This window comes from Peromyscus leucopus, chromosome X (assembly GCF_004664715.2).
Source record: "Peromyscus leucopus breed LL Stock chromosome X, UCI_PerLeu_2.1, whole genome shotgun sequence".
Lineage (NCBI taxonomy): Eukaryota > Metazoa > Chordata > Mammalia > Rodentia > Cricetidae > Peromyscus > Peromyscus leucopus.
This window is the reverse complement of record NC_051083.1, coordinates 130,827,267-131,980,699: the sequence shown is the minus strand read 5'-3', so window position 1 is coordinate 131,980,699 and position 1,153,433 is coordinate 130,827,267. Positions and strand designations below refer to the sequence as shown.

General features: G+C 37.6%; 2 protein-coding genes and 1 pseudogene across 5 annotated transcripts; 1 reads left to right on the top strand and 2 right to left on the bottom strand.

Annotated features, from left to right (window-relative positions):
• The first annotated feature begins 327,989 nt into the window (after positions 1-327,989).
• On the top strand, positions 327,990-329,477 carry LOC114682010 (annotated as a pseudogene).
• A 17,644-nt stretch (positions 329,478-347,121) lies between these two features.
• Aff2 (AF4/FMR2 family member 2) lies at positions 347,122-985,397 on the bottom strand. 4 transcript variants are annotated; one of them, XM_028855771.1, is made up of 20 exons: positions 984,865-985,397; positions 807,520-807,652; positions 789,565-790,422; positions 603,534-603,578; positions 557,595-557,631; positions 557,252-557,303; positions 492,745-492,841; positions 477,245-477,282; positions 404,249-404,408; positions 400,746-401,783; positions 397,869-397,990; positions 392,981-393,200; positions 389,407-389,672; positions 388,081-388,144; positions 374,447-374,583; positions 369,359-369,430; positions 368,385-368,478; positions 366,281-366,333; positions 355,319-355,509; positions 347,122-351,467 (listed from the first exon to the last, which is right to left on the bottom strand). In XM_028855771.1, exons 1-20 carry the CDS (start codon positions 984,909-984,911, stop codon positions 351,346-351,348), a joined length of 3,846 nt encoding a protein of 1,281 aa, XP_028711604.1. In that variant the 5' UTR covers positions 984,912-985,397; the 3' UTR covers positions 347,122-351,345. The 4 variants fall into 4 exon arrangements, with proteins under 4 accessions (XP_028711604.1, XP_028711606.1, XP_028711605.1 ...); XM_028855773.1 differs by having other exon boundaries at positions 557,270-557,303; XM_028855772.1 differs by having other exon boundaries at positions 807,532-807,652.
• On the bottom strand, positions 554,839-557,224 carry LOC114682013 (cyclin-C-like). The gene is given in 2 exon segments (XM_037199251.1): positions 554,839-555,534; positions 555,536-557,224. Coding segments are annotated over 2 exon segments (852 nt in total). The 5' UTR covers positions 556,151-557,224; the 3' UTR covers positions 554,839-555,297.
• Positions 985,398-1,153,433: the final 168,036 nt, after the last annotated feature.

Here is a 1,153,433-nt window from a genome sequence, read left to right as displayed (position 1 = left end):
GATGGGCATTGCCATGGAAAGCTCTCTGTGGAACTGGGTATGTTCATTTCTATCAGGCTTGGTAAACAGTTGTCTTTCTTGATCTTTTCAATATAATGACTAATGTCAGATACATACTCACTGAATGTCAAGTGAGAGGAAGGAGACGCATAGTAGCAGCCAGTATAGGACATGAACCCACCTTGTATAGAAGGTGATGCCTCTGCCTGATTCTTCTTAGGCCTCCTGCCATCTGGGTGGCAATTACCCTAAGCAATATACTATGTACTTTAAATCCCTAAGCTGCCTGGTTTAATTAATGTCTGGCTCCCAGAAGTTCTGGATTGTGGAGTTTTATTTCTACAAAGACTTGTACATCTGTGCCTCCCCATGAAAGACCTTACCTTCTTGTAGATGGGAGTGTGGGTGGGTTGGAAGGGGGAGGCTGGGGAGTCAGGAGGAGGGAAGAGGGGGATATTTTATTGGTGTGTAAAATGAATAAAAAATTTCTTAATAAAAATTATTTTAAAAAGAGTTGTATATCTTAAAAGACGCATAAAGCAGAGACTATTTAGGACAGGATTTCTTTCAAATTCAGTTTAAATTTAAATTAATGCAGGCAAGTAGTCATATGTTTAATTCATCTAAATTGTCCTGTTTTATTTCATTTCTGTGTTTTAGTCACAGGTATGTTCCAGTATCCCATAATGCTGAACAACTCTATAGCTTAGTTATTTAATTCTTAACTTTTTCTCCATAGCAATACTCTGTACCCCTCTTGCAGCCATAGCTCCTCCATTTACCACTGTGCCACATGTTTGTTCTACTCTGTGTTGGCCAACCAATGGATATTTGTCCTTTTATAAGTTATTTCTAATAATAACAATCCATACTTAGTAAATTCTCCATTGTTCTGATTTCTTTCGTTGTATCTAATGCTTAAACACACACAGGCATAGACACACAGACAAAGACACAGATACAGACACACAGACACACAAGAGAGAGAGAGAGAGAGAGAGAGAGAGAGAGAGAGAGAGAGAGAGAGAGAAAGGCAGGCACACAATATAATTTTAAATATTGCTCATACAACTATCCAGACTAGTTCTACAGGGGCAGGGAAAATTTCTCATGAGTCATTCAGAGGTCCAGACTAAACAATGCTCTGGCTAACACTTTATTTTAGCATGTCTATCTCCAACATGTAAAGCAGAGGGAAGAAAATAAGAAGAATGAATACTTTTGTTTTCTAGTAGACTGGGTATCAAACTTGCATACTTTGTTTTTGCTTAATTATTTTTTGGAGAGAGAATCTCATGTATCCTAGGTTAGCCTCCAACTCACTATGCAGTTCAAATATGGCCTTGAAGTCCTGATCCTCTTGCCTCTATTTCCTAGTGTTGGAATTTCAGGTATGTGCCATCACACCTATTTTATATGGTACATGGATTAAATCCAATGTCTTGTACATGCTGGGCAAATATTCTACCAGATGAGCTACACCCCAAGCCCTGCTTCTCCTCAGATTCCATCAACTCAAATCTCAATTATATGGCCACATAAAATCAGAAGGTGCATGGGTAATGTAGTCTTAGTGGTTGTCCAAGAAGAGTAAACAGAATGGTTAGTGGGTAGTATAATCTTTGTCACATCACATACAGTGTGGTAGGCATTGGGGATTGGTCAAAGTCCCATCAGATATTAATTTTTAATATTTTAGAGTAAGTCTGTCTTAATTTCTTCTCTGTGAAACCAACCTTAGAAAAAATAAATGACAAAAACATCATCCTTATTTATGATAAAATGAGAAAATAATGAATCATGAATAATAAGGTTAAGAATGGATGATATGTACATTGAACAATGGAATGAAGGTATAGGGATCCTATTTGGGAACAACTATCTTTCCAGATCTCAGAGACAGCTAACATGGCACAAAATTCTCTGAAGTAGATGATGTACTATGAGGGGAAATTGGCAAACATTTGTTGGAACTATAACATCTGGAATCATGTTTGGCTGTAGGAATCCCCCCAAATCTTCCTGGATATAATAAATTGGCAACTGGGATGGAGATGATATGTGAGAAAACACTCATAGATACTTTATCTTTGTAAACTTGAAGGACATGGGAGAAAAAGTATAGGTATTAAACAGGTCTGCAGCAGCCATTCTTTGTGAGCTAAAAAGAAATGTTAAGCCACCCTCAGTCATTTTCTCTATCACACACAAAGCACATTCACAAAACATACCTTACCATCTTCTCCCACAAAACTTTGAATTATAAAGGATTTTTACTAAGAATCAAGGATTTCCTGCTATCCCAGAAAATTATCTTGGCTCTTCTTTTGCATTATACTGTTTAAATATCTGGACTAGAAAGGTTTTTGTTCACTCAAAGATGACTATTAATGAATAATAGGGCAAAGATATTGATATAAAAGCAACACAAAATGGTAAAGAAATGACAGGATAAAAAAGATAAACTGAGCTTACCTAATAACATTTTAATGTTACATTTATGAAAATTATGATCCAATATTGATTGAACAACTCAAAGAAGTTAACAGAAATTGTCTTTTGTGAATTATGATCCTAATAAAGAAAGCATCAGAAAAAGATAAATTTGAGTTCTCTGTTTTATACACAAAGTGGATAACAAATTGAAATTATCAGAGATTGTCACTGAGTTATAAATAATAGTTTCTAACAAAGTACCATCATATTAACTGAAGTACCAGCAAATATTGATAATTGAGGGAAATGAAACAGAAATTTTAAAAATGATTAGAGAAAAATTATAGAAGGCAGGAAAAGTAGGGATAATATAAGCACATGTGTATTTCCCTTTAGAAAAACTTTAAATTAGAAAATATTAGAAAATGTATGTAGCTAGAGTTTTCCTGCCTTGCCCACAGTCAGGACAAATCTGTAATCTGCCAGTCCCACAGCTGCTCAGACCCAACCAAGTAAACACAGAGACTTATATTGCTTACAAACTGTATGGCCATGGCAGGCTTCTTGCTAACTGTTCTTATAGCTTAAATTAATCAATTTCCATAAATCTATACCTTGCCACGTGGATCGTGGCTTACCTGTATCTTCACATGCTGCTTGTCATGGTGGCAGCCTCCCCTGCCTTCCTGTTCCAATTCTCCTCTTTGTTAGTCCCTCCTATACTTCCTGCCTGGCCACTGGCCAATCAGTGTTTTATTTATTGACCAATCAGAGCAATTTAACATACAGACCATCCCGCAGCAGATGTAAGTTAAAAATTTAATATTCAGGAAGAGTTGAATATGAATATTAAAAGTATATAATACATTCTATGAAAGGAAGATTAAATACATTATATAAAATTTTTACAAAGGTTAAAAATTAGAAATAAAATGAGTCTACACATTTTTTGAGACAGGGTTTCTCTGTGCAGTTCTAGCTGTCCTGGAACTTACTTTGTAGATATGCCTGCTTCTGACTCCCAGTGATAGAACTAAAGGCATGTGCCACCATGCCTGGCTCCATCTTTCAAAATAATAGAAGTAAGCCTAATACAAACAAACCAGACCAAAACATGCTTAAAAACATGAAATGCTTGTACAAAATGCATCTTACATATCAATTACAAAAGGAGACACCCACATTCAATAACAAAATCCCATGTAATGCCAACTAAGAAATACTCATCTAAAATTAAATGATTAAAAGCAACTGAAAGATGGTTTGGAGCCATGGCTCATGGGATTCAAGTGCTTGATGCACAAGCATGAGTACTGTGTGTGAATATCCATAATCCAAGTAAAAAATGCCAGATGCACTATCTATCAATTGTCTCTAATTATAACACTTCTGTTGTAAGATGGAAAAGTCTGTACTCACCTTTACACACATACCTATATATGTGTACACACACACACGCCCATGCACAAACAATTGAAAGATAAAGATAAAGCACACATCTGACAATTACTATCAAGCAGGTTGACTTCAAGTAAAAAATGGACACACAATGACAAGATATACTGTGCAATTTGAATCAAAATTTCTAATTCATATCACAGAGGAATATAAAGTAAATACAGATTAATTGTTAATTTAGCTCTCAAATTCCATAACAGTAAAGAAAAATTAATTGTTCAGGACTTACCAAAATAGCATGGTATATATTAACCTTAAAGTTTAAATCTACTTAATTTATACCTAATCAATAAAGTGTATATTTCAAAGAGTCATGGAACAAAAACAGTATAGATTATACAATTAGAGAGCAAAGCACTATTGAAAGCAAAATTTAGTGTCACTCTTACACTTTGCAGAAACCAGAGAGTACATTTCCTAGAATCACCAAAGATTTTGGTTCATTTATCCATGAACCAAATCTAATGATATTGGGGAGACAGAAGAGGGAAGGGGCCATTTGTCTATGGAAGTAGTATGAATAATCATGGGAAAATGAGAGCCAGCTTCTTAGTGATGTCTTAGGAACTATCACTTCTTCATAGCAGAGTGAAGCATTTCTTAGAGGTTCTTGAGAATTTCTAGTCTTCCACTAGGAATTTGAAGATGACTTCCTTCTGTACTTAAACTTGAGTATTCAATGTCTGTTTTTCTGACTTCCATGCTGCTGGTTGTTGACTCATTGCATAAAATATCCTCAAACTTATTTAATATTTAAGCTCCTTGTTACATTTTATAGAGTGAATATAGATTGATAAATTCAAAAGAAAATAAAATGCAACTTCTAACAGTCAAAATTTAATTAAACTATTAGCAAGAACAAGACAAAGATACCTACTTTTTATCACTTTCATTCAATGTAGAAGAGGAAGTCCTTATCAGAGAAAAAGATATCCAAACTGGAAAGGAGAAAGCCAACTTGTCATCATGTCAAGACATGAATCTGTATATATAAATATATATTAAAATTAATAATTATTAACAACACAAAAGGTAATAAGGAATGATAAGAATTGAGATAATTCCTGGTATTGGAGGGATCTAAATTACCATGGCCATTGTGATGAACAGTATTAAGGTTTTCAAAAATAAAAAAAACAAACAGACTGCCATGGGATCTGTGAACTCTACTACTAGATCCAAAGAGCAACGTGTTGATGAGGCTTTCATGTTTCCATGTTTATTTTAAAACCTTTCATTGTTGCCAAGAAATGTAAGCAGTGTGTCTGTCAAATGATGAATGAATATAGCAACACTTGTGCACATGTATACACACACACACACACACACACACACACACACACACACACACACACACTAGAATACTATTTGGCCATAAAAAGATGAAGTTCTGTCATTTCTGGTAAGATGGATGAAACTAGAGAACATTATATCAGATAATACAAGTCAACCATAGAAAAAATATACTACAGAATTACTTGCACATGTGGAATCTAAAAAGTTGATCTTCCAAAATTTAAGAGTAGAACAATTGTTAAACCAGAGAGTAACAGAGAAACAGAGATTGGGAAAAGTTGAGTAACAGAAACTAAATTCTAGTGAGGAGAAAGAAAGACTGGGTTCTATTGCTCAATAAGATAACTGATGATCGTGTATATTATATTTCAAAAATGCAAGATATTTTAAATGTTTTTATCATAAAGAAATGATAAATATCTGAGGAGGCTAGTATGCTTAATATGATGTAAATATTTATATAATATATTATCCACCACTCCCTTAATAATATTGTAAAACATAGTGTGCTACTCTTTCTCAATTTTTTTTAAGTTGGGTTATGAGACAGTAGGCTTCTGTATGTCTTTTCATGGCCCATTTTTGTAGCTAGCACTCTTCCTCACTCCTTGTCTTTTCCTGTACTCCCATAACCCTTCCTGCTTATGCTTTTCTGCCTCTAGGGTTTCACTTCTAGGATTCTGGCTTTCTGCCTTTGTTTGCTTATAGTCTCCCATGCCCCCTCCGTTAACACATCCTGAAGACACCTTTCTACATTCCTGGCTTCCATTTATGCTTCAAATTAAGTACACAAAATAAAAGATTTGAAGCTAGGATCCACATATGAGAGAGAACATACAGCATTTGTCTTTCTGGGCCTGAGTTAAAATATTCAGCTATACTTGAAATACTTAAGAATGATAGTAAAAGGCAATTAAATAAAAAAAAAACACCTAGAAAAGTACTAGGATATAAAATTAATATATGGATAGCAATAACTTTTCTTTCAAACAACAGCTAGTTCAAAGGCAAGAAGCAGAGAATGACAACTTTTTTCCCTATAAATACAGTTATAATATGTTTTGGCTTCATGAACCATAATAGCCTCTTTCATGATTGCTTCATTTTTCTATTGCAAACAAAAAGCAGCCAGAAATAATATTTACATATCAGGTATGGTAATTTAAAATTTATTATAATTTTTTTGAAAACAGTTAGTGTGATGGGTTTATACCTTAGACCATAGTTTAGTGGTTCCTGTTGAAGAACAGAGTGAGAAAAGGCCATATTCAAAGTATTTACAAGAAGGAAATTTAAAAAAAAAGACTGAACCTAATGAGAACTGTACAAACTTCTATGTGGAAAACTATTGAGGGACATGAAACTTTGAATACATGAAAAACATATTGGATAGGCTGGATGAACATGGAAATGTCAAAGCATCTTACATTAATGTACAGTTTCAAAGGAACAATGGCTATACAATTTGATAGCATTTCAGCAAAAAAGTCGATACAAGCAAAAAGTGACCTGTAAAACACAGTTTTCTGCCAAGAACAACAATAAAAAAGCAAACAAAATGAAAGACAATTCAGCCAAACACCATTTGATATCAACGAGATAAAATAGAAAGGCACCATCCAGCTCCTCTTAAGATCATAGAAATATTATCATCAAAGAGAGGCTCTTCAAGCACTCACAAAATCATCAAAGACACTCAAATACTCCTCAAATTGAAATGACCTAACAGAAGAATTGGAAACATTGCCCTCATATGTGCTGGTGAGACTTCTCTCTGTATGGTAAGCTCAAGCCTACAGGAGGTAATAATGCTAATAGCACAATAGTGCTTATAGAGTGTGTTTGGAATGCTCCCAGTGCTTTGCATATATTAACTTAACCTCTCATGGAAACTCTATACAGAAGCAAAGAGTAAGAAAATGATGAGAGAAAGAACATGGAGTACAGGAAGGGAAGATATATTGACAAAAAATCAGATTTAGAGGTGGAGGACTTCTTGAGTATTATGAAATATGGTTTTTAGGCAATGTTGATAAAAAATTGTGAAGCTGCCCATCCTGTGTTTTGTAGTCCATATATGAAGAAATACATACAGTTCATACAGAGTGAAGAAAGGCAGATGTTAATTTTTCTAAACCTCCCTGCAAAGTGAACTGGGCAGCCTGCAATGGTGCTTGATCGATCCATAAGAGGAAATGGAACTAGAAGCAAAATCTGGGCTTGGAGAGCAGCTGAGGTTTCATATGTGCCCACAAACTAGTCATTGTCATGGCCAGGGATCAGATGCTCTTGTATCAGGGCATTACTGTCCCTCAACCTGTAATAATGTTCTGTCAGATGTCTGTATGACTCATTCCTTTACTTTTTTATGTCTTCAGTTAACTGTTACCTTATTGGCAAAACCATCCGTCATCCCCCATTTAAAATCAGAGCACTCCAGTTTTGCACACTCTTCCTTTCCTGCTTTATTGTTCTGCATGGCACTTACCAAAATCATATTGTGTGCAGCAAAATTTATTCATAGGTGTTTTTTAGGGTGAAAGAGGTAATAAGTGGTATATGGTTGTGTTATAACCTAAGAACAGTTAAAAAATTACAGTAAAGTAAAAGTTCATCTGCAGACCTCTAATAAACCCATCACAAAGAAAAAAAATGACAAGTCAACCATTGCAAGTCAGATTTTTCTTAAGTTATAATGAGGTTCCACTTCAATACACATAATAAATAAAATGTGAAAATCCACGTCCCAGACCAGTTATATAACTATAACCCATGAGTTGCCATTGTCTGTCATTAGCACATTGGTAGCCCAGGAAAGCTGGTGCTGAATTCCAGTCAAAGCTTGAAGCTCAGAGAACCAGAGGAGTAAAAGATTTAAATCTTGGTGTAGTCTGAAGACCTGAAAGTCAATATTGGCAGTGTCTCATGGTAGGAATTTATTCTTCTGCCTTTTTGTTTTATCTTAATCTTCAACAGATTGATGATGCCTACTCCAAGCAGGGGAGGAAAACAACTTATTTAACCAGTCTACTGGTTTAAATTGTTGAATTTTCCCAAAAACATCTTCATAGACATTGAAATAATGTTGAACCAACCACCTTAGCCCTCAGTCTAGTCAAATTGAAGCGTAGAATTCACCACTACACTAGTGATTTGTATATTGTATGTTTTGTTCTACTAGATGTCACAGCTGTAACATTAGTGCCTAGAACAGTGCCTGACCCACAAGAGGAACTCATTAAGAAACACTGGGAACAGGGAATTCATAAAAAAGAAAATGCAAATGAATATTCTTTTAACGAGATTATGTAATTACTTAATAGGGTATAGAATATATTCAATATCTGTGTGGCAGAGTTTTTATATTGTTTTTTATGGTGCCATGAATTTACACTGGATAGAGGTACTGCAGTTTATTTAACTGGTCTTCTATTGATGGCTATTTACATTATTTACCATAGTATGCTATTACAAACACTAATGTACCAATGGAGAAATGTTGATGGTTTCAATACATTAAGCTGAAACAACTTTTTCCAATGTGAAAAAGATGAATAGTTACTATTACCTCACTGTAACCAGAAATTAACTGAAAATGGATCATTGCCATAAATGTAAATTATTTTACAAACCCCAAAAATATCCAGAAGAAAACTTAAGAGAAAGTTTTGACTTTGAGCTACTCAGATTTCTTAGGCATGACTCTAAAATCACAAGCAAAAAAAGAGTGTAAAGAGAAACGAGATTTCATTAATATTAAAAACTTAGAGCTCTTTCAAAGCATTTTTTAAAGAATGTAAAGGCAAAGGGATTATTTGCAAAAAATATACCTAATAAATCTCATAACTAGAATATATATAGAACGTCCAAAGGTGTATAATAAGGAAAATTGAGTTGTCTCTGGGTAGCCTAGTTTCTTATTTTTTTGCCTTTTTGATATTTTTATTTTATAATTAATTTAATTTTACATATCAGCCACAGAATCACCTGTCCTCTCTCCTCCCACCCCCCAGCCTTCCTCCCAATCCACCCCCCATTACCACCTCCTTCAAGGCAAGGTCTTCTCTGGGGATTCAACTAAGCCTGGTAGATTCAGTTAAGGCAGGTCCAGTCCCCTCCTCCTTGGTGTCATCAGAGACCTTTCAGGTGGTCTTGGCTGGTCAAACCTGATGTATCTTAATCTGGAACAAATCCATAGGCTCTGGCTTTCTGTAGAAACAAGAGCATAGCCTCTTTTCCAAAGCAACATATCCTTATATCCAAATTTTGAAGTCAAGGTACCTTCAAAATATACATTTTGGCATAACTCAACAGCTTTTGCAATCAAATGTTTTTCTTCAGTTACGAATATCAAAGAGAACATAATCCAGATTCTCTGTGTGGTAGCCATCCTTATGTGGCTTATTTTTTATATTACCTTAAGCCTATTGCTTTAAACTGCAGCCTTTTAAGCCTGAAATGGTGCTGTGGCTGCTGGCTCCACCCACTTCAGCTTCCCAAAATGGTGGTGGTATGTTTTCTACCAGCTCTGGGAGCCATTGTGGGTCTATGCTTTTATCTAAGCAGTGTGTAGCCCAGAAACCTCTTTTTTTTTGTTTTGTACTAGTAAAGGCTAAATCCACCACACAGCTTAATGTACCACTTGCAGAGGCCTCATTCCCACCATACTGCAGATTGAGCACACACACCAGGAACCCGCCATAGTAGCTCAAACAGGCAGGCTGCTGCTAACATGAGAGAAACAAATAGGAAGTGTTTTAAGCTCCATTTTAGAATCTTTTTACTCAGGTTTTAGGTGGAAACTCTTGCCAATACGTTGGGTGTAGATGTAACCAACCGTCTTATTAAATAAGAAACACAGAAACAATGTAAAAGAGAAAGCTGAGAGGTCAGAGCTCAGAGCTAAAATCTCACCCTTCCTCCTGCTGTCCCAGCTTCGCGAAAGAGACCTACTTCCTGTCTGTTCGTTTTTTTTATAGTATGTTGTTCTGCCTTCTCATTGGTTGTAAACCCAAACACATGACTGCCTCGTCACTGTCTGAATGTACAGCCCCCTAGGTCTTAAAGGCATATGTCTCCAATGCTGGCTATATCCCTGAACACACAGAGATCTATGGGATTAAAGGCGTGTGCCACCACCGCCACACTCTTGCTATGGCTCTAATAGCTCTCACCCCGGAAAACTTTATTTATTAACATACAATCAAAATCACATTTCAGTACAATTAGATTACCACCACAGTTGGGTGCCATTTGTAGCTAGAGTTTTCCTGCCTTGCCCACAGTCAGGACAAATCTTTGTCACCCGCCAGTCCCACAGCTGCTCAGACCCAACCAAGTATACACAGAGACTTATATCGCTTACAAACTGTATGGCCATGGCAGGCTTCTTGCTAACTGTTCTTATAGCTTAAATCAATCCATTTCTATATATCTATACCTTGCCACATGACTTGTGGCTTACCTGTATCTTCACATGCTGCTTGCCATGGCGGCGGCTGGCAGTGTCTCTCTGCCTCAGCCTTCTGCTTCCGAGAATTTTCTTCTCTCCTTGTCCCACCTACTTCCTGCCTGGCCACTGGCCAATCAGTGTTTTATTTATTGACCAATCAGAGTAATTTGACATACAGATCATCTTACAGCACCCTCCAGGGCTGAACTGTCTCCTTTCAGTTTCAGCCATCAATTTACTAGCATTTTGGTGCTGAATCCTGGGACACCAAACCCACAGAGTTGCAAAACGTTCAATTTACTAACATTTTGGTGCTGAACTTGGGACACCAAACTCAGAGTTTTTGCAATTTACTAACAGAATACACAGCAATTAGATGAGAAAGCTCCTCACTTCAGTGAAACCAGAGGGGCCCAATCCATTTGATCCCTGAAATGGGAATTCTTGCAGTGCTGAGAATCATACTCAGAGCCTCATACATGCTATGCACATGCTTGCCAGTGAACCAGATGCTCCTCATTGTTTGTCGACAAGGTATATGTGGGACATGAAAGAAGTGCAGGCTGGCCTTGAACTCATGATCCTCCTGCCCAACCTTTCTGGCTCCTGTGATTGCAAGGGTGAGCCATCACATCGGACAGCTTTGATTATCCTAGAGAACATCAAGAATAATATTGAATAGATAAAACTTTTATGGTATGCAGAATCTCTTCATTGGACTTGCACATCTGTCCATGTAGGGAACCATCTCACTAGACTAGTATATCTCTATGTTGTGGATATTGTTCTGTATAAATAAAACACTGACTGTCCAGTGACCAGGCAGGAAGTAGGCAGGACAAGGAGAGTAGAATTCTGGGAAGTGGAAGGCTGAGTGGGGGAGACACTGCCAGCCACCACCATGACAAGCAGCATGTGAAGACGCTGGTAAGCCACAAGCCACGTGGCAAGGCATAGATTTATAGAAATGGATTAATTTAAGCTATAAGAACAGTTAGCAAGAAGCCTGCCATGGCCATACAGTTGGTAAGCAATATGTCTCTGTTTACTTGGTTGGGTCTGAGCAGCTGTGGGACTGGCAGGTAACAGAGATTTGTCCTGACTGTGGGCAAGGCAGGAAAACTCTAGCTACACTATGTTACAAAAATAAACAATTATTGTTAAAATAGTGTTCCTTCTCATCACATCTGGCCATTGCCCTTCATTTTTCCCCACATATTTACAAAAGTCTTTGGTACATAGTAAAGGATACATAAATATTCAAAATAAATATGTTAAGGAAGAAGAGGGAGGGGGAAACTGATGGAGTGGAGGGAGTGAGAGGCAGGAAAGAGTGGAGAGATAGTTAAAGAAAGGGAGGAAGGGAGGGAGAATCTTGTTAATGGCTAGGGTTCATTTACCTTTATCACTTCTGATTACTAGACTTGATCAAAGGTCAGAATTTGGACCACAGAGTTGTCAAATGCCTACTATAACCAAAAACTTTCCATTTGTTTCTCCCCAGTGGGTAGTGAAGACAACTTTCCATGAAGCTCCTCTTCTTTGATGTCAGACAGCTGCACAGTAGAACTGCTCCATTGTGCAGATGAGTCATACTGTAAGACTTCACTGTTTGAGCTTTCTGCAGATGACCCCCTAAGTATGGGTGATGTGATGGCAAGCATGTGCCATCTTTCTGAATAACCTCTTTTCCTTGTCTCATTCTTTCTTTCTTTCCCAACTTTCCAATGTACTTAGTTGGGGATACCCCATCTATGAGCTCTCGAAGATATTGACTGACTAGCTAAATTATGCTATTAATTTTGACTTAATTAATACTAATGACTTATCATGAGAATTGCATATGTTATATGCACATATATATATATATATATATATATATATATATATATATATATTGATATTTTATTTGTACTGAAATGTATTTTATTTGCATGTTAATCAATAAAGTTGCCTGGGGTCAGAGCTAATAGTAAGCCATAGCAAGAGCTGGGTGGTGGTGGTGCACGCCTTTAATCCCAGCTCTTGGGAGGCAGAGCTAGGTGGATCTATGTGTTGAAGGATACAGCCAGCATGGAAACACACACCTTTAATCTCAATACCAACCATAGAAGATCTGGAGGTCTGGATAGATGAGCAGTGACGGGTAGGTCATGTGGTTGGGTTTACAACCAATGAAAAGGCAGAATGGAAAGTGTATAAAAAAGACAAACAGACAAAGTAACTATCTTGCTGAGGTCAGCAGGGGCAGTGAAGGGTAAGGTTTTTTAGCTCTTAACTTTTGCTCTGACTTCTTGGGCTTTTTAAGTTTGCAATTGGTTCTGTGTTTCTTATTTAACAAGACAGATACATCTACATCTGGCACCCAACATTCGTGGTACATATAGCCCCCACTCAGACCTGAGCCCCCCACTCAGACCTGGGCTACACATAGCTGGTGGCAGCTTGGTGGCCTGGCAGCTTGACAGTTCGCTGGCTCCCTGACTCCCCAGCTCTGGCCTAGCTCCAGCCTACCATAGCTACATGCTGGTGCTACTCGCTTAAAGCCAGTGCTACAAACAAATCAGGCCTGCCCTGCTTGAGCTACCACTAATTGCAGTAGCTACACACAACTGTGAATAGAGCTGCCTTTGGTGGAAATGCCAACACATGTGGTCAGAGCTTAAGGAAGTCGAAGCCCAGGCTCAACTTGGCTCAAGTAGGAACATGTGGCTGGATTTAATCTTTTAGCTAGAACTTGTAGTAACGCTTTCTTGCTTCTCTCTCTCTCTCTCTCTCTCTCTCTCTCTCTCTCTCTCTCTCTCTCTCTCTCTGGATTCACACCTCAGACACTACTTAGCTGTTTTGAAATTCCCTCAGATTTCTACTGTTCTACACAGACTTGGAAAGTCAATTAAGATATCAGATATTTTAAAGGAAACTATTTAAAAGTGAATTTTTTCCACATAAAAAAATGGGTTTTATGTGTACATTGGAAGAAAATTGGGCTTTGTTTGAAATTTTACGCAGTCTGACAATGGAACAACTATATGAGAAGATTAATATTGATCAAATTATGTACTATATTACTTTTCTTATTCTTATTTTTCTATTAAAAAAGATAGTCAATTTGAGTGCCGGGATAAAAGTTTTAGAAAAACCTGTTAAACCTGTTAAAGTGAATTATAGAGAAATTCAGATTCAGATAGAAGAAATTAACAGTGAAGTTGTTTCAGGATTGAATAATAAGATTACAGAAAGAAAGCCTGTTTTCACACAATCACCCCTAATTTATCTGGTAACTACAGCAACTACCTGATCAAGTGAATACACAAAATATTTGGACTCCAACTGAAATGTTAGATTTACAAAGGTTTAAGGAGGCAATAGTATCTTATGGCATGCATTCCCCATATGTAAAGCAAATGTTAAACTCTTGGTCAACATATAATAGAATTATACCACAGGACTGGCAGGAGTTGGCACATGCTGTTCTGGAACCTGGACAACAGCTCCAGTGGCAAAGGTGGTTTAAAGAGGTGGCTAAAAACAGAAAAACAATGGAGGGATAAAGGTATACAAGTCTTCCAGCATTAGCTTGTTGGAGAAGGCCAATATGTTGCAATACAAACACAATGATTATATGATATGCAAATCCTATTTCTATGTCAAATGGCATAATCCTACAGGTCAAGCAGTTATAGAAATATCAAACAGAACTCTAAAGGATATGCTAAATGAACAGAAAGGGGTAACATAACCCCCCAGAAATAGACTGCATAATGCTCTATTAACTTTGAATTTTCTCAATGCCAATGAGAAAGGAACAATAGCTGCAGAGAGACATTGGATGATAGAAAAAACTGCAGAATTAAATCAGCCTATATACTTTAAGGATGTGCTGACCTCAGAATGGAAACCAGGGTATGTGTTACTTTGGGGGTGAGGTTTTGCTTTTGTTTCTACAGGAGAAGATAAGCTGCAGGTACCATCAAAATTAATAAAGGTTCGATTTGAACAAGAGACACCTCTTAATTAGAGTAGGTGATAGTTCATCAACCAGCATGAACATCCAATTTAAACTAACTTATGCCAGTAACACATGCCTTTTCATTTAATCAGATAATAACTTGCCAAAAAGGAACATCCCCAAAATTAGTCTTGGGGAAAGGTTTTTGTTTTTGTCTTTTAGGAGAATGAAGGTTAAGGAACCTGAAGAACACAGGACAAATCAGACAAATGAAGAAAAGGCACAAATCATCTATGCCAGGAAACAGAGTAAAATAGCCTATGGGTATATCATCTATAAAATTTTATAAGTCTTCCTAAATGTTTGTTTCTGCTCTTCTCTAATGAAATTTAACACTATTGGTCTTCTAATAGTCCCAGTTCAATTAAAATTTAAAACTGACTTTGGAGTTGGAGAATGGCTCTCTCCTTCTTTAAACTCAAGCATGTTGTTAAAAGGAAAATGCAAACTCCCTGTATCATGCCAGAAGAAAGAGCCATCTTCTGCTATGGGACAGGAGAAAAACCAAATTAATTAAGGGACTATTCTATTATTAATCTACACTGTTTGATTCTATTCTGATTCTTTAAACTTTTATTAAACTATGAATTTTATATCAAAATTTACAAGATTAATCTATATATATATATATATATATACATTTTAACCTTTGTTAAGATATGAATGATCATATAGAGTACTAACTAATTCTAGAAAAATGTCTTCAATTAGCCGCTTATATATGTCTTTGTGTTCGAGTCTCTTATGAGTTTTCTGCAGGACATCACGGCCAGGCCTAACATCAACTGAAGTCTCCAGGAAGAAGATGGGCCCCACAACAACAACAATTCCATGTGGACAATAATAATATCACTAAGCTGAAAAACATCATCTAGAGATCAGCTTTGGACTACAAAGTGCTAAGAGCAATTTTGAGAGGGCTAGCTGAGATGTTCCAGTTTCAAGGACTACTTGAATAAGGACTTGAGATAAACTCTGAACTTATGCTCAAACTAGATAATAAAAGATATATTTACCTTTCCTAGAATTTAACAATTAAGCCAAAATTTGTCTTTTCAGAATAAAGATACCTTTGCCCATACCCAGCAGGAAGCAATATTAAGAAAACGACGCCAAAATTCCCAAAGAGGTGGTGTGGAGAGTATGTTTTTTTGGTCTTTTAATGGGTTTGGGGTCTGGGATAATTTTCATTGTTTAGGAGCGTTGGTTACAAGTTGTTGTTAAGTGTTAGGAAAAAGGCTAAGCAAAGGAGGTTGAATTTAAGGTTCTTGTTTTTTTTTTTAAAGAAATAAAAGTAGAAAAAAAGACAATTACTTGTTTTAAATACTTTACATTGGATTGGATTGTTTTACCTTGTATACAATATATATATATATTGATATTTTTAGATAATGCTATATGTACATTTATAATCTTGTTCAAGATACTGTACTTATTTCGTTCATTTAACAATGTAATACAATTTGCTGATTCTACCAACTATTATGATATAAAGAATGAAAGTTAGTAGTTAGACATTACAAAAGAACATGTGGTCATATTAGGTATGTTTTCAAGATTGAGCAGATATATTTTAGATAGCCAGGTTATATTCAAACCCTTCAGAGATCTACATAATATGGCATTTACAATGTTTTAATAACTCATAAAATTTTTCTTTTTTGTTATGACTATGAGACATGTCATCTGGCAGTACCAATCTACCTCAGAGAAAATATGGCCATTGAAGAAACTGCATATGGAGTTAACTTTCATTGTGGCAAAAGTTAGCCATTGGACAACAAAGTATCCTCGAATCGACTATTGACAAACAGGACAGACAGGACACGAAACAAAGGACTACCGATTCTTGCCAAAACAAGTGTGGCTATGGCTTTATCAAAAGGCATCTGAGGCCAGGACAATATGACCCCATCCCTGAAGTGGCCTTTGCAAGCATGAAAAGGTACTGTGCCCTTTTCTTCAAAGGCAGCTGAACAGGCAGTAGGCTGATGACTTTTGATGTGCAGTGAAACAGTTATTCTTGAAGCTCAACTAAACTCACACCTCTCAATAGTAGACTGACATTTAATAGAGGGATGAGGAGAAGAATGGGATGCCAAAATAAAGCCACATACACACACACAGCCAAGAAAAATAGATAGCTGAATTAAAAAAAAAAAACAATTTCCAGAATTTGAAAACCTTAATCATGGCATGACATTAGTGAAATTTAGGTGTTTCTGGTACATGGACTGCTCACGCAATGTGAAGTCGCACTGTTGACCTTGTGTACATCCTAGTTCACAAATGAATTTGTCAGATACGCTAAGCCTATAGGCTGAAGATGATGCCCCAACACTGTGGAGAAACCTTAGGTGATTGTCCAGGTAGCTGGCTGTTTCTGTCAACTCACATATTTTTTGGAAGTTGCTTGCATGTACTTCCTGTTTTTATTTTCATTAGGTAATACTATTTCCTTCTTGGGTCTCTGAGGGAGTTGAAGTTTAGTTAGTTATAGTTAAAGATTAGTTGGTTATAGTTGAAGATTATTTAGGATAGAAAATGAATTAGTTACATTTTGGACTTACCAAAATAGGATAGATAATGGAATTATTTTCTCTGAATTTGTCAAAAAGATATGGATTAGACATTGTTTAGGTATTTATTGCTTGTATATATGGTATATAGTCATTGTATTTTTGTATATAGTTTTTCTTATATTATTTACAACTTTCCTTTTTTCTTTTATTAAAATAGAAAAGGGGAAATATAGTGATATTTTATTTGTACTGAAATGTGATTTTATTTGTATGTTAATAAGTAAAGCTGCCTGGGGCCAGAGCTATTAGCAAGCCATAGCAGAAGCTGGGCAGTGGTGGTGCACGCCTTTAATCCAGCTCTTGGGAGGCAGAGCTAGGCAGATCTCTGTGTGTTCAAGGATACAGACTACATGGAGACACACGCCTTTAATCCCAATACCAACCATAGAACACCTGGAAGTCTGTATAGATGGGCAGTGACGAGGAGGTCATGTGTTTGGGTTTACAACCAATGAGAAGGCAGAGTAGAAAGTGTATAAAAATGACAAACAGACAGGAAGTAGCTCTCTTGCTTAGGACAGCAGCGGCAGTGAAGAGTAAGGGTTTTTAGTTCTTAACTTTTGCTCTGACATCTTGGGCTTTTTAACTTTGCAATTGGCTGTGTGTTTCTTATTTAACAAGATGAATATATATATATATATATATATATATATATATATATAGAGAGAGAGAGAGAGAGAGAAAGTGTCAGTGACAAGAGAATTGATGTGTCAATTCTCATAGAACAGGAGCAAAATTCCTCAGGGTAATTGTAGACATTTACTTCCTCAGTCAGAAAAAAATGTCCTTGAATTATATTGGTGCATGTTAGTGAATTGTGGATCTCTATTCTTCTTAGTTTGAGATGAGTCTGATGATAGTTAAATTCCACTTTCCACATCAGCCACATGGTTTATGTAAGATAATAACAAGAAGGATGTAGATCTAGGTGTCAAGAGTGCATTGTGCAGTGTTTTATAATGGTTGGTAGCACAACCAGGCTTTCTTAGGTAATATATATTGAGGCAGATAAATGTATAGATTAGCATTCTGGGGTTAATTTCACTCTGAAGATAATTAACATGTCCTTATTTATGAAAATAAATGCTTCTGTAGTTAAAATAAATGTATTTAATTAGTAGAGACAGTTAGTTCTGAAGTGGGAACTGGAATGTACTAATGAAAGAAATGGTTGTATAAACATATTATATTCCTAACAGCTAAATAAACTGCATTTAAGTCATTTGTAGGTGAGTTAGATTGAGTTTGTGAGAATTTATTGACAGGAGGCTGCAGAGCATGAAGCAAGTTGCAGACCAGGATTACCCCTTTGTCTCATCTTCTGTGCTCTTGATCACTCAGAGTTCTGGACTAGCTCAAGAGTTGGCTTTTGTCATGTCACTGTCACCATTATTGACCTCTCTTCCCAGCTATCTGTTAGGTATTTCCACTAGGCTGGTTGCAGAGACCTACAGTTTATCTGGTCAAGTTAGGACTCTAATTCTCTGTCTTGCCAATCTCCTGGAGTCACTTAAACACTATTCTATGGATCTTCTGTTCATTGTTCTGCAATGCCTGAGTCACCTTTTGATTTTGACTTTCCTTCCATTTCTATACATATTCTCCATCTCTCCATCTTCTCCTTGACACCTAGGTCTGTTCTACATCCCACAATTCTGTTCTACTTCTGCTAACTCTGTCCTTTAATTTTGGTCTGAATTACCTACTTTCCCCCATGTCAATTGCCATATATTCTAAATCTCTTGTCACCTTGCCCTTGAATCTTTTGTCCATTTAGTCTGTTACACACACGAAACAGTGATTGCAGATTGAGAGCTGATCACATCACCTCTTACTAACATTTCAGGAACTAAAGATGTAGTTCAAATTGACATTAGGATATAACCCAAGAATTTAAAGGTTTCATTCAAAGAATTCCCCAGTCTGGTTCCCATGTTCTCATTCATGTGTTCCTGATTCTTGGCTTTCATGTACCTCCATATACATAGACAAGGTCTCAGTGTAGTCTGGGGAAATCTCTAAGCATTTTAGTTTTAGTGCCTTTGTTCAGGCTATTGCCCTCTCCAGAGGTGATGTGTCCCTTGTGTCTATAACTTTGCCTTACAGCAGAGGCTGTGGGTGTATACGGCCATGGAACTTGATGAGGAATTACTCTTACCTACCCTTTGTCCCAGTCAATCAGTATTTGCCTTCTGGGACCTCATCAGTAGATGAGGCTAGGAGTGAGGATGGGTAGGATTAGGGAAGATATCTTCTCCTGGTGAAGCCCTGCTAGGAGCTTGTATTGAAGACTGAAATTCTCTTCTTTTCTACATCATCCCAAATGCCAGTGTTCCTAAAGATAACCCAGAGGAAATATTTTACAGTTGTGTCTACCTGCTGAGTTTCTTTGGAGTTTAAGATTTTTCTGCAAAGCCCATATTTTTGACTGGTACTTAAAAGAAAGTCAGGTAGATCTGCCTGTTCACATTCTCAGCAGAGGAATAGCAAGTTCTTTGGTTATTCCAAGGATTAACCCTTCTGCTATATTCCCTCTTTCTCTGAGAGATAGTACTCCGAGCTTCCTGCTGCAGACTCATCTGTGTCATTTGCACCCAAAGCAGCTGCACATGTGAAAGCGAGTTATAACCCCCACCCCCACACAGATTATTCCCAACTTAGGTGTATACTACAGAAAAATTCCAAGAGAGATTATCTAACACCTAGATTTCAATAGTGTAGCTAAACAAGAAGATGACAAAAGTCATTGAGAACTATCATGGTTAGAGGCTTAGCTTCTGGAAGAGTATATTCAGAGACAAATCCAAGTCAGAAGTTCCTGGATCAGTGTAATTAGTATATCATATAAATATTTATTAAGCACCAATTAAATACCAGTTAGCAATATAATAAGACAGGGTAAAACTATGAATAAGAGAAATATGACTTTCCATGATACTTATATTCTTATATAAATAAGTCAGTTGCCAAGTCCTCACAGCTTCACTTCATGAATAACTCTGAAGTCCACAGCACCGATTATCCCCATGGACATACCTTTTGGTTCATGCTCTCTCTATCTTTATTCACTCATTCATTCATCGTGTCAACAAATATTTATTGTGTAGTTTGTTTTTTTTTGGAACTTAGAATCTACTTAGGAAGATGTCAACCCCATAGAACATTTTAGACTTACACCCCTCCCAATTCTGTTCAGGATATACCCTGAGGACTCAAAAGAGGAAAATGTCAGGGTTCTCTCTCCTCTCAGGGTCAGTGCTAGCCAACAAAGGCTCAGAGTCAGCTGAGTTGAAAGATGAGAAGGTACCCTTCAAGTGCTCATGAAGCAGGAAAGGCAATGTGGTACTTGGGCTGGGCATATACTGGGATAATTCAGAGAACAGCGAGTGTTTCCAAGTATTGAAAGAGAAAGCATATTATAGATGAATTTCTAAATGTTCTTATTAAATAAGAAACACAGGGCCAAATACAGGGGTGCAAGCCATAGAGATCAGAGCAATAGCTGCCAACTACCTTAGCTCACCATGTTGTCGTAGCTTCCCAAGAGAACTTCTTCCTGTCTAACCTGCACCTTTATTGCCTTCCTGTTCTGCCTTCTCATTGGCTCTAAGCCCAGCCACATAACTTCTTCATCACTGCCTGTCTATACAGACCTCCGGGTCTCTATGGTTGGTACTGGGATTAAAGGCATGTGTCAATTGGAGATAGGGATAAGTTTGGGGTCATTCCTCTAAGAAGATTAGGGGAAACTGAGGTTTATAAATACTTAATGCTAACCAACATGAGCTTATAATTATTTGTTTTGGGCCCAGTTGAGTTTAGTATCCTAGCTTACTCCTGATTAGCTGGGTAGTTTTCCAGTGCCTGCCTTTCTTTTGTTACTTGGAAAATGGAGATAATAATCTCCTTTATGAGTCATTGTGTCCTAATTCTGTGCTTTCCCCCTTCCTGCTCCTTAGGCCTGAAAAAAAATCACTCCTCTCATCATTGTGGTGAGTAAATGAATTAATACATGTACATTTCTTAGGACAGTGCTTGGCATGTATTAAGCACTCCATAAATTTTGGCTAAAAATATAGGAACAATAAATAATTCAGAGTTGAGGTTCTAAGGTTGCTTTGTAATTAGAAAAAAGGAAAGGAAAATAGCATTTACCTAATTCTTGCCATGTAGCAGTTCACTGTAGTACTGTTTGTTACAGCCTTTAATGACAACTGTATTGGTATTATGTCTATTGTACTGGCATATGCAGTGAGGCTTAGTGAGGGGGAAGAAACTGACCAAGGTCAGACAGCTAGCAAGAGGCAAAAATAAGATTGAATTCTGGCTTCATACTAATGCTTCTTTTGATTTACTTACTTCACAATGAAATTATACCTCAAATTCTTTCCTTCATTTATTCTCTTCAGTCAAATTTCATATTCACAATGATAAAGAAATGAACACTAAATTCCTAGTGGATGTTGGAGAGAAACTCTTGAAGGATTTCCTGTCTTCTCTAATTTCTTTTGGGTCTTGGACCTGAAATGAAGCTCCTTATGCAGAAAAATAGACCTCCTTCTGCAGAAAAATTCTTCACAGAGCCTGTATACATAAAGTTTGATGGAGTGTTTCTCAGCATCTGCTGAGGTCTTGAAGCCTCTTCTTGTATCCTGTCTTAGATAATGTCACTTGATGTGGAAATGAGTACAAACTCTATTCATGTTCTTATTATTGGGGGAGGGCATATGGAAGGGGGTGTTTACCTAACTAATGTTTTGTTGGCTGAAGCTCTCCTGTTTAACTGCCTTGGGAAACTCATCCAGGAGTGGAAGAGGGATTTGACACACTGGAAATAATTGTCATCCCACTATATCTGTAACACTGGAAAAAGCAAAGCATTCATAATTTAACTATAATCATTTCATACAGGGAGAAAAAAATTAAAAAGGAGCATAGTGTTTTGCAGGTAGTCCCTGCCTTGCTCTTTCCTCCTTAGAAAGCACAGGTGATATTTTTTTCATACAGCCTGCTATTGGAGATGGAACCATATGACATATCATTGAAAATTCAGGGTAGATCTTGAAGACTGTCCTCTCTCCTTCTCAACCTTCCACTTCACTTAGAAGTTGCTTCTTCTTTGCTTCCAAGTTTCCCTTCTTCTTTGCTTTAGGATCCTAGAAGAGAAAGAGTAACTTACCATGTTCTTACATTTCTATTTTTAATTTCAGCTAACTGGGGACCAGAGTGAAATATTTTAGCAATTTAATTTTAGTGTAAAATGGTGAATTTTCATTTCATTAACTAAAACTGAAATCTAGTGGTTTATTAAAGGTTCACTTTCACATTTGCATATGGCTCTGGGATTCATGAAAGAGGATTTGTAAAAGCTATAAAGCCTCATAACTGTCTCTGGTGATGAATGGCTCTGTCATTTTGACTGCAGCATTAGAAAATGACATTTGGATATTGAGTATGATGAGTGTGCTTCCTGCATTCATCTTTGATAAAGACTACCTGGATCCCAAAGCTAGCTGAATCATATGTCTCTTGAGTTAAAAAGAAACATATAGAAGCTTCAGGTGTTATCTACTACTGCATAACAAACTCACCTCCAAACTCAGTGTCTTATCTCAGTTTGTATGTATGGGTCAGGGATATGGATATCTTGGGGCTTCTAGTTCAATGTTTTCAAAAAGTTGTAATCATGACATCAGCTGGAGTTGTAGCTATCTCAAGACCTAACTGGCAAGGATCATGGGAAATGGGTGTTAGAAAGTTTCCTGAGTCTATGAGGGTGGAACTATAAAAGGGCATTGCTATTAAGAGATCTTATTGGGAGCCATTTTGGAGGTCAATTTGTATATTCTTTGTTATAATCTGCAAGAAGGCCTGGGAAGGAAAAGTACTTTCAAAGGTAGAGGAGAAATAGTTTCCTAGTGCCCTCTTCTGAATTTTCTTCCTTTTCTCATTTCTTCTCTTCAGAACTTCTCTTCATTCCCCAAAAGGCCATTGATTTATTTATGAGAACACAAAAAAAATTATTTTAATCTCTTCAGAAAGCTCCTTCAGTTCAGAGTGCTTATCTTAGTTACTTTTCTATTGCTCTGAAGAGACACTACGACCAAGGTAACTTATAGAAGAAAGACTTTAATGGTGGTTTTCAGTTTCAGAGGTTGAATTTGTGATTATTATAGCAGGGTGTATAGCAACAGGTAAGTAAGTAAGCATGGAGCTAGAGCAGTAGCTGAGATATTAAATCCTTATCTACAAGTACAAGGCAGAGGCAGGGGGAGCACACCCAGTGATGCACCTCTTCCTGCAAGGTCACATCTCCTAATCCTTCCTAAACAGTTCCAACAACTGGGGACAAAGTATTCAATTACACGAGCCTATGGGAACAATTCTCATTCAACCAACACACACATAGCTATAGAAAACAAGAGAACAGGTTATTTTTTATTTTTTACTCTTTTTAGGGGGCCTGCTACCCAGGTCCCAAGTAAGTCACTCACAGAGGCTTATTCTTAGAATGTCTGGCCTTACCTTGGCTTAGTTTTTAGTCAACTTCTCTTAACTTAAATTATCCCATCTACCTTTTGTCTATGGGCTTTTTCCTTTTCTTCAATAAATCTTACTCTTTGTGGTTTGCTGTGTAGTTGGGTGGCTGGCCCCTGTAGTCCTCCTTCCCCAGCTCCTAGATTTCTCCTCATAATTTTCTCCTCCTATATACTCTCTACCTGCCAGGCCTGCCTATCCATTCTCTTGTCTTTCTATTGGCCATTCAGTTCTTTGTTAGACCATCAGGTGTTTTACACAGGATAGTAAAACAGCTTCACAGAGTTCAACAAATGCAACATAAACAAAAATAACACACCTTAAAATAATATTCTACTATAAGAACATATTGGCTTATTATGAGAAAAATGAGTAGTAGTCTTCAAAAATTAAATTGACATTTCAAGAGAGGACAGGAATGAAGATGGAGCCCTTTCAAAGATTACTGGGAGATTCTTTCTGTTTTAGAAGGAATATATTGGAGAACTCTTTACCTGAAAGAGTTAGTTTAGGATGGGGATGTAAAATTATGTTCTTGAAGGTAGTTTACTGAATGTGATAGGATACATTTTCCTCCTTCTGAATTTGGACCCTATTCGAAATTCTTAAATCTTCCTTGACTCTTTAAAACATTCTAGACTAGGTAGGATGTGTCCTCCTTTCATAGAAACACCAAAGACTGATATAGGCTTCAGTGTGGTCTGACTTTTTTCTACTTGTACATTATTTAGTGTTCACAGTTTGTTTTGAGAATCAGAAGTTAGCTGCTGATCCATTCCCATGGTTTAACCTAGTACGTCATAGATTAGACATTATTGAGAATGTTTCACTATTCATTTATATCCAAACATTACCATGGAACACCTACCATGTGCCAGAAGTTGAGCAAAGCATTTACAGGGGAAACAAAGGTTACAGAAACACCTCTTGTCCCCTAGGAATCTAAGACAATGGAAAAAGAAGCCAAGACATGAGCCCAAATAGCAAGAACATAACCATTCTGTGACATGTACCTAAAGGGTTAGATAATGCAGTGGAGTTTCTAGCAAAGGAAAAATGATTACATGGCTGTGAGCAAGGAGAGCATACAAATATTTTTTGGAGGCAGTTTGACTTAGGGATAGTTAGGGTCATGAGATTCAAAGTCAATAAAGTCATATAAACAGGTAAGAGTGTGTCTAGGAATCTGGATCCCTAGCATGGTTAAGGCCTAGAGTCAATACTCACCTGTGTTAATGTATATTGGTTGTAGAAGTAGGTAGTATTGTCATCCTGAAGCTGAGAAGGAATTGGCTCTAGTAGAAAAGACAATTCGAGAAGCACATGTGGATCGTGTAAAAAACTTAAATGTATTCTTGTCATACTTCCCTCTACACATTCCCCCACAAGTATTTTGATGCAGAGGGGAGATATTATATTGTAATGGATATTTCTACCATGTAAACCAAATAAGAAGTTAAAGACATATAGAAAAGATCTCTGATTTGATTCAAAAAGGTAAATTAAGACTTTGCCAGTCTACAGGAATGGACCCAACAGAAACTGTAGAACCTTTAACTAATGAGGGAATTTCATCACTATCGAAAGATAATGAATACTGACAGAGAGCCTGCAGTAACTTTTTGGGAGAGATTAATAACCATTATTCCAAAAGCAAGAGAATAGTATTCATAAAGAAGACTGAATGGGTCTTTCCTCACATTGTAAGACAAAAGCCAAATTCTGGAGTCCTCACATTTTATACTGATGCAAATAAATCAGCAAAAGCAGGATACAAATCAGGAGACTTAAGTAAAGTGGTTCAAATCCATACTGCTCTGTACAAAAGGCAGAACTATATGCCATTCTTATGGTACAGATGGACTTCACAGGACCCCTCAATATAGTCACTGACTCTCAATATGCAGAGATAGTTGTTTTACATATTGAAACTGCTGAATTTATTCCTGATAATACAGAATTAACTTCATTATTCATACAATTGCAGGAAATCATCAGAAATAGGGAATATCCTATATATATAACACATATCAGATCCCATACATGTCTGCCAGCATCTCTAGCACAAGGTAATGATGAGATTGATCAGTTACTAATAAGTAATGGGTAATGTGATAGAAGCCTCAGAATTTCATAAGAAACACCATGCAAATAGTCAAGGTTTGAAGAAGGATTTCTCCATCACTTGGCAAAAAGCTAAGGATATTGCAAAAAATGTCCTACTTGTTCCTTCTATAACCAAACTCCATTACCTGCAGGGAGCATCCAAAAGGTGTACAAAGAAATGAAATTTGACAGATGGATGTGTTTTATTTTGCAGAATTTGGAAGATTAAAGTATGTACATCATACCATTGACACCTATTCAGGATTTCAGTGGGCAACTCCTATGAGTTCTGAAAAGGCTGATTCTGTGACTACACACCTACTAGAAGTTATAGCCATCATGGAATACCTGTACGAATTAAGACAGACAATGCCCCAGCATATGTCCCCAATAAAATGGGATAGTTTTTTGCTTATTACAATATAAAGCATGTCACAAATATACCACACAATTCCACTGGCAAAGCAGCCATAGAAACATCCAATCAAACTTTAAAGGATATGCTAAATAAACAGCAAAAGTAAAAATGACTCCTAGAAATAGGTTGCATAGTGCTTTATTAACCTTGAATTTTCTCAATGCTGATGAGAAAAGAACAACAGCTGTGGAGAGACATCAGATGACAGACAAAACTCCTGATCTAAACAGAATTTATTTCAAAGTTCTGCTGACCTCAGAATGGAAACCTGGATATGTCTTACGTTGGGGAAGGGGTTTTGCTTTTGTTTCTGCAGGAAAAGAAAAGCTATGGATACCAACAAAATTAATAAAAATTCGATTTGAATAGGAGAAACCCCTTGATGAGAAGTAAAAGCTCATCCACCAATGTGACATCTTTACAGGTTGTAAGAAAAATTTAACCATCAAGTGTTGGGGTAGGGTTCTGTTTTTGTCTTTCCATGATAATGGAAATACCCATCTTCCAGAAATCATAAGACCTTGGATATCCAGATGTCTATAGCAGAAAGAAAGAATCTATCGGTACCAATCTACACAGGGTTAAATCTCACTGCCTAACATCTATATCCCTTTCAATCTAGAAAAGTTGTGGTTCTAATTCAGTTATAAACCAAGCTGGCTTTGGAGATGGAATTGGCTCACTCCTTCTCTAAACCCAAGCATATTGCTAAAAGAAAAGTTTGAGAGATTTTTCAGTCCCATATCTGAAAAGCCCTCTGGTGTGAGACAGAAGGAAACCAAGAAAAAGGGACCATTGTCTTCAAGATTCTAATTCTCTCCATGCTTACTCTTGATTTCTTGGAATCCTTTCTTAAATGCCACATCATCTTAAATCCAAATTTTCCATTTTGATATATTAATAGTGTTCAAGTTTTTCATGGTAAAAATTAAGTTTTTCCAATGGCAATGTCTGAAATCTCCAGAAGAAAGATGGGGCCCCCAAAACAACAACTCTGCCCAGTCCAGAATGATGCCATGGTACTCATCATCACACTACACATCTAGCCAGAATTTCACACAATTTTACCCATTACTCTGAGATTTGCTGCAGAATCTACAGTTAGTATAACTGAGACTTAACTATCTGAGCTTTCTTACAGAACCCAACAAAGATACCATCACCACCTAAACAGCAGGAAACAATTTTAAAAAATGATGCCCTTTCTCCCAAAAGTTTCATGTTTGTCAGTATTATGGATAAGGGTTATAGGGTTGGGGGTGGAAGAAAAAATTAGACTCAGTAGTCTCCTTAAGAAAAGAAAAAGTGTCTCAAAAAAAGAAAAGAAAAGGTGGAATGGATAGGTATAAGATATTATGGTAGACTATTGTATATATTAGTAAACAAATTTAGTAAAATAGCAGCCTTAGATAATTTGCACTGTTATGGATTCTTGTAGATTGATACAAATGTAAACTATTTTTATTTTCCTGTTTAAGATAATTTGTATATTGATAGAAATACAGAACTATATTTGTTGTAATGTATATATATTTCTACTCTTATTTGAAATATTTTGTATATTGATACAAATGTAAATTTGTATCTGTCATACTGTATGTATGTTCTAACTCCATTTAGGATATTTTGTATATGATATATATTTAGGATTATTGTCATATTGTATATTGCACTATACATTCCTACCTCTGTTATAAATATCTTGTGTATACATTTGTTCCCCAGGGATCACAAAGACCTTCTCTTCAAACCTCCCTTCCCCCAAGTCACCCCAGTATTCCCAGCTTCCAACACCACCAGGCATTCCCTGTGAACACACCAGATGGGCAGGCCAGGAAAACAGGCAATACAGCCATCACACTCTCTGAAAATCCAGAGTGGAAACAAAAACAAAGGGAAAAAACACTAAACAAAGACAAATCCAGAAATCAATTCCTAGACTTATAATCATCCCAATCCCAGCTACCTAGATGATAGTATAAGAACATAGTCAATAACAGCCAGGGCAATATGTCTCCACTAGAGCCCAACAACTGTACCACAGCAAGCTGTGAATATTCCAACATTAATGAAGTACAGAAAAAGACCCTAAAACCAACAATATGAAGATGGTAGAGTTCCTAAAAGAAGAAAAGTATAAATCCCTTATAGAAATCTGGGAAATCACAAACAAAAATTTGGAGGAAATGAATAGAGCACTTAAAGAAAAAAAACATAAACTGTTGAAGGTAAAGAATAAAACTGCTCAAAACCTGAAAATGGAAATAGAATCAAGAAAGAATCTGGAAATGAAAAATTAGGAATTTGAATAAGAACTACCTACACAAATTTCACCAATAGAATACAAGAGATGAAAGAGAGTATCTCAGCCATTGAAGATACAATAGAAAAAAATGGATGTATCAGTTAAAGAAAATGTTAAATCCCCCAAACTCCTGACATAAAACATCCATAAAATCTGGGATACTATGAAAAAATCAAAACCTAAGAATAATAAGTATAGAGGAAAGAGAAGAAACCCAGCTCAAACGCCCAGAAAATGTCACCAAAATCATAGAAGAAAATTTTCCTAACCTTAAAAAGGAGATGCTTATAAAGGTACCAGAAGCACACAGAACACTTAATAGAATGGACCAGAAAATAAAGTCCCCTAGTCATGTAATAATCAAAATACTAAACATACAGAAAAAGAAAGAATATTAAAAGCTGCAAGAGGAATAGACCAAGTAACATATAAAGGAAGACCTATTAGAATAACACCTGACTTCTCAATGGAGATTCTAGAAGCCAGAAGGGCTTGGACAGATGTGCTGCAGACTCTAAGAAACCATAGATGCCAGCCTGCTATACCCAGCAAAACTTTCAGTCACCATAGATGGAGAAAATAAGATAGTCAAAGATAGAGTCAAATTTAAACAATATATATCTGTAAATCCAGCACTACAGGAGATCCTAGGAGGAAAACTCCAACCTAAGGTCAACTACTCTCATGAAAACACAGGAAATAAATAATCTTACACAAGTGAAATCAAAAGAAAGGAAACATGCACACATTACCGCCGCCACCACCACCACCACCAACATCAACAACAAAATAACAAGAACCAACAATCATTGGTCATTAATATCTCTTAATATAAATGTTCTCAATTCCCCAATAAAAATAAACTGGCTAACAGAACAGATGAGAAAACAGTATCCATCCTTCTGCTGCATACAAGAAACACACCTCCACATCAAGAATAAAACATTACCTCAGGGTAAAGGGTTGAAAAAGGTATTCTAAGCATGTGGACCTAAGAAGCAGGTTGGTGTATTCATTTTATGATCAAACAAAAATAATTTCAAACCAAAACTAGTCAAAAGAGATAGGGAAGTACACTACATATTCATAAAAGGAAAAATCTACTAAGATGACTTTGGGTTCTTAACATTTATGACCAAAACACAAGGCCACACATGTTTGTAAAAGAAACACTACTATGACTTAAATTACATATTGGCCCTCACACACTGATAGTGAGAGACTTCAATATCCCACTCTCACCAATGGACAAGTCATCCAGATAAAAATTAAATAGAGAAATACTGGAGCTAACGTGTTATAAAACAGGTCAACCAAACAGATAATTACAGAACATTTTACCCAAACACAAAAGAATACATGTATTTCTCTGTACCTCATGGAACTTTCTCCATAATTGACCACATGCTCAGACACGAAGCAAGTCTCAACAGATACAAGAACATTGAAACAACTCTCTGAATCCTGGATGTCAACAACAGAAACAACAGAAAGCTTGCAAACTCATGGAACCTGAACAATTCTCTACTGAATGAAAGGTTAGTCAAGACAGAAATAAAGAAACAAAAGGCTTTCTAGTATTCAATGGAAATTAATACACAGCATACCCAAACTTATGTGACACAATGAAAGTGGTGCTAAGAGGAACATTCATAGCAATAAGTGCCTACATAAAAAACAAACAAATGAAAGACTGGAGAGATCTCATACTAGCAATTTAACAGCACAAATTAAAAGTTCTAGAACAAAAATAAGTAAGCAACCCAAGAGGAGTAGATGGAAATAAATAATCAAACTGAGGGCTGAAATCAATAAAATAGAAACAAAGAGAACAATGCAAAGAATCAATGAAACAAAGAGTTGGTTATTTGAGAAAATCAATAAGGTAGAAAAACCCTTATTAAAAACTAACTAAAAGACAGAGAGAGCCTATCCAGATTAACAAAATCAGAAACAAAAGGGGGGACATAACAACAGACACAGAAAATCCAGAGAATCATAAGGACATACTTTGAAAACCTGTACTCTACCAAATTGGAAAACCTTAAAGAAATGGATAATTTTCTCAATATGTACCACTTACCAAAGTTAAATTAAAAAAAATCCAAGGGCCAGATGGTTTTAACACAAGATTCTACCATATTTTCAAAGAAGAATTAATGACAATATTTCTCAATGTATTCCACAAAATAAAAACAAAAGGTACATTGGACACTTCATTATATGAGGCCAAATTTACCCTGATTTGAAACCAAAAAGAAAAAGAATTACAGACCAATTTCCTTTATTACCATTGATGGAAATATACTCAATAAAACACTTTCAAACCAAATCCAAGAACACATCAATAAGTACATGATGATCACATCAGGATTCATCCCAGGGATTCAAGGATGGTTCAGTATATGAAAACCAGTAAATGTAATCCATTTAGTAACGAACCTAAAAAAAAAAAAAAAAAAAAACATGATCATAACTGACCCTAAAACTTTCAGTAGGGAACTTGGACAGCTGATAAACACTTTCAGAAAAATGGCTGGATACAAGATTAACTAAAAAAAAAGTATCTTTCCTATATATAAATGATAAATGGACTGAGAAAGAAATCAGGGGAATAAAACCCTTCACAACAACCTCAAATAATATAAATTACCTTGGGGTAACTCTAACCAAACAAGTGAAATACTTGTATGATAAAAATTTCAAGTCTTTGAAAAATATTGAAGATGATATCAGAATATGGAAAGATCTCCAATATGAATCAGTAGCTTATCAGGAATCTTAACAGTTCTTATTAAAAAAAAATCAAACCTGAGGCAGGTATTGGGGTGAGCACTGGAAGATCAAAGAAGTAGAACAATCCACAGCTACCTCACCTGGCCAACTTCTCAGCTGGTCTTGTTTCCTCAGACTGGAAGCTTCTGTATCCTCATCCCAATGGCTCTCAGCTGAACTGCTGCTCGAAAGCCTGAAGCCTAACCAGCCAAATGCTTAACCAGACCAAATGCTTAACCAGACCAAATGCTTCTAGTTTCTGGTCCTCATACCTTATATACCTTTCTGCTTTCTACCACCACTCCCTGGGATTAAAGGTGTGAGTCACCATGCTTTGCTGTATCCAATGTGGCCTTGAACTCACGGAGATCTAGAGGGATTTCTACATCTGGAATGCTAGGATTAAAGTTGTGAGTGCCACCATTTTCTAGCCTTTGTATCTAGTGGCTATTCTGTCTCTGACCCCAGATAAGTTTATTAGGGTGCACAATATTTTTGGGAATACAATACCACCACACAGTAGGATTAAGATAGTAAAAATGGCCATCCTACCAAAAATAATCTCCAGATTCAATAGAATCCCCATAAAAATCCCAACATAATTCTCACATACGTTGAAAGGACAATTCTCAAATACATATGAAAAAGCAAAAAAATCCATGATAGTGAATAATATCCCAAATAATGAAGGAACTGCTAGAGGTATTACCATTCCTGATTTCAAGTTGTATTACAGAGGTATAGTAATGAAAACAGCATTATATTAGCATAAAAACAAACATCTTAATCAATGAAATTGAATTTAAGATCCAAGCATAAATCCAATATAGATACTTTATATTTGATAAAGAAGCCAATAAGACATACTAGAAAAAATAAAGCATCTTCAACAAATAATAGGTGTCTGCATGTATAAGAATGCAAATAGATCCATATTTATCATGCTGCACAAAATTAAAGTACAAATGTGTCAAAGACCTCAACATAAAACCAGACACACTGAACCTGATAGAAGAGAAAGTAGGGAATAACTTCAAACACATTCTCACAGAAGAAAACTTCCTGAACAGAACACCAATGGTGCAGGCACTAAGATCAATACTTAATAAATGGACCTCATGAAACTGAAAAGCTTCCATAAAGCAAAGGACACTGTCAATTGGACAAACCAGCAACCTGCAGATTGGGAAAATATTCTTAACAACTCCATATCAAACAGAGGACTAATATCCAAAATGTGTAACAAACTCAAGAAACTAAACATCAGGCTGGGCATTGGTGGTGCACGCCTTTAATCCCAGCACTCAGGAGGCAGAGGCAGGTGGATCTCTGTGAGTTCGAGGCCAGCCTAGTCTCCAAAGTGAGTTCCAGGAAAGGTGCAAAGCTACACAAAGAAACCCTGTCTCAAAAAACAAAAAAAGAAACTAAACATCAAACCCCCCTAATAATCCAATTTTAAAAATGGGGTACAGACCTAAACACAGTTCTCAACAGTCAATTCTGAAAGGGAAATGCACATAAAAACTACTTTGAGATTCCATCTTACACCTGTCACAATGGCTAAGTTCAATGACACAAGTGACAGCTCAGGCTGGCAAAGATGTGGAACAAGAGGAACATTCCTCCATTGCTGATGGGAGTCAAAACTTGTACAACCACTATGGAAATCAAGATCATGGTTCCTTCAGAAATTTAGTAGTGGATCTACCTGAAGATCCAGCTATAACACTCTTGAGCACATACACAAAGGACACTCCATCCTACTACAAGGACACTTGCTCAATCTTGTTAACTGTAACTTTATTCATAATAAACAAAAACAGGAAACAATCTAGATATCCCTCAACTGAAGAATGGGTAAGAATTATGGTACATTTACATAATGGAATATTACTCAGCTATTAAAAAGGGCATCATGAAATTTTCAGGCAAATGGACAGAACTAGAAAGTAAGCATCCTGAGTGAAGTAGCCCAGACCCAGAAAGACAAATACAGTATATATTCACTTGTAAGTGGATGTTAGACATTAATGTAAATGCTATCCAATCTATAATCTGTAGACCCAGAGAGTTTAGATAAAAAAGAGGGGCCTGGGGGGAATACATAGATCTCTTGAGGAAGAGGAAATAGAATAGATTTTATGGTTAGACTGAGAGCAGGTGGGGATAGGAGCAGAAGGGATAGGGTGGGTTAGGAGATAGGATAGGTAGAGAGTATGTGGAAAGAAATGGCTGGAATTGGGTAGCATTTGGGGTATGGTGTGGAAACCTAGTGCAGTGTAAAGAGGGATTAGGAGTCTCAACTGGCCATCTCTTGTAGCCAGGCAAGGCTTCCAGTGGTGGGACTGAGTTGTTGGCCAAGGGGGTCCCATGGACATTTCTAAACAAATAAGGCTGATACTAAGACAAAGGATTGTTCTCTGAAAACAGGACAGTGGTCTCCATTGTCAAGTCTCCATCCACACTACTCATTGAACTTAGAGAATTTGAGCTGGTGCCTACATGGAGCCTTCACCCCTATGCTGTAGTGTCTTTGGTGCAGGAAGGTACCCTGAAGGCTTATGAAAGAGAAATGAAGACACCAACTCAGCCACAAAACCTTTGTCTTAAATTCTGTCCTGCATGCAAAATATGCCAAGGCAATGGTGGCACATAACTTGTGGGATTAGCCAGCCAATGTCTGATTTGACTTAAGGCCCACTCCATGAGAAAGGACCCATACCCAACACTGCTTGGGTAACCAAGAGCCAGAGACCAAGGGTAAAACTAAATATGGCAGGTCAAAATAATCAATAAAATGATTCTGCTGTACTCATAGATTAATACCTTATTGAGTCATCATTGGAGAGGCTTCCTCTGGCACCACATACAAACAGATATAGGGAACCACAGCCAAACAACATTATACATAGAGTTTAAATTGGAGGTTTCCATCAAATCCCTCCAGTCAGAGCTCAAGGAACCCTGTTTGAAGATGGGTAAATGGTACAACTTGATAGTTCTATAGTTTTTCAAAAAGTTAAATAAACATTGCCAGATTTAGTGGCATGCATCCATAATCCCAGAACTCAAGGAAGAAAGCAGGAAGGGTAACAAAAGTTCAAAGGCAACTTTGACTATATTGCAAGTTTTAGTTTTAGATTCACAGGACACATATGCTGCCCTTCTCACTATCAACATTGTACATCAGAGTGTGCATTCGCACAACTTATCATTTACCAAAATGATATACCACTGTTATTATTTATATTAGGGTTAATGTAGTGGGAATCTTAACAGGTCTCACCAGTACCTCAGCTGGTCTTGTTTCCTCAGACTGGAAGCTTCTGTGTCCTCATATCCGAATGGCTCTCAACTGAACTGTGCTGCTCAAAACCTAGAAGCTTAATCAGCCAAATGCTTAACCAGCCAAATGCTTCTAGTTTCTGGCCTTCACCCCTTATATATCTTTCTGCTTTCAACCATCACTCCCTGGGATTAAAGGCATGTGTTACCATGCCTGGCTGTTTCCAATGTGGCCTTGAACTCACAGAGATCCCAGATGGATTTCTGCCTCTGGAATGCTAGGATTAAAGGCATGAGTGCCACCATTTTCTAGTCTAAGTATCTAGTGGCTTTTCTGTTCTCTGACCCCAGATAAGTTTATTAGGGTACACACTATTTTGGGCGAACACAATACCACCACAGGTTAATTCTTGTTACTATTTATTCTGTGTGTTTGGACAAAATATGAATGTATCCAAAATATAGTAAAAACAGTAGTGTCAATGTCTTGTACATATTCATTCCTTTGAAGAAATCACATTTGATGATTTTAAAGTATATTATGAACCAATAGTAACAGAAATCATGTTTTTTGCACAAAACAGACATACTATGATTACCTTAAAAGTATTTTAATTCAAATACCTTAATACTAAAAGGATATATGATTTTAAAATGTGCTAATGATCTGAGTAGAAATTTCTTAAAATAAGATATGCAAATGGCCAACACATATGTGGACAATGCTCAGTTTTATTAATCATTAAAGATGTGTAAATAAAAGACAATGAGTTTCCACAATTAGAAGGGCTAAGACAATATAACCAGAAGTGATACTGATGTAGACAAAGAGGATCTTTGTGTACTGCTGGTGCAAATGTTAATTAATACATATAGCCATTGTAAGAGAGTATGACAGTTTATCAAAAAGTGAAAAAATGAAGCTCCCTGCTGCATATGCACTCAAAGAACACAAAATCAACACACTGAAAAAACACTTGCACTTTTGGATTATTCTCCGTGCTATTTATAATAACCAGAATATTAGATCAGCCTAAATGTCCTCCAACAGATTATTGGATGAAAAAACATGGCATATGCATACATAGTGAATGGAGCTGAACATAAGCAAGCCAGCAGCTAAGCATGAATGTATTCTTTTCTCTTCACTATGCATGTGACTAGATGCTTCAAGCTCTTGCACTGTGATTTCCCCCATAATGATGGACTGCATCCTGAAACTGTAAACTAAAACAAATCATGTCTTCCTCCAGTTACTTTAAATTATTATATTACATCTATCTACCTATCTATCATCTATCTATCTATCATCTATCTATCTATCTATCTATCTATCTATCTATCTATCTATCATCTATCTATCTGTGTGTGTGTGTGTGTGTGTGTGTGTGTGTGTGTGTGTGTGTAAGTACATGTCAAGGTCCAAGCACAATTTGTGGAAGTAAGTTTTCTCCTACCATGTGGATCCTGGTGATCAAAGTATGGTCATTAGGCTTGGCAGCAAAAGCCTTTATCCCCTGAAACATGTCATGATCCTGCAGCTGCTTTGTCAGAATATTTTTATAATAGAACATAAAGGATGTTGGGACAGATGTCAAAGAGTAGCATTGGTGGTAGGTACCATGTGTTCTTGTAGGGGTAAGGAATTAAAGGGCATTTCTGAAAGCAAAGGTTCAACGTCAAGGCAGAAAACAAGTCTCATACATGGCAACATGTTTAAGGGCAAAGGCAGGGAACAGGAACCAAAGCTAGAGATCAAAGTCAGTGGAAACAAGAAAAGAAGGTATGTGATTAGGAGAAGGAAGTGATTCTGTGTGATCTGGAGATAGGCTGCTTGAATTTTGGTTTTTAATCTATTGCTTACCAGTTTAATGACCTTGAGAAAATTATTTAATGTTCCCAAGCCTCAGTTTCCCCAATTGTAGAATGGGATTACTAACAAAACCTATTTAAAGATTAAATAAATCAATATATATATATATATATATATATATAATGCTTGTTACTTAGCAGTATATTCTAGCTAACAATATAGCTATATTTTAGATACTAGTTTTTGTAGACTAAAAGTTATAGTATTTAAAAATACCTTGATCTATAGAAATACTGTAAAATGGTTAAACTGAGCTAATTAGTATATGCACCACTTCATATACTTTAATTTTTGTGGTGAGAACATTTAAAATGTATCCTCTTATCAATTTTAAAATATGCAATATATTGCTTTTAACCATAGTCATCTCAATGTTTAAGTTCTCTTTTATGCCTTCCTTTTAGCCAAAATTATTTGTTCTTTGACCAACATTTCCCAAATTCCTAGCCATGTTCCTCTAAGAATGTAAGTCAATATTCATCAAATTCTTATAGAATATGACAGTATCAAATAAATGAGTTTCAATGAGTATAAATGTATATTACTGTGATTGTAAATTTTGGATTAATTGTTCTCCCATGAATGCTGATCAGAAGTTGTCATGTGTGGTCATGTGTAGTTTCAGTAGACTAAAATTGATGACATTTAAAAATACCTTGATCTGTAAACAAGATTGATAACTGCTAAGTTAAAGTCACTAGTAAAGCAAAAGCAGATGACCTATACTAATATAAGTAGCATATATTCTCCATTTTTCTCACTTTCATTATTCTTATTGAAATGTAGGACAGTGTCCTAGAGGAGTGATAAAACCATCTTAGATACTTAGATAGACAGAAATCCCCACACATGAGCCTCTGATTTTTTATGGAATATGAAAGTATGGGAATTTGAAGGGTAGTACTACCAGCAGAGAGCATGTGCCTGGTAGCTGCTTTTATGGAAACAATAGTTCACAGGATTAATCATCTGTAAGAGTAAATAAAGGATTCTCTGAGGTAGATCATTGAGTCTACTCTGAGAAAAAAGATAAAGAAACAATAAGATAAATGGGTAGATAACTGAATCTACACTAAAAAGAAAAAGGGGAAGATATAAAAATGACAAAAGGTAGATTATTGAAACTTTTATGAAAAGAAAAAAGAGAGAATAAGAATATGATAAGATAAAAAGGTCATTTATTTCTCAGCTTCAGGTGATAATTCCCTTGGACTATTTAAATCCTTGTCACCTTCTAAGATTTTGAACAAATTATTCAGTTCATCATTTTTTACCCCAACAATAGTTCATAGATGAGAAATGTCTCCAAATAATCTTTGAAAGTCATTAAGTATCTGTAGTCGATCTCTCTTGATTTACACCTTTTGGGGTCTATTTTTTTATAGTTCTATTTTATATCCTAAATAATTAATAGAATCTCCTCTTTGTATCTTTTCAGGAGCAATTTGTATTCCCCACCAAGGCAAAATGTTCTTTACTTCTTCAAACATTCTTTCTAAAGTATCTGCATTTGAGTCAGCTGGTAAAATATCATCTATATTGTGATAAATTATAGATTTAGGATTTTTTTTACATACTACTTCCAATGGCTGTTGTATAAAATATTGGCACAGAGTTGGGCTATTCAACATTCACTGTGGGAGGCCCCTTCATTGAAAACTTTCAACCAGCCGAGAATTATTGTAAGTAGGCACGGTGAAGGCAAATCTTTCTCTGTCTTTTTCATGTAAAGGTATTGAAAAGAAGCAGTCTTTTAAATCAATAACTATGAGAAGCCATCACTTTGGTAATAAAGTAGGCCAAGGAATTCCAGATTGTAGAGAGCTCATTGGCTGAATTACTTTGTTAATTGCTCTAAGGTCTGCTACCATTCTCTGTAAATGTAACCAATTGTCTTGTTTAATAATAAACAAAGAACCAATGCAAAGAAGAAAGCCAAGAGATCAGAGCCTTACCTTTCCTGTTGCAGCTAGCTCTTCTGCCAAGAGACCTCTTTGAAAGAGAGCTACTTCCTGTCTGTTTGACTTTATATAGACTTTCTGTTCTGCCTTCTCATTGATTGTAAACTCAGACATATGACTGCCTCGTCACTGCCTGTCTGTAGAGACTCCCAGGTCTTCTATGGTATTGAGATTAAAGGCATGCATCACCACCGCCATGCTCTTGCTATGGCTCTAATAGCTCTGACCTCTGGGCAACTTTATTTATTAACATACAATCAACATTTTAGTACAAAATAAAATATCACCATATTTCCCCTTTTCTATTTTAAAGAAAAGAAAAAAAGCAAAAGGTTATAACTAACAAAAGAAAAAACTATATTCAGAAATACAATAACTATATACAATATATACAAGTAATAAATACCTAAACAATGTCTAGTCCATTTGTATTTGACAAATTCAGAGAAAATAATTCCATTATCTATCCTATTTTGGCAAGTCCAGTATGTATCTAATTCACTTTCTATCTTAATTAATCTTCAACTATAACTAACTAACCTTCAACTATAACTTACTTGTCTTCAACTCCCTTAGAGACCCAAGAAGGAAATAATATTAGCTAACAAAAATAAAAACAGGAAGTCCATGCAAGTAACTTCCAAAAAATTTGTGAGTTGACAGAAACAGCCAGCTGCCTGGACAGTCACCTGAGGTTCCTCCGCAGTGCTGGGTCATCATCTTCAGCCTATAGGCTTAGCATATCTGACAGACTCATTTGAAAAGTAGGATGTACACAAAGTCAACAGTTCGACCTCACATTGGGTGAGAGCAGTCCATGTACCAGAAACACCTGAATTCCACTAGTGTCATGTCATGAATCAGGATTTTAAATTCTGGAAATTGTTGACGGTTTTTGAATTCAGCTGTCCATTCTTCTTGGCTGTGTATATATGGCTTCATCTCAGCATCCCATTCTTCCCCACATCCCTCTGTTAAATGCCAGTCTACTATTGAGAGGTATGAGCTTAGTTACTCTTCAAGAATAACTGTTTCAGCTGCTGTTCCATTGCACATCAGAAGCCATCAGCACACTTCCTGTTCTGCTGCCTTTGAAGAAAAGGGCACTGTACCTTTTCCGGATTATGAAGGCCACTTTGGGGATGGTTCCATATTGTCCTGGCCTCAGAAGATGCCTTTTGATAAAGCCATAACCACACTTGCTTTGGCAAAAATCAGTAGTCCTTCGTTTTGTGTTCTGTCTGTCCTGTTTGTCAATAGTTGATTTGAGGATACTTTCTTGTCCAGTGGCTAACTTTTGCCACAATGAAAATTAACTCCATTTGTAGATTCTTCAATGCTCATTTTGTCTCTGAAGTAGATTGGTACTGCTAGGAGCCGACATGTCTCAAAAATTTATTTCTAAGTTATTAAAACATTTTAAGTGCAATATTCTGTAGATCTCTGAAGGGTTTGAAGATGACCTGTCTATCTAAAATATATCTGCTCAATTTTTAAAACCTATCTAATATGACTACAAGTTCTATTGTAATGTCTAACTACTAACTTTCCTTTCTTTATATCCTAATAGTTGGTAATAGTAACATTCAATGATCAGAAAATCGCATTACATTGTTAAATGAACGGTATGAGTACAATTAGAAATACACATATAGCATTTTCTAACAATATCAATTTTAATATATATAATTTGTATACAATATAAAACAATCCAATCCAATTTAAAGTATTTAAAACTAGTAATTGTCTTTTTCTTTTCTTTCCTTTTTTTTTTTAAAAAAAACAAGAACCTTAAATCTAATTGACTTTGTTTAGCCTTTTTGGTAATGCTTGACAACAACTTGTAACCAACCCCCATAAATAATGAAAATTATCCCAAACCCAAAACCCATTAAAAAGATCAAAAAACTACCCACCCCACACCACGTCTTTGGGAATGTGGGTGTCGTATTCTTAAAATTGCTTCCTGCTGGGTATGGGTGAAGATATCTTTATCTTGAAAGAAAAATTTTAGGTTAGTTGTCAAATTCTAGGAAAGGTAACTATATCCTTCATTATCCAGTCTGTGTATAATGCCAAAGTTCAGGGTTTATCTCAAGTCCTTATTCAAGTAGTCTTTGAGACTGGATCATCTGAGCTAGTCATCTCAAAATTTTTCAGAGCAACTTGTAGTTCAAACTTGATCTGTAGATGATGTTTGTCAGCTTACTGATATTATTATTGTCCATGTGGAATTGCTGTTGTTGTTGTGGGGTTCCATCTTCTTCCTGGAGACTTCAGTTGATGTTAGGCCTGACCGAGATTTCCTGAAGAAAACTGAAAAGAGAATCGAACACAAAGACATATATATGCAGCTAATTGAAGCCTTTTTTTCCTAGAATTAGTTAGTACTCTATATGGCCATTCATATCTTAACAAGTTTAAAATGTATATATATATATATTAATCTTGTAAATTTTGATATAAAATTTATGATTTAAGAAAAGTTTAAAGAATCAGAATAGAATCAAAGTGTTGAGATTAGTAATAGAATAGTCTCTTAATTAAATTTTAATTGAACTGGGACTATTAGAATACAAATAGTGTTAAATTTCTTTAGAGAAGAGCAGAAACAAACATTTAGGAAGACTTATAAAAAAATTTTAGATGATATACCCATACGCCATTTCATTGGTTACTGGGATAGATGATTTGTCCTTTTTTTTTCCAGTTGTCTCATTTGTGTTCTTCAGATTCTTTAACCTTCATTCTCCTAAAAGACAAAAACAAAAACCTTTCCCCAAGACTAATTTTGGGGATGTTCCTTTTTGGTAAGTTATTATCTGATTAAATGAAAAGGCATGTGTTACTGGTATAAGTTAGTTTAAATTGGATGTTCATGCCAGTTGATGAACTATCACCTCCTCTAATTAAGAGGTGTCTCTTGTTCAAACCGAACCTTTATCAATTCTGATGGTACCCACAGCTTATCGTCTCCTGTAGAAACAAAAGCAAAACCTCGTCCCCAACGTAATACATATCCTGGTTTCCATTCTGAGGTCAGCACATCCTTAAAGTATATAGGCTGATTTAATTCTGTAGTTTTTTCTATTATCCAATTTCTCTCTGCAGCTATTGTTCCTTTCTAATTGGCATTAAGAAAATTCAAAGTTAATAGAGTATTATGCAGTCTATTTCTGGGGGGTTTTGTTACCCCTTTCTGTTTATTTAGCATATCCTTTAGAGTTCTGTTTGGTCTTTCTATAACTGCTTGACCTGTAGGATTATGTGTTATACCTGTAGTATGTTTTATATTGTAATAAGCAAAAAACTGTTTCATTTTAACAGAGACATATGATGGAGCATTGCCAGCTTTGATTTGTGCAGGTATACCCATGATGGCCATAACTTCTAGCAAATGAATGATTACAGAATTAGCTTTTTCAGAACTCAAAGCAGTTGCCCACTGAAATACTGAATAAATATTGATGGTGTGATGTACATGTTTCAACTTTCCAAATTCTGCAAAGTGAAACACAACCATCTGCAAGATTTCATTCCTCTGAGTACCCTCTGGGTTACATCCTGCTGGTAATGGTGTTTAATTGTAGAAGAAACAAGTAGGACATTTCTTTACTATTTCCTTGGCTTGTTGCCAGGTTATGGAAAAATCCTTTTTTAAACCTTTACTATTGACATATTTTTATGAAATTCCGAGGCCTCCAGCACATTTCCTATCAATAATGTATCAATCTCATCATTGCCTTGTGCTAGAGGGCCTGGCAAACCAGTATGGGATCGAATGTGAGTTATATATAAAGGATGATTCCTTTTCCTGATTGTATCTTGTAATTGATTAAATAGTGAAGTCAATTCTGAAGCATCAGGGATAAATTCTGCAGTCTCAATATGTAATATCACTCTTTCAGCATACTGAGAGTCAGTTACTATGTTGAGAGGTTCTGAAAAATCCATTAATACCAATAGAATAGCATACAATTCTGAATTTTGAACTGAATTATAAGGACTTTGAACCACTTTACTTAAATTTTCTGATTTGTAACCTGCCTTTCCTTCTTTGTTGGCATCTGTATAACATGTATGAACTCCAGATATGGGTTTTTCCCATACAATTCGAGGCAAGATCCAATCAACTCTCTTTATAAGATCAATTCTATCGCTTTTGGGATATTTGCTGTTAATTTCTCCCAAAAAAATTTCTGCAAGCTCTTTGCCAATGTTCACTTTCTGTCCATAATTTTTCAATGTCCTCTTTCGTTAAAGGTATGACAATTTCTGCTGGGTCTATTCCTGCTAATTGACAAAGTCTCAATTTTTTTTCCAAATTAAGTCAGAGATTTTTTTCCCCACAAGTTTTTAATTTTTTATTTGGTTTATTAGGTAAAAATATGCATTCTAATATAATATATTCCCTCTGCCTTAATATTCCTGTAGGAGAATGCCTAGAAGGTAAATTAATCAAAATGCAATCCAGCTTTGGATTGATATGATGGATGTATCCTTCATGTACTTTCTTTTCTACCAAGGGCAATTCTTTCTAAGTTTCAGGTGATAATTCTCTTTCAATGTTTAAGTCCTTCTCACCTTCTAAGGTTTTGAACAAATTATTCAGTTCATCATTTTTTAACCCTAACAATAGTTCATAGATGAGAAAGTTCTCCAAATAATCTTTGAAAGTCATTAAGAGTCTTTAGTCAATCTCTCCTAATTTGCACCTTTTGGGGTCTAATTTTTTGTAGCTTTATTTTATATCCTAGATAATTTATAGAATCTCCTCTTTGTATCTTTTCAGGAGCAATTTGTAATCCCCAGCAAGGCAAAATGTTCTTTACTTCTTCAAACATTCTTTCTAAAGTATCTGCATTTGAGTCAGCTAGTAAAATATCATCCATATAATGATAAATTATAGATTTAGGAAATTTTTTACGTATCACTTCCAATGGCTGTTGTACAAAATATTGGCACAGATTTGCGCTATTCAACATTCCCTGTGGGAGGGCCCTCCATTGAAATCTTTTAACTGGTTGAGAAAATATGCACCGTGAAAGCAAATCTTTCTCTGTCTTTTTCTTGTAAGGGTATTGAAAAGAAACAGTTTTTTACATCAATAACTATGAGAGGCCATTTCTTTGGACTGTAGCATATTGGCCTTCTCCAACTACCTGATCCTGGAAGACTTGTATTCCTTTATCCCTCCATTGTTTTTCTATGTTTTTAGCTCCTCTTTGAACCATATTTGCCACTGGTGCTGTTGTCATGGTTCTAGAACAGCATGTGCCAGCTCCCGCCATTTCTGTGGTATAATCCTATTATGAGTTGACCAGGATTTCAACATTTTCTTTACATATGGAGAATGCATGCCATAAGATGCTATTGCCCCTTAAACCTTTGTAAATCTAACATTTCAATTGGAGTCCAAATATTTTGTGTATTCACATTATCAGGTAGTTGCTGTACAGTTACTGGATAAGTTAAGTGTGATTGTGTGCAAACAGGCTTTCTTTCTTTAACCTTTTGATCCAATTTTGAAACAACTTCACTGTTAATTTCTTCTGTCTGTATCTGAATTCCTCTATAATTCATTTTAACAGGTTTTTCTAAAACTTTTATCCTGGCATGTAAATTGACTATCTTTTTAAATAGTAATATAAGGATAAGAAAAGTAATAAAGGGCATAATTCAAACAACATTAATCTTCTCAGATAGTTGTTCCATTATCAGACTGCCTAAAGTTTAAAACAAAGCCCAATTTTCTTCCAATGTACATATAAAACCTATTTTTTTAATGTGGGAAAAAAATCTCTCTTTTAAATATTTTCCTTTAAAATATCTGATATCTTAATTGACTTACCAAGTTTGCATAGAACAGTAGAAATCTGAGGGAATTTCAAAACAGCTACGTAGTGTCTGAGGTGTGAATCCAGAGAGAGAGAGAGAGAGAGAGAGAGAGAGAGAAGAGAGAGAGAGAGAAAGCAAGCAAGAAATTGTAGCCACAAGTTCTGGCTAAAAGCTTAAATCCATCCACGTGTTTCCACCTGAGCTGAGTTGATCCTGAGCTCTAGCTTCCTTAAGCTTTGACAACTGTAATTAGTGGTAGCTCCAGCCAGGCAGGCCTGAGTTGTTTGTAGCATTGGCTTTAAGCAAGTGGCTCTACCTGTGGTAATGGCTTGTAGCTACTGTCAGTTGGACCTGAGCCCTAAGGCAGGCTGGGCCCGAGCTAGGGAGCCAGGCCCAAGCTAGGGAGCCAGGCCACCTAGGTGGGAAACTGGACCGCTGCCAATCCAATCCAAGTGGTTTTTAATGAATTCTGGTCATGTGGGCACCAAATGTAGATGAATGGTCTTGTTAAATAAGAAACACAGAGCCAATGCAGAGATGAAAGCCCAAGAGCTGAGATCTAAAATGCTTACCCTTCACTGCTGCTATTGTCCTCTTCATCAAGAAAGCTACTTCCTGTCTGTTTGTCCCTTTTATTTACTTTGTCTTCTATCCTCTCATTGGCTGTAAACCCAACCACGTGACCTCCTCATTACTGCCCATCTGTATAGACCTCCAGGTCCTCTATTGTTGGTATTGAGATTAAAGGCATGTGTCTCCATGCTGACTGTATCCTTGAACACACAGAGACCCGAGTTACCCTCAGCCAGTTTTGGTGAAGCACACTGGTTGTATTTACTGAGGTATGCAGAGGCAGGAGGATCCCTAGTTTGAGGCTGGCTTAGGAGGCTTGGGAGAAGCTTCAGCCATGGGTGGAACCATAAATTGTGGTGGGACCATGGAGGCAGTGGCTGCTGTTCCGAATTGCTGGCTTCTTCTCATCATGTTGGTGACTACAGTGATGCTGCCACCTGGGAAGAAGAGTTTACTGCTGCTGGTTCAGAGAAGAATTGCCAGGACCATCATGTTACAAGAAAGCATTGGCAAAGGTCAGTTTGGAAAAGTTTGGCAAGACAAAAAGTGGGGAGAAATTGCTGTGAAGATATTCTCTTCTAGGGAAGAATGTTCATGGTTCTGAGAGACAAACATTCATCAGACTGTGATTGCTCCAAACCACAGAGGAGAAAAAAAAAGTCTGCAGGGAATCATGACCATGCCTAACAGCTACTTTGAAATCTTCAAAAGGAATTCAGGACTCTACAATGATGATTCCACATGGACTTTGGTAAAGCCATTAAGCTGATTAACACCATGGGAAGATCTTCTTTGTACTACAAACTGCTCAGGACAATGTTGAAACAGCTAGCTAAGATGATCCAGCCTGACAGACTACTTGAACAAGAACTTGAAACAAGCCCTGCATTTTTTCATTATGCAGCAACTGGACAAATGATACAGGACTAGACAATTAACCCCAAAATTTTCTTTTCAGGATTCCCTAAAGATGTCTTTGCCCCCAGAAAGCAGGAAGTAATTTTAATAAAACTCCATCCACATTCCCAATTGGTGGGATGGGAGGTTTTTGGTTGTTTAATAAGTTATGGATATTGTCATTGTTTATGATGGTTGTTTACAAGTTGTTAATTATTAATGGTCAGGAAAAATGCTGAAAAAGGAAATTATATCAAAGTTTGTTAAAAAAAAGAAAAAGGAAAAAGAGAATATACATATGAGGTAGATCATTGAGTCTACTCTGAGAAAAAAGATAAAGAAATAATAAGATAAATGGGTAGATAACTGAATCTACACTGAAAAGAAAAGAGGGAAGATATAAAATGAAAAAAGATTATTGAAACTTTTATGAAAAGAAAAAAGAGAGAATAGGGATATATAAGATAAAAAGGCCAATTTTTGAAAACTTTTAAAAATGAACTACTTGTTTTAAGTAGGATAAGTAATGAAATTTTTTGTCTGAGTTTATCAAATGTTACTGGACTGGACATTGTTAATATATTAATGGAGTTTTTTGTCTGAATACATCAAATGTTAATGGACTAGACATTGTTAATGTAATCTTGACTGTGTATATTGTACATATTTTTGGATATAATTATTCTTGTATAGTTATAAGCTTTTTTTAATATTAGACAAAATAAGGGGAAATGTGGTGGTATTGTGTTCCCCAAAATATTGTGCACCTTAATAAACTTATGGGGGGGTGAGAGACAGAACAGCCACTAGATACAAAGGCTAGAAAATGGTGGCACTCACACCTTTAATCCTAGCATTCCAGAGACAGAAATCCCTCTGGATCTCTGTGAGTTCAAGGCTACATTAGAAACAGCCAGGCATGGTGACACAAGCCTTTAATCCCAGAAAGTGAGCCTTTAATCCCAGGGAGTGATGGCAAAAGCAGAAAGATATATAAGGCATGAAGACCAGAAACTAGAAGCTTTTAGCTGGTTGAGGTTTCAGGCTTTGGAGCAGTGGTTCAGCTGAGATTCATTCTGGATGAGGACTCAGAAACTTCCAGTCTGAGAAAACAGGATCAGCTGAGGAACTGGTGAGGGGAGGTAGCTGTGGTATGCTATGATTCTCTGATCTTCCAGCATTCACCCCAATAACTGGCCTCAGGTTTTTTTTTTTATTAATAAGACTCTTCTGGACCAGAGAGAGCTCCCATCCTGCCGCAGTCTTCCCTTTTAGACAAGAGCTCCCATCATGACCCAGACTTCCCTTCTGGACAAGAGCGCCATCCTGCCCCGGACTTCCTGTCTGGACAAAAGCTCCCATCCTGCCCTGAACTTCCAGTCTAGATAAGAGTTTTCATCCTGCCCCAGAATTCCCATTTGGACAAGAGAGCTCCCATCTGGACGACTAAGTGCGCTGATAAGACCAAGAACAAACCACAAGGAGATGGGCAGATGTCAATGTAGAAGTACATACAACAAAATGAAGAGCAATACAGCATCACCAGAACCAAGCCTGCCTCCAACATCTAGACCTGAACATCAAAACTTGGTAGAAGCAGAAGAAAACAGCCTTATGAATAACATCGTGAAGAAGGTAGAGGCTTGTGTAGAGGAAAAGACAAAAAAAATGGGAAGAACGCTATAAAAAACTAGAGGAAAGGGCAAGCAAATTAGAAGAAAACAATAAAGTCCTGCAAGAAAACAATAAAGTCCTGCAAGAAAACAATAAAGTACTGAAAGAAAATCATGAAAAATCAATGAAACAAATAAAGAAACAGTCCAAGACCTGAAAAAGGAAATTGAAAAAATGAAGAAGACATAAACAGAGGGAATGTTGGAAATAGAAAATCTGAGTAAATGATCAGGAAATTCAGATGCAAGTATAACCAACATAATGCAAGAGATGGAAGAGAGAATCTCTGGCATTGAAGATACAGTAGAAGAAATAGATTCATCAGTCAAAGAAAACACAAAAGCCAACAAAGCCATGAACCAAAATGTCCAAGAAATTTGGGACACCATGAAAAGACCAAACCTATGAATAATAGGGATAGAAGAAGGAGAAAAATACCAACTCAAAGGCACAGAAAATATATTCAACAAAATCATAGAAGAAAACTTTCCCAACTTAAAGAAGGAAATGCCTATGAAGATAAAAGAAGCCTATACAACATCAAACAGACTAGACCTCCCAAAAAGTCCCCTCCCCACATAATAATTAAACAAATATACGTACAGAATAAAGAAAGAATATTAAGAGCAGCAAAGGAAAAAGGCCAAGTGATCTATAATGGCAAACCCATCAGAATAAAACCTGATTTCTCAATGGAGACTCTGAAATCCAGAGGGTCCTGGACAGATGTAATGTAGATTTAAACAATACATATCCACAAACCCAGCCCTACAGAAAGCACTATAAGGAAATTTCCAACTGAAGGAAGTCAGATACACCCTTGAAAACACAGGTAATAGATAAAGCCAAAGCAGTAAACCCCAAAGAAGAGAAGTACACACACTACCACCAATAATAACAGGGATGAACAATCACTGGTCATTAACATCCCTTAATATCAATGGACTTAATTCACCTATGAAAAGACATAGGCTTACAGAATGGATATGAAAGCAGGACCCATCTTTCTGCTGCATACAAGAAACACATCTCAAATTCAAAGACAGACACTACCTAAGAATAAAAGGCTGGGAAAAGACTTTCCAATCAAATGGTCTTAAGAAACAAGCAGGTATAGCCATCCTGATATCCAACAAAATAGACTTCAAACTAAAATCAATCAAAAGAGATCAAGAAGGACATTACATACTCATCACAGGAAAGATCCACCAAGATGAAGTTTCAATTCTGAACATTTATGCACCGAACACAAGGGCACCTACATATGTAAAAGAAACATTACTAAAGCTTAAACCACATATAAAACCCCACACATTATAATGGTTGATCTCAACACTCCAATTTCACCACTGGACAGATCTGCCAAATTGAAACTTAACAGAGAAATAAAGGACTTAACTGATGTTATGACTCAAATGGACTTAATCGATATCTACAGAACATTCCACCCTAACAAAAAAGAATATACCTTCTCAGCACTCCATGGAACTTTCTCTAAAATCGCCACATACTTGGCCACAAAGCAAATCTCACCAGATACAGAACAATTGGAATAACCTCCTGCATTCTATCAGACCACCATGGTTTAAAGTTAGATTTCAACAACAACAAAAACTACAGAAAACCTACAATCTCATTGAAACTGAATAATGCTCAACTGAATCACCAATGGGTTAAGGAAGAAATAAAGAAAGAAATTAAAGACTTCCTGGAGATCAACGAAAATGAAGACACCACATACCCAACTTATGGGACACTATGAAAGCAGTGCTAAGAGGGAAATTCATAGCACTAAATGCCCACATAAAGAAGTTAGAGAAATCTCACACTAGTGACTTAATAGCACACCTGAAAGCCCTAGAACAAGAAGAAGCAGTCTCCCTGGAAGAATAGACGCCAGGAAATTATCAAAGTCAGAGGTGAAATCAATAAAATAGAAACTAAGAGAAAAATACAAAAAATTAAGGAAACAAAGAGTTGGTTCTTTGAAAAAATCAAATAGATAGACAAGCCCTTATCCAAACTAACCAAAAGACACAGAGAGAGAATCCAAATCAACAAAATCAGAAATGAAAAGGGGGACATAACAACAGACATTGAGGAAATCCAGAGAATTATCAGGTCATATTTCAAAAATCTCTACTCCACAAAACTGGAAAACCCAAAAGAAATGGATAATTTTCTGGATAGGCACCACATACCTAAGTTAATAGTCCAATAACCCATAAGGAAATAGAAATAGTCATTAAAAGTCTCCCAACCAAAAAAAGCCCAGGACCAGATGGTTTCAGTGAAGAATTCTACCAGATCTTCAAAGAAGAGTTAATACCAATACTCTCTAAATTGTTCCACATAACAGAAACAGAAGGAACATTACCAAACTCCTTCTATGAGGCTACAATTACCCTGATTGGTAAACCAAACAAGGATACAACAAAGAAAGAGAACTACAGACTGATCTCCCTCATGAACATTGATGCAAAAATACTCAATAAAATACTGGCAAACAGACTCCAAGGACACATCAAAACAATTATCCTCGATGATCAAATAGGCTTCAACCCAGGGATGCAAGGGTTGTTCAACATACGAAAGTCCTTCAGTGTAATACACCATATAAACAAATTCAAAGAAAAGACCACATGATCATCTCACTAGATTCAGAAAAGGCATTTGACAAAATCCAACACCCCTTCATGATAAAAGTCTTGGAGCAATCAGGAATACAAGGAATATACCTAAACACAATAAAGGCAATTTACAGCAAGCCAACAGCCAGCATCAAATTAAATGGAGAGAAACTCAAAGAGATTACACTAAAATCAGGAACAAGTCAAGGCTGTCCACTCTCTTCATACTTATTCAATATAGTACTTGAAGTTCTAGCCAGAGCAATAAGACAACATAAGGAGATTAAGGGAATACAAATTGGAAAGGAAGAAGTCAAGTTTTCGCTATTTGCAGATGACATGATAGTATACTTGAGTGACCCCAAAGATTCCACCCAGGAACGGATAAAGCTTATAAACACCTTCAGCAACATAGCAGGATACAAGATCAACTCAAAAAAAATTCATTAGCCCTCCTATATACAATGGACAAAGAAGCTGAGAAGGAAATCAGAGATACATCACTGTTTACAATAGCCACAGATGACATAAAATACCTTGGGGTAACACTAACCAAGCAAGTGAAGGACCTATATGACAAGAACTTTAAGTCCCTGAAAAAAGAAATTGAAGAAGATGTCAGAAAATGGAAAGATCTCCCATGCTCATGGATAGGCAGGATCAACATAGTAAAAATGGCAAATTTACCAAAAGCAATCTACAGATTCAATGCAATCCCCATCAAAACACCAACACAATTCTTCACAGATCTGGAAAGAATAATACTCAACTTCATATGGAAAAACAAAAAACCCAGGATAGCCAAAAGAATCCTGTACAATAAAACAACCTCTGGAGGCATCACGATCCCTGACTTCAAGATCTACTATAGAGTAACAGTAATAAAAACAGTTTGGTGTTGGCATAAAAACTGACATGTGGACCAATGGAATCGTATTGAAGACCCTGACATTAAGCCACATACCTATGAACATAAAATTTTTGACAAAGAAGCCAAAAGTGTACAATGGAAAAAAAGAAAGCATCTTCAACAAATGGTGCTGGCATAACTGGATATCAACATGTAGAAGGCTGCAAATAGATCCATATCTGTCACCGTGCACAAAACTTAAGTCCAAGTGGATCAAGGACCTCAACATAAATTCAGCTACTCTGAAACTGCTAGAAGAGAAAGTAGGAAGTAGTCTTGAATGGATTGACATAGGAGATCACTTCCTAAATATAACACCAGTAGCACCGACACTGAGAGAAACAATCAATCAATGGGACCTCTTGAAACTGAGAAGCTTTTGTAGAGCAAAGGATACGGTCAACAAGGCAACTCGACAGCCTACAGAATGGGAAAAGTTCTTCACCAACCCGACATCTGACAGAGGACTGATATCCAGAATATATAAGGAACTCAAGAATTACACATCAAAATGACCTGCAGTCCAATTAAGAAATGGGCTATAGAACTAAACAGAGAATTCTCAACAGAGGAAACTCAAATGGCTGAAAGACATTTAAGGAATTGCTTAACATCCCTAATCATCAGGGAAATGCAAATCCAAACAACTCTGAGATACCACCTTATGCGGTCAGAATGGCTAAGATCAAAAACACTGAAGACACTTTACGCTGGAGAGGATGTGGAACTAGGGTAACTCTTCTCCACTGCTGGTGCGAATGCAAGCTTGTACAACCACTTTAGAAATCAATATGGTGCTTTTTTAGAAAATTGGGAATCAATCTCCCCCAAGTTCCAGCTATACCACTCTTGGACATATACCCAAGTAATGCTCATTCATACCAGAAGAGCATTTGCTCAGCTATGTTCATATCAGCATAGTTTGTAATAGCCAAAACCTGGAAACAACCTAGATGCCCTTCAACTAAAGAATGGATAAATAAATTGTGGCACATATACACAATGGAATACTACTCAGCAGAGAAAAACAATGACATCATGAGGTTTGCAGACAACTGGATGGATCTAGAAAAAATCATCCTGAGTGAGGTAACTCAGACTCAGAAAGACAAATATGGTATGTACTCACTCATAGGAGGATACTAGAGGTGGAACAAGGATTACTAGACTGCTACTCTCATCACCAAGGAGGCTACCTGGAAAACAGTACCCCAAGAAAGACATGAGGATTGCCCAATGATGGAGAAATGCCTGATTATCTACATGAACAACCTGGACATGAGTGGGAGTAATGAAGGGCAAGGGTCGAGGGAAATAGAACCTGTGGGAGTGGGAGATCCCAGCTGGATCAAGAACAGAGAGGGGGAACAAGGAATAGGAGACCATGGTAAATGAAGACCACATGAGAAAAGGAAGAACCAAAGTGCTGAAGAGTCCCAGAGAAATCCACAAAGATACCCCCAAAATAGGCTGCTAGCACTGGTCAAGAGACAGTCAGAACTGACCTACTATTGTGATGGGATGGCAAAACACCCTAATAGTTGTGCCAGAAACCCCATCCAAGGAGTGAGGAATCTGGATGCAAAGATCCATGGCTAGGCCCCGAGTGGAGCACCAGGAGTCTAATTAGTGAGAAAGAGGAGGGTTTATATGAGCAAGAATTGTTGAAACCAAGGTTGGATTAAACACAGGGACAAATAGCTAAATGAATGGAAACACATGTACTATGAACCTAAGGCTGAGGGCCCCCCAACTGGATCAGGCCCTCTGAATAGGTGAGACAGTTGATTGGCTTGATCTGTTTGGGAGGCATCTTGGCAGTAGTACCAGGTCCTGTGCTCATTGCATGAGTTGGCTGTTTGAAACCTGGGACTTATGCAGGGACGCTTGGCTCAATCTGGGAGGAGGGGACTGGACCTGCCTGGACTGAGTCTACCAGGTTTATCTGAGTGCTCAGGGGAGGCTTTGCCCTGGAGGAGGTGGGAATGGGGGGTTGGCTGGGGAGAAGGGGAGGGGGCAGGAGGGGGGAACAAGGGAATCCATGGCTAATATGTAGAACTGAATGGTATTGTAAAATAAAATAAAAGGATAAAAAAGGCTCTCTAAGATTCCTGCTATATCGCTCAATGCTAATTTGCAAAAGGATTTGTTTGGCTGAATTCATTTATTTTATATTGTTTGCCTTCACAATATTTGAATGTGCTTGTGACAGATAAGCCTAGAATCAAGACCTGCTTTAATTTATGAGATGTATAATTGATTTGGAGGGTCAAGTGAGTTTGGTTGGTTGAAATGGGATAACCTGGTTCCATCTGAATGCTTCAGTCTTCACAAATGTAGAAAAAAATATATGTTTCCAGCAATCAGCTTCCAGTTTCATGAAGATTAGCAAATGGACAAGGGCTGCATTCTGGCCTCAAAGCTTTGAAACATAAAGCATAGCAACTTGCTCAGCTGAAAGAAAAACAATGCATGACTTGCCAAGTTTCACAGAATGACACCATGGCTTCTTAAAAATTATTCTCAGGATTTGGCCTGAAAACATCAGAATCTGAAATAATAGGAGTCCCATCTAAAAACTGCTACTGGCAGCTCTTTTACAGGTCTATAATCTGGTTTAGAGCACCTTGCCAATTTACCAGAAATTTTTCCAGTCAAAAGCCTGATGAACCAATGAAAACCCCCTTGACCATTTCAGCAAGATTTAGAATTTTGTGGAGCCAGGCTACTTCTCAGATGGCATTGTCCTTTAGTTTGGCTGATGTATACAGCAATTAGAATGTGCGCCCTGAAAGAAAATTTAATCTTCTCAGAGAAGAAGTGCTGGGAAAATTGCTATTTTTGGGAACTGAAGAAATACACAAATGTGAAAGGACATGACCTTCTGCTTCTGCTTCTGTTCATAAATATCTCTATACATGAATTTAGCAGACTATGGTAAGTTCTTTTGTGCTTTGCCTCCTGTGAACAATAGATAAGAAAGTTCAAAGACAAATTGATTTGTTTCAGAAGTACATAATTCAACATTAGGTGTAAACAAATTATATATATGGAATATACATGTGCACTTATGATCTACATGTGGTAATAGAACTGGAGTCTAGATTCTGATGCAATCCTGTATTATTTTTTACCATTAAGTTGTCCATTTGCTAATTAAGGCATATTAATGGAGGATATGTAACTTGAGACTAGATCCTTTGATTTAGCATAATCTTTTTAAGATTCAGGCAAAGTGATTCTATAACAGGAGTTCATTTATTTTTATTGCTGAATATTATTATGCTGAATGGTAGTATCCTAATTCATTTATTCACTTTTCCTGTTAGTGTCAACTGTCGATTTGAAATAACTAGAATCATATGAGATGAAAGCCTCAGTTGGAGGATTTTCTAGATCAGATGGGCTAGTGGGCATGTCTGTGAAGATTGACTTATTAATTGATCCAGGAGGGCCCAGCCCACCATGGGCATTACCATCCCTAAGCATGTGATACTGGGCTATCAAAGAAAGCTAGCTAATCATGAGCCTATGATCAAGCTAAAAAACAGCATCTGCCATTGTTCCTGTTGTATGAAATAACTTACTTGGTCACAGTTAATGCTTTGTTGGATAACATACCTACCTTCAAGTTTCTTCATTGAGTCTCTGCCTTGACTACTCTAAGTGATCTGAAATTATAAGCAGAATAAACCCTTTCCTCCCCCAAGTTGCTTTTGGCAGGAATATTTCATCACAGAAAAAAGAAAAGAAAAGAAACTAGAGACTCTTCTCCTACCCAGAGAGTCCTGATTCTAGGACCTAAGTCCTGAGGCACAGCCTGTGTACCTCCCACCCCCATTCATTGCTTGCTGCCCCAATTTCAGGCCAGCATGAAAGAGTCTTGTAGGCAGGCTTCCCCACTAACATCCCCCATCTGATGCTGCAATCTACAAGACCCACTCCCTACCCCAAACCTACTCAACCACCTGCAACCTCAGCAGCTTCCTGAGACACACCATTTGCCAACTCTGATGGGAACAAGAAGTGAGTGAATCTTCTCTCACCCAGAGAGTCCTGCTTCTAGGACCTAGGTCCTGAGGGCACAACCCAAGCCCCAGAACCCCCACCAATCACTGCCCCAGTTGCTGGTCAGCAGGGAAGATTCCTGCTGATAGGCTTCCCCACCAACATCCCCCATCAGACCCTGCAATATACAAGACTCACTCCCTATCCCAAAGCAACCCATCTCTTTGCAACATCAGTGGCTCCCTGAGACACAGAATACACCAGCTTTTATTGGAGCAAGAGACAGATTCTGCCAACTCCAATTACACCAAGAGCTACAACTGGACAAAGAGTAGCCCCCTAAGACACAGACACAACAAGCACAGATTGGACCAAGAGCAGCTCCTTCAGACACAGACACACACCTCTTGCACCTATCAGAGGAAGAGATGGGTAGATGCCAGTGCAAAAGTACATACAACAACAAAAAGAGCAATATGGGACCATTAGAATCTAGTGGATCTGAATATTACAACATAGAAGCAGAATAAAGAGACCTTAAAAATAATTTTATGAAGATGATAGAGGCCTTTAAAGAAGAAATGAAAAGTTTCAATAAAAATCTGAGGAAAAAACAAAAAAAATTCAAAGAAATCAATAAATCCCTTAAAAGAAGCCAAGAAAACAAAAACAAGCAATTAAACGGGTGAAGGAAACAGTTCAAGACCTGAAAACTGAAAAAAAAAAAAAAAGAAGAAGACACAAACCTAGGGAATGCTGGAAATAAAAAATCTGAGTAAATGAACAGGAATTACAGATGCAAGCATAACCAATAGAATATGAGAGATGGAAGATAAAATCTCTGGCATGGAGAATACAATAGAGGAAATAGATTCATCAGTCAAAGAAAACACTAAATCCAAAAAGGTCATAACACAAAATGTGCAGGAAATCTGGGACGCCATGAAAAGGTCAAAACTAGGAATAATAGAGACAGAAGAAGGAGAAGACTACCAACTCAAATGCAGAGAAAATATATTCAACAAGATCATGGGCTCCAAGACTGCAACCATTCCCTGAGACTGAGCCTGCCAGAACCTAACTGGATTAAGAGATGAGTCTTTACCCTTATACCCGAACACCACAGGCCCTAGGCTTTGGGCCCAGTGGCACAACCCTGTGCCCCTACACCCCCACCCATTGCAGTTCCAGTATCAGGCCAGTTGGCAGGCAGACCTCTTGCACACAGGTCAGACTACACCCATCCCCCATCAGACCCTGTAACCCAAGCCCCACCTCCCCCAAATCACAACCACTCTCAGAGACTGCAATTGTTCCCTGAGATAGAGCCTGTCAGCACCCAACTGGAATAAGAGACCAATTGACAGGCAGACATCTTGCAGACAGGTCAGACTACCACCATCTACCACATGGTAAGACTGCAGCTACTTCCTGAGACAGAGATCACTAGTACCAGTTGGACTAAGAGCTGATCCCTGAGACAAAAAGTCCATCAGCATCGACTAGATCAAGAACTTCCACTGGATCAAGAGAATCAATCAGAACAAGAGAGGCTCCCTCAGAAACAGATACCACTTGCAACAAGTGGAGAAAGAGATGGGTAGACACCAGTGCATAAATACAGTCAAGAACATAAAAACCAATATGGCTCCATCAGAACCTACATCAGCAAGACCTGAACATCCCAACACAGAAGAAATGGAAAGTATCTACCATAAAAATGACTTTAAGAAGATATTAGAGATCTTAAAAGAGAAAATGAAAAATTCCCTTAAAGAAATCGAGGAAAAGTCAAACAAAAAAATGGGAAAAAATCAGTAAATCCCTTGAAAGCCAAGAGAAAGCAATTAAACAAATGAGGGAAACAGTTCAAGATTTCAAAACTGGAATGGAGTCAATAAAGAAGACATAAACTGAGGTAATGCTCAAAGTGGAAAATCTGAGTAAATAAACAGGAACTACAGATGCAAGTATAACCAACAGAATGTAAGAGAGCGAATCTCTAGCGTTGAAGATTAAGTAGAAGAAATAGATTCATCAGTCAAAGAAAATACTAAAACCAACAGTCATGACCGAAAATGTCCAGGATATTTGGGGCACCATGAAAAGACAAAACCTAAAAATAATAGGGATAGAAGAAGGAGAAGAATACAAACTCAAAGGCACAGAAAATTTATTCAACAAAATCATAGAAGAAAATTTTCCCAACCTAAAGAAGGAAATGCCTATAAAAATACAAGAAGGATGCCGGGTGGTGGTGGCACACGCCTTTAATCCCAGTACTTGGGAGGCAGAGCCAGGTGGATCTCTGTGAGTTAGAGGCCAGCCTGGGCTACCAAGTGAGCTCCAGGAAAGGTGCAAAGCTATGCAGAGAAACCCTGTCTCGAAAAACCAAAAAAAAAAAAAAATACAAGAAAGTTACAGAACACCAAATAGAATGGATCCAAAAAAAAGTTCCCTCGCCACATAATAATCAAACCACTAAACATACAGAATAAAGAAAAAATATTAAGAGCTGCAAAGGAAAAAGACCAAGTAACATATAAAGGTAGACCCATAAGAATAACACCTGACTTCTCAATGGATACTCTAAAAGACAGAAGGTCCTGGACAGATGTTATGCAGCTACTAAGAGACCATGGATGCAAACCCAGACTATTATACCCAGCAAAACTCTCAATCAACATAGACAAAGTAAAGAAAATATTCCATGATAAAACCAGATTTAAACAATATCTCTCCACAAATTTAGCCCTAGAGAAAGCACTTGATGGAAAAATACAACCTAAGGAAGTTAGGTACACCCATGAAAACACAGGTAATACATAGTCCCATACCAACAAATACCAAAGAAGGGAAACATACAATACTACCACCAAAAATAACAGGAATTAAGAATAACTGGTCATTAATATCTATCAATATCAATGGTCTCAACTCACCTATAAAAAGACACAGGCTAACAGAATGGATATGAAAACAAGATCCATCCATTTGCTGCATACAAGAAACATACCTCAACTTCAAGACGGACACCACCTCAGAATAAAAGGCTGGGAAAAGACATTCTAATCAAATGGATTAAAGAAGCAACTTGGTGTAGCTATCCTAATATTTAATAAAATAGACTTCAAACTAAAATCAATTAAAAGAGATCAGGAAGAATATTACACATTTATCACAGGGAAAATCTGACAAGATGAAGTCTCAATTCTGAATACTTATGCCCCAAATACAAGGGCACCTACATTCGTAAAAGAAGCATTACTAAAGCTTAAATCGCACATCAAACCCCATACACTAGTAGTGGGAGACTTCATCACCCCACTTTCACCAATGGACAGGTCTGCCAGACAGAAACTTAACAGAGAAATAAGGGAACTAACAGACATTATGACTCAAATAGACTTAATAGATATCTACAGAATATTCCACCCTAACACAAAAGAATATAACTTCATCTCAGCACCCCATGGAACCTTCTCCAAAATTGACCACATGCTTGGTCACAAAGCAAATATCAACAGATACAAAAAAAAATGAAATAACCTCTTGTGTTTTATCACACCACCATGGCTTAAAGTTAGACTTCAATAACAACAAAAATTACAGAAAGCATGCAATCTCATGGAAACTGAATAACACTCAATTGAATCACCAATGGGTCAAGGAAGAAATAAAGAAATTAAAGATTTCCTAGAATTCAAAGAACCTGAATGTGCAACATTCCCAAACTTATGGGACACCATGAAAGCAATGCTAAGAGGAAAATTCATAGCACTAAATGCCCACATAAAGTAGTTGAAGAAATCTCACATTAGTGACTTAACAGCACACCTGAAAGCTCTAGAACAAGAAGAAACAAACTCACCCAGAAGAAACAGATGCCAGGAAATAATCAAATTGAGGGCTGAAATCAATAAAATAGAAACAAAGAGAACAGTATAAAGAATCAATGAAACAGAGTTGGTTATTTGAGAAAATCAACAAGATAGGCAAGCCCTTATCCAAATTAACCAAAAAGCAGAGAGAGAGAGAGAGAGAGAGAGAGAGAGAGAGAGAGAGAGAGAGAGAGAGAGAGAGAGAGCATCCAAATTAACAAAATCAGAAATGAAAAGGCAGACATAGCAACAGACAATGAGAAAATCCAGAGAATCATCAGGTCATACTTCAAAAATCTGTACTCCACAAAATTGGAAAATCTGAAAGAAATGGATGATTTTCTGGATAGGTACCCCATACCAAAGTTAAATTAAGACCAGATAAACTATTTAAATAGACCAATAACCACTAAGGAAATAGAAATGGCCATTAAAAGTCTCCCAACCAAAACAAGTCCAGGACCAGATGGTTTCAGTGCAGAATTCTACCAGATTTTCAAAGAAGGGCTAATACCAATACTCTTCAAATTTTTCCATACCATAGAAACAGAAGGAACATTACCAAATTATTTTTATGAGGCTACAGTTACCCTGACACCCAAACCACACAAAGATGCAACAAAGAAAGAGAACTACAGACCAATCACCCTCATGAACAGTGATACAAAAATACTCAATAAAACACTGGCAAACAGACTCCAAAAATACATCAAAACAATTATCCACCTTGACCAAGTAGGCTTTATCCCAAGGATGCAAGGATGGTTCTCAAATGAAAATCTGTCAATGTAATACACCATATAAACAAACTGAAAGAAAAAAACACATGATCATCTCATTTGATGCTGAAAAAGCCTTTGACAAATCTAACACCCCTTCATGATAAAGGTCTTGGAGAGATCAAGAATACAAGGAACATTTCTAAACATAATAAAGGCAATTTACAGCAAGCCGACAGCCAACATCAAATTAAATGGAGAGAAACTCAAAGCAATTCCACTAAAATCAGGAACAAGACAAGGATGTTCTCCATACTTATTCAATATAGTACTTGAAATTCTGGCTAGAGCAATAAGACAACAAAAGGAGAGCAAGGGGATACAAACTGGAAAGGAAGAAGTCAAACTTTCATTATTTGCAGACAATATGATAGTATACATAAGTGACCCCAAAAATTCTACCAGGGAATTCCTATAGCTGATAAACTCCTTCAGTAAAGTGGCAGGATATAAGGTTAACTTAAAAGAAAAAACAGTAGCACTCCTACATACAAATGAAAAAGGGGCTGAGAAAGAATTCAGAGAAACATCACCCTTTTCAATAGCCACAAATAATATAAAATACCTTGGGTAACTCTAACTAAGCAAGTTAAAGACCTGTATGATAAGAACTTTAAATCACTGAAGAAAGACATTGAAGAAGATATGAGAAAGTGGAAAGATGTCCCATGCTCATGGATAGGTAGAATCAACATAGTAAAAATGGCAATCTTACCAAAAGCAATATACAGATTCAATGCAATCCCCATAAAAATCCCAACACAATTCTTCACAGACTTGGAAAGAGCAACACTTAACTTCATATGGAAAAACAAAACACCTAGGATAGTTAAAGCATCCTGTAGAATAAAGCAACCTCTGGAGGCATCATAATCCCCGACCTCAAGCTCTACTATAGAGGTATAGAAATAAAAAACAGCTTGGTACTGGCATAAAAACTGACATGTGGACCAATGGAATCAAATTGAAGACCCTGACATTAATCCACACTCCTATGAACATATGATTTTTGACAAAGAAGCCAAAACTGTACCATGGAAAAAAGAAAGCATCTTCAACATTGGTGCTGGCATAACTGGATATCAACATGCAGAAGATTGCAAGTAGATCCATATCTGTCACCATGCACAAAACTCAAGTTCAAGTGGATCAAAGACCTCAACATTAGTCCAGTTACACCAAACTTGAGAAAAGAAAATAGGATGTAGTCTGGAACGAATTGGCACAGGTGACCACTTCCTAAATATAACACGAGTAGCACAGACACTGAGAGTGACAATAAGTGGGACCTCCTGAAATTGAGAAGCTTTTGTAGTGCAAAGGACATGATCAATAAGACCAAATAACAGCATACAGAGTGGGAAAAGATCTTCACCAACCCCACATCTGACAGAGGGCTGATCTCCAAAATGTATAAAGAACTCAAAAAGCTAGATATCAAAATACTGAACTATCCAATTAAAAAATAGGATACAGAGCTTAACAGAGAATTCTCAACAGAAGAATCTCAAATGGCTGAAAGACATTTAAGGAATTGCTCAACATCCTTAGTCATCAGGGAAATGTAAATCAAAACAACTCTGAGATACCATCTTTCACCTGTTAGAATGGCTAAGATCAAAAGCAATGAAGACACCTTATGTTGGAGATTATGTGGAGCAAGGGGAACACACCTCCACTGTTTGTGGGAATGCAAACTTGTACAGCCACTCTGGAAATCAGTATGGCAGTTTCTCAGAAAGTTGGGAATAATTCTTCCTCAAGACCTAGGTATACAACTCTTGGGCATATACCCAAGGAATGCTCAATCTTACCACAAGGACACATGCTCAACTATGTTCATATCAGCATTATTCATAATAACAAGAACCTGGAAACAACTTAGATGCCCTTCTACTGAAGAATGGATAAAGAAAATGTGGAACATATATACAATGGATTACTGCTCAGTGATTAAAAAAAAACAATGATATCATGAAATTTTCAGGCAAATGGATGGATCTAGAAAATGTCATCTTGAGTGAGGTAACCCAGAATCAGAAGGACAAACATAGCATGTACTCACTCATAAGTGGATACTAAATGGGAGGGAAGGGATGGCTAGCTAACACGAATGACCCTAGGAGGGACACATGGATGACCCTGTGAAGGAGAAGTGAATGATATCTACATGAGTGGACTGGGTGTGGGGGGTGGCAGAGGGCGAGGAGTGGGGGATGAGAACATAGGGAAATGGGAGGTTCAAGCTGGAACAGGGAGAGAGTGGGAGGGCCGGGAGGAAGATACCATGATAGATGAAGACATCATGGGAATAGGAAGAGGCAGAGTTCTGGGGAGGCTCTCAGGAATCCACAAGGTTGACTCTACCTCAGTCTGTTGGCAGTGGCCAGAGGGTGCCTGGACTGGTCTACTCTGGTGACCTGCCTAGCAAATAACCTACCTGTCATCGTAGAGCCTTTGTCCAGTGACAGATGGAGGCAGATAGAGAGATCCAGGAATGCAATTGATGAGAGAGAGGAGAGATACTGCAGGCAAGGGATGTCGAGATCATGATGGGAGGATGTGCAGAGATGATGGACCACACTAGTGGAAACTCATAAACTGTGGACTGGTGACTGGGGAGCTCCCATGCGATTGGACTAGGCCCTCTAGACATGGAAGAGGGTTGTCTGGTTCGAACTGTTTGAAGGCATGGGGATCAGGATCTGTCCCTGGTGCATGGGCAGGCTTCTGGGAATCTGGTGCCTGTGGTGTGACATCTTGCACAGCCTTGGTGCAATGAGAAGGAGCTTGGACCTGCCTAGGCTCAGTGAGCTGGGCTCTGCTGTCTCCCCATGGGAGACCTTGACTTGGATGTGGAGATGCGGGGTGGTTTGGGAAAGAGGGCTGAGGGGTTGGAGGAGAGAGGAGGGGGGTCTGTGGATAGCATGAGGAGTGAATAGAAAATTTCTTCATAAAGAAAAATAAAAGAAAATTAAATAAAATTAAAAAAACTGGCAATGTCTTCTAAAAAAAAAAAAAAAGATGTATTTCTCTCCCCTCCCCCCAAAAAAGATCATGGAAGAAAACTTTCCCAACTTAAAAAAGAAAATACCTATGAATGTACAAGAAGCTTTTAGAACACCAAATAGACTAAACAGCCAAAAATAGTCCCTTCAACATATAGTAAGCAAACCACTAAATATACAGAATAAAGAAAGAGTATTAAGAGCAGCAAAGGAAAAAGGACAAGAGACTTATAGAGGCAGACCCATCACAATAACACCTGAATTCTCAATGGAGATTCTGAAAGCCAGAGGGTTCTGGACAGATGTAATTCAGACACCAAGAGACCATGGATGCCAGCCCAGACTACTATACCCAGCAAAACTTTCAATCACCATAGACATAGTGCAAAAGACATTCCAAAACAAAACCAGATTTAAACAATACCTATCCATAAATCCAGCCCTATGGAAAGCACTAGAAGGAAAACTTGAACCTAAAAATGTTAGATGCACCCACTAAAACATAGGCAATAGATAATCCCACAGCAGCAATTCCCAAAAAAGGGAAATATACACACATACTATCACCAAATGATAACAGAAATTAACAATCACTGTCATTAATATCCCTTAATATCAATGGACTCAATGTGCCTATAAAAAGACACAGGATAGCAAAATGGATACAAAAACAGAATTCATCCTTCTGCTGCATACATGAAACACACCTCAACTTCAAAGACAGACACTGCCTCAGAGTAAAAGGCTGGGAAAAGTCTTTCCAATCAAATGGACTTAACAAGCAAGCTGGTGTAGCTATCCTAATATCTAATAAAATGGACTTCAAACTAAAATCAATTGAAAGAGATCAGGAAGGACATTACATATTCATAACAGGAAAAAATCACCTAGATAAAGTCTCAGTTCTGAACATTTATGCTCCAAATACCAGGGAACCCACATATGTAAGAGAAACATTACTAAAGCTTAAATCACACATCAAACCCCACACACTAATACTGGGAGACTTCAGCACCCCACTCTCAATGGACAGGTCTGTCAGACAGAAACTTAACAGAGAAATAAGGGACCTAACAGATGTTACCATTCAAATGGACTTAATAGATATTTACAGAACATTCTGCCCTAACACAAAAGAATATACATTCTTCTCAGACCCCCATGGAAATTTCTCTGAAATCGACCACTTACTTGGGTTACAAAGTAAATCTTATCAGATAAAAAAATATTGGAATAACATCCTGTATTTTATCAGACCACCATGGCTTAAAGTTAGAATTTAAAAACAACAAAAATTACAGAAAGCCTACAACCATATAGAAACTGAATAATGCTCATCATAATCACCAATGCGTCAAGGAAGAAATAAAGAAAGAAATTAAAGACTTCCTAGAATTCAATGAAAATGAATGAATGTACAACATACCCAAACTCATGGCACATTATGAAAACAGTGCTAAGAGGAAAATTCATAGCACTAAATACCCACATAAAGAAGTTGGAAAAATCTCACATTAGTGATTTAATAGCCCACCTTAAAGCTCTAGAACAAAAAGAAGCAAACTAAGCTAGGAGGAATAGATGTCAGGAAATAATTAAATTTGGGGCTCAAATGAATAAAATGCAAGCAAAGAGAAAAATACAAAGAATCAATGAAACAAAGAGTTGCTTCTTTAAGAAACTCAATAAGATAGACAAGCCCTTATCCAAACTAACCAAAAAGGAAAAAGAGACTGTAACATGAATCTAAAGAGTCTTATTAATAAAAACAAACCTGGAGCCAAGTATTGAGTTGAACTGGAAAATCAGAGAGACAAAACAAGCCACAGCTAACCTCACCTGGCCAACTTCTCAGCTGATCTTGTTACCTCAGAATGGAAGCTCCTGAGTCCTCATCTCAATGGCTATCAGCTAAACTGCTGCCCGAAAGCCTGAATGCTAAACCAGCCAAATGTTTCTAGTTTCTTGTCTTCATTCCTTATATACCTTTCTGTTTTTGCCTCCACTCCCTGGGATTAAAGGCTTGCTTTCTGGGATTAAAGGTGTGTGTCACCATGAGTGCCACCATTTTCAAGCCTTTGTATTTAGTGGCTGTTCTGTCTCTGACCCCAGATAAGTTTATTAGGGTGCACAATATTTTGGGGAACACAATACCACCACAAGAGAACATCCAAATTAACAAAATCTGAAATGAAAAGGGATATATAACAATCAACAAAGAGGAAAATACAGAGGATCATCAAGTCATACTTCAAAAACTTGTACTCAACAAAAGTGGAAAATCTAAAGGAAATGGACAAATTTTTGGATAGGTACAATATGCCAAAATTAAATCAAGACCAGATAAACAATTTAAATAGATCTATACTTCCAAAGGAAATAGAAGCAGTCATTAAAAGCCTCACAACCAAAAGTAGTCCAGGACTAGATGGTTTCAGTGAAGATTTTGACCTGAATTTCAAAGAAGTGCTAATTCAAATACTCTTCAAATTGTTCCACACAATAGAACCAAAAGGAATATTGCCAAACTCTTTTTATGAGGCTACAGTTACCCTGATATACAGATCACACAAAGATGTAACAAAGAATAAGAATTATAGACAGATCTTCCTCATGAACATTGATGCAAAAATATTTAATAAAATACTGGCAAGCCAAATAAAAAACACATCAAAAAATTATCCACCATGATCAAGTAGGCCTCATCCCATAGGTGCAATGATGTTTCAACATATAAAAATCTGTCTATGTAACAAATTATATAAACAAACTGAAAGAAAAAAGTCCCACATGATCATCTCATTAGATGTTACAAAAGTCTTTGACAAAATCCAACACCCCTTCATGATAAAGGTCTTGGAGAGATCAGGAATACAAGGAACATACATAAACATAATAAAGGCAATTTAAAGCATGCCAACAGCCAACATCAAATTAAATGGAGAGAACTCAAAGAGATTCTACTAAAATCAGGAACAAGACAAGGCTGTCCACTCTCGCCATATCTATTCAATATAGTACTCAAAGTTTTAGCTAGAGCATAAGACAACAAAAGGAGATCAAGGGGGATACAAACTGGAAAAGAATAAGTCAAACTTTCACTATTTGTAGACAATATGATAGTATACAGAAGTGACCCCAAAATTTCTACTGGGGAACTCCTACAGCTGATAACACCTTCAGTAATGTGGTAGGATGCAAGGTTAACTCAAGAAAAATAGTATCTCTCCAATATACAAATGATAAATGGGCTGAGAAAGAAATCATAGAAACACCACACTTTACAATAGCCACAAATAATACAAAATACCTTGGGGTAACTCCAAGCGAGTGAAAGACCTGTATGGTAAGAACTTTAAGTCTCTGAAGAAGAAAATGAAGAATATATCAGAAAATGGAAAGATCTTAGGCTCATAGATAAGTAGGATTAATCTAGTAAAAATGACAATCTTACTAAAAGCTGTAGATGTAACCAACTGTCTTATTAAATAATAAACACAGAACCAATGCAAAGAAGAAAGCCAAGAGATCATAGCTAAGAGCCTTACCCGCCTGCTGCAGCTTGCCTCTTAAGCCAAGAGACGTCTCTGAAAGAGAGCTACTTCCTGTCTGTTTGTCTTTATATAGACTTTCTGTTCTGCCTTCTCATTGGTTGTAAAACCAACTACATGACTGCCTCATCACTGTCTGTTGTACAGCCCTCCAGGTCTTCTATGGTATTGAGATTAAAGGCGTGTGTCTCCAATGCTGGCTGTATCCTTGAACACACAGAGATCTACCTAGCTCTTCCTACCAAGTGCTGGGATTAAAGGCATGCACCACCAAAGCCCAGCTTTTGCTGTGGCTCTAATAGCTCTGACCCCCGGGCAACTTTATTTATTAACATACAATTAAAATCACATTTCAGTACAAATAAAATACCACCATAAAAAACAATCTACAGATTCAGTGAAATCACCATCAAAATCCCAACACAATTCTTCACAGACCTGGAAAGAACAATACTTGACTTCATATGGAAAAACAAAAAATCCAGGATAACTAAAACATTCCTGTAGTATAAATCCACCTCTGGAGGCATCACCATCCCAGACCTCAAGCTTTAGTATAGAACTATAGTAATAAAAGAAGCTTGATATTGGCATTATAACCAACATTTGCACCAATGTAATCAAATTGTAGACCCTGATATTAACCTACACACCTATGAACACCTGATTTTTGATTTAAAAAAAGCCAAAAGTGTACAACAATAAAAGAAAGCATCTTCAACAAATGGTGCCGGCATAACTGGATGTCAACATGCAGAAGATTGCAAATAGATCCATATCTGAAACCATGCACAAAACTCAAGTTCAAGAGGATCAAAGAACTCAATATAAAACCAGTTACACTGAACTTGATAGAAGAGAATGGAGGAAGTATTCTTGAATACATTGGCACAGGAGACTGCTTTCTTGTTTTTTTTTTTTTTTTTTTTTTTTTTTTTTTTTTTTTTTTTTGGTTTTTCGAGACAGGGTTTCTCTGTGTAGCTTTGTGCCTTTCCTGGAACTCACTTGGTAGCCCAGGCTGGCCTCAAACTCACAGAGATCCACCTGCCTCTGCCTCCCAAGTGCTGGGATTAAAGGTATGCGCCACCACCACCTGGGAGACTGCTTTCTTAATATAACACAGACACTGAGAGCAACAATTAATAAATGGGTCCTCCTGAAATTGAGAAGCTTCTGTAAGGCAAACGACATGGTAAATAAAACAAAATGACATCCTACATCCTATAGATGGGAAAAGATCTTCACAACCCCACATCTGACAGAGGGCTGATCTCCAAAATATATAAAGAATTCAAGAAATTAGACATCAAAATGCTGAACAATCCAATTAGAAAATTGGCTACAGAGATAAACAGAGAATTCTCTACAGAAAAATCTCAAATGGCCGGAAGACATTTATGGATTTGCTCAACATCCTTTGTCAACAAGGAAATGCAAATCAAAACAACTCTGAGATACCAACTTACACTTGTCAGAATGGCTAATATCACAAACACTGATAACAGCTTATGTTGGAGTTTATGTGGAGCAAGGCGAACACTCCTCCACTGTTGTTGAGAGTGCAAACTTGTACAGCCACTTTGGAAATCAGTATGGCGGCTTCTCAGAAATTTGGGAATCAATCTTTCCTAAGACCCAGCTATACCACTCTTGAGCATATACCCTAGGAATGTTCAATCATACTACAAGGACACATGCTCAGCTATGTTCATAGCAGCATTATTGGTAGTAGCCAAATAGAATAGAAACAACCTAGATGCCCCTCAACTGAAGAATGGATTAAGAAAATGTGGTACACATACACAGTGGAGTACTACTAAGCAGTTAAAAAAAAAACAATGATATAATAAAATTTTCAAGCAAATGGATGGAACTAGAAAATATCATCCTGAGTGAGGTTACCCAGACTCAGAAGGAAAAACATGGTGTATACTCACTCATAAGTGAATAACAGAAGTAAAGCAAAGGATAACCAGACTACAACCCACAGCTCCAGAGAAGATAGCTAACAAAGAGGAACCTAAGAGAGATGAATGGATCACCCTGGGGGGTGGAAATAGATGAGATCTTCAAAACTAAACTCTGGATGAGGGGGGCAATGGAGCTTTGGGGATGGAGGATGAACACATAAAGGAACAGGTTGGGTGATCTGGAACAGTGATAGAGTGGGAGAGCAATGAAAGTGATACCATGATAGAGGGAGACATGGTGGGGATAGGGAGAAACTGGGTGCTAGGGAAGTTCCCAGGAATCCACAAGGATGACCCCAGTTTATAATGCTAGCAATAGCAGAGAGGGTGCCTGAACCAGCTTACCCCAGTAATCAGATTGGCGAATACCCTAACTGTCATCATAGAGCCTTTCTCCAGTAACTAATGGAAGCAGATGCAGAGATCCACAGCCAAACACCAGGCCAAGCTCTAGGATTCTAGTTGAAAAGAGAGAGAAGAGGGATTCTATGAACAAGGCGCTTCAAGAACATGATGGAGAAACCTACAGAGAAAACCAAACCAAACTAGTGGGAACTCATGAAATTTAGACCAACACCTTTGGAGCCTCCACAGGACTGGCCTAGATCCCCTGCATAGGCAAGGCACTTGTGTAGCTTTGTCTGCTTAAAGGGTACCCTGGCAGTAGGATCAGGATCTATCCCCAGTGCACAACCTGGCTTTTTAGAGGCCACTACCTATGGTGGGACTCCTCGAACAGCCTTGAGGCAGGGGGAGGGGCCTGGATCTGCCTCTACTGAATGTAGCAGGCTCGGCTGACACCCCATGGGAGGTCTTACCATCTTTTAGGAAAGAATAGAGAGTGGGTCACAGGGAGGCTGGTGGAGGGGCAGGAGGAGAGGATAGGGGGATCTGTGATTAGTATGTAAAATGAATAAAAAAATTTTAATAAAAAAATTCTTGCTGGGCAGTGGTAGTGTAATCTTTTAATCCCAACAATTATGAGGCAGGGATAGGTGCATCTCTGATTTTGAGGCCAGGCTGTTCTATATAGAGTGAGTTCCAGAACAGCCAGGGCTACACAGAGAAATCCTGTCTCAAAAAACCAAAAACAACAAAAAAAATTATCTTTTCTATTTCACTAATATTTCATTCATGCTTTATTATTACAATTTTTCTTCTTGATTTCAGTTTTTTAGCTTCTCTTAGTCCATTTTTCTAAGATTTATACTAATTTAATTGAAAATGGCTTTATTCCCTTCTAATACAGATTTTTTTGGTTTTTTGAGACAGGGTTTCTCTGTGTAGCTTTGCTCCTTTCCTGGAACTCACCCAGGCTGGCCTTGACTCACAAAGATCTACTTGCCTCTGCCACCTGAGTGCTGGGATTAAAGGCATGCATCACCACTACGCAGTTAAAGATGTATTTATCTATTTTTATTTATTATATACAGTTTTCTGCCTGCCTATATGCTTGCATATCAGAAGAGGACACTGGATCTCATTACAGATGGTTTGTGAGCTCCATGTGGTTACTGGGAGTTGAACTCAGGACCTCTGGAAGAGCAGCCAGTGCTCTTAACCTCTGAGCCATCTCTCTGCCTCTCTAATACAGATCTTTTAATGCTTATAAATTTATCTGTAGGTTCTACTTGAACTGTATCTCCAAAATGTTGATATTGTGTTCTTATTGAACTTTATATGCCTCCTTTGATTGATCTTTAACCCATGGTATTTACTTGAAAATTGATTAAGATTTTTTTCCAGTTCTACTTCCACCACAAACTTCTAATTTAGTCCTGTTCTTGTCAGACAACATAATTTATATGGTTGAAATCCATGACCTAATATATGATTTACCTTGGTAAGCATAATGTGTACACTGAAAAAGAATCTGTATTTTGCTATCATGGAGTGGAGTGTTTTATAAATGTCAATTAGATTAGATGAGAGTGCTATTCAAACCCTCAATAATTGAATCAATTTTCTGTCTAGTGGCTCTGTCAATTACTGAAAGAGGAATGTTGAAAAATATAACAATGAATAGTTGATTTTCTCTTTAAAATAATCTATTTTTCTTGTTTGAGTTTTGAAGCTGTTACTAAGACTCATGACATTCTTATGTCCTTTTAATTAATTTACCTCTTTTTAACATCATGAAATTATATTCTGTGTCTGATATAATATCATTTGTTCTGAAATCTACTTTGACAAATATTAACAAGCCTCTCTAGCTAACACTTAACTTAGTTATTACTATGACTGTGCTTAAATTTAGCTTTGAATAGTATTTGTGCTATATTTTCCCACCAGTTCTTAGTGCTGTTTTCCTAACATCTTATGAAATAATTGAGTATTTTTATTACTTTTATGACTTTGGTTTGCTTATTATAACATATGCTGTAGTTCTTGCTTGGGTATAGATTTATGGCATATACCTTTAATTTTTCAGCATATTTCATACAGATATCACTAATTTGAGTATAGCTTGAGAACTTGTTCTAATTATATTCATAGTTCTAGAGTATACTTCTAATTATCTCTTCCATTTTTATTTTGTTATCATACCTCCTATTTTTACATATGTAATGTGCCTCACAAATATATTGACATTCTTTTTTTCCTTAAATAGTCAATTATATTTTAATCAGGTTATAAAAAGAGAACATTAATCAAATTTAAGCATGCTCTTAAATTTTTCCTGTGTTGGTCATCTGTCTGTAGATCTAGCTTTACATCTGGTATAATTTTTTGCTGTGGAATGTCATTCTGTATGCTGTGAATATGTGTTGCTCTGATTGGTTGCTAAGTAAAATGCTGATTAGGAAGTAGCCAGGCAGGAAGTATAGGCAGGCAAGCAGAGGTGGAGACTTCTGGGAAGAGAAAGAGCTGAGTCAGGAGTCGCCAGCCAGACACAGGAATCAAGATGACAAGGCAGAACTGAGAAAAAGTACCAAGCCACGTGGCTAAACATAGATAAGAATTATGGGTTAAATTAAGCATAAAGAGCTAGTCAGTAATAAGCCTGAGCTAATGGCCAAGCCATTATAATTAATATGAGCTTCTGTGTGCTTACTTGGGGGATGTGAGTGGGAGAGATTTATTCTGATCACTGGTCAGCTAGGATACAGGAAAACTTCCAGCTAAAAATTTTCCTTTTGTTAGAAGAAATCCTTAGGGTTGAGAATTTAGCTCAGTACTTGCCTAGCAAGCACAAGGTCCTAGACTCAGTCCTCAGCTCCCAAAGAACAGAGGGGAGAAGAAATTATTTTAAAACATATTCTAGTGAAATTCTGTTGGTGATAAATTCTTTCAGCTTTTGCATATCAAAAAAATGTTGCTGGAGAATTTCTCTCCAGCTCCTGCCACCAAGTCCCACCAGTCCTGGAGCCCACTTATAAAATAAACACACAGACGCTTACATTATTTAAACTGCTTGGCCATTAGCTCAGGCCTATCATTGTCTAGCTCTTATTCTTATATTTTGCCCATTTCTATTAATCTTTACTTTGCCTCGTGGCTTGTGGCTTACCAGTACTTTAAATCTTCCTTGTCCTGGTGGCGGCTCCAGGTGGTCTCTCCTTCCTTCCTCCTTCTTCAATTCTCCTCTCTCTTTGCCCCACCTATACTTCCTGCCTGGTCACTGGCCAATCAGTGCTTTATTCATATAGAGTGATATCCACAGAAAAAAAAAAAGGTTTTGTTTTGCATTTACACATTCAGGAATATAGCTTAACACAGATACATGCATGTATGTAATACTATTTAATGAAAAACAGGGATCATGAATTTTAAAGTTAGCAAGGAGGGATACATGGGAGGGCTTGGAAGGAGGAAAGGGAAGAAGAAAATGGTGTGATTACATTATAATCTCAAATTATAAAAGAAATATTTTTAAAATTTTTGTTTTGCCATTATTAGAAAACATTTTAGCATTTTTGATCATCAGTGTTTTTGATCACCTTACCATCTTGCAGGAGGGAGTGGGGTGTGGGTTGGGAGGGGGAGGCTGGAGGGACAGGAGGAGGTAAGAGGGGAATCTTTGATTGGTATGTAAAAATAAATAAAAAATCTTAATAAAAAAAGATAAAAGAGCCAGGTGGCGGTGGTGCACGCCTTTAATTCCAGCACTCGGAAGGCAGAGCCAGGTGGATCTCTGTGAGTTCGAGGCCAGCCTGGGCTACCAAGTGAGTTCCAGGAAAGGTGCAAAGCTACACAGAGAAACCCTGTCTCGAAAAAAATCCCCCCCCCAAAAAAACATTTTAATTAAGGTGTAGCAGGTAGTTTTATATGTTATCTTGTATATGTCATAGCCTAGCTATTCAATTTTACACAATTCTAATGTTGCTGAAGAGATAGTTTAGATGGTGGTATCATCTATACTCAGTTATCAGTGAAAAACACTATCTTTAATCATTGGACACCTTTCTGGTATCAACGTCCTTCATTTCCTAATGGCCAATCTTGGAGAGCACTGTTATAAATCCTATCCTTTTTATATTATTTTTGGTATCTGGATCAAATCAGTCTCTGTAATTTAATATTATACTTTAATCGGAAGTCTTCAACAGTTTATTGGCTGAATTTTGAGTATATATGACAAAAGGGAAAGTTATCATTGAGAAGATACACTTTAATATTATAAAACTACACAATCAATAGTGCTGAAATTTTAAGAAAGTATATTGGGATGGGATCAAGAAAACAGTAAGAACAATCCTCTCCTATGATGGGGAAAGCTGGAGATGAGATTGGGTGTAAATGTAGCAAGAGTTCCCATTTTAAAGACATATTGTGACAATTTTAGCTTAGCATCTCCTCTTTCCTGTCTGTACTTTTTCTTTTGAAAAGTGTCTAATAATAGCATTCACCCATTTTTATTGGGTTGCTTTTTTTGTGTGTTGTTAGAGTTTGTTAATCCTTAGTATATTCTGGATATTAGCCCTTCATCACATGCATACCTGGCAAATATTTCTTCCCATTCTGAAGGCTGACTCTTCACCCTGTTGATTGTCTTCTGTGTGTAGCAGGTTTTTAATTTCACACATTTTTTCAATATTTGATTTTGATCCTGAGCTATGGGAGTCTTAGTCTGGAAATCATTTCTTGTGTCACTCTCTTACAGCATTTTCAGACTTATATGTACATACACGTATATCATACACACACACACACACACACACACACACACACACACACATATAACCCTTTGAGTCTAGTTTGCGTGTTTGCGTGTTGCCTGTATGCATATGCATATAGTACTGAACACTGGGGCATAGCCAACATATCATGAGGCTTGTCCCTAAAGAGGAATGAGTTCTCTGTCCCATAATGGCTAGCAACTTCCTATAGCTCTAGAACTAGAGGTGGGGCTCTGTGAACTCTTCTCATCCATCCATGGTAATATTTTGGCTGATATCATCTCAACCATGATATATTTGGTCTTGTGAGGGTTATATAAGCAACCATAGTTGTTGAGAGCTCACTGGTGCACCAGCCCTGTCATATGCAGAAGACAGTATTTTGCAGTAGCCCCCCAAGTCTGCTGACTGTTACAATTTTCTATCCCTTCGTAAATTGTTTGTTGTAAATGAGTAAATGCTGGATGTTTGATTTATTTGTAAGATCTCTTATGTTCCATTGGTCTGTGTTGTTTTGGTTACTATGGTTATTCCTTCATGTTGCGAAATCAGCAATAACTATGTCTTTAGCACTGTTCTTTTTAGGTAGGACTGCTTTGACTATTTGGAGTCTTTTGTATGTCTATGTGAATTTTAGGATTATTTTTTAGTTCTGTGAAAAATGCCACCACTATTTTTAATTACTTCTATTTATTTGTATGTGTGTGCACATACATATACACTGTGTGTTACAGTAGGTATGTGTCACAGTATACGTGTGAAAGTAGGAAGAAAACTTGCAGGAGCTGTTTTTTGTTTCCCACTCTGTGTGTGTTCCAGGTATTGAATTCAGATCATCAGGTTTAGAAGCAATTGTCTTTATTAAGCAATCTTACTGGCTCACCATTGGTACTTTGATGCACTGCACATTGCACTGTATAGGTCATTTAACATAATGTGACTAGAAATGGAATGTGTTATAGGAAAAACCTGTAATCCCAGAACTTGGGATGAAGCAGGGAGACTGTTAGCTGAAGGCAAGCCTAAGCTACATGTAGATCTCCAGTCATGCTTGTGCTACAAAGTAAAGAGCCTTAAGCTTAAAAAAAATAGAATACATTCTAATTAAATATCTATAGTTATCAGTTATATAAATGAAAACTACTCTGGTTTTCTAAATAGTCTTAACAGTGTAATTAGTTTTTAAAACTATAAACTGAAAACACTAAGGAAAATATACAAGAAAAAATGTTTAAACACTTTATGGAGAGACAATTTACAAAAGATACAAGCAATCTGAAAATGATTAGGAAATTCAAATACATGGAAATCCATATTTAATTTATAAGAAAATGTGAAACCAGAGTAGAAAATGGTGGTAAAATTATAGTAAAGATATTCATAACATATATCACCTATGCATCACCAGTATACAAAAGACATGGTAGGCTCTTACAAATCTTACAAATCTTACTTGTAGTGTAAGAGAAGAAAACTACACAAAATAACTCAATAAGCATATGTATGTGCAAATGTGTATATTAGGATAAATGTGTGTATGTGTGTGTGAAGGTCATGACACTAGAAATAGATTATAAGATGTGAGGAAGAGCTCTTAAGAGAAAGTAAAGAAAGAATAATGAAGACAAAAGGAGGTGCTATTTGGAAGAAGGAAGAAACCACCAGAGGTGGACAAGATGCACAGGGAAGGGCAGCAGAAAAGCGGAACAAATTATGACTAAGTGTGACACATACACATGAAAATAATGTGGTGATATTGTGTTCGTCAAAATATTGTGCACCATAATAAACTTATCGGGGGTGAGAGACAGAACAGCCACTAGATACAAAGGCTAGAAAATGGTGGCACTCACACATTTAATCCTAGCATTCCAGAGACAGAAATCCCTCTGGATTTCTGTGAGTTCAAGGCCACATTGGAAACAGCCAGGCATGGTAACAAGAGCCTTTATCCAGAAACTGAGCCTTTAATCCCAGGAAGTGATGGCAGAAAGCAGAAAGGTATATAAGACATGAAAACCAGGAACTAGACTGATTAAGCTTTTAGGCTTTTGAGCAGCAGTTCAGCTGAGATCTGTTTGGATGAGGACTGAGAGGCTTCCAGTCTGAGGAAACAGGATCAGCTGAGGAATTGGCAAGGTGAGGTAGCTGTGGCTTGTTCTGCTTCTCTGATCTTCCATCATTCACAAAAATACCTGGCTCTGGGTTTGTTTTTATTAATAAGACCTGTTAAGATTCCTGCTACAAAAATTCCTTAATTAAACTGATTATAATGAAGCTAATTTAAATAATTCATAAAAAATAAAACATATCATAACCACAATGACATATCACTTCACATTCAAAACATTAGCAAATATTAAAAATATCTGACAATATTGTCAGGAGGATGTAGAAAACAGCAACACCAATATGTTGTTGGTGGAAGTGTAAACCTAAGCTACTCCACTGTCAGGCATAAAAATGTGCTATTCACCTCCTCTATTTTCACAGGGACAGACCCACACTAAGGCCCAAAAGGCTTCTACTTTTATAAATCCCCCTCACTTTTAGCTCTCAAAGAAATTTTTCCTAATAAATCCTTTGTATATTCAAACATCTTGTTCCTTGAAGGCCTGAGAAGAACAACCATTTTAGAAAATATCTTGACATGACTTGCTGTATTAGTTACTTTTCTGTTGCTATAATAGGGCACCATGGCCAAAGGCAATTTCATTAGAAGGCAGCATCTATTTGGATTAATGTTTGCAAGAAAGTGAGAGTCCATCATGGTGGAAAGGCATGGCAGCAAGCAGCAGGCAAGGTAGCTGGAGCAAAAAGCTGAGATTTCACAACCTTAAACTGTAAGCAGGAGGCAGAAAAAGTAAACTGCAAACAGGGTGAGGTGTTAAGTTCTCCAAACCTGACCCTAACGGTATACTTATTGTAGCAATGCTGCACCTCTTAAACCTCTCCAAGCATCACCACTAACTAGGGACCATATAATCAAATATCATAGCCTATGAAGAACATTTCTAATTTGACCCACAATACTCAAAACACCTGAACACAGTGCACTTTATGATCCAGCAACTACACTTTAAGTATTTACCCTACAAACACTTATATTATAAAACCTATCCAAAAGTATTCACAAGTGCACAACACCAAATAGGCCCAAACTGGAAATAACCAAATGATTTATCACTAGTAGAATAAGCAGATGAATTGTAGTTTATTTATATGTTACTTGCCCGCATCACGGTTTGCTTTGTGCTGACTCAGGCATCACATGAGGAAAAACTCTTGGGGAGGATACTGTCACATAGATGAAGAATTAAGTAGAGAAGTAAACATCAGCATAGGAAATCTCAAAAAAGACAAGGTAAATAAAAGAAATATATAATAGAAATTCCAGGATAAATAATTCATTTACAGTTCAAAAGGGAAAAACTAGAAATTTAGTGTTCATGGATGTATGGACTAGTAGAAAAGCCGAACAGAAGAACAAAGGAATGTTCAATACAAATTCATGAGACAGGTTAGTACCAAAGCTAGGAAGGAAGCACAGAACAGAGTTTTTTTTTTTCTTTCTTGGTGCATTCCACCTCAGGAACTATATGGGTATAGCACGAATTGTTAGAAGGTCTTATTAATTAAAACAAACCCGGAGCCAGGTATTGGCATGAACACTGGAAGATCAGAGAAACAGAACCAACCACAGCTAACCTCACCTCACCAACTCCTCAGCAGATCCTGTTTCCTCAGACTGGAAGCCTCTGAGGCTTCATCCAAATGGATCTCAGCTGAACTGCTGCTAAAAGCCTAAAAGCTTAACCAGACTCTTGTTCCTGGTTTTCATGCCTTACATACCGTTCTGCTTCCTGTCATCACTTCCTGGAATTAAAGGCTCTTGTTACCATGCCTGGTTGCTTCCAGTGTGGTTTTGAACTCAGAGATCTGGATGGATATCTGCCTCCAGAATGTTAGGGTTAAAGGTGTGTGTGCCATCATTTACTGGCCTCTATTTCTATCTAGTGGCTGTTCTGTTCTCTGACCCCAGATAAGTTTATTAGGATGCACAATATATTGGGGGGCACAGTAAATCACCACATGTGGAGGGTTATTTGTAGTAACTGCTCTAGTATTATTTGCACAATGTTTTGAAGGAGTTGGAATTCACAGTTCATAACAATTGAAAACAACATTTGCCATTCCCATCTAAAAACTAACACCAGGGACTTTCAACACATGCTTTACCAGTTGATGTCATAAATCTTACTTGAGAAAAAGATAAATAATTGCTAAAGACTGTTTTCATATATCTCCTATTCACACACATATACACACAAAAAATGTTTTCTAGAGAGCAAAATTCCCTAGAGATCACCACAACAGATGAACCATGTGTGCTGCCCAATTCTTTACTCCAGTCCTAGTTAGTCATGCAGTAAAAAAAGCAAGAAATGCTTTGCCATGATGAAATGGCTACAAACATATTTTAAAATGTTATTTGTGAGTGTTTTCATTTCAATGCTATAGAAATTAAGAACTTGGATTTTTTTTCAGACAGGGTAACATGTAGTCCAGACTTTACTGTATAGCCGAGAATAACCTTGAATTTCTGATCCTCCTATCTCCATCTCTATATTGTTTGGAATACAGTCATGCACCATCACTGCTGGTTTATATGTGGTGCTGAGAATCAAACCTAGGATTTCATGCATGCGAGGCAAGCAGTCTAGGAACTGAATCAAATAACTTTCCCACATCATTATCACCAACATAGGTGTGGGCAGGTTAAAGTCTTTAACCAACTACCAGCCCTCCCTTTGGATGTTGATTAAAAACAAGGATTTCCATGTCAGCTGTTTTGGCACCCCAATGCTCCTAGATGAGAATGTCTAGTGGGAAAATATGTCTTTGTTAAGATAAAAAAAATGCCCCAACTATGGGCAAAAAATGAAGAAATGGAAAACACACTTTAAAATAGTAAGACTACTTGTCTGCTGCAGTTACTAACTCTAACACTAATTAAGTTTTCCTGCTAATAATACCAAGATATTTACAGAACTGCTGTATCAAAAATAGAAAGTGGACAAATATAATCTCTCCAAGAATCTTACAAAGCAGGTATGTGTTGTTTCTACCTTCCTGATGAGAAACACCAGGGCTGTTCAGTACTGGAGAACCTGAATTCTGGAATAAAAACCACAATAGAATAGAATAGTGATACATTTTGAGAAGCAGAAGAAATAATAGCAAGCATGTCAGACAATATTAAGGAAATACAATTATAAATTCAAACATTGTTAAAAAAATCACAAATGAACATAAACATGATATCCAAAAATGCTGAGATACAGTCAAGAGACAGAACGTAAGAGTCCATGGGACAGAAAAAGCAGCTGAGAGAAACCCTAAAGGCATATGGAAGGTATTCAGTAAAATGTCAGCAGAATATTTCCCAGAAATATTTTGGAAAAAGAATCTAAAGAAACAGCCACACATAAGGTATTTCAGACTCCATATACATGACTAGAGAATAAACTCTCCATAGTATATTATAAACTCATGTCAAAATATAAAGAAAATAAAAAAATGATAAAACTATTAGGGAAAATGCAAACTTACTGTGATGGTTAGTCTTATCAACTTAACAGAATCCAGAATCACCTGGGAGATGGACCTCTGGGCATGCCTTTGGGGACTACCTTGATTGCATTAATTGAGGTGAGAAGAATTGTACACTGCGGGTAGCAATATTCCATGGATGGGATACTGGACTATATAAAAGGAGAAGGAGAACTGAGTACCAGGAGGCATATATTGTCCTCTGCTTCTTGCCTGTGGATTCAGTGTGACAAACTCCTGTTGCTATGACCTCTCAATCATTATGGACTTTGGCCTTGAACTGTCAGCAAATAAACTATTTGTTCCTTAAGTTGTTTCTTTATAAGGGTATTGTATAACAACAACAGAAGAGAAATTAAGACACTTCTCCACAAAGGAAAAATTATAGAAATAACATGAGATCTCTCATCAGCAATCCTATAAACAATGAAAGCATGGAATGATATATTTAATGTGCCAAAAGTAACTCCCAACCAAAAATTGCTTTATACAGTAAAGCTATCATTTAATTTTGATGAAAAATTAAAAACAGCCAGACAAGCACAAACTAAGGCAGTTAATGACTATAATGCCAACAGTACAGAAGATATACAAAGGAATACCATATATGGAGAAAGAAAGTCTCAATCATTAGAATATACTTCATGAGAACACATGAACAAAGAACATCTAGGAATGAACCCATCATGTCTCATATAGTAATCCAGTAAATCCTAGATGGCATAAAACCTGTGAAAGGTACAGCTACAATAGAGATGGGTGACTTCACATGTAGATGGGTTATCCAAATTCAAAATCAGTAAACTTCAGGATTAAACCATATTAAAGATCAAATGGTCTTAACAAATATCTACAGACTATGCCATTCAGCAGACACAGAACACAAATTCTCAGAAGACTATGAAACTTCTCTAAAATAGACCACATTCTATCTAAGCTACAAAGCAAGTCTTAACAAATGCAAGTTATCAAAATAACTTCATGTGTATTATTAGTCTAATGAAATAAAACTAGAAACTTATAGGAAGAGAAACCACAAATACATGGACAATAAAGAACATACTTGTGAATAATGACTAAGTCATTGAAGAAATCATAGAGGGTATAAAATTCCTAGAATAAACTGAAAATGAGAGCAGAAACTTTGGGATACAGCTGAAGCAGTTCTGTCAGGTAAGCTTGTATGTATGAAAGCATGTAAGTATAACATTCAAAGGAAAACAGGGTGATCTCAAATGAGCAAATGATCAACTCTAATAATTTAGGAAACCAAGAACAATCCAAATCCAAAAGCTGTAGGCGGCAAAACATAATTATCAAGGCACAAACTATTATAAGTTCAATACACAGAATCAGTATCTCTCATCCTATAAAAATATAAAATGTATAAAAGACATTAATAAAAGACCTAAAACTTAGAAATCAGTAAAGGTAAACAGGTGAAAAATACCTTCAATACACAGATATAAGCAAGAAGTCTCTGAAAAGGACCCCATAGCAAGAAGAAATAATACAAAGAATTGATTAAAAGGCTCAATATAAAAATTTAAAAGGAAGAGTCACCAGAGTGAAGAGATAGTCTAGAGAATGCGGAAAAACTTTGCCAACAACACATTAGACACAGTATCAAAAGCTATATAAAGAAAGACAAAATTTAAACATGAATAAAACAAATCATCCAATCAATAAATGGGCTAACAAACTCAATGAAAAGTTTCAAATTGAAGGTCTTTGAAAGTCCCTCATATTAAAGAACAATAGCTGAGGAGGATGTGAGGAAAGAGGAAAATTTATATACCACTGGATGAACTATATAATCAAGCTATACTAGCTCTGGTTCTGTCCTCAAAGGACTGTGAGGCAAAGTATTAGACATACTTGCACATTTATGCTTTTATTAGTCATAATAGGTAAGAAGTGGAATTGGTCTTATTTCCATGAAAGATAAATAGATAAAGATGTGGAATGCACACACTAAAATTTCTTTAATCATAAATTTAAGCAAAATCATGACATTTTCTTGAAAATGAATTGAACAAGAAGTAAATAAATGAAATAAACCAGACTCAGAAAGACAAATACAGTATGATTTCCCACACATGTGGTGTGTGTGTGTGTGTGTGTGTGTGTGTGTGTGTGTGTGTGTATGTGTGTGTGTGTGTGTGTGTGTGTGTGTGTGTGTGTGTGAAAGTTTTGAAAGAAGAAAAAGGACACTGAGAAAAAGATTTTAAGAAAGGAAGTAGACAGACTATAATGAAACATGAAAACAAAAGGAGAGCTATTTGAAGTGTGAAAGGGGACCAGGAAGAGGAAGCAAGAAGGATGAGTAAGAACGAAGATAAATGGTGTACATGATTAAAAAGGTCATAATTAAACCTGACCTAACATTCTATATGCTGACTTAAAAGATAAACAAGAAAAGAAAAAAAAATGAAGTTAAGTAAAGATAGTTGCTACAACAGAAGCTGCATGGAGTTGGGTGAAACATTCTGGCAACCAAACCCAGAGCAATGACTGCAACACTGATGCTTTTCCCTGCTAACCTCTGCTATCAGTTATGGTGGTATTTTATTTGTACTGAAATGTGATTTTCATTGTATGTTAATAAAAAAAAGTTGCCTGGGGGTCAGAGCTATTAGAGCCATAGCAAGAGCATGGTGGTGGTGGCACACGCCTTTAATCCAAGCACTTGGTAGAAGATCTAGGTAGATCTCTGTGTGTTCAGGGATACAGCCAGCATTGGAGACACACGCCTTTAAGACCTGGAGGGCGGTACTTACAGGCAGTGACGAGGCAGTCATGTGTTTGAGTTTACAACCAATGAGAAGGCAGAACAGAAAGACTATTTAAAGACAGACACACAGGAAGTAAGTCTCGGGGAAGCTCGGAGCACTGCAGGAGGTAAGATTTTAGCTCTGAGCTCTAATCTCTTGGTTTCTCTTTTACATTGGTTCTTTGTTTCTTATTTTAATAAGATGGTTGGGTACATCTACATCTGGTGCCCAACATGACAAGAATCCATTAAAAACCGCTTGGAGGCAAGCCCAGTTTCCCACAAGGGTAGTTGGCTCCATAGCCTAGGAACAAGTCTGCTTGGCCTCATGCTGGACTAACCGTGAGCTACTTGCCTTGAATTGTATGGCAAACACCCATATCTGGAGTTTATACATTTTATACAGATGCCATCAAACAAGGAAAGTCAGGTTACAAATCAGAAAATTTAAGTAAAGTGGTTCAAAGTCCTTATACTTCAGTTCAAAAACCAGAATTGTATGCTATTCTGTTGGTATTAATGGATTTTTCAGAAACTCTCAACATAGTAACTGACTGTCAGTATGCTGAAAGAGTGGTATTACATATTGAGACTGCAGAATTTATCCCTGATGCTTCAGAATTAACTTCACTATTTATTCTGTAATCACTCATTTGCTAGAAGTTATGGCCATCATGGGTATACCTGCACAAATCAAAACTGACAATGCTCCATCATATGTCTCTGTTAAAATGAAACAGTTTTTTGCTTATTACAATATAAAGCATACTACAGGTATACCACATAATCCTACAGGTCAAGCAGTTATAGAAAGATCAAACAGTACTCTAAAGGATATGCTAAATAAACAGAAAGGGTTAACAAAACCCCCCAGAAATAGACTGCATAATGCCCTATTAATTTTGAATTCTCTCAATGCCAATGAGAAAAGAACAACACCTGCAGAGAGACATTGGATAATAGAAAAAACTACAGAATTAAATCAGCCTATATATTTAAGGTTGTGCTGACCTCAGAATGGAAACCAGGATATGTGTTACGTTGGGGACGAGGTTTTGCTTTTGTTTCTACAGGAGAAGATAAGCTGTGGGTACCATCCAAATTGATAAAGGTTCGATTTGAACAAGAGACATCTCTTAATTAAAGGACGTGATAGTTCATCAACCAGCATGAACATCCAATTTAAACTAACTTGTACCAGTAACACATGCCTTTTCATTTAATCAGATAATAACTTGCCAAAAAGAAACATCTGCAAAATTAGTCTTGGGGAAAGGTTTTTTGTTTTTGTCTTTTAGGAGAATGAAGGTTAAGGAATCTGAAGAACACAGGACAAATGAGACAACTGAAGAAAAGTGACAAATCATCTATCCCAGGAAACAGAGTGAAATGGCGTATGGGTATACATTATCTAAAAAATTTTATGTCTTCCTAAATATTTGTTTCTGCTTTTCTCTAAAGATTTAACACTATTGGTCTTCTAATAGTCCCAGTTCAATTAAAATTTAAAGCTGATTTTGGAGTTGGAGAATAGCTCTCTCCTTCTTTAAACTCAAGCATGTTGTTAAAAGGAAAATGCAAAAACTCCCTGTATCATGCCAGAATAAAAGAGCCATCTTCTGCTATGGGACAGGACAAAAGCCAAATTAATTAAGGGACTATTCTATTACTAATCTCAACTCTTTGATTCTATTCTGATTCTTTAAACTTTTCTTAAAGTATAAATTTTATATCAAAATTTACAAGATTAATATATATATATATATGTATATATACATTTTAAAATTTGTTATGATATGAAAGGTCATATAGAGTACTAATTCTAGAAAAAAGCTTCAATTAGCTGCATATATATGTCTTTGTGTTTGAGTTTCTAATCAGTTTTCTGCAGGAAATCACGGCCAGGCCTAACATCAACTGAAGTCTCCAAGAAGAAGATGGGGCCCCACATCAACAACAATTCCATGTGGACAAAAATAATATCACTAAGCTGACAAACATCATCCACAGATCTGCTTTGAACTACAAGGTGCTCAGCAATTTTGAGATGACTAGCTGTGATGATCCAGTCTCAAAGACTACTTGAATAAGGACTTGAGATAAACCCTGAACTTTGGCGTTATACACAGACTGGATAATGAAGGATATAGTTACCTTTCCTAGAATTTGACAATTAACCTAAAATTTTTCTTTCAGGATAAAGATAACTTCGCCCATACACAGCAGGAAGCAATTTTAAGAAAGAACGCCCACATTCCCAAAGAGGTGGTGTGGGGCGGGTAGTTTTTTGATCTTTTTAATGGGTTTTGGTCTGTGATAATTTTCATTGTTTATGGGGGTTGGTTACAAGTTGTTGTCAAGGGTTAGGAAAAAGGCTAAGCAAAGGAGATTAGATTTAAGGTTCTTGTTTAAAAAAAGAAAGAAAAGAAAAGAAAAAGACAATTACTAGTTTTAAATACTTTGCATTGAATTGGATTGTTTTATATTGTATACAAATTTGAAATTAATATTGTTAGAAAATGCTGTATGTATATTTCTAATTGTATTTATACCATTCATTTAACAATGCAATTCAATTTTCTGATCCTTGAACGTTATTATTAACAACTATTAGGATATAAAGAAAGTTAGTAGTTAGACATTACAATAGAAATTGTAGTCATATTAGATATGTTTTAAAAATTGAGCAGAAAAAATTTAGATAGACAGGTCATCTTCAAACCCTTCAGAGATCTATAGAATATGGCATTTAAAATGTTTTAATAACTTACAATTTTTTCTTTTTTGAGACATGTCGGCTCCTGGCAGTACCAATCTACTTCAGAGAAAATATGGGCATTGAAGAAATTGCATATGGAGTTAACTTTCATTGTGGCAAAAGTTAGGCACTGGACAACAAAGTATCCTTGAATCATCAGGACAAAATTGACAGACAGGACACGAAAAAAGGACTACTGATTCTTGCCAAAACAAGTGTGGTTATGTCTTTATCAAAAGGCATCTTCTGAGGCCAGGACAATATGGCACCATCCCTGAAGTAGCCTTCACAATCCAGAAAAAGTACAGTGCCCTTTTCTTCAAAGGCAGCTGAACAGGCAGTGGGCCAATGGCTTCTGTTGTGCAATGGAACAGCAGCTGAAAGCTCCAGCCTCTCAATAGTAGACTGGCATTTAATAGAGGGATGTGGAGAAGAAGGGGATGCTGAGATGAAGCCATATATACACAGCCAAGAAGAATGGACAGCTGAATTCAAAAACTGTCAACAATTTCCAGAATTTAAAATCCTGAATCATGATATGACACTAGTGGAATTCAGGTGTTTCTGGTACATGGACTGCTCTCACCCAATGTGAGGTCGAACTGTTGACTTTGTGTACATCCTACTTTTCAAATGAGTCTGTCAGATATGCTAAGCCTATAGGCTGAAGATGATGACCCAGCACTGCAGAGGAACCTCAGGTGACTGTCCAGGCAGCTGGCTGTTTCTGTCAACTCACAAATTTTTTGGAAGTTACTTGCATGGACTTCCTGTTTTTATTTTTGTTAGCTAATATTATTTCCTTCTTGGGTCTCTGAGGGAGTTGAAGACAAGTAAGTTATAGTTGAAGGTTAGTTAGTTATAGTTGAAGATTAATTAAGATAGAAAGTGAATTAGATACATACTGGACTTGCCAAAATAGAATAGATAAGGGAATTATTTTCTCTGAATTTGTCAAATACAAATGGACTAGACATTGTTTAGGTATTTGTTACTTGTACATATTGTATATAGTTATTGTACTTTTGTATATGGTTTTTCTTGTTAGTTATAACATTTTGCCATTTTTCTTTTTATTAAAATAGAAAAGGAGAAATATGGTGGGCTTTTTTTTGTACTGAAATGTGATTTTCATTGTATGTTAATAAATAAAGTTGCCCAGGTGTCAGAGCTTTTAGAGCCATAGTAATAGCATGGTGGTCATGGCGTCACATGTCTTTAATCCCAGCACTTGGTAGAATTGCTAGGTAGATCTCTGTGTGTTCAGGGATACAGCCAGCATTGGAGACATACACCTTTAAGACCTGGAGGGCGGTACTTACAGGCAGTGATGAGGCAGTTATGTGTTTGTGTTTACAACCAATGAGAAGGCAGAACAAAAAGACTATTTAAAGACAGACACACAGGAAGTAGCTCTCTTTTGGGGAAGCTAGGAGCACTGCAGAAGGTAAGATTTTAGCTCTGAGCTCTAACCTCTTTGCTTTCTCTTTTACATTGGTTCCATGTTTCTTATTTTAATAAGACATTTGGTTACATCTACAATCAGTCACAACAATGTGTTCTAGGGAGATACTTGGCTGAAAACAGAATAAATGCAATGGGAAAGCAAGTTAGAGAAGGTCTGCTTCCAATTCTTCCAGGTTCCTCAGTGAATACCATAGAGCATTTGAAAAGGCTCATACTGCCAGTTTTCTCAGAGCCGAGGATGGTGGCACATGCCTTTAATGCCAGCAAATGGAAGGCAGAGGCAGGTAGAGCTCTGAGTTCAAGGCTAGCCTGATCTATAGAAGTTGTTCCAGGACAGCCAGGGCTACATATAGAAACCCTGTCTTGAAAAACTATAACAAAAAAGTTAAATAAGTAAATACATAAATAAACAATAGTAAACCACCACAGTTATTCATATTAGCAGAATAATGAGATATTTGATTCAGTGTGTGGTTTGGAAGACAATGTTCTTGTATTTTATTGTGCACAGATTTGATTATGGGTATTGTCATCTTGACCCTATCTTGATTTACTGGAGCTACAGAATGGCCTTGTCTTATGTTGGTGCTATTTGAAATTTTTATGTTCAACAAAACAGCAAGACCTAGGTACTAGTAAATGAAAAGTCAGCTTCCCAATGCCAGTTAATGTTTTTCTTCTTTCAACACTTAACTTCTGCTCATACAACTTGAATTTGTGGACTTTTGCTAGTTAAAGACAAACACATTTTCTAGGATCTCTTTTGATTCCCTGTCAAGAGTATTGTTTATTAGTTCCCTCAAATGCTCTGGGATTAGTAGGATTAATATTGTGAAAATGGTCATCCTACCAAAACCAAGCTAGAGATTCAATGCAATTCTTTCAAAATTCCAATGTAATTCTTCACAGAAATTGAAAAAATAATCTTAAATTACATGGGGAAATACTAAAGATCCAGAATAGCCTAAAAAATACTGAAAAACAACAACAAAAATGTTGCTGGAAGTATTACCATCTCCAATTCCAAGATATACACAGAGCTATAATAATAACAGCATGATACTGAAATAAAAATGGACTTATTAATGGATCATTATCAAGGACTTAGCTCTAAGGTCACAATATTACTGCCACTTGATTTTTCACAAAGAGGCTAATGATACATGTTAGAGAACAGAAGGCATCTTCAACAAATGGTTCTCATCAAATTGAATAAGTACATGTAGAAGACTACAACTGGATCTTCATCTCTCGCCCTGAATAAAGTTCAAATCCAAATGGATCAAAAACCTCAACCTAAGGTCTGATACTCTGAGTATATTAGAAGAGAAAGACGTGAATAGGCTTGAAGTCATTGGCACAAAAAAGGACTTTCTGAACAGAACTCCGGTAGTGCAAGCGTTAATACCAACTGCCTAAATGTGACATAAAAAAAAAAAATGTCTGTATCAAAAGCCAAATAAACATGGAACAGGGAAATCTCTCAGGGTCCCACTCCTAGACAAAGAACTATAAGCAACTGATGGCTACTGAGAGATGCAGAATTAGCTTCTCCCAGATGAGCATACTGCCTTAGTTAGAGTTACTATTGATGGGATCAAACACCAAAGCAAGTTGGGGAAAAAATGGTTCATTTGGCTTCCACTTCCACATCACTGTTCATCAGTGAAGGAAATCATGACATGAACTCAAACAGGGTATGAACCTGGAGGCAGGAACTGATGCAGATGCCATGGAGGGGTGCTGCTTACTGGCTTGCTCACTCAGCCTCCTTTCTCATAGAACCCAGGATCACCAGCTCAGGAGTAACACCACCCACAATGGTCTGGGCCCTCCACCATCAATCACTATTAAGAAAATGCCTTACAGGCATGCCTACAGCCTGATCTTATGGAGGAATTTTCTCAATTGAGATTCCCTCTTTTCAGATGACTTTAGCTGTGTCAAGTTGCAATAAAACTGTCCAGCACAATTGACCCCTTGTCAACTTGAGACACAAACACATCACTTCTAAGTCATCATCTTTCCCTTTTTGCTCATCCCCAAAGATCACATATTAATATCAACATCAAAATATAAAACATTTTACAAATTTAAAAGTCTCAGTCTTTACAAATTTAAACACTTTAAAACTCAAACTCTAAAAAATCCAGTCTCTTTTAAACCCTAAAATTTCTTTAAAAATTTTGTCTCTCAACTTTGAGATCTGATAAAAATAAATAATAAGTTAAATACTTCCTTACTTCAAGAGGGAAGAACCAGGGCACAGTCACAATCTGAACAAAGCAAAAGCAAACTCCAACTGTATAAATAACTCAATGTTCAATATCTAGGAATTACTCACCAATTTCTGGGTCCCTCCAAATGGCTTGGATCACTTCTCTGGCTCTGCCGTCTGCAGCACACATGGCTTGTATTCTCAGCTCCCACTGGCTTCACTCTACACCTGCTGCTGTTCTTGGTGGTCATCCCATAATACAGGTATCTCCAAAATGTTGGAGGCTCTTTGCCATAGCTGGGCTGCACTTTCACTAATAGCCTCTCCTGGGCTCTTTTCATGATGCGAACCCTTAAATTTTCATGACCCCTTCAGTACAGGGCCTTCAGCTGCTACTGAGGCTGCAACTTCATCAGTGGCCTATCCTAGCCTCTCACAGTGCCAAGCCTCAGATGCTCTCCATGACCCCTTCATGTCTTCTAAACCAGTACCACCTGGGTGACACTTACACTACCAAGTCTGGCTACCAGTGCAGGGTTTAACCTTGGCCACTTTTAGAACACAGCTTCTGTGTGCTGATACTTAGAAAACCACTTCCCAGAAGATTTCACCTCAATGATGCTAGTCTGTTCTTAATCATTGCTACTAGCATCAATTGTCTGAGTAAAGCAAAGGTTTCACCTCAAAGGTGCTGGTCTTTTGTTAATCATAACAGACTCTTCAGCCCCATCTGACCATAACCATAAAACATTAATTCAAAATAGCATATAGGCAATGACCCCAATAGTCTTTAAATAACTCTCAAACTTCCCTCTGGAACTTTATAAACTAGCCTCCATTGCTTGCATTTGTCCATATTGTCAACAGTCTTTTCTTCCAAGCTTTGAATATTTATGGCTTTTCTTACACAAAATTCTGAAGTCCTTCCACAATCCTTTCCAAAACACATAGTCAGGTCTGTCACAGAACTATCCTGCTGTGGATGATTGATTGATAAATAAAACACTGATTGGCCAGTAGCCAAGCCCGAAGTATAGGCAGGACTAGGAGAGAAGAGAATAGAGAAAACAGGAAGCCAGAGAGGAGGAGATGCCATCCTGCCATCCAGGGAGCATCATGTAAAGGCAGCAGGTAAAGCTCGGAACACATGGAGACATATAGATTAACAGAAATGGGCTGAAAATAAGAGTAACAGTTAGACAATGGTAGGCCTGAGCTAATGGCTGAGCAGTTTAAATAATATAAGCGTCTGTATGTTTATTTTATAAATGCGCTATGGGACTGCTGGGGCTTGGCGGAACCTGGAGAGAAAAACTCTAGTTACACTACCCCACTATCCTGGTAACATTTCTGTCTTAGTCAGTGTTACTATTGCTGTGATGAAACACTATGACCAAAGCAACTTGGAGAGGAAAGGGTTTATTTGGCTTACATTCCACACCATAGTTAATCATCAAAGGAAGTGAGGACAGGAACCCAGAGTAAGAATATGGAGGCAGGAGATGATGAAGAAGACTGATGCTTGCTGGCTTGCTCTCCATGGCTTGCTCAGCCTGCTTTATTATAGAACTCAGGAGCACCAGCCAAGGGGTGGCACCACCTACAATGGGCTGGGCCTTCCCATATCAATCACCAGTTTAAAAATGCCCTACAGGCTTGCATACATCTTGATCATACTGAGGTATTTCCTCAATTGAGGTTCCCTCCTCTCAGATGAACTTTAGTTTGTGTCAAGTTGACATAAAACTATCCTTCACACCCCCTAATTGGTTATTATATGCAAAATTGTCAGTCTTGAAATTTTGTATACAAAAACAACAAAAATAGATTCAGCAGGTTATATTTATATATTTGTGTACCTCCCCTCTCTCTTTCTCTCTCTCTCCTCCCTCCTTCCTTCTCTCTTACCTGCTTGTGTGTGTGTATGTGTGTATAACAATAATCAAAGAAAAAAGCAATAAAAGCTATCAATTTAAGAGGAAGTGGAGTGGGAGACATGACAAGGGTTGAGGGAGGGGACATATGAGGGATTATAGGGAAGAAAATAAAAGGGAGAAGTGACATAATTATATTTCAATTTAAAATATATTTTTTTAATTCTCAACCAAAGTCAGTGGAACCTTATGAAATTTAAAAGCTTGTGTACAGAAAAGCACACTATCATTCAAGTGAAGAGGCAGTCTACAGAATAAGAAAAAATATTTACAAGCTTTATTCCAGACAGAGGGTTAGCATCTTAGAATATACAAAGAAATAAAAAAATCTAAAACTCGAGTAAACAAAAAAAAATCAGTTTAAAAATGGTGCATGGAATACAACAGAGAATTCTCGATGGATGTTCAGCATCCTTAGCCATTTGGGAAATACAAATCAAAACTTCCTCTAGGTTTTCTATTACCCAAGTCAGACTGGTTAGGACTTAAAAACAAACAAACAAACAAAAAAAAAACATGATAACAAATGCTGATGTAGATATAGTGAAAGGGGAACACTTATTCTCTGCTAGTGGGAGGCAAACTGGTTAAACAACTATGGAAATAAATGTGTAGATTCTTCAAAAACATAAAAATAGATCTCCCACATGATCCAGCATATACCCAAAGGACTCAATATCCTATTACAGAGATATCTGCTTATGCATGTTTGCTTATTGTTGCTCTATTCAAAATACTCAGGGAATGGAATCAGTTCAGATGTTCATCAAATGATGGACAAACAATGAAAATGTGGTACAGATGCCTAATGGAATATTATTTGTCTATTTAGAAAAACAAAATTATTAAATTAGCAGGAAAATGAAAAGAGAAAATCATCCTGAGTGAGGTAACCCAGAGCAAGAAAGACAAACATTGCATGTTTTCTCTCACTTGCAAATATTAGCTTTGAATCATCAGATGTTGTGTTTCATTTGAAATATCCACAGAAATGAGGAAATTAGTAAGTGTCCAAAATGAGGGGATTTTAAGGGAGAGTAGATAGAACACAGTGGTACAAAGGCTTAAATGGGAATAATGAAAAAGGAAAGTTTAATTAGGGTACTACTGGGAGGAAAGGTTAGAGAAGGGAATACAGGGAGGAATAAATAACAGTAAAGATCCTTCAAAAATTCCTATAAAACCTATTATTATAAAAACATCCATATGTATATACATATACATATATACATTATAGATAGATAATAGATGGTATAGAAATATAGATAGATGATAGATAGATGATAGATAGATAGATAGATAGATAGATAGATAATAGAGTTAAAATGGAGTTGCCCTATGTGATAGTTTAAATAAGAATGGTCCCCATAGCCTCATATATTTGAATACTTAGTCACAAAATATAGTCACTATTTGAAAGAACTAGAAGGATTAGGAAACTTGGCCTTGTTGAAGGAGGTGTGGCCTTGTTGGAATAGGTATGGCTTTATTGGAGGAAGTATGCCATTATGGGTGGCCTTTGCCTCTAGAGCTAAGCATGCCAGGCCTAGACATTCTCTCTCTCTCTCTCTCTCTCTCTCTCTCTCTCTCTCTCTCTCTCTCCCTCTCTCAGAGAGGAAGGTTCCTGGCATGTGCGCTCGGTCTGCAGTTTGGCGGGAATGAAGCCTCTGCAAGTGGCACATTAAGCTGCGTTGTGGATTTAGCCTTTGCTAGTACAAAACAAAAAAAAGAGGTTTCTGGGCTACACACTGCTTTGATAGAGGCATAGACACACTATTTCTGAGAGTTGTTGGTTCCCAGAGCTGGTGGAAAATGTACCACTGCCATGTTGTGAAGCTGAAGTGGGTGGAGCTAGCAGCCACAGCACCAGCACCATTTCAGGCTTAGAAAGCTGCAGTTTAAAGCAATAGGCTCAAGGTAATATAAAAAATAAGCCACATAAAGATGGCTACCACACAGAGAATCTGGATTATGTTCTCTTTGTTATTCGTTACTGAAGAAAAATGTTAGATTGCAAAAGATGTTGAGTTATGCCAAAATGTATATTTTAAAGGTACCTTGACTTCAAAATTTGGATGTAAGGATATGTTGTTATGGAAAGGAGGCTCTGCTTTTGTTTCCACAGAAAGCCAGAGGCTATGGATTTGTTCCAGATTAAGATATATCAGGTTTGACCAGCCAAGACCCCCTGAAAGGTCTCTGATGACACCATGGCCCAGATAATCCAACATCCAGATCAGATTCAAGGCAACTGGCTCAGACGATACACTCTCACGGACTACTCCATAATCTGAAAATTTTCTTTGTGTCCCCATAAGATACAGCGCCCCCCTCCAGCAGGAAGTAGTAAGAGAATCTCTGCCCAAAATTCCCAAATATACTAAGCTGGCTTTGGAGATGTGTAAAAGTGAAAACCTACCTTTAAAAAAAAGAAAAAGAAAAGGGAAAGTGTTGTGGGATGGTCTGTTTGTCAAATGCTCGGATTGGTCAATAAATAAAACACTGATTGTCCAGTGGCCAGGCAGGAAGTATAGGTGGGACTAACAGAGAGGAGAATTGGAAGAACAGAAAGGCGGAAGGAGACACTGCCAGCTGTTGCCATGACAAGTAGCATGTGAAAATGCCAGTAAGCCATGAGCCATGTGGCAAGGTATCGATTTATAGAAATGGATTAATTTAAGATATAAGAACAGTTAGCAAGAAGCCTGACACAGCCATACAGTTTGTAATCAATATGAGTCTCTGTGTTTACTTGGTTGGGTCTGAATGGCTACAGGACTGGTGGGTTAGAGAGATTTTTCCTGACTGTGGGCCAGGCAGGACCAGAAAAACTCTAGCTACACCCTATAATGGGCAACAAATGCCCCTATTAGATACCACAGGCTAACAAATAAAAAGCCCGATATTAGGAATGAATTACCTCTTTTGGAGTTACTGGCCATTGGGGTTACATAGATCCCTAAACATTACAGCTTACTGTCAATGCAATTGGGTATTCTACAAAACTTGATAGTAAGACTCTACTGCTAAGGATATCACATACTTAAGTCAATAAAACATGGAGAAATCAAGGTGATACTGACCTAGAATCTTTATCCTTACTGGATAGCTATCTCAAAGTGCAATAAGGTACTATAAATGCTACTGGAAGAAAAAAGTAATCAACAATCTCATCAAGCTATGGAGCTTGGAACCTCCACTAACAACTGGCATGGAAAGAAGAATCCACTGGTGCTATGGTGGTATGAACATCATCGTAGTAAGGAATCACTTTCTGCTTGGATTTAAGGTTCCTTCCACAAGGTAAAGTCCATACCTGCTGCTAATATTGGTCCAAGAACCTAGGGCTAAACAGGACATAGAGTATAATGAAAAACCTTACACTATTGTTTTGGTAAATGAACATAGCATTAAACAAACAACTAATGATTTGTTATCATACCCACAGATGAATGCATCTCTCAACTCTCATCAGAGAAGTTTGTATTTAAAACAGATAGAAATTAACACAGAGACCCACAACTGGCCAAGGTAAAGAAAATAAGAGACTGTAGAACTCTCATCCCTAAATAGGATATCTATATGACACTCCTCCTCCCAAGGCACAGAGATCATTGTAGAAGGGGGCAGAAAGACTTTAATAGGTGGATGAAAAAAAAAACAGTGTTTTTCAGTGACAGCAGTGCAGTTCACATATGAATCCACAGTGGTTGTGATAGTATGCACAAGAACTGTCCATCTGAAGCCAGACCAACCCCAGCTGTTGCTGGAGGGCTTCTCTCCAGGTTCCACCAAGCCCCACAGTCCCACAATCCACATATAAAATAATCACTCAGATGCTTATATTACTAATAAACTGTATGGCTGTGGCAGGCTTCTTGCTAACTGTTCTCATATCTTAAATTAACCCATTTCTATAAATCTATACCTTGCCATATCGCTTGTGGCTTACCGGTGTCTTTACATGCTGCTTGTCCTGGCCGTGGCTGGCAGTGTCTCCCCCTCCTTCTTCCTGTTCCCTCAATTCTCCTCTCTCCTTGTCCCGCCTATACTTCCTGCCTGGTCACTGGCCAGTATTTTATTTATATAGAGTGATATCCACAGCACCAGCATAGAGTTGGAAGATGGGCACAAAGTTCTACACCAACTGAGGTGTTAATGGCAATTCTTAGCTCTTGGGAAAGAAAGAATCAGATTTCTTTAAGGGTTTATCCCCTGGTAAGTCAACCACACTTCAGTTAACAGCCAGCCACATCCATGAATATTGGGCAGCATAAATTGAACTTGATGGTTTTAATAAAAAAGATACAAAATTATGTGGGTAGAGCACAGGGAATGGATTTGGGAGAAGCTGGGGGAAGGGTTGAATATGATGAAAATATATTTACAAACTTCTCAAGGAATTTAAAATTTTTCAAAACAAAATAACCCAGTGGTTCAGCTATTATAGTATTTTTCATTTATTTTTTTATTTTTTTCTTTTCTTTTTGAGAGTATAATATAATTATATCCTTTTCCCTTTTCCTTTCCCCTCTCCAAATGCTTCCATTGCTCCCTTTCAACATCATGACCTCTCTTTTCATGGTTGTTACCTGCAAGCATATATAATATATTCCTTAATATAATATAATTTATATTTATATTATATTTATTTTATTATATATAAATATAAATAATATATTATACTATAATAAATATAAATTATATTATTTATTATACTATAATAAAATAAATATAACTATAATATAACACACACACATATATATATGTTTTTGTTCAAACCATTTGTAATTGGATAACAAGTTGATGTTTTCTTCCCTGGGGAAGATCATTTCTCCCTCTCTCAGCATTCCTTCACTGCCTCTACTTCTTAGTGTAGAGTTGAGGCCTTGTGGTCTTTATTCTGTAAAAATGCAGAGTCCTGGAGCCCATTCCCAATGAATATATTTATAAAACAACTCCTGCACCCAAGGCTTGAGAACACTGCAGAAGAGGGTGTGGAAAAATTTCAAGATCCGGAGGTTTAGGTAGTTTGCTGTGAAACTGTGCCTCTTAGGCAAGTCAGACACTATAGTCATAAAGTTTCACAAACGACCTCTCAAACATGAGCTAAACAAGGACACAACAATAGACATGTCTTGAAGGATTCTTATGGTTGTAGTAGTATTAAAAGCACAAGGGATGGTATAGCCCTCACAGATATGAGGGTAAAACCAGTCCTAAGAAAATGGAACAAAGAAAAACAGAATGCCTAGGACAAAAGTTATGAGGGACAGTTCATCCCAAATTGCTAAGTATTCTAAAAGAGTACATGTAATAAAGAATGGGTTCTCTATACCTTCCTATACATCTTCCTTCCTTCCTTCCTTCCTTCCTTCCTTCCTTCCTTCCTGTTTCCTTCTTTCTCCTTCCTTCTTTCCCTCCTTCTTTATGTGTCAGTGACCCACCCCCACATTTCCCCCCCAGGTACTCTTGAGTGGGGAGAAGTGAGAAATATTTAGATAGAAATATAGAGGTGGGAGAGACAGATAGAAACACAGGATAGCCTTTGATGGTCCTGGATCAAAACCCACCAGCCCCTTCCGCTCTTCTAAAGGGCTATTTATAGAAATGCCAAGGGGTGGAGCAAAAGACCTCCCCCTAGCACAGTCAAGTGCAAACCCTTTCAAATACCTGGTAACCACACACATGGTCAATCCATACCCTTAGGTAGCCCTGCTGTGTAAAGCAAGCTCAGATCTCACGAGGAAACCTTTGTGGACTCCCACACTTATGAAAGTAAAGGCTGCATATCTATTCACTACATGTATGAAGACTAGAAGAATGTATACAAAAGAAATGAAAAAAAAAGAAGTTCACAAAAGGTTTGCACATGCACAATTGCAGAAGTTTTTTAGTTTTTCAAATCATGTATTGTTTTTAGAATGAGTTGCATTACATTATAATAAAAAGTAAAAGCAAAAAAATACACTAATTCTTGTATTAGCAGAGTGAGTCAAACAAGATATCATAGCTGGGAAACACTCAGTTTTTGACCCTTGATTCTCCCTTTCCCAAGAAATGTGGTCTGTAGCTACTTAGTAGCTTCAGTTGTAGTCATCTACAGAATAAGTGTTACGATAGTCCTGACCTCTCAGCATTGCTGTAAGTAGTAAATGAAATAATATGCATAGAATACCTTATAGATATAATGTAGTGAGTATTTGGCTTATATCTATTTTCATTTTTATATTCTCTTTCTGTTCTATTCCATAAACCCACTGACCTTTCCAAGCTATGATTGTTGTACACGTAAGTTCATAGCTTGCCCCTTGCTCTTGTCATGAACTGACCTGCCTGTTGCTGTTTCATCAATATAATTTTAAATGCTGTGTGGTATCTTAAATTGGTGTGCCAAAATGAATCAAACCATTCTCCCCACTGTTGAGTGGTCTATCTCTTCCTGGAGCTCTTCTATACAGGTAACAACAATGAGTATCTTGTAATGGTTTGTGTTTTTTATATTACCAGGAAACTGTAAACCCAAGGTCTACAAGAGCTTCTCCTGATAGTGTAAATGGCTAAAATCAGGCTTGCTGTCAGTAAGGCTTTCATGAGGTAAAGTATTCCTGCCACAATACAGTGTTTTGGGACCCATAAATTGTGCTTTTTGCCCCCATTAAAACCAAAATATATAAGACAGAGTGAGGTTTGAGCAGTGATTTTTTTTCAGGGTAAGTGTAAGAATTGCTATGAATATTGCCCAGAGCACTTATTCAGAGAATGGAATAAATGGAAACACAATTGCCAAGCATCATAAAGCAAAGTCCTTGCCCAAAAGAGGTTACAAATCAAACTGTCCAGTTGAATATGGGAACAAAGAACAAAGATGTCCAAGCAAACAGTCACAAGTCAGGAAATATAGTCAGTAGATAGAACTGACATCATTAAAGCTCTCACCAAGAGGTAGGTCTGATGCAAATCAGAATAGGAGGCTACAAAAATGCTTAGTGAATCTGGAGAAAGACAGACTGAGAGAGCAGAGGCAGTGACAATACATTAAGAAAATGAATCTCACCAATGCAACCATGAGGAAGCAGCTTCTTCAAATCATTAGAAAAGATCAGGTGAAGTGGAAGTAAATGACTTCTCACCTTAAAAGAAATTATGCCCCCACCCCTACCCAGAGGCTATCTGCAATTGATAACCACTTGTAAATGAAAAATTAGTTTTCTCCAAGTGAATCTCATTGGGGAAACAAACTACTCTTAAGGGTAAACCAGGAGTTTACCAATGACAACAAACTCAGCAGCATCTGTGGAGACTCCTTGTCTCATTTACATTTTATATTTACATTTAAATTTTATGTAGATTTATTTATTTGTTACCCTATAGTTCCATGTATATACAGTGTGGCTTCCAGTTAGTGTTTTTATGGGATTCCTGATTATGTGAATGAGTGGGTCTCTGTGTCTATATCTGCTTCTTGTGCCTTTTTTGGGGGGGGGCTCTTTTCCTTCTGTTCTATTCTAATTTGTTTGTTTTTGTTTTATCTTATTATATTACATTACATTATATTACTATACCTTAGATTTTTGTTTGTTTTCTAATGAAAGACATAAAGAGGGTACATCTGGAGCGAGGGGGCAGGAAGCACTGGGAGAAGTAGAGGGAGGGGAAACAATAATTAGGATATTTTGTATGGGAAAAAAATCTATTTCCAATGAAAGAAGGAAAGAAAAGAAAGAGGAGAGAGAGGGAGAGAGACAGAGAGACAGAGAGATAGGAAGGAAGGAAGAAAGAGAAAGAAAGAAAGAAAGAAAGAAAGAAAGAAAGAAAGAAAGAAAGGAAGGAAGGAAGGAAGGAAGGAAGGAAGGAAGGAAGGAAGGAAGAAAGAAAGAAAGAAAGAAAGAAAGAAAGAAAGAAAGAAAGAAAGAAAGAAAGCCAAATGGTAGCTGGCTTAAGGAACAGGAAGTAGTCCCAGAGAATACAGGTGCTCACCAACATCTAAACCCAAGAAGTACACATAGTCCCTCAACCAGATCATATAAAGGAAGCAATGGGAGTTGACCTGATAATAAATCCATCAATCAGTGTCACATACCTGCTTCTAACCCTCCATATCCCCACCCCCTGCTTGTCTCAGGTCAAATTCTCATTCCATTTTAAGTTTTACAATTATCTGAATGTCCTAACCTCTTGAAATTGCATCAGTTTCTTCTCTTTCTATACCTTGGGTCTCTAAATTGGTGCATCTCATGTCCTTCAATGAATTACACAATCTCTGACATTCAAACTCTCTTATATACACTTTTCCTTCTATTTTCAGCACTTCCTCTTCTACTATGCTAAGTCAGAGTCCAGCTCCAACCTGCCAAAGAGTTCTTGGGGGGAGGAGAGAGGAATGAGGAAGTGTTAGATAGCAAGATATATGGAGATGGAGAGAAAAGACAGAGATACAGGATAGCATTGGCAGGGCCCTGGTCAATACCCAGCCACCCAGACTTTATTCATAATCTGCCTTTTAAATATCAGCAAGGGGAGGGGCAAAAGACCTTCCCATTCCAACATTGAGGTATAAAGAACCAACAATTTTAGATCCTTCAAGACATCTGGTATCCACATCTTTGGCCAAATTATCATACTAGGGAGCCCTACTGGGCAAAGCAAGCTCATTTTCTCTGACTTTGAGTAAGGCTTTACTAGAGGCTCCCACAATGCTCATGCATATCATTCATGTTTCAATTTGAATGCCACTTTGCCACAGAAGTGGCAATAAATCCACTTTTTGGAATCATCTATATGGCCTATAGAGATACTTTCCACATGTTTTGGTTTGTTACACTCCAGTCTCATTCATAATCACCAAGCTTAACTGGGTAAGGTATCTTATCTCTCTTGTTCACTGTTGGTCCCACTAAGTCCAGTGTGGGCATTTATTAGAAAATAAAGAACCCTATAATATATATCTACTGGAGAGATGAAGAGTACACTTGGGAATGGTTGGATGCACTCTACAGATACTGAAGAGGGAAGGCTTGCTGCATGGGAATTGTCAGAGATATCAAATCATGCTATGATGTGAGGATGGTAGAAAGTAGACAGTGCCCATATCACAGAGGTTCATTTCATCCAAATAAAAAATAGACTTCATACCTAGTCAATGATGATACTTGAATATGGAAGACATGTAAGAACAGCTATTTGATGGACCAACTACCATGGAACAAACAGTTGCATGTAATTCTTTAGCCTATAAGCACTATAAAGCTTAGAAAAAGCTATATAAAAAAAAATCTCCATTTCCTGCTCTAAAGTACAAAATTGTACAAATCATTATTGAATTACCAAGGATTACAAAAAGGATGTTAGTTGAATACTGATATACGTGGTTGACAGGGACCAATTTACAGGCAAAGATATGATGGTTATTTACCCTGTGCAGACCATATGTGCAAAATCTCTGTATTCTAGCACAGATGAGGAATAGCCATATGAGTGTGGGTGGAAAAACTAAGGATATGAAGACAGGGTAGAAGTCCAAACCCAGCTCTGCCTCTGATTTGCTGTCAAACTTTGAGCAAGACCTTTCTCTCCTTCAACTCTATTTCTCTGACTAAGTCTTCATCTTAATGTGCTGTAGTTTGCTGGAAATCTTTAAATATACAATTGAAATTGGAGGATGGGCTACCCTAAGGCTTTTAGCTTTAGTGAGAACAAGAAAAGTCATGGCTTTCCTCTAAATACTTCACTTATATTAGTTAGAAAACTACTTTAAGGAATATGCAGATCATTCCTGTATACTAAGTGCAGGGCAGTTCCTAGCAAGTTGTGTTGATTAGTTTTTATCAACTTGACATAAACTAGTCCCTTGGAAAGAAGTAACTACAGTTGAGGAATTGCTTCCATCAGATTGGTCTATGGGCATTTTATTAATGATTGGTATGGGAGGGCACAGCCAACAGTGGATAGTGCTGCACCTGGGTGGGCAGTAGGTTCTAATTGTAAAAGAAGCAAGCCTGTAAGCAATATCCCTCCATGGTCTCTGCTTCAGGTTCCTGCCTGAGTATTTTCCCTAACTTCCCTCACTGATGGATTGTTAGCGGCAGATGCAAGCCAAATAAATCATTTCATCTACAAGTTACTGTTGATCATGGTATTCATCACAGCAATAGAAAGCAAGCTAGAACAACACTATATGATTGACTTAAATTTCTGGCAATCATGGGCTCCCACAATATTCATGTCAAAAAAAAAAAAAAAAAACATGGTTTGTGAAGGGCATCAGTCTTCAAAGTTTGTAATCAGTAAGAATTACAATGATTGCCATACAATATGGTGACCATAGATAGCACTCTTTCAGCCTTCTGTTCTCCATAGGCCAGCCAAAACATTGCAAAGATGGCTCCAACCAGGAACTACAGTTGAATTTGAGATGACAAACATTCAGATTGGTTAATTAGCCCAATTACTAGGCATATTAGAAATAGGAATGTTATTCTGGAATGGTTCCTTGTAGATGATAACTACTTGAGCGTAACTTTCCAAACAATACATTTCCAAAGTCACTTTTCTAAGAGGGTCTGTATTGTGAAAGCTACTTCATATAATTCTGATATCCAGAAACAGACAGCAACAGTAGATTTGTTATGAAATCTATCAAATATTTTAAATGATATTTATTCTTTCACAAATAAAACTTTTATAGAACATGATAAGTACATTTTGTTTGACTTATTTATCAGCAACTAAAACATTAAATTAGCCAGTCCCTAAAGTCAGTTTTGTCCTCTGCCTTGTTCTTTAATAAATCATCTCAATGAAATTCAGCAGGCATTGGGGGAAGGTACCACATTTGCTTTTCATATTCTCACATTCTGCATGAACATTTTTTTTCATTGCAGGCCTGTGATGATCCCCTTGGGACTGTCTGTGAGATCCTGTGATTTCTAGTTTCTAGGGCATGGACCATATGTTTGCCTTGGCAGATTATAACAAAAAACTTTCCTTCCCCCTTTTCCTTGTTTTCAAAATTTAAAGTCTGGGAATGTTTAAGGAAATATACCCCTGAACAAGACAATGTTTCCACCATAACAGAACATAACAAGGATGGTTCTTGTGAACCTAAACTTCTCTTTCCCAGTCATATTTTTTAAGAGAAGCAGATTTGATCTGATTGCCCATATTTCCATCAATCCTCCTGCTGCTGTGAGAAATGAATGAAACATGTTTTTCTGATGCTGACAAGCAAGGGGACACTGAAGATACCACTTTTTTTCTGCAAAGCAATTAACCCACATGTTATGAGAAACAAGGTTTTAAATAGCATGGGGCTGACCCTGTGGTAAGAGAAAGCCATAGCTTAAGGCCTAGAAATGGTTAAAAAACAATGACTTTCATGCTAAGAACAGATCAGTCTTTCTTCTGGGATAAGAAAGAGGATGACCTAGAAAGTATGAGCCTTAGCAATCTATCTGGTATGTCAGACAATGTGTAATCATGTCTGGAGCTCCTAAATTCAGTAATCCAAGACTAGATACATGTGTCATTTGACAAGCCTGCTCTGATACTGATGAGAGCACACCTGAAAATTTTTGTTTTGACATGGAAGTCTTGCTATATCACACAGGTTGACCTTAAACTTGCAATATCCCTCAGTCACCAGCCCAAACTATGAGTATGCACCAACACACACACTCTCCTAAGACTTTTAGAAACAAAAATACATGAAAACAAAAGACTCATCTCCATTAGGTCCATAATTTTCCTTGATTACCATGTGCTAACAAAATCCAAAGTTTCTTGCTAGATATTATATTTCTTATATGCTTTAGAAAAACAAATGAACAAACAAACAAACAAACATGTGTCACTGGCATCCAGATCTGAAAGCAATTATCATGATATTAGAAGACATTCTTTGCTTCAAAAGTAGCACCTTTGTGACATCTATAAAACAATTTCATTAATAATATCACCACTTGCTTCATTTGACATAAATTTCCACTTTTTGTCCAAGAAATGAAGCTGTGAGAAAAATCAAGTTTTATTATTTGTTTCCAGAGTTATGGGAAATAAACATATGAGGTTGTTTTCCTTTGTGTTTTTATCAAAAAACACTAATTTTGTGTGTTGTCACTAATAAAAAAGGATTAAGAGAATAAGATAATTTCTGCAAATTTTATCATGATGGTATGATAGTGAAGGAAAATATCTCAATGTCACTCCTAGGTAAAGCAAGTGAAAGGTTATCTGTCTCAATTGTAAAATAAGAGTTTTACCACAGGTTAGTGATGCTAGACAGTGTCAATGTATTATGTTCTTTCCAGGAAACAACCTAGTACAACACACCTGCACTGAAAGAGCTACTTGAGACAACCAATAGGGCATTATTAACAACCGTTGTGGTGAGTTTCTGAGGGCCTAATTTGGGTCATATGCTGAACTGGGTACATATATCATTTCATCTGTTCTAGAAACAGCAAAGAAATAAAGTAATAAACATTCTCTGGTTGGTGTTTTACATTAACCTCTCATAGTGTGGCATACTAACGAAGTCATGAACACACTGCAACTAAAAAAATTCAAGTTTCTAACCCTAGACTGGAAAATGTCAAATAATTTCATTTTTTCAAGAGTTAGTATGATGAAAAATTTTCGACACTGTCACAGAATCAGATCTATAACAATTGGAAGAAATCTCAAGAGATTATGTTCATAAATGAGAAACCTAAAGTTTAAAATAAGCAAATGATTTGACCCGGGTCATACAGAAAATTAATTACAACAGCAATGAAAATTTACAAGTCCATGAAGGTAAATCCCATAGGGAATTGGTTCTTGTCACCATACTAGTGTGGTGGTATTGTGTTCCCCAAAATATTATGTAGCCTAAGAAACTTATCTGTGGTCAGAGAACAGAACAGCCGCTAGATACAAAGGGTAGAAAATGGTGGCACTCACACATTTAATACTAGCATTCCAGAGACAGAAATCCCTCTGGATCTCTGTGAGTTCAAGGCCACACTGGAAACAGCCAGGCATGGTGACTCACCCTTTTAATCCCAGAAAGCGAGCCTTTAATCCCAGGGAGTGATGGTAGAAGGCAGAAAGATATATAAGGCATGAAGGCCAGGAACTAGAAGCATTTGGCTGGTTAAGCTTTTAGGTTTGGAGCAGCACAGTTCAGCTGAGAGCCATTCAGATATGAGGACACAGAGGCTTCCAGTCTGAGGAAACAAGATCAGCTGAGAAGTTGGCCAGGTGAGGTTAGCTGTGGCTTATTCTGCTTCTCTGATCTTCCAGTGTTCACCCCAATACTTGGCTCAGGTTTGATTTTATTAATAAGAACTTTTAAGATTCATGCTACAATACTAGGCAGAAGAGGAGGACAAGGACAAGGAGGAAGGGAGGAGGGGGGAGAAAATAACTAAGTCTCCTTTACTTCCTATCACCTGACACAGGGCTAATACTCCTCTTATAGGGATAATTCATTTATGAGCTGACAGCTTGAAAAAGAAAAAAGTGATGTTGTTAATATTGCCAATTCTTAGCAGATTTAGGATTACCAATTAATGAGCACAGATAGTAAACCAGAATAGTGTCAATAGTACTTGTAACAGGATATAAAAATTATAAATATTTGTAAGTCACATTAGTGTTGCTCAGCATAGCTCAAAATGTCACAGATGCCAACTACTCTAAAATTAAACTTATTTATACCTTGTTGGTAAAGATATACATGTTAGTATATCATGAGTTTGTAAACCATTGTACAAATATTTTCTAATTATTGATTTATCTTTTTTTTTTTTTTTTTTTTTGGTTTTTTCGAGACAGGGTTTCTCTGTGTAGCTTTGCGCCTTTCCTGGAACTCACTTGGTAGCCCAGACTGGCCTCGAACTCACAGAGATCCGCCTGGCTCTGCCTCCCAAGTGCTGGGATTAAAGGCATGCGCCACCACAGCCCGGCAATTTATCTTTTAATGGTATATATTTTATATCATCCATTTAAAGAATGTTTTCTAACATGGCCTATAGATTTCACCACATCTATCAGATATGGGGCTCAATTCAGAGTAAGATCGCTTGTTCAATAGTAAGCAGTATATTCACTCTATACAAGATTAACTTAACTTCGGCCGAGCGGTGGTGGCGCACACCTTTAATCCCAGCACTCAGGAGGCAGAGGCAGGCAGATTTCTGTGAGTTCAAGGCCAGCCTGGGCTACCAAGTGAGTTCCAGGAAAGGCACAAAGCTACACAGAGAAACCCTGTCTCGAAAAACAAACAAACAAACAAACAAAAATTTAAAAAAACAAAACAACAACAACAAAAGATTAACTTCCAAGAATGAATGGTTTCACAGAAACTCAATACAGCAGTATAATCCCAAGGCTTTCTAAACATTTAATTTGTTTGTTTTATATGCACGTGTGCATATGTATGTGGGCATGTCACAGTATATTCTAGGGGTCAGAGGACAACTATTGAGGGTCCATTCTCTTCTACTGTGTGGGTCCCAAAGATTGAACTCAGGAGATCAGGCTTGATATCAGAAACCTCTACCTGCTGTGCCATCTCTCAGGTCTCATCATTTATCTAAATATGTCAAATATAGGTTTGGCTCAAAGAAATAATAGCAGCCCGTGGTCGACACCAAACCTCTGCAAACAGTCCACCACCCCCACCCCCAAATATGTTCACTGCATGATATCCTTGGTCAGATGTGGTGTCACTGCTGTGTGTAGGCTGAGTTCTGTCCTTCAATGTGCAAGGAAAAGGCAAGGAATTACTAGCCCTGGGTTTGTCCAAAGAACTTGACAACAAAATAACTTGTTTAAAACATATCTACCCATGCCCTATAAAACTTTTCCAGCAGTGTGGCTCATTTGGGGATACATGGGAAAAATGTAATAAACTCTATATCTTCACAGAAATATTCTTACCAATATTATCACCCTGACTCTTACTGCTATTCTCTTCTTTTCTGAGTCTGTGGACATTACAATCAGTCACGCTGAGTGAGAACAGGTACACTGCCCTGAGATTAATTTAAAGCTTTGAAAATTGTTCATCCTGATTGCTAGTCACCTTCAATGATTTTTTAATTTAATAAATAATGTTTTGTTCATACCTTAATTCAACACATGGATTTCTATGTATGTGATCACAGAAGGATCTGCCTTATATGTACTATATTCTCATCCAAACAGAAACCGTATAATTTTCATATGAAAGAGATGATTTATATGATCAATATGAAATAAAAGTCCCTGTAGAAGACAAAGGGATGTGCATATATAAAGAATGGTACAATAGTCCACAGTTTACACAGAACATCACAAAAATTATCTCAATCTCTGCAATTCAGCCTGGAAGACATTTTTATCTCTACTTCTGATGACAAGGGAAGGAAGTCATATGCCTTGTCCAGGGTCACAAGGCAGTCAGAAACAGAGGTAGCATTTAGATTTAGATCTCTCTCCATGGATTTTCACATTGCCCAACAGCTTCTGATAAGCAACATTGTCTCCCAAATCAAATTCCTGATGAGTGACAAAACCAAATATGAACCTCAAAATCAGTACATCTCATAACTGGACTTCAGCTTTATTCCTCTTCCCAACTGAACACAGATTGAGGATCCTCATGAATACAGAAAGGCTGACAGACAAGGGGAGATCTTGTCTCAGCCACTAATCCTTTTGAAAAGCAGTGAACTGAACTGGCTTTTCTTACTTGGATCACTTCTCCATGAACCAGCATCAGAATATATGTTCCCATTCCAGGGCTTCTGGGATATACAATTTCTGGGACCATGGGGTGACAAAATATACTTGTAAAGGATTCATAAGAGTCTCCTATTTGAAAGCACAGAAAATAAGCAACACAGTAACTGAAGAGTATTATATTCAAGCATCCTTGCCAAATTTTTGATCTGGATGTAACTGTGATTGCCAAGGCAGTCCAGCACTGGTGATAGCCAGAATATAGCACTGGTGATAGCCAGAATACACCTGTAAATACTCAGTTGGTGCAATTATAGGACTTAACTGACCATCTGTCATTCCAGGAGAAAACTGCCTAATTATACCCTTAACTGACTAGTTGCAGATGTATTCAGTACATGTAAAAAGGAAAAAGACTAAAAGCCATGACCATGAGCTTCATTGTAACATTGTTGAATCCTTCCACAGCAACTGAAAAGAGCCCTGCAAGTCTGAAGATACACCTCCATATCAGTCATCTTTGTAAGGCTTAGAGGAATGAAATTAGGGGGAAAGTAAGAAAGTCACATTCTTCTCCTCCAAAGGCCTGAAATAGGTTTCTAAGATGTTTATCCTCAATAAGGGCATAACTTACTTCCAGGAAGTAGCCATGCAACAATAGCTAGGGAAAGAGAAGGGGACAGTAGCTGGCAAGGCCACTGGGAAGAAACAGAGAAGGTAGGTGTCTGGCTCCACTTATCTTTAGACTTGTCATGAAACAACAGCGGTCCAGTAAATGTTACATTAGGTAAGACATTCTACAAAATCCCTACTGTAATTAATTATCCTGAATTAAATTGATTGAAATGTGTCCATTGTTTTCAGTTAATATTTCTATCCACAGAGGTGCCTGGCAATCTGTGGTGTTTTTTGTTTGTTTGTTTGTTTGTTTTTCAATGAAAGGAAATACCAAATTTATGCTTCAACAATTTCTTCTCCTCTCTTATGGTCACCAAAGGACTTGGGGAAGGGCTTTATTTACCACTGTCACTCAATACCATGAGAAAACTTTCCTGTTGTCCAGACAGCTGTTACTTGTTTAAAGTGACAAATCAATGAATTAAGAGCAACCAGAACTGGGGTAATAGAGGGAAGGAAAGAAGTGGCTCATCTGAGGTCATACAGAAAGTTTGGGGCAGACAGAAACAAGAATCCAAGATTTTTGGGGCAGTGGCTAGGATACTACCTGCTCACCAATTAGCTGTGTAATATGAAATTCACACATGATCTTTCAAGTACATGGCATGTGTAGTAGTTCCTTGACAAAGTTAGGCCATGTCATTGTCAGCTTCTACTCCTTTCTCAACCTGTCTTGAGGAGGATGAAGGATCAGTTTGACTTTAATTCTGATTAATCCCTGGAAGATGGAACTTTATTATCCTGTTGTCTAAAAAAAGTCTTAATGTTATTAGCACTATAAATATCAATAAGTTTTTGGTGGCTGGAGATGGCAAAAATCTGGCAGACAAAGCAATAATGTCCAAAATAACCTTCCTTGGCTTTAAATACAAAACTCCTTTGGGATTATATCAGAAGGAAGAAAGCTTCTATAACATTATGTTAAAATCTAAATTATATCATTTAGAGCTATATAAGCATGAACTAATGAATAACACATAAAATGAAACAGTACTTTATGAGGAAGACTATATATCTGTCTATATTTTAAACATTTTCCTACTCTGAAGTTCATTACTTAATATGTACACTTTTAGCCACAAAATTTCTAGAGTTTATTCAATATCTTTTCTGTGCTTTACAAGGTCATTAGGGAATTTATTCGCTCTTTCTCTTACAGATTGGAAGGTGGGCAGTGATATATGAGGTTTCACATTTTATTTATTCACCAAACTGTTCCAGATGTGATCCCATCATTTATCCACTGACACATCAAACCTGCTGGGTGTCCTGCACACTGACCTCCTTTCCACATTTGCTTTCATACTCTTAAAGTTATTGCAGGGCTTACTTGGATGGGAAGACAAGAGAATTGCTATTTGGGGAGAGGTGGTGGTAGGAGGGAGATGATCAAGCTTCAGTAATAAAAAAAATAATTACTTGGCTGCAATTTGAAAATGATATCCAGGTGGGAAAATGTCCCAGTACCACTCCCTCCAAACCACTACTTCCCACTTGCCCTCCAAACAGGCCAGCTTGTCTCAGATTTGGAATGTGCAGGATCTGATTAAATGGAATTGAGCAGGTACTAAATCATTTCCCCCCTTTTCTTAGTGATTTGTCACCATAATAAGCATTCTGAGGGTGATAGACCTTTTATTACTACACACTGTTAAGCAGGAAGGAGGCTGCAACGTATTCCTGGCACTCTTTGAGGAAAATAATTACCCCATGCAGACTTTTAAAAAAATATCAATTTAACAGAAAGAATTATATTTAAAACTAAGTGCTTATTTAGTACAAAATATGAAACATTGTTATGTTTGTATTGAAGAGGATAATGCAACTCATTATATGATGCTACAGCACTCAAGATACAATCTACCCATTCCTAAATACCTCCCAAAGAATGGAAAGGGCAAGGAAAAGAGAGGAGCATTCCTCTATGATGCTAGATGTACATGTACTATATTATGCATTCACTTTTACTATAAGTCAACAATGGTACTACACATTTAAAAGTGTTGTTAGTTACCATTTTGATATGCGGTCTCATAAACATTGTCCCATTTCATACCCATAACAGCCTTTTGATATTGTTTGTCCCACTTTCAGTAGTCTGAGTCTCAGAGAAACTAACATGGGGATAAAACTGTATATATAAAATTGGCACTATAGCTACAGTTGTCAAATTTAGCAAAAAAAATTAAGGATAATAGATACATGGAACATAATACACTAAATTATTCATTATACTTTTGAAATTTAAATTTAACTAAGCATCATGTACTTCTTCTGGCTACCCTAAGTATAGCAAGACTTCAAAATGAGAATATTAATTCCCTTCTTTCCATTCTTCCAAATACAGAGTTGATTATGAAAATACAAGTGACTTGCCCATAGTCTCATAGTGAATTTAGGTAACTTCTATGGATTCTTAGTTAAATGGTATTTAATCTATTTCTTATTTACGCCCCCCCCGCCTCATGTGTGGTGCTGTGGAAGAATGGCAGCATGCTCAGGCTGGCTTAATTGGGTAATAACCTTCTTAAGCCTTTGTATCCCCATGTTCAGAAGAATAAAGTGATCCAAAAATCACATTTGCACGATATTTTCCACCTTACTCCTAAAATTTATTATCTGAATCTAGCAACCACAGTACATAAAAATGGCCTTCTTAAAGTGAACATAAAAATATGTTCAATTTCATTTAGATACAGCAAAGCAATATAATATAATTTAGTATTTACCAGATATGCAAAAATGAGGCTATATTATAACTAATGATAGTAAGGGTGATGTCTCTTTTATGTTAGTAATAATATAAACAAACATCCTCTTTCAACAAGTTAATTTGACACTATTGTAACTTAAAATTCACATATTTGACCCATAATATCTTAGATATAATGTTATAAGAACAAGCAACTGTGGAACTTAATTATATGGGTCAAGTTGACTGGGCTAAAGGATACATAAATGGCTATTCCAAAGTTATCTCAAGATCTCTGCTGTGCCTCTGAGGGTATTTTGGAATAGATTTGTATTTAAAGTAATAGACTTAGTAAAGAAGATCACCCATATCAGTGTGGATGGGCATTATTTAATCCTGAAGGGCTGAGATAAAACAAAAAAGGGATTGACTCTCTCTGATTTAGCTATAATATATATCTTCCTCTATTGGAGAAATTATTAAGGCCACTCCATGTAGTTAAAAGGGAGGTTTATTTAGTGGCATAACTTACAAATGAAAGGATAGGTAGGTCGCAGGGTCTGGAAAAGACATAGAGCAGTCCAGCGGTGTTCTCTGGAGAACTCTGCTCAGTTTACCTCCAGCATCCAGGGTCCAGGAACCAAGAGAGATGATCCATCCAGATCTCGGGTCTTCAGGGTCCTCTCTTGGCCCTGCCTTGTAGGCGTGACAGTTACTGAAGCCTCAATGGGGGTTGGAACTTCCAGATCAAGGTTGGAATGGCTACCCACTACATCTCCTCCTTTTGTCTAAATAAGAAGATTCTAACCTAATACAAGAATACATACAAGGAAAGGTTATCAAATATTGTCCAGGGGTAAATAGGGTTAATGACCTAGATAAGATGGAACTACAACCAATGAGAACAATATTAAGGAAGAAACACATACTAAAATCCAGAGAAGTCTAGAGCACAGGTTAATGGCATGTTACAAAGATCATTCCAAAATGTGTCCTATCCTAAAGAACCTGAATTTAATACTTAATATGTTCTATCTAATATATATATATATATATATATATATATATATATATATATATATATTAACGCTAACTGCTAGTCTTCAATCCCTTCAAAGACCTGAGAAGTAATATAATGGTACCTGAGAAATCGAAGATGGATGCAAACAACTTTCAGGAATCTTGCAAGAGTAGACAGAGACAGCTGGCACCCTGGACAGTCACCTAATGTTTCTCAGCATTGTTGGTGCATTCAAATTGGCTACAGGCCTAGAGTATCTGACAGACCATTTTCAGAAGCAGGAATTCTAAAAGACCATCTTACCTTGTCTTGGCAGAGTTAAGTAATTGCTTTTCCTTGTGTCCTGCTTGTCCAGAAGGACAGCAATCGTATTGTCAGCAGTTGAGGCAAGGGCAGTTCTTTGCCCAATAGACCATTTTGTGCCACGAAGACAAAATTCCAACTAGGTATGATAAAAGATAAGCTATATATAAAACCTTAAACTCACAAATATAAGATAGATAGGATATCTTCTTTAATATTTTACCTGTAATTCTTGCTCAATAATTGTTTTATTATATGTAATTTTACTGTGTTCAAGTTAAAACCTTCATTTTTGAAAAAGAAGAAAAGGGGAAGTGCTATGGATATCGCTCTGTATAAATAAAACACTGTTTGGCCAGTAGCCAGACAGACAGTATAGGCGGGACTAACAGAGAGGAGAATTGAGGGAACAGGAAGGCAGAGGGGGAGACTGCCTGGAGCTACCACCAGGACAAGAAAGATGTAAGGTACCAGTAAGCCACAAGCCATGTGACAAAGTATAGATTAATAGAAATGGGCTAAATATAAGAGTAAGAGCTAGACAATGATAGGCCTGAGCTAATGGCCAAGCAGTTTAAATAATATAAGCATCTGTATGTTTATTTTATAAGTGCGCTAAGGGACTGCCGGGGCTTGGCGGGACCTGGAGAGAAAACTCCAGCTACGTTCCTCTGCCATCCACTATCTGTATTCTTGATTTTTTGGCCTTTAAATTGGAGCAGTGTTATAACACAGTCTTTTAATTTTCAATAGTATGTAATGAGTTAGTCATAGTGGTGCATACCTGTAATCTGTCTCAGTCCCCACGAGGTAAGTGCAAAAGAAAAGAGTAAAAACGTAATTTAGAATACACAACTTGAAATTGCCTTTTAAATAATAGGAATTAATAATAATATAAATAATAATAAAACAGGGCTAGACAGATGGGCTGAGCAGGTAAAGCACTTACCACACAAGCATGAGGAATTGAATTTTGAACCCCAGAACCAATGAACAGCAAGGTGCTGATCATGTTTGTAACAGCAATGCTCCTCTGGCAAGAAAGGAGGCAGAAGCTCCAGAATCCTTAGATTGACAGAGAGCAGCTAATTGGGCATCCACAGAAGCTGGCGACAAAGAGATTCTGTTTCAAACAAGGTAGAAGGTGAGGAGCACACCCAATGTTATCCTATGTCCTCCACACAAGGGCCATGGAATGCATATACCTACACTCACACACAGGAACACACACAGACACAGACACACATACACACACACACACACACACACACACACACACACACACACACCAGCATGTATGCAAAGATATTTTTTAAATAGCAGTCTTTTAATTTTTATTTTTTGTAATCACATCATTTCATCAAAAGCAAATGAACAATGAATGATAATAATGGGAAATTTGGATGTATCAACCTGAGAAGACAATGAATAAATTTGAAAAGATGACACAACTTTAAATTGATGAGATAAATTACTTTTTAAATGTTCCAGCCATGTGATGAACACCAGAAACAAGAAAAAATACAGCCTTCTTGAGATAGTTTATCAGTTTATGAAGTAAAGGATAAATGATTTTGACAAGAAAACATTTAAACATTGTACCTCTCTGTAAAGGAACAAAAAAATGGGGAAAAAAGCAAAAGAAAGAAAACCTTAGTTGTTGACCGATTATCGTATATAATGAACGAAGTTTGGAAGCTTGTGGTCCTATGACACTGTGAAATGAAACCATCTATAATATGCATTGACCAAGGCCATACTTCTTCAGCAATTGAGGTTAGAGTCACATGTCCCAAACTGCAAATTATAGCAAAAGTGGACCTTTAGAATCAGACTCATACCGTAGTATAAATTGATCAGTTGAAGTTTGGACAAATACCTTGATTCTTCCAGATCTCAGTTTCTTAATCTGTAGACTGGGAATAATAATGCCTTTCTATACATCACAGAATCATTATTATGTAAAACTATAAATAAAAACCCCATAAAATACATGACAAAAGTAAAAGTACAATATGTGTGCCTGGTGATGTACCTATAAGGCTGGTACTAGAGAGGACATTAAAGTCTTGTTTTGATTTTGCATAGGCTGCACTAATTACCATAGAAAAATTATTTCATTTCATTCCAGACTTCCTGGGTAGAGAGAGAATGGAAATACAGTTCTCATTTTTCTCTTATTTCACTGCAAACTTACACAATATGCAAGGTAAAAAATAGATATTTCAAACACAAACTACTATGCCCTCAGAAAAAAATTTCCAGCTAAAATGCTGTTGGTTGCAAAGTATCTCATTTAAAAGAGTTGATAGTTCAGCATGAGGGGCTCTTGAGATACCTTGAAAGGGGCTTATGTTCACTTTGGGGTTGCAGTGAGAATTATAAGTGACTATGAATGAATGGTTCTGAACACATGTGAACAACCTTTTTTTATCCATACACTTCAATGTATTGTCAAGAAAAATCAGATTTTCTACTTTAGAAGGCCAATGATAGCAGCCTCAAGGGAAAAAAATCGAACACACACACACACACACACACACACACACACACACACACATTTCTCCTTCTTACTCATGTGACGCATACTGGACCTTACAAAGAGCTAGAGGATTCTTGTGTATCTGATGATTCACCAAAACAGATATATCTGCTCTGGTCTCTTTTGGTTTTTAGTCACTTTGGATCTAGAGCCATCTCACTTAAATCAAGTCTGTGGTGACATGATGTTCAAAGAGAAAACTGAATTGGATATTGGCTAAGGAAATAAGCTCTTATAAGAAATGGCAACATAGGTACCGAGCCAACTACCTGTACTGTTAAAATCAACATAGCTCTGAACATGGAGTGTTTCTCTTTAACTCATTTGCAGCAAATTTTAATATGAAGTGCTGAAGGAGTGGCCTAACATTCATTTTTCCTACATGATGTCAATGTTTCTTTTTTAAATTAGGAATGCTGTGTCATACACACACACACACACACACACACACACACACACACACACACACACACTATATTACTTTTTGAAAATTGAAATGTTTAAAATTTTAAACACACCTGACCACAAGGACTTCAGGTAAGGAGTAGTATAATTGTATAGCACAGTGGTTATAAAACATGGACTTGTATGTCAGGCTGACCAGTTATTGCCCCAAGCCTACCATCTAATAGTTTGTCAGGCTCTACTAAGTTACTATACCTCTCTGAGTCTTAATTAAAATAATGTTTCAAACCTCAATGGCTTGTGAAATAATGAATAAATATAATGTGTTTAGAAGGTGTTTGATGTTGTAAATGACCAGGAGACATCTGACATCAACCTGAAACCATCCAGAAATTAGGACCTCTAGTCTAATCACAAACTGAAAATATGGGATCTGATGATCTGGATACTGGAAGACAGTTTACTGAGAAAACAAAACATGCACTACTATCCCTTAGGTTCCAACAGTTCTAACCTGGTAGGCTCTTCAGGATCAAGACTTTACTCAAATCAACTAATACTTTGACCTTGAGTGATCCATTTGTCTTTTCTAAAATATTGGTATATAAAGCAGTAAATTAGATGATTTCCAAAGGCCTCCCTGTTTGAAAACACTGATTTCAAGAGAAACATACTGCAGAAGACCCATGCTAGTTGGAGATTTGAAATTGTCTCACTTGCTATTTCCCTGGAGGGTAGAGGGGCAAGGAAATACAATCCTTGTTTTCATTACCTAGAGCTATGTCTAGGGCCAGGCCAGAGCAGCAGATGGACAGACCCAACTCCTAGATGTTTGTAATTGATCGGGACACACTAAAATGAAGTAATTTTCTTGTCTTTATTTCCCATGTCAACAGGCACCTGTCTGACATGCAGAAAGGGGGACAGGGTAATCTTAGCTGTAGCTGAAAACTTGCTTTTTCTCCACAATTATTTAGCCTGCCATGAACTATGGCAGGAGGCGGGAAAGAGTCCAGACAAGCAGGGGGATTTGACTGCTCTCAAAATATCATATAGGAACTTTAACAATTGAACTGATTTATGCTTTGTAATGTTTTCAATAATGTGTAAACTAAGTTAGAACTTGAGTCTGAGTTTAATGAGAAATTTTATGTTAGCAGCCATGAAAGCATCATGGGAAGGGAGAATTGATTGTATGACAACATTCCCTCTGCTATTCCAAGATCTGCATTTTGCATGAATAATGGATTCTGAAGTGTGATATGTAACATGCACTATTTTTTTTAGCATAAAAGAATTACCTGAAGGTATGAGAATTCCTCTGGGGCTTATGAATCTCAAGTCAGGAGAAAGCTTCCCACTGTACACATGCCCTTGAGAATTACAAACACAAGGCACTGTCATGGGAACCTAGCAGAAAATTCAACCTTCTAATTTGAGGGATGGCCATTATGGACCTATAATCTTCCTCTAAGCAGATTCTGGATTGGGAGGGGGCAATCCAATGGGAAATGATGGGGAAGTTGATGCATCCCCACTCACTGACACTGCTGAAGACCAAGTTGTGTGACTCAAAATAACTGAGGCCATGGAATGTCTTCCACGTGCTCATCCTTTAAGCCAGAAGCTCAATTTTTCCTTAAACTTTTATTGTCTTGCACTGTTTGTAACCCCAGAGAATTTCACACTGGCTAGATTTGCAGTGAACAGAAGAAAACATCACTAAAGAAAAAACAGTTGCAGATGATATTAAAACAAAGTGGAGGGAAATGCAACTTAGATTTTCTTGGTGTGGCCCCTTTGTGACTATCTAGACAAGTATCCTGAAGACAAGAGACTTAATGGGTCAGGAAAATCAACTTATTTTGTGTGAGCCTGATTTGAAGTGAAAATAGCAAACAGCTCTGGGGATATTGTGCTTGTCTTGCAAAATCTTTAGTGTAGCATCTATTGGTCCTCTGAGAACCTTCTAATGTTTTTTGCACAGCTTATCAAGAGGCAAGGGTGATTTCATATTGCATTACTAAAAGCCTTTGCTTTTTCATATAATATTTTATCAATGAATTTCTTTTTGATATCACAGAAAATCTGAGATAATAGAAATGTGTGTTATCTTCACTTTGGTAAAAAAAAGATCCTTCTCCTCTTAGGTATCCCTTACAGTCAAGGACAGAAGAGACTGGCCTGGTCTCTACTCTTCGGTTTTCCCACCAACTTGTGCCTTGTTTGGGACTGAACAGTGTAAAACACCCGAGTTTCCACTGGTGAATAGCATGTCTCTACAAGGCCTCCATCCTGGGCTACTTAGGACAATGGCTGTTCCATTTTCTAGTAAGTCTGCAATTTAAAAACCTGGATTATGGTAAGAAGTATCTGGAGTCTGATAAAAGCTAATTTCAGTTAAAGAATATGAAAATGGGGAGTTCAGGAGAAGACTGGCTTCAACTACTGCCTAAGCAGAACAATCAAGAAATTAGCATTAGTGATGGCAACCATAAAGAGTCACTAGAGGATAATTGAAATATTAAAATTAAAAATATTATGGCAAATGATGTGCCTCAGGAGAATTCAGGACATCATCTTTGCTATCAGGGCATAATACAGCTGAAGAGTTTTTTAACAAAGCAACAAGGGCTCAGTAGAATGGATGTCTCCCAAGTAGGTCTAAATAATCATGGCTGGTGGGTATGCATGGAGTATGGGGATCCCTGACTGGGCACTAAACTTTTAGGATTGCTTTAACAAAATAAAGTAAATACAGAGGAAAGGGTCTCAATTCACAGCATGGATACACCTTAAGTTGGCCAGACTTTCATCTGGAGAAGTAATGGCTTCTGACAGACACAGTTTTTCATTTATTTTATAGAATATCATTAAGAGAAGGAATATAGTCTCTAGATTCCCAAAGGAATAGTAAAATATACATTTAAAACATTTAAACCCAGTGTTGCTGGACTCCTTTTATGTTCTATAAAACAAACTAAAGTGTTCATACATAATCTTGCTTAATCCCCGAAACCATCCATAAAGTAGGATCGGATAGGAAAAAACAAGCTAATCACTTTTCTCTCACAACTGGCAGTCAGGATGGAGGCTCGGAAAGCCAGCATTATTTCCCCAAGATCATGTGAGAAGAAAGTGAATCTTCACTTTAGATCTGCATATGCATAGTGCATACTGCACTATGTCCAATTATCTTTGCACTATACAATGCAGGTCTTAATTGGATAAAGGAAATAATCAATATTTAGAGATGTACAACAATGAAATCATTTCTTCTTGAGGTAGCATCATCTCTATCATTGAAGTCATCCAGCTACAATGTGGGCAGAAATTTCCTGATATTTAGGCCATATGTCATAAAAATTATCAACTGACATTGAGCTGTTTGGACCTGGCCACTTCAAAGGCATGCATGAAGTAGGTGGAGTACATGTTGTAAAGATATGCAGCACTGATCCCTAGTAACTAGAAAGAAAAGAGATCAATGACTCACAAATCAGTCTAAATCCTTCCTGTAACCTCCTAATCCAGAGGCTCTTTATTATCCACTTCAAAACATTCTCTAATTTGACAGCAATCTTCTCTTTTTTTTCTTGCTTTTTTAAGGTGAAATATATATAAAGAAGTAGTGACATACAGATGATTCAACCTGGCCAGAATTGTCTATCATGAAGTGGTGCTTGTTAACATTTTTAAACAACTTAACATGTTAGAAGGCATAGTTTCTTACTCAAGCTATTCAGCAATCCTAGCATCAACCTCCAGCTTTATGATAGGACCCTTAAGAAGAATATTCTTGGTGCTGAACTATTCCCTGTTCACCTATCTGCCACACTCTGAAAGAAATGGGCTCCAGCATCTCATATACTGTCTGGAAAATCATGAACTATAAAGATGATTTCTGGCTGAAGATTAATATGAGTTCCAACACAATTTTACTTGATAATATCAACAGATACTCTACCATAATTAGTCTTACAAAAGTGTGTGGAGAGACTATCAATGTTTTTATGTCATCTCACACCACCTACTTTTCCAGAAGAACTTCATGTAGTTTAAATGTAATATTTTAACACCAATACAAGAAAATAAAAATTGTTTAAACAAATAATGAAATAGAAGGGCCACTATTATTAAGGAGTTAAGGGGAAGGCAAATTGTTCTATGAGAAGACTTGATTCTGATGTTCCAAACTAAGATGCCTACAGAAGTCAAGCCAGTAACACAAATGCATGAAGGCTAGTGGAAGAGGTAAAACTCATGTAACTGAGGAGCATTTATACCCTCCAAAGCCACATGAACATTTTTAAACAAAACAATAGTTGGATACAACTCATCTGTAGGTGATGTTTAAGGTTCAGTTTATGCTGTTGACCAAGATAAAGAGAAACTTAAAATTAAACATGTTTTCACTCTGTAGTTCTTTAAAAACAAGGTAAGAAAAGACAGGAAATGGCCTAGAAGAGGTTAATCATCTTGGAAATGCAAGTAAACTGTAGTATCAAGAGAAATGATCTGTTTCTTATTTCAGAACTCTAACAAAAAATTTACATAGATCTCTGCTTAAGGGAACTCAAAATAATGCATGGTGTACTCAACAAGAATGTTGCTTAAGAAATGTACTGATATCCCACATATGGTGACTATTATGTAGACACTCAGGAAAACCCAAATGTATAATGTTAAATCTATAGTTCTGGGAAAGCAGCTACACTGAGAACAGAATGATAGAGATCAGGTCTGTGGCTCCCTAGTGCTATCGTATGAAATAGAGAAAAAGCTTTGAAAATGTAAAATTCCCTAAAATTGGCACTTTTTATTATCAATGGCTTCCTTTGGGCTTTTAACATGACCTTTAATGAGATAACTCATAGATCACAAGAGTAGACTGGAAATAAAGGAGGGGGGAGTGCTTTTCAATGTTGACAAGGAGGATCTATAAAAAAAGTTAGCATGGAGGCAGCTAGAGTATCACTTGTAGGCTGGCCTATGCTTGTCTCAAGAGGCAACTTCACTCATACATTTGGAGTGTATTCTTTCTTTCTGTAGTCAGACTTTATCTACAACATTTCTGTGCATACCAATGATACACCAGAGGCTATGATAACATTCATCCCCTCTGCTTTAAATACCAACTTTATGTTCATGGCTTCTAAATTGATATTCTTGCCACTAAGCTACAGACTTGCATAATCTGTTCTATTTCCATTTCCTTTCACATGTCTCACAAGTATCTTAAATCTTTCATGAGCAAAAACAGGCTGCAGAGTTTTAAGTACTCCACATTTGTTCCTCTCCCACTCTTATCCACCTCAGAAAGGGGCCAGAAACCTGAGAGTCATTACCACTCTTGTTTCTTCCTTCTTGACATCACACTCAAAACCACAGAGATAAGAGCCTGGACCCTGATGTTTACTGCCCAGACTTAAATCGAACATTCCCTTTTAACTATTTTGTGTAACCTCATTCAAGTCATTCCAAATCTCTAAAACTCCCATTGGGGAAAAGAGGAAGAGTGACAACTATTTTACAGAGAATCCAAAGAATTAAATAAGGTAGAGAGTAATAAACTCTTAGAATAGTGAACTGAAGTATGTATTTAATAACTCTTATGTGTTATTGTCTCTCTTCTCCCCTTATATTATTTCTAATGGTAATTGTATTATTCTGTAAAATATAGGAAATAGATTTTACATTGTAAAATTGTTTGAATGATATAAAATGTATATATAGTGTCAGATATTTGATAAATAGTAGATATTTAGTGATAATTATTAGTTTGCCAAAGCGTCAAAGAGTAGGAAAACTAATTGTTCATTTGTTATTAACCCCATATCCTGGCTCACATGAAGGTTTATTTTCTAGTGCAGACATGAGAAAATAACAAATGTAATAAGGCAATTGAACAGTGTGGTGTGGTGGTATTCTAATTGTACTGAATTGTGATTTTGATTGTATGTTAATAAATAAAGTTGCCCGGGGGTCAGAGCTATTAGAGCCATAGACAGAGTGTGGTGGTGGTGGCACACGCCTTTAATCCCATAGATCTCTGTGTGTTCAGGGATACAGCCAGCATTGGAGACATATGCCTTTAAGACCTAGAGGCCTGTACATTCAGACAGTGACAAGGCAGTCATGTGTTTGGGTTTACAACCAATGAGAAGGCAGAACAAAATACTATAAATAGACGAACAGACAGGAAATAGGGTCTCCTTTTCGGGAAGCTGGGACACTGCAGGCGGAAGGGTGAGATTTTAGCTCTGAGCTCTTACCTCTCAGCTTTCTCTTTTACATTGTTTCTGTGTTTCTTATTTAATAAGACTGTTGATTACATCAACATCTGGCGCCCAACGTGACAAGAATCCATAAAAAAATGCTTGGCTTGGCGGGCAGGTCCACTTTCCTGCAAGGGCAGCAGGCGGCCGGCAGTGGCAGGCGGTGCCAGGTGCCGGTCGGCTTCTTAGTCTGAGCAGCGGCTTCTTAGCCTGGGTCTAGGTCTGCTTGACCTCAGGCTGGACTTAAGCTGCTTTAAGCTGCTTGCTTAAATCCTGCTTGCTTAAAGCCAGTGTTACAGGTGTTACAAACAACTCAGACCTGCCCTGCCAAACAGGTCCCTGCCTGTAAAGCCAACGCACATGGTCGGAAGTTAAGGAAGCCAGACCCAAGCCTTGACTCAGCACAAGAGGGAACACGTGGCTGGATTTAAGCTTTAGCCGGCTACGCTTTCTTGTGTGTTCTCTCTCTCTCTCTCTCTCTCTCTCTCTCTCTCTCTCTTCTCTCTCTCTCTCTTTCTCTCTCTCTGGATTTACACCTGGGACACTAGGTGGCTGTTTTGAAAATCCCCTCGGATTTCTACTGTTCTACACAGATTTGGTAAGTCATAACATATCAGATATTTTAAAGGAAACTATCTAAAAGAGAATTTTTTTCCACATTAAAAAACAAATGGGTTTTATTTGTACATAGGAAGAAAATTGGTTTTTGTTCGAAATTTTAGGCAGTCTGACAATGGAACAACTATATAATATTAGTATTGGTGGAATTATGCACCTTATCACTATAATAATCCACATTTTAATATTTAAAAAGATAGTCAATTTCAGTGCCAGGATAACAGCTTTAGAAGAACTTTTTAAACCTGTAAAAATTCAGACAGAAGAAATTAACAGTGAAGTTGTTTCAAGTCGGGATCATAAGGTTGCAGAAAGAAAGCCTGTTTTCACACAGTCACCCTTAATTTATCCTGTAACCGTACAGCAGATGCCTGATCAAATGGCTACACAAAATACTTGGGCTCCAATTGAAATGTTGGATTTAAAAAGGTTTAAGGAGGCAATAGTATCTTATGGCATGCATTCCCCATATGTAAAGCAAATGTTAAACTCTTGGTCAACATATAATAGGATAGTACCACAGGACTGGCGGGCGGGACCTTGCACAAGGTGTTCTGGAACCCAGCCAGAGACTTCAATTTCTGACCTGGTTTAAGGAGGAGGCTAAAAACATAGAAAAACAATGGAGGGATAAAGGAATACAAGTTTGCCAGGATCAGCTTATTGGAGAAGGCCAATATGCTTCAGTACAAACACAATGTTTATATGATGTCCAAACCCTAATTTTATGTCGAATGGCAGACTTGAATGCATGGGACAGAGTTGAGGAAACAGGAAAAAAATCTGAGTCATTTACAAAGGAGATGCAAGGCCCAAAAGAGTCTTTTACAGATTTTTTACAAAGACTGGCTTCAGCAGTAAAGAGAATGGTCTCGGATTCAGAAGCTGGTAAGGCAATAATTGAATCTTTGGGCTTTGAGAATGCGAATGCAGCATGCAAAAGAATAATCAGGCCATTAAGGGCAAGATCTGCACCTATGGAAGATTGGATTAGAGAAACAATTAATGTTGAGGTTGATGAGCATGATGATACATGGGTAGGAGAAGTAATTTCAAAAGGTTTGAGAAGTATTAGATATTTTGGATGTGGAAAGCAAGGACATTTGAAAAGGGCCTGTAGACAGGTCATTCCCAGAAACAATGTTTCTTCAAGGAACAATGGCAACAGAATGCCCCTTCCTTCTGGAGTATGCAGAAGGTGTGGTAAGGGAAAACACTGGACCAACGAATGTAGATCAACAAAGGACAGACAGGGTAATCCTTTGCCTCAGTCTTCGGGAAACTCCCAGAGGGGCCTCGCGCAGGTTCCCATTGCAAATCCAGTTCAAACCTTTCCTGCAGCCATAGAGGAAATCCCTGCTCTGAGCGATTAAATACCCAAATGCCTATTGGAATAAATCATGCTGGTCAGGATGATGAAACAGAGAGAATAGAAAATTCAGGAGAAAACATAAAGAAATTTTTTTGGCAAACTTCTATTAATGAACAAAGACCAAAATTAACGATAAAAATAAATGGTGTTTTGTTGTCTGGTCTGGTAGACACAGGTGTGGACGTTACTGTAATTGCACCAGAATTTTGGCATCCAACTTGGCCTCTTCAGGAGGTAAACGTACAACTGTTAAGAATTGGGACATTATCTCAGGTGAAACAGAGTGCAAGATGGCTCGAATGTATAGGTCCAGAAGGACAGAGAGGAAAATTAAAACCATATGTGGCTAACATAACTATGAACCTGTGGGGTCGAGACTTGTTGCAACAATGGAATACTCAGATTAACATCCCTCCAATCTCAGAAACAAATCATAAACTAGCACATGTTACTGAGAGAAATATTAGAAGATATTGTTCTAATGAGTGGTCACCAGCCATCCATATTATACAAGAACAGGGCACAATAACTGATGATCTTCCAAAGACACCAACAGCTCTACCTTTAAAATGGCTAACAGACAAGCCTGTATGGGTCCAACAATGGCCTTCAACAACAGAGAAACTCCAGGCTTTAGAAGAGCTGGTAGAAGAACAGTTAAATGCTCAGCATATTGAAGAATCAACCAGCCCTTGGAATTCTCCTGTATTTGTTATTAAAAAGAAATCTGGTAAATGGAGAATGGTAACAGACCTTAGAGCAATTAACAAAGTAATTCAGCCAATGGGCTCTCTACAATCTGGGATACCTTTGCCTACTCTGTTACCAAAAGGATGGCCTCTCATAGTTATTGATTTAAAAGACTGTTTCTTTTCAATACCTTTACAAGAAGAAGACAGAGAAAGATTTGCTTTTACAGTGCCTAATGTAATAATTCTCAACCAGTTAAAATATTTCAATGGAGGATCTTCCCACAGGGAATGTTGAATAGCCCAACTCTTTGCCAATACTTTGTACAACAGCCATTGGAAGTGATACGTAAAAAATTTCCTAAATCTATAATTTATCATTATATGGACGATATTTTACTAGCTGACTCAAATGCAGATACTTTAGAAATAATGTTTGAAGAAGTAAAGAAAATTTTTCCTTGCTGGGGATTACAAATTACTCCTGAAAAGATACAAAGAGGAGATTCTATTAATTATTTAAGATATAAAATAGAGCTACAAAAAATCAGACCCCAAAAGGTGCAAATTCAGAGAGATAGACTACAGACTCTTAATGACTTTCAAAGATTATTTGGAGATATTTCTCATCTACGAACTATTGTTGGGGTAAAAAAATGATGAACTGACTAATTTGTTCAGAACCTTAGAAGGTGACAAGGACTTAAATAGTCCAAGAGAATTATCACCTGAAGCTGAGAATGAATTGGCCTTGGTAGAAAAGAAAGTGCATGAAGGACACGTGGATTGTATTGATCCAAAGCTGGATTGCATTTTGGTTATTTTACCTTCTAGGCATTCTCCTACTGGAATAATAATGCAGAGGGAAGATATTATATTGGAATGGATATTTTTATCAAATAAACCAAATAAAAAATTAAAAACTTATGTGGAAAAAATCTCTGACATGATTTACAAAGGAAAATTGAGACTTCGTCAATTAGCAGGCATAGACCCAGCAGAAATTGTCATACCATTAACTAAGGAGGACATTGAAAAATTATGGACAGAAAGTGAACCTTGGCAAAGAGCTTTCAGTAATTTTTTGGGAGAAATTAACAGCAAATATCCCAAAAGCAATAGAATTGATCTTATAACGAGAGCTGATTGGATCTTGCCTCGAATTGTACGGCAAAAACCCATATCTGGAGTTCGTACATTTTATACAGATGCCAACAAAGAAGGAAAGGCAGGTTACAAATCAGAAAATTTAAGTAAAGTGGTTCAAAGTCCGTATAATTCAGTTCAAAAATCAGAATTGTATGCTATTTTGTGGGTATTAATGGATTTTTCAGAACCTCTCAACATAGTAAGTGACTCTCAGTATGCTGAAAGAGTGGTGTTACATATTGAGACTGCAGAATTTATCCCTGATGCTTCAGAATTAACTTCACTATTTATTCAATTACAAGATACAATCAGGAAAAGGAATCATCCTTTATATATAACTCACATTCGATCCCATACTGGTCTGCCAGGCCCTCTAGCACAAGGCAATGATGAGATTGATAAATTATTGATAGGAAATGTGCTGGAAGCCTCAGAATTTCATAAAAAACATCACGTCAATAGTAAAGGTTTCAAAAAGGATTTTTCCATAACCTGGCAACAAACCAAAGAAATAGTAAAGAAATGTCCTACTTGTTCCTTCTACAATAAAACGCCATTACCAGCAGGATGTAACCCAAAGGGTTCTCAGAAAAATGAAATCTGGCAGATGGACGTGTTTCACTTTGCAGAATTTGAAAAACTGAAATATGTACACCACACTATCGATACTTATTCAGGATTTCAATGGGCAACATAGTTTGCCCATTGAACATAGAACTGCTTTGAGTTCTGAAAAAGCTAATTCTGTAATCAATCATTTGCTAGAAGTTATGGCCATTAGGGTATACCTGCACAAATCAAAACTGACAATGCTCTATCATATGTCTCTGTTAAAATGAAACAGTATTTGCTTATTACAATATAAAGCATAGTACAGGTATACCACGTAATCCTACAGGTCAAGCAGTTATAGAATGATCAAACAGAACTCTAAAGGATATGCTAAATAAACAGAAATGGGTAACAAAAACCCCCAGAAATAGACTGCATAATGCTCTTCAAACTTTGAATTTTCTGAATGCCAATGAGAAAGGAACAACAGCTGCAGAGAGACATTGGATAATAGAAAAAACTACAGAATTAAATCAACCTATATACTTTAAGGATGTGCTGACCTCAGAATGGAAACCATGGTATGTATTAAATTGGGGACGAGATTTTGCTTTTGTTTCTACAGGAGAAGATAAGCTGTGGGTACCATCAAAATTGATAAAGGTTCGATTTGAACAAGAGAGACCTCTTAATTAGAGGAGGTGATAGTTCATCAACCAGCATGAACATCCAAATTAAACTAACTTGTATCAATAACACATGCCTTTTCATTTAATCAGATAATAACTTGTCAAAAGGATACATCCCCAAAATTAGTTTTGGGGAAAGGTTTTTGTTTTTGTCTTTTAGGAGAACGAAGGTTAAGGAATCTGAAGAACACTGGACAAATGAGACAACTGAAGAGAAGGGACAAATAATCTATCCCAAGAAAAAGAATGAAACGATGTATGGGTATATATTATCTAAAAAATTTTATGTCTTCCTAAATGTTTGTTTCTGCTTTTCTCTAAAGATTTAACACTATTAGTCTTCTAATAGTCCCAGTTCAATTAAAATTTAAAGCTGACTTTGGAGTTGGAGAATGGCTCTCTCCTTCTTTATACTCAAGCATATTGTTAAAAGGAAAATGCAAACTCCAAGTATCATGCCAGAATAAAAGAGCCATCTTCTGCTATGGTACAGGACAAAGGCAAAATTAATTAAGGGACTATTCTATTACTAATCTCAACTCTTTGATTCTATTCTGATTCTTTAAACTTTTCTTAAAGTATAAATTTTATATCAAAATTTACAAGATTAATATATATATATATTTTAAACTTTGTTAAGATATGAATGGTCATATAGAGTACTAACTAATTCTTGAAAAAAGGCTAGCTGCATATATATGTTTTTGTGTTCGAGTCTCTTTTCAGTTTTCTGCAGGAAATCACGGCCAGGCCTAACATCAACTGAAGTCTCCAGAAAGAAGATGGGGCCCCACAACAACAACAATTCCACGTGGACAATAATAATACCATTAAGCTGACAAACATCATCCACAGATCAGCTTTGAACTACAAGGTGCTCAGAGCAATTTTGAGATGACTAGCTGAGATGATCCAGTCTCAAAGACAACTTGAATAAGGACTTGAGATAAACGCTGAACTTTGGCATTATACACAAACTGGATAATGAAGGATATAGTTACCTTTCCTAGAATTTGACAATTAACCTAAAATTTTTCTTTAAGGATAAAGAAAACTTCGCCCATACCCAGCAGGAATCAATTTTAAGAATACGACGCCCACATTCCCAAAGAGGTGGTGTGGGGCGAGTGGTTTTTTGGTCTTTTTAATGGGTTTTGGGTCTGGGATAATTTTCAGTATTTAGGGGGGTTGGTTACAAGTTGTTGTCAAGGTTTAGGGAAAAGGCTAAGCAAAGGAGATTAGATTTAAGGTTCCTATTTAAAAAAAAAGGAAGGAAAAGAAAGAAAGAAAAGAAAAAGACAATTACTAATTTTAAATACTTTACATTAGATTGGATTGTTTTATATTGTATACAAATTTGAAACTGATATTGTTAGAAAACGCTATATGTATATTTCTAATTGTATTTTTACCATTCATTTAACAATGTAATGCAAATTTCTGATCCTTGAATGTTATTATTACCAACTATTAGGATATAAAGAAATGAAAGTTAGTAGTTAGACATTACAATAGAACTCGTAGTCATATTATGTAGCAGTAACGCCCACGTTACCGATACCCGTTCACCATGTCCGAGCGAAGGGAGCGAAGGGCTGCGGATTAAAGAATAGAGACAAGAGACAGCGAGTCATTTGCCATAGCTGAATGCCAAATGCCGTTTATTGAAAGGGGGAAGAAACCTTAGATACAGGCTTACAGCACAAATGGAGGATCCCCTGAGGGCAGAAGTTCGCTACCAATGGTCTACAATCTAGACCCAAAGTTCTGCATTCTTGCATCTAAGTTGTTTACACCAAATACAGGATGCACCTAAGTTGTTTACACCACAAGCAGGATGTAGGAACAAAGAACCTCCGGTAAGCTCTCCGATGATCCTAAGCTGAGAAGGATACCGGCAGGGAATCTGAATAGGGAGGACACCTGGTCAGCAAGCGAGGCTGCAGACACTCACAGTCGGGGGGTCAGGGCCCATGGCGCCCACAGGTCCCCCCTTTTTATTAAATGAGCTTCTGACTTAGGTTGCGTGGGACCAGCAGACCACCTTACCCGTCATAGAGACACCTGCCCAGGCCACACAAGTGCTCTGTCTTAGGTTGGTGGCAGCCCCCAAGCATTACCCGTCTCTGAATACTCATTATCATACAGACTCAACCACGTGAGCTGTAGAGTGACTGCTGCCAAAGATCTCAAAGTGGCACTGGGCTTGCAATCTGTGTGACACAGAAAAGACCAACAGAAGTCCTAACCCACCCATAGCCAGAAGGCTACAGGCAATTGAACCATTCCCTATTTAAACGAGCCTTACCGCAAATAGGAGTCCTGTAAGGTGGTATCCCGAGCAAATGGAACTTGAGTTTTAAATAATTTACAACTTACAAAGCCAATTATAACGTATAAAAGTGGAATTAAATTTATCATGCCCAATAAGAAGAAAGATTAACTAACTGTGGTAGCTACTTTTGCTGCCAGGGTCTCCATTGTGCTAGCTGTAGTAACCAATTATGAAATAGCAATCCCAGAAACAATAGCAGCAGTGGCCACCACTGCTATAACAGCAACAACGGCAACAGCGATGTCAGAGTCTCTTCTGGAACGTGTGAGCATCATCTGTGTCTAGCTGCCACGGTCCACTGGCATGGACACAGCTCCAGGAACACGAACCACCAAGGCCCATTTTTCTTGATCCCAGCACTACTTAGGCTGGCAGGTCTGCAAGAGAACAACTGAGAAACATAAAGAAAACAGAAAACAAAAACAGCAAACAAGGAGCAGAACTAATGGCCTCAGTAATGGCTACATTTAGGCTCACAAATTCTGAGGTATCTTCAGAAAGGCTAGATAAATTTCAGGAGGCAAATAAATGTTGCACAGAGCCATTCCTGAAAAGTAGGTACTACACCAGCTTGAGGGGGGTTGCAAAATGCGAAAGGCTTAGCTGGCATGCTACTGTTAGCAAATGAAGTTCATTGACCTTCAGAGTTATCCTTAATCTCCAAGGTGTGATACATTCTCAACATTTTTTGAAAAAAGTTACCATACATTACCTTCTGAAGAATCCAACCACATGGCTACAGTTCCTAGGCTTACAATAATGTTTGCCAAGGCTGGCCGTATTGGGCTCTCAATCCCCATTGGCATCAGAAGGGGAGAGTTTTTTACGAAGGCCCAATAGGTCTCTGCCATGTTGGGATTCAGCAGCAGCCACAGGGCGCACACAGCGTTCAGGAACCCACAGAGGAATTTCATTGTCCTGCGGAAAGACACAAACAGATCCCCGGGCCCACACCAACACCGGATCGGGTCCCTCCAAGTGCCAGTAGAAAGATCTTTCCATCGCACCAGAGGATGCTTTGCAACAGGAGCCCTCCAGTGCTTATCTGCAGCAGATAATCCAGCAGAATCCACCGATAAAAAATTTAAAATATATAAAACAAGGGAAAGAATAGAATGTGGAGAGGAGAGATGAGGCCCTAACTCCCCCCTTTTTACTTTAGCAATATAAGTTTTTAAGGTACGATGGCAGCGTTCTACTATAGCCTGCCCTTGAGGATTATAAGGAATACCAGTCTTATTAACAATAGAAAAATCTTGACAGAATTTTGAAAATCCCATACTACTGTAGGCGGGACCATTATCAGTCTTTATGCATTTTGGCACTCCCATGTAAGCAAAAGCATGAAGACAATGATTCTTTACATCCTTAACCTTTTCCCCTGAATGGACAGAAGCAAAAATTAGAGAAGAATATGTATCAATAGACACATGGACATATTGTAATTTTCCAAAGGAAGGCACGTGCGTGACGTCCATCTGCCACACATGATTAGGTAAAAGTCCTCGAGGATTAACTCCCAAATGAGGAACAGGTAAAAATTCCACACAAATAGGGCATGATTTAACTATCTGGATGGCTTGTTCCCGGGTTATGCCTGTATGATAACGGAGAGATCCAGCATTAAGATGATAATGCTGATGCAACTGAGTAGCCTTATCAAAGGCAGAACAGACTAATGTGACAGCCATACGAGTAATGGCGTCAGCCCTCTGATTACCTTCACTTAGAGGTCCAGGCAATTGAGTATGAGCTCTGATATGGCCCACATAAAGGTTATGTGAGCGAGACCATATAAGTCCTTGCACTTGCAATAAGTATTCATGAATGGAAGAAATGGATGGTATATAGGCTGTTGTTTCCAAAGGCATAATGGCATGTGCCACATATTGACTATCGGTATCAATATTTACACTCTCATCAGAAAACATCTGTAAAGCAAGCAACAGCGCCTGTACCTCTGCCACCTGGGCAGAAGTGCCCTGGACTTTTATTCTCTTTACTATGTTATCAGAAACCACCACAGCAAAACCACGTGAAGTGCCATCAGTAAATACCACCACACGGGCCTGAGGAATAGGAGTCATTTGTACTACTTGGGAAATATAACAGGATGCAATTTAAAAAATTGACACACATCATTGGAGGGGTAGTGAGTATCAAACTGACCCTGCATGGAGCATGTCAATATGGCCCAATCATTGTCATTAGCTTGCAACCATGCTACTTGAGACTGGGTATATGGGGTCACCACAATATCTGGCTCCTTACCAAAAGTTTGAACACTGATCTTGATTCCCTTAAATATAATCTGAGCGACAGCCTGTGGATAAGGAGTGATGATTTTTGCTGGAGAAGCTGGGGAATGTACCCATAAAATAGGACCTGTTTGCCAAAACACTCCAGTAGGTGAATGAGTAAAACAAAATATCAAATACAATAAGGGAGAATTAAGATCTATATACTGCACGTGAGCCTGTTCCAGGGCCTCTTGCACACGTTGTAGGGCTATACGTCCTTCAGCTGTTAATTTAGGGGAGATGAAGGGTCAGGGTCGCCCTTTAAGACATCATACAAGGGGCGAAGCTGACCTGTTGGAATTTTTAAAGTGGGCCGAAGCCATTGAATATCTCCCAGAAAGGTTTGGAAATCATTAAGTGTGCGTAGCTGATCCATACGCAGAGTAATCTTTTGTGGGCGTATGCCCGTGCGTAACAATTCATGACCTAAATAATGATAGGGAAAAGATACCTGTACCTTTTCTGGGGCTATCTGTAAATTAGCCAAGCTAAGAACCTCTTGTAAATAAGAAAAGGCATCAAAAACAAGTTTTTTATCTTTAGCAGCCATTAATATATCATCCATATAGTGAATTATATAAACACCTGGAAAAGCTTTTCGAACTGGAGCTAGGGCCAAAGACACATAAATTTGACATATAGTAGGGCTATTAGCCATTCCTTGAGGCAATACCACCCACTGATATCTCTGATAAGGTTCCTTAAAATTTTCTGAAGGAACACAGAAAGCAAAGCAAGGACTGTCCTCGGGATGCAAAGGAATGGTGAAGAAACAATCCCTCAAGTCAACCACAATTAAGTGCCAATGCTTAGGAATTGCCACAGGGGCAGGCAAGCCAGGCTGTGTTGCTCCCATGAGAAGCATGGTTTTATTTACAGCTCTAAGATCCTGTAACAGCCTCCATTTTCCTGATTTCTTTTTAATAACAAATATAGGTGAGTTCCAAGGTGAAGTGGAAGGAATGATATGTCCAGCATCTAACTGCTCCTTAACCAATGCATACGCAGCCTCCAATTTTTCCTTAGTAAGGGGCCACTGCTCCACCCATACAGGGTCATCACTCTTCCAAGTGATTTTTATCGGTTGTATTATTGAAGGCTGCTGTGCAGTGACCCCTATGGAAAAGATCCTAATCCTCTAGTATCGCCAGGACCCCTAGTGACACAGTTTTTGTCTGCCGCAGGGAGCGGGTCTCCTTGCAACATTTTCCCTAAGCCTTTGCCCGGGCAGTAGCCCTGACTCTTCAGCATCTGTTGTACAGGCTGTGTAGTAAGCACCGCTCCCATGCCATCCAACACATCCCGTCCCCACAAGTTCACTGGAATGTCAGGTAGCACAAAGGGTTGAAAAGTTCCTGCATGACCTTCCTCATCTTCCAATTTAAAAGTAGCTTGCTCTGTAACGGCGTCTGAGCTGTGCCAATACCTTGTAGGTGAGAGGTAGAATCTTTAAGGGGCCAAGCTTCCGGCCAATGTTTTAAAGAAATAACTGAAGTGTCAGCGCCAGTATCTAAAAGACCCCGAAAACTGTGATCATTAACTCTTAAATTTAGCATGGGTCTTTGTTCTAAAGTGGAAACCCAGCATGCTAGAGGGCCCGTAGAGCCAAATCCACCCTCACCTCTGTGTGGTTTAAGAAAAGGATTATTAGTATGAAAGTGGGGCATCAAAAGCAGTTGTGCTATGCGAGCACCCTGGGGAATAATTGTCACCCCTTTACCAGCCTCAACCATAATTCTAATTTCCCCTTCAGAGTCTTCATCTATCACTCCTGGAATTACTCTAATACCTTGCATAAGAGCGCTACTCCTGCCCAGAATCAGTCCTAAAGACCCTGCAGGTAGTGAACCCATAACTCCAGTACCGAGAGCCTGGGGACCCATCTGAGGTGTTAATACTGTTCTGGTGGAGGAGCAGAGGTCCAATCCTGCGCTTCCAGGGGTGCCTCTGATAAGGTCTTGGACAAAAAGGGGTTCCTTCGAGGAACGAACTGGATGGGATGGTGGGAAACTGGGGATGGGACAGGTGTATCCAGGGCTCCGTACACCTGGCTTCGGGGGGTCCGGAGCGGACCCCGCTGCCCGTTTCCCGACGGCGGTAACCTATTTCCCTGAGCATCAGCCTTAGATCGGCACTCATTACTCCAGTGATGCCCCTTTTTACATCGCGGGCAAAGTCCCGGTGTCTTTGCCGTTGCTTGGGCTCCAGGACAATTTTTCTTAACATGACCTTGCTGGCCGCATCCAAAACAGGTTTTTGGGCGGTTTCCTCCAGAATTAATCCCCCTCATGGCTGAGGCCATTACCTGTCCCATGATGTGATGCCCATCTATATCTCTACATAGTTTAAGATAATCATTTAAGCTCTTATTTTTATGAGGTCTAATGGCCTCCTTGCAATATTTATTGGCATTTTCAAAGGCCAGTTGCTTTACTATGGGCATGGCTTGATCAACATCCCCAAACACTCTCCCTGCTAGTTGAAGCAGGCGATCTACAAACTCTGCAAATGGTTCTGACGGCCCTTGAATGACTTTAGATAGTTGTTCACCAGCAGCTTTATTAGGTAGCCCTTTCCACGCTCTGGTAGCGGCCACACTAATCTGTGCATAAACTGCAGGATCATACAAAATCTGTGCTTGTAAAGTGGCATACTGCCCTGCACCCGTGAGCATTTCAAGATTACGAGCCGGGAAGCCTGCAGCAGCATTTCTATTAGCTGTAGCTTGACAATGTTCTTGAAACTCACTCCTCCAAATTAAATAATCCCCCCAGAGAGAGCAGCGCGACACAGCTGCATCCAATCGCTAGGGGTGCAATTTAAGGCAGAAAAAGATTCAAGTATAGCAATGGTAAAAGGAGCATGGGGCCCATATGACATCACAGCTTCCTTGAGCTGTTTGATGCTTTTAAAATCTAGAGGATTGTGCTCCCTTTGTCTCTGCCCTTGAGCATTTTGAGTCTCTATAACCGGGTAAGCAACTCCCCCCGTCAATTCCTCCATGGGTGCGGAAGGAAGGACCTCCGTGTTGCAAAAGTCAGGATTATGGGTTGGAGGTCTATCCTTGCGAGAAATCTGTGATTTCCCTCTTAGGCATCTAGCATCCTTTTCTGATCTGACTTCTACATCATCACCCTCTGAAGATGACTCTGCAGAATCGGAAGACGATTCTGCCGAATCAGAAACATCAGAAGTTTGAAGAGTTCTGAGAGCCTCCTCTACCTGAGACTCCTCCAACACAGCTTTAGCTTCATTTAAGTGTTCTTGGACTTCAATATCATCACTAAGCAATGCATCCTTAACCAAGCACCACAAAGAAAAAGTAGCTAAGGATACGGAATCAGGTCCTTCTTTATGCAAATATTTCTGTAAGTCAACCTTGACCTGTTCCCAATCTGGTATATTAAATCCTCCGGAGACCAGAAACCAAGGACTAGCATTCTGGAGGATTTGAACAAAATCTTTAGCCGTCTTGCTCTTAATAATAGTGCCTTGCCGCCTCAACAGTCCAATTAATTGTTCCTCGAGGAGTGACTGTGAGCTAGCGGCACCCATTCCAATCTACTCTCACCTGTAAAATGCTGGCCGGCCTTCCAAGAGTGTCCATCAGCTTTTCCTTCTTACTCAGACCTCGGTAGGAACCTCCATCTGTAGCAGTAACGCCCGCGTTACCGATACCCGTTCACCATGTCCGAGCGAAGGGCTGCGGATTAAAGAATAGAGACAAGAGACAGCGAGTCATTTGCCATAGCTGAATGCCAAATGCCGTTTATTGAAAGGGGGAAGAAACCTTAAATACAGGCTTACAGCACAAATGGAGGATCCCCTGAGGGCAGAAGTTCGCTACCAATGGTCTACAATCTAGACCCAAAGTTCTGCATTCTTGCATCTAAGTTGTTTACACCAAATACAGGATGCACCTAAGTTGTTTACACCACAAGCAGGATGTAGGAACAAAGAACCTCCGGTAAGCTCTCCGATGATCCTAAGCTGAGAAGGACACCGGCAGGGAATCTGAATAGGGAGGACACCTGGTCAGCAAGCGAGGCTGCAGACACTCACAGTCGGGGGTCAGGGCCCATGGCGCCCACAATATTAGATATATTTTAAAAATTGAGCAGAGATGTTTTAGACAGGTCATCTTCAAACCCTTCAGAGATCTACAGAATATGGCATTTAAAATGTTTTAATAACTTAGAAAATTTTTTCTTTTTTGAGACATGTCGGCTCCTGGCAGTACCAATCTACTTCAGAGAAAATATGGGCATTGAAGAAACTGCATATGGAGTCAACTTTCATTGTGGCAAAAGTTAGCCACTAGACAACAAAGTATCCTCGAATCAACAGGACAAAATGGACAGACAGAACACGAAACAAGGGACTACTGATTCTTGCCAAAACAAGTGTGGTTATGGCTTTATCAAAAGGCATCTTCTGAGGCCAGGACAATATGGCACCATCCCTGAAGTGGCCCTCGCATCCGGAAAAGGTATGGTGCACTTTTCTTCAAAGGCAGCTTAACAGGCAGAGAGCCGATGGCTTCTGTTGTGCAATGGAACAGCAGCTGAAAGTTCATGTCTCTCGAAAGTAGACTGGCATTTAATAGAGGGATGTGGAGAAGAAGGGGATGCTGAGATGAAGCCATATATACACAGCCAAGAAGAATGGACAGCTGAATTAAAAAACTGTCAAAAATTTCCAGAATTTAAAATCCTGAATCATGACAGGACACTAGTGGAATTCAGGTGTTTCTGGTACATGGACTGCTCTCACCCAATGTGAGATTGAACTGTTGACCTTGTGTACATCCTACTTCACAAATGAGTCTGTCAGATACACTAAGCCTATAGGCTGAAGATGATGCCCCAACACTGCGGAGAAACCTCAGGTGACTGCCCAGGCAGCTGGCTGTTTCTGTCAACTCACAAAATATTTTGGAAGTTGCTTGCATGCACTTCCTGTTTTTATTTTTGTTAGCTAATATTATTCCCTTCTTTCGTCTCTGAGGGAGTTGAAGATTAGTTAGTTATGGTTGAAGATTAGTTAGTTATAGTTGAAAATTAATTAGGATAGAAAGTGCATTATATACATCTTGGATTTACCAAAATAGGATAGATATTGGAATTATTTTCTCGGATTTGTCAAATACCTGTTTAGGTATTTATTATTTGTATATATTGTATATAGTTATTGTACTTTTGTATATAGTTTTTCTTTTGTTAGTTATAACCTTTTGCTTTTTTTTCTTTTTATTAATATAGAAAAGTGGAAATGTGGTGGTATTCTAATTGTACTGAAATGTGATTTTGATTGTATGTTAATAAATAAAGTTACCCGGGGGTCAGAGCTATTAGAGCCATAGACAGAGTGTGGCGGTGGTGGCACACGCCTTTAATCCCATAGACCTCTGTGTGTTCAAAGATACAGCCAGCATTGGAGACATATGCCTTTAAGACCTAGGGGCCTGTACATTCAGACAGTGACGAGGCAGTCATGTGTTTGGGTTTACAACCAATGAGAAGGCAGAACAACATACAATAAAAAAACGAACAGACAGGATATAGCTCTCTTTCGGGAAGCTGGGACACTGCAGGCGGAAGGGTGAGATTTTAGCTCTGAGCTCTGACCTCTCGGCTTTCTCTTTTACATTGTTTCTGTGTTTCTTATTTAATAAGACTGTTGATTACATCAACAGTGTGGTAGTTGATGAATACTATATTGGAAAAGAATAATGCTAAAAACTAAAATTAGAACGTAGAAAGGGGAAAGGTTTATAGCTTTAAACAGAATGGCTCAAGACATCTGAGTAAAACCACAATGGTTGGGAAGATTAAATTAAATGTGTATTCCCTGAGATGGGTCTATGAGGAACAGCAGAAGTCAGTGTGATTGAAATAGTAGGAGTGAGGAACACAGTGATACCAAATAAAATCAGATAGGCAATAAAGAACAAGAGCATGGAGTGATTTGTTGGCCCTTATGAAGACTTTGACTTGTATTCTGAGAGGAGAAGTTGGTGGAAAGTTTTGGTGATAGAAAAATAAATGATCTGAGATCAGAGAGCGAAGAGATGAGACAAGAGTATAAGCACAGTCTAATCAAGAGACTCGCAATAAAGTCACAGATGATGCCAGATTAGATAGATCAGCATGGTGTTAACATTGGTTAACTAATGTTTGAATTGTGGATATACTTTAAAGGTAGAGCTCACAGGCTTTGCTGACCAGCAGGAGTTATAAACATGTACGAGTTAAAGATAATTTCAAATATTAGAACCAGAACATTCTGATTCAAGCACTAGTTGGAAAATTTGAATCCAAGTGGAAATTATATTCACAGCAGCAGAGGATGTAGATCACTAAAACTCCCCCCCACACACACCAAAAAGAACTTTGGCCCAGAGAGTTAAGCAAAATTCAATAGTAGAGAGAGATCTAGAAAATGTTTACACTTGTAGAAATATAACAACACAATTTCAAATATTCTATAGTTCAAAGAGATATTTCAGTAAGTTTCATTTGAACTAAATTACAAGCCAAGAAAGAAAAAATATGTCTTTTTCATTTGCATTTTCTTGATGGCTAAGGATGTTGAACACTTTTAAAAATATTTATTGAGTATTTGCATTTCTTTTTGGAGAACTGGACTGTCTTTAATATGGTCTTAAAGTTTTGTATGTATGTATACATGTGTGTGTGCATGTGCTTGTATGGAGTGTGTGGCTATAGGCAATGAAATTAGAAAGGGGACTAAGAAAATAGATTTTAAGAAAGAAGGGATAGGTAATAGAATCCATGTGGCATGAAAACAAAAAAAGAATACTGGGATAGCAGAGTAAGAAGGTAAAGGCAGAATAATGAGAGAAAAAGGTGGCGAATAAGCTGAACTAAAATAAATTATTTTTGACAATGTCATAATGAGGGTTAATACCTTGTATACTAATTAACAATGGTAAAGAAACATTCAAAACAATATTCCTCATAAATTCAAAGATCATCAACAGAATGTTGTTAAATATGCAAAGAATAAATCACAAGCAACTGGAATTTATCTCGAAATTGTAAGGCTCATTCATTATTGAATAATGAATAGATGAAATATATGATACTAACAATATAAAGGAAAACAACTGTGACCCTATAAATGTGAGTAGAAGAAATACACATCCATGATACACAATTCAACTAATAAAGGGCAGTTGTCGGTAGCCATTCCAGTTTGGATCTGGAAGTTTCAACCCCCATCGAGACTCTGACAACTGTCACTCCTACGAGGCGGGGCCAGGGTAGGCATCTGGAGACCCTACACCTGGATGGGCGAGCACTCTCTCTGTTCCTGGACCCTAGACTGTGGAGGATGACTGAGCAGAGCTCCAGAGAACACCGCTGGACTTTGATACACCTTCCCCAGACCCCCACGATCTACTTATCCCTTCATTTGTAAGTCACCCACTAAATAAATCTTCCTTTTAACTATGTGGAGTGGCCTTAATAATTTCACCAATATCTGGTGCCCACATGGGTCAAATTCCAAAGGCCTGGGTGGCTCTTGCCCTCAGCCTCCTTCCCGGCTGGTGGGTACCTAAACCCTCTGAAAGTTCCTTAGAACCAGGGAACGCCTACACAGTTCCATTCCTGAAAAAGGGAGCAGCTTGTCCAGTCTCAGCTCCTTAGCTTAGCCCTGAAACCAGTGAAAAACCGCTGTGAGTGAGGTATCCCCCTCCTCCCTGGGTGCGGGCTCCACTCCTGCCACCCCAGCTCCTTTGGCTCCCAGCCATCCCGCCATCTGCCTCCAGCTGCCGCCAGCCAAGGTCGCCAGCAGGCCCTGCTTTGGAGCTGTACCAGCACTGCCTGCTGCCTGAAAAGTGCTATTACACCCCCCACACCACGGAATGGTAAGATAGGCAAACCAGCGTTTTATTTCAAGTAAAAGTACTTGATAATTTTACATCTTAAAATTGACTAACAAATTTTGAGTATTCTTGTAATATGGCCGACAACATTACCTCACAAGAATTTAAAAACCTTTTTGCCTGGATAATGAATGACATTCTCCTGGAAATATATGACCTTCCTCAGGCATATTTGGCCTGTACCATTTTGGCATTCATTGTAATAATTCACACAGTGTTCAAACACTGGTTTAATAATAAGAACAAAGATAAGTCACTATTGGGACTGATACAGGCTTTGAAAGATAGCAATGAATGCTTACAGAAAAAGATTCTCTTTCTAGAATCTGCCTTCAAAGATAACAATAAGGGCTTACAGAAAAAATTCTCATTCTGGAATCTGCTTTAAAAGATAGCAATGAAGGCTTACAGAAAAAGAATCTCTTTCTGGAATCTGCCTTCAAAGATAGCAATGAAGGCTTACAGGAAATGATTCTTTTTCTAGAATCTGCTAATCAGGATTTACAAAACAGGCTTGTAACCAAAATTGATTTTATTGATAATAAATATAAATATGTAATGGATAGAACACTAACATTCCAGAGTGAAGTTATGGCTACCCAGACACTACATAAGGAAGAAAGATTATCATTAATTGATAAGATAAGGTCCATGGAATGATGTGTTTCTGAGAAAAAAAAAATGTCTATGATTCCATGAGAAATCTGGAGTCCCTTGCAAGAGAGGAGGTTCACTCCCTAGAACAGACCCTAGGTGCTCATTTGCAAGCCCTAGAAAAAACTCTCAGTAAACATGGCAAGGGAACTCAAAAGCAGAAGGTCAAGTCCATAGAGGTTATAACATCTCCAAACTACTCTCATACAATGGCTTATCCTGTTATCATCCATGAGAAGCCAGCAGATGACACACACCCTGATCCATATATGACATATACATTACAACCAATTTCAAGAAGGGACTTTAAAAAATATAAAGAAAGCAGTAGTTACATATGGGATACACTCCACATACGTAAGACAGATGTTAAATTCATGGTCTACCTCACATAGAATCATCCCAGATGCCTGGCATCAGTTAATTTCAGCTGTTCTAGAATATAGCCAGCAGCTACAGTGGAAGAGCTGGTAGAGAGAAGAGGCAAAAAAATTAGAACAACAGGGTAAACTCAGAGGTTTTGTGATCTCCCAAGATCAAATACTTGGTGAGGGATGTTTCGCTGACAGGAATGTACAAGCCACTTACAATGAGCATACAATATCCCTATGCTAACAACAGCTGTAAATGCTTGGGAAAAAATTCCAGAACCTAGAAAAACAATTGGGGTATACACAAAGATATTTCAGGGACCGCATGAACCCTTCACTGATTTTTTTTACAAAGGCTGAACACAGCTATAACAAAAGCTGTATCAGATAAAGAATTAAGAAAATTATTAACTGAGTCCTTGGCATTCGACAATGCTAAAGCAGAATGCAGAAGAATACTTACACCACTAAAGATCAGATCAGGTCCTTTGGAAGAATGGATTCAGTACACTAATGGTGTTGAGTCTCTTAACTACAGTAATGAGGCTTGGATAGGAGAGACAAATCCCAGAGGTGAAAGAAGGCCCCGTGTTACCAAATGTTTCAAATGTGGTACACCAGGTCATATAAGTAAAAACTGTATGTGGGATACTCCTAGAAGTAATACTACTTTTAGGAATAGCCTAAACAGGAGACCCCCAACCACCTCCTGGATTATGTAGAAGGTGTGGCAAAGGACGACATTGGACCAGTGAGTACAGATCAAAAATAGATATACAAGGCAACCCTTTACTGGCGGGAAATGCCTCAGGGGTTCTCTTGCAGGCCCCCAAATCAAATGTAGTTCAAACATTCCCAGCCACTGTGGAAGAAATTCCTCTCCAGGACAACTGAATAAACCAAAGCCTAAGGTAAAAACCGATACTGCAATGGATGATAAAATAGCTCTGATAGATGGATCACAGTTTACAAAGAATACTATAAAACAAATATTTTGGCAGACTTCCATAAATGAACAAAGAGCAAAGCTTAGAATTCGAATTAATGGCCTGGTTCTGGAGGGCCTGGTAGACACAGGTGCAGATGTAACTATAATTACACCAAAATCATGGATCCGAATTGGCCTCTTCAAGAGGTAGATGTCCAACTTTTAGGAATTGGCACCCTATTTCAGATAAAACAGAGTTCGAGATGAGTTGAATGCATAGGGCCAGAAGGACAGAGAGGAAGGCTGAAGCCATATGTAGCAAATGTAGCAGTAAATCTTTGGGGCCAAGATCTGTTACAACAGTGGAATACCCAGATTAAAATTCCTACACTCTCAGAAAAGGAATACAGACCAATGCATGTTCCTAGGAATAATATCATAGCATGCTATAAAAAACAGTCACCAACCATTCAGGCTGTATACAAACAGAGCACAACTGCTGCTGAACTCTCAGAAGTACCAACTGCCTTATCTTTAAAATGGCTAACTAATAAACCTGTCTGGGTTGGACAATGGCCTTTGACAAAAGAGAAGCTACAAGCTTTAGAATAGCTAGTTCAAGAGCAGTTAAATGCTCAACACATTGAAGAATCTACCAGCACTTGGAATTCTCCTGTATTTGCTATTTTAAAAAAATCTGGTAATTGGAAAAGGCTGACAGATCTGAGAAGTATTAATAATGTAATTCAGCCAATGGGCTCTCTACAGACTGGGATGCCCTTGTCCTCTCTGCTACCCAAAGAATGGGCTATAATTGTTATTGACTTAAAAGACAGCTTCTTTACCATACCCTTATAAGAAAATGATAGAGAAAAATTTGCTTCACAGTACCTAATTATAATTTCCAGCCAGTCAAGAGATATCAATGGAAGGTCCTCCCACAGGGAATGTTAAACAGCCCTATTTTGTGCCAATACTTTGTGCAGAAACCATTGGAGATAATCATTATAAAGTTTCCACAATCCATAATTTATCACTATATGGATGATATCCTATTAGCTGATCCAAAGTTAGATACATTAGAAAGCATGTTTGAAGAAGTAAAAACAGTTTTGCCTCGCTGGGGGTTGCAAATTCCTCCTGAAAAAATACAAAGAGAAGATTCTATTAATTACTTAGGATATAAGATAGAGCTACAAAAAATTAGACCCCGAAAGGTACAACTAAGGAGAGATCGATTGAAGACTCTTAATGATTTTCAAAAGTTATTAGGAAGCATTTCCAACTTACTGGGTATCATGGGAATACCAAAAGATGGGCTACAAAATTTGGCTAATACTCTAGAAGGAGACAAAGAATTAAAGAGTCCAAGAGAATTATCAGCCGAAGCTGAGAAGGAATTGGCTCTAGTAGAAAAGACAATTGGAGAAGCACATGTGGATCGTGTGGATCCAGAACTTAAATGCATTCTTGTCATATTCCCCTCCAGACATTCCCCAACAGGTATTTTGATGCAGAGGGAAGATATTATATTGGAATGGATATTCCTACCACGTAAACCAAATAAGAAATTAAAGACTTATATAGAAAAGATCTCTGATTTGATTCAAAAGGGTAAATTAATACTTCGCCAGTTGACAGGAATGGATCTGGCAGAAATTGTAGTACCTTTAACTAATGAGGAAATTTCATCACTATGGAAAGATAATGAATACTGGCAGAGAGCCTGCAGTAACTTTTTGTGAGAGATTAACAACCACTATCCCAAAAGCAAGAGAATAGAATTCATAAAGAAGACTAAATGGGTCCTTCCTCACATTGTACAACAAAAGCCAATTTCTGGTGTCCTCACATTTTATACTGATGCAAATAAATCAGGGAAAGCAGGGTATAAATCAGGAGACTTAAGTAAAGTGGTATAAAATCCAGGCTGTCTCTCGGCCATTGTCAGCCATCCTTTGTGGGGGTATCTTTGTGGATTTCTGTGGGCCTCTTTAGCACTTTGTTTCTTCCTTTTCTCGTGTGGTCTTCATTTACCATGGTCTCCTTTTCCTTGTTCTCCCTCTCTGTTCTTGATCCAGCTGGGATCTCCCGCTCTCTTTCTCTCGACCCTTGCCATTCATTGCTCCCACTCATGTCCTGGCTGTTCATGTAGATCTCATCCATTTCTCCATCATTGGGTGATCCCCGTGTCTTTCTTGGGGTCCTATTTTCCAGGTAACCTCATTGGTGATGTGAGTAGCAGTCCAGTCATCCTGGTTCCACATCTAGTATCCTCCTATGAGTGAGTACCGGGACTGAACTACTCTGGTGATGGGATGGCCAAACAACCTAATAGTTATGCCAGAAACCCCATCCAAGTACTGAGGAATCTGGATACAGACCTCCATTGCTAGGCCCCGGGTGGAGCGCTGGGAGTCTAATTAGCGAGAAAGAGGAGGATTTATATGAGTGAGAATTGTTGAAACCAAGGTTGGATAAAGCACAGGGAGAAATAGCCAAAGGAATGGAAACACATGAACTATGAACCAAAGGCTGAGGGGCCCCCAACTGTATCAGGCCCTCTGAATAGGTGAGACAGTTGATTGGCTTGATCTGTTTGGGAGGCATCTAGGCAGTGGTACCAGGTCCTGGGCTCGCTGCATGAGATAGCTGTTTGGAACCTGGGACTTATCCAGGGATGCTTGGCTCAATCTGGGAGGAGGGGACTGGACCTGCCTGGACTGAGTCTATCAGGTCGATCTCAGTCCTCAGGGGTGGCCTTGATCAGGAGGTGGTGGAAATGGGGGGTGGGCTGGGGGGAAGGGGAGGGGGCAGGAAGGGGGAGAACAAGGGAATCTGTGGCTGTTATGTAGAAGTGAATAGTAATGTAAAAATTAAAAAAATCAATATACAAATTAATAAATCAGTATCTAAAAAAAGTGGTACAAAGTCCATACAACTCTGTACAAAAGGCAGAACTGTATGCCATTCTTAATGTACTGATGGACTTCACAGAACACCTCAATATAGTCACTGACTCTCAATATGTAGAGAGAGTTGTTTTACATATTGAAACTGCTGAATTTATTCCTGATAATACAGAATTAACTTCATTATTCATACAATTGCAGGAAATCACCAGAAAAAGGGAACATCCTATGTACATAACACATATCAGATCCCATACAGGTCTGCCAGGACCTCTAGCACAAGGTAACGTTGAGATTGATCAGTTACTAATAGGCAATGTGCTAGAAGCCTCAGAATTTCATAAGAAATACCATGTAAATAGCAAAAGTTTGAAAAAGGGTTTCTCCATCACTTGGCAACAGGCTAATTATATTGTGAAAAAATGTCCTACTTGTTCCATCTATTACCTGCAGGTAATAGATCCATTACCTGCAGGGAGCAATTCAAAAGGTATACAAAGAAATGAAATTTGGCAGATGGATGTGTTTCATTTTGCAGAATTTGGAAGATTAAAGTATGTACATCATACCATTGACACCTATTTAGGATTTCAGTGGGCAACTCCTATGAGTTCTGAAAAGGCTGATTCTGTGACTACACACCTACTAGAAGTTATGGCCATCATGGGAATACCTGTACGAATTAAGACAGTCAATGCCCCAGCATATGTCCCCAATAAAATGGAATGGTTTTTTGCTTATTACAATATAAAGCACGTTACAGGTATACCACACAATCCCACAGGCCAAGCAGTCATAGAAAGATCCAATCGAACCTTAAAGGATATGCTAAATAAACAGCAACAGGTAACAATGACTCCTAGAAATAGACTGCATAGTGCTTTATTAACCTTGAATTTTCTCAATGCTGATGAGAAAATAACAACAGCTGTGGAGAGACATTGGATGACAGACAAAACTCCTGAGCTAAACCAACCAGTTTATTTCAAGGATGTTCTGACCTCAGAATGGAAACCTGGATATGTTCTACGTTGGGGAAGGGTTTCTGCAGGAGAAGAAAAGCAATGGATACCAACAAAATAATAAAAAATTGATTTGAACAGGAAAAACCCCTTGATGAGGAGAAGTAAAAGATCATCCACCAATGTGACATCTCTACAAGTTGTAAGAAAAATTTAACAATCAAAGGGTGGGGTAGGGTTCTGTTTTTGTCTTTCTAGGATAATGGAAATACCCATCTTCCAAAAATCATAAGGCCTTGGATATCCGGATGTTACAGCAGAAAGAAAGAATCTATTGGTACCAATCTACACGTGGTAAAATCTCACTGTTTAACATCCATCTCTCTATCAAACTAGTAAAGTTGTGGTTCCAATTCAATTATAAGCCAAGCTGGCTTTGGAGATGGAATTGGCTCACTCCTTCTCTAAACCCAGCATATTGCTAAAAGAAAAGTTTGAGAGATTCTTCTTTCCCGTATCAGAAGAGCCCTCTGGTGTGGGACAGAAGGAAACCAATAAAAAGGGACCATTGTCTTCTAAATTCTAATTCTCTCCATGCTTACTCTTGATTTCTCAGAATCCTTTCTTACATGCTATGTCCTCTTTAAATCCAAACCTTTCATTTTTTATAACAAATAAGTTTTTCTAATATCAATCTCGGAAGTCTCCAGGAGGAAGATGGGGCCCCAACAACAACAACTCTACCCAATCCAGAATGATTCCATGGTAATCATCATCATACTACACTTCTTGCCAGAACTTCAGAAAATCTTACCCATTACTCTAAGACTTGCTGCAGAACCTACAGTTAGTCTAACTGAGATTTAACTATCTGAGCTTTCTCACAGTACCCAACAGAGATAACATCACCCTCTAAACAGCAGGAATCAATTCTAAGAAAACGACGCCCCTTCTGCCTTAGGTTTCATATTTCTCAGGGTCATGGATGATGGTTATAGGGTTGGGGGTGGAAGAAAATATTAAACTCAGTATTCTCCTTAAAAAAAGGAAAAAGAAGAAATGGAATGGATAGGTATAACATATTATGGTAGATCATTGTATATACTAGTAAACAAATTTAGTAAAATAGCAACCTTAGATAATTTGCACTGTAACTTGTACTGTTATGGATTCTTATATGTTGATACAATTGTAAACTATTTTTATATTCCTGTTTAAATAATTTGTATATTGATACAAATACAGAACTATATTTGTTATAATGTACATATATTTCTACTCTTATTTGAAATATTTTTATATTTATACAAATGTAAATTTATATCTGTCATACTTTATGTATGTTCTACTTCTGTTTAGGATATTCAGTATATTGATATATATTTGAGATTATTGTCATATTGTATATCACACTATATATTCCTACCCCTGTTATAAATATCTTGTGTATTGTCATAATTTTGAAGTCATCGTTCTTCACCATACATTTGCTTTTAGACTGTTTACCTTGTTTACATGAAGCCTTAGTTCTTAGTTTATTTAGAAAGATAAGGCTTATAGATTTATAGTCACCTATGCCTGTCATCTCTATAGTTACATTAGTTAGGTTATCCAGATTTACAGATACATAGGTAGATGGACAGGTAATCTTCAAACACTTCATAGACCTAGAGAATATGGCATTTAAATAACTTAGAAATCTGTTGACATCTGACACAATTGCTCCTGGCTGCACCAATTTGATCCTGAGAGAATGTTGGGCTTCTAAGACATTTCCATTCGGAAGTTTGTCTTCTTGGCACAAAATGGCCTACTGGGCAAAGAACTGCCCTTGCCTTGACGGCTGACAGTACGAATGCAATGCTGTCCTTACTGGACAAGCGGGACACAAGGAAAGCGACCACTGTACTCTGCCAAGACAGGGTAAGATGGTCTTTTAGAATTCCTGCTTCTGAAAATGGTCTGTCAGATACTCTAGGCCTGTAGCCAATTTGAATGCACTAACAATGCTGAGAAACATTAGGTGACTGTCCAGGCTGCCAGCTGTCTCTGTCTACTCTTTCAAGACTCCTGAAAGTTGCTTGAATCCATCTTCGATGTCTCAGGTACCATTATATTCCTTCTCAGGTCTTTGATGGGATTGAAGACTAGCAGTTATAGTTACAATTTAGTATATATAATACTTTAGATAGAGCATATTAAGTATGAGATTCAGGTTCTTTAGGATAGGACACCTTTTGGAATGATCTTTATAACATGCCATTTACCTATACTCTATACTTCTCTGGATTTTAGTATGTGTTTCTTGCTTGATATTGTTTGCATTGGTTGTAGTTCCATGTTGTCTAGGTCATTATCCCTCATTATTCCTGGACAATATTTGATAACCATTCCTTTGTATATAGTCTTGTACTAGTTTAGAACCTTCTTATTTAGACAAAAAGGGAGAGATGTAGTGGGTAGCCATTCCAGCTTGGATCTGGAAGTTCCAACCCCCATTGAGACTCTGGCAACTGTCACACCTATGAGGCAGGGCCAGGGGAGGTGTCTCGAGACCCAAGACCTGGATGGGCAAGCACTCTCTCTGTTCCTGGACCCTAGACTGTGGAGGTTGACTGTGCACAGCTCCAGAGAACACTGCTGGACTGAGATACACCTTCCCCAGACCCCCACGATCTACCTATCCCTTCATTTGTAAGTCACCCACTAAATAAGTCTTCCTTTTAACTATGTGGAGTGGCCTTAATAATTTCATCTACAAAAACCTGTGGATCTGTGGCAAGGATCGTATTCAATGGAGAGAAACTGAATAATTCCCCCCTTAAGCCTGTGAATCACAAAGCCTGATTTTACTACTACTATTCAACATCATACTGAAAGCTCTAGTTAAGGGCAGAAAGAAGAAAAACTGAGAGCCATGCTGTCTGGAATGAGAAATAAAACCATCATATTTCATTTGCTATGATTATTTACATAAAATTTCCCAAGGAATATCCATTAAATTCTTGGAAATATTAAGGGAGTTCAACAAAGTCACAGGATACATGTCAACATACAGAAGTTCACTATATTTCTTCCTACTGGTAACTGAATATTTGGAAAACAATTACAAAAATAATTATAATAGTTTTTAAATGAAATACTGAGGTATAAATCTAGGAAAATATCCAGGATGTGGATGCTGAAAATCACAAAATGTTTATAAACAAAATGGAATGACAAACTACATTTATAGATTGAGATGCTATATACTAACCATGGCAATTACCCCAAAATTGTTGTACAGATTTCATGAAATACCATTCAAATTCTAGCATAATCTTTTCAAATAAACACAAGGTAATTCTAAATTTACAAGGAAAGAACAATTCTGACATAAAGTTAGAGGACTTAGGCTACCTAATTGCAGAACCTATTATATATACTAATATATAGAATGTAGCTTTCATATAGTGATAAATATATAGATCAATGGCAGGGGATTCAATTTACTCTAAATTTGTAAGGCTGATTCATATTCTAAAACAATTGGATATAACCTACCACATTAACAGTACAAAAAAATCACAATCATATAAATAGAAGTAAAAGAAGTATTTGAGTAAAGTCAGAATGTATTTATGATTACTAATTTATTACTAGTCAATTAAGTTTTGGCAGACAAAAGTGAGTCTTTTTAACAAATGGTGCTGAATTTTTTGGACATGTAATAGCTAAGCAAACAATCCAAAAATATTATAACTTTGTATTTTATTTAAAAATTAAATAGATCATAAGAAAACACTTAGAATATGAGTAAAAGGGCAGGAATGGTAACACACATTTGTAATGTCAGCACTGGGGAAGCTCACATAAGAGGATCTTGGGCTCAGATTCAGCCTGGGCTAAGATAGGGGCTCTCTCTGTCTCTGTCTCTGTCTCTCTCTCATACACACACACAAAAATACCAACAAAAAAGAGGAGGGCTGCGCAGAGAAGGATTTCCCATTGGGTACAAAATTGCTGAAATGCCTTACTTCTATATCCAGAACCATTATCAGTTTTAATAATTTTTGGTATACCCATATATGAAAAACACTTCAAGCAGTGCATAATTACATGTTTTGTAGCTTCCCTGGGTTGTGCACTAGTCATTAAAATCCCGAATAAGTGTCAATGGTCACATGTAGACATTTTAATTTCAATTTGCCAAATTCTGCAATATTGGTAACATCCATTTGCCATAGATGATTAGGAAGAAGACCTCGAGGGTTTACCCCTAAGTGAAGGACAGGAAAATATTTTGGACATATCCCACATCATTTAACTATTTGATTAGCTGTTTCTTTGATAAGACTGAATTTCTTTCTTAAACTTTTGCTATTTTGATGAAGAAGAGCATGTGATTGTTTAGCTATTTCCACTTGGGATAATGCTACTATTTTTGTTTGCTTATCAGCCATTGCATTACCCTCAGCTAAAAGATTAGGAAGATTGGAGTGAGCTCTAATATGGCCCACAGAGCATGGCAGCTTTCTTTTGTGAATAGCATCTTGAATTTGTTGAAACAACATTTTGACTTGATTGTTGTTAGTTCCAATATTTTCACCAAAACTGTTACTATTCAAAGGAGTCAAGAACATAGATGTTCTTTCATGAAACATATCCTTCATTAGCTTACTTTGAGAAAAAACATTTTCAGGATTTAGTATTTTCACTTCATTAGCTTTAACTCCTGATATTATTAGCAGCAGTGATATTTAGCATTGATTTCTTATAAGGAACTTTCAGGTGAAGCAATTCTTTTGTAAGACAGCTAGATTTTCTGAAGTTTGTTTCCCATCTATAAAGCAGTCATTTCTTTTTAAATGCCTGTTTCCTTGTCCCTTTATTAGATTTGCAAAGTAATCATTCATTGCCAGCTGTTTGTTCAAAGAACTTTATTTTCCCATAAGTTTCCTCATATCTAAAACAATGTTCAGTGTATAAACTGCTTTCTCTTGCTTTCTTAAGGATTTTAAAGTAGCTTGTTTGCTCTTATAGGTAGCTTTTTGTCATCCAACTACCATGAAAACTTTGCACAGCTATTAGGGTAAATAAGGCATCTTACCAAAGGAGCCCCAAACCACTAAGCACATAGTTCCATATCCTTTCAATTTTTCATTGGAACTGACACTTAAACTCTCAGACGATTTTCCTTCTTATTCTTTTAAAAGCTGTATTTTAAGTTTACCATGAACGTATTTTCGAGCTGACCAAAGTGTTTCAGGGCAGTGTCGCCATCTTTAGCGAAAAAACTACCTTTCCCAGAATGCATTTCCATTATATTAGTCCCTTATTGCAAGCTAGCTTTTGGACTTCATTTCCCATAGTTCTTTTCAGGTCTGAGAGTCAACTGGTTCTCTTTACCAGACTTGCTTACAAATTCTTGCCCCGGGGGTGTGAACAAAGTTTTTTGCTTTTGTAATGGGAGATTTGAACAAGCATTTTATATTTTCAGCTATGGCACATTGGGAGATTTCTATTCTCTCCTCAGCTGGCTTCAGCAGGTTGTCTCTCCTTCATTTGCCACTGGCCCCCTAATCAGAACTGCACCTGCCTCATTAGCGTGCATTAAGGTGGGCAATTTCTGATAGCAACTTTCCTTGGGGGCTTGTGTTTGCTTTAGCCAGTCAGTGAAAAACAAAAACATTTACAACAGAGCTTTTCAATAACTCCTTCAGAGACATTTTCTCCCACTGATAAATCTTTATCTTATTTTGCTTTTTCCTTCCCCCAAGATGCAGAGCTTTAGGTATCTGTCTGAGGCTCTGTACCTCTGCTAGCTGCCTTTGGAGGTAGTGGCTTTCGTCCCTACAATCTGCCTCAAACTTTTAGCAGCTTTCACAGGTCATGCATTTTCTGGGGAGGAATCTGTCCCTTCTCCGTTTCTTCAGAGTCTTTCTCCCTGACAGTACCCAGTTTGGTCTCAGTTTACTCCCTTTAATCCAGAAACAGTTTCTGACACTACAGTGGCAGCTTCCTCTGTTACTGAAGGTAGGGGCTTTTTGTCCATTTCTGTTTTCAGGGTCTGAGGTTTGTGTTCATAAATGAAGCTTAGCGAGGGAGATTTTTTGTCATATCTAAGCTCACATTAGGACAGGTATTTTGCCTCATCAGGCCTTCACCTGGCCCAGTCCCCCAATGGGTTGTGTTTGTTTGTCTGGGTGCTCAAAGACAGAGTTTATGCCAGAGGCAATCACCCCTCAGGGCTACACTCCCTCATTTCATTGGAGTCAGTTAAAACAAAGCTTTTCTCAAAGAGATACTTTCTCTGACAGAAAAGAAAGCTTTACTCCTGGATAGTTCTGTTCTGCCCTGGCTGGGCTCTTTCCCCAGACAGCATTCTGACTCAGCAGCACAACTGCTTCAGACACAGTTCAGCTTTACTATTTTCCCAGAAAGGTCCTTACTCTGATAGGAAAGCTTTTCTCAGATTTCTTTTTGCAGCTGTGGACCTACCTACCCAGGTCTTATAGGAAAGCAGACAACTGTGTCGTTCCCACTGGCTTTAGCTTTGGTTATTAGCAATATTCCCCTGGGTCCTGCACCTTTCTGCCTCAGCTCTGTGCTCCCAGAAGTTTCCTACTGCAGGAACCCTAGTATCCCCGAAATGCATTCCAACTCAGAGGCTGGCCAGTCACCTCTGGGTTTTTGGTCAGAAGCTAGGATACCATGCTAACAGAGTTTGCATTGCTTCAGGGGATCTTTGCATTAGGACAATTAGGAGCACCTTTTCATTCTGAAATGCTCACTGAGAAACAAAACCCTTGATGCCTCAGCTTGGCTGTAAGTGAAAAGCTTAGCTGTTTTGCTTTTCTCAAATAAAGTTTTGGGCTCTCTGTAGCTCTTTACCCACACTATCCCAAGCGTTTCCCTCAGGGTACTCTGTCTTTTACTAGCTTGAAGAGACAGAGCTTAGAAGAGGTTTTTAGGAACTTGTCCCTGCCTCCTGCATTGCAGGGATGATTTTTAAATCTTGAAAGAACTTAGAGGTTTTGCTGTCTTAAGAGGTTTGTTGTTTTCCCTTAGAGCTAATCACGGGTGGGCCCCATACTAATATCTTCAGGTGATTCTAAGTTGTCCTTCTGAGAGAGAGTTCTGAAAGGCTTTAGTTTTTGAGAGATTTTTGAGAAAGATTAAGGCTTTTTAGACAGATTTTCCCCCAAATTTTCCAAGAAAAGCTTTTAGTTTAAGAGAAAGATTTTTTTACCCAAAAGAGAAAGACCAACTTTTCCCAAAACTTCTGAAGTTTTAAGCTTTTTGGCTTTTTACACCCTCTTTTTTTCCTCGGGGAGAAAACACTTTCTCCTGCTGCTTGGACTTAGCATTTCAGCTGTCCCCAGGTCAAAAGCTTCCATAGAAAATTTTTTCTTCCCCATAAACTCAAAGAGCTTTTTTTTTTTACTAACTACCTGTAAAGCTCAAACAAAGTTTTTTCCCAGTTTGTGTTCATAGCCCCCAAAGTTAGAAAATTGAAGTTTTTTGTTATGCCCAGATCATGTCCCCAAAGAAGCCAACGGAGACCTTAGGTACAGAATGCAAAAGCAAGGTTTATTCAAAAGAAGTTTACATGCCTTGGCAGGGTGCTGGTTCCAAATCTCTCTCGCACAGCAGGGAGGTTGGAAGGAGCGCGCCCCTTTCTTTGTGAGGCTAGTTCTTAAAGGCACAGACCACATAATTCATCTCCCACAGCCTTCCTCCCTCTTTTTTGGTTCATATCAGTAGTCTTTCATGTTTTCTTTATTTCTCCTTTGTTCAGCAACCGTGTTTAGGAGTTTTACGAGCTGTCTCCGGGGTTCAGGAAGTTTGGGATGTTTTATGACCACTTAGCTTCTGCCAGATGGTCGAATATCCTGACTCTGTGTTTTCTTAAGTTTCTGTAGCTGATAAAGCCACCTGGGAAAAAGGGATCTAAATTCTTATTTACACTTAGGAATCTTGGTTTAAGCTACTCTTTGTCTGTAGGGGATGGAGTGTGTGGGGGTTTACTGAGGTTTCACATTTCCCCTTTCTTTGTTCCTAGAGGGGCTCAATCATGGGCCCCTAACTTGCTCTAATTCAAAAGATTCCCATGTTCTCACTTCGGGGTCTGCATATATGACTCATATTCGGTGGTCCTGACTTGTGTATAACTCTGTTGTACCATGTATGGTGCCCCGCCTCTGTTTCATAAATTGTACTAGTCTATTAAGGATACAGGGCCTGAAGATGAGTAAGATAAGAAGAATCATGGCAGGCCCTATTAGACTAGAAATTAAAGTAGTTAACAAGGGGGACAAAATGAATAACCCCTGATACCAGGAACTCTGTTGATCTTTTTGTCTATTCTTTATCCCTTTACGGATCTCATCTAAATTTTTAGTAACTACTCCTGAGTGATCAACATAGAAACAGCATTCTTCTCCTAAGGCCTTGCACAATCCCTCCTGCTGTAAGAATTACAATTCCAGGCCTCTTCGATTCTGCAGAGCAAATTACCAGTGAGTCAAGAGACTTTTGAAGAAACCTAACAGAAGTTTCTAGCTTATCGAGGTTTATGTCTACTAAATGTCTTAATTCTTGAGACTTATTTTGCTGTAAAACCATGAAGGCAGCTCCTAATCCAGCTCCGGTGGCCCCTAAGCCAAGGAGTGTATTCACCACTAGGGTTGTCAGGGGTTCTCTCTTTGATTGTGGGGCTAGTCGGGCCACTACCTCCTCATTACTATGAGGAAGCATCAACACCAGGGCACAAGAATCATTCCATAAAAACAAAAGTTCAGTAGCAACACAAGGAGATAGTCCAGTCTTTCGACAGAGTATGGAGCTAACATACAGGCTTATTTTTACCAAGCATACTTTCAGTATACATGTTTGTTGCTTTAGGCTGCAGCTTGGTTATTCTCATTCTGTAGGACTTAGTTTGTGTGATTATACCATTGTTTAGTTATTTGGTATACTATGATAGCCATTTTGACAATTTTCAATGTGGATCCAAGACAAAGACTTCTACTATGAATGTTGTAATTCTTGTCTAAAAATAATGGACAGTTATACAGGACAAGTAGATTGTAACATTTTATTGCACAGTAAGCATAACTATGACTAGCAGTGACTATTTTCATATACCTAGCAGAGACTTTTCACATTATTTCCAGCAGGAGAGGAGGTAATTGATCAATTACCCTGATCTGATTATTTATATACTGTATACATAAGTATGTACTATTATTATGTCAATTAAAACTATTAAAAAAAAAATCAAATTCCCCATTGAAGATAGCAGTATAATGCAATAGTTAGTTTTACTGAGGAAATATGCACTCAAAATCTACACATTTGTAACACCTGTACAAGAAAAGTGAAAGACTTCAGTGAAAAAATTTATTGTGTTATTTGTTTTTGACACAAGGTCTTACTATGTAGCCCTATGTGGCCCACTATGTGGGCAAGTCTAGCCTTGAAATAAAAATCTTCCTTCCTCTGCTTTTGAGTGCTAAGATTAATGCCAGAGCCAGCACCCCTGACCCATTGAAAATTTTAAAACTAAAACAAATACAGATATGTACCATGTTCACAAATTGTAAGAGCTAATATTATAAAGGTATTGTTTCTCTAAAAATTAGTTATAAATTATAATAGTAGTAATAGGTGCCTTATAGAGTTGCTGTGACACTTGAAAAAGACAAAACTCCCAAAACGAAACTATGTTGAGACTCTATCATTGCTGCAATCCAGCTAATAAGCCACCACCCTTATGGCTCCAAATCCATAAACACAGTTTGTTCCTATAATCTGAAATACATTTATTTCTGAATATAATATTAAAATATTGTAGTGGTTGAAACGTAGTTTAATTTATTTTACTTTATGTGTATGGATGTTTTGCTTCCATGCATGTCTGTGTACCATGTGTGTGCTTGATGTGCAAGGAGGTGAGAAGAGAGAATTGGACAGTTCTACCATGTGGGTACTGGTAATCAAACCTGGGTCCTCTATAAGAGCAATGAGTGCTCTTAACCACTGGGTCATCTTGCCGGGCCCTGGTTTTATATTAATTACTACAGAGATCAGCTCTAAGTAACTGAGTTATCACATATAAAGCATATTTTTTTTTTTGTTGTTGTTTGTTTTTGAGACAGGGTTTCTGCATGTAGTTTTGGTGCCTGTCCTGGATCTCACTCTGTAGACCAGGCTGGCCTTGAACTCACAGAGATCCTCCTGGCTCTGGCTCCTGAGTGCTGAGATTAAAAGCGTTTGCCACTGCCACCTAGCATAAAGCATATTTAACAGGACATAATGATTGTCTTCATGCAGGTTATTAGAATTCTCACATGGCTCCATAAGATTTTTAAAACAGACACTATGATTTCCCAAAGTTTTTAACTGTATCATGTAAAAGGCAAAAATCAGAATGAATTTTATATATGGAAGGGGCCCTTGAGTCTAAGAAAAGAAAAATTAGTGTTGTTTAACTAAAAGTTTCCTATTATTTTTAAATTTAACTAATGCTATGAAGTATTTTCTGTTTTAAAACTTCTGCCTTACCCTGGATGCTGCATGGGGCAATATCAGGGACTAGGCTGAATCCAAGTAGATCTTTGCTTAATTTCAACATTTGAAAATAGTAGCTGTTGCTAAGAGTTGAGAACTTCCTCTGATCCCACCTCCAATAGAGGTCAAGCTCTATGAGGGCAGGGATGATATTTTTATCTCTACATCCCCTCCACATGACAGCTCCATCTCATAACCTAATTCCAAGAGGGCCACCAATATATGTTTGTCACCTACAGAGTTTACAATGTTGGGGAAAGGAGTAGTGCAGTCCACCTGTGTTCTTTGGAGAACTCTGCTTGGTCTACCTTCAGCGTCCATGATCCAGGAACCAAGAGAGCCAGCACATCTGGATTTTAGGTCTTAAGTGCTCCCTCTCAGCCCTGTGTGGTAGGCATGGCAGTTCCCAGAAGCCTCAATGGGAGTAGTACTTCCAGGTCAAAACTTGAAAAGCTACCCACTACATCTCCCCCTTTTGTCTAAATAAGAAAGTTCTAACCTAATACAAAACTATATACAATAGGAATGATTATCAAATATTGTCCAGGAGGAATAAGGGATATTGACCTAGACAAGATGGAACTACAACCAACATGAACAATATCAAACAAGAGACACATACTGAGATCCAGAGAACCTGGAGCATGAGTAGATGGCATGTTACAGAGATTATTCCAAAAGGGCCCCTATCATGAAGAACCTGAATCTAATACTTAATATGTTCTAACTAAGATAGAAGATTGTAACTGTAACTGTTAAGTCTTCAATCCCATCAAAGACCTGAGAAGGAATATAATAATACCAGAGAAACAGGAGAAGGACACAAGCAACTTTTGGGAGTCTTGCAAGAGTAGACAGAGACAAGTGGCAGCCTGGACAGTCACCTCATGTTTCTCAGCATCATTGGTGCATTCAAATTGGCTACAGGCCTAGAGTACATGACAGACCATTTTCAGAAGCAGGAATTCTGAAAGACCATCTTGCCCTGTCTTGACAGAGTTCAGTACTTGCTTTTCCTTGTGTCCCGCTTGTCCAGAAGCACAGCATTCATACTGTCAGCAGCTGAGGCAAGGGCAGTTCTTTGCCAAGTAGGCCATTTTGTGCCAAGAAGAAGACAAACTTCCAAATGGAAATGTCTTAGAAAACCAACTTTCTCTTGGGATCAAATTGGTGCTGCCAGAAGCAATTTTGTCTCATGTCAACAGAATTCTAAGTTATTTAAATGCCATATTATATAGGTCCATGAAGTGTTTGAAGATTACCTGTCCATCTGACTTATGTATCTGTAAATCTGGATAACCTAACTAATGTAACTATAGAGATGACAAGCATAACTGACTATAAATCTATAAGTCTTATCTACCTAAATAAACTAAGGACTAAGGCTTCGTGTAAACAAGGTAAACAGTCTGTAAACAAATGTATGGTAAAAGGACAATGACTTCAAAATTGTGACAACACACAAAATATCTTTAACAGAGGTAGGAATGTATAGTGCAACATGCAATATAACAATAATCCTAAATATATATCAATATACAAAATATCCTAAATAGAGGTAGAACTTACATAGAGTATGACAGATATAAATTTACTTCTGTATCAATACACAAAATATTTCAAATAAAAGTAGAAATATATGTACAGTACAACAAATATAGTCCTGTATTTGTATCAATATACAAATTATCTTAGACAGGAAAATAAGAAAGTTTACATTTGTATCAATATACAAGAATCCATAACAGTACAAATTATGTAAGGATGCTTTTTTTACAAAATTTGTTAACTAGTATATACAATAATCTAACATAATATCTTATACCTATCCATTCCACTTTTTTTACACATTTTTTTTCTTAATGAGAATACTGAGTCTAGTATTTTCTTCTACCCCCAAACCTATAACCATAATCCATAACCCTGAGAAACACAAAATATTTGGGGAAAAGGGCTTTGTTTTCTTAGAACTGCTTCCTGATGATTAGGGTGTTATGGTATCTCTATTGGGTTCTGTAAAAAAGCTCAGAGAGTAAAGTCTCAGTTGGACTAGCTGTAGATTCTGATGTCAATCTCAGAGTAATGGGTAAGATTATCTGAGATTCTGGCTAGAAGTATAGTCTGATGATGAGTATCATGGCTTCACTCTGGACTGGGTAAAGTTGTTGTTGGGGCCTTATTTCCTTCTGGTGACTTCAGAGATTGGTATTGGAAAAACTTATTTTTTACCATGAAAAACTTGAACATAATTAATATCAAAATGCAAAGTTTGAGTTTAAAGATGACATGACATGTAAGAAAGGATACTGAGAAATCAAAATTAAGCATGGAGAGAATTAGAACCTTGAAGACAAGGGTCCTTTTTTATTGGGTTTCTTCTGCCCCACACCAGAGGGCTCTTCTGATATGGGACAAAAGAATCTCTCAAACTTTCCTTTTAGCAATATTCTTGGGTTTAGAGAAGGAGTGAGCTAATTCCAACTCCTAAGCCAGGTTGGTATATAATTGAATTGGAACCACAACTTTTGTAGATTTAAAGACATATAGATGATAGGGAATGAGATTTTACCCTGTGTAGTTTGGTGCCAATAGATTCTTACTTTCTGGTCTAGATATCTGGATATCCAAGGCTTTATGATTTCTGGAAGATGGGTAGATCCATTATTCTGGAAAGAGAAAAACAGAACCCTACCCCAACACTTGAGGGATAAAATTTTCTTACAACTTGTAAAGATGTCACATTGGTGGATGAGCTTTTACTTCTCTTCATCAAAAGGTTTTTCCTGTGCGAATTGAATTTATTTTAATCTTGTTGGTATCCATGCCTTTTCTTCTCCTACAGAAACAAAAGCAAAACCACTTCCCTAACATAACACATATCCAGATTTCCATTCTGAGGTTAACATATTTTTGAAATAAACTGGTTGTTTTAGATCAGGAGTTTTGTCTGTCATCCAGTGTCTCTCTGCAGCTGTTGTTCCTCTCTCATCAGCATTGAGAACGTTCAAGGTTAATAAAGCACTATGCAATCTATTTTTAGGAGTTATTGTTAACTTTTGCTGTTTATTTAGCATATCCTTTAAAGTTCAATTGGACCTTTCTATGACTGCTTGGCCTGTGGGATTGTGTGGTATACCTGTAACATGCTTTATAATGTAATAAGCAAAAAAGTCTTATTTTATTGGAGACATATGCTGGGGCATTGTCTGTCTTAATTTGTACAGGTATTTTCATGATGGCCATAAAACTCATAGGAATTGCCCACTGAAATCCTGAATAGGTATCAATGGTATGGTGTACATACTTTAATCTTGCAAATTCTGCAAAATGAAACACATCCATCTGTCAAATTTCATTTCTTTGTATACCTTTTAGATTGATCCCTGCAGGTAATGGAGTTTGGTTATAGAAGGAACAAGTAGGACATTTTATTACAATATCCTTGGCTTGCTGCCAAGTGATAGAGAAATCGTTCTTCAAAACTTTGCAGTTTATATGGTGTTTCTCATGAAGTTCTGAGGCTTCTAGCATGTTATCTATTAGTAACTGATCAATCTCATCATTACCTTTTGCTAGAGGTCCTAGCAGAATTGTATAGGATCTCTGATGTATATATATATATATATAATCTCCCTATTTCTGATGATTTCCTTTAATTGTATGAAAAATGAAGTTAATTGTATTATTAGGAATAAATTCAGCAGTTTCAATATGTAAAACAACTCTCTATGCATATTGAGTCCATGATTATATTGAGGGGTTCTGTAAAGTTCATCAGTACATTAAGAATGGCATACAGTTCTGCCTTTTGTACAGAGTTGTATGGACTTTGTACCACTTTACTTAATTCTCCTGATTTGTATCCTGCTTTCGCTGATTTATTGGCATCAGTATAAAATGTGAGACCTCCAGAAATTGGCTTTTGTCATACAATGTGAGGAAGGACCCATTCAGTCTTCTTTATGAATTCTATTCTCTTGCTTTTGGGATAACAGTTGTCAATCTCTCCCAAAAAATTACTGCAGGGTTTCTGCCAGAATTCATTATCTTTCCATAGTGATGAAATTTCCTCATTAGTTAAAGGTACTACAATTTCTATTGAGGGTCCATTTCTTTCATTTGGCGAAGTCTTAATTTACATTTTTGAATCAAATAAAAGATCTTTTCTATATAAGTCTTTAACTTCTCATTTGGTTTGCATGGTAGAAATATCCATTCCAACAAAATATCTTTCATTTGCATCAAAATACCTGTTGGGGAATGTCTGGAGGGGAGTATGACAAGAATGCATTTAAGTTCTGGATTCACATGATCACATGTGCTTCTCAAATTGTCTTTTCTACTAGAGCCAATTCCTTCTCAGCTCTGGGTAATAATTTTCTTGGTCTATTTAATTCTTTGTCCCCTTCTAGAGTATTGGCCAAATTTTGTAGTCCATCTTTGGGTATTCACATGATACCCAGTAAGTCGAAATTGCTTCCTAACAACTTTTGAAAATCATTAAGTTTCCAATAGATTGCTCGTTATTTGTACCTTTTGGGGTCTAATTTTTTGTAGCTCTATCTTATATCCTAAGGAATTAATAGAATCTCCTCTTTGTATTTCTTCAGGAGCCATTTGCAGTCCCCAGCGAGGCAAAACTGTTTTTACTTCTTCAAACATGCTTTCTAATGTTTCTAACTTTGGATCAGCTAATAGGCTATCATCCATATAATGATAAATTATATATTGTGGAAACTTCACATGAACTATCTCCAATTGTTTTATGCACAAAGTATTGGCACAAGGTAAGGTTGTTTAACATTCCCTGTGGGGGGACCTTCCATTGACTTCACTTGACTGCCTGGGAATTGTTATAAGTAGGTACTTTGAAGGTAAATTTTTCTCTGTCATTTTCTTGTAAAGGTATGGTTAAAAAAACAGTCTTTTAAGTCAATAACTATTATATGCCATTCTTTGGGTAGCAGAGAGGGCAAAGGCATCACAGTCTATAGGGAGCCCATTGGCTGAATTACTTTACTAATCATTCTCAGATCTATTAGCATTCTCCAATTACCAGACTTTTTTAAAAAAAAAAATGACAAATACAAGAGAATTCCAAGGGCTGGTAGACCCTTCAATATGTTGAGCATTTAACTGCTCTTGAACAAGCTGTTCTAAAGGTTGTAGCTTCTCTTTTGTCAAAGGTCATTGTCTAACCCAGACATGTTTATTAATTAGCCATTTTAAAGGTAAGGAAGTTGGTACTTCTGAGAGTTTAACAGCAGTTGTGCTCTGATTATGTACAGCCCAAATGTTGGTAACTGTTTTTTTATAGCATGTTATATTTTTATGAGAAACATTCATTGGTCTGTATTCCTTTTCTGAGAGTGTAGGAATTTTAATATGGGTATTCCACTGTTGTAACAGAACTCAGCCCCAAAGTTTTAATACTACATTTGCTACATATGGCTCCAGCCTTCCTCTCTGTCCTTCTGGCCCTATGCATTCAACCCATCTCAAACTCTGTTTTATCTAAAGTAGGGTTCCAATCCATAGAAATTGGACATCTACCTCTTGAAAAGACCAGTTCACATGCCATGATTTTGGTGTAATTATAGTCACATGCGCACCTGTGTCTACCAGGCCCTCCAGAACCAGGCCATTAATTCGAATTCTACGCTTTGGTCTTTGTTCATTTATGGAAGTCTGCCAAAATATTCATTTTATTGTGTTCTTTGGAAATTTTGATTCATCTATCAGAGCTGTTTTATCATCCATTGCAGTATTGGTCTTTACATTAGGCATTGGTTTATTCAGTTTTCCTGGAGAGGAATTTCTTCAACAGTGGCTGAAATGTTTGGACCACATTTGATTTGTGGCCCTGTAAGAGGCCCCCTGAGGTGTTTCCTGCCAGGTAAGCATTGCCTCATATATCTGTTATTGATCTGCACTCACTGGTACAATGTTGGCCTTTGCCACATCTTCTATATAATCCAGGAGATTGGGGTCTCCTGTTTGGGTTATTTCTAGAAGGAGTATTATTCCTAGGAGCACCCCATGTACAGTTTTTACTTATGTGAGCTGGTGTACCACATTTAAAACATTTGGTACCACAGGGCCTTCTTTCACCTCTGGGATTTGCCTCTCCTATTCAAGCCTCATTACTGTAATTAATCAACACCATTATTGTAATTAATCAACACCATTAGTATGCTGAATCCATTCTTCCAAAGGAGCTGATCTGACCTTTAATGCTATGAGTATTCTTTTGAATTCTGTATTAGCATTGTCAAATACCAAGAACTCAGTTAATTTTCTTAATTCTTCATCTGACATAGCTTTTGTTATAGCTGTGGTCAGCCTTTGTAAAAAAAAAAAAATCAGTGAAGGGTTCTTGCAGGCCCTGAAATATCTTTGTGTATACCTCAGTTGCTTCTCCTGGTTCTGGAATTTTTCCCCAAGCATTTAGACCTGCTGTTTGGCATAGGGATATTGTATGCTCATCATAAGTGGCTTGTACATTCCTGTTAGTGAAATGTCTCTCACCAAGTATTTGATCTTGGGAGATCTCAAAACCTCTGAGTTAAGCTTGTTACTCTAAATTTCTTGCCTCTTCCTTCAACCAGTGTTTTCACTGTAGCTGCTGGCTATATTCTAGAACAGCTGAAATTAACTGATGCCAGTCATGTGGAATGATTCTATATGAGGTAGACCATGAATTTAACATCTCTCTTACATATGTTGAGTGTATTCCATATGTAACTATCACTTCCTTTATATTTTTAAAGTCCCTCATTGAAATTGGTTGTAATGTATATGTCATATATGGCTCAGGGTGTGTATCATCTACTGGCCTCTCATGGATGATGACAGGTATAGACTTTGTATGAGAGCCATTTGGAGCTTTTACAAGCTGTATGGTCTTGCTGTTCTGCTTATTAGGTCACTTGTCCTGTTTACTGAGAGTTTCTTCCAGGAGTTGCAAACGAGCACCTAGGGTCTGTTCTAGGGAGTGAACCTCCTCTCTTGCAAGGAATTCCAGATTTCTCATGGAATCATGGAACTTTTTATGTTCTTCTATAACACATGATTCCATAGACCTTATCAGTTAATGATAAACTTTTTTTTCCTTATATAGTGTCTGAGTAGCTACAACTTCACTCTGGAGAGTTAATGTTCTATCCATTAAATATTCATATTTATTATCAACAAAATCAATTTTGGCTATACATTTATTATTAATGGACTGAAGTTCTTGTATTAAGTTAGCAGATTCCAAACTAAGAAGCCTGTTTTGTAAATCTTTATTACTAACTTGTAACTCCTAGTTAGCAGATTCCAGAGAAAGTATCTTTTTATGTAAGCCTTCATTGCTATTTTTTTTTTTCTGAGACAGGGTTTCTCTTGTGTAGCTTTGCGCCTTTCCTGGAACTCACTTGTTAGCCCAGGCTGGCCTCGAACTTACAGAGGTCTGCCTGCCTCTGCCTCCCGAGTGCTGGGATTAAAGGCGTGCGCCAACACTGCCCGGCTCATTGCTATCTTTTAAAGCATGTATCAGTCCCAATAATGACTCACTTTTGTTCTTATTATCAAACCAGAATTTGAATACTGTTTGAATTATTATGGTAAATTCCAAAATGATGCAGGCCAGATAAGCCTTAGGAAGTTTATATATTTCCAAAAAAATGTCATTAATCACACAGGCAAAAAAGTTTTTAAATTCTTGTGAGGTAATACTGTCAGGCATATTATAAGAATTACTCAAAAATTGTTAGTCAGTTTTAAGGTGTAAAATTATAAAGTACTCTTACGTGAAATAAAATACAGGATTGCCTGTCTTACCTTCCTTTCAATGTTTTTTGTGTGTTTAGTAGTGCTTTTCAGCCAGCAGGAGTTGCTGGTGTAGCTCTAAAGCAGTCCCTGATCAAGGCCTTGGCTGGCAGCAGCTGCTGGCAGGAGCCAAGTGAGCAAGAAGCAGGATAGACAGTTTTCTTGTGACTCCCTGGAACTTCAGTCACCTCACAGTGCCTCTGCAGACAGGAGATCTGCAGGCAGGTGTGGCTCCAAGCCCCTCTCAGTACCTCTGCAGCCTCAGAAGCAGCATCCTCATGTAGCTGACCAGGAGATGGTGTGGTTAGACTGTGGAAGCATTGGGCTAGGGTGGGGAGCTAGCAATCAATGAGGGAGGGACAAACCTCACAGTGATGGGGCTAAGCTTACACGGGAACTGAGACCAGACTCAGCTGCTCTCTTTCTTTGGGAATGAAACCACGGAGGTGTTCTGGGTTATGTGGAACTCTGCAGGCAGGTTTAGGTGCTCACCAGCCAGGGAGGAGGATGCAAAGAAAGGGAAGAATCAGTACCAGGACGTTAAGGGCTGAATGGGTAAGTGTTTGGTCCACAGGAGGGGAGGCAATTTTAAAAAAGACAGGAAAGAAGAGACAGGGAAGTGTTGTAAGTGTGGAAAGCATGTCACAGCAGCCACAGAGGAGGCTGAGGGTGGAAGCCACCTAGGCCTTTGGAATTTGCCCCATGTTGGGCACCAACTGTTGGTGGAAGTATTCAGGAAACTCTGTAGTCAAATGGGAGGTTTATTTTGTGGGGGGTAACTTACAAATAAAAGGATAGGTTACAGGGTCCTGGAAAGGTATAGTGCAGTCCAACGGTGTTTTCTCAAGAACTCAGCTCAGTCTATCTCCAGCATCCAGGATCCAGGAACCAATAGAGCTTGCACATCCAGATCTCAGGTCTTAAGGGCTCCTGTCTTGGCCCTGTCTCATAGGAGTAACAGTTACCAGAAGCCTCAGTGGTGGTAGTACTTCCAGGTCAGAGCTGGAACAGCTACACACTACATTTTTACAATGGAAGGTAAGTGGTCTTTGTTTGATAACACATTAGGCAGTCTACAAATGGAATTATTAAATGAGAGGATAATTAATGTTGATGTATGTAACTTCAATTATTTATACTATTTGTTTAATTACCCTTATTTTAATATTAAGAAGTTTGGTCAATTTAAGTGCCAAGATAAAAGCTTTAGAAAAACCTGTTTAAATGAATCATATAGAAATTCAGATGCAGACAGAAAAATTCAAAGGTGAAACTAATTCAGAAATGACTTTAGAAAAATCTATTAAAGTGACTTACACAGAAATACAGATCCAGACAGAAGAATTTAAAGATGAAATTATTTAGGATTGAATTATATGGTTATAGAGAGACAGCCTGTTTTCAAATAACCAAACTTAATCTATCAGGTAACTTTATAGGAACTAACTGCTCAAGGGCATGTACAAGTTAATTAGACTCGAGTGGAAATGTTAGATTTAAGGAGATTTATGGAAGCTATAGTGTCATATGGCATGCATTCTCCATTTGTAAAGCAAATGTTAAACTTGTGGTCGACTTGTAATAGTATTGTTCCTCAGGACTGAAAAGAATTGGTAACAGCTCTCCTGGGATCCAACACACAATCACAGTGGTGACCATGGCTTAAGGAGGAGGCTAAAACAATAGAACCCCAATGTACAACTTGGGGTGTAGAAATTTCCCAGGATCAGCTGCTTGGAGAATTTGAATATGCTGATAAAGAAAAGCAATGTTTATATGATAACCATACTTTAATTCTATGCCACATTGCAGCCATGAATGCATGGGACAGAATTGAGGGAGCAGGAAAAAATTGAATCAATCAAAAAAGTTATACAGTGCCTCAGAGACTCTTTCATGGATTTCTTGCAAAGGCTGTCTTCACCAGTAAATAGAATGGTACAAAATTCAGGAGCTAGACATATAATAACTGAGTCTTTGGCTTTTAAGAACATGAATGCAGCATGCAAAAGAATAATCAGGCCATTGAAGGCTAGATCAGCACCCTTGGAAGACTAGATCAGGGACAGAATTAATATTGACTGTCATGTTCAGGATGATATCTGGATAGGAGAGGTTATTTCCAAAGCATTGAGGAAGAATGTCAGGTGTTTTGTTTGTGGTAATCAAAGTCATTGAAGAGGGAGTGTAAACAGGGCATTCCTAGAAAGAATGTTTGTTCAGGGAACACTGGCAACAGAATGCCCCTCCCTTCTGAACTATGCAGAAGGTATGGTGAGGGCAAACATTGGAACAATGTATGTAGATCAAGGGACAGACAAGGTAATCCTTTGCCTCTGTTCTCGGGGAAACTCCCAGAGGGCCTCATGCAGGCCCCCACAAAAAATCAGTCCAGACCTTTCCTGCCATTGTAGAAGAAAGCCCTACACAGAGCAATTAAATAACCAAATGTCTTTTGTAATAAACCAGGCTGCTCAGAGTGATAGAACAGCTGTAGCAGAGAGAACAGAAAAATCAGGAGAAATTATAAAGCGAATTTTTTGGCAAACTTCTATAAATGAACAAAGACCAAAATTAAAAATATGAATAAATGATGTTTTCTTGGAAGGTTTAGTAGACACAGGTGCAGATGTGATAATAACTGCACCAGAATTTTGGCAACTAAATTGACCTCTTCAGGAGGTAAATGTTCAGCTCTTAGGAATTGGAACATTATCTCAAGTGAAACAGGGTGCAAGATGGTTCAAATGTATAGGTCCAGAAGGACAGAGAGGAAAATTAAACCCATATGTGTCTAATATATCTATGAATTTGTGGGGGCATCATCTATTACAATAATGAAATACTCAGGTTAACAATCCTCCAACCTCAGTAACAAATCAAAAACTAATGCACATTTCTGAGAGAAATATTAGGGAGTATTATTATAAAGAGCAGTCACTAGCCATCCAGATTGTAAAAGAAGAGGGCACAACAACTGTTGATCTTTCAAAGACACCAACAGCTCTACCTTTAAAACAGCAGACAAGCCTGGATGGGTTCAGCAATGGCCTTTAACAAGAGAGAAACCCCAAGCTTTAGAAGAGCTGGTACAAGAGCAGTTATATGCTCAGCACATTGAAGAATCAACCAGCCCTTGGAATTCTCCTGTATTTGTTATTAAAAAGAAATCCTGTAAATGGAGAATGGTAACAGACCTAAGGGCAATTAACCAAGTAATTCAGCCAATGGGCTCTCTACAATCTGGGATGCCTTTGCCTACTCTGTTACCTAAAGGATGACCTCTCATAGTTATCAATTTAAATGACTGTTTCTTTTCAATATCCTTACAAGAAAAAGACAGAGAAATATTTGCCTTCACGGTGCCTACTTATAATAATTCTCAGCAGGTTAAATATATCAATGGAGGATTCTTTTGCAAGGAATGTTGAGTAGGCCAACCCTGTACCAAAATTTTGTACAGCAGCCAATGGAAATAATATGAAAATAATTTCCTAAATCAATAATGTATCATCATGTGGATGACATTTTACCAGCTAATTCAAAAGCAGATATTTTAGAAAGAATGTTTGAAGAAGTAAGGAAAATTTTGCCTTGTTGGGGATTACAAATTGCTCCTGAAAAGATACAAATAGGGGATTCTATTAATTATTTAGGATATAAAATAGGTCTACAAAAAAATAGACCTCAAAAGTTACAAATTGGGAGAGATTGATTATGGACTCTTAATGACTTTCAAAGATTATTTGGAAATATTTCCCATTTATGAACTGTTGTTGGAGTACAAAAAATGATGAACTGAGCAATTTGTTCAAAACTTTAAAAGGTGATAAGGACTTAAATTGTCCGAGAGAATTATTAACTGAAGATGAGAAAGAATTGTCCTTGATGGAAAAGAAAGTACAGTAAGGACATGTGGATTGTGTGGATCTAAAAATTGATTGCATTTTGGTTATTTTCCCCTCTAAGCATTCTACAGGAATTTTATTGTAGAGTGAAGATATTATATTTGAATGAATATTTCTAACAAATAAACAGAGTAAAAAAATTAAAATCCTATGTGGAAAAGTTCTCTGACATGATATTAAAAGGAAAATTGAGACTTTGTCAATTAGCAGAAATAAACCCATCAGAAACTGTAGTACCCTTAACTAAGGATGAACTTGACAAATTATGGGCAGAAAATGAACCTTGGCAATGAACTTGCAGTAAATTTTTGAGAGAGATTAATAGCAAATATCCCTAAAGTGATAGATTTGAATGTATAAAGAGAGCTGATTGGATTTTGCCTTGAATTGTGCAGGAACCACCCATATCTGGAGTTCATATATTTTATACAGATGCAATCAAACAAGGAAAGTCAGGTTACAAATCAGGAAATTTAAGCCAATTAGTTCAAAGTCCTTATTATATGGTTCATAAATTAGAATTGCATGGATTAATGGATTTTTCGGAACTTCTCATCATAGTTACTGACTCTCAGTATGCTGAAAGAGTGGAATTACATATTGAGACTGCAGAATTTATCCATGAAGAGTCATAATTAACTTTTTGTTTATTTATTTATTCAGTTACAAGATATAATCAGGAATAAGAAGTATCCCTTATACATAACTCATATCCTATACCATATGGGTCTACCAGTACCTCTAGCACAAGGTAATGATGAGATTGATAAACTACTGATAGGAAATGTGCTGGAGGCTTCAGAATTTTATAAAACTCATCATGTGCACAGTAAAGGTTTTAAAGAGGATTTTCCCATAGCCTGGCAAGAAACCAAGGAAATGTCCTACTTATTCTTTTAATATCTGAATCCACTACCAGCAGGATGTAACCAAAAGGGTACTCAGAAGAAAGAAATCTAGCAAATGGATGTGTTTCCCTTTGCAGAATTTGGAAAACTGCTATATGTATACTTCACTATTGATATTTATTCAGGATTTCAATTTGAAACTGCTTTGGATTCTGAAAAAGCTGATTCTGTAATCATGCATTTGCTAGAAGTTATGGCCATCAAATTAAAACCTGCACAAATTAAAACTGACAATGCTCCAACATTGTCTCTGGTAAAATGAAACAGTTTTCTTTTTCTTATTACAATATAAAGCATATTACAGGCATACCATGTAATTCAAACAGGCATAGCAGTCATAGAAAGATCAAACAGAACTCTAAAGTATATGCTAAATAAACAGAAAGGGGTAACAAAACCCCCAGAAATAGATTTCATAATGCTCTATTAACTTTGAATGTTCTCAATGCTAATGAGAAAGGAACAACAGCTGTGGGCAGACATTGGATAATAGAAAAAAAAAACTACAGAATTAAATCAGCCTATATACTTTAAAGATGTGCTGACCTCAGAATGGAAACCAGGATATGTGTTACATTGGGAATGAGGTTTTGCTCTTGTTTTTGCAGGAGAAGATAAGCTATGGATACCATCAAAATTGATAAATGTTTGATTAGAACAAGAGAGAACTTGATTAGAATAGATGATAATTCATCAGCCAGCATGACTCACCAAATTAAACTAATTTATACCACTAACAAATGCTGTTCATTTAATCAGATATAACTCGCCAAAGGGGAACCTCCTCAAAGTTAGGCTTGGGGAAGGGTTTTTGTTTTTGTCTTTCAGGAGAATGAAGGCTAAAGAATCTGAAGAACACTGGACAAATGAGACATCTGATGAAAAAGTACAAATCATCTCGAAAAAATGTCCAAAGGAAAAGAGTAAATTGACCTATTGGTATATCACGCATAACATTTCATAAGTCTTTCTAAATGTTTGTTTCTGCTCTTCTCTACAGACATGTAGATGTAACCAACCATCTTATTAAATAAGAAACACGGAACCAATGCAAAGAAGAAAGCCAAGAGATCAGAGCTACGAGCCTTACCGCCTGCTTCTAGCTTCTTCAGCCAAGATACATCTCCGAAAGAGACCTACTTCCTGTGTGTTTGTCTTTATACAGTCTTTCTGTTCTTTCTTCTCATTGGTTGTAAACCCAAACACGTGACTGCCTCATCACTGTCTGTAAGTATAGCCCTCTAGGTCTTAAAGGCATGTGCCTCCAACGCTGGTTGTTTCCCTGAACACACAGAGACCTCCCTAGCTCTTCTACCAAGTGCTGGGATTAAAGGCGTGTGCCACGAACGCCCAGCTCTGCTATGGCTTGCTATTAGCTCTGACCCCCAAGCAACTTTATTTATTAACATACAAATAAAATCACATTTCAGTACAAATAAAATACCACCATAAGACACTTAACACAAATGGTATTTATGTAGTCTCAGTTCAATTAAAAATTAAAGCTGGCTTTGGAGCAGGAGAATGGCTTTCTCCTTCTTTAAAGCCAAGCATGTTTTTAAAAGGACAATGCATAATCTCTGTATCATGTCAGAAGAAAGAGCCAACTTCTCACATGGGACAGAAGAAAACAAAAATTTAAGGGACTATTTTATTACCACTAATCTAAATTCTTTGGTTCTATTTTAATTCTTTAAACTTTTCCTAAGATATGAATTTTATATCAAAATTTAGAAGATTTATATATTAATATATAATAAGATATATAATAATATACATTTATATATGTATTAAACTTTTGTTATGATATTTATGGTCATATAGAGTACTTAGTAATTCTCAAAAAAAATACTTCATTTAGCTGCCTATACATGTTTTTTTGTTGTGTTGGAGTCTCTATCAGTTTTTTTGCTGGGAATCATGACCAGGCCTAACAATGAATTAGAAATCTCCAGAAAGATGATCAGGCCCCACAACAATGATTCCATGTGGAAAATAATAATACCACTAAGCTGACAACATCATTGAAAGATCAGCTTTGGACTACAAAACTACTGAGAATAGTTTTGAAATGGCTAGCTGAGATCATCCAGCCTCACAGACTATTCAAGAGAGGACTTGAGATAAGCCCTGCACTTTGACATTATGCAGAGACTGGACAACAAATGATATATCTACCTCTCCAGGAACTGGACAGTTAACTCAAAATTTTTCTTTTCAGGATCCTCTGAAGATGATTTCACTCACAAAGAGCAGGAAGAAATTCTAAGAACAAAAAGTCCACATTCCCAAGAGGTGGGGTGGGGCAGGTAGATTTTGGTTTTTCTATGGGTTTCAGGTTTGGGGTAGTTGTCATTGTTTAGGAGGGTTGGTTACAAGTTATTGTTGTTAATGGTCAGTAAAAGGTATAAACAAAGGATATTAGATTTAAGGTTCTTGTTTGAAAAAAAAGAAAAGAAAAGTGGATGTAGATTAGAGGTAGATTATTGAATCTGCACCAAAAAAGAGATATAGAAATGACAGAATAAAGGGTAGATTATTGTATCTACTCTGAAGAGAAAAGAGAGGATATAGATATGATATAGATAAAAAGGTAGATTATTGAATCTACTTTTAAAAGGCCACTACTAGTTTTAAATACTTTACATTGGATGGGATATTTATATATTGTATACAAATTATATATATATATATAGAGAGAGAGAGAGAGAGATTGATATTGTTAGAAAATGCTGTACATATATTTCTAATCATTTTTCAGGATATTGTACCTATACAGTTCATTTAACAATGTAATGCAATTTGCTATTCCTTGAATGTTATTATTATCAACTATTAGGATATAAAGAAATGAAAGTTAGTTAGTTAGACATTATAATCAAACTTGTAGTCATATTAGGTATGTTTTCAAGGTCAAGCAGTGATATATTTTAAATAGACAGGTCATCTTCAAAACTTTTAGAGATCTACAGACTATGGCATTTAAAATGTATTAGTAACTTAGATTTTTTTTCTTTTTTTTATGACTGTGAGACATGTTGGCTCCTGGCAGTACCAATCTACTTCAGAGAAGATATGGACATTGAAGAAACAGCATATGGAGTTAAGTTTCATTGTGGCAAATGTTAACCACTGGTCAACAAAGTGCCCTCACATCAACTGCTGACAGTATGCTATCCAAAATGTACAAACAGGATGCAAAACAAAGGACTACTGATACTTGCCAAGACAAATGTGGTTGCAGAATTGGCAATAGGTATCCTCTGAGGACAGGACAATATGACACCATTGCTGAAATGTCTTTGCAATCTTAAGAAGTTACAGTACCCCTTTCTTTGAAGGCACCTGGACAGGCAATGAACCAACGGCACCTGGTGTGCAGTGGAACAGTCACTGAAACAGGTATTCTTGAAAGAATAACTAGGCTGACAGAGTCTAACCTCTCAGTGGTAGACTGTTATTTAATAAAGGAGATGAAGCCATCCATAAGATGAGAAGAATGGGATGCCAAGATGAAACGACCCACAAGTCTAGAAGAATGAGATGTGGAAAAGAATGGGATGCTGAGATGAAGCCATCTACAATCTGAGAAAAGGAGCCAAATTCCAAAAACACCATCAATTTCCAGAATTTAAAATCCTGAATCATGAGAGGACACTGGCAGAATTCAATTTTATCTGGTATACAGAATACTCGAACCAAATGTGAGATCGAAATGTAGAACTTGCAAACATCCTGCTTCACAACTGAGTCTGTCAGATACACTAAGCCTATAGGCTGAAGATGATGACTGAACATTGGGGAAAAACCTCCCATATTGTCCAGGCAGCTGGCTGTTTCTGTCAACTCACATTTTTTGGAAGTCACTTTTTTTGCACTTCCTGTTTTACTAAGTCATATTATTTCCTTCTCAGATTTCTGTAGATGTAACCAACCGTCTTATTAAATAAGAAACACAGAAACAATGTAAAAGAGAAAGCGGAGAGGTCAGAGCTCAGAGCTAAAATCTCACCCTTCCGCCTGCAGTGTCCCAGCTTCCCGAAAGAGAGCTATTTCCTTGTGTGTCAGTTGGTTCCATAGTCATTCTGCCTTCTCATTGGTTGTAAACCCAAACACGTGACAGCCTCGTCACTGTCTGAATGTACAGGCCCCTAGGTCTTAAAGGCATATGTCTCCAATGCTGGCTGTATCCCTGAACACACAGAGATCTATGGGATTAAAGGCCTGTGCCAACACCGCCACACTCTGTCTATGGCTCTAATAGCTCTGACCCCTGGGCAACTTTATTTATTAACATACAATCAAAATCACATTTCAGTACAATTAGAATACCACCACATTTCCACTTTTCTATTTTAATAAAAAGAAAAAAAGCAAAAGGTTATAAATAACAAAAGAAAAACTGTATACAAAAGTACAATAACTATATACAATATATACAAGTAATAAATACCTAAACAGGTATTTGACAAATCAGAGAAAATAATTCCATCATTTATCCTATTTTGGTAAATCCAAGATGTATATAATGCACTTTTTATCCTAATTAATTTTCAACTATAACTAACTAATCTTCAACCATAACTAACTAATCTTCAACTCCCTCAGAGACGAAAGAAGGGAATAATATTAGCTAACAAAAATAAAAACAGGAAGTGCATGCAAGCAACTTCCAAAAAATTTGTGAGTTGACAGAAACTGCCAGCTGCCTGGGCAGTCACCTGAGGTTTCTCCGCAGTGTTGGGGCATCATCTTCAGCCTATAGGCTTAGTGTATCTGACAGATTCATTTGTGAAGTAGGATGTACACAAGGTCAACAGTTCAATCTCACATTGGGTGAGAGCAGTCCATGTACCAGAAACACCTGAATTCCACTAGTGTCCTGTCATGATTCAGGATTTTAAATTCTGGAAATTGTTGACAGTTTTTTAATTCAGCTGTTCATTCTTCTTGGCTGTGTATATATGGCTTCATCTCAGCATCCCCTTCTTCTTCACATCCCTCTATTAAATGCCAGTCTACTTTCGAGAGGCATGAGCTTTCAGCTGCTGTTCCATTGTACAACAGAATCCATCGGCCCTCTGCCTGTTAAGCTGCCTTTGAAGAAAAGGGCAGCGTACCTTTTCCGGATGCGAAGGCCACTTCAGGGATGGCGCCATATTGTCCTGGCCTCAGAAGATGCCTTTTGATAAAGCCATAACCACACTTGTTTTGGCAAGAATCAGTAGTCCCTTGTTTCGTGTTCTGTCTGTCCATTTTGTCCTGTTGATTCGAGGATACTTTGTTGTCCAGTGGCTAACTTTTGCCACAATGAAAGTTGACTCCGTATACAGTTTCTTCAATGCCCATATTTTCTCTGAAGTAGATTGGAACTGCCAGGAGCTGACATGTCTCAAAAAAGAAAAATTTTCTAAGTTATTAAAACATTTTAAATGCCATATTCTGTAGATCTCTGAAGGGTTTGAAGATGACCTGTCTAAAACATCTCTGCTCAATTTTTAAAACATATCTAATATGACTACAAGTTCTATTGTAATGTCTAACTACTAACTTTCATTTCTTTATATCCTAATAGTTGGTAATAATAACATTCAAGGATCAGAAATTTGCATTACATTGTTAAATGAATGGCAAAAATACAATTAGAAATATACATATAGAATTTTCTAACAATATCAGTTTCAAATTTGTATACAATATAAAACAATCCAATCAAATGCAATCCAGCTTTAATCAATACAATCCACGTGTCCTTAGTGCACTTTCTTTTCTACCAAGGCCAATTCTTTCTCAGCTTCAGGTGATAATTCTCTTGGACTATTTAAGTCCTTGTCACCTTCTAAGGTTTTGAACAAATTAGTCAGTTCATCATTTTTTACCCCAACAATAGTTCGTAGATGAGAAATATCTCCACATAATTTTTGAAAGTCATTAAGAGTCTGTAGTCTATCTCTCCGAATTTGCACCTTTTGGGGTCTAATTTTTTGTAGCTCTATTTTATATCCTAAATAATTAATAGAATCTCCTCTTTGTATCTTTTCAGGAGCAATTTGTAATCCCCAGCAAGGAAAAATTTTCTTTACTTCTTCAGACATTATTTCTAAAGTATCTGCATTTGAATCAGCTAGTAAAATATCATCCATATAATGATAAATTATGGATTTAGGAAAATTTTTATGTATAACTTCCAATGGCTGTTGTACAAAATATTGGCACAGAGTTGGGCTATTCAACATTCCCTGTGGGAGGACCCTCCATTGAAATATTTTAACTGGTTGAGAATTATTATAAGTAGGCACTGTAAAAGCAAATCTTTCTCTGTCTTCCATTTGTAAGGGTATTGAAAAGAAACAGTCTTTTAAATCAATAACTATGAGAGGCCATCCTTTTGGTAACAGAGTAGGCAAAGGTATCCCAGATTGTAGAGAGCCCATTGGCTGAATTACTTTGTTAATTGCTCTAAGGTCTGTTACCATTCTCCATTTACCAGATTTATTTTTAATAACAAATACAGGAGAATTCCAAGGGCTGGTTGATTCTTCAATATGCTGAGCATTTAACTGTTCTTCTACCAGCTCTTCTAAAGCCTGGAGTTTCTCTGTTGTTAAAGGCCATTGTTGGACCCATACACGCTTGTCTGTTAACCATTTTAAAGGTAGAGCTGTTGGTGTCTTTGGAAGATCATCAGTTATTGTGCCCTGTTCTTGTATAATATGGATGGCTGGTGACCACTCATTAGAACAATATCTTCTAATATTTCTCTCAGTAACATGTGCTAGTTTATGATTTGTTTCTGAGATTGGAGGGATGTAGCAGGAATCTTAAAAGTTCTTATTAATAAAATCAAACCCGAGGCAATTTATTGGGGTCCATGCTGGTAGATCAGAGAGACAGAACAAGCCACAGCTATCTCACCTCGCCTGATCCTCAGCTGGTCTTGTCTCCTCAGACTGGAGGCCTCTGAGTCCTCATCCAGAATGGGTCTCAGCTGAATTACTGCTCAAAAGCCTGAATGCTTAACCAGCCAAAATGCTTAACCAGCCAAATGCTTCTAGTTTCTGGTCCTCACGCCTTATATATCTTTTTGCTTTCTACCACCACTCCCTGGATTAAAGGCTGGCTTTCTGGGATTAAAGGCGTGTCACCATGCTTGGCTATTTCCAATGTGGCCTTGAACTCACAGAGATCCAGAGGGATTTCTATCTCTGGAATGCTAGGATTAAAGGTGTGAGTGCCACCATTTTCTAGCCTTTGTATCTAGTGGCTGTCTGTTCTCTGACCCCTGATAAATTTATTAGAGTACTCAATATTTTGGGGAACCCAATACCACTACAGAGGGATGTTAATCTGAGTATTCCATTGTTGCAACAAGTCTCGACCCCACAGGTTCATAGTTATGTTAGCCACATATGGTTTTAATTTTCCTCTCTGTCCTTCTGGACCTATACATTCGAGCCATCTTGCACTCTGTTTCACCTGAGATAATGTCCCAATTCCTAACAGTTGAACGTTTACCTCCTGAAGAGTCCAAGTTGGATGCCAAAATTCTGGTGCAATTATGGTAACGTCCACACCTGTGTCTACCAGACCAGACAACAAAACAGCATTTATTTTTATCGTTAATTTTGGTCTTTGTTCATTAATAGAAGTTTGCCAAAAATTTTTCTTTATGTTTTCTCCTGAATTTTCTATTCTCTCTGTTTCATCATCCTGACCAGCATGATATATTCCATAGGCATTTGGTTATTTAATCGCTCAGAGCAGGGATTTCCTCTATGGCTGCAGGAAAGGTTTGAACTGGATTTGCAATGGGGGCCTGCATGAGGCCCCTCTGGGAGTTTCCTGAAGACTGAGGCAAAGGATTACCCTGTCTGTCCTTTGTTGATCTACATTCGTTGGTCCAGTGTTTTCCCTTACCACACCTTCTGCATACTCCAGAAGGAAGGGGCATTCTGTTGCCATTGTTCCTTGAAGAAACATTGTTTCTCAGAATGACCTGTCTACAGTCCCTTTTCAAATATCCTTGCTTTCCACATCCAAAACATCTAATACTCCTCAAACCTTTTGAAATTACTTCTCCTACCCACGTATCATCATGCTCATCAACCTCAACATTAATTGTTTCTCTAATCCAATCTTCCATAGGTGCAGATCTTGCCCTTAATGGCCTGATTATTCTTTTGCATGCTGCATTCGCATTCTCAAAGCCCAAAGATTCAATTATTGCCTTACCAGCTTCTGAATCCGAGACCATTCTCTTTACTGCTGAAGCCATTTTGTAAAAAATCTGTAAAAGACTCTTTTAGGCCTTGCATCACCTTTGTAAATGACTAGATTTTTTTCCTGTTTCCTCAACTCGGTCCCATGCATTCAAGGCTGCCTTTCGACATAAAATTAGGGTTTGGACAACATATAAACATTGTGTTTGTACTGAAACATATTGGCCTTCTCCAATAAGCTGATCCTGGCAAACTTGTATTCCTTTATCCCTCCATTGTTTTTCTATGTTTTTAGCCTCCTCCTTAAACCAGGTCAGAAATTGAAGTCTCTGGCTGGGTTCCAGAACACCTTGTGCAAGGTCCAGCCAGTCCTGTGGTAAAATCTTATTATATGTTGACCAAGAGTTTAACATTTGCTTTACATATGGGGAATGCATGCCATAAGATACTATTGCCTCCTTAAACCTTTTTAAATCCAACATTTCAATTGGAGCCCAAATATTTTGTGTAGCCATTTGATCAGGCATCTGTTGTATGGTTACAGGATAAATTAAGGGTGACTGTGTGAAAACAGGCTTTCTTTCTGTAACCTTATGACCCAGACTTGAAACAACTTCACTGTTAATTTCTTCTGTCTGAATTTTTACAGGTTTAACAAGTTCTTCTAAAGCTGTTATCCTGGCACTTAAATTGACTATCTTTTTAAATATTAAAATGAGGATTGGCATAATGAAAAACTGCATAATTCCACCAATACTAATTTCATATAGTTGTTCCATTGTCAAACTGCCTAAAATTTCTAACAAAACCCAATTTTCTTCCAATGTACACATAAAACCCATTTTTTTTTTAATGTGGAAAAAAATTCTCTTTTAGATAGTTTCCTTTAAAATATCTGATATGTTTTGACTTTCCAAATCTGCGTAGAACAGTAGAAATCCGAGGGGATTTTCAAAACAGCCACCTAGTGTCCCAGGTGTAAATCCAGAGAGAGAGAGAGAGAGAGAGAGAGAGAGAGAGAGAGAGAGAGAGAGAGAGAGAAAAGAGAGAGAGAGAACTCACAAGAAAGCATAGATGGCTAAAGCTTAAATCAAGCCACGTGTTCCCTCTTGTGCTGAGTCAAGGCTTCGGTCTGGCTTCCTTAAGCTCTGACCACGTGCATTGGCTTTACAGGCAGGGCCCTGTTCGGCAGGGCAGGTCTGAGTTGTTTGTAGCACCGGCTTTAAGCAAGCTGCTCACAGGCCTAGGCCTGGGCTAAGAAGCCGCCGCTCGGACTAGGAAGCTGACCGCCGACCGCTGCCTGTCGCCGCCTGCCGCCCTTGTGGGAAAGCAGACCTGCCACCAAGCCAAGCGGTTTTTAATGGATTCTTGTCACATTGGGCGCCAGATGTAGATGTAATCAACCATCTTATTAAATAAGAAACACAGAAACAATGTAAAAGAGAAAGCTGAGAGGTCAGAGCTCAGAGCTAAAATCTCACCCTTCCTCCTGCTGTCCCAGCTTCCCGAAAGAGAGCTATTTCCTTGTGTGTCAGTCGGATCCATAGTCATTCTGCCTTCTTATTGGTTGTAAACCCGAACACGTGACTGACTCATCACTGTCTGAATGTACAGCCCCCTAGGTCTTAAAGGCATATGTCTCCAATGCTGGCTGTATCCCTGAACACCCAGAGATCTATGGGATTAAAGGCATGTGCCACCACCACCACCACCACCACCACCACCACCACCACCACCACACTCTGTCTATGGCTCTAGTAGCTCTGACCCCCGGGCAACTTTATTTATTAACATACAATCAAAATCACATTTCAGTACAATTAGAATACCACCACAGATTTCTGAGGAAGTTGAAGATTTGATAGTTATAGTTTTCTTTGTTCAGAAATTCAACAATGAATCTCATTTAGAGGTGTAAAATGTATAATTTGAAAGACATTATAAGATAATTTTCTGTAAGTAATATTAGCTGGGATAGAAAATGAATCACGTAAATTTTGGACTTACCAAAATAGGATAGATAATGGAATTATTTTCTCTGAATTTGTAATATGCAAATGGACTAGACATTGTTGATGTATTTATTGCTTATATATATTGTATATAGTTATTGTACTTATTATATGTGATTTTTCTTAGTTATAACTTTATTTTTTATTTTTATTAGACAAAAAAGGGGAAATGTGGTGATATTTTCACTGAATGTGGTGATATTTTATTTGTATGTTAATAAAGTTTTCCTGGAGATCAGAGAAAATAGCAAGCCATTTTAAGTAAACACAAAAGTCAGTCAGTGGTAGCACACACCCTTAATCCAATCACTTGACAGACAGACTCTCTGTGTGTTCAAAGCCATACTAGGGAACAGAGCCAAGCATGGTGTCACAAGCCTTTAATCCCAGTACCAACCATAGAGACCTGGAAGTCTGTACAGACAGGCAGTGACAAGGAAGCAAGGTAGCTGGGCTGAGATAGCCAATGAGAGGGCAGAAGAGCAAGGCAACAAAAGTCTGTGTAGACAGGAAGTCGTGGCATTTTGGAGTTGCAGAGCTGGTGAGGTAAGGTTGGTTGGTGGCTCTCACTATTTCCCTGAACTCTAAGGCTTTCACCCCTATATTTGGCTCTGTGTTTTTTGTTTAATAAGACCACTTAGAAATTCGACTACAACCATGGTCTTTTATCAGCCTATCCCATGAAGTCAAGATATTAGTCAGATTCAGATCAATGCAGTCTGATCCATCACAGTGTTTACTGCAATAAAGATGTCTTCCATGAAATATTGTATAGATTCAGTTATAAATTTTTCTCATAAAATCTGTAATTGTTAGAAATAATTTCTGAACTTAATATCATTAGTAAGGAAATAGTCATTTAACCAATGCTATACTGTCATTTAGAAAAGGTATGACTACTTTTATCTATTGATCTATGGACGAAACATTCATGCACAAACTACTTTTTAACTGTGTCACACACCTCATAAAGTGAGCAAGGCCAATTTACAAATGATGTAGCAGTTTGTTCCCTCCACAGAAGTATCTTCTCTTTCCTACTTAGCAGATATAGTACATTAAACTTAGCAGCCAATCTCTTATATATTTAGTTTTGGCTATGTTCAGCCATGTTACATTCAAGCTTTTAGTTGCATTTGTAAGAAGTGACATGTTATATTAACCAATGGATTGATGCATTTCTTAGAATAGAAACATGCCCTTTTGTCTATACAGTTAGGACACATATACATGGATCTGTGTGGCAAACTTTGATTTTCCTTTTCCATGTGCTTATTTTTTCACCAATTCATTTCTGTCTATCTTCTGTGTGACTTTGATTTTCTTTCTCTTTTTTTTTGTTTGTTTTTGTTTTGGTTTTTGAGACAGGGTTTCTCTGTGTAGCTTTGTACCTCTTCTGGAACTCACTTGGTAGTCCAGGGTGGCCTCGAACTCAACAGCCCAGTGACTTTGATTTTCATATCTCTCATATTGGAGAATTAAAATATATATCCTGGGAGCAATGAATAATCACACACATAAGTCATCTGGTCTTATTAAGGACAAAATGTATGAGCATGATTGCATGTGTGTTGAAAAAGGATGAATCTCTGTAAATAAAGGCAACATTTCAGTCAATACTGGATGGAAAAACAATAAACTTTATGCTTTAATGATCTGGTAAATGCTGTCACAATGCATCAGTCATATTTATAGATTGGAAACTGGGGAGGTAAGGATCCCTTGCTTGGAAAAGTTTAAAATAAATCGTAACCAAAAGAATATGTCTAAGAGAGATTCTTCCCTTTCAGACTTAAATATACTGAAAAAAAACAAAACAAAACAAAACAAAAAAAACAACAAAAAAATAACCCTGCCCTTCACTTAGATGGATTGAGTCCAGGTTTTACCTTTTAAAAAAGAAATTGAAGACCTTCACCCCAAATAGCAAAGGTCTCTTATATTGAACCTTTTTAAAAGTGGCATCAAGTTTCCCTACTTGCAAACAGTATTGAATTGGAAACCAGCCAGAACTGATCTCCTACCTCATTCCACCTCCCTCCCCCAACCTGGAACTGATTCCAAGCAACAATGACAAAGTTTCAAGTCTTAAGTGCAACTAAACTATTGTAACTTTTCCCCAGCCAGAGAAACCAGAGTGCTCCCAACAATTTTTAAAAATAGAGCAAGTTAAAGCGATCTTGAACTCCAATTTGCAACATTATCAGTAAATAGATTATCCTGTCAGTTTCAACCCAAAATTTTGTGTTTGAGTTCACTGGGTACATGGTTTTTATCTGTATTTATCTGAATAAAAAGAATTCATATTTTGAAACAAGGAGAGAATTTTATTTAACAGGATGGGAGAAAGGCAGATCTACTTTCAATGTAATCTATGCCCGAGTTCGTATGTGCATGTGTGTGTGTGTGTGTGTGTGTGTGTGTGTGATGATGTTAGTATGGACAGTGTGTATAGAAGATGAGCGGTGTATAAATAATCTACAATAGAGTTAAAATTGACAACAAAATAACTCGTTATGTAGCCTTTAATTTCAGCAGAAGCTAATTTTGTAGTGGAGGGCTACTCTCTCTGACATGTTTACTATGGAAATTTTGTATTTTAAAGCCTTCCCAAGCAACTCAAAATGTTTCATTTATTTAGTGCACAACTGCCACAGCACAAACTACTTTGGTAAGAAATTCCCTGAGGGATACTCCCTACTACAGTCATCATGGTGATTGCCTCATGTTTTCAGCACCTGGAAGGCACATGAACATTTTCCAACATGAAACAAGCCTTGGGGTTTTGTTTGTAGTAAGTGAATTGCTAAGTGAGTTTAACTGTTCAATCCAAGTGACTATAATGCTGGTACAATAAATACAATTGTCCACCATGTTAGACTCTTCTCTTTCATATTCACTGGTTTTGGTGAACTTGGGTTCTTGAGAAATTGGTTATTTCTCATTTTTATTAATTTGACTTCAAAAGCTTGAATTACTTTCACTGAGGCTAGAAGTCTTAACAAGAGAAGGAAAAAGGCAATGGAAATAGAAACGCACACTTTTATACAGAACAAAAGGACTCATTGTTAGTTATTTAGCTGTGTTGTATTCTTACCCTGCAAGGAAGTGTCACGAGACATGACAGAATCCACTTATAAGAGTTTATTAGAGATAAAGGTATAGAGAGTGAGTGCACAGGCCTGTGGGAGAGACACGTGTGTGGAGAAGAGAAAGAGAAGAGAGAACCGGGAACATGGCGCTCTGCTTTAAAACCGGCTGGGGGCGTGGCCAGGTCACGTCACTTCTCCACACGTGTGCATAGATCACATGGTCACGTTGCGCGCTTACATGGCCATGAAACATCACGGATCCTGGTTACGTGAGACACCTTGACCCGGAAATGCCTATCCTGACTTGGAATTGGCTAGGCGGAAGTGTCCGCCTGGTATATGCGACTGTGGGGGCGTGTTGTGAACCCTTCATCCCCGACTCTTTCCTTTTTAAAAAAAGAAAAAAATTGTGGTTGACTAGGTATGGGGGCGACGTTTCTCTCAAAGACTGCTTCCAGCTGAATAGTGGGCGTTGGTTGGCTCTTGGGCGGGTGAGAGGTATCTTGTGAAGTCCTGGGATGATGGTGGAGGTCCTGAAATGACGTTCTGCTGTCTCCTCGTTCTGCAGCTGTCCATCTGTGCTGTGGTTGGGGACCTCCCGTGCTGTTGCTGGGGACCTTCTGTTTAACAAGATACTGTTGACATAGAAAGAGCTTAGAGAGAAAGAATCATTATTATTTTATTTTGAAGTTGGCATTTGTCTGAGGTAAATCTGGCCTGCCCAGATAGAGACATGTGACATTTACCTGAGGCAGATCTGGTCTTAGTACTCTGCTTAATTTCTATCTGAGACAAGCCTCATTAGAGGTAGTTTATTTAAGGCACCTGTTTCCCTTATTAGGTTAGCACTTAGGAAGCAAAGGTGATCAGTTGCTGAGTATTGAACAATGATAAATTGTTGTATTACATTATTCCTTACTGCCTGGATATTTTTGATGGTCCTTTTTTGCCTCCAGCTCTGTGTGGCCCTGGTTGGGAAAGGAAGGGGTGATACCTTATTCCTCTGGAATTGGTGACAAGGCAGTGGATCCTGATGTCCTATGGAGCTTGAGAGTGAGAGGCCCTGTTTGTTTCACTGTATATGAAGAGAGATTTTTCTGGGATGGAGGTGAGATAAAAGGTTTTAGGTGAGACAGGTGGACCCAGTGAGGAAAGCCCTCGAGTATAGCAGCTGTGGGGGTTACAAGAATTACTCTGAAGGGTCCCTGCCACTTAGGGGAAAGGGATAAAGGGCACTGGCCTGGAGGAAAGAGATGAACCTGATCCCCAATGTGTATTGGAGATGGGCAAGGATTGTTACACGGCTGAGGCAGGGAACAGTCCGCATAACACCATAGAATAAACCTTAGGTGACATAAAAGAGGAGTTAACAGGCTATCTGGAACAGTTGGAGGCTTGGAAAAAAGACCTGGTGTTAGAACTGGTCTGAGGAGATATTTAACTTTTCCTGATGGTGGGCATATGGGTAAAATCGAGCTGTAGCCCTGAGGAGGTGGGAAGCCTCCAGCATGGCCATTATATGGCCTGAGTTAGACACGGATCCTCCTTTTGCTGTGAGAAGTCCACGCTCCCTCCAAATAGCAGCGTGGGACAGGAGGATATGAAAAGCATATTTGGAGTCTGTAGAGTTAGTGGCTAGGAGGAGAAGTAGGAGAGCTGCTGGCGTGTCTGGGAGGAGGCGAATGTGTGGAGCAAAAGAAATGGACGCTCCTACCTTAGCTAAGAGATCCCTCCCCATTAAAGGTACAGGGCAGCTTGGCACCACTAAGAATGTGTGTGTGAGAGGGATGCCTCTGATAATACAATTGAGTGGTGGTGTCTGATGAGGCAGATAAGGCTGTACCCCAACCCCGACAATAGGGAGACGATCAGGAGAAGTGGGCCCCCAAAACTCTCTCAGGACAGAGTAGGTAGCTCTGGTGTCCAAAAGGAATGAGATGGGGTGCCCATTTACTTTAATTATTACCCTTGGTTCCCTGTGTGAGATGGGAGTGGCCAGGGTGGAAACCGGGCAGCATCAGTTCTCGCTGTAAGCCAAGCCTACAAAGTCAGCCAGAGGGTCGTGGTCGTGGTTGCATTTATCCTCATCTGGCATTCCTGTGTCGCTTGGGACATCAGGACAGTCAGCTGACCAGTGACCCCTTTTGTGGCATTTTGGACAAGGCTTCGCTGTTGCCTTTCGTGTGCCAGTGGTGCACGCCCGTGCCCAGTGGCCTTCTCTCCTGCACTTGAAACAGGGACCAGATGGCTTTCGGGGAGCCGGTCAGACAGTGTTTGCCAGCATCTGGCAGCTCCTTTTATGGGCTTTTTCATCTCTACCATGGTACACCTTAAATGCTATCACCAGCATATCTGCCTGTGGAGTCAGTGGGCCATTCTCCAAACGTTTAAGTTTGTCTCTAATGTCGGGGAAGCTCTGAGAGACAAAGGGGGTCATTAGCAGCTGCCTGCACTCAGGGCTTTCCGGGTCTAAGCTGGTGAACTGAAGTAGAGACTTGGTGAGCCGCTCTAAGAAATGAGACAGATTTTCGTCCTTATCCAGAATTACCATTTTTAGTTTTTCATAGTTTACTGATTTTAGGGCAGCCTTACGGAGGCCTGTCAGGAGACAGGTAATAAACCTATCTCTGGCTAGACAGCCACTCTGGGTGTTGTAGTCCCAGTGTGGCTCCCGGTCAGGAAACGCCTCAGCTCCTGGGGGGTGTGAAAGGTTAGTTTGATGAATTTCGTCTGCATGAGTCCTAGCCTGCTCCCATACCCGCCTGCACTACTCCGGGAGTAAATTATTAGAAAGTATCATGTATATATCATGAAAGGTGAGACTATAAGATTGAGTTATATATTGAAATTGTTTAATAAAGGAAGCAGAATTAGACGTATAAGAACCCAGCTTACTTTCTATCTGAGAGAGTTCTGCTAGAGAGAATGGAACATGAACTTTAACCAGTCCATCCACACCCGCCACCTCGCGCAAAGGGAGAATAGTGGAAGGTTCTGGATGGCTGGAATCAGCCGATTTAGCAGCTTGAGAGTAGGTGGTAGGGGGAGTGAAGTTTGGAGCCAGGGCAGGGCCTTGGGAAGCAGCCGCTGCCGAGGAAGAAACAGCTTTAGAAGAGGAAGAGTCTCGAGGGGGAGCAGAAGGAACAGTTGTTCTAGGAGTTGGAGCCGGAGGTCGGATAGGTGGAGGTTCATTAGCAGGGTCTAAAGTTAGAGATTCTGGAGTCTGAGAATCCTCCAGTTTAGGCATAGCTAACATGATATGAGCAGGAGAAAAAGAATCTAGAAGAGACAGTTTAGCACTGAGAAAGAAAAACGCTATCACATAGGGTAACTCTTTCCATTTGCCTGAACGCTGACAGTAATTGGATAGTGCCTGCAAAATATCAGGATCCAAGGAGCCGCTAGGCGGCCATTTTTTTTTTTTTGTTATTTTCTAAAGCATACTTTGGCCATTTTTTTTTTGAACATAGACGAGTTAGCTTAGAACTCTTTATGTAAGGCATTAAACTGAGAGGTTTTAAAGCTTTAACAAGACAGCCTAACTGAGAGGAAGGACTAACAGGGTTGGAAGCCTTGTTTCCCATGTCTGCAGTGGAGACAGAAAAATAAACGTGATCCGGAGCCAAGGCCTCAGGCATCCCCAAGGTCAAGGGCGGATCCTGGGCGCAGGCTGCTCCTCGACTCGTCAGCCAGAAGCAGTGGCCCCCTCCACGGTGAGGGAAAGGATTCCTGAGAATTTGGATGGCGTTTGCCGCCCCCCCCCCCGTCAGGAAGATGAACCCACCATGACGGTGGCCCCAACGCGAGAAATATCTCAGGCTGCAGACATGGGAGATGGCTAGAAAAGTTAGGCCTGCGATAGGGGCCGACCATAGCCAATGAAGATCGTGGTCGGGGGTTCCCCCAGTCTCAAGAATATGTGTGAGGCGCCGGACGATCAACAGTTGTCCTCACAGATTCAGGAAACCATTTACGCTGGCTGAAAAATGGGGGAACTCACCAAAAGAAGAAAGCAGTGTTGGATGCAATTTGGATGCGGTTCAGGCAAATGGAGAGCAGTCTGTCGCATATGGAGCAGATTCCCCAGTTCGCAGGCTTCCAGGTGCAGGGCGCCCGGAAGCGCCTGCTCGGTTTCAGCACCAAAATGTTAATTATTTAGCTGCGTTGTGTTCTTACCCTGCAAGGGAGTGTCACGAAACACGACAGACAGAATCCGCTTATAAGAGTTTTATTAGAGATAAAGGGATAGAGAGAGCGCAGGCCTATGGGAGAGACACGTGCATGGAGAAGAGGAGAGAAGAGAAGAGAGAACCGGGAATATGGCGCTCCACTTTAAAAACCAGCTGGGGGCATGGCCAGGTCACATCACTACTCCACACGTGTGCATAGATCACATGGTCACGTTGCGTGCTTACGTGGCCATGAAACGTCACGGATCCTGGTTACGTGAGATGCCTTGACCCGGAAATGGCTATCTTGACCGGGAACTGCCTAGGCGGAGGTGTCCAGGTCCGCCGGGTATCCTGGTTACGAGAGATGCCCTGACCCGGAAATGCCTATCCTGACTTGGAATTGGCTAGGCGGAAGTGTCCGCCTGGTATATGTGACCATGGGTGCGTGTTGTGAACCCTTCATTCATGCTAAAAATAAGCAAAAGTTGAATCCCATTTGAAAGTGGAATTTGCAATATGAGGTAGCAGTTGCTTGTGTATATCGGCTGGGGATTAATTTTTTCCAAGTTTCAAATTAAAAGGTCTTCTTGGAGTAAAGAAAGGTTTGAGGAAAACAAACTCAAACTGTCATAAATATGAGGCAAAAATATTCTGAGCAGTAATGAGAGATATTTGGAAGTAATAGCGTCACTCACTTCTTGGGCACTTACTTGATTTTACAAAACCAGCACTTTCTTTTTTCTAAGAGAAAACCTTTTGAACTTTCTGAACTCCACTCATTTGTGTTGATCCAATTTTCCAAGGCCAAAAAGACTGTCTGGGTGGAAATGACACTCATTTATATGGTATAGATTATGTTTCATAACCATGTTATGGTTTTTTTCTGATTCTTCTCCATTATTCTTCCTCACTGATGAGTCATTGCTTTGTTGGTTACCATGTCAGGTCATCGAAAAAAGACTCTAGACATCACCACTAGAATCTGTCAGTTTTGCGTGGCCATTGTTTTGTAGCCTGTGATCTTTTGTTAAGATAATCAGTACCTTTTGGCCTTTTGGGTGTAACTCCTTCTACAGACTACTTGTGTAGCTTTTAGATCCCTTAGGCTGATTAGAAAGGGTAATTAAATCTCCCTGATATGTTCACTTACACTTTATGGTTTTGGACATTAATTTTAATGGTCACTAAATGACTTGACTTGATAGGGTGTTAAGTGACCTAAATGGATAGAAAACAGCTGAGGTTTTCTATCCCTAAGTGTGTGTGTTGGGGGGTGCAGGGATCAATGGTACATTTTCCATATATTTTCACTGTATGAGGCTCCTGACTACTTGGTTTCTAGAAAGGTTGTGAGTAGCAGCATAATGTGAAAGGTCAAAGTGATGAACAAATGTGCGAGTGTCATTCACAGTGCAGTGCTCAGAAGTTATTGCAAGAAGCATTTCACTTCCAAAAAAAATCTAGTTTGCTACTAAAATAACAAAAGCAATTCTCCCAAAGCAAAGCAATTCTATACATGATTATTTCTTTTCATGGCCAACCCCCAAAAAAGCAATAGACCATTTTTAATCTTCAAAATTGGCAAGGTTTCTGTGACTTGCCTTTCAGAGTCCAGAATTTCACATTCAGCTCATGACTGAACCTGTGATACCTGAAAATCACATCTCAAGGTGAAAATGTCAACTGACCCTCAATAATTGGTATTAGAGAAAAAGTATTTTTTAATCTATGATAGCTCTGCTTATCAAAGTCATTACAGTGCCATCAATACATATTAAAATGCATGTTAAAATAAGGATGACCAAGAAAATATTTTAATTCCTATTTAATGAAGGCTGAATGGATCACATATGAGTCAATAATGAGCTTGGTGTGATCTAACTAATGAAATTTTTACTAATTTGACAAACCTAGGAAAGGATTCTCAGGTAATTATTATGAACCTGTTTCACATAAATAAACTTCTTTCAGAGAAAAAAAGTTAATAAGGAAATCCCATTTTCAAGTTATTATCAGTTTCATATTTATCTAAATACATTTTAAGGTTCTTGAAATCTATGATAATAACATTTGGAGGGTAGAACTTGGAACATTTTGACACTCTAGGGCATTCTAGTGATACCAACATTGAAGGAAAAGAGTGGATATTTACTGAGTGTAGTATACAAAACAAGCATATTCACTAAAAATAATATTTAAAGAAAATTTGTGATCAAAGAAGTACATACTAAATATCACACACACTCACTCATGGGGGAACAACTAATTGTATGGAAGTGTTGACATTAGAATTTGGTGTGGATTCAACTGCCAGAAAGCCAAAATGGAGGAAAAGAGTTAACAGAATTACCTACTTTGAGCAAAAGTGTGAAGGCATGAAAGTTGATGGAATATGGAAGAAATGGAGCAGTATAGTGCAGCCTAAACATCAAAAGGATTATGTAATACAATACTGAAAAGGTAATTTAAGTGCTAGTCATAGGACAACTTTGAAGGTCCTAAAGTGAAAGTCATTTGTAATTTTTCCAATCATTCTCCTCCCTCAAATAGAGTCAAATAGAGTCATTTAAAATTAAAGAGTGTGAAGACTGGCAAGACATAAGGTACCCGGATAGAGCAACATGGTTTTCATTTGCTAGTTATTATTAATAGGAATAGATGTACACTAAAACAAGTTTCTACTTCATGCTGCATATTTTTACTTTAGCTAAGATTTAAATTATCAGTTTGTAAGAAAAATGTAGACAAAAAGAATTGCTGATTAAACTTTTTCAGTGTATAGTCAAACAAATATTCACTCACAATGCCCTTATTTCATGTGGTATGCCTTTGTTTGCCAGGTCTTGGGTTAAAAAAGCTGAAGTTGTAGAGAAAAATGATAAAAAAAACCAATGCCATTAGACCTCAAGGAGATCACCTAATATGTGTAATATGTGAGCAGGAAGTGAACCATCTATTCCTACATGGAAGTGAATGGGGGGGGGCAGGTTAATAGAAGTGTAGCAGCCAGGTAGGAAAGAATGGCATATGTTTGAGTGGGATGAAGATTCTCAAAGGGAAGAAAACCTGTTCTGGTTCTTATCCTTTTATGAATAGTCATTATCATGAGTCAAAGCATTTGTAGAGAGAGATCACCAAGATGCCATAGCAAGAAGGCCTAAGTGAGTGTTCATCCCTCCTGAATAAAGACCTGTGTAGTTTAGAGAGATCAAAAATGATACCCAAAGGATCTTTGAGGTTAGATGAGACAAAGGGTAAGATGGAATTGGTTGAGGGTTGTAGATGAATTGCTAAACAGTCTTATTAAATAAAAAAACATGGACCCAGATATAGAGTTGAAAACCTGAGAGATCAGGGAAATAGGAAAAGCCACAAGCTAACTTCATCTCACTGACATCTCAGTCTCCAAAGAGAGCTACTTCCTGTATATCCATGCTTATATGCCTTTTTGTTCTGTTCTCTCATTGACTCTCTCAGCCCAGCTACACCACTTCCTTTTCTTACCCATATCTTTCACTTCCTATCTGTCTGTACAGACCTCCAGACCTCTATGGTGAGTGCTGGGATTAAAGGCATGTGTCACCATGCTTGGCTCTGTTCCCCAGTGTGGCCTTGAACTCATAGAGATCCAGACAGATCCCTGCCTCCCAAGTGATAGAATTAAAGGATTGTGCTACTATTGCCTGACTTCTATGTTTACTTATAGTGGCTGGCTTTTTCCTATGATCCTCAGATAAATTTTATTGGGGGACATAGTATATTGGGAGACACAATACATCACTACAGAGGGTGAAGCTTAGCATTGTAAAAAGCAAAGAACATAATGTTGCGGAATATTTAACTATGTAAAGATGTGTTACACTTGTTTTTTTCTGCATTTGTTGAAATTTGTAAACATCTATTGCATTTGTTTCAACTTGCCTGCCTACGGCACCTGATTGGTCTAAAAATAGAGCTGAACGGCCAATAACTAGGCAGAAGAGGTGTAGGCAGAGCTGGCAGGCATAGATAATAAATAGGAGGAAAAATCTAGGCTCTAGGAGAACAAAAGGAGGGAAGAAGAAAGAAGAGAACAGGCAGAAAGAGAGGGACATGCCTGGGGCCAGAAGCCAGGCAGCTACCAGCCAGACATGGAAACAGCAGAAAAATATGTATACAGAAACAACAAAAGGTAAAGAGCCTGAAGGCAAAACATGGATAAAGAGAAACAGATTAAAGTAAGAGCTAAGCTAAGGCGAAGCATTCAAACTAATAATAAATCTCCATGTAGTGATTTGGGAGCTAGCTGCTGACCCCCCCCCCAAAAGAAAATATGGTACATATACCTTTACTTTTATCTGGAAGCAAGATCCATCCTCCTATGTATTATCAAGTGTTCTTAGGAGGGCTAGGAACAAAGAATTATGGAAGATACAATTACTAATGTCAATTTTATACTAGGTAGAATCAATCACTATCCTGTACTTAGTGCTAAGTATTCTTAGATGGCCAGAAAAGGCAACTCTTTCTCAGCTTCCTAAGATGCATATGGCTTCAGAGAGATGACTATAATGAAACCTGAATAACTCATAAATAAGCTGTGATGAGGGTATTGTGAACTTGGTGCTCTCCTCTTTTTTAGTCTACTCATCCTATACCTCAGACTATGTTTCCCCAACCCTGCTCCATAAGGGGCAATGATGCCTGTCTCTGCTCAGTGTTTGGATGCAGTTCTAATTGTAAGTGGCAGATCTGAGACTGGGCCTCAATTGCTCAGAAATATATCAGTTATTTGATGAAGGAGGAAGAATTAAGTGTTGGATGTCTGTGGCTTGGTCTGCAAGGAAGATTTTAAAAACAGGCCTTGTATCCATTCATGAGAATAGTCATAAAGTTTTCTTTCTTGCTGCAGCTGCTCTTGACCTAGATGAAAGTTTGGGCAGCAATTAAGGCACTTACAGCCCCAGCCAAGTTAATTTTCAGAGTTTGGAACTGAGGCCTGTTGATATAGAGAAGGAATAATATCCAATATTCAAGCAATGTCCATGAGTACAGGAGGGTCCCTGTGGTGTTTTTTCAGGTGTTACCCTGAAATCACACTGCTCCAATAACATTTAGAATTAAAACATTTTCTTACTGATTTAATAAGGATAATTGTCTGCTAAATAATATGTACAAATCAGTTGTCATAGGGTTCTAGTTTAGCATCAGATTCTGAATTGGTATAGGCATTTATTATTACTCATTCAAAACATTTTCATATAATATTAGTAAACAAACAGGTTGCTTACATCACATATTTGTAGTAGATGAGCAATGAACACTCATTGAATTTGCAATGCTTATTCATTGAAAACCTTTGAAGTTTATATAGTTACATGTCCTATTTTATTTAATGATCAAAACAGAATTTTGAGGCAGTTTTACTTTTACAGTGAAGAAATATGAAAATAACTCTGTCAGGCAGTGGTGGCGCACACCTTTAACCCCAGCACTCGGGAGGCAGAGGCAGGTGGATCTCTGTGAGTTCAAGGCCAGCCTGGTCTACTTAGTGAGTTCCAGGAAAGGCGCAAAGCTACACAGGGAAACCCTGTCTTGAAAAACCAAAAAAAAAAAAGAAAGAAAGAAAAAAGCTCCAATAAAGCAACTTTTTGCAATCACCTTCCCATTATATCAAGTTCATATATTGTCACTACTTTTAGTTTAATATTTTAAAAAGTTTTACATATCTGTCTCCTCAAAGCATATTTGTATTCTTACCATGTTATTAGTAGAGAAATAGATAAACCTACCATTTAAAACCACATATTCTCTTCTTACTCATTGTTTTGTTCTTGCCTCCCAAACTTATTGAGTTCTAGAGATTTCTTGTTCTTTAACTGGAGTTTTTGGAAACAATAATACTCCCTTGAGGAGAGAGTAGAGTAGTGGAATATGGCCAGAGGAAGTACATTTGGAACCAGGTAATTTTGCATTTCTTAGTCTAGGTAGAGGGATTTCAAAGTGGGAAGAATGTTTCACTTTGAAAAATTATTGGCCTTTATAGTATCCTGTTTTCTCTGCTTTTTGAAATAGCCTACCTGATCCCCATCTTTATTTTCCATTTCCACCTATAAGCAATAATTCAGTCTCTTAGTAAATATCCAGAAAAAAAAAAGATCTACGACAAATAAGCTGAGTGTGATGGAAAAAAAGGGCCAAAAAGTCCACATAGAGTTTAATTTGGCACACCCTAATAGAGCACTATGCTCTAGCCAATTAAGTTAAATTAGCCTACTCACTACAAATTTACCCTATCACAAACTTGTCTTTTGCATAAAACAAGTGTTATTTTTTACTCCAAATGAATAGATCTGATCCTTGAGTGTGCTCTGGTCAGAGCCATAGACAAAACAGGTTTGGAGGCTAAATGGCTTATCATTTGAAAAAGAAAGTTGTCTCATCAGGTCATCTCTGAGCAATTACTTATTAAACCTTAGAAAATGCACAAAAGCACAAATGAGATATTGGTGTTAGGAGGAGAGGATCAGCAATTAGAAGATGGGTGACTGGGAGGAGAACTAATAATATGAAAGTATTCATATGTGTGTGTGTGTGTGTGTGTGTGTGTGTGTGTGTGTGTATACCATAGCAAAACACATTTCTTTGTACTATAACTTTAAAGGTGAACTTTAAAAGTTTGCTTTAAGAGAGAGGTAAGTCAAAAAGGCAAAAGAATAGAAAAAGGAAAAAGAAATTATTAGAAAATAATCTGCTCATCTGATTTCTCCTAGGACATAGTAAGGGAAACTATGATAATATCCAGACTAAAGGGCATACCCAAAGTGAATAAGGATTCAGGTAGTTGGGATACCTCATTTGTGTTTGGCTAGTGTGTTTTCCTCTTCATGTTGGCAAAATGACCTAAAGTTTATGAGAAGTCATTGTTTTAGATAGCCCATTGCACATAGACCAGAAAAGACCAAACATATTAAAATAGAATCTCTCCTCAGAAACTGAAACCTCTTTGTAACCAGAAGTTTTCCTATGTCCCACAGCTGCACAGTCCCAAGTAAACACACAGAGGCTTATATTAATTACAAACTGTTTGGTCTATGGCTTAGGCTTCTTGCTGAGTAGCTCTTAGAACTTAAATCAACCCATTTCTATTAATCTATGTTTTGCCACGTGGCTTCATGTTGTTACCTGTGTTCCATTACATCTTGCTCCCCTGGCAGGGCTCAGCATCTTCCTCAGACCGGCCTTTCTCCTCCCTGCATCTCTGCTTGGGTTTCCCACCTGACTCTAAGCAGCCTTAACATAGGCCAAAGCAGCTTATTTATTAATCAATGTAGCAACATATATTCACAACATAGAGAAAGACCATCTTACAGCACCTGTTCCCACTTTGAAAAATTCTGTCATGTCCAGAGAAATATTCAATCCAATATATTATTAAATATGAGTTTTTGCCTATTCTAGAATTTCAAATAAAAGACAATTAGATCTATAAAGTAAATATTTATTTATTTTACTATAAGAACAATTATGTCCATTTTATATATCAGGAAACTGAAAAACAAGAAAGATAAATTTACCAAGGAAGCATAAATACAGTGTGGTGAAATATAGATAATATCTATCTTTTCTACTCTCCCATAGTTTCTATGTACCCAAACCTTCTGGATAAAGGGTATAGGAATGTGAACTGAATCAAGAAGCTGTATCCTTCTATCAAAAAGAAATGAACACCACTTTTTTTTTCATATGGGCATTCAGGAGTTATAATCACTCAGAACTGAAGAAGCAAACCTAGATTCAACTCTATCATCTGCAAAATATGTGGCTTATCAGATAACAGACACCATTGCTGTAACCTTCAGTTTCTTCATTTGAAAACCACACCTCTGTAAAAGAGTTGTTAAAAAGAACATATAGACAAGATGTCTTAGTCTGTTCAAGCAGCAATAACAGAACACTATAAACTGGGCAAATTGTAAGGAGAACTTTGTGTCTCTAAGTTCTGGCAGGTTTAGTTTCTGTCGAGGGTCCATTTCCAGCTTTACAGTTGATGCCTTCTCACTATGTCTTCATGAGAAGAGTGGGGTTATTAAGCTCTCTACCCTGATGACCTAATTAGTTTCCACAGCCCCTACCTCTTAATAAATCACATAGGTTAATATTTCAACAGAAATTCTGAGAAACTGTTAACATCAAGCTAATAGCACTTGGGAAATGACAATTTCTGAAAAAAAATCTATTTCATTTTATGTGGAAGAATTATTGCTGTGCAGGATAGGTAATGGCAAACACAAAAGATGCAGACAATAATTAATTTTGGATGATTCAGAAGAAGAAACAGTCACCTCTGACTATGGAAAACATAAAAGACTTCACAGAGGAATTGACATTTGAACTGAGTCTAGAAGGATTAGGTAAGAGTGGGATGCATAAGTATAGGGTAGGAGGACAGTGGAAAAGATGGTGGGGACAGGTGAAACAAACAGCTGTGGCATATACATCTATTGGGTGCATGGGGAACAAGTAGCTAAGCTGGAGGAGAGGGTAAGCAGCAGCAAAATGGTGTGGAACATATATGGTAGAGCTTCTGGACCCTCAGGAGGGGTGGCATCAGGTGCTAGAACAAGACAGTGGGACTCATGGGCAAAAAAAATGTGAATTTATTCACACTTTTGTGATGGAAATGAGTAGACAGGCATATAATCAGATCAGAGTTTCAGGAATGAAGTTTTGCTACAGTGAATTGGGTGGGAGAGCATGGGGAGATCATTATGCTACCCCCCCAAAAGATAATAAGGTGCTAAGTGGGAACAACACAGAGACAAGTGAGCAGAGTAAAAATTATATAAAACAGACACAAGCCAGAAGTGTGGTGGCTCATGCCTATAACTTCAACATTCTGCAAGACTGAGTTGTGGTGTAAGGATCAGTGCATGTTCAAAGCAGTTAGGGTTACATGGTAAGTTCTACAACAGTGTGAAATATATAGCAAGACTCTGTCTCAGTCATTGCTGTCCATCCCAAACAATGACAGACAAGTAATAGGACATAGTGGTGATTGAAGAGAGGCAGAGAACAAAGATGAAGGGAAAAACTAGTTATGGTTCAAGGCCTGGGGTCAGCAGAAAGGATAAGGAGGTGTGAAGGAGGGGAACAAGGCAAAAATATTAATACACAAGAGTCTTGTGCCTGGATAATTCTACTTTCTGGGAACCAAGAGGCAAATGTCCACTGACATTTGGGTTGGATAATGTGGGCTACTTTTCCATGCTGTAAACCCCAGTTGTTCTAGCACTGGTGGTATTCTAAGTAACATTAACATAAGCCCACTGCTCCCCAGGCTTTAATATACTTTGAACATAATTCTTCATCTTTAAATGAACAGAAAGCACTTTCTCAGACCTCTGGCCTTGTCTTGGTTCCATTGTTAATATGATAGGCCCAGAAAAAATGCTTTCAGAGCTGTATAATTTATACATAAAAGATATTGTCAGAAATGGTTGGAAAATGAATGAAAGAAAGAGGCATTTTATTTGTCTTCATGTAACTTTAAAACCTGTGAGAGTAGCACGATGACTGTATTCTTCAATAATCCTTTGATAAAGCATTAGGAAGCTGACATGGTATCTCTTGATGGGCCATTACTAGCTGCTTTGGATGCTGAGGAATTTCATCCACTGCAGAGTATATTAATGAGGCAGGAAAAGCCTATCTGAGAAATGAAACCATCATCTAAGCATGCTTTTTTGCTTTGTTAATCACACCTTGTTTCTTTTTTCTCCTTTACATTTCAAAAGTTGGTCTGTCTGGGTACAGTGGAGCCTGCTGGGGTTTTGGGAATAAGAAACACATGCCATTTGCTCCCACTGAGCTTTACTGATACTGATTTATTTTATTTATTTATTTATTTTAATTAATTAATTAATTAATTTTTTGCTAGCACATGTTGGGTACAGTCATTTTGATGTTTGTTACTGGGATGCTTTTCCAGGTGCTTTTGTCCCTCAAATTTTCCCTTTTTGCTGGGCTTCCATGGGGCAAAGGAGGCGTTAGCAGCCACATATAGCAGTTGAAATAGAAACAATGGCTTCTCAAGGGGGTATCCATAGAACAGAGGTGTGGAAGGTGGTTCTTCTGGCATTCCTGGGAGCAAGGAGAGTTGAGCTGTGCCTAGCAAGTTGCTTTATTCAACAGAGCTTTGCCAGCATTCAGAAGCATTTTAACTGCAAGTTTCTGTATTTATTTTATATGAAAGAGGCAATAAAAGAAATCAGGATCATTCTGCAGATGCAAGTCACTAGGAGGCCCTGCCTGTCTTCTGTACAGTAGTCTGTGTTAATCCATAAAAAATTGATTTATATCATTGCCAGTTATATGCTCATGTGGAGATGAGAGCAGGCCCCGTGGAGATGAAGGGCAGCTCTTCATGCCATATTCCTCTGTGAAGTTAAAACAGAATTGCCCTCATCCCCTCAGCTCCCTTCTGGAAAAGAGAGAGTCTGGATGTGTTCAGGAATAGTGTTTGCTTAATGATGCACCTAATGAAAATCCTTGATCAATGATAATTTGTGGGCTTTGAGTGGAGAATGCCTGAAAAACACAATCATTTAGCCAGTAACTGTTTTCTCAGGCAAAAAAAAGTGTGTGTGTGTGTGTGTGTGTGTGTGTGTGTGTGTGTGTGTGTGTGTATGGGGGGTGCATGTAATTCAATGCTTCAGGTCTAGCAATCTGCAATAATATGACAGAAAGGTATGAATGGGTAAATGCTAGATAGACCAAAGCTGTGGGCAAAGCTGGGAGAGAGTGTGCAAACCAAAGTGATAATCGATGAAGTGGAGATGAAAAGTGGGATGGAGCAGCAGTTTGTAGAGAAATGAAACATGAACTAAAGAGAGAATTGAGCAGCAAGCTCACTCTTACTGGAATCAACAAGTTGGGAAAGAAAAAGTAGAAGGTACAAAATGGAAATTACAACCCAAACTAAGTTGTCTATTGAAAAGACATCAAATAGGGGAAATGGTAAGTAACCATTGGCCATGTAGCAGGTAGTAGTGGGGGAGAAAACTGCTGTATCAAGGAGAAACACTGCAGCTCAAGGTCCTTCCCACAAGTCCCTAAGGAAGGAGCAGAGGAGTGAGCCCTAGATAGTAACCCAGCAGAAGTTCCCCATGGAATGCGTGCAGCTCAAGACCTGTCTGACACTCATGCCAACTAAACAGAGACTCCTCTATTTCTTAAACCCAAAGACCACATGGTAGACAGACAATGCGGCACATTCCAATCAGCTACACAACTGATGATCTGTTCTCTGCTCTCTCTCACCTAGGAGGCTGCCTTCCCTTTGCCTTTTGCAATTTGCATTCTGTAGTTTGCTATACAAGAATAATCACTCTCTCTTTCTTTCCTCCTTTTGAAATCCAGAATCACAGTATGAAAACTGTCTTTTGGAATACCATGCATTGATTCCAATTTAGGAAATATGGCCACTCCCCCATGGGTTGGAAAGAGACAATTATTATGAATATTTATTGTCAAAAGTAAAAACAACAACAACAAGGTAATGGATTCCGTAATGATATTTCATAAGTACACATATACACATGCAGATCACACTTTGTTTTTAGTTATAGGCCTCACTGATTTCTCAATCCCCAGTAAGTCCTTTGACCGGTCCTCTTTGTCTCCAAAACTATCTCTTCCCTCCTTTTCTATTCATGTGACATACTCAACTATCCTCTCTTATTTCCCATTTCTGTCTTTTATTATTCCTCTCCCTCCACTCTCATATAATTTCATATAGTTTACTCTTTATAATTTTAGGTCCTACATAAATGTACAGTATACCTACATCCAGATTCCACATGTGAAATAAAACATGCACAATGAGTTCCAGGCAAGTATGGGCTACATATGCATCTTTAACCAGAAAAATCAATTCAGTTAGCTTTTACCCTTGCAACCTGGCCTAAAACATGTCCTGCCCATCCCAAAGTGCCACTTCTTGCATACTACCTTAAGGTAGGGAACCCCAAGTTGTACTGCTAACCCCACTCACCCCACCAAGAGTCCTTCCTTGCCCCATCTTGAGCCTGGAAGTCTAGACTACTCTCAAATTCTATTCACCTGTCCCAAACAGCTCCATCTAATCTCCCTGAGTGTACTGTATTAGTTGAGGTTCTCTAAAGTAATAGGACTGATAGAATGAATCTATGTGTGTGCTTTTTTCATATATATATATATATCCTGTTCAGTCTGTATATTATTTGTATGTATGTTTTCAGAGTTGATAGTTTGGTATGAGATAACTAATTAGTGTTCTCTTCCCTAGGGATGACTATCCTGCTCTCATCATCTCTTAGTTGGTGAAGTTCTTTGTCTGTGGTTAAGGACTACTGCACCTCCCCTGTATCCACTTTAGGATGTGTATTGCTTTTGTCCTTGTTTAGTTCATGTTTAGACAGTCATGTCAGTGGAAATTTATGGTTATAATTTCTAACATTCCTAGCAGACACAATCACACAGTATATTAGACAGGGTTCTCTAGAGGAACAGAACTTATAGAATGAGTATACAATGGGAAGTCTGAGAACCCAGTACTTGTTCAGTCCATGAGGCTGGCTATCTTAGTTAGTCTTGAGTATAAGCCAGAGTCTAAAAGAAATTGGTGCTAATGCCAGTGAAGCAAGAGCAAGGGCAAAGAGTAAATGCTTCCTTCTTTCATATCATTATACAGGCTGCCAGCAGAAGGCATGGTCTAAATTAAAGGTGGATCTTCCCACCTCAACAGATCCGGATTTAGGGGGTATTTTCCCACTTCAAATTATTCATTAAAAAAATCAGTCACAGATGTGCCCAGCCACTTGGGTTTTAGTTAATTCCAGATGTAGTCAAGTTGACAACCAAGAATAGCCATCACAGCACCTAAAAAAGGGAATATTTTCAAAATATTCTTTTATCTGACATAGAGAAATTGTACCTATCAAGGGGACATGTTAAAACACAATACACATATACAATAAACAACAATAACTCCAGGATAATTGGTATAACCTCCATCTCACACCTATCATTTCTTTGAACTAGGAACTTTCAAAATCTTTTCTATTACTTCCAAAACCTATGTGTTGTTTCTTCTTACTCTTTTTTTGGGGGGCCCTCCACCCAACTCCCAAGTAAATCAAACACAGAGGCTTATTCTTAATTGTGAATACCCGGCCTTAGTTTGGCTTCTTTCTTGCCAGCTTTCCTTCATACATTCCATCTATCTTTTGCCTCTAGGTTTTTCCTGTTTTCTTACTTCTGCAAATATTACTCTTACTCCATGGCTTGCTGTGTAGCTGGGTGGATGAACCCTGGAGTCCTCTTCCTTCTCTGGTTCCTCGCTCTCTTTGCTAGATCTCTCCTTCTTATAGATTTCTCCCTCTATATAATTTCTCTGCCTACTAGTCCCACCTATCCTTTCTCCTGCCTTACTAGTGAACGTTCATCTCTTTATTAGACCATCAGGCATTTTAGACAGGCATAGTAACACTGCTGCACAGAGCTAAACAAATGCAACATAAATAAAAGTAACACACTTTAAAATAATATTCTACAGCACCTATATAATTAATTAGTATTAATCATATGTTCTCTATTGAGCTCTGGGACATTAGAAGATAGTGTGGCTATTAATGTGATTCTTAGGTCTGCCAATATCCCTAGTCAGATGAACTAATTAAAGATGGGGAAACTGTAGAAAGAGAAGAAAGTTGTATATGGCTATAATGTAAAGAATGGGTCATATTCTATAATTAACCATTTTGAACTCTAAGGTAGTAATGTTTGTTATTCATTTCACTCTCTTCCTCCCTCTCTCTTTTTCTGGACAGAGTCTCACATATTTCAAAATGGCCTCATACTCTGGAGCCAAGGATGATCTTGAACTTTGCTCATTCTGCTTCTACCTCTAAAGTGCTGGGATGCTATATATGTGCCACCATGCCTCACTTTCACTTGCTTCAATTAGGACTAGGCTGGCTGAAATATGTGTGGGCTTGGTCTAAAAATTAAAAGTTAATTAACACAAGAATTTTTTACCCAGAAGCAAAAGTGATGCTTCATTTCATGTCTACATTAGGTGTCAAAGAATGACCTAGGAGCTACACTTAGCACCTAGCTAAAAAAAAGTCTACTAATGTAGATGTTATTTGTTGAATAAACAAAAGTATAAATTTAAAAAAAATAACTGGGCATGAATGAGATGGCTCAGCAAGTAAAGATACCTTCTGCAAGCCTGGGTCTGGGTTTGATCCTGGGATTTCACATGGTAGAAGGAGAGAACTCACTTTTCCAAGTTGTTCTCTAACCTCACACATGTACCATGGAGTGCATGTACACACACACACATTCACAAACATGATGAATAAGTAAATAAATGTAATGTAAAAAGAAAAAAAATGAAAAAGCAAAAAAAATTATAAAAGGAACACTGGAAAACTGCCTTGTTTAGTACATGTTGTCTCTTTCATGGATGAACCTCAGTTTCCTAAGCTATACAGGAAGGGTAATGATGATTCTTGTTTTTAGTTCTCATGAGCATCAAATGCATACCAATGTGATTGTAAACAGGAAAATGCAAATATTATACAGAAAAAGCCCTCTAACTTGGTTTGATAAGGAGCCCAAAGAACAGATATAAAATCCCCAAAGAAGAAATGAATTATATAATTCCTTTCCCCACTCTAAGTTTCCTCAAGGAAAATTCTAGTGCACCTAGCTTTATCACTGTATACTTTGCCAGAAACAAATCCCCATGTGAATAAAAGTGAGTTGATCCTGATAGGGATAAATAAGGAAGCAGAGAAAAGGAAGAAGAGTTAATGAGTACTGAAGCAGAAGCAGATTATTGAAAAGGACCTAGGGAATATTTGGGAAAATGGTAACATGGCTGTTAAAATCATAGTAAATAGTTTAAAAAATCACATTGCCTTAACATCTTGTATTGGTGAAAAATTTAAAGCCACTCCACGTAGTTAAAAGGAAGATTTATTTAGTGGGTAACTTACAAATGAAGGGATAGGTAGGTTATGGGTTCTGGGGAAGGTGTATCACAGTCCAGCTGTGTTCTCTGGAGCTCTTCTCAGTCAACCTTCACCGTCCAGGGGTCCAGGAACAGAGAGAGCTGGCCTATCCAGATCTCAGGTCTCCAGGGTCCTCTCTTGGCCCCGCCTTGTAGGCATGACAGTTGCCGAAGCCTCAATGGGGGTTGGGACTTCCAGATCAAAGCTGGAATGGCTACCCACTACAATCTTGTTTATACTGTACCTAATATGACAATTAAAAAAAAAACAATGTCAGTTCTGTTTAAAATAAAAGCAGCAAAGAGGGCAACCCCTTGCAGAACCTGACAAGACAAAAGTAACAGTCCAGTAAGATTGCCTGTGAATAATCTGGAATACAAGTGAATGAGTCATTTCTCTCATTTCATTCAGACACATTTAATTACACACACACACACACACACACACACACACACACACACATACGTGCGCATGCACATATGTCAATACATGTGTCATTTACTTTGCAAGTGACAAATAATTTGATTCTTTTAAAAAATTTTATTTACATTTGTTATTTGTTTTTGTAGGGCAAATGTGCCATAGTACACACATGGAGATCAAAGGACAACTTGTAGAAGTCAACTTTAGAAAGTTGATTTTCTCTTTCCTCCATATGAGTTCCCAGATTTGAACTCAGTTGTCAGGCTTGGCCACGAGTACCATTTTCTACTGAGCTATCCTGCTGGCCCTAGGAAAGTTTCTGAACTTAAAATTTGTGAACACAGGAAAATAAATTTCTCATTCTTTTTTTATATTATGCATATGTAACAAAGCAAATAAAATCAACAAAATATAGAAACCTCTTACTGACCTGGTTGGAAGGTCAGATCCAGGGAACTGCTCTCATTTGTGATATATATTCTTCCTGAGACTTTTAATTAATGATCTGTCTTAACTACTTTACTTTTGTGAAAGTAGAAGGAATTGCTGAACATTTTCAGTATTTACCATTGTCTCATAAGACTATCTTGGAACTAAAGTCTATCATATCATATCAGCTGCTGACTCCAGCATATGCATGGATAATTTTGATGTCTAATTTTATATGTCAGCTTCATTGGATCAGAAGATCCCCAGAGAGCTTGAAAAATACTATTTCTGGTGTGTTTGGAGAATGTTTCTGGAAGAGAGAAACATTTGGATTAGTAATCTGAAAAATGAAAACTGACATTTTTCAGTGTGAGTGAGCACTATTGAATCCATGGAATGCAATGATGGGAGAAGTATACATTTTTTTCTTTGCTTGAGTTGGGACATCCATCATCTCTTATCCTCAGATATTAGAAGCCTAGGAGCTCAAATATTTTAACTCAGACATGGATTTTAACGTTTGGATTATACCTATGTAATGCATTTTCCTAAACCTCTACTTTGATGGCATACTATATCATTTATTGGAAGCAATACCTGATAATAAATTTATTCCTGTATCTTTGCATATCTTGTTTACTTATCTGAGGAACTCTGTCTAATATACATATCATAAAAATCTGTTGTTTGATCAAGTAGTACTCGCTTAGTAAAAGATATCAATATTTGAGTCTTAGAAATGTCTAAAAAAGAATGAATTAAGAGTGAAATATGTCTAAATTTTGAAGACCTGATTTATGGTAGATAATTTAATGCCAGAACATGATTAAGATTAAAATAATATATATTATTAGTTAGAAATTGGTGAAAAATGAGGGATAGATTTTTGAGCTTGACAAGTAACAATCACATGAAAAGCCACTTAGACCCATTTCATGGTTCATTATTCTAATGAGGGTTACTCAAGAGTTCTTTTATTAACATGCATGAATTCATAGGATGTGTCTAGAATGTTTAAAATTATATAAAATTCTATTTCCCTCGATAAGAATTTTCTGTAATAGTAAAATTTGTTCCTAATCCAATTAAGCAATGCTACATGGTTAGCTTTAATTCTGTGGTTGAAAAATTGATGGCAAGGAACTCTAGCATAAAATAAGATGGCATGACCACCTCTACCCTGTCCTTATTACTGAATACAGGCATGGCATTTATAACCTATGTAGAAAATTGAAAAGTAAATAGTAGCAAATTAAAGAGGAAAGCTAGAAATCAAAATGCCATTAAATTGATTGAAAGACTGTTATTTTTTAACCTTGATGTCTCCATCCCTGAATACAATACAGCCCAGATCCCAAGCTGGACTCCAGAAACTTATTTCTTATTCAGAGAGCAAAAAAGAAAAAAAAAGGAAAGTAGAGGAATGCACTATTCTATTTTAGTTGTTCTTATTTTTTCTTTCACTGCTTTGAGAAGATAATTTCATTGTAATGGTGGTGACAATAGTAGTGTTGGTAGCAGAGTCAAAGGTCTCTAAAATTCAGAGAAAGGGACACATCACTTATTCTAAAGGCTCTGTAGAGTCATAGGCATCCAAGAAATTGAGAAAAAATGATATAGGTGAAATTTGAGGCAATAATGGCCCTTTAATGTATGTAAGATTTGAAAGTAAGTTATAGTGCAGTCTTACATGATTTTAAATGGAGTAAGAGAAAGAGACACATAACATAGTACGGTTTCTCTATTTTTCTAAAGTGGAAATCTATTAGATCTCAAGAGATCAGTAAAATATTAAATATGTATGTTAATCACTAGAGAAAAAAAAGTTAATCTAAATTATGTAATCAAAACCATGATAGATAAATTAACATGCATTGTTAATGTTTGACACTAAGGGAGAAAGATGAGTAGAAACAAATGAAAAAGCTATGAAAAAATTAACAAAATTTACCCCAAGATAAAACAAAATAAATGATAGATTAAAAATCAGACATGTCTACAAATAAATTTAATGCAAATAATTTGAACACCAATTACAATGTAAAAATTGTCAGAATAAGCTTAAACATCCATAGGACCCAATTATAGGTTGTACATAACAAACTCACTTTAAAGATAATGACATAACTACATGAAAACAAAAGGCATGTTAAAAAACTATCATTCATCATTAAATAAATGAAAGCTCAAAATGATAAATGAATATCATGCATATTTGAATCTCAAACAAAGATTATTGAAGATAAAGAGGGCTATTACAAAGTGGTAAAAAGGTTAATTCACAAAGAGAAATACAGATAGTGTGTATACATTGACAGTAGAGATTTGAAACACATGAATCAAAACTAGACAGAACTGAAAATTCAAGAAACCTCTATGTGTAAATGGAGGACTTAACACTCTATTCTGTTAGTAACTGATAGAATTAGAGGACAAAAATCATCAAGTAATTGTTTAAGAAAATCAAGGTAGTCAAGAACTGAATAATGTCATCAACCAAAAATATTAACTAACTCTTCAGGCTGAAAGACACAATGGATATTTTTTTTTTATAAGTGCACACAGAATATTGACCAAGACAGGTTAAATTCTGGATTAAAAAAAAACTTAAAAAATTTAAAGGAATGGAATCACACAGAATGTTTTCTAACCACAGTGAAACTGTAATACAAAACAATGAAAGTTACTAAAAAAATCCAGATGTTTGGAAATTGGACAGTATACTACTAAAATATCAATGGATCAAGGATTAATTACTGAAAAATCTAATTTTAACAGAAAGACTATAAGAAAAGACTATAGCTGGATGGTAAACCAATTGCACAAAACCCCAGGTTAGATCTCCAAAACTACAAACAAAAATGAAATCAAACAGTCCCTTCTGAAATCTTGGAAAATGCCAGTGAATGGATTGTAGCTAGAGTTTTCCTGCCTTGCCCACAGTCAGGACAAATCTTTGTCACCTGCCAGTCCCACAGCTGCTCAGACCCAACCAAGTAAACACAGAGACTTCTATTGGTTACAAACTGTATGGCCATGGCAGGCTTCTTGCTAACTGTTTTTATATCTAAAATTAATCCATTTCCATAAATCTATACCATGCCATGTGGCTCGTGGCTTACTGGAATTTTCACATGCTGCTTGTCCTGGCGGGCGGCCTGCAATGACTCCTTCTGCCTTCCTGTTCTTTTATTTCTCCTCTCTGTTAGTCCCGCCTATACTTCCTGCCTAGCAACGGCCAATCAGGTTTTATTTATTGAGCAATCAGAGCAACTTGACATACAGACCATCCCCCAGCACAGCCAAGTGCAGACCATCTCAGACACCTGAACTCAGGCCCGTGGTCCTAATCATTCTCTATGTGGACCTCCTGGGTAAAGTCACGAGGAACCCGAGAACGGGCTCCCACAGGACATACAGAACATCCCAGAGGACATACAGAACATCCCACAGCAATTGATGATTATATGAAAATTTACAGCACTGTATTTTTACAAGAGAAAACAAGAGAGGTCTCACCACAATAATACAATATGTCACCTCATCAAGTTTTGAAACTTAAGGTAACTTACAGAAAGAAATAATTTGCAGAAAGAAATAATGAAGACAAGAAGAGAAATGAATGGCATTGAAGAAAAAAGAGAAAAATCAGTGAAATCAAAAGCTCAAACAAATCCATAAACTTCTCTTAAGACTATTGAATAATAAAAGAAAGATTTTTGGAAAGGAAGATCTAAAATTTCTTTTGCCAAATGGAATGATCATTTTGGAGACAATCGCAAAGCATATAAATAAAGTCTCTAAAAACTAGTAAGTTAACTCAGAAAGACCAACAAACAAAAGTAGTCATCTTAGTTTTAAATAATGGCAATGAATAATTGAAAACTGAATTTTTAAAATTTTATTTGCTTAAGAATGTTTTTTATTCATTTTACATACCAACCACAGATCCTCCTCTCATTCCCTCTGCTGCTCCCCTCTAGCCTTCCCCACCTCCAACCACCCTATGCCCTCCTCCAAACGGGTTTGCTTTCCATGGGGAGTCATTAAAGCCTGGTACATTCAGTTGAGGTAGGACCAAGCCCCTCCCTCCTGCATCAAGAAGATGCATTGCATCTCATCATAGGTAATGGGATTCAAAAGATCAGCTCATGCACCAGGGGTAAATTCTGATCCTACTACCAGGGGCCCCTCAAACAGACCAAGCTACGCAACTGTCTCCCATATGCAAAGGGCCTAGTCCAGTCCCATGTAGGTTTCACAGCCATCAGTCTAAAGTTCGTGAGTTCTTATGAGCTTGGTTTAGTGACTGTAGATGTAACCATCTTATTAAATAAGAAACACAGAGCTAATGCAAAGATGAAAGCCCAAGAGGTCAGAGCGATAGCTAAGAGCTAAAAACCTTACCCTTCATTGCCACTGCTATCTTCCTAAGCAAGAGACCTACTTCCTGTCTATTTGTCATTTTAATAGACTTTCTATTCTGCCTTCTCATTGGTTGTAAACCCAACCACATGACCTCCTTGTCACTGCCTGTCTGTACAGACCTCCAGGTCTTCTATGGTTGGTATTGAGATTAAAGGTGCGTGTCTCCTTGCTGGCTGTATCCTTGAACACACAGAGATCCAACTAGCTCTGCCTCCCAAGAGCTGGGATTAAAGGTGTGCACCACCACCGCCCAGTTTCTGCTATGGCTTGCTATTAGCTCTGATCCCTAGGCAACTTTATTTATTAACATACAAATAAAATCACATTTCAGTACAATTAAAATATCACCATACTTGACTCTGCAGATTTCCCCATTGTAATCTTGAGCCCCCTTGCTCATATAATCCCTCTTCCCTCTCTTAGACTGGACTACCGGAGCTCAGCCTGGTGCTTGGCTGTGGATCTCTGCATCTGCTTCCATTAATTACTGGATAAAGACTCTATGACAACAGTTAAGTTATTCATCAATATGATTACTGGGGTAGGCCAGTTCAGGCACCCTCTCTATTATTGCTAGGAGTCTAAGGTGGGGTCATCTTTGTGGATTCCTGGGAAGTTCCCTAGCACCAGGTTTCTTCCTAACCTAATAATGTCTCCCTCTGTCAAGATATCTCTAAAAACTGAATTTTAAAGGAAAAAACATTGGCTTGGAAGATGGTTCAGCAGGTAAGGCTCTTACTGTGCAAGTATGAGAGCCAGAGTTCAGATCTCTAGTGCCCAAATGTATGACAGTAGGGTGCAGTAGCCTGTATGTAATACCAGTATATACAAGGTAGAGGTAGGAGATAGATTCTGGAGCAAACTGGCTAGTAACATATTTGAAACAGTAAGCTCTGGGTTCAAGTGAGTGATTCTGCCTCAATATATAAGGTGAAGAGAATTCGAGAAGTCACCCAGTGCAACCTCAGGCCTCTACATGCCTAAACACAACTCTGTTGAGTGTAACCACTTAGAGACGATTTATAGCCAACTGAAAGTCTCTATTTCAAGCTGGCTGGGACTACACTCAAGTATTTGGGGACCTAAATGTATCTCCATGTGTCCACAACACAAAGTTTTTGAAGTCAAAAAACCATCCTGGCACATTCAAATCAAGCAAAGGAGTTATAATAGACACTTCTCTTTAAATGTAGTATAATGATAAACCAATGGAAAATGTGCAAAGAGGTAGACATGGTCTCAGCAGGACAGAAAACATGATTAAGAACCAGTTTCATGTATTTACGGCCAATGATTTTTAATGCTTTTATTGAGGTACAATTTATATGCAATGAATATCACCCATCTTGTATAATTTTTTTTAACAAATTTGCTGATTTGTGAACTTCAGAAAAATTTCATTGCCTCAATAAAATATCTCATACCAGTTTACATCTAAATCTCATCAAGATTCCCAACCTTAGGAAACTAATTTATTTTCATTTTGATTTTTCTTTTCTGGTTATTTCATATAAATAGGATAATTGAATAGCTTTTAGGACATATCATTTTTTGATCTTATACTTAAAACAATATGTCTAACTAATTTTATTGAGTACTCACATTATGAAATACATAATAAACTAGATTCCTGGTGACCCAAAAGAGACATGAATATTATCGTTCAGTGGGGGAAAACAAAACTAACCACAGAATCATGAATACATTCATAATTTCAACTCAGAAAGTCACATTTGACTGAGATTGAAAACTATTCAGTAAAGACCAGAGAATTTCAGATAGATGGAGTAAGCTATGCCCACTTAGTCAGAGGGAACATGTTTGTTACAAGTTACTGAGAAAAATGTTCAGAGAAGAAAGAACAATGGTGAGACACAAGGCTAAGACAGAAAATAAGTTTGGGTCATATGGGATCTATTTTAAAACCAATAGAAAAACACCGAAGTATCTTCAACAGGTTATGGAGGAAAGATAAGTGACATCACACATTTAATTATGAACAGTCTTTCTCACTGTTGTGTGAGGAATGGATTGAAAGAACCTCAACATAAATGACACAGCAGTTATGGGAGGTTCTGAACTACATTAGTTTCTTTGGGATTCATAGTGGCATGTAAACTGGGTCTCAGAGAATGGTCAGCTGTCACTAACCTTTAGGGTACATTTTTCAAAGTCCTTTAGCATGCTTTATTGAGGAAAATAATAGGGTATTTACCCAAGATAAGAAAAAATAATCACAAAACCCTTTTACATATTATTGGTGTAAAACCAAAAATGGTACATTAACTCTGGAATATAGTTGTGCAATGTTTTATCAAGTCAAATACTTACTAACACTGATTTTGGGAAACAGATCTCTCCCTTGGTAACTAGGCAAATGTTATGCACTGTTAAACCCTGTTAAATTCACTACTAGTGTTAGAAGTATGTTCTTTATGTTTATATTATAAGCACTATCCATTTTGTGTAAATAAGCAAAAATGTTGGAGATGGGACAGTCAAACTAGTCAGCCACTGTTGAACTTTACATCCCAGCCTCTGATGCCTGGAGCTAAGTGGGCCACCTTTATGCTAACATCAGCATCCCTTAACATTGCAGGAATACACTGAGACAACTGCAGAGCAATTACAGTTGATTGTCCTTGCTCTCTTGAATGCAGAGTTTCATCCAGGGTTGTTTGTAACAGACTTTTGTTATCACAACCCTCAATTAACTGTGTCATAAGGTAGTAATTTCTCCTGAGGGCAGAGAGCAAGAACTTTCCCCCAAGTAGTTTGGCATAAAGACATGCCATGCTGGGTGCTAAGAGGCAAGGCCAATACTGTTCTAAAACTCCAGCTTCAATGATATGATTGTTTCTAGTTGGCAAAGCTGTAATGGCTCAAACAAATCACTCAGTTGTTCCAAAACAATGGCTGTGATGGTCCAAATGAATGGCTGTGATTGGTCAAAACATGTAAGTATAGTTGCTTCAAACAAACAGCTGTTATTGGTCAATGCAAGTGGCATCTTTTATAGAGACAAGTATCTCAGACTCTGTACTGAGAAGTTGTGATGGGTAGTGTTAATTGTCAGTTTTAAAGAACCTGGAATCATTTAGGAGACACAGCACCAAGGGTAACTCTAAGAGGTTATATTGAATAGGTTAACTGAAATGAGAAGAATCACACTGAAAGTAGACAGGCCATTTCCTGGGATTGAGTCCTGGACTGTATAGAAAGGGAATGCTAACTGAGTACGTTGTTTTCATCCTGCCTATAGGTTCAATATTACCAGCTGCTTCAATTTCCTATTACCTTGACCTCCCGGCCATGATAGACCAGACCTTAAAACCATGAGCTGAAATGCATCATTCTTTTTTTAAGTTGCTTTTGTCAGGGCACTCAGCAACAGGAAAGGAGGTGTGAAACAGGGGCTAGGGATCCTGATAACTGCAGCCTATGAAAGGACAGCAATGATAGAGAATACCATTGACTGTCACTTCTGGCTGCCCACTGCTGCCACTTAGTACTACAGAAGTGAAATCTGCCAGAGAAGAGCACTTGGGATTCTTTTTGCCTACCCACAATTTTTATTCAGGTAGATTTAAAGAACCCTCAGTTAACTGATAAGTAACAATACTATGTAGTATTTAGTAACCTGTGATTCTTGGAGAAAGGAAAAGAACATTTTGTACAAAAACCTGCACATGGTATTTGTATGAGTGTGTTTACAATCACTAAAGGCCAGAAACAATCCAAATATCATTTAATGAGCTATTGAATAAGCAAATTATGGTACAATTATACAGTGTAATAGTACACAGTCACAAGAGGGGAGTCTGATTGAGGCATAACAATTTTGGGTGAATTTCAAAGGCATGTTGAATGAAAGAAGCAAATATGAAAATATTCTGTACAGTATGATTTCATTTACGTGGCTTTTTTGAAAAACAACACTGCTGCTGTGATGGTGAATGAACAATGATTATCAGGGACTGGGTAAATTGGGGGAGATGTCATTAAACAGTGATAGGAGGATTTTTTATGAGGTGATATATCTGTCAGTATCCTGATTATTCCAGTAGTTACACAGGTTTCTGTGTTAAATTTCTTCTATTATTTTAAAAACAAGCTAAGACCTCAAGTGTGAAAGTTTGAATACTCTTCTTTTTTTTTTTTTTGGTTTTTCAAGACAGGGTTTCTCTGTGTAGCTTTGCACTTTTCATGGAACTTGCTTTGTAGACCAGGCTGGCTTCAAATTCACAGAGATCTGCCTGCCTCTGCCTCCTGAGATCTTAAAATACAACAACAATAATAATAATAATAATAAATAAAAATAATATTTATATATTAGTTATAACCAGCAGAAGTTATCTTGTTATTGTTTTTATTTTGTTAATGATATCAAAATATAGACATTAAAAATAACAGTCAGCAAGATGTAGATGAATTTCTAAACAGTCTTAATAAATAAAAACATGGAGCCAAATATAGGGGTAAAAGCCTTAGAGAAATATTAGAGGAATAAGACAAACTACAATCTAACCACACCTCACCAACTCCACAGCTTCCAGAATGCTTCTTCCTGTATATTCACATTTATATGCCTTTTCTGTTCTGTTCTCTCATTGTCTCTCTTAGTCCAGCTACATCACTTCCTATTCCTACACTGCTCTGTCACTTTCTGTCTGGCTCTATAGACCTCCAGACCTCTATGGTATGTACTGGGATTAAATGTGTGTGTCACCATGCTTGGTTCTGTTCCCTAGTGTGGCCTTGAACACACAGAGATCCTGTCTGCTAAGTGAAAGGATTAAGTGTGTGTGCTACGGCTGCCTGACTTCTTGTTTATTTACAATGGTTGGGCTTTTTCCTCTGATCTCCAAGCAAGCTTTATTTATTAAAGTACAAATAAAATATCACCACATTTCAGCACAAATAAAATATCACTACATTTCCCCTTTTTGTCTAATAAAATAAAAATAAAAAGTTATAACTAATATAAGAAAAACTATATACAATAAGTAGAATAACTATATATATAAGCAATAAATACATCAACAAAATCTAGTCCATTTGCATTTGACAAATTCAGAGAAAATATTCCATTATCTATCCTGTTTTGGTGAGTCCAAAATGTATGTAACTCACTTTCTGTCCGAACTTACATTACCAACAGAAAACTATCTTATGATGTCTTTCAAACTTATACACTTAACACCTCTTAGTGATTTTCTTTTCTGAATTTCTTAACAGGAAAACTGTAACTATAACTATCTAATCTTCAACTCCCCCAGAGACCTGAGAAGGAAATAATAGTACCTAGTAAAACAAGAAGTGCAAACAAGTGACTTTCAAAAAATGAGTTATGACAGAAACAGCTAGCTTCCTGGACAGTCACCTGAGGTTTCTCTGCATGTTGGGGCATCATCTTCAGCCTACAAGCTTAGCATATCTGACAGACTCATTTGTGAAGTAGAATGTACACAAGGCCTACAGCTCGACCTCACATTTGGTACAAATATTCCATGTACCAGATAAACTGCCAGTGTCCTGTCATGATTCAGGATTTTTTTTTTTTATGATTCAGGATTTTTAATTCTGGAAATTGCTAGTGATTTTGGAATTCAGTTCCATTCTTCTTGGCTTGTGGGTAGCTTCATCTCCTTTATTAAATGCCAGGCTACCATTGAGAGGTTAGACTCTGTCAGCCTCCTTCAAGAATAACTGTTTCAGCTACTGTTCCATTGCACACCAGAAGCCATGGGTCTACTGCCTGTTCAGCTGCCTACAAAGAAAGGGGTACTGTACCTTTTCCAGATTGCAAAGCCACTTCAGTTATGGTGCCATATTGTCCTGACCTCAGAGGTCGCCTGTTGCTAAAACAGCACTTGGCAAGGATTGGTAGTCCTTTGTTTAGTGTCCTGTTTGTCCATTTTGGATAGTAGAGTGTCAGCAGTCAATGTGAGAGCACTTTGTTGACCAGTGGCTAACTTTTGCCACAATGAAAGTTAACTCCATATGCGTTTTGTTCAATGCCCATATCTTCTACGAAGCAGATTGGTGCTGCCAGTAGAAGACATGTCTCATAGCCATAAAAAAAGAAAAAAAAACTATGTTATTAAAACGTCTTAAATGCCATATTCTATAGATTCCTGAAGTGTTTGAAGAAGGCCTGTCTATCTAAAATATATCTCTGCTTGACCTTGAGAACATATCTAGTATGACTACAAGTTTGATTGTAATGTCTAACTACTATCTTTCAGTTCTTTATTTCTAGTAGTTAAGAATGATAACATTCAAGGATTAGCAAATTGCATTACATTGTTAAATGACCTGTATAGGTGCAATATCTTGAATAAGAATAGACATATATGTACAGCATTTTCTAACAGAATCAATCTCAAATTTGTATCCATATATATATAATTAATATACAAAAAATCCAATCCTGTAAAATACTTAAAATTAGTAGTTGCCTTTTAAAAGTAGATTCAATCTTCTACCTACTATGTCTATATCATATCTATATCCTCTTTTTTTTCTTTTCAGAGTAGGTTCAATAATCTATATCTTTATTTTATTTGGAGTAGAATCAACGATCTACCTCTTATCTATATCTTCTTTCCTTCTTTTTCTTTTTTTAAACAAGAATCTTAACTCTAATCTTGTTTGTTTAGTCTTTTTCATGTCCATTAACAATAACAACTTGTAACCAACCATTTTAAACAATGACTATTATCCCAAAGCCAAAACCCATTGAAAGACCATAAACCACTCACCCGACGTGGGCATCATGTTCTTAAAATTGCTTCCTGCGGTTTGTGGGTGAAAGCATCTTTAGGGGATCCTGAAAAGAAAAAAATGGGTTAATTGTCAAGTCCTGAGAAAGGTAGCTGTATCATTTGTTGTCCTGCCTTTGCATAATCTAAAAGTGCAGGGCTTATCTCAAGTCCTCACTCAAATAGTCTGTGAGGCTGGATCATCTCGCTTGCCATCCTGAAATTGTCCAGAGCATTTTGTAGTTCAAAGCTAATCTTTGGGTGATGTTTGTCAGCTTCGTGGTAGTGTTATTGTCCATGTGGAATCATCATTGTGGGGCCCCATCATCTTTCTGGAGACTTCAATTTAACTGTTAGGCCTGGTCATAATTCCCTGAAGAAAAATGATAGAGACCGTAACAGAAAAACATGTACAGGTAGCTAAATGAAGCCTTTTTTCTAGAATTAGTTAGCACTCTAAATGACCATTAATATCCTAAACAAAAGTTGATCTTATAAGTTTTAGTATAAAATTCATACCTTAAGAAAAGTTTAAATAGTCAAATAGAACCAAAGAATTGAGATTAGTGGCAATAGAAAAGTCCCTTAATTTTTTTCGTTTTCTTCTTTCCCATATCAGATGGCTCTTTCTTCTGACATGATACAGATATTTTCCATTTCCTTCCAACAAACATGCTTTGTCTTAGAGAGGGAAAGAGCCATTCTACAACTCCAAAGCCAGCTTAAAGATCATTTGTGTTAAGTGTCTGTAGAGAAGAGCAGAAACAACATTTAGGAAGACTTATGCAACTGTATATGTGATCTGCCGATAGGCCAATTTATTCTTTTTCTTGGAACATTTTTTGTCTGGATGTTTTGTCCTTTTTCTGTATATGTTTCCTTTGTCCAGTGTTATTCAGATTCCTTAGCTTTCATTCTCCTGAAAGACAAAAACCCTTTCCCAGGCCTAACTTTGGGGAGGTTCCCTTTTGGTAAGTTACATATGATTAAATGAACAGCATTTGGTAGTGGCACAAGTTTATTTAAATTGGATGGACATGCTCGTTGATAAACTATCAACTCTTTTAATCAAGAGGTCTCTCTTGTTCAAATCAAACCTTTATCAATTTTGATGGTATCCATAGCTTTTCTTCTCCAGTAGAAACAAAAGCAAAACCTCATCCCAATGGAACACATATCCTGGTTTCAATTCTGAGGTCAGCACATCTTCAAAGTATATAGGCTGATTTAATTCTTTAGTTTTTTCTATTATCCAATGTCTCCCCACATCTGTTGTTCCTTTCTCATTGTCATTGAGAAAATTCAAAGTTAGTAGAGCATTATGCAATCTATTTCTGGGGTTTTTTGTTACCTCTTTCTGTTTATTTTATTATTCTTTTTTAATCTTTTTCTAACACAGTATATTCATGGCAGTGGCCTAATTTTTTACATGTTTTATAAAATGTTCTATGTACACTTGAGAAGAATAAAGCTTCTTCTGTTATTTGATGGGCTGTTTCATTTTTTTTTGTGGTCTGATTGTTCTTTATTTTATATCTAGAATCCACCTATGAGTGAGTACATACCATAACTGTCTTTCTGGGTTTGAGTTACCTCACTCAGGATGATCTTTTCTAGTTCCATCCATTTGCCTGCAAATTTCATGCTTTCATTGTTTTTCTCTGCTGAGTAGTACTCCATTGTGTATATGTACCACATTTTTTTCATCCATTCTTCTGTTGATGGACATCTAGGTTGTTTCCAGGTTCTGGGTATTACAAATAGTGCTGCTATGAACATAGCTGAGCATGTATCTTTATGGTATGAATCAGCATTCCTTGGGTATATGCCCAAGAGTAGGATGGCTGGTTCTTGAGGTAGTTCAATTCCTAATTTTCTGAGAAACCGCCATACTGATTTCCACAGTGGTTGTACAAGTTTACATTCCCACCAACAGTGGAGGAGTGTTCCCTTTGCTCCACATCCTCTCCAACATTGGTTGTCATTGGTGTTTTTGATCATAGCCATTCTAACAGGTGTAAGGTGGTATCTCAGAGTCATTTTGATTTGCATTTCTCTGATGATTAAGGATGTTGAGCATTTCTTTAAATGTCTTTCAGCCATTTGGAGTTCTTGTTTTGTGAATTCTCTGTTTAGCTCTCTAGCCCATTTTTTTTTTTTTTTTTTTTTTTTTTTTTTTTTTGGTTTTTCGAGACAGGGTTTCTCTGTGTAGCTTTGCGCCTCTCCTGGAACTCACTTGGTAGCCCAGGCTGGCCTCGAACTCACAGAGATCCGCCTGGCTCTGCCTCCCAAGTGCTAGGATTAAAGGCGTGCACCACCACCGCCCAGCTTCTAGCCCATTTTTTAATTGGACTGTTCAGTACTTTGATGTCTAGTTTCTTGAGTTCTTTATATATTGTGGAGCTCAATCCTCTGTAAGATGTGGGGTTAGTGAAGATCTTTTCCCAATCTGTTGGCTGTCTTTTTGTCTTATTGACTGTGTCTTTTGCCCTGCAAAAGCTTCTCAGTTTCGAGAGGTCCCATTTATTAATGGTTGTGCTCAGGGTCTGTGCTGTTGGTGTTTTATTTAGGAAATGGTCTCCGGTGCCAATGCATTCAATAGTGCTTCCTATTTTCTTTTCTATTAAGTTTAGTGTAACTGGATTTATGTTTAGGTCTTTGATCCACTTGGACTTGAGTTTTGTGCATGGTGACAGATATGGATCTATTTGTAATCTTTTACATATTGACATCCAGTTATGCCAGCACCATTTGTTGAAGATACTTTCTTTGTTCCATTGTATAGTTTTGGCTCCTTTGTCAAAAACCAGGTATTCATATGTGCATGGATTAATGTCAGGGTCTTCAATTCGATTCCATTGGTCTGTATGTCGGTTTTTATACCAGTACCAAGCTGTTTTTATTATTATAGCTCTATAGTAGAGTTTGAGGTCAGGGATGGTGATGCCTCCAAGGGTTGCTTTATCGTATAGGATTCTTTTAGCTATCCTGGGTCTTTTGTTTTTCCATATAAAGTTGAGTATTTTTCTTTCCAAGTCTGTGAAGAATTGTGTTGGGATTTTGATGGGGATTGCATTGAATCTGTAGATTGCTTTTGGTAAGATTGCCATTTTTACTATGTTAATCCTACCTATCCATGAGCATGGGAGATCCTTCCATTTTCTGATATCTTCTTCAATTTCTTTCTTTAGAGATTTAAAGTTCTTATCAAAAAGGTCTTTCACTTGTTTAGTTAGTGTTATCCCAAGGTATTTTATATTATTTGTGGCTATTGTAAAGGGTGATGTTTCTCTGACTTCTTTCTCAGCCCTTTTATCATTTGTGTATAGGAGGGCTACTGATTTTTTTGAGTTGATCTTGTATCCTGCCACTTTACTGAAGGAGTTTATCAGCTGTAGGAGTTCCCTGGTAGAGTTTTTGGGGTCACTTATGTATACTATCATATCATCTGCAAATAGTGAAAGTTTGACTTCTTCCTTGCCAATTTGTATCCCTTTGAACTCCTTTTGTTGTCTTATTGCTCTAGCTAGAACATCTAGTACTATGTTGAATAAATATGGGGAGAGTGGACAGCCTTGTCTTGTTCCTGAATTTAGTGGTATCGCTTTGAGTTTCTCTCCATTTAATTTGATGTTTGCTGTTGGCTTGCTATAAATTGCTTTTATTATGTTTAGAAATGTTCCTTGTATTCCTGATCTTTCTAAGTCCTTTATCATGAAGGGGTGTTGGATTTTGCCAAAGGCTTTTTCAGCATCTAAGGAGATGATCATGTGTTTTTTTTTTCTTTCAGTTTGTTTATATGGTGTATTACATTGACTGATTTTCATATGTTGAACCATCCTTGCATCCCTGGGATGAATCCTACTTGGTCGTGATGGATGATTGTTTTGATGTATTCTTGGATTCGGTTTGCCAATATTTTGTTGAGTATTTTTGCATCAATGTTCATGAGGGAGATTGGACTGTAGTTCTCTTTCTTTGTTGCATCTTTGTGTGGTTTGGGTATCAGGGTAATTGTAGCCTCATAAAAAGAGTTTGGTAGTGCTCCTTCTGCTTCTATTGTGTGGAACACTTTGAAGAGGATTGGTATTAGTTCTTCTTTTAAATTCTGGTAGAATTCTGCACTGAAACCATCTGGTTCTGGGCTTTTTTTGGTTGGGAGACTTTTGAGGACTGTTTCTATTTCTTTAGGGGTTATTGGTCTATTTAAATGGTTTATCTGGTCTTGATTTAATTTTGGTATGTGGTATTTATCCAGAAAATTGTCCATTTCTTCCTGGTTTTCCATTTTTGTGGAGTACAGTTTTTTGAAGTATGATCTGATGATTCTCTGGATTTCCTCGTTGTCTGTTGTTATGTCTCCCTTCTCATTTCTGATTTTGTGAATTTGGGTGCTCTCTCTTTGCCTTTTGGTTAATTTGGCTAGGGGTTTGTCTATCTTGTTGATTTTTTCAAAGAACCAACTCTTTGTTTCATTGATTTTTTTGTATTGTTCTCTTGTTTTCTATTTCGTTGATTTCAGCCCTCAATTTAATTATTTCCTGGCGTCTATTTCTCCTGGGTGAGTTTGTTTCTTTTTGTTCTAGAGCTTTCAGTTGTGCTGTTAATTCATTTTATGGAATTGCTCCATCTTCTTTATGTGTGCATTTAGAGCTATGAATTTTCCTCTTAGCACTGCTTTCATAGTGTCCCATAAGTTTGGGTATGTTGTACTTTCATTTTCATTGAATTCTAGGAACTCTTTAATTTCTGTCTTTATTTCTTCCTTGACCCATTGATGTTTCAGGTGGGCATTATTCAGTTTCCATGAGTTTGTGGGTTTTCTATAATATTTGTTGTTATTGAGGTCTAACTTTAAGGCATGGTGGTCTGATAAGATACAGGATGTTATTCCAATTTTTTTGTATCTGTTGAGATTTTTTTTTTGTGTCCAAGCTTGTGGTCAATTTTTGAGAAGGTTCCATGGGGTGCTGATAAGAAGGTATATTCTTTTGTGTTAGGATGGAATATTCTGTAGATATCTATTAGGTCCATTTGAGTCATAACATCTGTTAGGTCCTTTATTTCTTTGTTAAGTTTCAGTCTGGTAGATCTATCTTTTGGTGAGAGTGGTGTGTTAAAATCTCCCACTACTAATGTGTGGGGTTTGATGTGCGTTTTAAACTTTAGTAGTGTTTCTTTTATGAATGTGGGTGCTTTTGTATTTGGAGCATAAATGTTTACAATCGAGACTTCATCTTGGTGGATTTTTCCTGTGATGAATATGTAATGTCCATCATGGTCTGTTTTGATTGATTTTAGTTTGAAGTCTATTTTATTAGATATTAGGATAGCTACACCAGCTTGTTTCTCAGGTCCATTTGCTTGGAAAGCCTTTTCCCAGCCCTTTACTCGGAGGTAGTGTCTGTCTTTGGAGTTAAGGTGTGTTTCTTGTATGCAGCAAATGGATGGGTCCTGTTTTCTTATCCATTCTGTTAGCCTGTGTCTTTTTATAGGTGAGTTGAGACCATTGATATTGATGGATATTAATGACCAGTGATTGTTAATTCCTGTTATTTTTTTTGGTTGTGTTGTGTTGTCCTTCTGTGGTGTATGTTGGTGTGGGATTATCTACTGCTTGATTTTTCGTGGATGTGTTTATCTTCTTTGGGTTGAATTTTCCCTTCTAGTGCTTTCTGTAGGGCTGGGTTTGTGGACAGGTATTGATTAAATCTGGTTTTATCCTGAAATATTTTGTTTACTCTGCCTATGGTGATTGAGAGTTTTGCTGGGTATAACAGTCTGGGTTGGCATCCGTGGTCTCTTAGTGTCTGCATGAGGTTTGTCCATGATCTTCTAGCTTTCATAGTCTCTATTGAGTAGTCTGGTGTTATTCTGATGGGTTTGCCTTTATATGTTACTTGGTCTTTTTCCTTTGTAGCTCTTATTATTTTTTCTTTGTTCTGTGTGTTTAGTGTTTTGATTATTATGTGGTGAGGGGACTTTTTTTTTGGATCCAGCCTATTCGGTGTTCTGTAAGCTTCTTGTATCTTCATAGGTATTTCTTTCTTTAGGTTAGGAAAGTTTTCTTCTATGATTTTGTTGAATATATTTTCTGTGCCTTTGAGTTGGTATTCTTCTCCTTCTTCTATCCCTATTATTCTTAGGTTTGGTCTTTTCATGGTGTCCCAAATTTCCTGGACGTTTTGTGTTATGACTTTTTTGTCTTTAGTGTTTTCTTTGACTGACGAATCTATTTTCTCTATAGTGTCTTCAGTGTCAGAGATTCTCTGTTCCATCTCTTGCAATCGGTTGGTTATGCTTGTTTCTGTAGTTCCTGTTCGTTTAGTCAGGATTTCTATTTCCAGCATTCCCTCAGCATGTGTTTTCTTTATTGTCTCAAATTCATTTTTCAGATCTTGGAATGTTTCTTTCATCTGTTTAATTGCTTTTTCTTGGCTTGATTTGATTTCTTCCCATTTTTTGTTCATTTTTTCTTCCATTTCTTTAAGGGAGTTTTTTATTTCCTCTCTAATGGAGTTTTTCATTTCCTCTTTAAGGGAAGTTTTTATTTCCTCTTTAAGGGAGTTTTTTATTTCCTCTTTAAGGAAAGTTTTTATTTCCTCATTGAGGGAATGTTTTATTTCTTCTTTAAGGGCCTCTATCATCTTCTTAAAGTCATTTTTAGGGTTGATTTCTTCTGTTTCTTCTGTCATGGTATATTTAGGTCTTGCAGGTATAGAATCACTAGGTTCTGATGTTGCCATATAGGTCTTTATGTTGTTGCCTGTATTTTTGCACTGGCGTCTACTCATCTCTTCCTCTGTGTGGTGCAGGTGGTGTCTGTGTCTGAGAGTGCCTCTCTTGTTCTAATTTTTAGTCTTGGTTTAGTAGGGGTTCTTGGTTAAATTGGTGCTATTGGGCTATTTCTTCAGGGGCAGCTGATTTCAATCGGTGAAGTATATACTTATGATTCTGGTGATCTGGTTTGGTGTCTGGATAGAGCCTTCTTCTGTGTTCCCAGTTCATGTTTTGTTCATTCGTCAACTCCTCAGCTGATCTTGTTTCTTCAGACTTTAAACTGTAGGCATCTGAATTCTCTCCCAGATGGGTTTCAGCTGAGCAGGGTAGTCTCACCAACACCTCCAAGTTGTTGGGTTTCACAGGATCAGCAGCTGGGCCCTGGGTTGTCCTCAGACGGAGTGTTCAGATTCGTTCTGGTTCCATCCCATGGAGATAGCTTCTTCCCCAGGTGTTGGGGTTAGAAGCGTCCCTGTTCCAAGCTGCGTCTGCTTGTCTCCATCCCTGGGCCTGTCTACCTCTGCGGTCCCCGGGCCTGTATGTCTCTGCCAGCTGCTGCTGGGCCTGCATGTCCCTGTCGGCCACCACTGCCGGGCCTGTCTACCTCCGCGGGCCGCCGCCACAGGACTACCTGTGTCTGCTTATCTCTGCTGCCGGGCCTGTCTACCTCTGTGGGCTGCTGCTGGGCCTGAATGTCTCTGCCGGCTACCGCGGACTGAATGTCCCTGTCAGCTGCCGCCGCCGGGCCCGTCTACCTCAGCGGGTCGCCGCTGGGCCCATCTACCTCTGCAGGCCGCCTCTGCAGGCCTACCTGCGTCTGCTTGTCTCCTCCGCCGGGCCTGTCTACTTCTGTGGGCCGCCGCTGGGCTCGTCTACCTCCATGGGCTGCTGCCGCAGGCCTACCTGCGTCTGCTTCTCCGCCGCTGGGCCTGTCTACCTCTGTGGGCCGCTGCTGGGCCTGAATGTCTCTGCCGGCTGCCTCTGGGATTGAATGTCCCTGTCAGCTGCCGCCGCCGGGCCTGTCTACCTCAGCGGGCCACCGCTGGGCCTGAATGTCTCTGCCGGCTACTGCCGGGACTGAATGTCCCTGTCGGCTGCCGCCACCAGGCCCGTCTACCTCAGTGGGCCACCACTGGGCCCGTCTACCTCTGCAGGTCGCCGCTGCAGGCCTACCTGTGTCTGCTTGTCTCTGCCGCCGGGCCCGTCTACCTCCGTGGGCCGCCGCCGCAGGCCTACCTGTTGTTTACTTTTTTACTTTTACTTTTTTGAAACAAGGTTTCTCTGTGTAGTCCTGGATGTCCTGGAACTCCCTCTGTAGACCAGGCTGGCCTTGAACTCACGGGGGCTGTTTCATTTATAACTGCTCCTTTTTTATTGAGTTTGATGAATGATCTGTAGTGGGTAGCTGTTCCAGCTTTGATCTGGATGGACCACCCCCACTGAGGCTTCTATAACTGTGACGCCTACAAGGCAGAGTCCTCTGTTTATTTATTATATCCTTTAGAGTTTGATTTGGCCTGTAGGTGTTGCTGGAGGGCTTCTCTCCAGGTTCCACCAAACCCCACAGTCCCACAATCCACACATAAAATAATCACTCAGATGCTTATATTACTTACAAACTGTATGGCCATGGCAGGCTTCTTGCTAATTGTTCTTTTATCTTAAATTAACTCATTTTTATAAATCTATACCTTGCCACATGGCTGGTGGCTTATTGATGTCTTTACATATTGCTTGTCCTGGTGGTGGCTGCAATGTCTCTCCCCCCTTCTTCCTGTTTCCCCAATTCTCCTCTTTCCTTGTCCCGCTTATACTTCCTGTCTGGTCACTGGCCATCAGTGTTTTATTTATATAGAGCAATATCCACAGCACTTGTTTTTAAAAAGGAAGGTTTTAACTTTAACATGGTAAAATTACATATAACAAAACAATTATCGAGCATGAATTACAGTTACAATATTAAAGAAGATGTCCTGTCTATCTTGTATTTGTGAGTTTAAGGTTTTATATCTAACTTATCTTTTATCATAACTGAGGAAATTACAACTATCTAGTCTTTAATCACATCAAAGACCTGAGAAGGAACATAATGGTACCTGAGAAACGGTAGATGGATACAAGCAACTTTCGGGAATCTTGCAAGAGTAGACCAAGACAGCTGGCAGCCTGGACAGTCACCTAATGTTTCTCAGCATTGTTGGTGCATTCAAATTGGCTACAGGCCTAGAGTATCTGACAGACCATTTTCAGAAGCAGGAATTCTGAAAGACCATCTTACCCTGTCTTGGCAGAGTACAGTGGTCACTTTCCTTGTGTCCAGCTTATCCAGAAAGGACAGCATTGCATTTGTACTGTCAGCCGTCAAGGCAAGGGCAGTTCTTTGCCCAGTAGGCCATTTTGTGCCAAAAAGACAAACTTCCAAATGGAAATGTTTTAGAACCCCAACATTCTCTCTGGATCAAATTGGTGCAGCCAGGAGCAATTGTGTCTAATGTCAACAGAATTCTAAATTATTTAAATGCCATATTCTCTAGGTCTATGAAGTGTTTGAAGATTACCTATCTATCTGAAATATATCTATGTATACCTAGAAGACTTAACTAACATGGTTACAAATATGATTATCATAGATGACTAATTATTAATCTATTTTTAATTATCCATTACAAATTTTTAAATTGAGTTTACATAAAACATAAACATAATACCTCAAACAAGAATAGAAATATATATATATATATATATATTTTTTTTTTTTTATATATATATATATATACAGTATAACAAAATTAACTTCAAGTTTGTATCAATAAACTAAAATTTATAGCAATGTAAAACATTTTAAACAAGTTGTTCTTTAAAAGTAGGTTCATTAATCTACCCTTTTATCTTATCATCTCTGTATTCTCCTATACATCTATATCATATCCCCTTTTCTTTTTTAGAAAGATCACATTTATAATCAACCTGTTTTAAATAAAAATATTGGTTTTTCTCTGTCCCGCACCAGAGGGCTCTTCTGATTTGTGACACAAGAATCTCTTAACCATTTTTTAAAGCAATATATCTGGGTTTAGAGGGGGAGTGAGCCAATTCCACCTCTAAAGCCAGCTTGGTATATTTGGGAATTTGAGCATAGCATCTCTTACTACTTCCTGCTGGAGGGGGGTGCTGTATCTTATGGGGATGCAAAGGAAATTTTAGGCCTATGGGGTAGTCCATGAGGATGCATTGTGTGAAGCAGTTACCTTGAAACCGCTCCTTATGTTAGATTATCTGGGCCATGGTGTCATCCGAGACCTTTCAGGGGGTCTTGGCTGGTGAAACCTGATGTATCTTAATCTGGAACAAATCCACAGCCTCTGGCTTTCTGTGGAAACAAAAGCAGAACCTCTTTTCCAAAGCAACATATTCTTAAATCCTAATTTTGAAGTCAAGGTACCTTTAAAATATACATATTGGTTTAATTCAACATCTTTTTTAATCAAAATTTTTTTGCAGTTAAAAATCCCAAAGACAACACAATACAGTTTTCTGTGTAATATTCATCTTTACGTGGCTTTTTTATATTAATTTATCTTTTTTTGTCTCCTTGAAGCCTACGTATATTTTACATACATTGTAACTATTTCATCTGAATCAGTCTTTTTTTTTTTTCCAAGACAGGGTTTCTCTGTGTAGCTTTGTACCTTTCCTGGAACTCGCTTTGGAGACCAGGCTGGCCTCGAACTCACAGAGATCTGCCTGCCTCTCGAGTGCTGGGATTAAAGGCGTGTGCCACCACCGCCCAGCTTCATCTGAATCAGTCTTATTGTGAATCTATTGCTTTAAACTGCAATATTCTAAGACTGAAAGGGCACTGTGGCTGCTGGATCCACCCATTTCAGCTTACCAACTTCTGCCAGTTTTGTGAGTTATCAAGTCTCAGAAATACTGGGTCTAAGCTTTTATCAAAGCAGCATGTAGCCAAGAAACCTTTTTTTTTTTTTAATACTGGTAAAGACTAAATCACACAGCATAATGTGCCACTGGCAGACACCTCATTACTGCCATACTGCAGGTCAAATGCACATGCCAGGAACCCGCCAGTAGTTCAAACCTGCATGAAGCAGGAACCTGGTTTTGGCTCTGTTTAGAATTGGTTATTAAATATTCTCAGGTTTAAGGTGGAAACTCGAGCCATTGGGTGCCATTTGTTGCTGGAGGGCTTCTCTCCAGGTTCCACCAAGCCCTGCAGTTCCACAATCCACATATAAAATAATCACTCAGATGCTTATATTACTTATGAACTGTATGGCCATGGCAGACTTCTTGCTAACTGTTCTTTTATCTTAAATTAACTCATTTTTATATATCTATACCTTGCCACGTGGCTGGTGGCTTACTGGCATCTTTACATGTTGCTTGTCCTGGTGGTGGCTGCAATGTCTCTCCCCCCTTCTTCCTGTTTCCCCAAGTCTCCTCTCTGCTTGTCCCGCCTATACTTCTTGTCTGGACACTGGCCATCAGTGTTTTATTTATATAGAGCGATATCCACAGCATGTAGGATTATGTGATATACCTGTAATATGCAAAAAAAAAAAAGTTTCATTTTACCAAAGACATGTAGCATGAATCTTAAAGAGTCTTACTAATAAAACAAAATCAGGGCCTGGTATTGGGGTGAATGCTGGAAGATCAGAGAAGCAGAATAAGCCACAGCTACCTCACCTTGCCAGTTCCTCAGCTGATCCTGTTTCCTCAGACTGGAAGCTTCTGAGTCCTCATCCAAACAGATTTCAGCTGAACTGCTACTCAAAAGCCTAAAAGCTTAACCAGCCTTATATACCTTTCTGCTTTCTGCCATCACTCCCTGGGGTTAAAGGCTAACTTTCTGTCATTAAAGGATTTTGTGTCACCATGCTGTTTCCAATGTGACCTTGAACTCACAGAGATCCAGAGGGATTTCTGCCTCTGGAATGCTAGGATTAAAGGCATGTGCTACCACTGCCTATTCTCTATGTTTAATATTGTGGCTGTTCTCTTCTGTGACCCCAGCTAAGTTTATTAGCATGCACAATATTTTGGGGAACATAATACCACCACATTTCCCACTTTTGTTCTAAAATTAAAAAATCTTATAATACAAGAAAAATTATATCCAATAAGTATATGCAATATACACAGTCAAGATTACATTAACAATGTCTAGTCCATTAACATTAGACAGATTCAGACAAAAAACTCCATTATATGTGTTAAAAACATCCAGTCCAGTAACATTTGATAAACTCAGACAAATTTTCATTACTTATTCTATTTAAAACAAGTAGTTCCTTTTCAAAAGTAGATTTAATAATTGACCTTTTTATTTTATCATATCCATATTCTTTTTTCTTCTCATAATACATTCAATAATCTACCTTTTTATATTTTTTATATCTTCTCCTTTTTATTTTATTTTTTTTTTGGGGGGGAGGAAAGGTTTTATTAGAATCACAGTCCATGATGGGAAACCGAGGCAGAGATCATGAAGCACTGCTTACTGCTTGTTCAGCTGCTTTGTATACAACCAGACCACTGCTGGGTGGCACAGCCCAGAGTGGGTTCTTTTTATTTTTAATGTAGATTCAATTATCTACACATTTATCTTAATTCTTTGTCTTTTTTCTCAGAGTAGAGTCAATGATCTACCTCATATCTATATTCTCTTCTTTCTTTTTCCTTTTTTTTTTTAAACAAAACCTCTGAATCTAATCTCTATGTTCAGCTTTTTTTCTGGACCATTAACAATTAACAACTTGTAACCAACCATTGTAAACAATGACAATATCCAAAACTCATTAAATGAATCTCCCATTCCTCCTCTTGGGAATGTGGGCATCATTTTCTTAAAATTACTTCCTGCTTTCTGGGGGTGAAGACATCTTAAGGGGATCCTGAAAAGAAATTTGTTGGGTTAATTGTCAAGTCCTGTATCATTTGTCCAGTCGCTGCATAATGAGAAATTGCAGGGCTTGTTTCAAGTCCTTGTTCAAGTATTCGTGAATCTGGGTCATCTCAGCTAGCCATCTCGAAACTGTCCTGATCAGTTTGTAGTCCAAAGTCAATCTTTCCATGGTGTTAATCAGCTTAATGGCTTTACCATAGTCCATGTGGAATCATTGTTGTGGGGTCCCTTCATCCTTTTGAAGATTTCAAAGTTGCTGTTAGGCATGGCCATGGTCCCTTGCAGATTTTTTTGTGCCTCCTCTGTTGTTTGGAGCAATCACAGTCTGATGAATATCTGTCTCTTGGAATCATGAATGTTCTTCCCTAGAAAAGAATATCTTCACAGCAATTTCTCCCCACCATTTGTCTTGTGAAACTTTTCCAAACTGACCTTTGCTAATGCTTTCTTGTGATACGATGGTCCAGGCAATTCTTCTCTGAACAAGCAACAGTAAACCCTTTGTCCCAGGTAGCAGCATCACCAACACGAAGAGAAGCAGCCAGCAACTCAGAGAAGCAGTTGCTGCCTCCATGGTTCCACCACCACTCCTTGTGGCTGGGCCAAAACTTCTCCTTAGCAAGCCTCCTAGGCTGGCCTTAAACTTGGGATCCTCCTGCCTCTGCCTCCTTCAGTAAATCCAACCAGGGTGCGCCACTACAACTGGCAACATGTAGCTTGGGTCTGAGCTGGGGCTCACAAGGCCACAGACAAGTAGCTTTTTCACGAATGCGTAACATGAATGTTGGGCACCAGATGTAGCATGAATCTTAACAGGTCTTATTGAGAAAATCAAATGTGGAGCTAGGTATTGGGGTTAAAGCTGGAAGATGAGAGAAACAGAACAAGCCACAGCTTCACAGCTTCCTCACCTCACAATTCATCAGCTGACCCTGTTTCCTCTGACTGGAAGCTTCTGAGTCCTCATCCAAACAGATCTCAGCTGAACTGCTGCTCAAAAGCTTAAAAGCTTAACCAGCCAAAAGCTTCTAGTTTCTGGTCTTCACACCTTACATACCTTTCTGCTTTCTGCCATCACTCCCTGGAATTAAAGGCTCACTTTCTGGAATTAAAGGCATGAGTCAGCATGCTTGGCTGTTTCCAATGTGGCCTTGAACTCACAGACAGAGCCTTTTCTGGCTCTGGAATGCTAGGATTAAAGGTGTAGGCTACCACTGCCTATCCTCTATGTTTAATATTATGGCTGTACTCTTCTCTGACTCCAGATAAGTTTACTAGCATGCACAATATTTTGGGGAACACAATACCATGACAGAGACATATGCTGGAGAATCATCAGTTTTAATTTGTGGAGGTATACCCATGATGGCCATAACTTCTTGCAAATGCATGATTACTGAATCAGCTTTTTCAGAACACAGAGCAGTTGCCCATTGAAATCCTGAATAAATATCAATGGTATGGTGTACATATTTCAGTTTTCCAAATTCTCCAAAGTGAAACACATCCATCTGCCCGATTTCATTCCTCTGAGTACCCTTAGGGTTACATCCTGATGGTAGTGGACTTTGATTGAAAAAAGAACAAGTAGGATATTTCCTTACAGTTTCCTTGGCTTGTTGCCAAGATAAGCAAAAATCCTTTTTTAAACCTTTACTATTGACATGATGTTTTTTTTTTATGAAATTCTGAGGTCTCCAGAACATTTCCTATCAATAGTTTATCAATCTTGTCACTAAAGCACCTTGTGCTAGAGGGCCTGGCAGATCCATAAGGGATAAGATGTGAGTTATGTATAAAGGATGCTTCCAATTCCTGATTATATCTTGTAACTGAATATATAACAAATTTAATTCTGACTTATAAGGGATAAATCCTGCAGTCTCAATTTGGAAAAACACTCTTTCTGCATACTGATTATCAGTAACTATGTTGAGTAGTTCTACAAAATCCATTAATATCAACAGAATACCATACAATCTGCTTTATGAACTGAATTATAAGGACTTTGAAAAACTTTACTTAAATTTTCTGATTTGTAACCTGCCTTTCCTTGTTTGTTGGCATCTGTATAGAATGTACAGTCTCTAGATATGGGTGTTTCCCAAACAATTTGAGGCAGAATCCAATCAGCTTTCATTATAAGATGAATTCTATAACTTTGGGGATATTTGCTGTAATCTCTCCCAAAAATTACTGCAGGCTCTTTGCCAAGGTTCACTTTCTGCCCATAATCTGTCAATTTCTTCCTTAGTTAAAGGTACTACAATTTCTCCTGGGTCTATTTGTGCTAATTGATGAAGTTTCAGTTTTCTTTTTAAAATCAACCCAGAGATATTTTCCATATGAGTTTTTAATTTTTTGTTTTGTTTATTTGGTAGAAATATCCATTCCAATATAATATCTTCCCTCTACATTAAAATTCCTATAGGAGAATGCTTAGAGGGTAAAATAACCAAAATGCAATTGAGCTTTGGATCCACACGATCCATATGATCTTCCTCTACTTTCTTTTCTACCAAGGCCAATTCTTTCTCAGCTTCAGGTGATAATTCTCTTGCACTATTTAGGTTCTTGTCACCTTCTAAGGTTTTGAACAATTTACTCAGTTCATCCTTTTTTACTCCAACAACAGTCCATAGACGGGAAATGTCTCTGAATAATCTTTGAAAGTCATTAAGTGTCTGTAATCAATCTTTCCTAATTTGCACCTTTTGGGGTCTAATTTTCTGTAGACCTATTTTATATCCTAAATAATTCATAGAATCTCCTCTTTGTATCTTTTCAGGAGCCATTTGTAATCCCTGGCAAGGCAAAATTTTCTTTACTTCTTCAAACATTCTTTCTAAAGTATCTGCATTTGAATTAGCTAGTGAAATATTGTCCCTCTAATGATAAATTATAGATTTAGAAAATTGTTTACGTATTACTTCCAATTGCTGCCATACAAAATATTGGCACAAGGTTGGGCTCTTTAACATTCCCTGTGGGAGAATCCTCCATTGATATCTCTTGACTGTCTAGGAATTATTATTAGTATGTAAGAGTAAAGAAAAGAAACAGTCTTTTAAATCTATAATTATAAGAGGCCATCCTTTAGGTAACAGAACAGGCAAAGGAATTCCAGATTGTAGAGAGCCCATTGGCTGAATTACTTTGTTAATTGCTCTAGGGTCTGTTACCATTCTCCATTTACCAGATTTCTTTTTAATAACAAATACAGGAGAATTCCAAGGGCTGGTTGATTCTTCAATATGCTGAGCATATAACTGCTCTTGTACCAGATCTTCTAAAGCCTTCAGTTTCTCTGTTGTTAAAGGCCATTGGTGAACCCATACAGGTTTGTGTGTTAAGCATTTTAAAGATAGAGCTGTTGGTGTCTTTGAAAGATGAGCAGTTATTGGTCCCTGTTCTTATACAATCTGGATGGCTGGTGACTGTTCTTTATACTAATACCTCCTAATATGTCTCTCAGAAACACATGTTAGTTTATGGTTTGTTTTTGAGGTTGGAGAAATATTAATCTGTATATTCCATTGTTGTAATAGATAATGGCCTCATAATTTCATAGCTATATTAGCCACAAATGGTTTTTAACTTTCCTCTCTGTTCTTCTGGACCTACACATCCCAGGCATCTTGCACTGTGTTTTACTTGAGATAATGTTCCAATCCCAAATAGCTGAACATTTACCTCCTGCAGAGGCCAATTTGGATGCCAAAATTTCTGGTGCAATTATTGTAATACCCCCACTGGGATCTGCATTCATTGGTCCTATGTTTACCCTTACCACACCTTCTGCATAATTCAGAAGAGAGGTGCATTCTGTTACCAATGTTCCTTGAATAATCATTGTTTTGAAGAACGCTCTGTTTACAGTCCCTTTTCAAATGACCTTGTTTACCACAACTAAAACATCTGACATTAATTTTCCTGAAAGCTTTTGATATCATCTCTCCTCTCCACATATCATCATAGTCATGAGACTCAATGTTAATTGTGTTTTTGATCCAATCCTCCAAGGGTGCTTATCTGGCCTTTAATTCCCTAATTATTCTTTCTCATGCTGCATTCACATTGTCAAAAGTCAAAGATTCAATTATTATCTGTCTAGCTTCTGAATTTGATATCATTCTATTTATTGCTGAAGACAGCCTTTGTAAGAAATCTGTGAAGGATTCTTTCAGACTTTGTATAACTTTTGAAAATAATTCAATTTTCTTCCCTGCTTCCTCAATTCTGTCCCATTCATTCATGGCTGACATGCAGCATAGAATTAAGGCTTCATTATCATATAAATATTGTCTTTGTATATCAGTATAGTCGCCTTCTCCAAGAAGCTGATCTTAGGAAATTTCTACATCTCTAGTACTGCATTGTTGTTCTATTGTTTTAACTTCCTCTTTAAACCAAGTTCTCATTTGCAATTGTGCTCCAGCCTCAATGATAGCTGTAATTATTTCTAGTCCTGAGGGATAATTATATTACAATTTGAATATGAGTTTAACATCTGCTTTACTAATGGAGAATGCATGCCATATGGTACTATAGCTTCTTTAAATCTCCTTAAAGCTAACATTTTCACTGGAGTTCAATTAGCTTGTACATGCCATTGGGCAGGTCGTTCCTTTAAGTTTACTGGATAGATTAAGTTTTGTTGTTTTAAAACAGGCTGTCTCTCTGTATCTGTATAATTCAATCCTGAAATAATTTCACCTTCAAATTCTTCTGTCTGGGTCTGAATTTCTGTATAATTCATTTTAACAGATTTTTCTAAAGTCAATCCTGAGTTAGGTTCACCTTTAAATTCTCCTGTCTAGGTCTCAGTTTCTCTATGATTCATTGTAACAGGTTTTTCTAAAGCTTTTATGTTGGCACTTAAATTGACCAACCTTTTTAATGCTAAAATAAAAATAGTTAAACAAATAATATTCGTAATTGATGTTATGTACATCCCATTAATCTTAATTATCCTCTCATTTAATTGTCCGATTTTCAGACTACTAATGTGTTCTCAAACAGAGACCAAATTCCTTCCACGGTAAAATGTTTCCCATTTTTTTAATGTGGGAAAAGATTATCTTTTAACTAATTTCACCCTTTAAGATATCTTAATTGACTTACTAAATCTGTTGACTGTGTAGAACAGTAGAAATCCAGGGGAATTTCAAAGCATCCAGCTAGTGTGGTGGCAGTCTGAAATGGGAATGCAGAGAAAGCCCACCAAAGCCAAAAAGCCCAACAAAGCCAAAAAGACTCCAGCCATGTGCAAATCCAGCTGTGTGAAGATCCCACTGAGCTGAGGCCAGCAAAACCACAGGCAAGTGCCTTTTTTGTGAGTTTCTGTCCCGTATTAGGTACCAATTTTAGAAAAATTTCCCAATGGTCTTAATAAACAAAGCATGGAGCCAAATATAGGGGTGAAAGCCTTAGAGAAAGATCAGAGGAATAGTACAAACCACAAGCTAATCTCACCTCACCAACTCCAAAGCTTCCAAAGAGAGCTTTGTCCTGTATACTCACATTTATGTCTTTTCTGTTCTGTTCTCTCATTGGCTCTCTTAACTCAACTACATCACTTCCTCTTTCTACACAGCTCTGTCACTTTCTATCTGTCTGTAAAGACCTCCAGACCTCTATGGTTAGTACTGGGATTAAAGGCGTGTGTCACCACGATTGGTTCTGTTCTCTAGTGTGGCCTTGAACACACAAATATCCTGCCTGCTAAGTCATAGGATTAAGGGCATGTGTTGCCACTGCCTGACTTCCTAGTTTACTTAAAATGGCTTAATATTTCCTCTGATCTCCAGGCAAACTTTATTTATTAAAGCAAAATAAAATATCACCACATTTCAGCACAAATAAAATATTACCACATTTCAGCACAATTAAAATAGCACCACATCAAGACCTTTGAGATATTTTTCAATAAATTCTGAGATTTTTGAAGAAAAACATCAAGAAGAATCCAACTTACAGAGGTTATGTGATACTCAGTGTCACTGAATCTAGATCACGTACCTCTTCAAATTTGAACTGATATGTGACTCAAATTGCCATTTTCCTTCCCAGAATCTTTAAACAGATGTGCATGTCTATTTCTCAGAGTACCAGTACTCCATAGTTGCCCCCTCCTCCAATACAGAATCATACCCTGCTTGCTTGTTCACAGCCCTGACAAAAAGTATCCTGCTTAATAGCAGGTAAACACAGTTGGCTGACTGTGACTGCTTACTCATCAGAGAACCTGATTCCATAGCCAATTAATGATAGCAACAATAATATCGACTAATATGCATTCCTATTCTTTTAAGTCCAATTACATGTTGTTATATAATGGGCCTAAAATATGACTTTCTCTCCTGGTGAAAGTCTTAATTAAAGTGATGCATTTTAATATACTTTTGCTAAATGATATAAATTATTTCTTGGCACCTCAATTTTTGTTTTCTTCCCTTTAATAATCTTTCCTATGTGATGGTAAAGAAAAAAATTGGTGATTAGTAAAGGAGTAAACAGGTGGTTACACTGCTTCTAAAAGATCAGCAGTGTAATAATTTCTTAACTATTATTTAGTCTGTAAGGGATTAAATACACAGTGATACATTTCCTTCTACTTCTGGTGCCCAATAGCTAGTGGCATTCCATTTCAGTCCCAATAGTAATTAATGGGAAATGAGGTATCTCTATATATTTTATTCCTCTTGTTTTAGTCTCTTAAGTAACCACCCTATCACATTTGTTATGCAAGTGCTGGAGCAGTGCATGTAATTTCAGCAATATTGGAGATTGCCTCTCAGAAAGCTTTGAAGAACTTTTGGGGAATTAACATTTTACTCCCAAAAGCAGAATTTTATACATGTTTTTGAAAGAAGCAGATGAAAGCTGCATATTTGCTTAGTTTTCATTAAGGTGAAGGAACCAACGAAACATTGAAAATATCAGACAATGAAGGGGAAAACAAGCTTCCCTTTCTGTTGGTGGCTGCTGTCTCTGAAAGGGTGCTAAATGTACAGTTAGACACTGAGTACCTGCCATCCCCATAATAACCACCCATTTCGTGGGATAAGTGCCCTGCCTGTCCAGCTAAGGCTTATGTTTGATTAAGGGAAATTTTTCAGTTTAAATGCCGGCCTATGTAGCCAATCAAAGCCAGAGTCAGGCTGTCTATTATGGACCTGTCAATCATGTCTGTTTGCTTACTAAAGTTCTTTTATTAAGCCCAGTGGCTTCCCTTTGGTATGCTAAGCAGGCTCAAACCTTGCTAACATTGTAGAGTGAAGTCACCAGCCTTTGAATGACTCTGGAAGAGTCTACAGGCCTTCTCCAATTTACAATTGCATTTTGTTCCAAAAGTTTGGTTGTAAGTCAGTTGTTTGTAAGTTGAGAAGTACTTTTCCCATGGAAACAATAATACAAATGGTGGAAAGTTTCCCAGACCAGTCCATAAAAGCCTATTTAAATGGAGAAGATGGCTGGACTATGAAGCACTGGAGAGCCAGCCACCATTAAGTTTACTGTTTCTATGGGAAAATGTGCACTGAGTCTAATTGTGGATACCAATATCAATTTGCCAGCCCTGTCTAGCCTCTGGCAGCTGGAATCTGGATGCCCTATATCCTTCTTTCCTACAGATGAGAAAATTAAAAATCCTGTGGGAATCAAAGAGCCAGAATATGGGAGATGAGGTGGACAAGAGATTTCTGAGAAGGACAGGGTAGCCAGATTAACAAATAACAGTAGTAGGTGGCTAGTTAAACTGGACTTTCTGAGAAAGAATTGGTGTTTTTAAATATGTTCAATAGAATTTTAGGATCTAACTGCTGTGGGATAATGCTTTTGTACAATGGTTTAATAAAACACTGATTGGCCAGTAGCCAGGAAGGAAGTATAGGTGGGAAAAACAGACAAGGAGAATTCTGGGAAGAGGAAGGCTGAGTCAGGAGATGCCAACCTGCGGTCCAGGGAGCAGCATGTAATGGCACACAGGTAAAATCATATGTGGCAACATATAGATTATCAACATATAGATTAACATGAATGGGCTAAGTTTAAGTGTAAGAGATAGTCAGTACTTAGCCTGAACTAATGGCTGAGCAGTTTTAATAATATAAGCCTATGTGTGTTTACTTGTGTCTGAGTGGCTGCAGACCAGGTGGGACACAGGAAAATTGCAGCTACATCTGACCTTGAAAATACTGAAATTTCACTTGTAGCTGTGTCCTGATGTGATGCCATAATTTGAATATGAAATGTTTTGCTGTGGGACAGTCTATATGTCAAATTGCTCTGATTGGTCAATAAATAAAACACTGGTTGGCCAGTGGCCAGGCAGGAAGTAGGTGGGACAAGGAGAGAGGAGAATTCTGGGAAGCAGAAGGCAGAGGCGGAGAGACACTGCAGCCACCGCCATGACCAGCAGCATGTGAAGATGCCGGTAAGCCACCAGCCACGTGGCAAGGTATAGATTTATGGAAATGGATTAATTTAAGCTGTAAGAACAGTTAGTAAGAAGTCTGCCACGGCCATACAGTTTGTATGCAATATAAGTCTCTGTGTTTACTTGGTTGGGTCTGAGCGGCTGTGGGACTGGCAGGTGACAAAGATTTGTCCTGACTGTGGGAAAGGCAGAAAAACTCAAGCTACAATGTTTCTTTACAGGCTCTTGTGTTTGAACACTTGATCTCCAACTGGTGGAACTGTTTGGGGAGTCTGTGGAAACTTCATAAAGTAGTGCTGGGTTAGAAGTGTGTCACTGAGAATGGAAGTCATAAGTGTTATTATGTACAGGCTTGTCATAGTTTCCTTGTCTGTTGCTGTAATAAAATTCTATGACAAAATCTATTTCAGGCAGAAAGGATTAATTATGACTCATAGTTCAAGGGTATATAGTCTTTCTTGATGGAAAAGTCAATGTAGCAGGAATGTGAAGCAGCTAATGACATTGTGTCTACAATCAGGAAGCAGAAAACAGATGGATGCATGCTGATGCTCAGCTTTTTTTCATTTATAATTAGTAAATAAACTTGACTGATAGATCCAGAGATGAGTATGCCTGTCTTTGATTGTCTACATGGACTACTTATATAGTTCAAGATCCCAGTCAGTGAATGATGCCACTCATAGTCGGCAGGTCTTCCGACCCCAATTAAAACAATCAAGATAATCCCTCTTAAGCATGCCCAGGAGTTTAATGCCCTGTTGATTCTAGATTCCATGATGTTAGTAATTCTACCATAAGACCCTATTTCGAGTCTCATGCAGAAAAGACTATCCACCTTGGGCCTTTGCTTTTGTTTTTGTTTTTGTTTGTTTTTTGAGACTTCTGTGTTTAGTGTTGTCTAGAATCCTAGGATTCTACTTTATTTCTGTCTCTCAGCTAAAGTAAATCTGTGTCATGTACAAAATTTCCTTTCAATGAGATTTACTGATATTTTTTGATTGTCAGAGGCCATCCTTTTGGTAACAGAGTAGGCAAAGGAATTCCAGATTGTAGAGAGCCCATTGGCTGAATTACTTTGTTAATTGCTCTAAGGTCTGTTACCATTCTCCATTTACTAGATTTCTTTTTGATAACAAATACAGAAGAATTCTAAGGGCTGGTTGATTCATCAATATGCTGAGCATTTAACTGCTCTTGTACCAAATCTTCTAAAGCCTGCAGTTTCTCTGTTGTTAAAGGCCATTAGTGAACCCATACAGGTTTGTGTGTTAAGCATTTTAAAGATAGAGCTGTTAGTGTCTTTGAAAGATGAGCAGTTATTGGTCCCTGTTTTTATACAATCTGGGTGGCTGGTGACTGTTCTTTATACTAATACCTCCTAATATTTCTCTCAGAAACGCATGTTAGTTTATGGTCCATTGCCTGAATTACCTTGCAAATTGCTCTTAGGTCTGTTACCATTCTCCATTTACCAGATTTTTTTAATAACAAATATAGGAGAATTTCAAGGCCTGGTTGATTTTTCAATATGCTGAGCATTTAACTGTTCTTGTACCAGCTCTTTGAAGACCTGCAGTTTCTCTGTTGTTAAAGGCCATTGCTGAACCCATACAGGCTTGTCTCTTATCCATTTTAAAGGTAGAGCTGTTGGTGTTTTTGAAAGATCAGCAGCTGTTACCCTGTCCTTGTTCATTGGATGGCCAATGACTATTCTTTATAATATCATCTAATTTTTTTCTCAGAAAGCAGTGGCATGGAAAGCATCCCAAACCTAAAAATATTTGTTTTTACCTTGTTTTTGTTTCTCAAACACAAGGAGGGAAGCTTGTAACTCTTTTATTCAAGGCTGTGAGGCCAGATCATCCTCTACAATCCTGGGTATTTGTGAAGCCTCTCCCACGGTATCTGAGTGTAAAGCTGTTTCTCTCCAGACTTGATCAATTGGATAATTGCTTTTGTTCTGTTATCCTCATAAATTTCAGGACCTAAGCATAAATAGTTAGTTAACTGAGCCTAGAATCTCATACCATAAACTGAAGTTAGAGGTTTGTACAAAGTGTTAATTACTTAAAGATTCAAAGTAGAAAGTTCCACTGGTCCACATTATCAGCTAGATCTGGCAAGAGAAGCTGGCATAGCAATTTAGGTCACTTTTGTGTCTAAAAGATTTTAGTTTTATAGAACAGACACCTGAAAGTCTCTCTTTGTTCATTATCTGTGAAAGTTTAACTTATGATTTATTCACTGAGACATTCAGTCCAGTTTGAATTTGCTCTGAGGCCCAAAATCAGCCAATAGTATGTAGCTTGCCTTGGAACTGAGAAGAAATTTCTGCCTTCTTTATTTAAGTTTGAGCTAATGATAAAAAACAGGGCCTAAGAGTGTCACAATCCTTGTGGAATAATAGATCTAATTATGAAGGATATCCTAGTATATTTTCTATATATCAAAATTATACAGCCAAATGATGAGTCATCTGTAGAGAGTCCACAGATATAAGTGCCCATAAAATTGAGATGTGATCATGAGATCATGTAGATGAATTTCTAAATAAAAAACACAGAGCTGGAAATTTGGTTTAGATCCTGAGAGAAATATCAGAGGAATAGGACAAACCACAAGCTAACCTCTCCTCACCAACTTCATAGCTTCCAAAAAGAGCTTCTTCCTGTATACTCACATTTATATGCCTTTTCTGTTCTGTTATTTCATTGGCTCTCCTAGCCCAGCTATATCACCTCCTCTTTGTACACAGCTCTGTCACTTTATTTCTATCTGTACAAACCTCAAGACCTCTATGGTTAGTACAAGGATTAAAGGCGTGTATCACTATGCTTGTCTCTGTTCCTTAGTGTGGCCTTGAACACACAGAGATTCTGCTTGCTAAGTGATAGTATTAAGGGTGTGTTCTACCACTGCCTGACTTCTTTGTTTAGTTATAATGGCTGGCCTTTATTTCTCTGATCTTCAAGCAAGCTTTATTTATTAAAGCACAAGTAAAACATCACCACATGATTACATGTACAAATTATATGAAAATGCACAGTAATGGGAAGATTGTACAGCTGCTTATGCACATGTGAAATTACAGACAGACACAACCAGTTTTCAGAGACTATCGTCCTGCAAGCCTTGCTTGAATGGGGTTCCTTCACCAGAGAGCATTATTTAATAGGTGTGTTGACATCAGAATTATCAATTGCCTTCTGCTATATTTACATCGTGGACCATGACAGCTTGTGACACATGGTGGATAGCTCAATTCCATATATGGCTTTCTTTCTTTCTTTCTTTCTTTTTTTTTTCTTTCTTTCTTTCTTTCTTTCTTTCTTTCTTTCTTTCTTTCTTTCTTTCTTTCTTTCTTTCTTTCTTCCTACAGTGTCTCTTAATGTAGCACTGGATATCCTGGAACTCCCTATGTAGACTAGACTGGCTGGCCTTGAACTCACAGGTCCTGCCTCTGCCTCCCTCCTGACTGCTGTTATTAAAGGCATGTGCTATCATCTGCAGCTGTTTTATTTATTTTTAAGATATATTTATTATTCATATGTTATATGGGCAAGTATTTTGCTGACATGTTTGTATGTGCTCCACGTGCATGTGTGGTGCCAGGAGAGTCCAGAAAAGGATATTGTAGTCCCTAGAAGTAGAGTTACAGATGTTTGTGAGCAGCCAGCTGGATGTTAGAAATTGAACCAAGGTCCTTGGCAAGAGTAGTTAGTGTTCTTAACCTCTGAGCCATCCTTTAGCAGGTAGATCTGTATTTATTAATGTTGCTATAGCTGTAGTGTTGGGAATAGGCAAGTTATTTCCAAAGTTTTCTGTGCCTTAGGATTATGTAAGGAATCATTAGAATGTATTGATACCTGGTTCCCATTCTTAGGCATTCTTGTTTAGTCTGAAGTTTTAAATAGGAAGTTTTAAAAGCAGCAGTGAAGAGTAAGAAAGGAGGTTTCTGGGTATGATCTCAGGGAAGTTGTGTTAAGGTAGTCCATAAGTCCCAATTCTGCTTGTCTGAGAACCTGTCACACAAAGCCTATCATATAAGCTTTTCAGCCATTTATCAGGGTAGGGTTCCAAATTCTCAAATGAGAGATGCCTAATATCTTATGAAAGAAGACCATACCATAAACTTAGGCTTCTTTGTTTTGAAAGAAGGGGGATCTTAGAAGTTGATGTAGCCACTATCCCTGTGGTGGTGGGGGGCAAGGAAGCTAAAGTAAACTGTTACCCTAACAATGGTTAGTGATAGTCTCTGCTCAGGTATGTGCAAAGCAGTGTGCGAGGTGCTCAAGGGATATCTTAGTTCCTTCTTAAATTGCTGTTGATAAGACAACACGATGAAGACAACTTATAAAGAAGAAATTTATTGGGGGAGTTACTTACAGTTTCAGAGGATTAGAGTCCATGATTAGCATGGCAGGGTATATGGCAGTAGAGAGCATGGCAGCAAGCAGGTAGGCATGTAGCTGACAGCACACATCTTGAGACAACAGCCATTAGACAATGAGAAGAAAGCTAACTGGGAATGGCATGAACATTTGAAATGCCTCCAGTGACACTTCCTCAAACAAGGCCAAACTTCCTAACTGTTCTTAAACAGTTCCAGCAACCAGAGATCAAGCATTCAAGTATATGAGCCCATGGTGGCCATTATCGTTCAACCTACCTTAGTGGATAAAGCTCTTGTTCTGTAAGGAGCCCTCAAAACCCACATAAAAGTGGCCTTAAATCAAGTTTGATGGCTAGGTCTACTTCTTTTAATCTGTGATTTGATAATCATAGGCCAGTAGAACAGTGCTACTCAAACTTATATGTATTATTGCCCTATGACCTTTAACTTATATGATCTTTTCAGATGTATTTTCCTAATTTTATTTACCTTCCCTACAATTTTTTAGTTATATTTATTTTTAACTGATACACAAAAATGTAGAATTGTATGTTTTAAATGAAGTGCCACATAATGCTTCAGATTGTGTGTATTCTTCATTGTGACTAAGATTAAATGTGCCTACCTCCTCAAACTTACATTTATTAATCATAAAGATCTTAAAACCATTTTTGTAACTTTTGAAAGATATAGAGCAACATTGCTATCAAGAGTTACCCTACTGTGCAATAACATATCACAGCTTGTTTATTGCTATCTGTAACTCAGTCCTCACTGATCAACCCAAAACCCTACCTGTTGACCTCACTCTCTTTGAACTCTGATAACTAATAGACTCCCATTAACTACTCAATGTTCCATACTTCTATTTGTAAGAGTTTTTGTGTCAACTTTAAGTGGGCCACAAGTAACCAGGTATTTACTCAAAATTGTTTTGGATTTACCTATAAAGATATGTTTGGTGAGTTTATTGAAACCAAAGGACTTTGAGTAAAATGTCCTCCATAATGTGGATGGAATTTATCTAATCAGCTGAAAGCATGAGTAGAGAACAAAAAGACAGGTCTCCACTAAGAAACAGAAAATTCTCCAAAAAAGCCTTTAATCTTCATCTACCTTACTACCCACTTACAGTTCTGTAGCAGACTACATTCAGATTCAAATATTACCTCTCATGATCTATATGCAGTCTACAAACACAGTAATTTTAATATTCCATTCTGTATAATCATGTGAGCCAGTTTTTTTAAAAAAATAATAAATACATCTGTATAAAAATATGCACATGTTATGGTATATCTATTTCTTTGGAGAATGCTATCGCGCTACTCTTTATTTGCTGTAGGTTGTTTCACCTTATCCAAAGTTAGAATAAGAAAAGATTCCCCTCAGTAAAAACAGGTTATTGTTCCCTTGGGGGCATTGTTGCCTCAATTGAAAATGTTTGCTCTAGATTAGCATTACATGTATTCAAATACCAAACTCACCATCTTTTAGCTGTATGTTCTGAGACTAATTTATTTTGACTATATGCTAAAAGCATAAATGGCCCTATATATGTCTCATGAAGAATGAATGAGTTGAAATCTTTAAGACCATGCATAGCACATAGTAGGCTCTGTGGACTATCTAGAACATTTACAGTTAGGCAGTAAACTATGAAAACTGGGGTACAGGCACTGACATTAACAGAGCCAGTTCATATTCTAAACCAGGCAGTACTAAGACATAAAAACCTTTGCTACTTCTGGACAGAAATTAATTAAATACATAAATTAATAAAAATACTGAACAAAAGCTCCATAGATGATTCTAATGCACAATATAATTTGGGAAACAGTTCAGCAGATCAGTGACACCAAGATCAAAAGCTGAAAGACCAATTAAGGAGGCCATAACAGGACTCTAGGCAAGAGATGGTGGCAGCCACAGACAAGCGGATTGTTACCAATGGTAGTTAGAATCAGTCATTCTTGGCCACATTTCTGACCCCTTCCCTCTCTATTATAACCCACATGCTTCTTTTAGTGCAGCTCCTGAATTTCCCAATTTGTTTATGCTTTAGCATCTTTGCACTTGTTCTGTTGTCTAACTGGAATCCTTGCCCTGCATCTTGTCAGGCTTGCTGGAAAGCCACCTTCCTAACTGCATTTTCTTTCAGAGTGCTTTTACCCCTGGCCTCACTTGTTTGATTCCTAGACCCCTTACCCTGGTATATTTATTTTATAGTCTTATCACTACCTGATATTGCATCTTCTAATGTTTCCTATTACCCTTTAAACTGGAAACTTTTGGGGTGGTGTTTATTTTCCCATCTTCTTCCCTCCTCTCTACTTTGTGTCAGGATTAGATGTGTACCCATTTTCTGGGAAACTTATCACATTCCTGCTCCCTGACATGGTACGATTTATCATCACTGCAGTGCTTTTCATGTATTACTCCAGTGCCATGTAAACCACAGGGATGAGATTACAAATGAGTGTGTCATGCCTGGAGTTAATTTATATTCCTGGTCTGCCTCTATTCATGCTCCCATCTTTCATCACAGCACTTGGAGCCCTGTTTCTCTTCCCTTTAGTTGTAGGGGCCTGCATGTTTTTCTAAAGGATATTGATATAGATTAGAGCCTTTCAGAGCCATATCCTTAACTAAATGTTGACACGCAACTTGATTAAATTGTGAATCACTCAGTAATTTTAGGCTACAAGTTTATCTAACCAGTGTCTATGTACTGGGCTCAAGCTCATAAAAGACAGCAGGAGTCCCTGGCTTAGGTCTACTGTGTGCTATCTAATTTTTATACCCTCTGTTTGTAGAAGACAGTAATACATGTAACTACCATGGAATTATGTGTGATTTTTCATGTTTACAGGCTTAAGACAAGTGATGCAGCCATTTCTCAAATCACTTTATGAGACAGAAAAATAAAGTGGGTATTTCCTGAGCATTTTCTCTGTGTCAGCCACTGTGTTAGGTGATGCTGTATGTGTTATTCGTATAGTTTTCCAAAGAATCTAGGAGTTAGATGCCATTTATAGATGAAGAAAATGAGATTTAGGAACATGAAATAATCTGTTGCAGGTTTCACAGCTAAGAAATAGTAGCATGTTTGGATCTTGTATAATTGCATATTTAATGAATATGTTTAAAATGCTTGATAAATAAGAACAGATAGGATATAAGGCTGGTGAAAGCCAGTATATAATCTTAGACTCTGTTCATGTAAGAAAATGTCTGGAGAAGCACCAAAATCATATAGCAGTTGAATTAAGGAGGCCTTTATTTTCTACATACAGATAAATCACCATGTCTTCACTTTATAGGAGGTATACATTTTGTCAAAAGTTAATTGAGAAAATGGAATGTCTAAAATATAGATTGGACTACATTTTTAAATGTTTTTATTTCAGTATTTATAATAGAAGTAGCATATGGTCATATTTTATTTGTACTGAAATGTGATTTTAATTGTATGTTAATAAATAAAGTTCCCTGGGGGTCAGAGCTAGTAGAGCCATAGCAAGAGCGTGGCGGTGGTGGCACACACCTTTAATCACAGAGCTTAGTAGACAGAGCTAGGTAGATCTCTGTGTGTTCAGGCATACAGCCAGCATTGGAGACATACACCTTTAAGACCTGGAGGGCTGTACTTACAGGCAGTGATGAGGCAGTCATGTTTTTGGGTTTACAACCAATGAGAAGGCAGAACAGAAAGACTATATTAACGACAAAAACACAGGAAGTAGCTCTCTTTTGGAGAGGTAGGAGCACCGCAGGAGGAAGGGAAAGGTTTTAGCTCTGAGCTCTAACCTCTTGGCTTTCTCTTTTATATTGGTTCTGTGTTTCTTATTTAATAAGATGGTTGGTTACATCTACAGTAGCATCTACAAATATTTAAAAAATGTGGCATCTATATGATGATTACCAAATATTTATACTCTGCACAAGTGTTGATTTTTGGATATTATTATTTATCCCAAATACATAGGTAAGGATACAGGGCCACACTATGACAGAGAAGGAAAACTAGTGAGAATTGGAGTTTCAACCTCAGCACACAGTGGGGGCCCTAATCGTGATCACTGTATTTCATTTTTCAGTTCATGTTAAATATTTGGCATAAATTACAAAGATGCACAAATGTTTATAGTTTTGCAGCATGAGAAATATTAGTCTAGAGCTCATGTCAATGGGGTTCCTTTCCTTATGCCTCACTTGCTGCCTTTTTCTGCCACCCTACCTCAATATCAGAAGATGAACAAATGGCATTTTATTATTGAGATCAGTCAAGTATGCTCCTCTCCTGAAATGCTGGGTCTTCATTCAGCAAACATAGTAATTCGACTTTGAAGCCATTGTGAGAATTGTGGGCCCCACACTCTGCTGTGGTTGATTGACTGATAAATAAAACACTTATTTTCCAGTAGCCAGGCAAGAAGTATAGGTGGAACAAAAAGAGAGAGGAGAATTCTGGGAAGTAGAAGGCTGAGGAGAGGAGATGCCAGCCTGCTGTCCAGGGAGCAGCATGAAAACGCAGCAGGTAAAGCCATGGAACATGTGGCAACATATAGATTAACAGAAATGGGCTGAGTTTAAGTGTAAGAGCTAGACAGTGACAGGTCTGAGATAATGGCTGAGCAGTTTAATTAATATGAGCTTCTGAGTGATTATTTTATAAGTGGTTGTGGAGTCTGTGGGGCTGGGCAGGAGTAGAGAAACTCCAGCAGCAACACTTCACAGAACTGATGGCCTAGTCTGTCCAACCATGGAACTCAAGGCCCTGTAGAGTGCACTGAATGTTTACTTTCCTCCAGTTGATATGTAAATATTCTCAGCCTTGGGGTGATAGTTGACAGTTATAGAAGCCATGACCTCTATGGAGTGAGTAGATCAAAGTTGGTTTAATGATTTATAAATGAAGCTTACTCAAGATAAGAAGCTCACTTTTTTGCCAATAGGACACATTATTGAGGGTCTGATATTATGATTTATTTTATCATTTTATTAAAAAATAAAACTTGAGAGTAAATAGTAGGAAATAAATCTTAGAGATCCACAGAGCAATGCAGAGAAGATCACCCTATTCTCTCCACTTCCTGGTTTGAAAGGCTATGCTACCCCTTGGCTCCTCCTCTTCCTCTTCCATGTGCCCTTCTAACTTCCTCTGAATCAACCAGAGAATTCTATGGTCCACTCTGGCCAGCTAAATATGGACTTCACCCTCTGAACTGAGGTCAGATTCTGTTGGTGATTGTGGAGTAATCAATACAACCAGAGCTCCCCCAACAATACTAAAACATTATTCTGTGACACTAAGGAAGCCTAGACAGAACTTTACCATGTTAGCAACCTGATTTTAGCCTGCCAGCCTTCAGAATACTCAGAAGTAATTTATGTTGTTTACAAGCTATCCCATCCAAGGAATTTTGTTATGGGATCTCAAATGGACAAGGACACACTGGCTTCACACTTCATTATTAGTCTCTCTACCTACCTGTGCATCTACTCATGATTTGTCAGGGCCCATACTGTACTTGAGTTGTGTTGGAAGGCACAACAATTCAAGTGGCTTTTCCATAGGTTGCTAGGCAAAGTCTTTATTATCTAATTTAAAAGGGGGAGTTGTATAGTTTACTACATGATGAAAAATGCAAAAATTAGAAAGGTGCTAGGAACTGTGCCAGTACTAGCCTGGGTCCTCTTTTCCTTGACTGTGGAATCCACAAAACCAGTGCAGCAAGATACATCCAACAACTGCTGATATCTCATCAAATATACGGTTAACATTTTGTTATGGTAAAAATACATACTATGAAATTTACCACCTTACAAAATTTTAAGTGTACAGTATAGGATTAGGCAATTATTATTGAGTAACATATTTTTGAAGTACTTCATCACCACAGCCCCTAACATCTACATTTTTTTTGTTTCAATGAGTTTGACTACCGTAGATGTCATATGTGCAGTTTTTCCAATATTTTCACCTTCTGAACTTAACTAATCTCATTTATCATAATTCCCTTTAGGTTCACCTGTGTTATAGCATGACATAGATTGCTTCTTTTAAAGGCTGAATAGTATTCTGTTGTGCATACTGTATTAGTTACATTTTTGTTGTTGTGACTAATATAGTTCACAGAAACAAGTCAAAAGGGGAAAGAGTTATTTTGGATCACAATTCTAGGGGCTTTCAGTCCACCATCATAGGGAAAGTATGGCAGAGTCTTTCTATCTGTGGAAAGGGCATGCAAACTAGACAACAAAGAGAACACACTGGAAATAAGACTGCATAATTCTTAAAGACTTGACCCTGATGTCCTGCATTTGACAGCCTGTCACAACTCCCTAGAGGTTCCATACCTTTTATAATAGTATGAAAAACAGGAAGGCTATTGTTTGGAACAAACCTGTGGGTTGAACTTCAAATTAAAACCATAACATACATACGACAGCTTTTTTTTAAATGCCTCCAGTCATTCATCTGGTGATAAACATTTTGGATTGTGTATACCTTGAATGATGTGACAATGAACACAGGAGTTCAAGCATCTACTCCTTCTCACAATTTTATATTCTATGGTTTAATATACAGAAATGGGAATATAGGATCATTTTATAATTCCTTGTTTAATAGTTCGGAAGAAAACTCATACTATTTTGTGTAATGACTGCACCAATTTACATTATCAACAAAGGGTTATAAAATTACCTTTTAGCCACATACTCATCAATGGTTATCTTCTGTATTATTTTGTGCTTTTTTGTGGTCTGATTGTTCTTTATTTTATATCTAGAATCCACTTATGAGTGAGTACATACCATGACTGTCTTTCTGGGTTTGGGTTACCTCACTCAGGATGATTTTTTCTAGTTCCATCCATTTGCCTGCAAATTTCATGCTTTCATTGTTTTTCTCTGCTGAGTAGTACTCCATTGTGTATATGTACCACATTTTTTTCATCCATCCTTCCATTGACAGGCATCTAGGTTGTTTCCAGGTTCTGGCTATTACAAATAGTGCTGCTATGAACATAGCTGAGCATGTATCTTTATGGTATGAATCACCATTCCTTGGGTATATGCCTAAGAGTGGGATGGCTGAGTTTTGTGGTAGTTTGATTCCTAATTTTCTGAGAAATCGCCATACTGATTTCCATAGTGGTTGTACAAGTTTACATTCCCACCAACAGTGGAGGAGTGTTCCCTTTGCTCCATATCCTGTCCAACATTGACTGTCATTGATGTTTTTGATTGTAGCCATTCTGACAGGTGCAAGGTGGTATCTCAGAGTCGTTTTGATTTGCATTTCTCTGATGATTAAGGATGTTGAGCATTTCTTTAAATGTCTTTCAGCCATTTTTGATTCATGTTTTGTGAATTCTCTGTTTAGCTCTTTAGCCCATTTTTTTAATTGGAATGTTCAGTATTTTGATGCCCAGTTTCTTGAGTTTTTTATGTACTGTAGAGATCAATCCTCTGTCAGATGTGGGGTTGGTGAAGATCTTTTCCCATTCTGTTGGCTGTCTTTTCGTCTTATTGACTGTGTCTTTCGCCCTGCAAAAGCTTCTCAATTTCGAGAGGTCCCATTTATTAAGTGTTGTGCTCAGAGTCTGTGCAGTTGGTGTTATATTGAGGAAATGGTCTCCGGTGCCAATGCGTTCAAGAGTGCTTCCTATTTTCTATTCTATTAAGTTTAGTGTAACTGGATTTATTTTCAGGTCTTTGATCCACTTGGACTTGAGTTTGTGCATGGTGACAGATATGGATCTATTTGTAATTTTTTATATATTGAGATCCAGTTATGCCAGCACCATTTGTTGAAGATAATTTCTTTTTTCCATTGTATACTTTTGGCTCCTTTGTCAAAAACCAGGTGTTCATATGTGCATGGATTAATGTCAGGGTCTTCAATTCCATTCCATTGGTCCCTATGTCAGTTTTTATACCACTACCAAGCTGTTTTTATTACTATAGCTCTATAGTAGAGTTTGAGGTCAGGGATGGTGATGCCTCCAAAGGTTGCTTTATCGTCTAGGATTCTTTTAGCTATCCTGGGTCTTTTGTTTTTCCATATGAAGTTGAGTATTTTTCTTTCCAAGTCTGTGAAGAATTGTGCTGGGATTTTGATAGGGATTGCACTGAATCTGTAGATTGCTTTTGGTAAGATTGCCATTTTTACTATGTTAATCCTACCTATCCATGAGCATGGGAGATCCTTCCATTTTCTGATGTCTTCTTCAATTTCTTTCTTTAAAGATTTAAAGTTCTTATAAAAAAGATCCTTCACTTGTTTAGTTAGTGTTATCCCAAGGTATTTTATATTATTTGTGGCTATTGTAAAGGGTGATGTTTCTCTGACTTCTTTCTCAGCCCTTTTATCATTTGTGTATAGGAGGGCTACTGATTTTTTTGAGTTGATCTTGTATCCTGCCACTTTACTGAAGGAGTTTATCCACTGTAGGAATTCCCTGGTAGAGTTTTTGGGGTCAATTATGTATACTATCGTATCATCTGCAAATAGTGAAAGTTTACTTCTTCCTTTCCAATTTGTATCCTTTTGATCTCCTTTTGTTGTCTTATTGCTCTAGCTAGAACTTCTAGTACTATATTGAATAAATATGGGGAGAGTGGACAGCCTTGTCTTGTTCCTGAATTTAGTGGTATCCTTTGAGTTTCTCTCCATTTAATTTGATGTTTGCTGTTGGCTTGCTATAAATTGCTTTTATTATGTTTAGAAATGTTCCTTGTATTCCTGATCTTTCTAAGTCCTTTATCATGAAGAGGTGTTGGATTTTGTCAAAGGCTTTTTCAGCATCTAAGGAGATGATCATGTGTTTTTTTTTTTTTCTTTCAGTTTGTTTATATGGTGTATACATTGACAGATTTTTGTATGTTGAACCATCCTTGCATCCCTTGATGATCCTATTTGGTCGTGATGGATAATTGTTTTGATGTATTCTTGGATTCGGTTTGCCAATATTTTGTTGAGTATTTTTGCATTAATGTTCATGAGGGAGATTGGTCTGTAGTTCTCTTTCTTTGTTGCATCTTTGTGTGATTTGGGTGTCAGGGTAACTGTAGCCTCATAAAAATTCGTCAACTCCTCAGCTGATCTTGTTTCTTCAGACTTCAAACTGTAGGGATCTGAATCCTCTCCTGGATGGATTTCAGCTGAGCGGGGTCGTCTCACCAACACCTCCAAGTTGTTGGGTTTCACAAGATCAGCAGCTGGGTCCTGGGTTGTCCTCAGACGGAGTGTTCAGATTCATTCTGGTTCCATCCCACAGAGATAGCTTCTTCCCCAGGTGTTGGGGTTAGAGGTGTCCCTGTTCCAAGCTTTTGATTAAGAGTTTGTTTTCATTACCTCTTCAGAGGGTAATAGCTCTGTTTCTGGTCTTTATTGCAACTGTGTTTTGGCCATCACCTCTGGTGGTATTGTGTTCCCCAAAATATTGTGTACTCTAATAAATTTATCTGGGGTCAGAGAACAGACAGCCACTAGATACAAAGGCTAGGAAATGGTGGCACTCACACCTTTAATCCTAGCATTCCAGAGATAGAAATCCCTCTGGATCTCTGTGAGTTCAAGGCCACATTGGAAACAGCCAGGCATGATGACTCACACCTTTAATCCCAGGAAGCAAGGCTTTAATCCTAGGGAATGATGGTAGAAAGCATAAATGTATATAAGGCGTGAGGACCAGAAACTAGAGGCATTTGCCTGGTTAAGCATTTGGCTGGTTAAGCATTTGGCTGGTTAAGCATTCAGGCTTTTGAGCAGTAATTCAGCTGAGACCCATTCCAGATGAGGACTCAGAGGCCTCCAGTCTGAGGAGAAGAGACCAGAGGAGGATCTGGTGAGGTGAGATAGCTGTGGTTTGTTCTGTCTCTCTGATCTACCAGCATGGACCCCAATAACTTGCCTCGGGTTTGATTTTATTAATAAGAACTTTTAAGATTCATGCTACATCTGGCGCCCAACGTTCGTGTTACGAATTCATGAAAAAGCTGTTTGCCTGTGGCCTTGTGAACCCCAGCTCAGGCCCAAGCTACACTCAGGCGGTTGTGGTGGCACACACAGGTAGGATTTGCTGAAGGAGACAGAGGCAGTAGGATCCGGAGTTTGAGGCCAGCCTAGGAGGCTTGGGAGAAGCTTTGGCCTGGACTGAGTCACAAACAGTGGTGGGACCATGGAAGCAGTGGCTACTGCTCCACGTTGCCAGCTCCTTCTCATCGTGTTGGTGACTGCGGTGATGCTGCTACCTGGAACGAAGGGTTTACTGCTGCTGGTTCAGAGAAGAATTGCCAGGACCATCGTGTTACAAGAAAGCATCGGCAAAGGTCAGTTTGGAAAAGTTTGGCAAGACAAGTGGTGGGGAGAAATTGTTGTGAAGATTTTCTGTTCTAGGGAAGAATGTTCATGGTTCCGAGAGAGAGACATTTATCAGTGCTCCAAACCACAGAGGAGGCAAAAAAAAAAAAAAAAAAAAAAAAAAGCCGCAGGAAACCATGACTATGTCTAACAGTGACTTTGAAATCTTCAAAAAGATGACAGGATCCGACAATGATGATTCAACATGGACTATGATAAAGCCATTAAGCCGATTAACACCATGGAAAAATCGACTTTGGACTACAAACTGGTCAGGACAATTTGAGGGGACTAGCTGAGATGATACAGCCTGACAGACTACTCGAACAAGGACTTGAAACAAGCCCTGAACTTTCCTTTTATGCAGAGAATGGACAAATAATACAGGACTTGACGATTAACCCAAAAATTTTCTTTTCAAGATTCCCTAAAGATATCTTCACCCCTAGAAAGCAAAAAGAAAAAGAGAATATAGATATGAGATAGATCATTGAATCTACTCTAAGAAAAAAGATAAAGAAATAATAGGATAAATAGGTAGATCACTGAATCTACACTGAAGAAAAAGGGGAAGATATAAAAATTACAAAAGGTAGACTAATGAATCTATTATGAAAAGAAAAGAGAAAGAATATGGATATGATAAGATAAAAGGGAGATTATGGAATCTACTTTTAAAAGGAACTACTTGTTTTAAATAAGATAAGTAATAAAAATTTTTTGGTCTGAGTTTATCAGATGTTACTGGACTGGACATTGTTAATATATATAATGGAGTTTTAATCTGAATCTGTCAAATGTTAATGGACTAGATATCATTAATGTAATTTTTGGCTGTATATATTGTATATACTTATTGGATAGTTTTTCTTGTATTAGTTATAAGCTTTTTTAATTTTAGACAAAAAGAGAGGAAATGTGGTGGTATTGTGTTCCCCAAAATATTGTGTACTCTAATAAATTTATCTGGGGTCAGAGAACAGACAGCCACTAGATACAAGGCTAGGAAATGGTGGCACTCACACCTTTAATCCTAGCATTCCAGAGATAGAAATCCCTCTGGATCTCTGTGAGTTCAAGGCCACATTGGAAACAGCCAGGCATGATGACTCACACCTTTAATCCCAGGAAGCAAGGCTTTAATCCTAGGGAATGATAGTAGAAAGCATAAATGTATATAAGGCGTGAGGACCAGAAACTAGAGGCATTTGCCTGGTTAAGCATTTGGCTGGTTAAGCATTCAGGCTTTTGAGCAGTAATTCAGCTGAGACCCATTCCAGATGAGGACTCAGGGGCCTCCAGTCTGAGGAGAAGAGACCAGAGGAGGATCTGGTGAGGTGAGATAGCTGTGGTTTGTTCTGTCTCTCTGGACCCCAATAACTTGCCTCGGGTTTGATTTTATTAATAAGAACTTTTAAGATTCATGCTACAATCACCTGCTGTGCCTACCTGCCTCCACTCTGGGACTGCCTGCCTCTGCCAGGTCAATCTACCTCTGCAGGCCACCGTCGGGCCTATATGTCTCTGCCGGCTGCCACCTTGGTCCTACCTGCCTCTGCTTGTCGCCGCTGTGGTGCTTGTCTACCTCTGCAGGCTGCCACTGGGCCTGTATGTCCCTGTCAGCCACTGTCGGGCTTGTATGTCTCTGCCAGCTGCTGCCGCGGGCCTACCTGCCTCTGCTTGTTGCTGCTGCTGGGCCATCTAACTCTGCAGGCTGCCGCCCGGCCTGTATGTATGTCCCTGTCGGTCACCACCGCTGGGCCCGTCTACCTCTGCCTATTTTGTGCTTTTTATGTAGTCATTCTAATGCGTGTCAGATAGATTACCTTTTTAATATAATATAATACATACAACCCATGTTCCCCCTCCTTCCTCTTTTCCCACTCCCCCCTCACTGCCTCCATCCCAACATTATCCCTTTCTCATAGATGGTAAGGCCTCCCTTGGGTAGTCTACACAGGCTGTCACACCATGTTGGGGACAGACCTAGGCCCTCTCTCCCCCTTGCCTCAAGGCTGAGTAAGGCATCATACCATAGGGAATGGGGGGGATCTAAAAAGCCAGTTTGTGTACCTGGGATAGGTCCTGGTCCCATTGCCAGGGGACCCACAAACACATCAAGCCACACAACTTGGACTCATATTCAGAGGGCCTAGTTTGGTCCCATGAAGGCTCCTCAGCTGTCAGTCCAGAGTCCATGAGCTCCCATTAGTTTGGGTAAGCTGTCTCTGTGGTTTTTCCCATCATGATTCTGACCCCCCCCCTTGTTCTTATAAACCTTTCTCCCGCTCTTCAACTGAATTCCAGGATGTTGGCCAAGTACTTGGCTGTGGGTCTCTGCATCTGCTTCCATCAGTTACTAGATATAGGTTCTATGATGACAATTAGGGTAGACACTAATCTGAGTGCAGCAGAAGGCTAGTTCAAGCACCCTCTCCACTATTGCTGTGAGTCTTAGATGGGAACAATCTTGTGAGTTCCTGGGTGTTTCCCTAGCTGCAGTTTTCTCCCCATCCCCTTAATGGTACACTCAGCCAAGATATCTCTTTTGTATCCTTCCCCATTTCTTCCCCATGTTCCCACCTCCCAATCCCTCCCCTCTATTCCCCCTCTCAGTTTACCCAGGAGATCTTAACACTTTCTCCTTCCAAGGGCAATCCATGTGTGTCGCACTTAGTGTCCTTTACTTTACCTAGCTTTTCTGGGGTTGTGGATTGTAGCCTGCTTATCTTTTGCTTGGCTTCTAACATTCACTTACAAGTGAGCAAGTGAGTACATACCATGTTTGTCTTTCTGAGTCTGGGTTACTTTACTCAGATTAATTTTTTTCTAGTTCCATCCATTTGCCTACAAATTTCATGATGACATTGTTTTTTACTGCTGCATAATATTCCATCATGTAAATTACCACAATTTATTTATCCATTCTTATGTCGAAGGGCATCTAAGTTGTTTCCAGGTTCTGGCTATTACAAATAATACTTCTATGATAATGGTTGAGCAAATGTCCTAGTGGTGTGGTTGAGCATCTTTTGGGTATATGCCCAGAGTGGTATTGCTGGGTCTTGAGGTAGGTTGATTTCCAATTTTCTGAGATACTGTCATACTGATTTCCAGAGTGGCTGTACAAGATTGCACTACCACCAGCAGTGGAGGAGTATTCCCCTTTCTCCACATCCTCTCCAATATAAGCTGTCATCTGTGTTTTTTATCTTAGTCGTTCTGGAGGTGTAAGGTGGTATGTCAGAATCAATTTGATTTGCATTTCCCTGATGGCTGAGAATGTTGAACATTTCCTTCATTGTCTTTTGGCCACTTCCCTCTATCAGATGTGGGGTTGTTAAAGATCTTTCCCCATTCTGTAGGCTGTCTTTTTGTCTTATTGACAGTGTCCTTTGCCTTACAGAAGCTTCTCATTTTCCACAGGTACCATTTATTAATTGTTGCTCTCAGTGTCTGTGCTACTGGTGTTATGTTTAGGAAATGGTCTCCGGTGCCAATTCATTCAAAACTGCTTCCTACTTTCTCTTCTATCAAGTTCAGTGTAACTGGACTTACATTGAGGTCTTTGATCCATTTGAACTTGAGTTTTGTGCATGGTGATAGATATGGATCTATTTGCAATCTTTTGCATGTAGATATCCAGTTATTTCAGCACCATTTGTTGAAGATGCTTTATTTTTTCCATTGTACAATTTTGGCTTCTTTGTCAAAAATCAGGTGTTCGTAGGTTTGTGGATTAATATCAGGGTCTTCAATTTGATTCTATTGATCAATGTGTCTGTTTTTATGCCAATTATAGCTCTATATTAGAGCTTGAAGTCAGGGATGATGATGTCTCTGAAAGTTCCTTTATTGTATAGAATAGTTTTGGCTAGCCTGGGTTTTTTGTTTTTCCATATGAAGTTGAGTATTGTTCTTTCAAGGTTTGTGAAGGATTGCATTGGGAATTTTATGGGGATTGCATTGTACCTGTAGATTGCTTTTTGGTAAGATTGCCATTTTTAATATGTTGATCCTACCTATCCAGGAACATGGGAGATCTTACCATTCTCTGATATCTTCTTCAACTTCATTCTTCAAAGATTTAAAGTTCTTGTCATACAGGTCTTTCATTGTTTGGTAAGATTTACCCCAAGATATTTTATATTATTTGTAGCTATTGTAAAGGGTGATGTTTCTCTAATTTTTTCTCAGCCCATTTATCATTTGTATATAGGAGGGCTACTGATTTTTCTAGTTAATCTTGTATTCTGTCACATTACTGAAGGTGTTTAGCAGGTATAGGAGTTCCTTGGTAGAATTTTTGGGGTCACTTATGTATACTATCATATCACATGGAAACTGAATAATTCTCAACTGAGTCACCAATGGGTCAAGGAAGAAATAAAGAAAGAAATTGAAGACTTCCTAGAATTCAATGAAAATGAATGTACTACATACCCAAACTTATGGGACACTATCAAAGCAGTGCTAAGAGTAAATTTCCTAGCACTAAATACCCACATAAAAGAAGTTGGAGAAATCTCACATTAGTGACCTAACAGTATACCTAAAAGCTCTAGAACAGAAAGAAAAAAAAACTCATCAAGGAGGAATAGATGCCAGGAAATAACCAAATTTAGAACTGAAATCAATAAAATAGAAACAAAGAGAATAATGCAAAGAATCAATGAAAAAAAGAGTTGGTTCTTTGAGAAAATCAACAAGATAGACAAACCCTTAACCAAACTAATCAAAAAACAGAGAGACTATCCAAATTAACAAAATCAGAAATGAAAAGGGAGATATAATAATAGACACTGAGGAAATCCAGAGAATCATTAGGTCATACTTTGAAAACCTGTACTCCACAAAATTGGAAAATCTAAAAGAAATGGACAATTTTTTGGATAGGTATCACATACCAAAATTAAATCAAGATCAGATACACAATTTAAATAGACCTATAAATCCTGTGGGATAATGCTTTTGTATACTGGTTTAAAAAAATGCTGATTGGTGAGTAGCCAGGCAGGGAGTATAGTCAGGATAAGCAGACAAGGAGAATTCTGGGAGGAGGAAGGCTGAGTCAGGAGATGCCAACTGCTGTCCTTTGGAACAGCATCTAATGGCACACAGGTAAAGCCATGGAACACATGGCGACATATAGATTAACAGAAATGGGCTGAGTTTAAGTGTAAGAGCTAGTCAGTAGTTAGCCTGAGCTAAGAACAAGCAGTTATAATTAATAAAAGCCTCTGTGTGTTTACTTGGGTCTGAGAGGCTGCAGGCCCTGGTGGGACTGGAGAAAACTCCAGATACATATAACCCCTAAGGAAATAGTAGCAGTCATCAAAATGTCCCAACAAAAAGAACAAAAAACAAAACAAAACAAAAAACAAAAAACCCAGGGTCAAATAGTTTCAGTGCAGAATTCTACCAGAATTTCAAAGAAGAGCTAATATCAATACTCCTGAAATTGTTCTGAATAATAAAAACAGAAGAAACATTACTAAACTCTTTTCATGAGACTACAGTTACCCTGATAGACAAACCACATAAAGTTGCAACTAGGAAAGAGAATTACAGACCCATCTCCCTCATGAACATTGATGCAAACATTCTGAATAAAATACTAGCAAACTGAATCCAAGAACATATCAAAAAAATCACACATCATCATCAAGTAGGCTTCATCCCAGAGATGCAGGGATGGTTCAACATATGAAAATCTGTCAATGTAATCCACCATATAACCAATTTGAAAGAATAAAATCACATGATCATCTCATTAGATACTGAAAAAGCCTTTGACAAAATTCAACACTCCTTCATGAAAAAGATATTGGAGAGATCAGGAATACAGGGAACATTACTAAACATAATAAAGACAATTTACAGCAAGCCAACAGCCAGCATCAAATAAAATGGAGTGGAACTTGAAGCAATTCCACTAAAATCAGGAACAAGACAAGGGTGTCCACTCTCTCCATACCTATTCAATAAAGTACTTGAAGTTCTAGCTAGAGACAACAAAAGGAGATCAAGGGGGTGGACCCTCTTATTTAAAAACATTTTTATTGATTCTGTGGGAATTTTACATCATGTACCCCAATCCCATTCTTTTTCCAGTCCTTCTATATCTACCCCTCAGTCCTGTGTCATCCCCTTCAAAAGAAAATTTAAAAAATATTAATTCAAAACAAAACAAAAATTACTTTGTTTCTCTATCTTTTCCTGCCTCTCCAAAACCTCTTTAATCATCTTAGTGTCCCTGGGAGCTGTGATATGTCAAGCAGTAAAACCTTTTGTCCATTCAGCTTTACATCCAAATGCTCATTACAATGAGTTGTTGGTCTGGTTCAAGGTCTCTTGCTTCTGGTACACCATCAATATTGGACCCTTACCAAAAGTCCTCTCAGATATCCTGCAGTTGCCCCAAGTCATCGAGATCCTGCAGCTATGATTTCACAGTACCAGTTCCTTCACATATTCTGGCAGGACATAGATGGCGTAGATGTTGGGGTGGGCCAACTTAAAGCCCTGAATGTGGGTCTGGGTGGTAGCTGATTTGGTCAGTCTGGACTGTTGGCACCACCCTTACCTCAGCCAAGGGTTGGAACCAGTTTTTCTATGTCTGTGTTGAGGGGTGGAGCCATCTCTACTGTGCCTGGGTCATTAGGGCTAGCTCTCCCGTGAGGGGTAGGGCTAGGTCTTCTGCTGCAGTAGCCAGCAAGGGTTAGAGCCACCTTTTCTAGGGTCAGGAAATCTCCCTGGCTACATCAGGACCATGAACCCAGACATGGCCCTCAATAGCAACTTAGACTCAGAAGTCACCATGGCCCCAGGTGGCAGTGCAGACCCCTTAGATTGGCATGGTCTCAGTGGTAGCATGGCCTTCAGACACCAACATGGCCACAGTTGGTGCCCCAGATCCCACACATCTGCTTTGCCTTTTGTGGCAACACAGAGATCAACAGAGACCCTGGCTGTAGTAGGACCATGAACCCAGGCATGGCCTTTGGCAGTACCTCAGGCCAGATGTCACCATGGACACTGATGGCAGCACTGACCACTCAAATCAGCCTGGCCCTGGTGGCAGCATGGCTCTCAGACATCAACATGGACTCAGGTGGCTGTCTAGCCCTCAGGCATCTGCTTGGCCTTCAGTGGTTACTGAAGCCATGGACATCAACTCAGACCCTAGCTGCTATAGGGCCACAAACCTAGACATAGCAATAGGCAGTAGCTTGGGAATGGATGTTTTCATGGCCCCAGGTGACATCACAGGCTACTCAGCTAGGCATGGCCTGGTGGCAGCATGGTTCTCAAACAGCAACATAGCCACAGGTGGTAGCCCAGACCCTAGGCATTCATGTGGCCTTTGGTGACAACACAGACCATGGACATCAACACAGACCCCTGTTCTGGTAGGACCACAGACATAGCATTTGGCATCCTCCTGGCCTTGGGCATCACCATGTCCCCAGGTGGCAGTACCACACTCAGACCAGTATGCCACAGATGCGGCATGGCTCTCAGACACCAACAGGGCATCAAATAGCAGGCCAGACCCTGAGCATTGGCATGGCCTTCAGTGATAATAGGAGTAATGGACATCAACACAGACCCTAGCTGTAGTAGGGCCACTGACCCAGACATGGCTCTTTGCTGCAGCTTGGGCTTAGATGTCACCTGGCCCTGGGTGGCAAGCAGGCCACCCACATCAGTCTGTTTCTCACTGCCTTTACTTCTTCAGTCCCTCTTCTTTCCATGGTGCATGAACTCATCTGCTTCATTTTCTCTCCCATTTCTCCACCATATATTTGCTCTCTATATTGGTACTTACCCACTAAGTGCCACAAGGTGCCAAGCAGGCCTGTAGGTGTCTTCTGCCAGTCTGGTCCCTAAGGACCTAGGTAGGCATGTAGGTGTCTTCCACCTGCTTGGACTGTGGGGACTATAATGTTTATCTGTTAATAAACATTTTGGATTTTGTATACCTTGAGTGATGCCACAATGAACACATGAGTTCAAGTATCTACTCCATCTACCAATTTATGTTCTATGGATTAATACACAGAAGTAGGAATATAGGATCATATTATACCTTGTTTAATAGTTTGGGGGAAAACTTACACTATTTTGATTAATGATTGCACCAATTTACATTCTCAGCAATACGGTACAAGGATTAGCTTTTATCTACATCTTCATCAATGGTTATCTTCTGTTTTGTTTTGTGCTTTTTATGTAGTCATTTTAACAGGTATGTGATAGATTATCTTTTTAGTCATATTTTTATTGTTGCATTTTTGGTGCAGGAGTGGACCAAGATCTTGCAGACAAGAATGTAAAAAAAAAAAAAAAAAAAAAAAAAAAAAAAAAAAAACCACCAGCATGAGCATCACAAGATTTAGAGGCTTTGTTTTTGAAAGGAACTTGTATTTGCTTTTCTGTGTTCTCATTTTGAAGCATATTTGTTTAACAGGAAGTATGTGTACTTAGTGCTGATTAGAATCTGTTGCACTGCAGAAAATTCTTGGCTTCTGTGAGTTAGTATCTCGGATGAGAAAGAATTTAGATGAAGACTGGGAATAGATACTAATGCAATCTACATCAGAGATCAATGATTATTGAAACTTGTTAGTCTTCTCAATTTAGAAGACTTGCTCTCTTTTTAGTTGTAAATGGTGAAATAAAGGTTTAGAAATTAGCCAGTAGACAAGTTATAGCTCAAGGATTAAAGCACCCCCAAATGTGATCACTTCCATCTTTTCCATGACAGATGGGCTGGCTGGTACAGCATTAGTATAGAGTGTAGCTAGAGTTTTCCTGCCTGGCCCACAGTCAGGACAAATCTCTGTCACCCAGCAGTCCCACAGCTGCTCAGACCCAACCAAGTAAACGCAGAGGCTTATATTGTTTGAACTGTTTGGCCTAATGGCTCAAGCTTCTAACTATCTAGTTCTTACATCTTAAATTAATCCATTTCTATAAATCTGTACCTTGCCACATGGCTCATGGCTTACCGGCATCTTCACATGTTGCTTGTCATGGTGGCTGGCAGTGTCTCCCCCTCCGCCTTCCACTTCCCAGAATTCTCCTCTCTCCTTGTCCCGCCTATACTTCTTGCCTGGCCACTGGCCAATCAGTGTTTTATTTATACAGAACCATATCCACAGCATGCTTTAATCTATGTCCTATGAAAACAAGGCTCTTGCACTATGCACCATCATTAAAGGATCAGAATGTTTTGGCTTCTTTGTCAAAAATTATATGTTCATAGGTGTGTGGATTAATTTCAGGGTCTTCAATTTGATTCCATTGGTCCACATGTTGGTTTTTATGCCAATACCAAGCTGTTTTTATTACTATAGCTCTATAGTAGAGCTTGAGGTCCGGGATCATGATGCCTCCAGAGGTTGCTTTATTATACAGGATTCTTTTAGCTATCCTCAGTTTTTTTGTTTTTCCATATAAAGTTAAGTATTGTTCTTTCCAAGTCTGTGAAGAATTGTGTTGGGATTTTGATATTGCTTTTGGTGAGATTGCCATTTTTACTATGTTGATTCTACCTATCCATGAGCATGATAGATCTTCCAATTTTCTGTTATCTTCTTCAATTTTTTTCTTCAGAGACCATAAAATGGAAAAAAAGAAAGCATCTTCAACAAATGGTGCTGGCATAACTGGATGTCAATGTGTAGAAGGCTGCAAATAGATCCATATCTGTCACCATGCACAAAACTTAAGTCCAAGTGGATCAAAGACCTCAATATCAATCCAGTTACTCTGAACCTGATAGAAGAGAAAGTAGGAAGTAGTCTTGAATGGATTGGCATAGGAGATCACTTCCTAAATATAACACCAGTAGCATAGACACTGAGAGGAACAATCAATCAATGGGACCTCTTGAAACTGAGAAGCTTTTGTAGAGCAAAGGACACAGTCACCAAGACAAAGTGACAGCCTACAGAATGGGAAAAGGTCTTAACCAACCCCACATCTGACAGAGGGCTGATATCCAGAATATATAAAGAACTCAGGAAATTAGACATCAAAATGCCCAACAGTCCAATTAAGAAATGGGATATAGAACTAAACAGAGAATTCTCAACAGAGGAAGCTCAAATGGCTGAAAGACATTTAAAGAATTGCTCAACATCCCTAATCATCGGGGAAATGCAAATCAAAATGACTCTGAGATACCACCTTACACCTGTCAGAATGGCTAAGATCAAATTATTGAAGACAGCTTATGCTGGAGAGGATGTGGAACTAAGGGAACTCTCCTCCACTGCTGGTGGAGTGCAAGCTTGTAAAGCCACTTTGGAAATCAATATGGTGCTTTCTAGAAAATTGGGAATCAATCTCCCCCAAGATCCAGCTATACCACTCTTGGGCATATACCCAAGGAATGCTCAATCATACCAAAGGGCACTTGCTCAACTGCGTTCATATCAGCATTGACTGTAATAGCCAGAACCTGGAAACCACATAGATGCCCTTCAACTGAAGAATGGATAAATAAAATGTAGTAATATACACAATGGGGCGCTACTCAGCAGAAAAAAAAAAAAAAAAAAAAAAAAAAAAACAATGATATCATGAGGTTTGCAGGCAAATGGATGGATCTAGAAAAAATCATCCTGAGTGAGGTAACCCAGACTCAGAAAGACAAACATAGCATATACTCTCTCATAGGAGGATACTAGATGTAAAACAAAGATGACTAGAGTGCTACTCACAACTCCAGGGAGGCTACCTAGAAAACAGCACCCTAAGAACGGCACAGGGATTGCCTAATGACAGAGAAATGAATGAGATCTGCATGAACAACCTGGATGTGAGTGGGGGTAATGAAGGGCAACGCTCGAGGGAAAGAGAGCTTAGGGGAGCAGGAGATCCCAGCTGGATCAAAAACAGAGAGGGAGAACAAGAAATAAGAGACCATGATAATTGAAGACCACATGAGACTAGGAAGAAGCAAAGTGCTAGGCAGGCCCCCAGAAATCCACAATGATACCTCCATAATAGACTACTGGCAATGGTAAAAAGAAAACCTGAACTGACCTACTCTGGTGATAGTATGGCTGGCACCTGAACAGGGACCCTTGGGACAGGTAATTCTTTCCCCCTTTTTTCTTTCTTTCAAGTCTTAGGATCGGCTCTTGCCAGGAAGCTGCAATTCCCCTGATAAAGGATCATCAGTTAAGGGCAAGTAATCTTGAGGTAACATGGGGCAACATAAGTCAAAACACGAAAGGCTGTTTATGTCAGTGTTTAAGCATATGATGGCAAGCAGGGGATTAAAAGTATCAGAACAATCACTGGGAGAGTTCTTTGCCTTTATTAAGAAGGCGAGTCCTTGGTTCCCTGAGCTGGAACCAAGGGAACTTATCTCTCAGGTATAAGGCAATTCAATGAAGAGCTCTATCAAGACTTTGTCTCTAGACTAGAAGAGGCAGTTAATAGAATGATGCTCCCCTCAGAGGGTACTGACTTGCTCCTTAAACAGTTGCCATGGGAAAATGCCACCCCCCTGTTTCAGCATCTTATCAGACCTGTAAAAAAGACAGCCACTCTACATTAAGACTTACATGGATGCCTCACCAACAGTTGTCCAAGGCATGACATATGCTACAGCTATGAAAGGACAGAGATTTAGCACCTATATTAAAAAAAAAAAAAAAAAAAACATATGGGGCCAAACACCCTAACTATCGTACTAGAAATCTCATCCAGTGATTGAGGGAACTGGATGCAAAGATCCATGGCCAGGCCCCAGATGGAGCTACAGGAGTCCAACTGGCGAGGAAGAGGAGGGATTGTATGAGCGAGAATTGTTGAGATCATGATTGGAAAAAGCACAGGGACAAATAGCTAAACAAAGGGAAACACATGAACTATGAACCATTAGCTGAGGAGCCCCCAACTGGATCAGGCCCTCTGGATAAGTGAGACAGCGGATTGCCTTGATCTGTTTGGGAGGCATCCAGGCAATGGGACTGGGTCCTGTACTCAGTGCATGAGTTGGCTATTTGGAACCTGGGGCTTATACAGGGACACTTGGCTCAGCCTGGGAGGAGGGGACTGGACCTACTTGGACTGAATCTACCAGGTTGAACTCAATCCCCAGGGGAGTCTTTGCCCTGGAGGAGATGTGAATGGGGGTGGACTGGGGGGAAGGCAGGCAGGTGGAGTACAGGGGAATCCATGGCTGATATGTAAAATTAAATTAAATTATAAAATAAAAAAAGGATCAGAATGTGATTTAGCCAGTGCTCTTAAGGGCACTGCCACATGTCAGAATTGGAGTGCTTGCCATGGTATTTACTTACATCACTGCTGCAAATCCCATTTGCCACCATGTTCCATTTCTAAACACTAAAAATAGGTAGAATCTATTTCACACCAAATTTATTGAGTTTTTTCAATCCATTCCTAAAACTGCCCAAATGTGAGAGAAGGTGTGGGCATGTTGGTGTGGTTTGGAATGTCTGGGCAGCAAGCCACTTAGAAAGTGGGACTCTCCTGCTCAGCCTCATCTTTGGAAGCTTAGCACAGGAGGTGAAGTAAATGGAACTCCTGTGTAAATTCCTGGCAGGAACAAAATTCCCCTTTTTGTAGTTTAGATCACTTTTAACTCAGAGAATCTATAAAAGGAATAAATGATATGGTTTATATCCTGCTTGGTAGGAAAGAACTCAGATTTTTTTCCCTAGCAAATTATGAAAGGGGGGGGGGATGAAAGAAGGTTTGCGGTGCCCTCTGTGTAGCATCTTCCTGAATATGTGGCCCTCCGTGTTTGATATCAGCTTTATCAGAGCTTCATGTCTGTTGGAGTATATGGAGAAAATCAGTGTTTCCAAAAGAGACAAAGCCTGTTTGTTTCAGTAGGCCTGTATAGGGGTAAGATAAGTGAAGTTTTACTCAGTCCTCCCCATCCTCTGCTGATTTTGGCATTTTACAAGCATATTTTGCTCATCACCTTTTCTTCATGTTAGAATTTGTGAATGCTTGAGGCAAAATCTCATCCAGATGTTGTTGAATTCATTACAATTACAAAAAGGTCAAAAAGATCTTTTGATGTTCTGACAGCCTACAAAGATTTTGCCAACTTATTTCTTTCCACTGAGAGGGAAAGAACAGCACAAAGCTTGGTGGATCATGGCCTTATTTCAGAACTTAGAAGTCAAGAGTATTCAAGGACTTCATCATTAGCAGGCAACTTGTGTTGACTACTAGAGGAATGAATGCCTTGTTTTTAAAAGTATAAGTTTAATTGGCAAGTAAAGAAAGTAGTTCCACATGAGGTTTACATATGCAGGCAAGAGGCTCCAACAGCTAGTGTCTTATTTTGGCATACATTCCAGATTTGGAAACTACAACAATCCTACAAGAAGACCCACTAGAAGTGTCACATATAAGATACATTTGTTTGCTTCTGTGTCTTCATGTGGTTTCCATGTGAAATAAAGTCATACAATTGCTCGCAGCTGGGAAGTTGCAATGCAATGAGTCAAGCCATTTTACAAAGTTCTAACCCTCACTACAGGAATCTTGATTTCAAATACAGGAGAACAGAGACAAAACTGATTACATAATGTGGAGGTTACTTACTGTAAATGAAACCATGACTCTTATTTAAAACATTATTGCAAATGTTAGGATTACAACAGAAAAGTTCTAAAATTAGTTACTAGAGCCACCTAAGGCATAGACCTCTCTGTGATTTGTACAAATTGTATGGAATCAGCTCTGAATACATTAAGTTTCCAGTTGTTACAGGAGATACAGTGTGATAAGGTCTTGTCCATATAACATGGATACATGGACAAGATAGAATAGTTATGGACTTGGAGAAAAGGCGTGGTGGGGTCAGGAAGATTGCTGTCCTCAGCTTCACACACAAGTGTTTGGTTTGATGAGGTTTCCCAGTATGTGCAATGCATCATTCATTTCTTGTTTTCCACTGCTTGTGTACCCTGATGCATTACACTGAAACATTTAGAAGGCAGAGAAAATGGGTTTGGAAATTAAAAAAATGAATACTAGAACACTGGGGAAGAGGTTTGTAGTTCAGAGAATTGTGGAATATTTGCCATTTAGAACGCTATTATTTATGTTTTTAAAGACTGAAGAATTTTTGGACAGAATACCCTAAAATCTTATAGAAAAACATGAAAAAGACCTGAGAATGTAACTCTTAAGAGATACATAAAACTACCTTTTACCCAAGTTAAACATTTATTTATTTATTCATTCATTCATTCATTCATTCATTCATTTTATGTGGGCAAAGTGCCACACTTTGCATGTAGAAGAGGAAACCTTGCAGGGCTTGGATGTCTCCATCCACAATGTGAGTTCTGAGTATCAAACTCAGATTATCAGTCTAGATAGTAAGTTCTTTCACTATTTGGAGCCAGTGATATGGGTTAGTGGATTAAAATGCTTGCCTCCAAGAATGACAACCTGAATCCTTTTCTGGGACCCACATGATAAAGGGAAAGAACTGACTCCTACAAGTTGTTCTCTGATGTCCATTTATGCTGTATGCTGTGTGTGTCCCTATACACAAATTATATGCCACAAAATGAATAAAAATGAAATAAGATTGTTTAATATCACTAAGCTAAGTAAAACAGACTGAATATATGTATTTCCCTAAATTTATAAATTGGAATTCTGAGAGGTAAGTTGGTTATATTAGAAGGTGAAGCTATTGTGAGGAGTTTGGATGGGGATGGTAAATCTCTTATGAGTGGTTTAGTATCTGAGTGCTTTAGTGAATTCACACCTCTATAAAATATGGTACACAGTAATCTCTCTCCCCTTCTAGCATGTGAGAATACTGTGAAAAGTGCTATCTTTAAGCCAGGGGACAACAGATCTGTCAGTGATTTGGTCTCAGATGAGACAGCCTTTCAAACTATGAGAAATAATTTCTGTTGTATACATGCCACCTAGTTTATGATTTTGTTATAGCAGCCCAAGAAGGCTAAAAGAAAATGATTTTTAAAATTAATTTAGAATTAAAATGCAAATTTAAAAACCTGTCTCAAGGAAGAGAAATTGACTTAAAATTTACAGAATTTAGAATTGGGTAAGAACATTAAAATGCTGTAACTGCATTTCACATGTTAGAGTTTAGTAGGATTGTGGAACATAAGAAGTGTACCCAACATGTATTTATGGAAATGAAAGCCTCAGGGTCTATCCATCTATAATTATAAATGAAATATGTGGGATTAATAATAAATTATATAGAACAGGTCTGTACTTGATGCTGTAGCAGAAGAGCCATATACAATGAAACAGAGTATGGTGGTGGCTCACTCTGATGAGGCAGAGGTTTAACACAGGAATTCAGGGTTGGCTTAACATTTGAAAATCAGTCAGTGTGTTTCCATTCATTTGGTTATTTTTCCCTGTGCTTTATCCAACCTTCATTTCAACAATTCTCACTCATATGCACCCTCCTCTTTCTCACTAATTAGACTCCCAGTGCTCCACCAGGGGCCTAGCCGTGGATGTCTGCATCCAGATTCCTCAGTCGTTGGATGGAGTTTATGGCACAATTATTAGGGTGTTTGGCTATACCATCACCAGAGTAGGTCAGTCCTGGTTGTCTCTCGACCATTGCCAGCAGTCTTTTGTGGGGGTATCTTTGTGGATTTCTGTGGGCCTCTTTAGCTCGTTGTTTCTTCCTCTTCTCATGTGGTCTTCATTTACCATGTTCTCCTATTCCTTGTTCTCCCTCTTTTTTCTTGATCCAGCTAGGATCTCCCACTCTTTTTCCCCCGACCCTCGCCCTTCATTGCTCCCACTCATGTCCAGGCTGTTCGTGTAGATCTCATCCATTTCTCTGTGTATTTCTTGGGGTCCCATTTTCCAGGTAGCCTCACTGGTGATGTGAGTAACAGTCCAGTCGTCCTTGTTCCACATCTAGCATCTTCCTATGAGTGAGTCCATACCATATTTGTCTTTCTGAGTCTGGGTTACCTCACTCAGGATGATTTTTTCTAGATCCATCCATTTGTCTGCAAACCTCATGATGTCATTTTTTTCTCTGCTGAGTAGTATTCCATTGTGTATATGTGCAACAATTTATTTATCCATTCTTCAGTTGAAGGAAATCTAGGTTGTGGAAACACATGAACTATGAACCAAAGGCTGAGGAGCCCCCAACTGGATCAGGCCCTCTGAATAGGTGAGACAGTCGATTGGCTTGATCTGTTTGGGAGGCATCTAGGCAGTGGTACCAGGTCCTGGGCTCGTTGCATGAGTTAGCTGTTTGAAACCTGGGACTTATTCAGGGACGCTTGGCTCAATCTGGGAGGAGGGGACTGGACCTGCCTGGACTGAGTCTATCAGGTCGATCCCAGTCCTCGAGGGAGAACTTGATCTGGAGGAGGTGGGAATGGGGGGTGTGCTGGAGGGAAGGGGAGGGGGCAGGAGGGGGGAGAACAAGGGAATCTGTGGCTATTATGTAGAACTGAATAGTATTGTAAAATAAAAAAAGCTAAAAAAAAGAAAATCAGTCAATGTAAACAAACACTCCTTAAAAAGATTTTTATCAAGCTAAGAATACAAAGAGACTTTTTCAGTCATACAAAACAAAAGGAAACATGACAATGGGAAACTAAAGCTTATCCAGAGAATTTAGGCTACATTTTTTCATCAATTGAAAACACAGTGTTCCAAAAAGAAGCAAGTATTTCTTCACATTTACTTCTCAACAGAACACATTTTCTGTAATACTCATAAATTTTATAAATGTTCAGAAAATAAACATACTAAAAAACTCCTTGTATCAATGGTCTTACAAGTGATAACTAATATAAATTATATGACATTTTAAGTAAATGGCAACATATGCCAAAATTACCATTTAAAAACCCACAAGTAATGGAAAGGTTTTTTTCTTATAGTTTTTTGTTCTGTAGTTTTTTTTTTCTTGTTATTGAAAGTAGGTTTTTTTTCACATTGTAGCAGGAATCTTAACAGGTCTTATTAATAAAATCAAACCTGAGGCCAGTTATTGGGGTGAATGCTAAAAGATCAGAGAAGCAGAACAAGCCATAGCTACCTCACCTTGCCAATTCCACAGCTGATCCTGTTTCCTCAGCCTGGATGCCTCTGAGTCCTCATCCAGAATGAATCTCAGCTGAACTGCTGCTCAAAAGCCTGAAAGCTTAACCAGCTAAATGCTTCTAGTTCCTGCTCTTCACACCTTATATATCTTTCTGCTATCTGCCATCACTCCCTGGGATTAAAGGCTCACTTTTTGGGATTAAAGGCGTGTCACCGTGCCTGGCTGTTTCCAATGTGGCCTTGAACTCACAGAGATCCAGAGGGATTTCTGCGCTGGAATGCTAGGATTAAAGGTGTGTGCTACCACTGTCTATCCTCTATGTTTAATATTGTGGCTGTTCTCTTCTCTGACCCCAGATAAGTTTATTAGAATGCACGATATTTTGGGGAACACAATACCACCACATTTCCTCTTTTTTGTGTAAAATTTAAAAAAAGCTTACAAGTAATACAAGAAAAACTATTCAATAAGTATATACAATATATACAGTCAAGAGTTACAGTAACAATGTCTAGTCCACTAACATTTGACAGATTCCAATAAAAACTCCATTATATATATTAACAATGTCTAGTCCAGTAAGATCACATAAATATCCTGACTACTATTTCTCTACCCTCTACTCCTCCCAGTTCCTCCCCACCTCCCTTCCCATCCAGATACATGCCCTTTCTGCCTCTCATTAAAAACAAATACATTTCTAAGGGATAATATAACATAAAATAAAATGTAATATAATGATAAAATATAGTAAAATAAAAAATAACATATTGGAATTGGTAAAACAGAAGGGAAAGAACCCAAGAGAAGAATGTACAATAATCAGAGACCCATTTGATACACTCAAGAATCTCATAAAAACACTAAACTTAAAGCCATAATAGATATGCAGAGGACCTAGTGCAGACCCATATAGGCCTTGTGCATGCTGCTTCAGTCTCTGAGTTTATATGAGCTTGTTCATGCTGATTTAGAGAGCCTTGCTCTTCTGGTGTCCTCCATCCCCTCTGGCTCTTACAGGATTTCTGCCTCCCCTTCCAGAGGGTTCCCTGAGCCCTGAGGAAAGGAATTTTATAGAGAAATTCTATTTAGGCATGACTATTCTAAGGTTTCTTACTCTATGCATAATATCTGTCCTTTGGTATCTGTATTTTTTCCAATCTGCTACAGGAGGAAGCTTCTCTGATGATGACTGAGCAAGGCACTGATCTCTGAGTATATCAAAATGTCATTCAAGGAATCCTTTTATTGCTTTATTTTTTTAAAATAAGAGTAGTACTTGGGTTTACCTTAAGTGCCTGGGCTATCTAGTCTCATGTTCTTGGTCATCCAAGAAGTGTCGATGGGTTCCAAGTCATGGAATGGGCTTAGGTCAAATCAGATATTGGTTGATTACTCCTGGCGCTTTGAAAATCAAAGGCACGCCTGGGTTGGTATTTATATGTGTCTTTTGGTAACATTTAGCATGTCTTCCTGTACCAACAATGCTAGAACATAGTGGTGAAGACACTTATGTAGGCACCAGCTCTACTTCATGTTTACTGAGTTGTGTTGGTGTTATCTTCAGCAATGGGGCCTTACTAAAGGTTTCTTTTTTTTCTGAGACAGGCTGTTTTTGTGTAGCCCTGGCTGTCTTAGAACTCACTCTGGGGACCAGGCTGGCCTCCAACTCAGACATCTGCCTGCCTCTCCTGCCTCTCCTCCTCCTGCCTCTGCTTCCTGAGTGCTGGGATTAAAGCCATGCACCACCACTGCCTGGCAAATTTACTTTTAAAAGTACTGTTGAAGATGTATAAGATTTATTAAAATTCAGTAAAATCTTGGGCTTCTCAAAACTTTTCATGCCAGAAGTCACAGCAGCACAGATTAAGATATTAAGTGTGCATGCAATAGCCATATTGTTGATTTTCAGCAAGAGGAACAATCAGCGAAGTAGACAGTTGGAACTGTCAGCCAGGGCTGGGCTGCTGCACAATGGGACCCTCTGCACATGATCTCCCTCATGAATCCACTCAGTTTTTTTTTTAAAGAAACATCACTAAAAATGTCCTAAAGCAAAATATGCTTACTCATATATGAAACAACACAAATCATAGCAGACATTCAGAATTTAGACCAGGGGAAGACTCAGAGGTGGAAGGAGGCAATGAAGTGTTTAATCACTAACATCCTTTGATATTAGATGTTGTGGAGGACAATAGGCATAATAAAAACAGGACCAGTTTTTTTTTCTGCTCTATTCATATCCTAAAATTTTACAGATAGCATCTGCCAGGTAGAGCCCACTCTACTGTCCTTACCCTCAGTAAGCCAAGCTGCATCCAAAGCTTCTTAATGGCAAGGTGGGCTATGGCCCCACAAAACCCCATCATTTGTGTTTGGGATAGATTTCAGTGGGATGAGGGGGTGCTGATTTTTAGGGAAGTTTTTTTTTCCTTCCTTCACGGGGTGGGCTGGCTGGCATCTGAGGTCACTGTTTACCTTTTGTGCAAGAGTTGTCATTGACATTCTGCATATCACACCTCTCACCATCTGGGATTCTCTATCTTCTGTTGGCCAACATTGTAAAGGGGAGAGGTTGTGTGCACTGCCATCTTGTAATTAAATCCTTACCCACTCCCTACATCTGGTTCACTATAGACCCCCAATCTCAGAGGACTCACCTTCCCTTCCCACACATTTGCCTCCTGCCCTGCCCCTGCAACTACCCCAACCTTCCCAACCACCCAAATCCCCCCCTCCCCAATCCCATATCTTTCCCATCTTCCCTATCCTCCCTCCTCCCCTTCCTTTGGCCCTCCCCTCCCCAGTCTCTCACCCTCCCCAGGTACCCCACCCTCCCCATATTCTCCACTCCCCTGCCTCCCATTAGAGAACACCCAGACACAGGTATTTACTCCTAAGGGTTTGATTTTATTTTCATCATCATTGACCACCAGTAACTACAAGTTTAAGGTTGTAGCAGGTGCCCACTGATCAAAAGTGAGACCTCTGGACACTTGGCAGGTGGTTCTGAGGTCTCTTGCCTCCATCCCGCCTTACTGTCTATCCAGGGCATCACTTGAGGTACTGGTGGTACTGTCGTTGCTTTTTTCATCTTCCTCTTGTACATCTTGGTTAAGTTTCTCGTTCAGCCGATGATAATGGCTGGATCTTAGTGGTTTTCTTCCCTTTTTTACCTTAACCAAGGCAATCTGAGCTTTTGTAGGGGTTGGCTTTTTCACATACCCTTGATAGAATCTTTTCACTGCCACTGCTTTCTTAAGAGAGCATTGGAAGACATTTTTTTGGGGGAAAGAAGGTGGAGATGGGAAGGGAGCAGAGGCTTTTGGGAAGGGGTGAGGTCTGAGTGGGTGTGTGGCTGTGAGAACAGGGAATGGAAACTAGCTCACTTTGAGCCTTATATTTGGATTTCTCTCCCTTCTTCATGCCTTGACTGGTGGTACTTCTTAATGCAGCTGCATTAGATTCCTGTAACTTTGTAGCTACTACCCCCATTTTGGTGATTCCCAGGAATTTAGCCAGGGCCTCCAGACCTCACAATTAATACCCCTCTTGCTGCATTAGGAGTAACCACACCCTTAGATTGTTTGGTCAGGAAAGGGGGGGGGCTTAAAAGGCACAGAGCACCTTCCTTGTGCCCCAGTCAGGGGAGGATCGGCTAGGTGGCCTGGTTGGAAAAAGGGAGGCATTTGTTTAGCATTCTAGGGTCTTCCATAGTGGCATGTCCACTCATCCTCACTTCTGCACATCAGCTTATGAGGGTGACAAGGCAATGGGAGGATGTTCCTGTCTACATTTCCCATACACATGAGTTTCAGTGGTACATTGTTTCTATTTTTTTCTTTCTCCCTCCCTCCTTCCCTCCCCCTCTCTCTCTGTGCGTGCATGGTAAAGTGGCTACATGTAAGTGTTTGTGGGGATATGGTTCCATGCATTCCTTGACATTTTCTCTTGTGCACTTCAATTAATTTATTTCTTGCTTAACAACTGGGAAACATTTGCATCCCACTGCTTTTTCCTAGAGTGCACCAATGTTGCCTTTAGTTCTTGTTTTCCAGTGAGAAATCATCGCCTTTAGTGTGTGTCTTAGTTAGGGTTTCTATTGCTGTGAAGAGACACCATGACCATAGCAGTTGTTATAAAGGAAAACATTTAAATTAGGCTACCTTACAGTTCCAGAGCTTTAGTCCATTATTATCTTGGCATGTGATATATAGGCAGACATTGTGCTAGAGAAGGAGCTGGGAGTTCTATATCTTGATCCACAGGCAACAGGAAGTGAACTGTGACTACAGTGAGTGTAACTTGAACAAAGGAGTCCTCAAAGCCCACTCGCACAGGGACACACTACCTCCAACAAAGCCACACCTCCTAATAGTGCCACTCCCTTTGGAGCCCATTTTCTTCCAAACCACCACAGTGTGTCACTGTGGGTAGATTCTCTGCATTGGAAAGCCTAGTTTTATTTCAAGTCTGTAGGTCATATAAATCTCTGTAAGTGCCTTATTAGATTTGACCTTTATAGTGTGTTTGGGACAGTGGTGATCGTGAACTGAGGCAAATCTTTACATGCCAGAATTTGGCCATGCATGAAATTGTGACCTAAGATTAATGTGTATTCAGGGGCGGGGGAGAAGTTGATTTAACCAGAGGTAAATGAGCCTCAGAGGTTCTCCACATGTTCCAGTAGGAACCAGGTACTTTTCTTGATAAGTTTTATTGCTGTTACTGTTGACATCCTACCTCCCTTGGAGCCTATCTCACATTTGTTACACTATTGGGGTTATTTGTGTGACCCAACAAGATTCATTTTTTCCTTGTGTGGAACAGTGTAATAACATCTGTCATATCTTATCCATGTACCACCTAGCATAAATGGTATCTGATTCACCTTTTTTCCCAGGAAAAAATGGGTTGACTACAGGCATTATATTACCGAATATTTAGCAAGTTTAGACTGCCTTAGTTCTTCACCAAGGTCTACAAAGTTTTACCTTTGGGTCATTGGTTGCTTTCTTACTAAATGCACCATATATAATGCTAAAAAATTTAAAGGCAGGATAAAAGTAACACATTAAATATAACTCAAAACTAAGGAACTGTGGATCATAGACTGTTGAAATCACTAATCTGTGAGATGTTTTGGTTTTTAAATGGAGAACTTGATAGAAAAATTGAGGTGGTATTGTGTTCCCCAAAATACTGTGCACCCTAATAAATTTATCTGGGGTCAGAGACAGAACAGCCACAATATTAAACATAGAGAATAGGCAGTGGAAGTACACGCCTTTAATCCTAGCATTCCAGAGGCAGAAATCCATGTGTTCAAGGATACAGCCAAGCATGGTGACTCACGCCTTTAATGCCAGGAAGCAAGCCTTTAATCCCAGGGAGTAAGGCAGAAAGCAGAAAGATATATAAGGCGTGAGGACCAGAAACGAGAAGCATTTGGCCTGGTTAAGCATTTGGCTGGTTAAGCATTTGTCTGGTTATGCTTTCAGGCTTCTAGCAGCAATTCAGCTGAGACCCATTCTGGATGAGGACTCAGTGGCCTCCAGTCTGAGGAAACAAGACCAGCTGAGGTGAGGTAGCTGTGGCTTGTTCTGGTTCTCTGATCTTCCAGTTCACCCCAATACCTGGCTCAGGTTTGATTTTATTAATAAGAACTTTTAAGATTCATGCTACAAAAAACTGTCAAAAATACATGAAGGTGCAATTGACACTAAATATGTGGAGGTTGCACTTAATTCATCATTGTACTTCTATGTATTAATTCAACTGATTTGAAAACTTATGTCCATTGCAAAAACCTACACCTAAATGTTTATTAAAATTTTAATAGTATTTCTAAATTACCAGAAGATACTACATATCCTTCTCTGAGTGAGTGAATTTAAAATCTATGGTGCATTCATATAATTGGCTAACTTTCAGTGATTAAAAAATGAGTTATCAAGTCACAGAAAAACACATGAATAAATCTTAAATATGTCTTCCTTGGTAAACATAACCAGTTTGGAAAATGTAAGAATTATATGATTCTATTTGTAGAGCATTACACAAAAGACAAATGTCTTAGAGTATGTATTGCTGTGATAAAACACAATGGCCAAAAGAAACTTGGGGAGAAAGGGGGTTTAATTCATCTTACAGCTTGTAGTCCATCCTCCATGGAAGTTGGAGCAGGAACTCAAGACAGAAACCCAGAGGCAGAAACTGAGACCGAGGCCATGGAGTAATGATGCTTACTGGCTTTTCCTTATGACATGCTCAGCCTGCTTTCTTATAGCACTTATAAGCATCAGGATAGGAGTGGTACTGCCCACAGTGAAGTGGTCCCTCCCACATCAATCAGCAATTAAGAAAATGTGCCACAAGGCTTGCCCACAGGCCACTGTGGTGGGAGTGTTTTCTGAATTGAGGTTCCATCTTTCAAAATAACTCTAGCTTTTGTCAAGTTGGCCCCCAAACTAGCCAGCATATGAAACATCCAGAAACCAAACTAGTAGTTGCCATATATATAGAATGGCGTTATAATTTGAGTAATTGAGGCACAAGGAATATCTGAGAGTTGTGTAATTCTTTTATGATACCTCAGCAGTTCATTCATAACATTATATACTTGTCAAAATCCATAAAAATTACAGCATAAGGTATGAATCTTTAATCTAAAAAATCACATGTGGAATTCTGCATTCTGATTAGAAGACCATGATAAAAATTCTTATTGTGTTTACCAATTTTCAATGACTAGTTGGCAAAAGTTGTTGACTTCAGGAATCTTGGAAAAGAGTAGAAACTTTAACCCTAATAACACCATGAACTTTGCATAAGGACTGTGCACTGGGGTCAGAATCTAGAAACCATTATACATATAAGATAGACATTTTAAAAATAAGTTAATAGATGGAGAAAAGAGGAAGTTGCATTTGTCACTGTTGATGTGGAAAGATACAGAATATTGATGACCTCTATGGTGCTATATTTGAAACAGAGACAACATCAAGAACATATGTAGCTTAATGTGTATACACATGCATATGTTATGCCTTATGTCTGGATAGATAGTTCCTGAGCTAAGTATATGCATAAGTTACAAGGCACAGGTATGTGGTGATATTTTATTTGTATGTTAATAAATAAAATTTGCCTGGAGATCAGAGGAAACAGCAAACCATTTTAAGTAAACACAAGAGTCAGGCAGTGGTAGCAAACACTTTTAATCCGATCACTTGGCAGGCAGGGTCTCTGTGTGTTCAAGGTCACACTAGGGAACAGAGCCAAGTATGGTGACATACCCCTTTAATTCCAGTACCAACTATAGAGACCTGGAGGTCTGTACACATAGGCAGTGACAAAGACGTGAGGTAGCTGGGCAAAGATAGCCAATGAGAGGGCAGAACAGCAAGGCAACAAAAGCCTGGGTAGATAGGAAGTTGTGGCATGTTGGAAGCTACAGAGCTGCCAAGGTAAGGTGGCTGGTGGCTATTCCTATTTCCCTGATCTCTAAGGCTTTCACCCCTATATTTGTTTCTGTGTTTTTTATTTACTAAGACTATTTAGAAATTTGTCCACACAGGTACGTTACTTCTCCTTTACTAAGAAGGAATAGAAACAACAACAATTCTATAGAAGTTAGCACAGGTCACCCAGAACTTGATTTCTAATACAGTTTTGCAATGAAAGGAATTTGAGATACTTAGCAAAATAGTGGATTACAGTGTTAGAGAAGAAAATATAGATGATGAGCATTGAGAGTAGCATTTCCTCTAAAGACAGAAAATGAGAAAGTTATCAGAAAGCAAAAGGAAGAAAATATATCAATATAACCTGAACAGTGGCAAGATTGAAACAAATTGAATAACAAAATGTGTAAGATAATATTAGGCTAGAATACAAACCATAAAATAAATCTATGGTGACAGAAATAAACATTTGAATGAGCAAGTGAATGAGAACAAAAAAATATTATATATTAACTTAAAATAATTTATGCAAATATTATCTACTCAGATAAGTAAAACATTGACTCCCCACTCATCTTTTAATGACTTTCTTACAAAGAATATGTATGGTGATGGAGGAATAATGGAAGAGTAACTTACTTTGCATAGAGAAACCTGACAAACACTTTACCTCTGTGATTTTATTTCTCAAATAAATTGTAATTTCAGTTGATCATAAGAATAATATTAGAGCCGGGCGTTGGTGGCGCACGCCTTTAATCCCAGCACTCGGGAGGCAGAGCCAGGCGGATCTCTGAGTTCGAGGCCAGCCTGGGCTACCAAGTGAGCTCCAGGAAAGGCGCAAAGCTACACAGAGAAACCCTGTCTCAAAAAAAAATAAATAAATAAATAAAAAAATAAAAAAAAGAATAATATTAGGCAAATTCCAGTTGAGGGTCATTTGACAAAATACCTGACATTGCTTCTTAAAATTGCCAAGATTGTTACAAGGGAGTTCTCTCAAAGCCCAGGGGAAACTTAGCAGACAGGAGGAATAACTGCAACTCTGCATAAGATCCTGCTAATTAGAAGAAAACTAAGGAAAATGAAAAAAGTTTGCACTTTAGTGATAATAGTTTATTGATATTAACTCATTCATTGTGACAAATGGGTCACATTAATATAGCATATTAGCCATAGGTGACATTTCTGTGGAGACACATGAGTACTGTTTTTACTATTTATGTAACTATTCTAAAAGTCTAAACCACTTCTTAAGTAAAATTTTATTATAAATCCAAAAATAGTTCTTACTCTAAACAGCCTAGGGTGACCTGTAAAATGGCTGTTATTCTTATGATCCATAACATCTCACAAGCTCATGCAAATTGAGTTCAGTTCTTCATATGTACATGAACACCCTGCAACTGTCTAGTCCATTAATGTTATGCTACTCTGAAAACCTGGTATCTAAAAGAAAGAGTGTGAGGTATTCTGGGGACATATTGATAGAGTTGGTAGATGAAACAATGGGATGGATACAAGTCCAATAATGTAAAAAGCAAGTTGAATTTTTGCTGCACTTGCTTAAAAATACAAAGGGTAGTGTTGAACTTTAGAGGTTAGATGTAAATTCTGTGTCATTGGAAATATCCAGGCAAATCAGACACCTGAGATATGCCAACCCATGTACAGAGGTCTGTGGTGGTAATCTAATTGTACTGAAATATTATTTTGATTGTATGTTAATAAATAAAGTTGTCTGGGGGTCAGAGCTATTAGAGCCATAGCAAGAGTGTGGCGGTGGTGGCACACGCCTTTAATCCCATAAGATCTCTGTGTGTTCAGGGATACAGTCAGCATTGGAGACATATGCCTTTAAGACCTAGGGGGCTGTACATTCAGACAGTGACGAGGCAGTCATGTGTTTGGGTTTACAACCAATGAGAAGGCAGAACGACATACTATAAAAAAACGAACCGACAGGAAGTAGGTCTCTTTTCTCGAAGCTGGGACAGCAGGAGGAAGGGTGAGATTTTAGCTCTGAGCTCTGACCTCTCGGCTTTCTCTTTTACATTGTTTCTGTGTTTCTTATTTAATAAGACGGTTGGTTACATCAATATCTGGCGCCCAACGTGAAAAGAATCCATTAAAAACTGCTTGGCTTGGCGGCAGGTCCGCTTTCCCGCAAGGGCGGCAGGCGGCCGGCGGCGGCGGCACACGGCGGCCGGCGGCAATCGGCTTCTTAGTCCGAGCAGCGGCTTCTTAGCCTGGGTCTAGTTCTGCTTGACCTCAGGCTGGACTATCGGTGAGCTGCTTGCTTAAATCCTGCTTGCTTAAAGCCGGTGCTACAAACAACTCAGACCTGCCTTGCCGAACAGGGCCCTGCCTGTAAAGCCAACGCACGTGGTCGGAGCTTAAGGAAGTCAGAACCAAGCCTTGACTCGGCACAAGAGGGAACACGTGGCTGCATTTAAACTTTAGCCAGCTATGCTTTCTTGTTCTCTCTCTCTCTCTCTCTCTCTCTCTCTCTCTCTCTCTCTCTTTCTCTTTGGATTTACACCTGGGACACTAGGTGGCTGCTTTGAAAATCCCTCGGATTTCTACTGTTCTACGCAGATTTGGTAAGTCATAACATATCAGATATTTTAAAGGAAACTATCTAAAAGAGAATTTTTTTCCACATTAAAAAACAAATGGGTTTTATGTGTACATTGGAAGAAAATTGGTTTTTGTTCGAAATTTTAGGCAGTCTGGCAATGGAACAACTATATAATATTAGTATTGGTGGAATTATGCACCTTATCACTATAATAATCCACATTTTAATATTTAAAAAGATAGTCAATTTAAGTGCCAGGATAACAGCTTTAGAAGAACTTGTTAAACCTGTAAAAATTCAGACAGAAGAAATTAACAGTGAAGTTGTTTCAAGTCGGGATCATAAGGTTGCAGAAAGAAAGCCTGTTTTCACACAGTCACCCTTAATTTATCCTGTAACCGTACAGCAGATGCCTGATCAAATGGCTACACAAAATACTTGGGCTCCAATTCAAATGTTGGATTTAAAAACGTTTAAGGAGGCAATAGTATCTTATGGCATGCATTTCCCATATGTAAAGCAAATGTTAAATTCTTGGTCAACATATAATAGGATAGTACCACAGGACTGGCGGGACCTTGCACAAGGTGTTCTGGAACCCAGCCAGAGACTTCAATTTCTGACTTGGTTTAAGGAGGAGGCTAAAAACATAGAAAAACAATGGAGGGATAAAGGAATACAAGTTTGCCAGGATCAGCTTATGGGCGAAGGCCAATATGCTTCAGCACAAACACAATGTTTATTTGATGTCTAAACCCTAATTTTATGTCGAACGGCAGCCTTGAATGCATGGGACAAAGTTGAGGAACCAGGAAAAAAATCTGAGTCATTTACAAAGGTGAAGCAAGGCCCAAAAGAGTCTTTTACAGATTTTTTACAAAGACTGGCTTCAGCAGTAAAGAGAATGGTCTCGGATTCAGAAGCTGGTAAGGCAATAATTGAATCTTTGGCCTTTGAGAATGCGAATGCAGCATGCAAAAGAATAATCAGGCCATTAAGGGCAAGATCTGCACCTATGGAAGATTGGATTAGAGAAACAATTAATGTTGAAGCTGATGAGCATGATGATACATGGGTAGGAGAAGTAATTTCAAAAGGTTTGAGGAGTGTTAGATGTTTTGGATGTGGAAAGCAAGGACATTTGAAAAGGGACTGTAGACAGGTCATTCTGAGAAACAATGTTTCTTCAAGGAACAATGGCAACAGAATGCCCCTTCCTTCTGGAGTATGCAGAAGGTGTGGTAAGGGAAAACACTGGACCAACGAATGTAGATCAACAAAGGACAGACAGGGTAATCCTTTGCCTCAGTCTTCGGGAAACTCCCAGAGGGCCTCAGGCAGGCCCCAGTGCAAATCCAGTTCAAACCTTTCCTGCAGTCATAGAGGAAATGCCTGCTCTGGAGAGCGATTAAATAACCAAATGCCTATTGGAATAAATCATGCTGGTCAGGATGATGAAACAGAGAGAATAGAAAATTCAGGAGAAAACATAAAGAAAATTTTTTGGCAAACTTCTATTAATGAACAAAGACCAAAATTAACAATAAAAATAAATGGTGTTTTGTTGTCTGGTCTGGTAGACACAGGTGTGGACGTTACCATAATTGCACCAGAATTTTGGCATCCAACTTGGCCTCTTCAGGAGGTAAACGTTCAACTGTTAGGAATTGGAACATTATCTCAGGTGAAACAGAGTGCAAGATGGCTCAATGTATAGGTCCAGAAGGACAGAGAGGAAAATTAAAACCATATGTGGCTAACATAACTATGAACCTGTGGGTCGAGACTTGTTGCAACAATGGAATACTCAGATTAACATCCCTCCAATCTCAGAAACAAATCATAAACTAGCACATGTTACTGAGAGAAATATTAGAAGATATTGTTCTAATGAGTGGTCACCAGCCATCCATATTATACAAGAACAGGGCACAATAACTGATGATCTTCCAAAGACACCAACAGCTCTACCTTTAAAATGGTTAACAGACAAGCCTGTATGGGTCCAGCAATGGCCTTTAACAACAGAGAAACTCCAGGCTTTAGAAGAGCTGGTAGAAGAACAGTTAAATGCTCAGCATATTGAAGAATCAACCAGCCCTTGGAATTCTCCTGTATTTGTTATTAAAAAGAAATCTGGTAAATGGAGAATGGTAACAGACCTTAGATCAATTAACAAAGTAATTCAGCCATTGGGCTCTCTACAATCTGGGATGCTTTGCCTACTCTGTTACCAAAAGGATGGCCTCTCATAGTTATTGATTTAAAAGACTGTTTCTTTTCAATACCCTTACAAGAAAAAGACAAAGAAAGATTTGCTTTTACAGTGCCTACTTATAATAATTCTCAACCGGTTAAAAGATTTCAATGGAGGGTCCTCCTCAGGGAATGTTGAATAGCCCAACTCTGTGCCAATATTTTGTACAACAGTCATTGGAAGTGATATGTAAAAAATTCCTAAATCTATAATTTATCATTATATGGACGATATTTTACTAGCTGACTCATATGCAGATACTTTAGAAATAATGTTTGAAGAAGTAAAGAAAATTTTGCCTTGCTGGGGATTACAAATTGCTCCTGAAAAGATACAAAGAGGAGATTCTATTAACTATTTAGGATATAAAATAGAGCTACAAAAAATTAGACCCAAAAGGTGCAAATTCGGAGAGATAGACTACAGACTCTTAATGACTTTCAAAGATTATTTGGAGATATTTCTCATCTACGAACTATTGTTGGGTAAAAAATGATGAACTGACTAATTTGTTCAGAACCTTAGAAGGTGACAAGGACTTAAATAGTCCAAGAGTATTATCACCTGAAGCTGAGAAAGAATTGGCCTTGGTAGAAAAGAAAGTGCATGAAGGACACGTGGATTGTATTGATCCAAAGCTGGATTGCATTTTGGTTATTTTACCTTCTAGGCGTTCTCCTACTGGAATATTAATGCAGAGGGAAGATATTATATTGGAATGGATATTTTTACCAAATAAACCAAATAAAAAATTAAAAACTTATGTGGAAAAAATCTCTGAATTGATTTACAAAGGAAAACTGAGACTTCGTCAATTAGCAGGCATAGACCCAGCAGAAATTGTCGTACCATTAACTAAGGAGGACATTGAAAAATTATGGACAGAAAGTGAACCTTGGCAAAGAGCTTGCAGTAATTTTTTGGGAGAAATTAACAGCAAATATCCCAAAAGTAATAGAATTGATCTTATAAAGAGAGCTGATTGGATCTTGCCTCGAATTGTACGGCAAAAACCCATATCTGGAGTTCATACATTTTATACAGATGCCAACAAAGAAGGAAAGGCAGGTTACAAATCAGAAAATTTAAGTAAAGTGGTTCAAAGTCCATATAATTCAGTTCAAAAATCAGAATTGTATGCTATTCTGCTGGTATTAATGGATTTTTCAGAACCTCTCAAATAGTAACTGACTCTCAGTATGCTGAAAGAGTGGTGTTACATATTGAGACTGCAGAATTTATCCCTGATGCTTCAGAATTAACTTCACTATTTATTCAATTACAAGATACAATCAGGAAAAGGAATCATCCTTTATATATAACTCACATTCGATCCCATACTGGTCTGCCAGGCCCTCTAGCACAAGGCAATGATGAGATTGATAAATTATTGATAGGAAATGTGCTGGAGGCCTCAGAATTTCATAAAAAAATCACGTCAATAGTAAAGGTTTAAAAAAGGATTTTTCCATAACCTGGCAACAAGCCAAAGAAATATTAAAGAAATGTCCTACTTGTTCCTTCTATAATCAAACGACATTACCAGCAGGATGTAACCCAAAGGGTACTCAGAGAAATGAAATCTGGCAGATGGACGTGTTTCACTTTGCAGAATTTGGAAAACTGAAATATGTACACCACACTATCGATACTTATTCAGGATTTCAATGGGCAACTGCTTTGAGTTCTGAAAAAGCTGATTCTGTAATCACTCATTTGCTAGAAGTTATGGCCATCATGGGTATACCTGCACAAATCAAAACTGACAATGCTCCATCATATGTCTCTGTTAAAATGAAACAGTTTTTTGCTTATTACAATATAAAGCATATTACAGGCATACGACATAATCCTACAGGTCAAGCAGTTATAGAAAGATCAAACAGAACTCTAAAGGATATGCTAAATAAACAGAAATGGGTAACAAATACCCCAGAAATAGACTGCATAATGCTCTTCTAACTTTGAATTTTCTGAATGCCAATGAGAAAGGAACAACAGCTGCAGAGAGACATTGGATAATAGAAAAAACTACAGAATTAAATCAGCCTATATACTTAAAGGATGTGCTGACCTCAGAATGGAAACCAGGGTATGTATTACATTGGGGACGAGGTTTTGCTTTTGTTTCTACAGGAGAAGATAAGCTGTGGGTACCATCAAAATTGATAAAGGTTCGATTTGAACAAGAGAGACCTCTTAATTAGAGGAGGTGATAGTTCATCAACCAGTATGAACATCCAATTTAAACTAACTTGTATCAATAACACATGCCTTTTCATTTAATCAGATAATAACTTGTCAAAAGGAAACATCCCAAAATTAGACTTGGGGAAAGGTTTTTGTTTTTGTCTTTTAGGAGAATGAAGGTTAAGGAATCTGAAGAACACTGGACAAATGAGACAACTGAAGAAAAGTGACAAATCATCTATCCAAGAAACAGAGTGAAACGGTGTATGGTTATATATTATCTAAAAAATTTTTATGTCTTCCTAAATGTTTGTTTCTGCTTTTCTCTAAAGATTTAACACTATTGGTTTTCTAATAGTCCCAGTTCAATTAAAATTTAAAGCTGACTTTGGAGTTGGAGAATGGCTCTCTCCTTCTTTAAACTCAAACATGTTGTTAAAAGGAAAATGCAAATTCCCTGTATCATGCCAGAATAAGAGCCATCTTCTGCTATGGTACAGGACAAAAGCAAAATTAATTAAGGGACTATTCTATTACTAATCTCAACTCTTTGATTCTATTCTGATTCTTTAAACTTTTCTCAAAGTATAAATTTTATATCAAAATTTACAAGATTAATACATATATACATTTTAAACTTTGTTAAGATATGAATGGTCACATAGAATACTAACTAATTCTAGAAAAAAAGGCTAGCTGCATATATATGTTTTTGTGTTCGAGTCTCTCTGCAGGAAATCATGGCCAGGCCTAACATCAACTGAAGTCTCCAGAAAGAAGATGGGGCCCCACAACAACAACAATAATTCCACGTGGACAATAATAATATCATTAAGCTGACAAACATAATCCATAGATCAGCTTTGAACTACAAGGTGCTCAGAGCAATTTTGAGATGACTAGCTGAGATGATCCAGTCTCAAAGACTACTTGAATAAGGACTTGAGATAAACCCTGAACCTTGGCATTATACACAGACTGGATAATGAAGGATATAGTTACCTCTCCTAGAATTTGACAATTAACCTAAAATTTTTCTTTCAGGATAAAGAAAACTTCGCCCATACCCAGCAGGAAGCAATTTTAAGAATACAACGCCCACATTCCCAAAGAGGTGGTGTGGGGCGGGTGGTTTTTTGGTCTTTTTAATGGGTTTTGGGTCTGGGATAATTTTGAGTGTTTAGGGGGGTTGGTTACAAGTTATTGTCAAGGGTTAGGAAAAAGGCTAAGCAAAGGAGATTAGATTTAAGGTTCTTGTTTAAAAAAAAAGAAAGAAAAGAAAAAGACAATTACTAATTTTAAATACTTTATATTGGATTGGATTGTTTTATATTGTATACAAATTTGAAATTGATATTGTTAGAAAATGCTAAATGTATATTTCTAATTGTATTTATTCCATCCATTTAACAATGTAATGCAAATTTCTGATCCTTGAATGTTATTATTATCAACTATTAGGATATAAAGAAATGAAAGCTAGTAGTTAGACATTATCATAGAACTTGTAGTCATATTAGATATGTTTTAAAATTGAACAGAGATGTTTTAGACAGGTCATCTTCAAACCCTTCAGAGATCTACAGAATATGGCATTTAAAATGTTTTAATAACTTAGAAAAATTTTCTTTTTTGAGACATGTCGGCTCCTGGCAGTACCAATCTACTTCAGAGAAAATATGGGCATTGAAGAAACTGCATATGGAGTCAACTTTCATTTTGGCAAAAGTTAGCCACTGGACAACATGGTATCCTCGAATCAACAGGACAAAATGGACAGACAGAACACGAAACAAGGGACTACTGATTCTTGCCAAAACAAGTGTGGTTATGGCTTTATCAAAAGGCATCTTCTGAGGCCAGGACAATATGGCGCCATCCCTGAAGTGGCCTTCGCATCCGGAAAAGGTACAGTGCCCTTTTCTTCGAAGGCAGCTTAACAGGCAGAGGGCCGATGGATTCTGTTGTACAATGGAACAGCAGCTGAAAGCTCATGCCTCTCGAAAGTAGACTGGCATTTAATAGAGGGATGTGGAGAAGAAGGGGATGCTGAGATGAAGCCATATATACACAGCCAAGAAGAATGGACAGCTGAATTTAAAAACTGTCAACAATTTCCAGAATTTAAAATCCTGAATCATGATAGGACACTAGTGGAATTCAGGTGTTTCTGGTACATGGACTGCTCTCACCCAATGTGAGATTGAACTGTTGACCTTGTGTACATCCTACTTCACAAATGAGTCTGTCAGATACACTAAGCCTATAGGCTGAAGATGATGCCCCAACACTGCGGAGAAACCTCAGGTGACTGCCCAGGCAGCTGGCAGTTTCTGTCAACTCACAAATTTTTTGGAAGTTGCTTGCATGCACTTCCTGTTTTTATTTTTGTTAGCTAATATTATTCCCTTCTTGGGTCTCTGAGGGAGTTGAAGATTAGTTAGTTATGGTTGAAGATTAGTTAGTTATAGTTGAAAATTAATTAGGATAGAAAGTACATTAGATACATCTTGGAATTACCAAAATAGGATAGATAATGGAATTATTTTCTCTGATTTGTCAAATACCTGTTTAGGTATTTATTACTTGTATATATTGTATGTAGTTATTGTACTTTTGTATATAGTTTTTCTTTTGTTAGTTATAACCTTTTGCTTTTTTTCTTTTTATTAAAATAGAAAAGGGGAAATGTGGTGGTAATCTAATTGTCCTGAAATGTGATTTTGATTGTATGTTAATAAATAAAGTTGTCTGGGGGTCAGAGCTATTAGAGCCATAGAAAGAGTGTGGCGGTGGTGGCACACGCCTTTAATCCCATAAGATCTCTGTGTGTTCAGGGATACAGTCAGCATTGGAGACATATGCCTTTAAGACCTAGGGGGCTGTACATTCAGACAGTGACGAGGCAGTCATGTGTTTGGGTTTACAACCAATGAGAAGGCAGAACGACATACTATAAAAAAACGAACCGACAGGAAGTAGGTCTCTTTTCTCGAAGCTGGGACAGCAGGAGGAAGGGTGGGATTTTAGCTCTGAGCTCTGACCTCTCGGCTTTCTCTTTTACATTGTTTCTGTGTTTCTTATTTAATGAGACGGTTGGTTACATCTATAGAGGTCCTGGTTACATTAACCCATACGTGAGCCTGATACCCTGTCCCATTCAGAGTACTCATGGGAAAGTTTAAAAAAAACTGTTCATATATTTTAATCTAAAAGAGTTTTTACAGAAAAGGAGAGATCCCAGAAGAAAATGAATAAACCAAACGTTAAGAAGCTATACATGGTGGTCCACACATGGAAACTTGTAGCTGAAGTTTTCTGTGATCTTACCCAGCCCCACAGACCCTGCAGATGCTTATAAAATAACCATTCAGAAGCTTCTATTAATTAAAACTACTCAGCCATTAGCTCAGGCCTACCACTGACCAGCTCTTACACTTAAAGTTAGCCCATTTCTGTTAATCTATATGTCACCACCGTGTTCTGTGGTTTTACCTTGTGCCATTACTTGCTGCTCCCTGGACAGCGAGCTGGTATTTCCTCACTCAGCCTTCTTGTTCCCAGAATTCTCCTTTCTGTTTATCCTGCCTATACTTCCTGCCTGGATACTGGCCAATCAGCTTTTTATTTATGAACCAATCAGAACAACAAATTCATACCATACAGAACATCACACAGCAGGGACTAACATTAGAAGAAAGGAGCATCCCCATGAATATCTAGGTCAACCTGGCCTATATAATGTTTGAAGTCAGCATGGCCTACCTATGTGGCAGAATATTGTCTCAAAAAATCCAAAGTAAGCAATCAAACAAAAGACTTATGTTAATAAATTCAGCATAAAATAAATCCAAATTTCAAAAAGCAATCCACAGACATAGCTGTTGCAAACTTGTTTCATACATTTGAAAGTTGCTGAGATGATATGAGACAATCAAGGTTTAGATATGTAAAATGAATACTTTAATACTGTTGAAAATTGTACAGAAGGAACAACGAACTGCAACCATATCTTTCTAAGTCCATAGCCCCTAATTTTCTCATCTCTGAGTTAAAGGAAGCAGAGAAGTACTGTGCTAGCTTAAGTTGTTCTTTGCATATTAAGCTATTGAATGAAGATTCTGTTTGTTTCTTTATGTAGAATCCTTCCTTAGGAAGAAAGGAAGGAAATCACCACTGCTGCCTGTGGCTTCTTCCATTGTGTGAACTATAGAATGATTGATTCTTCACCTCCCCCTTCTAAGCTCTTACCTGGGTTGCTGTAGGATAGAGGGTGGAGAAGGGGGTAAGCCAAACTTTTCTAAGGCAACTGTCTTCTCAATATCACCATTTCTCTTCTATCTTGCCTTAGAAATCTTAGAGTCATCACTTATCATAATCCTATTGTCATTCTTGTTCATGTTTCCTATAGGCTTAGTATAGGCACCTTTTAATTGCCCCCATTTACAGATGAGCAAACTGATATTCAAGAAAAGTGAATGATTAGAATTAAGTATGGGACTACATGACATTCTAGTAGTTGGGAAGAGGAGAGAAAATAAAGTGAACTCACACTATCTGATCTCAAAATTTTTGTGCACTAGGGACCAAGGATATAATATGCATTGTTACCTGGGTTTAAGGCTAGGAGATAACTAGGTGCTTAGGATAACTGCCTAACAGACATTCAAGAGATATCCTGGTCAGAATCTTATGTAGTTCAATATATTAATATTTTCTCCCTAATTCAAAATGGGCAGTAGATGGAGAGCAAATAACTTCAGTAAGTTATTTGAAAAAAGCCAGCAATTGGTTGCCTGATTAGTGTTATGTTTTATTTTTACTTTTCAGGTGTTTTTGTTGGCACTTACTTAGACAGCCTAAGGCTTACAAGCCTGTAATTATCCAGGAAACAACTAAGTCAGTGTTTTCCTTAATTATACAGGAAATGAAAGGGAAAGGGATTGTTTTTTTTTTTTTTTTTTTTTTTTTTTCAGATTGAATTTTATCCAACCCAAACTGCCCAAAATCCAAGCCATTGCCAGGCCTGTGGACTTGGCAGTCTGGGTTTGTCTATGTGATTTGCAACTTCTATATCAACTCCTAAAGCAAATGGAAGTGGGAATTACTGCATCCTACTTCACAAGCCATTTTTGACTGTGAAATATTTGATTACTTAAATACCTTTTTTGTAAAGACATAAATACTTTACCTTTCTATGCTAAGAAATGCAATTGAGCTGCTCAACCTCATCTACATCTGTTTGTGTTTGCTGCTATGAAATCATGATTCATTGAAAAAGCCTAGCAATTTGACTTAAAAGGTGATTATGTATCTCAGCTGAATTTTTCATTGTCTTCATTCAGTACAATTATGCCACTATTTAGTAGGCATTCAAGTGGAAAAGGATATTTATCAAGTGAGGGCAAAATCTTGTTATATGCTAATTTGGCAAAAAGAAAATGTGGCTTTTATGTTAAATGCATACATACTTCATATATCTGGGAACAATATAAATTATAAAAACACATTTTTATGGCAGTTTAAAATATCTACCCTTGTAGAAACAATTTCTAATTTTAGAAAGGAAAAGCTACTGAGCAGTTCAGGTTGTTTCATGGACCCAAACACCAAGAGCCAGAATGAATCAATTGACCTGAAATGACTGGATGGATGTCTCCCTTTGCTGTTAGGCTTTAGATCATGAACATCTCAATGGTTACCATGATGGACACAAGTAGATGTTCTTTATCAAGATTCTTGGGCCAAGTAAACCTTGCTCTTACTCTATCCAATGGGAGCAAGGAAATTCCTATATTTATTACCACCATCACAATAAAGAAAGAAAAAAGAGATCTATGGAAGACAAAATAAGGACATCTTCTCTAGAACTTGTGAATGTTACCTATGAATAACATGACTGTGTATGTGTTGTGCCTTAGCTCAGTGAACCTTGCAAATATGATTATAGTTAAGGACCTTAGTATGGGACAATTTTCCTTGCAAGTAATTGCATGTATTCTAGATTATTTTCAATCACTCTAACAGAAAAGTGCAGACAGAATAAGCCATTGAGAGTGAAGGCCAATTCAATTCATGATTCTGAAGGCTAGAATATCCAAGAACTAGGTACCAGTACATTTTTTGGTGGAGAGATATGTTTCTTGCTGTGTCACAACATGACAGAGGACATCACATGGCAAGACAGAGCAAACATGCCAGGGAAAGCTGAATTTTAAAAACAAAGTTTCTACCAGGATAGACCATTAACCCAGTGATGCACAAATGGCAGAATCCTCAGGACTAAGTCATCTCCCAAAGTCTTCATATTTAAATATAGCAAAAATAAAAGTGTGAGTGTTAAATATTTTAGTGCATGAAATTGTGGAGACACATTCAAACTATTTCAACTTGATTACTTAAAAGCAGAGAAACTTCCTTTACTGTAGGAATAAGAGTCTAAAATCTGATCAATAATGGAACATAAATCTGCCTATAGAAGTACCAAGGCCTCCTCACAGAGGAAACTGCACAAAAGAGCAAGCCTCCAAAGGCAGTTTCAACTTTATACTTATTTTATGATGACTTACTCTATGTGTAATTCTTTGTATTGTCATTTCCAATTATTTATGGAACAAAAATGCCAGGGAAATGAGTTACTCATTTTCAAAAGAGCATTCATATTTGATAAATAGCTTACAGATTAGAGAGATGTTTACTGGAACTAGGGGATTCAAAACGTTTTCCTGGGGATCATATTAAACCACTAGATTAAGGATGGCAAATCTGTATTGCCCAGATAATATGAAGCTAATTGGACAGGGCTAGGCTAAGTTGCCTATGGAGACAAGAGGGTTTTGATGCACTTCTGCTCTGGGCAGGTTGCAGCCATTTCCTAGCTTCATGTTCAATAATAAACCAATAGGAAGAAACAGTGGACATGGGCCTCTTCTGGTTTGATGGACAAGAGTCATCTTCCACTGTCAGCATCCTGTGTGTATACTACCCAATTGCTGCAAACATTGTGTTTCTTTCCCTGAGTTCTTAATTCATTATCTACTTCCATCCCATGGCACTGTGTGAGATGGAAACCCACAGAACATTTTCTTTTTGTTCTATGCTTTGGGTCCTATAAATTAGAAGTGGAAAAAAAATCTCTTCTTCTTTGTGAAATTTTTATTATTAAATGTTCTACAAACTACTATGGGATGTTTTGTATGGTGTGAATATGTGTTGCACTGATTGGTTGATAAATAAAATGCTGATTGGCCAGTAGCCAGGTAGGAAATATAGGTGGGATAAACAGACAAGGAGAATTCTGGGAAGAAGAAGGCTGAGTCAGGAAATGCCAGCCCACCATCCAGGGAGCAACATGTAATGGCACACAGGTAAAGCCATGGAAAATGTGGCAACATGTAGATTAACAGAAATGGGCTAAGTTTAAGTGTAAGAGCTGGTCAGTGGTAGGCCTGAGCTAATGGCCAAGCAGTTTTAATTAATATAAATCTCTGTGTGTTTACTTGGGTCTGAGAAGCTGCAGACCTTGGGGTGTGGGAGCTGGACAGGACCAGGAAACCTTTCAGCTACAACCAACTGACACAAATACTTGTTTAAAAATAACATATTTTGATTATTTATTCTTTATTCACTCACTCCAGACATCCTGACATTAGATTATCTCCATTGTTCTCTTATTTCTTGCCTGGACTTTAACCTTGGCTTCCCTCAGCTCATAGCATATTTAGAGGAGTAGCCTGACTTAACACCATCATCTTTCATATCAGGATTATTCAGGTGTTTGAATGACTGCTGTGATTTGAATGTTTTTCCAAAACTGATCTTGAATTGCCATTGTAACATTAGTAGGTGAGATCTTTAAGAATTGATCAGGCTTTGAGCATTCTCCATATCTGCAGATGAATTAATGATGTTTGTTATTGTGGTAGTTTATTTCCTAAAAGAAGATAAATCCAGTCCTTCTCTCCTCTCTCTCTCTTCCTCTTTACTTTCTTCCTGCCATCAAAACATGATGCAGCAAAATGGCCCTTACAAAATGTTGGTGTCTTAATCTTGGAATTTCCATTTCCAGAACTGTGAGAAAATACATTTCTATTCTTTATAAACTACTCTGTATCAGATAGTATGTTACAGCAGCACAAGACAAGATAAGTCTAAGGATCTATAGGAGCCTCATTTTCATCTGTGGCATACAGAAAATATCCAGACCTCTTTGAATATTAGTTCATTGGATTATTATATTAAATAAATAAAGACATATAAAATATATGCCTGACATAGCTAGGACTGTGTCTTTCATGTGACAAATATTTTAAAAATGAAATGATGGTTTAAATTATTAGACATAAGCCAGGCAGTGGTGGCGCACGCCTTTAATCCCAGCACTCAGGAGGCAGAGGCAGGTGAATCTCTGTGAGTTCAAGGCCAGCCTGGTCTACAAAGAGAGTTCCAGGAAAGGCAAAAAGCTACACAGAGAAATCCTGTCTTGAAAAACCAAAAAAAAATATTAAAAATAATTAAGAAATAGTAAGTAATAAGGTTGAGTCTATTTTAGGCACAATCTGAAACCTACACTAGCTAGTAGGTCTACTGGTTGACCTTTATAGGTTTTTCAATTAATTACCAGACTGGTATGGAAATAGGAATAATTCTGTAAGGAAAGAGTAGTCTCTATTGGGAAGGGATAGTATACACCAAGAAACTAATGCCCAAGTTGTAGGAGGAGGGTGCTGCTTTTTAGGCAGTTCTGTTACTGATTCTAAGACAAATAGCTTTGTGAAAGCATAGAAGTGTAGTAGTTGAGAACTTACTCAGATGATGTAGAAGCAATCTGGGCTATGGAAGTACTCTTTCTAACATATGCTACCACCCACATTTATTGAAGCCTTCTAAGTCACCATCAGGATGGGTAGTGGGGAAACTACAGTGTAGTTTGACCAGTACTCCTGTGCAATACTGTGCTATAGCTTCCCGTGTTCCCAGAAGCTTTTCATTTTGATTGAATTATGTTAAAATATAACAATTACTACAAATATTTACCTTTTGCCAAGAAACCTAAGGTAAATATTTTAGTAAATTATTGGACATATTCTTTAATAAAGAGCATATTTAGATAATAATAGCAATAATACATTATGGACTTAATGAATGTACTGTACTTAGTGTTAAACATACATCATTGCATTATTTCTTCAGAAGAACTGTATGGGCCTGATAGTCCTCTTATTCTGTACATTGAGAAATAGAGAGTGAGAGAAAAGTGAATTTTTTGACATCACATTATCAATAAGTAGAAGACTTTGGACTTGAATCCTGGGTTTCTGGACACCCAGACTACACATATTACTGTCTGTCTCAATGGCACTACATGATTCCTAAGGAAAAGGCTCAGTAAGAGATTTTCTCAGAATCTTGTTCCACTGACAGATGTATTCAGTGGAAGAACTGGATACAATCTAACTTTGTGAGGTGCACAATCTTCATAGAGATCGATTCAGTCGCAAAGAACTTTTAGGTATACCTCCTCCATAAAGAATAAGTCTTGCTGTTAGTAAGCACTGAGGGATTCTAGTTTTACTTAATGAGGTCTTTCTCTGCCTTTCCAGGGGAATTGACCATTTAATATGCATACCATATGTTCTTTTCGACCTAAATGGATCTTTACTGAACTCAATGCTAGAGAAAAATGTGGAATCTTGGGATGGCAAGATAGCTCAGAGGGTTAAGGTATTTGTCACACAAAGCTGGACAACCTAAGTGTTTGATCCCCAGAAGCCACATAAAGGTGGAAGGAGTGCATTCCACAAATTTGTACTTTGACCTCTACATATACTCTGTGGCTTCTCCATTATGCACATACATAATAATAATATTTTTAATTAAAAGGAAACTATAGGCTCTTTGGAAGTGAGGGAGGAAAATGATTTTGAGATCACAGAAATATAACACATTTTTCTTCTGACTAATCCTGGTAAATTTTATGTGCTTTTAACACCTCAATCACAACCTTTCAAAATGTGTATAGACCCTCAAAGATGTCCAGAGGATTCCATGATATCTCTTGGCTGCCAGATTTCTTTTCACAAGCTCCCAGATATATACAGCACATCCTAGCTTATGTCATCTGTTTCCCACCATTCAGCCACTTCCTCTTATGGTATTTGGCAGATCTCTGTGGATGACAACATCCAGCCAAGGACACCCCTAATACATGAATCAGAGTGGATCAGAGACTGATTGCTACACAAATGCTGATGTAAGTAATGCCATGTTTCCTTCCTGATCTTCCACAGTACCTGACTCAGGTGCTTGGGCCCTTACTATGGAGAGAAGACTACTATGGTCATAGAACTGTTATGGAGGAAGAGGCCACATGGTAATTGGAATAATGGTCCAGAGGCACAGGTAGCTAAGAACTTGTTTTAGAGAGCTTCAGGAGTGCTTGGAGTTGGCCTCACCTATTGTCCTACCTGATTTGAAGGAAAGAGGAAGAAGGAAAATGGGGAGAGACAGAGAGAGAGAGACTAAGGTTGATTTGTGTTTCCTGATTGGTGATAGGTCAGACTTTGACTACATGATGTCCTCACCCTTCATAGCTGTTACTTTTCTATGAAATATGTCATATAGATCACTAATAATGACTGGTTTATTGGGAGATTTCCATGAATAACAGATATTTTTGAGATGCAACAGTATTTGTATAAAACACATTGAAATTTTTAGTGGTTGACAGGATACATGCTGAGAAGTTTCCAGAATTCACAAAATGCAGGCTTATAAGAGAAAAGAGACAATGAAGGGCATTAAGAATCCTAAATTGAACTGTAAGCTTCAAGAACTCTGAAGTTTCAATCAGAAAATAGCTATAAAGGTCCCCCAGCTGTTAATGCTGGAATTTCCAATATCAGCTATCACACCTTAGAAAACAATACAAGTAAATTACAGTTTTAGCTGCTTTAATACAGAAACTCATCTCAATAGGAAATACCTTGGCTTGATTCCAACCCTGAGAGTTTTGAGCAAACTATTCTTTTGCAATTACCCAGCTATCAAGGTCCAAGAAACACTGCACAGCTAAATGATGAAGTCATATAAGCTGGACAAACAGAGGCACAATCATCAACTGGATTGTCAGCTTTGAAATTAACCATTAGTACTCTAGAGGACTGAAACATGTACTCATTTTTGTATATCTTTCCACACAGTCACAGAGCCAGTGTAGTTCAATGATAATAACTTATTAATTTATGAACTATTTCCTGAAGCTGACTTTGTGATACCGTGGGGGTAGATAAGAGAAAGTATCTGGTTTTATATTCAATATATGTAGTAGAAAGATTATACATGAAGATAATCATAATCAGGTTTGAAGGGTACAAATAGAAGTGAGCAATTATAGAATAATATTGAGATGGCACGGCAAAAATTGAAAATACTGCAAATTACAGAAACAGATAACACTGCTTCAATGTTAAGCATAATAACACAAGCACCATTTTTCCAAGAAAAAAAATTGAAGATTTCTAGTGAAGAAGGCATTTATAGTCTGATTTGAGTCATAGTCTGCCATATTTCCCTTTCTCCCTCCCTGTCTATTGTGGTTTAGGTATGAAATGATCCCACAAAAGGCATATGTATTCAAGTATTGGTCCACAACTGGTCAACCTATTTTGAAGATGCCGGATCATGAGGGCACTTAATTAATCAATGGACTATTTGCAGATGAGGACTGGTTAGCTGGAGAAAGCCACTAGAAATATATCATTGGAGGATACATCTTGTCCTAGATCCTTTCTGTTTGTTCTTTTCTGCTTGTCTGCCATGAGATTAAAATTTTTTCTTTACCATGATATAGTACCTCCACAGAAGCTCAGAAACATACAACCGAGTGATGATGGGCTGGACTTCCTGAAATAGTGAATCAATATAAATTGTCCCAGGTTGGGGATCTTCCATATGAAAAGGGGGTTGAAACAAACTGCTATTGTCTGCTTCTGGGATACAGTTTATATAAAACACATCTGTGGTGATATTGTGTTCCCCAAAATATTGTGCATGCTATTAAACTTATCTGGGTTCAGAGAAGAGAACAGCCACAATATTAAACACAGAGGTTAGGCAGTGGTAGCACATGCCTTTAATCCCAAGAAGTGAGCCTTTAATCCCAGGGAGTGATGGCAGAAAGCAGAAAGATATATAAGGCGTGAAGATCAGAAACTAGCAGCATTTGGCTGGTTAAACTTTTAGGCTTTTGAGCAACAGTTGAGCTGAGAGCCCTTCAGATGAGGACTCAGAGGCATCCAGTCTGAGGAAACAGGATCAGCTGAGGAATTGGCAAGGTGAGGTAGCTGTGGCTTGTTCTGTTTCTCTGATCTTCCAGCTTCACCCCAATACCTGGCACCAGGTTTGACTTTATTAATAAGAACTTTTAAGATTGCTGCTACATCTGACGCCCAATGTTTGTGGTATGAAAAAGCTGCTTGCCTGTGACTTTTCGGGCCCCAGCTCAGACCTAAGCTACACATTGCTGGTTGTGGTGGCATATGCTGGTAGGATTTATTGAGGGAGGCAGAGGGAGGCAGAGACAGGAGGATCCCAAGTTTGAGGCTAGTCTAGGAGGCTTGGGAGAAGCTTCTGCCCAGACCGAATCACAAACTGTGGTGGGACCATAGAGTCAGAGGCTGCTGCTCCGAGTTGCTGGCTGCTTCTCATCATGTTGGTGACTGCGGTGACGCTGCTACCTGGGACTAAGTGTTTACGAAGACCATCATGTTACAAGAAAGCATCAGCAAAGGTCAATTTGAAAAAGTTTGGCAAGACAAATGGTGAGGAGAAATTGCTGTGAAGATATTCTCTTCTAGGGAAGAACATTTATGGTTCTGAGAGACAGACCTTTATCAGACTGTGTTTGTTCCAAACCACAGAGGAGGCACATACAAAAAAAAATTCTTTAGGGAGCCATGACCACATCTAACAGCAACTTTGAAATCTTAAAAAGAATGACATATCCCACAATGATGATTCCATATGGATTATAATAAAGCCATTAAGTTGATTAACACTACCAAAATATCGACTTTGGACTATAAACCACTCAGGACAATTTTGAGATGGCTAACTGAGATGATCCAGCCTGACAGATTACTTGAACAAGAACTTGAAACAAGCACTGCACTTTCTCATTGTGCAGCAACTAGGCAAATGATACCAGACTTGACAACCCCAACATTTTCTTTTCAGGATTCCCTAAAGATGTCTTCACCCCCAGAATGCCAGAAGTAATTTTAAGAAAATGATGCCCACGTTCCCAAGAGGTGGGATGGGAGGTTTTTAGTCATTTAATGAGTTTTGGATATTGTCATTGTTTATGATGGTTGGTTACAAGTTGTTAATTGTTAATGGTCAGGAAAAAAGCTTAACAAGCAGATTAGATTCAGAGTTTTTGTTTTAATAAAAGAAAAAGGAAAAGGAAAAAGAGAATATAGATATGAGGTAGATCACTGAATCTACTCTGATAAAAAAAGATAAAGAAATAATAGGATAAATGGGTAGATCATTGAATCTACACTAAAAAGAAGGGGAAGATATAAAAATGACAAAAGGTAGATTATTGAAATTTTGTGAAAAGAAAAAAGAGAGAATATGAATATGATAAGATAAAAAGGTCAATTTTTGAATCTACTTTTAAAAAGGAACTACTTCTTTTAAATAGGATAAATAATGAAAATTTTTTGTCTGAGTTTATCAAATGTTACTGGACTGGACATTGTTATATATTAACGGAGTTATTCATCTGAATCTTTCAAATGTTAATGGACTAGACATCGTTAATGTAATTCTTGAATGTATATATTGTATATACTTATTGGATATAGTTTTTCTTGTATTAGTTATAAGATTTTTTTTTAATTTTAGACAAAAAAGGGGAAATGTGGGGGTATTGTGTTCCCCAAAATATTGTACACTCTAATAAACTTATCTGGGGTCAGAGAAGAGAGCAGCCACAATATTAAACATAAAGGTTAGGTAGTGGTAGCACACGCCTTTAATCCTAGCATTCCAGAGGCAGAAATTTGTCTGGATCTCTGTGAGTTCAGGGCCACAAGGATACAGCTAAGCATGGTGACACACGCCTTTAATCCCAGAAAGTGAGCCTTTAATCCCAAGGAGTGATAGCAGAAAGCAGAAAGACATATAAGGCATGAAGACCAGAAACTAGAAGTATTTGGCTGGTTAAGCTTTCAGGCTTTCAAGCAGCAGTTCAGCTGAGATTCATTCTGGATGGGGACTCAGAGGCATCCAGCCTGAGGAAACAGGATCAGCTGAGGAATTGGCAAAGTGAGGCAGCTGTGGCTTGTTCTGCTTCTCTGATCTTCAGCATTCACCCCAATAACTGGCCTCAGGTTTGATTTTATTAATAAGACCTTCTAAGATTCCTACTATACACATCTAGACTCATGGAGGAAGAAACAAATATACTTCCCATATAGCTCTTTGTATAATCTACTAATGCCTATATGCTTGTATTTGTGATGTTTCCAGTATCACAGAGGGGTACTGTGGGATGTTTTCTATGCTGTGAACGTGTTGTTCTGGTTGGTTAATAAATACTGAATGGCCCTTATCCAGGCAGGAAATATAGGTGAGACAGAGAGAGGAGAATTCTGGGAGGATGAAGGCTGAGACAGAGAGATGCTGCCAGCTGCCATGATGAGAAACAGACGTAAAGATACCAGTAAGCCCCAAGCCCTGTGGCAACTTATAGATTAATAGAAATGGGTTAATTTATTATAGAAGAACTAGATAGCAAGAAGCCTGCCATGGTCATACAGTTTGTAAGCAATATAAGTCTCTGTGTGTTTACTCAGTTGGGTCTAAGCAACTGTGGGACTGGTGAGTGAGAGAGATTTGTCCTGACTATGGGCCAGGCAGGACTGGAGAAAACTTCAGCTACAGAGGGGAATGGAAAAGTCTACTAGACTTAGATCCAAGGGCATTGTATAAATGCTAGTGCAAAATCACTAGGCTGAAACTTTCAAATAAATGAGTTCATGATCCTCAAAACTATAAAGGAATGCAAAATTCAGGAAATAAGTAATTATTAAATCAGATGTGGAAAAACAAAAGTTGAAATTAGAAATTATTCAACTATACACATACATACACATATATACATATACGTATACCCATACATATGTATTTATCTATCTGTCTTAGGGTTTTATTGCTGTGAAGAGATATCATGACCACAGAAACTCTTATAAAGGAAAACATTTAATTGGCACTGGTTTACAGCTTCAGAGGTTTAGTCCATTATCATCACAGCAGGAAACATGGTAGCATGCAGGCAAGCATGGTCCTGGAGAAGGAGATGAGAGTTCTACATCTTGATCTGTAGGCAGCAGGAAGTATACTGTCACATTTGGCATGGCTTGAGCATATATGAGACCTTAAAGCCTGCCTACACAGAGACACACTTCTTCCAACAAGGCCATACCTACTCTTACAAGGCCACACCTCCTAATAGTGCCACTCCCTATGGGCCAAGCATTCAAATACATGAGTCTATGGGGGTCATACCTATTCAAATCACCATACCATCTCTCTCTCTCTCTCTCTCTCTCTCTCTCTCTATATATATATATATATATATATATATATGTATATATATTATATATATATATATGTTGTAGTTATATGTGTGTGTGTGTGTGTGTGTGTGTGTGTATGTATATATACATGAAAATAAAACCAAATGTTAAAATATTATAATCTAGAAATGGTCAAAGACAAAATTACTAAACTGGGGAATAATATTGAAGAATTCACCTAAAAATAAGTACATAGAGACAGAGATTAAAGTATACATGAAAATAAAAAGAAAACAGAGCAGCATCAAGACCTAAAGAATTTAGATGCACAAAGGAAATATTTAAAAAACTTATTTGGAGATAATTCCAGAACTAAAATTATAAATGGAATAGATTAAACTAGTTACATGGGTTATAATGTTTAAATTGTTGGGTGAAAAGTAGCAAAACTGGTAGGAAACAGAATAAGAGAAATATCTTCACAACTTTGGGATAGGCAATAGGTCTTAGGGGAAAAAAATCTAAGAAGTACTGTAATCTGGACTACAATAAAATTCCCTTCATTCATAAATAATTAAGAAAATTGTAAAGCAAGAAATAAAACAGCTCATATATTTGCAGCAAATGTAAATCATAAAGAACTTTCATCTAATATGACAATTTAAAATTTTCCTGCCACTCAATAAGAAATAGCCATTTTTACAAGAATAGATAAAGAACTTATGGATTTTAGTACATATGTCAGTTTAATATTTTCATTTTTTGCCACTATGAGGAAAACAAGTAGTGATAGAAGCAGAAAAAAAAACTAGATAATACATTTTTAGATTTAGAAAAATATATGAATATAAAACAAGATAAGATTGTAAGGATATACTTCTGAATGTGTACAATGACCACTTCTGGGAAATGCAATTACTAGTGACTTTTTTTGTCTTCTTTTTAAATAATTTTATATTGTAATCATACATGTTTTTATAGTAACAAAATATATCTTTTCAAAACAGAATGAATATAAATTAAGAAAAGCCCCATTGTCCTTCCTGAATCGTGAAGGTTTGTCAGTGTGCTAGAGGTGTGGGAACTGAACCTTATACAGAGAGATATTGTAGATGGACAGCCCCTCCATCACATCCTTCTTCATCATTAGTTTCTAATTATACCAGATTGGATATTTCTTGCTGTGGCTAACATTATTGCTACTAAAACAATATTTCTTGCTATGTGTTTTCTAGGACCCTGTGTTTTCCAACTCTTTTTCAAAGTCCAATTTGACCCTGTGACTTGATATATCACCATTAATTTTGGTGAAATTTGCTGCATAATCGTCCATTTGGTAAGGTACACAGGAGATCACACACATATTGAGGCTGAAATTCTATCAGCTTTACTCTCTAAACATCTACAATTATCAGAACACCTCTGCTGGCCCATGCTGGAAATGTAGCATGAGTTAAAAATAAACCTTTGATATCTTGCACTGAGATTTAGGAGTTGTTTGTTACTGAAGAACACATTAGCCCACCATCATTGAAATTCTTTCTTTTCTGATTCTTGAAGGAGTCATACCAAATTCTAGCTGTGTTCCTCTCAAAACCGCATGTGCTGGGATTGTGCCACCCAAATTCAGAGCGGGTGTTCCCTTATTTGTTAATTCTTTCTGGAAACAGCTTCACACCCAGATACATGTTTCCATGGTGATTCTAAATCTCATCAATTGACAATGAAGATGATCAAATCAACTGTCTTAGTTTCATTTCTGTTGTTGTGACAAAATATCTAGACAAAAAGCAGCTTGGGGGAGAAGGAGTTCTGCTTCACCTTACAATTCCAGCATTGCAGGGGATTCACAGTGGCAAGAATCTGAAGCAGCTAGTTATAATGTACTACAAAGTTAAGGGCAGAAACAAAAAAAATGTGTGCATGCTCACTTGATTGTTTATGCTCAGCTCAATTTCTCAAATTTTATACAGTTCAGGAACCCCTGCCTGTAGAATGGACTGCCAACAGTGGGCTGGATTTTTCTACCTCAATTAACTTAATAAAACTTTCTCTTCAAGCAGGCCCATAGGCCAACACAATATAGACAATTCTTCACTGAGACTTTATTCCCAGGTTACATCTATTCCTAGGCTGCATCAAGTTGACAATTAAATCTAACCATCGCACCATTGATGTAATCGCTACATGAATAAATGTAGAACATGTTGTATGGCAGTAATAAACTACGTTATTAGGGCATTCAGACACAGAGATGGGGAAATATACATCAAGTGACCATCAAATATACATCAAGTGAACATCTCTTTATGAATGTATAGGGCCAGTGTCAGCAGAATATGACATGAATCTACCTAATACTGATAAGAAATACTTCATAAAATGACAGAAAGCACATTGGCTCAGGGACCAGGACACTCAGTCTATTGTCCCAAGTTGTAGGAAGCACAAATGTTCTTGTGCTCACAGATAAGCACTAGGGAACCTGAAATGAAACACACAGGAAGGTTTATTCCTTCAAAGGAAGGAATGCATAATCTATTATCCACCCAGAAGGCTGGAAGTGGTAGGCATAGTTAATAGACTGGTGACCAGAGACCTCACTGGACCCTCCCCAGACCCTTATTGTAAGCTTGTTTTTCAGTCAATTTATAAAGCCTATCTTTATGGAAGATGTCACATGTACTTTACAAAGAGTTTCATTGTAATCACGACCAATCTTTATTTAGCTTACTTTGTATTTTATTGTGTGCACTGGATTGAGTAAAGTATCACCTGGAAAAAATTTTAAACAAGTTATACTGAGCTTAAATATGCCTAAAATGAACTACTTGAGGTCAGACTCCCAAAATTTGATCCAACCAACACTAGCTACTTAAATCATGTTGAATAGAACTGCCTTCTTGTCTCCCATGAACTGTTACTATGCTGGCCATGGAAGTCACAGAGACCCCTGTACCAAGTATACCACCAATGGTACCTTAGTTAAGTTCATTGGCTTATTTGCTTCCCCATCTCTAAGGTGAGAGGGTGGGCCTCTAGTCAATACCCTTGGGAGGTTATACAAATACATGATGTGCTTCAGCTAAGCTTGTTATAATAGTGAGTAATAGAGAATTAGGTTATGGAAGACAGAATAAAGACATGTGGAAGTTGTATTTGACAAGGACATATCCAATCTTTGACTGACTCTTTGATGACCTGGAAAAGTCTGTCTAGTTAATGAATTATTGTTGCTAGGTTTTGCTTGTTTTTCTCCTGACAAGTTGAGAACTCAATAAACCCAGATTAGATGTTTTTATATCTTCCAAATGGTAGCTTTAAAATAACCCAATGACATCACCCTTAACTTTTTGCACTTTCTAGGAGAATTGATCCAGTATCCAAGGATTCAGAAGCATCTGTTGCTATTATTTAGTCATAAAATGCCTCTGGTACTCACATAAAAAATTCTCTGGATCGTTGCATATTAAGGTCTCCTTTTCCTCCACGCAAATGGCTAATTGCATTGAAATCCCAGAGGCAGTGCAAGGCAGAAGGGAAAGAGATATAAAAGAAAACTGCTTTAAATGAGCTAAATATAGCTATGAAGAAAAAAAAGTAAATTTTTCTACAAGGCAAGTGCATCAATTAATGCTTTCAATTGGGGAGATCTTATACTCTCAGCGTTAATCTGGAATATGTATTACAGAACTCTATTTACTCCTCTAATTAATATAAATGAGTGGTTACCATAGCAATTATTGCATTATATACTTCACATAAAATTCTGGCTATGCTTAGATCCAGGGTCAACATTTTAAATTACTTTTGACTCATAATGAATCAAATGTCCCTTTCTGAATATTCCAATGTGTAAAAGTTTAGCCTTTATTAGCAATAATGGAATGTAGAATTAATGTAGCACATTTTATCTTCCAATTACTTTAACTATATTAACCAGTTAAATTCCACATCATGCCTTTTTAGAGTATCTCTCTCCAGCCTTTTGGATGAGAAGCCAGAATGGAGGATTGCAAAGAATTCCCTGAGAGAAAAGTGTCACTCTTTTCTATGATTTAGAAATCCAGGGTACATACTACATTCGGAAGATAATATGTCTTTGTAATCATCCATTACCATAGACTCTGATAATCTTTCCATCTATTCTCATATACATTCCATCTAGGTAATTATGCTGCAGTCTCTTATTCTCCAAACTTTGGCTTTCTCTAAGTAAAAACATTACAGTCTTTGCATTTATTGACTATTTGAGCACCCAAAGAACTAATAGTTATACTAATGGGAATTGAAAATGAAGGGTTTTATTATTCTTGTTTCAGAGCTTGTAGTAACAACCAGTAAGAATAACATGAGTTGTTGTAAATCATGAAGCAGTCATAGATTCTGCTTTTGGTTTTGTCATTTTTTTGATACAACATTTTGTAAACTTGAAGTTCCTTTTGTCTCTGCCTTATGATCATTGGAATTACAGATATGAGGCACCATTTCAGTCTGCTTGTTCATTTCATTTTTTAATCAAATATAAGCAATGTTTCTAGAAATAAAACATTCATCAGGAAAAAGAAATCCAGAGTACAGAATTTTATTATTCATTATAAATATGACTTAAGAATTATTTTTACACCAAACCAGAACTCACAGATTTCTTCTTAGTATATTCCTCAGGAAAAGTCTGTGGGCATATGAGAAGCTTGGAACATTCAAGTGAAGTGCAACAAGGTAAGGATGGATGCAGTATGGGCCAGCTGATCAGGCACATAGCCTGATGGTCTGGAGCAGGCTAGAGAAGAGCCAGATATACAATTGTTCTCTCTACTGCACTTATCTCTCTAAAGGTTTTTTTGGTTGACCCATTCTTACATAGCTGAAACCACACAGTGCTTCTATAGATAGGAGCTTTACTGTCCTATAGAGCTGGGCTACTGCATCTATGAGACAGAGGCAGATCAGATTCCTATTTGTACTTCCTTCTACAACTATCACCAATATAGTTACAGTGGGTGTGCTCAGTCAGTGCTGGCTTCATGGACATGTGGCCAAGGATCCAAGTTCAGCATTCAGAAAGGGCCTGTGGTTGCCCTAATACTCTGTGGTCACTGTCTTATAATTTTTCTTATCCACAGAGTTAATAACAATAGTCCTAGATCCTCTATTTTTACAATGGCTTCTAGCATTTTGGGGACTTTGTTGAGATGACACACTCAGCTGTCGGGACCGAGAAATGAAGGATTGGCTTTACACAGAATAGATAGAAACATACAGTGTTGCAAATGCAAACCCATTTCTTTGGCTGGTTCTTCTTTTTTAAACCAGGACCTCCAAGTATTTTGATATCTTCACCTGCTAGAGTCCCACTGAATCATAACCTGTTTCAGTTGTAATAAGCATGCTGGCAAACGAAGTGCTAGAAGACACATTTGGAGAACTTGAGCACTTTAAAAGAGTATTGAATTAACTTTTTAAAGTAATTTTTTTGAGATTATGATTGTTCACTTTCCCCTTTTCCCTTCCCTTTCTTTCCTCCAAACAATCCCAAGTGCCCTCCTTAAATTCTTTTTCTTTAATTATTGATGATGAAGGTGCCAGGCAGACTTTCAAAAGAAGGTGACACCCAACAGTCCTACCCAGCTATAATGTCTATAAGCCACCCCAACAACCAGCATTGCAATATAAACCTAAAGGTATAATAGAGACATGCATACCTTGGAATAACCAAGAGCTCTCTAATTGGAAGTTAATGGCACAGAGATGTGCAGAAGCAAGAAGATAAAAATTGTTTTGGTATCAGTTGGTGCTGAAGAGCCTTGGCAGCATGAGTGACAACAGTGACACTTCTTGCCCCATGCTAGTCACTCATAGTGAACAATAATAAATAAACAGATATTCTCTGAGCAGCAAGGTGTGGAGCCCAAACCCTTCATGTATCTGCACGTGTGTTGATGGCACAACAAGCAAGCATTTCAGTGTCCCTTCTTGCCTGTCAGGCTGACTGAGAAATCACTGCATCTCAGGATGGTCTGTGAATTTTGTCATGCATATATATTCTCATCAAACATGTCATTTAAACTGGAGCCAACAAAGTCTTTACTTCAGGCTCTGAATGTCTTAGGAACAGTTTAGCCAGTCTGAACAGCCCCTTCCTAGCCATGTTGTTTTCTTTTTAATAAAACATTTATTTATTCTCTATCTCCTTTCCCTCCCTTTCTATGTGTGTCTGTGTACATGTGCACATGAACATGTGGAGGGCAAAGGACAAGTTTCAGAAACTGACTTTCACTATGAGGGTTCTGGGATCTGAACTCAGGTTTTCAGGCTTGTTGATGAACATATTTACCCACTAAGCCATTTTTGCAGCCTTCATCAATAACCTTTATTTCACACTATAAGATGGAAGGTATGTATTTAAACTCATATCTTCTATAATAAGTAGAGACAGGGCCCAGGCAGGGTAACAATGAATAGTGTGGCCTGGGAGACCACAGTCAGTAGGGTGAGTACAAGGTTACCATAGGATGATAGTGCAGTCTGAAAAACCCAAAACTCAAGGGAGTAAGGAGGATGTACATAAAATGAGAATGGCCTGATACCATAAAATATGTTCTTTGAGTTAGTTACATATATATCTTGGCACTAACTGGTTTATTCATTAATTCATTTATTCAGTTGAACTACTAGCCATGTACTACGCTACACCACAGTGAATGTTATACAACAGTCTTTCTGTGATCACTGCACCTATTCACATGACATGTTCTACTAATAATAAGAGAAAAACTCCCTGTGGGATACTGTCTCTCTTGTACTCAACTCCTATTTCTTCTATGACCTCTATGGCTGCCTTTCAAAGTGGGATTTGTTTTTAGTTCTGTCACTCATGTGCAAGGCTCTCTATAGAGTGCCTCAGAAGAGCTATTTGCTATGCCTCATTCCTGTTCACTACAACCTGCCCTTCAGGAACAGCTTTCTCTCCCTGAGGGGCCTCCTGGTACCATTTCTTCTGTCAATAGACCTCATTAGGCCAGCATAGTAAGTATCCTAAAATGAAAACTGAAATGGCCTTTTCGAGAAAAAGAGTAGGATTTTTCATGTATCCAACTGAGCTCCCATTTAGTAGGCAATTTGAGGACTTCTGCCAATACTCCCTGCAGAGGGGGCTCTGTAAATGCAGCTTTTGCTTATCTCTGAAAGTGCCACTGTTTCAACAGAGATATAACCCATTCCTACACATACAGGAACCAAGACAATGGACAAATGGCCTGCAGAGCTAAGTGGCTACCTTTTAGTGAACCTTGTACAGTACCCCATATTCAGCTTTTTTCTCAAATCTTTCATTTGTTCAGCAATTATTAAATGAAGACCTACCTTATATTAAACAATACCAAGTGACAAGACTGGAGCAATGAACATAATCCCTTCCTACAGTTTTCAGGCTGGAATATTTTCATATTAAAAACAGATGCCATAAGGGTCTAGGGGCAGGCTTTAAAGGCAGTGGGGAAAAATGAAAGTAGAACAGTGACATGAAGGAAGGGTCATCTATAGTCCCATAGCCATTCTAAGAGCTATTAAGGAATCTGTGTGGGGGGAGATCTTTTATATTGGCCCTTTCTGTGAGCTGCCATCTGCATGTACAGTATAATAGCCACAGTAGGTAAAATTGCTGGACCCCAAGTACAGTTCACACAAGTGACACTAAGCTATACTAGATTTTGCCTTTTCACTGAAAAACATGGGCATTTACAACAACAAATTAGTTGCAGTTAAGACTTCTCCTGATAAAGTAGAGAAATAAGTATTAGTTTAACTAACTATCAAACTTTGGGTGCATTGCCTTTCTAAATTTGTGTCATAAAAATGGGAACTGTAGTAAGCACCATTATCCTGCAGTATGGTGGTTGACTGGAAGAACAGCACAAGTGTTGTGAGATGAACTAGCTGCCTGCTTTTTCCAGAAGCCCATTTTTCACTTCAAAGAAAAAGTAAATACTGTGATGGTTTCAACTTGAGTAATTACTTGACAATTCCTTAGAGAAAATGGGCAGAAATTTGTTGTCAATGATAAAAACTGAACTTTTTTAAAAATTGGACCCCCTGCCTCCCTTCCCCACAGTATGCATGACAGTTTACTGATTCTTTAAAAGGCATTCCTTATCAATCTGTCAGATATGTGGTGGTATTTTAAAACTATCTTTACATTATTTTGTAATGAAAAGTACTGTCATTTGAAAGATTAATACAACAGAGGGCACCCATAAGTTCTAAATGCTCAAGTGTACAATGATATAAAATAATGACTATTTCAAAGATCCATTCAAAGAATAAGACAGACAAACTAGTTGTTATATGTCCAACTACACAAATTCCTTTGATATATTTTAATATATTTATCTTTACCACCCATTTAAAACCCTTTTCTTGCTGTGGGATGTCTTTCTGTTTTAACTGCAGAGAGACATTTGATTATAAAGGCTGCTAAGTTAAGCCAATATATGTATTTTAAAGGTGTCTTGACTTCAAAATTTGGATCCAAGGATATGTTGCTTGGGAAAGGAGGCACTGTTTTGTTTCCACAGGAGGAAAGAGGCTGTGGATTTATTCCAGGTTAAGATGGATCATACTTGATGAAACCAGACCTCCTGAACCTTAACAGATTGTACCTATCAACAAAGGTTATAGCCGGTCTTCCGAGGACTTGACCATTATCTCAAATTTTCTCAGGATCCCTATAAGACTATCAGTGCCCACAATAAGCAGGAAGTAGCATAGAAAACTATGCCCACATTCCCAAAAACTGGATTATGGATATTTGTCTTTGTTTAGAGATTGGTTACAAATTGTTATTGGCCATAGTCAATATTTTTTTTAAAGAAAAAAGGGGGATAGGATAGTATAGATAGGATAAAGGGTAGATTATTGAATCTATGTTTAAAGAGGAGCAACTTGTTTAAAATGGTGTACATTGCTATAGATTTTTGCACATTACAAATTTAAAGTTAATTTTGTTTATACATATATATATATAAAATTTCTGGTCTCATTTATGGTATTATGTTTATGTAACTCATTTAAATTGTAATGAATAATTAAGAAATACAGATTATAATTAGTCTTCTATGATAGTCAAACTTATAGTTATGTTAGTTAAGTTTTCTAGGTATATATAGATATAGTTCAATTAGGTAGGTAATCTTCAAACACTTCAAAGACCTACAGAATATGGCATTTAAAATATTTTAAAAACTTAGACTTTTCTGGACAATAAGACATGTCTGCTCCTGGCAGCACCAATTTACTTCAAAGAGAAAGATGGGCATCAGAGACACTCCATATGGAGTTTATATTCTTCTTGACAAAAAATAGCCATTTGGGAAAGAAACTGTTCTTGCCTGGACTGTTGATAGGTTGCACAAACTGGACATACAGGACCCATAGGAAAATGACCACTGAATTTGCCATAACAAGGCGAAATGCTCCTTGAGGTTCTTGTTTCATAGAGGAGACTGTCAGATATTCTACAGGACACAGAGAGAAGCAACTGAGAGACCCTAAGTCTATAGGCTGAAGATGGATGCCCCAACATTACAGAGGAACTTTGGATGACTGTCCAGGCAGACAGCTGTCTCTGTCATTTCCAGAATTTTGGAATTTACTTACAATTCATTTCCTGTTTACTTAGGTAATATTATATCCTTCTGGGGTCTTTGATGTAGTTGAAGACTAGATAGTTATAATTATGATTTTGTTAGTCATGATAAAAGATAAATTAGATATGAAACTTTATACTCACAAATATAGGATCAATGATAGAATATTTAATTTTGCCAAATACATTTAGACTAGATATTGTAACTGTAATTCTTGCTTGATAATTGTTTTGTTATATGTAATTTTACTATGTTAAAGTTAAAACCTTCCTTATTGATTAGACAGAAAGGGGGAAGTACTATGGGATGTTTTTCTGAATGCTCTGAATATATGTTGCTATGATTGGTTAATAAAGAAGCTACTTTGACCTATGGAGAGTCAGGATATAGCCAGGCAAGAAATCCAAGAGAGAGACAGGAAGAAGAAAGGCAGAGGTAGAGGAGATATAGATTAATAGAAATGGGCTGAGTTTAAATGTAAGAGCTAGTCAGTAATAAGCCTGAGGTAATGGCTGAGCAGTTATAATTAATATAAGCCTCTGTATGTTTACTTGAGGGATGCAAGTGGGAGAGATATTTCCTGACCACTGGCAGGGTGGGACACAGGAAAACCTCTGACTACATTTTCTTGTTGAGATTTTTATTCTAATCAAATAAGAATATCTGATACTGTTGGGGAAATATATTTAAATGCATTTTGAATCAATTTGAAATAGTTTGATCTAGCATAAATCTAGATTGGTAGAAATAAATTATGAAATGTGAAGACCAGGTCAAGTTTTTTGACCTATGCAATTTAGATGCTTGGATTAAGTGTAAGGATTTATGCCTCTGCCCCGCTAAGATAATTCAATTGGCCAGGCTGACACATGAGTACTTTGGAGAGGGACTGCTCTAGAAAGTAGAAAACTGAAGTGATGTATTTTCCTTGAGTTGATGGAAATGAACTCATTCTGTAGGAAATGTGCATTACTGAGCTGCCAAAATCTTACTAACCTGGCTCATGAAGGTGACAGCAAACTACTGGAATCTGCACAGACACAGACACACACACACACACACACACACACACACACACACACACACACACATGAGTATGCCCTCCTCACATCACAATAGACTTTATGTTGTACCTAGCAATGCTCATTTAGTACTTTCTGGCTTAAATTTACATGTGCTGTGTTCACTATAGAAGTCACAGAAGTACATACCAGGCAGAGTATTTTGGTAATTCCCACATATTGATAAGTAAGGAAGTTTATAATTCCTTCTGCGCAGGTGCACATAGGTGACTACAGGGGGACTCAGAGGTTCCAGGTTCTGCTGTGTGAAAGCCTGAAACCCTGGCAATGGGAATTTTGTAATTAGAGTCATGAATGTTCCAGTGGACTTTAAAATGTTAATGCAGCACCATAAAGACTTTGGCATACTTGGAATTTGAGTTGCTATTTGATAGGGCAGCAACAGAAGACTGTCTGATGCCCATAGAAATTTGATCAATTGAGAAATATGCCCCCAGCATTCTACACCAGGGAGCATTGCCAGATTAGCCCAATTCCTGCACAATCTTCCAACTGACTGTTTCCAAATTAGCACAAGTGTGTGATTTTTAATATCCACCTCAGCATAAACTTCCTGCTTTATAATCTTAATGTCTTACATATGAGAGAGACCTTGATCTTTCTGTCTTTCACTGTGGACTAACTGGGTCTGAACAAATTTCCAGAAATCTTTATGGGCTATTGCCTTTCTGTCTTGTCGTTCCATTCTGGGAGTCCATAAACTCCTGTTGTGAAGTGAACTACCCTTCCTTGACTATTACTTCATTTGCTTAGGAGCATATTGACTGCTCTTATTTGCCTGTTTATATTGGCCCAGGAATAAGTATAAAGGACTAGAGCTTTTTGTACTGGTGTGACCTGAGTTGTCACTCTCAGAATTTACAAGACAGGAGAGAGCAAAGCAGTCCTGAGATTTACATGCCTACAAAGGAAATTTGGGATGGCACATGGCCAGAGATCTTAAGATAATATTTATCTTAAATGAGAACTAATGACAGGCTATTATGGGAGCCCTTCTGGAGAGGCTTAGTTTAATCATTTGAAAGGTAAGGGCTTCTAGAGAGACTAGCAAAGGGATGGTTTTTTGATGCTACCACACAGGCACGGCACCAGTTGGTGTGTTGGACTCTTTGGGGACCTTGCTATTGGCCAGGGTGCAACCACCCTCTATCTGCCGGCAGCAAATACCTGCCATTTCTGGTGTGGTGGCATGGCTTCCTTGTTGTGAATCTCAGCCTTTTCATTTTCAGTGGAGTCACTCACTGGGCTGGTCCTGGAGGGTGATGGTCTTGCTCTTTAGGACCTTGCCAAAGACCTGTATGTTGGTGTCTGCATGGACACCTATTCAGAGGGCCTGATCCAGTTGGGGGCCCCTCAGCCTTTGTTCATAGTTTATGTGTTTCCATTCATTTGGCTATTTGTCCCTGTGCTTTATCCAACCTTTGTTTCAACAATTCTCGCTCATATAAACCCTCCTCTTTCTCACTAATTAGACTCCCAGCGCTCCACCAGGGGCCTACCCGTGGATGTCTGCATTCAGATTCCTCAGTCCTTGGATGGGGTTTCTGACCCAACTATTAGGGTGTTTGGCCATCCCATCACCAGAGTAGGTCAGTCCCGGCTGTCTCTCGACCATTGCCAGCAGTCTTTTGTTGGGGTATCTTTGTGGATTTCTGTGGGCCTCTTTAGCTCTTTATTTCTTCCTTTTCTCATGTCTTCATTTACCATGTTCTCCTATTCCTTGTTCTCCCTCTCTTTTCTTGATCCAGCTAGGATCTCCCACTCTCTTTCCCTCAATCCTCGCCCTTCATTGCTCCCACTCATGTCCAGGCTGTTTATTTAGATCTCATCCATTTCTCCATGTCTTTCTTGGGGTCCCGTTTTCTATGTAGCCTCACTGGTGATGTGAGTAGCAGTCCAGTTATCCTTGTTCCACATCTAGCATCTTCCTATGAGTGAGTCCATACCATATTTGTCTTTCTGAGTCTGGGTTACCTCACTCAGGATGATTTTTTCTAGATCCATCCATTTGCCTGCAAACCGTACGATGTCATTGTTTTCTCTGCTGAGTAGTATTCCATTGTGTATATGTGCCACAATTTATTTATCCATTCTTCAGCTAAAGGGCATCTAGGTTGTTTCCAGGTTCTGGCTATTACACACAATGCTGATATGAACATAGCTGAGCAAGTGATCTTGTGGTATGATTGAGCATTTCTTGGGTATATGCCCAGGAGTGGTATAGCTGGATCTTGGGGGAGATTGATTCCGAATTTTCTAAGAAAGTGCCATATTGATTTCCAAAGTGGTTGTACAAGCTTGCATTCCCACCAGTAGTGGAGGAGAGTTCCACATCCTCTCCAGCATAAAGTGTCTTCAGTGTTTTTGATCTTAGCCAGTCTGACAGGCGTAAGGTGGTGAAACACAACTGTGACATATCCATGCATTGCTGTCCAGAAGTGCTGCACTCATTGGCACCCCTGTGTGGTCAACTGCCTCAAAAAGAAGTGTGGCCACACCACCAACCTGCCCTCCAAGAAAGTCAAATAATGCTTGAAACCTTGTTTGGCCCAGTACGCCTGAAACAAAAGGACTAAGGAAAGTGATGATGCTAACATTGGGCTAGTGACATATATCAGTGTATGAGTGCTGCTGCCACGCTTCAGCCCTGACTCTGACCCACATCATGCAAGGACAAATCTGCCTTCTGTAGTTGTCCTCTGACCTCTATGAGTGTGCTGTAGCACCTGTGAATGTACACACATAATGAAGAAGAAAACAGGTGTACTTGTTTATTATTAAATAGATGTAATTTAAAGATACAAGTGTAAATAAATAAGTGTAATTTTAAAAAAGAAAGAAAGGTAAGGGCAAAAGAGAAGCTTTGGGACAGAATGGGGGTAATTAAGCAATGAAAAGAGTAGACTGGTCACTTTCAGAGCATCACCTCCAGCAAAGCCTTGTGAAAATTTAAAAGAAGAGATGAGGAACAGCAAAATATCTAATTTAGGGGCAAAGGAGGGGTAAATGAAGCAGTATGGGAAATGCATATTAGATGAAAACAGAAGGCAGTCAGAAGTGGCTAGAGTGGAGAGGTGTATGCCTGCCTGTTAAAAAGGTGAGGGAGACTGACAAAGCTACAATATAGTGAGAGATATAACAGGTGGAGCATGGAGTTTCTTGGGTTAAACAATTTTGTTGGAATTTTGTGAAAAATGTTTCCTGGAACACTGGAACATTTCATTCTAAGATGTGTGTGCCAATGTTCATAGCCTTCTCCTCTATCACAGTGGGTGAACAGTCTGTACTTCTGTGTCGGGCCAACCCTCCATTTCTTTTTCATTTGAGTCTCTCCCCAGTCATCCTCTTGACCTACTTTAGCAGCAGTTACTACCTGATGTTCTAGACATATGAGTTTCTATTGTGATTGCTTATCGTCTTCACTGCTGTGAGCTCTATAAGAGTGAAGACATTTTGGGGTTTTTTTGTTGTTGTTTTTGTTTCAATGATGTACTCTCAACACCTAAACTACTTATAGCATAAAGAGAGCACTCCAAAGTGGTTAATGGATTAATGATATTAATAGTTTTTCAATAACAGTCATGGTCAAATATCTGTGGGAACCTGAGAACTAACAGTAGTTTCATAGCTTTCCTCCAGGGAATGTTTTGGAGGCTTTTTAATGCTAATGTGCTAGTGAGAAAGGCAGGTTGTTTAGTACATGGTGATTATAGAGGCAGTGAAAGGAAGGAAATGGTAAAATTAGCAAGACTTCTAATGGATTGTATATAAATAATTTTGGCCAGAAGAAAAGCAAAGTAAACAGTGTCTGTGTGTGTGTGTGTGTGTGTGTGTGTGTGTGTGTGTGTGTGTGTGTATTTTGAGAAACTATGTTGATTGATTGGTGGCCCATGATTGATTGCTGGCCCATTCACTGAAGCTTTCCAGTGGTTGGCAATTGCATGGAGAAGCAAGAGCTATCTGAAGAACAGGGCAAGAATGGGGTCATGCAGGGCTTGTCAAATCACAGGAAGATTTCTGGAGTGAGAGAAAGCTTTTGAAAGATTTTAAATGGGGAATAGCACAGTAAGATTTACATCTTTAAAAGATAGCTGGTGTGTAGACAGAATGTATTAAATTTGGCAAGAATATGAGTAGAAAAATAGAATATTTTTACAAGTCCAGGACCAAGTGCTCCTGATCTTACAACTTGCCAGTCAAATACCAGTCAGACCATCAAAGCCATGTTTACATCTTACCAACTCAACTGTCATGTAGTCCCTCATTCATTCTTCACATTGTTTCCTACATAAGACCCTGATCATAATAAATTCTTCTTCCTTAAATATTTGTGTGGGATGAGAGAATGTATAAACACAGACATTGTCCCCAGTACCATTCTTGGCATTGATCCTCAGGCACATTGCCATGGATACCTCCTCAGGACAGCAAGTCTGCAGGGTTAGCTGAAGCCACCACTCCATCTTGGTTAATCTCCATTGCAATCACATCAAAGTTTAGTTTCACTTTGCTATAGTTTTGCAAATCAGAGCCTATGAACTATAAAACAAACAAAGGAAAAACCAGCAAGACAAACAAACAAAACCCCTAAAACACTCCAATGGAAGAGACTATGATGTTATGATGTAGCCAGAAAACATTGGACAAGGTATGCCTGGGCCATTGAAGTTTGTGAATATTTAGATTCAGGATGTCTATCAAAAGGTGCAAAAGGAATATGGTTCTGTTGTATTACTGGCTAAAGAGTAGGAATGAGACTGGCTAGCTTCCCAGATATCCTGGAGTTGCATTTTATGAGAGCTGAAGAAGCAGCATTTAAAGAACACCTATCTTTTTTACCTATAAACAAAGAAACTCAAGTACAAAGAGGGACAATAAGGTGCTCAGGCCAATGGACACGTAAGCTCTAAGGCAGCGAATAATGCAAATAGGATAGGACAGGCAGAAATAAAGTTAGAAGATCTACCCTCCACATTTGCATAATAGCTCTGCTCTCAACTCCCTCAAGGCTCAATCGCCTGAAACATGGTATTGAGCTAGTCACTTAGGTTCATCCAAAAAACATAAGGTTCACTCTCATTCCAGACTGACAACCTTCTCCTCTATGGGCATGGATAACATTTCAAGCACAATCATTTCAGACCAGCTCCTCTGTATTCAGTTCCTCAATGCACACACACACACAAAAAAAGACAGTCAGCCTGAGTCCAGCAACTGGAATTCAATAAGGTGGAAAAAAAATCTCTGCTCCAAAAGTTTACACCTGAGCAAAAATAAAATTGTATCCAAACAGCAAACCTGCTAGGCTGCAAGTTTAATAAGCTATTAAACAGCACCATCTGAATGTTGCAATCAAAGCAAAAACACTGTAAAATAAATCAAGAAAGATAAGAAAAGATTTCACATTTTTAAAAGTTTACACTATTTCTGACTTCCCCAAATGTTGCCATTAACCTGGGAGTTAATCAGAGTTTTTCATTTACCTGTTGTCAGAGTCATAATGAGCACTTTAACAGGGTAAATAAAAAGATCTAAAGAAGCAATAAACTCGAATGTCACAAGTGGCAATCATCTACCTTGTGAGGCTCATGCATAACAAAGCACCACACAGCTGGAAACAAATGATTCCACAGAACACTGTAAATAACCTCCAAGCCCACTCCTAATTAAAGTGAAGCCCGATTTTCTCATGGGCATTGAATATATAAACCAATTAAGGAAATATCATTTATTTCCTGAAAGGGCCATGTCTCCTTTCCCTCTTTCTGTCTTTTTCCCTCCCTCTTCCCTCTCTCCTATCTCCACTGTGTCTCTGCTCTGTTCTCTCTCCCTTCTAAAGTAGTTTCCACCAAAGAGCTGGCCCCCAATGCTTCTGAGCTACAATAATGAGACATCCCTGTTTTAAGCAGATTTTGCACCTGTAACCTGCAGAAATATAGCCATAGCATTTGAAAAATTACTTCCACACTGCACAGTGCCATGAAAATTTATCTTTGAGATGATTTTATTGCATGGTTACCCTAGGCAATTAAATCAATAAATCTTAACTGTCAGGAAGGTTGGCCCCATGCCAGAAATAAATGAAATGCACGAAATCAGTAAATAAAAGGTTCCTGACAACTCATTCCAGAAATTATTTAGCAGTTGCAGTTGCGGGGGGGTTTTGTGTTTCACTCCTCAGCCTTTATTGACATTCTCTCTGAGAAATGATTATGCTTACAAACACAATGGCTCCACTGCAAAGAAGTCAGTGTTTGCCAAGCCATAAATTATAGTCCTGGAAAAGCAGGAAGGAAATACAGCCACATGGCCAGAAGTGGTAAGCCTGGAGCAGTTTGGGTTGGGGACAGATTAGGGAATAGCTCCCTGGTGACTTTTAAAAAAAATCATTCATTTGACATACCAACCACAGATTCCCCCTCTCATCCTTCCTCCTGCGCCCCATCCCCAGCCTTCTGCCCCCCTCATCTCCTCCTCCAACAAGGTAAATTCTCCCAAGGGGGGACAGCTAAGCCTGTTACATTCATTTGAGGGAGGACCAAGCCCCAACCTGCTTTATCAGGTGTGAGCAAGGTGTCTGACCATAGGTAATTGGATCCAAAATACCGTTTCATGCACCAGGGAAAGATACTGAACACACTGTCAGGGGCCCCTTTGTCAACTTGTAGAAGATTGCAACTAGATCCATATCTATCATCTAGCACAAAACTCAAATCCAAGTGGATCAAAGACCTCAATATAAATCCAGCTACACTGAACCTGATAAAGGAGAAAGTAGGAAGTAGCCTAGAAAGCATTGGCACAGGAGATCACTTCCTAAATATGACACCAGTAGGGCAGATACTGAGACCAACAATTAATAAATGGGACCTCCTGAAAATGAGAAGTTTCTGTAAGGCAAAGGACACAGGAAATAAGAAAAAAAATGACAACCTACAGAATGGGAAAAGATATTCACCAACCCTACATCTGACAGAGGGCTGATCTCCAAAATAAATAAAGAACTCAGAAAACTATACAGCAAACCAAACAAGCCAATTTTAAAAATTAGCTACAGATCTAAACAGAGAATTCTCAAGAGAAGTATCTCAAATGTCCAAAAGACATTTAAGGAATTGCTCAACATCCTTAGTCATCAGGGAAATGCAAATCAAAATGACACTGTCATTACACCTGTCAGAATGGCTAAGATCAAAAACACTGATGACAGCTTATGTTGGAGAGGATGTGGAAGAAGGGGAATACTCCTCCACTGTTGGTGGGAGTGCAAAATTGTACAGCCACTTTGGGAATCAGTATTCTCAGTTTCTCAGAAAATTGGGAATCAATCTTCCTCAAGACCTAGGTATACCACTCTTGGACAGATACCCAAGGGATGCTCAAACATACCACAAGGACACTCGCTCAACTGTGTTCATAGCATCATTATTCATAGTATCGAGAACCTGGAAGCAACCTAGATGCCCCTCAACTGAAGAATGGATAAAGAAATGTGGTATATATACACAATGGAGTACCACTCAGCAGAGAAAAAAATGACAGCATTAGGTTTGCAGGCAAATGGATGAAACCAGAAAATATCATCCTGAGTGAGGTAACCCAGACTCAGAAAGACAAACATGGTATATACTCACTCATAAGTAGATACTAGGTGTGAAGCAAAGTATAATCAGACTACAACCCACAGCTCCAGAGAAGCTAGGAAACAAGGAGGACCCTAAGAGGGATGTGTGGATCACCTTGGGAAGGGGGAACAGAGGAGATCTCCATGAGTAAATTGAGAATCGGGGGCAATAGAGGGTAGGAGATGGGGGATGAGAACATGAGGGTATGGGATGGTAGAGCTGGGGGAGGGATGGAGTGGGAGAGCAATGAAAGTGATATTTTGATAAAGAGAGATATTATGGGGTAGGGGAGAAACCTGGTGCTAAGAAAATTCTGGGGAATCCTCAAGGATGACTCCAGATTAGACTGCTAGCAATAGTGGTGAGAGTGCCTGAACTGGCCTACCCTGGTAATCAGATTGGGGAATACCATAACTGTCATCATAGTGTCTTTTGCCACTAACTGATGGAAGCAGATGCAGAGATTCACAACCAAGCACCAGGCTGAGCTCAGGGAATTCAGTTAAAGAAAGGGAAGAGGGATTGTATGAACAAGGGGGTCAAGATCATGATGGGGAAATCTATAGAGACAACTGAACCAAGCTCATAGGAACTCATGAACTTTAGACCAAGCTGTGGAACCTGTGTAGGACCAGACTAGACCCTCTGCATATGGGAGACAGTTGTGTAGCTTGGTCTGTTCAAGGGGTCCCTGGCAGTGTGGTCAGAATCTATCCCTGGTGCCTTTGAGAGGGAACCAGTCACTGCTCCTTGGCTTTGCTTCTTCATGATTCCAGCCTTAGCCCTGATAAGAATCATCCTCTGCTCCAGGAGTCCCACTGGCTTTGTCTTGTATTATGTAATTTATAGTACTTCCTGAGCATTTCTTCAGTGCTGTATCCTTCAGATGCATTCAGTCATAGGAAGTTAGTTATTATTCCCATTATGCAAATGAAAAACAAGGAGATGCAGAAGAGTTAAGTGTTAAGATGGCAGGCAAGTAGAGCCAAGGCTGGCCTCATCATGGCCTTGCCTCACAGTGCCTGTACTGCCTTAGTGTGTGTCTCTTAGGCTCAGGCTGTAACAAAGAATTTAATGTAGTGTTTGGACTCATTTATTCTTGCTGTATTCCTCATTGCCTTTGTCTTTTCAGTTCTCCTTCCCCTTCTCAGCTTACTCTCCTTTAGTGAAGGTCCTCTAATAATTTTTTTTCACACCTGACAATGGATAAATGGCACTGACATGTTGCCTGTGAGGGTCATAGGCCCTTTGAGAGCTACCTGAGAGTCTGAGCAGAGACCTTGGCTTTTCTCCAAAAATAGTGCCTTTTTCTTATCTTTTGTGGGCTTCCTAGGTTTCCTAATTTCATCCCAATTATTAGCCCCTCTGTAGAGCCCTCCCCATCTAACCGTACCCTGCTAACACAAAAGCTTATAGGGCAAGACATAGTTTCTTAACAGTTGCCCCCTTATTTGCAGTTTTACCTTGATTGTGTGACTTTTCTGCAGAATGACTTATCCTATTGGATTACAAGCTTAGTGAATGCAGGGACCCTTCATCCTGTATGTGTAATGATGTGAGGTGTTTCTGTGTACTAGAGTTGTCACATGCAAGCATACTAGGTATGTTAAACAAAAGAAATCTTGGGCTACATAGGGTGGAGTCTAGAAGTCTAAGATAAGTGGCAGCAGAGCTCATTCTTTCTGAGGACTATGGGAGAAGATTCTGGTCCTTATTTCCTTCCTTAACCATTTTCATATGCACATGACATTGTCCCTGTATATGAATCTATCTCCAAATGTACCCCTCCATAGTTAAGGATATCAGCCATATTAGTTTAGGAGTCACCTTAATGATTACATTTTGAACTTGATTATATTGATAAAGACACTATTCTGAACACAGTTGGATTATGAGGTATTAGGAGTTAGGACTCCATCGTATGAAGTCCTAGGGGGAAATATCAAGCTATACATAGGAACAATTGACCTTAGAACAGAGGTTCCTCAGACTTTTTTCTGGAAAGCCTTCAGATTTTTTTTTTAGTGCAGAGGTAGAGAGAGCATAGCAGATCCATTTGTAGTTTGCTTCTACAACTCTGCACACTGGAATATAAGCAACCTGCCCTTGAGAGGATCCAGCAGAGCTTGAAGGCTCTATCATCAATGGATACCTGGAGGAGAATGCCTAGAGTAACCCAAAGATCTGGAACAGCTTGGGTCACAGTCCCTTGCTATCAGAGTGAGAGGCTTCACTGCAGGCAGAGCTGAGGCCAGACACAAAACTTCAGATTATGGCATCTCTAGGTCAAGGCTCACTTTCTTTTCCATGTTCACTCACTTAAACATTTCTCCTACTGTTTAAACTATTTTTTAGTATCTCCCTGTATGAATCAGGAGACTTTGATAGGTTTGGAGAGTACTCTCTGGGCAAATGTAATTGGAAAGACTACTATAGGGTGAGGGAGGGGAAAGTCTTCCAGAAGTGTGAAAGACATCTGTGGAACATAGATTCCCCATGATCAAGAGAAGCCTGGTGTTTAAAAAAGCAATTTAGGAGCCTGTCAGTAGCTCAATAGGTGGAATTGGGCAGGAGCTGGAAGTAAAGCCACAAAGGAATGCTGTGTAGCCCCTTAGAGAGTATGGTATTATCTGGGAAGTAGGTCTCGCATCTTCCAGGAGGTCTTAAGAAGCAGCAACTAGGAAAGAAAGTAGCCCTTGGGAAGTCCCTAGGCAGGAAATACTGAATTATATTGGGGGGCAACTATAGCTGTAGCAGTAAGAAAAGAGAAACCATGAAAACACTGGGGCCTTTGGGGGATCCAAGAGATGCTGGAACCCTATCAGTACAACTATTCTGTAATCCCTGGAGGGTAGGAGAGACAAACTGATGAGAAGATGTTCCTCCTGCTTCATCATTAATTCTCTTCAAGATTCAGCTAATGTACATCTTTGCTTGTTTTGTTTTTTTTCTTCATAATTCTTGCTGGCAAGTTTCCAGGGCAAATAATTCCCTATCAGTATATCATAAGCATTAAGATGGTTATGTTCAAATTAATGGTTTGAAGAAAAATACAAGCATTGTTATTTGAAGTAGAGGCTGGTAGATGGCAAAGGTGCAGTATCTAATAACTACGTGCAGACTTTGCAATGACAGCCACAAAATTTCAAAATAATAATAATTTGCATTTCTATAACTGTTTTTGTCTTACTAATGAGCCTAACAAAATTAATTCATTAATTTGCTGTGGTCCCATAGACAGCAAAGAAGTAAAGATTGCTTGATAATTTCATGCCTGTAGAAACTAAGGCAGGGAGAAAAAATATTATGTGGGCAGGTTACTGTACATGAGGCTTTAGGCCACTGCTCCAGTTAGCATGGGCAGAGGGTGAATCTTCTATGTAAGAGTAAAATCTCCTTGAACCCTGCCTATATGGTAAGAGTTAAGCAGAAGTTTGATATGTCCCTCAAAATTCTTGTCCTCCAGTTTATACACCAGGCTAATACCTCTCCAATGTGGCCAGGCCCTGTGATTAGAACAAATTGTGTGTGTGTGTGTGTGTGTGTGTGTGTGTGTGTGTGTGTGTGCGTGTGTGTGTGTGTTGGGGGTAGGGGGTATTAAGTGATATTACATGGCAAAGAGGAAGGGACTTCATAGAAGAAATTAGGGCTGCCAATTAGTTTGATTTGAGTTCACCAAAAATGGAGATTATTCTGGCTGGATGGGTTTGCCATAATTGGGTAAGTTCTTGAAAGGAGTATCTAGAAACCAGATTCCCTTTGTTACTAGCATTGAAGATGCCAGGTGATAGGAGTTCCACAACTGCAAGGAAATGAACTCTTCAATAATCTAAATTATGTTGGAAGCAGAGTCAGAGCTACTCATGAGCTCACAGCTCTGGCCCACACATGACTGTAGCTTTTGAAAGACCCTGAGTTAGTGTGCAGCTAACCAACACTAAGACTCTTGACTCATGAAATCTGTGATGAAATAAATGCATGTAATGCTTTAAGCTGCTGAGTTCATGATACTTCATTACTCAGCAACAGAGAACCAATATGAGGCATTACACACATGCCTCACAGCTTTTATGTTTTGTGCTCTGAGCTGTCCCCAACTAATGGTTATAATCTAAGAAGACACTGACTTATCTTAACTCAAATGGAAGAGCAATTTTACTTGACAGTTGGGCTGTGTAGCTGGAGAGTTTCTCTCCAGTTCCCACCAAGACCTGCTAGTCCCGGAGCCCACTTATAAAATAAACACACAGTTTCTTATATTATTTAAACTGTTTGGCCTAATGGCTCAGGCTTCTTGCTATTTAGTTCTTATATCTTAAATTAACCCATTTCTATTAAGCTATACTTTACCACGTGGCTTGTGAATTACCAGTACCTTACATCTCGCTTGTCATGGCAGTGGCTGGCAGTGGCTCTCTGCCTCAGCCTTCCACTTCCCAGAATTCGCTTCTCTGCTTGTCCCACCTATACTTCTTGCCTGGCTACTGGCCAATCAGTGTTTTATTTATTAACCAATCAGAGCAACACATTTGACATGCAGAACTGCTGTGGGATGGTCTGTATGTCAAATCTGTTGCTCTGATTAGTCAATAAATAAAACACTGATTGGCCAGTGGCCAGGTAGGAAGTAGGTGGGACAAGGAGAGAGGAGAATACTGGGAAGCAGAAGGCTGAGGCAGAGACATAGCCAGCCGCCACCATGACCAGCAGCATGTGAAGATGCCAGTAAGCCACCAGCCATGTGGCAAGGTATAGATTTATGGAAATGGATTAATTTAAGCTATAAGAACAGTTAGCAAGAAGCCTGCCACGGCCATACAGTTTGTAAGCAATATAAGTCTCTGTGTTTACTTGGTTGGGTCTGAGCGGCTGTGGGACTGGCGGGTGACAAAGATTTGTCCTGACTGTGGGCAAGGCAGGAAAACTCTAGCTACAAATGGCGCCCAATGAGAGGGCAAGAGTTTCCACCTAAAACCTGAGAAAAGATTCTAAAACAGAACTAAAAACAGCTTCCTAATTGTCTCTCTCAAATGAGCAGCAGCTGCCCGTTTGAGTTACTGGCGGGTTCCTGGCGTGTGCACTTGACCTGCAGTATGGCGGAAATGAGGCCTCTGCAAGTGGCACATTAAGCTGCGTGGTAGATTTAGCCTTTGCTAGTACAAAACAAAAAGAGGTTTCTGGGCTACACGCTGCTTGGATAAGAAGCATAGACCCACTATTTCTGAGAATTGATGACTCCCAGAGCTGGCGGAAAAAGTACCACCGCCATGTTGGGAAGCTGAAGTTGGCAGAGCCAGCAGCCACAGCACTGTTTCAGGCTTAAAAGGCTGCAGTTTAAAGCAATAGGCTCAAGGTAATATAAAAAACATAAGCCACATAAAGATGGCTATCACACAGAGAATCTGGATTATGTTCTCTTTGATATTCGTAACTGAAGAAAAATATTTGATTACACAAGCTGTTGAGTTATGCCAAAATGTATATTTTAAAGGTACCTTGACTTCAAAATTTGGATGTAAGGATATGTTGCTTTGTAAAGGAGGCTCTGCTTTTGTTTCTACAGAAAGCCAGAAGCTATGGATTTGTTCCAGATTAAGATACATCAGGTTTGACCAGCCAAGACCACCTGAAAGGTCTCCGATGACACCATGGCCCAGATGATCCAACATCCAGAATCGTTTCAAGGCAACTGGCTCAGATGATACAGCCTCATGGACTGTTCCATGATCCTAAAATTTTCTTTGTGTCCCCATAGATACAGCGCCCCCCTCCAGCAGGAAGTAGTAAGAGAAGCTACGCCCAAATTCCCAAATATACCAAGCTGGCTTTGGAGATGTGTAAAAGTTAAAACCTTCCTTTTTAAAAAAAGAAAAGGGGAAGTGCTGTGGGATGGTCTGTATGTCAAATCTGTTGCTCTGATTAGTCAATAAATAAAACACTGATTGGCCAGTGGCCAGGCAGGAAGTAGGTGGGACAAGGAGAGAGGAGAATACTGGGAAGCAGAAGGCTGAGGCAGAGACATAGCCAGCCGCCACCATGACCAGCAGCATGTGAAGATGCCAGTAAGCCACCAGCCATGTGGCAAGGTATAGATTTATGGAAATGGATTAATTTAAGCTATAAGAACAGTTAGCAAGAAGCCTGCCACGGCCATACAGTTTGTAAGCAATATAAGTCTCTGTGTTTACTTGGTTGGGTCTGAGCGGCTGTGGGACTGACGGGTGACAAAGATTTGTCCTGACTGTGGGCAAGGCAGGAAAACTCTAGCTACACAGAACATCCCACAGCAGAGCGGATAAAGATTATCACTATTTAGTGGATGACAATTGCTGTTGATAACAGATTTGACAGGAATTTTAAGTGATGTTCATGGATACATGGTGTAAGTCCCAGCATCTGGACATGACTTTCTAAGAAAAAAAAACTAATGACATTTTGTTTTTATTTATATGTCTCTCTGTGTGTATGTGCACATGCATGTGGATACTCAGAGACCAGAAAATAGAGTCAGATACCTTGAAGCTAGAATTACAGGTAGATGTGAGCTGCCCAATACAGGTAATGGGGACTAAAGTCTAGTCTTCTGAAAGATCAGCAAATGCTCTTACTCACTGAGCCACTTCTTCAATCATATTGACATTAGTAACTTTTAATCACTTGCAAAAAAAGAAGGTGATGGTGCAGAAATTCAGCCATATGCAAGGATTCTGACCATCAAAGAACCCCATACACTGATATGAGTGAGGGTAAGAAGTACAGTCCTAGCTGGAGAAACTTTGATGAGAAAATTGATTCTTAATCTTGATTAGAGATTAGAGCCACATAGAAGGATGTTCATAATGCTTATTAAGTGAGGTTATGTGTATGATGGTAGTCAGACATGGTGGTTTACACCTTTAATTCCAGTATTTAGGAGGTAGAGATTGGTGAATATCTATGAGTTCAAGGACAGCCTCATCAATAGAGCAGTGCCAGTATAGCCATAGCTACACAATAGAGACCATTGCCTCAAAACAGACAAGAGTTTAATGTTAGGTAAATTATATCAAAGTCATCTGTGACTAGCAGATATTGTTTCATAGGCTATCTAAAGCAGGCAGGCTCTAAGTAGCTGAAACTGCTTCTAAGAGTTAAATTTATAACAATTAGCTTCCAGTTTAAGGAAAGTAGGCTTTTAAGTAAAGTTGTGTGTTATAAAGAACAGTGTAAGATCTTATGCATGCTGTCACTAATGTTGTATGTTCATATGTGCATTTGCCCTGTTGTTTCTGGAAAACATTATTTCCTTGTTATCTACATATTCTGGCTCTTACAAATTTTTCCACCTTATCTTCTGCAATGATCACTGAGCCTTGCAAAAGGAGAGATGATATAAATATCCCATTTAGGGCTGAGCATTCTGCAATCCAGACAAAATCCCAGCATGGAGGTGGGAGATGTTCACCAAGTGCCATGAACAGTTAAGGAGATATTGGCAATTGATTACTTCTGGGAGGGAGATTAGTTTGATTAAAGAGTCTGGCTCCTGGTATGTCTGTCAATCACACTCCAGTGGAAGACCATTGCTGTGGATATCACTCTATGTAAATAAAACACTGATGGCCAGTGACCAGGCAGGAAGTATAGGCGGGACAAAGAGAGAGGAGAATTGGGGAAACAGGAAGAAGGAGGAGAGACACTGCAGCCACCGCCAGGAGAAGAGCATGTAGAGATGCCGGTAAGCCACCAGCCACGTGGCAAGCTATAGATTTATAAAAATGGGTTAATTTAAGATAAAAGAACAGTTAGCAAGAAGCCTGCCACGGCCATACAGTTTATAAGTGATATAAGCGTCTGAATGATTATTTTATAAGTGGATTGTGGGACTGCGGGGCTTGGGGAACCTGGAGAGAAGCCCTCCAGCAACAAATGGCGCCCAACAGCTCGAGTTTCCACCTTAAACCTGAGAATATTTAATAACCAATTCTAAACAGAGCCAAAACCAGGTTCCTGCTTCTTGTCTCATACAGGCAGCTAGATGCGGCAAAACGCAAGTTTGGACACTGGCGGGTTCCTGGTGGGTGCGTTTGACCGGCAGTATGGCAGAAATGAGGCATCTGCCAGCGGCAAATTAAGCTGTATGGTAGATTTAGTCTTTACTAGTATTTAAAAAAAAAAAAAAGAGGTTTCTGGGCTACACGCTGCTTTGATAAAAGCTTAGACCCACTATTTCTGAGACTTGATGACTCCCAGAGCTGGCGGAAAACGTACCACTGCCATGTTGGGAAGCTGAAGTGGGCGGAGGCAGCAGCCACAGCGCCGTTTCAGGCTTACAATGGTACAGTTTAAAGCAATAGGCTCAAGGCTCAAGGTAATATAAAACATAAGCCACATAAAGATGGCTACCACACAGAGAATCTGGATTATGTTCTCTTTGATATTCATAACTAAAGAAAAACATTTGATTACAAAACCTGTTGAGTTATGCCAAAATGTATATTTTAAAGGTACCTTGACTTCAAAATTTGGATATAAGGATATGTTACTTTGGAAAAGAGGTTCTGCTTTTGTTTCCACAGAAAGCCAGAGGCTGTGGACTTGTTCCAGATTAAGATACATCAGTATCACCAGCCAAGACCCCCTGAAAGGACTCCAATGATACCATGGCCCAGATGATCCAACATCCAGATCGGTTTCAAGGCAACTGGTTCACACAATACAGCCTCACGGACTACCCCATAGGTCTAAAATTTTCTTTGCATCCCCATAAGATACAGCGCCCCCCTCCAGCAGGAAGTAGTAAGAGATGCTACGCCCAAATTCCCAAATATACCAAGCTGGCTTTAGAGGTGGAATTGGCTCACTCCCCCTCTAAACCCAGACATATTGCTTTTAAAAAAAAAATGGTTAAGTGATTCTTGTGTCCCAAATCAAAAGAGCCCTCTGGTGTGGGACAGAGAAAAACCAATATTTTTATTTAAAACAGGTTGATTATAAATGTGATCTCTTTCTAAAAAAGAAAAGGGGATATGATATGGATATATAGGATATGGAGATGATATGATAAAAGGGTAGATTAATGAACCTACTTTTAAAGAACAACTTGTTTAAAATGTTTTACATTGGTATAGATTTTAGTTTATGTTTAAAATGTTTTACATTGGTATAAATTTTAGTTTATTGATACAAACTTGAAGTTAATTTTGTTATACTGTATATATATATATTTCTATTCTTGTTTGAGATATTATGTTTATGTAACTCATTTAAAATTGTAATGGATAATTAAAAATAGATTAATAATTAGTCATCTATGATAATCATATTTGTAGCCATGTTAGTTAAGTCTTCTAGGTATACATAGATATATTTCAGATAGATAGGTAATCTTCAAACACTTCATAGACCTAGAGAATATGGCATTTAAATAACTTAGAATTCTGTTGACGTGAGACACAATTGCTCCTGGCTGCACCAATTGATCCCGAGAGAATGTTGGGCTTCTAAGACATTTCTATTTGGAAGTTTGTCTTTTGGCACAAAAATGGCCTACTGGGCAAAGAACTGCCCTTGCCTTGATGGCTGACAGTACAAATGCAATGCTGTCCTTTCTGGACAAGTGGGACACAAGGAAAGCGACCACTGTACTCTGCCAAGACAGGGTAAGATGGTCTCTTAAAATTCCTGCTTCTAAAAATGGTCTGTCAGATACTCTAGGCCTGTAGCCAATTTGAATGCACCAACAATGCTGAGAAACATTAGGTGACTGTCCAGGCTGCCAGCTGTCTTGGTCTACTCTTGCAAGATTCCCGAAAGTTGCTTGCATCCATCTACCATTTCTCAGGTACCATTATGTTCCTTCTCAGGTCTTTGATGTGGTTGAAGACTAGATAGTCGTAATTTCCTCAGTTATGATAAAAGATAAGTTAGCTATAAAACCTTAAACTCACAAATATAAGATAGATAGGACATCTTCTTTAATATTGTAACTATAATTCTTGCTTGGTAATTGTTTTGTTATATGTAATTTTACCATGTTAAAGTTAAAACCTTCCTTTTTAAAAAAAAAGAAGAAAGGGGAAGTGCTGTGGATATCACTCTATGTAAATAAAACACTGATGGCCAGTGACCAGGCAGGAAGTATAGGCGGGACAAAGAGAGAGGAGAATTGGGGAAACAGGAAGAAGGAGGAGAGACACTGCAGCCACCGCCAGGAGAAGAGCATGTAGAGATGCCGGTAAGCCACCAGCCACGTGGCAAGCTATAGATTTATAAAAATGGGTTAATTTAAGATAAAAGAACAGTTAGCAAGAAGCCTGCCACGGCCATACAGTTTATAAGTGATATAAGCATCTGAATGCTTATTTTATAAGTGGATTGTGGGACTGCGGGGCTTGGGGAACCTGGAGAGAAGCCCTCCAGCAACAGACCATGAATCCATGAGTATATCAGCAGCAAAAATTGGACATGATGGATTTAAGGAAAAAAAGAGGACACAAAGTTGGGTTAGCTGTAGTGAGGCTATATATATGGTAATAGTTGAGGGTGAGTATATTTAGTAATAGTTGTGGGTGGAGGTGAATATAATAGTTGAGGATGAAGGTGAATATAATCAAAGTACATTGTAGATGAACAGTCTTATTAAATAAGAAACACAGAGCCATATTAAATAAGAAACACAGAGCCAATTGCAGAGTTAAAAGCCCAAGAGGTCAGAGCAGTAGCTGAGAGCTGAGTTTACCTCCAATGCTGGTGCTGTCCTTCCTCTCAGCAAGAGCACTACTTCCTGTGTATCTGTCTTTTTACAGAATTTCTGTTCTGCCTTCTCATTGGTTGTATACCCAACCACATGATCTCCTTGTCACTGCCCATCTATACAGACCTCCAGGACGTCTATGGTTGGCATCGAGATTAAAGGCATGTGTCTCCATGCTGGTGGTATCCTTGAACACACAGAGATCTGCCTATCATGTGATCGGGATTAAGGGCATGTGCTACCACTGCCAGACTTCTGCTATGGCTTGCTATCATCTCTGACCCTCAGGCAACTTATTTATTAACATACAAATAAAATCACATTTCAGTACAAATAAAATATCACCATATTTCCCCTTTTCTATTTTAATAAAAGGAAAAAAAGTTATAACTAACTTAAGAAAAATTATATACAAAAGTACAATAACTATATACCATATATACAAGTAATAAATAACTAAACAATGTCTAGATCATTTGAATTTGACAAATTCAGAGAAAATATTTCCATTATCTATCCTATTTTGGTAAGTCTAAAATGTACCTGATTCACTTTCTATCCTAACTTATATTACTAACTATATAGGACTATCTTATAACATCTTTCAAATTTATACACTTACACCTCTTAAGTGAATATCTTTTCTGAAATTCTTAACAAAGAAAACATTAACTATAATTAACTAATCTTCAACTCCCTCATAGACCCAAGGAAATAATATTACCTAATAAAAAATAAAAACAGGAAGTGCATGCAATCAACTTCCAAAAAAATTGTGAGTTGACAGAAACAGCCAGCTGCCTAGACAGTCATCTGAGGGTTCTCCACAGTGTTTGGGTATCATCTTCAGCCTATAGGCTTAGCATATTGGGCAGACTCATTTGTGAAGTAGGATGTACACAAGGTCAACAGTTCAACCTCACATTTGGTGAGAGCAGTGCATGTACCAGAAACACCTGAATTCTACTAGTGTCCTGTCATGATTCAGGATTTTAAATTCTGGAAATTTTTGATATTTTTTTAAATTCAGCTCTCCATTCTTCTTGGCTGTGTGTATGTGACCTCTTTGGCATCCCGTTCTTCAACACATCCCTCTGTTAAATGCCAGTGTACCATTGAGAGACCTGAGCTTAGTTACTCTTCAAGAATAACTGTTTCAGCTGCTGTTCCATTGCATATCAGAAGCCATCAGCCCACTGCCTGTTCAGTTGCCTTCAAAGAAAAGGGCACTGTACTTTTTCTGAATTGCAAAGGCCAATTCAGGGATGGTGCTATATTGCCCTGGCCTCAGAAGATGCCTTTTGATAAAGCCACAACCACACTTGTTTTGGCAAGAATTGGTAGTCCTTTGTTTCGTGTCCTGTCTGTCCATTTTGTCCTGTTTGTCAGTGGTTGATTGGAGGATACTTTGTTGTCCAGGGGCTAACTTTTGCCACAATGAAAGTTAACACCATATGCAGTTTCTTCAATGCCCATATTTTCTCTGAAGTAAATTGGTACTGCCAGGAGCCAATGTGTCTCACAGTCATTACAAAAAAGAAAATTTTTCTGAGTTATTAAAATATTTTAATGCCATATTCTGTAGATCTCTGAAGAGTTTGATGATGACCTGTCTATCTAAAATATATCTGCTCGATCTTGAAAACACACCTAATATGAGAACAAGTTTGATTGTAATGTCTAACTACTAACTTTCTTTTCTTTACATCCTAATACTTGGTTATAATAACATTGAAGAATCAGCAAATTGTATTACATTGTTAAATGAACAGTATAAGTACAATATCTTGAATAAGATTAGAAATATACATATAGCATTTTCTAACAATATATATATATATATATAATTTGTATGCACTATAAAAAAATCCAATCCAATGTAAAGCATTTAAAACTAGTAATTGTCTTTTTCTTTTTCTTTTTAAACAAGAACCTTAAATCTAATTTCCTTTGCTTAGCCCTTTTCCTAACCCTTAACAACAAGTTGTAACCAGCCCTCCTAAACAATGAAAATTACTGCAGACCCAAAATCAATTAAAAGACAAAAAAAAATAACAACCAACCAAACAAACAAAAAAACCCCGCCCCACACCACCTCTTTGAGAATGTGGGCATCGTTTTCTTAAAATTGCTTCCTGCTGGGTATGGGCAAAGGTATATTTATTCTGAAAAGAAAAATTTTGGGTAAATTGTCAAATTCTAGGAAAGGTAGCTATCCTTTGTTATCCAGTTTGTGAATATTGCCAAAGATCAGGGTTTATCTCAAGTCCTTATTCAAGTAGTCTTTCAAGCTGGATCATCTCAGCTAGCCATCTCAAAATTGCTCTGAGAAGTTTGTAGTCCAAAGCTGATCTGTAGGTGATATTTGTCAGCTTAATGGTGTTATTATTGTCTATGTGGAATTATTCTTGTTGTGGGGCCCCATCTTCTTCCTGGAGACTTCAGTTGATGCTAGACTTGGCCGTGATTTCCTGCAGAAAACTGATAAGAGACTCAAACATAAAGACATGTATAGGCTAATTGAAACCTTTTTTTTAAAGAATTAGTTAGTACTCTATATGACAATTAATATCTTAACAAAGTTTAAAATGTGTGTGTGTGTATATATTAATCTTGTAAATTTGATATAAAATTCATACTTTAAGAAAAGTTTAGAGAATCAGAGTAGGATCAAAAAAATTTAGATTAGTAATAGAATAGTCCCTTAATTAATTTGTTTTTTCTCCTGTCCCATATCAGTAGATGGCTCTTTCTTCTGGCATGATACAGGTAGTTTGCATTTTCTTTTCAACAACATGCTTGAGTTTAAAGAAGGAGAGAGCCATTCTCCAATTACAAAGTCAGCTTTAAATTTTAATTGAACTGGGACTATAAGAAGACCAATAGTGTTAAATTTCTTTAGAGAAGAGCAGAAACAAACATTTAGGAATACATAAAATTTTATAGATGATATACAATAGGCCATTTGACTATGTTTCCTGGAATAGATGATTTGTCTTTTTCTTCATTTGTCTCATTTGTCCAGTATTTTTCAGATTCTTTAGCCTTCATTCTTCTAAAAGACAAAAACAAAAAGCTTTCCCCAAGACTAATTTTGGGGAGGTTCCCTTTTGGCAAGTTATTATCTGATTAAAGGAAAAGGCATGTGTTAAAGGTATAAGTTAGTTTAAATCAGATGTTCATGCTGGTTGATGAACTATCACCTCTTCTAATTAAGAGGTCTCTTGTTCTAATCGAACATTTATCAATTTTGATGGTATCCACAGCTTATCTTCTCCTGTAGAAACAAAAGCAAAACCTCATCCCCAACCTAACACATATCCTGGTTTCCATTCTGAGGTCAACATCTTTAAAGTATATAGGCTGATTTAATTCTGTAGTTTTTTTCTATTATCCAATGTCTCTCTGCAGTTGTTGTTCCTTTCTCATTGGCACTGAGAAAATTCAAAGTTAATAGAGCATTATGCCGTCTATTTCTGGAGGTTTTTGTTACCCCTTTCTGTTTATTTAGCATATCCTTTAGAGTTCTGTTCGATCTTTCTATAACTGCTTGGCATGTAGGATTATGGGGTACACCAGTAATATGCTTTATATTGTAATAAGCAAAAAACTGTTTCATTTTAACAGAGACATATGATGGAGCATTGTCAGTTTTTATTTGTGCAGCTATACCCATGATGTCCATAACTTCTAGCAAATGAGTGATTACAGAATCAGCTTTTTTCAGAACTCAAAGCAGTTGCCCATTGAAATCCTGAATAAGTATCGATAGTATGTTGTACATATTTCAATTTTCCAAATTCTGCAAAGTGAAACACATCCATCTGCTAGATTTCATTCCTCCAAGTACCCTTTAGGATACATCCTGCTGGTAATGGCGTATGATTGTAAAAGGAACAAGTACAACATTTCTTAACTATTTTCTTGGCTTGTTGCCAGGTTATAGAAAAATCCTTTTTTAAAACTTTACTATTGACATGAAGGTTTTTTTTTAATGAAATTGTGAGGCCTCCAGCACATTTTCTATCAATAATTTATCAATCTCATCATTACCTTGTGCTAGAGGGCCTGGCACACAAGTATGGGATCAGATGTGAGTTATATATAAAGGATGACTTCTTTTCCTGATTGTATCTTGTAATCGAATAAACAGTGAAGTTAGTTCTGAATCATCAGTGATAAATTCTGCGGTCTCAATATGTAATAGCACTCTTTCAGCATACTGAGAGTCTGGAACTATGTTGAGAGGTTCTGAAAAATCCATTAATACCAACAGAATAGCATACAATTCTGATTTTTGAATTCAGTTATAAGGACTTTGAACCACTTTACTTGAATTTTCTGATTTATAACCTGCCTTTCCTTGTTTGTTGGCATATGTATAAAATGTACAAACTCCAGATATGGGTTTTTCCTGTACAATTCGAGGCAAAATCCAATCAGGTCTCTTTATAAGATTAATTCTCTTGCTTTGGGATATTTGCTGTTAATTTCTCCCAAAAATTACTGCAAGCTCTTTGCCAAGGTTCACTTTCTGTCCATAATTTTTCAATATCCTACTTAGTTAAAAGTATGACAGTTTCTGCTAGGTCTATTCCTGCTAATTGACAAAGTCTCAATTTTCCTTTCCAAATCAAGTCAGAGATTTTTTCCACATAAGTTTTTAAATTTTTATTCCGTTTCTTTGGTAAAAATATCCATTCCAGGCTCCGGGGCGCGAGGCTGGGTGCCAGGCTGGCCAAACGGGCTGAGGCCGGGCCCGAGCCGAGCAGAGGGGGCCGGGCGGGTCTGGAGGCCGGAGGCCTGGGGCGCAGCCGGGAGGGAGCAAGGATAAGGGCGGCCCGCACAGGACAGGGTCCTGCTGGCAGGAGTCGGGGGTATGGATGGAGCGGGGAACCAGGGGCCCGCGAGGACCGGTGCAGAGTGCTGAATGTGGAGTAAATGCAGATGTGGAGAAACATCTTGAATTGGGAAAGAAGTTACTTGCAGCTGGACAGCTGGCTGATGCTTTATCCCAGTTTCATGCTGCAGTAGATGGTGACCCTCATAACTATATTGCATACTACAGGAGAGCTACTGTCTTCTTAGCAATGGGAAAATCCAAAGCAGCACTGCCTGATTTAACTAAAGTGATTGAATTGAAGATGGATTTCACTGCAGCGAGATTACAGAGAGGCCACTTACTGCTCAAACAAGGAAAACTGGATGAAGCAGAAGATGATTTTAAGAAAGTGCTCAAATCTAATCCAAGTGAAAATGAAGAGAAGGAAGCCCAGTCTCAGCTTGTAAAATCTGATGAGATGCAGCGTTTACTCTCACAAGCGCTTGATGCTTTCCAAAGTGCCCACTATACTGCTGCTATAACCTTCCTTGATAAGATTTTAGAGGTTTGTGTTTGGGATGCAGAATTACGTGAACTTCGAGCTGAGTGTTTTATAAAGGAAGGAGAACCTAGGAAAGCCATCAGTGACTTAAAGGCTGCTTCAAAATTGAGGAATGATAACACGGAGGCATTTTACAAAATCAGCACACTCTACTATCAACTAGGAGACCATGAGTTATCCCTCAGTGAAGTCCGTGAATTTCTGAAGCTTGACCAGGATCACAAAAGATGTTTTGCCCACTATAAAAAAGTGAAGAAGCTTAATAAGCTGATTGAGTCAGCTGAAGAGCTGATCAGAGATGGCAGATACACAGATGCAACCAGCAAATATGAATCTGTCATGAAGACAGAGCCCAGTGTTGCTGAGTACACAATCCGCTCCAAAGAAAGGATCTGTCACTGCTTCTCTAAGGATGAGAAGCCTGTTGAAGCCATTAGAATATGTTCTGAGGTTTTACAGATGGAACCTGACAATGTGAATGCTCTGAAAGATTGAGCAGAGGCCTATTTAATAGAAGAAATGTATGATGAAGCCATTCAGGATTATGAAGCTGCTCAGGAACACAATGAAAATGATGAGTAGAATCAGGAAGGTTTAGAGAAAGCCCAGCGGTTACTGAAACAGTCACAGAAACGAGATTATTATAAAATCTTGGGAGTAAAAAGAAATGCCAAAAAACAAGAAATCATTAAAGCATACTGAAAGTTAGCACTTCAGTGGCATCCAGATAATTTCCAGAATGAAGAAGAAAAGAAAAAAGCAGAGAAAAAGTTTATTGACATAGCAGCTGCGAAAGAAGTCCTCTCCGACCCAGAAATGAGAAAGAAGTTTGATGATGGAGAAGATCCTCTTGATGCAGAGAGTCAGCAAGGAGGTGGTGGCAGCCCCTTCCACAGAAGTTGGAACTCATGGCAAGGGTTCAATCTCTTCAGCTCAGGCGGACCGTTTAGATTTAAATTCCACTTCAATTAAAAAACATATCCATTCCAATATAATATCTTCCTTCTGCATTAATATTCCTGTAGGAGAATGCTTAAAAGGTAAAAGAACCAAAATGCAATCCAGCTTTGGATCAATACGATCCACCTGTCCTTCATGTACTGTCTTTTCTACCAAGGCCAATTCTTTCTCAGCTTCAGGTGATAATTCCCTTGGACTATTTAAGTACTTGTCACCTCCTAAGATTTTGAACAAATTATTCAGTTCATCATTTTTTACTCCAAAAATAGTTTGTAGATGAGAAATGTCTCCAAATAACCTTTGAAAGTTTATTAGGGTGCACAAATATTGGAGAATACAATACCACCACATTTCCCCTTTTGTCTAAAATTTTAAAAAAACTTATAACTAATACAAGAAAAATATATCAATAAGTATATACAATATTATCACTTCCAATAGCTGTTTTACAAAATATTGGCACAGGGTTGGGCTATTCAACATTCCCTGTAGGAGGACCCTCCATTGAATTCTCTTAACTGGTTGAGAATTATTATAAGTAGGCACTGTGAAAGCAAATCTTTCTCTTTTTTCTTGTAAGGGTATTGAAAAGAAACAGTCTTTTAAATCAATAACTATGAGAGGGCAGCCTTTTGGTAACAGAGTAGGCAAAGGAGTTCTTGATTGTAGAGAGCCCATTGGCTGAATTACTTTGTTAATTGCTCTAAGGTCTGTTACCATTCTCCATTTACCAGATTTCTTTTAAATAAAAAATACAGGAGAATTCCAAGGGCTGGTTGATTCTTCAATATGCTGAGCATTTAATTGTTCTTTTACCAGGTCTTCTAAAGCCTGAGGTTTATCTGTTGTTAAAGGCCATTGATGAAGCCATACAGGCTTGTCCATTAACCCTTTTAAAGTTAGAGCTGTTGGTGTCTTTGGAAGATCATCAGATGTTGTGCCCTGTTCTTGTATAATATGGATGGCTGTTGACCACTCATTAGAATAATATATTCTAATATTTTGTCAGAAACATGTGCTAGTTTATGATTTGTTTCTGTGTTTGGAGCGATGTTAATCTGAGTATTCCATTGTTGCAACAAGTCTCAACCCCACAAGTTCGTAGCTCTGTTAGCCATGTATGGTTTTAATTTTCCCCTCTGTCCTTCTGGACCTACAGATTCAATCGATCTTGTACTCTGTTTCACTTGAGATAATGTTCCAATTCCTAACAGCTGAACTTTTACCTGCTGAAGAGACCAAGTTAGATGCCAAAATTCTAGTGCAATTATGGTAACATCCACACCTGTGTCTACCAGACCAGACAACAAAACACCATTAATTTTTGTTGTTAATTTTGGTCTTTGTTCATTTATAGAAGTTTGCCAAAATTTTTTCTTTATGTTTTTTCCTGAATTTTCTGTTCTTTCAGTTTCATCATCCCAAGCAGCCTGGTTTATTCCAATAGGCATTTGGTTATTTAATTGCTGTATGACTGCAGGAAAGGTCTGAACTGGATTCACTGTCAGAGCCTGCCTGAGGCCCCTCTGGGAGTTTCCCAAAAACAAGGCAAAGTCTTACCTTGCCTGTTCCTTGTTGATCTACATTCCTTGGTCCAGTGTTTTCCCTTACCACAACCTCTGTTAAAGGGACATTCTGTTTCCATTGTTCCTTGAAGAAACATTGTTTCTAGGAATGTATGTTTTACAGTCCCTTTTCAAATGTCCTTGCTTTCCACATCCAAACATCTGACATTCCTCAAACCTCTTGAAATTGCTTTTCCTATATACATATCATCATGGTCATGAACCTCAACATTAAATGTGTCTCTAATCCAATCTTCCAAGGGTGCAGATCTTGCCTTTAATGGCCTGATATTTCTCTTGCATGCTGCAATCGTGTTCTCAAAAACCAAAGATTCTATTATTATCTGGCTAGCTTCTTAATTAGGGACCATTCTCTTTACTGCTGAAGTCAGTCTTTGTAAGAAATCTGTGAAAGATCCTTTTGGGCCCTGTATAACCTTTGTAAATGACTCAGTTTTCTTTCCTTGTTCCTGATCTCTGTCCCATGCAGTCAAGGCTGCCATTTGACATAGAATTAGGGTTTGCATATCATACAATCATTGTGTTTGTATTGCAGCATATTGGCCTTCTCCAACAATCTGTTCCTGGGAGATTTTTATACCTTCATCCCTCCATTGTTTTTCTATATTTTTAGCTTCCTCTTTGAACCACATTTGCCTCTTTAGCTGTGATTCGGGTTCCAGAACAGTATGTGCCAGCTCTTGCCAGTCCTGTGGTATACTCCTCTTATAAGTTGACCAGGAGTTTAACATTTGCTTTACATATGTGGAATGCATGCCATAAGATACTATTGCCTCCTTAAACCTCCATAAGTCTAACATTTCAACTGGAGTCCAATATTTTGTGCATTCACTTGACCAGGTAGCTGTTGTATGATTACTAGATAAATTAAGGATGATTGTGTGAAAACAGGCTTTCTTTCTGTAACCTTATAATCCAATCCTGAAATGATTTCACTGTTAATCTCTTCTGTCTGAAACTGAATTTTTCTATCATTCATTTTAACAGGTTTTTCTAAAAATTTTATCCTGGCACTTAAATTGACTATCTTTGTAAACAGTAAAATGAGGATAAGAAAAGTAGTAATGTGCATAATTCCATCAATGTTTATCTTCTCATATAGTTGTTCCATTTTCAGACTGCCTCAAATGTTATCAAACAAAGTCCAATTTTCTTCCAATGTACAAATCAAAGTCATTTTTTTTTAAATGTGGAAAAAAATTTCTCTTTTAAATAGTTTTTTCCTTTAAAATATCTGATATCTTAATTTATTAAGTCTGAGTAGAACAGTAGATATTCGAAGGAATTTCAAAACAACTACTTAGACTCTGAAGTCTGAATCCAGAGAGAGAGAGAGTGCAAGAAAGCATAGACATGTTCTGGCTAAAATCTTAAATCCAGCTACATGTTCCTGCTTGAGTTGAGTCGAGCCTGGGCTCCAGCTTCCTTAAACTCTGACCACGTGCATTTGCCTTTCAGCCAAAACAGCTCTATTCACAGTTTCTTATAGCTATGGCAATTAGTGATACCTCTGGCAGGGCAGGCTAGAGTTGTTCGTAGCACCGCCTTTAAGCAAGTAGCTCCAGCTGTGGGTAACTGCTTGTAGCTGTGGTCAATCAGGCATGGGGCCTAGGATGAGCTAGGCCCCAGCTAGGGAGTCGGGCCCACCTCCACAGGAAACCAGACCTGCCACCAAGCCAAGATGTAGTGGGTAGCCATTCCCACTTTGATCTGGAAGTTCCAACCCCCACTGAGGCTTCGGTAATTGTCACGCCTACAAGGCAGGGCCAAGAGAGGGCCCTGAAGACCTAAGATCCAGATGCACCATCTCACTTGGATCCTGAATTCTGGACGGTGGAGGTAGGCCAAGCAGAGTTCTCCAGAGAACACCACCTGACTGCGACAAGCCTTTCCTAGACCCTGTGACCTACCTATCCCTTCATTTGTAAGTTATGCCACTAAATAACCTCCCTTTTAACTATGTGGAGTGGCCTTAATAATTTCACCAATACCAAGCCAAGTGTTTTTTTTAATGAATTCTTGTCATGTGGGCACTAAATGTAGATGAACCGTTTTATCAAATAAGAAACACAGAGCCAATTGCAGAGTTAAAAGCCCAAGAGGTCAGAGCATCAGCTGTGAGCTGAGCTTACCCTTCACTGCTGCTGCTGTCCTTCCTCTCTGTAAGAGCACTACTTCCTGTGTATCTGTCTTTTTATAGACTTTCTGTTCTGCCTTCTCATTGGTTGCAAACCCAACCACATGACCTTCTTGTCACTGCCCATCTATACAGACCTTCAGGTCTTCTATGGTTGGTATTGAGATTAAAGGTGTATGTCTCCATGCTGGTGCTATCCTTGAACACACAGAGATCTGCCTGTCATGTGATCAGGATTAAGGGCATGTGCTACCACTGCCAGACTTCTGCTTTGGCTTGCTATCAGCTCTGACCCTCAGGCAACTTTATTTATTAACATACAAATAAAATCACATTTCAGTACAAATAAAATATCACCATAGTACATTGTATGAAATTCTGAAAGAACTAGTAGAAATAAGAAAGAAAAGAATAAGAGCCAATAAATATTTAGCCCTATAAAGCTCACTGGAAGCTTTGCCTCCATGCTTAATCTGTAATATTCTTTCCTATGAATGCTTTAGTCCAATGAAAATGAATGGAAGTACTATGTAAATGAATCCATATGGTAGATGTTATTATCCAGCTCCTTGAATCATTGGTGTGTCCTTAGAGTTTGGAAATCTGTGTTTCAGATCACTACCACTATCCCTTACTCAATATCCAGGCATGCTAATTGAGAATGCCTCTAGAGATACACCCTTCCTTGAACATGTATGGCCTTCTGCAAGGACAATCTTATAGATAAAATAAGAATACGATCAGGAGATTGTGACTGAGGTAACTATAAAATTCCTGGGAAGTTATAAAAATGTGAAAGGAAGCTCCTTTCCTGGAGAAGAATACTCTGTGTTGGTGTCCCATGGGATATTTTCTCTAGAGGGCTAGGAGCACAATACGGCCTGTGCCCTGGGAAGGTGTGGGGTACATAAGTAATGGGGCTTTTCTCTAATAAGGTCAGAGGATCACACCTTCATCTTGGTTTCATTTGAATATAAGCAAGAGAATTTTAAAAGTTATTACTGTCAACAAGGCCAAGAAACATGTGACTAGATAGACCATGGACTCTAGGGGAGAACCTACAACTATTCTTCTGCTAAATGGACATATGCTGTGGATATTGTTCTATATAAATAAAACACTGATGGCCAATGACCAGGCAGGAGGTAGGTGGGACAAGGAGAGAGGAGAATTCTGGGAAGCGGAAGGCTGAGGGAGAGACACTGCAGCCACCGCCAGGACAAGCAGCATGTAGAGACTCTGGTAAGCCACCAGCCACGTGGCAAGGTATAGATTTATAGAAATGGGTTAATTTAAGATAAAAGAGCAGTTAGCAAGAAGCCTGCCACGGCCATACAGTTTATAAGTGATATAAGCGTCTGAGTGATTATTTTATATGTGGATTGTGGGACTGCGGGGCTTGGGGAACCTGGAGAGAAGCCCTCCAGCAACAGACATACCATTAAAAATAACCTCAAGAGACTGGACCTGCCTGGCCTGAGTCTACCAGGTTGATTGCAGTGCTCGGGGGAGGACTTGTCCTGGAGGAGGTGGGAATGGGGGGTAGGCTGGGGATAAGGGGAGGGGGTGGGAGGGGGGAGAATAGGGGAACCCATGGCTGATATGTAGAACTGAATGGTATTGTAAAATAAAATATATATTAAAAAATGGTATATCCATAAAATGGAATACTATTCAGCTGAAGAGAAACATGTAATAAAAAATTGCAAGAAAATGAAAAAAAAACCTCTATTGACTTATAGCTAGACCCCTATAGATCAGTGCATCTTTTAACAGGTACCAGAGAAGATTATTCTTGTAATAGATGATAATTAATACAGAGATATACAATTGGTCAACATGAGGAGAATAAGAGTCTTTGAAGTGCTCAGCCTTAAATGGAATTTCTATATCACATCCCTCCACTCAAAGCTCAGGGATCTTTGTGGAAGAGAAGGCAGAATTTTTAAAAGCCAGGAGTGGTAGGTGACTTCAAGAAAACACATCAGAGCAGATACACATAGGAACTCACAACAGTTGTGACAGCATGCATAAGACTTGAATAAGCTCAAACTGGACAAAATCCTAGCATGGAGAAGAGGAGGAAGACATGAAGTTCTGAACCCTAGCTGAGGAGCTATTGACATCTGTAGCACAAAACTCTAATTTATCTTAATAATAAAAAACAAGAGACAGATATCAGAGTAAGTGATGAAAGATCAGAGACAAAGGAAGTGCTGGGATTAAAGGTGTATGCCACCACTGCCTGGCCTCTGTGGTTAACTAGTGGCTAGCTCTGTCCTCTGATATCCAGGCAAGTTTTATTTGTTTGAGCACAAACAAAATATAACCAAATTTCCCTATTTGTCTAAAATAAAAAAAGAAAGTTATAACTAATAGAGAAAAACTATATACAGTAAGTACAATAACTATATACAATATATACAGGCAATAAATATATCAAAAATGTCTAGTCCATTAACAATTGACAAATTCAGAGAAAATACTCGAATATCTGGCCTATCTTGGTGAGTCCAAAAGGTTGTACCTAATTCACTTTCTGTTATAACTTGCATTACCAAAACTATCTTTTAATGTCTCTCAACTTTATACACTTTACATCTCTTGAGTAAATTTCTTTTCTGAATTTGTTAACAAGGAAAACTATAATTATCAATCTTCAACTCCATCAGAGACTCAAGAAGGAAATAATATTAACTGAGTAGCAGAAAGTTCAAACAAGTGACTTCCAAAAAATGTGAGAAATGACAGAAATGGCTGGCTGCCTGGACAGTCACCCAAGGTTCCTATGTAATGTTGGGGCATCCATTATTGATCTATAGACCTAGAATATTTGACAGACTTTTTTGTAAAGCAGGATGTTCTGAAGGGCTGTCCTACCTTTTCTTGGCGAAGTTTGTCAGTTGCTTTCTTCTGTGTCCTGCAGAATGTCTGGCAGTTTCTTCTTTGAAGTAGGTACCTCAAGGACCATCCCATCCATCCTTGTTTGGGCAAAGTTTAATGGTCCTTATTTTGTGGGTCCTGAATGTCCAGTTTATACAGCATACTGTCAAGCAGTCCAGGCAAGAACAGTTTTTTTTTTTCTCAAATGGCTAGCCTTACCACATTGAAAGTAAACTCTACAACAAATGTCTTTGATGCCCATCATCTATGAAGTAAATTGGTACTGCCAGGAGCAGATGTGTCTCATTGTCATGAAAAACCTTAGGTTAACAAAACATTTTAAATGCGATACTCTGTAGGTCTTTGAAGTATTTGAAGACCATCTATCTAAAGTATATATCTATATGATCTTGAAAGCACATCTAACATATCTACAAATTTGATCATCATAAATAACTACTAACCTATGTTTCTTGATTATCCTATATATTTTATAATAATAGCTTTCAAAACAAAAATTGTACCTTATTTTTTAAATGAGCTATATAAACACAATACCTTAAACAAGAGGAGAAATATACATATAGTATAACAAAATTGACTTTAAACTTGTATCAGTAAACCAAAATCTATACCAATGTAAAATATTTGGGTCAGAATAAAAGGTAAACAAAGGAGATTAGATTCAGGGATATTGTTCTAAAAAGAAAAAGGAGGAATATAGAAATGATAGAATAAAAGCACAGATTATTGAGTCGATTTTAATCCAAAAAAACAACTATTAATCTTACATATTTTACAATGGTATGGATTTTAGCTTATTGATACAAATTTAAAGTTAATTTTTTATATGCATATTTCTACTCTTATCTGAGATATTATGTTTATGCAACTCATTTAAAAATTTAATGTATATTGCTTCTCGGCCTTTTGGCTAAGATCAAGTGTAGTAAAAATGTAATGTATAATTAGAAATACAGATTGATAGTCATCTATAATAGTCAAATTTATAGTCATGTTAGGTTTTATAGGTATACAGAGATACATTATCAGTTAGATAGTTAATCTTCAAACACTTCAAAGACCTGCAGAATATGACTTTTTAAATGTTTTAAGAACTTAGACTTGGCAGTGAGATAAGTCTGCTCCTGGCAGCACCAATTACTTCAAATTGGATTGTGGGCATCGAAGAAGCTTTATATGAAGTTTGTTTTCTTTATGGAAAAAGCTAGCCATGTGGGCAAAGAAACTGCCCTTGCATCAATTGTTGACAGTCACTGTCCAAATTGGACAAGCAGGACACAAAACAAAGTGACCGCAGAAATTTGCCAAGACAAGGTGGGACAGTCCTTTAAGAATCATGCTTCTCTGATAAGTCTGTCAGATATTCTAGGCGTATAAGCTGAAGAAGGATGCCCCAACATTGCAAAGGAACCTAGGATGACTGTCCAGGAAGCCTGATATCCCTGTCTTTAAGTAACATTTCATCCTTCTGGGGTGTTTGATGGAGTTGAAGATTAAATAGGTATAGTTACAATTTTCCTTAGTTATGATAAAAGGTAAATTAGGTACAAAACTTTAAAATCATAAAGATAAAATAGGTAATAAATTGCTTTCTCTAATTTTGCCAAATACAAATGGATTGAACATTGTAACTCTAATTCTCAATAACTGTTTTTGTTGTATATAATCTTACTATGTTAAAGTTAAATCCTTCTTTTTTAATTCGACAAAAGGGGAAATGCAGTGGACCAATCTTTTTATAAACTATGAATATGTATTACTCTCATTAGATAGTAAAAAGCTGACAGGCAGGTGGCTGGACAAGAAGTTAGGCAGGAAAGCCAAAGTGAGGATGCTGAGAAGGAGAAGGGTGGAGTCAGGAGTCACCAGCCAGACTCAGAGGAAGCAAGACAAGAATGCTGTACTGAGAAAAGGTACCAAGCCACATGGCTACACACAGATAAGAATTATGGGTTAATTTAAGTGTAAGAGCTAGTTAGTAATAAGCCTGAGCTAATATTAAGCCTCCAATTCAATTATTTGGGAAGCAGCTTCTGGGATTTGTGAGTTGCTCATGCGACAGAAACTTCTATTTACATGAAACCTATACCAGCAACATTATCAGGCTCAGAATCTATGCCTCGACAGGTCATAGGCCCTAGGGGATAACCTAGTCCTATTTGCTGTTAAATGGATTTCGTATTAAAATGACGCTTAAGGATTTAGTGTTATAACCAACATATGTTCAACATGTAGATAAGAGACTATAGAACGTTTTGCCCTATAGAGAAAATATATACCCCCCCAAAGGCTCAAAGATCAATGAAGAAGAGGGAGAAGAACAATCATTAGAGATTGAGGTTGTGGATGGTTACAAAGAAACAATATTTTTTGGATAGAGTAGTTGCATATATGAACTCATAGCTGTTGGGAGAGCATGCTCAAGACCTGTGTGATCTCAAGCCAGACTAAATCCCAGCATGGAGAAGGAAGTTGGGCACACAACCTCATGCTGTTCATAGGGGCTATTGGAAATTGTTAGATATTGAGAGAGGGAAAGACAGTTTTCTCTAAGGGTATAGCCTCCGTCAAATAGAACAACTCTCCAGTAGAAGACTGCATATCCAAAACTATTTGGGCAGAACAAATTAGTCTTGAAGGATTTGTTTTAAAAATAGGACTTAAGTTTGGTGGCTAGGGAAGGGGGTAGATTTGGGAAGAGTTGAGGGAGAAGCATTAATATGAACCAAACATGTTTTATGAAACATTCAAACACCTAATAAAAAATGAGAAAAAAAGAGAATGGGTTACATAGTATTCAGCTCAAGGCCCAAATGTGTTTCCTAGAGAAATTTTGAAAGCTAAATGTTCTTTGCAATGCATGGAGCTTGGTGTACTTTCTGCCTTTTATGTGCTACACTCTGAAACTACCTTCCCAATTGTGTCATATGTGTTTTTGTAGCTTCAGCCTTGAAAATGCCCTTCCTACGCTTATACTAGGAGAGTATAAAGACTGTTGGCCTTGATATAGACAGTGTGTCAAAGCAAAGATTTTGGAAATTAAAATCCTCCAAGCTGTTAAAAGAAATGTAGGATGAGAAATACCAGTCTGAATGTCAGGAAAAAGGCTGATATCAAATCCATTTCATAGAAGAAAGTGGAAGGCAGAGAAGTTAAGTGTCAGGTAGCAAAAACCTGCTCTAAAATCCTGCCCCAAAGCCTCAAATCCTGCAGGAGTTGAGTGGAGTCTGGGTCTGCCTTCAAAGCACACTGATATTAAAGCGCCATAAGTCCATGTCCTGACTATCCCCTCAGAGTGACTGGCCAGGAATCTCAATCTCTCTCTCTCTCTCTCTCTCTCTCTCTCTCTCTCTCTCTCTCTCTTTTTTTTTTCTCTCTCTCTCTCTCTCTCTCTCTCTCTCTCTCTCTCTCTCTCTCTCTCTCTCTATTCCAAGCTAAGGGGGACTCATGACACTTAACCTTACCTGAGTTGCAGGATTCTCTTGTACCTAGGTCTCAATCTTCATCAAAAAATGTATTTTTGAAAGACTGACCTGGTGGCCTTTCCTTTTACCAAAAGGACATCACTTCCTGAGCACTCAGTGATCCTTTTTACTTCTGTTTTTATAATGAAAATGATACATGTTCCAGGATCAAAGATCAAGTCCTTTGGTACCACACAAGGTACAAATTTTGGCTTTGGACCCTTTCACAAACAGCTTAACCATGCTGTGTCTCCATGTAGCCACCTATCCAAGAGATATATAATAATTTTCACTTCATAGGGCCATTATGAGGATTTTTTTGCACAAATGTGTATGAAAGTGCCAGAAGAGTGTCAGACTCCTTGTGTTCTTATTAGTGATAACAATCCCTGTGCAGCAGATCAACCCATAGAATCTCAGCACTTTACTTTTTAAAATGCTATTCTGTATATTTTTTCTAGTTCTCTGCATGCATGCATACTTTTATGCATGCCATAATAATTTATGGCATATATTTTTGAGAGGAGTAAAAAAACAAGGTTGCCTGATTTTATATATATATTCCATTTCGCTTTATTTCTTTGTTTTATCACAACAAAATTTCATATTTGTGGATGTTATAGGGTTCAAATTAGGAAAAACAATTTGAATTCCTAGTGGTAATACTCTTATCAGTTTTAAAAAACATTTAGGCACATGAGTGTTCATACCTAGATTATGATTGTTATTTTGCAATGTCAAAATATCTGGCCAGGCAAATGCAGCTCATATTTTACCCCACAGGAAACTCGGCTATAATAATCAATAATATCATATTTATTGACAGATATTGTGTGATATATGATCTAAATTGTTATTCCTCATTTCACATTGCTAGATACTATATTCCATATGTGTGGAATTTTGTGGTATCTGAAACCTGCTTTTTATCTGTCTGGAGGATGTTGAACCTTTTTGGGGGAAATCATTCTAAATTAAATGGCATGTGCTTCTGACATAATACAAAGCGTATACTTAAAATAACTTAATTTCTTTCTAATGGCTTGAAATTAATAATGTGAGCTAAAATCACTGTCTATGTTGCCTTTCCAGGCTTGTGGCTTCACGCCCCTGAAGTAAACAGCCACAGCCATTTGACCTTTTGAGTTTTTAGACTAGCTTTATCATTTCTGCTGTTTCTTTGCTCTGTGATAATGAGTTATGCTCTTATGCTTTCATAGATTTTTTTTTGCTCTATATAATAAGAATCCATAAAACCAAACATTTAAAATATTTTTTCTTAAATGAAATTTGCATGATTGTCCTAGTTTATCTTGGAAAATGAATTGAATCTGTGTGTGAGAGTTATTTGTTTTTTTGGCCCTTGATTTTACTATTAAGGTAAGTAGGAAAATTGGTTCTGTATTATAATGTGAAACAGGTAGTAATGAGGTACTTACTGTTGAAAAAGTCTGTAAGCAGAGTAAGGCACATGTTAAAAATGAGGTTTACATAAAAATTTATTTTGCATTTTTAAATAATTCAATGCATTATCAATATAAATAGAGCCTTTATGAGAAAGAGCAATGCACTGTTCATTCAGTATCATTTTTACAGAGCCATCTTGTTGGGAGATAATAAATTAAAATGATTGTATATAGAGTTACTGTACGACAAAACAGGAAAACACATGTGTGCCACACATTTGAACTGCAAAGCCATGTATGTATATACAGTTTGCGCATATAAAACATATGAAGCCAGATTTAAAAAAAAAAAATACGACAGACAGTTCGTTAACTTACTGATGTTAAATAATTAGTTGAGCCTATACAGAATATCAGAACTCACTGAAATTCTGATGAGACAAACATGCTTATTAAGAGCAGTGATAGTTGGTAAGCTTAAAATAAATGTGAATATTGGCATTTTGCACCTATGAAGGAGTCGTTCAAAAGGATATTTTCTAAAGTCAAAAGGGCACTTCCTGAATGATTGTGTTTCTTTTTCTTTTTTTTTTTTTTCCCGAGACAGGGTTTCTCTGTGTAGTTTTGGTGCCTGTCCTGAATGTTGCTCTGTAGACCAGGCTGGTCTTGATCATTGCATTTTAATGGCCACCTGGAAGGCCATCAGTATGGAAGAGGCACCTTTTATGGATAGGGCCTCAGGAACTTTTTCTTAGGAGCTAGGCAAAGCTATTCCTAATGGTTAAGTTTCTCTATTCACTTGGAAAGAGACTAGGCTAAACATTAACCCCATGAATCAGAGTAGCAGCTTGACGCAAAATTATTTCTACCATAAATGCTCAACTCCGTTCATGTTGTTGGAGCTGAGATGGCCTGTGTCTTTCATCTCATGCTTTTTGTAAACTACAAGTTTCTCTTGAAAACTGTTATTTTGAAAAAGTTATTTTGAAAACAGTATTTTCCTAACAAAGGCCAATGGAATCCATTTGAATGAGCCATGATATTATGACACAAGCTTCCAAGAAGACAGAGATTTTATTTTAAAATGCTCCCTTCATATAACAGTGCAGCCATGGGCTTCTGTAACAGTGAAATAATGGTTTTCAGGAAGGAGACATTAAAAATCTCATGGATAAAAAAAAATCTCATGGATAGACAGCCAGATACATACATCACACACACACACACACACACACACACACACACACACACACACACACACACAGAGTGATTTGTGTAATTATGGCTTGACAAAGCATTAGTCCAGAGTCATGGTTGTCAGTGCCCCCAACACATAGAAAAAGAATATGCTGACATATTTCCTTATGTGTCTTGTTTAATCAATAAAAATTTTCCATACAATTACATATACAATATTTGTTTTTAAAATCTGCATGAAGATGTTGTTTCTGTCCTCCTTCCAGAAGAATAAGAGAAATGTTACAGAGTCACATTTTCATTTGCAAAATTTTGGAACTATCTTTTTGAAAATAATATGAGATACTGTAAATGGACACACTATATGGGAATGAGCCTCTTAATTATGAACATATGCACTACAAAGCACAAAAAATTTCCTCCCAGCAACTCTCATGGGTATTTGTATGCTTCAAGTAACTTACTGTAAGGTAGGTGAAGTCCTTTATTGAACTACATTAAGTCTCAGGGAATATTATAAAACACCCATTTACAAAACTACCTTTATCGTTCTCACCATTTATTTCTGTATGAGGTAAAAGGACACAACAAAGGGAGATGCCATTTTTTGGCAACCCATCAATATTTGTCAAGACTGCATATCTGGATGATAGGTTTCGTGGCATAATTCAAGTTTACTAATGATTTAACAATGATGTTACATGGACAATATTGCACCATTACTGAAGTGGTTTTGCAATCCAGAAAAAGTACAGTGCCCCTTTCTTCAAAGGTAACTGAACAGACAGTGGACCGATGGCTTCTGGTGTGCAGTGGAACAGTAGTTGAAACAGTTATTCTTGAAGGAGTAACTAGGCTGATGGAGTCTAACCTCTCAATCGTAGACTGGCATTTAATAAAGGAGATGAAGGCACCCATAAGCCGAGAAGAATGGGAAGCTGAATTCCAAAAACACCAGCAATTTTCAGATTTTAAAATCCTGAATCATGAGAGGACACTGGCAGTTTTTCTGGTACATGGAATACTTGCACCGAGTATGAGGTTGAGCTGTATACCATATGAACATCCTACTTCACAAATGAGTCTGTCAGATACGCTAAGCCTGTAGGCTGAAGATGACACCCTAGTGTGCAGAGAAACCTCCGGTGACTGTCCAGAAAGCTGGCTGTTTCTGTCATAACTCATTTTTTGGAAGTCACTTGTTTGTACTTCCTGTTTTACAAGGTAACATTATTTCCTTCTCAGGTCTCCAAGGGAGTTGAAAATTAGATAGTTGTAGTTATAGTTTTCCTTGTTAAGAAATTCAGAAAAGAAACTCACTAAGAGGTGTTAAGTGTATAAGTTTGAAAGACATCATAAGATAGTTTTCTGTTGGTAATATAAGTTAGGATAGAAAGTGAATTAGATACATTTTGAAATCACCAAAATAGGATAGATAATGGAATGTTTTCTCTGAATTTGTCAAATGCAAATGAACTGGACATTGTGATGTATTTATTGTTGTATATATTGTATATAGTTATTATACTTATTGTATACAGTTTTTCTTATATTAGTTATAACTTTTTTAAAAAATATTAGACAAAAAAGGAGAAATGTGGTGATAAATAAAGATTTGATAAATAAAGATTGTCTGGAGAATCAGAGGAAAAAGAAAGCCATTATAAGTAAACAAAGAAGTCAGGCAGTGGTAGCACAGGCCCTTAATCCTATCACTTAGCAGGCAGGATCTCTGTGTTCAAGGCCATACAAGGAAACAGAGCCAAGTGTGGTGACATATACCTTTAATCCCAGTATAAACCAGAGTTCTGGAGGCCTGTACAGATAGGAAGTGACAGAGTTGGCCATGAAGAGAAAGTGTTGTAGCTAGACACAGAGAAATTAACAAAGTAATTCAGCCAATGGACTCTCTACAATCTGGAATTCCTTTGCCTACTTTATTACTCATGTTGGCCATAACTTCTAGCAAATGCCTGATTACAGAATCAGCCTTTTCTGAACTCAAAGCAGTTGCCCACTGAAATCCTGAATAAGTAACAATAGTGTGGTGTACATATTTCACAATTCAATATTTTAAAGGAGAAGAGGGAATTGCAATCAACATAATTCTTTAGTGAGTAAGAACAACCCACCTTCCAAAAATAAAAGGGGGAAAATCCAGATGAACATAAAAATCTCTCAACTAAAGTGTTCTGGGAAATTAATTGAAGAAAGATTTGTTATTGCATTTACAGTGGTTACAAACATCCTTGTTTGCTGCTTCCATATTTCCAATTAAAGTTCATCAAAATGTCCTGATATAAGCAGATTTTCATTTGCCAGCAACCATTCTACTTGTTCCAAAACTGCATAACAAAGGTCCAAATACACGCAAATTAAATCAGCACAGTTAATGTATATACTACTATGTAAAATTACAGTTATTATTCTACTATAGTTTCATAATACAGCATGCCTTTCCAGGCAGCACATCTTAAATCAGGACGTATCTATTTTGACTAATTCATCGTGTCTTAAGAGCATGAACAGGTGCAATTCAGAAATTCACAATTAATTCAACTATTTATTTGTTTGGAGAGAGAAGCAGCATCAGCAGGGACACCATTAGGATGTGCTTGGAGGAAAGGAAGGAAGAAAGGGAGGCAGAGAAGGATGGAGATCAAGGGAGAGAGGGAAGGAAGGAGGGAGAGAGAGTGTGTGTGAGACAGATCGCAATAAGCACAGCCTCAATCACAGACACCACCACAAAAACAGAACAGATACGAGCTAGTCGCTTTCTTGGAGGATCCTAAGTATGTATCACTCATGTAATGAGATGTGCAAAGGATAATTTTAAGTATATTTTGAACCCAGGGTCCACTTCTGAGCATTTTATCTCTATAAGCCTCGCGTTTCACATGTTAATTTTTCAATCAAAATTCTTCAGAAGTACTACTTTGATGAAAATAAGAATAAAAACACTAATTTGTAGCATTAAATAAATACCTAGGGATTTTATCTCAGAGATTTCCCTTTCTAACATATCCAGAGAGATTAGAATTATCCAGGAAGGAAACTATTTGACAAATCATCTTGAGACAGAACTAATCTCATTTTTGATGTTCATGAATGAGCATGATTTTTAGCAAGGATGGATCTACAGCAGTGGATGCACCAATTGATGTTAATCACATTTGTGGTCCCTTATGGCCATGAAAACCAGTTCATTGCCTGTGGCATACAGAGTCCCTGTATAAGTACAATGCCACTTTAACCAGACCCAGATGTTACCATTCTCAGGCAGGAACAAAAGTTGCAAGAATGTCATGAAAGGATACAGCACCTAAACCTTTGCCACAGAAATAATCACAAAGGCAAATAACACAAAGACCAGGAAGTATGAACAAGACATGCATCTCTTACAAGTTTTGCATTGAGTTCAAACAGAACATGGTATTGTTTAAAGAATAGTAAGATACTATGTCAAGTTCTTCCACCTTTCTTTATCCAAAGCTCTTAACTTCATATGTATAGGCCCAGGAAAACTGGTTCTTTGAGCGTTTCTGTTAATTCTCAAGAGGACTTGTGGTAGAGGTTTAATAAAGTCATATGTATACTTAATGGAAACTTTGGTTTCTTAGAAACTGTGGATTATGTCCTTGTGTTAGTAACCTTAATTTTCTTCATAACTGCTGAAACAGAAGTGTCATTTTGTAATCATAGTTATTGCTTCAGGAGATATTCTGGTTTGGATTCAGAGCTAGAACTGTGAGTAGAGACTTTTAACTATGAACAAATGTTAAAGATTTAACTGAAGTAAAAGTCATATGATCAACAATATGCATATGACATAATTTCTGTATTTCTATTTAGCAATAAAAAACACAATTAATTTTGAATTGTGTTTCTCCACAAAGATCCTGTAACTATTTTACCTAAATTACATTTTAAAATCGAAACACTGCTTAGAGTATGAAAACTAGTATTAATACGATAAATTTGTATCCTTTAAATTTAAAAATGAGTTATGGTAGTTTTCTAAATGTTAGTCTCACTTCCATGTTATCTTTGAGATGCAGAAAAAATGCCTCTGCACTAATCTATCTGTGTTGTCAGCTGTTGAGGATTTCATTCTGTCTGGTTAGCTCCAGATTAAAAGTTAGACTTCCAGAATTTCCCATACCACCAGGGCCTCATCATTAATTAACTACATTAGTATATTGGTTTACATTTAGGCTTATATAATGGTTTTAATTACTAAAGTAGGCGTGGGCATGAGTATCCACATAAACAAATGTGTGAAACATGAGCCCTCTTTGGTTGTGTTAAGTAATATTCTGGAGCTGGTTTGGTTCACAGGAAATGATAGTATTTATTCCTCCCAAGTTTGTTTTCACCAAGGTCACAGTTGTTAACTTGTTATCAGCTATGGTGGTATAATTTACAACATGCAAATTGGAAAATGCTAAAAATGAGGTGCTTTGTGTTAACTAGTGGATAAAGGTGGTACACTAAAGGCCCAAGTACCATCCCAGCATCTTGAGGTTTTACCAACTTTGCTTTCTGCAGTGGAAGTTCTGAAAAACTGCAGAGGACCTGAACATCTGGGATGCATTTGGTTATTGTCACCAAGACGCCTGAGACATGTCTATTTTGTAGACACAGAAGTGATACAGGACAGAATCAACTCTGTAAAACATTGGAATCCCTCAGGATATGGCAGCTGACTTCCTGCTGTGGAGATTAACAAACAGTGATTTCTCCATATGAACAAGGTATCCTCAGCTGAAAGCACCCAACAGGCCATTCTTCAGGAGGATCTGCACAGTTCTGCATGCTTCTGTTCACAGGCAACTGCTTGCATGCAAGCAGGCCTGGATTTGTTGCTGCCGCATCCTGCCACCAGCCCATTAGCAGGTTTCTTTTGCTTTCCCCTTCCATCCTCAAAGTCTGATACAATCAAACAGCCAAGAAAATAGGTCACTGGCAAAAGAGTTTGCAATTTTGAATGATTTTTATTAAACACCATTAGTCTACACTGCACAGTTAATGAAACAGCAAAGCTCCAATCTCAGAAGAATGATTGACCATGGATCTGAAAAGCAGTTCAGTGTCCCCTAACCCAGTGTGAGCACTATGAATGATTCTTTAACATTTTATGTCAGAAGCAGGAAGGGGCATGAACTGCTGTCTGGTCTCCAAGGGCTTTCCCACCCGCCACCCCCACCCACACCCCCCTCTGCCCTCCCCACAATGCAATTTTCTTTTTGTTAAAAGATTACAGAGAAAAAAATGTGATGCTTTTGGTACAGAGGGCTTCTAGATTCATGAGGAGGGGAATGGAAAGGGAACTAAAACTTTCTCTTTTGCTGGAAATATCAGATGGTAGGATTAACTTCTGAGACCAGCCTATCAGATTAGTCCCCTGCCAGGGTAAATGCTGATTATCAATACACAGGTGCCATTTCTGTCATTGGAGTTTGCTAACACCAGAGAGAAAATGAATCAGAGTTTAATTATGAGAATAAGGCTGTGTGAGTGGAAATGCGAAACAACAACAGCAACGACAAGAACAACAATGACAAAGAATTGAGTGCCAGTTGTAACATGACACTGACAACTGGCTCAATATTTTTCCCCACAGAGTTGAATTTGGTGGCACTGAATCACCCATTTGTTTGGTATTGTGTAGCTGTTTCAACTTACCACACATTTTTCTCAGTGGGGATAGTGATGCTTCTGTAAGCAAGCAGTTCATTGCTTTACTGAGTAGTCCTACCCAGTGATCCAGTTTAGTTCTCCCACCTGCTAACTCATGCAGGTGAATTTTATTATGTCTGTTGAGAAGAAAGTAAGGGTTTCACCCTCACAACTTAATTGAGTCTGCCTTCAAAAGTGACTTTCAACTTCAAACTCTGTCTTCCACCTCCGGGATCCAACTTTGGATAAAACAAAATCCGATTTAGATAGCTTCAGGTACAGTAAAACTAGCATCTTTCCAATGCAGACCAAATTCAATGCTTTTAACCATCCATCTTCTTGAAAACTGAACAAAACACATTTTAGGTAATGGCACCTAATTTTGCTACTTTTGCCTAAAGATTTGGATCTTTTCATTTCACTATATGAAAGCAAAAAGATATCTCAATCTTAAGTCTTTAAAATGTCGCAGAAGCTAGTCTGCTTTTTTCCAATTATGTCATCTGAATATAAAGCTACTAGTTTTTTCTGATGAGATTATTAAGCAATTGACAGTCTACAGGCTGGCTAACAACATGCTTATAGGTAAATTCTACCCCAAGGATCACACTATCAATCTCTTTTCAAATTAATCCTACCTACAAAACTCAGATAGTAATATGACAAAACCACTAAAAAATCCAAAGCTAATTAAAGATACAAAGCCAAGCCAACATCATAACACAAACTTGTCAGACTCTCTGTGGTTGGAGCTTGTGTGATAAATGAAGGCATAGTGCTGGCCCTCTTGGGTCATGTTGTAGGGCTGTACTTGCTTCTTGTATTTGCTTGGGTGTGGGGACTACTTATTACTCTGCCCATCACCACACCTGCATAGACTTGTTTGGCTGTGGCTCACCAAGCCTCCACCAATATCCAGAGGCACAATCTGTCACTGCCATTCACATTTCTCATATCCCTCCCACTTAACTGATACACTGAAGAGATTCCCTTGACAAAGTCCTCAATCTTTCAATCCTGAAGATAGCGCATACCCATGATGCACATCACCATTTGTAGTGTGATGACCAGAGTGCCTAGAAAACAGTAACAATTCTTAATCAGGAAACCAGAGACACCCCATATCCAGGGATAGGAAGGTAATTCATTCTTCATGTTTAATTGATTTCTAAGCTATGTTACAAGTGGGTCTACTAAATAATCAGGTGGTGATCCAGAGCTTGACTGTCCATTTGAGAATCATCGTGCTGACATGACACTTTATGTTCAGCCACCACAGATGACAGAGCATCCTCTTGCCTCCCTGTTGTATATAAGAAGATAAAATGAATTATGGAAACTAGAGCTACAAGTCTTTCATCTATGTGTCAATATGCTTGTGTCTATAGAAAACTGCCCCTACCACTCTAATTTCTAGTTACTGGAGACTTAATTTCAAAAAGAATCTGTGTGTAAATCTATGATGGTCTAGGATCGTGGACTAGGTTTAATTTACAAGTCAAGCAAGTAGGCATCGTTGTTAAGTAATAGCCAGGAAAGTTTCCTGGTAGGCAAAAAAAAAAAAAAAAAAAAAAAAAAATAGAGAACTTGAGTTACTGCAAAGTCATCGGCTCATTTTTTTTTCAAGTGACACCCATTTGGGGTGTTCTGTCTTTCATGTTTTCATTTTCCTCATTTAAGAGGCACAGAAAAGGTTTAGATTTCATTTGTGTGTGCACATATGTAAGTGTTGTTGCTGAAATGGTAGACTTAAAGCTCAACCACACTGGGAGCATAAGAAGTGCAGGCTTCAGCTGCTGGGGTGCACCCATCACCTGTAGAAACAGATTGGCTTTAGCCATTGCAATGTGACTTCCATAGCTTTATTATACAACAAAGGGCCTTCAACTCAAATATGATCAGAGCAGAACTGGGGAAGTACCTAGCCTTTCCAATGAGTACAGAGTAATTGCCTGCTGTTCTTATCACAGAGCTGCATGACTCACTTTAGAAATCATATAAGTCTGCATCTTTCATGTACATATCTATTGTTTATCTGGTCATAACTTAGTGAGCAGACTTCAATAACTCAGCAGATTAAAGGTTACATGGAAATATATGCCAGCAGGCAATTACAAGTAACTAATGAATGCATAGTGTTTACTATAGCTGAAGAGTTTTTCTGGTGAGCTGGAACAATGAAGATGTTATTTACAGGGTGATGTTTATAGACATAAGATGAATGTAGAGGATCAGAAGGAGAGATAGTCATAACTCATAAGGAAATGCTCCAAATTAGGTAAACTGTTCCAAAACTTCAGGAGTATTTCCAAAGATCCCAGGGTGAAGCACTACCCCAGAATTTTTGTGTTTTTTTTTAAAGTTAGGTCTTACTTACAGAGTTAAGTGTTTTCTTTCAACTTTTCATGTAAATGATTTATACTAATATAAACTTTAATAAAAATCAGTGATTGTATTTTAGCCAAGAGCTCCTGAAAGAAATAATAAAAGAAAGGGGAAAGAAAAAAGAAGTTCTAGAAAATATAAAATATGGATAATATTTGGAAAGTCCAGATAGAGAGGATACTAGGAAATTAATTAATTCTAGGAAGTGGTAACATGACTTTTGATTTCACAGATTTGATATGCAAATCTATCATAATACTTGAAGGTAAGGATTTGCCTACTCGCTGCAAATGAAGCAGAAGCATGGATTTCTTTGAGGGACATCTTTCAGTCCAGTCTGATTCCTCAAGTCTAAGATGAATGTGTTATTTTGATAACTAAGATATGCATCTGCCAAACTGCTCCTTGTAAAGGGAGCTTTGCACAAATAATCCCAGGTGAGGATTATCCAAATAAATATTACTCCTCCTTCTCACCATTAAAATAGTAGAAAAATAGGTAATCAGGAACAGGATGTTAACAAAAGTGTCTTCTCGTTGTGTCACTGCAAGAGTAGAATTCTTATGCTTGTATTTTTCTTGCTACTCTTCACTTTATACTGTAGTTAAAACATCCAATCTATGGGGATTGACAATGGAGATTCTCACCTGAAGATTTAGTCTGTGGGAAGTACAGATATTGTTTAGCCATGGATTCTGAAATACATTCTTTTCTGGACCCAAGAGTATAGTTTGGGGAATGGCTACTGCCAGAATCTCTGCAGGTCCCTTGTTCATGTGTATGTTAGACATCTTGTTTGAGTTCTTAGGATCCTCTCGTCATCACATGTGCTTCTCATTCTTTGTTTTGAATCATGTGGAATTAAATCAATATTATAGGGATTTTCATTCCATAAAGCATAAAAATCGTGAGATATGAGAAATGCATATCAAATATTGAAAAATAAAACATACACTTCTCTCAAGTTGTAGTGTCCACTAACAATGACTTCAGTTTTTCACAGATATCAAAAATGCATTAAAAAAACATAATGAAAGAGAACTTTCCCAAATGAGTGGAGTTCCACCAGTGACTATCAAGGCACTGGTAAAGGTAGGGGAATGGGTGCTGATTCTAGATTTGGGAGAGCACCCACTACAACAAATGGGCATCGATGCGCAGCCAACACAGTCCCTGGCGAACGTAGCGGACAAGATTGGTCATGCTGCTGTGCTGGGTCAGAGGCCCCATCAGTGTATCCAGATCGCCAAAGAATTCTGAAAATCAGAGCAGTACTTGGTCAAGCCTTTATTTAACATCATGGAGCCTATGCACCCGATTAAAATCATGTGGACACTGAAAGATTTATCCATTTGTTCATCAATCTATTCATCTACTCCTTCATTCAACTAAAATTTAAAGGGCTTATTAGGCAACCAAGGTTTCTCTCTCTCTCTCTCTCTCTCTCTCTCTCTCTCTCTCTCTCTCTCTCTCTCTCTCATCTTTGTGAAATTTATATATATATATATATATTGTCTTTATTATGTGTGAATCACACACACACACACACACACACATACACACACACATATATATATATGGTATATGTTTATTGAACTCCAAAAGTTTGACAATATAATGCTAGTGTTAGTGTTTAGTGTAACAAAACTCATTTAAATCTGTTAATTCATAAGTATTTTTTATCACTATATCTTTTCTCAAACAGCATGTTCTAAAAATGCACTACCATTCTACAGAATTTATATATATGGATACATATTTCTGTAAATGTCTGAAAATATTCTATTTATGTAAAATGTATATAAATACATAAATGTAGTTGAATATTGTATAGAATATATTTATATCTTATATATTACAGCTTTATTTTATGAAAACTTTCTTATGCAGTATAGGTCATGATAAACATCATGATTTCTCTAATGCAAGAAGAATTTTATTTATATGCTATTAAATTGAAAATATATTTTCTTTTGATCCAAGTGAACTGTTTTTTTTTTTTCTGACTTTAATTGGCAGAGTATAGAAAATGCCAATGAACCTGAGCATCAATTATGGCCATTGTCATCCAGAGCTAAATAAATGTCTTGGAATAATCTGAGGTAGGAAGTTTTGCTACTGATTTTATAGGGTAGAAAATGACCTGCAAGGATCCAGCACGTGACAACTTGTACCACACTCCTGAGCATGATTACTTGGGAAATGGGATAGCCCTAAGGCTACATTACTAACTACTCACCTGTGTGACAAGAGTATCAGAATGTCTGCCTTGGTGGAGGAGGAGTATATGTGGGAAAGGCTATATGATGTCTGAAAATTCCCTAGGTACGCCTTTGCTCCACTTGACTTGTCTGATACCTTGTCCCCAAAGGGCTCACTGGCATTTGTTCTTGTTAGTTTCCTACAGGGAAGGCAGCCTCAGCCTTATACATGAAATCATACCTGTGCTGGATGAGAATAAGGAATCCAAATCCAGGGCAGGGGTGGGACTAGAGACTATCCTAAAGTGGCTAAGATGCTCTTCTGCCTTCTTGGAAATCAAAATCTATGCATGAATTACATGTACTTGATTGCTAAGCAAATGAAAATTCACTGAGCAAAGCATTTATTCTTTATGTTGTATGTAACATATTCACTGCTTCTCCATGTATCAACTTCATTTGATTATGTGATACTTTTTAACCTGGGCAATGTAATAAAAGGAATTTCTGCCAACAAAGGAGTAAATTACTTCTTGCATCTAAAATATTTTCTTTGGAAATGCTATACTAAGGAAAATATTAAAGAACTAGTCATTGTTGAATGAATGTCAGCTTTATGTGAGGTAAGATATGTTCTGAATATTCTGTGAAGAGCTGTCTTTGGCATTTTAAATTAGACTGCCAGTTCACCATTTTAATGACCACCTCAATGGATAAATATATGTAGCTGGGGCAGTTAGGGAGTAGGGCTCTTGATCAAAGGGCAGAGAATAGCATCAACCATTTGGCATGTTTCAGCACCAGAACCTTCTGTAATAAGCTATCTGAAGCTGCAGGAGTGGGCGAGCAGTGACAGGGATAGAGGCTTTCTACAAAAACAACCAACACTGTCCATATCCATAGCACAACACTCTGTGAGAAGGTCTATGTCCATAGTTGTCTGAGTGGGATGTAGTTTCTATCCAAAGAGAAGCTCCTTAGTTATGTAATTTCTATCTATATGAGGTAGATGTTAGAAGAATCATCAAATCCAAGCAAGTCATAAATGGCATGTGTGCAGAGCTAAAGGCTGTGAGCACAAATTTCCAAATTAGAGTCGCTTCTTAGTCCACTGAAAAGGCCAGTGACAGCATCACCAACATGTATTCTCTCTGTTGGTACAGTGACAGTGTTATTTTGATTCAGTATTAGGCAGAGATTTTAGCAACTCTTTGGCAGGCTGTGTTAATGATAAGATTAGCACTATTTCACCCTAGCATCAGCACAGTTATCACACTGCTCCTGGAAAGTTCTGCAGTTAATTTAGAAGAAATTACTTGAACAGATTTTGAAAGTGAATGCATTTTTAAAAGGAAATTTGTAATTATTGAACCTCCTTCTAATTACCAATACAAAGTAAGACAGTTTAGAACCAGATAAACCAGACAGAACTCAAGATGCCTGTGTGTTTGCTCACAGTTGTAGAGCCTTTGTGGGGGCCTACTTGTTTAGGCAAGTTGTATCTCGTTTTCCAGAAGTCTAGGAAAGGAAAGTCTACATAAGAATTGCCTTTGTTCAGATAAATTAATTCCAGTTTTTTTTTTTTTTTTTTTTTTTTTTTTTTTTTTTTTTTTTTTTTTTTTTTTTTTTTTTTTTTTTTAACCAAAGGTCTCTAAATACCTGCTACTAAATGTACTTTCTAGATAGGTAGAGTAGTTTATTTATTGGTTTGAATTCAGATTCTAGAATCTGATACTTTGACAAAGTATCTGCTGCTTCTAGCAAACTTATAAAGCTCTGATAACAGTGGTGTCACATGCCTTTAACCCCAACACTCTGGAGGCAGAGGCAGGTGGATCTCTGTGAGTTTGAAACCAGCTTGGTCTACAAAGCAAGTTCCAGGACAGCCAAGGCTACACACAGAAACCTTGTCTCAGAGAGGGAGGAAAAGGGAGAGAGAGAGAGAGAGAGAGAGAGAGAGAGAGAGAGAGAGAGCGAGCTCTGATACAATGGGCAAATTTTTTAGCCTGATCTTTGGAAATTCACATAACTGCTCAGGAACTAGCAAAACCCACATCCACCCAAGCAACCTAGATTGTGGAGGAGGCTAATTGCTCCCCATTACTGGCCATATTTCTATTACTATAGTCTGCTTGTTACTCCTTTCTTGGTTGATTCTAATAGATCCCCATAAGTCCCTACCTTGTTTGCAACTGGCCATTCTGTAATTAGTGTGCTAGAAAGAGTCACAGCAAATGAATGGCCAGAGTTTAAGTGTGGTTTTGGATTTACTTCTCAATGATATTAGGTTGGTGAGGCTTTATTTTGAGTGTAAATGATGGCTAAGGTCACAGATGGCAGCACAAGTCATCAATGATTAATTGACCTTTGTGAAGCAGGGTCTACTTTGCATTTGTTCTGTAGCAAATCTCGTGTGTTCCCATAAATAGGATCCTGATCCCTCTGTCAGGATATAAAGAAATCCTAGCTGAGGTTTAGTTCTTAGTTGGAAATGAAAACTGTGTTGTTATATATTCATCTGGAGCTGATAAGTATAATGAAGGTACATGACCTTAGTTCCACCTTATCTCTCAAAAAATAAACAGAAGCCAACAGGATCTTAATTTTTGAATCCCTCTTTTTGCCTTAGTAACTATTTCTCTATATTGATCCTTGTCACTGAGTGTAATTCTGAAAATATCATGTGCTGATAAAAGTCTTAAAGGAGAATAAATATTTAGGTTTGAATCAGTCTAAATGTCAAAATAGGTCACTATGTTAGCCTTAAGCTAATTTGCTCTCACCTAAGACATATAAATCAGAAGAATTAAATAATATAAGGCCATCAGGTACAAGGGACCTAGTCCTTCAAAGCACAAGTGACTGCATTCTCAACCTTAAGCAAAGAATAGAACAGATAATCATACCTTTATTGTCTCTTGTCAGTTTGTCAGCCATATCCCAGTGTTCATAGCCCCGAAGCACATTACTGGTAATATTGACATGGCTAGCAGCCATGTGGTGGATTCTCTGGGGGATGGTGACAGGACCATTGTTACAATTCCCCATTGCATTGATGGGAGAGACATTGTTTAGAGATACTGGGGATGGAGTATTCCTGGAGAACAGAAAGAGACAGGCCAAGTTAAATAGGCAAGGAAGAGAACTAGCAGGATTTTGGAGATACACAACATGGAGTATCTCTTGTCACAGTGGAGTCTCTTCAGAATACCACTAGCCAGAGCAAAGTTTAGTGTGATAAAGATGTACAAATCTTCAATTAATGGGCCACATCTCAGTGGCTCTTCTGAGACAAGATCCTATAGCTCTGATCAACATCATCATAGCTTTATTCTGAGGCTGTAGTATAGGGGGACCATATTGCCACATCAGATCTTATACCATTTGACTAACCCACCCAGGGCTATAGTGCTGGTCCTAGAATAAATCACTTATGTTCATTTTCTAGCCAGAAACACTTAAGGTCACACTGTTTCTAACACCTAGACAGCCCTCTATGTACACTGCTGTTTTTGTTTTAAAATCGAGAGAGGAAGAGGGAAAGGAATACAGAGAAGGGGAGGGAAAGAGAGTTACTGGGGTGAATCTTTCTCTAACATTAATGCTTCTTACAAATGTAGCTCTGACTTTGAATATTTATGACATGTTACAGTCTTTCAGAGAAAGAAACAGCTCAAAGCTGTGATGCTTACTCTACTTCTTCAAAATGACTACTGGCAGTTAGAAAACATGATGTGTAGTATTGGATTTTCTTCAAAGTGTTTTGCAGAAACCACAGTGATAGTTCATCACAAATACAGTTGCCACAATAAGTCAATTGCACATTGTAAAAGCCCCTTAATGTGTAGCATTGGAGAAGTTTGAAAGAAAAGTAAGACTTTGAATATCTGTTTAGGATTTTCTAAGATGTGTAAAGGAGATGGGCTGTTTGTTGGTGATTGTTTACCTTCATGCTGGTTAATAAAGAGGAGTCTTCAAAGTTCTTACTTTTGACAGTTCCAATGTTTGGACACATTTTTGGTGAATTCATTAACATCAGTAACATCGTTACCTGTTGGCTACATGTATCATGGAGGTAATTTTTTTTTCAGGACCTGAGCTTAGGATACTCTTGTAGGCTTGCTTAAAGACAAGCCTGAATGCATGAGCAGTCTCCTATGGATGGCAGCAGGATCTGTGCACCATTCATAGGGAGCCTTTCTTCAGCCAATTTTTGAGCAACTTCCTAAACAGATGTATACACTTGGGCAGGACATTTTGATGGAGTGAAAGAAATAGGCAGCAGTATGTGATAACATATTCCCATAGTTGCAAATACCTGAGAGGCTCAGAAGTGAAGATTGTTGAGGACAGGCATTTGAAACTAACTAACCTAGGCAACAAAGCCAGATCAAGTACAATGGAAAAAAGAAACCATCTTCAATAAATGGTGTGGCATAACTGGATGTAAATATATAGAAGATTGCAAATAGATCCATATCTATCACCATGCACAAAACTCAAGTCCAAATGCTGAGAAGAAGGTATATTATTTTGTGTTAGGGTGCAATGCCCTGTAGATATCTATTAAGTCCATTTGAGTCATAACATCTGTTAGATCCATTATTTCTCTGTTAAGTTTCTGTCTGGCAGATCTGTCCACTGGTGAGAGTGGGGTGGTGAAGTCCCCCACTACTAGGGTCTGTGCTTTGATGTGTGGTTTAAATTTAGAAACGTTTCTTTTACATATGTGGGTGCCCTTGTTTTGGGGGCATAAATGTTCAGAATTGAGACTTCATGTTGGTGGATTTTTCCTGTGATGATTATGTAATGTCCTTCCTGATATCTTTTGATTGATTTTAGTATGAAGTCTACTTTGTTAGATATTAGGATAGCTATACCAGCTTGCTTCTTAAATCCATTTGATTGGAAAGTCTTTTCACAACTTTTTACTCTGAGGTATTATCTGTCTTTGAAGTTGAGGTGTGTTTCTTATATGCAGCAGAAGGATGGATTCTGTTTTTGTATCCATTCTGATAGCCTGTGTCTTTTTATAGACAAATTGAGTCCATTGGTATTAAGGTATATTAATGACCAGTGATTGTTAATTCCTGTTATCTTTTGGTGGTAGTGTGTGTGTATTTCCCATTTTTGGGATTTGCTGCTGTGGGGTTATCTTTTGCCTGTGTTTTTGTGGGTGCATCTAATTTCTTTAGGTTATACTGAACATGATAGAAGAGAAAGTAGAAAGTAGTCTTGAACACATTGGCACAGGAGGCCACTTCCTAAATACAATACCAGTAGCACAGACACTAAAAGCAACAATTAATAATTGGGACCTCCTGAAACTATGAAGCTTCTGTAAGGCAAAGGACACTACATAAGACAAAATGACAGCCTACAGAATGGGAAAAAAATCTTCCCCAACCCCACATCTGACAGAGGGCTGATCTCCAAAATATACAAAGAATTCAAGAAATTAGACATCAAAATATGAAACAATCCAATTAAAAATGGGCTACAGAGATAAACAGAGAATTCTTAACAGAATAATTTCAAGTGGTTGAAAAACATTTAAGGAATTGCTCAACATCCTTAGTCATCAGGGAATTGCAAATCAAAACAATTCTGATATACTGTCTTACACCTGTCAGAAAGGCTAAGATCAAAAACACTGGTAACAACTTATTTTGGAGGATGTGGAGCAAGGGGAACACTTCTCCACTGGTGGTGGGAATACACACACTTTGTAAATCAGTATGGCTGTTTACCAGAAAATTAGGAATCAATCTTCCTCAAGACCCAGCTATACCGCTCTTGGGCATATACCCAAGGAAAGCTCAATCACACCACAAGGGCACATGCCAAACTATGTTCATAGCAGCATTATTCATAAAATCCAGAACCTGGAAACAACCTAGATGCTCCTCAAGTGAATAATGGATAAAGAAAATGTTGTACATATATACAATGGAGTACTACTCAGCATTAAAAAACAATGACATCATGAAATTTGCAGGCAAATGGATGGAACTATTAATTATCACCCTGAGTGAGATAACCCAGACTCAGAAGGACAAAAATGGTATGTACCCACTCATAAGTGGATACTAGAAATAAAGAAAAGGATAATCAGACTACAACCCACAGCACCAGAGAAGCTAGCTAACATGGAAGACCCTAAGATGGTGCATGGATCAACCTGGAAGGGGAAATAGATGGGATCTCCATGTGTAAACTGGGGATAAGGGATAGGCATTGGAGGGTGGGGGGGTGGGGAATGAGAACATGAGGGAACAGGATGGTTTAAGCTGGAGCAGAGACAGTGTGGGAGAGCAGTGAGGGAGACACCCTGATGGGAGGAGACATCATGGGGATAGGGAAAGGCCAGATGCTGGGGAAGTTCCCAGGAATCCACAAGGATGACCTCAGCTTAGACTACCAGCAGTAGTGGAGAAGGTGCCTGAACTGGCTTACCCCAATAATCAGATAAATGAGTACCCTAACTGGCACAGCCATAACGGAATGAAATGGCAGAAGTCATAATGCTAGCACAGCTGTTTGACAAAGATCCAGCAATGCTGAGCCACATGATGGCTGCCATATCACCTTTGGTTTTCATCTCTACCTCTCTACCTGTTGCATACTTGGGGCATTTTTCTTTTTTTGGTTTTTCAAGACAGGGTTTCTTTGTGTAGTTTTGCACCTTTCCTGGAACTCGCTTTGGAGAGTAGGTTGGCCTGAAACTCACAGAGATCCTCCCGAGTGCTGGGATTAAAGGCGTGCACCACCATTGCCTGGCTTGGGCCACTTTTAATATTTGTACAGTTTGGGGATGTTGGATTGATGGAAAATTCCTTATGAATCATTTATGCCTTCTCCCAGGAATGCTGCTTCTAAGCCCACCCAGGAAAGTCCTGAACTATCCCCCAAAACTTTGAGGGAGATATTCTTATCTACTTGAAGGTCTTCCTTATGCCTTGGAGGTTGTAACACATAAAGAAGCCAGAGGTCTCTTTATGAGGCTATGAGACATTCTTGAAACATCTGCCCCTGTACTTACACAGGAACAAGATATTCAAAACAAAGTAAAATAAAAAGATCAACAAGATTCAGTGGGCTATAAGAGTCAGCCACAGTTCAGATTACAAGGCTCTTCCCACTGTACACTCAGATAATTTCGTGGCATACAACTTTGCTCTACATAGAGACATATTGATGAGCAAAGATTGGAGTGGAAAGATGATGAAAGTATGAGATGGTAGGACCTCTCTCTCTTAGAAGTTAGCTCATATAGAGCCACTATAATGTCATATGACCAAGAAACAACAGAATGCCAGGATTATACATATAGACAAATTCTATAAAGATATAAATGTGAACATTAATTGTATTATGCCAGAATTTGAATAATAACTGCAGCACCTTTAGCCTGAAGATTTTTTCTGGGCATTCTGACCACTAAGAGTTAATAATACACTGCTTGAGGCATGGCAAAATGCCCAGGGTGATTGAAGATTTTGTTTTTGTCTAGTGTCCTTGAAGCAACCAAAGTAATCAGCCTGAGCACAGCTGTCATATGCCTTTAGACTCTCAAAAATTGGGTTAAGGGGTTTATGAGTAAGAATGATAACTCTGTTTATTAATGATGTCAAAACTTGAGGCAAAATTATTGGAAATTATAACTCTGTTCTGTCATAGTTTATTAATGATGGCTAAAAGATGAGGAAAAGGAAGGGAAACACATGTCCAAAAACAAAAATGATATGATCTATATTTTGGAACATCATGAATGTATCCATGCTAACTAAATTCTGTATAAATAAAGAAACACTCTGGCTGCTACTCAGTCAGGCTGGAAGATTCTCCCGACCACTATGGCCTGGCTCATTTCCTTCCCACTGACTCCTTACATCCTCAGACCCATCCACCACCAGGGATGGTTCCCAGCACCTAACTGTGATCATAGAGCCTTCATCCCATAACTGATGGAATCAGATACAGAGAGCCACAGGCAAGTATCAGGCAGAGCTCCAGGAGTGCAGTGGAAGAGAGAGAAGAGGGATTCTGTGAGCAAAGGACATCAAGATCATGATGGGGAAACCTACAGAGACAACCAAACCAAACTAGTAGGAACTTATTAACTTTAGACCAATAGCTGTGGAGCCTCCATGGGACTAGACTAGGCCCAATGCATAAGCAAGTCAGTTGTGTAGCTTGATCTGCTTAAGGGGACCCCTGGCAGTAGGATCAGGATCTATCCTTGGTTGCATGAGCTTGCTTTTTTGAGTCCACTACCTATGGGACACCTTGCACAGCCTTGTTGTCGGGGGGGGGGGTGGGTCTTGGATCTGCCTCTACTGAATATACCAGGCTCTGTGGACTACCCATGGGAGGCCTTACCTTTCTGGAGGAGGTAATGGAGTGGGTTGGGGGGAAAGGTGGGAGGGGCAGGAGGATCTGTGATTGGTATGTAAAATGAATAAAAAACTCCTTAATAAAAAAGGGGTAACAAAGAAGAAAGTAAAAACATAAACAACAGAAATGAGGCAGAACTATATTTAAGAGTCTACATGTTTGAAGAAACCTCTTTTCCGCTGTAGAGCATGGTTACAGAGCCCTATATTATGCTCCAATCCCTTACCAACTTCTATTATTAACAACTTTGCATCTCCAAAGTGGTTGTGTTTCTCAGAGTCTATGACTGCTCACAGCATAGAGGCATGTACATTTGTTTGAGAAATAGGTCACATATACCAATATCCTGAAGTGCTATTGACAAATTCTTTGAACAACTGTAGCTGAAATCCTCTTCTTCAGATACATAGAGATTGTGCGCACAGTCATGAGAGTCTGGTGTGTTACCAATGGAGTAGATCTTATGGTGTTTTCTGGTCATGGTAGAAAGGTAGATCTTCAAATTTGCTATGTATTTGTGTGGTCTAAGAACATGGGGTTTCTCTACCATGTTTATGATTTCTGAGATATTTTCCTGCTTTTCTATAGCCTGATTTATTCTCAAAGCAATGATGGGATATGAGTATTCTCACACTAAGGATCATTAGCATGCAGGGCTACTTAGTGATATAAAAATAAAATTCTTTGTCCTCATAGGTCTCACATTCTATTTTATAATCCTTTTCTTTAGTGACAGTCATTAAGTCTTAAATGTTAGTTTATGGCTAGAAATACATACTTTCTCATTTGTAATCTCTAGAGAAAAATGGCAAAGCTTTCAGAAGACACATATTGAAAAAGAAACTAGGTGCTAGAATCCTAAGATGCTAGGATTCTAACCCCATCTTACCACAAAATTGATATGTACCACTAAGCATGTCCATCTCCTTGGTGGGACTTACTTTACTACACTGAAATAACAGATTGGATTCATTGTTTTTTATCATGTCTGTAAGTCATAAGGAAAAAGTAAAACATGTTTCTTAGAAAAGTCTATTTTCCATTCATACATGAAAGCTAAAAAGTCCTATTTCATAGAAACAGCAAATAGAATCATGTTTAGTACAGGCTAAGAAGGAGAATATGGGATAATGTGAAAACTGGTCCAGAATCCAGTTATTTACACAGGAGAAATAAGTTGTAGAATTCTACACACAGTAGGGAAAGTGTAATTTTATAAGAAATTACTATACATTTTCTAAGGAGAAGAATTCTAAGGTTATCAGCAAACAGAAGTAGTGCATATTTAGGAACATGAAATTCTGATTATCCTGATTTGATCATTACATATGAGATATATGCATCAGATCATCACATTGTACCCTTACTCTCTCTTGACCTCATGGGGCACAAGCTTACCTCCCATTTTTTCTTGCTCGGAATTCTCAGTTTCAGATATTTCATGGTATGCTCTACCATCCTTTGCCAAAATTTATTCAAGATTGTGCCACTGCTTCTCCTCTTGCCCCAGTAAATTTTTTGACATCTTTATCTTGTTTCAGTTTCTTACATGCAATTAATCATAATCTAGACTTACATAATAAAAACTTTAAGAAACTGAAGACAGAAAGACCCAATATGCTCATGGATTGGTAAGATTAATATTGTGAAAATGTCCATCTTCCTAGAAGAAACTTACAGAAAAATGTAATCTCCACTGAAATTCCAACTTAATTGTTTATAACAATTGAAAAATATCTTAAATGTCATTTAGAAACACACACACACACACACACACACACACACACACACACACACACACACCAAAACAATCCTCAAAATAAAGGAACTGCTGGAGGTATCACCATTCCTGATTTCAAGTTGTACTACAGAGATATAGCAATAAAAATAGCATGGTACTGGCATAAAAATAGACACATTGATCAATGTCTGAATTAAGGACTCAGATATAAGTTTCCACACCTAGGGCCCCTTGAATTTTGACAAAGAAGTCAAAAATACACACAAGAAAAAAGGCAGCATCTTTAACTAATTGTGCTGGTCAGACTTGATAGCTATATGGAGAAGAATAAAACTGGAATATTGTATTTTTTAATTATGTTTCTTTTGCAACAGAACAGAACACAAATGGGTACTAGGTATTTCATCCTATACTATACCACAGCATTCTAGAACATTGCCTGGAACATAACATGTGTTTAAAGAATACCAGTTGAATTTCCTTTTTAGTATCCATTATAAAATGCTCGGCAAAATACAGAACAATCTACAATACTATAATTGGTATTTGTAAAGACACTGGTAGAGTGCTTGGTATACTATAGGTGCTTAGCAAATGAAACGGTGAATGGCCTCTTATTTAAAAGAAACACTTAAGGGAGCTAGAAAGATGTTCAGTGGGTAAAGTGCTTACTCTGTGAGCATAAGGAGCTGAGTTCAGAACCCAATACTCACTTAAAAAGCTAGACATAATAGTTAGCACCCATAATTTCAGTGCTGGGAAGTGGTGATAAGTAGATTTCAAGGACTCATTAGATAGCCAATTAGTGAGCTCCAGATGCAGTGAATGATTCTGTCTTAAAAAATAAGGTTTCAAGTAATTAGAGGAAGATAACTGAGACTGATCTCAGGTCTCCATACATGTGTGTACATGTATATACATATGTACATACACATACACTACACACAAGAACACACTATTTTAGTAAAGGAGAAAAATCCATCATTCTTTGGCAATCCAGAGCAAGTGAAAAAGGTAAGTCCAGAATAAGAGCTGTAATATTTTTGGGAGCAGAATTGGTTATGCCTTCTAACTTTAAAAGGTAATGATACTAATAACTGTGACAGCCCCAATAGCCACTGTTGTTTGTTGCTGTTTTTGTTTGTTCCTCTGGATCTACAAAGCCCAAAATAGGTATTATCTAGCTCTTCGTAAAAAATATTCTTGCTAGTCTTTCTTTACCCTCTAACAAGTATTTTTTTTTCTCTTTTCTTCAACTACTTTTCTGGACGTTTTTTCAGTCTCAATAGAGGATAGTTCCCACAAATCTATTCTCAACTGTCTATTCTGTGAAGGAAATACAGACCTCATCTTAGGGTAGGGCCACCGTCTTAGACTTCCTGCTGTACTCAGTTCCAGAAAGGACTTCAGGAATGTACCATGACAACTCAAACAGATACAGCGCAGTATCCTCGTGCAGACATTCTGTCTGCTGTTTGTGGCCCTTGAAGATATCCTGATAATCCTCCTGTGCAATCCAGACAATGCTGTTCAGTGGGTTGTGGTTCCCTGCCAAAAGTCTAACCCAATGGTTTCAAATGTGGTTTCGTGCCCAAAGTCTAGACCAATAGTTTCAAAAAAAATTACCTTGCCTCATATCCCTTCTACACAACCCAAGTTGCCAATTCCTGGCTTGTGGTTTTTCCCTACAAAAACTCTCTACACCTGGGCTCATGGCCAACACCACATTTCCTTCCATCTGCCATGTGGTGGCCCAAGTTGAACCTGAATAAAAGGAACCTTATGTGCTTGCATCAGAAACTGGCTCCTTGGTGGTCTCTGAGGGCTTCATGAAATGGGTACAACAATTCATCTCTTCATGTATTTTCCTGTGATAGTCTCATGAAAGAGGAAAGTGGTCAGCAGCACCTTTAAGCAGTTTACTCCCCACTCACTAGCCAGGTATGGGGGCTTTTAAGTCAGGGGTGCTCACACTGGAAGGTGCTATGAGGGTATGTTGAAGGAGCACACTATTTTATTAATTGGGAAGCCAGGCTATCTAGTTTTGGCTTGAGATATGAATCCTTGTCTGGTTAAGCCCAAACACCCAAACTCTTCCTACTGGTTTTGATAGGACTTTTGTTTATACTTGTAGCTTCCCTCCACTGAACTTTGTTTCTCTGTGGTACAGAGATCATGTGGAATTCATTTTGGTGATTCCTTCTGCCATACAGGGCCTGGTGTGGAGCAAATGGATTTGAAATAGTTGCTGAATAAATGTGATGTCATCCCTGTGTGATTACTCAGAATTGCTTTATTTAAAAGCATGACTGTTAATGAAAGGGAGTGCAGAGTAAAGCTGCTTGAGAAGCATTTTGTGAGTCTTTTAATGTGATCTCACAAGCTTAAAATATTTTTCTTCCATTTCAGAAATAAAAGAAAATATTCCAGTGATTCTTTGCTAGCTGCTTACCTGACCTTGTCCTTACTTTATTTTGTTGTCAGAGAAAATAGCTTTCTCTGGGTCTCTCAGTGGTTATTTTTATTTTCTGAACTTCCAGAGAGAGAAACTATCTTTCCTTTTTGTTCATTAAGAGTAAGACCTAATTCAACAATTGGAGTGGTGCTTCCTTTTAGTGTAGTAATTGAGCTAATGTGTAGTTTTTAATCTGTTCCCTCACTTTGCATGATTTTATGATCTCAAAGTAGAGTTCACTGGCCCACTGCTTTTGGAGTATACTTTGTAGATATTTAGAGAGTGACAAGTAGAGGCTATTTTATTCATAAGGAAGGCATTTTCTTCAGAGATGCAAGATTTTTGAGATGATAAAAAACGTCAAAAGCAGTTATAACAGGCTCATTGTGAATGTGTCCACTGACATCTACTTTTTCTTCCAATATTGGTAGGAAATGGGCTTGGAAGGGATGGGACACTTTTCAAACCAGAGGTGACATGGCTAGTCAGGAAAGTTAGAAAAGGCACACATTGGAGATGGAGTGGGATTCATAATTGCCCTCTTTAAGGATAATCTCCTCTGTGACCCCAGTTGGCATAAGACCTTTCATTCAGAGGAAGCAGGGTAAATTGAGAAGAAGAGAGGTCCAGTTAGTTTAATCACTGAGATGTGTGAAGCCTCAGGTCTACAGCAAGAGTCTCCTTTAGACTTTCACTGTAGTGTTGTGAAGTCTGGGGGGTGGCTAAGCATATAGGGTTCTAAATTAGACTATAAGTCTGAGAATGACAATGAGACCTTACATCAGCATCAGAGTACATCCTTTCATATTTAGGTCAAGGTGCTTTACTATTGATATGAAAGTCTTGATGAAGAACCAGATAATCAGCTAAATAACCTTCAAATTTTCAACTCTATTATGCCTTTCATTTTATTAAACATCATTTACCATATATCAATGGACATTTGATTGACTTTTCATTACCAAGTGAATGACTGACAAATCATTGCAGTAGATTTAACTTTATCCCACCTCCCAGAAATGGCATGTGGTTTGCTATCTCATTAGCAGATATTTTATGGCCATAATTTAGCTTACATATCTTTAAGGAACCACGTCATTTGAAACTTTTCTGTCTCTCCATCAGCTAGAGCCTGGCTAGAATTTTGTGTGCAAAAAAAAAAAATGACTGGCATCTTGAAATTGTCCTTTACTCTTGAGCAATCAATGCAAAATATATGGGGTCTATCCAGTCATTTGTTTTCATGAAAAAGCAATTTTTTGGTAGGATACTTACTTTTCATTGCCTACCCAAGGAGATGGTATCTGAGCAACTTTTGAAGCATTTTGCTGAAAGAGAGAGAGAAAGAGGGGAAAATAAGCACATCTATTTTGTGTTTATTAATTCAGAAACAGAAGTAAGTGTGATTTAGAGTACATTAATAATGATTGCAGCATTTTGGAATGCAGAACTTGGATGTATGTGCACATCAGCACACTACGACGCACACTCAATGAAAATAGCTGGTTAGGATAATTAGTGGGCTCCAATCAGGACCATGAAAGTCACTTGATGAAAGATCTTATGTACTAAAAGGCCCAGTGAAATCAGACTCAGTTCTCCAAGAAGTGGTTTAATTATCCTCATCTGAAATTTATTCTGCAAAACAAGCCCTTCAGAGTACAAGTAAGCTTTTCACCTTTAACTTTAGTTGCAAACTTTCCCCATGGGATTCAGGTTTGACTATAATATCTGATATCCAAGGAAGATGTCACAAGCAAGTAAGACATTTTTGTTTGCTTGTTCATTGTCAGGATTCATTGTGATTTGTGGTCTTTACATGCAAATATTCATGGCTAACCATTTTCTGTTTAGTAATGCAACTGGTCCAGGGCTGCATTGCAAAGGAAGTTGTGATTCAAAACCTCCTCTTGTTTCTCTGACAGAATCTAGATGATTTAAAGTGCTGGCTTCCTGGGGTGGGGTGGGGTGTTGTTTTTTTTTCAAAGCTTTTTTTTTTTTTGGTTTTTTGAGACAGGGTTTCTCTGTGTAGCTTTGCGCCTTTCCTGGAACTCACTTGGTAGCCCAGGCTGGCCTCGAACTTACAGAGATCTGTCTGACTCTGCCTCCCGAGTGCTGGGATTAAAGGCGTGTGCCACCAACGCCCGGCCATGTTTTTGTTGTTTTATTTTGTTCTGTTTGTTTGTATCTGACCAAACCCTTGTGGATAAGAGAAAAACTTGATATTCAGCACACCACCACTCTAACAGGGCAAGGATCAAGCTCTTTGTGATAGGAGTCTGAGTCAGGTCTGCTCTTGGCAGTTGTAACCAGGCTGTTGGTCTTCTACTGCCTTCTGGCCTCCAGTCCAGCCTCCTTTGCAAAAGGAGTATTTGAGAGGGAGAGTCAGCATTTTCTGGAGTCCAGTAGGAATTCAGTGTTGCCCTGATGTCACAGAAAGCTGGACATAGTGTGCATTCTGAAGACTTGATTCCATTTTAAGCCAAATGAGCACAACACATTCACTGGCAGATGGATTACTTGTATCTGTTTGATGTTTTCCAATTCCCTGACAGGACACAGAGGACTGATATTAGAACAGTGGCTATCAGTGAGATGACAAAGCCAGCAGCATGAGAATTACTTGGAAACTTTCTAGAAATGTACATTCTCAGACCATAGCCCAGGACACTTGTTTGGGGGATGGGATCCAACACTCTGATTTTATGGATCCTCTAGGGATTTTAGATGTCCAGTGAAATTTACAATCCATCTTTCTACAGTACACTGTGGGAAAGTAGATTTAAGGAAGGACTGGGGAACTATTGTATGTGATCCCTTTTCACCCACATGAGCACTAGCTTTATGGTATTATATCCACACCACATAGTAACTAGGGATCTTGCTCATGTTCCCAGATGAGTCACAGTATTATCATTCAGACATACACTAGTAGTCATAGGATATTTGCTACAATGTCATGATGTGGTTCACTTCAGACAACTCAGACAACAGTTAGGTGCAGTGTGGCCAAGTGGTCTCATGTGCTTGGCAAAAAGCCATTTTCCTCTGAGGACAGGCCAAAGGAAAGGAGCAGTAAACCACCTCAATTCTAAGTTATGGCCAGTGTTATCAGACAAAAGCCATATTGAAGCACAGAGTAGCCAAGCCTAGTACCAGGCTCTTGCTTGGATTTTTATGTGGGTTCATTCCCAAATATTGGCATTGCATTTTGTGGTTACCCCTCTTATTTGTTTGTAAATTAGAACATAAAAACAACCTCAGTTCACTGAAGGATGACTTTGTCCATTTGTTTCCTTTGATAACCAACAAAATCAAATGCCTTAAATGGAAACCACAGCATTCCATGGTTTCCCAAATCATACAAAATAAGGATTACCTTAAAATATTCCATTAGTGATCTGGAGTACTTCATAGCATGATCCTTCTTCAGTTTAAACATCCTCAAATAGAGAAGTGACAAGCATCGGTAGCTGGGTGAGGATAAAAGGATTAAGTTAGCTGTTAAGTTACTGTTAAATATACAGATTCATATTCTGCAGTGACTCATTTAATCTGTTTGAGGAACATGTGTAAATAAAGACACTTTTAACAAATGAAAGTGCAATTATTAAAATCTCATTTTGATAAGGGTATAAATTGAGGGGGAGAGTAGATGTTTTGTCAGTGACTGAAGAAATCCATTAGTTATCCTGTAATGGTTCCCTGGAAAGTCAGAATAATGATCTGAAGTAAGCTGCTTAAATTGATGTGGAGTGTTCATATACCACTGCAGCATTTCACCAGTTTTCTTTTTAAATTTTCTTTTATGTATTTAAATTTTTTTCATTGTACATACCAACCACAGTTCGCCCTCCCATCTCTCCTCCAGCTCCCCCTAACTGCCTCCCCCCCCCACCCCACCCCCATCCCCTGCTCCAAAAGGGTAAGGCCTCCCATGGGGAGTCAGCAGAGCCTGGTACATTCAGTAGAGGCAGGTCCAAGCCCCTCCCCCTGCATCAAGACTATGCAAGGTATCCCATCATAGGTAATGGGCTCCAAAAAGCCAGTTCATGCACCAGGGATGGATCCTGATCCTGCTGCCAGGGAGTCCCTTAAGCAGATCTGGCTATACAACTGTCTCCTTTATGCAGAAGGCCTAGTCTGGTCCCATGCAGGTTCCACAGCTTTCAGTCTAGAGTCCTGGAGTTCCCATGAGCTGTTTAGTTATCTCTGTAGGTTTCCCTATCATGATTTTGACCCTCCTTGCTCATATAAACCCTCTTCCTTCTCTTCGACTGGACCCCTGGAGCTCGGCTTGGTGCCTGGCTGTGGATCTATCAGCAGTTTTCTTGTGGCCTCCTTGGAACTCACCATAATACTGCTAGCTTTTTGTCCCCATCAGAAGCTAAGGGGCTTGCAAAGTTCTTCAGCCTCATTGCATACCTTTGAAGAAAAGAAGAAATACTCAAGTGGGATCTTGGACTTTCAAAATTCTGATTACCTCTCTACTTTTTCATAAAGTAGAGGACAGATTGGTTCTTTCTTAAAACCATATACAATAGAATGATGCACACAGAATAATGGAACCTGACATGACATCAAGAACTGAACTCTATGAAAGCCAGTTTAATCATGGGTTCATGTTCTAGAATAATGCTTCAGAATTTCCATGAATTTCTGATTATGTATAAATGCTGCCTGGCAAAATATTGTTTCTATGAGCTTGCTAGGTAAACAATATTATTGATTTTATATGCAAGATAGGCAAATATGTCAGTTCCCTTTTTGACAGATCAGACAATAATAAAGAACTATGTCTGACATTGGGTAGGGAGACCTCAATCAGGAAAAAAATCCTTTTCTAATGTCTCAAGCTTTGTGTATGTTCTTTTAAAAAAAATGTGTGCATGCATATTTGGTGTGTGTGTGTGTGTGTTAAAGGACTGATTTCACAGCATTTTAAATTCTAATCAACCCTACTTCATGGGGCTTGTATATTTTGCCTTTCCATTTTTGTTGATTGTCGCTGTTCCATGCTACAGTGATAAAAGATAAAGCAGTTCTCTTTTTTTCCTTCTATTTGAGCACATCTCATTCTGAGCATCCAGAGTCTTGAGAAATCAATTCATTGCATAAAAATCATTGTCTGAACTTTAATGCGATTTCACAGGTACTTATAGTAGAATAAGTAATTGAGTTCACTGTGGCAAAAAAAAAAATTGAAGTACATGTGCAGGCTGTCTGGGTTAGCCCTCATTTATGGAAGGTGATAGAGAGTCTATTGTGTCCTCTTACTTGCCACTTACAACAGCCTTTCCAGAGCACAAGGGGCTCTGGCTCATCCCCACTCAAGACTGCATTTCCTCAGCATGCTCTCTGCCCTGCTTTCATGGTAACTTCTCAAAATCTGTTGAGTGAACGTTTTCAGCAATGGGACTTACATACTTGATGCAGGTGCATTTTGTTGTTACAATGGCCAGAAGTGGTATTTTAATAATGTAATATATCTAACTTTCTTTGACAGTTTGGATTACTGAAAAGTCAAGTCATTGTGGTGTATTCTTGTTTTCACAAATAGATTTCCTTTGTAGGTCCCCAGGTCTCAGAACAACTTTAATTATTTGAAAGAAAAAGCAGGAGTCTGTCTCTATAACCAACAGGGAAGAGAGCAATAAAAATCTCTTCCATATAATATTGTACTACTAAACACTATATTCATATTGCAGTCATCACCTAATTGCAACCACATTTGAAAGTGACTCAATAGTGGATTTTCAGCTGCTGAAATGGGCCTGAAGACCTAGTTCATTTCAACTCATTTTATTCCCAATAGAAATTCCTCTCAATAAAAAATATGCACATCACATAAAATATGAAAAATAAAAAAATATAGAGAACACAGAAATGAGTTCACACAAAATTGGGGAAAATCTGAAATGAAAAACATCCTTGGTGAAATCTGATGAAATCCATGTATTATGCCAGTGCTAGTGTCCTGGTTGTGATTCTGAACTTTAGCTACAGAGGTTGTTACCATGGTAGAAAGTTTGGTGAAGGGTACACAAGAATTCTTTTTATAAGCTCCTACAATTGCATACGAATCTTTAATCACCTCAAAATCAAATTTAAAATAGTGACTTTAGAGAAAATGCCAATACATTCTCCATTGACTTTCACCAAGATTCCACCAAAATGTGTATCTGTCAGTGCTAATATATCATGGGAAGAAAAATTAGAGTTATTTTACAATTAAGGAAGAAATATTTTTGGAATATATAAGGAAGACTTTAAGGAAGAATTACTTAATGATTCACTTCATGCTTTTACCACAGAATGAAATTTGGTGTCTAGGTTGTGAATTTTAAGAGTTTTTATTCTTATGAATGAGTATGTCTGTGCAAGTTTATGTGCATCATGTGCTGCATGCAGGGAACCCACAGAGGCCAGAAGAGTGTGTTGAAACCCCTAGAACTGGAGCAATACGCAACTGTGAGCCTCCATGTGTGTACTAGAAACAGAACCTGGTTCTTTGCAAGAGCAGCAAGTGCTCTTAATTGTTGAACCATCTCTACAGCACCTGCTTGTGTACTTTTTGAAGACCATATGTTTTCCTTAGAAAGTAATAAGAAAGAAAAATTTGTAGAGAAGGAAAATACCCCTAATATCACCCTTTCACAATTATAGCTACAACCTTATTTCCTTCCACTTTGATTTAGATGTATCACATTTTTTCATATTGTGAATTGTAGATAATTATGCAGCATATGAAGTGTTTTGAAGGACTGGAGATCAAATCCAGGGCCTCCCACATGATAGGCAAGCATCTACGATTGAGCTCCGGCCTTGATTTTACATTAATATGATTTCACATTTTCACTGTTTAGACTTTATTATTATGTGTCAGTGGCTGCAAAGTATTTTTGAATGTTCTATGATATAATTAATGACTTTTCTATTGCTATTTTTGTTACTTTTAATTGAGTGTTTTTATATACATATATATAAATACATATGTATTTGTATATTCTACTCATATATTATGTTTTTCTTTTTTTCCTTTGTTTTATCATTCTGTCACTCTACTGTTTTATTTAGTAGACTGTAACTTTCAGATCAACATTAAATGAATAGAATCCCAATAGATCTTTTAACTTTCCTGGGGTTGCTGCTCTGTCTTGTTTTGAAGCTATGCAGTATTTTTTTTGGGGGGTGTAGGGGCAGGGGTTGGTTGCTTTGTTCAAAAAAGGAAAAGTATAATAATTCTCCATTGTGAAAATGCCTTTTAAGAAAATTCATATTTTCAGAAGTTGAAATCCTGTGTCCAGAGATATAAATGTTAGCTCATGTGGCTTTTTTTGTATAATGCCAAATTGTTTGCAATTTTCAATGATGAATTTCTACTCTCATCAGCAGTACAAGAGAGTCCTACAATATGATTTTCTTCTATCTCTTTTTAAATGAGAGGTATTAACATTGTAACATTTTCTTGTTAACGTAGCATACATTGTTTGAATTTGCATATTTGAGTGATTCAAGGAACACAAATTGTTCATTGTTCATTAACTTTTGCCATCAATTTTATATTATACTTTTTCCAAAATGCTTATCATATATAACTTCAAAAATTGTAAGTATTCTTGACTGAGAAGTCAATTTCCCCTTAAAAGCTACCAAAAAGTTGTGGCAGTGATAGCTTCCACAGTACATAAAATAAGCTGAAGAGGAATATTTTCCATATTCTTGTGCCTATGTCTTGGAATAGCTCTAAGACAAAGATGGTTGAATGATCCAATGGATAAGGTTGTATCTTTCCTTGAAATCAACCTTTGTTTATTACTCTAACTAAAATTTCTGATAGTAATATATGAAGAGAAAGTTGTATAAAGGTAAAGTAATTGGAACAAGAGAAGGTAGGGAGGAAAAGACAGGATGTACATTTTCTTTCATATACAGAAACTAGATTTAATTACAAACAAATTAATTACAAATATTTGTTTTGTTTTTGTATGTTATATTATATAACATGAAAGGTGAAAGAGCATTTTTTCAGAAGAGGAAAGGAATTAGCTAGAAGGAGAAGGGAAAAGGCAAAAGGGAAGGAGGTAGGGGCAATATGAGCAAAGTACCATGTGATCTGTATGAAAATATAATGAAAGGTCTTATTTTGTACATTTACAAAAATTAATTAAAAAACCTTCAAATCTATGGTTTTTATAATAGTTCTCCACTTTTGCTCTTTGAAATACTTTCTTTGGGAAATTCTCAAGGTAAGTCTGTCCAATGTTTGTTTGAAGGGTTCTGTACAAATATCTGAAGCTATTTAACAGTTGATGTAGAAAAAAGTATGACAGTAAAAAGCAAGCTTTGCCTTGCTAAGAAATGGAACTGGCAGGAACAGAATACAAGAACTTCTCAAATAAAGAACTACTAACTCAGCTGAATTAATTTTGTAATTGGTGGATATTGCTCAGTAGTAGAGTACTTATGTAGCAAGAACAGGGTATAGGTATCATTCATCCTCAATATAAAATATGATTATTTTGTCCATGCAGTGAACTATGGCACATGTCTACTCTTTAGGGAGAGGTTAAATTCCTTTTCTAAGATTTTCAAATCACTGGAAAATAGTAGAGTGAGTATTTCTTCTTCTACTTCCTTTTTCTTTTCTTTTTAATTTCCAGTTAATTTAATTCAACCTAGACATCAGAAATTTTCATTAAATAGATGAATACAATAATATATAGTTAATATGTCTTCCACTATCTTCCTCTTTTCTTGATCTTCAGCCCTGCCAACACTGCATCTGAATTTCTTATTTCAGATGCAAGAAAATTCTTCTATACACTTATGACATTAAATACTGATTTTGAGTTAGAACAGTATCTTGTTCCAATGAAAAATAATGTCTTATTTATTTATTTGTTGTTGTGTATATGCAACAGTCCATGATTGGAGGTCAAAAAACAACTTGCAAGAGTCAATTCTCTCCTTTCTGTATGTGAGCCCTTGTCATCAAACTCAAGTTGTCAGTTTTAGCAGCAGTCACCTTTACCCAACAGAGACATCTTGCCAGTTTCTCCTTCCTTTTATAATAATCCAAACAGAAGGCTTTAGAAAACATGGCTCTTAATAGAAATCTGGAGAGCACTAGTTTGTTTTGAAAAGGCAAGTTAATGCCACATGATAAAATGATTATACTTTACTTTCACCTATGACATCTTAATTTTAATTTAATGAATATTACAAATTATCAGACTCACATTATAACCTTTGAAGGGGATAATTTATAAAACAGTGTCCATCTATTATAAATAATCTATGGCATTAATAAAATGGCAGGAACTAATTAAAGCCTTTGGGCATATTAATTGTAGAAATGATATTTAAGCAAAAATCATTAACAGCTTCTAATGCTATATAAAATTACTTTGGGAATATGACTCTAGGAAAACAATTTACCTGAGGAGCTCCACAGTCTCAGAATACATGGTATATGGCGACTTTGCTTCCAGAGGATCACGTTCCATGGCATTGCCACATTCAGTAAAGGAGAGGGCTGCATCAGCATAATTCACAGCTTTGCCAAATTTCTCAAACTGAAACAGGAAAATGACTGTCAGCATGATAGTCTTTGTTCACCTTAATATAAAGGAATCATTCACAACTGTGAGTACTTTTGTCCCCATTCCCCAGGGAACACTTCTCATTAGACAGAGGTATTTTGGATAGTTACCAATGAGGATAGGAGGCACCTAGTAGACTGAGACTAGAGATGCTTCTGAACATCCTAAAATGCAAGGGACAGCCTTTGCAATGGAGAACTAGATGCTCCAGATATTCAGCTTAGAAGCCCTGACATGGAGAGAGGACAGTGTGTAAATGGATATTAATGATGATGGAACTGGTTTAATGTTCTACTGCCCCGACACTGTGGCTGGCTGAAAAAAAAAAAAAAAAAAAGACAAATGCACCTGAGGCATCAAAATGGATTATAGTATCATTGTTAATGTTCCCATCATATTTGGGCCATCCAGAATCTTAATGAATACCTTGACTAGTTCCTATGGTGACATTTTAATTGAACTGAAATGTGATTTTATTTGTATGTTAATAAATAAAGTTGCCTGGGGATCAGAGCTAATAGCAAGTCATAGCAGAGCTGGCGTTCATGGTGCATGCCTTTAATCCCAGCACTTGGTAGGCAGAGCTAGGTAGATCTCTGTGTGGTCAAAGATACAGCCAGCATTGGAGACACATGCCTTTAATCTCAATATCATAGAAAACCCGGAGGGCTGTACATTCAGGCAGTTATGAGGCAGTCATGTGGTTGGGTTTACAACCAATGAGAAGGCAGAACAGAAAGTCTATATAAAGACAAACAGACAGGAAGTAGTTCTCTTTCGGAGAGGTCTATTGGCTGAAGAGGCTAGCTGTAGCAGGCCGGTAAGGATCTTAACTCTATTCTCTTGGCTTCCTTCTTTGTATTGGTTCTGTGTTTCTTATTTAATAAGTTGGTTGGTTACATCTACATTTGGAGCCCAACGTGACAAGAATTCATTAAAAACCACTTGACTTGGCTTGCTTGCAGGTCCTGTTTCCCTAGCCCAGGCAGCTGGGTCCCTAGCCCAGGCCCAGGTTGGCTTGGCTTCAGGATGGACTGACTGTAGCCCAAAGCAATTAGCTGCAGTTGGAGCTACTTGCTTAAAGCCGGTGCTACAAACAACTCAGGCCTACCCTGCCGAACAGGGCCCCTGCCTGTAAAGACAACACACATGGTCAGAGCTTAAGAAAGCCAGAGCCAAGGCTTGACTCTGCTCAAGAGGGAACACGTGGCTGGATTTAAGCTTTAGCCAGACCTTGTGGCTACGCTTTCTTGCGTGTTCTCTCTGTCTCTCTGTCTCTCTGTCTCTCTGTCTCTCTCTCTCTCTCTCTCTCTCTCTCTCTCTCTCTCTGCATTCATACCTCGGACACTAGGTGACTGTTTTGAAATTCCCTCAGATTTCTACTGTTCTACGCAGACTTGGTAAGTCACTTAACATATCAGATAATTTAAGGGAAACTATTTAAAAGAGAATTTTTTTCCATATTAAAAAAATGGGTTTTATATATACATTGGAAGAAAATTGGGCTTTGTTTGAAATTTTAGGCAGTCTGACAAAGGAAAAACTATATGAGAAGATTGGTGTTTATTGAATTATGCAGTTTATTATTATGCTTATCCTCATTCTATTATTTAAAAAGATAGTCAATTTAAGTGCCAGGATAACACTTTTAGAAAAACTTGTTAAACCTGTAAAAATGAATTATAGAGAAAATCAAATTCAGACTGAAGAAATTAATAGTGAAGTTGTTTCAAGACTGGATCATAAGGTTACAGAAAGAAAGCCTGTTTTCACACAGTCACCCTTAAATTATCCAGTAACAATACAGCAGTTGCCTAAACATATGACTACACAAAATATATGGGCTCCAATTGAAATGTTAAATTTACAAAGGTTTAAGGAGGCAATAGTATCTTATGGCATGCATTCCCCATATATAAAGCAAATGTTAAACTCTTGGTCAACATATAATAGGATTATGCCACAGGACTGGTGGGAGCTGGCATAGGCTGTTCTGGAACCCAGTCAAAGGCTCCAGTTGCAAATATGGTTCAGGAATGAGGATAAAAACATAGAAAAACAATGGATGGATAAAGTAATACAAGTCTCCCAGAATCAGCTTATTGGAGAAGGCCAATATGCTTCAGTACAAACACAATGGTTATATGATATCCAAACCCAAATTCTAGGTCGAACGGCAGCCTTGAATGCATGGGACACAGTTGAGAAACCAGGAAAAAAAAACATGAGACATTTACAAAGGTTATACAAGGCACAAAAGACTCTTTCAAAGATTTTTTTTTTTTTTTTTTTTTTTTTTTTTACAAAGACTGGCTTCAGCAGTAATGAGAATGGTCCCGGATTCAGAAGCTAGTCAGATAATAATTGAATCTTTGGCCTTTAAGAATACGGATGCAGCATGCAAAAGAATAATCAGGCCATTATAGGTAAGATCTGCACCTTTGGAAGATTGGATTAGAGACACAAATAATGTTGAGGCTCATGACCATGATGATATGTGGGTAGGAGAAGCAATTTCAGGTGCCATATGCCTAAGTTAAATCAAAACCAGATAAAATATTTAAATAGTCCAGTAACCCCTAAGGAAATAGAAACAGTCATTAAAAGTCTCCAAACCAAAAAAAGACCAGGACCAGATGGTTTCACCACAGAATTCTACCAGATCTTCAAAGAAGAGTTAATACCAATACTTTCTAAATGGTTCCACACAATAGAAACAAGGAACATTACCAAACTCCTTCTATGAGGCTACAATTACCCTAATTCCTAAACCAAACAAGGATACAACAAAGAAAGAGAACTACAGACCGATCTTCCTCATGAACATTGATGCAAAAATACTCAATAAATTACTGGCAAACAGACTCCAAGAACACATCAAAACAATTATCCACCATGATCAAGTAGGCTTCATCCCAGGGATGCAAGGGTGGTAAACATACGAAAGTCCGTCAATGTAATACACCATGTAAACAAACTCAAAGAAAAAAAACCACATGATCATCTCACTAGATGCAGAAAAGGCATTTGACAAAATCCAACACCCCTTCATGATAAAAGTCTTGGAGCGATCAGGAATACAGGGAACATACCTAAACATAATAAAGGCAATATACAGCAAGCCAACAGCCAACATCAAATTAAATGGAGAGAAACTAAAGAAATTCTGCTAAAATCAGGAACGAGGCAAGGCTGTACACTCTCTCCATACTTATTCAATACAGTACTTGAAGTGCTAGCCAGAGCAATAAGACAACATAAGGAAATGAAAGGGATACAAATTGGAAAGGAAGAAGTCAAGCTTTCCCTATTTCCAGATGACATGATAGTATACTTGAGTGACCCCAAAGATTCCACCAAGGAATTGATAAAGCTTATAAACACCTTCATCAATGTAGAGGATACAAGATCAACTCAAAAAAATCAGTAGCCCTCCTATATACAATGGACAAAGAAGCTGAGAAGGAAATCAGAGATACATCACCCTTTACAATAACCACAAATGACACAAAATACCCTGGGGTAACACGAACCAAGCAAGTGAAGGACCTACATGACAAGAACTTTAAGTCCCTGAAAAAAGAAAGTGAAGAAGATGTCAGAAAATGGAAAGATCTCCCATGCTCATGGATAGGCAGGACCAACATAGTAAAAATAGCAATTTTACCAAAAACAATCTACAGATTCAATGCAATTCCCATCAAAATACCAACACAATTCTTCACAGACCTGGAAAGAATAATACTCAACTTCATATAAAAAAAAAAAACAAAAAACCCAGGATAGCCAAAAGAATCCTGTACAATAAAACAACCTCTGGAGGCATCACGATCCCTGACTTCAAACTCTACTATAGAGCTACAGTAATAAAAACAGCTTGGTATTGGCATAAAAACCGACAGGTGGACCAATGGAATCAAATTGAAGACCCTGACATTAACCTGCACACCTATGAACATAAAATTTTTGACAAAGAAGCCAAAAGTGTACAATGGAAAAAAGGAAGCATCTTCAGCAAATGGTGCTGGCATAACTGGATATCAACGTGTAGAAGACTGCAAATAGATCCATATCTGTCAACATGCACAAAACTTAAGTCCAAGTGGATCAAGGACCTCAACATAAATCCAGCTACTCTGAACCTGCCAGAAGAGAAAATAGGAAGGAGATCACTTCCTAAATATAACACCAATAGCACAGACACTGAGAGAAACAATTAATCAATGGGACCTCTTGAAACTGAGAAGCTTTTGTAGAGCAAAGGATACGGTCAACAAGGCAAAGTGACAGCCTACATAATGGGAAAAGGTCTTCACCAACCCCACATCTGACAGAGGACTTATATCCAGAATATATAAGGAACTCAAGAAATTAGACATCAAAACAACCAACAGTCCAATTAAGAAATGGGCTATAGAAATAAACAGAGAATTCTCAACAGAGGAAACTCAAATGGCTGAAAGACATTTAAGGAATCGCGCAACATGCCTAATCATCAGGGAAATGCAAATCAAAACAACTCTGAGATACCACCTTATGCCTGTCAGAATGCCTATGATCAAAAACACTGAAGACACTTTATGCTGGAGAGGATGTGGAACTAGGGAAACTCTCCTCCACTGCTGGTGGGAATGCAAGCTTGTACAACCACTTTGGAAATCAATATGGTGCTTTCTTAGAAAATTGGGAATCAATCTCCCCCAAGATCCAGCTATACCACGCTTGGGCATATATCCAAGAAATGCTCAATCATACCACAAGAGCACTTGCTCAGCTATGTTCATATCAGCATTGTTTGTAATAGCTAAAACCTGGAAACAGCCTAGATGCCCTTCAACTGAAGAATGGATAAATAAATTGTGGCACATATACACAATGGAATACTACTCAACAGAGAAAAACAATGACATCATGAGGTTTGCAGGCAAATGAATGGATCTAGAAAAAATCATCCTGAGTGAGGTAACCCAGACTCAGAAAGACAAATATGGTATGTACTCACTCATAGGAGGATACTAGATGTGGAACAAGGATGACTGGACTGTTACTCACATCACCAGAGAGGCTAGCTAGAAAATGACCCCAAGAAAGTCACGCAGATCGCCCAGTGACAGACAAATGTCTGAGATCTACATGAACAACCTGGACATGAGTGGTGGTAATGAAGGGCAAGGGTCAAGGGAAAGAGAGCCTGTAGGAGCAGGAGATCCCAGCTGGATCAAGAACAGAGAGGGAGAACTAGGAATAGGAGACCATGGTAAATGAAGACCACATGAGAAAAGGAAGAAACAAAGTGCTGGAGAGGCCCACAGAAATCCACTAAGATACCCCCACAATAGACTGCTGGCAATGGTCGAGAGACAGCCAGAACTGACCTACTCTGGTGATGCGATGGCCAAACACCCTATTAGTTGTGCCAGAAACCCCATCCAAGGACTGAGGAATCTGGATGCAGAGATCCAAGGCTAGGGCCCAGATGGAGCTCTTGGAGTCTAATTATCGAGAAAGAGGAGGGTTTATATGAGCAAGAATTATTGAAACCAAAGTTGGATAAAGTACAGGGACAAATAGCCAAACGAATGGAAACACATGAACTATGAACCAAAGGCTGAGGGGCCCTCAACTGGATTAGACCCTCTGAATAGGTGAGACAGTTTATTGGCTTGATCTGTTTGGGAGGCATCTAGGCAGTGGTACTGGGTCCTGTGCTCATTTCATGAGTTGGCTCTTTGAAACCTAGGGCTTATGCAGGGACACTTTGCTCAGTCTGGGAGGAGGGGACTGGACCTGCCTGGACTGAGTAAACCAGGTTTATCTGAGTGCTCAGGGGAGGCTTTGCCCTGGAGGAGGTGGGAATGGGGGTTTGGATGGGGGAAGGGGAGGGGGCAGGTGGGGGGAGAACAAGGGAATCTGTGGCTGATATGTAGAACTGAATGGTATTGTAAAATAAGAGAAAAGGAAAAAAAGAATTTAAAAAAAAGAAAGAAAAAGAAAAGAAGAAAAAGGCAATTACAAGTTTTAAATACTTTACATTGGATTGGATTGTTTTATATTGTATACAAATTTGAAATTGATATTGTTAGAAAATGCTATATGTATATTTCTAATTGTACTTATACCGTTCATTTAACAATGTAATACAATTTTCTGATCCTTGAATGTTATTATTGCCAACTATTAGGATATAAAGAAATGAATGTTAGTAGTTAGTCATTACAATAGAACTTGCAGTCATGTTAGGTATGTTTTAACAATTGAGCAGATATATTTTAGATAGACAGTTCATCTTCAAACCCTTCAGAGATCTACAGACTATGACATTTAAAATGTTTTAAGAACTTAGAAAATTTTTCTTTTTGTTATAACTATGAGACATGTCAGCTCCTGGCAGTACCAATCTACTTCAGAGAAAATATGGGCAGTGAAGAAACGGCATATGGAGTTAACTTTCATTGGGGCAAAAGTTAGCCACTGGACAACAAAGTATCCTCGAATCTACTATTGACAAACAGGAAAGACAGGACAAGAAACAAAGGACTACTGATTCTTGCCAAAACAAGTGTGGTTCTGGCTTTATCAAAAGGCATCTTCTGAGGCCACGATGATATGGCACCATCCCTGAAGTGGCCTTTGCAATCCAGAAAAGATACAGTGCCCTTTTCTTTGAAGGTAGCTGAACAGGCAGTGGGCCGATGGCTTCTGATGTGCAATGGAACAGCAGCTGAAACAGTTATTCTTGGAGAGTAACTAAGCTCACACCTCTCAATAGTAGACTGGCATTTAATAGAGAGATGTGGAGAAGAATGGGATGCTGAGATGAAGCCATATATACACAGCCAAGAAGAATGGACAGCTGAATTAAAAAACCATCAACAATTTCCAGAATTTAAAATCCTGAATCATGACATGACACTAGTGGAATTCAGGTGTTTCTGGTACATGGACTGCTCTCAATCAATGTGAGGTTGAACTGTTGACCTTGTGTACATCCTACTTCACAAATGAGTCTGTCAGATACCCTAAGCCTATAGGCTGAAGATGATGCCCCAACACTGTGGAGAAACCTCAGGTGACTGTCCAGGCAGCTGGATGTTTCTGTCAACTCGCAAATTTTTGGAAGTTGCTTGCATGCACTTCCTGTTTTTATTTTTGTTAGGTAATATTATTCCCTTCTTGGGTCTCTGAGGGAGTTGAAGATTAGTTAGTTATAGTTGAAGACTAGTAAGGATAGAAATTGAATTAGGTACATTTTGGACATACCAAAATAGGATAGATAATGGAATTATTTTCTCTGAATTTGTCAAATACAAACAGACTAGACCTTTTTTAGGTATCTATTACTTGTATATATTATATATAGTTACTGTACTTTTGTATATAGTTTTTCTTATATTAGTTATAACCTTTTTCCTTTTTATTAAAATAGAAAATAGGAAATATGGTGGTATTTTAATTATACTGAAATGTGATTTTATTTGTATGTTAATAAATAAAGTTGCCTGGGGGTCAGAGCTAATAGTAAGCCATAGCAGAGCTGGCGTTCATGGTGCATGCCTTTAATCCCAGCACTTGGTAGGCAGAGCTAGGTAGATCTCTGTGTGGTCAAGGATACAGCCAGCATTGGAGACACATACCTTTAATCTCAATACCATTGAAGACCTGGAGGGCTGTACATACAAGCAGTGATGAAGCAGTCATGTGGTTGGGTTTACCACCAATAAGAAGGCAGAACAGAAAGTCTATATAAAGACAGACAGGAAGTAGGTCTCTTTCAGAGGTCTATTGGCTGAAGAGGCTGCCTGCAGCAGGCACGCAAGGCTCTTAGCTCTGATCTCTTGGCTTTCTTCTTTGTATTGGCTCTATGTTTCTTATTTAGTAAGAAGGTTGGTTACATCTACAAGTTCCTAATCACTAAGTGTACTGAACTGACTAGAGATTGAAGTGTCATTTAGTCAAATCTCACAACTAAGCTCTGCTTTTGTTATCTTCACAGTCTGCTTCTTGCTTTAGAATGTCATGAGCACATCAACCCAATCCCAAGGTGGAGAGTAACATTGCAAAATGAGATGCTCCAGTATGAGTGTAGACAACAATCACATCATCTTTAATGTAAATGATGGGTTGAAATAGTGTTGAAAAGCCCAAAAATATAGCACTATTAAATATTTTACTTTAGTGAAATTTTATTGCAAAAGATTTTAGCCTTGATGATGGCCATGATTATACTGGTTTAGCCATACTAATTTCTTTTTCATGTATAATGAATATTATATTTGGCACTCTGATAGTGAGCATTTTAACAGGGTTTTACATTTTCAATTTTTGATAGATGGATGTAAGAATTCTACTAATATGGAACTTTATGTAAATGAACCATTATAATGCAAATTTAACTGTTTAAATTTTTGCATACCTTTTATCAAAATATTGCATATGCAATTGTGATGATTTCAACTTTGAAAATGACAGAGTAGCTCTCTCTAGAAAAGCATTAAATATAGCTATACATGTACTAAAGAAATTCTGTGATTTTTTTCTGTAATCCATTGTACAGAAATACTGCTTTTTATTAACTGAACTTCTGTTATAGAAACCGAAGTGTATACATATAAACTAGTTTCTTTTTATTTTGTTTTATTAGATAATCTCCATATATATTCAGACTTCAAGTAGCTTCTCTCTTTGGGAATTGATTTGTATATTTTGGTTTTTGAAGATGAGTTTTCATTTACAACCCATAGCTGGCACAATAATTAAAGCTTATCAAGACTCAATCTATCATTTTCCAAAAGGAGCAAATACTGAAGTCCAGAAGAAAAGTTACATAGCCATAGTGCCAGTTAGTCTGCTCAGTTTCTCCATTCCCAAATTGAAAGATTTGAACTTGAAATATATTTCTAACAGTAAGATAGATAAAAAGCTCAAGAAAAATATTCTGATTATGTTTCAACCTTTTCCCCTGTGATCACACTCCTCCAAAGAATTTCCAAAGACATTTATATACTACCAGTGAAGACTTAATAGCAGAAAGTACTGAGTATCTCTTTATGTGACTGTTTGGAAGGACCCCAGATCTAGGTAGAAGCTAGTATTTTTCCACTTTACTCTAAGAATCAATTTTTACCCCCATGGAAGCAGTATCTCCACAGTTGTCAGTGATATAATTCCTTAATCATATATTTGGGGATCTCTGTAGGTTTGATATTTCTTAGTTCTTGAAATGGTATCACATGTGCATCCTAGTCTTTTTATCATCCCATGTGACACCTTGTCAGAGGGACAATCATATACTACCTCACTCTAGAATTGACAACATTTGGAGAAAACCTTTAATCTTCCAGGCAGCACCATTGTCACCCCATAGTTGTTAAATTGTTGGCCATCATCCAGTGATCATAGGCAAAATCTACACAGGATTCTTGAGTGACATCCTGAAGCCTACCTTATTATTTTTGTCTGCAGTGGTGTGGTAAAATAGTTTCCAGGGGAAAATTCATAGTACATAAAGGGTAGCTTCAAAAAATAACTAGGCAATTTAAACAGTAGTGAGAAATAAAAAAAATAGGGAAATAGCAGATACAATGGGCAAAGGCAGTTGATGTTAGCTACACATTAGTTACAGTGTAGAGCCTGATATGATGTTTCATCACAGTTTTTTGCAGTGTCAACTAAAGCTAAAGGCTGAAAGGGCACAATGCAGTGCTTGAGGATAGTATGTTTTCCTCATTATGCCATTGGACTGACATTGGTACTTGTTCTGAGATATAGTAAGTGATGAGGAGCCTAAACCTAAGACTCTCCCTAGTACCATGGTTATCAAATAGTTACATTGAATGCCAGCTGGGGAGCTTTAGTTACTATGGCAGGGTCTCAGTCCATAAATTCTTATTTCATTGTTTTGGGATGTAGCCTGAGTAACTCAAATGGCTGCAACATGTAGTTGAGACTTCCTGTTAGGAGGATAAATGATTCAACATAGTAAGTTCACCACTAGTTTAGGTCAAATAAGACCCTGAGAGATAGCTAGCACTTATTTCATGAGAAATCAAAGTGATAGTATGGTGGTATTGTACTGAAATGTGATTTTAATTGCATATTAATAAATAAAGTTGCCTGGGGATCAGAGCTATTAGAGCCATAGCAAGAGCATGGCGGTGGTGGCACACATCTTTAATCCCAGTGCTTGGTAGACAGAGCTAGACAGATCTCTGTGTGTTCAGGGATACAGCCAGCATTGGAGACATATGCCTTTAAGACCTAGAGGGCTGTACTTACAGGCAGTGACGAGGCAGCCATGTGTTTGGGTTTACAACCAATGAGAAGGCAGAACAGAAAGACTATATTAAAGACAAACACACAGGAAGTAGCTCTCTTTCAGAGAAGTAGGAGCACCACAGGAAAAAGGGTAAGATTTTAGCTCTGAGGTCTGACCTCTTGGCTTTCTCTTTTACATTGGTTCTGTGTTTCTTATTTAATAAGACAGTTGGTTACATCCACATTTGGCGCCCAATGTGGCAAGAATCCATTAAAAACCGCTTAGCTTGGTGGCAGGTCTGGTTTCCCCGCAAGGGCAGTTGGCTCCCTAGCCCAGGTGGTCAGCTTGCTAGCCTGAGCCCTAGTCAACTTGGCCTCAGACCGGACTATCCGTGAGCTACTTGCTTAAAGCCAGTGCTACAGACAACTCAGGCCTGCCCTGCCGAACAGGGCCCCTGCCTGTAAAGCCAACGCATGTGGTCGGAGCTTAAGGAAGCCAGAGCCAAGCCTTGACTCAGCTCAAGAGGGAACACATGGCTGGATTTAAGCTTTAGCTGGCTATGCTTTCTTGCGTTCTCTCTCTCTCTCTCTCTCTCTCTCTCTCTCTCTCTCTCTCTCTCTCTCTCTTCACACCTTGGACACTAGGTGGCTGTTTTGAAATTCCCTCAGATTTCTACTGTTCTACGCAGATTTGGTAAGTAGTAACATTTCAGATATCTTAAAGGAAACTATTAAAAGAGAAATTTTTTCCACATAAAAAAAATGGGTTTTATGTATACACTGGAAGAAAATTGGGTTTTGTTTGAAATTTTAGGCAGTCAGACAATGGAACAACTATATGATAAGATTAGTATTGTTGGAATTATGCAGTTTATCACTATGCTTATCCTCATTTTACTATTTAAAAAGATAGTCAAGCCGGGATGACAGCTTTAGAAAAACTTGTTAAACCTGTAAAAATTCAGACAGAAGAAATTAACAGTGAAGTTGTTTCAAGTTTGGATCATAAGGTTACAGAAAGAAAGCCTGTTTTCACACAGTCACCCTTAATTTATCCTGTAACCATACAGCAGTTGCCTGATCAAATGACTACACAAAATATTTGGGCTCCAATTGAAATGTTGGATTTACGAAGGTTTAAGGAGGCAATAGTATCTTATGGCATGCATTCCCCATATGTAAAGCAAATGTTAAACTCTTGGTCAACATAAGACGATTGTACCACAGGACTGGCGGGAGCTGGCACAAGCTGTTCTGGAACCCAGCCAGAGGTTACAATGGCTAACTTGGTTCAAGGATGAAGCTAAAAACATATAAAAACAATGGAGGGATAAAGGGATACAAGTTTGCCAGGATCAGCTTATTGGAGAAGGCCAATATGCTTCAGTACAAACACAATGTTTATATGATGTCCAAACCCTAATTTTATGTCGAACAGCAGCCTTGAATGCATGGTGGCCTTCACAATTCGGAAAAGGTACAGTGCCCTTTTCTTGGCCAGTGGCTTCTGATATGTAATGGAACAGCAACTGAAACAGTTATTCTTGGAGAGTAACTAAGTTCACGCCTCTCAATAGTAGACTGGCATTTAATAGAGGGATGTGGAGAAGAAGGGGATGCTGAGATGAAGCCATATATACACAGCCAAGAAGAATGGACAGCTGAATTAAAAAACAATCAACAATTTCTAGAATTTAAAATCCTGAATCATGACATGACACTAGTGGAATTCAGGTGTTTCTGGTACATGGACTGCTCTCACTCAATGTAAGGTTGAACTGTTGACCTTGTGTACATCCTACTTCACAAAAAGTCTGTAAGATACACTAAGCCTATAGGTTGAAGATGATGCCCTAACACTGTGGAGAAACCTCAGGTGACTGTCCAGGCAGCTGGCTGTTTCTGTCAACTCACAAATTTTGGAAGTTGCTTGCATGCACTTCCTGTTTTTATTTTTGTTAGGTAATATTATTTCCTTCTTGGGTCTCTGAGGGAGTTGAAGATTAGTTAGTTGTAGTTGAAGATTAATTAGGATAGAAAGTGAATTAGCTATATTTTGGACATACCAAAATAGGATAGATAATGGAATTATTTTCTCTGATTAGTCAAATACAAATGGACTAGACATTGTTTAGATATTTATTACTTGTATATATTGTATATAGTTATTGTACTTTTGTATATAGTTTTTCTTTTGTTAGTTATAGCCTTTTGCTTTTTTTCTTTTTATTAAAATAGAAAAGGGGAAATATGGTGGTATTTTATTTGTACTGAAATGTGATTTTATTTGTATGTTAATAAATAAAGTTGCCCGGGGTTCAGAGCTATTAGAGCCATAGCAAGAGCATGGTGGTGGTGGTCCACGCCTTTAATCCCATCGCTTGGTAGACAGAGCTAGATAGATCACTGTGTGTTCAGGGATACAGCCAGCATTGGAGACATACACCTTTAATACCTTGAGGGCTGTACTTATAGGCAGTGACGAGGCAGTCATGTGTTTGGGTTTACAACCAATGAGAAGGCAGAACAGAAAGACTATATTAAAGACAAACACACAGGAAGTAGCTCTCTTTCAGAGAAGTAGGAGCACCACAGGAAAAAGGGTAAGATTTTAGCTCTGAGGTCTGACCTCTTGGCTTTCTCTTTTACTTTGGTTCTGTGTTTCTTATTTAATAAGACAGTTGGTTACATCTACATGATAGCATTGCCATTCTCTGATCAGAAAAGCCTGACTAAGAACATGGAACTTAATGCAACAAGAATCTGAGCTTTCCATGTAGCTTATATTTCCCCAAATCAAGGTTTGATACCCATTAATTATGACTTAACACCTTCCACCTTTTCATGCCAGATTTGGTTTATTGGACCCAATAGAAGCTCCCACCATATCCAGAGCATGTCGAAAAGTAATTTTAATTCATATAAAAGACTATAACAATGGTATATAAGAGTGAGCTTCCAAAATTGTTTCCAAAGTTGGTTCAAAGGAAGAAAAAGTGATAAAGAAATAATATGAGAACCCAAGTCAAAGAACTTCGGGAATCATGGTACTACATAATTCACATGCTCTCATATCTGTCTGTAAGAGCAGCAATGCTTTAAAAAGATCTAGGTGGTACTACTTCAAGTTTGCCCCATTTGCAAAATGCATTCCTTGTTTTCATTCAAAACAACATACTTTTAGTAGGGTAAAGCAATGAGAAGAAAGAAACCTACCAGTGCATCAGCTTTGTGTTTCAGCTTCTTAGCCTCTTGCATGTAAAAATCAGCATTGTGAACACTAAACAAACAAAATAAACTCTTTTACAAACCAGTGGTTCATCTTTTCATTTAGAAACTGAATAGTACAAATACTTTTGGCTATTAATTCATTCTTACATGGTGCTTGACAAAGGTATACTAATTTTGTCACTCATATATACTACTGATACTAACCTTGAAATGACACTATAATTGGACTTTGAAGTGCAAGATGGCCTATTAAGACAGAAACCTATGTCATCTAACCCCACTTGTTACAGTTGCCCAAACAGGCCATATAAAACCTAGCTATAAATCGTTCTATATAACTGAAGTCATGAATAAGAATGAATTAAAAATAGCCTAGAGGAAAGAATCCACCTTGGGAAACAGTAACTAAGATCCAGGATTAAAGTGGACTAAATACATTTCTTACTGGTGATGGAAGTATGTGTATGGAAGGGGTTTTCATTTAACATTATAGGAGTTGATATGAACTTCTTATACTGGATGACACATGCATGGCACTAGAAAATTCATACTACCCTCATCCCCAATCACCATTCCCAAACTGGGTCTGCAATAATCTGGAAACAACATTCAAGTGTGGTGGTATTGTATTCCCCAAAATATTGTGTACCCTAATAAACTTATTTGGGGTCAGATAACAGAAAAGCCACTAGATACTTAGGCTAGAAAATGTTGGCACTCACGCCTCTAATCCTAGCTAGCATTCCAGAGGCAGAAATCCATCTGGGATCTCTGTGAGTTCAAGGCCACATTGGAAACAGCCAAGCATGGTGACACAGGCCTTTAATCCCAGGGAGTGAGCCTTTAATCCCAGGGAGTGATGGCAGAAGGCAGAAAGATATATAAGGCGTGAGGACCAGGAACTAGAAGGATTTGGCCTGGATAAGCATTTGGCTGGTGAAGCTTCCAGGCTTCTAGTAGCAGTTCAGCTGAGACCTATTCTGGAAGAGGACTCAGAGGCTTCCAGCCTGAGGAAACAGGATTAGCTGAGGAACTGGCAAGGTGAGGAAGCTGTGGCTTGTTCTGTCTCTCTGATCTTCCAGTGTTCACCCCAATACCTGGCTTCAGGTTTGGTTTTATTAATAAGAACTTTTTTGGTTTTTCGAGACAGGGTTTCTCTGTGGAGCTTTGCGCCTTTCCTGGAACTCACTTGGTAGCCCAGGCTGGCCTCGAACTCACAGAGATCCGCCTGCCTCTGCCTCCTGAGTGCTGGGATTAAAGGCATGCGCCACCACCACCCGGCTAAGAACTTTTAAGATTCATGCTACATACGAGTCATCAAAAGTGAGCTTGGGTCTCCGGACATTGGTACTGCTGCTGGACAGGAGGGGCAGAGCTGCCCAGGAAGTCATCTCCAGGTGACTGCTATCCATGAGGCCAGAAGTAATTGTAGAGGTGATGGTAGAAATAGTAGTAGTGGTGGTTGTGGTGGTGGCCGTGGCAGTGGTGGTGGCAGTAGCTGTGACAGTGGCAGTGACAATAGCTGTATTGGTGACAGTAACGGTAGCAGAGGCAGCCTTTTTTGGAGTATCTCCCTCCTGGAAAAAGGAGAACAAATAGCCTCCATTAGATCTGGATTTCTCAAACCATTTCTTCACAAATGTCAAGTACAGTAGGAAACAGCATGAAAAAAGTAAATATATACATAGTATGAGGATGGACAGGTTATCCTGTTTATTTTATGAATTTTGTGGATCACCAGCTTTTGTTCTTTGATGACACTAAACAGTAAACTCACCAGGTGCTGTGATTACATAGTCCCATAATCATATTAAGATTGGCATGGCAAGGGTTTAAATCAAGAAGAAAATCTGAAAGGGGAGGGGAAGGAATAATATAGAGGCAGAGAAAGAAGTTGGAGAAAGGGGAAGAAGTAAAGGAGGGAGGGAGAGAAAAATATCAGGAGATCTGTCACTGTTCTGCAACTGTGTCCTGGCTGACTGGAAGCTGACACACTTTTTTTTCCTCATGAAGCCCTTGATTGCTATCTGACAAAGTGAATGCCATGATATTTTGAAGCCTTGAGAGAGTAAAACCTCATTTGCATCAGGTCAAATACTAAGTGAATAAGAGACTTTTGAGGGCTTTGCTTTGAACTGGCATTGCTGAAGAAAAGATGGAACACAGCAGAAAGTATGTGTTGAGAAGAGGAACTATGTGCTCACTCTGTGTCACAAGACTGCCTGCTATGTTCACATGGTAGATTGTTTTTCCCCACCTAACAACTGTGGACAATCCTGACTTTTCTATCTCTGCTAATACTTTCCATGATGCCACTTACTCCTTATATCCTTACTAGTTTGTGTCTCCCTAAGATTGCTGTGCCTCAAGGTTTGTCCCTCAGTTAACTTCTTTCTTGATCAGATTTGTCAAACTTGAATGTGTTGACACAGATTCAGCAATGAACAGATGATTCCAAAATGGAAACATCAATCTTACCCTTTGAAGCTCTGAATCTGCAGTGACCACTTCTGAAAAGATCCACCAAGATGGCTCAAATTTCTCTCAGAAAATTGGTAGGAAAACAATGACCTTTATTTGAAGGAAGTATGGTGTTCCGTCTTGTAACTTAGGAGCTTGCAGTTCAGTTTGTAGTTCCTATGGTTGTCTCCATCTTAGGGGTATTGCAACAGTCAGGTAGGGACAAATGCCTCCTCCACTAGCAAAATGGCCTTGTGCCTGTAGTCAGATGTACTTTCATAGGCCTCTTGTACCATTCACAGGCCGGTCTCTCTTCTTTTTAAGATATAAATCACCAGCCATTTTATATTCTACTTTGAGCACAGGTATGTCTCATTGGTTACCTCAGATTAAAAGCCATTTCTGGTATATGACTCTGCCCCTTCACTCAGTGCTCTTAGAATTTGCTGAGTGTGTCCAGGCACATAGGAATGCATGCTTGCCATAATGAAAGAATTCACTTTAAAGATAAAGGCTAAATATGGTAGTTCTTAAATCCATGAAAATTGATCTTTTCCACTTGATCCTTGACCTTCATGGCTATTAGAAAATTCATACTACCTAGGTCACATTTAGATGAATGTACAGAAACAATATATATAATTTGTAAATATATATTTACAAATATATATATTTGTAAATTCTTACGATGTACATAGAAAAATATTTTAAAGATCATCAGAGATTGCATGTAGATTAGACTTGTACTGCTGTAAGAGACTCCTATACCAGCTCAATGTCTACACTGTTAGGGTTAGACTGACCCAGATCAAATAGTAGAGTTAGCTTAGGACAGTGTCAACTGTTTCAATGACCAAGATATGTGGCATGAACCTTGAAACACCACATATATCACACATGGCATTGATGATAGTACTGAAAAATCTAACTGTAAAAGATTACATACAGTCATGATTGTGAAAAGTATAAAAACATGAAATCTGCCTACAAATCCATCCATTTTAAGAACTCAGAGATGTGTCATACAACATGAAATAATGATGCATTTCCAGGAGAAAATATACTAATATTTTTAACATTTCCCCAGTAATTTTTATCTTTTGTATACCTGACTGTAGCTTGTTGAAGCATTATCTTACTCATAATAAATTTTAGAATACTTAGAATAAATACTTTAATTATCAATATTATAGATTATTTTTGGCTGAAGTGATGTGTGATTTGATGATTCTTTAACTTATGTGACTATATGTGTGTGTGTGTGTGTGTGTGTGTGTGTGTGTGTGTTCGCATCTATAGAAAATGTCAACTTCACACTAGTATAAATTTTTATATTTGTAATGATATTTACTTAGATAAGCATGCCATCTAGGCATCTTATTTATCTTAGATAAGGGAGGCTTGTACATTGGAGTCTTCAAAGCTAAGAACCCTCATTGCCTTTTATGAGTTGTTAAATAGACTATAGAGTTCAGGTCTGAAAAAGTTATGCCAGACACCTAAGAAGTTACTCATTTTTTTCATATTTAAAGAAAAATGGACATATATGGGTGATATATATCTTCATTTTTTTTTTCCGAGACAGGGTTTCTCTGTGTAGTTTTGCACCTTTCCTGGAACTCACTTTGTAGACCAGGCTGGCCTTGAACTCACAGAGATCCGCCTGCCTCTGCCTTCTGAGTGCTGGGATTAAAGGCGTGCACCACCACAACCCGGCAATATCTTCATTTATTGATGTGTATATGTATTCATATATCTATATTCAAGAGTAGATATGTATTGGTCATTAACACTCTTTATTCTTTAAAATTAACATTCTTTAATTCTCTCATGGTTTCAATAGTTCATATTCCTATACCTTAAAAATAAAGTAACATTGTGTATGGATATTGAAATGATACCATTCTATAATCTATGCTAATCAAGCTGCAATGCAGAAAACCTGAAGGACTGTAGAGTCATTTAGCTTAGAAATATTATTGAGCGTTTTAGAAATAGATTCACCATTGAAAATTATTCCAGCTTAGCCATTGTTTTTTCAATCACATTGCAAATTTGAATGGTAGAAAGAAGCAACTTGGGATTCCTATTCCTGTTTAGTGACCTTAGTGACCTTGATTCCATCTATTTCTTTCACCTGCTAGAGGATCTGTGCCTTCCACATGGCAGTTTCTGTGTTCAGCATTAAGGCATTGCCTTCCCCACCCTCAGGATACAAAGAGATTGAAACAGAGGACACTATTATTATAATAAAAATAATAATATTAATATTAAAATAATAAAGAGTTTGAGTACCTTTATACAAAGACACACTTGGCTTTTCTGTGCCTATTACATCCTTGTAACATTCCTATGGTAAAGTTATACTGGTTGAGCTGCATTAACTTATTTTTGCTTAACATAGTATTTCCTCTAAGACACTTACATTTATGGTTATCCCTTTGAAAGTAGCACAGAATTTGCCTTCACTTCTCTTAGGTTTGGTAGAGGTAAGTGGTCCAGCCATCGAGATATTTTTTTCTTGACTGAAGAGCCCATTGTTGCCACTGGCATTTCTGCGACGTGGAGGGTCCTCTGACAGTGGGGAAAGCGCAGGAGGAAACAGCTTTTCTTCTTTTTTTCTGTTTGCTCTCCTGGATGAATTGCTATGCAAACAAAAAGTGTAGGGTGTCATAAAGTTGCATCTTGCTTTCTTTGGAAATCTCATCACTATGCTGCTCTTTTCAGCTAAAGTGATGTCTAACTTGATTCTTTACTGTGTGTGAAATATATCTATAAACACAGAAAAATACATAGAGTTAGTACCTCACTACATATATATAAAGATATGTGCACACATACATATACAAGACTCATTATTTCTTAAAAACAGAATCCTATGACCAATATAGATATTTAATGAGTGCTACAGTATGATATCTGAAACAAATCAAGATTATTTTCAATTAGATTTTTTATAGGACATGCAATGTAGACTTTAATCCCTTCATTTTTCTGGGTACTCTGTGCTAAGATTTAACTAAACAATCTGAAATAAATGGCACAATAAACAATACATTTTATATTTTAAAAGATATATTGTACTTATACACTAAGAAATAAATTACACACTAAAGGCTAATGTAAAAAATTGTAAATTTGCTGTAAAAATGCTGTAAGCCAATGCCAAGGAATAAACATCCATTCATCTTAAATTGTTAAATTGAAGTACTGATGTAATACACTTTTAAAAAGTCCACTTAAAATATTCTTTGGTGATATCAGCAAGAGACATCTGCAGTACAAAAACTGCCCCTGTGCTTTTAAGGTGATTTATCTGCCCATTAAATGGGCATCATCAAACAGATTGAGAAGTCAAATAAAACAGAACAACTAAAATCTTATGCTAACTGCTTACAATTAGCAATTGGGTCAAGGATTTTCATTTAAGTTACTTTCTTGGACTAATCAATGATGATTACTTGAATTTTAAACTTTTCTTAGACAACTAATATTGCACTGTGCAGACATTTACTTCTCATGATTATTGACTACAATTTTTAATGGCAAATTAAGTCAAAAAGAATTTGTGTTTTCCTCTTGGTCAATTTCAGTCAGTGTTTAGATATATAGATTTGCTTTATCTCAAGGCAACAAATCAAGGATGAACAAGAATTCAGGTGATATGATTTCCTGAAAGAAAAATAAGTACAACCTGCTTGTTCCCTTTTACTATGTCATATGGATATAGCAATTATAATAATACATGCCCTCTTCCTCATCTTTTGTCTCATAAATGTGGCTCTATTTTATTGCCACATAGTGAACATTTTAAACAGTGAAAATGTTTCTGCCATTATCTTAAATGATTAAAATTAATATAAAATACTTTCTAATTATTTTTAAATTTTCTTTGAAATATCAGCCATTTTAACACAGTTGTGATGCCAGATACAATTATATAGTGAACAAGATTTTTGTTTTAGATTTATTTTATGTGTATCAGTATTTTTCCATTTATTTATACGTGTGCTGGTGCCCAAGGAGGTCAGAAGAGGGTGTTGGAGTACCTGGAACTAGAGTTACAGGAGGTTGTGAGCCACCATGTGGGTTCTGGAAACCAAATCCAGATCTTCCTCAAGAGCAACAACTGCTCTGGACCACTTAGTAACCTCTCTAGCTGAAGATCAGGATTCTTATCCATGAAGAAATCCCGTCAACAATAGAACACATAAAGTATAATAATTACAGTGGTACCTGAACTTTGGAGATACGTGTGTATGTATACACATACAAGTAAACCATTGTTGTGACCTCTACAGGAAGTGATTCATTATTTGTAACCACCCCCCTCCACTTGAGCTGGCTGAGAAGGTAGTAGGGCTTCAAGGTGAAGAGCTGTTTCTGAGAGGTAATTGATCTTAAATTGTATGTCAGCACTTTCCCATCTGCAACTGACCTGGAGAAACAGTCCATTCTGTGCAATAGGGACCAGTGTCTTAGTCCCCTTTTCATCTACCCAATAGAAAACTAGAACTGTTGGATATTTAATAATCTCATTGTCAAAAGACATCCAGGGGACTTTTTCTAAGAAAGCTCACTGTGTTTGTTTTCAAGCACAAAATGATTTCTTTCATATTTTTGTCCTTCTTTAAATAGGATAGGAAAGGACAGGAAGAAAGAACATCACCATGGCTTTGTCAAGTTCTACATGTGGTGAGGTATTCAAAAGAACATTCTTTAGGTTGATGGGGTAACTCCAGTTCTCACAATCAAATATAGCATCTTTTCTATGTGTAGCATGTGTATTTAGAAAAGTGAAAATTTTTCTCTTAGGAGTTTCTAAGGATCCAGAGTGAAGGGTCAAAGAACAAAGGAACAAATAAAGCTTGCAAGAGTGCTGTGGGATGTCATTCTATATGTTGTGAATGTGTGTTGGTCTGGTTGGTTGATAATTAAAACGCTGATTGGCCAGTGGCCAGGCAGGAAGTATAGGAAGGGTGAGTGGATGAGGAGAATTCTGGGAAGAGGAAGGGCTCAGTCAGAAGTCACCAGCCAGATACAGAAGAAGCAAGATGACAAGGCAGAACTGAGAAAACGTACCAAGCATGGCTAAACATAGATAAGAATTATGGGTTAATTTAAGTGTAAGAGCTATTTAGTAAGAAGACTGAGCTAATGGCTAAGCAGTTATAAATAATAATAAGCTTCTGAATGATTATTCTATGAACAGGCCACAGGACTGTGGGGGCTTGGCAGACTGGAGAAACCTGTGGTGATATTTTATTTGTACTTTAATAAATAAAGTTTGCCTGGAGATCAGAGGAAATAGCAAGCCATTTTAAGTAAACAAAGAAGTCAGGCAGTGGTAGCACACACCCTTAATCCTATCATTTAGCAGGCAGGATCTCTGTGTGTTCAGGACTTCACTGGAAACAGAGCCAGGTGTGGTGGCATGTGTCTTAATTCCACACCAAGGTATATAGATGTAGGTAGAGAGGAAGTAACTCACATTTGAAAGCTGCAGAGTTGGTGAGGTAAGGTTGAATGATGGCTTTCCCTATTTCCCTGATCTCTCTAAGGTTCCATTTTTTTTTATTTAATAAGACTGTTTAGAAATTCATCTACATAAACCTTGCCACTACACAAAATGATTTCCAAAAGAATACCCTTAAGACACCTATTTGTCTCATCTTTCCTCAATTCCAAGGACTTGATGCTGTTGACAAACCTAAGACCATGTTGAAGGCCCTATCTGAATGATAAATATTGCTTCCAGGGAAATAGTAATTTCTCATTTACTGGAAAAGCAGAGTGCATACAAAGCCTGTGCTGTAAAAAGACCATTTTTTTTTGTTTTTTTGAGACAGGGTTTCTCTGTGTAGCTTTGTGCCTTTCCTGGAGCTCACTTGGTAGTCCAGGCTGGCCTCGAACTCACAGAGATCCACCTGTGCTGGGATTAAAGGCATGTGCCACCAACACCTGGCAAAAGACCATTTCTTAATTGAGAGTTACTTTACTCTTGATTTTGACTCTTCTATAAAACAGAGCAACAACTCAATAGGTTGCTTAGTAAGGCATTGAAAGTGTGGCTCTTTTCTACTGCCCTGGGCTCTATCTTTTATCTGTAGGTACTCCAAACTTGGCCCAGCCTGGGAACTGAGAAAATATTGTACCACTACTATGCCATTTTATTCTGAAAGAAAGACTAGGAATGATTATATTTGACCATCAAGATCCATGCTTCCTCATATACCTGGTTGATCTGAGCAAAACTGAATCATGTTGCTTCACTGGGTTTCTTTTTCTGAAAACTATGTTAATGGATATTGTAGAGACAAACTCTACCAGAGAGTACATAATATGTCACAAATAATAACTGATTTTCAGAGTGAGGGGTAGGCATCTTAAGGATCAAATGTTATTATGCAGAGCAGGATTAGCAGAAGAGAGTCTGTTTCTACCTTTCATTAAAACAAGACGCCAGACCCATGCAAGCTAATAACTTCTTCCCAACATCTCATCTGTGGCAGATTGATACTGTAACACTGATGTTAAATAGTAATCTGTGAGATCAATTGTTAGCAGCAGTTGTCCAGATTGCCTCTCTGCTTTGGGCTACTAATAGACTCCAAAACTGGGCTTTGATGGGAGTAATCTCGAATGTTGAATGAATTTATTACAATAATTACACAGACAGAATGTCTTGAGTAGCTGACATGATTGTTAGTTAAGTGATATTTATAAAACAGAAGGAACTTGGTCACAATGCTTGCTAGACACAGAGGGTTAGCCTTCTCTGGAGAAGGATGATGTTCTTTGACTGCGAAAAGGACAAGGAAGCCTCCTGCTTGATCTTGGGAACTTGCCAAAGAGAAAAAAGGGGAGGAGGGGCTAGTTGATTAGAATCAACATACCCATCCCTACCAGGCTTTCTTAACACACAACAGCCCTCCATGGGGGCAGAGTAATTTCCCAAGCATGTCATTCTCCTGGTCTTTGTGGAGTCAGGATGCAAGTACTGGTCTTCAAGCTTTGTATTAATATTAGGAAATGGCATTCAAAGTAGCATCCTATTTAGATCAAGGGAAATTGTCTAGTCATCATCAGAAGTGAACCCAGGCCAAAAGCAGATTGAGCTGATTAAGATGATATGTGTTATTCTGATATTTTCTCTTTTTAATTCACTTTTTTATTTTTTGTTTGGTGCAAAATCATTCTTGGTTCTAGTCAAATATTCTAATGGGACAAAAAGCCCCTAATATGTTCAAACATTACTCTTTAAAAAGTGAAAACATTCATAAAAGGGCCAACTTGAAACAGGGAAAACTTACTCTCTAGTGTTGGGAGGCTTATGGGGTGGGGCTGGTGAAATGCAAGGAGGAAGCAAGCAGATAGTAGTGTTGTCCTCCAGGCGTTGCTTCTTCTCAGGGATTTTCTCTGCAGCTTCTGCTGGCTTTTACAGGGGAAAATAATACATAGATCTTGAAATACACCACACATTCAAACGAGCATGTTTCATACATTAAGAAAATGAGAAAGATAGTTTACTTCTATTTTAGCTTCTAGATTAGGTTGGGGAGTTAAATGAGTACTTTTTATCAGACAGAAATGTAATCAACCTTCCCTAGTCTAGTCCTACCAAGAGGTTGGCATATGAGAGGGTTAAACTTCAATGTAAATCTCTGATTAAAGATTGTGTAGCACAGGAACCTCATAATGAAAGTGAAGAGAATTTATAATTTTCATATACTCCTTTCATCCATGGTGCCTTTACAGAGTGATAATTAGGTAATGAACATTGTAATCTCAACCCAGTGCAAATCCTGTTTAAACAGCGTGGGGCTTGTGGGTGACCTATAAAGGCTGTCTATAAAATCAACAATATGCAAGGGAGTGGACCATGTATAAAATGTCTTTCATTCTTAAATGTGTTCATTGCAAAGACACATGTTCACTCTATTGTTTTGTTGCAGCTTGGGGACCCCTATCTCCTAGTTATCCCTAGCCTGCAAACATTGCAAAAAAATGTTAGCACTCTATTTCTTTGCACACCCCACTTTCCAAGTTCTTGTCTCCAACCTATCCCTATATCCCTAGTGTTTCCTTTTTCCCCCAGGATGTATAGTCTCCTAGAGTAACTCTGTATCCTAGCACTCACACATGTTTTGCCTGCCTCCTAGTACTCTCCAGTCTGTCACTGTTCAATAGTATAGTGTATTCCAGTGGAATAGTGTTTCTCACCATGCAAATACCATTTGGTCTACTAGCACTCTAATGTTTTCCCAGTATTTTGTATCTGTCTATCTATCAGTCTTCTAGTAGTCTCCAGTCTCACAGGGCTTACCAATCTCCTAGAGTTCTTTTGACTTACAGACTGTCTAAAACGCCCAGTCTCCAATTATTTTCTTTCATCCAAGCACACTAGCCTTATTGTGCTCCACTCTACAACTGTTTTTCAGTATACTGCTTTCTGGGCTCAAAGTGCTTATACCCTCAAATTTATCTCTAGATGCATGGTGTTCCAAATAACCCAGCCTTCTTGTCTGTGAACTACTTAGTCTCCTGTCACTCCCTGTATCTAAGTACTCCCCTGTTGCCTAACACTCCCTGTCCCTTAGTACTCCCTGTCCTTGAGCACTCTCCTGTCTCCTAGCACTCCCTGTCTCTTCTGACCCCCATATACACTATCACTCCTCAGTCTTCTACAGTTCCTTGGTTTCCTCAATCCCTTTTACATGTACTTATCTATCTGCTAGTGTCTTTAGTTTCCTAGCACTCCTCTATTTTGTAGAGCTTTAGTGTCTTAGGGTTTCCCATTGTTCTGGGACTTGTCAGTATTCTACCCTATCCCAGGGTCGTGCTGCTAATTTCTAGTTCCCCTTAGGTTTCCAGCACTATGTAATGTGCAATTGATCTCTTGTCCCCTAGTGTTTCCCAAATCTAATGTTATCTAAGTCCTAGTGCACTGGGGTCTTCTAATACCCTATTATATTCATGCTCCCCAGAGTCATAAGTGTTCTTTTGTCTTCACTCTATAGTCTCCTACCAGACTTTGACTTCTTAGTACTTTCCTGTCTCCTAGTGTTCCCCAGTGTCCCAAGATTCATTTCCTTCTGTGGTCACACTCAATCTCTTAAAACTCCCTCTTCACCTAGCAGTTTCCTTTCTTCAGCACTTTTCAGTCTACCCATGATTCCAGATGCTTTTCTTCTATCTTTCCCCTGTATCCTAATGCTCCTTGTTCTCACCCCCCTCTCTTCTGATATTTACTTCATTTGAGTCACCTCTAGTCTCTTCTATTTTTTAACCCTTTAACTACAAGGGAATGAAGACTCTAAGAGCACCCCACTTAATAAGTCACTATTGTCTATAGGTAAGGTTTTCTTCACTAAACAACATGAACAATGGCCATACTCAAGATACCCCCTCACAGAAAGAAACAGAGGGAATAGTCAAAGGAATAGGAGTTGCATTTCTACCTACTATGGTGCTTTGAGGAACACTATTAGCAAAACATCACCACAAGAGAACATGATTCTAAAAAATTAACCCAAGATATAGAGGTAAATAAGAAAGAGTTTATTAGCTATAAACTCATATGTCTAGACATATTTTAATTGGTAAAAGTCACTCTGAATTTCCCCCTATGGTGACCCTATGCAAGCCTAGAATTTATACCAAAACATGTTTAGATGAGATTTTCACAGAGTAATCCTTACAAATAAGCCAGTAATCCTAAAAGGCTATCTAAAGGCTATTGTAGATGTCAGGATACCCCAGGATAGCTGACTCATGAGTGCATTAATATGTGTCAAAGACATGAATGAACGTAGAAGATGTACTTGACCATTGTGTGCAGATAGGCACCCTACTGATGCTAGAGTGGGAACTACTTGCATTAGGAGCAATTTAAGGAGCTGACTCCTGGGACTGGCTACCTTGGGAAAGAGGCTTCTTTGTATTCTTATTTCCTATATATCATAATTTCTCATAGTCCTTAACAGCTATCTTTGCCAATGGCTACCATCACAACCTGATCATTCCTAACACTGTTGTCATATGCCAAACATTTCATTCCTCTTAAAAAAAATGTCATTTCCTTTACCAAAGCTTGCGATACCCTGCCATTTCCCCCCACCCAAAAAAAGACTACAGATGAAGTTAGACTCTGCTCACAACCACCTGACAGACTCCACTGGTCAACTCACCTTATGCTTACGCTTGCCCTTAGGGCCTAGTTTTTCCACAGCGGTGGCAGCAGTTTGACGCTTGGGTTTTGAGGCAGTCTCCTTGTGCTCTGTCTTGGCAGGTGTTGCTGGGACTGTGTTTTGGCCAGGTATTCTTGAAAGTAAGTCAAGGTCAATCTTCACCCAGAGGTTTTTTGGATTTTCGTGATCCCTTAGAGGGGACAAAAGCTCAGTTTGCATGGCAAGAGGAGGTGAAAAAACTGTCTGCTCATTGCTGCTGGATAAGTTGCTGCTGCTGCTGCTGCTGCTGCTCCTGCTGCTACTGCTGCTGCTGCTGGTCAAGGTGCTAAGGGTCAGGTTAGCATTAGAAGTATCCTTGGATTTAGAAGTGTTATTTCCAAGAGCAATGCAAGGAGGCAGTACTTTGATCTGCAGGGTCTCTTCTTGGTCTGTGTTGGAGTCAGATGTAGATGAATCTGTTTCAATGAATTCCCGGGACTTTGGCACAATCTTCCCAGGCCCCCTAAACTTCTTCTTCTCGGTGGCCAAAGGGGCATGAGGCCTTGGTTCTTTCCTAGGAACTGGTTTATGGGCAGTGGTTTTGTTACGGCTTCGAGGTGGATCAGGAAACTCTACACTTTCTTTTTCTTTGGGAGTGCTGCTGATAATATTTGGTTTGGGCCAGGTAAACTCCTCAAAGCTGGTGTTTTTCTCAACTTTTTTGAGCTGTTTCTTCCCAATTGTCCTTTGAGAAACTGTATCAACTGATGTTGACAACTTATGCTTCAAAGCCTTTGTTTCTGGGGTTTTTTGATTGGGCCTTGGTCGTGCTTTCTCCCTAATGAGGCTGAGGAGAGGTCTTTCTTTGGGTCCAGCCACAGCCTGGCTGGAGTTTGGTTTCACTTTGACCTGGACTTCCACTGGTTGTATTATTGGAGGAGGCAGAGAAATGGTCTTCATAGGTGCCTCATTTTGGCCACAAATAAATGACTTATTCTGGGATGTGACTTTGTTTAGCCATTTGTCTAGCTGCCATTTGTTTGTGGAGGGTGGCTCAGGCTGCAGATTGAGAAACAGTAATAAGGATGAATTTCACATGTGTAATACTTTAGGGGGACTTTTTGTATAGTGACTATTTGCTAATAAAATGTTGGATGATGTGGGCTGGGAATGTAATTAATAGAATACTTGCCTAGCATGCATGAAGCCCTGGGTTTTGTTCTTAGACCCATATAAACCAGGTGTGGTTGTAGACATAGAAGAGGGTCCAATGTTCAAGGATATTTTTAATTACATATCAAGTTTGAGTTTGAAGCTATTTTGAGCTACCTGAGACCTTGTAAACCTTGGGTGTTAAGTGACAATCAGTGACACACACACACACACACACACACACACACACACACACACACACACACACACGAGGGGGGGAGAGACATTGAGTACATACTTTCAGTGAAAATTAGAGTGATTTGTTTTCCCCTTGTATCTGACTAGATAAAAGCCATCCAGCTACAAATCAACCAATCTGGTTTTTTTAGCACCAGTTTCTATTGTCCCTTTTAAAACCTTCTCTGCTCTAGCTAGGAAGTAAAGGATTCTTCACAAGGGGAAACTTCTGACTGTAGCCCAGGGTTCCTGAGAGAGAACTCTGTTCCTAAAGTCTTTTGCTAAGAATTATCGGTCACCCTGTCACCAAGAGACAGAGGTAATGGTGTCTTATCCTGAAAGGAAATCTAAGTGCATTTGAAGCATGTTCAGAAGGAAAAGCTTTCCATCCTCACAAATACCAGGGTCTACTACACAATGCTGTAATTAATTGAAAACAGTAATGTCTTTGTGTTTTTCCTGAAGGATTAAAAAAATTGACTCCCTCAAGCCACTACACTTTCCTAAATGCATGAGCACATGAGCAATAATCATTTTTTGGGGGATGTATATATAGACTTTAGCATTCACTATTTTAAAAATGATTTATTTATTTATTATGTATTCAGTGTTCTTCCTGCAGTTACCTCTGCAAGCCAGAAGAGGGCACCAGCTCTTATTACAGATGGTTGTGAGCCAGCCTGTGGTTGCTGGGAATTGAACTCAGGACCAGTGGAAGAGCAGTCAGTGCTCTTAACCTCTGAGCCATCTCTCCAGCCCCCTAGCATTCACTATTAAGCAATAGAAATGGTATATTCAATTCAGGCTCTTGATATTCAACTCTGAAGTCTACCAGTTTAAATAAAAAGCCATCATTTTTTAAACATTATTTATTTTTTAAAAAAAGTTTTTTTCATTTTACATACCAATCCCAAGTTTCCCTCCCTCCCCTTCTACTCCCCCATTTCCTCTAATCCCACCACCCCTCCACTCCTCAGAGAGGGTAAGTTCTTGGTGAGTCAACAAAGTCTGAAAAGCCATCATTTTTATTAGAAGACCTCTTCTGAAAGCCACCAAGCATATGGCATCAGTAAACAGAGGATGGCAGAATTAAAAAGAATTAAGTAGCTGTTATCCATGCCTGTAGAAGACAATAGCAGATAAGTAGGAAGGAAACTATATGAGTTGCTGTTCTTAGCAGTGTAGCTCTGGCAGCATACTGAGCTGGGTTGCAGGCCGAGCTTTACTACTGTATAACTCTGAGAGCTTGGGGTAGTTTTGGTTTAACTTCTTATAAACATGCATTGTCACCTATAAAATGGACTATAGTGAGAGAGAGTACAGTATCAGTTTGTTAGGAAGAAGAAATGAGAAAATATAAGTCAAGTGTCCAGCACATAATTTGCTATTTTTAACAGCAAGAAAATGACTACTGCCTTCTATTATTCCTTTGTGGTTATTGAAAAAGAAATGTATAAAGAGCCATGAGATGAATTTAGTTGTTGTACCATATGCAGGCTCAAGGAACCAGAGCACTTATCTTCAACTCATAGAGGATGGAAAGAGAAAAAAAATAATTCTTCCATTTCAAAGTTTTTGTTCTGGTGTTTTGTGGTGCTAGGCTAAACATTTCATGACTTATTATTATCAGACACATGGTGGGAATTGCAATAAGGAGCATGGGACTGCTTGAGTGCTGTTTTACCTTTATGGAAAGGCAATTTCTCAAGTCTTCCTTGTTTAGTATCCATTTATCATTTTAATGACTTTAAAATAGACTTAAGGGTAGGCATTTTCCGATCGAAATGGGTCATGAATGGCTTTGTTGATTCACTTAAAACATTAGTTGTAAGCTTCATCATTAATGTACTAGTTTTTTGTGGGATGAGGCTCGAGGCTAAAACTAGCTAAGTGACTGCCACAGAAAATCAGTCATGCAGTAAGCAATCTGTACAATGCAGACTGAGCCACACAGAAGGAATCTACGTACGTTAGGACATATACAGATATATGTTTTAGAGAAACAATCCTATCAAGTCTCTGGCTAGTTTTCTGAAGTAGTTACTCTACTAAAGGACTTAGACTGGTAATATGTGGCATGCTAACTTATGTATCAGGACATAGATGAATGCTGGGGTCTTGACAACTTCACTTACCTCTGGAGTGGCCACTCGAGGAGCCTCATTAGACTCACTGTCGGTAGTGCTGCTTTCAGTGTCTGAATCCGATTCTGAACTACTCTCTGACTCACTGGAGCTTCCTGACCCCCCATTTGCTTGCACTGCAGGTGGAGGCCGTGGTGTGGCCAAGAGTGGGCTGAAAGAAAAATGACATCATTTATTGCCTCATCTAGACTCAGACTAGAAGGAAACAGCCCCATTCTACACAAAGACTTATTATCTGTGAGCTGCAGGCAGAGTAGAATATAGGATCCCCGTCTGACAGATACAAAATATAGGGCTCCAGGAGACCAGTGATGAGACCAATGTCAAAGGTTTGATTAGAACCAAGCACCTTGGCTCAGCAGTTTCTTTTCTTCCAGGAAAGCCTCCTCACTTTCATATTCCACATGAAAACTTTCAGAAAAGATTTCATACCTTATGGATACAGACTGGAAGCTGAGACTTAGATGTTTAATTGTTCCATTTATTGATTTCAGTTACTTTTTCATTTTTGTTCCTCTCTTCCCTCCACACCTAAGTTCTTGGAGTATAGTCCAGTGTAGTCATATTTCTAATAACTGATAACATCAATTATCCTTTTATTGGAGGAAAATAAGGTCCAGGGTCAAGGAAAGATGTGTATAAACCTCACAGTAGAGGCTAGCACTTGGCATCATACTGCCCTATCTCTGTCAAAGGAGCTGTGCTCAGTCCATGTTATTCCAAGGGTCTCAGGTATGGACCTGAATTTCATCTGTTGAGTTCAGGAGTAGGAAATGAGAAAATGTACTTCCTTGTGTTCTTCACTATCATTTTTGTAAAGAATTTGAAATTTTATGAAGGAGGTAAGATCCTAAGGGAACAACTATTTCCAATGATTGATTTCTAAATTTGTAAAGCTGAACAAATTATTTGAAAAGTTATACCATTTACCACTCTGCCTTTGTTGGGATTCAACTCTTCTTTACCAATCATTTACTCTCTGTGTACTACACCATATGCTACAGTCTTGCAGCATTCTGGAGGACAATATTGTTTTTCTGTCTTTGTCTATTTTTTCTTTGGACTAGTTCTGCTCTTCATTCTATTATGAACTGTACAGGAAAAAAACCATAAAAACAAAAAAAAAAAACAACTGCAAAACAAAAACAAACTTTAGCGAGGGTTTTCATCTCAGTGAATCTTTTCAACTCTGTCTTCCTTTGGAGATCAATTGAACTCAAAGTAAGGGTAGGCTTGGGGCTAGTGAATTTTCCCTGTGATACTAAGTCTCTTCCCTCCTTTTGTTTGCCACACCACCCCCTTGCTTCTCAAGTCAGACACTACTGCAATTTTCTTGGCTTTCTCACTTAACATTCCTCAAATGTGAGGCAAAAAGTTCAAACAAGTGGCCATGCCCTGACCTTGGAGGTGACCTAATTCTCTGGTCTCATCTTCAAACCTAAGATTAAGACATTTCAAGAATTCTCTTGTGCAGGTTGCTAGAAGCATAGACCTTTATTCCTTGCCTGAAACTATAGAAGTTCATGCACCATCCAACACCCTCTGCAGAGCCTCTTCTCCAACAATGTGGCTCTCATCACTGGGATGAAGATTTCCTTCCCTGCTACTAGGGAAGAAATGAGATTCTTTTATGGCAGCATGGGTTCTTCATCAGCCACTATTCAACACAGAGAACCCTTTTCACCACTTAAAACTTCAATCCCTGAAGGCTGGTCCTTTAATCTCCTAGGTAGATATTTTCTTTCATGGAGCAAAGACTCATCTTAAATTGCTAGCTACCAAGTAAATGCTATCCACAAGCACATCTCTGCCAAATACACCAAGACATTAGAGGAAAGCACAAGAAATAGGGGACTAGATCTCTTGCGGAGATGTATGTATATTTCTCTTACAAGGAAAGGGGAGGAAGACTGTATGTTGGTGTTTGTATTTCTCTGCATTTCTTTACAGAACTCCCTTTAGGTGCCAGCAATGACTCCATACTTATATAAAATACCTTTTGAATTGAATCAATTAATTTTTATCTTAAGTTACTAAATAAAGATTAAGAGAGTATATCTAGGAGCTGGAGAGATGGCTCAGCAGTTAAGAGCACTGGCTGTTCTTCCAGAGGTCCTGAGTTCAATTCCCAGCAACCACATGGTGGCTCACAACCATCTGTAATGAGATCTGGTCCCCTCTTCTGGCCTGCAGGCAAACATGCAGCCAGAACACTGTATACATAATAAAATAAATAAATAATTATTAAGAAAAGAGAAAGTATATCTAAGTGAGACTAATCCAGAGATTAAACAAATTTGGTGCTGTGGGATGTTCTGTATGCTGTAAATATGTGTTGCTCTGATTGGTTGATAAATAAAATGCTGATTGGCTAGTAGCCAGGCAGGAAGTATAGGTGGGATAAGCAGACAAGGAGAATTCTGGGAAGAGGAAGGCTGAGTCAGGAGATGCCAACCTGCCATCCAGGGAGCAACATGTAATGGCACATAGGTAAAGCCACAGAACATGGCAACATATAGATTAACAAAAATGAGTTGAGTTTAAGTGTAAGAGCTGGTCAGTAGTTAGCTTGAGCTAATGGCCAAGAAGTTTTAAATTATATAAGCCAATGTGTGTTTACTTGGGGAATGCAAGTATGAGAGATTTGGTGAGTGACAGTCTGGGACACAGGAAATATTCCTAATACAAATGGCATCCAGATGTGGTGGCAACAGTTTCCACCTAAAACTTAAGAAAGCCTAAAGAAAAAGATTCTAAAATGGAGCTAAAAACAGCTTCCTAGTTGTGTCTCTCAGGCCAACTGTAGCCTGCAGGCTTGAGCTACAGTATGGTGGATTTGTAGCATAGAAGCTTGAGTGCAGCATGGCTGATTCCTACTATGGTACACAGAGATTTGTCCAAGGTGCAAAGTATGCTTCATGGTGGATTTAGCCTTTGCTAATACAGACAATTAATTAATTAATTGATTACTTAATTAATTGATTATTGATAAAATAAAGAGGTTTCTGGGCTACACATTGCAGGATGGAAGCATAGACCCACTTCTTCCCAGAGTTGGTGATGAGCATGGTTTATCCAGAACTGGCAGTAAACTTAGTTCGGTCATGTTGGGAATCTTAGGTGGGTGGAGCCAGCAGCCAAAGCTGCCATTTGAGTCCTAGCCACTGCAATTTAAAGTGATAGATTCATAATAAGGCAGATTCAGATGGAATAAGACTTTAAAAGGTTTACAGTGTATGTAAAAATGTATGTAGGCTTAGAAGAGAGAGGAAAATGAATATAGACAATTATATAAAGAGATAGAAAGTTTCAAAAACAAAGTCTTTAAAAAAAAAGTAAAAGTAACATAAAAAAATAAGCCGCATAAAGATGGAAATCATACACAGAGTCTGGATTATATTGTCTTTGGGATTTTTAACTCCTGAGAGACATTTGATTGTAAAAGCTGCTGAGTTAAATTAATATGTGTATTTTAAAGATAATTTGATTTCAAAATTTATGTCTAAGGATATGTTGCTTACAGGCTAATATGATTTGACCAGCCACGACCCCCAGAAAGGTCTCAGTGACACCACGGCCAGATCATCCAACATCCAAAATCAACTTCAAGGTAACAGGCTCAGAGAATACAGCCTCATAGACTACTCCAGTCAGGACTTGACCATAATCCTAAAATTTTCTTTGTGTCCCCATAAGATTACTAGTTCCCGAGCTCCCATCCTGCCCCCGACTTCCCTTCTGGACCAGAGGTGAGTATCCGGGTCCAACCTGGACCCCATCCCTGGGCACCAGCCACTCCGGGAAGACCTGCCCAACTCAGCCCCAGGTTCTGGCCACCGGGTAGGTCCCCTTCTAGCCCCACCGGGAGGGATCCCCTTTTCCAAGCCCCCAGCAGCCCCTGCAATCTCCACGCCCTGCCCCCACGCCCATCTGCCTGAGACCTCAGCCACTTCCTGAGACTTAGAGACTGGCCCCCAGGTCCCATCCTGCCCCCGACTTCCCCTCTGGACCACAGTTGGACAAGAGAACTCCCTTTTGGACAAGAGAGAGAGTCTTCCTGAATCTGTCAGCTCTTTCTGAAACATGTACACTGATAAGACCAAGAAGGAACCACAAGGAGATGGGCAGACATCAAGGCAAAAGTACAAACAACAAAATGAAGAGCAATACAGCATCACCAGAACCTAGCCCACCTCCAACATCTAGACCTGAACAACAAAAATTGGAAGAAGCAGAAGAAAGTAGCCTTATGAGTAAATTCATGAAGAAGGTAGAGGCTTGTGTAGAGGAAAAGACAAGAAAATTGGAAGAACGCTGTAAACAACTAGAGGAAAGGGCAAACAAAATAGAAGAAAACAATAAAGCCCTCCAAGAAAACAATAAAATCCTGGAAGAAAACAATAAAGCATTGAAAGAAAATCATGAAAAAGCAATGAAACAAACACAGGAAACAGTCCAAGAACTGAAAAGGGAAATTGAAAAAATAAAGAAGACACAAACAGAGGGAATGCTGGAAATAGAAAACCTGAGTAAAAGATCGGGAAATTCAGATGCAAGTATAACCAACAGAATGCAAGAGATGGAAGAGAGGATTTCTGGCATTGAAGATACAGTAGAAGAAATAATTTCATCACTCGAAGGAAACACTAAAGCCAACAAAGTCATGAACCAAAATGTCCAAGAAATTTGGGACACCATGAAAAGACCAAACCTACGAATTATAGGGATAGAAGAAGGTGAAGAATACCAACTCAAAGGCACAGAAAATATATTCAACAAAATTATTAGAAGAAAACTTCCCCAACTTAAAGAAGGAAATGCCTATGAAGATACAAAAAGCCTATAGAACACCAAACAGACTAGACCCCCCAAAAAAGTCCCCTCGACACATAATAATTAAACAACTAACTGTACAGAATAAAAAAAGAATATTAAGAGCAGCCAAGGAAAAAGGCCAAGTGACCTATAAAGGTAAACCCATCAGAATAACACCTGATTTCTCAATGGAGACTTTGAAAGCCAGAAGGACCTGGACAGATGTAATGCAGACACTAAGAGACCATGGATGTCAGACCAGACTAATATACCCAGCAAAACTTTCAATCATCATAGCCGGAAGGAACAAGACATTCGAAGACAAAGCCAGATTTAAACAATACCTATGCACAAACCCAGCCCTACAGAAAGCACTAGAAGGAAAATTCCAACCGGAGGAAGTGAGATACACACTCGAAAACACAGGGAATAGATAAAGCCACAACAGTAAACCCCAAAGAAGGGAAATACACACACACTACCACCAAAAATAACAGTGATGAACAATCACTGGTCATTAATATCCCTTAATATCAACGGACTTAATTCACCTATAAAAAGACATAGGCTTACAGAATGGATACGAAAGCAAGACCCATCTTTCTGCTGCATACAAGAAACACATCTCAAATTCAAAGACAGGCACTACCTAAGAATAAAAGGCTGAGAAGAGACTTTCCAATCAAATGGTCTTAAGAAACAAGCAGGGGTAGCCATCCTGATATGCAACAAAATAGACTTCAAACTAAAATCAATCAAAAGAGATCAAGAAGGGGGCATTACATCCTCATCACAGGAATGATCAACCAAGATGAAGTTTCAATTCTGAACATTTATGCCCCAAACACAAGGGCACCCATATATGTAAAAGAAACATTACTAAAGCTTAAACCGCATATAAAACCCCACACATTAATAGTGGGAGATCTCAACACCCCACTTTTACCACTGGACAGATCTCCCAAATCTAAATTTAACAGAGAAATAAAGGACTTAACTGATGTCATGACCCAATTGGACCTAATAGATATCTACAGAACATTCCATCCTAACAAGAAAGAATATTCCTTCTTCTCAGCACCCCATGGAACTTTCTCTAAAATCGACCACATACTTGGCCACAAAGCAAATCTCAACAGTTACAAAACAATTAGAATCCTGTGTTCTATCAGACCACCATGGTATAAAGTTAGATTTCAACAACAACAAAAACTACAGAAAACCTACAATCTCATGGAAACTGAATAATGCTCAACTGAATCACCAATGGGTTAAGGAAGAAATAAAGAAAAAAATTAAAGACTTCCTAGAGATCAATGAAAATGAAGACACCACATACCCAAACTTATGGAACACTATAAAAGCAGTGTTAAGAGGGAAATTCATAGCACTAAATGCCCACATAAAGAACTTGCAGAAATCCCACACTAGTGACTTAACAGCACACCTGAAAGCTCTAGAACAAGAAGAAGCAAAGTCTCCCAGGAAGAATAGATGCCAGGAAATTAACAAAGTGAGAGGTGAAATAAATAAAATAGAAACTAAGAGAATAATACAAAAAAAATTAATGAAACAAAGAGTTGGTTCTTTGAGAAAATCAACAAGATAGACAAGCCCTTATCCAAACTAACCAAAAGACAGAGAGAGAGAATCCAAATCAACAAAATCAGAAATGAAAAGGGGGACATAACAACAGACATTGAGAAAATCCAGAGAATTATCAGGTCATATTTCAAAAACCTCTACTCCACAAAACTGGAAAACCTAAAAGAAATGGACATTTTTCTGGATAGGTACCACATACCTAAGTTAAATCAAGACCAGATAAACTATTTAAATAGTCCAATAACCCCTAAGGAAATAGAAACAGTCATTAAAAGTCTCCCAACCAAAAAAGGTCCAGGACCAGATGGTTTCAGTGCAGAATTCTACCAGATCTTCAAAAAAGAGTTAATACCAATACTCTCTAAATTGTTCCACATAATAGAAACAGGAGGAACATTACCAAACTCCTTCTATGAGGCTACAATTACCCTGATTCCTAAACCAAACAAGGATGCAACAAAGAATGAGAACTACAGACCGATATCCCTCATAAACATTGATGCAAAAATACTCAATAAAATACTGGCAAACAGACTCCAAGAACACATCAGAACAATTATCCACCATGATCAAGTAGGCTTCATCCCAGGGATGCAAGGGTGGTTCAACATACGAAAGTCCATCAATGTAATACACCTTATAAACAAACTCAAAGAAAAAAACCACATGATCATCTCACTAGATGCAGAAAAGGCATTTGACAAAATCCAACACCCCTTCATGATAAAAGTCTTGGAGCGATCAGGAATATAGGGAACATACCTAAACATAATAAAGGCAAATTACAGCAAGCCAACATCAAATTAAATGGAGAGAAACTCAAACAATTCCACTAAAATCAGGAATGAGGCAAGGCTGTCCACTCTCCCCATACTTATTCAATATAGTACTTGAGGTTCTAGCCAGAGCAATAAGACAACATAAGGAGATTAAGGGGATACAAATTGGAAAGGAAGAAGTCAAGCTTTCCCTATTTCCAGATGACATGATCGTATACTTGAGTGACCACAAAGATTCCACCCAGGAATTGATAAAGCTTATAAACAACTTCAGCAACATAGCAGTATAGAAGATCAACTAAAAAAAATCATTAGCCCTCCTATATACAATGGACAAAGAAGCTGAGAAGGCAATTAGAGATACATCACCCTTTACAATAGCCAAAAATGACATAAAATACCTTGGGGTAACACTAACCAAGCAAGTGAAGGACCTATATAACAAGAAGTTTAAGTCCCTGAAAAAAAAGAAATTGAAGAAGATGTCAGAAAATGGACAGATCTCCCATGCTCATGGATAGGCAGGGTTAATATAGTAAAAATGGCAATCTTACCAAAAGCAATTTACAGATTCAATGCAATCCCCATCAAAATACCAACACAATTCTTCACAGACCTGGAAAGAATAATACTCAACTTCATATGGAAAAACAAAAAACCCAGGAAAGCTAAAAGAAACCTGTACAATAAAACAACTTCTGGAGGCATCACAATCCCTGACTTCAAGCTCTACTATAGAGCTACAGTAATAAAAACAGCTTGGTATTGGCATAAAAAAACGACATGTGGACCAATGGAATCGAATTGAAGACCCTGACATTAACCCACACACCTATGGACATATAATTTTTGATAAAGAAGCCAAAAGTGTACAATGGAAAAAAGGAAGCATCTTCAACAAATGGTGCTGGCATAACTGGATATCAACGTGTAGAAGGCTGCAAATAGATCCATATCTGTCACCGTGCACAAAACTTAAGTCCAAGTGGATCAAAGACCTCAACATAAATCCAGCTACTCTGAACCTGCTAGAAGAGAAAGTAGGAAGTAGTCTTGAATGCATTGGCATAGGAGATCACTTCCTAAATATAACACCAGTAACGCAGACACTGAGACAAACAATCAATCAATGGGACCTCTTGAAACTGAGAAGCTTTTGTAGAGCAAAGGATACGGTCAACAAGGCAAAGCGACACCCTACATAATGGGAAAAGGTCTTCACCAACCCCACATGTGACAGAGGACTGATATCCAGAATATATAAGGAACTCAAGAAATTAGACATCAAAACAACCAACAGTCCAATTGAGAAATGGTCTTTAGAACTAAACAGAGAATTCTCAACAGAGGAAACCCAAATGGCCTAAAGACATTTAAGGAATTGCTCAACATCCCTAATCATCAGGGAAATGCAAATCAAAACAACTCTGAGATACCACCTTATGCCTGTCAGAGTGGCTAAGTTCAAAAACACTGAAGACACTTTATGCTGGAGAGGATGTGGAACTAGGGGAACTCTCCTCCACTGCTGGTGGGAATGCAAGCTTGTACAACCACTTTGGAAATCAATATGGCGCTTTCTTGGAAAGTTGGGAATCAATCTCCCCCAAGATCCAGCTATGCCACTCCTGGGCATATACCCAAGAAATGTTCCATCATACCCCAAGAGCACTTGCTCAACTATGTTCATATCAGCATTGTTTGTAATCGCCAAAACCTGGAAACAACCTATATGCCCTTCAACTGAAGAATGGATAAATAAATTGTGGCATATATACACAATGGAATACTACTCAGCAGAGAAAAACAATGACATCAAGAGGTTTGCAGGCAAATGGATGGATCTAGAAAAAAATCATCCTGAGTGAGGTAACCCAGACTCAGAAAGACAAATATGGTATGTACTCACTCATAGGAAGATGCTAGATGTGGAACAACGATGACTGGACTGCTACTCACATCACCAGTGAGGCTACCTGGAAAACGGGACCCCAAAAAATTCACGGAGAAATGGATGAGATCTACATGAATAGCCTGGTCATGAGTGGGAACAATGAAGAGCGACGGTCGAGGGAAAGAGAGTGGGAGATCCTAGCTGGATCAAGAAAAGAGAGGGAGAACAAGGAATAGGAGACCATCGTAAATAAAGACCCCATGAGAAGGGGAGGAAGCAGAGAGCTATGGAGGCCCACGGAGATCCACAAAGATACCCCCACAAAAGACTGCTGGCAATGGTCGAGAGACGCCAGCAACTGACCTACTCTGGTGATGGGATGGCCAGACACCCTCATAGTTGTGCCATAAACCCCATCCAAGGACTGAGGAATCTGGATGCAGACATCCACAGCTGGGCCCCTGGTGGAGCACTAGGAGTCTAATTAGTGAGAAAGAAGAGGGTTTATATGAGCGTGAATTGTTGAAGCCAAGGTTGGATAAAGCACAGGGACAAATACCAAATGAATGGAAGCACAGGATCTATGAACCAAAGGCTGAGGGGCCCCCAACTGGATCAGGCCCCCTGAATGTGTGAGACAGTCATTTGGCTTGATCTGTTTGGGAGGCAGCCGTGCGTTGGTGCCGGGTCCTGGGCTCATTACATGAGTTGGCTGTTTGAATCCTGGGACTTATGCAGGGACGCTTGTCTCGGTTTGGCAGGGGGGGACTGGACCTGCCTGGACTGAGTCTACCAGGTCAACCCCAGTCCTCGGGGGAGACCTTGATCTGGAGGAGGTGGGAATGGGGGGTGGGCTGGGGGGAAGGCAGGGGGTGGGTGTGAGGGGGAGAACAGGAGAATCTGTGGCTATTATGTTGAACTGAATGGTGTTGTAAAATAAATTAAAAAAAAAAAAGATTACTAGTTCCCTCTATCAGCAGGAAGTACCTTAGAAAACTACTCCCACATTCCCAAAAAATGGATTATGGATGTTTGTCTTTGTTTAGGTTGTTGTTTACAAATTGTTATTGGTCATACTCAATATCTTTTTAAAAGAAGAAAGGGGGATATGATATGGAACTATAGGATATAGATATGATAGGATAAAAGGATGGAATGTTGAACCTACTTTTAAAGAGCAACAACTTGTTTAAAATGTTTTATATTACTATGGATTTTAGTTTATTGATACAAATTGAAGGTTAATTTTGTTATACTGTATATTTCTACTCTTGTTTAAGGTATTATGTTTGTGCAGCCCATTTAAATTGTAAGGGATAGTTAAGAAACACAGATTAATAATTTAGTCTTCCATGATAGTCCAACGTTTTATATATATATATATATATATATATATATATATATATATATATATATATATATATATATATATATTTCAGTTAGGTGGATGATCTTCAAACACTCCAAAGACCTACAGAATATAACATTTAAAATGTTTTAAGAACTTTGAATTTCTGGACATTGAGACATGTTTGCTCCTGGCAACACCAATCTACTTCAGAGAAGATAATGGGTGTTCAAGAAACATTATGGAATTTGCTTTCTTTGTGGCAAAAGTTAGCCACTGGGCAAAAAAAGTTCCCTTGCATTGACTGCTTGATAATATGTTGTATAAACTGGACTTGCAGAACCCATAGGAAGGTGAACACTGAACTTTGCAAGGCAAAATGGTCCTTTGGGTTCCTGCTTTGCAGAAGACACTGCCAAACATTCTACAGGACACAGAAAAATGACTGAGAGACTCTAGACCTATGGGCTAAAAATGGATGCCCCAACATTGCAGCAAGACTTTAGGTGAATGTCCAGGCAGCCAGGTGTCTCTGTCATTCTAGATTTTTGGAAGTTGCTTACAATGTACTTCCTGTTTACTTAGGTAATATTATATCCTTCTGAGGTCTTTGATATTGTTGAAGACTAGATAGTTATAATTATGGTTATGATAAGAGATAGGGTAGATATAAAACCTTAGACTCACAAATTTAGGATAGATTGAATATTTTCTTTAATTGTGCCAAATACAAATAGACTCAATAATATTAATACTGCAAATCTTGCTTGATAACTGTTCTACTATATGTAATTTTACTTTGTTAAAGTTAAAAATCTTCCTTTTTGAAAAGACAGAAAAGGGGAGATGTTGTAGGATTTTCTGTATGCTGTGAATATGTGTTGTTCTGATTGGTTGATAAATAAAATGCTGATTGGCCAGTAGCCAGGCAGGAAGTATAGGTGGGATAAGCAGACAAGGAGAATACTGGGAAGAGAAAGGCTGAGTCAGGAGATGCCAGCCTGCCATCCAGGGAGCAGCATGTAATGACACACAGGTAAAGCCATGGAAAATGTGGCAACATGTAGATTAACAGAAATGGGCTGAGTTTAAGTGTAAGAGCTAGTCAGTAGTTAGCCTGAGCTAATGGCCAAGCAGTTTTAATTAATATAAACCTCTGTGTGTTTACTTGAGTCTGAGTCCCTGCAGGTCCAGGTAGGACCAGAGAAAACTCCAGCTACAATTTGGTCTCAATATCCCTCAAACAAAGTTTCAATTATAACTTAACACATTGTAAATGCTGAGAATTTATCCACTGGGTGGTGGATAAAAATACAATTTGGATCCAAGATTATTATTTACCAATGAAAGGCTGTTTCCTAATATTCATTCATACATGCATTCATTTGTGGCTTCTTGTAAGAAGTGGGTCATCCTGATATTATCAACTTAAAATGGGTTGTGGATTTAGTTTGGGATATTTCTGGATAGATTTCCCATTTACTATATTATTTTTGTGAAATTTCTGTAAGAAACAAAGTTACCACTGAGTTTATGCCCTCAAGATAAAAGCACTAACATGATACACACAAGGCATAGATATTTTACTTAGCAGAATCAATTTATTCCAAAACTAACTCAGAATGAAAGCTTCACAGATTTAGTAGAAAAGTATGGGAATGTGTGTGATTGATGTAACTGTTCTTTATCCAAAGCCATTCTGGGGACAAATGCATTGTGGTATGCAGATTTTTAAAACCTCAAAATTAATATATATATATATAATATATTAGATATATTAACATATATATAATATATTAGATATATTAACATATATATATATATATATATATATATATCTCCCATAAAATACCTTAATGAAACAATGTTACTGCAGTAAACTTCAAAGTGTGCTTTACATTAGTTTAGGTCAAGGATGTCATCAAATGAATTTGCCTCAAACTTAAAGAAAGATCTAGAATTTCTTAACTAGTTAGTTTCAGAATCATAATTAAGAGATTATGTACATGGATAGAAACCCCTGCACCCAGTCTGCTAAGTACTGAAACAAATATAACTGAGTCTAGGCTTACTTCCTATGGTGCTGCCTGGGACTGTTCCCAGGAAGAAAAATGAAGCCAAGACTGAAATACTTGTCTTGACATACAAGTCTTCAAGAGTGGAACAAATATCAATATTAGAATAATTGGTTCATGCCCTTATTCTTGTCTAGAATCCACTGTGGAACTTTCAAGTCAGAAAAGCATCACTATATTTCAATTTTAGTTATTTGTCTAAAACTACCATCTGGTTAGCTAAATTCCCACTTCTACTACATTTATTTTCATATGCCATTTATTTTCAAAATGCATATTAAAGTGACTGTGAATAAATCCAACCAATGTAATACTCGATTCTGCATAGGACAGGAAGGATTAATGCATAATATATATCTTCATTCACCAAGGCTACATTAAAATTATTTCCCACACACCATTTACTCTTATATTTAAATAGACTACATTTCTAAGGAATGCTAGTGGTTCCAAAAAGATCACTATCCTTTAGTATATGAAATTAATTACTTCACATTCTGAAGTGACTATGACTTAAACTCTAATGGAATGTAACTTCTCAAAGGACACACATTTGTAACAACTTCAAAGTCAACTGTTCAATCTTTTCATAGATCAGCTTTGCTACTGTATTCATCAGTGAGTCAGCTTTAGTTAATGAAGCAAAGCCTCATTTTAATTCCAAGCTCATTCATTTTGTCTTTACAACTTCAGCTTGACTAGAAGGGAATTCAAGGCACAGGAGAGAAAGATCATAGCAGGTCACTAGGTGTGGAATTGGGAGAGCATTAAAATGACTTCTTTAGAAAGAGTTGTCTCTGGTCTAAATATCTCGAGAGGGCTGGGAAAATTTTTATTCTAGACAAGAATACATTTATGGTTGTATTGACTAAATGTTACCAGAAACAACTGTGATTGAGTTGTGACACCATAATTAATGAGTAGATGCAAGAAAAACAAGAGGCTGGAAACAATATAGAAGAAACTAAGACTATTTGATGGAAAGAGATTTGGGGGAAGAAAGGTGAGTGGATCATAAAATGAATGACAATATTTGAGCAAACTGAAGGTCTATCCTCTGGGAAAGGGGGTGACATGCAGAATACTCTCCAAGATAATATAGGAACAGTAATCTAGACATTTAATTGGGAATATTTCCCTTCAACATTTTTAAGTTTTTTCCCCAAAATGTTGATGTGAAATATTCTCTGCAAGTCAGTGACAAGGCAGCAAAACGGTCATGAAGACTGTGATAGTAAGATTGCAAGTATGAGTATGGAGTAGGGTTGGATGATGTTTAAGATATCTTCTCACTCAAAGGTCCTAATCATTTTACAATTAAAGTGTATAGGAGATTTTAAGGGAGAGTATGTACTAGTTATAGGAGAAAGTATGAGAATGCATTGATTCCATTCAATCTTCTGCTTAAGACAGGTCAAAGATGATCTGCTTTCAACAGCATTTTATCACTCATATAATTCTTATTAAACCCTAGACTACTAAAATATGTATTTTTGAAGGACTGTTTTATGACTTAGGTTTTTCATTGACTCAGATTAATAGCTTTCAGAAAGTCAAACAATTGCATTAGTGCTCTTAGAGTCTGCTCCTAATTTAACTGCAAGTTCCTTTCATAAGAAGTAAAGAATAATTATGGATTGACCAGTTTGCTTAATCAAAGAATGTAGACATCAAAAAGAAAATTCTGGATTCTAGAATAGGTAATATCTTTGTATTGAGAAACATAAATAGAAATTCTTTTAGCATCATATATTTAATGTTGAAGGATTTGAAGTATAAAAATTAAACAATACATGATTTCAACATTTAAAAAAATTAACACTTCTTACCAAAACAATGTAATGAATATCAAAACATAAGTGAAGCATAACTATAAAAACCTTAAATGTATTAACAGCAAAATTATAATTTATTTGTGTAACAATTATTAACTAAAATATTTAGTTACTTTCAAGGACCACAATGGTAGACTGATTTTTCATTACGACTGCCAAAGATTTGCATCTTAATCTCTTTTCTATAACAACTTTGTAAAGCATCATCTCACAAGTATTGAAGTACTTAAAGACAGTGTTTATACTAGACTAGATTACCAAGGATCACTATCTGTAGTGGAGTTTGGAACAGTTATGTAATGAGATAAATGAAAATTTTTGACAAGAAAATCCTTGAGATACTTATATTGGGAATAAATACCAAAAGACCCAGAACTTGACAATGACATGTAGCATCAGATAAGTTTCAGGATAGACTTGCATTAAATTCTTTCTTTTAGTTGAGACTTGCAAATTTTAACATGATCCTTTCCTAATTTTATAAGGGCCACATGTCTGTCAACCAGATAATTTAGAATACTTTTATATTTCTGTTCATAATTAAACTGTGAAGAGATCTCTACCTGATCTTTCCTCTCTTTGCCTCAAATTTTACTTTATAATTTCTTTTTATAAATTTTGGATTATAAAACTGCTGTGGGACGGTCTATATGTCAAATTGCTCTGATTGGTCAATAAATAAAACACTGGTTGGCCAGTGGCCAGGCAGGAAGTAGGTGGGACAAGGAGAGAGGAGAATTCTGGGAAGCGGAAGGCTGAGGAGGAGAGACACTGCAGCCGCCGCCATGACCAGCAGCATGTGAAGACGCCAGTAAGCCACCAGCCACGTGGCAAGGTATAGACTTATGGAAATGTATTAATTTAAGCTATAAGAACAGTTAGCAAGAAGCCTGCCACGGCCATACAGTTTGTATGCAATATAAGTCTCTGTGTTTACTTGGTTGGGTCTGAGCGGCTGTGGGACTGGCGGGTGACAAAGATTTGTCCTGACTGTGGGCAAGGCAGGAAACTCTAGCTACAAATGGCGCCCAACGTGTTGGCAAGAGTTTCCACCCAAAACCTGAGAAAAGATTCTAAAACGGAGCTAAAAACAGCTTCCTAATTGTCTCTCTCAAATGAGCAGCAGCTGCCGGTTTGAGTTACTGGCAGGTTCCTGGCGTGTGCGCTCGATCTGCAGTATGGCGGAATGAGGCCTCTGCAAGTGGCACATTAAGCTGCGTGGTGGATTTAGCCTTTACTAGTACAAAACAAAAAAAGAGGTTTCTGGGCTACACGCTGCTTGGATAAAAGCACGATGGCTCCCAGAGCTGGTGGAAAACGTACCACCGCCATGTTGGGAAGCTGAAGTGGGCAGAGCCAGCAGCCACAGCGCCATTTCAGGCTTAGAAGGCTGCAGTTTAAAGCAATAGGCTCAAGATAATATAAAACATAAGCCACATAAAGATGGCTACCACACAGAGAATCTGGATTATGTTCTCTTTGATATTTGTAACTGAAGAGAAACATTTGATTGCAAAAGCTGTTGAATTATGCCAAAATGTGTATTTTAAAGGTACCTTAACTTCAAAATTTGGATGTAAGGATATGTTGCTTTGGAAAGGAGGCTCTGCTTTTGTTTCTACAGAAAGCCAGAGGCTATGGATTTGTTCCAGATTAAGATACATCAGGTTTGACCAGCCAAGACCCCCTGAAAGTTCTCCGATGACACCATGGCCCAGATGATCCAACATCCAGAATCATTTCAAGGCAACTGGCTCAGACGATACGGTCTCACGGACTACTCCATGATCCTAAAATTTTCTGTGTCCCCATAAGATACAGCGCCCCCCTCCAGCAGGAAGTAGTAAGAAAAGCTACGCCCAAATTCCCAAATATACCAAGCTGACTTTGGAGGTGTGTAAAAGTTAAAACCTTCCTTTTTTAAAAAAAAAAAAAGAAAGGGGAAGTGCTGTGGGACGGTCTATATGTCAAATTGCTCTGATTGGTCAATAAATAAAACACTGGTTGGCCAGTGGCCAGGCAGGAAGTAGGTGGGACAAGGAGAGAGGAGAATTCTGGGAAGCGGAAGGCTGAGGAGGAGAGACACTGCAGCCGCCGCCATGACCAGCAGCATGTGAAGACGCCAGTAAGCCACCAGCCACGTGGCAAGGTATAGACTTATGGAAATGTATTAATTTAAGCTATAAGAACAGTTAGCAAGAAGCCTGCCACGGCCATACAGTTTGTATGCAATATAAGTCTCTGTGTTTACTTGGTTGGGTCTGAGCGGCTGTGGGACTGGCGGGTGACAAAGATTTGTCCTGACTGTGGGCAAGGCAGGAAAACTCTAGCTACAAATCTAGCTACATAAAACTCTGTGTTTGAGAACTATAGGAACACATTTGCTTCACTATTTGCTAATTATGATTTGCTAAATCATTCTGTAACCTGGACCTTTTCCAGCCAGAGGCATGAGAACAAATCACTTTCACTTTCTGTCCATTTCAAGAAGTTTGAATCTTCCTGTGTGTCTTCCAGGCTCCCTATCCTAATCCATTTGTCCAGTGAAAAGACTATCAAGGAAGAGCAAGAGAAAATGGGACAGCCTGTTTTCACCACTAAGAGACAAAATACCTTATCTGCTAATATTATCATGAGCAACAAAATATTGAGTATATTCTTTGAAAATACTCTGATACTATTGATAAGCAGTCAGTTACTGTCCAGTTGTGATCTGTGTCATCTATGATATAGCTTCAATGATACAATATGTATGTACACAATATTTATCTCACTAGCTGGTCCCTGTGTTTGAAATGAAGTGGGATCCACACATATATACTCATTAATTTTCATGAACCACTTATTTTACACTACACTTTTCAAAGCTATGAATGACTGAAGAGGTCTGTGGTTGGCAAAATAACTGACTCCCAATGACATACACATCCTTATCTCTGGAGCCAGTGAATATGTTAACTTAAGTATTCAAAGGGATTTTGCATGTATCAATAAATTAAAGATCTTGAGATAAAGGATTATGCCAGGTCATCCAGATGAGTCAGGTATGATCACAACCATCCTTACAAGGGAAAGAAGACTGCAGAAGAATAGGTGAGGCTGATATAGTGTGAAAAGGATGTGATCTGCTGGCTTTGAAGATGAAGGATGTAGCAGCCTCTAAAATCTTGGAATCACCCTCAGTTTAGAGCCACCAAGAAAACTGTAGATAGTGAATAATGCCAATAATACAAATTAGCAGGAAACTATCTCCCTTGTAGTCTTCAGAAAGGAATGCAACTCATGTCTTCATCTTTGCCTTGTGAGGCTCATGACTGAGTTTTGACCTCCAGAACTGTTAAATAACAAATTTATATTGTTTGAAGTAATTTGCTATGATACAAACTCCTAGTTTGATGTAGGAAAAATTAATGCAAGATCTTAATTGTTGTCAGAAGTTTTTCTGTGTCCCAGCAGGCTGGTGGTCAGGACAAATCTCTCCCACTTGCATCCACCAAGTAAGCACATAGAGGCTTATTTTAATTACAACTGCTTGGTCCTTAGTTCAGGCTTATTACTGAATAGCTCTTATACTTAATTTAACCCATAATTCTTATCTATGTTTAGCCATGTGACTCGGTACCTTTTCTCAGTTTTGCCTTGTCATCTTGCTTCCTCTGTGTCTGGCTGGTGACTCCTAATTCAAATATGGATTTTCCATAAGTATTTTCTCCATCTTCTTTAATAACAAAAAGTTGACTGCTATATGTCATTTTTTACTTCATATGGTAAAACTTAAGCTTTTGAGTTAGGGTCTATGTGTGTGAGTGCATACATGAATGTGGGTGTGTGAAACCCATGTGTGCATATGTGGGGGTGAGAGATTGACACTGGGTGGCCTGCATTGCTCTCTACCTTATTTTTGAAGACAGGGTCTCTCATTAAGCCTGAAGCTCATTTATTTAGCTAGACTGGCTAGCCTGAGCAGGAGGCTCTAGGGAATCTCTCTACCTATCTGTGCCCCAACCCCTGCACAGTTGCCCAAACACTGGGGTTACTGGCACATATTGTGTGCTATAGTCCCCAGCTTTTTATGAAGGTCCTATAGATCCAAACTCATGTTCTTATGCTTGTATATCAAGTACTTTACTTTCCAAGCCATATTTCTAGCCTCTCTTTGTTTTCACCCATTTCCCTTTAAGCTTTCTTTAAGCAATCATTCCTAAAGAGTCCTTGTTAAACACCTGATAAGAAGGGAGTTCAGTGTGAAACATGCTTGATGCCTTTATTTGCACCAATAATTACCAAAATACATGAGTCTTCCATTTGATGTGCCCTAAAGATTACTAATGAGGTTCAGAAACATGATGCTTCTGTCTTAACCAAAAATTTGGGTAATGACAGACTATATTGATGACTTTTTCTAGAAGCCAAGTTTAATCCATAATGGCAGTGCTAGTTATGGGTACAACTTACTGAAAATGTACTCTGTACCAGGAATTGGGTTAGTCAAATTTTCCCTGCATCTCTTCTTTCAATGTGTATGCCAACATTTCGCTACCATACCTCTTCCATTTACATCTATGAATACTGATGCTCAGCACACAGCAATAGCAAGATGAATAACACTTTAAATTCTTTTTTGAGGCTATTTAACAGCTTTAACAATTCAATTTTTAGTTTGCATACAGAACAAGTGTTTTCATTATGACATTTCTGTACACATATATCATTGTACCATCCTCGTATCTGATCCTTACACAACACTCCCAGGTTCCCCAACCCCACTACCATTAGTCCCCTGCATCATTGCCCAAAAGAGTATTCCTGGTTTTATGTCATATTGATAGACAGATAGATACTTAACATTCAGTTTCAAAGAAAAAGAAAATATAAAGACAGTGAATTCTGCCTCACCATGGTACCTAGTGAGATGTCACTGTGAAAGGTGCTGGGGAGGCTAACTAGTATTTGCTAATGGGATATTGCATCTAGAAAACATCAATATTTGTGTGACATTTTAATTTGTTGTGCAGTTTTGAATCCACATTGACTTTTCTGCTATCACACATAGCTGGTCCAATCAGACAACCTAATAGGTGGGGGAAACATGCTTGGATTTTTTTGCCTTTAGAGATCATTTGTTAACAATGGGAACAAGGGAAACAAGTTCAGCATACACTGAACCCTAAGATTCTGGTCTCCACCAAGACAATGAATGACTGGCTGACAGCTACCCATAAGGAACTTAATAAATTGGTCTTTAATAGTCTATATACCAAAGTCAAAGCTTCCCAATAATGAATTATATTCATTACTGATCTTAGGTGGAGTAAGTATTGTGTATTTCCCCTGGGTGATCTTTGTGCAGAAGTCTTGCATTGTGTTTCTAGAACTGGTTTGGAGATGGAGTTCAGCTGATTGTCTCAGGAGAGCCCAAAAGATTCCATGAGAAAACACAAGGCATGGTAAGACACCTCAGCTACTCTGGAGACAGATTCAGGGGTTTCAGCACAGACTTCTTCCTGTTTGGTATCTCTTCTCTTGTTGCCTAGTTGGCTTAAGCTTGCTACTGCCCTGGGAAGTACCAATTCCTCTTCCACTCTCTCTAGACTCTTTTTCTTCTCAGATGTCTCTCAATGTCAATCTCCTTCTCAGTGTTCTTTGTTTCATGCCATGTCTGACCTGTTACCTGATTTATCACAGACACTTGACTTAAAAGGCAAGCTTCTAAGGCAAGAGCTTTTATAAACCACACACTCTCTAAAATGCTTAGTGAGTTTAAGATACCCTAGAGTAAAACAGTAAAGATGTCTTCTTATAGATCTCTGGGAGGACTGTCTCCAGAAAGATCCTCTACCTTGAATAAGGCACTTAACCTCCCTATTGTACTATGCCCCTATGGTCCCAGTAGGATATTGTCATCACCAGATTAATAAGACCAGAATCACTTTTATTAATTATGGAGCACTTGATACTTTTCTCACAATTTTACTCCAATGACTTTGCCATTTATGACATGGGATTTAAATGCCACAAGAACACTTGGAAGTAGAAGGAGCAGATATCCACCAGTTTTATCAATGAAATTCTAGAGCTTCTTAGTTATGTGGCTGGGACCTGAGAGAGGGCAAAGGGGATGCTTCCACTTTGCTACTAGGCCTAAAAATCAATTCTACCTTGAGAAGATGAAAACAGTAAGAAATCTACTATACAATGCATCATTTTAATCATATCAAATGGTAATAGGGCTGAGTGTGGTAGCACAAGCTTTCAATCCCAGCACCAGGGAGGCAGAAGCAGGCAAATCTCTGTGAGTTCAAAGACAACATGTGCTACAAATCAAGTTCCAGGGCAACTAGCCATATAGTGGGACCCTATCTCAGAAAAGCTAATAATAATACTTTAAAAAAAGGTAACAGGGACTTGGAGTTAATCCCAAATGTTTCCTTCAGTAACCCAATGAGATAAGTTGCAAGAAGTTGGTGTTGAAAATACATAATGACTATACTTCCTTTTAATGAGGAATATCTTGCAGTAGTTGTTTCAAAGACAAATACACAATTTCTAAAATAAAAGTCATTCACTGTCTTCACAGAATGTGTCTTCTTAATCATGACTGAAATATATTGTAAAGATTAGTGTTAAAAGTATAAGTCAGTGGCAAAACTGCAACTTGGAAATCACTGTTTCTAGCTCCCACAAAAGAGCCAGTAATACATTATGTTGCTGTGAGAAGTGAATATTTCAGAGCTAACCCTAGTGGCTGAGGGCCTAGATTAGGCCACTAGTTCTCAAGAACAGACTGTTGCTGACTGTCCTCCTCATGATAAAACACATAAAGATTTTGTGAACACTTACCAGTTTGACTCCCTCACTACTAGAGACTTTTTTGGGCTCAGTAACTTGGCTTGGAACAATTTGTAACTATTTGTTCTTCTAAAACTGATTCTTAATGGCACAGAAAATCTCTAAACTTTGTATTCTTCATTTCATATATGATATTCTGTACATATTTTCATTCTATACTTCCTGATAGATTAAAAGCTGTGCTAGTTTTATTCTTTGACACATGACAACATACTTAATCAAGAACTCCTTAGTTTTGGAATTGATGACATCTATGCAGATAGGTACATTGCTGTCCACAGTGTTGTCAGAGGCCTATCACCATCACCTTAATGCCAGGCTAATGTCCTTTTTTTTCCCCAACATACTTCCCAAGTTTGTCTTCTCCTTTCCCTTCTCTTTCTTTTTCTCCTATTGGCCTCTTCTACAGTAACAATTGTTTTTCTCCCTTCTGCTTGACTAAATCCTTCTTATCAAGCTCAAATCAAAATAGGTCTTTGCCAGCAACTGTTGGTGGAGGGCTTCTCTCCAGGTTCCCCAAGCCCCGCAGTCCCACAATCCACTTATAAAATAATCACTCAGACGCTTATATCACTTATAAACTGTATGGCCGTGGCAGGCTTCCTGCTAACTGTTCTTTTATCTTAAATTAACCCATTTTTATAAATCTATAGCTTGCCACGTGGCTGGTGGCTTACCGGCGTCTCTACATGCTCTTCTCCTGCCGGTGGCTGCAGTCTCTCTCCCTCAGCCTTCCGCTTCCCAGAATTCTCCTCTCTCCTTGTCCCACCTACCTCCTGCCTGGTCATTGGCCATCAGTGTTTTATTTACATAGAGTGATATCCACAGCACTTCCCTTTCTTCTTTTTTTTTAAAAAGGAAGGTTTTAACTTTAACATGGTAAAATTACATATAACAAAACAATTACCGAGCAAGAATTATAGTTACAATATTAAAGAAGATGTCCTATCTATCTTATATTTTGAGTTTAAGGTTTTATAGCTAACTTATCTTTTATCATAACTGAGGAAATTACGACTATCTAGTCTTTAACCACATCAAAGACCTGAGAAGGAACATAATGGTACCTGAGAAATGGTAGATGGATGCAAGCAACTTTCGGGAATCTTGCAAGAGTAGACCAAGACAGCTGGCAGCCTGGACAGTCACCTAATGTTTCTCAGCATTGTTGGTGCATTCAAATTGGCTACAGGCCTAGAGTATCTGACAGACCATTTTTAGAAGCAGGAATTTTAAGAGACCATCTTACCCTGTCTTGGCAGAGTACAGTGGTCGCTTTCCTTGTGTCCCGCTTGTCCAGAAAGGACAGCATTGCATTTGTACTGTCAGCCATCAAGGCAAGGGCAGTTCTTTGTCCAGTAGGCCATTTTGTGCCAAAAGACAAACTTCCAAATGGAAATGTCTTAGAAGCCCAACATTCTCTCGGGATCAAATTGGTGCAGCCAGGAGCAATTGTGTCTCACGTCAACAGAATTCTAAGTTATTTAAATGCCATATTCTCCAGGTCTATGAAGTGTTTGAAGATTACCTATCTATCTGAAATATATCTATGTATACCTAGAAGACTTAACTAACATGGCTACAGATATGATTATCATAGATGACTAATTATTAATCTATTTTTTAATTATCCATTACAATTTTAAATGAGTTATATAAACATAATACCTCAAACAAGAATAGAAATATATATATATATATACAGTATAACAAAATTAACTTCAAGTTTGTATCAATGAACTAAAATTTATACCAATGTAAAACATTTTAAACATAAACTAAAATCTATACCAATGTAAAACATTTTAAACAAGTTGTTCTTTAAAAGTAGGTTCATTAATCTACCCTTTTATCTTATCATCTCCATATCCTCCTATATATCATATCCCCTTTTCTTTTTTAGAAAGAGATCACATTTATAATCAACCTGTTTTAAATAAAAATATTGGTTTTTCTCTGTCCACACCAGAGGGCTCTTCTGATTTGGGACACAAGAATCTCTTAACCATTTTTTTTTAAAGCAATATGTCTGGGTTTAGAGGGGAGTGAGCCAATTCCACCTCTAAAGCCAGCTTGGTATATTTGGGAATTTGGGCGTAGCATCTCTTACTGCTTCCTGCTGGAGGGGGCGCTGTATCTTATGGGGACGCAAAGAAAATTTTAGACCTATGGGGTAGTCCGTGAGGCTGTATTGTGTGAACCAGTTGCCTTGAAACCGATCTGGATGTTGGATCATCTGGGCCATGGTGTCATCGGAGTCCTTTCAGGGGTCTTGGCTGGTGAAACCTGATGTATCTTAATCTGGAACAAGTCCACAGCCTCTGGCTTTCTGTGGAAACAAAAGCAGAACCTCTTTTCCAAAGTAACATATCCTTATATCTAAATTTTGAAGTCAAGGTACATTTAAAATATACATTTTGGCATAACTCAACAGCTTTTGTAATCAAATGTTTTTCTTTAGTTATGAATATCAAAGAGAACATAATCCAGATTCTCTGTGTGGTAGCCATCTTTATGTGGCTTATGTTTTATATTACCTTGAGCCTTGAGCCTATTGCTTTAAACTGTACCATTGTAAGCCTGAAACGGCGCTGTGGCTGCTGGCTCCGCCCACTTCAGCTTCCCAACATGGCAGTGGTACGTTTTCCGCCAGCTCTGGGAGTCATCAAGTCTCAGAAATAGTGGGTCTAAGCTTTTATCAAAGCAGCGTGTAGCCCAGAAACCTCTTTTTTTTTTTTTTTTTTTTTTTAAATACTAGTAAAGACTAAATCTACCACACAGCTTAATTTGCCGCTGGCAGATGCCTCATTTCCGCCATACTGCGGTCAAACGCACCCGCCAGGAACCCGCCAGTGTCCAAACTTGCGTTTTGTCACATCTAGCTGTCCGTATGAGACAAGAAGCAGGAGCCTGGTTTTGGCTCTGTTTAGAATTGGTTATTAAATATTCTCAGGTTTAAGGTGGAAACTCGAGCCGTTGGGCGCCATTTGTTGGTGGAGGGCTTCTCTCCAGGTTCCCCAAGCCCCGCAGTCCCACAATCCACTTATAAAATAATCACTCAGACGCTTATATCACTTATAAACTGTATGGCCGTGGCAGGCTTCCTGCTAACTGTTCTTTTATCTTAAATTAACCCATTTTTATAAATCTATAGCTTGCCACATGGCTGGTGGCTTACCGGCGTCTCTACATGCTCTTCTCCTGCCGGTGGCTGCAGTCTCTCTCCCTCAGCCTTCCGCTTCCCAGAATTCTCCTCTCTCCTTGTCCCACCTACCTCCTGCCTGGTCATTGGCCATCATCAGTGTTTTATTTACATAGAGTGATATCCACAGCAAGCAACTTTAATTCTCACAGATATCTCCTTCTTCTGAGATCTTTACACTAACTACATGATAGCTGATTGCTTGGTCTCAATTTATTTTATTTCATTGGCATATTACCAAGTATAAATTACTTGATGACAGGGACTTTGTATATTCTAGGAAGACTTGCATAATGACATGTATATAACTTCATATAATGCCACAAATGGCCTTCTTATGGATGAAAATTCAGAACAAATCTAGTTGCCTGGTAAAGAGCAATATTTAACTATGAAATATATAAGTATTGTTGTGTGAAGGCTGGTCCAACACAGTGCTCAAAATTTTCTGCTTCAGTTTCATCAATAAAATGAAACTTATTTAGAAAGATATTTTATGTAATTGGTATTTATGGTAACAGCTTTCAATAGCTCACAATGTGTACATACAGTTATGAGCATGGAAATAAATGTTATATTCCTTCCTGAAAATGAATATTAAATGCAAACAGACCATTATAATTTTAATTAAAACATAAATTCCATTATTTTACTTTGTGTGAGATGTGGGCTACTCCCACATTTTGTTATGTTAGCCAGTCTAAACTGCTGAGCCTGATATTAACTGGTTTTATAGTTGATGATTTTTCCAGGAGAAAATGGGGCAAAAAATATTTGATCAAGTTTTGATTAAATATGAAGTTGAAGGACTTTCACAAAAGACAGGACTACATCCTTTAGCCCACATGCATTTCTAATTATGACACACTCATGTTAATTAAAAGAAAATGTTCCCTTCCCATAATCAATTGGCTTGAAAATTCTTCCTAGTGTTTAATGTAGTTCACAAAGTATATTACTAAGCAGACAGGGAAAAAACCCAACAGTTTCTGTACGAATTTATTCCTATCTTTTGCCTAAACCTGTCTACATCATTTATAACACTGACATCTTATATCTTTTGCACAAAAGCCCTCTTAGTAAAAAGCCCTGACTATTTTGAAAGAAATTCCCCATACTTGTTATTTTGAGTGACAACAAAAGAAAGAGTGATCCTTAGTCCCCTAATGCAACCTGTCTGAAAAATATACCTTCCAGCTAACACAGTCTCCCTTCTCATCAATGCTAAATTGAAAGAGGTCAGGTGCAAAAGAGAGAAGGGACCATACTTTCCCTGGGCTTGGAGAGCTCATGCAATCATGTACTCAAACCACTTTTGCCATTAAGAAGAAAAGTCTGTTCAAGGCCATAGGGGAAAAGAAAGCTAACTATAAACACCCTTCTTTCTTCCACAAGTGCAATGACTATGCTCACAGGTAAATCTAGATCAGTAACCACAAAAATGGCAAGACTATATCACCAATGAATCCACACAGCCAATTCCAAGCTGACTTGAAAAGAAATGGAAGCAAACAGGCATCTCACCAAGAGCTAGTAGGAGCTTTGATAATGGCAAGGAGGATAGTAGTAATAAGGTTTGGGTGGTTAATTTTATTTTTTTTAAAAATATCTTTATTTTATAATTGACTTAATTTCACATATCAGTCACAGATTCCCTCGTTCTCCCTCCTCCCACCCCCAGTCCTCCCCCCACAATCCACCCTCCATTCCCACCTCCTCCAAGGCAAGGTCTCCCCTGGGGAGTCAGTCCAGCCTGGTAGACTCAGCCTAGGCAGGTCCAGTCTCAATTGTGAGAGAGAGGAGGGATTTTATGAGAGAGAGATATTGAGACCATGATTTGAAAAAGCACAGGGACAAATAGCCAAACTAGTGGAAACACATGAACTATGAACCAATAGCTGAGGAGCCCCCATGGAACTGGACCAGGTCCTCTGGATAAGTGAGATGTTGATTAGCTTGAACTGTTTGGAGGGCCTCCAGGCAGTGGAGCCGGGACCTGTCCTTGGTTAGTTTTGTTGTTAAGAATTTGTCATGCAGAGGAGTTTAAAAACTTAGCAGTTCCAAGGAATGCAGAGATTAGAACAAAAATGGATTTAAATAGGCAATTACAAACATCCTTTGAGATTAAGCAGATTATAATTGTATTTGATCACTTCATCAGAAAAAAATAGGGAATCTACATGTTCTGACTGGAGGGCACATATCCTTTTCATAATGTCAACAGCAAATCAAAATGATTCAGGCTCTGCACTGGCTAAATTCAACAAATGCACATTTTAGGGAAGGTTCAGGTGGATTGCAAATTTCCAAAAGAAGAAAATTATGCTTACTTGCAAACCTTGCAAAATGTACTTTCAGTGTGTTGTGAATGCTTGTAGCACATGATTATCAAAAATCTTAGTAGGCTTTCCATGAGTCTTACTCTGTTTCAGTTTCATAAGAATAAAATTTGTGTGTACTACTCTGCCAGTTGGAAACTTGGGCAACAAAATATGTGGAAAATAAATAAATGTATTCCAGAGCGGTTAAGTGTAAAAACATTCTTTTGTCTATAATTACATTGCAATATGTATTTTAAATCATTCTACATAAATTTGAGGTGTTTAAGTGGAAAAGAATGTACATGTGGGTATGTCTATGTTGATGGATATATATATATATATGCAGGTGTGTGTGTGTGTGTGTGTGTGTGTGTGTGTGTGTATGTGTGTGTGTGTGAATGTTTGTATTTGAGTGAACAATGAGGATATATATAGCTATTTATTGGAACCCAATAGAGCTGATATCAAAGAAGTTAAGTGATTTCCACATTAGTTTTTGCTTGCTTGATTTTTCAGTGCTGGGAACTCAACTATATCCTCAGCCCCTAAGTAAAGTGCTTAATAATATGATTGGTTAAGGTAAATATCTTCAAATGAGGCACATTATATCAATTAAAAATAATAAAAAATTTACTATGATTTGGATAGAGCTGAAGTATTGAGTTCTGTAGCACATACTAGGCAATTAGTGATTTAGTAAAAGGAGGTATTATTATTTTCCAATGTTTATATTGATCCCCATTTGTGTTCTAGCCATGTCTTATTAGCATATGTAGTAATATATATATATTAGTCAAAAATAAATCATATTTTAATCATATAACACAAACTAGCATTAAAATTAGAATACATAAAGACAATGATGAAATTTCAAACATGAATGGTTGGAGAGATGGTTCACTGTTTAAGTGCACTGGCTGCTCTTCCAGAAGAAATGGGTTCAATTCCCAGCACTGGTACGGTAGCTTACATCTACCTGTAACTCCAGGTCCAGGGGATCTGACACCCTTTATTAGCCTACACAGCCACCAGGAGTGCATGTGGTACACTAATATACAGGCAAGTAAAATACCATACACATAAAACAGAAATAAATAAAAATAAATAAATCTATTTTTAAATTCCAGAATGGAGGGGTTAATGAACTCATGAGGTCCCACCCCTAGCTGAAGAGTTATTGCCAGTTGATGATTGCTGGAGGAGGCAGTCACTGTCCTTTTGGGGTTGGCCACTGGTAATTCATCCATACCCAATAGATGATTCCATACCCATGGGTATATGAGCCACTCTGTGGGTAAATAAATAAATAAGAAGGGCATGAAGTTGAAAGAGAAATGTGATGGGGATACTACCGGGAGCTTGATGGGGAGTGAGTAATATATATTATATGTTACATAGATTTTATATGTATATATATATATGTGTGTGTGTATATATATATATAATCAAGATACATTGTATAAATTTATGAAAAATATAAAGAAAAATTTTAAAAGGCAAAATGTCTGAAAGAACTGCCAATGGGATTGTGTTTGATGCTATTGATGATTCACTTCATACCAGTTAGTCACAGAACTAAGGAAAGCTTCTATTTCTTTGGTAGGACTGCAAGAAATATGTTTGTGTGGAACTGACCCCACCCTTGGTTTAGACCATGTCTTTACTCTTTTAGGCAGTTTTTCATCCTTTTCCATCTTCCTCCTGAGTGCACCTTCCCCTTCTTCTTTTCCATTACTTTCTGGTATCTTACTCATAAAAATCTCAACACTCAATAAAACACTATTCATTGTAACAGTCCTTTATTTCTGAATTACATTATAAATTGATTTGGAAAAGTCTATTTGGGGAGTTGTTTCCCTCCATGTGAATTATTGGAATCATCATGAAGGAAGTTTTTTTTTTTCCCTCCAAGTTCCCTTTCTAACTCTCTTGTATACCAGTAACAAGATAGTGGTTTGGGAAATAATTCCAGAAATAAAAGAGTTCAAAGTTTTAATATCTGTATTTCAAATGGTACTTAGTTAACACCTGTTTAGAATGAACAAGCAAAAAGAACCTAACCTCCTATAATTTGCATGTTATTAATGTTGTTGCACAAGGGCAAGAAAGGGCATGACTTCAACATCTCTAACTGAAACACAAGAGATTTTTAACCAATGCTTCGCTGCCTATGCTTTTTCTTTAGAGATTCCATCTTAGAGACCTCATTATGCATTAAATGTGTATCCAAATTGTACATGGATCTGCAGGAGAAAACCAAAGCAGCTTTTGCTCTGTGATATTATTTTCCTTTAATATGATGTTTTATATACTGTGGTTTATTCATTTGTTGGTTGGATGGTTTTTATGAGTTGTGATTCAACATAGATTCTTTTCTAGTATCATGTTTTATAAAGATATTGGGAATGTAATATAAGTCTGAATCAAATATGGTTATGTGACATGCAAGACAATACTGTAAATATGAGAGTCTGAAAAGCTGCTTAACAAAATGATTTTAATATACACACAGCAGTGTGAAAATGTAAGAGGAATCTATAATGACAATGAAGATTAGCCATTTGCTCTCTAACCTTATTTACAGAAGCAATCAGAGATATTCAGGTCAAGTTAATGATCCTGTCTCCAATTAATTCAATTATCTACAAATAAAACGGGTGCAGTGACTGTCTCTAAGTCTGCCTCACAGTCTCAGAGGGAATACATAAGACTCCATTAAAAGTTACAATAATAATGCATTTATTTCTGAAACACTATTGTATTATAAATAAATTCCTCATGTTAAATTATTGCTCCACGATTTAACAGAAATTCAAGTACTGACATAATAAAAAGACGGTGTATTTGCCAAATGCTTGGACTATAATTTGGCTGCTTAGTTACCAATAGTTGGCTGTTTTGCAGTTTTTTCTTCATAGACTATTTCTTTTGAATAAATGACAGACTTTTTCATACAAATTTTATGAACAAGTTGCAAAATGAAATTTTGAGCTCTTGAGTCCAATTATGAAAGACATAACGGAATCTATTATTGAAAAAAAAATTCTAGTAAGCCTTTCTGCCGTTGTTCAGAATGGTCTGGTAATTGAGGTAAGCACAGGTGCTGCTCATTATGGACCATTGTGCACCATCTGAATTCTGGAAACTGTGGAATTCAGATGCTTTAAACTCTGTTTGTGTGAATAACAAACAGGCCTGATTCTGCACTTGTTTGTACAAGCTTGTACACAGCTCATTTGGGACATCGAAGACACCTGCTTACCCCTTTGGTGCCAAAACAGTATCATTTATGTTCTGGCTATCCTTTTTATTTGCAAGAGCAACATATTTTTGTGTTTTCCTCTTCATTCCCACCATCTCTTCCACCACACAATAACTCCAACATACTCTTTTCTTCAGTGATGGGGAAATTAGTTGAAAAAAATCTACCATAATTATCCAATGATGATAGAAGATACAAAGTTGTAAGATATAGCCAGGCAAATAACAAACCAATGCTTCTTGTGGAAGGATGCTTGTGACAGACAAACTGATGTTATATGGTGGGATGAGGATATGTTTGTGTATATGCATGTGCATACATGAATAAGAACTAGAATTTTGGGGCTGGAGATAAGGCTCAGCGGTTAAGAGCACTGGCTGTTCTTCCAAAGGTCCTGAGTTCAATTTCCAACAACCACATTGTGGCTCACAACCATCTATAATGATATCTGAGGCCCTCTTCTAGACAAAACATGCAGGCAGAATACTGTATACATAATAAATCTTAAAAAAAAAAGAACTGGAATTTCTTTCTTCTTCTTCAGGGTTCTCACATTTGCCTTTGCAATGTCTAATATCAGTCTTTAGATGGGTCATTTGAAAACAGAGAACCTCATAATCACAAAGACTTACCTTCTGTTTTCAGAATTCAGAGAAAAAAACTATGCAAACCTGTAGGTTTTTAAGTCCCACTCCCATCCCACAGGGCTAGAACTGGGCCAGCAGCCATCAGTACACAGGCTTGTGAGAGGAAGCTGGGGCTCAGACTGCTGTCCTGAACTTCTGAGTAAAGTCATATTATCCTGGATATGCCAACCCTATAATAGCTTCCCAGTGTCCCTGCTAACTTTAATTATTCAGCAAGCTTGAATTTTCTCTGCTTCTACTAGAGGTTTTGCCTATTGGACAACAAATTCCCTGAAAACATGTGGTGATGTTCTGTTGTAGAGCAAAATTTAGGTTATTCCTGCTGCCAACAGCAATTCTGGGCCTCTTCAACTGCACCTGCCCTTGCCACAGGGACTGACCATAACAAGCCAGACTTTAAAATCCTATAAGTGTAAAGCCTTATGGTTGAAGTGAGATTTCACGTAAAAATAAGGAAGTAAGTTTAAAGGTGGAGGTGTAAGAAGTGTTAAAAGCACTGGTGACAGAACAGACACTTTCTAACACTGGTTGTGGGTTAGAAAGCTCTACCAGGAGACACCATGGTTAATACCAATTCTCCTGATTCAGGTATGCTTGAAATTCAAGGTCTCAGTGACATCTCATACTGAAGAAGAGTGGACATGCCACACCTAGCTCGAAAATATAATGGATTCAGTATACTACTAACTTGACATCTGGTTACACTGCAATTTGTCTTGTCAATCAGATGAAAGTTGTGGTTTTGATAGTCCCTAATGAAGCTGGTAGAAATGGAGATCAGCCAAAGTAAAGTTCCTGAATATCAGAGAGTGAATAGGACTACTGGAGTTTGCCGTTCTACACTATGTGTATTAGAATCTTGTTTTCCCTTTGTGAGACCAAAATGAGCCATCTTAAAAATAAGACCAAAATGCTTTCACCCTAAAACTAAGGCCTAAGATTTCTCCTTTTAGGAATAGGCCATTAGTTACTGAAACCAGTCAGTTCAGATTCCAGAAACAAGGAAGTATAAAAGTACAGAGTCACAAGATAGTCAGGAGGTAATGCCTGCCAGACTATGGAATGTCCTCTCCCTGGTTTCCAGGGTAACTGACCACAGAATTGCCCCCACCTGAGGGCAGCCAATGAGAAATGGTGGCGGGCAACAACTCCCTTAGAAGTAATTTCTAGAAGTCCCTAGAAGCGAGCCAATCGGAATTATATCCATACTAGCACCCCTAAATGATGTAACCTTGTGACTTTTCCCTTTAAAACTGAGCTTGCAGACAGGTGGGCACTTCCTCCAGCCTCCACTGCATTGGATCTGTTGGACAAAGTCCCTGCCTAGGCTTGTATTGCATTTGGATATCCACGATTAAACCTTGCTTTTGCATTCCGGCATGCTCGTCTTTGGTGGTCTCTCTGGGGGTCATGATCTGGGCACAACATTTGGGGGCTCGTCTGGGATCCCCAGAGACCCCCCGCCGGGACCCCTAAGAGCTCCAGAGGTCCATCTGCACCGATCGGTAAGAGCTCTCCATTTTCTTGTCTTTGCTTTCCTTTTACTTTCATTTTCTTATCCAAAGCCGGCAGTTGAATCTGACAGGCTCACCTTGGCAGACGCGCCTGTAAGGTGACCCTGGAGGAGTTGGAAGATGTTCCAACCCCTCATCAGGACTCGGGGGTCCTCACAGGTCCCCCCGTCATAGGATGCCCGAGAGGGGTCCATCTGTTAGGATGCCCGTGAGGGGTCCATCTGTTTGGACACCTGTGAGGGATTCGTCTGGGGATCAGGAGACTCTGTTGAATTTTCCCTGTCCTATCCATAGGTCTTTGGCATTACTGAGGCTCCCTTTCTGGACTCTTGTCTGCCTGGACCATCTGTAGGGCCCTTGTTCTTACTTTTTGTCTGCCTATCTTGTTCGTCAGTGTTATTTGTTATACCTTCATAAATTTACAAATGTGTGAGAACTGTGGCCACATGTGCCAGTGTTTTATGTCTGAGCTTGTGTATGCATTGGGACTTGTGGTCCAGATTGCCAGCCGAAGGGATGGAGATCCCTTCGGTGGTTGAACTGGCACAGACTAACCTAACATTGCTTCCTTGCTCTCTCTAATCAGAGCACAGGCAGCAGGCAGCAGACAGCTTGCAATGAGTCCGGCAGGTAGTGGCTGCACAGCTGCTACTTCGGGGACCCAGGGCGCCGCTGAGAGGGCTAGGCGGCCCATGAGCATCACGGGGCCTAGATGTGAGCATCACGGGGCCTAGATGCAGTGGGTTCGGGGCCCCAGCTCGCTCAAAAAGCTGTGGAGTAGAGGCTTGGCTGCATGGGAACTAGGCATGGCTTTGTGCTAGAGCGGGCTGTGAGCACTGTGGGACCCAGATACGGCCAGCAGGTTCTGGCTGGGCTCCTGTGTGGACATGGGGCAGAGCTGGCAGGAGCCAACAGGAGCCTCAAGGAGCTCAGAGTGGGGGCTGGTGGAGAACTAACTGCCCCTCCAGGGTCACAGCTGAGGAGAGGCCTACAGGTCTGTGGGCCCAGCCAGGGCATGGAGTCATCTTTTGTCTCCATGGTGCATGCCTTCCCCGTTCTCTTCCATGCTGTTGGGTGGGGCTCCCAAGACCTGCCCTGGGGCTAAAACCTAATCAAGGTCTGACTCCAAGAATGGAATATCACCAACAGTTTGTCTGCGGTACAGTGCTGATGCAAATTGAGAGTTATTCTTGTTATGGTATATGCATGTATTTCTGTTCTTGTTTAAAATATTGTAACTTTACAATATATTCTAGAGTACTGGGGGAAATCACAAGAAAGACTTCAGTAAGAGTTTCTGTTTTAAAGGAAAAGAAAAAGCACAATTTGTCTGGAGTAAATGTCTGAGGGATCAAAGGAACGGACTGAGGGTATATGGAAGGTTGTAGAAGGTCAGAGGGGATGTGATGTAAACTGTTTGTTATGGTTTCTTATACCTGCAAATACTGAATTTAAAGTTAATTCTTCTTGGTTTTCATCTTAAAAATGGCTAATGATTCTGCAAACTGCTTATGTGTGTATGTATACAGGTATGTGACTTGAAAATGAAAGCAAGCTTTAACTGTATGTATGTATGTGTGTAACTTGGATCCAACTGTGTGTATGTGTGCAAGTAATTATTGTTTAGAAAAACGAGCTTTAAACAGCAACCACGTGGCTCCCTCCATCTTGGTTGGTGACCTCATGGGCAGCCATGTGGCTGGCAGCCATCTTTTACTAAGGTTATAAAGATCTACTCTGGTTAACACCTAATACTTACGTCTTTACCAAGTGTTCAACAGCAAGTTTCTAGAGAATTTAAATAGATGGCAACATATGTTTAATAAATAAGGTATTTGATCAATATTAAAGCTGCACATCATTGCTTTTATACAGAGGAATATACCTTGCTCTGGCAGCCAAACTTTGCAACATAAAGGAATCATAGGAAACAGCTGAGGTTTGCAAATGTATGGCAGGACTAGAGTTCCAAAAAGAGTCTAGTTGCAGTGGTGGAAGACATTTGAGAGATCTCAGTCTTTTAAGAACAGTTTTTATAGTTAGAAACCAATGGCTTAAAAAATGTTTCTCCTTACCCAAGGTACATTCAGGCTTAAGAATGTTGTCTAGCCTCCTTGTATTTGCTATATTTTCAGGGTTGAGCTTGAAACAAGTAATTAGAAACAAAGTTTGTCTATTCAGATATACCTGGACAGCCCTCATACTTCAGAGATCTGCAGAATATGGCATTTAAATGTTGATCTAAAAGCTTACTATATCAGACAGGCTTCCAGATCCTAGCAGTGACCCAAGGTCTCCAAAGAAGATTACGTATGAGGCACCACAACGTCTCTGCCTGAAATATGACAACACTGACCACAGGGCAAGATGCCCCAGTACAACGCCTGCTGCCAGGCCCCAGCCCAGACTGTGGACAAGCAGTAGGACACTGGAATTGATTGCACCCTTTTGCCTGATCAAGCTCAGTCTTCCATGTCCCTATTCCACAGGAAAAATACTCTGCCTTATGGACCTGATGGCAGAAGAAGATTGATGCTGTTCTGACTGGTGCCTCCAACACTATGGAGACCTGGGTAGGGATTGGTCCCTATAATTTATAGGATTGGAAGCTTCTTGGTCTACACTCAGATATAGTCTATCCTTCTCAGATCTCTGACAGTACTGATGGCCAGGCTAGCTCTAACTTTGTCAGCATGGCAGCATCAACCAGATCCTTCTACAAGGCTATAGCTAGCTTGTTAGCTCACTTTTAAGAAAATGTTCTAAGATATAAAAGTTTAAATAAGTCATAAAGGTTCAGATATGAGTCTAAAATGAGATAAGTTTCAGATTACTCTCCTGTTCTATGGTTCAGAGCTTAACATTTAGGAGTCCTGATGAGCTGGTAGAGCAATGACTACTTACTGTTCAGTCACAAGCTCAATATTTTGGATTTGTTTTAGATGTCATATTTAAATGTAACTTGTTGGGACTCAAAGTTATGAGTCCACTTCTGCTGTTTTACAAGATACCCATTACCTGCTTTGTCTACAATATGGATTTCAGTACAGATTGGTAATACTAATGTATCTAAAACTTTTATGTCATTTTGTAAGTAGGCCTCAAAGTATCAAAAGAGTCCTGAAAACCTAGACCCACTTCACAGAGGTCAAAAGTACCCCAGATAAGTATTCATAAAGATGGTATTTTTCCTCTCTCCTGGTCTTGGGACTACTGCTTTTCCCATTACTAAGGGTATGGACCTAAGGGTTCCAAATAAGTTCATAAATTTTAACTTCTGTTCCTAGTTTAAATTTGTCTCAACAGATTTCCACTTGGCTGGCAGTCACCTCCAAGTTTCAGTTGCTGACTCCACTGCTACAGATGACTGTGCGCTCCGGACTTGCTAAAAGCTGATGTGGACCAGCCCAGCTAACATGGTTCTTCCCTGTCCCTATGGGGTCAGGCAGCTACATGCTTCTGACAAATGCCCCCTTGCCCAGTCTTTGACTAGCTTTTCAGCCTTTTGGGCCCCCTGACATCGGCACCCCAATGCCAGCTCGAAGCAGTTCCAGAAGAGAATACGTCACCCATGTTCCCTGTTCAGAAAAGGCTGAAATGCTGGGTCAAAATGAAACTCCCTGGCAAGAGACGAGATGGCTAACTATACATGGCCATTATTAGAGAGGGATACTTATGAGCTGACTGTCCAAAACCCATGATTGGGTTCCATTAGGCACATGAGAAGGGGGAAATGTGAGACCAAAATGAGCCATCTTAAAAATAAGACCAAAATGCTTTCACCCTAAAACTAAGGTCTAAGATTTCTCCTTTTAGGAATAGGCCATTATTTACTGAAACCAGTCAGTTCAGATTCCAGAAACAAGGAAGTGTAAAAGTACAGAGTCACAAGATAGTCAGGAGGTAATGCCTGCCAGACTATGGAATGTCCTCTCCCTGGTTTCCAGGGTAACTGACCACAGAAATGCCCCCACCTGAGGGCAGCCAATGAGAAATGGTGGCGGGCAACCACTCCCTTAGAAGTAATTTCTAGAAGTCCCTAGAAGCGGGCCAATCGGAATTATATCCATACTAGCACCCCTAAATGATGTAACCTTGTGACTTTTCCCTTTAAAAACTGAGCTTGCAGACAGGTGGGCACTTCCTCCAGCCTCCACTGCATTGGATCTGTTGGACGAAGTCCCTGCCTAGGCTTGGATTGCATTTGGATATCCACAATTAAACCTTGATTTTGCATTCCGGCATGCTCATCTTTGGTGGTCTCTCTGGGGGTCATGATCTAGGCACAACACCTTCTGGTGTTCAGAGACTGTAAGGCAAAGCTCTGCAGGAATATAAATAATTTGGAAACCCTCATGGACAATATTCTACTGTATCTCATTTGCACTTAAATAAAGCTGCCCTACAGACCTTGTGTACTTTTAAGATATATCTGAAAGATACATGAAGAAGACTTCCAGTCAAAATTGTACATATTTAATGGAATTAGATCTCCAGGCAAGAAGATGAGAAAAGAAAAGGCAAAATATAAAAGTGAATACGAATGCTTCTCTCCACAGATGTCCTGCTTTGATAAATGTCTTCTGGGATGTCATTTACTACAAAACCATGATTTTACTGAGTGAAAAAAACAACATGAAGTATAAAATATAAACTCTTTATAATTGTTGTTTTCACATTCCTCTCCAAATTCTGCTTTTGTCATCCAGGAACTTTGATATTTGCCTTTTAAAATTATTCTTCTTGAAAACATGACAATTATTGCAGAATACTCATTTGCACTGAGGGGAAAAGCTGGAGAGCTATGCTTATTGCAAGTCTTTATTTACCTTCTGGCCTTGAGAATGAGTAGTTTCACAAGGAATCAAAGTCTGTGGAGCTGCCTGGCTGCTGAGGGCTGAAGACAGGTCTGCCATGTGGTGGTATGGATTTGGTCATGAGAACACCAAGCACCAATAGCGTTATCTCCAGAAAAATGCTTTAGATGTAGAAAAGAGTGGTAAGAATATGATATTTGGGCTTTTACTTGTCTGAAAGTGTCCAGTGTCCAGATTCATATGTGTGTACACATGTGTGTAGGGAGAGTGTTTCCAAGTAAAAAATTTTTTTATGCTTAGCGTGTCAACAACCTGCAACTTATGAAGAGAAATTTTATATAAATATAATGACAAAATAAATTGCATTTGTGTCCCCTTGCAGTTTGAGGTTCATGTGTTAAGACCCAATATGTCAGTGGGATATTACACATAGAAATCTTTTCCCAAACATGGTTCTTTTCACCACCTCTATCATTTACATTATATCCAATACTAACACTAATAACACTCCATTCCACCCAGTTCATAATATGTACTTTCACTTTGATCAAGGGCTCAGAGCCAGTTAGTGGCTAGGAAGAAAACAAGCCCATGTTTTGGAAGTTTCTGTTTGTTTTGCCTGTCCTGCTACATTTCAACCAGTTTCCCATCCATATGTGTATATTCAGACAGATCTATCAGAAAACAAGTACTAAAGTCTTCAAACATATGTTTTCATAAAATTATCTGCAGACTTTTCAATGCATTACATTGACAATTGAAGATACATGTTTGCTACTTTTTCTTCAGTTAGTAGTGGTGTTAATAATGATGATGATCACGGTAGTAGCTACTGCTTACTAGCCTCATACTCTGTACTATGCACTATAGCCACTTTTTATGATATCTCACATAACTGTCACAATAGGTGCACATACTGTTAATGGTCTTCTTTCACATAAGAGGAAATGGCAGTTTAAAGAGTTTAAGCATCTTGCCTTAAGATGAGAATGACTGTCATTATGATAACAAAGGTCTTGAAAGTTTACTACTGTGTTGGGCTGAATTGCCTCAGGATTCTGATATACAACTTAAAGAAAATATCTATCATTATTATTTAAGTTTCTGATTTTGTAAATGCCCAGTTTTAAGAGACAAATGCTACTCATATAAGGATTTCATAAGAGCATAGCAGAATCATAGAATCATGGCTATGGAGGGCCCTGGAAGTTAGAAATTTATCTCTGTACTGTCAGAAAGGAAACTGAGGCTAATCAGAGTACTCAGAGAACTGAAGGCCATTTAGGAAAATTCATCAATCTCAGAAACTGATCTCAGTAAAATAAGTTGTGACCATTTTGCTTTGTTGGCAGACAGGCAACTTGGCAGGGAAAAATATTTTGTCTAAGATAATCACGTATTTTATTTTGAAACTTGGTTAATGACCACAAGACCGATATTTGGTTGATTAAATAGTTTAAATACATGACATTGGCAACTTGTATATATAGTTACCAAGATATACATAGCTCTGTGGTTATATATGAGTATGTATGCTTGAAGCAAAAGGCCTGATTCCATAGGTTTGCTACAGTGATTTCATGTTTATATTTTTAAGTAACTCCTATATATGATTTTTATGTATGTCCTAGTTTGATAGCCACTGGTTTGGGTCATGATAGTACTTTTTTTTTTTTTTTTGGTTTTTCGAGACAGGGTTTCTCTGTGTAGCTTTGCGCCTTTCCTGGAACTCGCTTTGGAGACCAGGCTGGCCTCGAACTCACAGAGATCCGCCTGCCTCTGCCTCCCGAGTGCTGAGATTAAAGGCGTGCGCCACCACCGCCCGGCGTGATAGTACATTCTTGACTTATGGAATCATATCAAAGAAATGACCAGAAAAGAATGGGGAAGCACTGGTTAGAAAAATACCCTTTTATACTTTAGACATTTTGTCCTCTGTGGTGGTATTGTGTTCCCCGAAATATTGTGCACCCTAATAAGCTTATCTGGAGTCAGAGACAGAACAGCCACAATATTAAACATAGAGGAGAGGCAGTGGTACCACACAACCCTAGCATTCCAGAGGCAGAAATTCATGTATTCAAGGATACAGCCAAGTATGGTGACTCATGCCTTTGATCCCAAGAAGTGAGCCTTTAATCCCAGGGAGTGATGGCAGATAGCAGAAAGATATATAAGGTGTGAAGACCAGGAACTAGAAGCATTTGGCTGGTTAAGCATTTGGGCTTTTGAGCAGCAGTTCAGATGAGATTCATTCTGGATAAGGACTCAGAAGCTTCCAGTCTGAGGAAACAGGATCAGCTGAGGAAATGGTGAGGTGAGGTAGCTGTGGCTTTTTCTGCTTCTCTGATCTTTCAGCATTCACCCCAATAACTGGCCTCAGGTTTGATTTTATTAATAAGAACTTTTAAGATTCATGCTACAGTCCTTAATTGGTAAAATAATATAGCAAGTAGTTAATAGTTCTCTTAATCTATTTATTGTGAAAAACTATTCAAATATTTCCACATGGTCTCATTTTTAATTATGCACTTTATAGCATTTATAATAATATAGCCAACAGTAAATAGCATCTTTAAAGGTTACTGGGCTAATCTTGGACAATACATGACTTCCTGAGTTTATTTACATCCCATTCAATTAGCTCATCAATGAATTTGAACTATTCTTCCTGGGAACACTCCTACTCCAACCACTCTTAACTGTCCTCACTATGTTCCTTCATTGAAGGCTACTACCCATATGCCAAAACTATTGCAATAGCCTGCATGCTGTTTCCTCTATTTTTTTTTAAATCCCAACCTCTTCCCTCAGTCTTTTTGATAGATTTAATATGATCCTATTATGACATAAATTGGATAATATCTTTTTTCTCCTCAAAGTTCTCTAATATCTTCCAACTCATTCAAAGCCAAAATCTTTCCAATGGCTTGGCAGCTTTTCTACAATCTGATTCATAGCAGACTTTCCTATTTCTTCTCCCAGTATTCTTATCCTTGCTGAATCTGCTTCACTACTTTCTTTACTATATCTAGGGCACATCAGGTACTGTTTGGTCTCAGGGTTTTTGCATATGCTGTTTGTCTTGTGGAATGATCTTTTCCCAAATCACTTCAAAGCTTACCTCCTCACTTTCTTTAAGGCTTTGCTCAGTTGTCAATTCCCAGAGATGTTTTCTCTGTCACTCCAGACCTCTCTAGCACTCATCTGTGATTTATTTTCCTCCAACAACATTTATCACATTCCAATATATTTTATTATTACATACCTGTGTTGTTCATCATGTGTTTCCACACAAGGTAATATAAACACGGCTAGGGAAGAGATACAAATGTCTGTATCTCTAACTCCTAAGAAGATACATAGCAGGGATATTTAGTGATATGCAGTGATAAATATTTACTATGCAGTCTTAAATGACAAAGGGAACAGATTCAAAAATGACTGGTAAAGCAAAGCACTAACAACAAATTATAAGAGTGAGAATATATTGAGAAACTACTCTAGGCTAATGGCTAATCACTTGATATAAATTACTCCAGCCTTCAGATTAATTGTCTGGAGAGAGAGAAATTATGTTAGATCCAGTTGAACACAACTAGAGAAAGGATGTGTATGAGTTTAATGTTGTTGATCAGGTAAGAAATAATCCAGTATGTATTTAGATAAAGTTCTCAGACACCAAGGCTCAGGTAGCATAAGAAAGTTTTCCTAAAATCACACAGCTAATTATTTTTTTCCTCAAACCTAGAGAGGAGCAGTAACCTCTGAACAGGACTGTAGTTTATTGTAAAGTCCAAAAAAAAAAAAAAAAAAAAAACAAGGGAAGAGCCTTTTCTGGTAACTAATGTGAAAAATGCTTGGAAGATTATTGTCTCAGGACATGCCCACACTGAAGCTAAATGGTACCTTTTATCTCATATGATAGAACTTTGGAGGCAAATCAAAACATATAACATTCTACATGGAAATTTTTAGTGTTGTGCTTGGAGTATGTGTCACCCATTTATTACCCTACTTTAAAGAAGAATACACTGAGGCCCAAAATTGATAACAATGACACAACAAGGTAGAGAAAGATCTGTCAGCAAAGTATCAGCTTCTTAAATCTCAAACAAGTCTGCCATATACTTGCCAGATTGAGTATGCCATTGTCCTAAAACATGATTCATCATTGTAGCAATAGCATGAACAGAAACAAAGAGCACAGAAATAAAGCACCAAGTAAACTAAAGTATCAAATAAATAGCCCATACATTTGGCTTTCGGGCTGAGCTGACTGTGATTGCCACTCCTTTATTACTGAAGTGGATATTTCCATAATGGCCTTCCCCTCTAGTGCTCAGTCAATTAGAAGAAAGTACTTTCTAATGCACTTTCAGAAAGAGAAACCCATCCACTCCGAGTATGATACAGCACCTAAAGCAGGTACATGTATCTTGGCCATTATTTACCTTGGTAATAGTCACAAGGCAAAACAAGATATTTTCCTTTCTCAGCTCTGAAAATACATTTATTTTGATAATAGAATCATTATAGTTGATAAAAATGGTGCAAGGCATGCAAATTGGAAGATTCTAGTTGGTATGATTTGTGATTATTAAGGATACTGATTGATTGAAGAGATAGTATTTATAACTGTAGTACTCTGATATATGGTTTATAATTATTGTTGTAACTCTTACATTTTTACTCTAAAAGACAAAAATATTACTTTAAATATGAATGTACCACAATGAGTAGATAGTATGTCAAAAATGCACATCACAACCATGTCTTTCATATGAATTTTATATGCCCAACTTCATAAAACCACTAGTAAAATGCTTGTAGTCTTTGATAAAATGAATCACATCTATTACTCAAGATGCATTTGTAGCTTGCAAAAAACAACAACAAAAAAACTATCAATGATCCCTTGACTCCAGTTTTGAAGTCAGGTGTTCAGTAGCTGCTGAAATAATACTGGTTAGTGGCCAAAGAAGCAGAAAAATTCTGTTATCTAAGCCTCCATAAGCTGCAGGTCAGTGATTAGCAAGGTGACACATCAAGTTCAACAGCCAAAAGTCTCAAAGAGCCCCTGCCCTATTTATCATGTATATAGGTGGTTTGGGAGCAATGTAATTGAAATTCAAAGGTCAGGATGCCAGTAGTGAACAGAAATGGGGGATAAAGCACTTGGAAACAGTGGCTTGTGGGCAGGGCACTATTGCAAAAATTCTTCCTGGCTACTTGACATGCACACTGGTTTTCTACATGCAGAGGGAATGCTAGGGCACTGGTTGCCACATAGTTCAAAGTGGTGCTGGCTGATCTAGAGACACAAAGGGCTCCTGTTAGACTCTGAAGAATTCTATTTCAGCATAGAGGTGGTAAGTACTCTGAACCCCAGTGCTTTTACTTTGGAATATGAGGTTTTCCAGATTCACAAGACACTCTCATATGTGTACTCTAGGCCCAGGCATATTGTTACCTGATGTGATCTACCTCTTTGGCTAATGTATAGTGAGCATAGTTTTATACTAACTTATGGCTTTAATCTATACAACATTAGAAAAAAATAGATACTCTTTGCACCTTGACTTTGTGAGTAAACAGAGGAAGAGTATAGCTCTTATTTACCAAGCCCAATTTTCCTTGAAGAAACTGATGGCTCTTAGAAAATTTGACTAGTTCAAGGCCACAGAGTGGTCAGTGTCAGATTTTCAGCAGTGTCAGAATGGGTTAGGTTTGTCTGATAGCTGGTTTTATATACTCCAGCTCTGCTTGAGGTTATGATTCTCCCTGATAAATAAAGGGAATGTTGACCCACTGAAGCAGTTCCTGGCCTCCAAATTCTATATTCTGGGGTTCAACTCACTTTACAGTACCTACTAGAAGTTGGACATATGTCCTAGGGAACATCCCAAAGTATTTTTTTTTTTTTTTTTTTTTTTTTGGTTTTTCGAGACAGGGTTTCTCTGTGTAGCTTTGCGCCTTTTCCTGGAACTCACTTGGTAGTCCAGGCTGGCCTCGAACTCACAGAGATCCGCCTGGCTCTGCCTCCCGAGTGCTGAGATTAAAGGCGTGCGCCACCACCGCCCGGCAATCCCAAAGTCTTTTATACCACTCTTTTTATTATTTTTTTCTCAATTTTTGGTTGTACAGGCCAGGAAAAGATGCAAAATCGACTGGGTGGGCCTACGGATCTGGGCTGGCCTCCAGCTCCACTAACACCAGTGACCCTTCTGGTACCCCTTAGGCATGTATTCATGGGGCATAGAGATTGTGTGAACAGTTCTGTCTGGTCTCAGAGAGGCCACTTAAGCTGAAGACAAAAGGACTGTTGTAATTTGCTTTTCCATTTGTAGAAAGCACTCCAGTGAATCCCAACCACAGCAGAAACACTATGGTTCTTCATCAGCTTCACTACAGCCTGAAGGTACTTAACCGCAAGATTTCTGATCATATTTCAAATGCAGCTTTATTTTTAATTTTTCTGAAGAAATCAGATTGAATACAGGAGTGGTGGAATTTTATTTTAAGCCTTCATTAACAGCAGTTCCTTAAAGAGAAATGCTAACTTAAGGGAAAACAGAAACTATTTTTCTAACTCAGATGGAAACAGAAACCTGTATAGCTTGGTTGTGTACATACTTGTAATCAACAGCAAATCATAAAGATTCCTGCTAAAGGAATTGCAATCTAATTACAGTTCTTAGAGTTTAGTAAGATTAATTTCAAGTTAGAGCAAGAAATGAGCAATCACATAGAATCAGAAGATCCACCAGCTTCAGTCTTCATTCTGGGAGAATGTATAGACTAAATCTCAACTTTGCAATGCCAAGTGTGACCAATGGTTAATATGTGCATTATTTGTGTCTCTGTCACTACCTGACTCAGAAAGTGGAGAAAACACCTGGGAAAATGCTAGATGGAGAACCAAGTTACTGTGAGTTTAATTCTTAACTATAATAATAAGTAGCCTTTCTGAGTTCAGTTTCCTCTTCTGTAAGAAGATAGTGAGGTCTTATAGAGCTCCTAAACCAATTAGTAATGACAGACATGTATTTGTGGTGCCCAAAATATCCTCAATATAGATATAAATTATTACTACTATTTTTCTCCGAAGGCTGCATAGAGCATGAAATAATAGATGCACACCTTGTCTGACAGCATGGGATACCAAGTATGGCCTGCTTCTGCATGCCATTTTGGAGTTTGTATTGGAACCTGAAAGCAGTGTCACTTTTTCATCTACTCGATTTCATAACTATGCATGAGTCATTCACAAAATTATTTTGAAAGGTAGAAATGAAGCATCCTTGGGTGATGGCCAAAATTGTTACTAACAAGTGGTCTTTGGTGGAAGCCTCTCATCATGTGGCTAAATGAACACAAGAAGCTCTAACTGCTTGGAATCAATAAAGAGTTTGTTGACTTCAAATAATTGGTGTTTGTTTGGCTGGTATGATAACAGTTATCACATTCTGGCTACATGATGGTATCTGGCAGAACTTTCTACCTTTTACAAGTTTTAAATACCAATAGAATTGACAGAAAAAGTTATAATCACAAATTGGTTTGCAATTTTCCTCCTTTTTCCCAGCAAGTCATGTATGGTTATATTGTGAACCTTGCTTCATACAAACTGCTTGTGAATTTTATGGCCCTTTTGTGATCTAAATGGCTATCTCATAAGATGTTACATTGCAGCTTCTTTTGCAATTGCTTTTACTGTGAAATGCCCTTGTGGAGAGTTCTGGGGACAATTTCACACTTATGGTATTGATTTGCTAAACCTGATGATAGGTTTATATTTAAGATACAGTATTGAATATGAGCAGAGTGAAAAACTTATGAAAAACAGAACTAAAGCTTCCATGATGATATGTTGGACACCCTTTTTGTATATAAAACTACAATAAGAATTCCTCATCATCTTTACAATTTACAAATTTAAAATTTAAAATTTCAGAAATTCAGCATATTGAAATACTACTGAAAATGCCCCAACATTGTTCTACTCAAGTGAAGTAAAATAGTGAATGTGTAAAGCAATTATAAATATTATACAATGTACTGTTATATAATATTCTATCATTTTATAATATTCTAATGTTGCTTAATATTCCCACTTATTCCACTTCTGAAAGTAGGGATTTAAGTAGTGCTTTTGCTACAAATACTTTTCATGACCTTCTATGAGAGAAGTCAACATGCAGCTGGGATTTGGAATTCTACATACAACTTTTTTTGTGACTAAAGTGCTATTTAGTGCTCAACATGAAAAACAGGTGGAATGTGGGGACCTGCCCCACCGGGAACTTAGGTCACCTGTGAAGAGGTAGCCAGGAACCAAGGAAAGGTCAGTGTGCACCCATTCCGTTCCCCAGCCTCCCTCTTACCCGGAGACAATCAGATACAGCAGGGAGTCAAGTCAAACAAGAAATTGTTTATTGATAGGCAGTAAGCCTCTTTTATACCAGAAAACCTCAGAATCCTAGGAGGGGGTGAAGGAACCAACCAATCATTTTAAAGGGCTCCCTATTTACAAGTTGTTTATGTTTTGACATTATCTTTTGTTTTTAGTATCTTATCTTATAAATAACTTGAGCTAACTTTTTTTTTTCACCATTTGTCCCTAATGTCCATACAAACAACCCAAGCTAACTTTTCCCGTAGCCATTCTTTGTATCTCTTTTCTGTACAAACAGCTTAAACTAACTTTCTCTGGTACCATTTGTATCTATTCTCTGTATAAACAGCTTAAAGCTTAAGTTCTATTTATCTGAATTTCTCTTGGTACCCTCTTTGTTGCCTATGTATGCCTCACAGTGGAACAGCCCCTCAGTCTCTTCAGTTCAGGTTAGTTTTCTGTACTTTTATTCTGCACACTACACAGGAAGAACTGGGCTGTTTGTGCCTTGATCTGTACAGCATGATAATGTAATATCTAAAAAGAAAAGGAAAGAGAAGGGTGAAATAGGAAGTAGAGGGGGTAGGCATATGTAACAGAAAAATTGAGAAGATGAGAGGAATGGACTATTGTAGAAGGCTTATTTGTTTAAGTGGGGAAATTGTAAAGCTATTTTTTTTTTTTGCTGCTGTAAGGTTTGCTGGCCTACCCCAGTGATCAGACTGATGAATGACCTAACTGCTATCATAGAGTCTTCATCTAATAACTGATGGAAGCAGATACAGCAGTCCACAGCCAAGCACCAGGCCGAGCTCTGGAAGTCCAGTCAAAGAGAGAGAAGAAGGATTCAAGGGGCATCAAGACTATGATGGGGAAACTTACAAAGTTAGTGGAAGTCATGAACTTTGGACCGACAGCTGTGGAGCCTGCATGGGACTGGACTTGGTCCTCTGCATGGGTGAGACAGTTGTGTAGTTTGGTCTGTTTGAGGGGTCCCTAGCAGTGGGATCAGGATCCATCCCTGGTGCATGAACTGGCTTTTTGGAGCCCATTGCCAATGGTGGGACACCTTGCATAGCCTTGATGCAGGAGGAGGGGCTTGGATCTGCCTCAGCTGAATGTGCCTGGGTTTGCTGACTCCCCATGGAAGGCCATACCTTTTCAGAGGAGGGGATGGGGGGTGGGCTGGGAAGGAAGGCTTAGGGGGAGGAGCAGAAGGATAGATGAAGGGGGGATCTGTGGTTGGTATGTGGAATGAATAAAAAATTTCTTAATAAAGATTTAAAAAAAGATTTCTACCAAGAAACCTTGCACCTACCACATCCCCTTGTTTTAAAGAATTTATTAAAGAATTTCATATCCTCAGCATTAATAATTATTTTAATGTTCACATTTAAGGTCCAAATTTCTATTTAGAATATGTATTAGTTCTCTGTATATAATGCAAAATTCCCATGCATATATAAGTGCTAACATTATTCAAAAAGTTAAACAAATTATTCAAACTCATAAATACACAGACACAATCACTGGGGAAAATGAGGTTTTAGGGTCTCAGGGTTAGAGAATCTTAAAATACCTGGGAAAGAATGGCTGAGCATAGGATACCAGCTGAATTCTTTGTGTGCTTTTCAATTAGGTTATCAGGGAAGAATTCATAAATTCTGTTTTCCATGTGACACTGACACTTTTATTCTAATAGTTAACCATATTAAATCTACTCATATGCTTCCATTTAAGTAACAAAAATCAATAAATATAGATTGAAGTGGTGTACAAGGGTCAGTCATTAGGAAAATGGAGAGATCACTGCAATTTGGCAGTATTATGACACGGGAGGGACTGGATTACTGTGATCACCAAGCAAGGTGAACGTTAATGAACATCCTTTATAATTATGAATTATAAATTCCACTCTCCATTCCCCATGTGCTCTGTCTTCATTTAGAAATCATAGTTAGCATTGATGGCTGCCTCTGTCCTATCTGAACAGTGAAATTGATTTCCTATGGTTCCTCAATAAGAGTGACAACTTCCTTTTCTGCTTTGAAGGAGGAAACTGACCAGATTCGGGGTAGGAGGGTCTCCCTCATAAAATTGTAACAACAGGTGAATACTGTCATTGATGGGGAGCTCATTGCAACTAGTGTGATGTAGAGTAAGAAACTCTGTTCATCCTTTTTATCTCAGAAGAGAAACATTGCATAGAACTGTGAGGCTTTGATGTGGCATAGTTGTTTTTTGGCAAAGGCACCAACACATACTTTGTTATTTTCTTTTATAATGCAGCAAGCTTAGAACTAAAATGGAGTCTAGTTCAGCCTGATGCCTCTTCCCACCAGACTTATTTTTGATATAATGAGCAATGCATGAGTAGCAGCAGAGCTGCAAGATCAGACAAAAAAATACCAGGACTATCATAGCTATTGAAATACAGCTGAATTTTGTGGCTATTGCTCTGAAGACCTCTGGTAGACTCAATAGATATTTATCCTGAATTTACTACTGCAAGGATGTTTATACACATAAAAAGGTGATTTAATATTCACTGATTAGCCTTACAACAATTGTACAAGCAAACATTATTATCCCCCTTCTTTTTTTTTTTTTTTTTTTTTTTTTTTTTTTTTTTTTTTGGTTTTTTCGAGACAGGGTTTCTCTGTGTAGCTTTGCACCTTTCCTGGAACTCACTTGGTAGCCCAGGCTGGCCTCGAACTCACAGAGATCCACCTGGCTCTGCCTCCCAAGTGCTGGGATTAAAGGCGTGTGCCACCACCGCCCGGCTCATTATCCCCCTTCTTAAATAAGGAAACTAAGGGTGAAAAAGTGGTTGAAGGCTAAAAAACTAACTGGGTATCAAACCCAGATATTCTACCATGTCTGGAGTGCTGGCCATTTAATAAACTATAGAATTTCCACCATGGAAAGCAACATCACAGAAAACACTCATTTAGCTATACTATTTTAAGTGCATTATAAAGATCAACAGATTTAATATCCATCATAATTCTATGAGGTAGGTATGTTGTAGCATAATCCTCATGTCACATTTGAGAAAAGTGAGGGGCAGGGATAGAGGTGAACCAACTTGGTCAAACTGGCACTGTGAAAGTATCAGAGCTGGCAAAATCACACATTGGGGCCTGTACTCCTCAGAACTTCATCCTATGCCTTTTATAATCTGGATTCTTTGAAAGTCTTACCAAGGTCCTTGACTCCTGAGATCAGGACAAGTACAGTATTATGCTATGAAGGTACTGCTTGGGAGATATCATCTGCTGATGTGCATACAATATTATTATGTATTACTGAGGGTTTCTTAAAATATTTCTTAAAGTCATTCATAAAAACAAATATCAATCCCTGTTTGCTAGTGATTGAATCTTGATAAGCTAGTTTAAAAGTTCAAATTAAGTTTTCTGATTTAAATATATTTTCCAAGTACACATTGTTTCTGTAAGATTTGGAATAAAATAATGGAATGTCCTCAAACTTCTCCTTTTGACAGAAGGCCATACATTAAGGAATGATGATTCAAAAATCAGACATAAATAGAAATAAATAAATTCACATGGATCCTGAAAGCTCATGCAAAATCCCCCTCATTCTGATTCAGTAATGCACGGGAGCAAAAGCACAGCAGCTCTTCAAACAAAATCATGAAAATAATTCAGTTTAAAATCATACAGGTCCAGTTTTTATCACTGCCTAATGGGGTGGTTAGATGCATATATGTGGGCAGTTGTCTTTTTATATGCATAGATATATTGAACAGATCTATATATGACATTTAGATATATTCAGACTGCCATGAATCTTCTAGCAAATTTTGAGATAGAAGAACATTGACATTAAAATTTAACTGAAACAGAGAAAGCAGACATGTTACAATACTGCTAGAATACACAGGATTTGTTCATGGTGCTGGCTTGATTTTGACATTTTAAAATGACCATATTTGATTTGGAATGTATCTGAAAATAAAAGCATCTTGTGTATCTGAATAGCTTCCTTTCTACACCACATAAATTCTAATGCCCCTCTAGGTGGATGGTTGGCTTCATTATTTTAGCAACTCTTACAGCATTTAGCAAAATAGAAGCTCCACATATCTCCATTTGTTATACCACCTGTGGTGGTACTAATTGGCAGGATTATCTCTATTCTATAAAATGAAGCATTGTTCATCTAGTGGAGAGATATAAAGGCATGAATCTCCTAAATAAGTAGATTCATATTTAATGTCAGAAAATTGGTGTTTGCTAAATGTGAGGCGGAGGCAGGAAAAGAAGGAAAGGGGATACATTATCTAGAAATTCTATCATAGAACTTTCCTTTTCCTATCTGAAAAATTTAATCATTATGTTTAGCCATTAAGTCCTTGACACATATCATATGTAATGAGAGATTTTCATAGTTTGAGTTCCCATAGCTGTTCTTCCATGGGCAATTCTAAGACGAGTTGAAGGCTATCCAACAGCAATATTGAATTCACTTCCGTTTAAAAAAGTAATTTGATTGTTTCAATTGTTAGTTTTATATAACCATGACTAAAGAGAAGAACAACTTCAGGAGGAAAGATTTATTCAATGCCTAGCCAGCTGCTCCATTGCTGTGGGTCTTTGGCAATGCTGAAGTAGCATGCTAGAAGAGCATGTTTGAAGAAGGCTGCTTTTTCTACAGCAGGCTGCAAGGAGAGAGATGTAGGAACAACATATTCTTCAAAGGTATGCTCCTAATGAGCTTATGAGCTTCTGGTGACCTGCTTTCTCCAACCAATGCCCTACACCCTAGTCCTTTAAATAATACTATCAAGTTGTTAATCCATCAATGGGTTGACCCTGTGATTATGTCAGAGCTCTCATGGTCAAATCACATAATCTAGTTCCACCATCTGGGGATATATGTCTCCAATGTGTTCAGAGAAAATTTCATCTCCTAATCATCCCCAATGTTATTAACAACATCAATATAAGTAAGTCTAAAATATAATTTGTTATTACATATCTGCTATCAATTGCTAGAGTCTATGCTTTAGCTCCATTTTGACAAATTCTTTTTCCAGGAAAGTTATACCTCCCTAGGAAGAGTTCCCCAACTCCCCTTTTTTGTATTAAATATGGTGTGTTCCTTCTATTGGGGTTCAATTACCAACCAGGACAATGAACATATGCAATCAAATAAGGTTTTATTTGTGTTTAGAGTGATTTGAGATTCTGTGGGTAGAAATATTTGGAATACTGTGGATTCCATCACAGGGAACACAATGTTGCAAAAGCAAAGATTGTATCCATACTGCATGGCAAACAGCCATATATTTGCTTAGTACTTGAAGTATGTTTTCAATCCTCTATGCTGTATCTGAGAGACTCCATTTAGCTATGCTAATATACACTGTGATTTTCACACATACTCTTACTTTATCTATGATATGTTTAGATTTTACTTACTAGTAAACTAGGTATCCTTTGCTATGTTTATGGTTTTGAATTTCTGCAAATAGTCCTTGAGTTTAATATTCATCCACTCATGCTTCACATCATAAAGCTGACTCTAGAGGAACACTGTATGATGATTTTATTGGCAGAAACCATCTTTTACTAATTTAAAGAATTAAACTCCTTGTGTCAGGCTTATGAAATATAAAAATAAACCATCCTTAGATCCAAATTTACAAATCTGGTAGAAATAGTCTAATGCTATCAAAATATAAAAATTCAATCTCCGTAATATGGATCATAATAGTATAGATTCAGTTCATGTTAATAAATTTGGATTTGAGGCATAAGTTCCCCCAAAGGTTTTAGTATGTGAATGATTCATGTGCTTTATTATCTTAGAAATGTCTATGTACATTATCTGTGGTACCTGTATAACAATGAATACAGCACTAGCCAAAGGACATTAACACCCGAACAATGCCAGCCAATTGCTTGCTATAGTTTCAAAATCTGTCAGTAACATCTGTACTTCCTCCCATAATAAAGTTGTACATCTGCCCATGGTTATTGAACCCCTGCAAGCCAATGAGCTGCTCTGAGTTGGAAACAAGAGAATATATTTTGGCAAGGAGAAAACATTGAAATGAATAATGAATGTCATCTCTTTGATGGCAGGGTAGGATAGGGATTGGAGGGATTTTTCATTAGTAACAGACTTTGAGTGTCAGGCAGAAGATTGGAGAAAAGGGATGATAGGTGGCAAATCAAATTATATGCCTTGGTTTTACTGATGACATCCTGGTAACTGGGAAGAGAACAGAGATATATGAGTGCCTGTTGATAAACAGCTCTGGGGTGTCTAAAACCTCTTCGCAATAGTATTCAAATGTTTGAAAATGAAAAAGTAGGAAAAAGAAGTTTCTTCCATATGAGATCATTTCCAGGTTTTTCTTTTCTTTAACAGAGAAGATAAGACAGATCAAGATGAAACATATTCATCAAATTTCCAAAAACTAAACCACGCTCCACGAGGACCACATGGTGCTGAATTTGAATAATTTTTTAGCCACAAATTAACACCTCTCGAGAGCTTCATGTTTCTGAGCCACTGATTTTTGATAAATCCTGATTGGCAAATGTGAGAACAGATGTAGGTGTGCCAGATGGTTTTTCCAGACATGTTCAGGTCTAACTGCCAAACTTTGGGCTAAAACTGAGAAAATCAAGCAATACTTTATTCTCTTTCTCATGGCTCTGGGGAATGTGCTAATCTGTGCCCACTAGTTCACATACTGTGTGCAATGCCATCAATTTGAAAAAGAATCACTGATTCATCTTCTGGGCCAAAAGAAATACACCAATGAAAGTAGCTTCCAAAAGTTAAAATATGCTAGAAAACAGGGAAAATATCCATTATCCATTATGCAAGATTTTATGAGAAATTGCCTGAATCATTTGAGCCAACAGTGTTTACAGTTACTGCAATGAAAATTCTAATTTTGTGCTCTAATGAACACAAAGTGATCCATATTTAACCTTGGCAAAACTTATAATGGCTATGTAATGGAAGTGACTTTGCCATATTAAAATATTTTGAAAAATTATAGGAAGATGCCAAGATGTAACAACAAGGAGTTTGAAGCCTTAGATATGTGGTATGATAGCCCCTACCCTTCATATCTTGCCAGTAGGAGGAACAGTCAACAAAATAGAAAACACCATTCACACTTAATACCATCTTACTAAGATGTGATGAAATACATCAGATGCTTTTGACAATGAGCCATATAATTATTTTAAGCATCAAAATATCTCAAGGTACTGTTTACTTTTGTTTCAATATTTTTCAATATACTTAAAATGATATCAAATTCTTCCTACTTATACAGCTGAAACAGTGAAGCAAAGCAAAGACTTTTACTGTCCTGTGATATTACCTTGTTAGAAGTGGCTAGTATTTATCACTCATGCTAAAACATGAAAAATAACTTGCCAAGTGAAAGAAGGCATGCACTATATGTTATATGATTCCAATACTGTCAAATATCCAGAAAAGGCAAGTCCATGTAGATAGCAAGTATATTAGCAGTCAGAGCATACTAGAGAGGAGTGTCTGTTTAAATGGCTAGACCTTTCCCTCTGGGAGTGATGGGTGTTCTAAAACAATTGTGATTATTGTCATAATCTGTGAATATACTATATGCTGTTGAATTGTATATTTCAAATTAGCAAATTGATTGGCATGTGAATTTTATCTGAGTTAAGCTGTTTTAAAACTCTGTGTTTGTATTGAATAAAATTTTGAGATAGAGATAGAAACTACAGGGCATCTACAGGGATAGACATTACAGAATCTCCAATATAATGTATTCACCAACTAAGCCATAATGCTTCACTCTAATAGCCCACTTTACCTTCTTATAATGAGCCTATGTTTTAATCACACACACACACACACACACACACACAAACACACACACACACACATACACACACACACACACACGCACGCGCGCGCGCGCACACACACCACTGGCTCATGTACATGTGAGCACATGCATTTGTTTTATCTTCTGAAAAACATTTATTAACTACTAACATACTTCCAAACATTATTTGTAGACGGTACTGACTAAAAGGCTGAATTAACTAATAAAATTCACTGAATTAAAAGATAGCCATGATTAATATTGTGTGAGTCCTTTAGTCTTTTATCTTCCTTAACAAAATTTTAATCTTAGCCAAATTAACATGTATGCACATTACTCAAACATATAATTCTATTTCCTAACTCTCTACACAAAAGGGAGGACTGGAGTATTATACCAGGATAAGTAAACAATGTGATTTTCAGTCAAGAGGCTTTAGGGTTCCTAGATCACATCATCCCAAGAGGTTTTTTCTTTCATTTTGAAATTTATTTCTTTCTCATATATTATGTCCTAACTATAGTTTCCTTTTCCTCCTCTCCTTCCCGCTCCACATCCCCCAGATCCACTCCTCCTCCATTTCCCTTCAGGAAAGAGAAGGCCTCCCAGGGACATCCACAAAACATGGCATAAGAAGATGAAATAAGACTAGGCACAAACCCTCATATTAAGGATGGACAAGGTAACCAAGTAGGAGGAAATGGATACCAAGAGCAAGAAAAAGAGTCATATGTAGCTAGAGTTTTCCTGCCTTTGTCAGGACAAATCTTTGTCACCCGCCAGTCCCACAGCTGCTCAGACCCAACCAAGTAAACAGACACTTATATTGCTTACAAACTATGTGGCCATGGCAGGCTTCTTGTTAACTGTTCTTATATCTTAAATTAATCCATTTCTATAAATCTATACCTTGCCACTTGGCTCGTGGCTTACTGGTGTCTTCACATGCTTCTTGACATGCTTCTGTCAGTGACTCTTTCTGTCTTCCTGTTATTTCTTTTCTCCTCTCTGTTAGTCCCACCTATACTTCCTGCCTAGCCACTGGCCAATCAGTGTTTTATTTATTGACCAATCAGAATAATTTGACATACAGACCATCCCACAGCACTTCCCCTTTTCTTTTTTAAAAAAGGAAGGTTTTAACTTTTACACATCTCTAAAGCCAGCTTGTTATATTTGGGAATTTGGGCATAGCTTCTCTTACTACTTCCTGCTGGAGGGGGGCGCTGTATCTTATAGGGACACAGAGAAAATTTTAGGATCATGGAGTAGTCTGTGAGGCTGTATCATCTGAGCCAGTTGCCTTGAAACGATTCTGGATGTTGGATCATCTGGGACATGGTGTCATCAGAGACCTTTCAGGTGGTCTTGGCTGGTCAAACCTGATGTATCTTAATCTGGAACAAATCCACAGCCTCTGTCTTTCTGTAGAAACAAAAGCAAAGTCTCCTTTCCAAAGTAACACATGCTTATATCCAAATTTTGAAGTCAAGGGATCTTTAATATATACATATTGGTTTAACTCAACATCTTTTACGATCAAATGTTTTTCTGCAGTTAAAAATCCCAAAGACAATATAATCCAGACTCTCTATGTGATATCCTATGTGATATCTCTATGTGACATGGCTTATTTTTTATATTACTTTTACTTTCTCTTTAAAGACTTTTTTTTAAACTCTCTATTTTTTATATAACTCTCTATGTTCTATTGGAGAAATTATTTTGGCCACTCCACGTAGTTAAAAGGATATTTATTTAATGGCGTAACTCACAAATTAAGTAATGGTAGGTCGCAGGTCTGGGAAGTGTAATGCAGTCCAGCGTGTTCTCAGAGCTCTACACAGTCAATCTGCACTGGTCAGTGTCCCGGCACCGAGAGCGCGCCCCGAGCGAGCGCTGGCCCATCCAGCTCTCGGTCCCCGGCGCCTCCCCTCGCCCGCCTCGTAGCGTGACAGTTGCCAGAGTCTCAATGGGGGTTGGAACTTCCAGATCCAAGCTGGAATGGCTACCCACTACAATGTTCCTTTTCCTCTCTCTTTCAAGCCTATGTACATTTTTACACAAATTGTAAAGCATTTAAAGTCTTGTTCCATCTGAATCTGTCTTATTGTGAATCTATTGCTTTAAATTGCAGCATTTGTAAGCTGAAACAGCGCTATGGCTGCTGGCTCTGCCCACACAGCAGTCAGAGAAACCCCCACTCCCATTGTTAAGAGTTCTACAAGAGGACCAAACCACACAAACATAACATATATGCAGAGGAGCTAGCTCAGACTCATGCAGGCTCCCTGATTATTGCTTCAGTCTCTGTGACTCCTGGTTAGCTGATTCTGTAGGCCATGTTCTTGTGGCATCCTTGATCCCTCTGTCTGGATCCTATAATCCTTCCTCCTATTCTGTGGACGTCTCTAAACTCTACCTACTCTTTGTTTGTGGGTCTCTGCATCTGCTCCCATCAGTTACTGGATGAAGCCTCTCTCTGGTGATGGTTATGATAGACTCCAGTCTACAAGTATAACAGAATCATTTCATTGACTTTTTTCTCTTCTCTTCTCTTCTCTTCTCTTCTCTTCTCTTCTCTTCTCTTCTCTTTTTCTTTTCTTTCCTCTTCTTTCTTTTTTTTTCTTTTTGTCCAGTCATGTCTGGTTCTACCTTGGGTCTCTGGTTTCTGGCCATTCAAACAGTTTCAGGCATGGACTCCCTCTTGTGGTATGGACCTCAAGTTAAATCAGACATTGGCTGGCCACTCCCACAAGTTCTGCACCACCATTACCCCAGCACTTTTGTATAATATTAAAGGTCCAGCCTTAATATTACACTATCCCAGAGGGCCCGAAGGGACACTACCAACTGGTGCTGGAATGAATCTAGATACACTGAGTTCCCTAGTCCATTCACTTTATTCCTCTAAGCCAATTCTTTCTATACAGTTTTACTCACCACTCACTGTTGTGCCCAGATCGTAACCCCCAGAGAGACCACCAAGGACAAGCATACCAGAATGCAAAAGCAAGGTTTACTTCTGCTGCAAGTCATGACAGGGAACTCATCTCAAGCCTTCACTGGCAGTGAGGCAGGGAAGAGTTCTTCTTTCTTGGGGAAGTTAGTTTTTATAGGCAAAACCCATAAAATTTCTTAGAGGGGAGGGGGTTAGTATGGGTCCATCCTTGATTGGTCCAGTTTTCCCAGGCCTGGACTTTATCTTATTCTAGCTTATCTGTTTGCCCTGTCAGGAGTTTTACAACTCATCTCCAGGGTCTGGTCATGTTATCTCTGGAGAGGGGCATCTCGTGGTTAATTGGTTACCATCAGACATTCTGACTCTGTTCTTTTGAGTTCCTGGGGCTGGCTCCTTCATTTCTGGGGACTTGAAACTGGCCTGGGTCTATCTATATTGAGATATCTTTGTCTAAGGCCCCCTTTTTGAGACAATAGAGTGAGGTTCTTGTTGTGCTCAGATCATGTCCCCAAAGTCTCCACTGGAGACTTTAGGTACAGAATGCAAAAGCAAGGTGTATTCTAAGTTTACAAGCCTCCAGGGAGGCTCTTCCAAATCTCTCACTCACAGCAGGGAGGTTGGAAGGAGCACTCCCCTTTCTTTGTGAGGCTAGTTCTTAAAGGCACAGACCCTATAATTTATTTCAACCTGCCTCCCTTTTTTAGTCTTTTGGTCAAATATCCTGACTATGTATTTTCCAAAGTCTCTTTAGCAGATACAGCCACCTGGAAAAAAAGGGGTCTAAGTTCTTATCTACACTTAGGAATCCTGGTTTAAGCTTCTCTTTGTCTGTAGGGGATAGAGTGGGCAGTTTTACTGAGGTATCACATTCACAAGGTATGAAGATACCTGGATCTGTATCACCCTTGGTGAGATCTGCAATGTAGCTGAAACCTTCAGGGATTGCCTCTGTGACATCATGGGAAACTGCCTCTCTCTCTGGACAGCCTCTGCCAAGTGACATCTCTCCCTAGATGTACTTGGTGACCTATTCCCCTGGTCCTATGAATATCCTGTTTAGGTGCCAGATATGGTTTGCCCAGAGTCTGGGGAAGATGCTATGTCCAGTGTGGGCTATCTGAGGAAAAAAAATCTATGGATACTATGCTCTTGTGTCTGTTAACTTTATTCCTCTGAGACAAAATTCTGTCTCTGTCAGGCATTCAGGGCAGGAATAAATCTAGATACACCAAGCTCTTTGTCCATCTACTATATTTCTCTGGCATGAAATCCTGTCTACATAGCTTCAGTTCCATCTTGACACTCAGTTCCTCTTTGTCCCCTCTTTTACTGCCCTCTCATAGTCCTGCTAACAACTAAGCTCTTATGCTTTCAGCCTCATCTTCATCCTCTGTTTCTTGACCCCTCATCTCTACTTGCTGTCTACTCCTGGCTCTGATGAACTCTACAAGAGTTCTGCCTTACTATCTATGAAACCTCTGAGTTCTTCCCTTCTTCCTGGTCATGTCATTCTGTCTGCATCTACAGAAAATGCCTGCCCCTTATTCCCATTGGGGGTTCTCTGTCTCCTCAGGAATGTTGCTCCACTCAACCTTCCACCTTGATATATAAAAACCTCTTTTGCTCTCAGCCAATTGCTTTGGAGAGCCACTAGGCCTCAAGGTAAGGGGATGGTCTGAGCTTCATTTGCACAAGAAACAAAGCTATACATCTATCTCTCTGCCTGCTTGGTTTTACCAGACTTTAGGTCAAAGTTTATATGGCTGGGTTGCTGTCCCAGTCCCTCTACTGGAAGTCTTGTCTGGTTATAGAAAATGGCTGGTTCAGACTCCATATCCTACATTACTAAGAGTCTTTGCTAGGATTACTCTCATAGATTGTAGGACATTTTCATTCCACTAGGTTTCTACCTCACTTCAAAAATGCCCCCCATTCTAGTCATCTCTCCTAGTACTCTCTCCCTCCATCCCACCAATCAAACTCCTCCTGTTCCCATCCTTGCTCCCCACCTGCATGCAGTTCACTCATGATATCTATTCTATTTCTCCTTTCTCAGGGAGCTACATATGTCCCTCATTGAGTCCTCCTTGTTACTTAGCCTCTTAGAGTTGTAAACATCAATAAACCTGCATTTTTGTAATGTATACTAGTAAAGAAGCCTTAGAGAATTTCTGCTCTCAACAGTATGTTGAAAAATTCCCCATGATTCAATTTTTTTCATGAGGGTGAATTACCAAAAGGGTGATTTAATACCTACCTACCAAATCAAGGAACTGGATACTTATAAGAATTAGGCTTAGCATGATTGTGTCTAAGTCCTTAGAACTTTTGAGCACCTAATATTTGTACAAATAGCATAATGAGAATGCTTTATCACATTGATAATTTTGTCTGAGCTACTTGATCATCAAAGGGATTAGAATATGCATCACATTGCTTCATCTTAAGGGTATTTGGCATTTTTTAATTCCTTGGAAAGAATTATCTCTACATGTGGTATCTCCATTAATTAAATTATGTTGATTAACAAGAGAAGTTCTTCCCATAGACCCATCAAACATCAAAGACAAAAACACAAAATTTCAAATATAGCAATTTTGTTTTTATTACTCTTTGGTCATATTTTTCTTATTTGAAAGAACTATATGTATGTATGATTTTTTATAGAAGAAAATATATTTCATGGATCAGATTTCTGAGTGTTTCACATTATGCTTTTACTTGAAAGACAAATTCAGTTTGACATGAAGTTTCATTATGAAGGAACTGTTACATGTAGTGATACTGGTTATTGAAAATTGAAATGAAGTGTAGAGGAAGCTAACACCAATGTGTATTAGAGTTTTCTTTCTTCAAATGATGCAAAGAACTAAATATATCTAATCATCTCTGTTGTATCTGATGGGAACTGAGCTCAATTATTAAGCCATATGCCATTTATATCAGTAGGTAAAAACCTTTGTGTGACTGCTAGATCTTGAGAATTATTTTTTTTATTTCTCTCTTGCTTAAAGTAAATAATATTAGTAATATAGAGGTAGGCATCAGCCACATCATATATGAACATATTTCTTAGGCTCTCAATATCATAAGCAGAGAGGTTTTTAAACAGAAATTCAATAGGGATTTTTTTCCTCTTATTTTAACTTTTGTGTGAGAAGATCAAGGGCTAGATTCAATTTATGTTTCTATGAGTTCTGTAGTGTTTTCCTCTCTTATCCACAGAACTATGCCTTCTGGCTCCCTTGGCAGATGATTGTCCCAAGCCTGTAAAATGAATCATCTTTTGACTACCCATTCTTCAGCTGCTAGAGCTAATGTCACTCAAATATTATCAGAACCCCTACCCCCATGTGAAGCTTCTTTATCGCTTCTTGCCTCCCCTTGAAAGTGCTCAATATACTCTCTTTAGATAGTCTATGTTTATAGCTGGATTTTCAGAGGTAGAGTATGCTTCTTAATTTTGGTCTCTTGATGAGATGTGATACACAATTCCATCATGTTGGCTCTGGGTTCCTTTTATAATAAAAACTCCAATATAAGCTGGGCTTTGTGGCACCAGCATTTAGGCGACTGAGTCTGGAAAAATTACAATTCTTATACAGGCTGGGCCATATAAAAATGCTGGTCTAAAAAACAAAAACAGCATAAAACAAATCCCAGTTGGTAGACAATGACTGATGGGTGAGCCATGCCTACATTAGAGTGAAGGTTTCATCACTACATATGACCATCCATCCTATCCTCTCTTGGACTTTTACCATAATTTCCCCCTGTCATTTGCGATCATTTGGAGTAGTAGGTCATTGTGCAAAAACAATTTTATGGTAAGCATTTGGAGTAAAAGTTACAGTGAGCACTATCATTAAAATAAAATAATGTGTGCTGTGGGATGGTCTGTATGTCAAATTACTCTGATTGGTCAACAAATAAAACACTGATTGGCCAGTGGCTAGGCAGGAAGTATAGGCGGGACTAACAGAGAGGAGAAAAGAAAGAACAGGAAGGCAGAAGGAGTCACTGCCAGCATATGAAGATGCCAGTAAGCCATGATCCATGTGGCAAGATATAGATTTATGGAAATGGATTAATTTAAGATATAAGAACAGTTAGCAAGAAGCCTGCCACGGCCATACAGTTTGTAAGCAATATAAGTCTCTGTGTTTACTTGGTTGGGTCTGAGCAGCTGTGTGACTGGCGGGTGACAAAGATTTGTCCTGACTGTGGACAAGGCAGGAAAACTCTAGCTACAAATGTGCATGATTAGACCTACACTTTGGAGAACTTATTGGTTTTGTAGGTCAACAATCAAAGTAAATTTTCCTGATGTAACTAGTTTTTAACACACCCTGCTTGAAGGAATGCTAATGAATGAGCTGCCTGAATGAAAAGAAAGATTGGGAACCCAAACAGTTCTGGCTTGGATAATATGCTACTGACACCAGAAATGAGTTTACCCCCATACAAAGTTTTCTCTGGCGTTATGTTCCTCACCCAGAGGTAATTTTCCAATAAAATTGACTTTCATTGCAAACATAAGGGCAATCCTTGAGGGAAGAAATCAGGCAATCCAAATCTAAAAATTGCTATATGAAGCAAAATTTACATTGTAGGAAGTTTATTTTCTAAAACATAGTCTTGCTTTTTAGTATCCTTTGTATACATCAGTGTTAAGTGTAAACATTTTACCCCTTCATTGACATATGACCAAAGCTTTGATTTGCTTACATATTCATGAAAGAAATCTTTAGTTGTATAATTCTACAGAGTTATTTCTTAAACTCATGTAACTAGAAACATCTACAACCTGGTGAGTCAAGTCTCAATTAATAGCAACTCCATTTGTACTGGTTACTTTGGAGTTATACAACTTCTGTGACTATCAGCCAAAGAAAAGCATTACCAAATGTCTCTTCACATTGTGATAGTAAACTATGACAGGAAGAAAATAGGAAAGAACAAATATCTCTCATGCTTCTCAACTCCCAGAAAGAAGGCATCAGTGTGCCTGTGTTGGCCTTTGCTATTTTGTGTTGAACCCTGTTCATTTCTGAGCATAAGGATGGCCTTTCAGACACAGGATATATCATGTGTCATCTATATCTTCATGATTTCTCTTTTGTTTCCTTACCGTGTATGATAAAAAATTTGCCTTTGCTTTCTAGGGGATATCAAACAAAACTGAAACTGCCCATGTATAACTTCCATCCTCCAGAATAAGAAAGTGGAGACAGAGCAATGAATCACATAAAAATTGTTATAGACGTAATTAAAAGTACTTGCTTGTATGACACTTGAAGTTTTGTGGAAGGAGAATATAGCAGTATAAATGAAAAATGTCTTCCATAGACACAGATACTTGAACTCTAAGTCCTAGTTGGTGTGGTACTGTTTGGGGAGCTTTTGGAACTTTTAGGACAGGAGCCTTGTTGGAGGAAGTACATCAGTGTTGACAGGCTTTAAGAGTGTATACATTATGGTGATATTTTAATTGTACTGAAATGTGATTTTATTTGTATCTTAATAAATAAGTAAAGTTGCCTGGGGGTCAGATCTAATAGCAAGCCATATCAGAAACTGGGTGATGGTGGTGCACGCATTTAATCCCAGCTCTTGGGAGGCAGAGCCAGGCAGATCTCTGTATGTTCAAGGATACATCCAGCATGGAGACACATGCCTTTAATTTCAATACCAACCATAGGAGATCTGGAGGTCTGTATAGGCAGGAAGTGACGAGGAGGTCATGTGGTTGGGTTTACAACCAATGAGAAGGCAGAATAGAAAGTCTATAAAAAAGACAGATACACAGGATGTAGGTTTCTTGCTGAAGAGGCAGCAGTGAAGGGTAAGGTTTTTAGTTCTGACCTCTTGGGCTTTCATCTCTGCATTGGCGCTGTGTTTCTTATTTAATAAGATGGTTACATCTACAATACCTTGCGCCACTTTCATTGCTTCTCCTATGCAGTTGAGATGTGATCTCTTAGCTTCCTACTCCTGTTGCCATGTCTTTCCTATGGGCATGTCTCCCTCTGGAACCTTAACACAATATATTCTTAAGTTTCTTTAGGCTGTGATATTTTTAGAACAGGTAGTTATTTAGGACCACTTATGTATGTTGAAAGGATTATTTTAACAACGCTGTTGCTCAGAATCAGTGCCCCTATAAAATTCCCTTTTTAGGTAGTCTTTCTTATGACAGGAGAGACTCAATCTTATTTTGAACTAGTAACCACATTACTCACTTTGATCACACATTTCAACATCCATTGTTATGATTCACCATCTTGGGCTAGTTTCAAGATGTTGAAGCCACATTCTAAAATCTACCACCTATCATTAAAGACCAGCAAGAAATTAACAGATGCAGTTTGATTGTACCTTCCATGGGGTTTCCTCAGCAAGATCTGTACCAGAACAACATCACTGTAGGGAGGGCACAGTTACTCTCTGTGCTCTCATTGCAGAACAGCTCTAATTTGGGTGTTAATTGAAAACAGATACCATGCTATGTTTATATCACTATATAAGCAAGTCTTTCTGCAGTGCTTAGGAGTGATAGTTCTTTTATTTTTTAAATGTTCTCCTATACAAACTTGTTCTGGTCACATTAAATCCCTTTTTGAAAACTGGTAGGTTTTAAATGATATATAAGTATATTGTATGTAAAGTACATATCCATATACCTAAAGCAAGTGCATTAACAAGTCTGATTTTCTTATTTACTACCCTTGCATCATTGTTTAAGCACCCCATGCTAATCAACTGCATGACTGGAACTCCAAATCACTGTGTAAGTAAGTTCAATTTTAACCTAATTCATGTTGAAAGTAATACATATCCCAAGGTAATATAGAAGAGATGTATAACACAAGTTTCTACATACAGATGCAGTATTCACAGGTTCCCAGTAACTCATGGTGGAGTGTGTGATAATGCAAAAATGAAAACACTGTGAAACAATTCCATGGTTGCCCTAAGTGTTATAGTACTTTCATGTAGGAGTATTGTCACATACATTATGAACCTGCTCAAAGATAAGCAAAGAAACTCACTTAAACTTTTTGGAATATTCCTCAAAGTATGTTGAATCTACTTCTACAAATATGGTACATAGTAGAAGCAAAAAGTATGTAAGACTTGATAAGGGTGACAACTCAGAACAAGATTTCAGGGGGGCTGGGGAGATGACTTATTTTCTACATAAATGTAAGGACTAGAGTTTGAATCCCCTACATCAGCATGAGAGCCAGGTAGGCATGGCATCTTGCCTATAATTCCAGTACTTGAGAGGTGGGGACAATGTTGCAGGAATCTTAAAGGGGCTTATTAATAAAAACAAACCCAGAGCCAGGTATTGGAGTGAATGCTGGAAGATCAGAGAGGTAGAACAAGCCACAGCCCCCTCACCTTGCCAATTCCTCAGCTGATCCTGTTTTCTCAGACTGGAAGCCTCTGAGTCCTTATCCAGAATGAATCTTTGCTGAACTGCTTCTCGAAAGCCTGAAAGCTTAACCAGCCAAAAGCTTCTAGTTTCTGGTCTTCACGCCTTAAATACCTTTCTGCTTCTTGCCATCAGTTCCTGGGATTAAAGGCTCACTTCTTGGGATTAAAGGTGTGAGTCACCATGTCTGGCTATTTCCAGTGTGGCCTTGAACTCACAAAGATCCATGCCTCCAGAAGGCTAGAATTAAAGGTATGAGTGCCACCATTTTCTAGCCTCTGTATCTAGTGACTGTTCTGTTCTCTGACCCCAGATAAGTTTATTAGGGTGCACAATACTTTGGAGAACACAATACCACCACAGGACAAGAATCCCATGGCAAGCTGGTGAGTTGAAAAGTCAAATCAGCAAGCTTTGAGCTCAAGTGAGAATCGCTGCCTCAAATATAGTGATTGAGGAATATACATAATATCAACTTCTGGCTTCCACATGCCCCTGTACACATTTGCACATACTCTCACTCATACACATGTGAACTTACATACATGTAAGTATGCATAGTACATACACATACAACACACACATACATACACACAAAAATAGCTGAAAATTTATTTTAGTCGCAGGTATCTCTTCCTTCCTCATCCTCAACAAAATTCTCTCAGATTTAAGTCACCATCCATGCAAACATATATGTCAACATTGAATTGTAATGATATGCAGTTTGCCACTGTTGTAAATACTACAAATGAAAATGCTTTCCTGTGAAAGAGGTATTTACTTTTTTTCCCTCCAAATATTGGCTTTATAAATAACTATTAGTTTAGGTCAGAAATTTTTTATATTTATTGAATTTTATTAAAGTATACATAGTGACTTACATTGCTAGAAGCCTTGCTCACATGGCTCCCACCATTACAGAAATTCAAATTTCCATACAAGAGCTTTCATTAGAAATGTACCCAGGCTCAAGTCACCTCCAGTGGAAGTGGAGCAGTTGAGCTGTAGAGCAGTCTTGTTCTTCTACCTGAGCAATGCAGATTGACTCCTGAATACCTGGACCTGCCTGAGGGGGCTAACAACTGTAGGAGGGGCCACCAGAATGCACAGTTCACTCCTCTATCAGCAATGGGTAATAGATAAAGATGTGCTTTACCCATCTCTGCCATCTCAGGAACGTTTTGTGAAGGTTAGGAGAAACTACACCTAAACTGTGTAATAAGATATGTGTGTATACATGCACACTTTTCTGCCTCAAATCTATCCCCAGTTTTCTCTTGTCTCCTGATAATTAGATTTTATGTTCCGACCAGATAATCCAGGAGGATCTTGCTTTGAGATACATAACTCAATCAAATATTCTAATCTACTTTTTCTAAATAGGATCATTGTCACAGGATCTGAGAATGAGAGCACATATTTTGCATTGGGCTTACTATTCAGTCTTCACTCATATATATCCAGATAAATATCTGTGTATATAGTTATAGGTCAGAATTTTAAGAAAGCAAAAACTATTTGTTTTCTATTTTAGTTTCTGGCTAAAATGAACCAGACTATAGTTCTCAGTCCTGCAAAGAGTAGTCAACTACATAAGAAGATATTACTGCAGGCTTTTGACTATGAACATACTTTGTGGTTGTTGTATTACTGATTTACTGTTTGGAGGCTTTTGCATAGCTGTCATAGAGATAGACATCATTTCCATAAGAATAAAATAGCCCTACTATGCTTATGTTTCTTTTCTAAAGAAAATATACTCTGAAGAAAAAAAATATGTCTATGTAAAAATTGTTTTCAAAAGCTAAAATAACAGTGTTATATGTCATGATTAACATCCCACATTTGAGCAATGTGGGATGAAATGTGTGGAAATCAAGAGATTAAATGCTCAAAAAAAATCAAGAATGCATGAAGCTATACAAGATCAGCTGGATGCTTGGAAAAATTCTATATGAGCTGAAATTTACCCAAAAGTCTTCAGAGAAGGATTAGACAGATAAAATCAGAATGGATGTCTATTTCTTTTGAAGCCATTTAAAAGAGTTACCGTATAATACCTCCTTAATTCTAACCTGTAACTTTGTAAAATAAATGAATCATTTCCAAATCTTCTTAGTTTTATCCACATTTCACTATTCTTCAGTTAAACATCCAAAGTGAGGTGAACATTTTTGGGTTCCAGTACCTTGTTACTTGCAACTACTCTTGTTTTCCCTTTCTTCTACCTCACAAATGGTATTTTCTTCCACTGTAAAAAAAAAAATGGACTTTCTCATAAGCAGCCTCTGAATACCAGACATTGCTTACAGCACAGCACCTGCTTGCTTCTTTTAGTACCCTTTGAAAGCGTTATTCTGCTCTCTTGGATGGCTTGTACTCCCACAGTTTATCAGGGGACTCCTGCTATGACACAGAGAGCTGCTTCCAAGCAGTTGGTCAACCCTTCATCTATATGCCCACAGGATGCTGCATGAACTTCAATCATAAATCCAACCTGTTTACATTTCAACGTAATGATTTGTGAATTTTCCTACCAGACTGTGAGGATCGCCTGGGTCGTGATCATGTCTGACTCATCCCTCTAGAAACTGAGTTAGGCATATGATAGATACATAAATAACATTTGTTAGAATAACAAAGATATGCGGCTTGCCTGAGTTTCTAACAGATCAGCTATGTGACTATGGATTTTTGACAGTTTTCTCAAAGATTACTAAATAGGATCTTGAGAGATAGCTTTGTGGTTATGAATATTTGCTTCACAATCATGAGAAGTGGAATTCAGATCCCAGCACGCATGTAACAAGCCAAGCATCCTACATGTGTCTGTAACTAGAGCTCCATGGGAACCAATGTCCTCTTCTGTTGTCTCCTTGCATAGACACACACACATATATGAACATGCAGGTACACACAAATAAATAAAAAAATATTTTAAAAGAAAAGATGCCAGAATGGCAATGTTAAAATATAATTCTTGGTGTAACTGATGCATACCCAAACTGGAACTGATTTATGTGAATAACAGTACACAGAATTATTGATTCCTGTCTGTGAAGAAAACACTAACAAGCATGGCAAGAAACTAGTATATGGATCAGGACCTATTATCACCAAGGAAAACCCTAAATAAACCCTTTAGCTGCACTTGCCTTTTGTTGACTTTAAACATCACTAATTCTGGGTACCATGCTGTTAGTGTCCTACTAGCATTATTGTAGATAACATCTCTACAGTATAGGCTATGGTAATAACAATTGCCCAGGTTACTTTTCAAACACTTGAAGACCACTCTTGCTGAAAGCACTGATTCTTCATTTGGTGCTCCAGATGTTCAATAGTGACTAAAATAGACTGAAAAAACTTAACATCTCAGTCATTACATCATATCTCATTTGCTACCTTAACTTTTTTTTTGGATCAGATGCTGTTTGCCTGACTCTACACATAAGCATATTAATTAAATTTGTTCAAAATTTCCCTAATCTCTTACCTTTCCCTTCAAGGTTAAAGATATCAAAATAATATTAACTAAGATATTTTTAAAATTTCCAAGGGTAAAAATGATAATTAGATTGACAACCATTCTGTATATCTGTATATCTTGCACATGCTTGTATGCAAGAGCATTCAAAATGAATATCTGAAAACTTACATAAAGAATCATTGCAGAGTATCAGCCCAACATACTTAGAGCCACACTTACCTTCAACTGAATAGAGCTCTTTAAACATATAATTATTTGTGTTCTTATTCTCCAATTCTAAAATGTAGAATATAGAAATGATGTATGGGGGATATACTCCTGTGTGTGCACACAAATCAAATGGACCTCTTTAAAACTATAATTTACATGGGTTATTGTTCTCCAATTCTCAAATGTAAAATTTAGAAATGATGGGTGAGGATATGTGTGTGTGTGTGTAAAAACAGTTGATATATATCGGACTATTGGGGTCCAGCCCCTCGATAGCCCTCTCCCAGGGTCTGTGAAATAATCTACAACCAGATGAAAATCTAATGTTAGACAATACCAAATGAATCTATATGCACAATACTCTATAGTCCATTCACTTTATTTTTCTGAGTCAGTTCTCTGTCTATACAGCTTCTGTTTTGCTCTTTTACTTAGCTCTTTTCTTGCCTGATTTCTCTCTACATTTCTATGCTGTTCCCTGTAAGTGCTATCTTAATTCCTTCATCTTAGTTCTGCCCCATCTTGGTCTTTCTCATCTTGTTCTTATCCACCTAGCTCTTCCCCACCTGGCTCTTCCTTATCTTCCATCTCATCCTTCTAGTTCTCTCTTCTAGTCCTCCAATCTAGTTCTCCTCCAATCTAGTTCTCTTCCAATCTAGTTCTCTCAAGTCTCTGAGGTTTACAATTATATACCCATGTAATAGCAATGCTCTGGCTAAGGCAAGGTCACCAGGCTTGAATTCCCTCAAGGTTAAAAGGAGGGGCAATATGATCCACACAAAAGAGCAGTAACTGTCTGCTATCATTTGTAACCCAAAATGGAAGTGACTAATGAGATGAATCGATTGAGGGCAAAATTTGGTTAATATCTAAACAAAGGGGGTTTATGTATTCAAACTATATTCTTAGAAGTGGTTAGTTGAAATGTTAAGAACCTATAGAACCTATAAGTCATGGTTGAAAATAAAGCTGCCTTCTTTTATCCTTTGGCACCCTTATCTGTCCAAGCTATCTCACCTCCTGCCATTTTCTGGTAGGGTGGGGGAGTGCACTTGGTGGCTAGGCAACTTGGCTAGGCAACTTCTGTCATAGCTAGATGCACCTGATAATTGTTAAAGGAGATCTAAAACTAGATTTAAGATTTAGAAAGGGAGAAAGTTAAGCTTAATTAGCACATCTGCTGGGCCTTCTCAAACAGATAGTTTGGATGCTCAAGTCTGTTATAAAGATTCTGTGAGGTATCTCAGATAAGATACTTTCATCCATCCAAAGATGGTCCTGGCCAGATGCTGTTAATGAAGATAATCACAGAAATGCCTGAAATTAGGGATTTTGACTATATTTGTTGTTATCACAATTGGAGAAATTTATATAAATACTTTAATTATATAGGGGAAATTGTGCCCAATGAATGATGGAAAAGCTACAATAACACATGAGAAGTTCATAGCAGGAAATGGCAAATATTAACTAGCTAATATCACCAAGACTCCTTGAGCCTTAGCTTTTATCCTCTGGAAGAGTTCTTAACTCCTCCAAATATAGCTTTGTCATAATCAGCTGAATTCCTACTTCATATATTTTTTGTGGACTGCAGCATATATATAATGGCTGTAGCATATGTGCATGCTAAGCTTCTGTTTTTATTAAGATATTAAGGACCATATAAATAACCTTGCTGAGATTTGGAGCAAGGAAGGACAAGTTCGATTTCATATGTTAAGCTAATGTCAGCCTCAGGACTTGAACCCTGGCATATTAATACTTTGTTAGTGTCTAAATGACTAAAATACTGATTGGTGGTTCATGTTTATCACAAGATAAGAGCTCTTCAGTGTTATTTGACTCTACCAAGCTAATTTCTTTCACTTCAGTTTTCACTGCTTACACACCAACAGGCAGCCAGAACTACTTCTACCCCTGACACACCTCAGGCCAATATCTCAAACCAGTATTATTTAAACTCTTAATGCAAATGTTTCTACTTCTTCCTTTCCACTCCAGACACTAACAGTGCTAGCTCTCCTGAGAACTTCTTCTTTGCTTTATTACTTCCTTATAACAGAGCCATCTATCACTCTCTCTCCTTCTTCTATTTAGTTCTTCCCAAAATGATTTTTATCATTGCTACAGGATGTTCTACTCCTCAAGGGTAGGGGTTATGTCAGATTTACTATTAGATCTCTCAGCATCCACCACACTTCCTGGAACTCTGTAGGACTTAAAGAAATAGCACTATATTGCATAAATTAATGGACAATATGCAAACAATGGTCAGGAAAGTCTTTCTGGCCATTTACCATTTTTCAGTAAGGAAACCACCATATATACAAGATACATCAGTTCTTAAATAAAACTGTAATTTCATCATCCCCATTGATTCTGACTCTGATTTGCGAAAGACAACCACCATATTCTGCAATGTGGTTGAAGTGTAAAAGCAGGAGAGAACTTTATTCTGTCTCTCTCTTTTTCTCTCTCAACAGATGTCAACCTCACTTAGATTCAAGTCAACTTATTAGTGCATGGATCTTAGCCAAAAGCAATTCACATTTTCAGGAGTATACTATCACATATTTCTTAATAACAGAAATGTAGATTTTCCTTTTTTTTTCAAAAATGTATGTGGTTAGTCACATATAGTAGGAGAAATATGTACATCTCCCAGGCCTTGTTATTACAATGACAGTCTTAGGGATGATTGCTACAGCACTGTAATATACAAGTGAAATTCTCTTCCTCTAACACATTAAAGAGCTCTAGTTTTACTATCCATCAAGCTTTGTTGCCACTGTGGTTCCATTATATAGATAAATAAATTAGGCATCTCTTGCCCTGATTGTTGATCTTGGGAACAGTCACTATGAGTCTTACCCTAGAGGTAATATTTAATGGTCAAAATAAGGTCATTGGTATATATGGAGATATTATGTGTTTACATTCCTTAGACATGTATATATTTTTTCCTTTTATATGGAATATCTACTATTATGTACCATAGTGATGAAAGGAGCTTACATCCAGGAAGGTATTGAAAATAAATTGAATAAGTAGCTGAGAAGTGTATAGGAGGTGAGCATTTAAAGAAGAAATTAAACAAAGTTAGTGGACCTAGTAAATAATTTATTAACACCCTAACAATCATTTATGTAGCCTTAGCTAGACATAAAGGTAACATAATTTCATAAAACCCATATGATCTTTAACCTGTAAAATGTAGGTAAATGTTCATTGTTTTTTGAAAGATCATTGCCCTGTCATAGATCATCTACTCATTGGATGCTAAAAGACAGTGAATGAAGAGTGAGTGAATTTGTTTGTAATAAGAACTAGGCGATATATCAGTCACAGGAAATCCTGAGCATCCAGTAATGGCTCAGTAAATGTCTACTCTCTGTTTTAACATCCCCCAAAGTAAAAGGCTTGAGAGTTTAATCTGTAGTGTCATGAAAACTTGTTCTGTCTTTTCCTACCTGGCCAATTAGATAAGGAAATAGTGAACTTTTACTATGTAAAGTTACATGGTATGCATGTGTGGCTCTATGTAGTATGGTCTTTGTTGTAACTATTAAACTCTGCCACTGCATCATAAAAACTACTACAAATTATACACAAAAGTACTATACAAAAATCTCATCAAATGGTCACCTTCACAACTCTGTGTTTATACTTCATTTGTAACTGATGTCAGTAGACCTCAACTTTCCATTAAGCATGCATATAAACTTTCTAATTCCTGTTCCAAAAATGTAACCAAATGTTCATTCTAGCTAGAGACCAAAAGACAAGTATTAAGAGGAAAAGCAGCTGGAAGGAAGGAGAGCAATGTGGGAAAATTTTATACATGCCTTAAATAAGAGTAGATAAGGATAGTTACAGCACACCAGTTCCTATGACCTAATGGTGGCAACCTACCAGACCAGTGCTAACAGGTTTGTTAAGCCTCCAGGTAAGCTTCCCAGAAAGACCATTTTCTTAATTATGTTCAATCTACTCATCCATTCAGAAAATGTAGCTCATTTTGTTTTTACTCTATTCAAGGTTCCAATGCACTGTGTATAACCATAATTCATTGACAGACATCTGCTGTGGAATAATCCTCTTATACACTGTAAAGATTTGTCTCTTGAATTGGTTTAATAAAACACTTATTGGCCAGTATCCAGGCAAGAAATATAGGTGATATAGGTGGGGTGACAAGACTAAGGATGATAGGAAGGAGAAGGGCAGAGTCAGGTCAGGGGTGGCCAGCCAGATGCAGAGGGAGCAGGAGATGAACATGCCATGCTAATAAAGGTACCTCCACATGGTAAAGCATAAATATAAATATGGGTTAACTTAAAATGTAAGAGCTAATTAGCCTGATCTGGGACTGCACTTAGGAAGGTGTCCTTCTTCTTGAAGTGTCCATATAGCTGTAGCTGTTAGCTGTATTTGATATCATGATTCCAAGTACAACAAGTTACCCTTAACTAACACTGAGTTATTTAACTAGAAGACATTTCCAAATACTTAGCACTTTAACTTATCTTTAATACTGAGTATATTTTAATGTAGTTAAAAGTAGGAAGATTCACAAGTTTGACCCTTCCATGTTTTCTATCTTCTTTCAAACACAGTTTAAAGAGCCAAATATTAGATATTTGTGGTGTGAGATATCTGCATTGTGAATTAATAAGAATTCACAAAATGTATAATTACAAGAAGGGCCAAATTGGGCTGGAGCGATGGCTCACAGGTTAAGAGCACTGGCTGTTGTTCCCAAGGATCTGAGTTCAATTCACAGCAACTACATGGTGTCTCACAACCATCTATAATGAGATCTGGTGCTCTCTTCTGTCCTTCAGTGACACATGCAGGCAGGACACTGTATATCTAATAAATAAAATAAATCTTAGGGAAAAAAGGGTGGACCTATAATAAACTAGTAAGTAGAGCAAGTCCTTCTTTGGCCATGCTGCTGATAAAAAAAAAATGGTATGCATCATAACATTGTAACCAGATGTAACAAATCCAAATGACCAGATTGCCATTCCTTTTAATTTAAAAATCTCCCTTCTAGAAAAGACAGGATGCCTATCATGTACTATATTTAAAATAACACTGTGTGGCTTGTTTACAATTTGTGTGTCTTACAAAATGACTTAGTAACTGGTCTTTGTTAGCACCACCTCCCATTCAGTTAAAGGTATTTTTATGAGCTTTTCATTAACAGAATACTGAAGCCTTGGTGCCAAGGTGCAAACCTCCCCATGTGGCAGGAGATCACTTGGCACATGTTCAGGCATTTATGTCTCTGTCATAGGTCCAGGGTTTGCAATTAAAAATGTAATCATTTTAGCATGAGAAAAAACCCAAAGGCTTGAAGTAGTAAGCATTAATATGATAATAATAGTATTTGGCAGCTATTCATGATGGCAAATATTAATTTATGTAAACTGTGTAAACTTGGGGCATTTCCTCATCAGGGACACATGGAAAAAATATAAGCTGATCCTTGTTCATTGGAGGATGTTTTTCTGCTGTTTTTGTTTTTGTCTTTAAACTGTCATGAATAGAGATTAATGCAAAATACACATCTTTTATGACCTTAGTTTCCCCCATGTACAGAGTTCATTAAAATTAACATCTTAAACTAGCAAAAATAACTTACTTCACAGGATTATTCTTAGGTTTTGCCTTTTCAACAGCCTGTAAACAGAGAGAAAATGCAATTAGACCATGTTAACAGGCATAATCTTTGCAACTAGTAATTAAAACACTAAGCAGTAAAAAGTTAGTGAATGCTTTTTAAAAACATTAGGAGTGAACTGAAACAAGCTCCCATGAATAAGCAGTGACATAGAAAACAATCTTCTTCCCCAGAGAATACATTTACTTTTCGAAGTGCTCAAACACCTATAGGCATTGTCAGAGCACCTGGCAAAGTTCAACAGGAGCCGTGGAAGCAGGCTCCTGGGTGCACAAGCAGATCCTCTCTTCCCTACCTTTTACTCCAATTTTACCCAATATAGGCCCGATCAGATTAAAATGACAGCACCGAGAGGGGGCTGCAAAACATGATGGATCTGTGGCAGAGGAGCATTAACCTTAACTTTCTTCCCAGCACCTAACCACACTTGCACCATGAGGGAAAGGACAAAAAAATGCTCATTTCCAAAATTGCTTTTAGTAGCAGACAGTACAAAAGGGCAAGGAATGCCCAAATACTGATAACTATTTCTTCCCTGGAACCTTTACAAAAATACACACCAAATCTCAAAATGAGGAAATTTCTGGGCCTCATGGCCTGAGTAACCTTCGACATGGAGACTGGTTCCAGTTTATTGCTGAACCCATTGATCTGTGTACGGTACATTTATCATTCATGAAAAGAGCTAGTGATGTTCACAGTATATTAGAAGAAACAACTCAGATCATCTGTCAACAGTCCTCTTCTATCTGTTTCTCTCTCCATGGGGATTTCATCTCCTTTGATTGTTCTGGAATTAAAATGTTGCTAAGCAACAGAGCTGGAGGCACTGATGGCAGAATGGCCACAGTCTATCAAACTGTTTAAGTACCTGGAGGGCTTGAATGATAATTTTTTTCCATATATCTGTAGCATAGCTATGTAATGAGAACTTGCACTCTACTAGATTTTCTCAGGTCATCAGAATAACATTTAACATGGAGAGCAATGAAGCAGCAGTTTGGCCACCTACAGACTTCTTCAGACACTTTTAAACAATATCCATTCGGGGACCTTGTTTGTGAATCTTGAAGTGGGTAGAGTCTAAGGGAGAAGAGCAGTGCTGTAAATTAGAATACTGAGGCAATCATTTTCAACAGTGCCACTCTCACACTGTACTTGACATTGTAGCTAATCATCAGTGAGATTCAATATGTTCAACTCTGTTATGCCAAATTCATGCATTTGATAGCCATATATAGTTCCCAACTTTCAAACATTAGTGTTGGAAATCTAAGCTCTTCTTATGTATTAAGTTTCAGGATCTGTCACTAGATAAAGATCTGTTAATATTGAGCACTTACTTTGCCTTGATAGGGAAAATTCATTTTCTCACCACCTGTGCCTTAATTTGAATTTTGACAAGTTCTGGAATAAGAAGACAGTTAGGAAATAGGGCAACAGGTAAAAATGAGAAAACAGCAGGTATGTGCCTGGCTTCTCCAAATTATCTCTTATGTATATCTAGGACATGTGAGACCATTCCTACACAACCCATGTAGATCAAATGTGTTAACACTGTTCACCATCAATTCTTCCAGGTCAAATAGACAAAGGAAGAGAAAGATGCTGGTAAGAAGTACAATGCAGACCTTTAATATTTTCTATGAGTCTAACACTTTGTCTGCATAGGCATGAGCACTCCCCTCTGCCCTGAATTCCCTTCCCTTCCCTCCTCTTCCCTTCCTCCCTTCCTCCCTCCCTTCTTCTCCCCTCCCCTTGCTGTCCCTTTCCTTTATGCCTTCTCTTTCCCTCCCCCTCTCTCTCTTGCCCTTACTTTTTTCCCTTCTTTTTCTCTCACTCTCTGTCATACCTCCCTCCCCCTCCCTCTTCCTGCTGTCTCCAGTTTTCTCCACTCAAGTCTGTCTGCTTGGGAATAAGGTATGTTAGTCAGCTAAAATGCATCATTGTGGAAATCATATTAATTCATTTTTTACAATTAAAATGCAAGCAAGTCTGTTCTAGAAGCTGTAAGTTATCATCATGTAGTAGGCCCTGTTCCAGTAGTTTCTCTTGCTTGATGTGATAAAGTGAGCATGGCACTGGCAGAAGATGTAGAAGGGAGAAATCAAACTGACATTGCTAAACCCAAATTTGATTCAGAGACATAATTATATCCAGTTATTTTTCTCTGATCAGAAGCCTTATCCTGTTACAGGCCAGGTTCTTTGAAACATATGCCATTGTATACAGCTATTATAAGAATATAACTTCATTCAAACTATTTTTCCTAGATTGCTTGGCTATCAGTTGGAAATATCTATGCTTAGAGGTTCTGTTTTCCTTTAGAAATGAACTTACAGTCATTGCAATGTCTCACAGTTATAGCCAAATATACTCATGTCATCCTGTGTGATCATCTTGGGGGGATTTTTAAACTAAATGGTGACAGGGAACCTAAGTCAGATGAGACATGGATTGCAATTTACATTCTCTACATTTGCTGTAATTTGACTTTGTTATAAGCATGCTGTGGGGGATTGTAATACTAAGGAGTTGTGGAAGAAAAATTTAAGAAGATTTTTGGGATGCAAATTATACATGTCTTTAAGGCATAAATGGATTACTCTATAAAATTTACAAGGAGAAAATTTCCTCCTTTGAAATAAGCAAATATAAGAAGACAATCTCACATTCCAGATACATGTGGCAGGATGGGGGACATGATGCAAAATTTAAATTAAAAGGAAATGACACAGTATAAATTCACCAAGCATTAATAAAGTAACAGCTAAATTTAAGTTTAAAAACATGCATTAAGCTAATTTAAATTGATTGGAAAAATGAATAGATAACAGTTAAGAGTTACATTGCTTTAATTTATAAATGTATGCCTTTAAAAACCTATATTCTCCTATTTTGCATCATATTTTTGTAACATGACATATATCTCACTAAGGAGGACATTCTCATGTAAGGAAGAATAATGAAAGAAAATTTTAAGGATTATGTTCTAGTATGACATGATGAGAGTTATTATGCTGTACAAAAGTGCCCCAATCTTTTGACATTGTCATGTACAAACATGTTAGGCTTCTTTCATAGCCACCTTGGAGTACATGCAGCCTGTGGGCCACAGGTTGGCCCTACCTGTTAGTAGAAGAGCAGGGTACTGAAAATGTTAATAAGCTTGATTGTGGTTCTGGTTTTGCTACTTATGGTACTAGCAAGAGAAAAAAAAACAGTATGCCCCAGTTTGCTTATTTTGAAAATGAAGACAATCATTCTTGCCCTTTCTATGTCAGTGGGCATTGTTAACATTCCACATTGATGGCTGTGCTCAGAACTTCAATATCCTAAGCAAATGCCATGCATATTATTTGTGAGTGTTTTATACAAATGTGTTGGTGTATTGAGTTTAGTGGTAAGCAATTGTTTGTGGATTTACCAAGTAGTGGTCAGGTCTCAGTATCAAACATATGCAGTTACTGCAATAATGATAGGAAATACCATTATGCTGCTTTCTCTGTATCAAGAATAGCTCTGAGCTGAAAGTAACACCACTGTCTGGAAAGCAGTATTAACAGAAGACTCTGAGGTACTGAGGAGACATAATGAAACAAGTGAGGGCCTTCTACAATTTCATAGGTATGAATCCTCTATGATTCTTGGAGCTTAATGGTAGAACACTCTGGGAACTGGAGGTAGAAGTATGGGTCACAAGCATGTTACCATTCAAATCTCTCTCTTCTTCCCTTTTCCTTCCTTTCTGAACCTTCTCTCTCTAAGTGAAGTTTAGGATGATTAACAGATCTTTCTTGTTCTTTGAGATATACTTTTGATGTACAGCCCAGTCTAGCATCAGACAAGTGATCTCCCTGCTTCTGCCATTCAAATGCTGCAATTACAGGTGTGTGCTGCCATATCTAGATGGCTGAACCCTCATTTTCAGGTTATCAATCCTTTAGAAACCCCTTCTGCAACTTACACTTTAAGGATGCTCTTCATTTTCTCACTAACATTCTATGACAAGCATATTGAAAAAGAACTATATTCCGGGGGGAGGGCACTTCTCTTATTCTAAGGAGTGTTTATGAGCTGAGTCATATCTCATTATCAATATTTGTACTATCCAAAGTATCCTGTTAAACAACAAATTCATTTCTTCAGGATGGATGATGTGGATAGGCTCATAACTGCTTTTCATTAACTCTTCCTTCTTAAAACTAAGAACTCAGTCTTTGTTTTATATCGAGAATATATGTATTGCACTGAAGCTAAAATGGCTCATGGACAAGCATATGATGTAGAGTTCTCACCACAGAAAGGAAGAAATGAAGGACAGCAAGTGGCTACCTACAGAACTCCATCTACTAGGGCATATATAACATTTTGAGAAGGAAAATGCTACATATAAGCAACTTAGAAAATATATTAGTCATCTTCTCTGTAATGCTTATAACTTTCCCAAAATTCTTTTCGGTAATTTTGACCCTCTGGTTATGATGAATTACTGTCCTTGTCCATTAAACCATAGAAAATTTAGAGAATTGGGGTGGGGGACTTGGTAGAAGGAAATCCTGAATAGTTACATCCAGGCTCACACATTACTCATCTATGATTCATAGAAAACAAATGTAATGCTATATATTTCCTTTATGTTGAGGTTGTCAAAGTTGAGCACTAAGATGGCCTGGAGATATTGTACCAGTCAACTCATTTTGCAAGGATATGTGTTCAGGTACTGCTTGTTTTCTGTAATAAATAACAACACTGTCAGTCAAACCTAAAATATTATTTTATAGTATTTCTGTGAATAACTTTTACTTTCCCAATTATATGCTTTTCTCTGTCATTCTCCAAGCATGTGTGCCTAAGCTGAATCTTTACACTTCTTGGTAAAAAAGAGAAAATTCAATCATTCAGATAATTTTAAATAAGTGCACATTAGACAGTGAAGCACTAAGACAGAGAATCAATTATTATATTGATTTGTATTCTTTATTGCCACACATTTCTCTTTTATATTTAACTATTCACATAGTTGTGCTGCATGGCACAGCTATGGCCCTACCTAGTGACATGCTTTGGTAAATTTCAATGATTACTTTAGTTCAAGAAACAACTTCTCTATTGACAAATGAACTTATCAGCAAGGTCTTCAAGTAGCTTCAAATCAGTACCTACAGAACTAGCTAAATCAACTAAAAAGATATGTACTGAGAGCAGTTATCCAAATATAAAAATGATTTTTCTTCAAAACAGGGTTTCCCTGTGTTGCCTTGTCTATCCTGGAACTCACACTGTAGGCCAGGCTGGCCTAGAGATCATAGAGATCCACTTGCCTCTGCCTACTAAGTGCTGGGATTAAAGGCGTGCGCCCCCAGAGCCTAGTGTAAAAATGAATTTCTTAATTACAGTACTTACATGCATTTCACTTGCTTGAGTAAAATAAAAAGAGACATTTTATCCTGGAGACTGGGGTTTCAACTAGCATAAAGTATATACACAGCCAGGAGGAAAGAGTAAGACAACTGGCACTCAACTTGTATAAAACCTAGATTCCTGGCTATATTTCTGATTTTACATCCAAGGACTAGGAAGATGCCACTTATCATTGTACTTTTAGTGGTACCTGGAACAGTACACAGACGTTGTACTATACATATAAGAGGCAGGGATAGAATTTTGGCAGGAGATATTGGGGTAAATTTGTTTTAGGTTTAAAGAACCATGTCTTACATCCAATAGTCAATAAACATTTACCACAGAAATGAATCAATGAACTTGGCAGTTTGAGAGGCATGACTATTTAATTACAGAGTATCCTGAAGGAATACAGGCTCCATACAGGTGGAAATAGAAGACTCTAGTAGGAGAGATTAGTTCTAGGCTCGTGTACATGTGGGTCCATACTACTATAAAAAAGAAGGCTCTTATTAACATTGCAAAAGAGGAGGAGCGCTCACTAGTACTTCCATCCCACTTGGTGTCAAAAAAAAAATGCTTTCCAGACTCTTCTGGATTTACCTCCAAGCTTGATGCTTATTACCTCTTATTAGCGTGTGGTCCCTGACTTCTTACTGTTCCATTATTTCTTTATTCTTACCCTTCTTTATGCTCTTTTCTAGAGGTATCTTTTGAGATTCCAATTTGATCACATTGCTCTCCTTTTCAGACTCTGGGGTGGGGCTGTAGCTTAGTATTAAGCATAAGCAAATCCATTTCTAGTTGCTGCTGAAGAGTCAGCCAACAAACAGACAAAAATACCATGTTTCTAGATTCCCATTGCTCAGTAAATTACACATCAACCTTATTTACCTTATGCTTACATAGGACTCTACTATGATCACTGCTGATTGAACAGGGGCCATGTGGCAGGTCCCACTTATTTTTTGCATATTTTTATTAATATGACAGTTTTTCTAGTGCCTGTCCAAAGATAATTGACAATAGGATTCAGAAGTATATGCTTTCATAAAGGCTTACTCCCTTATGCTGTCTCTCATGAAAGACAGAAAGTCCTTTCTAACGACTTTGATTTGTCAGCTGATGATTTCTTCCAGAGCTTATGTTTTGGCTTATTGTAACTTAGTGGAAAGTGTACTATTATTGGTAAAGAAATATCTCACACATAAAAGTCACTTTTGACAGTAATTTTCCTCTAAGGAAGCACAGAGACACTAGGAAAGAACATCTCAGTATGGGCTAGACATTTTCATTTTCCCATTAGAGGAGCCAATGAAAGTGGCTCTTGGTCACTATTCTCCTGCTGTTTGTGGATTTAAAAACTCAAGTTTTCTTTCTCCCAACCAATCTGAGCCCTCTTTCCCTTCACATTAAATAATACTCAAATGGTGTTGTGTGGTTTTTGCATAGAAGACAGTCAATACAATAAAAAAACCCTCTCTCTCCCTACCATGTAAGAAGAAAAAAATGGGCAATGTACTTATAGTAGATAGCAGATACTTAGTGCTTCTTATTTTCCAAAACATACATCAGTACACTTGCTGCTGATCAAATAACTTTATCATTAGCACACTAGTGTTATCAGCTTTTCTGTCCCTTCAGATCACATTAAGCTCAGTATGAAGAAGGAACATCAATTTTTAAACTATATGGCAAATATTGAATGAATTATACTCAGTTTCCATATTGGAAAAATGAGGCAACTGAAGTGAAATATTTCTTTGTCATTTTCAGCTCCAGCATCCTATATTTTAATATACATATGTATGACTTGGGGCTAAATATGAAACTTGTCTACCAAAATAATAAGTTTGAGCAAATTTATACATTTTTAGTGAAACAGTCTAAATACTCATTTTAAATATATTTTTGATAAAAGACAGTGTGATTGTATACATTTAGTAAGTTCTGCTTTAAAAAAAATACTAAGCCACTTGTATTCTGAATGGCTAATGTTAGATTTGTAGCTATCTAGAATTTGGACAATTCTTTTGCTCTTTATTCTTGTTATAAATAGAAAAGTAAACATGGAAGCCTAAGAATAAGATAAACTCTGTTCCATTCAGAACATGATCTATAGTGTTTAAATCTTGTCTAGTGGCTTTTCTATCTGAAGGTCAATAATTGGTGAAGGTATAGGGTAAAAGCATGCTTGACACCCAGACCAAAACCTTAGTTACTTTTGTTTCAAAGTCAGCATATCAAATTAAACATCTTACATTTTTAATTTAGAAGTATTTTATTACCAGAATTTATGAGATACATTCATATATCTGTATTTTATTCCAGAATTATGATTAAAATCAAAGCTTGGAAGCTTCCCATAAACTCACGCACACATGATAAATTTCCCTGAGCTTGCTTACTAATGACTCCAAGTCACAACCTCCATGCTTCACCCATGCATTAAGACAGAAGTTAGGGAGATAAAGGGATTTAAAGTAACACAATTGAATAAAACAGGGAGTAGGTTGAGAGCAGAGATAGGGACACTGCTTGTTGGCCACTTCAGCTCAAGGTCAGTGACAAGAGCAATATGGTCATGCCTCTTTCTTCTGACACTTCATTTCAGATGTGCACATAGTGATCTGTAGCTTCTCAGAGGTAGCTGATGCTTCTACTGCCATAATCTTTAAAGAGGCAACATGTGCTATATGCCCTTTGTGGATGGAAAGTCTATGACCATCTTGTCATACATGAGTATTATCTATTCAGACTACTGGCAATGGTCGAGAGACAGCCGGGACTGACCTACTCTGGTGATGGGATGGCCAAACACCCTAATAGTTGTGCCAGAAACCCCATCCAAGGACTGAGGAATCTGGATGCAGACATCCATGGCTCAGCCCCGATTGGAGCGCCAGGAGTCTAATTATCGTGAAAGAGGAGGGTTTATATAAGCAAGAATTGTTGAAACCAAGGTTGGATAAAGCACAGGGACAAATAGTCAAATGAATGGAAACACATGAACTATGAACCAAAGGCTGAGGGGCCTCCAACTGGATCAGGCCCTCTGAATAGGTGAGACATTTGATTGGCTTGATCTGTTTGGGAGGCATCTAGGCAGTGGTACCAGATCCTGGGCTCATTGCATGAGTTAGCTGTTTGAAACCTGGGACTTATGCAGGGATGCTTGGCTCAATCTGGGAGGAGGGGACTGGACCTGCCTGGACTGAGTCTACCAGGTCGATCTCAGTCCTTGCGGGAGGCTTTGCCCTGGAGGAGGTGGGAATGGAGGGTGGGCTGGGGGGAAAGGGAGGGGCAGGAAGGGGGAGAACAAGGGAATCTGTGGCTGTTATGTAGAACTGAATGGTATTTTAAAATAAAATAAAATTAAATAAAAAAATATTAAAAACATAAAAAATTCAGACATTTAAAAAATACTTAATACTTCTGTTTGAATCTATCACAAGCACTTTACCATTACAATTTATTATAGACTATATGATTTTAAAACACTAAAAACCATACAACCCCAAGGTTTAGTTACAATTATTTTGCTGAACCTAGTCATTAACTGAACATTTCCAATCATGTTAAAGTTTTTTGAATTTTAAGTGGTCTAAATGAAGTCTATGTTTTCAGTCTGATTCATATTAATAAAATGATAACATTACTGTTAAAATGTCCTAATGGCAATTTCTAGAAATATGTGTGTATGTGTGTGTGTGTGTGTGTGTGTGTGTGTGTGTGTGTGTCCTTTATATTTCTGAAATATGCTGTATGTCTATACAATCAGTCTGAGGTGAGTTGAGTTATAAGAAAGCCATGTCCTTATCTGAGAAGGTTTCAGATGCATCACAGAGCATCCTGCCTCCAGAAGACAGCACACTACAACTTGGATCTTGGTCAGTCAAATACTGTGCTATCATTTGGTAAAATAACAAGCAAAGGTTTACCTGGTTCTATGCATGTACTGGATGAGTTTTAGAGGCTGGCCACTATACATTTGAAAAGTCTTTGAAATCGACCAAATTCTAGAGTGCTTAAAACTTTAAAGACAGAAATTTTAATAATCCTGTCAATATAATTCTGTTGTTAAAAAAGCATTTGAGACTGATTAGCCTGCTTCTATTGAAAGAGAAGCACAAGGTCTACATCTTTAGATCTTTCATTGAACTGCGAGCACAGCATCAATAACTGCTTTTCAGCTGTAAATGAAAATTGATTCCAGGTTTAAATCTCCATTTTCTGGGGTTTCTTTAATCCTAAGAAACATAAGAAGAAAAATTTGAGAAAAAGGGAAACAGAGGGTTCAGTCAAATGAGGCAGGGCTATGCAGAGAATGGGATATATCCCCACTAAGGAAATCATCATCTTGTATCTAGCTACTGATCCCCAGTGAAATGATCATAGTACTATTGCCTGCTCTGGATGACTGACTTGAAAATGGTAATTCAATAATTTTGCAAGAGGAAGGCTAGAGATGGAAATATATCTGTAATGTCAAAAATCCCAGATGACAAGTCAAAATTCAATCACCTAGTGATAGACATCATGTGACTCCCCAAGTCAAAACCATTCCATTGATATCCACCTGTTTTTTTCTTTCTTTTAAACACAATATTGCAGCAGAAGTGTTCACACAAACACTAAATACAAAGCATTATTTCTTATACCAACACTGTTCTCAAACTTTATAGTACCTACTGTGAACTTAAAGTGGTGTTTCTGTCTTATTTGGGGTTAGCTTCCACAGGGGAAACAAAGGGAATACAGCATTACAGGAGAGCCTTTAATCCTTTTTCTGTACCAGAGCAAGAGCTATCTCAGAAAAAGAAGAGACCAACTGAATTCAAAGTGTATGATTCAATTGTCCATCAATAACAGTCCTTTTAAGAACTTCCAGAGGCATGTAATTTTCTGAGGACTTGATGCAGTGTCATTGGTGACCTGGCTTTTATTCCTGAAGATGCTGGCTTAAAATCGCCAGGTCCCAGAGGAGTTAATCTCATCCATACCTGACTGATACCCTTAAATGACAGTTAAAACACTCAATCTAATTCTTAGTAAATACTATGGACACCTAAGCCAAAATGAAGAATAATGTCTATTCCCTTGTATATCTAAGAGAAAATTTCAGTTAACACTAAATGGGCTACAAGGAAGGATAACCATATATTTATCATGGTTAAAGTTTTCCACATACTTTCTCATAACTAATTTTTCCTTACAACACTCCTATGAATTAGACAAGATTGGTTTATCCTAATTCACTCATGAGAAATTTGAGACATCAGGATGTTTGGCAATTTCTCTAAATGTGATATAATTAGTATGTATGAAGTAGGCCTTATTACCAGGCTTCTCCAGTCCAGAAACTACACTTTTAATGTTATACTTTTAATTTCTGATGGTTAGGAATACATGACTAATAAACATTAAGACAAGACAGATTCTTTTCATTCAAGTTTGCCAATATGCTGGCTCTTTTTCTGTACCTAATTTAGTAGTTCTCTTTAGCTTCCCATTCTTTACAGGAAAAGGGAATGTGGATAGAACTATATTTCAAAGAATACTAGAATTTTTATATCATCAGACATAGCCATAACAATGATGAATATCACATAAAGTGATGAGTAGCTGCTATGCCCTAAGCTTTAGTCTGTCATGTCCTTTGATATGTATTGGTCCACTTCATCATTGAACCTACTATGATTCAATAGGTAGGTGCTACTGTTATCTTTACATTATAAAAACTAGAACTTTTGCTAAAATTCATTCAGTTTGAAAATACTAAGACTAGGATTAAAACTCAGATCTGTTTGACTACATGACTGTTCTCATACTTATTGTTCAATAGTGTCTTAGCATGGGTACACCATCTTAGAGCACAGAAAATCCATGTCATCATCTCTTAAAGTTCTTAATAGGATGCAAACTACACTAGGAATGTGAGAAAACACTTGTGTTTTCATTTTCTTTTTGTATATGTGATGAGTATGTTCTTGATGTTTCTGTAAATAGAATGGTCCCAATAATAAGACAAATTAATAGTGCCATATTATTTACATGGCCCCTTATTACCCAGAAGAAAGCAATGTCAAGTATTAAGTTACTTAATAAGACAAACATAAAAAACTATACAGTGATTATACTTATCTTTCTATGCTAAAAAGTGTCAATACAAATGTCCATGAAAATATTTGCCCTTAAGTACACAAAACAGCACTAAATAGTAGCCAAAAGGCAGAAATGCCTGAAATATCAAGAGATGAACAGATAAACAAAATGAGATTCATCCAAACAATAGAATATCAGTTAACCATAAATCTGAATAAAGTATTAGTATATGGTACAACCTTAAATAACTTAGAAACAAACCATTATGATAAGTGAAGCCAAATATTAAAAGAGTCACACATTGTGCCATCTCATTATAGAAAATAGCCAAATCTATGAGGACAAAAAAAAAATAGATTCCTGAGCTATCAAGACCAGGTAAACTATTTAAATATACCAATAGCCCCCAAGGAAATAGAAACAATCACTTAAAGACTCCCAACCAAAAAAAAAAAAAAAAAGGCCAGGACCAGATGGTTTCAGTGCAGAATTCTATCAGATTTTCAAGGAAGAGGTAACACCAGTACTCTTCAAATTGTTCCACACAATAATAGAAACAGAAGGAATATTACCAAACTCCTTTTATGAGGCTACAGTTACCCTGACACCCAAACCACACAAAGATGCAACAGAGAAGGGGAATTACAGACCAATCTCCCTCATGAACATTGATGCAAAAATACTCAATAAAATACTGGCTAACCGAATCCAAGAACACATCAAAAAAATTATCCACCATAACGAAGTAGGCTTCATCCAAGGGATGCAAAGATGGTTCAACATACAAAAATCTGTCAATGTAATACACCATATTAACAAACTGAAAGAAAAAAAACACGTGATCATCTCATAAGATGCTAAAAAAGCCTTTGACAAAATCCAACACCCCTTCATGATAAAGGTTCTAGAGAGATCAAGAATACAAGGAAAGTAACTAAACATAATAAAGGCAATTCACAGCAAACTGATAGCCAACACCAAATTAAGTGGAGAGAAACTCAAAGAGGTTCCACTAAATTCAGGAACAAGACCAGACTCTGCCCATATTTATTCAGTATAGTATTTAAAGTCCTAGCTAAAGAAATAAGACAACAAAAGGAGATCAAGGGGAATCAAATTGGAAAGGAAGAAGGCAAACTTTCCCTATTTGCAGATGATACGATAGTATATATAAGTGACCCCAAAAATTCTACCCAGGGAACTCCTACAGCTGATAAACTCCTTCAGTAATGTGACAGGATACAAGATTAACTCAAAAAAATCAGTAGCCCTCCTGTATATAAATGATAAATGGGCTGCAAAAGAAATCAGAGAAACATCACCTTTTATAATAGCCACAAATAATATAAAATACCTTGGGGTAACTCTAAGCAAGTGAAAGACCTGTATGATAAGAACTTTAAGTCTCTGAAGAAAGAAATCAAAGAAGATATCAGAAAATGAAAAGATATTCCATGCTCAAGGATAGGTATAATTAACATAGTAAAAATGGCAATCTTACTGAAAACAATCTACAGATTCAATGCAATACCCATCAAAATTCCAACACAACGCTTCACAGACATGGAAAGAACAATACTTAACTTTATATGGAAAAACAAAAATCCCAGGATAGCTAAACAAATCCTGTATAATAAAGCAACCTCTGGAGGCATCACCATCCCTGACCTCAAGCTCTATTATAGAGCTATAGTAATAAAAACAGCTTGGTACTGCCATAAAAACTGACATGTGGACCAATGGAATCAAATTGAAGACCATGACATTAATCCACACACCTATGAACATCTCATTTTTGACAAAGGAACCAAAACTGTACCATGGAAAAAAGAATGCATCTTTAACAAATGGTGCTGGCATAACTGGATCTCAATTTGTAGAAGATTGCAAATAGATCCATATCTGTTGCCATGCACAAAACTCATGTTCAAGTGGATCAAAGATCTCAACATAAATGCAGTTACACTGAACTTGATAGAAGAGAAAGTAGGAAGTAGTCTTGAATGCATTGGCATAGGAGACCACTTCTTAAATATAACACCAGTAGCAAAGACACTGAGAGAAACAATTAATAAATGGGACCTACTGAAACTGAGAAGCTTTTGTAGAGCAAAGGACATGGTCAATAAAACAAAACGACAGCCTGTAGAATGGAAAAAAGATCTCCACCAACCCCACATCTGACAGAGGGCTGATCTCCAAAATATATAAAGAATTCAAAAAGATAGACATCAAAATTCTGAAAAATCCAATTTTAAAAAATGGGCTACAGGGCTTAACAGAGAATTCTCAGTAGAAGAATTTACAGTGAAGGGGAACACTCCTTCACAGTTGGTGGGAATGCAAATTTGTGCAACCAATCTGGAAATCAGTATGGCAGTTTCTCAGAAAATTGGGAATCAATCCACCTCAGGACCCAGCTACACCACTCTTGGGCATATACCCAAGAAATGCTCAATCACACCACAGAGACACATGCTCAACTATATTCATAGCAGCATTATTGATAATAGCCAGAACCTGGAAACAACCTAGATGCCCCTTAACTGAAGAATAGATAAAGAAAATATGGCATGTATACACAATGGAGTACTAATCAGCAGTAAAAAACAATGATATCATGAAATTTGAAGGCAAATGGATGGAACCAGAAAATATCACCCTGAGTGAGGTAACTCAGACTCAGAAGGACAAACATGGTATATACTCACTCATAAGTGGATATTAGATGTAAGGCAAAGGATAACCAGACTACAAACCACAGCTCCAAAGAAGCTAGTTAACAAGGAGGACCCTAAGAGGAACACATAGATAGCCCATGAAAGGAGAAATAGATGAGTTCTACATGAGCAAACTGGGAGTGGGTGGTAATGGAGCACAAATAATGGGGCATGAGAACTTAAGGAAATGGGAGGGTCAAGCTGGAACAGGGACAGAGTGGGAGAGCAAGGAAAGAAATACCATGATAAATGAAGACATCATGGAAATATAGGAAGGGGCAGGGTGCCAGGGAAGTTCTCAGGAATCCACAAGAATGGCCCTACCTTGGACTACTGGCAATGGTCGAGAGGATACCTAGACTGGTCTACTCTGGCGACCAGACTAGTGAATACCCAAACTGTCATCATAGAGCCTTTATCCAGTGAATGATGGAAGCAGATGCACCAGGTGGAGCTCCAGGAATCCAATCGATGAGAGAGAGAGAGAGGGATTCTGTGAGCAGTGGACGTTGAGATCATGATGGGAAAACATGCAGAGATGACCAGCCACAGTAGTGGAAACCCATGAACTATGGACTAATAGCTGTAGAGCCCCCATAGGACTAGACTAGGCTCTCTGGATATGTGAGACAGTTGTTTAGCTTGGACTGTGTGGGGGGTCCCCAGGCAGGGGGATCGGGATCCATCCCTGGTCCATGGGTGGGCTTTTTTGAGCCCAGTGCCTAGGATGACACCTTGCACAGCCTTGGTGCAGGGGGAAGGGGCTTGGACCTGCCTCAGCTGAGTGTGACAGGCTCTGCTGACTCCCCATGGGAGACCTTGACTTGGAAAGTATGGGGATAGGGAGTGGGTTGGGGGGAAGGTTGGGTTGGGAAGAGGGAAGAGGGGGGACCTGTGGTTAGTGTGTAAAGTAAATAGAAAATTTCTTAATAATAAAAAGAATAGATTAATAAGATACCCTCAGGGATTAAGGGAAAGGATGAATGAGTATATTTCATGGGTATAGAGATTCCATTTGGGATAATAAAAATATTTTGGGATTGGTGATGGATGTACAAGTTTGTCAGTATATTGAATGTCACAAAGCTATGAATTTATAAATACTCAATTTTATGTTATATAATATTCTTTCTTTCCCTGAAAAAGGAAGAGGCTGTATTTATGAAAGCCATTGTATTTCTTTGTGTCCACCCACTTCAGGCCCAATGCAAAGATCTAAGATCCTCCTACCTGGTAGAGCTCATTGGCTGTGCATTGAGTTGTCAAGGTCTTCACAGGCTCAAGGTCATCTTCATCACTGCTCAGCTTCAGGTCATCCTCAAGTATCCTGAAAGAAATCAGAGTAGTATTAGTGTTACAAAACATCTTGTCTAATTATTCTCAGATGCATCTTGCAATGAGAATAAAACTATTGTTACTATAATCTGATAGCTGCAATTCTGTCAAAAGTGCAGAGGGAACCAAGATTCTTACAGATAATTATATATTTGAGCTCTTTTAGTTATGTCATACACTGCACACATATCTTCTCCCTCTAACTTACCCTAAATCAAGAGAGCAATAGATGATTTCATCATCTCTAGAGACAGCAGGAATCTATATATTTTGACTATTAAAAGGATAATAAATGTTATGGTCAAGCACTATCAGGTGATGGGGGATTGTATCTCTATAGGAAGTTTCTTTGACTCTTCTAGGCAGGAAGACAGGCATGATAACAGTGCTAGGCTGCTCTGGGGGATATTGGAGTAGACTGCTGAGGTTCTCTGTATGATAGAGGTCAAGGGAACTTTCACTGCCTCTCTGTACTGGGCAGCTCAGTGACCACAGAAGAGTTGAGTGAGAAATGGCTAGGCATTAAATTCTTGATATATGATCCATTTCTTGCAGTAAAATTTGATCCATAAAGGTATCTGAAAAATATGAGAGGTGATGAACTGGCATTTTCAAGACTGTTAGGTGTCCACATAATACCATTAGTTTTGACAAAACTGTTAATTTGAGTGTTATCTATCTCTAGAGTCTAGGTTGGAGTTAGAACAGGAAGACCAGCTTATTACTCTAAAGTTCCAGGTACATAGCCTTCAATGATCAATTTTATTTCACCTTTTAATTGATTCAATATGAATTTAGAGCTCTTTAGGATACAAGTGGAAGGATTCTCAATCATTCTGTACCATTTCCTAACTCCCAGGCATGATGCTCTGCTCTTCTGTTCTTTTTTTTTTTTTCTTCTTCCTGGGTTAACATCAAGCTCAACTCTAAAGCCAATCATATACTGTGCCTTCCCATGTCTCAGTCAAACTTATTTCCTTTACAAAAGTTTTCTAGAAAGAATAATCTCTACAAAGAATCTCTTTCCTATATAAGTTCCCTAAACTGTGGCTGGATCACAGCACAGTTTTCCACAGTGCTTCCCTCATTGCCATATGGGTGACAGGACACATTTGACTCACTTCCATCTTCTTTATAGCATCTTTCCAAAAAGGATAGGGTCTGCCAACTTCATTTTCTATACAAGAAAGGAAAGGTTCAGATAGGTGAACTACTTTACTCAAGGTCATATATCAGTGCTAAAATTCCCATTTCTGGAGTCCCATTTGTATTATGCATCTATAAGAAGGAAGGGAGAAGGGGAAATGAGGCTTCTAATTTGGTTTAACATGGAATTTTATTTTAGAGGTGTTGTTCAATTATTGGAAAGGGCTTCATGTCACAGTGGGTATGCAATAATTCTCCAAAGAAAGCATAGCTCCCCTACTCCCATACTCAGCCATAGAAGTCCAGGATATAGATATTAAGGTCTAAACAACAACAACTGATGCAAAGGGTGATGAGGAGGACACATATTTGAGTTGGTCTTAGATCAACTAATTTGGCAGGATTTATGACTGTCCTGCAAGCAACTAATGGCTGTCTTGGAGATCTTAGTGGAGAAGACTATGTATCTTGACATTTCAAGTTTTGGGTTTGTGGCTCTAAACAAGCAGTTCTTTACAATGCATCCTGGAAAATGAAGACTGTATACTGTATCATTTTTACAAGCTATAGAATCAAATATTTTAAAACTAACTGTGCTTCTCATTGTAAAACTTTTGCTCTGTGTGTGCATTTGTATATGTTAATATGTGTCAATGTGGCCAGCACAATGAATGACACAAGATTCATCCATTTGTAGTGGTTAATTTCCTGAGTCAGGTAAAGTGTTACACATGTGGTAATATATTGTACACCCTAATAAAACTGCCTGAGGATCAGAGGACAGAGCCAGCCACTAGATTAGACATAGAGGTCAGGCAGTGGTGGCACACACTCTTAATCCTATCACTTGGGAAGCAGAGATCTGTCTGGATCTCTGTGAGTTCAAGGTCACACTAGAAACAGAGTCAGGCAGTGGTGGCACACACCTTTAATCCTATTACTGAGAAGCACACATGCCTTTAATCCTAGGAAGTCATGTCTTGGCAGATAAAGGGATATAAGGCATGATGAAACAGGAACTCACTCTCTTTAGACTGAGGATTTCATAGAGGTAAGAACTAGTTGCTGGCTGTTCTGCTTCTCTGATCTTTCAGCTTTCACCCTGATATCTGGCTCTGGGATTTTTATTAAAAGACCCTCTAACATTCAAATGACATCTGGCATCCAACTTGTGGGGTATGAACTCACAAAAATGCTGCTTGCCTGTGGCCTTATAGGCCACATCTCAGACCTGAGCTGCATGTGACCAGAGTCTCCACCCCATGTGGGCTGGAGTCCCTAACCCCTTGGTAAGGTTTTGTTGCAGCCTCTCTGCAGCAAACTCCCCAGGCCCAGGCTCCAAACATGCTAGAATTAGTTGCTTTTTCATGTTCTCTCTGGCTCTTTGGCTTCTCCCCTCTCCCAGTGGGTTGTGGCTTTCTTTGGACCCCTTCCTCAGGCTGCTGCCACACCATCATCTGAATTGTCACTGTCAGCAGACTTGGTGAGTCAATTGGGATTTATTTAAGGTAGGAATTAGTTAAAAGAAAGTTTTTCCCCACATTAAAAAGTGGGAAACATTTTTACAATGGAGGGTGTTTAGTCTCTGTTTGATAACACATTAGGTGGTCTGAAAATGGAACAATTAAATGAGAGGATAATTAATGTAGATGGGATTATGTAATGTCAATTATAAATATTATCTGTTTGATAATTTTTGTTATATCATTAAAAAAGTTGGTTAATATGAGTGCCAAGATAAAAATTTTAGAAAAATTTGTTAAAACAGATCATAGAGAAATTCAGACCCAGACAGAGGAATTTAAAGGTGAACCAATCTCAGCACTGAATTATATGGTTACAGAGAAAAAGCCTAAGGCTTTCAAATAGCCAACCTTAATCTAGCCAGTAACCTCACAGGAACTGCCCACTGCTCAAAACTGTGTAAGAGCTAAATGGACTCCTGTGCAGATGTTATATTTGAGGAGATTCAAAGAAGCTATTGTGTCTTATGTTTTGCATTCCCCATTTGTGAAGCAGATGTTAAACTAATGGTCAACTTGTAATAGAATTATTCCTCAAGACTGGAGAGATTTGGTTACAGCTGTCTTAAAAGCTGGTCCCCAATTACAATGGAGAACCTGGTGGAAGGATGAGGTTAAGACCATTGAGCAATGAAGTAGGGCTAGAGGTATGGAAATCTCCCAAGATCAACTTCTTGGAGAGAGATATTATGCTAATTTATAAAGTCAATCTCTATATGATGACCATACCCTGGCTTTATGCTGAATGGCTGCCTTAAATACTTGGGACAGAATTGAAGAAGTAGGAAAGAAAATTGAGTTATTTACAAAAGTTATACAGGGCCCAAAAGAAACCTTCACTAATTTCCTACAAAGGCTGTCTTCAGCAGTAAATAGAATGATACCAAATTTAGAAGCTAGACAGAAAATAATTGAATCTCTGGCTTTTGAAAATGCTAACACACAATGCAAAAGGATAATTAGGCCATTAAAGGCAAGTTCAGCACCCTTGGAGGTATAGATATGAGATACAAACAAATATTGACTCTCATGACCTTGATGATACTTGGATAGCAGAGGTGATTTCCAGAGGTTTGAAGAAAAATAGTAATGTCAGATGTTTCAATTGTAGTAAACAAGGTCACCTAAAAAGGTATTATAAACAGGGCATTCCTAGAAACAATTTTTTTTCAAGGAACAATGGCAAAAGAATGTCCCTCCCTTCTGGATTATGCAGAAGGTGTGACAAAGACAAATATTGAACTAAGGAATGTAGACCAACAAATGACAGACAAGGTAATCCTTTGTCTTTGCTGTTGGGAAACCCTCTGAGGGGCCTCTCACAGGCCCCCATGACAAATTTAGTTCAGTCCTCTCCTGCCATCGTGGAAGAAACCCCTTCCCAGAGCAATTAAAGAACCTAATAATGCCTATTGTAAAAACTCATACTGCTCTGGGTGATAGAACAGCTTTAGAAAATAAAACAGAAATTTAAGGAGGAATTATAAATCAAAATTGATAAAGATTAGATTTGGGAACTCCCAAAAGTTAGGGTTGTAGAAGGGTTTTGTTTTTGTCTTTCAGGGGAACAAAAGCATCCAGCTAAGGAATCTGAAAAACACTGAACAAATGAGACATCTGAAGACAAAGGACAAATCATCCAGAAAAAAATGTCCCATGAAAAAGATTTTCTGCAGTGAACCATGACCATGCCTAACAGCAACTTTGAAGTCTCCAAAAAGATGATGGAGCCTCACAATGATGATTCCATCAGGACAATGATAATGCCATTAAGCAGACAAATATCACCAAAAGTTTGTCTTTGGACTACAAACTACTCAGGATAATATCAAGATGGCTAGCTGAGATGATACAGCCTCACAGACTACTCCAATTAGGACTTGACCATAATCCTAAAATTTCTTTGTGTTCCCATAAGATAACAAACACCCCCAATAATCAGGAAGTAGCTTAGAAAACTATGCCCACATTCCCCAAAATGTGGATTATGGATGTTGTGTTTGTTTAGAGGTTGGTTAAAAATTGTTATTGGTCATAGTAAATCTCTTTCTAAAAGGAAGGGACATATGATATAGAAATGTATTATATAGAAATGATAGGCTGAAAGGGTAGACTAGTGAATCTACTCTGAAAAAAAAGAGAGATAGACATAATAGGATAAAAGGGTACATTATTGAATCCACTTTTCAAAAACAACTACTAGTTTTAAATATTTTACTTTGGATTAGATTTTTGTATATTGTATACAACATACAAATTTGTATGTTGATACAAATTTGAGATTATATTTGTTAGGTCATACTGTGCATACGTTTCTAATCTAGTTCAAGTTATTGTACCTATACAACTCATTTAACAATGCAATGCAATTTTCTAATTCTTGAGAGTTTTTACCAACTAACTAGGATATAAAGAAATGCAAGTTATTATTTAGTCACCTATTACAATCAAACTTGTAGTCATATTAGGTATGTTTCAAGTTCAAACAGAGATATATTTTAGATAGACAGGTCATCTTTAAACACTAGAGATCTACAGGATGTGGTATTTAAAATGTTTTAATAATATAGATTCTTTTTTATGACTATGAGACATGTCTGCTCTTGACAACACCAATCAACCTCAGAGCAGATGATGGGCATTGAAGAAATTCCTTATGGAACAAAAGCCACTGGTCAAGAAAGTGCCCTTGCCTCAATCGCTGATAGTCCAAATGGACAAGAAGGACACACACAAAAAAGGACTGCTAAGCTTTGCCAAGATGAGGTAGGAAGGTGCTTTAGAAAATTCTGCTTCACAGACAAATCTGTCAGATATACTAGGCCTGTAGGCTGAAGATGGATGCCTCAGTGTTGCAGAGGAACCTTGGGTGAGTGAGTGTCCAGATAGCCAGCTGTTTTTGTCATTTTTCACATTTTTGGGAAGTCACTTGTTTGTACTTCCTGCTTACTTAGGTAATATTGTTTCATACTAAGGTCTCTTAGGGAGTTGAAGATTAGGTAGTTATAGTTTTCCTTGTTAACAAATTCAGAAAAGAAACTCACTGAAGAGGTGTAAAGTGTATAAGTTTGAAAGACATCAAAAGATATTTTTCGATTGGTAATACACATTAGGATAGAAAGTGAATTAGGTACAACATTTTGAACTCACCAAAAAAGAATAAATAATGGAGTATTTTCTCTGAATCTGTCAAATATTAATGGACTAGACACTGTTAATGTAATTTTGACTACATATATTGTATATACTTATTTTACTTATTGTATATAGTTTTTCTTATATTAGTTATAACCTTTTTTATTATTTTAGACAAAAAATGGGAAATTTGGCAATATATTGTTTACCCTAATATACTTGTCTGAGGATCAGAGGACAGAGCCAGCCATGAGATTAGACATAGAGGTCAGGCAGTGGCAGCACACACCCTTAATACTATCACTTGGGAGGCAGATATCTGTTTGGATCTCTGTGAATTCAAGGCCATACTGGAACAAAGCCAGGCAGTGGTGACAAACACCTTTAACCCCATTACTGGGAAGAACACATGTCTTTAATCCCAGGAATGATGTCTGGGCAGAGAAAGGTATATAAGGCATAAACAAAGAGGAACTCACTCTCTTTAGACTGAAGATTTTATAGAGGTAAGAACTTGTAGCTGGCTGTTCTGCTTTTATGATCTTTCAGCTTTCATCTTGGTATCTGGTTCTGGGTTTTTTATTGAAAGACCATCTAAGATTTGAACAACAGGTAAGTATTGGATCTGAGGCACAAAATGTAATACCCACAAGGAGTCTGTGATAGAAATCTGTTGCTAGTGACACTTCCTAAATGAGGTTTAAGGATGTTATAAAATGTTCTTATGACTACACAAGTAGAAGTCATGGAGACAAACTTGGGACCCAAACCATCTGCAGACACAATTTAAGAGTACATGTTCTACTAGAGGACACAAATCATAAAGTATGGTACATGAAATCATATCAGCAACAAGAACAAAATGAACTCACAAATTACATTAACATAAAACAACCACTGGCTCATCGTAGGCTCTGACATCGTCGGAGTCATTATGATCTCTGAGCTATATGTGTATTCCTCACTTTTCAGTGGGCTCAGATTTTGGTTGTGAACAGTGGGAAGCACAACTGGAGCTAATAGTGAAAATATTCAATAAAATCATAAAATAGATCCATGCAATCATTCATTTGGAAAGATGTTATCTTGGTGAGAAAAATAGTAGGGATTATTAACTCACTACAAAGGAAAGTGTCTGTGTTCCTGTGCTTCTACCATTTTAATTTCCTGAGTAATCTGGGGACAAACAATGGTCATTCAGGATATGTCTAATAGTATCTAAAAGTTGGGTCTAGAAATGAGACAATGGTTTTTAGGGTTGCTTTCCTTCATGTAGAATGAACCCCAGGGCAAAGGTCCAAATTTAGCTTTTTTTACCCCCTAGATAACTATCTATGATTTTACCATGGAAATGAAATATTCTCTAATTTACCTTTTGAAAAATGGGCAGCTACTGATATCATTCTGTTCCTTAGGACTTTTTCAGAAAATTCTGCCATCTTAAAATTACCTTATGCATTTCAGGGACTTCTTCTACCTGCTTGTCTTAGGGATGTGAGGCTGTTCACTCAGCACCCCCTCCCCCAAATGGGGCTGTTCCACTCAGGTTTCAGGTTTCAGAAGCCATAGCTTCTGGTCCATCTACTTATTTGGGGGTCTTCTGATTATTTTGATTGTCATTTACATGCTGAGTATTCAGAGTCAATGACAATCAGAGTAAGATCCTGATAGCTTCAGTTGCATTCTACAGCTGGGCTTGGGTATAATTGGATAATTGAAAGAGTTGGGATACTTGAAGATTTATTCCTTCTCATCAGAGTCTTACTGTGTACCATCTTCTAGAACAGTAATTTGGCTCCATATAGCTCTATTTCTTAAAGGAACTTTCTTCTTAATAAGTAAGCTGAAAGGAATGTAATATAAGCAGTTTCATATTATTCATGGAATTACATATTTGTCCTACTTACTGGTCTGTATTCTATGTAGCACTAACTCATTGGTTGGTAGAAAGGTAAGTAACTAATTAAGAAGTGCTGATATTTTTTAGAACATCAAGTTTCAGAGGGTAACGGTTCTAAGCCTTTCCCTCATGTCTTATGAGGAATTTCATCTAATTTTTGAAATTTTAAATTATGCTTGGTGAATCTTAAATTATGCATGGTGAATCTTCATAACAATTGGCCATTGCCTTGAAAAACTTGTATTATATTCTATGGGAATCTCCAAGATCTAACAAGTGAGGTCCTAGGGTCAAGTGCCTCAAACTAAACCCATAGCCTGTGTCTGTCCCAGATCTTGGACCTATTATGTACATGAAGACCCAGGAAAGACTGTATTCAATAGCTGATGGCTTGCTACAAATTGCAGAAAATAAGCATCTTCAATATTTTGGTGGCTTAGCATGAGAACAAAGAGCTTTCTCCTAGGGGCTGTCTAGTCCAGACCTATCAATGTTTCTGCACTGCTCATGAGTCATAAAAAGTTATTAAATGGGTAGGGAAAAAATAGCATTTCTGGCCCCCAGCTCCCATCCTGCCCCGACTTCCCTTCTGGACTAGAGGTGAGCATCCGGGCCCAACCCGGACCCCATCCCTGGGCACCAGCCACTCCGGAAAGACCTGCCCAACTTGGCCCCAGGTTCTAGCCACCGGGCAGGTCCCCTTCTAGCCCCACCGGGAGGGATCCCCTTTTCCAAGCCCCCCGGAAGCCACAGCAAAATCCACACTCTGCCCCCATGCCCATCTGCCCAAGACCCCAGCCACTACCTGAGACTTAGAGACTGGCCCCCAGCTCCCATCCTGCCCCCGACTTCCCTTCTGGACCAGAGAGCTCCAATCCTGCTCCCAAGCTCCCTTCTGGACCAGAGACTTCAGGTGTAGAAAAGAGCTTCCATCCTGCCCCGGAGTTCCCCATTTGGACAAGAGAACTCCCATTTGTACAAGAGAGAGAGACTTCATGAATGTGTCAGCTTTTTCTGAACCAAGTACACTGATAAGACCAAGAAGGAACCACAAGGAGATGGGCAGACATCAAGGCAGAAGTACATACAACAAAATGAAGAGCAATACAGCATCACCAGAAACTAGCCTGCCTCCAACATCTTGACCTGAACAACAAAAAATGGAAGAAGCAGAAGAAAGTAGCTTTATGAGTAAAATCATGAAGAAGTTAGAGGCTTGTGTAGAGGAAAAGACAAGAAAATTGGAAGAACGCTGTAAACAACTAGAGGAAATGGAAAACAAATTAGAAGAAAACAATAAGTCCTGGAAGAAAACAATAAAGTCCTGGAAGAAAACAATAAAGTACTGAAAGAAAATCATGAAAAAGCAATGAAACAAATAAAGGAAACAGTCCAAGACCTGAAATGGGAAATTGAAAAAATAAGACACAAACAGAGGGAATAATAGAACACCTGAGTAAAAGATCGGGAACTTCAGATGCAAGTATAACCAACAGAATGCAAGAGATGGAAGAGAGGATCTCTGGCATTGAAGATACAGTAGAAGAAATAGTTTCATCAGTCGAAGGAAACACTAAAGCCAACAAAGTCATGAACCAAAATGTCCAAGAAATTTGGGACACCATGAAAAGACCAAACCTACGAATTATAGGGATAGAAGAAGGTGAAGAATACCAACACAAAGGCACAGAAAATATATTCAACAAAATTATAGAAGAAAATTTTCCCAACTTAAAGAAGGAAATGCCTATGAAGATACAAGAAGCCTATAGAACACCAAACAGAATAGACCCCCCAAAAAAAGTCCTCTCGACACATAATAATTAAACAACTAAATGTACAGAATAAAGAAAGAATATTAAGAGCAACAAAGGAAAAAGGCCAAGTGACCTATAAAGGTAAACCCATCAGAATAACACCTGATTTCTCAATGGAGACTTTGAAAGCCAGAAGGACCTGGACAGATGTAATACAGACATTAACAGACCATGGATGTCAGCCCAGACTAATATACCCAGCAAAACTTTCAATCATCATAGATGGAAGGAACAAGACATTTGAAGACAAAGCCAGATTTAAACAATACCTATCCACAAACCCAGCCCTACAGAAAGCACTAGAAGGAAAATTCCAACTTAAGGAAGTCAGATACACACTTGAAAACACAGGGAATAGAAAAAGCCACAACAGTAAACCCCAAAGAAGAGAAGTACACACACACTACCACCAAAAATAACAGGGATGAACAATCACTGGTCGTTAATATCCCTTAATATCAATGGAATTAATTCACCTATAAAAAGACATAGGCTTACAGAATGGATACGAAAGCAAGACCCATCTTTCTGCTGCATACAAGAAACACATCTCAAATTCAAAGACAGACACTACCTAAGAATAAAAGGCTGGGAAAAGACTTTCCTATCAAATGGTCTTAGGAAACAAGCGGTTGTAGCCATCCTGATATCCAACAAAATAGACTTCAAACTAAAATCAATCAAAAGAGATCAAGAAGGGCATTACATCCTCATCACAGGAATGATCCACCAAGATGAAGTTTCAATTCTGAACATTTATGCCCCAAACACAAGGGCACTCACATATGTAAAAGAAACATTACTAAAGCTTAAACCGCATATAAAACCCCACACATTAATAGTGGGAGATCTCAACACCCCACTTTCACCACTGGACAGATCTCCCAAATCGAAACTTATCAGAGAAATAAAGGACTTAACTGATGTCATGACACAATTAGACCTAATAGATATCTACAGAACATTCCATCCTAACAAAAAAGAATATACCTTCTTCTCAGCACCCCATGGAACTTTCTCTAAAATTGACCACATACATGGCTACAAAGCAAATCTCAACATATACAAAAGAATTGGAATAACCTCCTGTGTTCTATCAGACCACCATGGTTTAAAGCTAGATTTCAACAACAACAAAAACTACAGAAAACCTACAATCTCAAGGAAACTGAATAATGCTCACCTGAATCACCAATGGTTTAAGGAAGAAATAAAGAAAGAAATTAAAGACTTTCTAGAGATCAATGAAAATGAAGACACCACATACCCAAACTTATGGGACACTATGAAAGCAGTGCTAAAAAGGGAAATTCATAGCACTAAATGCCCACATAAAGAAGTTGGAGAAATCCCACACTAGTGACTTAACAGCACACCTGAAAGCTCTAGAACAAGAAGAAGCAAAGTCTCCCAGGAAGAATAGACGCCAGGAAATTATCAAAGTGAGAGGTGAAATTAATAAATTAGAAACTAAGAGAATAATACAAAAAATTAATGAAACAAAGAGTTGGTTCTTTGAGAAAATCAACAAGATAGACAAGCCCTTATCCAGACTAACCAAAAGACACAGAGAGAGAATCCAAATCAACAAAATCAGAAATTAAAAGGGGGACATAACAATAGATATTGAGGAAAATCATGAGAATCATCAGGTCATACTTCAAAAACCTCTACTCCACAAAACTGGAAAACCTAAAAGAAATGGACATTTTTCTAGATAGGTACCACATACCTAAGTTAAATCAAGTCCAGATAAACTACTTAAATAGTCCAACAACCCCTAAGGAAATAGAAACAGTCATTAAAAGTCTCCCAACCAAAAAAAGCCCAGGACCAGATGGTTTCAGTGCAGAATTCTACCAGATCTTCAAAGAAGAGTTGATACCAATACTCTCTAAATTGTTCCACATAATAGAAACAGAAGGAACATTACCAAACTCCTTCTATGAGGCTACAATTACTCTGATTCCTAAAACAAACAAGGATGCAACAAAGAAAGAGAACGACAGACTGATCTCCCACATGAACATTGATGCAAATATACTCAATAAAATACTGGCAAACAGACTCCAAGATCACATAAGAACAATTATCCACCACGATCAAGTAGGCTTCATCCCAGGGATGCAAGGGTGGTTCAACATACGAAAGTCCATCAATGTAATACACCATATAAACAAACTCAAAGAAAAAAACCACATGATCATCTCACTAGATGCAGAAAAGGCATTTGACAAAATCCAACACCCCTTCATGATAAAAGTCTTGGAGCGATCAGGAATACAAGGAACATACCTAAACATAATAAAGGCAATTTACAGCAAGCCAACAACCAACATCAAATTAAATGGAGAGAAACTCAAAGCAATTCCATTAAAATCAGGAATGAGGCAAGGCTGTCCACTCTCTCCATACTTATTCAACATAGTACTTGAAGTTCTAGCCAGAGCAATAGACAACATAAGGAGATTAAGGGGATACAATTTGGAAACAAAGAAGTCAAGCTTTCCCTATTTGCAGACGACATGATAGTATACTTGAGTGACTCCAAAGATTCCAACCAGGAACTGATAAAGCTTATAAACACCTTCAGCAACATAGCAGGATATAAGATCAACTCAAAAAAATCAGTAGCCCTCCTATATACAATGGACAAAGAAGCTGAGAAGGAATTAGAGATACATCACCCCTTAAAATAGCCACAAATGACACAAAATACTTTGGGGTAACACTAACCAAGCAAGTGAAGGACCTACATGACAAGAACTTTTAGTCCCTGAAGAAAGAAATTGAAGAAGATGTCAGAAAATGGAAAGATCTCCCATGCTCATGGATAGGTAGGGTTAACATAGTAAAAATGGCAATCTTACCAAAAGCAGTCTACAGGTTCAATGCAATCCCCATCAAAATACCAACACAATTCTTCACAGACCTGGAAAGAATAATACTCAACTTCATATGGAAAAACAAAAAACCCAGGATAGCCAAAAGAATCCTGTACAATAAAACAACCTCTGGAGGCATCACAATCCCTGACTTCAAGCTCTACTATAGAGCTACAGTAATAAAAACAGCTTGGTATTGGCATAAAAACTGACATGTGGACCAATGGAATCGAATTGAAGACCCTGACATTAACCCACACACCTACGAACATATAATTTTTGACAAAGAAGCCCAAAGTGTACAATGGAAAAAAGAAAGTATCTTCAACAAATGGTGCTGGCATAACTGGATATCAACATGTAGAAGGCTGCAAATAGATCCATATCTGTCACCGTGAACAAAACTTAAGTCCAAGTGGATCAAGGACCTCAACATAAATCCACCTACTCTGAACCTGCTAGAAGAGAAAATAGGAAGTAGTCTTGAACGCATTGGAATAGGAGATCACTTCCTAAATATAACACCAGTAGCACAGACACTTAGACAAACAATCAATCAATGGGACCTCTTGAAACTGAGAAGCTTTTGTAAAGCAAAGGATACGGTCAACAAGGCAAAGCGACAGCCTACAGAATGGGAAAAGATCTTCACCAACCCCACATGTGACAGAGGACTGATATCCAGAATATATAAGGAACTCAAGAAATTAGTCATCAAAATGACCAACAGCCCAATTGAGAAATGGGCTTTAGAACTAAACAGAGAATTCTCAACAGAGGAAACCCAAATGGCTGAAAGACATTTAAGGAATTGCTCAACATCCCTAATCATCAGGGAAATGCAAATCAAAACAACTCTGAGATACTACCTTACGCCTGTCAGAGTGGCTAAGATCAAAAACACTGAAGACAGTTTAGGCTGGAGAGGATGTGGAACCAGAGAACCTCTCCTCCACTGCTGGTGGGAATGCAAGCTTGTACAACCACTTTGGAAATCAATATGGCGCTTTCTTAGAAAATTGGGAATCAATCTCCCTCAAGATCCAGTTATACCACTCCTGGGCATATACCCAAGAAATGCTCAATCATACCACAAGAGCACTTGCTCAGCTATGTTCATATCAGCATTGTTTGTAATAGCCAAAACCTGGAAACAACCTAGATGCCCTTCAACTGAAGAATGGATAAATAAATTGTGACACATATACACAATGGAATACTACTCAGCAGAGAAAAACAATGGCATCAAGAGGTTTGCAGGCAAATGGATGGATCTAGAAAAAATCATCCTGAGTGAGGTAACCCAGACTCAGAAAGACAAATATGGTATGTACTCACTCATAGGAAGATGCTAGATGTGGAACAAGGATGACTGGACTGCTACTCACATCACCAGTGAGGCTACCTGGAAAACGGGACGCCAATATAGACACAGAGAAATGGATGAGATCTACATGACCAACCTGGTCATGAGTGGGAACAATGAAGGGCGACGGTCGAGGGAAAGAGAGTGGGAGATCCTAGCTGGATCAAGAAAAGAGAGGGAGAACAAGGAATAGGAGACCATGGTAAATGAAGACCACATGAGAAGGGGAGGAAGCAGAGAGCTATGGAGGCCCATGGAGATCCACAAAGATACCCCCACAAAAGACTGCTGGCAATGGTCGAGAGACGGCAGCAACTGACCTACTCTGGTGATGGGATGGCCAGACACCCTGATAGTTGTGCCATAAACCCCATCCAAGGACTGAGGAATCTGGATACAGACATCCACACCTGGGCCCCTGGTGGAGCACTGGGAGTCTAATTAGTGAGAAAGAAGAGGGTTTATATGAGCGAGAATTGTTGAAGCCAAGGTTGGATAAAGCACAGGGACAAATAACCAAATGAATGGAACACAGGATCTATGAATCAAAGGCTGAGGGGCCCCCAACTGGATCAGGCCCTCTGAATGGGTGAGTCAGTCATTTGGCTTGATCTGTTTGGGAGGCAGCTGTGCAGTGGTGCCGGGTCCTGGGCTCGTTGCATGAGTTGGCTGTTTGAATCCTGGGACTTATGCAGGGACGCTTGGCTCAGTCTGGGAGAGGGAGACTGGACCTGCCTGGACTGAGTCTACCAGGTCGATCCCTGATCTGGAGGAGGTGGGAATGGGGGATTGGCTGGGGGGAGGGGGAGGGGGCGAGAGGGGAAGAACAGGCGAATCTGTGGCTATTATGTGGAACTGAATGGTGTTGTAAAATAACAAAAAATAAAAATAAAAAAAAAAGAAATGCTCAATCATACCACAAGATCACTTGCTCAGCTATGTTCATATCAGCATTGTTTGTAATAGCCAAAACCTGGAAACAACCTAGATGCCCTTCAACTGAAGAATGGATAAATAAATTGTGGCACATATACACAATGGAATACTACTCAGCAGAGAAAAACAATGACATCAAGAGGTTTGCAGGCAAATGGATGGATCTAGAAAAAATCATCCTGAGTGAAGTAACCCAGACTCAGAAAGACAAATATGGCATGTACTCACTCATAGGAAGATGCTAGATGTGGAACAAGGATGACTGGACTGCTACTCACATCACCAGTGAGGCTACCTGCAAAAAGGAACCCCAAGAAATACACAGAGAAATGGATGAGATCTACATGACCAGCCTGGTCATGAGTGGGAACAATGAAGGGCGACGGTCGAGGGAAAGAGAGTGGGAGATCCTAGCTGGATCAAGAAAAGAGAGGGAGAACAAGGAATAGGAGACCATGGTAAATGAAGACCACATGAGAAAAGTAAGAAACAAAGAGCTAAAGAGGTCCACAGAAGTCCACAAAGATACCCCCACAAAAGACTGCTGGCAATGGTCAAGAGACAGCCGGGACTGACCTACTCTGGTGATGGGATGGCCAAACACCCTAATAGTTGTGCCAGAAACCCCATCCAAGGACTGAGGAATCTGGATGCAGACATCCATGGCTAGGCCCCTGGTGGAGCGCTGGGAGTCTAATTAGTGAGAAAGAGGAGGGTCTATATGAGTGAGAATTGTTGAAACCAAGGTTGGATAAAGCACAGGGACAAATTACAAAATGAATGGAAACACATGAACTATGAACCAAAGGCTGAGAGGCCCCCAACTTGATCAGGCCCTTTGAATAGGTGAGACAGTCGATTGGCTTGACCTGTTTGGGAGGCATCTAGGCAGTGCTACCAGATCCTGGGCTCGTTGCATGAGTTAGCTGTTTGAAACCTGGGACTTATGCAGGGATTCTTGGCTCAATCTGGGAGGAGGGGACTGGACCTGCCTGGACTGAGTCTATCAGGTCGATTCCAGTCCTCAGTGGAGACCTTGATCTGGAGGCGGTAGGAATGGGGGGTGGGCTGGGGGGAAGGGGGGGCAGCAAGGGAGAGATCAAGGGAATCTGTGGCTATTATGTAGAACTGAATAGTATTGTAAAATAAAAAAAAATAGCATTTCATAGCACAGGAAAATTATATGGAAATCAGAATTCAGTTTTTACATGTCAAGTTTTATTGGCACACAGCCATCCCCATTCATTATGTATTGTCTCTAACTGCTTACATGTCATAATGGTCAGGTTGACTAGTTGCAACAGAGATGAAAGCAAGTAATATTTGCCACTGTTGAAAAAATATTTTCTGATCTTCCATGTTAGGTCAATGTTTATCAAATTTTTAAGGGAAAAAATTCTTCCTATGCCAAATGAATCTCCCAAAGAATCCCAAGTAAAAATAAATAAAACAGGACTTCCTTAGATAGTATCAGAGATAAGTGGAACAGGGTTGAAACAAAGTCATTTAGTAAAGTCTCATTTTATGGAGATAATTATGGCTTCATAGATACTGCATAGGATTATGAAAATACTGAAAAGCAGTAGTGGGGTGTATTCATCCTTTTCTAAGTATAGGTGTGCCACATAGGAACTTTATGTCTATTCTGCTTACATAAGCCAAAGTTAGTAATATGAAATCTCTCTTGTATGACTGCTGATGTGCACCAAAATGCTGTTTCATGAACCTTGAATTTTCTTAAAACTAATTACATAAATTCAGAAAAAGTTCAAAATTTCAGCTCTATGGTCATTATTTAAAATTTGATTTTCATTTCAGTGCTGTTTTCCTTTTGGTTGCATAATTTTCTATCAGTTACTATGCAAATATAAACTGCCTGCAAACCATGCAGATTGCTTTAAGATTTTTCAGGGCTCTTTCTTCTCTTCCCTCTCTCCTCTCCTTTAGTTGTCTTCTTCTTCTTCCCCTTCTCCTTTTTTCCTTCTATTTTTTCTTCTTGCTCCTTCTCCTCATCTTTCTCCCCTTCCTCCTGTCCCCACTCTCTGAGAAAGCATCTAAACTGGGATTTTCTGAGAGAAGGTCTATTAGATCTGTGTAGATCTGAAAAAAAATATTCTGGGATAATTTCTGAATTGAACAAATAATCTCTTTTCTTAATTTTTCTTTGAGAATTTCATATGATTACTGCATTATATCACCTCCCTTTCCAACTCCTTCCATGCTCCCGACTGCCTCTAAAATCTATGACCTCTTTTTCTTTAATTAGCATTGTTTTACACACACACACACACAAAAAAAAAACTTACTGAGTCCTTTTAGTGTTGTTTATATGTATATGTGTTTAGAGCTGACCAGTTGGTATTGGATAAATAGATAGGGAAATTATCCCTGAGGAAGATGAATTTTCCTTCTCTCAGAAGCCATTAATTGTCTGTAGGTCTTCATGTAGGGGTGAGCTTTATGAGATTTCCTCATCCATGTTGGTATGTCAAACATTGGGTTTATACGCATTAATCATCATATTCAACATCACTGCTATTAGTGTCAGATATCTCTTCTAGGAGCTTTGATTCCAAGCACTGTGCTGTTTGTAGTACTCACTTGTCTGTTTGGAAACAGATCTGAGTAGCTTTATTCTCAATTAGAAAGACATATTTCATGCCAAGAATCCATCGCTTTGTGGTTGTCCTTCTCAGCCTTTCTTAAGTTTCCAAGAGCCCCCAAAGCTGATTAGAGAGAAGAAACCTCCAAAGTACCTCATGATCAGAAGGTACTTCATTACTCATCTCTCCAGATCAGCTTCTAATTATTAAAGGATTGATTAAAGAGCTCCTTTATGGAGCTGGTCCATTAATCTCCACCTAACACACCCCTTAAAACAACTGAAGTATTCAGGTGCTGTTAAGGGCACTACAACTCATGTCTGCTGAAAGCCGTGATGCCTCAAATTAAACTCATTGGTAGCTAGGACCAATACTTTAGCTGTATCTGCAAATTCGAAGACACTGATAACTGAGCACTATAACTTGGACTGTTTTTAGAGAAAGGCTACAGATAATAGCTGTTTACCTGCATTGATACAGCAGATAGGATATATTTTATGCTGATGCACAAATAATTTACATTTTATTTCTGATTGTTTAAGCAAAATGCTCAGACTTGACTATGTAGGTCCAACTAAATGTTGATAGCAGTGTTGCTCAGTTGTTTATAAAATTCCCCCTGATTTGTATGCTCAGCTCTTTCTGCTGCCAATGAAAATGACTCTTTACATTTCAAAGTAGAGGGAGGTAAATTGCCTCATAACCCCCATCGACAGTGTTGCAGCTCTACACAATGCTACAGCTGGCATATGTTACCTATGCCCTGTATACATTTCAGCAGTGAATATTTTTTAATGTACATACTATTTTTAATGTGCATGCATACAAGACAGGTTAAGGTCAAGAAAGATAATTTGCTGATCAGCCTGGTAAAGCCCCAAACAATATTTTCACATTTAGACTAGTTACTACTTACATGATGAAAGATAGGAAGAACTGCCAAAATTTCCTGCTCCTTTTGGATTCTTAGTTCTACACACAAAAATGAGTACACCAAAATCCAAGTGGCTGTGAGAAAATTTCAGAGCGAGTAATAGGACAGTCTGTAGCTGGGCTCTTAGGAATATGAGCTCAGCAGACTTTTATGCTACATTTCTTCTATTCTACAAGGACAGAACAGGTTTTGTAACTCCAGAGATCCTGGGAAGCAATAGAAAACTTTCTTATGACAGCCTCCCACAGGAGATAAGAAGGCAAGTGGGAGACAGCCTTGAAGTACATATCATGTTTGTCTCTGCTGTCTGGGAAGGGAGGAATCACTAGGTGTTCCAATGACATTCAGATTAGCTGCTGACTATGTGGCCAGTTCATATACCTGCAGTCTTCATGGTGACATGGTAAACATGTTTCCCACATCACCAAACATCTTCACCAGTTGGTAACTATATCTTATAGGACCTCCCTTGCAGATTCTTTTTGCCATGCTGAACGTATTATTTATAAATTTCTCTCGGCAAATGTAATGACCACATTTAAGTTCTAGCAAAGACCAGTAATGCTGTTACTATAAAGGAAACAAAGACTAATAGATTTATTTCTCAGTTAGGTTTGATATATGTGAGCTAAGATGGTTCACATCTTAGTTTGTCATGCAGCACCCCTTTAAGTCCAAGGATCCACATTGACAAGAACTAGCCAATGTTCTATACCTTTAAAGATTACCTGTAACACTAATCTTAAAAGGTCTTATTAATAAAAAACACTCAGGAGCCAGACATTTGGGTGAATGCTGGAAGATCAGAGAAGCAGAACAAACCACAGCTAGCTTCACCTTGCCAACTTCTCAGTCGATCCTGTTTCCTCAAACTGGAAGCCTCTGAGTCTTCATCCGAACTGATCTCAGCTGAACTGTTACTGAAAAGCCTAAAAATTTAAAAGCCTCTAGTTCCTGGTTTTCATGCCTTTTTATATACCTTTCTGCTTCTTGCCATCACTTCCTGGGATTAAAGGCATGTGTCTTTCCCAAGCAAGACATGAGATTTCAAGTCCTGGGATTTAAGGTGTGTGCCACCATGCCTGGCTCTGTTTACAGTGTGGCCTTGAACTCACAGAGATTCGGATGTATCTCTGCCTCTAGAATTCGAGGACTTAAGGCATATGCTACCATTGCCTAACCTCTATGTTTAATATAGTGGCTGTTCTGTTCTCTGACCCCCAGATAAGTTTATTGGGGTGCACAGTATATCAAGCACAATTACTGACTTCCCTTTCTGCAAAAGTAGTTCACTGTGGCCTCTGAATACAGTGAATCACTGAGCTTATGAAATAAGCCTTTTTTATGTAGTTTGATAAGCCCCAGTTCAAATAATCACTAGTCAATTCACTTTGTTCAAATCCCTTGAACTCTTGAGTGCCTCTGTGAACTGGGAACCATGGGAACCTTATAGGATTGTTGCAAGTAATAAGTGAGATACCCAGTGTCAGATCCTTACCACAAAAGAAACAGCCAATCCTTATCACTTATTGTGATTATTAACTCACAGTTTTTTGCTCTAAATTATAGTGAACACATCAAACACATAGAAAATTAGGAAAATAAGTTTCATGTTAAAATATACCTGAATCGAGAAGAACTGTACCTTTCATACTATTGAATGCCAGAAAACTATGCAAATCATTATTCATACAAAAGGAAACTTTATAATATTATTTTCTTAACTCTTTCAATTTTAAAAAGTTTAAGTGTACCCAAAATGCAGCTGAATTTTATATTATAAAATACTAATCAGATTCCAGAAATACATAGTTTGATAATTTTTTGTTTTGTTTTATTTTTAAAAGGAAAATGTGCATTTAATTAAAATTTTCCCAACATAATATATTATTGAACATTTGGAAATTTCACACCATGCACCCTGATCACACTTACTTCCCAGTCCTTCCAGGTCTGCCACTCCACCCTTATGACCCCCCCCCCAAACAAACAAAAAGTCTAATTTATATTGCCCATATACTCACTGGTGCATGGGCAAACTCCAAGTGGCCATCCCTTTAAAGAAAAAAAGTGAGTCTTTCTGTACCCACACCACAGTCAAAGGCTATCAACTGTGGTCTGTACTGCCACCAGAGATCACGCTGAGGTCCATGGCACATGCTGACAATGGAGACAGTGTGGATGTCATTGATCTGTGCTATTGCCAGAAGCCATGGCTTTATGCCTTTTCTTGTAAATTTTCAATACATACCAACTGCATCTTTCCTTCCCTCTACTCTTCCCAGAAGCCCCTACCTCACCTTTTTCCAATATCCATTCCTCCTCTGTTTCCTTCAGAAAAGCAACGGCCTCCAGAGATATCAACTGAACATGGCATAATAAGATACAATAAGACTAGGCACATACCCTCATATCAAGACTGGACAAGGTAACTGAGTAGGAGGAAAAGGGTTCCAAGAGCACATAAAAAAATAAGAGTCAACCTCATTCCCACTGTTAGGGTTCCCACAAAGCAACAACAACAACATATATGCAGAGGACCTAGCAAAGACCCATGTAGGCTCTTAATGTTTATTTTCATGATACATCATGCCATCAACAAACAAAGTGATTAAAACCATGCAGTCACATCAAGAGATAGTAAACTTACTTAATAACGCCCCAGAATTTTTTCTGATCCCTATTTTCTTAAAAAAATGAGGTCAAAAAGGAAATTTTCATTCAAAGCAAGGAATTCATAACAGTAAAGTATGAATCTAAGCATAGGTTTTCATTAATTATATCCATACTTATGTTAATGCTTGAATGTATATTTTAAAACAGAATTGAAAATCCAAGTGTTTTGAAAAGTATAAATAATACTGATTCATTGGCTAAAAGAGAAGAACACATACTAATATAATCCATTGGTACTATTTTTCTAATAATTACATCAGTTTATATTTTTTATGCTTTGTATAGTCCAGAGAATGGTCTACCACAGCCATGTTTTTTTTTTTTTATTTCAAATGAGTGGAAGCAGCAGACAGTGAAAATAACAACACAAGGTAAAACATCGCCATATTAATGTTTACAACCTCTAGCACAACTCAACTAAGGAAGCTCTATTAAAACTGTTGAGTTACTATTTTGAGACATTTTTGAAGCATAAGGTCCTCTGTATCCTCTCTATAGAGTTACTGTCAATAGTATTTTACTTATTATTATTACTTACTTATTATTATTACTATTAGTATCATCATCATCATCATCATCATTATCATTATTTAGTACCTGTAATCTAGAGAATATGGAACACATAAAATAATAACATATAAAAGGAACAGAAAGGGCGATCATATTAGTTTGTGGTTATTTTTTTCCTTAGCCTCTCTATATCACTGTAACTGGAAAGTAACAACAAAATCAAGTATACCCAGAGCTCAGTAGGGCAGAAATAAATGCAGGCAACAAGAATAGAGCAAAGGAGTCTGAAGAAGAAAAGAAATATTCTATCTTATTAAAGAAAAATGGGCTAGGAGATACTGGGCAGACACAGCAGGCATTAAAATCCAGCATAGCCCACATCTTCTATCTATGGAAAACAAGATCTTCCATCTATAATAACAAATTCAAGAGAGAATAATGAAAATGAAGCAGTTCTTGCTATACACTGAAAGGGACATCAGTGTAGAGAAAAGGCAAAATGCCTCGTTTGTTGATTTGATGCAAGATAGTGGTTTTTTAAATCCCCTGATTATGAGGAATCCCTGACCTCTTTCTGCTGATCCTTGCCCCATTCCAAAATTCTCCATCCTGTTGGTTTAGGATGCAACACTTTTTTAAATGAATAATTTGACCTTGAGACTGCTACTTTTTCTGACCATGGGCTCAGTCACTCAGCATGCTGCCTGGAATTTTCCAACAATTAAAGTTCTGAGACCAGCAGGTGCCAGCTCACAGTTAGGTGAAAGGGAGGGGCCTAGTGCCTCCTGTTCATCTGTAACTCTGAAGAACTCTAAAACTCACCTCATACTGAAAATGGACCACAATAATTATTTTTTTACATGGCCAAGCAAGCTGATACTCTTTGTTTCTAGCTATTGCTTCTTCACACTGCATATTGTCTACCACCATCCTTTGGTTTCAAGATGGGATGTGTGTTTTCACAAGATTTGTCCCTGGGATGCTGCAAATTCAGATGAGACTTAACTTGGGTCAGGTCAACCACTTGGTCAAGAGACACCCCCCCCCCCACCTAGGTAGGCAGCCTCACCTGAATCCATGTTAAAGAGATAATTGAAATAAAAAAATCCTTGAATTAGGGGTCCAGAGGTTTATCGAGACCACCCCTTGGTCACTAATTTTAACAATAATTTACTGCTACTAGAGACTTTAGAAAGTCCACATATGTTGGGTGAGTTTGAAGGGAAAAAATGGGAATGTATAATAAAGAGAAAAGAACTATCAGAATTTTTTTTCCAATCAAAGGTAGCTTGTTCCATAACTCCACCTTTAATTTCCCCATCTTACAAATATTTTTGCAAATATTTTAATCTCCCTGACCTGGTACAAATTTATTTACAAAAAGGACCTGATACTTTCTCCAGCCCTGGGGCATCTGGCACCTTCTGTGCTTCCTTCATTTCCTTTGCACCTATTTTTTTAAAACTCACCAATCATGGAAGACTGTGAAGTTATGCCACAGCCAATGGTGAAAAGACACATTCACCACCATCATTAGAATAAAAGCCAATGGATTTCCCTATCCTAATGTGCTTGCTAAACTAGTTTGAGCCATGGCATACTGTTTTTGCAAAAAGAAAAGTGATGCTAAGCTGAAAATGGCAAACGTGTTTAAACAGTTTTGAATATGAATTCAAAAAATCTTAATGGCATGAGAAGCCATAGTTTCCATTTCCATTTTCAAAAACAAGCAAGTATTAAAACACTCCCCCATTCTATTGACACTCATGATTATCTACAATATTTATAAATACAGAGATGTTGGGTAATGTAATTGAAAATTTGATCACACTGTTTTAACAAAGTAAGAATGATCTTATAAGGGGCTCCACAATGTCTACACATGCATTTCCCTAAGTAACAATCTAAGGCATTTCCCCAAGAGAATTCAACACTTATGTTGAAGCTCTGGGCTGCAAGGCAAGTCTTGCATAGACTGCAATACAGAAGAATTCTCTGAACATTTTGAGTAATGGGACTGAAATAATTTAATGCATCCTTCTGTGCATGGTAAGTGAGTTGCATGATATAGTAAGCTTTTGCAGAAGACTTGTTTACACTCTGAATTGTAGCACATAAGATTATAACCTTATTTATACAAAAAGGGGACATGTGGTATTGGCTCTGCCCAATGACCTTGGGCTATACAGCCAAAAGGAGGTAGTGCTTCCTGATGTTGTAGGTGACAACTGATGAGGAGTTGGAGAAGGGTCACAAGACCCTTATCCTTGTTATTGTCTGCGAGGAGGATTCACTCCTAATCAGATCAGAGGATGACTTCTGCTGTCTACTTCATTCTGTAATCATGAGTGTATCTCCTCAACTTATACCTTAATAAATCCTTTTACCCATTTAATAGACTCACATAGATTGATAGTAATACATGGCACAATCACATTGAAGTAGAAAACAGGCATGTTAAGTCATTCTGGCCATCTCTTTCTAAATTTCACCTCAGTGTACATGAATACTCTGACTCATCAACACAACCTAAGTTTTTCTTAACCAAGTAGATCTACTATGCTGAATGTAAGGCTAACATCTTAGTACTGTCACTAAGCCCTAAAAGGACTGACCAGGTGATCCGAGAGAACATTCTGTCCATCATGTAGGCAATCCAGAATACCCCCTTATCAGGACCCAAGCACATTGGTAACTTAAAAGTTAAACTTGGATGTCCTAACATCCAAAACTGTAAGAAATAAATATTTATTATTTAAACCATCCAGTCTATGGTCATTTTTATTGGCCTGAATTAAGACTGACTGATAAAAACCTAGCATAGCTAAAAGAATCCTGTATAGTAAAGCAACCTCTGGAGGCATCATGATCCCTGACCTGAAGCTCTACTATAGAGCTATAGTAATAAAAACAGCTTGGTATTGGCATAAAAACCAACATGTGAACCAATGGAATCGAATTGAAGACCCTGACATTTATCCACACACCTATGAACATATGATTTTCGCCAAAGAAGCCAAAACTGTACCATATGGAAGAAAGAAAGCATCTTCAACAAATGGTGCTGGCATAACTGGATGTCAACAAGCAAGAGATTGCAAATAGATCCATATCTGTTGCCATGCACAAAACTCAAGTTCAAGTGGATCAAAGTCCTCAACATAAGTCCAGTTACACTGAACTTGATAGAAGAGAAAGTAGGAAGTAGTCTGGAACGAATTGGCACAGGAGACCACATCCTGAATATAACACCAGTAGCAAAGACACTGAGAGAAACAATTAATAAATGGGACCTCCTGAAACTGAGAAGCTTTTGTAGAGCAAAGGACATGGTCAATAAGACCAAACTACAGCCTACAGAATGGGAAAAGATCTTCACCAACCCAATATCTGACAGAGGGCTGATCTCCAAAATATATAAAGAACTCAAAAAGCTAGACATCAAAATACTGAACAATCCAATTAAAAAAATGGGCTACAGAGCTTAACAGAGAATTCTCAACAGAAGAATCTCAAATGGCTGAAAGACATTTAAGGAATTGCTAAACATCCTTAGTCATCATTGAAATGCAAATCAGAACAACTCTGAGATACCATCTTACACCTGTGAGAATGGCTAAGATCAAAAACACTGAAGACAGCTTATGTTGGAGAGGATGCAGAGCAAGGAGAACACTCCTTCACTGTTGGTGGAAATGCAAACTTGTACAGCCACTCTGGAAATCAGTATGGCCGTTTCTCAGAAAGTTGGGAATAATTCTTCCTCAAGACCCAGTTATAACACTCTTGGGTATATACTCAAGGAAACGCTCAATCTTACCACAAGGACACATGCTCAACTATGTTCATATCAGCATTATTCATAATAGCAAGAACCTGTAAACAACCTAGATGCCCCTCAACTGAAGAATGGATAAAGAAAATGTGGCACATATACACAATGGAGTACTACTCAGCGGTAAAAAACAATGATATCATGAAATTTGCAGGCAAATGGATAGATCCAGAAAATGTCATCTTGAATGAGGTAACCCAGACTCAGAAGGACAAACATAGTATGTACTTACTCATAAGTGGATACTAAATCGGAAGGAAGGGATGGCCAGACTGCAACCCACAACTCCAGAGAGGCTTGCTAACAGGAAAAGACCCTAGGAGGGACACATGGATGACCCCATGAATAAGTGGATGAGATCTACATGAGTGGCCTGGGTGTGGGAGGGTGGCAGAGGGCAAGTAGTGGGGGATGAGAACATAGGGAAATGGGAGGGTCAAGCTGGAACAGGGACAGAGTGGGAGGGCAGGGAGGAACATACCATGATAGATGAGGACATCATAGGAACAGGAAGAGGCAGCGTGCTGGGGAGGCTCTCAGGAATCCACAAGGTTGACCCCACCTTGGTCTACTGGCAGTGGTCCAGAGGGTGCCTGGACCAGTCTGCTCTGGTGACCAGCCTAGCAAATAACCTAGCTGTCATCATAAAGCCTTTGTCCAATGACAGATGGAGGCAGATACAGAGATCCACAGCCAGGCACCAGGCTGAGTTCTGGGAATCCAATTTATGAGAGAGAGGCGAGATACTGCAGGTGAGGGACGTCAAGATCATGATGGGAAGATGTACAGACATGACGGACCACATTAGTGGAATCCCATGAACTGTGGACTAGTGGCTGTGGAACCCCTGCCTAGGTCCTCTGGACACGGAAGATGGTTGTTTGGCTCAAACTGTTTGGGGGGCACCCAGGCAGGGGGATCAGGATCTGTCCCGGGTGCATTGACAGGCTTCTGGGAATCCGGTGCCTGTGGTGTGACACCTTGCACAGCCTTGGTGCAGTTTGAAGGGGATTGGACCTGCCTATGCTCAGTGATCTGGGCTCTGCTGACTCCACATAGGAGAACTCGATTTGGGGGATGTGGGGATGCAGGTTGGCTTGGGAAAGAGGACTGGGGGGTGGAAGTAGGGAGGAGGAGGGGGGTCTGTGGATAGCATGAAGAGTGAGTAGAAAATTTCTTAATAAAGAAAAAAAAAAGAACACCAAAGCACACACAATTAAAAATAAAAATTAAAGTTTTGCTAAACTAAAAAAACAAAAACAAGCAAACAAAAAAATTATTGGCACTGAAAAATTCTCTCAGATTTGTACAGTCATCTTGATGAATCAGGTCCTTACTCATGTCATACCTTAAAAGCACATCCCATTAAGGACCACTGTATTATAGGTTACCTATTGTTGAAGTTAATTTATGATCTAAAAGCAGCTTTAACCAGACACAGGTGACATTAACTAACTGGAAAGAATTCTAATAAAGAAGTACTGTGTGTATTTCCCTTCCACTGAATCCGTCTGAGTGGCACCTTATCCAGGTTAGCCTGTGAACAGGAGTCCAGTGTTAGGTTTATCAGCTCAGGACTAAATCCTAGGCAACATCTTATGCTTACTACACTCTAATCCAAAGTAATCGTGTTCTTAAACTACCAAATACCAGGTTAGTAGAATAGTGATAGAGGTAGTCCCTTGGTTGCCAAGGATGGCATTAAGCTGGATTATATCTGAATCTCATAGCTATATGGTCCTATACAGCCAGTCAAATGAATAGGGCTGTTATTCCCTGCATCTTGTCCAAACTTAAACTTGATGTTGACTGAAACTGGAAACTTCCCAAAAGATCTCAGGTTTCATCTTTCAAAGTTGTTCTACAGTCTCTGTCTATAAGCTCTGGTATATGTGCAGAACCTTCAGAATCTAGAGAAATGTTCGGTCACAGTGCATCAATAGAGTCTAGCACTTAGTTTAAAGCCAAAGTTGTGTCTCTTTCTCCCCTACCTCCTCATTCTACTTCCAGTGCTAGAGAAGTAGTTTAAAGACAGCTTAGCACTGTCCTTAGCTATTGACCTGGTTGGGGGAAGGAGGAGTCATTGAGATTTGCCCCACAGTAACAGGTTTTACTGTGGTATGTCTAGACTCAATTTTTCCTCCTTTCCATATTGGGGAAGGCTAATAATACAGGGAAGGCTTTATCCTGTTGACTGAAAGCAAGCCCTGTAACTTCTTACCTTATTTTCTTATCTCTTGAGCTGGTAATTCGGTGCATGTGCTATTGAAGTAGGCATGCCCATGGAGAGAAATGTACAGACTTTTCTTACTCAACTGCCTCCATGATTTGTCCCATACATACATCATATTTGAGGATTATACAATTAAAGTTAAATTTCTCCATCAGAGAACATATGTATCTTTAGACTGACAAGATAATACCAAAAAAGATTTCCAAAAGAGTTATACCAATAAAAACTGTCAATCATAAGAGATGAAGTTTCTCTTTTCTCTATATCTTAAACAGTCCTTGAAACTTATAAGCAGTTAAATTATAAGCATGCTGATATTAAAGTAGTTTGTACAGCCTTTTGTTCTTAAATTCTTATATAAATTAGTCTTTAAATTTAAAAGGATATGTTAAACCTTAGGTAAACTAAGGACAATAAATTTAATCATATGAAGTCAACTATGAACAATCATAGATAATAAATACTTGTTTTCTCACAATACACATTTATTTTAGTTGATGAAATATTTACATATGCAACAATTTATTCTATTTAAAATATATTTTCGCCGGGCGGTGGTGGCGCACGCCTTTAATCCCAGCACTTGGGAGGCAGAGGCAGGCGGATCTCTGTGAGTTCGAGGCCAGCCTGGGCTACCAAGTGAGTGCCAAGAAAGGCGCAAAGCTACACAGAGAAACCCTGTCTCGAAAAACCAAATATATATGTATTTGTATATGTATATATATGTATTTAGGACCTTCATTATCCCTCATTTAGATACCAAATGAAACATTTCTATATTTCCATTCCACTTAATTGGTTATATCATAAAATGTAATCAAATCCTGGAAGAAATATTTTAAATTAATAATGCATGCCTGGTCTCCATGACAAACTTTTGTTGAAGCTTATTGATTTTCCTTTCTGTATAAAGAGCTGGGCTATTATGAAGCAGCTAATAGACTTAAAAGTTTTAAAGTTCTCTCAGCAATGAAGATTTTATACTCCTGCATTATTTTTAATCATAAAATTTTTATTTATTTCCTTCAATGTTGAAACAATGTTATACTCTTAATGATTGTAAGTCTCTCATTAAAACAAATGCAAAATTTAAAAAAAGACTGACTGATAAATAGCTAATAAACAGACAAATAAATTGCCAGCATCATTTGTCTTCCAAAACCAGGGGTAAATTGTAAAACAATACAATAACCAATTAGCCAATGGATGTATAAACATCATACAATGTAATGTGATTCTGTTACAAATGAGAATGCAGTTCTAAAATATGTAACAAGTTAGTTATGCTAAGTAAAAAAAACACATATTGAAAGTGTGTGTGTATCTGTGTATGTGTGTGCAAATATGTGTGCATGTATAAGCGTGTATAAGAAAGACCATATATTAACTGACTATATTTAAAGTAAGGGAACAGAGAGTGACAGAAGGTCAGAAGGGTTCAGAAGATGAGTGCAGAGGAAGTAAGGAGTGGCCACTAATGTTATAGGGATTGTTTGGGCTGGTAAAAAAATGGAGTTGGAAAATGGTGCTGGTTCATACTGTGTGAATAATAAACAGTGCTGAATTATATATACACTTTCAAATGGCGAATTTTATGGTGTTGCATATCAAAAAGGCTGCTTTTAAAATACTGACTCACAGCTGGTCAGGATAAGGAGGAGAGCTGTCAACTCATACCTTCCTGCAGCAATGTCCCTGATCACTCTACTTGCTGCTCTGTATGACAGAGAATGGCAGATAGTCTCAGATGCACTCTGCCATTCATAGAGAAAAGCAGAATAAAAGCTACTTTGCCCACATAATCATTTTCTCTCTCCATTTTTTTTATACATTGAAACTGCGATTGATGAAGTCACTACAATATGGAGGTATTTTATTTGTACTGAAATGTGATTTTAATTGTATGTTAATAAATAAAGTTGCCCCGGGGTCAGAGCTATTAAAGCCATAGCAAGAGCGTGTCAGTAGTGGTGCACACCTTTAATCACAGCACTTGGTAGGCAGAGCTAGGTAGATCTCTGTGTGTTCAAGGATATAGCCAATATTGGAGACACACACCTTTAATCTCAATACCATAGAAGACCTGGAGGGCTGTACATACAGACAGTGATGAGGCAGTCATGTGTTTGGGTTTACAACCAATGAGAAGGCAGAACAGAAAGTCTATATAAAGACAAACAGACAGGAGGTAGGTCTCTTTCAGAGAGGTCTCTTGGCTAAAGAGGTTAGCTGCAGCAGGCGGTAAGGCTCTTAGCTCTGATCTCTTGGCTTTCTTCTTTGCATTGGTTCTGTGTTTCTTATTTAATAAGACGGTTGGTTACATCTATACTACAAGCCTCACTAAGGCTTTGTCCATTTTGAATAAGTCAAAGCATTGCATTAAAGATGCAGCTGTCTGAATGGCATGTGGACCAAGCCAAGATCTCATCCACAGAGACTTCTTTACCCCTCTTGACTTCAGATTTTTGAGACCCAAGACTAATGATGAAAAGAATTTATCTGATCACTAGCCCCTTTTGGGTAGTACAAATTTCCTGTGTGTATGCCAAATAAACCCTACAGGCAGAAATGTGTTTAATATGTGCTGACAATGCAGACGAGCTGCTCTAATTGAACCACATGGCTGAAGAAAAAAAAAAAAAAACTACATTTTCACAGTTCAAAGAAAGATGGGGAGAGGATGTGGATTTGGGGGTTGTACCAAGGGATTTACAGAGCACAAGTGAAACAGGCCTGCTTCTATCTCAGCACAGGAAAAGGTCTGCTTTGGTCTTAGGTGTGGAGCCCACAGGGCACCTAGTATTCTATCAGCAAATCCATTTTCCAGACTGTAACACATGGGGTTAGGTTACAGTCCTGGACTCATATGAGGGCCCAACATGAAGAGTATAGCACCTACACAAATGCAAATGTTAGATTACAAATCCCGTTTAAATTGAGTTCCCTCGAGATGAGAGATCATTTTCCTTCAGTCCTCTCCAAATTGTCTGTTCTCTAACCTTCACAATATTAGATTGAACACTGTAAAAATGTCCATGGTGTTCTTTTCATGCAGAGAGAGTCCCTCCACAAACACACATTTTAATCACCAGCTACTGTCTGCTTCCACCAACTATCAGCATTGTAAACTCTTTGCCTGCCTTGCAACTCTTTCCAGACCTTGCTGCCATCTCCCCCACTGTGACCTTGCAGTCCCCTATCTGGCCAAAGAAAACATCCAGGGAAACTTAGAGAGATGATGTCTTGTCCACAGGCCTTCTCTCTGAGACTATGCAGGTCAGAGTGCCTTCAGTCTAGGACCAAGTAGGAAACATTCAGTTGCCCTCTTGGTTTTCAGTTTACAAAGTAACATGGGTGTTTCCATGTCCTCATTCTTTGATTTTTTTTTTTTTTTGAGTTATAACTTCATTTGTTTTTTATTTTATAAATTTCCAAATTACTAATGGGAATTGGCTCACATTTTGGCTAACCTTGATGTCAAGCATGATAAAGCTAGTTGGTGCATATACTCTATCTAGAATATATAATTACTTTATTTATTTCTCCTCTCACGGATTTCTTTTTTTTTTTTAATTTTACAACACCATTCAGTTCAACATAATAGCCACAGATTCCCCTGTTCTCCCTCTCTCGCCCCCCCTCCCCCCAGCACTACCACTCACTCATCATGGCCAATTTGGCTTATAACTGTCTGCCAGACTTGAGTCTGACAGAAATAACTGCTGTTGTTAAATAGGAGCCTTCATTCTGCCCATTTAGTTTACCTCGGTTTGTCAGCTTCCCAATAACCATCTTCCTTTGAAATAAAACTGATTTAGCAGACAGAAAATGTGGGACAACAGGCCGATGTGTCTCTTAGTCTACAGTGGGTTCTCTTGGCACAGTGTGATACTGTGAAGTCAGGGAATGAATTCCCACAGGAAAAAAAAAGGATGGTTAGAATCCAGGATTAAGTAAGAACACAACAGAAAACAACTGATTACAAACAATGTGAGAGCAACTTTTATAAACATTTTGTCTTTACAGGAAAAAAATAGCGTGTCATCTTCTTAAAAATATTCCATCAACTATTGAAGCAATGCTAGGGAACACTTGTCTTAATTGAGTAACTATAGTAATAGCAAGCAGTAATTAACCAATAACACTATTACTGTAGTTACTCAGTTAAGACAAGTCAGCTCCTCAACTCCTTTTCATTCTGAGAGATTAAGGAAGAAGTAAGTTCCTGGGGGATTTGAAGATGGAAGAGAGGTATATGGTACATAACTAAATACCTGACTACTGCTATAATCTGAGAGCCATTAGAATTTGCAAATTCAGAAAACAGTATTGTCACGGTTTGAACTGTGCTTTCTCTCTTCACATATTAAAGTCCCAACCCTCAGTGCCTTGGATTATGACCCTGTCAGAAGATAAGTTTAAAGGCATTGGGGTAGATTCCAGGACAAAGAAACAGACATGTGTACAAGTAAGATGTGAAGAGACACAGAGAGAAGACGGCCAGGGACAGAAGCCAAGAAGAGAGGTGTGAAACACATTCTTCCCTCACAGCCCTCATAGATAGTACCAATATCCTATATTGGTATATCCTATATTGGTATAGGATCCCTCATATCCTATACTAATGTTTTGTCTTTTAAATTTTCAGCCTGAATAATTGTGAGACAATAAATCACTGTTTTTGAGCCTCCTAACTTATGGTTACTACATGTAGATCCTGGTTCTTATGTGTATTAATTTCTTACTTTCCTATTGCTATGAGAAAACAATATTTGACCAAGGTAACTTATAGAATAAAGGCTTTATTTGGGGTCTACATGATTCATGGGGTTAGAGTCTATTATGGTGGAGCAAAGACATAGAGATAGGAATGAATGACAGAACACATATTCAACAAAAAGCAGGAAGCAGAGAGAGCACACTAGAAGTGGCAAGAGCATTTTGAAACCTCAAAGCCCACTCCCAATGACCTGGCTCCTCCAGCAAGGCCACACCTCCTTATCTTCCCTAAACAGCCAGGATAGGAACTAAATTTAATGAGATGTCCCACATTAGTCTCTAAAACATCAAGTCAAATACATTGTAGAACATGTGGGCAGAGGGGAGGAAAGCAAGGGAAAGAAAGCTCACAAAGAGCAACTGGAGGAGTGGAACTCAGAATAGTCCCTACCTCCCCTTTCTCACTTGCTAGGGAGACAACTAGCCCAATTGTAGTTCATACTTCAGAATGTTCTTATTAGCCTCCCACCTCCATTTATCCACTTGTGTTTAGTGTCTGCTGAGGGCTGTTCTCTGCTCTCAATATGGTACCTTGATTCTGTATTACCCTCTATCAGGGAAAAACACAGAGTTTTCCCTAAGACCAATGCAGCAGTGAGGGGGTGCATCTCATTGAAACCACCATACCAGGTCCTTAAATTACATGGTTGAGACAATATATTTACATCTCAAATAGCTATATTTTTATCTACTTCCTATTCATACAATTACCTAGAAAACAAAACATTTATGGATAGGATATAAATGTTAATACCAAACAGCAACTAAGTTGACACACAGATAGTGGGGATCAATTTACTTAAGTAGAAAATAACTGAAATTTAAATCATCTAAGCCTTTTGAGTTCAAATCTCATCAAAACCAAAACTCAAACCCCATGCTACCCTTCATGCCTTTGAGAGATTATCATAGTTTAGGGATTATTATCATTTGGTTTTTAGAAGCCTTATTTATTTTTTGCTTTCATCTTTGGTAATTATAAAGCTTAATTTTATTTCTAGTTTCTTATACCAATGCCACCTGATTGCAGCTGTTTCAAGTATGTAACATTTTAAAACTTAATAATTCTTGGATCATGTGTTTTGTCCTCTGGAGAAATTAAAGTGTCACCCTTGTAAACATTCTAGGCTGATGATTTCAGAGGTAGTGGTGAGTCACACAGCATGAAAGACCAGAGAAGATGACATAAGGAAACAGTTCAGCATGATGATAATTGTAGATGCAGGAAGCATGGGCTTACAATTAGCTTGTCTCCTCAGTGAATGTGAGAGAGAAAGGGGAGAGACTGTTCTGAGTTCCATTCCTACAATTGCTCTTTGCAATGTTTCACTCTCTCCCCTACTTCCCTCCCCTCTGTCTACATGTTGCACAGTGCTCTTTTACTTGTTGTGCATGCCTTTCTACTCCTAGAGTGCTGTCATCTATTTCCTTACTCTTCCAGCTATATCTTCAGCCTAACATATCTCTATAATTTCATCTTCCAAATCTGTCTGCCACAAATGCCTCAGGTAGTTTGTATAAATGCTGGGGTTGGATATTGTAGTGGATAGCCATTCCAGCTTTGGTCTGGAAGTTCCAACCCCCATTGAGGTTTTGGTAACTATCACGCCCACAAGGCGGGGCCAAGTGAGGGCCTGAAGACCCAAGATGGGGACATGCCATGCTCTGTTGCTGCTGGGATCTTGGACGCTAGAGGTGGGCGGAGGAGCCGGACTACTGTTGCGTCTTTCCCAAAACCCTCAACCTACCTATTCCTTCATTTGTAAGTTACGCCATTAAACAAATCTCCTTTTAACTACGTGGAGTGGCCATAATAATTTAACCAATATCTGTCGCCCAACGTGGGGCAAATTCCGAAGGTCTGGATGGCTCCCACTTTCAGCTTCTTCCCTGGCTGGCGGGTACCTAAACCCGCCTGCAAAGTTCCATATAACCAGGGAATGTCTACAAAGTTCCATTCCCGAAAAAGTGAGCAGCTAGTCTGATCTCAGTTCCCTAGCTTAGCCCGAGACCAGCGAAAAACCACTGTGAGTGAGGCATTCCCCTGTTCCAAGTACCCGCTCCGGCTCCCCGCCATCTGGATTCCTGCTTTCAACAGCGGTTGACCAAGATCGGCCCCACCTTGTGGGCATGATAGTTACCAAAACCTCAATGGGGGTTGGAACTTCCAGACCAAAGCTGGAATGGCTACCCACTACAGGATATCAGAAAAGTACCAATTGCTTGCTAGAAAGGAGTTACAACTTGCTGCCACAACCAAGCATGCTAAGAGAGGTATTAGTACCTGAGGAAAATATCCAAATTCAAAATTGAGTATGTATGTTTTTCACAGCACCATAAAGCTGCAAAAGGTTAACTGGACCCATTGTAATTCCAGTTCCACTGGTAACACTTTACAAAAAGCCAGCTGGAAGTAACTAGGCCCTTACATTTCTTTTGCTGTATGAGAGCACTGTGTTCCTCCCTGATGCAGGATACAGAATCAAGGTGCCAACTTAAAAGCAGAGAACAACTGTTAGCAGACACTAAACATGCTACAGCTTTGATCTTGGACTATCCAGCCTCCAGAACTATGAAAAATACATTTCAACTCATCATAAATTACTCAAGTTTAGGTACTTTGACATAACTCAAACAACCTAAAACATCTATAAAAAGCCACTGTCTCCATACATTACCAAGTCAACTTGAAATCACTCCAATTTTTTACTTCCCTTTTGTTGTCAGTCACCCAATTCCATTGATGGGAAATCAGACATACTAATATCTCCCTTTTCTCAGTTTCTCTTAACTGGGTCAGAGTGTTATTTCTAAAACATGACTCTTGCTTGGTAATTCACTGAGATCCTTTAAGGGCAGCAAAGGCTAAAGCTCCCAAAAATCAGTTGTTGTGGTGGTAGGGTGCAGATTAGTGTGGCCCTGAAGGAAGTAGGTTCTGGATCATCTGTAGGAGGTTGCTAGAAAGTTCAGAAAGAGGGGGGCAGTTGGATGTTAACTGTCATTTTGATATTTTGATGCATCAGAGAAGGGTTTCAAACTTGAATGTGTTGTAGTGTCAGCATCAGCATGTACTGTTGACAAGAGCTCTGTAATGGTTATGGAAATGGGATGAGAGGAAATTCATCAGGCTTATTGGACTCTGACTGCACTTATATTTCCACTTGTGGGATTCATTTGAAGGAAAAAAGATGCTTGGAAAATCAAAGAGTATGAGGGTTGGAAAGAGATTCTTCTAGAATATGGAGTTGGACTCAGAATGGTTAGGAGGTAAGATCTTTGACAAGGTAAGACAATCTAGTGTTTGATACTTGTAATATTTATATGGCATCTGGCTTGACTTCTGCTTGAAGCAGACATGCCAGGTTTTCTTCAACTAGGAATCTTTGTGTTCAGTCCTGAGAGATGTAGAAGACAAGGACTCCAGAATACTATAGAGAGATGGATGGTGCATGACCCATGGGGTCTATAAAACTATAGACAGGTATGAACAAAAAAAATGGATTCAAGAACAAATATTTACCATATTTCTATATTCCTTGAATATATAAGATCCTTAGAATCTGTGTGTCTTTTCACACTTAAAAGGCCACTGTTCGTTTTAAGGAAAATATTGCTCAGCATATCTGTATACATATTGCTGCTAATTATTACAGGGCTAAAAATACCAAATACAGACTTGTGATTTCTCACACCTGTGTGTTTTGATGCGCATTACTTCAGTCTATTTAATTTTATAAGATGTAATCTTTTGGTCTTTTTGAAAGAAAACAATGGTGGTTGAGGTAGGCCAATCTAGGTATAAGACCCTTTTTAGCTCTTCAGAAATGAAAGTCAACATGCTACAGTAGAAGAAAATCTGGCATGTTACTAAAAATGGATGTAACCCATATGAGTTCTTTATTAGTACTAAATTGAATAAATGTAGAATAACCACTTTGGTATAATTCCTAAGCTTACAATTATAGATAAACACGAATTTGCAGAAATTTAAAGCACATTTCATGTAGGCTTGTTATTAGAATGTAGATACAGGCTGCCTCTCAAATACTTATTCTTCAGCATTGATTGCTTACTACTAATTATATATTGTTTTATTAAAAACAACAGCCAATGTATACTCTAGGCAAAGAATCTTACTAAACTGACAGCTTAGACATGTGAAGACTGTTTGGCAGCACAAATAATCCTTGAAGCCTTAAAGAAACAAGTTTACCTACATTGCTTTTCTCTTGTTCTGGAAACAACACTAGGTGTCAGCAGGAGCAGCAGCCATAAAAATAACCTTGACAATCCTTCCCTGCCAACAAGGGCACTAATTAGTGCCAATTAAAGACACCCCCTTCTCCCCTCCCTTCCTCTATCCCGCCTTTCTGCTCCTCTCTCATCTGTCCATACACATTGAACTCAAACTTCCCGCTCATTTTTTTCAAGGGCCTAAATATAAGATAAGAGTACACTTTAGTCTCTGCTATTGGAGTCTTGTAAACTTGTAAGAAATTCTGAATATTTCTCTTCCTAGTCAGCTCCAATATTCCTGTCTACTCTAATCCACATTCATAGTTATCTTATTGTGACAAAGAGGTACTTTCATGAGGTCTGTGGCTAAGAAAAGAGATTACAAAGATAAAAACCACAGAGACACAGGCTTCTTGCTGATCCCATATTCTGCACTATGCCTCATTTTTTCCAAACATAGTGTATTGTTACTCAAATGAATGGTCTTTGCTTTGTTTTGTTTTTAAAATCCTTGAAGGGTAAAGGACAGCATAAATGGCTGTTGTTTAATTGAACCTATTCTGTGTATACAGTGTATCCACAAAGGCATTTGTTGATGCAAATGCAGGTGGCCCTGCTGTTTCTTTCACCCTTTATAATGTGGCCTTTCAATCTTTGTTTGGGACAGGACAAGACCCTGGTGACTTTCAGCTTGTTTTATTCTGTATGGCCCTAAGAGGAATTTCATTCATCCCAGGGCCACATTATAATGACATGTTATGAGACACTACCCACTCTAGTCTGTCTGCTGAGGAGTACTTTGAGAGATTTGCAGAATTCATCACAGACTAGGAAGAACATTTCATCTGGCAAAGTATTCCTTTAATTTGGATGTTTCTCTGGATTCTATTATGAAGCCTTTGTCTTTTCACTTCAAAGTAAACAAATACAAGCATTGATCTTTAGGGACCTATCAAATTTTACTGTAAAACATATTATCGCCTTATATTTTTTTCAGTTCTCTAATAAAGTTATTTCACATTATTTAATTTGTGACCTGCCTTGTGCAGTGAAATGTCATGATTCTTCTCAGAGTGAGTGAAGAGTCTCATAAGAAGTAGAAAAATAAATTTATTTAAAGTATGATGGAGTCCTGGCTGCTAGCAGTTTGTAAATTGTTCTATTTTAAACATCTGAACTGGACACACTTAAAATACAAAGGCCTATTTCATCAGCATTCCTGTAGTTTTTTCCCAGATTTTTTCCCATGCTTCATCTGATGAGAGAGAGCTTGTCAGGAAAAATTACAGTTAATGGTAGCTAATGATGGCTAAATGCAATGGACTTGTTTGTATTTTGTTTTACTTTTGACATGAACAACTGTCATGTTGCTTGCAAAAATGTGTCCAGCCCCAATGGTAGGAAACACAAAGGTATAATCTGATTTATGAAACAATCCTTGTAAACTTATCTTTATATTTTGATTCTTTCCATTAGCCTGATCTAGGAAGTAATTCTAAAATATATCTCACAGCAACAACTTGCCAAACTATGCCAAATTGATTTGCATAAGTCTATATTTATGTTTCTAGGACATTGGGATGAATATTGATGAAAATAAATTTATTTCTTCAGTAGTACTTGTGGAATTTGGAGGATTTAACTTTAAATAAGAACACCCAAGTTCCCAGAGGAAATAATGCTATCTATATGAACTATACCCTCCTAACACTCTTAAGTTTTAAACAGTGAAACAGAAATTGCAGATGCAGAAAAGTCTTTTTGTTAATCTTCAGCAGATCCAAAGTCATTTAGTTGAATCTCCAACAAATTAGCTTTGGGTACTGTTGTAAAAAGACAGATCAGTTGCCCATTTAAAACCAGTCTACTCAACTTTTAAGAAGGCTGCCTAGAAGCATGAAATGCACTGATTCTTCCACTTGAATCTCTTTGAATAAAATATTCTTGTTGACCACAAAAAAAAAAATGCTATCAATTTGTTCCCAGTACACTGGGCCTTCCTTCATAAAGCACTCACACTATAGTGAATATACATTTTCGAGACTTTGCTTGCTAATGAAACTGGTCAATTAATTTTTTTGATCTTGACTTTCATCAAATCCCAGCTATAGTGAAAACAATACAAAATTAAAAACTTCTACCCCAAGGCCATGCCCATGGCAAATCTGGGGCTGATTTGCCAATGGAATCTTATAGCAAACAAGAAGTTCCAACTTCTAAGAATAGATTGATACTTTTCTTGGTGAATGGAAAACTCTTTTTCATATAGCCTTTTACATATCCAGCTTCATTGTTCCCATTCCCTGCTCTTTCCTTGTGAATAAAGAAATATACAACATCAAGAGGAGACTCTGCTCACATTGAGTGGCATTCCTACATTATGATGACCTGAACTATACAAGCTAAGGTCACATCTGTATTTTCTCTTTGATCTGTCCTCAAAGATTGTTCATAAATATATATTTGGAATACACAATGAAACTTTACTGCTGTTGCTTTAAGTGGTTTTAAACATGTAGCTTTTGCTACTGCCTGTATCATACTTCAAATTGAGCTTCCCAAACCTCCATGAATAGGCTGTGTTTTATAATTGAAATACATCTAGGTAGACATTTCTTAACATAACTATCCACAAAAATGTAAAGATGGGTTTCCTATGTGGACAGTGAGTTCAAATAGATTAGGTGTGTGATTGTTGGCTACTTTTGTTCAGCATTTTCTACCCTCAAGATGAAATAATTTATAAGACCTTAAGGTCTTATAAACAATGATTTCATCCCAGCTTTGTAGCATTTTATATTTCTTTGTTATTATACAGATTGTGCTTATACTACTAAGTTTCATAATTAAACATATTAGATTATAGAGGAAAATCATATTTAAAACTGCTCATAAAATGCATAAAGTAGTGATAATTACAAATGAAAAATCCACATAAAATTAAAGTTAATCCAGAACTAAAAAATTTGATATTTGTTTTCTTCTACAATAAGTATTAGTCATTATGGTTACAGTCTAACCATAACCACTAGACAATTTCTCTTTATATATCCCCAAGATACATATTATTATATTGCGTTTATATCAGGAACAAGTATTAAGAAAAATATTTAATTAGCAAAGAATGAAACAGTCAACTAATCAGAACTCACTTCATCTCTTCTATTCCTATTTTAAGTGTTTTCCTATTCGATCAATTAATTATCTGCTATCAAGCTTCAGATATAAATGAGATAAGACAATAAGAATTATGAGTTGCTTACATATTGTATTCATTATTATAAAATTTGTTCAATATTCATGTTTAAGTCAATAAAATAATTAAAATTATAATTAAGTGGAATACTGTGTACATAAAACCATTTCTGCTCTAAATATGTAGATTAAAACATCAGCTATCTCCTATCCTGTCAGATTGGCTGCTGTATAAATGTTCCTCATAATAGGAGATTGTCAAGAAAGTGCTGAGATGAAGAATACATTCTTGGTCTGGTTAAAATTAAGATTTGGGTACATAGAGAGAACTACACCAGCTCTGGATTCCTTTGTACTGATAGAAGCAAGAACACAACGAAAAGCATAGAGAGACAGGATAGATACTGTGCTAGGCTCTGGGTTTTGTGAGATACAGCAGTGCCTCATAATATCTCAAAATTATCTTCTTAGTTGTGTTTTTCCTCTTAGTTTCATGCTATGAAATTATATATTAAAAAAATCCATTCCCACAGAGGGTAGAGAGATGCAATTCTGACCTGGGACGGGTAGCTCCAGCATCCCAAGTGGAGATGTACATCATTTGAAATGGAGGGCCATGCATTAAGATTTGAGAATTAACTTCATTACTACATTTTTAATACTACCAGCACTCAGAATAGTCTTAAAAGTTACCAGAATAATAGTACTATTATCTTTCTCAGCAGTATCTAATATAAAAACCCATAAAATAATATAATATAAAAAAACACATCTAGTTCTAAGCACATCTAGTCCCTGGTTTTAGAAAATATAGCAGCAAAATTATCTCCCAAGATTGTAGAGTGAAAATGATGCATTCTTTTCTATTTGACCTGTTTTTCTCCCTAGTGAGGGAAGATGATCTGGAGCCAACCACCCAAGAGACAACATACAGTTGCAGATGGTGCTTGTGGGGTTAGAAAGAAAGAAAAAGACAAAAGGGTCTTTATGAAAGAAATCTTCTGTGGAAAAGGTGGTGGGATTTCAGAATACCCTCTATATTATCAGTACAAAAATGAAGCTCCTTGAGTTTTGAATGCAAATTATCTGTGATTTCACTAATTTGTTTGAATGAAACATTTGATTCAAAACAGACTTTCTGATCTGTGGGGCAACTAGAGGGAAGGTGCAGTGAAGGTGACTGAAAGACCCCCACCCCAGTTCCCCCTAAGGCCCAGAGAGCTGAAAAAAGGGACATCTTAAAATAGCCAGAACCAAGTCAGTTCCCATTTCCAGACAGGGTGAAGTCAGAAGTTTTAAAAGTACAAAATCAGACTGTCTGGTGGTAGCTAACCACGAGACGCCCCCCTCCCCTGAGATAATATGACCAAATTTTGGAGATGGGCTGTAAAACTCCTGACAGAGCAAAAAATAAGATAAAAGTCCAAACTCAGGAAAACTGGACCAATCAAGGGTGGACCCGTACTAAGCCCCTCCTCTCTGAAGAATTTTGTGGTTTTTGCCTTCAAAAGCTAATCTCCCCAAGAAAGAGGAACTCTCCTCCCTGCCTCACTGCTCCGGGCACTGCAGACGAGGGTTCCTTGCTAGCTCATAGTGCGCCAAGAAGTAAACCTTGCTATTGCATTCTGGATATATCTGGTCTCCTGGTGGTCTCTTTTGGGGTCCTTATCTGGGCATAATAGTGACAAGATAAAAATATAAGAGCAACTACATCTGGGTAGGTACTGAAGCAAGGTCTACACAAGCAGAGAGAACTCTGAAGGATACAGTTATCTACATTGGTGTGGATTCCACATGATTTAGCTAAGTATTCAAAGAATAAAGAATTCTATGGCCAGATCACTTTGGGAAACACTTCATATTCCATACCCATCCCTCTTGCAGAAACACAGTGAACATTAGCATATTAAAGGCTCCAAGAATTCCTACAATGAAAAGACTTGTTAGGTTATGTTTAACCCACTGCTTCCAAAATATATTTTGTACAAAAATTCTTCTTTTGGAGGGAGAGAGAAAAGCAAAAACCAGATAACATTTCAAAGACACCATTTTCTGGCTGAACATTTAGTAAGTATTAAACTAGGTATTTCCATAAATTAATTTGATCTTGAGCATAGATATAATTGACATTGAGATGAGGTTCATTCTTTCCCTCTAATTTTGCTTGTCTCAAATATGAGACCACACATCTAGAGTTTCCAAAGAAAGATATTTGATATTAATAAGGGATGATTCTAAGAGCACAAGAAAAAAACTTCACCATTTATTAAGAGACAAGGGTCAATGTAGTCACCTTTCTAAACAGCACCCAACAACACAAGAATAAAACCTTCGTATTTAATCACAGATAAATTTTAAGAAGATAAATTTATTTTGGGAAATTAGGTGAGACAATTCCATTTATAAAGTCTGAAATTAATTCGTTATAAATAAATCCCCCAGGATAAACCTTTCTGTAACCAATTAAGAATCATTTTTGACAAAATTTTAAATCTGGATTCCATATGGAAATATAAAAATCTGTTAAGCCTAGTTATAGAGGTGAGGGCTTTAAAGGCTTAGATTTATTTTAAGGGCAGCAACATGAGTTTCTACAAGAAATCTTAGAAGAATAGAGAATAAAAGCAATAGATCTCAGCAGTACAAGAGTATTCCTTCCTGATTTTACCCTCTCTCAAAGACTGAACACATTTGTTTTAAAACACAACACTAGACATCACTCAATGTAAATTATTTTTGTGAAAAAACAAGGCATGTCTTCTGTCTTCAAAAAGAACTTATAGTTCCTGGGCAGAGAGACAGCAAGTGATAGCTGCACTACCTAGCCCTGCTGAGCATCCACTGGCAGTTTGCTCAGTTCAAAATGATGATTCCAGGTAACTTTTGTGCCTTGGCTCCAAGGATTCTTCAGAGAGTTTTTGTTTTTGAAAGATGACACACCACCCTACCTGTCACTGATCTATGCATTTTACAGCAGCTGCCATGTTCTGCACATTCAAAATTACACCTCATCTCACATGGTAGTCCTAAAAGCTGTTATAATTTTATCAGTAATTTATTGTTCGATTTTTCAGCTCATATTATGTGTCTGTGAACCAGGCAAACAAGAAGGGACTGAAGGACAAGGTTCCCATGAAAACAAGAACAAGGCCGTTTTTGATTAACTTCAGCTGAAATAGGGCATTTCACTAATTATGAATGAGCATTCTGGAACTACCTCTGAGGCTGCCTGTGGCATCTCCATCTCTACTTGTGCTAACAAAAGCTGGTTGACTATAAATAATTAATATTAATGATAAAAAACTATAAACCATGGACTCTATATTTTCATAAAAATGTGTTTGCTTTTTATCTTATGTAAACAAGCATCAATTTGCACAGTAGATTTGTTTCTGAAAAGTGCATGTAAATTGATGTTTTGAAAATTAAGCCATATTGTAAATGCATGAGATGAGCTTAGAATTTAGAGAAAACTTGTATCAAATCATTTTCAAAGTGAAGAATTCTTTTTAAGAGTGAAAAATTACCTTTTCATATATTTGGAAATATATGCTAGAATCTTTGTGACAGCTTTGTGTCAAGTGGGAAAACATCTATATACAGCTTTTCTTTTTCTCTCCCACATAAAATTATGCATCATAATGATTCAATGATAAACATCATGCAGTTAATATACAATATAATAGCGTGGGCACATGCATGTGTACTTTCTCAATTTTGTTCAAATGGCATTTACTACAATTCAATTACTTTATTGCTTGTTTTTTACTTTAAAAAGAAGCAGTGAAATTCTACTTATAGAAAGCTATGCTTCAAAATCTCTGTGTCTGTGGACCATTGCCTTCTTGGAATTAAACTAAGAGTCTTACGGTGTAGGTAAAATTTGAGAAATTACTTAAGGGCTTTAAAGCAAGTGTTCTTAAATGTTTGCAATGTGTGTAATAAGGCATCTCATCTAGCATCTCTCTCTTATTGAACAGATATCATTTTTTTCTACATTGAATTAAAGGACAATTAATCATAATTTAGATATGATTTGAAAAGCCAATTTCCTTTAGTTCAGACCTATAATTTTTACTCAGAGCAATAAAAGGTAAATGCTTATGAACAGCTTTATTCTATCATATTTTAATGGGGCTTCTAGAACTTTAATAGAAAAGAACATGGAAATTTGTTTATTTACACTAGTATACTCATTCTGCTTATGGCTTTGGTCTTATAATAAAGCTGTCAGTAGTGAATGCACTGGATATGAAATGCCAAGTTATATGGTAGGCTGAAAAGATTTAATTGAAAATCTTTTGATTCTAATTTACAAAGTAAATTTATGTCACATTCAGAATCAATTTCTTTGCTTAAAATCATTACCTTCTAAAACCACTTTTGTGGTGATATTTTAATTTTGCTGAAATGTGATTTTATTGGTATGCTAATAAATAAAGTTTGCCTGGAGATCAGAGGTCATTATCAAGCCAGGAATAGAAGTCAGGTGGTAGTAGCCCACACCCTTAATCTGATTGGATGGCAGGCAGTCTCTGTGTGGTCATGGACACAGCCAAGTGTGGTAACCCTTGAGTCTTTAATCCCAGTACCAACCATAGAAACCAGGAGGTCTGAATAGACAGGCAGTGATAAGAAAGTCATGTGGTTGGGTTCAGAGCCAATGAGAAGGCAGAACAGAAAGGCAATAGAAAGACAAGTCAGACAGGAAGAAACTCTCTCTCAGGGGAAGCGACAGTAGTGACTGGTAAGCTAAAGGTAGTCTTGACTCTTTGCTAGTGCTCTGATCTCTTGGGCTTTTAACTCTGTATTTGGCTCTGTTTCCTAATTAGTAAGACCGTTTAGAATTTTGTCTACAATTTATGCTGATGTTTTATTCGTATTAAAATGTTATTTGTATGTTAATAAATAAAGTTGCCTGGGGGTCAGAGCTATTAGCAAGCCATAGGAAAGCAGGGCAGTGGTGGCTTATGCTTGTAATCCCAGCATTTGGTGGGCAGAGCTAGGTACGTCTCTGTGTGTTCAGGGATACAGCCAGTATTGGATACACATGCCTTTAATCTCAATCCCAATCATAGAAAACCTGGAGGTCTATACAGACAGGCTGTGACGAGGCGGTCATGTGGTTGGGTTTACAACCAATGAGAAGGCAGAACAGAAACACTATAAAAAGACAGACACACAGGAAGTAGCTCTGGTTCAGAGAGGTAGGACCACCACAAAAGGAAGGGTAAGGTTTTAGCTCTTAGCTCTGACCTCTTGGCTTTCTTCTTTGCATTGGTTCTGTGTTTCTTATTTAATAAGACGGTTGGTTGCATCTACATCTGGTGCCCAACGTTAGTGGTACAAATTCATGAAAAAGGTGCTTGCCTGTGGTCTTGTAGGCCCCAGCTCAGGCCCAAGCTACACTCGACCGGTTGTGGTGGTGCAGGCTGGTAGGATTTGCTGAAGGAGAGAGAGGCAGGAGGATCCCAAGTTTGAGGTCAGCCTAGGAGGCTTGGGAGAAGCTTCGTCCCAGACTGAGCCACAAACAGCAGTGGGACCTTGGAGGAAGTGGCTACTGCTCCACGTTGCCAGCTCCTTCTCATTGTGTTGGTGACTGTGGTGATGCTGCTACATGGGACAAAGGGTTTACTGCTGCTGGTTCAGAGAAGAATTGCCAAGACCATCGTTTTACAAGAAAGCATCAGCAAAGGTCAGTTTGGAAAAGTTTGGCAAGACAAATGGTGGGGAGAAATTGCTGTGAAGATTTTCTGTTCTAGGGAAGAATGTTCATGGTTCCAAGAGACAGACATTTATCAGACCGTGATTGCTCCAAACCACAGAGGAAGCAAAAAAAAAAAAAAAAAAAATCTGCAGGGAACCATGATCATGCCTAACAGTGACTTTGAAATCTTCAAAAGATGACAGGACCCCACAAAGATGATTCCACATGGAGTATGGTAAAGCCATTAAACTGATTAACACCACAGAAAGATCTGCTTTGGACTACACACTACTCAGGACAATTTTGAGATAACTAGCTGAGATGATCCAGCCTGACAGACTACTCGAGCAAGGACTTGAAACAAGCCCTGCACTTTCTCATTATGCAGTGACTGGACAAATGATACAGGACTTGACAACCCAAAAATTTTCTTTTCAGGATTCCCCTAAAGATATCTTCACCCCTAGAAAGCAAAAAGAAAAAGAGAAAATAGATATGAGATAGATCATTGAATCTACTCTGAGAAAAAAGCTAAAGAAATAATAGGATACATAGGTAGATCACTGAATCTACACTGAAGAAAAAGGGGAAGATATAAAAATGACAAAAGTTAGACTACTGAATCTATTATGAAAAGAAAAAAGAGAGAATATGGATATGATAAGATAAAAAGTGAGATTATGGAATCTACTTTTGAAAAGGAACTACTTGTTTTAAATAAGTAATAAAAATTTTTTGTCTGAGTTTATCAAATGTTACTTACTGGACTGGACATTATTAATATATATAATGGAGTTTTTTTCCTGAATTTGTCAAATGTTAATGGACTAGACATCGTTAATGTAATCTTGACTGTGTATATTGTATATACTTATTGGATATAATTTTTCTTATATTAGTTATAAGCTTTTTAAAATTTTAAACAAAAAGAGAGGAAATGTGGTGGTATTGTGTTCCCCAAAATATTGTGAACCCTAATAAATTTATCTGGGGTCAGAGACAGAATAACCACAATATTAAACAGAAGTTAGGCAGTGTTAGCACACGCCTTTAATCCTAGCATTCCAGAGGCAGAAATCCATGTGTTCAAGGATACAGCTAAGCATGGGGACACACGCCTTTAATCCCAGGGAGTAGTGGTAGAAAGCAGAAACGTATGTAAGGCATGAGGACCAGAAACTAAAGGCATTTTGGCTGGATACGCATTTGGCTGGTTAAGCTTTCAGGCTTCTAGCAGCACAATTCAGCTGAGAGCCATTCAGATATGAGGACACAGAGGCTTCCAGTCTGAGGAAACAAGATCAGCTGAGAAGTTGGCCAGGTGAAGTTAGCTGTGGCTTGTTCTGTCTCTCTGACTATCAAGCATTTCACCCCAATAACTGGCCCCGGGTTTGATTTTATTAATAAGCACATTTAAGATTCCTGCTACAACAATTGGTTCCCACGTGGCAAGAATTCACTAAAAACCATTGGTGGTTACAGGCCCTAGCTCAGCCAGAGTTTGGGCACCAGTAGCAGCCAGGTTTTTTTTTTTTTTTTTTTTTTTTTTTTTTTTTTTTTGCTTATTACAATATAAAGCATATTACAGGTATACCCATAATCTTACAGGCCAAGCAGTTATAGAAAGATAGGATATGCTAAATAAACAGAAAGAGGTGACAAACCCCCCCAGAAATAGACTGCATAATGCTCTATTAACTTTGAATTTTCTCAATGCTAATGAGAAAGGAATAACAGTTGCAGAGACACATTGGATAATAGAAAAAAAAAACCTACTAAATTAAATCAGCCTATAAACTTTAAGCATGTGCTGACCTCAGAATGGAAGCCAGGATATGTGTTACATTGGGAATGAGGTTTTGCTTTTGTTTCTACAGGAGAAGATATGCTGTAGACACAATCAAAATTGATAAAGGTTTGATCTGAACAAGAGAGACCTCTTAATTAGAAGAGGTGATAGTTCATCAACCAACATGACCATCCAATTTAAACTAATTTATACCATTAACACATGCCTTTTCATTTAATCAGACATAACTTGCCAAAAGGGAACCTCCCCAAAGTTAGTCTTGGGAAAAGGTTTTTGTTTTTGTCTTTTAGGAGAATGAAGGCTAAGGAATCTGAAGAACACTGGACAAATGAAACATCTGAAAAAAGGACAAGTCATATAGAAAAAATGTCCCCCCAAAAAAGAGTCAAGTATCCTATTTGTATATCATCTATACAATTTCATAAGTCTTCCTAGATGTTTGTTTCTGCTCTTCTCTAAAGACATTTAACACAAATGGTCTTCTTGTTGTCCCAGTTTAATTAAAAATTAAAGCTGACTTTGGAGTTGGAGAATGGCTCTCTTCTTCTTTAAACCCAAGCATGTTGTTAAAAGGAAAATGCAGACTCCCTGTATCATTCCAGAAAAAAAGAACCATCTCCTGTTATGGGACAGGAAAAAAATTAAGTGACTGTTCTATTCCTACTATTCTCAATTCTTTGATCCAATTCTGACATTTAAACTTTTCTTAAAGTATGAATTTTATATCAAAATTTGTAAGATATAAGTTATATATATATATATATATATATATATATATATATATTTCTTAAAAGATATTAATGGTCATATAGAGTATTAACTAATTCTAAAAAACAGGCTTCATTTAGCTGCCTATACATGTTTTTGTGTTGGAATCTCTATCAGTATTCTGCAGGAAATCATGACCAGGCCTAACATCAAAATTGAAGTCTCCAGAAAAATGATGGGGCCCCACAACGATTCCATGTGGATAATAATAATATCACTAAGCTGACAAACATAATCTTCAGATCAGCTTTGGACTACAAAGTGCTCAGAGTAATTTTGAGATGGCTAGCTGAGATGATCCAGTGCTGCAATACAAACACAAGGTTTATATGATATCCAAGACCTAATTCTATGTTGAATGTCAGCCTTGAATGCATGGGACAGAGTTGAGGATCCAGGAAAGAAAACTGAGTCATTTACAAAGGTTATACAGGGCCCAAAAGAATCTTTCACAGATTTCTTACAAAAAACTGACTTCAGCAATAAAGAGAATGGTCCTGAATTCAGAAGCTAACCAGATAATAATCGAATCTTTGGCTTTTGAGAACACGAATGCAGCGTGCAAGCGAATAATCAGGTCATTAAAGGCAAGATCTGCACCTCTGGAGGATTGGATTAGAGACACAATTATTGTTGAGGCTCATAACCAAGATGATATGTGGATATGAGAAGCAATTTCAAGAGATTTGAGGAATGTTAGATGATTTGGATGTGGAAAGCAAGGACATTTGAAAAGGGACTGTAAACAGGGCATTCCTAGAAACAATGTTTCTTCAAGGAACAATGGCAACAGAATGGCCCTTTTTTCTGAGTATGCAGAAGGTATGGTAAGGTGTGGTGTTGTGGACCAACAAATGGAGATCAACAAGGGACAGGCAAAGTAATACTTTGACTTGGTCTTCAGGAAACTCCCAGAGGGTCCTCAGGTAGGCCCTCACAGCAAATCCAGTTCAGAACTTTCCTGCAGTCATAGAGGAAACCCCTACTCAGAGCAATTAAATAACCAAATGCATAAGGGAATAAATCAGGCTGATCAGGATGATGAAACAGTTGAGACAGAGAGAACAGAAAATTCAGGAGAAAATATAAAGAAAATTTTTGGCAAACTTCTATAAATGAACAAAGACCAAAATTAACAATAAAAATAAATGGTATTTTGTTGTCTGGTCTGGTATACACAGGTTCAGACGTTACCATAATTGCACCAGAATTTTGGCATTCAATTTGGCCTCTTCAGAAGGTAAATGTTCAGCTGTTAGGAATTGGAACATTATCTCAAGTGAAACAGAGTGCAAGATGGCTCGAATGTATAGATCCAGAAGGACAGAGAGGAAAATTAAAATCATATGTGGCTAACATAGCTATGAACCTGTGGGATTGAGACCTGTTGCAACAATGGAACACTCAGAACATCCCTCCAACCTTAGAAATAAATCATACACTAGCACATGTTTCTGAGAAAAATATTAGTAGGTATTATTCTAGTGAGTGGTCACCAGCAATCCATATTATACAAGAACAGGGCACAACAACTGATGCTCTTCCAAAGACACAAACAGCTCTACCTTTAAAATGGTTAACAGACAAGTCTGTACGGGTTCAGCAATGGCCTTTAACAACAGAAAAACTCCAGGCTTTAGAAGAGCTGGTAAAAGAACAGTTAAATGCTCAGTATATTGAAGAATCAACCAGCCCTTGGAATTCTCCTGTATTTGTTATTTGAAAGAAATCTGGTAAATGGGGAATGGTAACAGACTTTAAAGCAATTAACAAAGTAATTCAGCCAATGGGCTCTCCACAGTCTGGAATTCCCTTTGCCTACTCCGTTACCAAAAGGATGGCCACTCATAGTTACTGATTTAAAAGACTGTTTCTTCTCAATACTCTTACAAGAAAAAGACAGAGAAAAATTTGCCTTCACGGTGCCTACTTACATTCTCCACCAGTTAAGAGATTTCAATGGAGGGTCCTCCCACAGGAATGTTGAATAGCTTGTCATGGTGGCGGCTGGCAGGTTCTCCTCCTGCCTTCCTGTTCTTTCTTTTCTCCTCTCTGTTAGTCCCCCCCTATACTTCCTGCCTAGCCACTGGCCAATCAGTATTTTATTTATAGACCAATCAGAGCAACACATTTGCCATATAGAACATCCCACAGCACCCTCACCCCCCTTTTTTTTCAAAAAGGAAGGTTTTAACCTTAACAAAGTAAAATTACATATAATTTGGGGATTTGGGCGTAGCTTCTCTTACTACTTCCTGCTGGAGGGGGGTACTGTATTTTATGGGAACACAAAGAAAATTTTAGTATTATGGAATAGTCCATGAGGCTGTATTGTCTGAGCCAGTTGCCTTCAAACCATTCTGGATGTTGGATCATCTGGGCCATGGTGTCATCTTTCAGGGGATCTTGGCTGGTCAAACCTGTTGTATCTTAATCTGGAACAAATCCATAGCCTCTGGCTTTCTAGGGGAACAAAATCAGAGTTCCCTTTCCAAAGCAACACATCCTTACATCCAAATTTTGAAGTTAAGGTATATATCTTTAATATATACATATTGGTTTAACTCAACATCTTTTACAATAAAATGTTTTTCTGCAGCTAAAAATCCCAAAGACATCACAATCCAGATTCTCTGTGTAATATTCATCTTTATGTGGCTTATTTTCATATTAATTTTACTGTCTCTTTAAAGACTTTATTTTTTAAAAGTATGTATTTGTTTATATAACTGTATATATCACCTTTTTTGTCTCTTTCAAGCCTACATATATTTTACACACATTGTAAACTATTACATCTGAATCTGCCATATTGTGAATCTATTGCTTTAAACTGCAGCATTTGTAAGACTGAAATGGCAGCTCTATGGCTGCTGGCTCCGCCCACCTCAGCCTCCCAACATGGTGGTGGTACGTTTACCACCAGCTCTGGGAGCTATCGTGGGTCTATGCTTTTATCCAAGCAGTGTGTAGCCCAGAAACTTTTTTTTTTTTTTTTTTTTGCTTTGTACTAGCAAAGGCTAAATCCACCATGCAGCTTAATGTGCCACTTGCACATTCCCGCCATACTGCAGGTCGAGTGTGCATGCTAGGAACCAGCAAGTAGCTCAAACCAGCAGCTGCCGCTCATTTGAGAGAGACAATTAGGAAGCTGTTTTTAGCTCTGTTTTAGAATCTTTTCTCAAGTTTTAGGTGGAAACTTTTGCCAACTCGTTGGATGCCATTTGTAGCTAGAGTTTTCCTGCCTTGCCCACAGTCAGGACAAATCTTTGTCACCCGCCAGTCCCACAGCCACTCAGACCCAACCAAGTAAACACAGAGACTTATATTGCTTACAAACTGTATGACCGTGACTGACTTCTTGCTAACTGTTCTTATATCTTAAATTAATCCATTTCCATAAATCTTTACCTTGCCATGTGGCTCATGGCTTACTGGCATCTTCACATGCAGCTTGTCATGGTGGTGGCTGGCAGTGTCTCCTCCCACCTTCCTGTTCTTTCTTTTCTCCTCTCTGTTAGTCCCCCTATACTTCCTGCCTAGCCACTGGCCAATCAGCATTTTATTTATTGACCAATCAGAACAACACATTTGCCATACAGAACATCCCACAGCAGACCCTGAAAGAATAATACTCTACTTCATATGGAAAAACAAGAAACCCATGATAGCCAAAGCAATTCTATACAATAAAGGAACTTCCAGAGGCATCACCATCCTTGATTTCAAGCTCTATTATAGAGCTATAATAGTAAAAACAGCTCAGTATTGGCATAAAAACATTCACATTGAACAATGTAATCCAATCAAAGACCCTGACATTAACCACACACCTATGAACACCATGTTTTTGACAAAGAAGCCAAAATTGTACAAGGAAAAAAAAAGAAAGCATCTTCAACAAATTGTACTGGCATAACTGAATGTAAAAATGTAGAAGATTGCAAATAGACCCATATCTATTGCCATGCACAAAATTCAAGTCCAAGAAGATCAAAGACCTCAACATAAATCCAGTTACACTGAACCTGATAGAAGAAAAAGTGGGAAGTGGTCTTGAATGTGTTGGCACAGGAGACTACTTCCTAAATATAACACCAGTTGCACAGACACAGATAGCAACAGTTAATAAATGGGATCTCCTGAAACTGAGTAGCTTCTGTAAGGTGAAGGACTCTGTCAATGAGACAAAAAGGCAGCCTACAGAATGGGAAAAGATCTTTACCAACCTCACATCTAATAGAGGGCTGATCTCCAAAATATATAAAGAACTCAAAAAACTAGACAGCAAAAATCAAATAATCCAATTAAAAAATGGGCTACAGAGCTAAACAGAGAATTGTCAACAGAAGAATCTCAAATGGCCAAAAGTCATTTAAGGAAATGTTCAACATCCTTAGCCATCAGGGAAATGTGAATTAAAACAACTCTGAGATACCATCTTATATCTGTCACAATGGTTAAGATAAAAAACATAGATGACAGTTTATGTTTGAGAGGATGTAGAGAAAGGGGAACAGTCCTCCACTGCTGGTGGGAATGCGATCTTGTACAGCCACTCTGGAAATCAATATGGAGGTATATCAGTAAATTGGGAATCAATCTTTCTCAAGACCCAGGAATACCACTCTTGGGCATATACCAAAAAGATGGTCAACCATAACAGAAGGACATTTTCTCAATTATGTTCATATCAGGCATTATTAGTAATAGCCAGAACCTGGAAACAACCTAGATGCCCCTCAACCAAAGAATGAGTAAAGAAAATGTGGTACATTTACATAATGTAGTATTACCCAGTGGTAAAAAAACAAAAAAAACAAAACAAAAACAAAAAAAAAAAAACAAAACAATATCATCATGAAATTTTTAGGCAAATGGATGGAAGTAGAAAAAAATCATCCTGAGTGAGGTAACCCAGACCCAGAAAGACAAAGTATGTACTTAGTTAAAAGTGAATATTAGACGCAAAGCAAAGGATAACCAGGCTACATTCCACAATCCTGGAGAAGCTTGGTAAAGAGGGGGACCCTAGGGGGGACACACATGAATCACTCCAGAAAAGGGAATGGTTTAAGATCTCCTGGGTTAACTGGGAGGGGGAGTAAAGGGGAGAAAAGGGGAGGGGATGGGTGATGAGAACATGAATGTTTGAGATGGCCGACTTGGGGGAGGGGTGGGGAGGGAGAGCAATGAAAGAGATATCTTGACAGAATGAACCACTAAGGGGTTAGGGAGAAATCTGGAGCTAGAGAAATCCACAAGATCCCACAAGGATGTCCCCAGTTAAGATTCCTAGCATGGTGGAGAGGGTACTTAGACTAGCCTTCCCCTCCATTTGGATTGTTGTCTACACCAATTGTCATCATAAAACCTACATCCAGTGACAGATGGAAGCAAAGCACTTGGCCAAGATCCTAGAGTTTAGCCAAAGAGAAGGAGGAAGGATCATAAGAGCAAGGGGGGTCAGAATCATGATAGGAAATACTGCAGAAATAGCTGAACCAAGCTAGTGGGAGCTCATGGACTCTGGACTGACAGCTGGTAGCCTGCATGGGACCAAACTGGGCCCCCTGAAAGTGGGTCAAAGTTGTGTGGCTTGATGTGTTTGTGGGCTCCCTGGCAATGGAACCAGGACTTATCCCAGGTACACAAACTGGCTTTTTAGAGCCCATTCTCTATAGTGTGGTGCCTTACTCAGTCTTGATGCAAGGAGGAGGATGCAGTGGGATAATTCTTTTGTACACTGGTTTAATAAAATGCTAATTGGCCAGGCAGGAAGTATAGGAGGGATACACAGACAAGGAGAATTCTGGGAAGAGGAAGGCTGAGTCAGGAGACACCAGCCTGTTGTCCAGGGAGCAACATGTAATGGCACAGAGGTAAAGCCATGGAAAATGTGACAATTTATAAATGAACAGAAATGGTCTGAGTTTAACTGTAGGAAATAGTCATTGGTAGGCCTGAGCTAATGGCTGAGCAGTTTTAATTAATATAAGCCTCTGTGTGTTTACTTGGGTCTGAGAGGTTACAGGACCAGCAATTTTGTAAGTGGCTGTGGAACTTTGACGCTGGGCGAGCACAGGAAAACTTCAGCTACAAGGTCTGGCTCCAACTTTGTGTGCCAGCCTGTATTGACTACCCAAGGGAAGCCTTGCCCTCTCTGAGGAGGGGATGGGATGGGGGTAGGTGTGGGGGAGTGGGAGAAGGGGAGGGAGGCAGAACAGGAAAGAGTATGTTAAAGGAAAGAAAACTTTTTTTAATTAAAAAAGAAAGAAAAATAAAAGAGTGAATGGGGAGGCCTAGCATGTACTAGATACTCCATAAGTATGAATTAGTTGAGTTAATGCTGTCTAAGTTTACTGAGACTATATGTTCCTTTAGAGAAAGATGGGCAGCATTTACCCTAAGTTAAAGTGCCTGACCCAGAGATTTATACATGGTAGGGACTGAACACATATTTATTGAAAGAAATGAAAGTCTTAATGGGTGGATAGATGAGTGAATGAATGAATTTAGATATGGATGCAAATCAAATAGAAGAGGCACCCAATTCTTCCCAAAGATAGAGAAAAAAACCTTTTTTCTAATTATAAGGGTCCTTCAAAATGCATCTAAAATATTTGAATGCTAAGATAGTGTTGAACTTAATGAACAACACCACAAAAATCAAACATGATCTTTTAACTACATTAGGTGAGTAGATGATGTGTGATGGTGAAAGTAGAAATTTCCAGCTTCTTTTAAATGAGCCTCAGGTCTAAGTCTTGGCACCCATCAAGCCACAACAGCTTCAGCATGTCTTGATGTGAACCTTCCAAATGCCTATATTGTTTGTTAAAACATTAGCCAATAAACAACACTCAGTATAAAAACCTCTTAATGTCTGATTACTCCTCTTAAGGACTTCGTGTTGCTTCATTTCAAACTGTGAATTACCTTTAATTCACAGCTTGAGCAGACGGCCAAATTTTGTTTTCTCTGTTCCCAGGTGGCTGTCCTGATGCAGTGGAGAACTTGCAAAAATATATTAAGTGCTTTGGAAAAGTTGGCATGATGTGAGACATGGGGCATACAAGAGAGGTTAACAGCAAGTATTGGCATGATTCTTTAGCTCAAAAATCAGAATGGCTACAACTCCTGAAAGTCATTGCAACTACCAGCTTTTTCAGAAAATTAAGTTGTTGGGTTAACTCAAAGTGATTATTAGCATTTCTGAATTTTAAGTACCAAATTCTGTATTTTGATTAAGGAATAATCTAAGAAAATAACATTTTCCTGCTATATCACATAGCCAGTTTGCTACCAAAATTACATCCAAGTAGCAGACCAAACATCTACTTAGGAAAGAGTATCTGAAATTGCTAGAGAATGTGGGTTATTGTTGTACAACAAGACAGAGAAGTTCTTAAATGGCAAATAAAATTCTCAAAGGAAACATTTTCAATGATGAAAGTTTTGACAAAAAGATGGCCATGCCTATAATGAATGTGAGGAATATTTTGTTGTTGTTAAATTGGTGAAAATTCATCTACAAAATAATGTTTTCTTTCTATTGGTTATACCATTCTGGAAAACACAGTCTCATAAACTTGCTATTCTCTATGGTAATAAAATCTTTCTAACATTTAGAGGAAGTTTAGAGATGATGATAGTTGAGTTAAATAAAGCAATTTTTTATCCAGTTTTGCATCTTACAAACAGAGAGGTATGATTTCTTTTGGGGCCCAGTCTCTCTCTCTCTCTCTCTCTCTCTCTCTCTCTCTCTCTCTCTCTCTCTCCTCTTCCAACCTCTTCTTTTCCTTTATTTTTTTAAATTTTCTTTTTGACAGAGTCTCATTTGACCCAGGCTGGCCTCAAACCTCAAACACTTGATCCTCTTGTTTTTACACTCCAAGTTCTAGGATTAAAGGCATGTACCAACAAGCCTGGACAAAAGGCCACATTTGCAGTATCTAATTCCTGAAGCCATCAGGAATGTAAAATGGAAGCCTTGTGGGAAGTGAGAAAGATTTAAACACACAAGGTCCTTAGCCTACATTGTAAAAGGGAAGCCTTGTGGAAAGTGAGAAAAATTTAAACACACAAAGCTCTTAGCCTACATTGAAATTATTTTAACTGAAAACAGTATTACTTGAATAGCCCTTTGTAGCTCAAATTTCCCTTTGAGATAAGGATGCATGGTTAATTTATCTTCCAAGTGGACTGCATAAGCTTTAGGGATAGAGATTGTATTATAGCTTCAGGATGACTGATAAGATCATCAGGACAGGTATGTGCAGTGATATTTGCTCCTCCCCTGATCTTGGACTGTATGGCCCAAAGGAGGTGTTTTCCACCATTGCTTGACCTTTATGTCTAAAGTAGTTGCTGGCTTTGTCTCTGATCCTTAAGCAATGAAGATGAGTGTGGTGATATATTGTGTACCCTAATAAACTTGCCTGAGCATCAGAGGACAGAGCCAGCCACTAGATTAGACATAGAAGTCAGGCAATGGTGGGAAGCATTGCCTCCTTTGAGCAGTATAGCCTAAGGTCATAGGTGGAGCATTATTTGAGGTTTCTACCCTTCATGTTGTAGCTTCCTTTCCTACTACTAGAATTCCATGTATGCATTTGTTCATGCAAATAAGCATATTAACTACACATATGGAAACTGTGGCTGGACACAGTAAATCTGACTTCAAATAGCCTGTTATCAATTCTCTGGATTCATGCTTATTGTTTTCAAACACATAATCAATACTTTAAGTAGAGGTACTAGTTTTATGGCAGGGAAAAAAAGCATCATGATTACATCTGACTTTACATTGAAGGTTGTATGGAAACTATTCAGACATTCTCAATAGCATGCCTTAAAACCCAGAGTTGCTTAGATAAGAGGGTTTCTGGTTTCCAACTGGACAGAGTCCAAATGCTAATGACCAAGTTTAAGAAAGGAACTTAACATCTTGCCATCTTCTCAACAGTGCTCATAAAACAACTTAGTTGAAAGGCTAACTGAATGGACACTTATGGGTTCATGGAAGCTATCTAGAATTATTCTCAGGGCAATTGAATACATTTCATTTGTTGTTGTTTTTAAATGCCTCACACAGCTCAAATATAAAAAGGCAAGTAAGAATGTAGTGGCAAGTACTTGATGATTATATTATGATCAATTTATGAGGCCATTCAAAAAATATCCAAATTTTTTTCTATTGGCCCTTAAGGGGTTCTTTAACAATCTACAAAGCAACATGATATCTTGTGTGTCCACTGAGAGCCTGAATCTAGTAAGTGATGTATACAGAATGAATATGATATTTGTATCCAAATATACAGCTGTATATTACTGAAAAAAATAATTTGACCTTTTAACACTAATGCTTTTACCTATTTGAGGAACACAAGCCATTTGTGGAGGAGATTAGAAACAATTATATTTAGGAGATTTGAGTAAGGGCATTTTAAAGATAATAATATAACTCAGACTCACAGAGGCTGAGGACTGGCAGTGGGGGCAGCTGACCGCTGGGATTTCAATCCTCTAGAAAGTATTAAAAATTAAAGTTAAACACACTTTTATTTTTTATGTAGTTTAATTACTAAAGAGTATGCTTACATTTGCAGTCTTAAAAGCTTTTATGGGGTTACTCATATGTATATACACATTTGCTCATTAAGTTGCTGAATTTCCTTTTAGGGACTCTGTGTACTTTAAAACAAAGATAAATTACCATGTGGCTTAAACTTGCATATTTGACTTTTAGTGTTTTTCCCCAAATACCTTGACTGAGGTAGAGTAGAGGCTTCTAAATTCACCCAGTCAAATTTTCATGTCTCAATGGGAGGCAGTAGAAGTACTATATGTCAACAAAGTAGAGCAAAGGAGTAGGAAAATACCCATTTCTCTAGAACACCAGTTAAGTGCTGGGGTTTGCTCATGGAAAGAGCATCAAATGTCAAGAACAAATAGGGAGCCTGGGTAGTTGCTTGGTGCCCAAGCATGCAATTCTTATAAACAATCCACACTTGAATGAAAAATTTGCAATTTGTCAAGTAGAGAAAGCAAACCAAGCTGAGCAAAATGAATAGATGATCTCAGCAATTAAGGGATCCTGTTTTCTAAGGCTCTAATCTCTCTCCACTGTACTAAGCAGTAGGGCACATGCCATAGAAATTTGCTGGCCCTGAGTAGGCATTTCTCATAGCCTTCCTGTTTTGGGAGTTACTTCTTACCATTTCAAATATTGGTAGTTGTTCTACACTCAGAATGTTCTTAATCACCTTCAGGATTACCCTGCGAAATGGAAAATCCTAGAAGTTGGCTTAAAAATATACCACAATAAAGTATGAGAAAATAATAATAATGACTGAGCTAATAAGAATTTAGAGGCTAAAATAAAAATGATTTTATTACAAATGTGACCGTCCTTGTTTTAAACCCATATCTTGCCAAAAGAAGGGAAGTATTGCAATTACAGTCTGATGGACAATACTTGGAAGAGGTTCATTCATAAAACAGACAGTACCCTCAAGTCTTGTTGACTCTTTTTACAGAGAATTCTAGTCTTACCATTTGTACTATACCCTGTGTAGTAAAATGCTATTCTCTCAAATGCAGCCTCCAATTTTAAGTGACCCTTGGTGAGTTTCCTTGTGTTAGGTTTATACTACTAAAATATTTCAATATGTGGCATATTTCACAATGGAATTCTAACACACATACTTTAGGAGTAAGATCATTTTGCCATTAAAATACAATTTTACATTCTTCCTTGTTTGCAAACCTGCACTGTCTTCCCAAATTTGTTCTTATGTATCTTATTATTTTTAGTAGGAAAATGGTAATGTAGGAGTGCCAATTTGGAAATAAGATCTATGATTCATTCAGAACAAAAATAACAGTTCATATAATGAATGTTCAGAGATGATTTTGATTTCTGCATTTCCATTAGTGTGGCCATTACATAAAAAAACAAACAAACAAAAATGATTTTCTTATTCTTCTTCCTTGTTTTGTCTTGTGCTTTAAAGTTGAGGACTCTTGGTTGTTAAAGTTGAGCTTTTCATTACAAGGTACTGGTCAGTTCCCAAAACAAACAAGATGACAACATCAACAGGGATTAGTGATCAGGTCAGGGCTTTGAGATTTAATTACTACACTGAAACAAGAATATGTAATGGAAGCACCATTGACTATATCAGTGTCTCAGTCTATTTGGAGTCATTCCCAGTTGTTTTATGCAGTTATTCATGATCTTCCAAAAGGTGAACAATTCATTTTAAGTGTTTCATTAGGCAACTTGTGTGTCATAAATTACTTCATTTTCAAAAATTTCAAGCACATACTATTATTTCCATTTTCTAATATTATAAAGGAAAGAAGTTATGACAGAAATACTCCATTGATATACTCTTGGATAAATGAATATTTTTTTTAATTTTAATAATGTTTTATTTAATTCTATGTATCCAAAATATTATCATTTAAAACACATAATGGTTATAAACAAATTGAGATTTTTAACATTCTTTTGTTTTGTAATAAGTACCTGAAATCCAACACGTTTGCACATTTACAGCATATCTGCATTCAGACAAGCCACATGGTAACCATTCATCCCTCAGTGGCTGGTGGCTATGATACTGGACAGTGTGCCTAAGACAGTAATTGATTCTGAAAAACAATACTTGTCATGCGGGTGACAATACAGCAGCAGCCACTATGTGCTTACTAACCGAAGAGACTTCCCCCTTATACAGTAGTCTGGCCAAAACAAAAAGAATCTCCACGTGATCGACCTTCATATTCAATTGCCAATGTACAAAAATACAAAGGAGAAAGAAAACACACTAAATGGTCGGGCATTGGTGGCACACGCCTTTAATCCCAGCACTCGGGAGGCAGAGCCAGGCGGATCTCTGTGAGTTCGAGGCCAGCCTGGGCTACCAAGTGAGCTCCAGAGTAGCTCTGCGCAAAGCTACGCAGAGAAATGCTGTCTCGAAAAACCAAAAAAAAAAAAAAAAAAAAAAAAAAAAAAAAACCACACTAAATGGCATGCTAAGAATGCCCACAGCAAAATTTAGGCTATGGGAAACTTCATAGATTAACAAATGAAAACCAGGAATTTTTTTTTTAATAACGTGGAGGAAGAATCCATGAATCTAAAAGTAAATGGATTTATAAATGAATACATAGACTGTTCTGTAACTCCCAGGGAACTAAAAACTTTTTTTTTTTTGAGACAGGGTTTCTCTGTGTAGTTTTGGTGCCTCTCTTGGATCTCGCTCTGTAGACCAGGCTGGCCTCGAACTCACAGAGATCCACCTTGCTTTGCCTCCCAAGTGCTGGGATTAAAGGCGTGCACCTCCACCACTCTGCTAGAAACTGAAATTTTTAATGTAAAATTTGATAATTATTTTCATTACTTTTAAGTAAAGTACAAAAAAGTATAAAAAAAAACCTTTAAAAGTACTTTTATAGTGTTTTAAGGAGCCATTACCTTTCAGGAGCACATACTGAAATATTTACGGATGAAATAATATGTCTGGAATTTTCTTCAAAATAATATGCAAACTGGAGACTGTGGGGGTTGAAAAAAGTTGAAATTGACTATGAATCTGTAACTGCTGAGGCTAGCTCATACACACATGGAGGTTTATTACACTGCTCTGTCTGCTCTTGTAAACTTTTAATTTTCTACAATAAGAGATTGCAAAGAAAACCATGAAGCACAAAGATTAGACTGAAAAAATAAACTGGAAAAAAAAAGCTTGAAGATAGAACTATGGCTAATGACTGTGATGAGCAATCACCAAGCATCCAAGCTAAGCTCAGATTCACTCCATAAGGCCTGCAGAGAGCTTGTTTTCTTTTTCTTATCCTTATACAACCTTAGGAGGTTCCATATCGGTACCAATGTGTCTCCTTTCCAGCTCATCCCATGTTCTCCGTAAGGAATCAAGACTTTCCTTACAATCTATTCATAAACCATATGAAATCACCCCTTTACAAAGTATTAACGGGCGTTAATTTAACATGCAGAAAGATTCTCAGAAAACCTAAGTAAAACTTAACAAGATGAATTCAAGACACTAGTAAATATAGCTGAAGAACTTAACTTTTATTCTTCTAATTTTAACTAGGAAGTTAATGTTTAGTAATTTTTTTCATGATTTATTTTTTAAAAGTGCAAAACTACACATTAATATTCCATTACTCCAAGCTTTATTTGTCATTCTTCCTTCAAGTCTTAAGAAAATGAGTAATTTATGAAGTTCCAGTGATACCAGTCCCATAGATTTAACATTTATTTTGAAGTCTACACTCACAAAATTAAGAATGGCCAGTATCACACTAGCCTGAAACCTGACTAGGTTCTTTTTTGTTTTTGTTTTTTTGGGTCCCCCCCCCAGACAGGTTTTTCTGTGTAGCTTTGGTGCCTGTCCTGGATCTCGCTGGATGTAGCCCAGGCTGGCCTCGAACTCACAGAGATCCGCCTGGCTCTGCCCCCAAGTGCTGGGTTTAAAGGCGTGCACCACCACCGCCCCACTCTGAGTAGGTTCTTGACTTAGAATACTTACTGTACATCTGTCAGCTCACACTAAAACACAAAATTAGACTGGGGTGTATGTATCTCATAAAAATTTCCAGTACAGATTAAAGATGAACATTAAAATTTCACCAAAATTTCAACTTCATTGTTCAACCAAATTGAACTTTTAAAATGCTTATTAACTGTGAATTAAATGCAAATAACTTTTTCTTTCAGGTTTCCCAGCATTTCAAAACAGCTAATAAGTCAATATAAGCTTTAAATTGTCAAAGCACACTATACATATTGCACTTTTCTAACACGTTGGGCTAGTATCTTCTGTGATGATACAAAAAATATTGAATAAAATACATTTAAAAAATCAGTAAGTTCTTGATTCATCTCCCTCAAATTATAAATACCATTCCAAAACATTACAATTTTCCCTAAGATTTAATTTATTTAAGGATAAAAGTTTTAAAATTTAACTGGGGAGGGTGAAGGGCTCTTACTGACTTTTTATGTCCTTTTTTTTTTTTGGTCCCTTAATGTCCAAAGAGAATTTTAAACAAATGACATTTCATGTCTCCTGCCTTAATTAAAAAAGCTATTAATAAAAACGTCAATTATCCTAATCAAAAACCAGTATTATTGTGTGTGCGTACATTTGTGTGGGAGAGAAGTTAACTCTGAAATGTCTGCGTGTGTCTAAAATGTCCCCTTAGAGCTTTACTAATTCTATAATTAAGATCTAATAAATTACACACTAGAATCAAATTAAGTAAGGAAAACTTATTTTGTGAAAATTAAGTCAATTCCCAATAGGCTTGATAGAAACAAGCTATTCGTTTGCATCTGATTTCCAATGAAGACATTACTCAAACTGTCCAATGCTTTACTTCCAAGTGGTCCACTACAGGATTCTTCAGGGTGTTTTAAGATTGGCTGTAGCTAGAGTTCTGACTTCCATTTGGACCCTGCTCTCCTTCACTGTTTGGAGGTGGTTTTGGTTTCGGCATCTTACTAAGAATAGTTGCCATCTCTTTTCTCTTATCAAAATTCTTCCACTGCTCATACAGTTTTAAAATAACCCTGATTATTTCCAAAATCTTCTCCATGTCCACAGAAAGTTCTGCAAACCACTGCCTAGCATCTTTCTGTTGTACAACACAAGGCTACATGTAGGCAAGCCAAAGCTATCATGAAAGGCGGATACAGCAGACAAAGATCTGTGCAGTAGGTATCATTCACTATCCTCCATGCAAGGGGAAGCAACACGTCTTCTTGGCCCATGTCCTGCACATACTGGAGCAAAGGTCTATAAGGATGATACACTATCAAGCAACAATCCATTAATTCTAAGAGGTAAAATTCACATTCTAGTATATGATTCATCCTGTATGGAAATTCCTTTGGAAAAGCATATGAAAATCTAGTTTTTAATACAGAAGTAGTAGCAGCGATCAATCTTGTATTTGAGACTACACCAAATTCCTCTACTTTGGATGCCAGAAACACACATGTAGGAGCCATTAATACAGGATCTATACTTTTCAGAGAATACCTGGCATAGAATCTCTTGAAATAGACTGTAGCAGTAGCAATAACCTGTTGTCTTAATTTAAGGTGTTCACCTAATGCTTGGATAACATTTGTAAAAAATATTTGTAACTTCCAATACTCTTCTTCTGAGAGAAACTTTAAGTCCTTCTGGCGCTCTTTCAACAGATCTTGTTTATCCAAAATCCACTGCAAATAGTGGGAGCTCTGCCAGAAGTTCCCTGCCATGGAATACTGCTTGCCCTGATACAAAAGCACCAGCCAGCAGAGCGGCCCACGGAGCGACCATAGACCCAGTCCAGGCGGCCGCGCTCCTCAACCTGACCGGCTGGGCTGCACCCCGCAGCGGCCCATAAATGAATATTTTAAAAAATCCACAATAGTTAATCTGAGGAAATTGGTTTTCTATAAACCTCTCCTCTGGTTGATATTAATAAAAAATGGAGACAGTACAGAGTGAATTGTGGGGCTCTGACTTTTAAACTTTGATTTGGTACCATGTCATCTTTTTCTCAGTCTTCCTGACTGTTCTTGTTTGGCTGTAACATACAGATGACAGATGATCTACAAACAGTGGGGTTTTGGGCTAACTGGCTATTAAGCCACATTATCTTTCATGTCCATTCTTTGCCCTTCTTAGTAGCTGGAGCTGGCTATTGTTTAGCTACAGACATTGAAGTTACATGAAATTCAATACCTCATCAAAATGTGGAAAACCAATATCTAGACTTTTTCTCACTGAAGTCACAGTTGTTTTCAGGAATTGATCATGACTGTGTCTACATCATTAGAGAGTCAATTACTAATCACATTCATTTTTACTCTTCTTGCTAATCACAGGTACTTTAGTATAAATGATTGTATCTACTCAAAATATATATATTTTTCATCCTTCCTTGGGAAATGACAGCACTAGGAGGTGGGACTTTGGAGAGAGAATTCTGTCATGGTGAGCCTTCATGAATGGAATCTTTGTCTTTACAAGAGCCACTGCAGAAGGAACTCTTGCCACTTCTACCATATAAGCTTAGAGTGAAAATACATCTATCTCAGCAGATACCATTTCTACTGGTCACTTTACCTCTGACTTCCTAGAGTCTAGAACTATTATAAACCCATGTCTCCTATTGATAAACTTCTCAGTTTATGGTATATATGTTACAGCAGCTGAAACATACTAAGGTAATGAGAATTTGATTAATCCCCACTAGTGTGAACCTGGGAGTAAAAGGTTCATAGTCTCAAAGAAGAAACCAACCACAAAAGAGAAGTAGCTCAGCACTGTGGTGCTGACTGTGCCAAAATGTCCAAAAGAGGCCAAATACTCACGATTTCAATGATACTGACTTTGTAGAAGCTCTGCTGGTTGGGTCATTCCACTCTGAATAGAAAGGACACAAACAATTACTTTTCATGCTTCTATTGTAAATGAGTATTCAAAATTAAATTACTTTCAAAACATGCAGCCCTCCTGGATAACTTCACAGCTTTCTGTCATAATGATAGATGAAAAAGAGGAACTAGAAGGGTAAATCACCAAGTAACTCTTTGTTATCATTATTCCTTTATGTTTTAATGATATTGAGTAGAAAAGAGGGAAAAGTAAGGGAAGTGAGAATATGGATGACTGGCATAAGAAGGAATTGAAAAAATAAAAAGAAAAACTCCTTACTTTGTAAGGCAAATCCTGGAGTCAGATGCTGAGATTCCTGTAAGGAAGAACATACAATACAGACATCACTAAAATGGTATGGGGGTGAGGAGAGTTATCTGATATTGCTGAGGATATAATGCTTGTAAATAAGAAATCACTGTTAACAATTATATTAGTTAAACTTCTGTGTGTAACTGTATTTGTACCTACTAACAAAGGCTGCTGCCACAAAATAAAAAAAGTCACCTTATAATTAAAAATAAGGATTGTGTCTATTTGGACCTGTGTCCCACATGACAACAAATGATCCATATGTATAAAATTCAAGGGTATAATTTATCACTTAGCTAGGCAATGATGCCTCTAAGAAAATCAAGAGTACTTGGTTCAACTAAACATATGATCATGGTTTTGGTAAAAGTGTAAACATGATTGTAATTAATAAATATGTTAAGTTTCTCCCTTGGTAAAAAAAAAAAAATTAAATGTGCAAGTTTTAACTTAGTTCAACCAAGGTATTCATAAAACTTTATTACAAGCCTGTTGAGGTATAGGAAGTAATTTGAAATGTTAGTAGACTATATTATTTAAAGGATTTAGATTTTATTTGAAAATCACCCTTCACAAAATTCCTTCACTGTTTTGAGAAACCTAGATTTGCACTTATGAGTCTTGCTGGGAGTGTGGCACACCTGTGCAGATTTTGAAAATTTGTCAGGAAAAAGCATTATAGTAATGCTCAGGAGTGGTTTGAAAGAGAATGTCCCCTATGGTCTCTGACACTGAGTTGGTGGTGTTGCTTAGGGAAGGTTTAGAAGGTCTGTGAACTTGCTGAAGGAAATATGTTACTGGGGGTGGACTTTGAGGTTTCAAGTCCATGTACTATTACCTGTTCACTCTTTAAGGTTGGAGATAAGAGCTCTCTCATCATTCATAACTTCCTGCTGCCACATTTCCTTGCCATAATGGTGATGGATTTTTATTCCTCTGGAACCATAAGCCCAAATTCACCCTTCCTTCTGTAAGTTGCCTTGGTCATGATATGTTATCACAGAAATAGAAAAGTAACAAAAACATAAGGTCATACACAGTAGTGGGGACTCAGTAGAGAACTTTAAGGACTACAGAATTAAATCAGCGGCAGTTAACTCAACCAAAGTCCTGGGTTCCATCACTATCACTACAAAGAAAGTAAATATAAAATTGGCTTTATCAGAGTCATTGTTATTCAATATGGTAAATCTTATATTACAGAGAAGGAAAAAGATCACAGCATAATTTTTATATAAAAAAAAGCAAAGTAACATAGGATTGGGCTGTGCTTTATCTTATCAATCTATTTATTGTACCTGTTTCATAAGAAGTTTGACTTTTGTGATAATCACTACTGAAAACTACAATTAACTAAGCAACTAGTAGGAAATCCCTCTCAGCTAAAGATTATCAGTAGTCCATGCATAAAATTTACTGCTCAAAGGCTTCTAAAACTGATAGAGACCTGCCTTTTAAATATTTTTGTTTGGTGCTGTAAACCTTGACAAAACCCCATGGGTTAGGAAGATTATTGGCCCTAGGAGAGGGCTTACTATTATTTAGTTAAACTGATATAACACCAAATTCGATTCTAAATATTTATGATTATACACACAAACAAATGCCACCCCCACTCATCTTTAATTATTGAAGCTTATATTTGTAATGAATGGAGGTGCATAGTGTCATGGCTGCCCAAGATGTTGAGAATAAGTGACAGTTGCATATTCAGCCTTAAACAAGACATTTATGCCACCCTCTCAAAGGTACATGGAACACTGCAGAAGAGAATGGAATACTGTAAGAGCTAGAAGATAGGGAGAAAGACTGTGAAATGCTATCTTCAAGACACAACACAGTCATTGCAAACACAATCTCACATCAGCTATGGTTGCCAGCACTGGCCTGCACAAGGCAGGTCTTTCAAAAGCCAATTGTGGATTGGGGAAGGTCTCATGGAACCTTACATTCCCTGCTGAAGTATTGGCAACTGATGGATTCTAGGGGAGGAATACTCATTGCCTTCACTTGTGAACCAAACAATGAACCAACAAGGATCCAAGGAATAACTCTTAGACCTGTGACTACACATTGATTTTTGGTTATGATCACTGGGTCACAAACAGAAAAGGCATGAATGTGGAAAAAAAAATCTGTAGGGAGGAGAGTGCATTTAACAGATGTTGAAGGAAGATAAGAAAGTTGAGGGCTGGTGACAGTAAGCACAATGTACTATATACACATACACATGAAATTGTCAAAAGCCGCATCTACCCCCACTAGGAAGGCTCCCCTTCTCCAAGACCCCCAGCAGACCCTGCAATCTCCATGCCCTGCCCCCATGCTCATCTGCCCGAGATCCCAGCCACTTCCTGAGACTTAGAGACTGGCCCCAAGCTCCCATCCTGCCCTGGACTTCCCATCGGGACAAGAGGTGAGTGCCTGGGCTCACCATAGATCCCATCCCTAGGCACCAGCCATTCCAGGGAAGACCTGCCCAACTTGTCCCCAGGTTCTGGCCATCGGGCAGGATCCCTTCCACCCCCACCTGGAAGGCTCCCCTTTCCAAGACCCCCCAGCAGACCCTGCAATCTCCATGCCCTGCCCCCATGCCCATCATCCCCCAGACCCCAGCCACTTCCTGAGACTTAGAGACTGGCCCCCAGCTCCCATCCTGCCCTGAACTTTTCATCTGGACAAGAGCTCCCATCCTGCCCCAGACCTCCCATCTGGACAAAAGCTCCCATCCCACCCTGGAGCTCCCATCTGGACAAGAGAGAGAGACTTCCTGAATCTGTCAGGTCTGTCTAGACCAAGTGCACTGATAAGACCAAGAACAAAAGCACAAGGAGATGGGCAGATGTCAAGGCAGAAGTACATACAACAAAATGAAATGCAATACAGCATCGCTAAAACCTAGCCCTCCTCCAACATCTAGACCTGAACATCAAAAAATGGAAGAAGCAGAATAAACCAGCCTTACGAATAACATCATGAAGAAGGTAGAGGCTTATATAGAAGGAATCACAAATGCAATTGAGGAAAAGACAAACAAAAAATGGGAAGAACGCTATAAAAAAAAACTAGAGGAAAAGACAAATAAAGCAGAAGAAAACAATAAAGCCCTGAAAGAAAATCATGAAAAAGCAATGAAACAGATAAAGGAAACAGTCCAAGACCTAAAAAGGGAAATAGAAAAAATGAAGAAGACAGAAACAGAAGGAATGCTGGAAATAGAAAATCTGAGTAAACAAACGGGAACTTCAGATGCAAGTATAACCAACAGAATGCAAGAGATGGAAGAGAAGATCTCTGGTGTTAAAGATAGGGTAGAAGAAATAGATTCATCAGTCAAAGAAAACACTAAAGCCAACAATGTCATGACCAAAAATATCCAAGAAATTTGGGACACCATGAAAAGACCAAACCTATGAATAATAGGGATAGAGGAAGGAGAAGAATACCAACTCAAAGGCATAGAAAATATATTCAATAAGATCATAGAAGAAAACTTTCCCAACTTAAAGAAGGAAATGCCTATGAAGATACAAGAAGCCTATAGAACAACAAACAGACTAGACCCCCCAAAAAAGTCCCCTTGCACATAATAATTAAACAACTAAACATACAAAATAAATACAGAATATTAAGAGCAGCAAAGGAAAAATGCCAAGGAAAATTCCAACCTAAGGAAGTCAGACACACCCTCATAAACACAGACAATAGGTAAAGCCACAGCAGTAAACCCCAAAGAAGAAAAATATACATATACTACCACCAAAAAACAACAGGAATGAACAATCACTATTTATTAATATCCCTTAATATCAATGGACTTAATTCACCTATAAAAAGACACAGGCTTACAGAATGGATACAAAAGCAGGACCCATCATTCTGCTGCATACAAGAAACACATCTCAAATTCAATGATAGACACTACCTAAGAATAAAAGGCTGGGAAAAGACTTTCCAATCAAACAGTCTTAACAAACAACCGGGTGTAGCCATCCTTATATCCAGCAAAACAGATTTCAAACTAAAATCAATAAAAAGAGATCAAGAAGGGCATTACATCCTCATCACAGGAAAGATCTACCAAGACGAAGTTTCAATTCTGAACATTTATGCCCCAAACACAAGGGCACCTACATATGTAAAAGAAATATTAGTAAACCTTAAACCACAGCTAAAACCCCACACATTAATAGTGGGAGACTTCAAAACCCCACTTTCACCACAGGACAGATCTCCCAAATTGAAACTTAACAAAGAAATAAAGGACTTAACTGATGTTATGACTCAAATGGACTTAATCGATATCTACAGAACATTTCATCCTAACAAAAAAGAAAATACCTTCTTCTCAGCACCCCATGGAACCTTCTCTAAAATCAACCACATACTTGGCAAATCTCAACAGATACAAAACAATTAGAATAACCTCCTGCATTCTATCAGACCACCATGGTTTAAAATTAGATTTCAACAACAAAACTAGAGAAAACCTACAATCTCATGGAAACTGAATAATGCTCAACTGAATCACCAATGGGTAAAGGAAGAAATAAAGAAAGAAATTAAAGACTTCCTAGAGATCAATGAAAATGAAGACACCACATACCCAAACTAATGGGACACTATGAAAGCACTATGAAATTCATAGTACTAAATGTCCACTTAAAGAAGTTGGAGAAATCTCACACTAGTGACTTAACAGCACACCTGAAAGCTCTAAAACAAGAAGAAGCAAAATCTCCCAGGAAGAATAGACACCAGGAAATTATCAAAGTGAGAGCTGGAACTAGGGAACCTCTCCTCCACTGCTGGTGGGAGTGCAAGCTTGTACAGCCACTTTGGAAATCAATATGGTACTTTCTTAGAAAATTGAGAATCAATCTCCCCCAAGATCCAGCTAAACCACTCTTGGGCATATACCCAAGGAATGCTCAATCATACCACAAGAGCACTTGCTCATCTATGTTCATATCAGCATTGTTTGTAATAGCCAGAACCTGGAAACAACCTAGATGCCCTTCAACTGAATAATGGATAAATAAAATGTGGTACATATACACAATGGAATACTACTCAGCAGAGAAAAACAATGACATCATGAGGTTTGCGGGCAAATGGATGCATCTAGAAAAAATCATCCTGAGTGAAGTAACCCAGACTCAGAAAGACAAACATGGTATGTACTCACTCATAGGAGGATACTAGATGTAAAACAAAGATGGCTAGACTGCTACTCACAACTCCAGGGAGGCTACCTAGAAAACAGGAGCCCAAGAAAGACACAAGGATCACCCAATGACAGAGAAATGGATGAGATCTACATGAACAACATGGACATGAATGGGGGTAATGAAGGGCAAGTGTCCAGAGAAAGAGAGCTTAGGGGAGCGGGAGATCCCAGCTGAATCAAGAACAGTGAGGGAGAACAAGAAATAAAAGACCATGATAAATGAAGACCACATGAGACTAGGAAGAAGCTAAGTGCTAGAGAGGCCCACAGAAATCCACAAAGATACCCCCACAATAGACTACTGCCAATGGTCGAGAGATAGCCCAAAATGACCTACTCTGATGATAGGATGGCCAAAGACCCTAATTGTCATTCTAGAAACCCCAACCAATGATTGAGGGAACTGGTTGTAGAGATCCATGGCCAGGCCCGAGATTGAATTACAGGAGTCCAATTGGCAAGAAAAAGGAGGGTTTGTATGAGCGAGAATTGTTGAGACCAAGGTTGGATAAAGCACAGGGACAAATAGCCAAACGAATGGAAACACATGAACTATGAACCAATAGCTGAGGAGCCCCCAACTGGGTCAGGCCATCTGGATAAGTGAGACAGTTGATTAGCTTAATCTGTCTGGGAGGCATCCAGGCAGTGGGACCCGGTCATGTACTCAGTGTATGAGTTGGCTGTTCAAAACCAGGGGCTTATACAGGGACACTTGGCTCAGCCTGGGAGGAAGGGACTGGACCTGACTGGACTGAGTCTACCAGGTTGAACTCAATCCTCAGGAGAGTCTTTGCCCTGGAGGAGATGGGAATGGGGGGTGGGCTGGGGGGAAGGCAGGGGGTGAGTGTGAGGGGGGAGAACAAGGGAATCCATGACTAATATGTAAAATTTATTAAATTATAAAATAAAAAAAGAAATTGTCAAAAGCCAATTTATCCATTAGAAAGGAAAAAATAATAGAACAAAGAGCTAGAATTTGTGTTACTGTGTACTGATCACAGTTTTTTTCATTACATTTTAATACATATATACCATTGTATCTTTCTCATATTTATCTCCTCACCACTGTCTTTTGTCTCTCTGTCACTAGAGCACTAACTGCCTTTTGATGAAAGGTCTCTAAAATGTTGAACAATCAGATCCTATCCCTTAGGAAATTATAGATGGCAAGGAAGGGAATTTGTTTATAGAGGTCATATCACTGGTAAGGATCAATGACATATGAAAATTAACAGGGAAAATGGCATAGCAAAGTCAGAACTTAAAGTAAGCACACAAGTCTATGGCCATTTAATGTGGAGGAAAACATTCTTCTTATCTGTCTTGTTATCCCTTGAGGGCACAGTTATAGCATACTGTACTATTACAGCACAATACAATAATTGATGCTGATAATAGTATCAAATTTATGAAGAAACACTAAAGAATGTTTAATATAACCTTCTAAAGATGGCAGAAAAAAATAATTATACTTCAAAATAATTTCCAACAAGTGGATTCTCTGAAATTATACGAGAATTTCAATTATCAAGAATTGCTTTCTTAGATATACAAGAATGAATTGCTAACAATTTGCATCAGCTTAAGTTTAAACAATTATTTCTATCTATTCTTTCTCTAAAGGTTTTTATTACAAAGAAGCAGGGCAAGTTGTATACATTCAGGAAATTAAACACAGATTCCAAAGTCAATCAAAACAAACATCTGATAGGAGAATAAAACACACAGTCCTTGTATTTGTTGTGTCAACTTGTTTTTAAAATGGTCTTTATACTCAATTATTTGTTTCAGTGCACCAATGTAGTGATTTGTGAATCAAATAGGAGGATGAAGTCATTCTGTAATTTAATATAATTGATGTTACACATATTCTTGACATTGATTTTAATGCTAATCTGGATAAATCATTTTTAGACTAGTTATACAAATAAAATACGTTTATATGCTGCCAAACTCACTGTACATAAATATACAACCATAAATATATATATCATGGTTCAGGAAAAAAATCTATGTTCATGCAATAATTGTTATTTCATGTGGTATTAAAAAATGTCACCAGACATGAAACTCAGTATTTCTTGCATAGAAATATCATGTACACCAGCTCATAATGAGGCCAATCTATATTTGCAAATTCATGTATGGCTCTTTTAAATAAACACCAGAATGACAATCATGTGATCAGATGCACCTAGATTTTAGAGTGTCAGCTAATTTTTCTCTTAAAGGGCTATATAATAAATATTACAGGTTTTTTGAAACATATGGTCTTTGTCATCATCCCTCAGCTCTGCCATTATAGTGTAAATGGCTGTTCTTGTGTTCCAAAAATGATTGATTCATATAAATATTACTAACAATAATGTGTTATTTTTCTTTTGATTTTATTTAGCATTTTAAAATGCAAAGACCCAAGGTATCCAGTGCCATCTCTGTTCTAGAGTCAACTTGCCTGTCCCAAACTACTACCAAGGGTATTGTTGCTCTCTTGGTTCTACTTAGAATAAGTTTATTCCCCTCTTTTTGGGGATTTACATTCCCTATACGAAATGGAGTAGTTTAAGTTTGTGATTGGTAAGCAAACTTAAACTGAGAATTTTTAACTGTTTTTGTCTTTGTTTACAGACACATAAATCACTTGAAAAATTACACACAGGGGGATAGAAAGAGAGAGAGAGGAGAGAGAGAGAAAGAGAGGAGAGAGAGAGAAAGAGAGGAGAGAGAGAGAGAGAGAAAGAAACACCCTGGTACAGATGAAGAAAATGAAGCTTATAGGACGCTAAAAATGATTAAGCAACATCAAATGGAAGAGTTAGATTAAACACATCCAAGATTGTAGTTCTCTTCTCTGGATGAGCTCTGCTATAGCCTTTCTTTTTTGGATAGGTGGTATCACCCAGTTCTGGTACAAGCACAGAAAAAGGGTAATCAGCCATCTCCAGCATATTGACTGGATACAGCCACTGTTCAGAAGATATTCTTTGAAATATGGTATTTATAATGTGAAATAGTTTGATTCCTGGTCCCTGAACATCTAGACCTCTAAACTAGTTTTCTAAGTTTATTAATGGGAGCTCTGAAGCACCTTTCTTAATGACTATTCCCCTCAGTTTTCTTTGTAAATTACACATAATCAAATTATCAGCATCTCTGGGTTGTAGTGAGGGTTGAATTGTTTATTCTATATGAAGTACTTACAATGAGTTGAGACTACAGAAAAGGATGGAAAGCCCAGTATAACCTGTTGGGAATGGGAGCATGGGTGGAAGAAGGAATGTCACATACATAGAGTTTATATTCTTCGTGACAAAAATAGCCATTTGGGCAAGAAACTGAACTGCTCTTGTCTGGACTGCTTGAGAAAATGTATCAACTGGACATGCAGAACCCATGAAAAAGTGATCACTTAACTTTGCAAGGCAAAATGGTGCTTCAGATTCCTGCTTCACTGAAGAAACTGCCAGACATTCTACAGGACACAGAGAAAAGTGACAGAGACTCTAGGCCTATATGGCTGAACTTTGAATGACCGTACAGGCAGCCAGCTGTCATTCTAGATTTTTGGAAGTTGCTTACAATGCACTTCCTGTTTACTTAGGTCTTATTATATCCTTCTGGGGTCTTTGATGTAGTTGAAAACTAGTTAGTTATAATTATGGTTTTCTTGGTTATGATAAGAGATAAGGTAGATATAAAATCTTAGATTCACAAATATACGGCAAATAAAATATTTTCTTTTAATTTGCCAAATATAAATAGACTAGATATTGTAACCATAATTCTTGTTTGTTATATGTAATTTTACTCTGTTAAAGTTAAAACCTTCCTTTTTAATTAAACAGAAAAAGGGAAATGTCCTGGGATAATGCTTTTGTACACTGGTTTAATAAAATGCTGATTGGCCAGTAGCAAGCAGGAAGTATAGGCAGGATAAGCAGACAAGGACAATTCTGGAAGAGAAAGTCTGAGTCAGGAGATGCAAGCCTGACATCCAAGGAGCAACATGTAATGGCACGCAAGTAAATATACAGAACATGTGCTAATGTATAGATTAACAGAAATGGACTGAGTTTAAATATAAGAGCTAGTCAGTGCTACCACGTAGGCCTGAACTAATGGCCAAGCAGTTATAATTGTTATAAGCCTCTGTGTGTTTACTTGGGTCTGAGTGGCTGAAGACTGGGTGGGAGAGGAAAACTTCCAGCTACATTTGTGGTGTCTTTTCACAGCAATAGAAACCCTAAGACAATTCCTAACTTTAAATACACTTTGTGCTTTTAGTAAAACATTTATGAATCAGTAGATCATGATATGATGGAGGAAGGAAGGATAGAAGGAAGAATATTCTTTTAGATAATTTTGTTAGAATAGCCACATCGTTTCTTCTCTTTAATTGAAAATAGGTTCTTTTCTCATTCTATATATCTTGATTATGTATTTTCCTCCCTCTACTCCTCCTAGTTCCTGAACATCTTCCTTCTCATCTGTATCCATTCTCTTTCTGTCTCTCATTAGAAAAAAACAGGATTCTATGAGATAACAAACAACCATTACAAAATAAAACATAATAAGATCAAAACCCAAAACCAAAAACCCCATATCACATTTAAATTGGACAAGGCAAACCAACAAACAGAAGAAAAAGGTCCCAAGAGAAGGCACAATAATTAGAGACCTATTCATTAACACACTCAGAAGTTCCATAAAAACACTAGACTAAAAGCTATAATATATACACAGAGGACCTCGCTTGCTGTTTCAGTCTCTGTGAGTTCATGTGAGCTTTGCTCAGTTGATTTAAATAGCTTTGCTCTTTGGGTGTCCTCCATCCTCTCTGGTTCTTGCACCCTTTCTGCCTCCTCTTCTGTAGGGCTCCATGAGGATAAATATTTGATAGGGACATCCTATTTACAGCTGAGTGCTCCAAGGTCTCTCTCTGCATAATATCTGAGAATAGCAATGTCTTTTATGGCACATTAAAAAAACCTGATGGTGATAAATTGTTACTGGAAGCTGTAAAGAAGCTATACTCAGGGTTTGACAATACAATTGTAGAAAAAAAATTCTGCTTGTGTGGTATCTTGGTTTTTAAGGATCAGTCTACATGTAAGTAAGGATTTGGGAGGTGACATAGAAAAATGAAAACTTAGTTACCAAAATGAAGAATATAGCTTTTCTTAAATTCAAACCTATTGGTCAAGTGGTGGATTATCCAGTCTTCTTTAGGAGATGATTGTATCCTATGATTCCTTAGCTCGGGGCACAATTACCTTGGACAGAGTTGAGGCTCAGGTACTGAGATATGCCTGGTGATATCTGTGCATATGTTGTTTTAAAGACTCTTTTTAAATAAAGTTAAGTTTTGATACCATTATGAAGGCAACAGAAAATTAAGATTTCTTTAAGGCACTAGAAGACTGATGATATTTTACCCATAACAAATCCAAATAGAATATTAGTATAATGAAGGTAAAGGAGAATAAGGGAATAGAACTAACCTGTTCTGAGACGGAAAATGTGTTCTGGTTGGAGATTCCAGGAATGTGTATGTCAATGAGAGAAGCAGGTTCCAAATGGGTCATGCTTTGATGAGGAAAAGGAGACTACTTAGAAAATTAGTTCCCTTCCTGGCACAAAATGTAGAGGATTCATTAAAAAATTACTATGCTTCTTGGCCTTAGTTAAAATCAAGTGTAAAAACTACTTAAGAATATTGACTTAATTGGTCTCTTTTTAGCAGAACTTAGCATCATTTGGTCCAATACTCTTTTTCACTAGTTCTTGAAGCCTATCTAAAATACAAAAGGCCATGCAGCTTCTATCTGTGTATATGTTGCCCATGACAGAGGAGGGGGCAGAGATCATCACTGCTTGAAACAGCACATCTATGTCATGCAGAGAGAGCTGGATCAGAATCTTCCCTCTTGGTTGTGAAGCAACTATCTCACAAAAACTTCTACCTGGAGTACACATGTAGGCACATGTAGCACATATCTCTCTGCTTTAGCTCATTTACTTATTGGAAACTTTCAACTTTTCTTTTGCAGTTCTAGCCTTGAATTCTGTCACTATCTTGGATGCTTCCAAGGCAGGACTCCCGACTGCCCTGGGCTTTTCTATCTCTTAGTATCCTGTTTTAGGTATGATATGATAGCTCCCGGAAGTGTAGCACATCACCAGCTACAATCTGGATGCTCTAATATTCCCCTTCTATTGACGCAGCCTAACAAGTAGTGACAAGATGATGTACATGCTCTTTATTTTTTTTCTTCAGAGATGAGGCACCTTAACAGTATTCCTTCATTCACAGAGAAGGTTACTATGAAATTGCTGCCTTGGTTCTTCCATGCCAATTATACAGTGTATTTGTAAGTTCACAGCTTCAAGCAGAAAAAGCCCAGCAGTCTCCCAACCCTCTGTTATCAGGAAGCACACCTTGTAGGCTCTTTCAAACAGTCTTTGAAAAAGAAGTGCTGTTCAGATCTTGCTCAAGTCTTAGGGCTCATCGCCAACATGCTATACCCTAAGAGGAAGGATAATTAAATCATATGCTCATAATCCTAGCAAGAGAGAGATGACAAATTTTGTAAAGCAGGAGAGAGTCAGCATGTGTAAGGTTTGCCAAACATTTTCATATATAAACACTAAATATAAAAATCAATGTAATGATGGAAATAAAGAATGGTGTTGGAGAGGGGGTACAAGGATCAAAGTTAGTAAATGTCTTTTGTAATGAATATGTTACATAAGTTTTCTTTTCAGTTTTTATAGGTAACATAATTAGTTATTTCAAAGGTAATATTAGTAAGAACTATCAGGTAGCACTAAAACATGTTTTTTTCCTCCCATAATTACCCAGTTCAAAAAGACCCTTTGATGTATGAATAGCTATAATGCAAGGAGATACTTCACAGATTCATTCACAGTAGCTCTGCTGAAGCAGAATTTGTATGTATTATTCTGACAAGTGCTGACACAGATAGAACTTTCCCCAGCACTATTTAAAAAGGGGGCTGTAAGTACATTAAACATGTGCACAAGATTTAGAAGGGATGCTTAACCTATTTAAAAATAAGCTGTTTTCCAAGTGTTTTTGACTTGGGAATTTATACCCAGTTGATAACATTCATGACAAATGCTACTTATGTATTCATCAAAACTTACCCCAAATTAACTCTATGTGATAAGAGTTTAAAGAAGAATTCTAATTACTTGATGCTTCTACAATACTAACTGATCTGTTTAAAATGTATGTGGTTTTCCTGATTAGAGATAGTCTCTAAAATATAATCATTTAAATTATTCAAGAAGATAGCAGAAATGAGGAGGTATTGTCAAAGTGTACAATATTTTTGTTAGGAGAAAGAAGTTGTGAAGTTCATTTTACAGAATAGTAACATGTTATTAACAATATAGAGTAAACCTGAACATTGTTAATATAGTATATGAGATGGTGGCTATTTTGTTAACTTGTTCTAATTATCCCACAATGCGAATGAGTTGCACATCATTGTACTATATCACATACACACACACACACACACACACACACACACACACACACACACACACGCAAGGCTTTATTTGCCAAATGAAAATAAACAAATAAATAGTAGTTCATATTTCCCAAGTTGCACCTAGACATGAGAACCTGCTCAGAAAATGTCATTTTTTTTTTGCAACTGGATCTAATGCTGAGTAGTTGTGCTCAACACCAAGCATCACTTTCTGTTAAAAAAAAAAGTACATGCATGCATTTAAGATTGGCTTGGACCTCACTAAGCTCTTCTTTATCTTTGGATTCCTTTTCTTCTCCTGGAGAGAGAGAGAGAGAGAGAGAGAGAGAGAGAGAGAGAGAGAGAGAGAGAGAGAGAGAGAGAGAGAAAGCATGTAGTCATACATCTATTAGACCCCTAAAGTAATCAATGCTCTGAGAAAAGAGCTTGTTTACTTAACATTTCATGCTTAGTTGGAATTGAATGCTGGTAGCCATTTCCAAAGACACACTAAACTAAGTATGCCTCCCCTTTGTAAAGTAGAGGACATGGTTAATGAAAAAAGAGAGCTAAGTAATGATGTTTTACTTTTTAGTACTTGAAAAAGAATAGATTTCACAAGCGATAGAGCATTCTATGCCATTCTGACAATGTACAGACAAATCATAACGTCATGTCAAGACTTTAAAGTTACGTATAGGGAACATCACAAAACACCCAATTTTCTACTGCACTATACATATCTTATTTCTTTAATGGGACTCCAACAAATCTGGATAATTTGTAGTCACTCTGCTTTGACCAATTTAAGACATGGAAGCTGAGTACCCTGTAGGCAGAATGAGAGATGGTGTTGTCTGCTCTTATAGGTTCTGCAAACCTCAATTGTATTCCATGCTGTCAGAGATGTTTTCCTTTCTAGTAACTAGTCATAAGCCTTGTCTTCTACAGCTGTGGGTATTTAGTTTCTAGTATGTAGATACTAGTTGGTCCCTTTGTACCACAAACTAAAGAAATAACAGGTAGGACCATACCCATTTGACAAGAGGGAAATCACAACTACAAGGATGTAAAATGTCTTGCTCAAGGCCACAGAGAAAATGGTAGTGTCTTTAATGGATTCCTTGCCTTTGCTTTAGTGCCTTTTACTAAGTAGACATTATGTGTTGTTCCCTGAGATACAGATATGGTCGAGTCAAGCTCCTTTCCTAAGAAGCTTATCCTTCTTGACATTCAAGTCTGTTGCAGAAGTGCCAGGAACACAGAGCTGGAGGAAATCATTGTATGAAACACACATAGTGAGGTTGTAAGAAGAAAAATTGTGTGTGTGTGTGTGTGTGTGTGTGTGTGTGTGAGAGAGAGATTTTCAGAAATGCATATTACATTTCACACAGTAAATATATAATGAAATAATGTGTTAATACTACAAGCAAATATTAAAATCTTCACCTTCAAGGAATTCAACCTTGAGTTAGTTACATTTTTTTCAAACGATATTTTACTAAAAGGAGATTATGATGGTATTGACTATATTACATTAATATTTTTGTTACAGACAGGAGCCCAAAAGGTAGCAATAGGATGAAAAGAGCTTAAGTTACATCTGATCCCTGCCAAGAGCTTCCTGAATGATCCTGGTAGAGTCGATTGCCCACTTGCCTACTCCAAGTCTGTTTCCCCACTTGTAACATGCAGGACTTGGTTTGGACAGTCTAGATTTATTTTTTAACTATCAATGTTATTAATCTCTAATTTATCTGCTCTGCTATGTCAGAAGCCTGCCATAGGAGAAACATGTATAAGCGTTCTGGAGAACATATAGTGCTGTATACATTTAAAGCTCCACACTCCTGGCCCCACAATCATGGCTACAATATTGCTAATATGAGCTGTTAGACCTGTGCTTCATAACAAGCCATGTAAGTCCTGCTCAGAGCTGAAGAGATAAAGGGGAACCCACCCCCTTTTTCTTTTTACTGAGATATCAAAAAATATAATCAATGCAATTTTGAAAGTATTTACAAAATTTTGTGATTAAGAGTAGTAAGTTTGAATAACTCAGTATTTTAAGATAGAGGTAGAATAGTTCATGTGTTTCCATTCATTTGGCTATTTGTCCCTGTGCTTTATCCAACCTTGGTTTCAACAATTCTCGCTCATATAAACCCTCCTCTTTCTCGCTAATTAGACTCCAAGCGCTCCACCCGGGGTCTAGCCATGGATGTCTGCATCCAGATTCCTCAGTACTTGGATGGGGTTTCTGGCACAACTATTAGGGTGTTCAGCCATCCCTTCACCAGAGTAGGTCAGTCCCGGCTGTCTCTCGGCCATTGCCATCAGTCTGTGGTACCAGGTCCTGGGCTTGCTGCATGAGATAGCTGTTTGAAACCTGGGACTTATACAGGGACGCTTGGCTCAATCTTGGAGGAGGGGACTGGACCTGCTTGGACTGAGTCTATCAGGTCGATCTCAGTCCTCGGGGGTGGCCTTGATCTGGAGGTGGTGGGAAAGGGGGGTGGGCTGGGGGGAAGGGGGAGAACAAGGAAATCTGTGGCTGTTGTGTTGTCTGGTCTGGTAGACACAGGTACGGACATTACCATAATTGCACCAGAATTTTGGCATCAAACTTGGCCTCTTCAGGAGGTAAACGTTCAACTGTTAGGAATTGGGACATTCATTATCTCAGGTGAAACAGAGTGCAAGATGGCTCGAATGTATAGGTCCAGAAGGACAGAGAGGAAAATTAAAACCATATGTTGCTAACATAACTATGAACCTGTGGGGTTGAGACTTGTTGCAACAATGGAATACTCAGATTAACATCCCTCCAATCTCAGAAACAAATCATAAACTAGCACATGTTACTGAGAGAAATATTAGAAGATACAGTTCTAATGAGTGGTCACCAGCCATCCATATTATAAATGTACAGGGCACAATAACTGATGATCTTGCAAAGACACCAACAGCTCTACCTTTAAAATGGTTAACAGACAAGCCTGTATGGGTCCAGCAATGGCCTTTAACAACAGAGAAACTCCAGGCTTTAGAAGAGCTGGTAGAAGAACAGTTAAATATGCTCAGCATATTGAAGAATCAACCAGCTCTTGGAATTCCCTGTATTTGTTATTAAAAAGAAATCTGGTGAATGGAGAATGGTAACAGACTTTAGAGCAATTAACAAAGTAATTCAGCCAATGGGCTCTCGACAATCTGGAATGCCTTTGCCTACTCTATTACCAAAAGGATGGCCTCTCATAGTTATTGATTTAAAAGACTGTTTCTTTTCAATACCCTTACAAGAAAAAGACAGAGAAAGATTTGCTTTTACAGTACCTACTTATAATAATTCTCAACCGGTTAAAAGATTTCAATGGAGGGTCCTCCCACAGGGAATGCTGAATAGCCCAACTCTGTGCCAATACTTTGTACAACAGCCATTGGAAGTGATAAGTAAAAAATTTCCTAAATCTATAATTTATCATTATAGGGATGATATTTTACTAGGTGACTCAAATGCAGATACTTCAGAAAGAATGTTTGAAGAAGTAAAGAAAGTTTTTGCCTTGCTGGGGATTACAAATTGCTCCTGAAAAAATACAAAGAGGAGATTCTATTAATTATTTAGGATATAAAATAGAGCTACAAAAAATTAGACCCCAAAAGGTGCAAATTAGGAGAGATAGACTACAGACTCTTAATGACTTTAAAAGATTATTTGAAGACATTTCTCATCTACGAACTGTTGTTGGGGTAAAAAATGATGAACTGACTAATTTCTTCAAAACCTTAGAAGGTGACAAGGACTTAAATAGTCCAAGAGAATTATCACCTGAAGCTGAGAAAGAATTGGCCTTGGTAGAAAAGAAAGTGCATGAAAGGACACGTGGATCGTATTGATCCAAAGCTGGATTGCATTTTGGTTATTTTACCTTCTAGGCGTTCTCCTAATGGAATATTAATGCAGAGGGAAGATATTATATTGGAATGGATATTTTTACCAAATAAACCAAATAAAAAATTAAAAACTTATGTGGAAAAAATCTCTGACTTGATTTACAAAGGAAAATTGAGACTTTGTCAATTAGCAGGCATAGACCCAGCAGAAATTGTCGTACCATTAACTAAGGAGGACATTGAAAAATCATGGACAGAAAGTGAACCTTGGCAAAGAGTTTGCAGTAGTTTTTTGGGAGAAATTAACAGCAAATATCCCAAAAGCAATAGAATTGATCTTATAAAGAGAGCTGATTGGATCTTGCCTCGAATTGTATGGCAAAAACCCATATCTGGAGTTCGTACATTTTATACAGATGCCAACAAAGAAGGAAAGGCAGGTTACAAATCAGAAAATTTAAGTAGAGTGGTTCAAAGTCCGTATAATTCAGTTCAAAAATCAGAATTGTATGCTATTCTGTTGGTATTAATGGATTTTTCAGAACCTCTCAACATAGTAACTGACTCTCAGTATGCTGAAACAGTGGTGTTACATATCGAGACTGCAGAATTTATCCATGATGCTTCAGAATTAACTTCACTATTTATTCAATTACAAGATACAATCAGGAAAAGGAATCATCCTTTATATATAACTCACATTCGATCCCATACTGGTCTGCCAGGCCCTCTAGCACAAGGCAATGATGAGATTGATAAATTATTGATAGGAAATGTGCTGGTGGCCTCAGAATTTTATAAAAAACATCATGTCAATAGTAAAGGTTAAAAAAAGGATTTTTCCATAACCTGGCAACAAGCCAAAGAAATAGTAAAGAAACGTCCTACTTGTTACTTCTACAATCAAATGCCATTACCAGCAGGATGTAACCCAAAGGGTACTCAGAGAAATGAAATCTGGCAGATGGACGTGTTTCACTTTGCAGAATTTGGAAAATTGAAATATGTACACCACACCATCGATACTTATTCAGGATTTCAATGGGCAACTGCTTTGAGTTCTGAAAAATCTGATTCTGTAATCATTCATTTGCTAGAAGTTATGGCCATCATGGGTATACCTGCACAAATCAAAACTGACAATGCTCCATCATATGTCTCTTAAAATGAAACAGTTTTTTGCTTATTACAACATAAAGCATATTACAGACATACCACATAATCCTACAGGTCAAGCAGTTATAGAAAGATCAAACAGAACTCTAAAGGATATGCTAAATAAACAGAAAGGGGTAACAAAACCCCCAGAAATAGACTGCATAATGCTCTTCTAACTTTGAATTTTCTGAATGCCAATGAGAAAGGAATAATAGCTGCAGAGAGACACTGGATAATAGAAAAAAACTACAGAATTAAATCAGACTATATACTTTAAGGATGCGCTGACCTCAGAATGGAAACCAGGGTATGTATTACATTGGGGACGAGGTTTTGCTTTTGTTTCTACAGGAGAAGATAAGCTGTGGGTACCATCAAAATTGATAAAGGTTCGATTTGAACAAGAGAGACCTCTTAATTAGAGGAGGTGATAGATAGTTCATCAACCAGCATGAACATACAATTTAAACTAACTTGTTCCAGTAACACATGCCTTTTCATTTAATCAGATAATAACTTGCCAAAAGGAAACATCCCCAAAATTAGTCTTGGGGAAAGGTTTTTGTTTTTGTCTTTGAGGAGAATGAAGGTTAAGGAATATGAAGAACACTGGACAAATGTTACAACTGAAGAAAAGGGACAAATCATCTATCCCAAGAAACAGAGTGAAACGGTGTATGGGTATATATTATCTAAAAAATTTTATGTCTTCTTAAATGTTTGTTTCTGCTTTTCTCTAAAGATTTAACACTATTGGTCTTCTAATAGTCCCAGTTCAATTAAAATTTAAAGCTGACTTTGGAGTTGGAGAATGGCTCTCTCCTTCTTTAAACTCAAGCATGTTGTTAAAAGGAAAATGCAAACTCCCTGTATCATGCCATAATAAAAGAGCCATCTTCTGCTATGGTACAGGACAAAAACAAAATTAATTAAGGGACTATTCTATTACTAATCTCAACTCTTTGATTCTATTCTGATTCTTTAAACTTTTCTTAAAGTATAAATTTTATATCAAAATTTACAAGATTAATATATATATACATTTTAAACTTTGTTAAGATATGAATGGTCACATAGAGTACCAACTAATTCTAGAAAAAAGGCTAGCTGCATATATATGTCTTTGTGATCGAGTCTCTTATCAGTTTCCTGCAGGAAATCACAGCCAGGCCTAACATCAACTGATGTCTCCAGGAAGAAGATGGGGCCCCACAACAACAACAATTCCACGTGGACAATAATAATATCACTGAACTGACAAACATCATCCACAGATCAGCTTTGAACTACAAGGAGCTCAGAGCAATTTTGAGATGACTAGCTGAGATGATCCAGTCTCAAAGACTACTTGAATAAGGACTTGAGATAAACCCTGAACTTTGGCATTATACACAGATTGGATAATGAAGGATATAGTTACCTTTCCTAGAATTTGACAATTAACCTAAAAATTTTCTTTCAGGATAAATAAAACTTCGCCCATACCCAGCAGGAAGCAATTTTAAGAATACGACACCCACATTCCCAAAGAGGTGGTGTGGGGCGGGTGGTTTTTTGGTCTTTTTAATGGGTTTTGGGTCTGGGATAATTTTCAGTGTTTAGGGGGGTTGGTTACAAGTTGTTGTCAATGGTTAGGAAAAAGGCTAAGCAAAAGTGATTAGATTTAAGGTTCTTGTTTAAAAAAAAAGAAAAGAAAAGAAAGAAAGAAATGAAAAAGACAATTACTAGTTTTAAATACTTTACATTGAATTGGATTGTTTTATATTGTATACAAATTTGAAATTGATATTGTTAGAAAATGCTATATGTATATTTCTAATTGTATTCATACCATTCATTTAACAATGTAATGCAAATTTCTGATCCTTGAATGTTATTATTACCAACTATTAGTATATAAAGAAATGAAAGCTAGTAGCTAGACATTACAATAGAACTTGTAGTCATATTAGATGTGTTTTAAAAATTGAGCAGAGATGTTTTAGACAGGTCATCTTCAAACCCTTCAGAGATCTACAGAATATGGCATTTAAAATGTTTTAATAACTTAGAAAATTTTCTTTTTTGAGACATGTCGGCTCCTGGCAGTACCAATCTACTTCAGAGAAAATATGGGCATTGAAGAAACTGTATATGGAGTCAACTTTCATTGTGGAAAAAGTTAGCCACTGGACAACAAAGTATCTTAAATCAACAGGACAAAATGGACAGACAGAACACAAAACATGGGACTACTGATTCTTGCCTAAACAAGTGTGGTTATGGCTTTATCAAAAGGCATCTTCTGAGGCCAAGACAATATGGCACCATCCCTGAAGTGGCCTTCGCAATCCGGAAAAGATAAGGTGCCCTTTTCTTTGAAGGCAGCTTAACAGGCAGAGGGCTGATTGCTTCTGTTGTGCAATGGAACAGCAGCTGAAAGCTCACACCTCTCGATAGTAGACTGGCATTTAATAGAGGGATGTGGAGAAGAAGGGGTTGCTGAGATGAAGCCATATATACAAAGCCAAGAAGAATGGACAGCTGAGTTCAAAAACTGTCAACAATTTCCAGAATTTAAAATCCTGAATCATGACAGGACACTAGTGGAATTCAGGTGTTTCTGGTATGTGGACTGCTCTCACCCAATGTGAGGTTGAATTGTTGACCTTGTGTACATCCTACTTCACAAATGAGTCTGTCAGGTACACTAAGCCTATAGGCTGAAGATGCCCCAACACTGCGGAGAAATCTCAGGTTACTGCCTAGGCAGCTGACTGTTTCTGTCAACTCACAAATTTTTTGGAATTTGCTTGCATGCACTTCCTGTTTTTATTTTTGTTCGCTAATATTATTCCCTTCTTGGGTCTCTGAGGGAGTTGAAGATTAGTTAGTTATGGTTAAAGATTAGTTAGTTATAGTTGAAAATTAATTAGGATAGAAAGTGCATTAGATACCTCTTGGATTTACCAAAATAGGAACGATAATGGAATTATTTTCTCTGATTTGTCAAATACCTGTTTAGGTATTTATTACTTGTATATATTGTATATAGTTATTGTAATTTTTATATAGTTTTTCTTTTATTAGTTATAACCTTTTGCTTTTTTTTCTTTTTATTAAAATAGAAGACGGGAAATGTGGTGGTATTCTAATTGTACTGAAATGTGATTTTGATTGTATGTTAATAAATAAAGTTGCCCGGGGGTCAGAGCTATTAGAGCCATAGCAAGAGTGTGGCGGTGGTGGCACACACCTTTAATCCCATAGATCTCTGTGTGTTCAGGGATACAGCCAGCATTGGAGACATATGCCTTTAAGACCTGTGGGGCTGTACATACAGACAGTGACGAGGCAGTCACGTGTTTGGGTTTACAACCAATGAGAAGGCAGAACAAAATACTTAAAAAGATGAACAGACAGGATATAGCTCTTTTTTGGGAAGCTGAGACATGGCAGGAGGAAGGGTGAGATTTTAGCTCTGAGCTCTGACCTCTCGGCTTTCTCTTTTACATTGTTTCTGTATTTCTTATTTAATAAGATTGTTGGTTACATCTACATAGCAGGAATCTTAAAAGTTCTTATTAATAAAATCAAACCTGAGGCCAGTTATTGGAGTGAATACTGGAAGGTCAGAAAGACAGAACAAGCCACAGCTATCTCACCTCACCAGTTACCCAGCTGGTCCTGTTTCCTCAGACTGGATGCCTCTGAGTCCTCATCCAGAATGAATCCCAGCTGAACTGTGCTGCTTCAAAGCCTGTAAGCTTAACCAGCCGAATGCTTAACCAGCCACATACTTAACCAGCCAAAATGCTTCTAGTTTCTGGTCCTCACGCCTAATATACCTTTCTGCTTTCTACCATCACTCCCTGGGATTAAAGGCTTGCTTCCTGGGATTAAAGGTGTGAGTCACCATGCCTGGCTGTTTCCAATGTGGCCTTGAACTCACCAGAGATCCAGAGGGATTTCTATCTCTGGAATGCTAGGATTAAAGGCGTGTGCTATCACTGCCTAACTAGTGGCTTTTCTGTTCTCTGACCCCAGATAAGTTTATTAAGGTACATAATATTTTGGGGAACACAATACCACCACAAACTGGTTTGTGGGAAGCTACCAGTCCCTGATAGGAGAGAGAGATGCAGAAGCACTAGTATATTATCTATAACCCTCTTAGAGCCATTCACAAGAAATGAATGCAAAGAGCTAGAGCAGCCTTGTGAGGGGTCCACAAAGGGCAAGGGCCAGGGAGTCACTGAGGTGACAATTCATGAGATGGTTGTGGTCTGTCCAGGCATCCATTCCCAATATATACATGAATGCATGTATCCCAATGAATCTTCTTCTAGTAGTCAAGGCTTTGGGAAAATCATGACTATAGGAGGGAACATCTCACTCAGTGTTCATGAATTTAGATGTTCCACATGAGGTTCCTCAGAGAGAGAAACAGGATACATGAGAAGACGTTCTAGCCTCTTTCTTCTCTGGCCATTCTCAGAATAGCCTTTAATCCCAATTAGTGAGCCTTTAATCCCAGGGAGTGATGGCAGATAACAGAAAGGTATATAAGACGTGAAGACCAGCATTTAGCTGGTTAAGCTACTAGGTTTTCAGCAGCACAGTTCAGCTGAGAGCCATTCGGATATGAGGACACAGAGGCTTCCAGTCTGAGGAAACAAGATCAGCTGAGAAGTTGTCCAGGTGAAGTTAGCTGTGGCTTGTTCTGTCTCTCTGACCTTCCAGTATTCACCCCAACACCTGGCTCAGGCTTGATTTTATCAACAAGAACTTTCAAGATTCCTGCTACACTTTTCCTTCTTCTGTCTTTTTCTCCTCAGTCTTCCATATTGAACCCAGGGCTTTGCAGATACTAGACATTGTCCTGGACTTTTAAAGATATGTTTTCCTTCATTTTAAATTACTAATATTGTCAAAAACCTCTAAAATTTCCCCTATGTACTTTTTACCTCTGCTGGTTCATTCTGAGACATGGCTTGTAATTTAAAAGACTCCAGTTCTCTCATGCTTCTAATGTTTTTTTTTTTTTTTTTGGTCAGGGACAAGGACAGAGTCAAAGACAGCCCCTGCTCCAACTGTTAGGAGTTCCACAAGAAGACTAAGCTTCACAACTGTCACATAAGTATAGAAGGCCTAGGTCAGTCCCATGCAGGCTCCCTGGTTGTTGGTGCAGTCTTTTTGAGATCCTATGAGCCCAGGTTAGTTGACTTTGTGGATTTTCTTGCAGTGTCCCTCTGGCTGCTACAATCCTTCCTCCCTCTCTTCATCAGGGTTCCCTGAGCTTGCCAAAATGTTTGGCTGTGGGTCTCTGCATCTGCACTGGATGAAGCCTCTTTAACCAGAATTGGACCAGGTACTAACCTATGAGTATAGCAGCATATTGTTAGACATCATTACATTGACATTGGGAAGGGGAAATAGAAGAGATTTCATGGAACTGGGGGTGGGTAGGAATGGGAATATGAGGGATCAAGTTGGGGAGAGATGGATGAGGAGAGTACTGAAAGAGACAACTAGAAAGGCTGTGTTTCTCAGGGTGAGGTAGAAACTTGGTGAAAGGGAAACTCCAAGGAAACTATAAGAATGACCCTAGCTAAGACTCTAAGCAATAGGGGCTATGTTGCCTGAACTGGCCATTTCTTGTGACTAGACAAGACTTCCAGTGGAGGGATTGGGATACCAAACCAGACACATAACATTCAATCTACAGTCTGTCTTGCCTATTGAATGTGCTGGGATAAGGGTGGTGCAGAGATTGTGGGAGTGACCAACCAATGACTGGTGTAGCTTCAGACCTATACCACAAGAGTGATCCCATCCCTGATGCCTAGAGTGCCAGGACCCAGAGGCTGGATGACCCAGAGACTTGGAATAAGACCAAATACTTGTTTGTTCTATATTTAACATATGTAAATAATTTATAAGTATCTACTCCAGGTATTTATTTTACAAAAAGAAACATTGCCTAATTGTGCTGTTTATAAATGAAATTTTCTCATCTGGGCTGACAATGCTCCCTCCAGGATCCAAAGACCTTGTAATCAAAACCCCAGCAGCAAACATGGAATCACTATTTTGAATTGTTGGTCAGGGCTCTCCAATAGACTTCCCAAATAGTACAGGCTACTGCTGTTGACCTTGGTTGTCAACTGTCCTCCCAAAAGTGAAAGATAAGATTCTACTGCTGAAGATGTCATGAATTTCAGACACAGTATCCAGAGGCCTCTGAACTGGAACTGACCTGATAAGCCTCTTCCCTGAGGACTAGCTTTCATAGTATCAAAAGGAAGGAAGCAATCAACAGTCCTACCCAGCTATTATGACTATGAACCACAAAAATGACCATCATGGCATGATAACCCTATGGGTGTAGCAGTGGTATGCATACATTAGCAATAACCAACAGTTCTTTAATTGGGCTTAAGACACACTAAAGAAGAGAAAAATCATGCTTGGCACTGGAAATCTAGCCAGCTATTCAGGGCTAGTGAAGTAATGAGTCTTGAAGCTACAACTGTCACTTTACTAAACTAGCATAATCATTAGCTACATGCTAAATATTTGTCCTTGTCCACACAGATAAATATAGTTCTCACTCCTCCTCAAGGAGACTTCTCTTTGCAACAGACAGAGACCATTCCAGAAAACCACAACCAATCAATATGCAGAGTTGTGGATCCCAGTTCCAATGGATACATCTACAAAACACTCCCACATCTAAGGCACAGGGATCATTGCAGAAGAGAGGGCAGAAAAACTCTAAGAGCCAGGATTGTGAAGTTTGGTGTGGTATTGTGTCTTCTAGGAATGTCAGAACCTACATACATAAAGTCTCACCAATATGACATCCTAAACAGGAGGTGAACAAGGACAACAAAAGTGGACAGGGGAAAGCTCACAAGGCCTCAACTCTACACAAAGAACTATAGGAAACTAAGAAATGCTGAGAGTGGGAGAAATAGCCTTATTGAGGGCTGAACACACTGATTGGTTACCAAATACCAAATGGTAAGCTCTGAAAACACACATATGTTATATAGACTGCCAAGTTGTATTCATGTATTTAAGAAGACATGTATATATACAAATATCTATGGAACAACAATTGACAAAAAAGAGGCATGGATTTGAAATAGAACAAGTAGGAGTACATGTGAGGACTTCAAGAGGAAGAGAAGAAAATTGTTTAATTATATTACAATCTTAAAAATAAGAAAAAAATTTAAAATTGTGTTATTTATAATAGTATTTGGGATTAATTGTCATGGATTTTCAAAATAACTATATATATATATATATATATATATGTTTACCCAAACATATATATATATATATATTATACATATATACACATAACTACACATACATGTATATGTAGTTTACAAATAACCATTTAACATATCTTCTCCTACTTAAATTTCTTTTTTTTTCCTTTGCTTTATTTGTTTTGGCTAACCCCTAGAACAAAACTAAACAGTAGTGGTGTAAATAACACTTAGTCTCTTATTGACTATAATTGGAAATTTAGTTTCCTAATAAAAATGTGATATTAGTTTTAGGGTTGACATAGGTACTTTGTGCCATTTTAAGGATGTTTCCATTTATTTTATTTTATCAAGAATGTGTATTGAACTTCCTTAAGTACCTTAATTATCCTATGATCATGTATTTTTCTCTTATATTCTATTTATAAAAGACAATATGATACATATTCCTAAATATTAGAGAGACTTTTGAAAATCTAGACTAAAATCCACTTGACATGATCTATGTCCTTTAAAGTGTTGCCTGATTTTCTATGTCAGTATTCCTTTATAAGTCTTTGGATCAATATTCATAAGTGATATTTCATTTTTCAATTTTGCTGTTATATGATATTTTGTCATATTTATGCTTGACTGGCTTTTCTAAAAACATTTTCCAAATAATGTCTCTTGTTTTATGTTTAAAATAGTTAAGTTGCACTATTCTTGTAAATAGTTCGCTTGAATCAGCTCAAGAAATGCCACCTGAGACTCATGCTTTTTAAGAGATAAGGTATCTTCATTTTATAGATAGTGATAAGTCTATTTAAAATCTGTCTTAGGTGTGGTCATTATCACTCAAATATACTTTATTAGAAAAATATTTATTTAGTCTACAGGCTCACTTTTATTTGTACTGTGAGTAAATTGCCACTTATGATACTTACGGTTACAATTGGCACTTTTCTGTCTTATTCCTTGCTTTATGTTTTTGAGATTTCCCTCACTTTTCTTAATTATATTAAGTAATACATAACCTATTTTTATTGTTGATTTGTTTCAGAAAATCAACTTCTTGAATTTTTTTGTGATAATTTTCTGCTCCTAATTCTCTAATTTATATCTCTTGACTTGACCTTATTACTTTTTACATTAAATTTATTAGTCTATCAGTTCATACATATATATAACGCATTATAATCACACTTACCCCTGACATTCTCTTATACACATTCCACCCCTATCAATCTCCTCCCATCCTCACTACAAATCCTTTTCCTACATTTATGGCTTTGTTTTGTGACCCACTGAATTTAATCAGGACCGTTCTTATGAGCATGGATGGGAAAATATCCTTGGGAATATGATGGAGAGAAATCCAGGTCTACAGTTCTATAGTTACTGGTAAGCACACCATCTATTATCTATTAAAACAAAACAAAACAAACAAACACACAAAAACAAAATTTTAAGCTCTGTTGTTGAGACAAAGAATCAAATGCAACTCAGACTGTTTTCAAAGCCAGGGTCATTCTATTGAACTGAGATTATAGAATGTGTCTCCAAGTCTAGATCCTTTAAGTTCTTATATCAGTGATTTGGGTGGATTTCTTTTTGTTTAACATAAAATTTCTTAGTGTTGTTGTTGTTTTAACAAATCCTTGCCATTATATTTGTTTCATGCCATTACTTTTCCTGGTATGTTTTTTTCCCCCATATAAGTGTGGATTTGTACGTAGATCTTATGGTGATTTAATTTTTTTATTCTGGCTAAAATTTCAGTGACAAGAATTCTAGGACCAGTGAGGGATTAGATGAATTCCAAGCAAGGAGGAATACCCATCCAAATACAGGAGTCTGTGAGACTGTGAGAGTGAGTGTCTTTTGTTTTTACTTCTCTTTTATGGACCACTGTTGTACCTGCAACCTATTTCTCAAGTAGCATCTAAATCTTCCACTTACCTTACCGACAGAATGTTTTTCTACAAGCATGTATTATTAATGGAATTTCTCATTCAATTCTGCCTTCCCCAATTTTCAAACTGTGTGTCAAATTTGTCCAATGGGAGTTCCATTCTCTATCCTTTATACTCATTCCCATTACTCTAATATTTCTTTTAGTTTTTTTTTTTTTTTTAACCTTCAATATCAGTGCTGCTGTGGCCCAGACATATAACTAGGAGTCATCTCTTACCTTGCATCCTTTTGGAACTCCAAGAATTAACTGTGGCATAGTCTTGTGAATTTCTTTTGGTAAGATAAATTATGGAGTTTAGGATTATTTTTCAAATATTCTAGAAATTATTTTGTTGAAATTTCATACATGGTTATTGTATTTACATCATTTATATGCCACCTTCTCTCCCTCCTAATTGCTCTATGTCTCTTATACCCTCTCAAATTCATGACCTAGTCTTTAATTATTGTTGTTTAACATACATACATGCACACACACACACACACACACACACACACACACACACACATGCACACACACACACGCACACACACACACACTGCTATGGCTCAGCTTGGTTGTCAGCTTGACTACACCTGGAATTAGCTAAAATCCAAGCAGCTGGGCATGCTTGTGAGGAATTTTCTTAATTGCATCATTGGAGGTGGGGCCACACCTTCTGGTGCAGTCCACATTAAAGGACATGGAAGTAGGAAGCTTTTGTTTGATGCCTGCTTGTGTTCACTTTCACAGGCAAGTTCATTTGTCCTGTTGCTAAAACATTTCTTCACTGGTATTAGAAGATATCTCTTCATGTTTCCAGCATAGACTGAAGACAACCAGCTCTCTAGGAATCCTCCAGGACTCCCCACCAGAATGAGACTGCTAATATATCCAGTTTTGTCAACTGAACAGCTACCATATTCTTGGCCTTTCTGTCAAGAGCCATTGTTGTGCTACTCAGAGCACAGCCTTTAAGCCACTCTAATAAATCCCATGTATTTCACTCTATCAGTTCTGTTCCTTTTGAGAATCCTGACTAACACACACACACACACACACACACACACACACACACACACACACACACATACACACACACACACAAATATACAGATGTGTGTATATATGTATGTACACACACACACACACACACACACACACACACACACACACACACCACATTGAGTCCATTTAGTGTTGCTTATATGTATGAGTGTTTATGGCTGACCCCAGTGCCATGCATGGGAAAACTTTTTTTTTCAAATTTTTATTCAGGGGAAGGGTCCAAAACATTCCCACAATAGTATAGGCTATAGACATCTCCCTTGGCTGCCTTCTAGAACTTAAATGTAAGACCTTATTGCTGAAGCAACCACACATTTCAAGACTCAGGATACGGAGAAATCCAATTGGCACTACCCTGGAAGCCTCCATAATGATATATATATATATATATATATATATATATATATATATATATATATATATATATATGAAAGACTGATCTTTCCTTTATTCTTTCACTTTTCATTTAAAAACTAGAAGATGCCTACCATATTAATTATGAGAAGATTGTCATTTTGGTGCATTTTTCTAGACACTGGTCACATGTTACAAATAGAATGGCAGACTTTATTGTATTACCATTTTCTCTCCTGAAGGATATAGTTACCTCTCCTAGAATTTGACAATTAACCTAAAATTTTTCTTTCAGGATAAAGAAAACTTCGCCCATACCCAGCAGGAAGCAATTTTAAGAATACGACGCCCACATTCCCAAAGAGGTGGTGTGGGGCGGGTGGTTTTTTGGTTTTTTTAATGGGTTTTGGGTCTGGGATAATTTTCAGTATTTAGGGGGGTTGGTTACAAGTTATTGACAAGGGTTAAGCAAAAGGCTAAGCAAAGGAGATTAGATTTAAGGTTCTTGTTTAAAAAAAAAGAAAGAAAGAAAGAAAAGAAAAAGACAATTACTAATTTTAAATACTTTACATTGGATTGAATTGTTTTATATTGTATACAAATTTGAAATTGATATTGTTAGAAAATGCTATATGTATATTTCTAATTGTATTCATACCATTCTGTGGTGGTATTGTGTTCCCCAAAATATTGTGTACCTTAATAAATTTATCTGGGGTCAGAGAACAGACAGCCACTAGATACAAAGGCTAGAAAATGGTGGCACTCACACCTTTAATCCTAACATTCCAGAGATAGAAATCCCTCTGGATCTCTATGAGTTCAAGGCCACATTGGAAATAGCCAAGCATGGTGACACATGCCTTTAATCCCAGAAAGCCAGCCTTTAATCCCAGGGAGTGGTGGTAGCAAAAAGATATATAAGGCGTGAGGACCAGAAACTAGAAGCTTTTGGCTGGTTAGGCATTTGGCTGGTTAGGCATGAGGCTGGTTCAGATTTTGGCTGGTTAAGCATTCAGGCTTTGGAGCAACACAATTCAGCTGAGACCCATTCCGGATGAGGACTCAGAGGCCTCCAGTCTGAGGAGACAAGACCAGCTGAGGATCCGGTGAGGTGAGATAGCTGTGGCTTGGTCTGTCTCTCTGATCTACCAGCATGGACCCCAATAACTCGCCTCGGGTTTGATTTTATTAATAAGAACTTTTAAGATTCATGCTACACCATTCATTTAACAATGTAATGCAAATTTCTGATTCTTGAATGTTATTATTACCAACTACTAGGATATAAAGAAATGAAAGTTAGTAGTTAGACATTACAATAGAACTTGTAGTCATATTAGATATGTTTAAAAAATTGAGCAGAGATGTTTTAGACAGGTCATCTTCAAACCCTTCAGAGATCTACAGAATATGGCATTTAAAATGTTTTAATAACTTAGAAAATTTTCTTTTTTGAGACATGTCAGCTCCTGGCAGTACCAATCTACTTCAGAGAAAATATGGGCATTGAAGAAACTGCATATGGAGTCAACTTTCATTGTGGCAAAAGTTAACCACTGGACAACAAAGTATCCTCGTATCAACAGGACAAAATGGACAGACAGAACACGAAACAAAGGACTACTGATTCTTGCCAAAACAAGTGTGATTATGGCTTTATCAAAAGGCATCTTCTGAGGCCAGGACAATATGGCCCCATCCCTGAAGTGGCCTTCGCAATCCAGAAAAGGTACAGTGCCCTTTTCTTTAAAGGCAGCTTAACAGGCAGAGATGCCGATGGCTTCTGCTGTGCAATGGAACAGCAGCTGAAAGCCATGCCTCTCGAAAGTAGACTGGCATTTAATAGAGGGATGTGGAGAAGAAGGGGATGCTGAGATGAAGCCATATATACACAGCCAAGAAGAATGGACAGCTGAATTAAAAAACTGTCAACAATTTCCAGAATTTAAAATCCTGAATCATGACAAGACACTAGTGGAATTCAGGTGTTTCTGGTACATGGACTGCTCTCACCCAATGTGAGATTGAACTGTTGACCTTGTGTACATCCTACTTCACAAATGAGTCTGTCAGATACACTAAGCCTATAGGCTGAAGATGATGCCCCAACACTGTGGAGAAACCTCAGGTGACTGTCCAGGCAGCTGGCTGTTTCTGTCAACTCACAAAAGTTTTTGGAAGTTGCTTGCATGCACTTCCTGTTTTTATTTTTGTTAGCTAATATTATTCCCTTCTTGGGTCTCTGAGGGAGTTGAAGTTTAGTTAGTTATGGTTGAAGAGTAGTTAGTTATAGTTGAAAATTAATTAGGATAGAAAGTGCATTAGATACATCTTGGATTTACCAAAATAGGATAGATAATGGAATTATTTTCTCTGATTTGTCAAATACCTGTTTAGGTATTTATTACTTGTATATATTGTATATAGTTATTGTACTTTTGTATATAGTTTTTCTTTTGTTAGTTATAACCTTTTGCTTTTTTTTTCTTTTTATTAAAATAGAAGACGGGAAATGTGGTGGTATTCTAATTGTACTGAAATGTGATTTTGATTGTATGTTAATAAATAAAGTTGCCCGGGGGTCAGAGCTATTAGAGCCATAGCAAGAGTGTGGTGGTGGTGGCACACACCTTTAATCCCATAGATCTCTGTGTGTTCAGGGATACAGCCAGTATTGGAGACATATGCCTTTAAGACCTAGGGGGCTGTACATTCAGATAGTGATGAGGCAGTCATGTGTTTGGGTTTACAACCAATGAGAAGGCAGAACAAAATACTATAAATAGACGAACAGACAGGATATAGAGTCTCCTTCGGGAAGCTGGGACACCGCAGGCGGAAGGGTGAGATTTTAGCTCTGAGCTCTGACCTCTCGGCTTTCTCTTTTACATTGTTTCTGTGTTTCTTATTTAATAAGATGGTTGGTTACATCAGTACTCTCCTAACCCAATTCTACTGACAAAGCCTGAACCAAAAGGCTGGTTCTCAAACAAAAGTCAGAAGCTATTTCTTCTTTAAGATAAACCTAGAACTCTCTTTGTGAAATCAATGCATTATTTCATTGCCCTTTTCCGTATAACCAAGATATAGAAAGCAGATGTAAATTTTACACATAGCTTAAATTCACCTGCTTTCATCCAATTCAATGGAAAATAATGAATCACCATATTCACAAATAGAAACAGGTTGACAGAAAACAGACTTATTTTTATAACTCACCTAAAATATATAGGGACTCATGTATCTACTCACCCATTTTTGAGGGACTACTCTGCTCCCTCCCTGGAAAGCTAAATGCTCAGTTGCTAAGTTACCGCTATTTGACATCATTTCTTTCATGGCATCTCCCCATGTGTGACAGGTTCTCATGATTCACTGAGCCAGTAACCTCACTACTCACATTACTCACTTTCCCAATGATGTCTGTAAAATACTTAAAATTCACCTCATATGATAGCTTGCAAGCCCCCAGATTCCACACGAAATATTTAAACTGCTTGACAGGCTCTAAGTGCATTCGGAAGCACATTGGATGGCTTACCTTCATTATTCACATAATAGTTTTTGTAATTAAATTTAGCATCTTTTTTCTAGGTTGGTTTGTGCTTGAGAAAAGAGGAAATGATTACTGGAAGGAGAATAATGGGTAATATTTCTTATAGACTAATTTAGTTCTATGAATAGCTCACCTATCATGTGCATGGTTCTTATTAAGTCCATTAGTGGTTTGAATTAGCTTCAGAAAAGTTAGTACTCCACATAATTTATTCAGTCAAGGGCATTTTCACCTGCTGACAAATTTATACATTTCACAATGTCATTAGGTAAAAGCTAGTCATCAGATTAGGTGAGGGTACAAATACTAGTTCGTTTATTTGATTCTATCAATGTTAACATTAATTATAGTCTAAATTATATTTAGCAATTGTTTTCATTCTTAGATGGACTTTTTTTTTTTTTTTTTTTTTTTTTTGAGACAGGGTTTCTCTGTGTAGCTTTGTGCCTTTCCTGGAACTCACTTGGTAGTCCAGGCTGGCCTCGAACTCACAGAGATCCACCTGGCTCTGCCTCCCGGGTGCTGGGATTAAAGGCGTGTGCCACCACCGCCCGGCTACTTAGATGGACTTTTATATCAGTATTTCAAAGAAACTATAATTTTAAAAGTCCATACCAGAATGGGATTGATGCTTTTAGAAATATTCCAGTAGGATTAACATTTAAGACAGTTATATAGAAAATCTCCTACATGAGTTCCGTCTGAACACTATTTATACATTCATTTGACAGGATATAAAATCAATTGCCTAATTATTGATTAAAGTTAAAAGAAATTTTGCTGAAAGGTGCTTGATTATTCTGTATAATTATGATAATATAATCAAATTTTCTTTCAGGCATAATTGTCTGACCAATTTTGTTCCCTGATCCATTTTATCTGATTCCTCATATGGACTTTTTCATTAACCCTGTTAAAGGTTAAAAGTAACAAGTACTGTATATGGCTGTCCTATAATTATTTGTTAAGTTTGTTGCATGGTAAAACTGTGAACAAAAATATAAAAGTAACGAATAGAATTGCCATAATTTAGTATGCTGTAGAGACACAGATCAGCTGTAATAAAAAAGTGATGCCCATATAGGTGTTTACCAATCCAGTCCATATGGCAGGGGAAATTATAAGAAAGTACAATTTATCAAATACAGTTCCTAAACCCTAGATAGCAAATTCGGCATTTCTCATAAACAGTGAATTACCCTTACAGATGTTTGCCTATAAAATTATCATCTACAGAAGGTACTTTGCTAGAAAACACAATCTGTTCATCATCAAATCTAAGAGACACATTTTATCAGCATTTTTGACTCCAGAAAGGATTTAATTGATAGCTTATTGACATTTTATGTAAATTCTTGCTAGAAACAAATAAATCATATTGTTGAGGAACATATTATCATTGAACATCCATCCTCAGACAGTAGCATTTAAAGCATGCTACTCTCATTGGCTTAATGTTCCCCAAAATGATGACTCTATGATGCATAAAACCCCATAGAGCTCAGAAAAGAAGCTGCTGGTGTTGTCCATATTATTACTTACAAGCTGTCTAGGAATCCCTGTATGATAGGTGAATTTTAACTGCAAAACGCCACCACTGGGGTGGAGCTATTGTTATATTTTATTTCTGTTTGCACTAGAGAGTAGCTTGAATCTAAATAGCAAATGGTACACTGATAGAAGCAAGTACATAGGGTAGGATGCACTACACAAACGGCTGCCTTTATATTTCTGATTTGTAAAATTTATATGAAGTAATGTTATTCTTGTAAAGTACCAAATAGACCTAAGTCTATATAGCTTGCTTTGTGGGATTAAGTCAGTTTTATGAAAATGTTTTGTAGGTGGGAGCATTCTAGTATGTTTGAAAAAAAATATGTTGGCATAATTTAATTTGTACAAATTAAGGAAATAACAGTAGATAAAGTACATAATTCACTGAGGACATTATGCTATTAACCATAAATTTAACGGGAGCCTATTAAATAAAGCTAGATTCAGGTAAGCAAGAGGGTGAGAAGTCAGGATAGTTGTCAAGACCTGGAGAGCTGTGACTTAGGGCAATGGCTTCCCTTCTCAGGGTTTGACTCTTCTCAGTTAGGTGAAATATGATGAACAGTGAAACCTCTGAAGGTTTCCCTGAAAATTCAAAGAAATTCGTGGAAATGATGTCTAAATATCACTATTATTACTTCTTTTATCACTGGTAGTATATTTGCTACTGCTGTCTCTATTATAAACGGGACTTGAAAATATTCAAGTTAAGACTTGCTCAAACTATGTTGAGCTATTAATGCTCTTTTAAAATGCAAGAAATGTCAGTCACTGTCTGAAGCAAACTTTTTGATAATTTTTAAGAGATTCTCAAAGAAGGCTGGTGGAGGGGCACTTGACAGCTAAGTACAGTGCCAAGATCACTATATTTAGACAACAAAAAAGGCTATGCTTTCTTCTACTTCTGCCTCATGCAAGCCCTACCCTTGACTATAGGTCATTTAACCTTGGGGACTTTGATTTACTCAAGTTATAAATGACTATGTGATTTTCTCAATAAACATAATAAAGTCGAAGTGCTTTGAACTGTAGTCACCTGTCACAGGAAAGTAAGATTACCTATAAGGTTTAGCTAGCCTGTTGTAATGTGATTGTTGTAGCTAGAGTTTTCCGGCCTTGCCCACAGTCAGGACAAATCTTTGTCACCCACCAATCCCACAGCCGCTCAGACCCAACCAAGTAAACACAGAGACTTATATTGCATACAAACTGTATGGCCGTGGCAGGCTTCTTGCTAACTGTTCTTATAGCTTAAATTAATCCATTTCCATAAATCTATACCTTGCCACGTGGCTGGTGGCTTACCGGCATCTTCACATGCTGCTGGTCATGGCGGCGGCTGCAGTGTCTCTCTGTGTCAGCCTTCCACTTCCCAGAATTCTCCTCTCTCCTTGTCCCACCTACTTCCTGCCTGGCCACTAGCCAACCAGTGTTTTATTTATTGACCAATCAGAGCAATTTGACATACAGACCGTCCCACAGCACTTCCCCTTTCTTTTTTTTTTAAAGGAAGGTTTTAACTTTTACACATCTCCAAAGTCAGCTTGGTATATTTGGGAATTTGGGCGTAGCTTCTCTTACTACTTCCTGCTGGAGGGGGGCGCTGTATCTTATGGGGACACAAAGAAAATTTTAGGATCATGGAGTAGTCCGTGAGACTGTATCGTCTGAGCCAGTTGCCTTGAAACGATTCTGGATGTTGGATCATCTGGGCCATGGTGTCATCGGAGACCTTTCAGGGGGTCTTGGCTGGTCAAACCTGATGTATCTTAATCTGGAACAAATCCATAGCCTCTGGCTTTGCTTATATTTTATATTACCTTGAGCCTATTGCTTTAAACTGCAGCCTTCTAAGCCTGAAATGGCGCTGTGGCTGCTGGCTCCGCCCACTTCAGCTTTCCAACATGGCGGTGGTACGTTTTCCGCCAGCTCTGGGAGCCCTCCTGGGTCTATGCTTTTATCAAAGCAGCGTGTAGCCCAGAAACCTCTTTTTTTTGTTTTGTACTAGCAAAGGCTAAATCCACCATGCAGCTTAATGTGCCACTTGCAGAGGCCTCAGATTGTGGCTTCAAGGGCATGAGGACAAGAAGGAACGTGCTAGGTAAGACAGCTAGCAGTGCAAAGAAAGAGGAATTGAAATGCTGGTCTGAAGGGAAGCTGAGTCCATTTTCAGAGAAATGGTGAGAGAGGCTTTCAATAAAAATGATTTGGTTTGAACTTAAATAGTATTTTGAGAAATGGGGCCAAAATAAATTGCATGAGGCAAAAGCATTTCTATTGACTGGGAGACCAAAGGGCTGGCCATGAGGTAGACAGATGATATCACACTCGACTAATATTAAAATCTGTCCTGGTGTTTTCATATATGGTGGGAAAAAGAGGATTAGAGAGGAAGAGAAGTTAAGAGAATGAAAAAAAAACCTAAAATATACATATACAAACAAATAGCTTGCTCAGTGACTACTGTCACAAGACAAAACAACATAACGTAAATGTGGAATATGACTTGAAAGAGCCAGTGGTTGACAGGGGTGGGAGTAAGAGATTGTGGGAGATAAGAACAATGTATCAATGTAACAATCAGAATGTATTATATACAATATATATTAAATTGTCAAAGAACAAATTTAATTAATAAAGACTTCCTTCCCTGGGGGCTAGGCAGTGGTGTAGAAAGGGGACAATTGTCCTTTGTGTTTCAGATCAAGACTAAAGGAAAGGAGTGCCAAGAGCAATTGGGAGCCAGTTCTTTCTCCTCAGGGGGCTAGATCCAGATCCTTTGGCTACACAGTCACTTTACCTAGGAGAGATGAGTCTGCTTTTAAATCAATTTAGTTTGAAAAGTACAGAAGGATTCAGGGGAGGAATTGAGAAAAAGAAAAGTATCTCCCCTAAGAAGGAGGCAGATGGGGATGAAAATAGAAAATAGACTTACTGTAGAACAACCTACAGATAACAAAGGTCCTGAGACCAGCAGCATGTATATGTGATCAAAACAAAACAAAATCCCAGAACATGCTCTGTTGTGACACTCTATGCAGTCTATAAAAATTTAAGAATTAGTCATAAAAATTGGGGAATAAACTTTGGAAAGTTAACTTATGTTCCATGTATGGGGAATAAATCATTCTCCTCTTCCATAAGAGAAAGTATTCTTTTTTTTTTTTTTTTTTTTTTTTGTTTTTGTTTTTCGAGACAGGGTTTCTCTGTGTAGCTTTGCGCCTTTCCTGGGACTCACTTGGTAGTCCAGACTGGCCTCAAACTCACAGAGATCCGCCTGGCTCTGCCTCCTGAGTGCTGGGATTAAAGGCGTGCGCCACCACCGCCCAGCGAGAAAGTATTCTTTTTATAACACTGCTGAAGAAAATGAACAAAATGGAGCTATACAATGATTGCTCCTTCCAAAAAAGAAAGCAAATCAAACAACCAAAACAAAAATCAAAACACCAACTTTCCCTAGATTCTCTTCCAAAAACAACAGAAAGACTTTTGTTACTTTTTCAAATGTTTCTATCTTTTATCAGCATATTAAAGCAGCCTGCCTTTCTTTCCATGGCTAAAGTGAAAATCCAGTTTCCCTAACTGGTTGGACTCTGACAGGTGTTCCAGTTAATTTCCCCACTGCCACTGTGTGAAACACTTAAGCAGCAGGCTGCTCTGCCCTGAAGGAGAGAATTCAATTGTGACAAGTTAGGTAGTGACTCTTAGATGAATCTGGAATTCTGGGTATGAAGAAAAACACCTGACTCACAGAATTAATTTATGCTTGCCCTCACCCTCTCAGGGGAGCAAGAGAAGACTGAGGTTAGCATGTCCACTGAGGAAGCCATTTCTTTCACTGTTGTCTTTCTTTAAGGAAGGTGGCTGACAAGAAGGAAGGAGTGAATGCAATTTCTTGTATCTACTCAATGGGACAGAGCAAATAGCCAAGTTCCTAGGGTGTATCATACTTGTAGATTTCACTATGACTGCCATGCCTTCTGTCAATCTCCAGGACCCCAAGGACAAATAACAAACAAATTGCTAGGGTTTTATCTTACAAAAGTGGTTGCCATATCTTCTGTCTATATAGTATCATCTCTAATCAGACAGGTAAGACAAATCTACTTAATGCTCAAAAACATTAAGGTCTTTGGGCTGAAACAGGTTCAGGGAAAGCCATAGGATGGGAACATATTTAGCAGGACAACTTGACTGTAGGGAGCTTAATGTTCTTCACTATTTCTTGACAGCATCTTATCAGGAATGGCTTAAAATGCTAGCAATCTGAGAAATTTCTTACCCAGGAGCTGGTGGTAAGGAGAGTCATCCTGATATTGTTTTTTGTTTGTTTGTTTTCTTTTCTTTTCTTTTTTTTATATTTCTTTTTTTAATTAATATTTTTTTATTCATTTTACTTACCAAATGCAGATCCCCCTCTTCCCTCCTGCTGCCACTCCAGCCTCTCACACAATGCACTTCCCATTCCCTCCTACAAGAAGGTAAGGCCTCCCACAGGAAGTCAGCAGAGCCTGGTACATTCAGTAGAGGCAGGTTCAAGCCCCTCCCCCTGCCTCAAGGCTGTTTGAGGTGTCCCACCATAGGTAGTGGGCTCCAAAAAGCTCCCTCATGCACCAGGGATGGATCCTGATCCTACTGCCAGGAGCCGCTTAAGCAGATCAAGTTAAATACTGTCTCACTTATGCAGAGTCCTAGTCCAGTCCCTTGGAGGCTCCACAGCTATTGGTTTAAATTTCATGAGTTCCTACTAGCTTGGTTTGGTTGTCTCTGTAGGTTTCCCCATCATGATCTTGATGTCTCTTGCTCATAGAATCCCTTGTCTCTCTCTTCAACTGGACTCCTGGAGCTTGGCCTAGTATTTGGCTGTGGCTCTCTGCATCTGCTTCAATCAGTTACTGGAGAAAGGCTCTATGATGACAGTTAGGGTATTCACCAATCTGATTACTGGGGAAAGGCAGTCCAGGCACCCTCTCCACTATTGCTAGTAGTCTAAGCTGGGATCATCCTTATGAATTCTTAGGAACTTCCCTACCACCCTGTTCTCCCTATACCCATGATATCTCCCTTCACCACAGTATCTCTTTCATTGCTCTCCCACTCCATCCATGTTCTAGCTTGACCATCCTGTTCCCTTATGTTCTCATCCCCCATCACCTACCCTCCATTGCCTGCTGCCCCATCCACGGTTTACTCATGGAGATCTCGTCTATTTCCTTTTCCCAGGGCAATCCATTCATCCCTCTTTGGGTCCTCCTTGTCAGCTAGCTTCCCTGGAGCTGTGGGTTTTAGTCTGGTTATACTTTGCTTTACATCATGTATCCACTTATGTACATACCATATTTGTCCTTCTGAGTCTGGATTACCTCACTCAGGGTGATATTTTCTAGTTCCACCCATTTGCCTTCAGATTTCATGATGTCATTGTTTTTTACTGCTGAGTAGTACTCCATTTTGTATATGTACCATATTTTCCAGTTGAGGGGCATCTAGGTTGTTTCCAGGTTTGGGATATTATGAATCATGCTGCTATGAACATAGTTGAGCATGTGTCCTTCTGGTATTATTGAGCATTCCTTGGGTATATGCCCAAGAATAGTATAGCTGGGTCTTAAACAAGATTGATTTCCAATTTTCTGAGAGACCACCATACTGATATCCAAAGTGGCTGTACAAGTTTGCACTCATACCAACAGTGGAGGAGTGTTCCCCTTGTTCCACATCCTCTCCAACATAAGCTTTCATCAGTGTTTTTGATCTTAGCCATTCTGACAGGTGTAAGAAGATATCTCAAAGTCATTTTGATTTGCATTTCCCTGATGACTAAGGATGTTGAGCAATTCCTTATTTTTCGTTTGGCCATTTGAGGTTCTTCTGTTGAGAATTCTCTGTTCATCTCAGTAGCCCATTTTTTTAATTGGATTGTTGGGCATTTTGATGTCTAATTTCTAGAATTCTTTATGTATTTTGGAGATTAGCACTCTGTCAGATGTGAGGTTGTTGAAGATCTTTTCCCATTCTGTAGGCTGTCATTTTGTCTTATTTACGATGTCCCTTGCCTTACAGAAGCTTCTCATAATCAGGAGGTCCCATTTATTAATTGTTGCTCTCAGTGTCTGTGCTACTGGTGTTATAGTTAGGAAGTAGTCTCCTGTGCCAATGCCTTCAAGACTACTTCCTACTTTCTCTTCTATCAGGTTCAGTGTAACTGGTCTTATGTTTCGGTCTTTGATCCACTTGGACTTGAGTTTTGTGCATGGCAATAGATGTGGATCTACTTGCAATCTTCTACATGTTGACATCAGGTTATGCCAGCACCATTTGTTGAAGCTGCTTTCTTTATTCCACTGTACAGTTTTGGTTTCTTTGTCAAAAATCAGGTGTTCATAGGTGTGTGGATTAATGCCAGGGTCTTCAATTCAATTTCATTGGTCCACATGTAGGTTTTTATGCCAATACCAAGCTGTTTTTACTTCTATAGTTCTATAGTAGCACTTGAGGTCAGTGATGGTGATGCCTCCAGAGGTGGCTTTATAATACAGGATTTTTTTTACTTATCTTGGGTTTTTTGTTTTTCCATATAAAGTCTAGTATTGTTCTTACTAGATCTGTGAAGAATTGTGTTGGGATTTTGAAGGAGATTGCATTAAATCTGTAGATTGCTTTTGGTAAGACTGCCTTTTTTTTTATTATGTTGATCCTACCTATCCAACAACATGGGAGATCTTTCCATTTTCTGATATCTTTCTCCAATTTCTTTCTTCAGAGATTTAGTTATTGTCATATAAGTCTTTCACTTGCTTACTTAGAGTTACCCCAAAGTATTTTATATTATTTGTGGCTATTGTAAAGGGTAATGTTTCTCTGATTTCTTTCTCAGCCTGTTTATCATTTGTATATAGGAAAGCTACTGATTTTTTTGAGTTAATCTTGTATCCTGCCACATTACTGAAGTGTTTTTTTAGATGTAGGATTCCCTGGTAGAATTATCTGGCCACTTACGTAGACTATTATATCATCTACAAATAGAAAAAGTTTGACTTCTTCCTTTCCAGTTTTTATCACCTTTATTTCCTTTTGTTGTCTAATTGGTCTAGCTAGGACTTAGAGTACTACATTGAATAAATATGGGGAGAGTGGATATACCTTGACTTGTTCCTGATTTGAGTGGAATCCCTTTGAGTTTCTCTTCATTTAACTTGATGTTGCCTGTCAGCTTGCTATAGATTGTCTTTATTATGTTTAGGTATGTTCCTTGTATTCCTGATCTCCAAGACCTTTATCATGAGTGGGTGTTGGATTTTGTCAAAGGCTTTTTCAGCTTCTAATGAGATGATCACGTGGTTTTTTTCTTTCAGTTTGTTGATATGGTATATTACATTGACAGATTTTCAAATGTTGAACTATCCTTGCATCTCTGAGATGAAGCCTACTTCATTATGGTGGATAATTTCTTTGATGTGTTCTTGGATTTGTTTTGGCATTATTTTATTGAGTAATTTTGCATTAATGTTCATGAGGGAGATTGGTCTGTAATTCTCTTTCTTTACTGCATCTTTGTGTGGTTTGGATATTAGGGTAACTGTAGCTTCATAAAAAGAGTTTGGTAATGTTCCTTCTGTTTCTGTTGTGTGGAACAATTTGAAGAATATTGGTATAACTCTTCTTTAAAATTCTGTGCTGAAACCATCTGTTTTTTTTTTTTTTTTTTTTTTTGGTTGGGAGACTTTTAATGTCTATTTCAATTTCCTTAGGGGTTATAGGTCTATTTAAATTTGTTCATCTGATCTTAATTTAATTTTGTTATGTGGTACCTATCCAGAAAATTGTCCATTTCTTTCAGCTTTTCCAATTTTGTGGAGTGGAGGTTTTTGAAGTATGACCTGATGATTCTCTATATTTTCTCATTGTCTACTGTTATGTCTCCCTTTTCCTTTCTGATTTTGTTAATATGGATGTTCTCTCTCTGCCTTTTGGTTAGTTTGGATAAGAACTTGTCTATCTTGTTGATTTTCTCCAAGAAGCAACCCTTTGTTTCATTGATTCTTTGTATTGTTCTCTTTGTTTCTATTTTATTGATTTCAGCTTTCAATTTGATTATTTCCTGGAATATATTCCTCCTGGGTGAGTTTACTTATTTTTCTTCTAGAGCTTTTAAGTGTGCTGTTAAGTCACTAGTGTGAGATTTCTCCAACTTCTTTATGTGGAAATTTAGTGCTATGAATTTTCCTCTTATCACTGCTTTCATAGTGTTCCATATGTTTGGTTATATAGTACATTCATTTTCATTGAATTCTAGGCATTCTTTAATTTCTCTCTTTATTTCTTTCTTGAGTCATTGGTGATTAAGTTGAGAATTATTTAGTCTCCATGTGATTGTAGATTTTCTGTAATTTTTGTTGTTGGTGAAATTTAACTTTAATCATGGTGGTCTGATAAAATACAGGAGGTTATTCCGTTTAGTTTTGGTGGCTGTCCTGGGTCTCACTCTGTAGACCAGGCTGGCCTTGAACTCACAGAGATCGGCCTGGCTCTGCCTCCCTAGTGCAGGTATTAAAGGTGTGTGCCACCACTGCCTAGTTCCAACCTTTTTGTATCTGTTGATATTTGCTCTGTTACCAAGTATGTAGTTAATTTTAGAGAAGGTTCCATGTGGTGCTGAGAAGAAGGTATATTATTTTGCGTTAGGGTGGAATGTTCTATAAATATCTCCTAATTCCATTTGAGTCATTACATCTGTTAGATCCCTTATTTCTCTGTTAAGTTTCTGTCTGGCAGATCTGTCCACTGGTGAGAGTGGGGTGTTGAAGTCTCGCATTATTAATGTGTAGGGTTTGATATGTTATTTAAGCTTTTATAATGTTCCTTTTACATATGCGGGTGCCCTTGTGTTTGAGGCATAAATGTTCAGAATTGAGACTTCATATTAGTGGATTTTTCCTGTGATAAATATATAATGTCCTTCCCAATCTCTTTTGATTGATTTTAGTTTGAAGTCTATTTTGTCAGATATTAGGATAGCAACACCAGCTTGCTTCTTAATTACATTTGATTTGAAAGTCTTTTCCCAGCCTTTTACTCTGAGATAGTGTGTGTCTTTGAAGTTGAGGTGTGTTTCTTGTATGCAGCAGAAGGAAGGATCCTGATTTTATATCCTTTCTGTTAGCCTCTGTCTTTTTATAGCTGAATTGAATCCAATGATATTAAGTGATGTTAATTCCTGTTATGTTTTGGTGGTAATGTGTGAATATTTTTCCTTTTTGAGATTTGTTGCTGTGGGGTTATCTATTGCCTGTGTTTTAGTGGGTGCATCTAACTTCCTTAGGTTGGGGTTTTCCTTCTAGTGCTTTCTGTAGGGCTGTATTTGTAGCTAGGTATTGTTTAAATGTGGTTTTGGAATATCTTGTTCACTCTGTCTACAGTGATTGAACGTTTTGCTGGGTATTGTAGTCTGGGCTGGCATCTGTGGCCTCTTAATATCTGCATTACATCTGTCCAGGACCTTCTGGCTTTCAGAGTCTCCACTGAGAATTTGCGTGTTATTCTGATGGGTCTGTCTTTATAAGTCACTTTTTCTTTTTCATTTGCTGCTCTTAATAATCTTTCTTTATTCTGTATGTTTAGTGGTATAATTATTATGTGATGACGGGACTTTTTTGGGGGGGTCTAGTCTATTTGGTGTTCTGTAATCTTGTATCTTTGTAGGTATTTTCTTCTTTAAGAATGGAACCAAACCCTGTAGGCATTCCCTGGTTATATGGAACTTTGCAGGCGGGTTTAGGTACCCGCCATGCAGGGAGGAAGCTGAGGATGGGAGCCACCCAGGCCTTTGGAATTTGCCCCACATGAGCACCAGATATTGGTGAAATTATTAAGGCCACTCCACGTAGTTAAAAGGGAGATTTATTTAGTGGCATAACTTACAAATGAAGGGATAGGTAGGTTATGGGTTCTGGGAAAGGCACAGGGTAGTGTTCTCTGGAGAACTCTCCTCAGTCTACCTTTAGGGTCCAGGGTCCAAGAAACAAGAGAGGGTGGTGCATCCATATCTCGGGTCTTCAGGGCCCTCTCTTGGCCCTGCTTTGTAGGCGTGATAGTTACCAAAGCCTCAATAGGGGTTGAAACTTCCAGACCAAAGCTGGAATGGTTACCCACTACAGTTGGGAATGTTTTCTTCCATGATTTTGTTGAAGATATATTTTTTATGATTTTGAGTTGGTATTATTCTCCTTCTTCTATCCCTATTATTCTTAGGTTTGGCCTTTTCATGGTGTCCCAGATTTCCTGGACATTTTGTGTTATGGCTTTGGTGTTTTCTTTAACTGAAGAATCTATTTCCTCTATTGTATGATCTATACCAGAGAGTCTCTCTTCCATCTCTTATATTCTGTTGGTTATGCTGCATCTGTAGTTCCTGTTCATTTACTCAGATTTTTTGTTTCCAGCATTCCCGTGGTTTATGTCTTGTTGATTGTTTTTATTTCAATTATCAGGTCTTGAACTGTTTTCTTCACCTGTTTAATTTTTTTTTTATGGTTTCTTAGCTTCCTTTAATTTATTGGTATCTTCTAATTTTTTTGTTTGTATTTCCCTCAATTTCTTTAAGGGAATTTTTTATTTCCTCTTTAAAGACCTCTATTATCTTCATAAAGTTATTTTTAAGGCCACTCTCTTCTGCTTCTTCTACATTGTGATGTCCAGGTCTGCTGTTGTAGAACTGCTAGGTTCTGGTGATTCCATATTGTTCTTTATGTTGTTGTATGTACTTCTGTACTCATGTCTAACCATCTCTTCCTCCAATAGGTGCAAGAGGTCCCTGTGTCTGAGCGAGCTGCTCTTGGTCCAACTTGTGCTTGCTTTGTCTGTGTCTCAGGGGGCCACTCTGGGTCCAACCTTAGCTCTTGATATAATTGGGGCTGGCAGATTCTGTGTCTCAGGGAGCTGCTCTTGGTCCTATCAGGGATCTTAGTCTATTCAGAGCTGGCAGATTCTCTGTTCAGGAAGCTACTCTTAGTCCAATGATAGCTCTTGGTCCAAAGAGAGCTGGGGGATTCTGTGTCTGAGGAAGCCACTCTTGGTTTAATCAGAGCTGGTGGATTCTGTGTCTCAGGAATACACTGGGGTTGCAAGTGGGCGGGTATGTTTGGGGCAGGGTGTGCATCTTGTAGATAACAGGGTCCAATGTGGGGGGCTAACCAGAGGAGTCTTCCCTGCTGGCCGGTCCATCCTGATGTTGTTAAGTGAGGAAAAGGGGGTTGCTAAGTCTTCAATGACACACACTTTGTCCTTTTTGCCAGGGGAAGACTGCATGGTTTCCACATGCCTATACTGGTCACCATTTATCACAATAATGAGCATTTATATACTACTTGGCAGTTTACAAGAGAATTATGCTATTATAATATTTGACAGACAAGGAATGGAGATTCAGAAAGATGCACTCATCTGTCCAAAGTCCCAATATCACAAAAATGACAAATGGTAAAGCTTCCATTTTTCATCTTCTTGAAGTACTCTATTAGCATATGATGCCAACTGGCAGAGATAATAGGTAGATACATTTTCCTCACTTCCTTTTGTTTTTTTACTGGTATGTTAACTTCCAAAAAAGTTACTACCAACCATTTCAACTTTGATCTTCCCCTAAGCTCTTCCTACTCCTCTAAGCAGGACTGTCCAGACGTGCCATGACTTGTCAGTCTCCCATTCCTCCCTCCCTACCACACCACACACAGTCTCCATAACCACATTGCACTGAGTTTATTCAAGGCTCAGTGAGGTTCCATTGAGAGTCACCAGGTAGAAAGGTGAGGATTGTGGTGTGCTACTTGAATAGGGGGAAATTTCCTAAAGAAGGTGGGAGGCATTTCTAGCCAGGACTCAATATTAATCCCTAGACCAGTGAAGAAATTGCCAAAATTTTAGTGACATTAGAATGCTGAGTGATGAAAGGTATGAAATGAGGTAGGTGATATAGCAGCAGAGCATGGATATTGAATTCAACATTTCCTCATTATCATACTTCTTGAAACAGAAGAGTAGTTTTGCCAATTTAAACAAATAGATTGCTTTGTTACCACCTATGGGATTGGGGCCTGTCTCTGACTCTTTTGCCTGCTCTTGGAACCCTTTTCCTCCTACTGGATTGCCATGTGATATGATGTTTTTTTGCTCAGTCTTATTGTATCTAGTTAGGCCATGTACAATGGATATCAATGGGAGACCTGCTCTTTTCTGAAGGGAAAAGGAGGGAGAAGGAGTGGATATGGGGGAGAGGGGAGGGTGAACTGAGAAGAGACGAGGGAAGGGAAACTACAGTCATGATATAATGTATGAGAGAAGAATAAAAGTTTTTTTAAAAAGGCACAGAAATAAAAGTTCAAACTCACCCGCAGGATTTCCTCAACACAGCTTGCATCATTGGGAAGGCTTGTCTAAAATAAACAAAACACAATAAACATAAGTTCCACTCAGAGAAGCTCACTATATGATAGTGTTCACTGTCAGGTAAGTCATAAAGACAGAAAAAAAAGCTAACAACATTATTTTCCCTATTAAATACAAAGTGGCAAGGTCTGCAAATGGCTAGTTTGGTTTCACTTTAATGAAACAGTGAAATCAAAATGGATGATGTGGAAAGAAAGTGATTCCTTGCTCTTTCACTGATATGCTATAGGACACTGAGCTGTTTTCCTCCCCTTCAGGTTTATACAAAAAGTGAATTTCACCTTGGGATCTTTCAGTTTTTCAACACTTGAACTTGAACATAGTTTAGCATATTATTGCATTTAAAGAAGAATGCTATATGAAAGAATTCTCTGATTACATTGAATTCCCCTTCAACTTGGACAGTCAAATCAGATGCCTACATGTTTTTAATGCAAAAAAATGAACTGAATTCCTGTGAGCATAGCAGGTTTATAGTAAGTGAATACTATCTCCCTCCACTCACCCTGTGACACTTAATCAATCAAAATCCAACCCAAATATAAACATACTGAGGACTTACTGTGTGTCAAGCAAATGACATTTTTCTCCCAGGGTTTGGCAACCAGTAAATGCAATGAGTCAAACATCAAAGTAAAATAGCAGCTCCAATATGGTATATGATGGGGGACTTGAAAGTAGAACTACCACTTGGTGAACTGTCTATCAGTCAGCATGTTACTTGAACAGGCTCTGAGCATCACCTAAACATTACGACCTCTCCCCTTCAAACCTTCAGCTTCTTCAGGATAAAAATCCCATCACTGGTGTTCTGGGAAGGAAAACAGTGATTATGTCCCATTCTCCTATCAACTGCTGCAATAAATTAGCAGGGGTTGGGGTTGGGGGGTAGGTAACCTTGGCAGGTTGGAGCCAAGGGGCACCACAAAGACATGCCATGCAACAGAGCTCAAGTGGGAAGTTTGTTAGGGGGAGGTGCAGAGGTGGCCTCCTAGGGAGAGCAGAGGGAAAGGGAATGGCAAGAAGGGTTTGCCTTTTATAAAGGGATATATCACAGGTGCATAGGGAGAGTGCTCTATGCTCTACTTAGTGGCTGCAGTAGCTACAGTGTCACATCTTGGCTGCTGCTAGGTCCTGGAGAGTAGACCTGTGTAAATGCTTGAATGCTAACAACTGCTTTGAGGGATGACAAGAACATTCTTGCAATGTGAACACTGCCACAGTATCTGTGAACCCCAGACATCTTGCAAGACAGGTTCATCATTAGTCTCAGATTGCAGATGAAGTTAAAGAATATTTGAGGAAATCTAAAGTAGACTGTGACACCAGATTTCCTCAACCTTAAAAAATGTACATGATATCACATGAATATTCAAGTATTATAAAATTCATTATTGAGTTTCCATTGATTTCCACATGAATTTATTGATTTTTTTTCTATATGTAAGGATCCCTGCTCCAGGAAACATAAAATCCCAAGTAAGGGAGGCAGGCCTTGAGATTTTCAATAATGAGGTTAGCTTCCCTGGATTACCACATACATTTCCAGGTTATGCTTGTTATTCTAGTATAATTATTAACTGTACTCCCTTTCATATTAAAAAATGATCCACTTTAGATGATAAATTATATAGCCATACTTCCTAATGCAATAGTATTTGAATATGAGATTTAAGAGACTTTAAAAATAAAGACAAAAATTGGACACATGTTATAAAGAAACTCAAATTACAACTTTCAAATAAGGACAGTTTTGAACCACTATGTGGATACTGAGAATTAAACTCTGGACCTGTGTAAAAGTGACAAGTGCTCTTAACAGCTGAGCCATCTCTCTAGCCATCATGTTAGATTCTGATTTTAAAAATTAACAACTCCTGATAATACACAGAATATGTCTTTTCTGGTCCAACATAATAGTATACAACATAACATAATTTTCTTTACTAGTAATTCTTAGTATCAAACAATGTATCCACTAATTGCTCAGTGATCCAGCAATTGTGTTTTTCAAGAAGATTCTTAAACTTCCAATAAATACTTTCCTAAACACAAATATCCAAAGGGTTTCAATGAAGACTAAAATTGTCATTGTTACACAGTATCAGTGTAGGCTCTGTAGGCTTATATGTATGTGTCAAGCCCCCCACCTCCACAATACCTTTGCTTACCTTTTTTAAAACAAACATATCAATATTAGTTTGAAGCTACAGAGTATGTAAACAACAATATTCACATACAGAAAGAGTATTCTCCTATGAGTCAAAAACTTTGGGTAGAAATCTTGGTCTAGCTCACAGGAGTCAGATTTAGTAACTACCTATCAAAGTTTCAGCATTTATAATCATAAAATATAATTTAATGTAAAGTATAAATAACAGTAACTGATCTTTTCAAATCTTATACGGTCCCTGTACTTATCAAATGAAATAAGTGAAAAAGGGGATTCTGAGTGTGCTTTGTGGCTGCAAAACTACATAGACTTCTATTATTAAAAGTGCAGCTAAGAGCTGCCTTGCATAAACTGCAAATATCATCCATCCACCTGGAATTATAGTTGTTCACTTCTTTAAGAAAGGAAATTCTGTCAAGAAAAAAGATATGTGAACACTGGGGCTTTGCAGCAAATCAAGTAATGACAATCAGAGTCAGAGACAGTATCACTCAGGATAGAGAACTGTACAGACAAATCTATATGTGCCCATGTCCAGTGTTTAGATATATTCCTTCCTTTTTTTCCAAGAAAATACTAGAATCCAGTATTCTTGAGAACTCACTACTTCTGCAAGTTTATCTAGCTCAGCCCCACAGCTGGTTTCTCTCCAGACAGCTCAAATGGACCTGGAAGTGCTTCTTAACTTGTAAACACTTCCTGCATATCTGGAACAGTGTTGGGCATGGAGGCTTGCAAAGACAAATGCAGGGAGACCTGGCCTGTGTCTCAGAGTTAAATGTCTAGACAGGACAGGAAAACAAACAATTAGAGAGTCATTGGGACATACATGGTAAGGTAGTCTTGACAAGGGTAATAGGATTTCATTCATTCATCAGATCTCCCATTTACTTTTTTTAGACAATAAATCCTGATTGAGCTGACACTGTGCTCAGGATAGTGCCAGGGGGTGAGGGGGTGCGGGGGTGGGGGTTGGGGGGAGTAATTTAAAGACAAAAGACAGCATCACTCTTGCCTTTAAGATTCCATGCAAATAAAGGGAAAGGAAAATTGTCTGTTTAAAGGGGAAATAGACAATAAGGAACTGGAAGTCTCATTTAAGTGCCAAGGAAAGAGTACCTACCAGATTCACTGACAGAGCCATCATATCCCACAGAAGCTCTCATCCCTTGATGTCCTTACTGTAGTCTTCATACCATATGGGAGTGAGAGGCTAGAGATTTGACATGGCTGAGAAGTACTGGGGCCACCTGAGGCCACTTTAGTCTCCAAGCCCCCTACAGCCTACAGTGCAGTGACTCACTGGGGTCGCAGTACCACTGGAAGAAGGTTGCACTAAGGCCAAAGCTGGATTTTGTCTTCTTGAACACTGTGTTTCAGGCAAACCACCCACAGCACTCCTAGGGATTCTAGAGGAGTCACTCACATAGGTGTGAAAGAAAGTGACAAAAGAGAAGGAGTGGTGATACTAGGATTAGAACTGCCACACTGTTACTTAGTTGCAGAGCCACCTTTTCCTCTTTTTAAATCCAGTCTTGAGTATTCAGATACACAAATCACAACTTAGCCACTTAGATCTGCAGCATCCTTTCAAATCCCTCTCTCCATGCCCTCCTCCTAGAGCAGAAAGCAAGCTGCACAAAGACAACACACAGGAGAGTCTGTGCTCTCATTCCCAACTCCAGAGGACTGTAACACGAATTGCTAAATGGTCTTATTAATAAAAAAACCTTGAGCCAGATATTGGGGTGAAAGCTGAAAGGTCAAAGAAGCAGAACTAGCCACAGCCAACCTCACCTTGCCAACTCCTCAGCCAATCCTGTTTCCTCAGACTGAAAGCTTCTGAGTCCTCACCTCTGAGGGTCTCAGTTGAACTCCTGCTTAGTTCCTGTCTCCTCACAACTTATAGACCGTTCTCTACCTAGCCACGTCACTTCCTGAGATTAAAGGCATGTATTCTTCCCAAACAATGGCATGAGATCTCAACTGCTGGAATTAAAGGTGTGTCTACCATACCTGGCACTGTTCCCAGTGTGGCCTTGAACTCAGAGATCCAGACAGAACTCTGACTCCTGAGTGTTAGGAGTAAGGGTGTATGCCACCACTGTCTGGCCTCTATGTCTAATCTAGTGCCTGGCTCTGTCCTCTGATCCTCAGATAAGTTTTATTTGTTAGAGCACAAATAAATTATCACCACAGAGGACTCTCTTGTGCTGTGCAGGGATGTTGTTCTCTGAGAGCTAGGGAAGGGAGATATACATTATCAAGCAGGTGGTAAGTAAGTAGAGAATGCTCACAAGAGCCTACCCTCTGTGAATCTAACACTGCAGGCAGCCACACCTGGTAACCACAGAGAGATCACACACAGATCATCTGCCTAGTGATAAATACATATCTTGTGAAATAATCAAGTTACCTTTAAATCATCAAATATTCAATTCACTGAGGCAACAATAAATGAATTGTATAGGATGTTTTAATCATTCTGGAATAAATCAGATTGGAGCATACTGCTTGGTGATTAGGGTAATACAAGCTACCAAAAAACACCTTGATTGTGGTATTGAGAGACATAAGCAGCAACTAGAACTGTTAAAAAAAACATGGAGATTGGTGTAAAACATTAACAGAATAGTGATTATCACATTCTTAATTCATAGGAGTTTAACTTGTGCCTCTAAGTACATTATTGCTAAGAGACTGTGAGGAAAGAAAAGTCATTTTTTTGCCATAAATCATCCCAAGCTTGTAATATAATACATGGCAAGCAAAGCTTACTACTCTGGGAATACTCTACCTTAACAAAGATGTCTCAAAGTATTTAAATTGTAAGTTTTGTTGCAAATTAAATAACTGACTCAATTAAATAATATTCACCATTAACACTGATGGTAGCTTTCAAACTAATTCTATGTGTATTTTCATTAACAGATTATCACATTTATCCTCATGATTGAATTATGGCATACAGAGGTCTATGACATAGTACTACTAATAAAATGGAAACATAGGCTATAATAGTCTAAAAAATGAGCCTTGGTCTTTTTATATTGTTAATCTCCACCATTGCAGCCTCCTGTTTCTTATTTGCATTTTCAGATCCTTTGATTTCCCCATCTAGGGAGTCCCAGTTTTCCAAAATGAATTTGGAAAGCTACAAACCATGTTCACAGTATTGTCTGCCATTGTCTCTTGTTTCTTGCCTCATCTTAACCTGTCCCTGGTCTTGTTTGTATTCATGAGTCTATGATTAAATGAGAGCACTTAATATTGCATAAGCTGTAGACAGAAATGCTCAGGGAATATGACCTTAATCAAAATAAAATAACAACAATGACAAAAAAGATTTCAAAATAGCTACATGACATGGCCAAATCAGCTCATCCTCCAATTTTATTGTAATGCAGAAAAAATACTGTGTATCCAAAGAACTGATGTTTACTTTAAAATATTTCTCTTGGAAAGAGACTATGAATTTGAAAGAGAGCATTGGGAAAGGGAGATACACAGAAAAAATGGTGGGGGGACATGGAAGAAGGGAAATGATATAAATTATACTATAATCTCAAAAATAAGAAATTATGAAAAATGTTGCTCTTGGAAATTCATCAGGAAGCAACATGATCAAAATATCCAATGTAAAACAGGCTAAAAAATACCAACCATTCTAAGAAATGAAAGGATATAGAGCATGAAGTGTAAAGGAATTCAACACACGTCATTTTAAGATAACTACAGAAAATGACTCTGTCTAGAATCATAGAAGAGACTACAACTAAAATGGAATAGGTGGGAATAAGCATTTGCTCATTTAGAAAATAAATGAGATAGATTATTTACTGTATTTTGTGGCATCTCTGACACCTTTGAAGCTCAACAAATTTTGGTTCAAATTCTACCTCTAAAACTTGCTCTATGACCTTGGACAAATCACTTGAAGGTCTCTGACTCTGTTTATGTTTTTACCTAAGAGCAATTTTAAAAATCTACTTTTTCAAATTCTGTGAGGTTGAAATGAAGTGAGGTATATCAGAGTACCTTAGGCCAGTAGTAGGTACGTGCTTGTGTTCATATTCTAAGTCCTGTCAGTGACTTGTAAAAAGGCATCAGCATCTTCAGTCTAGAGAGCATTAAGGAGTTGGGGCTTTAGGCTTGTCACTATAACATCAGAATGTGTCTAATTAATTGTTAGATCCTCTTTAGGGGCCTAGTTCATAAAGAGTTTCAGGTTGTTGCTCCACCTACTGGCTCTCACTGAAGGTGACAAAGGAGACTAGAGATGGAACTTGAAAGAATATGGCAACAGAGAATAAGGGGAGTGAGTGCTAAGTAGAATGGGGGAAGGGTGATCAAAATGCTTCATTATGAGGACATATCTTCACTGATTACAATAGGAATGGGCAACAGAAGAATGCATATGTAGAAAGGCCCATCATCAGCTGAGAGCATCTAATGACAGATGGAATTTAAAGTGTAGAGTACTTAGTTCCATGGGTCCTGAACAGTCATTTGCTCACTATTCATTTATGTGTTGTAATAACTAGTTTCTATAAAAAGAGGGAGCTGTAATCAGGAGGGTGCTTGAGTATGATATGTGTGTGTGTATCTATCTATCTATCTATCTATCTATATATTTGTGTGTGTATGTATGTGTATATGTGTATGTCACAGACTTTCACAAAATAGAATCAACATCTAGGGATATTTCTATAACAAACCAAGAATCATATGGAAATTCCTTGTTGTCTAACCCACATTCTTCCAAAGATGTGCATGGTCTTTTGAGCTGACCTCTGGGATCTGCCAATATTCAAAATGTACTGTCTCTTCCTCTGGCTACATTCCCAAGTCCAGTAACGCTATAACCTTCTCCATGATTTTACTTCCACTCTTTCAATCTAGGCTCAAATACTTGAACCAAATCCCCCTTGTCTGCCAGCTTCCTAGATTCTGCTCCAACTTGTGTGTTCTTCCTTTGCTGTGCTCTTCTCAACCTAGTGTGTACTTTAAGGTTATATTCTACAATGATGTTATATAGGAGGAGTTGGAGGGAGGAAAGGGAAGTGGGGAGTGATGGAATTATATTATAATCTTGAAAATTAATGGAAATAATTTTTATAGGTTCTGCTCTAAAAATCTACAGACATTCTGGCCATGTCCTTTTCCTTTTGAAATTTCTGCATGTGTCTGCAATGCCTCCATTACTGTGAACCATCCACTTCCCATCCTGTAGAAATCTTAGCCATAAAGCAGTGACCATTTTAGGCTTTAAATGGATTCTATTAAACCTCTCCTTATTGTACTTACACTAAATTTAATAGCTGTCTCATGTGGGGACATGTGATTTCTTCTAGCCAGAGAGGAGAATGTAAAAATACAGATGTACAAATTAGAATAAAGTACGGCAATTTCAGAATTACTAATTGGTCCAAACAGATGGTAAATATGTATCAGAAAGAGTATTCATTTCTTAATTCTGTCAATTAAAGAATAAATGTTAACGTGTTTAGGATTTTCATGCATTCCTAAGCTCCCCAGTATATAGCAGCTCCTGACATTGAATAGTTAAACAATTGCAAAGCAGTGCTCTCATTTGCTGGAAAAGTATCCTATAAAAGAGTAAAAAGAAAAATATGTTAACAGTCAAGATATGATAGTTCCATGTCCAATTTCAACCTCTGGTGAACTATGTGATTTGAGACAATTCACTTGCTTACACTTCAGCTTATATCCTAAAGGCAGGAAAATATTTCTCATGTTTTGCATCTCACATAACTATAAAAGGCAATAGGGGAGACATATAAAATAATCAACATTATTTTGTTAACAAATGACATTATAAAATAAAAATATGATTACTCTTATTTTGTAAAAGAAAGAGCATTGTGGCATTCTAAATTTATGAAGCACATACAATGAGAATAAACGACAGTGTCTTCAAACGATAAGCTAGATGTTATGCATGTACTGACATCACACACATATGTACATTCACCTACATCCAAATGTACACTCTTTTTTTCCAAAGAATGATTGTACTTTTGCCTGGGGCTTGTAGCCCATGTGAATCTGATTTATAATCAAGGGAAGGATAGGCATGAGGAGCTTATGACATGATCATTAATTATATAAGGTTGGGAGAAAAGTACAGTGATAGGAATTGGTGATATGGGGCCAATAGTGTTGCTTTGTTTTGCTCAGTGCAGAGGAGAACTAGATGATTGTTAAAACACTCTGAGACTCTGAGAGAAAAAGCAAACAGCTCAGGATCCAATGGGAGAGGGTAGCTGAAAGAGGAGCATGAATGCCTCTTACCTTATGTTAGCAAGAAAGGCAGAGCGCTTAGGTATATAATAAGCAACAGGTTGGAAAAGGAGATATGGTAGGACATGTCTGAATGGATCTGTTTTTCCTTATAAAAATAGTGAACAAGGAAGATCATCAGGTGAGAATATAGTACAGCTTTTTGAAGGAAAAGTAGAAAGGAAGCTGGAAAATATTTGTCTTGTCTTGGATAGCAGGAATATGTAATATGGGTTTGCTATGGGTGGACAATAGAATTATGTGGCAGTGTTGAAAAGAGAAAAAAAAGCAGCAATGTGAAACACAGGAGACACTCCATATGGACCTCATGCTATGTGTAAAGAAAGAAAAGAAGAAAACAATGAGGGACATAAGGAAATCAAAGGCCAAGAATTTCTGACAATTTTGACTGAGGTGGCACTTGGCTTCTCACCACTACCTTCTTTTATTTCTGCCACTTATTTAGTTAATGGCAGTCCACAGATCTCCAACTGTTCTCATCTATAAAATGCTTTATTCTCAATTCATGAGATTAAACAGAGAGCTCAAAAGTGAAATTAATGATTTGGGGAACCCACACTGGTAACTCTGGTAATGTTACACAAGTCCAGAAGAAATGGAATTCAGAGCCAAATATATCCCCAAGGGTTGGGGATCTATGGGCCCAAATAAATTCAACCTTGTATCTAAGGAAGCAAAGGGGACTCCATTTGTCCACATTTTCTTCCTAGAAAGTACACCTATGCATCATCAAGAGGAGGTAATGGATTATTTAAAATGAGCCCTTCACAAGGGACATCAAGATCATGATGGGGAAGCCTACAGAGACAACCGAACCAAGCTAGTGAGAACTCATGAACTTTAGACCAAGAGCTATGGAGCCTCCATGAGACTGGACTAAGCCCTCTGCAAAATTGAAATAGCTGTGTAGCTTGATCTGCTTAAGGGGTCTGCTGTGGGATGTTCTCTATGCTGTGAATGTGTTGCTCTGATTGGTTAATAAATAAAACACTGATTAGCCAGTAGCCAGGCAGGAAGTATAGGCAGAACAAAGAGAGAGGAGAATTCTGGGAAGTGGAAGGCTGAGTCAGAGAGATGCTGCCAGCCGCTGCCTTGAGAAAATGTTAAGATACCAGTAAGACACGAGCCACATGACAATTTATAGATGAATAGAAATGGGTAGATTTAAGATATAAGAACATTTAACAAGAAGCCTGCCATGGTCATACAGTTTATAAGAAATATAAGTGTCTGTGTATTTACTTGATTTGGTCTAAGCGGCTGTGGGATTGGCAGTTGAGAGAGATCTGTCCTGACCATGGGCCAGGCAGGAATGGAGAAAACTTCAGGTACAAATGGCACCCAACAGGTTGGCAAGAGTTTCCACCTAAAACCTGAGAAAAAAGATTCTAAAACAGCTTCCTAGTTGTCTCTCATGTTAGTGGCAACCTGCGGGTTTGAGCTACTATGGCAGGTTCCTGGCGTTTGACCAATAGTATAGTGGGAATGAAGCATCTACAAGCAGCATGTTACTCTGTGTGGTGGATTTAGTCTTTGCTAGTACAAAAACAGACAAACCAAAAAAAAAAAAAGGTTTCTGGGCTACACACTGCTTTGATAGAAGCATAGAACCACTGTTTCTAAGAGTTGATGGCTCCCAGAGCTGGCAGTAAACTTACCACCACCATGTTGGGAAAATGAGTTAGGCAGAGCCACCAGCCACAGGGGCCATTTTGGCCTTACAAATGCTACAGTTTAAACCAATAGATTCACAATAAGACAGATTCAGATGGAACAAAACTTTAAATGCTTTACAATGTGTGTAAAAATGAATGTAGGGTTGGAAGAGAGAGAAAAAGGAATATATGCAGTTATATAAAGAAATAGATAGCTTTTAAAAATAAAGTCTTTAAGGAGATACTAAAGGAATTATAGAAAAATAAGCCACATAAACATGGATATTACACAGAGAATCTGGATTGTGTTGTCTTTGGGATTTTTAACTGCAGAAAAACATTTGATCGTAAAAGCTGTTGAGTTAAGCCAATATGTATATTTTAAAGGTACCGTGACTTCAAAATTTGGATGTAAGGATATCTTGCTTTGGAAAGGAGGCTCTGCTTTTGTTTCCACAGAAAGCCAGAGGCTGTGGATTTTTTTCCAGATTAAGATACATCAGGTTTGACAAGCCAAAACACACCCCCAAAAGGTCTCTGATGACACCATGGTCCAGATGATCCAACATCCAGAATAGTTTCAAGGCAACTGGCTCAGATGATACACCCTCACAGACTACTCCATGATCCTAAAATTTTCTTTGTGTCCCCATAAGATACAGCACCCCCCTCCAGCAGGAAGTAGTAAGAAAAGCTACATCCAAATTTCCAAATATACTAAGTTGGCCTTGGGGATGGAATTGGTTGACTCCTTCTCTAAACCCAAGCATATTCCTAAAAGAAAAGGTTGAAAGATTCTTGTGTCCCATATCAGAAGAGCCCTCTGGTGTGGGACAGAGAAAAACCACTATTTTTTATTTAAATCAGGTTGATTATAAATGTAATCTTTCTAAAGAAGAAAAGGGAATATGATATAGATATGATAGGATGAAAGGGTAGATTATTGAATCTACTTTTAAAGAGCAACTTGTTTAAAAATGTTTGTTGATACAGGACCAGAATAACACTAGTGACAGGTGTCCCCAGGCAGTAGGATCAGGATCCATCCCTGGTGTATGAGCTGGATTTTTACAGCCCACTACCTATGATGGGACACCTTGCACAGCCTTGATGCAGGGGGAGGGGCTTAGACCTGCCTCTACTAAATGTACCAGGATTTGTTGACTCCCCATGGGAGGACTTAGACTTTTGGAGGAGGAAATGGGGGGTGGGTTGGGAGGGAAAGAGAGAGGAGGAAGGAAGAAAGGGGGATCTGTGGTTGTTATGTGAAATGAATAAAAAATGTCTTAATAAAGAAAAAAAATTAAATGAGTTCTTCAATCATTCTGCTATTCTCTATGCCAACAATATTTTATTTTTTATTATTTCTTCTATTTTTTGTGATTATGATATAATTATATTATTTCCCTTCCCCACTCCAAATCCTACTATATACCCCTCTTTGCTCTTTTTAAAATTCATGGCCTCTTTTTTCATTAATTGTTACATATATATATATATATATTACTAAATATAACCTGCTCATTCTGTATAATGTTACTTGTGTGGTTTTAGGGCTGACCACTTAGTATTAATTGGTGTGCTCTTCTCCGGGGAAGATTATTTCAACAATAATTTTATACATTCAATATTTGATAGTCAACATGAAGCATATTATAACATGACTATCCTTTATAATAAGTCTTGGATTGACAAGGTCTTCAAAGCGTTTATGGTTGTAAAGATACTAGGATTTCTGATTTATTTTAAAAAAAAATGTGAAGCCAGCACGAAGATCTTTTGGGAAATTTCTGAAGATACTGCTACAGACACTTGGTGAAATCTTAAATTAACTACTATAATCACAAGTATAAAAGAAATTTAAAAATTTATATCTTTAGCTCCATTCTTTGAAAATCGTTCAGAAAATAAATGTCTTTCCTAGACTCTGATGATCACTCACCCTAAAAAAAATCACTATGTTCTTCTATTAAATACATAATTATTTAAATGCCAATTTTAGAATAAAGGAGACCAATTTTAGTTTGATTTTCTTAGTGTAATTTCCCCAAAAATCATTTAAGTAGAAGTGATTTTAGAAACTGTACTCACATGTTGTGGATATCGTTCTATATAAATAAAACACTGATGGCCAGTGACCAGGCAGGAAGTAGGTGGCCAGGCAGGAAGTAGGTGGGACAAGGAGAGAGGAGAATTCTGGGAAGTGGAAGGCAAGGGGAGAGACACTGCAGCCACCGCCAGGAGAAGCAGCACGTGAAGACGCCGGTAAGCCACCAGCCACGTGGCAAGGTATAGATTTATAGAAATGGGTTAATTTAAGATATAAGAACAGTTAGCAAGAAGCCTGCCACGACCATACAGTTTATAAGTGATATAAGCATCTGAGTGATTATTTTATAAGTGGATTGTGGGACTGTGAGGCTTGGTAGAGCCTGGAGAGAAGCCCTCCAGCGACACTCACACATGCACACAATAAAAATGTGACAACAGAATGCACTTGATAGAAAGTGGCTCCACTTTCAAAGTAACCTCTAACGGACTTGGTGCCTTATTGACTTTCCAAACCGTGCACTTAACGATTGTCTTAATTGCTGATGGATGACATCGCAATTCCACAGAAACAGTTACAATTGCTCCTCTGACAGTGATGATCCTAAAGAACAAGCCATGTGCATAGGAAACTGAAACCTCGCCAGCTTTCCTATTATTTATAACTCTAATTAAAACACTTTTATCTATTAATGCCAAGTGATACTGCTAAATATATTCATGGAAGTTCACATTGTTTTTTCTATGCTTCTGAAATATCTTAGATCTGTGCCTACTTACATGTGCTTTAACTGCTAACTAAAATGAACTGATAGCTAAGAATAACTTACTTCCATTTAGATTTATAAATCTCATTAATTAATTCTACATCTCAAATGGTGTAAAAACTGAGCTCAAATGCAAGATCTAATTAAAGAGAAATAAAAAAAAGTTAAGGAACAACATTGAGATTGAAACACAGAAGTAACTGTTTAGCCTCAAATTAATGAGCTGCTATGCAAAGCAAGCATATCCATTAATCCCTAATGAGGATTTTAAACACATTAAAACTTCCTAATACAAAATGTTTGCTTTCTTTTTATCTAATAACAAATAAGCCAATAATTTTCTGGCTCTAAATGACACTATTAACTGTCATGGCATGTTTTATTTGACAAACCCTATATTCAAATACTGTAAAACCAATTAATTTGCCTCCTGTGAAATGTGTTTCTTGATAGCTTCTATGTGAGTTTTTTTTCAAAGTAATGTAAATAAAAGGTCAATGTAGGTTCCTGATTTTGTTTAAAAAACAATACCACAGTAGCTATAGGTTGTCAAATCTGTTTGCATTTCAAATTAATTGAAAGCCAACCTCCATTTTCAGGTTGTCAATCACAGATTGGTCTCCTGATGAGTTAACTGCCTCAGAGCAATAATTTGATTACCAGAAAATGGTCTCATGTTTGAGAAAGGAGAGTAGGCAAAATTATTATGCTGTTCAATTATATATAATGTTTTACCACACTAGCCCTGACTCTTCTTACTTTGTTAAATTACCTGAAGCTTTGTTGGATGTCTCCTTCTTACATGCAACCTTTCTCTAAACATATTTATCTACATGATGATCCAAGACATCACTTTCTAAATTTGGAGTTCATTCATGATGTTTTAATTTCTTTTGCTAATTATCATTATTACTTTCAGTTACTATACAGAAGAATGGGTTTATTATGATTTTCCAACAAGTATATCATTGTTCTTTGTTCATATTCTCAACATCACCTTTTATCTCCTTCTCTGCATCCACTGGTTCCCTCCTTCCCCACAGATATTCATTCTTCCTTCTGCTTTTATGTCACACACGGGCACACACATGGACACACACACACACACACACACACACACACACACACACACACACATGTTCTGGAAAGGAGAGGAAAATATACATTTGTCTTTCCTCCAATACTAGCCCCCCTCAACCCTTTTCCTTCCAGTCTCTTCCCCTTAGGCCTCTTCCTTCCATCAACATAGGCCCTTTTCTATGATCTAAAATCTAGGAAGCATGTATAAAATAAACAGGAAATAATTATCTTTGTGAGTCTGACTTTTTTCACTTAACATAGTGATCATCCATTTGTTCACCAATTGTTAGGTCTTATAGATACCTAGGAAATGACAAACTGAGGTGTCTATTAACATATCAAAGTGAGGCTTTCTCGGTATCAGCATAGAACATACCTGATACAGAGTCCTGGATCCTCTAAGCACTTTCATCCCCACTCTCTACCCTAAACCTCACCAGCCCTTGAGCTTCATTGCCCTTCCCCCAACTTCTCTTTCCTATATAACCTAGCCCTTTTGTCTGTGAGTTCTCTTGGCCCTTTCTCTTAGTACTCTTGGTCCTGTTCTTTGGCTCTACTCTTGGATGTCTCTTGTCTGCCTACCTTCATTTCTCTTCTCTTGCCTCTCCTCTCCTCTCATGGCCAGGTCTATTCTGGTCACGTTCAGTCTGGACTGTTCTAGATGCCTCTGGCTGTTCTCTCCCTCATATTTACAATAAAAACCTTCTCTATGGATTACCCAGAGTCTGGGGAAGATGCTACATCCAGCGTGGGATATCTGAGGGTAAAATATACGTACATTATGTTCTTATGCCTGTTAACTTTATTCCTCTAAGATAAAATTCTATCTGTATACAGCCACAGCTCCATCAGGCATTCAGGGCAGGGATAAATCTAGATAGACCAAGCTCTTTGTCCATCTACTATATTTCTCTGGCATGAAATCCTGTCTACATAGCTTCAGTTCCGTCTTGACACTCAGTTCCTCTTTGTCTCCTATTTTACTGCCCTCTCATAGTCCTGCTAACAACTAAGCTCTTATGCTTCCAGCTTCATCTTCATCCTCTGTTTCTTTGCCCTCCATCTCTATTTGCTCTCTACTCCTGGCTCTGATGAACTCTACAAGAGTTCTGCCTTTCCATTTACAAAACCTCTGTGTTCTTCCCTTCTTCCTGGTCATGCCATTCTGGCTGCCTCTACAGAAAACACCTGTCTCTTCTCTCCCTGGCCATTGGGTTCTCTGCCTCCTCAGGAATGTTACTTCACCCTACCTTCCACCTTGATATGTAAAAACTTCTTTTGTTCTCAGTCAATTGCTCTGGAGAGCCACTAAGCCTCAAAGTAAGGAGATGGTCTGAGCTTCATTTGTACAAGAAACAAAGCTATGCACCTACCACCTGCTTGGTTCTGCCTACATGATCTTATCTAACTACTGGCCAGAGCAGGAATTTCACACACACACACACACACACACACACACACACACACACACACACATATTCTATGGGAATTGTGAGCACAAGAAATTCATAAAAAGACACAACTGAATATTAAGCTCTGTAACACCAAATAGTCCATGCTAGATGGCTCCCCACTTGATTGACCCCTGGTATGATCAAAGTATAGCTTTAATATACAGCTGGACTCCTTATAACATATTCTTGTGGCTCGCCACACTTCTCCTTAACCATATCTAAGAGCAGTCATGATTTCATCCTTTACAAATGAACTAAACTCCACTGTCCATATATACTTCATTTTCTTTACAGATTTTTTTAAAGTTTTTCAAAACAGGGTTTCTCTTTGTAGTCCTGGTTGTCCTGGAACTAGCTCTGTAGACCAGGCTAGCCTCGAACTCACAAAGTTACACCTACCTCTGCCTCCTGAGTGCAGGTATTAAAGGCATACACCAACACTGCCTGGCCTACTTCATTTTATTTATCTTGTTTGTTGATAGGCACCTAGCTGCATCTATATCCAGGCTGTTGTGAATAGTGCCATAGTAATGAAGGATGTCCAAGTGATTCTGTGATATGGTGACTCAGGGCCCTTTAGGTGTTTACTCAGAAGTTGTGTAACTGGATCATATGATAATTTAATTTTCAGAATAAGAATTTTCATACACATCCATAATGATTTCCACAGAGGCCACAATAGCACACATTTTCATCAGCCCTGTATATGGTTTACTCTTCATGAATCTTCAGCAACTCTTGTGGTTATATTGTGAAACCTCAGTAAACCCCCCCACACACACTCTATCCCCTACAGACAAAGAGAAGTTTAAACCAAGATTCCTAAGTGTAGATAAGAACTTAGACCCCTTTTTCCCAGGTGGCGGTATCAGCTACTGGACTTTAAAAAACACAGAGTCAGGATATTCGACCAAAAGACTAAAAAGGGAGGCGGGTTGTGGAAAATGAATTATATGGTCTGTGCCTTTAAGAACTAGCCTTATAAAGAAAGGAGAGTGCTCCTTCCTCCCTGCTGCATGTGAGAGATTTGGAAGGAGCCTCCCTGCTGAGGCTTGTAAACTTAGAATACACCTTGCTTTTGCATTCTGTACCTAAAGTCTAGGTGACTTCTTTGGGGACCTGAGATCTGTGCATAACACAGGCCAGTTTGGGCTATAGAGATCCTGCCTCAAAACCAAATGGGATGGGAATATGGTGGCACATGCCTTTAATCTCAGCACTGGAGATGAAAGACCCAGACACAGTTTCCCCAGAAACCCAAAAGAGCTGAGGAAAGAGATATCTTAAAAATGAGTCAGTTCCCCCTTCCTGGAGAGGGTAAAGAGAGGTGTTTTCAAAAGGACAAAGTCAGGATGTCTGTTGGTAACTAATTAACCACAGGATGCTTCTCTCCTGTGGTTATGGACTCCTTATAACATATTCTTGTGGCATGTCAGGAGATAACATGACCAGACCCTGCAGATGAGTTGTAAAACTCCTGACAGGGCAAACAGATAAGGTAAAATAAGACAAAGTCCAGGCCTGGGAAATCTGGACCAATCAAGGATGGACCCATACTAACCCCCTCCCCTCTAAGAAATTTTATGGGTTTTGCCTATAAAAACTAACTTCCCCAAGAAAGAGGAACTCCTCCCTGCCTCACTGCGCTGATGCCAGTGAATGCTTGAGATGAGTTCCCTGTCCTGCAAGTGTAACAGATAAACCTTGTTTTTGCATTCTGGTATGCTCATCCTTGGTGGTCTCTCTGGGGGTCACGATCTGGGCACAACAATATGTGCTCTAAATGATAGCCATGCTGAAATGAGAATATGGAATCACTAATCAGTTTTATTTTGTACTTCCCTGAAGGCAAGGTATGTTGAATTTTTTTCATATATTTATGACTACTTGTACTTCTTGAGAACTGTCTATTCAACATGGTTTGACCATTTAGTGGTCGGATGATTATGCATTTGGTGTTTAACCTCTTTTTAGTTTATTGTGGATTCTAGATATCAATCATCTTTTGGATTTATAGTTGGCAAATACATATCACTTGCCAGTTCTTGCATTTATTCCCTGAGCTATTAGAGTCCTCTTTAGAAAGCCTAAAACATCTTAGAAAACCTTAAAACATTTTAATTATGCTTTCTTCTAACAGTTTCAGAGCTAATATCAAGGCTATTAATTTACTTTGATTTGATTTTAATAGTGTGAGAGGAAAAGATAAGTTTCTGCTACCTTCTGTGAATATCCAGCTTTCCCAGGTATTAATTGTTGAAGAGACTGGCTTTTATTGTAATGTGCATTTTTGGAATGTTTGTCAAATATCAGGTTGCTATAGTTGTGTGGACTTATGTTAGGGTCTTTATTCTATTTGTGTGGGTCTATTTGTCTGTATCATGTTGTTTTGTTAGTATGGCTCTGGAACATAAATTGATGCCAGGTATCATGGTATGTGCAGCATTTTCCTGCTAGCTTGTGAATCCACTGCCTACTTGAGAGATTCTCTGCTTCTTTTATTTTCATCAACTGGTATTATTGGAAATCTGATGCAGATTTCTCTGAGTCTGTAGATTTCTTTTGGTAATACATAAATTTTGATATTAATTTGGCCAATTCATGACCATAGGTGGTCTTTCCATCCTCTTGTAACTTTTAAAGTTTCTTCTTTCAGTACACTCTTTCACCCCCTTAGTAAGTTTAGTCTTATCTATTTTGAAGCCGTCATGAACATGGTTATTTTTCTGGATTTCCTTCTTAGCAACTTTGCCACTTTTATATAGAAAAGCTACTGAGACTGATTCTCCCCCCCCCCCATGTTTATGTTGTATTTCTCTGGAGATGCCTGTTTTCTGATGGAATGTTTAAGGTCTTTAAGCATAGGTTTTGCAGTCTGCAAATGTGGTTATTTTGGTTTCTTTCCTTATCTCTTTTGTTTCTTTCCTTATTCTTAGGTAGACCTAAGACTTCCAATACTCTATAGGGTAAAAGAGCGGGAGTGGGTATTTTTGCATCATTCCAGACTGTAGAGAAAATGATTTCTCATGAAAAATCTATAGCCAATTTTTTTTTTTTTTTTTTTTTTTTTTTTTTTTTTTTTTGGTTTTTCGAGACAGGGTTTCTCTGTGTAGCTTTGCGCCTTTCCTGGAACTCACTTGGTAGCCCAGGCTGGCCTCGAACTCACAGAGATCCGCCTGGCTCTGCCTCCCGAGTGCTGGGATTAAAGGCGTGCGCCACCACCGCCCGGCTTATAGCCAATTTTATACTAATTAAGAAAATCTGAAATTTTCTCTATGGAAAAGGCCTGAGACAAAATTTAATATCCATTCAAGATCAAAGTCCTGTAGAAATAAGGACTAGAAGTAAAGTACAATATAATAAATGTCTTTTATGCATGTACTGAGATGACAACATTATTTCTATATCATCTGACTCAATTTATGCACAGTAGTTCTTTTTTTTTACTGATTTGTTTATATGGAAGTATTTATGTGTCTCTTGAATGAAACCAACTTGATCAGAGCATATTATCTATGATCTTTTTATGTCTTGTTGTGTTCAGTTTGCAAGTATATATTATGAATTTTTCCATCTATGTTCATTAGCAAAACTTATTTAATAGTTTGTTGCTATGGTAATCTTACCTAGTTTTAATGTTAAGGTAATATAGTCTTCATAGAATGGATTTGATGTCCTCCTTGTATTTCTATTTTGTAGTATATTTCAAGAAGTATGTGCTTACCTATTTTTAATGTTCTGGTAGAATTTAGTAGTGATTTTATCCATATCTGAACTTTCATTTGTTCAATCCCATTATTTGGATATATTGTTTCACTTCTCTTTGTTTAATTTTGTAGTTCTTATGTGTTCAGGCACTGTGCCTTTCTTCTATATTTTCTTTTTTACTTTATTTAAATAACATTTTTCTCATTTACTTTACATACTGATCACAGTTTCTCCTCCCTCCTCTCCTTCCTTCCCACCCCCAACTTGTACTTCCCATATACCTACCTTAATCGACTCAGGAGCAAACCTTCCATGGGCTTGAACAAAACATAGCACATCAAGTTGAGGCAGGACCAAGCCCCTGCCCCTTGTGTTAAGGCTAAGATAAGCAATTTTCTTTTTGTAATGTAAGGTTTCAAAATATTCCCAAATGATTCTCTGGATTATTGGTATCCATTGTAATGTTCCCTATTTATCCATAATTTCATACATCTGTGTCCCTGCTCTGTTTTGGATACTTTATCTCATGGTTTGTTGATTTTTATTATTTTTATAAGAGCCAATTCTGCTTTGATGACTCTTTGTACTATTCATTTAGTCTTTTTTTTTTCATGATTTTAGAACTGATTTTTAATATTTCTATCCAGTGATTTGAGACTTTGCCTGTTCTTATTTTTCTAAGACTTTGAGGTCCTTTAAGTCATTTATTTGAAGCTTCAACAAATTTTTGAGTAAGTACTTATAGCTATAAACTTTTCTCATATGAAGTTATGTATTTTCTTCTGTTGCCACTGAGTGCCATGAGGATGCCCAGGGTCAGGTCAGCCACCTGTGTCGAGGTTGGTGTCCAAAGGCTGGGATGTCCAGAGCTCAGTGGCCTGCACTGCTAATCAATGTTATGGTGATGTCCAGACCAGAACTGCAGCTGAGGGCCATGTCAGGGTCTGTGGCCCTGCTGCAGCCCAGATCTGTGCTGAAGTCTGATGTACCTGTTAATATCGAAGGATGGGCAGACACCCGAGACTGAGGGCCATGTTGGTATCTCAGGGCCATACTGCTGCAGGGGCGGTGTTGACATCCAGACCCAGCCACTGTTGAGGAACATGTCAGGGTCCATGGTTCTGCCATGGCTGGAGTCTGTGTTGAAGTCTGGGTCTTGCATTTCCACCAAAGGTCACATAGAGGCCCAAGATTAGGGCCTCAACCATTCCTACCTGAGTGGCCAGTTCCTCCACCCACAAACAGAATCTTGACCAGGCCCAAGCTGCTGCTGAGGACCACATCTGGATCCAGGATCCAGCTACAGCTGGGGTCTGTGTGGATGCTTGTGGCCTATGTCATCTCAGGAGGCCTTAGGAGCAATGTGAGATGAGATCAGAGGGCCATGATGACCTGGTCATGTCCTTCACTGGCCCTGGAAAAGCTGGCCTTGCCTCTCGCTGGACACTACAGCAAGAGAGCTGGCCCCTGTATACTGGAGAGATGGCTCCCACCCCTCACCACAGGCCAGGGTGAGCCTACACTAAGGGCATGCAAGTAGGGGAGCTAACTCCACCCTCTTGCCTGAGGTAGGTGGCTCCATGGTCCTGGATTGACTAGCTTGGCTACCATACAGGCCCGCAGCTGGGCCTTGGGTTGAGCCACCCTAGCATCTACCCCACCTAGGACCTGCTGGGGCTGATGAAGAGACTGGTCTTGTGCAATACCCACAAGATCTCCAAGACTCGTGGCAGTCACAGGATATCCCAGAAGAGTTCCAGTGAAGATCCAGTGAGGATGGTGTGCCAGAAACCAGATACCTTGAACCAGACTCATTGCAATGAACACTTGCCAGTGAAACTGATGGGATAAAGATGTATAACTATATGGCAGACTGACGCCTCCATTGCCACCAAGATGAATAAAGAAAGAGGTGTTGGAGATGCAGGAAAGAAGGAGAAACAAAGAGATTTTTTCTGTTGAAGTGATTTTGAATTAGTTTTTTTAAATTTTGTTTTGTTTTCATTCTTGCTTTTGCTTTTGTTTGCTTGCTTGCATACTTTGATTTGTTTCCATATGTGGGAGGTGGCAGAGATGAGGGGGAGAAAATAGGGGAGAAAATGGGGGACCAGGAGGTAAACAGAATTGGAGTGCATTATGTGACACTCCAAAAGAGTCAATAAAAAAAAAGATTTCTTTTCATACAATATATTATCCACCTCTGCTCCCATCCAGATTCACTTTCTTTCTGTCTCTCATTAGAAAACAATCAGGAATCCAAGGGATAATAAAAAATAAAATAAATAAAATATAATAAGATGAACCCCAAACAAGTTGAAATAGGATCAAATAAACAGAAGGTAAATAGACTAAGAAAAAGCACAAGAAACAGATAAAGATGCAGAAACATACTCGTTTAACATTCAGGAATTCCACAAAAACATAAAACCAGAAGCCATAATATATTTGCAAAACTTGTAGGGTTATAAATAAATAATAAAATAAATTAAAATAAAAAGCTCTGACACAATATTACAAGACAAGGAACCTCAAAAAATGCCATTGAGTTCTGTTGGCCATCTACTGATGGGTATGTGGTCTACCCTTTAGTGTAGTTTGTTTCCCAAGTGAGACTCCCTTGGAGAAAACTATTTTTTCATTTGGTTATCACTTGGAGACAGCTTTTCGGTTAGGGTGGGGCCACATTTTCACTTCCCCTTTCAGCTCTAGGACCCCATCTTTTGTAGACCCATGCAGGCATTGTGCTTGCTGCCTAGGTCTCTGTGAATTTATACATGCATTTGTCCTGCTGGGTTTAGAAAGCCTTGTTTTTCCTTAGTGTCCTCTATCATCTCTAGATATTACATTTTTTCAGACTCCTCTTCTGCAGGGTTCCCTGAGACCATAGGGGAAGGATTTGATAGACATTCCATTTAGGGCTGAGTGTTCCCATCTGCTATAGGAGAGAGTTTCCCTGATAATGGCTGAGCAAGGCACTGACTTCTTAGTATAGCAGAATGTCACTAGGAGTCATTTTATTGCTATGTTCCCTTAGTATAATAGTAGTATATCTCAAATGTTTGTAGACTTTCTATAATTTTGAATTGTAGTGATTCCTAGTTTTATTTCAGCATGATTCCATAAGAAACACAAGAAATTATTTAATTTTTATTTGTTACATTGGTCTATCATGTGATCTGTTTTAGAGAAATTCCCATAGACTACTTAGAAATATACATACATACATATATATATATATATATAATAATTGCAAATATATATATTTGCAATTATTTGATGGATTATTGTACAGATACCAGTAAAGTCCATCTTTAATGGTGAATTTTTAAACCTAAAGCTTCTTTATGGTTTTAAAAATCTTCATCTATTTATGAGAGTAGGGTATTAAAGTCACTCACTATTATTTCCAATAATGTTGTTTTTCAACTTGGCACTCCTACTGCTTAGTAAATGAATACATATATATTTATTCTATTTAATGGATGTATTTCTGATTTTTGTAACGTAGATTTTTTTTCTTTTTTTTTATTTTACAACACCATTCAGTTCAACATAATAGCCACAGATTCCCCTGTTCTCCCCCTCTCGCCCCCTCCTCCCCCCAGCCCACCCCCCATTCCCACCTCCTCCAGATCAAGGTTTCCCCCGAGGACCGGGGTCGACCTGGTAGACTCAGTCCAGGCAGGTCCATTCCCCCCCTCCCAGGCCGAGCCTAGTGTACCTGCATAAGTCCCAGGATTCAAACAGCCAACTCATGCAACGAGCCAGGACCCGGCACCAATGCACAGCTGCCTCCCAAACAGATCAAGCCAAATGACTGTCTCACGCATTCAGGGGGCCTGATCCAGTTGGGGGCCCCTCAGCCTTTGGTTCATAGATCCTGTGCTTCCATTCATTTGATTATTTGTCCCGGTGCTTTATCCAACCTTGGCTTCAACAATTCTCGCTCATATAAACCCTCTTCTTTCTCACTAATTAGACTCCCAGTGCTCCACCAGGGGCCCAGCCGTGGATGTCTGCATTCAGATTCCTCAGTCCTTGGATGGGGTTTATGGCACAACTATCAGGGTGTCTGGCCGTCCCATCACCAGAGTAGGTCAGTTCCTGCCATCTCAAGACCATTGCCAGCAGTCTTTGCAGGGGTATCTTTGTGGATCTCCATGGGCCTACCTAGCTCTCTGCTTCCTCTCCTTCTCACCTTCTCATGTGGTCTTCATTTACCATGGTTTCCTATTCCTTGTTCTCCCTCTCTTTTCTTGATCCAGCTAGGATCTCCCACTCTCTTTCCCTCAACCATTGCCCTTCATTGTTCCAACTCATGACCTGGCTGTTCATGTAGATCTCATCCATTTCTCCGTGTCTTTTTTTGGGGTCCCGTTTTCCAGGTAGCCTCACTGGTGATGTGAGTAGCAGTCCAGTCATACTTGTTCCACATCTAGCATCTTCCTATGAGTGAGTACATACCATATTTGTCTTTCTGAGTCTGGGTTACCTCACTCAGGATGATTTTTTCTAGATCCATCCATTTGCCTGCAAACCTCTTGATGTCATTGTTTTTCTCTGCTGAGTAGTATTCCATTGTGTATATGTGCCACAATTTATTTATCCATTCTTCAATTGAAGGGCATCTAGGTTGTTTCCAAGTTTTGGCTATTACAAACAATGCTGATATGAACATAGCTGAGCAAGTGCTCTTGTGGTATGATTGAGCATTTCTTGGGTATATGCCCAGGAGTGGTATAGCTGGATCTTGGGGTAGATTGATTCCCAATTTTCTAAGAAAGCGCCATATTGATTTCCAAAGTGGTTGTACAAGCTAGCACTCCCACCAGCAGTGGAGGAGAGTTCCCCTAGTTCCACATCCTCTCCAGCATAAAGTGTCCTCAGTGTTTTTGATCTTAGCCACTCTGACAGGCGTAAGGTGGTATCTCAGAGTTGTTTTGGTTTGCATTTCTCTGATGATTAGGGATGTTGAGCAATTCCTTAAATGTCTTTCAGCCATTTGGGTTTCCTCTGTTGAGAATTCTCTGTTTAATTCTAAAGCCCATTTCTCAATTGGACTGTTGGTCGTTTTGATGTCTAATTTCTTGAGTTCCTTACATATTCTGGATATCAGTCCTCTGTCATATGTGGGGTTGGTGAAGATCTTTTCCCATTCTGTAGGCTGTTGCTTTGCCTTGTTGACCGTATCCTTTGTTCTACAAAAGCTTCTCAGTTTCAAGAGGTCCCATTGATTGTTTGTCTCAGTGTCTGTGCTACTGGTTTTATATTTAGGAAGTGATCTCCTATGCCAATGCGTTCAAGACTATTACCTACTTTCTCTTCTAGCAGGTTCAGAGTAGCTGGATTTATATTGAGGTCTTTGATCCACTTGGACTTAAGTTTTGTGCACGGTGACAGATATGGATCGATTTGCAGCCTTCTACACGTTGATATCCAGTTATGCCAGCACCATTTGTTGAAGATGCTTTCTTTTTTCCATTGTAAACTTTTGGCTTCTTTGTCAAAAATTATATGTCCATAGGTGTGTGGGTTAATGTCAGGGTCTTCAATTCGATTCCATTGGTCCACATGTCGGTTTTTATCCCAATACCAAGCTGTTTTTATTACTGTAGCTCTATAATAGAGCTTGAAGTCCGGGATTGTGATGCCTCCAGAAGTTGTTTTATTGTACAGGTTTCTTTTAGCTATCCTGGGTTTTTTGTTTTTCCATATGAAGTTGAGTATTATTCTTTCCAGGTCTGTGAAGAATTGTGTTGGTATTTTGATGGGGATTGCATTGAATCTGTAGATTGCTTTTGGTAAGATTGCCATTTTTACTATGTTAACCCTGCCTATCCATGAGCATGGGAGATCTTTCCATTTTCTGACATCTTCTTCAATTTCTTTTTTCAGGGACTTAAAGTTCTTGTCATATAGGTCCTTCACTTGCTTGGTTAGTGTTACCCCAAAGTATTTTATGTCATTTTTGGCTATTGTAAATGGTGATGTATCTCTAATTGCCTTCTCAGCTTCTTTGTCCATTGTATATAGGAGGGCTACTGATTTTTTTGAGTTGATCTTGTATCCTGCTACGTTGATGAAGGTGTTTATAAGCTTTATCAATTCCTGGGTGGAATCTTTGGGGTCACTCAAGTATACTATCATGTCATCTGCAAATAGGGAAAGCTTGACTTCTTCCTTTCCAATTTGAATCCCCTTAATCTCCTTATGTTGTCTTATTGCTCTGGCTAGAACATCAAGTAATATATTGAATAAGTATGGGGAGAGTGGACAGCCTTGTCTCGTTCCTGATTTTAGTGGAATTGCTTTGAGTTTCTCTCCATTTAATTTGATGTTGGCTGTTGGTTTGCTATATATTGCCTTTATTATGTTTAGGTATGTTCCCTGTATTCCTGATCGCTCCAAGACTTTTATCATGAAGGGGTTTTGGATTTTGTCAAATGCCTTTTCTGCATCTAGTGAGATGATCATGTGGTTTTTTTCTTTGAGTTTGTTTATATGGTGTATTACATTGATGGACTTTCGTATGTTGAACCACCCTTGCATCCCTGGGATGAAGCCTACTTGATCGTGTTGGATAATTGTTCTTATGTGATCTTGGAGTCTGTTTGCCAGTATTTTATTGAGTATTTTTGCATCAATGTTCATGAGGGAGATCAGTCTGTAGTTCTCTTTCTTTGTTGCATCCTTGTTTGGTTTAGGAATCAGGGTAATTGTAGCCTCATAGAAGGAGTTTGGTAATGTTCCTTCTGTTTCTATTATGTGGAACAATTTAGAGAGTATTGGTATCAACTCTTCTTTGAAGATCTGGTAGAATTCTGCGCTGAAACCATCTGGTCCTGGGCTTTTTTTGGTTGGGAGACCTTTAATGACTATTTCTATTTCCTTAGGGGTTATTGGACTATTTAAATAGTTTATCTGTCTTGATTTAACTTAGGTATGTGGTATCTATCCAGAAAAATGTCCATTTCTTTTAGGTTTTCCAGTTTTGTGGAGTAGAGTTTTTTGAAATATGATCTTATAATTCTCTGGATTTCCTCAATGTCTGTTGTTATGGTCCCATTTTCATTTCTGATTTTGTTGATTTGGATTCTCTCTGTGTGTCTTTTGGTTAGTTTGGATAAGGGCTTGTCTATCTTGTTGATTTTCTCAAAGAACCAACTCTTTGTTTCATTAATTTTTTTGTATTATTCTCTTAGTTTCTAATTTATTAATTTCACCTCTCACTTTGATAATTTCCTGGCGTCTATTCTTCCTGGGAGACTTTGCTTCTTCTTGTTCTAGAGCTTTCAGGTGTGCTGTTAAGTCACTAGTGTGGGATTTCTCCAACTTCTTTATGTGGTCATTTAGTGCTATGAATTTCCCTTTTTAGCACTGCTTTCATAGTGTCCCATAAGTTTGGGTATGTGGTGTCTTCATTTTCATTGATCTCTAGGAAGTCTTTAATTTCTTTCTTTATTTCTTCCTTAACCCATTGGTGATTCAGTTGAGCATTATTCAATTTCCATGAGCTGGTAGGTTTTCTGTAGTTTTTGTTGTTGTTGAAATCTAGCTTTAAACCATGGTGGTCTGATAGAACACAGGAGGTTATTCTGATTGTTTTGTATCTGTTGAGATTTGCTTTGTGGCCAAGTATGTGGTCGATTTTAGAGAAAGTTCCATGGGGTGCTGAGAAGAAGGTATATTCTTTCTTGTTAGGATGGAATGTTCTGTAGATATCTATTAGGTCCAATTGGGTCATGACATCAGTTAAGTCCTTTTTTTCTCTGTTAAGTTTCGATTTGGGAGATCTGTCCAGTGGTGAAAGTCGGGTGTTGAGATCTCCCACTATTAATGTGTGGGGTTTTATATGTGGTTTAAGCTTTAATAATGTTTCTTTTACATATGTGGGCGCCCTTGTGTTTGGGGCATATATGTTCAGAATTGAAACTTCATCTTGGTCGATCTTTCCTGTGACGAGGATGTAATGTCCTTCTTGATCTCTTTTGATTGATTTTAGTTTGAAGTCTATTTTGTTGGATATCAGGATGGCTACCCCTGCTTGTTTCTTAAGACCATTTGATTGAAAAGTCTTTTCCCAGCCTTTTATTCTTAGATACTGTCTGTCTTTGAATTTGAGATGTGTTTCTTGTATGCAGCAGAAAGATGGGTCTTGCTTTCGTATCCATTCTGTAAGTCTATGTCTTTTTATAGGTGAATTAAGTCCGTTGATATTAAGGGATATTAATGACCCGTGATTCTTCATCCCTGTTATTTTTTGGTAGTGTGTGTGTACTTCTCTTCTTTGGGGTTTACTGTTGTGGCTTTATCTATTGCCTGCGTTTTCGAGTGTGTATCTGACTTCCTTAAGTTGGAATTTTCCTTCTAGTGCTTTCCGTAGGGCTGGGTTTGTGGATAGGTATTGTTTAAATCTGGCTTTGTCTTCGAATGTCTTGTTCCTTCCGTCTATGATGATTGAAAGTTTTGCTGGGTATATTAGTCTGGGCTGACATCCATGGTCTCTTAGTGTCTGCATTACATCTGTCCAGGTCCTTCTGGCTTTCAAAGGCTCCATTGAGAAGTCGGGTGTTATTCTGATGGGTTTACCTTTATAGGTCACTTGGCCTTTTTCCTTGGCTGCTCTTAATATTCTTTCTTTATTCTGTACATTTAGTTGTTTAATTATTATGTGTCAAGGGGACTTTTTTGGGGGGTCTAGTCTGTTTGGTGTTCTATAGGCTTCTTGTATCTTCATAGGCATTTCCTTCTTTAAGTTGGGAAAGTTTTCTTCTATAATTTTTTTGAATATATTTTCTGTGCCTTTGAGTTGGTATTCTTCACCTTCTTCTATCCCTATAATTCTTAGGTTTGGTCTTTTCATGGTGTCCCAAATTTCTTGGACATTTTGGTTCATGACTTTGTTGGCTTTAGTGTTTCCTTCGACTGATGAAACTATTTCTTCTACTGTGTCTTCAATGCCAGAAATCCTCTCTTCCATCTCTTGCATTCTGTTGGTTATACTTGCATCTGAAGTTCCCGATCTTTTACTCAGGTTTTCTATTTCCAGCATTCCCTCTGTTTGTGTCTTCATTATTTTTTCAATTTCCCTTTTCAGTTCTTAGACTGTTTTCTTTGTTTGTTTTGTTACTTTTTCATGATTTTCTTTCAGTGCTTTATTGTTTTCTTGCAGGACTTTATTGTTTTCTTCTAGGAGTTTATTGTTTTCTTGGAGGGCTTTATTGTTTTCTTGGAGGGCTTTATTGTTTTCTTCTAATTTGTTTGCCCTTTCCTCTAGTTGTTTACAGCGTTCTTCCAATTTTCTTGTCTTTTCCTCTACACATGCCTCTACCTTCTTCATGAAGTTACTCATAAGGCTACTTTCTTCTGCTTCTTTCAATTTTTGGTATTCAGGTCTAGATTTTGGAGGGACGGCTAGGTTCTGGTGATGCTGTATTGCTCTTCATTTTGTTGTATGTACTTCTGCCTTGACGTCTGCCCATCTCCTTGTGGTTCCTTCTTGGTCTTATCAGTGTACTTGTTTCAGAAAGAGCTGACAGATTCAGGAAGTCTCTCTTTCTTGTCTAAAAGGGAGTTTTCTTGTCCAACTCTCTCTCTCTGGTCCAGAAGGGAAGTCTGGGGTAGGATGGGAGCTGGGGGCCGGTCTCTAAGTCTCAGGAAGTGGCTGGAGTCTCGGGCAGATGGGCGTGGGGTCAGGGCGCGGAGATTGCAGGGGCTGCCAGCGGGCTTGGAAAGGGGACCCTCCGGTGGGGCTAGAAGGGGACCGCCGGTGGCAGAGCTGTGGCCAAGTAGGGCAGGTCTTCCCGGAGTGGCTGGGAGGGGGGGGGGGGGGATTCTGGGGGGGGGGGGGGGGGAGCTGGGGCAGGTCTCTAAGTCTCAGGAGTGGCTGGGTCGGCAGATCTGGCACGTGAGATTGCAGGGACTCCTGGGGCTTGGAGAAGGGGATCCCTTCCAGTGGGGCTAGAAGGGGACCCGCCCGGTGGCTAGAGCCTGTGGCCAAGTTGGGCAGGTCTTCCCGGAGTGGCTGGTGCCCAGGGATGGGGTCCGGGTTCGTAACGTAGATTTTTATTTATCTTACTTGTTATCTCATTTGAATAATTTGACTTGATGTGTACTTTGTCAGACACAAGTATAAATATTACTGCTTGTTTAGGGCTTCTATTTGCTTATTATATTGATGTCATCCTTTCAATTTCAGTATCTGCATGAATTTTACAGTGAAAGGTGTTTATTATATGTAAGAAATAATTGGATCCTATTTTTGTAATCCAGTAAGTCACTTAGGTCTTTTACTTGAAGAGATACAATTATTTCTATTTAATGCTACTATTGACAAGCATTTACTGATTCTTGTAATGTTGTTGACTTAGTTATCAATTTTCCCCTACCCTCTTTATATTAGGGATTCGATGTTATAATAAATTGGGTAAGATTGAGTTTGTTTTCCCAGGTCTGGTCTTTTTTTGTCATGTATTTTTTTTTTTTTTTTTTTGAAACAGATTCTTCTTTCATACAATACATCCCGGCCACTCCACAGTTTCTCCTCCCTCTACTCCTCTCAGCTCCCCCCACTGCTCCCTCTCCTCCTAATCCACTTCTCTTCCTCCAAGAGACAACAGACAAACAGTACAAAACAAGACTCAATAAGACAACTATTCTTCTCATGAAACTTTTCCTTTCTTATGCTGTCATTAGTAAGACTTTTCTCATTTGTAGAAGTCCATGAAGTATCTTTGGCAATATTTATTTGCTTCTTGTGATTTGCTTTAGCTTTTGCTTTTCTTGAAATATCTTTCCCTATGAGTTTTCAAAGACAATCTTTTTTTTGGCCTCAGAATTATTGGTTAGTAGTAATTTATATTCAGGACTTAAAATATATCATTCCTTGGTTCTTGATTTTTGGAGTTTCTACTGACAATGTTCTCTAAATCAGTGTCTTTATCATCAGGGAAATGAAAATCAAAACAACTCTGAGATACCATCTAATACCAGTCAGAATGGCTAAGATAAAATACACTGAGGACAGCTTATGTTGGAGAGGATGTGGAGTAGGGGGAACATTCCTCCACTACTGGTGGAAGTGCAAACTTGTGCAGCCACTTTGGAAATCAGTATGGCAGTTTCTCAGAAAATTGGGAATCAATCTTCTTCAAGACCCAGCTATATCACACTTGGGCATATACTCAAGGAATGATCAATCATACCACAAGGACACATGCTCAACTATGTTCATATCAACATTATTTGTAATAGCCAGAACCTGGAAACAACCTAGATGCCCCTCAAACCTAGAATGAATATGGAAAATGTGGTACATATACACAAAGGAGTACTACTCAGCAGAGAAAATCAATGACATCATGAAATTTGCAGTCAAATGGATGGAACTAGAAAATATCATCCTGAGTGAGGTAACCCAGACTCAGAAGGACAAACATGGTATGTACTCACTCATAAGTGGATACTAGATATAAAGCAAAGGATAAACAGACTGCAACTCACAGCTCCAGGGAGGCTAGCTAGCAGAGAGGACCCTAGGAAGGATTCATGGATCACCCAGCAAAGGAGAAATAGATGGGATCTACATGAGCAAACTGGGGGTGAGGGGGGTAATGGAGGGCAAGGGATGGGGGATGAGAACTTAGGAGGTTCGAGCTGGAACAGGGACAGAGTGGGAAAACAAAGAAAGATACCATGAAAAATGAAGACATCATGGGACTAGAGAGAAACAGAGTTTAGGGAAGTTCCCAGGAATCCACAAGGATGACCCCACCATAGACTACTGGCAATCGTTAAGAGGGTACCTGAACTGGCCTACTCCAGTGATCAGATGTCTGAATACCCTAACTGTCATCATAGAGCCCTTATCCAGTGACTGATGGAAGCAGATGTGGAAATCCATGGCTGGGCGCCAGGCCAAGTTCCAGAAGTCCAGTCGATGAGACAGAGGAGGGATTTTATGAGCAAGGGACATCAAGATCATGATGGGAAAATGTACAGAGACAGTCAGCCAAACTATTGGAAACTCATGAACTGTGGAGCAATAGCTGAGGAGATCTATGATGCTGGACTAGGCCCTCTGTATAAGTGAGACAGTTGTTTAGCTTCAACTGTTTAGGGGGTCCCCAGGCAGGCAGGGATGGGGACTGGTCCTTGATGCTTGAGCTGGCTTTTTGGAGCTCAGTGCCTATGGTGGGACACTTTGAACTGCCTTGGTGCAGGGAGGAGGGCTTGGACCTGCCTCAACTGAATGTATCAGGCTCTGCTGACTCCCCATGGGAGACCTTGCCTTGGAGAAGGTGGGAAGGAGGGTGGGTTGGGGTTAAGGCTGGGGAGGAGTGGGAGGAGGGAAGAGGGAGGAATCTGTGGTTGGTAAGTAAAATGAATAGAAAATCTCTTTAATAATAATAATAATAATAATAATAATAATAATAATAATAAAAGACTTTGACTAACAAAATTCAGCACCATTCTCTGGGAATTCCAGGGCCAGTGTCTATCTTCCTGACCAGCAAGTCCATTCCTTTGCAGTTATTGGAGCCTATTTCTTTGGGATTCTAGCATATATAGAAGACCAGCTGACACACCCAGCATTCTGAGACTGAGCAACTACTAGATTCTTGGACTTTTTATTAACAGCTATGTTGTAGGTATGATATTTTGTTTGTGTTCTGACAAGTAAAGCTTGCCTGGAGATCAGAGGGCAGAGCTAGTCACTAGTTAACCATAGAGGACAGGCAGTGGTGGCACATACCTTTAATCCCAACACTGGAGAGTAGGAAACAGGAAGATCAGAAGTTCAAGGACACCCTAGGCTAAAAGAGAAACAAAGCTGGGCAGTAGTGGTGCACACCTTTAATTCCAGCACTAGGGAGGTGGAGACAGAAGTAAAAGGTGGTTGAAGACAGGATCTTGGCACCCGTATTCAGTCTGAGGGTTCAGAGAGACAGGATCCCCCTCATTTGGTCTGAGAATTCAGGAGGGCACAAAGTTTCAGGTGTAAGGAGCAGATAAAAGCAGCTAAGCACACAGAGTGCCCTGGGTCATAATATTTATACAAATCTCTGGTTGCTTAGTCTTGGTTCCCTAGCACATTGTGATAGATATGGATTTTGAAGTTAATAGGTTAATCTGTGCTTAAGAAAGGAAGATGACATTCTCCCCAAACCCACACTCATAAGAAGTGTTAATCTGTGGCAAAATGGGCTTATTGGTGGAAAAAAAGGGTCAAAAATGTTCTTACTCACATAATACAGTACACAATATACTTTTCATGGCTTCCCTTAAGAAATGAGAAATAATCAAATGATAAGGGCAAATACTCCTAGCACTCAGACCAGGCAGTTCACAGTCACCTGTAACTCCAGCTCCAGAGAATACAACACTTTCTCCTTGTCTCTATGTGTTCCTACTCTCTAGTACACATACCCAACCCTTAATATTCACATAATTACAACTGAAAGAAAACCTTTAAAATAAGTTATATAAAAGAAAGGGGCCTGTTTTTGGTGCTTGCTCTTATAATACTCAGCAATCCACACCCTACCCTTCTGCAATCATTTTGCAAGTCATTGGACCTCCAGGAAGTTAGAATCTATCTTTGTCAGAACTAGAAGTTAGCTATATAGTCTTTTCCTATATATTACAGTGAGGTAAAGTGGTGAATTAGGAGGTTATAGTCTTTGTGTTGGCCTCCACAGCATTATGTGGAGTCTGCAAATCAAGGCAAACAAAGCAATAAGATGAGGTCATATAATGTTAATGAATTAGATGTATGAAGAAATTAGATGAATGAATCCACTTTGTAACTTGTGAAACAAGTACAACAACAATAGTACTCATTAATTTCTGAGATTTGCATTTGAACAGATGCAAATTTCTCATTTCTACAGAGGACATTTTGGTGTCTATTTTCAAATAAGGTCTAAGTTGAATTTCTTAATGTCTTTCTTTTTCTTGGCTACTCAATTCACAAATGAAGCCTTAGTATCCAGCCTATGAACAAGACAGCTACTGTATTATTTACCAACAAAAAAAAGTAAATACTAACAAGATTCAATTTAAGGAAGGAAGGTTTACTTTAGCTTACAGTTTGAAGGGATACATGTCATCATTCCAGGGAGATAGAGAGGCAGGAGCTAGAGAAGCTGTGGTCATACTGCACCCACAGTCAGGAAGCGGAATAAGAACTGGGGCCTAGCTATAAAACTACAAGGCCTACCTCAGTGTCCTATTTTCTCCTGCAAGGATTAAGTTTCTTAAGGATCCACAACCTTCCAAAGCAGCATTATCATTTGTTGACCAAGTGCTCACATCCACGAGTCTATAGGGGGCATTTCACATTTAAAACACAACATCCACACTAGAACACAATGATCCCTCTCTTTCAACGGGACCACCTACTTAGACAGTGTCATATATTCTGAGAGCCAAATCAGGACCTAATTGTGACCTCTAGATATTGTCCATTTGAGCTTGTGAGTATTTAGCTTGAGTATTGTAGCTTTACTGAAGCTATACATAGTTCTATATGGAAACCTTCCCAATGTTGGAATTCACAACTCAAGAAAATAACCATAGTCTGAGTTTAAGATAAGGAGAAATGAAACATACTTATATATAGAAGACCCATTTCTTTACATATTTTCTATTAAAACACTAATATAAATGTCTATTGTATAGAAATTGTGGTGGATTTGAAGGCTGTGAGGGTCAGAAGACAGCTTGTTGAGTTTATTCTCTACTGTCATATTGAGATTAAACTTGTTGAGTTTCCAGTCTTGGTACTGAGTGTCTTTACCACCTGAGCCATCTTGCTAGCCTGAATGTTTAAAAAATAATTGGCCTGCTGTGTATTTCTATATTTGAAATTGGAGTGTTTATCCAAAGAATAAATACAAATTGACCCATAACTGTCAATCTTGTGGTAAAAGGTGTCATTTTGAAATTTCTCTCATTTATTTTCAAGTTATAAAGTTGATTGAAATTTACTAATGGGGAAACAAACAGGGAGATGATCTCACTAACAAGGTCAACTTTCTGTTGCATCTGGACTAAACAGAGTGGTAGTGTGTAGTAGGAATCTTAGAAGTTCTTATTAATAAAATCAAACCCAAGGCGAGTTATTGGGGTCCATGCTGGTAGATCAGAGAGACAGAACAAGCCACAGCTTTCTCACCTCACCGGATCCTCAGCTGGTCTTGTCTCCTCAGACTGGAGGCTTCTGAGTCCTCATCCGGAATGGGTCTCAGCTGAATTACTGCTCAAAAGCCTGAATGCTTAACCAGCCAAAATATCTTAACCAACCAAAAGCTTAACCAGGCCAAAATGCTTAACCAGCCAAATGCCTAACCAGCCAAATGCTTAACCAGCCAAAATCTCCTAGTTTCTGGTCCTCACACCTTATATATCTTTTTGCTTTCTACCACCACTCCCTGGGATTAAAGGCTGGCTTTCTGGGATTAAAGGCGTGTCACCATGCTTGGCTATTTCCAATGTGGCCTTGAACTCACAGAGATCCAGAGGGATTTCTATCTCTGGAATGCTAGGATTAAAGGTGTGAGTGCCACCATTTTCTAGCCTTTGTATCTAGTGGCTGTCTGTTCTCTGACCCCAGATAAATATATTAGAGTACACAATATTTTGGAGAATACAATACCACCAGAGTAGTGTTCACCAATTCCAAAGGTTGCATTTTTCACAACTTCTATCTGATGGGGTTCATTAATGCATAGTTGGTTCCATTCATTTCAAATGGAAGAAAATTCTGTTCTTCCTGCCATTGGCTTTGAAATATATTTTGTGGTCTAATCTTGTAAAAAGAAAAATGTTCCTTCAATTTTAAGCCAAGGTAAACCCTTTGACAACCAATTCCATTGTTTACAACATTCAACACATCAATAAAATTAGATGTCAGAGACCTAGTTTGAAAAAAATGAATATTTCCCATAATGGGCCTAACTATAAAATCACTCTATATCATACAATGAACCCAGGACCCTAGTAAGCCTTACTCTAGTCTCTTGGGCTCTTCATCTATGAAATGAGGAGGCTGGAAGAGTAAGTATTCTAGATATCAGAAACTCCCCCAAAATGTAAAAGTATAACTGATGGTTTCATGAATTGATTATACTGGTAATGGTGTTTGTGTATGATTTGCTAATATTCTATGAGCAGTGTTTATGGCTGTGAGGATCTGTTACCATTCCATTCAGAATATTCCATAAAGATTTGATTGTCAGATGTTCTTCATTTTATCAAAGCAATTTGTTAGACATATATTTTTCTAAGTAGCTCAATCTGGCCTCAAACTTAACTTCTGCTTGCCTCAATTTCTCATGTGCTGAGATTAACTGGTGTTTCCACTATGACCGGCTTCCAAAGCATCTTTTGATTGTTTAAAAATTCACCATTTGGGTCACTTCTCTATTTTGGGGTCCATATTTCATCAAACTTTATGTTTCTTTCTTTTGCCACTGATTAATCATTGCTCTTCTCTGGGCTATAGGTTTTTTCACCATAAAACAAATGGGCCTGATTCTCTTTACAGTCTATTATGGATTCAATGTTATATTTATGTATAAATATTATTCCTAAGATCCCAAGGAGATTCCTGGTAAAATAATCACCTTTTGTAATAAATGGTATTTCTATTCATTTGGGTATTGCAATTCCCCTGGAATGTGGATATGATCAGATAGGCAGAAAATAAATAGAAAAACTTAGTCTATCTTTTGACTGCATTAAGTTCCCACTAATTTCTTGGGGTCAAGATATGACTGCAAAAGACAGGATTCTTAATTGGCTCTGATAAGACATGAGAACACATTTTTTAAAGTTTACAGACCACATCTCTGTAGCAGTGTGTTCTTAGGATACAATTTAAAGTAATTTAAACCAAATAGCAATCATTTTAAGAGAAGACAGAAAAATCATAATCTTCAGCAATTCTTGTGGGAAATATACCACCACAGCTACTAATTTCATAAGGAAAGTATTGCATTCCAGAAATACCATGCTTCTCTTGAACATATTTATGTGGGTGTCACAAAATTAGTTCAGTTTCTTTTTTTTTTAACTCAGTTTTATAAATGGGCACAATAATATAGGTAAGCATGCCTATACAACAGAAGCAACTAATGTTCTTAAGTTGTTTTTATGCATAAAAAATTAAATCCAGAGTAAATGTAACAGTTTAACATCAGGAACTAAGCTAAATAAGTTTTTTATCTTTGAATGAATCTGGTAATAAGAGTGCTGTTTTCTCTCAGAATCCCTCTACATTCTACTAAAATGGCATTAGCCTGCAGAATGCAGGAACTGATGGGAGTTACTGAGAGCAGTGCAGCAGCTGAAACAAAGAGGGCCTCATTATCATGCAAAGCACAGCATCCTTCAGATGTGATGAGAAATGTGACTGCCTGACAAACTGATCCTGGGGAAATTTCAAAATTTGACCACTCAAGCAGAAAGGAGAACATGGTGAGAACAGGAGGAAGAGAGTGAGAAGGTGGGTCAACTCTACACATAGACCTTCACATGTAAGTGCAATGGTCTGCTGACCTGCAGTCATGTCAGTTTTATATTAACATGGATCTACACAGACATAGTTCTTCATATGTGACTCTGTAGAATTGTGGAAATAGAAACATTAATAAAATAAAATGTTCATGCTTCATTTTTATTGTATTGAGTCAGTATGAATTTTTACTCAATATGTACTGTTTTACAGTATGAAACAAATTGTAGCCTGTGGATAATTGTGAAAAACTAAGTTTCTAAAGTTCACACTTCTTGTAAAGTAATTTGTCCATGAGTTGTGTTGCCAAATGCACTAAAGCTGTGGCTAGTAGGGATATATATATATACATTTATACATACCATGAATGCCAATGCCAATCTAGGCATCCAATGAGAAGGCTCACTTAGGCACCCAAAAATGAACCAAGCCTTAACTGAAATAACAGACCTTCTTCTTCCAGTAAATGTGTTATTATTTCTTTTATAGTACTGGAGGGACAAGATAACTGAGAAAGAGCCTGCACATTTCTAAGCTCAGATCAATATGACTCCCTAACTCCAAAGTCACTTTATTGATGATGATCTCTTTCATCCTAGTGATTAGAGATTCCACATCTTTTAACTATGTTCAACACAATGATTACATGTATCTATATCTCTGTGATTTACAGCAAATGACACAGTACACAAAAAACAGTGATTATCAAGTTGGATTTTCATGTTACTGATTTTCTGATCTATTTCAACCTAATAATAAATGATTCACACTAAGTCATTGTTTTAATGGTGAGACAAACAGCCAAAAGGGACTATGAACTTGGTTGTGAAATTTCTGTACCAATGAATTGAAACTATATTAAAGAACAAAGGCAATGTAAACTTTCAATTTTCTGAGTCTCAGGACAAACACCTATTTTCTGCTTCCTGACTACTGGGTATTACAACCTAGCTACGACCTAATGTCATCATCAGGATATTTTTCACTCTTATAAAATTGCACACATCTTTAAAATTTTAATAGATATCTTTTAGCCTAGAGTGATAAACTAGTTTTGTCTATCCACAAATCAGAATCACACATGTAGATGGTGACTTAGACTATTCATATACACATTTACATGTTCAGAACCACAATACTGATTGTTGTTAAAAAGTAATTCAAAAAGTTGGACAACTTTTTACACCAACACAACCATTACATTTATCTCTTACCACTACACATAACCAAATATAAAGTTATAAAATGAAATTAAAATGGGGCCACCTTATCAAAGGAGATAATTACCATCTGCCTAACATTGATAAGACATTGAGGTTTCAATCATTTCTAAACTCATTTTCATCCATTATTCTGCAAACATTTGATTCATAGCTACCTTTACTTATCATCTGTTATGTGAAATTGCTTTGCATATATATGTATACAGACACACATGTATATTCTAGCACTTATAATGTGCATGATAACAAGGATCAGAAGCTTTACATTTTGGTGTGAAATGGGCTTGGATGGTCTATGGGAAGAGCAATTAGATTAATTTTCAGTCTTTTTGGCCTCTGAATAACGTCTATATATATATATATATATATATATTTGGTTTTTCGAGACAGGGTTTCTCTGTGTAACTTTGCGCCTTTCCTGGAGCTCACTTGGTAGCCCAGGCTGGCCTCAAACTCACAGAGATCCGCCTGGCTCTGCCTCCCAAGTGCTGGGATTAAAGGCGTGCGCCACCAACGCCCGGCAACATCTATATTTTTAAAAACTATAGTCCATGTACTGTTGTAGACAATACTGTAAGGGCTTAAAAGATAAATACAACACAACTACATTGTTAATAACCATTGTTAAGTATTATTTCTCTCTTTCCCAATTTCATATATTGGGGTCCTAGTCCAATCACCTGTATATCAGAATGATCTCATTTGGCAATAGGATCTTTACAAAGGCAACTTTGTTAAAATGAGATAACTAGGCTGAGATAATCCAATATGACTGGAGTCCTTAGAACAGGGTCACTTTGACAAAGACATATGCAGAAGTGAGATGATATGAAGACAGTGCAAGAGTTTAAGATTGTCTCTCTAAACACCAAGCAGCGATCTAGACCAGATCCTTATCTCATAGGATCTAAGATAGAACCAACTCTAATAGCACATTGATACTACAATTCTAGTTACCAGACTGTCTGGGGGGCCACAACATGTTGTTTAAAGTACGCTTTTATTCTCTCTCTCTCTCTCTCTCTCTCTCTCTCTCTCTCTCTCTCTAAGTGTCTATTCATAACTGTTAGTATACTTAGTATACTAACATTATTACTGTAGTCCTAACACACTAACAACAGAATTGTAAAGCCTATTTCACATGCTAAAATAAATGCATGAATGCAGGTGCCACAAAGGCAAACTATAGAAAATGGCACAAGGAAGGTATGAACAATATTCAATGGCAAGGCTCAGAATGAAATACTATAAAGGGATAAGAAGGCAGAAGCACTCTGGTATTTATCTTTAACATTTATAGGAGTGAAGTAAGAGTAATAGAAATAATAACAGCATAACAATACTGTTAACGAAAGTATGGTGGCACATACCCATAATCCCAGCATACAAGAGGTTGAAGTAGGAGGATCACAAGTTTAAAGCCAGTCTAGACTACATAGTGAGACCTTAACTCAGCAAATCAAACCAAGGAAAATAATGATGGTGAAAATTACGGTTACTAAATACTATGAGCAGGAAATTTTGTTAAATGTCCTACAAAGATCACCTCACTGAATCTCCTCAGCAATCTTGTAAGTGAGTTCCAACATTATCCCTGTGTTCCACTAGGCACCTTGCTGGGCTTCAGGCTTGTGTGAAAGTTGGCCAATTCCATTCTCCATACAGCAAAGATGCTGAGCTCATTGCTACTAAGAGACAGCAAATTGGTGGATTCTCTTATATCTGACCTGAGTGCTTTCTCTTCAAAACTTTCCCTGGTATTGTTCACAGACTAATGTGTGTGTGTGTGTGTGTGTGTGTGTGTGTGTGTGTGTGTGTGTGTGTGTGTTCATTCTAATTTGTCATTTGGCTTGCAAGTTAGGCTGCTTGGTTTTTTTATAGCTTATAACAAGGAGGATATATAAATATCTTATAGCAGTGAGGGTACATAAAGTTTCTTATGAGAAAGCTAGTCAGAGTTCCTTAGAGCCAGGTTTAACAAACACAAAAAGTCTGAACAGTAAATACATATTGTTGATGTCAGGGACCTAAGGTATAATGTGCACATGCAATTTGGAAGTCCCATGTTCTATATACAAGAGGGTCTGTGCTTAAAGTTCATAGTTGTATGTCCTCTACTATCCCTAACATTTCTTTTGTTCTTTATTCTTTCCTCCATCAAAATCAGTAAACACCTGCTTGGCTGCAAATACTCATTTTTTTAAATTTCCAACTGCATTATGAGAAAAGGTCATGATAATGATAAAAACTTGTAGTGGTTTGATCAGATCTTTCTAAGCCTAAAAGCAGAATTTATCAGCTCAGAGTTCTTCATATAAATGTGACTTAAATATATTTTCAATATGATTTCTATCAATTTCATTCAGTGATATGCCTTAAATGGGAGTCCCTTCATGTAACAATGTATTGCATATTCAAATCACTTCAGAGAGCTGGCACTTTGAAATACCATCAAAACCAAGCACTTTATCCATAGTGGCAAAACCCTTTAATTCTGTCACTTGGGAGGCAGAGGCAGATGGATCTTCGTGAGTTTAAGGCCAACTTAGTTTACACAGAAAGTTCTAGGCCATCCAGGGATACATAGTGAGATTCTGTTTCAAAACAAGCAAAAGAAACAAATATAAAATCAATATTTTGTTAGGTAGTAACACCTTGGCTGTTTGTGAAAAGGCTTTATGAGATGATCTGGAATATATGAAAGATCTTCAGGGAACCTGTAATCGTATTTGCAATTTTGTATGTACATCTATATGAATTTCTTGGTAAGAGGTTCCATCATTTTGATCAAAATGTCAAACATCTTGGGATACATCAGATCTTAGAAAGTCCTGTTGTATGGGGACAACTAACTGGGCAGGATATTGAGTCACTTGAAATTGAGTCAGTGTTGAAAAACTGAAGGCATATCTATAGTATATCTTTTACCAAATGAGCTATGGAACTGGTTGCTGACCCACAGAAAGAAAGAAGACTTCAACTTTGATCAGACATGTAGCAAGGAATGTTTACCCTGTGCTTTGTTCCTAGCCACAGGCTGATATGCAGCTGAAATGAATGAAGAGATGAGGTAAAAACATGAATGTGGTCCCAGTTCTCTGTTTTGTTCCAGCAACATAAACCATCAAAATGTTATAGAAGGCACTGAATCTGCATCTTGTCATTGAAACAGAATAACTATCATGAACTAAGTGACGTTTCTGAAACCATATAGGTGATAGGAAAAGACAGCATTGAAATTCCTGGCCAAAGCTAATCTCTGTAGGCAAGGGAACCACCAGCAAAAGGATGAATAGAGCCAGCCCCAGAAATAATCTTTGCATGATCCTGTGTGTGACTCTGTGTATGATTGAATGTAAGCACCCAGGAGCTGTACCCAATGCCTTATTCTGTCTGGAAGGGATGAGTGGGCAGAGGATATGCAAAAGGAAAAACAGCCGAATTCATTTAAAAAGACCCGATTGTTCCCCAAATATATGTGTAGCTCCCAAAGGAAAACCTCTGCCTGATGGACCTCCACTAACAGCCTGTGGCTTTGTCTGTATCACCCACATATATCTTTCTCTGAGTGGGGCTGCCCCTGCATGGAGACAGTATGCTGATCTGGAGCTGCTTCTGCATGTGTAATTAGTCACAGTGCACCTGTACCTAACTGCATTAATAATTAACACAATTACAAACACAATTGTGGAATTGCCCCTACTATTTGAATAATTAGTGAGCTAACAACATGATTTGCAGGTGCAATTGAGCAATTATGTACAGTTCGAAAGTGGAATGTGCATATTCAGAGGCTTGGATGAGGCCCATGACTAAATCTTATTCCAAATGGTCAAATTAATTTTATTACTAGAAGGAACAGTACTCAGCAAGAACTGTCTAATCCTGATGCACTGTAGCATTAGATACTAGGAAGTAGTTCATCTTTTCACAGTACTCAGTTCTAGAGTTGCATCAGCACAGGCAGCCCAAACACAAAGCCTCTTGGTCTGTAGACCTGTACCCTCTTCTTTGCCCTTCCGGCATGTATTTGGGATGTCCTTCCTAATCTTTTCTTCCTCATTATTTGTACTCACTCCTTATATTTCTTCCTAACTAAGCCCCTCTTTTACTTTTGGGTTCAGAAACCAAACAGTTCAATGTAAGGAGATGAATACATGCATTAGTTCAGGGACCTGCTAAAAGAAAGGAGGAAACCCAGAAAGGAAATGGCAGTGACTGGGTACCACTCACATCCCCTTCTAAGTGTAGAGGACAAAGTCAGGAATTATACCACTGTTGGCTACTGACAGAAGTGGCTGGCAAATCTCCTTCTGATCTCAGGCCTCTGGAAAAGAAGCATGCAATTGCACACAAGTCTGATTATAGTGCCACAAGTCATTCAAAGTCTACAGCTCTCTGAAAGAAACTTGACGAAAAAGCTACCAATGGCTCTAGCTATCTATAACCATTGGAGATTTTCCCAAAGACCAAGAGAATTATTTATTAAAGAAAAAAACTTTACAAATACTACATATTAGATGGTTGTTACTTTGTGGAATTAACTGCACTCTGGGTAATTACGATATGTATATTGAGTGTGAGAGTTCAGGAAAATGAGAGATGTGATTCTGTAATATGAGCAATAGGGTCTTTGCAGACTGAGCCCATTTTTCAGCCTACCATTCTACTACTAAGGACAGCTGACAGGATTTGAGTAATGTTTCTTTGTTGCTCTTTTTTTTTGTGAATGGCAATTAGTATTACTTTATAGCACAGACAGACAAATGATGACTTCACCCATCACCTAACAAACAAAATCCAAATAGAAAGACATGAAAATCAAAATTAAAAAAAGTTTTTTTTTTCCACAATGGATTTACTCCCTAACATAGAGAACCAGAAACCAGAAATGGAAACTGAACTGGGACTGTTTCTTCAGATTTTAATATGTTTATAAGCATCCACCCTGTTTTCTTATGTTGTCTTTTGGGTAATTTTTACACAACAGGAAAATGAATGATGGTAGAATGTGAACTCTGCCCATCATTCTATCAAGACACCATATAACTGGGATTTTAGAAAAGCACATTTTCAGACACTCCAGTGCCATATTTAGCCGCATGAAAAATTACCTAACTTGTTGAAATAGATTTCTTGACCCATGTACAGCTACATTAAATTGTGTAATTAAATGCAATATAACTACATTAACACCAATTAGATAGACTAAATTAAAGGGCATTTACTAATAAATTTTATGCTAAACATATTACTGATAATAAGACTAAAATATATAATGAAATAAAATATTCTCTTCAACTTAGTTTATTCCAAGCTGTATCTAAAGGCCTTTAACAGGAAATATATAAAGTAAAACATCCATTTTCTTGTAGAGAAATGTGAAAACAATTTTGTTTTATTAACAGTAGGTTCTGATTTGTTTTGCTTAGTGTGATATCTTAGTGGAAATTTCAAAACATCTCCTTTCTAGGGAACCTAGAATCCCAACTTCTAAAAGGCAAAGGGTATGCCCAGTGATTTCCCAATGTATTCCTGATCCAAGATAAGGTACATTAAATACAGCATTAGAAATAGGACAGACTTAGATCGTAGCTATATTCCAGTCATTATCAGTTATTCCATTTATTAGTTGGATAAACCATTATGGAAGAACAAAAATGACCATCAAAGGGTATGATCATGTTATGATTGTTATCTTTGTGTGAAAAAAAATGTGATCCAATTTATGATCTTGAGAAGACTTATTTATGGTATATTTCAGTGGAGCTTAAATAAAATTACTTGGATCCTTGTAGGACAGAGGTAGAGGGAGTCTACACACACACACACACACACACACACACACACACACACACACACACACACACAGAGGAAGAGATGCAGATACCAGCTGTTTCTGTGAAGATGAAGTCAGAGAGTGGAGAGATGAGTCCATAAACAGAGACATGCCAGAAAATGCATACTGAATAGAACTTACAAATACAATTTGCAAGAAATTTTGAACCATGAGAAACTGATTATTTCTCCTAGGTAGTTAGTCATTCTTTCTAAGAAATATTTCCTTTGATATTAAATACATTTGATTCTACAAGGAGGGGTAAATAATGCTGTACAGCATTTCACTAAGGGATATCCATTTGCATGAATAATGATTCAAAATAAAGAATCAAGCAAAAGAAGCTGAACTACACAATCAATAAAAATTTCTCTGCAGGTTTCAGTCCAATAAAGTCCACCTTATTCTTTTTACCACCATAAATGTTCCAAGAGTTCATTCCATGATGAAATTGTCACTGACATTTATTTTCTCTGCTATTTGGCTGAAGAACAAGCAACAGATTTGGGCAATAGAAATATTTTACAGCCAATAGACTGCTAAGTTACTTACGAATTGCAGTCCTTCTATGTCAGTCTAAGCATAGTAGAACACATATTTAATCTCAGCATTCAGGAGGCCAAGGCAGGAGGATTTCTAAGATCAAGGTCAGAATGGTTTATATAGTAAGCTATAGGCCAGCCAGGGCTATATGATGAGACCCTATCTCAAAATTACAAATAATCAAAATATAACAAAACAAACATTAGTATGTTAAAATATAAATAAGATGGAGAAAAAGATTCTGAAATAATTATGCATATTTTTAAAGCATTAACCATCAGTATTGCAACAGCAGTGGCCAAGTTATGCCAGTCTATGCTTATAGAAGGAGTATGTAGTGGATATATCATGTTAAAATATGAGTACCACAGATTAATTTAGTGTTCAGTCATGGATGGTGACTACAGGTGAAGTTTTCGGCAATGTGTATTCTTTATTCTAATTTTGTGAAGTTATTATTATTTTAATTTTCTTTGGCTTATTTGATAGATTTTGAGGAAAAATTGTAAAATAAACTAATAATGTGAAGTAAGTTAAAAATGACAGGATATCAGAACTGGAGAAATGACTCAGTGATTAAGAATGAAGACTGCCCTTGGGAAGGACCTGAGTTTGGTTCTTAGAACCTACATAGGATGGATCAATGTGCACTGCATTCACATGTACATACTCCACAGACACATATAATACAAAATAAACATACAAAACATAAATGGATTTACATGCCATTTCTGCTAGTAGTACTAGCAGATGTCTTTGTAATAACTAGAGATGAATAACTCTTCACACAAAGGAATTAGTCAGAAATGGAATAGTTCTAGCAAAATTCAAGCTGATCTACATGAAATAACTTATTAAAGCTGAGGAGCCAAACAACTCTCACTTTCCAATCTTTCAGGATATGAACAATATCTACCTCCAATTGTTTATGACAATCCCAACTTTCTGTGGAAACAGAGGCTTAATTTCCCAATTTTCTATGCCTTCAGAATGCAGAGCAAACCTACATGGCAAACAACAAGCAGAAAATGGCTAACTATAATCTCTAGTACTGTGAGATCTCATTGCTCTAAGGAATCCTAATATAAGAGCTAATTTTACCGTACCACTGACAATGTTTCTTTCTTTCCTTTTTTTAAAACACCAGCTTTACATTTCTACAGCATACTCATCATTTCCGTTTGTCATTCAGATTAATTCTCTTTCCTATTTTGCATATTTCCAAGATGAACCTCAATTACTACTTAGGAGGCTACCCTCCTCTCAGTGCTTGTAAAGTTGCTCTGGCCCTCCATTTGGTATTCAGAGGCTGTCTAATAAGAGCTGCAAATAGTCTTCTTTGGAGGGTTATTTTATCCTCATGAAAATTTGGGAAAATATAATCAAAATCATTGTATGGTCATAATAACTTCCATAGCTCACGCATTACTACTTTTAAAAAGAAATTTTTTTCTTTCAACTTATAATAAAAAGGGATATTTATTAGATTTAACAACTTGGTGTAAGGTCATCTAGTCACTAGATTCTGGTGGTTTGTTTGTTGGTTTGTTTGTTTGTTTTGAGACAGGGTTTCTCTGTGTATTTTTGGTGCCTGTCCTGAATCTTGCTCTGTAGACCAGGCTGACCTGGAACTCAGAGATCCACCTGGCTCACGTTTTGAGTGCTGGGATTAAAGTCATGTACCAATACCACCCAGCTCGATTCTAGTGGTTTTTACATATGCATACTTTTCACAGTAAAATAATTATGCATATAACCAGTTGTTTCTTAATCAATGGATGCACGTTCAGGTATTATTGTACTCAGTCTGTTGTTAATTTAATTTTCACAGGGTTATAGCTAGCTCTCTGACAGTGTAAAACAAATGAGGTACCCATTTTCTTAAGCCCATTCTAAACTAATTATGTGCAGTTCTTTACTGCCTTCAACTATTTGGAAATTCCTAATAAAGAAATAAATGCACAATTCTCATTCAGGTGGTTAAAGGATTACAAAAGAAGATTTTCAGAATGATTCTTTATTGAAAATTTAAAGAAATCAATTATCACACTCAAGAATTGTGGAGGACTTGGGAAAAATAATTGAAAATACAAGAAGAATATATAATAATCACATGGTGTTCTATAGCACCAGTGTTAAACTCATCAGAAACATCATTCTGCCATTCTTTCTTCTTGGATTCCAAATTTCAAATAAGCAAGCGACTTTCAGATGCTTCTATTATCCTTTATCCATGGCTACACACTGTGATGCATAAAGGATGAGGAATCAAAGTTGTCAGCCATCTGATAATTTTAATGTATCAAACATCATTTCCAAATATATTTCTATCTCATTTCAAAAACAAAACATGAGTGATTTGGTTTAAAGAAATCAGTCTGGTTCATTAACCTGTAACTGTACGAAAGCAAGAGTCAATTACATTGCCACATCAGATGTGTGTTTAGGTAATCACCCAGAAAAGGAGATGTAAGCATACCCATAAAGGCAGTGAAATGCGACCTATTAAATCAGGCTCTAACCTTTTATGGGTCAAAAAACACATTTGTAAGTCCAGCAGTCTCCTGTCTACATTCAGTCTTGCATTAATTCTGCAGGTATCTTTTGCAAGTAAATTTTCAATCTGTCCTTTCATTTCAAATTGGAGTTCTGCCTGTTTACCTTCACTCTTCCTGACTATCTCTGACACAGATACATGCTTCACAGAATTAATTTCCTATTTAAAATTGCATCATTTGAAATGTATTGGCCTAACTGGACATAACATCAAGACAAGATCAGGTCATATTAACTGAGCAGAAACTGATTTTGGTCCCCTTTCCTGAAAGTTCTCCTCTTGTTAATATTTTCTAGCATTGATTTCCATCTATGAAAGTAACACTTGTTATAAGAAAGCAAAGGAAGGTAGAGCTTCAGCAGTCCATTCAAAGAGAGAAAAGAGGGATTCTATGAGCAAGGGGCATCAAGATCATGATGGGGAAACCTACAGAGACAACCAAACCAAACTAGTGGGAACTCATAAAATTTAGACCAACACCTGTGGAGCCTCCATGGGACTGGACTAGGCCTTCTGCATAAGCAAGACAGTTGTGTAGCTTGATCTGTTTAAGGCCCCCCCTGGCAGTAGGATCAGGATCCATTCCTGGTGCATGAGCTGGCTTTTTGGAGCCCATTACCTATGGTGGGACACTTCCAACAGCCTTGAGGCAGGGGGAGGGGCTTGGACCTGCCTCTACTGAATGTACCAGGCTCTGCTGACTTCCCATGGGAGGCTTTACCTTCTTGTAGGAATGAATGGGGCATAGGTTGGGAGGGTAAGGCTGGAGGGGCAGGAGGAGGGAAGAGGGGAATCTGTGATTGGTATGTAAAATGAATAAAAGATTTCTTAATAAAAAAAGCAAGCAAATGAATCAATGATAAAATTGAATGAACATCACATGGTGGGAGCAGAAAACTATTTACTACTGCCTATACTGGGATTACAATGAACTATTTCAAAGACAAGGTAGTGAAGAGGTCTAAAGAAGCCTCTGGTCTGAAATTAGGTGAGGTAGAGGATGCTTATTACCATTTAGCTTAGTATAGAAATAATAGGTTTCTGCCTTGAAGTCAGAGATGGAAAAAAAATGTATGGCTGTAATGAAGGAATATGAGACTTATTCTTGTTCATAGAACCTGAGAAAATCTTCCACAAAATCATAGCTTTCATTCAAAACTACTATTTGGGGCCTGGGGGTGTAGTATAGTGGTAAAGCACTTGCCTGGCACACACAAGGCTTTAGAGTCTATATCTTGTCCTGCAAAAAAAAAAATGATATTTTCTTGATATAGAAGACACAAAGAATATGGTCCTAGGCATACTTTAACTCTATTTGGGAAGGTTAAAAACACCATCCATAAGTTTAGATAATCCTTAGAAATATTTATAAGACAAAATATAATTTACTCATACCCAATGTTTGTTAGAAAACCATTATATCACAGAAACTTAAAGGATAAATATATGTCCCCCTATCATTTGTGTGAACAGTATAGGTCTGATAATATATCTTTTTCTTTAAAGCTTTTATTTCAAAGCCAAGATTCCAGAAGTCAGCTACCAGTGAAACTTGCGAATAGGCTCTTTGCATGTAATTTCAATGTTGCTATGCAAAATCTTCTCTTCACAAATACACCTACAATTTATAAACTACAAATTCATTTTGCAGCAGAGAAGTCTTCATAAATGGGAGACAAGAATTTCTCTGCATCCAAATTTTTTGAATTCCACAAAGAAGACAGAGAAGTTCTCCTTATTCAGGTTCTACACATGTTCCACCCAAGACTGTCCATATTCTCTAAAAGATTTATGAGTGTTGAGGATATTCAATCACACTGTGAACCCTGGGTTTATATTAGCATTAATTAAATAAAATTAACCTTGGGTCAGGAGGCTGTATTAGCAACTAGTTGACCGAAAGTAATCATAGAGCAATGAGGGCATCTGAGAGAGATAGAGAGACACAGGAAGTAGTAGGGTAGGGTTTAGAATGGTGCAGCTTTTTGTGGTTTGGCAAAGGGGAAGCATGGATCTTCTATGGATGCCAGCAAGGAGAGATAATTAGCTAGTTGTTACTCTGTCTCTTCGAGCTCACAGATTTTCACCCTAGCCATTGAATCTCAAGTCTTATTCATAATTAGAATGATAGAGATTTGGATAAAACTACCTTTAGCAGCAGTGACAGGGCCAGTTGTCTATGGGGGCAGAATTCTTGCCAGGCTGTAGCCTGAGTGGCCAGGCCACTGCTACATAAGCAGGCCAATAACTGCGGAGTTGCAGTTGCTGGCTGAGATAAAATAACTAATGTCACCCAACATGAGGCCTGAATTTCCACATAGGGCCTGAGAAAGCTGAAAGAACAACAACAAAACAACAACAACAACAACAAAACTGGATACAGCTCCTTTATAAGTTACTGTTGCACAGCAGAGCACTTGAGCAGCCAGCACACTAAGTTAAGAAAAATTCCTACCACAGTGCAGGCACCAACTTCCTAGAGCTGAGGCAGTTAAATGCACCTCTTTGTTAAGGGCAGCTCCCAGTTACATGCAGCTCTTGTCCAGGCCTGCAGGTTTAAGGCTCAGCTCCCATGGACCAAGGAGGGGCCTGAGCCAACATCCAGAGCCACATGACAGAGGACCTGGGTACAACTTAGCAGTTTAAGGTTTGGCTCACATGGTCAGAGAATGATACAGGTACGCAGTAAAACAGGTACAAACTGAAAAAATCCTTTAAACAGGTTATAGTGTGTATAGGTGCTTAAGATAAAAAAGAAGGAATTGGGGGTTTAGCTCAGTGGTAGAGCACTTGCCTAAGAAGCACAAGGCTCTGGGTTCGATCCTCAGCTCAAAAAACAAACAAACAAACAAACAAACAAAAAGATAAAAGGAAAATGGATATAGACAGACAAAGAAAAAGTAGTTTAAAAATAATTAAGTAAAGTCTTTCAAGAAAGATAAAAAGAATAAGCCACATAAAGATGGGAAATACATTAAGAGTCTGGATTCTGTATGGTGTTTTGTTGACTTTGAATTTTTTGAATGCTGATGAGTGAATGGCAGCTGCTGAGAGACATGGAATTATAAAAATAATTGCTGAAATAAACCAGCCTAGATACTTTAGGCTTGTCTTAACTTTAAAATGGAATTCAGAAAATGCATTTCCTTGGGGGAGAAGTTATGCTTTTGTTTCTACAAGAAATGAAAGGCTATGGATTCCTTCAAAATTAATAGAGACCAGATTTGATTTGGGGAGACTTTCTGAAAACTTGGCTACAGATATAAACAAATAAATTAGAAAAACTGCAAGGCAGGTGATGTATGTGTTGATCCCTTGACATAGGAACAGCTGGGAGAATGGATATGACAAGATGAATCTTGTTGGTAACACAATTCTCTTGACTTATTATTACATGCTATCTTTTCATATGGCATAGATAGAGGTTTGGTTGTACAGTCAAAAGAAACTTGTAAAGTTGACATATGTCTTTTACCTGCTAAAAAATCATCTTTGGCTGACTTGTGTACAACACACAGTCCATCCTTGCATTAATGCATATATATATATATATATATATATGTATGTGTATATATGTGTATGTATATATATGAAATTTTGTGTTTTCAGAGCAAGGAGTCCAGACACCAATGAAAATGGGTGGCCCAGGTGATCTAGCCTTGTAGAGTGCTTCTGTTGCCATTTCCTCAGAGTTTTGCATTCAGAACAATTTCAAGGCTGCTAATCGAAATGGTCTAGACTCACAGACTATTCTAGCCAGGACTTCAGATAAGCCTTGCACATTCTCATTACACAGAGACTGGAAAACAAATGTTATAGCCAGGGTCCACTGGGGATGCCGTTGTCCCCAGACAACAGGAAACAGTCTGGAGGAACACAATGCCCATATTCCCAAGTGATGGGATGGGTGGTTTTAAGTTATTTTGTTGGTTATGGGTGGTTGTAATAATTTAGTAGGGATATAGGTATATAGGATAAAAAGACAACTATCCATTTAAAATATTTTATATTGCTACAAGTTTTTGTATATTGATATAAATTTAAGGTTATTTTTGATATACCCTCTATATGTTTCTACTCTTGTTTAAGGTATTATACCTATGCAGCACATTTAAAAATATAATATAAAGTTCTAATCCTTGAAAGCTATTATTATAAACTGTTCAGGATAATTAAAAAATGCAGGTTAGTAGTTAGTCATCTATAATAATCAAATAATCATATTAGGTATGTCTTCAAGGTTAAACAGATATATTTTATATAGGTAGGTGATCTTCAGAGACCTAAAGAATATAGTACTTAAGGTATTTAATAAACTAAGGCTTTCAGGACAGTGATATACATTTGCTCCTGGCAATGCTAATTTAGTTCACAATAGGATAATGGGCATTAAAGACCTCCATATGGGGTTTGTTTTCACTGTGGTAAAGTTAGCCACTGGGCAAAGAAACTGCCCTCTACTTGACTGCTGACAGTATGATGTCCAAATTGGACAAGCAGGACACACACACACACACACACACACAAAAAAAAAAAAAAAAAAAAAAAAAAAAAAAAAAAAAAAACTGTTGAACTTTGTGAAGACACGGCAGGACAGTCCTTCAAAATTCCTGCTTCACAGAAAAGTCTGTCAGATATTCTAGGCCTATAGGTCTGAAGATAGATGCTCCAAAATTCCAGAGGAACCTTGGGTGACTGTCCAGGCAGCCAGCTGTTCCTATCATTTCTGTAGTTTTGAAAGTTGCTTGTGTGGCACTTCCTGTTTACTCAGGTAATATTTTATCCTTCTTGGTTCTCTGATGGTGTTGAAATCTAGATAGTTATAGTTACAGTTTTAGTTGTTATCAAATTCAGAAAAGAAACTTATACTTACATAAGAGATGTAAAGTTTATAAAGTTGAGAAACATAAAAGCTTAAGTTATTGAAAAATATTTTTTAAAGTCTAAAAGATATTTTTAGGATGGTAATACAAGTTATGATTAAAAAGTGGCTTGTGTATAAAACTTGGTATTCACTAAAATAGGATAGATAATACAGTACTCTTTCCAAATTTGCCAAATACAAATAGACTGAACATTGTGAATGTAATTCTTACTTGATAATTTTTTATTATATATAGTTTTAATGTATTAAAGTTAAAACCTTTCCTTTTTATTTAGACAAAAAGGCAGAAATTTTGGGAGATATTTTGTCACACTGTGAAACCCAAATTTATATTTCTGTTAATTAAATAAAATTAACCTTTGGTCAAGAGGCTAAGTTAACAATTAGTTCACAGAAAGTAATCATAGAGCACCAGAGAGCATCCAGCAGAGATAGAGAGACACAGGAAGTAGTAGTGTAGGGTTTGGAGCTGCATAGCTTTTTATGGTTTGGTGAAGTGGAAGCATGGGTCTTCCATGGATGCCAGCAAGAAGAGACAGTTAGCTAGTTGTGACTCAGCCTCTCTGAGCTTACAGGCTTTCACCCCAGTCTTCGAATCTCTTCATAATTACAATGATGGAGATTTAGCAGCAGCAAAAGGGCTGGTGCACATGGGAGCAGAATTCTTACCAGGATTCAGCCTGAGTGGCCGTGTTGCTGCTAGATAAGCATGCTGGTAACTGTGGAGTCACAAATGCTGGCTGAGCTAGCAGTAGATTAAAGCACAGCCACTGTGCCAAAGTTAAAACAACATCTGAGGCTTTGCTAGACTACAACAGCCATGACAATCTTTTCCAGTAGATTCCCATCAACCTTGCAACATGACTTAATGAACATATTTAAATGTTTATGAGTTTCTACCCATTTATTCATGTTCTACCCATTTGTTTATTATACTGTCTCCATTTGTAGTGCTTCTATCTCTTGAAATCACATCTCCAAATGTTACTATTATAAACTGTAATGACCACTAAAATTTCAGCTTCAACTTCTCTGGCCATTGAAGGCTTTCCTTATAACTCTGGGTGAACTTAATTTGACCTTTAAAGGTCAAAATTAAACTTTCAACTATGGCCATTTTTTGGCAGCTATCATTCTACATGTAGGCTTTCCCTCCTAATGTGCAAGTCATATGAAAGTAAGTCTACTCTCATATCAGTTGGTACTGTCTATGTCTCCTATGTTACCTCCCATTAATGTCTAGCATAATGTATTAGGTCATTTTCTTGCTGTTGTGATAAAATATCTAATAAAAAGTAACTTAAGGAAGGTGCAGTTTAATTTTGATCAAAGTTTAAGAGTTCTGGACTCATTGGGGTTTACAGAGTCTGAATGGGCAACCAGGGAGCCTGCATGTGACTGACCTAGGCCCTCTGCATATATGTAACAGTTTAGTAGCTTGGCCTTCTTGTGGGACTACTAACAATGGGAACAGGGGCTGTCTATAACTATTTTACAGGCTTTTGGAACCCTATTCCTCGTACTGGGTTGCCTTGCCCAGCCTTAATACATGGGGAGGTGCTTTGTCTTACAGCAACTTGATATGGCAAGTTTTCTTGATATCCTTGGGAGGTCTGCCCCTTTCTGAAGAGAAACAAAGGAGCAGCAGCTGTGGGGGCAGTGGGTAGGTGGGGGTGAGGGAATGGGAGGAGAGGAGGGAAGGAAAACTGTGGTGATTATGTAAAATAAATAATAATAATAATAATAACAATAATAATAAAGAGTTCAGTCTGTCATGGCAGGCAAGGCATGGTGGCAGAAGTGTGAGGCAGCTAGTCATATTGCATCTACAGTAAAGTAGCAGAGAGATATGAATATTGGTGTTCAATTCACTTTCTCCTGTTTATTCAGATGGTGCTGTCTGCATTTAGGGTGATTCTTTCCGCATCAACTGACTCAATCTAGAAACTTTCTCATAGGCATATCCACATATTTGTCTTTTTAGATGACCTCAGGTTCTGTCAAGTTGTACACAGTACTTGTATGCAATAGTCACTTGGAAAAATGTCTATTACCATATGGATAGATGACAATGATGGGGCAGTTGGAAATATGGGGCTCTTTCGTGAGTGGTCCACAATTTTGTATCAAGTCAACAAGGTAAGAAGATGTGGATTTTAAAACTGTTCAACTGATTTAAAATGTTATTATGATTATAAAATATCCATCTAATGATCATTATCCAGGGGCTTGGTTGCCAGCAGATGGCTTTTGGGAAGTGATTAGATCATGATAACTCTGCCTTCATGGGTGAATTAATACATAGAAAGATAGATACATGGTATGATGTCATTATTGAGAGGTGGTGGAGATTTCAGAGATGGAGCCTAGTAGGTAGAAGTAGGCTTATGTGGTTATGTTTTTGTTTGAGTGGCAGGATATACTTTGTTCCTTACCACTGTCCTTGTTTTCTTCCTACTTACCAGGAGATAAGCTTCATTTCTTTCCTACATGCCTACTACCATGATGTCAGCCTTATATCAGTTGTAGCTACCCATGGACTAAAACCTTGAAAACTGTGACTCAGGTAACTTTTTTATCCTTTTAAATAATTTCTCTAGGGAATTTGTCACAGAAGCAACAGCAACAACAACAAAAATAATTAACACAAATCCTAAATCCAAAGAGAATAATTTTCTATATTGCTCTAATAATTGTGGCTTTCTCTTAAATGCTTCCAAATATCTACTTGGGACTCCCTATGAAGTTAAGTCAACCAGAGGAAAAAAGAAACGATGTTTGTAGTAGAGGGGTAGGACCAAGCTTCTTTTAAGGCTGAAAAGTGCTTAATATTTCCAACCAAGGTATCCAATGACATGCTCAACGGGAATAAAGAGCTGTGCATTTAAAATTGTCCAACAGTTTATCAGTAGGAAAAAAAGGACATCATTGACAGTTCTGACTATTACCCTGTCACCTTAGTTTCTTCTGTCACAGGCTTGTTTCCTCACTGTTCGTGAAAAGCACTCAACACTTCTTGCTTGTTGGTAGCATTCATGCTGCTATAGCTGCCATTTATCTTATGTATTCAAAATAGCCCCTTCAAAGGAAAGCTGCACCTGGTCTTCCACAAAGCAAGGCCAATCGGAAAGACTTCTCTATCAAGGCTTTTTTTTTAAATAAAAAAACATCAAATTTATCTATTTTGTAATATGATTTTTCATCTATGAATTTCTCCCTAGCAAAGCCTGTCTCCATTAAGTTGAGAGTTGAGAGAGATAAGAAGCCACCCAGACAACCTGGAGTTCATTCCAATAGGTGGACACATACTAGTTGCACAAAAGTTTGGCTCCTTGGCCTCTCAGGATATCAATGTTTTCATCCTTATATGAAATAGAATATCATATACTTCAAAGAACTCTAGAGAAAGGAATTAAAAGAGAAATTTTAGGATAAATAATAAAGAACACAGTGGCAAAATCTGATTCTTGATCTTGATTTTGATCTTCGTCTTGAGCCATCGTGGACTTACTATCCAGGGCGCAGGTGAGATAGATGGCTGGAAGGAATCATGTGCCATTTCATGACAGTTACTATAGCAAAAAGGATATTTCTGTAACTTTTTGCTACAGCAAATTCATTTTGGTCAGTGAACCTAAAAAGATGCTTTATAGTCTTGATTTGATGACTTACAAAAGCTTTTTCTCCACACTAAATTATTATTCCTTTGAAAGTGAATGGTACTATCGACTTACAAATATATGTTTGTTGTGTGGGTACTCATGCACATTTTGGTCCTGTTTGAAAGAGAGGCTCTAAAGACTCTTTGTAAAATGGTCAAACTCAGCAAGAGTGGTAAACTGGAGGCTTGCAACTCTGAAGACCTGGACATGCAGTTAAGGAGCTACAAACTGCATTTTATTAGGTTCTAGTCCAGAGAAAAGGAGGCCTGAGATATAGGGGCTATAGGGGTTCTTCAGCCTAGTCCAAGTGCACAGATCACTGTCTTCAGAGTGATAGATGTTTTAGGGCCATAGGACTGACAGGGAGTCATGATCAACTAACTTCCAGGAGTGAGAATGCGGTTAAGAAGAGGGCTTTGAGGAGATGAGAGAAACCCATAGAGCAGGGTCCAGTTTGTATAGGCTCTTATGGACTGTAAGAAAAGTTCTCTGGGTTGAAAAAGTAAGAATATTGAAATATTTTAAGCAGAAAAGCATATCAGGGAAGAGGCATGTCAACAGAGAAAGATAATAGTGCACTTTTCAAATGCCAAGGCTATTAATTAGAAGTCATATAGAATTCTCAATTCTCATCAAATTGGGGCCACAATTTATAATTCTTTCTACACAATGGCAGTAATTTCATGATTTCCTTTGCAGAAGCTTTAGGATAAAGAAAAGAAATAAAATTGACTTCAATGATATCTGCAAATGTAAAATGCTATATAAGTGTGTAATATTGCTCATTAAAAACATTAAATATCCTTCACCCTCATTACATGCTAAGTTGTAAAAATAAAGCTGTCTCACTTCATTAAGAATAACCAACTGAGTTGACAATATCAATAATCATCCTCTATCAAGATGACAGTAATTTGCTTGTCAGCCCTTTTAAGTTGTTAGCAAATTAGTTTGTTCAGCATGTCATTGCAAGCACATGATGAAATCACAGGTTTTGGGATGCGCTTTGCTTTTAAGACTAGCTTCAGGTTGCTTAGAGCTTCAAGAATGAATACCCTAAGAAATCCTATATTCAGGTAGAAGCAAGAGAGCTTACTGTACTAAATCTCTTTCAATTAAAAGCTCTCTTCTGTGTCCCTTGTTGGAAAGGCCTTGTTTGTATATTAAAAACAAAAAACACCCTTAAATGGCCATATTGATGCCACCTATCATACCACAATCATACTATCTTCCTTGATTAGATTTTTCTTAAAGTATTTTGATTTAAGGGCTGGTAAGCTTTTACAACAATCTTTGAATGCAGTCATTTAAGCTATAGCCACTAACCATATTAGATACAAAAGGGGCTTATGATGAATTATACATCTTATTGTCATTATTTTGGGAGCATAAAACATCCCCTAGCCTTTAAATTGTTCTTTAGTACTATACAGTATGGAAATGTCATTTCTATGATTCATGTTGATACTAGTTATATCACCTATATAATATAGCCATATAAAAGGAGTTAAATTAATATGGCATTTTAAACATCAAGGTCCTTAAAATCTAATGATAGGTTTTGCTTGCCATTGTTTTTTGTCTTTAGACCAAGATAAACCAACTGAACTCATGATGTAAAACAAAATATGAAGGACAAAGGAAGATGCTCTTACACACATTTTAAGGTGAATTTGTACTTCAGATCTACTCTGTAGTGCTAGTTAGAATGCTTTTACCTTACAATACCCTACTTTGGGCATTTGAATTCCGTCAGATCCCAAAGAAATGCTGAAACAAAAGGATAACTGAGATGCCTATTAGCATACCAAAGCACACCCTGGCCACCATGATCACTCAGTACTTGTGGCTCCTCTTTGCTCTTCTCACTGCCCTCTCCTACCCCCTACAGCAAACCTCTCCAGTCAAGGGGATTTGTCTCCCTTCCCCCAGCCTCTCTTTCTTATATAACCCCATCATTTTGGCCACATGATCTCTTGGCTCCACTCTCGGTCCTCCTTAGTTCTCTGGGCTGGCCCTCATTCTTAGTCCACTTGTCCCCCTTTCTCTTCTCTTTCTCTCACACTTCCCTCCCCCTCCTTCCAGATGTCTCTGAGTGAACTCTCCCTGACAGCTACAATAAAATCCTTCCCCAACAGTAATAAAAAAAGTGCTACACTATATGGTGGAATTGAATTATTGGAAATGAAGGAATTTGGCTTATAGAGTCTCTGGAGATTTAGGAAAAGAACTTAACCAATTGCTGATACTGAAGATGTTAGAAGCCCCACCTCTGGAGAAATAAAGGTCAACATGAAACCAAGGAAATGTGTGTGTGTGTGTGTGTGTGTGTGTGTGTGTGTGTGTGTGTGTGTGTGTGTGTGTGAGAGAGAGAGAGAGAGAGAGAGAGAGAGAGAGAGAGAGAGCAAGAAATCAAGAAAAGCAAAGAATAGAGTGATGAAGTATCTATTAACAAAGTAATGACTTCTGAAGCCCTAATAAAATCCCAGATTGCTGATCAACAATGCATGCTGCTTCTCTCAACTGCCAAGATCACTGGAAATGTCAAGCAGTTGAAGTGATTCTAGTGTGGAAGTTAGAAAAAAATATTTCATAAGGATCTGTCAACAGGAAGAAAAATTTCCCTTTGAGTAAAACCACTCAGAAGCAGTGTTTGACTTCCAAGGTAAAACAACAGAGTGTTTCAAAAGCCTTTTGGCATCTGCATGTATGAAATTGTTACCAGGACTCTTTGTGCATGCTGAATGAAAACCTGGATCCTGTGTCTCTCTGTGTGTAACTACACATACAAAAAGAGAATTTTCAGAAAGAAATGAATGGTGCATTTTAAAAGTAATATCAGATTTGGAAATAAAAAATAGACTCAAAAAATAAGCCAACAGGATTACAGTTAGTTACTGACAAAATAAATCAACACTCATTACCCTATTTTAACATGAAACTTTTTTTTGTTTGTTTGTTTGTTTGTTTTTGAAACAGGGTTTCTCTGTGTAGTGTTGGTGCCTGTCCTGGATCTCACTCTGTAGACCAGGCTGGCCTCAAACTCACAGGGTGCTGGGATTAAAGGCATGTGCTACCACTGCCTGGCATAACACAAATTTTAAATGGTCTTATTAATAAAAAAAAAAATCTAGAGCCAGGTATTGGGGTAAATGCTGAAAGATCAGAGAAGCAGAACAACCTCACCTTGCCAACTCCTCAGCAGATCCTGTATCCATGAATCCTCAGCCTGAAAGCCTCTGAGTCCTTACCCTTGATGGTCTCAGTTGAACTGCTTAAAAGCTCTAGTTCCTGGTCCTCATATCTTATATACTTTTCTGCTTCCTGCCATCACTTCCTGGGATTAAAGGTATGTGTCCTTACCAAGCAAGACATGAGATCTCAAGTGCTGGGATTAAAGGTGTGTGTCACCACGCTTGGCTCTGTTCCCAGTGTGACCTTGAACTCACAGAGATCCAGATAGATGTTTGCCTCAGAGTGATAGGATTAAAGGCATGTGTGCCACCACTGTCTGGCCTCTATATCTCATCTAGTGGCTATTCTGTTCTCTGGCCCCCAGATAAGTTTATTAGGATACAGAATATATCAACCACACCATATTAATACTATTTAAGTTGTACTGTATTTCTAAAGCCATTTACTACTAGGACATTTAACAAACAGATAAACAAATTCGCATATCCATAGTTTAATTATTTAAACAACATATTTTATGGCAAAACCCAGAAGTCACATTGTGGTGATATTGTGTTCCCTAAAATATTATGTACCCTAATAAACTTATCTGGAGTCAGAGAACAGAACAGCCACTAGATACAGAAGCCAGAAAATAGTGGCACACATACCTTTTATCCTAGCATTCTGAAGACAGAGATCCATCTGGATCTCTGTGAGTTCAAAGCCACACTGGAAATAGCCAGGCATGGTGACTCATGCCTTTAACTCCAGGAAGTGATGGCAGAAAGCAGAAAGGTATATAGGGCATGAAAACCAGGAAACTAGAGCTGGTTAAGCTTCTAGGCTTTTAGCAGCAATTCAGCTGAGATCCATTCAGATGAGGACACAGAGGTTTCCAGTCTGAGGAAACAGGATCAGCTGAGGAATTGGCAAGATGAGGTAGCTGTGGCTTGTTCTGTCTCTCTGATCTTTCAGTGTTCACCCCATACCTGGCTCTGAGTTTGTTTTTATTAATAAGACCTTTTAAGATTCATGCTACATTGCATGTTTTAATGCTAATTCTAATTAGAACAAGCATTACATTTCTTATGCTTTCCAATTATACATGAGAAGAGTCAGTATAAGTATCCTCTCTTATCATAATTATCTGTTTCTAATTTCAATTTTGGCTATGACTTTACACTCAGTGATGTAAATGTAACTGTTCCTGTCAGATAAAGATTAATTTGATTTACGCTTTCTTTGTTCTAATTATATATTCTATTTCCGCTCACTATGCAAGTTTCTAAGCATATCTGTATTTTATCACAAGAATGGATAGCCGGGCGGTGGTGGCGCATGCCTTTAATCCCAGCACTCGGGAGGCAGAGGCAGGCGGATCTCTGTGAGTTCGAGGCCAGCCTGGACTACCAAGCGAGTTCCAGGAAAGGCGCAAAGCTACACAGAGAAACCCTGTCTCGAAAAACCAAAAAAAAAAAAAAAAAAAAAAAAAAAGAATGGAGAGTTTCTTTGGTACTTAAAAGAACCCCACAAAATTTCTTTTTGGCACCATTATGACAACTTTCATTAAGCCTATGCCAATGGATTTCTCAGCCAACTAGTCTACAAATTAATGTAATTATTGTTTGAATATTTAAGCATAAACTTTTCTCCAATGAAATCTCTATAAGTCATTGCTCTAATTCCTCTGCTCCCAGGCAAACATCAGCATTGTTAGTTTATTCCCTGAGTAAATTCTGTTTTTGGAGGGTAAAACTTTTGATGAAACATTTCAACTAATACAATTTTGCAAGCAGTGTCAAAAATAAAGATATATCTGTTGGGAATTGACTTTCTTTTTCTGCAGGCTGAAAACATGATAATCCTTGATGCCATGCCCCATTTCTCTTCCCAATTTCTGACTTTGTCATTTTGTGAATATGCTCAGGTGAAAACTGGAAAATAGTAAGATAACACAAGTAATTTCAAAGTTGAAAGTGTGTGGAATATGGCATCATAAATAAATATTGGTTCTAGGAAATCATTTTGAAAGCTAAACTGTTAAACCAGGCTTAACAATTGATTAACATGTTCAGCATATATCTCAGAAACTAAGATTTGGCAGTTGTGCGTTTTGCCACAACGGAACATACCAGGCTACAAAGGTGAAATACAATTTGGTTTGACAAATATTTCCTAAGTTTCCAACAGAATGATAATACACCAGTTTCTACTAAAAATTACTGCCAAGTCTACATATCATTTGCCTGTAAGACACATTGACAGTTTCAATACAAAAAATGATTTTAAGTCAAATTTTGTTGTTTTGAGAATGGCCATGGAACATTTACATTTAAATATAAAGCAATTCAGCAAAGGATGCATGGAGTTTGTTATGGTAATAACCTTCATTGGTCTGATCTGTGAGGGTCAGTTATCTTGTACTACACACACTTTTATAGTTTATAGTCTCAATCTTGTTCTGTTAAAGAATAAATATAACAACTAATAACAACATGATGACATTAAATGGAAGAAATGAAGATGGTGGGTTCAAGCCAGGTGCTATTTTATAAAGCCTGCACAGTTCAGGCATGTCACAAAATGGTCACTCAGTTTCCTAACAGTCAGGACAAGGAGAGGCTTCTGAGAGAGACTCCTGAGATTCAGAAAGTATATGAATTCAGCATGATACAAATAGATACCAAGCCCTTTACCTCAGGTAAAAATCTGTGGGAATGTGGTATTCTGGATCTTCATGATAGGATGCTACATGACATGGCAGATTACACATGCTTAAGCAGTAACATGATGGCAGAAGTCTTATAAGGTCCATTATCACCAGAAAGATGAATAGAGCTAATGCTGTCCAAACTTTAAGACAACCGTTATCACTCATTTTCTCGATAATACACTAATAATTCACTCTGACATCCATCATCTATCCCTAAATCTCACAAAGATCTGCCATATGGCACACATGATTCTAGCAACAAGACAACAACAACAGAAGGGGTATGCACTGTGCTTCTATCCCATGAGTGCAGGGAGAGTGTTTGCTCCATACTTCACTCTGTTCCTTGCATCTAGCCTTCTGCCTGGCTCTACCAATGTTTATTGAAAAAACTTAATGAGACTTCAATGTAAAGATTTACTTTCTATAAGTAGCTGATCCTATGTGAGGGCTAAAACAGAAAATAGGTAGACTGGATTGTGAGTGTTTTGAATTGGGCTAAATAATTAAGCAGGGTTTGATTTTGTTTTAATTTTTATGTGTTAGTTTATTTATGTACCATTATATTTACCCACTTAAAATAATTTTGTGTTTTTATATGACTTCTACCACAGGATAAAAGCCATAAATACAAGTACTTTTCAACTAAGTATTATCTATAAAACATCAAACAATAGTTCATAACAGTAAAATTTAGTAATCACTCAAAAATATGGTATATCTAAATATTTAAACTGTTGTCAGAGGTACAACTATGCATAATTTTATCCAGCCAATTGCTCCTAATAGTCACAACAAATTCATGAAGTATTTTGAAGGCATAAAGTTCATTTTACACATAAGGAGAGAGAGACAAAAAGTAATGTTCTTATGTTTAAAACAATGGTTGTTCCACATTTTTCTTCTAAGGCCATAGATAGACAACATAGGAAAAGTTTAATGCAGACAAGTGACACTTAAATCCTCTCTTGGTCATCAAAAGTGTTTCACAGCTGTAGTTCTGATATTCAGTGTCAGGTTGGCTACTAAAGGAATATTATCAATCCAACCAATTTATATGTTCTAACGAAATAGCTTGATATTTTGAGAAAAGCTGCATAAACTATTTATCATGACTAGAGAATATTCAACATAATCTTTTCTTAGGATGTTTTGACACTTCTGCAAAGTGTTTAAGTAAATGGAGAAGCATTTCACCCTTTTACACATAGAACATTTCTAATTTAGTCTTAGTGACTTAGCTTCTTCTTAATAAAGCTTATCCATTTACTGTCTCCTAAACCCTGAGTCAGTCCTGGTTTGAGCATGAAATTGACAGTACAATTTTTTTCAAAGTCCATTTTCCTATAGATATTTGAAAATGTCTGAAGGCCAACATTTTTTTTCCTGAGAAGTCACTGAACTAGATACTGAAGGAAGGTTGAAATTTGGTGAATTGTGTCAGAAGATGATGTCTTCACTTCTTACACTGTTTTATGTAATCAGGTTGTACAGGCAGAAATCATAGTCCTTTGAAAGGAGGCCCATAGAAAGTGCTAGCTTTGTCACAGGCTTCAATGGGTATGCAACTGTTCCCATTAAAATCTAACTCTTGTTTGTTCTGTAGCTTATCTATTAAAACTAGCATTAAAGGTTTTATCTTGGGGGTGAATTCTTCCAACCTGATGAAAATTCTAGCTATGGCAGTGTAGCAGTAATCTTAAAAGTTCTTATTAATAAAATCAAACATTAGTCAGGTATTGGGGTGAACTGGAAGATCAGAGAACCAGAACAAGCCACAGCTACCTCACCTCGCCACATCCTCAGCTGGTCTTGTTTCCTCAGACTGGAGGCCTCTGAGTCCTCATCTAGAATGGGTCTCAGCTGAATTGCTGCTCAAAAGCCTGAATGCTAACCAGGCCAAAAGCTTCTTGTTCCTGGTCCTCATGCCTTATATATCTTTCTGCCTTCTACCATCACTCCCTGGGATTAAAGGCGTGAGTCACCATGCTTGGCTGTATCCTTGAACACATGGATTTCTGCCTAGCTCTGCCTCCCAAGTGCTGGGATTAAAGGCGTGTGCTACCACTGTCCATCCTCTATGTTTAATATCGTGGCTGTTCTGTCTCTGACCCCAGATAAGTTTATTAGGGTGCACAATATTTCGTGGAACACAATACCACCTCATGGCAGGGATATTGGAACAAGGAAATGAACAAAGGACTCTTTTTTGGTCTATTGTTTTTTAACATAAAAGATTGTTATTACAAAAACAGTAAAAATAGCTATGGGGCAGATTTACTTGTTAGAAAAATGAATAAGCTCTTTCAGGTGAATATCCAAATCTCGAACCTGTCTAACTGTGTCTCAAAGCAAAAAGAAAAAAAAAAACATATTCAATAAATATCAGGGACATTTCAATTGCCATTAGTCAATTACTTCAAAGTTTCTTTTCTAGCAAGTCCAAGAAGTTGACAATATTAGTGAATTCATTTGGCCAGGCAATGATTTTTTTTTTTTTTATACCAAGCTGAATGTGGCTGAGGTTTCCCAGATACAGTTCAGGCATTCTCATAATCACAATATGTTGGTGAAGTGAAGTGAGACACACAATTGTTCCTGTCGAAGCTACTTCCATCTACTTATGATGGAGGTAGTGAGATCAGAACCATTTCCATTCACAAGACAATCCCTAGGACAACATAATGATCCTTCCATCTTCAATATAGAATGAAAGGTGTCTTCATCCCACTTCTCTTGCTGCGAGTTGGATCAACACTGTCTTCTTACAGGCATTTTGTGGTTGCAATAGTGTCACTTAAGAGAACTATGTCAGCAAATATTCCATTATGAAATGTTTTACTTCTTTGGAATACTTTGGACACTCATGGCTGTGCTAAATTTCCATAGCTCTGTAAAAATCCTTGAACTTCCTTCACAAATTTCTTGCAAAGCAAAACCCTTGAGTTTTGCTGAGTTGAATTGATTTTTTGTAGTTTGAAAGAATATAAATATTTTTCAGAACTTACAAAATAATATAATTAAGCACAATGCAAGAACTTTCTTAAAACTGAGTAGTTTATGATTTTGTAAACATTTTTCAAGGGCCATTACAAACTAAAGGAATGACTTCTTCATGGTAATGTAGTTTATCATTACCAAGGCCTCTTTCAAATTCCAAACCCAATGCTAGCTAATAGAGAAGGGAAATATTTTGTAGCAAGTATTTCGAAATGACATTTAAACTTACAAAAAAGCAAAGCTTCAAAAGTCATACTCCTCAGTGCTCTCATGTTGTTTGGATGTTCTCTGACATTTCTTAATTCCTACACTGACTAATGATCTGTAGGTTAAACATAATAACAAGGTATTCAAGAGTTATACATTTGTCATTCACTCATTATGTATATGTGTATCTTCTCCAGTTTGGTGACCACCTCAATTATATCTTAACAATCATATTTAAGCCACTATGCCACATAAATACTCTGTGAAATATAAATCTACTCATCTTCAGAGTGAGGAAGGTTTCCCTGGAAAACATGTTTCACTTATTTTACTTTTTAAATCACAAACCATAATTTTGGTTAGCATACTTGGATGGGATCCTATATTATTCAGACATGGTGAATGACGACTCAGACTTATTACCACTGAGGTACCAGAGAAATAAGTCAATTTGCAAACTGTCCCTTTTCTGTTCAAACAAGTTGATTATTTGCTGATTACAGGTGATACCAATAACTATTATTAAATGAAATGTCCTTATCTTGAAAGTATCAAATTCAGAATTTTCACACTTTACCAGTAAAAAAGGACAGGACATTTAGCTGTCCCATATGAAATCATTAACACAGCTCACTGCATCAATTTGCTAACTCTATTTAAAGGTTAGCTCATATACAGTACAGTTAACCTTTTATGATAAGCTCAGAGTTTCATGTGCTCCTAACTAAAAGGTATATTATCACTGTAACGTTATGACCTCATATAAGAGCACCTGGACATATTCAATGACATTTTTAAGGGGTTGGGGTGATTTGGTACATACAGGTGAATATCTGAAAATACATGATTTCAACTTAGTACAGAACCTGTCTCCCCACACCTTCAGTTTGTGATTTAGTGTATCCTGAAAAGGAACCACTCTGCTTTGTTAAGAGGAAAGAACATAACATGATCCATAAATAAGTGGTTAGAGTTAGACTCTGATTAAGAAATATTGGGAATAATGCTTTCCTGTAATTGAATATCTTAATTACACACAAAACAATCAGCTGTATAAATTTCACAAGGATTTGAAAAGAAATCTAATAAAAGTAGTTTTAATCATCATCAAGATAGGGTTGGAGATATAAGATGGAAGGAGCTGATTGGATTTGGTAGTTACTCATCTGAGCGTCGGTAAACCTGATACTAATATGGTAAACAAAATAGAAAGGACGTTCCCAACAATTCATTTCTTTGACTCTGAAACCCACTAAAGCACTAGAAATGCAATCATTTTCGCAACTAATATAAAAAGTGCCCTCTGTGAGAACAAGATTCTAATAGGCATGTCCATGTTTTTATCCAACTTGTCCACAGTCCACATTGGTGTTATGGATAAGAGCCTTCTTATTCATCTCACTGTAAATCTTTGTATATTTAGATTAACTTTCTTAATAGATGTCGGATTTCTGGAGTGCAGGAGTTATTGATAGTATTTATCTTATGGTCTCTAACATTACATTTAAATTGAATAGTCAATCAACAGGAAAGGGAAGGCTGTGAATCATGAGAAGATACATTTTTCAGCACTTTATACAACTCTATTCAACACTGCACATATAATCAGTACCCAAATAGTGAATGGATGCTGTAACAGAGCTATCCTACTGGTATTGGGAGAGACAATAGGCAGCACTACTAGAAGAAAAAACAAATATATAATTCTCAACATTAGCTGTGTTTAAGATCAAATACTTGAGTTAATAAACAATAGCTGGGTCCTTAAATTTTGTAAATAAATCTTTTTTATACCTTCTTCCACTGTCACTATCATTTGCCATTTGGGGATTTCCAGTCTTCTTCAGTGATATTCCAAATTCTGTCTTTTGAAGGATTTATTTTATATTGAGGGATACAAAACTCTTAAAAAAGAACATTGTGTGTCTCTGAACTTCTGGTTCTGAGTAAAGGTATCCAGGTATGTAGATTGTTCGATATATGATTACATATATTTGTGCCTTTCTAAGTCCAAAGGCACAATTGTGATTTTTTTTTATTGAGAAATAACTACAACTTGTGTATCATAGAAAAATACTTCATAGATGTGTGGAAGTATAAATAAATGCCTTAGAATTTCTTAGAATTGTAACAAGTCAGTCCAACTACTGATAAATGTTTAATTGACAGTTATTAAGAAGAGAAAAACTGTTATGTAGCATGGCTACTTTTGTGTATTGCATATTATATATGGCATAATGTGGGGATTTAACAAGGCAACTCCACATGGTTGAAAAGGAGATTTATTTTGGGGTAACTTACAGCCAGTAAAGGGGTTGGTTATAGGACCTTGGAGAGGTGAGGTATAGTGCAGTGGGGATTTGCTGGAGAACTCTGACTCTGTCAGCCATCCAGCATCAAGGATCACGAGGAACCAAGAGGGGGAGCAAGTATGGATCTCAGGTCTTAAGGGCTCCCATCTCAGCCCCACCCCAGGGGCAGGTCATAGGTAGGCGTGGCAGTTACCAGAAGCCTCACTAGGGGTAGTACTTGCCAGTTCCTCTGGCAGGTAGAACCAAAATGGGAGAACCATTTCCCAAGTCTAAAGGATATTATTCTTGGCAATAAAGAATCTTGAAATTAATGAGCTGTCTACTTGAGATCTACCATTAAAAAATGTATATGAGAAAACCATTCTATGCAAACTCCAAACCCTCAACTGGTAAACACTATCCTGGGAATTAACTCAGCATTTAATCAAAGTTCCATTAACTCTTGCAAACCACTCTCATCCCAGTTAGCTGTGAAAGATGAATTCATTCCACCTTCTTCCCACTCTGGCCTGCAAAGAGTAAGCACTTTTCCAGGAATGCACACTTTTTCCCAATGATGTTTTCATTTCCTCACTGGAGTGCTTTCTGTGACCTCCAAAATCAAGATAGGTCCTGCCTGAAGCAAGGGATGTTCCATATGCTCTATGAAGGAGGGATAAGTGGCCATGCTTATTAGTACCATACTCATTGCCTATACTGGAAAATGAGGAAATGCTAATAAAATTGCTTTTATGGACTGACATTCATGGGCGGCAGTAAGGGACATTAGAGAATGACTGCAGTATTGGCTTTTCTGAGTATTTAAGCTTTTAGCCAAGCTCAGTAGCAAAATGTACACGTAGATGACATACCAACACACTCACATCCTCACCCAACTGGTAAAGGTTATTGAGCACTTGTTAACCTTGAAGGGGAAATTTTTAAAAACTTATTATTTTCCCCAGCAACAATCCAAGCTTCTTGTAAATCATATTATATTCATATACTTAAACATTAATTTACATACTTAATTCTGACAGGCTGACAACAAGCCTTTTCCTCTCTTAGTGTAAAGTGAGAAGTCACTTGTTATTCAGTGTATCTGTTACAGTGGTGGTGCCACTAACGATATTTTATATAATGTGCTATCTGCAGAAAGGCAGATAAGAATTTGATTTAACATCCAATTAAAAGCTGTCATTGAAAAATTACTTCAAATAAGCCTTTTATTTTCTTTAATCAGTCTTCAATTCAAGCCTTCCTTGGACCTACTGAACCAAGCATCAAGACTCATGAATTTTGATTAAAAAATTTGAACCCATTTCTAACTTAAGCAGATTTTTTTTGTTGCACTGTTTGATAGAAATTTAATAAATCTATGAATCCTAGGCAGCATCATTTATCATCTTTTTTCCACAAGACTGGCCTATTATACCTAGGCAGTAAATTATTAGAGAACCAGCAAACCAAAACTTTTCAGCCCATTACTGAAGAAGAGATATAATCACTTGCATTGAGCCATATAATTATAGCAGAATATGAAGCTCTGAAACATTACATCCTGTTTTGAATATGTAATGCCCATGCTTTGAGAGCCTGAGATATTCCAGATGATCTAATATAGCTCACTATTATAGTAGCATCATATTAAAGTATGTGTTATCAATGAAAATAACAGAAAGGAAAAAAGTAAAATAAAACAAAATTAAAATGCATGTAAACAAGAAACCTGAAAAATGACCCTGGCTTTCAAAAGATAGATAGAAAGTCAAAAGCTGTCAACATGGTACTTGACAGTTAAATGTATTGTTATAAAAGTTTGGATTGTGTTACTTTCATCCACTCCTCAAACTAAAATAATTCCTTTTTTAAAGTTATATGTTCAAGACTGTAACTATATGCCATATGGCACTTTAGTGTGTGAAATGTAGAGTGTTTTGCTCATTCAAAAATGTTTCTTCAAACTTGTAGGGGACACACAGTGTGTTGTGATTTGAAATAGAGTTGTGAAAAAGGCAGGCAAACATAATTTTTAGTACCTGTTATGTAAAAAGTAATATAAAAAGTATTTATTGTACAGTGCTCTGTGAGGGCACACACAGTAAGAGTTCAAGGAAAGCTTCCTTGCAACACTGTCATGTAAGCTAGGTATTGAAAGAAGAATAAGAGTTTATAAGGAGTAGTGCACATTCTGTTAGGAACAATTTTTAATGATTATTGGTCACTGTGAGAGTGGACCAGGAAAACTTCATTGCCAGTGGCCATGTCAGAGGAGCAGCAGATGACAATTGACTTCAGGGTGTCAGCTCATCAGGCCGTGAATCCCTGATGGGTGAATCTCAGATAGGCAAGGCCCTGAGACCATAGACTCCATTATGTCATTTGCTTCTGTTGTGCCTTCACATATTTGCTGTTGCCTTCTTTCTCTGGTATTTGGCATGGTATGAATGGGTGTGGGGAGATCCCCACTGCCAGTAATGTAGTGTGTTTATCTCACGGAAACATCCCATTCTACTAGGCATTTTTACATGTGAACTATTAAGAAGGTGATTTCCTCCTAAGCTATACTGTCTAATTGATAATAATAATGTTAGTTTAAATAGAGTTTTGATGATAAAAAATAAAACAAGGTAGTGACACACAGCTAGACATGTGAGTGAGTTTCTATTGAGGAGCCACATAGACTGTGGCTTAGGTTAATGATTAAGAAAAACAATTGAGTCCCAGTAGCCCAGCTAGTTTAAATTCTTTTAATCTTAATGTTGATAGATGTGTTTTGGAGTGCAACAACATAGCTGAAACAAAGCTTTGAAAATAATTTCAAGTTAGGTTAAGATGTTTTTGTTAAATAGCTTTGAGGTGAAAACTCAAGAAGATAATCTAAAGTTTTAGAAAGGCACATAGTCCAGTGAGGAACTCTTCAAGGTCAGGGAAAAAGAAAAAAGTAGCCTAATTGTCATTAGCTGATATACCTTTCTTGCTAGGATTGGTTGATGAACAAAGGTGATAATTAATTCCTTATTCCTATTTATGCCCTCAATCTCCTGATATAAAACAGCTATCGATGAGTAGATATGCACCCCAAAGATTTCAAATAGAGCTGACTGATTCATTTTCATATATATAATTTTAGATTTGCGATTCTTTTAAGGTTTCTTATAAGATTACTTTTTGAGATAAGTAATAAAGTGATTGGTCCTTTGTAACTGCAAAATGCAGCCTGCCAGTAAAAGAATACCTTGCTTAGTTACACTCTGTTAATCTATAACAAGTTGCTTGGGTATGAATGTATATGGGTTCTTGGGATAATTTATTTTTCACTTATAATATGTAAAATGTTTAATCATGTTTTTAAGGATATGGAGATTATGCTGTTTTTTCTTGTATTCATTGTAATCATTCCCTTGAAAAACAGAAAGTAACCACATTGCAATTTTTATATTGCCTGAAAGATTTTGCTGGGGTATATAAACTATAAGGGAAAGAGTAAAGATAGAGTTAAAATGAGTTAGAAGGAAAACATCATGAATGAGAACATTAAAAGGAACTAGAAAGGAAACATCAAGAATAAAGATAGAGTTAGAAAGAAAACATCAAAAGTGAGAGAAGGAAATCACTAGGAAAATAGACAATGCAAAAGAAGAATTAAGAAAAGGTCTGAAGGAAACCATCTAGAGAGTATATGAGTGTCTTTCCCCTTACCTCCTCAGATAAAAAAAAAATCATAGTACACACAGATTCTATGGATTCCCTTTCAGCACTTCACTGCTGAAGACTGGTCACCTAGGAAGTGATACTTCATGTAGAATTTACAGGGTCACAGTGAAAGACAGTTGAAAAAGATTGTATTCTGTCTGAGCAAGATTACCTAATGTCTAATGCTTATTTTCAGTCTACAAACCAACTGATTTACTCTTCTACCTCTTGGTCATCATGTAAATGACTTCCTAAATGGGACATCTTTATTTTTAGGCTAGGCCGGTCTTTTGTACATTTCTATGCTATGGTACAGTCAGTCTCCTAGGATGCCTATCCTGATCAGTCTTTAGCAATTAATGGGATTCCAGTATTTAAAGATGAGAAAGAGTCAGAGTAACCTTGCTGCTGTGTCTCTCTTTGGTTGAGTTGTCAAAGAATCCTGGTGATCCTCTATTAGAGTGCATAGCACTGCCACTGATCATATACTTGTCTCTTCCACACAACATAGTAAAGAACAGGTAATGCTGGATGAATGGATGGATGGATGGATAGATGAAATATTTTACTGTAGTAGTCTTAACTTCTTACTATGGTGGTTTGTATGGTTCTGGTAATTCCTTTCCAGAAGACAAAATTTTTGGCTAAACCCTCTAGGCAGAGGTTTAAGATGCTCCAAAAGACAAACAACACTGATCCCTTTAGAAAGTCCAACACTCTGATAATACTATAGAACTAAGAGGAGGGATTATGTTTAGCTTTACAACCTGTTCTTTTTTTTTATTTTACAATACTATTCAGTTCTACATAATAGCCACAGATTCCCTTCTTCTCTCCCTTCCTGCCCTCCTCCCCTTCCCCCCAGCCCACTCCCCATTCCCACCTCCTCCAGGGCCCTCCCCTGAGGACTGAGATCAAACTGGTAGACTCAGTCTAGGCACGTCCAGTGCCCTCCTCCCAAGCTGAGCCAAGCGACTTTGCATAAGTCCCAAGTTTCAAACAGCCAACTCATGCAATGAGCACAGGACCCGGTCCCACTGCCTGGATGCCTCCCAAACAGATGAAGCCAATCAACTGTCTCACCCATTCAGAGGGCCTGATGCAGTTGGGGGCCCCTCAGCCATTGGTTCATAGTTCATGTGTTTCCATTCGTTTGGCTATTTGTCCCTGTGCTTTATCCAACCTTGGTCTCAACAATTCTTCCTCATATAAACCCTCCTCTTTCTTGCTAATTGGACTCCCAGAGCTCCACCTGGGGCTTAGCCATGGATCTCTGCATCCAGATCCCTCAGTCGTTGCATGGCTTTTCTAGCAGGACAATTAGGGTGCTTGGCCATCCCATCACCAGAGTAGGTCAGTTCTGGCTGTCTCTCAACCATTGCCAGCAGTCTATTGTGGGGGTATCTTTGTGGATTTCTGTGGGCCTCTCTAGCACTTTGCTTCTTCCTATTCTCATGTTGTCTTCATTTACCATGGTCTCCTATTCCTTGTTCTCCCTCTCAGTTCTTGATCCAGCTGGGATCTCCTGCTCCTCAAAGCTCTCTTTCCCTCGACCTTCACCCTTCATTACCCCCACTCATGTCCAGGCTGGTCATGTAGATCTCATTCATTTCTCCATCATTGGGACATCTGTACCTCTTGAAACCGAGAAGCTTTTGTAGAGCAAAGGATACAGTCAACAAGGCAAAGTGACAGCCTATAGAATGGGAAAAGGTCTTCACCAGCCCCACATCTGACAGAGGACTGATATCCAGAATATATAAGGAACTCAAGAAATTAGACATCAAAACGACCAATTGAGAAATGGGCTTTAGAACTAAACAGAGAATTCTCAACAAAGGAAACTGAAATGGCTGAAAGACATTTAAGGAATTGCTCAACATCCCTAATCATCAGGGAAATGCAAATCAAAACAACTCTGAGATACCACCTTATGCCTGTCAGAATGGCTAAGATCAAAAACACTGAAGACACCTTATGCTGGAGAGGATGTGGAACTAGGGGAACTCTCCTCCACTGCTGGTGGGAATGTAAGCTTGTACAATCACTTTGGAAATCAATATGGTGCTTTCTTAGAAAATTGGGAATCCATCTCCCCCAGGATCCAGCTATACCACTCTTGGGCATATACCCAAGGAATGCTCAATCATACCACAAGGGCACTTGCTCAGCTATGTTCATATCAGCATTGTTTGTAATAGCCAGAACCTGGAAACAACCTAGATGCCCTTCAACTGAAGAATGGATAAATAAAATGTGGTATATATACACAATGGAATACTACTCAGCAGAGAAAAACAATGACATCATGAGGTTTGTAGGCAAATGTATGGATCTAGAAAAAATCATCCTGAGTGAGGTAACCCAGACTCAGAAAGACAAACATGGTATGTACTCACTCATAGGAGGATACTAGATGTGGAACAAGGATGACTGGACTGCTACTCACATCACCAGGGAGGCTACCTGGAAAACAGAACCTATTCTTTTATATGTAGTCTCCCAAAACACTATGGGCATAAAGGAGGTAATGATGTTATAAAATGGTCATGAAAAAATAAGTAGCATCTCACAAACAAGGGCTAATATACAAAGAAGAAAAGAGAATAGTCAGTGAAAAGCTTGTCATAGGTTCAATATTAATTGAGAACAAACACCCATATAATAGAAGACTACTTCTCAGTGTCTACCTATAGCATTGCCACTACTTATAAAGTAGTAAATTCTACTGATGTTTTTCTTTTAGCCTTTGCTACCTTTTTTTTAATTGACAGGCTACATTGGTTTGCTTATCTTTTACTTTTCCTCTTTCAGTTATGCAATATGATTATCAGTCCTTAGTGCAAATGTACTATTAATACATGCATCAGCCTGCAAATTTTAAAGACATGGGAGCAGTATTCACTGAATTCATGTAAAGGGCACAAGCATAGGAGGTTTAGCTTAAGTTTCAAGACAATTTTTAAAAAAATATGCCAAAATCTTTGCTTCATTTTTAAATCAGTGGACATTTCAAATAATATACAGCCCATATTTTGCTAATCCATTTAAAATTGCCTCATCAAAATAATGTTTGCAAGATGTCAAGAAGCAACTGGCTTCTAAAATAAATCCTGAGTTGGGACAGATTGGGTGTTCTAGTTTGTATGATAAACACTATTACCAAAATCAGCTTTTGGAATAAATAATTTATTTGGCTGATACTTTCATGTCATGTGGTGATTTGAATGAGAATGCCCACACAAAAGAGCAGTGACCTTGTTGGAGTAGGTATGTCCTTGTTGGAGGAGGTATGTCCTTGTTGGAGTAGGTATGTCCTTGTTGGAGGAGGTATATCATTGGGGTGGGCTTTAAGGTTTCAAAACTCCATATCAGGCCCAGTCTGTCTCTCTCACTCTTTCTGCCCCCACTCTACCCCCCACTGCCTCAGCTCCTTCTCTAATACCATGGATCAGGATGTAGCTCTCAGCTATTTCTCCAACACCATTACTTCTTTGGTGCCACCATGCTCCCTGCCATTATGATCATGGAGTAAATTTCTGAAACTGTAAGCAAGCCACAAATTAAAGGATTTATTTTATAAGCATTGCCTTGGTCATGGTATCTCTTCACAGCAATAGAATAGTGATTGAAACAGGCCAGCTAGATCAACCTCTTCATTTTAGAGATGAAGCAAGAGAGGAAATGACTGGCTTGTAGTTACACAACAATTGAACCAAAGCAAGATGGAAACCTTGAGGCACTGAATCAGCCCTTGATTTACCAAAGGATCTATAGAAGAGAATATTTATCAGAGTAGTAAGCCACCAACGGTTCCACATAAGGAAAGCAGACAGCCAGGTACAAAAGTCATCACCCTCTAAACTATTGTAGAAACATCTAGCTTGTCCTGTGCATCTTCAATCAAAGCTCTATGTATTATGTGATTTTGACCCTTCTTTATATCTTTCCTTCTTTAGAGAGTAGCATTTCAACTTTACAGAAATAAATCATACTGTAGGAGAGCTGGAGAGATGGCAAAGTGTTTAAGAGCATTGACTGGTTTTCCAGTGGACTCTGCAATTGATTTCCCAAACTGAGATGGTGACTCACAACTGTCTGTGACTCCAGTCCCAAAAGATCCAATGTCCTCTTCTGGCTTCTTTGGGTACTATGCATTCATGTGGTACAGAGACATATGTGTAGGTAAAACACTCATATATGTAAAAAAGAAAGAAATCATAATGGACAAGATCATGAGAACCTAGAGTTAGAAGCAGAAGCAGGGATAGCTGAAAAACCTAATAAATATAGAAACTTCCTTTTCAATATTTTCCTCCTTGAGATCTAGTACAAAACAATTAAGGGAAACAAAATTTTTTAAAAAAAATTTCTACTTTGGGACTCCCAAAAGGCAATATAATTGCATTATAGAAGGCTCCTAGAGGGTCCACATGTCAAGTTCTTTTTCATTTGGATAATCACCTATGATAGATGGACTCCTTGACAGAGGATGGCATGATATAAAGAAAGGTACTGGGATTTTAAATTTGTTATTCTGAAGACGACCTAATAATATCAGAAAGTGGTTATGTTTTAGGAGGAAAACAAAAGGCAAGGTAGGATTATAAGAATAATCTCATTTTTTATCTTCTTCTTACACATACATACATCTGGAGGTAACCTGAAAGCTAATAGCTATTCTGAATGATGAAATTTTCACTTTACTTTCTTCTCTATGTTTGTTTATACATTTTTTAAAGTAAACTATCATATAAAAATAGAATTGTGTTAACAAAAGTATAAAGGCACTTGGAGTTCTACCTGAGGCTCTGCCCCTCACCTAAGGGGAATAGACCCAGCATCCACAAGCACATCTCCAGGGCTTTGAGTTGGCACTCCCAACACTTACCCTATCTATCACCTGCTAGAGTACATGTGGGGAATGGCTGTACAGAACCATAGCCACAGGATCTCCATGAATCATGGAAACAGCAGGATATCTTAGAGGAGTTTATACAAGGGTCCAGTATTATTAGTGTACCAGAAGCCAGAGGCCTTGAACCTGAACAACAGTATACCACACAATGAACATTTGCAAGTAAAACTGGTCAAAAAAGTATACAACATGATACACCATAGTTTCCAATGCCACTAAGACAAATGAAGAGGCAATGAGGAGGTGGGAAAAAAGGAGGGGCAAAGTGTTTTTTTTTTTTGGGGGGTGCTTTTTGTTTTAATTTATTTTAATTATTTTTATTTTCATTTGTTAATTTTATTTTTTATTATTTCTTTTTTTTCCTTTGGTGAAGGAGAGGTACAAGGAAAAAGGGTAGATACAGAGGAATTAGGAGATGAATGGGATTGGAATGCATGATGTGAAATTCCCAAAGAATCAATAAAAAATTATGTATAAAGGGGGGGGACGTTCTAACCTACTAAACTGTTGTGTGTGTATTGAATGAGACTATGTAGAAAAAAGCAAATGAAAGCAGATGAAGGCAATCTGGGATTCTTGACACCATTATTGATAGATAAAATTTGAGGATATAATTTCTTAGGCTGTTTCTATACAGAAAACTCAGCATCATGAAACTTAAGAACATATGCAATTGTATGTGTCCTATATATTTTGCTTCTGTCCCCTTTTAAAAATGTCTTTCAAATAAATTCAGTCTAAAATAGGCAGTTGTAATTCACTCATTACCAGGTGACTTCAGCCTGTAAGAAGTTGTGAATCTTTTCAAGATGGACAACATTTATGCTTTTAAATATGAAATTAATAGCATACGCTATTCTATTCTTCAAAGAGTACCTTTTAAAGATTTGATTCAAGGTATCACCTTTTCCATATATGTATGTCCACTATTATATTTGTTGACTTGGGAGAAAAAATTCAGAAGCTTCTCATAAAATCCAACAAATGCAAGGAGAAAGAAAACAGGAAATTCATTATATCCATTCAAGTCCAGCATGATACATTCACAAATACAACTTCTTGTTACCTAGTAACTTTCAAAGAGTTATTATAAGTTTTATTTAAATGTTTAACAATATATGGAGAACAAAACTTCTGTACACATTAAGAAAAAGTGGTATGATCCTTATTCAATATAGTACTTGAAGTTCTAGCCAAAGCAATAGGACAACATAAGGAGATTAAGGGGATACAAATTGGAAAGGAAGAACTCAAGCTTTCCCTATTTGCAGACAACATGATAGTATACTTGAGTAACCCCAAAGATTCCACCCAGGAACTGATAAAGCTTATAAACACCTTCAGCAACATAGCAGGATACAAGATCAACTCAAAAAAATCAGTAGCCCTCCTATATACAATGGACAAAGAAGCTGAGAAGGCAATTAGAGATACATAATCCTTTACAATAGCCACAAATGACATAAAATACCTTGGGGTAACACTAACCAAGCAAGTGAAGGACCTACATGACAAGAACATTAAGTCCCTGAAGAAAGAAATTGAAGAAGATGTCAGAAAATGGAAAGATCTCCCATGCTCATGGATAGGCAGGGTTAACATAGTAAAAATGGCAATCTTCCCAAAAGCAATCTACAGATTCAATGCAATCCCCATCAAAATACCAACACAATTCTTCACAGACCTGGAAAGAATAATACTCAACTTCATACGGAAAAACAAAAAACCCAGGATAGCCAAAAGAATCCTGTACAATAAAACAACCTCTGGAGGCATCACAATCCCTGACTTCAAGCTCTACTATAGGTCTACAGTCATAAAAAAAGCTTGGTATTGGCATAAAAACCGACATGTGGACCAATGGAATCGAATTGAAGACCCTGACATTAACCCACACACCTATGAACATATAATTTTTGACAAAGAAGCCAAAAGTGTACAATGAAAAAAAGAAATCATCTTCAACAAATGGTGCTGGCATAACTGGATATTAAAGTGTAGAAGTCTGCAAATAGATCCATATCTGTCACTGTGCACAAAGCTTAAGTCCAAGTGGATCAAGGACCTCAACATAAATCCAGCTACTCTGAACCTGCTGGAAGAGAAAGTGGGAAGTAGTCTTGATTGCATTGGCATAGGATATCACTTCCTAAATATAACACCAGTAGCACAGACACTGAGAAGAACAATCAATCAATGGGACCTCTTGAAACTGAGAAGCTTTTGTAGAGCAAAGGATGCGGTCAACAAGGCAAAGCGACAGCCTACAGAATGGGAAAAGATCTTCACCAACCCCATATGTGACAGGGAACTGATATCCAGAATATATAAGGAACTCAAGAAATTAGACATCAAAACGACCAATTGAGAAATGGGCTTTAGAACTAAACAGAGAATTCTCAACAGAGGAAACTCAAATGGCTGAAAGACATTTAAGGAATTGCTCAACATCCCTAATCATCAGGGAAATGCAAATCAAAACAACTCTGAGATACCACCTTATGCCTGTCAGAGTGGCTAAGATCAAAAACACTGAAGACACCTTATGCTGGAGAGGATGTGGAACTAGGGGAACTCTCCTCCACTGCTGGTGAGAATGCAAGCTTGTACAATCACTTTGGAAATCAATATGGTGCTTTCTTAGAAAATTGGGAATCAATCTCCCCCAGGATCCAGCTATACCACTCCTGGGCATATACTCAAGAAATGCTCAATCATACCACAAGAGCACTTGCTCATCTATGTTCATATCAGCATTGTTTGTAATAGCCAAAACCTAGAAATAACCTAGGTGCCCTTCAACTGAAGAATGGATAAATTAATTGTGGCACATATACACAATGGAATACTACTCAGCAGAGAAAAACAATGACATCATGAGGTTTGCAGGCAAATGGATGGATCTAGAAAAAATCATCCTGAGTTAGGTAACCCAGACTCAGAAAGACAAATATGGTATGTACTCACTCATAGGAGGATGCTAGATGTGGAACAAGGATGACTGGACTGCTACTCACATCACCAGTGAGGCTACCTAGAAAACGGGACCCCAAGAAAGACACGGAGAAATGGATGAGATCTACATGAACAGCCTGGACATGAGTGGGAGCAATGAAGGGCAAGGATTGAGGGAAAGAGAGTGGGAGATCCTAGCTGGATCAAGAAAAGAGAGGGAGAACAAGGAATAGGAGACCATGGTAAATGAAGACCACATGAGAAAAGGAAGAAACAAAGAGCTAAAGAGGCCCACAGAAATCCACAAAGATACCCCCACAAAAGACTGCTGGCAATGGTCGAGAGACAGCAGGGACTGACCTACTCTGGTGATGGGATGGCCAAACACCCTAATAGTTGTGCCAGAAACCCCATCCAAGGACTGAGGAATCTGGATGCAGACATCCACGGCTAGGCCCCTGGTGGAGCGCTGGGAGTCTAATTAGTGAGAAAGAGGAGGGTCTATATGAGTGAGAATTGTTGAAACCAAGGTTGGATAAAGCACAGGGACAAATAACCAAATGAATGGAAACACATGAACTATGAACCAAAGGCTGAGGGGCCCCCAACTGGATCAGGCCCTCTGAATAGGTTAGAGAGTCGATTGGCTTGATCTGTTCGGGATGCATCTAGGCAGTGGTACCAGGTCCTGGGCTCGTTGCATGAGTTAGATGTTTGAAACCTGCGACTTATACAGGGACGCTTGGCTCTGTCTGGGAGGAGGGGACTGGACCTGCCTGAACTGAGTCTATCAGGTCGATTCCAGTCCTCAGTGGAGACCTTGATCTGGAGGAGGTAGGAATGGGCGTTGGGCTGGGGGGAAAGGGAGGAGGGCAGGAAGGGAGAGAACAAGGGAATCTGTGGCTATTATGTAGAACTGAATAGTATTGTAAAATAAAAAAAAAAGAAATGAATTTAAAAAAAAAGAAAAAAGAAAAAGTGGTATGTATTGGGTATTTGTGTATGTCTAGGGCATTTTTCCCAAGAGTTCTTTTACTATATTTAAACACTCGTAACTACTGCTATTCTAAGCGTTTATGTAACAAAACAACAATTGATTGAATTGGAGCATTAAAATGAAATGCTATTACTTTATATCAGGTCCATATGATTACAAAAGATTTATGAGGAAACTCAAGTATGAGCTGAAAAGCAAATATTAGTGGTAACATGAGAGTTAGAGAGAGCAAGTGAATTTAAATTTGGAGGCAAGAATGCCTGACTAAAAAGAGAGATCTAAACAGATGAACAAGACTAATCTCTGCCAAGAAACAACTAAATTGGAGTAATTATAAAAAGAAGTGGAAATCAAGACTAGAAGAAGAACTAAGTTTGGGATAAGTTAATAAAGTACAACCTAGAACAGAATCCAAATAACATATACAAAGCTAAGAGAAATGGTCTGAATAATACACAAGCAAACCTTTTGAGGGATTGAAGAAAAATGAAAAGATGTAAGTTCATGAAGGAAATTAGAATTCTACAAGCAAAGAAAATGACCTACTGGATTTTACTAACCAGTGATCTCATTCATGTGGGAAAATAACCCTCAATTTCTTTATATTTCACAGTAAAAATAGTTCTTGGTCTCCCTACCTGAAAGTCAGATGTATGTTACCTAATGACATATTGTTAGAACTAAAGGTATAGCGTGTAAAGATAATTAGGCTTCATCTTTATTTCAAATGCCAAATGTAGCCCAGTGAATTCTCACCGCAATGTAGTGATTGCTCCACTGTAATATGTCATATCCTCCAACAAACAAACTAAAAACAAAATGCTTGCTTAAATTTTAGAGCTTTCTAATATACTCAAAACATGATTTCCAATACCTCCTACAAACAGATACAAAATAGAATAATTGAACTAAAAAAAGCTTGCTTATTTCTTCCCTTTTCAACAATAAAAGTACAAGAAAATAAAGGACATTGATGACCAAATCTAATTTTCAGCCAGAAAACCAGGAACATTTTTTCTTTTAGAAAATTTTTGAGTAAACGTTGTTAAGTGGTCATTTCTTCTGTAATCTATAAAAGGCTGACAATAGAATTTGTGACTTTAATGCCTTAAAATGTATGGTTAGCATGTTGAATCCATATATACTAGTAGGTACTATTTGCTTGCATTAGTCACTGATTTGTACAATGAAAAGTCTACAATGAATTTAATTGAATTGGTTATATAAGTGGAAAAATGTAGTCACTGAGAAAAAAAACACAATTTTATACTTTCAGGTATTTTAATCCTTTGACCCGTCGAAAAATTACAGATTATATAGTCAAATAACTGTTTGGCCCAAGTTCCTTGTCCTCAGTTATATTCTTAGTGTGCCTTAAAAACACCAAAATTAAGTAAAAATTGTACATGATTTATAAATTCTGAAAAGCTAAATGTTTGACAGATTACATGATTAAAGAAAGGGGCTATGTGCATAAACATATACAGACTTTTAGAAAAAAATGTGTAGAGGAGGCTATGAAAAAATATTTCTATATTCATTCTTGGATAAGAAATCCTTTTCTTAGCCGGGCGGTGGTGGTGCACACCTTTAATCCCAGCACTCGGGAGGCAGAGCCAGGCGGATCTCTGTGAGTTCGAGGCCAGCCTGGGCTACCAAGTGAGTCCCAGGAAAGGCGCAAAGCTACACAGAGAAACACTGTCTTGAAATAAACCAAAAAGAAAAAAAAGAAATCCTTTTCTTAAGTTTTCAGTTTTCCTAACCTCAAATATAGCTTGCTTTAATGTCTGTGATGTATGCAATTCCTATGCAAAACATGTGTACATATCTGTTAAACCTCTGTAAAACTCAAGAGATTATTCATATCTGAACTATTGTCTAATGAGCAGTGCAAAACTTATTTATAGTTGCAGGCACTCAATATTTTCTTTGGAGTCCGGTTCTACCATTTACACTTGCTTGCTACATGACTTTGGAAAGAGTAATCATCTCCTTCATTTACCTAAACTTATTCATCTTTCAAAAATGTTAGATGATATTCCAGAACTTTTCATGACAGAGTTCTCCAATTTCTGTACACATCCAAATGAATTGAACATATACAAAGATAGAAATTCACAAGACCTATGGAAAAACAGGTTTATTGTATGGAACAAACCAAACTGCCCTTATTATTTGATGGTTATGGTGGGGAATTTGATGTTATCACTTGTCAATATTGAGGTAGACATTTGAAAAGTTTATTATTACTATTTATTATTTGTGTGTATGCAGGCACATGCAAGCCACAGCATAGACATGAAGGGCAGAGGACACCTGGGAGTTGGCTCTTTCCACTGTGGATTAAACTCACATCATTAGGTTTGTATGGTAAGTGCTTCTACCCACAGAGACATGTGGTTGACCCCAATCTAGGCTTCTAAAAAAACATATCAAGTCCTAAAATGTTCTTAGTGAACATCTTCAAAATTATAGTACTGATCAGCCTAAGTGGGCCAGGAAAATGACCCATATTCAATCACTGTCATCTGACTCTAAATGGGATGTTGGTATTGTGAGATATTTGTACACTGTGTGAAGATATATTGTGGCTATTGGTATAATCGAAAGCTGAACAGCCAATAGCTAATTTGGTGGGGGGTAGGTTACAAATCATTTAGGGAGGTTGGTTACAGATTTTACTGGTTATGGTAAGGGAAAAATCTAAATAAGGGAAATAAGGCTCAAGAATATTTCTCTGAAAAGAAAAAGGAGGATATAGGAATGATGGGACAAAAGGTAACTTATTGAATCTACTTTAAACTAAAAAAACAACTATTAATCTCAAATATTTTATATTGGTATAGATTTTTGTATATTGATACAAATTTAAGTTTATTTTTATTATACTGTACATATGTATCTTTTCTTTTTTAAGGTATTGTATCTTGCAGTTCATTTAAAAATATAATGTTAAGTTCTAATCCTTAAAGGCTATTATTACAAACTTCTTAAGATAATTATGAAATACAGGTTAGTAGTTAGTCATCTATAACAATCAAATTTGTACTCAGGTATGTTTTCAAGTTTATACAGATATATTTTAGATATTTAGGTGGTCTTCAAACACTTCAGAGACCTACAGAATATGACATTTAAAGTGTTCTAAGAACATAAGGCTTTTCATGACAGTAAGACATATCTGTTCCTGGCTACACCAATTTATTTAAAAAAATGTATTATGAGCATCAAAGAACCTCCATATGGAGTTTGCATTCATTGTAGCAAAGTTAGCCACTGGACAAAGAAACTGCCCTTGCCTCAACTGCTGACAGTATGCTGTCCAAATTGGACAAGCAGTATACAAAAGAAAGTGACTGCTGAATTTTGCCAAAACAAGATAGGAGAGTCTTTCAAAGTTCCTGTTTCATAGAAAAGTCTGTCAGATATTCTAGACCTGAAGGCCAAAGATGGATGTCTGAATGTTGCAGAGGAACCTTGAGTGACTGTCCAGGCAGCCAGCTGCTTCTGTCGTTTCTGTAATTTTGGAAGTTGCTTGCTCTGCACTTTCTGCTTACTCAGGTAATGTTTTATCCTTCTTGGGTCTTTGAGGGGGTGAAGACTAGATAATTATAGTTACAGTTTTCCCTGTTACCAATTCAGAGAAGAAACTTATGTAAGAGATATAAAGTTTATAAGGTTGAGAAACATAAAAGTTTAAGTTATCTAAAAAGATGTTTTAAGGTCTAAAAGATATTTTTAGGATGGCAATACAAGTTATAATAAAAAGTGGTTTAGGTATAAAACTTTGGACTTACTAACATAGCATAGATAATGGAGTATTTTCTCCAAATTAGCCAGATACAAATGAACTGAACACTGTGAATGTAATTCCTACCTGATAATTGTTCTTATTGTTCTTTTTCAATTTTTCTTTATTAAGAAATATTCTACTCACTCTACAAACCACCCACAGATCCCACCTCCTCCCTCCTCCCATCTCCCAGCCCTCCTTCCCAAGCCACCCCACATCCCCACATCAGCCCCCCCATCAAGGTCTCCCATGGGGAGTCAGCAGCGTTTGGCACACTGAGCCTAGAGAGGTCCAAGCCCCTCCCACTGTACCAAGGCTGCACAAGGTGCCACACCACAGATACTGGATTTCCAAAAGCCTGCCCATGCACCAGGGATGGATCCTGATTCCTCTGCCTGGGTGTTCCCCAAGCAGTTTGAGCCAAACAACTGTCTTCCATATCCAGAGGGTCTAGTCCAATCCCTGGGGGCTTTACAGCCACTAGTCTACAGTTCATGGGCCACCAGTGGTGTGGCTGGTCATCTCTGCATTTATTCCCATCATGATTTTGATGTTCCCTGCCTGCAGAATCCCTCCTCTCTTTCATCAGTCACTGGAAAAAGGCTCTATGATGATAGGGTATTTCCTAGACTGGTCACCAGAGTAGACCAGTCCAGGTACCCTGTTCTTATCGTATATGGTTTTATTGTGTTAGAGTTAAAATCTTTTCTTTTCCATTTTGACAAAAAGGTTGAAATTTTGTGGGATATTTTTACACTGTGTAAAAATACATTGCTGTGTTTGGTGTAATAAACAGCTGAACAGCCCATAGTTAGGCAAGAGAGTATAGTCTGGGCTTCTAGGCAGAGAGAGATCTCTGGGAAGAAAAAAGATGGGGTTGCCAGCCAGATGTGGAGGAAGCAGGATGGGCAGTACAGAGATGAGGTAACGAGCCACATGAAAGAACATAGATTAAAAAATAAGGTTTAAGTTATAAGAACTAGTAAGGGGGATGGAGAGATGGCTCAGCAGTTAAGAGCACTGGCTGCTCTTCCAGAGGACCTAGGTTTAATTCTCAGCACCTACATGGCAGCTCACAACTGTCTGTAACTCCAATGTCAGAAAATCTGATACCTTTGTACCAATGCACATAAAATAAATTTAAATGAATTATGTAAAACATAGAGGAGAGAGATGGCTCAGTGTTTAAGAACTAGTTAGGAACAAGCCTAAGCTAAGGTCGAGCTTTCATAATTAATAACAAGTCTTCCTGTCATTATTTGTGGGCTGGTGGTCCTGACAAGAGAGTACTATTACACGTTGGAATAGGTTTTAGTTTGTTAGAATTTTTCAAAGACACCAGGCTGTGGAATTAACATGGATATGACATGGAATCTTGTCTTCATGCTTCACTGCATGGTTTTAGAAACAAGGCTGATTACTGTTTCATTGGGACATGCTGATAGCTCTTATTTCATGGAATTCTTTGGAAGTTCAAGTGAAATGAAGCCTTAAGAAAGCAACAAACACTGTGTATATAAATGCTAACATTCTTCCTTCATTATTCTGTTTTTAACAATTAGTCTCCTACTACTGTCTTTTTGCTTTTAGTCTCTAAAATATGGACAAATTGTTAGGCTTCAATCATATAACAGCTGAAGTGCAAGAGCCAAAGCAGTGTCTGCTGCATGAATAGAATTGGTAGACAATATTGAAAGAAAAGGAAACAGAGAGAAAACACCTTTCCAGGGTATATCTACAGGGTGAGCAGAGGCCATAGTGCATGTTCTGTCCCTAGATTATGGTCCCATAGTATGCCATGCAAAGTCATTCAGAAGTCATGTTGGGAAGAGTTCTTTTGTCAGAATGCAGACCACCAATAAAAATAGGTTGGGTAGATGTTGGTCTCCTCCTGTCACACTATAGGCCATATTACTGTAAAACTGGCTGCTCTAATTGTCATTATAGAACCTTCATCCAGTGTCTGATGGAGGCAGATGCTGATATCCACAGCTAAGCTCTTGGCCAAGCTCCTGGGGTTCAGTTGAAGAGAGGGAGCTATAAGAGCAAGGGAGGACAAGATCATGATGGGAAAATCCACAGAGATAGCTGACCCAAGCTAATGGGAGCCTGTGTTCTTGTCAGTTTCCTAAGCAGAGTTGAACTAGATATGGCCCGTGTGTGTAGGAAGCACAGTTCTTTTGTTCTGAGCAAGATCACTGTAGCTAGAGTTTTCCTGCCTTGCCCACAGTCAGGACAAATCTTTGTCACCCACCAGTCCCACAGCCACTCAGACCCAACCAAGTAAACACAGAGACTTATATTGCTTACAAACTGTATGGCCATGGCAGGCTTCTTGCTAACTGTTCTTATAGCTTAAATTAACCATTTCCATAAATCTATACCTTGCCACATGGCTGGTGGCTTACCGGCATCTTCACATGCTGCTGGTCATGGCGGTGGCTGCAGTGTCTCTCTGCGTCAGCCTTCTACTTCCCAGAATTCTAAGATACAGTGCCCCCATCTCCTTTGGAGATGTGTAAAAGTTAAAAACCTTCCTTTAAAAAAAAAGAAAGGGGAAGTGCTGTGGGATGGTCTGTATGTCAAATTGCTCTGATTGGTCAATAAATAAAACACTGGTTGGCCAGTGGCCAGGCAGGAAGTAGGTAGGAGGAGGAGAGAGGAGAATTCTGGGAAGTGGAAGGCTAACACAGGGAGACACTGCAGCCACTGCCAGGACAAGCAGCATGTAAAGACTCTTGTAAGCCACCAGCCACATGGCAAGGTATAGATTTATAAAAATGGGTTAATTTAAGATAAAAGAACAGTTAGCAAGAAGCCTGCCATGGCCATACAGTTTATAAGTGATATAAGCGTCTGAGTGATTATTTTTATAAGTGGATTGTGGTACTGCGGGGCTTGGAGAACCTGGAGAGAAACCCTCCAGCAACAGCTCACTGTTCTGGCTCTATAGGAAGCACAGTAGAATAGAAGAGTGCTCCTTTCTCAAAAGCAGAGTGTGTTTCTTGTAAGGCAAGCTAGTGTTCAATTCCCCTTCAAATCTAGTGTTTATCAAAAGTGGTTGATGCTTTTGAGAGATAATATAATGCAGACAGGTAATATGCTGCATGAGTAGTCAAAATTAGCTTTATTTTATTAATTTATTTGAGCAGTTCATAAATAAGAAAAAAAACCAATGAACCCTACTTTCAGACAAAACCGCACAGGTAAATTACTAATTATAATTACTTCAGAATGACCACAGTCAGTAATGGGAAACCCATTGCATCTCTAAATCAGAGTCAGTCATAACCTCCTGACCAAATATCAAATTGTTTTTAACCTAGTTCTATTTATATACAAGGAAAGGAAGCCACAAACATGTCACTGAGTATTGCTTAGACAGAATAGTAGGCTGCAGGGTTATAGAATTCTTCCTGCCTCTACTGACAGGTAATTAACCTAAACAACTGTGTATTCTCTGCTTGCAACACCTTCATGTTCCCAAGGAGAAACTTCCAAATAATCACCCCTTTATATTTTTCAAAAAATGGTTACATGCCTATAAAAATTGATCATTCATGTGAAGTCAAGTACTGCTACCTTGGTTTAAGTTTTTATAATGAATTTTTTAACACAGCTAAAAAGTGTATCTACAACTTGGCAAGTACTGATAGGGCCTACCATGTGCACCCTGACAGGAGAGCTATTCTCTGCAGATGATCTATAAGTCATCTGATAAACTACTTTGTGGGTCTCTTGTGGATTGGACAAGAATCAGAAAAAAAATAGAAAAAAAAGGGAACTCAAGGAATCGCTATATCTCTGAGTAGTATTATTGAAATAATCACTAAGAAGCAGTGATCTGAGATAAAAACCTCTGAAACCTAGATGTATGTGTAGACTCTTTCTCCCTATTGCAATACTCCTGCTAGAATAAAGTATTTCAATACTGGTTCTGTTAGTAGCCTAAATGGAGCTCCTTTCTGCTGCCACCTGGCCTCCTGAGGCTACATAACCATCATAAAGTTTTATTTTCTACAATGAGGAATTTCTAAGTAAACTACTGATTTGAAGTCCTAGTTTTACTTATTCACTTGCTGATGGTAGAACTTGCATGCATGCTGGCTTTCGGCAATTTGTTATTCTAAGCACTGCTAATAGTTGCCAACTAGCACCAGATGTTTGGCATGCCTTATTTATGACCATATAACATATCACCATACATGTGAATATTATGAATGTGCCCTTTTGCCTTGTTTGGTGAGGATAAAGGGAAGTGAAGAAGTGTAGACAGGCTTCCTCAAACTGTCATATAAACCACTGTGAATTCAGCTCACCTATTTTGTCCTCTACAAAAACATGAGGTCATTTGCCAAAGACATTTGTTTCTTTAAGATTTTACCAGCACTCTGGAAAACTAAATATCTTTCTGTCATTAAGCCCTTGCGCCATAAGGGAAGGATGCTACTAAATGCACATATTCCTATTCCTTACCTTCAACTGTCAACTAAAGATCAACAGGAAGCCTTTACTTGTGGGGACAAGTTCATGGTTGGTGGAGATATTTCCTTATGCATTATGAAAACTCTAGTAAGTTTCTTAAGACAACTCTGGAGATTGTAGTTGTTTTATAAAGTTACATTTTATGAATAAACTAAAAATGGATCATAAAGGATTTGTAACAAAAGGAAAGTGACTAGCAATTGTTCTTATTTTATTGTTTTCAATTCTATTTGTATTTGAAATATTTAGCATTTTAACATGTTGACTTTCTAGAAGTTCTTGACACACTTTAGGATAAATTATAGATCATGTATTAATGATCATTTCATGCAAAGAATATGCTAGCACTTACACAAATGTATAAAGTATTCCTATAAGGCAATTACCAGTGGTGACAAGAATTATTTCCCTTCTTTTCAGGTGGTTAAAATAAATCCTATAGATATTAAGCAATTTATGCAAACCATACAGTGACTGTGACATAGTCAAAGCAAAGTAGAGAACTGAAACAATTATCTGGTCAGACCAAGCCAATGAAAACAGAGTTAAGTGCCTCCCTCATATAGATGTGCATTAGTAAGATCACTTTCTGCATTGATTAAATTCTCTAGATAATTTTTTAAATGTCCCTTTCAGGCCCAGGTCATCCTTCACCTGAAGTATTACAATAGTTCCTAACCCATCTGTGTTAGTTACTTTTTTAGTGGTTGTGACAAATGTTGAACAAAAAATTTATCAAGGAAAATGAGTTTAACTCAGTTTCAAGGTATGGTGGAGAATGTGCAGCATTGAACGCAGCTTGAATTGTAGTGAAAGGAACATGCAGTTGATCACATTGTGTTCACATACAAGAAGACAGAGGAATGCTGGTGTTTAGATAACTTCCTCCTTTTAATTCAGGCATGGAACCCAACTCTTGGAATGGAACTATGTTCACTCATAGTGAGTCTTACCACTTCAATTAAAAATTTCTGATAATACCATCATAGCCATCCTAAGAGGTATGTGTCCTAGATCACTCTAAATACCATTAAATTTACAATCAGGACTATTACAAGTTTACCTCTTGTCAACTTGACACCCAAATACATCACTTGTAAGTCATAACTCTCCACTCTTGTTTCTCAAAGGGTTGTGGCCATTTCATTATGCAGAATTAATTCAGTTTAATTTTAAAAGTCACCATAGTATTTAACATTTAAAACACCATTTAAAAATTCAGTCTCTTCTGAAACTCAAGGCATTCTAACTGTGAGTCCTTGTAAAATAAATGGGACATATTGCAATGGCAAAGAATATACATTCACATATGAAAATGGAGGAAAGGAAGAATAATAAGGAAATGTTGGGCCAAAGGAAGACTGAAAAACAACAAGACAGACATTTAATCCTAGAGATCTGTGTTCATTATCCAGATCTTTAATAGAATCCAGTGGCTTGAGATACACCTTCCCCTTTAGCTTCACAGTTTACAGCACATAAAGCTCTCTCTTGGCTTTATGCTCTGTGTTTGTAGTTTTCCTTGGGAGTTAGTCCATGATCCTGGCATCATCAACATTCTGATACCCTTACTACAACTAGGCTTTACCTTCACAGCTTTGTATAGCAGCCTCTTGGAACTTCTTCCAGAGAAGGTGACCCTGCCACATATCACCTGACCTGTGAGGCTTTCTGGAACAATTCCCCAGGACCTCCTCACTCCTGCATTTTTCATGCCTGTAAAACCAGCACTATGTGGGTGATGCATTAAAGTTGCATTGACAGATTAAAATGTAGTCTAAACAATTCTTAATGCAGCCACAGTGGCTTCTGTTCACCTTGGCAGCTCAACCTGAGAAAATACTTCCCAAATCAGTTGTTTTGGGCCTAGGGCACAGAGAGACTGAACCCTATAGTGAAGATTTACTTTAGGCTCTCTCCTTTCACACAAACTTATGTTTTCACAAGTTCTACCCTTCAGTGAGTGAGGTCTTGCTCTAAGGCCATCTCTAACAGACAAAGTGGCAAGCACAAGATTTCTCCTTAAGATTATAGTTACTTTCTCTACACATTACCCCTTTGCATCTTTAAACTCAAATATGTTTCTTTCTTCATATCTTACTATTTTCTCTCACTATAGAACTGAAAGCAGTGAGCAATAACTATCCCACAGCCAGGATGTTATGCTGTCTAAAGATCTCCTCTGACAAAAGTTAACTTAATTTCTTTTCAATTCAGCTGTGCTCAACTTTTCAGGATATGGGCACAATGTAGCCAGTTTCTTTTTCCAGGGTATAATGTGAATAATCTTTATTCCAGTTTCTAATAGAATCATCATATCCCTCTGAGGCCTCATGAGCTTTACTGTTTTACTCATCTTGGCATTATAGTCATCTAAAATCCAACCAGAATGGCCCATTAATCTCTGCTTGCAGCATTCTTGGGCTTTTCTTCTCATAGCTATAAACTATTTCATATTCATCCTACAACTAATTTTCAAAAGAATAAGAACCTCATGATCAGACTTATCAGAGTAGAATCCTGGCTCCTGATACCAGTTTTCTATATTAATTTTTTATGTGTTGCTGTGATAAAAATCAATTTATTTGATTAATCCCCATGCATATTCATGCATATCCCACTAACTAGCATGATGCTTAGACAACAGAAAACATGTAATTGCCATGTATATAAACACATAGAGAGGAAGAAACATAAGCAGAATAGTTCAAACCTCTGAAGTCATTACATTTAACCTACTCCTGGAATCTCAACGCTGTTGAGTGAACAAATATGGTCTTTTTTCTGTATTAGTTCTTAACAACCATTCTGAAATTTATATAGTGAATTTTGCAATGTCATCTCATTTCCAAATCAGTATTTATTCACTTAGTGTACATATTTTTCATTTATTACATTTCTAGATCTACATGGAAGGAAGTTTAGAGGCACTGTAGAATATGGTACTTAAAAGCTACTGTCAAAAAGCATTTTACTAGTGGATCTGCATTTGTACACATATTACTAAAATATATTTTAATATGACTAGAGCATTTTCAAACAGTTGGCATATTCATGTGAAAAAATTAGTTTTCAATAAAAGTTGCTTTTTATTACTCAGAAAAGTTCTCTGGTGACTTTTAAGGTTCTGCCAGGTAATTTCAAAATGAAAATAAACTATCCCTGCTGGCTAGTGGCCAAGTGAAGTGAAAGACAAACATGCTAATTTGTGCCAAGTCCTAGACACGCTGTGCAGAAGCAAATAGGGAGGTACCACCTGGTTTTAATGTTAAGGCTCAGTGTCCTCCCCAGCCATACAGAAGACTGTCCACTTGGGGACCATGTTCTATGGATTACATCAATTTTACCCCTCTGGATTTATAGCCAGGAAATGAAAATGGGTTCAGGAGACAATAGAGTATAACACAAATCTTGAAAGGTATATATATATACAAACTCAGCAGCCAGGTATTGGGGTGAATTCTGAAAAGTCAGAGAAGCAGAACAAGACACAGCTAACCTCACTTTAACAACTCCTTACCCGATCCAGTTTCCAGGAATCCTCAGACTGAAAGCTTCTGAGTCCTCACCTGACTAGATCTCAGCTGATCTGCTACCAAAAACCTAAAAGCTTAAAAGGTCTCTAGTTCCTGGTCCTCACACCTTATATACCTTTCTGCTTCCTGTCACCACTTCCTGGGATTAAAGGCATGTGTCACTGCTGTCTAACCTCTATGTTTAATGTAGTGACTATTGTGTTCTCTGACCTCCAGATAAGTTTATTGGGGTGCACAATATTTCAACCAACTTTCCACTTTTTTGTTTAAAATAAAAAGTTATAACCAATAACATGTAAATCAAGAATTACATTTACAATGTCTAGTCCATTAACATTTGACAAATTCAGACAAAAAAGTCTTTATTTATTCTATTTTGGTGAGCCCATTCCAAAATTGTATACAACATACAAACATCCTATCCAATGTAAAAATATTTAAAACAAGTAGTTCTTTTTTAAAGTGGATTCAATAATCTACCTTTTTATCTTATCATATTCATATTCCCTCTTTTCTTTTTTCTGATTAGATTCAAAATATACTTTTTATCTTATTTCTATATCTTCTCTTTTTTTTCTTTTTAGAGCAGATTCAGTAATCTACCCTTTTATCCTATTATTTCTGTATTTTTTTAGAGTGGATTCAATTATCTAGCTCTTATCTATATCCTCTTTTTTCTTTTCTTTTTTTTTAAAAACAAGAACCTTTAATCTAATCTCCTTTGTTTAGCTTTTTATTTTGACCATTAACAATTAACAACTTGTAACCAATCATTGTAAACAATGACAATATCCATAACTCAAAAGACAAAAAACTACCCACCCCACCTCTTGGGAATGTGGGCGTCATTTTCTTAAATTTACTTCTTGCTGTCTGGGGGTGAAGACATCTTTAGGGGATCCTGAAAAGTAAATTTTTGGGTTAATTGTCAAGTCCTGAGAGAGTTATCTATAACATTTGTTGTCCAGTCTCTGCATAATGTAAAAGTGCAGGGCTTATCTCAAGTCCTTGTTCAAGTAGCCTGTGAGGCTGGATCATCTCAGCTACCCATCTCAAATATGTCCTGAACAGTTTGTAGTCCCATGCAGATCTTCTGGTGGTGTTAATCAGCTTAATGGCTTTATCACATTCTATGTGGAATCATACTTGTGGGATTCTGTCATCCTTTTAGGAGATTTCAAAGTTGCTGTTAGGAGTGGTTGTGGTTCCCTGCATATTTTTTTTGTGTGCCTCCTCTGTGGTTTGGAGCAATCTTAATTGTATCTGTGGCAGAATCGTGTCTCAGCCATCCCACATTTGCAATACAACAGGTTCTTTTCTTCTTCATCAAGATATTCTTTGATTTCAAATCTCTGTGAGCAATACCTGTCTTTCCTTGGGTACCAACCATCTCCATGTGAATATGGTATTTTATTTGTGCTGAAATGTGGTGATATTTTATTTATGTGTTAATAAATAAAGATTGTCTGGAGATCGGGGGCAGGGGGGAAAGGCCAGCTATTTTAAGTAAACAAAGAAGTCAGGCAGCACACACCCTTAATACATTAGCAAGCAGGATCTCTGTGTCTTCAAGGCCACACTAGGGAACAGAACAAAGAGTGGTGACACTTGCGTTTAATCCCAGTACCAACCATAGAGAACTGGAGGTCTGTATAGACAGACAAACAGTGACAGAGCTGTGTAGGAAGAGGAAGTGAGGTAGCTGGGATAAGAACCAATGAGAAGGCAGAAAAGCAAGGCATATAAGTCTGGGTAGACAGGAAGTCATGCTCCTTGGAGGCTGCAGAGTTGTTGAAGTGAGGTTAGCTGGTGGCTTTCCGTATTTTCCTGATTTCTCTAAGGCTTTAACTCAAATTTCTAGCTTCATGTTCTTATTTAATAAGACCTTTTAAGAGTCATGTTACAACAGAGAACCCTTTTTATAAGAAGTCAGTCCCTGGGAAGAATAAGACCTACAGAGTTGTTACACAGTTTAGGAGAAGGGCACCCAGGAGAGTAAGTTTGATAAGCCTGGGAGAATAACTGTTTAAAAGGAGACCTGCATGGGACTCCTACCCTTAGCTAGTTCTGTAGAGCCATGTGATTAACTTCTTTAGTTACAAATCATGGTCAGTAAGTCTTTGGCAGTTTATGGCTTGACAATTTCTTTCTTGGCCCAGTGGTCCTCCTAAAGTATCCATCTACACAAAATAGCAATATCATCAATTCCCCCAAAAACATATACACCTCTTGTGACAGACTCTAATGATCTTTGCACCAAATTTGGAGGAATATCTACAATAGAAACATCAGCCTTGAAAACTTGGGTCTGTTTTTAGATGCTAACAAATCATCAGCTAGGTTTTCTCCAATGTTAGGAACCTTTTCTATGCTGAAGCAAAGGATAGGCCAAGCATTCAAAAGTCAGTAATCCAATAAGGAAGAAAAAACAATAGAGTGCAATCCATATCTCCTTTCAATTGGAAATCACACTATAGACTCAACCTGTACTGCTTGAAATGTCCTAACCATTAGAAACTCTAGGCTTTCAAAGAGACTATGGGTGTCTTTAGGAGAGTATGCTTCTTTTGTAAGCTCTCACTATTATGATGACACCTCACTACTGGAAGGATTTCAGGTCATGTGCTAATACATGACCAAATCTGGGCTCTACCTAAATTAATGTACTACATTAACAATTAAACATTCATTCAGAAACTTAAGAAGGAATCCAGCTCCTTTTCTAAGATAAATATTTATCATTTTTACTTGGGTATATGAATTTTAAAGAACAATAGATTTTGATAACATTGATTCTGCCATTACTCTTTCCTCTTCTCTATTTGTCTCCCTTCTATGCATTTGTCTTATATTCCACATATAAGAGAAACACATGACAGAAGACAAATATAAATGTGGAATTACAATAGATGAGTTTTGTCAAGCAAGAAAAACTGTAGGAAGAAAATGGGAAAAAGAATAAATGTACTTAAAATGCATTAAAGAATATTGTGTTAGAAACGTTAAAATGTGCTCATACACCAGCCATTAGTGAGTTAAGTATTTTTAGGGCAAGCTCTCCATTCCTGTATGATCATAAGGTTGGCTTCCAGTAGTCACTTTTCATCCAGGAAAACCATGCTAAATAGAGGCCAACATGTCGGTAAACACAGCAGAGCAATGACTAGGCCATGTGAGTTGACACTGTTCCCAGACTCTTTGGATTGGGGTTTGGATTGGCATCTCCTTTCCTTATCTTGCATCTCAGGGATTTTTCCAGATACTGATGAACTTGTTGGTGGATATGGCTATCTTGACTTCTTTTGAGTCCTTTGGAAGAGACTACTGTCACCCATAGGCTGAATAGTTGTAGAAAAGATGACTTTTCCTGATTCAAGCTTCTGATATATGGCCACCATACTCCATGTGACTTACCATTATCAAGAACCAGAAAGATGATAGTTTACAATGGTTATTACCTATAGGACCCAGCTACCAATAATAATATTAAAATTTAAACATTTCACTGCTGTTGCCTTTCTGCCTCCCATTGTCATTCTATTTACTTTCCATCCCGATGTTGGTAGCTTTCTTATGCTTTCACCATTGGTTGAAGAAGTTTTGTTCTCATATTATATGATAAGGACTGAAAAAAATCTTCTTTTCTATTCTTGGATGCATTCATTCTTAAAATTTGGAAAATGTGTTCAAATCAATTTTGTATACCCTAATAATGCCTGCCATGCTGCTTCATCACTTTTCTTTGATAACATAGGGTGATAACATGTCAATAAGTTTGGTTGTAATATTAGGAACAATAGAGGAAAATCACCTGAGCTAATAGTTTCTCCAAAGCTGTGATCCAGTGGATGAATACATAAAATATCCCATATATACACAACATGGTATCATTTATTCACAAATAATGAGATTCTGTCACTTTTCACAAAATGAGTATAACTGGAGATCATCATGCTAAGTGTAATAAGAAAGACTTTCAAATCACATGTGGACTCTGCATTTTTGAGGAATAAAAGCAGAAGGAGCACTATTAGGAGGCAAGATGGGGAACAGGTGGAGTAAAAAAGGACAAAGAGAAGATGGCAGGAGGGATAAATATGATCAAAGTATAATGAATGTATACCTATATGAAAAGTTATAATATTATTTTGTATTATTAGTAAATAATATTTATAAAACATGAAGAAAGAAGCTATCAAAATATTGTGGCTAAAGTTATTATTGATTGTGATACTATCTTTTAGATTCTGGTCTGAAGAGATGGCTCAGGGTATAAAGTACTTTTTAAGGTTGATGACCTGAATTTGATCCCTAGGCACCACAAAGTAGAAAGAGAGAAACAACTACTGAAAGTTATCCTCTGATCACCACACATTAACTGTGGCATACAAGCCTCCTTTACATATGAATACACACACATAAGTAAGTAAGAATAATAAAATTTAAATTTTACTTTGTTAGTCTTAGAATGAGGATGCAGTTTGTACCCAGGTATTATTGTACCCAGGTAGGATGATGGTTCCAAGTATGAATGCAGCATACACATGCAGAGAAAGAGAAGAATAGAGTACATTTGACTATTAGACTTCAAATATGTGTCCTGGGATTGTCTGCTACTAGAGTATAAACACAGAAGATCCAATATCCAAAATCTTCCACAGAACAGTAGCACAGTGATTATTCTAACAGAAGTAGTTTCTTCAAATGACATACTATATGACGTTTGTATGTACACAGCTCAATGAAAATCACAAGCTTGGGATATTTTCATAATCTTTTATTCACATTCCAGTTTGTCCATTAGAAACAGGGTGAGAAAATAACTGGCTAGTGACCTACTCAAAATTTTCTGGAATATGCTTGGCATTTAATATGACTCTGCAATTAACATGAGCAATATTCCTTCTTTTTCATGTTCTATGTCCCCAGCTACCATCACCAAAAAAGAAAAAAGGTGGGGATATTCACACTTCATTACAATTTTGGTTAAAGAACAATAAAGGACAGGTGACAAGTCCAGCTGGAAGGCCTCTTTTTCATTTTCCTGTAGCCACAAATCAGAAATCTTGGGCTCACAGCAGGACAGGCTCCACTGGCAGTAATTGGTACCATCTGTAGCTGTCAGAGCACTCGTTGGCATTCCAGCATTTCATCTTTTTAGTCAAGGCATTCATCACTAGTCCAAAACTCAGCCAGCTGTCACTGAAAGACGAACTTGCATTGATTTGCTTGGCTAAACTTGCCTGAGCTTCAGTTGTTACTGAGCATGCCTGTTTAACAGCCATTTCCATGCAAGATGTGTACAAGGTGGATTGTGTACTGAATATTATCTCAATTTTACTTAATGTACTCTCACTAATTAGACTTTGGAAAATGGTGAATTAAAACACTCAAAGCAAGTATTCTATATGAACTCTGTAGATCTCTGTCAATACCAACATATGGTTAGTACCACCAAAAACATTCTCATAGTATCTCCAAGTTTCGTTATATGCCTCCCTTACTAAAGGATTTGTAGGAGTAGAGTCAATATTCCCACCTTTATGGTTATCAAAAGATATTATAATGAAATTCTGCCATCTTTAAGAAAATCCTATGATAAGAGGTTGGTACACAAAGACTCTTTCTACTTTTCAACCTAGAACTATTTCATAGTTTCTCATCCTGGACCAGACTCAGCATTTAATAATAGCAGGTACAGAGAGAAACTAACAATAAACCTACTCAAGTGTTCACTCTGTGGTGGAGTGGAAAATTGATTTCATTGGTGATCATGCTGTTCTATGATACACAACAGAGTAAATGATTAACTGATTATTTTTTCTCATGAAGAAATGAAGGATGAGTCCTTGTATCACACCAGAAGGTGCACCAGGAAAGCCTTCCTGGAGGAAGTGAAGATATAAAAGTAGCCAATAAGAAGGTGAAAAGTTGAGAAGAGAAGATGACATCAAGCTGAGAGCCAGGGCATGTGAAAGCACTGAGATATGATACACTACAAAATGGTTGAAGTGTCACAAATGTTAGTTATGCAAGATGGTACAGTGCAAGCTCATAGTGAAAGGTTGTCCAGTAAAGACACTATAGAAAGAGCAAGTATTTTGGCCTCTGCACTAACTCTAAGGATCTTAAATATTATCTGCAGAAAGGAAAAATATTCTTCTAAAGGTTTCAAAGGGACTATAGCTCTTTCATTACACAAATTTTTGAGCTCAAAATTACAAAACTATGACATGATAATTTCCTGGTTTTTAAGGTATTTTGTTTATGGTGATTTTATATTTCAATCCTAAAAAAATCTTATAAATTAAAACCCAAATAAAACCCTGCTATATCCTCTGTGAAGCTTCATTTGTCTCATCAAATCTGAGATTATTAATCTTGACAAGTCAGAAATCAAATAATATCCTGAAATCCTTTGCTGCTCTCAATTGCTGTTATACATGGATGGTGCCATCTTAATGTCAGATTGACAAGATAATATGTCTAATAAGACAATACTCATAACTACTCACAATTATGAAGAGATTTCATATACTAAACACTATGAAGACATTTCACACTCACAAATGATTTTAAATGTATTTATTTTATTTAGTACTCAACAATGACAGTGAATCAGTGCTTAGTATTATCTCTATTATATAGGTGAGGAACCTGAATCCAAGATAAAGGCTTTTCTCAAAAACACATGTAAAATAAGTATTAAAGCCAGTGTTTCCAACTCCAAAGCATATGCTCTTCTTGGCTATGGTCAAGATACTATTTGTTCACACCAATTTTTTTCTTGACAGTTGCCCAATTTTGTTCAGATTTATGTTACTTCTTTTACATAGTTTGGTTCAGAATTTGAAATTCCTTGATCTCATTGAGATATATAGTCCCAGAAGAAAGTTGCCCTGTAAAAGGGTCAGATGAAATTTATATACATATATTTTAAGTTTTAAGTTGCAAAGTTAAGAGGTAGTTGGTCAGACATGTATATATATGCTAATGGGTTGGAATCATTTTAGCTCCTGGAGGCAAGAAAAGAACCTCATAATACAAAGAAAAATGAACAATTTATTGTTAAGTAGATAAGCAATTGCATAAATATATTTTTCTTTGTCAGCATACCTGAAAACAGAAATAAAAATAATGATACTAGATAGTCAAAAAATGAAACTCCTAGGACTTGCCTTGGAAAGCAAAGCAAGTGATAAATGACAAACCTCGCTTAGATTTTCACCCCCTTACTTGACAATGTAAATAAGATGTTCTGTGAATGAAGATGTGGGAGTCACAACAGCATGAAAAATATCTGTTTATATAGTTATTATCAATATATTACTGCCAAATAGTTTCCATAATTTTTTTAGGGAGTGACAACATTAATATTTAATTTTATACATGAGATAAAAAATCATGGGGAAATAATAAATGAACTGCTTTATCTACTACTGTTATCATTGGTATTCACAGAACATTCAGAAAATATTAACCATAAATATGTATAAACCCGAAGGGTAAAAATCAAGAATTATTTGACAAGATTTACAGATAGGAGAGTAAATACATGTATATGGCTATAGATGGATAGATAATTAAGGAACAGATGAAGGGATATAATGGGTAACTGTTCCAGCTTTAACCTTTGAGGTTAAACTTTAACCTTTGAGGCTTTGGTAGCTGTCACACTGTGGTGGTATTCTAATCTCAGCACTTGGGAGGCAGAGCTAGGCGGATCTCTGTGTGTTCAAGGATACAGCCAGCATGGAGACACACACCTTTAATCTCAATACCAACCATAGAGACCTGGAGGTCTGTACAGACAGGCAGTGATGAGGCGGTCATGTGGTTGGGTTTACAGCCAATGAGAAGGCAGAACACAAAGTCAATGAAAGGACAGACACACAGGAAGTAGTTCTCTTTGCTGAGGGGAAGGACAGCAGCAGTAGTGAAGGGTAAGAAAGGGTTTTTAGATCTTCGCTATTGCTCTGATCTCTTAGGCTTTTAAATCTGCAATTGGCTCTGTGTTTCTTATTTAATAAGAGTGTTCATCTATATTTGGTGCCCACATGGCAGGAATTCATTAAAAACTGCTTGGCTTGGCTTGGCTGTGGATCCAGTTTCCTGCGTGGGCAGGCCTGGCTCCCTAGCTCTGGCCTAGCTCAGCCTAGGCCCCAGGATCAACTGACCATAGCTACAAGCAGTTACCCACAGCTGGTGCTATGAACAAGTCAGGCCTGCTGGAGCTACCAGTTGACTACACTCGAATGCAACTGCAGATAGAGCTGATTTTGGCTGAAATGCCAAATCACGTGGTCGGAGCTTAAGGAAGTCGGAGCCCAGGCCCGACTTTGCTTGGAACACAAGGCTGGATTTAAGCTTTTAGCCAGAACTCATGGCTATGCTTTCTCTCTCTCTCTCTCTCTCTCTCTCTCTCTCTCTCTCTCTCTCTCTCTCTCTGGATTCACACCTTGGATGCTAGGTAGATGTTTTGAAATTCCCTTAGAAAAATTTTTCCATACTAAAAAAAATGGTTTTTATGTATACATTGGAAAAAAAATTGGTCTTTGTTTGATAACATTTTAGGCATTCTGAAAATGGAACAACTACTTGAGAAGATTAATGTTGATGGGATTATGCACATTATTACTTTTCTTATCCTTATTTTACTATTTAAAAAGATAGTCAATTGAAGTGCCAGGACAAAAGTTTTAGGAAAACCTGTTAAACCTGTTAAAATGAATTATAGAGAAATTCAGATTAAGACAGAAGAAATTAACAATGAAATTGCTTCAGGATTGGAGTATAAGGTTATAGAAAGAAAGCCTGTTTTCACACAATCGCGCTTAATTTATCCGGTAACCGTACAGCAGCTACCTGGTCAAGTGAATGCATAAAATATTTGGACTCCAGTTGAAATGTTAGATTTATGGAGCTTTAAAAAGTCAATAATATCTTATAGCATGCATTCGACATATGTAAAGCAAATGTTAAATTCCTGGTCAATTTATAATAGGATTATACCACAGGACTGGTGAGAGCTTGTGCATGCTGTTCTAGAACCCAGAGCACAGCTCCAGTGGCAAATGTGGTTCAAAGAGGAGGCTAAAAACAATGGAGGGATAAAGGTATAAAAATCTCCTGGGATCAGCTTCTTGGAGAAGACCAATATGCTGCAATACAAACACAATGTTTATATGATATCCAAACCCTAGTTCTCTGTCGAATGGCAGTCTTGAGTACATGGGGCAGAGTTGAGGAACCAGGAAAGAAAATTGAGTCATTTACATAGGATATACAGGGCCCAAAAGAATCTTTCACAGATTTCCTACAAAGACTGACTTCAGCAGTAAAGAGAATGGTCCCAAATTCAGAAGCTAGCCAGATAATAATCGAATCTTTGGCTTTTGATAATGCGAATGCAACATGCAAGAGAATAATCAGGCCATCAAAGGCAAGATCTGCACCCTTGGAAGATTGGATTAGAGACATGTTTAATATTGAGGCTCATGACCAAGATGATATGTGGATAGGAAAAGCAATTTCAAGAGTTTTAAGGAATGTCAGAGGTTTTGGATGTGGAAAGCAAGGACATTTGAAAAGGGACTGTAAACAGGGCATTCCTAGAAACAATGTTTCTTTAAGGAACAATGGAAACATAATGCCTCTTCCTTCTGGACTATGCAGAAGGTGTGGTAAGGGAAACACTGGACCAATGAATATAGATCAACAAGGGACAGGGAAGGTAATACTTTGCCGAGGTCTTAGCGAAACTCCCAGAGGGGCCTCAGGCAGGCCCCCGCAGCAAAGCCAGTTCAGAACTTTCCTGCAGTCATAGAGGAAACCCCTACTCAGAGCAATTAAATAACCAAATGCCTAATGGAATAAATCAGGCTGCTCAGGATGATGAAACAGCTGAGACATAGAGAACAGAAAATTCAGAAGAAACCATAAGGAAAATTTTTGGCAAAATTCTATAAATGAACAAAGACCAAAATTAACAATAAGAATAAATGGTGTTTTGTTGTCTGGTCTGATAGACACAGGTGCTTATGTAACCATAATTGCACCAGAATTTTGGCATCCAATTTGGCCTCTCCAGGAGGTAAACATTCAACTGTTAGGAATTGAAACATTATCTCAAATGAAACTGAATGCAAGATGGCTCGAATGTATAGGTCCAGAAGGACATAGAGGAAAATTAAAGCTATATGTGGCTAATAGAGCTATGAACTTGTGGGGTTGAGACCTGTTGCGACAATGGAATACTCAGATTAACATCCCTCCAACCTCAGTAACAAATAAACTAGCACATGTTTCTGAGAGAAATATTAGAAGATATTATTCTAATGAGTGGTCACCAGCCATCCATATTATACAAGAACAGGGCACAATAACTGATGATCTTCCAAAGACACAAACAGTTCTACCTTTAAAATGGTTAACAGACAAGCCTGTATGGGTTCAGCAATGGCCTTTAACAACAGAGAAACTCCAGGCTTTAGAAGAGCTGGTAGAAGAACAGTTAAATGCTCAGCATATTGAAGAATCAACCAGGCCTTGGAATTCCCCTGCATTTGTTATTAAAAAGAAATCTGGTAAAAGGAGAATGATAGCAGACCTTAGAGCAATTAACAAAGTAATTCAGCCAATGGGCTCTCTACAATCTGGAATTCCTTTGCCTACTCTGTTACCAAAAGGATGGCCTCTCATAGTTACTGATTTAAAAGACTGTTTCTTTTCAATACCCTTACAAGAAAAAGACAAAGATTTGCTTTCACAGTGCCTACTTATAATAATTATCAACTGGTTAAGAGATTTCAATGAAGGGTATTCCCACAGGGAATGTTGAATCGCCCAACCCTGTGCCAATATTTTTTACAACAGCTAGGAAGTGATATGTAAAAAAGTTTCCTAAATATATAATTTATCATTATATGGATGATATTTTAATAGCTGACTCAAATGCAGATACTTTAGAAAGGATGTTTGAAGAAGTAATGAAAATTTTGCATTGCTAAGGATTACAAATTGCTCCTGAAAAGATACAAAAAGGAGATTCTATTAATTATTTACGATATAAAATAGAGCTACAAAAAATTAGACCCCAAAAGGTGCAAATTAGGAGTCATCGACTACAGACTCTTAATGACTTTCAAAGATTATTTGGAGACATTTCTCATCTACAAACTATTGTTTGAATAAAAAATGATGAACTGAATAATTTGTTCAAAACCTTAGAAGGTGACAAGGACTTAAACATTCCAAGAGAATTATCATCTTAAGCTTAGAAAGAATTGGCCTTGGTAGAAAAGAAAGTACATGAAGGACACATGCATCATATCGATCCAAAGCTGGATTGCATTTTGATTATTTTACCTTCTAGGCATTCTCCTACAGGAATATTAATGAAGAGGGAAGATATTCTATTGGAATGAATATTTTTTTTACTAAATAAACTGAATAAAAAATTTAAAACTTATGTGGAAAAAAATCTCTGATTTAATTTGTAAAGGAAAATTGAGACTTCGTCAATTAGCAGGAATAGACCCAGCAGAAATTGCCATACCTTTAACTAAAGAGGATATTGAAAAATTATGGACAGAAAGTGAACAGCTCAACAGGCAGTGGGCCAATGGCTTCTGATGTACAATGTAACAGCAGCTGAAACAGCTGCTTTTGAAGAGTAACTCAGCTGACAGAGTCTAACCACTCAATGGCAGACTGGCATTTAATAGAGGGATGTGGAGAAGAAGGTGATGCTGAGATGAAGCCACATACACACAGCCAAGAAGAATGGACAGCTGAATTAAAAAAAAAATCAACAATTTCCAGAATTTAAAATCCTTCATCATGATATGGCACAAGTGGAATTCAGGTGTTTCTGGTACATGCACTGCTCTCACCAAATGTGAGGTCAAACTGTTGACCTTGTGTACATCCTAGTTCACAAATGAGTCTGTCAGATATGCTAAGCCTATAGGTTGAAGATGATGCCCCAACACTGTGGATAAACCTCAGGTGACTGTCCAGGCAGCTGGCTGTTTCTGTCAACTCACATTTCTTTTGGAGGCTGCTTGCATGCACTTCCTGTTTTTATTTTTTTATTAGGTAATATTGTTTCCTTTTTGGGTCTTTGAGGTAGTTGAAGATTAGTTAGTTATAGTTATGGTTTTCCTTGTTAAGAATTTCAGAAAACAAACTCACTAAAGTGGTGTAAGTATATAAATTTGAAAGACATTATAAGACAGTTCTGTTGGTAATATAAGTTAGGATAGAAAGTGAATCAGGTACATTTTGGACTTAACAAAATAGGATAGATAATGGAATTATTTTCTCTGAATTTGTCAAATGCAAATGGACTAGATATTGTTTAGGTATTTATTGCTTGTATATATGGTATATAGTTATTGTACTTTTTATATAGTTTTTCTTATATTAGTTATAACTTTTTTCCTTTTTTCTTATTTTTAAAATAGAAAAGGGGAAATATAGTGATATTTTAATTGTACTGAAATGTGATTTTATTTGTATGTTAATAAATAAAGTTGCCTGGGGGTCAGAGATAATAGCAAGCCATAGCAGAAGCTGGGCAGTGGTGGTGCACACCTTTAATCTCAGCACTTGGGAGGCAGAGCTAGGCAGATCTCTGTGTGTTCAAGGATACAGCCAGCATGAAGACACATGCCTTTAATCTCAATACCAACCTTAGAAGACCTGGAGGTCTGTACAGACAGGCAGTGATGAGGCGGTCATGTGGTTGGGTTTACAACCAATGAGAAGGCAGAACACAAAGTCAATGAAAGGACAGACACACAGGAAGTAGTTCTCTTTGCTGAGGGGAAGGACAGCAGCGGTAGTGAAGGGTAAGAAAGGGTTTTTAGCTCTTAGCTATTGCTCTGACCTCTTAGGCTTTTAACTCTGTAATTGGTTCTGTGTTTCTTATTAAATAAGACTATTCATCTACATTGTAAACTATCCCTTTACTTGTAAGTTACCCCACAGAATAAACCTCCTTTTTAACTCCATGGAGTTCCCTTAATACTACAACAAATAAAGAGGGGTGTGGAAAGTAAAAGATAATAAGAAAGGGAGAAAGAAGTGAAGGGAGGAAAGAAAAGCAAAATGGAGAAAGGGAAAGAGAGCAGACAGGCAGAAGGGGAGAAAAGCTTTGTGTGTGTGTGTGTGTGTGTGTGTGTGTGTGTGTGTGTGTGTGTCTTAAACATTCCTTAGAAAGCGGTGCTATATTTTCATAATTTGTCCAGCAACAACCTCCTCCCATCCAAAATTGGAAAATTAAATTCCTTCAGAGGGAATTCAGCAGCCACTTCAGCTAAGAGTGTTTACTGTATTGGAATTGTATTGTGTCCATATTTATAGCCTCCTGAATACTTGTAGGCAAGCATCACTTATTGTGGTTGATCTGTATTTCTCATGTCTCAGTAAGTTAAATATTGATAATAAGCCTTATCTTACTGAGAGGCTTTTAGGATCAAAGCAAATTGAAAAATTCACAAACAAGCAAACAAATAAAAGCACTACTATCAAGATGTGCCCACTTATCTGCTCTTTAACTATTCATGGACTTGTGAGTAGAGTGAGCCAGCAGCATTGGGTTGGGTTTAATGTGATACTTTGCTTCTCTGTTACCACCTTTATTTGCTGCTGTACAAACAGTACTGATGGTAGCAATGAAGCACAGCACATGCAAGAGCTTAGCAGGATTTCTAGAACATAGTAACTGCTCAACAAGAATTACATCACTGGGGGAATGCCCTAGAAAGATACTATGTGTCCCTGGAACCTTCCTATGACCCTCTCTACTTCGAAGATACTACATCATTAAAAAAAAAAATAAAGAAAAATGTTTTCACCATGTCCTTCTGCCATGATGCTCTAATTCCCTTGAGGCCCAGAAGCATCAGAGCCAATGGACCATAGAATAAATCTTCTGAAACAGCAAGCCAAAATAATTCTTTAATTTGAAAGTTTTTAATTTTAAGGTATTTGTCACAGCAGTATAAAGAGATAGCATAGTTAGTATACAAAAGCCTTTTACTATTCTTTCTTTCTTAAAAAATCATGTTCCTTGATTAGAAAAGAAAGAGTTCACAAAATTTTATATATCTGGAACTGAATTTAAATCAACAATTAATATATCTTTAACTAAATAAAAACTAGGATCATCTAGTCATTATTTTAAATGTAAGAAGAGAAATCTGTCTTAGTGCTCTGGCTAATTGATGACCTCCTGTAGCTTGCTTATACTCCCATGAATATGACTAGCATACTTGGAAGAGCATTCAGAACTTCATTTACAAAGATGGTCATGAGGAAAGAGTTCGTCATTAGATTGCTGAAACTTTCTTCTATGTTGCTACAATTAGAGCACACTCTTATGCCTAAGATGCCAATACTTATTGCCTCTGAGATCTGCTATAGTCTTACTGCATGCTTCATTGCAGTGTTTAATAAAGAAGCAAATTATGGTATCACCTTAACTTCAACATGATTTTGTTAGCTTCATCCACGATTTCTAAACACATAAGTATTCAAAGTCTTAATCTTCTACTATCTAACAGCAATCCTAGTGCACTGCAAATGATTAATGGATCAGAGTCCTTGACAATATAGTCAGTACCAGGCATGGTATTATATGCCTATAATCAAATACCCAGCAGGTTAAGGCTGGAAAAACAGTGAGTTCCAGGCCAGCCCAAGGTACATAATGAGACCATATGCCCACCATAGCAATTAAACCCTAAATGGGTTATTTATATATCCATTCTACCAAGTTTGGCCATACTTTTATAGCATGCAGAGTTTCACTCAGTGCCAAAGACTCAATGCCTAAGAAAACAGAGAAATAGTATAAATATAAAAAAAGTACACTGGTTCAATATTGAGAAAGGAGAATGGGTTTTAGGTTTCCTCAACAACAGCTGTTATAGTTGATGAACAATAGTAATACTTATTGTTTATATAAGCAAAATGTACTTTTCAAAGTGTGTTCACCTTGCTTTGCCACATAAATGTGATAGTGGCTTAGTGAAATAGGTGCAGTAATATCAACAACCTGCATCTCTCAGGGGAAGTATCTTGGCCAAGGTTATGCATATGGCAAATATGTCTGTGGTCTCAAATCCATGCTTCTGTTTCTAGCACCACTTTTCTTCACTGTCTACCTACTGCTTCACTTCCTTTTCACTTCTGTGTGAAAAACACTTCTGTGTCTGCTGTGGGATGGTCTGCATGTCAAATTGCTCTGATTGGTCAATAAATAAAACACTGATTGGCCAGTGGCCAGGCAGGAAGTATAGGTGGGACTAACAGAAAGGAGAACTGAGAGAACAGGAAGGCAGAGGGAATCACTGCCAGCTGCCACCATGGCAAGCAGCATGTGAAGATGCCAGTAAGTCATGAGCCACGTGGCAATATATAGATTTATGGAAATGAATTAATTTAAGCTATAAGAATAGTTAGCAAGAAGCCTGCCATGGCCATACAGTTTGTAAACAATATAAGTCTCTGTGTTTACTTGGTTGGGTCTGAGCTGGTGTGAGACTGGCGGGTGACAGAGATTTGTCCTGACTGTGGGCAAGGCAGGAAAACTCTAGCTACATATGTCCATTTCATGGTTAAGAATTAATGTAAGGCCGGGTAGTGGTGGCGCACGCCTTAAATCCCAGCACTTGGGAGCCAGAGCCTGGCAGATCTCTGTGAGTTCGAGGCCAGCCTGGGCTACCAAGTGAGTTCCAGGAAAGGCATAAAGCTAAACAGAGAAACCCTGTCTCGAAAAACCAATAATAATAATAATAAATAATAATAATAATAATAATAATAATAATAATAATAATAAATGTAAGAAGACACCAGTAGATGGCTACTCATAATTATTTAGAGTTATGCTTCTAATATTTATCATTTTTGTCAAATAAATGTATCTTTTAGGAAAAATGAGTAAGAAAGAGTGATACAATCTTTCCCAAAATACACTTTTATTAGTGTACTTGTTCTTAAAATTCATTATAACACAGAAACTTTTATATTTTTCCACTTAAATGGTAGAAAATATACCCCATTTCATTGATGATGCAGAAGAGTGCCTCTGTTTATATACATTCATACACACACACACACACACACACACACACACACACACACAAGTCTTGAAGGGTCACATCATTTAAAGGAATCCTTTAACCACAGAAGAAAAGGATAACCTATGAACTAATTCTTGGCCTTAAGGAATATATGAAACATCCTCTTTCTTGTCCTCACCACTGCCTGTGTCACCACTGTCAATCTTGTCAGGTCAATCATTTGAATCAACTATAGTATTCAATCACCAAAATAACAAATGAGGAAGATAAAGGCTCCTGTATTTTCCCATGGCCCTATCTTCACTCATTTCTAAGCACACTGCCTCCTTCCTTCTTGTCTTTTGACAAACAAATCTCTATTCAAAGGGCATTTTTTTATTTCTTTTTTCCATTTTTAATTTAAATTGTTTTATTCATTTTACATACCAACCACAGACCCCCCTCTAATCCCTCCTCCAGCTCCCCCTCATCCTTCTCCACCTCCTGACCTTCCCTTATCCCCTCCTCCAAAATGGTGAGACCTCCCATGGGGAGTTGGCAAAGCCTGGTACATTCAGTTGAGTCAGGACCAAGCTCTTCTACCATGCATCAAGCCTGAACAAGGCATCCAACCATAGGTAATGGGCTATAAAAAGCCAGTTCATGCACCAGGGATAAATATGGATCCCACTGTCAGGGGCCCCTCAAACGGATCAAGCTACTCAACTGTTTCCCATATGCAGAGGGCCTATTCTGATCCCACGCAGGCTCCACAGCTGTCAGTCTAAAGTTTGTGAGTTCCCATGAGCTGGGCTCAGTTGTCTCTGAAGATTCCTCATCATGATATTGACCCCCACTTGCTCATAGAAGAATCCTTCTTCCCCCTCTTCAACTGGATTCCAGGGGCTCTGCCTGGTGCTTGGCAATGGATCGCTTCATCTCCTTCCATCAGTTACTGGATGAAGGCTCTATGATGATAGGGTATTCACCAATCTGATAACTGGGGTAAGTCAGTTCAGGTACCCTCTTCACTATTGCTAGTAGTTTAAGCTGAGTCATCCTTATGAACTCCTGGGAATCCCTCTAGGACCAGGTTTCTCCCTAACCCTATAATGTCTCCCTCTGTCAAGATATCTCTTTCATTGCTCTCCCACTCTGTCCTTCCCCCAGCTCAATCATCCCATTCCGTCATGTTCTCACTCCCTACCCCCTACTCTCTATTGCTCCCCTCACCCACTGTTTACTCCAGAGATCTCACCTATTTTCCCTTCCCAGGGCAATCCATGCATCCCTCTTAGGGTCCTCCTTGTTAGCTAGCTTCTCTGGAGCTGTGGGTTGTAGTCTGGTTATCCTTTACTTTATATTTAGTATCCACTATGAGTGAGCATGTAACATGTTTGTCTTTCTGAGTCTGGGAAACCTCACTCAGAATGATATTTTCTAGTTCCATCCATTTGCCTGCAAATTTCATGATGTCATTGTTTTTTACAGCTGAGTAATATTCCATTGTATGTGTACCACATTTTGTTTATCCATTCTTCAGTTGAGGGACATCTAGATTGTTTCCAGGTTCTGGCTATCACAAATAATGCTATGAACATACCTGAACAAGTATCCTTATGGTATGATTGAACACGCCTTGGGTATATGCCCAAGAGTGGTATCATTGGGTCTTGACGTAGATTGATTCTCAAAGGGTATTTGAATGGAGACCACATTTACTCAGAAGGGCTATATTTTGCAGTTTCAGCTCAAGTGGCAAATTTCTCAATAACAACCTTCTTCCAACCCTAATCCACTGCATACTTAACATTCCCCTAAGTTTCTCTAGTTTTTCTAATTGAGGTAATATTAAAAAGCATAAATTTAAACATGAATCATTTTAGAGCATATAATTTAGTACTATGAAGCACATTCACAATATTGTGTGACCATCACCACTGTCTAATCTCAGAACTTTCTTCTCATTTCAAAAGGAGACTCTAACCTATTAAAAGGTCAGTTCCTATTTCTCTCCTACTATCCCTTATCCTACTAGTCTCTTCTGATTCTTTGTACATTCCTGGTTTGGATAGACTCATATGATGTGTTTCCTTCCATTCACCTAGTCTCCTACAGGCATGTGAATACATCTTTTAGTATGTATTATTATTTCATTCAGATTTTGTGGCTAAATAACCCACTCTATATATAGGACAAATTTTATTCATCTATTTATCCATTGGTGGATATTAGAGGCATTGTTAGTCACAGTGACTCCTGAGAGGAACTGTCTACAACCCTACATGTAGATAAATGGTGTTAAACAAGAAACACAGAACCAATGCAAAGATGAAAGCCCAAGAGGTCAGAGCTAAAAAACTTACCCTTCATTGCTGCTGTTGTCTTCTTCAGCAAGAGCTACTTCCTGTCTGTTTGTCTTTTTCATAGATGCCTAGCTCTGCATCCAAAGAGCTGGGATTAAAGGTGTGCACCACCACTGCCCAGCTTCTGCTATGGCTTGCTATTAGCTCTGACCCCCAGGCAACTTTATTTATTAACATACAAATAAAATCACATTTCAGTACAATTAAAATATCACTATATTTCCCCTTTTCTATTTTAAAAATAAGAAAAAAGGAAAAAAGTTATAACTAATATAAGAAAAACTATATAAAAAAGTACAATAACTATATACCATATATACAAGCAATAAATACCTAAACAATATCTAGTCCATTTGTATTTGACAAATTCAGAGAAAATAATTCCATTATCTATCCTATTTTGATAGGTCCAAAATGTACCTGATTCACTTTCTATCCTAACTAATCTTCAACTCTAACTAATTAATCTTCAACTCTAACTAATCTTCAACTCTAACTAATTTTCAACTCTAACTAATTGCACATATGGCCCCAAATGGCAAGATTAGAGACACCCTCTCCTTTCAAAGGCCAGCTCTGTAGCCAGGAACAAGAAGATATGGAAACAAAGGAGTTTATCCTACACTGGCTATGGCTTTGAAACAGATGTGTTTCAAATTAGATGTGGAGTGAGAAGTTGCCGTTTTGAAGACTTCTCTGGAGATACTAAGAGTAGTATTGAAATGTATTCATGGCAGCACTGTAACCAAGAACCAAAACCTGAAAGCCAACATTTTTCCCATTAGTGTGGGCATGATTTGGTAATTGGTACATTATAATTGCGAGGGATTGTGTGTTATTGTTCAAAGGACTTACAGCAAGAACACTGCAACATAGAGTAACCTGAAAAGGGTACTTCCAGCAGCCTAATATGGATGTAATACTATTTATGTAAGTAAGTGTGAGCATAAGCAAAACAGTATCACATGGTTTCATTATTAATGTACACACAAATGAAGGGAGATGACAGAGAGAGAGAAAAAGAAGTGTTTATCTGGAATGCATCAAATTCAAAGGAGTTTTTACTTATAAAATCAGAAAGGACAAAAACTTCAGGCAGATATAAAAAAGAAAGGGATCTATGGCTTATCTTAAGAGTTTACGCATAAGAATAGTGTTTTCCTGTGTTTCTTATGTAATCAAACTAGATTAAAGTTTATGAAATAATTTCTTTTGGAGAAATTGGGAAAGATATAATCACAGTCAAATGTTTGGTCTCCTAGACAACCATAGTGCAAAGCAGCTGCTTTTGAGGTCAATACTCTGCTAGAATTTTTCACCATCTCACCCTGGCATTTGATGTTGTTCCTGGGAATTTGGTTTGTAGAAAAGCTTTTTGTGCTAAAGAATCTGTCAGGACATTTTCCTGAATTCTTCTGATAGTAAAGTTATTAAACAAAAATCAAGAAGATAGCATGCAACATGGTAAGGCCATAATTTTCTTATTTCATCTTGTGCTAACCTTTATTTTCCATCTCTATGTTCCATAATTGCCACATTTATAAAACAAGAATAGTGAGCTCTGCTTCATGACTTCTGCTGGCAAGGAGATTAGTGACATTACTGACAGGATGCTTTGAAAAGTAACAATGTGCTTCATCTTAGAATCAAAGGACGCATGCTGCCTAACACTTTCATGTTTCATGCAACAAATTAAAAATATGAAATATCAAAGATGAAATCCACCCATAGTCAACTTCTTTGGTAAAAACATAGATGCTAGGATAGTGGGTTTTCTTATGTGTGTTATGTAAACAATGAACTCCTGAATCAATGATGTAGACACATTTTATCTTTGTTTCTAGGAAGCTGAATAAACAATTTCATGGCTAGGTTATTGACCACTGAATTCATCCATATGGATTCCTGAGGTTATACTGAGGATACCATTGACCACAATTAAGACCTCACTGGTTCTTTGAGGTTTTCCAGTGATCTTATACACAGATTGCTAATTCTTAGTAACATTTTATTGTAGTCATGACATATGTCAGTTCATTTTGAAGATACCAAATGATTTTCACACATATAGCATCCTGTGTAGTAGTCACAGACTATGACACAATAGAAGAGGTATTTTTGAATTAAATTAAATATTCTGAATCAATAAAAATAAACAATCACATCATTGTTTAGCATTGACTTTCAGAGTTTACTTCCTGAAAAATTAGGTTTTATCAAGTAAATTCACAAAGTAAATATGAAATCATTTGTTTGAAGTAGAAGACCAGGTCAAAAGAAGTATATTTTTTTCATAATGAAGGGATAATTAATTAGACATAAAGATGCATGCATATTGGATCTTATTTTTAAGGAGTAGTGCCAGGCTGTGGTGGTGCATGCCTTTAATCCCAGCACTCAGGAGGCAGAGCCAGGTGGATCTCTGTGAGTTTGAGGCAGCCTGGTCTACAGAGCAAGATCCAGGACAGGCACCAAAACTACATAGAGAAACCCTGTCTCAAAAAATCAATAAATAAACAAACAATCAAATAAATAAATAAATAAATAAATAAATAAATAAATAAATGAAATAGTGACAAATATTTTCATTTTCTGAGTAGCACAGCCATTAATCAAAAGTTTACATGTTTCTTCAATACAAATATAATAAACATATCAACAACTACAGTTAAATGCAGCATGGAAATGAAATGTTCTCACAGAACATTTACTAAGAACATCCCCATTTACTAAGTTCAGCATGATTCACAGGACTTAAGATACACAGCTGGGGTATTTTTTTGTGTTTTTTCTTTATTAACAATTTTTTTAGTTAATTTTATATATCAACCAAAGATACCCCTCTCATCCATCTTCCTGCTCCCCTCCCCACACACACACACTACTGGTAATGGGCTCCAAAACGTCAGCTCATGCACCAGGTATAGATCTGGATCCCATTGCCAGTAGCCGCTTAAACAGACCAAGCTATACAACCGTCTTGCTTATGCAGAGGGGTAGTCCAGTCCCATGGAGGCTCCACAAGTGTTGTTCTAAAGTTTGTGAGTTCCCACTAGTTTGGTTTGGTTGCCTCTGTAGGTTTCCCCATCATGATCATGATGCCCCTTGCACATAGAATCCTTTTCTTTCTCTTTGAATGGACTCCTGTAGCTCAGTCTGGTGCTTGGCTGTGGATCTATGCATCTGCTTTCATCAGTTACTGGATGAAGGCTCTATGATGACATGGTACTGATCTGATTACTGGGGTATGCCAGGTCAGGCACCCCCTCCACCACTGCTAGTAGTCTAAGCTGGGGTCATCCTTGACGATTCCTGGGAACTTCTGTGGCACCTCGTTTCTCCCTATCCCCATGATGTCTCTGTCTATCAAGATATCTCTTTCACTGCTCTCCCACTCCATCCCTGTTCCCAGCTGGGGTATTTTTATATCATCGCAGCAAGTAATATAAGGATATTTTGACTTACTTGGAATTGTTTTAGCTGTACTATTACCAGAGTCACAACTGAGTATAACACTGTCAGTTAAAGTTGCACTCATTTAAAACTTGCTTTCTTGTATCTGATCATCACAAGATTCACTTCCTTGCATTTTCATACTATGGAAGGAATCATTATTATAGAAATTCAAGCAGACCAAGATCAACACATTTAAATTTAGTAGGTCCATTCCAAAACATACTACTTGAAAATACGCCCCTTAAGAAAGAAAAACTCCCCTTTCTTACATTTCTGATGAGTTCAATTTGTCAGTCCTCTATCTACATTCTTCTCAATCTTCTCTATTTGTAATGTGACTATCTCAAATTGATTTTTAGACTAAAGTTGGTACCTTGGAAGCTCTTTCAAGTATATACTTGTCAATGGGGAGATGAGATGCCTAAAATGCCTATAACCAGACTGACTGCAAGTAGTTCAGAAATACATTTTTAGAAATTTTGTGTCCTGGGTAAAGTAGGAACCACTGGAAATTCTATAATGGAAACATATTTTATGAAATCTGTTGTTAGTTATGTAAATATTTCAAGGTCAAACTAAGCATTTCCCTACTGAAGATGCTAGTCTCACAACATATAGATTCTATGAAATCCTATGGCTATTTACACTACTATAACTAGGTAAAGGCCTAACTGTGATCCAATTTTGTATGCATTAAATGCCACACAAGAATATCTTGCTTATGTTGTTGAAAACTCCCCAGTTATTTTCCATGTTACTCAGTAATAGTCCATGGAGGGCCCTTGCAAATGGTCTGCAAGATGCTCCTGAACACTAAGTATTCCAAACCAAACCAACATTCATTCTCCTGCATCATCTGCTGTCATTTGCCCTCTTCTTTGTTACAGCCTACCTGGAATATTTGATGTTTCCAAAATTCCTTGTACTTACTACTACTGTCCTTACCTAGAAGGCTGTCTTACCACATGGTTCCTAGATTGCTTCTACACCTTCACAGTTCTGTTTAGAAGCTATTTCTATGTGGCTTCTCTTACAAGAAACTGAGCTCTTGTATTGAATTGTCTCATTGTCAACCCCACAAAAAGAAATAAAATAAACTCTTATGCAATGCCTCAATCACTATATCTCACAGCATTAATCATCACTATACATATTCTACATTTTACACATTTTTGTTACATATCACCACACTATACCAATGGTTATATAAAACAGAGGTTTTATTCAGTAATGCACAGCTAATGCCTACAAAAGAGATTATGGATACTTATTGTGTACAAATATGAAAATATAACTCTTTATGTAGGATAATTCAATAAATACTGAATTTATGATTAGAATCATTTAAAACTATACCTAGTAACTGATATTTCCTTATTTTTAATTGATGAGAGGATTGTCCCTTCCATTCTGACCACTGTTCATCTTTCAGAGAAGGGTTTTAATCCAAAAGGACTGTCTAGATGGATAAATAGGAACAATGTGTCCTTTTAAGATCCTTCCACCTTCCTTGGAAAAATGTGTTCTTTAGTGTCATAAGGATAGTTAATTCTAGATTTTAAAGAAATATAAACAATGTCATGCTTTGAAATCAGAGTTTGGAAAAGAAGCTAATGTTTAAATATAATCACCTGGGTCTGCCATAAAATGGTATCTCTAAATCCTCAGGACTCCTATTGATAAGCATGCATTCTGCATTTCCAGTCATAGTACTGAATCTTAAAGTAAGTTTGACAACTTATTATGATAAAATCCCTGGTAAAATAAGCTAATGTCTCTCTTCTGAGTGAGGATGGAAGCAGATGTGACTGAATTTCTGAGACCATTATTTTTTTCATATCTGGATATTATATTGGAATATCAGTAGGAAGACTGGTGGTTCTTACTAATGACAAGGTAATCTAGCTCAGTATGCAGGTGGATGGATTTACACCACCATGACTACTACTGCAATCCGAAAGTATACATGACATTGAAGGAGGAGGGTGTAAATACAAATATTTGACCAAATAGTGGCAGGCCCATGAACAAATGCTTCAAAAAGTATTCAGAATGTATGGTGATATTTTAATTGTACTGAAATGTGATTTTATTTGTATGTTAATAAATAAAGTTGCCTGGAGGTCAGAGCTAATAGCAAGTCATAGCAGAAACTGGGTGGTGGTGGAGACACACACCTTTAATTTCAATACCAACCATAGAAGACCTGGAGGTCTGTGCAGATAGGCAGTGACAAGGAGGTCATGTGGTTGGGTTTACAACCAATGAGAAGGCAGAATAGAAAGTCTATAAAAAAGACAGACAGGAAGTAGGTCTCTTGCTGACTGTATCCTTGAACACACAGAGATCCGCCTAGCTCTGCCTTCCAAGAGCTGAGATTAAAGGCATGTACCACCACCGCCCAGCTTCTGCTATGGCTTGCTATTATCTCTGACCCCCAGGCAACTTTATTTATTAACATAAAAATAAAATCACATTTCAGTACAATTAAAATATCATCATAAGAATGTGACACAGAACAAATTTCTCTATCAGGAGGCACATGTTAAATAACATAAATGGAGCCTAGTACATGCTACACTTTAAGTAGTAGTAGTACCTCAGCACAATAGAATAGAGTGTTTCCATTTAAAGTTATTAATTGGGATAATAGTTTGAACTCAATAAAAGGGATATGTTGGATAAAAGGGAAAGTGGAAAAATATTGTCTTCATTAACATATAATCTTCTAGGTTTACTAATATAGTTTCCAGAGAATGGGGAAACTTCCTCAATTTCCACCAAATTTTTTATAGTTTTATAGCATCCCTGAATATGCATGAATTTCAGAATACATTTACTTGAAAATTCATTATATGAAACATTTATGCCACAAATAAATTAGAGACTCTGTAATACAGTGCAATAGAACTTTTGCCGCTAGAAGAATTTTTATGGGTGAAATAATGTGAAAATTAGTAACATCAAATATGATTCCACTTACCCAGACTAGTCCTGCACACAATTATTTTGACATGGTCTGTCATACATAATAATGTAGCTTTTCAAATAATGCTACTAACAAGAGTTGTAACAATTCTTATGAATTTCAAAATACATGATGAATCACAAGGTATTGAAAATGATAGTGTATTCATCTATTCTACAAAATGATTTTCCAGGGTTCAATTGGATTGAATAATTTGTTATGTCTTAAAAATTATCTATAATATACTCATGCAAGAAAATAAAACCATTATACTTAGTGAAAACATCTCATCTTTTGTTTACTCAATTACACTTGACTGTGTTGCCTATGCTCAGCAAATGAAGCATTTCAATGATAATATTTGACTATGGTTGACACATTTAAACACATAACAGTGCTGTAATTTCATCAGGTACAATTAATTATAGAAACAAGAGATTTCTAAACAATTAAACAAGATATAAAATGACAGTTGGTATGTGGAGTATTAAAATGAGCATAGTCATTATTTTCAAGACAGATCATTATTATAGGCCATCCAGTCAACTGACCTTCCACTAAGGCCCAATCCTATCATGTAGAACTGTTATGATTTTGCATATGCAAATATGTGAGAATTGCCTCCAAGGGAAATGACATAAACCTAGAACAAATAAAATAGTTGTTTAGTCTTAATTGTGCAGGAAACAATAAATGCACTGTGCAAATGATCTATGAGCAGATAAAATACTACCCCATTACAATTTTCAAAAATATCAAGATGGATTTTATTTCTCAAAATATGGGAATACAGAGTTCTGTTTCAGGTGATAGAAAAGTTTTGGAAATAGATAAAGATGATGGTTTACAATACTGTATATATTTTGTGCCATTGAACTGTTCACTAATCACAAAGTGGTAACTTTGGTGGCAGATTCTTAACCTATGAAAACATTCATGTTATTTATAAAATCCTAAGAATTTAAATATTTCTGTTTGTCTAAGGTGGAAGGTGGACCACAAACCTAAAAGTTATAAATATTGTTCTCAGATCTATATTGCCTATATAATGGATGGTAATTGTTATCAATGGAGACTGAGAGGAAGAGTACAAAGAAAATTTTGAAAGATTCATTTTATTGTTGCACATGTTTTAAAAGTCTTCAGCTCTACTATGCCATCACTTACTACAAGTTAGTTATACAATAAGAAATAACTTGATCAAGTTATCCACTAGTCAAAAGTATAATTTCTAATCAGAATCTTCTTTAACAAATTGTGACTGAGGGATGAATAGATGGCTCAGTGGTTAGTAGCACTGGCTACTCTTCCAGAAGATCCATATTTAATCCCAGCACCTACATGGTGGCTCACAACCACCTGTAACTCTAGTTCCAGGGGATCCAGTGATCTTTTCTGTGCCATACAGGCAAAAGGCATGCATTTGGTACACACATACATGCAGAAAAACACCCATGCACATAAAATAAAATAAATTTAAACTCCTCTGAAGTGCTTTTTAAGGATTCTTAATGAGCTTGAATGAATTATAAGAATATGATAAATTAAGAAAATTTATAAAATTTTAGGTATATGATTTACTGATATATATTTAGATCACCATTTATGGTGATGAACTGTGATCCTAGAATCATTGTCAATGATTAAAATTGAAAGGATCTTTCATTTGGCAGATTTGAAAATGAAAATATAATTAAATAAATTAGTCAGGGTCATTCATTTTTTTAACATGATTGACTTAATTTTATTTTTACATACATGGGTGTTTTGCCTGCGTGTATTTCTGTGTACCATGTGTGTTCCTGGTCTTCACAGGAGTCAGAAGAGGGCACTGCATTCCCTGGGACTGTAGATCATGAGACACAATGTGGTTGCAAGGAATTGAAACTGAGTACCTGAAAAAGCAGCAAGTGCTGTTAACTGCTGATCCATCTCTCCAGCGTTGGGTTTTTTAAATTTTAAACAGCAACAAACCTCAGCCTTTATGAGCTCTAAGTACTATAATTCCTATTCTCTAGCCAAGACAAGTGGAACAAGATAGACCATGACAATTTCTGAAGTCAGAGAATATGCAAAAATGTGTGTGTGTGTGTGTGTGTGTGTGTGTGTGTGTGTGTGTGTGTGACTTCACAGTTTCCCTAACAAAGACACTGTAGAGTGGAATTCCTAAAGTATATACTTGCATTACTGAAAATATGCTAGACAGTATTCAAATGATTTAATAATATTTAATTATATAATTTTATCCTTATATCATGATACCAGGAATCTGACACAATTATTGTACAGGGGTGCTACATAATTATTAAAGGTCTTCTCCTTGGCAATATTCACACTAAAGAATCAAATTCATGATTTCATAAATATGCATTTATTTAGTGCCAAACACCAAGGGCAAATACAAGGAACCTTTTAAAATTAATCATTCTCTTTTATTTTTCTATTCAGGTTCAAATTATTCTGCAAGGAAGTTGTTGCTACTCACCCATTTGGCTAAAATAGTCACTCAAAACAAAAGTTGCTTATTGTAAAAATTAAACAAGTAAGTTGAATCATGAAATCTTGTCTGAAATGGCGCATTTGCACCATATTACCATATGCCTAGTGTTCACCTTTGGACCAAAGTAAATTTAAGATTTTCATTTACGTTGGAAGAAGAAAAGCAAAGAACTAATGTGCTGGAGATTTTTTTCTTGTTGTTGCCTATGAATTTCAACTCAATTTAGTTGATCAAATAATATGAGAAGGTAGCCATTACTTATAAACTTATCTTTCACTTACACTAAAATGTGACTGTCTTTAATAAAAAGATATGATACAATTTTTCAGTTCATTTTTTTTTTTTTTGTTTTCCGAGACAGGGTTTCTCTGTGTAGCTTTGCGCCTTTCCTGGATCTCGCTTTGGAGACCAGGCTGGCCTCGAACTCACAGAGATCCGCCTGGCTCTGCCTCCCGAGTGCTGGGATTAAAGGCGTGTGCCACCGCCGCCCAGCAAGTTCATATTGTTTTATTACAAGAAACAACTTTGTAGGATGGTCCAACTGTCTTTATTCATGTTTGAGTTTAATCTATGTAAATTTACAAATGAGATCACTTTTAATAGCTCAAAGTTTTTTTTTTTTGTTTTGTTTTTGTTTTGTTTTTTTTTTTTAAGATCTAATTAGCAGACTATTTGGTGACAAGAGTTTAGGCCATCATGAGACAGTCAAGCACAAAATCTGAAATACCGAGTGGTAACAATAATAATCTAAGAATCATAGATAAAATTGAAGTGGTTTGAAAAATATTTAGGGCACTGCAGAATATTTCCAAAAGTATGGCTTGCTCTTTTTATTTTATGCTTATACTTATTGTATATTTGAGATAATTTGAAATCCTTCCCCTCTGATGTTACCAACATTAAATTTTAAGGGATCAATTTATATATTGTATTTTTAAAATAAGTAATAAGCATAACACAACTTTAATGTTGACATTAGATCAGGAGTAAAACACCAAAAATAAAGCTAGATGTCACACACAACTGTAACTAGAGTTTTTCTGCCTGGCTCATAGTCAGGACAAATCTTTGTCACCTGCCAGTCCCAAAGCCGCTCAGACTCAACCAAGTAAACACAGAGACTTATATTGCTTACAAACTGTATGGCTGTGGCAGGCTTCTTGCTAACTGTTCTTATATCTTAAATTAACCCATTTCTATAAATATATACCTTGCCACGTAGCTCATGGCTTACCGGCATCTTCACATGTGGCTTGTCATGGTGGTGGCTGGCAGTGTCTCTGACTCAGCCTTCCACTTCCCAGAATTCTTCTCCTCCTTGTCCCACCTATACTTCCTCCTGCCTGACTACTGGCCAATTAGTATTTTATTTATTGACCAATCAGAGCAACACATTTGCCATACAGAACATCCCACATCACACAACAAACGTGATTAAATGGATACTTGTTACCAAAAGGAACAGTGTTTGGAAACAGGGTACATTTGAGATCAAATCTCTCTCTCTCTCTCTCTTTTTTTTTTTTTGGTTTGTTTTGTTTTTTCAAGGTAGGGTTTCTCTGTGTAGTTTTGGTGTCTGTCCTGGATCTCGCTCTGTAAACCAAGCTGGCTTCAAACTCACAGAGATCTGCCTGGCTCTACCTCCCAAGTGCTGGGATTAAAGGCATGCGCCACCACTGACTGGTGAGATCAAACCTCTTATGCTGTGATCTCAGCAAGGTTTCTGTAATCTTCCTCAGATTTGCTTTCAACATTAATAAGATTGGGATGATAACATGTTTCGCAAAGAATCATACACACAAAGCAAAATCAAGTATATAAGACAACATACCACTGTTTGTGGCATAGAAGAGTTATATAATCACTTTCCTCCCACCAAATTAAAACAATGAAGAGAGCCAGAAATCACGGGACAACAGTAGAATGCTTGACTGCAAGGCCCTGAATTCAATACTCAGCACCCTATAAAAGATAAATTTTAAAAAGCCAAATTATTTCCATTCCTGCAATAGTGTATCATTTTCTCAATGAGCAAATAAAATGCCTAATTATAATACATAGGATTTCCAAAAAATGAAAATGAGTATAGGGAACTAATGCAAATTAATATGTTAATAGTTACATTACACAGATTCTAGTCTACAATGAGTAGGTAAAACTTAATAAAAGGTATCTCTAGGGATGAGATATGGTTCAGTAGTAGAATGCTTGTCCTGTGCCTAACATGTGTAAGGCTGATAATGCCCTGAGTTCAATGTCCACCACTATAAAAGAAATAGAGACATAGAGAGACAGAGAGAGAGAGACACATACAGAGAGTTTTACAAATGTAGCAAGCAGAACTATTACTTAACTCCTCCTTCAAGGAACTTTCTAGCCTTTGAATACTATGACTAGAAAGTCTTACTTGCTGGCCTCCAGGTGGGACTTCAAAGTCAGCATCACTGGAGAACTCGTGAATGGACAAGGAATCAATTACCTTAGAGCTGGATAGAACAAGCTTGAGTCTTCCTTTTTCTCCACTCAAAGTATGATGAAAACTAAACTGTTTCCTAAGTTTTTCAATTTAGGTTCACATGGTAATGCCTTGGAGTCCTTGATTCAAATTCCCCCTTAGCCATCTAAATTGTGACCCTTTAAAATGCAGCATGAAGTCCTCAGTGTAATTTCTACAACACAATCTTTAAATTATAGTGTTACCTGCAGGCATCATTGTCTTTACAAGATACAATATTCTAGACATGATAACAAGTCTGTTTGCTGTTTGACTCACCACTGTCCATGAACAGCACCAAAAATGCATATTGTTTCCCTATGAAGTCATGCCTGCTTCATACCAATCTTGTACAATGATTTACAAGAATAGCCTGAATCTAGTCAACTTCACTCACAAGTGCTTATGAAGCAACTACCACATAAACAGTTCCCTCCTTCTCTCAACTCTGCTTCTCTTCCCAAAGTTACATTAGTACTATTTCTTTGCTTGGATTTCTTTGGCCCAGTTAATACTAGGCACCATTCTCAAAGGGACTACATAAAGTTTCCTTTTTCTAAGCCATGTAACTCAACAGTTTTAAATATGAGAAAATTTAGTTAGGAGATTTCTACTATTAAAAAGTGAATTCTAGTTATGAGAAAGTCCATTAACCAATTCTAAATTAAAGTAAGATTGAAATAAAATTATAGTAGAATAGGTATAAAAGAACATGCAATATCTACATGGATAGCAAAATGAATCCATTATCCTAAGAAATCTTCTAGTAGTAGCAAATGAATTCATAATAATAGCATGCTTAAAATCAAATGAAATCTAAAAATATAAAAGTCAAAATTTCTATATATGATTTGCCCTCATGATTTATCTTTCAGTTGCACAGCAAATACAGTGTCAAAATGTATCTATGAAAAGATTTTAAGTCTAATACTTCTGACTTGTGAAATCATGCCTGATTATTATAAATGGAATTTTACATAAATCAGAGAGACAGATGATAAATTTCATGGGTTGGTCATGGCAAAGATGGCTAATTTTACAGTAAATCATAAGCTAATGTACAGATACACAACCACAAATATAATCAATTCAACTGCTAAGTAAATTACACTTCAAGATTGAAAATAAGTGCATGGAGGTACCAGGTGCATTTCCATTAAGAAGCCCTAGAAACTACATCCTAAAGCAATGAGTCTAGGATTTATTTTCTATTGCAGAATAGTGATATTAGATATAGTTCACAAAAAATTTCAAATTTTTTGTTACTTATGAAAAATAAAGACTTAGGGACAATAGTTGAAAATAATGTTTTATATTTTAAGTGTGAGTTTTTGAATTTGATTTGATCAGTGAAACACCACATACATTTCTTTAAACTTTTGCCATTTGTCATTGGTGTAAAATTACCAAATTATTCTGGAAGGATGGGTATTAGATGAGATGAGAGGCCCTAGACGATTTTTTAGTTTTTTGAAGGAAACAGCATGTTACATACTAAAAGTGGCTAGTGTTCAACCTGATATTGAAAGAAGGATTTAACATTTTCCACACATAAGTTCATGCTCATAAAAATGCTCACAGCACATCAGTAAGAAGTAAGTTTTTCAGCCTAATGTCACTTTTTTAAACGTAGGATGCCTATTTCAATATTATGGATACAACATAATTGTTATTGCCAGCATTAGAGGTTTTTGTAGTTTAGTAGAATCTGCCAAGGCAATTTACCATAATGGTATAGGCTCATGTTCACATGGGCACAACACACAGATACAGAGTCAAAGACAGACACACACTACCCATGCATGCATGCATGCAGGCACACACACTCCCTGTCATGTTACCTAAAAAATAAACGTCCTCACAGAATACAACAGACAAGGATCTCAATGACTAATCAAAATTTTATTTAGTGAATTCTAATTAGTTTTGAGCTTTATAATCTCTGAGAGGTAGAAATATTTCCATTCACAGAAAACATTTGATCAGACATTTCCTAATCAATTGATGCTTCAGCAATATAGCAACAGAGTAGAGCTAAGTATAGATAACAATTTTCCCTGTATTTTGCACAGGAGTGAATTAGAATCTTGAAAAAATATTGAATTTTTAGATGTTCTTTCAAAGCAAAAATGTTAATATTTTTCTATAGTTATATTCACAAAGACCCTTTGTTAGCTTCCTTTCTAGGAAGAATCAGCAACAGGGTATGGCCACAATAGGTTTATCAACATGAACAAATAATCAGAGAGCAGTCTATGAAGGTTAGGAGTGCTTGGTTGTCAAGGTCTAAGCTCCTTTAGGAACATTTTGGTAGCCCTAGCAGAATGGCTCTCTCCCTACTTCAGCTGCAGTTTACTGCTTTGGATCAATGTGGGGTTCAAATACCTTCTTGGGTAACTTCACCATATTGGGTGCCTCATACATTTACTTAAGCTAAGTAGAAGGAGAGCCTGCCCTGGGAGACAGCCTGTTCACTGGCTCTGTTGCAAAGAAGGCTTGTTTAATCAGAGCATCAGGAAATAGAGATTTGGCAATTTTTCAGTTCATGTGTTCAGTGAAAGTGGCCAAAGTAGTTTTTTTTTTTTTTTTTTTTTTTTTTTTTTTTTTTTTTTTGCCTGAATCATGAAGTTTGACTGTCTGTGTTGAAGAAATGACCCAGATAATTGCCAACTCTCCATTTCACGCAGCTCCATGACCCAGATATGTCACCAGTCTTTTGAGGATCACATCACTTACCCTGACAGCATTCCCATTTGTTAAATAAGATGAACAGTGCCTGACATCATATCCCATTTAGAAAGCAATGCAGAAATTTCAGGTGAAATACATCAATTACTGTGTATTTAAACTTAAGCAGAAAACACAATGGCAAAACTAAACACAAATAAAGTGTACTATTAAAATCTTGATATTAGATTGGATATAGTTCATACTTATTGTGGCCTTCTCTGTAGTTATTTTCTGAGATTTAAGTACTCTCTGTGTTCTCTTGTTAAAAGGAAACACGGCAAGGGAGATACAAAGGCAGGGCACCACTGGCTTTCAATCTGTACTATCTATTTTGCCAGATCATCTAAGGACAAATTGTGGCTGTTAGTGAGCTAAGTTTCTAGAAGCCAATTCTCCTCTCTGAAGGACCTAAGCAAAAACTAGTGTGAAAGCTCATCATTATCTACCAAGAAGCTTGACTTGCCTTATCATTTCTACCTCATTCTAACTTTGTTATAGTATTTGGCCACCAAAGAAATATATTCCAAGGTCTTCCAAATATCATTATCACACAGCTTGCATTATAGATGCCTTTTTCAAATCCCACCTCTACCTTTTTTTATCTGCTATATACACTATTAGTCATATTGTAGCAGCTTACTCAAATAAATGTGTCTCCAATCTTACTGGCAGTAGTATGATAAAACAGTGAAGATTGTGTGGGTATATACACTTTTACTCTTTTACACATGTACACTTACATAAAGATGTATGCACATACACCAAATATACACAAACATATTCACTTGTGTTGCTGGAGGGCTTCTCTCCAGGTTCTCCAAGCCCCGCAGTCCCACAATCCACTTATAAAATAATCACTCAGACGCTTATATCACTTATAAACTGTATGGCCGTGGCAGGCTTCTTGCTAACTGTTCTTTTATCTTAAATTAACCCATTTTTTTAAATCTATACCTTGCCACATGGCTGGTGGCTTACCAGAGTCTTTACATGCTGCTTGTCCTGGCGGTGGCTGCAGTGTCTTCCTCCTTCTTCCTGTTCCCCCAATTCTCCTCTCTCTTTGTCCCGCCTATACTTCCTGCCTGGGCACTGGACATCAGTGTTTTATTTATATAGAGTGATATCCACAGCATTTCCCCTTCTCTTCTTTTTTTTAAAAAGGAAGGTTTTAAATTTAAATTGTAAAATTACATATAACAAAACAATTATCAAGCAAGAATTACAGTTACAATATTAAAGAAGATGTCCTATCTATCTTATATTTGTGAGTTTAAGGTTTTATATCTAACTTTTCTTTTATCATAACTGAGGAAATTACAACTATCTAGTCTTTAACCACATCAAAGACCTGAGAAGGAACATAATGGTACCGGAGAAATGGTAGACAGATGCAAGCAACTTTCGGGAATCTTGCAAGAGTAGACCAAGACAGCTGGCAGCCTGGACAGTCACCTAATGTTTTTCAGCATTGTTGGTGCATTCAAATTGGCTACAGGCATAGAGTATCTGACAGACCATTTTCAGAAGCAGGAATTCTGAAAGACCATCTTACCCTGTCTTGGCAGAGTACAGTGGTCGTTTTCCTTGTGTCCTGCTTGTCCAGAAAGGACAGCATTGCATTTGTACTGTCAGCCATCAAGGCAAGGGCAGTTCTTTGCCCAGTAGGCCGTTTTGTGCCAAAAAGACAAATTTCCAAATGGAAATGTCTTAGAAGCCCAACATTCTCTCCAGATCAAATTGGTGCAGCCAGGAGCAATTGTGTCTCACGTCAACAGAATTCTAAGTTATTTAAATGCCATATTCTCTAGGTCTATGAAGTGTTTGAAGATTACCTATCTATCTGAAATATATCTATGTATACTTAACTAACTTAACTAAGACTTAACTAACATGGCTACAAATATGATTATCATAGATGACTAATTATTAATCTATTTTTAATTATCCATTACAATTTTAAATGAGTTACAGAAACATAATACCTCAAACAAGAATAGAAATATATATATATATATATATATATATATATATATATATATATATATAAAAAGTATAACAAAATTAACTTCAAGTTTGTATCAATAAACTAAAATTTATACCAATGTAAAACATTTTAAACATAAACTAAAATCTATACCAATGTAAAATATTTTAAACAAGTTGTTCTTTAAAAGTAGGTTGATTAATCTATCCTTTTATCTTATCATCTCTATATCCTCCTATATATCTATATCATATTCCCTTTGCTTTTTTAGAAAGAGATCACATTTATAATCATCCTGTTTTAAATAAAAATATTGGTTTTTCTCTGTCCCACACCAGAGGGCTCTTCTGATTTGGGATATAAGAATCTCTTAACCATTTTTTTAAAAGCAATATGTCTGGGTTTAGAGGGGGATTGAGCCATTCCACCTCTAAAGCCAGCTTGGTATATTTGGGAATTTGGGCGTAGCATCTCTTACTACTTCCTGCTGGAGGGGGGGCGCTGTATCTTATGGGGACACAAAGAAAATTTTAAACCTATGGGATAGTCTGTGAGGCTGTATTGTGTGAACCAGTTGCCTTGAAACCGCTCTGAATGTTGGATCATCTGGGCCATGGTGTCATCAGAGACCTTTCAGGGGGTCTTGGCTGGTCAAACCTGATGTATCTTAATATGGATCAAATCCATAGCCTCTGGCTTTCTGTGAAAACAAAAGCAGAACCTCTTTTCCAAAGTAACATATCCTTATATCCAAATTTTGAAATCAAGGTACCTTTAAAATATACATATTGGTTAAATTCAACATCTTTTTTGATCAAATGTTTTTTTGCAGTTAAAAATCCCAAAGACAACACAATCCAGATTGTCTGTGTAATATTCATCTTTACGTGGCTTTTTTATATTAATTTATCTTCTTTTGTCTCTTTCAAGTCTACGTATTGTGAATCTATTGATTTAAACTGTAGTATTCTAAGATGGAAACAGCGCTGTGGCTGCTGGCTCTGCCCATTTTAGCTTACCCACATGGAGTTTTACATCAGTTCTGTGAGTCATCAAGTCTCAGAAATAGTGGGTCTAAGCTTTTATCAAAGCAGCCTGTAGCCCAGAAACCTTTTTTTTTAAAAAAATACTAGTAAAGACTAAATCTACCACACAGCGTAATGTGCCACAGACAGATGCCTCATTTCCGCCATACTGCCGGTCAAACGCACACACCAGGAACCCGCCAGTGTTCAAACCCGCGTTTTGCGGCATCTAGCTGCCGTATGAGACAAGAAGCAGGAACCTGGTTTTGGCTCTGTTTAGAATTTGTTATTAATATTCTCAGGTTTAAGGTGGAAACTCGAGCCGTTGGGCGCCATTTGTTGCTGGAGGGCTTCTCTCCAGGTTCCCCAAACCCTGCAGTCCCACAATCCACTTACAAAATAATCACTCAGATGCTTATATCACTTATAAACTGTATGGCCATGGCAGGCTTCTTGCTAACTGTTCTTTTATCTTAAATTAACCCATTTTTATAAATCTATTCCTTGCCACGTGGCTAGTGGCTTACTAGAGTCTTTACATGCTGCTTGTCCTGGTGGTGGCTGCAGTGTCTTCCTCCTTCTTCCTGTTCCCCCAATTCTCCTCTCTCTTTGTCCCACCTATACTTCCTGCCTGGGCACTGGTCATCAGTGTTTTATTTATATAGAGTTATATCCACAGCACACTTGTTTTCCAAATGTCTCTGGAGATAAATAAGTGTATATATAGTTTTTCATAATGAAAAACTGGAATTGATTGCTATCAGTCAATATCCCCATCTAATCCATCTCTGCCCTCAGTGAAGCCAGTGCCTACATGAGATCCAGTCCACAAACTCCTGACATGCTTTCTAGAATACTAGTATGACTACTTCAACAGGAACAGTAGTGTTGTGCTCATCAGAATGTAAGGTTACTCAATGTCTTGACCCAAATAACACAACACACTCTAAAATAACCCACAAGATTTTATCACTTCCTTCCATTGCTATCAGTTGATCTCTCTTACTGAAAAATAAACTGCAAGACTTCACAAAGTACATATTTGCTTACATTGGCATTAAAAATTTTCAACTGTATTTTAAACACAGAACCTAAGCTAAGGAAAAATGTACAAGAAATACTGGAACTCAGGAGATCCATAGCTTCAGTTGCACATTTAATTTTATTTATAACTTGAGAAGGAGCCATAAATTTGTAAACACTTTCCAAGCTTCAAGCACAATGCAGAAGGACTGGCTACATTATTAGCTATTCTGTGCACACAGTTTAACATTTGTTTATGCAAACCATATAATTGGAAACTCTGTCTGTTTTCTGCTTGTGCTAAGTGTTCTGTGTATAAATACTTTTTCATAGTAGAAAATGGGGTTTTTATTTAGGTCTTATCAAATTCATATTACATATTCATTGATTTCTAAACTGCTTTAAACAGCTCTGTAGCTGGGAAACATGAATCCAGCTTTGGCATCTTGGTATTAAATTTGCATAGCAGGTCACACATCACTTGACATACATGTAAAATTACACTGTGGCTATTTTATTACAAGCCACAAAAGATATTCAGTAACTGCATACATTTTCAAAAATAAATTAAAATGGATCAAAGACCAATAAGAAGCCACCATTTTAATGTTTTGTGATGCCTAAAGCCATTTAGATGTTCTAGTCAATAAACAAAAGTTAGAATAACAATCCTTAGCTTTCCTGGTTGCATAGTGTAATTACCAAAGGTTAACGAAATTTTTCTTTGTAACATCAGGGCTGACTTTTGTGGTTGTTATAAGTTCAATATTAAATCTACTCTATTATGACACCAACAATGACATGTATACTCTAGACACTCATGTGTATGCTTATCACCATAACAAAAGTATGCTTTGTTGAAAAACATTCAGTATTTGCTCTTCTGAAGTAATCTGGCATTTATTAAAATGCATCAACCCCTCCCATTATAATTTACCTGTCCTAGTATTTTGTGTTTAAATATATCAGCAAAACATTTTGAAGGCTAACTCTGTGACATACAGCTCAAATGAGGTATGCTCACATTATTTCTAGATACACTGAAATTGTTTTAAGTATCCAAAAGATTCGGGACCATGGTGGATTCTGGTACTTTATATACACAACACTTCTTGCAACTCATATGTGAAGATGATTCAAAGGCCAGAATTGTAGAGTTACCTAAATTAGTTTCTTTTGAAAATGGTTACAACAAATAAGACAATTTCCTAACCTGTTGGAGAAGAAATGAAAAGATTTTTGATGTGCAGAGAAGAGAATATGATACATAAGAGAAGGTTATATAAAAAATAATCTAGAAAGAAGTGTGCTTTTGGATCCTGTGCTGTCAATGAATGGCCCAGGGTGTCTGTTGTAGAATATGGAATGGTAGAACACAAAGACAAGATCTGCAGTGTTTAACTTCATCTGTTGTTCTGCAACAGGATAACTCCCAATCTGAAATGATAATACTCTCGACTAAGGAGAAAATTTCTTTCAATTGGATTTCATTTGGCCATTGAATCAAATGATTAATTTAAATGGGCTATCATGTCAGATGGAACAATAAAAAGTAACTTTGCCTATGAAAATGTAGATGTATTCACAAATATTTTAACTCAAGGACTATGCCTTTCAGTAAGATGAACAAGTAGATTTCTAGGATATATTATCTTACAGAAGCCATACCTATATATTCAAGATGGCTCCTTTGGGAATATTTAAAGTAATCTAGGAGCCTACAGACATTTGAGAAGAATCTGAAGTATAGAAAATAAGTTTTTAATAATTTTTCCATAATTTGTAATATTTTCCTTAAAAAGACTGATTGTGGTTGCCTTACTTGATCAACTGAAAATGTAAAATATTAATACATATAGGTATTTTGGAATAAGAGTAAGTTATTTTGCATACAGCATGTATATGACTTTTTAGAGAATAGAAGATAAACTGTGTCAGATAAAATGATGTCTTCCTTAAAGATGTTCTGCTGTGGGATGTTCTGTATGGCAAATGTGTTGCTCTGATTGGTCAATAAATAAAACACTGATTGGCCAGTGGCTAGGCAGGAAGTATAGGCGGGACTAACAGAGAGGAGAAAAAAAAGAACAGGAAGGCAGAAGGAGTCACTGTCAGCCTCTGCCAGGACAAGCAGCATGTGAAGATGCCGGTAAGCCATGAGCCATGTGGCAAGGTATAGATTTATAGAAATGGATTAATTTAAGCTATAAGAACATTTAACAAGAAGCCTGCCACGGCCATAAACTTTGTAAGCAATATAAGTCTCTGTGTTTACGTGGTTGGGTCTGAGCAGCTGTGGGACTGGTGCGTGACAAAGGTTTGTCCTGACTGTGGGCAAGGCAGGAAAACTCTAGCTACAATGTTCACAGCCGAACTTTCTGATCCTCTCAATAGCTTATCATTACATTGAAAAATGGGATCAACGAAAGGCTCTTGATATAAAGGCATTGTCTTGAATCATACCAGCCCCATGTGATGACAAAGGTCCTTCAAAATGGAATACGGAGTAAGGAGAATCAGTGGCAGAAAAGTCAATGCAACAGTAAAAGCAGAAGTATATGTGATAATAGAAGCAAAAGTCAGAGAAAGATTTGAAATACTATGCTGGCTCTAATGATAAGGAAGAAATCACAAACCAAGGAACACAATTGTTCTTTAGAAGCTGGATATGGAAAGAAAATCAATTTTGACCTAGAGCCTGCAGAATAAACACTATTCCCCAGGCCATCTACACTGATAAATACTAGTAGAGATTACAAACCTACATAATGCTGCTGGTTTTTTTTTTTTTTTTTTTTTGTTTGTTTGTTTTTTGGTTTTTGGTTTTTGGTTTTTCAAGACAGGGTTTCTCTGTGTAGCTTTGCGCCTTTCTTGGAACTCACTTGGTAGCCCAGGCTGGCCTCGAACTCACAGAGATCTGCCTGCCTCTGCCTCCTGAGTGCTGGGATTAAAGGCATGCGCCACCACCGCCTGGCTCATAATGCTGTTTTAAGTCAATAAATTTGAGGTGATTTGTTGCAGATACTATAGAAAAATAATACAACTGTTTTTTTCCTAAAACATTCCACTTCATTTTATAGGATAAATAATTTTCTTTTTATAGATCTCATTTTTTTACTTAATACTGAATTATACTAAATGTTTACAGATGTAAATGCAACTGGAATTAATAGAGTTGAGATGAATTACTGCTAATTACTGTTAGCCAAATTCTGTTTTTGACTGAGGGAAGCAGAAGCAGCAAATGTACCTAAAAGTTGTCTCTCACCAACACTGTATATATCATGGGCAACAACCAGTAGATTTCCCAGAGAGTTTACAGTATGTTGGTTTAATTACACAAATTCACAAGTATGTAAGTATAAGAAAGTTCTGGCTCTAAAATTGTTAGAGAAAAGATTATCCATCCTATTTGTTTATTTTATTTATTTATTTATTTATTTATTTATTTATTTATTTATTTATTGGGACAGGGCTTCTCTTTGTAGTCTTGGCTATTCCAGAACTTGCTCTCAAACTCATAGATATAAGACTGCCTCTGTCTCCAGAGTGCTAGGATTAAAGGCATGTACCACTACTGCCTGGCTTATTTGCTTATTCTTAAAATCACAATACTGATACATATCACAAATACACTTTGAATAATAAAGTGTATTTTCAAACTATATTTTAGGTTTTAAGCCTTGTTACAATCAATAGAAAAGACTAGTAATATCACAAAAGGGACTGAAAAGTATTCATGGATTTTCAGAAGGCCCAGTTGCAAAACAATTCTTGAATGAGATACCTTAAGTATGCATATGAAGGTAAAGAGAGAGATACAGGTTAGAATGTCACTAAAAAATACCCCTGAACTTTGTTTTTATGCATTGTGGTTAAAGATTCAGTAACATCAGTAAGTCAAAACTGAGGCAATTGATTAAGAAAGCATTGCTTATTTTTAGAAAGAAGTGAGATTAGTTTTGTGAAATGGGTGTTTATTTTTCATTAATGTTCCTATGTTAGGATCCTTGTAAGTGATCCTACAATGCCACAACATTAGATTTAGTTTAAGTCTTTCATCAAAGTCTCTATTTTGGTGAAAAAAAATCTGCTGGCTGGTGGGGAGGCTCATTTCTGAGTTTTTCTCTGGCTTCTCAGATAGACCACCCCAGGTAATGATTTCTAATCAGAATCACTTACTTTCTCTAGAGCATGCTTTTTAAAAGGAACAGATTCATTCAAAGCATCATTATAGACCATCATGTGAAATTCCCACATTCTTAGCAGTTTGAGGAAAGTTTAATTTATGTTTATGTATTCTGACTCAAAATGTTAGTTAACAGCCTGTAGGGACCCAATAATAAGACCCTTTTTCTTTTTTATGTTTATTAGCTACATTAATGACTGTTTCTGCAATTCCACTGCAAAGAGTTTCGTTAATGAATGTCAATTAATTCTGAAATGATTTTAAACAAAGGGTTATGAGAATAGCCAATCAACCATGACAGTGTAGAGAGCAAGCAAGCTGTTGTGGTCCAAATTTCCTGCGTTGATTATTTGCTGTCAGATGGTATTGTTATTCATCAAGCCTGTCTTCAGATTCAATGTACATGAGTTCTCATGGAGTGCCATTATCTCAGACATACTTGGGGTCCTGTCTCCAGTGGCATGCAGTTTAGTATTTAACAGGCACTGAGTAGATCATGTGCAAAGTTAAAATTAAGGTAGAAGTAAAACAAAGTGTATAGAAAATAAATTGGACATCTTAGATGGCATCTAAATTGTGCTTTATGATGCCTCTATTTCATGGTTCAAAACGGATGTTCTATTTTCAAAATTAAAAAGGAATGCATTCTCAGAACACTGACTATAGCTATAATTTTCCTAGGCAAATTCATTGTAAGTGATAATTGATAATAGTAAAAATACCAAATATGCATTTATCTTTCTAGAGTTAAACCATCAACCATTCAAACAAAATACATATGATTTGGGGTATAGTAACACCAATGTGTTATTTATAGAATGAAAATACTCAAAAGATTTATTCATAGTAGTTACAGAACTTTATACTCTTCACCTCCTCTTCCTATATTTCACACCTGGTAATTTGATGAGCATTTGATTCAAGTTTAAAGACATCAGTGGGCCTGGAGAGATGGCTCAGCCGTTAAAGGCTAGGCTCACAACCAAAAAAAAAAAAATTAAAGACATCAGTGATAGTAATTTCTTTATAAGAGATTATTAGAAGGCCAGTCATAGCCAACTATACAACTTCCCATCCTTGGGCATTTCATTGTTTTAAACAACCATGCTTTTCCTGCTCATTTTCAAGGGATAGAAAGAAGAGAGTGACTTAAATCCAATATGAATTTATTACTAATGAAAAGATGGCCAAATTAATCCAGAAGTATTTATTCCATTGAAGCAATGTATTATTTCTAGGCAACCTGATAACCCCCTTTTCCTTAGCAGGCAAGACCTAATGAACTCTGGGTTTTACATGTGTGAAAGATGTAATGTTATGCCTACATAAAGAAAATGAAATGATGAAGTGTTTCTTCAAGTGGCTTTAACCAGAAGGTCAGAAATGAACATAACATCAGATGAGCTGAAAATGCGTAATGAGCCAACTTATGTGTGCTGCCAATATGGAGGGAAATGGTGGGGGAAAATAGTATGGTAATTCATGAGTTAAACAACTGTTATATGTACCCCCATCAGTACTGCTTCCAGAAGATGCAGAATATGCACACTTGTGTAGATGCATATGCCCATATAGTGTCATAAATGACCCAGATCTTCTCCCACCACATACTTAGAAGGACTCATTCATTTTTTGCTAGAAGTGGTTACTGGCTACACAGAAATGAGCCTCCATTCTTGGAATTATTCTTCTCCATCAATAGCCACTATTACACAGCTGTGAAAACTTTCCAGAGTGCACAATCAATTACTGGTTGATGCAGTAGTCTAAAAGCCTGACACTTGATCTCATCTCAGGGCAACTTGAAAGAGTTGTTCTATTTTCTTCACAAGGGTTTCTTCCCAAATGCACACCTGAAGAAACTTTCCACATCAATAAATCCCCATTTCCTAGTCAGAAGATGAGTGATGGCATCACTGCTACCCTCTTCTGCCTCTGAGATGTATTGAATATAGCCAAAGCAAGCAATATATAATATACAATCATGTGCATGGCATTAACTTAAATGTATAGATTAACAGAAATGGGCTGAGTTTAAGTTTAAGAGCTAGTCAGTCATAAGCCTGAGTTAATAGCTGAGCAGTTTTAATTGATATAGGCCTCTGTGTGTTTACTTGGGTCTAAGCAGCTGCAAGTCAGGTGGGCACAGGAAAACTTTCAGCTACAAGGTACCACGTGCCCTTAATCCCTTAGCAGGCTGAATCTCTGTGTGTTCAAGGCCATACTAGTGAATACAGCCAAGTGTGGTGACACAGGCCTTTAATCCCAGTACCAACCATAGAGACCTGGAGGTCTGTACAGATAGACAGTGACAGAGCTATGTAGAAAGAGGAAATGAGGTAGCTGGGTTAAGAGCCAATGAGAGGGCAGAAAAGTAAGGCATATAAGCCTCGTAGACAGGAAGTCACGCTCTTTTGGAAGCTGCAGAATTGGCGAGGTGAGGTTAGCTGGTGGCTTTCTGTATTTCCCTGATCTCTCTAAGGCTTTAACCCAAATTTCTGGCTTTGTGTCTTCAACTTTCCAGAATTTATCAGTACATGATTCTTAATGCATTTAAAAGTAATTTACCTTCTTAACAAGATCCTATTTCTCGCTGGATAAGAACAGGGATATTAAAACCGCACAAAGAATGGCACGTCAAGTTATCCAGAATACTTGGTACATCATAGGTCTGATGATAAAAATCTTTAGTGTTGATCAATACCATGTACTAATTGCTTACTTTGTATAAGAGAGGATAAGCCCAGGACATTCTCTTTGGGGTTATGAGGAAAATAATGCATTATTACTCAGTAAAATCATGTATTCATTTTGTAAAACTTTCTAGACCAAGATTCTAATATCTATCATATGATATTATAATTTGAACATTTCCCTGAATGTTAAAAAACCAATACAGTCAGACAAACATAAACCAGAGAAGTCTATGATGTACCATGCTTTGTTCAAGCCCATGGGAAGTCTGTCTTTTCTGAATGGAGACAGAGGAGGAATGGATGGGGTAGGGGGTAGATGGGAGGTAGGGGAGAGGAAACAGGAGGAGAGAAGGGAGGGGAAACTGTAGTCTGTATGCAAAATAAGTGAAAAAAATGTTAAACAGTGAGGTCTAATCTGTTACTTTTTCATGTCATTCTTATAAACTCATGTCACTCTATCTGATCCAATCCAGTTCTCCTGAGGAATGTTTCTAACACATCTAGAAATCAGACAACAAAGAATGTTTTGTAGTAATATTCTTATGAATCCCAAGAATAGTTTTTAGGTAAGGTGAAATTTTTCTGCTAATCTTATTCATTAATAATTGGCATTGCCTGCATCTAGGATAGAGGTCAACTTCCATTGACTGGTAACAGTTGTCTGAATGGCTGTGCTGAGGAGGATTTGAAACCCAAATCAGGATCACTGAGAACAAGTACTACAATCAATTACCAATGTTCCCATATTAGCTAATTTACAGAATATAAGTCAAGCCTACCTTGCAAGATACAATGTTCAGCCTCATCACATATAACTATCTGCAATACAGTTGAAGTTTCAGCTGTACCAATATATTGTGGAGGCAATTTCAATCAAGCTCTTTAATAACCCCTACCCTATGCTTGTACTTGGTGTCACAACAAAAGTTTTTCCGATTATTGGCTACTTGGTCAATTCCTTTTCACATACCATGATTCACTTCCTCACTTAAATCCCCTGGGAAGTATTTCTTGTTCTCTTAAATCAAATTAGTTTATTATGGTTCCTTGCTCATATATCTTCCTTTCAATTTATACTGTAATCATATAATTTCACCTCTAAACTATGACTTTCTTGAGACCAGAGGTAGCACCTATTACAATATATAATAAATAGAAAAAAACATTTCTTGAATCAGTGGTCAAATGAAGAAATTACCTTTATATTTTAAAAGCTGACATTTTAGGGGCTGGAGAGATGGGTCAGTGGTTAAGATTATGTACAAATCTTGCAGAGGACCCAAGTTTGTTCCCAGCACCTACATCAGGCTGTTCTCAACTGCCTATAACTCCAATATCCAGAGGAACCCAATGCCTCTGGCCTCCATAGGCATATGCACTCATATGCACATATTCACACATCATCTCACACACATATGAACATAATTAAAACAATAAAAATGAATCTTAAAATCTGGAATTATATATACTTTATTTTATCCATTGTGGTACAAGGCCAGAATGTATTTACAGTGCTAGTCAACTAATCAAGGAAGATGTTTTAAAATTATAATCCATGAGACTACAAGCACTAATAAAACTAGAATGCCAGATTTTGTCACTTATATCTATCAGGGACATTATCCACGACTGAATTTGAGCATATTGTTTCTTGTTTTCAAAGGTCTTTTATTTGTTTCAATGTGTTTTAAATTATATCCATCCATTTGGAATGGCTCAATTTAACAATTTTAAAATAATTGTTTAAATATAAACAAATTTAGTTGACTTAATAATCTAATTTAAATGGCTTTAAGTCCTTTTGTTCTCACACATTGATGCCAATGGAAATGAGAAATATATCATTACTGTGTCTGTATACTCAAAATCAAACAGCTTCAAAACACTCCCATATTACAATTTCCAGAGTATTGGCTAAGGTTTATTATATACAAGGTACAATTCTAATTACTCTGTGTTACACCAATACATTTAATGTTTACACTCCTTTTCGAAAGGATCTTCTATGACCTTCCCTATTTTGTGGATAAGATAAACAAGTCCTAATGAAAAAATTGTGTCCACAATTGTGCCTCCTACCAAACTTCTCTAATTTCTGGAAACTCAAAATGTGACTGTGGTCAAAGACAAGGACTTTAGGAAGGCAATTAGGATCAAATGAAGGCATTGGGGCACTCCCTAATTTAATATGACTGATGTCCTTATTAGAGAAGTCTAAAACAGACACACCACAGGATTAGAGAAATGGTTTAGCAGTTAGAGAACTGGCTGCTCTACCAGAGGACCTAGGTTTGATTCCCTACACCCATCCAACAGCTTACAATAGACTATAACTCCAGTTCTAGAGGATCCAATGTTGTCTTCTGATAGCCACAGTCATATATGCAGGCAACACACTTATACACATTAAATAAAATATTTAAATAAATAGACACCCACAGATGGAAGAACATGAAGAACCAGCGTGCACAATATTTTGGGGAACACAATACCAGCACATTTCTCCTTTTTTTTAATTAAAAAAGCTTATAAGTAATACAAGAAAAACTATCCAATAAGTATATACAATATATACAGTCAAGAATTACATTAATGATATCTAGTCCATTTACATATGACAGATTCAGATAAAAACTCCATTAATATATAACAATGTCCAGTCCAGTAATATTTGACAAATTCAGACAAAAATTTTACATTACTTGTCCTATTTAAAACAAGTAGTCCCTTTTTAAAAGTAGATTCAGTAATTGACATTTTTATCTGATCATATCCATATTCTCTCTTTTTTCTTTTCATAATAGATTAAATAATCTACCTTTTGTCATGTTTATATCTTCCCCATTTTCTTTTTAGAGTAAATTCAATGATCTACCCATTTATCCTATTATTTCTTTAAGTGGTGGTATTCTAATTGTACTGAAATGTGATTTTAATTGTATGTTAATAAATAAAGATGCCCGGGGTCAGAGCTATTAGAATCATAGACAGAGTATGGCGGTGGTGGCACACGCCTTTAATCCCATAGATCTCTGTGTGTTCAGGGATACAGCCAGCATTGGAGACATATGCCTTTAAGACCTAGAGGGCTATACATACAGGCAGTGACGAGGCAGTCACGTGTTTGGGTTTACAACCAATGAGAAGGCAGAACAAAATACTATGAAGAGACAGACACACAGGAAATAGCTATCTTTCAGGAAGCTGGGACCACCGCAGGAGGAAGGGTGAGATTTTAGCTCTGAGCTCTGATCTCTTGGTTTTCTCTTTTACATTGGTTCTGTGTTTCTTATTTAATAAGACAGTTGGTTACATCTACATCTGGTGCCCAACATGACAAGAATCCATTAAAAACCGCTTGACTTGGCGGCATGTCCGTTTTCCCACAAGGGCAGCTGGCCCTTTCCAGCCTGGGTGGCCTGCTAACTAGTCTGAGCAGCCGATCAGCTTCGTAGCTCAGGCGCATGTCTGCTTGGACTCAGGCAGGACTAACCAGTGAGCTGCTTGCTTAAAGCCTGCTTGCTTAAAGCCGGTGCTGCAAACAACTCAGGCCTGCCCTGCCAAACAGGGACCCACCTGTAAAGCCAAAGCACATGATCAGAGCTTAAGGAAGCCAGAGCCAAGCCTTGACTAGGCTCAAGAGGGAACATGTGGCTGGATTTAAGCTTTAACCAGCTACGCTTTCTTGTGCATTCTCTCTCTCTCTCTCTCTCTCTCTCTCTCTCTCTCTCTCTCTCTCTCTGGATTTACACCTCGAACACTAGGTGGCTGTTTTGAAAATCCCCTCAGATTTCTACTGTTCTACGAAGATTTGGTAAGTCACGACATATCAGATATTTTAAAGGAAACTATTTAAAAGAGAAATTTTTTCCACATTAAAAAGAAAATGGGTTTTATGTGTACATTGGAAGAAAATTGGGTTTTGTTTGAAATTTTAGGCAGTCTGACAATGGAACAACTATATGAGAAGATGAGTATTGTTGGAATTATGCAGTTTATCACTATGCTTATCTCCCTTTTACAATTTAGAAACATAGTCAATTTAAGTACCTGGATGACAGCTTTAGAAAAACTTGCTAAACCTGTAAAAATTTAAACAGAAGAAATTAACAGCGAAATTGTTTCAAGTTTGCATCATAAGGTTACAGAAAGAAAGCCTGTTTTCACACAGTCACCCTTAATTTATCCTGTAACCGTACACCAGATGCGTAATCAAATGAATACACAAAATATTTGGGCTCCAATTGAAATGTTGGATTTAAAAAGGTTTAAGGAAGCAATAGTATCTTATGGCATGCATTCCCCATATGTAAAGCAAATGTTAAACTCTTGGTCAACATATAATAGGATTGTACCACAGGACTGGTGGGACCTTGCACAAGCTCTGGAACCCAGCCAGAGACTTCAATTTCTAACATGGTTTAAGGATGAGGCTAAAAACATAGAAAAACAATGGAGTGATAAAGGAATACAAGTTTGCCAGGATCAGCTTATTGGAGAAGGCCAATATGCTTCAGTACAAACACAATGTTTATATGATGTCCAAACCCTAATTTTATATTGAACGGCAGCCTTGGATGCATGGGACAGAGTTGAGGAACCAGGAAAAAAAATCTGAGTCATTTACAAAGGTTATGCAAGGCCCCAAAGAATCTTTTACAGATTTTTTTTACAAAGACTGGCTTCAGCAGTAAAGAGAATGGTCTCGGATTCAGAAGCTAGTAAGGCAATAATTGAATCTTTGGCCTTTGAGAATGCGAATGCACCATGCAAAAGAATAATCAGGCCATTAAAGGCAAGATCTGCACATTTGGAAGATTGGATTAGAGATACAGTTAATGTTGAGGCTGATGAGCATGATGATATGTGGGTAGGAGAAGCAATTTCAAAAGGTTTGAGGAATGTTAGATGTTTTGGATGTGGAAAGCAAGGACATTTGAAAAGGAACTGTAAACAGGTCATTCCTAGAAACAATGTTTCTTCAAGGAACAATGGCAACAGAATGCCCCTTCCTTCTGGAGTATGCAGAAGGTGTGGTAAGGGAAAACACTGGACCAATGAATGTAGATCAACAAAGGACAGACAGGGTAATCCTTTACCTCAGTCTTCAGGAAACTCCCAGGGGGCCTGGCGCAGGCCCCCATAGCAAATCCAGTTCAAACCTTTCCTGCAGCCATAGAGGAAATCCCTGCTCTGATCGATTAAATAACCAAATGTCTATTGGAATAAATCATGCTTGTCAGGATGATGAAACAGAGAGAATAGAAAATTCAGGAGAAAACATAAAGAAAATTTTTTAGCAAACTTCTATTAATGAACAAAGACCAAAATTAACAATAAAAATAAATGGTGTTTTGTTGTCTGGTCTGGTACACACAGGTGCGGACGTTACCATAATTGCCCCAGAATTTTGGCATCCAACTTGGCCTCTTCAGGAGGTAAACGTTCAACTGTTAGGAATTGGGACATTATCCCAGGTGAAACAGAGTGGAAGATGGTGGGAATGTATAGGTACAGAAGGACAGAGAGGAAAATTAAAACCATATGTGGCTAACATAGCTATGAACCTGTGGGGTCGAGACTTGTTGCAACAATGGAATACTCAGATTAACATCCCTCCAATCTCAGAAACAAATCATAAACTAGAACATGCTACTGAGAGAAATATTAGAAGATATTGTTCTAATGAGTGGTCACCAGCCATCAATATTATACAAGAAAAGGGCACAACTGATGATCTTCCAAAGACACTAACAGCTCTACCTTTAAAATGGTTAACAGACAAGCCAGTATGGGTTCAGCAGTGGCCTTTAATAACAGAGAAAATTCCAGGCTTTAGAAGAGCTTGTAGAAGAGGAGTTAAATGCTCAGCATATTGAAGAATCAACCAGTCCTTGGATTTCTCCTGTATTTGTTATTAAAAAGAAATCTGGTAAATGGAGAATGGTAACAGACCTTACAGCAATTAACAAAGTAATTAACCCAATGGGCTCTTTACAATCTTGGATGCCTTTGCCTACTCTGTTACTGAAAGAATGGCCTCTCATAGTTATTGATTTAAAAGACTGTTTCTTTTCAATACCCTTACAAGGAAAAGACAGAGAAAGATTTGCTTTTACAGTGCCTACTTATAAAAATTCTCAACTGGTTAAAAGATTTCAATGGAGGGTCCTCCCACAGGGAATATTGAATAGCCCAACTCTGTGCCAATATTTTGTACAACAGCCATTGGAAGTGATATGTAAAAATTTTCTAAATCTATAATTTATAATTATATGGATGATATTTTACTAGCTGACTCAAATGCAGATACTTTAGAAAGAATGTTTGAAGAAGTAAAAAAAAAATTCCTTGCTGGGCATTACAAATTGCTCCTGAACAGATACAAAGAGGAGATTCTATTAATTATTTGGGATATAAAATAGAGATACAAAAAATTAGACCCCAAAAGGTGCAAATTGGGAGAGATAGACTACAGGCTCTTAATGACTTTCAAAGATTATTTGGAGATATTTCTCATCTACGATCTATTGTTGGGGTAAAAAATGATGAACTGACTAATTTGTTCAAAACCTTAGAAGATGACAAGGACTTAAATAGTCCAAGAGAATTATCACCTGAAGCTGAGAAAGAATTGGCCTTGATAGAAAAGAAAGTGCATGAAGGGCACGTGGATCGTATCGATCCAAAGCTGGATTGCATTTTGGTTATTTTACCTTCTAGGCGTTCTCCTACTGGAATATTAATGTAGAGGGAAGATAATATATTGGAATGGATATTTTTGCCAAATAAACCAAATAAAAAATTAAAAATTTATGTGGAAAAAATCTCTGACTTGATTCGCAAAGAAAAATTGAGACTTCGTCAATTAGCAGGCATAGACCCAGCAGAAATTGTCATACCATTAACTAAGGAGAACATTGAAAAAATATGGACAGAAAGTGAACCTTGGCAAAGAGCTTGCAGTAATTTTTTGGGAGAAATTAACAGCAAATATCCCAAAAGCGATAGAATTGATCTTATAAAGAGAACTGATTGGATCTTAACTCGAATTGTATGGCAAAAACCCATATCTGGAGTTTGTACATTTTATACAGATGCCAACAAAGAAGGAAAGGCAGGTTACAAATCAGAAAATTTAAGTAAAGTTGTTCAAAGTCCATATAATTCATTTCAAAAATCAGAATTGTATGCTATTCTGTTGGTATTAATGGATTTTTGAGAACCTCTCAACATAGTAACTAACTCTCAGTATGCTGAAAGAGTGGTGTTACATATGAGACTGCAGAATTTATCCCTGATGCTTCAGAATTAACATCACTATTTATTCAATTACAAGATACAATCAGGAAAAGGAATATCCTTTATATATAACTCACATTTCATCCCATACAGGTCTGCCAGGCCCTCTAGCACAAGGCAATGATGAGATTGGTAAATTATTAATAGGAAATGTGCTGGAGGCCTCAGAATTTCATAAAAAACATCATGTCAATAGTAAAGGTTTAAAAAAGGATTTTTCCATAACCTGGCAACAAGCCAAAGAAATAGTAAAGAAATGTCCTACTTGTTCCTTCTATAATCAAACACCATTACCACCAGGATGTAACCCAAAGGGTACTCAGAGGAATGAAATTTGGCAGATGGACATGTTTCACTTTGCATAAATTGGAAAATTGATATATGTACACCACACCATTGATACTTATTTAGGATTTCAATGGGCAACTGCTTTGAGTTCTGAAAAAGCTGATTATGTAATCACTCATTTGCTAGAAGTTATGGCCATCATGGGTATACCTGCACAAATCAAAACTGACAATGCTCCATCATATGTCTCTGTTAAAATGAAACAGTTTTTTGCTTATTACAATATAAAGCATATTACAGGCATACCACATAATCCGACAGGTCAAGCAGTTATAGAAAGATCAAACAGAACACTAAAGGATATGCTAAATAAATAGAACGCGGTAACAAAAACCCCCAGAAATAGACTGCATAATGCTCTTCTAACTTTGAATTTTCTCAATGCCAATGAGAAAGGAACAACAGCTGCAGAAAGACATTGGATAATAGAAAAAAACTACAGAATTAAATCAGACTATATACTTTAAGGATGTGCTGACCTCAGAATGGAAACCAGGGTATGCATTACAATGAGGACGAGGTTTTGCTTTTGTTTCTACAGGAGAAGATAAGCTGTGGGTACCATCAAAATTGATAAAGGTCTGATTTGAACAAGAGAAACCTCTTATTTAGAGGAGGTGATAGTTCATCAACCATCATGAACATCCAATTTAAACTAACTTGTATCAATAACACATGCCTTTTCATTTAATCAGATAATTATTTGCCAAAAAGGAACATCCCCAAAATTAGTCTTGGGGAAAGGTTTTTGTTTTTGTCTTTTAGGAGAATGAAGGTTAAGGAATCTGAAGGACACTGGACAAATGAGACAACTGAAGAAAAGGGACAAATCATCTATCCCAAGAAACAGAGTGAAACGGCATATGGGTATATATTATCTAAAAAATTTTATGTCTTCCTAAATGTTTGTTTCTGCTTTTCTCTAAAGATTTAACACTATTGGTCTTCTAATAGTCTCAGTTCAATTAAAATTTAAAGCTGACTTTGAAGTTGGAGAATGGCTCTTTCCTTCTTTAAATTCAAGCATGTTGTTAAAAGGAAAATGCAAACTCCCTGTATCATGCCAGAATAAAAGAGCTATCTTCTGCTATGGGACAGGACAAAAGCCAAACTAATTAAGGGACTATTTTATTACTAATCTCAACTCTTTGATTCTATTCTGATTCTTTAAACTTTTCTAAAAGTATGAATTTTATATTGAAATTTACAAGATTAACATATATAGATATATATACATTTTAACTTTGTTAAGATATGAATGGTCAGATAGAGTACTAACTAATTCTAGAAAAAAAGGCTTCAATTAGCTGCATATACATGTCTTTGTGTTTGAGTCTCTTATCAGTTTTCTGCAGGAAATCTCGGCCAGGCCTAACATCAACTGAAGTCTCCAGAAAGGAGATGGGGTCCCACAACAACAACAATTCCACGTGAACAATAATAATGTCACTAAGCTCACAAACATCATCTACAAATCAACTTTGAACTACAAGGTGCTCAGATAAATTTTGAGATGACTAGCTGAGATGATCCAGTCTCAAAACTACTTTAATCAGGACTTGAGATAAACCCTGAACTTTGGCATTATACACAGGCTGGATAAAGAAGGATATATTTACTTTTCCTAGAATTTGACAACTAACCTAAATTTTTTTTTCAGGATAAAGAAAACTTCGCCCAAACCCAGCAGGAAGCAATTTTAAGAATACGACGCCCACATTCCCAAAGAGGTGGTGTAGGGCAGGTTGTTTTTTGGTCTTTTTAATGGGTTTTGGGTCTGGGATAATTTTCAGTATTCAGGGGGGTTGGTTACAAGTTATTGTCAAGGGTTAAGAAAAAGGCTAAGCAAAGGAGATTAGATTTAAGGTTCTTGTTTAAAAAAAAGAAAGGAAGAAAGAAAGAAAAGTAAAAGACAATTACTAGTTTTAAATACTTTACATTGGATTGGATTGTTTTATATTGTATACAAATTTGAAACTGACATTGTTAAAAATGCTATATGTATATTTCTAATTGTATTTATACCATTCATTTAACAATGTAATGCAATTTTCTGATCCTTGAATGTTATTATTACCAACTATTAGGATATAAAGAAATGAAAGTTAGTAGTTAGACATTACAATAGAACTTGTAGTCATATTAGATATGTTTTAAAAATTGAGCAGAGATGTTTTAGACAGGTCATCTTCAAACCCTTCAGAGATCTACAGAATATGGCATTTAAAATGTTTTAATAACTTAGAAAATTTTTCTTTTTTGAGACATGTCATCTCCTGGCAGTACCAATCTACTTCAGAGAAAATATGGGCATTGAAGAAACTGCATATGGAGTCAACTTTCATTGTTGCAAAAGTTAGCCACTGGACAGTAAAGTATCCTCAAATCAACAGGACAAAATGGACACACAGAACACAAAACAAAGGACTACTGATTCTTGACAAAACAAGTGTGGTTGTGGCTTTATTGAAAGGCATCTTCTGAGGCCAGGACAATATGGCCCCATCCCTGAAGTGGCCTTCACAATCCGGAAATGTTACAGTGCCCTTTTCTTCGAAGGCAGCTTAACAGGCAGAAGGCCGATGGCTTCTGTTGTGCAATGGAACAGTAGTTGAAAGGTCATGCCTCTCGATAGTAGACTGGCATTTAACAGAGGGATGTGGTCAATAAGGGGATGCTGAGATGAAGCCATATATACACAGCCAAGAAGAATGGACAGCTGAATTAAAAAACTGTCAACAATTTTTGGAATTTAAAATCCTGCATCATGACAGGACACTAGTGGAATTCAGGTGTTTCTGGTACATGGACTGCTCTCACTCAATGTGAGGTTGAACTGTTGACCTTGTGTACATCCTACTTCACAAATGAGTCTGTCACATACGCTAAGCCTATATGTTGAAGATGATGCCCCAACACTGCGGAAACTTCAGGTGACTGTCCAGGCAGCTGGCTCTTTCTGTCAACTTACAAATTTTTTGGAAGTAGCTTGCAGGCTCTTCCTGTTTTTATTTTTGTTAGGTAATATTATTTCCTTCTTGGGTCTCTGAGGGAGTTGAAGATTAGTTAGTTATGGTTGAAGATTAGTTAGTTATATTTGAAAATTAATTAGGATAGAAAGTGGATTGGATACATCTTGGATTTATCAAAATAGTATAGATAATTGAATTATTTTCTCTGATTTGTCAAATACCTGTTTAGGTATTTATTACTTGTATATATTGTGTATAGTTATTGTACTTTTGTATATAGTATTCTTATGTTAGTTATAACCTTTTGTTTTTTATTCTTTTTATTAAAATAGAAAAGGGGAAATGTGGTGGTATTCTAATTGTACTGAAATGTGATTTTAATTTTATGTTAATAAATAAACTTGCCCAGGGTCAGAGCTATTAGAACCATAGACAGAGTATTGTGGTGGTGGCACACGCCTTTAATCCCATAGATCTCTGTGTGTTCAGGGATACAGCCAGCATTGGAGACATATGCTTTTAAGACCTAAAGGGCTGTACGTACAGGCAGTGACGAGGCAGTCATGTGTTTGGGTTTACAACCAATGAGAAGGCTGAACAAAATACCATGAAGAGACAGACACACAGGAAATAGCTCTCTTTCGGGAAGCTGGGACCACCGCAGGAGGAAGGGTGAGATTTTAGCTCTGAGCTCTGATCTTTTGGCTTTCTCTTTTACATTGGTTCTGTGTTATTTAATAAGACAGTTGGTTACATCTACATCTTTATCTTTTTTTTCTCAGATTAGAGTCAATGATCTACATCATATCTATATTCTCTTCTTTCTTTTTCTTTTTTTAAACAAAACCTCTTTATCTAATCTCCATATTCAGCCTTTTTCTTGACCATTAACAATTAACAACTTGTCGCTAACCATTGTAAAACATGACAATATCCCAAACTCATTAAATGACCAAAAACCTCCCATTCCACCTCTTGGGAATGTGGGCATCATTTTCTTAAAATTACTTCCTGCTTTCTAGGTGCGAAAACATCTTTAGGGGATTCTGAAAAGAAAAGTTTGGGTGCTGTGGGATGGTCTGCATGTCGAATTTTTCTGATTGGTCAATAAATAAAACACTGATTGGCCAATGGCCAGGCAAGAAGTAGGTGGCCAGGCAGGAAGTAGGTGGGACAAGAAGAGAGGAGAATTCTGGGAAGTGGAATGCTGAGGCGGGGAGACACTCCCAGCCACCACCATGACCAGCAGCATGTGAAGATGCCAGTAAGCCACCAGCCACATGGCAAGGTATAGATTTATGGAAATGGATTAATTTAAGCTATAAGAAGAGTTAGTAAGAAGCCTGCCACAGCCATACAGTTTGTAAGCAATATAAGTCTCTGTGCTTACTTGGTTGGGTCTGAGCGGCTGTGGGACTGGCAGATGACAAAGATTTGTCCTGACTATGGTCCAGGCAGGAAAACTCTAGCTACAAATGGCACCCAATGAGTTGGCAAGAGTTTCCACTTAAAAACTGAGAAAAGATTCTAAAACGGAACTAAAAACAGCTTCCGAATTGTCTCTCTAAAATGAGCAGCAGCTGCCAGTTTGAGTTACTGGTGCGTTCCTGGCATGTGTGCTTGACCTGTAGTATGGCAGGAATGAGGCCTCTGCAAGTGGCACATTAAGCTGCATGGTGGATTTAGCCTTTGCTAGTACAAAACAAAAAGAGGTTTCTGGGCTACACGCTGCTTTGATAAGAAGCATAGACCCACTATTTCTGAGAATTGATGGCTCCCAAAGCTGGCGGAAAAAGTATCACTGCCATGTTGGGAAGCTGAAGTGGGCGGAGCCAGCAGCCACAGTGCCATTTCAGGCTTAAAAGGCTGCAGTTTAAAGCAATAGGCTCAAGGTAATATAAAAAATAAGCCACATAAAGATAGCTCCCACACAGAGAATCTGGATTATGTTCTCTTTGATATTTGTAACTGAAGAAAAACATTTGATTGCAAAAGCTGTTGAGTTATGCCAAAATGTATATTTTAAAGGTACCTTGGCTTCAAAATTTGGCTATAAGGATATGTTGCTTTGGAAAAGAGGCTCTGTTTTTGTTTCTACAGAAAGCCAGAGGCTATGGATTTGTTCCAGATTAAGATACATCAGGTTTGACCAGCCAAGACCACCTTTAAGTTCTCAGATGACACCATGGCCCAGATGATCCAACATCCAGAATCGTTTCAGGGCAACTGGCTGAGACGATCCAGTCTCACGGACTACTCCATGATCCTAAAATTTTCTTTGTGTCCCCATAAGATACAGCACCCCCCTCCAGCAGGAAGTAGTAAGAGAACTATGCCCAAATTCCCAATTATACCAAGCTGGCTTTGGAGATGTGTAAAAGTTAAAACCTTCCTTTAAAAAAAAAAAAGAAAAGCGGAAATGCTGTGGGATGGTCTGTATGTCAAATTGTTCTGATTGGTCAATAAATAAAACACTGATTGGCCAGTTGCCAGGCAGGAAATAGGTGGCCAGGCAGGAATTAGGTGGGACAAGAAGAGAGGAGAATTCTGGGAAGTGGAATGCTGAGGCGGGGAGATACTCCCAGCCGCCGCCATGACTAGCAGCATGTGAAGATGCCAGTAAGCCACCAGCCACGTGGCAAGGTATAGGTTTATGGAAATGGATTAATTTAAGCTATAAGAACAGTTAGTAAGAAGCTTGCCACAGCCCTAGAGTTTGTAAGCAATATAAGTCTCTGTGTTTACTTGGTTGGGTCTGAGCGGCTGTGGGACTGGCAGGTGACAAAGATTTGTCCTGATTGTGGGCAAGGCAGGAAAACTCTAGCTACATTTGGGGTTAATTGCCAAGTCCTGTATCATTTGTCCAGTTGCTGCATAATGAGAAAGTGCAGAGTTTGTTTCAAGTCTGTGTTCAAGTAGTCTGTTGGGCTGGATCATCTCAGCTAGCCATCTCAAAATTGTCCTGAGTAGTATGTAGTCCAAAGTTGATCTTTTGGTGGTTTTAATCAGGTTAATGTTTTTACCATAGTCCATGTGGAATCATCGTTGTGGAGTCCCATCATCATTTTGAAGATTTCAAAGTTGCTCTTAGGCATGGTCATGGTTCCCTGCAGATGATTTGCGTGTGTGTGTGTGTGTGTGTGTGTGTGTGTGTGTGTGTGTGTGTGTGTGCGCGCGTGCGCCTCCTCTGTGGTTGGAGCAATCCCAGTCTGATAAATGTGTGTCTCTCAGAACCATGAACATTCTTCCCTAAAAGAGAAAATCTTCACAGCAATTTCTCCCTACCATTTGTCTTGTCAAACTTTTCCAAACTGGCCTTTGCCGATGCGATGCTTTCTTGTAACATGATGGTCCTGCCATTTTTCTATGAACGAGCAGCAGTAAACCTTTCTTCCCAGGTAGCTGCATCACCACAGTCATCAGTAGGATGAGAAAAAGCCAGCAACTCAGAGCAGCAGCCACTGCCTCCATGGTCCCACCATTGTCTGTGGCTCAGCCCTGGCAGAAGCTTTTCCTAGGTTAGCCTCAAACAGGATCCTCGTGCCTCTGCTTTCTCCCAGTAAATCCAACCAGTGTGCCACTACAACCTGCTGAGTGTAGCTTAGATCTGAGCTGGGGCCCTGCAAGGCCACAGACAAGAGGCTTTTTGTGAATTCGTACCACTAATGTTGGGCACCAGATGTAGCAGGAATCTTAGAGTCTTATTAATAAAATCAAACCTGAGGCCAGTTATTGGAGTGAATGCTGGAAGATCAGAGAAGCAGAACAAGGCACAGCCACCTCACCTTCCCAGTTCCTCAGCTGATCCTGTTTCCTCAGACTAGAAGACTCTGAGTCCTTATCCAAATGAATCTCATCTAAACTGCTGCTAGAAGCCTAAATGCTTAACCAGTCAAATGCTTCTAGTTTCTTGTCTTCACGCCTTATATACTTTTCTGCTTTCTGCCATCACTCCCTGGGATTAAAGGTATGAGTCACTATGCGTGACTGTTTCCAATGTGACCTTGAATTCACAAAGATCCAGAGAGATTTCTGCCTCGGGAATGCTAGGTTTAAAGGCATGTGCTACCACTGCCTATCCTCTATGTTTAATATTGTGGCTATTCTATTCTCTGACCCCACATAAGTTTTTAGCATGCACAATATTTTGGGGTACACAATGCCACCACACCATTGCCTGTCATATGTGATTTACTGCCATAATGTCTTACTATGTTGGAGCTAGCTGATTCCTGTTCATTGTGATGTGATGAAAGAAAATTGAGAGTCAGAGGGACTGCACTGGTCGCAGCAACAGCAATGCTTCTACGTAATAATGCTTCTAAGTAAATCTCTGTCTCTTCTCTTTTCTGGACTTCAGTTTCACTAGAAAAAAGAGGCTTCAGCTAGAATGTATCTGTGATGTCTTATATTCTGCATATGTGGTACTGTGATTCTACAGTCTATACCAAAAGAGAAGAGGTTGTATTAATATTCAGTTGAATGAAAACAGAGGCTTTTTGCTGGATGACTGACTTATTTTCTAATAGACTGAAGTAAACTCTTTCTAATTAATTTTTATCATAACTGGAGAATCTATCAAGTTTTCTCATGGTGACAATCCCTTATTGCAAATTTAATATGGGCAATCAGTATTTATCCTCTGGAAGAGCAATGAGCCTAGGTACTTCATTTTCCTTGACCAAAAAAGCCTAATGAAATCTCAGGTCCATTGATTCAAACGTACCTTCACTCAGGTAAATTGTGATGCTTAGCTGAAAAACAAAGCCCAATTCTTTTGGCAGTATTTTAGTGTGATACTGTATATTAGTATGAGGTTTTGTAGGTTTTTTACACACACACACACACACACACACACACACACACACGCACGCACACGCACACGCACACGCACACGCACACGCACACGCACACGCACATGCACACGCAGAGAGAGAGAGAGGGAGAGAGAGAGACAGAGAGAGAGAGAGAGCTTAAGACTATATTGTGGTGATACACTCTGTCCCCCAATATATTGTGCACCCTAATAAAGCTTATCTGAGGATCAGAGGAAAAGCCAGACACCATACTAAACATAGAAGTCAGGCAATGGTAGCACACATCTTTCATCCTAGCATTTGGGAGGCAGAGCTCCATCCAGATCTCTGTGAGTTCAAGGCCACAATGGGAACAGAGCCAGTCTTGGTGGCACACACCTTTCATTCTAGCACTAACCATAGATGTCTGTAGGTCTGTAAAGACAGACAGCAAGTGATGTAGCTGGGCAGAGAGAGGAAGTGAGATTGAAGAACAGAAAGGCATATAGGTGTGGGTATACAGGAAGGAGGTCTCTTTCTGGAGGCTGAGGGTTGGTAAGGTGAGGTTGACAGTGCTTGTCCTATTCCTCTGATCTCTCAGTTTTAACCCCAATATCTGGCTCTGGGTTTTTTTTTATTAATAAGACCATTTAGCAATTTGTCTTACACTACATGAATCCAACATGCCTAGAAGAGAATTGTCTATTGATAATTTATGTTTCTGAATAAACTGTATCACATAACTATGGTATTCTGGTAATAATAACACTAAATTATTATATAAGTTTTGGTTCTGGGAATAAAGATCATGTCTGAGATTTGATAGAACAACTGACATTAACAAATGATTCACCTCTGGCCCTCAGAATACTCTATTGGCGTTGTTGTTGGACCAAGCAGGCCAGTAGAATCCATGAATTAAAAAGAAGTAGTTCACTTCTCCAAAGTGGTCTTGAGGAACACCCTGTGACTGTCTGCATGGCTATTGTGAAGACCGCACAGCAAATATTTCTATCTGTACATAGAAAGGAAAATCTTAAGCAGGAAGTGGTCTACTAGACTGTAAGCATCTGAAAGGCAAGGCTTGTAGCTGAATTGTATGTTCACAATTTATGTTCAAAACTAAAACCCACTCTTTTAAGAACTATTTTCACTTCTAGACCAGAGAGCACACATCCTGCCTCGGACTTCCCTTCTGGACAAGAGCACCCATCCTACCCCAGACTTCCTGTCTGGACAAGAGCTTCCATACTGTCCTGGAGTTCCCATTTGGACAAGAGAGGTCCCATATGGACAAGAGAGAGAGACTTCCTGAATCTGTCAGCTCTGACTGAACCAAGTGCGCTGATAAGACCAACAACGAACCACAAGGAGATGGGCAGACATCAAGGCAGAAGTACATACAACAAAATGAAGAGCAATACAGCATCACCAGAACCTAGCCCGCCTCCAACATCTAGACCTGAACATCAAAAATTGGAAGAAGCAGAAGAAAGTAGCTTTATGAATAACATCATGAAGAAGGTAGAGGCTTGTGTAGAGGAAAAGACAAAAAAAAAATGGGAAGAATGCTATAAACAACTAGAGGAAAGGGCAAACAAATTAGAAGAAAACAATAAAGTCCTGGAAGAAAACAATAAAGTACTGAAAGAAAATCATGAAAAAGCAATGAAACAAATAAAGGAATCAGTCCAAGACCTGAAAAGGGAAATAGAAAAAATGAAGAAGACACAAACAGAGGTAATGTTGGAAATAGAAAATCTGAGTAAAAGATCGGGAACTTCAGATGCAAGTAAAACCAACAGAATGCAAGAGATGGAAGAGAGGATCTCTTGCATTGTAGATACAGTAGAAGAAATAGTTTCATCAGTCAAAGAAAACACTAAAGCGAACAAAGTCATGAACCAAAATGTCCAAGAAATTTCGGACACCATGAAAAGACCAAACCTAAGAATTATAGGGATAGAAGAAGGTGAAGAATACCAAATTAAAGGCACAGAAAATATATTCAACAAAATCATAGAAGAAAACTTTCCCAACTTAAAGAAGGAAATGCTTTTGAAGATACAAGAAGCCTATAGAACACCAAACAGACTAGACCCCCAAAAAAGTCAACTCACCACAGAGTAATTAAACAACTAAACATACAGAATAAAGAAAGAATATTAAGAGCAGCAAAGTAAAAAGGCCAAGTGACCTATAAAGGCAAACCCATCAGAATAACACCCGATTTCTCAATGGAGACTTTGAAAGCCACAAGGACCTGGACAGATGTAATGCAGACACTAAGATACCATAGATGTCAGCCCAGACTAATATACCCAGCAAAATTTTCAGTCATCATAGACGGAATGAACAAGACATTTCAAGACTAAGCCAGATTTAAACAATACTTATCCACAAACCCATTCCTACAGAAAGCACTAGAAGGAAAATTCCAACTGAAGGAAGTCAGATACACCCTTGAAAACACAGGCAATAGATAAAGACACAGCAGTAAACCCCAAAGAAGAGAAGTACACACACACTACCAACAAAAATAACAGGAAGGAACAATCAGTGGTCATTAATATCCCTTAATATCAATGGACTTAATTCACCTATAAAAAGACATAGGCTGACAGAAAGGATAAGAAAGCAGGACCCAACTTTCTGCTGCATAAAAGAAATACATCTCAAATTCAAAGACAGACACTACCTAAGAATAAAAGGCTGGGAAAAAAACTTTCCTATCAAATGGTCTTAAGAAACAAGCAGGGGTAGCCATCCTGATATCCAACAAAATAGACTTCAAACTAAAGACAATCAAAAGAGATCAAGAAGGGCATTACATACTCATCACAGGAAAGATCCACCAAGACGAAGTTTCAATTCTGAACATTTATGCCCCAAACACGAGGGTGCCCACATATGTAAATGAAATATTAGTAAAGCTTAAACCACATATAAAACCCCACACATTAATAGTGGGAGATCTCAACACCCCACTTTCACCACTGGACAGATCTCCCAAATCGAAACTTAACAGAGAAATAAAGGACTTAACTGATGTCATGACCCAATTAGACCTAATAGATATCTACAAAACATTTCATCCTAACATCTTCTCAGCACCCCATGGAACTTTTCCTAAAATTGCCACATACTTGGCCACAAAGCAAATCTCAACAGATACAAAACAATTGGAATAACCTCCTGTGTTCTATCAGACCACCATGGTTTAAAGTTAAATTTCAACAACAACAAAAACTACAGAAAACCTACAATCTCATGGAAACTGAATAATGCTCAACTGAATCACCAATGGGTTAAGGAAGAAATAAAGAAATAAATAAAGAAAGAAATTAAAGATTTCCTAGAGATCAACAAAAATGAAGACACAACATACCCAATCTTATGGGACACTATGAAAGCAGTGCTAAGAGGGAAACTCATAGCACTAAATGCCCATATAAAGAAGTTGGAGAAATCTCACACTAGTGACTTATCAGCACACCTGAAAGCTCTAGAACAAGAAGAAGCAAAGTCTCCCAGGAAGAATAGATGCCAGGAAATTATCAAAGTGAGAGGTGAAATTAATAAAATAGAAACAAAGAGAACAATACAAAAAATTAAGGAAACAGAGTTGGTTCTTTGAGAAAAATCAACAAGATAGACAAGCCCTTATTCAAACTAACCAAAAGACAGAGAGAATCCAAATCAACAAAATCAGAAATGAAAAGGGGGACATAACAACAGACATTGAGGAAATCCAAAGAATTATCAGGTCATTTTTCAAAAACCTCCACTCCACAAAACTGTTAAACCTAAAAGAAATGGACAATTTTCTGGATAGGTACCACATACCTAAGTTAAATCAAGACCAGATAAATTATTTCAATAGTCCAATAACCCCTAAGGAAATAGAAACAGTCTTTAAAAGTCTCCCAACCAAAAAAAAAAAAGCCCAGGACCAGATGGTTTCAGCACAGAATTCTACCAGATCTTCAAAGAAGAGTTAATACCAATACTCTCTAAAATGTTCCCTATAATAGAAACAGAAGGAACATTAACAAACTCCTTCTATGAGGCTACTATTACCCTGATTCCTAAAACAAACAAGGTTACAAAAAAGAAAGAGAACTACAGACCTATCTCTCTCATGATCATTGATGCAAAAATACTCAATAAAATACTGGCAAACAGACTCCAAGAATATATCAGAACAATTATCCACCATGATCAAGTAGACTTCATCTCAGGGATGCAAAGGTGGTTCAACATACCAAAGTCCGTCAATGTAATACACCATATAAACGAACTCAAAGAAAAAAAAAACCACATGATCATCTCACTAGATGCAGAAAAGGCATTTGACAAAATCCAACACCCCTTCATGATAAAAGTCTTGGAGCGATCAGGAATACAGGGAACATACCTAAACATAATAAAGGCAATTTACAGCAACCCAACAGCCAACATCAAATTAAATGGAGAGAAGCTCAAAGCAATTCCACTCAAATCAGGAATGAGGCAAGGCTGTCCACTCTCCCCATACTTATTCAATATAGTACTTGAAGTTCTAGCCAGAGCAATAAGACAACATAAGGAGATTAAGGGGATACAAATTGGAAAAGGAAGAAGTCAAGCTTTCCCTATTTGCAGATGACATGATAGTATATTGAGTGACCCCAAAGATTCAACCCAGGAAATGATAAAGCTTATAAACACCTTCAGCAACATAGCAGAATACAAAATCAACTCAAAAACATCAGTAGCCCTCCTATATGCAATGGACAAAGAAGCTGAGAAGGAAATCAGAGACACATCACCCTTTACAATAGCCACAAATGACATAAAATACCTTGGGGTAACACTAACCAAGCAAGTGAAGGACCTATATGATAAGAAATTTAAGTCCCTGAAAAAAGGAATTGAAGAAGATGTCAGAAAATGGAAAGATCTCCCATGCTCATGGGTAGGCAGGACCAACATAGTAAAAATGGCAATTTTTACCAAAAGCAATCTACAGATTCAATGCAATCCCTATCAAAATACCAACACGATTCTTCACAGACCTGGAAAGAATATTACTCAACTTCATATGGAAAAACAAAAAACCCAGGATAGCCAAAAGAATCCTGTACAATAAAACAACCTCTGGAGGCATTACAATCCCTGACTTCAAGCTCTACTATAGATCTACAGTAATAAAAACAGCTTGGTATTGGCATAAAAACCGACATGTGGACCAATGGAATCGAATTAAAGACCCTGACATTAACCCACACACCTATGAACATATAATTTTTGACAAAGAAGCCAAAAGTGTACAGTGGAAAAACAAAAGCATCTTCAACAAATGGTGCTGGCATAACTGGATATCAAAGTGTAGAAGTCTGCAAATAGATCCATATCTGTCTCTGTGCACAAAGCTTAAGTCCAAGTGGATCAAGGACCTCAACATAAATCCAGCTACTCTGAACCTGCTGGAAGAGAAAGTGGGAAGTAGTCTTGATTGCATTGGCATAGGAGATCACTTCCTAAATATAACACCAGTAGCACAGACACTGAGAACAACAATCAATCAATGGGACCTCTTGAAACTGAGAAGCTTTTGTAGAGCAAAGGATGCGGTCAACAAGGCAAAGCGACAGCCTACAGAATGGGAAAAGATCTTCACCAACCCCATATGTGACAGGGAACTGATATCCAGAATATATAAGGAACTCAAGAAATTAGACATCAGCCGGGCGGTGGTGGCGCACGCCTTTAATTCCAGCACTCGGGAGGCAGAGCCAGGCGGATCTCTGTGAGTTTGAGGCCAGCCTGGGCTACCAAGTGAGCTCCAGGAAAGGCGCAAAGCTACGCAGAGAAACCCTGTCTCGAAAAACCAAAAAAAAAAAAAAAAAAAAAAAAAGGAATTAGACATCAAAACGACCAAATGTCCAATTAAGAAATGGGCTATAGAACTAAACAGAGAATTCTCAACAGAGGAAACTCAAATGGCTGAAAGACATTTAAGGAATTGCTCAACATCCCTAATTATCAGGGAAATGCAAATCAAAACAACTCTGAGATACCACCTTATGCCTGTCAGAATGGCTAAGATCAAAAACACTGAAGACACCTTATGCTGGAGAGGATGTGGAACTAGGGGAACTCTCCTCCACTGCTAGTGGGAATGCAAGCTTGTACAACCACTTTGGAAATCAATATGGTGCTTTCTTAGAAAATTGGGAATCAATCTCCCCCAAGATCCAGCTATACCACTCTTGGGCATATACCCAAGAAATGCTCAATCATACCACAAGGGCACTTGCTCAGCTATGTTCATATCAGCATTGTTTGTAATAGCCAAAACCTGGAAACAACCTAGATGCCCTTCAATGGAAGAATGGACAAATAAATTGTGGCACATATACACTATGGAATACTACTCAGCAGAAAAAAACAATGACATCATGAGGTTTGCAGGCAAATGGATGGATCTAGAAAAAATTATCCTGAGTGAGGTAACCCAGACTCAGAAAGACAAATATGGTATGTACTCACTCATAGGAAGATGCTAGATGTGGAACAAGGACGACTGGACTGTTACTCACATGACCAGTGAGGCTACCTGGAAAACAGGACCCCAAGAAAGACACGCGGATCGCCCAATGACAGAGAAATGGCTTAAATCTACATGAACAACCTGGATATGTGTGGGAGCAATGAAGGGCGAGAGTCGGGGGAAAGATATCAGGAGATCCCAGCTGAATCTAGAACAGAGAGGGAGAACAAGGAATAGGAGACCATGGTAAATGAAGACCACATGAGAAAAGGAAGAAACAAAGTGCTAAAGAAGCCCACAGAAATCCACAAAGATACCACCACAATAGAGTGCTGGCAATGGTCGAGAGACAGCAGGGACTGACCTACTCTGGTGATGGGATGGCCAAACACCCTAATAGTTGTGCCAGAAACCCCACCCAAGGACTGAGGAATCTGGATGCAGACATCCACAGCTAGACCCTGCGTGGAGCGCCAGGAGTCTAATTAGCGAGAAAGAGGAGGGTTTATATGAGCAAGAATTGTTGAAACCAAGGTTGGATAAAGCACAGGGACAAATAGCCAAACGAATGGAATCACATGAACTATGAACCAAAGGCTGAGGGGCCCCCAACTGATTCATGCCCTCTGAATAGGTGAGACAGTTGATTGGCTTGATCTGTTTGGGAGGCATCTAGGCAGTGGTACCAGGTCCTGGGCTCATTGCATGAGTTAGCTGTTTGAAACCTGGGATTTATGCAGGGATGCTTGTCTCAATCTGGGAGGAGAGGACTGGACCTGCCTAGACTGAGTCTACCAGGTCGATCTCAGTCCTCGGTGGAGGCTTTGCCCTGGACGAGGTGAAAATGGGGAGTGGGCTGGGGGGAAGGGGAGGGGTGCAGGAAGGGGGAGAACAAGGGAATCTGTGGCTGTTATGTATAAGTGAATGGTATTGTAAAATAAAATAAATTAAAAAAAATAAATAAAACCCAGAAATTCCTCAGGATATGTCTGGCTTAGGAAGTAAAAACTTTAAGAGGTAATTCAAGTGAAATTGAGCCTTCAAGGTAGGCTTTAATTTATTGTGAAGCATTGAAAGGTGTGAACTTCTAATAATTTGTTATTACTAGCCTAGGAAACTAATGGAACAAAAAGTTACAGTTACTATGAATTGGGACTTGACATAAATGCTAGACACTATGGTAGGTAGGTATGAGGTATATAACAGGAAATAAACTTATCTATACTTCCTGTCCTCAAAGAGTTCATAGGTCATTGCAGAAAAATCACCAATAAGCAGGTAAAAATCAAATGTAAGGCATGCTTAAATTGAGCACAGATCACAAATGGCAGTAACACAGAACCAGGGTCCTCACTTTATAAGTCTCACTGGAAAACATGAAGCATAAAATGAGACAAGAGATGAGAGAAAATATTAGCTCATTTAATACAGCTGAAAGATACCAAATGAGAGAATGTCGGAAGAAGCTAGGAAGTATAGTAAGGGCCAGGTCAAAAAATATTTCAAGACAATCTATGGGAAGCCATACCTTTTCAGAGGAGGGGATGAGAAGTGGGCTCGTTATGAAGGCTGGGGGGTTGAGAAAGAGGAGGGATAAGGTAGTGATCTGTGATTGGTATGTGGAATGAATAATAAAACTTCTTAAAAATATTTCAAGACATGTGGCTTCTTTCTCTAGAAAATGGTAGGAGTAAAAAACAACATTCCCTGGTTGCTGGTTGCAACACAGAAAATGTAGGACAGGGTGAGGATGGGGTTGGGAGAGACCAGAAGTAAAAAAAAAAAAAAAAAAAAAAAAAATACAGATGCAGAGAGATGGGGAGGAAATAAGGAAAGTGATGCTAGGATAAAGAAAGCAATGAAAAAGAAAAAGAAAAAGGGAATTGAAAGAAAAGGAAAATATCTAGAAAGCAACCTGCTATACATAGACCCAGCACATAGTAGGTACATAATACACTACAAAGAAGAGATAAACAGAGAGCTAGACTGTCTATGAGAGTTACTATTCAGTAGAGATGGGTTGAACTGCTTCCAGCCAACAACAATTTGAAAACAAGATGAGAAAACATAAAAAAAAAAAAATAGGTAAAACATAACATCTGTGTCAAATAGAGAACTGGTAATCTGTGCAATTTAGAGTTCTTTTTGTCTATTTGGTTTATAGAGACACTTGGGACTAATGTTTTACTATGTTTCAATGGGAATGAGCAAGGGAATTTCCTGCCTGTATTTAGATGTGTGAATTGTCTACGTTTTTGTTGTAATGTAATCGGCATTTTTGTAAAAACAGGGGGTAAGTACATATAAGTATCCATTCCCATGTTCTATGATTAGATGTTTAAAAACAGACCAAATCAAATCATATTTCATTGGGACCTATTTAAACATGTGGCTAAGACTCAGTATTAAAACCAGCAACTTGGTCCCCTTTTATATATATTTGAATATTTTAGATATTTCAATAGCAACCTATTTAGGTTACAAAAATCTGAAGTTTTCACATGGAGGTGTCTTTATTTATTTTTTATTTATTTATTTTTTTTTTTGGTTTTTCGAGACAGGGTTTCTCTGTGTAGCTTTGCGCCTTTCCTGGAACTCACTTGGTAGCCCAGGCTGGCCTCGAACTCACAGAGATCCGCCTGCCTCTGCCTCCCGAGTGCTGGGATTAAAGGCGTATTTATTTTTTAATGAGAGTCATTCAGATTCAAATCAAAGTGTTGATTTGGCAGCAGCAGAAAAAAATGCTCGAAGGCATATTTCCAAGTATCATTTAACTGATGATATTTAGTATTTTCTACATATTTACTTTGCTCCTTAAGATGATATTGGTACTTAGATAAGAGCTCATTATCCTTAAGCCTCTCGTTTCCCTTCTGTTTAATTCTTCTTTAAAACCAGCAAACCGTGTCTCTCTTACTTCCTGGTATCATTCTAAACAGTGTTTTCTCTTCATGGCACAACTGAAGATGGTAGGGAGATATATGTCACCTGTTTATTAGGTGCTAGAGTTCAAGCATTTGAAGTAGATAAAAAAAACTCACTATAAATAATTTGGTCTTATTATCTCCCATTCGTCTCTTCTTTTTAGTGTATTATGCACCTATGTGCTGGGTCTATGTATAGCAGGTTGCTTTCTATATATTTTCCTTTTCTTTCAATTCCTTTTTTCTTTTACTTTTTCTTTGCTTTCTTTATCCTAGCATCAATTTCCTTTTTCCTTTCCATCTTTCCACATCTGTTTTTCTTACTTCTGGTCTCTCCCAACCCCATCCTCACACTGTCCTGCATTTTCTATGTTGCAACCGGGGAATGTTGTTTTTTATTCCTATCATTTTCTAGAGAAAGAAGCCACATGTCTTGAAATATTTTTTAAGAGTAAAGGGCAAGGTTACTGCTGCTGTGGACATGGATACAAGAATTAGACTAACTGTAAGCATGAACCATGTCATTGCTTTCTTCTCAAGATATCATTAAGTATATGCAAAATAGGGAGGAGAAACTGTGGTTGGGAATGTATTATATAAAATTAATAATAAAAAAACTAGGCAGTGGTTGTGCACTCCTTAAATCCCAACACTTGGGAGGCAGAGGCAGGCAGATCTCTGTGAGTTAGAGGTCAGCCTGGTCTATAAAGTGAGTACCAGGACAGCCAGAGCTGTTACACAGAGAAACCCTATATCAAACAAAAACAAAAACAAAAACAAAAACAAAAACAAAATAAAAAAAGAATGAAAAATACAGTATGTATGTGGGTGGTAAATGTTGGATATGGAAATAGACAAGTCAAGATTTTTCTAATAAAATGAAAGGGATTTGCAAAAATAAATAAACAACTTTACACCACAAGTTCTGAAATACTCCAGATACATATGAAATTGTCAAGAACTTATCAGAATAGGCATCATTACAGAAGTCCAATAAATTATTATGATTTTTTATTAGTTTCCACACATTCATTTAGATTTTGTTAAAAGTCATAAACTTTATAATCTTCAACACTAATATACTATGAAATTCTATCTCAGCTATTTCAGAAACTGAGCTTTTTACAAGCCTTTTGGCTTCAAATCTCCTAAGGGGGAAACACCCATAGAAATTTAGTTAGGGTTTGTGAGAAAAGGTACACATGCTTGTGCCTACCTGAACATATTTTATATCAAAGTACTGAAAGTTTACAAGAGTTAAATTAATTTGTAACTTTAAAAAGGGAACACGTGATAATAGATGGTTAGGAGGGAGATATTTAACAACCATGAAAATTAGTTTCCAAACCCATAGTGCTCTTTATATAAGGAACTGGTGTTATTTCTCTAATAAGACTTACTTACATATTCTAGAGGTTAGGCATTTTATTTGATATCTATAACATGGAATGCCTTTTCTTATATTCAAAGTGTCAGGTTCATAGTTAACCCAAACCACTATTCATGTTAATTTTTATAATTTGGATATAGGACTTTGAAATCTCTATGCAAATGCCATAGTTGGCTCCATATATTCCTTTAGTCTGGTCCAATTTTTGCCATGCGATGGGTGTAACTATGTTGAAAATATTTCTGGTTTTATTTAAATAATATAGGAATTATACAATTATAAAGTTACATTTGGCCATGGTCACTGTTTCTTTATCCTCTTTTCCTCTCCCCTCCCTAAGGCAGAAATATCAACAGCTGAGCTAGACAAGGAGCCGAACAGAACACTTGTCACTGCCTACGACTGTGATGCAGGGTATATTGGCACAAATTAGTTTTTAACTCTAGTTTGTGTTTTAACATGGTAAATTTTCACTCATGTGCCAACAAAAATGTCAATATTCTGATCTGTCTAGCTTGGTACCTTCTCTCATCTATTTCAATCTTTTTTTATATATAAGAGAAGTTTTTGACAAGTATACAATAATTTCCAACTACCAGTTGGAATTAAGAACTACTTTGTTCTTTTATCATATAATATAAATAATGTCTATGGAAGAATTGATTGTATAGGATCAAGGCTAGAAGATGACAATATTAACCAAAGTGAAGGCATTTCCATTTTGAGCTTATTTTTTTAACAATACAAAAATGTAATAATGATGTGGTAGTCTCCTTCCACCTTGTGGCTTCAGGTGAGAGAACTCAAATTTGCCTACATTGTTAGCCACAGTGACTTCATTTCTATTTCACCAAATAATTGCAAGTGCATTTCCATTTTGCCCATTGATGTTTGCACCCTGAGGCTCACTTTAAAATTTTGGTATTCTGTCCCAACATTTAGAGATGAATGTAGGTATAGAGGTGGCCAGATATATGATTGTTCAAAGTTGACAAGAGCTATTTTTATTATATTTATTTTTTGTGTGTCTCTGTGTGTTTTGTATGTGTATGCATGTACATTTGTGTATCCAAACATGCTGAGGTGTATGAATGGAGGTCACAGGACAACTTGCAGGAGTCAGTTCTCTCCTTTGATTTGACCATGTGAGTTTCAGGGATTAAACTAAGGTCATTAGACTTGGAAGCTAACACCTTTACCCTCTGGTCCCTGTTGCTCACAGCTATTTTGAGTGGTTACAGGAATTTGTGTTTTAAATGAAGGGCCCAGGTTATAAATGTGGTCTCTGGTAATTAATTTATGCATGATTCCTTTATCTGTCAAACTTGCAATATAACTCTTTAAGGCCTTTTAAAGAAATATATATATATTTGTGTATATATATATATATATATATATATATATATATATATGTATATCAGAAAAATTCTTGGGGATCCCACATAATATTATACAAATATGTACAGTTTGAAACTGAAGGCACAAAGTTAAAGATCAACCAAAAGCTTCCTCCAGAATTAAAATTGCTCTAACTTGATAAATACAAAGAAAACAGAATTCAAAAGCCCATTTCTTAAGATCATTCTGATTAGTGAAGGCTGATTATACTCATTAAGTATTTTATAACCATAATGATCAAACTCTTATTAAAAATATCCTCCATAGTTTCCTCTTAAATGATGATGCTCTTAAATACTTTATTGACATATTTAAATTGTTCACACACCTATGTCATTTAACATGTTAGCATAGGCCTTCCTAGAGTAACTTCTAAGGAATTAGGTGTCTAGAATTAATGAAAACCAGAAACAAATTCCTTTGGATTGTGAAAAGTCGAAAAGAAGGCAAGGTTCTACTGGATAATATGTCTGTTCTAAGTAGCTTTCCACATCTCAAAACTCAGTGCTTTGAGAAGAGAGATATATCAACAAAAGTTTCCTAATGCTAAAGGACAATGCAGTCTCCACCTTGACCAAGACTGAGCAAAACATTTTGTTTAGGTTAGGACTTGTAAGGAGAAAGAGTATGTTATATGAAGGACAGCCTATTTGGAGAATCTTACAGTTTAAAATCTGTACTTAATACTTCTTCAACAAGGAGGTGAAAAATAGGTCCTGGACACATACCTTGTCCATAAAAACATGCCTCTCACCTAATACCAATGCTAAATGCACATGGGCAAGATTACCATAACAGCAACCTAGTACCACTCCAAGCTTCCTAGCTCACAAGAACACAAAGAAGCAAAGTTTATATGGGTAACTCTGGAAGTTCAGTAGTATCCAAAGCTAGAGCTCAAAACATGATGGTTTAACTTCATATGTCAACCAATTCAGTAACTGAATACCATGGAAAAATGACTCAATCATGTTCAAAAAACATATATATGCAATTCTGATTGAACAGGTAAAAAGTCTAGAGAACTTTACTAGATATTTGAAATCACCATACACCTACAAGACAATTTACAACTTGCACAGCTTGCACAGCACTTGTGCATCTAGAACCCTAGTAGATTCCCTCAGAACTTTTTAAAAATAAAAGTAAATTATGGATTATTTCTCCCTCTGACATAGCTGAGATGCACTAGGCTTGTAGAGTAGATGTAAGTTACTCAGTACATGAGTAACTAGCACAAGACTCAAGAACTACAACCTAGAATAGTCAGATGGTAATAATTCTCTCTGTTACTCTCGCACACTCCACTAGCTCACCAGGAGTATAGTTTACTAAATCACATAACCTCCCTTATTCTTGAGTCTCTAGATAATTTGTACCTCTAATATAAAAATGGGAATCATACAATTTACCAGTTCTTATGCATCACTCACTGTTTTCTGATATAATCTACAAATACATATGAATGGCTATTTATCAAAATCACCAGCATTTTGGAATTTCTCAAGCAAGACAAACACAGTTCATGTCAATAACGGTTTAAGAAGCTTCTTATAAGTATATGATACAATATAGAATGTTAACTTTTGACACAGCAAATTACATGTATTATGTTCTTTAAACAGAGATTCTTTTCTCATGTAAATAAGCATGTTTTAGTAAAGTAGTATATAGATTCTAATCTTGCTGTACCATTAGGCTTGCTTAATCATCCATCCATGCATTTACCTATCCATCCTTCTTTCTACGAATCAAATACTTGCTGGTTGTCTCATTTCTGACAAGACCTCCTTGCTACTTTCCAGGTCTTGCGTTTTGTCTGTTTCTCAGGAACAGGCTGGTCTGACAATCTTTTATTTGTCTTGAAGCCCAGGAGACTAGGGTTCACATGATACTTGACAGTGGCCCTTGGCAGTAGGGGGCCTTTGGCACTTCCATTCAAAGGACTTTAGATGTCCAGAACAAGCTTAGCCCACATGGTACTTGTGCTAAAAGTATATTCAAATAATTATGCATTTTATTTTGGAGAAAATAACTACAAAGCAATGAAAAGCTCAATGGAAGGCTTTGTGCATATAATGAGCATTAATTCCACCACTTTTCTTAAAATCAGGATTACATATTTTTAAGCTTAGGAATCAACATATTCACAGTATACAAAGCCACTCTGAGTCACCTGTACAATGACCAACTGAATAATTTGATTTTAAATTTAACCACCCACTGTTGCCCTCCTTTAATTTCCCCACCAAATGTCATATTAATATTGCTACCTACATCATCACTTTGCATAACAACTGCAGTATGTGTCATCTGCTACAATCCCGTTGTTTTATATGATTTTGTGCATCTGTATGTGTATGTTTCTGTGCAGATATGCATATTCTTCCAATTAAAAAAATCTTATTGTGCTTCTTTGAGACAGAATTTCATGTTGCTCAGGCTGGCCTTGAACTCCCGATCTTGCTGCATCCACTATCTAAGTGGTAGGACTATCACAAATCTTCAACAGTCCATTAGTAAGTCAACATAAACCATGGAGAAATCCACTAGGATGGTAGCAGTTTGTGCCTGGAGAGTATGAAAAGTACAAAGCTCTCTGATAGGGAGAGTAAATTAAAATAACCACTAATGTGTGGTGGTATTGTGTTTCCCAAAATATTGTGCACCCTAATAAACTTATCTGGGGTCAGAGATAGAACAGCCACTAGATACAAAGGCTAGAAAATGGTGGCACTCACACCTTTAATCCTAGCATTCCAAAGGTAGAAATCCCTCTGGATCTCTGTGAGTTCAAAGCCACATTGGAAACAGCCAGGCATGGTGACACATGCCTTTAATACAAAGAAGTGAGCCTTTAATCCCAGGGAGTAATGGCAAAAACAGAAAGATATATAAGTTGTGAAGACCAGAAACTAGAAGCATTTGGCTGGTTAAGCATTTGGCTGGTTAAGCTTTTAGGCTTTTGAGTTACAGTTCAGCTGAGACCCATTCTGGATGAGGACTCAGGCATCCAGTCTGAGGAAACAGGATCAGTTGAGGAACTGGCAAGGTGAGGTAGCTGTGGCTTGTTCTGCTTCTCTGATCTTCCAGCATTCACCCCAATATCTGGCCAGGTTTGCTCTTATTAACAAGACTCTTTAAGATTCATGCTACATCTGGCGCCCAATGTTCATGGTACGAATTCATAAAAAAGCTGCTTGCCTGTGGCCTTGTGGGCCCCAGCTCAGGCCCGAGCTACACTTAGCCGGTTGTGGTGGTGCACGCTCGTAGGATGTACTGAAGGAGGCAGACGCAGGAGGATCCCGAGTTTGAGGCCAGCCTAGGAGGCTTGCTAAGCAGAAGTTGTGGCCAGGGCCCAGCCAAAAACAGTGGCAGTGGGACCATGGAGGCAGCGGCTGCTGATTTGAGTTACTGGCTTCTTCTCATCATGTTGGTGACTGCGGTGATGCTGCTACCTGGGACAAAGGGTTTACTACTGCTTGTTCAGAGAATTGCCAGGACCATCGTGTTACAAGAAAGCATCAGCAAAGGTCAGTTTGGAAAAGTTTGGCAAGACAAATAGTGGGGATAAATTGTTGTGAAGATATTCTCTTCTAGGGAAGAACATTCATGGTTCTGAGAGACAAACATTTATCAGACTGGGATTGCTCCAAACCACAGAAGAGGCACAAAAAAAAAAATCTGCAACGAACTATGACCACGCCTAACAATGACTTTGAAATCTTCAAAAAGATGACAGGATCCCACAACGATAATTCCACATGGACTATGGTAAAGACATTAAGCTCTTTAACATGACAGAAAGATCGACTTTGGACTACATACTGCTCAGGACAATTTTGAGATGACTAGCTGAGATAATCCAACCTGACAGACTACTTGAACAAGAACTTGAAACAAGCCCTGCACTTTCTCATTATGCAGCAACTGGACAAGTGATACAGGACTTGACAATTAACCCCAAACTTTTCTTTTCAGAATCCCCTAAAGATGTTTTCACCTCCAGAAAGCAGGAAGTAATTTTAAGAAAACAACTCCCACATTCCAAAGAGGTAGGGTAGGAGGTTTTTGGTTGTTTAATGAGTTTTGGATATTGTCATTGTTTAAAATGGTTGGTTAAAAGTTGTTAATTGTTAATGGTCAAGAAAAAAAGCTGAACATGGAGACTAGATTCAGAGGTTTTGTTTTAAAAAAAAAGAAAGAAGACAATATAGATATGAGGTAGATCATTGACTCTACTCTGAAAAAAAGATAAATAATAGGATAAATGGGTAGATCATTGAATCTACACTGAAAAGCAAAAGGGGAAGATATAAAGATGACAAAAGGTAGATTGAAACTTTTATGAAAAGAAAAAAAGAGAGAATATGGATGTGATAAGATAAAAATGGAGATTATGGAATCTACTTTTAAAAAGGAACTACTTGTTTTAAATAGGATAATTAATATTTTTTTTGAGTTTATCAAATGTTACTGGACTGGACATTGTTATATATTAATGGAGCTTTTGTCTGAATCTGTCAAATGTTAATGGACTAGACATTGTTAATGTAATTTTTGACTGTATATATTGTATGTACTTATTGGATAGTTTTTCTTGTATTAGTTATAAGCTTTTTTAAATTTTAGACAAAATAAGGGGAAATATGGTGTTATTGTGTTCCCCACAATATTGTGCACCCTAATAAACTTATCTGGGGTCAGAGACAGAACAGCCACTAGATACAAAGTTTGATCTTATTAACAAGACTCTTTAAGATTCATGATATACTAATGTTCCATCTTATAATATTCTAATGTTCCTATACATGTACACATCCATGCATGTATCCTTAAGCCACTACTATCAAGAACATGGTAACTAAACACTTGGGCTTGTTTTCTGATTCACTTATTTTAGAGTTTAGTTTGGTCTTATATTTCCTCAGTTAATGTTTCTCTGATCATTAAAAATAATTTTAATATTTTCAGGATAATTTTAAGTCTAATCTTATCTGTTGGATAGGACAGCATGGAGAAATGACATCTCTCAATAATAGTCTAGCAACATAGTCAATTCCTTTGTTCTTGCTGAAAATAATTAGTAACATGGTAGGTATTGAAAATAGTAAAATGTGTTTGGTGTTTGACAATGTGGCTACACGATTCCTATTAACACATTCAGTGCCGAACTCTCTGAGAGGTTATTGTTATACACATTTTTCATAGGAGGAAATAGATTGTAAGAACTTGAGAAACTTGACCAAAGCAAGTAACTAAAGTAAGTGAGTTGAGGTATTATGAATATAGCTTTGCCTCTTGCTAAAGCTAGAATTCTTCCTATACATGAATTCCATCAAGTATCAGTGCACACACAGACTGTCTGAAAGAACTACAGACTGGCTGGGCGGTGGTGGTGCACGCCTTTAATCCCAGCACTCGGGTGGCAGAGGCAGGCGGATCTCTGTGAGTTCGAGGCCAGCCTGGTCTCCAAAGCGAGTTCCAGGAAAGACTCAAAGCTACACAGAGAAACCCTGTCTCGAAAAACAAAAAAAAAAAAAAAAAGAAAAGAAAAGAAAAAAGAACTACAGACTGTCTTTAGTAAGTCTAAAACATTGGTTGGATATTCCCAGTTTTTCTAGAGAGAGGATCTAGTTAGTTTATCAGCATTTTAAACAGTTCTAAGACTCTGGAAGTTTATGAAGGACCATTTCTTCTTCTGCCTTTATATGGTTCAATGAGGTGGCTATGTTTTTCTTGGAATATCCTAGATCTATATTCATCCTAGATCTATCATATGGCATGCATGTATCTCTTGCTCATATGGGCTCCATTGGCACTGAAACCCTATTTATTAACCTTGCTTTGGTGTCGTGTGTGTGTGTGTGTGTGTGTGTATGTGTGTGTGTGTGTGTGTGTGTGTGTGTTTCTCCATGCAATACACAAATTTCATAAAGGAAGTACATAACTGTTTTCAATATTGTCTTTTTCAAAGATACTAAAGTATCTTTGCAAATTTTCGCATAGTATAAGCTTGACAAAAGCCTCCTGGTGTTGACTTATTCATTTTTCAAGTTGCTATAATTAATAAAACTGTGCTTCATGATCTCATTGCTCTTCTGAATGTTAAAGGAGTCACTGGACAATCAAAAACTTCAGATTAAAAAGACTTGCACATATAATAGTCTTAATTTTATCTTATTACCACATCTCCTTGCTGTGGATATTGTTCTATATAAATAAAACACTGATGGCCAATGACCAGGCAGGAGGTAGGTGGGACAAGGAGAGAGGAGAATTCTGGGAAGCGGAAGGGGGAGAGAGACGCTGCAGCCACCGCCAGGAGAAGAGCATGTAGAGACGCCGGTAAGCCACCAGCCACGTGGCAAGCTATAGATTTATAAAAATGGGTTAATTTAAGATAAAAGAACAGTTAGCAAGAAGCCTGCCACGGCCATACAGTTTATAAGTGATATAAGCGTCTGAGTGATTATTTTATAAGTGGACTGTGGGACTGCGGGGCTTGGGGAACCTGGAGAGAAGCCCTCCAGCTACAAATGGCGCCCAACGGCTCGAGTTTCCACCTTAAACCTGAGAATATTTAAAAACCAATTCTAAACAGAGCCAAAACTAGGTTCCTGCTTCTTGTCTCATTCGGGCAGTTAGATGCCGCACAACGCGGGTTTGAACACTGGCGGGTTCCTGGCGAGTGCGTTTGACCGACAGTATGGCGGGAATGAGGGGTCTGCCAGAGGCACATTATGCTGTGTAGTAGATTTAGTCTTTACTAGTATTTTTTTAAAAAAAGGTTTCTGGGCTACATGCTGCTTTGATAAAAGCTTAGACCCACTATTTCTGAGACTTGATGACTCCCAGAGCTGGCGGAAAACGTACCACTGCCATGTTGGGAAGCTGAAGTGGGCGGAGCCAGCAGCCACAGCGCTGTTTCAGGCTTAGAAGGATGCAGTTTAAAGCAATAGGCTCACAAAAAGACTGATTCAGATAACATCGTCCAGATTAAGATACATCAGGTTTCACCAGCCAAGACCCCCTAAAAGGTCTCCGATGACACCATGGCCCAGATGATCCAACATCCAGAGCGGTTTCAAGGCAACTGGTTCAAACAATACAGCCTCACGGACTACCCCATAGGTCTAAAATTTTCTTTGCATCCCCATAAGATACAGCGCCCCCCTCCAGCAGGAAGTAGTAAGACATGCTACGCCCAAATTCCCAAATATACCAAGCTGGCTTTAGAGGTGGAATTGGCTCACTCCCCCTCTAAACCCAGACATATTGCTTTAAAAAAAAAATGGTTAAGAGATTCTTGTGTCCCAAATCAGAAGAGCCCTCTGGTGTGGGACAGAGAGAAACCAATATTTTTATTTAAAATAGGTTGATTATAAATGTGATCTCTTTCTAAAAAAGAAAAGGGGATATAATATAGATATATAGGAGGATATGGAGATGATAAGATAAAAGGGTAGATTAATGAACCTACTTTTAAAGAACAACTTGTTTAAAATGTTTTACATTGGTATAGATTTTAGTTTATGTTTAAAATGTTTTACATTGGTAAAAATTTTAGTTTATTAATACAAACTTAAAGTTAATTTTGTTATACTGTATATATATATTTCTATTCTTGTTTGAGGTATTATGTTTAACTCATTTAAAATTGTAATGGATGATTAAAAAATAGATTAATAATTAGTCATCTATGATAATTATATCTGTAGCCATGTTAGTTAAGTCTTCTAGGTATACATAGATATATTTCAGATAGATAGGTAATCTTCAAACACTTCATAGACCTGGAGAATATGGCATTTAAATAACTTAGAATTCTGTTGACGTGAGACACAATTGCTCCTGGCTGCACCAATTGATCCCGAGAGAATGTTGGGCTTCTAAGACATTTCCATTTGGAAGTTTGTCTTTTGGCACAAAATGGCCTACTGGGCAAAGAACTGCCCTTGCCTTGATGGCTGACAGTACAAATGCAATGCTCTCCTTTCTGGACAAGCGGGACACAAGGAAAGCAACCACTGTACTCTGCCAAGACAGGGTAAGATGGTCTCTTAAAATTCCTGCTTCTAAAAATGGTCTGTCAGATACTCTAGGCCTGTAGCCAATTTGAATGCACCAACAATGCTGAGAAACATCAGGTGACTGTCCAGGCTGCCAGCTGTCTTGGTCTACTCTTGCAAGATTCCCGAAGTTGCTTACATCCGTCTACCATTTCTCAGGTACCATTATGTTCCTTCTCAGGTCTTTGATGTGGTTGAAAACTAGATAGTTGTAATTTCCTCAGTTATGATAAAAGATAAGTTAGATATAAAACCTTAAACTCACAAATATAAGATAGATAGGACATCTTCTTTAATATTGTAACTGTAATTCTTGCTCGGTAATTGTTTTGTTATATGTAATTTTACCATGTTAAAGTTAAAACCTTCCTTTTTAAAAAAAAAGAAGAAAGGGGAAGTGCTGTGGATATCACTCTATGTAAATAAAACACTGATGGCCAATGACCAGGCAGGAGGTAGGTGGGACAAGGAGAGAGGAGAATTCTGGGAAGCGGAAGGGGGAGAGAGACGCTGCAGCCACCGCCAGGAGAAGAGCATGTAGAGACGCCGGTAAGCCACCAGCCACGTGGCAAGCTATAGATTTATAAAAATGGGTTAATTTAAGATAAAAGAACAGTTAGCAAGAAGCCTGCCACGGCCATACAGTTTATAAGTGATATAAGTGTCTGAGTGATTATTTTATAAGTGGATTGTGGGACTGCGGGGCTTGGGGAACCTGGAGAGAAGCCCTCCAGCTACATCTCCTCATACCTATTTTCTTATGATTATTGTCATTATAGTACATATATATGATGACCCAGAGATTCATTCAGTTATTCAGCATTTATCTAATGAGCACTTTCTATGTAATGTTCACTGTAACTGAAAGTGAAAAAAAAATCATGTCTTCTAACATTTTTGAGCCCTCATAAAGATTAGAACTATATTATGTATTTTGATGTGCTCAATATTAATAACTGGATGAATAACTATCAACTTTTCCAGGAAATTAGGTTTGTTCATCATAATAGCTGAGAGCAGGCTAGCTGTAATGCTCTAATCTTTGGGGATATTGATTTTCTTGGAGATATGAATGCTTATTCAGAATTATAGTACTTATTATGCTTATAAATTAGTTTCACCTTAATGTATATATGTAAGGAAAAAATCACTTTATGAGGTATAATTGAAATCAGATGTCACAGAAATGATACTCAGAATTTACAGATATGCCTCCTCTAGTGAATGAAAGTGATAAAGCTTGTAGTTGAATAACATACAACTGTGGGTTTTACACACTCAGGAAAAAAATGTGCCAGGGAAAAATGGTGAAATGTTACTTTCATGAGAATTAGACTAAGAGACCATATTCAGGGATATTTTCATGGAAATTTGTATAGATTGGTATACATGGGCTGTAAGCCTTCCATTTGGCATCATGAATGCCTCAGAAATACAGTATGCCATATCCTTAGCTAAGAACACAGTCCATTTATGTGGAACATTATTCTGTCATTGGCTTTCATCCTTCAAGATCTTCTTTCAAATGCTACATAAATAAATAATTAAAGGGACAATTGAAAATAAATATTAATATTCATTTAAAAGCATGTTCTCAAGGCATCTTTTCCTCATTTAAAATTTGAGGGTAATTAAAGACTACTGCCAAGAATGTTAACACTAATTATTAGAATAAGTAATGGTTTGCAAATTAAATGGGGATGCAAAAGCTGAACTTCAGAATATCAGTAAAAATGGAAGAGGTATTTCTAGCTCTAGTACCATATTCTCGTGATTCATGAAGATGTAAATTTAAACACCCATTAGTTAAAAATTTTTAACTTGTACCATTTTTACACTACTATTGGGTTTTCATTAAAAATATAGTTATCTTTCCTTAACAGTGAACACATATGGTCTTTGTTTGTTTTTATGCAGCTTTTATATGTATATGGTTATATGATTTACAAGTATATTTACCTTCCTGTGAAAATCATATAATGAATCATGTTGTACTTAAAACTCACAAACAAGATCTATCTTCATTAATTTATTCCCAATGTAATATGTCTTTTAATGTTCCAAAGTATTACTATATAAGGCATAAAAATACTGTGATGAGTTTTGATTAATTGTTTCAGAGATGAACCAGTGCTCACAGGTTTGACATAAAACAGCACCTCTCTCTCCACCGTATTGCTGGAGAGCTTCTCTCCAGGTTCCACCAAGCCCCACAGTCCCACAATCCATGTATAAAATAATCACTCAGACACTTATATTACTTATAAACTGTATGGCCGTGGCAGGCTTCTTGCTAACTGTTCTTATATCTTAAATTTACCCATTTCTATAAATCTATACCTTGCCACATGGCTGGTGGCTTACCAGAGTCTTTACATGCTGCTTGTCCTGGCGGTGGTTGCAGTGTCTCCTCCTTCTTACTGTTTCCACAATTCTCCTCTCTCTTTGTCCCGCCTATACTTCCTGCCTGGTCACTGGCCATCAGTGTTTTATTTATATAGAGTGATATCCACAGCACTTCCCCTTTTCTTCTTTAGGAGGATATAGAGATGATAAGATAAAAGGGTAGATTAATGAACCTACTTTTAAAGAACAACTTGTTTAAAATGTTTTACATTGGTATAGATTTTAGTTTATGTTTAAAATATTTTACATTGGTATAAATTTTAGTTTATTGATACAAACTTGAAGTTAATTTTGTTATACTGTATATATATACATTTCTATTCTTGTTTGAGATATTATGTTTATGTAACTCATTTAAAATTATAATGGATAATTAAAAATAGATTAATAATTAGTCATCTATGATAATCATATTTGTAGCCATGTTAGTTAAGTCTTCTAGGTATACATAGATATATTTCAGATAGGTAGGTAATCTTCAAACACTTCATAGACCTAGAGAATATATCATTTCAATAACTTGGAATTCTGGTTTCCTGAGACACAATTGCTCCTGGCTGCACCAATTGATCCCGAGAGAATGTTGGGCTTCTAAGACATTTCCATTTGGAAGTTTGTCTTCTTGGCACAAAATGGCCTACTGGGCAAAGAACTGCCCTTGCCTTGACGGCTGACAATATGAATGCAATGCTGTCCTTCCTGGACAAGCGGGACATAAGGAAAGCAACCACTGTACTCTGCCAAGACAGGGTAAGATGGTCTTTCAGAATTCCTGCTTCTGAAAATGGTCTGTCAGATACTCTAGGTCTGTGGCCAATTTGAATACACCAACAATGCTGAAAAACATTAGGTGACTGTCCAGGCTGCCAGCTGTCTTGGTCAACTCTTGCAAGATTCCTGAAAGTTGCTTGCATCCATCTACCATTTCTCAGGTACCATTATGTTCCTTCTCAGGTCTTTGATGTGGTTGAAAACTAGATAGTTGTAATCTCCTCAGTTATGATAAAAGATGAGTTAGATATAAAACCTTTAACTCACAAATATAAGATAGATAGGACATCTTCTTTAATATTGTAACTGTAATTCTTGCTCGATAATTGTTTTGTTATATGTAATTTTACTATGTTAAAATTAAAACCTTCCTTTTTAAAAAAAGAAGAAAAGGGGAAGTGCTGTGGATATCACTCTATATAAATAAAACACTGATGGTCAGTGACCAGGCAGGAAGTATAGGCGGGACAAAGAGAGTGGAGAATTGGGGAAACAGGAAGAAGGAGGAGACACTGCAGCCACCGCCAGGACAAGCAGCATGTAAAGACTCTGGTAAGCCATCAGCCATGTGGCAAGGTATAGATTTATAAAAATGGGTTGATTTAAGATAAAAGAACAGTTAGCAAGAAGCCTGCCACGGCCATACAGTTTATAAGTATTATAAGCATCTGAGTGATTATTTTATACGTGGATTGTGGGACTGCGGGGCTTGGTGGAAGCTGGAGAGAAGTCCTCCAGCAACACCACTGTTTACTGTGTGTATGTGTGTGTGTGTCTGTCTGTCTGTCTGTGCATGTGTGTGTGTGTGTGTGTGTGTATCTATGTGTGTGCGTGTGCATGTGTGTCTGTGTGTGTGTGTGTGTGTGCCTGTGTGTCTGTGTGTGTGTATGTGTATGAGGCATTGGCCTCATCCTTTTAATCTTGTTACACTTTAAAGGGTAATTTCAAGAAAGTTCAAAAACACACAACAGATATGATTTTTCTCCCTACTCTCAAATGGCAGGAAGGTTGAAGTCAAAATATAGATGTTAGTTGGTTTTTTTTTTTTTTTTTAATATTCCTAGGCTAGTATGTTTCTAAGAATATACCAAAGAATTAACATCTATAGCTTCAAGGTGTAGGAAATGATCAAGCGTTACGATGTACTTGTTACTGAAGCAAGTGTTTTGGGATCAAGTTTCTCCCTGTGTCCTTTAAAGACCTTCCCTAGTAAGAATTGTGCAGAATAAAAGCATGAAAATGGGTTGCTACTGAGCTGGTAAAATTTGTGCAGTTCTTCCAGTATCAAGATCTTCTCATTCCACAAATCAAACCATTATTATTACCTGTCTTGGCACCATGTTCAAGGGCTCACTAAAATGATGACTCAGCATTCTGGACATACTGCATACATATACTAATAGAATATGAACTTTTTTTTTTTTTTTTTTTTTTTTGGTTTTTCGAGACAGGGTTTCTCTGCGTAGCTTTGCGCCTTTCCTGGAGCTCACTTGGTAGCCCAGGCTGGCCTCGAACTCACAGAGATCCGCCTGGCTCTGCCTCCCAAGTGCTGGGATTAAAGGCGTGCGCCACCACCGCCCGGCTGAATATGAACTTTTTTAAGGTGTTGATTTTTTCTTCTTCTGTAGTAGTATTCTAATTGTACTGAAATGTGATTTTGATTGTATGTTAATAAATAAAGTTGCCCGGGGGTCAGAGCTATTAGAGCCATAGAAAGAGCATGGTGGTGGTGGCACACTCCTTTAATCCCATAGATCTCTGTGTGTTCAGGGATACAGCCAGCATTGGAGACATACACCTTTAAGACCTAGAGGGCTGTACATACAGACAGTGACGAGGCAGTCACGTGTTTGGGTTTACAACCAATGAGTAGGCAGAATGACTTTGAACCTATGGACACACAAGGAAATAGCTCTCTTTTGGGAAGCCGGGACAGCAGGAGGAAGGGTGAGATTTTAGCTCTGAGCTCTGACCTCTCGGCTTTCTCTTTTACATTGTTTCTGTGTTTCTTATTTAATAAGACTGTTGGATACATCTACATTCTTCCTTTTCTTTGTTTTTTGTTTGTTTGTTTTTTTCAAGACAGGGTTTCTCTGTGTAGTTTTGGTGCCTGTCCTGGATCTCACCCTGTAGACCAGGCTGGCCTTAAATTCACAGAGATCCACCAGTCTCTGCCTCCAGAGTGCTGGGATTAAAGGCATGTGCCACCACAGCCCGGCTTTTCTTTTTTCTTTTAACTAACTGCCTGGACTTGGGAGTAGAGAACTCAGAGTTTGATTGCATAATTAGCTGCCATAAAAGGATTTAGTGAAACCTCCTCCTGGCCTCTAGGTTCTCAATTGCTAATACTGACATTCTCAGCTTCCAAAGTCTCCAGGTTTATAATAATTAAAATAAGAAAGTTTATATACATTAAAGAGATAATTTTAACAACTGCACATAGGACTGGATAAGGAAAATTAAGCAAGCACATCATGATTAATTTTCCTATATTATAAAATCACAATTGCAACCCAACAAACTATGGACTCTGAATAGCCTATCTAATTAGCTACTTAATCCAATTGAACCAACCTTAAAAGTCTATCTCAGAAATTGTCCTAATTCAAATTGCAACCATTTCTGTCCTGGCAAATTTCAATAGCTTATTCACTGATCAAATCTTAGTGGCTTTTTCAGGCTTTTGACCCTCTTGTTCCCATTCTCCTGTCAATTTCCTTTTAAAACAATGTTGACCATGTGTTGTGGAATGACCCTCTTGTACACTGTAAAGATTTGTTGTTCGAATTGGTTTAATAAAATGCTGATTGGCCAGTAGCTAGGCAGGAATTATAGGCAGGAAAACCAAACTAAGAAAGCTGGGAAGAGGAAGGGTAGAGTGTGGAGTCACTAGCCAGATGCAGAGGAAGCAAGATGATAGTGCCATACTAAGAAAAGGTATCAAGCCACATGGCTAAACATTGATAAGAATTATGGGTTAATTTCAGTGTAAGGGTTAGTTAGTAACAAGCCTGATCTAATGGTCAAAGTTTTTATAAGTAATATTAAGCCTCTGAGTAGTTATTCAGGAATTGGTGGGTGGGAGAGAACCTTCCAGTTACAACAAAGGTTCAATCTGATACCTAAATGGATTAACATCTTTCCTTATTACTAGGAATTAGCACAGTACCCTTGATTCTTCCAGCTATTTTACCTCAGAACTTCTCAAAATTTGCTTTATATCATGAGTTCCCAGCACCAGCATCATCAGGCCTTCTTTTAACTTGCTCTGAGCTTGAATCAAAAAAATGTTGAATCCTACATCAAGACCTAGCATACTAGTTATTTTAAAAAAGATTTCTGAAATACCTCAGATACTCTTAGACATCCTCTTTGCTCCCAGAGAAGATTAAACACACGCTTTTCTCACTTTTTCCTCATTTTTGTTTCTATATTTCCTGATTTAAACTACCAACAGTGATGCATTCTCAAGTCATGTTTCTAGCTCCTTAACATTGCACCTGGCATAAAATAAATGCTTAATAAAAGTTTCTTGAATGAATGAAATCTAATGAAGGGCAAAGGAAAATATAAGCTCTTATCAGAGTTATCTTTTAAGGAATCTTTCCAACAGTGCACATGATTCATGGTAGAAGAGTTCAATAAAAAACTTGGGATGTGTTATTATGCTGTATGTTCTTGGGCAAATTTTGCCATCTAATATTTAAAAAGGTTTTTTTTATTCCACACACATCTGAGATATATTGTGAATTCAGATTAAAGTCTCTACTGTGAGCCCTTCCTACCTATCAACCTTGACTGAGAAGGAAACTTAGTTTCTTCTAGCTTACCAAGAATTTGAAGGCTACATTTATTCCAATGAATAAGTATAGCCACACAAAAACCACCTGCATGCCTCAGTATTCAGGAGAACAGTGTGGTCAGAATCTTGGGCAGGTTTTCATGGAAATCACCTTGGGACTTCTTATAGAAAATTAACCTTCCCAATGAGCTTTCATGAAGTCCTGGGTGCATACAAGAAATCTTAACACAAAGATCAAAAAATGGTTTTACTTTCAAGCCAGCACCATCTTTTTACCCAGATTCAGAACTCATTATTCATGTGGTATTCCATATGAATAGTTATCCCTGAAATGATACAATAGGGCAACCTTTTCAATAAAATTGTAATACTTTGAAAGTTCCATTATGGTCCCCATTTGATGCAGTGAGCTGCCATGATACCTTTATGTCGTAGGAAGCAGGGTCTTTATGCAGTCCATTTCAGGTGATTAAGATACAATTTTCTTTTTCCATCAACACTTGCATTACTCAAAGCCTTAGCTCAACTTCTTTTCATTCTTAAAACCTTAACTAAGATCTTTTTTCATACTACTATTTCATTCTATACCACCCAAAAACCTAGGTGTTCTTATTTACATATGGATTTTCTGATGTAGACAGTCTACCACTTTTCAGCATTCCTTCGTACAGTCAGACTCACCTACTAACTACTTACAAAAAATGTCAGAGATGCTGCCTATTCCTTGCAAAGTGCATTTATAACCCACATATGCTAAACACTTGGTGAAATTAATGTAGTTGAGAAGCTGCAGCATTTGAGAGAAATCTTATCCCCCTCAAATTGCTTGTTTCCATGTCCAAATTTTACTATTCTTTCATTTGCATATAAGGTTTATCTTAATAATATTTGGATTTCATCTATAGAAGTCTTGGTTGTTAGCTGTGTTATTTGTGTATACTGCTAAAGTCATCCCGGCAAAGTGACAAACTCTCAGAAACCTGATTAACCAATAAAATGTCCCCTAACAATTTGTGTCACATGTTACTCATCCAGGAATATGGCTAAAACACAACTTCTTAACATATTTGTAAATGAGAAACATGTGACTGTAACCTGTAATACCACAAGAAAAACTGTTCCTTTCATATGTTCAACGTCAGACTTTTGAAATATGAACCCAGAAAGGGAATTTAAAATTAAGCTAAATTCAGCTCATTATACTCAGGCTCTAAATGTGCTAATAAAGAAGCTATTTTTAGAAAAGTAACCAATATATATACATTACTATACCTTCTACTAAATGCCATCAAAGAAATATCAGTCTGTACCTAGGCTCTAGGTCGAGCATGGCCAGCTCTATGATTTTAATCAAGTGACAATAGACTTGGTTTCTTTGTAAGTGAAAAGTGAATAATGATCATTTAAGAACCTGTTAGGACTGGGTCAAGTTGAGACATTGTATTACAGCAGTAGGCTTTTGTTATTGTCATCCATACAATAAACTCAATTTGGCAATCAAAGCATTCTCCACTTTTAAAACAATGGTTAATTAAAGATTATTTGCTTTCACAGTAATTACAAATACTAAACAGACTTACAGCACCTATAAAGAATTTTACAACTCACCTCTAGAGCCCTTTATATTTACTATTTGGGTGGAATCAATATGTCTATCTACCTATCATTTTTTCTTATTCTTTAACACAAAATGAATGCCATCCTTTTTTATGGCTGTCTCAGAAAGTACTGAACTAATCGATGTATCCAGTGATAACAGGATGATTTGGAACACACATAACAAAGGCTTATCACTTTGCTGTATACTGAACCTGTCAAAATAATTTCCTGGACATAATATGAAAATAGATGTTTTCCATCCTCTATTATTTTAGTGGGTTGTAAAAAAAGGATTAGAAGGCTATTTGATAAGTTCACAACTTAATGCTTTTGTACTATATAGCTATTATTAAAAAGTTGGAGTATAATAATCCTGTAGGCTTAATTTCAATTCATTTCCCAAATATACTCCATTTGTTCACATTTACCTAGTCTTTTTTTTTTTTTTTTTTGGTTATTTCAAGACAGGGTTTCTCTGTGTAGCTTTGTGCCTTTCCTGGGACTCACTTGGTAGTCCAGGCTGGCCTTGAACTCACAGAGATCCACCTGGCTCTGCCTTCCGAGTGCTGGGATTAAAGGAGTGCACCACCACCACCCGGTTTACCTAGTCTTAGTAACTTTTAGGTTATTATAAAACATGGTAAAGAAGAATGTGAATGGCTACATGCTCGTCACTCTGTTCTCATGTGGATAGTCTTGGAAAATGGGAAGGGATTGTCTAAACTTACTTTACAAACAAAATGGAGTTAGGCTTACCTGGGAAGAAGAAGTAGATCATCAGTGATCTACCAAGGAAGCAATTTAATCTTGTGTGACAAGAGGTCAAGAAATGTAAAGACAAACAAACAAAACAAAACAAAACAAAAAACCTATCAAATTCTCACAAACTGAGACACCCCAGTAGATCCCACACACCAGTATAACTCCTTGAAACTGTGCTTTGCAAGCACACCACATATGCCCTCACAGAAATATTTGCTTTCAGCTGTCTCATGAGGGATCACAAACCTTTATCAAAATGAAGTGTAATGGTTTAAGTTTTATTATTAGTAATAGTGAACAATCACATTTGTACAACATTCTTGATGTCATATTAAAGAATGAGAATAAAATAATCTTTTGACTTATTTTCAATCAAAAAGAAAATATTAGACAATGGACTTAAAAACAAAGAATGTCAAGAGTGATGAATGGAAAGTAAATAATCTCTTAGCTTTGAAAAATGGAATTTTGATATGACTGACAATTTTTCAGGAAGCTGATGGCTACAGTTACTTGTATACAACCTTAGGAAACAAAATAATACATGTGAGAAAAATGTAGGACTTGAAGAAACAAGAAAGAGAATGAGCAGTAAACAAAATTGTGTTAATGCAAGTGTTTCTATGTACCACTGTTTGATTAGTTCTGATGAGCAAATGAAAGGAGGAATGAAAGGAATGAGAAGCAGGCATACACAATGGAATAGGCTTCCTGGCTTTATCTTAGCAAACCTTGAGCCATCTCACAGAGGAAGAGCTCAGAATTTCCTGCAGGAATTATAAGGGAAATTAGCTTTTTATAAAATACACCTTAAATTAAAATAGACTTACATCACTTTCCCCCTTTCCTTTCCTCTTTCAGCCCCCTCCCATGCCTCTCACTTTCAAATTGATACCCTCTTTTTCTTTGATTATTATAGCTACATATATCTATATGTATGTATGTTTATGTACAAATGCCTAAGCGCAACATACTCTGTTCACTTTGTTGGTGGTATATATGTGGTTTCAGGGATGACCACATTGTATTGACCAACCAATAAGGAGGCTTATTTTAGCATTTTTAGAGTTCCTCAACTACCCATGAAGTCAGGAAAACTGAAGTGTGTAGTATATAATCATATTCTGACTTCTACACTGCCTATATATTCAAAATAAAAATAGTATTTTTAGCCCTAACTCATCGTAATCTTACAAGCCTTTAGTTATAGACAAATGAGTCTTTTCCCAGAATATGCCTATCATTTTTTATTGTCTTCAATTTTTATATTCCTTTCTCTCTATCTATTACTAATATGAATATATATGACCTGTCATCCAGATTCATAATTGGATTTATCATTCAAGACCAAGTTCAAAACCTAACTCTCAATCAATCTCTGAGAAACTTGTTCTGGATATTCCCATAAACCAATGTCTAATAAGTCAGTCCAACTATTTTAGGCATGGTGTAGGTCTACTCTTCTCAGAATACCTTTCCTAATTACTGAAATATAGCAATGTTAAATGACTCCTCTCTTTTTCTCTGTGTCTTCTCACAGAACACAAGGGTATTCTTTGTTATCATTTCAGGAACTCTGCTGGACCTACTTCATTTAGCTTTAGAAAACCCTAAAATTAGGAAAAAGTATGAAAAGATGTGTTTGGGGAAATGTGTGGATACCAATAAAAATGAATCATTGCAAACATATAAAAGCAACCACCAATGTGTAGCACAAATCTTAAAGAGTCTTATTAATGAATCAAACCTGAGGCCAGTTATTGGGGTGAATGCTGGAAGGTCAGAGAAGCAGAACAAGCCACAGCCAACCTCACCTTGCTAGTTTCTCAGCTGATCCTGTTTCCTCAGACTAGGATCCTCTGAGTCCTCATCTAGAATGAATCTCAGCTGAACTGCTGCTCAAAAGCCTGAAAGCTTAACCAGCCAAATGCTTCTAGTTCCTGGTCTTCACGCCTTATATACCTTTCTACTATCTGCCATCACTCCCTGGGATTAAAGGCTCGCTTTCTGGGATTAAAGGCATGAGTCACCATGCTTGGATGTATCCTTGAACACACAGAGATCCAGGTAGATCTCTGCCTCTGGAAAGCTAGGATTAAAGGTGTGTATTACCACTGCCTATCCTCTATGTTTAATATTGTGGCTGCTCTGTTCTGTGACCCCAGATAAGTTTATTAGCATGCATAATATTTTGGGGAACACAATACCACCCCACCAATGTATGAATACAGAGCATTCTGGATTCTACACATGTATGCACAAATATTAAGGTTAAAAGCCTTTTCCCACGTCCTGAATGTGTAAGAACATACAAAGTATATTTATTCCTTTTTTGTAAGGTTGATATTAGGCCCCCTCTAGCTGAGGCTGAATCCTTATTTTCTTTCATAAGAATAGATAACAATCACGTGCTGCACATCCAGTAAAAACACATAGCATGTATTGTAGACAGCACTTTTGTGGACTTTTTAATCTTTAGTAGCGCTACCTGTCTTATTTCCATATAGCTAGCAGACACCACCAGACTATCAGTGGTAAGATTCCAGCATTCTCTATCGTATTCACAGAAGGGAGGAGAGATTACCATTTACTACGTGATAACTAACACTAATTATACTTACAATGCTCATAGTGCTCACCACACAAGGTCTAAAAAAAAGGCAGAATTATGAATGTGAACAAAATTTTACAGCTAGGTGACAAAACTAGTCAGTCATTAAAATGTATCAGTTCCATTAAACTTTTGTACAAGGCTCCTGGTTTTGAAGCAACTGGAGCCTTAGTCAATCTTAAATCACAGCCAACATTAGTCCATGAAGCAAATGACCTTTAGGATGATGTCACTATATACATTAGTGCTATATTTTTTCACAGGTTATTTGTGCCAGTTAATATGAAATACTGGATCTCCCATTTGCAAACAACACCAATAAGAAATTGAAACTGCAGCAAAATGCAAAGCTATCCACACCAGTATATTTTCATCATAATACAAAAACAAAAACAAAAATAAAAATAAAAACAATAAAACCAAACACTTATGATAGAACCATGTATAAATTTCTATTTATTAACAATTTCATTTTTAAGAAAACAAAATTTGCAAACAATTTTCAGTTTCCCCTGGGCATAAACAAAGCTTTTACTGTTTTCAGATTAAGTTTCTAAAAAATTCTTCTGGACACAACTACATACATTACTCTTATTTAGTGTCATGCAATGTTAAAAAAATTACCGTGATGTTTTTAAACAAAAAATTATTTGCTTAAATGATATGATTCAATTGGATAGCTGACCTTTTGCCATAAAGTTGGTTGGACTTTTGATCATCTTAGTGTGGTATAGAAATTATAAAAAGAAGCAAGGAAAGGTTTCAAGAATGGGAAATAAAAATTCCCCCAATAAGTATAGACCTAAATTAACATGGACACACACACACACACACACACACACACACACACACACGTTTTAACAATAATTTTAACTTCTGAATATGTGAAGATTATCATATCTGATTATTTGTATATGTTTGAGTGGTATCTGTTTTCTGGTCATTTAATTTTTCCTGCTCCCTAACAAGGGCAAATAAACTTCACTAACATATGTCAGCTTCCTGTCAATAGAGCCAGGGAAAGAATGCAAATGCTTAGAAAAATACTGGGATTGCTCTGTAGATAAAGCCTCCAGGGTAATAATTCAAAGAAATACTGCAACCCATTAAAGATAGCTGCACTGACTAGGGACCCAGAACCCAGTGCCTGAAATTCTTTGCACTATGCACTGGGGCTCAATTCTAATGCTAAGTGCTTTTGAGAAGTGCATCAAGATTTAATAGGATGAATTTTCAGACTTGGTCAGAGTTTTAGCCACATAAATTCCATTAAGTTCAAGCTCCATAATGCTCCACTCTGTCGATATTTATGCCCACATTCCAATCTACACCCTTCTAAGCTCTCTGTTGGCCTTTCTAATGTCTCAATTTCTTTCCTCCTATTTTTGGTTTTCACATTGCCCCTAAAATCTGTTTCTTCCCTTTGGTTTTAGGTTCCTGAGCTTCACTCTCCCCTTGTTTGAAATCCTTTGAGACCTCTATTTTAAAATACTCTCTTCACTGATCTCCTGTAATGACTTTATTGCACCTGACCCATTTTCTAGACAATACTCTACCAAAGTCAATTTGAACCATCGCCCCTTGGATAATCATATCCAGAGAAGATGACAGCTCACTCAGACATTGTTTGAAAATATACCTCTCATTGGTATATTGGAGAACTGAGGGAAAACCATGAAGTCATTTCTGAAACTGGGTCAGCCATTTTTGTGAATGTATAAGAGAGAGGATTACAACAGAATGAATCTCATTGGATAGGTGACCTATTTCTCTGTTAATGAGCTATGAAATAGCCTACCAGACTGATTTATACAGTAGCTCTACTTACAGTTCAGTCCTGAGTGGTGCCACTGCTACATAAGGAGAGAACAATAATAGATACAGAGACAAGGGATGGTTTAAATGACATTCCAATTTCTTATTATCCTCTTCTTTCATGATATATCCATACTTAGTTTTTATATTAAAACCCAGTATTAATACATGCAGTAGAAATTAAGATTTAAGATTTCTTGATAACTACATAATAGAATAGAGTAAGAAGCAGGCAGAAAAAAATATAATTATATGCAGCTGAGCATGATTTTTTTTTTTTTTTTACTAAACAGTGGCCATTGTTCAAGAAAGGAAAAGTGAAGTCAAAGTGTGAAGAGGCTCAAACATGGAACTAAGAACACTAGACTTCTCTCTGAAAGTAATTACAATGCAGTGAAGAATCAAAGGAAGAGACTGACATGTGTACAGAGAAGATGGTCTGGAAGAGACATGAGACAGGAATGAGGAGGCCAATTATGAAAGGCTACAACAATCCACAGACAAAGGCACTGAGTGTAGAGAAGTGGGGGCAGATCAGAGAGATACTTAGGTGCAACCTTGACAAGACTTCATGACTTATAGTCCAAAAACCAAATCACCGCAAAATGAGACAATATCAAATCATGAGTCAACAAAATACAAACAACTGTCCTAGGCTCTCTTGCTTTGTGTTTGTATTATTCACCAAATTCACCATCATCATATCTACTGAGAACTAGAAAAGAAGAAATGCTTAAGGGCTTACTGGATCATACTTCAGTAATTTAGACAGGACTCTGACTCAGAATGTCTATTAATTCAGACTGCTGGCCTATACCTCTGATTGATTAAGAATGTTAACAAGTTTTCTCAAGCTTCTAGTTACCAGTTACAGAAATCCAATGTAAAGGTAGTGGCTTCTTAGAAACCATCTGCTTGAAATGACAGTGACAGTTGTTTATATGAGGCGTATCTCTGGGACAGCCACATATATGTCCTCCACTCAGTATCCATAAGACCTGTCATAATCATTATCTATTTATTTGTTTGTGAGAGGTTATAGCCCCCACTAGATTTATGTTTCACAAGGGTTCCTGAGATAGAAAACCTATTTAGTCATTTTAAACACAGTGGGACTGGGTTGGACATAACTGTCTTTCACTTTTACAGAAAGGATGGATGTAGTATTAAAGGGCTATGTAGGCATCTGTGGAAGAAAGTAGTAATAGAAGGAAGACTGAGTGATATGGAAGATATTAATACCTTGCCAAAGAATACCTCTGTAAACACACTGAAGACACTAAAGAAGTGTTTTCAATGCCTTGTTGAGCTGGGCACTGAATGTAGTTGTGTGTGTTTGTATTTGGAACACTTGGGAGGTAGAGGTGGAAGGATCAGGAGGTCTGGCTCATTCTATCTTACTTTGTGAATTTGATGCCAGCCTGGGCTATGTGGGTTCTTGTTTCAAAGAAAAAAAAAATAGTGCATTTATCTAGAGGATGCTTTCATTTTGTACATAAGTTCACTACAAGATAATTTTCTATAATCATTTTATAGCTACACTATTTCATTCACTCAACCAGCTATTTTGGCACTAAAAATTATGGAGACTTAATTGTATTTGCAGTGTTACTGATTTGTGTCACAAATTACCATAGATCAAGAATCAAACTTACCTTGAAGAGACACATGCATACAGTGCAATAAGATAAATGAGTTGCTTAGGGAGTAGTAAACAGTGAATAGAAAAACCAACCACAAAATAAAACCTTAAAAATGACTTACTTCACTTGTTTGCAGGACTGTGAATTTTGGCAGTTTAGTCTTTGAACTGGTTATACTGGGTTTCCCATCCAACAGTGATCCAAAGGAAAGGTTTCCAAAGTTGTTCTCAAATTCAATGGAAGGCTTCAGTGTTGGAGAGATGTCAATTGCCTGGTCCTGCCCATCCATGGGCCTTACATATGCAGTTGGCTTTTGTTGCCCCATGTTTGTTTTGCAGTAAAGCCCTGGTGGGAAGGTTGGGACTGAAAGGCCACTGCTGGGAGCTAATAAAGATGAGGCAACTAGGGGAGACCCAGGTGCTTGCACTGTAAATTCAGATTCTTCTGGTGAGTTAGACTGAAATATTTCTTTGAAAGCATCTTCTCCAGACTTGGTGTTATTATCGTCCTTTGCAAATGAATTCGATTTTTCAACTGTACCACTTTGGGGTTGCTCAGATGGGTAGACAAAGAAGTCTTCTAGTTGGGTTTGAGGTGGCTCCGGTGTGGATGAGTGCATCTTGTTTGACTGACTACTGGCCTGGCTCAGTTGTCCAGGGCTAGTGTTGTGACTATCTCGTGGCCACTCAGGTTTCGATTTTCTGTTGCTGTGTATTAGTGTGGAATTCAGTATCACGACTGAAGGTGGAGGCATTGGTGCTGAGGAGTGAGTATTCTCCTGGTGAGATGGGATCATTCGATTCTTTTGTTCTGGATAAAAGCTTGTTTCACTTTTGCTGATAGGAGTTTGGGGCACAGAATTCTTTGGGATGCCCACCAGATGATTCTGACTGGAATGGTTAGTTAGTAGATCCTTCATTTCATCATAGCTTCCAAGAGTGTTCTGGACTCGGTTAGCAAGGGCATCCCCTTTGTTTGTCTAAAATAACAAAAAGATGGGGGTGGGAGGAGAGATGAATAGGTGTCTGTTTTCTAACATTAATTCTTCAAATAGATGTCTTATATAGACTAACAGAGTTCTTTAAAATTGAAATAATCTCACATAATTTCTCAGTTTTATGTGCTATGTAAGAAAAAATATTAAAATGGTTTTTGGATTCTAATACAATTCTTCACAGATCTTCAATGGACAATTATCACCTTCATATACAGACACACACACACACACACACACACAAAAACACACACACCGCAATAACAAAATGAAACAAAACTTCTGGAGGTATCACCATAACTGATTTCAAGTTATACTACAGAGCTATAGTAACAAAAACAGCATAGTATTGGCACAAAAACAGGCACACTGATCAATGGAATTGAATTGAAGACTGAGACATAAATATATACACCTATGGATACTTGATTTTTTCTAATAAAGAAGCCAGAAATGCACACAAGAAAAAAGACACCATCTTCAACAAACGGTGCTGGTCAAACTGGACAACTGAACATAGAAGAATCCAAACACATCCATATTTAGAACTGCACAAAACTCAAGTCCAAGTGGATCAAAGAACTCAACATAAAATGAGATACCCTGAAACTGATAGAAAAGAAAGTGGTGAATATCCTTGAATTCATGGGAACAGGAAGATAATTTCTGAACAGGGCACACCATTAGCACAAGTGCTAAGATCAACAATAAATAAATGTGACCTCATGAAACTTAAAAACTTCTGCACATCAAAGGGCATTGCCATTCAGACAAAGTGGGAGGCTACAGAATAAGAAAAGATTTTTTTACCAACTATATATATATGATAGAGAGCTAGTAACCAAAATGTATAAAGAACTAAAAAATGCTATATATCAAGAAAACAACCTCATTTAACAATGAGGTACAGATCTAAACAGGGTCTTCAAGAGAAAACTCAAATGAAAAAAAAAAAAAAAGAAATGTTTAATGTCCTTAGCCATCGGGCAAATGCAAAATCAAAACTACATTGAGATTTCATTTTCTACCTGTGCAAATAGCTAAGATAATAAAAACAAGTGGCAGCTCATTCTGGTAAGGATATGGAGTAAGGGAAACACCCTTCCATTGCTGGTAGGAGTGCGAACTTTTACAGCCATTATAGAAATCAATGTATGTTTCCTCAGAAAAATAGAAATCAATCTACCTTAAGATCCAGCTATACCACTCTTGGACATATAACCAAAAGAAGTTTTATCCTACCACAGAGATATTTGCTCAACCAGAAATTTGAAACAACCTAGATGTCTCAACAGAAGAATGGATAAAGATAATATGGTACATTTTCACAATGGAGTATTACTCAACTGGTTAAAAAAATGAAATCATAAAATCCATTGGTAAATGGATGGAATTAGAAAAAATCATCCAGACTGAGGTAACCCAGACACATATGATATATATTCACTTATATGTGGATATTAGCTATTAAGTCAATGACTAAACAAGCTACAGTCCATACAATCACAGAGGTTAGGTATAGAGTAAAGTACTGGGAGGGATATATAGATCTTCTTGGAAAGGGAAGTAGAAGAGATAGTTATGGACAGGTGAAGGGAGGGACTAGAATGGGAGGATCAATTATAGAGAGGTAGGGAAGAGGAGGATGAGGGAGGGAATATGGGAAGAGAGAGCTAAAACTAAGGGCCATTTGAAGGATAGCATAGAATCCTAATACAGTAGAAGCATCCTAATATATATGATATCTAAACAAAAATCACCAAAATAATGGGAGAGACAGAGACTCACCGGACATTTCATGTTACCAAATGAAGCTTCCAGGACCAGAATCAGGTTTTATCTGAGTTACTGACCAAGGGGGTCCCATTGGAATCCCCAAACAATCTAGGCTGTTTCTAAGACTGTAGGTTTCTTTTCACAAAGTGGTGGCAAGGCCAATAGCTGAATAAAAGACCTACACAGCCCATTGAACATAGAGAAGTCATGCCTACCCTTTAAATCTAAGAACTAGCATCTTTGGTATTGGGAGGCATTGTCCATGCTACCAAAGGAGAGGCTTAAACAGCAACACATACACAGGCCCTTTGATCTACAATGGTGTCCTGCCTGAAAAATATGTTGCTACAGTGGTGGAACAAAGTTTGTTGGAGTAACCAGCCCATATCTAATTTGACTGAAGGTCTACTTCATGAGAAGAACCAGTACCTGATACTGCTTGAGTGACAACCTGAGACTAGATAGCTCAGGGCCCTATCATAAAACTAGATACTACTATTCCAAAAACTAAGTATCAATAAAATGACTCCTAATAACATTCTTCATATTCATATATTAGTGTCATACTCTTCATCAGAGAAACTTTCTCCCATAGCAGATGATGACAAATACAGAGAAACCACAGCCAGGCATTATGCAGAGAATGAGAAACCTTGGAATGCTTAGCTTTAAAATCTTCATCAAATTACTCCCTTTAGGGTTCTGGGAATCCTGAAAAGGAGGAGGTTAAAAGAGTGTAAAAGCCAGAGAAATTGGGGACATGAAGGAAACAAAGCCCTCTAATTCAACGGGATTGACACACATGTGAAAGCAGCATGTACAGAGCCTGCACAGGTCTGCACCAGATGGGTTGCTAGAGCTGAGACAAGAAGTAGACACAAGCCCCTGTCCCTAATCCAGAAGCAATCTCCAATTGATAACCACTTACAAATGAGGATTTAGTTTTCTCTAAAGAGTCTCGCTTGGGAAAAAAATACTCTTAAGGGTCGGCTGCATGCCCAGCAGTAGGTGGCCAACAGAAAATGAATTCAAATACATCATAGGAGGTTCTTCATCTTGTGATGTCACGTCATAGCCTTTCCTATATTAATTATAAATTATATAATATATATGTGTGTGTGTGTGTGTGTGTGTGTGTGTGTGTGTGTGTGTGTTCTCTTATTTTACCCTACTGGTCCTTTGTGTATATACTATGACTTTCAGTTTTAGTGTTTTTTATGGGATTCCTGAATGTGCAAATGAGTGGGTCTCTGTTTCTGTGCCTTTTCTTGGGTTCTTTTTCATTTCTTTGTTTTGCCTAATCTGATGTGTTTGTTTTTGGTTTTTTATATTTTATTATTAACACTTAAGTGTCTGCTTGTTTTCTAATGAGAAAAAGAAAAGGGGTGGATCCAGATGGGAGAGTTGGTGGGGAGGAACTGGGAAGAGTAGAGGGAGGGGAAATCATAATCAGGATATATTATGTGAGACAAAAAAATATATTTCAATAAAAAGTGGGTGGCTGGAATTAGTAGGGATGATGAAATGCTGTGGAATAATGCTTTTGTAGACTGATTTAATAAAACGCTGATTGGCCAGTAGCCGGTCAGAAAGTATATGCAGGATAAGCAGACAAGGATAATTCTGGGAAGATGAAGGCTGTGTCAGGAGATGCCAGCCCACCGTCCAGGGAGCAGCAAGTAATGGCACACAGGTAAAGCCATGAAACACGTGGCAATACATAGATTAATAGTTATGGGCTAATTTAAGATATAAGAGCTAGTTAACAAAAATCTTGAGCCATGGCCATGCAGTTATAATTAATATAAGCCTCTGTGTGTTTACTTGGGGGACATGAGTGGGAGAGATTTGTCCCAACTGCTGGACAGCTGGATCACAGGAGAACTTCCAGCTACAATACAGTTCTCTGATTAAAAGGAATTAGATTCATGTTAGTCAGAAACTAGCTCAATTAGATGTTGTTTAATCCCATGCTTTCTTTGAAGTTTTGTAGTGAGGATAACATAATTTAACTGATTTCTTTATCAAACAGCCTTAGCATTTTATGGTATAAATTGTTGCAATGTGTCAGAAAATGTATACAAGTCAAGCATTCCTTATAATTCCACACCAGTAAGAAGACAGTTTTAATCATAAGGTACATTGTAACAGTTTATCTCATCCAATCTAAAAATCAGTATTTTACTTTGCAAAACTACTGGCATCACCTTAAAATTATCTCCCAGTAAACATGTTTAAGGGTAGGACATGGAGAAAACTAATCATTAATTGTAGCTACGTTTTCCTGTGTCCCACCTGGCTGACAGTCAGGACAAATCTCTCTTACCCACCAGTCCCCAACTGCTGGGACCCAAATAAACACACATAGGGTAATATTATTTCTAAACTGTGGCCATGGCAGGCTTCTTGTTATCTAGTTCTTATATCTTAAATTAACCCGTTTCTGTAAATCTATACTTTGCCAGTGGCTTGTGGCTTACTGGTACATTTACATCTTGCTTCCTCTGGTGGGGTACTAGTAGTGTCTCTCTGCTCTGTCTTTCTCCTCCCTCTCTCTCTAGTTGGAATGTCCTTCTAAATCTTATTCTGCCTCACCATTGGTCAAACAGCTTTATTTATCAACTAATCAGAGCAACACACATTCACAGCATACAGAACATTCCACAGCACTTCCCCTTTTCTGTCTAGTCAAAACGGAAGATTTTAACTTTAACTTTAACAAAGTAAAATTACATATAATAGAACAATTATCAAGCAATAATTACAGTTACAATATCTAGTCTATCCTTAGTTGGCAAAATTAAAGAAAATATTCTACCTATCCTGTATTTGTGAGTTTAAGGTTTCATATCTAATTTATCTTTTATTATAACCAAGAAAAACTATAATTATAACTATCTAGTCTTAAACTACATCAAAAACCCCAGAAGGATATAATATTACCTAAGTAAACAGGAAATGCATTGCAAGCAACTTCCAAAATTCGGGAAATGACAGAGACAGTTGGCTGCCTGGACAGTCACCCAAAGTTCTTCTATAATTTTAGGGCATCCATTTTTAGCCCATAGGACTAGAGTCTCTCAGTCATTATTCTGTGTCCTATAGAATGTCTGGCATGTTCTTCTGTGAAGAAGATCTTTTGCCTTGCAAAAGGACAGGACAATATGGCACCATCGCTGAAGTGGCTTTGCAATCCAGAAAAGCTACACTGTATAAATTACTGGTGCCTGCCTACATATTCTGGGGGCAACTGTGCTTACACATTGATGATTCATATTCATTTACTTTGAAAGGCTGCAATTGTTCATCAACAGTGACTTAAGCTCTCCTGTGTCTTTGCAGAGAGTTAGAAAATTTTATTCAAAAATTTAAATTGTTGCTTAAATAAATCAATACAAAGCCATCTTTTCAAAACAATGTTAGCCTAATGTGTAATAGTAACAGAGGAAACCAAATAAATCTATGGACAATCAACAGCCCAAGTCTACCATCCATTGTAGGATATGCTAATCTTACAAAAATTCCAGACTGTTTATGTAAAATAATTAGGCTCTTGTGTGTATTTTTACAATGAGGAAACAAAGCTTCCATGACTGAAAATATGATGGGTAGCTGACTACTTGGAAACAAATTTGATAAAATTTAGTTGTTAATTCTCCAGATTAGTTTTTATGATTCACTTTATATCTATATAGTTTATCAAAACAAGTTTCTGAATTCAGAAAAGCAAAAGACTTCTCTGTGCCTAGGTTGTACTATTTTGGACCCATATATTACAAAGAGAAAGAGCTGCCATTATCCTTGGACCCATCTAGCAATGGCCATTAGTTAGGGAAGGCCCCATATTATGTGGTCTTTATGTCACAAAAGTTGTAAGAATGCTCTTTACATACAAGAATAGAAAGCACGCGCCTCCTCCTTGGTACATGCTCCACAAAAGATAGATGTTAAATATGCAAGTTACCTCACATGCCTCAGCACTTACTGGTATACTAGGCTACACAGGTGGTATACTTATTCAAGCCTCAAGTCTTAGTCTCCATTTATGATATAGGTCTCTTTTAGTCTTTGTATGTGAAGATGGGAGAACACAGAGGCTGAAGTATTAGAAATGGATGAATCACCAAGGGAATGAAAAAACAGAATGAGAAGATTGGGCTTAAGCAAAACACCTGGTATATATGCACTTTAACAGACTGGGAAAAGAAAAGGAGCCAGGAAAGAATACCAAAAATGAATAATCAGAGAGAGAAAAAAATCAAACTAGAAACCTTGGCCTCATTATTAGAATAATCTGAAAATATTTAATTCATACCATGTGCTAATTCATAGACACTTGCAAAACTTAGGACAGTTAGAGAAATATGAATTTCAAAGATTTTACCAAAATATGCAAAATATATGCTGGGAGATTTCTGTGAGGGATGGAAATCTTTAGATATTGAATAAATGTATGTCTGTTTTAGTTGACTTATCCTTGAGAACATCTTATATTGCATCATATGCAACCTTGGTACTGAAGTAGTGATTAAACAATTAACATTCTGTATAATTCTCAGTAGAATAATTGCCCTGTTTTCAGGAGCACATTTAAAAGGCATATTTAAAAGATATAGATGGAGAGAAACCATTTTTATTCCCTAGGTTTATGATTTTAATGGTAGAAATTACTTTTCCGCAAAGGCAAGAATAAACTCTTTGCATATAGCAATTTCCTTCAACTGAGTTACACAATGAACCATTTGGACAGCAGCCAAAGTCAGTTTGCCTATTCAATTCCTAAATAATAAACAAAGAAATTTCATTGCCTTAAGGTCCCACCAAGAATTTGATGCAAGTCTGAAACATTTCCATGGCTGTTCTGGTCCCTGGAAAATATTTATCTCAAGTCATATGACTGTTCCAAAAAAAAGATACCTGTATTTTGTCAAGGATCTGATTCTATCAGCAGAAACAAAGCTATTTAATTTCCCATTTGAAATATCCTCATTGTGTTTAATGGATTTTGTGGCATCAGATTTCTACAAAATTATAACCTTATCCCTTTCCACTACAGATACCAACACAATAATAGCTCTTGCCCTGAGAAGTTATTGCCCCCTCACTGGGTTCATATCATAAGGATCCAAATACCTTCTATCTCACTTGCTTACAAGCAAGATAGTAAAATGCCTGTTGTTATTTTGATGGTATGTAGAAGACACATATCTGTTTCTTGGTAGGAGGAAGTTTTCCTAGTTCTTAATGTCTATTCATTAATATATACCTATTACAAGTGCCTTAGTTTCTAAGGCTTGCTAACACTTTTTTTACGACTAAAGTTTTAAAACACAGTTTGAACAAGGAGAATTTCTAACCTTGCCAGTGTTGACCAATATGATTCTAAAATTAATGGAAAATTAAAAATTCTCTGAATAAGATCAGAAATTGACATCATAAATGTAAGTTTGCAACTTTTATGGATCCTAATGTAAATATCTGATATGTAGGATGGTCTTAGGCAACCCCTGTGAAAGGGGGTGTTCAATGTTCAAAGGAATCATAACCCACAGGTTGAGAATCACTGGTCTAGCATAATATTAAATTCTCAAATAAATTGTGGCAGGATTGAATAGAAAATAATTTTATCTCATACTCTGCCTCTATCAAATGAAAGAATCAGTAATAACTAGAAGTAAATGATACAGAAATAGAAAGACAAATGGCATGTTAACTTGGTTATTCTTGATTGAACAATAGGTTGAAGTTTTTGAAGTTCATGACAGTTAAGTAAAAATAAGTCTATAGGTTAATGAATTATCTTTATCTTATGATAAGTAGAATATCACCTTAGACCATTAAGTGAGACAACCATATGCTTGGTGTTAAAATGTGAAAAAGAATTTCTCTCATTGGTTCACCTATAAGAAATTTAATTAAATTAAGAAAACATTTCTCAGCACAGATTTTTCTAGAAGACACTTGGGCATTCCTCGTATACATTTTTTTTTTCTGTTATGAAGACTAAAAACAATGAGCATTATATTAAAGTCTAATTCAGTGAAAGTGAGTCTACATTTCAAATTAGGGGCTATACTAATATAGTCAGAGTCTGCTGTGAGATGTTCTGTATGTCCTGTGGGAGCCCGTTCTTGGGTTCCTCGTGCCTTTACCCAGCAGGTCCGCATAGAGGATGATTAGGACCACAAGCCTGAGTGCAGGTGTTTGAGATGGTCTGCACTTGGCTGTGCTGGGAGATGGTCTGTATGTCAAATTGCTCTGATTGGTCAATAAATAAAACACTGATTGGCCCGTGGCTAGGCAGGAAGTATAGGCGGGACTAACAGAGAAGAGAAATAAAGGAACAGGAAGGCAGAAGGAGACAGAGCCAGCCGCCACCCTGACAAGCAGCAAGCCACGAGCCAGGTGGCAGGGTATAGATTTGTGGGAATGGATTAATTTAAGCTATAAGAACAGTTAGCAAGAAGCCTGCCATGGCCATACAGTTTGTAAGCAATGTAAGTCTCTGTGTTTACTTGGTTGGGTCTGAGTGGCTGTGGGACTGGCGGGTGAGAGAGATTTGTCCTGACTGTGGGCCAGGCAGAAAAACTCTAGCTACAAGAGTCTGTAGCTTTCCTATACACATAGAGCATAGAGGTAAAGCAGTAATAACCTACAGGAATGGAGGACTGTAGCATGAATCTTAAAGAGTCTTTATTAATAAAACAAAACTGAGCCAGGTATTGGGGTGAAATGCTGCATGGTCAGAGAGACAGAACAAGCTACAGCTAACCTCACCTGGCCAACTTCTCAGCTGGTTTTGTTTCCTCAGACTGGATGCTTCTGTGTCCTCATTTCAATGGCTCTCAGCTGAACTGCTGCTCGAAAGCCTGAAGCTTAACCAGCTAAAAGCTTAACCAGCCAAATGCTTAACCAGGCCAAAATGCTTCTAGTTCCTGGTCCTCACACCTTATATATCTTTCTGCCTTCTACTATCACTCCCTGGGATTAAAGGCGTCACCATGCCTGGCTCTTTACAATGTGGCCTTGAGCTCACAGAGATCCCAGATGGATTTCTGCCTCTGGAATGCTAGGATTAAAGGTGTGAGTGCCACCATTTTCTAGCCTCTGTATCTAGTGGCTGTCTGTTCTTTGACCCCAGATAAATTTATTGGGGTACACAATATTTTGGAGAACACAATACCACCACAGAGGGCCATCATCTCTCTTAGAATAACTTCCTCAGAGAGCAATTGTCTCAGAAGGCCTCATGACAGGAACTGTGCAGCAGATAATTTAAGGTTGCATTTACTATCTAAGCTTTCTGAGTTGAAGATTGAAGGAAGATCCACATGCTTTGATTGCTGTGGATACAAGTAGGAAATAGTGTGTTCATTCTTATGACAAATACTGGTAAGTTAAAAATACTTATGAGTCAAAGTTATGCACACATAGGCATGGACATATACCCTCAAAAAATCTACCATTCATCACCCACCTGATACTTAATAGTTCAGACCAGGCTGCCAGGGTCAATTTTCTGCCTCCTCAGCATTGGAGAGGCAAATGTCAACTAATCTTGTAATTTCTCAAAAAGTAGATATGACATAGAAAACCTAGTGGAGCCTCTAACACATTTATCAACTCCTATATAAAATACTCTCATTATATACCATAGCAACTTCTGATGCACACTAAATATCCCCTTTTTTGCCATCCAGAGTCTTAGTAATCCTATTGAGGAAGGTATTCTCAGCAGACTTGATAGAACATTCTAAACATTGCAAAGATAATATTTAGCTGTTTCAATCAATTTTAGGCTTCTTTCAATGTGGCCAATACTTTACTTCCCATTCTAAATAATTGGCTGATTCCTTAAAGATAACCTCTGTAACCATTATTTCCTAAGTAATCACAATTTCTCTATCATCAAGGAAATGCATTTTCCAAGTATTTTCAAGCTTAAATTACACGTTTGGTTTGTGGCTCATAACTAACAGCACTCCTTCATTGAAGCTTTTTGCTTCTCGTTACTTTAGGAAATGCAAAGTTCCTTCAGTTTGCTTCTAATGTTATCTGCAAATCAGTAGTATAATTTCATTGCCAGACTAATGTGCTAAGATGCTATTGTGCTATACTATTTCCTTTTAATAAAATAAGTAAAATAATTCGTTTTAAAGTTAATTTTTCTTCTACTTTATTTTAGTATTGCTAAGTGTGTGATTTAATAATTTCCTTTTTTCCTAATTCTGATATTTTCACAGTTAATCTCTCTGGGCCATGAGTTGCTATTCCTTTCTTTACTTGTAATAATGACAAAAACTTGAACTTTATAGTACTTTCCAGATTTTAAGGCAGTGTTTCAAGCTATTTCTTTTATCCTCACAACAATCATTCAAGTAAGCCTCCATCAGTCTTTACCTCATTTAAAACAAACATTCTTGTGTAAATCACTTAAACATTTCTGTATCCCAGTTTCCTCACTTTTATTGAGCCATTAGAATCTATAAAATAGTAGTAGTAAAAGCAATTATAGTAATAATAATATGATCTGTTTCAAAAAGGAGGAATAATGGCACAAATGTTATGGGAAGTGGACTTAAGGCTCACTCTATGAGATGGAACCTGTAGCCGGAGATTTCTTTAGTCCTGCCTGGCCCACAGTCAGGACAAATCTCTCTCACCCACCAGTCCCACAGCCACTTAGACCCAACTGTTTTTCAAGAATTTGTACCACAAATGCTGGGTGCCAGATGTAGCATGAGTCTTAAATGGTCTTATTAATAAGAACAAACCCAGAGCCAGGTATTGGAGTGAACACTGGAAGACCAGAGAAGCAGAACAAGCCACAGCCACCTCATCTTGCCAGTTCCTCAGCTTATTCTGTTTCCGCAGACTGGAAGCCTCTGCGTCCTTATCCAAATGGATCACAGCTAAACTGCTGCTAAAAGCCTAAAAGCTTATCCAGGCTCTAGTTCCTGGGTCCTCACACCTTATATACCTTTCTGCTTTCTGCCATCACTCCCTGGGATTAAAGGCTCACTCTCTGGAATTAAAGGCGTGAGTCACCATGCCTGGCTGTTTCCAGTGTGGCTTTGAACTCACAGAGATCCAGATGGAACTCTGCCTCTGGAATGCTTGGATTAAAGGCTTGTGCTACCACTGCCTAACCTCTATGTTTAATATTATGGCTGTTCTGTTCTCTGACCCCCAGATAAGTTTATTGAGGTGCACAATATATCAACCACAGGGGTACACAATGAACCCATGTTTTTTGAAGAATTTTAACTCTAAGTAGTTAGGTGGCTCCTTTGCAGCTTCTTATTTTCATGCATTGTGGCTCGAGGCTTGTATCCAGTTCAGTATGATTTTCTGTCTGTGGTAGGAAGTTCTTTGCCTTCTGATTAGTCAAATGAATTGATAAGCTTTCCTATTAGGTGACTATGTGGAATAAACTCCTTCTTTTGGCTCATAGTTTCCTCTGGGTTTTTATTTTTAATTTATTTAACTTTACTTTGTTATTATTATTATTATTATTATTATTATTATTATTATTATTATTGGCTTTTTCAGATGAAGTTTCTCCTTATAGTGACTGGCTGTCCTGGAACTCACTTTGTAGAACAGGCTGGCCTCAAACTCGGAGATCCACTTTCCTCTGCCTCCAACATGCTGGTGTTAAAGTCATGCACCATCACTGCCTAGGTATTATTTCTATTTTAATGAAAAATTTCACATAATAATTTGATCATTTTCTCTTAACCCAATTATTTCTAGACCACCTACCTCTTTATCCACTCAATTTTATGTTCTCTCTCTTTCAAAAATAAAAGCAAATAAAAAAACAAGAAACACACAAAAAAACCCTCAAAAATCAAAAAACAAAATAAACAAGTAAAAGACCAATTAGATGAAAATACCAAAAAAAAAAAGTAAAAATGATATAAAATGTCCAGAAAAGGGCTGGAGAGATAACTCAGTAGTTAAGAGCACTGGCTGGCTGCTCTTCTCTTCCTTCAGAGAAACCTTGAGTTACCAGGCAGCTGGATGTTTCTGTCAACTCACAACTTTTTTGGAAGCTGCTTGTGTGCACTTCCTGTTTTTATTTTGTTAGATAGTATTATTTCCTTCTTAGGTCTCTGAGGGAGTTGAAGATTAGATAGTTAAAGTTATAGTTATTTGAGAGTGAGTTAAAGTTATAGTTAAAGATTAGATATAGTTTTCCTTGTTAAAAATTTCAGAAAAGAAACTCACTAAAGAGGTATAAGTGTATAAATTTGAAAGACATTATAAGAGAGTTCTGTTAGTAATATAAGAGAGGATAGAAAGTGAATCAGGTACATTTTGGACCTCCTGAAGAGGATAGATAATGGAATTATTTTCTTTGAATTTGTCAAATGCAAATGGACTAGACATTGTTTAGGTATTCGTTGCTTGTATATAATGTATATAATTATTGTACTTATTGTATTTAGTTTTTCTTATATTAGGTATAACTTTTTCCTTTTTTTTCTTTTTATTAGAATTAAAAGGGGAAATATGGTGATATTTCATTTGTGCTGAAATGTGATTTTATTTGAATGTTAATAAAGTTGCCTGGGGATCACGGCTAAGAACAAGTCATTAAGCAGAAGTCTGGTAGTGATAGCACATGCCCTTAATCCAATCACATGTCAGGCAGAGTCTCTCTGTGTTCAAGGACATAGCCAAACAGTGGCTCGAACCTTTAATGTTAGTAACAACCATAGAGACCTGGAGGTCTGTATAGACAGGCAGTGACGAGGAAGTCATGTGGTTGGGTTTATAGCCAATGAGATGGCAGAACAGAAAGGCAATAAAAAGATAGGATACAGGAAAAAGGTCTCTCTCTCTCTCTTTCTCTGAGGGGAAGGATTGCAGCGAGTGGTAAGATAAGGTGATCTTACCTCTTGGCTACTGCTCGATCTCTGGGCTTTTATCTCTTTATTTGGCTCTGTGTTTCTTATTTAATAAGACCATTTAGAATTACATCTACATATGGCATTTATTTTAAGGATTAAATGAACACAGATATAAAGCTCTAGTCCATAGTAAGGACATACAATTTCCTCACCAGTATTTCTATACTGACACCGACGTGCCAAAGGAGGGCTTCATATTTCTCAGGCCCCTTTCAAAACATTCTTCTCAATACTATAACACAAATTTGAGTTTCAAAGTTGCAAACTAAAACAAATCCCTAAGAAGAAGGTTCCCACCCACAACCAAATCTGAAGGAAGTCAATATTCTTTTTCATTGTGAATATGGTACAGTTAAAGCAAAGAAGAGAAATAAGTCAGTAAGGAACATGAAAGAGTATTTATGTCAAGAAAAAGCTGCAGGTGCAATGAAATGTACTTTGTATTGCTAGTTGATGAAGCACTGATAGTATGGGACAAGATATGAGGTCATTATTTAAGTTTGGTGTAGCAAGATTTATGTAAGTCCAGGCCTACCACCCCAAAGTTTGATTTTCAGTTTGATAAGCATTCCCTTTGATAAGGAAGAGTCTTGGTGTGTCTACAATTTTACCAATGATTTGTGAACCAACTTGAGGCCTGCCATTGCATATTTGGATACTCCAAGGACAGCATGCCCATCATTAGTCTTGGTCTAGGGAACTTTTTCAGGCATGCACCAGTTCTAGTGTTGTGATATGATGGTAAAAAGGGAAATATTCCTCATTGATGTGTCAGTGAAACCTAAACATGGGCACAGCACCACATGACAATTGCTTACCAATTTAAGAATAAATAAAATTACCACATCATAAACCTGTTTCTATACTACAATTATTTCCCTTAATAATTATGGCTCAAGAAAAAAGCCTGTTCAGCAAGGGCAAGGGCAATAAGTGGCTAACTATGCAACCACCCTGAGTCTGACTAAACATTTCCATGTGTGACTAAATGCTCCCATATCTGTCCCTACATGATGTATTATACTATATAAAAAGATGATGCTGAATACCTTTGACAATGTTCAGAAGTTTTCTCAATGACTTTGCAAAAACACACTGCTTCCATCAAAAAATTGGCACTCTATTTAATACACCTCATTAATTAACAATTACCATGAAGGTACAAGGTTACTAATTCATTATGACTTAAAATTATGTAGAAATAATAAACCAAGGGTTCTTCACATTATAACAATGTTAAGAATTGGATGGATATTGAGCTATAAATATATCTACCACCAAGAAGGGTTCCTTTTTTAAAATTCCATCCAAAGATTTAAAGCTCATTTGATTAGTTTCTCTTTCATCCCAAAATACCTGTCATCTTTGATTTTGTCCCCAAAATGGAGGCTATGATTTCTTCCTGTTATTTCTCCCATCTCCATTTTACTCTGCAGCTTTGTTGTCATTCTAAAGTTCTGCTTCTATTCTTCTTCTTCTAGCTTGTGATTATTTAGGTTTTTTAATCTTATATTTGGTTTAATCTCCTTTGGGACCTTGCTATATTCTTCATTACCAACCCCTCAACCTTCCACCTCTCCCCAGTAATCTCTAAACACATTCATGTTTATTTCATGTAAAGAAAAACTCCTATAGGGCTGGAAAGATGGCTCAATGGTTAAGAGCACTTGTTGCACTTTCAGAGGATCTGGGTTCAGTTCCCAGCACATGAATGATGACATATAACCACACATATGTACAGTTTCAGGCGATTCAAAACCCTCTTTTGGCCTCAGCACACATGTATTACACACCTGTAGGCAAGCACTCACATACAGTAAAAAGAAAACAAACCTCTCTATATAATTGTTTTTATTTCTTTATTTCTCCATGCAAGACAAAGTCCACATTGATTACCTCTTTCTCTATTTAACCATTTCCTGTCCATTCTCCAAATCCTAGGAACTGATTGCCCACAACTTTCCTAAGGTCATAAATTATACCTTAACTGTAAGGTTCAACAATGAATTTATGCTCCTTACATTTCCTGGTTTCCTGTAGAAAAATTAGTAGCAAATCCATTCTTCAGGGAATCTTTCATTGCCTTGGTTCTCGTTAAATGTTAATTTCCCCTAGCGTTCTACTTATCTGATCACTTACTTTCAGTTCTATCCAATACTCTGCTTTTACCACATTTTAGCCCTTAATTGTTGCCATTTCCTTGTAGCAAAATTTGTTAGAAGGTCTTACTAATAAAAACAAACCCAGTGCCAGTTATTTGGGTGAATGCTGGAAGATCAGAGAAGCAGAACAAGCCACAGCCACCTCACCTTGCCAACTTCTCAGCTGATCCTGTTTCCTCAGACTGGAAGCTTCTGAGTCCTCATCTGAATGGATCTCAGCTGAACTGCTGCTCAAAACCCTAAAAGCTTAACTGACCCTAGTTCCTGGTTTTCATGCCTTATATACCTTTCTGCTTCCTTGCATCACTTCCTGGGATTAAAGGCATGTATCACCATGCCTGGCTATTTCTAGTGTGACATTGAACTCACATAGATCCAGATGGAATATTAAGATTAAAGGTGTGAGTGCCACCATTTTCTGGCCTCTATGTCTATCTAGCTGCTGTTCTGTTCTCTGACCCCAGATAAGTTTATTAGGGTACACAATATTTTGGGCAACACAATATCACCACATTTCCTAGAAGTCTCATATTTTCCCTTCTTACCCTACCATCACACTTTGTAATGGTGACAGTATCTTTCTCAAAGCTTCAATGTGCCCCACAAATCTCTCCCTTGACTTCTCCCATGAGCTCCAGACTTGGGTATCCAATGGCTTTTCCTTGTTATCCCACTACATGTCAAAAGCAGCATGGTCAAAACTAATTTCTTTTCACTATAAGCAGCAACATAGCTTTCCTCCTAAACTACTTAATAATGATAACCACCATCTCCTCAGGTAAGAACAAGACAAACCAGAAACTCAATTCTTCTTAACCCATATTACATTTAGTTAGAAACTCAACCTTATCATTTCAACTTTCACACTTTATCTTCAATACAACCTATCATGAGTTTCTTTTATCAAATACAATAGCTCCTTAAACTTCCTCTGTCCATTCCTATTACCTATGCCATCACTCATTCATGACACACTAATGTCACTAGACTAGAAATATTTTGTTTCTCTTTGTACACTTGTCTAAAGCAGTGATTAGTATACACTGGACATTCAAAATATGTCAGTTAAATCAACCATATATCTGAATATACACATTTAAACATAGTACATAAATTGGATCAACTGAAGTTGTAAAAAAGTTTTTGGTGTGTGTATGTGTGTGTGTGTGTGTGTGTGTGTGTGTGTGTGTGTACGTGTGCACATGTGAATTGCTGATCATTTGAAAATTAGTAGTTTAGTCTGTCAGTATTACAAAGCTTGAAAGGCACCCAGGTGTGTAAATCAAGAACTCCTTTCTTTTTTTTAAACAAAGTAGCTGAAATCTTGCCTTATTAGACACCAATGCAAACCCCCCACTCTCTACACCGAAGTAGAATCTGGACCTCTTCTGCATTCATTGAGAACTTTCCTTTTTTCAGAAGCCACTGTCCATTAACTGATGCCCTTCTTAAATCACCTCTTTAATTTTCATTCATTTATCTCTTTTATTGGTTCAGTTTCATTAAAAATTATACTACTAATACATTTTAATAAAACCCAACCATCTGCCAATTATACAATAAAAATCTCCCCTTCCAATATCTTTCCAGTTAACCCTAGTCTCCACTACCAAAAGAAACATCAGAAAGAGTCATCATAAACTCAATACTTGTAGTCATAGCTGTTTGATCATTCACAGAGATGCGTAGGAGACTGAATGACACTGGAAAAATCAACCTTGTTTCCCTCTATCCTCTGGTTGAACAATCTCCCAGCTTATGCTTATTAGACACAGGAAATAAGATTGGTTTATTTTCCTTTGACAAGAATACACAAATTTTTTAAAAGACTATTAAAACTACCTGCAGCTATCATTAAACTAAAATGGGGGAAAAAGCATCAGTCTTGCAGTAGATGGCACTGATTTGGAAGATAAGTAGTCCTGCCCATTGTTGCTCTAACGAAGTCTTCATGGTTTGCCTGGCTAAACACACTGGGAAGCATGGAAGGAGAATTTTGGTATAACAATGGTTGGGCTGTGAGGGGCTCTTTGAAGACAGAAAGTCTCACAAGCCAGAGAAAGTAAGTGTTATTCTGGCAGACATCCCTTGAAAGTTTCAATTGCCCCAATGCGGAAATACATATATCTTGTAAAATAGCTTTGGTGCTTGAAAATAAAGTTAGTATTAATAAGCAAGTTCAAGACTATAGAAAAGAGTATTATCCAAAAACATAAATTACATACATATTGAGCTACCTTGTAGGGCTCCCCAAAAAGATCAAAGCCTGAAGAAAAGAGATCATCTTCTTGTTGAACTTCTTGATTTCTTCGTTCCCATTCCCTTTTTTTAAGTGCACTTCGATCCTGTTCATAGTGACTGATATGAAAAAGAAAAAAAAAAAAAAAAACAGAGAAAAAGTAATTAGTCATCAAGAAATTTAGATCTCCCTTGTTATTCCTAGGAATAAAAAAAATGCAAGTCAATCCTACCTAACTCAGTGCTACATAGAAAACAGAATCCTTTACTTTATCTGTACTAACTTTAAAAATAAGAAACACACCAGAAATTTGCTCATTAAAAGTTCTACCTGTGGCCATGAAAGTATATAGAATTATTGTCCCTCATCCTTTTTTGGTTATTAGATGTAATTTCACACTCTGCAAAACCAGTCTACTATACAGAGAATTGCTGAATTAAGGTTATATCATGTTGTCAAACACTTGGGGCCATGAATGCACATATTCCTCATAATACAAAGGAAACAAATGATTAAAGCATGGATCTTTAGCTAAACTGGAAATCTTCCCAAAGCCTTTACCCTATCTTAATTATTATGGGTAAGTTTAAGGACATTAAGCCATCTTATGTGGAGGTGGACACATACAAATATTAAATTATTTAAATACTTTCATTACTTTTTCTTTGTCTGTTCTTGTTTTGATTTTTTATTATGATTTTTGTTTCACAATTGACTAGAAGCCATTTGGGAAAAATATTTAGAAAAGAAGGGGCCTAGCTGAAACAACAAACAAATGACAATCAATGAAAGAGACATGTGACAAAAGCATTAAATGAACTTGATATAAAACAGATCTGCCAAATCAAAACTTAACAGAGAAATAAGGGACTTAACTGATGTTATGACTCAAATGGACTTAATCAATATCCTCAGAACATTCCACCTTAACAAAAAAAAAATATACCTTCTTCTCAGCACCCCATGGAATCTTCTCTAAAATCAGCCACATACTCTGTCACAAAGCAAATCTCAACAGATACAAAAAATTGGAATAACCTCTGTATTCTATCAGACCACCATGGTTTAAAGTTAGATTTCAACAACAACAAAAATTACAGAAAGCCTATAATCTCATGGAAATTGACTAATGCTCAGTTGAATCACTAGTGGGTCAAGGAAGAAATAAAGGAAGAAATTAAAAACTTCCTAGAGATCAATGAAAATACCACATACCCAAACATATGGGAGGCTATGAAAGCAGTGCTAAGAGGAAAATTCATAGCACTAAATGCCCACATAAAGAAGTTGGAGAAATCTCACACTAGTGACTTAACAGCACACCTGAAACCTCTAGAAGAAGAAGAAGCAAAGTCACCCAGGAGGAATAGACACCAGGAAATAATCAAATTGAGAGCTGAAATCAAAAAAATAGAAACAAAGTGAACAATACAAAGAATCAATGAAACAAAGAGTTGGTTCTTTGAGAAAATCAACAAGATAGACAAGCCCTTATCCAGACTAACCAAAAGGCAGAGAGAGAGCATCCCAAGTAGCAAATCAGAATGAAAAGGGAGACATAACAACTAAATCCAGAAGATCATCAGATCATACTTCTAAAACCTGTACTCGACAAAATTGGAAAATCTAAAAGAAATGAACAATTTCCTGGGTTGGTATCACATACCAAAATTAAATCAAGACCAGATGAACTATTTAAATAGGCCAATAACCCCAAAGGAAAAAGAAACAGTCATTAAAAGTCTCCCAACCAGAAAAATCCCAGGACCAGATGGTTTCAGCAGAGAAATCTACCAGATCTTCAAAGAAGAGTTAATACCAATATTCTTTAAATTGTTCCACACAATAGAAACAGAAGGAACATTACCAAAGTCCTTCTATGAGCTTACAATTACTCTGATTCCCAAGCCAAACAAAGATGCAACTAAGAGAGTTACAGACAAATCTCCCTCATGAATATTGATGCAAAAGTACTCAATAAAATATTGGCAAACAGACTCCCAGAACAGATCAAGCAACTATCCACCATGATCAAGTAAGATTCATCCCAGAGATGCAAGGTTGTTTCAATGTACGAAAGTCTGTCAATGTAATATACCATATAAAAAACTGGAAGAAAAAAAAAAACACATGATCATTTCATTACATGCTGAAAAGGCCTTTGATAAAATCCAACACCCCTTCATGATAAAGGTCCTGGAGAGATTAGGAATATAGGGAACATACCTAAACTTAATAAAGGCAATTTACTGCAAGTCAACAGCCAACATCAAAGTAAATGGAGAGAAAAATCAAAGCGATTCCACTAAAATCAGGAACAAGACAAGGCTGTCCACTCTCCCCATATTTATTCAATATAGTACTTGAAGTTCTAGCTAGAGTAATAAGACAACAAAAGGAGATCTAGGGGATACAAATTGGAAAGGAAGAAGTCCAACTTTCACTATTTGCAGACGAAATGATAGTATACATTAGTGACCCCAAAAATTCTACCAAGGAACTCTTACAGCTGTTAAACACCTTCAGTACTGTGACAGGATATAAGATTAACTCATAAAAATTAGTAGCCCTCCTATATACAAATGACAAATGGGATCAGAAAGAAATCAGGGAAACATTGACCTTTACAATAGCCACAATGTATAAAATACCTTGGGGTAATTCTAAGCAAGCAAAGGACCTGTATGACAAGAACTTTAAGTCCCTGAAGAAAGAAATTGAAGAAGATATCAAAAAATGGAAATATCTCCCATGCTCATGGATAGGTAGGATTAACATAGTAAAAATGGCAATCTTACCAAAAGCAATCTACAGATTCAATGAAATCCCCATCAAAATCCCAACACAATTCTTTACAGACTTGGAAAGAACAATACTCAACTTCATAGGGAAAAACAAAAACCCAGGATAGCCAAAAGAATCCTGTACAATAAAACAACCTCTGGAGGCATCACAATCCCTGACTTCAAGCTCTACTATAGAGTTACAGTAATAAAAACAGCCCAATCGATGAGAGAGAGGAAGGATTATATGAACAAGAGATATGGAGACCATGATTGGAAAAAGTACAGAGACAACTAGCCAGACTAGTGGAAACACATGAACAGTGATCCAATAGCTGAGGAACCCCCATGGAACAGGACTAGGCCCTCTGGATAAGTGAGACAGTTTTTTAGCTTGAACTGTTTAGGAGGCCCCCAGGCAGTGAGACCAGGACCTGTCCTTAGTACATGAGCCAGCTTTTTGGAACCTAGTGCCTATGCTGAGATACTTTGCTCAGCCTTGGGAAGGGAAGAGGGGATTGTACCTGCCTCAACTGAATGTACCAGGCTCTGCTGACTCCCCAGGGGAGAACTTGCCTTGAAGGAAGTGGGAATGGGGGGCTCATTGGGGGAAAGGCTAGGGTGGGAGCAGGGAGGACAGGGGAATCCGTGGTTGATATGTAAAACGAATAGAAAATCTCTTAATAAAACGAAAAGAAAAACATTTTTTTTAAAGTGTGGGGGAACTATCTCTGACCCCCACCAGCTGCAACACTCAGGGGAGCAGGCTCTGCACCTTGCCAGGGTAGCACAAAAGAACCAACCCTGTGAGCACAGGTGTGGGTGAGCCAGTTCTGAAAGTGTGAGCATGGGAGAGCTGTCCCCATTACTCATATGTCTGGTGGTGGCATGGACAGTGGAGAGATGCTCTCCTCCCTCTCCTCTTGTCCAGAGTACAACCACCTGGGCGAGCAGGTCAGTAGAGAGAGCTTGGGCCCTGTTCGTGGATCATATAAGTAGCTGTAAAGTAGAGCTCTCTCCCTGACCCACACCAATTGCAACACTTGGGAAAGCAGACCCTGCTATGACAGCACAATAGAGCCAATCCTGTTAGTGCAGGTGTAGGTGAGCCAGCCCCAAAATTGTGACCATGGGAGAGCTGTCTCCAATTAACCCATCTGCTGTTGATATGGCAGCTAATGGGCCAGAGGCTGAATTGCCACTCCCTTCCTCATGTGCATCAACATCTGGAGCAGGTGGGAGAGCTGAAACTGTGGTCATAAGAATGGAAGAGCTCTCCCTGACTCCCAGAGCTGCAACACTTGGAAGAGTAGGCCCTGTACCTTGCCAGGGCAGCATAATAGAGCCAATCCTGTTAGTGCAGGTGCTGGTGAGCCAGCCCCCAAGTTGAAAGCATGGAAGATTTGCACCTATTTCACATCTGTCGGACCAACCTACGGCTGTCCAGACCCAGACCCAAGGATATGACTTGGCCTACCCTATTATCCACCCCATCTATGATCTGCTAGAGCACATGAAGAAACCTGACCTGCATATCCAAAGCTTCAGGATCTCAACAACACAGGGCAGTCAGCATCAATAGGGTATTAGAATTAAAGTTTCCCCCTTTTAAATTTTTCTTTTATTTTATCTTTTTTCCTTTGTTCTCTTAAATTTCGTTTTATTTGGGGGTTGTACAGGGGCAGAGGGCAGATGCAAAGGGATGGGGAAATGAATGAGATCAAAACACATGATATAAAAGACACATTAAATAAATAAATAAGCAAATAAATAAATAAATAAGCAAATAAATAAATAAGGAAATAAATAAATAAATAGGGTTTCTTTGGTTTTGGTGTTTCTTCACAGCAATAGAACACTGTGAATTTGAGGCATTTGACTTGTACAGTGAATTCCAGGCCAGCCATAGATAGCTACATAGTGAAATTCTCTTTCAAATAAACAAATAAACAAAATATTTCAAAATTAGGGGACAAATCTGAAATCTTAAAGTGAATTTTCATTACATAGTTATATAAATTTACATAACACGGCTAGCAGATGATTTACATATATCATATATTATAACATATATAATGTATGTGTTTCCTTCTGTATAGTAATAATACCATATTAAAACTTAATTAGGTAATTGACATACAAATAGCCATGATTAAAAACAGGGGTTAACTGTGTGTATCAATATAATAGTGAAGTTGGGGGTTTTGAATACATAATAAACTCCAGTGCCTAGTTAGCTGGTTCACTTGCAAGTACTATAATTGTCATCTACAAAATAAGGGTCTGGAGAAGTGCTTCTCAACCTGTAGGCTCCCAACACCTTTGTGGGTGTTAAATAATTCTTTCACAGGGGTCACCTAAGACCATCCTGTATATCAGATATTATTACTCATAACAGTAGCAAAATTACAGTTATGAAGTAGCAACAAAAATAATTTTATAGATGAGGTTCACCACAACATGGGGAATTGTATTAAAGTGTCTCAGCCTTAGAAAGGCTGAGAACCACTGGTCTAGAGAATTAACTATACAGTTTAATATATAAGGAGCATGTGATGCTACTACACTTAATCATCCACCCTTCTCCATAGGAATCTCGGGATTGTCAAACTCAGCACTTTGATTGATGAGGATATCATCAACATAAACAACCATTTTAAAATGGTGACATTTCTATGGCATTCAACTGTACCTCCAGCTTTCATAATATAAAATACTTTTAGCATATAACTGAACTTCTGAGGATTTTCTTCAAATATTATCACCGTGTGAAGACAGCAAAGAACACGTGGATTCCTACCAAATCTCAGGATCTATATAGGGCCTTGCATGGTCAAAACTGCTGTCATGTCCAGACTCTGAAAGCTAAGCTATCTAGATAGTCTCACATGTTCTCCATAGTTCCAGTCCTCCCTTTTATTCCCAGGCAGAGCTACAAAACTTACATAGTTAACATACAATCACTGTCCATGTTGGAGGCTGATTTGGAATTAAGCAGGCATTAGTAACAACTTAGTCCTTTTACTGTGGCATGGTACAATAACCTTAATACCACAAATAGACACAGATAATGCAAGCTCATCAGTTTGCTAGAAATGTAAGAAAAATGATGCTCAAGGTGGGGATCTAGTAACAATTTCAAGCAGGAATTAGCATAGTAGAGGTAGGAAGATTTTTGCACTAGAGAAGGACATTAATTTCTTTGCTTTCCATAGCTGATGATTTTCAACACAAAAGCAAGAACCGAAGTCTCATGCTTCTGAGTAAATGTGAGCAAGATGTCAGTTTCCTAGCTATCTGTTCAATTTTTGCACCTGACAGCTCATAATGACAAGCCCATAGATCACATTTAATTCTTCCATGAAGAGAACTGAAGTGCTTTGGTCTCTTGGCTTTACAAAATACCTTCTTTCTCCTCTGAGTGAAAGACATAATTAAAACCTTAAAGGAAAAATAAAGGAAAGAAAAAAAAGGAAATGTGCTTTAACTTGCATGACAGCCCTTCAAGCAGCAGCAGTAAGGATACTTTAGGGGTTTTAGCTCTACATTAATTTGTTAGGAGGCTCTTGGCTGCTTTTTGTATCAGTTCATTAGCTACCAAATTCCAGATGCAAATTTGAATAGCAGATTGAGCGTGCACACGGGTGTTATCTGTTGCAGGCAAAACTGCCTGCTGCAATTTTTAACACATCTGACAAAGAACAGTTAATTCTCATATCTCTGGTGAGACAGAATTTACTCTCCATAGAGTTCCACTGCTCTTGGATAGCAACCAAATAGCTCCAACTTTTTTTTCCTTTCAATCTCAGCATGGTGTTGTATTGAAAGCTTCACACGGTGAAGTCTAATGAGAAATGAACCACGTGGTGATGAGGTTTTCAGTGTATAACGTCACAGATTTCTGACTGAAACCAACATTACTAATTTGAAGCACCAACTAATTAAAACCACAACTATGTATTTAGCCTCTTGTTATACCTACTGCAGTTTATAATTATGAGGACCTCTTTATCTACTCAATTAAATTTCTTATAGTTCAGGCAAGTTGCATTTGAACCTGTGAACCCTGCAGAGACTGCAAGAAAGTCTGTTTGTCCCCTGAGGATTGGATGTATATTTATTCTTGGACTTTTTTTTTTTTCTGTGTGGGAGCAGGTGTGGAGCCCACATAGAAAGCTCAAGCCAGAAATGAGTTAATCTTCATATTGATGGACAATCTGAGTTTATTCTGAGTCAGGCTCATCAACATGAAAACCCCCATCTTCCTATTGAAAGGTTCAGCCCCAAATCTCAACTCATTGACCCCCAACTATTATCAAGTTAAAATGTTTTTCAAACCTTTCCTCTTAGATATAATGGCATTTATCATATCAAGATGATATAAAACCCCTGACCATTGAAAATAAAATATACTCCTTGGTTAAAGAATCAAAGGCTTATGCCTACCTCTCTTATGTTTTGGAATCCTTATGTCAGCTATGCTCATACCAGCTGATAGGAAAAGGCAGAAAGAAGTGGTTCCTAGCAAAGTTTCTGCAAATCACTCTTATACGTGGCAAAATGATGAGAAGACTCTCTCTCATAGAGGTTACTCTATCTGCTGTCATCTTACCCATCTCTGTTCCTCTCAGGCATAGAGTAGTAGATAAAGTCCATTTGTTTATGGAGGGGAAAACTAAAATGAGGGGAGCTGCTCTAAGCTTTCATGAAGTCAATGTCATCAAGAAAGTCCTGAACTTGACTTCTGCCTTCATTTTGAAACAATTTCTTCTCTTGTCATCTCTTTCGCTCATACCACTCTCCTAACCTTGTCCTTACATCTGATCTTAAATGTACCTAACTCTCATTTTGTATATTAGAAGCCCCACGTCCATTTGTGGGGCAATAAAACCCAGGGCACATATAGATTCAATGAGATCTAGAAAATTCAATTCTGCCATATCCATTAGCTCACAGTGGTAGCTCACTGGGCCAACAATGTAGACTTATCTTTTAGAACAGGAGCGCTAAAGCAGGAAGACACTTTAGCAATCATCTAGTTGTGTTGCCCTCATTTTACAGATGAGAAAATTTAACTAAAAAGGTAATGGGCTTCACAGCAGGTTCCAGGCAAAATTCAGAGCTTGGAAGCCAGGTTTTCACATTTCTAAACTAGCTCTCTCCACTACTCAAGGTTTGACACTCCTGTTTCCAGCATACTCAAGAATATATATGAGTCTTATTCTTACCGATTAGTCAACTTTCCTTAGGATTGCATTGTATTAGAAACTTCCAATAGGAAAATGCTTTAGGAATTTAATTTGGATTTGAGTATAGGAAAAAAAGCGTTTGTTTTATAACAAAATATACAGAACCAAAAGTGTTTGTAAAAATTAACTGCATCTGCAGGAAGAGGTTGGGATAGGTAGAATGAACATTAATTTAAGTCTAGTTAGCTTGACTATTTTATGAACCTTAATAACTACTGTTTACTTAATTTGAGTATTTTACAAAGATACTTGCGGAAACATTAAAAACACTAATATTTCAATTTATTGAAAATACTGCTATATAATATGTGCTTGACTATGTCCAAATAGATGAGCATAAGCACTTGTGTCCTATCATCTGTCAGTTTCCTAGCGCAATGGGCCAGTTGAACATCATTTGGTTTCCTTGAATATTTACTTTGTAAGACAATATTTGTAGCAAAACTATCAGAAATAACGGTGGAAGAAGCTTAGTATTCCACTATAGGACACCTTCTGAAAATGGGAGCAAAGATATACTTTACCCACAAAGCCTGTATAAGCACTCTCTAGAGAGAACAAACAGATTTTTCCAGTCACCTGTCTGCCCTCACTTCCATGTCACCTTCTAGCCTTCCTTTTCTTATAGCCTTATCTCTTCTGTTTCTTCTTTTCATTTTATTCTACCACATTTATTGAAACACAATTCATACATTGTACAATTTCATCCATTTCAAGTATACAGTGCAATGCAATTTAATATAGTCACTGAGTTCTACAACCATTGTGGTATGCTTTCAGGAAAATTTTGACCAACCACAAAAGAAACTGTGTATCTTTTAGAGATCAACATGCCCTGCAATTCTCTAGCCCATACAATGTGTCGAAAGCTCAATACTTAATAAAGTTGTCTATTCTGAATATTTTACCTTCATGGAATGATGTATCCATGATGTATGTGATCTAGCTTTATATCTAGCTTCCTCCATTAAGCATAACCTTTCAAGGAATATCAGTGTTGCATTGAGCAGTACTCAGTCCTTTCTGGAGTTGAATATATTCTGCTCCATGTGTTCTGGTAACCTTATATCGCACCGTGTAGCAGGAATCTTAGACGTTCTTATTAATAAAATCAAACCTGAGGCCAGTTATTGGGGTGAACTCTGGAAGATCAGACAGATAGAACAAGCCACAGCTAAGCTCACCTGGCCAACTTCTCAGCTGATCTTGTTTCCGCAGACTGGAAGCTTCTGCTGAACTGTGCTGCTCAAAACCTAAAAGCTTAACCAGCCAAATACTTAACCAACCAAATGCTTCTAGTTTCTGGTCCTCACGTCTTATATAGCTTTCTGCTTTCTACCACCACTCCCTGGGATTTAAGGCTTGCTTTCTGGGATTAAAGGTGTGAGTCTCCATGATTGGCTTTATCCTTGAACTCATGGATTTCTGCCTCTGAAATGCTCGGATTTAAGGTGTGAGTGCCACCATTTTCTAACCTTTGTATCTAGTGGTTGTTCTGTCTCTGACCCCAGATAAGTTTATTAGGGTGTACAAAATTTTGGGGAACACAATACCACCCCAACACCATTCTTCTTAAGAAGGCTCAACTGACATATTTTAATGGTTTAATTGTCATTCTATATGCTTCCCATTAGACTTTTTACTTCTTAATGCCAGAAGCTTTTATTTCCCTTACCACAGCCAAGGAATAAACACAAAGAAGTTTCTGTATATATGTAAGCAATGAGAAATGTAGATGTTACAAGAAAGTTGTAGATTATTCTATTTGAAAAGAGCCTGTGACGTACCTTGGGAATTCCCAAATGACCTAGGCTATTGTCAAGGCTTTTGGTTGCTATCCACAAAATACAATAAAGCCCTATTGCTTAAGACAAAACACACCTACTCTATTCATTGAACACAGAAAAATTAAGCTGGTGCCTACATAGAGCCCTCATCTCTATGGACTAGTGTTTATGGTACAGGAAGGTAGTCTGATCACTACTAAAGAAGAAAGTGAAACACCAACTCAGTCCCAAATCCTGTGATTTACTATGGTGTCCTGCCTGCAAGATATGCTAGCACAATAGTGGCACAAAACTTGTGGAAGTGGAAAAAAAAAAAAAAACACTATATGGTTAGATTTAAGGCCCACTCCATGAGTTGAGACCCATCCCCAACAGTGAGTGGCCAAGAACCTGAGACTAAATAGGCCAGAAGCCTAGGGGAAAAACAAATACTACTGCTCTGCTAAAGCGATGTAGAAATAAAAAGACTTGTAATGACATTCTGCTATACTTACAGATCAGCACCTTGCTCAGCCATCATCAGAAAAGCTTCTTCCTACAGTATATGGGAACAAATACAGAGATGCACAGCCAGAAAATATGCAGAAGGTGAGAGATCTTGGAACACTCTGCCCTAAATGGGATTTCTCCATATAACCATTACCCTCAGGATGCATAGAACTCTTTGGAAGAGGAGGCAGAAAAAGTATAAAAGAGCCAGAGAGGATGGAGGACGCCATGGAATCAAGGATTTCTAGATACGACAGGACTGGCACGTAAGTGGACTCAGAGACTCCAAGAGAGTCTCACTGGGGATACAACCAACTCTAAAGGTAAGGCCCCATGCCCAGCAGTAGATAAATGGCTAAAAGAAAATAAACTCAATGGCATCTTTGGAGGTTCTTTGTCTCATTAGTCAGGGCATTTATTTGTTTCTTTGTTTGCTTGCATGCTTATTTTTATTTTAATTTTAAAACTTAGTTATTTTAAGTATTTATTTATTTATTTGCCTTACAGGTCCTTTGTGTATATATTATAGCTTCTGTTTTTATGGGATCCCTATGTGTGCGAATGTGTGTGGCTTTGCATCTCTATGTGTTTCTCATGCTTTTTGTTTAGCTCTTTTTCTTCTGTTTGCTTGTTCCTATTCTGATTGTTGTTTTGCTTTATCTTATTTTATTATTATTTTTAATATGACTTGTCTTAGTTTCTATTGCTGTGAAAAGACACCATGACCATGGCACTCCTATAAAGGAAAATGTTTAATTGGGGTGGTTCACTTACAGTTCAGAGGTTTAGTCCATTATCATCATGGTGGGACATGGAGACATGCAGGCAGATGTGGTGCTGGAGAAGGAGATGAGAGTTCTAACATCTTGACTCATAGGCAACAGGAAGTAGTCTGAGACTCTGGGCATGGCTTCAGCATATATGAGACCTCAAAGCCCATCTCTACAATGACCTACTTCAATAAAGCCAAACTTCCTAATAGTGGCACTCTCTTTGGACGCCATTGTATTTCAAACTACCACATTACTGTTTTCTAATGAGAGACAGAAAGGAGTAGATGAGTGGTGAGGAGAATCTCAGAGGAGATGGGGGAGGGAAAACCATAATCAGAATATAATCTATGAAATAAATATTTCCAACAAAAATATAAAAAGTCAACATTGAACTTAAAGTCTGACTCTTCATTAGTGCATCTTCCAACCTTTATTAAATAAGCTTCTTTTTGCAACAGATTACAATTCGATTCAGAGATGCACAACTAGTCAGTGTGCAGAGAATAAGATATTATGGAATTTTCATGTTTCATGTACATTTGTGTCACACTCTCTTCCCTAAAGCTCATATATCATCATGAAAGAGGGTCCAGAAAAATTGTAGGAGCCATAAGTAATGGAAGTTTGCAGCAAAACAGTATTTACCAGACATGACAGAGCTGTTATATACATGAACTCACTGTGTATAAGACCCACTCAAGATCAAGATAGCCCAAATTGCAGCATAAATAGGGAAGGGCTCATGACTTCCAATCTATCTGTGAAACTACTGAATGTTGATGGCCAATGGGGGAAGCAGAGTCACTTTTCTTCCGGGAGGTAGTCATTGAGAGAAGACCTCTGTTCCAGTAGGAGATCCTACTCATACATGTACAGGAAGCACTAATCAGATTCCATGTGTTTTTTTTTTTTAAGAAGAGAATATGAAGTTGAGAGGGGAAAGTGGTAGTGGGCGTGATATGGGAGGAATTGGAGAGGAGGGGAGTAGGGGTCATAATTGATTAAAACCTATTATATGTGGATATGAAGTTCTCAAACTGTAAAAAAAAAAAAAAAAAAAAAAGCATAGCATGTGGTTAAGGATTTAGATAAAATTATCTTGACTAGCCTACCAAAACTCCAAACTTGCAGAGTTTATAGCCTCATGAATTACATTATAATCTATAACAAATAAAAAATTTTTTAAACTGAAATGATAGGTAAAACATTTACAAAGAGTAAAAATCAAAAAGAAAGTAAACAGAAACCTGACATTCACTAAAGGAACACCTTTTGTTTTTACTAGGAAGAAAGCTTTAAAGAAGCTTCAGTGAGGTAGCACCCATTGAAGCTCCTAGATGGGCTCTTTCACTTACTAGATGCTTGCTCAATAATAGAAAATTACTTAATGTTCATAAGCTTGTGTTTCTTCATGCATAAAATGGGAATAATGTTTATGCTCTCTTCATTCATGTAGTGTAATTATTAAGCAAGATGGTGATTGAGAAAGGGTTTTGTGCATTATTGATTTTTGATCACAGTTAATGGACAAGAACACTGGCACTCTGATCATGTTCTTTTTTTGCCATACAGCATTTTAATACATATTTCCTTTGTAATGACATCTGGGCAAGTGGTAAAATACATATAACAGTGTTTATTTAAAAATAAAAAAAAACTTGGGGTGAGAACATTGCCCTTATACTACCTATATATTTAAATGTTGTCTTGGAAATATCAGCACCAAATGATAATTAAATTAACTGAATTCACAAGTTATTATCAACCTGAATTTCCACATAACAGAAATATTAATTAATGTTTTTCTGTAACGTGGTTCTCTTGTTTCATTTCCCATAGAAATAACCCAGGAGTAGTGTTTTTAAGCTTTCATGTCAAAGTCACATGTTAGATCAGTTAAATTACATTCTTCAGGGTGAGTCTCAAACATTTCACATGCAACAACTTCTGGTACTTGCCCAGAAGATAATCATTCATAAATAAATGTCTTTATTTGACTCATTTATGTATGCCTAAATCTGATGGACTGAACTTGAAACAACAATTTATTTCTGTATTACAAGAAAGCAAATCAAAGATCAGGCACCTTTGGGAAACTAAAGGATTCTATTAATCATACATCTACATTGCTGATTGGAAAAATGCCTTCAAGGCAAAAGCAGTTATTACAAGAATAGACTTTTTACAAAGAATAACAACAACAATAACAAGGACTGAATTCAGAAGCCACCATTTGAGCCAGAAGATGTTCATCATCTATATAGAAAAGAAGAGCACTCACAGAGGCACAGCAATACTTTTAAGTTTTGCATACATTTCAAGTACAACACAGTACAATTGATCCAGAGATATATCTCAATCCTGAATTCTATCCAAAATATCTTAGATTATAAAAGGGCTCTTAGAATATATAAATTCACTTTTGAAAAGCAAGCATAGGTAGACACTCAAGTGGATACTGATCATCAATACCATAGGAGTACAAAAAAACTCCATTACTAAAGGATTCCATTTTAATAGAAATATCATTTTTCTATAGAATAATGATGACTCTCACATTCAAAGGTTCCTATTTGATTACAATAGTATTCACCACATCAACAACTTTCTAGAGACCAGTTAAATATGTCTGGAAGGCAATTTCTTCAATGAAACAAACTGAGTTTGTCTGTCCACATAATAACAATAGACTAAATGGTAGGATCCCATATCAAACATTGTTTGATTGAGGGTGTACCTCCATGCTAAAAGGTGTTTTTTTCTTTCTCTTGCAGGCAAATTAGAATATATGCCATATCAGATTATATGTCTTTGACTTTCTAACTACTCCTCAAAACTTACTCAAATATTGCCTCCTCCCCTTCCATATGCACACAGCCCTCTTTAAAGACCCCCATTACACAATAGATAATGAAGAATCTCTAAGTTTCCTTTTTCTAGGGTTGCTTTGTAATTTCTGCTTTTGTAGAAAATCACTTAAAATTCACAGTAGTGCCAGCCTACTCTATAAACTAAGACTTTACTATTACACTAATGGCTCACTGACTCATTAGCAACAGAAAGCAAGACTTTTAAACACCTTCCTCTCAACATGATCAAACCATGAGAGCTACAAGCAGTGGTTTTGCACAGGAGTTTACCAAAATAATTTTAAAAGAGCAATAGCAGCTTTTAGATACTATATACCAGCTAAACAAAACAAATACTGACGGAATAAAGTAAACATAAATTTATGTATTTATAGGGTTTGAACAGGTTCAACATTTTAAACTTTATGATGATATACAATAGAAGCTACATAAAATATGAATAATAATGATATGAGGCACCATTGCTTTTACTCTTGTTATCATCTATCCTGTTTCCTATTGTTGGAAGTAACACTTATTATTATCTTATTTCTTTATGTTTTTTATGTGCTCTTTAGAGTCAACTTGAGATTTCCTCATTCATAATTCTCTTTAAATGAATCAGAGTCGATGGTGATACTGTTCTCTAAAAAGTAGCTAGATTTAAATCTTGATTTACTTTAAATGTGCATGTCAATATTCCCACTAATCAAAAATGGTTGCATGGATCCTGGAGAGATGAATCATAAAGGAGGAAGTGACAGGCTTTGAACACTTGTGATGACTACAAAGTACTTCATGGTTTGTTTGAATTCTAGCTTGAGGGCAAATTCAGTTTGTGCATTCTATGGTGCAGTTAGTTCAGGAGACTATGCTGTTGCTATTTTCATGCTTAGCCTCATTTTGGTACCAAACAATGGCCTTCTTCAATTTTACTGCCCTGGGGAGGTAGGCATAGTACTCTGTTTGCTGTCCCCAACACAGTTGGTCCTCGGTCCTTATATTATCCCAGCTTGTCATGCCATGTCTTTGTCACTTATCCTGAGTCTATACCATTGGCATCTGCACCCAATATACCCCAAATCATTCTCTTTTGAGTTTAAAAAATTATCTGAATTATTTTCTCCTTATGTTCATTAAATATTGAGAATTCTTTTCCAAGTTAAAATCTTAATATAACATTCAGGCTACACATAAATGACACTTTTAAATGGTGTTTTATTTTCAGTTAAAATAAGTAGGGCAATTCCAATAAACAGTTAATTTAAACAATATTTTCTCAGAAATAATATTCTTAATTACTTTTAAACTGAAGAAATTAATACCCTTAAGGAACAGTTGATAATTGACAATTTGAAACTGACTCTGTTTTCATGTTTCACCAAACCCTTTGATCCACAGACACTCACAAATTTACCCAAGCAAATTCTACCCACTGCAGGGCCTAACCTTTGGTCTCTGTGTCTTTCCTTGGGGGCACTCCCATAGAGCTTTGACTTAAGCATGAGACTAGGACAACAGGAAAAACTCTAGTCTGCTCTGGTCTCTGCAACTTATGACCCTAGAATTGTTTTCACATGTGGACTAATAGATGTGACTTTCCCCTCTTGCTCTGAGAAGATGGCTGACTAAAATCAGAATAGTCTCCTATTGTGAGTTGAGTTGAAACAACCAATAATTCATGTGTCCTGACCCTCAGCATCTCTGAAATGACCTATCTGAAAACAAGATGGTTTAAATGTTAATTAGTTAAGAGGGTATCATACTGGAAAAGTGAGGGTTCACACACTTATATGATTGTCATCTTTATACAATGCCAAAACATCTAGGCATGTGCCTGTAGTCCCAACACTGGAGAGGTGGAAGCAGGAAGATGGTAAATTCAAGGCCCTCATTGGCTGCTTAGCAAGTTCAAGGCCAGATTGAACTACATTAAATTCTGTCTCAAAACAAACAAGTGAAAAAGAAATATAGTAAAATGCAGAATGTTACCATAGAGACATAGAAGCCCATGTGAAAATGAAGCTGGAAATTGGATGATGCTTCTACAAGCCAAGGAAGATCAAAGATGGACCACAAATTATTATAAGCTTGAAAGGAACAGATCTCCTTTACAGCCATCAGTGGGAACCAAACCAACTTGCCAATACCTTGATTTTTAGACTTCTAGCCTCCATAGCTAGGAGATAACAAATGTGTATTGATTAAATACCCACAGTTGTGGTGCTTTGTAATGATCACCCTAGCAAATGAATATATCCAAAGACACCCTGACTATTTTTATAGCCAGTTCATGATGAAATACTTGGCTCATCAGTGAAGTGTGGATGATCTATCCTTAGGGCTTGTCCTTTGTATAACTTGTTATCCACCCTCTGCCCTATGACTGGACTTCCAACTCTAATTGCCCATTCATGCTCTGTGTCAGAGAACTTATAGGTGTTAAATGAAACTGTTGCTGCTTCCCATTTATCTGGAAATGTGCCACATTCAGTGTTCAACCTTAAATAGTTTTTGACTGAATAAATAAATCACAGGCATATTTTTCTGCCCAAGTTGAATGATATATGTTGATACATATCCATTCATATAGTAATTAATGAGTTTAATCAACAAACATTTACTTGGTGACTAACTACGTCATACAAGGTACCATGTTAGGTCCTCAGGAAAAAAATAAGACAAATAAATGCTTTCAAGAAATTTACAGCTAAGGAGGAATTAAAAACTGTTCCAAAATAAGACCAATGAAGTGTAATACAGGAATAAAGCCATAGAAGCAGTCTTCAGTTTACTTTTGATATGAAAAGAAATCATAAAGCTGTTAGCTAGTCAGGTCTTGAGCAATGTGAGAGGTTATATGCTTTCACATGGCTAGTACAAATACACGTGAACCAGATGGCACTAAATAAGATCCCATGGGACAAATGTAGAAATATAGAAAGAGGTTGTAGGCACAACTAAGACCAGTCCCAATGATTGATTAGCTGTTTGGTGACAATGGCCTAAAATCTTCACAAGGAAATAAGTTTCTGTTCTTTCAGGAAATTGAAATATAAGAGTTCGATTTTTGTAGACTCTTGTGTTCAATGATAAAACTTTAACTTCACTTGAGTTGAGAGGAATATCTTTGCAAAAAGAAATGGACAACAAAGAAAACATGTAAATGGTGGACTCATAAAGAATAGAAGTGATATTCCAGGGGAAACGTTTACTGTTTCCTGTATTATCACACATTGTCTCTCAATATGATCAGTTATCGGTCTTAGTTATCCAAAATTGGTATGAAATAAAGCATTTGTGCAGTTATGCTTCATTGATGTCAGCTAGGGGAGCATGAAAATCTCCATGAAGGAGGATAATTGATGTGTAAATCAGAACTCAATCACTCTGTAACAGAAATGGCCCCATTGAAAATATGCTTGTTGAACACAATCACATTAGAAGCCAAAGGGAGAAAGGGAAGAGGATATAAGGCTTATTTATTAAAGATGATAATCACAGGCAATTTGTGCAATTTTCTCTTCAACAAAAGATATTGTCAGAAATGCTTGTAAGTAAGTTGTGACCAATATATCACAATAGTTTCCTTCTCCTCTGATGAATTGTTTCTGTTTCACTGAAATGTGTAGAGGCTCTGTTTATGTATTTAAAACACAAATTAAAACAACATGATCATTTTTGAAATATGACACATGTAAATAATGTGCCAGTGACAGTGATCAGGTTATTAATGTTTTCTCTCCCTAAATAGGCTTCCTTGTTTTATTGAAATCCTTCTGTCACTTTGCATTTGCCTTCTGAAGATCATTGAATAAAAGTGGACAATGTCTATAATTTAATAAATTAATACTTTATAATTAAACTAAAATGATTTGCTCACATCACTGAAGAACTAGCACTTCTTATTTCTGTCAACATTATAATCATTCTTATTAGTACCACTTTGTGAGACCAAAGTGAACCAATTTAGAAATAAGACCAAAATGCTTTTACCCTAAAATTAAGGCCTAAGATTTCTCCTTTTAGGAATAGGCCATTACTAGTTACTGAAACCAGTCAGTTCAGATTCCAGAAACCAGGAAGTGTAAAAGTACAGAGTCACAGAGTCACAAGGTAGTCACGAGGTAATGACTGCCGGATTATAGAATGTCCTCTCCCTGGTTTCCAGGGTAACTGATCACAGAAATGTCCCCACCTGAGGGCAGCCAATGAGAAATGGTGGCAGGTAACCACTCCCTTAGAAGTAAGATTAAGCCATCATTTCTAGAAAGCCCCTAGAAGAGAGCCAATCAAAATTGTACCCATACTAGCACTGCTAAATGATGTAACCTTGTGGCTTTTGCCTTTAAAAACTGAGATTGCAGACAGGCGGGTACTTCCTCCAGCTTCCACTGTGTTGGATGTATTGGACGAAGTCTCTTCCTAGGCTTGTATTGTATATCCAGAATTAAACCTTGCTTTTGCATTCTGGCATGCTCATCTTTGGTGGTCTCTCTGGGGGTCATGATGTGGGCACAACATACTTCAGTTCTTATAATGGAAGACCTGAAGATTTTGTGGAAGATTTTTCTTTCCTGAAAGACCCTAACCCTTCAGGCTTACACCCCCAAGCCCCAGGAGAATGAGGAACTAAAAAGCTAGTTCCAAGGGCAGACTGACTCAGCCATTACTCAACCACACTTACCACAGTGTGTGGAGATTTCTGTTAAGATATGTTGCTCATCTGTGACTGGGATAATTGCAAGTGTTCTAGGAATGGCCACTGTAACCTTTGTGTGACTTTCACTCCCACCCTGATACCCCCGCCACCCTTGAGGTTCCGGAAAAAATGTACGTGATTGAATCAGAACGAAATTGCATGGGAAATGTAATCTTATGACTTTGTATGTTTTTTTTTTTTTTTTGCTTTAAAAGTACATATGTGGCTGCAGTAGGGCATGACTCTTGCTCTTGGGAGTAGAGGAGCCTGACTGTACAGCCACATCAATAAACCTCTTGCTGTTTGCATCAACTGGACCAGAGTCTGGGTTCTTGGGGTGCCCACCTGAGAAGGTAGTACCCTGGGTCTGGGGTCTATCATTTTCCTACTGTAGTAACTGAATAATGAGGAAAGTCTCTACATCAATATTGCCACAGTACTTTAAAAAACTATCATTCATATCAGTTAATATGAAAGCATAGGTGCCCAACCACCCTCCCTCCCTCCTTTCATTCTTTCTTTCTTTTTTTCCTTTCTGATTTAATATCAGAACCAGGTTCATCTTATGTCTCTATCATGGATTTCATAAACTACTTACCTCCAGTGCATAAGTCATTCTTGAGCCTTAGCACCTCACATATGCACATAATTACAATCTTAGTAAGAATCTTATAAGTGGCAACACAGGAACAATGGTGTTGGTGCCACTGTGCTCTGTTTGGGAGCTTATCTGAGATCATCAACTCAACTTTGTATTCAAATACTGTGTATGCTGCTTCCTCTCTAGCTGGGCTGCAATTCACAATTTCTCACCTTAGGTAGTATGTCTATAGCAGGCCCGCAAGCAGCAAGTATTGAAGTGGGAAGGGAAGCAGAGAGGATTGAGGGTTGACTATATTTTATCTGTAATGGTTAGTTTTTTTTTTTTTTAAATAGGTTGCTTTGATCAAATATTATCAAGTCTATTAGAACATATATGAGTGTATGAGTAAGGGTCATATCTGGGCCCCACAGTGCTCACAGCCTGCTCTAGCACAAAGCCATGCCTAGTTCCCATGCAGCCAAGCCTCTACTCCACAGCTTTTTGAGCAAGCTGGGGTCCCGAACCTGCTGCATCTAGGCCCTGTGATGCTCTCAGGCCGCCTAGCTCTCTCAGTGGCGCCCTGGGTCCCCGAAGTAGCAGCTGTGCAGCTGCTGCCTGCTGGACTCATTGCAAGCTTTCTGCTGCCTGTGCTCTGGTCAGAGAGAGCAAGGAAGCAATGTTAGGTTAGTCTGTGCCAATTCAACCACCAAAGGGGTCTCCATCCCTTCGGCTGGCAATCTGGCCCACAAATCCCAATGCATACACAAGCTCAGGCATAAAACACTCACACATGTGGCCACAGTTCTCACACATTTATACATTTATGAAGGTATAACAAATAACACTGACGAACAAGATAGGCAGACAAAAAGTAAGAACAAGGGCCCTACAGATGGTCCAGGAGGACGAGAGTCCGGAGAGGGAGCCTCAATAATGCCAAAGACCTACGTATGGGACAGGGAGAATTCAACAGAGTCTCCCGATCCCCAGACGGACCCCTCACAGGTGTCCAAACGGACGGACCATTCACGGGTATCCTAACAGAAGGACCCCTCTCGGGCATCCTATGACTGGGGGGACCTGTGAGGACCCCCGCGTCCTAATGAGGGGTTGGAACTTCTTCCAACTCCTCCAGGGTCACCTTACAGGCGCATCCACCAAGGTGAGCCTGTCAGATTCAACCGCCGGCTTTGGATAAGAAAATGAAACTAAAGGAAAGCAAAGACAAGAAAATGGAGCGCTCTTACTGATCAGTGCAGATGGACCTCCGGAGCTCTTAGGGGCCCAGCTGGGGGTCTCTGGGGATCCCGAAGAGCCCCCAAATGTTGTGCCCAGATCGTGACCCCCAGAGAGACCACCAAAGACGAGCATGCCAGAATGAAAAAGCAAGGTTTAATTCTGAATATCCAAAAGCAATACAAGCCTAGGCATGGACTTCGTCCAATACATCCAACGCAGTGGAGGCTGGAGGAAGTGCCCACCTGTCTGCAAGCTCAGTTTTTAAAGGGAAAAGTCACAAGGTTACATCATTTGGGGGTGCTAGTATGGATACAATTCTGATTGGTTCGCTTCTAGGGACTTCTAGAAATTACTTCTAAGGGAGTGGTTGCCTGCCACCATTTCTCATTGGCTGCCCTCAGATGGGGGCATTTCTGTGGTCAGTTACCCTGGAAACCAGGGAGAGGACATTCCATAGTCTGGCAGGCATTACCTCGTGACTATCTTGTTGTGAGACCAAAATGAGCCATCTTAGAAATAAGACCAAAATGCTTTCACTCTAAAATTAAAGCCCAAGATTTCTCCTTTTGGGAATAGGCCATTAGTTACTGAAACCAGTCAGTTCAGATTCCAGAAACCAGGAAGTGTAAAAGTACAGAGTCACAAGGTAGTCATGAGGTAATGCCTGCCAGACTATGGAATGTCCTCTCCCTGGTTTCCAGGGTAACTGACCACAGAAATGCCCCCATCTGAGGGCAGCCAATGAGAAATGATGGTGGGCAACCACTCCCTTAGAAGTAATTTCTAGAAGTCCCTACAAGTGAGCCAATCAGAATTGTACCTGTACTAGTGTTATGCCCAGATTGTGACCCCCCAAAGGGACCACCAGGGATCTTGGATGTCCAGAATGCAACAGCAAGGCTTATTCTGCAGATACAAGTCTAGACAGGGACTCATTCCTACACCCAATACAGTGAGGCAGGGAGGAGTGCCTCTTTCTTGGGGAAGTTAGTTTTTATAGGCAAAACCCATAAAATTTCTTAGAGGGGAGGGGGTTAGTACGGGTCCATCCTTGATTGGTCAAGTTTTTCCCGGGCCTGGACTTTACCTTATTTTATCTTATCTGTTTGCCCTGTCAGGAGTTTTACAACTCATCTCCGGGGTCTGGTCTTGTTATCTCTGGAGAGGGGCATCTCCTGGTTAATTGGTTACCATCAGACATCCTGACTCTGTTCTTTTGTTCCTGGGGCTGGCGCCATCGTTTCTGGGGACTTGAAACTGGCCTGGCCTGGATCACAGTCCCCAAAGCTGCCACTGAATACTTTAGGTACAGAATGCAAAAGTAAGGTGTTTTCTAAGTCTCCAGGGAGGCTCTTCCAAATCTCTCACTCACAGCAGGGAGGTGGGGAGAAGGAGCCTCCCCTTTCTTTATGAGGCTAGTTCTTAAAGGCACAGACCATATAATTTATTTTAACCCACCTCCATTTTTAGTCTTTTGGTCGAATATCCTGACTCTTTTCCAAAGTCCCTGTAGCAGATACAGCCACCTGGGGAAAAGGGGTCTAAGTTCTTATCTACACTTAGGAATCCTGGTTTAAGCTTCTCTTTGTCTGTAGGGGATAGAGTGGGGGGTTTTACTGAGGTATCACACTAGCACCCCTAAATGATGTAACCTTGTGACTTTTCCCTTTAAAAACTGAGCTTGCAGACAGGTGGGCACTTCCTCCAGCCTCCACTGCGTTGGATGTATTGGACAAAGTCCCTGCCTAGGCTTGTATTGCTTTGGATATCCAGAATTAAACCTTGCTTTTGCATTCCGGCATGCTCGTCTTTGGTGGTCTCTCTGGGGGTCACGATCTGGGCACAACATTGTGACTCTGTACTTTTACACTTCCTGGTTTCTGGAATCTGAACTGACTGGTTTCAGTAACTAATGGCCTATTCCCAAAAGGAGAAATCTTAGGCCTTAATTTTAGGGTGAAAGCATTTTGGTCTTATTTCTAAGATGGCTCATTTTGGTCTCACATCAGGACTTTAAATTTTGCTTTTCTTCTTCAAAATAGTAGATCTCTTAGTTTTTATAGTTTTCATTCTTGATTAGTCAGAGCTTGTGGGCGACAAGAATATATTATAGAGATTCAGCTGTGTATTAAAGCTAAACTTTGACCAGCCAAGTGTCTGTCAAAAGGCAAGCCATTTATTATGAATATTTGGTGTTATTTAGCTTTTAATATTTCAGCTGTCTTCTGCTATGGAATTGTTGTGTGCCAAGATACTCCCAGACCATTTGGCAAACAGTTCAGCTTCTCATACCTGCTGAACTTCTAGGTAACTAACTCTCCCTAGGAGACAAGCTGACTGGAGATGCATGGCTTTGTTTCTTGTGCTAATGAAGCTCAAACTATTCCCTTGCCTTGAGGCCTAGTGGCTCTCCACAGCAATTGACTGAGAACAAAAGGGTCTTTTACATATCAGGGTGAAAGATAGAGCAACATTCCTGAGGCAGAGAACCTCATGGCCAGGGCTAGAAGAAACAGGCATTTTCTATAGAGCAGACAGAACAGCATGACCACGGAGGGAGAAGAGAAGAACACAGAGGTAATGTAGATGGTAAGGCACAACTCTTGTAGAGTTCATTAGAGCCAGGATTAGAGAGCAAGTAGAGATGGAGGGTGAAGAAACAGAGGATGAAGATTGTGAGACCAAAATGAGCCATCTTAGAAATAAGACCAAAATGCTTTCACCCTAAAATTAAGGCCTAAGACTTCTCCTTTTGGGAATAGGCCATTAGTTACTAAAACCAGTCAGTTCAGATTCCAGAAACCAGGAAGTGTAAAAGTACAGAGTCACAAGATAGTCAGGAGGTAATGCCTGCCAGATTATGGAATGTCCTCTCCCTGGTTTCCAGGGCAACTGGCCACAGAAATGCCCCCACCTGAGGGCAGCCAATGAGAAATGGTGGCAGGCAACCACTCCCTTAAAAGTAATTTCTAGAAGTTCCTAGAAGTGAGCCAATCAGAATTGTACCCGCACTAGCACCCCTAAATGATGTAACCTTATGATTTTTCCCTTTAAAAGCTGGGCTTGCAGATAGGTGGGCACTTCCTCCAGCCTCCACTGCGTTGAATGTATTGGACAAAGTCCCTGCCTAGGCTTGTATATGCAGAATTAAACCTTGCTTTTTCATTCCGGTATGCTCGTCTTTGGTGGTCTCTCTGGGGGTCACGATCTGGGCACAACAAAGATGAGGCTGGAAACATAAGAGCTTAGTTGTTGGCAGGACTATGAGAGGACAGTAAATGAGGGGACAAAGAATAACATTGTCAGGACAGAACTGTATATATATATATTAGATGAAGCTACTATATATCCCAGAGAAATAAAGTAGATGGTCAAAGAACTTGGTGTATCTAGATTTATTCCTCCCCTGAATGCCTGATGGAGCTATAGCTATAAAGACAGAATTTTGTCTTAGAGGAATAAAGTTAACAGACATAAGAGCATAAGTGTTCATAGATTTTTTTTTTCCCCTAAGATATACCATGTTGGATATAGCATCTTCCCTGGACTCTGAGTAATCCATAGTCAGATATGATTTTTGTGAGACTTATGTCAATAACTGAAAAATAGGAAAATAGGTACTCAGCCTTTCCATTTTACAAATGAAGACCCTGAGATCCAGAAAGGCTAGCTGCCTATGGTTGTCAGTGACTCTAGCAATGAAGTGAAAAGGTAAAACATGATGGCAATGTTTCTCAGCCTTGGTGTAGTATTTTTTTTATGATATCAACTTTTATTCTAATTACAAAACAATTTCATTGTTTATTCATTCAGAACATGGCAGGTAAGGGTTCTTACCTATATGTTACAGTAAAGGCACTTTATTTTGAGAGTTCAGGCAAATGGCTTTTGTAACTCATTGATATTAAATATCTACCATAAAGGCCACAATTTCCCTTTCATAGTAAATGATGAACTGGAGAAAATTGTGTGATAGAAAGAACACAGAGAGTTATAGATTATGTGACCTTGAATAAGGCTCAATCTCCCACAGTTCACATATGTACTCCTACTCTCAAAACATTAAAAACAAACTCTTCTCCAAAGAACAACAAAATAAAGGAGGAGAAGGTGAATAATAAATAAACCATCAAAAATGATATTGCCTAGCCCACATAAAATGTGAACAGTTAGGGCTCTGAACTGAAATGTACTGTAAGTATAAATTACCCTTTGTTGTTAACAACTGACAAAATCAGCTAAAACATTAATAATTTTACATATGATATCATGTTGTAATGATATTTTTTCAGATGTTGGTTAAGCTAAAGATATAAATTCTATCTGTTTTATGCTTTTTCAAATATGGCTAGTAGAAAATTTAAATTCATAATTTGGCTTATGTTAGCTCTCATGGTATTTATACTCAGCAAAGCTGATTCAAAAGGAGGGATTTTTCCAAGTCTACTTAATAAGCCACATAAAACTTAAATAGCACTGTTCCAGTATTCTACCTGTAAGCAAAAAAAAAAAAAAAAAAAAAAAAAAAAAAAAAAAAAAAAATCTTTGTGACTCCAGATTCACTGTAATGATTGTGGTCCTCTTTTATTTTTCTGATATTTTCTCCTCTCTGTTCCCTTAATCCCCTTTTCGCTTGGACCTTAGATGCATATGCCAGTGTTTACATAAATGACTACTGTATTATCTAATTGTTGCATTGCATTGTTGAGCTTATTAATATGTATGGTATTGAGCACTGATTGTGTAATATATTTAATGTACCATATGGAGTCACTGCACTGTATATTATGAGCATATTAATGCAAAGATTCAATTGAGTATCAACGGTGCATAGAAAACTAGTAAAACAAAATAAAGTAGTTGCTAAATATCATGATCCCTAATATTTTTCAATATTACACATCACACAAAATATATTGGTGCATCAGAGGTGGTGAATATTCTCTGAAATACCCCATGATTTTAAGCACTAATCCAAACTTGATACACTGTATTTGTTGCAGGCATTTTCAGGCACAGAAACTGCAGAGAACAATTTACGACAACCATCTCTAAATAGAAACTTCATATAGTTGTGAAGTGTTTTATATTTGTTTTGTTGTCTTAGTTTATTTTTACTTTTAAAACCATGACACTTATAGGAGCTGGGAATAATTTTGATTCACAAAAGGCACACCTTCTCCACAAACATTTCACACATTACTTTTAAAACTTCTCAGTTTACTGATATTTTCTTGAAAAATTGCCAGCCAATCTGTAGCAAAATGAAACTGTGTCTTTTAATATAAAACAATCATTGATTACCACATACTGTTCAAGTCAGATGAATCAGCAGCCTAAAGCATGAACCATTTTTATCATAGTAATGCACCATTCACATGCTCTGATAGATGCATTCATTTGTTGATGGGCACCTCATCATTGAAGAACACAGACCCACATTCTGAAGCACTTCACTCTTGTTCCTCAGCACACAGTGTGCTCAACAAGAATGCAGTCAAATGAACAATTTACTGTGATTAGGTTAGTTTCATTTGTTAATTACAGATTCAGCAAGAACTGAATACTGAAGCTTTTCAAATATCAGATACCCATTGATCCATAGCTATCTACATGTTCAAGTAATACTGGAAATCTAATATAATTTATTGTGACTTACAGCACTGATTGGCTAGAAGGATTTTACTTCAATAAATGATGGCACTGTCATTGAATCTGGCTATAATTGCTTCAATTCATCAGGACGTATGATCTGAGACAGACTGAGAAGAAAGATGATCTACTTTAAGCTTCAGCTGTTTCTAATCCCACAGTGCATCTCTAGTTAATAGATACTGAATATCATGCTGATGTACATACTCTGTTGCATTAGATGAATATATATGTATATACATGCACACATATATGCACACACATATATAACATGTATGTTGATTTCATGAACATATATGGTCAGTGGCTACCAAATGAGCTTGCTTGTCTCCATGGAATAGATGAAAAGCTCTTACAACTTCTAAGATAAGTTACAGACTCCTTAGGAACAATGAGTCCTCTACCACTCTTCTCTCTGGTTCAACATACTTGAGATTCTCAGGCTATGATTAATTTCCCACTGGAGTGGCCCAACCCTGAGCACAGTGATATATAGAAAACCAATGCCCTGATAGCTTCTGCATCAATCACAGACCAATGACTCTTGTTCCTTGATACCTCAAGTAAGATTTTTATGACACTCCAGCTTTCATTTGGCATCCAGATATTTGAGCCTCTCTTAGCACTTCTCAGAACTCTACAGTTTCTCCTCAACCACACTGATTCTTATTTGGTAAAAGTATTTATTGCTATTCTGCCAGATACACCACCAAATTCCTTGAGACAGATATGTTGAATTCTTTCCTTTGACTGTCAAATAATCACAAATGTGATGGCTTTTAAAAATACAAATCTATGGTCCTTCACTACTAAAGTCAAAGGTCTGAAAAAGGTCTAGGAAAACTACAATTGAGGTATTAGCCCACCCAGACAATACACCACAATCCTATCAGCTCAAGATCCATAACTTATTCACATCTAAAAAGTCTGCTTTGTCTTATTAGATAGTATACTCAAAAGCTTTAGGAATGGGACACAGACATCTTGAAAAGGGGCATTATTTTACCTAAACACAGACACACAACTTATTGCTGTGGAACAAACTTTTGGTATACTGTGAATATGTATTACTCTCATTGGTTACTAAGAGCTGACTGGTCAATAAGGAAAAGGTTAGGTGGGACTTGCAGACAAAAACAGAGTGAGGCCTAGAAGAGACCTAGAAGACACATAATGTATAATTTACTTACTCAAACAAAAACAAAATATCTTCTTTAACTAACTTGTGTACAACACACAGTCTATACTTTTATTAATGCAGATATATATGTTACCTTTGAAAATGTATGTGTTTTCAGAGCAAGGAGACCATACATCAATAAAAACGGTTGGCCCAAGTGATCCCAACATCTCAGAGCACCTCTGTTACAGTTAGTTCTACATCCAGAACAGATTCAAACCTGCTGGCTGAGATGATCCAGCTTTACAGATTACTCCAGCCAGGACTTAACTATTATCCTAATTTTCCAAAAAGTTCCCCTAAAGATGGCAGCATCCCCAAACAACAAGAAACAGAGTAGAGAAAACAATGCCCACATTCCCAAAAGATGGGTTATGGACACTTGTCTTTGTTTATAGGGTTTGGTTGCAAATTGTTACTGGTCATAGTAAAAAAAAAAGTACTCTACAAAGGAGATTACAATCAGGGATCTCTTTCTGAAAAGAAAAAGGAGGCATTTAGGAAAAAGAGTAGATTATTGAATTTGCTTTAATCCCAAATGAAAATATTATTCTCAAAATAATTTGCACTGGTATGGATTTTGGTTTATTGATATAAATTTAAACTTATTTTTGTTATACTATATGTATAGTTCTATTTTTGTTTAAGGTATTGTACCTATGCACTTAGACAAAAAAAATGTTAGATTATATAATAAAGTTTTATTCCTTGAGAGCTATTTATGATAAAGTAATACCAGTTGTTAGTCATCCATAACAATCAAACTTATAGTCATGTTAGGTATGTTTTCAAGGTCATACGCATGTATATTTATATAGATAGGTAATCTTCAAACATTTCAAAGACCTACAATATATGGCATTACAAATGTTTTAATAACCTAAGGCTTTTCTTGACAGTGAGACACACTTCTTCCTGGCAACATCAATTTACTTCAGAGAAGAAAAGGGCCATCAAAGAAACTCAGTATAGAATTTGCTTTATTTAGGCAAAACCTAGGCATTTAGGCAAAGAGACAGCTCTTGCATCAATTGTTGACAGTATACTATTCAAACTGGACCAGCAGGACATACACACACAAGTAACTGCTGAACTTGCTAAGACCAGGTAAGACAGTCCTTCAAAATTCCCTGCTTCACAAAAGTGTCTGTCAGATATACCAGGCCTTTAGGCCAAAGATAGATGCCTCAATATACATTAATTTCTAAACAATCATGTTAAATAAGAAACACAGAGCCAAAACAGAGTTAAAGCCCAAGAGATCAGAGCAAGAGACACGTAGCTTTAGCTTACCACCAGCAATAGCTTCCCCCAAGGGAGAGACCTTCTAATGTCTGACTTGTGTTTTTATTGCTTTCCTGTTCTGCTTTCTAATTGGCTCTAAGCCCAGCCACATGACTTCCTCATCACTGCCTGTCTATACCCACCACATTGTCTATGGTTGGTACTGGGATTAAAGGTTTGTGTCAATATGATTGGCTGTGTCCTTGACCACACAGAGACTCTGCCTGCCATGTGATTGGATTAAGGGTGTAGGCTACCACAGTCTGACTGCTGTCCCTGGCTTGCTATGACCTGTGATCTCCAGGCAAACTTTATTTATTAACATACAAATAAAATCACATTTCAGCACAATTAAAATATCACCACATTTCCCCTTTTGTTCTAATAAAAAGAAAAAAGGAAAAAAGTTATAACTAATATAAGAAAAACTATATACAATAAGTAAATAACTATATACAATATATACAAGCAATAAATATCTAAACAATTTTTAGTCCATTTGCATTTGACAAACTCAGAGAAAATATTCCATTATCGACCCTATTTTTGTAAGTCCAAAATGTACCTGATTCATGTTCTATCCTATCTTATATTACTAACAGAGAACTATTTTATAATGTCTTTCAAATTTATATACTTACACCTCTTTAGTGAGTTTCTTTTCTGAAATTCTTAACAAGGAAAAGTATAATTATAACTACCTAATCTTTAACTATAACTATCTAATCTTCAACTCACTATAACTATTTAATTTTCAACTAACTATGAACATACCTATCTAATCATCAACTCACTTAGAGACCCAAGAAGGAAATAATATTACCTAAGAAAACAGGAAGTACATGCAAGCAGTTTCAAAAAAAAAAAAAATAGTGTCAATTATAAGTAGGCACCATAAAGGCAAATCTTTCTCTGTCTTTTTCTTGTATACGGGTATTGAAAAGAAACATTCTTTAAATCAATAACTATAGGAGGCCATCCTTTTGGTAACAGAGTAGGCAAAGGAATTCCAGATTGTAGAGAGCCCATTGGCTGAATTACTTTGTTAATTGCTCTAAGGTCTGTTACCATTCTCCATTTACCAGCTTTCATTTTAATAACAAATACAGGAGAATTCCAAGGGCTGGTTGATTCTTCAATATGCTGAGCATTTAACTCCTCTTCTACAAGCCCTTCTAAAGCCTGGAGTTTCTCTGTTGTTAAAGGCCATTGCTGAACCCATACAGGCTTGTCTGTTAACTATTTTAAAGGTAGAGCTGTTGGTGTCTTTGGAAGATCATCACTTGTGCCCTGTTCTTGTACAATCTGGATGGCTGGTGACCACTCATTAGAATAATATCTTCTAATATTTCTCTCAGAAGCATGTGCTAGTTTATGATTTGTTTCTGAGTTTGGAGGGATGTTAATCTGAGTATTCCATTGTTGTAATAGATCATGATCCTATAAGTTCATAGCTATGTTATCCACGTATGGCTTTAATTTTCCTCTCTGTCCTTCTGGACCTATATATTCAAGCCATCTTGCACTCTGTTTCACTTGAGATAATGTTCCAATTCCTAACAGCTGAATGTTTACCTCCTGAAGATGCCAAGTTGGATGCCAAAATTCTGGTGCAATTATTGTCACATCTGCACATGTGTCTACTAGGTCAGATAACAAAACATCATTTATTTGTATTGTTAATTTTGGTCTGTGTTCATTTATAGAAGTTTGCCAAAAAATTGTCTTTATGGTTTCTCCTGAATTTTCTATTCTCTCTGCCTCAGCTATTCTATCACCCCAAGCAGCCTAGTTTATCCCAATAGGCATTTGGTTATTTAATTGCTCTGAGTAGGGGTTTCTTCTATGATGGCAGGAAAGGTCTGAACTGGATTTGCTGTGGTTGAAAAAAAAAAAAAAAGAAAAGGGGAAGTACTAAGGATATCACTCTGTATAAATAAAATGCTGATTGGCTGGTAGCCAGGCTGGAAGTATAGGCAGGACAAGCAGATGAGAGAATTGTGGGAACAGGAAGGTAGAGGAGGAGATGCCAGCCGGCCATCCAGGAAGCAGCATGTAAAGGCAACAAGTAAAGCCACAGAACACATGGCAACATATAGATTAACAGAAATGGACTGAGTTTATGTGTAAGAGCTAGTCAGTGGTAGGCCTGAGCTAATGGCTGAAGAGTTTAAATAATATAAGTATCTGTGTGTTTATTTGGGTTTGAGGGTCTGGGTGGGACTGGAGATAACTCCAACTACATCTCAGTGTTACAGAAGAACTTTGAGTGATTGCCCAGGGAAGCCAGAGGTTCTTGCTATTATATAACATTATACCCTTCTGGGGTCTTTGATGGAGTTAAAGACTAAATAATTAGACTTAAAATTTTCCTTAATTATGATAAAAGGTAAACTAGGTATAAAACTTTGGACTCACCAAGATAAGGTAGATAATAGAGTATTTTCTCTAAATTTTCAAAATACAAATGAACTAGATGTTGTAACTGTAATTGCTACTTTGTAACTGTTTTTGTTATATACAATTTTACTATGTCAAAGTTAAAACTTTCCTTTTTAATTAGAAAAAGGGGAAATTCTGTGGAATAATTCTTTGGTACACTGTGAATATATATAACTCTCATCGGTTAATAAAAAAGTTGACTGTCCCACAGCTAGGCAGGTAAAGTTTAGGCAGAAATTATGACAAAAAGAGAGCATGGCGTAAAAGATGGCAGAGTTTCCAGGAGACACAGAGGAAAGCAAAATGAATATGCCTTACTGAAAAAAGGTACCACCATGTGGTAGAATGTAAAATAAGAAATATTGGTTAATTTAAGTTAAAAGAGCTAGTTAGTCAAAGGCCTAAACTATTGGCTGAGGATTAATAATTTATAATAAGTCTCTGTGTGGTTATTTGGGAGCTGGAGGTCCTGATGGAAAATCTCTGCTTACAGCTTATTTGCTTTGGTCATACTATTTTCAAAAATCACTACATATCATAGAGATTAAAGAGTCTTATTGGGATGAATGAACTCCTAAAAGTGATGTCTTGGAGCATTCAGATCTCTAGAGAATCATGGTACACATGAACAATTCCCAATGGATTGAGGCTAAGTAAAGCATAAGGGCTTATGTCATGTCATCACTACATATCTGACATTTATTACTTGTGAAAAGTAGGTTAAGCTGTTTTGGCTCTCCAAAGCTGACTTTTCCTAACAGTAAGTATTTCCAAGAATTGCTATGGCCCTCAGATAAGATATGCATGTGAAGTATGTTGAAAGTAATTGGCTTTATAACTGCTATTTATCCTCATCCTTGCTATTACCAACAAAAAATAAAATAGGTCTTTAAGAGATAGAGAGAAGAGGGAAAGTCTCCACTTTAAATGAAGATGTAAGGTATTGTTACTTACTAAAACCAAATAAAAATAACTATCACAAAGTGACTCTAACGATATTCCATTCATATTGTAGCAGCTTAAGAGACTGATACAAAATATTTAAATTACCTCAAATAATTAAATGCTCAGTTTCTCGAGATAAATGGGCAATGCTTACCTTCTTACATTATAGTTGGACACAACAATCAAAGATGAATTTATCATGTTTACATATTACAGTAGTTTGAAATCAGTGGCTACTCATTCCTTAATATAACCTTACACAACACCCTATCAATTTTATTGATTAATAAGTTGGTTCAGTGACATTACAACAATGTAGATGACTATATATCTTCCAACTGAAGGATTCTCCTGAAAGGTATCACATACCTGTAAAGAACACTTTATTATAGTTCAAACCAGGAATGTAAAGACAGAAGGAAAACTATCTTCAATCAAAGAGTCTTTAGAAGGTATTTTGATCAAAGCTATCATTTTCTACTATAGAAACAATCAAGTACAATAAGGGGTTGCTCAACATCATCCAGCTGGTCAGTGACATGACTTGGAACAGAAACAAGGTATCTGACTCTTCATTTAGTTGTCTTTTTCTCCCGTGCCATCCTTTGGCTTTCCTAACCTTTATCCAAGGCTTTTAGCTTGCTGTTTTATGAGAAAAATGTTGGATGAACGAAAAAATGAAAAGAGCATTCTTATAGTCCTGTGGGTTTTAAACAGGAGGTTGAACAGATACAATGATTTTGGGAAGTTTCCTGTAAAATGCTCATGAATTACTAAAATCTAAACAGGACTTAGTGTCTGCAAGCAAACCTCTCTGTGTGAAAAGGCTGTGGTATTCCAGACTGTGTGGGATTATTTTTGGAAAGAAATAGCTTGGAAGTCCTCCAAGGAAAGCCCATGATTTGGCACAAGGCCAAGAGAGTTATTAAATAAAGAAGAATGTAGAAACTAAATGGCCATGTGATTGACAGAAAGCTTTCTTTGTAACTGGTTGTCTTCGTGTTATCTTGTAGGCACAACCTGAGGCTATTAAAACAATGATATGCCTAAACATTGGTGTATAGTGAATGCTAATGGTATTTGTATATACATACATGCAAATATGCATCTGTAATTCATAGCAGAGTATCACAGCATAAAAGAGGCAAAAGGAGATACACAGTTAAAATGGTCAACCCTCCATTCAGTATGCAGCATCCTAGGGAGCTCAATACCTCACAAGTTGGCTGAATTGGTGTTTTGCATAGCTGTGATGGTACGCGGAAGGATATTTATTTTGTCTTTCCCATACAACTCTAAGAATTTCAAACACCCAGACTTTCATTTGCTGCTGTTTTCACAACACTCCTAGAACCCTGAATTTTAAAGGTTTTTGAATGAACTGTTACCCACTTTTACTCCCCTCTCCAGCTGGCTCTTGAATGCTCTCTATACCACTATTACCAACAAACCTAGGGATGGTAGATCTAGGGCCTCCTCTATTATTTATGTATGTATGTACAAATAAGTCAAGCTAAGGTAAGCACTGTGGATCCTAGGTGAAGATGTGGGGTTTGTCAATGAAATAAGAAGGTGGCGAGAATCACAATGGAGTCACTTATGTTAACACTAACAAAGGTTAGTAAAGCTGCAAGGTTATGAAGCAAGGATACTATCATGAGACACTGCTAGATGGACAAGTTTATACAGAAGTTACTGTGACCTTGTACAATAAGATGTTCATAAGAATGTCTGCCTTGACACTGTGTACAATCAATAACACTGATAATACACTTTTCTTTACATTGCAATGATATTGAATAAATACCACTTCTTTTGTAGAAGTTATAGTTATTTTAATTCTATATTATTTCTACAAAAATAAGTTACACTGTGATATTTCATGTCTACATCTGAGATATTTTGACCATACTGCCAACTCTGCTCCAATTACCTGCACACATCCTATCTGATTCAATTCCCATACCCTAGTAGTTCCTTTTGAACTTTTATGTCTTATTTAAAGATTCCATATATGAGAGAAAACATTTTAGAGTTCGTCTTTATAAATCTGGCTTATGTTTTTTATCATGCTAAGCTCTGGATTCATCAGTTTTCTAGTTTTATGAACTTGTAACTTTTTCAAACCCCAGTTTCTTCATCATTCAACTTAGTGGACAGTGTTGTGGGATGCTCTGTATGTCAAATGTGTTGCTCTGATTGGAAATAAAGCGCCGATTGGCCAGTAGCCAGGCAGGAAGTATAGGAGGGACTAACAGAGAGGAGAATTGGGGGAACAGAAAGGCAGAGAGAGACACTGCCAGTCGCCATCATGACAAGCGAGATGTAAGGTACTGGTAAGCCACGAGCCACATGGCAACTTATAGATTAATAGAAATGGGTTAGTTTAAGATATAAGAACAGTTAACAAGAAGCCTGAGCCATTAGGCCAAACAGTTTAAATAATATGTGTCTGTGTGTTTATTTTACAAGTGGGCTGTTGGAATGCCAGGGCATGGTAGGACCTGGAGAGAAGCTCTCCAGCTACAGGACAGTGTGGAGCACAAGCCATCTTTCCCTAAGTATTTACCTTATGGTATAATCAATGGTAATCTAGTACACAAAATATATTGTCATGGAATCTAAAACTCAAGTAAGTACAAATTAGAATCACATACTGAGCTGTATTTATTTCAAAATTCATTGCTTGGCTGCTCCAGTATTGGTATTAATAACCTCCAGTTCTCTGTGTGTAATGATTATCATACTATAATTTTAAGTCTATTCTCTTTTGAATTATACACTCTCAATCTGTTGCCTTGTATAAATATTATACTATATAATGTGCAAATATTAAAATTTTTCTTTAACAAGTTGAGTTACAGTTATTGGAATTCTGCCAAGACTCTAGCACTTTTTCATTATTTCCAAAGAAAGACCAATTTAAGCAATGCAAGCCAGTTCCAAATCATTTCAAAATTTGGCTTGATGTCAAAGAAATTTTAATGAAATTCTACTTAAGCATTAAACATGAAGGTATTTATTTGATTATTAAGGCAGCATTCAAGTCCAATAGAATGAGTTCTGGGTTTCTCACAGCTGTGTTCAAAGGCTATTGAAATACAAAGTGATAGCTGCATTTCAACACAATCCTTCTTCTCATGATGTAGGAATTTAAATAGACACTACTAGATATCAGCATTTATTTGTGTTTACCTGGTTTCTCATTATTTGGGCATGGTCCTGGAATGTTATTATGGTAACCTTGTTGATATCTGCATAGGTAGAGTCCTTAACTATAGCTGACCTAAGTTGTGATATCTTAAAGAGTACTCCATGATACTGAGGAGTTGCTCTATTGCTATCTCTTGCTTACCATACCATGTGTGCAAAATTGTTACAAGATAGTTTCTCTTTCGTTCCTATGTTCTAGCCCATTCATGTTCTCAAATCTCTCTCATACATATTATAACTACATTGTAAGTGGAAAAGTTGCTTAGTTGAAATCTAGAAGGAATTCCTTAGCAATGGGATATCTCATAACTTCTTCCCACATTATATCTTTACTTTTTTTCATGATATTTGTCATGATATGTAGAAGCTGGGCCTTTGACTCATTATTTTTTTGCATTATCTTTAAATATTGAGTTATTTGAATCTAAAGGCATTTTGCTGCAACCTTGTCAAATAGTCCTTTCATGGATTTAATCCAACGTGGCTCATTGATATAATCTATCACATTCTTAGGCTAAGTAGTAATGTATTCTCTTTGGGGTCCAGTTTCTCTATTGGAGAGTTTTCAGGCAAATAAAATTTTCTGGATCCTGAACCCTAACAAAAAGTGGAAAAAAAATCCAGGGTTCTTAGCAGAGATAGGTGAGACAACTAGGAAAGGCTGCAAGATGCTTCTTCCCTTAAGGAAGGAAATCGGGGGAGAGCTGTGGATGTACAGCTACATGGAAACAGTATGAGGCAGTGTTAAGAAGTGGAAAGAAACAAAGATGAGGCAACTCATGCCAAATGATTTTAATCTCCTTAGGGAAATAGAATCTTGATTTATCTTACCTCACCTCAACTCAGCTCACACCAGTCCATCTCTTTGTGCTTGAGGAGACCCTCAGCTCACCAAAGTGGAAGGATTTATCACAGTGGTGAAGAAGTCAGGCTGAACCAGAATCTTGCCAAACAACAGAGACAAAGGGCCAGTGAAGAACAGAAAGGATGACTATGCTGAATGACCCCAGCAACTTTCTTTTACATTCTGTCTAGACTGAGGAATTTGTAGAAATGCACCCTGGATGACTGGGAACTCATATGTTTATAGTAGTGGCAGGAGGGGTTATATGTCTCACAGGACTATTTTTCTTGTGGCGGGAAGGACACAAGGGAAATATTCTAATCTTATCAGACCTGGGAAGAGATCAGGGTAGTAATACAGGGCAAATTGTCCCACATCGAGGAAATACTGCTGGAGGCTGAATTTGGGTGACTTTTAGACTTTCCTTCCTGCAAGAATAAGGGACGTCTTAGAAGAAAATACAAAAGAGAAATAATTCCCCAAATGATCTATGAATAAATGATGAAAGCAAAGGCAAATATGACTTTGTGTACCTCCCCTCATTGACCTAGATAATCACAACTAAATCATCCTGCTGTGTGGTACCTTGAATTCCAAAGCCTGTTAAGGAACTTTATAATCTCCTGAAAAATAAGTACCTATTTAGTGTTTGGTGGGAATCCTCTTCCCTCATAAAGGAGCTTCACAATCATAGGCAAAGGTCCATAATAAAATAAAATAAAAAGGATTTACAATACTGACCAGAGAGGCCCTTGCAAATCCCATGGCAGAAGCTACTTATGTGCAGGCCTGTGCTCTCAGGGAACTGGTTAACATAGAATGTGTCAGTTTTGAGGGAAAAGGTACACTCACATGGTTGTTCTGTGGACACTTGTTGAAAAGCAAGTGATGGTAAAAAGACATGAATATGAGCACATACAGGCTCTTTTGTTCAGTTTCTGAAGGATAGTCATGGTGAAGATAGCAGCTGTTCCTGCAGACTCAAAGGTGGAAAGTTTTAAACAGGGAAGAGTATGGCTCCACCCAAAGGCTCAAGAGTTACAGGCTGCAATACCTAGAGTTGGGAGTAGAACCAATTCCAGATAATTTTGGGAAGGTTCTTCCTTCTAAAATTCTGATTTTTCTGATTTTCTGAAGAGAAACAGAGGAGGAGTGAGTCTGTGAAGCTTGGGAACCCTGTAGAAGACAGGGAGAAAGGATTGTAGGAGTCAGAGGGGTCAAGACCACCATGAGAACACTGCCACAGAATCATCTAACCAGGGCCAACATGGGGGCTCAGAGACTGAAGCAACAGTTAGGAAACCTTTATGGGACTGACATAGGCCCTCTGAACATATGTTATGGTTGTGTATATTTGTGTTCTTGTGGGACTCCCCACAGTGGGAGTGGGGGTGTCACTGACACGTTTTTCTGCTTTTAGGACCCCTTTCCTCCTACTGGTTTGCCTCATCCAGTCTTGATATGAGGATTTGTGTCTAGTCTTGCTTAATTGTATCTTGTTATGCTATCTTTGATTGATATCCCTGGAGGCTTGCTTTTCTTATGAAGTGGAACTGAGGATGAGTGTTTGGATTGGGAGACATTGAAGGTAGGAAGAGGGATTGGGGGGAGTGGCAGGAGGGAAAACTGAGGTTGCTATGTATGAAAACAAAAAAAATAAATATAAGTTAAATAAATATTTTAAAAATAAAAAAAGAAAAATTCTGATTTTCAGCTTGATAAGGACAGTGCAAGCCATGCAGAATGGCAAGTGCACCATTTTTTCAAAAGCTTTCCTGATATTTTCAGGGATACAGTAGGTTTTTCCCAGGTCCAGCTCTTTTTCTCTAAACAGCCTTGATATGGATCTAACTTCTTACAGCTGAGCTATTTTTATAATCTCACTCATCAAACTATATCTATGTGCCTTTTATTTAAAAAATACATAATGGGATATTAATTAAATTACAATTTTACAAATTACCAACTGGAAATTAATATACAACTTGTTTTAATCAGCTAAAAGAAACAGATTAATGATGTAATTAATCAAATATTTGACTTTTTAAAGTTTTGATTCAGTAAACTAATAATTTACTACTTGAAATCATGAAAGACTTATCTCAACCTTTTAGTAGTATCAGTTGTTGTTTGCGTCATAATGGCAGAAGCACATATTAACAGCTAAAAGTATTCAAAGAATTTACTGGGTCCTCACCCTTCATTTTATGAATGAGAAAACTGAGACAGAGAGAGGATGTCACCTTCATCTCCCTCTTTCACAATTTCACTAACTCTCACATAGGAATACACACACACACACACACACACACACACACACACACACACTATGCACACATGTATGCACACTGTCCCACATGCACACACTATGCACACATGCATACATACTTGTGTGTGCATACATACAAAGCTCTTCTAAGTTCTTGCTGTATATTTGTAATCCAATGAGGCCAATTCACATTGTTTATGATGTTTCTATTACCCTTGGATAATTATTTTAAAACTGGATGTATTTGGGGAAGTGCATATTTCATCATACTGAATAAGATCATGACTGCCATAAAAATTACATTTACATATATTTAAATTCTCATTCATATAGGCAATATCACCCAGCAGGTCAAAGGAAAGGGAGAGTCAAACTGCTGTCTTAGCGTACTACCAGGTACCTGTTACAGATGACCCTACTTTATCTCTCAAGAAAGAATACAGCTTTCTACTACAGTCCACCCATCATACTAGAATAGTTAAGAGAAGGTGTCAGAATCTTGATGACATCACCACTTTATCTTTACTGAAATTAGCATATCTCTGTTAGCATTGGGACTCTACTCTGAAGGGTATAAATCATGGCTATATTTCCTTGCTCTATATATAATCACTTTAGTAGTCACATGTCACATTCATGTTCCCATGAGACATTTTTATAGTTTTACATATTTTTAGTGTGCATATGTGTATATGATACGTGTGAATGTAGCACATGTGAGCACATGTGGAAGTCAGTGAACAAATTTCAGGAGTTAGTTCTCTCTTTCCATCATGAGTCTGGCTGGAGATGGGAAGCACTTTTAGCTGTTAGACCATTTTATCTGCCCCCATGAGGCTTTCATAATACCAATTCAAGATATGCAATATAGGAAGAAACCTACTATGCCAAAATGTTTTCAAAAGACTAGATAAAGCAGGATTAATTATTTGCTATTTAAACCAAATATTTGAAAACTAAGTTGCTCTTTGCAGTTATCCTCATCAACTCATGCATACAACTGGACTTTGATTGGCTCTACATTTTTATGTATTAAATTGTTCTTTCAAATGTTGATAAAATACATATCAAACAGTCAGTTCGCAATCACAACCACTTTTAAGTATTTTATTTATCTATGTTATGTGAACTCACAATGTTGCATGTATCACCACTTCACACCAGTCTCACTTCAGTGCTGTGAATTAAAGGGCACCAACTCTAACCTGATCCTTTTGTCTCTTCTTCATTGTCTCTTCTCCTGATGCCCATTGCTCCTTCCACCTTCACGGTACAGGTACTTAATCCACTCTTTATTTTTACCACCATAAACTTTCACTTATCCACATTGCCCAATCCGAGGACTTTGAAGAGTATACTGTTGCTGGAGAGCTTCTCTCCAGGTTCCATTAAGCCCCACAGTCCCACAATCCACATATAAAATAATCACTCAGACATTTATATTACTTATAAACTGTATGGCCGTGGCAGGCTTCTTGCTAACTGTTCTTATATCTTAAATTAACCCATTTCTATAAATCTATACCTAGCCACATGGCTGGTGGCTTACTGGCGTCTTTACATGCTGCTTATCCTGGCGGTGGCTGCAGTGTCTCCTCCTTCTTCCTGTTTCCCCAATTCTCTTTTCTCTTTGTCCCGCCTATACTTCCTGCCTGGTCACTGGCCATCAGTGTTTTATTTATATAGAGTGATATCCACAGCACTTCCCTTTTTCTTCTTTTTTTAAAAAGGAAGGTTTTAATTTTAACATGGTAAAATTACATATAAGAAAACAATTATCGAGCAAGAATTACAGTTACAATATTAAAGATGTCCTATCTATATTATATTTGTGAGTTTAAGGTTTTATATCTAACTTATCTTTTATCGTAACTGAGGAAATTACAACTATTTAGTTTTCATCCACATCAAAGACCTGAAAAGGAACATAATGGTACCTGAGAAATGGTAGATGGATGCAAGCAACTTTCGGGAATCTTGCAAGAGTAGACCCAGACAGCTGGCAGCCTGGACAGTCACCTAATGTTTCTCAGCATTGTTGGTGCATTCAAATTGGCTATAGGACTAGAGTATCTGACAGACCATTTTCAGAAGCAGGAATTCTTACCCTGTCTTGGCAGAGTACAGTGGTTGCTTTCCTTGTGTCCCACTTGTACAGAAAGGACAGCATTGCATTTGTACTGTCAGCTGTCAAGGCAAGGGCAGTTCTTTTTCCAGTAGGCCATTTTGTGCCAAAAAGACAAACTTCCAAATGGAAATGTCTTATAAGCCCAACATTCTCTCGGGATTAATTGGTGCAGCCAGGAACAATTGTGTCTCACGTCAACAGAATTTTAAGTTATTTAAATACCATATTCTCTAGGTCTATGAAGTGTTTGAAGATTACCTATCTATCTGAAATATATCTATGTATACCTAGAAGACTTAACTAACATGGCTACAAATATGATTATCATAGATGACTAATTATTAATCTATTTTTAATTATCCATTACAATTTTAAATGAGTTAAACATAATACCTCAAACAAGAATATATATATATATATATATATATATATATATATATATACAGTATAACAAAATTAACTTTAATTTTATATCAATAAACTAAAATTTATACCAATATAAAACATTTTAAACATAAACTAAAATCTATACCAATGTAAAACATTTTAAACAAGTTGTTCTTTAAAAGTAGGTTCATTAATCTACCCTTTTATCATATCATCTCTATATCCTCCTATATATTTATATCATATCCCTTTTTTTTAGAAAGAGATCACATTTATAATCAACCTGTTTTAGATAAAAATATTGGTTTTTTTTTTTTTTTTTTTTTTTTTTTTTTCTGTCCCACACCAGAGGGCTCTTCTGATTTGGGACACAAGAACCTCTTAACCATTTTTTTTTTTTAAGTAATATGTCTGGGTTTAGAGGGGGAGTAAGCCAATTCCACCTCTAAAGCCAGCTTGGTATATTTTGGAATTTGGGCATAGCATCTCTTACTACTTTCTGCTGGAGGGGGGTGCTGTATCTTATGGGGACACAAAGAAAATTTTAGGCCTATGTGGTAGTCTTTGAGGCTGTATTGTGGGAGCCAGTTGCCTTGAAACTGTTTTGGATGTTGGATCATGTGGGCCATGGTGTCATCGGAGATCTTTCAGGGGTTCTTGGCTGGTCAAACCTAATGTATCTTAATCTGGAACAAATTTATAGCCTCTGGCTTTCTGTGGAAACAAAAGCAGAACCTCTTTTCTAATGTAACATATCCTTATATCCAAATTTTGAAGTCAAGGTACCTTTAAAATTTACATTTTGGCATAAGTGAACAGCTTTTACAATCAAATGTTTTTCTTTAGTTACAAATATCAAAGACAACATAATCCAGATTTTATGTGTGATAGCCATCTTTACGTGGCTTATTACCTTCACTGTTTTTTTAAATACTTCATTTTTAGATACTATTTGTTTGTATAAAGGTATATATAATGTATATATATATATATATATATATATATATATATTAAGCCTACATACATTTTTACACGCATTATAAACTATTTCATCTGAATCAGTCTTATTGCGAACTTATTGCTTTAAACTGTAGCCTTTTAAGCCTGAAACAGCAGCTGTGGCTGCTGGCTCCACCCACTTTAGCTTCCCAACATAGTGGTGGTATGTTTTCTGCCAGCTTTGGGAGCCATGAATTCTCAGAAATAGTGGGTCTATGCTTCTTATCAAAGCAGGGTGTAGCCCAGAAACCTCTTTTTTTTTTTTTAAAATACTAGTAAAGACTAAATCTACCACACAGCATAATGTGCCGCTGGCAGACGCCTCATTCCTGCCATACTGGTGGTCAAACACACATGCCAGAAAACCACCAGTGTTGAAACCTGAGTTTTGTGGTGTCTAGCTGCCCATATGAAACAAGAAGCAGGAACCTGGTTTTGGCTCTTTTTAGATTTGGTTATTAAATATTGTCAGGTTTAAGGTGGAAATTTGAACCGTTGGGCGCCATTTGTTGCTGGAGAGCTTCTTCTCTCCAGATTCCATTAAGCCCCACAGTCCCACAATCCACATATAAAATAATCACTCAGACATTTATATTACTTATAAACTGTATGGCCGTGGCAGGCTTCTTGCTAACTGTTCTTATATCTTAAATTAACCCATTTCTATAAATCTATACCTAGCCACATGGCTGGTGGCTTACCGGCGTCTTTATATGCTGCTTGTCCTGGTGGTGGCTGCAGTGTCTCTCCTCCTTCTTCCTGTTTCCCCAATTCTCTTTTCTCTTTGTCCCTCCTATACTTCCTGCCTGGGCACTGGACATCAGTGATATAGAGTGATATCCACAGCAGTATACTATAGAGAACATTAAATCATTAGTGTAGGATACCCCCCATGAGCTGAAGTCCTAGAGTCGCACTTGGAGGAGGATTATTTCTTTGTGGCCTTCTGATGTTTCCAATCTCACAGTACATAATTTTCTCTCTAATTGCTTTCCCTACTGTGTTGTCCATCTCTTTAATTGATTTTATGAGAGACTCAGTCATCTAATACTGATATTGGCATCCTTATTCTCATTTGTTTTTGCCCACATTGCATCCATGGCATATAAAGGAGATATATCTCCTATCCAAGTTCCTAGACCATTTTACTGTCAGAACTATATCCTTTCAATCAATCTCTATAGCTAATGCCATAACTCATATTCCTACTACCTTTTTCTTATAAGTGCTTTCATAATCTCCTCTCTCATTTTATGATAGTGATCACCATATAGCACATGCCCATTTTCTAAATTTGTTGCTTACTCCTCAATATGATGGTCACAGGGAAGGTGATTTCCATTCCATCGTAAAATATCACCCCTGCCCCATTATATCCATTGTCTTCTCTCTGTCCCCATGATATACTTTCCTGTTGTGGAATAATCATTTTTGTATTCTGTGAAGACCTGTCATTCTGATTTGTTTAATAAAAAGCTGAATGGCCAATAGCTAGTCAGGATTTCCAGGCACAGAGGATGCTGCGAAGAAGGGTAGAGATTCCATGAGATACTGAGGAAGCATCATGGGCAATAGAGAGTAAAGATATGTCTGAGCCACATAAAAGAATGTAGATTAAAATATATGGGTTAAGTTATAAGAGCTAGTCAGAATCAAGCCTTAACTATCAGCCAAGCTTTTATAATTAATAAGTCTCCAAGTCTGACTACACTTTCCACCTAGAGAGACCTTTCTTATACAAATCTGAATATGAAAATCATCACTTTCAGTATAAATTCTCTGGTGGTTTTGCTTATAATTCACTCTCTGTAGTACGTTGAATAATTTTCTTCAATAGACATGTTAACTTAGAACTTGGGAATGTAAACTTATTTTGAAATATGGAGTTTTCATTACAGATATAATTAATTTATAATCCTAAGTTGAAATCCTCCAGGATCTAGAGTAGATCCTAAATATGATGACTGGTACCCTTATAAGAGAAAGGCAGAGAAAAATGGGCCATTAAGAAGGCCATGTGAATACTAAAGCAGAGACTGCATTTATGTAACTACAGAAGAAGGACATTTAAGGCCACTAGAAAATGCAAAAAGGAAAAGCCATACTTTTTCCTTAAATCTTTCAATGAAATAATGGCCTTGGACACTTTGATTTGGGACTTCTGATATTCAAAACTGTAAGAGTGAACAATACATGTTGCTTAAGATATCAAATTTGTGGCAATTTGTTATTTCAGTCCAAGGAAACTAAAATACCCCTTTTCTAGCTCAGAAATCCTATTGTTGAAGTTCTCCATACTTTATATGAACTGTTCACCCATTCCAATCATAGGTAACAGAGCAGAGTATCTGTCACAAAGTGAATTTTTAATCAATGTTGCTAACAAAGGTGGGAAAAGAGGGAAGAAGAGATCTGGACCTACAGCAGCAGAGTGAAATTTTGGAAAGCATGCCTTCCTGCCTTAATATCCCTCCTCCTCACTCTGAGTACAAACTATCTACAAAACCTAAGTGAAACGATGCTTTATGACAACTGAAAGTGACATAAATAGTTCTAGATGTCTTGGATTAGCAATGAACACATAATAGAGAAGGAACTGAAGTGTCTATCTCAACAACACCAATTTTTCCCAAAAGACAGAAATTTTAACAGGGAAACTCACAATTCCAAGTCTACCATTTCTCCTTAGGTTAATATATTATAAAATAAAGCGATCAGGTCTTACTAGTATAACTCATGCACCTCTTTGTTTTTTTTTTTCAAGTTATAACTGCAATAATTAGCTGTGAATGAGTTTCCCCAGAAATTAAATGACTGATAGGGGTTAATGGCCCTTTGGTTTTGCTGTGGATCATCAGCTCCCTTGAGTCTGTCATTAATTCCCATGTTATACTCTGCTTAAACAGGTCATTTGTGACAATGGTCTGTGGTGTTTAAATTGAACTAATGTGTTTCCCCCTTTTTTTCTAAGTAAATAAGCATGCCTGAAAGATCCTCTGTCTTTAATATGAAGACATTCTTATCATGAAGGAAAGAATAGTATGATTATTTTCATTCAAATCACACTAGTACTAGAGAAAAAAAAAAGAAAGGCAACTGATACTTGAATTCTTTGATAACCATCCAGCCCAGCTGAGGAAGAGGCAGATAGTACTAGACAGTAAATGAAGTACCTTCCAATTGACAAGAAGCCAGATGTGACTGATGACTGATAATGAGGTTGATTGAGACACATGGTATTGTTTTGTTTATTCTTTTTTCTCCCTCTTCTCTTAATGAGAAAGGGTAACTACTTTCTCATTCCCAGGTCTTTCCTTTTACTCTACTGACTTTTGCAAAAGGAGAGAGTTCAAAAGTCTATACACTTTAGTATATCTGTCACTGACAAGATAATGACTCTACAAGTCACATTATTCTCAAGACAGGTCAGTTAATCCAGCAACAGACACATTAGCCTTGCATCTCTGGAAGGTCTTTCAACCTAATGCCTAGAAGGTAGTATTCAAGTTAATAATACGGCTTGGCAATGTGTCTTACAGCTTTGAGTTAGCTCTTCCCTCTACAGAGCTGCTCAACCCTGTGTTCAAGCAAAGTATGCAGGGAAAGTAAATTATTAGGATAATGTCAGTAAAGACTGACAGGTTCCCTTCTAAATAGAAAGAAATGTCTGTGAGACAGATATACCACAAGAGACACTTCCTCTGATTAGGATGCAAAGGGTGAGAACAATGGAGAAAATTAAGCTCATAATGATTCCAAGTTTTGGGACTGGTTTTCTTATTTTCATTTGTATTTTTCTATTGGGTGAGTAAAAGTAAAATTTCAGACATAATTGTTCAATTTTAACTCCATTCTTAAATACATTGAAGTTTCTGAAGAAATTTTAAGATACAAATAATCTCCAAATATAGAATGGACTGTCATTTTATGGGACAAAACTGAGTATTTGACAGAAATTTTGGTCTCCATCTGTCTTTAAACAATAGTCATTTTTCTTAAATTAAATATTATTTGGGCATTATAATCACTATTCATGGTTAAGTGAAAAGAGTTATAAAGAGAAATGCAAATAATTTCATTTATTTGTATAATATACTCTTACTTTCCTTGTGGTCATTGTTAGTCTACAATGAATATAAAAGGTAAAGTGTAAAAGTCAGTTGAAATTAATCCTATTATAGTTGACACATTAAACATGATCTGCATAGTCAATATTAGAAGTATATGGATGCTGGTTTATGAAGTAAAATAATGTAGACAATACGATTGCATCATTGTAAAATGAGGGAACAACCTCATGTCCTGAGAAATCCTCAACATAAAACAGATACGAATACTAGCTTCCTTGACTTGAGGCAGTGTATGTGGTATAGTGTGCATTAAAATATCATGTTGAAATGCAACAACATGTAAAATTAATACATATTAATCAAAAAGTTATTTCAATAAAGATAAAAGTCATTTTGAAATAAAATACAATTAGATGATATATAGAAGAGGACGAAGTTACATGCTAAAGAAGAATAGTTCAATATAAAGACTTGCTAGTGACAAATTTAGTGGGGATAAGAATGGCAATGTAGGCTATAAAACATCTGATGATTCAAAAAGCTTCAGTATTAAAAAATTTCATTACTTATTACTTCAACACTAAACCAGAAATTATAAACGCTTGCTTCTTAAAAAAAAAAAAAACATGCTATGTTATTGATTATTAGATTGTATTGTCTAGACATCTTACTCATTAAATGAAATATGTGGCATCTTCAAAATTGCTCTTATAAAGTCACTATCTGAATGTAAGCATGATACCTTTTCACAGGCCTTCCACTGATCTTCCAGAGTAGAATCAATGATTACATTGTACCCTTGAATCATTTCTAACAAACTCCTGTGTAATTAACTTCTTTGCTACACTACCAACTCTCACTGTCCCCAAAATGCCTAAAGTATAGTTGGAATGAGTAACTAGTGACAGTGAAGCTGAAACACTAGGAGCATGATTGTCAAATCACATGCTGAATACAAAGAGTCAGTGGGTGAACATGGGTTGAGGGTAGAGAAAAAGTGGTATAAACAGAAAAAAATAGCTGATTTTGAAGATCTAGCATGGACTGGTTTGGGACTACATCACTGGAAGAAGATATTAGTTAGATGACTCCCACCTTAGTTAGAATTTATATTTGGCTTACATTTCCACATCATAGTCCATCACTGAAGGAAGTCAGGATAGGAACCTAAACAGGACAGAAACCTGGAGACAGAGCTGATGCAGAGGCCATGGAAGAAGTTGCTGGCTTGCTCCCTGTTGCTTACCCAGATTGCTTACTTATAGAACCCAGGACCACTACCTCATGGATGGCCCCACCCACAATGGGCCTGGACCTCCTCCATCAGATTAATTAAGAAAATGCCCTACAGGCTTGCCAACAGCCCAATCTTATGGGGGCATTTTTTTCAATTGGGGTTCCTTCCTCTCAGATGACTCTAGCCTGTGTCAAGTCGATATAAAATTAGCCAGCACAACTCCCTATTGCACCAAAGAGTTCTGATACTGATGACAAAAAGCCTTGACTGACAAGTCATTGGTCTTTGGGATGTGACAACTTGGCTAGTTTCTAGTTCCCAATTGATTAGCCGAACATAAGCCTAGATGCTGTAGCATTGTGCCTCTGATTCATATTTTGAATTGGTTAACTTAATGTAGAGAAGGTTATAATTCAAGGTATAGGTAAGCCTCATCTAATCAAGTGAAGGTCTTAGCAAAGACTGAAGTTCCCCAGAAAGGAAAAACATCTCTGCTCCAAGTCTGGAACACAGATATGTCATACTGATAGCCTTTAGCTCCCACACTACATCAATATTGGAATTTCCAGTCAACTGGCCTGCCACACAGACTTTCAATTTGCCAGTTCTCACAAGTACAGGTCTTCCTCTCACTATTAATACATGTGTTTCTACCTCACTATTTAACTATACCATCACATTTAGGTTGCTTTCTTAGGGAACCTTGAGTAATACATTGTTGAGCCATGGGCTCTAAATTAACAGACACCACTAACAAGCTTTTGAAAATAACAACCTCCACTGATGTTTATATGACTGCTTTTGGCTTCAGTATGTAGACAGGTATGTAAGTAAACTGGCCCATTTCATTCTTATTGCACAACACCTAAATGCTTCCCTTCCAGTTAATTAACCTTCATTCTTACCATAAGGTAGCCTACCACTGTGTTTCCTTGATATGACAGTATTGATGTACTCACAAACTCACAGCAGTTGTGATTGTATGCAAAAGACTTGTATAAGATGTAGGAAGACAGCATTTCAGCATGGATGAAAGACTGTCTCTTATGACTCCACCTACAACTAAGGAGTTATTGGCATGTTCCAGCCGCTTGGAGAGGAAGATCAGTTTTTCGGGGGGTGATATGGACCTGATACGAAGCTAGTACTCCAATGTCTGTCCCTACATCCATGAGAATATAGGTATAGTAATATAATTTAGTTAGTTATTTTAAAAAGAGGATATGAAATTAGCAGGAGGTTATTGTAAATGACCAGATAACTTGGAAGAGGGAATGAAGGGTCAACATGATCAAAATATAATGTTTGTATGTATTAAATTCTGAAATGATGAATAAAAATGATATAAAATGTCACAGCAGACAAATGTTAATGTTCTAGAAGTTTGGATATTGACTTAAAGGAATGAATTGCAAAATGAAAAATAAATATCAATGGTGATATTTTATTTGTACTGAAATGTGATTTTATTTGTATGCTAATAAACAAAGTTGCCTGAGGGGTCAGAGCTAATAGCAAGCCATAGCAGAAGTCTGGCAGTGGTAGCACACACCCTTAATTTATCCAGCAACTGTACAGCAGCTACCTGGTCAAGTGAATGCACAAAATATTTGGACTCCACCTGAAATGTTAGATTTATGAAGGCTTAAGGAGGCAATAGTATCTTATGGCATGCATTCCCCATATGTAAAGCAAATGTTAAACACCTGGTCAACTTATAATAAAATTATACCATAGGACTGGCAAGAGCTGGTAAATGTTGTTCTGAAACCGGGACAACAACTGCAGTGGCAAATGTGGTTAAGAGAGGAAGCTAAAAACAGAAAAACAATGGAGGGATAATGGTATACAAATCTTCCAGGATCAGCTTGTTGGAGAAGGCCAATATGTTGCAATAAAAACACAATGCTTATGTGATATCCAAATCCAATGTTTATGTGATATCCAAATTCTATGTTGAATGGCAGCCTTGAATGCATGGGACAGAGTTGTGGAACCAGGAAAGACAACTGAGTCATTTACAGGGCCCAAAAGAATCTTTCACAGATTTCTTACAAAGACTGACTTCAGCAGTAAAGAGAATGGTTCCTAATTCAGAAGCAGGTAGATAATAAATCTTTGGCTTTTGAGAACACAATTGCAGCATGCAAGAGAATAATCAGGCCATTAAAGGCAAGATCTGCACCCTTGGAAGAGTGGATGAGAGACACAGTTAAGGTTGAGGTTCATGACCAAGATGATATGTGGATAGGAGAAGCAATTTGAAGAGGTTTGAGGAATGTCAGAGGTTTTTGGATGTGGAAAGCAAGGACATTTGAAAAGGGACTGTAAACAGGGAATTCCTAGAAACAGTGTTTCTTCAAGGAACAATGGCAACAGAATAACACTTCCTACTGGAGTATGCAGAAGGTGTGGTAAGGGAAAACACTGGACCAAGGAGTGTAGATCAACAAGGGACAGGCAAGGTAATACTTTGCCTTGGTCTTTGGGAAACTCCCAGAGTGACCTCAGGCAGGCCACCACAGCAAATCCAGTTCAGACCTTTCCTGCAGTCATAGAGGAAACCCCTAGTCAGAGCAATTAAATAACTGAATGTCTATAGGAATAAACCAGACGGCTCAGGATGATGAGACAGAGAGAACAGAAAATTCAGGAGAAAACATAAAGAAATTTTTTTTTGGCAAACTTCTACTAATGAACAAGACCAAAATTAACAATAAGAATAAATGGTTTTTTTTTTTGTCTGGTTTGGTAGGCACAGGTGCTGACGTTACCATAATTGCACCAGAATTTTGGCATCCAACTTGGCATCTTCAGGAGGTAAACATTCAACTGTTAGTAATTGGTACATCATCTCAAGTGAAACAGAGTGCAAGATGGCTCGAAATATATTGGTCCAGAAGGACAGAGAGGAAAATTAAAACCATATGTGGCTAACATAGCTATGAACCTGTGGGGTCCAGACCTGTTGCAACAATGGAATACTCAGATTAACATCCCTCCAACCTCAGAAACAAATTATAAATTAGCATATGTTTCTGAGAGAAATATTAGAAGATATTATTCTAATGAGTGGTCACCAGCCATCCATATTATAGAAGAATAGGGCACAACAACTGATGATCTTCCAAAGACACCAACAGATCTACCTTTAAAATGGTTAACAGACAAGCCTGTATGGGTTCAGCAATGGCCTTTAACAACAGAGAAACTCCAGGCTTTAGAAGAGCTGGTAGAAGAACAGTTAAATACTCAGCATATTGAAAAATCAACCAGCCCTTGGAATTCTCCTGTATTTGTTATTAAAAAGAAATCCAGTAAATGGAGAATGGTAACAGACCTTAGAGCAATTAACAAAGTAATTCAGCCAATGGGCTCTCTATAATCTGGAATTCCTTTGCCTACTCTGTTACCAAAAGGATGGCCTCTCATAGTTATTGATTTAAAAGACTGTTTCTTTTCAATACGCATACAAGATTTGCATTCACAGTGCCTACTTACAATAATTCTCAACCAGTTAAAAGATTTCAGTGCAGGGTCCTCCGACAGGGAATGTTGAATAGCCCAACTCTGTGCCAATATTTTGTACAACAGCCATTGGAAGTGATATGTAAAAAATTTCCTAAATCTATAATTTATTATTATATGGATGATATTTTAATAGCTGACTCAAATGTAGATACTTTAGAAAGAATATTTGAAGAAGTAAAGAAAATTTTGCCTTGCTGGGGATTACAAATTGCTCCTGAAAAGATACAAAAAGGAGATTCTATTAATTATTTACGATATAAAATAGAGCTACAAAAAATTAGACCCCAAAAGGTGCAAATTAGGAGTCATCGACTACAGACTCTTAATGACTTTCAAAGATTATTTGGGGACATTTCTCATCTATGAACTATTGTTGGGGTAAAAAAATGATGAACTGAATAATTTGTTCAAAATCTTAGAAGGTGACAAGGACTTAAATAGTCCAAGAGAATTATCACCTGAAGCTGAGAAAGAATTGGCCTTGGTAGAAAAGAAAGTACATGAAGGATATGTGGGTCATATTGATCCAAAACTGGCTTGCATTTTGGTTATTTTACCTTCTAGGCATTCTCCTACAGGAATATTAATGCAGAGGGAATATTATATTGGAATGGATATTTTTACCAAATAAACCGAATAAAAAATTAAAAACTTATGTGGAAAAAAAAAATCTCTGACTTGATTTGGAAAGGAAAATTGAGACTTCGTCAATTAGCAGGAATAGACCCAGCAGAAATTGTCGTACCATTAACTAAGGAGGACATTGAAAAATTATGAAAAGAAAGTGAACCTTGGCAAAGAGCTTGCAGTAATTTTTTGGGAGAAATTAAAAGCAAATATCCCAAAAGAGATATAATTGACCTTATAAAGATAGCTGATTGGATCATGCCTCGAATTGTACAGGAAAAACCCATATCTGGAGTTCGTACATTTTATATTGATGCCAAGAACCAAGGAAAGGCAGGTTACAAATCAGAAAATTTAATTTAAGTGGTTCAATGTCCTTATAATTCAGTTTAAATTTGGAATTGTATGCTATTCAGTTGTTATTAATGAATTTTTCAGAACATCTCAACATAGTTACTGACTCTCAGTATGCTGAAAGAGTGGAAAATATTGAGACTGCAGAATTTATCCCTGATAAGTCAGAATTAACTTCACTATTTATTCAGTTGCATGATACAATCAGGAAAAGGAGTCATCCTTTATATATAACTCACATCTGATCCCATATGTGTCTACCAAGCCTTCTAGCACAAGATAATGATGAGATTGATAAATTATTGATAGTAAATGTGGTGGAGGCCTCAGAATTTCATAAAAAACATCGGGTCAATAGTAAAGGTTTAAAAAATGATTTTTCCATAACCTGGCAACAAGCCAAGGATATTGTAAGGAAATGTCCTACTTATTCTTTTTACAATCAGACTCCATTACCAGCAGGAAATAACCCAAAAGGTACTCAGAGAAATGAAATATGGCAAATGGATGTGTTTCACTTTGCAGAATTTGGAAAAATGAAATATGTACACTATACCACTGATACTTATTCAGGATTTCAATGGGCAACTGCTTTGAGTTCTGAAAAAGCTGATTCTGTAATCACTCATTTGCTAGAAATTATGGCCATCATGGGTATACTTGGACAAATTAAAACTGACAATGCTCCAGCCTATGTCTCTGTTAAAATGAAACAGTTTTTTGCTTATTACAGGTATATCACATAATCCTACAGGCCAATCAGTTATAGAAAGATCAAATAGAACTCTAAATGATATGCTAAATAAACAGAAAGGGGTAACAAACCCCCCAGAAATAGACTGCATAATGCTATATTAACTTTGATTTTTCTCAGTGCCAATGAGAAAGGAACAGCTGCAGAGAGACATTGGATAATAGAAAAAAACTACAGAACTAAATCAGCTTATATACCTTAAGGGTGTGCTGACTTCAGAATAGAAACCAGAATATGTGTTATATTGGGGAAGAGGTTTTGCTTTTGTTTCTATAGGAGAAGATAAGCTGTGGATACCATCAAAATTGATCAAGGTTCTATTTGAATAAGAGAGACCTCTTAAATAGAAGAGGTGATAGTTCATCAAACAGCATGACCATCCAATTTAAACTAACTTATACCAGTAACACATGCCTTTTCATTTAATCAGATATAACTTGCCAAAAGCGAACTTCCCTGCTGTGGGACGGTCTGTATGTCAAATTGCTCTGATTCGTCAATAAATAAAACACTGGTTGGCCAGTGGCCAGGCAGGAAGTAGGTGGGACAAGGAGAGAGAATTCTGGGAAGTGAAAGGCTGACGCGGAGAGACACTGCAGCCACCGCCATGACCAGCAGCATGTGAAGACGCCGGTAAGCCACTAGCCACGTGGCAAGGTATAGATTTATGGAAATGGATTAATTTAAGCTATAAGAACAGTTAGTAAGAAGCCTGCCACGGCCATACAGTTTGTATGCAATATAAGTCTCTGTGTTTACTTGGTTGGGTCTGAGCGGCTGTGGAACTGGCAGGTGACAAAGATTTGTCCTGACTGTGGGCAAGGCAGAAAAACTCAAGCTACAAATGGTGCCCAACGTGTTGGCAAAAGTTTCTACCTAAAACCTGAGAAAAGATTCTAAAATGGAGCTAAAAACAGCTTCCTAATTGTCTCTCTCAAATGAGCGGCAGCCTGCCGGTTTGAGCTACTGGCGGGTTCCTAGCGTGTGAGCTCCGTCTGCAGTATGGTGGGAATGAGGCCTCTGCAAGTGGCACATTAAGCTGCGTGGTGGATTTAGCCTTTACTAGTACAAAACAAAGAGAGGTTTCTGGGCTACACGCTGCTTGGATAAAAGCACAGACCCATGATGGCTCCCAGAGCTGGCGGAAAACATACCACCGCCATGTTGGGAAGCTGAAGTGGGTGGAGCCAGCAGCCACAGTGCCATTTCAGGCTTAAAAGGCTGCAGTTTAAAGCAATAGGCTCAAGGTTATATCAAACATAAGCCACATAAAGATGGCTACCACACAGAGAATCTGGATTATGTTCTCTTTGATATTCGTAACTGAAGAGAAACATTTGATTGCAAAAGCTGTTGAGTTATGCCAAAATGTGTATTTTAAAGATACCTTAACTTCAAAATTTGGATGTAAGGATATGTTGCTTTGGAAAGGAGGCTCTGTGTTTGTTTCCACAGAAAGCCAGAGGCTATGGATTTGTTCCAGATTAAGATACACCAGGTTTGACCAGCCAAGACCACCTGAAAGGTCTCCGATGACACCATGGCCCAGATGATCCAACATCCAGAATCGTTTCAAGGCAACTGGCTCAGACGATACGGTCTCACGGACTACTTCATGATCCTAAAATTTTCTTTGTGTCCCCATAAGATACAGCACCCCCCTCCAGCAGGAAGTAATAAGAGAAGCTACGCCCAAATTCCCAAATATACCAAGCTGACTTTGGAGATGTGTAAAAGTTAAAACCTTCCTTTTAAAAAAAAGAAAGGGGAAGTGCTGTGGGATGGTCTGTATGTCAAATTGCTCTGATTGGTCAATAAATAAAACACTGGTTGGCCAGTGGCCAGGCAGGAAGTAGATGGGACAAGAAGAGAGAATTCTGGGAAGTGGAAGGCTGACGCGGAGAGACACTGCAGCTGCTGCCATGACCAGCAGCATGTGAAGACGCCGGTAAGCCACCAGCCACGTGGCAAGGTATAGATTTATGGAAATGGATTAATTTAAGCTATAAGAACAGTTAGTAAGAAGCCTGCCACGGCCATACAGTTTGTATGCAATATAAGTCTCTGTGTTTACTTGGTTGGGTCTGAGCGGCTGTGGGACTGGCAGGTGACAAAGATTTGTCCTGACTGTGGGCAAGGCAGAAAAACTCAAGCTACACTTCCCCAAAATTATTCTTAGGGAAAGGTTTTTGTTTTTGTCTTTTAGGGAATGAAGGCTAAGGAATCTGAAGAACACTGAGAAAATTAGACAACTGAAGTAAAAGGAGAAATCATCTATCCCAGGAAACAGAGTAAAATGTCTTATTGCTATATCATCTACAAAATTTCATAAGTCTTCCTAAATATTTGTTGCTACTCTTCTCTAAAGAAATTTAACCCTATTGGTTTTCTTATAGTCCGAGTTCAATTAAAATTTGAAGCTGAGAATGGCTCTCGCCTTCTTTAAACTCTAGTATGTTTTTAAAAAGAAAATGCAAACTCCCTGTATTATGCCAGAAGAAAGAGCCATCTTCTGATATGGGACATGAGAAAAACCAAATTAATTAAGAGGGACTATTCTTTTACTAACCTCAACTCTTTGATTCTATTCTGATTCTTTAAACTTTTCTTAAAGTATAAATTTTATATCAAATTTACAAGATTAATATATATATATATATATATATATATATATATATGTACATTTTAAACTTTGTTAAGATATGAATGGTCATATAGAGTACTAACTAATTCTAGAAAAAAGGCTTCAATTAGCTGCCTATACATGTCTTTGTGTTCCAGTCTCTTATCAGTTTTCTGCAGAAAATCATGGCTATGCCTAACATCAACTGAAGTCTCCAGGAAGAAGATGGGGTCCCACAACAACAACAATTCCACATGAACAATAATAATATCACTAAGCTGACAAACATCATCTGTAGATCAACTTTGGACTACAAAGTGCCCAGATCAATTTTGAGAAGGCTCGCTGAAATGATCCATTTTCAAAGACTACTTGAATAAGGACTTGAGATAAGCCCCGAATTTGGCATAATGCTCAAACTGAACAACAAAGGATATAGCTACCTTTTCTAGAATTTGATAATTAACCCAAAATTTTTCTTTTCAGAATAAAGATACCTTTGCCCATACCCAGCAGGAAACAATTTTAAGAATATGAAGCACACATTTCCAAAGAGGTGGTGTGGGGTGGTTTTTTTTTTTTTTTTTTTTTTTTTTTTTTTTTTTTTTTGGTCTTTTAATGAGTTTTGGGTCTGGGATAATTTTCATTGTTTAGAAGGGTTGGTTACAAGTTGTTAAGGGTTAGGAAAAGGGCCAAGCAAAGAGACTGGATTTAAGGTTCTTGTTTTAAAAAAGAAAAAGACAATTACTAGTTTTAAATACTTTACATTGGATTGGATTTTTATATTGTATACAAATCATGTATTGAAATTGATATTGTTTGAAAATGCTATATGTATATTTCTAATTTTGTTCAAGATATTGTACTTATACCATTCATTTAACAATGTAATGCAATTTGCTGATTCTTGAATGTTATTATTACCAACTCTTAGGATAAAAAGAAATCAAAGTTAGTAGTTAGACATTACAATAGAACTTTTAATCTCATTAGGTATGTTTTCAAGATTGAGCAGATATATTTTAGATAGACAGGTCATCTTCAAACCCTTCAGAGATCTACAGAATATGGTATTTAAAATGTTTTAAAAACTTAGAAAATTTTTTTTTGTTATGACTATGAGACATTTCGGCTCCTGGCAGTACCAATCTACTTCATAGAAAACATGGGCATTGAAGAAACTGCATATAGAGTTAACTTTCATTGTGACAAAAGTTAGCCACTGGACAACAAAGTATTCTCAGATCAACTGCTGACAAACAGGACAAACAGGACAAGAAACAAAAGACTACTGATTCTTTCCAAAACAAGTGTGGTTGTGGCTTTAATAAAAGGCATCTTCTGGTTCCAGGACAATATGGCACCATCCCTGAAGTGGCCTTTGCAATCTGGAAAAGGTACAGTGCCCTTTTCTTCGAAGGTAGCTGAACAGGCAGTGGACTGATGACTTCTGATGTGCAGTGGAACAGCAGCTGAAACAGTTATTCTGGAAGAGTAACTAACCTCATACCTCTCAATGGTAGACTGGCATTTAATAGAGGGATGTGGTGAAGAATGGGATGCCGAGATGAAGCCACATACACACACACACACACACACACACACACACACACACACACACACAGTCAAGAAGAATGGACAGCTGAGTTCAAAAACCATGAACAATTTCCAGAATTTAAAATCCTGAATCATGATATGACACTAGTGGAATTCAGGCGTTTCTGGTACATGGACTGCTCTCACCCAATGTGAGGTTGAACTGTTGACCTTGTGTACATCCTAGTTCACAAATGAGTCTGTCAGATACGCTAAGCCTATAGTTTCTCCCAACACTGAGGAGAAACCTCAGGTGATTGTCCAGGCAGCTGGCTGTTTCTGTATACTCTCATTTTTTTTTGGGGGGGGGGAAGCTGCTTGCATGCACTTTCTGTTTTTATTTTTTAATTAGGTAATATTATTTCCTTCTTGGGTCTTCGAGGGAGTTGAAGATTAGTTAGGTATAGTTATAGATTTCCTTGTTAAGAATATCAGAAAGGAAGCTCACTAAAGAATGTGTATAAATTTGAAAGATGTTATAAGATAGTTCTGTTAGTAATATAAGTTAGGATAGAAAGTGAACCATGTACATTTTGGACTTACCAAAATAGGATAGATAATGAAATTGTTTTTTCTGAATTTGTCAAATACAAATGGACTAGACATTTTTTAGGTATTTGTTGCTTGTATATATGGTATATAGTTATTGTACTTTTATATATAGTTTTTCTTATATTAGTTATAACTTTTTTCTTTTTATTACAATAGAAAAGGGGAAATATGGTGTTATTTTATTTGTACTGAAATGTGATGTTATTTGTATGTTAATAAATAAAGTTGCTGGGGGGGGGGTCAGATCTAATAGCAAGCCATAACAGAAGTCTGGCAGTAGTAGCACACACCCTTAATCCCAATCACATGACAGATCTCTGTGTGTTCAAGGATACAGCCAGCATGGAAACAAACGCCTTTAATCTCAATACCAACCATAGAAGACCTGGAAGTCTGTATAGACTGGCAGTGATGAGGAGGTCATGTGGTTGGGTTTATACCCAATGAGAAGGCAGAACAGAAAGTCTATAAATACACAGATACACAGGAAGTAGCACTCTTGCTGAGGAGGACAGCAGTGGCAGTGAAGGGTAAGGTTTTTAGTTCTTAGATATTGTTCTGACCTCTTGGGCTTTTAACTCTGCAATCGGCTCTGTGTTTCTTATTTAGTAAGACCATTCATCTGCAAAGAACAACTTTTATATCTTAATAATAAGAGTAAATCATTTCGGCAAGTAAAAAATATAACTGAGTTTAGTCCCTTGTGGTAGTCTTAGTCTCTGTTAAGTCAATTTTCTTGACTTTCAACCTTCTGTCTAGAACAGTAAATTGTCAATGAATGTAGCCACTTCAAGATTCTTAACCTTGTCCTTACAAATTATTTAGACTGTTGTGATTCTGTTACAGAAGGATAAAATGCACTAAGATTTAATATATATTTAAACATATATACACATTAACACATGCACACATATTCACAAATTGAAAGGTTCATTATTTATACCCTAAATATTCTGACAGGATGTTTTTACCTTTCATAAGGTATCTACTAGGGGAAAGCAGCCTTTGAAATTCAAAGCCATAGAATTCAAACAGAAACTTTATTTTATGTCTTCTGGCAACTAATATTTTAGCTCCTTGGAGTTAGAGATTTTGTATAAAGCTCTTATATCCTGCTTTTATTGAGGAGGTATATACAAAAGATATTTTACGTGAGTAAATTTATGAAGACTGTGAATCACATCAGTATTTTATTTATTTATTTATTTATTTATTTACTTACTTACTTACTTATTTTTTATTATAAATGCTCGGTCTTAGCTTGGCTTGTGTCTTGCAAACTTTTCTTAATTTAAATTATCCCACCACCCTTATGCCTCCGGGCTTTTCCTGTTATCTTACTTCTGTAAATCTTACTCTTACTCTGGGGCTGGCTGGGTAACTGAGTGGCTGGCATCTGATGTCCTCCTCCTTCTCTGGCTACTTTTTTTCTCCTTCTAGATTTCTCTCTCTATATAGTTTCTCTCCCTACCAGGCCCACATATCCTTTCTCCTGTTCTTTATTAGACCATCAGGTATTTTAGAAAGGCACAATAACACAGCTTCACAGCATTAAACAAATTTAACATAGACAAAAGTAACATATCTTAAAATAATATCCTACAACATTTCCTCATTTTTGTCTATATAAAAATAAAGGTTTTAACTTTAACATAGTAAAACTACATACAACAAAAGCAATTATCAAGTAGGAATTTTTAAAAATGGAAAGGGAGGCTAGAGAGATGGCTCAGCAATTAAGAACATTTGCTATTCTTGTAGAGGACCTGGGTTTAATTCTCATCACCTGCTTTGTAGCTCACACCCAGTTCCAGAATTCTTATGGCCTCCATAGGCACTGGGCACACATGTGGTATAGAGACACACATGCAGGCACAACCCCCATGCACATAAAACAAACAAACAAACAAAAAAACCCTACTCATCAACATGACTGTCTAAATATTATCTGAACAAGGACAACAACAATAGACATGCTAAAGTGGACAGGGAAATGCCCACAGGCTTCAACCCTATACAAAGAACTACAGGCAACTAAGGAATACTTAGACCTGGAGAAAGAGTCTTTTCAAGGGAAAAGTACCAATTGATTACCCAATGCCAATTGTTCAACCTTGAAAACACACATAAATAACAATATATAGACTTAACAGGTTATATTTGGGAATACATATATGAATACATATGTAACATGACTCAATGAAAAAAATGTCACAATTGTGAAATAGAACAATGAGGTTTATATGGGAGGATCTGGAACAGAAGAATGTAACTATCTTATAATTTTAAAAATTAAAAGAGGTACTAAAATTAAAATAAGTAAGTAAATACTTTTCAAAAGGTCTTTTAAAATATTGTCCATTGATTTCATAATTTAAAAAAACTATGCTTTTCAGTTTTTGCATGCTCTACCAATATACTTCTAGGTGTCAAACCATTTCTAAGCATCTAATTTATGAAAAAGGACATAGTAATATTTATTAACAACGTGTGTGTGTGTGTGTGTGTGTGTGTGTGTGTGTATGCAGGGAGTAAAGAATTCACAGGACTTCATGTTGCAATGAAGTTTGGACCATTTTAGCCTCCAATTAGTCCCTAGCCTTCGTTCACTTTAATAGTTGAACCAGATCCCCAAGAGAAATTAAATGAATTTCTTAAGATCACATAGATTTTGTGACTTGGCTCAATGACATTCATCTAACAAATTAGCACAAACACTGAAAAAGACATGATGGAATGTCAGTTATTCATTTCAGAATTAGATTATCTTGCTTGCCTCAATGTTGGGAGAGGAACAGAAAAGGCAAAATCAGAAAAGAAATGTGACAAGGGATGCCATATTCACTTTGTCCATTTGAGTAATCAGGGATGAGTTAAGATTTTTTATTCAAGAGAGTAGATTCATAGACTGGTTCTTCGCATGTCAGACATCTGGATGAAGTGGAAACAGTAAAAAACAACAAACAAAAACAAAATCAGATATTTACAAATCTGTGCTTTCATCTAAATATTGCATTCTGAATAGACTGAACTCTAATATAGGTAAGTGGAAAATATAAATAAAAATCTCCATGATGGGGTGAATTATTATCCTTGGTTGAGAAGGGAAGAAGGGTAGTGTGTTCAGTATGCATGGGGCATTTTGAGACATTTGCTGTGATGGATATTTTAACACTCATTCTAACCATATATAGAATGCAGAAATTGACACAAGAATGTCTTAATTGGGCCTATTTTATACACAAAAGAATAATGGGCTAAATGGTTTGGAATGAATGTCATATTTATCCTTCAAGGGAGGAAAGATATGATGATTCACAGGCAACTAAGCCAAAATCACTGGGCTTGCTCATGAGCAGAATAAATATCTTGTCTCATAATATTCTTTCTTTTAGTCCTGAAAGTCTTCCCAAAGGCACAAACAGAAAATAAATGGGAAAACACAAAATAATTCATTTTAATTTCACATTTAGTTATTTTCTTTTAGGGATTATAAAACAGGAAAAAATCTTTCTAAACTTTAAATATCCCAAAGACACTGTTCTCATAATAACTCTTCAATTTCTGACACATCTCCTATATGCCAAGAAGCCAGTGGCAAGAGACTCCAAGTAGTATACTAGTTAAGGAGACTACTACTCAGTAATAATTGGTGATTTCAATAATATACTTCCTCCAATAAACTCTTGGAGTTTTAGTGATTTTCTAAATGTAACAATTCTGTTTGTTTTATATTTACTCTCTTAACTATGTTTTGCTGAGACCGAAATGAGTTTGACTCTCTCAGAATGGAAATCGTAAGTATAAATTGTGCTGGGTAACGAGGGCAGATAGATGCTCAAGAATTGATGGCAAAATATTTAGAGCTGAGTGAAAACTTACATTAGTTGACATAGACTTTCACGAAAAACAACAACAAAAAGGAATTGAAGAATCATTTCCTTTATCTTTTGCATAAGATCAAACATCTTGGAAAACTGATTATGCTATTATGTTCAGGAAGAAAAGTGAAGGTAAACTTTCATTGAAAACATAAGACAAATGCAGAAGTAAGAGGAGAGAAGGTGAGCAGAGGGAAAGCTAGATGATCAGTGAGAATGGGTGAGGGGAATAAAATGTAAGAAATATCTTGCTACAATAGTTTGCATTCTGTTGAATTTGAAGACTGATCATTACAAATTCTGCTGGTAAGCATGGACCAAACATATATTTATTCATGTTAACCTGGCCAAGCACGGATGTCTCCTCCAGGTGGAAAATGGAATATCTCATCTACCTCATTTCTTTAACCTGAAAGGACACATCTTCCACTTGATCCTTCAATTTAACTTTTTCTGTATTTCTAAAATAACCTGGTGTAGCATGTATCTTAGAGAGTCTTATTAATAAAATCAAACCTGAGCCAGGTATGGGGGTGAACTGAAAGATCAGAGAACCAGAACAAGCCACAGCTAACCTCACCTGGCCAACTTCTCAGCTGATGTTGTTTCATCTGACTGGAAGCTTCTGTATCCTCATCCCAATGGCTCTTAGCTGAACTGCTGCTTGAAAGCCTGAAGCTCAACCAGCTAAAAAGCTTCTAGTTTCTGTTCCTCATGCCTTATATACCTTTCTGCTTTCTACCACCACTCTCTGGGATTAAAGGCTCATTTTCTGGGATTAAAGGCGTGAGTTACCATATTTGGCTCTATCCTTGAACACACGGATTTCTGCCTCTGGAATGCTAGGATTAAAGGTGTGTGCTACCACTGCCTAAGTATCTAGTGACTTTTCTGTTCTCTGACCCCAGATAAGTTTATTAGGGTACACAATATTTGGGGGAACACAATACCACCACAACCTGGTGTATTTAAGGAAGGCAGACCAATCTTATAAAAGGCCCAATTTGTAGGTATATTCCACTGTATATGAAACTTCAATTCATATAGAGTCATATATAAATTAAAGTAGCATCAATGATTTCTTATTAACTTAGTTTTAAGTGGTTTATAATCATTCTTAGTAGCTAATACACTGATAACTTGTCCTGACATGTTATCTCTTTATTTCTGAAGGTCCTTCAGTATTCCCACTAAGTTGCTACATATTTTATTTAAAAGTATATACTTAGGTTTCCTTAGGCCAAGTTTTCTTATAAGCCAGCTATCTCACTGTTGTTAATGAATTGATGTAGCTGAAATTTTCCTGTGTCCTACCTGGCCCATGGTCAGGACAAATCTCTCTCATTGCCAGTCCTACAGCTGCTTGGACCAAAGTAAACAAAAAGAGTCTTTTATTAATTATGAAGTGTATAGCCTAATGGCTCAGGCTTATTGCTAGGTAGATCTTTCATCTTAAATTAACCCATTTCTATAAATCTATACCTTGCCACGTGGCTCGTGGCTTACCGGTATCTTTATATCTTGCTTCTCATGATGGCAGCTGGCAGCATCTACTGATTCCACCTTCCACTTCCCGCATTCTCTCTGCTTATCCCACCTATACTATACTTCCTGCTTGGCCACTGGCCAATCAGTGTTTTATTTATCAATCAATCAGAAAAACACATTCATGGCACACAGAATGACATCCCCAGCACTTCCCCTTTTCTTTTTTTCAAAAAGGAAGGTTTTAACATAGTAAAATTACATATATCAAAACAATTATCAAGCAAGAATTATAATTAAAATATCTAGTCTATTTGTATTTTGGCAAAATTAAACAAGATATCCTGTCTATCCTATATTTGTGAGTCTAAGGTTTCATATCTAACTTTTTATTATAACTAAGGAAATTATAACTATCTAGTCTTCAACTACATCAAAGACCTCAGAAGGATATAATATTACCTAAGAAAACAGGAAGAGCATTATAAGCAACTTCCAAAAATCTAGAATGACAGATACAGCTGTCTGCCTGGACAGTCATCCAAAGTTCCTCTGTAAAGTTGGGGCATCTGTCTTCAGCCCACAGGCCTAGAGTCTCTCACTCACTTCTCTCTGTGTCCTGTAGAATGTCTGGCAGTTTCCTCTGTAAAGCAGGAACCTGAAGAACCATTTTGTCTTATAAACTTCAATGGTCACTATCCTATGGGTCTTGCATGTCCAGTTGATGTAACATTTTGTCAAGCAGTCCAGGCAAGAACAGTTTCTTGCCCAAATGGCTATTTTTGCCAAGAAGAAGATAAATTCTATATAGATTGTCTTTGATGCCCATCATCTTCCTTGATATATTTGGTACTGCCAGGAGTAAATATTTCTTATTGTCCAGAAAGTCTAAGTTTTTAAAACATTTTAAATGCCATATTCTGTATGTAGGTCTTTGTAGTGTTTCAAGATTACCTACCTAACTGAATTATATCTATGTATACCTAGAAAACTTAACATGACTAAGTTTGACTATCATAGAAGACTAGTTATTAATTTGTATTTGTCAACTATATACTACAATTTCAAATGAGTTACACAAACAAAATACTTTAAACAAAAGTAGAAATATACATACAGTATAACAAAATTAATTTTAAATTTGTAATAAACTAAAATCTATAGCAATTTAAAACATTTTACACAAGTATTTGCTCTTTAAAAGTAGGTTCAATAATCTACCCTTTTATCCTATCAAATTGATATCAGAATATTGGATTGCGTTTTATAGTAGTATATAAATGAATGAAATATAGAATACTCAAATTCAAGTTTAAGTGCAAAAACAGAAGTACAAAACATTGAAAGATTATTACAGAGAAAGATTTTATTTTTAACCAGAAGGATCTGGAAGATTTCTTAGAAGGAGCAACGCCTTAAGGCATATCTTGATGGATTAGGTAAAGCACATAAAGCAAAGAGAGAATGGCATGAATGACAACAGAAGAGCCAAACAGGGGATTCATAAGCTTTTGCACTGGGAGACTCAAATTGTGCTAATGATGTGATTTGTAGACCAAACTCTTGGTCTTAATTTTGAATGGAATGGAGTAGTATGGAAAACCAACCAGTATTAAATTATTTTAGGCAGATTGAAAAGCTGAATCACACCTCTAATAGTCATTCCTTCTGCACCTTTGGTAGTCTACTGGAATAGATTTAGTGTGAAGGGTCTCTTTTGTCTAGTCAAAGATGCCAACACTTAGATGAGCATTTTTTATCCATTTTCATCCCACTCTATATCCATTTAGTATTCTTTACATCAATCCCCTCACAAATTCTGCATCCCAGTGCATAATGAGGGACATATTTCTTAAGGCAATTCTAACCCAGTTCATTACCCTCCTTATGAATGGTTTCAAGATTTTGCACCTGCAATTGGCTAATTTCCAACACAATAGATCACTTGAGCCTACAAAATTTAATGATTCAACTATAAGTGGGAAACTGCAATGATAATTGAAAGGATGAATTCACACTTCTAATTTCTATGGCCTAATATATGAAAGGATTAAAATGGAGGCAGGTCATAATGAAGCCTAGAAACGATCCTTATGGTCACCATTGAGTCTCCTGGAAATAGTCTCTCCAATTTAAAAAGCAGAGTGAAAGACTGTCTTGAAAACTGTGATGTGATCATTATTAGAATCTTAAAAAGCAGCTCAGACACAAATAGAATGGTTATTCTGTAACTTCTCTGAAAGACTGACTGCTTTCTTTCCCTTCCTCCTCCTTTACAAGAGCCAATTAAAAAAGACAAAGGAATAAAAAGAATGAGTTCATGAAGGGCACATTTTCCAGAGTCTCAAAACAATCTGAGAATTTTCACCTATTGGTTCATAAATATTTGTACTTCTGTTATTTCCCCTTATAATCAGAAAATTCCCTTGAATAAAATGTCCTGACTCTTGGACCACCAGTGTGTCTTCCACAAGAACAATAACAAAATTACAAATCCAAGCTTTAAATAAACCAATTACCTAAGATTCATCTGGTACCATGTCTCCATTTTACTTTGGAATCCCCATATTTGCAGTGTCTCACATTGAAACATCATCATTTGCTATGAAGGCTGCATGTACTTTCCAGTTTGGCAATAATGTTAGTGGTATTAGGTTGACAAAACCCCTTCTGGGAAGCAATATATTTTCAGTAGCGTTTACAGGATACAGGATACTTGAATCCTTCATATTAAGAACATCCTTTTAAGAAATTTCAAATATTATGCCTTGCAAAAACAATGGACAAGGAGACAGGGCTTTGGTATTAGAGTTTTCAGGCATATTAAGTTGGGAGGTTCTTACACAATTTATGTGAAATTCTCTATGGTTTGATGTTGTGTTACTCCAGAGAAGCAGAATCAAAAGGAGATAGTGTAGTTAAATAGTGAGTTATAATAGTATGCATTAATAGAGGGAAATACGGAGTTGTAGTGAAAGGCAAATATGAGGTCTCTGGGGCAGGTCAACTGGTAGACAAATAGGATTTCCATGTGCAAGCTAAGAAACTAAATGTCAATGTATTTAAATAGCATAAAGTGCTTGATTAATGCCATAGAAAATAAATCCCAGAACAAAAGGCTTGCAAAAGTAGTCCTTATTCATATGCATTACTATCAAAATATGTATTTCAGTCTTATTGGGTACTAAATAGGGAGTGGTGTACCTGCCTATATGAATAATATGGCTGCTGATTTTAAGATTGTAATTATCTGGACAACTAAGACCTATTGACATATAAAGATAATTAACTAAATTAGATACCCCATGACAAATGCTAAATGAGTAATATCAATTCTAATGACCAGGGAACTCTAAAGATAGAAGTCTTTGCACTCTGGAGTAGGCAAGCAAAGATTCATGAAATATTTGAAAATGGAGCTTTATAAGATGGGGAGAGGAAATTTTAAGGTTCAAGGAGAGAAATGGATCCAGCACACTACAATAGAGTGACTGGCTATCTGAGCCTGTCTGAAGATAGGGAAACAAAGGCAGATGGGTTTTGTAAAGTAATTGTGTATAAAGAAGGCATGATGGATGATATAAGATGAAGACCATGGAGTACAAACTTTACCCAGTGGCCAGAGAGTACAGTACTCTATACCAGTGACATATTTTCAAATTGATTCAAGGAGAATCAACAACAAACAGGAATATGTTCTAACTCCCCATGGTCAGTAGAATACATCTATTGAAGCTGATACATGAATGAACAATGAATAAAATAAGGTGTCATAAGGCAAGTCCAAGTTTTCCCATGTTGCAGATTTCAACTAGCACATTGTTGTTTATCACTTCTCATTCATATAGAAACTGTGTCCAAAGGAGTTTAACATACTTTGTGAAAATATTTTACTAGACTCTAAGTAGTGTGTTTGTAGGAAGACAGAAATACATTTTAGTTTGTCTTTTACAAATGAAGACACTGAGACACAAAGAAGTTAATCATATGTATGTCAAGGTGAATAATGTGTACAAATGTTTACATCCTACTCTCGACCTGATCAGGCATTAAGAGACAACTCCATTAAGAAATGAATCTTGAAGATTATCCTGGATTATCCCAGGTAGACCCAATGTGAATATATTATTCTTAACATGGGGTATCAGGAGGTCAGAGTCAGGATAAGAGTCAGAGATGAGACAAGGGGAGCAGGTTACAAGGAAGTGGGGCTAATAGCCAAGCAATGTGAACAGCCTCTAGAAGCTGGGATGGTAAAGAAAGGGATTCTTATCTAGAACTTTTAAAAAGAATGCCAACCCATTTTTTGTTTTTTGACCTTTAGAGAATACATTTGTGTTGCATTAAGTCACTAAAGTGTATAATGATTTGTTATAGTATCCCTAGGAGGCTAATCCATGACATGTCTATAGAAATGTAATTTTCATCTTCATAGATTTACTACTCTGACTGTTAGACTATATTTAGTCTATATATGCCTGAATTTAATTTTTAATGTTGAAAAATTGCAGACAAGACAGCAAGACATTGAGAGCCATTCAGAAGCAACAGGCAATTTGCCAGCATTTCCCAGGAGAACGCCTTCCAAATTTCAAATGTTAGTGAGAAGTTTTACCTTCTAAAATCACAACACACTTGTAGCTGTCATTTTTAATAAATTAGAAAGCTATATCACAACACTCCACCATCGAAGATATTGCATTGCTGAATGCAACCAATATCTACCCAGTGCTTCCATTTCTGTCAAAAACCTTGGCTATGAATGTCCAAGCTTCAGAGTAACAATATTCACTAGTGAAAATCTACCCCAGCTTTCTATCTGACCATGGTGACACTGTATACTTCATGAGTGCTCCTGTCTTCTGGGTGATGCCTGGATCACTAATATGGAATAGTATTTGAAAAGCACTCGACTGAATAACAAGAATTAAAAAAAAATAATGATATTCCTTGCTTTTGATGTTTGTCAATATAATTACTGAAAGTAGTACTCCTTAGCTTTAATTATAACATGTTCCATGAATTACCTTTTGGGGGAAATTTATTGCTTCTGTGGCAGAGAAATATATAAGCAATATATTTTATTCTAACTCTTACCCAATACAAAATAGGCTTTGGAATATGACCAGTTGATCTCAGGCATATACCTGACTAGAAATTAAGTTATGATGTCAGGAATTCGTCTGTGTGAAAAAAATCCCCAGATAGTTCCATAAACCACTCATCTGGTAGATTAAAATTAAAGTAAACACACGACTTTTATGTATTAGCACTTTAGCCCACTCAAAATTAAAGTGAAAAATAGTAAAAGAAGTACAACTTCCTCTGCCCTCATTCAATGTTAATTGATCTGCATAATCTTTGTTGTATTTTGGTTTCTCTGGAATACATTAAAATGCAGATATCCTTTAATAAGAAACACAAAGAAAACAAATATTATGAACAGAACTCTTACAACAAGCATCTAGGAATGATTTTGGCTCACTGGGGTTCAAATTACTAAGCCTTGAAGTTTGGGAAGTATTAGAGAAGAAAAAAATGACAAAACAAAAGCTTTCCAATATTCTGTTTCCACCTTTCTGTCATGTCCAAAGACAAGCTGATGGGAGGATAGACAAATAGCAAGCCATTGAACTCTGAGAGAAGTCTTATCTGTGGAGTTAGAGGCCACCTTGCTTTCTATAGAGGCAGTGAAGGTTCAGATTTTCTGACAATCCTCATTCTTGCAGTTCTCAGGATGGATCACCTGAGTCAGTCACTAGGTCCAGATCTGATGCCTGTGTCTCAAGAGTCAGGCTTTCAAAAGGATCATGTTCATTTTTCCCTACCTCTTATGCACATGTTGGCTTAGGAAGAGTATGGGGCAAAGGCAAAGAGTTATCAAAGGAAGTACTTTAACAGTTTTGCTTCCACAAGGAATTAAAATGTTCCAAATAAGGAGTGCTATTCTAACACCCCCTCAATTAAATTTTATTTCAGATCAAAAGCTGAGAAAGTTGAGAAAACCCGTTTATAACCTAGCCAGTCATTTCATCCACATATGCAAATGGAACACAAATCAAACACCCCCAGAAGCACACCCACATACATTCAAATCTCAATATAACTCAACTAGTATATAAAGCAGGTGCTAACACTATTCCCCAAACCACATTTCCACAGGATTTCAACAATTTATAGCTTGTTATGAATTACACCAAGGCCACATATCAAAGAGTGAAAATCAGTCATATTAAATTAATCAGAGATTTTAGAAAATTATACATTGCACATGGTTGAGCATAATCCATTTAATGTTTCAATGTCATGAAACATTTGCTTTATAAATAAAATATGGAAGTGTTTAAGCTCCCACAGACCCAAAGGAATATGACATATCTGTATGAGAACTCCCTAAGCCATGGGTTTGTATGTCTGGATTTTGGTTAGTGGAGAAAACTAAAAACTAAAAGTCATGTAACTGAACACAGGCTGGTGATGCTCCAGAGGAAAGTCAATTTCAGCATGAGAAAAAGCGAAATTCAATATCTTAGTGCCTAATACTTGGATTTCCTACAGCAGAATTCCAATATTCCCCTCATCACTGACTCACTTGCAGCTTTTCTTTAATGGAAATTTAAGTGCACATTGAAGGCATGTTTTAGCTTGAAGACTCTTGACATTGCACTATACACCCCTGTTGTTAAAAGCACCTTTATATATACATGCCATTATGAACTAGGACTGAATTTCATTATTAGAATATTAAAGAAGACTTTGAAGAAGATTGAAGAACAGTTCAAAATAACCAATGACTCTTCTACCAAAAACTGAAAAAATGCCATAACAATAAAACTACCAAATAAGTCTCAGCATTCTTCACAGTCAAGAAATTATGCCTAAATTACCAGAGGATGAAGATGTTGCTCAGATTCTGTGTATTCGCTAGCTGTGCTTCTCCAGTTTCCTAACATACTGCATAGCTCTCTGTATATAAATGTTAATTAGAATGAATTTTGCTTTGAAAACTTTTTAATAGCTTTATAACACAATCTGGAAAAAATAATTGACATTCAATGACACTGCAGCATGTCAAGTGTTGTGAATCCTGGAATATGTTTTGTCAGACTCAATAATCCAACAACAGACCATGGATTTATTGTCAACTTTTCTAATCAAATGCCAGAAAGAAAGGGAGATCAAGGTGACTTCCAGAATGCCCTATTCTCTTGGTATCATGGCTAGATTACAGCTCTATGTTGATTTTAAAAGTCCATAATTCAATTGTCTCCTTTCAGGGTATATTAAATATTTCCTTTAAGTGGAATGTTAGCATACATTTTATTAATTCTTTGAGAATTTCATAAGCATATACTATGTATTTTAAACATATACAGGGTCAACTCATAGTAGTGGCTTACTATATGTCTACAAAAATCCATAATAAGCAGCAAAACTACTAGGCAAATATTGATAAAACTTCTAGGATCTTGGGAAAAATTTGTATAGACAAAATAATTAGACTCGTGTTAAAAATTCAAAATCAAGATACAAATGGTGAGCATTATAAAAAATAAGACTCTCGATGGACATAACTGTAATTAATATGCAGCTGGTCTATTGCTTAAATCAGTACTATTGAGATATAAATGTTTCAACATAGAAGAACTCAGGGAATTCTGTACTTATCATCTCTCTTTGAAATTGGTTCAGTCTCCTCTGCTCTCTACAGTTGCTATGTCAGAGCAGGGGTGGGGCAGAAACTTGAGAGCATGGTGATTTGGTGATTGTTGAGAGTATTTTAATTGTGTGGGGTTTACTATTCCTATTTTGTTATTACTTATTGTTTGGCTAACTGGGATTCTTGATTTATAAGTTTTAAAAGTATTAAATAAAAAATTCCAAACAGTTGTGTCATCTCATGACTATTTTACCTACATTACCTTTGTTTTAACACAATTGCACATTTTTCATCTGAATTTCTCCAAAATGTATTCCTTTCTCTCCACCTATATTTCTATGGTTCAAACTAGATTCAACTCTTCCCTGCACGACTACCATAATCATAAATTACTATATCTTCCTCCTTTCACTATCACCTCCTCCAATCATTTCTTAACCCAGAAGCTGGATAAAATTATTATTAATAAAGCATAAATCAAACCTTGTCATTCTAACATAAACTCTGCAGTGGCCTCTGATTGTGCTAAGAATGATGTCTAACTCCTTGCCATGATCTGCCAATTCCTACAATGTCTGTATTTGCTTACTTCCTTCTTTATAGATATCATTTTTTCTTATTATTTTCTTCTTGCCAATACTGGTTTCTTTTCTCTTCCTTAAACTTGCCAATCTCATTCACACCTCAGAGCCTTGGCATTTTCTGTTCATTTAGCATAAAATACTTTCCTCTAGCCTCTTCCTGCAGGTTTTCATTTGAATATCACTGAACACTTTTTTACCCTAAATAGTCTATCAAAGCTAAGGACCCCACTTTATCATTGCATCACTCCCGGCCTACCACAGTTACGGATGGGAGTCAATTAATGGCAGCAATGCATTTGTTTCTGCCTTGCTATTTGCTGTATTTTCAAGTATCTAGAACATGGAGCATAGAGAAAAAACTAGATCAAAATTTGTTGAGTGCAGAGTTAATAATTTACACACTAGTCATATTTTGAATCCCAATAATAAATATTAAATATAACATTTTTATGTTGTTTAATGAAAAAGACATCTAGAATTTGTGTAACACGAATCTTAAAAGGTCTTATTAATGAAACAAACCTGAAACCAGGTACTGGGGTGAACGCTGAATGATCAGAGAAGCAGAACAAGCCACAGTTAACCTCACCTGGCCAATTTCTCAGCTGATCCTGTTTCCTCAGACTGGAAGCCTCTGAGTCCTCAGCCAAATGAATCTCAGCCGAACTGCTGCTCAAAAGCCCAAAAGCTTAACCAGCCTCTAGTTCCTCGTCCTCATGCCTTAATACCTTTCTGCTTCCTGCCATCACTTCCTGGGATTAAAGGCTTTTGTTACCATGTCTAGCTGTTTCAAGTGTGGATTTGAACCCACAGAGATCCAGACAGATCTCTGCCTCTGGAAAGCTAGGATTAAAGGCATGTATGCCACCATTTTCTGGCCTCTATATCTAGTGGCTGTTCTGTTCTTTGACCCCAGACAAGTTTGCTAGGGTGCACAATATTTTGTGGAACACAATATCACCACAAATTTGTCATTGGCATGTTAAAATATTGAAATCTATAAGGAATGTTGTAGTTCATGGTACCTAGATGAATCTTTTAAAATAAACTATTCTTGAAAAACATAATTTATCCCAAAAGCAAATCCATTGCTTCTTGAACTTAATCTCCTCTCTATTTAGAAGGGGGTAGTTAATGCCTATTAAATATGCATATGTAATTTATGTTAGTGCTAAGTGAGGCTCACAGAAGCTAAAAGCCAAGGGAATTTAACCAGCACTGGAATAGTAAAAGATAAACTTAAAACTCATCTTGAAGGATGGGAAATATTTAGAAAGCATTTTTTTTACTGGATTTTTGTTCCTTAAAGGTACAATTGGGTTAAAGCCACTGAATATTTGCACATATGCAAGACTCTCCTAAAGTGCACACTCACCTCTGACTCTGAGGTGTTTTAGGAAACTTCAGAAAGATGTGTAGCCTCACTGGAGTACAATTTCAAGTGTGAAGCAGAAAACTTGCTATATAGTATACACCCAGCAGTCTCAAAGAATTCTTGCAGCCTCTTAAGATACCTCATTCACTAGGCAAATAGTAGTTTTACAACTGGGAGAATATGATTCATTAGCAATATAAATTCTACATCTATAATTACAATTAGTACTTAAGTAGTAAGAACATCCTACACAGAAAAACAATTGTGAGAAAGAGAAAAAGGGAATATATTCCCAAAGTTTTCTTTTAAAGAAACAATAATAACCCTACCCTACATGGTGGCTCACTTTGATAACTGACTTTGAGGGATTGCTAGGGAGTTTAAGAGTTACAGGCATCTGAACAAGGGAGGAGGGGGATTCCCTGGGATAGTAATGAGAAACACTCCACAAAATTGTGGGAACAGGTGAATTGTCAACAAACACTTCCTACACTTGATATCTTTTGTATGGAAAGCTGCACATTTAATAAAGCAGCAGCTGCCACTGCTGAATGATTAATCAATATTGGTAAGCTGACATCCAAAGAACTGCAGAACTGAAGCTTTTCTTCCCCTCTTGCATTTACAAATAAAGTGCTCACTATTTGACTAAAGTCTGTTGACTTGACCAGAAAATATCAGAATCCTATTTAAATGACATTTGGTGAAAATGAGATTTTCTTCTGGGCATTACTTCTTATTGCTAATAATAACATCAGATTGATGGCTTTAGGCTGGTTGAGGAGCAATGTTCTTTCTATTCCCTTCTTAAATCAGTTCTTTCCACTTGTCTAACCAAGCCTCAACTCCCTCCCACACATACACACATACACACTTGTTTGAGCCCATGTGCAATTCCTAAATGGTCCTCATTGAGGCCATGGGGAATTTCTATTTATAGAACTATTCTGTTGCTCAGTTGTTGCTTTTGAGCTCCATCTATGATATTTACAAGTGTAAATATTACTCTAGAGAACTGCTGCTAATGTTGAGTCATGGGGTTTAAAATTAAAAAAAATAATCTCAAGTGACAGAGCTTTTCAAACACATTCAATTTGTCAATTAAATTTTACTTGTCATCATTTCAGCTTACCAGACACATTGCAATGGTTAATTGCTTTGGGGAGACAGAAGTATGGCCAAACAGCCACAAGATGCATATAAGGGAAGATAGTTTTATTATTATTTAATGTGAATTTTGATAGTTTGAATACAAAATATGATGTAAAACCTGCTTGCCAGGTCCCACTAGAAAGAATGTAAATATTTTGAAATATCTCTCATAAATAACCATATTTAGTATCCTTTTTTAGCATTTGGCACTTTAAAAGCCCTTTTCTAATTCACACCTATGCTACTTAAGTTAATTGCTGACATTTTCTGTACATAATGCATAATGGAAGCTTGAGTGTTGTTGTGAACTAGATAAGGCAGGAAACTAGACATGTAGTTTGCTGCTGTTATTTCAAGATCACAGCCACTGCCTGTATTTTGTTCTAGTTTTGTTTTTCAAAAGTCTTCCTCATTATTAACCCTGACCCAAAAGGTTTCAACCCAGTAGCAAACCTGCTAAAAAAACTACATCAAGTCAAAATGCTTGACTTGAATGTTCAACAAGGTAAGAATGAGAATTTGTGTTCCCTCTCTCTTTGTCTGTCTCTGTCTCTCTGTCTCTCTTTCTCTATCTCTGTCTCTCTCACAAACTAGTACTTACCAACATGTGAAGGAAAAACCTAGGTTTGGTGTACAATTTTTGTCCTTATCCATGTTTCAGTGCATCCCCCTGGTAACTCTGGGGGATTGAAAAATACAAGGGTGCTTTTATGGGAAGGATGCACTCAACTGTCAATTTATGTATGCCATAAATTCAGTAATGTATCCTACAGAAGACATCATTTATCTTCATTTCCCAGGGTCACAATCAGTAGACAACTATATTTCTTTCCGAAAGCCCAGCGAAACTAGACCAAGAACATTGGATAAACACGTTTAAGAATCAACACTATTCAACTATAATGCTTTTATTAAAGAGTTGAGATGGAAAGAGTAAAGATGGAAACTTTAACAAAGCAACACATTTGAGAAGGCCAGAATTATTTTAGCTAAAAGGCAAGAAATGTGAAATAAATCTGTTTAAGGCATAACTCAGAAAAAAAGTGATTTTAAAAATTTTAATTATTTCTTTCATTTTTGAAATTATAAAATAATTACATCACTTCTCCCTTTCTTTTCTCCCAAACTATCCAAACTACATGGCCTTGTTCTTTTTTTTCAAATTCATGGCCTCTTTCTACATTAACTGTTGCTATATACATATATATATTATACATATACATATATATATATACATATATATATATATATAATGTATATATGTATTCCTAAATGCATAGCTACATCAGAAAAGTTTAGTTGGTCAGTCTCTCACCTTTGCAATGCCCCTGCTTGTATTTGAGGAAAATAGAAATCACCTGACATAAAATCACTGCAGAAGTCATTGTAAATGCAAGAATTTTGCTTCAGAGGTGAGGTTTGTCACCCATTATATTCAGTCTACAAACTTTGTTGTTCCAAGGTGCCAGTGATTCCTTGAGCTTGGCCTGGTGTTTGGCTGTGGATCTCTGCATCTGCTTCCATCAGTTACTGGATACAGACTCTATGATGGCAGGATAGTCACCAACCTGATTACTGGGTTAAGCCAGTTCAGGCACCCTCTCCACTATTGCTAGTAGTCTAAGCTGGGATCGTCCTTGGGGATTCCTTGGAACTTCCCTAGCACTCAGTTTCTACCTATCCCCAATGATGTCTCCCTCTATCATGTATCTCTTTCACTGCTCTCCCACTCCATCCCTGTTACAGCCCAGCCATTACATTCCCTTATGTTCTCATTCCTTATCTCCTACCCTCCATTGCCCACCACTCAACCCCACTTTGCTCATGACATCAAGACCATGATGGTGAAACCTACAGAAACAGTCAAACCAAACTAGTGTGAACTCATGTATGGTGGTATTTTATTTGTACTGAAATGTGATTTTAATTGTATGTTAATAAATAAAGTTGTCCCGGGGTCAGAGCTATTAGAGCCATAGCAAGAGCGTGGCGGTGGTGGTGGACACCTTTAATCCCAGCACTTGGAAGGCAGAGCTAGGTATATCTCTGTGTGTTCAGGGATACAGGCAGCATTGGAGACACACGCCTTTAATCTCAATACCATAGAAGACCTGGAGGGCTGTACATACAGGCAGTGATGAGGCAGTTATGTGTTTGGGTTTACAACCAATGAGAAGGCAGAACAGAAAGACTATATAAAGATAAACACACAGGAAATAGGTCTCTTTCAGAGAGGTCTCTTGGTTTAAGAGGCTAGCTGCATCAGGCGGGTAAGGCTCTTAGCTCTGATCTCTTGGCTTTCTTCTTTGCATTGGTTCTGTGTTTCTTATTTAATAAGACAATTGGTTACATCTACACTCATGAAATTTAGACCAACAGCTATGGAGCCTGTGTGGGACTGAACTAGGCCCTCTGCATAGCAAGACAGTTGTGTAGCTTGACCTGATTAAGGGCCCCCTGGAAGTAGGGTCAGATTCCATCCCTGGTGCATGAGCAGGGTTTTTGGAACCCACTACCTATGATGGGACACATTGCACATCCTTGAGGCAGGGGAAGAGGATTGGACCTGCCTCTACTAAATGTACCTCTCAATGGGAGGCCTTACCTTCTTCTAGGAGGGAATGGGGGATGGGCTGGGAGGGGGAGGCTCAAGGGGCAGGAGGAGGGAAGAGAGCATCTTGGATTAGTATGTAAAATGAATAAAAATTTTCTTAATAAAAAAATAAAGCTGCCAGTGAGACAAGTAAGTTTATTTGTTACTGTATTTTCTTATATGACCTCGACCCAAACTCCAGAGTTATTCCTACATTGAAAAAAAATGGCTTGTTGTGATGGTACAGATAGTGCCAACAGTCCTCCCAGTATGTAATATGTAGGCAGGAATAAGTGAACTACAGGACAGTGACATCTTAATGACCAGGGCTTTCTCACCCTAGCAACTGGCCCTGGCACAGAAAACAGATTGGGTGTTTTGCTTTGTTTTGGTTGTGTGGACTGTATTTTTCCAGTTCCCGGTCTACAGTTCGCTGGGCATAAAGAGGAAGCTTCAGAGTTGGAAGAAAACTGAAATCATGCCTAAAACCTAACACATGTATTTTTTTTTCTATTTCTTAGACCTTGAAAATTAGGTACTTGTACACGTCTTTAATCCCAGAACTCAGGAGGCAGAGCCAGGCGGATCTCTATGAGTTTGAGGCCAGCCTGATCTACAGAGTAAGATCCAGGACAGGCACCAAAACTACACAGAGAAACCCTGTCTCAAAAAAAAGTGAATAAAGGAAGAAAGAAAGAAAAGAAAAGAAAATGAGGTACTCTACAAGTTATTGGAGAAATTATTTTGGCCACTCCACGTAGTTAAAAGGATATTTATTTAATGGCGAAACTCACAAATTAAGTAATGGGTAGGTCGCAGGGTCTGGGGAAGGTGTAATGCAGTCCAACGGTGTTCTCCGGAGCTCTACACAGTCAATCTGCACTGGTCAGCGTCCCGGCACGAGAGAGCGCCCCGAGCGAGCGCTGGCCATCAGCTCTCGGGTCCCAGGCGCCTCCCTCGCCCTGCCTCGTAGGCGTGACAGTTGCCAGAGTCTCAATGGGGGTTGGAACTTCCAGAACCAAGTTGGAATGGCTACCCACTACATCTCCCCCTTTTTGTCTAAATAAGAAGGTTCTAAACTAATACAAGACTATATACAAAGGAATGGTTATCAAATATTGTCCAGAAATAATGAGGGATAATGACCTAGATAAGATGTAACTACAACCAATGCAAACAATATCAAGCAAGAAACACATACTAAATCCAGAGAAGTATAGAGCATAGGTAAACAGCATATTATAAAGATCAATCAAAGGTGTCCTATCCTAAAGAACCTGAACCTAATACTTAATAAGTTCTATCTAAGATATTATATATACTAAGTTGTAACTATAACTGCTAGTCATCAATCCCATCAAAGACCTGAGAAGGAACATAATGGTACCTGAGAAATGGTAGATGGATGCAAGCAACTTTCGGGAATCTTGCAAGAGTAGACCAAGACAGCTGGCAGCCTGGACAGTCACCTAATGTTTCTCAGCATTGTTGGTGCATTCAAATTGGCTACAGGCCTAGAGTATCTGACAGACCATTTTCAGAAGCAGGATTTCTGAAAGACCATCTTACCCTGTCTTGACAGAGTACAGTGGTCGCTTTCCTTGTGTCCGCTTGTCCAGAAAGGAGAGCATTGCATTTGTACTGTCAGCCATCAAGGCAAGGGCAGTTCTTTGCCCAGTAGGCCATTTTGTGCCAAAAGACAAACTTCCAAATGGAAATGTCTTAGAAGCCCAACATTCTCTCGGGATCAATTGGTGCAGCCAGGAGCAATTGTGTCTCACGTCAACAGAATTCTAAGTTATTTAAATGCCATATTCTCCAGGTCTATGAAGTGTTTGAAGATTACCTGCACATCTAACCTATGTATCTGTAAATCTGGATAACCTAACTAACGTAACTATAGAGATGACATAGGCGACTATAAATCTATAAATCTTATCTATCAAAATAACCTAAGGACTAAGGCTTCACGTAAATAAGGTAAACAGTCTATAAGCAAATGTATGGTGAAGAACGATGACTTCAAAATTGTGACAATACACAAGATATTTATAACAGAGGTAGGAATATATAGTGCGATATGCAATATGACAATAATATTAAATATATATCAATATACCGAATATCCTAAACAGAAGTAGAACATATATAAAGTATGACAGATATAAATTTACATTTGTATCAATATAAAAATGTTTCAAATAAGAGTAGAAATATATGTACATTATAACAAATATAGTTCTGTATTTGTATCAATATACAAATTATCTTAAACAGGAGTATAAAAATAGTCTACATTTGTATCAACATATAAGATTCTATAACAGTACAAATTACAGTGCAAATTATCTAAGATTGCTATTTTACTAAGTTTGTTTACTAGTATATACAATGATTTACCATCATATCTTATACCTATCCGTTCCATTTCTTCTCCCCACCCTTCTTTTTTTTTTTTTTTTTTTTTTTTTTTTTTTTTTACAATCCTGAGTTAATATTTTCTTCCACCCCCAACCCTATAACCGTCATCCATAACCCTGAGAATTATGAAACCTAAGGGAGAAGGGGCGTCGTTTTCTTAGAATTGCTTCCTGCCGTTTAGGGGGTGATGTTATCTCTGTTGGGTACTGTGAGAAAGCTCAGATAGTTAAATCTCAGTTAGACTAACTGTAGGTTCTGCAGCAAGTTTTAGAGTAATGGGTAAGATTGTCTGAAATTCTGGCAAGAATTTTGTTTAAAAATTCTATAAAATAACTTTTCTCTTGGATCAAACTCAATCATAAGAAGCATGAGCATTTGAAGACAATTCACACACCCAGATATATGTGCTCTTCAGAATGCAAACAACCATTAATCACCCACAGCACCCATGGAGGATGTGCAAACAGCATGATTGATTACTTAACCTTCTAAAGCATACATTAATGTTGTCACTATTAATATATGAAACCCTTTATATTGTTGTGAGCCATTTCCAATGATCAAAGTTATTTCCCTCCAATTCATTTCTGTGTAAAATGGCAAGAGTTTGTAATGAGCAGTAAGGCACTGGCTGGTGGGATTAATGGTTGTCCAAAGGTAATCATGGCCCAGTGGGAGCAGAGGAATTTTACTGTACCTCGTGCCTCCTCAGAGAAGGTCATTATCTAATGATAATCATGTACCCCACCCCATTGTGCATTATTGCTTAATTAGCTACTGCATGAAATGTAGTTCTGTATGTATCAACTTTATGTCTTCTATAGTTGCCCTGAATTGTAGTTCTGAGATTAAAAAAAAAAAAAAAACAGTGGCTCAAATAACAACATATATTTTGTTTGATTAATCATGAAATAATCATTAAGGGATTAAAGGGAAACTATTTTACTCCTGCTGATCATGTTCGGCAATTTGAAATTATTTTATGATCCTGATCAATGTAATTAATGTGAATGGCTGTTAATTAGTTATACTAGCAGGTGGGCCATGAAAAATGTATTCACTTAATAATACCAAAGAACAACATGTGATTAAGGACTCCTGTGCCAATTTTACCTGGCTCAGAGAAAGGAAATTCCTGTCCACCTCACTCTGTATAACATCACCTCACTCCCTTCTTGGGGCACTTCTGCTTCCAAGCCCTTTTGTAAAGTCTTTCCTAGGCAACACACAAAAACAGCAGAGTGTGAGATTGTAAATGCAAGGAAGGAATATGCAGTTGCAAAGTGCTGTGGGATGTTCTGTATCTTAAATGTGTTGCTCTGATTGGCTAATAAATGAAACACTGATTGGCCAGTAGCCAGACAGGAAGTATAGGCAGGACAAGGAGAGAGGAGAATTCTGGGAAGTAGAAGGCTGAGTTACAGAGACACTGCTAGCTGCCACCATGATAAGCAAGATGTAAGGTACTGGTAAGCCACGAGCCACATGGCAACTTATAGACTAATAGAAATGGGTTAATTTATGATATAAGAACCGCTAGCTAGAAGCCTGCCACGGCCACCCAGTTTATAAGTAATATAAGTCTTTGTGTATTTACTTGGTTGTGTCTGAGCCGCTGTGGGACTGGCGGGTGAGAGAGACTTGTCTTGACTGTGGGCCAGGACCAGAAAAACTCCAGCTATAGTTGCAAAGCTCTGCTTTCTGTTTGAAGACCCTGCAAGTAGACATTTCTGATAAATTCCAGGGAAGCACTGAACACTTCAAATTGACTGTGTTGTCACCCTCACCTGCCCCACTTGATGTTATATTCACTTCTCTAGAGAGTCCTGCTCTGGTAATCTCAGGGTCGCTGCTGATGACCAAAGACAGGAAGATAATGTGGTCTATCAAGTGATTCATTAATAATATTTACCCTTTATAAGGGATTATTTTGTGTTATAAGAAGATATCACATTCCCCATGGATTTAGTTGAGCATACAGTAGACTCTACAAATTTTGATCATGCAACAATATAAATGGAGGAGAAATAATAAGAACTGCTTCAATTGCCTCCTATCTAAACTATTTAGTCATCTCAATTAAGTGACTATAAATATCTTTTAATATAATTTCCCTAAGTACTTGGATTTCACTAAATTCTAACTGGCATTTAAGATCTGCTCCAGTATTTTGTGTATCACTACTTGGCCTAACTTAGGGAGCTAAACTACTAAGGAGTAAGGTTCATGTAAAAATTCAGGGAAAATCTTGATTCCATAGACAGGAGGAGATGGGAATATAGTAGTCCCACTGTATGGTTTTTGTAGGCTAAATCTCCTGTCTATTGTATTTGGGTTAGTTTTATTGGTTTTACAAGCAATTAAGAGGAAAGACCTGGCTTGATGAAGGGGTCTTTGTGCAACTTTCCAGGCTCCTAGGCTAGATAGATACTCTCTACAGTACACAAGTGGTCAGGGGCAGGGCAGTTGAGCCTGGATGTGCACTGTAGCTGTTTCTTTGGTGTTAAATTGCTTTCCTTGTAAAATTTAAAGTCTAATGAAGGCTCTGTTTCTCCTTCAGTGGCCTTCGTTTTGTAACTATCTCCTGCATAGAAGGAGCTTCTATTACTACTTTGTTCATTTTATTTTTTTTTTAACTTTAGGGCGTTTTAATTGTGTTTGCAAAAGGGGACCATAGATTCTTGGGGTACTCTCAAACTGGCGCTACACAAGATGATTCTAGCAGTCCAGTAGCTATAAAAGATTCTTTAAGACAAACATGAAAATGAAATTCAAGTCTTCTACAATCATTTTGTTGTTGTTTTCTAAGTTGATTCTTTTGAGCATTAGACACCATTTATTTAACAGGAGTAAGACTGTTGAGAATATTGTCCATCCAAACCAAAAAAAAAAAAAAAAAAGAAAGAAAAGAAAAGAACTAGTGCCGGGCGGTGGTGGCGCACGCCTTTAATCCCAGCACTCGGGAGGCAGAGCCAGGCGGATCTCTGTGAGTTCGAGGCCAGCCTGGGCTACCAAGTGAGCTCCAGGAAAGGCGCAAAGCTACGCAGAGAAACCCTGTCTCGAAAAACCAAAAAAAAAAAGAGAATATTGTGCATCTTCCATGAATAACGTATTCTCAACATTCTTACTTTCTTGTTTCAGTATCATATATTGAGATATTTTCCATCCTTCTATCTTCTAAAAACACATCAAAATTAAGATCATTTGACATTGCTTTTTAATATCTTACCAAGTCAATTATAATTTTTCTTTATTTAGAAAATACTTTGATTCAATCATCATAATTGGATTTTATTATTTGGGGGGTTATTTTGCATTATCACCAATGCAAATCCAAACTCACTATCAGTTTTATGAAAACTATCAAAGCCTTCATTAACATCAGCTCTTAACTACCTCTTCTTTATGAGTTTCATTCAGAATTCTCTGACCTTCTTCAATCTCAACTATTTGCCCAATAACATTATCTTTCAGGTTTCCTTTATCTTCTCTCTTTTGGTAAAGTTTCTGTTCCCTAGAGACACACCATTTTCTTCCTTGATTAATTCCTTTACATTGGTGAAGAGATACATCCTGTTGTAGCTAATTGTGGAAGGATTATTTTGAGGAAAAATTGTGAGAACTTGAATGTTTGAAAATACTTTTATTTATTCTTCCAACTTGATCTACAATTTGGGAAGAAGTTATTTTCCTTTAGTTGTTTTTTAGCTTCCAGGATTGCTGGGAATCCCAAAGCCATTCTTTTTTCAATGCTGCCTGTTCTCTCATTCTTTTTTTTTTTTTTTCCCTTCGTGAAAGCTTGAAGAATTTCCTTGTAATTTTCTTTTTCTTAAATATTACTCAGATAGCTGGCTGCTATTCTGGGGGAAGAAGACTAATGGTATCTACACTGAGCTAGTGGCATATGCATGTGTTCATTTACTCTCCCTGTTTCCAGGAAAATACCTCAGGACAGCTTATTTCACATTTCCAGAGAATTTGGGCCCAAGGAGAGTCTCATAATAGTCAGGAAATATGAATAATGCTGTTATGAACATGGTTAAGCAAGTGACCTTGTGGTATGATTGACCATCTTTGGGGTATATGCATATCTGCATCTCCTCAGTTTAGGCCATATTCCTCTCACTGCTACCTCCACTAATATTCTCCTTCTATGTACATATTTATGTGCAATTTATGGAGCACTATAACATATTAATGTTCTTAATTCCTTTCCCTGGGGAAAATATTATGGCCATAATTCTTTTAAAAATAAATTAGCATATAAAATACTACAAATCACTGTGACATTTTTCAAGTTTTTTTAAAGATTAATTTATTTATTGTTGTTCTGCTTGCATATATCCTTGCATGCCAGAAGAAGGCACCAGATCTCATCATAGATGGTTGTGAGTCACTATGTGGTTGCTGGTAATTAAACTCAGGACCTCTGGAAGAGCAGCCAGTACTCTGAACCTCTGTGCTATTTCTCTAGCTCCCTCACTATGGCATTTTTAAATGAAGTGTATTTTAGAAGATTATTCTCCCTCATATTCCCCAACCCATTCCTATTCTTAATTCTAATTCCCCAGTGTAACCTCTAACCTCCACCACATTTTCATTTCCTCTTTTATGACTCAGATGTAATTTTTAGAATCATGAATAAGAACTTAGGTTCTAGAGCCACCAGCACATGGCTAAAACTCCGGGTTCCTACTGATTATTTGTAGAGCCCTCATAAATCAAGTCAGTTCTTGGAGCCAAAGTTTCCACATCTTAAAAATAGAGATAACTATATTACTGAAATCTTTTAAGATGCATGTGGAAACTAAAAGAGTGTTTAAATATACTCAACTTAGCAGCAGGTAAGCAGGAATCCCTGGATAAATGCATTAATTTTCTAGCAAATCCCATAACTTTGTTCTGATTTACAGTTGAATAAAAATACCATGTTTTCTTTATTTATCCATATGCTGATAGACATATTCCATAACTTGGATTTGTGAATAGTGATGTAATAAACAATAGATGTGCAAGTATCTCTATGGTATGCATCTTAGTGTCATTCAGGTATGTATCCCAGGATACAATAGCTATTTCATATGACAGTTATATTTTTAGTTCTTTTAGAAATTTCCTTACTGATTTCCATAGTGGCCAGACCAGTTTATATTCTACCACAATAGATACAAAATAGTTAAAGCAATCCTGAGCAAAACAAACAACACTGGGCTATCAGAATATCTGATTTAAAATCCCACTATACAGCCATAGTAAAAAAGACACCTTTTCATTGGCACTAAAACAAATATTTAGAACAACGCAATAGAATATAACTAATATACAATGTTATAGTCATTTGCATTTGGCAAAGTGTTAAAAAACACTATGTTGAAGAAAAGACAGCCTCTTCAACACATAATGGCAGTTAAACAAGATTCCCACATGTAGAAAAATGAAATTAGATCTATATCTCTCACCTCTAGAAAACTCAATTAAAAAAAAAAGATCAAAGAAAAACCTGAATGTAAGAGCTCACTATCTGAAAGTGTTAGAGAAAAGCATAAGGGCAATATCTCCAGGCTTAGTGTGTTTTCATCCTGAACTATTATTTTGTCTCTCACCCATGGTCTAGATTTCTTGTCTGTAACACAGAGTACACTAATAATACATTAGTTATGAAATGTATCAAATATAAAAATTATAGGAATTATTTCCCCCAAACAGTTATTTGACTGCTACAGGAAATTTCTGCTTTAAAGAAATAATAACTTGTCAGAAATAACTAGAAATGAAGATGTCAAGTTTCAGTTAGGGAGTTGCCAAGCTTTCCAGAATTCATAGGGAAGTCATTTTTGTGAACAGCCTGGACTCCCCTGAAGAGTTGGCAGAGTAACCATTTTCAAACACTGTGGGGCAACCCAAGATGATGACCTAAATTACTTAAGCTAATGAGTTTCTAAGCAAGAAATAATACAAAAGGAGCCTGGACAGAAAGGCAAAGCAAAAGCGAAATAAAACATGGCTATTTATTAGAGAATGGAATTTCCAGAAGAGGAAAAAATGTCGATTTAACCTAAAAGGTTTCAGAGAGAAAGCATCCTAGCTAAGTGTGCTTGAAAGGACATGGAATTGAGATGAAGGTTATAGAGCTGATTTCCCATGAGGCATATGTAGGAGCTCTATTCCAAAGCCACATACCACAATACCTTATGCCATTCACTTTCTTCTCAGGATTCTCAGAAGTAGGCCAGTAAAGCAAGGAGGCATAAGTCATATCACTGAAGATCAATCCACTGGGCCAACTGGCAATCCCAGAACCAGAGAATTTCAAAGATCACTGATTTTGTGAAAATAAAGCTAAAATTTTATGCTCTGTAAGTGAAATTTCATGTTAAAATTTGTCTTTAAAAAAATCCTCTTTCCTATTAGCTGGATCTGGACTTAACATACTTCTTATCTATGGTTCAGAGCAAAAATGATCTTGTTTAGAACACGGGAACAAAATAAAATGGACAAGAGAGGAAGATACAAGGGGGAAAATGCCAATACTTATGCCATGAATTTCTTACATAGTAAACCAGAGTTTGTTTCCATGGATCATATCTAGCTCTCATGGGCATGCCCCAAATGATTCTCATCTTTGAAATCTGTTCTAAAAATATGTCTGCAAAACTATAAACTGTAGACAGCACCTATTGGCCTCTTCAGATAAAAAAATACTTGGCATTGTCCAGCTTCAGAGCACATTTTCATAGTCAGACTGATCATAGGTTCATAGCAGCTGCTTGATTGATGTTGTTAGACAGGGAATAAACAGAGATGCCAGGAGTGCCCTCAGATCTGACATAACGAGGCAAACATCAGTCATTTGGCCAAAAAAGCTCATAAAGGCTTCATCAGCTGTGACACAGGAGTCGGTCTTAGGCAACACTAATGAAGAATTGTGGCATTGCAAGCATTTCCCTTCCGCAGGACCAAGTATGCGAGCTACATTTTCAGTAAGAAAAAAATTCAAGGAGGAGGAAGAGAGGGAGGCAGCCTGTTGAAAACTGCACATAATCTGGCTGTGATGAGAAATGATACATTCATATTTGTAACAACTGTTTGAAAGGAAACATTTCTTTAAGTGTTCTACTTCATTTGCTAAATGCTCAAGAGTACGTAAAAATTATTACTCAAAAGTGGTCACTTCTATGGAAAGCAACATTACACAGAGTGTAATCTTCACTTTCTTAGGAAGGAATTTTTTTTGTTAATGGTGCAATAAATCTAGTCCAAGTCATGAAAGACCTGATCATGGCTGGAAGCCATTAAATAAAAGATTTAGATAATAATATAAAAGCTCCAAGAGTTACCAACATATACATGGTATTTTTTTCAATTTTTAAAGCACTTTTACAGTACTTAATTTGGCCCTTATTGACAAATTCAGTGAAAAATAATTATTAGTTTCATTATGCATAGAGAAAAGAGAGAGGGAAGGGTGGGAGGATAGGGAGAAAGAGAGTGTAAAATAGACATTGAGACAGAATACTTTTGTAAGATACTTCATTTAAGTCCTACAAATAATCAGGAGTGGAAATAGGCCTGCAAGCAGGTCTCTTCTTTTAGAATTTAGCACTCTTAACCCTAGTATTTGAGATAGAACACTGACTCATAAACAAGCCTGCAAACACAGTCAGGTGTTGTTTTATTTTCCCCAAATTCAAACACTTCCTAAGAAATTTGACAAACTATTAATGATGTAGGAGGAGGTAGGTATCCTTTATTTCCTCCCACTGTTTTATATTTGGGACAGTCTTTAGGTCCTTTGATAGTACTAACAGTAATAAGGGGAAAGCTTTTGGATGGCAATGGCTAATATTTCAAAAAAAATAAAATTTCATTGTTAATACACATAATGTTCATGCCACCTAGGTAGCATCAAGAGTAATTTGAATACAAACAAGAAACCACCACCCAAGGATGTTAGAAAGAGGTCTTTCAAAAAAAAATGTACCACTTCTACCTAATTGTTCTGTGCAAGTATTTTCTGAATGAAATAATCACAATATTGGACACAGTGTTTTTGGAGTGATGGTCCAATTACTTTATACATATGACTTCTTTTCCTTTCTGTATTTACTCATTCACGAAATCCTAATGTAAACTAACATTTTTTTGTGTCTTGGGATTAGAAAACAAATATAAGGTATGTAGAAATTCCTCAGTTTGTATGTTAGCATCCAGCATGTTTCTTTCATCCTACTCTGATAGCTCTTTAAGAAGTGCACATAGGCATTTCTTTGAAGCAATTGGATTAGTCCCAAGAGCTCTCCCAGTCTGTCAAATGCCTGAGGACTGTAATGAAGGCAAGAGGAACTATCTCTGCTCCCTAACAGGAAATATGCAGGTGAAAAAACTACATGTTATAGAGAACCACTGGGGTTATTGGTGTTGCAGAAATTAATAAGAGTAGGAAAGGAGGAAGAGAGGAACGAAACCTAAAATCACATAGAAGGCATGTATATGTAAAGAGCTCTCAGGGCACCACCAAAATCAAGACCTAAGTAAATGCTTATTCACCAGGAAGGGCACCATGCTAGGTAGGATAAAGAGGTAGATCAATGGTATGCTTTGGTTGGGCCCTTTGTACAATATGATCTTTAGACACAAAAGAAGTGCTAATTACATAGTGATGGGTTTTGTTGTTGTTGGCTTGTTTCTTTTTCTAATAGCTACTAGCTGTATTTGTTCTTCAGATGCCAGGAAAAAACCCAAGAGTAGATCTGTCTTTCTCAGTGCTAGCTCTGTTCTCTGTGGAAGGCAGTATATTTCAATGTTATTACAACCACAGGGTTGGGGACAATGAGGAGCAGATAGTCATACTAATAGAAGACTGCATTCATGCTGTAGAAGTGAGTCTTAACATGGTAGCTGCTGTGTGATAGCCTTGACATTTAATCCATTGAGTAACAAGGCTTCAGTTTTGCTGAAAGATAAGTAACACTGTTGTGGCATTTGACTGTCATTGGCTTCCAAGTCTAGGTAGGTTTACTTTCTAATGTGGCCTTTGCAGTTCATAGTCACATAAATTAAGAACTACTGAACAGGAAGGCTTTTGCTCCCCCTCCCCCTCCGATTATCTCCCTTACAGGCATACTATTTATACTGGTATTTTTTCACAGTTTACTTTCCTGCAAAGTATTTGGGGGCTAACAAGATTGCTATTTAGTACAATATATTAGGCTGATAGAACAGTTCCTACTTTATAAGGAGCTGGGAGAATTTTCCTGAGAAAGCAATGTATACCCTAGAGCAATTTGGGTGACATAGTAAATGGTAAACAATTACAGGGCTCTGCAAACCCACCAGTTAGCAGTTGCATAGAGTACACAGTGACACATGCAGAATTCTGATGAAGCAAGGACTACATATTTTCAAATGCATAACATGCCAACATGCAAATAAATAAATTATCTTTTCCAAATGTCAGCAGTCAGCAGACTTTTTAAGGCAGGTGCTCCTGTGTTTTCTTGAAACTCTCAAAGAAGAACCATCAGTATTCTTTGTTTCTTGCATCATTCCTGGAAGTTCAAGATTCAGTTTCCAAACTCTGGAATAGCCCTTTGGGTTACAGATATTAATGAAGAGATGCTGTCATGCCAGTGCCTATTCTATCAGAGTGCAAAGAGTACAGTCTGTTTGGAGCAGCTTTTAATTTCTTATAATAATAATTAACCATACCAGAATTAACCATCCATGATTTCAGTGACAGCAAATTTAAAAAGTCACATCAACACAGTTAAATGTCTCTCAGTAACTCCATGCCCCAGGCCACTTATGTTGAAAGAGACAAATTCTTAATCTGTTGCATTGACTGCCTTGTCACTACAATAAGAGACTTTCTGAGCTAGGTATGATGTGGTGTCTTTCTAGCCCCCATCCCCTACTATGAATGCCAACCTAGTTTAGCCCCTAACTGGCCACAGTCCATATGGATCTATGTCAGGATTTCAATTTCTTTTACTCAATGACATAGTGTGTCTCACCTGATGTGTACTGTGAGCATGGTGAACTAAAACCTGAGAATGTTGCATTCTTACAAGTTCTAATTCTAACTCTCTATGGATGAAATGACCAGGAGGTCTGATAATTCACTTTAATCTAGGCTCACACAAGTGTTCTCTAACAATTTGGGGCAAGGGTTGTGAAAAAAAGGAAATGACAGTGATAGGCAGATGATGAAACATGACACTTACCCAGCAAGCTAGTGCAAATTGTATAAGGATTTGATTTTAGTTCTACTGTTTCTGTAGCACTACTTTTCACAGTGGATAGAAGGCATAACAGATCCAGACTTTTAACTTGTTAAATATGTGAGCACAAAATGATTGGTATAGAAGAAATATTTCATTGAAGAATTCACCTGTTCTATATGATCTTTATGAATTCAGGATCCAGAGGTGAATGCCTTTTCTGTCCTCATAAATAGATTCCCTCTCATTTATCAGAAGGGCTAATAAATTAGAGACCTGCTGTGGTGAAAACTATGAAACCTGCATGTAGGGCCTCAGCCAGTTCTGTGAGTGAGACCCTTAAAGAAAATTCACTAAAACCACATCACCTTTCTAAAAACTTCATTCAGTTGATTCATAAAATTGTATTAAATTGTCTACATTCATACTATTTACATGAACATATACAACTACGTATGAATTATCACAGGCATTCCCTTAACTTATACGGTTGTGTGATGCATCTGCGAGCAAGAGTGTATGTAATGTATTAGAACACATGCTGGAGGAAGTAATGGGACAGGCTATATTCTTTCTGTTAAAAATCTACCACCAGCATCCAAGTGGTATTCTCAGGCCTAATGAAAGCACTGTTGCTACTGCTACATTGGTACTATCCTGAAAATTATGTTGGGGACTGCCTCTTGAGGGGAATGCAAACTTAGTCAAAATTTCAACAATCAACAAGCCCAAGTGAGACATTTTCTATACACAAAGTATACTTGGGTTCCAGGAAAATACGATATGTAAAGGCACAGAGAATGGACTAATACCTAACATACATGCTGTGTAAGGAAACATGAAAAAGAAACATTTCTCAGTCAATAATTCTGATTTTAATAGATATGCATGTAATTGGGTTCTGTCTGTCTCATTTACAGTGGTATTTAGGGCCAGGCAGTTATGCAAGCTAGTTCAGCTATATTTTCAATATTCAGCCATATTCCCTTGGCTGAGACATAAAGGTAACTTTAGTGTGATTTTTCCTTTTTGAAATTCAACTTAAAGTTTCACTACAAGTATTTTTTCAAGATATACTACTCTTATGCTCAAGTGTTTACACACTGGTATGTTTTTTCTAGTAGCAATTAACCCCTAAAAACATGGCTTCACAATCAACTTTTAATTTCCAGTTATAAAATTTATAACATATTTAATTCTGGATATTATAAAATTCTGAAAGCTGCCACAGACATTTTGCTTAATAAAATATTCATATGCTAAAATGCATGGTTTTTTTTTTTTTTGTAGTGGGTAGCCATCCCAGCTTTGACCTGGAAGTTCCAACCCCCATTGAGGCTTTGATAATGGTAGGCGGGGCTGATAGAGGACGCTGAAGACCCGAGATCTGGATGCGTGGGCTCTTTTGGTTCCTGGACCCTGGACACTGGAGGTAGACCAAGCAGAGTTCTCCAGAGAACACTGCCGGACTGCACTACACCTTTCCAAGAACCCTGTAAACTATCCCTTCACTTGTAAGTTACCCAACAAAATAAACCTCCCTTTTATCTACATGGAGTGGCCATAATAATTTCACCAATAGTTTTTCAACATGAGTAAAACATTTAAAAGTAATTTCCATAAGGCCGGGCGTGGTGGCGCACGCCTTTAATCCCAGCACTCGGGAGGCAGAGCCAGGCGGATCTCTGTGAGTTCGAGGCCAGCCTGGGCTACCAAGTGAGCTCCAGGAAAGGCGCAAAGCTACACAGAGAAACCCTGTCTCGAAAAAAAAAAAAAAAGTAATTTCCTATTGCTCATTCATTTTTGGAATGGTTGGTCTTTTCTGGCTTTGAGAACACTGTCATAATGAAGATAAAAGTATCTTGTATATATCCCCTAAAATATGGAAATGTTGGCTGCATAATGTTATAACCATGTCTTTAATGTAGAAATGATCTCTGCCAGTAGATTGTCTCATCCAGTGAATTACTAACAGAATAATTTTGTAGTGAGGAATCTTTAGTCTGTAGACAACTGTTAAACACACCGAACTGTGTTTATAACCACAATGAATACCACCCCAACCTTGTTTACTGCTGTGTCTTAAGTAGAGAGAATTTGGCCTGGAAGATTTCAATACAGAGTGTTTTGTGGAAGTAAATAGAGAAACAGGCCAGGAGGAGAGAAGAAAGGAGAAAACAAAGGAAGAGGGAAGAAATGCTGTATGAAGTGTGTGATCTTGGTCAAGGAAATTACTCTTTCCAAGTCATTTATCCCAATAGTTGAGCAGAGTGGGTAAATAATTTCTAGACTATTTTTGCCTGCTCTATATAAGTCCAAGATTCATTGACTTAAAGTATCTCTAATATGTATAAGAAAACTGTGCTTAGCAATGACATATATAAAAATCTTCACAATAACATGCCTTATTAGCCCAACATATGGGCCATTCCCCAAACATTGAAGAATTATTCCTTTCAAATATTGAAATGTATGGGAAAGATGAACTTGGCACATATTTGCTTGATTTGCAAACTGACAGCTTGAACTCAGAAGTGTTACTATAGGTTTACTAAAAATATTTATCAGTGCGCTAGTTCAACATTTAGTATTATCTTCTCTAATAATAATAATAATAATGTGTACTTACAAGGAAAAGAAAGCTAATGACACCTAAAATGAATACATGTACAATATTAATTTCTTCAAGCTCTAAAAGCCTAAGAAGTATTTCCATCATGCTGAGGCTGAGATATCTTTTGCCAACTTAGTTACTGCCATCACTAGTTTTCTTTTTTATTAGTAATGTCCCCTAGAAGCAGAGTAGTGATGCTTTCCCAACCATATAATTCAAAGCTTGTTAATATAAAATATATATGAAAGTATTCATTAGAGTGCACAATAATTGAGTCCTTATCAAACAGCTTTAAAGAAACACACAAACTTTTAGGGCTGGTAAAATGGCTCAGTGGTTAAAAGTGCTTACCCCACAAGCCTGGTCACTTGAATTAGATCCTCAGAACCTCATAGAGATGGATCAGAAGAACAGACTCCACAAAGTTGTCCTCTGAACTCCACATGCATGAAGTGGCACACACACACACACACACACACACACACACACACACACACACACACACTCACACACACAAATAATAATAATAATAATATTTTTAAAAATCTATTTTCATGTACCCCAAATCATTATAACATGCACTTTATTAACTAAGCTCCTTATGTATACATAGTTTTAACTCTCAGGACCATCATACATGATAACAGGGGTGACTAGGATGGGAAACTGACATTCAGTCATATTTTTTCTTCCTCTGACCTTATTTTCTCAGTGACATAGGCTCATTCCATGACCTCATGTGGGCTCCTAAAAACTCTCAAATCCTAAACTATCCATAGAAACTACCCACTCCCCCAGTTCTGCTTGGCTTTCAGAGTTCTTCACTAATAAACTTTCAGAGCAGGCACGATCTTCTGGAAAGGTATTAATCAAGCAATTTTCTAGTGTACTGGAATATAGACTTTATTTTTCAAGTTCTGAAAGGTTTGACTTTATCTTTTACCAATTTGGTTTGTTTCTCCCATTATATCTTCTAATGTTCTTTAAGGTCAGGGGCTAAATATCATTCAATTTTTAAAGTGATTTTTTTATTTAGCCCCAGGGACAAATGACTAGGTCAAGCTGACCTTGGGTCCCAACTTAACAGCTGGTTAGCAGATGTAATAAAATTAAGGTTTTTTTTGGTCAATTTTTCTCCTTGATTATTCAACTATTACATCAGTCATTTCCCTATTTTTCTTTTTTGGATGTTAGTATTTCCTTTAGATTCTGTGCTACCATTTCTTTAAAAAAGTTTCTTAGATACTAATCTTTGGAAATAAATTTCAAATAAAAAATTAAGTAGCATTTTATTGTATAAAAGGATTACATTATTTGAGACTCCCTTAGCAGAGACTTGTTTAATGAAAATAAGTTTAGATACACATGAACTGATATGGAAAAAGAACTAAGACACCATTAAAAAAGAAAACAACAACAACAACAACAACAACCTGACATTTGAAAACATGTCACAATTTCTTTTTCTTTTATTTTCTTGTTTTTACATTCTAATCAAAGCTTCCCCATCCTCCCCTCTTCCAAGCCCTCTACAACTACCCTCTTCTTGCCACCACTTTATTTTTAAAAAGAAAAGAAAAAAATAGGGCCGGGCGTTGGTGGCGCACGCCTTTAATCCCAGCACTCGGGAGGCAGAGCCAGGCGGATCTCTGTGAGTTCGAGGCCAGCCTGGGCTACCAAGTGAGTTCCAGGAAAGGCGCAAAGCTACACAGAGAAACCCTGTCTCGAAAAAACCAAAAAAAAAAAAAAAAAAAAAAAAAAAAAAAAAAATAGGAACACAGGTGAGGGACTACAGATCTTTAATGAAATTCAGACAGAAATAAATTAGACTCAACTACCATAACCACATTGGAGTGTGGGGAAAACAGGACTAAGAACTAATTCAGATGTTGTTTACTCTCAGTTTCTAAATTGAATGTTCTTAGGCTAAAGACAAAAAAGAATGTAGCAAATGGTATATACTAGTTAGTAATTTTTTCCATAGCACTGTGGGTTAGTAATGGTGAAAATACTTTCTGTGTATTCGAGAACTAAGCAAATAAGTTAATATATGATGAATAATGGAGTCCAGAGTTCTCAATGTGGAAATAGTGAAGGGTAGAATGAAACCTGTGGTATTGAGTGGGAATTAAAGGAAGGAATAAACCATCATGCTTTCTAATGTTTGTCCATGTCTATCGAATATTATATGAAAGGGAAACTGAAATGTGGTATATATATATATATATATATATATATATATATATATATATATATATATGTGTGTGTGTGTGTGTGTGTGTGTTATATGTATATTGCTATATATATATATGTGTGTGTATGTATATGTATATTCTCTCGCTCTATATTAAAAAGGCTGAGCAGTAACAAGAGGCACATTCAGTGCAGAGATCTTGTTTTTCAACATTTTCCACTGAAAATGAATGCTTGCAAAACAGCTGGTTACAGGCTATAATAGATAAAATGCAAGATGAACTGATAGAACTCTCATCCAGTGACTAGTAAAAGTAGATGAAAAAATCCACGGCCAAACCCCAGGTGGAGCTCCAGGAGTCTAACTGGCGAGAGAGGAGGAATTATATGAGCAAGAGATATCGAGACCATGACTGGAAAAAGCACAGAGACAAATAGCCAAACTAGTGGAAACATATGAAATGTGAACCAATAGCTGAGGAGCCCCCATGGAACTGGACCAGGCCCTCTGGATAAATGAGACAGTTGATGAGCTTGAACTGTTTAGGAGGCCCCCAGGCTGTGGGACCAGGACCTGTCCTTGGTGCATGAGCTGGCTTTTTGGAACCTACAGCTTGTGCTGAGACACTTTGCTCAGCCTTGATGCAGGGAGGCGGGGATTGGACCCGCCTCAACTAAATCTACAAGCCTTGGCTGATTCCCCAGAGGAGACCTTGCCTTGGAGGAGGTGGGAATGGGAGGTGGATGTGGTGGTGGGGGTGCGGGGTGAGAGAAGGGAGGACAGGGCAATCCATGGCTAATATGTAAAATTAAATTAATTATAAAATAAAAATATTTATTTAAAATAAACTCAAGGAATCTCGAAAGGGGTACAAGGAGATTCTTCCCATCATTTTACAAGTGTTCTGTCAGACAAAATAAAAATAAATAGAATTAAGATAAGCCTTGATAATAAGATATAGTTGATCTTTCTTGGTATTAATATTATATTGAACTTCAACCCTTTTATCAAAGATTCATGCTTCTTTCTTTTGTGAAGTGATTAATTTCAAGTAGCTTTACTTGGTACACTTTTTTGTCACTTCTACAACTTTATTTGAAATAAGCTATTATGTTAACAACAGAAAATTATTTACTTTTTAAATTTTCCATATTTTATTTGATTTTTTCATATTTGGGGATTATTTACCAAAGGTGGATGTGCCAGTCCCAAGGATAATCCCCTTACAAGTGTCTCAGAGCTAAGCTTGAAGGATTCACTGGCTTATCACCAATTGCAACCATCTGGCAAATAGAAAGCGCTGGGGTCAAAGCCCCTAAGTATGAATGGACAAGTGTATCCAGACAGGTCTAGCACTGGAGTGTTGAAGTGTTACTTTCATAGGAGTACCTTGATAATCAATCAACAGAGAAGCATGAGCTCAGTTTACAAGCACAGACCAACTTGGTAGTGGGACAGTTTGCATTAACCTAGCCTTGCACTAGGAAAGCTTAAATCCACATGCTATCTCTGAACTAAGGGAGATCCCATTAAGTCCAAAGAGAATCATTTTAGTGAGACTACAGGAAACATACTGCCTTACTTCCCTTTCACTCCCATCACTCCAGGCTGAAACCTAACATTCCACCCCATCACAGCTTTTTACTCCCGAGTACGCTTCACGTTTTATCTTATGTCTTTGGCCTCTTAGTAGACTGAATGCAATGAAACCTGTCTGAAAGTGTTACAAGCTTTTCAGCCATACTCACAAATGCCAACCTATTTTAAGTTGCTTTTACATATTGCATGCAGTGATTTCTCCATTTTATTTAGTATAGTTTTTATGTAGGTACTAGAACATCAGGAGGTTCTTTCTATAATGTTCAATTAATAAAAAATGGAATGGTATTTACATGAGGCCATAAATGATTAATGACATAATTTTAATATATTATTATTGAATATTCTCTTTTTAGTGAGTTAACTGGCAAAAACCATGTTATTTTTCAAAACATGTATAACAGTTATATTCATGCTGCATACTAAATTAAGCAGTGTTTGGCCTTACTTGTAGCTCAGGTAAGATTTAGCTGCATATTGGTACAGGCACACACTCCAGTATTATTCATAGATAAGATATACTGAAGACAAATGTAAACTAATATGTAGGATTTTTCAACCATCTCAGTCATTAATAACAGACATACTTGGGTTTTCAGTTCAGCATATAGAAACTAGCTACAATGCATAATTGTCACAATGAAAACATTTTCATTCAAACTATTTGCTTTTATCCGTAGCTAGATCACTGCAAGGGGTGCTTGTGTTCCTGATCCTCCATCTATTTTCTATAAGTTTACAAGGCACTAGAATAGCTACTGCGCTCACAGGCGTGGCTAAAGTGGACAAGACTCAAGTCAAACAACAAAATCTTCAAGGAGGGTTTAAGTGGAGGGCCAAAGTTATACATAGCTGAGTAATCCAGGTCAAGGTATAGTCTTTTTTTTAAAAAAAAAAAATTCGGAGCTGACAACCAAACCCAGGGCCTTGCACTTGCTAGGCAAGCACTCTACCACTGTGCTTAATCCCCAACCCTCAAGGTATGGTCTTACCATCCACCTGGCCTTCAATTTCTTCTGGAAGATGTCCTGACAAGTGGTAAAGCTCTTGCCTGGTAAGACAAGCTCCCCCTTCTGGCTGGACCCAGACCTAGCCTTTTTCTTAGCATGAGATGCTAAATGGAATTTCAATTTTTTGGAGTCATTATTTCAATAAGCTGATAGCCAAAGGAAGGGGCACAAGTGTCTCTCTGAGATTCATTTCTTTCAGGCTGATTACAGTATCTCCATGTACTATAGAATGACTTTTTCTCTAAGGAGACATATCTATATTCAAAAATTAATAATAATAATAATAATAATAATAATAATAATAATTACTACGAAAATTCACTGGTCAGATGCTATAGGCCTTACATTACACAAAACACTTGCGGTACAAAATAGCATATGTTCCTGTCCTCAAGAACCTTAATGCTTCCAGGCAGTGGAGAGAAACATGAAAGCACAGGATATTTGGTTCAAGATGGATCTGAGTCACAAAATGGTAAGAGATCACCATAAAGTACACTATTCAAACAAATAAGCCAGGAAAAAGATGATTGCAGAGAAGGAACAAGCTGTGAATCTCTAAAAAGAAACAGTGACAGACAATATTAAAGAGACAGCATACAGGATGAAGTAGAGGCATATGAGAACATGCCCTCACCAATAGGTAAACTTCAGAAAACCCAGGATTGCAGCTTTGTAAAACTTAGAGCTCAAAATGTGAAAGAGCATATCCAACTACAGATATTTGGAGTTTTCTAACAGTCGGTTCACAAAAAAATTTAAAGGCTATGAGCTAAATTAAGTGTAACACATGAACAACTAAAATGAGTAAGATAATGTGCCAACTCAGGGCCCAGAGAAAGAATTTGAGGCTTTTGCTGAAGCATCAGTCCTTTTGCTGGATAATTTCAAAAAGCACGGCCAAGGCGCTGCAGCTTATCAACAGATGGAAGGGCACTGGGCCAGCGATGCAGTCAGAATTCTAATGAAAGCACATACATAGCTTCAGAGGAAAAAAGTAGGTGGCACCTGATGTGAGTGAGCCACAGGGCTTGGAGGGAAAGGCTTTTGAAGGAAGATACAAAAACATCCCCCAGGATGCCCAGTATTTAGTGTCTTTGACAAGAGGGAATATACAACATAACAGCCCAAATACGGGATAATATCCATGAGATGGCAATTTGTTGTGAGCAACTGAGTTTTAAATAGGCAGTGAACTGGCAGATATAATGAACAGAGGTCTTGCTTTTTATTTTCCTTTTCCTCTTGCCTTATTTGTTAATGGTATCACTGCTAATCACTCTTCATCAGTCTAGGACTGCAGGGAGTTGGAAGTCTGAAACATGCAGTGGTTTGTAGAATAAACCTGAGCAAAGAACAGCATAGCATGGCTTATGAAACCAGAGGGTTTACACTCTATAAATAACTTCCAGTTATTCTTACTCTTCACACATACACTATTACTGAAGACTGGATGATAGCCTTTTGCTATTGCCTGGTTGACTTCTCCCTCTCTCTCTCTCCCTCCCTCTCTCTCTCTCTCTCTCTCTCTCTCTCTCTCTCTCTCTCTCTCTCTCTCTCACACACACACACACACACACACACACACACTCCTCCGAGGTAATGACAATATTGATTAAGAAAAGGCACCATTTTTAGACAAGGAAAAGATTCAGAAAAGTAGTCTAATAGAAAGGGTCTAGAAATGTCATATTAACACTTTTGCTTTTGTTAACCACGAACAGTTGTCTAAATGCACTCACAAATCCTACATTTTAATATGATAAGAGGTTTGCACTGATATTAGAAAGAATATGATACCTTAGAGATATCAAGACAGTGAGTGGTCTGTGCTATTTTATTTTAAATTAAGTTCTACATTTTCTCTTTAATAACAAAGTAATAACCTGTGACTAAACCACAGTAGATAAAGTGAGAAAATAGATGCTTGCATGTGAAAACACCTCAATTAAATAGAGAATTCAAATATATAGTAATGGGACTCCATTAAGCAATTCAAACACAAAAATATGAAAATAATTTTATCACAAATCATGGAGTAGTTCTGCATACCTATAAATTTATATTCATTTCACTAAACCAGGGGAATTGGGGAAAATGCTTTTGTCTTTGGGGGATAGCTACCTCTTTCAGTTAAATGTAGTGTTCAAAATGTGCCTAATTCTTATAATCCAAATGTGTGACACTGCTTTGGTTTCCATGACTACTGCTCTAAAAACCATATTTATTATTCAAGAGGTACATGCCATTCTCCCTGTGTGCCCTAAGGAAGGATGGGAAAGACAACATGCCATTATAAAGGGAGTAGCTGTTAAACAGATTGTATGACTAAATCTAAATAGGAAACTTATTCCCTTCAAGTACTGAACCCCATCATGGATAGCATGAAGCATTATTATTTAAACTCATAAGAATGAAAAAGAAAACTGGAGATGCAAGAGTTCTGCTTACAGTTAATATCACAACTTTGGTAAGTATAGTTACACACTTTATTTGTTCTTCTTAGAGAATTTTATTTCTTAAGCAAATTGGCTTCCTTGTATATAACCCTGCTCATCCCAAGACATTGTTGCCTCAAAGGCTACCATTGTAGAATTTGTAAACCAGATAATCAAGTTTTTAAGACAAATTTTGAATATTCACCCAGATGCTGTATTCTCCAATCCTAAATACAATAGTAACGAAAATACATGCATGTCATTATTTTTTCATTCATTATAAATAATATTATCAAAGCAGAAGCAAGTAGGTCTGTCTATGTTCAAGCAACATGCACACCATTACTGATTTCCTGTCATATTGAAATTCACAGTTTTAATCTCATAGAAGAGTAATAAAGAAAAAATATCAGTTCAGTTACATACATAGGATAGAGAGCTAAAGGCTACATGCTATTGAGCTCCTTCAGGGGTCAGAGAAACTAAGAACATTTGCATTTATTTCTTGCAGCATTATAGTGTTAAGGAAAAACTACATAATAAAATACACTGTTTACTTTGTTCAATTTTGGTATATAATTTCTTGGTTTTTTTGTTTGTTTGTTTTTGTTTTTTCGATACATGGTTTATCTGTGTAGCTTTGTGCTTTTCCTGGAACTCACTCTGTAGCCCAAAGCTGGCCTCGAACTCACAGAGTTCCGCCTGGCTCTGCCTCTCCCAGTGATGGGATTAAAGGCATGTGCCACCACCGCCCGGCCTCTTGTTTTTGTATACAGCTTGTATTTATTAGATATAGCTATTGCAAGGAGACACAAGCATAAGTTCTGAAGTTCAAGTTTTAAATTCTCTGTTGGGCATTTAAAGAAAGTCACATTATTATTATATGTCTCCAATTCTGAATCTTTATTTAACATTTGCTTACAGGGAGGTGTAAAAGGAGTAAATTTTTCGAAAACAAAGGATCTGAGAAAATTCAAAGTAATTTGAACACACTGAATTCTTTTCTGTATAATCTTGCAATCAAATTTCAAAACAATGTGATGAAAATTATACCCTGTAGAAATGTAATCACCTGCCACAAATTATAACAAAGTAAAAATCAAATGATATGTACCAACTATCTAAAACATAATGAACACTCTATTTACTAATTAAAAGGAAAACATATCATGTATTATAATTATTATTCAATATTTAGTAATGCAATTTCTCCATAGTTAACTTGTGAGCCTTTTGTGAATTAAAAGTTGATGGAAAGGAGTAAAAACAATGATAAATGTTCATCCCACAAATAAACAACTTATATTATTATTCTTTCCATCAGCTGTTTACTATCCAAATTGTCAGAAAGTTAGTTACATAAGGAAAGCCACATGCAAATTTTATTTAGTGAGATTTTAATTCAATTTTTCAACTATCTATTGAAGTTGCTAGGCATTGGCAAAATATTCAGCACTGGGCAGGACAAAATAAAGTATGGATCTTGTTCACTAAACTATTTTCACGTCCCAAACATTGTGTGCAACAGTCTGTTGCACGCACGCATGTGCACATGCACACACACAGACACACACACACACACAACACACACACTATCAGAATTGTGTGTTTGTGTATGCATATGAGTATGCACACTATTTTAAGAGAATCTCGGGCTCTATTTCATAATACTTAAAATAAAAACTATAATATTTGCTCTTTTGTTTTTTCTGAGGTTTAATGTACAAGGTGAAGTAAAGCATGGTTCAGTACCTAGTAAATAGAAATGGTGATCACCAGATATCAGTAGATGGGTAAATGCTAAGGCCACAACTACCTAGCACTAAATTGTCCAGTTACCAATCTGTCTTTAGCACAATGACAGTAGAAAAGCATTCCAAATTCAACCCATTATCCCTGTGTCAAAATATGACACCTCCAGTCATGCCCTCTGCCTAGAACAATGTGACCCAAACAAGAATAAGTAAGTTTCCGAGATATAGGATAGAATCCGGGCCTTTTCTTAAGAAAGATTTCCAGGTTATTGAGTATGATCAAAGCAACTGGACTAGAGCAGTGGTTAGAGCTGCTACCTGTAAGAGACCATGAATCATGATGAAGAATTCAATAAATTTGATTTTGTAAACACCCACACTTATTCAATAAGATCTATTTACAAAGTCCTAGCCCTTCCCTTTGACACCGGTGCAAAGGAGATGGATGCTGTGAACATACCAAACTACTTCATATACTTTGGTAAGGATTGGCTACATTGGCAAGAATGAACAAGGTGCTATAGAGGACCAAACATTTTCATGAATGATCAATATAGTATAGGCAAGGTACCACTTTTCAGGAATTATCCAATAATAAAACATTTTTTTTAGGGTTTTGTTTGTTTGTCTGTTTTTGATTTTTGAGACAATGTCTCACACTATAGTCTTGGCTGGCCTGGACTATGGTAGGTCAGACTGGACTTGAACTCAAAGAGATCTGATTGATTCTTCTTTCTGTGTACTCGAATCAAAGGCATGCACTGCCACACCTGGTTCTATTGCTATTAAGTCCTAAATGAACACTGTTTACTCATTTTTTTGGATGATTCAAGTAATCACATACCATGATGCTGCTAAGGAAATGTAGATTAAGCCAAATCTCTACTATCCTTCATATAACTTATGTGTTTATTTGTTCAAAAGAATTCTGGCTTATCCTGTCTCCTCCTCATCAAAATGCTGTATTAAATAATCACAATGAAAAAATTCTCTCCCTAAACTTTACAATTTGGACTGCTAAAAATTAAATTTTACCATGTACTTTTTAGTTCACAGTCTGATGAGAGTATGGCACTTAACACTACACAAAATAGTCCATGTCCTATACTTTAGCTTTATTTTCCAGAATATAAAATTTAAAATATATGTGCTATTTAAGAAAAAACTTGTTTCCAAGCATGCAAAAATAAAAAAAAAAAAAGCATTAACAGTGTCCCACATCGTGAAAATGAGATATTAGCCTTAAATGCTTGCTGTTAACTTGAAGGACTGTTTAGAAAAACAAAACGAAATTGAAAATAACCATGATGTTGGCTGTAAATGAATTCTAATGTTAATATACTTTTCATGCAGATATTGCAGATAGAAATTGTGTTCCTAATGCCATTTTCAAGAGCAACATTTAGTCTTGACTACTCTGCTTCAAAATCATACAAGAAGTGTTTGTCTTCCTACAAATTCAAGTACTTATTACATGAAGCATTTCCTCCGAGTGGGACTTAAGTTTGGAGCACTGTTTTAACTATCTATGTCCTGTGTCTCATGTGCTTTGCTTTAGTGACAGGCTCTAGGAAGTAGAGATGGCTAAAGCATCCATCACCAAAGCCAGGAGGACATGGAATGTTGATTGTCCCTGCTGACTGGCCCCAAACTGAAACCTTACTATGAATCTTTTTTTTTCAAGAAACTGGGTGATATTTACAAAATAGAGTGATTAACGTGTTCCACCATAATTTCCCTAACGATTTTTTAAAGACTGTATGCTATTTAATATCACCATGTGGCAGCAATTCCAAATGCCAGTGATAAAATACTCCTCTATGGGGGAAAATTGTTGGTAGTGGTTGTAAACAAAGGCCTAGTTAATGCTTCAGTAAATCATCTCTGAGTGTTAAAGACAGTGAGTAAAAGTGCTGTGTGTGTGTGTGTGTGTGTGTGTGTGAGAGAGAGAGAGAGAGAGAGAGAGAGAGAGAGAGAGAGAGAGAGAGAGAGAGAAAGAGAGAGAGAGGAGGGGGGAGGGAGGGAGAGGGAGAGACAGAGAGACAGAGACAGCATTACTGAGTTATAATACATATACAACACTGTTCATGATTTCAAAGTATATAATTTACTAGTCCTTGTTTATTCAGAGATGTACAACAAAAGAAACCCCGTGTCTATTAGCAATTACTCCATTTTCTATTATCTCATCTCCTCACACTCTCAAAAACACTCTATAGATTTTTCCATTCTGCATATTTTACATAAATGGAAACTAACACTATGTAACATTTTATGTTAATTTAATTACTGTAGTACTTTCAAGGTTTATATATACTGTAGCTTTAATTGATATTTTCTTCCTTTTGTGACTCAATAAACTCCACTGCATAGACAAGTCATATTTGTTTATTCATCAAGTGACACACATTTTGGGGATACTCCCATTTTTTGGTTACTACAAATAATACTATTTATGAACAGCTTGTACTACTTTTTACGTAGGCCTATTTCTTTGATATATACTTAGAAGTAGATGTTGTGTTACATGGTAACTCCTTTTTAAATATATGATGAAACAACTTGTTTTCTGCAGTGCCTGCACTGTAGAGTAGGATTTTCACCTTCCTACAAGCTGAGCATTTCAAAGTCCCTACTTCCCCAGCAACACTACAAATATATTAGTGAGCATAATCACCCTCATGAATGTGAAGTGATATGTCACTATGGTTCTTATTTGCATTTCCCTCATAAGATGGTGAATATCATTTCATACATTTGGTTGTATGTATGTATTATATATATATATATGTATATATATATTATTTGAAGAAATATATATTCATATGCTTTCTCCATTTTAAATTGACTTATTCATGATTGATAATTATTCTTAATCAAAAATCAGAAAGAATCAAATCAGAGAAAGAGTTGTGAACTGTATAAAATTGTGTTCCATCATAAAAAGATACAGCTGAGCACTCAGCTGTTATAATTTTTAGCACCTGCAGTAGTCGTGAGTCTCTACATTGACTACTGTACACTGGGAAGAGGCTTCTCTGGTTAAGGCTGGGAGTAGGATTTGTCTCTCTATATAAACATAGATGTTCAGAAAGTAATCTGACACTACATCAATTTAACCATTTAAGAGTTGTAAGTTCCCCACTACAGTCTGTGAGTTCCTTGGCCATATTCCCTTTTTTTAAAACTAGATTTACAGTAACATGTCTGTGACCCTGTCAACAAACAGTTGTGGATGGGGGAAGGGCTCATGGATCCTTATCCTTCCCTAGGGAACTATTGGCTACTCATAGATCCTGGGAGAGGGGAAGTCATGATTTTCAAGTTATGTGCCAACTAGTAGGCCCACAATGTTCCAGTAAAAAGGTCCAATGTCATAGTCAAACAGATGGCCCTCCTTAAACTCGTTAGATCAGGAAACAAAATAAAAGGAAATGAATGTTGGAAAGGTAGGAAGTGGGTTTTTAAGGACGGGAGAAAAGAGTGATTAGAATGCAATTTGTCCATTCAGGACAATATTACAGAAGAAGTTTAAATAATAAAAACAAGGAAATAAAAGATATGTCAATGTCTGTATTAATACTCAAAACCTCAGAATGTGATTTTATTTGGAAAGAAGACCATACAGAGGTGCTCAGACTAACATGAGGTAAACAGGGTATTCCATAAGTGAAGGAGATTAGTGTCCTTGCAGAACTGGACACTGAATGAAGAGATGAGCAGTTCCACAGGGAAGACAATGTGAATACACAAGAAGACAATCATGTAAAGTTAGAGGATTATTGAGCTTATCCAAAGCTAGGTTACTGATATGGAAAGCATCTTTCCTGGCACCTTGAAAGACAGCAGAGTTAATGATTAAATTTTTTATTTATAGTCTACAAACTGAGAGACTACAAACTTTTTGTTGTTCTAAGCCACATAAGTTTGTGAAGTTTTATTTGTGTATCCATAACAAACTGAAATAGAGCTCCAAGCACTATGAAGAGGGAGAACTTCCTGTGTCTCACACAGAAAGAAGAGTTGCTATGTCTACATGTCTGCTCCTATCACATTGGCATTTCCAGATGAATTAAAAAGGAGTGAAACACAGTATACTTTCCACATTTATTCTTTAAAGAGTCTCATTTTGACATTATTTAATATAAAAATTTCAAGTCTTGATCAAACTTTGTGCATAATAGAAGCAAAATTAAAATTGTTTGGGCCAAAGTAATGCATTTGTAAGCTCAATAATCCAAGAAATCAATTACAACTGCCTCCCTATCCATAACTCGGTTAAATAATGAGGACATTTTATTCAATGATGAAATTCCATCATTTCCATGTTGATGGTAGTTTATAACTTTGTGGGTATGATAATAATATACAGTTAGTGGGGTTCACAGTAGACTTGATATAGATGACAATGACAATTTGAGAATTACAGGTCAATAGAAATATATGCTGGGCCGTTTTAGTTTGTAGAAATTAAAGGCTGCCTTTGAAAACAATATTATAATAATTACTAATTAAAGCAACTAAGATAGCCTGTCTTTAGGAAATAGTATAAGTAAGTACCTGTCAATCAAGTGAGTGAGATGCAGACAATGGTTCTTTCCATGTCATTGATGGCTATCTCTTTATCATATGTCACATGTGACCTGACTCAACATAGGTTCTTTAGAGAGGAAAATCACAGAATATCTTCATTGAGAATGGTTTTGTTAACAATACAGTATTTAATAATATTTTCATTAATTCATGGAATACATAATTATTGGCCTCAGTTTTGTGCAGACTATGCATTAGGCAACCAAGACTCATTCATACATACAAAGTCTTGGAATACCTACATAATGACTTCACTCCAAAGATCAAATGAATAAATATTTTCAGAGACTCAGAAAATCTTTGGTTCTGTCATAGAAAACCTAAGTTCCTTAACCTTAATTAAAGGATGTAAGTGATTTCTTCATGTCCTAATTTTGCTTCCAAAGGGAAAATTGTTGGAATAAAATTTGTTGAAGGTATGGGGGATATTATGGATTGTATATGTGTCTTTCATTTAAGGAAACTAAAAAAAATTCTTTCTGCCAAAATATGCTTTAGCAAAATTTTATGTCTCATTTAATAGCAGAGAGATGAGAGCTAAAAGCTTACTAAAAAAAAGTACTATAGGGGGTGGTGGCGCACGCCTTTAATCCCAGCACTCGGAGCAGAGCAGGGGATCTTGAGAGTCGAGCAGCTGGGTACCAAGTGAGTTCAGAAAGCACAAAGCTACACAGAGAAACCCTTTCTCAAAAAAAAAAAAAAAAAAAAAAGTACTAATATGGTTTCTTCATAGAAAAGTGGGAAAGGAACAAGCCTTATATTGTATATTCTTTATGCCTAGAATTTTCTTATCTAAAGCTGATGGCAGCCTTATGATCCACCATCTTCTTCCTTCCCCTCCTTAGCATCATCTCATCACTATCATCACCATGACCACTATCACTCCTTTATATAGATAAAGAAACTGAACTCACAGAGGGGAAGTGATTCATCAGAGCTCCCACAGCCAGTGAAAAGGGATTCCACAAGCCACCACATTGCACAATACTCCCTCCACAAGACAGTTTCCAGGAAATCAAACAGCTTTTTAATAATTGGTCACAAAATATAGTTCTCTTATACACATTTGAGCTAGCATCTCATTAATGCCACTCCATACTGTTTATAACTTACAGAGTGTGAAATGTGATCCTTTTATTTTACAACCCAGTCCCCTTGTGCCTTCTGTTTTTTTGTGACATATTTTAAATATTAGGGAGTTTGTATTTCAGAATGATTCATTCTGCTCTGCCAACTCCAAGGAAAGTCTGCAATAAATACTCTCTTGTTGATCAAGGGTATATATTTGTGAGCAGAAAGAAATATTATCTAAATTTGTGTCATGTTTTGGACTACCAGCAACTAATACATTGAGATGTCAATATACTGGGTTGTTTATGTACAAAGTAAATGTCAAGCAAAGGAAAAACTCTTTTGTCTATTACTTCTATCTTCTGGGACTTGTAAGATTGAAGCAAAACAGGTCTGCTTCATCCTGTCATTACATTTGATCTCAACTTCATTTAAAAGACAGGAGAAATCATTTTAAAGCTGTAGTATTGATTAGACTTTAGGAAAACATTCATCTTGGAATTTGATTGTCTTAGCCATTAAGAATGTTCCAACTCTTGAAATTAAAAGAAAATGCAGACATTTACCTCTAATTTCATTAAGAAAACATTTTATGGAAGTAGGCAAATTATAAGGGCAAAAGACTGGTGTGAAATCCTGAGGCTCAAATGCTTGCTTGGAAGAGTTTATCAGTGATTTGGGTGAGGACACAACTAGCACACTGCTTTCAATGGAAAGGAGCACTTTTAAAGGTCTCCTGACATGTATTACCGAGTTTTCTTTCTGGTTTTCTATTTCTTCTGTTGACAGGAGATTCCAGTTCAGAGTTTTTCTGGTTCTGTGATCCTGAGTGACCGAACTGTGACCCTGCTCAGCATGGGAAGGAACAGGGATGTCCAACCAGTTCTCCTCTACTGCCGATGATATTAGAGGGATGCAGAGGAGCTTCCACAGCAAGTGGGCCTTGCACTAAGGTCCTCTAGCAGGCTGGGGCTTGCTGAGAAGGCCTTAATAACACATAAACTTGAAAGAAAACCTTTTTTCCTCCAGATTGCTACTTGTTTTTATAGAAACAAGAAAGAACGTATTCTTTCACTAAAAATTTCCCCTAAAGATTTTACTAGTACTGCATAAAACATTTATATTTTTTGCTATCACAGTACTCCATTTGGAGCATCATTTAACTGATTGAAGAACAATGAATTGTATAAAGATTAATGGAAGTGTCATTTGAGAAAACCAAATCCTATCTGCACAGTGCATGATGCATCCATGGTTAGTTCATCTCTTTCACATCACTTTAGGACTTAAGACTCCAATATTTTAGTGTAAATATTTGAAACAATAGTATAACAGATAGTTAAAAGGGATCAACAAAACATTTACTCAGCCAGGAGCTTTTTTTTTTAACTTTGGAATACTTTAGCAATAATAGTATTTAAATAAACTCTGCTCATCAGTGTCACCATAAGTTATTCTTGACAACTCCAGAGCTCCTTACCATAGGAATACAAGTCAAAGCCTCAATGCCTGTGTGACTTGGCTTCTAGATAATGGCTGTGTTTCCTTGCTTTATTGCTGTGTGCCCCTCTCCAGGGACTACATTTGTTCAGGACTTGTGAAGGCTAGTATGTGTTGTATCTGTCCTCTTATAATCACCAAGCAAACAGATTTGCCTTCTATCACATAAACTCCCAGAGCTGTTAGATCCTGAGAGAGGTAGAATTAGTCCAGCAATGCAGAATTAAGAACAGGAATCTATATAGTATAAATCAAGACTAAAACCACTGTATGGCTCATGTACCTAGTTCTTCATTTTTTCATTTATTCTTATATTAGTAAATATTGATCAATTGTCTAGTATTTTCCAGCTACATCATTCAACACTGCAGGTAAGGTGAAAGATTGAGCAGTAAAATCAGTCTTTGTACACCTGGAGTCTATAGTCTAGCATGTGAGACATGTATAATACACATAATGACGCAAATAATTAATGAACTCCAAAAAGTAGGAAATGCTATGAAAACAAACAAACAAACAAACAAACAAAAAAACATTGGTACTTAATAGGGAGTCTGATATAGCCTAGAGAACATCAGACACACAGTAGTGATTTTTGGGACTTCTTTCTTTGCAAATAAAAAGACTAGAAAGTAGAATTTTGCTTAAGACAACTTGAAATAAGCATATTTTCCAAAATCACAACACTGTCAGACATTTTTATAACTGAGTGGTTCAGCATTTGTGGATGAATAGTTTTATCCAGAAATTCATTGAGGACAAGGACAATGCAGACTTCACCAGCAGCTCATGTGCAATTTAAACTCATTCTAAGCTACCAATATGTCTGGCATAAAGCAACTTCACTCTAGTGATGCATTTCATTGCTCAGGATCATGTAGACAGCCAATGTTAAGTAGATAGTTGAGGTCAAATAGATAGCCAATGTCTAAGAGTTGATGCTACTCTCATCCAGAGTCACAAAATCATAAATCATGCATATCATAAAATAAATACATTGTGATATTCTTAACCAACAACTTTTGATATGTAGCAACCATTGCATGTTTTTGCTATTTTTAAACTATGTTATTCAAAACCTGGAATTCTTGGAAGAAACTGACATATTGTTAAACTAAGGACATTTCCAGTAGATAGGGGTTGACAGAAAGAGTTTGGAAGTTAGTCACAATTAGGTCTGAGTCCTAAGTGTATCAACTAGCAGCCAGTAAATTTAGGCAAAATGGATGGTTGATTTTCATAACTGTAACATGGAAAAAATAGTAATTTATAGAAAACAAGCAATACATAAAATAATGCATGTAAATTATTTCCCATAGTGCTTGATAACTGCAAAAGAAAATTACTAAAAAAAGTACATACTTCTGACAAATTGTTTCTCAATTTGAATAGTACATATGCATACTTACATATATACTTCAAACCTAGTTTATTGATATATATAAATATATGGACATCTAACAATTTTATTAAACATTTTACCATTAATCATCTTACTCTTTGAGTGAGATGTGTAACTGCTGTATAATGAATGGTTGTTGAAAGCAAGGGCAGATAGGAGAAAGTGAATATTTAAATTTTTAAAAATTTAAACATTGTTTTACATGCTCAGGTGTTTTGCCTATATTTATGTCTGTTTACTATGTGGGTGCAAAATCTTCTGGGGCAAAAAGATGTATTGGATCACCTGAGACTGCATGGGTTCTTTACAAGAACAACAAGTTCACTTAACCACTGAGCCACCACTTCAGCCCATAAATTAGACTTGAAAACTGTAATGACTTTGTTAGAATGTTTTTCTTTCATGGAGTTTTAACTAAATTGACAAGACTTTTGACTTGTAATTTCCCAGTGACTGTACACCCAATTCTTCTGTTGACTGGATGAAAATGTGATGAAATAAAAATAAATTTAATTAAATGTTACTTTTATAGCCATAAACTCATAAGTAAGCATATGTTACTATATTATGTCCATACCCCTAAAGTTTAACACCTTAGGATGAAAAAAGTTTATCAATATGAGATTCATTTTTATCATTATTAAGTTAAAATGGGAAAAGTTAAAGATTACAGAGAACTCAGTAGGTAAAACTAACACATTCATATGACTGTGTATTTAAAACTCGTATGGCTAATGACCTTAAATTTTTGTAGCTTTGTTTCTTAGGAAAGTAATCCCCAATAAAAATATTAATAAATTTTTGCTACTGATGCATATGGGGGAATATTGAATAAAGTACTTTAAAGTCACTTTTAACCTTAGAAGACAGAATTTACAAACACAGAATTTTTTCATACCATAAATATATTTTAAAAGACCATTATATAATACTCCTCCAAGTAGAGAGATATTCACCTCTTCACTATATATGATAGTTCAATATTTGTTCCTTTCTATAATCTCAAAGCCAAGTACTGCTGGGTTCCTAGTTAAGATCAATGGTCTGGAAATTATAATTTTCCCCCAGCACACCCATGTTAACATTGAAAACAAGCATTATGCTCTTGCCTCTTAATTTCAATTCTATGTATTATATTCAAGTTTCTATTTACTTTACACCATGGCAAAGAGCAGACTCAAAAGCAATCACCTCTACATACTCTTCCTCTGACTCAAAGCAAGACAATGATAGAAGGAATCCTGATCTGATCATTACTCCACTTAAACATTCCATAAATCTCTAATGAGCATTGCTGTACAATGTACTAAAGGACAATGGAAGATAGCTAATGCACAGATATGAGAAACAGCCATAAAATGGGAGCATAATATAAATTAGAGGAAACAAGAAGAGTAGTATAAATGTACTATGAAGAAGTCCAAGATGACTCTTCAGAAGAGGCTACTTTTTTACCTAAGCATAGAAGTATCATTGAGCCTCTGGCAATGGAGAAGGCAAGCGAGCTCTCTTCCTGTACATAGAAGGACAAAAGTAAAGGCACAGAAGACAGATAAAAATAAATAATCAATAATGGGGGAAGGTGTCAAATTGCAGAGTACAGGGTAAGGAAAGAAAGGGCAGAGGAGAGCATGTCAAGATTCCTCCAAAATGGGATGCCAAATAACTCTGATGCTTTTTTTCCTCTAATGAAGAAGAAATGGCCAAATGCTTCAGAAGAAAATAGCTTTACCTGCAGACAGTTCATTGCCCCTATTGCATCACAGAAATGAGACAGTGCCTCTCTAATTACATAGACAGTTTGGACTTTCCTTTGTTAATAATTTCTTTGATAGTTACCAAATATAGCCTAATGATAGTACATTTGTCATCCTAAGCGTCTCAGACACAAGAAGAATGTATATTCATCTAGGATTGGATTCAATAATCATGGAAAGTTGAAAATATTATGATACGGCCAGACAGGTAAATTTCTTTATGGGCTTATCAAACCTTTATGCAGTGAGGTAAAATGATTTACAGCATATTTTGTTTTTGTTATATTCTTCCATATGGGATATGTCAAGAATTCATTCCTAATTTATAGGAAGGACTTATTTTATTTCCCTTTACCTATTTTTCCACTGTCATGGTGAGAAAATAAAAGGTAGGTAAAGTTCTGTAAAGGGCCATTTAACTTGATTTCTTCCCTTTCTTTGAAGAAACATGCACAAAACACATGCCATTGTCAGATGGACCCATAGACACTAGAAAAACCAGAAGGAATATGATATAGTGTTCTGTCTAGCATCAAGTAGATTTCAGATTCAAGAACACTCTAAATTTGAGTCCAAAAATGTTATGCATCCTACAGTGAGTATGTGGAATAGAGAATACAAGGAAGCATTGGAGTGTTACTAATATTTTTATTTGATTTAATATTACTGTTGCCTCATTCAAGATAGAATGGCCTTACCAAATATGAGTAATTTGTCTTAGAGAAGCTATCTCAATAGACTCTGTAGTTATAAACAAAATAACACCAAAACCTGGGAAGCTATACTCAGCTCTTCTTCACTCAGTCCCATACACCAGACACACACACACACACACACACACACACACACACAGAGAGAGAGAGAGAGAGAGAGAGAGAGAGAGAGAGAGAGAGAGAGAGAGAGAGAAGAGAGAGAGAGGGGGTGACAGAGAGAGACAGAGACAGAGATAGACAGAGACAGAGACAAAGACAGAGACGGAGACAGAATCAATTAGCAACTCTTAAGAACTTAACCTCTAACCTATCAGCAACTTCATTTATTCCTCTCACCTGCATTCAGCACACTGAATTCACATAATCCCAGCCTCCCCTGACTTCTCTTGCTTCTCTATGGTTTGTTTTCCACATAGTATCAATATGTTCATTAAAAAAAAATGTCTAGTAGATCATGCTTCCACTCCTCCTTATACTCCTGAAAAAGCATCCCATTCAGGCAGAATGGAATTCAAATATCTTATCTGGTCCTTGTCTGTCTCCCTAACATTATGCTCTTTACAGGGCTCTTTTTGTTCCTTCAACAAGTCACATGTGGCCATACCTTGAAGCCTTTTGTAATTTTACTACTATCTCCTTGAAATGGCTCTCTGAGGTCTTCTCTTGGCCAGTCATTTCTCATTATTCAGATCTCAACTAAACCACACCTGTCTGAGACCACCTGTGCTAATATGAGACCTTTTTACTTCCACTTCAATAATACTGTCTTGCTGTCCTGTTTTATTTTCTACAAATCTCCTTTTGAAATATGAAGATGGATTCCATCTTTCTTTGTTAACTTTTTTCATTTCTGTCCAACCAACAAGAACATAAACCTCACAAAAACTAGCATCAACTTTTCCACTAGTCTGTCATTCAGTGGGACTCAACACTGAACTTTCTGTAGGTCCTTTGCAAGGAATGGAGAGGAGTCATGTGTGGTGGCATATGGTTTTAATCCTAGTAGCTACAAGAATAACGAAGGAACATTTCCATAACTTCTAGCACAGCTTACACTATGTAAGTGAACTCCAAGCCAAGTTGGCTATATTGTTATTGAAGGAAAGGAAATAAGAAAGACAGGAGGAGGAAGGGTGGCAACTATAATTCTTAGGAATAGGATAATTCAACACAAACACTCTTAGTTATGGTTTCTATTTCTATGAAGAGACACCATGTTCATAGCATCTCATAAAAAAGATAAACGTTTAATTGGGGTGGCTTACAGTTCAGATGTTTAGTCCATTATCATCATAGTAGGACATGGCATCTTTATTCACCAGCAACAGAAAGTTGTCTAAGATACTGGGCATGGTTTGAGCATATGTGAGACCTGAAAGCTCACCCCCACAGTGACACACATCCTTCAACAAGGCCATACCTATTCCACACCTTCTAATAGTGTCACTACCTATGAACTTTTGGGGGCCAATTACATTCAAATTACCTCACCAACTCAATGCAATTACTTTCAGGTTTGTTTGGTCTTTAATGGTCCATTATGTTTGTGTCTGTGCTCTTGGTTGTCAACGGGTTTGGGACAATGAAGTAAATATGGTTACAGAGATTGCTTTCTTGACTTCTTATGCTAGGATATAGAACTGAGGCCTGCTGACAATTTGTGTCTTAAGGATATACAGAAGGCTTGGGATCTATCCCTTGGATAAGGAGAAATTTTAGATGTTCCGCTTTTCTGAGATACTTAGCAAGACTGAGCTGCAATGACTGTGATCTTGATCTCTACAGTTTCTAAGGTTTATTTTTCTCTTCCTGAATGACGTTTAGCTACGATTTCATCCATCTAAATACTACATCAATACCTGGTTCAGGACAGCATTGTCTGTGCCCACCTAATATGGAAACCTGACAATTGAGCAAAGGTGTTAAAGAAGAAATCAGTCAGACTAGTCATTTGATATTAGAGAGGCTGCTATTCACTGTTATTTATGCTTTCTTAATTTTTTAAAGTAAATGACAATGGCAGGAGGTGTGCAAATTACCATTATCATTAGCATTTTCCCTATTTGTTACAATCATTCCCCAGTGCTTTATAGGTAAGATTAAAATTCAAAGACCCTGAATACTAATCATAAATCCTCTACATTCAAGGAACAATTATACTGTTGAGTTTTGTTTCTAAAATTTGAAGTGATCATGGATATTATATAACATGCCCTACTTGGTTGTATTTAGGTTTTTATTTTCCTTAGTTAAAAGAATGAAGTTTTCATCCTAGAATTGTGGTGATATTTTATTTGTGTTGAAATAAATAAAGCTTGCCTGGAGATCATAGAAAAAATCAAACCATTATAAGTAAACACAGAAGTCATGCAATGTTAGCACATGCCTTTAATCCTATCACTTGACAGGCAGTTCAAGGACACACTAGAAACAGAGCCAGGTGTGATAACACATACCTTAAATTCCAACACTAGTTAACCATGGAAGTCTGGAGGTCTATACAGACAGACAAGAAGTGACAGAGCTGGGCAGGAAATGGCAGTAATGTAGCTGGACAGAGAGAGCAAATAAGATGGCAGAACAGCAAGGCATATAGGTGTGGGCATACAGGAAGTAGCTCTCTCTGGAAGCTGAGGAGTTGGTGAGGTGAGGTTGGCTGTGGCCGTTCCTATTCCTCTGATCTCCCTCAGGCTTTAACCCCTATATCTGGTTCTGTGTTTTTTATTAAATAAGACTGTTTAGAAATTCATCTACATATAATGAACCATTTTTATTAAGACAAACTTACCACTCTGTCATCATCATAAGAAGTGGAATTACAATATGGCTTTCAAAAATAATAACACATAGTAAACTGGTATACTAACTCTATGGTTGCAAGGGTTCTGGGGTATTTTTACATGCCTTTTTGGAACCAAGTCAAGAAGGAAGTCACCTGCTGGAGATTCCGTTTCAGTAGAGGAAAAATAGAATATGGACATCTTGAAATGGATCTTGTGAAGCCCACAGGATTCTGAGGCCTTAACTAGGGAAGGGACACTCACCCACAGGAAGCTATTTAGAACACACTGACTGCTAACACTTGGTTAAACATTATTACTGTTCTTAGAAAGTTGGAGGAAAATCTTGAGTTTTCCATAAGCAAAGGGGTGAAATTTAGGAAATAGTTTTTGGAAGTGGGTTTCATTTTTACTTGGCTATTTGGCAAATTCTGAAGTGGGTTTCATCATAATGCTTTGAGCAAAGAACACTCTCTGGATGGTAATTGTAATGAAAAATGTTCTAGAACTGCTTAGATCCTCTCCATAGGACTTCCAGTTCCCGAATAGAAGGTCAAGAAGGACCCACCAAAGGTTATATTTAGGAATGTTAATCTATAAATGAATTGAGAAGCACACAGGTTATTCTCATTTGTTCATTTAACTTGTTAATTAACTTGTTAATTCATTGGATTATTGTCTTTAACATCCAGAAATTATGTTTGAGTCCTAAAATAACCTTTCATGAGAATTGAAAATATAAAGAACAATAAAGAACAATAAACAATAATTCTTTATTCCAAAGGAGTAATGCCCTTCTGACAAAGGAGACTACTCCAAATAAATAATTATAGTTGCATGGCTGTAGCTGGAAAATCTACAAAGTGCCTTGTCAAAAGGGAAAACATTCTGATCAAAACCAGGAGGGATGGTACAAGGAAAAATCAGAAAAAACTCCAAAGATGGCAGCAGAGCTGGGAGGATCTCTCTCTGTGTCTATGTTTCTGTCTCTCTCTCTCTCTCTCTTGTCTCTCTATCTCTCTCTCCCTCTCTATCTCTGTTTCTCTGTCTCTGTCTCTCTCTGTCTCTGTCTCTCTCTCTCACACACAGGCATACACACATGCATGTGCACACACGCAAACTCAATCAAGAGAAATGTAATTGAATGCAATATTTTAAAAATCCAAATTAAAGGTTTCATTTATTTATTTTTATTTGTCCCAGGCTCTAATATGGCTCAGAACTGCACTGTTATAGTTTCTATGCCTGTTTAAAGTTTTCATCTTTGTTCTTTTGTTGTTTTAGATTTAGTTTTGCATTGATCTTGAGGTTTTCAAATACCATATCAAAATACTACTCATCTCAATTATTGGAATTTCAGTTTTGACATGTTGTGGTCCTTTCCCAAGCTAACCAATCTCTGTGATGCAGGGTAGAAAATGAGGCATTTGTCCCACCCCATCATCTGAAGCACAACAAATCCAACTGCCAGTAGCCTTTCTCAAGAGGATGAACTTGTCTCCTTAGAGAGGAAGCCTTGGTGCTCACTGCTGTTCATTCCCCTTTCAAAATTTTACATACTGAAATATTCCAGAGCTGAGAATCAAAGATCATCCAAAAGACTTGTCCCTGTCTCTCAGCCACTGTCTAGGATGCTAGCTATCTGTTGCTTCCACTCAATGAAGTCAGCACTTCAGAAAATAGCCACATGCAGTCATCAGAAAGCTGAATTTTTCTTCCTTTCACTAAATTAATGCATTTGGAACTGGCAAATCAGTTTCTTTTAGCTAAATAAGCCCAAAGAACTGGTTCCAGTCTCTCTCAGAAGGAGGGAGGAAATAGTTGCAAGAATTCTAGATTGTAACTTTTACACTACAATGTCATTACCAAGAGGTGATTTTATTTGAAAGTTTTGTTGTTGTTTAACATTTTCAGAAAAAGTCATGAGAGCATACATGTTTTCTATTGCTTTTCAATATTCCTCTTGTCATAAAGGAAAAGATGACACTGAGAAACTTATCTTGATGACAGAGCAGCTTTATAAGAAGATCTGTAAGTGAGAGATGAGAGTACTGTGTGCGGAACAAAATCCCAGAAACTGGCTTCTGACTTCAAAGGTTCAGCATGCTGAGCAGGGAAAACACAGCACCCCCATCTCCCACATCTTCATCTCACTGTTAGAGCACCTAATCTCATTGATTTTACTCTGAATTTATGGAAACGATTGTTTCCTCATCAGAGCCACTTACCTGCACAACGCTACCAAGCAAAAGTAAAATATAACTTAGATAAACAAAATAAAGGTGGAAAAGAAAAATAAAACAAAGGAAGGCCTTGAAAAACTGCATAGCTTTTGCTTGGATTCTTTCATTCATTTAACAGAATTTGTTGTGTTTTTTTTTTTCAAGAACTTGTTTTTTTTTTTTTTTTTTTTTTTTTTTTAAAAAAAAAAAAACAAACTACCAAACAGTCCCTTTTTATACCTCCACCCACCCAGGATACTGGGAAACACTAAGTTGTGGTTTTATCCAAAGCACATGTTTTAATGGACTGGCAAATATGCAGGCCCCTAGTCAGGTCCTTCTGAGTTTATATTCCTTCTCTACCTTTTATAAGCTCTGTATTTTGGGTAAGATACTTAATCTCTCTGTGCACAGAGCTCACACCACTAAAAAAAAAAAAAAAAAAACTGATGTGTAAAATTGTCAAAAGTCATGAATAATCAAATTAAACCAGCATCACTATCAAATGTGATAGTGAGCTGAAAATCTAAGGATTAAGATGAAATCTAAGGAGCCATCCATGGATTCCCAAGGCCATTCTTAAAGATGGTAGTAGAAACTGTCACTGTTTATGTCCCACAGCACTGTTGAAATAAGACAGGGGTGTGTTGTAGTTAGAGTTTTCTCCATTTCTGCCTGCCCTCGGTCAGTACAAATCTCTCTCACCTGCCAGTCCCGCAGCGGCTCAGACCCAACCAAGTAGACACACAGAGACTTATATTACTTATGAACTGTATGACCATAGCAGGCTTCTTGCTAACTGTTCTTATGTCTTAAATTAACCCATATCTATTAGTCTATAAGTTGCCACATGGCTTGTGGCTTACCGGTACCTAATATCTCACTTGTCATGGCGGTGGTTGGCAGCGTCTCTCTGCCTCAGCCTTCCACTTCCCAGAATTTTCTTCTCTCCTTGTCCCGCCTATACTTCCTGTCTGGCTACTGGCCAATCAGTGTTTTATTAATAACCAATCAGAGCAACACATTTGACATACAGAACATCCCACAGCAGTGTGTAGGGACCCACTGTAAACAGAAGCAAGCTCAGGTTGGATTCATAAAGTTCTGGACATATGAGTTCAGTGTCAGCCACTTTTAACTTTATGATCAGTGTTTTAAAGACATTTAAAGGGAAGCACAAGCTAATTCTAACAAGTCAATTTTCTGACTTAGCATGATGACCATTTCCATGTGTCTAAATTAATATATTTTTGAGATTCTACACATAAACAGAAGTTTTCAAGACAATACTCCCTCTGAAATAATGTATTTTATAGGTTACCCTAGCTACTCAATTGGATTCTGAACTAAACCTATGTAAAACTCAAATCTTTTCTGAAGGAGCAAAAATGGACCACCAGAATATCACCTTGTCCACACAGGGTTAATAATGAAAATGCTGATACAATCTTAAATATGGTGGCGCCTGGAACCAGGGCTATAATTAATCTAAATATACTATAATTACACTAAATGTTACTTCTGTAGAACAGTTCCAAATCATGTGGCTTTTTAATGCTTAGATAACATGCAGTTTATTTCCAATCATGGATGTAGGCATGATTTACTAAAGGAGCGTTAGGTCTGGAAGCAATATCTTAATCAAATCAGAATTTCTTCAGTAAAACAAATCTTTGACCTTTGAAGAATTAGCAGGATCTAATGCCTTAGGCTAGAGTTGTGAAACTGAGCTGAAACTCCTACCACTGGCTCTCCCTCTGCCTTCTGGCTTCTCCCTCTGTCTTCTGGTTTCAAGTCATTTACAAGTACACAACCGTGTAGCCTCCTACCCACACACCTACACTTGCTATGGTCATAAACTACCACAGCTACAAATAATTACACCCTAAAAACCCCCATTTGAAATTAGTTATAGGAAAATTCACCTCATGTGGTTTATTCATGAACAGAAAGCTGGTTCTTTTTGGAAGGCACTCACTTAAACAAAATCTAATAGCAAGCACACATAAATTACAGGGTTGTTGGTATGTGCATACCGATGGATAAAATCTGAATGAATGTTCTAGGGCAGAAAATACACTCTTACATATGCGGGCATATTTATTATGATGATTTGGGTACTGCTTAGGATAAATAAAATAGACTTGGAAACTTATAGTCTTTAGCTTAGGGCTTTCCTTTTTTAGATTCTCTCACTGCTCTTTGCTCTAAGGTTCTGGGCTTAATCAGTAACCATCCTAAAACAGTTCATACTGGTGAGGTCCAAATCTTGACAAACCAAAGTCTAGTGCTCATAAAAGAAGATAACACGGCATATAGCTAAAAGGTGGGAAAAATTGCTTTATCAAGACTGAACTTAGTAACATTTTTGGACAATGCACAGATGCATCTTTTTTTCCTACTTGAGAAATGTTTTATTGAGGTTTGCCCAGGAATTGAGTAAAACCAAAACTTATTATAAGCCACAGTCATCCATAGCTAGGGTCCTTCCTGCTATACAGCCTTCCTGGTTCTGTGGGTTGCAGTCTGATTGTTCTTTGCTTTATATCTAGAATCCACTTATGAGTGAGTACATACCATGTTTGTCTTTCTGGGTTTGGGTTACCTCACTCAGGATGATCTTGGGCATATACCCAAGGAATGCACAATCATATGCATGTCCTGTACCGTACCAGGTATATTTCACAAAGATACAGGCTCAACTATGTTCATAGTAGTACTATTTGTAATACCCAGAACCTGAAAACAACCGAGATGCCCATCAAATGAAGAATGCATTAAGAAAATGTGGTACATATACACCATGGAGTACTACTCAGCAGAGAAAAAAACAATGACAGCATGAAATTTGCAGGCAAATGAATGGAACTAGATGCATCTTTTATATACAGGTCAGTGTGGGGTTAATTCTTCCTCTTTATCAGACACAGCAATGATCAGGGGCTTAGCTGGTAAATGATGAAAGACAGAGAAAGGAACAATGAATTAAACAGAGGTTCCAACAGAGACCATAATCCTCTCGCTGCGCTTTCACATCCTTTCCCCCAACAAGTGGATCAGATAGCTCCACCACAACTCTTGACAATGTGCTCTATTTTTAATTATATTAAGTTCCATTCCCTAAATTGTAGGTGACTGAGAAACTTTCACCAAGTGAGGGTGTCAGGGGCCAAGAGAGTAGAGAAAATGAACTTTGGGAGTCAGAGGATCACAGAATTAGAAATATGAAGAGATCCCAGCTCATGGAGTCAACATTCACTATTTTATAACATGTGATTGACAGGCCCAACGGAGGTAAGTGATTTGTGCATGATCATAAGCAAATTATGGCATAGAGAAGGCTAGAATACAGATACTATTACAGGCCTGAGATCTGCTATTGGGCAGTGAACAGGCTCTGTTCTGTATGTGTTGACTTATGGGATGGCCTTTGGTAAACTAGGTTGAGTGCTGAGGCACAAAGGCATAGTCCAGTCATTTAACACACATTTGTTAATCATCTATTTCAAGCCTGATGCTGTGTATGCAGCTGTGTGTGCTTGAAATGCCAGCACTTGCAAGAGAGACAAAGGGATTATGAGTTTGAGACAAACTCCAGCAATATAGCAATACCTTGTATAGAAACAATGGAAAGAAGAGAAGAAGTGTGAGGAATAGAGTAAAGAAGAAAAGGCTCTGAAGTCTCAACAGCATTATGAAAGCATTTAGTAAGGTTAAGGTAGAAGATTCTGACCCTGCAGGTTCCCTGATCTTAAAAAGTGAAATATACCTGGTATGGTACAGGACATGCATATTGAACCAAAGTATCTCAATGTTTTCCACTATACCTATGACAAAATACCCACTCTGGTTTCATTCAAATACATGAGTTATCCCAAGTATTAATAAACATATTGATAGGTTTAGGCCATTTTCAGCAAGAATAAAGCTAATACTGAGGCCTTCATTTTAATCCTTCAACAACCTCCTGTCTGTAAGCAACAGAAAATGTGATTTATCTGATTCTTTCCCAAATGCTGCATGGCCTTTCCCATGTTGGCTTCCACCCAAAATAATAAAACTCCTTATGAAGATATCAAGTTTTGGAGTGATATGGATTGTTTTCCGCTATATTGCTAATAACTAGTCTAATATATGTATGGCATATGATATATACCTTAAAACATTTGTTAGATGAATGAATGAAGCAGTCATTCCAAAAATGTTTAAAAATTTTGCTGAATTTCTTGAAACTCTGAGAGGCAAAAATCACTGGTTCAATGTGACTATTATTCATGTTCTTATTATTTTCTGTTCTTTCTTCTCATCACTTCTTTGCCTCATGAGTTCTAAGCATGATTCACAAATAGATCAAATCTCTGGAAGCTTAGTCCTACTTGAGAACTATGTCATAATTCCCTAAAACAATAAACAAAAATGTCCTCTTGCACCGTGTTCCAGGCTATTACAGAGCTAGGACAATGTCATTATCTTTCTTGTGGGAACATTCAGAGAGTATCCCATACCTACCAAAGAGAGATAATTTTGTGAGTGTGTATTTATGGATGTGTATTTGTATGTATTTCTGCATCCACATGTGTCTGTGGATGTGCTTGCTTGTATGCAGGTCAGATGTTGACACTGGTTGTCTCCTGCTACTCTTCTCCATCTTATTTCGATGCAGGTTCTCTTATTAAACCTAAAATATACCAGATTGGCTAGGTTGGGTTGTTAAAAAAATATAGCAGAAGTGCTTGTCTCCTACCTCTAGTTCTGAGGTTATAGATAAACAACAATGATCAGAAAACTCAGATCCTTGTGCTAGTACAAGTATTTTTACCTACATGGCCATATTTCCAGCCATAGTAGGTATAATAGAGGCATGATGTTATGTGGTTGATGAAGGAAGACAACAGTTTGGAGGGAAAGAATGAGACTTGATTTATAGTTCCAGTCTTCAGAACAACCAGGAAGAATATGTCCTCTGCCAACTGTGAGTGAGTACTCAGTACAGCCAGGAAGGAGGCATCCAAAGGAAATATTTTGAGTATATGCTTACACATTCACAGTCTTCAAATTTTTTATACTCCTTTCAGAGATTGCCAAAGACCATTCTATGTTCTACATTGCCAAATGTTTGTAAGCATTAGCATTTGCATCCATATGAATTATAAATATATTGTGCTCCAAAGAATCATCACCAAGAAAATGAACATTCTTATTGTAACTTTTGAAAAGAGTACTAGGTTAAATATAACTTTAAATTGATTTCATGTTACTAGAAAATTTTAAATTGCAACTGTGAATTATATTATATTATATTGTTATTGGACAAAACTGTTCAATATTGCTTTGAGAGATGGTTATTTGGGTGGATAAAATTATACACATTAATTGAACTAGGCACCTAAGCTCTATGTATTTTATTTTATGTCAGATACAGTTCAATTAAAAATTCATACATGTGTGCACACACACACACATACACACACACACACACACACACAGAGTGTGTGCTTGGACATAGGTGGGGAAAGCCCCTCAGCAATGCAGACATCCCTTTCTGCTGTAGGTATGAGATATGATTCCCTATCTCAGCTCCAGGAAGTAATTATTGGGAGTCAGAGCTCTTTTTTCTTTTGGCTTTTTCCCTTCTACACAACAACAAAGAGCTCAAATGAAGCTGTAACCCTGACTGACTTTGGTACAATTGTCATTACAGAAGCAGCAAGTAAATATAGTTCAATATTCACATACATAGTCAAGAAGGTTCTTAAAAAAAAAAATAGTACAGAAAAGTCAGAAGCCATAAAGCCTTTGTATTCTCCAAGATTTGAGTTTTTCTTTCATGCAAAGGCATATGTACTTTGAAGGTAAGATTCACTTTGTAATACCAAACTCATTCACTCTACTGAAAAAAAACAAAAGACAGAAAACAAACAAACAAAAATCAGCAAAGTAAACATGCTACAAAGCATAGCAGGTGGCCCATGAATACTGCTCAGAACACACTGAAAAGGAAAGGCAGTTAGAAGTTACATCCCTGTTCTCCTTACCTGGCAAAAGACACCCTGTCAAATGCAGCTACAGGAGGGACTCTAAGGGTAGAAGATTCTGTCCAGGAATCTCCCGAGGCATACTGAATCCTCTGTCCGCAGAGAAACTTGTTCCTACTCATGTCCTTGGGATCCATCATCCCCTTGGCCTCCCAAGACACTGGCTACTCAAGAAGGACAGCAGGAAAGATCTCTTGAGTTCAGTACATAGCATTTATTTGGAGTCAGTCATAGGTATGACGCACTCAAATGCTTGACCTTAGTTCCTCAGTCTCCAACTGCTCTAGTGGTCAGAGATAGTGAGTGACTCAAGGCCTCTACCATAGCCTGCATTGTTAGCATAAACTATCTGCAGTGGCCCAAGGTCTCTGGTATACAAAGATACTCTTATCAGACAAAATATTCCAAGGGCCTAGAGGCTGACTCCCTGGAGCCAGTGAAGGACCAGCACTCTCCTGCTAGCTTAACACAGAGATCTTCCAATAGAAAAGAGGCCTTCTTGACAGCACCTCTACTGCATAGAGTCGTTAGAGCAGAACTCAGAGTCCCAATTCCAAAGATTACAGGAAGGGAACACCTCAACTTCTGTCTGATCTTTGTTTTGTTCTCTGTTCCTCTCAAAACCCAAAATTGAGTTTACAGTAGAGAAGAAGGTCTGTGCACCTAAAACTAATTTATAAGATGCTAATAATTTCTCATAATCAAACATACACATAATAAGTGTGAACCAGAACCTACAAGAAATCTTTTATAATCTCAGTTTTTCTAATATGGAGAGAATTGATGTCTTATCAATTATTTGTTACCAGAGAAATTCCAGAAAACCCCAAGAAAGGAGATGTGAGCTCAGACTCCCAAGGCCACATATGTACTTCCTGTTGTGTTAGGAAGAATGAGTCAGAAAGATCGCTGGGCTCATTAGCTAGCCAGCCTAACCTATTGAACAATTCCCAGGCCAGTGAAAATCCCTGCCTCACATAAGAAAAGGTGAACAACGCCTGAGGAACAACACCTGAAGTTGTTCTCTGGGTCTCCACATACTCATACATACTTGTAGTTATGCACCTGCATAAACACGTGCTCCAATACAGACATGTACATGTATGTACCACACATGCACACACACAGAAAGTAGTACTGGTTCATTGTATGTAAGTGTTTTTCATTGGGAGCTAAATTTGCTCTAAACCTCCATAATGCTGGCATTTGGCAATGCTTAACAACATTCTTTCTTGTAGTAACACTGGAGTAACAAGTGTTAATTACATCAAGTGGCTAGAGGCCATGATGCATAGGACTGCCCCTCGCTACAGAATTACTCTGCTTCAATTGTCAGTAATGTCAAGATTGAAAAATCCTAGTTTATATGTATACAACCTTTAAAGAAAACTGAAAATATAGAGGAACAAAAACTAAAACAGTCTATAACTCATTATGTATTAATAACAATCATAAATAGTGTACATTGGTGCATTTCCTTCTATTTTTTAGTATGCATGTATATGTTTATATTTAGTTTACACAATGTCAGTCATATTAGGCTTACTTTACTTTTTTGTTGTTTTTATTATATGAGTATACATAAAATAACAAAGGATCATTGTAGGACAAAAGTAAGAATCACAGCAAAGTACAAAGAAGAAAAAAAATCAGACTAGCAAATTTGATATAATTCTTCCCTTAATGTTTAACGTTTGAATGATTTTTTTTTTATTTCAGGCTTCCTTTATGTTGTAACCTATATAAAATATGTGAAAGCTCATTCCCTTCCTTCACAAAGAGACTTAGGCATTTAACAATTATCATCTGCAAACCTACACTACAAAGGTCTTGATTTCAAAGATGGCTTCTTTTCACAAAATCCACACAAAATTTCCTGGGTTAATATCCCATTTGTTCTCACTCTTTAACATTTTACCAACCCTGACATACTTCACATAACTAAATCTGAATTCTGTCAACTCTCATTCTAACCAAAATGCAGTCATAGAGATAAGAAGCACTCCATTGGGGCCTAAACAATAGCAAATCAATATTTCCCAGCTAAAGGACAATCATTGAGCACCAGAATTGTATAGAGGGTGAAATATTTCTCCAGTTCTTAGAGTAAGCTATTTGAAAATGTATAATAAACTATTAGGTGTATTGTATTCAATAACCAGGAGTGGAAGAGATCAGCAAGGAAGCATCCTTTTTTTTAATGGTGTCAAATTATAGACGAGTTCTAGAACTAGCAACTAGAGAAGTACAAAAACATCTCACCACAAATCTAACCAAGCATCTATTGTCTTAAAATTTTCTTTATCCACAAATGAAGCCTGCAATTGGCATTATCCAGGTTTTGCAACAAAATGCTCACTAATCCCTCTTTAAATCTCACTTTGGCATATTTAGACCTGGACTCAGTAGCAGAGAAAAAATTATGATGCACTCTAGGATCAAAGCACAATGTAGACTTTTAGAGGCTCTAAGAGATGAATGCAGGAAGAAATGCACAAAGACTGTGATTATTCAGCCACAACAGTGGAGTTAGGAAAGAGTGAATAATTTCTCTTAAATATAAAGGGGGTAGTATGTAACTGAGGGAACTCTATAAACTGGATAAGATGAAACAGATTTCCTCTGGAATGTGAGAAAATTAGCTGACCTCTAACAAACAGTTTTCTGGTGCCTCTAATGTCCATTTGCTCAACTACGTATCTACTCAATAATTATGTGTTTAGATTTCACCTGTTATTTGATTAATGCATTTCCAATAAAAGTGAATTCATTTACTTGACAAGTATTTGTTAAGGATCTGATGACCTCAGATAAGGGAATTGATATAGAAATAATTGACAACTCTATTATCATAGTTGTGAAAATAGTTTTTCAGGGTACCATTGGAAACCAACTACATTTCCATTTTAGGTTAATCACTATAATGAAATAAATCAGATGACCTCCAAAAAATCTGTCTTAGCTATGTGATCCTTATATTTTCATTCAAACAAAAAAATCATACAGACCAAAACATTTATACCAATGTACTGTAATGTGACATCTTTGCAAATAACAGCAGTTGTATCTAGATAGTATATATTATGGCATAACTATATAAAATATCCAATTTTATCCTCTTAATTTTATGAATCAACTTGTTAGAATCCATCCAAACTATTAAAGTTGTTCCTATCTGATGAAAATTACTATCCTGGAAGACTAGAACAGATGTCAGACTCCAAATGGGAAAGTGTTGCTTATGTGGCTGTATCCTTAGGTGTGAGTGACTATTACTACTGCAGAAAACTCAAATATGCAGATAAAGAGATCTCTGCATGGCAAAGTATTAGAAAGCTCTTAGTGAGAGCCCAGCAATTTTGTCAGCCTGATTCAGTGGATACAGATGATGAGAGCAAGAACTAGCAAAAAAAAAAAAAAAAAAAAAAAAAAAAAGTGACATGAATCCAGCACAAAACTTCCTGAAAGTATTTTAGAAAACCACAACTGGCTTGTGGTGGGGAGATGGCTGAGCTGAACTGCCCATATAATACTGCAATGCTCTGTTTAGCACATGGCTTCTGCTGAGTCAGCAGGAAGTGTCTGGATATACAAGAGCTTGGTATTTAGAACAGTGGAGAACAGAAACAGGAACAAAAGGAGATGTAAACCTTTCCTCAGTACATCTGTAGGCAGACAAGTAGGAACAGGACTAAGGACAATACTTCCAGCTAAAATACAAGGGTCCAAGAAGGAGTTTTTCATTGCTTGAATTTGACTAAAGTCAGATATCTTGCAATATTCTGAATTGTAATGGACCTAGGGACGGACTAAAACTATAAACTGCTTATATCTTTTATTTTTTGCACTTAATGTATTCATAGGCCTTACCTTAAGGTGAAAATCCAAGCATTTCCTTCATCCCTATGGAATCAAAAACTATCAATAGTGAGACTTAGGCATACCAGAGTTTGGCAGCCAACCTATTAGGATAGATTCCCAAGATGAATCCTAAACAAATACAGATTCCCTATTTTACACATTTTAAAAAGTATTTGTGGTATATAGGAACATTTGTAAACTCAGTAATTTGCATTGCTACTGTGTTATACTAATATAAATTCAAATGAAAATATATACTGAGGAGAATTTGCTCTGTCTGAAAGCACAAACGTATTCCAAATGCCTGCACTTACAAGTACAGGCCATTGCTGAAATCAAAGCACTGCTTCATCTTGCCTCTGAACTGTACCTCTTAGCCTCAACTGTTCTAACTACATACACCCAGAACTAGGAATGCAAAGCCATGGTTACTTTCAAGACCTCACACTGTGTGTAAAACACACTTTTCATCCCATGTTGAAGAACCAAAGTTGCCAGCAATACGGCCACAGTGTTATCTCATGCTGTTACTTGCTACTGCTTCCTTCCTTGTCCTTATTACATAGCCAGCAAAATGATCCGCACATTGTTCCTTGGCATTTTTTAAATCTATATCTTCACCAGACTGTCATTACCCATCTCTTCATGTACAAAATCAACAACAATGCCACTCTTACCATATCACTGCCAGAAGGGAGTACTCCATCTATTGTCTTGTGATGTCACACTCTTTCTATAGCTCTCCTAATACTTAAAAACAATTCATTTATTCATTTCTTGTGATTTTGTGTGTACTTACAGATGTGGGAGATAGGCAAATACTATGCATATGTGGTCATGGGACAAAATTTCAGTGTCAGTTTTTCTCCTTCCATCATGCATTCTAGGGATCAAACTCAGTCACTGCAATTATGCAGAAAGCACTTTTACCTGCTAAGTCATCTTGTCAGGCCTCATAAGGCTTAATTAAACTTATTAGCTTTTTTTTTTTTTTTGTAGGCATTCATTATTTCCTTGACAAGTCTTTGATTCTTGGAAAGCAAGGTCAACATGCTAGTAACTGTTCAATGAATGAATGTCTGATATCATTCAAACAAACATGAACAAATTAATGTTAAGATGACAACATATGACTGCAGAAAAAAAAGCAGTTTCAAACACCTAAACACAGTTCCAACTAAAATGCCCAATATACCTGGCCTGCAGTGAAGGAAAAATGAAGTACAAGTCTCAAGACTTAGCTTATCATTGGTTATGGGACTATGTGTGATTACAATAGACATTCACCCATCCATGGGATTCTCTCACTTGAAGAAAGAGGGAATGATTTATGTTTTCTATATTAATGGAGAATGAAACAAAAAACAAGGGTCAGTCACCTAAAAATAGAGTTGTCAATGTTGAACAATAAATTCTATAAAAAATACTATTTTTAAAAGGATTTATTTACTCATATTTTATGTATATGAGTGTATTACCTGCATGTATGTATATGAATGACATATGTGCATTGCCAAAAGAGGCCAGAAGAGGACATTGGCTCCTTTGTAACTGGAGATATAGATGGTTGTTTGCCATCATGTAGGGGCTGGGAATCAAACACAGGTCCTATGGAAGAACAGCCAGTACTCTTTTTTATTTTTAATTATTTAAAAGGTTTTTTTTTTCACAGTTCTCCCTCTCTCCCCTCCTCCTGCCCAATTCTCATTCTCCCCCTCTCCAAAGAACCCCCATCCACTCCTCAGAAGATAAGGCCTTCCATGGGGAGTCAACAAAGTTTGGCATATCAAGTTGAGGCAGGACCAAGCTCCTTTTCCCTGCATCAAGGCTGAGCAAGGTATCCTTCCATAGGATGGGCTCCAAAAGTCAGTTCATGAACTAGGGATAAATTCTGGTCTTACTGCCAGTGGCCCCACAAACTGCCACACAACTGTCACCCACATTCAGAGGGCCTAGTTTGGTCCCATGCAGGTTCCTTAGCTGTCAGTCCAGAGTCAGTGAGCTCCCGCTAGCTTGGGTCAGCTGTCTCTGTAGGTTTCCCCATCATGATCTATGGGGAATCAATTTACCTCAAGACCCAGCAATACCACTCTTTGGCATATACTCAAAGGATGCACATTCATACCACAAGGATATTTGCTCAACTATGTTCATAGAAGCATTATTCATAATAGCAAGAACCTGGAAACAACCTAGATTCCCCTCAACCAAAGAATGAATAAAGAAAATGTGGTACATTTACACAATGGAATATTACTCAGCTGTAAAAAAAAAATGACATCACGTAATTTGCAGGCAAATAGAAGTAGAAAATATCATCCTGAGTGAGGTAACCCAGACCCAGAAAGACAATCACAGTATGTACTCATTTATAAGTGGATATTAGATGCAAAGCAAAGGATAACCAGGCTACAGTCCACAACTCCAGAGAAGCTAGGTACCAAGGAGGACTCTAAGAGAGACATGCATGGGTACCCCCTAGGAAGGGAAATAGATAAGATCCCCTGAGTAAATTGGGAGTGCAGGGTTGGAGAACATAAGGGGAGGTGGTAAAAGAACATGATGGAATGGGATGGTCCAGTTGGGGAGGGAACAGAGAGGGAGAGCAAGGAAAGATATATCTTGATAGAGGGAGTCATTATGGGGTCATGGGGAAACTTGGGACTAGGAAAATTCCCAGGAACCCACAAGGATGACCCCAGCTAAGACTCTTAGCAATAGTGGAGAGGGTGCCTGAACTGGCCTATCCATGTACTAAGATTGGTGAATACCCTAATTGTCGCCATAGAAACTTCATCCAGTGACAGATGCCAGCAGATGCAGAGAGCCACAGCTAAAAGCTGAGTGGAGCTCCTGGAGTCTATTTGAAGATACAGAGGAGGGATTAATTGAGCAAAAGGGTCAACCAGTGTTTTTAATTGCTAAGCCATCAATCCTGCCAAGAATGAGTTCTTGGTTCTTGATTTTTCCTGTTTGTTGTCATCACCACTGTAATGTGTATCCAGAAACATATTTAACTTTATATTAAGAAACTCATCTTGAGATACATGGATGTTCTTAGTACATAGTATAAAAAGGATATGTAGTTTTCGAAGAGGGCAGGTGAAAATCTGTCCCCAAATCCACTGTTGCAAAGGATGGGGATTGCTGGCTCTCCTAGAAATACTGTTTCTTTAATTTTTTTGGTTTTTTTTTTTTTGGTTTTTCGAGACAGGGTTTCTCTGTGTAGCTTTGCGCCTTTTCCTGGAACTCACTTGGTAGCCCAGACTGGCCTCAAACTCACAGAGATCCGCCTGCCTCTGCCTCCCGAGTGCTGGGATTAAAGGCGTGCACCACCACCGCCCGGCCTCTTTAATTTTTTTATATGGGAGCCAATGAAAAGTTAAAAATGTATTAGGGTGAAAAAAGATTTAGCAAGGTTTACATGATCTCATCAAAATCAGTTTGTTGTATCTGACAATATTTAGGATTATTAATGGTTCTTGGTAATATTGATGCCACCTTTTATTATAGGAGTATAATCATCAGCTCTATTTATTATTGCTATTGTTGCTCTTACTCTTCTGTCACTAAGTGAATTTCTGTAAACACAATTTATTAGATAGAGTAATTGAAGGGCTAGAGAGATGGTTCACCAGACATATGTGCTAATTACCGAGACTAATGTAGTGAATTTGATCCCCAGCACCCACATGGTAGAAGGAAAGAATCAACTTTCACAAGTTGTCCTCTGACCTACACATGGTGGTGAGGGGGAAAGGAGAGAGAGAGAGAGAGAGAGAGAGAGAGAGAGAGAGAGAGAGAGAGAGAAAGAGAGAGAGAGAGAGAGAACAAATAAATAAATGTAAGTTATAAAAAATTGAGATTTTTAAAAATAAATCTTTTGTGTGACAACTTACCAAAGTCACAAAATCGTATTCTGACAAATATGAAAAATATCCATAATTAGAACATCTTATGCCAAGGTCTTAGTCCACCTGATCTTTCCTTCCATAAAACTTTCCCAATACCTTTATCTAGTGGATCTAGTCTGTCCACTACTGCTTATGCCAACCACAACCTCCAGGAATAGGTGAGGACCCTGTTGCCTGCCCACAACCTGTAGACCCCTCACATGCGACATGCAGCATCTTCACTCAGCCACGTCCTTAACACCTTAAGCTGGGGTTTTGCCAGGTGAATCTATTTGATCCTCTCTTCCATGAACCATCCATTATTCCTAGATCTACCCCCAAAGTTTCAGGATTGGATCAGTATGTATGCAACATGCATACATGACAGCCTAGACACCAAGTCCATCTGGCTTTATTCCACCTAAGCCACATCCAACCCTTAAGTCCAAATTGGCTTGCACATATTGTGCTCTGTTCCAGCCTGCTGTGTACATATCAGACACCAACCTGGTCTTGTTGCAGAAATACAAATATAAAAAGTCAAGGCAGTATCCCCACCCCCAATTTCACCAGTCTTATAAAAAATATTCTCTGATATGAATTTCCTAAATTAACCACAGGACACAGAATTTAAAAGAGTAATTCATAATCCCCATGAACAAATAAAGAAATTTAAAGAAGACACAAGGAAAGAGTTCAATGAACTTAAAGATAATGTACTTGAGAACAAATGCCTGAAAGATGCCCAAGAAAACTGAAACATAAGGCTGATGGAAATGAAGCAGACATTCCAGAATTTGAAAAATGAATTCAATGAAGTAATAGAAAAACTGAAGAAAACTCAAGCTGAAATGAAAATGGGATTTAAAAAGCTAATAGCCCAACTAGAAAACTCGAGGAAAAGCCTTGCAAGTGGAATAAATCAAGCAGAAGGCAGAATATTAGGACTCAAAGATAAGTAGAAGAGCTATGCCAAACAAGCAATGAATATAAAAAAAAAATTAAAGCATGGGGAAGGAGTACACAGGAGATATGAAACACCATAAAAAACAAAACTTTCAAATTATAGTAATAGGTGAGGAATATAAATCCCAATTCAATGACCTAGAACAAATCTTCAACAAAATCATAGAAGAAAGCTTTCTCAAACTAAGGAAAAGCATACCCACACACATATAAGAAGCACATAGAACACCAAATAGATAAGAACAGAAAGGAAAAACCCCATGGCATACCATAGTCAATATACTAAATATACAGAACAAATAAAGCATATTGAAAGCTACAAGATAAAAAAAGGCATCTAATATATAAAAGAAAACCAACAGATTAAATTTTGATTTCTCAATGGAAAATTTTTAAGCCAGAAGAACCTGAAATAATTCCTTTTAAGTTCTACTAAAAGACTGCTACTATTAACCTAGACTACTGTACCCAGCAAACTTATTTGCCATAATTGAAGTAGAATGGAAATTTTTCCACAGTATAAACAGCTTAAAATTTATATATAACAGACCAAATTTAAAGAAAATATTGAAACAAAATTTTAGGTTGAAGAGTGGAATAAGAATAGCCAAGCTTATGTAGAAAGAAAACAAATTAACCTATAACTACTGAAATAAAAGGTATTACTGAGAACACAAACAACATCAGAAATCAATAATACAATAACTGCAATCAACACACACATTTCAATAATAACTTTAAGCACTAATGGCCTCAATTCTCCAATGAAATTATATAGACTGGCTGAATAAAACAAGAAACAAAATGCATCTGTCTGTTGTCTACAAGAAATTCATCTTTGCTTTAAAGATAGGCACCACCTTGGCTTTAAGAGATAGACAAAAGTACTCCAACCAAATGAGACTAGGAATCTAGCAGGCATCACTATCCTAATATCTGACAAAAATAGACTTTAAACTAAAATGAATCTCAAGAGTTTAATGACATTCCCTTAATTCTATTGAAGGGCACAGTTAACAAAAAATATATTAGTATCCTAAACACATGTGCACCAAACTCAGGTACACACAATTTCATAAAGTACGCTGTAAAATGAAAGACACAGATTAACATCAAAACATTTAATACTAGGTGATTTAAACTTCCTCTAATATACAGTTCATCTGAACAAAAAGTGAACAGACAAATGTCAATTAAATGACACTATACATCAGATGGACTTAATGGATATGTACAGTACATTCTATCCAAACACTGAAGAGTATATATTCTATGCAGCTCATAGAAGCTTCTTTAAAACAGATCACATCTTGGGACACAAATCAAATTTAACAAGTTCATGAAATTGAAGTAACTTTGTGTATCCTATCTGACAACAATCTATTAAAACTTAAAATTGAACCAGGCAGTGATGGTGCACATCTTTAATCCCAGCACTCAGGAGGCAGAGGCAGGCAGATCTCTGTGACTTCAATTGACAGCAATCAAATATATAGTAAACACACAAACTTGTGGATATTTAAAAACTCATTATTAAATGATAAATGAGTGAGAAAGGAAACCAAGAAAGAAATAAAAATTCTTTGAATTGAATGAGAATGGGAATATAACATCCACATGCACACACACACACACACACACACACACACACACACACACATACACACAGACACAGACACAACACACACAAAGAAGGGAAAGGAGGGCAGGAGAGAGAGAGGGAGAGGGAGAGGGAAAGATACAGAGACAGAGAGGAAAGGAAAGAGAGAAATCGATAAACACATGTGTTTTCTGTAGCTAGAGTTTTCCTGCCTTGCCCACAGTCAGGACAAGTCTTTGTCACCCGACAGTCCCACAGCCACTCAGACCCAACCAAGTAAACACAGAGACTTATATTGCTTACAAACTGTATGGCCATGGCAGGCTTCTTGCTAACTGTTCTTATAGCTTAAATTAATCCATTTCTATAAATCTATACCTTGCCACGTGGCTCGTGGTTTACTGGCATCTTCACATGCTGCTTGTCATGGAGGAGGCTGGCAGTGACTCCTTCTGCCTTCCTGTTCATTCTTTTCTCCTCTCCGTTAGTCCTGCCTATACTTCGTGCCTAGCCACTGGCCAATCAGTGTTTTATTTATTGACCAATCAGAGCAACAGATTTGACATACAGACCATCCCACAGCAGTTTTCTCCCTTCCTTAAGGAAATAAATCATTTATCAACTTGGACACCTTTATGAAAGTCATGAGTATACATGGAAGAAGTTATGGAAGTAATTCAAATAGCAAATTGACAAATTATTTAATTTTAGGGAATTCTGTTTATAATTAATGGTTCAAAGAAAAATGTGATTATGTAATAATTCGGGCAGCCCATGAAATAGAACACAACACCTCATGCAGATATTTGGCCTTGAGAGCTTCATTATTTTCATTTTGTTTCCATTCCATGTTCATTTCCACAGTTAGTGAACATTTACTCTTAGTTGAAAATTTACCATCTCACCTCCAACTGTAGCTAATTACCAGCTTAAACTGGATTGACATTTTCCATGTTTTCTATCTTTCCAAGAGATAACAAAGGGAGATAATTAGCTACTGTGGCTTAAAAGACTTCTGTCTTCATGAAACAAAGGACATGGTAAAAGCAAAGGACTTGTTCACCCACTTTACCCCTGTTAATAAAAAGACAAAAGTAAGCCATGCAGATAACGAACATTCAGTGAAACATCTCAAAATATCTTTATAACTCAACATTATTTTTCACAATATCACTAAGTAGCAATTCTTGCATGTTTACCAAGAGAGACTTAAAGACACTATTAAAATAATCTCACCATAATAATTAGAGTTACTAAATAGTATTAATGAAATAAATTCTATATCCTGAAGATATAGGCAGCTCCAACTATTCTAGACCTGCTGACTGGTGTCTCCTACATTATGCCATCAGAAGAGTTTGAAATCTCACACATGAGGGTTAGACCTCAGCTTTGACAATTACCCTGTCACCCTGTACATCCTACTGTGTGTGTTTCAACCTTAATTTCATTATATGAAAGATGAGGAAAATAACACTTGTTTCATAGAATGACTGTGGAAGGTAAGCAAACATATATATGGCAAGTGTATTCAGGGATTGGCACTGGGTAAAAGCTTAATCAAGTTCACCTCCCCTTTTCCTTTGTAAAAGTAAGGCTGAAGGAAATAATCTTTACTAATCCAATATAAGATTAATATTGCAGTGGCTATGGATACTCTTATAGCAGTACACAATCAATAGCTTGACTTCTTCACTCTCAACCATACATGCAGTTCCTAGGTATCTTCAAATTAAGCAGACTGAGAATCAGGTGGCCTGTGCTAGGACCTCAAATTAGGCATTCCTCACATATTATGTGAAGTGAGATGTATGCTGCTGATCTATGGATTCCATTTTAGTGCTAAGTTCTACAATTTAGGGGACCCCATTCCCACATGTCACTCTGCCTTCTAGAGTACCAAAAGGCCTCAGGACGATCTTGTTAACCTCATGAAGAAATGACAAAGCCATCTGATTCTTATCCCACCTGTGACCTGGAAGACAAATTTCCAAATTTTGCATGTGTGGATTTGCTTGTGTTGCCAAAATGTCCAAAGATGTCATAAACTGTTAAAAAGAAAAACTCTTAGCAAGTGATCCTTTCCTGTCATCTACTATGTGAACAAATGACCTTTTGTTTCTACTTTGTGCTGGGATTTAGCCCACCTAGTTCACAGGAAAATATGTTGAGAAATAGCCTTTTTTTTTCTGCTCCTAACCTATTTGCTTCTGTCCTGTGACTGCCTTTATCTGACAGCCTTTCAATCCTATAAACACATGCATACACCGTTGGATGCTAAGTCAATAGCCTGCCCAGAATCCAGCCTATCCTCTGCTTGCTCCAAAACATCTAAAAAGCAACAAAACCCTGGTGTAGAGGATGAAAACTTATAGTCTCTGTCTATTTGGACCATTAAATAGGTAATATACCTACACAAAGGGTTTTGAGTATGCATCCATTTAGGGATAAGCTATGGCTAGTGACGTCAGGTCAGGTACTGGCTCTGAGAGGTGTAAATTTCCCTTAGTACATAAAAAGGGAAACATGGCACTGGCCTTACTTTCCTTCTAAAAGAGATACTTACTTGGAACATTGGATTTCTAAATGTTTGAAGACTAAATCCTCTATCTTTAAGAATGTTTTGCTTGACCAAGAAGTAGTCTTCACTCAACCTAAAAAGCTAAACAATTTTGGGGTAGACTAAAGCCACCCACAGAGCATACTTTCTGGGACTTTATGTAATATACATGGTTCTCTCTGATAGCATTTCTTATTTTTTGTCAGAATGCAGAATGTTTTAATGCAGAAAAAGCACACTGTGCTCAACAAAGCACACACTCATTGTTTAACAAAATAGGCAAAGCACTAAGTAGCAATGACTAAGCAGTTATTTAAACACCATTTGCACAGATTTTGTTCAAAATACAATACAACTCATGCATTTCCAAAAGAACTGTGCTAACCAGAAGTCAATTCCACTTTTACAGTAAAGCCCATAGAAGGAACAAACACCATTTATGATACAATGTTCCAGTGTGCTTCAAAATGGGAAATCTATTTCCACACATATTCTAGCATCAGTAAGCTTCATTTCATTTATCTGTAAAATTGGATTGCACAGTGTCTGGCCTGTGTGTTCACTGAGGAGTATGAAGAAGCTTTGGGAACTTTATAGTATTCTTTTTCTTAATCATAGAACAGCATGTCACTTGCTGTAATGTGGTTTGTTTATAAAAGATCTGATGTGGTTCATCAACGAGCACAGACACCTTCATAATGTTAATAATATGCTATTCTGGACTGACTAAAATTTTAACTATGCCATCTACCTTAATCTCCTTGGAAAATTAATGAATTAATGAATCTTTAAAGGACAATCAGGGAGGCCTTAAAAAGAAGATGCCTTATTCAGTAAGGAAAGAAAGTAGTGGATTACAACTTAATGGCTTCAGAACAATGGTAATTTCCCTATTTTTTTCACTTGCCTTAGTTCAGCAAATGGCTTCATTAACGGCCACACTCCCTAGTGAATAATAGAGGCCCTTGTCACATCCATCATAGTCACGTCACAATAAAACCAGTTAAATACAATCTAGTGCCCTGTCTCATGCCAGTCAGTAGGAGGAATCAGAATTAGCAAAGAGCCCATCTGAATGCTTATATGTTAAATTCTTCTTAACAATGAGCACACAACAGGCTTTTGGCAATAAAATGATAACTGTACTGTAAATCCTTATTGAACAAATAACTACAACAATATTCAAAAAGCTGCAAGGATGAGCTGTTTTTTTATTACAAGTTGAACCACAATGTCTTTTTCTTTCCTTCATTTTACTCTGATCAAAGTAACATATTTTCTCACAATTAGCACAATCATGTCAAATCTTCAATATCATATCATACTCTAAAATGTCACTTCATAAAATCAAACTATTTGAATGACTGAGCTGTTTCTTTCTTTTCTAAAGCATCTGGTGTAGCTGAAAGATCTTAAGTTTTTATACAGTTATTTTTCTTTCTCCCGTCTCGGCTGAGAAGAGGGAAAAACCAGATTTCAGAGGCAGTTTAGTTTTTGTCAAGGATATCAATGATTTATATTAATCAAAGATACCAAATGGGGTTGAGTCACAGCTCTGCACTAGGTGTTTCATAAGCAATCTCATTGCCTGCATTTTGCATTTTCCCTGAGCAAAAGCTACTCCTGGAAGTTTGGCTGTATTAGGTACTATATCCATTCATTTGGGGGACACTAAAAACCAGTGAGTGTCCCAAAGCAATACCAAACTTAATAGGACCCCAAAGGCCTGGAATCAACTGGGACAGCAGCTACCAAAAATGGTTCATTTACTCTCAGGAAGGGGTGTTTGCTCATGTGGAAGCTGGGCTGATAGGAAAGATGCTAAAGAATACTCTCTGCTGTGGGGAGTGGAAACTCAGCACCTGACACTCCATCAGTGTTGCTTTTCTTTGCTATATTTTACTACTACATTATAATGGACTTTAATGGGACTCCATATTTAGATTCAGAGACGATGACAAAAAAAAAGGTCAATCTTTAACTGATCTTTGTTTCTGCTGATGTTGTTATCTTTTCTCCCTTGGCACACAGCTCATTCCAGATAATGATTTGTCCCTTTAATTTTAAAATGCAGAAGGTGTTGTGTGCTTGCAGTGCTTCCTAATCTCTTCTTCTAGAAATGCAAATATGAAGCAGCTGGACTTGGAAAGGGTTTAGGTATTTCATTTTCCTCCTCATTTTGAAATACTGTTTATAGTTAACATTTCTCTTTATTAACAAATGTAATATAGAAGCCCCTTTGCCTTTCTCCTGAGTAACCTCAGCTTAAGGAAAGAGCACATATTTTCTGCAGATGCATTATGGTTATTCATAATTAAAACAAGCTGATATTTAAGGCTAGCATAACAAAAAAAGATACTATATACCAAAGAAATGATATCATGTCTTTCTAAACCAAGGACACAGACATACTCCAATACGATTACTTTCAAAGTTATGTATTGCATTTGTCCTTAATTAATGTAAAGTAAAGCCAATATTCTTTGAAACTGTGAGGGCAAGGGTGAAGGATGTTAACCAGAAAATGCCTGTGTCCAAACTGTGGCCTATGCAGGTGGTACTTCAATTTTAGGGAAGTTTGAGTAGGGGAAAAGAGAGCACTACATGGTAAAGACAGATATAGGATAAAATTCTGTGTATTTATATTGCTTCCACTTATTATGTTCAAAACAACAAAAATTAAAATAAATAACTGCCATGTACTGAACACCTAATCTACACCAGGAATTATGAATTGCCTTTGTAGTGAATATTAGTTCCCGTGTGTGACAGCTGATGAATCATAGAAGCACAATTTTGGGATACTTCAAGCACAGTTTTGAGATCCTTCACACCTCAGGTTTCTCTTAAGTTGTGTGATATTGAACAGGTCAGTAAATGTCACAAAATATCATACATAAAAATAAGGAGAATAATTCTATCTTCAGAACATTTAAAAGTTAAAAGAAAAAATTGACATGGAAGCACAAGGCAGATAATAAGTGTGTCATAAGGTTTACATTGTTTCACACTCTTGTAGGCTCTTGAGCCATTCTGAGTTTAAAGGTTGCCCAAAGGGCAACAGAAAATTACTACTCTGTAGTCTATCACATGCTTATTGGAAAACTTAAAATATACTGTTAAGCAGAGTGCAAGTCATGGAAGAACCAGCAAGGAACATGATTAACAGAATACAGACATTTTGAATATAAATTCAATGTAGATAGTTTGAGTCCCTATTAAGTGGATACAGTTCAGTATAAAAGAGAAGTCAATGAGCTTTGAACACCACAACACCTGGTTTAGATCTGGAGTCTGTCACTTATTTATCCATGTGACTTGTGTAATCTCCTCTGGTCTTGATTCTTGCCTAGGTAAAATGGGGATTGTCTTCACTTAGGGCTGTTGTAAAAACTAAATGAGATAAGACAAGTAACTCTGAACCTAGTAAGAATATAAGAAATGATTGCTATTTGGTCCAAAGGGTTATTGTCTTTTTTGAATGCCATTCTTCAGAAATCAAGTCAAGTGAGTATACCAACAGGGTTTACTTAGAATATAAGATATATCCAGACAGTACTTTGCCAGATCTTTGAGTCACAGTCTATTTTTTTACAAGATCACATAACAGTTCATGTCCATACTCAAATTGAGGCCAAACTTTTTAAGATACCCTTTGACCTCACTGCTTTAAGTGTGGTGTAATACCAGCAGAATGGACTCTGGCTAACTGCAACCCTGCACTATAGCCATGTATTTTTTAGGAAACCAGGAATCTGATGTTCCACTGTTACCGATTACAGCAGAATCAGGCACAATGCCAGGAAGATAAAAAATGTTCAGCACAAATTCTCACCAGATTTGGCTGGATTTAGTTTCCTGAGAGTTACTAGATTAGAAGCAATAAGGTTTTTTGTTTTTTTGGGTTTTTTTTTGGGGGGGGGTTATTCAAATATCACCGAGGGGTTCCTATATAAGAGATTTTGTTAGTAGGATGGGAAAAGGTGGATTTAATGATGCTAGGTCCTTATTTTGGAGTAAGAAATACTGATTCATATCTAGGACACCTTATCAAATTGCACCATTACAAACTACCAACTCCCTGCACATCTTAAGTGGCAACACAAGGGCACAGCTATCAAAGCTCGCCTTACAGAAAATGCATCATTTCCCACCATAAGATGGGAGAATTGTTTAATCTTGATATGACTGATAATAGCAGTTTGGAGATTGCCTAAACTGCAGCCTTTTCCCTCTGGGCTACCGGTGCCTTATTTCTGGAAAACATAATCTTGACCTCCCCAAATGTAGCCAAGCTCTCATAGAAGCAGTTAGCTGAGCAACCGGGAGGAAAAACAACACACATAGTCAGGGGGGACTCTGGGTATCAACAAGAACTTCTGCTGGATGTATTTTGTCCTAGAGTATAGCAGCAGGATCCAAGGGAGCTCCAATCATATGAACATTAGCCAGAAAATAAGAAAATCTTAAAAAAAACCTGAATAAAAATTAGAAGTCATTCATCCTTCTTTTTTATTCCTAAAAGTGGCATCGATGGTGGGGCAAAACTCAACTCATCTTAGAATTTAATATGACCTAGTACCTAGCACCCAGCACCCAGGATTCAGCACACAGAAAGTGCTCCATGAATGGGTATGTCTCTTTGAGCCTAACTGTTGTAGTTACTTTTCTATTGCTGTGATAAGACACCATGATCGTGCTTGCTTCCACACCACATATAGTAAAATTGGAAAGACACCATGATCAAGAGAACTTGTAGAAGAACTTATTTGGTGGTTATAGTTTCAGAGGTTGGGTCCATGACCATTATGGCAGGGAACATAGCATGAGGCAGGCAAGCATGACACTGGAGCAGTAGCTGAGAGCTCACGTCTTAAGATAGAAGCATAAGGCAAAAAGAGTTACTTGGAAATGGAGTTAGCTTTTAAAACCTCTAAGTCAGCCCCAAGTTATACAAATCCTCCAAGAAAGCCATACTCCCTAATTCATTCCAAATAGTTCCACCAACTAAGGACCAAGTATTCAAACATTTGAACCTATGAATTTGGGCCATTCTCATTGAAGCCACCTCATTAAGCAATATTTTCATCAGCCCTTTTCTTTTTTTGACATCTCTTGTCGTTAAGACTGTACTTGCTTTCAGGATATTAAGAAATATTTTTTTTATTTTTAACCATTGTTAAAATTTACTGACAAACTTTCAGAGTAATTTTGGCCTAAGTCAAAATTAACATGTTAATATTGTAACCTTTAAAATTGGACAATGCTTACAAAGATGTGTGGTTGGGGAGGTGAGAATAAGAACATATGAGGACTAGGGAGATTGTAGATCTATAATCTTTATTTGACACACTGCTAAAGGTCAGACACATCAGAAATGGCAGGATCTGTGACATTATCCCTCATTCTACATCCAGGGTCACTTTCATACCTCTAGGATACACTGAGTAACTATGGACAGCACTGTAAAATTTAGTTTCAAGGCTGATCAAAATACATGCATATGTATAAAAATACCATAATAAAACCCATTGCTATGTACAATTAATATATGCTAGTAAAAATAGTTATCTTCAAGTTGATATAAATTTATTAATCTGTAGCCCTTCTGGAGAATACTCCAATGGCAGCTAGGAGGTATTTTTAAATAATTTAGTAAGAAAAACAAATATACTATTCTGCTGTTGAAATAACAACAAACAGACTTTCTGAAGTATGTATATTCTTTCCCAATAGGTGCTTAATATGTCAGAGTATTAGCTGCCCAAACCTGTCTTTTCTGAACAAAGTATAAAATTAATTAAACATTTACTTAATTAAAATGTCAATATTCTAGGATATTAATAATATATCAGACTGAGGAACAGGCCTCAGAAACTAAGGGAAGAGTGAGAATAGTTTCAATTACTTGATATAGACTTAGATTTCATGGTGATGGATAAAAATCCATTGGCTTAATCTCATTTAAATAAAGTGCAAATGTCACAATGGGTATTCAATATTCACATATAGAAACTATAATTGCTAACATTCACAACTACTAATTAGGCCACTTCAATGATGTTTCCTTTGCTCTTGAAACAATTTTTGCTGAACTTTAGCTAACAAGGTAAAATTACAAACCAAAGCTTGGTGTTAGATAATTTTTCTATGAGAATATTGATTATTCTCTTGGCAAAAACTTCAACATAGCTACTTAAATTTCTTTTAGTCTATAATAAAAAACAATAAATATTTACATTCATTTTTTATGTTGAGTAAGGGGAAGAGTTGTTATCTGAATCAATCACTTTGACCACAAAGGCACATTTGTTATCATTTCCCTGCTCAACAGCACACAAGGTCATTCGTAGAGCCATCCAAGTCTATTAAGCAAGCATACAACAAGATTGGAAATATGATTTATAGAAAACCATTGTTGAGATGAATCTAGGATAGCTTAGACAACTATACGGAGATTTGTAGAGTCTGATTTCTGGCAGGTAGATACTAAATACAAGGAAAGATAAAGCTTTTTTTAGGCCTGTTTAGTACTTGAAATAATATGGAGGAAAACAGTGTTTTAATGTCCTTAATAATACAATGTATTTCAATAGCAACAATTAACCTGTACTTAATGCCTTTTATGTTCCAAATATTACTTAATCTTTACATCTGATGAGTTGGATACTGTTATCTTAACAGGCTGGAAACTGGGATCTAAAGACCAAGTGATATGGCCATGGTTGTAGAGCTCACCAGTTGGAAGAAACACTGCTGAAATCAGCATGTGGTGTCAGAGGTGTTATTTACTAGGCATAATCTGGCCATTTATATGTCTTTTGTAGATTCCAAAGTGTTTCACTCATGCGCACCATTTGATCTTTGCAACACCCATAGAGAAGTGCCTCCAGTTAGAATTTAAACAAAGTGCCTAAAGTCATGAATGTGGTCCTGGGCATATATCTTCAGTGCCTGGGACTTGTGCTGGACCAATCTTGCACCCAATAATCCCAACTGAGAGAGTACAAGGCTGTGACATACATGATTCACACTTTTTCTGAAATTATTGGAGGAAGAATTGAATTTGAAGCCTTTGGGGCTCAAATCTAAAAAAAAAAATCTACAAAGTCTCTGGGGTTCAAATCTACTAATCTAATATATTAGTTTGAAAGTAGAGACTTTATTTTAAAACCTCATTTTTCCTCAGTGGATTTGCCAAGTAAATGGAATATTTGGCAAATGTAATGATAAGAATTACAATTCAGTGTGATTTGCAAAAGAAAACCAAACCATATAATGAACTGTACTTTTATAAAATTTAAACTAAAAAGTCTTCCAGGAGATTTAGAATTAATTATTGAAATGTTAAATAACAAATACTGAAGCTAATGATTTATTCTTCAAATTTTTCAGAATAATGATATACTTGAAGCCAATTCCAATGAAAATCAGTTTGGCGATTATAGAAATCACATTTATGAAGCCAGTAAAACTAATCAATTTCTAGACTTGTCTTACTAAAGTTCTCTTTAGAAATATGGTATAGATGTGACCATAGTGAAACTTTTGAAAGTGTGGTGGTTTGAATGAGAATGCCCTCCCCCATAGGCTCATATGTTTGAATAATTGGTCCTCAGCTGGTGGAACTGCTTGGGAAGGATTATGTAATGTTGCCTTGTTGTAGGGTGTGTGTTACTGAGGGCAGGCTTTGAGGTTTCAAAAGATTCTTACAATCCCCAGCCATCCTCACTGTGCCTCTCTGCCTCCTGATTGTAGATCAAGATATGAGCTTTCAGCTACTGCTCTAATGGTATACCTATCCTCTTGCTGTCATGTTTCCACCATGATTGTCATGGACTCTAATTCTTTGGAATCATGAGCTCCAAATCAAACTATTTCTATAAGAGTCTTGCCTTGGTCATGGTGTCTTATCATAGGAATAAAAATCTAAGACAGTAACAGTCTTTTTACTGAGTTAAACTTTCAGGAAGATCACTTGCTATAAAATCTTATTTTCAAAATTCATTGCTGATTAAAATGAAATAAATTACCAAAAGCTGACACAATCTATTCATCACTTTGATGCCATGTTTCTGCACTAAAGCTGTTACTGCACCAGCAAATCATAATTTATACCCTTTCACACAATGATTTTTGGTGAAAGGGAAGATTTATTCTCCTTTCATAATACCTGTGTTAATGTGTTTCACCTTTGCATCTGCAAAGTCCTATTATCCTCTGACAGAGAGTCGATTGAACTGGAGTTCTAGTTACTTCTCGTAGAGTATGACTGTGTGTTTCTGATATCTAGAGAAGTGCGCTGAGATGAGCTTTTGTAGATTTATCTTTCTGTGAAACATCACTGGAAACTGAGCTGCTCATCAGACACTAGCACTTCATAATTTACTTAACATTTTACAGTGCATTAAGACAATGTTCCCTTCATCATTAAATATTAATATTCTTTCTTTCCCCCTCTCTCTCCCTCATCATATTCCTCCTTCTCCCTCATACTCTCCTCTCCTCTCCCCCATCACTATCCTTATCCCTTTTCCTTTCCCTAGCTCCTCCGTCCTCAGCAAGAATATTTATATACCACTAATTTATCTGGAAAAAAAAAAAACAATTGTGTACCATGGCAAAAACACACACAACTGGTATGATCAAAATAGGGCTATATTTGTCATGCACACGTGGAGGAGGTATCTAAATTACAATTGTCTCCTAGTATTTTGCTTCAAAGAGTAAATAGATGCTTTGGTCTCAATAAATTCTATTGTTTTAGTTATTCTGTAGATACATCTCTCCAAGCAATTTCAACTTATTATTTGTTGGTTTTATACTTTTCTATAACTTTCTTAAAGAATGCTCACTTTTATGGAAAGAAGCTCCATTTTTTTTTTTTTCTGAATGGACTACCATAAAGCCATTCCCTGATTGTTCTTCCACTGTCTATGTGGATTTTGGTTGTGTTCATATGGTTAAATAAATCTTACTGAAATGCACAATAGTGTCATCTACAACCAATTATGATCAGCAATTACTTTGTAAACACTCAACAATGAAACAATTTATTTTAGTGAACGGAGTCTATGTCAGTCCAACATTAAGTTAAAAAATAGCATGGAACCACCTCAACCACAGTAGTGCTTAATTACTACTCAATTTGCATAATTTATACAAATTAATGTAGACTCAATAATTAGCATTTTCATATGGTTTATTGGAATCTAAAAGGCATAATAGTATGGTCTGTTAGCAATCTGAAAATGTTTAAACAATATGTTTTATGAGTCACTGGCATCTTAAGTTAGCTTTGCACAAAACTGGAATCAAGAAAACATACAGATGCCAGTTTATGTTTTCTGCCTATGCCATGTTATTGGATCTAGATTTCAATAATGTACTCTCAGGTGGTAATAATGACATGATTAAAACTGCCATTAAAGAATGTTAACAACACTTGTATAAATACAATGGACAGATGCTATTCCAACATTCTATGCCTTTTTAAAGGATAATTCATATCTTGTAAATGCTTATTCTTTTCACATGTGTATGCAACTATTGTAACATAAATAAGCAAAAATGGTTGTGAATAAATACAGTTAAGTTGTACAAATTTAAAATCAGCTAACTTTCTGATAATATAAAGGCAGATATTCCTAATTTACTTTGAGATCGATGTATAGCCTAAGAAAATGGAAAAGCACTCACCTCTTAACAATCCACCCATAATTTTATGTCACTTAATAGTCTACAAGTGCTTTCATATACACTATCCCTAAGGGTGTCACAATTCCATTACACACATGAAGAGCCTGAGGCCTTTGTCTCCTGTGTAGATTAAGTAGGCAGTCATGCATAAATGACTACATGCTTACATTCTTACTGCCCCAGCACCATTCAATGTAGCTTCTCTGAAGATGAGACCTCATGTTTTAGAACTCTAAACACTATCCTACTGCATCTTCCCTGTAGCAATAACAAATGAAGCATGTATTTCCAACCCACTCTTCACTTTGAATTTTACCTGAGTATTAGGAGTTCAACACAGGAGATTTCATTTCATTTGGATCAATACTAAATTTAATTTCCTTCTTTTCTTAAGTTGAATATTTAATCCTCCCAGAAAAGTGTTTTCACAAGACTATCTCAGAGTATAGAAGGGGAGTATCTTAGCACCTGTGTTTGCCTCTACAGCTCTCAAGGTGCATTTAATATCATGTCCATACTTCTGCCATTCCATACTTCTGCCATAGATTTCTTTGTGTTAATATATTAATATACCTTTAATAACAAAAATCCACTTTAATACAGAGGCTGTATTTTTTTCTGAATAAGCTACACAATTGTTCTGGTGTGTACAAAAAAAGAAAAAGCTAAAGCTAGGTGGTGGTGCACACTTTTTATCCCAGCACTTGGGAGGCAGGCACAGGCAGATCTATGTGAATTTGAGGCCAGCATGGTCTACAGAGTGAGTTTCAGGACAGCCAGGGATTCATAGTGAAACCCTGTGTCAAAAAAAAAAAAAAAAAAAAAGGTAAGGCAAAAAATTTACTGTTAGTTTCTGTTTTCCTTATTCTTCCTGATAGAAGTGATGAGCTGTGTGCCTTGCAGAGGCATCAAGCCTCTGCTAAATATAAAAACTTTGAGTGAGCACTAGTAGGTAGTGCTAAGGTTTCAGTACTCCTGTAAAGTCAGGCTTGCATATCTATAGCCCTTGCTTGTTGGAAGCCAATTTATCTCACACAAAGTCTAATATACCTATTTTACTATGCATGACACTGATTTCCCTTCTGAATTCCAAGCTTCCAGTCTTCCACATTTGAAACTGAAACATATCATGTGCTAGTTATCAGCACCTGCTGGTGACATAGAGAATTGCAGCTTATCTGTATGAGATTTTTAAATTTTTTTCTTCTCTGATACAATATATTCAGATCACAGTCTCCCCTTCCTCCACGCCTCCCAGCCTCCTCCCAACTCCCCTCTCCTCCAGATCTACTGCTCCACTGTTTTCCTCAGAAGACAGCAGGCCTCCCAGGGATATTAACCGAATACAGCATAACAAGATGCAATAAGACTAGGCACTAACCTTTAGTATTATCTTTTTTTAATGTTTTAAGAATTGATCATTTCTCATCCCTCAGTTATTACATTCATATGTGGAAACTTCCATAATGTACAAGACTTTGTAAGCAGCCTACAAAGAGGAAGAGGTGACTTAGAAGCTTTGCACTGGATTTTAATGTTTAGAATTCATTCATATGGAAAGGGAAAAGCATGGAAGATGAACTGCTATTCTGGAGTTATGGGTAACTTTAAAAAGTCACTCCAAGGTAATATTCATCAAACTCATTCTAACTTAGAAAATATTAAAAGGTAAAACACATGAAGGGTTGCTAGATATTTTTATGATGTAAGCTTGTGTTCTAATGTCACTCATATTTATTAACTCCAGTATGTCTCAGGCACAGCACCATACTATAATAGTAATAGTTAGTAGATATTGAAAAATCTAGTCTTCAAATGAAAAGTGGAAAACTTGACCACTCATGACCTGATAATCACAACACTTAGTATAGTAGCTGATATTTACTCATTTTTCAATGTGAGTTAAATATTACTTTAGGGTAATCAGTTGATAAAAAAATCATCCAGTGTTCATAGCTTCCTTGGAAAGTCATAGGTATGGTTAGTACCCCATACCAGATACTCTTTGAAGCCCTTTCACATAGTAACATGTCTAGACAACATAAGTACCTTTTCTTTTAGGGTATAAGAAAGGGATACATATAATGATGAAGGTGGCATGAGAGGCTGGATCCAGAGCCAGCTGACTATTCATTTGCTGTTTCCTCTTCTTTTCAGCAGCTCTAAGAAAGTATCTATATTGTTTCATGCCTCAAAACAAAGCTAAAGAAAAATGTTCCAGTTTTCTTTTAATAATCTTTACAGCCACATAGAAATATGTAGTAAACTGAGGTGGGTTCTTAAAAGTACCTCATACTTTAGTCTGGAAGCCTGGGTGTGATGGTACTAGAAACTTCAAAGCTAGTTTCCATGTGGTAGGGACAGTGCTACCTATGGCATATTCATACCTCCAATATCATTGGATGATCTGTGTTCATTGAAAGCTTAATGTTAACAATCATTTTGTACTGGAGATGAGAATAAGCACACACTCAAATTATCATGTCTGGAACTCAGTTTTGATAAGTTGACAATCACCAGTTAAGTAAACAAATGATTAGGTTAAGAACAGGAAAATCAACACAGGCACAATCTACTCATTTACTGAGTAGCCAGTTTTTAAGGATATATATGTTTGCATATAAAAGCTCCATTTCATAGACACAATAAATCTACCTAAAGAAACTTTCAATGCATGTGCAATGACAACAGACTGTCTTTGGCATTATTAATTAAAGAGTTTCAGTGGGATAGTAGGGTATTATTTTTACACCCCTGCAAAGTCAGCCCTGGGGTAACATACACAAAATATTCCATATACCACACTGTTCCACATTTCTTCTCATTTTCTTGAAACATATAACAGGCTCACTGCTTTCTAATGGCTGTATAAACACTGATATTTGGTGACATTTCAGATATGGAAACTGGGACCAAATTTATACTTGTGTCATTTAAAGTTATTATTCAGAACTTAAGAGACTAGAAGGCAAATGGAGATAATACTTAAAGAAAATCCTTTACATTATTATATCAACATTGGTTATGATTTTATTTCAATTACTTGAAAGCTATTGTACACAATATTGTATACAATATTGTATATTGTATGATATACTCAGATACATACATGAAGAAAACAGTATTATATTACACTATTATAGTGCTTAGAAGGGAAAATAATCAACTGAAAAGAATCCAAACATGATTGGCTTCACTAGTTTCAAAAGCTAAGTATATATTTAAGGGCAAATACTGTATCTATGAAATTTTATATCTCAACCCTCCATTTGCACCCTTATTATTTCTTTCCTAAAGGTAAATTTAAGAAGCAATGAGAATTCCTATACTTTTTGATCTCCTACCTAACACATATGTTCATTTGTCTTGGACTACTTTAGATCTGTTGGAGAAACTGAAATCTGCACTTACGGGACACTACCTATGGTAGGCAGCATCATTGCTTTCTCTGATCAGCTAGATAGAAACAAATGATTACAGAATAGCTGGTGGAGAGTGAAGAAAGGAGCATAAACAATTCCTCCTCTGTTATTTTTCTGCAGTCAAGAAAAAAATGAAATCACCAGAAATAAATGAGGCATGGATGTAGACAAATCTATATCATTACTGGCCTCTCTGGTGGATTAAGAGGGACCTGTTTGCTCTTCCAGTAAATGACAGAAATAAATGAATAAATATAATGAGAAGGATGATGAGGGGCAGAAAAAAACAGTCTTATTTCTTTTATTAAACATCTTTGTTTAAAAAGAAATCAGGCTTCTAGAAAATTTTCAAAAATTTGTACAGAAAGAAGCACAGTTCCTTCATACATTGTCAAGTTGTAAACATGATACCACCCTGTTTCTTCAGCTTCCAATATTCCTTGTCTGAAAATAATTGTGCATTCCTCTATATAACCACAATAAAGAACATAATGGCGATTTCTACTATATCTAATCAACTTACTTTATTCAAAATTCACCAGCTGTCTCAACATCCTTGTAGCAACAAGAATAACAAAGGACAGGGAGAAAAGTTCTAAGATCCAGGAATCTGAATTGTTTAGAATTGTGTCTTCCATTAGTTCTGATGTCTCTTTAGTCCCCTTTAATTAGGTGCAGTCCTTCAGCTCTTCCTTTGTCATAATATTGGCATTTTTTAAAGACAGAAAACTTATTTTACACAATATCTTTCAATTTGGGTTTGTTGTCTGCTCTTTCTTTGTGGTTAGATTGTGTATTTTTGCAGGAACAACATGGTGATCTTCTGTCTCTTTAGTACACATTATAAGACACATATGAGGCCACTGGCTTTCTATAGTGGTATTTTATTTGTACTAAAATGTGATTTTATTTGTATGTTAATAAAGTTGCTTGGGGGTCAGAGCTAATAGCAAGCCAGAGCAGAGCTAGGTAGATCTCTGTGTGGTCAAGGATACCGCCAGCATTGGAGACACACACCTTTAATCTCAATACCATAGAAGACCTGGGGGCTGTACATACAGGCAGTGACGAGGGAGTCATGTGTTTGGGTTTACAACCAATGAGAAGGCAGAACAGAAAGACTACATAAAGACAAACACACAGGAAGTAGGTATCTTTCGGAGAGGTAGGAGCACCGCAGGAGGAAGGGTAAGGTTTTAGCTCTGAGCTCTGACCTCTTGGCTTTCTTCTTTACATTGGCTCTGTGTTTCTTATTTAATAAGATGGTTGGTTACATCTACAGCTTTCATTACTGGTAATGGTGACTTTGATCACTAGTTTATATCTGTGTCTTCCTGATATATCTATTCTAAAGGCACTTTAGATTTTTCTTACTAGGAATATCTCAGTGACATTAATGTAATTCCAAGCTATGTAAGTGTTTGGATATATTTCAAACTTCTTTCCACTTGATGAGCCTTGCCTGAAACAATTTTTTTACAATAGCATATCATATTTGGATGAAGCAAATAAGCAAAGTGTATTGTAGATAACAAGATATAGTTTTGTTAGTCTTATGGAGAACAACCAATGAGAACAAAAGGGAAGACTCGGAATTTGCTATCATAATATTTTAATACATATATAGATTATAGCTACAGTTTAAAACATAGATGTGTATACATGTATGCATATTTTTGTTTGCATTTTCTGACTCTTCCTGCTGAAATGGTGTTCAAGAAGTGATACTTGGACCCTTAAATATGCATATTTCTGCACATCATGTTACTTAACTACAACTTCCTTATAAAAGCTATCAGGGATTCAAAAGAATAAAGATTCTAGGCTTGAAGCAAAGAAAGTTTAAGATGAACTCAGAGAATCTTGATCAAGAAAGGAACAATGTACTCAAAGATCAAAAGGACATGACACACAGGTTTAAGTGTTTCCTAATGTTCAATCCTGGAGCAATAGTGTCAACAAAAATAAATGAGGATTGTGGCATTAGATATCACATTATAGTTCTGTCTTTGTAAAACCGCAAACTTTTTGTGTATTAATTTTTCAAAATTTGCACTTTCTTGAATAAACATACAACTATCTCAAATTTTAAAATGAAAAATAGTAACAATGTGCTGTCACTCTTTAAGAGAATATACTCTTTAGAGAAATAAGTTTAAATGTAACGTTTGTGGGTTTTTAAATCAAATGTTAACTTTTTTCATATTTCTTGTTTGACTTCTGCCAATGCCTTGTTGCTCACTGATATCTCATTTTATTGAGTCAAAACTGTTACTATCATTGTGCTGGGAAGTAGCTGATGCTTACACTGGGGCCACCAAAGTTTCAAGCTTTGTTTAGTGTGCTTTGAGAGTGCAAAGCAATAGAAGTCTGCAGTGAAGTCTGGTATTCTTTGCACATAGCTCTCAGGATTCCCAGATGTGTTGCATATCATTTTAGCAAACTAACACTAGATTTTGTACAATGTATATTCATATGTAAATGTGTCTCTGTGTGTGTGCATACACATACACACCATTTGCTGTTTCCTTAATTCATCTTCAAAATAGATAAATTAATCAGAAAGTTCCCCCTATATTACAGATTTCACAGTTCAAATGCTTTTTCTAGTGTTTTAAATTTTTACAATTATGGCTTGTTGTAATCCATTTTAATAGTGCTATAAAATTTCTTTAAGTACTATCTTACTGTATTAAATATCTACCTTTTATAGCTTTATGTATATGCAAATAAGGATGAATACTAAAGCTAAAATCATAATACATATTTATGAAGTTTCCTATCCTAATTATTTAAGTACAAACTATTTATAAATCATATGTTGCAAAATCTTACTAACAGTGCCATTATCTTTTGAGAGTCAGCTCATTCAGTAAGCTGAGGTTATCACTACATACTTGTATAGTGGTAATTTAGTGATAAGTGTTACAATTTTGTTTGTTCTTATAAGCTTTAATATCAGTCAGACCTTTTTGATTAAAGTCAATATTAGCTGTACAATATTGACATTGGCTAGAGTTCAGATTTTAAATGTTATGTCAATGCTTTTTCAGTGTCTTATGCTTGGTAATAGAAAAGAAAGAAACTGTCTATAAGATCTCTCTCTCTCTCTCTCTCTCTCTCTCTCTCTCTCTCTCTCTCTCTCTCTCTCTCTCTCTGACACACACACACTCACAGATGAATATTTGTACTTCCTTGCTTTCATACAGTTACCAGAGTCAATGTAGAAAGAAAATACCACCAGAATTAATTTTCCAAATAGAATCCCAACATCTTGTTTTCCATTATGAGCTACAATTACAAATGCAGTCAAAGAATTTTTAACAGTCACTTTACCTTCCAAAAATACTAGGAAGTTTAACTGACCTAATTTATCACAACCTGCCACTTTCAAAGACCACTTAAAGAGAAGATTGCATAGCATTTGCAAACCAAATAGATCCACTGCTTTATCAATGATGACTCCAATTGGTAATGTGGCAGTATAAGACCCAGTAAAGAGAAAGGAAACCTCAGTTTTCCAGGACATGCATGCTGCCCCTTGCCTGCTCTTTGGAAGGTAAGATGCATGTAGGCCAGATATATAATGTTTTTGGGTCTATGTATGAAACCTTGATAATGGGAAAACACTCTTTATACCTGGCCTTTTAGTTCTAAGCTTGTCGGACTTTGTCTCTGCATTTTTTTCTAGAAATAGGAATATTCTGGAACATATTTTCATATTTCATGATGAGATGCTAATGAAAACAAGTATCTAGAGGCCCTCTTTTATGCATCTTTATTCATGAAAGTGTTTTATAATGGGGAAGGGGTGGTGCTAGGAAAATATCTCAATTCCACAGCCAAATTAATGAGTGAGACTGACACTTTAAAAATAATTTCCCTTGGGGATTCCTTATGGCACATTTGGAAAAACAGATTTTAATATTTAGTTTCTGGGGACATGTTTATCTAAAGGACAGAGAAGAAATGAGAAGTAAATGGAACTCCTCCCTTCCCCAAACAATATTTTTGGAAAATATAAAATCATAAAAATCCATCTGAAACATTATCTAGAATGGGAAAATTTAAGTGTAAAGTTAAAAAACACATCACCTAGAAAATAATAAAATAAAACACTACCTCTTTGTCTCTATTTTTAATGTTCCATCGTCACATTAAACAGCTACCCATTTATATTCCATGGAGTAGCAGTGGGTATACAGATCGTTGTCAGATGACCATAATTACCACCATATGCACCTAGACTTATGTACTCTCACGTGAATTTCAAGAGAAGTGTACACAGTACTGAGGTAGCTAATAGTAAGTTTAAATGGCAAGGAGCAGTGTTTCTTCTGTGGTACCCTGTGCTTTGAATGAGAATCATACTGTTTCATAACAAAGAGCTCCTTAAAACTCTCAGAGAGAGGGGGCACTTTCCACCTTTCCAGGTGAGTACTCAGACTTTTTTTCCTTGTCCAGCTCCTTATCTCAACCCAAATGATTACCCCAAGAAATATGTCATTAATTTCTCATCTAAAGAGGCTGGATTGAAGGACTTTCTGGAGAGGTGACAAGGCTGAAACATCTGCTATGAACAACACAAAAGAAAAAGAACAGTTATAATTCACTTTGCAACTTGATCAATTTAAAATCTGCCAAAGAAGAAAGATTAATATTTGGAAATTATTTTAGGAATAGACATTCCAATTTTTTTGCATGAAATCAAACAAAGTACATTTCATCTTTGATCCTAATTTCAAACACTTCATGTAAATGGTTCATAACATCTTTATCTGTGCTGTAAGAGAGCTATTTTCACTTGAACTACACAGTATATAATTGAAGTCAGAGTTGTAAATTACACAGCCATCTGTCCTTAAGCTGTCACAACTCATACATGGAAGAGCATATGTATAATGAAAATTGACAAACTTTTTAGAGTTTACATGCTTCTGAACTAATTAATCCTGTATCCCTCACACTTCCAAGATTCTTCAACAATATGCTTGATAAATTGGTTTAATGAATGGGGTGTATGTGGATGTAGATGATTTATAATGTCACTGTTACATATCCAAAGAACACCATGCAACTGATTAGCATTTCTTTTAAAATGAATATAGATATATATAGAGGCATCTATATATACACATATATGTGTATGTTTATGTATGTATTACAGAGAATCTAGGTCTATAAGCCTCATTAATTTTTCTCTCCTTGCTATCAATATTGAAAGTGGATATTAACATTGTTATACTTTAATATTAATGGAGATGTAGATTAATATACATCATTATTATCTTCCACAAAATGTTGCTTTTGTCCCTGCTATTGAACTCCAACTACTTCAGAAGAGTTGCATGTTATCTGTGCCTCAGTTTCTCCTTTCTTTAGGGTATGCTCCTGTATCAAAGAGTTAAATCATAGAAGTCAATTGTTATGTTAAGATGTCAGTGGTTTACAAATGAACACATACCATCAGAACTAAGCAGCAATTAGTGAAAAAGTATATATGTGATAATATTAAATAGATTATTTTATAAATGAAGTTTCCTTTTTAACACACTGACTGTTCATGATGGTATTTTTGTGGCTCAGTCTAAAGTCACATCAGTAATCAATTGTAAGTAATTATTGTACAAATGTGCAAGAAACTATAGTAATTTGAAAATATCTGAGGTGCATTTATAGTGTAACTGCCACTGAATGTAAATAGCAAAGTATTGAAGAAGAAACTGAAATGATTTCTGTAACATGTTCCCCAAGCAGGAAAGAACACAAGTTAGCCTCCAAAGCAATGATTCTCAACCTGTGGGTTGTGATCCCTTTGGGGTTGCATATCATATTTATATTACAATTCATAACAGTATGAAGTAGCAATGAAAATAATTTTACAGATCAAGCCAAATGACTGTCTCACCCATTCAGGGGCCTGATCCAGTTGGGGGCCCCTCAGCCTTTGGTTCATAGATCCTGTGCTTCCATTCATTTGGTTATTTGTCCCTGTGCTTTATCCAACCTTGGCTTCAACAATTCTCGCTCATATAAACCCTCTTCTTTCTCACTAATTTGACTCCCAGTGCTCCACCAGGGGCCCAGCCATGGATGTCTGCATCCAGATTCCTGAGCCCTTGGATGGGGTTTATGGCACAACTATCAGGGTGTCTGGCCATCCCATCACCAGAGTAGGTCAGTTCCTGCCGTCTCTAGACCATTGCCAGCAGTCTTTTGCGGGGGTATCTTTGTGGATCTCCGTGGGCCGGGTCCTGGGCTCGTTGCATGAGTTGGCTGTTTGAATCCTGGGACTTATGCAGGGATGCTTGGCTCGGTCTGGGAGGAGGGGACTGGACCTGCCTGGACTGAGTCTACCAGGTCGATCCCGGTCCTCGGGGGAGACCTTGATCTGGAGGAGGTGGGAATGGGGGGTGGGCTGGAGGGAGGAGGAGGGGGGCGAGAGGGGGAGAACAGGGGAATCTGTGGCTATTATGTTGAACTGAATGGTGTTGTAAAATAAAAAAAAAGAAAATAATTTTACAGTTGGGGTCAGCACAGCGTGAGGGTCACAACATTGGGAAGGTTGAGAACCAATGCTCCAAAGCCTTTTCCCATTGCTGCTTTGTAGAAATAATCTATGCTTGTTCATATGAGCAAGAAAACACACTCAATGTTCTTAATAAAAGGGGAAAAGAGAATTCAAATTTGTGGAATTGTCTTTATTATCAGATGGACAGGAAGCAAAAACTGATCATTCTGCCTCACACAAATGCATTCACCAAACCTCTCAAGTGCTTCTGTGACAGCCCACACAGTTAAATATAGCAGTCATGCACCTGCAATCCTTGGAGAAGTGAAGATTTCAAGTCAAGTAGGGGCAACCAGTGTTTCCTCTTGTCATTGGGACAGGTGGCCAGCATACAACAGCCGTGATTTGACTATTTTGCATCAGAAGTTTTTTTTTTCAGGGCACTTTGAAAACAATAACAGGGAGCTTGTAAGAACCCAAAGGCAAGCTGGAATACACTGGGTACAGTGCAGGCAGCTGCACACCCTTGGGCAGACATCAGAGAAGAGGCAAAGGCTTTGGCTTTTCAGCAATGTGATGACAAATGTGCACTCTGGCAGGGGATTCATTGGGAGCCCTTTCTCAATTTGTTATCCTAACTTGGCAATGACATGAACTCTGCAGATCACTAATGTGAATGGAGAGGATGGCAGTGTCCCTGCAGAATACCAGGCCCATTTTCCAGGCACCATGACTTTTAAATCCAGTCAAGACTCTCATACAAAATTCGTTTTTCTTCCTTTTCTTACATTGAGTTCACACACTCACATGGTATAAAAATGAGTTTATGATCAAGTCCAATCTGATCTGAAATACTCATTGTTAGTCTATGTTGCCCCAGATGAGAGATGCTATATGGTCAATTAGCCCTTGGCATTTACATCAGGACAAATTCAATGTGTGATGATGTACTGACATAGAAATCCACAGACACACTCACATGTAAGTATATGAACTATGCAATGTAATGAGAAAAATGAGGCATTTTTCTTTTTTCAGGATGTGAAACTATCTTGAGTTATTCTTGAATACATCTTTAATTCTAGTAATTACTAGAGGTTGTATTGAGTTTGTACTTAGGACTTTCCATTATCATAAGATGCAAAAATGGTGACATACTTCCATTTTAGATTCCATTCAGAAGTGTTCCACTGACACTTATGACTGGAACTCTGAACTGTTTTCCTCAAGCCAAACTCATGGGAGGAGGCAACAGGTTTGGGGAAGATTTGATTCTAAGTGTACCTGAGAAATGGCCACCCTCAACTTAGCCTTCTTTATGCTTTTGTAACTAGATTTTTCCTGCCTTGCCCACAGTCAGGACAAATCTTTGTCACCCGCCAGTCCCACAGCCGCTCAGACCCAACCAAGTAAACACAGAGACTTATATTGCTTACAAACTGTATGGCCGTGGCAGGCTTCTTGCTAACTGTTCTTATATCTTAAATTAATCCATTTCCATAAATCTATACTTTGTCACATGGCTTGTGGCTTACTGGCATCTTCACATGCTGCTTGTTATGGCAGCGGCTGGCAGTGACTCCCTCTGCCTTCCTGTTCTCTCAATTCTTCTCTCTGTTACTCCTGCCTATACTTCCTGCCTGGCCACTGGCCAATCAGTGTTTTATTTATTGACCAATCAGAGCAATTTGACATACAGACCATCCCACACCATGCTTTGCTAGTCTGTTTGACTTCCACACAAAGACCTCTTCTCAGGGCCAATGTCTGAGTCATTATAGAATGGGGTTGTCAAAGGGCTTTGTAATTGCAACCATAAACAAATTATTTAAGGAAACAGGTCAGAGCCACCAGCCAAAATAAAAGAACTTGTTCAAAAGTGCTCTTGATTACTGTATATCAGATTCCATATTAAAGAAGAAAATAAGTAACTGTAGGTGAAGTGATTAACATTTTAACAGAGATTTAATGACTAAAATAGAAGACATGCTAAAGAGTGTTATTCACTATTTAAGAATTTTTTTCCCTTACAGGTAACAAATAATGAGAATTGCCTGTCTTTGATGCAGAGTTCACTGAAACTTTGGTCAACAGGGTGAAATTCCCTGTTCTGTTAAATTTATTTGAAAATATATTTGATTGCATCCTAAGTAGAGACAGCTGGAGCAGTAGTAAGCAGAACCAAGAAAATATAAACTACTGAGCATAGTTAGGCCAGCACACAGAAATGTGGGAGGCTTCTGCCCACCATCTAGGACCCTCTGACATACACTGCTTGAACAATTAAAAACTCAGTCCTGTTGGGTATTTTGGGTTGTTTAGCCTCCATAAAATCAGACTTTCTGATGGGAAGTAGAGTGGGGGTAGTAAGGAAAGTTTGTAAAAGCTGATTTAAGAAAAAAAATTCTATACTAGCTTCCAGAACATCAAATGGCTGTACAAAACAACATTTTGATGATTTCAATGTAAATGAATCAAAAACATATGTATTACATTTCACTTCACATGCTAAGGGGTCTCCAAATTAAAGAGGGGAAAAAGGGCTTCAGGCAACATGCATTTGCTAAACTCAAAAGTGTTTGAAAAGTCTAAAGAGTAGTAGGCCCACAGCATAGTTGGGTGTGTCTATTGTGGACAGTGAGACATTTATAGGTTTTAGAAATGTTAGATAATTAAAGGTCCATTCTTTAATGCATCTAAAATGTGAGATGATGTTATATGATTTTTCCCTGTAAGTGCACTAGTGCTTAGAGCAGCTGGCATTGATTTTTTTATTGTATAAAGTAATGTTCAAAATAAAATAATAACATAATATTTTTCAACAAGACAGTTCCCAACAAGACAAAAATGGTTAATAGTAAGAAAGCATATTTAACAAGGCGGTGGTGGTGCACGCCTTTAATACCAGCACTTGGAAGGCAGAGCCAGGCAGATCTCTAAGTTCAAGGCCAGCCTAGACTACAGAGGGTGTTCCAGGAGAGGCGCAAAGCTACACAGAGAAACTCTGTCTCCAAAAATCAAAAAAAAAAAAAAAAAAAGAAAGAAAGAAAAAAAAAGAAAAGAAAAAGAAGAAAGCATATTTGTATATATGGGAAAGAATAGAGGTGAGACTAGGTATCAGATCCATAAAATTTAAAAGGTCACTACACCAAAGCCTAGAACTTAAAAGCAACAGATGAACAAATACATGCTTACATGTGTATATGCACATGCATACATGTGAACAGGCAGATATGTATATAACAACATATTGATGCAAGCATACATTTGCAAAATCATTACTAATACCTTACTTTAGCAGGTCTCCAAACGGACAATTTTACTGTCTTTAATTGATACTACATGTATATATGTGTCTTAGTGCACAGGTACAAAGAAGAGTTGAAATAATTCTCTGAATTTTTAAGCTCTCTCATTTTGTCTCATTTCATTTTACATATAATTTCCCCTGTTTTGTATAACTCTCATGTTTACATGAGTGGGACATATTTATTATAAATAAAACTGAATCAGAAATCATTGCAAATGATTTCACCAAGAATGTTTTCAAGGACTAAAATATTTATTCCAAAGTGTTTTAACAAAAAAAAGTAAGATACTTTGGTATTTTTCTGAAAACACAGAAAGTCTGTCTTCCAATGTGGTATAACAAAGAAGACTAAAATATTCAAGTTTTATTCTACAAACATGCAGAAAATTGGTAGATACAAGGGAGAGAAACATATATTCTCCATTATGAGACTATATCTTAATTCATAACTGAAGAATATTTGTCTTCTAAGAAGCATGCCAGTCCTTAGATGGAGGATGGCCCCTGTACAATGTTAGGGAAGTGACAAGTTAGGAGGAGAGCAGTGACAAGCTACACTACCATAATTTACATAAGATATCATTAAAATGTCACTAGGAGGTGATAGTAATTGATAGGGTCCATTTTCTAAGCTCACAAATGAAACAAAATGTAGAAGAAGGCTATAAAATAAGTCCACAGCTCTAATATTTTTAACTTTTTATGGATAAACTAATTTGGAATTGTTACACTAATACTAATTTCATTGTTTGCTGTATTTTATACTGCAATAATATTTTTCTTGTTTTCCACCTTAAACTCTCCCATTGAGCAAAATATTTCATGTCATTTACTTCTAATATTTCAAGTGAATTTAATATTATTTGTGCACTATTTTCTGATAAATTCAAACTTGAAAGTCACAAATAAAAATGGCTGATACTGCAGCTTTTCTCTAATGAGATGTTAAAAAGCATTATAAAAATTCAGTGACTTAAATAACTTTAAAAGTGATCTAGTTCAATCTTGACCTAATGCTGGAATCCTCCTAACAGCATTCCTGATAGGGTCATCCAGTCTTTTCTTAAACAAAAGACATACGTGCTCCTCTACCTTAAACACTATGTAACCTCCACTCAAAAGGAAAGTGACCAAACACCTAGAGTCAGACCTTCCTTTCTCCATTAGTGATCAAGCACAAATAGGGTCATTGTTTATGGCAGTGCAAAGAGAATATTGATTTAATAAATGACACATGGTCATGTACTATTTCTCTCACAGAAGACAACTACCATGTGAAGGATACATTACAAATATAAGAAGTTGCAGTCCAATTAAATACAATAAAAATCTCATCACAAAGGCCCTCATCTGTCATCTACACTTATCAACAAAGTAGATCTCTGGAAGAAATCAGCCCCTTCGGCAAAAAAAAAATTCAATATTGTAAGGTTGAATTCATGGGTTTCTAATAATGCTTTGACAACAAAGCAAAAATAATGACTGAAAGATTGCAGTAATCAGCAATGTCATGGGGGCTAGATTTTTACTTCAGATCCCTCTCATACAGCAAGTTAAAAAAAAGTGAGCACTAGACACTGACAAAACCATTCAAGGCAACATTGGATCAGCTTTGATTTCTGGAAGCCACAAAAGAAAGCCAGATGCCCCGTTCCACGAATTTCCACATATGGTTGATTACTCCAGCCCTTTTGGAATAGAATTTTTGGAAATGGTTTTCTGTGGTTCTCAATGATTCTTTTTCTCTTATGCTGATCAGTCACATAAATTTGAATTATGAGTTTACCAGGGTAGTAGTGTTTAAGGGAGCTGTGTATACTGAGATATCTCTGTCTTTATGATTGAATTCTTTTAATTTATTTGCATATGAGTGTCTCTCTTTGTGTGTGCATATGTGTGCAAATGTCTGTGGAAGCCAGAAGAGGGCATTGGATCCGTTGGAGCTGGAGTTATTGTGAATCTCCCAATGTGGGTGATAGAAACCAAATTCTGGTTCTCTATGAGAGAAGAATGCATTAGCAACCTCTGAGGCATTTCTCCAGCCCCACAAGATATATGTTTTTGTCGTTTTAAAGTGTCATAAGCTTTGCAACCAGAAGGATCCTTATGCATGACCTTGAATGGTTTAAAGAAATAACGGACATCTGCCAAACTTTCATGCTTTTTAAATTATTTAACAATCGGGAGCAATCACATAAAAGTTACTGTGATATATCTTGTGTCTGGCCCATGATATAGGTGGTGAATAAATGAGGCAATGCTCATTCCCAGACCTGGTAGGTATTAAATTTGGTATTTCACTCATCCAAGTCCAGACTATCATGTACCATACAGACTATAAAGAGAATGTCACTACTTGAGGCTGTAGTGTTTGAGTGGTGGGACTTGAAACCCAATCTTCATCTTGCAGGACGAAGGATAATCATCACTAAGGAAGCACAGCTTTTATAACTTCCAAGTAGTAGCAATTTAAGATATAGCTAATAAGGAGTAACATGTCAAAATGTATCTCTGCGAAGCCACATCTCGGTACAGTGTTATAGAGTCAAGGCTCAAATACTATCTTGTCTATTATCTACTTCTGTGAATTTGAGCAAATGAGTCATTCTTTCTGGGCATTGACATAAAAGTAGCAATAGTAACCATGTGTACTATTTCACTGAAAATGCATGTGCAAATTGTACAGATTAGTATCTGATATGTAGCAACACCTCAATTTCGGGAGCCACTATTATCTCCCAAGTATACAGCTATGCTGACATACATATACAGTTTCCCGGGAGGCATCAGGGCTTGACATTACTCTTCTGGTTTCTCCCATGACAACTAGAGGGTACACAATCTGGAGGGAGGCTGCCCTCAGAGAAAGTAGTAGAGACATGCTTTTCATCCCAAGTTTTGCTGAACACAAAGTGGTCTATCTAATAGCCTTTAAGGAAAAAGAAAAGTGAAACCACCTTCCATCTGCACACATCCAGAGGGGTCTCAAGTTTTTCCAGGCTTAGGACATTTTTTTTCCTTATCAATGAGAACACACGTGAATGCAGGAGGGGCACCTGCCCACAGATCCTGGGGAGGCAACTTGAACAAAAGAGCTTAGATTGTTCTGCAGTACCTCTAGAGCAAAGCTGATGAAGATGTAAGACTTTTTTCCAAAACCAAACTCAATTTCTTTCAGAACTGCCCAAATGGAAAGAAATCAGCTGCCTTGAGAATTAGGAGCTGTATGCCTAACTGCTGGTAGGGAGGCTGAAAACAGATCTGGCCTACCTCTAAACCTCTTTAATGACCTTTACAGTTTGAAAGCTCTGCAATACTGCACTGATACTGGAACAAGGCTCCAGAACCACTAATGACAAATCCAGCAGGGGCTTCTATCTTCTTTGCCATCTACACTGCATCAGAATTGAGCCACAGCTGCATTTATTGCTATGCCCACAACCAACTGAAATTAGTTCACATAGTTTCAGGACAAGTGATCGTTGATCTTTTCACACATTTTTAACTTTTGTAATTATAACATTTAACCTTTTAAATAGGAAATTTTTGGTGATATTTTATTTGTGCTGAAATGTGGTTATATTTTATTTGTATGCTAATAAATAAAGTTTGCCTGGAGATCTTTTTATGCCAGCCATAAACAGAAGTCAGGTGGTGGTAGCACAAGCCCTTAATCTGACCACATGGCAGGCAGAGTCTCTGTGTGTTCAAGGACACAGCCAAGCATGGTGACACACATCTTTAATCCCAGTACCAACCATAGAGACCTGGAGGTCGGTATAGGCAGGCAGTGACGAGGAAGGGAGGTGGCTGGGCTTAGAGCCAGTGAGAAGGCAGAACAGTAAGGCAATAAAGGCACAGGTTAGACTGGAAGAAGCTGGTTCTCTCAGGGGAAGCTACAGTGGCGTGGTGAGGAAGGTTAGCTGGTGGCTATCAATATTTCTATTATCTCTATGGCTTTCACCCCTATATTTGGCTCTGTATTTCTTATTTAATAAGACTGTTTAGAAATTTGTCTACAGAAATTATCATCATGGAAAAACTGGCTAGTAGAGAGTCCTAATTCTTTTGTTAAATTATAAAGGAGAAATACATAATATCAGTACTGTAGCTAAAAATGCTTAATGATCCTTTGTCTATGAAAATTGAGTCTTCTTGCAAACATTAGAAATATAAATGAGTGTATCTTAATTTTCCATAGCAGTACAGCTAGAATATTCAGTGCTTTCCATTTAGTTAAAAATTCAAGTTTAATAATTCAATAATTCGAATTCAAGCTACCTCTGTTTTTTAGTAGATGGATCATAAATCACATGAGTCATGGTTTTGTACCTGAACTTCAGAATACAGTGAAGCAATTACTAGGATATTAAAGGTTTCTGCCTCCTGAATACACTATTTCTCCTTTATCCTTAGTGAGGAAACAGAAAAATTTCTTCATCATGTCTTCATAATCAGCTTATGAAAGGTAAAATTGCTTATTTTCTTCTAAAATAATGTTTCATTTTGTCCAATCCCTTCAATTATTCAGCATAGGCTGCTCCAATCACTACAGCCTTTTAAATATTTTCCTCATACAATGAACAAACAGTATTTAAGAAAAATTAGTTAAATGACTCCAAGACAGTGATGATATCTGTCAAATATATGATGTAAGCATCCAACAAAAGGTAGAAGAAACTCTGCATGATAGACCAGAAAAATGATACTGATGTCATAGGCTATATTTTCCCAATGCGTTTAGACATATCTAAGGACACAAGTGAAACAGTGACTATGAGGTTGTAGCAATAAGGGTCTTATTAATAAAAACAAACCTGGAGCCAGGTATTGGGGTGAATGCTGAGAGATCAGAGAAGCAGAACAAGCCATGGATAACCTCACCTTAATAACTTCTCAGTTGATCTTGTTTCCTCAGACCGGAAGCCTGAGTCCTCATCCAAATGGGCATCAGCTGAATTGCTGCTGAAAGCTAAAACCTTAAAAAGGGCTCTAGTTCCTGGTCCTCATGCCTTATATACCTTTCTCCTTCCTTCTGTTACTTCCTGTGTTTAAATGTGTGTGTCACCATGCCTGACTGTTTCCAGTGTGGCCTTGAACTCATAGAGATCCAGATGTATCTCTGCCTCCCAACTGATAGGATTAAATGTGTTTGTGCCACCATTTTCTGGCCTCTATGTCTATCTAGTAGCTGTTCTGTTCTCTGACCCCAGATAAGTATTTTAGGGTGCACAATATATTGGGGGACACAACATCACCACAATGAAGTTGTTTATGAAAATAAATGTCAGGAATTTACAAGATAGTGAAAGAGGTGAATAGGTGATAAAGAAGGGAGGGTTGTGTATTTAGAAGAAACAGTAAGGTTTGTCCACAGGCCATTTGAAATCCACTAAGAACTTTGTTCACAAAGGAGGCAGTAACAACACATTAAAGGATCAAACTTACATATATCAATTCAAGTAAGAAATTGCCCACTTCCCACCCTAAGCACCAACATGCACCCTCATATCGGGAAGTTTTTATTGTTGAGAATAAAATTATAGCAAAACTATGTGCAGGTGCTAAAATATATATGAAAAACATACACTTACAAAGATATATTTTATGATATATCACCTATCTCAATACCACACATCTTATAATAGAAGACTCAAATTCACAAGTAAGTTCAATCCCAAATATTTCCAGCATGTGGAGAAAAGAAGACAGATGAGACATAAGAGAATAAACAACCCTCACTTTGGTGCACTTTTTCTTCACTTCTGGTCTCTGGGTGTTCATCTTTTCATTTCTAGTGTTTAACCTTTGTGGTGTCTGGTTGTCATCACTGTTAAGCAAATGTGTTCAGAACAGAATAAGAAACACAATTACCCCAAGACCTTGGAATATTTCTGTGAAGTCTTGTAATCATTGTCATTCCCCCTCCAATTCCTATAATCGTAACAATATAAAAAGGGGAATAATAGTGTGACTTAGTCAAAGATCCATGAAGATTTATTAGGAAGCCCTATCCCATCTTATGACCTGAAGTCCTTCTGAGAAATTCCATGAGCCATGACGTTTCTGACTTGTGTATCATTTATGATGCCCTTGGGAAGCAGGTCCTCCCTAAGTAAACCAAGGCCTTGTGCCCCATAAGGTTCTCATTACAGACAGGAATGTGCTAGGCCAGATGCACTGAGGGTTGTCAAGCTTTGTGAACTCCCCCCCCCAAAGGAACCTCTCATAAATTTTGCAGAATATATTGCTTTTCCTTGAATTTTTATGATTATGTTCAATTTAAAGAAACTTACTCCTTGTTTCATCATTTACCTTATGTTTTAAGAGTTATGTGATGTCTCTGAACTCGTATGAAAATTTTCAGAGTAGTGTATTTTATATCATCTTAAAAAATAAACCCACATATTTCCATCAAACTATTAATGTAATAGCTTTTCATTTTTAGTATGTGAACACAAGTTAGACAGATTTCAAAGTTTTTTGAAAGGACAAACTTACTTTTCCTTATTCCCTTAAGGCAATGAATCTAAAAAAACATGGAAGCAACAAATGATTAAAGTGTAAAAATTACCAAGTCCTGATATTAAAATCATATTTAGAGTGACAAGAAAAGGCACAGAGGGATGTCTGCCTCTGTAGCCACCACTGTTATGTTTACAACACAAGGAAGACTCCACCCAGCTTGGGGTCAGGGCCATGACTGCACATGTGGGTCTCAGCAAATTTTTGTGGTTCCTGATAATTCACTTTATGTGAGTTGTTTTTTTTTTTTTTGCTGTTAATTTAGTACATTTGTTTTATAATAGTATGTGCAAAATATCAAAATTAAACATATGGTAAGACCATCAGTGTCTTATATCTGAATGTATGGTAATTCTTAATATGATCCCCAAAATTAGAGTCTTTTTTCCATACCCCAGTAACCTAGAGGAAAGGAAAGGACTCGGTAAACTGGTGTAACTGGTGTCATCTAGTGGGAAAGCATTTTGGAGACATAAAAATCTTACTCTACCTATAAGCACTGGGGATATGAATAAGTTACAAAGACAGATGTAATCTTTTTAAAAATCAGATTATGAGAAGCAGACAAAATCACAACTTTATTCAATGTGTCATTTAACCTGAGTGACTAATGCATTATTTGTATGAAGTTTAAATTGAGCTTTGAGAAACTCTGAAATAAATCAAATGCCATACTTTATGTAATTTTAAAAGACAGATCCTATTAGGAGTCTACTATGCATAGCTGTTGGTTAAAATTATTGACCAGCATCCCTATAAATTAATCAATTGAGACAATGCTGGCTTGGCTGTCATCATTTGCTATTAATCTACATTTAGAATTCACTTTAACTTTTCATGCCATTTGAGTTCATTATATTTCTCTTCTTTGTTCAAAATATATGAGTCACAGCAACTGTTTACAAAAGCCTTTGTGGTAGAAGGGTGTAAGGAGTACATTTTTTCAATGGCATTAGTGTGTACATTGGCATTTCACTGTAATTCCTGGGTAAGATGATAATCAGAACCCAATGAAAATGGTCTTCATCATTCTTAATGGGACGTTTTATAACTTGCAGTCTGAATATATTTGCACTATTGAAGTTTAAACTGTCACAGAATTTTAAAACAAAACCAACCAACCAAACAAACAAACAAAAGCCAAAGAGTCTAATTGTAGCAAAAGGAAGATGGTTAACATTTTACATCTTTTGGAGGGGAGGGGGCATGTCATGGCTCTTATACATTTCTGCAGGACTTTTAACTTATGCATGTGCTTTATCTCCAGTTAAAATGCCATTAAGTACTTACTAACTAACTTCTTAGTATATCCTCCAACATCTGGTTAATTTAACCAGATGGGTGTTTTAGAGCCACTAAAATTTCTTAAATATCATCATTACCTTTCCTCTTTCTGGCTGTCTTCCAGAATTACATGTTATCACCTTCAATTTTGGACTCTGAAAAGGATTTAGGGGATTCTAAAAATCATCTTATTACTTCAAACTCATTTATCAACTACACATATGCAAAGGCAAGAGGTGATAGGAACACAGGCAACATTTCCAAGAAGCCTGCACTTTAATCAGGCTTTTACAGTTTACTAATTGTGTGAACTTGTGGAAGACAGTGTGTGTCTCTCTGATCTTCAGTTTCTCAGGGGTAAAAGGACCTATCTTTTAGGGTGTTTGTTTAGTGGGGTGTTGCTTACAAATGGTATGATCTAATGCACCTTTTGTTCTTGTGATTTTCCCTGACTGTGAAAACATCTTACAGAGTTCTTAAGAATCAAAACATGGAAACTTTTCTGCACATCCTCGAGATGAAACTGTCATCTGAATCCTCCAGAGGCATAAATAGAAGATGTGTTCCACCTAAAAATATATGTTTGCAAAACCCAAATCCTAGGTTAGCCTCTCAAGCAGGAAAAATATAAAAACAGCATCTGGTTCAGTGTAGAGAAATTACTCAGCAGAAGTTCAAGGCATATTTGGCTCCCTTTATACTACACGACCCTTAATTCAGTGATGGTAACACACTAAAATGCTTTTAACTATGATATAACATTTCCAAAATATAAACTTTCTTATTTTTAAATTTAATTTCTTTGAGAATGTCATACAAAAATGCTTCATCTACATCACTCCTGCTTCTTCCTTTTTTTCTTTCAACCCTTCCTGTTCCTTCCCTCCCAAATTTCATGTTTTCTTCTTCAGTTTTAGCCATGAAATTCAGGTCCCTAAGCATGTTAGTTAAGAATGCTTCTACTGAGCCTTAGCCAAAGGTGCCTTATCTAAAATTTGGAATACTAACCCATAAAATACTATGATACTGGATGTAGTTATACATTATCAGAAGAAAATACTACATATAAAATATAAAATTATAGATCTGATAGACTAAGATAGATAGATACATAGATTCTGCTTGCCAACAATGAATTGTCATCAAGAGTCATTGCAAGTGATATGTACATAAAGAACATTTTACTTATAACAATTCAGGAAAAAATACTTACTGAAGGCAAGACAACATCTCTCTCTACTTCCTATATCTATGTGTGGACAGTAAACTTTTGTACTCTTCTTTTAAAATCAAGTTTTATACCTCTGAATTACCTCTTCACAAATTTGATCATATAAAGTGGGAAGCAAGTTATTGTACAATCGTCAATTTATAGACACAGAAAAGTATAACTAAATACCTAGTATGAATAAGTTATGATTTCATGTATTGGAGAAAATTAGTGCATAACTGTAATCTTTCACCTTGTTGAGTTCAGTTCTGATATCTGAATTATGTTCAAGTTTACAGACCAATGTAAACTCTCCCCAAGCCCAAAATTTACTGCAAACAACAAAGAGGAACAGAATCATGAGTCTCTTCTTGCACTAAATACCTGTTTAGTTATGCCTCATAATTGATTATGAATTTAAACCCAAAGCTAATTTATATGAAAAAACTTCAAAATGATCAGCTAAAGCTCATCACCAGGATTGCTTTATTATACATCCATCCCAGAGAATCATTGTGGGTTAGCATAGTAGCTAAAGATTCACTAGATTGTACATTAAATCCTTTGTACCCTGATTTTGTACAGTGTAAAATAGAGAGTTCAGACAACAGAAATCATAGCCTGTCACACAGGAAATTAGTATTTTCATTTTCCTCTCAGTATTATTAATAGCAGTAGTATTACTAACCTACCCAGATTTACTATTTTGAAGACCTAGCTCAATGACTGACTGAATTTAGTAAATACATGATGGTCTACTCTGAACTGAGAAATTATTACTCTAGCACAAGCACTAGAAAAAAAAGAGGCATGTTCTCATCCTGCACAAGAACACAGGCTAACAATGACATCAAGAAAGTGAGAAAGTGTTCTGCAATCTAGACAAAAGTATATTCAGTTCTAATAACACAGAAGAGGAGAACTTGAAAAGATTGGGCAAGAATATTTGAATTGGAAGGAGAGAGGAGCCTGGAAGATGTCCCTATCTGGTTGTTCCATAGATATAGAGTCAATATATGAATAATGAAATAACTACAGAATTATTTGATGTTTAATGAGCTAATCATAAACACACATGGAATCACTGATCAGATGGTATGATAGCTTACATTTTAGGGACAGTAAAGAAATGCAGAAAGTGAAATCTTGCTACACACCTTCCAAATAACAACTTGCATCATTTTTAAGAAAATGATAAAAGTAAAGAGAAGCTATATATCTGGGTATATATAAAAAACTATGGTATACGCATATTTTGAAAACAGTTATTTGGCAAGTTGTCAGTTTACAAACATTTCTTTTAATGGTTTCAGGAAAACAAATTTTCATTTAGTATTTCTTTGAATAATTCCATCTATGTTTTCACAGCTCAGACAGACAAAATAGTTTTTGTAAGTTTTATGGCCATCTTTCATGAAATGTTAGTTGGTGTTAAGCTTATGCAACTACACAGCAAAACAGAATTCTGGTAGTTTTGAGATAAATGTGAATCAAAGGAAGTAACTCTACGTTCAACATCAGTCATTTCATGTTGAGTTCTTGGTGTTCTAGGCCTTCTACATACTGCAGCTTTCTACTATTCTATTTTTGCTTGATTGTTTGGTTATTTTTAAAACAGGGTCATAATCTGTAGCCGAGGCTAGCATTGCAATCCCTCTGCTTTAGGATTATGGGCATGTACTACAAATCCTGGCTAGCCACTCCATTTCTCCCCAGACACTGTTAAAAGTACTTAAAGCATTTCATGTGCCAAATGAAGACTGCTTCACCTACAGTAGGTCTTTGTAAATTCCTCTTTTAGCTACAAGCCTGTACCACAACATTTCTCCACATTAAAATCTGTATTCCAGTGTTAGGTCTCTAATGCCATGGAAGGCATTTACATTCTTTTATTTTTGTTTTGTTTTTTGTTTTTTGTTTTTCGAGATAGGGTTTCTCTGTGTAGATTTGAGCCTTTCCTGGAATTCACTTGATACTCACAGAGATCCACCTGCCTCTGCCTCCTGAGTGCTGGGATTAAAGGCATGTGCCACCAGCGCCCGGCATCCATTTACATTCTTTTAATCTGCTACTGGGAATGACACCAGCAGAGTGACTAGGAAAGTCACTTTACCGTGCTAGGCCTCAGTCTCCTTGTCTGTACTATGTAGATACAAGACCAAAGGATTCTAAGGAGCCCCCTAGCCTTGAAACAGTAGGTTCCAGGAATTGATTAATGTCTATGCATTAGAGCCAAGCATTTTGCCAGCAAATAAATAATATCTAATTGATGAGGCCTCTCCATGGCACTTCATCAGAGACATCCATCATGCTGAATTTAATTTAGTTACTGTGGCTGTACCGACCTGGCATGAAAACAATCAGTCCCTTTGGAAAATTAATTTGTTCAAAAAATTAGTTGACTGATATCCTGGAGAGGGAAATAAAGCCCATGTGATTACTTTTTTTATGTTGTTCAACAGATAGTTAGGTCATCCTGTACATGTTGCCATAGTCTGGAGGTTAAACTGACCTCATAACATGCTCCTTCTGAGTGGCTGATTTGATCAAACCAGAAATCCAAAGATGACAGAGATATCACTCCCAGAAAACTTCTTCTAATGTTTATTAAAGCCTAAACTATAGTTTCAACATTGCTATAAGACAAATATTGCATTGTTTCTCTTTTGTTGTTGTTGTTTACATTTAAGAAAAATCCATTTCAACTCTATTTCAAGGAGATATGCTGTCTACCAAAAGAAATTTTCTGGCTCCAAGAATAGAGTACAGAAAAATGTCACCAAGAGAAACAGTATCTGTTCCTGAGATCAGCTTTTCACAGAGGAGGATAAATGATGCTGAGAATTATTCTTTAGAAATCTAACAAAACAAACCATTCTTCATTGGATAGAAGTGAGTTTTGGGTCCAGAAAGGAACATTGAAGAATAAACAAATAAGTGATTTTGAGCTTGGGATGAAGAAAAGCCTATTCCTTTAGCATATTCCCCAATGCATGGCTTATATACCATTACTTGCTTACTGAAGAGCACACTGAAAGATTACATAAATCTAGCTGATATTCCTTTTCCAATGAAACAATGTACAAGTACATTCTATTAAAATCCATAACCTAAGCAATCCATAATCAAAATCAGGTTCAGTCTATAGTGCTATTTTGAACTCTCTTTAAATCACAACATTTTATTTAAGCTCATGGATAATTTTTCTCATTCGAGCAAGTTAGTAGATCCAAGGTCATTGAAAGAATTCACTTTAAAGAAATTCAACAGTTCAGAGCATCACCTTCTCCATAATGTGACATGCGTTGAACAAGCATATAAAATTTCACTAAAGTACAACATAAAAGTTTGACATTAGACAAAGCTAGTACTGGACCTTTGTTTAACAGTCATAATAATTTATGGTTTAGATCTGCTACAGTTAAGTAGAAAAACAGTTTTCTCATAATGAAATACAAGTCATAAAGTGTGATACTCAAGGAAAGCTGAAGGAATCCCAACCCACCAATCACTCATCTCTTCTTTAAATTTTTGTCACACATTCTTCTTTAACTTTCTTCATATGGATTGAGATACAATAACACAGTCTCCTATAGCCTCATGCTTTAAAACGTACTCCTTCATGATTTTTTCAGTGCTAAACATATCTTCTATTTCATAGAAATTATATATTTAAAATTTGGATGGATTCATAACATGTTATCTATTTCTGTCTTTCCTATTAAATTTTTCTGTAACTATTACCTCTTCTCATTATTATCTGCAAAAGAGATCAGACTGCTAAAAGACCTGACAGGAATAAGAATAGTTAAAATACTACCATGCAGGCAGAGGCCAGTATTATCTCATGGACTTACTAAACAACTATATTTGAAAGATTGCATTTGCATGGGATAGTCTTTGAGCCTAGTATGGTTCTAATGTAAATCAACAGATTGTTATTAAGTACCTGTAGCTGGAGTTTTTTCTAGTCCTGTCTAGCCCCACAGACACCACAACCACTTATAAAATAATCACTCAGAAACTTATATTAATTAAACTGCTTGGCCATTTGCTCAGGCCTACCATTGACTAGCTCTTACACTTAACTCAGCCCATTTTTGTTAATCTATATGTCACCACGTGTTCGTGGCTTTACTTGTTGCCTTTATATGTTGTTTTTTAGATGCCAGGCTGGTGTTTCTCCCAGGCTTTCACCTCCCAGCCTCTCTTCTCTGCTTGTCCCCCCTATACTTCCTGCCTGGCTACTAGCCAATCAGTGCTTTATCAATCAATCATAGTAACATCTATTTAAAATACAGGACATCTCACAGAAAGTACCACTGATGGGAAGGAACAATGCTAGATGATGAATGGGAAGGTGATATACCATCACTTAGGAAGCAATGAGCATCTTAAACATAAATTCCTTAATGTAACAGTTGTGAGACAGTGAAAACTACAATCAGTACCATTTCATTTGACTATTCATTTACTGTGTAAACTTCAGCAAGTCACTTAACCTCTCTGAACTTCAATTTTCTTCCCTTGAAAATGGTGTTAATTATACCAATCCTTACACATAGATGTACATAGATGCATATCACAACTATAATTTCAGTATTCTGTACTTCAAGAAAATGTGTTGATATATGCATATATGTGTTAATACTTATAAATGTCCATAAAAATATTCATGAAAGTAACTAGAAATGAGATGACTGATTATGGTCAAAAATGTGTTCATGCATAAAACTGCCATAAAAAACATTATTTTCTACAACTAATATGTGTTAATAAGAAGGAAAAAAGACAAGCATGTCAAGGGACAGTATCAATACATAAGTTTTTCTTTAATTTAAAGAGAAAATCAGAGTTTCATGGCTGGTCAAGTACATGGTGATTAAACAAATATTTTTCTTATATAAGTATAATATATACAATTCAACCCATTTGCTTCTATGAGAGCTAAATATCCCTAACATACACAATAAATTAACAGTCAATAAGATTTTGTGGAAGGGCATCTGATTTAGAATTGGGAGATATGGCTTTCTGATCATGTCCCCCAGACTGTGTAGGTTTGGATAAGGTGTACACCCTCTCTAGAATCCAGTCTGCTCATCAGTAAAATGGGAAAAACTCTGGCAATTTCTGACTCAAAATGATAAAAAGGACATGGCATGTGGAATAGCAATGAACTTGTTGGAAATATTCCGTAAAAATATCCTTGGGATTTGCTCTATCTAGGATGAAACCTGACTTGCATTACTAAGTAGCTGACATTCCTGAAAATAACTATCATCTTAAAACAGCATATTGCAGAAAGTTGTTGGAAAGATTAGGTGAGGTTGAGTATTGAATTTATGGAGTGGAGAGCCTCCCAAAATGAATGAATAATCAAACTACAAGAGTAATGATGAATCTAAGTTCTATTGCAGCTGAAATACACACACACACACAAATGTTTGCACTTGTGTATGTCCTCAAAATAATTTCTTCAAGTTCAATTCCTGACTTCGTTAATCTGCAGCACAGTTTTTGCACTTGTCAGTGAATATGTTGTTTTGTAAGTTGCTCTTTCTCTATCTCATAGCAACCACAAAAAGACAAAATTATAAGGGAAAAATGTAATCACTGAACTGTTTTGTCTACATGAGAAGTTAATCTAGTATATGACGATTAACCCCTTTGAAGTATGACCTAGTTACAAGTTCTTAGGGAAGCAGCTTCTTTATTGTTCTACAGATAGTCGTTTCATTGGATTTTTTAGAACTTTAAAATTATGTTAAATATGTGCAAATATGACACACAAGCAATAGTCACATTTAATAACAATGGACATAAAATAATGGTTCAACACATTTACATCATTTCTATAGAACATTAATTAACATTTTTGAATACAGTATAATTTTATTCACCTATAAAATGTTTAAATATTTGGAAGGCCATGAATGTCTATAATGACTGACTCACTTTTGAGGCAGTCATTTTCTATCTTGATTTGTGTATTTTAAAGTTGTTAAATGCTCAACTGAACCATAAGCAAAACAATTCATGTATCATTGAACTGATTTTTAATATAAAATAAGTTTCTCCTTTGTCCAATAGTTGTAACTTTTAAGATTTACTGAGACAGCTTTAATTCTTTGCAGGGATATCCAGATGTTGTAGAGGGGATCTTGTCAATAGAAAATATTACCACTTTCAATCTCTCCTCCTCATACATTTCCTTAAAACACTGTATCTAAAATGATTTGATGAGTAAATACTCAAGCTTACTAGAGAATACATATCACATTAGGTAAAAACACCAACTATAGTGAGTTTCTTTTTAATGCACCACAGAGTATAAAGAGAAAAACATCAATGGATGACAGCAGAGAACGGAAGTCCTGTGAACATCCAGGCCTTAAAGAAAATGAGACACCTCCCCATCCCAGTGCTGTACCAGTAGCCCCAGCATGATGAAGGTTGTACTCCCTATTTCCCACACTTTTCTATCCACAAACAGTCCTGTTCCATTCTGCTGGTAGACCTGTGTGGAACATGGGAATGGGTGGAGGCAGATGGGCTGCTGTGGTATAGGCCATGCATGGCTGGAGCTGGAACAGTTCACTTTTGTCTGAAAAGCAGGTCCCCTCCTCCAGCCTTCACAAGGTCCAGAAAACTTGGGAAAGTGTTAGCTAGTGGAGCAGGCCCTGGGGGATGCCTTCATCCAAATAGAAGAAGCCTGGCTGGTACATAGCCCCTTCTCAGCCTTGACAGCCTCACTTAGACCTTTGAACTTTCTATTTATATAACAGTTTAGTGAGTTTAAGTCTCTTCCTGTATAAATGCCCATTTGCAAGCTTGTCTCTAATTAGGCTACTTGTGAGACACCACATAAAGTCCACAAACAACTGATGCAGGCCTTTGCAGTGAAAATCAGGCCACTGCCACAATCACTTAACAACACATTTCCCTGGGATTTTTAATATTGGGGATTTGCTATCATGGGACTTTTCACTTTTCTGTTCTCAAAATTCATTTCTTTATATTCCCCCCACCAACATTTTCTTTTTTTAAAAAAAGGTAATTGTCTCACAAAAAGAAATTTGGCATCCCACAAAGCAGCACTTAATACTATGGTGGTAGGTGCTTATGGGATAGAAAAACCTGTATAATTTGTAAGCTTTTACATTTATATTAATGACTTTGTTGTTGCTGATTAAGAAGTCCAAATCTAGTGACATAATCTCCAGATTCCTTAAGAATTAATTTACTTCATTAAAAAGGACAAATATATGCAATGATTTAAAGCATGAACTATTCTTCTTCCCCTCATCTCTCTATTCCTTCTTTTCAAAAGATAAGATAATATATTGGCAGGCACAAACATCTGTCCTTTCCTTTCCTTTCCTTTCCTTTCCTTTCCTTTCCTTTCCTTTCCTTTCCTTTCCTTTCCTTCCTCCTTTCCTTCCTTTCCTCCCTCTCCTCTCCTCCCCTCTCCTCCCCTCCCCTCCCTCCCTCCCCTCCCTTCCCTTCCTCCTTCCCTTCCCTTTCCTTTCCTTTCCTTTCCTTTCCTTTCCTTTCCTTTCACAGAATGGTTCATATTAAATTCCATCTCAGGTGAACATTGCTCATGCACCCAGAAATCCTAAAGAACTTGAGCTTTTGCCCTTTAATGAACTCTAGAGCATGACCCATTAAGATACCAATGTAGTTTGTAAAATCCAGTGATACATTCTGTAAGGTATATGAACACTCCCAGATACTGCACATTCCTGCACATTGCAGCATCATTTATACTCCATCTTTTGAGTGCACGTTTGTCCTAACACAAGTTTATGTTTATCAATGGGCACTCATTTTTTATTTACCATAGCCAAGTGTTTGTAAATAATGCATATACCTGCTTATGTGCAGCCACTTTCATTAAGCTTAGGAAAATGAGTTTTTATTTATTTTTTTACCTCTCCTGATGCATTTATTGATAGATATCTAGGTAGAGGTATCATAGAAATAGTTCCAAGTTTGCTGTTCCACAAGTGAATAGGTTTAATGCAAATGAGCTCCTTAAATTTTATTCCTTTTCCTCTTTTCTTTCATCTACATATTTGGGGTAGTACTTATTGTCATTTTAAGCCTCTAGTTATTTTCACAAAATGGAAGAAAACATATAACAAACATATAACTGGTATTCTCATGATGTCCAAAGCATTTTGAAGGATATATCAATTATCCTTAAGAATAATAAGAAGCTTTTAAGTTCATACACCATGGTCATATTTGTGTTTCTTTTCTCTATATAGGTGCTAAAATACAGAAGTACAACCACATCACAAATATTTATAGACACAGATTCATAAGAATACTTGTCCTTCATAACCAAGCAATAAGAAGGAGAAATTGTCCTGGATCATGGACACAGAAGGAGAAGACAGGTTTATTTATGTAGATATGTTATACCATTTCATCAGTATTTTCCATCACATCAACCAAATAGTCAAATCAGTCAGTGTGCTCTAAAATGGATGTGCCATAGTTACAGATCAAGAGGAAAATGGTTTTGTATTTTCCTTAAGAATAGATAGCATCTCTAAAGGGGAAACAGTGACACATGTTCCTGAAAAACAGAAATTAAGCAGAAAGGTTCACATACCCTTTAAATATTCAACTATGCATGTGTAATATTCAACTGGAATTAAAACAATAACATATATGTGTCTGTGTATTCTGAAACCTAATGCCTAGTATATGTTTAAAATTTCAGCTAACAACTGAAATAAATTATAACAATGTCTGTTAAATTAAGTGTTACCTAAAGCACATATTAGACAAATTGCATGCAAATAATAATGCTTTGGTTATCAGTTGTCAGTAAAATAAATTACTATAGCAAAGTAAAGGTTGTATACAGGAATACAGTATTAAATTGAGCAATAATTTCAGGATTTTTTTTTACTTTTAATAAGAATAGATTCTTTAGTTGTAAGATGTGTTCCTCACAGCTGCCAAAATTCCACAGTTTTGAAAATATCTATAGATTAATATTGATATATTCAAATATTTATTTAGAATTGCTATAAAATAAAATGTAAGGTATCGGGTTTGCAACCGAAGCAGTCATGAGTGGCATAATGAATCTATTGGCCAAGCATCTGACCCTTTTTAAAGAAGGAAATTGCCTAAAACATGGCACTGACAATGGAAATCCCTGCAAAAAAAAAAAAAAAAAATGCACAGCATTCATAGCCAGCAGCTGGTAGTTTGAAACATTGCAAAAGATTTCAAACTGTTGGTGGGCACTACAGATTATTCTCACTCCATTTAAAGGGCAAGAGCTAAGAGTGCCATTTAAAGTCACGCCTGCCTCCCTCCTCATCTAAGTACTTGAGCTTGGGGTAAATTTAAAAAAAAAAAAATATGACAAAGGACGATGACGTTTGCAGTAAAGGGTGAAGTTTTTCTAAAGTTAATAGATCTGAGGATCCGTACCTATGCGCGCCTGAACACCACACAGAGGAACAACTTTCCAACCCCCTCCCCCAGTCACCTTTGCACCATCTTTAAAGAGCTCTCCTCTGCAACTTTAGGATATTTTGTTAAACATTGGAATTCTAGCTGTGTGCCCATTACACAAACCTAAGGCTGCCTCCCACTGGGAGGCCAACTGGGGTTCAGAGGCTAATTAAATGTGCATTGACTTGAGAGCTACAGACTTTGGGGGCCAACTTCAAACACCTTTCATCGTGAAAGCCTAGCTCTAAAGCCAACTGGGCCGGAGGTCCCTAGTTCAGTGGCTCCTGAAGTCGTTGCTCTGAGAAGAGGAACTTAGGTTGGATAGGCTTTAGGGAAGGTTTTGGACCCATGCCTTTCCGAGTGGGGAAGGAGGTGGCGACAGTGTGGGCGGTGGCCGCTAAGCCAGCTGAGGGTGGCCTCTGGGTACCTGGCTGTCGCTTTTTCTCTCGCCACTGGCTGCAGGCACGGATAACTGGAAAGTTAAAGCATTTCAGACTGGATCCTACTCAGTGAGCCACTGGCGAGAAAAGCCCCTGAGGTCGTGCGGGTGGGTGGCACGAATCTGCTATGGGCCAGCTGCAACTCTTTAGACTTGCAGTGCAAAGGGATGCTTTTGCCGGCATCACCTCCCCCATCCTAGATCCTTACCAAGGAGTCACTGAAGCCAAAGCTAGAGGTGTCTCGGAGCAAGTAGGAGGGTGTCCGGGGCGCCCCCGACAACGGCTCTGGCTCCTCTTAACAAAGGCGAAAAGCCCAGACCAGACTAGGGGATCCCGCTCATCAAAAGAGAAGGCAAATTTTAACACCTACCATTGCTGTTCCAAGTCCCAATCCCTGAAAAAGTCGAATAGATCCATAGTGGCCGGAAGGCGGCGGCGGCGGCGGCTGGTGGCCGTCTGTCCCTGCTCGCTGCGTGTTGGTGCGGCTCTAAGCGGAGCGGCTCTCTCTGTGGTGGGCTGCGCGGCTCTCTGGCCCTCCTGCCCGGTTAAAAGTGCTCGGGCTGCATTAGCGGCAGCAGCATCAGCAAGCGCCCCGGGTATCTGGTCTTGTGCTCCGGAGCAGATGGCGAAGGCGATGGCACCGGGCACCGGGCAGGCAAACGCCTGACCGCCCGCTCAGGTCCACTCGCTCCTCAGCTTCCCCGCGTGCGCAGCGCGCCCAGGCTGCAGCTGTGGCCGCTTAGAGCTGGGGCTGCCTGAGCCGCCCGCCTAGCAGGCTGCGGGCGGGTGGCTACGGCAGAGGCGGGGGCGAGTGAGGCAGTGGCAGTGGTGCGGCTCAGCAGCCGGGGAGGCAGCGGCAGTGGCGGCTGCACAGGCGGCGGCTGCACAGGCGGCGGCAGCCAAGGCAGCATCACACACTTAACACACTCACAGGGGGCGGAGCCTGGACAGCTCAAAGCCGCGACATGGAGCAGAAACGCTATCATCAGTGGATCTGGCAGGGGCTAGCCCTGCCCTCCTGTGCTCCCGGACTCCCCCCCCCCATTCTGTCAAAATCAGCTGATGGGGGGGCAGTTGCAGAGCTGAAGACTCAGACTTGGCCCAAGACCCAGAGGAGGTTACAGGGACACACAGAAGGGGGTCTCACGGGACCAGAATGTAGGCTAGCAGAATGGGACATCCCCTAACCCCAACCTACCACTAGGATATAGTGTTTGCCATCAGAAAAGAGTGTATGTACAAACTGCTCCAAGGGAGGGGTAGAACCCTGCTGCCATTGCCTGAGGTCCCTGCCTACTTATTCTTCGCAGACCACTGGATCAAACTTTTGCGTCCCCGGCATCCCTTGGGGCCCCATCATGGGGCATATGTATGTAGGGAGGACAAGGCAGTCACCTTCACCAATTTCTGCTGTGCAGAAGTATCCTCCTGGGCTGAGGGGGTAGTGGTACCTCAGTAGGTCAACAAGCTGGGGCCCTGGATTTAGTATGCTGCAATGGGAGGGACAAAGGGCAGCCCCTTGAATGGTCCTTGGGATAAGGGGTTGCAGTATTAGTTTCCTCCAACAGCTACCTTCTGAAAAACCGGAAAACCGCTGGGTGTGTGCCCACTGTCCCACGCACCAGCTGCTTCTTTTCCTTCTGGCTTGAGAATGGTCTCTCTGCACGTGGAGGGCTTAACCACACCCCTCTCTTCCTTTCAGGCTGTACTTCTAGTCCAGGAAAGGATGAATCCATTTCTTTAGCCAGTTCGTCAAAGGGAAACTTTCCTCACTTACTCAAGAGAAAGGGATATAGGGAATTACAAAAGCTTGTTCAGTCTGGAGACCAGTCATCTGATTTGCTTCTCTAACTGTCCTTACAGGAAAGATGCAGTATTAGCACACTGTTCAAATCTTAGGGCTGGAAGTGAGCACAGCTGGAAGTGACAACACTGACAGAACTTCTCAGCCTCAGTTCTACCATCTGTAAAACTGAAGAGTTACCCTATTGGTCATCTGGCTTATTCTGCTCTTTTCCCGTTTCCTATTTGAATATTTGTTTTCAGTCATCTCACACACTCAAAATCATTCAAATAGCCTTGCCTTTTGATCTAGATGAATTGAGATCCCCACTGGGTAATTTACTCAAGATCTAACATTTTTCACAACCTTGAACCTGAGAAGCCATCCAGTGTCTAACCATGTAGAAAGTGCCACAGCTCTGTCTTTAGATTGCTTGCACTCTGGGATTAGTTTATTTTATATTTTTTGAAAAGGGAAGAATACACATTTGTTGGCATACAGAAGTAAAGCCCTAAGGTGCTACAATCTCTGTATCCAGTGGGACTTTACCCAATGTCTAGTTTGCATAGACTGAAGTCTTCAACAGACACTATTGGATTGACAGAAAATCAACCAGTGGATAGCCAAAGGGAGATCACACCTCAAATCAGCTTGCTAATAGGCTACATGTTAATTCCACTGGGCAATGTCTGCTGCAGGCAGAGAGGGAGAACAAGGAATAGGAGACCATGGTAAATGAAGACCACATGAGGAAAGGAAGAAACAAAGAGCTAAAGAGGCCCACAGAAATCCACAAAGATACCCCCACAAAAGACTGCTGGCAATGGTCGAGAGACAGCTGGAACTGACCTTCTCTGGTGATGGGATGGCCAAACAACCTAATACTTGTGCCAGAAGCTCCATCCATGGACTGAGGAATCTTGATTGAGTCTTTATTACATATCCAGACATTATACTAAACATACATTTTATTTACACTTCATTAGGATTCTCTAATATAGGTACTGCTGTTAAGTTTCTCTTGCAGAAATGAAGTATTTACTTAAACTCACAGAGCTCAAAAGTGTTATAACCAGGTTTTGTACCCAGGTTTACTTGCTACCAAATCCCTGTATTAATACCTATTTACACAAAGCCACCATTCTGCATTAACAGAGGATTTCTATCACTGTAACTATGGAAGGTTATGTAAGGCATTATTTCCATTTGACAGTCAAGAAAACTCAGATTAAGTGCCCCCATCAATGTCACATAGTTGCACGGTTGAGTAGCGGAGACTCAGATATGATTCTTTATGAGTCATGTCCATTGTTTTTTGTTTTGACTTGTTTTTATAGTTTTAAAACCTAGGGATTTGTGAGTGTAGTTGTGCCATCAGTTAGCTGTTACATTAAAAAAATATTCTCATGATGTAATTTCCCTCATCTCAACTGTGGCTGAATCTCAGGAGTCAGTTGGCTGAGCTCATTGCTGTGTTAAAGAAAACCAGTATGACAGGCAACAAGAACTAAGAATATAGTGGAGCAATTCTTGCTTCCTTATTAGGACACCAAGGCATGTCTTTTTCCTTAAGATTAGAAATATAGAGCTAGAAAACCTCTTTGGTCAACTTCTGAGGAGAGCTTGGTAGTTGGGGCTCTGTGAGGCATCCATGGGTAATTGTCTTCTGCAAAAGATCACAACATAGTTTAAGTATAATTCCATAGCTATCCCTTTTCTAGCTTACTAAGGAATCCATTTCCTTATGGAAAAATGGAGAGGGCTGGGAATGATTAAAGTGTGCTATTCTACAGCATCTAGATTTGAAGTTCCTAGAAAGGGTCATTCTCCCAGTCCCTGACCTATTGTAGATTGCACACTAAAATGATTATGCAGTGTTGCAGGAGAGCTTCTCTGCAGGTTCCACTAAGCCCCGCAGTCCCACAATCCACATATAAAATAATCACTCAGACATTTATATTACTTATAAACTGTATGGCCATGGCAGGCTTCTTGCTAGCTGTTCTTATATATTAAATTAACCCATTTCTATAAATCTATACCTTGCCACATGGCTAGTGGCTTACCGGTGTCTTTACATGCTGCTTATCCTGGCGGTGGCTGCAGTGTCCCTCCCTCCTTCTTCCTGTTCCCCCAATTCTCTCTCTTTGTCCCGCCTATACTTCCTGCCTGGTCACTGGCCATCAGTGTTTTATTTATATAGAGTGATATCCACAGCACTTCCCCTTTTCTTCTTTTTTTAAAAAGGAAGGTTTTAACTTTAACATGATAAAATTACATATAACAAAACAATTATTGAACAAGAATTACAGTTACAATATTAAAGAAGATGTCCTATCTATCTTATATTTGTGAGTTTAAGGTTTTATATCTAACTATTATTTTATCATAACTGAGGAAATTATAACTATCTAATCTTTAACCACATCAAAGACTTGAGAAATGGTAGATGGATGCAAACAACTTTCGGGAATCTTGTAAAAGTAGACCAAGACAGCTGGCAGCCTGGACAGTCACCTAACGTCTCTCAGCATTGTTGGTGCATTCAAATTGGCTACAGGCCTAGAGTATCTGACAGATCATTTTTAGAAGCAGGAATTTTGAAAGACCATCTTACCCTGTCTTGGCAGAGTACAGTGGTCGCTTTCCTTGTGTCCCGCTTGTCCAGAAAGAACAGCATTGTATTCGTACTGTTAGCCGTCAAGGCAAGGGCAGTTCTTTGCCCAGTAGGCCATTTTGTGCCAAGAAGACAAACTTCCAAATGGAAATGTCTTAGAAGCCCAACATTCTCTCCAGATCAAATTGGTGCAGCCAGGAGCAATTGTGTCTCACGTCAACAGAATTCTAAGTTATTTAAATGCCATATTCTCTAGGTCTATGAAGTGTTTGAAGATTACCTATCTATCTGAAATATATCTATGTATACCTAGAAGACTTAACTAACATGGCTACAAATATGATTATCATAGATGACTAATTATTAATCTATTTTTAATTATCCATTACAATTTTAAATGAGTTACATAAACATATTACCTCAAACAAGATTAGAAATATATATACAGTATAGTAAAATTAACTTTAATTTTGTATCAATAAACTAAAATTTATACCAATGTAAAACATTTTAAACATAAACTAAAATATATACCAATGTAAAACATTTTTAAAAAAGTTGTTCTTCTTTAAAAGTAGGTTTATTAATCTACCTTTTTAATCATCTCTATACCCTATATACCTATATCATATCCCCTTTTCATTTTTAGAAAGAGATTACATTTATAATCAACCTGTTTTAAATAAAAATATTGGTTTTCTCTGTCCCACACCAGAGGGCTCTTCTGATTTGGGACACAAGAATCTCTTAAACAATTTTTTTAAGCAATATGTCTGGGTTTAGAGGGGGAGTGAACCAATTCCACCTCTAAAGACAGCTTGGTATATTTGGGAATTTAGGCATAGCATCTCTTACTACTTCCTGCTGGAGGGGAGTGCTGTATCTTATGGGGACGCAAAGAAAATTTTAGACCTATGGGGTAGTCCTTGAGGCTGTATTGTGGGAGCCAGTTGCCTTGAAACCGTTCTGGATGTTGGATCATCTGGGCCATGGTGTCATCGGAGATCTTTCAGGGGGTCTTGGCTGGTCAAACCTGATGTATCTTAATCTGGAACAAATCCATAGCATCTGGCTTTCTGTGGAAACAAAAGCAGAACCTCTTTTCCAAAGTAACATATCCTTATATCCAAATTTTGAAGACAAGGTACCTTTAAAATTTACATTTTGGCATAACTGAACAGCTTTTACAATCAAATGTTTTTCTTTAGTTACGAATAACAAAGACAACATAATCCAGATTTTCTGTATGATAGCCATCTTTATGTGGCTTATTACCTTTACTATTTTTTTCCTTTTTATATTTTTTTAAACTTGTTTTCCCTTTTTTAAATTTATTTTACAATACTATTCAGTTCTACATAATAGCCACAGATTCCCTTGTTCTCTCCCCTCCTGCCCCCCCCTCTTCCCCCCAGCCCACCCCTGATTCCCACCTCCTCCAGATCAAGGTCTCCCCTGAGGACTGGGATCAACCTGATAGACTCAGTCCAGGCAGGTCCAGTCCCCTCCTCCCAGATTGAGCCAAGCGTCCCTGCATAATCCCAGGTATCAAACAGCTAACTCATGCAATGAGCCCAGGACCTGGTACCACTGCCTAGATGTCTCCCAAACAGATCAAGCCAATCGACTGTCTCACCTATTCAGAGGGCCTGATCCACTTGGGGGCCCCTCAGCCTTTGGTTCATAGTTCATGTGTTTCCATTCATTTGGTTGTTTGTCCCTGTGCTTTATCCAATCTTGGTTTCAATAATTCTCGCTCATATAAACCCTCCTCTTTATCACTAATTAGACTCCCAGCGCTCCACCAGGGCCTAGCTGTGGATGTCTGCATCCAGATTCCTCAGTCCTTGGATGGGGTTTATGGCACAACTATTAGGGTGTTTGGCCATCCCATCACCAGAGTAGGTCAGTCCCTGCTGTCTCTTGACCATTGTCAGCAGTCTTTTGTGGGGGTATCTTTGTGGATTTCTGTGGGCCTCTTTAGCTCTTTGTTTCTTCCTTTTCTCATGTGGACTTCATTTACCATGGTCTCCTATTCCTTGTTCTCCCTCTCTTTTCTTGATCCAGCTAGGATCTCCTGCTCTCTTTCCCTCGACCCTCGCCCTTCATTGCTCCCACTCATGTCCAGGCTATTCATGGAGATCTCTTCCATTTCTTCATGTCTTTCTTGGGGTCCCGTTTTCCAGGTAGCCTCACTGGTGATGTGAGTAGCAGTCCAGTCATCCTTGTTCCACATCTAGCATCTTCCTATGAGTGAGTACATACCATATTTGTCTTTCTGAGTCTGGGTTACCTCACTCAGAATGATTTTTTCTAGATCCATCTATTTGTCTGCAAACCTCATGATGTCATTGTTTTTCTCTGCTGAGTAGTATTCCATTGTGTATATGTGCCACAATTTATTTATCCATTCTTCAGTTGAAGGGCATCTAGGTTGTTTCCAGGTTTTGGCTATTACAAACAATGCTGATATAAACATAGCTGAGCAAGTGCTCTTGTGGTATGATTGAGCATTTCTTGGGTATATGCCCAGGAGTGGTATAGCTGGATCTTGGGGGAGATTGATTCCCAATTTTCTAAGAAAACACCATATTGATTTCCAAAGTGGTTGTACAAGCTTGCATTCCCACCAGCAGTGGAGGAGAGTTCCCCTAGTTCCACATCCTTTCCAGTCTTCAGTGTTTTTGATCTTAGCCATTCTGACAGGCATAAGGTAGTATCTCAGGGTTGTTTTGATTTGCATTTCCCTGATGACTAGGGATGTTGACCAATTCCTTAAATGTCTTTCAGCGATTTGAGTTTCCTCTGTTGAGAATTCTCTGTTTAGTTCTAAAGCCCATTTCTCAATTGGACTGTTGGGCGTTTTGATGTCTAATTTCTTGAGTTCCTTATATATTCTGGATATCAGTCCTCTGTCACATGTGGGGTTAGTGAAGATCTTTTCCCATTCTGTAGGCTGTCGCTTTGCCTTGTTGACTGTATCCTTGGCTCTACAAAAGCTTCTCAGTTTCAAGAGGTCCCATTGATTGATTGTTTGTCTCAGTGTCTGTGCTACTAGTGTTATATTTAGGAAGTGATCTCCTATGCCAATGCGCTCAAGACTCCTTCCTACTTTCTCTTCTAGCAGGTTCAGAGTAGCTGGATTTATGTTGAGGTCTTTGATCCACTTGGACTTACGTTTTGTGCACGGTGACAGATATGGATCTATTTGTAGCCTTCTACACGTTGATATCCAGTTATGCCAGCACCATTTGGTGAAGATGCTTTTTTTTTTTCCATTGTACCCTTTTGGCTTCTTTGTCAAAAATTATATGTTCATAGGTGTGTGGGTTAATGTCAGGGTCTTCAATTCGATTCCATTGGTCAACATGTCGGTTTTTATACCAATACCAAGCTGTTTTTATTACTGTAGATCTATAGTAGAGCTTGAAGTCAGGGATTGTGATACCTCCAGAGGTTGTTTTATTGTGCAGGATTCTTTTGGCTATCCTGGATTTTTTGTTTTTCCATATGAAGTTGAGTATTATTCTTTCCAGGTCTGTGAAGAATTGTGTTGGTATTTTGATGGGGATTGCATTGAATCTGTAGATTGCTTTTGGTAAGATTGCCATTTTTACTATGTTGGTCCTGCCTATCCATGGGCATGGGAGATCATTCCATTTTCTGACATCTTCTTCAATTTCTTTTTTCAGGGACTTAAAGTTCTTGTCATATAGGTCCTTAACTTGCTTGGTTAGTGTTACCCCAAGGTATTTTATGTCATTTGTGGCTATTGTAAAGGGTGATGTATCTCTAATTACCTTCTCAACTTCTTTGTCCATTGTATATAGGAGCGCTACTGATTTTTTTGAGTTGATCTTGTATCCTGCTATGTTGCTGAAGGTGTTTATAAGCTTTATCAGTTCCTGGGTGGAATCTTTGGGGTCACTCAAGTATACTGTCATGCCATCTGCAAATAGGGAAAGCTTGACTTCTTCCTTTCCAATTTGTAACCCCTTAATCTCCTTATGTTGTCTTATTGCTCTGGCTAGAACTTCAAGTACTATATTGAATAAGTATGGGGAGAGTGGACAGCCTTGCCTCGTTCCTGATTTTAGTGGAATTGCTTTGAGTTTCTCTCCATTTAATTTGATGTTGGCTGTTGGCTTGCTGTAAATTGCCTTTTTTATGTTTAGGTATGTTCCCTGTATTCCTGATCGCTCCAAGACTTTTATCATGAAGGCGTGTTGGATTTTGTCAAATGCCTTTTCTGCATCTAGTGAGATGATCATGTGGTTTTTTTCTTTGAGTTTGTTTATATGGTGTATTACATTGACGGACTTTGGTATGTTGAACCACCCTTGCATCCCTGGGATGAAGCCTACTTGATCATGGTGGATAATTGTTCTGATGTGTTCTTGGAGTCTGTTTGCCATTATTTTATTGAGTATTTTTGCATCAATGTTCATGAGGGAGATCGGTCTGTAGTTCTCTTTCTTTGTTGCATCCTTGTTTGGGTTAGGAATCAGGGTAATTGTAGCCTGATAGAAGGAGTTTGGTAGTGTTCCTCCTGTTTCTATTATGTGGAACATTTTAGAGAGTATTGGTATTAACTCTTCTTTGAAGATCTGATAGAATTCTGTGCTGAAACCATCTGGTCCTGGGCTTTTTTTTTGGTTGGGAGACTTTTAAAGACTGTTTCTATTTCCTTAGGGGTTATTGGACTATTTAAATAGTTTATCTGGTCTTGATTTAACTTAGATATGTGGTACCTATCCAGAAAATTGTCCATTTTTTTTAGGTTTTCCAGTTTTGTGGAGTAAAGTTTTTGGAAATATGACCTGATAATTCTCTGGATTTCCTCAATGTCTGTTGTTATGTCCCCCTTTTCATTTCTGATTTTGTTGATTTGGATTCTCTCTCTCTGTCTTTTGGTTAGTTTGGATAAGGGCTTGTCTATCTTGTTGATTTTCTCAAAGAACCAACTCTTTGTTTCCTTAATTTTTTGTATTGTTCTCTTTGTTTCTATTTTATTAATTTCACCTCTCACTTTGATAATTTCCTGGCATCTATTCTTCCTGGGAGACTTTGCTTCTTCTTTTCCTAGAGCTTTCAGGTGTGCTGTTAAGTCACTATTGTGAGATTTCTCCAACTTATTTATATGGGCATTTAGTGCTATGAATTTCCCTCTTAGCACTGCTTTAATAGTGTCCCATAACTTTGGGTATGTTGTGTCTTCATTTTCGTTGATCTCTAGGAAGTCTTTAATTTCTTTCTTTATTTCTTCCTTAACCCATTGGAGATTCAGTTGAGCATTATTCAGTTTCTATGAGATTGTAGGTTTTCTGTAGTTTTTGTTGTTGTTGAAATTTAACTTTAAACCATGGTGGTCTGATAGAACACAGGAGGTTATTCTAATTGTTTTGTATCTGTTGAGATTTGCTTTGTGGCCAAGTGTGTGGCAATTTTAGAGAAAGTTTCATGGGGTGCTGAGAAGGTATATTCTTTTTTGTTAGGATGAAATGTTCTGTAGATATCTATTAGGTCCAATTGGGTCATGACATCAGTTAAGTCCTTTATTTCTCTGTTAAGTTTTGATTTGGGAGATCTGTCCAGTGGTGAAAGTGGGGTTTTGAGATCTCCCACTATTAATGTGTGGGGTTTTATATGTGGTTTAAGCTTTACTAATGTTTCTTTACATATGTGGGCACCCTTGTGTTTGGGGCATAAATGTTCCGAATTGAAACTTCATCTTGGTGGATCTTTCCTGTGATGAGTATGTAATGCCCTTCTTGATCTCTTTTGATTGTTTTTAGTTTGAAGTCTATTTTGTTGGATATCAGGATGGCTACACGCACTTGTTTCTTAAGACCATTTGATTGGAAAGTCTTTTCCCAGCCTTTTATTCTTAGGTAGTATCTGTCTTTGAATTTGAGATGCATTTCTTGTATGCAGCAGAAGGATGGGTCCTGCTTTCTTATCCTTTCTGTCAGCCTATGTCTTTTTATAGGTGAATTAAGTCCATTGATATTAAGGGATATTAATGACCAGTGATTGTTCATCACTGTTATTTTTGTTGGTAGTGTGTGTGTACTTCTCTTCTTTGGGGTTTACTGCTGTGTCTTTATCTATTGCCTGTGTTTTCAAGGGTGTATCTGACTTCCTTCAGTTGGAATTTTCCTTCTAGTGCTTTCTGTAGGGCTGGGTTTGTGGATAGGTATTGTTTAAATCTGGCTTTGTCTTCGAATGTCTTGTTCCTTCTGTCTATGATGATTGAAAGTTTTGCTGGGTATATTAGTCTGGGCTGACATCCATGGTCTGTTAATGTCTGCATTACATCTGTCCAGGTCCTTCTGGCTTTCAAATTCTCCATTGAGAAACTGGGTGTTATTCTGATGGGTTTACCTTTATAGGTCACTTGGCCTTTTTACTTTGCTGCTGTTAATATTCTTTATTCTGTACATTTAGTTGTTTAATTATGATGTGTCGAGGGGACTTTTTTGGGGGGTCTAGTCTGTTTGGTGTTCTATAGGCTTCTTGTATCTTCATAGGCATTTCCTTCTTTAAGTTGGGAAAATTTTCTTCTATAATTTTGTTGAATATATTTTCTGTGCCTTTGTGTTGGTATTCTTCACCTTCTTCTATCCCTATAATTCGTAGGTTTGGTCTTTTCATGGTGTCCCAAATTTCTTGGACATTTTGGTTCATGACTTTGTTGGCTTTAGTGTTTCCTTCGACTGATGAAACTATTCCTTCTACTGTATCTTCAATGCCAGAGATCCTCTCTTCCATTTCTTGTATTCTGTTGGTTATACTTGCATCTGAAGTTCTCGATCTTTTACTCAGGTTTTCTATTTCCAGCATTCCCACTGTTTGTGTCTACTTTATTTTTTCAATTTCCCTTTTCAGGTCTTGGACTGTTTCCTTTAGTTGTTTCATTGCTTTTTCATGATTTTCTTTCAGTTCTTTATTATTTTCTTCCAGTACTTTATTGTTTTCTTCCAGGAGTTTATTGTTTTCTTGCAGGACTTTATTGTTTTCTTCTAATTTGTTTGCCCTTTCCTCTAGTTGTTTACAGCGTTCTTCCAATTTTCTTGTCTTTTCCTCTACACAAGCCTCTACCTTCTTCATGATGTTACTCATAAGGCTACTTTCTTCTGCTTCTTCCAATTTTTGATGTTCAGGTCTAGATGTTGGAGGTGGGCTAGGTTCTGGTGATACTGTATTGCTCTTCATTTTGTTGTATGTACTTCTGCCTTGACATCTGCCCATCTCCTTGTGGTTCCTTCTTGGTCTTATCAGTGTACTTTGTTCAGAAAGAGCTGACAGATTCAGGAAGTCTCTCTCTCTTGTCCAGATGGGAGTTCTCTTGTCCGAATGGGAACTCTGGGGCAAGATGGAAGCTCTTATCTGGACTGGAAGTCTGGAGAAGGATGGGAGCTTTTGTCCAGACACGAAGTCCAGGGTAGGATGTGTGCTCTTGTCCAGAAGGGAAGTCCAGGTCAGGATGTGAGATCTTGTCCAGGAGGGAAGTCCAGGGCAAGATGGGATCCCTCTCTTTCTGGTCCAAAAGGGAAGTCAGGGGCAGGATGGGAGCTGGTGGCCTGTCTCTAAGTCTCAGGTATTGGCTGGGGTCTCAGGCAGATGGGCATGGAGGCAGGGCGTGGAGATTGCAGGGGTTGCTGGGGAGTTTGGAAAAGGGGATCCCTCCCAATGGGGCTAGAAGGGGACCTGGCTGGTGCCCAGAACCTGGGGCCAATTTGGGCAGGTCTTCCCAGAGTGGCTGGTGCCCAGGGATCACCTTTACTGTTTTTTTAAAACAATTTATTTTTAGATACTATTTTTTTAATATAATGGCATACATCTTTTTTTGTCTTTTAAGCCTACATACATTTTTACATGTATTATACACTATTTTATCTGAATCAGTCTTATTGACTGTAGCCTTCTAAGCCTGAAAAAGCACTGTGGCTGCTGGCTCCACCCCCTTCAGCTTTTCAACATGGCGGTGGTATGTTTTCTCCAGCTCTTGAGTCATCAAGTCTCAGAAATAATAGGTCTATGCTTTTATCAAAGCAGCGTGTAGCCCAGAAACCTCTTTTTTTAAAATACTAGTAAAGACTAAATCACACCTCATTCCTGCCATACTGTTGGCCAAACCCACGTGCCAGGAACCCGCCAGTGTTGAAACCTGCATTTTACGGCATCTAGCTGCCCTGAGACATGAAGCAGGAACCTGGTTTTGGCTTTGTTTAGAATTGGTTATTAAATATTATCAGGTTTAAGGTGGAAACTCGAGCTGTTGGGTGCCATTTGTTGCTTGAGAGCTTCTCCCCGCAGTCCCACAATCCGCATATCAAATAATCACTCAGACATTTATATTACTTATAAACTGTATGGCCATGGCAGGCTTCTTGCTAACTGTTCTTATATCTTAAATTAACCCATTTCTATAAATCTATACCTTGCCACATGGCTAGTGGCTTACCGGCGTCTTTACATGCTGCTTGTCCTGGCGGTGGCTGCAGTGTCCCTCACTCCTTCTTCCTGTTCCCCCAATTCTCCTCTCTCTTTGTCCCACCTATACTTCCTTCCTGGTCACTGGCCATCAGTGTTTTATTTATATAGAGCGATATCCACAGCAATGCAGTCATTATGAAGAGTCAGTCACCCTAGTCACCCAGATAATTTATTTCCATTCTTAGCCCTGTAGAGTAAGTTCTTTCTGTCCTGGAGCTCTGATCAATGATCCTGGGCTGCCCTGCTCAATCCTTTCAGCACTGTAGCTACTATAAGTCCTTTCACTGATTCTACTCCCCAGGGATACAGGACTGGTTTCTGGAGGCATATGATTTTCATAGTGGTCAGTGAAGAAAACCATTGTATATGCAATTGCTCTGCAAATAGTAAAAGCCCCAAATCAAAGTGTTCTCTCATCACTTTTTGAACTGGCATCTCAGAGAAGGTGATATCAGCAGTACTCAGTGTACTAGCTGTGTTTGCAAGGCTTTCCTAGAAATTTTTGCTTATTTGCAAAAAGATTTTCAGAATATGAGTTCCAGTATCTGGCAAGTTGCAAATTTCATATTTTAAAACTAGTAATCTAGTAAGACGTATAACCTTCTTTGATAACCACTTTTTGGGGAAATGTTGGTCATTGGTTTTTCACATTAAGACACCAGAAAGGTCTTAATTCAGTGTTTTTGTTTGAAGCATCTAGGTTCTGAATATAATTAGAAATCTTTCTTTGTCCAATAAATTGCTAACAATTGAAAACCTTACCAGTACCCATAGTAGAAATGAAATGAGTTCCTAAAGTGACCACATACCATTTCTGCCTTTTTTTTTCATTTTAAGGAAGTAGAATTTATTAAACTATTGAAGCTCTGAATTATTCTTGAAAGCTTTTATGCTGGGCTTAGGAGTGATTGTCAATGGTAAAAAGAGTCTATGGTGCTTTGTGGGCAAAGGGATGGCAGTGATCCTCAACCTTGTGAACATTTGTCTAATTAATTGACCTCCTGGGGAGTGCTGTCCTGAAGAGACCTGGAAGTCCTTTTACAGGAGAGCTGATCCCTTCTCCTTTCCCAGCAACTGAACCACATCAGAATAATAAAGAATCAATCTGAAATTCACCTGTTACATGAGTGAGCAGATATTTTATCTTACACCCAAAAATTCCATATAGGCTACTTAAACCCTCAACCTGAAACATTCTTAATGATTCCACTGCTGGGGATGCTGTGAATGTGTTGCTCTGATTGATTGATAAATAAAACGCTGATTGGCCAGTAGCCAGGCAGGACATATAGTGTAGGCAGGATAAGGAGAGAGGAGAATTCTGGGAAGTGGAAGGCTGAGGCAGAGGGAGATGCTGCCAGCTGTTGCCAGGAAAAGCAACATGTAAAGTACCAGTAATCCTCGAGCTACGTGGCAAGATATAGATGAATAGAAATGCATTAATTTAAGGTATAAGAACTAGGTAGCAAGAAGCCTGGCATGGCCATACAGTTTATAAGTAATATAAGCTTCTGAGTGATTATTTTATAAGGGGGCTTGGCAGGACCTTGAGAGAAACTCTTCAGCTACAAATCCACTGCCTTGGTATTTACTGACAAAATTACTGCGGTCTGCTACAACTTTTCCTGTGGATATCTACCCATTTCTAATCTGACACCTGCTTTATATGCTGTGAGACATTTAAAGGTTGACTGGAGCCCAAACTTTCTTCAATAACCTGAGAAACTATAGAACCTGTACTTCAACTTGTCACACTTGATTACCATAGGCTAGCATTTCCTGATGTTGCTTGGCCATCTTATACAACTTTACCTGTTAGATCTTGATATCATATTCCTTAAACTCAACTCAGTCAACAGGATGATGCCCACAAGATATTTCTTTTTACCTGCCACTATCTAGTTTTATATATCAAAGTACCAATTTGTGGTGGTATTGTGTTCCCCAAAATATTGTGTACCCTATTAAACTTATCTGGGGTCAGAGAACAGAAAAGCCACTGGACACTTAGGATAGTCAGTGGTAGCACACGCCTTTAATCCTAGCATTCCAGAGGCAGAAATCCAGGTGTTCAAGGATACAGCCAAGTGTGGTGACTCATGCCTTTAATCCCAGAAAGCAAGCCTTTAATCCCAGGGAGTGATGGCAAAAACAGAAAGGTATATAAGGCATGAAGACCAGAAACTAGAAGCATTTGGCTGGTTAAGCTTTCAGGCTTCTAGCAGCACAGTTCAGCTGAGAGGCATTCAGATATGAGGACACAGAGGCTTCCAGTCTGAGGAAACAAGAACAGCTGAGAAGTTGGCCAGGTGAGGTTAGCTGTGACTTGTTCTGTCTCTCTGATCTTCCAGTATTCACCCCAATAACTAGCCACAGGTTTGATTTTATTAATAAGAACTTTTAAGATTCCTGCTACACTGGTTCCATCAGGAAACTTTGTGATCAACAATAGACTAATGGAGAACTTAATTGCTCGCCACGACCACACAGAAAGTTCTATCGTATCCAGAGTTATTAGCAAGTCCCTTTGTTTCCAAATACTGCAGTCCTGAAATCATAAGCCATTATGCCTTGTTCCACTTTATATCATCAGATATTTGTTAATCAAACTCTTAAGAAAAACCATATTCTTTGGAGAAGAATGTAAATTTTAACTTAAGAGTCCGTGAGAGATAAGTTGATTTATTTAAGGATTAATAATCTCTCAAATAAGTTACTATCAGCAAATATCCATTAATCTACAAGAGGTTTCAAGCTAAGCAAATCTTTGTCTCATACTACGGCTTGAAAATATGTAGGCTCTAAATAGAAAAACGTGCAGCCCACCTCATATAAGAAAATAGTAAACACTACATAGAAAATACACAGTTAACTTATTTAAAGCCTGTACTCTTAGAATGAATTATACTGGTTCAATTGTGTATAAGGTGTCAACAGAGTTCTCAATTAAAAATATAAAAACAAAGTTCAAAACCACAGCTCCATAGAGTGAAATGTTCCATCCATACTTTGAGTTTCCATAAACTTCATTAATAATGTGTTTTCTCCAAAGTGGTACCTTTTGTACAGCTAATGTGAGGTCTTCATTTCAGTTCTCACTCCATCTTCTCCAACTTCCTCTCCAGTATTATTCCCTTTGTCTACCCCCCATTTGGATGGGTGCTCAAAGCCACAGCTTTGCTAAGCAAACATTCTACCACTGACCCACATCTCCAAACCCACTCTTTCTATTTCCACCAGAAAAGAATGCTTATGTCCACTCTAATCTGCTGGATTTTGGTAATCTAAGTGTTTCACATAGGCCAGATGGAAACCATATTCTATATCTGGAGCAGACAAAACTTGCCTATTTTACTTATTCATCTCAAATTCATCATGGCCCAAAGTGTCACAAACAAAGAAAAAATTTTTTTTGATCTGAAGAGGGATGGAAAATATAAAACATGTACCTCTCTCTTCAATGTTCATGTGCTTGACTTTGAGTCAGTGAATTGGCTTTCCATGAAAATCACATGTAAATAAGGAGTTATTTCAACTCATTAACCACTATTAATAGGTTTCCAAGTAGCCAGTTGGAAGCTCTGCAGCATAATCACTAATGTAGTTTCCAGAAATTCAATGAAACAAACATGACAAAAACTTTCTGCTAGATTTGTGTTTATAGTTAATATTTTAAGATTGAACAAGCATCAGGACCAAAGGATCCTTTTATAGCAAAGAGAAGTTCATAATCCCCATGAGCTTTGTAAGGACACTGTGAAGTAAGCAACATCTTTCTCATTCAGAGCCCATTGGTCAAGTGCCTTGTGTTCCTTTGAACCATAAGCAGAACTTCAATCAGTAAACTATATAATTGAAAGTACATAGGCTATTGTGGTGTTTAAACAATGGCTTTCTATACAAATGGAGATAATATATAAAACTTTTCAAATAGGTTTTTTTTTTTTGTTTTGTTTTCGGAAGTGAAAATATACACCTATTATAGAGAAACATACAACACTGGACATTGCTGAAAACCATACAGCTTTTAACAGTAAAATATTTTATCACAAAAATTTAGAGCTCAAAAGATCCTTGAGGATTATGGATCAGTTGGGGGTATTTTTCAGCTGAAAATGTGAGAACTGAAAAGAAAAATTAGCATGAGAAATTTTAAAAGCTTTGGGGTCTGGGGCTAAATAACTCTGAGGTTAAGAGTACTTGATGTTCTTGCAAAGGACTTAGATATGATTCCCAGTACCCACATGCCAGCTCAGAACTATTTGTAAGTCCAGTTCCAAAGGACATGACACCCTCTTATGACATCCACGTGCATATGAATGTACATTTTGCAGACAAAACACTCCCGAACAAAACAAAAACAAATAAATCTTTAAATCTTTATAAGGAATGGAATCATATTTAAAATGCATGTGACCAGCCTAGGGACTCTGTTTTTCTCCATCAAACTGCCTCTCTGGAAAACACACCTATATGTGATGTCTTAAAGTAGGTTGTGGTATGGCCTGCAAAGGCTCATATATTTGAATGCTTAGTCACCAGGGAGTGGTACTCTTTGAGAAGGATTAGAAGGTGTATGGTCCTGCTGGAGTAGGTATAACTTTGTTGGAGGAAGTGTATCATTAGGGGTGGGTTTTGAGGTTTCAAAAGCCAATCACAGGCCAGTCTACCCCCCAACCCCACCCCAAACCCCACTTGTGGATCAGGATGTAGTTCTTAACTACTTCTCCATGTCTGCCTGTGTGCCACCATGCTCCTGACCATAATAATAATAGATTAAAACTCTGAAACTATAAATAAGCCCCAAATTAAATGCTTTATCTTCTAAACATTGTCTTGGTCATGATGTCTCTTCAGAGAAATAGAACAGTGAATAAAACAAGGGTGATACAACTCCTAAAGCTTGCAAAACAAATTAACTATAAATAAACAAATAAATCTTCTATATGAATGATTAAAAAATGGCACAAGGGCAGACAGTAGTCTGTAGATGTAACCAACCATCTTATTAAAATAAGAAACACAGAACCAATGTAAAAGAGAAAGCCGAGAGGTCAGATCTCAGAGCTAAAATCTTACCTCCTGCAGTACTCCTAGCTTCCCGAAAGAGAGCTACTTCCTGTGTGTCTATCTTTAAATAGTCTTTCTGTTCTGCCTTCTCATTGGTTGTAAACCCAAACACATGACTGCCTCGTCACTGCCTGTAAGTACCGCCCTCCAGGTCTTAAAGGCATATGTCTCCAATGCTGGCTATATCTCTGAACACACAGAGATCTACCAAGCTCTTCTACCAAGTGCTGGGATTAAAGGCATGAGCCACCACCGCCACCACCACCACGCTCTTGCTATGGCTCTAAAAGCTCTGATCCCCAGGCAACTTTATTTGTTAATATGCAATTAAAATCACATTTCAGTACAAATAAAATACCACCATAGTAGTCATATAACAAAATATTATTCAGTCATTATATTTATGTTAATAAAAGGTTTTTCATAACTGAAAAATGTTTTATTTTTGAAGGGACATATGTGCTATACAATTAAATAAACAGGCTGAGCCTAAACTGCAAATCAGATGCACAGAAAGGAGACTTGAAAGAGGAAAATGCACAAAAACATAATAGCCTCCAGGAGTGGAATGATATGTTTTTATCTTTATTGTTCTGTATTTAATTTAATTTTAAAGCTCTGATAACTTTGTGTGGTTATATAATATCTTACATTAAAAGTATTGATACTATACCATCAATTACCCTTTAATATAACATCCTATATAATCATACAAAGTTATCAGAACTATAAAATTAAATTGGCCCACACTGACAACTATACAAATCATCCTAATGTCACCTCCAATGTCATTTTTTGAGGGCCCAGTTAAGGATAACTTTTTGTATTTTGCTTCCTGTCACCTTAGTCTCGTCTCTGCGATGGTTCCTTAGTCTTTCCTTGACTTCTTCTATGATAACCAGTTGTTTTCAGGGTGCCTTTCAGTCTGGGTATTTCCTGTGCTTTATTATGATTAAACCATAAGCATTCATGGGAAGACTATCCCACACTGTCTACTATCTCTTTCTATTATGATGATTTTCCCATTGTACTGACTAGCTGGAGAAGATACCTAAAGACAATTTCTAAATTCTTGTTCACTAATGTAAAATCCATCATTGCTTACTATTTGCAGCTATATTTGTGATAGGTAGAAAAATATATACATAGAAATATCGATTATAGATTTGTTCTAAGAAATTAAGCCTCATGAATATGGAAACTGGCACGTCCTAAAATTTGTAAAACAGATTTTTCAAGTTGTGTATGTAAGAGACCTTATGGTGTAATTCCAACAGAAGTCTGGCAGACTGAAGACTGAGGGAAAGGCCATGCTACAGCTGGAGTTTAGAAGTCACAGAAGCCCAAATCTTTTTATTTAATTATTTTATATACTATTTTTAGAGTATTTAAATTTATAGTAGATAAACTGGACAAATATCACAGACATTGCTCATATGATCTGCCCCTACAATTTGATAGCCTCTGTTATTTTCAATATCATTTGTTGGTGCAGTACATTGTTATAATTGGTGAATATGTAGTGATTCATTATGGTTAATTGGTATCCATAGTTGACAATGAGTTTCACTCATGCTGGCTGGTATATAGTCTATGGGTGTGAACACGTGTAATGTCATCAGTTCATCATTGTAATATTACACCGAGTGGTTTTACTGCCTTTCAAAGTTTTTGTTCTTTCCATTCATCCTTCTTTCCCACCCACTTAGTAATCCTTAGAGACCACTAATGGATTAGGGTCTTCATAAGTTTGGCTTTTCATCCAGGTTATATAGGGAATTGTAAATATGAAGTCTTTTTAGGTAAGTTTCATTTGTCTAATAAGTTTTAACTAACTTTTGCATATTACTAGTAATAGGCTTTTATTAAATATCTTTTAATTTCTCTCCCAATTCATCTATTTTTTTCAGTTCAGTGTCTAAACAGTGGTCTTAACACAGCAGAATTTGTAACACTGAAATTGGAAATATATGTGCTGTCTATTTTAGTCTTTTGCTTAATTTTGCAGAGAGATCATTGTCATTTGTTTTGCAGTGTAAAAAATTATTTGTGTAATAATAACCCCAGCTTTTATCTGTAGTATATATTTTTCATTGTCTTTAATTTTGTTTATGACATTCTTTTCCTTGTATTTTAAATTATGTATACTTAACTTCATCATCAATCTTTCATTTTATTGGTTCAGAAGTTTTAGTTATATTTAAAAAGTCTTTACTTATTTTGAGGTTAAAGTGGGCATTACCCAATGTTCTTCTAACATTTGTTTCATTTTGACAATTGTGATCTAATCGATGAGTATTTTATCTTATGTAAGATTATGATTAATACTAAACAAATGTCTTTCCAGGTTTTTTCAGAATAACTTATGAAAAAGCTCATCTTCATCATATCTTGACATTATTTAGTCAAAGTAAATTTTTGTCATATATTAAGCTATTAACCCTTTGGTATTTTATCATATATATTTGCAAATTGAGAATCAATTTCTCAAAGAGGTTGTTTCATATGAGATCTCTGTCATTATTAATTGAGAAGAATGTATGATTGATATTATAAAGAAATACAGCATAGATAGGGGACATGGAAAAATGGTAGGCTCCTTACAAAGGAGGTAGGCAAATACAAAAAAAAGGTGGAAGGAGGGTATATAGTGTAATAAGAGGATACAAGTGATCTAAGGGGGAAACAGGAAAATAGAGGCTTCTTAGGGAAGAGGGAGAAAGCTAAATACAGGGGAAGGGAAGTGTGTAAAATAACAAGATGGATATCTGAAAAAGCAACAAGGAATCATATTATTAACTATTTTCCACCCAAACAGGTCAGATTACCTCCAGATAACTACCATCCCACCTTTCCCTGGTCTTGGACCCCCCCTCCCTCAATTACCAGAATCTAAAGAAAAAAAGTTTTCTCTCAACTTGACTTTATTTTCTGCCTTCCAGCATCTTGCCAGGTCCAAATGGCACCAGACGGTTCCACAGAGCCTGGACAGCAATGAAACAACCAGCTACCCCAGGACATGGCAAGCTCCCTAGCTTTCTCAAACCCCTCAAAGATGACTGACACCCCTCAAGTCAACAGGAAGCAGTCTTGAGAAACCGGCACCCTCATTTCCTGCCCCATTTGCTATTCCTAACTCACTTTTTAATAATAAACAAAAGGGAGGAATTTTAGCATTTCCAGCATCACTTGGCTTACCCCTAGGGCCCTCAGCTGTGGCCACTAAGAATACCTCCTGCCAGCATGTCAGTGATGACAGTGATGGGCTAAGCCCCCTTTAAAAGCAAGCTCCGCCCATTCCGTGCTCCCTCAGCCACTCTCCTTTCAGAGGCAGGCCTCCACAAACCCCCTCTATTCACATCCTTCCAATGAACTTCCAATGTCGGTTTGTTGTATGTTGTGGTTCATTGTCACTGCTGCTAAACTACAACAGCATGTAATTTAGCATGTACATACATAACTTTAGTGAACTTTTCTTGTCTGGGTTGATGGCACTTCCTCCAATAATCAAAAACATCCTAACAAAACCCCTAATACCAGACATGAGAAGCCTTCTTTTGAGTTGTTTGTCCGAGCTATCCAAGAGACTCACAAAACATATAGCCTATTAATGTTGCCCTTAGTTAACCGGCAGAGGTGGAATGCAACTACATATTGCTGAAGACACCATGGGTTTCAGAAAAAAGGTCCAGGGACCCTGAACTGGAACTGGTCTGAATATCCCCTCCCTGAGTACTAACTTCCATGGCACCATGCAAGTTTCTTTTTTTTTTGTCTTTTTTCCCTCTCCATCCATTCTCCCAACTCCCTACCCCCTTCACATGGAAATCCGTGCATCCCTCTTAGCGTCCTCTTTGTTACCTAGCTTCTCTGGGGCTGTAAATTGTAGTCTGGTTACCCTTTACTTTACATCTAATATCTACTTATGAATGAGTACATATCATGTTTCTCTTTCTGGATCTATGCTACCTCACTCAGGATGACTTTTTGTAGTTCCATCCATTTGCCTGCATGTAGATGTAACAGTCTTATTAAATAAGAAACAAAGAGCCAAATGCAGAGTTAAAAGTCCAAGAGGTCAGAGCAATAGCTAAGAGCTAAAAACCATTTCTTACACCTCACTGCCACTGCAGTCCTTCCCCTGAGAAAGAGACCTACTTCCTGTGTATCTGTCTTTTTGTTGACTTTCCATTCTGCCTTCTCATTGGTTGTAAACCCAACCACATAACCTCCTCATCACTGCCTGTCTATATAGACCTCCAGGTCTTCTTTGGTTGGTATTGAGATTAAAGGTGTGTGTCTCCATGCTGGTGGTGTCCTTGAACACACAGAGATCTGCCTGTCATGTGATTGGGTCGGGGATTAAGAGCATGTGCTACAACTGGCAGACTTCTGCTATGGCTTGCTATTAATAGCTCTGACCTCCAGGCACTTTTATTTATGAACATAAAACTGAAATCACATTTCAGCACAAATAAAATAACACCATATTTCCCCTTTCTATTTAATGAAAAGGAAAAACATTATAACTAATATAAGAAAAACTATATACAAAAAGTACAGTAACTATATACAATATATACAAGCAATAAATACCTAAACAATGTCTAGTCCATTTGCATTTTACATATTCAGAGAAAATAATTCCATTACCTATCATATTTTGGTAAGTCCAAAATGTACCTGATTCACTTTCTATTCTCTCTTATATTACTAACAGAACTATTTTAAAAATGTCTTTTAATTTATACACTTACACCTCTTTAGTGAGTTTCTGAAATTCTTAACAAAGAAAACTATAACTATCTAATCTTCAACTATAACTAACTAATCTTCAACTCCCTCAGAGACCCAAGAAGGAAATAATATTACCTAACAAAAATAAAAACAGGAAGTGCACACAAGCAGCTTCCCAGAAAAATGTGAGTTAACAGAAACAGCCAGCTGCCTGGGCAGTCACCTGAGTGTTGGGGCATCATCTTCAGCCTATAGGCTTAGCATATCTGACAGACTCATTTGTGAAGTAGGATGTACACAAGGCCAACAGTTTGACCTCACATTTCATGAGAGTAGTTCATGTACTAGAAACACCTGAATTCCACTGGTGTTCTGTCATGATTCAGGATTTTAAATTCTGGAAATAGTTGATGTTTTTTTTTTTTTTTTTTTTTTTAAATCAGCTGTCCATTATTCTTGACTGTGTGTGTGTGTGTGTGTGTGTGTGTGTGTGTGTGTGTGTGTGTGTCTTCATCTCAGCATCCCATTCTTCTTTGCATCCCTCTATTAAATGCCAGTCTACTATTGAGAGGTTAGACTCTGTCAGCTTAGTTACTCTTTCAAGAATAAGTGTTTCAGCTACTGTTCCACTGTTCACCGGAAGCCATCGGTCCACTGCCTGTTCAGCTGCCTTCGATGAAAAGGGCACTGAAACTTTTCCAGATTGCAAAGGCCACTTCAGGGATGGTGCCATATTGTCATGGCCTCAGAAGATGCCTTTTGTTAAAGCCACAACCACACTTGTCTTGGCAAGAATCAGTAGTCCTTCATTTCTTGTCCTGTCTGTCCATTTTGTCCTGTTTGTCAGCAGTCAATTTGAGAATACTTTGTTGTCCGTGGCTAACATTTGCCACATTTAAATTTAACTCCATATGCAATTTATTCAATTCCCATATTTTCTCTCAAGTAGATTAGTACTGTCAGGAACAGACATGTCTCATAGTCATAACAAAAAGGGAAAATTTTTCTGTTACTAAAACATTTTAAATCCATTTTCAGATTCAGACAGAAGAAATTAATGGTGAAATGCCATATTCTGTAGATCTCTGAAGGGTTTGACGATGACCTATCTATCTACATCTTCTCAATCTTGAATACATACCTACTATAACTACAAGTTCTATTGTAATGTCTAACTACTAACTATCATTTCTTTATATCCTAATAGTTGGTAATAATAACATGTAAGGATCAGCAAAACTGTATTACATTGTTAAATGAATGGGATAAGTACAAAATTTTGAACAAGATTAGAAATATATGTATAGCTTGGTCTCAACAATTCTCGCTCATACAATTCCTCCTCTTTCTCGCCAATTGGATACCTGTAGCTCTACCTGGGGCCTGGCCGTGGATCTTTGCATCTACTTCCCTCAGTCATTGGATGAGATTTCTAGCACAACAGTTAGTGTGTTTGGCCATTCTATCACCAGAGCCGGTCAGTTCAGGTCAGGCTTTCTCTCAACCATTGCCAGTAGTTGATTGTGGAGGTATCTTTGCAGATTTCTGGGGACCTCTCTAGCACTTTGCTTCTTCCTATTCCCATGTGGTCTTCATTTATCATGGTCTCTTATTCCTTGTTCTGCCTCTCTCTTCTTGATCCCAAGCTTGGAAAAAGCACAGGGACAAATAGCCAAACTAATGGAAACACATGAAATATGAACCAGTAGCTGAGGAGACCCCAACTGGATCAGGCCCTCTGGATAAGTGAGACAGTTGATTAGCTTGAACTGTTTGGGAGGCACCCAGACAGTGGGACTGGGATGTGTCCTTAGTGCATGAGCTGGATGTTCAGAACTTGGGGCTTATGCAGGGATACTTTGCTCAGCCTGGGAGGAGGGGACTGGACCTACCTGGACTGAATCTACCAGGTTGAGCTGAATCTACCAGGGGAGCTTTGCCCTGCAAGAGATGGGAATGAGGGGTGGGCTGGGGGGAAGGTGGGGGAGGAGGGGGGAGGACAGGGGAATTCGTGGCTGATATGTGAAATTAAATTAATTTATAAAATAAAAAAAAGAAATATACGTATAGCATTTTCTAACAATACCAATCTCAATATATATAATTTGTACACAATATACAAAAATCCAATTAAATGTAAAGTATTTAAAACTACTAATGGTCTTTTAAAAGTAGATTCCAAATCTATCTTTTTATCTATATCATATCTATATCTTCTCTTTATTTTTCTGAGTAGATTCAATAATCTAACCTCTATTCTATCATTTCTATGTATCTTTAAAAAAAAAAAAAAGAACCTTAGATCTAATCTCCTTTGCTTAACCATTTTCCTAACCCTTAACAACAACTTGTAACTAACCGTCCTAAACAATGAAAATTATCCCAGACCCCAAACCCATTAAAAGGCCAAAAAACCACATGCCCCACCCCACTTCTTTGCAAATGTGGGCATTGTATTCTTAAAATTGCTTCCTGCTGGATGTGAGTGAAGGTATCTTTATTCTGAAAAGAAAAATTTTGGGTTATTTGTCAAATTCTAGTAAAGGTAGCTATATCGTTTGTTGTCCAGTCTGTGCATAAAATAATCAAAATGCAATCCAACTTTTTATTGATATGGTCCATGTGTCCTTCATATACTTTTTTTTCTACCAAGGCCAATTCTTTCTCAGCTTCAGGTGATAATTCTCTTGGACTATTTAAGTCCTTGTCACCTTCTAATGTTTTGAACAAATTATTCAGTTCATCATTTTTTTACCTCAACAATAGCTCATAGATGAGAAATGTCTCCAAATAATGTTTGCAAGTCATTAAAAGTTTGTAATCGATCTCTTCTAATTTGCACCTTTGGGGGTCTAATTTTTATAGACCTATTTTATATCCTAAATAATTAATAGAATCTCCTCTTTTTATCTTTTCCAGAGCAATTTGTAATCCCCAGCAAGGCAAAATTTTCTTTACTTCATCAAACATTCTTTCTAAAGTATCTGCATTTGAGTCAGCTAATAAAATATCATCCATATTATGATAAATTATAGATTTAGGAAATTTTTTACATATCTCTTCCAATGGCTGTTGTACAAAATATTAGCACAGGGTTGGGCTATTCAACATTCCCTGTGGGAGGACCCTCCATTGATACGTTTTAACTGATTGAGAATTGTTATATGTAGGCACTGTGAAAGCAAATCTTTCTCTGTCTTTTTCTTGTAAGGGTATTGAAAAGAAACAGTCTTTTAAATCAATAACTATAAGATTCCATTCTTTAGGTAACAGAGTAGGCAAAGGAATTCCAGATTGTAGAGAGCCCATTGGCTGAATTACTTTCTTAATTGCTCTAAGGTCTGTTACCATTCTCCATTTACCAGATTCTTTTTAATAACAAATACAGGAGAATTCCAAGGGCTGGTTGATTCTTCAATATGTTGAACATTTAACTGCTCTTCTAAAACCTGGAGTTTCTCTGTTGTTAAAGGCCATTGATGAACCCATACAGGCACGACTGCTAATCATTTTAAGGGTAGAGCTGTTAGTGTCTTTGGAAGATCATCAGTTGTTGTGCTCTGTTCTTGTTCAATCTGAATGGCTGGTGGCCAATCATTAGAATAATACCTTCTAGTATTTCTCTCAGAAATGTGTGCTAGTTTATGATTTGTTTCTGAGGTTGGAGGGATGATATCTGAGTATTCCATTGTTGTAACAGGTCTTGATCCCACAGGTTCAGACCTATTATAGCTACATATGGTTTTAATTTTTTTCTCTGTCCTTCTAGACCTCTACATTTGAGCCATCTTGCACTCAGTTTCACTTGAGATAATTTTCCATTTTCTAATAGTTGAATGTTTACCTCTTAAAGAGGTTGAGTTGCATGCCAAAATTCTGGTGCAATTATGGTAATGTCAGCACCTGTGTCTACCAGACCAGACAACAAAACACCATTTATTTTTATTGTTAATTTTGGTCTTTGTTCATTTATAGAAGTTTGCCAAAAATTTTTCTTTATCTTTTCTCCTGAATTTTCTGTTCTGTCTTTCTCAGCTGTTTCATCATCCCGAGCAGCCTGGATTATTCAAATAGGTATTTGGTTATTTAATTGCTCTGAGTAGGGGTTTCCTCTACAACTGCAGCAAAGGTCTAAACTGGGTTTGCTGGGCTGCCTGCCTGAGGCTCCTCTGGGAGTTTCCCGAAGTTCAAGGCAAAGGATTACCTTGTCTGTCCCTTGTTGATCTATATTCATTGGTCCAGTGTTTTCCCTTACCACACCTTCTGCATACTCCAGAAGGAAGGGGCATTTTGTTGCCATTGTTCCTTGAAGAAACATTGTTTCTAGGAATGCCCTGTTTACAATGTCCCTTTTCAAATGTCCTTGATTTCCACATCCAAAACATCTGACATTCCTCAAACCTCTTGAAATTGCTTCTCTTATTCACATATCATCATGGTCATGAGCCTCAACATTAACCGTGTCTCTAATCAATTCTTCCAAGGGTGAAGATCTTGACTTTAATGGCCTGATTATTCTCTTGCATGCTGCATTTGCATTCTCAAAACTCAAAGATTTGATTATTATCTGGCTAGCTTCTGAATTCCGGACCATTCTCTTTATTGCTGAAGTCAATCTTTGTAAGAAGTCTGTGAAGGATTCTTTTGGGCACTGTATAACCTTTGTAAATGACTCAGTTTTCTTTCCTGGTTCCTCAGCTCTGTCCCATGTATTCATGGCTGCCACTTAACTTAGCATTAGAGTTTGGTTATCATATAAACATTGTGTTCATATGGCCTTCTCCAACAAGCTGATCCAGGGAGATTTGTATACCCCTAGTCCTCCATTGATTTTCTATGTTTTTAGTTTCTTCTTTGAACCACATATGCCACTGCAGCTGTGCCCTGGGTTCCAGGACAGCATTTACCAGATCTCACCAGTCTTGTGGTATAATCTTATTATAAGTTGACCAGGGGTTTAACATTTGCTTTACATATGGGCAATACATGCCATAAGATACTATTGCCTCTTTAAACCTTCATAAATCTAACATTTCAATTGGAGTCCAAATATTTTGTGCATTCACTTGACCAGGTAACTGCTGTATGGTTACCAGGTAAATTAAGGGTGATTGTGTGAAAACAGGCTTTGTTTCTGTAACCTTATAATCCAATCCTGAAACAATTTCACTGTTAATTTCTTCTGTCTGAATCTGAATTTCTCTGTAATTCATTTTAACAGGTTTTTCTAAAGCTTTTATCCTGGAACTTAAATTGCCTATTTTTTTTAAATAATAAAATAAGTGTAAGGAAAGTAGTAATGTGCATAATTGATGTAATGTACATCCCATCAATATGAATCTTCTCATATAGTTGTTCCATTTTCAGACTGCCTAAAATTTTATCAAACAAAGTCCAATTTTCTTCTAATGTACACATACCCATTTTTTAATGAGAAAAAAAATTAAAAGTTTTTTTCCTATAAAATATCTGATATCTTAATTGACTTACCAATTCTGAGTAGAACAGTATAAATCCGAGAGAATTTCAAAGCAGCTACCACTGGCATCCGAGGTAGGAATCCAAAAATGAGAGAAAGAAAGGAAAGGAAGGAAGGAAGGAAGAAGCAAGGAAGGAAGAAAGGAAGGAAGGAAGGAAGGAAAGAAAGCACCACGTGTTCTGGCTTGAGTCAAGTCGAGCCAGGGCTTAAGCTCTGAACATGTGAGTTGGTGTTTAAGCTGCAAGGAGCTCTATCTTTAAGCCTGAGCTGCTTGATTTCTCAATCTGGCTGCAAGTAGCTCCAGCTGCGGGTAACCACTTGTAGATACAGTTGGTCGGGCCTAGGGCCTAGGCTGAGATGGACCGAGCTCAGGAGCTGGGGAGCCAGTGTGCCTGTTAAGCCGAGCCAAGCTGAGCTGAGCTAAGCCAAGTGGTTTTTAATGAATTCTTGTCATGTGGGCACCAAATGTAGAAGTAAAAGTCTTATTAAATATGAAACACAGAGCCAAATTCAGAGTTAAAAGCCCAAGGGGTCAGAGCAGTAGCTAAGAGCTGAGACTAAAACTACCTTCTTAACCCTCACTGCCACTGCCATCCTTACTCTGAGAAAGCGACCTACTTCCTGTGTATCTGTCTTTTTATTGACTTTCTGTTCTGCCTTCTCATTGGTTGTAAACCCAACCACATGACCTCCTCATCACTGCCTGTCTATACAGACCTCCAGGTCTTCTATGGTTGGTTTTGAGATTAAAGGCATGTGTCTCCATGCTGGTGGTGTCCTTGAACACACAGAGATCTGCCTGTGATGTGATCAGGATTAAGGGCATGTGCTACCACTGTCAGACTTCTGCTATGGCTTGCTATTAGCTCTGACCTCCAGGCACTTTTATTAACATACAAATAAAATCACATTTGAGATAAAATATCACCATACCTGCAAAGTTCATAATGTCATTGTGCTTTACTGCCAAGTGTTACTCCATTGTGTTTATATACCACATTTTCTTTATTCATTCTTTGGTTGAGGTGCATCTATGTTATTTCCAGGTTCGGGGTACTATGAATAATGCTGCTATGAACATAGTTGAACATGTGTCCTTGTGATGTAATTGAGCATCTTTTGGGTATATGCTCAAGATTGGAATTGCTGGGGTCTTAAGGAAGATTGATTCCCAATTTTCTGAGAAACCACCATACTGATTTCCAAAGTGATTGTGTAAGTTTGCATTACAACCAACAGTGTAATAGTGTTTCCCTTACTCCACATCCTCTCCAATATAGGCTGTCCTTAGCATTTTTGATATTAGCCATTCTTACAGGTGTAATATGGTATTTCAGAGTTGTTCTGATTTGTAATTCCCTGATACCTAAGGATGTTGAATAATTCTGTGTTTCTCAGCCATTTGAGATTCTTCTGTTGATGATTCTCTGTTTAAATCTGTACCCTATTTTTAATTGGATTATTTGGTATTTTGATGTCTAGTTTCTTGAGTTCCTCATATATTTTGGAGATTAGCCCTCTGTCAGATGTGGGGTTGGTGAAGTTTTTTTCCCATTCTGTAGGCTGCTATTTTGTCTTATTGACAGTGTCCTGTAACATGAAATTCTAGTATGTTTTCTAATAAAAACTTGGAGTCAGAAGCTTTGCCTTACAGAAGATTTTCAATTTCAGGAGTTCCCATTTATTAATTGTCAATCTAAGTTTCTGTGCTACTGGTGTTATAATTAGGAATTTGTCTCCTGTGCCAATGCATTGAAAGCTACTTCCCACTTTCTCTTCTATCAGGTTTGGTGTGACTGGATTTATATTGAGGTGTTTGATGCACTTGGCCTTCAGTTTTGTGCATGGTGACAGATATGTATCTATTTTCATTCTTCTATATGTATGTAGATTTACATCAGGTTCCTTGATTTGATTTCATTGATCCACCTGTCTGTTTTCCCATGCAAGTTTCTAAATGAGGGAGGCAACCAATAACCATACCTAGCTTATAAAACACATTAATTATCAGCATGGTATTACAACTCAAAAGGGACATAGTGACACACATACCTTGACAATAATCAACTGGTATCAAATTGGACTTAAGATCTGCCCAACAATAAAGATAACATGCCTGGTAGGGAAATCTAGCTTACTAATAAGTTCTTGTGAAAACATTGTTATCAGAGGAGAATCTACAAGTAATAATTTACTAAAACATTATGATCCCTCATAACAGTCTATAAATATTTGTCTTGATAACGACAGCTAAGTGTGTTTTTCACCCTGTATGGAGGAAATGTCTCTTTGAAACAGATGGAGACCATTACAGAAAACCAGAACCAATCAAAATGCAGAGTTGTAGAGGCCAGTCCCAATGGATATACCTATATCATAACTACTGCACCCAAGGTTTAGGGAACATTGTGGAATAGGGAATGGAAAGATTATAAGATCCAGAAGATAAGGGAGCTTGCGATGAGATTGCGTCTCCAAGTAAACTTAGAAGCTATACCCATGAATTTTCACCAACATGAATATGCAAATAAGAGATGAACAAGGAAAATACCAACAAATATACCAAACTGCACAGGGAAAAGTCCAACATTCCTCAACCTTACACAAAGTACTGCATGCAACTGATTAAAGCTTGGATAGAGAGACATGACCTTCCCCAGGGAAAAGCATATTAATTGGATATTCAGTGCCAAATTGTCAGCCCTGAAACAGACATACAAATAACATTATGTGGACTCAAGAGATTATATATAGGAATATATATGTATATGTAAATACATTTATACATGCAATAAAAATTGATGTAGAATGGGCCCATCAATTTGAAGGAGAGTAGGGAGGGGTGGACAGGAGGGTTTGGAGGAAGGAAAGGGAAAGGAGAAATGCTATAATGAGATTATAATCTCAAAAAAGTTGAAAAGAAAATGTAAGAAATAAAAAAAATAGAAATCCAATATGCCCTCAAAACATATTCTATAGATGATGTTTAGAACTTTTATTCCCTTACTTATTTTCTGTTCTCTTAATGTTTTGTTCTGGGAACTGTATTATTAATCTCTCTCTTTATTTGTATCATCTATCCTGAAGTTTTTGTTTCATAAATGTGGTTGCTATGTCCTTCAGTACATAAATACCTATAAGTTGTACATCTTCATTGTGAATTATGGCTTTTTGTACTAATATGTATCTTCATGTTTATAGTCAATCTAGCAAATACAAAAAATAGACAGGTTTAAAGTAAATAATAAAAAATGGGATACCATGTAAATAGCCAGTAAAAGAAAATTTAATTTCATAAAGAGTTGTTTTCAGAATATCATTAGAAAAAAACAGATATTGTACAATGATAAATGATTAAATTATTATGAGAAAAATCCTCTTAATCATGGACCTTAGAAATGGACTTCAAAATTCACAAGAAAATACTAACTTTAAAGAAGAAATAAATATGCCCACATTGTGACTGGGGACTTCAGTACCCTTCTCTAAGAACTGATCAAAAGCATAGACAGATAACTAGAAAATATTCATCTGACCTTAACAAAACTGTAGAGCCAATTTAAGTACTTGATGATATTACTAAAATGTTCTGTCTAATAACATAGGTATACATTGAACATTCTACAAGGTAGAAATTATTTTTCTCTGATAGTCATAAATAATGCTTTCTCATTGTGCTGTATTTTTGTCCCAGAACCTCCAGTAATACAAGTGTTTTTCCCTCTTTGCTCTTTGCCATTTCACTACCCTTTCTCAATCACTTATTCTTTCATAGGCTGCTTATTTGGGTATTTCTCTCTATCTTTTTCAATGATAATTATTAGTTTTCATTTCAGTCACTAATTTCATTCTTGCACGTTCTATAATTTTTATAATAGGGTTCTTTGTCATTTCATTCGTTTATTAGCAACTAGAATCTACTTGACTTTGTGTTGCACAATGTTTTTAGTTCATCTTTACCGTTTGTTTTTCAATTTGTGACGTAAAAACTCAGTGATTTTTTTTGTTTACTTTTATATTTTTGGTTGTGTAGTGGGTAGCTGTCACAGAGCTGGTTGTGGAGCTGGTCCGGCGACATGTGGGCTGCTGGGAGCTGGCGGCAGCACAAACATGAATGTTGGAGTTGCCCACAGTGATGTAAACCCCAATACTCATGTAATGAGCAGCCGTGGTATGTGGTTGACATACGCTTTGGGAGTTGGCTTGCTTCATATTGTATTACTCAGCATCCCCTTCTTTAGTGTTCCTATTGCTTGGACCTTAAGGAACATAATGCAAAATCTGGGGATGTATGTGTTTTTGCATTCAGTGAAAGGAACGCCTTTTGAAACTCCTGATCAGGGTAGAGCATGAGACTCTTAATCTCAGGGTTGTGGGTTCAGGCCCCACATTGGGCACCAGATATTGTTGAAATTATTAAGGCCATTTTCCACATAGTTAAAAGGGAGGTTTATTTAGTGGGGTAACTTACAAGTGAAGGGATAGGCTACAGGGTCTGGGAAAGATGTACTATGGTGGTGTTCTCTGGAGAACTCTGCTCAGTCTACGTCCAGCGTCCAGGGTCTAGGAACCAAGAAAGCCAACACATCTGGATCTTGGGTCTTCAGGGTCCTCTCTTGGCCCCGCCTTGTAGGCATGACAGTTACTGAAGCCTCAATGGTGGTTGGAATGTCCAGATCAAAGCTGGAATGGCTACTCACTACATGGTTGTCATTGTAAGAGTATGTCACCTCATGGTCACAATAAGGCTGTTGTAGCTTACTATATTATATCTGTTCTCTACTAGGTGAGTATAAAATACGTGTATCCTGCCACCAAAAATCCATAAGCATTTTCCTAAGATAGCAACAGATTTCCATTAAATCTAATTACAAATATACAAATATCTAACTTTCCAATATTTAAAGACAACAGTCAAAAAGAGAATTGAAAATGGCTGTTAAATTTGTCAGCAGTCATCTCTGTCAATGGTTCCCATATACTTGACACTGACTGACAGCTTTTACAAAGACATCCAGTACTTCCAAAATAGGGGCAGTTGTCAGCCACACTTTAAGACTACTTGCTATACCTAAGATACTGAATTTCAAAGGTTTCCTCATTCTGGATATTCAGTTATACTTATCCTTCATAAGGCTTAAGGAAGGCTCACAAAACTATGCTCACATACATAGGTGTTTTAAAACGTAGCACGGGATATTCACTGAAAGTGTTCAGAGTCTGCACATAAGACAGAGTCTAGTCACAGAACTCTAAGACTGCTGAGACATAAGTTGTTTTTGTTGTTATTAGTGGTGGTAGTTTGTTTTGTTTTGTTTTTCATTGTTGTTGTTATTGTTTTACACCTGAATTTGTGCAGAAGAGCAAGAGTGTATCTAAATAGAATGAAGAAACTCAGTTCTTCAAAGCACTTTTCATAAGTTCCTAGTTGAAAAAAGTTATGTATGGAAAATGATTCCAGAAGAACCATGAGCTTATAACACTTACTAATCCTCCCATTATTTATTATAATATCATCTCTCTCTTTATCTGTTCTCATTTCAGTGTAAAGTATGCCAGCTGGTATCCTCATAGAATACAAACATCCTGTCATTATTAAACAACAACAAATCATACATTATTCATGACATAAACAATCAATAGTTCCTTCATTCTCTTGGGAGATTAGTAATAACCTTTTTCAAGATGAATCCAGAATATTTATCTGGAATTTTATGGTTTGGAAATATATTTCATATTCCCTCACAAGAAAACACAAATATTAATTCTCAACTTTCAGATGAGAAATGTAGGCTCAGTGAAGGGAAATGACTTATCCAAAATTTTCTGGATTTTTCCTGAAACTAGTACGGATTGGTCTTAAGTTCCCAGAATATTGTTCCACTGCTTTCTCTGTTTTCAGGTTATTTCTGGGACTCCTCTCAAGTCCAGGTTTCTGAAACAGAGTGCCTATACTAGAAGGGTTTTATTTCCACTGTGCTAACCAAACTTGAAGCCTCAAATATGTGATTTACCTGGGACCACTATTTTAAAGGAATTATCCTAGCATCAAATATGCTGGTTTACTGTTCTTGTCAGTAAAGACACTTTGCCATTCTTGTGCAGTTCCTATTCTTTTCCACTGCAATATTAACTATACAGTACACTGGTACCATGAAAAAAGCAAGAGCTGATTTACCAACTGTACAATCCTGACACTCTTTGGTCTTTCAAGAAATGTCAACAGATAATGAAAAAAAAATCTGAGATTATAGTCATGTATCCACATACAGAAGAGAAACCAAAATAAATTTTATCCTCTTAATGGTACAAAGCCTATTATACTTGATTGAGAATGATTTATTTAATTAATGTATTAATCTACTACTAAAAAGACCCCAAAGTAAAAAATAGGAATTAACGAAAGTTTACAACCAATATTAATTACCAATTTCTCTAATATGAACATAACCTTATTGTAGTGTGAGTCTATTATATCACAAAATATAATACTTAGCCTCCATGAAAAATCTGTTTAAGGATTCACAAGTTACCTGGACAGGACATGAACCTTACCAGTATTTTTATGAAATATGAAATTCACTTTCCTGTTCAGAAAAGAAGTGTAAGAAATAAGTATTTGAAATTTTCATAAATACCTGAAGAATCATTTTCCAGTTTCAGCTTGACATAAGCATTGTTTGAGTCACTATGAAAAGTTATTCAGGAGAAACATACAGGTAAATGTCTCTGTGTTACAAGGGTACTTACTCTCATTACCTAGAATTCAAAATATACTAGATCTTACCACAAATCTCTATATCAAACAACTACTTCTATTTGAAAAAAATTGAATAGGTATTATAGGAAAAACAAGAAAATAGATGCCAGTGTTTCTATTATGTTTTCTTTTGTCTTGCATCATCATTAGTATCTAGCAAGATTATGGTTGGTCCGTTATTATTTCATCATTGGGTCAATCATTTCTGGAACAGATTCAGATATACGGTTTACATGCTGCTTCACTTATGTCTGCCTGTATAAACACGTTTCAATACCAAGTAGATATTATAATCAACACCTGACCCAATAATGGGGAGAGACATTATACAGCAGATAACAAAAGAATTTTAAAACAGAAAGCCATTTCTACTGGACTTCAAAAGTATACATATCTTAGCTTAGAATATGTTTATCATTTACTTAAACTAGCTTTCAAATTCAGTTTTACATTTAACAAGTCAGAATTACCACAAAATGAGAATATTAATAATTCTAGGCAATGAAGAAATAAGATTGAACAGGGTGATAAGACATTGAAAGAAGAATTGAAATCTCTGTAAAATTTTCCTAAATAGGAAAGGGATGCAGGAGGATTAGAAATTCAAGGACATCTTCAGCTACATAGTGAGTTTGAGGTCAACCTGGGCTACATGAGACCTGCACAGGCAACATAAGAAAAACACAAACAATTCAATAACAGAATGTGTTGTATGTGGATAAACAAGAGTTGGCTCAATTAGACTGAATTCTGAAGGCAACCATTCTGCCTGCTAATACAGTATCTTCATATCTGTGGGGTAAGACATATTGCATATGGACTACAAAAAATACCATACTTCTGTGTATCTCAGCTCTTCATTGTATTATTTTTTCCTATTAACATCTACTTTCAAAACTGGAATGCCTGGGAACCTCCCTAGCACTCTGTTTCTCCCTATTCCCATGGTGTCTTCATTTATCATGGTATCTCTTTCCTTACTCTTCCACTCTGTTCCCCTTCCAGCTTGAACCTCCCACTCCTCTAAGCTCCCATGCCCCATCCCTTGCCTTCCATTACTCCCCATCCCCAGTTTGCTCATGTAGATCTCATCTATTTCTCCATCATTGGGCGATCCATGCATCCTTCCTAGGATCCTCCTTAGTAGCTAGCTTCCCTGGAGCTGTGTTTTGCAGTCTGGTTATCTTTGCTTTATATCTAGTATCCACTTATGAGTGAGTACATACCATGTTTGTCCTTCTATGTCTGGGTTACCTCACTTAAGATAGTATTTTCTAGTTCCTTCCATTTGCCTGCAAACCTCATGAAGTCATTGTTTTTCTCTGCTGAATAGTACTCCATTGTGTATATGTACCACATTTTATTTATCCATTCTTCAGCTGACAGGCATCTAGGTTGTTTCCAGGTTTTGTCTATTACAAATAATGCTGCTATGAACATAGTTGAGCATGTGTCCTTGTGATATGATTGAGCATGCCCAAGAGTGGTGTAGCTAGGTCTTGAGAAAGACTGATTCCCAATTTTCTGAGAAACCACCATACCAATTTCCAAAGTGATTGTACAAGTTTGCATTCCCACCAACAATGGAGAAGTGTTCCCCTTGCTCCACATCCTCTCCAACATAAGCTATTTTCAGTGGTTATTTTGATCTTAGCCATTCTGACAGGTGTAAGATGATATTTCAGCATCTTTTGAATTGCATTTTCCTGGTGACTAAGGAATCCACAAGGATGACTCCACCATAGACTACTGGCAATAGTTGAGAGGGTTCCTGAGCTGGCCTACTCTTGTGATTAAATGGCCAGATGCCCTAACTGTCATCATAGAACCCTTATCCAGTGACTGAAGGAAGCAGATCCAGAAATCCACAGCAAGGTCCCAGGCAGAGCTCCAGGAGTCCAGTGATGTGAGAGAGGAGGGATTATATTACTAAGAGATATGAAGAACATAATTGGAAAAAGTAAAGAAACAACTAGACAAACTAGTGGAAACACATGAACTGTGGACCAATAGCTGAGGGACACAATGGTACTGGACTAGATCCTCTGGATAAGTTAGACAGTTGTTTAGCTTGAACATTTTAGGGGTCCCCAGGCAGTGGAATTGGGACCTGTTCCTAGTGCATGAGCCAACTTTTTGGAACCCAGTGCCTATGGTGAGACACTTTGTGCAGCCTTAGTGCAGGGATGAGGGGTTTGGAACTGCCTCAACTGAATGTACCAGTCTCTCCTGACTCCCCATGGGAGACCTTGCCTTGGACAAGGCAGGAATAGTTGGGTTGGGGGAGGAGGAAGGAGGACAGGGGAATTTGTGGTTGGTATGTAAAATGAATAGAAAATCTCTTAATAAAAAAACTGGCATGCCATTTTAAAAAGCAAAATCAGACAAAACAATAACAACAGCAAAATATCAAGTATTGAAAGTGTTCAAATGAGATACTGCTTTGAGCTACATCATTAAAGATTTAAATAAGGTCAACCAGATTTTTTTCTTTTTTTCTTTTTTCTTTTAGTTATTTTTTATTTAATTTTTTTCATTTTACATACCAACCATTGTTCCTCATCCCTCCCTTTCTTCCATTTCCTACTCATCTCCCCTCACCTGACCCCCTCCATTCACTCCCCATAGCAGGTAAGGCCTCCTTGGGTAGTTAACACAGGTTAACACACCTAGTTGGGGTAGGAATAAACCCCTCCCCATACACACACATCAAAGCTGTGTAAGGCATCCCACCATAGGGAATGTGCTCTAAAAGAAACAGTTCATGTACCTGGGATAGGTCTAGGTCCCATTGCCAGGGGCCCCACAAACAGGTCAAGCCACATAACTGTCACCCACATTCAGAGGGCCTACTAGTTCAGTCCCTTGCAGGCTCCCTAGCTGTCAGTCAAGAATCCGTGAGCTCCCATTAGCTCAGGTCAGCTGTTGCTGTGATTTTTCCCATCTCGATCTTGGCCCCCCTTGCTCCTATAGTTCCTTCTCCCTCTCCTCAACTGAACTCCAGGAGCTCGGCCAAGTGCTTGGCTGTGTGTCTCTACATCTGATTCCATCAAGTGACTGGATGTATGTTCTATGATGACAGTTAGGATAGTCAACAATCTGAGTACAGGAGAAGTCTAGTTGAGGCATCCTCTCCACCATTTCTAGGGATCAACATAGTAAAAATGACAATCTTATCAAAAGCAATCTACAGATTAAATGCAATCCCCATCAAAATCCCAACACAATTCTTCATAGATCTCAAAATAACAATACTTAACTTCATATGGAAAAACAAAAAACCCAGGATAGTCCCTGACTTCAAGCTCTACTATAGAGCTATAGTAATAAAAACAGCTTGGTATTGGCATAAAAACAGACACATGGATCAATGGAATTGAATTGAAGACCATGACATTAATCCATACACCTATGAACACCTGATTTTTGACAAAGACACCAAAATTGTACAGTAGAAAAAGAAAGCAACTTCAACAAATGGTGCTGGAATAACTGAATGTCAACATGTAGAAGATTACAAATAGATCCATATCTATCACCATGCACAAAACTGAAGTCCAAGTGGATCAAAGACCTCAACATAAATCCAACTACACTGAACCTGATAGAAGATAAAGTAGGAAGTAGTCTTGAATACATTAGCACAGGAAACCACTTCCTAAATACAACACCAATAGCACAGACACTGAGAGAAACAATTAACAAATGGTACCTCCTGAAATTGAGAAGCTTCTGCAAGGCAAAGGACACAGTAAGGAGACAAAACAGCAGCAGCCTACAGAATGGCAAAAGGTCTTTATCAACCCCACATCTGACAGAGGGCTGATCAGCCAGAATTTTAAACACAGAAAGTAACTTGTTTCAATATTCTTTATATCAACCAGTAAAGGAGATTTTAAAAAAAATAAATAACAGCACATCCTACATTATGTGAATCTATAGAGTTCTTGAATCCAGAGGCTTAGATACTACATAAAGCTTGATGAAGACAAGGTAAAGGCAACTCTCTTAAAGGTTCGCTATCAGGGACTTTTTTTCAATACCAGATGTCAAACTCCAGTGCAGATGAGGCATCCAATGCCTGCACTGCCCCTCCTGGAGCTCACTTTTAACATTCATCTCTAATTAGCAGGGTGGCTCTTGCAACTGTGTTTTACTTTGTTTTCATATCAGTGTATTCATTTCAGTTTCCTTCGGTGTAACACAAGAACTTTTACAATTAATTTTTAATCTACCATTTGCATATGATTTACCATAAAAATTATCAATAACAGATAGATTCAAGGCAGCACAGTATTAAAGATGCAGACGCCAGTGAAAATGTAAATCAATTAAGGAACTGTCTGTTTAAATCAGAAGGCAGCATGGGGCTTAGCTGCCCAAACAATTCCAGGATTAAGGGTTTAAGGTATCTTTGTTCGAAGGACACACCAATCTTTGGATTAAGCTTTCTCTCAAAGAACAGTATCCAAGATGTTCTTAGAGATTTCTTGTCACTGAGGATTTGATGCCTGACATATTTATTACATACAGTGAGAACTCACAGAATGTGAAAAGAGCTCAAATGAGTGTTATCTAGCTCCTTTCCTGGTAATGAAATGACTCTGCCTTTTTTTTCTGGGAAACTTGCCAGGTGAGCATTGAAAGGCTAGTATGGCTTAAGTGATTGCTCTGGCACTGAAGTTTATTCTGGCACATAGAAGCAACCTGTTTAAGATCTGGGTGTGAGGTGTACAATGTTTATTGTTTTATTTGTTGGAGACTAACTTGGTCTTGCATTTTTGAAATCCAGATGATTGCCCTCTCCAAGCACTCAGGAAGCAGAGTACCTCCATTGGAAGATCGGTATGGCCTTTGGACATAGCCCTGACTGAAATTCTTCCTCTGTCAGTTGGTAGTATTGTGACCTTAAGTAAGTTACTTAGCCTTCATCAGTTTCACAGTCTCTATTTACAAAGTGAGCATAATATTGTGTAGTTTTAAAAGAAGCAAATGTATGAGCTGTAACTATAAGTATGTAAAATGCATGACTTCTTTTATTATAAATCAACACATTTCCTTTTCATCGTTTCTTGTTTAGCTAGGTAATAGGTTCATCTTTCCATCAGGTAAGAGGATCCCTTTCACTTATCAATGGCATTCCAGAATCAAGTGTGTCTGATTTTCAATGGATACCTTCCTTTCACACTGGTACATTGTCTTAGCATGTTTTGCACTACTATAACAAAAAACATGAGTCTGATTCATTTATTAAGAGTAGAAATTTACTTTCTCACAGTTTTGGAAGCTAGAAAGTCCAAGAAGGCATCTGTATCCTGAATCATGTGGTCCTCTCTGCAGCATCCTCAGATGTTACACTGCAGAAGAACAAGAGTATTGAACTTCCTACATTTTTTAGTGACTATGTATCAGAACTAGGGCATAGGAAGGATATGTTAAACTGCTGAGCTATATGCCTATCTGAAATTATCCCTTTACAGAGGCACTAATATTACTTATGAGAAAAGAGTTTACATAGCCTAATCACCTCTCATAGACTTCACTTCTTAATTCAGACACTATGGTATTCAGTTTGAGCACAGGTTTTAGAGGGGATGAACAATCTAAGAGTAGCATGTTCAATCAAGTTGCCACTGTTCTGCCCTTCATTTTTCACTACGTGTCCTATCCCCACTTTGGCTGTTTCTTAGCTTAAGGATTTACTTGTGATGAATGGAAAGCTGTCTAATTACTCTTTTCTGTTGCTTGGACTGAGGGCGATGAGGAAGCTGCCTTCATATCTTCAACCTAGGGGCAGGGCATACAAATGATTTGAAATCTATTGCCCCTGAGCAATGATGAGCTTACTAGATCACTCTGAAACTCACTATTGCCCATCAGTCACTAGAATCCCAGCATCTACCTGCATCTCTTATTATCCTAACTTCCTTTGTCCTTAACATTAGGCTACATATAGCCACTTTAACTTACTCTTCTTTCTTTCCATTAATGACTGACTAACATTTATATAATGGCTATTATCACTTACTACCACTATTATAAACACATTATAAGCTTTGTTTTCAGAATATGTCAGTGATGTGGCTAATTTGCAGATGGAGAAACTGAGGTGCCACAGGAATGATGAGCCTTGCCAAAAGCCACATGGCTAATATGTGGTGGAGGTAGAATTTGCATATGTTGATTGTTATAGTCCTGTTCTGAAAAGGACATCGCACTGCCCCTCAGAAGGCATGTACTGAGGATATGGTGAAGGACCTCACTGGGAAGGTCCATGTTTAGAACTCCTAAATCTCAGCACTTGAAATTCAGAAGCCATAGCTCTGGCTCTCATTTACTTTCCATTTCAGTAATGACAGGTTTGCATGTGCCAATGAAGTGAACAGGATTGCAGTATATCACATATGCCCCAGGGTTAAAGCACAATACTTCATAATCAGTATTCTGTCATACTTTTCAAGCATCACTACAAGGAAGAAGTTAATAAAACATCAATTCCTATCCTTCCTCTTGAAATGCTCTATCATAATGTCCACTTTCAGAAAAACTTACTCCACACAAAAAAAACTAAATTCTAAATGTTTTAATGCCAATGTTTAATTACTCAATGGCAAGATTCTGATTACTTTATATGTTTAACTTTAATTAAAGCAAACAGTGATCTTATGACCATTATCATAACTCCTTAACATTAAAAAAAAAACCAACTAGGAAACTCTAGTGTGAGGCGAACAGGTCATAGTAAAAGCCCCTGTGTTGTCCTTTCTTAGTCTATTAATTGACATGGATTACTACTTATGTAAGCATTAGCCCCTACACATTTGTCCCATAAAATAGTGGTTGATTGATTATGAGATGACCACAGATAGGAAAACCTTCATGTGAGAAAGTGATTTCTGTCCAATGATTGACTGGGTTGTTCCATGTACCTGAGCATAGATCTTCTGCTCTTTTTAAGTATTATCAACTGAATTCTTGTTGAATTTGTGACCTCTAATGGCTGAAAACTCATGTATATCATCTTAAAGGAATAGATTCACAACTATTCCCTTGTTAAAATAAACCCAGAAGGGCAATTAGGCTTTTAGAAAAGCTCATTTTTTATGTTGACAGTGTTGCTTACATATAACACATACTGAGTGAGGGGTTGTTAGACCAAAAATTTCATAATTTACAGCATGTGGCAAATTTCTTAAAGTGTCATAGATGAGTTACCAATATACTCCTGGGTCCTGGATAAATCAGTAATGGGAAAATATTGGCGCCATAGAAAGCAAGACCACTTCTCACAGCCTAGGGGAAGTAATGGCTTTGAGAACTCCAAAGAAGAACAGTATGATTACAATGAGTAGAAACACAGACATATGCCTCTGCCAACTTCCCATTACAATGTTGTCTTTCAAATGGAGATTAAATGGTGTGCCAAAATGCATCTCTGGTGTTGCATTTTAGTAATGTGGACAAATGTCAATAAAATTCATGTGGAGACTCAAAATAATCTCACTATTTATGAATTAAAATTAAACTTAAGAAGCCTTAACTACTAAGGCTGGACACACTGCATTGTTAGCAATACAGAATTGCATATGTCCCATATTAATCAACTCAAAAAAAGAAAAGGGGGTGCACCTGGCCTCCACAAGAAACATCTGCATACAATGCCCTGTTCTGGGTGCTTTTTGCCTGCAACTTCAGCAAATGACACATATTGGAGCTGATAAAAATAAATGAAGACAGGGGAACAGCTCAGTCAGTAAAGCTCTCACTGTGTAAACATAAGGATCTGAGTTGAGATCCCTGGAACTCACATATAAAGCCAGGTGTGGTGACCTATATGTATAATTCCAGTACTGGGGAGAAGGAGACAGGAGGGACCCTAGGACTTCCTGGCTTGATAGTCTTACTGAATCAGTTTGCTTCAGGTTCAGTGAGAAATATCTCATATATAATATGGAGAAGTCACTAGGAAAGATACCCAATGTCAACCTCTGGCATACACACACACACACACACACACACACACACACACACACACACACACATATATGCAGAGAGAGACCAAGGAGGGAAGGAGGGAGGGAGGGAGGAAGAGAAGGAGGGAAGGAGGGGGAAAAGTGAGTAAGGGAGAAAGAGAGGGACAGAGACAGAGGGGTTATTGTTTATACTAAAGGTAGCTGTTACATTTCAACCTAAGAAATCCATTTACAGTTTTGGCAGGCATAAACAAACCTTTTATTTTGTCTGTGAAAATGTGTCTGTATTGCATCATGTTATCTTGCATCAGTCTCTCTCTCATCTGATCCATACAACTTCTCTTAGGACCTTTAGACACTTAGCTAAGGAAACAAAAATCTGCCTATATTCAGATGTTCCAGATTGGAATGTTTTTACTCCACTGGGAAGCATAAAAAACTGTACACATTACAAATTCCAGAGAACTGGATGGTAGAGTTTGTATTTAATTTCAATATAAACTTTTAAATTTATTTATTTTTATTTATTTATTTATTTTATAATTTAATTTAATTTTACATATCAGCCAGAGATTACCCTGTACTCCCTCCTCCCACCCATCCCACCCTCTCCCCAACCCACCCCCCATTCCCTTCTCCTCTAGGGCAATGAGTCCCCTGGGGATTCAGCTCAGCCTGGTAGATTCAGTAGAGGCAGGTCCAGTGCCCTCCTCCCTTCACCCAGGCTGAACAAAGTGTCCCTGCATAGGCCCCAGGCTCCAAACAGCCAGCTCATGCACTAAGGAAAGGTCCAAGTCCCACTGCCTTGGAGCCTCCCAAACAGTTCAAGCTAATCGACTGTCTCACTTTTATTACACATACTTTCATATACAATAACTTCAGTTAAGTGAACTAAGTGCAATGGGTCTAACATTCATCTTATTTCATACCAATGTATGTCTCTCCAATGAATGAGTTCAATGAATAACATTGCATCTCCACAGAAAAAGCTTGGTTTACAGTCAAAGTAATTGTTCTTGGAAACTTAGTTATTTGGTGATAATCGTTTTATAGTGAGATGGCAAGGTGATAGACTGAAACAGATATGCCTAGAATTTGGTCTCAATAATTGAGCTATGTGATAAACCACATCAGATATAAATGCTCAATCATTCAGGAACACTTGGTACATTGCAAAATACAGCAATCTCAAAAACACCATTAAACATCACACATGCTCATGTACGTAATATTGATTAAAATCAGTGGGTAACAAGAATGTTAGGAAGGCAGCTGGTGACTTGTTAGAAAGAACAAGGGTCTTGGCAGGAGAGGGAGGAAAATGAGAATAACAGTGTGAGAATGACCAAATTTCATCATATACATATATGGAATTAACAAAGAAGCCAGAAACTGTAAAAACGTAACACCTGGTACAAGGTGTGGGATATTTCCCTTCAAGTTGTTTGTCAGTGTAGTCCAAGAGACCTCACACAAAATATAGGCTATTGCCATTGCTCTTAGTTGGTTTCCAAAACTTGAGGGCAAATACTTCATTGAAGATACTATTCTCTTCATTCACAAGCCTGAAAGAGATCAAGCTGGTACTGAGGTGGCAGTCTCCCCTCAGTTTTTACAATGTTGGAAGTATGGTAGGGGAGACAATTTTCAAGTCACACTGAACTGTAAATACTGGAAACTACAATAATAACTACCCCAGTAAGATGCACCCAATGGTACATTAGGGAACTAAAATCTTGAAGGTAACTAACAACTGTATCAATGGACTTAAAGGCTGCTCAATTGGACTCTTGCTTGATACTATAAACCTAGCCAAGAATCTATGGCTGGGAATCTCATAGACTACAGAAGCTTATTATTATTCTGTCAAATGGACATAATATCAAAATGCCTGATTATCATATCTATAGATTAGTATATATCTTACCCCTTACCAAAGAAGCCTCTTTTCACTGTGAACAAAGTTATTAGAGAACCACAACTGGCCAAAGTGCAGAATAGAAGTAACTATGGTGAGCTCAGCCCTAAATGGGATACTATGTCATACCTCTTCCCTGCAAGGCTTAGCAAGTATCAGAGAAGAGGGAGTAGAAATATTGGGGTGGGGAGACTTGGGAAATGTATCTTCTGGATGTGACAGAGCTTCTGCACGTATGAATTCATAGCAGTTTGGTTGAACATGATCAAGTTAGTCATCACTCCAGCATGGTTAGGGGAGAGACTCAGGAGACCCCACTGACAATTAAAATGTTATTGGCAACTGATGGTTGCTGAGGGAGAAAAAGGTCAGTTTTCTTCAGAGCAGTATTCCTTGGTAGGCTTCCCATGTTCCAGTGGATGGCCTTATACTGTCCACACATGGGCAGAACTAATTACACTTATTGGGAATAAAAAAGAAAAGGACATAAAGTTTGGAAGGGGATATGGTGGGGTGGATGTCCTTCATTTGGAGAAAGGCAGTGAGTGGGTGATGGATGTAATCAAAATACATTGTATGTATGTAAGTATGAGATTCTCAAAGAAAAGATAAAATTTCAAAAAAGAGAAAAATGTATTCATGCTTTGGGATGTTCTGTATGGCAAATGTGTTGCTCTGATTGGTCAATAAATAAAATACTGATTGGCCAGTGGCTAGGCAGGAAGTATAGGTGGGACTAACAGAGAGGAGAAAAGAAAGAACAGGAAGGCAGAAGGAATCACTGCCAGTCACCTCTAGGACAATCAGCATGTAAAGATGCCGGTAAGCCACGAACCATTTGGAAAGGTATAGATTTATGAAAATGGATTAATTTAAGCTATAAGAACAGTTAGCAAGAAGCCTGTCATGGCCATACAGTTTGAAAGCAATATAAGTCTCTGTGATTACTTGGTTGGGTCTGAGTGACTTTGGGACTGGCAGGTGACAAAGATTTGTCCTGACTGTGGGCCAGGCAGCAAAACTCTAGCTACAAATGATGCCCAATGAGTTGGCAAGAGTTTCCACCTAAAACCTGATAAAGGATTCTAAAACGGAGCTAAAAACAGCTTCCTAATTGTCTCTCTCAAATGAGCGGCAGCTGCATGTTTGAGCTACTTGTGGGTTCCTGGCGTGCTGTTCAACCTGAAGTGTGGCAGGAATGAGACCTCTGCAAGTGGCACATTAAGCTGCATGGTGGATTTAGCCTTTGCTAGTACAAAACAAAAAAAAGAGGTTTCTGGGCTACACACTGCTTGGATGAAAGCATAGACCCATGATAGCTCCCAGAGGTTGCAGTAAACTTACCACCACCATGTTGGAAAGCTGAGGTGGGCAGAGCCAGCAGCCATAGCGCCTTTTCAGTCTTACAAATGCTGCAGTTTCAAGCAATAGATTCACAATAAGACAGATTCAGATGTAATAGTTTACAATGTGTGTAAAATATACATAGCTAGAAAGAGACAAAAAAGGTGATTATATATATAGTTATATAAAAAAATACATAGTTTTAAAAATAAAGTCTTTAAAGAGAGAGTAAAGGTAGTATAAAAATAAGCCACATAAAGATGCATATTACACAGAGAATCTGGATTGTATTGTCTTTAGGATTTTTAACTATAGAAAAATATTTGATCATAAAAGATGTTGAGTTAAACCAATATGTATATATTAAATATACCTTGACTTCAAAATTTGGATGTATGGATGTGTTGCTTTGGAAAGGAGACTCTGCTTTTGTTCTCACAGAAAGCCAGAGGCTATGGATTTGTTCCAGATTAAGATACATCAGGTTTGGCCAGCCAAGACCCCCTGAAAGGTCTCCCATGACACCATGGCCCAGATAATCCAACATCCAGAATGGTTTGAAGGCAACTGGCTCAGACAATACAGCCTCATGGACTATTCCATAATCCTAAAATTTTCTTTGTGTCCCCATAAGATACAGCGACCCCTCCAGCAGGAAGTAGTAAGAGAAGCTATGTCCAAATTCCCAAATTATATGTAATTTTACTTTGTTAAGGTTAAAAACCTTCCTTTTTGAAAAAAAGGGGGGAAGTGCTGTGGGATGTTCTGTATGGCAAATGTGTTGCTCTGATTGGTCAATAAATAAAATACTGATTGGCCAGTGGCTAGGCAGGAAGTATAGGTGGGACTAACAGAGAGGAGAAAGGAAAGAACAGGAAGGCAGGAGTCACTGCCAGCCACCACCAGGACTAGCCACATATAAAGATGCCAGTAAGAAATAAGCCACATGGCAAGGTATATATTTATGGAAATGGATTAATTTAAGCTATAAGAAGTTAGCAAGAAGCCTGCCATGGCCATACAGTTTGTAAGCAATATAAGTCTCTGTGTTTACTTGGTTGGGTCTGAGCGGCTGTGGGACTGGCAGGTGACAAAGATTTGTCCTGACTGTGGGCCAGGCAGGAAAACTCTAGCTACATATTCATTTCAACATAACAATATATACATATTGATTTTGAAACTTTATTTCATCTCTTATATACTCCTCATGTTTAGGATATCCAATTCTAATATTTTCTCAGTATGAAAACTACATACCCTATTGGGTCAGCAATTTTCCACCCTAATACACAGACTTTAACTTCTTTATGTTTCTTTTCATTTATCTTAGAATTCCTAATCCTCTTTACCTATCTTCTGTACAATCTTCATTATCATAACTGTCCTTTGATCCACCTCAAGTCTCTATTCACTCCTTAATGAGTAGTGTATACATGTTCTCCATGTGCTATGATATTCATTTCGTGTCAAACTTAACTCTGCCTAATCCAGTATTCTCTTCTTCAACTTATGATATGTTGATATGTCCCAGCCAGTGGGATCTTCAGCAGAGACCCTAGAAGGGTGAATGGTGAATGAAGGGACAAGAGAAACAAAGAATTGACAGCAAGACAATATTCTGATCAAGCTGCAAAATTTTATTTTTCTCAGGTGAGTTTTATAGTAAGCAGACCAGGAAACTTTCTTTGGGAAAAGATCAGGGGACTGTTGAGTTGCCAAGCAACCCAACCAAGCCACCTAACCACAAAACATTATTACTAGTGGTCACTGTAGCAGAAAGATAAGGACATGTTAAGTTATTTTCTAATAACTCAGGACTTGTCCATGCATGTCAAAAGTTTCTGGTTAGTGGCTCAATACTGGACAACAGAAACTTAATGCAGGCAGGGAATATGGCATGGCTCTTAAAATTGTCCTCGGCGTCTCCTCCCTTTATTTTATTTTATGAGGGAGTGTGCCCACCTGAACATTGGTGGACCTTAACCGGCTGGGGGAGACATTGACTTGACTCCTCCTAGAGCCACTGCAGGCTTGAGAAAAGGGTACCTTTTGGGGTGGAGAGGGCTTAGTCATTTTTGTTGCCTCCAGATACCAACCTCTATGCAAGTCAGGTTTGTCTCTCAGGGTATCCGAAACAAGGGCTATTAAAGTCAGCCTTCCCCTGCAGTGCTTGGCCTTGCACCCAGCACTGTCCATAATGGCTGATGCCAATAAGCATAGGTTCAGACTTTATGCTGCTTCTAAAGGAGAAGACGACTGAGAAATATCATAGGGATCACATCCTCGATCCAACATTTCGTGCCGATGGTAATGAACCTGTATAGGTTTTGATGCCAGGGAGTTTATTTATTTTTTGATGTATCGGATTAGCCTGTCAATTATAAAGGGACCCAAAGTTACAAATAACAAGATGCTGACTAACGGTCCTGAAAGAGGCATCAAAAGGAAGAACATGGATGGTTTCCATCAATCATCTGCTACAGCAGAGAATTGCTGCTTATGTAGCTCTAGGCTAAGTTTATGTAGCTTATTTATCTAGGTTTATACCATTCCAGACTTACTAATATAATAACAACACTCTTCCCTCAGAAAAAGCATGTCCCACACTTTTCTGCTGCCAGCAGGTCCAAGGCCCGTCAGTTTTGTAGGGCAACCTGTGCAAGAGAGGTTAACTGCCTCTGGAGGGAGGATAAGGATGCTGCAGAAGCCTCAATTGCTATCTGAAGTTGCTTGGATAGGTAAGCTGTTGTTATAATGGAATGACCCAGAACTTTTCCTGCAATGCCTGCAGAAACCAGCGAGTGGGCGAGGGAAATTCCGGACACAAGGGGCAAGAAGACAGCTCTTTTTTGCTTGGGCTGGGGCGAGTCCCATCCCAAGAACTTTACAGGGGTCCTGAGCATAAGTTGTGGGACCAGAGTGACAGGTAGGCAGAGCATGTCTTGTGGGATATGGATGGTCAAATTTTTTGATAGAGTGCCATTGCACCAAAAGAAAAATCCGGGGGCAGGGGAGGATGATTGGGTAATATGGTCTGGTTGCAAAAGGAAAGGAAAACACTAGAAAAGCAAAAATCAAAACTTGGAGAGGCCTGTGTCAAGAAACAAGGGTACATCAGTGATGGGGCAGAAGTCATGGGAATTATAAGTTGTGGTGCAATTAAGGACCAGAGGCAGGGGTACTCCTATCAGGGGAGGATGTCCCAAGGCTGCACATAGGAAGCATGAGGAGAGATTCCCAATGCCAGTAACATTGGCAAACAAAAGGCCTTCTCAGAAGAAGGAAAGCCAATAAAATGGAGAGGAGGGGGATGATATTTGTGTCATTATTTTTGTTTATGTGTAAGGATATTATGATGGACTGTAAATTGTACTTGTACATAAGATCGCCAAATGTAAAGTGTGGAGCTAGGCCATGTGGCAGTTCGGGCCATATACATGGCTCCTTCTACTGGACAAGTCCATCATGTGTCCCACGGGTACCAAACGACTAGGGAATATCCTGTAGATGTCTTATAAAATTTAGGGCCATTCCATTCTCTCTCAATTACCTGTCCCTTAGCAGGGGGAATGGCATCATGAATTTTGCAGTAAGAATAGGGGCATTGTAGATGTAACCAACCGTCTTATTAAATAAGAAACACAGAAACAATGTAAAAGAGAAAGCCGAGAGGTCAGAGCTCAGAGCTAAATCTCACCCTTCCTTCTGCTGTCCCAGCTTCGCGAAAAGAGACCTACTTCCTGTCGGTTCGTTTTTTTATAGTATGTTGTTCTGCCTTCTCATTGGTTGTAAACCCAAACACATGACTGCCTCGTCACTGTCTGAATGTACAGCCCCCTAGGTCTTAAAGGCATATGTCTCCAATGCTGGCTGTATCCCTGAACACACAGAGATCTTATGGGATTAAAGGCGTGTGCCACCACCGCCACACTCTTGCTATGGCTCTAATAGCTCTGACCTGAACACACAGATATCTATGGATTAAAGGCTGTGCCACCACCGCCACACTCTTGCTATGGCTCTAATAGCTCTGACCCCCAGACAACTTTATTTATTAACATACAATCAAAATAATAATTCTGTACAATTAGATTACCACCACATTTCCCTTTTCTATTTTAATAAAAAGAAAAAGAAAGCAAAAGGTTATAACTAACAAAAGAAAAACTATATACAAAAGTACAATAACTATATACAATATATACAAGTAATAAATACCTAAACAGGTATTTGACAAATCAGAGAAAATAATTCCATTATCTATCCTATTTTGGTAAATCCAAGATGTATCTAATGCACTTTCTATCCTAATTAATTTTCAACTATAACTAACTAATCTTCAACCATAACTAACTAATCTTCAACTCCCTCAGAGACCCAAGAAGGGAATAATATTAGCTAACAAAAATAAAAACAGGAAGTGCATGCAAGCAACTTCCAAAAAATTTTGTGAGTTGACAGAAACAGCCAGCTGCCTGGGCAGTCACCTGAGGTTTCTCCGCAGTGTTGGGGCATCATCTTCAGCCTATAGGCTTAGTGTATCTGACAGACTCATTTGTGAAGTAGGATGTACACAAGGTCAACAGTTCAACCTCACATTGGGTGAGAGCAGTCCACGTACCAGAAACACCTGAATTCCACTAGTGTCCTGTCATGATTCAGGATTTTAAATTCTGGAAATTGTTGACAGTTTTTAAATTCAGCTGTCCATTCTTCTTGGCTGTGTATATATGGCTTCATCTCAGCATCCCTTCTTCTCCACATCCCTCTATTAAATTCCAGTCTACTTTCGAGAGGCATGAGCTTTCAGCTGCTGTTCCATTGTACAACAGAATCCATCGGCCCTCTGCCTGTTAAGCTGCTTTGAAGAAAAGGGCACCGTACCTTTTCCGGATGCGAAGGCCATTTCAGGGATGGGGCCGTATTGTCCTGGCCTCAGAAGATGCCTTTTGATAAAGCCATAACCACACTTGTTTTGGCAAGAATCAGTAGTCCCTTGTTTCGTGTTCTGTCTGACCATTTTGTCCTGTTGATTCGAGGATACTTTGTTGTCCAGTGGCTAACTTTTGCCACAAGGAAAGTTGACTCCATATGCAGTTTCTTCAATGCCCATATTTTCTCTGAAGTAGATTAGTACTGCCAGGAGCTGACATGTCTCAAAAAAGAAAAATTTTCTAAGTTATTAAAACATTTTAAATGCCATATTCTGTAGATCTCTGAAGGGTTTGAAGATGACCTGTCTAAAACATCTCTGCTTAATTTTTAAAACATATCTAATCTGACTACAAGTTCTATGATAATGTCTAACTACTAGCTTTCATTTCTTTATATCCTAATAGTTGATAATAATAACATTCAAGGATCAGAAATTTGCATTACATTGTTAAATGGATGGAATAAATACAATTAGAAATATACATATAGCATTTTCTAACAATATCAGTTTCAAATTTGTATACAATATAAAACAATCCAATCCAATGTAAAGTATTTAAAATTAGTAATTGTCTTTTTCTTTTCTTTCTTTCTTTTTTTTTTTAAACAAGAACCTTAAATCTAATCTCCTTTGCTTAGCCTTTTTCTTAACCCTTGACAATAACTTGTAACCAACCCCCCTAAATACTGAAAATTATCCCAGACCCAAAACCCATTAAAAAGACCAAAAAACCACCCGCCCCACACCACCTCTTTGGGAATGTGGGCGTCGTATTCTTAAAATTGCTTCCTGCTGGGTATGGGCGAAGTTTTCTTTATCCTGAAAGAAAAATTTTAGGTTAATTGTCAAATTCTAGGAGAGGTAACTATATCCTTCATTATCCAGTCTGTGTATAATGCCAAAGTTCAGGGTTTATCTCAAGTCCTTATTCAAGTAGTCTTTGAGACTGGATCATCTCAGCTAGTCATCTCAAATTTGCTCTGAGCACCTTGTAGTTCAAAGCTGATCTATGGATGATGTTTGTCAGCTTAATGATATTATTTTTGTCCACGTGGAATTGTTGTTGTTGTGGGGCCCCATCTTCTTTCTGGAGACTTCAGTTGATGTTAGGCCTGGCCGTGATTTCCTGCAGAAAACTGATAAGAGACTCGAACACAAAAACATATATATGCAGCTAGCCTTTTTTCTAGAATTAGTTAGTACTCTATGTGACCATTCATATCTTAACAAGTTTAAAATGTATATATATATTAATCTTGTAAATTTTGATATAAAATTTATACTTTGAGAAAAGTTTAAAGAATCAGAATAGAATCAAAGAGTTGAGATTAGTAATAGAATAGTCCCTATATTAATTTTGCTTTTGTCCTGTACCATAGCAGAAGATGGCTCTTATTCTGGCATGATACAGGGAGTTTGCATTTTCCTTTTAACAACATGCTTGAGTTTAAAGAAGGAGAGAGCCATTCTCCAACTCCAAAGTCAGCTTTAAATTTTAATTGAACTGGGACTATTAGAAAACCAATAGTGTTAAATCTTTAGAGAAAAGCAGAAACAAACATTTAGGAAGACATAAAATTTTTTAGATAATATATACCCATACACCGTTTCATTCTGTTTCTTGGGATAGATGATTTGTCCCTTTTCTTCAGTTGTCTCATTTGTCCAGTGTTCTTCAGATTCCTTAACCTTCATTCTCCTACAAGACAAAAACAAAAACTTTTCCCCAAGACTAATTTTGGGGATGTTCCTTTTTGGCAAGTTATTATCTGATTAAATGAAAAGGCATGTTTTATTGATACAAGTTAGTTTAAATTGGATGTTCATGCTGGTTGATGAACTATCACCTCCTCTAATTAAGAGGTCTCTCTTGTTCAAATCGAACCTTTATCAACTTTGATGGTACCCACAGCTTATCTTCTCCTGTAGAAACAAAAGAAAAACCTCGTCCCCAATGTAATACATACCCTGGTTTCCATTCTGAGGTCAGCACATCCTTAAAGTATATAGGCTGATTTAATTCTGTAGTTTTTTCTATTATCCAATGTCTCTCTGCAGCTGTTGTTCCTTTCTCATTGGCATTCAGAAAATTCAAAGTTAGAAGAGCATTATGTAGTCTATTTCTGGGGGTTTTTGTTACCCATTTCTGTTTATTTAGCATATCCTTTAGAGTTCTGTTTGATCTTTCTATAACTGCTTGACCTGTAGGATTATGTGGTATGCCTGTAATATGCTTTATATTGTAATAAGCAAAAAACTGTTTCATTTTAACAGAGACATATGATGGAGCATTGTCAGTTTTGATTTGTGCAGGTATACCCATGATGGCCATAACTTCTAGCAAATGAGTGATTGCAGAATCAGCTTTTTCAGAACTCAAAGCAGTTGCCCATTGAATTGAATAAGTATCGATAGTGTGGTGTACATATTTCAGTTTTCCAAATTCTGCAAAGTGAAACACGTCCATCTGCCAGATTTCATTTCTCTGAGTACCCTTTGGGTTACATCCTGCTGGTAATGGCGTTTGATTGTAGAAGGAACAAGTAGGACATTTCTTTACTATTTCTTTGGCTTGTTGCCAGGTTATGGAAAAATCCTTTTTTAAACCTTTACTATTAACGTGATGTTTTTTATGAAATTCTGAGGCCTCCAGCACATTTCCTATCAATAATTTATCAATCTCATCATTGCCTTGTGCTAGAGGGCCTGGCAGACCAGTATGGGATCGAATGTGAGTTATATATAAAGGATGATTCCTTTTCCTGATTGTATCTTGTAATTGAATAAATAGTGAAGTTAATTCTGAAGCATCAGGGATAAATTCTGCAGTCTCAATATGTAACACCACTCTTTCAGCATACTGAGAGTCAGTTACTATGTTGAGAGGTTCTGAAAAATCCATTAATACCAACAGAATAGCATACAATTCTGATTTTTGAACTGAATTATACGGACTTTGAACCACTTTACTTAAATTTTCTGATTTGTAACCTGCCTTTCCTTCTTTGTTGGCATCTGTATAAAATGTACGAACTCCAGATATGGGTTTTTGCCGTACAATTCGAGGCAAGATCCATTCAGCTCTCTTTATAAGATCAATTCTATTGCTTTTGGGATATTTGCTGTTAATTTCTCCCTAGAAATTACTGCAAGCTCTTTGCCAAGGTTCACTTTCTGTCCATAATTTTTCAATGTCCTCCTTAGTTAATGGTACGACAATTTCTGCTGGGTCTATGCCTGCTAATTGACGAAGTCTCAGTTTTCCTTTGTAAATCAAGTCAGAGATTTTTTCCACATAAGTTTTTAATTTTTTATTTGGTTTATTTGGTAAAAATATCCATTCCAATATAATATCTTCCCTCTGCATTAATATTCCAGTAGGAGAACGCCTAGAAGGTAAGATAACCAAAATGCAATCCAGCTTTGGATCAATACGATTCACGTGTCCTTCATGCACTTTCTTTTCTACCAAGGCTAATTCTTTCTCAGCTTCAGGTGATAATTCTCTTGGACTATTTAAGTCCTTGTCACCTTCTAAGGTTTTGAACAAATTAGTCAGTTCATCATTTTTTACCCCAACAATAGTTCGTAGATGAGAAATGTCTCCAAATAATCTTTGAAAGTCATTAAGAGTCTGTAGTCTATCTCTCCGAATTTGCACCTTTTGGGTCTAATTTTTTGTAGCTCTATTTTATATCCTAAATAATTAATAGAATCTCCTCTTTGTATCTTTTCAGGAGCAATTTGTAATCCCCAGCAAGGCAAAATTTTCTTTACTTCTTCAAACATTATTTCTAAAGTATCTGCATTTGAGTCAGCTAGTAAAATATCGTCCATATAATGATAAATTATAGATTTAGAAAATTTTTTACGTATCACTTCCAATGGCTGTTGCACAAAATATTGGCACAGAGTTGGGCTATTCAACATTCCCTGTGGGAGGACCCTCCATTGAAATCTTCTAACCGGTTGAGAATTATTATAAGTAGGCACTGTAAAAGCAAATCTTTCTTTGTCTTTTTCTTGTAAGGGTATTGAAAAGAAACAGTCTTTTAAATCAATAACTATGAGAGGCCATCCTTTTGGTAACAGAGTAGGCAAAGGCATCCCAGATTGTAGAGATCCCATTGGCTGAATTACTTTGTTAATTGCTCTAAGGTCTGTTACCATTCTCCATTTACCAGATTTCTTTTTAATAACAAATACAGGAGAATTCCAAGGGCTGGTTGATTCTTCAATATGCTGAGCATTTAACTGTTCTTCTACCAGCTCTTCTAAAGCCTGGAGTTTCTCTGTTGTTAAAGGCCATTGCTGGACCCATACAGGCTTGTCTGTTAACCATTTTAAAGGTAGAGCTGTTGGTGTCTTTGAAAGATCATCAGTTATTATGCCCTGTTCTTGTATAATATGGATGGCTGGTGACCACTCATTAGAACAATATCTTCTAATATTTCTCTCAGTAACATGTGCTAGTTTATGATTTGTTTCTGAGATTGGAGGGATGTTAATCTGAGTATTCCATTGTTGCAACAAGTCTCGACCCCACAGGTTCATAGTTATGTTAGCCACATATGGTTTTAATTTTCCTCTCTGTCCTTCTGGACCTATACATTCGAGCCATCTTGCACTCTGTTTCACCTGAGATAATGTCCCAATTCCTAACAGTTGAACGTTTACCTCCTGAAGAGGCCAAGTTGGATGCCAAAATTCTGGTGCAATTATGGTAACGTCCGCACCTGTGTCTACCAGACCAGACAACAAAACACCATTTATTTTTATTGTTAATTTTGGTCTTTGTTCATTAATAGAAGTTTGCCAAAAAATTTTCTTTATGTTTTCTCCTGAATTTTCTATTCTCTCTGTTTCATCATCCTGACCAGCATGATTTATTCCAATAGGCATTTGGTTATTTAATCGCTCTCCAGAGCAGGCATTTCCTCTATGGCTGCAGGAAAGGTTTGAACTGGATTTGCACTGGGGGCCTGCGCGAGGCCCCTCTGGGAGTTTCCCGAAGACTGAGGCAAAGGATTACCCTGTCTGTCCTTTGTTGATCTACATTCGTTGGTCCAGTGTTTTCCCTTACCACACCTTCTGCATACTCCAGAAGGAAGGGGCCTTCTGTTGCCATTGTTCCTTGAAGAAACATTGTTTCTGGGAATGACCTGTCTACAGTCCCTTTTCAAATGTCCTTGCTTTCCACATCCAAAACATCTAACACTCCTCAAACCTTTTGAAATTACTTCTCCTACCCATGTATCATCATGCTCATCAGCTTCAACATTAATTGTTTCTCTAATCCAATCTTCCATAGGTGCAGATCTTGCCCTTAATGGCCTGATTATTCTTTTGCATGCTGCATTCGCATTCTCAAAGGCCAAAGATTCAATTATTGCCTTACTAGCTTCTGAATCCGAGACCATTCTCTTTACTGCTGAAGCCAGTCTTTGTAAAAAAATCTGTAAAAGACTCTTTTGGGCCTTGCATCACCTTTGTAAATGACTCAGATTTTTTTCCTGGTTCCTCAACTTTGTCCCATGCATTCAAGGCTGCCGTTCGACATAAAATTAGGGTTTGGACATCATATAAACATTGTGTTTGTGCTGAAGCATATTGGCCTTCGCCCATAAGCTGATCCTGGCAAACTTGTATTCCTTTATCCCTCCATTGTTTTTCTATGTTTTTAGCCTCCTCCTTAAACCAAGTCAGAAATTGAAGTCTCTGGCTGGGTTCCAGAACACCTTGTGCAAGGTCCCGCCAGTCCTGTGGTACTATCCTATTATATGTTGACCAAGAGTTTAACATTTGCTTTACATATGGGGAATGCATGCCATAAGATACTATTGCCTCCTTAAACCTTTTTAAATCCAACATTTCAATTGGAGCCCAATTATTTTGTGTAGCCATTTGATCAGGCATCTGCTGTACGGTTACAGGATAAATTAAGGGTGACTGTGTGAAAACAGGCTTTCTTTCTGCAACCTTATGATCCCGACTTGAAACAACTTCACTGTTAATTTCTTCTGTCTGAATTTTTACAGGTTTAACAAGTTCTTCTAAAGCTGTTATCCTGGCACTTAAATTTACTATCTTTTTAAATATTAAAATGTGGATTATTATAGTGATAAGGTGCATAATTCCACCAATACTAATATTATATAGTTGTTCCATTGCCAGACTGCCTAAAATTTCGAACAAAAACCAATTTTCTTCCAATGTACACATAAAACCCATTTGTTTTTTAATGTGGAAAAAATTCTCTTTTAGATAGTTTCCTTTAAAATATCTGATATGTTATGACTTACCAAATCTGCGTAGAACAGTAGAAATCCGAGGGGATTTTCAAAGCAGCCACCTAGTGTCCCAGGTGTAAATCCAAAGAGAAAGAGAGAGAGAGAGAGAGAGAGAGAGAGAGAGAGAGAGAGAGCAAGAAAGCGTAGCTGGCTGAAGTTTAAATGCAGCCACGTGTTCCCTCTTGTGCCGAGTCAAGGCTTGGGTCTGGCTTCCTTAAGCTCCGACCACGTGCGTTGGCTTTACAGGCAGGGCCCTGTTCGGCAGGGCAACTCTGAGTTGTTTGTAGCACCGGCTTTAAGCAAGCAGGATTTAAGCAAGCAGCTCACCGATAGTCCAGCCTGAGGTCAAGCAGAACTAGACCCAGGCTAAGAAGCTGCTGCTCGACTAAGAAGCCGATCGCCGCCGGCCGCCGAGTGCCGCCGCCGCCGCCGCCGCGGGCTGCCTGCCGCCCTTGCGGTAAAGCGGACCTGCCGCCAAGCCAAGCAGTTTTTAATGGATTCTTGTCACGTTGGGCGCCAGATGTAGATGTAACCAACCGTCTTATTAAATAAGAAACACAGAAACAATGTAAAAGAGAAAGCCGAGAGGTCAGAGCTCAGAGCTAAATCTCACCCTTCCTTCTGCTGTCCCAGCTTCGCGAAAAGAGACCTACTTCCTGTCGGTTCGTTTTTTTATAGTATGTTGTTCTGCCTTCTCATTGGTTGTAAACCCAAACACATGACTGCCTCGTCACTGTCTGAATGTACAGCCCCCTAGGTCTTAAAGGCATATGTCTCCAATGCTGGCTGTATCCCTGAACACACAGAGATCTTATGGGATTAAAGGCGTGTGCCACCACCGCCACACTCTTGCTATGGCTCTAATAGCTCTGACCCTGAACACACAGATATCTATGGGATTAAAGGCATGTGCCACCACCGCCACACTCTTGCTATGGCTCTAATAGCTCTGACCCCCAGACAACTTTATTTATTAACATACAATCAAAATAATAATTCTGTACAATTAGATTACCACCACAGGGCATCCTATGCTTTTCTCTTTCAAATAAGTTTCGCAATTGTGAACAGTCTGATCATACAAAAAACAGATAGCAGGAGCCACCTTGCCAGGGGAATTATGGAAATCATTAAAGTTGAGTAAAATGGGATTCTGACATCCTTGCAAGGGGCAATCAGTGGTAGCCAATAGGTGACCAAAGGTCTGTGTTTTAGCATAATTAGTTTAATTTTCAGTCAAATAAAAATGCCATGCAAATGGGGGTGTGTTGACTGGTCTCTGGTCCTGATGAGAAGGTACAGGCAGCAGCAAGATCCAGAATATCTAGGGAAATTCTCCCAGTTTTTTCTTCATCAGCATCTGTAAAGAAGGAGAATGAAAGGGGAAACGACCTCAGGGGCTATCCTTTTCCCTGGGTGATTGGTTAGAGTTGACTTGCTTAACTAATCTCTTGGGGTGCCAATGAGGGCCTCCCTCTGTTTGGTCATAGATGCATGCTGACCCTCAACCCCAAATCAGGACTGGGTTGGGCCCTTTCCACTGGGCAGTTTGGGGGTCTTGCCAAATGACCAATGCTTGGTGGCTTTGAGTTTGTGAATGCCAAAAGCAATCCACTGCAGACATTTCATTCTTGTCCAAGATAAGGAAATTAAAGACAAAAAGTGCATGATGTAAAAGATTTCAGGGGTTGCCTTGTGTATCATACAGGCTTCCCTTCTTTAATTTATGAAGCATGGATTTTAGAGTCTGATGAGCACGTTCAACAATGCCCTGGCCCTGGGGGTTGTAAGGAATGCCAGTGACATGCTTAATCTGAAGTTGTTGGCAAAAAGATTGAAAATTTATTCCAGTATATCCTGGGCCATTATCAGTTTTTATAATTTTAGGCTTTCCTAGGACAGAAAAGCATTGTAAAATATGGGAAAAAACATTTTTGGAGGCCTTTCCAGCCTGGAGAGAGGCAAATATAAAACCACTAAAGGTATAAACTGTAACAAGTATGTATTTAAGTTTGCCAAACTCAATTAAATGAGTAACATCCATTTGCCAAATTTCATTGGGAACCCAGCCCGGGGGGTTAACTGGTATTTACAGATGTTGAACTGGGAGGGAGACAGCACAGTCAGTGCAATTTTTAACAATTTCTCTGGCCTGTTCTTGGGTAAGTTTAAACAACAAACAAAGGGGATGAGCATTTAAATGGTGAAGAGAGTGTGCTTGGGCAGCCTGAGAAAGGGATCCTGTAAGAACAGGAAAAATTAATTGTGTGGCTGCATCAGCCAATGGATTTCCTTCAGATAGAGGACCAGGCAATTTTAAATGGGCCCATAGATGGCCAATAAAAAAAGGAGCACTGTCTAGCCATAATCAAGGAGTGCAGCTTAAGAAAAAGTGGAGCTACATTGGTAGAGGGTTTAATAAAGAAAACAGTTTCCAATAAGAGAATAGAATGAGCAATATAAGCACTATCAGTATACAAATTAAAGGGCTGAGAATTGAAATAATTGAATGACTGCATAAAGTTCAACAAGCTGTGCTGAGGAATATGGGGAGAGGCAGGGGGTAGCCTTTCCATCCGCAACATAGGTGGAAACTCCATTAGCTGAGCCATCTGTAAATACCAGGGGAGCCTCCCTTATAGGTTGTGAGGCAGTTAATTTAGGGAAAACAAAGGAATGATTTCTGGCAAACTGTAACAAGGGATCACTAGGATAATGGTTATCGGTAGTACCAAGGAAGGAGGAGCAGGCAATGGGCCATTCATCATTTGTTTGAAGCAGGCAATCTAATTGTTCTCGAGTATAGGGGACGACTATGGAATCAAGATCTTTTCCAAAGCATTGGCAACTTGTTTCTCTGCCTTTAATAATCAGCTTGGCCATTAAAGATGGATAAGTGGCCAGCACCTTTGAGGGAGAGGTGGGTAGATAGACCCAGAATAGGGGATTCCCTCTTTTGTCTTCTCTGATAGTTATTTGTTGCCAGAAGACTAGACATGGGGGGTTCATACTGACAGAATGACAGACAGAGAGTGGATGGGAGTACTCTTTCAGGGCTTTTTCTCCCTCAATTAATTTTTGAACATCAGGGGAATGATTATAAGTTTTTAAGACATCATTAATTAAATTCCAGTAGGAAAAGGTTTGGATGGGAACCTTTTCAGGACTAAAGGTCAGGTAAAAATCATTTAAACAGTCACCAATGTGTCTCCAGCGTTTTTCATCTATGGTTCCTTCTTAGGGAAACCAAGGACAGATATAATCCAAAATAGTCAAGAAATTTTTTAAGTCTTTCTTTTTAACCCTCATTTCTCATGTCTTGAGAAACTGTTTCAGTCCCGAAATAAACAAATCCTGTTTATTAAATGCTTGTCCCATGGTAAACTTACCTTGTGTTGTAACGTTAAAACTCCTCTGAATCTGACTCACGGCTGGGCATTTCCATGGCGATCACTGACCAGACCTTCACTCGTGGAGCTGTTTTCCACGGTGGTCCAACTCGTAGGCAGGCCTGCCTTGGTGTGTGACGACGTTCACCACTCCTCCATGTCCCAGAGCCCCATGTTGGGCACCAATTGTCCCGGCCAGTGGGATCTTCAGCAGAGACCCTAGAAGGGGGAATGGTGAATGAAGGGACAAGAGAAACAAAGAATTGACAGCAAGACAGTATTCTGATCAAGCTGCAAAATTTTATTTTTCTCAGGTGGGTTTTATAGTAAGCAGACCAGGAAACTTTCTTTGGGAAAAGATCAGGGGACTGTTGAGTTGCCAAGCAACCCAACCAAGCCACCTAACCACAAAACATTATTACTAGTGGTCACTGTAGCAGAAAGATAAGGAAATGTTAAGTTATTTTCTAATAACTCAGGACTTGTCCATGCATGTCAAAAGTTTCTGGTTAGTGGCTCAATACTGAACAACAGAAACAATGCAGGCAGGGAATATGGCATGGCTCTTGAAATTGTCCTTGGCATTGATGTGTTAAAAATTTCTTTTCCCTTCACTTATGCAATATCATCAGATATATTTGCCCCTCTTACCTTCTAAGGGCTTCTTGTTTTTGTTTGTGTTTTCATTTTTACATACATATTCTTCTTCCTCTTCCAATACTTTGTAGTGGCACAATTTTATCTTCTTTATAAGAAGAATTCCAATTTCAAGAAGAAACTAACTTAACTTCAGAAGGCACCAGGAAACCTCTGTAAGTTTATATCATATTGTGTTTGTGCTTCTGTGCCTTTGTTTGGGTGAAATGATTCATAATTTTCATTAGCATTCAATGGGGCCTAAAAAACTCCACTCTACATTTCTTCCTTGGGCAAATTCATCATCTTCCAAGACTATCTTGTAGCTTTAAAGTTTTTTCTGCCTTGCCCACAGTCAGGACAAATCTCTGTCACCCGCCAGTCCCACAGCCGCTCAGACCCAACCAAGTAAACACAGAGACTTATATTGCTTTCAAACTGTATGGCCGTGGCAGGCTTCTTGCTAACTGTTCCTTTACCTTAAATTAACCATTTCTTTTTATCTATGCCTTGCCACGTGGCTGGTGGCTTACCGGCACCTTCACATGCTTCTTGTCATGGCGGCAGCTGCAGTGTCTCTGGTCATTGCGGTGGCTGCAGCATCTCTGGTCATTGCGGCGGCTGCAGCGTCTCTTTTTGCCTTTGTCCTTTTATTTCTCCTCTCTGCTAGTCCCGCCTATCTTTCCTGCCTAGCCACGGCCAATCAGGTTTTATTTATTAACCAATCAGAACAACTTGACATACAGACCATCCCCCAGCACAGCCAAGTGCAGATCATCTCAAACACCTGCACTCAGGCCCATGGTCCTAATCATCCTCTATACGGACCTGCTGGGTAACACCACAAGGAACCCAAGAAGGGCTCCCACAGGACATACAAATCATCCCACAGCACTATCTGATTGCTTAATAAATGCCAATCCTCCACACTTGACATTCCTCCTAATCTTTAGTCTTTTCATTGTACCCCCAGGTATACTATATTACCAAATACTAGTATACACACCCTGTATCGTTTCCAAACCAAACCAGAAACTGACTTCACTAGCCTTCCTTGGCAGTTGTGCATATGGTAGCTTTATACAAATCTGTAGAAATATTCTCTCAAGGCAAATTTGGTGCTGTAAGCACATGGTATAAAACAGTAGTGTGTTTTTTTATTTGTTCCCCTAGTTTATTATTATTGGATTTTAAGGCTGTATCTTTATCATATAAATATCAAGTGCAAGCTGATCTTGAAGCTTCTTTGCTTGACCATTAGGGTTCTCCATGACACCATCCTAACTATGCTTTTAATATTTGTGAAGGTGGTCTATTATTGATCACCTTCACAAAGTCCCACTGCAGTCAACTAGTCTGCTTATAGTTGCCCATATGAATCACATGCCTTCATATTTGTTCACTGTATTTTACCTACCTAGAGTCTCTCATGTCTATAACATGTTTAGATAAGTACTCCACATTTTTTTTAACCTCCCAGTTCTGGCTCTACTTCTTCTACTTGACATTATCTAACCACTCTTTTGTTCACTACTACTATATTCTTATAGAGCCCTGCAGTGCTTATTATTTGTACCAAACTATTGACTATACATATAAGTCAAATTTTGACTTTTAGAATTATTCTCTGGATTTATACTACTCAAAATATGGCTCATGGAACAATCACATAGTGAAATACATGTGAGCTGAACAGAAATGTAAAATTCCATAAAACTAAACCTAATAAAACATTCTGCACATTAACAAGATCATGAACAATAGATTTGGGAAGGAACTGCTGTATTCTGTGTATTTTTAACATAATTTGTTATTGATTTTCTTGGGAATTTCACATCATGCACCCCAATCCTGCTCACCTCCCAGTTCCTTCATATCTGCCCCTCATTCATTCAACATGCTCTCCAAAAGAATCCCCTAAGAAAATTAATTAAAAACAAAATAAAACTGATGGGGGATGTATTTCTGTACACTGTGAATATATTTTGTTCCCATTGGTTAATAAATAAGCTGCTTTGGCCTATGGTGACAAAACTTACAGGCTGGTGGGAAATCCAAGCAGAGATACAGAGAGAAGGCCAAAGTTGGAGGAGAGGCTGCCAGCCACCTGCAGGAGAAGCAAGATGTGAAAGTACCACTAAGCAATGAAACCACATGGCAAGACAGAGATTAGTAGAAATGGGTTAAGTTATAAGAGCTAGTTAGCAAGAAGCTTGAGCCATAAGCCATACAGTTTATAGTTAATAGAAGCCTCTGAGTAATTATTTTATCAGCTGCTGTAGGACCACAGGTGGGAGAGATTCGTCCTGACCTATGTGGGCCGGGCAGGACTGGAGAAACCTTCTGGCTACACAAAACTAAACAAAAACACCTAATCTCTGTGCATTTTTAGTTGTTCAAAATTTTATACTATCTGCTTGAAGTGTGACAAGTATAAATATTGTGATGAACATGTTGAACATTACTATTCATATCTGCAAAATGGGAAGGAAATAATCTCTTTTTTATTTAAATTTTTAAAATTCATTTAACATACCAACCACAGTTCCCCCTCTCATCCTTCCTCCTGCTTCTCCCCAGCTAACACACCCCCTGTACCCTCCTCCCATCCCATGGGGAGTCAGAAAAGCTGGTACAATCAGCTGAGGCAGGATCAAGCCCCTCCCCGCTGAATCAAGGCTGAGCAAGGCATCCAACCATAGGTAATGAGCTCCAGAAAGCCAGCTCAGGCACCAAGGATCGATTCTGATCCCACCGCCAGGGGTCCTTCAAATAGACTATGCCACACAACTGTCCCCTGTATGCAGAGGGCCTAGTCTAGTCCCATGAAGGTTCCACAGCTGTCAGTCTAAGGTTCATGAGTTCCTATGAGCTTGGTTCAGTTGTCTCTGTAGATTTCCCCATCATGATCTTGACCCCCATTGCTCACATAATCCCTCTTCCCTCTCTTTGACTGGATTCCTGGTGGTTGGTCGTGGATCTCTGTTTCTGCTTCCATCAGTTACTGGATCAAGGCTCTAGCTTCTCTGGAGCTGTGGGTTGTTAACATGTCTTAATGTGTATTTGAATTCCCGAGAGTTTGTTAAAACAAAGAATGTTGAGATCCACCCCTGGAATCATTGATTGTGAATTGTGATGGACATAAGAATCTATGTTTCTCAGCTGGATGTGATGACTCACAACAGCACTTAAAAGGTTAAGGCAAGAGAATTATTTTAAGTTCAAGTCCTACCTGAGCAACAAAGTGAACTTTATGACTGGCTGAGCTATACTATGAAACTCTGTCTCAAAACACACACATATACCAAACACAAATTAGGAACACAGTCCTCGGGGGAGGCTTTGCCCTGGAGAAGGTGGGAATGGGGGGTGGACTTGGGGGAAGGAGAGGGGTCAGGAGGGGGGAGAACAAGGGAATCCATGGCTGATATGTAGAACTGAATGTTATTGTAAAATAAAATAAAAGAGAAAAAGAAGAACGGAATCAAAATTTCTCACGTTTTCATGTGATGCTCTAGCTGTTGAGTTGTAGAACTATAGTGCAGAACAATGGTTACGGGGTTCTATAGAGTCAAGGCCAATTGCTGTGAAGAACCTACCTACTACAAAAATGGAAATTGCCATTGTTGCTCTTATGTCCTTGAAAAACTTGTACCCCACTTTTCTAGCTCCATTGTTTATCACTAGCCTGCACATATCCCATGTGCCAAGCACAGCAGAGCACATACTGCTCTCTGAAGCTTAGTGTATATTTACCTGGAGATCCTTTGCTTATTCTTGTATTGCTTTCTATTTCTTTTGTATTTCTGGTCTTCCTCCCACTCTACCACCATTCTACCAGAGATAGACCTTCATCTTAGGTCCCAGCTCAAATACCCAAGAAGTCTTTCAAATCTTTTCTAGTTGAGGTTGGTTAATCTTTCTCACAATATTTCATCCATTTGCCAATTTATCCATTCACTTAGTAAGTATTTTTGAGTATCTTTGAAGTGCCAGCCTCTGCTAGCTTCATTGTTAAACAACAACTACATAATGATATTTCCCCCTGCTCTCTAGGAATTCAAAGTCTTTAAGGGGAAAATGTTGTTACTAGAATAAATAGGAATTAGTATGCAATTTCAATGGTGACAAGCAATAAGAATGAAAGATGAATGTACTGCTTTGAGCACTTAAATACTTGCAGGAGCTAAAATTTCTATTTTTCTGTGTGACTTTTATTAAACTCTGTAAAGTGAGAATGGGTGAGCAATTAAAAAATAGTTTTGGTTTGCTTTTTGTAATGAACTTATTTCCTGAACTGTTATGAATGTGGCTTCATTCATTCTTATATTTGCATGATTTACACTTTCATAGATAACAGTTATGGAGCTCATTGTAGGTATTGCTATTACCTACAATATGTAAGTATTGTAGGTAATGTTAAGAGCTGCCAAAGTAAACAAGGAAGATATTCTACTACCAATTTGCTCCTATGCTAGTGGAAGAGGTTGCATTGTACAAGAAACTCAAACCCAAGTCATAGTATATTAAAGACATAATCATGAACTTTTTCACCACTATGTAAATAGTGGTATTTCCTCTCTTGGACACTCACCTTTCCAGGGAACAAAATCAGTAACTAGTCTGTAAGAGACAAGCAATGATATCTGTTAAATGAATGAATACAATCTTAACATTACTACTCTGGTTTAGATTTTCATCATTGTTCATCTGGTCTATAACAAACTAGCCTTCCTGACTCTAGCCATGCTATTTTCAAAGGACTCCCACACTATACACCCTAAACAACATACAAGCATGTATCTCTTCTATTTAAAACCTGTTAATAGATATGCACACTGGCACATGACTATATTTCACCTATCCGGGAAGCTAAGAAAGGAAAATTGTTTTATTGAAGCCAGCCCAGGAAAAATGGTGAGATCCTGTTTTAGAACAAAAAAAAATGGGGGTGAGAGGAGGCCAAAAGAAGAAAGATTATAAAAATTATAAAAATCTATCAAGTATCCCCTCAGTGACCTCATGTGGTCTATGAAACTCTTTGTAATTATACCTAGTATATATACAACCTGTTTTAGTTGTTTTCTAACACTGTAATCACTAGTGGTACAACCAGAAATATTACACCTTTTGGTCTGTGTTTTGGTTTGGTGGCACTCCATATGATTCCTTTCATTTACAATAATGGATCCATTCATTTGTCTTGAATATCTTCTTATCATGAATGTTCTATGGAACATTCTTCTCTAACACAGAATTCAGCAATTTTGACAAGATCAAGCAGTGGAAACACCTAGAGAAAAACTTGCTTCTATTCTCAATGACCACTGTCACTATCTTAAAATGTCAAAATATGATTATTTTTGAGCAATGATCAATAAGCTGAGTGACTCTGGGAGATCATGGCAAGATCCTATGAAGAACTTCAGAGGTAACTTTCATAATATGCTTGCATGCCTATTTTCTCCATACCATGTGATTCTTTATAGTGCAAGAATTCTAATTAACATTTTATACTTTTTTCTTCCTCCTTTTAACACCCTTTCCCATGCTCTCTACCTGAATTCACATACTGGTTCTGGTCCAGTACTTTATGGGTTCTTCAGAAAAATTACTAAATGAAATCTTATCTTATGAACATGTTTGCAAGACTGAGCTCATTTGGGATCTTAACCACATACTGACCTAGGTTTGCTATAGAATGGAATATTACCCTTTAGGTGGGGTAAATACTAAAGCATCTGGTTGACTTCTTAAAACATAAGTGTTGAATCAAACTTAATATGGAGGTTTCCAAACAGAATAAGTATATTTTTTTCTTCAAAATATTGCTTTCAATTTAATTTATGAAACTGGTGCTACTATTTTTTCATTTTAGTAACAAGAAATATGACATTCGCATTATCCATTTGTAAATAAAATATTGATTAAATATCATGACATATAATCTTTCTAACTCTGTCATAACTGCATCCTATTTATGCAGTCAATTCACCTGAAAAACCGATCACTTCTTTCATTCCTTTCCTGCTGATCTGGCAGGTGACACATTAGTTCCTGGGAACATTCAAGTGGGAATGGTAAGTATAGAATACTCCAGAGATGTAAATTATTATGGGAAGCCATTCTATGACAGCCAGTAGGAAGAAACAAAAACAACCCTGAACTCTGCCACTGTGGTAATCTATTGGCAGCTGAAACCTATGAATTGTTCTCCTTTTTTAAAGAAAATAGATTTATGATTATTAAAAAGCAAACCACAGGCAAATTACTGAATCTTTGAGAAGCTTCCATGCTGTCTTGAAGTGTGTCTGAAGCCTGGTAAAATTGAGAATTCCTAGAACACCCCATTAATCAAGAGCCAGTTTTAGAAGTTTGAACTTAACATATGCCTGGAAGGAGAGCATGACTAACTTTAATATTGTGGGTGATTTCTGAATCAAACAATTAAGAAACTGTTGATTTTGGCATGATCTGATGATTCATATTCTTACTATGTTTCTTTCAAATGGAAGCCATTTCACACATTTTGAGTTTCTAATTTATAATGCCAAAAATCTTCAAATGACTCCTCAATGCCTTTATGTTGCAAATCCAAATCATATGGGAATCCTATGAGTTTTACTGTAAAACTGGTCAAATACCAGACCAATTCTCATTCCACTGCTGCTACCTCAGTGCAGACCCAAAGTAACTTTCACCAAGATTACTAAAAAGCACCATTTTGGGATCTGCAGTGTGGTGGCTTGAATAAGAATGTTCCCTATGGGTTCAGATGCTAGACTATTTGGTCTCCAGTTGATGGAACTGTTTTGATAAATATATTTAGGAAGTGTGGCCTTGCTGGAGGAAGTATGTTACTGGGGTGGCATTTGAGGTTTCAAAGGCCTCCCATTGGTCCTAGTTCTTTCTCTGCTTTCTCTTTGCAGTTTATGATAAGAGATCTTCTCAGCTTGCTGCTCCAGTCAGGATGTCTGCCTGGTGCCATGTTTCTCAACATGATGTTAATGGACTTTATTCCTCTTCAACTCCAAACCTCAAATAAACTCTTCCTTCCATAAGGTGCCTTGGCCATGAAGTTTTACCACAGCAATAGAAAAGTAACTAAAACAGACATTGGTACCAGAAGTAGTGGAGTGTTGTTATGAAGCACCTCACCATGCTGTTTGTTCTTTCTTCCTTCATTTTTTCTTTCTTTCTTCCTCTGTCTCTCTCTTTTCTTCCTTCCTTTCCTTTTCCCCCTTCCTTTCATAATTTCTTTCTTTCTAGAAAGCTATTGAATGTTGTAAGCAGAGCTTTATGGGACATTCAAATAGAAGCTTTGAAAACAATATTGCTAAGATCTATGTAAACTGGAGGCCCAGATCAATAGTTTTCAGAGGGGACCCATATTAGCAACTGATCTAGAGACTGTTCCTGTGTTGCTTTGGAAAAGAATTTTACTAATTTACTCTTCACTCCTGATACAAAATTCTGTCTTAAGATAAAACACTGTCACAAAAAGCAACTTGGTGAGAAAAGGGTATATTTCAGCTCACAGTTCTGAAGTCACATTTCATAATCAAGAGAAGTCAGGACTGGAGGCAGGAACTGAAGCAGAAGCTTTGGAGGAATGTTGCTTTCCTGTCATGTGTTCCTCATTACTTTCTCAGCTTGCTTTTCTATATAGCTCAAGATTACCTGACTAGGTTTGGCTCCATGTTCATTGTGCTGAGCCTTTCCATAATCAATCACTAACTAATAAGATGTCTACAGGCCAATGTTATGAAGGCATTTCTCTATTGAGGTTCTATATTCTCAGATGATGCTGATTTTTGTCACATTAACCAAGATATATAGGCTTATATTTTCCCCCAAATTTAGAAAATATTCAGCCATTACCTCATCAATTATATATCTTGCTCTTTCTTTCTTATTGGCAACCCCAGTTTCATATATAAAAAAGAATATGAAGTTGTTCAAAAATTTAATGATGCTTTGTTTTTATTGATTGCTTCTTTGTTTTGTTTTGGATAGTTTCTTTTTCTCCACAATACACATTTGTTAATACATCCTCATGCAATCTTAAGTCTGCTGTTAATCACAATCCCAGGTACATTTCATTTTATACATTACTGTTTCTTCTTTTCTAAATTTTTTTCTTCTATTTCCTCTTTTAGAAATTCAGTTTGGACCTTTCTTGTATCTTCCACCTTTAATGTACCCATTAGCTTCTTGAACATATGGGATACCATCTCAATACTCTTTTTTTTTTTTTTTTTTGGTTTTTCGAGACAGGGTTTCTCTGTGTAGCTTTGCGCCTTTCCTGGATCTCGCTCTGTAGACCAGGCTGGCTGGCCTCAAACTCACAGAGATCCACCTGGCTCTGCCTCCTGAGTGCTGGGATTAAAGGCGTGCACCACCACCGCCCGGCCCATCTCAATACTCTTATCTACTACTTCTTTTATCTGAGTTAGTTCCAGTTGATAGACTTTTCTCCTCAGAATAGGTGGCATTTTATTTCCTTCATGTGCATCAGACATTTTTTTCTAATTTTGGAGAGACATACAAGTTTATATTTTCCTATATGTATAATACATAGGATACACACATACACACACACACACATATATATATGTTTATATATATATATATATGTATATATTAGGACCTGATTAAACTTCAGCTTTTAGGGGGATTAAATTTGTTGTCTATGGTTACCAAACCACCTTTGAACATTTCTTCTAAAAATGTAGGTACTTTGACAAAAATGACTCCCTCAAATCTATCTTATAAAGTTTTATTTCAACTCGGATCCTCCTTTTTAATGCTCCTTTTATTATTTTTCATGTTTTGAGGTGATGAAGGTTTATATTGCCACTGAAATTACTTTATTCATCTCCTCATTTTTGTTTAGCTAATATATTTTTACTCCATGGTGTCCTTGCAATTGTTTGTGACAGTGACCCATGATTATTAATTAGTTAAGGCTAAGTAAGGGCCTGTGCAGTTTCAAGCACCTTGATAGTACATATAGATATTTGATATCTTTTAATGGCCCAAGAACATCAGAAGTTTCCATTACAATTAGAACATTTAAATGCTTCAGAGGTCAAGAAAGCTTGCTGCTCCAGAGAACCCAAATTTAGTTCTCAGAACCCATATTGGGTGGCTCCCAACCACCTATAACTGCACATCTAGGGGATCTGATATCCTCTTCAGAAGTCTTTAGACACCTGCATGCAGGCAATGAACATAAACTTATGAAGGCACACAGACATAAACAAAAATAAATCTTAAAAAGGAATTATCTAAACTATGAGGAACAAAAGTTGCTAAATAGACATTTCCATCATTGTATCTCAAGTTTCACATCAAATAAATATTTCTGAGTTGATAGCGTTTTATTATAATTGCTTATTGAATCTAACCAACATGGAAATTCTGTTTATAATCAGAAATATGATCTTTATAGACAATTTCTCCTCTGCTAGATTTAATATACTGTTGTCACCATAAGGAAAGTATTAGGTGTCATTTATCTTATTTTCCTTTCCCCCATGTAAATATTATACAGCAAATATCTATCAAGAGATATACTTGTGCTATCCAATTCTTTCTACTATTCTTCAGATTTCAATAGTCTGGATTCAGGAAGGGTATGGTCAAATTCTATTTGCCATCACTCTTTTGTCCCATAATAAACATGATCTTTATCTTCCTGAAAGTGGCAGGTATCTAACTCATAATCTTTGCTAATGTACAGATTATGCTTTATTAAAATGAGAACAGAAGCAGATGAGCAGTGGTGGTGCACACCTTTAATCCTAACACTTGGGAGGCAGAGGCAGACAGATCTCTGTGAGTTTGAGGCCAGATGGGTTCCAAGACAGCCACTACTGTGCAGAGAAACCCTGTCTCAAATGGCAACCCCCCCAAATTACATCAGAAGTGAGTGTAATAGATTTGCTCTAGAAATTTGAAATTTTCTGCTTATACTCATGTTCTTTGTATTAACACATTCACATTTAGTTGTTTGCTTAATGATAGAATAGAACACTTTTTAGTTTATATGTTTTTACTTCATTAAATCTGCACAAGAGACTATTTCCAAGTTGAAGCAGGACCAATCCCTTTCCCCCCTGCATTAAGGCTGAGCAAGGTATCTCACCATCCCCAAGGGAGGCCTTATCCCCTATGAGGAGTGGATAAGGGGTGGGGTGGGGTGATGTAGGGGGAGACGGAGAAAGGGAGTGAGGCAGAACTGTGGTTGGTATGTAAAATGAACAAAAATTTTAAATAAAAGAGGTTGTTTCCTTCCCATTTTGCAGATATGAATAATAATGCTCAACATGTTCATCACAATATTCATACTTGTCACACTTTATGATGGCATTTCCTAATTTCTTTAAGTTTTCATTGGCGCTAGCACCATTCATTGAGGGGTTAGTGCAAATGACTCATTGTCCTTTAGGCACAAGATTTAATTATTGGTGTCATAGCTTTCATAGTTTATGTTGGCCTTTGTCACAGTGTTTGGCAAAATTTGTGACTATAGCTGCTTAATAACTACAATGGGCATAGTATAGAAGTTACACTGATATACTCAGTCCAGGCAGGACCAGTCCCCCACTCCCAGACCGAGCCAAGTGTCCCTGCATATGTCCCAGGATTCAAACAGCCAACTCATGCAACAAGTCCAGGACCCGGCACCAACACACGGCTGCCTCCCAAACAGATCAAGCCAAATGACTGTCTCACCCGTTCAGGGGGCCTGATCCAGTTGGGGGCCCCTCAGCCTTTGGTTCATAGATCCTGTGCTTCCATTCGTTTGGTTATTTGTCCCTGTGCTTTATCCAACCCTGGCTTCAACAATTCTCGCTCATATAAACCCTCTCACTAAAAAAAAAAAAAAAAAAAAAAAAAAAAAAAAAAAATTGCCTGTGTGTCTCCAGGGTGTTTCCCTGATTGCTACTTGATGTAGGAGGACCTAGTCCACTGTGGGTGGTACCATTCCTCGGCATGGGGCCTGGGATGTGTAAGAAAGGCAAGTGAATGTGAACCTGAGAGCAAGCCATTTGGCAGTGTTCCTACATGGTTTCTGATTTTGTTTGTACTTAAACTCTGGTTCTGGCTTTTTCTAGATGTTGAACTGTGATAAGGACCATGGTGGGGACTTGTGAGACCAAATAAACTCTTTCCTCCCCAGAAAAAAAAAAAGAAGTTACACTGAAGTTTTCCACAATCACTTCCAGAATTCAAATTTTCTTGTCACTGTCTCATAATCACTGCATTTTCTCCAAGAGACAAATAATATGTTAAAATGTTCAAAGATTATTTAAATCATTTAATTTTCTTTCTATATTTATCTATCATTATGTCCACAGACAACAAGAGCCATGAGTCATAAACTGTTTAACTAAAAGACCTCTGATTCATGTAGAACTTGGTGAGTCAGTACATTGATTAACTTTTGTGCCTACTGACACATTTCCTTTTCATTTCTAGTCATCCAGACACAAAATAATTTTCCTCTTGGTTTTGTTTTTGGGTAACAGGACTTGCTTTGTAGCCTTGGCTGGCCACCATGTTAAATACAGGGAACTTTTGATACTCAAATATTGTTGCAGTGGTTTGGTTAGCTTTTTGTCTTGATAGTGTTATTCTTGGTTATCTCTACAGTACTGAAAAACTATGCTATAAAGAAAAACATTGATTGATTCAGTTAGTTGAATCACTTAATGTTTAATTATGAACCACTTGGAGATTGTTAAAAATTCATGCAGTCTTGTATTCATGGTGGTGCACGTTTAAAAGTCATTAAGAACAGCATGACTAGCTTAGATAATTAATATTTGGCTTGAAAAAGAAAAACATTGCAATTATGAACAGCATGACCCATGGTCAATTATCTATCACATCTTTTCAAGTGAACTCCATAATCCAAGTGTATTTGTTGTAAAATTACCCATTTATTTATTTATCCAATAAATAGTTTATTATTGTTAGCTACTTAATGTCAGGAGTTCTGCCAGAAACTGTCAAGGATATAGAAATGAACAAATTTCCTTGTTCTCAAAGAGCCCAAAAATGCCTTTTAATTCAAGGTACATGCAGTGGTGGTATTATTTAATTGGTTAACTCAAAAAATATAAATTTTACTTTTACTAGGAGGAATATAGGGGAATACAGAAAAAATATGTGTGTGTATTCTGAAAACTATAATGGATTTAAAAATGCTGTCAAGCAGAAAGTCTCAAATATAATATACCTTCAGAGACTGAAACATAATTTTGAACAACTGAAAATACACAGCTGTAAAAGGGAAGTATCTCTTGAGGTAAATGAGGACTGTTCATTCTGTAAACCTGTAAAAACTTTGGTAGGGCAAGGACAGCTTGGCGTTTCTGACAACAAAAAGGAAAACCTCCTTCAAGTAGCAACATATTTGTGATGATACTTTGCATATAAACTTAAAGCATAGTACATGAAGGCTGGAACTCATGTTCACATGTTATAAATTTTAGTGATTTTCAATCTGCAGTCTACTCTTATTATCCTTTCCCTGATCTGGGCCTAGGGAAGAAGTTCTATGAGTGTTCAAGCCACGGCCCATTATCATTAGCCTGAACAAGGTCCTTTTCCCATTTTATTTATATATTCATTCCCTTTTATTTATATATGCTTTTCTGATCTAAAGTCACTGTAAACTCAAGGATAATTATTGTAATGCATTAAATGGCATCTTTTTGTTTATATTTTTATATGGTACAGAGAGTCATTCTGCATGTATATTTTTACCAGCATTATTGAGATATTATGAGAAATAAAATTGTATATATTTCTAGTGTACAATATAATGTTTGATATATGTACACTTTATAAAATTATTATCATAATTATGCAAATTAATGTATCCATCATTTCTCTGAGCTACTCATATGCACACATTTTCTTTTATGTAAATGATGCTGTACTATATGTGACATGCAGTTTTCTAAATTTTGCTGAGTACACTTGGTAGATCCACCTGGTTTATAACTTACCATTGTGTAGCATTCTATTGTATATTTACTTTTCCAAATAGTGCCAACCTATTCTTCTGTGATGATATATTGTGTCTCCCAATATATTGTGCATCCTAATAAACTTATCTGGGGTCAGTGGACAGAACAGCCACTAGATAGATGTAGAGGCCAGAAAATGGTGGCACCCACACCTTTAATCCTATCACTTGGGAGGCAGAGATCCATCCAGATCTCTGAGTTCAAAGCCACACTGGAAACAGCCAGGCATGGTGACTCACGCCTTTAATCCCAGGAAGTAACGGCAGAAAGCAGAAAGGTATATTAGGCGTGAAAACCAGGAACTAGAGCATTGTTAAGCTTTTAGGCTTTTGAGTAGCAGTTCAGCTGAGATCCATTTGGATGAGGACTCAGGCTTCCAGTCTGAGGAAACGAGATCAGCAGAGGAACTGGCGAGGTGAGGAAGCTGTGGTTTATTCTGCTTCTCTGATCTTCCAGCATTCACCCCAATACCTGGCTCTGGGTTTGTTTATTAATAAGACTTTTTAAGATTCATGCTACACTCCTCCAGTGTCATTACGCAGAGCCTCCCTAATTCCCTACCATCTTGTGTTTGCCAATATGACCATGACATCTTTCTGTCAGCTCCTTTTTGTCCTATGTGAATCATTTTTGGAGCAGCAAGTCCAGGAACTGAATGTTGGGCTATGGAGTAAATGTTTAACTTGCCAAAACTACCTATCATATTCCAATATGATTTCCACTGCCAGCAACAATAGTACATAAGGACTCTTGACTCTATGTCTCCATGAGAATTTACCACTGTCCATTCTTCCGAGTCTACCTGTACATTAAATCATCTCATTGTTACTTTATTTTGTACTTTTCAGATAACTAATGAGTTTGAGCTTGTCCATCTTTTCAAATGTTCTCTAATCTTTGAATATTTTTTTCTTTTCTTCTATCAATATTATGTACCCACAGAAACTAGCTGATGATGTACAACATTTTATATTCAGCTCTGGCTATTTCCTGAATTCTATGTGTACACTTGAAAGTCTGCCCTTTCATTTCTCAAAAATGGCTGACTTTTCTAATACCAGCAAATAATACTTTTATCCACATAGTTGCCATGTCAGAAAACTAGGAACAATCTTTATTTAGGAGGATGAGCAGCTTTTGTTTCCCCACATTCCATACATCAGTAAGCCAGAATAGCTTTATTTTCAAAATACATCTCTTTTTTTATCTCTATTCCTACTCTTAGAATATACTGTGCTATTGATTGTATTGAATTTACATATTTAATAATATATAATTGATTCATCTACTTATTTATTTGGGACTTGTCTGTACCCTTTCTCTGTGTATTATTTCCTAGAATGCAAAACCATGTCTGTCTTGGTTACTATTTGATCCCCAGATCTAGTACAATGTTACAGAATAAAAAATGTATTTCATTTTGATTTGGCTTTCTGTGATGATGAATAGGCAAACAACAACAAATAGTTATAGTGTCCTGTGGTGGTATTGTGTTCCCCAAAATATTGTATACCCTAATAAATTTATCTGGGGTCAGAGAACAGACAGCCACTAGATACAAAGGCTAGAAAATGGTGGCACTCACACTTTTAATCCTAGCATTCCAGAGATAAAGATCCCTCTGGATCTCTGTGACTTCAAGGCCACATTGGAAATAGCCAGGCTTTGTGACACACACCTTTAATCCCAGAAAGCCAGCCTTTAATCCCAGAGAGTGGTGTTAGAAAGCAGAAAGATATATAAGGAGTGAGCTAAACATTCAGGCTCCCTCCCAGAGCCTAGTGCCAACTTGATACTACACAAGAAATGAATAGAGGATTGGAATTATTTTGTACATTCAAGTCTTTTTAATAAACCAAGTTACTTGCATTTGGTGAAAGTACCCCCAAAGGCAATGAGTGGTTGGGACCTATATGAACTTCTAAATCAGCTCTAACAGTGCAGCTCCTGTTTACATGTTTGCTGTGATAGGCTTTTATGGAATATTTATTTTGAGAAAGAGTTTAATATAGGGCTGTCAAGATGTCTCAGCAGGTGATGGTGTTTGCTACCAAACATGACAACATGAATTTAATCCCCAGGACCCACATGGTGGAAGGTGATTTGTCAACTGACTTCCAAAGTCATGCTATAGCATGCACAAGTGATCTCATACATTCACACACACACACACACACACACACACACACACACACACACACACAAATAAATTAATAAATGTTAAAAACTAATGATAAAAATAAGAAAAATTCTCTTTTCTTTTTATATGGGATTCAGATACACATCCAAAACATTTAATAGGTAATAGCCTACCAGTCTGATGAATCTCTTTCTATCCTGGTATATCTCATCTTTGCTAGCAACCTTGATGTTGGTATCCTAATTCTTTGGGGGAATGTAATTTGGCCTTGTTATAAATTGGGGTGTGCCCTCTGAATTCATATTAAGTAAATTTAAGCTTTCCAAATGGCTCTAAGACATTAATTTATAGATTTTATTTGTATTAGTTTAAGTACTGAGAGTAGGTCCCTAGTCTAATACGGTTCTAATATTCTTGTAAGAAATGACTAGAATGCAGATATACATAGAAGGAAGATAATTTGAAGACCATGGGAAGGTGGCTACATGTAATCATATCTGACAACACCTTGATTATAGATTTCTAGACACTATAATTATAAGAATATAATTGTCTGCAATTTTATTGTGGCAGGTTTAGAACACTAATATTCATGCCAGTGATTTGATATGTAGCTTTTATCTACCTTTTTAGTTAAGGAAACTTTTAAAAAATATGTTTTTAATTGAAATATATTATATTCCCCCTTCCTTTTTCTCCCTCCAACCTCTCCCATTTTCCCCATATCTCTCTCAAATTGATGGCCTCTTTTCCATTGTTTATGATTGTTGCATATATACATATGTAGCAATATATACATATTGATAGATGCATAAATATGCAAATGAAACCTGCTGAGTCTGCCTCTCTGTGTTTTATATTATTTCAAAGCTTGCCATTTGCTTATATTGTATGAGGAATTAGAGGGTTTGTCCCTGAGGGAAGCTAACTTGCCCTCTAGCAGTAATCATTAGCTGTGTATAGTTCTTTGTCTATGGATGGGACTCTGTGAGATATCCCCCATTCCACATTAGAATGTCTACTGATATTGTTATGCAACTTGGGATGACAATGTTTTCCATAAGAGCCATAGCCTACTTCACAAACCCCAGTACTAGTCATGAAAAATCATGATTTGAGTTGTTTGTTAAGGTAGTGCACGATTCCCAGAACATTGTTGCCCGTGGTTAAGTCTAAGTGGTGAAAACTAAGTCCCTTATGCTGAAGATAACAAGTACTTTGGAAACAGGACTTTTATAATTTGAGATGAATCTAATCTGAAAGCCTCCTTCCTATGGTGCATCTTCCACAGTACCAGAAAGTACTATGCAAATTGTCAAAGGAGGAATGCAATCAATAATCCTATCGACCTAAGTTACCTATGAATTACATCAATGACCAGGCTGGCAAGATACATGTAAAGCTCCAATAGTGGCACTCACATGTTGTCAGTAACTAACAACTGTCTAGTTGGAATTAAGGCATACTCAACAGGAGGGAAATCATGGCTAATACTAGAAACCTAGCCAACAACCCAGGACTAGTGAAGTTCTAGATCTTAGAGGAGAAGCTATTAAAGCCAATTTACTAGATCAGCATAATTCCTAACTATGCTCTAACATTTATGCTTTTACAAGAGGTAAATGCAGCTTTCACCCCTCATCAAAGAAACTTCTGTGTATAGCAAATGGACACCATTAAAAGAAATGAGAGTTGGACATGATGCAAGATCAAGGTGTCATGGGGAGCTCAGGCTCAACAGACACATCTTCAACACAACTCCTACAACCTAAGGCTCAAAGAAGAAGGTAGTGGAAAGATTATAAGAGCCTAATGAGCAGGAAATCTGCTGTGAGCTGCTGTATCTAGAAATGGCTGCCCAAATAACACCTGAACAAAATACAGCATTTAGTAAGTACCTACTATTGCTATAGCACTTCCCTCAGCATTGGACATAAAATAGGAAATAAGGCAGAGAAGCATCCTTATTTTAAGAGAAGAAAAGAAGAATGGAATCATCCAGGTTCTGCTCTTTATTGGTATGTAACCTTAGGTTATTTACCTATCTTTCCCATTTGACTATTTTACATATCTACAAAACAGTGTGTTGTAGTAGTACACTTTGAATTTGTTATGAATAAAAGTGACTGCATAAAACACAATAGTATGTGGCAAGTACAAATCTTAATTTTCATTATTTCAGATTTTAGCCCAGACAGATAAAAATAAATGCATTAACTAACTCAACATAATTGTGTTATGAAAAACCATAAAACATGTAGAATATTTAAAATGATAAAAACAGGAAAGAACTTTCACAGTGTTGATCAAGCACAGTCCAGAATATTTATTAGTCAAGGACAAACTGAATTAAGTTGGATATATTGCATTATTGTCATGAACAAACTAAAGGAGGAAGTTAGGTAAAGATTACTTTAGGCAGAGGAAAGAGAATTATAGAAAGCCTAGTGTTAGGAAGATGTTTGACATGTGATAGGAACCATGAAATATTAATGTGGTAAATCAATATGTGAAATACAGAGAATATATAAAATTATTTGAATTAGGGAAAAAAGACCTGATATAAGTTTTGATTATAGGCCAGACCTGCCTTTATATATCAACATAACACAAATACACTTAGGCCTATATAAACCATACAAGTTATTAGGACTTTTCCTTTAGAAATTTATGTTGATTAGTCTTAGTGCTCATTAAAAACAAAATGTTACTTTAGGTACTAGGGATATGACAATTATCAAAACAGATAAACACCATATAACTCAATGGGGCTTATCTTCTAATAGGTGAAGATAGAAAATGAATCTTAAAAAAATATAGAACATGACATATTGTTACATGCTGAAGAAGAAAGAATTTGTAACCTCACAGGTGGGATTGGAAATATTGAAATGCAGATAAATTGCAATTGTATTTAATAGGCTCATCCGGTCTGAATTGAACATGCAAATATGGGATCTGTTAGCAGGCAAATGTTGTTTAATATGATGTACTGCAATTGGCTAAGATCATCAAATGAATGAACATAGAAAAAGAAATCCAAATTGTAGAAGAAACAGTCTTATTAAATAAGAAACACAGAGCCAATGCAAAGATGAAAGCCCAAGAGGTCAGAGCTCAGAGCCTTACCCTTCACTGTTGTAGTTATCCTCTTCAGCCAAGAGACCTACTTTCTATTTGTTTGTCTTTATATAGACTTTCTGTTCTGCCTTCTTATTGGTTGTAAACCCAACCATATGACCTCCTCATCACTGCCCGTCTGTACAGACCTCCAGGTCGTCTATGGTTGGTACTGAGATTAAAGGCATGTGTCTCCATGCTGGCTATATGCTTGAACACACAGAGATCTGCCTAGCTCTGCCTCCCAAGAGGTGGGATTAAAGGCATGTGCCACCAACGCCCGGTTCTGCTATGGCTTGCTATTAGCTCTGATCCCCAGCAACTTTATTTATTAACATGCAAATAAAATCACATTTCAGTACAAATAAAATGTCACCATATTTCCCCTTTTCTATTTTAATAAAAAGAAAGAAAGGAAAAAGTTTATAACTAACATAAGAAAAACTATATACAAAAGTACAATAACTATATAGAACATATACAAGTAATAAATACCTAAACAATGTCTAGTCCATTTGTATTTGACAAATTCAGAGAAAATAATTCTGTTATCTATCCTATTTTGGTAAGTCCAAAATGTACCTAATTCACTTTCTATCCTACCTAAGCTTCAACTATAACTAATTAATCTTCAACTCCCTCAGAGACCCAAGAAGGAAATAATTTTACCTGATAAAAATAAAAACAGGAAGTGCATGCAAGCAGCTTCCAAAAAATGTGAGTTGACAGAAACAGCCAGCTGCCTGGAGAGTCACTGAGGTTTCTCCACACTACTGGGGCATCATCTTCAGCCTATAGGCTTAGCATATCTGACAGACTCATTTGTGAAGTAGGATGTACACAAGGTCAACAGTTCCACCTCACATTGGGTAAGAGCAGTCCATGTACCAGAAACACCTGAATTCCACTAGTGTCCTGTCATGATTCAGGATTTTAAATTCTGGAAATTGTTGATGGTTTTTTAATTCAGCTGTCCATTCTTCTTGGCTATGTGTGTGTGTGGCTGCATCTCAGCATCTTGTTCTTCTCCATATCCTTCTTTAAATGCCAGTCTACTATTGAGAGGTGTGAGTTTAGTTACTCTTCAAGAATAACTGTTTCAGCTGTAGTTCCACTGCACATCAGAAGCAATCAGCGCACTGCCTGTCCAGCTGCCTTTGAAGAAAAGGGCACTGTACCTTTTCCGGATTTCGAAGGCCCCTTTAAGGATGGTGCCATATTGTCCGAGCCTTAGAAGATAACTTTTGATAAAGCCATAACCACACTTGTTTTGGCAAGAATCAGTACTCCCTTGTTTTGTGTCTGTCCATTTTGTCCTGTTGATTTGAGGATACTTTGTTGTCTGTCCGGTGGCTAATTTTTGCTACAATGAAAGCTAACTCCATATGCAGTTTCTTCAATGCCCATATTCTCTCTGAAGTAGATTGGTACTGCCAGGAGCTGACATGTCTCAAAGTCATAAAAAAAGAGAAATTTTCTAAGTTATTAAAACATTTTAAATGCCATATTCTGTAGATCTCTGAAGGGTTTGAAGATGAACTGTCTATCTAAAATATATCTGCTCAAACTTGAAAATATACTAATATGATTACAAGTTCTATGATAATGTCTAACTACTAACTTTCATTTCTTTTTATCCTAATAGTTAGTAATAATAACATTCAAGGATCAGAAAATTACATGATATAGTTAAATGAACGGCATAAGTACAATTAGAAATATACATATAGCATTTCCTAACAATATCAATTTCAATATATATAATTTGTATATAATATAAAACAATCCAATACAATGTAAGGTATTTAAAATTAGTAACTGTCTTTTTATTTTTATTGTTTTAAAAAACAAGAACCTTAAATAAAATCTCCTTTGCTTAGCCCTTTTCCTAACCCTTGACAAAAATTGTAAGCAACCCCCCTAAACAATGAAAATTATCCCAGACCAAAAACCCATTAAAAGACCAAAAAACCACCTGCCCCACACCTCTTTGGGAATGTGGACATCGTATTCTTAAAATTGTTTTCTGCTGGGTATGGGCAAAGGTATCTTTATCCTGAGAAGAAAAATTTTAGGATAATTGTCAAATTATAGGAAAGGTAACTATATCCTTTACTATCCAGTCTGTGTATAATGCCAAAGTTCAGGGTTTATCTCAAGTCCTTATTCAAGTAGTCTTTGAGACTGGATCATCTCAGCTAGTCATCTCAAAATTGCTCTGAGCACTTTGTAGTTCAAAGCTGATCTGTAGATGATGTTTGTCAGCTTAGTGATATTATTATTGCCCACGTAGAATTGTTTTTGCTGTGGGGCCCATCTTCTTCCTGGAGACTTCAGTTGATGTTAGGCCTGGCCGTGATTTCCTGCAGAAAACTGATAAGAGACTAGATCACAAAGACAAATATATGAAGCTAATTGAAGCCTTTTTTCTTGAATTAGTCAGTACTCTCTATGGCTATTCATATCTTAACAAAGTTTAAAATGTATGTACATATATATATATATATGTCTTGAAAATTTTGATATAAAATTCATACTTTAACAAAAGTTTAAAGAATAAGAATAGAATCAAAGAGTTGAGATTAGTAATAGAATAGTCCCTTAATTAATTTGGTTGTTCTGCAGTCCCATAGCAGAAGATGGCTCATTACTTCTGGCATGATACAGGGAGTGTGCATTCTCCTAAAAGACAAAAACAAAAACCTTTCCCCAAAACTAATTTTGGGGATGTTCCCTTTCAGCAAGTTATTATCTGATTAAATGAAAAGGCATGTGTTAATGGTATAAGTTAGTTATAAATTGGATGGTCATGCTGGTTGATGAACTATCACCTCCTCTAATTAAGAGGTCTCTCTTGTTCAAATCAAACCCTTATCAATTTTGATGGTACCCACAGCTTATCTTCTCCTTTAGAAACAAAAGCAAAATGTCATTCCCAACATAACACTTATCCTGGTTTCCATTCTGAGGTCAGCACATTCTTAAAGTATATAGGCTGATTTAATTCTATAGTTTATTCTATTATCCAATGTCTCTCTGCAGCTGTTGTTCCTTTCTCATTGGCATTGAGAAAATTCAAAGTCAATAGAGCATTATGAGTCTATTTCTGCGGGGTTTTGTTACCCCTTTCTGTTTATTAAGCATATCCTTTAGAGTTCTGTTTGATCTTTCTATAACCGCTTGACCTATAGGATTATGTGGTATGCCTGTAATATGCTTTATATTGTAATAAGCAAAAAACTGTTTCATTTTAACAGAGACATATGATGGAGCATTGTCAGTTTTGATTTGTGCAGGTATACCCATGAGGGGCATAACTTCTAGCAAATGAGTGATTACATAATCAGCTTTTTCAGAACTCAAAGCAGTTGCCCATTGAAATCCTGAATAAGTATTGATGGTGTGGTGTACATATTTCAATTTTCCAGATTCTGCAAAGTGAAACACGTCCATCTGTCAGATTTCATTCCTTTGAGTACCTTTTGGGTTACATCCTGCTGGTAATGGTAATGGATTGTAGAAGGAACAAGTAGGACATTTTTTTACTATTTCTTTGGCTTGTTGCCAGGTTATGGAAAAATCCATTTTTAAACCTTTACTAATGACATGATGGTTTTTTTAATGGAATTCTGAGGCCTCCAGCACATTTCCTATCAATAATTTATCAATCTCATGATTGCTTGTGCTAGAGGGCCTGGCAGACCAGTATGGGAATGAATGTGAGTTATATATACAGGATGGTTCCTTTTCCTGATTGTATCTTGTAATTGAATAAATAGTGCAGTTAATTCTGAAGCATCAGGGATAAATTCTGCAGTCTCAATATGTAATACTGCTCTTTCAGCATACTGAGAGACCGTTACTACGTTGAGAGATTCTGAAAAATCCAATAACTCCAACAGAATAGCATGCAATTCTGATTTTTGCACTGAATTATAAGGATTTTGAACCACTTTACTTAAATTTTCTGATTTATAACCTGCCTTTTCTTGTTTGCTGGCATCTGTATAAAATGTACAAATTCCAGATATGGGTTTTTCCTGTACAATTTGAGGCAAGATCCAGCTCTTTTTATAAGATCAATTCTATCTCTTTTGGGATATTTGCTTTTAATTTCTCCCAAAAAATTACTGCCAGCTCTTTGCCATGGTTCACTTTCTGTCTATAATTTTTCAAGGTCCTCCTTAGTTAAAGGTATGACAATTTCTGCTAGGTCTACTCCTGCTAATTGACGATGTCTCAATTTTTCTTTCCAAATCAGGTCGGAGATTTTTTCCACATAAGTTTTTAATTTTTTATTTGGTTTATTTGGTAAAAATATCAATTCCAATATAATTTCTTCCCTCTGCATTAATATTACACTAGGAGAATGCCTAGAAGATAAAATAATCAAAATGCAATCCAGTTTGGGATCAATACTATCCACATGCCCTACATGTACTTGCTTTGCTACCAAGGCCAATTCTTTCTCAGCTTCAAGTGATAATTCTCTTGGACTATTTAAGTCCTTGTCACCTCCTAAGGTCTTGAACAAATTATTTAATTCATCATTTTTTACCCCAACTAGTTCATAGATGAGAAATGTCTCCAAATAATCTTTGTAAGTCATTAAGAGTCTGTAGTCTATCTCTCCTAATTTGCACGTTTTGGGGTCTAATTTTTTGTATCTCTATTTTATATTGAAAATAATTAATAGAATCTCCTCTTTGTAGCTTTTCCAGAGTAATTTGTAATCCCCAGCAAGGCAAAATTTTCTTTATTTCTTCAAACATTCTTTCTAAAGTATCTGCATTTGTGTAAGCCAATAAAATATCACCTATATAATGATAAATTATAGATTTAGGAAATTTTTACGTATCACTTCCAATGGTTGTTGTACAAAATATTGGCACAGAGTTGGGCTATTAAACATTCCCTGTGGGAGGACCCTCCATTGAAATCTTTTAACCGGTTGAGAATTATTATAAGTAGGTACTGTGAAAGCAAATCTTTCTCTGTCTTTTTCTTGTAAGGGTATTGAAAAGAAACAGTCTTTTAAATCAATAACTATGAGAGGCCATCCTTTTGGTAACAGAGTAGGTAAAGGAATTCCAGATTGTAGAGAGCCCATTGGCTGAATTATTTGTTATTTGCTCTAAGGTATGTTACCATTCTCCATTTACCAGATTTCTTTTTAATAACAACTACAGGAGAATTCCAAGGGCTGGTTGATTCTTCAATATGCTGAGCATTCAACTGTTCTTCTACTAGCTCTTCTAAAGCCTGGAGTTTCTCTGTTATTAAAGGCCATTGCTGGACCCATACAGGCTTGTCTGTTAACCATTTTAAAGGTAGAGCTGTTGGTGTCTTTGGGATATCATCAGTTGTTTGCCCTGTTCTTGTATAATATGTATGGCTGGTGACCACTCAGAATAATGTCTTCTAATATTTCTCTCAGAAACATGTGTTTGTTTATGATTTGTTTCTGAGATTTGAAGGATGTTATTCTGAGTATTCCATTGTTGCAACAAGTCTTGACCCCACAGGTTGATAGCTATGTTAACCACATATGGTTTTAATTTTCCTCTCTGTCCTTCTGGACCTATACCTTTGAACCATCTTGCACTCTGTTTCACCTGAGATAATGTCCCAGTTCCTAACAGTTGAACGTTTACTTCCTGAAGAGTAAAGTTGGATTCCAAAATTATGGTGCAATTATGGTAATGTCCATACCTGTGTCTACCAGACCAGACAACAAAACACAATTTATTTTTATCATTTATTTTGATTTTGTTCATTAATAGAATTTTGCCAAAATTTTTTCTTTATATTTTCTCCTGAATTTTCTAATCTCTCTATTTCATCATCCTGAGCAGCCTGGTTTATTCCAATAGGCATTTGGGTATTTATTTGCTGTGAGTAGGGGTTTCCTCTATGACTGGAAGAAAGGACTGAACTGGATTTTCTGTTGGGACCTGCCTGAGGCTCCTCTGGGAGTTTCCTGAAGACTGAGTCAAAGTATTACCTTGCCTGTCCCTTGTTGATCTACATTCGTTGTTCCAGTGTTTTCCCTTACCACACCTTCTGCATACTCCAGAAGGAAGGGGCATTCTGTTGCCATTGTTCAATGAAAAAACATTGTCTAGGAACGCCCTGTTTACAGTCCCTTTTCAAATGTCCTTGCTTTCCACATCCAAAACATCTAACGCTCCTCAAACCTTTTGAAATTTCTTCTACCCACATATCATCATGGTCATGAGCCTCAACATTAACCGTATCTCTAATCCAAACTTCCAAAGGTGCAGATCTTGCCTTTAATGGCCTGATTCTTCTTTTGCATGCTGCATTCACATTCTCAAAGGCCAAAGATTCAATTATTATCTGACTAGCTTCTGAATCTGGGATTTTCTATTTACTGCTAAAGCCAGTCTTTGTAAAAAATCTGTTAAAGATTCTTTTGGGCCTTGTATAACCTTTGTAAATGACTCAGTTTTTTTTCTGGTTCGTCAACTCTGTCCCATGCATTCAAGGCTGCTGTTCCACACAGAATTAGGGTGTGGACATCATATAAACATTGTATTTGTGCTGAAGCATATTGGCCTTCTCCAATAAGCTGATCCTGGCAAACTTGTATTCCTTTATCCCTCCATTGTTTTTCTATGTTTTTTTAGCCTCTTCCTCGAACCATATTTTCTACTGGAGCCTTTGTCCTGGTTCCCGAACAAGATATGCCAACTCCTGCCAGTCCTGTAGTATAATCCTATTATGTGTTGACCAGGTGTTTAACATTTGCTTTACATATGGGGAATGCATGCCATAAGATACTATTGCTTACTTAAACCTTCATAAATCTAACATTTCAATTGGAGCCCAAATATTTTGTGTATTAACTTGATCAGGTAACTGCTGTATGGTTACCTGATAAATTATGAGTGACTGTGTGAAAACAGTCTTTCTTTCTGTAACCTTGTGTTCCAACTTTGAAACAACTTCAGTTAATTTCTTCTGTCTGAATTTGAATTTCTCTATAATTCATTTTTACAGTTTTAACAGGTTTTTCTAAAATTTTTATCCTGGCATTTAAATTGACTATGTTTTTTAATAGGAAATTGAGGATAAGAAAAGTAATTAACTGCATAATTAGATCAACATTAATCTTCTCATATAGTTGTTCCATTGTCAGACTGCCTAAATTTTAAAAAAAAAAAGCCCAATTTTCTTCCAATGTACACATAAAACCCATTTTTTAATGTGAAAAAATTCTCTTTTAAGTAGTTTCCTTTAAAAATATCTGAAATGTTAAATGACTTACCAAGTCTGTGTAGAACAGTAGAAATGCATGGGAATTTCAAAACAGCCACCTAGTTTCTGAGGTGTGAATCCAGAGAGAGAGAGAGAGAGAGAGAGAGAGAGAGAGAGAGAGAGAGAGAGAGAGAAAGCATAGCCACCAGTAGTTCTGGCTAAAAGCTTAAATCCAGCTACGTGTTCCTGCTTGAGTCAAGTCAAGCCTGGGCTCAGGCTTCCTTAAGCTCTGACCATGTGCATTTTCTATACAGGCAGGGACTCTGTTTGGCAGGGCAGGTCTGAGTTGTTTGTAGCACTGGCTTTAAGCAAGTAGTTCCAGCTGTGGATAACTGGTTGGGTTCAGTCCAGCCTGAGACCTAAGCTGAGCTGGGCCAGAGCTAGGGAGCTGGCTGCCCAGGCAAGAAACTGGACCTGCCACCAAGCCAAGCCAAATGGTTTTTTAATGGATTCTTGCCACGTTGGGCACCAATTGTAGAAGTAACTGTCTTATTAAATATGAAACACAGAGCCAATGCAGAGATGAAAGACCATGAGGTCAGAGCTAAGAGCCTTACCCTTCACTGTTGTAGCTATCCTCTTCAGCCAAAAGACCTACTTCCTATTTGTTTGTCTTTATATAGACTTTCCGTTCTGCCTTCTCATTGGTTGTAAATGCAACCATATGATCTCCTCATCACTGCCTGTCTGTACAGACCTCCAGGTCTTCTATGGTTGGTATTGACATTAAAGGTGTGTGTCTCCATGCTGGCTGTATCCTTGAACACAGAGATCTGCCTAGCTCTGCCTCCCAAGAGCTGGGATTAAAGGTGTGCACCACCAATGCCCAGCTCTGTTATGGCTTGCTATTAGCTCTGACCCCCAGGCAACTTTATTTATTAACATACAAATAAAATAACATTTCAGTACATATAAAATATCACCATACCATTACTACTTGGAAATACGAAAAGGAACCAGCAAGGGAGATCAAATGGAAGGCCAGTGAATTAGAGGAGAAAGCAAGGTTTTGCAGTATCCTGGTTATTAAGTAAAGAATATATTTCCAGGAGAAGGGAATGCCAGCTGTGTCAACAAGCTGATGCTAGGTCAAGTAAGATGCTGACTAAAACTTGACCATTAGCTTTAGCACAAATGGCTCATCAAAATGACAGGAGAGACTATATGTGAGTAGCGTAATGGCAAGAGTTTGAGGAAGCTCTGTTTGAATTGCTTAAATCTTTTCTGTTGCTGGAGGGCTTCTCTCCAGGTTCCCCAAGCCCCGCAGTCCCACAATCCACATATAAAATAATCACTCAGATGCTTATATCACTTATAAACTGTATGGCCATGGCAGGCTTCTTGCTAACTGTTCTTTTATCTTAAATTAACCCATTTTTATAAATCTATACCTTGCCACGTGGCTGGTGGCTCACCAGAGTCTTTACATGCTGCTTGTCCTGGCGGTGGCTGCAGTGTCCCCTCCTCAGCCTTCTGCTTCCCAGAATTCTCCTCTCTCCTTGTCCCACCTACTTCCTGCCTGGCAACCTACTTCCTGCCTGGTCACTGGCCATCAGTGTTTTATTTATATAGAGCAATATCCACAGCACTTTTCAGTGAATAATAGAAGCTGGTTTATGAGTCACAACTGAAGCTGGAAAGAAGGATATGGAAGCTTGGGGTGTAGGAATAATCATCTTGGAAAATGTAACAATTGGAAGGACCTGGAAAATATCATATGTCTGCTGAGCTGCATTAAAAATCCACTTGAAGTACATGGTCAGAAATTTAAAGTGAGTTGTTGTTTTTGTTAATGGTTAGGAAAAGGGCTAAGCAATGGAGATTAGATTTAAGTTTCTTGTTTTAAAAAAGATATATAGAAATGATACAGGGTAGATTATTGAATCTACTCTGAAAAGTAAAGAGAAGATATAGATACCAAATAGATAAAAAGGCAGATCATTGAATCTACTTTTAAAAGACAATTACTAGTTTTAAATACTTTACATTGGATTGGATTTTTGTATACTATATACAAATTATATATATATATATATATATATATATATATATATATATTTAGAAAATGCCATACATATTGTACTTATACATTTCATTTAACAATATAATGCAATTTGCTAATTCTTGAATGTTATTATCACCAACTATTAGGATATAAAAAATGAAAGTTGGTTATAAACCCAACCACATGACCTCCTCATCACTGCATGTCTATACAGACCTCCAGGTCCTCTATGGTTGGTATTGAGATTAAAGGAGTGTGTCTCCATGAACCAATGAGAAGGCAGAACAGAAAGTTAATAAAAAGACAGATACACAGGAATTAGGTCTCTTTCTGATGGGAAGGATGACAGCGGCAGCAAAGGGTAAGAAAGGGTTTTAAGTCTCACCTCTTAGCTGCTACTCTGAACTCTTGGGCTTTTAACTCTGAAAAGAAAAAACAAACAAAAGTTAGTAGTTAGACATTACGATCAAACTTGTAGTCATATTAGGTATGTTTTCAAGGTCAAGCAGATATATTCTAGATAGACAGGTCATCTTCAAACCTTCCAGAGGTCTACAGAATATGGCATTTAAAATATTTTAATAACTTAGAATTTTTTTATTTTTTATGATTATGAGACATGTCAGCTCCTGGCAGCAACAATCTACTACAGAGAAGATACGTAGAAACTGCATATGGAGTTAACTTTTCATTGTGGCAGAAGTTAGCCACTGGGCAACAAAGTATCCTCAAATCGACTGCTGACAAAATGAACAGACAGGACACGAAACAAAGGACCACTGATTCTTGCCAAGACAAGTGTGGTTGTGGCTTTAGTAATAGGAATCCTGTGAGGCCAGAACAATATGGCATCATCCCTGAAGTGGCCCTTGCAATCCAGAAAAGGTACAGTGCCCCTTTCTTCCAAGGCAGCTGAACAGACAGTGCTGGATATATGACTTCTGGTGTACAGTGGAACAGTACCTGAAACAGTTATTCTTGAAAGAGTAACTAAAGTGATGGAGTTTAACCTCTCAGTGGTAGACTGGCATTTAATAAAAGAGATGAAGCCACCCACAAGCTGAGAAGAATGAGATGTGGAGAAGAATGGGATGGTGGGATGAAGCCACCCACAAGCCAAGAAGAATGGACAGCTGAATTCCAAAAACACCAACAATTTTCAGAACTTAAAATCCTGAATCATGACAGGACACTGGTGGAATTCAGGTGTTTCTGGTGCATGGACTACTCTCACCAAAGATGAGTTTAGACTGTAGACCTTGTGTACACCCTACTTCATAAATAAATCTGTCAGGTATGCTAAGCCTATAGGCTGAAGATGATTGTGGTGGTATTGTGTTCCCCAAAATATTGTGTACCCTAATTAACTTATCTGGGGTCAAAGAACATAAAAGCCACTAGATACTTAGGATAGGCAGTGGTAGCACAGGCCTTTAATCCTAGCATTCCAGAGACAGAAATCCCTCTGGATCAGGGATACAGCTAAGCATGGTGACTCATGCCTCTAATCCCAGAAAGCGAGCCTTTAATCCCAGGGAGTGGTGGTAGAAAGCAGAAAGGTATATAAGGCGTGAAAAATTTGGCCTGGCTAAGCATTTGTCTCGTTAAGCTTTCAGGCTTTTGAGCAGCAGTTCAGCTGAGACCCATTCTGGATGAGGACTCAGAGACCTCTGGTCTAAGGAAACAAGACCAGCTGAGGATCCAGCAAGGTGAGGTAGCTGTGGCTTGTTCTGGTTCTCTGATCTTCCAGTTGACCCCAATACCTGGCTCAGGTTTGATTTTATTGATAAGAACTTTTAAGATTTATGCTACAAAATGATACCCCAACATTGTGGAGAAACCTTGGGTGATTGTCCATCCAGCTGGCTGTTTCTGTCAACTCACATTTTGTTTGGAAGCCACTTGCATGTATTTCCTGTTTTATTAGGTAATATTATTTCCTTCTTGGAACTGTGAGAGAGTTGAAGTTTAGATAGTTATAGTTATAGTTAGTTCAAAATTACATAGTTATAGTTATAGTTTTCCTTGTTAAGAATTTCAGAAAAGAAACTCACAAAAAAAGTTGTAAGTATATAAATTTGAAAGACGTAAGATAGTTCTCTGTTAGTAATATAAGTTAGGATAAAAGTGAATCAGGTACAATTTGGACTTACCAAAATAGGATAGATAATGGAATATTTTCTCTGAGTCTGTCAAATGCAAATGTACTAGACATTGTTGATGTATTTATTGCTTGTATATATTGAATATAGTTATTATACTTATTGTATATAGTTTTTCTTATATTAGTTATAACATTTTTTCTTTTTATTAGAATAAAAAGGGGAAGATGTGATATTTTAGTTGTGCTGAAATGTGATGTTAGAAGTCAGGCAGTGGTAGCCCACACCCTTAATTCAATCACATGGCAGGCAGAGTCTCTTTGTTGTCAAGGACACAGCCAAGCGTGGTGACACAAGCTTTTAATCCCAGTACCAGCCATAGAGACCTGGAGGTCTGTATAGACAGGCAGTGATGAGGAAGTCATGTGGCTGGCCTTAGATCCAATGAGAAGGCAGAACAGGAAAGCAATAAAAATACAAGTCACACAGGAAGAAGTTCTGTCTGGGGAAGTGATGGCGATAAGGTGGTAATATAAGGCAGTTGTGGCTCTCTGATCTCTTTGGCTATTACCTCTGTATTTGGCTCTGTGTTTCTTATTTACGAAGATGGTTTAGAATTCCATCTACACCAGCAAGTGTAACTGCAGCACCCCCCCTTAGTCATGCATAGCAGTGATAGTACAGTCCCAAATAGCATAGCAATCTAACTTAGATTGTGATTTTTCCAATATATAGAGGGAGCAATTCTAATAGTGTTTGTGGTTTTAAGGAAACAAGACGAAAACATCAGATGAACAAGAAACAGGGTTGCTAAAGTTGAACAAATGTTGCAGACAAGGTAAAGAGAATGAAGCATCAAGATGGCAAGTGGAAAAAAGGGAATAGGAAAAATGAAACTGATATTGGAGGGGTTGCTGTTATTGGGAGTATAAGTGACATTAAGGTAGTTTGAGGGAAGATAACTGCAGAACAGGAAGAAATCAAGAAGCAGAATAGGTCAGCATGTTAAAAGATCCATCCAACAATAATCACAACAGAAATACTATTTGGAAGAAAGATACTGAGGCAGGAATAAAAATTTTCACAGCAGAAGTAACCAAGGATTGGCAGAAAAGGCAAAATGCCACAGAGGAGAAACTATCAAACTGGCAGATTCTTCTCTTAGGAATGGTTTGTAAAATCCCCATTGTAACTAAGGCCCTAGTATAAATCATTTTTTAGTCATTCTTCTATGCATTTCACCCCCTTTTCTGCCCAAGAGTTGCTTAATTCACAGTACCAGCCTCAGGGAGCCCTGTTGTGGTGTAAGCTTTTGTTTGTTCTGCTCTGTGTATCTTGTTTTTTAGATTAAGAAATAGCTGAGATCAAACCTAACCAAAAATGGAGACCACTTAGTTTGGACTTTATTTAAAAGTTACATGAGTTTGCTTTTTAGACTCTAGGTCCACTAAACTGACAGGAAACCAAGACATTACTCTTTAGGAACAAAATCTCATGAAAGAGAAACATGCCAAACTTTACTTTCTTTAAAAGATAAATGCAGAAGTCATTAATTTGGCCATATATTCACTTATAAAATAATTATTAGCTACCTTCTATATACAGTATTTATTAGGAGTTACTGAGAAGGTGAGGAAGAACCCTGATACTATTAGATTCTCAGTCTAGTGAGGGAAGCTTGAAGTGAATAAGTAAACACATATACAAGGTGAGTTTGGAAATTTATAGATTTAACTAATGATAAAAGAAATCTTGAGGAATTCTAAAGTTTTAGTCTAAGTGTCTACTTCACATCACCTTTACAATATCCATATATATTTGATGATTTAATTATTAAAGTTTATAGATTATGCAACTGAGGCCCATGTAAATAGAAACTATGGATTTAAATTTTTTTCTGAATATGTGTGCTTATGTTTCTTCAAATGTAAGATGAGGAAAGTAATAACAATAAAATTGCCAACATATGGCTGGTTTTACAATAATGGGAACTCGTGTGTGAAGGACTCAGGATGTTCTTAGGACAGAATGAATGTTGATTTTTATACCCATTTTTTTACCACGACAAAACTATACTTTGGAAAGGTTAAGTATGAACCCTAGTATACAGGGTTTTTTTCTCTTTTAGATTTATTGTAGATATTCATTCTGATCCCACTTCTCTCCATGTCTCTTCAAATCTGCCCTCTGCCCTTGCAAACTCCCTGCAAATCAAAACCAAATTTAAAAGAAAAACCAAAAACCAAACAAAATGAAGAAACAAATCAAAAACAAAGCAATAACAAAAGAAAAAAGAAGAATCTTGTCATGGAAGCTGTACTGTGGCCCATTGAATCACGCAGGTCACCTTTTAGTCCATTCATTTTTACTTGCAACTGTTCATTGCTATGAGTCTTTGTTCTGGCTCAAGGCCTCTGGTTTCTGCTACATCACCTATAATGGGCTTTCTCTGGGGCTCCTCTTAGATATCCTGTTGTTGTTCTGTGTCCTGGAGATCCTGCTATTTTGGATTGTAGATTCCTTTGTCCCCTTCACATACTCTAACAGTTCATAGATTCAGTGGCTGCTGGAGAAGGACAATTCATAGGCCTTATTCTGAGCCTAGGTCAGCTTTTCCTCTTCATGGCTACCCAGGCATACTCTCCAGCACTGCCTCTGCTGTCTCACCCAATACAGCCTGCAGCAAGGAGCAGGACCAGTTCTCCTGCCCTTGGGCCCTCAGATCCGGGTCCCACTCACTCCCACCTCCAGGGCCAGCTCTACTGATTTGCCCAGGCAAGGTACAAGGCCCTCTCTCGTGATTGCTGCACGGGGGAATACAAGGAGAGGGGAAGGGTTAACTCTCCTGCTCTCACTTCCTCAGGGTTGGCTCACTTGCACCTCTGACAACAGGGTCATCTCTAGTGTGCTGCCCAGGCAGTGTGCAGGGCCCACTCTCCCGAGTGCTACAGCTGGTGTGGGGCAGGGCTATTTCACTCACTCTTGTGACTCTGAAGTCAGCTTTTTCACCTTCCAAAGGTAGCAAGAGGCAGAAGAGGCATCTTTCCCTCACTCATGCCACCACATGGCAGATAAGAGGGTAGGGTGGGGTCAGCTCTCCTGCTCTCACACCCTCAGGGTTGAGTAGCCTATTTCCCCAACTACAGGGTCAGTTATATTGTGCTACCCAGATGAGGTGCATGCCCTATGATGAGTGGGGTTATCTTTCCGAAGTGTGGGGGTGAGCTCTCCCATGAGAGGTAGGGCCAGTTTGCCTGCTGCAGTTAACCAAAAAGGGTCAGGTCCAGCCATTCCAGGGCCAGTGAAGGGTGGGATCAGCTCAGCTCAGCATGGTTCCAATGACCCCCATGCTAACACAGGCCATGGATATCACCACAGATACCAGTTGCAGCAGGACCATGGACCTAGACATACCCCTTAGCAGCATCTCAGGCCCAGAGGCCACCAGAGACCTGGTGGCAGCTCAGGCCATCCAAATCAGCTTGGCCCTGGAAGCAGCATAGACAAGCATGGTCCCAGGCCCTCCCTGACAACTGGAGCCAAAGATATCACCCCAGACCCTGGCTGCCGCAGGGCCATGGATCCAGACACGACTCTAGGCAGCAGCCAATTTGGAAATGTCTCCATGACTCCAGGTGGTACCAGCCACTCAGGTCAGCAGGGCCCAGGTCACAGCATGGTCCTTGGACACTGACATGGTTTGAGGTGGCCAACCAGACTCCAGTCATCTGCATGGCCCTTGGTGGCAACAGGAGTCTGGACATCAACTCAGACTCTGGCTGCTGCAGGGTCATGGACCCAGACATGGCCCTCTGTATCAGCCCTGGCCCAGACAACATCATGGCCATTGTAAAAAGCACAGGGAACTCAGATCAGGATGTCTCTGGTGGTAGCACAGTCCTCAAACAGCCTCATGGCCACAGGCTGTGCCTCAGACCCCAGAGCAACTATGTGGCTTTTTGTGGCTACGTGGGCCATGGACACCAATACAGACTGTGGTGACCATGGACTCAGATAAGGTCCTTGGCAGCAGCCCGGAACAGGTTGTCACCGTGGCTATGTAAGCCACCCACATTGGCATGCCCCCACAGCAGTGTTGCCCTCAGACACAAATGCTACCCCAGTTGGCAGCCAAGACCACAGGCCCCTTCATTGGTCACGTGGGGACAGGAGCCACAGATATCAACATAGGCTCCCTAGGTTGCTCCAGAGCCCTGGACCAAAACCTGGCCCCTGGTCATAGCCCAGGACCAGACATCTCCCTGGACTCCAGTGGCCAGCTGGCCATTCACTTCAACTCCTTCCTCACCACCCTCACTTCTCCAGATCCACCTTTCTCCCCAGCCCACAAACCAGTCTGCCTCTCTTCCACCTCCAAACCATGTAATCTCTCACCACAATGGTGCCTGACTGCCCAGCACCAGGGGTCTTGGTTGGGTCACAGGTGGTACATGGTTGAGTACCACCCATATAAGCCACAGGAATGGTGTAGAGATGTTGCATTTCCTCTCTTCTGTGCCATGTCTAGAGACCTTGGGCAGCACTTGGGATGATGGTACCCGATCCTGGTTGACCTTCCAGACCAAAAAGTCTGGGAGAGCGCCATCTGTGTTCTCCGCCGATCCAGGCCCCTAATATACACTTTTAAAAAGAGAGTAAGTGTAGATGGTCAATCATAGTTTTCTCTGAGGGACAAGACTGATACTCTTGTGTGATTTCCATCCCCTCCAAAGCCCATGTACTATACCACATACTGCATTTTTACACAGGCAAGCACGAGTTAAGTATGGGGTAAAAATACATTCAATTTTAGCTTCATTCTCCATGAATGAAGATGCTCAACAAACTGCATTGCAGAATTAGGATATGTGCAGTGTTAAACTGTGGCACAAAATCACAGTGAAACAACTAGAAGAGAGGAGGACATTCAGTAACATGAAATTAAAAAAAATGAGAAATAAGCAGTATGCCCCGGTTTTTCTAATGAGCAGATTATGTACAATACTGCATGGTGGTATTACTATTTATTTGGGTTTATCTTCCTCTGAAAACTGTGATTATATCCAAACACTATATGGTGAAATTAAACTAGTCATAAAAGACCTATTAACAATTGCAGCTCCATAGAGACAGGGCTCGCTCAACTCATTGTCTAAGTTCCATAAAATTAAGAGTTCCATTAGATAAGATATGAACAACTACTAGTCAGTCAAAAACTGTAGTCCCCTTCAGGTTAGTTTTCAAATGTCAGCTCCTGTCCTACACATTAGCCTGGATATTTATAATTGTAACACAGTAATAGTTCATGAACATTAAGCTCTCTAACACTATTAGGATTCTAACACAAGAGACAGTAGTGCTAACATTCTGTTGTAGTATGAATCTTAAAGTGTCTTATTAATAAAATCAAACCTGAGGCCAGTTATTGGGGTGAACACTGGAAGATCAGAGGGACAGAACAGGCCACAGCCACCTCACCTCACCAGTTCCTCATCTGATCCTGTTTCCTCAGACTGGAAGCTTCTGAGTCCTTATCCAGAATGAATCTCAGCTGAACTGTGCTGCTCAGAGCCTAAAAGCTTAACCAGCCAAATGCTCCTAGTTTCTAGTCTTCATGCCTTATGTATCTTTCTGTTTTTGCCATCACTCCCTGGGATTAAAGGCTCACTTCTTGGGAGTAAAGGTGTGTGTCACCATGCCTGGCTGGTTCCAATGTGGCCTTGAACTCACAGAGATCCAGAGGGATTTCTACCTCTGGAATGCTAGGATTAAAGCTGTGAGTGTCACCATTTTCTAGCCTTTGTATCTAGTTGCTGTTCTGTCTCTGAACCCAGATAAGTTTATTAGGCTGCACAATATTTTGGGGAACACAATACCACCACATCTTGTGTTGTGTAGAATCATGATACTCTCAAATGTAAACCTCCTCATGGGGGAAGTCTTTCTCACCCATGACCATCTACTCTGATCTGTTCCTATCAAGCAAATGAACTGTATCCTCTCCCTTCCTATCTTTGCCTCTGTTATTGCACTTTTTTGGTCTATTATTAATAGGTTTGCTAATTCTATATCTCTACAGACTACAAGCTCCCTGAGGACAGGAACAAAGCTAACTCCTTTCAGGCTCCTTATAACTTAAAAGAAGGTCTGTGGTACTGTAGACAAGGGGAAGGGGTCAGAAGATTGGAGTGAGCATAAAGTGGGAGTCCCTAATGTAGTCAGGTAGATATATGAATGTTTCAGCAAGCTACTTCCAGGTATGCCCTGCTAATTCAGCTGAGAGACTACAAGATTTGCACCAAAACAGCTTCATGACGCTGCCTGTGATCTCCTGTAAAAATGGAATCATCCTCTACACAGAGTGGAATATTGTGTATAAAGTGAGTTATTTAGCTGCACTGTTCCCTCTCATCTCTTTGCTGTTTCCCTTATAATATGAGGATGACTTTGAAGTCCATTTGGGCTCCTCAAATGCAGGGAAGACAGGCAGCAGGAAAATTCACCAAGATTTAGAAGGCATATATGAGAGAATTTTCACTCCTTTTCCCAACCCTTTACTCAAATTCAGTGGAAAGACTTTTCAAGAGCATGACTGAGAATATACATTTTTCTAATTACATTCAAAACTACCAGCATCATTTCAGGCAATTTGTCTCCAAAACACATGCATTAATTGACATAGCATCCTTTCCAAAATTTGAATTGCACCACTATGTAGTGATTTTATTTCTTTTTTCAAGGCCAACCTCAGAATCTTCAAGGCTTTGTGACAGCAAGTGATAGTGAGAGAAGCAGTTCTTTCCAAGTGCCAATAGAGGCATCTGCTGAGGGCCCCCTCCCTCTTCCTCCCTCCCAGTCACATGTTATGAAGGCTTTCTCCCAAACCTCAAATGAATTCAGCCTTCTGTGTTGCCATGGACTAGCACTTCCAAAGAAATGATGTCTCAGCATGGAGTCTTCCCATGTTATTGCACTCTGAAAGAACATCAAATCTCTTGGTTATTAATCTAAGCAAAGTGCCTGTGAAAGCCAGTTATGGACCCCATAGGAACAGATCCAAGGGGGATAATTTGATTGGAAACTACACTTCATATCCTGACTCTCATTTTCCACCTTAAAAAGACTTTACAAAATAGATGTGCAGTGATTTATATAATAGATTTTTTATATTTAAGAGAATATAAAGTTGAAAATACATTTAGAACTGTCTATTGTTTCCAGAGCACCATAATAAGCTGCATAGGCAAGAGCTATCTATGTCACCCATCTTTTCCTGATCTGGGAAGTGTCTGTTTTGTATATTCAGATGCACAGCCCATAGCACATGGACAAAAGAAGAATTTAAGCAACAAAGAATTATTGGTGAAATTATTAAGCCCACTCCACTTAGTTAAAAGGAAGACATATTTAGTGGGTAACTTACAAAAAGAGAAAGGTAGGTCTCAGGGTCTGGGGAAGGTGTATTACAGTCCAGCAGTGTTCTCTGGAGCTCTGCTCAGTCCACCTCCACTGTTCAGGGTCCCGGCACAGAGAGAGCATGCTCGCCCATCCAGATCTTGGGTCTCCAGGCGCCTCCCCTGGCCCCACCTCGTAGGCTTGACAGTTGCCAGAGTCTCAATGGGGGTCGGAACTTCCAGATCCAAGCTGGAATGGCTACCCACTACCCCCCCCCTTTTTGTCTAAATAAGAAGGTTCTAAACTAATATAAGACTATATACAAAGGAATGGTTATCAAATATTGTCCAGGAATAATGAGGGATAATGACCTAGATAAGATGGAACTACAACCAATGCAAACAATATCAAGCAAAAAATACATACTAAAATCCAGAGAAGTATAGAGCATAGGTAAATGGCATGTTATAAAGATCATTTCAAAAGATGTCCTATCCTAAAGAACCTGAATCTAATACTTAATATGTTCTATCTAAGATATTACATATACTAAGTTGCAGATGCCCCAACTTTACAAAGGAATATTAGGTGACTGCCCAGGCTGTCAGCTGTCTCTGTCTAACCTGCAAGACTCCTGAAAGTTACATACATCCTTCTCCCATTTCTCAGATGAGGTATTTGATGTGGTTAAACACTAGATGTAATTTCTTCAGTTATGATAACAGATAAGTTAGATATAAAACATTAAACTCACAAATATAAGATAAATAGGACATCTTCTTTAATATTGTAACTGTAATTCTTGCTCGATAATTGTTTTGTTGTATATAATTTTACCATGTTAAAGTTAAAACCTTCCTTTTTAAAAAAAGAAGAAAAGGGGGAGTGCTGTGGATATCACTCTATATAAATAAAACACTGATGGCCAGTGACCAGGCAGAAAGTATAGGTGGGACAAAGAGAGAGGAGAATTGGGGAAACAGGAAGAAGGGGGAGACACTGCAGCCACTGCCAGGAGAAGCAGCATGTAATGATGCCGGTAAGCCACAAGCGACGTGGCAAGGTATAGATTTCTAGAAATGGGTTAATTTAAGATATAAGAACAGTTAGCAAGAAGCCTGCCATGGCCATACAGTTTATAAGTAATATAAGCATCCGAGTGATTATTTTATAGGTGGATCGTGGAACTGCGGGGCTTGGTGGAACCTAGAGAGAAGCCCTCCAGCAACAAAGAATCAAGCAGGAGAAATCTAGAAAAGGCCTAAGACAAAGTGTTTTATCAGTATGGAATCAATGTAGCTGTCCATTAGTCATTGGGATCCTTGTTAGAAAATCCATATGAGGCCTGGAGAGATGGCTCAGCCATTAAAGGCTATCTTAATACCCCAAAAACAAAATATAGATGATCTGTCCCTTCTCCTGATTTTGTGGCTGCCATAACATCTATGAGAGATATGACTGAAATTTTTAATTGAGATGAGCAACTATGTGATTTTCTAAAATTTAAATGAGCAACGAATGATTTAAAGCAGATGATTCAGTAGATTTAATTATATTCCTCAGGACTAGTCAATTCAAGAACATTTTTATTACCCCAGAAGAAAATCCTGTTACTAAGGAATTTTCTGCATTCATTGTTCCATAAATGATAATTAATCTTCTTCTGTTAAAGGATTTGTCTGTTCTAGACATTTAATATAAACAGAATTATGCACTATGTGGCCTTTCATGCCTCACTCTTCATGTAGCATAATCTTTTCAATATTAATCCATACAGTAGTGTGGATCAATACTTCATTCTTTGTTTCATATATGCAATACTCTACTGTATAGACACACTGTATTTCACTTATATATTTGCCTGTTGGCAGAATTTGGGTTATATCCATTTGGGGGATAATTAGAGATCATGAAACAGTTGAAGTCATGTAATAGGGGAGGCAAAATTTAAGGGGAGGACATGCTTATGCTCACAAAAGAAGCCACTGGAAAAGGAAGACTTCCCAGCCATGACTATGCTCTTTCTCATCATGACTATCTTATTGAGAAATCTGTGTGAACCTTTTAAAAATAATTCTTCCCAGGGGCTTACAAAGAATATATAGGGTAAGATTCCATATCTGAATAGTCTACAGTTGATGAGGGACTGTCTGCATCTGGTTGAGTAACTGTTCCTGCCTAACAGGAACAACCTATTGGAGGTGAATGTATAGCTTCTTGGGGACCCTCACTCATTTAGCATAGGTTGTAAAGTAGACAATATAACCATTGACTCTTCTCTCATTTCTGTCAGATATCCCAGAGAAGCACTGAGCACTCTTTCTTGAAAACACTCTCCATTCCACTGACCATTAGTATTGCTGAACTTGAACATTTGAAGGACAAACAGCCTGAGTTAAGGTGTGGTGGTATTGTGTTCCCCAAAATGTTGTGTACTCTAATAAATTTATCTGGGGTCAGAGAACAGACAGCCACTAGATACAAAGGCTAGAAAATGGTGGCACACACATCTTTAATCCTAGCATTCCAGAGATAGATCCCTCTGGATCTCTGTGAGTTCAAGGCCACATTGGAAACAGCCAAGCATGGTGACACACACCTTTAATCCCAGAAAGCCAGCCTTTAATCCCAGGGAGTGGTGGTAGAAAGCAAAAAGATATATAAGGCGTGAGGACCAGAAACTAGAAGATTTTGGCTGGTTAGGCATTTGGCTGGTTAAGCATGTGGCTGGCTAAGCTTCAGGCTTTCCAGCAGCAGTTCAGCTGAGAGCCATTGAAATGAGGACACAGAAGCCTCCAGTCTGAAGAGAAAAGACCAGCTGAGGATCTGGTGAGGTGAGATAGCTGTGGCTTGTTCTGTCTCTCTGATCTACCAGCATGGACCCCAATAACTCAGCTCGGGTCTGATTTTATTAATAAGAACTTTTAAGATTCATGCTACATTAAGGCACCAATTTCTTTGGTGCAGCATGACATTCAGGGGCAAATGTCCTTTGAGGACTTATTTTCTAGATACCAAATACTTATTGAAAGCTTAGTTAACTATGTATGAAAATTTAGCTCTCTCAATTAATTGGGAACATTAAATTTTGGCTGCTCCAAAGAGCAGAAAAGTCTTTATGAAAATTGAACCCGTTAAAGGTCCCAGCTTAGTAGCAATAAACTCCAGCAGTCTGCAATGATGATGACCTTTAGTAATAACAGCTAGCTTCTCTGTCAGTGAAAAACCTTCAAGGTATGAGAAGACTATATTCAAGGTCACACAAAAAGATCTGGCAAAATGCCAATATAGTTAGTCTATACCAACTATTAGTTAGAAAATTAATTAGTTGCTTAATCAGGACTCACAAGCCAACTACTTTCCTTTTCATTCTTCTGAAAAATACTCAATTCCTATGGTTTGTGTTCTTTCAAAGATCAAAAGGTTAAATTGTAACTGCTCATGGGAATTGTATTAAGAATTACACACTTTCAGAAGTTTAATAGGTCATAATGGCAGAGTTCTTATAAATTTAATTTGTACCTTTGTTTTTAAAAATGACCTCAAATCTCCCGTGAGACTCAGCTAGAAGGTGGAATCTAAAAATCAGGAAACAAGCTTTCAACAGACAGCTAATATGATAGGCTAATGATGGACTCCCCAGCCTCTAGAAGTTTAAGAAATAATTCTATGCCTTTTAGAAAATTAACTGGTAAAGCTTATGTGGTGTCAAAATCCTGTAATCCATCATTCTGGAGAGCAAGGCAAGAAGATAGTGAGTTCAAGGCCAGTCTGGGCCACATAGCAAGATGCTGTCTCAATCCAAACTAAAAGATACCCTTTTATGGTATTTTGTTATGATGGTCCAAAGGCAGTAAGAAACTAATAATAAATGTGTTTTCTGTGCTTAGCAGTAGCTTTTACCTCTAAAAGAAATTGATCAATTGAGCAAGTGCACAGACTAGGTAATTAACAGGTACTTTGAATGGATGACCTCATAATGAAGCTAAACATGAAAATATAATATATTCTGAAGAGTTGGCAATGAGAATAAACCAAACTCTATAAATTTTTCAAAGTGACATTAGTGACTCTCAGGGTAATGAGCTGAACAAATAAAAAAAAATAATTCACAAACCAAAAAAAAAAAACTCACATTAAAATACAAGGATGAGGTCAGGGTCAAGAAGACATATTAGAAAACTCCAGTCTTGAGTTGGTCTTCAGAAGAACAATGTAAAGCCAGAAGTTTATGTGACATTAAGGTAGTCAGACATTTTTAAAAATAGTGTTTCATATCCATAAACATCAAGGGAATGAAAATTAAACTACTCTAATTTTCTATATCACCCCAGTCAGATGGCTATCATCAAATGACAACAAATACTGGCATGGATGTGGGGGACAAAGAGACCTCACATAGTATTGATGAAGATGTAAACTAATTAAGCCACTTTGGAAATTGGTCTGTAAGTATCTCAAAAAAATAGAAATAGGTCTACCATATGACCCAGCTATGGGGATCCCATGTGTATTCCCAAAGGATTCTGTAACCTACTACAGAGAAAATAATGCCACGGGAATCACAGAATGATATAAACATGGAAATATAAAGACAACATAAGCAAGACAGAGTAGAAGTGGCCTTATAAATAGACTATCTTCCCCTCTAATATGCCTCCCAGAGATATTTGGTCTATTATAGCTCATGGTCTCTGAATGGTGTCTTTAGTAGTATATGATACATGTTCTGCTCTCTTAATAGTGTATGTTGAAGTTGCTTTACTCAGGTATGTGTATAAATAACTCACTAGAGTGATAGCCATGTGTATAATATCATTAAGTAATACATGCTATATGTATACTTTTTTGGAGATTATATGCTTGAACCACATAAATTAGAGTCATATATACAAATGATTCACAATAGTTATGTTCATATGATGTAGTGTTAAACAGAATGTTATGAGAATTTTTTTACATGTACTACTTTAATTATGAATCTCAAAATTTTGTTAACAGAGTTGTGTATACTTGTGTTACTGAGTAGAGTGTATTTAACATTGTGGTACACATAGTACTTTTTTATAGTTATGTATGCTGATACATTAAGTTTAACCATCAAAGGAGGTTACTCAAGAAATGGATGGTCTCAAACTTCAGGGTCACATGCAAGCATGATCATGGAGGAAAAGAAATGTAAGGTGGACAGAAGAATATTCACCAAAGAAATTTACATGGATCTAGATCAGCCAGTTCCAGGAAAAGATTTTCTGAGGATGAGATACTGAACCTGGAAAAATGTATAACAAGGTGATCTATTTATTGGCATGAGCACTACATTATAAAATATTTGGAAAGTTTTACATGATCAAATCCATTTTTCCCACAGAAGTCATTTAATAACATCATACAAAGAGATAACCTGAGGTATCTAGTAGAGTTAGTAAGTTCTCTAAGATTCTGCAAATGTAGAACCTGCCTTGTCACCATTATGCCATCACATCTTTGAAATGAAAGAGATGGAGAATGAGTATTTCAGGAATCAAAATCAAAATCCTTAGGGAAGTTTGTGGTATATGCAAAGAACTGGGAGAATGCCATAATGATAGAAAGAGAGTACATTAAGGAAGAACAATATGAAATATGAGACAAAGACCAAGAGGAACCCATTTACGTGAGCATTCAAAGCCTTAGAAAATATAGGGATAGGGTTGGAAACCATTTCAAGCAAAGAGAAACATTTTTTTTTGGTGTACAATGTTTTCTGTCAAAAAAATGGAGACACTGTTGAAATTATTTTGCTTTTACAACAAATTGTGTCTTCGAGATTGGGTGTTTGGGTATGAAGCAGGAGGACTTTACTTGATGTATAAGTTTTCACAGGCACAGTCCTGCATATAGTTGTGGATTCTACTGAAGAAATACAGGTGAAGAGGAATAGATGGAATGGCTTCCTAGATTTCTTTGCATTTAGTGTGGACAGTGTTTTTTTTTTTCCTTTTTTTGTAACTCATGCCAATGTAGTTAGATGACAGTAATATAGAGTGAAAGTTTTCCATGTCCTCTATTACCTCATGTGGTGGACACTAAACCTGTGACTTGATATGATGACATGAAAAAATGACATGCTGGGCCCCTTATTGAAAAAGAAACAGTTGTTTTACATTCAATTTATGAAACCTTGGGACTAATTTGTGCTCTTGGAATAATATTAACAGGCAGTAATCCAACTCATTGCCAGTTTAGAACATAATCTTGATAGCAGTGATAACCAAATTTCAGTAGAAGATGACTGGGAAACAAAGAGTATGCAAGATCTTTATGAATGAGTTGGGCGGTGGGAGCCCAAATTATGGTTCTGAAACCACTGGCAGTGTAGGATTGATGCACGTAGTGTACCTGGAGTCATAGAAATTCTGCTAACAGCATAAATAATATGAAGGTGGAAGGTTGTTTGATTCTGAAATACCCCAATAATTGGTGATCTTGATAATACTGGAAGGATTCAAAAGATGAAGATGAATGTGGAGAAAAGGAACAGTGTAAGGCACCCAGCCTATTTGTTCATTATATTGCAGCAAATAAGTGAAGTGTAGCATGGATCTTAAAAGTTCTTATTAATAAAATCAAACCTGAGGCCAGTTATTGGGGTGAAATACTGAATGGTCAGAGAGACAGAACAAGCCACAGCTAACCTCACCTGGCCAAGTTATCAGCTGGTCTTGTTTCCTCAGACTGGAAGCCTCTGTGTCCTCATATCTGAATGGCTCTCAGCTGAAGTGTGCTGCTAGAAGCCTGAAAGCTTAACCAGCCAAATGTTTCTAGGTCCTGGTCCTCATGCCTTATATACCTTTCTGCCTTCTACCATCACTCCCTGGGATTAAAGGCTCACTTTTTGGGGTTAAAGGCATGAGTCACCATGCTTGGCTGTATCCTTGAACACCTGGATTTCTGCCTCTGGAATGCTAGGATTAAAGGCATGAGTGCCACCATTTTCTAGCCTCTGTATCTTGTGGCTGCTCTGTCTCTGACCCCAGATAAATTTATTAGCATGCACAATATTTGGGGGAATACAATACCACAGTGAGGCAGTACTTTAAAGAGCATGTGGGATCCACAAGGGATTTTTTTTTTCTTTTTGATAGAAGACACATGAGAATGTAGAAATGCTAACAGAAATACTGTAGAAATAAGCCGGGCGGTGGTGGCGCACGCCTTTAATCCCAGCACTCGGGAGGCAGAGCCAGGCAGATTGCTGTGAGTTCGAGGCCAGCCTGGGCTACCAAGTGAGCTCCAGGAAAGGCGCAAAACTATGCAGAGAAACCCTGTCTCGAAAAACCAAAAAAAAAAAAAAAAAAAAAAGAAAAAAAAAGAAATAATAGATAATGTGATTAGCTAAGCACTTTTTATGCATAATCTCATTGAAGCCTCAGAGCATATCTGTAAAATGGTGCTTTTATTATCCCTATTTCACAGTTGACGGCATGGGAGAGCAGAGGGTTTGAAAGGACTGTTCAGTGTCTCACAGATGAGAAATGATGGATCTAGAATACAAGTACAGGCAGCAAGAGCTCTTGTTTTACATTTGCTCTCTAGAGATAAAGAGGCTAAAGAGGCAAATGTATGGTTGACCCCAAATTTTCAAATAGTCCAGATGCAGTGTGGCTATCCAGGGTATTAGCCTTCAATATCACACTTCTTAGTGGTAACAACAGGTGAGGAGCAAAACTTGGGGCATAGACACTCAAACATATGGACTCTTTGGTGAACTCATGAGGGAGACTATTTTGCTTTAATATAACTTCTGATTTTATGCTAAATGTGAAAGGATGGATGGTGGTAAGGAGCCCAAGGAAAACAGAAAAGTTTGAAAGAGTAGGGACAATGACTGAAGGAACAAGCTCTGTTAAGAGCCAACTTGAGCCTGGTAATTATGAATATAAAGTAGAACCAATATATTGGGTTGTGTGAATTTCTCCAGCAGAGAACAGCTGTGGCTAGAATAATAGCAGCTAACTTAACTCAATATTTAGCATGTGAGAGGCATTGTGCTAAGTACTTTACATGTGTTACCTCATTAAATGTGCTCAATTACTATGAAATACATTCAAGTGCTGGCTGTAAGCAGCCTGCTAACTCATATTACTTCAACTAGAGCTTGGATTCTCTTTTCCTTTCATACCCTCATCCAAAAAATCCCGTGTAGCCAGAAGATTTCTCTGGTCTTGCCCTGTACTGTGGTTCTGTTACTGCTTATAAAATAATCACTCAGAGGCTTATATTAATTATAACTGATCAGTCATTAGCTCAGGCTTATTACTGAGTAGCTTTTACACATAAATTAACCCATAATTCTTATCTATCTTTAGCCACGTGACTTGGTATCTTTCCCCAGTTCTGCCTTGTCATCTTGCTTCCTCTGTGTCTGGCTGGCGACTCCTGATTCTTCTTCTTCCCAGCATTCTCCTAGTCATGTCTCACCCTGCCTCTACTTCTTGCCTGGCTACTGGCCAATCAGTGTTTTATTAAACCAGTGTACAAGAGCATTATCCCATTGCATTTTCCCTTTTTTGTTTAATTAGAAAGGAAGGTTTTAACTTTAACACAGTATAATTATATATAAAAAACAGTTATCAAGCAACAATTATAGTTTATTTATATTTGGAAAAATTAAAGAAAATATTCTATCTATCCAATATTTGTGAGCCTAAAGTTCCATATCTAATTTATCAGTTATCATAAGCAAGGAAAATTATAATTATAGCTATTTAGTCTTCAACTACACCAAAGACACCAGAAGGATATAATATTATCTAAGTAAATAAGAAGTGCATTGTAAGCAACCTTCAAAAATCTAGAATGACAGAGACATCTGGTTGCCTGGACACTCACCCAAAGTGTCTCTGTGACATTGGGGCTTCCATCTTCAGCCTAAAGGCCTAGAGTTTCTCAGTTGCTTCTTCCTGTGTCCTGCAGAATGTCTGGCAGTGTCCTCTGTGAAGCATGAAAGTGAAGGATCATCTCACTTTGTTTTGGCAAAATTTAGTGGTCATTTTTCCATGGGTCCTGCATGTCCAATCTATATAACATACTGTCAAGCAGTCCAGGCAAGAACAGTTTCTTGTCCAAATGGCAAGTTCTGTCAAGAAGAAGACAAACTCCACATGTGATTTCTTTGATGCCCATTTCCTCTTTGAAGTAAATTGGTACTACCAGGAGCAGACATGGCTCATTGTACAGAAAATTCTAAGTTCTTAAAACATTTTAAATTCTGTAGGTCTTTGAAGTGTTTGAAGATTACCTACCTAATTAAAATATATCTATTTATACCTAGAAAACTTAACTAACATGACCATAAGTTTGATTATCATGGATGACTAATTATTAATTTGTATTTCTTAATTATACATTGCAATTTCAAATGATCTGCACAAACATAATACCTTAAACAAGAGAAGAAATATACACAAAGTATAACAAAATTAACTTTAAATTTGTATCAATAAACTAAAATCTATAGAGATATAAAATATTTCAAAAGAGTTGTTGCTTTTTAAAAGTAGATTCAATAATCTACCCTTTTTTCCTATTGTATTATACTATCACCTTTTCTTTTTTAGAAAGAGATTGTATTTATAACAAACAACCTTTAAATAAAAATAAACATTTATAAAAATAGCTTCTCATACTACTTCCTGCTGGTTGAGGGTACTGGCAACCTTATAGGGATCCCAAGAAAATTAAGTGTAGCTGGAGAGCTTCTCTCCAGGTTCCCCAAGCCCCGCAGTCCCACAATCCACGTATAAATAATCACTCAGACGCTTATATCATTATAACTGTATGCCGTGCAGCTTCTTGCTAACTGTTCTTTTATCTTAAATTAACCCATTTTTATAATCTATACTTGCCACGTGCTGGTGGTTTACCGCGTCTTCACAAGCTGCTTCTCTGCGGTGCTGCAGTGTCTTCTCCTTCTTCTGTTTCCATTCTCTCTCTCTTTGTCCGCTATACTTCTGCTGGTCATGCCATCAGTTTTATTATATAGAGTGATATCCACAGCAATTAAGAATTATGGTAAAGTCCTGACTAGAGTAGTCTGTGAGGCTGAGTTGTCTGAGCCAGTTGCCTTGAAGCTTTTCTGGATGTTGGAACATCAGGAGACCTCTCAGGGGGTCTTCCTTGATCAAACCATATTAGCTTGGAAGCAATCCATAGGCTCTCATCTTCTGTGGAAACAAAAGCAGAACCTCTATTCCAAAGCAACATATCCTTAGACACAAATTTTGAAATCAACATACCTTTAATATATATAGGCTTAACTCTGCAGCCTTTAAATCAAATGTCTTTCTACAGTTAAAAATCAAAAGACAATATAATCCAGACTCTCTGAGTGATTTTCATCTTTACATGCCTTATCTTTTATATTATTTTTACTGTCTCTTTAAAGACTTTTTTTAAATTATCTGTTTCTTTATATAACTGTTTATCCTCCTTTCCTCTCTCTTCCAAGCCTAAGTACATTTTTACATACACTGTAAACTGTTTAGAGTTTATTCCATCTAAATCTGTCTTTTAGTGAATCCATTGCTATAAACTGCAGCATAGCTAGGACTGAAACAGCATGTCTTGACTGCTGGCTCCTCCCAACTTAGCTTCCCAACATGGTGGCACTAATTACCTCTGGGAGCCATGCTCTCTGCCAACTCTGGGAGGCAGTGGGTCTATGCCTCTATCAAGGAGCATGTAGCCCAGAAACCTTTTTTGTCTGTACTAACAAAAGCTAAATCCACCATGCAGCTTGGAGACACAGCTTGGAGATACCTCTGTGTCCTAAGGCAGGGAATCTGTCATTCTGTGCTCAAGCCCCAATGCTGTGGCATCTCTGTACCTTGGTGTCTCTATATCTCAGCCTGCATGAGACATGAAGTAGGAAGCTGTTCTTAGCTCAATTTTAGAATCTCTTTTTAAGTTCTCTCAAGTTCTAGGTGGAAAGTCGAGTCAAAATGTTGGGCAGCCAAATGTAGTCAGAAGTTTTTCTCTGGTCCCACCTGGCCCCATGGTACTGCAGCCACTTATAGAACATTCACTCAGAGGCTTATATTAATTATAACTGATCAGTCATTAGCTCAGGCTTATTACTGACTAGCTCTTACACTTAAATTAACCCATAATTCTTATCTATCTTTAGCCACATGACTTGGTACCTTTTCTCAGTTCTGCCTTATCATCTTGCTTCCTCCGTCTCTGATTGGCAACTCCTGATTCTGCCCTTCCTCTTCCCAGCATTCTCCTACTCTGCTCACCACACCTATACTTCTTGCCTGGCTACTGCCAATCAGTGTTTTATTAAACCAGTGTAAAAGAACTTTGTCCCACAGCAATCCTGTTGATCCTTTCCTAACACTTCTTTCGTTTTACATCCTCTCCTCATTACCAGAGACATACTTCTGGTCAAGTATTTCTGACTCAAAGTCAAAACACTAGAATTTGGGTTCTTATTTAACCTTTCTTCTCCAAAACTGTCCTGTTCCAGTGTCTTTTTCATACTGGTACTAGAGTGACACTAATATCTGGTCAAAGTACTGAGAATGTGTGACTTATGAGTACCCATTCTTTTTTTCAAACAATGCACCTTGATCACATTCACCTCCCATTCTCCCCAGGTCTACCCTCCCAACTTTGAGCCCTACCTCCAGCAAAAAAACAAAACAAAACAAAACAAAAACAAATCCAATTTATATCACATATACTCATTGAAGCATGGTCAAGCTCTCAGTGGTGAGTCCCTTAAAGACAACTAAGTGTTTCCCCATCCCCTTCCCCACCAGAATCCATAAACTATGAGGAGTCACACCTCAGCATCTTCAACAGAATTTTTAAAAACTCTCTTCAATGGCTTTCTGTGTGGAATGTTTCCTTTGGTAATATTTTATTTGTATGTTACTAAATAAAGTTTGCCTGGAGAACAGAGGAAATATAAAACCATTTTTAGTACCACAAAAGTCAGGAAGTGGTAGCACATACCCTTAATCTGATCACTTGACAGGCAGGGTTTCTGTGTGTTCAAGGTCACACTAGAGAACAGAGCCAAGAATGGTGACACACGCATTTAATCCCAGTAGCAACCATAGAGACCTGGAGGTCTGTATAGACAGGAAGTAAGAAGGAAGTAAGGTAGCTGGGCTAAGCACCAATGAGAGGGCAGAACAGCAAGGCAATAAAAGCCTGGGTAGGCAGGAAATTGTGGCATTTTAGAAGCTACAAAGCAGGTGAGGTAGTTGGCGTCTCTCACTATTTCCCTGTTCTCTAAGGCTTTCACCCGTATATTTGGCCCCATGTTCTTTATTTAATAAGACTGATTAGAAATTTGTCTACAATTTCCCTTTTAATTTTTTGAGCGAGGGGGGGTAGAGCTTGCCACAGATGCCCCCAATATCTCTCATTCTCAATTGTGTGTTTTCCATCATTGACACCTTTGCAAAAGAAGCCTCCCTGCCCATAAAAACCAGCAGCAGCACAGATCATATAGACTTCTACATGGTTTCTGGCTGCAGCACAGACCATGTATATTCATATGGACTCTGGCTGCAGCACAGAATGCAGACCTCAACATGTTCTCTGGTGGCATCACAGACTATGAACTTGAGTGCCCATTCTTAAACAGTACATCTATATTACTCTATTCTCCAAGGAATGTTCCTAGAGAACATCAGAGAAGACAGGGAAGAAATAATTTAAAAGATGGATGAGGAAGAGGATTATGAAACACTGTCATTCAGCCATTTAAGTCATGAGCACAAAGCAACTGTGGATTTCTGCACAAAATTGAATCCTCAAACTTTCAATTATGCATATAGGAGGTGCCTCTGAGGCCATAATCCTTCCTGAGGAGCAAATGACTGTTAATGGTTACTGGATGAAGAGGTATTATTTCTCATAGCATAGCCAAAAGGAGCCTATATGCAAAGAAAAAGCAGTTCAGAAGGAAAGTAATGAAGATACCAGTGGATTATTGGGGTGGATATAATTACAATACATTTACTGCACATATTAATGTATTAAAATGTCAAGGAGTAAATAAAAAGAATATATCTAACTAGATGTGATGTCAATCTCTTTATAACGGTAAAATTCAAGAAGGAGTTTGTATTGACATTCAAGGACACTGTGCAAATTGTATGACTAAATATTAGGTGAGTGCATGATTACTAAAAGTCAAGTAAAATATTTTTAAAAATTTGGCTTTAAGAAGCATTATAATTTTATTGCTCTAAGGATCAAATACACAAAGTACACATAATGGCTTCTTAATACATCTCCAATAAATTATCAAATTTTCATAACCCAGGCTGACAAGAAAGTAGATAAAGGTACTTCTCACAAAGTTTGATGACCTGAGTTCAACAGCCAGGACACACATGGTGAACAACAACAACAACAAAAAACTCTTGCAAATTGTTCTCTGATCTCCTATATGCAACATGTCATGTGCACGCGCATGTGCGCGCGTGCGTGTACACACACACACACACACACACACACACACACGCACACACATGCACACATGAACAGACACATGCATGCATGTGTCAGACACACACACGAACAAGTACACATACACACAAATTAATAATGTAGTAAAGAATTTAAACTATAACCCTTCAATTACTAGCCTCATTGTTTTTTATCAATATTATCACACTGACTATTTTTTAGTGTTTCTAAAAGCAAAAAGCACTCATAATTCTGAACCTAATATGTACCAGAATTATATTGTGTGGCCTTGAAATGTGTGGAACAGAAGCAACTCCAGAAGAGTTGTCTATCTCTCTCCCAAGTGTAAAATGTTCTGTTACAATTCAGAATTAATTGACTCTAGAAGTGAAATGTCTGAGTTTATTTGAATCATAGACTATGAAATTTAGTCTATCAGTTTTTCAAACTCTTTTTAATTACTTATAATCCCGCCAGCATTGCACAAAAGATCTAACTGTTACACATCTTTGTCTATGTTTGATAATGTGAGCCTTCATAAATTTAACCATCCTTCTGGGAGTATAGTAATATCACATTGTGGTTTTAATGTGCAAGTCACTAATGACTAATATTATCTAATATCAAACAGTTTTCATATGTTTATAAACATTTATTACTCTTCTTATAAAATGACTATTCAAGTGTTTCACCCAAATTTGAAATTGGTATGTTGTCATAGTACTTCTGTTGCTATAACAAAATATAAGAAACAGTTACTATACAAAGAAAAAGGGTCATTTAACATGAAACTTTGATGGTAGAAATTTTAAGTGAGATGAATCTTCTTTTCACTATCTGGTGAAGAGTCTTTTGTCTCTGTTTTAATGTAGGTGATGGAATCACATAACAGGAACACATGTAATAGGAATCACATACAACGCAGGTAACAAAAAGCTGGTCCCAAAAGGGTAAACTCACTTTGTAACAACTCACACAATAACTAGTCTAGTCATGTGAGAACTAAACTAGTCTCTTGATAAAATCCATTCATGAAGATGCATTGCTCATGATCCCCAAAACATTGTTAAGAGCTTCACCACTTAAAAAATGCTTGTTAAATCCCCCATCTCCTTTTGTTTTTTTTCACTTACCTATAACTCTGTGACAAGTAATTGGTGACTAATTCATATAACAATGCAACCAAGATATATTCCAAATATGTTCCCCCTTTCTATGTCTACCTTTAAGGTTGTAGCTCAAGCCACAGTTGGCTCTTGCCCAAGCTAATGTATCATTCTCTGAACTTGATTTTTTATTATTTGAATCCTTTTTAATCAATTTTTCCAGACTAATGCCATACCAATATTTTCTAAATGGAAATCTGACTGTGTCAGTTTCCTGCTGACAATATACATCAATACTTTTTCATTTTTCTTGGTAGAAATTATAATTCTTGAACATACTTTTAAAACAGTAAGTCCTTCATATTCTGGTTCCTCATTACATGTATTACTTCCTCTTTGACCAAGCCTATTTTCCTAGCTCTTCAATCAGCCACACTGATTTTCTTAGTTCTCTGAATGGGCTGTATATTTTCTTTCATTTTGGTCTTTATGCAAACATTCTCTCTTTCCTGAGTACCTTCCACCAATGCTATTTCAAATCTGGGCTAATTCATATTCATCTTTAAGAGTTTACCATGATTCCCTTCCTGTATACATTCCCTTGAATCATCATGAGTAAGCTGAATGACTCTTCTAAGTGCTTTTTTGACATCAAATGTATACTTCTATTTCACTATATTGTAAATACCCATTTATGTTTCTGTTTCCTCTGTGTGACCATTACCATCTTGAAGGCAAGGGCTTTATCTTATTTTATATCCTCTGCTTTCACCAAAATACCTGATACATGGCAAGGATCCAATAAGCAAATAAAGGAACAATAAATTAATAAATGAATGAAATCATACCCAGACACATTTATACTATTTTATAGAATGGTATTATGTTGCTGACAATTGACTATTGTCACTGCCATGAAAACTACAGCATCAATTGTTATCTCCAAGGAATATAATATTTTCACAAAGCTGAGATGAAACCAATGTTGCCTTAAACTTCAGTAACTAAATGATCCAGCAAGGCTCTTTGGAGAAATCACTGCTTTTTGGAGAACATTTCTTGGATAACTCAAGGGAGGCTCCAACTCAAAGAATAAAGAGAAGAGGGCAAATACATGTCATGTTCTGTTCATGGAAATGGCAGAACATGGTGACAGATGGGATTTGAGGAACAAAGCACAACAAGGTGCCAAAAGTTACTCTCTAAATTTTTTTTCTTTTCTCAGCCGATAGGTCAACCCCCTTAAACTTTTGGATAGTCCATGATTTATTACTATGTGGAGAAAAGACAATACTACATTTGGCATTGTACATTCAGTCAGCAGAATGTGCAGGCATCTGCTGGTGTTATGGAATCAATGGATCATTGGATGAGTCAGACATTAAAATGCATGGTGATCACAAAATATTAGGTGAATATTTTAAATTTAATGTCCTCTGACCTGAGAACATATATAGTTAGGATTGTAAAACATATTGAATATGAAGGCTCAAGGACTCATATCCAGATTCACTCACTCACTGTTAACACCATATGTTATTAATTTAGTCCATCAAATATTTACTGGGCTCCTTTGAAATGGACATTTTTTTAATTTTGGAAATATAGCAAGCAAGATTATATCATATAAAATTTGAATTTGGACAGACAAAAATCAAGAGAAAAACTTAGAGAATAACATATTTAGAGGAAAAGAGAATGAATAAATTATATTAAAATGTTTTTTTTTTCTAGTATACAGTGAAATTTCTATCTTAGGTTCTAAGAATAAGGTAATGTTTCATATAACAGGAAAAAATACAGAATTTAGGCAGGCTACAGGATTTGTTCATAAATATCTCAATGCTATCTTCAAAAATCCAAGTAGTCTCCAATTTTACATCAGTCTTTAAGATTTATATTATTCTAGGAACAATATGTTTCAGCAATATGCAATGTCATTGAAAGATACAACTAAAGTCAGAAGAATGGGAGAGAAAATATTTTCCTGCATCTTTCATAAAGACAGAGGAAGTTGGTTTGGCTATAAATGAAACTTCATTAGTTTCAGGGTCTCTCAACATATGTTCCTTTGAAAGTTCCAGGAAGGGACTATAATAATTGATTTGCAAGATCATATGTTTTTTGTACCTCTTTCTCTCTTTCTCTATATGGGTGTCCCTATGCTCTCTGTGTCTCTCTGCATGTATCTCTCTATGAATCTGTCTCTGTATGTGTCTATCTATATGTCTCTGTTTTTGTCTCTCTGTCTCTGTCCAATTATCTCTGTTTTTGTCTCTGTCCATTTGTCTGTTTTTGTCTCTCTATCTATGATTTTCTCTGTATCTCTGTCTGTTTCTGTCTCTGTCTCTTGCTGCCTCTGTCCCTCTATCTCTGGCTGTCTCTGTATCTACCTGTCTCTGTCTCTGTCAGTTTGTCAGTCTGTGTGCGTGCGTGTGTGTTACATGCACATGAGATAGTGCACATTCCTATGCATGCACATACCAATGCCAGTAGAAAAGAACATCCTGTGTCTTCCTCTATCTCTTTCTGGCTTATTTCCTTGAGATGGTATGGTGGTATTTTATTTGTACTGAAATGTGATTTTATTTGTATGTTAATAAATAAAGTTGCTTGGGGGTCAGAGCTAATATCAAGTCATAGCAGAGCTGGGCATTTGTGGTGCATGCTTTTAATTGCAGCACTTGGTAGAAGAGCTAGGTAGATCTCTGTGTGGTCAAGGATACAGCCAGCATTGGAGACACACACCTTTAATCTCAATACCATAGAAGACCTGGAGGGCTGTACATATAGGCAGTGATGAGGCAGTCATGTGTTTGGGTTTACAACCAATGAGAAAGCAGAACAGAAAGACTATATAAAGACAAACACACAGGAAGTAGGTCCATTTTGGAGAGGTCTCTTGGCTTAAGAGGCTAGCTGCAACAGGTGGTAAGGCTCTTAGCTCTGATCTCTTGGCTTTCTTCTTTGCATTGGTTCTGTTCTGTGTCTCATATTTAATAAGACAGTTGGTTACATCTACAAGATTGTGTCTCCCGCTAAACTTAAAACTTGCTCTTTTGGCTAAGCTGGCTAGTTAACAAGTTTCTGTGATCTGTTCCATGCCACTCTGCAATGCTGAAGTTTAGGCAGGTAGGTCCTCATACTTTGATAGCAATTGTCATTTTCTACTAAGTCATCTACCCAGAACAAGGTATTTTTCGAATACTTAAAAAAATTGAACATTATTTAAAGCCACTATCTCTTCCCTTACCTGAAATCTTTACCCTCATACCAACCTCCTGTATCACACGGCACTGGAAATGAAACAGAAATGAAGGCACTGCATAGAGACCATATCATAGTGTTTTTATCTACCATGAATAATATCAGAAATATGAAATATTAAAGAAAAAATGTTTGAAATATTCAGAGCTAAAACTTATCTGAAAATGGTTAGAAGAATACATTAAATAATATGGAACATTTTGGTCTTCATTTATATTAATCATAAAGTTCTATTATAACTGAATAATAGCTATATTACAATATCAATAGAAAGCTTTTGATTGTTTGATGTTCCATTTAATGAAGGGAGATTAGTCAGGTAAAATGATTTGCTATGAGTTGATGAAATTGAGAAACACAATACAAAACTGAATTTATCACTACTGTGAGACCATTCCTTGAATTTGTTTATAAGGGCCATCAATTCAAATAGAAATATCTGCTCATGAAAGCTTAAAAAAACCTTTCTTTCATCACATATGCAATATATTTGTGATGGGTTCTCCCAAATTGGACAGCAATCCTAAAAAATCTAATGTTACTACAAGTAAATTGTGATAAAGAAAGTAGTGTTCCTAAATAATCAATGATTAAAAGTGAAATTTTAATCAGTGTTAAGTAAAAAGTTGATGTGTCATTCTATGGAAAATATCATAAAATTATAGCCAGTATAAGGAATGGTCAATGAATATCAGCCCCAAAATTCTAGATTAAAAAAAGTCTGTAGTGATATTTTATTTGTGCTTTAATAAATAAACTTGCCTGGATATCAGAGGAAAAAACCAAGCCATTATACCCTTAATCCTATCACTTGGCAGGCAGGAATCTGTCTGGATCTTTGAGTTCAAGGCCACACTGGAAGTAGCCAGGTGTGGTGGCACATGTTTTAAATTATAACATTAGTTAACCATGGAGGTCTGGAGGTCTGTACAGACAGACAGAAAGTGACAGAGCTGGACAGGAAGAGGAAGTGATGTAGCTGGACAGAAAGAGGAAATCAGATGGTAGAACAGTAAGGCATATAGGTGTGGGTAGACAGGAAATAACTCACATTTGGAAGCTGTTAAGTTGGTGAAGTAAGACTAGCTGTGGCTTCCGCTATTTCCCTGATATCTCTCAGGCTTTCACCCCTGTATCTGCCTCCATGTTTTTATTTAATAAGACCACTTAGAAATTCATCTACAAAAGTCAATTTTCCAGGCATTAATAGAAAACAAATTGATGTTTTACTAGACTTTTGTTATCAGATTTATATGTCATAACTTGTGGTTTAATCTCCCCTATTAAATGTAAGTTATTAAACATAATTTTATAAACACTGAATTGTTTTATCTAGAAGAGTATCTTCCCTCAAATCATAAAAACTTTGATTGTTACTTCTCCACAAAACAATTCTGCTACTATCTCACTCCACCTATCTCTTAATTGTGCCTAGGCCCATTTGCTGGATGTGCTAAGAGAATAGAAAGGACTAGTCTTATATAAAATTAATGTTCACCTACTCATATAAATTTGTAACAGTCCCTTATTGTCACATTTTCTTTGTCTGTTGTCTCCCACTCATATATACTATTCTTTTATGTCTTCTGTGATGCTTAATTTTATGTGTCTGCTTGACTTAGTTAAGGTATACCGAAATAGCTGGGAAGATTTCTGTGACAAAGTTTCAGGAAGAACTCAGCACTTGAGCTAATGTGCTGAGTAAAGAATATGGATCTTCACTGAATGATTTAGGTGAACATCATCCAATAAAATAAAAATATCAGGTAAGTCAAACTCAAATGTTTACTTCTTTAGCTGGGTTGTTTATAGATGGTCAAATTATAGTTTTTATATAGTTAGGATTATAGAAAATCATACATACATATGTTCATATATTCATTCTTCCCATCTTTCTTTTTCCCTTTCTCTGCCTCTCTCTGAAAATTATGATATATATTTTTCCATCATATATAATACCACAGCTTCCTTACCTCACAATTGAACTCTTAATGTAAACTCCCATGTTCCTATCCTTGTACTCAGATATTGTACCTTATTCCTTGTTGCTATAAATATTCTGTGCCAATGTGCCACTCTCTCACTAATCCAAAGACTTTCCTTCAATAAATATGTAAATCTCTGCCTTTCTGTCTTTATGTCTTTCTATCTCTGTCTCTCTCCCTATTTTTCTCTGTCTCTCTCCTTCCCTCCCATCAAGTTCTCCCCAAGTCATAGATTACTTTTATATTCCCATAAATGAGCTACTGTTTCTCCCATCATAAAGACAACATAAACAACTCAGTTCTGATTTCTCCTTCCAGCTACTGTCTGACTTTTATTCCTCTATTTATTAAAAAAATCCTAAATGATTATCTATGTTTATTGTCTTCATTTACCCATCTAAATTCTCTTTTCCGTCCATTCTAAACAGACTTACACTTCCTATGACCTAAATATTTATGGCTTCCACATAATAAAATCTCATGTTTTTCTTCCATTTATTGTAGTGGTTAGCCATTCCAGCTTGGATCTGGAAGTTCCAACCCCCATTGAGACTCTGGCAACTGTCACGCCTACGAGGCGGGGAGAGGGGAGGCGCCTGGAGACCTGAGAGCTGGATGGGCCAGCACTGTCTCTGTGCCGGGACGCTGAATGGTGAAGGTGGACTGTGCAGAGCTCCGGAGAATACCGCTGGATTGCAATACACCTTCCCCAGACCCTGCGACCTACCTTTTACTTAATTTGTGAGTTATGCCATTAAATAAATATCCTTTTAACTACGTGGAATGGCCAAAATAATTTCTCCAATAATTTATAATTCACTTGACATTTATAAAGTCTGACAAAATTGACTATTATCCTATAAAGAGACACTTCATTTGACTGGCCCAAAACCATTAATTAGGTTTTGCTTCTTCCTTTCTAGCTATACCTCTTTTTTTTTTTTAATTATCACTAACACGTCCATATTTTTCCTCCAACTACAGACAGTATCACACTCATATTTTCTACTTCCAACATATAAAACATGATCTATACACTTATGACTATCAAATTTATGCCTTCAATCTATACCTATTCTTTGAGCCTCCAGAACCAACTGCCCATTTGACATCTCTAACTTTATTTCTTATTACCTTGTCAAATTTAAACATCTTCAGTTGAACACTTGACAATCTTACTTCATTTTCCAATATCTAGTAAAATAGTCTATTTCACTCATTATTTCTCTTCTGTATATAATTTGTATTCTCTTTACCAGGAAATTCTATTTACAACACTTCAAAATATGTCCAAATATTATAGCTTATAATCATGCCAAAGCCACTATAGCAATGATCTTTTATGGTGATCATTGCTATAATGTAGCTCCCCTTCCTATTTCTCTTCTAACTCCATGACTACCTCTTCCTAACATAGACCCATTAGGGGAAATGTTTCTATTTGTTTTGTTCACTGCTTTATTACCAGGATATAGAAGAGTAAATGCTATACAGAAGGTATATTGCAGTGAATTCAAAATTAAAATTTCAACATTTATAAGCTGCTAAAATTAAGTCATTAATAGGAAGATCCCTTAAGAAATGATTAGGGGAACACCTTCCCAACTCTGTTTTAGTTGCCAGCTGCCAGGCAGGGCACCTGCGGGAAGGCCCCACACTCACCAAGACCCCTCGCCCCACTTGACCCTGGAATCTACATGTGCTGCTCTCATACACATCTGCCTGAGACCCCAGCCTCTACCTGAGGCTCAGAAACCAAACAGCCAGCTCTCATTAAACAAAAAACTGTCATTGGACCAAGAGTAAACTCAGGAGACAGGGAATCTGCCAGCCCTCATTAGACCAAGAGTGGCTTTCTGAGAAGTAGAATGTGCCACCTCTCATTGGACCAAGAAAGGCTTCCTGAAACACAGAATCTTTTAGCTCTGACTGGACCAAGAGCCCTGATAAGACCAACATTTGCTCCATGAATCACAGAATCAACTTGCTTGGGTTGATCCAAGAGAAGCTCCATGAGACACAGAATCTGCCTTCTCCAATTAAAGCAAGAGCTAAGACTGGACCCAGAGGGGCCCCCTGAGACACAGACACAACAAGCACAGAGTGGACCAACAGCAACTTGCTCAAACACAGGCACCTCTTATACCTATTAGAGGAGATGGGCAGACATTAAAGCATAAGTACATGCAACAACATAAAGAGCAATATGGCATCACCAGAACCTAGCCCTCTTCCAACAGCAAAACCTGAGCATCACAAGATAGAAGAAGCAGAAGAAAGTGACCTTAAGAACAGCATCATGAAGATCCTAGAGGCCTTTCAAGAAAAAATGAAATTGAGGAAAAGACAAACAAAAAATTGGAAGAAATCAATAAAGGAATTGAGAAAAAGACAAACAAAAAATGGAAGAAATCTATAAAGGAATAGAGGAAAAGATAAATAAAAATGGGAAGAAATCAATAAATCCCTTAAAGAAAGCCAAGAAAACCATGAAAAAGCAATTAAACATGTGAGGGAAATATTATAAGACCCAAAAAGGGAAATAGAAAAAATGAAGAAGACACAAACAGAGGGAATGGTGCAAATAGAAAATATGAGTAAACAAACAGGAAACACAGATGCAAACATAACCAGTAGAATACAAGAGTTGGAAGAGAGAATCTCTGGTGTAGAGGATGCAATAGAGCAAATACATTTGTTAGTCAAAGAAAATACAAAAGCCAAAAAATTCATAACACAAAATGTCCAAGAAATATGACACACCATGAAAAGAACAAACCTAAGAATGAAAGGGATAGGAAAAGGAGAAGAAGAACAACTCAAAGGCATAGAAATTTGTAGATGTAGCTAACCGTCTTATTAAATAAGAAACACAGAACCATTGTAAAAGAGAAAGCCAATAAGTCAGAGCTCAGAGCTAAAACCTTACCCTTCCTCCTGCGGTGGTTCTACCTCTCCGAAAGAGACCTACTTCTTGTTTGTTTGTCTTTAGATAGTCTTTCTGTTCTGCCTTCTCATTTCTTGTAAACCCAAACATATGACTGCCTCCTCACTGCCTGTAAGTACAGCCCTCCAGGTCTTAAAGGCATGTGTCTCCAATGCTGGCTGTATCCCTGAACACAGAGAGACTTACCTAGCTCTGCTTACCAAGTGCTGGGAATATAAGTATACACCACCACTGCCCTGCTTTCCTATGGTTTGCTAATAGCTCTGATCCCCTGGCAACTTTATTTATTAACATACAATTAAAATTACATTTCAGTACACTTAAAATGCCACCATATTTCCTCTTTTCTATTTTAATAAAAGGAAAAAAAGCAAAAGGTTATAACTAACAAAAGAAAAACTATATACAAAAGTACAATAACTATATACAATATATACAAGTAATAAATACCTAAACAATGTCTAGTCCATTTGTAGTGGACAAATGAGAGAAAATACTTCCATTATCTATCCTATTTTGGTAAGTCCAAAATGTATCTAATTCATTTTCTGTCCTAACTAATCTTCAACTATAACTAACTAATCTTCAACTATAACTAACTAATCTTCAACTCCCTCAGAGACCCAATAAGGAAATAATATTACCTGACAAAAATAAAAACAGGAAGTACATGCAAGCAACATCCAAAAAATTTGTGAGTTGACAGAAACAGTCAGCTGCCTAGACAGTCACCTGAGGGTTCTCCACAATGTTGGGGCATCATCTTCAGCCTATAGGCTTAGCATATCTGACAGACTCATTTGTGAAGTAGGATGTACACAAGGTCAACAGTTCAAGCTCACATTGAGTGAGAGCAGCCCATGTACCAGAAACACCCGAATTCCACTAGTGTTATGTCATGATTCAGGATTTTAAATTCTGGAAATTGTTGATGGTTTTTTAATTCAGCTGTCCATTCTTCTTGGCTTTGTATACATGGCTTCATCTCAGCATCCGATTCTTCTCCACATCCCTCTATCAAATGCCAGTCTACTATTGAGAGGCGTGAGCTTAGTTACACTTCAAGAATAACTGTTTCAGCAGCTATTCCATAGCACATCAGAAGCCATCAGCCCACTGCCAGTTCACATGCCTTCAAAGAAAAGGGCACTGTACCTTTTCTGAATTGTGAAGGCCACTTCAGGGATGGTGCCATATTGTCCTGGCCTCAGAAGATGCCTTTTGATAAAGCCATAACCACACTTGTTTTGGCAAGAATCAGTACTCCTTTGTTTCATGTCCTGTCTGTCCATTTTGTCCTGTTGATTCGAGGATACTTTGTTGTCAAAAGGATAACTTTTGCCACAATGAACTTTAACTCCATTTGGAGTTTCTTCAATGCCCATATTTTCTCTGAAGTAGATTGGTACTGCTAGGAGCTGACATGTCTCAAAAAAGAAAAATTTTCTAAGTTATTAAAACATGTTAAATGCCATATTCTGTAGATCTCTGAAGGGTTTGAAGATGACCTGTCTATCTAAAATATACCTGCTCAATTTTTAAAATATATCTAATATGACTACAAGTTCTATTGTAATGTCTAACATTCATTTCTTTATATCCTAATAGTTGGTAATAATAACATTCAAGGATCAGAAAATTGAATTACATTGTTAAATGAATGGTGTAAGTACAATTAGAAATATAAATATAGCATTTTCTAACAATATCAATTTCAATATATATATAATTTGTATACAATATAAAACAATCCAATCCAATGTAAAGTATTTTAAACTAGCAATTGTCTTTTTCTTCTTTTCTTTCTTTCATTTTTAAAATAAGAACATTAAATCTAATCTCCTTTGCTTAGCTTTTTTCCTAACCCTTAACAACAACTTGTATCCAACCGCCCTGAACAATGAAAATTATCCCAGTCCCAAAATCCATTAAAAAAGACCACAAAACCACCTGCCCCACAACACCTCTTTGAGAATGCAAGCATCATATTATTAAAATTGCTTCCTGCTCGGTATGGGCGAAGTTATCTTTATCCTGAAAGAAAAATTTTAGGTTAATTGTCAAATTCTAGGAAAGGTAACTATATCCTTCATTATCCAGTCTGTGTATAATGCCAAAGTTCAGGGTTTATCTCAAGTCCTTATTCAAGTAGTCTTTGAGACTAGATCATCTCAGCTAATCATCTCAAAATTGCTTTGAGCACCTTGTAGTTCAAGGCTGATCTGTAGATGATGTTTGTCAGCTTAGTGATATTATTATTGTCCACGTGGAATTGTTTTTGTTGTGGGGCCCCATCTTCTTCCTGGAGACTTCAGTTGGTGTTAGGCCTAGCTGTGATCTCCTGCAGAAAACTGATAAGAGACTTGAACACAAAGACATATATATGCAGCTAATTGAAACCTTCTTAACAAAGTTTAAAATGTATATATTAATATATATATATTATACTAATATATATTAATATATATATTAATCTTGAAAAATTTGATATAAAATTCATACTTTAAGAAAAGTTTAGAGAATCAGAGTAGAATCAAAGGGGTGAGATTTGTAATAGAATATTCCCTTAATTAATTTGGTTTTTCTCCTGTCACAGAGCAGAAGATGGCTCTTTTATTCTGGCATGATACAGGGAGTTTGCATTTTCCTTTTAACAACATGCTTGAGTTTAAATTGGAGAGAGCCATTCTCCAACTCCAAAGTCAGCTTTAAATTTTAATTGACCTGGGACTATTAGAAGACCAATAGTGTTAAATTTCTTTAGAGAAGAGCAGAAACAAACATTTAGGAAGACATATAAAAAAAATTCAATGATAAACCCATATGCCATTTCACTCTGTTTCCTGGGATAGATGACTTGTCCCTTTTCTTCAGTTTCTCATTTGTCCAGTGTTCTTCAGATTCCTTAACCTTCATTCTCCTAAAAGACAAAAACAAAAACCTTTCCCCAAGACTAATTTTGGGGATGTTCCTTTTTGGCAAGTTATTATCTGAATAAATGAAAAGACATGTGTTATTGGTATAAGTTAGTTTAAAGTGGATGTTCATGCTGGTTGATCAACTATCACCTCCTCAAATAAAGAGGTCTCTCTTGTTCAAATCGAATCTTTATCAATTTTGATGGTACCCACAGCTTATCTTCTCCTGTAGAGACAAAAAAAAAAAAAAACCCTCATCCCCAGTGTAACCCATATCCTGGTTTCCATTCTGAAGTTAGCACATCCATAAAATATATAGGCTGATTTAATTCTGTAGTTTTTTTTCTATTATCCAATGTCTCTCTGCAGCTGTTGTTCCTTAATCATTGGCATTGACACAACTCAAAGTTAATACAGAATTATGAAGTCAATTTCTGGTTTTTTTTGTTACCCCTTTCTGTTTATTTAGCATATCCTTTAGGGTTCTGTTTGATCTTTCTATAACTGCTTGACCTATAGGATTTTGTGGTATGCCTATAATGTGCTTTACATTGCAATAAGTAAAAAACTGTTTCCTTTTAACAGAGACATATGATGGAGCATTGTCAGTTTTGATTTGTGCAGGTATACCCATGATGGCAATAACTTCTAGCAAATGAGTGATTACAGAATCAGCTTTTTCAGAATGCAAACTAGTTGCCCATTGAAATCCTGATTAAGTATCAATGGTATGGTGTACATATTTCAATTTTCCAAGTTCTGCAAAGTGAAACACATCTATCTGCCAGATTTCATTCCTCTGAGTATCCTTTGGGTTACATCCTGCTCGTAATGGCGTTTGATTGTAGAAGAAACAAGTAGGACATTTCTTTACTATTTTGTTGGCTTCTTGCCACATTATGAAAAAATTCCTCTTTTAAACCTTTACTATTGACATGATGTTTTTTTGAAATTCTGAGGCCTCCAGCACATTTCCTATCAATAATTTATCAATCTCATCATTGCCTTGTGCTAGAGGGCCTGGCAGACCAGTATGGGATTGGATGTGAGTTATATATAAAGGATGACTCCTTTTCCTGATTATATCTTGTAATTGAATAAATAGTGAAGTTAATTCTGAAGCATCAGGGATGCATTCTGCAGTCTCAATATATAATACCACTCTTTCACCATAGTGAGAGTTAGTTACTATGTTGAGAGGTTCTGAAAAATCCATTAATACCAACAGAATAGCATACAATTCTGATTTTGAACTGAATTATAAGAAATTTGAACCATTTTACTTGAATTTTCTGATTTGTAACCTGCCTTTCCTTGTTTGTTGGCATCTGTATAATATGTATGAAGTCTAGATATGGGTTTTCCCCCTACAATTCGAGGCAAGATCCAATCAGCTCTCTTTATAAGAACAATTCTATTGCTTTTGGGATATTTGCTGTTAATTTCTCCCAAAAAAGTACTTCAAGCTCTTTGCCAAGGATCACTTTCTATCCATAATTTTTCAATGTCCTCCTTAGTTAAAGGTACGACAATTTCAGCTGTGTCAATTCCTGCTAATTGATGAAGTCTCAATTTTCCTTCCCAAATCAAGTCAGAAATATTTTCCTCATAAGTTTTTAATTTTTTCTTTGGCTTATTTGGTAAAAATATCCATTGCAATATAATGTCTGAATTAATATTCCTGTAGGATAATGCCTAGCAGGTAATATAACCAAAATGTAATCCAGCTTTGGATCAATACGATCTAAATGCCCTTCATGTACTTTCTTTTCTACCAAAGCCAATTCTTTTTCAGGTTCAGGTTATAATTCTCTTGGACTATTTAAGTCCTTATCACCTTCTAAGGTTTTGAACAAATTATTCATTTCATCATTTTTACCCCAACAATAGTTCCTAGATGAGAAATATCTCCAAATAATCTTTGAAATTCAATAAGAGTCTGTGGTCTATCTCTCCTAATTTGCACCTTTTGGGGTCTAATTTTTGGTAGCTCTATTTTATATCCTAAATAATTAATAGAATCTCCTCTTTGTATCTTTTCAGGAGCAATTTGTAATACCCAGCAAGGCAAAATTTTCTTTACTTCTTCAAACATTATTTCTACAGTATCTGTATTTGAGTCAGCTAGTAAAATATCATCCATATAATGATAAATTATACACTTAGGAAATTTTTCCATATTACTTCCAATGGTTGTTGCACAAAATATTGGCACAGAGTTGGGCTATTCAACCTTCCCTGCAGGAGTACCCTCCATTGAAATCTTTTAACCGGTTGAGAATTATTATAAGTAGGCACTATAAAAGCAAATCTTTCTCTGTCTTTTTCTTGTAAGGGTATTGAAAAGGAACAGTCTTTTAAATCAATAACTATGGGAGGCCATTCTTTTGTTAACAGACTAGGCAAAGGAATTCCAGATTGTAGAGAGCCCATTGGCTGAATTACTTTGTTAATTGCTCTAAGGTCTGTTACCATTCACCACTTACCAGATTTCTTTTTAATAACAAATACAGGAGAATTCCAAGGACTGGTTGATTCTCAATATGCTGAGCATTTAACTGTTCTTCTACCAGCTCTTCTAAAGCCTGGAGTTTCTCTGTTGTTAAGGGCCATTGCTCAACCCATACAGGCTTGTCTGTTAACCATTTTAAAAGTAGAGCTAATGGTGTCTTTGGAAGATAATCAGTTGTTGTGCCCTGTTCTTGTATAATATGGATGGCTGGTGACCACTCATTAGAATAATATCTTCTAATATTTCTCTTATTAACATGTCCTAGTTTATGATTTGTCTCTGAGATTAGAAGGATGTTAATCTGAGTATTCCATTGTTGCAACACGTCTTGGCCCCACAGGTTCATAGCTATGTTAACCACATATGGTTTTAATTTTCCTCTCTATCCTTCTGGTCCTATACATTTGAGCCTTCTTGCACTCTGTTTCACCTGAGATAATGTCCCAATTCCTAACAATTTAACACTTTTCTCCTGAAGAGGCCAAGTTGGATGTCAAAATTCTGGTGTATTTATGGTAACATCCACACCTGTGTCTATCAGATCAGACAACAAAACACCATTTATTTTTACCATTAATTTTGATCTTTGTTCATTAATAGAATTTTTCCAAACAATATTTCTTTATGTTTTCTCCTGAACTTTCTATTCTCTCTGTTTCATCATCCTGACCAGCATGATTTATTCCAATAGGCATTTGGTTATTTAATTGCTCTGAGTAGGGATTTCCTCTATGAATGCAGGAAAGGTTTGAACTGGATTTGCTGTGGGGGCCTGCATGAGGCCTCTCTGGGAGTTTCCTGAAGACTGAGGCAAAGGATTACTCTGTCTGCCCCTTGTTGATCTACAGTCCTTGGTCCAATGTTTTCCCTTACCACACTTCTGCATACTCCACAAGGAAGGGGCATTCTGTTGCCATTGTTCCTTGAAGAAACATTGGTTCTAGGAATGACCTGTTTATAGTCTCTTTTCAAATGTCCTTGCTTTCCACATCCAAAACATCTAACATTCCTCAAACCTTTTGAAATTGCTTCTCCTACTCACATATCATCATGGTCATGAGTCTCAACATTAATTGTTTCTCTAATCCAATCTTCCAAAGGTACACATCTTGCCTTTAACAGCCTGATTATTCTTTTGTACTCTGCATTCACATTCTCAAAGTCCAAAGATTCAATTATTATCTTACTTGCTTCTGAATCTGGGAACATTCTTTCTATTGCTGAAGCCAATCTTTGTAAAAAAATCTGTGAAAGATTCTTTTGGGACTTGTATAACCTTTGTAAATGACTCAGTTTTTTTCCTGGTTCCTAAACTCTGTCCCATGCATTCAAGGCTGCCGTTCGACAGAGAATTAGGGTTTGCACATCATATAAACATTGTGTTTGTACTGAAGCTTATTGGCCTTCTCCAATAAGCTGATCCTGGCAAACTTGTATTCCTTTATCCCTCTATTGTTTTTCTATGTTTTTAGCCTCATCATTGAACCAAGTTAACCACTGAAGCCTTTGACTGGGTTCAAGTACAGCTTGTGCCAGCTCCCGCCAGTCCTGTGGTACAATCCTATTATATGTTGACCAAGAGTTTAACATTTGCTTTACTTATGGGGAATGTATTCCATAAGATACTATAGCTTCCTTAAACCTTTGTAAATCCAACATTTCAATTGGGACCAAATATTTAGTGTAGTCATTTGATTAGGCACCTGCTGTATGGTTACATGATAAATTAAAGGTTACTGTGTAAAAACAGGCTTTCTTTCTGTAACCTTATGAACCAAACTAGAAACAACTTCACTGTTAATATCTTCTGTCTGAATTTTTACAGGTTTAAAAAGTTTTCCTAAAGCCTTCATCCTGGCACTTAAATTGACCATCTTTTTAAATAGTAAAATGAGGATAAGCATAGTAATAAACTGTATAATTCGATCAATATTAATCTTCTCATATAGTTGTTCCATTGTCAGACTGCCTACAATTTCAAACAAAGCCCAATTTTCTTCCAGTGTACACATAAAACCCATTTCTTTAATATGGGAAAAATTCTCTCTTTTAAATAGTTTCCTTTAAATTATTTGATTTGTTAAGTGAATTACCAAATCTGGGTAGAACAGTAGAAATTAGAAGGAATTTCAAAACAGCCACCTAGTGTCTGAGGTGTGAATCCAGAGAGAGAGAGAGAGAGAGAGAGAGAGAGAGAGAGAGAGAGAAGCCACAAATTCTGGCTAAGAGCTTAAATCCAGCCATGTGTTCCTTCTTGAGCTGAGTCAAGGCTTGGCTCTGTCTTCCTTAAGCTCTGAGCACATGCATTGGCTTTATAGGCAGGGGTCCTGTTCAGCTGGGCAGGCCTGAGTTGTTTGTAGCACCAGCTTTAAGCAAGTAGCTCACAGTTAGTCTGGCCTGAGGCAAAGAAGACCTGGACCCAGGCTAGGGAGCCAACCACCTGGACTAGGGAGTCAACCACCCTTGTGGGGAAACCGAACCTTCCACCAAGCCAAGGGATTTTTAATGGATTCTTGTCACATTTGCCGCCCAATGTAGATGTAGCTAACCATCTTATTAAAAAAGAAACAAAGAACAAATGTAAAAGAGAAAACCAATAAGTCAGAGCTCAGAGCTAAAACCTTACCCTTCCTCCTGTGGTGGGTCTACCTCTCCAAAAGAGACCTACTTCCTGTGTGTTTGACTTTAGATAGTCTTTCTGTTCTGCCTTCTCATTTCTTGTAAACCCAAACATGACTGCCTCCTCACTGCCTGTAAGTACAGCCCTCCAGGTCTTAAAGGCATGTGTCTCCAATGCTGGCTGTATCCCTGAACACAGAGAGACTTACCTAGCTCTGCTTACCAAGTGCTGGGAATATAAGCATACGCCACCACTGCCCTGCTTTCCTATGGTTTGCTAATAGCTCTGACCCCCGGGCAACTTTATTTATTAACATACAATTAAAATCACATTTCAGTACAATTAAAATACCACCATAGAAAATATATCCAACAAGATCATAGAAGAAAACATTCCCAAATTAAATAAGGAAATACCTATGAAGATACAAGAAGCCTAGACCTGAAAAAAAATCTCCTTGCTACATAATAATTAAACAACTAAACTTACAGAATAAAGAAAGAATATTAAGAGCAGCAAATGGAAAAGACCAAGTGATTTATAAAGGCAAACCAATCAAAATAACACCCAATTTCTCAATGGAGCCTTCAAAAGCCAGAAGGATCTGGACAGATGTAATCCAGACACTAAGAGACCATGGATGCCAGCCTAGACTAATATACCCAGCAAAACTTTCAATCATAATAGACTGAGTGAACAAGTCATTCCAAGGCAAACCAGATTTAACCAATATCTATCCACAAATCCAGCCCTACAGAAAGCACTGGAAGGAAAATTCCAACCTAAGGAAGTCAGATATACCCATAAAACACAGGCAGTAGATAATCTCACAGCAGTAAACCCCAAAGAAGAGAAGTACACACACACTACCACCAAAAGATAAGAGGAACTAAAACCACTGGTCATTAATATCCCTTAATATCAATTGACTTAATTCGCCTATAAAAAGATACAGGCTAACAGATTGGATAAGAAAACAGGACTCATCTTTCTGCTGCATACAAGAAACATACCTCAATTTCAAAGATAGACACTATCTCAGAATAAAATGCTTGGAAAAGTGTTTCCAATCATATGTTCTTAAGAAGCAAGCTGGTGTAGCCATGCTAATATCCAGAAAAATAGACTTAAAACTAAAATCAATCAGAAGATATCAAGAAGGACATTACATCATAGGGGAGATCCACCAAGATAAAGTTTCAGTTCTGAACATTTATGCCCTAAACACAAGGGCACACACATATGTAAAAGAAACATTAACAAAGTTTAAATCACGTATAAAACCCCACACATTAATAGTGGGAGATTTCAACACTCCACTCTCACCACTGGACAGATATGCCAAATTGAAACTTAACAGAGAAATAAGGGACTTAACTGATATGACTCAAATGGACTTAATTGATATCTACAAAACATTACATCCTAACAAAAAAGAATATACCTTCTTTTCAGCACCCAATGGAACCTTCTCTAAAATTGACCACATACTCGGCCACAAAGCAAATCTCAACAGACATAAAAAAATTGGAATAACCTCCTGTATTCTATAAGAACACATGGTTTAAGATTAGATTTCAACAACAAAAATTACAGAAAGCCTACAATCTCATGGAAACTGAGTAATGCTCAACTGAATCACCAGTGCATCAAGGAAGAAACAAAGAAAGAAATTAAAGACTTCCCCGTGATCAATGAAAAATAAATATACCACATGCCCAAACTTATGGGACACTATGAAAGCAGTGCTAAGAGGAAATTTCATAGCACTAAATGCCCACATAAAGAAGTTGGAGAGATCTCACACTAGTGACTTAACAACACACCTGAAAGCTCTAGAACAAGAAGAAGCAAAGTTACCCGGTAGGAATAGATGCCAGGAAATAATCAAATTGAGAGGTGAAATCAATAAAATATAAAAAAAGAACAATACAAAGAATTAATGAAACAAAAAGTTGATTCTTTGAGAAAATCAACTAGATAGACAAGTCTTTATCCAAACTAACCAAAAGGCAGAGAGAGAGTATCCAAATTAGCAAAATCAGAAATATGAGACATAACAAATGACAATGAGGAAATTCAGAGAATCATCAGGTCATACCTCAAAAACCTGTACTCCACAAAACTGGAAAATCTAAAAGAAAGGAATAATTTTCTGGAGAGTTACCATATACCTAAGTTAAATCAAGACCAGATAAGCCATTTAAATAGACCAATAACCCCGGAGAAAATAGAAAGAGTCATTAAAAGTCTCCCAAACAAAAAAAGCCCAGGTCCAGATTTCAATGCAGAAATTTACCACATCTTCAAAGAAGAGTTAATGCCAATACTCTTAAAATTGTTCCACTCAATAGAAACAGAATGAACTTTACCAAACTCCTTCTATGAATCTACGATTACCCAGATTCCCAAGCCAAACAAAGATGCAACAAAGAAAGATAATTACAGACCAATCTCCCTCATGAATATTGATTCAAAAATACTCAATAAAATATTGGCAAACAGACTCAAAGAACACATCAAAACAGTTATCCATCATGATCAAGTAGGATTCATCCCAGAGATGCAAGGGTGGTTCAACATACAGAAGTCCATCAATGTAATACACCATATAAACAAACTCAAAGAAAAAAAACCACATGATCATTTCAGTAGATGCTGAAAAGACCTTTGGCAAAGTCCAACACCTCTTCATGATAAAGGTCTTGGAGAGCTCAGGAATACAGAGAACATACCTAAACATAATAAAGGCAATTTATAGCAAGCCAACAGCCAATATCAAAGTAAATGGAGAGAAACTCAAAGTGATTCCACTAAAATCAGGAACAAGACAAGGCTGTATGTTCTCACCAAACTTATGCAATATAGTACTTGAAGTTCTATCCAGAGCAATAAGACAGCATAGAGAGATCAAGGAGATACAACTTAGAAAGGAAGAAGTCAAGCTTTCACTATTTGCAGATTACATGATAGTATACATAAGTGACCCCAAAAATTTGACCAAGGAATGCATACAGCTTATAAACACCTTCAGTTATATGGCAGGATACAAGACTAACAACAACAACAACAAAAAGAAAAAAAAAACAGTAGCCCTCCTATATACAAATGACAAATGGGATGAGAAAGAAATCAGAAAAACATGACCCTTTAAAATAGCCACAAATTATATAAAATACCTTGGGGTATCTCTAACTAAGCAAGGGAAAGACCTCTATGACAAGAACTTTAATTCCCTGAAGAAAGAAATTGAGGAAGATGTCAGAAAATGGAAAGACCTCCCATGCTCATGGACAGGTAGAATTAACATAGTGAAAAATGGCAATCTTACCAAAAGCAATCTACAGATTCAATGCAATCCTCATCAAAATCCCAAGATAATTCTTCACAGACCTGGAAAGAACAATGCTCAACTTCATATGTAAAATTAAAATACCCAGGATAGCAAAAAAAAAAAAAAAAAAAAAAAACATTTACAATAAAACAACCTCTGGAGGCATCATGATCCCTGACTTCAATCTCTGCTATAGAAGCAATAAAAATACCTTGGTCCTGTCATAAAAACCAACATGTGTCCCAATGGAACTGAACTGAAGACCCTGACATTAATCTGCATACCTTTGAACATATGATTTTTGACAAAGAAGCCAAAACTGTACAGTGGAAAAAAGAAAGCATCTTCAACAAATGGTGCCATCATAACTGGATGTCAACATGTAGAAGACTGCAAATAGATCCATATATGTCGCCATGCACAAAACTTAAGTCCAAGTGGATCAAAGACCTCAACATAAATCCAGTTACTCTGAACCTGATAGAAGAGAAAGTAGGAAGTAATCTTGAATGCATTGGCACAGGAGATCACTTCATAAATATAATACCAGGAGCAGAGAAACAAGTAATAAATGGGACCTCCTGCAACTGAGAAGCTTTTGTAGAGCAAAAGACATGGTCAATAAGAAAAATAACAGTCTACAGAATGGGAAAAGGTCTTCACCAACCCCACATCTGACAGAGGGCTGATCTCCAAAATATATAAAGAACTCAAGAAATTAGACATCAAAATACCCAACAGTCCAATTAAAAAATGGACTATAGAGCTAAACAGAGAGTTCTCAACTGAAGGAGCTCAAATGGTTGAAAGACATTTAAGGAATTGCTCAACATCCTTAGTCATCAGGGAAATGCAAATCATAATGACTCTGAGATACCACCTTACACCTGCCAGAATGGCTAAGATAAAAAACACTGAAGACAGCTTATGTTGGAGAGGTTGTAGAGTAAGAGGAACACCCCTACACTGTTGGTGGGAATGTAAACTTGTACAGCCACTTTGGAAATCAATATGGTGCTTTCTAAGGAAACTGGGAATCAATCTCCGACAAGACCCAGCTATACCACTCTTGGGCATACACCCAAGGAATCCTCAAACACGCCACAAGGAAACATTCTCAACTATGGATTAAGAAAATGTGCTACATATATACAATGGAGTACTACTCAGCAAAGAAAACCAATGGCATCATGAGGTTTTCAGGCAAGTGGATGGAACTAGAAAATATCATCCTGAGTGAGGTAACCCAGACTCAGAAATACAAACATGGTATGTACTCACTCATAAGCAGATACTAGATGTCATGCAAAGGATAACCAGACTGCAACTCACAACTCCAGGGAGGCAAGCTAGTAAAGAGGACCCTAAGAAAGACACAGGGGTCACTCAGTGACAGAGAAATGATGAGATTTACATGAGCAAACTGGGGCTAATGGAGGACAAGGGTCAGAGAAAGAGAGCTATGTGGAGAGGGAAATCCAAGCTGGATCAGCTACAGAGTGGGAGAACAAGGAAAGAGATACCATGATAAATGAAGACCCATGGGAATAGGATGAAGCAGAGTGCTAGGGAGGTCCCCAAAAATCCACAAAGATGACTCCACTATAGACTATTGGCAATGGTTGAGAGAGTGCCTGAGATGACCTACTCTGGTGATTGGATGGCTGAGTACCCTAGCTGTCATCATAGAACCCTCACCCAATGGCTGATAGAAGCAGATGCAGAGATCCACAGCCAAGCCCCAGGTGGAGCTCCAGGAGTCCAATCGACAAGAGAGAGGGAGGAAGGATTATATGAGCAAGAAATACCTAGACCATGATTGGAAAAAGCACAGGGACAAATAGCCAAACTAGTGGAAACAAATGAATAGCTGAGGAGCCCCCATGGAACTGGAAAAGGCCCTCTGGATAAGTGAGACAGTTAATTAGCTTGAACTGTTTAGGAGCCCCCCAGGCAGACAGACTGGGACCTCTCCTTGGTGCATGAACCTAGGGCCTATTCTGAGACACTTTGCTCACCCTTGGTACAAGGAGGAAGGGACTGGACCTGCCTCATCTGAATGTGCTAGGCTGGTCTGACTCCCCATGGGAGAACTTGCCTTGGAGAAGGTGGGAATGGGGGAGAATTGGGGATGGGAAGGCTGGGGAGGACAGGGGAATCTGGAACTTATATGTAAAATGACTAGAAAATCTCTTATATAAAATAAAAACAAGTAAAAAAAATGATTAGGCCATGCCATCAAACTCCACAATAATGAACAGAGTTGACTGTCCTTATAAAAGACCATCAACTTCTAAAAGGTGCCCTTATTCAAAGAGGCGTATTTGAAATTCAGTCTAGATACTCATGAGACAACTCAACCTCCTGATTCTTTGTTCTTAGACATCTATCTCCCTCAAAATGAGAAATTAATTTCTATTTTTAATAAATTACTAGCTTATGACAAATTTTAACACATTGCAGGTTAAGGCAGAAAGTGTGTAAAATATATCTGTTGAACTAAAGAATGAATTTTCTTTAGTTAACTCCCATGCCTATTCCTTAACATTTTGTTTGTAAAATAAGTCAAACATGCATATTTTTTAAAAAGATTGTATTACAGTGTATGTGTGAATGTATGTTACATGTGTTATATGTGTGTACATGTATGTATGTATGTATATGTGTATGTTTGTATGCCTATGTATGTATGCATATGTGTGCATGCATATGGACGTCATAGGTCAACAATAGCTGTCTTCCTCTATAAGTTCTCTTTTTTAAAATATGTATTCTCTTGGTTTCTGTCCACTTCATTCCTTCCCTCCATCTCCCACTTCCCACCTCTCTCCCTGTGTGTGTATGTGTGTGTGTGTGTGTGTGTGTGTGTGTGTGTGTGTGTGTGTGTACGTACATGCCAAGGTATGCATTTGGAGGTTAGAAGACAACTTCAGTGAGCCCATCCTCTCCTTCTGCCATGTATGTTTGGGGAGTTATGAGCGTGTTGTCACTCTGAACAGCAATTCCTCTTATCCACTGATTCACCTCAAGGTTCTCAACCTTATGTTTTGATTCAGAGATTCTCACTATTCCATTAGGTTATCCATTGGCTAAACTGCCTGTCCAGCAAGCTCTGAAGATCCACCTGTTTCCAATCCCTACACAAACACATATCATTGCAGTGACCGTTGCCATCACCACCATGCCTAGCTTTTACATGGCTGCTGGCAACCTAAACACAGGTTCTTATGATTGTGTATCAGGCATTTAAGCCAACTGAATTATCTTCTCAGTCCAAGCATGCAATTTTAGAACAGTGTCATCAAAAATTTCATTCTAGATATAGAGGTGAATGAGGAAGATCTAAATGCTTGAAGGCAAGTTTTACACTAGATAAGCAATCTATAAAGTCTGCTATATAGAACGAAGAGATAGGCAATAAGGAGGATGTTTCCAATAATGTGATGAGGTAAGGACCTCTCTAAGCAGTTAACATTTTATCAGGTATCTAAAATATAAGGGGAACAACAAGATCTAGGGAAAAAGCAGTGCGAAGAGCTGTACAAAGGTCTTAAAACATGTAGAACTCTCTCTCTCTCTCTGTGTGCCTGTGTGTGCCTGTGTGTGTGTGTGTGTGTGTGTGTGCATGTTTCAAGTGCTGAAAAGAAGGCTGTTTGGCTAGAGAACAGAAAATAAAATGTATGAGTGTAGTTATATTTTATTTGTGCAGAAATGTGATATTTCATTTGTATGTTAATAACATACAAAAATAACATACATTTGTATGTTAATAAAGTTTACCTGGAGATCAGAGGTCATAGAAAGCCATAAACAAAAAGTCAGGCAGTTGTAGCATATGCCCTTAATCTGATCACATGGCAGGCAGAGTCTCTGTGCATTTAAGGACACACCCAAGTGTGATGAGACACGCCTCTAAACCCTGTACCAACCACAGAGACCTGGAGGTCTGCACAGACAGGCACTAACAAAGAAGTGAGGTGGCTGGGCTAAGAGCCAATGAGAAGGCAGAACAGCAAGGCAATAAAGGTGCAGATTAGACAGGAAGAAGCTGGTTCTCTTTTGAAGCTATGGTGACATGGTGAGATAAGGTTAGTTGGTGGCTATTCCTATTTCTCTGATCTCTACAGCTGACACCTCTGTATTTGGCTCTGTCTTTCTTATTTAATAAGATTGTTTAGAAATTCATCTACATATGAGTCAGATGAGATGAACTTGAACACTGACATTAGACCATCTTCAAGGCTTCAATACTAGGTTCATCTATGTGAAAACACAAAAAATAGCCATTGACAAGTGGAGTGAAATGATCTATTCTGTGCTTTAAAACACTGATTTTAGCTTCTAGGTGGAAAATAAGTCATAGAAGGGTCCAATTAGAAATCAGAAGATCAATCTTGTTAAAAATTATGGTATCCAACCCTCCCTGGGATTAAAATATAGTCCTTTGCCCATTGAAAAGGAATACTTACGATAATTTTCCTCAAATCATAAAGTCTCTCGATGTACTCAGCCAAAACAAATGCTCCTAATAATCCCTCATATTTTAGCTTAAGTTCGGTGTTTGTGACATCCAGATCCATATTATGAAACATGCAAGCATATTCCTGAAGATAATTCCTGAATTTTAATAACCTCTTTTTATCAGAATAAAAATTTTTGGTGTTTTTTAAAGATTGGAGATAAATTATTTTTATAAAATTTGTGATGAAAATTATGATGAAAACACATTCATATTAGAAAATTCTTTTTTATTTTGTAATTTAATTTAATTTTACATATCAGTCACAGATTCCCCTGTCCTCCCTCTTCCCACCAACCCCCTGCCCTCTCCCCAACCCACCCCCATTCCCATCTCCTCCAGGGCAAGGACTTCCCTGGGGATTCAGTTCAGCCTGATAGATTTAGTGGAGGCAGGTCCAGTCCCCTCCTCCCTTCACCCAGGCTGAGCAAAGTGTCCCTGCATAGGCTGCAGGCTCCAAACAGCCAGCTCATGCACTAAGGACAGGTCACAGTCCCACTGCCTGGGGGCATCCCAAACAGTTCAAGGTAATCGACTGTCTCACTTATCCAGAGGGCCTGATCCAGTTGGGGGCTCCTCACCTATTCATTCATATAGTTCGTGCGTTTCCACTAGTTTGGTTATTTTTCCCTGTGTTTTTCCAATCATGGTCTCAAATTTCTCACTCATACAATCCCTCCTCTTTCTTGCTGATTGGACTCCTGGAGCTCCACCTGTGGCCTAGCCATTGATCTCTGCATCTGCTTCCATTAGTCATTGGATGAGAGTTCTAACATGACAGGGTGTTTGGCCATCCAATCACCAGAGTAGGTCAGTACAGGCTTTCTCTCGAACATTGCCAATAGTCTATTGTGGAGGTATCTTTGTGGATTTCTGAGGAACTCTTCAGTACTTGGCTTCTTCCTAATCCCAAGGGGTCTTCATTTATCATGGTCTCTCTTTCCTTGAAAGTATCAACTCAACATCCACTTGTGATACAGATTCCAATTACCAAACAACATGTCACTAATTGAGATATTTTATGTTTTGTGGTTATATATATATTTACCTATATATTATCTACATCTATCCTTATCTTTTGGATCCTAGGATGGGAGCATTTTGTGATATTCATTTTAATTTATCAATTTGTATACCAGGATAAATTTATGGTTCAATTATTTATGAGTTTTTTTGTTTACAGAAAAGATATGATGCAATCCTTTTCCTCGGTAACACAAGAATGTGAATTTATTTGGAAATAGAGTCATTTTGATGTGGTTAGTGAAAAAGTGACATCATACCTGTGGAGTATACTCTAACATGATCAATGTTTTTATGAAAAGAGGGAATTTTAGATACAGGAACAGAGATGATCATAAGAAACGACATGTAATTCAGAGACATAGACTGAAATAATGCTACTATTATACAAAGGAATGTCAATTTTTGGTGCTAAACATGAGAGGAAGAGACAAGGAAGGATCCTTCCCTAAAGTCTTCAAAGGAAGTGTGACCCCATCTACACTATGACTTTGGATTTTGGTCTTTATAACTTTGCCATAGTCAACTCATATTATTTTAAACCAACAAATTTTGGTAAATTTTTATAAAAATCACGAGGAATTAATATAGTTTACATATCATTTTAAGTGAGCAAAATACAAATAAAGAATGATAAAGGAACAGGGTATATATTTGGCAAACAAATGGCAGGGTTTAAATCTGGTTTGGTGCTAATATAAATTGACATAAGACCTAAACTACTTATTTAAAAATAGGAATGAGGCCTGCTTAGTGTATGTTAGGAAACTGTACCTAAGGTGAAAACTAATGCCATTTAAAAATCTATAAAATCAGGACTTAGAGACCGGCCCCCAGCTCCCATCCTGCACCCGACTTCCCTTCTAGACCAGAGGTGAGTGTCTGGGCCCATCCCGGACCCCATCCCTGGGTTCCAGCCACTCCTGGGAACACCTGCCCAAATTGGCCCCAGGTTCTGGCCACGAGGCAGGTCCCGTTCTAGCCCCAACAGGAAGGATCCCCTTGTCCAATCCCCCGGCAGCCCCTGCAATCTCCATGCCCTGCCCCCATGCCCATCTGCCTGAGACCTCAGCCACTTCCTGAGACTTAGAGACTGAACCCCACCTGCCATCCTGGCCCCGACTTCTCTTCTGGACCAGAGGTGAGTATCCGGGCCCATCCCAGACCCCATCCTTGGGCACCAGCCACTTCTGGGAACACCTGCTCAACTTGGCCCCAGGTTCTGGCCACCGGGCAGGTCCACTTCTAGCCCCACCAGGAAGGATCCCCTTGTCCAAGCACCCGGCAGCCCCTGCAATCTCCACGCCCTGCTCCCACACCCATCTGCCCCAGACTCCAGCCACTTCCTGAGACTTAGGGTCCAGCCCCCAGCTCCCATCCTGCCCCCAACTTCCCTTCTGGACCAGAGAGGGCTCCCATCCTGCCCTGGACTTCCCTTCTGGACAAGAGCCCACATCCTGACTTGGACTTCCCTTCTGAACAAGAGCACACATCCTGCCCTGGACTTCCCTTCAGGATAAGAGTGCTCATCCTACCACTGACTTCCTGTCTGGACAAAAGCTCCCATCCTGTCCCAGTTTCCAATACAGATAAGAGCTTCCATCCTGCCCCAGAGTTCCCATTTTGACAAGGGAGCTCCCATTTGGACAAGAGAGAGAGAATTCCTGAATCTGTCAGCTCTGTCTGAAACAAGTGTACTGATAAGGCCAAGAACGAACCATAAGGAGATGGGCAGATGTCAAGGCAGAAGTATATACAACAAAATGAAGAGCAATACAGCATCACCAGAACCTAGCCAGCCTCCAACATCTAGATCTGAACATCAAAAATTGAAAGAAGCAGAAGAAAACAGCGTTATGAATAACATCATGAAGAAGTTAGAGGCTTGTGTAGAGGAAAAGACAAAAAAAATGGGAAGAACGCTGCAAACAACTAGAGGAAAGGGCAAACAAATTAGAAGCAAACAATAAAGTCCTGGGAGAAAACAATAAAGTACTGAAAGAAAATCATGAAAAAGCAATGAAACAAATAAAGGAAACAATCCAAGACCTGAAAAGGGAAATGGAAAAAATGAAGAAGACACAAACAGAGGGAATGCTGGAAATAGAAAATCTGAATAAAAGATTGGGAACTTCAGAGGCAAGTATAACCAACAGAATGCAACAGATGGAAGAGAGGAACTCTGGCACTGAAGATACAGTAGAAGAAATAGATTCATCAGTCAAGGAAAACACTAAAGCCAACAAAGTCATGAACCAAAATGTCCAAGAAATTTGGGACAGCATGAAAAGACCAAATCTATGAATTATAGGGATAGAAGAAAGGGAGAATACCAACTCAAAAGCATAGAAAATATATTCAACAAAATCATAGAAGAAAACTTTCCCAACTTAAAGAAGGGAATGCCTATGAAGATACAAGAAGCCTATAGAACACCAAACAGACTACACCTCCAAAAAAGTCCCCTTGATACATAATAATCAAACAACTAAATGTACAGAATAAAGAAAGAATATTAAGAGCAGCAAAGGAAAAAGACCAAGTGACCTATAAAGGCAAACCCATCAGAATACCACCCGATTTCTCAATGGAGACTTTGAAAGCCAGAAGGACGTGGACAGATGTAATGCAGACACTAAGAGACCATGAATGTCAGCCCAGACTAATATACCCAGCAAAACTTTCAATCATCATAGATGGAATGAAACAGACATTGCAAGACAAAGCCAGATTCAAACAATAATTATCTACAAACCCAGCCCTACAGAAAGCACTAGAAGGAAAATTCCAACCGAAGGAAGTCAGATACACACTCGAAAACACAGGGAATAGAGAAAGCCACAACAGTAAACCCCAAAGAAGAGAAGTATACACACGTTACCACAAAAAATAACAGGGATGAACAATCACTGGTCATTAATATCCCTTAATATCAACGGACTTAATTCACCTATAAAAAGACATAGGCTTACAGAATGGGTATGAAAGCAGGACCCATCTTTCTGCTGCATACAAGAAACACATCTCAAATTCAAAGACAGACACTACCTAAGAATAAAAGGCTGGGAAAAGAGTTTCCAATCAAATGGTCTTAAGAAACAAGCAGGGGTAGCCATCCTGATATCCAACAAAATAGACTTCAGACTAAAATCAATCAAAAGAGATCAAGAAGAGCATTACATACTCATCACAGGAAAGATCCACCAAGATGAAGTTTTAATTCTGAACATTTATGCCCCAAACACAAGGGCACCCACATATGTAAAAGAAACATTAGTAAAGCTTAAACCACATATAAAACCCCACACATTAATAGTGGGAGATCTCAACATTCCACTTTAACTACTGTACAGAAAGCCCAAATTGAAACTTAACAGAAAAATGAAGGACCCAAATGGACCTAACAGATATCTATGGAACATTCCATCCTAACAAAAAAGAATATACTTTCTTCTCAGCACTCCATGGAATTTTCTCTAAAATCGACCACATACTTGGCCACAAAGCAAATCTCAACAGATACAAAACAATTGGAATAACCTCCTGTGTTCTATCAGACCACCATGGTTTAAAGTTAGATTTCAACAACAACAAAAACTACAGGAAACCTACAATCTCATGGAAGCTGAATAATGCTCAACTGAATCACCAATGGGTTAAGGAAGAAATAGAAAAAGAAATTATGGCTTCCTAGAGATCAATGAAAATGAAGACACCACATACCCAAACTTATGGGACACTATGAAAGCAGTGCTAAGAGGGAAATTCATAGCACTAAATGCCCACATAAAGAAGATGGAGAAATTGCACACTAGTGACTTAACAGCACACCTGAAAGCACTAGAACAAGAAATACAAAAAATTGATGAAAAAAAGAGTTGGTTCTTTGAGAAAATCAACAAGATAGACAAGCCTTATTCAAACTAACCAAAAGACAAGAGAGAATCCAAATCAACAAAATCAGAAATGAAAAGGGGGATATAACAACAGACATTGAGGAAATCCAGAGAATTATCAGGTCATATTTCAAAAACCTCTACTCCATGAAAATGGAAAACCGAAAAGAAATGAACAATTTTCTGGATAGGAACCACATACCTAAGTTAAATCAAGACCAGATGAACTATTTAAATAGTCCAATAATGCCTAAGGAAATAGAAACAGTCACTAAAAGTCTCCCAAACAAAAAAAGCCCAGGAACAGATGGTTTCAGTGCAGAATTCTACCAGATCTTCAAATAAGAGTTAATACCAATACTCTCTAAATTGTTCCACATAATAGAAACAGAAGGGACATTACCAAACTCCTTCTATGAGGCTACAATAACCCTGATTCCCAAACCAAACAAGGATACAACAAAGAAAGAGAACTACAGACCTATCTCCCTCATGAACATTGATGGAAATATACTTGTGGTGGTAATCTCATTGTACTGAAATGTGATTTTGATTGTATGTTAATAAATAAAGTTGCCCGGGGGTCAGAGCTATTAGAGCCATAGCAAGAGTGTGGCGGTGGTGGTACACGCCTTTAATCCCATAGATATCTGTGTGTTCAGGGATATAGCCAGCATTGGAGACATATGCCTTTAAGACCTAGGGGGCTGTACATTCAGACAGTAACGAGGCAGTCACGTGTTTGGGTTTACAACCAATGAGAAGGCAGAACAAAATACTTTAAATAGACGAACAGACAGGAAATAGAGCTCTCTTTCGGGAAGCTGGGACACCGCAGGCGGAAGGGTGAGATTTTAGCTCGTAGCTCTGACCTCTCGGCTTTCTCTTTTGCATTGGTTCTGTGTTTCTTATTTAATAAGATGGTTGGTTACATCTATATATACTCAATAAAATACTGGCAAACAGACTCCAAGAACATATCAGAACAATTATGCACCATGATCAAGTAGGCTTCATCCAAGGGATGTAAGGGTGGTTCAACATATGAAAGTCCGTCAATGTTATACACTATATAAACAAACTCAAAGAAAAAAACCACATGATCATCTCACTAGATGCAGAAAAGGCATTTGACAAAATCCAATACCTCTTCATGATAAAAGTCTTGGAGCGATCAGGAATACAGGGAACATACCTAAACATAATAAAGGCAATTTACAGCAACCCAACAGCCAACATCAAATTAAATGGAGAGAAACTCAAAGCAATTCCACTAAAATCAGGAACGAGGCAAGGCTGTCCACTCTCCCAATACTTATTCAATATAGTACTTGAAGTTCTAGCCAGAGCAATAAGACAACATAAGGAGATTAAGGGGATACAAATTGGAAAGGAAGAAGTCAAGATTTCCCTATTTGCAGATGACATGATAATATACTTGAGTGTCCCCAAAGATTCCACCCAGGAACTGATAAAGCTTATAAACACTTTCAGCAACATAGCAGGATACAAGATCAACTCAAAAAAAAATCAGTAGCCCTCCTCTATACAATGGACAAAGAATCTGAGAAGAAAATCAGAGATACATCACCCTTTATAATAGTCACAAATGACATAAAATACCTTGGGGTAACACTAACCAAGCAAGTGAAGGACCTATATGACAAGAACTTTAAGTCCCTGAAAAAAGAAATTGAAGAAGATGTCAGAAAATGGAACGATCTCCCATGCTCATGGATAGGCAGGACCAACATAGTAAAAATGGCAATTTTACCAAAAGCAATCTACAGATTCAATGCAATCCCCATCAAAATACCAACACAATTCTTCACAGACCTGGAAAGAATAATACTCAACTTCATATGGAAAAACAAAAAACCCAGGATAGCCAAAAGAATCCTGCACAATAAAACAACCTCTGGAGGCATCACAATCCCTTACTTCAAGCTCTACTATAGAGCTACAGTAATAAAAACAGCTTGGTATTGGCATAAAAACCGACATGTGGACCAATGGAATCGAATTGAAGACCCTGACATTAACCCACACACCTATGAACATATAATTTTTGACAAAGAAGCCAAAAGGGTACAATGGTAAAAAGAAAGCATCTTCAACAAATGGTGCTGGCATAACTGGATATCAACATGTAGGAGGCTGCAAATAGATCCATATCTGTTACCATGCATAAAACTTAAGTCCAAGTGGATCAAAGACCTCAACATAAATCCAGATACTCTGAACCAGCTAGAAGAGAAAGTAGGAAGTAGTCTTGAACGCATTGGCATAGGAGATCACTTCCTAAATATAACACCAGAAGCACAGGCACTGAGAGAAACAATCAATCAATGGGACCTCTTGAAACTGAGAAGCTTTTGTAGAGCAAAGGGACAGCCTATAGAATGTGAAAAGATCTGCACCAACCCCACATGTGACAGAGGACTGATATCCAGAATATATAAGGAACTCAAGAAATTAGACATCAAAAAGACCAGCAGTCCAATTAAGAAATGGGCTATAGAACTAAACAGAGAATTCTCAACAGAGGAAACTCAAATGGCTGAAAGACATTTAAAGAATTGCTCAATATCCCTAATCATCAGGGAAATGCAAATCAAAACAACTCTGAGATACCACCTTATGCCTGTCAGAATGGCTAAGATCAAAAACTCTGAGGACACTTTATGCTGGAGAGGATGTGGAACTCGGGGAACTCTCCTCCACTGCTGTTGGGAATGCAAGCTTGTACAACCACTTTGGAAATCAATATCGCACTTTCTTAGAAAACTGGGAATCAATCTCCCCCAAGATCCAGCTATACCACTCCTGTGCATATACCCAAGAAATGCTCAATCATACCACAAGAGCACTTGCTCAGCTATGTTTAGATCAGCATTGTTCGTAATAGCCAAAACCTGGAAACAACCTAGATGCCCTTCAACTGAAGAATGGATAAATAAATTGTGGCACATATACACAATGTTATACTACTCAGCAGAGAAAAACAATGACATCATGAGGTTTGCAGGCAAATGCATGGATCTAGAAAAAAAATCATCCTGAGTTAGGTAACTCAGACTCAGAAAGACAAATATGGTATGTACTCACTCATAGGAGGATATTAGATGTGGAACAAGGATGTCTGGACTGCTACTCGCATCACCAGTGAGGCTATCTGTAAAACAGGACCCCAAGAAAGACAGGGGAATCACCCAATGACGGAAAAATGGATGAGATCTACATGAACAGCCTGGACATGAGTGGGAGCAATGAATGGCGAGGGTCAAGGGAAAGAGAGTGGGATATCCCACCTGGATCAAGAAAAGAGAGGGAGAACAAGGAATAGGAAACCATGGTAAATGAAGACCACATGAGAAGGTGAGAAGGAGAGAAGCAGAGAGCTAGAGGCCCATGGAATCCACAAAGATACCCCTGCAAAAGACTGCTGGCAATGGTCTTGAGATGGCAGGAACTGACCTACTCTGGTGATGGGATGGCCAGACACCCTGATAGTTGTGCCATAAACCCCATCCAAGGACTGAGGAATCTGAATGCAGACATCCACGGCTGGGCCCCTGGTGGAGCACTGGGAGTCTAATTAGTGAGAAAGAAGAGGGTTTATATGAGCGAGAATTGTTGAAGCCAAGGTTGGATAAAGCACCGGGACAAATAATCAAATGAATGGAAGCACAGGATCTATGAACCAAAGGCTGAGGGGCCCCCAACTGGATCAGGCCCCTGAATGCGTGAGACAGTCATTTGGCTTGATCTGTTTGGGAGGCATCTAGGCAGTGGTACCAGGTCCTGGGCTCGCTGCATGAGATAGCTGTTTGAAACCTGGGACTTATACAGGGACGCTTGGCTCAGTCTGGGAGGAGGGGGCTGGACCTACCTGGACTGAGTCTATCAGGTCGATCTCAGTCCTTGTGGGTGGCCTTGATCTGGAGGTAGTGGGAATGGGGGGTGGGCTGGGGGAAGGGGAGTGGAGCAGGAAGGGGGAGAACAAGGGAATCTGTGGTTGTTATGTAGAACTGAATAGTATTGTAAAATAAAATAAAATAAAAAAAAGATTAACTCAAAAAATGCAAATCTGTAAAACTTGTAGGAATAAATGAAGAAGGAAATCTTGAACTAAGATACTTACAAGTGACAGCAAAGTTCCTTTTCTAAATTGAATATTGTCAGAATTGAAAACTTATTCTGTAAAAGACCCTATCAAATAGAATGATAAAAGAAGTTATAAACCAAAACTTTGTAAGCATAAAGTCAAAATGTGCCCTGCCTGAACTGAATCTACCAATTTGAACTCAATCCCCAAGGGAGTTTTTGCACTGGAGGAGATGGGAATGGGGAGTGGGCTGGGAGGAGGGGGGGAGGGGGAGGACAAGGGAATTGGCGGCTGATATGTAAAATTAAATTAAATTATAAAATTAAATTAAAAGTAAAAAATCTATAAAATCAATCCAAATATGATATAGTATCACTACCATTAGAACCAGTCATTCATATAATTTAAATGCATCCCCTAGTAAATTTAGCATGTTAAAAAATGTCATTTAAAATAATAATTCTCAAAATGATAGAATGTAGGTTCACTATGAAAGAGAGAAGCCTCACTGTTCTGATTAACATGAAGGAAAAAACAGCTAATTGGTCCCAAGTGTGCATTCATGTCTATCTGCTGAAACATTTATTGCTATTGTTCTTTTATTAATAATTCAGGATATGAAAAATCTAAGCCTATGTATTTTTTTTTTACAAAATACCTGAGAAAATTTTCAGCCCTTTGGCATTGTTATCTAACAGTGAATCATAACTTTCTATAAGAGAGCTTATGCTACCATGTTAGGTCTTTGATTTTCCAGTGAGTGTTAGTCACATTTACTATTGAGAGAGCATATATAAAAATTACAATAGTATAAGGTTTCAATTCCAAAAAGTTTTATAGTCACAAAAGTGTCATAGTCTTAGAATATATAGAAATGTGAGCCATAATTAGCTAAAAGGTACCTTTAGATATTCCTAACATAGAAAATTAAATCATTTTGTTAAATGAGAAAAAGCAAAGGATTAGTGATTTTCCATCTTCAAGCTTCCTTGCATCAGCCACTCTATTCATTACACATGTTTACAAAAGAGATAGGGAAATTTCTTTAATGTAAGGAGTAAAAATATGTAATAACTGTATCAGGATTGCTAGGAGCATTAATATCTTTAAGAATAAATCTCTCGGGGCCTGGAGAGATGGCTCAGAGTTTAAGAGCACTGCTTGTTCTTCCAAAGGTCCTGAGTTCAATTCCCAGCAACCACATGGTGGCTCACAACCATCTTTAGTGAGAACTGGTGCCCTCTTCTGGCCTGCAGGGGTGTGTGCAGACAGAACACTATATATATAATAAATAAATAAATCTTAAAAAAAAGAATAAATCTCTCAAGACTCTCTTACTTTTATTTATTTACTTATTTGTGTTAGTGTGTGTACATGTACATAGCATGGCATGAGTGTGAAGACCAGAGAACAACTTAGGGAATATGTTCTTTCCATCTACCATGTTAGTTCTAAGGAACAAACTTATGTATAAGGCTTGTCAGCAAGTGCCTTTACCCAGTGAGCCATTTCTCTGGCCCCTTCTTGGAAGTTTCTTAACATAGTGTGTCATATATCCTAAAAGATGATGACTACATGTAACAACTGACACCACACATAATGTTGGCATGTATTACTCAAGACTATTCAACATTTAAGTAACTAAGATAAACAGAATAGTATTATATTCATGGAGTAACATTAAAAATGCTGCTGCTGCTATTACTAGGAGACGGATCTAGACAGATCAGCAAACTCCCTGATCTGTAAGACAAATTGCTAAATAGTCTTATTAAAATAAAACCTGGAGTCATATACTGGGGTAAAATCTGAGAGATCAGAAAAGCAGAAAGAAGCCAGCCATGTTCTTACCACTTGGTAATCTTCAGCCAAAGAGAGCTACTTCCTGTGTACCCACATCTACATACCTTTCTGTTCTGCAGCTCACTTCCTCTCTCTGCCCAACTATATCACTTCCTGTCTGTCTGTACAGACCTCTAGACATCTGTGGTTAGTGCTGGGATTCAAGGCATGTGTTACCATTTCTGGAACTGTTCCCAGAGTGGCCTTAAACTCAAAAAGATCCAGATGGATCTCTGCCTACCAAGAGATAGGATTAAAGGCATGTGCTGAACAAGGATGATAGCAATAGACATACCAAAGTGGATGGGAAATAGTCCACATGACCTCCATCCCACACAAAGAAATATAAGCAACTGAGGAAATATGGGAGAGGAGGAAGTGTGCTTCCTCAGAGAAGAGCACACCAATTGGTGTGCCAAAGATTAGCCCTGAAAATATAGATACAAGTACCATATGAACTTAATAGGTTATGTTTATGCATGCAATAACAATTAGTGCAAAAAGAGGCCATGAATTTGAAGGAAAGTGCAAAGGGTATGTACATGGGAGGGCTTTGAGTGAAGAAAGAGAAGAGAAAAATGTTGTAATTATACAATAATATCAAAAGGAAAAGAAGAAAACTTTGCTATTATTGTATATATTCTAAAAAGTCACAGTCATTTGTCTGCCTCACTTGTCATGAAACAATAACAATATCAAGAGTTACTAGAATAATGAGAAGGATGGTGATGAAAATAAGAAGTGAAGATATGATTAATTCTGTGAATTTTGTAAGCCATATTTACTGGATCATGAGGTGATTATACTGAACAGATTTCTGGGTGTATGTATGAGCGCGTTTCTGGGTGAGATTAGCCTTTGAATAAGGAGGCCCACTAAACAATGTTTCTCCTAAGTGGGAATTGACATCATCCAATCCATAAAGTGTTTGAATAGAGCAAAACATGGTAAGAATGGTAATTTGCATTTATTATGCTTCACCACATAACCTGGAGCATGTCATCCATTGCCTTTAGTTTAGAATTGATACCATCAGCCTCCTTAGTTCTCAGGCCTGGGTACTAATGTAGAATAACCAATCCTGGGTCTGTAGCTGGCAGAAAATAAATTGTGGTCCTTGTTATTCTCCATAATCATTTGAACCAATTCCTTACAATGAATCAGTACTCATTCAGTTTTCTGGATAATCCTGAGGAGCTTTTGTAGTGCAAAAGACATGGTCAATAAGACAAAAAGACAGCCTACAGAATGGGAAAAGATCTTCACCAACCCCACATCTGACAGAGGACTGATCTCTAAAATATATAAAGAACTCAAGAAACTAGACGTCAAAATACTGAACAATCCAATTTAAAAATGGACTATAGAGCTAAACAGAGAATTCTCAAAAGAAAAATCTCAAATGGCTGAAAGACATTTAAGGAAATGTTCAACATCCTTAGGGATCTGAGAAATGCAAATCAGAATCATTCTGAGATACTACCTTATACCTGTCAGAATGGCTATGATCAAAAACTTTAATGACAGTCTATGTTGGAGAGGATGCACAGCAAGGAGAACACTCCTCCACTGTTGGTGAGAATGAAAACTTGTACAGCCACTCTGAAAATCAGTATGACAACTTCTCAGAAAATTGTGAATCAATCTACCTCAAGACACAGCTATACCACTCTTGGGCATATACCCAAGTAATGCTCAAACATACCACAAGCACACATACTCAACTATGTTCATAGCAGCATTATTCATAATAGCCAGAATCTAGAAACAACGTAGATGCCCATGAACTGAAGAATGGATTAAGAAAATGTGGTACATATATACAATGGAGTACTGCTTAGTAGAGAAAAACAATGACATCATGAGGTTTGCAAGCAAATGGATGGAACTAGATAATATCATCTTGAGTGAGGTAACCCAGACTCAGAAAGACAAAATGGTATGTACTCACTCATAAGTGGATACTGGATATAAAGCAAAGGACAATCAGACTGCAACCCATAGATCCAGGGAGGCTACCTAGCAGGGGGGACCCCAGGATGACTGTGGCTTATAACGAGTTTTGGTTTTACCCAATTACTGGGCAAGCTACATTTCACTCTTAGGATAAGAATTTGTATTGTATCAAGCTGATGAAAGAAAATGCTGGTTGTACTTTCGGGAGGGGAGGCTAAAATCTTTTTAGAATATGAATTAGTCTATAGAAAAATGTCTGCCGTAAATAAAACAGTGAAGGTGAAGATGAATAGTAATCTCACTTCTACAACTTAAGAAAATATAGCTCTGTGAACAGATGAAGATAGGTTTCTTTTATATCCCAGAATCTAATCAATATTTATATGTATAGTTCAGCTATCATTTGGCTTAAAGGGGCTTATTGGGAAATGTTATCATTTATACTATTTTCTACAGAAAAAAAATATTTTACTGTTTAAAATAACCCTGGACTTTTAAATTATAACAAGTTTTTATGTTCAGGCTATCTGTGTATTATTTCTTCTGCAGTTGTACATAAACTGTTTTTGCATTTAAAAAAGGATAAATACTATAGAATTATATTACATGAAATATATAGAATATACAAATTCATAGAGACAGAAAGATTAGACATGATCTCAAGACAGAGAAGAAAGGAATATAGAGCAATGATTTACTAAGTACAGAGTCTCTGTTTTGTGTGATGGAAAAACCCCCAAAATGGACAGTAGTATTAGAATATATTATCACAAAGTAATAAATCAATACAATTAATGTAATTAATGAATATAATAAATAAAATTATTGAATGAATACTGTGAATGTAATCAATGAATAGCACAAATGTAATTAATATCATGAGTGTAATTAAAAATGAATAAATATTTAAAAAAATAAAATTACCTTTCTGGATAATCCTAACTAATACAGCGCATAATGTTTCAGAAACTGCACTATACACTTCATGAATTCTTTACATTACTTATGATATTAAAAAAATGAACACTTAAAACATCATTGAGACTCAGAGTGCAATGTGACTTGCTCAGCATCACAGAAGCCAGGATTCCCGAGCTGGTCTAGGTACATCCTCAGTCCTCTAGACTCCCAACCAGACATCTTGGTCAGATTTTTACTTTGTACAAACATTATACTATGACAGGAGATTGATTTAAAAATCACATAGTTTGTATGTCTCTTTTCTTATATGTATGAAATAGTATCATTTCTATGTTACAGATATGAAACCAAAGCTCAGAAATATTGAATAATCAGAACAAGTGAATGGTTTATCTTAGGTGTTACCTAGAACTATCTGTCTCCAACAACTATATATTTATTAGGTAATTTTTAAATGAAATCAATTATTTATCTTCTCTCCTGCAACTTCCCATGCCCCTTGTCGTCTTGCCAATTTCTTGCCCATTCCAGAGCAGAAATTAAAAAACTACACAAACAAAGAAAAACAATTGGGCAGAAAGCAGTCACCAGGTGAGCATATCCAGATATCATAGTATAACAGTGCCAGGGTGTATATTCTATCAGGATCTAGATATTGGCCAGACCCTGAGAAACATCTCTTTTCAAGAACATACACATATATAGAACATATATAGATACAAAAGTTCTATTAGATCTATTAGCCAGGGCCTCGATAACAACAGAAGTAATATAACACTGTCTTCTTGTCTGCATTGCAGAAAAAAATATTCAAAGTCATTTAGAGCCTTCCAGGAGAAAAGTGAAGCATTAGTTAATGTGGTGGGCAACAAGACTTTTAGAAAGTGAGTCAAGGGGAAATAACATGAGCTATGGCCTGGTGGTTTATTTGTTTCTTTATTTATTTTTTCTTTATTAAGAAATTTTCTACTCACTCTACATACCACCCACAGATCCTCCCTCCTTCCTTCTCCCATCTCCCAGACCTCCCTCCCAAGCCACCCCATATCCCCACATCCCCCAAATCAAGGTCTCCAATGGGGTGTCAGTAGAGCCCGGCACACTGAACCTAGGCAGGTCCAAGCCCCTTCCCACACTACCAAGGCTGCACAAGGCGCCAAACCACAGGTACCAGATTCACAAAAGCCTGCCCATGCACCAGGGATGGATCCTGATTCCCCTGCCTGAGTGTTCCCCAAACAGTTCGAGCCAAACAACCATCGTCCATATCCAGAGGTTCTAGTCCAGTCCCCTGGGGACTTCACGGCCACTAGTCTACAGTTCATGGGCCTCCAAAATTGTAGCCTGTCATCTCTGCACTTCTTCCCATCATGATCTCGACGTCCATCAACTGCGGAATACCTCGTCTCTCTCATCGATTGGATTCCCAGAGCTCAGCCTGGCACCAGGCTGTGGATCTCTGAATCTGCCTCCATCAGCCACTGGACAAAGGCTCTATGATGATACTTAGGGTATTTGCTAGACCAGTCACAAGAGTAGACCAGTCCAGGCACCCTCTGGACCACTGTCAGCAGTCCAAAGTGGTGTCATCCTTGTGGGTTCCTGAGAGCCTCCCCAGCACCCTGCCTCTTCCTTTTCCCATGATGTCCTCATCTATCATGGTACTTCCTTCCCTGCCCTCCCACTCTGTCCCTGTTCCAGTCCGACCCTCCCATTTCCCTATGTTCTCATTCCCCATTCATAGCCCTCTGCCACTCCCCCCCTACACTCAGTCGGCTCATGTAGCTCTCATCCACTTCTCCTTAGCTGAATCATCTGTATGTCCCTCTTAGGGTCTTTCCCTGTTAGCTAGCCTCTATGGAGCTGTGGGTTATATTCTGGCCATCCCTTCCTTCATATCTGGTATCCACTTATGAGTGAGTACATACTATGTTTGTCCTTATGAGTCTGGGATACCTCCCCCAGGATGATATTTTCTAGTTCCATCCATTTGACTGCAAATTTCTTGATATCATTGTTTTTTACTGCTAAGTATTATTCCATTGTGTATATGTGCCACATTTACTTTATCCATTCTTCAGTTGAGAGGCATCTAGGTTGTTTCCAGGCTCTTGCTATTAGAAATAGTGCTGATATGAACATCATTGAGCATGTGTCCTTGTGGTAAGATTGAGCATTCCTTGGGTATATGCCCAAGAGTGGTATAGCTGGGTACTGAAGAAGACTTATTCCCAATTTTCTGAGCAGTTGCCATACTGATTTCCAGAGTGGCTGTACATGTTTGCATTCCCACCAACAGTGGAGGAGTGTTCCCCTTGCTCCACATTCTCTCCATTATAAGCTGTCTTCAATGCTTTTGATCTTAGCTATTCTGACAGATGTAAGAGTTTTTTTTGATTTGTATTTCCCTGATGACTAAGGATGTTGAGCAATCCATTAAATGTCTTTCAGCCATTTGAGCTTCTTCTGTTGAGAATTCTCTGCTAAGCTCTGTAGCCCATTTTTTAAAATTGGATTGTTCATTGTTTTGAAGTCTAGCTTTTTGAGTTATTTATATATTTTGGAAATCAGCCCTCTGCGAGACGTGGGGTTGGTCAACATATTTTCCTATACTGTAGATTGCCATTTTGTCTTATTGACTATATCCTTTACTCTACTAAAACTTCTCATTTGCAGGAGGTCCCATTTATTAATTGTTGCTCTCAGTATCTTTGCTACTGATATTATATTTAGGAAGTGGTCTTCTGGGCCAATGTGTTCAAGACTACTTCTTACTTTCTCATCTATCAAGTTCAGTGTAACTGGATTAATGTTGAGGTCTTTGATCCACTTGGAATTGAGCTTTATGCATAGTGACAGATATGGATCTATTTGCAATCTTCTGCATGTTGACCTCCAGTTATGCCAGCACCATTTGTTGAAGATGATTTCTTTATTCCACTGTACAGTTTGGGATTCTTTGTCGAAAATCATGTGGTCATAGGTGTGTAGATTAATGTCAGGATCTTCAGTTTGGTTCCATTGGTCCACATATTGGTTTTTATGCCAGTACCAAGCTGTTTTTATTACTATATCTCTATAGTAGAGTTTGAGGTCAGGGATCATGATGCCATCAGAGGTTGCTTTATTTACAGGATTTTTTAGCTATCCAAGTTTTTTTTTTGTTTTTCCACGTAGAGTTAAGTATTGTTTGTAGCTAGAGTTTTCCTGCCTTGCCCACAGTCAGGACAAATCTTTGTCACCCGCCAGTCCCACATCAACTCAGACCCAACCAAGTAAACACAGAGACTTATATTGCTTAGAAACTGTATGGCTGTGGCAGGCTTCTTGCTAACTGTTCTTATAGCTTAAATTAATCCATTCCTACAAATCTATACTGGGCAACGTGGCTATGGCTTACCAGCATTTTCACATGCTGCTTGTCCTGGTGGTGGTTGGCTGTGGCTCCTTCTGCCTTCCTGTTCTTTTATTTCTCCTTTCTGTTAGTCCTGTGCCTATATTTCTTGCCTAGCCATGGCCAATCAGGTTTTATTTATTGACAAATCAGAGCAACTTGACATACAGACAATTCCCCAGCACAGCCAAGTGCAGACCATCTCAGACACCTGCACTCAGGTTTGTGGTCCTAATCATTCTTTATGCGGACCTGCTGGGTAAAGCCACAAGGAACCCAAGAACAGGCTAACACAGGACATACAGAATATCCCACAACAATTGTTCTTTCCAAGTCAATGAAGAATTGTGTTGGGATATTGGTGTGGATTGGATTGAATCTGTAGATTGCTTTTGGTAAGATTGCCATTTTTACTATGTTAATTCTACCTATCCATGAGCATGGGGCATTTTTCCATTTTCTGATATCTTCTTTAATTACTTTCTTCAGAGACTTAAAGTTTTTACCATACAGGACTTTCACTTGCTTAGTTAGAGTTACCCCAAGGTATTTCAGTATTATTTATGGCTATTGTAAAGGGTGATGTTTCTCTGATTTCTTTCTCAGCCCATTTATCATTTGTATATAAGAGGACTACTGATTTTTTTGAGTTAATCTTGTATCCTGTCATCTTACTGAAGGACTTTATCAGATGTAGGAGTTCCATGGTAGAATTATTGTGGTCACTAATGTATACTATCAAATCGTCTGCAAATAGTGAAAGTTTGACTTCTTTGTTTCCAAACTGTATCACCTTGACCTCCTTTTGTTCTCTTATTGCTCTAGCTAGAACTTCAAGTACTATGTTGAATAAGTATGGGGAGAGTGGTCAGCCTTGCTGTAGAAGTAACCATCTTATTAAATAAGAAACACAGAGCCAATGTAAAGATAAAAGTCCAAGAGGTCAGAGCTAAGAGCCTTATGCTTCCTGCTTCTGCAATCCTCTTCAGCCAAGAGAGACCTACTTCCTATGTGTGTGTCTTTATATAGACGTTCTGTTCTGCCTTCTTATTGGTGGTAAACCCAATCATATGACTGTCTTGTCACTGCCTGTCTGTACAGACCTCCAGGTCTTCTATGGTTGGTATTGAGATTAAAGGCATGTGTCTCCAATGCTGGCTGTATCCTTGAATACACAGAGATCTACCTAACTCTGACTACCAAGTGCAGGGATTAAAGGCATGCACCATCAACACCCAGCATTTGCTATGGCTCTAATAGCTCTGACCCATGGGCAAATTTATTTATTAACATATAAATCACATTTTAGTACAAATAAAATATCACTATATTTCCCCTTTTCTAATTTAATAAAAAGAAAAAAAGGAAAAAGGTTATAACTAACATAAGAAAAGCTATATACAAAAGTACAATAACTATATACAATATATACAAGTATAAATACCTAAACAATGTCTAGTCCATTTGTATTTGACAAATTCAGAGAAAATATTTCCATTATCTTCCCTATTTTGGTAAGTCCAAAATGTATCTAATTCACTTTCTATCCTAATTAATCTTCAACTATAACTAACTAATCTTCAACTCCCTCAGAGACCCAAGAAGGAAATAATTTTACCTGATAAAAACAGGAAGTGCATGCAAGCAGCTTCCAAAAAAATGTGAGTTGACAGAAACAGACAGATGCTTGGACAGTCACCTGAAGTTTCTCCACAGTGTTGGGGCATCATCTTCAGCCTATAGACTTAGTGTATCTGACGGACTTATTTGTGAAGTAGGTTGTATACAAGGTCAACAGTTCAACCTCACATTGGGTGAGAGCAGTCCATGTATCAGAAACACCTGCATTCCACTAGTGTCATGTCATGATTCAGGATTTTAAATTCTGGAAATTGTTGATGGTTTTTTAACTCAGCTGTCCATTCTTCTTGGCTGTGTATATATGGCTTCATCTCAGCATCCCCTTCTTCTCCATATCCCTCTACTAAATGCCAGTCTACTATTGAGAGGCGTGAGCTTAGTTACTCTTCAAGAATAACTGTTTCAGCTGCTGTACCATTGCACATCAGAAGCCATTGGCCCACTGCCTTTTCAGCTGCCTTCGAAGAAAAGGGCATTGTACCTTTTCTGGATTGTGAAGGCCACTTCAGGGATGGTGCCATATTGTCCTGGCTTCAGAAGATGCCTTTTGATAAAGCCATAACAACACTTGTTTTGGCAAGAATTGGAAGTCATTTGTTTCATGTCCTGTCTGTCCTGTTTGTCAGCAGTTGATTAGAGGATATTTTGTTGTCCAGTGGCTAACTTTTGCCACAATGAATGTTAAATCCATATGCAGTTTCTTCAATGCCCCTATTCTATCTGAAGTATATTGGTACTGCCAGGAGCCAACATGTCTCATAGTCATAACAAAAAGAAAAATTTTCTAAGTTCTTAAAACATCTAAATGCCATATTCTGTAGATCTCTGAAGGGTTTGAAGATGACCTGTCTATCTAAAATATATCTGCTCAATCTTGAAAACATACTTAATATGACTACAAGTTCTATTATAATGTTTAACTACTAACTTTCATTTCTTTATAACCTAATATATGGTAATAACAACATCCAAGGATCAGAAAATTGCATTGCATTGTTAAATGAACGGTATAAGTACAGTTTGAAATATACATATAGCATTTTCTAACAATACCAATTTCAACATATATAATTTGTATATAATATAAAACAATCCAATCCAATGTAAAGTATTTAAAACTAGTAATTGTCTTTTTCTTTTACTTTGTTTCTTTTTTAAAAAAAGAACATTAAATCTAATCTCCGTTGCTTAGTCCTTTTCCTAACTCTTGAAAAGAACTTGTAACCAACGCCCCCCAAAACAATGAAAATTATCCCAGACACAAAACCAATTAAAAGACCCCAAAATCACCTGCCCCACAACAGCTTTTTAGGAATTTGGGTGTCCTATTCTTAAAATTGCTTCCTGCTGGGTATGGGCGAAGGTATCTTTATCCTGAATAATTTCTTTGTTTATTTCTTCCTTGACCCAATGGTGATTCAATTGGGCATTATTCCGTTTCCATGAGACTGTAGGCTTTCAGTAATTTTTGTTGTTGTTGAAATCTAAATTTAAGCCACGGTGGTCCGATAAGATACAGGAGATTATTTCAATTTTTTTTGTATCTGTTGAGATTTGCTTTGTGACCAAGCATGTGATCGATTCATTTTATTTTATTTTTCTTTATTCAGAAATTTTCTACTCACTACTCATGCTATCCATAGACCCCCCTCCCTCCTCCCACCTCCCAGCAATCTTTCCCCAGCCAACCCACATCCCCACATCCACCAAATCAAGGTCTCCCATGGGGAGTCAGCACTGCCCAGCTCACTGAGCCTAGGCAGGTCCAAGCCCCTTCCCACTGCACCAAGGCTGTGCAAGGTGTCACACCACAGGCACCAGATTCCCAATAGCCTGCCCATGTACAAGGGACAGATCCTGATCTCCCTGCCTGGGTGTCCCCAAAGAATTAGAGCCAAACAACCATCTTGTTTGGAACCCCAAGGTTCCATGGGGTACTGAAAAGGTATAATCTTTTGTGTTAGGGTGGAATATTCTGTATATATCTATTAAGTCCATTTGAGTCATAATGTCTGTTAGTTCCCTTATTTCTCTGTTAAGTTTCTGTCTGACAGACCTGTCTATTGGTGAGAGTGGGGTGTTGAAGTCTCCCACTATTAGTGTATGGGGTTTGATGTGTGATTTAAACTTTAGTAATGTTTCTTTTACGGATGTAGGTGCCCTTAACTTTGGGGCATAAATATTCAGAATTGAAATGTCATCTTGTCGGATTTTCCCTGTTATGTATATGTAATGTCCTTCCTGATCTCTTTCAATTGATTTTAGTTTGAAGTCTATTTTATTAGATATTAGAATACCTACACCAGCTTGCTTCATAAATCCATTTGATTGGAAAGTCTTTTCCCAGCCTTTTATTCTGAGGTAGTGTCTGTCTTTGAAGTTGAGGTGTGTTTCTTTTATGCAGCAAATGGATGGATCTTGTTTTTGTATCCATTCTGTTAGCCTGTGTCTCTTTATAGGTGAATTGAGACCATTGATATTAATGGATATTAATGACCAGCTATTGTTAATCCCTATTTTTTTTGGTGGTAGTGTTGTATGTTTCCCTTCTTTGGTATTTGTTGTTATGGGACTATCTCTTACCTGTGTTTTCATGTGTGTATCTAACTTCCTTAGGTTGGATTTTTCCTTCAAGTGCTTTCTGTAGGGCTGGATTTGTAGAAAGATATTGTTTAAATCTGGTTTTATCATGGAATATGTTGTTTACTCCACTTATGTTGATTGAGAATTTTGCTGGGTATAATAGTCTGGGTTGGCATTCATGGTTTCTAAGTGTCTTCATAATGTCTGTCTAGGACCTTCTGGCTTTTAGATTCTCCATTGAGAAGTCAGGTGTTATTCTGATGGGTCTGCCTTTATATGTAACTTGGCCTTTTTCCTTTGTAGCTCTTAATATTTTTCTTTATTCTGTATGTTTAGTGGTTTGATTATCATGTGGCAAGGAGAGTTTTTTTTTTTGTTTGGGGGTGGGGGGATCCAGTCTATTTGGTGTTCTGTAATCTTGTATCTTTATAGGCATTTCCATCTTTAGGTTGGGGATGTTTTCTTCTATGATTTTGTTGAATATATTTTCTGTGCCTTTGAGTTGGTATTCTTCTTGTTCTATCCCTATTATTTTTAGGTTTGGCCTTTTCATGGTGTCCCAAATTTCCTGGACATTTTGGGTCATGACTTTGTTGGTTTTAGTGTTTTCTTTGACTGATAAAGCTATTTCCTCTACTGTATCTTCAACACCAGAGATCTGCTCTTCCATCTCTTGCATTCTGTTGGTTATACTTGCATCTGTAGTTCCTGTTCATTTACTCAGATTTTCCACTTCCAACATTACCTCAGTTCGTGTTTTTTTTAATTGTCTCAATTTCAGAATTCAAATCTTGAGCTGTTTCCCTCATTTGTTTAATTGCTTTAATTGCTTTCTCTTCGCTTTCAAGGGATTTACTGATTGATTCCCATTTTTGTTTGACTTTTCCTCTAATTCTTTAAGTGAATTTTTCATTTCCTGTTTAAAGATCTCTATCACCTTCTTAAGGTCATTTTTAGGGTCAATTTCTTCTGTGTTGGGATGTTCAGGTCTTGCTGATGTTGGTTCTGATGGAGCCATGGTGGGTTTTATGTTGTTGAATGTATTTTTGTACTGGTGTCTACCCATCTCTTTTTCTACTTGGTGCAAGTGGTGTCTGTGTCTGAGGGAGGCTCCATTGGTATGATTGATACTCTTGGTCCAGTGGGAGCTTTTGGTCTAGTCGGTGCTGATGGACTGTTTATCTCAGATAGAAGCTCTTAGTCCAATTGGCCCTTGTGGGCTCTGTCTCGGGAAGTAGTTGTAATCTTGTCACATGGGTTCGTTGGGAGGGGTGGGACTTGTGGGTTACAAGTTCTGGTGGGGGATGGTGGTAGTCTGACCTGTCTTCAGTAGGTTTGCCTGCCGACTGGCCTGAAACTGGTACTGTAATTCATGGTGGTATAGGGGCACATGGTTGTGCACCTGGGCCCCACCTAGACAAAGACTCACCTCTTAGTCCAATCATGTGCTGGAGGTCTCTGTCTCAGGGAACAGTTGCAGCCCTAGGGGATGGGATTTGGGGGAGGTAGGGCTTGGGTTACAGGTTCTGATGGGAGATTGTGGTAGTCTGACCTCTCTGCAAGAGGTCTGCCTGCCCAACTGGCCTGAAATTGGGACTGCAATAGGTAGTGGTGTAGGGGTGCAGGGATGTGCCCTTGGCCCCAAAGCCTAGGGGCTGGGGTATTAAGGTTTAAGAATAAAGATTCACCTCTTAGTCCAATCGAGTGCTGGTGGTCTCTCTTGATGGTTTATTTTTTATGCTTTACTCAGAAGGAGTATGTTCAGTATTCTCAATGAGGGTTTAAGTAGCCTTCATGAAGTCACATAGACAGTAACTGATGCCTTGGGCTGTGAGTCTGAAAATGATCTGGCCTGAAGTCCATCTTAACTACTAAATCATGTAGAAAACAGTGACAATTTTTCACAGTAAGTAAGATACAGACACCATATAGATCATGCCATGTACAGATACAGATACTAGCATAGAGAAAGCTTCTACTCTTCAAGCTGAGAGAATGAAGCTGAAGGGCAATTTTCCAGGTAGAAGTAGAGTAAGGAAGAAAAGTGTTCTATTCAAATGGTATGGTAAGTGTCAAGGCCATATAGATCACATATGTTATAATATTATCAATAGTCTGTCTTGCTAGAATGTGGATCTGTATGTGTGAGTGAGTAACAAAAAATGCTAAAAGAAAGAGATGATGGATTGGTCTAGGTCACAGAAGACTATAATATGTTGTGAAAGAATCATACAAGCAGTGAGAACCAACATACTCTCTGATTAAACTAAGTATACAAAATGAAGAGTACAATGGGCAAGATCATATAATTTGAGTTAGAAGGTAATTTCGATCCTGCTGCTGGCTTCCCAAACTCACTATATTTCTTAAGCTCTTTGTTCTTTAGTTTCCTCGTCTACAAATGGAAATGATAGTTCTCATATCTTGCAGTAGTTGCAAGAATTAAATTTGTGCAAGCAAAACACATAGTCATTCACATAATAAATAGTAAATAAGTAGCTGTGATTACCATGACTAATGAAATGAACTCCTTAAGATTGCCCTTTATTTAGGTATAAAAAAACTCATGAAATGTTGGCAATTTTGTATGTCAATCTAATACAAATTAATGTATGATAAAGTTATAGTATTCCTCTTCTGTAGTTCTACAATATCAAAAGAAAAAGAAAATAAACAGTAAAAATAAACAGTACACACTTTAAATGACAAACAAACATGTACATGGAGTTATATCTTAGAAAAAAATTGTGAAAAAAATAATAAAATAGTGTTTTCCCCTTACAATGGCAATAGGTTTTAACAGCATATCAAGTGTTTGCAAGGCTATGTATTTACAGGTACACTTATAACTTGGTTCCCTAATGTAATAATTCAAATATGTGGGTTTCCAGTGACTGAGATACTTCAATTAGAAAAATGCTAGCTGCATGGGCCTGAAGATCTAAGTTTTGTCTCCCAAATTTATGTTAAAATAATGAAAACGACTCCTGAATGTTGTTCTTTGACCTCCCCATTCATGCTGTGGCACACACATAATCACTCTTCTTTATTTCTTTCTCTGTCCCTCTGCCTCTGCCCCCCTCCTCTCTCTCTCTCTCTCTCTCTCTCTCTCTCTCTCTCTTTTTTTTTCTCTCTCTCTCTCTCTCTCTCTCTCTCTCTCTCTCTCTCACACACACACACACACACACACACTTCATATTCACACACATATACCCCAAATAACCCCACCATAAAGCATGGACTTTAGAGCAAAACTTACTAGATTCAAATGTGAATTCTACTAGAAAAATGGATATGTGTTGGACAGAAATTTGTATTTCTCTTCATCTTGGTTGCTGTATTTTTGTGTTTTATATGGGGTTGATAATATTCTCTACTTCATGCAGTTTGTTGTGAAGATTAAACAAGTTAACCTGCAGAAAGCAGTCAGAATGATGCCTTTTTCATAGAAGATTCATATAAGGGATTTCTCTGTTTTGATTTGCATTATTGCTAGCATTAGTGGTGGGAAGTCATTAGTCTCTCCCCAAAGTCCTAAGCTTAGAAGATGTTCTATCTACGTGCACAAAAATTCTATTTTCAACCTGAAATATTGAAATATTCTATGTAAGGCTTCATTTTTATCATCATTTTCTTCCAGCCTCCTAATTACAATGCTTACTCCTTTCCTCAATCTGTCTGTGTTCCATACCACTGTCTAATCTGTATTTTTAAACCAGGACAGATCATTTATCATATGCCTCCACACCTACCATGTCACGTTAGTACTGAGTAATTAAGGCATGGAATACAGGACAGTCTAAATGTGAACATGCACACCAATGCCTCTGTGACATGCTGTACTATGATCCTAAGTCACAGTTTAAATGCCATTTCCTCTACAAAGCTTTCTTGACCACCCAGAGCCAATCTCCTTCTAACTAAAAATCTATGTCTTCATTCCCCTTTTCCTTCTCCACATTTGGAACAGAGACAGCATTCTAGAAGACCAGTGCATGATAATTAACTTAACTGAACCAGATCATTTGTAGTCATAGGTCCTTCCAAGAAAAATCAGAGGTGAAATCAATTTTTTGATTTTGTGAAGGTAGACTAAATATCCCTACCAAAGAAACAGAGAAATTGAGACAAAAATCTATCTGGATGTGTTTCTGAGTTACTATTGAATAATCTAGGTTTATGGGCTGAAATATGGTTGTTTAGATATTTATCAGAGTCTGTCTCAAACTTTTGTGTTGGAAGAGTCTGAGAACTAGCTTGCTTGATCTTTCATGAAAGGAACATTTGTGGGGAATTATGTGATCTAAGCAGGCATTCAACCATAAATATAGGAAATGTTTATTAGGTCCACATTTATTTCCCTCTTTTATTAAATGTAGATTTTTCTTACACAATATCATCTGAATAAGTTTCCCCTCCCTCTATTTCTCTAAGTTCTTCCACACTTCCTCTCCCACCTGGATCCACTCCCTTTCTGTCTCATTAGAAAAGAAAAGGCTTCTAGGAGATCACATCAAAACATAATAAAACAAAAACCATCATATCAAAGTTGGACAAGACAAACCAACAGAGAAAAAAGAGTCCTAAAAGAAGGCACAAGAACCAGAGACCCAGTTGTTTACATATGTAGGAGTCCCATAGAAGTACTAAACTGAAAGCTATATTATATATGCAGAGGATGTAGTGCAAACTCATGTAGGCCCTGTTCATGATATTTAGGTCTGTGTGAATTCATATGATATTTACTCAGTTGTTTAGAGCGTCTTTTTCTTCTGGTGTCCTCCATGTTTCATTAGGAAAATGGTGAAAGACAAACCCCTGACTTTCAGATGTGTAATGACAAATATGATGGTGTTCATGAACATAGTTCGGAAAGTCCTATGCAAATATTAACTATCATTATTCTTGGAACAGAAAGCATTATGTATTACTTAGTTCAACATCCTGCCTTTGCAAGTAAAATGAAAACTGAATAAGGGAAGTGTTCTGTAGTATTAAATGGTAGACCTGGCTCTAGAATCAATGCTGCCTGCAGCCTACATCCTTATCACTATAACATATTTCATCCTATCATTATAACATATTTCATCCTAGGCAAAGGATGCAAAATAGCAAACTACCTCTCAGAACAAAGTGGACTAGATCATTTGAGGTGTTGACACAGTGACTCATCCTAAAAACAGATGTCATTTTCTTGGTACATGCTCTTTTCTGGCCCAAATCACTTCTCTAGACTTTACTAAGAACACATTCTTTCTACTAAGTCACTCTTGTCTTGCAGCTCAGTGAGTCAGAATCTTACCTCTCCACATCAGAAGTTCAATTTATTGTCAGGAATAAGATGAAATATAGAAAGAGATGCAAATGCACAGAGAAGTCATTGCTTGCCTATCCTTGGGGGAATAAAGCTATTTGAATAGAAGAGCACTAAAGAGGGACACGATCATTAATTTTACTGTGGTATCCATTCCTGCTGTTGAAATAAATTGGTAAAACAAATGTGAAGAGTATAAGCTTATGTATGAAGTAGCCAAGCATTGGTATTTTTTAAGTATAACAAGATTATCTGTCAGGAAGATGGGAGACCTAGATTCTAGTATTTATTCTACTAATTGAGTACCTTTAGGAATATCCCTTAACATTAAAGATATGCTTGGTCTTGTTCTTATCTCAGTTTCTTATCTCTTGTGACTAGTTCTGCCAGCTTTATAGGACTGAGATTCAAATGTGACACAGACAAGGTGTGAGGATTTAAATAAGGAATATAAAACTCCAAGTCAGTGTGAAATATAGTCAATTTAGCTAAATAATTGTTGTTGTTATGATTATTGTCATTTAGTTTCTTTTATGGATGTATGCCCATAATGACTAGCAAAACTATTTTTAAATAAAAAGGGCATGATAATAAGAGGCAGCAATTAAAAAGGCAGAAACACAACATAAATTTCCGAGGCCATCAAATACTGGGGCAAAGAGCTGTGGTCATTTGGAACACAAGCAGAAGCAAAGTTTTACTTCATAGCTTAATGATAAATTGAATCCAGACACAAGGCACTTACTTATGCTACCATAATTCAGCTCACCCACAAATTGAGATCACAATCCTTACTATATTGGTCTGTTGTAAAGGCTAATTGAGATCAATTGTAGAGTGATTTGGAGGCCTGACCAACAGAAACCACTGGGTAATTTGTTAAAGTAATAAGATATATTTCATATCATGATAAAATAATGAGAACAGCAGACATTTGGTGAAGGTACAATTGAGCATTCTGAAGTGCTTTACAATCAATACAAGTGTTTTTATTTTTCTCCAAAGCCCATGGTTCTTCCCAGAAAACTGCCTTGAAATCATTAGACTTAATATGTGAACTATCACAGCAAAGAAAGATAACTTCTGCTCAGAATTTATTTGGGGATATAGTTTTAGAAACATCTAGTGTTATAATGAAAGAGAGGAAATAAATTTTCTGATAATTTGAGGAAAATACAGAGATGTATATAAGTATTTTGATTGTAATGATATCATATTACTAAAACATTATGTACATATATACATACATAATTAACATGTGATTGGGTTTAATGTCTCTCTGGCACTTCTTTTGGATTTCTCTCTGTTGTAGACATTGAATTAATAATGACTTTATAATTGAATGTCCTCAGAAAAACTTAATTTGAACCCTTTTTGAAACTAGAAACTCTACAGACTCTCAAGAAGATTCACTCTCTTGTAGTACTCTTTCATCACAGATAATTTTATTACTTATTTCAGTTCCAGCTGGGGGACATGATGTCATTTGCTGGAAAATGGATATAATTTTATATTATAATATTAAGTGAAATCAGCCAAGCTTAAGAAAATAAATATAATTTTTCTCTTATTTGAATATCTTAGAATTTATATACACACACTATAATATATATATATATATATATATATATATATATATATATATATATATATATATATATATGAAAGGAGAAGAGAGATGATTTGGGGAAGGGAGATAAGTATCAGGATGCAAGAAAGGGAAAGAGGTGAATATGTTCAAATTACATTATACACTTGAAAAATATCTATCAGTCTATAAAAACCAGTATTAGGTACAATGAATATATGCCAATAAATATAAACAATGTTAACATGAACAAAAAGAAATGGATACCTTCTAAATAACAGTCAAAGTTGTTTCAGCATTTATATAGACCAAAAGCTAGGAGATTACAAAGTGGCTGTTAGGCGAAGTCAGAGACAGACTTTTAGAACTTGAATTAGTTATGCAATTTTTAAATTAAAGTATATTTTAACTTGAAGTAGCCTAGGAGAAAGAGAGTATCTTAAAATTTCAATGTATTAAAAATCAAGTCAAAATCACATTTTGGGACTTGCATTGCTCCCAGAAAATTTCATCCTTCTAGTTAATCTATTGGCAACATGCCATGTTTATGGGCAAAGTGCTGGTTTACAGACAGTGTCAGTAAAATGCCAAATACGAAGAGTTTTTATGCTAACATTACATTATATAAATAAATGGTTTGTCAAATACCAGTAATTTTAGTAGATTAATTGGACTAAAGATATTCCAAAGGAAGTGTGGGTTCAAGCAGCAAGAGATATTCTCAATCAAAATTACTTAAGAAATGTTATAATAATCAATAATGTTCTAAAAAGTATAGTAGTGACCTCTGTTACTCTGTTTAAGCATAAACAAGATAGTCAACCATGTTACCTATCTGGAGATTAGGTCTTTTCCAATTAATGTGGTTTAATTAACTCTCAAATGTATTGAACTAAAGATGCCTCAGACACTCTACTTTATTATTAGAATTGGATAACACATTGAATTTACTGTGGTTTTTACCATTAAAATTACATTTATTTATTAGAAAAAATATGCTTCAAAATTTTAAATCCATGTTTATAGACAAGAATCATAGAATAAAAAAAAAAACTATGAGCCCAATATAGACAATTGAAATAAATGAAAATTATAGACTCTTGGAACCAGTTTTTGTTCCCTCATTAAGAGCTATAGGAAAGAAAGTCAAGCGATTTCTGATAAATACATGGAGATATTTTAAGCAGGTATCTTCAATCATTCTTCTATGTATTGCTCTTCTTTCTTACCTTTTAAAGACAACATGAAGAGATAGATGAAAAAGTCATGAGTTGACAACAAAAATATGGAAAATTCCTCTTCAGACCCAATCTATATTGGCATCTACTCTGTCTGCCTTCAAAACAAGAGGAGGCAAAGCCCAACCTCCTAATTAAGGTCTATTTAAGGTGTGCCTTTACCCTCATTCTCATTTCCATGTCCTCCATAGGGACCTCATTCTGTCCAGTAGCCAGTGTTTCTCTGTGTCTTTTCTACCTCTTCCTATCTTCATGTGATCCTTGCTCATTGTCAATACAAAGGTTTAGGTCTTCTTAGTAATTCAGTGAGTAAGTAAAATGTTCCTTATTGTGGTTTGCAAAGTGCCTTCCCATCAACAGCTCATAAATGTGATCACTTGGTCCCCAGCTGGAAGCTTTAGGTAGGAAGGGCCTACTTAAAGGTAGTAAGTCACTGGAGGACAGGCTTAGTGTGTTGTTACCCAGCCTTGTTCCTACCTCAGTCTCTGCTTGCTGTTCTCTTTGAATGTGACTAGGCAGACCCATTCTTGCCAGCACAGCTCTAAACCAGGCCCACTGCTATGTCTTCTCTATTAGAATGAGCCTTCAAAAATCATTAGCCCAAATTAACCTCTCCCTCCTAAGTTGTTTCTTCCTAAATATTTAGTCTTAACAATAAGCAAAATTACTGATGTATTCCTTTAATGCTCCAACTTTACCCCTACCTGTCCTCTTTGCATCCTCTTTCACAATACATCATACCTCAAATGGCTTCCTGCTCTCACTGTAACATTGATGTTGTTCTCCTGAAACTCTTAATGACTTTTTAATCCAGTGGGCATTTTTCAGTTTTTATCTTATTTTTTTAATTGAGGAAAATTAACATTAATATTTTAAACTATACAATTCAGTTGTGTTTATCACATTCAATAGGCATACAGCCATCAGATTCACACAGAAAGGAGACCACATCCACATTAAATAGTCTTTCTCCATTACTTCTCATTCCTAGCCCTGATAAATTACTTTCTGTCTCTGTGGATGTGTATATGCTAGATATTTTCATAAAATGTATCCATATAATCTGTTTTTTTGTGTCTGCTTATTTCACTTAGGATACCATTTTCAGGGATTATATACCTGATCTGATTTTTATTCCTTTTAAAGACTAAATAGTACTGCATTGCATCAATTTACTATATTTTGATTATCAGTTAATCTATCACTTGATGGGCATAAAGTTTGCTTCCATCTTTTGACTAGTGATCATCATCTACTTCCACCCTAAAACCTTCCTCTCTTGACTACTGAAATGGACAACTTTTATCAATAATGTCTTTAACAGCTACTATTTTGTTCTCTCCCTTCTGGACTGCTCCAATGTAGCAGTTTCAGTCTTAGTCTTATTCTTATTCTCTGGTCATTTCTTAGTTGAATGAGCACACATTATCAACTCCCAAAGACCCCTTTGATGATTTTGTGAGATTAATATGAAACTGGACATTTGGAACCCTTAGTGCATACCATGTTGATCATAGCTGCAGAGCAATTAATACTGACTCCTGTTATACAACTCTCCAGGAAAAGCCAGGTAGTAGGACAGAGTGAAAGATCTAGAACCACAATGTTCTCATAATACTATCCCCTCTACAGTCCATTTTCTATGTTCAAACTGCAGATGCACAATATCAATTTAGTATGGAAAGAAGTCAAAGAATATGTGTCTTTCAGTCAGAACAATTGCTTCACTCACTTGATCATTTTTTAATCTATTGCTTTGTTGTCAGACACAGCAGCAGTGTGAAGATTTATCAGCAGCAGAATGTTCCATCTCAGTACTTCATGGTTTTGTTATTTTTCTGTTTTCTAAAACTGACTCACATTTACTAAAAGAAATATACAATCAGGTAACCTTGACCCAAAGGACTTCACAACCTACATCTTAATGCAAAGTAATAAGTCTCATTGCAATTCTCTTGAACATGACATATCCTGAAACAATTTCTGCCCTTTGCTTTCAGTTTAATTTTATTTTTCCTTTGTTATTTTAACCATCAACAAAGATTAATGATTTGTGTTTCATAGGGCAGGGTAAAACTGGACAGAATTATATCAATGGTTTCTTTTGGAGTTCTAACTCTTTACCAGGAGCTGAAAGGGACAAATCATTTAAAATCATTAAGAAAGTGCCAGTGTCTCATGAGAAATGTATTCTGTTGTTATGAATGAAGCTGACTGGACTACACTCATCC

What these genes read in the sequence shown, in the direction of transcription:
- Aff2 (XM_028855771.1), bottom strand. Translation starts at nt 984,911, where the DNA reads ATGGATCTATTCGACTTTTTCAGGGATTGGGACTTGGAACAGCAATG. An exon ending in TGGGACTTGGAACAGCAATG is followed by an intron (nt 807,653 to 984,864) that starts GTAGGTGTTAAA and finishes TTTTCATATCAG; the next exon opens with TCACTATGAACAGGATCGAA. An exon ending in AACACAAAGCTGATGCACTG is followed by an intron (nt 374,584 to 388,080) that starts GTAGGTTTCTTT and finishes TTCCTGTTTCAG; the next exon opens with TTTGAGAAATTTGGCAAAGC.